The 1,153,433-nt window shown below is 43.8% G+C and overlaps 11 protein-coding genes, 1 long non-coding RNA gene, 162 other non-coding genes and 6 pseudogenes across 180 annotated transcripts in view; 2 read left to right on the top strand and 178 right to left on the bottom strand.

Annotated features, from left to right (window-relative positions):
* LOC148534196 (serine/threonine-protein kinase SBK1-like) overlaps positions 1–160 on the top strand; it is a 3,286-nt gene extending 3,126 nt beyond the window's left edge. The window contains exon 3 of the mRNA XM_088467371.1: positions 1–160. This exon is cut by the window's left edge and continues 386 nt beyond it. Coding sequence (XP_088323497.1) covers positions 1–160 — 160 coding nt within the window.
* A 190,047-nt stretch (positions 161–190,207) lies between these two features.
* On the bottom strand, positions 190,208–208,027 carry MRPL19 (mitochondrial ribosomal protein L19). The gene is made up of 6 exons (XM_088467370.1): positions 207,844–208,027; positions 205,401–205,509; positions 195,791–195,909; positions 193,162–193,296; positions 192,477–192,655; positions 190,208–190,508 (listed from the first exon to the last, which is right to left on the bottom strand). The coding sequence occupies exons 1-6, from the start codon at positions 207,923–207,925 to the stop codon at positions 190,263–190,265; spliced, it is 870 nt and encodes a 289-aa protein (XP_088323496.1). The 5' UTR covers positions 207,926–208,027; the 3' UTR covers positions 190,208–190,262.
* Positions 208,028–370,454: 162,427 nt separating this feature from the next.
* EVA1A (eva-1 homolog A, regulator of programmed cell death) lies at positions 370,455–847,726 on the top strand. 7 transcript variants are annotated; one of them, XM_088467277.1, is made up of 8 exons: positions 370,455–370,550; positions 455,607–455,821; positions 625,169–625,292; positions 629,924–630,076; positions 633,198–633,341; positions 809,548–809,709; positions 818,557–818,721; positions 845,497–847,726. In XM_088467277.1, the coding sequence occupies exons 2-8, from the start codon at positions 455,726–455,728 to the stop codon at positions 845,862–845,864; spliced, it is 1,212 nt and encodes a 403-aa protein (XP_088323403.1). In that variant the 5' UTR covers positions 370,455–370,550; positions 455,607–455,725; the 3' UTR covers positions 845,865–847,726. The 7 variants fall into 7 exon arrangements, with proteins under 7 accessions (XP_088323403.1, XP_088323402.1, XP_088323406.1 ...); XM_088467276.1 differs by lacking the exon at positions 370,455–370,550 and adding an exon at positions 373,055–373,327; XM_088467280.1 differs by lacking the exons at positions 370,455–370,550; positions 455,607–455,821 and adding an exon at positions 615,431–615,529.
* On the bottom strand, positions 467,933–469,298 carry LOC148534194 (serine/threonine-protein kinase SBK1-like). The gene is made up of 3 exons (XM_088467190.1): positions 469,184–469,298; positions 468,865–469,067; positions 467,933–468,478 (listed from the first exon to the last, which is right to left on the bottom strand). Exons 1-3 carry the CDS (start codon positions 469,296–469,298, stop codon positions 467,933–467,935), a joined length of 864 nt encoding a protein of 287 aa, XP_088323316.1.
* LOC148534193 (serine/threonine-protein kinase SBK1-like) lies at positions 477,782–479,112 on the bottom strand. Its single transcript, XM_088467189.1, has 3 exons — positions 478,998–479,112; positions 478,696–478,898; positions 477,782–478,327 (listed from the first exon to the last, which is right to left on the bottom strand). Exons 1-3 carry the CDS (start codon positions 479,110–479,112, stop codon positions 477,782–477,784), a joined length of 864 nt encoding a protein of 287 aa, XP_088323315.1.
* On the bottom strand, positions 491,686–494,366 carry LOC148534192 (serine/threonine-protein kinase SBK1-like; annotated as a pseudogene).
* Positions 502,334–503,041, bottom strand: LOC148534191 (serine/threonine-protein kinase SBK1 pseudogene; annotated as a pseudogene).
* On the bottom strand, positions 504,423–506,582 carry LOC148534190 (serine/threonine-protein kinase SBK1-like). Its single transcript, XM_088467187.1, has 3 exons — positions 506,465–506,582; positions 505,637–505,839; positions 504,423–505,205 (listed from the first exon to the last, which is right to left on the bottom strand). The coding sequence occupies exons 1-3, from the start codon at positions 506,580–506,582 to the stop codon at positions 504,423–504,425; spliced, it is 1,104 nt and encodes a 367-aa protein (XP_088323313.1).
* LOC148534189 (serine/threonine-protein kinase SBK1-like) lies at positions 517,450–521,807 on the bottom strand (annotated as a pseudogene).
* Positions 522,433–526,790, bottom strand: LOC148534188 (serine/threonine-protein kinase SBK1-like; annotated as a pseudogene).
* On the bottom strand, positions 527,416–529,588 carry LOC148534187 (serine/threonine-protein kinase SBK1-like; annotated as a pseudogene).
* On the bottom strand, positions 529,590–543,297 carry LOC148534186 (serine/threonine-protein kinase SBK1-like). Its single transcript, XM_088467186.1, has 6 exons — positions 543,180–543,297; positions 542,348–542,550; positions 541,146–541,907; positions 539,409–539,652; positions 539,045–539,099; positions 529,590–529,641 (listed from the first exon to the last, which is right to left on the bottom strand). Exons 1-6 carry the CDS (start codon positions 543,295–543,297, stop codon positions 529,590–529,592), a joined length of 1,434 nt encoding a protein of 477 aa, XP_088323312.1.
* On the bottom strand, positions 554,566–555,360 carry LOC148534185 (serine/threonine-protein kinase SBK1-like; the record flags this gene model as incomplete). The annotated part of the gene is made up of 1 exon (XM_088467184.1): positions 554,566–555,360. A coding segment is annotated over one exon (795 nt), but the record flags the coding sequence as incomplete, so codon positions are not given.
* LOC148534184 (serine/threonine-protein kinase SBK1-like) lies at positions 556,824–558,987 on the bottom strand. The gene is made up of 3 exons (XM_088467183.1): positions 558,870–558,987; positions 558,047–558,249; positions 556,824–557,606 (listed from the first exon to the last, which is right to left on the bottom strand). The coding sequence occupies exons 1-3, from the start codon at positions 558,985–558,987 to the stop codon at positions 556,824–556,826; spliced, it is 1,104 nt and encodes a 367-aa protein (XP_088323309.1).
* On the bottom strand, positions 559,018–573,720 carry LOC148534183 (serine/threonine-protein kinase SBK1-like; annotated as a pseudogene).
* On the bottom strand, positions 583,408–585,545 carry LOC148534182 (serine/threonine-protein kinase SBK1-like). Its single transcript, XM_088467182.1, has 3 exons — positions 585,428–585,545; positions 584,631–584,833; positions 583,408–584,190 (listed from the first exon to the last, which is right to left on the bottom strand). Exons 1-3 carry the CDS (start codon positions 585,543–585,545, stop codon positions 583,408–583,410), a joined length of 1,104 nt encoding a protein of 367 aa, XP_088323308.1.
* Positions 596,971–600,009, bottom strand: LOC148534181 (serine/threonine-protein kinase SBK1-like). Its single transcript, XM_088467284.1, has 4 exons — positions 599,964–600,009; positions 599,135–599,337; positions 597,489–598,621; positions 596,971–597,038 (listed from the first exon to the last, which is right to left on the bottom strand). The coding sequence occupies exons 1-3, from the start codon at positions 599,983–599,985 to the stop codon at positions 597,848–597,850; spliced, it is 999 nt and encodes a 332-aa protein (XP_088323410.1). The 5' UTR covers positions 599,986–600,009; the 3' UTR covers positions 596,971–597,038; positions 597,489–597,847.
* Positions 618,485–618,570, bottom strand: TRNAR-UCU (transfer RNA arginine (anticodon UCU)). The gene is given in 2 exon segments: positions 618,485–618,520; positions 618,534–618,570. It is a non-coding gene; the product is annotated as a tRNA-Arg (tRNA).
* Positions 847,727–860,380: 12,654 nt separating the features above from the next.
* Positions 860,381–872,068, bottom strand: LOC148534178 (uncharacterized). The gene is made up of 3 exons (XR_015877688.1): positions 872,021–872,068; positions 868,366–868,485; positions 860,381–860,579 (listed from the first exon to the last, which is right to left on the bottom strand). It is a non-coding gene; the product is annotated as an uncharacterized LOC148534178 (long non-coding RNA).
* Positions 872,069–950,991: 78,923 nt separating this feature from the next.
* TRNAR-UCU (transfer RNA arginine (anticodon UCU)) lies at positions 950,992–951,077 on the bottom strand. The gene is given in 2 exon segments: positions 950,992–951,027; positions 951,041–951,077. It is a non-coding gene; the product is annotated as a tRNA-Arg (tRNA).
* Positions 951,078–952,666: 1,589 nt separating this feature from the next.
* On the bottom strand, positions 952,667–952,752 carry TRNAR-UCU (transfer RNA arginine (anticodon UCU)). The gene is given in 2 exon segments: positions 952,667–952,702; positions 952,716–952,752. It is a non-coding gene; the product is annotated as a tRNA-Arg (tRNA).
* A 1,029-nt stretch (positions 952,753–953,781) lies between these two features.
* TRNAR-UCU (transfer RNA arginine (anticodon UCU)) lies at positions 953,782–953,867 on the bottom strand. Its single transcript is given in 2 exon segments — positions 953,782–953,817; positions 953,831–953,867. It is a non-coding gene; the product is annotated as a tRNA-Arg (tRNA).
* Positions 953,868–955,447: 1,580 nt separating this feature from the next.
* TRNAR-UCU (transfer RNA arginine (anticodon UCU)) lies at positions 955,448–955,533 on the bottom strand. The gene is given in 2 exon segments: positions 955,448–955,483; positions 955,497–955,533. It is a non-coding gene; the product is annotated as a tRNA-Arg (tRNA).
* A 1,029-nt stretch (positions 955,534–956,562) lies between these two features.
* On the bottom strand, positions 956,563–956,648 carry TRNAR-UCU (transfer RNA arginine (anticodon UCU)). The gene is given in 2 exon segments: positions 956,563–956,598; positions 956,612–956,648. It is a non-coding gene; the product is annotated as a tRNA-Arg (tRNA).
* Positions 956,649–957,112: 464 nt separating this feature from the next.
* Positions 957,113–957,198, bottom strand: TRNAR-UCU (transfer RNA arginine (anticodon UCU)). The gene is given in 2 exon segments: positions 957,113–957,147; positions 957,162–957,198. It is a non-coding gene; the product is annotated as a tRNA-Arg (tRNA).
* Positions 957,199–958,784: 1,586 nt separating this feature from the next.
* Positions 958,785–958,870, bottom strand: TRNAR-UCU (transfer RNA arginine (anticodon UCU)). Its single transcript is given in 2 exon segments — positions 958,785–958,820; positions 958,834–958,870. It is a non-coding gene; the product is annotated as a tRNA-Arg (tRNA).
* Positions 958,871–959,334: 464 nt separating this feature from the next.
* Positions 959,335–959,420, bottom strand: TRNAR-UCU (transfer RNA arginine (anticodon UCU)). The gene is given in 2 exon segments: positions 959,335–959,369; positions 959,384–959,420. It is a non-coding gene; the product is annotated as a tRNA-Arg (tRNA).
* A 1,029-nt stretch (positions 959,421–960,449) lies between these two features.
* TRNAR-UCU (transfer RNA arginine (anticodon UCU)) lies at positions 960,450–960,535 on the bottom strand. The gene is given in 2 exon segments: positions 960,450–960,485; positions 960,499–960,535. It is a non-coding gene; the product is annotated as a tRNA-Arg (tRNA).
* Positions 960,536–961,007: 472 nt separating this feature from the next.
* On the bottom strand, positions 961,008–961,093 carry TRNAR-UCU (transfer RNA arginine (anticodon UCU)). The gene is given in 2 exon segments: positions 961,008–961,043; positions 961,057–961,093. It is a non-coding gene; the product is annotated as a tRNA-Arg (tRNA).
* A 1,029-nt stretch (positions 961,094–962,122) lies between these two features.
* On the bottom strand, positions 962,123–962,208 carry TRNAR-UCU (transfer RNA arginine (anticodon UCU)). The gene is given in 2 exon segments: positions 962,123–962,158; positions 962,172–962,208. It is a non-coding gene; the product is annotated as a tRNA-Arg (tRNA).
* Positions 962,209–962,679: 471 nt separating this feature from the next.
* On the bottom strand, positions 962,680–962,765 carry TRNAR-UCU (transfer RNA arginine (anticodon UCU)). Its single transcript is given in 2 exon segments — positions 962,680–962,715; positions 962,729–962,765. It is a non-coding gene; the product is annotated as a tRNA-Arg (tRNA).
* A 416-nt stretch (positions 962,766–963,181) lies between these two features.
* On the bottom strand, positions 963,182–963,267 carry TRNAR-UCU (transfer RNA arginine (anticodon UCU)). The gene is given in 2 exon segments: positions 963,182–963,217; positions 963,231–963,267. It is a non-coding gene; the product is annotated as a tRNA-Arg (tRNA).
* Positions 963,268–964,296: 1,029 nt separating this feature from the next.
* Positions 964,297–964,382, bottom strand: TRNAR-UCU (transfer RNA arginine (anticodon UCU)). Its single transcript is given in 2 exon segments — positions 964,297–964,332; positions 964,346–964,382. It is a non-coding gene; the product is annotated as a tRNA-Arg (tRNA).
* A 962-nt stretch (positions 964,383–965,344) lies between these two features.
* TRNAR-UCU (transfer RNA arginine (anticodon UCU)) lies at positions 965,345–965,430 on the bottom strand. The gene is given in 2 exon segments: positions 965,345–965,380; positions 965,394–965,430. It is a non-coding gene; the product is annotated as a tRNA-Arg (tRNA).
* A 472-nt stretch (positions 965,431–965,902) lies between these two features.
* Positions 965,903–965,988, bottom strand: TRNAR-UCU (transfer RNA arginine (anticodon UCU)). Its single transcript is given in 2 exon segments — positions 965,903–965,938; positions 965,952–965,988. It is a non-coding gene; the product is annotated as a tRNA-Arg (tRNA).
* A 472-nt stretch (positions 965,989–966,460) lies between these two features.
* Positions 966,461–966,547, bottom strand: TRNAR-UCU (transfer RNA arginine (anticodon UCU)). The gene is given in 2 exon segments: positions 966,461–966,496; positions 966,510–966,547. It is a non-coding gene; the product is annotated as a tRNA-Arg (tRNA).
* A 966-nt stretch (positions 966,548–967,513) lies between these two features.
* On the bottom strand, positions 967,514–967,599 carry TRNAR-UCU (transfer RNA arginine (anticodon UCU)). The gene is given in 2 exon segments: positions 967,514–967,549; positions 967,563–967,599. It is a non-coding gene; the product is annotated as a tRNA-Arg (tRNA).
* Positions 967,600–969,185: 1,586 nt separating this feature from the next.
* Positions 969,186–969,271, bottom strand: TRNAR-UCU (transfer RNA arginine (anticodon UCU)). The gene is given in 2 exon segments: positions 969,186–969,221; positions 969,235–969,271. It is a non-coding gene; the product is annotated as a tRNA-Arg (tRNA).
* A 471-nt stretch (positions 969,272–969,742) lies between these two features.
* TRNAR-UCU (transfer RNA arginine (anticodon UCU)) lies at positions 969,743–969,828 on the bottom strand. Its single transcript is given in 2 exon segments — positions 969,743–969,778; positions 969,792–969,828. It is a non-coding gene; the product is annotated as a tRNA-Arg (tRNA).
* Positions 969,829–970,857: 1,029 nt separating this feature from the next.
* TRNAR-UCU (transfer RNA arginine (anticodon UCU)) lies at positions 970,858–970,943 on the bottom strand. The gene is given in 2 exon segments: positions 970,858–970,893; positions 970,907–970,943. It is a non-coding gene; the product is annotated as a tRNA-Arg (tRNA).
* A 1,029-nt stretch (positions 970,944–971,972) lies between these two features.
* Positions 971,973–972,058, bottom strand: TRNAR-UCU (transfer RNA arginine (anticodon UCU)). Its single transcript is given in 2 exon segments — positions 971,973–972,008; positions 972,022–972,058. It is a non-coding gene; the product is annotated as a tRNA-Arg (tRNA).
* A 472-nt stretch (positions 972,059–972,530) lies between these two features.
* TRNAR-UCU (transfer RNA arginine (anticodon UCU)) lies at positions 972,531–972,616 on the bottom strand. The gene is given in 2 exon segments: positions 972,531–972,566; positions 972,580–972,616. It is a non-coding gene; the product is annotated as a tRNA-Arg (tRNA).
* Positions 972,617–973,087: 471 nt separating this feature from the next.
* TRNAR-UCU (transfer RNA arginine (anticodon UCU)) lies at positions 973,088–973,173 on the bottom strand. Its single transcript is given in 2 exon segments — positions 973,088–973,123; positions 973,137–973,173. It is a non-coding gene; the product is annotated as a tRNA-Arg (tRNA).
* Positions 973,174–973,644: 471 nt separating this feature from the next.
* Positions 973,645–973,730, bottom strand: TRNAR-UCU (transfer RNA arginine (anticodon UCU)). The gene is given in 2 exon segments: positions 973,645–973,680; positions 973,694–973,730. It is a non-coding gene; the product is annotated as a tRNA-Arg (tRNA).
* Positions 973,731–974,202: 472 nt separating this feature from the next.
* TRNAR-UCU (transfer RNA arginine (anticodon UCU)) lies at positions 974,203–974,288 on the bottom strand. The gene is given in 2 exon segments: positions 974,203–974,238; positions 974,252–974,288. It is a non-coding gene; the product is annotated as a tRNA-Arg (tRNA).
* Positions 974,289–975,317: 1,029 nt separating this feature from the next.
* On the bottom strand, positions 975,318–975,403 carry TRNAR-UCU (transfer RNA arginine (anticodon UCU)). The gene is given in 2 exon segments: positions 975,318–975,353; positions 975,367–975,403. It is a non-coding gene; the product is annotated as a tRNA-Arg (tRNA).
* Positions 975,404–976,432: 1,029 nt separating this feature from the next.
* On the bottom strand, positions 976,433–976,518 carry TRNAR-UCU (transfer RNA arginine (anticodon UCU)). The gene is given in 2 exon segments: positions 976,433–976,468; positions 976,482–976,518. It is a non-coding gene; the product is annotated as a tRNA-Arg (tRNA).
* A 472-nt stretch (positions 976,519–976,990) lies between these two features.
* Positions 976,991–977,076, bottom strand: TRNAR-UCU (transfer RNA arginine (anticodon UCU)). The gene is given in 2 exon segments: positions 976,991–977,026; positions 977,040–977,076. It is a non-coding gene; the product is annotated as a tRNA-Arg (tRNA).
* A 471-nt stretch (positions 977,077–977,547) lies between these two features.
* On the bottom strand, positions 977,548–977,638 carry TRNAR-UCU (transfer RNA arginine (anticodon UCU)). Its single transcript is given in 2 exon segments — positions 977,548–977,583; positions 977,597–977,638. It is a non-coding gene; the product is annotated as a tRNA-Arg (tRNA).
* A 470-nt stretch (positions 977,639–978,108) lies between these two features.
* Positions 978,109–978,194, bottom strand: TRNAR-UCU (transfer RNA arginine (anticodon UCU)). The gene is given in 2 exon segments: positions 978,109–978,144; positions 978,158–978,194. It is a non-coding gene; the product is annotated as a tRNA-Arg (tRNA).
* A 1,028-nt stretch (positions 978,195–979,222) lies between these two features.
* Positions 979,223–979,308, bottom strand: TRNAR-UCU (transfer RNA arginine (anticodon UCU)). Its single transcript is given in 2 exon segments — positions 979,223–979,258; positions 979,272–979,308. It is a non-coding gene; the product is annotated as a tRNA-Arg (tRNA).
* A 471-nt stretch (positions 979,309–979,779) lies between these two features.
* Positions 979,780–979,865, bottom strand: TRNAR-UCU (transfer RNA arginine (anticodon UCU)). Its single transcript is given in 2 exon segments — positions 979,780–979,815; positions 979,829–979,865. It is a non-coding gene; the product is annotated as a tRNA-Arg (tRNA).
* Positions 979,866–980,336: 471 nt separating this feature from the next.
* Positions 980,337–980,422, bottom strand: TRNAR-UCU (transfer RNA arginine (anticodon UCU)). The gene is given in 2 exon segments: positions 980,337–980,372; positions 980,386–980,422. It is a non-coding gene; the product is annotated as a tRNA-Arg (tRNA).
* Positions 980,423–981,452: 1,030 nt separating this feature from the next.
* TRNAR-UCU (transfer RNA arginine (anticodon UCU)) lies at positions 981,453–981,538 on the bottom strand. Its single transcript is given in 2 exon segments — positions 981,453–981,488; positions 981,502–981,538. It is a non-coding gene; the product is annotated as a tRNA-Arg (tRNA).
* Positions 981,539–982,009: 471 nt separating this feature from the next.
* Positions 982,010–982,095, bottom strand: TRNAR-UCU (transfer RNA arginine (anticodon UCU)). Its single transcript is given in 2 exon segments — positions 982,010–982,045; positions 982,059–982,095. It is a non-coding gene; the product is annotated as a tRNA-Arg (tRNA).
* Positions 982,096–983,123: 1,028 nt separating this feature from the next.
* TRNAR-UCU (transfer RNA arginine (anticodon UCU)) lies at positions 983,124–983,209 on the bottom strand. Its single transcript is given in 2 exon segments — positions 983,124–983,159; positions 983,173–983,209. It is a non-coding gene; the product is annotated as a tRNA-Arg (tRNA).
* A 471-nt stretch (positions 983,210–983,680) lies between these two features.
* Positions 983,681–983,766, bottom strand: TRNAR-UCU (transfer RNA arginine (anticodon UCU)). The gene is given in 2 exon segments: positions 983,681–983,716; positions 983,730–983,766. It is a non-coding gene; the product is annotated as a tRNA-Arg (tRNA).
* Positions 983,767–984,237: 471 nt separating this feature from the next.
* TRNAR-UCU (transfer RNA arginine (anticodon UCU)) lies at positions 984,238–984,323 on the bottom strand. The gene is given in 2 exon segments: positions 984,238–984,273; positions 984,287–984,323. It is a non-coding gene; the product is annotated as a tRNA-Arg (tRNA).
* Positions 984,324–985,352: 1,029 nt separating this feature from the next.
* Positions 985,353–985,438, bottom strand: TRNAR-UCU (transfer RNA arginine (anticodon UCU)). Its single transcript is given in 2 exon segments — positions 985,353–985,388; positions 985,402–985,438. It is a non-coding gene; the product is annotated as a tRNA-Arg (tRNA).
* A 471-nt stretch (positions 985,439–985,909) lies between these two features.
* On the bottom strand, positions 985,910–985,995 carry TRNAR-UCU (transfer RNA arginine (anticodon UCU)). Its single transcript is given in 2 exon segments — positions 985,910–985,945; positions 985,959–985,995. It is a non-coding gene; the product is annotated as a tRNA-Arg (tRNA).
* A 471-nt stretch (positions 985,996–986,466) lies between these two features.
* On the bottom strand, positions 986,467–986,552 carry TRNAR-UCU (transfer RNA arginine (anticodon UCU)). The gene is given in 2 exon segments: positions 986,467–986,502; positions 986,516–986,552. It is a non-coding gene; the product is annotated as a tRNA-Arg (tRNA).
* A 471-nt stretch (positions 986,553–987,023) lies between these two features.
* On the bottom strand, positions 987,024–987,109 carry TRNAR-UCU (transfer RNA arginine (anticodon UCU)). The gene is given in 2 exon segments: positions 987,024–987,059; positions 987,073–987,109. It is a non-coding gene; the product is annotated as a tRNA-Arg (tRNA).
* Positions 987,110–988,139: 1,030 nt separating this feature from the next.
* TRNAR-UCU (transfer RNA arginine (anticodon UCU)) lies at positions 988,140–988,225 on the bottom strand. The gene is given in 2 exon segments: positions 988,140–988,175; positions 988,189–988,225. It is a non-coding gene; the product is annotated as a tRNA-Arg (tRNA).
* Positions 988,226–988,696: 471 nt separating this feature from the next.
* Positions 988,697–988,782, bottom strand: TRNAR-UCU (transfer RNA arginine (anticodon UCU)). The gene is given in 2 exon segments: positions 988,697–988,732; positions 988,746–988,782. It is a non-coding gene; the product is annotated as a tRNA-Arg (tRNA).
* A 1,029-nt stretch (positions 988,783–989,811) lies between these two features.
* TRNAR-UCU (transfer RNA arginine (anticodon UCU)) lies at positions 989,812–989,897 on the bottom strand. The gene is given in 2 exon segments: positions 989,812–989,847; positions 989,861–989,897. It is a non-coding gene; the product is annotated as a tRNA-Arg (tRNA).
* A 471-nt stretch (positions 989,898–990,368) lies between these two features.
* Positions 990,369–990,454, bottom strand: TRNAR-UCU (transfer RNA arginine (anticodon UCU)). Its single transcript is given in 2 exon segments — positions 990,369–990,404; positions 990,418–990,454. It is a non-coding gene; the product is annotated as a tRNA-Arg (tRNA).
* A 1,029-nt stretch (positions 990,455–991,483) lies between these two features.
* Positions 991,484–991,569, bottom strand: TRNAR-UCU (transfer RNA arginine (anticodon UCU)). Its single transcript is given in 2 exon segments — positions 991,484–991,519; positions 991,533–991,569. It is a non-coding gene; the product is annotated as a tRNA-Arg (tRNA).
* Positions 991,570–992,040: 471 nt separating this feature from the next.
* TRNAR-UCU (transfer RNA arginine (anticodon UCU)) lies at positions 992,041–992,126 on the bottom strand. Its single transcript is given in 2 exon segments — positions 992,041–992,076; positions 992,090–992,126. It is a non-coding gene; the product is annotated as a tRNA-Arg (tRNA).
* A 1,029-nt stretch (positions 992,127–993,155) lies between these two features.
* On the bottom strand, positions 993,156–993,241 carry TRNAR-UCU (transfer RNA arginine (anticodon UCU)). The gene is given in 2 exon segments: positions 993,156–993,191; positions 993,205–993,241. It is a non-coding gene; the product is annotated as a tRNA-Arg (tRNA).
* Positions 993,242–994,827: 1,586 nt separating this feature from the next.
* TRNAR-UCU (transfer RNA arginine (anticodon UCU)) lies at positions 994,828–994,913 on the bottom strand. Its single transcript is given in 2 exon segments — positions 994,828–994,863; positions 994,877–994,913. It is a non-coding gene; the product is annotated as a tRNA-Arg (tRNA).
* A 471-nt stretch (positions 994,914–995,384) lies between these two features.
* On the bottom strand, positions 995,385–995,470 carry TRNAR-UCU (transfer RNA arginine (anticodon UCU)). The gene is given in 2 exon segments: positions 995,385–995,420; positions 995,434–995,470. It is a non-coding gene; the product is annotated as a tRNA-Arg (tRNA).
* Positions 995,471–996,499: 1,029 nt separating this feature from the next.
* Positions 996,500–996,585, bottom strand: TRNAR-UCU (transfer RNA arginine (anticodon UCU)). The gene is given in 2 exon segments: positions 996,500–996,535; positions 996,549–996,585. It is a non-coding gene; the product is annotated as a tRNA-Arg (tRNA).
* Positions 996,586–998,171: 1,586 nt separating this feature from the next.
* On the bottom strand, positions 998,172–998,257 carry TRNAR-UCU (transfer RNA arginine (anticodon UCU)). Its single transcript is given in 2 exon segments — positions 998,172–998,207; positions 998,221–998,257. It is a non-coding gene; the product is annotated as a tRNA-Arg (tRNA).
* Positions 998,258–1,000,968: 2,711 nt separating this feature from the next.
* TRNAR-UCU (transfer RNA arginine (anticodon UCU)) lies at positions 1,000,969–1,001,054 on the bottom strand. Its single transcript is given in 2 exon segments — positions 1,000,969–1,001,004; positions 1,001,018–1,001,054. It is a non-coding gene; the product is annotated as a tRNA-Arg (tRNA).
* A 1,029-nt stretch (positions 1,001,055–1,002,083) lies between these two features.
* Positions 1,002,084–1,002,169, bottom strand: TRNAR-UCU (transfer RNA arginine (anticodon UCU)). Its single transcript is given in 2 exon segments — positions 1,002,084–1,002,119; positions 1,002,133–1,002,169. It is a non-coding gene; the product is annotated as a tRNA-Arg (tRNA).
* Positions 1,002,170–1,005,992: 3,823 nt separating this feature from the next.
* On the bottom strand, positions 1,005,993–1,006,078 carry TRNAR-UCU (transfer RNA arginine (anticodon UCU)). Its single transcript is given in 2 exon segments — positions 1,005,993–1,006,028; positions 1,006,042–1,006,078. It is a non-coding gene; the product is annotated as a tRNA-Arg (tRNA).
* Positions 1,006,079–1,007,107: 1,029 nt separating this feature from the next.
* Positions 1,007,108–1,007,193, bottom strand: TRNAR-UCU (transfer RNA arginine (anticodon UCU)). The gene is given in 2 exon segments: positions 1,007,108–1,007,143; positions 1,007,157–1,007,193. It is a non-coding gene; the product is annotated as a tRNA-Arg (tRNA).
* Positions 1,007,194–1,007,664: 471 nt separating this feature from the next.
* TRNAR-UCU (transfer RNA arginine (anticodon UCU)) lies at positions 1,007,665–1,007,750 on the bottom strand. The gene is given in 2 exon segments: positions 1,007,665–1,007,700; positions 1,007,714–1,007,750. It is a non-coding gene; the product is annotated as a tRNA-Arg (tRNA).
* Positions 1,007,751–1,008,779: 1,029 nt separating this feature from the next.
* Positions 1,008,780–1,008,865, bottom strand: TRNAR-UCU (transfer RNA arginine (anticodon UCU)). Its single transcript is given in 2 exon segments — positions 1,008,780–1,008,815; positions 1,008,829–1,008,865. It is a non-coding gene; the product is annotated as a tRNA-Arg (tRNA).
* Positions 1,008,866–1,009,335: 470 nt separating this feature from the next.
* Positions 1,009,336–1,009,421, bottom strand: TRNAR-UCU (transfer RNA arginine (anticodon UCU)). The gene is given in 2 exon segments: positions 1,009,336–1,009,371; positions 1,009,385–1,009,421. It is a non-coding gene; the product is annotated as a tRNA-Arg (tRNA).
* A 1,028-nt stretch (positions 1,009,422–1,010,449) lies between these two features.
* Positions 1,010,450–1,010,536, bottom strand: TRNAR-UCU (transfer RNA arginine (anticodon UCU)). The gene is given in 2 exon segments: positions 1,010,450–1,010,485; positions 1,010,499–1,010,536. It is a non-coding gene; the product is annotated as a tRNA-Arg (tRNA).
* A 1,028-nt stretch (positions 1,010,537–1,011,564) lies between these two features.
* On the bottom strand, positions 1,011,565–1,011,650 carry TRNAR-UCU (transfer RNA arginine (anticodon UCU)). Its single transcript is given in 2 exon segments — positions 1,011,565–1,011,600; positions 1,011,614–1,011,650. It is a non-coding gene; the product is annotated as a tRNA-Arg (tRNA).
* Positions 1,011,651–1,012,678: 1,028 nt separating this feature from the next.
* On the bottom strand, positions 1,012,679–1,012,764 carry TRNAR-UCU (transfer RNA arginine (anticodon UCU)). Its single transcript is given in 2 exon segments — positions 1,012,679–1,012,714; positions 1,012,728–1,012,764. It is a non-coding gene; the product is annotated as a tRNA-Arg (tRNA).
* A 471-nt stretch (positions 1,012,765–1,013,235) lies between these two features.
* Positions 1,013,236–1,013,321, bottom strand: TRNAR-UCU (transfer RNA arginine (anticodon UCU)). The gene is given in 2 exon segments: positions 1,013,236–1,013,271; positions 1,013,285–1,013,321. It is a non-coding gene; the product is annotated as a tRNA-Arg (tRNA).
* A 1,029-nt stretch (positions 1,013,322–1,014,350) lies between these two features.
* On the bottom strand, positions 1,014,351–1,014,436 carry TRNAR-UCU (transfer RNA arginine (anticodon UCU)). Its single transcript is given in 2 exon segments — positions 1,014,351–1,014,385; positions 1,014,400–1,014,436. It is a non-coding gene; the product is annotated as a tRNA-Arg (tRNA).
* A 470-nt stretch (positions 1,014,437–1,014,906) lies between these two features.
* On the bottom strand, positions 1,014,907–1,014,992 carry TRNAR-UCU (transfer RNA arginine (anticodon UCU)). Its single transcript is given in 2 exon segments — positions 1,014,907–1,014,942; positions 1,014,956–1,014,992. It is a non-coding gene; the product is annotated as a tRNA-Arg (tRNA).
* Positions 1,014,993–1,015,463: 471 nt separating this feature from the next.
* TRNAR-UCU (transfer RNA arginine (anticodon UCU)) lies at positions 1,015,464–1,015,549 on the bottom strand. Its single transcript is given in 2 exon segments — positions 1,015,464–1,015,499; positions 1,015,513–1,015,549. It is a non-coding gene; the product is annotated as a tRNA-Arg (tRNA).
* Positions 1,015,550–1,016,020: 471 nt separating this feature from the next.
* TRNAR-UCU (transfer RNA arginine (anticodon UCU)) lies at positions 1,016,021–1,016,106 on the bottom strand. Its single transcript is given in 2 exon segments — positions 1,016,021–1,016,056; positions 1,016,070–1,016,106. It is a non-coding gene; the product is annotated as a tRNA-Arg (tRNA).
* A 1,029-nt stretch (positions 1,016,107–1,017,135) lies between these two features.
* Positions 1,017,136–1,017,221, bottom strand: TRNAR-UCU (transfer RNA arginine (anticodon UCU)). Its single transcript is given in 2 exon segments — positions 1,017,136–1,017,171; positions 1,017,185–1,017,221. It is a non-coding gene; the product is annotated as a tRNA-Arg (tRNA).
* A 471-nt stretch (positions 1,017,222–1,017,692) lies between these two features.
* On the bottom strand, positions 1,017,693–1,017,778 carry TRNAR-UCU (transfer RNA arginine (anticodon UCU)). Its single transcript is given in 2 exon segments — positions 1,017,693–1,017,728; positions 1,017,742–1,017,778. It is a non-coding gene; the product is annotated as a tRNA-Arg (tRNA).
* A 1,029-nt stretch (positions 1,017,779–1,018,807) lies between these two features.
* On the bottom strand, positions 1,018,808–1,018,893 carry TRNAR-UCU (transfer RNA arginine (anticodon UCU)). Its single transcript is given in 2 exon segments — positions 1,018,808–1,018,843; positions 1,018,857–1,018,893. It is a non-coding gene; the product is annotated as a tRNA-Arg (tRNA).
* Positions 1,018,894–1,019,363: 470 nt separating this feature from the next.
* Positions 1,019,364–1,019,449, bottom strand: TRNAR-UCU (transfer RNA arginine (anticodon UCU)). Its single transcript is given in 2 exon segments — positions 1,019,364–1,019,399; positions 1,019,413–1,019,449. It is a non-coding gene; the product is annotated as a tRNA-Arg (tRNA).
* Positions 1,019,450–1,020,477: 1,028 nt separating this feature from the next.
* On the bottom strand, positions 1,020,478–1,020,564 carry TRNAR-UCU (transfer RNA arginine (anticodon UCU)). Its single transcript is given in 2 exon segments — positions 1,020,478–1,020,513; positions 1,020,527–1,020,564. It is a non-coding gene; the product is annotated as a tRNA-Arg (tRNA).
* A 1,028-nt stretch (positions 1,020,565–1,021,592) lies between these two features.
* TRNAR-UCU (transfer RNA arginine (anticodon UCU)) lies at positions 1,021,593–1,021,679 on the bottom strand. The gene is given in 2 exon segments: positions 1,021,593–1,021,628; positions 1,021,642–1,021,679. It is a non-coding gene; the product is annotated as a tRNA-Arg (tRNA).
* A 1,028-nt stretch (positions 1,021,680–1,022,707) lies between these two features.
* Positions 1,022,708–1,022,793, bottom strand: TRNAR-UCU (transfer RNA arginine (anticodon UCU)). The gene is given in 2 exon segments: positions 1,022,708–1,022,743; positions 1,022,757–1,022,793. It is a non-coding gene; the product is annotated as a tRNA-Arg (tRNA).
* Positions 1,022,794–1,023,263: 470 nt separating this feature from the next.
* On the bottom strand, positions 1,023,264–1,023,349 carry TRNAR-UCU (transfer RNA arginine (anticodon UCU)). Its single transcript is given in 2 exon segments — positions 1,023,264–1,023,299; positions 1,023,313–1,023,349. It is a non-coding gene; the product is annotated as a tRNA-Arg (tRNA).
* A 1,028-nt stretch (positions 1,023,350–1,024,377) lies between these two features.
* On the bottom strand, positions 1,024,378–1,024,464 carry TRNAR-UCU (transfer RNA arginine (anticodon UCU)). The gene is given in 2 exon segments: positions 1,024,378–1,024,413; positions 1,024,427–1,024,464. It is a non-coding gene; the product is annotated as a tRNA-Arg (tRNA).
* A 1,028-nt stretch (positions 1,024,465–1,025,492) lies between these two features.
* On the bottom strand, positions 1,025,493–1,025,579 carry TRNAR-UCU (transfer RNA arginine (anticodon UCU)). The gene is given in 2 exon segments: positions 1,025,493–1,025,528; positions 1,025,542–1,025,579. It is a non-coding gene; the product is annotated as a tRNA-Arg (tRNA).
* Positions 1,025,580–1,026,607: 1,028 nt separating this feature from the next.
* TRNAR-UCU (transfer RNA arginine (anticodon UCU)) lies at positions 1,026,608–1,026,694 on the bottom strand. Its single transcript is given in 2 exon segments — positions 1,026,608–1,026,643; positions 1,026,657–1,026,694. It is a non-coding gene; the product is annotated as a tRNA-Arg (tRNA).
* A 1,027-nt stretch (positions 1,026,695–1,027,721) lies between these two features.
* On the bottom strand, positions 1,027,722–1,027,807 carry TRNAR-UCU (transfer RNA arginine (anticodon UCU)). Its single transcript is given in 2 exon segments — positions 1,027,722–1,027,757; positions 1,027,771–1,027,807. It is a non-coding gene; the product is annotated as a tRNA-Arg (tRNA).
* Positions 1,027,808–1,028,278: 471 nt separating this feature from the next.
* On the bottom strand, positions 1,028,279–1,028,364 carry TRNAR-UCU (transfer RNA arginine (anticodon UCU)). Its single transcript is given in 2 exon segments — positions 1,028,279–1,028,314; positions 1,028,328–1,028,364. It is a non-coding gene; the product is annotated as a tRNA-Arg (tRNA).
* A 471-nt stretch (positions 1,028,365–1,028,835) lies between these two features.
* On the bottom strand, positions 1,028,836–1,028,921 carry TRNAR-UCU (transfer RNA arginine (anticodon UCU)). Its single transcript is given in 2 exon segments — positions 1,028,836–1,028,871; positions 1,028,885–1,028,921. It is a non-coding gene; the product is annotated as a tRNA-Arg (tRNA).
* A 1,585-nt stretch (positions 1,028,922–1,030,506) lies between these two features.
* TRNAR-UCU (transfer RNA arginine (anticodon UCU)) lies at positions 1,030,507–1,030,592 on the bottom strand. The gene is given in 2 exon segments: positions 1,030,507–1,030,542; positions 1,030,556–1,030,592. It is a non-coding gene; the product is annotated as a tRNA-Arg (tRNA).
* Positions 1,030,593–1,031,064: 472 nt separating this feature from the next.
* Positions 1,031,065–1,031,207, bottom strand: TRNAR-UCU (transfer RNA arginine (anticodon UCU)). Its single transcript has 2 exons — positions 1,031,171–1,031,207; positions 1,031,065–1,031,100 (listed from the first exon to the last, which is right to left on the bottom strand). It is a non-coding gene; the product is annotated as a tRNA-Arg (tRNA).
* A 1,029-nt stretch (positions 1,031,208–1,032,236) lies between these two features.
* On the bottom strand, positions 1,032,237–1,032,322 carry TRNAR-UCU (transfer RNA arginine (anticodon UCU)). Its single transcript is given in 2 exon segments — positions 1,032,237–1,032,272; positions 1,032,286–1,032,322. It is a non-coding gene; the product is annotated as a tRNA-Arg (tRNA).
* A 470-nt stretch (positions 1,032,323–1,032,792) lies between these two features.
* Positions 1,032,793–1,032,878, bottom strand: TRNAR-UCU (transfer RNA arginine (anticodon UCU)). The gene is given in 2 exon segments: positions 1,032,793–1,032,828; positions 1,032,842–1,032,878. It is a non-coding gene; the product is annotated as a tRNA-Arg (tRNA).
* A 471-nt stretch (positions 1,032,879–1,033,349) lies between these two features.
* TRNAR-UCU (transfer RNA arginine (anticodon UCU)) lies at positions 1,033,350–1,033,435 on the bottom strand. Its single transcript is given in 2 exon segments — positions 1,033,350–1,033,385; positions 1,033,399–1,033,435. It is a non-coding gene; the product is annotated as a tRNA-Arg (tRNA).
* A 471-nt stretch (positions 1,033,436–1,033,906) lies between these two features.
* Positions 1,033,907–1,033,992, bottom strand: TRNAR-UCU (transfer RNA arginine (anticodon UCU)). The gene is given in 2 exon segments: positions 1,033,907–1,033,942; positions 1,033,956–1,033,992. It is a non-coding gene; the product is annotated as a tRNA-Arg (tRNA).
* A 471-nt stretch (positions 1,033,993–1,034,463) lies between these two features.
* TRNAR-UCU (transfer RNA arginine (anticodon UCU)) lies at positions 1,034,464–1,034,549 on the bottom strand. Its single transcript is given in 2 exon segments — positions 1,034,464–1,034,499; positions 1,034,513–1,034,549. It is a non-coding gene; the product is annotated as a tRNA-Arg (tRNA).
* A 471-nt stretch (positions 1,034,550–1,035,020) lies between these two features.
* TRNAR-UCU (transfer RNA arginine (anticodon UCU)) lies at positions 1,035,021–1,035,106 on the bottom strand. Its single transcript is given in 2 exon segments — positions 1,035,021–1,035,056; positions 1,035,070–1,035,106. It is a non-coding gene; the product is annotated as a tRNA-Arg (tRNA).
* A 1,585-nt stretch (positions 1,035,107–1,036,691) lies between these two features.
* Positions 1,036,692–1,036,777, bottom strand: TRNAR-UCU (transfer RNA arginine (anticodon UCU)). Its single transcript is given in 2 exon segments — positions 1,036,692–1,036,727; positions 1,036,741–1,036,777. It is a non-coding gene; the product is annotated as a tRNA-Arg (tRNA).
* Positions 1,036,778–1,037,248: 471 nt separating this feature from the next.
* On the bottom strand, positions 1,037,249–1,037,391 carry TRNAR-UCU (transfer RNA arginine (anticodon UCU)). The gene is made up of 2 exons: positions 1,037,355–1,037,391; positions 1,037,249–1,037,284 (listed from the first exon to the last, which is right to left on the bottom strand). It is a non-coding gene; the product is annotated as a tRNA-Arg (tRNA).
* A 1,587-nt stretch (positions 1,037,392–1,038,978) lies between these two features.
* TRNAR-UCU (transfer RNA arginine (anticodon UCU)) lies at positions 1,038,979–1,039,064 on the bottom strand. Its single transcript is given in 2 exon segments — positions 1,038,979–1,039,014; positions 1,039,028–1,039,064. It is a non-coding gene; the product is annotated as a tRNA-Arg (tRNA).
* A 471-nt stretch (positions 1,039,065–1,039,535) lies between these two features.
* TRNAR-UCU (transfer RNA arginine (anticodon UCU)) lies at positions 1,039,536–1,039,621 on the bottom strand. The gene is given in 2 exon segments: positions 1,039,536–1,039,571; positions 1,039,585–1,039,621. It is a non-coding gene; the product is annotated as a tRNA-Arg (tRNA).
* A 471-nt stretch (positions 1,039,622–1,040,092) lies between these two features.
* TRNAR-UCU (transfer RNA arginine (anticodon UCU)) lies at positions 1,040,093–1,040,178 on the bottom strand. The gene is given in 2 exon segments: positions 1,040,093–1,040,128; positions 1,040,142–1,040,178. It is a non-coding gene; the product is annotated as a tRNA-Arg (tRNA).
* A 1,027-nt stretch (positions 1,040,179–1,041,205) lies between these two features.
* TRNAR-UCU (transfer RNA arginine (anticodon UCU)) lies at positions 1,041,206–1,041,291 on the bottom strand. The gene is given in 2 exon segments: positions 1,041,206–1,041,241; positions 1,041,255–1,041,291. It is a non-coding gene; the product is annotated as a tRNA-Arg (tRNA).
* Positions 1,041,292–1,041,762: 471 nt separating this feature from the next.
* On the bottom strand, positions 1,041,763–1,041,848 carry TRNAR-UCU (transfer RNA arginine (anticodon UCU)). The gene is given in 2 exon segments: positions 1,041,763–1,041,798; positions 1,041,812–1,041,848. It is a non-coding gene; the product is annotated as a tRNA-Arg (tRNA).
* Positions 1,041,849–1,042,319: 471 nt separating this feature from the next.
* TRNAR-UCU (transfer RNA arginine (anticodon UCU)) lies at positions 1,042,320–1,042,405 on the bottom strand. The gene is given in 2 exon segments: positions 1,042,320–1,042,355; positions 1,042,369–1,042,405. It is a non-coding gene; the product is annotated as a tRNA-Arg (tRNA).
* A 471-nt stretch (positions 1,042,406–1,042,876) lies between these two features.
* TRNAR-UCU (transfer RNA arginine (anticodon UCU)) lies at positions 1,042,877–1,042,962 on the bottom strand. The gene is given in 2 exon segments: positions 1,042,877–1,042,912; positions 1,042,926–1,042,962. It is a non-coding gene; the product is annotated as a tRNA-Arg (tRNA).
* A 471-nt stretch (positions 1,042,963–1,043,433) lies between these two features.
* On the bottom strand, positions 1,043,434–1,043,519 carry TRNAR-UCU (transfer RNA arginine (anticodon UCU)). The gene is given in 2 exon segments: positions 1,043,434–1,043,469; positions 1,043,483–1,043,519. It is a non-coding gene; the product is annotated as a tRNA-Arg (tRNA).
* A 1,585-nt stretch (positions 1,043,520–1,045,104) lies between these two features.
* Positions 1,045,105–1,045,190, bottom strand: TRNAR-UCU (transfer RNA arginine (anticodon UCU)). Its single transcript is given in 2 exon segments — positions 1,045,105–1,045,140; positions 1,045,154–1,045,190. It is a non-coding gene; the product is annotated as a tRNA-Arg (tRNA).
* A 1,585-nt stretch (positions 1,045,191–1,046,775) lies between these two features.
* TRNAR-UCU (transfer RNA arginine (anticodon UCU)) lies at positions 1,046,776–1,046,861 on the bottom strand. The gene is given in 2 exon segments: positions 1,046,776–1,046,811; positions 1,046,825–1,046,861. It is a non-coding gene; the product is annotated as a tRNA-Arg (tRNA).
* A 2,759-nt stretch (positions 1,046,862–1,049,620) lies between these two features.
* On the bottom strand, positions 1,049,621–1,049,706 carry TRNAR-UCU (transfer RNA arginine (anticodon UCU)). The gene is given in 2 exon segments: positions 1,049,621–1,049,656; positions 1,049,670–1,049,706. It is a non-coding gene; the product is annotated as a tRNA-Arg (tRNA).
* A 471-nt stretch (positions 1,049,707–1,050,177) lies between these two features.
* On the bottom strand, positions 1,050,178–1,050,263 carry TRNAR-UCU (transfer RNA arginine (anticodon UCU)). The gene is given in 2 exon segments: positions 1,050,178–1,050,213; positions 1,050,227–1,050,263. It is a non-coding gene; the product is annotated as a tRNA-Arg (tRNA).
* A 471-nt stretch (positions 1,050,264–1,050,734) lies between these two features.
* Positions 1,050,735–1,050,820, bottom strand: TRNAR-UCU (transfer RNA arginine (anticodon UCU)). Its single transcript is given in 2 exon segments — positions 1,050,735–1,050,770; positions 1,050,784–1,050,820. It is a non-coding gene; the product is annotated as a tRNA-Arg (tRNA).
* Positions 1,050,821–1,051,847: 1,027 nt separating this feature from the next.
* Positions 1,051,848–1,051,933, bottom strand: TRNAR-UCU (transfer RNA arginine (anticodon UCU)). The gene is given in 2 exon segments: positions 1,051,848–1,051,883; positions 1,051,897–1,051,933. It is a non-coding gene; the product is annotated as a tRNA-Arg (tRNA).
* A 7,595-nt stretch (positions 1,051,934–1,059,528) lies between these two features.
* On the bottom strand, positions 1,059,529–1,059,614 carry TRNAR-UCU (transfer RNA arginine (anticodon UCU)). Its single transcript is given in 2 exon segments — positions 1,059,529–1,059,564; positions 1,059,578–1,059,614. It is a non-coding gene; the product is annotated as a tRNA-Arg (tRNA).
* Positions 1,059,615–1,060,643: 1,029 nt separating this feature from the next.
* Positions 1,060,644–1,060,729, bottom strand: TRNAR-UCU (transfer RNA arginine (anticodon UCU)). The gene is given in 2 exon segments: positions 1,060,644–1,060,679; positions 1,060,693–1,060,729. It is a non-coding gene; the product is annotated as a tRNA-Arg (tRNA).
* Positions 1,060,730–1,062,315: 1,586 nt separating this feature from the next.
* TRNAR-UCU (transfer RNA arginine (anticodon UCU)) lies at positions 1,062,316–1,062,401 on the bottom strand. The gene is given in 2 exon segments: positions 1,062,316–1,062,351; positions 1,062,365–1,062,401. It is a non-coding gene; the product is annotated as a tRNA-Arg (tRNA).
* A 470-nt stretch (positions 1,062,402–1,062,871) lies between these two features.
* On the bottom strand, positions 1,062,872–1,062,957 carry TRNAR-UCU (transfer RNA arginine (anticodon UCU)). The gene is given in 2 exon segments: positions 1,062,872–1,062,907; positions 1,062,921–1,062,957. It is a non-coding gene; the product is annotated as a tRNA-Arg (tRNA).
* A 470-nt stretch (positions 1,062,958–1,063,427) lies between these two features.
* TRNAR-UCU (transfer RNA arginine (anticodon UCU)) lies at positions 1,063,428–1,063,513 on the bottom strand. Its single transcript is given in 2 exon segments — positions 1,063,428–1,063,463; positions 1,063,477–1,063,513. It is a non-coding gene; the product is annotated as a tRNA-Arg (tRNA).
* A 471-nt stretch (positions 1,063,514–1,063,984) lies between these two features.
* TRNAR-UCU (transfer RNA arginine (anticodon UCU)) lies at positions 1,063,985–1,064,070 on the bottom strand. The gene is given in 2 exon segments: positions 1,063,985–1,064,020; positions 1,064,034–1,064,070. It is a non-coding gene; the product is annotated as a tRNA-Arg (tRNA).
* A 1,030-nt stretch (positions 1,064,071–1,065,100) lies between these two features.
* Positions 1,065,101–1,065,186, bottom strand: TRNAR-UCU (transfer RNA arginine (anticodon UCU)). Its single transcript is given in 2 exon segments — positions 1,065,101–1,065,136; positions 1,065,150–1,065,186. It is a non-coding gene; the product is annotated as a tRNA-Arg (tRNA).
* Positions 1,065,187–1,066,215: 1,029 nt separating this feature from the next.
* Positions 1,066,216–1,066,301, bottom strand: TRNAR-UCU (transfer RNA arginine (anticodon UCU)). Its single transcript is given in 2 exon segments — positions 1,066,216–1,066,251; positions 1,066,265–1,066,301. It is a non-coding gene; the product is annotated as a tRNA-Arg (tRNA).
* A 1,218-nt stretch (positions 1,066,302–1,067,519) lies between these two features.
* On the bottom strand, positions 1,067,520–1,067,605 carry TRNAR-UCU (transfer RNA arginine (anticodon UCU)). Its single transcript is given in 2 exon segments — positions 1,067,520–1,067,555; positions 1,067,569–1,067,605. It is a non-coding gene; the product is annotated as a tRNA-Arg (tRNA).
* A 470-nt stretch (positions 1,067,606–1,068,075) lies between these two features.
* On the bottom strand, positions 1,068,076–1,068,161 carry TRNAR-UCU (transfer RNA arginine (anticodon UCU)). Its single transcript is given in 2 exon segments — positions 1,068,076–1,068,111; positions 1,068,125–1,068,161. It is a non-coding gene; the product is annotated as a tRNA-Arg (tRNA).
* A 470-nt stretch (positions 1,068,162–1,068,631) lies between these two features.
* TRNAR-UCU (transfer RNA arginine (anticodon UCU)) lies at positions 1,068,632–1,068,717 on the bottom strand. The gene is given in 2 exon segments: positions 1,068,632–1,068,667; positions 1,068,681–1,068,717. It is a non-coding gene; the product is annotated as a tRNA-Arg (tRNA).
* A 471-nt stretch (positions 1,068,718–1,069,188) lies between these two features.
* TRNAR-UCU (transfer RNA arginine (anticodon UCU)) lies at positions 1,069,189–1,069,274 on the bottom strand. Its single transcript is given in 2 exon segments — positions 1,069,189–1,069,224; positions 1,069,238–1,069,274. It is a non-coding gene; the product is annotated as a tRNA-Arg (tRNA).
* Positions 1,069,275–1,070,303: 1,029 nt separating this feature from the next.
* TRNAR-UCU (transfer RNA arginine (anticodon UCU)) lies at positions 1,070,304–1,070,389 on the bottom strand. The gene is given in 2 exon segments: positions 1,070,304–1,070,339; positions 1,070,353–1,070,389. It is a non-coding gene; the product is annotated as a tRNA-Arg (tRNA).
* A 471-nt stretch (positions 1,070,390–1,070,860) lies between these two features.
* TRNAR-UCU (transfer RNA arginine (anticodon UCU)) lies at positions 1,070,861–1,070,946 on the bottom strand. Its single transcript is given in 2 exon segments — positions 1,070,861–1,070,896; positions 1,070,910–1,070,946. It is a non-coding gene; the product is annotated as a tRNA-Arg (tRNA).
* Positions 1,070,947–1,071,417: 471 nt separating this feature from the next.
* Positions 1,071,418–1,071,503, bottom strand: TRNAR-UCU (transfer RNA arginine (anticodon UCU)). Its single transcript is given in 2 exon segments — positions 1,071,418–1,071,453; positions 1,071,467–1,071,503. It is a non-coding gene; the product is annotated as a tRNA-Arg (tRNA).
* Positions 1,071,504–1,074,204: 2,701 nt separating this feature from the next.
* TRNAR-UCU (transfer RNA arginine (anticodon UCU)) lies at positions 1,074,205–1,074,290 on the bottom strand. Its single transcript is given in 2 exon segments — positions 1,074,205–1,074,240; positions 1,074,254–1,074,290. It is a non-coding gene; the product is annotated as a tRNA-Arg (tRNA).
* Positions 1,074,291–1,074,761: 471 nt separating this feature from the next.
* On the bottom strand, positions 1,074,762–1,074,847 carry TRNAR-UCU (transfer RNA arginine (anticodon UCU)). The gene is given in 2 exon segments: positions 1,074,762–1,074,797; positions 1,074,811–1,074,847. It is a non-coding gene; the product is annotated as a tRNA-Arg (tRNA).
* A 1,587-nt stretch (positions 1,074,848–1,076,434) lies between these two features.
* Positions 1,076,435–1,076,520, bottom strand: TRNAR-UCU (transfer RNA arginine (anticodon UCU)). Its single transcript is given in 2 exon segments — positions 1,076,435–1,076,470; positions 1,076,484–1,076,520. It is a non-coding gene; the product is annotated as a tRNA-Arg (tRNA).
* A 470-nt stretch (positions 1,076,521–1,076,990) lies between these two features.
* On the bottom strand, positions 1,076,991–1,077,076 carry TRNAR-UCU (transfer RNA arginine (anticodon UCU)). Its single transcript is given in 2 exon segments — positions 1,076,991–1,077,026; positions 1,077,040–1,077,076. It is a non-coding gene; the product is annotated as a tRNA-Arg (tRNA).
* A 470-nt stretch (positions 1,077,077–1,077,546) lies between these two features.
* Positions 1,077,547–1,077,632, bottom strand: TRNAR-UCU (transfer RNA arginine (anticodon UCU)). Its single transcript is given in 2 exon segments — positions 1,077,547–1,077,582; positions 1,077,596–1,077,632. It is a non-coding gene; the product is annotated as a tRNA-Arg (tRNA).
* Positions 1,077,633–1,078,103: 471 nt separating this feature from the next.
* TRNAR-UCU (transfer RNA arginine (anticodon UCU)) lies at positions 1,078,104–1,078,189 on the bottom strand. Its single transcript is given in 2 exon segments — positions 1,078,104–1,078,139; positions 1,078,153–1,078,189. It is a non-coding gene; the product is annotated as a tRNA-Arg (tRNA).
* A 1,030-nt stretch (positions 1,078,190–1,079,219) lies between these two features.
* Positions 1,079,220–1,079,305, bottom strand: TRNAR-UCU (transfer RNA arginine (anticodon UCU)). The gene is given in 2 exon segments: positions 1,079,220–1,079,255; positions 1,079,269–1,079,305. It is a non-coding gene; the product is annotated as a tRNA-Arg (tRNA).
* Positions 1,079,306–1,080,334: 1,029 nt separating this feature from the next.
* Positions 1,080,335–1,080,420, bottom strand: TRNAR-UCU (transfer RNA arginine (anticodon UCU)). The gene is given in 2 exon segments: positions 1,080,335–1,080,370; positions 1,080,384–1,080,420. It is a non-coding gene; the product is annotated as a tRNA-Arg (tRNA).
* Positions 1,080,421–1,081,638: 1,218 nt separating this feature from the next.
* On the bottom strand, positions 1,081,639–1,081,724 carry TRNAR-UCU (transfer RNA arginine (anticodon UCU)). Its single transcript is given in 2 exon segments — positions 1,081,639–1,081,674; positions 1,081,688–1,081,724. It is a non-coding gene; the product is annotated as a tRNA-Arg (tRNA).
* Positions 1,081,725–1,082,194: 470 nt separating this feature from the next.
* On the bottom strand, positions 1,082,195–1,082,280 carry TRNAR-UCU (transfer RNA arginine (anticodon UCU)). The gene is given in 2 exon segments: positions 1,082,195–1,082,230; positions 1,082,244–1,082,280. It is a non-coding gene; the product is annotated as a tRNA-Arg (tRNA).
* Positions 1,082,281–1,082,750: 470 nt separating this feature from the next.
* TRNAR-UCU (transfer RNA arginine (anticodon UCU)) lies at positions 1,082,751–1,082,836 on the bottom strand. Its single transcript is given in 2 exon segments — positions 1,082,751–1,082,786; positions 1,082,800–1,082,836. It is a non-coding gene; the product is annotated as a tRNA-Arg (tRNA).
* Positions 1,082,837–1,083,307: 471 nt separating this feature from the next.
* On the bottom strand, positions 1,083,308–1,083,393 carry TRNAR-UCU (transfer RNA arginine (anticodon UCU)). Its single transcript is given in 2 exon segments — positions 1,083,308–1,083,343; positions 1,083,357–1,083,393. It is a non-coding gene; the product is annotated as a tRNA-Arg (tRNA).
* A 1,029-nt stretch (positions 1,083,394–1,084,422) lies between these two features.
* On the bottom strand, positions 1,084,423–1,084,508 carry TRNAR-UCU (transfer RNA arginine (anticodon UCU)). The gene is given in 2 exon segments: positions 1,084,423–1,084,458; positions 1,084,472–1,084,508. It is a non-coding gene; the product is annotated as a tRNA-Arg (tRNA).
* A 471-nt stretch (positions 1,084,509–1,084,979) lies between these two features.
* Positions 1,084,980–1,085,065, bottom strand: TRNAR-UCU (transfer RNA arginine (anticodon UCU)). The gene is given in 2 exon segments: positions 1,084,980–1,085,015; positions 1,085,029–1,085,065. It is a non-coding gene; the product is annotated as a tRNA-Arg (tRNA).
* A 471-nt stretch (positions 1,085,066–1,085,536) lies between these two features.
* TRNAR-UCU (transfer RNA arginine (anticodon UCU)) lies at positions 1,085,537–1,085,622 on the bottom strand. The gene is given in 2 exon segments: positions 1,085,537–1,085,572; positions 1,085,586–1,085,622. It is a non-coding gene; the product is annotated as a tRNA-Arg (tRNA).
* A 2,701-nt stretch (positions 1,085,623–1,088,323) lies between these two features.
* TRNAR-UCU (transfer RNA arginine (anticodon UCU)) lies at positions 1,088,324–1,088,409 on the bottom strand. Its single transcript is given in 2 exon segments — positions 1,088,324–1,088,359; positions 1,088,373–1,088,409. It is a non-coding gene; the product is annotated as a tRNA-Arg (tRNA).
* Positions 1,088,410–1,088,880: 471 nt separating this feature from the next.
* On the bottom strand, positions 1,088,881–1,088,966 carry TRNAR-UCU (transfer RNA arginine (anticodon UCU)). Its single transcript is given in 2 exon segments — positions 1,088,881–1,088,916; positions 1,088,930–1,088,966. It is a non-coding gene; the product is annotated as a tRNA-Arg (tRNA).
* A 472-nt stretch (positions 1,088,967–1,089,438) lies between these two features.
* Positions 1,089,439–1,089,524, bottom strand: TRNAR-UCU (transfer RNA arginine (anticodon UCU)). The gene is given in 2 exon segments: positions 1,089,439–1,089,474; positions 1,089,488–1,089,524. It is a non-coding gene; the product is annotated as a tRNA-Arg (tRNA).
* Positions 1,089,525–1,090,553: 1,029 nt separating this feature from the next.
* On the bottom strand, positions 1,090,554–1,090,639 carry TRNAR-UCU (transfer RNA arginine (anticodon UCU)). The gene is given in 2 exon segments: positions 1,090,554–1,090,589; positions 1,090,603–1,090,639. It is a non-coding gene; the product is annotated as a tRNA-Arg (tRNA).
* Positions 1,090,640–1,091,110: 471 nt separating this feature from the next.
* TRNAR-UCU (transfer RNA arginine (anticodon UCU)) lies at positions 1,091,111–1,091,196 on the bottom strand. Its single transcript is given in 2 exon segments — positions 1,091,111–1,091,146; positions 1,091,160–1,091,196. It is a non-coding gene; the product is annotated as a tRNA-Arg (tRNA).
* Positions 1,091,197–1,091,667: 471 nt separating this feature from the next.
* TRNAR-UCU (transfer RNA arginine (anticodon UCU)) lies at positions 1,091,668–1,091,753 on the bottom strand. Its single transcript is given in 2 exon segments — positions 1,091,668–1,091,703; positions 1,091,717–1,091,753. It is a non-coding gene; the product is annotated as a tRNA-Arg (tRNA).
* A 2,701-nt stretch (positions 1,091,754–1,094,454) lies between these two features.
* On the bottom strand, positions 1,094,455–1,094,540 carry TRNAR-UCU (transfer RNA arginine (anticodon UCU)). Its single transcript is given in 2 exon segments — positions 1,094,455–1,094,490; positions 1,094,504–1,094,540. It is a non-coding gene; the product is annotated as a tRNA-Arg (tRNA).
* A 471-nt stretch (positions 1,094,541–1,095,011) lies between these two features.
* On the bottom strand, positions 1,095,012–1,095,097 carry TRNAR-UCU (transfer RNA arginine (anticodon UCU)). Its single transcript is given in 2 exon segments — positions 1,095,012–1,095,047; positions 1,095,061–1,095,097. It is a non-coding gene; the product is annotated as a tRNA-Arg (tRNA).
* Positions 1,095,098–1,099,145: 4,048 nt separating this feature from the next.
* On the bottom strand, positions 1,099,146–1,099,231 carry TRNAR-UCU (transfer RNA arginine (anticodon UCU)). The gene is given in 2 exon segments: positions 1,099,146–1,099,181; positions 1,099,195–1,099,231. It is a non-coding gene; the product is annotated as a tRNA-Arg (tRNA).
* A 2,685-nt stretch (positions 1,099,232–1,101,916) lies between these two features.
* On the bottom strand, positions 1,101,917–1,102,002 carry TRNAR-UCU (transfer RNA arginine (anticodon UCU)). Its single transcript is given in 2 exon segments — positions 1,101,917–1,101,952; positions 1,101,966–1,102,002. It is a non-coding gene; the product is annotated as a tRNA-Arg (tRNA).
* A 1,029-nt stretch (positions 1,102,003–1,103,031) lies between these two features.
* Positions 1,103,032–1,103,117, bottom strand: TRNAR-UCU (transfer RNA arginine (anticodon UCU)). Its single transcript is given in 2 exon segments — positions 1,103,032–1,103,067; positions 1,103,081–1,103,117. It is a non-coding gene; the product is annotated as a tRNA-Arg (tRNA).
* Positions 1,103,118–1,103,587: 470 nt separating this feature from the next.
* TRNAR-UCU (transfer RNA arginine (anticodon UCU)) lies at positions 1,103,588–1,103,673 on the bottom strand. Its single transcript is given in 2 exon segments — positions 1,103,588–1,103,623; positions 1,103,637–1,103,673. It is a non-coding gene; the product is annotated as a tRNA-Arg (tRNA).
* A 470-nt stretch (positions 1,103,674–1,104,143) lies between these two features.
* Positions 1,104,144–1,104,229, bottom strand: TRNAR-UCU (transfer RNA arginine (anticodon UCU)). The gene is given in 2 exon segments: positions 1,104,144–1,104,179; positions 1,104,193–1,104,229. It is a non-coding gene; the product is annotated as a tRNA-Arg (tRNA).
* A 471-nt stretch (positions 1,104,230–1,104,700) lies between these two features.
* Positions 1,104,701–1,104,786, bottom strand: TRNAR-UCU (transfer RNA arginine (anticodon UCU)). The gene is given in 2 exon segments: positions 1,104,701–1,104,736; positions 1,104,750–1,104,786. It is a non-coding gene; the product is annotated as a tRNA-Arg (tRNA).
* A 1,029-nt stretch (positions 1,104,787–1,105,815) lies between these two features.
* TRNAR-UCU (transfer RNA arginine (anticodon UCU)) lies at positions 1,105,816–1,105,901 on the bottom strand. Its single transcript is given in 2 exon segments — positions 1,105,816–1,105,851; positions 1,105,865–1,105,901. It is a non-coding gene; the product is annotated as a tRNA-Arg (tRNA).
* Positions 1,105,902–1,106,372: 471 nt separating this feature from the next.
* TRNAR-UCU (transfer RNA arginine (anticodon UCU)) lies at positions 1,106,373–1,106,458 on the bottom strand. The gene is given in 2 exon segments: positions 1,106,373–1,106,408; positions 1,106,422–1,106,458. It is a non-coding gene; the product is annotated as a tRNA-Arg (tRNA).
* A 471-nt stretch (positions 1,106,459–1,106,929) lies between these two features.
* Positions 1,106,930–1,107,015, bottom strand: TRNAR-UCU (transfer RNA arginine (anticodon UCU)). The gene is given in 2 exon segments: positions 1,106,930–1,106,965; positions 1,106,979–1,107,015. It is a non-coding gene; the product is annotated as a tRNA-Arg (tRNA).
* A 9,393-nt stretch (positions 1,107,016–1,116,408) lies between these two features.
* TRNAR-UCU (transfer RNA arginine (anticodon UCU)) lies at positions 1,116,409–1,116,494 on the bottom strand. Its single transcript is given in 2 exon segments — positions 1,116,409–1,116,444; positions 1,116,458–1,116,494. It is a non-coding gene; the product is annotated as a tRNA-Arg (tRNA).
* A 4,929-nt stretch (positions 1,116,495–1,121,423) lies between these two features.
* TRNAR-UCU (transfer RNA arginine (anticodon UCU)) lies at positions 1,121,424–1,121,509 on the bottom strand. Its single transcript is given in 2 exon segments — positions 1,121,424–1,121,459; positions 1,121,473–1,121,509. It is a non-coding gene; the product is annotated as a tRNA-Arg (tRNA).
* Positions 1,121,510–1,122,538: 1,029 nt separating this feature from the next.
* TRNAR-UCU (transfer RNA arginine (anticodon UCU)) lies at positions 1,122,539–1,122,624 on the bottom strand. The gene is given in 2 exon segments: positions 1,122,539–1,122,574; positions 1,122,588–1,122,624. It is a non-coding gene; the product is annotated as a tRNA-Arg (tRNA).
* A 9,645-nt stretch (positions 1,122,625–1,132,269) lies between these two features.
* Positions 1,132,270–1,132,355, bottom strand: TRNAR-UCU (transfer RNA arginine (anticodon UCU)). Its single transcript is given in 2 exon segments — positions 1,132,270–1,132,305; positions 1,132,319–1,132,355. It is a non-coding gene; the product is annotated as a tRNA-Arg (tRNA).
* A 4,373-nt stretch (positions 1,132,356–1,136,728) lies between these two features.
* Positions 1,136,729–1,136,814, bottom strand: TRNAR-UCU (transfer RNA arginine (anticodon UCU)). Its single transcript is given in 2 exon segments — positions 1,136,729–1,136,764; positions 1,136,778–1,136,814. It is a non-coding gene; the product is annotated as a tRNA-Arg (tRNA).
* Positions 1,136,815–1,145,091: 8,277 nt separating this feature from the next.
* TRNAR-UCU (transfer RNA arginine (anticodon UCU)) lies at positions 1,145,092–1,145,177 on the bottom strand. Its single transcript is given in 2 exon segments — positions 1,145,092–1,145,127; positions 1,145,141–1,145,177. It is a non-coding gene; the product is annotated as a tRNA-Arg (tRNA).
* Positions 1,145,178–1,151,781: 6,604 nt separating this feature from the next.
* On the bottom strand, positions 1,151,782–1,151,867 carry TRNAR-UCU (transfer RNA arginine (anticodon UCU)). Its single transcript is given in 2 exon segments — positions 1,151,782–1,151,817; positions 1,151,831–1,151,867. It is a non-coding gene; the product is annotated as a tRNA-Arg (tRNA).
* Positions 1,151,868–1,153,433: the final 1,566 nt, after the last annotated feature.

Below are 1,153,433 nucleotides of genomic sequence, written 5' to 3'. Positions count from 1 at the left end.
GGCAGAACAAGTTCCTCCACCAGTTTCCTGGCAGAAGTTTACAAAAGAGGCCTTAGACATGTTTAACAAACTCCTCGCCTGGAATTGCTCCACCAGGCCGTCCAGTCTGTGGGTGTTGAGCTATCTACGCTGTTCTTGGACAATTCAGCACCATTCCTAAAATGAGGATGAGGTTGCAGGTGAGGAGATGGGTGGCATCACATAAGTAATGGAGGACAGCTAACACTGTGAGTTGGTAATTATACGGGTCCTGGAGACCAACAGAACAAATCATGGAATGGATCCTTTCTGTCCTAGTGGACTTGGAAGAAAACGCTACCCTGACTTAAATGTGCCCTAGGCAGACCACATAAAGACGCACATGGCACCAGTCAGGAAACGTCTCACTGCTGGGTGCTCAACGTCTGGTGCAAAACAGGAACCGATGATGGCAGCGGCTTCGGATTGGCTGAGTGCATCTTGATCCCACCCTCTGATACCATTACTGACACTATTACTGACACTATTACTGACACTATTACTGACACTATTACTGACACCATTACTGACACTATTACTGACACTATTACTGACACTATTACTGACACTATTACTGACACTATTACTGTTATCAGTGTGGCTGCTGCGGTCTATTTGCACTAATAACTCGCTATTTGCAATCCCTCCATGGCACTAATGCAGATTCTCTTGTTTTGAGTCCTTTTAGAGAAATGCGCTATATAAACATTGTTATTATGTGGAAGACAACGAGTGTTTGTATTTCATTTTACTTAATAAGTACTTTTATTTTGCATTTGCATCTATATTTAAATATCTTTTACATGGTAAATGTTCCTTTATTATTTATTAATAACTTTGTCCAGAAACAGATAGATGGTCTTATCTTTACAATACTTCATTAAAGTATTATATTGTGTATAAATTGTGTACTGTAATTTTATTATTTACTGCTAACACTGAAGTCACATTTCTGTTATCTCCTGTCTGTCTGGTGTATACACCGCTGTTCTCTCCTGTCTCTCTGGTGTATATACAGCTGTTCTCTCCTGTCTCTCTGGTGTATACACCGCTGTTCTCTCCTGTCTCTCTGGTGTATATACAGCTGTTCTCTCCTGTCTCTCTGGTGTATATACAGCTGTTCTCTCCTGTCTCCCTGGTGTATATACAGCTGTTCTCTCCTGTCTCTCTGGTGTATACACCGCTGTTCTCTCCTGTCTCTCTGGTGTATACACCGCTGTTATCTCCTGTCTCCCTGGTGTATACACCGCTGTTCTCTCCTGTCTCTCTGGTGTATATACAGCTGTTCTCTCCTGTCTCCCTGGTGTATATACAGCTGTTATCTCCTGTCTCCCTGGTGTATACACCGCTGTTCTCTCCTGTCTCCCTGGTGTATATACAGCTGTTCTCTCCTGTATCCCTGGTGTATATACAGCTGTTCTCTCCTGTCTCTCTGGTGTATATACAGCTGTTCTCTCCTGTCTCCCTGGTGTATATACAGCTGTTCTCTCCTGTCTCCCTGGTGTATATACAGCTGTTCTCTCCTGTCTCTCTGGTGTATATACAGCTGTTCTCTCCTGTCTCCCTGGTGTATATACAGCTGTTCTCTCCTGTCTCCCTGGTGTATATACAGCTGTTCTCTCCCCTCTCCCTGGTGTATATACAGCTGTTCTCTCCCGTCTCCTTGGTGTATTATATACAGCTGTTCTCTCCTGTCTCCCTGGTGTATACACCGCTGTTCTCTCCTGTCTCTCTGGTGTATATACAGCTGTTCTCTCCTGTCTCCCTGGTGTATATACCGCTGTTCTCTCCTGTCTCCCTGGTGTATACACCGCTGTTCTCTCCTGTCTCCCTGGTGTATATACCGCTGTTCTCTCCTGTCTCTCTGGTGTATACACCGCTGTTCTCTCCTGTCTCTCTGGTGTATACACTGCTGTTCTCTCCTGTCTCTCTGGTGTATACACAGCTGTTCTCTCCTGTCTCCCTGGTGTATACACCGCTGTTCTCTCCTGTCTCCCTGGTGTATATACAGCTGTTCTCTCCTGTCTCTCTGGTGTATATACAGCTGTTCTCTCCTGTCTCCCTGGTGTATATACAGCTGTTCTCTCCTGTCTCTCTGGTGTATACACCGCTGTTCTCTCCTGTCTCCCTGGTGTATATACAGCTGTTCTCTCCTGTCTCCCTGGTGTATATACAGCTGTTCTCTCCTGTCTCTCTGGTGTATATACAGCTGTTCTCTCCTGTCTCCCTGGTGTGTATACAGCTGTTCTCTCCTGTCTCCCTGGTGTATATACAGCTGTTCTCTCCTGTCTCTCTGGTGTATATACAGCTGTTCTCTCCTGTCTCCCTGGTGTATATACAGCTGTTCTCTCCTGTCTCCCTGGTGTATATACAGCTGTTCTCTCCCCTCTCCCTGGTGTATATACAGCTGTTCTCTCCCGTCTCCTTGGTGTATATACAGCTGTTCTCTCCTGTCTCCCTGGTGTATACACCGCTGTTCTCTCCTGTCTCTCTGGTGTATATACAGCTGTTCTCTCCTGTCTCCCTGGTGTATATACCGCTGTTCTCTCCTGTCTCCCTGGTGTATACACCGCTGTTCTCTCCTGTCTCCCTGGTGTATATACCGCTGTTCTCTCCTGTCTCTCTGGTGTATACACCGCTGTTCTCTCCTGTCTCTCTGGTGTATACACTGCTGTTCTCTCCTGTCTCTCTGGTGTATACACAGCTGTTCTCTCCTGTCTCCCTGGTGTATATACAGCTGTTCTCTCCTGTCTCCCTGGTGTATATACAGCTGTTCTCTCCCGTCTCCCTGGTGTATATACAGCTGTTCTCTCCTGTCTCTCTGGTGTATATACAGCTGTTCTCTCCTGTCTCTCTGGTGTATATACAGCTGTTCTCTCCTGTCTCTCTGGTGTATATACAGCTGTTCTCTCCTGTCTCCCTGGTGTATATACCGCTGTTCTCTCCTGTCTCTCTGGTGTATATACCGCTGTTCTCTCCTGTCTCCCTGGTGTATACACCGCTGTTATCTCATGTCTCTCTGGTGTATATACAGCTGTTCTCTCCTGTCTCCCTGGTGTATACACCGCTGTTCTCTCCTGTCTCTCTGGTGTATATACAGCTGTTCTCTCCTGTCTCCCTGGTGTATACACAGCTGTTCTCTCCTGTCTCCCTGGTGTATACACCGCTGTTCTCTCCTGTCTCCCTGGTGTATACACCGCTGTTCTCTCCTGTCTCCCTGGTGTATATACAGCTGTTCTCTCCTGTCTCTCTGGTGTATACACTGCTGTTCTCTCCTGTCTCCCTGGTGTATATACAGCTGTTCTCTCCTGTCTCCCTGGTGTATACACAGCTGTTCTCTCCTGTCTCCCTGGTGTATATACAGCTGTTCTCTCCCCTCTCCCTGGTGTATATACAGCTGTTCTCTCCCGTCTCCTTGGTGTATATACAGCTGTTCTCTCCTGTCTCCCTGGTGTATACACCGCTGTTCTCTCCTGTCTCTCTGGTGTATATACAGCTGTTCTCTCCTGTCTCCCTGGTGTATATACCGCTGTTCTCGCCGGTCTCCCTGGTGTATACACCGCTGTTCTCTCCTGTCTCCCTGGTGTATATACCGCTGTTCTCTCCTGTCTCTCTGGTGTATACACCGCTGTTCTCTCCTGTCTCTCTGGTGTATACACTGCTGTTCTCTCCTGTCTCTCTGGTGTATACACAGCTGTTCTCTCCTGTCTCCCTGGTGTATACACAGCTGTTCTCTCCTGTCTCCCTGGTGTATATACAGCTGTTCTCTCCCGTCTCCCTGGTGTATATACAGCTGTTCTCTCCTGTCTCTCTGGTGTATATACAGCTGTTCTCTCCTGTCTCTCTGGTGTATATACAGCTGTTCTCTCCTGTCTCTCTGGTGTATATACAGCTGTTCTCTCCTGTCTCCCTGGTGTATATACCGCTGTTCTCTCCTGTCTCTCTGGTGTATATACCGCTGTTCTCTCCTGTCTCCCTGGTGTATACACCGCTGTTCTCTCCTGTCTCCCTGGTGTATATACCGCTGTTCTCTCCTGTCTCTCTGGTGTATACACCGCTGTTCTCTCCTGTCTCTCTGGTGTATACACTGCTGTTCTCTCCTGTCTCTCTGGTGTATACACAGCTATTCTCTCCTGTCTCCCTGGTGTATACACAGCTGTTCTCTCCTGTCTCCCTGGTGTATATACAGCTGTTCTCTCCCGTCACCCTGGTGTATATACAGCTGTTCTCTCCTGTCTCTCTGGTGTATATACAGCTGTTCTCTCCTGTCTCTCTGGTGTATATACAGCTGTTCTCTCCTGTCTCTCTGGTGTATATACAGCTGTTCTCTCCTGTCTCCCTGGTGTATATACCGCTGTTCTCTCCTGTCTCTCTGGTGTATATACCGCTGTTCTCTCCTGTCTCTCTGGTGTATATACAGCTGTTCTCTCCTGTCTCCCTGGTGTATATACAGCTGTTCTCTCCCGTCTCCCTGGTGTATACACCGCTGCTCTCTCCCGTCTCCCTGGTGTATATACAGCTGTTCTCTCCTGTCTCCCTGGTGTATATACAGCTGTTCTCTCCTGTCTCCCTGGTGTATATACCGCTGTTCTCTCCTGTCTCCCTGGTGTATATACAGCTGTTCTCTCCTGTCTCCCTGGTGTATATACAGCTGTTCTCTCCTGTCTCCCTGGTGTATATACAGCTGTTCTCTCCTGTCTCTCTGGTGTATACACCGCTGTTCTCTCCTGTCTCCCTGGTGTATACACCGCTGTTCTCTCCTGTCTCCCTGGTGTATATACCGCTGTTCTCTCCTGTCTCTCTGGTGTATATACCGCTGTTCTCTCCTGTCTCTCTGGTGTATATACAGCTGTTCTCTCCTGTCTCTCTGGTGTATATACAGCTGTTCTCTCCTGTCTCTCTGGTGTATATACAGCTGTTCTCTCCTGTCTCCCTGGTGTATATACCGCTGTTCTCTCCTGTCTCTCTGGTGTATATACCGCTGTTCTCTCCTGTCTCTCTGGTGTATATACAGCTGTTCTCTCCTGTCTCCCTGGTGTATATACAGCTGTTCTCTCCTGTCTCCCTGGTGTATATACAGCTGTTCTCTCCTGTCTCCCTGGTGTATATACCGCTGTTCTCTCCGGTCTCCCTGGTGTATATACAGCTGTTCTCTCCCGTCTCCCTGGTGTATACACCGCTGCTCTCTCCCGTCTCCCTGGTGTATATACAGCTGTTCTCTCCTGTCTCTCTGGTGTATATACAGCTGTTATCTCCTGTCTCTCTGGTGTATATACCGCTGTTCTCTCCTGTCTCCCTGGTGTATATACAGCTGTTCTCTCCTGTCTCCCTGGTGTATATACAGCTGTTCTCTCCTGTCTCCCTGGTGTATATACAGCTGTTCTCTCCTGTCTCTCTGGTGTATACACCGCTGTTCTCTCCTGTCTCCCTGGTGTATATACAGCTGTTCTCTCCTGTCTCCCTGGTGTATATACAGCTGTTCTCTCCTGTCTCCCTGGTGTATATACAGCTGTTCTCTCCTGTCTCTCTGGTGTATACACCGCTGTTATCTCCTGTCTCCCTGGTGTATACACCGCTGTTCTCTCCTGTCTCCCTGGTGTATATACAGCTGTTCTCTCCTGTCTCCCTGGTGTATATACAGCTGTTCTCTCCTGTCTCCCTGGTGTATATACAGCTGTTCTCTCCTGTCTCTCTGGTGTATATACAGCTGTTCTCTCCTGTCTCCCTGGTGTATATACAGCTGTTCTCTCCTGTCTCCCTGGTGTATATACAGCTGTTCTCTCCTGTCTCTCTGGTGTATATACAGCTGTTCTCTCCTGTCTCTCTGGTGTATACACTGCTGTTCTCTCCTGTCTCTCTGGTGTATACACAGCTGTTCTCTCCTGTCTCCCTGGTGTATACACAGCTGTTCTCTCCTGTCTCCCTGGTGTATATACAGCTGTTCTCTCCCGTCTCCCTGGTGTATATACAGCTGTTCTCTCCTGTCTCTCTGGTGTATATACAGCTGTTCTCTCCTGTCTCCCTGGTGTATATACCGCTGTTCTCTCCTGTCTCTCTGGTGTATATACCGCTGTTCTCTCCTGTCTCTCTGGTGTATATACAGCTGTTCTCTCCTGTCTCCCTGGTGTATATACAGCTGTTCTCTCCTGTCTCCCTGGTGTATATACCGCTGTTCTCTCCTGTCTCCCTGGTGTATATACCGCTGTTCTCTCCGGTCTCCCTGGTGTATATACAGCTGTTCTCTCCCGTCTCCCTGGTGTATACACCGCTGCTCTCTCCCGTCTCCCTGGTGTATATACAGCTGTTCTCTCCTGTCTCTCTGGTGTATATACAGCTGTTCTCTCCTGTCTCTCTGGTGTATATACAGCTGTTCTCTCCTGTCTCCCTGGTGTATATACAGCTGTTCTCTCCTGTCTCCCTGGTGTATATACAGCTGTTCTCTCCTGTCTCTCTGGTGTATACACCGCTGTTCTCTCCTGTCTCCCTGGTGTATATACAGCTGTTCTCTCCTGTCTCCCTGGTGTATATACAGCTGTTCTCTCCTGTCTCCCTGGTGTATACACCGCTGTTCTCTCCTGTCTCCCTGGTGTATACACAGCTGTTCTCTCCTGTCTCCCTGGTGTATATACAGCTGTTCTCTCCCGTCTCCCTGGTGTATATACAGCTGTTCTCTCCTGTCTCTCTGGTGTATATACAGCTGTTCTCTCCTGTCTCCCTGGTGTATATACCGCTGTTCTCTCCTGTCTCTCTGGTGTATATACCGCTGTTCTCTCCTGTCTCTCTGGTGTATATACAGCTGTTCTCTCCTGTCTCCCTGGTGTATATACAGCTGTTCTCTCCTGTCTCCCTGGTGTATATACCGCTGTTCTCTCCTGTCTCCCTGGTGTATATATCGCTGTTCTCTCCGGTCTCCCTGGTGTATATACAGCTGTTCTCTCCCGTCTCCCTGGTGTATACACCGCTGCTCTCTCCCGTCTCCCTGGTGTATATACAGCTGTTCTCTCCTGTCTCTCTGGTGTATATACAGCTGTTCTCTCCTGTCTCTCTGGTGTATATACAGCTGTTCTCTCCTGTCTCCCTGGTGTATATACAGCTGTTCTCTCCTGTCTCCCTGGTGTATATACAGCTGTTCTCTCCTGTCTCTCTGGTGTATACACCGCTGTTCTCTCCTGTCTCCCTGGTGTATATACAGCTGTTCTCTCCTGTCTCCCTGGTGTATATACAGCTGTTCTCTCCTGTCTCCCTGGTGTATACACCGCTGTTCTCTCCTGTCTCCCTGGTGTATATACAGCTGTTCTCTCCTGTCTCCCTGGTGTATATACAGCTGTTCTCTCCTGTCTCCCTGGTGTATATACAGCTGTTCTCTCCTGTCTCCCTGGTGTATATACAGCTGTTCTCTCCTGTCTCTCTGGTGTATATACAGCTGTTCTCTCCTGTCTCCCTGGTGTATACACCGCTGTTCTCTCCTGTCTCCCTGGTGTATATACAGCTGTTCTCTCCTGTCTCCCTGGTGTATATACAGCTGTTCTCTCCTGTCTCCCTGGTGTATACACCGCTGTTCTCTCCTGTCTCCCTGGTGTATATACAGCTGTTCTCTCCTGTCTCCCTGGTGTATATACAGCTGTTCTCTCCTGTCTCCCTGGTGTATATACAGCTGTTCTCTCCTGTCTCTCTGGTGTATATACAGCTGTTCTCTCCTGTCTCCCTGGTGTATACACCGCTGTTCTCTCCTGTCTCCCTGGTGTATACACCGCTGTTCTCTCCTGTCTCCCTGGTGTATATACAGCTGTTCTCTCCTGTCTCCCTGGTGTATACACCGCTGTTCTCTCCTGTCTCCCTGGTGTATATACAGCTGTTCTCTCCTGTCTCTCTGGTGTATACACCGCTGTTCTCTCCTGTCTCCCTGGTGTATATACAGCTGTTCTCTCCTGTCTCCCTGGTGTATATACAGCTGTTCTCTCCTGTCTCCCTGGTGTATACACCGCTGTTCTCTCCTGTCTCACTGGTGTATATACAGCTGTTCTCTCCTGTCTCCCTGGTGTATATACAGCTGTTCTCTCCTGTCTCTCTGGTGTATACACCGCTGTTCTCTCCTGTCTCCCTGGTGTATACACCGCTGTTCTCTCCTGTCTCCCTGGTGTATATACCGCTGTTCTCTCCTGTCTCTCTGGTGTATATACAGCTGTTCTCTCCTGTCTCTCTGGTGTATATACAGCTGTTCTCTCCTGTCTCTCTGGTGTATATACAGCTGTTCTCTCCTGTCTCCCTGGTGTATATACCGCTGTTCTCTCCTGTCTCTCTGGTGTATATACCGCTGTTCTCTCCTGTCTCTCTGGTGTATATACAGCTGTTCTCTCCTGTCTCCCTGGTGTATATACAGCTGTTCTCTCCTGTCTCCCTGGTGTATATACAGCTGTTCTCTCCTGTCTCCCTGGTGTATATACCGCTGTTCTCTCCGGTCTCCCTGGTGTATATACAGCTGTTCTCTCCCGTCTCCCTGGTGTACACACCGCTGCTCTCTCCCGTCTCCCTGATGTATATACAGCTGTTCTCTCCTGTCTCTCTGGTGTATATACAGCTGTTATCTCCTGTCTCTCTGGTGTATATACCGCTGTTCTCTCCTGTCTCCCTGGTGTATATACAGCTGTTCTCTCCTGTCTCCCTGGTGTATATACAGCTGTTCTCTCCTGTCTCCCTGGTGTATATACAGCTGTTCTCTCCTGTCTCTCTGGTGTATACACCGCTGTTCTCTCCTGTCTCCCTGGTGTATATACAGCTGTTCTCTCCTGTCTCCCTGGTGTATATACAGCTGTTCTCTCCTGTCTCCCTGGTGTATACACCGCTGTTCTCTCCTGTCTCCCTGGTGTATATACAGCTGTTCTCTCCTGTCTCCCTGGTGTATATACAGCTGTTCTCTCCTGTCTCCCTGGTGTATATACAGCTGTTCTCTCCTGTCTCCCTGGTGTATATACAGCTGTTCTCTCCTGTCTCTCTGGTGTATATACAGCTGTTCTCTCCTGTCTCCCTGGTGTATACACCGCTGTTCTCTCCTGTCTCCCTGGTGTATATACCGCTGTTCTCTCCTGTCTCCCTGGTGTATATACCGCTGTTCTCTCCTGTCTCCCTGGTGTATACACCGCTGTTCTCTCCTGTCTCCCTGGTGTATATACAGCTGTTCTCTCCTGTCTCCCTGGTGTATATACAGCTGTTCTCTCCTGTCTCCCTGGTGTATATACAGCTGTTCTCTCCTGTCTCTCTGGTGTATATACAGCTGTTCTCTCCTGTCTCCCTGGTGTATACACCGCTGTTCTCTCCTGTCTCCCTGGTGTATACACCGCTGTTCTCTCCTGTCTCCCTGGTGTATATACAGCTGTTCTCTCCTGTCTCCCTGGTGTATACACCGCTGTTCTCTCCTGTCTCCCTGGTGTATATACAGCTGTTCTCTCCTGTCTCTCTGGTGTATACACCGCTGTTCTCTCCTTTCTCCCTGGTGTATATACAGCTGTTCTCTCCTGTCTCCCTGGTGTATATACAGCTGTTCTCTCCTGTCTCCCTGGTGTATACACCGCTGTTCTCTCCTGTCTCCCTGGTGTATATACAGCTGTTCTCTCCTGTCTCCCAGGTGTATACACCGCTGTTCTCTCCTGTCTCCCTGGTGTATATACAGCTGTTCTCTCCTGTCTCCCTGGTGTATATACAGCTGTTCTCTCCTGTCTCTCTGGTGTATACACCGCTGTTCTCTCCTGTCTCCCTGGTGTATATACAGCTGTTCTCTCCTGTCTCCCTGGTGTATATACCGCTGTTCTCTCCTGTCTCCCTGGTGTATATACAGCTGTTCTCTCCTGTCTCCCTGGTGTATATACAGCTGTTCTCTCCTGTCTCCCTGGTGTATACACAGCTGATCTCTCCTGTCTCTCTGGTGTATATACAGCTGTTTTCTCCCGTCTCCCTGGTGTATATACAGCTGTTCTCTCCTGTCTCTCTGGTGTATATACAGCTGTTCTCTCCCGTCTCCCTGGTGTATATACAGCTGTTCTCTCCCGTCTCCCTGGTGTATACACCGCTGTTCTCTCCTGTCTCCCTGGTGTATATACAGCTGTTCTCTCCTGTCTCCCTGGTGTATACACCGCTGTTCTCTCCTGTCTCCCTGGTGTATATACAGCTGTTCTCTCCTGTCTCCCTGGTGTATACACCGCTGTTCTCTCCTGTCTCCCTGGTGTATATACAGCTGTTCTCTCCTGTCTCCCTGGTGTATATACCGCTGTTCTCTCCTGTCTCCCTGGTGTATATACAGCTGTTCTCTCCTGTCTCCCTGGTGTATACACAGCTGTTCTCTCCTGTCTCCCTGGTGTATACACAGCTGATCTCTCCTGTCTCTCTGGTGTATATACAGCTGTTCTCTCCCGTCTCTCTGGTGTATATACAGCTGTTCTCTCCCGTCTCCCTGGTGTATACACCGCTGTTATCTCCTGTCTCCCTGGTGTATATACAGCTGTTCTCTCCGGTCTCCCTGGTGTATATACAGCTGTTCTCTCCTGTCTCTCTGGTGTATATACAGCTGTTCTCTCCTGTCTCTCTGGTGTATATACAGCTGTTCTCTCCTGTCTCTCTGGTGTATATACAGCTGTTCTCTCCTGTCTCCCTGGTGTATACACCGCTGTTCTCTCCTGTCTCTCTGGTGTATACACCGCTGTTCTCTCCTGTCTCCCTGGTGTATATACCGCTGTTCTCTCCTGTCTCTCTGGTGTATATACCGCTGTTCTCTCCTGTCTCTCTGGTGTATATACAGCTGTTCTCTCCTGTCTCCCTGGTGTATATACAGCTGTTCTCTCCTGTCTCCCTGGTGTATATACCGCTGTTCTCTCCTGTCTCTCTGGTGTATATACAGCTGTTCTCTCCTGTCTCCCTGGTGTATACACCGCTGTTCTCTCCTGTCTCCCTGGTGTATACACCGCTGTTCTCTCCTGTCTCCCTGGTGTATATACAGCTGTTCTCTCCTGTCTCCCTGGTGTATACACCGCTGTTCTCTCCTGTCTCCCTGGTGTATATACAACTGTTCTCTCCTGTCTCCCTGGTGTATATACAGCTGTTCTCTCCTGTCTCCCTGGTGTATATACAGCTGTTCTCTCCTGTCTCCCTGGTGTATACACCGCTGTTCTCTCCTGTCTCCCTGGTGTATACACCGCTGTTCTCTCCTGTCTCCCTGGTGTATATACAGCTGTTCTCTCCTGTCTCCCTGGTGTATACACCGCTGTTCTCTCCTGTCTCCCTGGTGTATATACAGCTGTTCTCTCCTGTCTCCCTGGTGTATATACAGCTGTTCTCTCCTGTCTCCCTGGTGTATACACCGCTGTTCTCTCCTGTCTCCCTGGTGTATATACAGCTGTTCTCTCCTGTCTCCCTGGTGTATACACCGCTGTTCTCTCCTGTCTCCCTGGTGTATATACAGCTGTTCTCTCCTGTCTCCCTGGTGTATATACAGCTGTTCTCTCCTGTCTCTCTGGTGTATACACCGCTGTTCTCTCCTGTCTCCCTGGTGTATATACAGCTGTTCTCTCCTGTCTCCCTGGTGTATATACCGCTGTTCTCTCCTGTCTCCCTGGTGTATATACAGCTGTTCTCTCCTGTCTCCCTGGTGTATATACAGCTGTTCTCTCCCGTCTCCCTGGTGTATACACAGCTGATCTCTCCCGTCTCTCTGGTGTATATACAGCTGTTCTCTCCCGTCTCCCTGGTGTATATACAGCTGTTCTCTCCTGTCTCTCTGGTGTATATACAGCTGTTCTCTCCTGTCTCCCTGGTGTATATACAGCTGTTCTCTCCCGTCTCCCTGGTGTATACACCGCTGTTCTCTTCTGTCTCCCTGGTGTATATACAGCTGTTCTCTCCTGTCTCCCTGGTGTATATACCGCTGTTCTCTCCTGTCTCCCTGGTGTATATACAGCTGTTCTCTCCTGTCTCCCTGGTGTATACACCGCTGTTCTCTCCTGTCTCCCTGGTGTATATACAGCTGTTCTCTCCTGTCTCCCTGGTGTATATACCGCTGTTCTCTCCTGTCTCCCTGGTGTATATACAGCTGTTCTCTCCTGTCTCCCTGGTGTATATACAGCTGTTCTCTCCCGTCTCCCTGGTGTATACACAGCTGATCTCTCCCGTCTCTCTGGTGTATATACAGCTGTTCTCTCCCGTCTCCCTGGTGTATATACAGCTGTTCTCTCCTGTCTCTCTGGTGTATATACAGCTGTTCTCTCCTGTCTCCCTGGTGTATATACAGCTGTTCTCTCCCGTCTCCCTGGTGTATATACAGCTGTTCTCTCCTGTCTCCCTGGTGTATATACAGCTGTTCTCTCCTGTCTCCCTGGTGTATATACAGCTGTTATCACCTGTCTCCCTGGTGTATACACCGCTGTTCTCTCCTGTCTCCCTGGTGTATATACAGCTGTTCTCTCCTGTCTCCCTGGTGTATACACCGCTGTTCTCTCCTGTCTCCCTGGTGTATATACAGCTGTTCTCTCCTGTCTCCCTGGTGTATATACCGCTGTTCTCTCCTGTCTCCCTGGTGTATATACAGCTGTTCTCTCCTGTCTCCCTGGTGTATATACAGCTGTTCTCTCCCGTCTCCCTGGTGTATACACAGCTGATCTCTCCCGTCTCTCTGGTGTATATACAGCTGTTCTCTCCCGTCTCCCTGGTGTATATACAGCTGTTCTCTCCTGTCTCTCTGGTGTATATACAGCTGTTCTCTCCTGTCTCCCTGGTGTATATACAGCTGTTCTCTCCCGTCTCCCTGGTGTATATACAGCTGTTCTCTCCTGTCTCCCTGGTGTATATACAGCTGTTCTCTCCCGTCTCCCTGGTGTATATACAGCTGTTCTCTCCCGTCTCCCTGGTGTATATACAGCTCTTCTCTCCTGTCTCCCTGGTGAATACACCGCTGTTATCTCCCGTCTCTCTGGTGTATATACAGCTGTTCTCTCCTGTCTCTCTGGTGTATATACAGCTGTTCTCTCCTGTCTCCCTGGTGTATACACCGCTGTTCTCTCCTGTCTCCCTGGTGTATATACAGCTGTTCTCTCCTGTCTCCCTGGTGTATACACCGCTGTTCTCTCCTGTCTCCCTGGTGTATATACAGCTGTTCTCTCCTGTCTCCCTGGTGTATACACCGCTGTTCTCTCCTGTCTCCCTGGTGTATATACAGCTGTTCTCTCCTGTCTCCCTGGTGTATACACAGCTGATCTCTCCTGTCTCTCTGGTGTATATACAGCTGTTCTCTACCGTCTCCCTGGTGTATATACAGCTGTTCTCTCCTGTCTCTCTGGTGTATATACAGCTGTTCTCTCCCGTCTCCCTGGTGTATATACAGCTGTTCTCTCCCGTCTCCCTGGTGTATATACAGCTGTTCTCTCCTGTCTCCCTGGTGTATATACAGCTGTTCTCTCCTGTCTCCCTGGTGTATATACAGCTGTTCTCTCCTGTCTCCCTGGTGAATACACCGCTGTTATCTCCCGTCTCTCTGGTGTATAATTACAGCTGTTCTCTCCTGTCTCTCTGGTGTATATACAGCTGTTCTCTCCTGTCTCCCTGGTGTATACACAGCTGATCTCTCCTGTCTCCCTGGTGTATATACAGCTGTTCTCTCCTGTCTCCCTGGTGTATATACAGCTGTTCTCTCCTGTCTCTCTGGTGTATATACAGCTGTTCTCTCCTGTCTCCCTGGTGTATACACAGCTGATCTCTCCTGTCTCCCTGGTGTATACACCGCTGTTCTCTCCTGTCTCCCTGGTGTATATACAGCTGTTCTCTCCTGTCTCCCTGGTGTATATACAGCTGTTCTCTCCTGTCTCCCTGGTGTATACACAGCTGATCTCTCCTGTCTCTCTGGTGTATATACAGCTGTTCTCTCCCGTCTCCCTGGTGTATATACAGCTGTTCTCTCCTGTCTCTCTCGTGTATATACAGCTGTTCTCTCCTGTTTCCCTGGTGTATATACAGCTGTTCTCTCCCGTCTCCCTGGTGTATATACAGCTGTTCTCTCCTGTCTCCCTGGTGTATATACAGCTGTTCTCTCCTGTCTCCCTGGTGTATATACAGCTGTTCTCTCCTGTCTCCCTGGTGTATACACCGCTGTTCTCTCCTGTCTCCCTGGTGTATATACAGCTGTTCTCTCCTGTCTCCCTGGTGTATACACCGCTGTTCTCTCCTGTCTCCCTGGTGTATATACAGCTGTTCTCTCCTGTCTCCCTGGTGTATACACCGCTGTTCTCTCCTGTCTCCCTGGTATATATACAGCTGTTCTCTCCTGTCTCCCTGGTGTATATACCGCTGTTCTCTCCTGTCTCCCTGGTGTATATACAGCTGTTCTCTCCTGTCTCCCTGGTGTATATACAGCTGTTCTCTCATGTCTCCCTGGTGTATACACAGCTGATCTCTCCCGTCTCTCTGGTGTATATACAGCTGTTCTCTCCCGTCTCCCTGGTGTATATACAGCTGTTCTCTCCTGTTTCTCTGGTGTATATACAGCTGTTCTCTCCTGTCTCCCTGGTGTATATACAGCTGTTCTCTCCTGTCTCTCTGGTGTATATACAGCTGTTCTCTCCTGTCTCCCTGGTGTATACACCGCTGTTCTCTCCTGTCTCCCTGGTGTATATACCGCTGTTCTCTCCTGTCTCCCTGGTGTATACACCGCTGTTCTCTCCTGTCTCCCTGGTGTATATACAGCTGTTCTCTCCTGTCTCCCTGGTGTATACACCGCTGTTCTCTCCTGTCTCCCTGGTGTATATACAGCTGTTCTCTCCTGTCTCCCTGGTGTATACACAGCTGATCTCTCCCGTCTCTCTGGTGTATATACAGCTGTTCTCTCCCGTCTCCCTGGTGTATATACAGCTGTTCTCTCCTGTCTCTCTGGTGTATATACAGCTGTTCTCTCCTGTCTCCCTGGTGTATATACAGCTGTTCTCTCCCGTCTCCCTGGTGTATATACAGCTGTTCTCTCCTGTCTCCCTGGTGTATATACAGCTGTTCTCTCCTGTCTCCCTGGTGTATATACAGCTGTTCTCTCCTGTCTCCCTGGTGAATACACCGCTGTTATCTCCCGTCTCTCTGGTGTATATACAGCTGTTCTCTCCTGTCTCTCTGGTGTATATACAGCTGTTCTCTCCTGTCTCCCTGGTGTATACACAGCTGATCTCTCCTGTCTCCCTGGTGTATATACAGCTGTTCTCTCCTGTCTCCCTGGTGTATACACAGCTGATCTCTCCTGTCTCCCTGGTGTATATACAGCTGTTCTCTCCTGTCTCCCTGGTGTATATACAGCTGTTCTCTCCTGTCTCCCTGGTGTATACACAGCTGATCTCTCCTGTCTCCCTGGTGTATATACAGCTGTTCTCTCCTGTCTCTCTGGTGTATATACAGCTGTTCTCTCCTGTCTCCCTGGTGTATACACAGCTGATCTCTCCTGTCTCCCTGGTGTATATACAGCTGTTCTCTCCTGTCTCCCTGGTGTATACACAGCTGATCTCTCCTGTCTCCCTGGTGTATATACAGCTGTTCTCTCCTGTCTCCCTGGTGTATATACAGCTGTTCTCTCCTGTCTCCCTGGTGTATACACAGCTGATCTCTCCTGTCTCCCTGGTGTATATACAGCTGTTCTCTCCCGTCTCCCTGGTGTATATACAGCTGTTCTCTCCTGTCTCTCTGGTGTATATACAGCTGTTCTCTCCCGTCTCCCTGGTGTATATACAGCTGTTCTCTCCCGTCTCCCTGGTGTATACACCGCTGTTCTCTCCTGTCTCCCTGGTGTATATACAGCTGTTCTCTCCTGTCTCCCTGGTGTATACACCGCTGTTCTCTCCTGTCTCCCTGGTGTATATACAGCTGTTCTCTCCTGTCTCCCTGGTGTATACACCGCTGTTCTCTCCTGTCTCCCTGGTGTATATACAGCTGTTCTCTCCTGTCTCCCTGGTGTATATACCGCTGTTCTCTCCTGTCTCCCTGGTGTATATACAGCTGTTCTCTCCTGTCTCCCTGGTGTATATACAGCTGTTCTCTCCTGTCTCCCTGGTGTATACACAGCTGATCTCTCCCGTCTCTCTGGTGTATAAACAGCTGTTCTCTCCCGTCTCCCTGGTGTATATACAGCTGTTCTCTCCTGTCTCTCTGGTGTATATACAGCTGTTCTCTCCCGTCTCCCTGGTGTATATACAGCTGTTCTCTCCCGTCTCCCTGGTGTATATACAGCTGTTCTCTCCTGTCTCCCTGGTGTATATACAGCTGTTCTCTCCTGTCTCCCTGGTGTATATACAGCTGTTCTCTCCTGTCTCCCTGGTGTATACACCGCTGTTCTCTCCTGTCTCCCTGGTGTATATACAGCTGTTCTCTCCTGTCTCCCTGGTGTATACACCGCTGTTCTCTCCTGTCTCCCTGGTGTATATACAGCTGTTCTCTCCTGTCTCCCTGGTGTATACACCGCTGTTCTCTCCTGTCTCCCTGGTGTATATACAGCTGTTCTCTCCTGTCTCCCTGGTGTATATACCGCTGTTCTCTCCTGTCTCCCTGGTGTATATACAGCTGTTCTCTCCTGTCTCCCTGGTGTATATACAGCTGTTCTCTCCTGTCTCCCTGGTGTATACACAGCTGATCTCTCCTGTCTCTCTGGTGTATATACAGCTGTTCTCTCCCGTCTCCCTGGTGTATATACAGCTGTTCTCTCCTGTCTCTCTGTTGTATATACAGCTGTTCTCTCCTGTCTCCCTGGTGTATATACAGCTGTTCTCTCCCGTCTCCCTGGTGTATATACAGCTGTTCTCTCCTGTCTCCCTGGTGTATATACAGCTGTTCTCTCCCGTCTCCCTGGTGTATATACAGCTGTTCTCTCCCGTCTCCCTGGTGTATATACAGCTGTTCTCTCCTGTCTCCCTGGTGAATACACCGCTGTTATCTCCCGTCTCTCTGGTGTATATACAGCTGTTCTCTCCTGTCTCTCTGGTGTATATACAGCTGTTCTCTCCTGTCTCCCTGGTGTATACACCGCTGTTCTCTCCTGTCTCCCTGGAGTATATACAGCTGTTCTCTCCTGTCTCCCTGGTGTATACACCGCTGTTCTCTCCTGTCTCCCTGGTGTATATACAGCTGTTCTCTCCTGTCTCCCTGGTGTATACACCGCTGTTCTCTCCTGTCTCCCTGGTGTATATACAGCTGTTCTCTCCTGTCTCACTGGTGTATACACAGTTGATCTCTCCCGTCTCTCTGGTGTATATACAGCTGTTCTCTCCCGTCTCCCTGGTGTATATACAGCTGTTCTCTCCCGTCTCTCTGGTGTATATACAGCTGTTCTCTCCCGTCTCCCTGGTGTATATACAGCTGTTCTCTCCCGTCTCCCTGGTGTATATACAGCTGTTCTCTCCTGTCTCCCTGGTGTATATACAGCTGTTCTCTCCTGTCTCCCTGGTGTATATACAGCTGTTCTCTCCTGTCTCCCTGGTGAACACACCGCTGTTATCTCCCGTCTCTCTGGTGTATATACAGCTGTTCTCTCCTGTCTCTCTGGTGTATATACAGCTGTTCTCTCCTGTCTCCCTGGTGTATACACAGCTGATCTCTCCTGTCTCCCTGGTGTATATACAGCTGTTCTCTCCTGTCTCCCTGGTGTATATACAGCTGTTCTCTCCTGTCTCTCTGGTGTATATACAGCTGTTCTCTCCCGTCTCCCTGGTGTATATACAGCTGTTCTCTCCTGTCTCTCTGGTGTATATACAGCTGTTCTCTCCTGTCTCCCTGGTGTATATACAGCTGTTCTCTCCCGTCTCCCTGGTGTATATACAGCTGTTCTCTCCTGTCTCCCTGGTGTATATACAGCTGTTCTCTCCTGTCTCCCTGGTGTATATACAGCTGTTCTCTCCCGTCTCCCTGGTGAATACACCGCTGTTATCTCCCGTCTCTCTGGTGTATATACAGCTGTTCTCTCCCGTCTCCCTGGTGTATATACAGCTGTTCTCTCCTGTCTCCCTGGTGTATATACAGCTGTTCTCTCCTGTCTCCCTGGTGAATACACCGCTGTTATCTCCCGTCTCTCTGGTGTATATACAGCTGTTCTCTCCCGTCTCCCTGGTGTATATACCGCTGTTCTCTCCTGTCTCCCTGGTGTATATACAGCTGTTCTCTCCTGTCTCCCTGGTGTATATACAGCTGTTCTCTCCTGTCTCCCTGGTGTATATACAGCTGTTCTCTCCTGTCTCCCTGGTGTATATACAGCTGTTCTCTCCTGTCTCCCTGGTGTATATACAGCTGTTCTCTCCTGTCTCCCTGGTGTATATACAGCTGATCTCTCCTGTCTCTCTGGTGTATACACCGCTGTTCTCTCCTGTCTCTCTGGTGTATACACCGCTGTTCTCTCCTGTCTCTCTGGTGTATATACAGCTGTTCTCTCCTGTCTCCCTGGTGTATATACAGCTGTTCTCTCCCGTCTCTCTGGTGTATACACCGCTGTTCTCTCCTGTCTCTCTGGTGTATACACCGCTGTTCTCTCCTGTCTCCCTGGTGTATATACAGCTGTTCTCTCCTGTCTCCCTGGTGTATATACAGCTGTTCTCTCCTGTCTCCCTGGTGTATATACAGCTGTTCTCTCCTGTCTCCCTGGTGTATACACCGCTGTTCTCTCCTGTCTCCCTGGTGTATATACAGCTGTTCTCTCCTGTCTCCCTGGTGTATATACAGCTGTTCTCTCCTGTCTCCCTGGTGTATATACAGCTGATCTCTCCTGTCTCTCTGGTGTATACACCACTGTTCTCTCCTGTCTCTCTGGTGTATACACCGCTGTTCTCTCCTGTCTCTCTGGTGTATACACCGCTGTTCTCTCCTGTCTCCCTGGTGTATATACAGCTGTTCTCTCCTGTCTCCCTGGTGTATATACAGCTGTTCTCTCCTGTCTCCCTGGTGTATATACAGCTGTTCTCTCCTGTCTCCCTGGTGTATACACCGCTGTTCTCTCCTGTCTCCCTGGTGTATATACAGCTGTTCTCTCCTGTCTCCCTGGTGTATATACAGCTGTTCTCTCCTGTCTCCCTGGTGTATATACAGCTGATCTCTCCTGTCTCTCTGGTGTATACACCGCTGTTCTCTCCTGTCTCTCTGGTGTATACACCGCTGTTCTCTCCTGTCTCTCTGGTGTATACACCGCTGTTCTCTCCTGTCTCCCTGGTGTATATACAGCTGTTCTCTCCTGTCTCCCTGGTGTATATACAGCTGTTCTCTCCTGTCTCCCTGGTGTATATACAGCTGTTCTCTCCTGTCTCCCTGGTGTATACACCGCTGTTCTCTCCTGTCTCCCTGGTGTATATACAGCTGTTCTCTCCTGTCTCCCTGGTGTATATACAGCTGTTCTCTCCTGTCTCCCTGGTGTATATACAGCTGATCTCTCCTGTCTCTCTGGTGTATACACCGTTGTTCTCTCCTGTCTCTCTGGTGTATACACCGCTGTTCTCTCCTGTCTCTCTGGTGTATACACCGCTGTTCTCTCCTGTCTCCCTGGTGTATATACAGCTGTTCTCTCCTGTCTCCCTGGTGTATATACAGCTGTTCTCTCCTGTCTCCCTGGTGTATATACAGCTGTTCTCTCCTGTCTCCCTGGTGTATACACCGCTGTTCTCTCCTGTCTCCCTGGTGTATATACAGCTGTTCTCTCCTGTCTCCCTGGTGTATATACAGCTGTTCTCTCCTGTCTCCCTGGTGTATATACAGCTGATCTCTCCTGTCTCTCTGGTGTATACACCGCTGTTCTCTCCTGTCTCTCTGGTGTATACACCGCTGTTCTCTCCTGTCTCTCTGGTGTATACACCGCTGTTCTCTCCTGTCTCCCTGGTGTATATACAGCTGTTCTCTCCTGTCTCCCTGGTGTATATACAGCTGTTCTCTCCTGTCTCCCTGGTGTATATACAGCTGTTCTCTCCTGTCTCCCTGGTGTATACACCGCTGTTCTCTCCTGTCTCCCTGGTGTATATACAGCTGTTCTCTCCTGTCTCCCTGGTGTATATACAGCTGTTCTCTCCTGTCTCCCTGGTGTATATACAGCTGTTCTCTCCTGTCTCCTTGGTGTATACACCGCTGTTCTCTCCTGTCTCCCTGGTGTATATACAGCTGTTCTCTCCTGTCTCCCTGGTGTATATACAGCTGTTCTCTCCTGTCTCCCTGGTGTATATACAGCTGATCTCTCCTGTCTCTCTGGTGTATACACCGCTGTTCTCTCCTGTCTCTCTGGTGTATACACCGCTGTTCTCTCCTGTCTCTCTGGTGTATACACCGCTGTTCTCTCCTGTCTCCCTGGTGTATATACAGCTGTTCTCTCCTGTCTCCCTGGTGTATAAACAGCTGTTCTCTCCTGTCTCCCTGGTGTATATACAGCTGTTCTCTCCTGTCTCCCTGGTGTATACACCGCTGTTCTCTCCTGTCTCCCTGGTGTATATACAGCTGTTCTCTCCTGTCTCCCTGGTGTATATACAGCTGTTCTCTCCTGTCTCCCTGGTGTATATACAGTTGATCTCTCCTGTCTCTCTGGTGTATACACCGCTGTTCTCTCCTGTCTCTCTGGTGTATACACCGCTGTTCTCTCCTGTCTCTCTGGTGTATACACCGCTGTTCTCTCCTGTCTCCCTGGTGTATATACAGCTGTTCTCTCCTGTCTCCCTGGTGTATATACAGCTGTTCTCTCCTGTCTCCCTTGTGTATATACAGCTGTTCTCTCCTGTCTCCCTGGTGTATACACCGCTGTTCTCTCCTGTCTCCTTGGTGTATATACAGCTGTTCTCTCCTGTCTCCCTGGTGTATATACAGCTGATCTCTCCTGTCTCTCTGGTGTATACACCGCTGTTCTCTCCTGTCTCTCTGGTGTATACACCGCTGTTCTCTCCTGTCTCTCTGGTGTATACACCGCTGTTCTCTCCTGTCTCCCTGGTGTATATACAGCTGTTCTCTCCTGTCTCCCTGGTGTATATACAGCTGTTCTCTCCTGTCTCCCTGGTGTATATACAGCTGTTCTCTCCTGTCTCTCTGGTGTATATACAGCTGTTCTCTCCTGTCTCCCTGGTGTATATACCGCTGTTCTCTCCTGTCTCCCTGGTGTATATACAGCTGTTCTCTCCTGTCTCTCTGGTGTATACACCGCTGTTATCTCATGTCTCTCTGGTGTATATACAGCTGTTCTCTCCTGTCTCCCTGGTGTATACACCGCTGTTCTCTCCTGTCTCTCTGGTGTATATACAGCTGTTCTCTCCTGTCTCCCTGGTGTATACACCGCTGTTCTCTCCTGTCTCCCTGGTGTATATACAGCTGTTCTCTCCTGTCTCCCTGGTGTATATACAGCTGTTCTCTCCTGTCTCCCTGGTGTATATACAGCTGTTCTCTCCTGTCTCCCTGGTGTATATACAGCTGTTCTCTCCTGTCTCCCTGGTGTATATACAGCTGTTCTCTCCTGTCTCCCTGGTGTATATACAGCTGTTCTCTCCTGACTCCCTGGTGTATATACAGCTGTTCTCTCCTGTCTCCCTGGTGTATATACAGCTGATCTCTCCTGTCTCTCTGGTGTATACACCGCTGTTCTCTCCTGTCTCTCTGGTGTATACACCGCTGTTATCTCCTGTCTCTCTGGTGTATATACAGCTGTTCTCTCCTGTCTCTCTGGTGTATATACCGCTGTTCTCTCCTGTCTCCCTGGTGTATATACCGCTGTTCTCTCCTGTCTCTCTGGTGTATACACCGCTGTTCTCTCCTGTCTCTCTGGTGTATACACTGCTGTTATCTCCTGTCTCTCTGGTGTATATACAGCTGTTCTCTCCTGTCTCTCTGGTGTATATACAGCTGTTCTCTCCTGTCTCTCTGGTGTATACACCGCTGTTATCTCATGTCTCTCTGGTGTATATACAGCTGTTCTCTCCTGTCTCCCTGGTGTATACACCGCTGTTCTCTCCTGTCTCTCTGGTGTATATACAGCTGTTCTCTCCTGTCTCCCTGGTGTATATACAGCTGTTCTCTCCTGTCTCCCTGGTGTATATACAGCTGTTCTCTCCTGTCTCCCTGGTGTATATACAGCTGTTCTCTCCTGTCTCCCTGGTGTATATACCGCTGTTCTCTCCTGTCTCCCTGGTGTATATACAGCTGTTCTCTCCTGTCTCCCTGGTGTATATACAGCTGTTCTCTCCTGTCTCCCTGGTGTATATACAGCTGTTCTCTCCTGTCTCCCTGGTGTATATACCGCTGTTCTCTCCTGTCTCTCTGGTGTATATACAGCTGTTCTCTCCTGTCTCCCTGGTGTATACACAGCTGATCTCTCCTGTCTCTCTGGTGTATACACCGCTGTTCTCTCCTGTCTCTCTGGTGTATACACCGCTGTTATCTCCTGTCTCTCTGGTGTATATACAGCTGTTCTCTCCTGTCTCTCTGGTGTATATACAGCTGTTCTCTCCTGTCTCCCTGGTGTATACACCGCTGTTCTCTCCTGTCTCTCTGGTGTATACACCGCTGTTCTCTCCTGTCTCTCTGGTGTATACACCGCTGTTATCTCCTGTCTCTCTGGTGTATATACAGCTGTTCTCTCCTGTCTCTCTGGTGTATATACAGCTGTTCTCTCCTGTCTCTCTGGTGTATACACCGCTGTTATCTCATGTCTCTCTGGTGTATACACCGCTGTTCTCTCCTGTCTCCCTGGTGTATACACCGCTGTTCTCTCCTGTCTCTCTGGTGTATACACCGCTGTTCTCTCCTGTCTCTCTGGTGTATACACCGCTGTTATCTCCTGTCTCTCTGGTGTATACACAGCTGTTCTCTCCTGTCTCTCTGGTGTATACACCGCTGTTTTCTCCTGTCTCTCTGGTGTATACACCGCTGTTATCTCCTGTCTCTCTGGTGTATATACAGCTGTTCTCTCCTGTCTCTCTGGTGTATATACCGCTGTTCTCTCCTGTCTCTCTTGTGTATACACCGCTGTTATCTCCTGTCTCTCTGGTGTATGAACAGCTGTTCTCTCCTGTCTCCCTGGTGTATACACCGCTGTTCTCTCCTGTCTCTCTGGTGTATACACCGCTGTTCTCTCCTGTCTCCCTGGTGTATACACCGCTGTTCTCTCCTGTCTCTCTGGTGTATACACCGCTGTTATCTCCTGTCTCCCTGGTGTATACACCGCTGTTATCTCCTGTCTCCCTGGTGTATACACCACTGTTCTCTCCTGTCTCCCTGGTGTATATACCGCTGTTCTCTCCTGTCTCCCTGGTGTATACACCGCTGTTATCTCCTGTCTCTCTGGTGTATATACAGCTGTTCTCTCCTGCCTCTCTGGTGTATACACCGCTGTTCTCTCCTGTCTCTCTGGTGTATATACAGCTGTTCTCTCCTGTCTCTCTGGTGTATACACCGCTGTTCTCTCCTGTCTCCCTGGTGTATACACCGCTGTTCTCTCCTGTCTCTCTGGTGTATACACCGCTGTTCTCTCCTGTCTCTCTGGTGTATACACCGCTGTTATCTCCTGTCTCTCTGGTGTATATACAGCTGTTCTCTCCTGTCTCTCTGGTGTATATACAGCTGTTTTCTCCTGTCTCTCTGGTGTATACACCGCTGTTATCTCATGTCTCTCTGGTGTATATACAGCTGTTCTCTCCTGTCTCCCTGGTGTATACACCGCTGTTCTCTCCTGTCTCTCTGGTGTATATACCGCTGTTCTCTCCTGTCTCCCTGGTGTATATACCGCTGTTCTCTCCTGTCTCCCTGGTGTATATACAGCTGTTCTCTCCTGTCTCCCTGGTGTATATACAGCTGTTCTCTCCTGTCTCCCTGGTGTATATACAGCTGTTCTCTCCTGTCTCCCTGGTGTATATACAGCTGTTCTCTCCTGTCTCTCTGGTGTATATACAGCTGTTCTCTCCTGTCTCCCTGGTGTATATACAGCTGATCTCTCCTGTCTCTCTGGTGTATACACCGCTGTTCTCTCCTGTCTCTCTGGTGTATACACCGCTGTTATCTCCTGTCTCTCTGGTGTATATACAGCTGTTCTCTCCTGTCTCTCTGGTGTATATACCGCTGTTCTCTCCTGTCTCCCTGGTGTATACACCGCTGTTCTCTCCTGTCTCTCTGGTGTATACACCGCTGTTCTCTCCTGTCTCTCTGGTGTATATACAGCTGTTCTCTCCTGTCTCTCTGGTGTATATACAGCTGTTCTCTCCTGTCTCTCTGGTGTATATACAGCTGTTCTCTCCTGTCTCCCTGGTGTATATACCGCTGTTCTCTCCTGTCTCTCTGGTGTATATACAGCTGTTCTCTCCTGTCTCCCTGGTGTATATACAGCTGATCTCTCCTGTCTCTCTGGTGTATACACCGGTGTTCTCTCCTGTCTCTCTGGTGTATACACCGCTGTTATCTCCTGTCTCTCTGGTGTATATACAGCTGTTCTCTCCTGTCTCTCTGGTGTATATACAGCTGTTCTCTCCTGTCTCCCTGGTGTATATACCGCTGTTCTCTCCTGTCTCTCTGGTGTATACACCGCTGTTCTCTCCTGTCTCTCTGGTGTATACACTGCTGTTATCTCCTGTCTCTCTGGTGTATATACAGCAGTTCTCTCCTGTCTCTCTGGTGTATATACAATACAGCTGTTCTCTCCTGTCTCTCTGGTGTATACACCGCTGTTATCTCATGTCTCTCTGGTGTATATACAGCTGTTCTCTCCTGTCTCCCTGGTGTATACACCGCTGTTCTCTCCTGTCTCTCTGGTGTATACACCGCTGTTATCTCCTGTCTCTCTGGTGTATATACAGCTGTTCTCTCCTGTCTCTCTGGTGTATATACCGCTGTTCTCTCCTGTCTCCCTGGTGTATATACCGCTGTTCTCTCCTGTCTCTCTGGTGTATATACCGCTGTTCTCTCCTGTCTCTCTGGTGTATACACCGCTGTTCTCTCCTGTCTCTCTGGTGTATACACCGCTGTTCTCTCCTGTCTCTCTGGTGTATATACAGCTGTTCTCTCCTGTCTCTCTGGTGTATACACCGCTGTTCTCTCCTGTCTCTCTGGTGTATACACCGCTGTTATCTCATGTCTCTCGGGTGTATATACAGCTGTTCTCTCCCGTCTCCCGGGTGTATATACAGCTGTTCTCTCCCGTCTCCCTGGTGTATACACCGCTGTTCTCTCCTGTCTCTCTGGTGTATACACCGCTGTTATCTCCTGTCTCTCTGGTGTATATACAGCTGTTCTCTCCTGTCTCCCTGTTGTATACACCGCTGTTCTCTCCTGTCTCTCTGGTGTATACACCGCTGTTCTCTCCTGTCTGCCTGGTGTATACACCGCTGTTCTCTCCTATCTCTCTGGTGTATACACCGCTGTTCTCTCCTGTCTCCCTGGTGTATACACCACTGTTCTCTCCTGTCTCCCTGGTGTATACACCGCTGTTCTCTCCTGTCTCTCTGGTGTATACACCGCTGTTCTCTCCTGTCTCTCTGGTGTATATACAGCTGTTCTCTCCCGTCTCCCTGGTGTATACACCGCTGTTCTCTCCTGTCTCTCTGGTTTATACACCGCTGTTATCTCCTGTCTATCTGGTGTATATACAGCTGTTCTATCCTGTCTCCCTGGTGAATACACCGCTGTTCTCTCCTGTCTCTCTGGTGTATACACCGCTGTTCTCTCACCGCTGTTATCTCCTGTCTCCCTGGTGTATACACCACTGATCTCTCCCGTCTCCCTGGTGTATATACAGCTGTTCTCTCCTGTCTCCCTGGTGTATACACCACTGTTCTCTCCTGTCTCTCTGGTGTACACACCGCTGTTCTCTCCTGTCTCTCTGGTGTATATACAGCTGTTCTCTCCTGTCTCTCTGGTGTATACACCGCTGTTCTCTCCTGTCTCTCTGGTGTATACACCGCTGTTATCTCATGTCTCTCGGGTGTATATACAGCTGTTCTCTCCCGTCTCCCTGGTGTATATACAGCTGTTCTCTCCCGTCTCCCTGGTGTATACACCGCTGTTCTCTCCTGTCTCTCTGGTGTATACACCGCTGTTATCTCCTGTCTCTCTGGTGTATATACAGCTGTTCTCTCCTGTCTCCCTGTTGTATACACCGCTGTTCTCTCCTGTCTCTCTGGTGTATACACCGCTGTTATCTCCTGTCTCCCTGGTGTATACACCGCTGTTCTCTCCTATCTCTCTGGTGTATACACCGCTGTTCTCTCCTGTCTCCCTGGTGTATACACCACTGTTCTCTCCTGTCTCCCTGGTGTATACACCGCTGTTCTCTCCTGTCTCTCTGGTGTATACACCGCTGTTCTCTCCTGTCTCTCTGGTGTATATACAGCTGTTCTCTCCCGTCTCCCTGGTGTATACACCGCTGTTCTCTCCTGTCTCTCTGGTTTATACACCGCTGTTATCTCCTGTCTATCTGGTGTATATACAGCTGTTCTATCCTGTCTCCCTGGTGAATACACCGCTGTTCTCTCCTGTCTCTCTGGTGTATACACCGCTGTTCTCTCACCGCTGTTATCTCCTGTCTCCCTGGTGTATACACCACTGATCTCTCCCGTCTCCCTGGTGTATATACAGCTGTTCTCTCCTGTCTCCCTGGTGTATACACCACTGTTCTCTCCTGTCTCTCTGGTGTATACACCGCTGTTCTCTCCTGTCTCCCTGGTGTATACACCGCTGTTCTCTCCTGTCTCTCTGGTGTATACACCGCTGTTATCTCCTGTCTCCCTGGTGTATACACCGCTGTTCTCTCCTGTCTCCCTGGTGTATATACCGCTGTTCTCTCCTGTCTCCCTGGTGTATACACCGCTGTTATCTCCTGTCTCTCTGGAGTATATACCACTGTTCTCTCCTGTCTCTCTGGTGTATACACCGCTGTTTTCTCCTGTCTCCCTGGTGTATACACCGCTGTTCTCTCCTGTCTCTCTGGTGTATACACCGCTGTTATCTCCTGTCTCCCTGGTGTATACACCGCTGTTCTCTCCTGTCTCCCTGGTGTATATACCGCTGTTCTCTTCTGTCTCCCTGGTGTATACACCGCTGTTATCTCCTGTCTCTCTGGAGTATATACCGCTGTTCTCTCCTGTCTCCCTGGTGTATACACCGCTGTTCTCTCCTGTCTCTCTGGTGTATACACCGCTGTTCTCTCCTGTCTCTCTGGTGTATATACAGCTGTTCTCTCCTGTCTCCCTGGTGTATATACAGCTGTTCTCTCCCGTCTCCCTGGTGTATATACCGCTGTTCTCTCCTGTCTCTCTGGTGTATACACCGCTGTTATCTCCTGTCTCTCTGGTGTATATACAGCTGTTCTCTCCTGTCTCCCTGGTGTATACACCGCTGTTCTCTCCTGTCTCCCTGGTGTATACACCGCTGTTCTCTCCTATCTCTCTGGTGTATACACCGCTGTTCTCTCCTGTCTCCCTGGTGTATACACCACTGTTCTCTCCTGTCTCCCTGGTGTATACACCGCTGTTCTCTCCCGTCTCTCTGGTGTATACACCGCTGTTCTCTCCCGTCTCTCTGGTGTATATACAGCTGTTCTCTCCCGTCTCCCTGGTGTATACACCGCTGTTCTCTCCTGTCTCTCTGGTGTATACACCGCTGTTATCTCCTGTCTATCTGGTGTATATACAGCTGTTCTCTCCTGTCTCCCTGGTGAATACACCGCTGTTTTCTCCTGTCTCTCTGGTGTATACACCGCTGTTCTCTCCTGTCTCCCTGGTGTATACACCGCTGTTCTCTCCTGTCTCTCTGGTGTATACACCGCTGTTATCTCCTGTCTCCTTGGTGTATACACCCCTGATCTCTCCCGTCTCCCTGGTGTATATACCGCTGTTCTCTCCCGTCTCCCTGGTGTATATACCGCTGTTCTCTCCCGTCTCCCTGGTGTATATACCGCTGTTCTCTCCTGTCTCCCTGGTGTATATACCACTGTTCTCTCCTGTCTCTCTGGTGTATACACCGCTGTTCTCTCCTGTCTCTCTGGTGTATATACAGCTGTTCTCTCCTGTCTCCCTGGTGTATACACCGCTGTTCTCTCCTGTCTCCCTGGTGTATATACCGCTGTTCTCTCCTGTCTCCCTGGTGTATACACCGCTGTTCTCTCCTGTCTCTCTGGTGTATATACAGCTGTTCTCTCCTGTCTCCCTGGTGTATATACAGCTGATCTCTCCTGTCTCTCTGGTGTATACACCGCTGTTCTCTCCTGTCTCTCTGGTGTATACACCGCTGTTATCTCCTGTCTCTCTGGTGTATATACAGCTGTTCTCTCCTGTCTCTCTGGTGTATATACAGCTGTTCTCTCCTGTCTCCCTGGTGTATATACCGCTGTTCTCTCCTGTCTCTCTGGTGTATACACCGCTGTTCTCTCCTGTCTCTCTGGTGTATACACCGCTGTTATCTCCTGTCTCTCTGGTGTATATACAGCTGTTCTCTCCTGTCTCTCTGGTGTATACACCGCTGTTCTCTCCTATCTCTCTGGTGTATATACAGCTGTTCTCTCCTGTCTCCCTGGTGTATATACAGCTGTTCTCTCCTGTCTCCCTGGTGTATATACAGCTGTTCTCTCCTGTCTCCCTGGTGTATATACAGCTGTTCTCTCCTGTCTCCCTGGTGTATATACAGCTGTTCTCTCCTGTCTCCCTGGTGTATATACCGCTGTTCTCTCCTGTCTCTCTGGTGTATATACAGCTGTTCTCTCCTGTCTCCCTGGTGTATATACCGCTGTTCTCTCCTGTCTCCCTGGTGTATATACCGCTGTTCTCTCCTGTCTCCCTGGTGTATATACCGCTGTTCTCTCCTGTCTCTCTGGTGTATACACCGCTGTTCTCTCCTGTCTCCCTGGTGTATACACCGCTGATCTCTCCTGTCTCTCTGGTGTATACAGCGCTGTTCTCTCCTGTCTCTCTGGTGTATACACCGCTGTTCTCTCCTGTCTCTCTGGTGTATACACCGCTGTTATCTCATGTCTCTCTGGTGTATATACAGCTGTTCTCTCCTGTCTCCCTGGTGTATACACCGCTGTTCTCTCCTGTCTCTCTGTTGTATATACAGCTGTTCTCTCCTGTCTCCCTGGTGTATACACCGCTGTTCTCTCCTGTCTCCCTGGTGTATATACAGCTGTTCTCTCCTGTCTCCCTGGTGTATATACAGCTGTTCTCTCCTGTCTACCTGGTGTATATACAGCTGTTCTCTCCTGTCTCCCTGGTGTATATACAGCTGTTCTCTCCTGTCTCCCTGGTGTATATACAGCTGTTCTCTCCTGTCTCCCTGGTGTATATACAGCTGTTCTCTCCTGTCTCCCTGGTGTATATACCGCTGTTCTCTCCTGTCTCTCTGGTGTATATACAGCTGTTATCTCCTGTCTCTCTGGTGTATATACAGCTATTCTCTCCTGTCTCTCTGGTGTATATACAGCTGTTCTCTCCTGTCTCCCTGGTGTATATACCGCTGTTCTCTCCTGTCTCTCTGGTGTATACACCGCTGTTCTCTCCTGTCTCTCTGGTGTATATACAGCTGTTCTCTCCTGTCTCTCTGGTGTATATACAGCTGTTCTCTCCTGTCTCCCTGGTGTATATACCGCTGTTCTCTCCTGTCTCTCTGGTGTATACACCGCTGTTCTCTCCTGTCTCTCTGGTGTATACACCGCTGTTATCTCCTGTCTCTCTGGTGTATATACAGCTGTTCTCTCCTGTCTCTCTGGTGTATATACAGCTGTTCTCTCCTGTCTCTCTGGTGTATACACCGCTGTTATCTCATGTCTCTCTGGTGTATATACAGCTGTTCTCTCCTGTCTCCCTGGTGTATACACCGCTGTTCTCTCCTGTCTCTCTGGTGTATATACAGCTGTTCTCTCCTGTCTCCCTGGTGTATATACAGCTGTTCTCTCCTGTCTCCCTGGTGTATATACAGCTGTTCTCTCCTGTCTCCCTGGTGTATATACAGCTGTTCTCTCCTGTCTCCCTGGTGTATATACAGCTGTTCTCTCCTGTCTCCGTGGTGTATATACAGCTGTTCTCTCCTGTCTCCCTGGTGTATATACCGCTGTTCTCTCCTGTCTCTCTGGTGTATATACAGCTGTTCTCTCCTGTCTCCCTGGTGTATATACAGCTGTTCTCTCCTGTCTCCCTGGTGTATATACAGCTGTTCTCTCCTGTCTCCCTGGTGTATATACCGCTGTTCTCTCCTGTCTCTCTGGTGTATATACAGCTGTTCTCTCCTGTCTCCCTGGTGTATACACCGCTGATCTCTCCTGTCTCTCTGGTGTATACACCGCTGTTCTCTCCTGTCTCTCTGGTGTATACACCGCTGTTATCTCCTGTCTCTCTGGTGTATATACAGCTGTTCTCTCCTGTCTCTCTGGTGTATATACAGCTGTTCTCTCCTGTCTCCCTGGTGTATATACCGCTGTTCTCTCCTGTCTCTCTGGTGTATACACCGCTGTTCTCTCCTGTCTCTCTGGTGTATACACCGCTGTTCTCTCCTGTCTCTCTGGTGTATATACAGCTGTTCTCTCCTGTCTCTCTGGTGTATATACAGCTGTTCTCTCCTGTCTCTCTGGTGTATACACCGCTGTTATCTCATGTCTCTCTGGTGTATATACAGCTGTTCTCTCCTGTCTCTCTGGTGTATATACAGCTGTTCTCTCCTGTCTCCCTGGTGTATATACCGCTGTTCTCTCCTGTCTCTCTGGTGTATATACCGCTGTTCTCTCCTGTCTCTCTGGTGTATACACCGCTGTTCTCTCCTGTCTCTCTGGTGTATATACCGCTGTTCTCTCCTGTCTCTCTGGTGTATACACCGCTGTTATCTCCTGTCTCCCTGGTGTATACACCGCTGTTCTCTCCTGTCTCTCTAGTGTATATACAGCTGTTCTCTCCTGTCTCCCTGGTGAATACACCGCTGTTCTCTCCTGTCTCCCTGGTGTATATACAGCTGTTCTCTCCCGTCTCCCTGGTGTATATAGAGCTGTTCTCTCCCGTCTCCCTGGTGTATATACAGCTGTTCTCTCCGGTCTCCCTGGTGTATATACAGCTGTTCTCTCCGGTCTCCCTGGTGTATATACAGCTGTTCTCTCCCCTCTCCCTGGTGTATATACAGCTGTTCTCTCCCGTCTCCCTGGTGTATATACAGCTGTTCTCTCCCGTCTCCGTGGTGTATATACAGCTGTTCTCTCCCCTCTCCCTGGTGTATATACAGCTGTTCTCTCCCCTCTCCCTGGTGTATATACAGCTGTTCTCTCCGGTCTCCCTGGTGTATATACAGCTGTTCTCTCCCGTCTCCCTGGTGTATACACCGCTGTTCTCTCCTGTCTCTCTGGTGTATACACCGCTGTTCTCTCCTGTCTCCCTGGTGTATATACCGCTGTTCTCTCCTGTCTCTCTGGTGTATATACAGCTGTTCTCTCCTGTCTCCCTGGTGTATACACCGCTGTTCTCTCCTGTCTCCCTGGTGTATATACCGCTGTTCTCTCCTGTCTCCCTGGTGTATACACCGCTGTTATTTCCTGTCTCTCTTGTGTATATACAGCTGTTCTCTCCTGTCTCCCTGGTGTATACACCGCTGTTCTCTCCTGTCTCTCTGGTGTATACACCGCTGTTCTCTCCTGTCTCTCTGGTGTATATATACAGCTGTTCTCTCCTGTCTCCCTGGTGTATATACAGCTGTTCTCTCCTGTCTCCCAGGTGTATACACCGCTGTTCTCACCTGTCTCTCTGGTGTATACACCGCTGTTATCTCCTGTCTCTCTGGTGTATATACAGCTGTTCTCTCCTGTCTCCCTGGTGTATATACAGCTGTTCTCTCCTGTCTCCCTGGTGTATACACCGCTGTTCTCTCCTGTCTCCCTGGTGTATACACCGCTGTTCTCTCCTGTCTCCCTGGTGTATACACCGCTGTTCTCTCCTGTCTCTCTGGTGTATACACCGCTGTTCTCTCCTGTCTCCCTGGTGTATACACCGCTGTTCTCTCCTGTCTCCCCGGTGAATATACCGCTGTTCTCTCCTGTCTCTCTGGTGTATACACCGCTGTTATCTCCTGTCTCCCTGGTGTATACACCGCTGTTCTCTCCTGTCTCTCTGGTGTATATACAGCTGTTCTCTCCTGTCTCCCTGGTGTATATACAGCTGTTCTCTCCTGTCTCCCTGATAATACACCGCTGTTATCTCCTGTCTCCCTGGTGTATATACAGCTGTTCTCTCCTGTCTCTCTGGTGTATATACAGCTGTTCTCTCCTGTCTCCCGGGTGTATATACAGCTGTTCTCTCCTGTCTCCCTGGTGTAAATACAGCTGTTCTCTCCTTTCTCCCTGGTGTATATACAGCTGTTCTCTCCTGTCTCCCTGGTGAATACACCGCTGTTATCTCCTGTCTCCCTGGTGTATATACAGCTGTTCTCTCCTGTCTCCCTGGTGTATACACAGCTGTTCTTTCCGGTGTCCCTGGTGTATACACCGCAGTTCTCTCCGGTCTCCCTGGTGTATATACAGCTGCTCTCTCCCGTCTCCCTGGTGTATATACAGCTGTTCTCTCCCGTCTCCCTGGTGTATATACAGCTGTTCTCTCCGGTCTCCCTGGTGTATATACAGCTGTTCTCTCCCCTCTCCCTGGTGTATATACAGCTGTTCTCTCCCCTCTCCCTGGTGTATATACAGCTGTTCTCTCCCGTCTCCCTGGTGTATATACAGCTGTTCTCTCCCGTCTCCCTGGTGTATATACAGCTGTTCTCTCCCCTCTCCCTGTTGTATATACAGCTGTTCTCTCCGGTCTCCCTGGTGTATATACAGCTGTTCTCTCCCGTCTCCCTGGTGTATACACAGCTGTTCTCTCCCGTCTCCCTGGTGTATACACCGCTGTTATCTCCCGTCTCCCTGGTGTATATACCGCTGTTCTCTCCCGTCTCCCTGGTGTATACACCGCTGTTCTCTCCTGTCTCCCTGGTGTATACACCGCTGTTCTCTCCGGTCTCCCTGGTGTATATACAGCTGTTCTCTCCCGTCTCCCTGGTGTATATACAGCTGTTCTCTCCCGTCTCCCTGGTGTATATACAGCTGTTCTCTCCGGTCTCCCTGGTGTATATACAGCTTTTCTCTCCGGTCTCCCTGGTGTATATACAGCTGTTCTCTCCCGTCTCCCTGGTGTATATACAGCTGTTCTCTCCCGTCTACCTGGTGTATATACAGCTGTTCTCTCCCGTCTCCCTGGTGTATATACAGCTGTTCTCTCCGGTCTCCCTGGTGTATATACAGCTGTTCTCTCCCCTCTCCCTGGTGTATATACAGCTGTTCTCTCCCGTCTCCCTGGTGTATATACATCTGTTCTCTCCCCTCTCCCTGGTGTATATACAGCTGTTCTCTCCGGTCTCCCTGGTGTATTTACAGCTGTTCTCTCCCGTCTCCCTGGTGTATATACAGCTGTTCTCTCCTGTCTCCCTGGTGTATACACCGCTGTTATCTCCTGTCTCTCTGGTGTATATACCGCTGTTCTCTCCTGTCTCCCTGGTGTATACACCGCTGATCTCTCCTGTCTCCCTGGTGTATACACCGCTGTTCTCTCCTGTCTCTCTGGTGTATATACAGCTGTTCTCACCTGTCTCCCTGGTGTATACACCGCTGTTCTCTCCTGTCTCCTTGGTGTATACACCGCTGTTCTCTCCTGTCTCCCTGGTGTATACACCGCTGTTATCTGCTGTCTCTCTGGTGTATATACAGCTGTTCTCTCCTGTCTCCCTGGTGTATACACCGCTGTTCTCTCCTGTCTCTCTGGTGTATATACAGCTGTTCTCTCCTGTCTCCCTGGTGTATATACAGCTGTTCTCTCCTGTCTCCCTGGTGTATATACAGCTGTTCTCTCCTGTCTCCCTGGTGTATATACAGCTGTTCTCTCCTGTCTCCCTGGTGTATATACAGCTGTTCTCTCCTGTCTCCCTGGTGTATATACCGCTGTTCTCTCCTGTCTCTCTGGTGTATATACAGCTGTTCTCTCCTGTCTCCCTGGTGTATATACCGCTGTTCTCTCCTGTCTCCCTGGTGTATATACCGCTGTTCTCTCCTGTCTCCCTGGTGTATATACCGCTGTTCTCTCCTGTCTCTCTGGTGTATACACCGCTGTTCTCTCCTGTCTCCCTGGTGTATACACCGCTGATCTCTCCTGTCTCTCTGGTGTATACAGCGCTGTTCTCTCCTGTCTCTCTGGTGTATACACCGCTGTTCTCTCCTGTCTCTCTGGTGTATACACCGCTGTTATCTCATGTCTCTCTGGTGTATATACAGCTGTTCTCTCCTCTCTCCCTGGTGTATACACCGCTGTTCTCTCCTGTCTCTCTGTTGTATATACAGCTGTTCTCTCCTGTCTCCCTGGTGTATACACCGCTGTTCTCTCCTGTCTCCCTGGTGTATATACAGCTGTTCTCTCCTGTCTCCCTGGTGTATATACAGCTGTTCTCTCCTGTCTACCTGGTGTATATACAGCTGTTCTCTCCTGTCTCCCTGGTGTATATACAGCTGTTCTCTCCTGTCTCCCTGGTGTATATACAGCTGTTCTCTCCTGTCTCCCTGGTGTATATACAGCTGTTCTCTCCTGTCTCCCTGGTGTATATACCGCTGTTCTCTCCTGTCTCTCTGGTGTATATACAGCTGTTATCTCCTGTCTCTCTGGTGTATATACAGCTGTTCTCTCCTGTCTCTCTGGTGTATATACAGCTGTTCTCTCCTGTCTCCCTGGTGTATATACCGCTGTTCTCTCCTGTCTCTCTGGTGTATACACCGCTGTTCTCTCCTGTCTCTCTGGTGTATATACAGCTGTTCTCTCCTGTCTCTCTGGTGTATATACAGCTGTTCTCTCCTGTCTCCCTGGTGTATATACCGCTGTTCTCTCCTGTCTCTCTGGTGTATACACCGCTGTTCTCTCCTGTCTCTCTGGTGTATACACCGCTGTTATCTCCTGTCTCTCTGGTGTATATACAGCTGTTCTCTCCTGTCTCTCTGGTGTATATACAGCTGTTCTCTCCTGTCTCTCTGGTGTATACACCGCTGTTATCTCATGTCTCTCTGGTGTATATACAGCTGTTCTCTCCTGTCTCCCTGGTGTATACACCGCTGTTCTCTCCTGTCTCTCTGGTGTATATACAGCTGTTCTCTCCTGTCTCCCTGGTGTATATACAGCTGTTCTCTCCTGTCTCCCTGGTGTATATACAGCTGTTCTCTCCTGTCTCCCTGGTGTATATACAGCTGTTCTCTCCTGTCTCCCTGGTGTATATACAGCTGTTCTCTCCTGTCTCCGTGGTGTATATACAGCTGTTCTCTCCTGTCTCCCTGGTGTATATACCGCTGTTCTCTCCTGTCTCTCTGGTGTATATACAGCTGTTCTCTCCTGTCTCCCTGGTGTATATACAGCTGTTCTCTCCTGTCTCCCTGGTGTATATACCGCTGTTCTCTCCTGTCTCCCTGGTGTATATACCGCTGTTCTCTCCTGTCTCTCTGGTGTATATACAGCTGTTCTCTCCTGTCTCCCTGGTGTATATACAGCTGATCTCTCCTGTCTCTCTGGTGTATACACCGCTGTTCTCTCCTGTCTCTCTGGTGTATACACCGGTGTTATCTCCTGTCTCTCTGGTGTATATACAGCTGTTCTCTCCTGTCTCTCTGGTGTATATACAGCTGTTCTCTCCTGTCTCCCTGGTGTATATACCGCTGTTCTCTCCTGTCTCTCTGGTGTATACACCGCTGTTCTCTCCTGTCTCTCTGGTGTATACACCGCTGTTCTCTCCTGTCTCTCTGGTGTATATACAGCTGTTCTCTCCTGTCTCTCTGGTGTATATACAGCTGTTCTCTCCTGTCTCTCTGGTGTATACACCGCTGTTATCTCATGTCTCTCTGGTGTATATACAGCTGTTCTCTACTGTCTCTCTGGTGTATATACAGCTGTTCTCTCCTGTCTCCCTGGTGTATATACCGCTGTTCTCTCCTGTCTCTCTGGTGTATATACCGCTGTTCTCTCCTGTCTCTCTGGTGTATACACCGCTGTTCTCTCCTGTCTCTCTGGTGTATATACCGCTGTTCTCTCCTGTCTCTCTGGTGTATACACCGCTGTTATCTCCTGTCTCCCTGGTGTATACACCGCTGTTCTCTCCTGTCTCTCTAGTGTATATACAGCTGTTCTCTCCTGTCTCCCTGGTGAATACACCGCTGTTCTCTCCTGTCTCCCTGGTGTATATACAGCTGTTCTCTCCCGTCTCCCTGGTGTATATACAGCTGTTCTCTCCCGTCTCCCTGGTGTATATACAGCTGTTCTCTCCGGTCTCCCTGGTGTATATACAGCTGTTCTCTCCGGTCTCCCTGGTGTATATACAGCTGTTCTCTCCCCTCTCCCTGGTGTATATACAGCTGTTCTCTCCCGTCTCCCTGGTGTATATACAGCTGTTCTCTCCCGTCTCCGTGGTGTATATACAGCTGTTCTCTCCCCTCTCCCTGGTGTATATACAGCTGTTCTCTCCCCTCTCCCTGGTGTATATACAGCTGTTCTCTCCGGTCTCCCTGGTGTATATACAGCTGTTCTCTCCCGTCTCCCTGGTGTATACACCGCTGTTCTCTCCTGTCTCTCTGGTGTATACACCGCTGTTCTCTCCTGTCTCCCTGGTGTATATACCGCTGTTCTCTCCTGTCTCTCTGGTGTATATACAGCTGTTCTCTCCTGTCTCCCTGGTGTATACACCGCTGTTCTCTCCTGTCTCCCTGGTGTATATACCGCTGTTCTCTCCTGTCTCCCTGGTGTATACACCGCTGTTATTTCCTGTCTCTCTTGTGTATATACAGCTGTTCTCTCCTGTCTCCCTGGTGTATACACCGCTGTTCTCTCCTGTCTCTCTGGTGTATACACCGCTGTTCTCTCCTGTCTCTCTGGTGTATATACAGCTGTTCTCTCCTGTCTCCCTGGTGTATATACAGCTGTTCTCTCCTGTCTCCCAGGTGTATACACCGCTGTTCTCACCTGTCTCTCTGGTGTATACACCGCTGTTATCTCCTGTCTCTCTGGTGTATATACAGCTGTTCTCTCCTGTCTCCCTGGTGTATATACAGCTGTTCTCTCCTGTCTCCCCGGTGAATATACCGCTGTTCTCTCCTGTCTCTCTGGTGTATACACCGCTGTTATCTCCTGTCTCCCTGGTGTATACACCGCTGTTCTCTCCTGTCTCTCTGGTGTATATACAGCTGTTCTCTCCTGTCTCCCTGGTGTATATACAGCTGTTCTCTCCTGTCTCCCTGATAATACACCGCTGTTATCTCCTGTCTCCCTGGTGTATATACAGCTGTTCTCTCCTGTCTCTCTGGTGTATATACAGCTGTTCTCTCCTGTCTCCCGGGTGTATATACAGCTGTTCTCTCCTGTCTCCCTGGTGTAAATACAGCTGTTCTCTCCTGTCTCCCTGGTGTATATACAGCTGTTCTCTCCTGTCTCCCTGGTGAATACACCGCTGTTATCTCCTGTCTCCCTGGTGTATATACAGCTGTTCTCTCCTGTCTCCCTGGTGTATACACCGCTGTTATCTCCTGTCTCCCTGGTGCATATACAGCTGTTCTCTCCTGTCTCCCTGGTGTATACACAGCTGTTCTCTCCGGTGTCCCTGGTGTATACACCGCAGTTCTCTCCGGTGTCCCTGGTGTATATACAGCTGCTCTCTCCCGTCTCCCTGGTGTATATACAGCTGTTCTCTCCCGTCTCCCTGGTGTATATACAGCTGTTCTCTCCGGTCTCCCTGGTGTATATACAGCTGTTCTCTCCCCTCTCCCTGGTGTATATACAGCTGTTCTCTCCCGTCTCCCTGGTGTATATACAGCTGTTCTCTCCCGTCTCCCTGGTGTATATACAGCTGTTCTCTCCCCTCTCCCTGTTGTATATACAGCTGTTCTCTCCGGTCTCCCTGGTGTATATACAGCTGTTCTCTCCCGTCTCCCTGGTGTATACACAGCTGTTCTCTCCCGTCTCCCTGGTGTATACACCGCTGTTATCTCCCGTCTCCCTGGTGTATATACCGCTGTTCTCTCCCGTCTCCCTGGTGTATATACCGCTGTTCTCTCCTGTCTCCCTGGTGTATACACCGCTGTTCTCTCCGGTCTCCCTGGTGTATATACAGCTGTTCTCTCCCGTCTCCCTGGTGTATATACAGCTGTTCTCTCCCGTCTCCCTGGTGTATATACAGCTGTTCTCTCCGGTCTCCCTGGTGTATATACAGCTGTTCTCTCCGGTCTCCCTGGTGTATATACAGCTGTTCTCTCCCGTCTCCCTGGTGTATATACAGCTGTTCTCTCCCGTCTACCTGGTGTATATACAGCTGTTCTCTCCCGTCTCCCTGGTGTATATACAGCTGTTCTCTCCGGTCTCCCTGGTGTATATACAGCTGTTCTCTCCCCTCTCCCTGGTGTATATACAGCTGTTCTCTCCCGTCTCCCTGGTGTATATACATCTGTTCTCTCCCCTCTCCCTGGTGTATATACAGCTGTTCTCTCCGGTCTCCCTGGTGTATTTACAGCTGTTCTCTCCCGTCTCCCTGGTGTATATACAGCTGTTCTCTCCTGTCTCCCTGGTGTATACACCGCTGTTATCTCCTGTCTCTCTGGTGTATATACAGCTGTTCTCTCCTGTCTCCCTGGTGTATATACCGCTGTTCTCTCCTGTCTCCCTGGTGTATACACCGCTGTTCTCTCCTGTCTCCCTGGTGTATACACCGCTGTTCTCTCCTGTCTCTCTGGTGTATATACAGCTGTTCTCACCTGTCTCCCTGGTGTATACACCGCTGTTCTCTCCTGTCTCCTTGGTGTATACACCGCTGTTCTCTCCTGTCTCCCTGGTGTATACACCGCTGTTATCTCCTGTCTCTCTGGTGTATATACAGCTGTTCTCTCCTGTCTCCCTGGTGTATACACCGCTGTTCTCTCCTGTCTCTCTGGTGTATACACCGCTGTTCTCTCCTGTCTCTCTGGTGTATATACAGCTGTTCTCTCCTGTCTCCCTGTTGTATATACAGCTGTTCTCTCCTGTCTCCCTGGTGTATACACCGCTGTTCTCTCCTGTCTCTCTGGTGTATACACCGCTGTTATCTCCTGTCTCTCTGGTGTATACACCGCTGTTATCTACTGTCTCTCTGGTGTATATACAGCTGTTCTCTCCTGTCTCCCTGGTGTATACAGCGCTGTTCTCTCCTGTCTCTCTGGTGTATACACCGCTGTTCTCTCCTGTCTCCCTGGTGTATACACCGCTGTTCTCTCCTGTCTCTCTGGAGTATACACCGCTGTTATCTCCTGTCTCCATGGTGTATACACCGCTGTTCTCTCCTGTCTCCCTGGTGTATACACCGCTGTTCTCTCCTGTCTCTCTGGTGTATACACCGCTGTTATCTCCTGTCTCCCTGGTGTATACACCGCTGTTCTCTCCTGTCTCTCTGGTGTATATACAGCTGTTCTCTCCTGTCTCCCTGGTGTATACACCGCTGTTCTCTCCTGTCTCCCTGGTGTATACACCGCTGTTCTCTCCTGTCTCCCTGGTGTATATACAGCTGTTCTCTCCTGTCTCTCTGGTGCATATACAGCTGTTCTCTCCGGTCTCCCTGGTGTATACACCGCTGTTCTCTCCGGTCTCCCTGGTGTATATACAGCTGTTCTCTCCCGTCTCCCTGGTGTATATACAGCTGTTCTCTCCCGTCTCCCTGGTGTATATACAGCTGTTCTCTCCGGTCTCCCTGGTGTATATACAGCTGTTCTCTCCCCTCTCCCTGGTGTATATACAGCTGTTCTCTCCCGTCTCCCTGGTGTATATACAGCTGTTCTCTCCCGTCTCCCTGGTGTATATACAGCTGTTCTCTCCCCTCTCCCTGGTGTATATACAGCTGTTCTCTCCGGTCTCCCTGGTGTATATACAGCTGTTCTCTCCCGTCTCCCTGGTGTATATACAGCTGTTCTCTCCTGTCTCCCTGGTGTATACACCGCTGTTCTCTCCTGTCTCTCTGGTGTATATACAGCTGTTCTCTCTTGTCTCCCTGGTGTATATACAGCTGTTCTCTCCTGTCTCCCTGGTGTATACACCGCTGTTCTCTCCTGTCTCTCTGTTGTATATACAGCTGTTCTCTCCTGTCTCCCTGGTATATACACCGCTGTTCTCTCCTGTCTCCCTGGTGTATATACCGCTGTTCTCTCCTGTCTCCCTGGTGTATACACCGCTGTTATCTCCTGTCTCTCTGGTGTATATACAGCTGTTCTCTCCTGTCTCCCTGGTGTATACACCGCTGTTCTCTCCTGTCTCTCTGGTGTATACACCGCTGTTCTCTCCTGTCTCTCTGGTGTATATACAGCTGTTCTCTCCTGTCTCCGTGGTGTATATACAGCTGTTCTCTCCTGTCTCCCTGGTGAATACACCGCTGTTATCTCCCGTCTCCCTGGTGTATACACCGCTGTTATCTCCCGTCTCCCTGGTGTATATACAGCTGTTCTCTCCCGTCTGTCTGGTGTATATACAGCTGTTCTCTCCCGTCTCCCTGGTGTATATACAGCTGTTCTCTCCCGTCTCCCTGGTGTATATACAGCTGTTCTCTCCCGTCTCCCTGGTGTATACACAGCTGTTCTCTCCCGTCTCCCTGGTGTATACACCGCTGTTCTCTCCCGTCTCCCTGGTGTATACAACGCTGTTCTCTCCCGTCTCCCTGGTGTATACACCGCTGTTCTCTCCCGTCTCCCTGGTGTATACACCGCTGTTCTCTCCCCTCTCCCTGGTGTATATACAGCTGTTCTCTCCGGTCTCCCTGGTGTATATACAGCTGTTCTCTCCTGTCTCCCTGGTGTATATACCGCTGTTCTCTCCTGTCTCCCTGGTGTATACACCGCTGTTCTCTCCTGTCTCCCTGGTGTATACACCGCTGTTCTCTCCTGTCTCTCTGGTGTATATACCGCTGTTCTCTCCTGTCTCTCTGGTGTATGCTCCGCTGTTCTCTACTGTCTCCCTGGTGTATATACCGCTGTTCTCTCCTGTCTCCCTGGTGTATACACCGCTGTTATCTCCTGTCTCTCTGGTGTATATACAGCTGTTCTCTCCTGTCTCTCTGGTGTATACACCGCTGCTCTCTCCTGTCTCTCTGGTGTATATACAGCTGTTCTCTCCTGTCTCCCTGGTGTATACACCGCTGTTCTCTCCTGTCTCTCTGGTGTATACACCGCTGTTATCTCCTGTCTCCCTGGTGTATACACCGCTGTTCTCTCCTGTCTCCATGGTGTATACACCGCTGTTCTCTCCTGTCTCTCTGGTGTATACACCGCTGTTCTCTCCTGTCTCTCTGGTGTATATACAGCTGTTCTCTCCTGTCTCCCTGGTGTATATACAGCTGTTCTCTCCTGTCTCCCTGGTGTATACACCGCTGTTCTCTCCTGTCTCCCTGGTGTATACACGGCTGTTCTCTCCTGTCTCCCTGGTGTATATACAACTGTTCTCTCCTGTCTCCCTGGTGTATACACCGCTGTTCTCTCTTGTCTCTCTGGTGTATACACCGCTGTTATCTCCCGTCTCCCTGGTGTATACACCGCTGTTCTCTCCCGTCTCCCTGGTGTATACACCGCTGTTCTCTCCCGTCTCCCTGGTGTATACACAGCTGTTCTCTCCCTTCTCCCTGGTGTATATACAGCTGTTCTCTCCGGTCTCCCTGGTGTTTATACAGCTGTTCTCTCCCGTCTCCCTGGTGTATATACAGCTGTTCTCTCCTGTCTCCCTGGTGTATATACCGCTGTTCTCTCCTGTCTCCCTGGTGTATACACCGCTGTTCTCTCCTGTCTCCCTGGTGTATACACCGCTGTTCTCTCCTGTCTCTCTGGTGTATATACCGCTGTTCTCTCCTGTCTCTCTGGTGTATACACCGCTGTTCTCTCCTGTCTCCCTGGTGTATATACCGCTGTTCTCTCCTGTCTCCCTGGTGTATACACCGCTGTTATCTCCTGTCTCTCTGGTGTATATACAGCTGCTCTCTCCTGTCTCTCTGGTGTATACACCGCTGCTCTCTCCTGTCTCTCTGGTGTATATACAGCTGTTCTCTCCTGTCTCCCTGGTGTATACACCGCTGTTCTCTCCTGTCTCTCTGGTGTATACACCGCTGTTATCTCCTGTCTCCCTGGTGTATACACCGCTGTTCTCTCCTGTCTCCCTGGTGTATACACCGCTGTTCTCTCCTGTCTCTCTGGTGTATACACCGCTGTTATCTCCTGTCTCTCTGGTGTATATACAGCTGTTCTCTCCTGTCTCCCTGGTGTATATACAGCTGTTCTCTCCTGTCTCCCTGGTGTATACACCGCTGTTCTCTCCTGTCTCCCTGGTGTATACACGGCTGTTCTCTCCTGTCTCCCTGGTGTATATACAACTGTTCTCTCCTGTCTCCCTGGTGTATACACCGCTGTTCTCTCTTGTCTCTCTGGTGTATACACCGCTGTTCTCTCCCGTCTCCCTGGTGTATACACCGCTGTTCTCTCCCGTCTCCCTGGTGTATACACCGCTGTTCTCTCCCGTCTCTCTGGTGTATACACAGCTGTTCTCTCCCGTCTCCCTGGTGTATACACCGCTGTTCTCTCCCGTCTCTCTGGTGAATACACCGCTGTTCTCTCCCGTCTCCCTGGTGTATACACCGCTGTTCTCTCCCGTCTCCCTGGTGTATACACCGCTGTTCTCTCCCGTCTCCCTGGTGTATACACCGCTGTTCTCTCCTGTCTCCCTGGTGTATACACCGCTGTTCTCTCCTGTCTCCCTGGTGTATACACCGCTGTTCTCTCTTGTCTCCCTGGTGTATACACAGCTGTTCTCTCCTGTCTCTCTGGTGTATATACCGCTGTTATCTCCTGTCTTCCTGGTGTATACACCGCTGTTCTCTCCTGTCTCCCTGGTGTATATACAGCTGTTCTCTCCTGTCTCCCTGGTGTATATACAGCTGTTCTCTCCTGTCTCCTTGGAGTATATACAGCTGTTCTCTCCTGTGTCCCTGGTGAATACACCGCTGGTATCTCCTGTCTCCCTGGTGTATATACAGGTGTTCCCTCCTGTCTCCCTGGTGTATACACCGCTGTTCTCTCCTGTCTCCCTGGTGTATACACCGCTGTTCTCTCCTGTCTCTCTTGTGTATATACCGCTGTTCTCTCCTGTCTCCCTGGTGTATACACCGCTGTTCTCTCCTGTCTCCCTGGTGTATATACAGCAGTTCTCTCCTGTCTCCCTGGTGTATATACAGCTTTTCTCTCCTGTCTCCCTGGTGTATATACAGCTGTTCTCTCCTGTCTCCCTGGTGTATATACAGCCGTTCTCTCCTGTCTCCCTGGTGAATACACCGCTGTTATCTCCTGTCTCCCTGGTGTATATACAGGTGTTCCCTCCTGTCTCCCTGGTGTATATACAGCTGTTCTCTCCGGTCTCCCTGGTGTATACACCGCTGTTCTCTCCGGTCTCCCTGGTGTATATACAGCTGTTCTCTCCCGTCTCCCTGGTGTATATACAGCTGTTCTCTCCGGTCTCCCTGGTGTATATACAGCTGTTCTCTCCCCTCTCCCTGGTGTATATACAGCTGTTCTCTCCCGTCTCCCTGGTGTATATACAGCTGTTCTCTCCCGTCTCCCTGGTGTATATACAGCTGTTCTCTCCCCTCTCCCTGTTGTATATACAGCTGTTCTCTCCGGTCTCCCTGGTGTATATACAGCTGTTCTCTCCCGTCTCCCTGGTGTATATACAGCTGTTCTCTCCCGTCTCCCTGGTGTATACACCGCTGTTCTCTCCCGTCTCCCTGGTGTATATACCGCTGTTCTCTCCCGTCTCCCTGGTGTATACACCGCTGTTCTCTCCTGTCTCCCTGGTGTATACACCGCTGTTCTCTCCTGTCTCCCTGGTGTATATACAGCTGTTCTCTCCTGTCTCTCTGGTGTATACACCACTGATCTCTCCTGTCTCCCTGGTGTATACACCGCTGTTCTCTCCTGTCTCCCTGGTGTATATACCGCTGTTCTCTCCTGTCTCCCTGGTGTATATACAGCTGTTCTCTCCTGTCTCCCTGGTGTATATACCGCTGATCTCTCCCGTCTCCCTGGTGTATATACAGCTGTTCTCTCCCGTCTACTTGGTGAATATAGCACTGATCTCTCCCGTCTCCCTGGTGTATATACAGCTGTTCTCTCCCGTCTCTCTGGTGTATATACCGCTGATCTCTCCCGTCTCCCTGGTGTATACACAGCTGTTCTCTCCCGTCTCCCTGGTGTATACACAGCTGTTTTCTCCCGTCTCCCTGGTGTATATACAGCTGTTCTCTCCCGTCTCCCTGGTGTATATACAGCTGTTCTCTCCCCTCTCCCTGGTGTATATACAGCTGTTCTCTCCGGTCTCCCTGGTGTATATACAGCTGTTCTCTCCCGTCTCCCTGGTGTATATACAGCTGTTCTCTCCTGTCTCCCTGGTGTATACACCGCTGTTCTCTCCTGTCTCTCTGGTGTATATACAGCTGTTCTCTCCTGTCTCCCTGGTGTATACACCGCTGTTCTCTCCTGTCTCCCTGGTGTATATACCGCTGTTCTCTCCTGTCTCCCTGGTGTATACACCGCTGTTATCTCCTGTCTCTCTTGTGTATATACAGCTGTTCTCTCCTGTCTCCCTGGTGTATACACCGCTGTTCTCTCCTGTCTCTCTGGTGTATACACCGCTGTTCTCTCCTGTCTCTCTGGTGTATATACAGCTGTTCTCTCCTGTCTCCGTGGTGTATATACAGCTGTTCTCTCCCGTCTCCCTGGTGAATACACCGCTGTTATCTCCCGTCTCCCTGGTGTATATAAAGCTGTTCTCTCCCGTCTGTCTGGTGTATATACAGCTGTTCTCTCCCGTCTCCCTGGTGTATATACAGCTGTTCTCTCCCGTCTCCCTGGTGTATATACAGCTGTTCTCTCCCGTCTCCCTGGTGTATACACCGCTGTTCTCTCCCGTCTCCCTGGTATATACACCGCTGTTCTCTCCCGTCTCCCTGGTGTATACACCGCTGTTATCTCCCGTCTCCCTGGTGTATACACCGCTGTTCTCTCCCGTCTCCCTGGTGTATACACCGCTGTTCTCTCCCGTCTCCCTGGTGTATACACAGCTGTTCTCTCCCCTCTCCCTGGTGTATATACAGCTGTTCTCTCCGGTCTCCCTGGTATTTATACAGCTGTTCTCTCCCGTCTCCCTGGTGTATATACCTCTGTTCTCTCCTGTCTCCCTGGTGTATATACCGCTGTTCTCTCCTGTCTCCCTGGTGTATACACCGCTGTTCTCTCCTGTCTCCCTGGTGTATACACCGCTGTTCTCTCCTGTCTCTCTGGTGTATATACCGCTGTTCTCTCCTGTCTCCCTGGTGTATACACCGCTGTTATCTCCTGTCTCTCTGGTGTATATACAGCTGTTCTCTCCTGTCTCTCTGGTGTATACACCGCTGCTCTCTCCTGTCTCTCTGGTGTATATACAGCTGTTCTCTCCTGTCTCCCTGGTGTATACACCGCTGTTCTCTCCTGTCTCTCTGGTGTATACACCGCTGTTATCTCCTGTCTCCCTGGTGTATACACCGCTGTTCTCTCCTGTCTCCCTGGTGTATACACCGCTGTTCTCTCCTGTCTCTCTGGTGTATACACCGCTGTTCTCTCCTGTCTCTCTGGTGTATATACAGCTGTTCTCTCCTGTCTCCCTGGTGTATACACCGCTGATCTCTCCTGTCTCTCTGGTGTATATACAGCTGTTCTCTCCTGTCTCCCTGGTGTATACACCGCTGTTCTCTCCTGTCTCCCTGGTGTATATACCGCTGTTCTCTCCTGTCTCCCTGGTGTATACACCGCTGTTATCTCCTGTCTCTCTGGTGTATATACAGCTGTTCTCTCCTGTCTCCCGGGTGTATACACCGCTGTTCTCTCCTGTCTCTCTGGTGTATACACCGCTGTTCTCTCCTGTCTCTCTGGTGTATATACAGCTGTTCTCTCCTGTCTCCCTGGTGAATACACCGCTGTTATCTCCTGTCTCCCTGGTGAATATACAGCTGTTCTCTCCTGTCTCTCTGGTGTATATACAGCTGTTCTCTCCAGTCTCCCTGGTGTATATACAGCTGTTCTCTCCGGTCTCCCTGGTGTATATACAACTGTTCTCTCCCGTCTCCCTGGTGTAAATACAGCTGTTCTCTCCTGTCTCCCTGGTGTATACACCACTGTTATCTCCCATCTCCCTGGTGTATATACAGCTGTTCTCTCCGGTCTCCCTGGTGTATATACAACTGTTCTCTCCTGTCTCCCTGGTGTATATACCGCTGTTCTCTCCTGTCTCCCTGGTGTATACACCGCTGTTATCTCCTGTCTCTCTTGTGTATATACAGCTGTTCTCTCCTGTCTCCCTGGTGTATACACCGCTGTTCTCTCCTGTCTCTCTGGTGTATACACCGCTGTTCTCTCCTGTCTCTCTGGTGTATATACAGCTGTTCTCTCCTGTCTCCGTGGTGTATATACAGCTGTTCTCTCCCGTCTCCCTGGTGAATACACCGCTGTTATCTCCCGTCTCCCTGGTGTATATAAAGCTGTTCTCTCCCGTCTGTCTGGTGTATATACAGCTGTTCTCTCCCGTCTCCCTGGTGTATATACAGCTGTTCTCTCCCATCTCCCTGGTGTATATACAGCTGTTCTCTCCCGTCTCCCTGGTGTATACACCGCTGTTCTCTCCCGTCTCCCTGGTGTATACACCGCTGTTCTCTCCCGTCTCCCTGGTGTATACACCGCTGTTATCTCCCGTCTCCCTGGTGTATACACCGCTGTTCTCTCCCGTCTCCCTGGTGTATACACCGCTGTTCTCTCCCGTCTCCCTGGTGTATACACAGCTGTTCTCTCCCCTCTCCCTGGTGTATATACAGCTGTTCTCTCCGGTCTCCCTGGTATTTATACAGCTGTTCTCTCCCGTCTCCCTGGTGTATATACCTCTGTTCTCTCCTGTCTCCCTGGTGTATATACCGCTGTTCTCTCCTGTCTCCCTGGTGTATACACCGCTGTTCTCTCCTGTCTCCCTGGTGTATACACCGCTGTTCTCTCCTGTCTCTCTGGTGTATATACCGCTGTTCTCTCCTGTCTCCCTGGTGTATACACCGCTGTTATCTCCTGTCTCTCTGGTGTATATACAGCTGTTCTCTCCTGTCTCTCTGGTGTATACACCGCTGCTCTCTCCTGTCTCTCTGGTGTATATACAGCTGTTCTCTCCTGTCTCCCTGGTGTATACACCGCTGTTCTCTCCTGTCTCTCTGGTGTATACACCGCTGTTATCTCCTGTCTCCCTGGTGTATACACCGCTGTTCTCTCCTGTCTCCCTGGTGTATACACCGCTGTTCTCTCCTGTCTCTCTGGTGTATACACCGCTGTTATCTCCTGTCTCTCTGGTGTATATACAGCTGTTCTCTCCTGTCTCCCTGGTGTATACACCGCTGATCTCTCCTGTCTCTCTGGTGTATATACAGCTGTTCTCTCCTGTCTCCCTGGTGTATACACCGCTGTTCTCTCCTGTCTCCCTGGTGTATATACCGCTGTTCTCTCCTGTCTCCCTGGTGTATACACCGCTGTTATCTCCTGTCTCTCTGGTGTATATACAGCTGTTCTCTCCTGTCTCCCGGGTGTATACACCGCTGTTCTCTCCTGTCTCTCTGGTGTATACACCGCTGTTCTCTCCTGTCTCTCTGGTGTATATACAGCTGTTCTCTCCTGTCTCCCTGGTGAATACACCGCTGTTATCTCCTGTCTCCCTGGTGAATATACAGCTGTTCTCTCCTGTCTCTCTGGTGTATATACAGCTGTTCTCTCCAGTCTCCCTGGTGTATATACAGCTGTTCTCTCCGGTCTCCCTGGTGTATATACAACTGTTCTCTCCCGTCTCCCTGGTGTAAATACAGCTGTTCTCTCCTGTCTCCCTGGTGTATACACCACTGTTATCTCCCATCTCCCTGGTGTATATACAGCTGTTCTCTCCCTTCTCCCTGGTGTATATACAGCTGTTCTCTCCTGTCTCCCTGGTGTATACACCGCTGTTCTCTCCGGTCTCCCTGGTGTATATACAGCTGTTCTCTCCCGTCTCCCTGGTGTATATACAGCTGTTCTCTCCCGTCTCCCTGGTGTATATACAGCTGTTCTCTCCGGTCTCCCTGGTGTATATACAGCTGTTCTCTCCCCTCTCCCTGGTGTATATACAGCTGTTCTCTCCCGTCTCCCTGGTGTATATACAGCTGTTCTCTCCCGTCTCCCTGGTGTATATACAGCTGTTCTCTCCCGTCTCCCTGGTGTATATACCTCTGTTCTCTCCTGTCTCCCTGGTGTATATACCGCTGTTCTCTCCTGTCTCCCTGGTGTATACACCGCTGTTCTCTCCTGTCTCCCTGGTGTATACACCGCTGTTCTCTCCTGTCTCTCTGGTGTATATACCGCTGTTCTCTCCTGTCTCCCTGGTGTATACACCGCTGTTATCTCCTGTCTCTCTGGTGTATATACAGCTGTTCTCTCCTGTCTCTCTGGTGTATACACCGCTGCTCTCTCCTGTCTCTCTGGTGTATATACAGCTGTTCTCTCCTGTCTCCCTGGTGTATACACCGCTGTTCTCTCCTGTCTCTCTGGTGTATACACCGCTGTTATCTCCTGTCTCCCTGGTGTATACACCGCTGTTCTCTCCTGTCTCCCTGGTGTATACACCGCTGTTCTCTCCTGTCTCTCTGGTGTATACACCGCTGTTATCTCCTGTCTCTCTGGTGTATATACAGCTGTTCTCTCCTGTCTCCCTGGTGTATACACCGCTGATCTCTCCTGTCTCTCTGGTGTATATACAGCTGTTCTCTCCTGTCTCCCTGGTGTATACACCGCTGTTCTCTCCTGTCTCCCTGGTGTATATACCGCTGTTCTCTCCTGTCTCCCTGGTGTATACACCGCTGTTATCTCCTGTCTCTCTGGTGTATATACAGCTGTTCTCTCCTGTCTCCCGCGTGTATACACCGCTATTCTCTCCTGTCTCTCTGGTGTATACACCGCTGTTCTCTCCTGTCTCTCTGGTGTATATACAGCTGTTCTCTCCTGTCTCCCTGGTGAATACACCGCTGTTATCTCCTGTCTCCCTGGTGAATATACAGCTGTTCTCTCCTGTCTCTCTGGTGTATATACAGCTGTTCTCTCCAGTCTCCCTGGTGTATATACAGCTGTTCTCTCCGGTCTCCCTGGTGTATATACAACTGTTCTCTCCCGTCTCCCTGGTGTAAATACAGCTGTTCTCTCCTGTCTCCCTGGTGTATACACCACTGTTATCTCCCATCTCCCTGGTGTATATACAGCTGTTTTCTCCGGTCTCCCTGGTGTATATACAACTGTTCTCTCCTGTCTCCCTGGTGTATATACCGCTGTTCTCTCCTGTCTCCCTGGTGTATACACCGCTGTTATCTCCTGTCTCTCTTGTGTATATACAGCTGTTCTCTCCTGTCTCCCTGGTGTATACACCGCTGTTCTCTCCTGTCTCTCTGGTGTATACACCGCTGTTCTCTCCTGTCTCTCTGGTGTATATACAGCTGTTCTCTCCTGTCTCCGTGGTGTATATACAGCTGTTCTCTCCCGTCTCCCTGGTGAATACACCGCTGTTATCTCCCGTCTCCCTGGTGTATATAAAGCTGTTCTCTCCCGTCTGTCTGGTGTATATACAGCTGTTCTCTCCCGTCTCCCTGGTGTATATACAGCTGTTCTCTCCCGTCTCCCTGGTGTATATACAGCTGTTCTCTCCCGTCTCCCTGGTGTATACACCGCTGTTCTCTCTCGTCTCCCTGGTGTATACACCGCTGTTCTCTCCCGTCTCCCTGGTGTATACACCGCTGTTATCTCCCGTCTCCCTGGTGTATACACCGCTGTTCTCTCCCGTCTCCCTGGTGTATACACCGCTGTTCTCTCCCGTCTCCCTGGTGTATACACAGCTGTTCTCTCCCCTCTCCCTGGTGTATATACAGCTGTTCTCTCCGGTCTCCCTGGTATTTATACAGCTGTTCTCTCCCGTCTCCCTGGTGTATATACCTCTGTTCTCTCCTGTCTCCCTGGTGTATATACCGCTGTTCTCTCCTGTCTCCCTGGTGTATACACCGCTGTTCTCTCCTGTCTCCCTGGTGTATACACCGCTGTTCTCTCCTGTCTCTCTGGTGTATATACCGCTGTTCTCTCCTGTCTCCCTGGTGTATACACCGCTGTTATCTCCTGTCTCTCTGGTGTATATACAGCTGTTCTCTCCTGTCTCTCTGGTGTATACACCGCTGCTCTCTCCTGTCTCTCTGGTGTATATACAGCTGTTCTCTCCTGTCTCCCTGGTGTATACACCGCTGTTCTCTCCTGTCTCTCTGGTGTATACACCGCTGTTATCTCCTGTCTCCCTGGTGTATACACCGCTGTTCTCTCCTGTCTCCCTGGTGTATACACCGCTGTTCTCTCCTGTCTCTCTGGTGTATACACCGCTGTTATCTCCTGTCTCTCTGGTGTATATACAGCTGTTCTCTCCTGTCTCCCTGGTGTATACACCGCTGATCTCTCCTGTCTCTCTGGTGTATATACAGCTGTTCTCTCCTGTCTCCCTGGTGTATACACCGCTGTTCTCTCCTGTCTCCCTGGTGTATATACCGCTGTTCTCTCCTGTCTCCCTGGTGTATACACCGCTGTTATCTCCTGTCTCTCTGGTGTATATACAGCTGTTCTCTCCTGTCTCCCGGGTGTATACACCGCTGTTCTCTCCTGTCTCTCTGGTGTATACACCGCTGTTCTCTCCTGTCTCTCTGGTGTATATACAGCTGTTCTCTCCTGTCTCCCTGGTGAATACACCGCTGTTATCTCCTGTCTCCCTGGTGAATATACAGCTGTTCTCTCCTGTCTCTCTGGTGTATATACAGCTGTTCTCTCCAGTCTCCCTGGTGTATATACAGCTGTTCTCTCCGGTCTCCCTGGTGTATATACAACTGTTCTCTCCCGTCTCCCTGGTGTAAATACAGCTGTTCTCTCCTGTCTCCCTGGTGTATACACCACTGTTATCTCCCATCTCCCTGGTGTATATACAGCTGTTCTCTCCCGTCTCCCTGGTGTATATACAGCTGTTCTCTCCTGTCTCCCTGGTGTATACACCGCTGTTCTCTCCTGTCTCCCTGGTGTATACACCGCTGTTCTCTCCTGTCTCCCTGGTTGTATATACAGCTGTTCTCTCCGGTCTCCCTGGTGTATATACAACTGTTCTCTCCCGTCTCCCTGGTGTATATACAGTTGTTCTCTCCTGTCTCCGTGGTGTATACACCACTGTTATCTCCCATCTCCCTGGTGTATATACAGCTGTTCTCTCCCGTCTCCCTGGTGTATATACAGCTGTTCTCTCCTGTCTCCCTGGTGTATACACCGCTGTTCTCTCCGGTCTCCCTCGTGTATATACAGCTGTTCTCTCCCGTCTCCCTGGTGTATATACAGCTGTTCTCTCCCGTCTCCCTGGTGTATATACAGCTGTTCTCTCCCGTCTCCCTGGTGTATATACAGCTGATCTCTCCCCTCTCCCTGGTGTATATACAGCTGTTCTCTCCGGTCTCCCTGGTGTATATACAGCTGTTCTCTCCCGTCTCCCTGGTGTATACACCGCTGTTCTCTCCTGTCTCTCTGGTGTATACACCGCTGTTATCTCCTGTCTCTCTGGTGTATACACCGCTGTTATCTCCTGTCTCTCTGGTGTATATACAGCTGTTCTCTCCTGTCTCCCTTGTGTATACAGTACACCGCTGTTCTCTCCTGTCTCTCTGGTGTATACACCACTGTTCTCTCCCGTCTCCCTGGTGTATACACCGCTGTTCTCTCCCGTCTCTCTAGTGTATACACCGCTGTTATCTCCCGTCTCCATGGTGTATACACCGCTGTTCTCTCCCGTCTCCCTGGTGTATACACCGCTGTTCTCTCCCGTCTCTCTGGTGTATACACCGCTGTTCTCTCCCGTCTCCCTGGTGTATACACCGCTGTTCTCTCCCGTCTCCCTGGTGTATACACCGCTGTTCTCTCCCGTCTCCCTGGTGTATACACCGCTGTTCTCTCCCGTCTCCCTGGTGTATACACCGCTGTTCTCTCATGTCTCCCTGGTGTATACACCGCTGTTCTCTACTGTCTCCCTGGTGTATACACCGCTGTTCTCTCCTGTCTCCCTGGTGTATACACCGCTGTTCTCTCCTGTCTCTCTGGTGTATACACCGCTGTTATCTCCTGTCTCGCTGGTGTATACACCGCTGTTCTCTCCTGTCTCCCTGGTGTATATACAGCTGTTCTCTCCTGTCTCCCTGGTGTATATACAGCTGTTCTCTCCTGTCTCCTTGGTGTATATACAGCAGTTCTCTCCTGTCTCCCTGGTGAATACACCGCTGTTATCTCCTGTCTCCCTGGTGTATATACAGGTGTTCCCTCCTGTCTCCCTGGTGTATACACCGCTGTTCTCTCCTATCTCCCTTGTGTATATACAGCTGTTCTCTCCTGTCTCCCTGGTGTATATACAGCTGTTCTCTCCGGTCTCCCTGGTGTATACACCGCTGTTCTCTCCTGTCTCCCTGGTGTATATACCGCTGTTCTCTCCCGTCTCCCTGGTGTATATACAGCTGTTCTCTCCCGTCTCCCTGGTGTATATACAGCTGTTCTCTCCCGTCTCCCTGGTGTATATACAGCTGTTCTCTCCGGTCTCCCTGGTGTATATACAGCTGTTCTCTCCCCTCTCCCTGGTGTATATACAGCTGTTCTCTCCCGTCTCCCTGGTGTATATACAGCTGTTCTCTCCCGTCTCCCTGGTGTATATACAGCTGTTCTCTCCCCTCTCCCTGTTGTATATACAGCTGTTCTCTCCCCTCTCCCTGGTGTATATACAGCTGTTCTCTCCCGTCTCCCTGGTGTATATACAGCTGTTCTCTCCCGTCTCCCTGGTGTATATACAGCTGTTCTCTCCCCTCTCCCTGGTGTATACACAGCTGTTCTCTCCGGTCTCCCTGGTGTATACACAGCTGTTCTCTCCCGTCTCCCTGGTGTATACACAGCTGTTCTCTCCTGTCTCCCTGGTGTATACACCGCTGTTCTCTCCTGTCTCCCTGGTGTATACACCGCTGTTCTCTCCTGTCTCCCTGGTGTATACACCGCTGTTCTCTCCTGTCTCTCTGGTGTATATACAGCTGTTCTCTCCTGTCTCCCTGGTGTATTCACCGCTGTTCTCTCCTGTCTCCCTGGTGTATATACCGCTGTTCTCTCCTGTCTCCCTGGTGTATACACCGCTGTTATCTCCTGTCTCTCTGGTGTATATACAGCTGTTCTCTCCTGTCTCCCGGGTGTATACACCGCTGTTCTCTCCTGTCTCTCTGCTGTATACACCGCTGTTCTCTCCTGTCTCTCTGGTGTATATACAGCTGTTCTCTCCTGTCTCCCTGGTGTATATACAGCTGTTCTCTCCTGTCTCCCTGGTGAATACTCCCTGGTGTATATAGAGCTGTTCTCTCCCGTCTCTCTGGTGTATATACAGCTGTTCTCTCCGGTCTCCCTGGTGTATATACAGCTGTTCTCTCCCCTCTCCCTGGTGTATATACAGCTGTTCTCTCCCGTCTCCCTGGTGTATATACAGCTGTTCTCTCCCGTCTCCCTGGTGTATATACAGCTGTTCTCTCCCCTCTCCCTGGTGTATATACAGCTGTTCTCTCCGGTCTCCCTGGTGTATATACAGCTGTTCTCTCCCGTCTCCCTGGTGTATATACAGCTGTTCTCTCCTGTCTCCCTGGTGTATACACCGCTGTTATCTCCTGTCTCTCTGGTGTATATACAGCTGTTCTCTCCTGTCTCCCTGGTGTATATACAGCTGTTCTCTCCTGTCTCCCTGGTGTATACACCGCTGTTCTCTCCTGTCTCCCTGGTGTATATACAGCTGTTCTCTCCTGTCTCTCTGGTGTATATACCACTGATCTCTCCTGTCTCCCTGGTGTATATACCGCTGTTCTCTCCTGTCTCCCTGGTGTATATACCGCTGTTCTCTCCTGTCTCCCTGGTGTATATACCGCTGATCTCTCCTGTCTCCCTGGTGTATATACAGCTGTTCTCTCCCGTCTACCTGGTGTATATAGCACTGATCTCTCCTCTCTCTCTGGTGTATACACAGCTGTTCTCCCCTGTCTCCCTGGTGTATACACAGCTGTTCTCTCCTGTCTCCCTGGTGTATATACAGCTGTTCTCTCCTGTCTCCCTGGTGTATACACAGCTGTTCTCTCCTGTCTCCCTGGTGTATATACAGCTGTTCTCTCCTGTCTCCCGGGTGTATATACAGCTGTTCTCTCCAGTCTCCCTGGTGTATACACCGCTGTTCTCTCCTGTCTCCCTGGTGTATACACCGCTGTTCTCTCCTGTCTCCCTGGTGTATATACAGCTGTTCTCTCCGGTCTCCCTGGTCTATATACAGCTGTTCTCTCCGGTCTCCCTGGTGTATACACAGCTGTTCTCTCCCGTCTCCCTGGTGTATACACAGCTGTTCTCTCCCGTCTCCCTGGTGTATACACAGCAGTTCTCTCCTGTGTCCCTGGTGTATACAGCACTGATCTCTCCTGTCTCCCTGGTGTATACACCGCTGTTCTCTCCTGTCTCCCTGGTGTATACACAGCTGTTCTCCCCCGTCTGTCTGGTGTATACACAGCTGTTCTCACCCGTCTGTCTGGTGTGTATACACAGCTGTTCTCCCCCGTCTGTCTGGTGTATACACAGCTGTTCTCTCCCGTCTCCCTGGTGTATACACAGCTGTTCTCTCCCGTCTCCCTGGTGTATACACAGCTTATCTCTCCCATCTCCCTGGTGTATATACCACTGTTCTCTCCCGTCTCCCTGGTGTATAGACCACTGTTCTCTCCCGTCTCCCTGGTGTATACACCGCTGTTCTCTCCCGTCTCCCTGGTGTATACACCGCTGTTCTCTCCCGTCTCTCTGGTGTATACACCGCTGTTCTCTCCCGTCTCCCTGGTGTATACACCGCTGTTCTCTCCCGTCTCCCTGGTGTATACACCGCTGTTCTCTCCTGTCTCTCTGGTGTATACACCGCTGTTCTCTCCTGTCTCCCTGGTGTATACACCGCTGTTATCTCCTGTCTCTCTGGTGTATATACAGCTGTTCTCTCCTGTCTCCCTGGTGTATATACAGCTGTTCTCTCCTGTCTCCCTGGTGTATACACCGCTGTTCTCTCCTGTCTCCCTGGTGTATATACAGCTGTTCTCTCCTGTCTCTCTGGTGTATATACCACTGATCTCTCCTGTCTCCCTGGTGTATATACCGCTGTTCTCTCCTGTCTCCCTGGTGTATACACAGCTGTTCTCTCCTGTCTCCCTGGTGTATATACCGCTGATCTCTCCCGTCTCCCTGGTGTATATACAGCTGTTCTCTCCCGTCTACCTGGTGTATATAGCACTGATCTCTCCTCTCTCTCTGGTGTATACACAGCTGTTCTCTCCTGTCTCCCTGGTGTATACACAGCTGTTCTCTCCTGTCTCCCTGGTGTATATACAGCTGTTCTCTCCTGTCTCCCTGGTGTATACACAGCTGTTCTCTCCTGTCTCCCTGGTGTATATACAGCTGTTCTCTCCTGTCTCCCGGGTGTATATACAGCTGTTCTCTCCAGTCTCCCTGGTGTATACACCGCTGTTCTCTCCTGTCTCCCTGGTGTATACACCGCTGTTCTCTCCTGTCTCCCTGGTGTATACACCGCTGTTCTCTCCTGTCTCCCTGGTGTATATACAGCTGTTCTCTCCGGTCTCCCTGGTCTATATACAGCTGTTCTCTCCGGTCTCCCTGGTGTATACACAGCTGTTCTCTCCCGTCTCCCTGGTGTATACACAGCTGTTCTCTCCCGTCTCCCTGGTGTTTACACAGCAGTTCTCTCCTGTGGCCCTGGTGTATACAGCACTGATCTCTCCGGTCTCCCTGGTGTATACACCGCTGTTCTCTCCTGTCTCCCTGGTGTATACACAGCTGTTCTCCCCCGTCTGTCTGGTGTATACACAGCTGTTCTCACCCGTCTGTCTGGTGTATACACAGCTGTTCTCCCCCGTCTGTCTGGTGTATACACAGCTGTTCTCTCCCGTCTCCCTGGTGTATACACAGCTGTTCTCTCCCGTCTCCCTGGTGTATACACAGCTTATCTCTCCCATCTCCCTGGTGTATATACCACTGTTCTCTCCCGTCTCCCTGGTGTATAGACCACTGTTCTCTCCCGTCTCCCTGGTGTATACACCGCTGTTCTCTCCCGTCTCCCTGGTGTATACACCGCTGTTCTCTCCCGTCTCTCTGGTGTATACACCGCTGTTCTCTCCCGTCTCCCTGGTGTATACACCGCTGTTCTCTCCCGTCTCCCTGGTGTATACACCGCTGTTCTCTCCTGTCTCTCTGGTGTATACACCGCTGTTCTCTCCTGTCTCCCTGGTGTATACACCGCTGTTCTCTCCCGTCTCCCTGGTGTATACACCGCTGTTCTCTCCCGTCTCCCTGGTGTATACACCGCTGATCTCTCATGTCTCCCTGGTGTATACATCGCTGTTCTCTCCCGTCTCCCTGGTGTATATACCGCTGTTCTCTCCTGTCTCCCTGGTGTATACACCACTGTTCTCTCCTGTCTCTCTGGTGTATACACCGCTGTTATCTCCTGTCTCCCTGGTGTATACACCGCTGTTCTCTCCAGTCTCCCTGGTGTATATACAGCTGTTCTCTCCTGTCTCCCTGGTGTATATACAGCTGTTCTCTCCTGTCTCCCTGGTGAATACACCGCTGTTATCTCCTGTCTCCCTGGTGTATACACAGCAGTTCTCTCCTGTGTCCCTGGTGTATACAGCACTGATCTCTCCTGTCTCCCTGGTGTATACACCGCTGTTCTCTCCTGTCTCCCTGGTGTATACACAGCTGTTCTCCCCCGTCTGTCTGGTGTATACACAGCTGTTCTCACCCGTCTGTCTGGTGTATACACAGCTGTTCTCCCCCGTCTGTCTGGTGTATACACAGCTGTTCTCTCCCGTCTCCCTGGTGTATACACAGCTGTTCTCTCCCGTCTCCCTGGTGTATACACAGCTTATCTCTCCCGTCTCCCTGGTGTATATACCACTGTTCTCTCCCGTCTCCCTGGTGTATAGACCACTGTTCTCTCCCGTCTCCCTGGTGTATACACCGGTGTTCTCTCCCGTCTCCCTGGTGTATACACCGCTGTTCTCTCCCGTCTCTCTGGTGTATACACCGCTGTTCTCTCCCGTCTCCCTGGTGTATACACCGCTGTTTTCTCCCGTCTCCCTGGTGTATACACCACTGTTCTCTCCTGTCTCTCTGGTGTATACACCGCTGTTCTCTCCTGTCTCCCTGGTGTATACACCGCTGTTCTCTCCTGTCTCCCTGGTGTATACACCGCTGTTATCTCCTGTCTCTCTGGTGTATATACAGCTGTTCTCTCCTGTCTCCCTGGTGTATATACAGCTGTTCTCTCCTGTCTCCCTGGTGTATACACCGCTGTTCTCTCCTGTCTCCCTGGTGTATATACAGCTGTTCTCTCCTGTCTCTCTGGTGTATATACCACTGATCTCTCCTGTCTCCCTGGTGTATATACCGCTGTTCTCTCCTGTCTCCCTGGTGTATATACAGCTGTTCTCTCCTGTCTCCCTGGTGTATATACCGCTGATCTCTCCTGTCTCCCTGGTGTATATACAGCTGTTCTCTCCCGTCTACCTGGTGTATATAGCACTGATCTCTCCTCTCTCTCTGGTGTATACACCGCTGTTATCTCCTGTCTCTCTGGTGTATATACAGCTGTTCTCTCCTGTCTCTCTGGTGTATATACAGCTGTTCTCTCCTGTCTCCCTGGTGTATATACCGCTGTTCTCTCCTGTCTCTCTGGTGTATACACCGCTGTTCTCTCCTGTCTCTCTGGTGTATACACCGCTGTTATCTCCTGTCTCTCTGGTGTATATACAGCTGTTCTCTCCTGTCTCTCTGGTGTATATACAGCTGTTCTCTCCTGTCTCTCTGGTGTATACACCGCTGTTATCTCATGTCTCTCTGGTGTATATACAGCTGTTCTCTCCTGTCTCCCTGGTGTATACACCGCTGTTCTCTCCTGTCTCTCTGGTGTATATACAGCTGTTCTCTCCTGTCTCCCTGGTGTATATACAGCTGTTCTCTCCTGTCTCCCTGGTGTATATACAGCTGTTCTCTCCTGTCTCCCTGGTGTATATACAGCTGTTCTCTCCTGTCTCCCTGGTGTATATACAGCTGTTCTCTCCTGTCTCCCTGGTGTATATACCGCTGTTCTCTCCTGTCTCCCTGGTGTATATACCGCTGTTCTCTCCTGTCTCCCTGGTGTATATACAGCTGTTCTCTCCTGTCTCCCTGGTGTATATACAGCTGTTCTCTCCTGTCTCCCTGGTGTATATACAGCTGTTCTCTCCTGTCTCCCTGGTGTATATACCGCTGTTCTCTCCTGTCTCTCTGGTGTATATACAGCTGTTCTCTCCTGTCTCCCTGGTGTATATACAGCTGATCTCTCCTGTCTCTCTGGTGTATACACCGCTGTTCTCTCCTGTCTCTCTGGTGTATACACCGCTGTTATCTCCTGTCTCTCTGGTGTATATACAGCTGTTCTCTCCTGTCTCTATGGTGTATATACAGCTGTTCTCTCCTGTCTCCCTGGTGTATATACCGCTGTTCTCTCCTGTCTCTCTGGTGTATACACCGCTGTTCTCTCCTGTCTCTCTGGTGTATACACCGCTCTAATCTCCTGTCTCTCTGGTGTATATACAGCTGTTCTCTCCTGTCTCTCTGGTGTATATACAGCTGTTCTCTCCTGTCTCTCTGGTGTATACACCGCTGTTATCTCCTGTCTCTCTGGTGTATACACCGCTGTTCTCTCCTGTCTCCCTGGTGTATACACCGCTGTTCTCTCCTGTCTCTCTGGTGTATACACCGCTGTTCTCTCCTGTCTCTCTGGTGTATACACCGCTGTTCTCTCCTGTCTCTCTGGTGTATACACAGCTGTTCTCTCCTGTCTCTCTGGTGTATACACCGCTGTTCTCTCCTGTCTCTCTGGTGTATACACCGCTGTTATCTCCTGTCTCTCTGGTGTATATACAGCTGTTCTCTTCTGTCTCTCTGGTGTATATACCGCTGTACTCTCCTGTCTCTCTTGTGTATACACCGCTGTTATCTCCTGTCTCTCTGGTGTATATACAGCTGTTCTCTCCTGTCTCCCTGGTGTATACACCGCTGTTCTCTCCTGTCTCTCTGGTGTATACACCGCTGTTCTCTCCTGTCTCCCTGGTGTATACACCGCTGTTCTCTCCTGTCTCTCTAGTGTATACACCGCTGTTATCTCCTGTCTCCCTGGTGTATACACCACTGTTCTCTCCTGTCTCCCTGGTGTATATACCGCTGTTCTCTCCTGTCTCCCTGGTGTATACACCGCTGTTATCTCCTGTCTCTCTGGTGTATATACAGCTGTTCTCTCCTGCCTCTCTGGTGTATACACCGCTGTTCTCTCCTGTCTCTCTGGTGTATATACAGCTGTTCTCTCCTGTCTCTCTGGTGTATATACAGCTGTTCTCTCCTGTCTCCCTGGTGTATATACCGCTGTTCTCTCCTGTCTCTCTGGTGTATACACCGCTGTTCTCTCCTGTCTCTCTGGTGTATACACCGCTGTTATCTCCTGTCTCTCTGGTGTATATACAGCTGTTCTCTCCTGTCTCTCTGGTGTATATACAGCTGTTCTCTCCTGTCTCTCTGGTGTATACACCGCTGTTATCTCATGTCTCTCTGGTGTATATACAGCTGTTCTCTCCTGTCTCCCTGGTGTATACACCGCTGTTCTCTCCTGTCTCTCTGGTGTATATACAGCTGTTCTCTCCTGTCTCCCTGGTGTATACACCGCTGTTCTCTCCTGTCTCCCTGGTGTATATACAGCTGTTCTCTCCTGTCTCCCTGGTGTATATACAGCTGTTCTCTCCTGTCTCCCTGGTGTATATACAGCTGTTCTCTCCTATCTCCCTGGTGTATATACAGCTGTTCTCTCCTGTCTCCCTGGTGTATATACAGCTGTTCTCTCCTGTCTCCCTGGTGTATATACAGCTGTTCTCTCCTGTCTCCCTGGTGTATATACAGCTGTTCTCTCCTGTCTCCCTGGTGTATATACCGCTGTTCTCTCCTGTCTCTCTGGTGTATATACAGCTGTTCTCTCCTGTCTCCCTGGTGTATATACAGCTGATCTCTCCTGTCTCTCTGGTGTATACACCGCTGTTCTCTCCTGTCTCTCTGGTGTATACACCGCTGTTATCTCCTGTCTCTCTGGTGTATATACAGCTGTTCTCTCCTGTCTCTCTGGTGTATATACAGCTGTTCTCTCCTGTCTCTCTGGTGTATACACCGCTGTTCTCTCCTGTCTCTCTGGTGTATACACCGCTGTTATCTCCTGTCTCTCTGGTGTATATACAGCTGTTCTCTCCTGTCTCTCTGGTGTATATACCGCTGTTCTCTCCTGTCTCTCTGGTGTATACACCGCTGTTATCTCATGTCTCTCTGGTGTATATACAGCTGTTCTCTCCTGTCTCCCTGGTGTATACACCGCTGTTCTCTCCTGTCTCTCTGGTGTATATACCGCTGTTCTCTCCTGTCTCCCTGGTGTATATACCGCTGTTCTCTCCTGTCTCCCTGGTGTATATACAGCTGTTCTCTCCTGTCTCCCTGGTGTATATACAGCTGTTCTCTCCTGTCTCCCTGGTGTATATACAGCTGTTCTCTCCTGTCTCCCTGGTGTATATACAGCTGTTCTCTCCTGTCTCTCTGGTGTATATACAGCTGGTCTCTCCTGTCTCCCTGGTGTATATACAGCTGATCTCTCCTGTCTCTCTGGTGTATACACCGCTGTTCTCTCCTGTCTCTCTGGTGTATACACCGCTGTTATCTCCTGTCTCTCTGGTGTATATACAGCTGTTCTCTCCTGTCTCTCTGGTGTATATACCGCTGTTCTCTCCTGTCTCCCTGGTGTATACACCGCTGTTCTCTCCTGTCTCTCTGGTGTATACACCGCTGTTCTCTCCTGTCTCTCTGGTGTATATACAGCTGTTCTCTCCTGTCTCTCTGGTGTATATACAGCTGTTCTCTCCTGTCTCTCTGGTGTATATACAGCTGTTCTCTCCTGTCTCCCTGGTGTATATACCGCTGTTCTCTCCTGTCTCTCTGGTGTATATACAGCTGTTCTCTCCTGTCTCCCTGGTGTATATACAGCTGATCTCTCCTGTCTCTCTGGTGTATACACCGGTGTTCTCTCCTGTCTCTCTGGTGTATACACCGCTGTTATCTCCTGTCTCTCTGGTGTATATACAGCTGTTCTCTCCTGTCTCTCTGGTGTATATACAGCTGTTCTCTCCTGTCTCCCTGGTGTATATACCGCTGTTCTCTCCTGTCTCTCTGGTGTATACACCGCTGTTCTCTCCTGTCTCTCTGGTGTATACACTGCTGTTATCTCCTGTCTCTCTGGTGTATATACAGCTGTTCTCTCCTGTCTCTCTGGTGTATATACAGCTGTTCTCTCCTGTCTCTCTGGTGTATTCACCGCTGTTATCTCATGTCTCTCTGGTGTATATACAGCTGTTCTCTCCTGTCTCCCTGGTGTATACACCGCTGTTCTCTCCTGTCTCTCTGGTGTATATACAGCTGTTCTCTCCTGTCTCCCTGGTGTATATACAGCTGTTCTCTCCTGTCTCCCTGGTGTATATACAGCTGTTCTCTCCTGTCTCCCTGGTGTATATACAGCTGTTCTCTCCTGTCTCCCTGGTGTATATACAGCTGTTCTCTCCTGTCTCCCTGGTGTATATACCGCTGTTCTCTCCTGTCTCCCTGGTGTATATACCGCTGTTCTCTCCTGTCTCTCTGGTGTATATACAGCTGTTCTCTCCTGTCTCCCTGGTGTATATACAGTTGTTCTCTCCTGTCTCCCTGGTGTATATACAGCTGTTCTCTCCTGTCTCCCTGGTGTATACACCGCTGTTCTCTCCTGTCTCTCTGGTGTATACACCGCTGTTCTCTCCTGTCTCCCTGGTGTATACACCGCTGATCTCTCCTGTCTCTCTGGTGTATACACTGCTGTTCTCTCCTGTCTCTCTGGTGTATACACCGCTGTTCTCTCCTGTCTCTCTGGTGTATACACCGCAGTTATCTCATGTCTCTCTGGTGTATATACAGCTGTTCTCTCCTGTCTCCCTGGTGTATACACCGCTGTTCTCTCCTGTCTCTCTGGTGTATATACAGCTGTTCTCTCCTGTCTCCCTGGTGTATACACCGCTGTTCTCTCCTGTCTCCCTGGTGTATATACAGCTGTTCTCTCCTGTCTCCCTGGTGTATATACAGCTGTTCTCTCCTGTCTCCCTGGTGTATATACAGCTGTTCTCTCCTGTCTCCCTGGTGTATATACAGCTGTTCTCTCCTGTCTCCCTGGTGTATATACAGCTGTTCTCTCCTGTCTCCCTGGTGTATATACAGCTGTTCTCTCCTGTCTCCCTGGTGTATATACAGCTGTTCTCTCCTGTCTCCCTGGTGTATATACCGCTGTTCTCTCCTGTCTCTCTGGTGTATATACAGCTGTTCTCTCCTGTCTCCCTGGTGTATATACAGCTGATCTCTCCTGTCTCTCTGGTGTATACACCGCTGTTCTCTCCTGTCTCTCTGGTGTATACACCGCTGTTATCTCCTGTCTCTCTGGTCTATATACAGCTGTTCTCTCCTGTCTCTCTGGTGTATATACAGCTGTTCTCTCCTGTCTCCCTGGTGTATATACCGCTGTTCTCTCCTGTCTCTCTGGTGTATACACCGCTGTTCTCTCCTGTCTCTCTGGTGTATACACCGCTGTTATCTCCTGTCTCTCTGGTGTATATACGTCTGTTCTCTCCTGTCTCTCTGGTGTATATACAGCTGTTCTCTCCTGTCTCTCTGGTGTATACACCGCTGTTATCTCATGTCTCTCTGGTGTATATACAGCTGTTCTCTCCTGTCTCCCTGGTGTATACACCGCTGTTCTCTCCTGTCTCCCTGGTGTATATACAGCTGTTCTCTCCTGTCTCCCTGGTGTATATACAGCTGTTCTCTCCTGTCTCCCTGGTGTATATACAGCTGTTCTCTCCTGTCTCCCTGGTGTATATACAGCTGTTCTCTCCTGTCTCCCTGGTGTATATACAGCTGTTCTCTCCTGTCTCCCTGGTGTATATACCGCTGTTCTCTCCTGTCTCCCTGGTGTATATACAGCTGTTCTCTCCTGTCTCTCTGGTGTATACACCGCTGTTATCTCCTGTCTCTCTGGTGTATATACAGCTGTTCTCTCCTGTCTCCCTGTTGTATACACCGCTGTTCTCTCCTGTCTCTCTGGTGTATACACCGCTGTTCTCTCCTGTCTCCCTGGTGTATATACCGCTGTTCTCTCCTATCTCTCTGGTGTATACACCGCTGTTCTCTCCTGTCTCCCTGGTGTATACACCGCTGTTCTCTCCTGTCTCCCTGGTGTATACACCGCTGTTCTCTCCTGTCTCTCTGGTGTATACACCGCTGTTCTCTCCCGTCTCTCTGGTGTATATACAGCTGTTCTCTCCCGTCTCCCTGGTGTATACACCGCTGTTCTCTCCCGTCTCCCTGGTGTATATACAGCTGTTCTCTCCCGTCTCCCTGGTGTATATACAGCTGTTCTCTCCCCTCTCCCTGGTGTATATACAGCTGTTCTCTCCGGTCTCCCTGGTGTATATACAGCTGTTCTCTCCCGTCTCCCTGGTGTATATACAGCTGTTCTCTCCTGTCTCCCTGGTGTATACACCGCTGTTATCTCCTGTCTCTCTGGTGTATATACAGCTGTTCTCTCCTGTCTCCCTGGTGTATATACAGCTGTTCTCTCCTGTCTCCCTGGTGTATACACCGCTGTTCTCTCCTGTCTCCCTGGTGTATATACAGCTGTTCTCTCCTGTCTCTCTGGTGTATATACCACTGATCTCTCCTGTCTCCCTGGTGTATATACCGCTGTTCTCTCCTGTCTCCCTGGTGTATATACCGCTGTTCTCTCCTGTCTCCCTGGTGTATATACCGCTGATCTCTCCTGTCTCCCTGGTGTATATACAGCTGTTCTCTCCCGTCTACCTGGTGTATATAGCACTGATCTCTCCTCTCTCTCTGGTGTATACACAGCTGTTCTCCCCTGTCTCCCTGGTGTATACACAGCTGTTCTCTCCTGTCTCCCTGGTGTATATACAGCTGTTCTCTCCTGTCTCCCTGGTGTATACACAGCTGTTCTCTCCTGTCTCCCTGGTGTATATACAGCTGTTCTCTCCTGTCTCCCGGGTGTATATACCGCTGTTCTCTCCAGTCTCCCTGGTGTATACACCGCTGTTCTCTCCTGTCTCCCTGGTGTATACACCGCTGTTCTCTCCTGTCTCCCTGGTGTATACACCGCTGTTCTCTCCTGTCTCCCTGGTGTATATACAGCTGTTCTCTCCGGTCTCCCTGGTCTATATACAGCTGTTCTCTCCGGTCTTCCTGGTGTATACACAGCTGTTCTCTCCCGTCTCCCTGGTGTATACACAGCTGTTCTCTCCCGTCTCCCTGGTGTATACACAGCAGTTCTCTCCTGTGTCCCTGGTGTATACACAGCTGTTCTCCCCCGTCTGTCTGGTGTGTATACACAGCTGTTCTCCCCCGTCTGTCTGGTGTATACACAGCTGTTCTCTCCCGTCTCCCTGGTGTATACACAGCTGTTCTCACCCGTCTGTCTGGTGTGTATACACAGCTGTTCTCCCCCGTCTGTCTGGTGTATACACAGCTGTTCTCTCCCGTCTCCCTGGTGTATACACAGCTGTTCTCTCCCGTCTCCCTGGTGTATACACAGCTTATCTCTCCCATCTCCCTGGTGTATATACCACTGTTCTCTCCCGTCTCCCTGGTGTATAGACCACTGTTCTCTCCCGTCTCCCTGGTGTATACACCGCTGTTCTCTCCCGTCTCCCTGGTGTATACACCGCTGTTCTCTCCCGTCTCTCTGGTGTATACACCGCTGTTCTCTCCCGTCTCCCTGGTGTATACACCGCTGTTCTCTCCCGTCTCCCTGGTGTATACACCGCTGTTCTCTCCTGTCTCTCTGGTGTATACACCGCTGTTCTCTCCTGTCTCCCTGGTGTATACACCGCTGTTATCTCCTGTCTCTCTGGTGTATATACAGCTGTTCTCTCCTGTCTCCCTGGTGTATATACAGCTGTTCTCTCCTGTCTCCCTGGTGTATACACCGCTGTTCTCTCCTGTCTCCCTGGTGTATATACAGCTGTTCTCTCCTGTCTCTCTGGTGTATATACCACTGATCTCTCCTGTCTCCCTGGTGTATATACCGCTGTTCTCTCCTGTCTCCCTGGTGTATACACAGCTGTTCTCTCCTGTCTCCCTGGTGTATATACCGCTGATCTCTCCCGTCTCCCTGGTGTATATACAGCTGTTCTCTCCCGTCTACCTGGTGTATATAGCACTGATCTCTCCTCTCTCTCTGGTGTATACACAGCTGTTCTCTCCTGTCTCCCTGGTGTATACACAGCTGTTCTCTCCTGTCTCCCTGGTGTATATACAGCTGTTCTCTCCTGTCTCCCTGGTGTATACACAGCTGTTCTCTCCTGTCTCCCTGGTGTATATACAGCTGTTCTCTCCTGTCTCCCGGGTGTATATACAGCTGTTCTCTCCAGTCTCCCTGGTGTATACACCGCTGTTCTCTCCTGTCTCCCTGGTGTATACACCGCTGTTCTCTCCTGTCTCCCTGGTGTATACACCGCTGTTCTCTCCTGTCTCCCTGGTGTATATACAGCTGTTCTCTCCGGTCTACCTGGTCTATATACAGCTGTTCTCTCCGGTCTCCCTGGTGTATACACAGCTGTTCTCTCCCGTCTCCCTGGTGTATACACAGCTGTTCTCTCCCGTCTCCCTGGTGTTTACACAGCAGTTCTCTCCTGTGTCCCTGGTGTATACAGCACTGATCTCTCCTGTCTCCCTGGTGTATACACCGCTGTTCTCTCCTGTCTCCCTGGTGTATACACAGCTGTTCTCCCCCGTCTGTCTGGTGTATACACAGCTGTTCTCACCCGTCTGTCTGGTGTATACACAGCTGTTCTCCCCCGTCTGTCTGGTGTATACACAGCTGTTCTCTCCCGTCTCCCTGGTGTATACACAGCTGTTCTCTCCCGTCTCCCTGGTGTATACACAGCTTATCTCTCCCATCTCCCTGGTGTATATACCACTGTTCTCTCCCGTCTCCCTGGTGTATAGACCACTGTTCTCTCCCGTCTCCCTGGTGTATACACCGCTGTTCTCTCCCGTCTCCCTGGTGTATACACCGCTGTTCTCTCCCGTCTCTCTGGTGTATACACCGCTGTTCTCTCCCGTCTCCCTGGTGTATACACCGCTGTTCTCTCCCGTCTCCCTGGTGTATACACCGCTGTTCTCTCCTGTCTCTCTGGTGTATACACCGCTGTTCTCTCCTGTCTCCCTGGTGTATACACCGCTGTTCTCTCCCGTCTCCCTGGTGTATACACCGCTGTTCTCTCCCGTCTCCCTGGTGTATACACCGCTGATCTCTCATGTCTCCCTGGTGTATACATCGCTGTTCTCTCCCGTCTCCCTGGTGTATATACCGCTGTTCTCTCCTGTCTCCCTGGTGTATACACCACTGTTCTCTCCTGTCTCTCTGGTGTATACACCGCTGTTATCTCCTGTCTCCCTGGTGTATACACCGCTGTTCTCTCCAGTCTCCCTGGTGTATATACAGCTGTTCTCTCCTGTCTCCCTGGTGTATATACCGCTGTTCTCTCCTGTCTCCCTGGTGAATACACCGCTGTTATCTCCTGTCTCCCTGGTGTATACACAGCAGTTCTCTCCTGTGTCCCTGGTGTATACAGCACTGATCTCTCCTGTCTCCCTGGTGTATAAACCGCTGTTCTCTCCTGTCTCCCTGGTGTATACACAGCTGTTCTCCCCCGTCTGTCTGGTGTATACACAGCTGTTCTCACCCGTCTGTCTGGTGTATACACAGCTGTTCTCCCCCGTCTGTCTGGTGTATACACAGCTGTTCTCTCCCGTCTCCCTGGTGTATACACAGCTGTTCTCTCCCGTGTCCCTGGTGTATACACAGCTTATCTCTCCCGTCTCCCTGGTGTATATACCACTGTTCTCTCCCGTCTCCCTGGTGTATAGACCACTGTTCTCTCCCGTCTCCCTGGTGTATACACCGCTGTTCTCTCCCGTCTCCCTGGTGTATACACCGCTGTTCTCTCCCGTCTCTCTGGTGTATACACCGCTGTTCTCTCCCGTCTCCCTGGTGTATACACCGCTGTTTTCTCCCGTCTCCTGGTGTATACACCGCTGTTCTCTCCTGTCTCTCTGGTGTATACACCGCTGTTCTCTCCTGTCTCCCTGGTGTATACACCGCTGTTCTCTCCTGTCTCCCTGGTGTATACACCGCTGTTATCTCCTGTCTCTCTGGTGTATATACAGCTGTTCTCTCCTGTCTCCCTGGTGTATATACAGCTTTTCTCTCCTGTCTCCCTGGTGTATACACCGCTGTTCTCTCCTGTCTCCCTGGTGTATATACAGCTGTTCTCTCCTGTCTCTCTGGTGTATATACCACTGATCTCTCCTGTCTCCCTGGTGTATATACCGCTGTTCTCTCCTGTCTCCCTGGTGTATATACAGCTGTTCTCTCCTGTCTCCCTGGTGTATATACCGCTGATCTCTCCTGTCTCCCTGGTGTATATACAGCTGTTCTCTCCCGTCTACCTGGTGTATATAGCACTGATCTCTCCTCTCTCTCTGGTGTATACACCGCTGTTATCTCCTGTCTCTCTGGTGTATATACAGCTGTTCTCTCCTGTCTCTCTGGTGTATATACAGCTGTTCTCTCCTGTCTCCCTGGTGTATATACCGCTGTTCTCTCCTGTCTCCCTGGTGTATACACCGCTGTTCTCTCCTGTCTCTCTAGTGTATACACCGCTGTTATCTCCTGTCTCCCTGGTGTATACACCACTGTTCTCTCCTGTCTCCCTGGTGTATATACCGCTGTGCTCTCCTGTCTCCCTGGTGTATACACCGCTGTTATCTCCTGTCTCTCTGGTGTATATACAGCTGTTCTCTCCTGCCTCTCTGGTGTATACACCGCTGTTCTCTCCTGTCTCTCTGGTGTATATACAGCTGTTCTCTCCTGTCTCTCTGGTGTATATACAGCTGTTCTCTCCTGTCTCCCTGGTGTATATACCGCTGTTCTCTCCTGTCTCTCTGGTGTATACACCGCTGTTCTCTCCTGTCTCTCTGGTGTATACACCGCTGTTATCTCCTGTCTCTCTGGTGTATATACAGCTGTTCTCTCCTGTCTCTCTGGTGTATATACAGCTGTTCTCTCCTGTCTCTCTGGTGTATACACCGCTGTTATCTCATGTCTCTCTGGTGTATATACAGCTGTTCTCTCCTGTCTCCCTGGTGTATACACCGCTGTTCTCTCCTGTCTCTCTGGTGTATATACAGCTGTTCTCTCCTGTCTCCCTGGTGTATACACCGCTGTTCTGTCCTGTCTCCCTGGTGTATATACAGCTGTTCTCTCCTGTCTCCCTGGTGTATATACAGCTGTTCTCTCCTGTCTCCCTGGTGTATATACAGCTGTTCTCTCCTATCTCCCTGGTGTATATACAGCTGTTCTCTCCTGTCTCCCTGGTGTATATACAGCTGTTCTCTCCTGTCTCCCTTGTGTATATACAGCTGTTCTCTCCTGTCTCCCTGGTGTATATACAGCTGTTCTCTCCTGTCTCCCTGGTGTATATACCGCTGTTCTCTCCTGTCTCTCTGGTGTATATACAGCTGTTCTCTCCTGTCTCCCTGGTGTATATACAGCTGATCTCTCCTGTCTCTCTGGTGTATACACCGCTGTTCTCTCCTGTCTCTCTGGTGTATACACCGCTGTTATCTCCTGTCTCTCTGGTGTATATACAGCTGTTCTCTCCTGTCTCTCTGGTGTATATACAGCTGTTCTCTCCTGTCTCTCTGGTGTATACACCGCTGTTCTCTCCTGTCTCTCTGGTGTATACACCGCTGTTATCTCCTGTCTCTCTGGTGTATATACAGCTGTTCTCTCCTGTCTCTCTGGTGTATATACAGCTGTTCTCTCCTGTCTCTCTGGTGTATACACCGCTGTTATCTCATGTCTCTCTGGTGTATATACAGCTGTTCTCTCCTGTCTCCCTGGTGTATACACCGCTGTTCTCTCCTGTCTCTCTGGTGTATATACCGCTGTTCTCTCCTGTCTCCCTGGTGTATATACCGCTGTTCTCTCCTGTCTCCTGGTGTATATACAGCTGTTCTCTCCTGTCTCCCTGGTGTATATACAGCTGTTCTCTCCTGTCTCCCTGGTGTATATACAGCTGTTCTCTCCTGTCTCTCTGGTGTATATACAGCTGTTCTCTCCTGTCTCCCTGGTGTATATACAGCTGATCTCTCCTGTCTCTCTGGTGTATACACCGCTGTTCTCTCCTGTCTCTCTGGTGTATACACCGCTGTTATCTCCTGTCTCTCTGGTGTATATACAGCTGTTCTCTCCTGTCTCTCTGGTGTATATACCGCTGTTCTCTCCTGTCTCCCTGGTGTATACACCGCTGTTCTCTCCTGTCTCTCTGGTGTATACACCGCTGTTCTCTCCTGTCTCTCTGGTGTATATACAGCTGTTCTCTCCTGTCTCTCTGGTGTATATACAGCTGTTCTCTCCTGTCTCTCTGGTGTATATACAGCTGTTCTCTCCTGTCTCCCTGGTGTATATACCGCTGTTCTCTCCTGTCTCTCTGGTGTATATACAGCTGTTCTCTCCTGTCTCCCTGGTGTATATACAGCTGATCTCTCCTGTCTCTCTGGTGTATACACCGGTGTTCTCTCCTGTCTCTCTGGTGTATACACCGCTGTTATCTCCTGTCTCTCTGGTGTATATACAGCTGTTCTCTCCTGTCTCTCTGGTGTATATACAGCTGTTCTCTCCTGTCTTCCTGGTGTATATACCGCTGTTCTCTCCTGTCTCTCTGGTGTATACACCGCTGTTCTCTCCTGTCTCTCTGGTGTATACACTGCTGTTATCTCCTGTCTCTCTGGTGTATATACAGCTGTTCTCTCCTGTCTCTCTGGTGTATTCACCGCTGTTATCTCCTGTCTCTCTGGTGTATATACAGCTGTTCTCTCCTGTCTCCCTGGTGTATACACCGCTGTTCTCTCCTGTCTCTCTGGTGTATATACAGCTGTTCTCTCCTGTCTCCCTGGTGTATATACAGCTGTTCTCTCCTGTCTCCTTGGTGTATATACAGCTGTTCTCTCCTGTCTCCCTGGTGTATATACAGCTGTTCTCTCCTGTCTCCCTGGTGTATATACAGCTGTTCTCTCCTGTCTCCCTGGTGTATATACCGCTGTTCTCTCCTGTCTCCCTGGTGTATATACCGCTGTTCTCTCCTGTCTCTCTGGTGTATATACAGCTGTTCTCTCCTGTCTCCCTGGTGTATATACAGTTGTTCTCTCCTGTCTCCCTGGTGTATATACAGCTGTTCTCTCCTGTCTCCCTGGTGTATACACCGCTGTTCTCTCCTGTCTCTCTGGTGTATACACCGCTGTTCTCTCCTGTCTCCCTGGTGTATACACCGCTGATCTCTCCTGTCTCTCTGGTGTATACACTGCTGTTCTCTCCTGTCTCTCTGGTGTATACACCGCTGTTCTCTCCTGTCTCTCTGGTGTATACACCGCTGTTATCTCATGTCTCTCTGGTGTATATACAGCTGTTCTCTCCTGTCTCCCTGGTGTATACACCGCTGTTCTCTCCTGTCTCTCTGGTGTATATACAGCTGTTCTCTCCTGTCTCCCTGGTGTATACACCGCTGTTCTCTCCTGTCTCCCTGGTGTATATACAGCTGTTCTCTCCTGTCTCCCTGGTGTATATACAGCTGTTCTCTCCTGTCTCCCTGGTGTATATACAGCTGTTCTCTCCTGTCTCCCTGGTGTATATACAGCTGTTCTCTCCTGTCTCCCTGGTGTATATACAGCTGTTCTCTCCTGTCTCCCTGGTGTATATACAGCTGTTCTCTCCTGTCTCCCTGGTGTATATACCGCTGTTCTCTCCTGTCTCTCTGGTGTATATACAGCTGTTCTCTCCTGTCTCCCTGGTGTATATACAGCTGATCTCTCCTGTCTCTCTGGTGTATACACCGCTGTTCTCTCCTGTCTCTCTGGTGTATACACCGCTGTTATCTCCTGTCTCTCTGGTCTATATACAGCTGTTCTCTCCTGTCTCTCTGGTGTATATACAGCTGTTCTCTCCTGTCTCCCTGGTGTATATACCGCTGTTCTCTCCTGTCTCTCTGGTGTATACACCGCTGTTCTCTCCTGTCTCTCTGGTGTATACACCGCTGTTATCTCCTGTCTCTCTGGTGTATATACAGCTGTTCTCTCCTGTCTCTCTGGTGTATATACAGCTGTTCTCTCCTGTCTCTCTGGTGTATACACCGCTGTTATCTCATGTCTCTCTGGTGTATATACAGCTGTTCTCTCCTGTCTCCCTGGTGTATACACCGCTGTTCTCTCCTGTCTCCCTGGTGTATATACAGCTGTTCTCTCCTGTCTCCCTGGTGTATATACAGCTGTTCTCTCCTGTCTCCCTGGTGTAATACAGCTGTTCTCTCCTGTCTCCCTGGTGTATATACAGCTGTTCTCTCCTGTCTCCCTGGTGTATATACAGCTGTTCTCTCCTGTCTCCCTGGTGTATATACAGCTGTTCTCTCCTGTCTCCTGGTGTATATACTCGCTGTTCTCTCCCTGTCTCCCTGGTGTATATACAGCTGTTCTCTCCTGTCTCTCTGGTGTATACACCGCTGTTATCTCCTGTCTCTCTGGTGTATATACAGCTGTTCTCTCCTGTCTCCCTGTTGTATACACCGCTGTTCTCTCCTGTCTCTCTGGTGTATACACCGCTGTTCTCTCCTGTCTCCCTGGTGTATATACCGCTGTTCTCTCCTATCTCTCTGGTGTATACACCGCTGTTCTCTCCTGTCTCCCTGGTGTATACACCACTGTTCTCTCCTGTCTCCCTGGTGTATACACCGCTGTTCTCTCCTGTCTCTCTGGTGTATACACCGCTGTTCTCTCCCGTCTCTCTGGTGTATATACAGCTGTTCTCTCCCGTCTCCCTGGTGTATACACCGCTGTTCTCTCCTGTCTCTCTGGTTTATACACCGCTGTTATCTCCTGTCTATCTGGTGTATATACAGCTGTTCTATCCTGTCTCCCTGGTGAATACACCGCTGTTCTCTCCTGTCTCTCTGGTGTATACACCGCTGTTCTCTCACCGCTGTTATCTCCTGTCTCCCTGGTGTATACACCACTGATCTCTCCCGTCTCCCTGGTGTATATACAGCTGTTCTCTCCTGTCTCCCTGGTGTATACACCGCTGTTCTCTCCTGTCTCTCTGGTGTATACACCGCTGTTCTCTCCTGTCTCCCTGGTGTATACACCGCTGTTCTCTCCTGTCTCTCTGGTGTATACACCGCTGTTATCTCCTGTCTCCCTGGTGTATACACCGCTGTTCTCTCCTGTCTCCCTGGTGTATATACCGCTGTTCTCTCCTGTCTCCCTGGTGTATACACCGCTGTTATCTCCTGTCTCTCTGGAGTATATACCGCTGTTCTCTCCTGTCTCCCTGGTGTATACACCGCTGTTCTCTCCTGTCTCTCTGGTGTATACACCGCTGTTCTCTCCTGTCTCTCTGGTGTATATACAGCTGTTCTCTCCTGTCTCCTGGTGTATATACAGCTGTTCTCTCCCGTCTCCCTGGTGTATATACCGCTGTTCTCTCCTGTCTCTCTGGTGTATACACCGCTGTTATCTCCTGTCTCTCTGGTGTATATACAGCTGTTCTCTCCTGTCTCCCTGGTGTATACACCGCTGTTCTCTCCTGTCTCCCTGGTGTATACACCGCTGTTCTCTCCTATCTCTCTGGTGTATACACCGCTGTTCTCTCCTGTCTCCCTGGTGTATACACCACTGTTCTCTCCCGTCTCCCTGGTGTATACACCGCTGTTCTCTCCCGTCTCTCTGGTGTATACACCGCTGTTCTCTCCCGTCTCTCTGGTGTATATACAGCTGTTCTCTCCTGTCTCTCTGGTGTATACACCGCTGCTCTCTCCTGTCTCTCTGGTGTATATACAGCTGTTCTCTCCTGTCTCCCTGGTGTATACACCGCTGTTCTCTCCTGTCTCTCTGGTGTATACACCGCTGTTATCTCCTGTCTCCCTGGTGTATACACCGCTGTTCTCTCCTGTCTCCCTGGTGTATACACCGCTGTTCTCTCCTGTCTCTCTGGTGTATACACCGCTGTTATCTCCTGTCTCTCTGGTGTATATACAGCTGTTCTCTCCTGTCTCCCTGGTGTATATACAGCTGTTCTCTCCTGTCTCCCTGGTGTATACACCGCTGTTCTCTCCTGTCTCCCTGGTGTATACACCGCTGTTCTCTCCTGTCTCCCTGGTGTATATACAACTGTTCTCTCCTGTCTCCCTGGTGTATACACCGCTGTTCTCTCTTGTCTCTCTGGTGTATACACCGCTGTTCTCTCCCGTCTCCCTGGTGTATACACCGCTGTTCTCTCCCGTCTCCCTGGTGTATACACCGCTGTTCTCTCCCGTCTCTCTGGTGTATACACCGCTGTTCTCTCCCGTCTCCCTGGTGTATACACCGCTGTTCTCTCCCGTCTCTCTGGTGAATACACCGCTGTTCTCTCCCGTCTCCCTGGTGTACACACCGCTGTTCTCTCCCGTCTCCCTGGTGTATACACCGCTGTTCTCTCCCGTCTCCCTGGTGTATACACCGCTGTTCTCTCCTGTCTCCCTGGTGTATACACCGCTGTTCTCTCCTGTCTCTCTGGTGTATACACCGCTGTTATCTCCTGTCTCCTTGGTGTATACACCCCTGATCTCTCCCGTCTCCCTGGTGTATATACCGCTGATCTCTCCCGTCTCCCTGGTGTATATACCGCTGTTCTCTCCCATCTCCCTGGTGTATATACCGCTGTTCTCTCCTGTCTCCCTGGTGTATATACCACTGTTCTCTCCTGTCTCTCTGGTGTATACACCGCTGTTCTCTCCTGTCTCCCTGGTGTATATAGCGCTGTTCTCTCCTGTCTCTCTGGTGTATATACAGCTGTTCTCTCCTGTCTCCTTGGTGTATACACCGCTGTTCTCTCCTGTCTCCCTGGTGTATATACCGCTGTTCTCTCCTGTCTCCCTGGTGTATACACCGCTGTTCTCTCCTGTCTCCCTGGTGTATACACCGCTGTTCTCTCCTGTCTCCCTGGTGTATATACAGCTGATCTCTCCTGTCTCTCTGGTGTATACACCGCTGTTCTCTCCTGTCTCTCTGGTGTATACACCGCTGTTATCTCCTGTCTCTCTGGTGTATATACAGCTGTTCTCTCCTGTCTCTCTGGTGTATATACAGCTGTTCTCTCCTGTCTCCCTGGTGTATACACCGCTGTTCTCTCCTGTCTCTCTGGTGTATACACCGCTGTTCTCTCCTGTCTCTCTGGTGTATACACCGCTGTTATCTCCTGTCTCTCTGGTGTATATACAGCTGTTCTCTCCTGTCTCTCTGGTGTATATACAGCTGTTCTCTCCTGTCTCTCTGGTGTATACACCGCTGTTATCTCATGTCTCTCTGGTGTATATACAGCTGTTCTCTCCTGTCTCCCTGGTGTATACACCGCTGTTCTCTCCTGTCTCTCTGGTGTATATACAGCTGTTCTCTCCTGTCTCCCTGGTGTATATACAGCTGTTCTCTCCTGTCTCCCTGGTGTATATACAGCTGTTCTCTCCTGTCTCCCTGGCGTATATACAGCTGTTCTCTCCTGTCTCCCTGGTGTATATACAGCTGTTCTCTCCTGTCTCCCTGGTGTATATACCGCTGTTCTCTCCTGTCTCTCTGGTGTATATACAGCTGTTCTCTCCTGTCTCCCTGGTGTATATACAGCTGATCTCTCCTGTCTCTCTGGTGTATACACCGCTGTTCTCTCCTGTCTCTCTGGTGTATACACCGCTGTTATCTCCTGTCTCTCTGGTGTATATACAGCTGTTCTCTCCTGTCTCTCTGGTGTATATACAGCTGTTCTCTCCTGTCTCCCTGGTGTATATACCGCTGTTCTCTCCTGTCTCTCTGGTGTATACACCGCTGTTCTCTCCTGTCTCTCTGGTGTATACACCGCTGTTATCTCCTGTCTCTCTGGTGTATATACAGCTGTTCTCTCCTGTCTCTCTGGTGTATATACAGCTGTTCTCTCCTGTCTCTCTGGTGTATACACCGCTGTTATCTCATGTCTCTCTGGTGTATATACAGCTGTTCTCTCCTGTCTCCCTGGTGTATACACCGTTGTTCTCTCCTGTCTCTCTGGTGTATATACAGCTGTTCTCTCCTGTCTCCCTGGTGTATATACAGCTGTTCTCTCCTGTCTCCCTGGTGTATATACAGCTGTTCTCTCCTGTCTCCCTGGTGTATATACCGCTGTTCTCTCCTGTCTCCGTGGTGTATATACCGCTGTTCTCTCCTGTCTCCCTGGTGTATATACCGCTGTTCTCTCCTGTCTCTCTGGTGTATATACAGCTGTTCTCTCCTGTCTCCCTGGTGTATATACAGCTGTTCTCTCCTGTCTCCCTGGTGTATATACCGCTGTTCTCTCCTGTCTCTCTGATGTATATACAGCTGTTCTCTCCTGTCTCCCTGGTGTATATACAGCTGATCTCTCCTGTCTCTCTGGTGTATACACCGCTGTTCTCTCCTGTCTCTCTGGTGTATACACCGCTGTTATCTCCTGTCTCTCTGGTGTATATACAGCTGTTCTCTCCTGTCTCTCTGGTGTATATACAGCTGTTCTCTCCTGTCTCCCTGGTGTATATACCGCTGTTCTCTCCTGTCTCTCTGGTGTATACACCGCTGTTCTCTCCTGTCTCTCTGGTGTATACACCGCTGTTCTCTCCTGTCTCTCTGGTGTATATACAGCTGTTCTCTCCTGTCTCTCTGGTGTATATACAGCTGTTCTCTCCTGTCTCTCTGGTGTATACACCGCTGTTATCTCATGTCTCTCTGGTGTATATACAGCTGTTCTCTCCTGTCTCCCTGGTGTATACACCGCTGTTCTCTCCTGTCTCTCTGGTGTATACACCGCTGTTCTCTCCTGTCTCTCTGGTGTATACACCGCTGTTCTCTCCTGTCTCTCTGGTGTATACACCGCTGTTCTCTCCTGTCTCTCTGGTGTATACACCGCTGTTATCTCCTGTCTCCCTGGTGTATACACCGCTGTTCTCTCCTGTCTCTCTAGTGTATATACAGCTGTTCTCTCCTGTCTCCCTGGTGAATACACCGCTGTTATCTCCTGTCTCCCTGGTGTATATACAGCTGTTCTCTCCTGTCTCCCTGGTGTATATACAGCTGTTCTCTCCTGTCTCCCTGGTGTATATACAGCTGTTCTCTCCTGTCTCCCTGGTGTATATACAGCTGTTCTCTCCTGTCTCCCTGGTGTATATACAGCTGTTCTCTCCTGTCTCCCTGGTGTATATACAGCTGTTCTCTCCTGTCTCCCTGGTGTATATACAGCTGTTCTCTCCTGTCTCCCTGGTGTATATACAGCTGTTCTCTCCTGTCTCCCTGGTGTATATACCGCTGTTCTCTCCTGTCTCTCTGGTGTATATACAGCTGTTCTCTCCTGTCTCCCTGGTGTATATACAGCTGATCTCTCCTGTCTCTCTGGTGTATACACCGCTGTTCTCTCCTGTCTCTCTGGTGTATACACCGCTGTTATCTCCTGTCTCTCTGGTCTATATACAGCTGTTCTCTCCTGTCTCTCTGGTGTATATACAGCTGTTCTCTCCTGTCTCCCTGGTGTATATACCGCTGTTCTCTCCTGTCTCTCTGGTGTATACACCGCTGTTCTCTCCTGTCTCTCTGGTGTATACACCGCTGTTATCTCCTGTCTCTCTGGTGTATATACAGCTGTTCTCTCCTGTCTCTCTGGTGTATATACAGCTGTTCTCTCCTGTCTCTCTGGTGTATACACCGCTGTTATCTCATGTCTCTCTGGTGTATATACAGCTGTTCTCTCCTGTCTCCCTGGTGTATACACCGCTGTTCTCTCCTGTCTCCCTGGTGTATATACAGCTGTTCTCTCCTGTCTCCCTGGTGTATATACAGCTGTTCTCTCCTGTCTCCCTGGTGTATATACAGCTGTTCTCTCCTGTCTCCCTGGTGTATATACAGCTGTTCTCTCCTGTCTCCCTGGTGTATATACAGCTGTTCTCTCCTGTCTCCCTGGTGTATATACCGCTGTTCTCTCCTGTCTCCCTGGTGTATATACAGCTGTTCTCTCCTGTCTCTCTGGTGTATACACCGCTGTTATCTCCTGTCTCTCTGGTGTATATACAGCTGTTCTCTCCTGTCTCCCTGTTGTATACACCGCTGTTCTCTCCTGTCTCTCTGGTGTATACACCGCTGTTCTCTCCTGTCTCCCTGGTGTATATACCGCTGTTCTCTCCTATCTCTCTGGTGTATACACCGCTGTTCTCTCCTGTCTCCCTGGTGTATACACCACTGTTCTCTCCTGTCTCCCTGGTGTATACACCGCTGTTCTCTCCTGTCTCTCTGGTGTATACACCGCTGTTCTCTCCCGTCTCTCTGGTGTATATACAGCTGTTCTTTCCCGTCTCCCTGGTGTATACACCGCTGTTCTCTCCTGTCTCTCTGGTTTATACACCGCTGTTATCTCCTGTCTATCTGGTGTATATACAGCTGTTCTATCCTGTCTCCCTGGTGAATACACCGCTGTTCTCTCCTGTCTCTCTGGTGTATACACCGCTGTTCTCTCACCGCTGTTATCTCCTGTCTCCCTGGTGTATACACCACTGATCTCTCCCGTCTCCCTGGTGTATATACAGCTGTTCTCTCCTGTCTCCCTGGTGTATACACCGCTGTTCTCTCCTGTCTCTCTGGTGTATACACCGCTGTTCTCTCCTGTCTCCCTGGTGTATACACCGCTGTTCTCTCCTGTCTCTCTGGTGTATACACCGCTGTTATCTCCTGTCTCCCTGGTGTATACACCGCTGTTCTCTCCTGTCTCCCTGGTGTATATACCGCTGTTCTCTCCTGTCTCCCTGGTGTATACACCGCTGTTATCTCCTGTCTCTCTGGAGTATATACCGCTGTTCTCTCCTGTCTCCCTGGTGTATACACCGCTGTTCTCTCCTGTCTCTCTGGTGTATACACCTCTGTTCTCTCCTGTCTCTCTGGTGTATATACAGCTGTTCTCTCCTGTCTCCCTGGTGTATATACAGCTGTTCTCTCCCGTCTCCCTGGTGTATATACCGCTGTTCTCTCCTGTCTCTCTGGTGTATACACCGCTGTTATCTCCTGTCTCTCTGGTGTATATACAGCTGTTCTCTCCTGTCTCCCTGGTGTATACACCGCTGTTCTCTCCTGTCTCCCTGGTGTATACACCGCTGTTCTCTCCTATCTCTCTGGTGTATACACCGCTGTTCTCTCCTGTCTCCCTGGTGTATACACCACTGTTCTCTCCCGTCTCCCTGGTGTATACACCGCTGTTCTCTCCCGTCTCTCTGGTGTATACACCGCTGTTCTCTCCCGTCTCTCTGGTGTATATACAGCTGTTCTCTCCCGTCTCCCTGGTGTATATACAGCTGTTCTCTCCCGTCTACCTGGTGTATACACCGCTGTTCTCTCCTGTCTCTCTGGTGTATACACCGCTGTTATCTCCTGTCTATCTGGTGTATATACAGCTGTTCTCTCCTGTCTCCCTGGTGTATACACCGCTGTTCTCTCCTGTCTCCCTGGTGTATACAACGCTGTTCTCTCCCGTCTCCCTGGTGTATACACCGCTGTTATCTCCCGTCTCCCTGGTGTATACACCGCTGTTATCTCCCGTCTCCCTGGTGTATACACCGCTGTTCTCTCCCGTCTCCCTGATGTATACACAGCTGTTCTCTCCCCTCTCCCTGGTGTATATACAGCTGTTCTCTCCGGTCTCCCTGGTGTTTATACAGCTGTTCTCTCCCGTCTCCCTGGTGTATATACAGCTGTTCTCTCCTGTCTCCCTGGTGTATATACCGCTGTTCTCTCCTGTCTCCCTGGTGTATACACCGCTGTTCTCTCCTGTCTCCCTGGTGTATACACCGCTGTTCTCTCCTGTCTCTCTGGTGTATACACCGCTGTTCTCTCCTGTCTCTCTGGTGTATACACCGCTGTTCTCTCCTGTCTCTCTGGTGTATACACCACTGTTCTCTCCTGTCTCTCTGGTGTATACACCGCTGTTATCTCCTGTCTCCCTGGTGTATACACCGCTGTTCTCTCCTGTCTCTCTAGTGTATATACAGCTGTTCTCTCCTGTCTCCCTGGTGAATACACCGCTGTTATCTCCTGTCTCCCTGGTGTATATACAGCTGTTCTCTCCTGTCTCCCTGGTGTATATACAGCTGTTCTCTCCTGTCTCCCTGGTGTATATACAGCTGTTCTCTCCTGTCTCCCTGGTGTATATACAGCTGTTCTCTCCTGTCTCCCTGGTGTATATACAGCTGTTCTCTCCTGTCTCCCTGGTGTATATACAGCTGTTCTCTCCTGTCTCCCTGGTGTATATACAGCTGTTCTCTCCTGTCTCCCTGGTGTATATACCGCTGTTCTCTCCTGTCTCCCTGGTGTATATACCGCTGTTCTCTCCTGTCTCTCTGGTGTATATACAGCTGTTCTCTCCTGTCTCCCTGGTGTATATACAGCTGATCTCTCCTGTCTCTCTGGTGTATACACCGCTGTTCTCTCCTGTCTCTCTGGTGTATACACCGCTGTTCTCTCCTGTCTCTCTGGTCTATATACAGCTGTTCTCTCCTGTCTCTCTGGTGTATATACAGCTGTTCTCTCCTGTCTCCCTGGTGTATATACCGCTGTTCTCTCCTGTCTCTCTGGTGTATACACCGCTGTTCTCTCCTGTCTCTCTGGTGTATACACCGCTGTTATCTCCTGTCTCTCTGGTGTATATACAGCTGTTCTCTCCTGTCTCTCTGGTGTATATACAGCTGTTCTCTCCTGTCTCTCTGGTGTATACACCGCTGTTATCTCATGTCTCTCTGGTGTATATACAGCTGTTCTCTCCTGTCTCCCTGGTGTATACACCGCTGTTCTCTCCTGTCTCCCTGGTGTATATACAGCTGTTCTCTCCTGTCTCCCTGGTGTATATACAGCTGTTCTCTCCTGTCTCCCTGGTGTATATACAGCTGTTCTCTCCTGTCTCCCTGGTGTATATACAGCTGTTCTCTCCTGTCTCCCTGGTGTATATACAGCTGTTCTCTCCTGTCTCCCTGGTGTATATACCGCTGTTCTCTCCTGTCTCCCTGGTGTATATACAGCTGTTCTCTCCTGTCTCTCTGGTGTATACACCGCTGTTATCTCCTGTCTCTCTGGTGTATATACAGCTGTTCTCTCCTGTCTCCCTGTTGTATACACCGCTGTTCTCTCCTGTCTCTCTGGTGTATACACCGCTGTTCTCTCCTGTCTCCCTGGTGTATATACCGCTGTTCTCTCCTATCTCTCTGGTGTATACACCGCTGTTCTCTCCTGTCTCCCTGGTGTATACACCACTGTTCTCTCCTGTCTCCCTGGTGTATACACCGCTGTTCTCTCCTGTCTCTCTGGTGTATACACCGCTGTTCTCTCCCGTCTCTCTGGTGTATATACAGCTGTTCTTTCCCGTCTCCCTGGTGTATACACCGCTGTTCTCTCCTGTCTCTCTGGTTTATACACCGCTGTTATCTCCTGTCTATCTGGTGTATATACAGCTGTTCTATCCTGTCTCCCTGGTGAATACACCGCTGTTCTCTCCTGTCTCTCTGGTGTATACACCGCTGTTCTCTCACCGCTGTTATCTCCTGTCTCCCTGGTGTATACACCACTGATCTTTCCCGTCTCCCTGGTGTATATACAGCTGTTCTCTCCTGTCTCCCTGGTGTATACACCGCTGTTCTCTCCTGTCTCTCTGGTGTATACACCGCTGTTCTCTCCTGTCTCCCTGGTGTATACACCGCTGTTCTCTCCTGTCTCTCTGGTGTATACACCGCTGTTATCTCCTGTCTCCCTGGTGTATACACCGCTGTTCTCTCCTGTCTCCCTGGTGTATATACCGCTGTTCTCTCCTGTCTCCCTGGTGTATACACCGCTGTTATCTCCTGTCTCTCTGGAGTATATACCGCTGTTCTCTCCTGTCTCCCTGGTGTATACACCGCTGTTCTCTCCTGTCTCTCTGGTGTATACACCTCTGTTCTCTCCTGTCTCTCTGGTGTATATACAGCTGTTCTCTCCTGTCTCCCTGGTGTATATACAGCTGTTCTCTCCCGTCTCCCTGGTGTATATACCGCTGTTCTCTCCTGTCTCTCTGGTGTATACACCGCTGTTATCTCCTGTCTCTCTGGTGTATATACAGCTGTTCTCTCCTGTCTCCCTGGTGTATACACCGCTGTTCTCTCCTGTCTCCCTGGTGTATACACCGCTGTTCTCTCCTATCTCTCTGGTGTATACACCGCTGTTCTCTCCTGTCTCCCTGGTGTATACACCACTGTTCTCTCCTGTCTCCCTGGTGTATACACCGCTGTTCTCTCCCGTCTCTCTGGTGTATACACCGCTGTTCTCTCCCGTCTCTCTGGTGTATATACAGCTGTTCTCTCCCGTCTCCCTGGTGTATATACAGCTGTTCTCTCCCGTCTACCTGGTGTATACACCGCTGTTCTCTCCTGTCTCTCTGGTGTATACACCGCTGTTATCTCCTGTCTATCTGGTGTATATACAGCTGTTCTCTCCTGTCTCCCTGGTGTATACACCGCTGTTCTCTCCCGTCTCCCTGGTGTATACAACGCTGTTCTCTCCCGTCTCCCTGGTGTATACACCGCTGTTATCTCCCGTCTCCCTGGTGTATACACCGCTGTTATCTCCCGTCTCCCTGGTGTATACACCGCTGTTCTCTCCCGTCTCCCTGATGTATACACAGCTGTTCTCTCCCCTCTCCCTGGTGTATATACAGCTGTTCTCTCCGGTCTCCCTGGTGTTTATACAGCTGTTCTCTCCCGTCTCCCTGGTGTATATACAGCTGTTCTCTCCTGTCTCCCTGGTGTATATACCGCTGTTCTCTCCTGTCTCCCTGGTGTATACACCGCTGTTCTCTCCTGTCTCCCTGGTGTATACACCGCTGTTCTCTCCTGTCTCTCTGGTGTATATACCGCTGTTCTCTCCTGTCTCTCTGGGGTATACTCCGCTGTTCTCTCCTGTCTCCCTGGTGTATATACCGCTGTTCTCTCCTGTCTCCCTGGTGTATACACCGCTGTTATCTCCTGTCTCTCTGATGTATATACAGCTGTTCTCTCCTGTCTCTCTGGTGTATACACCGCTGCTCTCTCCTGTCTCTCTGGTGTATATACAGCTGTTCTCTCCTGTCTCCCTGGTGTATACACCGCTGTTCTATCCTGTCTCTCTGGTGTATACACCGCTGTTATCTCCTGTCTCCCTGGTGTATACACCGCTGTTCTCTCCTGTCTCCATGGTGTATACACCGCTGTTCTCTCCTGTCTCTCTGGTGTATACACCGCTGTTATCTCCTGTCTCTCTGGTGTATATACAGCTGTTCTCTCCTGTCTCCCTGGTGTATATACAGCTGTTCTCTCCTGTCTCCCTGGTGTATACACCGCTGTTCTCTCCTGTCTCCCTGGTGTATACACGGCTGTTCTCTCCTGTCTCCCTGGTGTATATACAACTGTTCTCTCCTGTCTCTCTGGTGTATACACCGCTGTTCTCTCCCGACTCCCTGGTGTATACACCGCTGTTTTCTCCCGTCTCCCTGGTGTATACACCGCTGTTCTCTCCTGTCTCTCTGGTGTATACACCGCTGTTCTCTCCTGTCTCCCTGGTGTATACACCGCTGTTCTCTCCTGTCTCCCTGGTGTATACACCGCTGTTATCTCCTGTCTCTCTGGTGTATATACAGCTGTTCTCTCCTGTCTCCCTGGTGTATATACAGCTTTTCTCTCCTGTCTCCCTGGTGTATACACCGCTGTTCTCTCCTGTCTCCCTGGTGTATATACAGCTGTTCTCTCCTGTCTCTCTGGTGTATATACCACTGATCTCTCCTGTCTCCCTGGTGTATATACCGCTGTTCTCTCCTGTCTCCCTGGTGTATATACAGCTGTTCTCTCCTGTCTCCCTGGTGTATATACCGCTGATCTCTCCTGTCTCCCTGGTGTATATACAGCTGTTCTCTCCCGTCTACCTGGTGTATATAGCACTGATCTCTCCTCTCTCTCTGGTGTATACACCGCTGTTATCTCCTGTCTCTCTGGTGTATATACAGCTGTTCTCTCCTGTCTCTCTGGTGTATATACAGCTGTTCTCTCCTGTCTCCCTGGTGTATATACCGCTGTTCTCTCCTGTCTCTCTGGTGTATACACCGCTGTTCTCTCCTGTCTCTCTGGTGTATACACCGCTGTTATCTCCTGTCTCTCTGGTGTATATACAGCTGTTCTCTCCTGTCTCTCTGGTGTATATACAGCTGTTCTCTCCTGTCTCTCTGGTGTATACACCGCTGTTATCTCATGTCTCTCTGGTGTATATACAGCTGTTCTCTCCTGTCTCCCTGGTGTATACACCGCTGTTCTCTCCTGTCTCTCTGGTGTATATACAGCTGTTCTCTCCTGTCTCCCTGGTGTATATACAGCTGTTCTCTCCTGTCTCCCTGGTGTATATACAGCTGTTCTCTCCTGTCTCCCTGGTGTATATACAGCTGTTCTCTCCTGTCTCCCTGGTGTATATACAGCTGTTCTCTCCTGTCTCCCTGGTGTATATACCGCTGTTCTCTCCTGTCTCCCTGGTGTATATACCGCTGTTCTCTCCTGTCTCCCTGGTGTATATACAGCTGTTCTCTCCTATCTCCCTGGTGTATATACAGCTGTTCTCTCCTGTCTCCCTGGTGTATATACAGCTGTTCTCTCCTGTCTCCCTGGTGTATATACCGCTGTTCTCTCCTGTCTCTCTGGTGTATATACAGCTGTTCTCTCCTGTCTCCCTGGTGTATATACAGCTGATCTCTCCTGTCTCTCTGGTGTATACACCGCTGTTCTCTCCTGTCTCTCTGGTGTATACACCGCTGTTATCTCCTGTCTCTCTGGTGTATATACAGCTGTTCTCTCCTGTCTCTCTGGTGTATATACCGCTGTTCTCTCCTGTCTCCCTGGTGTATATACCGCTGTTCTCTCCTGTCTCTCTGGTGTATACACCGCTGTTCTCTCCTGTCTCTCTGGTGTATACACCGCTGTTATCTCCTGTCTCTCTGGTGTATATACAGCTGTTCTCTCCTGTCTCTCTGGTGTATATACAGCTGTTCTCTCCTGTCTCTCTGGTGTATACACCGCTGTTATCTCATGTCTCTCTGGTGTATACACCGCTGTTCTCTCCTGTCTCCCTGGTGTATACACCGCTGTTCTCTCCTGTCTCTCTGGTGTATACACCGCTGTTCTCTCCTGTCTCTCTGGTGTATACACCGCTGTTCTCTCCTGTCTCTCTGGTGTATACACAGCTGTTCTCTCCTGTCTCTCTGGTGTATACACCGCTGTTATCTCCTGTCTCTCTGGTGTATATACAGCTGTTCTCTTCTGTCTCTCTGGTGTATATACCGCTGTACTCTCCTGTCTCTCTTGTGTATACACCGCTGTTATCTCCTGTCTCTCTGGTGTATATACAGCTGTTCTCTCCTGTCTCCCTGGTGTATACACCGCTGTTCTCTCCTGTCTCTCTGGTGTATACACCGCTGTTCTCTCCTGTCTCCCTGGTGTATACACCGCTGTTCTCTCCTGTCTCTCTAGTGTATACACCGCTGTTCTCTCCTGTCTCCCTGGTGTATACACCACTGTTCTCTCCTGTCTCCCTGGTGTATATACCGCTGTTCTCTCCTGTCTCCCTGGTGTATACACCGCTGTTATCTCCTGTCTCTCTGGTGTATATACAGCTGTTCTCTCCTGCCTCTCTGGTGTATACACCGCTGTTCTCTCCTGTCTCTCTGGTGTATATACAGCTGTTCTCTCCTGTCTCTCTGGTGTATATACAGCTGTTCTCTCCTGTCTCCCTGGTGTATATACCGCTGTTCTCTCCTGTCTCTCTGGTGTATACACCGCTGTTCTCTCCTGTCTCTCTGGTGTATACACCGCTGTTATCTCCTGTCTCTCTGGTGTATATACAGCTGTTCTCTCCTGTCTCTCTGGTGTATATACAGCTGTTCTCTCCTGTCTCTCTGGTGTATACACCGCTGTTATCTCATGTCTCTCTGGTGTATATACAGCTGTTCTCTCCTGTCTCCCTGGTGTATACACCGCTGTTCTCTCCTGTCTCTCTGGTGTATATACAGCTGTTCTCTCCTGTCTCCCTGGTGTATACACCGCTGTTCTGTCCTGTCTCCCTGGTGTATATACAGCTGTTCTCTCCTGTCTCCCTGGTGTATATACAGCTGTTCTCTCCTGTCTCCCTGGTGTATATACAGCTGTTCTCTCCTATCTCCCTGGTGTATATACAGCTGTTCTCTCCTGTCTCCCTGGTGTATATACAGCTGTTCTCTCCTGTCTCCCTGGTGTATATACAGCTGTTCTCTCCTGTCTCCCTGGTGTATATACAGCTGTTCTCTCCTGTCTCCCTGGTGTATATACCGCTGTTCTCTCCTGTCTCTCTGGTGTATATACAGCTGTTCTCTCCTGTCTCCCTGGTGTATATACAGCTGATCTCTCCTGTCTCTCTGGTGTATACACCGCTGTTCTCTCCTGTCTCTCTGGTGTATACACCGCTGTTATCTCCTGTCTCTCTGGTGTATATACAGCTGTTCTCTCCTGTCTCTCTGGTGTATATACAGCTGTTCTCTCCTGTCTCTCTGGTGTATACACCGCTGTTCTCTCCTGTCTCTCTGGTGTATACACCGCTGTTATCTCCTGTCTCTCTGGTGTATATACAGCTGTTCTCTCCTGTCTCTCTGGTGTATATACAGCTGTTCTCTCCTGTCTCTCTGGTGTATACACCGCTGTTATCTCATGTCTCTCTGGTGTATATACAGCTGTTCTCTCCTGTCTCCCTGGTGTATACACCGCTGTTCTCTCCTGTCTCTCTGGTGTATATACCGCTGTTCTCTCCTGTCTCCCTGGTGTATATACCGCTGTTCTCTCCTGTCTCCCTGGTGTATATACAGCTGTTCTCTCCTGTCTCCCTGGTGTATATACAGCTGTTCTCTCCTGTCTCCCTGGTGTATATACAGCTGTTCTCTCCTGTCTCCCTGGTGTATATACAGCTGTTCTCTCCTGTCTCTCTGGTGTATATACAGCTGTTCTCTCCTGTCTCCCTGGTGTATATACAGCTGATCTCTCCTGTCTCTCTGGTGTATACACCGCTGTTCTCTCCTGTCTCTCTGGTGTATACACCGCTGTTATCTCCTGTCTCTCTGGTGTATATACAGCTGTTCTCTCCTGTCTCTCTGGTGTATATACCGCTGTTCTCTCCTGTCTCCCTGGTGTATACACCGCTGTTCTCTCCTGTCTCTCTGGTGTATACACCGCTGTTCTCTCCTGTCTCTCTGGTGTATATACAGCTGTTCTCTCCTGTCTCTCTGGTGTATATACAGCTATTCTCTCCTGTCTCTCTGGTGTATATACAGCTGTTCTCTCCTGTCTCCCTGGTGTATATACCGCTGTTCTCTCCTGTCTCTCTGGTGTATATACAGCTGTTCTCTCCTGTCTCCCTGGTGTATATACAGCTGATCTCTCCTGTCTCTCTGGTGTATACACCGGTGTTCTCTCCTGTCTCTCTGGTGTATACACCGCTGTTATCTCCTGTCTCTCTGGTGTATATACAGCTGTTCTCTCCTGTCTCTCTGGTGTATATACAGCTGTTCTCTCCTGTCTCCCTGGTGTATATACCGCTGTTCTCTCCTGTCTCTCTGGTGTATACACCGCTGTTCTCTCCTGTCTCTCTGGTGTATACACTGCTGTTATCTCCTGTCTCTCTGGTGTATATACAGCTGTTCTCTCCTGTCTCTCTGGTGTATATACAGCTGTTCTCTCCTGTCTCTCTGGTGTATTCACCGCTGTTATCTCCTGTCTCTCTGGTGTATATACAGCTGTTCTCTCCTGTCTCCCTGGTGTATACACCGCTGTTCTCTCCTGTCTCTCTGGTGTATATACAGCTGTTCTCTCCTGTCTCCCTGGTGTATATACAGCTGTTCTCTCCTGTCTCCCTGGTGTATATACAGCTGTTCTCTCCTGTCTCCCTGGTGTATATACAGCTGTTCTCTCCTGTCTCCCTGGTGTATATACAGCTGTTCTCTCCTGTCTCCCTGGTGTATATACCGCTGTTCTCTCCTGTCTCCCTGGTGTATATACCGCTGTTCTCTCCTGTCTCTCTGGTGTATATACAGCTGTTCTCTCCTGTCTCCCTGGTGTATATACAGTTGTTCTCTCCTGTCTCCCTGGTGTATATACAGCTGTTCTCTCCTGTCTCCCTGGTGTATACACCGCTGTTCTCTCCTGTCTCTCTGGTGTATACACCGCTGTTCTCTCCTGTCTCCCTGGTGTATACACCGCTGATCTCTCCTGTCTCTCTGGTGTATACACTGCTGTTCTCTCCTGTCTCTCTGGTGTATACACCGCTGTTCTCTCCTGTCTCTCTGGTGTATACACCGCTGTTATCTCATGTCTCTCTGGTGTATATACAGCTGTTCTCTCCTGTCTCCCTGGTGTATACACCGCTGTTCTCTCCTGTCTCTCTGGTGTATATACAGCTGTTCTCTCCTGTCTCCCTGGTGTATACACCGCTGTTCTCTCCTGTCTCCCTGGTGTATATACAGCTGTTCTCTCCTGTCTCCCTGGTGTATATACAGCTGTTCTCTCCTGTCTCCCTGGTGTATATACAGCTGTTCTCTCCTGTCTCCCTGGTGTATATACAGCTGTTCTCTCCTGTCTCCCTGGTGTATATACAGCTGTTCTCTCCTGTCTCCCTGGTGTATATACAGCTGTTCTCTCCTGTCTCCCTGGTGTATATACAGCTGTTCTCTCCTGTCTCCCTGGTGTATATACCGCTGTTCTCTCCTGTCTCTCTGGTGTATATACAGCTGTTCTCTCCTGTCTCCCTGGTGTATATACAGCTGATCTCTCCTGTCTCTCTGGTGTATACACCGCTGTTCTCTCCTGTCTCTCTGGTGTATACACCGCTGTTATCTCCTGTCTCTCTGGTCTATATACAGCTGTTCTCTCCTGTCTCTCTGGTGTATATACAGCTGTTCTCTCCTGTCTCCCTGGTGTATATACCGCTGTTCTCTCCTGTCTCTCTGGTGTATACACCGCTGTTCTCTCCTGTCTCTCTGGTGTATACACCGCTGTTATCTCCTGTCTCTCTGGTGTATATACAGCTGTTCTCTCCTGTCTCTCTGGTGTATATACAGCTGTTCTCTCCTGTCTCTCTGGTGTATATACAGCTGTTCTCTCCTGTCTCTCTGGTGTATACACCGCTGTTCTCTCCTGTCTCCCTGGTGTATATACAGCTGTTCTCTCCTGTCTCCCTGGTGTATATACAGCTGTTCTCTCCTGTCTCCCTGGTGTATATACAGCTGTTCTCTCCTGTCTCCCTGGTGTATATACAGCTGTTCTCTCCTGTCTCCCTGGTGTATATACAGCTGTTCTCTCCTGTCTCCCTGGTGTATATACCGCTGTTCTCTCCTGTCTCCCTGGTGTATATACAGCTGTTCTCTCCTGTCTCTCTGGTGTATACACCGCTGTTATCTCCTGTCCTCTCTGGTGTATATACAGCTGTTCTCTCCTGTCTCCCTGTTGTATACACCGCTGTTCTCTCCTGTCTCTCTGGTGTATACACCGCTGTTCTCTCCTGTCTCCCTGGTGTATATACCGCTGTTCTCTCCTATCTCTCTGGTGTATACACCGCTGTTCTCTCCTGTCTCCCTGGTGTATACACCACTGTTCTCTCCTGTCTCCCTGGTGTATACACCGCTGTTCTCTCCTGTCTCTCTGGTGTATACACCGCTGTTCTCTCCCGTCTCTCTGGTGTATATACAGCTGTTCTCTCCCGTCTCCCTGGTGTATACACCGCTGTTCTCTCCTGTCTCTCTGGTTTATACACCGCTGTTATCTCCTGTCTATCTGGTGTATATACAGCTGTTCTATCCTGTCTCCCTGGTGAATACACCGCTGTTCTCTCCTGTCTCTCTGGTGTATACACCGCTGTTCTCTCACCGCTGTTATCTCCTGTCTCCCTGGTGTATACACCACTGATCTCTCCCGTCTCCCTGGTGTATATACAGCTGTTCTCTCCTGTCTCCCTGGTGTATACACCGCTGTTCTCTCCTGTCTCTCTGGTGTATACACCGCTGTTCTCTCCTGTCTCCCTGGTGTATACACCGCTGTTCTCTCCTGTCTCTCTGGTGTATACACCGCTGTTATCTCCTGTCTCCCTGGTGTATACACCGCTGTTCTCTCCTGTCTCCCTGGTGTATATACCGCTGTTCTCTCCTGTCTCCCTGGTGTATACACCGCTGTTATCTCCTGTCTCTCTGGAGTATATACCGCTGTTCTCTCCTGTCTCCCTGGTGTATACACCGCTGTTCTCTCCTGTCTCTCTGGTGTATACACCGCTGTTCTCTCCTGTCTCTCTGGTGTATATACAGCTGTTCTCTCCTGTCTCCCTGGTGTATATACAGCTGTTCTCTCCCGTCTCCCTGGTGTATATACCGCTGTTCTCTCCTGTCTCTCTGGTGTATACACCGCTGTTATCTCCTGTCTCTCTGGTGTATATACAGCTGTTCTCTCCTGTCTCCCTGGTGTATACACCGCTGTTCTCTCCTGTCTCCCTGGTGTATACACCGCTGTTCTCTCCTATCTCTCTGGTGTATACACCGCTGTTCTCTCCTGTCTCCCTGGTGTATACACCACTGTTCTCTCCTGTCTCCCTGGTGTATACACCGCTGTTCTCTCCCGTCTCTCTGGTGTATACACCGCTGTTCTCTCTCCGTCTCTCTGGTGTATATACAGCTGTTCTCTCCCGTCTCCCTGGTGTATATACAGCTGTTCTCTCCCGTCTCCCTGGTGTATATACAGCTGTTCTCTCCTGTCTCCCTGGTGAATACACCGCTGTTTTCTCCTGTCTCTCTGGTGTATACACCGCTGTTCTCTCCTGTCTCCCTGGTGTATACACCGCTGTTCTCTCCTGTCTCTCTGGTGTATACACCGCTGTTATCTCCTGTCTCCTTGGTGTATACACCCCTGATCTCTCCCGTCTCCCTTGTGTATATACCGCTGATCTCTCCCGTCTCCCTGGTGTATATACCGCTGTTCTCTCCCATCTCCCTGGTGTATATACCGCTGTTCTCTCCTGTCTCCCTGGTGTATATACCACTGTTCTCTCCTGTCTCTCTGGTGTATACACCGCTGTTCTCTCCTGTCTCCCTGGTGTATATAGCGCTGTTCTCTCCTGTCTCTCTGGTGTATATACAGCTGTTCTCTCCTGTCTCCTTGGTGTATACACCGCTGTTCTCTCCTGTCTCCCTGGTGTATATACCGCTGTTCTCTCCTGTCTCCCTGGTGTATACACCGCTGTTCTCTCCTGTCTCTCTGGTGTATACACCGCTGTTCTCTCCTGTCTCTCTGGTCTATATACAGCTGTTCTCTCCTGTCTCTCTGGTGTATATACAGCTGTTCTCTCCTGTCTCTCTGGTGTATACACCGCTGTTCTCTCCTGTCTCTCTGGTGTATACACCGCTGTTATCTCCTGTCTCTCTGGTGTATATACAGCTGTTCTCTCCTGTCTCTCTGGTGTATATACAGCTGTTCTCTCCTGTCTCCCTGGTGTATATACCGCTGTTCTCTCCTGTCTCTCTGGTGTATACACCGCTGTTCTCTCCTGTCTCTCTGGTGTATACACCGCTGTTATCTCCTGTCTCTCTGGTGTATATACAGCTGTTCTCTCCTGTCTCTCTGGTGTATATACAGCTGTTCTCTCCTGTCTCTCTGGTGTATACACCGCTGTTATCTCATGTCTCTCTGGTGTATATACAGCTGTTCTCTCCTGTCTCCCTGGTGTATACACCGCTGTTCTCTCCTGTCTCTCTGGTGTATATACAGCTGTTCTCTCCTGTCTCCCTGGTGTATATACAGCTGTTCTCTCCTGTCTCCCTGGTGTATATACAGCTGTTCTCTCCTGTCTCCCTGGTGTATATACAGCTGTTCTCTCCTGTCTCCCTGGTGTATATACAGCTGTTCTCTCCTGTCTCCCTGGTGTATATACCGCTGTTCTCTCCTGTCTCTCTGGTGTATATACAGCTGTTCTCTCCTGTCTCCCTGGTGTATATACAGCTGATCTCTCCTGTCTCTCTGGTGTATACACCGCTGTTCTCTCCTGTCTCTCTGGTGTATACACCGCTGTTATCTCCTGTCTCTCTGGTGTATATACAGCTGTTCTCTCCTGTCTCTCTGGTGTATATACAGCTGTTCTCTCCTGTCTCCCTGGTGTATATACCGCTGTTCTCTCCTGTCTCTCTGGTGTATACACCGCTGTTCTCTCCTGTCTCTCTGGTGTATACACCGCTGTTATCTCCTGTCTCTCTGGTGTATATACAGCTGTTCTCTCCTGTCTCTCTGGTGTATATACAGCTGTTCTCTCCTGTCTCTCTGGTGTATACACCGCTGTTATCTCATGTCTCTCTGGTGTATATACAGCTGTTCTCTCCTGTCTCCCTGGTGTATACACCGCTGTTCTCTCCTGTCTCTCTGGTGTATATACAGCTGTTCTCTCCTGTCTCCCTGGTGTATATACAGCTGTTCTCTCCTGTCTCCCTGGTGTATATACAGCTGTTCTCTCCTGTCTCCCTGGTGTATATACCGCTGTTCTCTCCTGTCTCCGTGGTGTATATACCGCTGTTCTCTCCTGTCTCCCTGGTGTATATACCGCTGTTCTCCTCCTGTCTCTCTGGTGTATATACAGCTGTTCTCTCCTGTCTCCCTGGTGTATATACAGCTGTTCTCTCCTGTCTCCCTGGTGTATATACCGCTGTTCTCCTCCTGTCTCTCTGGTGTATATACAGCTGTTCTCTCCTGTCTCCCTGGTGTATATACAGCTGATCTCTCCTGTCTCTCTGGTGTATACACCGCTGTTCTCTCCTGTCTCTCTGGTGTATACACCGCTGTTATCTCCTGTCTCTCTGGTGTATATACAGCTGTTCTCTCCTGTCTCTCTGGTGTATATACAGCTGTTCTCTCCTGTCTCCCTGGTGTATATACCGCTGTTCTCTCCTGTCTCTCTGGTGTATACACCGCTGTTCTCTCCTGTCTCTCTGGTGTATACACCGCTGTTCTCTCCTGTCTCTCTGGTGTATATACAGCTGTTCTCTCCTGTCTCTCTGGTGTATATACAGCTGTTCTCTCCTGTCTCTCTGGTGTATACACCGCTGTTATCTCATGTCTCTCTGGTGTATATACAGCTGTTCTCTCCTGTCTCCCTGGTGTATACACCGCTGTTCTCTCCTGTCTCTCTGGTGTATACACCGCTGTTCTCTCCTGTCTCTCTGGTGTATACACCGCTGTTCTCTCCTGTCTCTCTGGTGTATACACCACTGTTCTCTCCTGTCTCTCTGGTGTATACACCGCTGTTATCTCCTGTCTCCCTGGTGTATACACCGCTGTTCTCTCCTGTCTCTCTAGTGTATATACAGCTGTTCTCTCCTGTCTCCCTGGTGAATACACCGCTGTTATCTCCTGTCTCCCTGGTGTATATACAGCTGTTCTCTCCTGTCTCCCTGGTGTATATACAGCTGTTCTCTCCTGTCTCCCTGGTGTATATACAGCTGTTCTCTCCTGTCTCCCTGGTGTATATACAGCTGTTCTCTCCTGTCTCCCTGGTGTATATACAGCTGTTCTCTCCTGTCTCCCTGGTGTATATACAGCTGTTCTCTCCTGTCTCCCTGGTGTATATACCGCTGTTCTCTCCTGTCTCCCTGGTGTATATACCGCTGTTCTCTCCTGTCTCTCTGGTGTATATACAGCTGTTCTCTCCTGTCTCCCAGGTGTATATACAGCTGATCTCTCCTGTCTCTCTGGTGTATACACCGCTGTTCTCTCCTGTCTCTCTGGTGTATACACCGCTGTTCTCTCCTGTCTCTCTGGTCTATATACAGCTGTTCTCTCCTGTCTCTCTGGTGTATATACAGCTGTTCTCTCCTGTCTCCCTGGTGTATATACCGCTGTTCTCTCCTGTCTCTCTGGTGTATACACCGCTGTTCTCTCCTGTCTCTCTGGTGTATACACCGCTGTTATCTCCTGTCTCTCTGGTGTATATACAGCTGTTCTCTCCTGTCTCTCTGGTGTATATACAGCTGTTCTCTCCTGTCTCTCTGGTGTATACACCGCTGTTATCTCATGTCTCTCTGGTGTATATACAGCTGTTCTCTCCTGTCTCCCTGGTGTATACACCGCTGTTCTCTCCTGTCTCCCTGGTGTATATACAGCTGTTCTCTCCTGTCTCCCTGGTGTATATACAGCTGTTCTCTCCTGTCTCCCTGGTGTATATACAGCTGTTCTCTCCTGTCTCCCTGGTGTATATACAGCTGTTCTCTCCTGTCTCCCTGGTGTATATACCGCTGTTCTCTCCTGTCTCCCTGGTGTATATACCGCTGTTCTCTCCTGTCTCCCTGGTGTATATACAGCTGTTCTCTCCTGTCTCTCTGGTGTATACACCGCTGTTATCTCCTGTCTCTCTGGTGTATATACAGCTGTTCTCTCCTGTCTCCCTGTTGTATACACCGCTGTTCTCTCCTGTCTCTCTGGTGTATACACCGCTGTTCTCTCCTGTCTCCCTGGTGTATATACCGCTGTTCTCTCCTATCTCTCTGGTGTATACACCGCTGTTCTCTCCTGTCTCCCTTGTGTATACACCACTGTTCTCTCCTGTCTCCCTGGTGTATACACCGCTGTTCTCTCCTGTCTCTCTGGTGTATACACCGCTGTTCTCTCCCGTCTCTCTGGTGTATATACAGCTGTTCTCTCCCGTCTCCCTGGTGTATACACCGCTGTTCTCTCCTGTCTCTCTGGTTTATACACCGCTGTTATCTCCTGTCTATCTGGTGTATATACAGCTGTTCTATCCTGTCTCCCTGGTGAATACACCGCTGTTCTCTCCTGTCTCTCTGGTGTATACACCGCTGTTCTCTCACCGCTGTTATCTCCTGTCTCCCTGGTGTATACACCACTGATCTCTCCCGTCTCCCTGGTGTATATACAGCTGTTCTCTCCTGTCTCCCTGGTGTATACACCGCTGTTCTCTCCCGTCTCTCTGGTGTATACACCGCTGTTATCTCCTGTCTCCTTGGTGTATACACCCCTGATCTCTCCCGTCTCCCTTGTGTATATACCGCTGATCTCTCCCGTCTCCCTGGTGTATATACCGCTGTTCTCTCCCATCTCCCTGGTGTATATACCGCTGTTCTCTCCTGTCTCCCTGGTGTATATACCACTGTTCTCTCCTGTCTCTCTGGTGTATACACCGCTGTTCTCTCCTGTCTCCCTGGTGTATATAGCGCTGTTCTCTCCTGTCTCTCTGGTGTATATACAGCTGTTCTCTCCTGTCTCCTTGGTGTATACACCGCTGTTCTCTCCTGTCTCCCTGGTGTATATACCGCTGTTCTCTCCTGTCTCCCTGGTGTATACACCGCTGTTCTCTCCTGTCTCCCTGGTGTATACACCGCTGTTCTCTCCTGTCTCCCTGGTGTATATACAGCTGATCTCTCCTGTCTCTCTGGTGTATACACCGCTGTTCTCTCCTGTCTCTCTGGTGTATACACCGCTGTTATCTCCTGTCTCTCTGGTGTATATACAGCTGTTCTCTCCTGTCTCTCTGGTGTATATACAGCTGTTCTCTCCTGTCTCCCTGGTGTATATACCGCTGTTCTCTCCTGTCTCTCTGGTGTATACACCGCTGTTCTCTCCTGTCTCTCTGGTGTATACACCGCTGTTATCTCCTGTCTCTCTGGTGTATATACAGCTGTTCTCTCCTGTCTCTCTGGTGTATATACAGCTGTTCTCTCCTGTCTCTCTGGTGTATACACCGCTGTTATCTCATGTCTCTCTGGTGTATATACAGCTGTTCTCTCCTGTCTCCCTGGTGTATACACCGCTGTTCTCTCCTGTCTCTCTGGTGTATATACAGCTGTTCTCTCCTGTCTCCCTGGTGTATATACAGCTGTTCTCTCCTGTCTCCCTGGTGTATATACAGCTGTTCTCTCCTGTCTCCCTGGTGTATATACAGCTGTTCTCTCCTGTCTCCCTGGTGTATATACAGCTGTTCTCTCCTGTCTCCCTGGTGTATATACCGCTGTTCTCTCCTGTCTCTCTGGTGTATATACAGCTGTTCTCTCCTGTCTCCCTGGTGTATATACAGCTGATCTCTCCTGTCTCTCTGGTGTATACACCGCTGTTCTCTCCTGTCTCTCTGGTGTATACACCGCTGTTATCTCCTGTCTCTCTGGTGTATATACAGCTGTTCTCTCCTGTCTCTCTGGTGTATATACAGCTGTTCTCTCCTGTCTCCCTGGTGTATATACCGCTGTTCTCTCCTGTCTCTCTGGTGTATACACCGCTGTTCTCTCCTGTCTCTCTGGTGTATACACCGCTGTTATCTCCTGTCTCTCTGGTGTATATACAGCTGTTCTCTCCTGTCTCTCTGGTGTATATACAGCTGTTCTCTCCTGTCTCTCTGGTGTATACACCGCTGTTATCTCATGTCTCTCTGGTGTATATACAGCTGTTCTCTCCTGTCTCCCTGGTGTATACACCGCTGTTCTCTCCTGTCTCTCTGGTGTATATACAGCTGTTCTCTCCTGTCTCCCTGGTGTATATACAGCTGTTCTCTCCTGTCTCCCTGGTGTATATACAGCTGTTCTCTCCTGTCTCCCTGGTGTATATACCGCTGTTCTCTCCTGTCTCCGTGGTGTATATACCGCTGTTCTCTCCTGTCTCCCTGGTGTATATACCGCTGTTCTCTCCTGTCTCTCTGGTGTATATACAGCTGTTCTCTCCTGTCTCCCTGGTGTATATACAGCTGTTCTCTCCTGTCTCCCTGGTGTATATACCGCTGTTCTCTCCTGTCTCTCTGGTGTATATACAGCTGTTCTCTCCTGTCTCCCTGGTGTATATACAGCTGATCTCTCCTGTCTCTCTGGTGTATACACCGCTGTTCTCTCCTGTCTCTCTGGTGTATACACCGCTGTTATCTCCTGTCTCTCTGGTGTATATACAGCTGTTCTCTCCTGTCTCTCTGGTGTATATACAGCTGTTCTCTCCTGTCTCCCTGGTGTATATACCGCTGTTCTCTCCTGTCTCTCTGGTGTATACACCGCTGTTCTCTCCTGTCTCTCTGGTGTATACACCGCTGTTCTCTCCTGTCTCTCTGGTGTATATACAGCTGTTCTCTCCTGTCTCTCTGGTGTATATACAGCTGTTCTCTCCTGTCTCTCTGGTGTTAACACCGCTGTTATCTCATGTCTCTCTGGTGTATATACAGCTGTTCTCTCCTGTCTCCCTGGTGTATACACCGCTGTTCTCTCCTGTCTCTCTGGTGTATACACCGCTGTTCTCTCCTGTCTCTCTGGTGTATACACCGCTGTTCTCTCCTGTCTCTCTGGTGTATACACCACTGTTCTCTCCTGTCTCTCTGGTGTATACACCGCTGTTATCTCCTGTCTCCCTGGTGTATACACCGCTGTTCTCTCCTGTCTCTCTAGTGTATATACAGCTGTTCTCTCCTGTCTCCCTGGTGAATACACCGCTGTTATCTCCTGTCTCCCTGGTGTATATACAGCTGTTCTCTCCTGTCTCCCTGGTGTATATACAGCTGTTCTCTCCTGTCTCCCTGGTGTATATACAGCTGTTCTCTCCTGTCTCCCTGGTGTATATACAGCTGTTCTCTCCTGTCTCCCTGGTGTATATACAGCTGTTCTCTCCTGTCTCCCTGGTGTATATACAGCTGTTCTCTCCTGTCTCCCTGGTGTATATACAGCTGTTCTCTCCTGTCTCCCTGGTGTATATACAGCTGTTCTCTCCTGTCTCCCTGGTGTATATACCGCTGTTCTCTCCTGTCTCTCTGGTGTATATACAGCTGTTCTCTCCTGTCTCCCAGGTGTATATACAGCTGATCTCTCCTGTCTCTCTGGTGTATACACCGCTGTTCTCTCCTGTCTCTCTGGTGTATACACCGCTGTTCTCTCCTGTCTCTCTGGTCTATATACAGCTGTTCTCTCCTGTCTCTCTGGTGTATATACAGCTGTTCTCTCCTGTCTCCCTGGTGTATATACCGCTGTTCTCTCCTGTCTCTCTGGTGTATACACCGCTGTTCTCTCCTGTCTCTCTGGTGTATACACCGCTGTTATCTCCTGTCTCTCTGGTGTATATACAGCTGTTCTCTCCTGTCTCTCTGGTGTATATACAGCTGTTCTCTCCTGTCTCTCTGGTGTATACACCGCTGTTATCTCATGTCTCTCTGGTGTATATACAGCTGTTCTCTCCTGTCTCCCTGGTGTATACACCGCTGTTCTCTCCTGTCTCCCTGGTGTATATACAGCTGTTCTCTCCTGTCTCCCTGGTGTATATACAGCTGTTCTCTCCTGTCTCCCTGGTGTATATACAGCTGTTCTCTCCTGTCTCCCTGGTGTATATACAGCTGTTCTCTCCTGTCTCCCTGGTGTATATACCGCTGTTCTCTCCTGTCTCCCTGGTGTATATACCGCTGTTCTCTCCTGTCTCCCTGGTGTATATACAGCTGTTCTCTCCTGTCTCTCTGGTGTATACACCGCTGTTATCTCCTGTCTCTCTGGTGTATATACAGCTGTTCTCTCCTGTCTCCCTGTTGTATACACCGCTGTTCTCTCCTGTCTCTCTGGTGTATACACCGCTGTTCTCTCCTGTCTCCCTGGTGTATATACCGCTGTTCTCTCCTATCTCTCTGGTGTATACACCGCTGTTCTCTCCTGTCTCCCTTGTGTATACACCACTGTTCTCTCCTGTCTCCCTGGTGTATACACCGCTGTTCTCTCCTGTCTCTCTGGTGTATACACCGCTGTTCTCTCCCGTCTCTCTGGTGTATATACAGCTGTTCTCTCCCGTCTCCCTGGTGTATACACCGCTGTTCTCTCCTGTCTCTCTGGTTTATACACCGCTGTTATCTCCTGTCTATCTGGTGTATATACAGCTGTTCTATCCTGTCTCCCTGGTGAATACACCGCTGTTCTCTCCTGTCTCTCTGGTGTATACACCGCTGTTCTCTCACCGCTGTTATCTCCTGTCTCCCTGGTGTATACACCACTGATCTCTCCCGTCTCCCTGGTGTATATACAGCTGTTCTCTCCTGTCTCCCTGGTGTATACACCGCTGTTCTCTCCCGTCTCTCTGGTGTATACACCGCTGTTCTCTCCTGTCTCCCTGGTGTATACACCGCTGTTCTCTCCTGTCTCTCTGGTGTATACACCGCTGTTATCTCCTGTCTCCCTGGTGTATACACCGCTGTTCTCTCCTGTCTCCCTGGTGTATATACCGCTGTTCTCTCCTGTATCCCTGGTGTATATACCGCTGTTCTCTCCTGTATCCCTGGTGTATACACCGCTGTTATCTCCTGTCTCTCTGGAGTATATACCGCTGTTCTCTCCTGTCTCCCTGGTGTATACACCGCTGTTCTCTCCTGTCTCTCTGGTGTATACACCTCTGTTCTCTCCTGTCTCTCTGGTGTATATACAGCTGTTCTCTCCTGTCTCCCTGGTGTATATACAGCTGTTCTCTCCCGTCTCCCTGGTGTATATACCGCTGTTCTCTCCTGTCTCTCTGGTGTATACACCGCTGTTATCTCCTGTCTCTCTGGTGTATATACAGCTGTTCTCTCCTGTCTCCCTGGTGTATACACCGCTGTTCTCTCCTGTCTCCCTGGTGTATACGCCGCTGTTCTCTCCTATCTCTCTGGTGTATACACCGCTGTTCTCTCCTGTCTCCCTGGTGTATACACCACTGTTCTCTCCTGTCTCCCTGGTGTATACACCGCTGTTCTCTCCCGTCTCTCTGGTGTATACACCGCTGTTCTCTCCTGTCTCTCTGGTGTATATACAGCTGTTCTCTCCCGTCTCCCTGGTGTATATACAGCTGTTCTCTCCCGTCTACCTGGTGTATACACCGCTGTTCTCTCCTGTCTCTCTGGTGTATTCACCGCTGTTATCTCCTGTCTATCTGGTGTATATACAGCTGTTCTCTCCTGTCTCCCTGGTGTATACACCGCTGTTCTCTCCCGTCTCCCTGGTGTATACAACGCTGTTCTCTCCCGTCTCCCTGGTGTATACACCGCTGTTATCTCCCGTCTCCCTGGTGTATACACCGCTGTTATCTCCCGTCTCCCTGGTGTATACACCGCTGTTCTCTCCCGTCTCCCTGATGTATACACAGCTGTTCTCTCCCCTCTCCCTGGTGTATATACAGCTGTTCTCTCCGGTCTCCCTGGTGTTTATACAGCTGTTCTCTCCCGTCTCCCTGGTGTATATACAGCTGTTCTCTCCTGTCTCCCTGGTGTATATACCGCTGTTCTCTCCTGTCTCCCTGGTGTATACACCGCTGTTCTCTCCTGTCTCCCTGGTGTATACACCGCTGTTCTCTCCTGTCTCTCTGGTGTATATACCGCTGTTCTCTCCTGTCTCTCTGGGGTATACTCTGCTGTTCTCTCCTGTCTCCCTGGTGTATATACCGCTGTTCTCTGCTGTCTCCCTGGTGTATACACCGCTGTTATCTCCTGTCTCTCTGATGTATATACAGCTGTTCTCTCCTGTCTCTCTGGTGTATACACCGCTGCTCTCTCCTGTCTCTCTGGTGTATATACAGCTGTTCTCTCCTGTCTCCCTGGTGTATACACCGCTGTTCTATCCTGTCTCTCTGGTGTATACACCGCTGTTATCTCCTGTCTCCCTGGTGTATACACCGCTGTTCTCTCCTGTCTCCATGGTGTATACACCGCTGTTCTCTCCTGTCTCTCTGGTGTATACACCGCTGTTATCTCCTGTCTCTCTGGTGTATATACAGCTGTTCTCTCCTGTCTCCCTGGTGTATATACAGCTGTTCTCTCCTGTCTCCCTGGTGTATACACCGCTGTTCTCTCCTGTCTCCCTGGTGTATACACGGCTGTTCTCTCCTGTCTCCCTGGTGTATATACAACTGTTCTCTCCTGTCTCCCTGGTGTATACACCGCTGTTCTCTCTTGTCTCTCTGGTGTATACACCGCTGTTATCTCCCGTCTCCCTGGTGTATACACCGCTGTTCTCTCCCGTCTCCCTGGTGTATACACCGCTGTTCTCTCCCGTCTCCCTGGTGTATACACAGCTGTTCTCTCCCCTCTCCCTGGTGTATATACAGCTGTTCTCTCCGATCTCCCTGGTGTTTATACAGCTGTTCTCTCCCGTCTCCCTGGTGTATATACAGCTGTTCTCTCCTGTCTCCCTGGTGTATATACCGCTGTTCTCTCCTGTCTCCCTGGTGTATACACCGCTGTTCTCTCCTGTCTCCCTGGTGTATACACCGCTGTTCTCTCCTGTCTCTCTGGTGTATATACCGCTGTTCTCTCCTGTCTCTCTGGTGTATACACCGCTGTTCTCTCCTGTCTCCCTGGTGTATATACCGCTGTTCTCTCCTGTCTCCCTGGTGTATACACCGCTGTTATCTCCTGTCTCTCTGGTGTATATACAGCTGTTCTCTCCTGTCTCTCTGGTGTATACACCGCTGCTCTCTCCTGTCTCTCTGGTGTATATACAGCTGTTCTCTCCTGTCTCCCTGGTGTATACACCGCTGTTCTCTCCTGTCTCTCTGGTGTATACACCGCTGTTATCTCCTGTCTCCCTGGTGTATACACCGCTGTTCTCTCCTGTCTCCCTGGTGTATACACCGCTGTTCTCTCCTGTCTCTCTGGTGTATACACCGCTGTTATCTCCTGTCTCTCTGGTGTATATACAGCTGTTCTCTCCTGTCTCCCTGGTGTATATACAGCTGTTCTCTCCTGTCTCCCTGGTGTATACACCGCTGTTCTCTCCTGTCTCCCTGGTGTATACACCGCTGTTCTCTCCTGTCTCCCTGGTGTATATACAACTGTTCTCTCCTGTCTCCCTGGTGTATACACCGCTGTTCTCTCCCGTCTCTCTGGTGTATACACCGCTGTTCTCTCCCGTCTCCCTGGTGTATACACCGCTGTTCTCTCCCGTCTCCCTGGTGTATACACCGCTGTTCTCTCCCGTCTCTCTGGTGTATACACCGCTGTTCTCTCCCGTCTCCCTGGTGTATACACCGCTGTTCTCTCCCGTCTCTCTGGTGAATACTCCGCTGTTCTCTCCCGTCTCCCTGGTGTACACACCGCTGTTCTCTCCCGTCTCCCTGGTGTATACACCGCTGTTCTCTCCCGTCTCCCTGGTGTATACACCGCTGTTCTCTCCTGTCTCCCTGGTGTATACACCGCTGTTCTCTCCTGTCTCCCTGGTGTATACACCGCTGTTCTCTCCTGTCTCCCTGGTGTATACACAGCTGTTCTCTCCTGTCTCTCTGGTGTATATACCGCTGTTATCTCCTGTCTTCCTGGTGTATACACCGCTGTTCTCTCCTGTCTCCCTGGTGTATATACAGCTGTTCTCTCCTGTCTCCCTGGTGTATATACAGCTGTTCTCTCCTGTCTCCTTGGAGTATATACAGCTGTTCTCTCCTGTGTCCCTGGTGAATACACCGCTGGTATCTCCTGTCTCCCTGGTGTATATACAGGTGTTCCCTCCTGTCTCCCTGGTGTATACACCGCTGTTCTCTCCTGTCTCCCTGGTGTATACACCGCTGTTCTCTCCTGTCTCTCTGGTGTATATACCGCTGTTCTCTCCTGTCTCCCTGGTGTATACACCGCTGTTCTCTCCTGTCTCCCTGGTGTATATACAGCAGTTCTCTCCTGTCTCCCTGGTGTATATACAGCTTTTCTCTCCTGTCTCCCTGGTGTATATACAGCTGTTCTCTCCTGTCTCCCTGGTGTATATACAGCTGTTCTCTCCTGTCTCCCTGGTGAATACACCGCTGTTATCTCCTGTCTCCCTGGTGTATATACAGGTGTTCCCTCCTGTCTCCCTGGTGTATATACAGCTGTTCTCTCCGGTCTCCCTGGTGTATACACCGCTGTTCTCTCCGGTCTCCCTGGTGTATATACAGCTGTTCTCTCCCGTCTCCCTTGTGTATATACAGCTGTTCTCTCCGGTCTCCCTGGTGTATATACAGCTGTTCTCTCCCCTCTCCCTGGTGTATATACAGCTGTTCTCTCCCGTCTCCCTGGTGTATATACAGCTGTTCTCTCCCGTCTCCCTGGTGTATATACAGCTGTTCTCTCCCCTCTCCCTGTTGTATATACAGCTGTTCTCTCCGGTCTCCCTGGTTTATATACAGCTGTTCTCTCCCGTCTCCCTGGTGTATATACAGCTGTTCTCTCCCGTCTCCCTGGTGTATACACCGCTGTTCTCTCCCGTCTCCCTGGTGTATATACCGCTGTTCTCTCCCGTCTCCCTGGTGTATACACCGCTGTTCTCTCCTGTCTCCCTGGTGTATACACCGCTGTTCTCTCCTGTCTCCCTGGTGTATATACAGCTGTTCTCTCCTGTCTCTCTGGTGTATACACCACTGATCTCTCCTGTCTCCCTGGTGTATACACCGCTGTTCTCTCCTGTCTCCCTGGTGTATATACCGCTGTTCTCTCCTGTCTCCCTGGTGTATATACAGCTGTTCTCTCCTGTCTCCCTGGTGTATATACCGCTGATCTCTCCCGTCTCCCTGGTGTATATACAGCTGTTCTCTCCCGTCTACTTGGTGAATATAGCACTGATCTCTCCCGTCTCCCTGGTGTATATACAGCTGTTCTCTCCCGTCTCTCTGGTGTATATACCGCTGATCTCTCCCGTCTCCCTGGTGTATACACAGCTGTTCTCTCCCGTCTCCCTGGTGTATACACAGCTGTTCTCTCCGGTCTCCCTGGTGTATATACAGCTGTTCTCTCCCGTCTCCCTGGTGTATATACAGCTGTTCTCTCCTGTCTCCCTGGTGTATACACCGCTGTTATCTCCTGTCTCTCTGGTGTATATACAGCTGTTCTCTCCTGTCTCCCTGGTGTATATACAGCTGTTCTCTCCTGTCTCCCTGGTGTATACACCGCTGTTCTCTCCTGTCTCTCTGGTGTATATACAGCTGTTCTCTCCTGTCTCCCTGGTGTATACAACGCTGTTCTCTCCTGTCTCCCTGGTGTATATACCGCTGTTCTCTCCTGTCTCCCTGGTGTATACACCGCTGTTATCTCCTGTCTCTCTTGTGTATATACAGCTGTTCTCTCCTGTCTCCCTGGTGTATACACCGCTGTTCTCTCCTGTCTCTCTGGTGTATACACCGCTGTTCTCTCCTGTCTCTCTGGTGTATATACAGCTGTTCTCTCCTGTCTCCGTGGTGTATATACAGCTGTTCTCTCCTGTCTCCCTGGTGAATACACCGCTGTTATCTCCCGTCTCCCTGGTGTATATACAGCTGTTCTCTCCCGTCTGTCTGGTGTATATACAGCTGTTCTCTCCCGTCTCCCTGGTGTATATACAGCTGTTCTCTCCCGTCTCCCTGGTGTATATACAGCTGTTCTCTCCCGTCTCCCTGGTGTATACACCGCTGTTCTCTCCCGTCTCCCTGGTGTATACACCGCTGTTCACTCCCGTCTCCCTGGTGTATACACCGCTGTTATCTCCCGTCTCCCCGGTGTATACACCGCTGTTCTCTCCCGTCTCCCCGGTGTATACACCGCTGTTCTCTCCCGTCTCCCTGGTGTATACACAGCTGTTCTCTTCCCTCTCCCTGGTGTATATACAGCTGTTCTCTCCGGTCTCCCTGGTGTTTATACAGCTGTTCTCTCCCGTCTCCCTGGTGTATATACCGCTGTTCTCTCCTGTCTCCCTGGTGTATATACCGCTGTTCTCTCCTGTCTCCCTAGTGTATACACCGCTGTTCTCTCCTGTCTCCCTGGTGTATACACCGCTGTTCTCTCCTGTCTCTCTGGTGTATATACCGCTGTTCTCTCCTGTCTCCCTGGTGTATACACCGCTGTTATCTCCTGTCTCTCTGGTGTATATACAGCTGTTCTCTCCAGTCTCTCTGGTGTATACACCGCTGCTCTCTCCTGTCTCTCTGGTGTATATACAGCTGTTCTCTCCTGTCTCCCTGGTGTATACACCGCTGTTCTCTCCTGTCTCTCTGGTGTATACACCGCTGTTATCTCCTGTCTCCCTGGTGTATACACCGCTGTTCTCTCCTGTCTCCCTGGTGTATACACCGCTGTTCTCTCCTGTCTCTCTGGTGTATACACCGCTGTTATCTCCTGTCTCTCTGGTGTATATACAGCTGTTCTCTCCTGTCTCCCTGGTGTATACACCGCTGATCTCTCCTGTCTCTCTGGTGTATATACAGCTGTTCTCTCCTGTCTCCCTGGTGTATACACCGCTGTTCTCTCCTGTCTCCCTGGTGTATATACCGCTGTTCTCTCCTGTCTCCCTGGTGTATACACCGCTGTTATCTCCTGTCTCTCTGGTGTATATACAGCTGTTCTCTCCTGTCTCCCGGGTGTATACACCGCTGTTCTCTCCTGTCTCTCTGGTGTATACACCGCTGTTCTCTCCTGTCTCTCTGGTGTATATACAGCTGTTCTCTCCTGTCTCTGTGGTGTATATACAGCTGTTCTCTCCCGTCTCCCTGGTGAATACACTGCTGTTATCTCCCGTCTCCCTGGTGTATACACCGCTGTTATCTCCCGTCTCCCTGGTGTATATACAGCTGTTCTCTCCCGTCTGTCTGGTGTATATACAGCTGTTCTCTCCCGTCTCCCTGGTGTATATACAGCTGTTCTCTCCCGTCTCCCTGGTGTATATACAGCTGTTCTCTCCCGTCTCCCTGGTGTATACACCGCTGTTCTCTCCCGTCTCCCTGGTGTATACAACGCTGTTCTCTCCCGTCTCCCTGGTGCATACACCGCTGTTATCTCCCGTCTCCCTGGTGTATACACCGCTGTTATCTCCCGTCTCCCTGGTGTATACACCGCTGTTCTCTCCCGTCTCCCTGATGTATACACAGCTGTTCTCTCCCCTCTCCCTGGTGTATATACAGCTGTTCTCTCCGGTCTCCCTGGTGTTTATACAGCTGTTCTCTCCCGTCTCCCTGGTGTATATACAGCTGTTCTCTCCTGTCTCCCTGGTGTATATACCGCTGTTCTCTCCTGTCTCCCTGGTGTATACACCGCTGTTCTCTCCTGTCTCCCTGGTGTATACACCGCTGTTCTCTCCTGTCTCTCTGGTGTATATACCGCTGTTCTCTCCTGTCTCTCTGGGGTATACTCCGCTGTTCTCTCCTGTCTCCCTGGTGTATATACCGCTGTTCTCTCCTGTCTCCCTGGTGTATACACCGCTGTTATCTCCTGTCTCTCTGATGTATATACAGCTGTTCTCTCCTGTCTCTCTGGTGTATACACCGCTGCTCTCTCCTGTCTCTCTGGTGTATATACAGCTGTTCTCTCCTGTCTCCCTGGTGTATACACCGCTGTTCTATCCTGTCTCTCTGGTGTATACACCGCTGTTATCTCCTGTCTCCCTGGTGTATACACCGCTGTTCTCTCCTGTCTCCATGGTGTATACACCGCTGTTCTCTCCTGTCTCTCTGGTGTATACACCGCTGTTATCTCCTGTCTCTCTGGTGTATATACAGCTGTTCTCTCCTGTCTCCCTGGTGTATATACAGCTGTTCTCTCCTGTCTCCCTGGTGTATACACCGCTGTTCTCTCCTGTCTCCCTGGTGTATACACGGCTGTTCTCTCCTGTCTCCCTGGTGTATATACAACTGTTCTCTCCTGTCTCCCTGGTGTATACACCGCTGTCCTCTCTTGTCTCTCTGGTGTATACACCGCTGTTATCTCCCGTCTCCCTGGTGTATACACCGCTGTTCTCTCCCGTCTCCCTGGTGTATACACCGCTGTTCTCTCCCGTCTCCCTGGTGTATACACAGCTGTTCTCTCCCCTCTCCCTGGTGTATATACAGCTGTTCTCTCCGATCTCCCTGGTGTTTATACAGCTGTTCTCTCCCGTCTCCCTGGTGTATATACAGCTGTTCTCTCCTGTCTCCCTGATGTATATACCGCTGTTCTCTCCTGTCTCCCTGGTGTATACACCGCTGTTCTCTCCTGTCTCCCTGGTGTATACACCGCTGTTCTCTCCTGTCTCTCTGGTGTATATACCGCTGTTCTCTCCTGTCTCTCTGGTGTATACACCGCTGTTCTCTCCTGTCTCCCTGGTGTATATACCGCTGTTCTCTCCTGTCTCCCTGGTGTATACACCGCTGTTATCTCCTGTCTCTCTGGTGTATATACAGCTGTTCTCTCCTGTCTCTCTGGTGTATACACCGCTGCTCTCTCCTGTCTCTCTGGTGTATATACAGCTGTTCTCTCCTGTCTCCCTGGTGTATACACCGCTGTTCTCTCCTGTCTCTCTGGTGTATACACCGCTGTTATCTCCTGTCTCCCTGGTGTATACACCGCTGTTCTCTCCTGTCTCCCTGGTGTATACACCGCTGTTCTCTCCTGTCTCTCTGGTGTATACACCGCTGTTATCTCCTGTCTCTCTGGTGTATATACAGCTGTTCTCTCCTGTCTCCCTGGTGTATATACAGCTGTTCTCTCCTGTCTCCCTGGTGTATACACCGCTGTTCTCTCCTGTCTCCCTGGTGTATACACCGCTGTTCTCTCCTGTCTCCCTGGTGTATATACAACTGTTCTCTCCTGTCTCCCTGGTGTATACACCGCTGTTCTCTCTTGTCTCTCTGGTGTATACACCGCTGTTCTCTCCCGTCTCCCTGGTGTATACACCGCTGTTCTCTCCCGTCTCCCTGGTGTATACACCGCTGTTCTCTCCCGTCTCTCTGGTGTATACACCGCTGTTCTCTCCCGTCTCCCTGGTGTATACACCGCTGTTCTCTCCCGTCTCTCTGGTGAATACACCGCTGTTCTCTCCCGTCTCCCTGGTGTACACACCGCTGTTCTCTCCCGTCTCCCTGGTGTATACACCGCTGTTCTCTCCCGTCTCCCTGGTGTATACACCGCTGTTCTCTCCTGTCTCCCTGGTGTATACACCGCTGTTCTCTCCTGTCTCCCTGGTGTATACACCGCTGTTCTCTCCTGTCTCCCTGGTGTATACACAGCTGTTCTCTCCTGTCTCTCTGGTGTATATACCGCTGTTATCTCCTGTCTTCCTGGTGTATACACTGCTGTTCTCTCCTGTCTCCCTGGTGTATATACAGCTGTTCTCTCCTGTCTCCCTGGTGTATATACAGCTGTTCTCTCCTGTCTCCTTGGAGTATATACAGCTGTTCTCTCCTGTGTCCCTGGTGAATACACCGCTGGTATCTCCTGTCTCCCTGGTGTATATACAGGTGTTCCCTCCTGTCTCCCTGGTGTATACACCGCTGTTCTCTCCTGTCTCCCTGGTGTATACACCGCTGTTCTCTCCTGTCTCTCTGGTGTATATACCGCTGTTCTCTCCTGTCTCCCTGGTGTATACACCGCTGTTCTCTCCTGTCTCCCTGGTGTATATACAGCAGTTCTCTCCTGTCTCCCTGGTGTATATACAGCTTTTCTCTCCTGTCTCCCTGGTGTATATACAGCTGTTCTCTCCTGTCTCCCTGGTGTATATACAGCTGTTCTCTCCTGTCTCCCTGGTGAATACACCGCTGTTATCTCCTGTCTCCCTGGTGTATATACAGGTGTTCCCTCCTGTCTCCCTGGTGTATATACAGCTGTTCTCTCCGGTCTCCCTGGTGTATACACCGCTGTTCTCTCCGGTCTCCCTGGTGTATATACAGCTGTTCTCTCCCGTCTCCCTTGTGTATATACAGCTGTTCTCTCCGGTCTCCCTGGTGTATATACAGCTGTTCTCTCCCCTCTCCCTGGTGTATATACAGCTGTTCTCTCCCGTCTCCCTGGTGTATATACAGCTGTTCTCTCCCGTCTCCCTGGTGTATATACAGCTGTTCTCTCCCCTCTCCCTGTTGTATATACAGCTGTTCTCTCCGGTCTCCCTGGTGTATATACAGCTGTTCTCTCCCGTCTCCCTGGTGTATATACAGCTGTTCTCTCCCGTCTCCCTGGTGTATACACCGCTGTTCTCTCCCGTCTCCCTGGTGTATATACCGCTGTTCTCTCCCGTCTCCCTGGTGTATACACCGCTGTTCTCTCCTGTCTCCCTGGTGTATACACCGCTGTTCTCTCCTGTCTCCCTGGTGTATATACAGCTGTTCTCTCCTGTCTCTCTGGTGTATACACCACTGATCTCTCCTGTCTCCCTGGTGTATACACCGCTGTTCTCTCCTGTCTCCCTGGTGTATATACCGCTGTTCTCTCCTGTCTCCCTGGTGTATATACAGCTGTTCTCTCCTGTCTCCCTGGTGTATATACCGCTGATCTCTCCCGTCTCCCTGGTGTATATACAGCTGTTCTCTCCCGTCTACTTGGTGAATATAGCACTGATCTCTCCCGTCTCCCTGGTGTATATACAGCTGTTCTCTCCCGTCTCTCTGGTGTATATACCGCTGATCTCTCCCGTCTCCCTGGTGTATACACAGCTGTTCTCTCCCGTCTCCCTGGTGTATACACAGCTGTTCTCTCCGGTCTCCCTGGTGTATATACAGCTGTTCTCTCCCGTCTCCCTGGTGTATATACAGCTGTTCTCTCCTGTCTCCCTGGTGTATACACCGCTGTTATCTCCTGTCTCTCTGGTGTATATACAGCTGTTCTCTCCTGTCTCCCTGGTGTATATACAGCTGTTCTCTCCTGTCTCCCTGGTGTATACACCGCTGTTCTCTCCTGTCTCTCTGGTGTATATACAGCTGTTCTCTCCTGTCTCCCTGGTGTATACAACGCTGTTCTCTCCTGTCTCCCTGGTGTATATACCGCTGTTCTCTCCTGTCTCCCTGGTGTATACACCGCTGTTCTCTCCTGTCTCCCTGGTGTATACACCGCTGTTCTCTCCTGTCTCCCTGGTGTATATACAGCTGTTCTCTCCTGTCTCTCTGGTGTATACACCACTGATCTCTCCTGTCTCCCTGGTGTATACACCGCTGTTCTCTCCTGTCTCCCTGGTGTATATACCGCTGTTCTCTCCTGTCTCCCTGGTGTATATACAGCTGTTCTCTCCTGTCTCCCTGGTGTATATACCGCTGATCTCTCCCGTCTCCCTGGTGTATATACAGCTGTTCTCTCCCGTCTACTTGGTGAATATAGCACTGATCTCTCCCGTCTCCCTGGTGTATATACAGCTGTTCTCTCCCGTCTCTCTGGTGTATATACCGCTGATCTCTCCCGTCTCCCTGGTGTATACACAGCTGTTCTCTCCCGTCTCCCTGGTGTATACACAGCTGTTCTCTCCGGTCTCCCTGGTGTATATACAGCTGTTCTCTCCCGTCTCCCTGGTGTATATACAGCTGTTCTCTCCTGTCTCCCTGGTGTATACACCGCTGTTATCTCCTGTCTCTCTGGTGTATATACAGCTGTTCTCTCCTGTCTCCCTGGTGTATATACAGCTGTTCTCTCCTGTCTCCCTGGTGTATACACCGCTGTTCTCTCCTGTCTCTCTGGTGTATATACAGCTGTTCTCTCCTGTCTCCCTGGTGTATACAACGCTGTTCTCTCCTGTCTCCCTGGTGTATATACCGCTGTTCTCTCCTGTCTCCCTGGTGTATACACCGCTGTTATCTCCTGTCTCTCTTGTGTATATACAGCTGTTCTCTCCTGTCTCCCTGGTGTATACACCGCTGTTCTCTCCTGTCTCTCTGGTGTATACACCGCTGTTCTCTCCTGTCTCTCTGGTGTATATACAGCTGTTCTCTCCTGTCTCCGTGGTGTATATACAGCTGTTCTCTCCTGTCTCCCTGGTGAATACACCGCTGTTATCTCCCGTCTCCCTGGTGTATATACAGCTGTTCTCTCCCGTCTGTCTGGTGTATATACAGCTGTTCTCTCCCGTCTCCCTGGTGTATATACAGCTGTTCTCTCCCGTCTCCCTGGTGTATATACAGCTGTTCTCTCCCGTCTCCCTGGTGTATACACCGCTGTTCTCTCCCGTCTCCCTGGTGTATACACCGCTGTTCACTCCCGTCTCCCTGGTGTATACACCGCTGTTATCTCCCGTCTCCCCGGTGTATACACCGCTGTTCTCTCCCGTCTCCCCGGTGTATACACCGCTGTTCTCTCCCGTCTCCCTGGTGTATACACAGCTGTTCTCTTCCCTCTCCCTGGTGTATATACAGCTGTTCTCTCCGGTCTCCCTGGTGTTTATACAGCTGTTCTCTCCCGTCTCCCTGGTGTATATACCGCTGTTCTCTCCTGTCTCCCTGGTGTATATACCGCTGTTCTCTCCTGTCTCCCTAGTGTATACACCGCTGTTCTCTCCTGTCTCCCTGGTGTATACACCGCTGTTCTCTCCTGTCTCTCTGGTGTATATACCGCTGTTCTCTCCTGTCTCCCTGGTGTATACACCGCTGTTATCTCCTGTCTCTCTGGTGTATATACAGCTGTTCTCTCCAGTCTCTCTGGTGTATACACCGCTGCTCTCTCCTGTCTCTCTGGTGTATATACAGCTGTTCTCTCCTGTCTCCCTGGTGTATACACCGCTGTTCTCTCCTGTCTCTCTGGTGTATACACCGCTGTTATCTCCTGTCTCCCTGGTGTATACACCGCTGTTCTCTCCTGTCTCCCTGGTGTATACACCGCTGTTCTCTCCTGTCTCTCTGGTGTATACACCGCTGTTATCTCCTGTCTCTCTGGTGTATATACAGCTGTTCTCTCCTGTCTCCCTGGTGTATACACCGCTGATCTCTCCTGTCTCTCTGGTGTATATACAGCTGTTCTCTCCTGTCTCCCTGGTGTATACACCGCTGTTCTCTCCTGTCTCCCTGGTGTATATACCGCTGTTCTCTCCTGTCTCCCTGGTGTATACACCGCTGTTATCTCCTGTCTCTCTGGTGTATATACAGCTGTTCTCTCCTGTCTCCCGGGTGTATACACCGCTGTTCTCTCCTGTCTCTCTGGTGTATACACCGCTGTTCTCTCCTGTCTCTCTGGTGTATATACAGCTGTTCTCTCCTGTCTCTGTGGTGTATATACAGCTGTTCTCTCCCGTCTCCCTGGTGAATACACTGCTGTTATCTCCCGTCTCCCTGGTGTATACACCGCTGTTATCTCCCGTCTCCCTGGTGTATATACAGCTGTTCTCTCCCGTCTGTCTGGTGTATATACAGCTGTTCTCTCCCGTCTCCCTGGTGTATATACAGCTGTTCTCTCCCGTCTCCCTGGTGTATATACAGCTGTTCTCTCCCGTCTCCCTGGTGTATACACCGCTGTTCTCTCCCGTCTCCCTGGTGTATACAACGCTGTTCTCTCCCGTCTCCCTGGTGTATACACCGCTGTTATCTCCCGTCTCCCTGGTGTATACACCGCTGTTATCTCCCGTCTCCCTGGTGTATACACCGCTGTTCTCTCCCGTCTCCCTGATGTATACACAGCTGTTCTCTCCCCTCTCCCTGGTGTATATACAGCTGTTCTCTCCGGTCTCCCTGGTGTTTATACAGCTGTTCTCTCCCGTCTCCCTGGTGTATATACAGCTGTTCTCTCCTGTCTCCCTGGTGTATATACCGCTGTTCTCTCCTGTCTCCCTGGTGTATACACCGCTGTTCTCTCCTGTCTCCCTGGTGTATACACCGCTGTTCTCTCCTGTCTCTCTGGTGTATATACCGCTGTTCTCTCCTGTCTCTCTGGGGTATACTCCGCTGTTCTCTCCTGTCTCCCTGGTGTATATACCGCTGTTCTCTCCTGTCTCCCTGGTGTATACACCGCTGCTCTCTCCTGTCTCTCTGGTGTATATACAGCTGTTCTCTCCTGTCTCCCTGGTGTATACACCGCTGTTCTATCCTGTCTCTCTGGTGTATACACCGCTGTTATCTCCTGTCTCCCTGGTGTATACACCGCTGTTCTCTCCTGTCTCCATGGTGTATACACCGCTGTTCTCTCCTGTCTCTCTGGTGTATACACCGCTGTTATCTCCTGTCTCTCTGGTGTATATACAGCTGTTCTCTCCTGTCTCCCTGGTGTATATACAGCTGTTCTCTCCTGTCTCCCTGGTGTATACACCGCTGTTCTCTCCTGTCTCCCTGGTGTATACACGGCTGTTCTCTCCTGTCTCCCTGGTGTATATACAACTGTTCTCTCCTGTCTCCCTGGTGTATACACCGCTGTCCTCTCTTGTCTCTCTGGTGTATACACCGCTGTTATCTCCCGTCTCCCTGGTGTATACACCGCTGTTCTCTCCCGTCTCCCTGGTGTATACACCGCTGTTCTCTCCCGTCTCCCTGGTGTATACACAGCTGTTCTCTCCCCTCTCCCTGGTGTATACACCGCTGTTCTCTCCCGTCTCCCTGGTGTATACACAGCTGTTCTCTCCGATCTCCCTGGTGTTTATACAGCTGTTCTCTCCCGTCTCCCTGGTGTATATACAGCTGTTCTCTCCTGTCTCCCTGATGTATATACCGCTGTTCTCTCCTGTCTCCCTGGTGTATACACCGCTGTTCTCTCCTGTCTCCCTGGTGTATACACCGCTGTTCTCTCCTGTCTCTCTGGTGTATATACCGCTGTTCTCTCCTGTCTCTCTGGTGTATACACCGCTGTTCTCTCCTGTCTCCCTGGTGTATATACCGCTGTTCTCTCCTGTCTCCCTGGTGTATACACCGCTGTTATCTCCTGTCTCTCTGGTGTATATACAGCTGTTCTCTCCTGTCTCTCTGGTGTATACACCGCTGCTCTCTCCTGTCTCTCTGGTGTATATACAGCTGTTCTCTCCTGTCTCCCTGGTGTATACACCGCTGTTCTCTCCTGTCTCTCTGGTGTATACACCGCTGTTATCTCCTGTCTCCCTGGTGTATACACCGCTGTTCTCTCCTGTCTCCCTGGTGTATACACCGCTGTTCTCTCCTGTCTCTCTGGTGTATACACCGCTGTTATCTCCTGTCTCTCTGGTGTATATACAGCTGTTCTCTCCTGTCTCCCTGGTGTATATACAGCTGTTCTCTCCTGTCTCCCTGGTGTATACACCGCTGTTCTCTCCTGTCTCCCTGGTGTATACACCGCTGTTCTCTCCTGTCTCCCTGGTGTATATACAACTGTTCTCTCCTGTCTCCCTGGTGTATACACCGCTGTTCTCTCTTGTCTCTCTGGTGTATACACCGCTGTTCTCTCCCGTCTCCCTGGTGTATACACCGCTGTTCTCTCCCGTCTCCCTGGTGTATACACCGCTGTTCTCTCCCGTCTCTCTGGTGTATACACCGCTGTTCTCTCCCGTCTCCCTGGTGTATACACCGCTGTTCTCTCCCGTCTCTCTGGTGAATACACCGCTGTTCTCTCCCGTCTCCCTGGTGTACACACCGCTGTTCTCTCCCGTCTCCCTGGTGTATACACCGCTGTTCTCTCCCGTCTCCCTGGTGTATACACCGCTGTTCTCTCCTGTCTCCCTGGTGTATACACCGCTGTTCTCTCCTGTCTCCCTGGTGTATACACCGCTGTTCTCTCCTGTCTCCCTGGTGTATACACAGCTGTTCTCTCCTGTCTCTCTGGTGTATATACCGCTGTTATCTCCTGTCTTCCTGGTGTATACACTGCTGTTCTCTCCTGTCTCCCTGGTGTATATACAGCTGTTCTCTCCTGTCTCCCTGGTGTATATACAGCTGTTCTCTCCTGTCTCCTTGGAGTATATACAGCTGTTCTCTCCTGTGTCCCTGGTGAATACACCGCTGGTATCTCCTGTCTCCCTGGTGTATATACAGGTGTTCCCTCCTGTCTCCCTGGTGTATACACCGCTGTTCTCTCCTGTCTCCCTGGTGTATACACCGCTGTTCTCTCCTGTCTCTCTGGTGTATATACCGCTGTTCTCTCCTGTCTCCCTGGTGTATACACCGCTGTTCTCTCCTGTCTCCCTGGTGTATATACAGCAGTTCTCTCCTGTCTCCCTGGTGTATATACAGCTTTTCTCTCCTGTCTCCCTGGTGTATATACAGCTGTTCTCTCCTGTCTCCCTGGTGTATATACAGCTGTTCTCTCCTGTCTCCCTGGTGAATACACCGCTGTTATCTCCTGTCTCCCTGGTGTATATACAGGTGTTCCCTCCTGTCTCCCTGGTGTATATACAGCTGTTCTCTCCGGTCTCCCTGGTGTATACACCGCTGTTCTCTCCGGTCTCCCTGGTGTATATACAGCTGTTCTCTCCCGTCTCCCTTGTGTATATACAGCTGTTCTCTCCGGTCTCCCTGGTGTATATACAGCTGTTCTCTCCCCTCTCCCTGGTGTATATACAGCTGTTCTCTCCCGTCTCCCTGGTGTATATACAGCTGTTCTCTCCCGTCTCCCTGGTGTATATACAGCTGTTCTCTCCCCTCTCCCTGTTGTATATACAGCTGTTCTCTCCGGTCTCCCTGGTGTATATACAGCTGTTCTCTCCCGTCTCCCTGGTGTATATACAGCTGTTCTCTCCCGTCTCCCTGGTGTATACACCGCTGTTCTCTCCCGTCTCCCTGGTGTATATACCGCTGTTCTCTCCCGTCTCCCTGGTGTATACACCGCTGTTCTCTCCTGTCTCCCTGGTGTATACACCGCTGTTCTCTCCTGTCTCCCTGGTGTATATACAGCTGTTCTCTCCTGTCTCTCTGGTGTATACACCACTGATCTCTCCTGTCTCCCTGGTGTATACACCGCTGTTCTCTCCTGTCTCCCTGGTGTATATACCGCTGTTCTCTCCTGTCTCCCTGGTGTATATACAGCTGTTCTCTCCTGTCTCCCTGGTGTATATACCGCTGATCTCTCCCGTCTCCCTGGTGTATATACAGCTGTTCTCTCCCGTCTACTTGGTGAATATAGCACTGATCTCTCCCGTCTCCCTGGTGTATATACAGCTGTTCTCTCCCGTCTCTCTGGTGTATATACCGCTGATCTCTCCCGTCTCCCTGGTGTATACACAGCTGTTCTCTCCCGTCTCCCTGGTGTATACACAGCTGTTCTCTCCGGTCTCCCTGGTGTATATACAGCTGTTCTCTCCCGTCTCCCTGGTGTATATACAGCTGTTCTCTCCTGTCTCCCTGGTGTATACACCGCTGTTATCTCCTGTCTCTCTGGTGTATATACAGCTGTTCTCTCCTGTCTCCCTGGTGTATATACAGCTGTTCTCTCCTGTCTCCCTGGTGTATACACCGCTGTTCTCTCCTGTCTCTCTGGTGTATATACAGCTGTTCTCTCCTGTCTCCCTGGTGTATACAACGCTGTTCTCTCCTGTCTCCCTGGTGTATATACCGCTGTTCTCTCCTGTCTCCCTGGTGTATACACCGCTGTTATCTCCTGTCTCTCTTGTGTATACACCGCTGTTCTCTCCTGTCTCTCTGGTGTATATACAGCTGTTCTCTCCTGTCTCCGTGGTGTATATACAGCTGTTCTCTCCCGTCTCCCTGGTGAATACACCGCTGTTATCTCCCGTCTCCCTGGTGTATATACAGCTGTTCTCTCCCGTCTGTCTGGTGTATATACAGCTGTTCTCTCCCGTCTCCCTGGTGTATATACAGCTGTTCTCTCCCGTCTCCCTGGTGTATATACAGCTGTTCTCTCCCGTCTCCCTGGTGTATACACCGCTGTTCTCTCCCGTCTCCCTGGTGTATACATCGCTGTTCTCTCCCGTCTCCCTGGTGTATACACCGCTGTTATCTCCCGTCTCCCCGGTGTATACACCGCTGTTCTCTCCCGTCTCCCCGGTGTATACACCGCTGTTCTCTCCCGTCTCCCTGGTGTATACACAGCTGTTCTCTTCCCTCTCCCTGGTGTATATACAGCTGTTCTCTCCGGTCTCCCTGGTGTTTATACAGCTGTTCTCTCCCGTCTCCCTGGTGTATATACCGCTGTTCTCTCCTGTCTCCCTGGTGTATATACCGCTGTTCTCTCCTGTCTCCCTAGTGTATACACCGCTGTTCTCTCCTGTCTCCCTGGTGTATACACCGCTGTTCTCTCCTGTCTCTCTGGTGTATACACCGCTGTTCTCTCCCGTCTCCCTGGTGTATACACCGCTGTTCTCTCCCGTCTCTCTGGTGAATACACCGCTGTTCTCTCCCGTCTCCCTGGTGTACACACCGCTGTTCTCTCCCGTCTCCCTGGTGTATACACCGCTGTTCTCTCCCGTCTCCCTGGTGTATACACCGCTGTTCTCTCCTGTCTCCCTGGTGTATACACCGCTGTTCTCTCCTGTCTCCCTGGTGTATACACCGCTGTTCTCTCCTGTCTCCCTGGTGTATACACAGCTGTTCTCTCCTGTCTCTCTGGTGTATATACCGCTGTTATCTCCTGTCTTCCTGGTGTATACACCGCTGTTCTCTCCTGTCTCCCTGGTGTATATACAGCTGTTCTCTCCTGTCTCCCTGGTGTATATACAGCTGTTCTCTCCTGTCTCCTTGGAGTATATAGAGCTGTTATCTCCTGTGTCCTTGGTGAATACACCGCTGGTATCTCCTGTCTCCCTGGTGTATATACAGGTGTTCCCTCCTGTCTCCCTGGTGTATACACCGCTGTTCTCTCCTGTCTCCCTGGTGTATACACCGCTGTTCTCTCCTGTCTCTCTGGTGTATATACCGCTGTTCTCTCCTGTCTCCCTGGTGTATACACCGCTGTTCTCTCCTGTCTCCCTGGTGTATATACAGCAGTTCTCTCCTGTCTCCCTGGTGTATATACAGCTTTTCTCTCCTGTCTCCCTGGTGTATATACAGCTGTTCTCTCCTGTCTCCCTGGTGTATATACAGCTGTTCTCTCCTGTCTCCCTGGTGAATACACCGCTGTTATCTCCTGTCTCCCTGGTGTATATACAGGTGTTCCCTCCTGTCTCCCTGGTGTATATACAGCTGTTCTCTCCGGTCTCCCTGGTGTATACACCGCTGTTCTCTCCGGTCTCCCTGGTGTATATACAGCTGTTCTCTCCCGTCTCCCTTGTGTATATACAGCTGTTCTCTCCGGTCTCCCTGGTGTATATACAGCTGTTCTCTCCCCTCTCCCTGGTGTATATACAGCTGTTCTCTCCCGTCTCCCTGGTGTATATACAGCTGTTCTCTCCCGTCTCCCTGGTGTATATACAGCTGTTCTCTCCCCTCTCCCTGTTGTATATACAGCTGTTCTCTCCGGTCTCCCTGGTGTATATACAGCTGTTCTCTCCCGTCTCCCTGGTGTATATACAGCTGTTCTCTCCCGTCTCCCTGGTGTATACACCGCTGTTCTCTCCCGTCTCCCTGGTGTATATACCGCTGTTCTCTCCCGTCTCCCTGGTGTATACACCGCTGTTCTCTCCTGTCTCCCTGGTGTATACACCGCTGTTCTCTCCTGTCTCCCTGGTGTATATACAGCTGTTCTCTCCTGTCTCTCTGGTGTATACACCACTGATCTCTCCTGTCTCCCTGGTGTATACACCGCTGTTCTCTCCTGTCTCCCTGGTGTATATACCGCTGTTCTCTCCTGTCTCCCTGGTATATATACAGCTGTTCTCTCCTGTCTCCCTGGTGTATATACCGCTGATCTCTCCCGTCTCCCTGGTGTATATACAGCTGTTCTCTCCCGTCTACTTGGTGAATATAGCACTGATCTCTCCCGTCTCCCTGGTGTATATACAGCTGTTCTCTCCCGTCTCTCTGGTGTATATACCGCTGATCTCTCCCGTCTCCCTGGTGTATACACAGCTGTTCTCTCCCGTCTCCCTGGTGTATACACAGCTGTTCTCTCCGGTCTCCCTGGTGTATATACAGCTGTTCTCTCCCGTCTCCCTGGTGTATATACAGCTGTTCTCTCCTGTCTCCCTGGTGTATACACCGCTGTTATCTCCTGTCTCTCTGGTGTATATACAGCTGTTCTCTCCTGTCTCCCTGGTGTATATACAGCTGTTCTCTCCTGTCTCCCTGGTGTATACACCGCTGTTCTCTCCTGTCTCTCTGGTGTATATACAGCTGTTCTCTCCTGTCTCCCTGGTGTATACAACGCTGTTCTCTCCTGTCTCCCTGGTGTATATACCGCTGTTCTCTCCTGTCTCCCTGGTGTATACACCGCTGTTATCTCCTGTCTCTCTTGTGTATACACCGCTGTTCTCTCCTGTCTCTCTGGTGTATATACAGCTGTTCTCTCCTGTCTCCGTGGTGTATATACAGCTGTTCTCTCCCGTCTCCCTGGTGAATACACCGCTGTTATCTCCCGTCTCCCTGGTGTATATACAGCTGTTCTCTCCCGTCTGTCTGGTGTATATACAGCTGTTCTCTCCCGTCTCCCTGGTGTATATACAGCTGTTCTCTCCCGTCTCCCTGGTGTATATACAGCTGTTCTCTCCCGTCTCCCTGGTGTATACACCGCTGTTCTCTCCCGTCTCCCTGGTGTATACACCGCTGTTCTCTCCCGTCTCCCTGGTGTATACACCGCTGTTATCTCCCGTCTCCCCGGTGTATACACCGCTGTTCTCTCCCGTCTCCCCGGTGTATACACCGCTGTTCTCTCCCGTCTCCCTGGTGTATACACAGCTGTTGTCTTCCCTCTCCCTGGTGTATATACAGCTGTTCTCTCCGGTCTCCCTGGTTTTTATACAGCTGTTCTCTCCCGTCTCCCTGGTGTATATACCGCTGTTCTCTCCTGTCTCCCTGGTGTATTTACCGCTGTTCTCTCCTGTCTCCCTAGTGTATACACCGCTGTTCTCTCCTGTCTCCCTGGTGTATACACCGCTGTTCTCTCTTGTCTCTCTGGTGTATATACCGCTGTTCTCTCCTGTCTCCCTGGTGTATACACCGCTGTTATCTCCTGTCTCTCTGGTGTATATACAGCTGTTCTCTCCAGTCTCTCTGGTGTATACACCGCTGCTCTCTCCCGTCTCTCTGGTGTATATACAGCTGTTCTCTCCTGTCTCCCTGGTGTATACACCGCTGTTCTCTCCTGTCTCTCTGGTGTATACACCGCTGTTATCTCCTGTCTCCCTGGTGTATACACCGCTGTTCTCTCCTGTCTCCCTGGTGTATACACCGCTGTTCTCTCCTGTCTCTCTGGTGTATACACCGCTGTTATCTCCTGTCTCTCTGGTGTATATACAGCTGTTCTCTCCTGTCTCCCTGGTGTATACACCGCTGATCTCTCCTGTCTCTCTGGTGTATATACAGCTGTTCTCTCCTGTCTCCCTGGTGTATACACCGCTGTTCTCTCCTGTCTCCCTGGTGTATATACCGCTGTTCTCTCCTGTCTCCCTGGTGTATACACCGCTGTTATCTCCTGTCTCTCTGGTGTATATACAGCTGTTCTCTCCTGTCTCCCGGGTGTATACACCGCTGTTCTCTCCTGTCTCTCTGGTGTATACACCGCTGTTCTCTCCTGTCTCTCTGGTGTATATACAGCTGTTCTCTCCTGTCTCCCTGGTGAATACACCGCTGTTCTCTCCTGTCTCCCTGGTGAATATACAGCTGTTCTCTCCTGTCTCTCTGGTGTATATACAGCTGTTCTCTCCAGTCTCCCTGGTGTATATACAGCTGTTCTCTCCGGTCTCCCTGGTGTATATACAACTGTTCTCTCCCGTCTCCCTGGTGTAAATACAGCTGTTCTCTCCTGTCTCCCTGGTGTATACACCACTGTTATCTCCCATCTCCCTGGTGTATATACAGCTGTTCTCTCCCGTCTCCCTGGTGTATATACAGCTGTTCTCTCCTGTCTCCCTGGTGTATACACCGCTGTTCTCTCCGGTCTCCCTGGTGTATATACAGCTGTTCTCTCCCGTCTCCCTGGTGTATATACAGCTGTTCTCTCCCGTCTCCCTGGTGTATATACAGCTGTTCTCTCCGGTCTCCCTGGTGTATATACAGCTGTTCTCTCCCCTCTCCCTGGTGTATATACAGCTGTTCTCTCCCGTCTCCCTGGTGTATATACAGCTGTTCTCTCCCGTCTCCCTGGTGTATATACAGCTGTTCTCTCCCCTCTCCCTGGTGTATATACAGCTGTTCTCTCCGGTCTCCCTGGTGTATATACAGCTGTTCTTTCCCGTCTCCCTGGTGTATATACAGCTGTTCTCTCCTGTCTCCCTGGTGTATACACCGCTGTTCTCTCCTGTCTCCCTGGTGTATACACCGCTGTTCTCTCCTGTCTCCCTGGTTGTATATACAGCTGTTCTCTCCGGTCTCCCTGGTGTATATACAACTGTTCTCTCCCGTCTCCCTGGTGTATATACAGTTGTTCTCTCCTGTCTCCGTGGTGTATACACCACTGTTATCTCCCATCTCCCTGGTGTATATACAGCTGTTCTCTCCCGTCTCCCTGGTGTATATACAGCTGTTCTCTCCTGTCTCCCTGGTGTATACACCGCTGTTCTCTCCGGTCTCCCTGGTGTATATACAGCTGTTCTCTCCCGTCTCCCTGGTGTATATACAGCTGTTCTCTCCCGTCTCCCTGGTGTAAATACAGCTGTTCTCTCCGGTCTCCCTGGTGTATATACAGCTGTTCTCTCCCCTCTCCCTGGTGTATATACAGCTGTTCTCTCCCGTCTCCCTGGTGTATATACAGCTGTTCTCTCCCGTCTCCCTGGTGTATATACAGCTGTTCTCTCCCGTCTCCCTGGTGTATATACAGCTGTTCTCTCCGGTCTCCCTGGTGTATATACAGCTGTTCTCTCCCCTCTCCCTGGTGTATACACCGCTGTTCTCTCCCGTCTCTCTGCTGTATACACCGCTGTTATCTCCCGTCTCCCTGGTGTATATACAGCTGTTCTCTCCCCTCTCCCTGGTGTATATACAGCTGTTCTCTCCGGTCTCTCTGGTGTATATACAGCTGTTCTCTCCTGTCTCCCTGGTGTATATACAGCTGTTCTCTCCTGTCTCCCTGGTGTATACACCGCTGTTCTCTCCTGTCTCTCTGGTGTATATACAGCTGTTCTCTCCTGTCTCCCTGGTGTATACACCGCTGTTCTCTCCTGTCTCCCTGGTGTATATACCGCTGTTCTCTCCTGTCTCCCTGGTGTATACACCGCTGTTCTCTCCTGTCTCTCTGGTGTATACACCGCTGTTCTCTACTGTCTCTCTGGTGTATATACAGCTGTTCTCTCCTGTCTCCGTGGTGTATATACAGCTGTTCTCTCCCGTCTCCCTGGTGAATACACCGCTGTTATCTCCCGTCTCCCTGGTGTATATACAGCTGTTCTCTCCCGTCTGTCTGGTGTATATACAGCTGTTCTCTCCCGTCTCCCTGGTGTATAATATATACAGCTGTTCTCTCCCGTCTCCCTGGTGTATATACAGCTGTTCTCTCCCGTCTCCCTGGTGTATACACCGCTGTTCTCTCCCGTCTCCCTGGTGTATACACCGCTGTTCTCTCCCGTCTCCCTGGTGTATACACCGCTGTTATCTCCCGTCTCCCCGATGTATACACCGCTGTTCTCTCCCGTCTCCCCGGTGTATACACCGCTGTTCTCTCCCGTCTCCCTGGTGTATACACAGCTGTTCTCTCCCCTCTCCCTGGTGTATATACAGCTGTTCTCTCCGGTCTCCCTGGTGTTTATACAGCTGTTCTCTCCCGTCTCCCTGGTGTATATACCGCTGTTCTCTCCTGTCTCCCTGGTGTATATACCGCTGTTCTCTCCTGTCTCCCTGGTGTATACACCGCTGTTATCTCCTGTCTCTCTGGTGTATATACAGCTGTTCTCTCCTGTCTCTCTGGTGTATACACCGCTGCTCTCTCCTGTCTCTCTGGTGTATATACAGCTGTTCTCTCCTGTCTCCCTGGTGTATACACCGCTGTTCTCTCCTGTCTCTCTGGTGTATACACCGCTGTTATCTCCTGTCTCCCTGGTGTATACACCGCTGTTCTCTCCTGTCTCCCTGGTGTATACACCGCTGTTCTCTCCTGTCTCTCTGGTGTATACACCGCTGTTATCTCCTGTCTCTCTGGTGTATATACAGCTGTTCTCTCCTGTCTCCCTGGTGTATACACCGCTGATCTCTCCTGTCTCTCTGGTGTATATACAGCTGTTCTCTCCTGTCTCCCTGGTGTATACACCGCTGTTCTCTCCTGTCTCCCTGGTGTATATACCGCTGTTCTCTCCTGTCTCCCTGGTGTATACACCGCTGTTATCTCCTGTCTCTCTGGTGTATATACAGCTGTTCTCTCCTGTCTCCCGGGTGTATACACCGCTGTTCTCTCCTGTCTCTCTGGTGTATACACCGCTGTTCTCTCCTGTCTCTCTGGTGTATATACAGCTGTTCTCTCCTGTCTCCCTGGTGAATACACCGCTGTTCTCTCCTGTCTCCCTGGTGAATATACAGCTGTTCTCTCCTGTCTCTCTGGTGTATATACAGCTGTTCTCTCCAGTCTCCCTGGTGTATATACAGCTGTTCTCTCCGGTCTCCCTGGTGTATATACAACTGTTCTCTCCCGTCTCCCTGGTGTAAATACAGCTGTTCTCTCCTGTCTCCCTGGTGTATACACCACTGTTATCTCCCATCTCCCTGGTGTATATACAGCTGTTCTCTCCCGTCTCCCTGGTGTATATACAGCTGTTCTCTCCTGTCTCCCTGGTGTATACACCGCTGTTCTCTCGTCTCCCTGGTGTATATACAGCTGTTCTCTCCCGTCTCCCTGGTGTATATACAGCTGTTCTATCCCGTCTCCCTGGTGTATATACAGCTGTTCTCTCCGGTCTCCCTGGTGTATATACAGCTGTTCTCTCCCCTCTCCCTGGTGTATATACAGCTGTTCTCTCCCGTCTCCCTGGTGTATATACAGCTGTTCTCTCCCGTCTCCCTGGTGTATATACAGCTGTTCTCTCCCCTCTCCCTGGTGTATATACAGCTGTTCTTTCCCGTCTCCCTGGTGTATATACAGCTGTTCTCTCCTGTCTCCCTGGTGTATACACCGCTGTTCTCTCCTGTCTCCCTGGTGTATACACCGCTGTTCTCTCCTGTCTCCCTGGTTGTATATACAGCTGTTCTCTCCGGTCTCCCTGGTGTATATACAACTGTTCTCTCCCGTCTCCCTGGTGTATATACAGTTGTTCTCTCCTGTCTCCGTGGTGTATACACCACTGTTATCTCCCATCTCCCTGGTGTATATACAGCTGTTCTCTCCCGTCTCCCTGGTGTATATACAGCTGTTCTCTCCTGTCTCCCTGGTGTATACACCGCTGTTCTCTCCGGTCTCCCTGGTGTATATACAGCTGTTCTCTCCCGTCTCCCTGGTGAATATACAGCTGTTCTCTCCCGTCTCCCTGGTGTAAATACAGCTGTTCTCTCCGGTCTCCCTGGTGTATATACAGCTGTTCTCTCCCCTCTCCCTGGTGTATATACAGCTGTTCTCTCCCGTCTCCCTGGTGTATATACAGCTTGTTCTCTCCCGTCTCCCTGGTGTATATACAGCTGTTCTCTCCCCTCTCCCTGGTGTATATACAGCTGTTCTCTCCGGTCTCCCTGGTGTATATACAGCTGTTCTCTCCCGTCTCCCTGGTGTATACACCGCTGTTCTCTCATGTCTCTCTGCTGTATACACCGCTGTTATCTCCTGTCTCTCTGGTGTATACACCGCTGTTATCTCCTGTCTCTCTGGTGTATATACAGCTGTTCTCTCCTGTCTCCCTGGTGTATACACCGCTGTTCTCTCCCGTCTCTCTGGTGTATACACCGCTGTTCTCTCCCGTCTCCCTGGTGTATACACCGCTGTTCTCTCCCATCTCTCTAGTGTATACACCGCTGTTCTCTCCCGTCTCCATGGTTTATACACCGCTGTTCTCTCCCGTCTCCCTGGTGTATACACCGCTGTTCTCTCCCGTCTCTCTGGTGTATACACCGCTGTTCTCTCCCGTCTCCCTGGTGTATACACCGCTGTTCTCTCCCGTCTCCCTGGTGTATACACCGCTGTTCTCTCCCGTCTCCCTGGTGTATACACCGCTGTTCTCTCCCGTCTCCCTGGTGTATACACCGCTGTTCTCTCCTGTCTCCCTGGTGTATACACGGCTGTTCTCTCCTGTCTCCCTGGTGTATATACAACTGTTCTCTCCTGTCTCCCTGGTGTATACACCGCTGTTCTCTCTTGTCTCTCTGGTGTATACACCGCTGTTCTCTCCCGTCTCCCTGGTGTATACACCGCTGTTCTCTCCCGTCTCCCTGGTGTATACACCGCTGTTCTCTCCCGTCTCTCTGGTGTATACACAGCTGTTCTCTCCCGTCTCCCTGGTGTATACACCGCTGTTCTCTCCCGTCTCTCTGGTGAATACACCGCTGTTCTCTCCCGTCTCCCTGGTGTATACACCGCTGTTCTCTCCCGTCTCCCTGGTGTATACACCGCTGTTCTCTCCCGTCTCCCTGGTGTATACACCGCTGTTCTCTCCTGTCTCCCTGGTGTATACACCGCTGTTCTCTCCTGTCTCCCTGGTGTATACACCGCTGTTCTCTCCTGTCTCCCTGGTGTATACACAGCTGTTCTCTCCTGTCTCTCTGGTGTATATACCGCTGTTATCTCCTGTCTTCCTGGTGTATACACCGCTGTTCTCTCCTGTCTCCCTGGTGTATATACAGCTGTTCTCTCCTGTCTCCCTGGTGTATATACAGCTGTTCTCTCCTGTCTCCTTGGAGTATATACAGCTGTTCTCTCCTGTGTCCCTGGTGAATACACCGCTGGTATCTCCTGTCTCCCTGGTGTATATACAGGTGTTCCCTCCTGTCTCCCTGGTGTATACACCGCCGTTCTCTCCTGTCTCCCTGGTGTATACACCGCTGTTCTCTCCTGTCTCTCTGGTGTATATACCGCTGTTCTCTCCTGTCTCCCTGGTGTATACACCGCTGTTCTCTCCTGTCTCCCTGGTGTATATACAGCAGTTCTCTCCTGTCTCCCTGGTGTATATACAGCTTTTCTCTCCTGTCTCCCTGGTGTATATACAGCTGTTCTCTCCTGTCTCCCTGGTGTATATACAGCTGTTCTCTCCTGTCTCCCTGGTGAATACACCGCTGTTATCTCCTGTCTCCCTGGTGTATATACAGGTGTTCCCTCCTGTCTCCCTGGTGTATATACAGCTGTTCTCTCCGGTCTCCCTGGTGTATACACCGCTGTTCTCTCCGGTCTCCCTGGTGTATATACAGCTGTTCTCTCCCGTCTCCCTGGTGTATATACAGCTGTTCTCTCCGGTCTCCCTGGTGTATATACAGCTGTTCTCTCCCCTCTCCCTGGTGTATATACAGCTGTTCTCTCCCGTCTCCCTGGTGTATATACAGCTGTTCTCTCCCGTCTCCCTGGTGTATATACAGCTGTTCTCTCCCCTCTCCCTGTTGTATATACAGCTGTTCTCTCCGGTCTCCCTGGTGTATATATACAGCTGTTCTCTCCTGTCTCCCTGGTGTATATACAGCTGTTCTCTCCCGTCTCCCTGGTGTATACACCGCTGTTCTCTCCCGTCTCCCTGGTGTATATACCGCTGTTCTCTCCCGTCTCCCTGGTGTATACACCGCTGTTCTCTCCTGTCTCCCTGGTGTATACACCGCTGTTCTCTCCTGTCTCCCTGGTGTATATACAGCTGTTCTCTCCTGTCTCTCTGGTGTATACACCACTGATCTCTCCTGTCTCCCTGGTGTATACACCGCTGTTCTCTCCTGTCTCCCTGGTGTATATACCGCTGTTCTCTCCTGTCTCCCTGGTGTATATACAGCTGTTCTCTCCCGTCTCCCTGGTGTATATACCGCTGATCTCTCCCGTCTCCCTGGTGTATATACAGCTGTTCTCTCCCGTCTACTTGGTGAATATAGCACTGATCTCTCCCGTCTCCCTGGTGTATATACAGCTGTTCTCTCCCGTCTCTCTGGTGTATATACCGCTGATCTCTCCCGTCTCCCTGGTGTATACACAGCTGTTCTCTCCCGTCTCCCTGGTGTATACACAGCTGTTCTCTCCGGTCTCCCTGGTGTATATACAGCTGTTCTCTCCCGTCTCCCTGGTGTATATACAGCTGTTCTCTCCTGTCTCCCTGGTGTATACACCGCTGTTATCTCCTGTCTCTCTGGTGTATATACAGCTGTTCTCTCCTGTCTCCCTGGTGTATATACAGCTGTTCTCTCCTGTCTCCCTGGTGTATACACCGCTGTTCTCTCCTGTCTCTCTGGTGTATATACAGCTGTTCTCTCCTGTCTCCCTGGTGTATACACCGCTGTTCTCTCCTGTCTCCCTGGTGTATATACCGCTGTTCTCTCCTGTCTCCCTGGTGTATACACCGCTGTTATCTCCTGTCTCTCTTGTGTATATACAGCTGTTCTCTCCTGTCTCCCTGGTGTATACACCGCTGTTCTCTCCTGTCTCTCTGGTGTATACACCGCTGTTCTCTCCTGTCTCTCTGGTGTATATACAGCTGTTCTCTCCTGTCTCCGTGGTGTATATACAGCTGTTCTCTCCCGTCTCCCTGGTGAATACACCGCTGTTATCTCCCGTCTCCCTGGTGTATATACAGCTGTTCTCTCCCGTCTCCCTGGTGTATATACAGCTGTTCTCTCCCGTCTCCCTGGTGTATATACAGCTGTTCTCTCCCGTCTCCCTGGTGTATACACCGCTGTTCTCTCCCGTCTCCCTGGTGTATACACCGCTGTTCTCTCCCGTCTCCCTGGTGTATACACCGCTGTTATCTCCCGTCTCCCTGGTGTATACACTGCTGTTCTCTCCCGTCTCCCTGGTGTATACACCGCTGTTCTCTCCCGTCTCCCTGGTGTATACACAGCTGTTCTCTCCCCTCTCCCTGGTGTATATACAGCTGTTCTCTCCGGTCTCCCTGGTGTTTATACCGCTGTTCTCTCCCGTCTCCCTGGTGTATATACCGCTGTTCTCTCCTGTCTCCCTGGTGTATATACCGCTGTTCTCTCCTGTCTCCCTAGTGTATACACCGCTGTTCTCTCCTGTCTCCCTGGTGTATACACCGCTGTTCTCTCCTGTCTCTCTGGTGTATATACCGCTGTTCTCTCCTGTCTCCCTGGTGTATACACCGCTGTTATCTCCTGTCTCTCTGGTGTATATTCAGCTGTTCTCTCCTGTCTCTCTGGTGTATAGACCGCTGCTCTCTCCTGTCTCTCTGGTGTATATACAGCTGTTCTCTCCTGTCTCCCTGGTGTATACACCGCTGTTCTCTCCTGTCTCTCTGGTGTATACACCGCTGTTATCTCCTGTCTCCCTGGTGTATACACCGCTGTTCTCTCCTGTCTCCCTGGTGTATACATCGCTGTTCTCTCCTGTCTCTCTGGTGTATACACCGCTGTTATCTCCTGTCTCTCTGGTTTATATACAGCTGTTCTCTCCTGTCTCCCTGGTGTATACACCGCTGATCTCTCCTGTCTCTCTGGTGTATATACAGCTGTTCTCTCCTGTCTCCCTGGTGTATACACCGCTGTTCTCTCCTGTCTCCCTGGTGTATATACCGCTGTTCTCTCCTGTCTCCCTGGTGTATACACCGCTGTTATCTCCTGTCTCTCTGGTGTATATACAGATGTTCTTTCCTGTCTCCCGGGTGTATACACCGCTGTTCTCTCCTGTCTCTCTGGTGTATACACCGCTGTTCTCTCCTGTCTCTCTGGTGTATATACAGCTGTTCTCTCCTGTCTCCCTGGTGAATACACCGCTGTTCTCTCCTGTCTCCCTGGTGAATATACAGCTGTTCTCTCCTGTCTCTCTGGTGTATATACAGCTGTTCTCTCCGGTCTCCCTGGTGTATATACAGCTGTTCTCTCCGGTCTCCCTGGTGTATATACAACTGTTCTCTCCCGTCTCCCTGGTGTAAATACAGCTGTTCTCTCCTGTCTCCCTGGTGTATACACCACTGTTATCTCCCATCTCCCTGGTGTATATACAGCTGTTCTCTCCCGTCTCCCTGGTGTATATACAGCTGTTCTCTCCTGTCTCCCTGGTGTATACACCGCTGTTCTCTCCGGTCTCCCTGGTGTATATACAGCTGTTCTCTCCCGTCTCCCTGGTGTATATACAGCTGTTCTCTCCCGTCTCCCTGGTGTATATACAGCTGTTCTCTCCGGTCTCCCTGGTGTATATACAGCTGTTCTCTCCCCTCTCCCTGGTGTATATACAGCTGTTCTCTCCCGTCTCCCTGGTGTATATACAGCTGTTCTCTCCCGTCTCCCTGGTGTATATACAGCTGTTCTCTCCCCTCTCCCTGGTGTATATACAGCTGTTCTCTCCGGTCTCCCTGGTGTATATACAGCTGTTCTCTCCCGTCTCCCTGGTGTATATACAGCTGTTCTCTCCTGTCTCCCTGGTGTATACACCGCTGTTCTCTCCTGTCTCCCTGGTGTATACACCGCTGTTCTCTCCTGTCTCCCTGGTGTATACACCGCTGTTCTCTCCCGTCTCCCTGGTGTATACACCGCTGTTCTCTCCCGTCTCCCTGGTGTATATACCGCTGTTCTCTCCCGTCTCCCTGGTGTATACACCGCTGTTCTCTCCTGTCTCCCTGGTGTATACACCGCTGTTCTCTCCTGTCTCCCTGGTGTATATACAGCTGTTCTCTCCTGTCTCTCTGGTGTATACACCACTGATCTCTCCTGTCTCTCTGGTGTATATTCAGCTGTTCTCTCCTGTCTCTCTGGTGTATAGACCGCTGCTCTCTCCTGTCTCTCTGGTGTATATACAGCTGTTCTCTCCTGCCTCCCTGGTGTATACACCGCTGTTCTCTCCTGTCTCTCTGGTGTATACACCGCTGTTATCTCCTGTCTCCCTGGTGTATACACCGCTGTTCTCTCCTGTCTCCCTGGTGTATACATCGCTGTTCTCTCCTGTCTCTCTGGTGTATACACCGCTGTTATCTCCTGTCTCTCTGGTGTATATACAGCTGTTCTCTCCTGTCTCCCTGGTGTATACACCGCTGATCTCTCCTGTCTCTCTGGTGTATATACAGCTGTTCTCTCCTGTCTCCCTGGTGTATACACCGCTGTTCTCTCCTGTCTCCCTGGTGTATATACCGCTGTTCTCTCCTGTCTCCCTGGTGTATACACCGCTGTTATCTCCTGTCTCTCTGGTGTATATACAGATGTTCTTTCCTGTCTCCCGGGTGTATACACCGCTGTTCTCTCCTGTCTCTCTGGTGTATACACCGCTGTTCTCTCCTGTCTCTCTGGTGTATATACAGCTGTTCTCTCCTGTCTCCCTGGTGAATACACCGCTGTTCTCTCCTGTCTCCCTGGTGAATATACAGCTGTTCTCTCCCCTCTCCCTGGTGTATATACAGCTGTTCTCTCCCGTCTCCCTGGTGTATATACAGCTGTTCTCTCCCGTCTCCCTGGTGTATATACAGCTGTTCTCTCCCCTCTCCCTGTTGTATATACAGCTGTTCTCTCCCCTCTCCCTGGTGTATATACAGCTGTTCTCTCCCGTCTCCCTGGTGTATATACAGCTGTTCTCTCCCGTCTCCCTGGTGTATATACAGCTGTTCTCTCCCCTCTCCCTGGTGTATATACAGCTGTTCTCTCCGGTCTCCCTGGTGTATACACAGCTGTTCTCTCCCGTCTCCCTGGTGTATACACAGCTGTTCTCTCCTGTCTCCCTGGTGTATACACCGCTGTTCTCTCCTGTCTCCCTGGTGTATACACCGCTGTTCTCTCCTGTCTCCCTGGTGTATACACCGCTGTTCTCTCCTGTCTCTCTGGTGTATATACAGCTGTTCTCTCCTGTCTCCCTGGTGTATACACCGCTGTTCTCTCCTGTCTCCCTGGTGTATATACCGCTGTTCTCTCCTGTCTCCCTGGTGTATACACCGCTGTTATCTCCTGTCTCTCTGGTGTATATACAGCTGTTCTCTCCTGTCTCCCGGGTGTATACACCGCTGTTCTCTCCTGTCTCTCTGGTGTATACACCGCTGTTCTCTCCTGTCTCTCTGGTGTATATACAGCTGTTCTCTCCTGTCTCCCTGGTGTATATACAGCTGTTCTCTCCTGTCTCCCTGGTGAATACTCCCTGGTGTATATAGAGCTGTTCTCTCCCGTCTCTCTGGTGTATATACAGCTGTTCTCTCCCGTCTCCCTGGTGTATATACAGCTGTTCTCTCCCGTCTCCCTGGTGTATATACAGCTGTTCTCTCCCGTCTCCCTGGTGTATATACAGCTGTTCTCTCCCGTCTCCCTGGTGTATATACAGCTGTTCTCTCCCGTCTCCCTGGTGTATATACAGCTGTTCTCTCCGTTCTCCCTGGTGTATATACAGCTGTTCTCTCCCCTCTCCCTGGTGTATATACAGCTGTTCTCTCCCGTCTCCCTGGTGTATATACAGCTGTTCTCTCCCGTCTCCCTGGTGTATATACAGCTGTTCTCTCCCCTCTCCCTGGTGTATATACAGCTGTTCTCTCCGGTCTCCCTGGTGTATATACAGCTGTTCTCTCCCGTCTCCCTGGTGTATATACAGCTGTTCTCTCCTGTCTCCCTGGTGTATACACCGCTGTTATCTCCTGTCTCTCTGGTGTATATACAGCTGTTCTCTCCTGTCTCCCTGGTGTATATACAGCTGTTCTCTCCTGTCTCCCTGGTGTATACACCGCTGTTCTCTCCTGTCTCCCTGGTGTATATACAGCTGTTCTCTCCTGTCTCTCTGGTGTATATACCACTGATCTCTCCTGTCTCCCTGGTGTATATACCGCTGTTCTCTCCTGTCTCCCTGGTGTATATACAGCTGTTCTCTCCTGTCTCCCTGGTGTATATACCGCTGATCTCTCCTGTCTCCCTGGTGTATATACAGCTGTTCTCTCCCGTCTACCTGGTGTATATAGCACTGATCTCTCCTCTCTCTCTGGTGTATACACAGCTGTTCTCTCCTGTCTCCCTGGTGTATACACAGCTGTTCTCTCCTGTCTCCCTGGTGTATATACAGCTGTTCTCTCCTGTCTCCCTGGTGTATACACAGCTGTTCTCTCCTGTCTCCCTGGTGTATATACAGCTGTTCTCTCCTGTCTCCCGGGTGTATATACAGCTGTTCTCTCCAGTCACCCTGGTGTATACACCGCTGTTCTCTCCTGTCTCCCTGGTGTATACACCGCTGTTCTCTCCTGTCTCCCTGGTGTATACACCGCTGTTCTCTCCTGTCTCCCTGGTGTATATACAGCTGTTCTCTCCGGTCTCCCTGGTCTATATACAGCTGTTCTCTCCGGTCTCCCTGGTGTATACACAGCTGTTCTCTCCCGTCTCCCTGGTGTATACACAGCTGTTCTCTCCCGTCTCCCTGGTGTATACACAGCAGTTCTCTCCCGTGTCCCTGGTGTATACAGCACTGATCTCTCCTGTCTCCCTGGTGTATACACCGCTGTTCTCTCCTGTCTCCCTGGTGTATACACAGCTGTTCTCCCCCGTCTGTCTGGTGTATACACAGCTGTTCTCCCCCGTCTGTCTGGTGTATACACAGCTGTTCTCCCCCGTCTGTCTGGTGTATACACAGCTGTTCTCTCCCGTCTCCCTGGTGTATACACAGCTGTTCTCTCCCGTCTCCCTGGTGTATACACAGCTTATCTCTCCCATCTCCCTGGTGTATATACCACTGTTCTCTCCCGTTTCCCTGGTGTATACACCGCTGTTATCTCCTGTCTCCCTGGTGTATATACAGCTGTTCTCTCCCGTCTCCCTGGTGTATACACCGCTGTTCTCTCCCGTCTCCCTGGTGTATACACCGCTGTTCTCTCCCGTCTCCCTGGTGTATACACCGCTGTTCTCTCCCGTCTCCCTGGTGTAAATACCGCTGTTCTCTCCTGTCTCCCTGGTGTATACACCACTGTTCTCTCCTGTCTCTCTGGTGTATACACCGCTGTTATCTCCTGTCTCCCTGGTGTATACACCGCTGTTCTCTCCAGTCTCCCTGGTGTATATACAGCTGTTCTCTCCTGTCTCCCTGGTGTATATACAGCTGTTCTCTCCTGTCTCCCTGGTGAATACACCGCTGTTATCTCCCGTCTCCCTGGTGTATACACCGCTGTTCTCTCCCGTCTCCCTGGTGTATACACCGCTGTTCTCTCCCGTCTCTCTGGTGTATACACCGCTGTTCTCTCCCGTCTCCCTGGTGTATACACCGCTGTTCTCTCCCGTCTCCCTGGTGTATACACCGCTGTTCTCTCCTGTCTCTGGTGTATACACCGCTGTTCTCTCCTGTCTCCCTGGTGTATACACCGCTGTTCTCTCCTGTCTCCCTGGTGTATACACCGCTGTTATCTCCTGTCTCTCTGGTGTATATACAGCTGTTCTCTCCTGTCTCCCTGGTGTATATACAGCTGTTCTCTCCTGTCTCCCTGGTGTATACACCGCTGTTCTCTCCTGTCTCCCTGGTGTATATACAGCTGTTCTCTCCTGTCTCTCTGGTGTATATACCACTGATCTCTCCTGTCTCCCTGGTGTATATACCGCTGTTCTCTCCTGTCTCCCTGGTGTATATACAGCTGTTCTCTCCTGTCTCCCTGGTGTATATACCGCTGATCTCTCCTGTCTCCCTGGTGTATATACAGCTGTTCTCTCCCGTCTACCTGGTGTATATAGCACTGATCTCTCCTCTCTCTCTGGTGTATACACAGCTGTTCTCTCCTGTCTCCCTGGTGTATACACAGCTGTTCTCTCCTGTCTCCCTGGTGTATATACAGCTGTTCTCTCCTGTCTCCCTGGTGTATACACAGCTGTTCTCTCCTGTCTCCCTGGTGTATATACAGCTGTTCTCTCCTGTCTCCCGGGTGTATATACAGCTGTTCTCTCCAGTCTCCCTGGTGTATACACCGCTGTTCTCTCCTGTCTCCCTGGTGTATACACCGCTGTTCTCTCCTGTCTCCCTGGTGTATACACCGCTGTTCTCTCCTGTCTCCCTGGTGTATATACAGCTGTTCTCTCCGGTCTCCCTGGTCTATATACAGCTGTTCTCTCCGGTCTCCCTGGTGTATACACAGCTGTTCTCTCCCGTCTCCCTGGTGTTTACACAGCAGTTCTCTCCTGTGTCCCTGGTGTATACAGCACTTATCTCTCCTGTCTCCCTGGTGTATACACCGCTGTTCTCTCCTGTCTCCCTGGTGTATACACAGCTGTTCTCCCCCGTCTGTCTGGTGTATACACAGCTGTTCTCACCCGTCTGTCTGGTGTATACACAGCTGTTCTCCCCCGTCTGTCTGGTGTATACACAGCTGTTCTCTCCCGTCTCCCTGGTGTATACACAGCTGTTCTCTCCCGTCTCCCTGGTGTATACACAGCTTATCTCTCCCATCTCCCTGGTGTATATACCACTGTTCTCTCCTGTCTCCCTGGTGTATAGACCACTGTTCTCTCCCGTCTCACTGGTGTATACACCGCTGTTCTCTCCCGTCTCCCTGGTGTATACACCGCTGTTCTCTCCCGTCTCTCTGGTGTATACACCGCTGTTCTCTCCCGTCTCCCTGGTGTATACACCGCTGTTCTCTCCCGTCTCCCTGGTGTATACACCGCTGTTCTCTCCTGTCTCTCTGGTGTATACACCGCTGTTCTCTCCTGTCTCCCTGGTGTATACACCGCTGTTCTCTCCCGTCTCCCTGGTGTATACACCGCTGTTCTCTCCCGTCTCCCTGGTGTATACACCGCTGTTCTCTCATGTCTCCCTGGTGTATACATCGCGGTTCTCTCCCGTCTCCCTGGTGTATATACCGCTGTTCTCTCCTGTCTCCCTGGTGTATACACCACTGTTCTCTCCTGTCTCTCTGGTGTATACACCGCTGTTATCTCCTGTCTCCCTGGTGTATATACAGCTGTTCTCTCCTGTCTCCCTGGTGTATATACAGCTGTTCTCTCCTGTCTCCCTGGTGAATACACCGCTGTTATCTCCTGTCTCCCTGGTGTATATACAGCTGTTCCCTCCTGTCTCCCTGGTGTATACACCGCTGTTCTCTCCCGTCTTCCTGGTGTATACACAGCTGTTCTCTCCGGTGTCCCTGGTGTATACACCGCTGTTCTCTCCGGTCTCCCTGGTGTATATACAGCTGTTCTCTCCCGTCTCCCTGGTGTATATACAGCTGTTCTCTCCCGTCTCCCTGGTGTATATACAGCTGTTCTCTCCCGTCTCCCTGGTGTATATACAGCTGTTCTCTCCCGTCTCCCTGGTGTATATAAAGCTGTTCTCTCCGGTTTCCCTGGTGTATATACAGCTGTTCTCTCCCCTCTCCCTGGTGTATATACAGCTGTTCTCTCCCGTCTCCTTGGTGTATATACAGCTGTTCTCTCCCGTCTCCCTGGTGTATATACAGCTGTTCTCTCCCGTCTCCCTGGTGTATATACAGCTGTTCTCTCCCCTCTCCCTGTGGTATATACAGCTGTTCTCTCCGGTCTCCCTGGTGTATATACAACTGTTCTCTCCCGTCTCCCTGGTGTATATACAGCTGTTCTCTCCCGTCTCCCTGGTGTATACACCGCTGTTATCTCCCGTCTCCCTGGTGTATGTACAGCTGTTCTCTCCCGTCTCCCTGGTGTATATACCGCTGTTCTCTACTGTCTCCCTGGTGTATACACCGCTGTTCTCTCCGGACTCCCTGGTGTATATACAGCTGTTCTCTCCCGACTCCCTGGTGTATATACCGCTGTTCTCTCCCGTCTCCCTGGTGTATATACAGCTGTTCTCTCCGGTCTCCCTGGTGTATATACAGCTGTTCTCTCCCCTCTCCCTGGTGTATATACAGCTGTTCTCTCCCGTCTCCCTGGTGTATATACAGCTGTTCTCTCCCGTCTCCCTGGTGTATATACAGCTGTTCTCTCCCCTCTCCCTGGTGTATATACAGCTGTTCTCTCCGGTCTCCCTGGTGTATATACAGCTGTTCTCTCCCGTCTCCCTGGTGTATATACAGCTGTTCTCTCCTGTCTCCCTGGTGTATACACCGCTGTTCTCTCCTGTCTCGCTGGTGTATACACCGCTGTTCTCTCCTGTCTCCCTGGTGTATACACCGCTGATCTCTCCTGTCTCTCTGGTGTATATACAGCTGTTCTCTCCTGTCTCCCGGGTGTATACACCCGGGAGACAGGAGAGAACAGCTGTATATACAGCTGTTCTCTCCTGTCTCCCGGGTGTATACACCGCTGTTCTCTCCTGTCTCTCTGGTGTATACACCGCTGTTCTCTCCTGTCTCTCTGGTGTATATACAGCTGTTCTCTCCTGTCTCCCTGGTGTATATACAGCTGTTCTCTCCCGTCTCCCTGGTGAATACACCGCTGTTATCTCCCGTCTCCCTGGTGAATATACAGCTGTTCTCTCCCGTCTCTCTGGTGTATATACAGCTGTTCTCTCCCGTCTCCCTGGTGTATATACAGCTGTTCTCTCCCGTCTCCCTGGTGTATATACAGCTGTTCTCTCCCGTCTCCCTGGTGTATATACAGCTGTTCTCTCCCGTCTCCCTGGTGTATATACAGCTGTTCTCTCCGGTCTCCCTGGTGTATATACAGCTGTTCTCTCCCCTCTCCCTGGTGTATATACAGCTGTTCTCTCCCGTCTCCCTGGTGTATATACAGCTGTTGTCTCCCGTCTCCCTGGTGTATATACAGCTGTTCTGTCCCCTCACCCTGGTGTATACACCGCTGTTCTCTCCTGTCTCCCTGGTGTATACACCGCTGTTCTCTCCTGTCTCTCTGGTGTATATACAGCTGTTCTCTCCTGTCTCCCTGGTGTATACACCGCTGTTCTCTCCTGTTTCCCTGGTGTATATACCGCTGTTCTCTCCTGTCTCCCTGGTGTATACACCGCTGTTATCTCCTGTCTCTCTGGTGTATATACAGCTGTTCTCTCCTGTCTCCCTGGTGTATACACCGCTGTTCTCTCCTGTCTCTCTGGTGTATACACCGCTGTTCTCTCCTGTCTCTCTGGTGTATATACAGCTGTTCTCTCCTGTCTCCCTGTTGTATATACCGCTGTTCTTTCCTGTCTCCCTGGTGTATACACCGCTGTTCTCTCCTGTCTCCCTGGTGTATACACCGCTGTTCTCTCCTGTCTCCCTGGTGTATATACAGCTGTTCTCTCCGGTCTCCCTGGTCTATATACAGCTGTTCTCTCCGGTCTCCCTGGTGTATACACAGCTGTTCTCTCCCGTCTCCCTGGTGTATACACAGCTGTTCTCTCCCGTCTCCCTGGTGTATATACAGCAGTTCTCTCCTGTGTCCCTGGTGTATACAGCACTGATCTCTCCTGTCTCCCTGGTGTATACACCGCTGTTCTCTCCTGTCTCCCTGGTGTATACACAGCTGTTCTCCCCCGTCTGTCTGGTGTATACACAGCTGTTCTCCCCCGTCTGTCTGGTGTATACACAGCTGTTCTCCCCCGTCTGTCTGGTGTATACACAGCTGTTCTCTCCCGTCTCCCTGGTGTATACACAGCTGTTCTCTCCCGTCTCCCTGGTGTATACACAGCTGATCTCTCCCGTCTCCCTGGTGTATATACCACTGTTCTCTCCCGTCTCCCTGGTGTATAGACCACTGTTCTCTCCCGTCTCCCTGGTGTATAGACCGCTGTTCTCTCCCGTCTCCCTGGTGTATACACCGCTGATCTCTCCCGTCTCTCTGGTGTATACACCGCTGTTCTCTCCCGTCTCCCTGGTGTATACACCGCTGTTCTCTCCCGTCTCCCTGGTGTATACACCGCTGTTCTCTCCTGTCTCTCTGGTGTATACACCGCTGTTCTCTCCTGTCTCCCTGGTGTACTCACCGCTGTTCTCTCCCGTCTCCCTGGTGTATACACCGCTGTTCTCTCCCGTCTCCCTGGTGTATACACCACTGTTCTCTCATGTCTCCCTGGTGTATACATCGCTGTTCTCTCCCGTCTCCCTGGTGTATATACCGCTGTTCTCTCCTGTCTCCCTGGTGTATACACCACTGTTCTCTCCTGTCTCTCTGGTGTATACACCGCTGTTATCTCCTGTATCCCTGGTGTATACACCGCTGTTCTCTCCAGTCTCCCTGGTGTATATACAGCTGTTCTCTCCTGTCTCCCTGGTGTATATACAGCTGTTCTCTCCTGTCTCCCTGGTGAATACACCGCTGTTATCTCCTGTCTCCCTGGTGTATATACAGCTGTTCCCTCCTGTCTCCCTGGTGTATACACCGCTGTTCTCTCCTGTCTCCCTGGTGTATAGACCGCTGTTCTCTCCCGTCTCCCTGGTGTATACACCGCTGATCTCTCCCGTCTCTCTGGTGTATACACCGCTGTTCTCTCCCGTCTCCCTGGTGTATACACCGCTGTTCTCTCCTGTCTCTCTGGTGAATACACCGCTGTTATCTCCTGTCTCCCTGGTGTATATACAGCTGTTCCCTCCTGTCTCCCTGGTGTATACACCGCTGTTCTCTCCTGTCTCCCTGGTGTATAGACCGCTGTTCTCTCCCGTCTCCCTGGTGTATACACCGCTGATCTCTCCCGTCTCTCTGGTGTATACACCGCTGTTCTGTCCCGTCTCCCTGGTGTATACACCGCTGTTCTCTCCCGTCTCCCTGGTGTATACACCGCTGTTCTCTCCTGTCTCTCTGGTGTATACACCGCTGTTCTCTCCTGTCTCCCTGGTGTACTCACCGCTGTTCTCTCCCGTCTCCCTGGTGTATACACCGCTGTTCTCTCCCGTCTCCCTGGTGTATACACCACTGTTCTCTCATGTCTCCCTGGTGTATACATCGCTGTTCTCTCCCGTCTCCCTGGTGTATATACCGCTGTTCTCTCCTGTCTCCCTGGTGTATACACCACTGTTCTCTCCTGTCTCTCTGGTGTATACACCGCTGTTATCTCCTGTATCCCTGGTGTATACACCGCTGTTCTCTCCAGTCTCCCTGGTGTATATACAGCTGTTCTCTCCTGTCTCCCTGGTGTATATACAGCTGTTCTCTCCTGTCTCCCTGGTGAATACACCGCTGTTATCTCCTGTCTCCCTGGTGTATATACAGCTGTTCCCTCCTGTCTCCCTGGTGTATACACCGCTGTTCTCTCCTGTCTCCCTGGTGTATACACAGCTGTTCTCTCCGGTGTCCCTGGTGTATACACCGCTGTTCTCTCCGGTCTCCCTGGTGTATATACAGCTGTTCTCTCCCGTCTCCCTGGTGTATATACAGCTGTTCTCTCCCGTCTCCCTGGTGTATATACAGCTGTTCTCTCCCGTCTCCCTGGTGTATATACAGCTGTTCTCTCCCGTCTCCCTGGTGTATATACAGCTGTTCTCTCCGGTTTCCCTGGTGTATATACAGCTGTTCTCTTCCCTCTCCCTGGTGTATATACAGCTGTTCTCTCCCGTCTCCCTGGTGTATATACAGCTGTTCTCTCCCGTCTCCCTGGTGTATATACAGCTGTTCTCTCCCCTCTCCCTGTTGTATATACAGCTGTTCTCTCCGGTCTCCCTGGTGTATATACAACTGTTCTCTCCCGTCTCCCTGGTGTATATAGAGCTGTTCTCTCCTGTCTCCCTGGTGTATACACCACTGTTATCTCCCGTCTCCCTGGTGTATATACAGCTGTTCTCTCCCGTCTCCCTGGTGTATATACCGCTGTTCTCTACTGTCTCCTTGGTGTATACACCGCTGTTCTCTCCGGTCTCCCTGGTGTATATACAGCTGTTCTCTCCCGACTCCCTGGTGTATATACCGCTGTTCTCTCCCGTCTCCCTGGTGTATATACAGCTGTTCTCTCCGGTCTCCCTGGTGTATATACAGCTGTTCTCTCCCCTCTCCCTGGTGTATATACAGCTGTTCTCTCCCGTCTCCCTGGTGTATATACAGCTGTTCTCTCCCGTCTCCCTGGTGTATATACAGCTGTTCTCTCCCCTCTCCCTGGTGTATATACAGCTGTTCTCTCCGGTCTCCCTGGTGTATATACAGCTGTTCTCTCCCGTCTCCCTGGTGTATATACAGCTGTTCTCTCCTGTCTCCCTGGTGTATACACCGCTGTTCTCTCCTGTCTCCCTGGTGTATACACCGCTGATCTCTCCTGTCTCTCTGGTGTATATACAGCTGTTCTCTCCTGTCTCCCGGGTGTATACACCGCTGTTCTCTCCTGTCTCTCTGGTGTATACACCGCTGTTCTCTCCTGTCTCTCTGGTGTATATACAGCTGTTCTCTCCTGTCTCCCTGGTGTATATACAGCTGTTCTCTCCTGTCTCCCTGGTGAACACACCGCTGTTCTCTCCTGTCTCCCTGGTGTATACACAGCTGTTCTCTCCGGTGTCCCTGGTGTATACACCGCTGTTCTCTCCGGTCTCCCTGGTGTATATACAGCTGTTCTCTCCCGTCTCCCTGGTGTATATACAGCTGTTCTCTCCCGTCTCCCTGGTGTATATACAGCTGTTCTCTCCCGTCTCCCTGGTGTATATACAGCTGTTCTCTCCCGTCTCCCTGGTGTATATACAGCTGTTCTCTCCGGTGTCCCTGGTGTATATACAGCTGTTCTCTTCCCTCTCCCTGGTGTATATACAGCTGTTCTCTCCCGTCTCCCTGGTGTATATACAGCTGTTCTCTCCCGTCTCCCTGGTGTATATACAGCTGTTCTCTCCCCTCTCCCTGTTGTATATACAGCTGTTCTCTCCGGTCTCCCTGGTGTATATACAACTGTTCTCTCCCGTCTCCCTGGTGTATATAGAGCTGTTCTCTCCTGTCTCCCTGGTGTATACACCACTGTTATCTCCCGTCTCCCTGGTGTATATACAGCTGTTCTCTCCCGTCTCCCTGGTGTATATACCGCTGTTCTCTACTGTCTCCTTGGTGTATACACCGCTGTTCTCTCCGGTCTCCCTGGTGTATATATACAGCTGTTCTCTCCCGACTCCCTGGTGTATATACCGCTGTTCTCTCCCGTCTCCCTGGTGTATATACAGCTGTTCTCTCCGGTCTCCCTGGTGTATATACAGCTGTTCTCTCCCCTCTCCCTGGTGTATATACAGCTGTTCTCTCCCGTCTCCCTGGTGTATATACAGCTGTTCTCTCCCGTCTCCCTGGTGTATATACAGCTGTTCTCTCCCCTCTCCCTGGTGTATATACAGCTGTTCTCTCCGGTCTCCCTGGTGTATATACAGCTGTTCTCTCCCGTCTCCCTGGTGTATATACAGCTGTTCTCTCCTATCTCCCTGGTGTATACACCGCTGTTCTCTCCTGTCTCGCTGGTGTATACACCGCTGTTCTCTCCTGTCTCCCTGGTGTATACACCGCTGATCTCTCCTGTCTCTCTGGTGTATATACAGCTGTTCTCTCCTGTCTCCCGGGTGTATACACCGCTGTTCTCTCCTGTCTCTCTGGTGTATACACCGCTGTTCTCTCCTGTCTCTCTGGTGTATATACAGCTGTTCTCTCCTGTCTCCCTGGTGTATATACAGCTGTTCTCTCCTGTCTCCCTGGTGAACACACCGCTGTTATCTCCTGTCTCCCTGGTGAATATACAGCTGTTCTCTCCCGTCTCTCTGGTGTATATACAGCTGTTCTCTCCTGTCTCCCTGGTGTATATACAGCTGTTCTCTCCCGTCTCCCTGGTGTATATACAGCTGTTCTCTCCCGTCTCCCTGGTATATATACAGCTGTTCTCTCCCGTCTCCCTGGTGTATATACAGCTGTTCTCTCCGGTCTCCCTGGTGTATATACAGCTGTTCTCTCCCCTCTCCCTGGTGTATATACAGCTGTTCTCTCCCGTCTCCCTGGTGTATATACAGCTGTTCTCTCCCGTCTCCCTGGTGTATATACAGCTGTTCTCTCCCGTCTCCATGGTGTATATACAGCTGTTCTCTCCCGTCTCCCTGGTGTATATACAGCTGTTCTCTCCCCTCTCCCTGGTGTATATACAGCTGTTCTCTCCCGTCTCCCTGGTGTATATACAGCTGTTCTCTCCCGTCTCCCTGGTGTATATACAGCTGTTCTCTCCCCTCTCCCTGGTGTATACACCGCTGTTCTCTCCTGTCTCCCTGGTGTATACACCGCTGTTCTCTCCTGTCTCTCTGGTGTATATACAGCTGTTCTCTCCTGTCTCCCTGGTGTATACACCGCTGTTCTCTCCTGTTTCCCTGGTGTATATACCGCTGTTCTCTCCTGTCGCCCTGGTGTATACACCGCTGTTATCTCCTGTCTCTCTGGTGTATATACAGCTGTTCTCTCCTGTCTCCCTGGTGTATACACCGCTGTTTTCTCCTGTCTCTCTGGTGTATACACCGCTGTTCTCTCCTGTCTCTCTGGTGTATATACAGCTGTTCTCTCCTGTCTCCCTGTTGTATATACCGCTGTTCTTTCCTGTCTCCCTGGTGTATACACCGCTGTTCTCTCCTGTCTCCCTGGTGTATACACCGCTGTTCTCTCCTGTCTCCCTGGTGTATATACAGCTGTTCTCTCCGGTCTCCCTGGTCTATATACAGCTGTTCTCTCCGGTCTCCCTGGTGTATACACAGCTGTTCTCTCCCGTCTCCCTGGTGTATACACAGCTGTTCTCTCCCGTCTCCCTGGTGTATATACAGCAGTTCTCTCCTGTGTCCCTGGTGTATACAGCACTGATCTCTCCTGTCTCCCTGGTGTATACACCGCTGTTCTCTCCTGTCTCCCTGGTGTATACACAGCTGTTCTCCCCCGTCTGTCTGGTGTATACACAGCTGTTCTCCCCCGTCTGTCTGGTGTATACACAGCTGTTCTCCCCCGTCTGTCTGGTGTATACACAGCTGTTCTCTCCCGTCTCCCTGGTGTATACACAGCTGTTCTCTCCCGTCTCCCTGGTGTATACACAGCTGATCTCTCCCGTCTCCCTGGTGTATATACCACTGTTCTCTCCCGTCTCCCTGGTGTATAGACCACTGTTCTCTCCCGTCTCCCTGGTGTATAAACCGCTGTTCTCTCCCGTCTCCCTGGTGTATACACCGCTGATCTCTCCCGTCTCTCTGGTGTATACACCGCTGTTCTCTCCCGTCTCCCTGGTGTATACACCGCTGTTCTCTCCCGTCTCCCTGGTGTATACACCGCTGTTCTCTCCTGTCTCTCTGGTGTATACACCGCTGTTCTCTCCTGTCTCCCTGGTGTACTCACCGCTGTTCTCTCCCGTCTCCCTGGTGTATACACCGCTGTTCTCTCCCGTCTCCCTGGTGTATACACCACTGTTCTCTCATGTCTCCCTGGTGTATACATCGCTGTTCTCTCCCGTCTCCCTGGTGTATATACCGCTGTTCTCTCCTGTCTCCCTGGTGTATACACCATTGTTCTCTCCTGTCTCTCTGGTGTATACACCGCTGTTCTCTCCTGTCTCCCTGGTGTATACACCGCTGTTCTCTCCAGTCTCCCTGGTGTATATACAGCTGTTCTCTCCTGTCTCCCTGGTGTATATACAGCTGTTCTCTCCTGTCTCCCTGGTGAATACACCGCTGTTATCTCCTGTCTCCCTGGTGTATATACAGCTGTTCCCTCCTGTCTCCCTGGTGTATACACCGCTGTTCTCTCCTGTCTCCCTGGTGTATACACAGCTGTTCTCTCCGGTGTCCCTGGTGTATACACCGCTGTTCTCTCCGGTCTCCCTGGTGTATATACAGCTGTTCTCTCCCGTCTCCCTGGTGTATATACAGCTGTTCTCTCCCGTCTCCCTGGTGTATATACAGCTGTTCTCTCCCGTCTCCCTAGTGTATATACAGCTGTTCTCTCCCGTCTCCCTGGTGTATATACAGCTGTTCTCTCCGGTTTCCCTGGTGTATATACAGCTGTTCTCTTCCCTCTCCCTGGTGTATATACAGCTGTTCTCTCCCGTCTCCCTGGTGTATATACAGCTGTTCTCTCCCGTCTCCCTGGTGTATATACAGCTGTTCTCTCCCCTCTCCCTGTTGTATATACAGCTGTTCTCTCCGGTCTCCCTGGTGTATATACAACTGTTCTCTCCCGTCTCCCTGGTGTATATAGAGCTGTTCTCTCCCGTCTCCCTGGTGTATACACCACTGTTATCTCCCGTCTCCTTGGTGTATATACAGCTGTTCTCTCCCGTCTCCCTGGTGTATATACCGCTGTTCTCTACTGTCTCCTTGGTGTATACACCGCTGTTCTCTCCGGTCTCCCTGGTGTATATACAGCTGTTCTCTCCCGACTCCCTGGTGTATATACCGCTGTTCTCTCCCGTCTCCCTGGTGTTTATACAGCTGTTCTCTCCGGTCTCCCTGGTGTATATATACAGCTGTTCTCTCCCCTCTCCCTGGTGTATATACAGCTGTTCTCTCCCGTCTCCCTGGTGTATATACAGCTGTTCTCTCCCGTCTCCCTGGTGTATATACAGCTGTTCTCTCCCCTCTCCCTGGTGTATATACAGCTGTTCTCTCCGGTCTCCCTGGTGTATATACAGCTGTTCTCTCCCGTCTCCCTGGTGTATATACAGCTGTTCTCTCCGGTCTCCCTGGTCTATATACAGCTGTTCTCTCCGGTCTCCCTGGTGTATACACAGCTGTTCTCTCCCGTCTCCCTGGTGTATACACCGCTGTTCTCTCCAGTCTCCCTGGTGTATATACAGCTGTTCTCTCCTGTCTCCCTGGTGTATATACAGCTGTTCTCTCCTGTCTCCCTGGTGAATACACCGCTGTTATCTCCTGTCTCCCTGGTGTATATACAGCTGTTCTCTCCTGTCTCCCTGGTGTATATACAGCTGTTCTCTCCTGTCTCCCTGGTGAATACACCGCTGTTATCTCCTGTCTCCCTGGTGTATATACAGCTGTTCCCTCCTGTCTCCCTGGTGTATACACCGCTGTTCTCTCCTGTCTCCCTGGTGTATACACCGCTGTTCTCTCCGGTGTCCCTGGTGTATACACCGCTGTTCTCTCCGGTCTCCCTGGTGTATATACAGCTGTTCTCTCCCGTCTCCCTGGTGTATATACAGCTGTTCTCTCCCGTCTCCCTGGTGTATATACAGCTGTTCTCTCCCGTCTCCCTGGTGTATATACAGCTGTTCTCTCCCATCTCCCTGGTGTATATACAGCTGTTCTCTCCGGTTTCCCTGGTGTATATACAGCTGTTCTCTTCCCTCTCCCTGGTGTATATACAGCTGTTCTCTCCCGTCTCCCTGGTGTATATACAGCTGTTCTCTCCCGTCTCCCTGGTGTATATACAGCTATTCTCTCCCCTCTCCCTGTTGTATATACAGCTGTTCTCTCCGGTCTCCCTGGTGTATATACAACTGTTCTCTCCCGTCTCCCTGGTGTATATAGAGCTGTTCTCTCCTGTCTCCCTGGTGTATACACCACTGTTATCTCCCGTCTCCCTGGTGTATATACAGCTGTTCTCTCCTGTCTCCCTGGTGTATATACCGCTGTTCTCTACTGTCTCCTTGGTGTATACACCGCTGTTCTCTCCGGTCTCCCTGGTGTATATACAGCTGTTCTCTCCCGACTCCCTGGTGTATATACCGCTGTTCTCTCCTGTCTCCCTGGTGTATATACAGCTGTTCTCTCCGGTCTCCCTGGTGTATATACAGCTGTTCTCTCCCCTCTCCCTGGTGTATATACAGCTGTTCTCTCCCGTCTCCCTGGTGTATATACAGCTGTTCTCTCCCGTCTCCCTGGTGTATATACAGCTGTTCTCTCCCCTCTCCCTGGTGTATATACAGCTGTTCTCTCCGGTCTCCCTGGTGTATATACAGCTGTTCTCTCCCGTCTCCCTGGTGTATATACAGCTGTTCTCTCCTGTCTCCCTGGTGTATACACCGCTGTTCTCTCCTGTCTCGCTGGTGTATACACCGCTGTTCTCTCCTGTCTCCCTGGTGTATACACCGCTGATCTCTCCTGTCTCTCTGGTGTATATACAGCTGTTCTCTCCTGTCTCCCGGGTGTATACACCGCTGTTCTCTCCTGTCTCTCTGGTGTATACACCGCTGTTCTCTCCTGTCTCTCTGGTGTATATACAGCTGTTCTCTCCTGTCTCCCTGGTGTATATACAGCTGTTCTCTCCCGTCTCCCTGGTGAATACACCGCTGTTATCTCCCGTCTCCCTGGTGAATATACAGCTGTTCTCTCCCGTCTCTCTGGTGTATATACAGCTGTTCTCTCCCGTCTCCCTGGTGTATATACAGCTGTTCTCTCCCGTCTCCCTGGTGTATATACAGCTGTTCTCTCCCGTCTCCCTGGTATATATACAGCTGTTCTCTCCCGTCTCCCTGGTGTATATACAGCTGTTCTCTCCGGTCTCCCTGGTGTATATACAGCTGTTCTCTCCCCTCTCCCTGGTGTATATACAGCTGTTCTCTCCCGTCTCCCTGGTGTATATACAGCTGTTCTCTCCCGTCTCCCTGGTGTATATACAGCTGTTCTCTCCCCTCTCCCTGGTGTATATACAGCTGTTCTCTCCGGTCTCCCTGGTGTATATACAGCTGTTCTCTCCCGTCTCCCTGGTGTATATACAGCTGTTCTCTCCTGTCTCCCTGGTGTATACACCGCTGTTATCTCCTGTCTCTCTGGTGTATATATATAGCTGTTCTCTCCTGTCTCCCTGGTGTATATACAGCTGTTCTCTCCTGTCTCCCTGGTGTATACACCGCTGTTATCTCCTGTCTCTCTGGTGTATATACAGCTGTTCTCTCCTGTCTCCCTGATGTATATACAGCTGTTCTCTCCTGTCTCCCTGGTGTATACACCGCTGTTCTCTCCTGTCTCCCTGGTGTATACACCGCTGTTCTCTCCTGTCTCTCTGGTGTATATACAGCTGTTCTCTCCTGTCTCCCTGGTGTATACACCGCTGTTCTCTCCTGTCTCCCTGGTGTATATACCGCTGTTCTCTCCTGTCTCCCTGGTGTATACACCGCTGTTATCTCCTGTCTCTCTGGTGTATATACAGCTGTTCTCTCCTGTCTCCCTGGTGTATACACCGCTGTTCTCTCCTGTCTCTCTGGTGTATACACTGCTGTTCTCTCCTGTCTCTCTGGTGTATATACAGCTGTTCTCTCCTGTCTCCCTGTTGTATATACCGCTGTTCTTTCCTGTCTCCCTGGTGTATACACCGCTGTTCTCTCCTGTCTCCCTGGTGTATACACCGCTGTTCTCTCCTGTCTCCCTGGTGTATATACAGCTGTTCTCTCCGGTCTCCCTGGTCTATATACAGCTGTTCTCTCCGGTCTCCCTGGTGTATACACAGCTGTTCTCTCCCGTCTCCCTGGTGTATACACAGCTGTTCTCTCCCGTCTCCTGGTGTATATACAGCCGTTCTCTCCTGTGTCCCTGGTGTATACAGCACTGATCTCTCCTGTCTCCCTGGTGTATACACCGCTGTTCTCTCCTGTCTCCCTGGTGTATACACAGCTGTTCTCCCCCGTCTGTCTGGTGTATACACAGCTGTTCTCCCCCGTCTGTCTGGTGTATACACAGCTGTTCTCCCCCGTCTGTCTGGTGTATACACAGCTGTTCTCCCCCGTCTGTCTGGTGTATACACAGCTGTTCTCTCCCGTCTCCCTGGTGTATACACAGCTGTTCTCTCCCGTCTCCCTGGTGTATACACAGCTGATCTCTCCCGTCTCCCTGGTGTATATACCACTGTTCTCTCCCGTCTCCCTGGTGTATAGACCACTGTTCTCTCCCGTCTCCCTGGTGTATAAACCGCTGTTCTCTCCCGTCTCCCTGGTGTATACACCGCTGTTCTCTCCCGTCTCCCTGGTGTATACACCGCTGTTCTCTCCCGTCTCCCTGGTGTATACACCGCTGTTCTCTCCTGTCTCTCTGGTGTATACACCGCTGTTCTCTCCCGTCTCCCTGGTGTATACACCGCTGTTCTCTCCCGTCTCCCTGGTGTATACACCGCTGTTCTCTCCCGTCTCCCTGGTGTATACACCGCTGTTCTCTCATGTCTCCCTGGTGTATACATCGCTGTTCTCTCCCGTCTCCCTGGTGTATATACCGCTGTTCTCTCCTGTCTCCCTGGTGTATACACCACTGTTCTCACCTGTCTCTCTGGTGTATACACCGCTGTTATCTCCTGTCTCCCTGGTGTATACACCGCTGTTCTCTCCAGTCTCCCTGGTGTACTGTATATACAGCTGTTCTCTCCTGTCTCCCTGGTGTATATACAGCTGTTCTCTCCTGTCTCCCTGGTGAATACACCGCTGTTATCTCCTGTCTCCCTGGTGTATATACAGCTGTTCCCTCCTGTCTCCCTGGTGTATACACCGCTGTTCTCTCCTGTCTCCCTGGTGTATACACAGCTGTTCTCTCCGGTGTCCCTGGTGTATACACCGCTGTTCTCTCCGGTCTCCCTGGTGTATATACAGCTGTTCTCTCCCGTCTCCCTGGTGTATATACAGCTGTTCTCTCCCGTCTCCCTGGTGTATATACAGCTGTTCTCTCCCGTCTCCCTGGTGTATATACAGCTGTTCTCTCCCGTCTCCCTGGTGTATATACAGCTGTTCTCTCCGGTTTCCCTGGTGTATATACAGCTGTTCTCTTCCCTCTCCCTGGTGTATATACAGCTGTTCTCTCCCGTCTCCCTGGTGTATATACAGCTGTTCTCTCCCGTATCCATGGAGTATATACAGCTATTCTCTCCCCTCTCCCTGTTGTATATACAGCTGTTCTCTCCGGTCTCCCTGGTGTATATACAACTGTTCTCTCCCGTCTCCCTGGTGTATATAGAGCTGTTCTCTCCTGTCTCCCTGGTGTATACAGCACTGTTATCTCCCGTCTCCCTGGTGTATATACAGCTGTTCTCTCCTGTCTCCCTGGTGTATATACCGCTGTTCTCTACTGTCTCCTTGGTGTATACACCGCTGTTCTCTCCGGTCTCCCTGGTGTATATACAGCTGTTCTCTCCCGACTCCCTGGTGTATATACCGCTGTTCTCTCCCGTCTCCCTGGTGTATATACAGCTGTTCTCTCCGGTCTCCCTGGTGTATATACAGCTGTTCTCTCCCCTCTCCCTGGTGTATATACAGCTGTTCTCTCCCGTCTCCCTGGTGTATATACAGCTGTTCTCTCCCGTCTCCCTGGTGTATATACAGCTGTTCTCTCCCCTCTCCCTGGTGTATATACAGCTGTTCTCTCCGGTCTCCCTGGTGTATATACAGCTGTTCTCTCCCGTCTCCCTGGTGTATATACAGCTGTTCTCTCCTGTCTCCCTGGTGTATACACCGCTGTTCTCTCCTGTCTCGCTGGTGTATACACCGCTGTTCTCTCCTGTCTCCCTGGTGTATACACCGCTGATCTCTCCTGTCTCTCTGGTGTATATACAGCTGTTCTCTCCTGTCTCCCGGGTGTATACACCGCTGTTCTCTCCTGTCTCTCTGGTGTATATACAGCTGTTCTCTCCTGTCTCCCTGGTGTATATACAGCTGTTCTCTCCTGTCTCCCTGGTGAATACACCGCTGTTATCTCCTGTCTCCCTGGTGAATATACAGCTGTTCTCTCCCGTCTCTCTGGTGTATATACAGCTGTTCTCTCCCGTCTCCCTGGTGTATATACAGCTGTTCTCTCCCGTCTCCCTGGTGTATATACAGCTGTTCTCTCCCGTCTCCCTGGTATATATACAGCTGTTCTCTCCCGTCTCCCTGGTGTATATACAGCTGTTCTCTCCCCTCTCCCTGGTGTATATACAGCTGTTCTCTCCCGTCTCCCTGGTATATATACAGCTGTTCTCTCCCGTCTCCCTGGTGTATATACAGCTGTTCTCTCCGGTCTCCCTGGTGTATATACAGCTGTTCTCTCCCCTCTCCCTGGTGTATATACAGCTGTTCTCTCCCGTCTCCCTGGTGTATATACAGCTGTTCTCTCCCGTCTCCCTGGTGTATATACAGCTGTTCTCTCCCCTCTCCCTGGTGTATATACAGCTGTTCTCTCCGGTCTCCCTGGTGTATATACAGCTGTTCTCTCCTGTCTCCCTGGTGTATACACCGCTGTTATCTCCTGTCTCTCTGGTGTATATACAGCTGTTCTCTCCTGTCTCCCTGGTGTATATACAGCTGTTCTCTCCTGTCTCCCTGGTGTATACACCGCTGTTCTCTCCTGTCTCCCTGGTGTATACACCGCTGTTCTCTCCTGTCTCTCTGGTGTATATACAGCTGTTCTCTCCTGTCTCCCTGGTGTATACACCGCTGTTCTCTCCTGTCTCCCTGGTGTATATACCGCTGTTCTCTCCTGTCTCCCTGGTGTATACACCGCTGTTATCTCCTGTCTCTCTGGTGTATATACAGCTGTTCTCTCCTGTCTCCCTGGTGTATACACCGCTGTTCTCTCCTGTCTCTCTGGTGTATACACCGCTGTTCTCTCCTGTCTCTCTGGTGTATATACTGCTGTTCTCTCCTGTCTCCCTGTTGTATATACAGCTGTTCTTTCCTGTCTCCCTGGTGTATACACCGCTGTTCTCTCCTGTCTCTCTGGTGTATACACCGCTGTTATCTCCTGTCTCTCTGGTGTATACACCGCTGTTATCTCCTGTCTCTATGGTGTATATATAGAGCTGTTCTCTCCTGTCTCCCTTGTGTATACACCGCTGTTCTCTCCCGTCTCTCTGGTGTATACACCACTGTTCTCTCCCGTCTCCCTGGTGTATACACCGCTGTTCTCTCCCGTCTCTCTGGTGTATACACCGCTGTTCTCTCCCGTCTCTCTGGTGTATACACCGCTGTTATCTCCCGTCTCCATGGTGTATACACCGCTGTTCTCTCCCGTCTCCTTGGTGTATACACCGCTGTTCTCTCCCGTCTCTCTGGTGTATACACCGCTGTTCTCTCCCGTCTCCCTGGTGTATACACCGCTGTTCTCTCCCGTCTCCCTGGTGTATACACCGCTGTTCTCTCCCGTTTCCCTGGTGTATACACCGCTGTTCTCTCCCGTCTCCCTGGTGTATACACCGCTGTTCTCTCATGTCTCCCTGGTGTATACACCGCTGTTCTCTCCTGTCTCCCTGGTGTATACACCGCTGTTCTCACCTGTCTCCCTGGTGTATACACCGCTGTTCTCTCCTGTCTCTCTGGTGTATATACAGCTGTTCTCTCCTGTCTCCCTGGTGTATACACCGCTGTTCTCTCCTGTCTCCCTGGTGTATATACCGCTGTTCTCTCCTGTCTCCCTGGTGTATACACCGCTGTTATCTCCTGTCTCTCTGGTGTATATACAGCTGTTCTCTCCTGTCTCCCTGGTGTATACACCGCTGTTCTCTCCTGTCTCTCTGGTGTATACACCGCTGTTCTCTCCTGTCTCTCTGGTGTATATACAGCTGTTCTCTCCTGTCTCCCTGTTGTATATACAGCTGTTCTTTCCTGTCTCCCTGGTGTATACACCGCTGTTCTCTCCTGTCTCTCTGGTGTATACACCGCTGTTATCTCCTGTCTCTCTGGTGTATACACCGCTGTTATCTCCTGTCTCTCTGGTGTATATATAGAGCTGTTCTCTCCTGTCTCCCTTGTGTATACACCGCTGTTCTCTCCCGTCTCCCTGGTGTATACACCGCTGTTCTCTCCCGTCTCTCTGGTGTATACACCGCTGTTCTCTCCCGTCTCTCTGGTGTATACACCGCTGTTATCTCCCGTCTCCATGGTGTATACACCGCTGTTCTCTCCCGTCTCCTTGGTGTATACACCGCTGTTCTCTCCCGTCTCTCTGGTGTACACACCGCTGTTCTCTCCCGTCTCCCTGGTGTATACACCGCTGTTCTCTCCCGTCTCCCTGGTGTATACACCGCTGTTCTCTCCCGTTTCCCTGGTGTATACACCGCTGTTCTCTCCCGTCTCCCTGGTGTATACACCGCTGTTCTCTCATGTCTCCCTGGTGTATACACCGCTGTTCTCTCCTGTCTCCCTGGTGTATACAACGCTGTTCTCTCCTGTCTCCCTGGTGTATACACCGCTGTTCTCTCCTGTCTCTCTGGTGTATATACCGCTGTTATCTCCTGTCTCGCTGGTGTATACACCGCTGTTCTCTCCTGTCTCCCTGGTGTATATACAGCTGTTCTCTCCTGTCTCCCTGGTGTATATACAGCTGTTCTCTCCTGTCTCCCTGGTGTATATACAGCTGTTCACTCCTGTCTCCTTGGTGTATATACAGCTGTTCTCTCCTGTCTCCCTGGTGAATACACCGCTGTTATCTCCTGTCTCCCTGGTGTATATACAGGTGTTCACTCCTGTCTCCCTGGTGTATACACCGCTGTTCTCTCCTATCTCCCTGGTGTATATACAGCTGTTCTCTCCTGTCTCCCTGGTGTATATACAGCTGTTCTCTCCGGTCTCCCTGGTGTATACACCGCTGTTCTCTCCGGTCTCCCTGGTGTATATACAGCTGTTCTCTCCCGTCTCCCTGGTGTATATACAGCTGTTCTCTCTCGTCTCCCTGATGTATATACAGCTGTTCTCTCCCGTCTCCCTGGTGTATATACAGCTGTTCTCTCCTGTCTCCCTGGTGTATATACAGCTGTTCTCTCCGGTCTCCCTGGTGTATATACAGCTGTTTTCTCCCGTCTCCCTGGTGTATATACAGCTGTTCTCTCCCGTCTCCCTGTTGTATTTACAGCTGTTCTCTCCCCTCTCCAAGGTGTATATACAGCTGTTCTCTCCCCTCTCCCTGTTGTATTTACAGCTGTTCTCTCCCCTCTCCAAGGTGTATATACAGCTGTTCTCTCCCGTCTCCCTGGTGTATATACAGCTGTTCTCTCCCGTCTCCCTGGTGTATATACAGCTGTTCTCTCCCCTCTCCCTGGTGTATATACAGCTGTTCTCTCCGGTCTCCCTGGTGTATATACAGCTGTTCTCTCCTGTCTCCCTGGTGTATATACAGCTGTTCTCTCCTGTCTCCCTGGTGTATACACCGCTGTTCTCTCCTGTCTCCCTGGTGTATACACCGCTGTTCTCTCCTGTCTCCCTGGTGTATACACCGCTGTTCTCTCCTGTCTCTCTGGTGTATATACAGCTGTTCTCTCCTGTCTCCCTGGTGTATACACCGCTGTTCTCTCCTGTCTCCCTGGTGTATATACCGCTGTTCTCTCCTGTCTCCCTGGTGTATACACCGCTGTTATCTCCTGTCTCTCTGGTGTATATACAGCTGTTCTCTCCTGTCTCCCGGGTGTATACACCGCTGTTCTCTCCTGTCTCTCGGGTGTATACACCGCTGTTCTCTCCTGTCTCTCTGGTGTATATACAGCTGTTCTCTCCTGTCTCCCTGGTGTATATACAGCTGTTCTCTCCTGTCTCCCTGGTGAATACACCGCTGTTATCTCCTGTCTCCCTGTTGTATATACAGCTGTTCTCTCCCGTCTCTCTGGTGTATATACAGCTGTTCTCTCCCGTCTCCCTGGTGTATATACAGCTGTTCTCTCCCGTCTCCCTGGTGTATATACAGCTGTTCTCTCCGGTCTCCCTGGTGTATATACAGCTGTTCTCTCCCCTCTCCCTGGTGTATATACAGCTGTTCTCTCCCGTCTCCCTGGTGTATATACAGCTGTTCTCTCCCGTCTCCCTGGTGTATATACAGCTGTTCTCTCCCCTCTCCCTGGTGTATATACAGCTGTTCTCTCCGGTCTCCCTGGTGTATATACAGCTGTTCTCTCCCGTCTCCCTGGTGTATATACAGCTGTTCTCTCCTGTCTCCCTGGTGTATACACCGCTGTTATATCCTGTCTCTCTGGTGTATATACAGCTGTTCTCTCCTGTCTCCCTGGTGTATATACAGCTGTTCTCTCCTGTCTCCCTGGTGTATACACCGCTGTTCTCTCCTGTCTCCCTGCTGTATACACCGCTGTTCTCTCCTGTCTCTCTGGTGTATATACAGCTGTTCTCTCCTGTCTACCTGGTGTATATACCGCAGTTCTCTCCTGTCTCCCTGGTGTATACACCGCTGTTCTCTCCTGTCTCCCTGGTGTATACACCGCTGTTCTCTCCTGTCTCTCTGGTGTATATACAGCTGTTCTCTCCTGTCTCCCTGGTGTATACACCGCTGTTCTCTCCTGTCTCCCTGGTGTATATACCGCAGTTCTCTCCTGTCTCCCTGGTGTATACACCGCTGTTATCTCCTGTCTCTCTGGTGTATATACAGCTGTTCTCTCCTGTCTCCCTGGTGTATACACTGCTGTTCTCTCCTGTCTCTCTGGTGTATACACCGCTGTTCTCTCCTGTCTCTCTGGTGTATATACAGCTGTTCTCTCCTGTCTCCGTGGTGTATATACAGCTGTTCTCTCCTGTCTCCCTGGTGAATACACCGCTGTTATCACCTGTCTCCCTGGTGTATATACAGCTGTTCTCTCCTGTCTCTCTGGTGTATATACAGCTGTTCTCTCCTGTCTCCCTGGTGTATACACTGCTGTTCTCTCCTGTCTCTCTGGTGTATACACCGCTGTTCTCTCCTGTCTCTCTGGTGTATATACAGCTGTTCTCTCCTGTCTCCGTGGTGTATATACAGCTGTTCTCTCCTGTCTCACTGGTGAATACACCGCTGTTATCACCTGTCTCCCTGGTGTATATACAGCTGTTCTCTCCTGTCTCTCTGGTGTATATACAGCTGTTCTCTCCTGTCTCCCTGGTGTATATACAGCTGTTCTCTCCTGTCTTCCTGGTGTATATACAGCTGTTCTCTTCTGTCTCCCTGGTGTATATACAGCTGTTCTCTCCTGTCTCCCTGGTGAATACACCGCTGTTATCTCCTGTCTCCCTGGTGTATATACAGCTGTTCTCTCCTGTCTCCCTGTTGTATACACCGCTGTTCTCTCCTGTCTCCCTGGTGTATATACAGCTGTTCTCTCCTGTCTCCCTGGTGTATATAGAGCTGTTGTCTCCAGTTTCCCTGGTGTATACACCGCTGTTCTCTCCGGTCTCCCTGGTGTATATACAGCTGTTCTCTCCCGTCTCCATGGTGTATATACAGCTGTTCTCTCCCGTCTCCCTGGTGTATATACAGCTGTTCTCTCCCCTCTCCCTGGTGTATATACAGCTGTTCTCTCCGGTCTCCCTGGTGTATATACAGCTGTTCTCTCCCGTCTCCCTGGTGTATATACAGCTGTTCTCTCCTGTCTCCCTGTTGTATACACCGCTGTTGTCTCCTGTCTCTCTGGTGTATATACAGCTGTTCTCTCCTGTCTCCCTGGTGTATATACAGCTGTTCTCTCCTGTCTCCCTGGTGTATATACAGCTGTTCTCTCCTGTCTCCCTGGTGAATACACCGCTGTTCTCTCCTGTCTCCCTGGTGTATATACAGCTGTTCTCTCCTGTCTCCCTGGTGTATACACCGCTGTTCTCTCCTGTCTCCCTGGTGTATATACAGCTGTTCTCTCCTGTCTCCCTGGTGTATATAGAGCTGTTCTCTCCAGTTTCCCTGGTGTATACACCGCTGTTCTCTCCGGTCTCCCTGGTGTATATACAGCTGTTCTCTCCCGTCTCCCTGGTGTATATACAGCTGTTCTCTCCCGTCTCCCTGGTGTATATACAGCTGTTCTCTCCCGTCTCCCTGGTGTATATACAGCTGTTCTCTCCCCTCTCCCTGGTGTATATACAGCTGTTCTCTCCGGTCTCCCTGGTGTATATACAGCTGTTCTCTCCCGTCTCCCTGGTGTATATACAGCTGTTCTCTCCTGTCTCCCTGGTGTATACACCGCTGTTATCTCCTGTCTACCTGGTGTATACACCGCTGTTCTCTCCTGTCTCCCTGGTGTATATACAGCTGTTCTCTCCGGTCTCCCTGGTGTATATACAGCTGTTCTCTCCCGTCTCCCTGGTGTATATACAGCTGTTCTCTCCTGTCTCCCTGGTGTATACACCGCTGTTATATCCTGTCTCTCTGGTGTATATACAGCTGTTCTCTCCTGTCTCCCTGGTGTATATACAGCTGTTCTCTCCTATCTCCCTGGTGTATACACCGCTGTTCTCTCCTGTCTCCCTGGTGTATACACCGCTGTTCTCTCCTGTCTCTCTGGTGTATATACAGCTGTTCTCTCCTGTCTACCTGGTGTATACACCGCTGTTCTCTCCTGTCTCCCTGGTGTATACACCGCTGTTCTCTCCTGTCTCCCTGGTGTATACACCGCTGTTATCTCCTGTCTCTCTGGTGTATATACAGCTGTTCTCTCCTGTCTCCCTGGTGTATACACCGCTGTTCTCTCCTGTCTCTCTGGTGTATACACCGCTGTTCTCTCCTGTCTCTCTGGTGTATATACAGCTGTTCTCTCCTGTCTCCCTGTTGTATATACAGCTGTTCTCTCCTGTCTCCCTGGTGTATACACCGCTGTTCTCTCCTGTCTCTCTGGTGTATACACCGCTGTTATCTCCTGTCTCTCTGGTGTATACACCGCTGTTATCTCCTGTCTCTCTGGTGTATATACAGCTGTTCTCTCCCGTCTCCCTTGTGTATACACCGCTGTTCTCTCCCGTCTCTCTGGTGTATACACCGCTGTTCTCTCCCGTCTCCCTGGTGTATACACCGCTGTTCTCTCCCGTCTCTCTGGTGTATACACCGCTGTTATCTCCCGTCTCCATGGTGTATACACCGCTGTTCTCTCCCGTCTCCCTGGTGTATACACCGCTGTTCTCTCCCGTCTCTCTGGTGTATACACCGCTGTTCTCTCCCGTCTCCCTGGTGTATACACCGCTGTTCTCTCCCGTCTCCCTGGTGTATACACCGCTGTTCTCTCCCGTCTCCCTGGTGTATACACCGCTGTTCTCTCCCGTCTCCCTGGTGTATACACAGCTGTTCTCTCTTGTCTCCCTGGTGTATACACCGCTGTTCTCTCCTGTCTCCCTGGTGTATACACCGCTGTTCTCTCCTGTCTCCCTGGTGTATACACCGCTGTTCTCTCCTGTCTCTCAGATGTATATACCGCTGTTATCTCCTGTCTCGCTGGTGTATTCACCGCTGTTCTCTCCCGTCTCCCTGGTGTATATACAGCTGTTCTCTCCCGTCTCCCTGGTGTATATACAGCTGTTCTCTCCCGTCTCCCTGGTGTATATACAGCTGTTCTCTCCCGTCTCCCTGGTGTATATACAGCTGTTCTCTCCGGTCTCCCTGGTGTATATACAGCTGTTCTCTCCCCTCTCCCTGGTGTATATACAGCTGTTCTCTCCCCTCTCCCTGGTGTATATACAGCTGTTCTCTCCGGTCTCCCTGGTGTATATACAGCTGTTCTCTCCCCTCTCCCTGGTGTATATACAGCTGTTCTCTCCCATCTCCCTGGTGTATATACAGCTGTTCTCTCCGGTCTCCCTGGTGTATATACAGCTGTTCTCACCCCTCTCCCTGGTGTATATACAGCTGTTCTCTCCCGTCTCCCTGGTGTATATACAGCTGTTCTCTCCCGTCTCCCTGGTGTATACACCGCTGTTCTCTCCTGTCTCCCTCGTGTATATACAGCTGTTCTCTCCCGTCTCCCTGGTGTATACACAGCTGTTCTCTCCTGTCTCCCTGGTGTATACACCGCTGTTCTCTCCGGTCTCCCTGGTGTATATACAGCTGTTCTCTCCCGTCTCCCTGGTGTATATACAGCTGTTCTCTCCCGTCTCCCTGGTGTATATACAGCTGTTCTCTCCTGTCTCCCTGGTGTATACACCGCTGTTCTCTCCTGTCTCCCTGGTGTATACACCGCTGTTCTCTCCTGTCTTCCTGGTGTATACACCGCTGTTCTCTCCTGTCTCTCTGGTGTATATACAGCTGTTCTCTCCTGTCTCCCTGGTGTATACACCGCTGTTCTCTCCTGTCTCCCTGGTGTATATACCGCTGTTCTCTCCTGTCTCCCTGGTGTATACACCGCTGTTATCTCCTGTCTCCCTGTTGTATATACAGCTGTTCTCTCCCGTCTCTCTGGTGTATATACAGCTGTTCTCTCCCGTCTCCCTGGTGTATATACAGCTGTTCTCTCCCGTCTCCCTGGTGTATATACAGCTGTTCTCTCCGGTCTCCCTGGTGTATATACAGCTGTTCTTTCCCCTCTCCCTGGTGTATATACAGCTGTTCTCTCCCGTCTCCCTGGTGTATATACAGCGGTTCTCTCCCGTCTCCCTGGTGTATATACAGCTGTTCTCTCCCCTCTCCCTGGTGTATATACAGCTGTTCTCTCCGGTCTCCCTGGTGTATATACAGCTGTTCTCTCCCGTCTCCCTGGTGTATATACAGCTGTTCTCTCCTGTCTCCCTGGTGTATACACCGCTGTTATATCCTGTCTCTCTGGTGTATATACAGCTGTTCTCTCCTGTCTCCCTGGTGTATATACAGCTGTTCTCTCCTGTCTCCCTGGTGTATACACCGCTGTTCTCTCCTGTCTCCCTGCTGTATACACCGCTGTTCTCTCCTGTCTCTCTGGTGTATATACAGCTGTTCTCTCCTGTCTACCTGGTGTATATACCGCAGTTCTCTCCTGTCTCCCTGGTGTATACACCGCTGTTCTCTCCTGTCTCCCTGGTGTATACACTGCTGTTCTCTCCTGTCTCTCTGGTGTATATTAGGGGTGAGCGGGTTCGGATTTCTGAAATCCGAACCCCCCCGAGCCCCCCCGATCCGAGTCCGATCCGAGTCAGGCTCGACTTTTCCCGCCTGACTCGGATCTGACATCGAGGCAAAACGTCATCATCCCGCCTTCCGAGTCTCGCGGGTTTTGGATCCTATATAAGGTACCCGCGTCGGCGCCATTTTCTCACTCGGCTGTGGACAGTGAAGAGGGAGGGTGGGAGTTAGTGCTGTGTAGTGTAGTGTAGTGTAGTGCTGCTGTTGTCCACTACTTCAAAGTCCATAGGGGCTGGCTGTGTTGTGCTGTGCTGCTGTTGTTAATAGGGGCTGTGTCCACTACTTCAAAGTCCATAGGGGCTGGCTGGACTGTGTTGTGCAGTCAGTTCCAAAGTCCTGTGCAGTGTCCCAGTCCTAAAGGGGTGCTGTAGTGTTGTCCAGGGGGTGCTCTGTCCATCAGGGGTGCTCCCCCCAAGTGCTAAAAAAATAATATATTTTCTGTGTTTGTGAATTGTGTGCGCAGTAGCCGCACGTGCATCAACAAAGTAGTGCCAAGCGTGCGCCTGTGTCATAAGTAAAGGGCCGGCTGGCTTGACCGTTAAGGGTGCTGTAACCCCCGAAAGTACACTCCAGTCCAAACCAAAAAAAAAATTATTTTCTGTGTTTGTGAATTGTGTGCACAGTAGCCGCACGTGCATCAACAAAGTAGTGCCAAGCGTGCGCCTGTGTCATAAGTAAAGGGCCGGCTGGCTTGACCGTTAAGGGTGCTGTAACCCCCGAAAGTACACTCCAGTCCAAACCTAAAAAAAAATTATTTTCTGTGTTTGTGAATTGTGTGCACAGTAGCCGCACGTGCATCAACAAAGTAGTGCCAAGCGTGCGCCTGTGTCATAAGTAAAGGGCCGGCTGGCTTGACCGTTAAAGGGTGCTGTAACCCCCGAAAGTACACTCCAGTCCAAACCAAAAAAAAATTATTTTCTGTGTTTGTGAATTGTGTGCGCAGTAGCCGCACGTGCATCAACAAAGTAGTGCCAAGCGTGCGCCTGTGTCATAAGTAAAGGGCCGGCTGGCTTGACCGTTAAAGGGTGCTGTAACCCCCGAAAGTACACTCCAGTCCAAACCTAAAAAAAAATTATTTTCTGTGTTTGTGAATTGTGTGCGCAGTAGCCGCACGTGCATCAACAAAGTAGTGCCAAGAGTGCGCCTGTGTCATAAGTAAAGGGCCGGCTGGCTTGACCGTTAAAGGGTGCTGTAACCCCCGAAAGTACACTCCAGTCCAAACCAAAAAAAAATTATTTTCTGTGTTTGTGAATTGTGTGCGCAGTAGCCGCACGTGCATCAACAAAGTAGTGCCAAGCGTGCGCCTGTGTCATAAGTAAAGGGCCGGCTGGCTTGACCGTTAAAGGGTGCTGTAACCCCTGAAAGTACACTCCAGTCCAAACCAAAAAAAAATTATTTTCTGTGTTTGTGAATTGTGTGCGCAGTAGCCGCACGTGCATCAACAAAGTAGTGCCAAGCGTGCGCCTGTGTCATAAGTAAAGGGCCGGCTGGCTTGACCGTTAAGGGTGCTGTAACTCCCGAAAGTACACTCCAGTCCAAACCAAAAAAAAAATTATTTTCTGTGTTTGTGAATTGTGTGCGCAGTAGCCGCACGTGCATCAACAAAGTAGTGCCAAGCGTGCGCCTGTGTCATAAGTAAAGGGCCGGCTGGCTTGACCGTTAAGGGTGCTGTAACCCCCGAAAGTACACTCCAGTCCAAACCAAAAAAAAAATTATTTTCTGTGTTTGTGAATTGTGTGCGCAGTAGCCGCACGTGCATCAACAAAGTAGTGCCAAGCGTGTGCCTGTGTCATAAGTAAAGGGCCGGCTGGCTTGACCGTTAAGGGTGCTGTAACCCCCGAAAGTACACTCCAGTCCAAACCTAAAAAAAAATTATTTTCTGTGTTTGTGAATTGTGTGCGCAGTAGCCGCACGTGCATCAACAAAGTAGTGCCAAGCGTGCGCCTGTGTCATAAGTAAAGGGCCGGCTGGCTTGACCGTTAAAGGGTGCTGTAACCCCCGAAAGTACACTCCAGTCCAAACCAAAAAAAAATTATTTTCTGTGTTTGTGAATTGTGTGCGCAGTAGCCGCACGTGCATCAACAAAGTAGTGCCAAGCGTGCGCCTGTGTCATAAGTAAAGGGCCGGCTGGCTTGACCGTTAAAGGGTGCTGTAACCCCCAAAGTACACTCCAGTCCAAACCAAAAAAAAATTATTTTCTGTGTTTGTGAATTGTGTGCGCAGTAGCCGCACGTGCATCAACAAAGTAGTGCCAAGAGTGTGCGCCTGTGTCATAAGTAAAGGGCCGGCTGGCTTGACCGTTAAAGGGTGCTGTAACCCACAAAGTACACTCCAGTCCGAACCAAAAAAAAAATTATTTTCTGTGTTTAGCCGCACGTATATATCAAATCGATATAACATAAATGGAGGACCAAACTTTCTCCGATAAAAATAAAATAGAGAAAGATCAAGAACCACTTCCTCCTAGTGCTGAAGCTGCTGCCACTAGTCATGACATAGACGATAACATGCCATCAACGTCGTCTGCCATGGCCGATGCCCAATGTCATAGTAGAGGGCACATACAATCCCAAATGGCAAAGTTCAGGAAAATGACCTTGAAAAAGACATTTAAATCAGCTGAAGAGAAACGTAAACTTGCCAATATGCCATTTACGACACGGAGTGGCAAGGAACGGCTAAGGTCGATCCCTAGTATGTTCATGACTAGTGGTTCAGCTTCACATGACGATGGAAGCACTCCTCCCACTAAAAAAATCAAAAGAGTTAAGCTGGCAAAAGCACAGCGAAGAACTGTGCTTTCTAAGAAGATATCACAAATCCCCAAAGAGAGTCCAAGTGTGGTGGTGGTTGCGATGCCTGACCTTCCCAGCACTGGAAGGGAAGAGGTGGCTCTTTCCACCATTTGCACGCCCCCTGCAAGTGCTGAAAGGAGCACCCACAGTCCACTTGCTGATATGCAAATTGAAGATGTCACTGTTGAAGTACAACAGGATGAGGATACTGGTGTAGCTGGCGCTGAGGAGGAAGTTGGCGAGGAGGATTCTGATGGTGATGTGGTTTGTTTAAATCAGGCTCCGGGGGAGACAGTTGTTGTCCGTGGGATGAAAAAGCCCATCACGGTCATGCCTGGGCAGAAGACCAAACATTCCACCTCTTTGGTCTGGCAATATTTCTATCCAAATCCGGACAACAACTGTCTTGCCATATGTACCATATGTAAAGGTGAAATAAGTAGGGGTAGGGACGTCAACCACCTAGGAACATCCTCCCTTATACGGCACCTGCAGCGCGTTCATAAAAAGTTACTGTCAAGTTCAGAAACTTTGGCTCAGACCGTAAGCAGTCCAGGGACACCTAAATCCCGTTGTCCTGTTGTATCCAAGCGCCTGCAAACCACACCGTCAACTCCCTCCTCGTCAATTTCCTCCTTAGTCAGGATCGGAAGTAGTCCTGCAGGCCATATCACTGGCATGACTGACTCTCCTATCCGGGATTCCTCCGGAGGATCCTGCATTGCTACGCCTACTGCTGCCGCTGCTGCTGTTGCTGCTGCTGCTGGGAGTCGTTCATCATCCCAGAGAGGAAGTAGGAACACCACTACTTTTACTAAACAATTGACCCTCCAACAGTCCTTAGCGAGGAGGATGAAGTACGACAGCAGTCATCCTGAAGCAAAACGTATAACTGAGGCCTTGACTGCTATGTTGGTGTTAGACGTGCGTCCGGTATCCGCCATTAGTGCAGTGGGATTTAGACAATTGATGGAGGTAGTGTGTCCCCGGTTCCAAATCCCGTCTAGATTCCACTTCACTAGGCAGGCGATACCGAGACTGTACAGAAACGTCAGAAAAAGTGTCCTCAGTGTCCTGAAAAATGCCGTTGTACACAATGTCCACTTAACCACGGACATGTGGACAAGTGGAACAGGGCAGACTAAGGACTATATGACTGTGACAGCCCACTGGGTAGATGTATCACCTTACGCAGCAACAGCAGCAGCGTCACCAGTAGCAGCATCTCAGAAACGCCAGCTCGTTACAAGGCAGGCTACGCTGTGTATCACCGGTTTCAGTAAGAGGCACACCGCCGACAACCTCTTAGAGAAACTGAGGGAAATCATCGCCCAGTGGCTTACCCCACTTAGACTCTCCTGGGGATTTGTGATATCTGACAACGCCACCAATATTGTGCGGGCATTACATCTGGGCAAATTCCAGCACGTCCCATGTTTTGCTCACACAATAAACTTGGTGGTGCAGAATTTTCTGAAAAGCGACAGGGGCGTGCAGGAGACGCTTTGGGTGGCCCGAAAAATTTCTGGCCACTTTCGCCATTCAGCGACTGCGTGCCGAAGACTGGAGCGCCAGCAAACACTCTTGAACCTGCCCCGCCATCACCTGAAGCAAGAGGTTGTGACGCGGTGGAACTCAACCCTCTATATGCTTCAGAGGATGGAGGAGCAGCAAAAGGCCATACAAGCCTATACATCCACCTATGACATAGGCAAAGGAGGGGGTATGCACCTGACTCAAGCGCAGTGGAGAATGATTTCCGTGTTGTGCAAGGTTCTTCAGCCCTTCGAACTTGCCACACGTGAAGTCAGTTCAGACACTGCCAGCTTGAGTCAGGTCATTCCCCTCATCAGGCTTTTGCAGAAGCAGCTGGAGAAAGTGAAGGAGGAGCTAAGACGGAGCGATTCCGCTCGGCATGTGGGACTTGTGGATGAAGCCCTTCATTCGCTTTGCCAGGATTCCAGGGTGGTCAATCTGTTGAAATCAGACCACTACATTTTGGCCACCGTGCTCGATCCTAGGTTTAAAGCCTATGTGGTGTCTCTCTTTCCGGCCGACACAAGCCTGCAGAGGTGCAAAGACCTGCTGGTGAACACACTGTCAGCTGAAGCGGAACGTGACACGTCAACGGCTCCTTCTTCATTTTCTCCCGCAACTGGGGCTGCCAGGAAAAAACTTAGGTATCCTAAGCAACCCGCTGGCGGTGATGCAGGGCAGGCAGGACCAAGTTTGGACATCTGGTCCGGACTGAAGGACCTGGCAACAATTTCTGACATGTCTACTGTCACTGCATATGATACTGTCACCATTGACAGAATGGTGGAGGATTACATCGGTGACAGCATCCAAGTAGGCATGTCAGACAGTCCATACCTGTACTGGCAGGAAAAAGAGGCAATTTGGAGGCCCCTGTACAAACTGGCTCTATTTTACCTGAGTTGCCCCCCCTCCAGTGTGTACTCCGAAAGAGTGTTTAGTGCAGCCGGGAACCTTGTCAGCGAAAGGCGTAGGAGGTTGCTTCCACAGAATGTGGAGAAGATGATGTTCATCAAAATGAATTATCAGCTCTTCCAGGGAGACCAGCCTCCAGAAGGTACAGAGGGACCTGTGGTGGTGGATTCAAGTGGGGATGAGTTAATACTTTGTGAGGATGAGGATGTACACACTGAAGAGGGTGAGGAATCGGTGGATGAGGAGGATGAGGATGACATCTTGCCTCCGTAGAGCCAGTTTGTGCAGGGACACATTAATTGCCAGCTTGTTTTGTGGGGGCCCAAACGAACCAATCATTTCAGCCACAGTTGTGTGGCAGACCCTGGCGCTGAAATGATTGATTTGTTAAAGTGTGCATGTCCTGTTTATACAACATAAGGGTGGGTGGGAGGGCCCAAGGACAATTCCATCTTGCACCTCTTTTTTTCTTTGCATTATGTACAGTTTGGGGCCTAGTTTTTCTAACTGCCATCCTGCCTGCCACTGCAGTGTCACTCCTAGATGGGTCACGTGTTTGTGCCGCCCACTCGTGTCGCTTAGCATAGTCATCCAGCTACCTCGGTGCAACCTTTTGGACATAAAAACACTATTGTGAGGTGTGAGGTGTTCAGAATAGACTGGAAATGAGTGGAAATTAAGGTTATTGAGGTTAATAATAGCATAGGAGCAGAAAAACCTACAAATTCTGTGATTTTAGCTGTTTTTATGCTTTTTTTCAAAAAAATACAGATCCAAAACACAAAACCCAGAACCCAAAACACGGAAGGGTGGTTTTGGCAAAACCAATCCAGATCCAAAACACGAAGAAAGATCCAGATCCAAAACCAAAACACAAAACACGAAAAGTGGCCGGTGCACACCCCTAGTGTATATACAGCTGTTCTCTCCTGTCTCCCTGGTGTATACACCGCTGTTCTCTCCTGTCTCCCTGGTGTATATACCGCAGTTCTCTCCTGTCTCCCTGGTGTATACACCGCTGTTATCTCCTGTCTCTCTGGTGTATATACAGCTGTTCTCTCCTGTCTCCCTGGTGTATACACTGCTGTTCTCTCCTGTCTCTCTGGTGTATACACCGCTGTTCTCTCCTGTCTCTCTGGTGTATATACAGCTGTTCTCTCCTGTCTCCGTGGTGTATATACAGCTGTTCTCTCCTGTCTCCCTGGTGAATACACCGCTGTTATCACCTGTCTCCCTGGTGTATATACAGCTGTTCTCTCCTGTCTCCCTGGTGAATACACCGCTGTTATCTCCTGTCTCCCTGTTGTATATACAGCTGTTCTCTCCCGTCTCTCTGGTGTATATACAGCTGTTCTCTCCCGTCTCCCTGGTGTATATACAGCTGTTCTCTCCCGTCTCCCTGGTGTATATACAGCTGTTCTCTCCGGTCTCCCTGGTGTATATACAGCTGTTCTCTCCCCTCTCCCTGGTGTATATACAGCTGTTCTCTCCCGTCTCCCTGGTGTATATACAGCTGTTCTCTCCCGTCTCCCTGGTGTATATACAGCTGTTCTCTCCCCTCTCCCTGGTGTATATACAGCTGTTCTCTCCGGTCTCCCTGGTGTATATACAGCTGTTCTCTCCCGTCTCCCTGGTGTATATACAGCTGTTCTCTCCTGTCTCCCTGGTGTATACACCGCTGTTATATCCTGTCTCTCTGGTGTATATACAGCTGTTCTCTCCTGTCTCCCTGGTGTATATACAGCTGTTCTCTCCTGTCTCCCTGGTGTATACACCGCTGTTCTCTCCTGTCTCCCTGCTGTATACACCGCTGTTCTCTCCTGTCTCTCTGGTGTATATACAGCTGTTCTCTCCTGTCTACCTGGTGTATATACCGCAGTTCTCTCCTGTCTCCCTGGTGTATACACCGCTGTTCTCTCCTGTCTCCCTGGTGTATACACCGCTGTTCTCTCCTGTCTCTCTGGTGTATATACAGCTGTTCTCTCCTGTCTCCCTGGTGTATACACCGCTGTTCTCTCCTGTCTCCCTGGTGTATATACCGCAGTTCTCTCCTGTCTCCCTGGTGTATACACCGCTGTTATATCCTGTCTCTCTGGTGTATATACAGCTGTTCTCTCCTGTCTCCCTGGTGTATACACTGCTGTTCTCTCCTGTCTCTCTGGTGTATACACCGCTGTTCTCTCCTGTCTCTCTGGTGTATATACAGCTGTTCTCTCCTGTCTCCGTGGTGTATATACAGCTGTTCTCTCCTGTCTCCCTGGTGAATACACCGCTGTTATCACCTGTCTCCCTGGTGTATATACAGCTGTTCTCTCCTGTCTCTCTGGTGTATATACAGCTGTTCTCTCCTGTCTCCCTGGTGTATACACTGCTGTTCTCTCCTGTCTCTCTGGTGTATACACCGCTGTTCTCTCCTGTCTCTCTGGTGTATATACAGCTGTTCTCTCCTGTCTCCGTGGTGTATATACAGCTGTTCTCTCCTGTCTCACTGGTGAATACACCGCTGTTATCACCTGTCTCCCTGGTGTATATACAGCTGTTCTCTCCTGTCTCTCTGGTGTATATACAGCTGTTCTCTCCTGTCTCCCTGGTGTATATACAGCTGTTCTCTCCTGTCTTCCTGGTGTATATACAGCTGTTCTCTTCTGTCTCCCTGGTGTATATACAGCTGTTCTCTCCTGTCTCCCTGGTGAATACACCGCTGTTATCTCCTGTCTCCCTGGTGTATATACAGCTGTTCTCTCCTGTCTCCCTGTTGTATACACCGCTGTTCTCTCCTGTCTCCCTGGTGTATATACAGCTGTTCTCTCCTGTCTCCCTGGTGTATATAGAGCTGTTCTCTCCAGTTTCCCTGGTGTATACACCGCTGTTCTCTCCGTTCTCCCTGGTGTATATACAGCTGTTCTCTCCCGTCTCCATGGTGTATATACAGCTGTTCTCTCCCGTCTCCCTGGTGTATATACAGCTGTTCTCTCCCCTCTCCCTGGTGTATATACAGCTGTTCTCTCCGGTCTCCCTGGTGTATATACAGCTGTTCTCTCCCGTCTCCCTGGTGTATATACAGCTGTTCTCTCCTGTCTCCCTGTTGTATACACCGCTGTTGTCTCCTGTCTCTCTGGTGTATATACAGCTGTTCTCTCCTGTCTCCCTGGTGTATATACAGCTGTTCTCTCCTGTCTCCCTGGTGTATATACAGCTGTTCTCTCCTGTCTCCCTGGTGAATACACCGCTGTTCTCTCCTGTCTCCCTGGTGTATATACAGCTGTTCTCTCCTGTCTCCCTGGTGTATACACCGCTGTTCTCTCCTGTCTCCCTGGTGTATATACAGCTGTTCTCTCCTGTCTCCCTGGTGTATATAGAGCTGTTCTCTCCAGTTTCCCTGGTGTATACACCGCTGTTCTCTCCGGTCTCCCTGGTGTATATACAGCTGTTCTCTCCCGTCTCCCTGGTGTATATACAGCTGTTCTCTCCCGTCTCCCTGGTGTATATACAGCTGTTCTCTCCCGTCTCCCTGGTGTATATACAGCTGTTCTCTCCCCTCTCCCTGGTGTATATACAGCTGTTCTCTCCGGTCTCCCTGGTGTATATACAGCTGTTCTCTCCCGTCTCCCTGGTGTATATACAGCTGTTCTCTCCTGTCTCCCTGGTGTATACACCGCTGTTATCTCCTGTCTACCTGGTGTATACACCGCTGTTCTCTCCTGTCTCCCTGGTGTATATACAGCTGTTCTCTCCGGTCTCCCTGGTGTATATACAGCTGTTCTCTCCCGTCTCCCTGGTGTATATACAGCTGTTCTCTCCTGTCTCCCTGGTGTATACACCGCTGTTATATCCTGTCTCTCTGGTGTATATACAGCTGTTCTCTCCTGTCTCCCTGGTGTATATACAGCTGTTCTCTCCTATCTCCCTGGTGTATACACCGCTGTTCTCTCCTGTCTCCCTGGTGTATACACCGCTGTTCTCTCCTGTCTCTCTGGTGTATATACAGCTGTTCTCTCCTGTCTACCTGGTGTATACACCGCTGTTCTCTCCTGTATCCCTGGTGTATACACCGCTGTTCTCTCCTGTCTCCCTGGTGTATACACCGCTGTTATCTCCTGTCTCTCTGGTGTATATACAGCTGTTCTCTCCTGTCTCCCTGGTGTATACACCGCTGTTCTCTCCTGTCTCTCTGGTGTATACACCACTGTTCTCTCCTGTCTCTCTGGTGTATATACAGCTGTTCTCTCCTGTCTCCCTGTTGTATATACAGCTGTTCTCTCCTGTCTCCCTGGTGTATACACCGCTGTTCTCTCCTGTCTCTCTGGTGTATACACCGCTGTTATCTCCTGTCTCTCTGGTGTATACACCGCTGTTATCTCCTGTCTCTCTGGTGTATATACAGCTGTTCTCTCCCGTCTCCCTTGTGTATACACCGCTGTTCTCTCCCGTCTCTCTGGTGTATACACCGCTGTTCTCTCCCGTCTCCCTGGTGTATACACCGCTGTTCTCTCCCGTCTCTCTGGTGTATACACCGCTGTTATCTCCCGTCTCCATGGTGTATACACCGCTGTTCTCTCCCGTCTCCCTGGTGTATACACCGCTGTTCTCTCCCGTCTCTCTGGTGTATACACCGCTGTTCTCTCCCGTCTCCCTGGTGTATACACCGCTGTTCTCTCCCGTCTCCCTGGTGTATACACCGCTGTTCTCTCCCGTCTCCCTGGTGTATACACCGCTGTTCTCTCCCGTCTCCCTGGTGTATACACAGCTGTTCTCTCTTGTCTCCCTGGTGTATACACCGCTGTTCTCTCCTGTCTCCCTGGTGTATACACCGCTGTTCTCTCCTGTCTCCCTGGTGTATACACCGCTGTTCTCTCCTGTCTCTCAGATGTATATACCGCTGTTATCTCCTGTCTCGCTGGTGTATTCACCGCTGTTCTCTCCCGTCTCCCTGGTGTATATACAGCTGTTCTCTCCCGTCTCCCTGGTGTATATACAGCTGTTCTCTCCCGTCTCCCTGGTGTATATACAGCTGTTCTCTCCCGTCTCCCTGGTGTATATACAGCTGTTCTCTCCGGTCTCCCTGGTGTATATACAGCTGTTCTCTCCCCTCTCCCTGGTGTATATACAGCTGTTCTCTCCCGTCTCCCTGGTGTATATACAGCTGTTCTCTCCGGTCTCCCTGGTGTATATACAGCTGTTCTCTCCCCTCTCCCTGGTGTATATACAGCTGTTCTCTCCCATCTCCCTGGTGTATATACAGCTGTTCTCTCCGGTCTCCCTGGTGTATATACAGCTGTTCTCTCCCCTCTCCCTGGTGTATATACAGCTGTTCTCTCCCGTCTCCCTGGTGTATATACAGCTGTTCTCTCCCGTCTCCCTGGTGTATACACCGCTGTTCTCTCCTGTCTCCCTCGTGTATATACAGCTGTTCTCTCCCGTCTCCCTGGTGTATACACAGCTGTTCTCTCCTGTCTCCCTGGTGTATACACCGCTGTTCTCTCCGGTCTCCCTGGTGTATATACAGCTGTTCTCTCCCGTCTCCCTGGTGTATATACAGCTGTTCTCTCCCGTCTCCCTGGTGTATATACAGCTGTTCTCTCCTGTCTCCCTGGTGTATACACCGCTGTTCTCTCCTGTCTCCCTGGTGTATACACCGCTGTTCTCTCCTGTCTTCCTGGTGTATACACCGCTGTTCTCTCCTGTCTCTCTGGTGTATATACAGCTGTTCTCTCCTGTCTCCCTGGTGTATACACCGCTGTTCTCTCCTGTCTCCCTGGTGTATATACCGCTGTTCTCTCCTGTCTCCCTGGTGTATACACCGCTGTTATCTCCTGTCTCTCTGGTGTATATACAGCTGTTCTCTCCTGTCTCCCTGGTGTATACACTGCTGTTCTCTCCTGTCTCTCTGGTGTATACACTGCTGTTCTCTCCTGTCTCTCTGGTGTATACACTGCTGTTCTCTCCTGTCTCTCTGGTGTATATACAGCTGTTCTCTCCTGTCTCCGTGGTGTATATACAGCTTTTCTCTCCTGTCTCCCTGGTGAATACACCGCTGTTATCTCCTGTCTCCCTGGTGTATATACAGCTGTTCTCTCCTGTCTCTCTGGTGTATATACAGCTGTTCTCTCCTGTCTCCCTGGTGTATATACAGCTGTTCTCTCCTGTCTCCCTGGTGTATATACAGCTGTTCTCTCCTGTCTCCCTGGTGTATATACAGCTGTTCTCTCCTGTCTCCCTGGTGTATATACAGCTGTTCTCTCCTGTCTCCCTGTTGTATACACCGCTGTTCTCTCCTGTCTCCCTGGTGTATATACAGCTGTTCTCTCCTGTCTCCCTGGTGTATATAGAGCTGTTCTCTCCAGTTTCCCTGGTGTATACACCGCTGTTCTCTCCGGTCTCCCTGGTGTATATACAGCTGTTCTCTCCCGTCTCCCTGGTGTATATACAGCTGTTCTCTCCCGTCTCCCTGGTGTATATACAGCTGTTCTCTCCCGTCTCCCTGGTGTATATACAGCTGTTCTCTCCCCTCTCCCTGGTGTATATACAGCTGTTCTCTCCGGTCTCCCTGGTGTATATACAGCTGTTCTCTCCCGTCTCCCTGGTGTATATACAGCTGTTCTCTCCTGTCTCCCTGGTGTATACACCGCTGTTATCTCCTGTCTCTCTGGTGTATATACAGCTGTTCTCTCCTGTCTCCCTGGTGTATATACAGCTGTTCTCTCCTGTCTCCCTGGTGTATATACAGCTGTTCTCTCCTGTCTCCCTGGTGAATACACCGCTGTTATCTCCTGTCTCCCTGGTGTATATACAGCTGTTCTCTCCTATCTCTCTGGTGTATACACCGCTGTTCTCTCCTGTCTCCCTGGTGTATATACAGCTGTTCTCTCCTGTCTCCCTGGTGTATATAGAGCTGTTCTCTCCAGTTTCCCTGGTGTATACACCGCTGTTCTCTCCGGTCTCCCTGGTGTATATACAGCTGTTCTCTCCCGTCTCCCTGGTGTATATACAGCTGTTCTCTCCCGTCTCCCTGGTGTATATACAGCTGTTCTCTCCCGTCTCCCTGGTGTATATACAGCTGTTCTCTCCCCTCTCCCTGGTGTATATACAGCTGTTCTCTCCGGTCTCCCTGGTGTATATACAGCTGTTCTCTCCCGTCTCCCTGGTGTATACACAGCTGTTCTCTCCTGTCTCCCTGGTGTATACACCGCTGTTATCTCCTGTCTACCTGGTGTATACACCGCTGTTCTCTCCTGTCTCTCTGGTGTATATACAGCTGTTCTCTCCTGTCTCCCTTGTGTATACACCGCTGTTCTCTCCTGTCTCCCTGGTGTATATACCGCTGTTCTCTCCTGTCTCCCTGGTGTATACACCGCTGTTATCTCCTGTCTCTCTGGTGTATATACAGCTGTTCTCTCCTGTCTCCCTGGTGTATACACCGCTGTTCTCTCCTGTCTCTCTGGTGTATACACCGCTGTTCTCTCCTGTCTCTCTGGTGTATATACAGCTGTTCTCTCCCGTCTCCCTGGTGTATATACAGCTGTTCTCTCCCCTCTCCCTGGTGTATATACAGCTGTTCTCTCCGGTCTCCCTGGTGTATATACAGCTGTTCTCTCCCGTCTCCCTGGTGTATATACAGCTGTTCTCTCCTGTCTCCCTGGTGTATACACCGCTGTTATCTACTGTCTCTCTGGTGTATATACAGCTGTTCTCTCCGGTCTCCCTGGTGTATATACAGCTGTTCTCTCCTGTCTCCCTGGTGTATATACAGCTGTTCTCTCCTGTCTCCCTGGTGAATACACCGCTGTTATCTCCTGTCTCCCTGGTGTATATACAGCTGTTCTCTCCTGTCTCCCTGCTGTATACACCGCTGTTCTCTCCTGTCTCCCTGGTGTATATACAGCTGTTCTCTCCTGTCTCCCTGGTGTATATAGAGCTGTTCTCTCCAGTTTCCCTGGTGTATACACCGCAGTTCTCTCCGTTCTCCCTGGTGTATATACAGCTGTTCTCTCCCGTCTCCCTGGTGTATATACAGCTGTTCTCTCCCGTCTCCCTGGTGTATATACAGCTGTTCTCTCCCGTCTCCCTGGTGTATATACAGCTGTTCTCTCCCCTCTCCCTGGTGTATATACAGCTGTTCTCTCCGGTCTCCCTGGTGTATATACAGCTGTTCTCTCCCGTCTCCCTGGTGTATATACAGCTGTTCTTTCCTGTCTCCCTGGTATATACACCGCTGTTATCTCCTGTCTACCTGGTGTATACACCGCTGTTCTCTCCTGTCTCCCTGGTGTATATACAGCTGTTCTCTCCGGTCTCCCTGGTGTATATACAGCTGTTCTCTCCCGTCTCCCTGGTGTATATACAGCTGTTCTCTCCTGTCTCCCTGGTGTATACACCGCTGTTATATCCTGTCTCTCTGGTGTATATACAGCTGTTCTCTCCTGTCTCCCTGGTGTATATACCGCTGTTCTCTCCTGTCTCCCTGGTGTATACACCGCTGTTCTCTCCTGTCTCCCTGGTGTATACACCGCTGTTCTCTCCTGTCTCTCTGGTGTATATACAGCTGTTCTCTCCTGTCTACCTGGTGTATACACCGCTGTTCTCTCCTGTCTCCCTGGTGTATACACCGCTGTTCTCTCCTGTCTCCCTGGTGTATACACCGCTGTTATCTCCTGTCTCTCTGGTGTATATACAGCTGTTCTCTCCTGTCTCCCTGGTGTATACACCGCTGTTCTCTCCTGTCTCTCTGGTGTATACACCGCTGTTCTCTCCTGTCTCTCTGGTGTATATACAGCTGTTCTCTCCTGTCTCCCTGTTGTATATACAGCTGTTCTCTCCTGTCTCCCTGGTGTATACACCGCTGTTCTCTCCTGTCTCTCTGGTGTATACACCGCTGTTATCTCCTGTCTCTCTGGTGTATACACCGCTGTTATCTCCTGTCTCTCTGGTGTATATACAGCTGTTCTCTCCTGTCTCCCTTGTGTATACACCGCTGTTCTCTCCTGTCTCTCTGGTGTATACACCGCTGTTCTGTTCTCTCCCGTCTCCCTGGTGTATATACAGCTGTTCTCTCCCGTCTCCCTGGTGTATATACAGCTGTTCTCTCCCGTCTCCCTGGTGTATACACAGCTGTTCTCTCCTGTCTCCCTGGTGTATATACAGCTGTTCTCTCCTGTCTCTCTGGTGTATATACCGCTGATCTCTCCCGTCTTCCTTGTGTATACACAGCTGATCTCTCCCGTCTCCCTGGTGTATATACCACTGTTCTCTCCCGTCTCCCTGGTGTATAGACCACTGTTCTCTCCCGTCTCCCTGGTGTATACACCGCTGTTCTCTCCCGTCTCCCTGGTGTATACACCGCTGTTCTCTCCCGTCTCTCTGGTGTATACACCGCTGTTCTCTCCCGTCTCTCTGGTGTATACACCGCTGTTCTCTCCCGTCTCTCTGGTGTATACACCGCTGTTCTCTCCCGTCTCTCTGGTGTATACACCGCTGTTCTCTCCCGTCTCTCTGGTGTATACACCGCTGTTCTCTCCCGTCTCCCTGGTGTATACACCGCTGTTCTCTCCCGTCTCCCTGGTGAATACACCGCTGTTCTCTCCCGTCTCCCTGGTGTATACACCGCTGTTCTCTCCCGTCTCCCTGGTGTATACACCGCTGTTCTCTCCCGTCTCTCTGGTGTATATACAGCTGTTCTCTCCCGTCTCTCTGGTGTATACACCGCTGTTCTCTCCCGTCTCCCTTGTGTATACACCGATGTTCTCTCCTGTCTCTCTGGTGTATACACCGCTATTCTCTCCTGTCTCTCTGGTGTATACACCGCTGTTCTCTCCTGTCTCCCTGGTGTATACACCGCTGTTCTCTCCAGTCTCCCTGGTGTATATACAGCTGTTCTCTCCTGTCTCCCTGGTGAATACACCGCTGTTATCTCCTGTCTCCCTCGTGTATATACAGCTGTTCTCTCCCGTCTCCCTGGTGTATACACCGCTGTTCTCTCCCGTCTCCCTGGTGTATACACCGCTGTTCTCTCCGGTCTCCCTGGTGTATATACAGCTGTTCTCTCCCGTCTCCCTGGTGTATATACAGCTGTTCTCTCCCGTCTCCCTGGTGTATATACAGCTGTTCTCTCCCGTCTCCCTGGTGTATATACAGCTGTTCTCTCCTGTCTTCCTGGTGTATACACCACTGTTCTCTCCTGTCTCCCTGGTGTATACACCGCTGTTCTCTCCTGTCTCCCTGGTGTATACACCGCTGTTCTCTCCTGTCTCTCTGGTGTATATACAGCTGTTCTCTCCTGTCTCCCTGGTGTATACACCGCTGTTCTCTCCTGTCTCCCTGGTGTATATACCGCTGTTCTCTCCTGTCTCCCTGGTGTATACACCGCTGTTATCTCCTGTCTCTCTGGTGTATATACAGCTGTTCTCTCCTGTCTCTCTGGTGTATACACCGCTGTTCTCTCCTGTCTCTCTGGTGTATATACAGCTGTTCTCTCCTGTCTCCGTGGTGTATATACAGCTGTTCTCTCCTGTCTCCCTGGTGAATACACCGCTGTTATCTCCTGTCTCCCTGGTGTATATACAGCTGTTCTCTCCTGTCTCTCTGGTGTATATACAGCTGTTCTCTCCTGTCTCCCTGGTGTATATACAGCTGTTCTCTCCTGTCTCCCTGGTGTATATACAGCTGTTCTCTCCTGTCTCCCTGGTGTATATACAGCTGTTCTCTCCTGTCTCCCTGGTGAATACACCCCTGTTATCTCCTGTCTCCCTGGTGTATATACAGCTGTTCTCTCCTGTCTCCCTGTTGTATACACCGCTGTTCTCTCCTGTCTCCCTGGTGTATATACAGCTGTTCTCTCCTGTCTCCCTGGTGTATATAGAGCTGTTCTCTCCAGTTTCCCTGGTGTATACACCGCTGTTCTCTCCGGTCTCCCTGGTGTATATACAGCTGTTCTCTCCCGTCTCCCTGGTGTATATACAGCTGTTCTCTCCCGTCTCCCGGGTGTATATACAGCTGTTCTCTCCCGTCTCCCGGGTGTATATACAGCTGTTCTCTCCCCTCTCCCTGGTGTATATACAGCTGTTCTCTCCGGTCTCCCTGGTGTATATACAGCTGTTCTCTCCCGTCTCCCTGGTGTATATACAGCTGTTCTCTCCTGTCTACCTGGTGTATACACCGCTGTTCTCTCCTGTCTCCCTGGTGTATACACCGCTGTTCTCTCCTGTCTCCCTGGTGTATACACCGCTGTTATCTCCTGTCTCTCTGGTGTATATACCGCTGTTCTCTCCTGTCTCCCTGGTGTATACACCGCTGTTCTCTCCTGTCTCTCTGGTGTATACACCGCTGTTCTCTCCTGTCTCTCTGGTGTATATACAGCTGTTCTCTCCTGTCTCCCTGTTGTATATACAGCTGTTCTCTCCTGTCTCCCTGGTGTATACACCGCTGTTCTCTCCTGTCTCTCTGGTGTATACACCGCTGTTATCTCCTGTCTCTCTGGTGTATACACCGCTGTTATCTCCTGTCTCTCTGGTGTATATACAGCTGTTCTATCCTGTCTCCCTTGTGTATACACCGCTGTTCTCTCCTGTCTCTCTGGTGTATACACCGCTGTTCTGTTCTCTCCCGTCTCCCTGGTGTATATACAGCTGTTCTCTCCCGTCTCCCTGGTGTATATACAGCTGTTCTCTCCCGTCTCCCTGGTGTATACACAGCTGTTCTCTCCTGTCTCCCTGGTGTATATACAGCTGTTCTCTCCTGTCTCTCTGGTGTATATACCGCTGATCTCTCCCGTCTCCCTGGTGTATACACAGCTGATCTCTCCCGTCTCCCTGGTGTATATACCACTGTTCTCTCCCGTCTCCCTGGTGTATAGACCACTGTTCTCTCCCGTCTCCCTGGTGTATACACCGCTGTTCTCTCCCGTCTCCCTGGTGTATACACCGCTGTTCTCTCCCGTCTCTCTGGTGTATACACCGCTGTTCTCTCCCGTCTCTCTGGTGTATACACCGCTGTTCTCTCCCGTCTCTCTGGTGTATACACCGCTGTTCTCTCCCGTCTCTCTGGTGTATACACCGCTGTTCTCTCCCGTCTCTCTGGTGTAGACACCGCTGTTCTCTCCCGTCTCCCTGGTGTATACACCGCTGTTCTCTCCCGTCTCCCTGGTGTATACACCGCTGTTCTCTCCCGTCTCCCTGGTGTATACACCGCTGTTCTCTCCTGTCTCCCTGGTGTATACACCGCTGTTCTCTCACGTCTCTCTGGTGTATATACAGCTGTTCTCTCCCGTCTCTCTGGTGTATACACCGCTGTTCTCTCCCGTCTCCCTTGTGTATACACCGCTGTTCTCTCCTGTCTCTCTGGTGTATACACCGCTATTCTCTGCTGTCTCTCTGGTGTATACACCGCTGTTCTCTCCTGTCTCCCTGGTGTATACACCGCTGTTCTCTCCAGTCTCCCTGGTGTATATACAGCTGTTCTCTCCTGTCTCCCTGGTGAATACACCGCTGTTATCTCCTGTCTCCCTGGTGTATATACAGCTGTTCCCTCCTGTCTCCCTGGTGTATACACCGCTGTTCTCTCCTGTCTCCCTCGTGTATATACAGCTGTTCTCTCCCGTCTCCCTGGTGTATACACAGCTGTTCTCTCCCGTCTCCCTGGTGTATACACCGCTGTTCTCTCCGGTCTCCCTGGTGTATATACAGCTGTTCTCTCCCGTCTCCCTGGTGTATATACAGCTGTTCTCTCCCGTCTCCCTGGTGTATATACAGCTGTTCTCTCCTGTCTCCCTGGTGTATATACAGCTGTTCTCTCCTGTCTTCCTGGTGTATACACCACTGTTCTCTCCTGTCTCCCTGGTGTATACACCGCTGTTCTCTCCTGTCTCCCTGGTGTATACACCGCTGTTCTCTCCTGTCTCTCTGGTGTATATACAGCTGTTCTCTCCTGTCTCCCTGGTGTATACACCGCTGTTCTCTCCTGTCTCCCTGGTGTATATACCGCTGTTCTCTCCTGTCTCCCTGGTGTATACACCGCTGTTATCTCCTGTCTCTCTGGTGTATATACAGCTGTTCTCTCCTGTCTCCCTGGTGTATACACTGCTGTTCTCTCCTGTCTCTCTGGTGTATACACCGCTGTTCTCTCCTGTCTCTCTGGTGTATATACAGCTGTTCTCTCCTGTCTCCGTGGTGTATATACAGCTGGTCTCTCCTGTCTCCCTGGTGAATACACCGCTGTTATCTCCTGTCTCCCTGGTGTATATACAGCTGTTCTCTCCTGTCTCTCTGGTGTATATACAGCTGTTCTCTCCTGTCTCCCTGGTGTATATACAGCTGTTCTCTCCTGTCTCCCTGGTGTATATACAGCTGTTCTCTCCTGTCTCCCTGGTGTATATACAGCTGTTCTCTCCTGTCTCCCTGGTGAATACACCGCTGTTATCTCCTGTCTCCCTGGTGTATATACAGCTGTTCTCTCCTGTCTCCCTGTTGTATACAGCGCTGTTCTCTCCTGTCTCCGTGGTGTATATACAGCTGTTCTCTCCTGTCTCCCTGGTGTATATAGAGCTGTTCTCTCCAGTTTCCCTGGTGTATACACCGCTGTTCTCTCCGGTCTCCCTGGTGTATATACAGCTGTTCTCTCCCGTCTCCCTGGTGTATATACAGCTGTTCTCTCCCGTCTCCCTGGTGTATATACAGCTGTTCTCTCCCGTCTCCCTGGTGTATATACAGCTGTTCTCTCCCCTCTCCCTGGTGTATATACAGCTGTTCTCTCCCGGTCTCCTGGTGTATATACAGCTGTTCTCTCCCGTCTCACTGGTGTATATACAGCTGTTCCTCTCCTGTCTCCCTGGTGTATACACCGCTGTTATCTCCTGTCTCTCTGGTGTATATACAGCTGTCTCTCCTGTCCTCCCTGGTGTATATACAGCTGTTCTCTCCTGTCTCCCTGGTGTATATACAGCTGTTCTCTCCTGTCTCCCTGGTGAATACACCGCTGTTATCTCCTGTCTCCTTGGTGTATATACAGCTGTTCTCTCCTGTCTCCCTGGTGTATACACCACGCTGTTCTCTCCTGTCTCCCTGGTGTATATACAGCTGTTCTCTCCTGTCTCCCCTGGTGTATACACCGCTGTTCTCTCCTGTCTCCCTGGTGTATATAGAGCTGTTCTCTCCAGTTTCCCTGGTGTATACACCGCTGTTCTCTCCGGTCTCCCTGGTGTATATACAGCTGTTCTCTCCCGTCTCCCTGGTGTATATACAGCTGTTCTCTCCCGTCTCCCTGGTGTATATACAGCTGTTCTCTCCCGTCTCCCTGGTGTATATACAGCTGTTCTCTCCCCTCTCCCTGGTGTATATACAGCTGTTCTCTCCGGTCTCCCTGGTGTGATATACAGCTGTTCTCTCCCGTCTCCCTGGTGTATATACAGCTGTTCTCTCCTGTCTCCCTGGTGTATACACCGCTGTTATCTCCTGTCTACCTGGTGTATACACCGCTGTTCTCTCCTGTCTCTCTGGTGTATATACAGCTGTTCTCTCCTGTCTCCCTGGTGTATACACCGCTGTTCTCTCCTGTCTCCCTGGTGTATATACCGCTGTTCTCTCCTGTCTCCCTGGTGTATACACCGCTGTTATCTCCTGTCTCTCTGGTGTATATACAGCTGTTCTCTCCTGTCTCCCTGGTGTATACACCGCTGTTCTCTCCTGTCTCTCTGGTGTATACACCGCTGTTCTCTCCTGTCTCTCTGGTGTATATACAGCTGTTCTCTCCTGTCTCCCTGTTGTATATACAGCTGTTCTCTCCTGTCTCCCTGGTGTATACACCGCTGTTCTCTCCTGTCTCTCTGGTGTATACACCGCTGTTATCTCCTGTTTCTCTGGTGTATACACCGCTGTTCTCTCCTGTCTCTCTGGTGTATACACCGCTGTTCTCTCCTGTCTCTCTGGTGTATACACCGCTGTTCTCTCCTGTCTCCCTGGTGTATACACCGCTGTTCTCTCCTGTCTCCCTGGTGTATACACCGCTGTTCTCTCCTGTCTCCCTGGTGTATACACCGCTGTTATCTCCTGTCTCCCTGGTGTATACACCGCTGTTCTCTCCCGTCTCTCTGGTGTATACACCGCTGTTCTCTCCCGTCTCTCTGGTGTATACACCGCTGTTCTCTCCCGTCTCTCTGGTGTATATACAGCTGTTCTCTCCCGTCTCCCTGGTGTATACACCGCTGTTCTCTCCCGTCTCCCTGGTGTATATACAGCTGTTCTCTCCTGTCTCCCTGGTGTATACACCGCTGTTCTCTCCTGTCTCCCTGGTGTATACACCGCTGTTCTCTCCTGTCTCTCTGGTGTATATACAGCTGTTCTCTCCTGTCTCCCTGGTGTATACACCGCTGTTCTCTCCTGTCTCCCTGGTGTATATACCGCTGTTCTCTCCTGTCTCCCTGGTGTATACACCGCTGTTATCTCCTGTCTCTCTGGTGTATATACAGCTGTTCTCTCCTGTCTCTCTGGTGTATATACAGCTGTTCTCTCCTGTCTCCCTGGTGTATACACCGCTGTTCTCTCCTGTCTCTCTGGTGTATACACCGCTGTTCTCTCCTGTCTCTCTGGTGTATATACAGCTGTTCTCTCCTGTCTCCCTGGTGAATACACCGCTGTTATCTCCTGTCTCCCTGGTGAATACACCGCTGTTATCTCCTGTCTCCCTGGTGTATATACAGCTGTTCTCTACTGTCTCTCTGGTGTATATACAGCTGTTCTCTCCTGTCTCCCTGGTGTATATACAGCTGTTCTCTCCTGTCTCCCTGGTGTATATACAGCTGTTCTCTCCTGTCTCCCTGGTGTATACACCGCTGTTCTCTCCTGTCTCCCTGGTGTATACACCGCTGTTCTCTCCTGTCTCCCTGGTGTATATACAGCTGTTCTCTCCTGTCTCCCTGGTGTATAAACAGCTGTTCTCTCCGGTTTCCCTGGTGTATACACCGCTGTTCTCTCCGGTCTCCCTGGTGTATATACAGCTGTTCTCTCCCGTCTCCCTGGTGTATATGCAGCTGTTCTGTCCTGTCTCCCTGGTGTATATACAGCTGTTCTCTCCGGTCTCCCTGGTGTATATACAGCTGTTCTCTCCCCTCTCCCTGGTGTATATACAGCTGTTCTCTCCCGTCTCCCTGGTGTATATACAGCTGTTCTCTCCCGTCTCCCTGGTGTATATACAGCTGTTCTCTCCCCTCTCCCTGGTGTATATACAGCTGTTCTCTCCGGTCTCCCTGGTGTATATACAGCTGTTCTCTCCCGTCTCCCTGGTGTATATACAGCTGTTCTCTCCTGTCTCCCTGGTGTATACACCGCTGTTATCTCCTGTCTCTCTGGTGTATATACAGCTGTTCTCTCCTGTCTCCCTGGTGTATATACAGCTGTTCTCTCCTGTCTCCCTGGTGTATACACCGCTGCTCTCTCCTGTCTCCCTGGTGTATACACCGCTGTTCTATCCTGTCTCTCTGGTGTATATACAGCTGTTCTCTCCTGTCTCCCTGGTGTATACACCGCTGTTCTCTCCTGTCACCCTGGTGTATATACCGCTGTTCTCTCCTGTCTCCCTGGTGTATACACCGCTGTTATCTCCTATCTCTCTGGTGTATATACAGCTGTTCTCTCCTGTCTCCCTGGTGTATACACCGCTGTTCTGTCCTGTCTCCCTGGTGTATACACCGCTGTTCTCTCCCGTCTCCCTGGTGTATACACCGCTGTTATCTCCCGTCTCCCTTGTGTATATACCGCTGTTCTCTCCCGTCTCCCTGGTGTATACACCGCTGTTCTCTCCCGTCTCCCTGGTGTATACACCGCTGTTCTCTACCGTCTCTCTGGTGTATACACCGCTGTTCTCTCCGGTCTCCCTGGTGTATACACCGCTGTTATCTCCTGTCTCCCTGGTGTATACACCGCTGTTCTCTCCCGTCTCTCTGGTGTATACACCGCTGTTCTCTCCCGTCTCTCTGGTGTATACACCGCTGTTCTCTCCCGTCTCTCTGGTGTATATACAGCTGTTCTCTCCCGTCTCCCTGGTGTATACACCGCTGTTCTCTCCCGTCTCCCTGGTGTATATACAGCTGTTCTCTCCTGTCTCCCTGGTGTATACACCGCTGTTCTCTCCTGTCTCCCTGGTGTATACACCGCTGTTCTCTCCTGTCTCTCTGGTGTATATACAGCTGTTCTCTCCTGTCTCCCTGGTGTATACACCGCTGTTCTCTCCTGTCTCCCTGGTGTATATACCGCTGTTCTCTCCTGTCTCCCTGGTGTATACACCGCTGTTATCTCCTGTCTCTCTGGTGTATATACAGCTGTTCTCTCCTGTCTCTCTGGTGTATATACAGCTGTTCTCTCCTGTCTCCCTGGTGTATACACCGCTGTTCTCTCCTGTCTCTCTGGTGTATACACCGCTGTTCTCTCCTGTCTCTCTGGTGTATATACAGCTGTTCTCTCCTGTCTCCCTGGTGAATACACCGCTGTTATCTCCTGTCTCCCTGGTGAATACACCGCTGTTATCTCCTGTCTCCCTGGTGTATATACAGCTGTTCTCTACTGTCTCTCTGGTGTATATACAGCTGTTCTCTCCTGTCTCCCTGGTGTATATACAGCTGTTCTCTCCTGTCTCCCTGGTGTATATACAGCTGTTCTCTCCTGTCTCCCTGGTGTATACACCGCTGTTCTCTCCTGTCTCCCTGGTGTATACACCGCTGTTCTCTCCTGTCTCCCTGGTGTATATACAGCTGTTCTCTCCTGTCTCCCTGGTGTATAAACAGCTGTTCTCTCCGGTTTCCCTGGTGTATACACCGCTGTTCTCTCCGGTCTCCCTGGTGTATATACAGCTGTTCTCTCCCGTCTCCCTGGTGTATATGCAGCTGTTCTGTCCTGTCTCCCTGGTGTATATACAGCTGTTCTCTCCGGTCTCCCTGGTGTATATACAGCTGTTCTCTCCCCTCTCCCTGGTGTATATACAGCTGTTCTCTCCCGTCTCCCTGGTGTATATACAGCTGTTCTCTCCCGTCTCCCTGGTGTATATACAGCTGTTCTCTCCCCTCTCCCTGGTGTATATACAGCTGTTCTCTCCGGTCTCCCTGGTGTATATACAGCTGTTCTCTCCCGTCTCCCTGGTGTATATACAGCTGTTCTCTCCTGTCTCCCTGGTGTATACACCGCTGTTATCTCCTGTCTCTCTGGTGTATATACAGCTGTTCTCTCCTGTCTCCCTGGTGTATATACAGCTGTTCTCTCCTGTCTCCCTGGTGTATACACCGCTGCTCTCTCCTGTCTCCCTGGTGTATACACCGCTGTTCTATCCTGTCTCTCTGGTGTATATACAGCTGTTCTCTCCTGTCTCCCTGGTGTATACACCGCTGTTCTCTCCTGTCACCCTGGTGTATATACCGCTGTTCTCTCCTGTCTCCCTGGTGTATACACCGCTGTTATCTCCTATCTCTCTGGTGTATATACAGCTGTTCTCTCCTGTCTCCCTGGTGTATACACCGCTGTTCTGTCCTGTCTCCCTGGTGTATACACCGCTGTTCTCTCCCGTCTCCCTGGTGTATACACCGCTGTTATCTCCCGTCTCCCTTGTGTATATACCGCTGTTCTCTCCCGTCTCCCTGGTGTATACACCGCTGTTCTCTCCCGTCTCCCTGGTGTATACACCGCTGTTCTCTACCGTCTCTCTGGTGTATACACCGCTGTTCTCTCCGGTCTCCCTGGTGTATACACCGCTGTTCTCTCCCGTCTCCCTGGTGTATACACCGCTGTTCTCTCCCGTCTCTCTGGTGTATACACCGCTGTTCTCTCCCGTCTCCCTGGTGTATACACCGCTGTTCTCTCCCGTCTCTCTGGTGTATACACCGCTGTTCTCTCCCGTCTCCATGGTGTATACACCGCTGTTCTCTCCCGTCTCTCTGGTGTATATACAGCTGTTCTCTCCCGTCTCTCTGGTGTATACACCGCTGTTCTCTCCCGTCTCCCTGGTGTATACACCGCTGTTCTCTCCCGTCTCCCTGGTGTATACACCGCTGTTCTCTCCCGTCTCCCTGGTGTATACACCGCTGTTCTCTCCTGTCTCTCTGGTGTATATACCGCTGTTCTCTCCTGTCTCCCTCGTGTATACACCGCTGTTCTCTCCTGTCTCTCTGGTGTATACACCGCTGTTCTCTCCTGTCTCCCTGGTGTATACACCGCTGTTCTCTCCTGTCTCCCTGGTGTATATACAGCTGTTCCCTCCTGTCTCCCTGGTGTATACACCGCTGTTCTCTCCTGTCTCCCTGGTGTATATACAGCTGTTCTCTCCGGTGTCCCTGGTGTATATACCGCTGATCTCTCCGGTCTCCCTGGTGTATATACAGCTGTTCTCTCCCGTCTCCCTGGTGTATATACAGCTGTTCTCTCCCGTCTCCCTGGTGTATATACAGCTGTTCTCTCCCCTCTCCCTGGTGTATATACAGCTGTTCTCTCCCGTCTCCCTGGTGTATATACAGCTGTTCTCTCCCGTCTCCCTGGTGTATATACAGCTGTTCTCTCCCCTCTCCCTGTTGTATATACAGCTGTTCTCTCCGGTCTCCCTGGTGTATATACAGCTGTTCTCTCCCGTCTCCCTGGTGTATATACAGCTGTTCTCTCCTGTCTCCCAGGTGTATACACCACTGTTATCTCCCATCTCCCTGGTGTATATACAGCTGTTCTCTCCCGTCTCCCTGATGTATATACCGCTGTTCTCTCCTGTCCCCCTGGTGTATACACCGCTGTTCTCTCCGGTCTCCCTGGTGTATATACAGCTGTTCTCTCCCGTCTCCCTGGTGTATATGCAGCTGTTCTCTCCCGTCTCCCTGGTGTATATACAGCTGTTCTCTCCAGTCTCCCTGGTGTATATACAGCCGTTCTCTCCCCTCTCCCTGGTGTATATACAGCCGTTCTCTCCCGTCTCCCTGGTGTATATACAGCTGTTCTCTCCAGTCTCCCTGGTGTATATACAGCTGTTCTCTCCCCTCTCCCTGGTGTATATACAGCTGTTCTCTCCGGACTTCCTGGTGTATATACAGCTGTTCTCTCCTGTCTCCCTGGTGTATACACCACTGTTCTCTCCTGTCTCCCTGGTGTATACACCGCTGTTCTCTCCTGTCTCCCTGGTGTATACACCGCTGTTCTCTCCTGTCTATCTGGTGTATATACAGCTGTTCTCTCCTGTCTCCCTGGTGTATACACCGCTGTTCTCTCCTGTCTCTCTGGTGTATACACCGCTGCTCTCTCCTGTCTCTCTGGTGTATACACCGCTGCTCTCTCCTGTCTCTCTGGTGTATATACAGCTGTTCTCTCCTGTCTCCCTGGTGTATACACCGCTGTTCTCTCCTGTCTCTCTGGTGTATACACCGCTGTTATCTCCTGTCTCTCTGGTGTATACACCGCTGTTATCTCCTGTCTCTCTGGTGTATATACAGCTGTTCTCTCCTGTCTCCCTGGTGTATACACCGCTGTTCTCTCCTGTCTCTCTGGTGTATACACCGCTGTTCTCTCCTGTCTCCCTGGTGTATACACCGCTGTTCTCTCCTGTCTCTCTGGTGTATACACCGCTGTTATCTCCTGTCTCCCTGGTGTATACACCGCTGTTCTCTCCTGTCTCCCTGGTGTATACACCGCTGTTCTCTCCTGTCTCTCTGGTGTATACACCGCTGTTATCTCCTGTCTCCCTGGTGTATACACCGCTGTTCTCTCCTCTCTCCCTGGTGTATACACCGCTGTTCTCTCCTGTCTCCCTGGTGTATACACCGCTGTTCTCTCCGGTCTCCCTGGAGTATACACCGCTGTTCTTTCCTGTCTCCCTGGTGTATACACCGCTGTTATCTCCTGTCTCCCTGGTGTATACACCGCTGTTCTCTCCTGTCTCCCTGGTGTATATACCGCTGTTCTCTCCTGTCTCCCTGGTGTATACACCGCTGTTCTCTCTTGTCTCTCTGGTGTATGCACCGCTGTTCTCTCCCGTCTCCCTGGTGTATACACCGCTGTTCTCTCCCGTCTCCCTGGTGTATACACCGCTGTTCTCTCCCGTCTCTCTGGTGTATACACCGCTGTTCTCTCCCGTCTCCCTGGTGTATACACCGCTGTTCTCTCCCGTCTCCCTGGTGTATACACCGCTGTTCTCTCCCGTCTTCCTGGTGTATACACCGCTGTTCTCTCCCGTCTCCCTGGTGTATACACCGCTGTTCTCTCCCGTCTCCCTGGTGTATACACCGCTGTTCTCTCATGTCTCCCTGGTGTATACACCGCTGTTCTCTCCTGTCTCCCTGGTGTATACACCGCTGTTCTCTCCTGTCTCCCTGGTGTATACACCGCTGTTCTCTCCTGTCTCCCTGGGGTATATACAGCTGTTCTCTCCTGTCTCCTTGGTGTATATACAGCTGTTCTCTCCTGTCTCCCTGGTGTATATACAGATGTTCCCTCCTGTCTCCCTGGTGTATACACCGCTGTTCTCTCCTGTCTCCCTGGTGTATATACAGCTGTTCTCTCCTGTCTCCCTGGTGTATATACAGCTGTTCTCTCCGGTCTCCCTGGTGTATACACCGCTGTTCTCTCCGGTCTCCCTGGTGTATATACAGCTGTTCTCTCCCGTCTCCCTGGTGTATATACAGCTGTTCTCTCCCGTCTCCCTGGTGTATATACAGCTGTTCTCTCCCGTCTCCCTGGTGTATATAGAGCTGTTCTCTCCGGTCTCCCTGGTGTATATACTGCTGTTCTCTCCCCTCTCCCTGGTGTATATACAGCTGTTCTCTCCCCTCTCCCTGGTGTATATACAGCTGTTCTCTCCCGTCTCCCTGGTGTATATACAGCTGTTCTCTCCCGTCTCCCTGGTGTATATACAGCTGTTCTCTCCTGTCTCCCTGGTGTATACACCACTGTTATCTCCCGTCTCCCTGGTGTTTATACCGCTGTTCTCTCCCGTCTCCCTGGTGTATATACCGCTGTTATCTCCTGTCTCCCTGGTGTATATACAGCTGTTCCCTCCTGTCTCCCTGGTGTATACACCGCTGTTGTCTCCTGTCTCCCTGGTGTATATACCGCTGTTCTCTCCCGTCTCCCTGGTGTATATACCGCTGTTCTCTCCTGTCTCCCTGGTGTATACACCGCTGTTCTCTCCTGTCTCCCTGGTGTATATACAGCTGTTCTCTCCTGTCTCTCTGGTGTATATACCACTGATCTCTCCTGTCTCCCTGGTGTATACACCGCTGTTCTCTCCTGTCTCCCTGGTGTATATACCGCTGTTCTCTCCTGTCTCCCTGGTGTATATACAGCTGTTCTCTCCCGTCTCCCTGGTGTATATACCGCTGATCTCTCCCGTCTCCCTGGTGTATATACAGCTGTTCTCTCCCGTCTCCCTGGTGTATATAGCACTGATCTCTCCTCTCTCCCTGGTGTATACACAGCTGTTCTCTCCTGTTTCCCTGGTGTATACACAGCTGTTCTCTCCTGTCTCCCTGCTGTATATACAGCTGTTCTCTCCTGTCTCCCTGGTGTATACACAGCTGTTCTCTCCTGTCTCCCTGGTGTATATACAGCTGTTCTCTCCTGTCTCCCTGCTGTATATACAGCTGTTCTCTCCTGTCTCCCTGGTGTATACACCGCTGTTCTCTCCTGTCTCCCTGGTGTATACACCGCTGTTCTCTCCTGTCTCCCTGGTGTATACACCGCTGTTCTCTCCTGTCTCCCTGGTGTATATACAGCTGTTCTCTCCGGTCTCCCTGGTGTATATACAGCTGTTCTCTCCTGTCTCCCTGGTGTATATACAGCTGTTCTCTCCTGTCTCCCTGGTGTATACACAGCTGATCTCTCCTGTCTCTCTGGTGTATATACAGCTGTTCTCTCCTGTCTCCCTGGTGAATATACAGCTGTTCTCTCCTGTCTCCCTGGTGTATATACAGCTGTTCTCTCCTGTGTCCCTGGTGTATATACCGCTGTTCTCTCCGGTCTCCCTGGTGTATACACAGCTGTTCTCTCCCGTCTCCCTGGTGTATATACCACTGTTCTCTCCTGTCTCCCTGGTGTATATACCGCTGTTCTCTCCGGTCTCCCTGGTGTATATACAGCTGTTCTCTCCGGTCTCCCTGGTGTATACACAGCTGTTCTCTCCCGTCTCCCTGGTGTATACACAGCTGTTCTCTCCTGTCTCCCTGGTGTATATACAGCTGTTCTCTCCCGTCTCCCTGGTGTATACACCGCTGTTCTCTCCTGTCTCCCTGGTGTATACACAGCTGTTCTCTCCTGTCTCCCTGGTGTATATACAGCTGTTCTCTCCCGTCTCCCTGGTGTATACAGCACTGATCTCTCCTGTCTCCCTGGTGTATACACCGCTGTTCTCTCCTGTCTCCCTGGTGTATACACAGCTGTTCTCCCCCGTCTGTCTGGTGTATACACAGCTGTTCTCTCCTGTCTCCCTGGTGTATACACAGCTGTTCTCTCCTGTCTCCCTGGTGTATACACAGCTGATTTCTCCCATCTCCCTGGTGTATATACCACTGTTCTCTCCTGTCTCCCTGGTGTATATACCACTGTTCTCTCCCGTCTCTCTGGTGTATATACAGCTGTTCTCTCCTGTCTCCCTGGTGTATATACAGCTGTTCTCTCCCGTCTCCCTGGTGTATATAGCACTGATCTCTCCCGTCTCCCTGATGTATATACAGCTGTTCTCTCCTGTCTCCCTGGTGTATATACCGCTGTTCTCTCCGGTCTCCCTGGTGTATATACAGCTGTTCTCTCCGGTCTCCCTGGTGTATACACAGCTGTTCTCTCCCGTCTCCCTGGTGTATATACAGCTGTTCTCTCCTGTCTCCCTGGTGTATACACCGCTGTTATCTCCTGTCTACCTGGTGTATACACCGCTGTTCTCTCCTGTCTCTCTGGTGTATATACAGCTGTTCTCTCCTGTCTCCCTGGTGTATACACCGCTGTTCTCTCCTGTCTCCCTGGTGTATATACCGCTGTTCTCTCCTGTCTCCCTGGTGTATACACCGCTGTTATCTCCTGTCTCTCTGGTGTATACACCGCTGTTCTCTCCTGTCTCCCTGGTGTATACACCGCTGTTCTCTCCAGTCTCCCTGGTGTATATACAGCTGTTCTCTCCTGTCTCCCTGGTGAATACACCGCTGTTATCTCCTGTCTCCCTGGTGTATATACAGCTGTTCTCTCCTGTCTCCCTCGTGTATATACAGCTGTTCTCTCCCGTCTCCCTGGTGTATACACCGCTTATTATTTTGTAGGGAGCATATTTGGCCTGGCAGGTGATAGCTGGCAAGGCATGCTGGGACTTGTAGCTTCACAACACCTGGAAAGCATAGGTTGTTCAGATCTGCCTTAGAGTGGCACAAATCTCAGACCTCTCAAGAGTCTGTGGAAGAGTTTGAACATTGGGCTGCCAGCTAACCTGATGGAACTTAAGCAAAGAGAGGACAAAAACTGCAAGGTTCACATATTAAAGACTTATCTACAAAGCCACAGCTGTAACTGCAGCCAAAAGTGCTTTTAGCAACTATTAAGACAAGGAGAACCGGGCAAATACTTATGTATTCAATGGTATTTTTAAATTCAATTAACAAAAAGGTTTCTTCTGTTTTACTTTGTGGTAATTACTAATTAGAATTCCAAATTAATACCCCAATAAAAACCAGGGTTACTGCAGTTTCGACCCGGGCCACGGCTCAGTGGAAAAGGCTCCTAGGAAAAAATCCTGGGTTGACTGATTCAGCATTTCTTCCCGGGTCTCGAACAGGAAATTACGTGGGTAAGACCCAAGTACGGCTCAGTGTAAACAGGTAACCCGGGTCATACGAGCCAGGATGGTGATTGGGTGAAATCGGAAGGTGTCTATAACGGTATACAATCGGGAAACCGGCTGCCTTAATACAGACAGCCGGCTTCCCGACTGACATATCCCGGCGAGGGTGAAATGCCGGGCGTCTAGATGTAGATGCCTGACATTTTCCCGAGGCCGGGAGACAGGCGCCCGGCATCCCGATCGAAGGGATGCTGGGCGCCACGAGTGGACAGCAGAATCGGGGGTGGGGGGGGGGGGTGGGGGGAGGGTTAGGGCGCCCGGGAGGGACTTAGGAGGGTTAGGTTGGGGGAGGGAGGGTTAAGCACCCCTGGGGGGGACTTAGGGTTAGGCAGCGGGGAAGGGGGGGGGGGGGAGGTTAGGCACTTAGAGGGGGATTAGGGTTAGGCACCCATAAGGAGGGTTAGGTTAGTTTATACTTACCTTAGCGATGATCGGGATTTCCAGCGCTGTCGGGCTTCCGCTGCCGGGAACTCTGCTTTTGTCGGCCAGGTGCTGCCGGGAATTAAACCGATTCCTCTATGACAGCTGTCACCGGCGAGGGAGAAATTACAGCCTTTACGTATGGTCCGGATCGCTCAGATTTTTAACCCATTCCCGCAGCGGGGTAAGTCCAGCGTCTGATCCAGCTTTGAACTGTGATCTAAATCCTGGATCAGACCCGGGACTTTGGCGGAAAAGCGGTATAACTTAATTCCGATTCCATTAGAGAAAAAACAATTAAAAAAGTAAAACCGGTGTAGTGAATACTTTACCAGTGTATGCCTGACCCAAGAGTGAGATTAGCGGGAAGATAGCGTGATATAAGTGGGAAGTTATGGCCCATCAGTGTGGTAGGTAAAGTTACGTTTGTATTTTTTTTGTAATGTGCATTGCTGGCTGTTCTAGTAGAACGCTATCGTAAGACAAGCAAGAACGGGATCTGCTTTTTCCCTAAGCCATTTACTGTTATATATATTTTCCTACATGAGCCAGTGATTCCGCTCAGCTGGGGCCAGATGCACAGTGGATCAGACCACTTAGCACACTCCGCTTCTATTTTCACACTGCACATGTTCTATGGGCAAGAGCATGCATCTAAGGGCGATTGCTGATACATAGGACAGCATGGTGGTGCAATGGTTAGCTGTGCTGCCTCGCAGCTCTGGGGCCATGGGTTCAAATCCAACCAAGGCATTATTTAACATTTCCATTTGGACTACAGCAAGAAAGATGTGAAGGTGCTCATTTCATTTTATATGAAAATTGCAACTTATGCTTTTATTAAGAAAAACTATTCTCTCGTGTGTGTATGACACTTTATTACATGGATGTATAATGTAGGGTAAATATGGTTATGTGACCTTAGCATTTACAACACTGTCAAGCCACATTTCTACACTCACAGGGTTTAAGCATGACGTACTGTACCTCTTCTGGTGCAAATGCCTCTGTTCCTGTGCGGAATGCTCCTGCAGATGTGTCAGACATGCCGTTTGCGTGTAAGCGTGCTTTTTCTCATGTGCGTCTTTCTCCGCCTATGTTCAGTGCGCAAATTTATTTTTATCAATTGCGAAAGTGAAACCTGGATGTTTATGTAGCAGAGGTCCTACTCTTCACTGGCCAAAGTCCTTGTGTATCCCGTGCGTAGTGGCTAGCCGCCTCACAGACCTGAGGTCATGAGTTTAATTCCTGACCAAGGAGTTTGATTGTTCTCCCCGAGTCTGCGTAGGTTTTCTCTCACAATTCATAAACTTAATGGTAGGTTAATTGGCTTCTATCAAAAATTAACCCTAGCTAGGTAGGGTATATAGATTGTAAAGCTCCACTGGGTGGGTACTGATGTGGTAGATTGTAAAGTGCAGTTGGATATGGGAATGATCCAGGTTCGAACGCACGGCTGCAGACGCAACGCAACCGGTCGATGTTTGCATTCTGTGCATGCATCACAGTGCGCAAGCCGGCCACTGCGATTGGGTATGCGAACACAGCGGACACGTGGCACAAAGAAATGATTGACAGGAAGGGCCGTTATGGGGGTTGAGGTCAAAGGAACGCCATTACAGGGGCGTGCATAATTAAGCCCCAGCGTCGGCAAATGCAGCCTGAGCCCTGCATGGCGACAGGAGGCTTCGCAGGTTGTGAGGCACGTCAGGCTCAACCATAATTCTGTGTATGGGTCCGATGTTACTCGATGTTTTCGCTGACTTGCGTATGTATGTAATGGGAAGTGGGAGACTTTATGAGCTGGGGGTACCGTGGCGTTTGCAAGTATGCTTAGTTTAGTGAGGCCGCGCTGATAGAATTGCGCGGCATGCTGAGTTATGTGTACATGTAATTACCCTGGTTTTCAGATGGATCTCTTGCATCCAGGATAGATGATTCGAATAAGTGCAACACGAATAATTACAAAATTTACACTTTTATTGTATGGTTATATATGAATTATAGCGGTTTTTCAAGCAGTGTTCTGGCTGGTTTTGGACTGTGCCAGTTTATCCGTGACTTCTGCCAATATTTTCTTCTCTATTGCGGTGGTATCGTACTCCTTTAGCATGTCAAACTTTTCCCAGGGCCTAGCGGACTTCTGCGCTTGCTTAACGTGCTTCTCCAGGAGATAGTACTCAAATGCGATCCCTTTAATGTTGTGTTTTTCCTGTTCCCAATGTTTGGACCAAGGCCGTGGCTTCATCTTCACTTGCATCTTACGGGAGAGAGGAAACAAAGAAATACAATCACTACAAAGTTATTATAAAATCAGGGAAATCCCACTAACGACCACAATCCTCATACAGACGGCGAATGTAGACATTTTGTAGCTAAATTACTAAAACAATGCAGATTATTTGTTAAAAAATGTGTATTTTAATAAAATAAAATAAAAAAATTAAATTGACAACCAAGGCAGAAAAAACCCTTAACCGATCCCTCTCCTAGATTAAATAAGTTATTTGTGTGCAGTTGGGGAAAATCAGATTGTGGAAACAGTGATCATATAACTTTTGTGCCACTTAAATTTCACTCTAAGGACCGTAGGGCGGTATACACTTAGCCCAGATATTTTTTCGAGGGGAGAAAAAAAAAACAGGGAATTTTTCAGATAATCCCTGTTTTTCGACAATTGTTTTTCACCCTATCCTATTTGTTTGGACGAACAAATAGGATAAATCGCCCGAAAACACATAGGATCCGTGAGAAGTTTACGGACCTGTGTATTTTCGCCATTGCGCTGGTGAAGAAAACTGCACTTTTCGTGGTTAATTTTTCGAGACACATCAGGTCCCGAAAAAAAAAAAATCCCTGATAAATGCCGGTGTTAGGCTGGACTTCGGGGCTAAATGGATAGTCCCGGGGGATCCATTAGCGCCCAAACAATGTTCGAGGCTAATTGGATACCGCCCATAGTGTACCTCAGACAACTATTAGAATTGGTTATTAGTAGTGCTTAAAGAATATACAGTATGTAATAACGTGTACAACGGCTCCCACTTCTAGGAGACGGGACAGGCCTAGGAGGAGGACTGGCCACTCGGAATGGATTAAGTATGGGAGAGGGAACGGCCAGGCGGGACAGAGAGGGGGCGAGGTCGGAGCAAAAGGGAAGGGAGGGGGGTTAGGGAGACAGGACGAGCAGCAGCGCAGAGTAGGGGGGGGGGGGGGCAGGGTAGTAGTATATATAGTACATAGAAAAAAAAAAAAGAATATGTTAGTTATAGTTCATTGAAATTAAAGTAACTGGTTTGTCAAATAAGTTACAAGAATCTAGTTCACTTCACTGATACATTAAAAAAAGAAAATCACCAATGTGCGTCACCTCCTCCCTCTATATAACACTAGCATGTGGCCTGGGCAGGGTTTTTTTTCTTTTCCCTTAACTTTTATTTTTCCCCTCCCCAGAGTCTCTGTTTAGCTAGGATCAGACAGATTTGCTGATGGCTACAGTGGATATAGCCCCATATGTGCTTAGACCCATACAGGCTTATGGTGTAGTGTTTGGGCTTCAATCAATATCACTCCACATAGCTCCCCCTACCTCTGTATTCTGCCGATATCTGCAGCCTGTAATTGGTCACAATTCAACAGGTCCTGTTTTCTGCGACACTGGGTCACGCTGGCTGAATACACGCCCCTTACCCCTTACACAGCAGGCGCGCCCAGCGGAGTACTGTGTGAGCATCAGGACTGTAGATGGACTCACCACACAGCTACTGATAGTGTGTGAGCAGGGAGTGCAAATTAATAAGTGAGGGCCTGCGGTATTATGCAGACAGTAGTTCACCCAAACTGTATCAGCCTCATCCCCTCTAGCAAGTGCTGTCTGAAGCCTATAGATTAATCCACATTTCATAACTGCCACATCCCTCTATGAGCCCTAGATGTTTCCATTGGACGTCACTCTGCTACTCAGGTAACGGCAGCTGTGGGATTGGTCAACTGGATAACAGGAGGAGGAACTTTACTCAGTGATCACAGCAGTTTTGTCCCACCCAGGAGTCTAGTGCCCAGCATTCACAGCATGCTATGAAACTACTGCTGGCCTAGCTGAGCATGCTATATATTTACCTGGTGAGCACGCTGGGCTTTGTAGTTGCACAGCATATGGACCGCCTTAGTTTGGCTGCCATTGCAACCTCTAAAGCACCTCTGTATATCACACTGGCTAATTGCTTACCGCATTGACTGGGACTTCTGATTCCATGAAGAGGATCGGCTTCATGTTGACATCGACTGTGCTGTATTCGGGAAGGGCGTCGCGCAGGTACATCAAGTTGCTGTCCGGTCTCTTCTCCAGCTTTAATACTTGTATTTCATGAATACGGGGACTGTAAAGGTCATATTTTATCTCCACACCTGCAGGAGGTGAAGACAGGTCTGAGTGAGTGAGTACATCCATTAGAACATACTGACCATCTGTATCTTTTATAACACACTGAACTCCTGTGGGGCAGCAATGCTAACCACTGTGAAACCGCGTGGCCCAACGTGTCCCATTAAATACCAAACACACGGACATGTGGATCACAGATAACCGCATTTCTATTTTCCTATAGAGATTATGATCACACATTGGGAAAAAACATGGAGGGCCTAGTGCTAAGGTCTAAGCGGTCCAAGATATGGAGGCCACGTCATATAAAAATCCCTTCAAAGATGAGAATTATTGCAATTGAACATCTGAGATAGGTTCACTATAAAACTTATACAAGAGCTTTTTTTCTTATTTTTATTTATTTTTTGAACAAATGTTTGAATATAGAAATATCGTCAGCTTTGAATTCAAATTTTCAGCATATATTTCCTATGTAAAAACTCATACAATAATGAGAATACATAGAAATGCTGTATTTCAAACCTACCTTGCCCGTCAATAATATTTCGAAGCAGAAACGTGGCCCCCAGGCCTTTCCCCGATCGCTGTATGCAAAGTCCTACGAATTTGTTGGGTTTTCCGCTTGCATGAGGATCTGACATGGTCACAGAAAGAATACTGCCTGGCGGGGGGAAGGGACATGGGGAAATGCAACTGGTTAATAATCGACACATAAAAAAAGCAATCTGCTTTAGAGAGACACAGAAGTAACACTTCTCATACCTTGAAAGTTAACTTTTTACTTATCATAATTATACACCTATTAATACACTGGTAACTTATACTGATCAAGGATTAACACTGCAATATTGTAAGAAATGTAACAGGTCTTAACTTAAATATCAAATATACAGCTTGTAACACAAGACTCTTTAGTGAGGTGTAGGGGGTGTAGCGAGCGTCCTGGTGTTGGCTGAATAAGCTGAATGGTTTGGAACTAAATCATGCCTGTGAATGGTAAGGCGCAGGTATAGGCGAGAAGATGGACTAATACTAAAGAGTCTTCATCAGTCATCTGATGAAGCGGCAGTTCCGGTGAGTATACTTGCCCTATCCCTAATCCCTCCCCCCCATAGTATCTAACCCTAACTCCCCCCTGTAGTCTACACCAACGCTCCCCCCCCAATGACCATAGCCTAGCCCTAACCTCCAAATAGTGCCTCCCATCCCGCAACCTAAACCGAATGTCGACATTCTGAGAATGTCAACACGTTGCCTGTAGCCTCCAGGTAGGTTAGCTGTCAATTTAGAAATACATAAATATATGACACAAAGTAGGTGTTGTTATCAGTAGCGTTAGGACCACAAGAGCAGAGATGCCTTGCCGGGGCCTGGGGGCTTACCATATATTGGCAAATGTATGTAACTGACATCTCTGCATTGCTATTATCAGGCAGAATGTGAGTCTCTGTATGCTGGCCTGTTTGCAGTGTGCTGGGGGAAAGTTTTTGCGGTTTTTAACTTCTAGTCTAGATTAACCACTCCCTTACATGCACCTATGATGGGTTTATTATTTGATTTGAGCAACTTCCATTCTGTGTAACATTTTATTATATTAGTTGTTAATGTTGACCTAATGACAACATTTAACAACAAGTCTCGGAGTACAGTGTACCCTACTGATGGCAACCATTTTGTCTGCCGAATGATAAAATAAAGACAGTCTTTCAATTCCCTTGGAACAAGTGGGAGGGCAAAGGAACCAGTCGTTACCAGTGTGTGGTCAGAGCACAGTTAATGATGAAATAGATTAAACTGTGTTGTTCCAGCTTTACAATAATTAAAGAGAGCTTTTAACAAAAATAAAAAACTTACAAAACAGACACAGGCTGCACCCTGAGAAGGGCACTGCATAGGTTCTTGCAGACAGGGCCGTAGCTAGGGTAGTGCGGCCGGTGCCATCACACAGGGCACCATAGGTCAGGGGACGCTGTTTGGGCCTGTCAAATTTCTGTTCATTATCATTCTTGCTTGTAGCTTCCTCTTATTTCATCCCCAGCATCTCCTGGCCTCTCCTATCTCTTCCCTGGCCCTTCCCCATGAAGCCATGGCCCTTTTTTGGGTGCATTATGTCCCTTTGAAAAATGAGGGGGGCGCCAATGCTCTTTCTGGCACAGGGCACCAAAAAGTCTAGTTATGGCTCTGCTTGCAAAATGCTCACTACTGCATGGTATTACCTGAAGGGGAGAGGGAAGCTGGCATCAGGTGTATATGATCCCTACAATTCCCTACTTCCCATTAATCAGCATTGCTAGCACAGAGGGCCTGATTCAGAGCAGCTTGTAAGCGGCCGCTCGCTCTGAGCGATGTTCGCACAACTGCGCATGTGCAAACCAGTTATTGCGGTCGGAAATCGTGCGCTCGCAAAACAGCGAGGGGCTGCTAATGTGAGTGACAGAATGTACCGTTTGTGGGTGGTAACAGGGGAAGGTGCTTGAAAACGGAGAGTGGAGATCAGAACGCAGGCGTGCCAAACGGTCAAAAGGGCATTTAATGGGAGTGCATAATTAGTAAAGGAGCGTCATCGACCACGTCACTTGGTTGTCTTTTAGCCTGAACTGCTCGCAGTGATAGCGGGAAGTAAATCCTACCACAAGCACTGCAAGCAGTTCAGACGCCTTTCGATGTACCCGATTAATCTAATAAATACCGGAGATGACGTGTGTTGCGAACGGCAAAGGGGCGTCTTTACAAAATAGCGAGCGCATTTTTCGTTCGCTCGCTCAGACATAGAGGCGTCAACAAACCGCAAAGAGCGAGCGCTCAATTTAAATAGCCGGCCCCTTTTTTGGAACGACTGTCCGCAAATAGCTTCCGGCTCTGAATCAGGCCCAGAGTACGTGAGAGATAATATTCCAGTGAGATCTAAATGTTGCAAATCTCTGTATAGATCTTTCTCACACCTTACAGGGCAGAAATCATTTACTATCAGTATGTCAGACTTCCTGAGGTATATATATGTAAATGCAATACATAATATATAGACACAAACTATTAAAATGTATCAGTTTAAGGGAAGACAACATTGTATTTCAAACAAGGTCTCATATTTCCATATTATATTTGCACAGACGTCGTTTTCCCCAAACAACAGGAGAGCAGAGCAGATATCGCACCTACGTAGAACTCGGGCACGTTTAGCACTTTCCGTCTTTCAATCATATCTTGCCTTTCAATGTAAAACACCAGCGGGTTTTTCCTGCCTCGTGGGGGGATGAACTCTGGGCTCAGGAACCTGTATTGGGCAAAACCAAAAATTAAAACTGTAAATAAATCCCAACAGGAAGAGTTATGAATTTAACACACTTGGCATCATGCAAGGGGCCATTGGTCCTGCATTCTAGCTTAATGATACCAGCCAGTGGGCTTCTCACCCCGCTGGCACAGGTTGTTACCACTCTCTGTTCGTCACTGACATTAGCCTCATCCTTTCCAGACTTTGCAACGTTATGCTCACGATTTGCAACGCTGCAAACTGCATTTTATCAATACTTACAACTTAGGCACTTCTATAATTCCTTACGCAGTCCTAACTCTCCGTCACAATGCTCTCCATTAGAATCTCTATGCCATCTTAGCCAGGTGCGTAACTAGATATTTGAAGGCCCCATAGCAAAAAATTAGAGTTATGGTATAACATACCTTAGTTAACTTTTTTTCTTCGAGGTCCATAGGGTGCACAGGATCTACCTTGGGGTATGTAGTGGAAACAATCCATTGCACCAAACAGCTTAGAGCTTTGAAACTCCCAGCATGCACTGGTCCACCTCCCTATATACCCCGCTCCCAGCCACAGACATTCAGGGCCTGATTCAGAGCCGGACGCTATTTGCGAACGGTCGTTCAGAAAAAGGGGCCGGCTATTTAAATTGAGCGCTCGCTCTTTGCGGTCTGTTGACGCCTCTATGTCTGAGCGAGCAAACGAAACATGCGCTCGCTATGTTGTAAAGACGCCCCCTGGCCGTTCGCATCATATGTCATCTCCGCTATTTATTAGATTAATCGAGTACATCGAAAGGCGTCTGAACTGCTCGCAGTGCTTGTGGTTGGATTTTCCTACCGCAATCATGTGAACAGTTCAGGCTAAGAGACAACCAAGTGACGTGGTCGATGACGCTGCTTTGTTAATTATGCACACCCTTAAAATGCCCGTTTTGACCATTTGGCACGCCTGCGTTCGGATCTCCACTCCCCGTTTTCAAGCACCTTCCCCTGTTACCACCCATAAACGCCTCATCCTGTCACTCAAATTAGCAGGCACTCGCTATTTTGCGAGCGCACAATTTCCGACCGCAATGACTGGTTGGCGCATGCGCATTACGACCCATACGCATGCGCAGATGTGCGAACATCGCTTGGAGCGAACGAGCGGCTCTGAATCACGCCCTCAGTTTGCAAACAAGCCTAATGGAGCATACACACGGTCAGATCTCTCAGATGAACGATTTTACCAAAGATTTGAATGATTGAATGATTTTTGACTGCATTAAAATGAATGGAATCGTCCAAGTCTGACTGCAAACACATCAGATGTCAGATATCGTTATCTGACCATCGGGAACGCGCATCGTTCATCTGACAGATATGTCCGATTTTCCTTCAGATATGAACGATTAAACGATTTTTAAAATAGTTATCGTTCAGATCTGAAGAAAAATCTGTCCGTGTGTGTGCACCATTCCAGCAAGAGATGGAAAGTGGAGAAGGAAGTACAATGTAACCAAGAAACACTCTCAAAATACGAAGAGGGAATCAGTGAAATAAAAAAAAAGCAAAGAACAGATCCCAAATGAGGTCAAAAAAAGTTAACCAAGATATGTTATACCATAACTCTAATTTTCTTCTTCAGGGTCCACAGGATCTATCATGGGGACGTCCTAAAGCAGTTCCTTCAAGGGTGGGCACGCTCCTGAGCAGAGAGGAGAATCCGCCGCCCAAAGGCAGCATCCTGTGAGGCAAAAGTATCAAATGAGGCGCCATGTCTAACCGCCCACGATGGTCCTACAGACCGAGTAGAATGTGCTGTCACCTTGTTAGGAACAGGGAGATAAGCCTGTATATAGACCTGAGCAATAGTCGTACACAGCAGGCGAGCCAAAGTCTGTTTGTTTGCTGCTCAGCCTCGTTTGTGAAACCCATATAACACAAAGAGCAAACCTGATTTCCTGATGGAGCTGGTATGATCCCCGTAGACACGAAGGGCTCGAACCACATCCAGGGAAGCTTCAACTGTAGACAGGTTTGAAGACTGAAAAGCCGGGACTACAATTTCCTCTTTCATATGGAAACGGGATACCACCTTCGGAAGGTAACCCGCCTAAGTATGAAGGACAGCTCTATTTTGATGAAAAAACAAATATGGAGAGCGACATGACAGTGCTGCCAAGTCAGAAACTCTACGGAGCTGAGGAGATAGCGAGGAGAAAAAGTGTCTTCACTGTCAACCATCTCAAGTCCACCTTATCCAGGGGTTCAAAGGGGGGAGCTTGCAGCGCCCTGAGAACCAAGGATAAATCCCATGGTGCTACAGTATGGACAAACGGAGGTTGCAGTCGGAAAACCCCCTTCTAAAATGTACTTACATCTGCCAGGGGCGCAATTCTGCGCTGGAATAAAACTGACAAAGCAGAATTCTGAACCCTCAAGGTAGCCAGGCGCAGACCGAAGTCTAACCCAGCCTGCAGAAAAGCAAGTACTCTTGAAACCTTGATAACTTTAGGGTCATATTTTGTTTGGAACACCAAGGAAAATATGAATGCCAACTCCTATGATAGATGTGGGCTGAAGCAGGCTTCCTTGCCCTCATCATCATCTGGATCACAGCAGTGGAGAAACCTTTGGCCTTTAAGATGGAAGCCTCAAGAGCCATGTTGTCAAAGCCCACCGAGGTAAATCCGGATATAGGCAGGGACCCTGCACTAGCAAATCCGGTCGTAGAGGCAGTGGAAGTGGCCTGTGTATGGATAGACATGTCAGATCGGTGAACCAATGTCTCCCGGGCCAAGCAGGCGCTATCAGTATTAACCTGCCGCCTTCCTGCTAAACTTTCTGACTACTCTTGGGAGGAAGGATATTGGAGGAAACTGGTATGCCAACCTGAAATTACACCTCACCGCCAGAGCGTCCACGAAGGCGGCTGAGGGGTCCCTCGCTCTGGAGCCGTACCTGGGGACCTTGTGGTTGTGGCGTGAGGGTAGAGCCTGAAATTGGTAATGTTGCTGATCTACCGCCAATCTCAGAAATCTTTGGTGGCATTGTGCAATCGGAAAATGCAGATATGCATCCTGTATGTCCAGGGAGACCATGAAATCTCCAGGCTCCATTGGCAGCATAATTGACCGTGCACATGGAATCAATCTGTTGAGACACTTCAGATTGAGGATAGGGCGATGTGACCAATTTCGTTTCTGAATCAAAAACAAATTTTAATAATAACTCCTTCCCTGCTGCGTCAAACAACGGTGATTATGACTCCTGACCTCAGGAGGGCCCACAATAGACTCCAGGAAGGCCAAGGACCTGACCAGGTCTAAAGGCAGGGTTGTACAAACCTTTGAGGGGGATGCCTCTGAAACGTGATGGCGTAACCCAGAGAGACCACCTCTCGAACCCAGGCATCTGTTGTGGTCTGAGGCCAGGCCTGGGAAAACTGTAGGAGTCAGCCTTCAAGCCTGAGAGCCCCCAAGGGGAGAGTTGCCCTGGCCAAAAGCTCCATTTCAATTAGCATTAAGGAACACTCTTATAGCCTCTTTTTTCGGTGATATCACCAGGCCCTTGTTGGCGCTCCTGTGGCACATAAGGTGGACCTGCCTATAAATAAAGCCCTTCTGGAACGAGGTCCATGATTACTGATGTTCCAAACCGCACACCACCGGCCCTACTCAAAAACGTATTGAATGCAGCCAAACGTGTGAGCTCGTCCCTTGGAAAAGTTGTCCCCCCCTCATTCCTAACCTCCGACAATATTTGGGCGATCTATTGCCTGGAACGCATTACAGCTTCTCTTCTGACAGCTTTATTAAAACGTGGAACTCCAGGGGTGCTTATTTTGAGGCTGAGCCCCAACCTCCTCTCTACCCTTACATACCATTTAGCCTACATTCTTTGTATTGTCCTTCAATCCTAGCTTACACTGACTTTCATTCCCTCACCCTTTACTTATTGTGTTATGATATACACTTTTGTTATACTGTTTTTAAATAAACATATTGCTTAATATTAGCGTTCCCGCTAGGCTGTTTTAGCGGGGCGAAACAGCCTGCGGGTGCATGCGCCCATCATCCATTCACACTGACAGCAGCGCTCGGAGACAGCCCAGCATGTCTAAGTGCGGGCACGCCCCCAAGAGTGACAAAAAAGGGACACGTCTTAAAGAAGCGCCCCTTTTCCTTGGTCGCGTCCCCTTTTTGGACGCGAGCAGGTGTGCCCTTTCTCTAGGTCCGAAGCCGGACCTAGAATGAACACTATATTATATCATCTAGCCCCTTCTGTTATCATTTTCCCCTTCCCTCTCTTCATTGTGTCGCTGTTATTGCATTGTCACTTTACTTTTTGTCCTAATTGTGTTGTCTACAAAACACTAAAAATCTCTTAACAAAGTATTAAAGAAAAAAAAAAAAAAGACCATTAGCTTCAACAGGCAACAATATGGAGAGTAATATTAAACATCAGTAAGAATGACAGAAGAGTTCCTCGGGAAGAGGGATTATAGGGAAAATAATGTTAAGAAGAGCGACCTTGACAACCAGGCGCCTCTGGGCTCACAAACCCATCCATCTCCCCTCCATCCACTCCAGCATGGGCCATTCTGGGTATCTTACGGAGCGGGCAGATGGTTACTCATGGAAGTAGGACATTTTTATTGGCAGTGAGTGTGGCAGCAAAGCAAACCATGCTGCAAGAATGGATACACCCTACCCCTGTAAATTTCCAATTATATAGGGACAAACTTCAATTTATCTTTCGTATGGATTGTGCGGAGACTATGGGGGGGATGCAGCAAAGGAAGAAATACGGTCAAACCCAAAAAAATGCATTAACCGCATTTTTCATATGCGCCAAGCCCCGGAATGCGACGCACTCCAGGGCTTGGTTGCGTTGGGTAACGCAAACGTCTTAATAAAGAGAAGTCGCTTTATTTTTTGACACATGGGAGAGTTCTATCACTACTCTACCAACTTTAACTGCAATCTTGGATTCTTCATATTGTACGACTAACTCCGTGGTATGAGACTCGGCCTTCTTGTATTTAAATCTTTTTTTTGTTTTTCTTTACATACTGCGTAGCTTCACTATGTACTTACAGATGTGTCCTTACACATCTTTGCCGCAGTCGCGTCAAGGAGCCCCACTCAGCCTGCCAGGTCCTATGAGACTCTGCTAGCACCGAGCGTTCAATTAGGAGCGAAAAGTCATCGCCGCTTTTCAAAGTGAAAAAGTATTGCGCTCGTCCCCGCGTGTCCCCGTATTCAATTCTAAATCTGCGAAAACGGGACCTGGCGACAACGAAGTAAGCGAAAAGTGCTGTCATTTTTGGGGCAATCAGCCTGACACCCCCCAAAATATGATCTGGTATGGGGGTTCACTATGGGTACCCCCGAATAGCCCTAACGGTATTTGGGGTGTTTAAACGATCTCAATAGCTTTCATTTTGCGTCTTTAAAAATGTGGTGAAAAATAGCACTTAGCAAGTTTAAAAAAAAAAAAAAAAAAAAGTAGTCCCATCAACTTTGGGGTACCTGAAAATGGGTGCAAGCATATTTTTAAGTGGCTAAAGTGAACTTTTAAAAATCGTGAAAAATCCACCTGCAGCAACCACCCACAATCATAAAAACACATGGGCCATACTTGGGGACCCCCTCTGAGTCTAATATGCTAGTTTTAAAGTTTGTCCCCCAACTTTTTTTTTCACCCCCAAAATGAAAGTACTTTTTTTGGGGTGTCCAGTGTTTTTTTTTCTTTTTATTTAGATTTTATTTTGACACAGTTAAGCTTTGGGGGACTGTCCAAGGGGTGCTGGGGGGTTCCCGCAACATTGCACCCCAAAACCCCAATTCTGCATTTTTTCTCGCCACCTACTTATAGGTGATACTTTCACGCAGGGTTCTAGCCATTGACTTTCCACACTGGTGAAAATTCGGAAGAATTGAATACGGGGAGAAGTACAGATTGGCGAAAATGACATCATCAGCGAAACAGTATCGCCGATCACGGCTTTTCGCTGTCAATTGAATATCGCCCTAAGACGCAATGCGACGAGACAAGGACGCATCAGCGTACTGTGCTGCCATATAGCGGGCGTGATATTTTTCATTAGAGGTTCTGTTGCGCTTCATATACAGACTCAGGTGCACACAGATATACAAGTGTTGTATAATTAATCAGCACAGTCTGCTGGTGCATCCTACTCACATGGCATTGCGACCTAAGCTGGGTACACACCTAACAGATCGACTGATATGCAGATATATCTGCAAATTATGTTTGTTCATACAGACTGACAACCATCATCTGTCCCCAGCATTAGATGCATTTTCGTCAAATAAAGGTGCCCGACGCTGGCACAGTAGCACGGGGCCTGGCAGCTCACGCACGCCAGGCAAGTTACGCTGCGTGGTGTATTGAGATTAGATGTATGAGGACACGTCTATATTACCAAGTTCATTATGTTAGGAGTAGTGAACGCAACCTATTTCTGTGATCTTTAAATGGAGACTATGTATCATTGTGACATCCAGTGCACCTAACAACTTTGTAGAACGCTTAAATAAAAAAAAAAAAGAAGAGCAACCATTGCAAGCAGATTTACTGACACTAACTAGTACTCTAAGTAACTATGTAAAGTACTAAAACAATATACTTTTATTTCATCCCTCACCCTGTAATAATGTCTCCCTCCCTCACACATCACATGCAGTCTATTTCATGACCTACGCCAGTGCTACTCAAACACGGTCCTGAAAACACACAGTCCAGGTTTTATGGATAGCTATGATTGAGCGCAGGTGACTTCATTAGTAAGTACCACTGTCATTTTGATTTAACCATCTGTGCTCAAGCATGGATAGATAGCCTTAAAACCTGGACTGTTAGGGGTAAATTTACTAAAGTGAGAATTTTTAGAAGTGGGTTTTAAACGTGATGTTGCCCATAGCAACCAATCAGATTCTACTTACCATTTAACTAGCACCTTCTAGTAGATGGTAGCTAGAATCTGATTGGCTGCTATGGGCAACAGCACTTTTAAAACTCACTTCTAAAAACTCTCACTTTGGTAAATTTACCCCTTGGTGTATATTGAGGACATAGGGCCTGATTCAGAGCCGGACGCTCTGAACGAGCGCCCGCTCTGAATTAGGGCGTTTATTTTGTTTTTTTGGAGTGTCCTCCTGGACGCTCGCATAGCTGTGGGTTACCACCCACAGCTTATGCGAGCGTCCATGATGATGGTCGCGATGGTCAAGACCATCGGGCTTGCGACGAGACCCTGCGGTAGGGTCTCGGTGACCGCAAGCCCTGGAGTGATTTTGGCTCTATCAGAGCCAAAATCACTCCCACTGACATCACTAGTGATGTCAGTGGGGCCGGACCCAGACGGCAGGCGTTCCCATGGGAACGCCTCCGTCTCGCAGCCACGCCCCCGGCACGCCCACCAAAGGGGGCGTGCTGTCACTCAACATCGACAGCACGCCCCCTTTGGTGCGAGACCCGGAGCGACAGCTTGGCTGTCGCTATCTGGGTCTCGCGCATGCGCACGACGGACCTCCCTCCGTCGTGCGCATGTGCACTAGGGCACCATCGACCCGCTTGCGAGCGGGTTTGAATCAGGCCCAGAGTTTGAGAAGCACTGACCTACACTACAATTAAATCCTCCTTAGAAAAGTCATAAATTGCACACATTTAAATTACCCTACAGTCTTATGCTGCACAGTACTAACCCTCACTCCTGTACTCAGTAATCCACAGCTCCCCCCTCTATAAGTACATTATCAGCTTCTATAGATGTGGGACACTCACAGATCATTCATCACTAACACATACTGGTCCCCCCTGGCAGCATCACTTCGCCACATGCAGCTACACACGTCACATGACCTACATGTCAGCTGACCACCTCCTTATTCATAACTTGGTGATTTTATTATTTTTTGTCTCTATAGGTGACGATCAGCCGATGTGTACGTTTTGTGTACGATTTCCCTTGAAACTCTCCCCGGCAGCTCTGCACACGATCTCCACACGATTTGGTGTCCAATCTTCAAACGATCACTCCTGCATCCAGACTTATACAGTGCATCGTGTCCTATATTGTCAGATCTGCGCTACTGCACGGCAGATCTGAAGATGCGATGTGCGACCAGCGGGGACGCGCATCGCATCGTGAACTCACGATTTACTCAGGATTTGGCCATATTTTACACGATCTGTCGTTCCAATGTGTCAGAATCGGCCAAATCGGGTAAAATATCGCTCTGTGTGTGGCCAGCATGAGGACAGAGGACAACCTTTGCGTGTCATGTATTTCTCCACCAGCCCACTACAGTTAAAGACGCACGAGACTGCAGCGGAGGCGTGCCATGTTGCGTATAGGCATCATAGACCCCTATATGTGCCTTAATGTGGTCTCTGACTACAACTCCCATCATTGTCAGTCAATCGTTCAGCACCTACGCTCCTGGCAACTGAGAAGACACCAGCAACAATTGTGGCAAACATAAGTGTTCAACCAGACACAAAAATACAGCACAAAAACAAAAGTAGTTAGAAAGCTTGGATTCGGACCTAAGACTATGGCCCGTATTCAACTTGAGCGGACCTGCGATACTTTTTCGCCTACTTCGCCTGTTTTGCAGGCGGAAAAGTATCGTGTGCGTGCCCGCGTATTGCCGTATTCAATTTGAAAGTTGGCGAAAACGGGACCCGACGAAACTTAAACAAGCGGAAAGTACTGTCAGATTTGGGGAAATCAGCCTGACCCCCCCCCAAAAGATGCTCTGACATGGGGGTTCCCTATGGTGCCCCCCGATTTGGCTTGCTTAAGGTATTTGGTGTTTTTAAACGGGCTCAATAGCTGCTAAATAGCGTTTTGTATAAGTGGTGCAGAATAGTATTCAGGAGGTTTTTTTGGAGTAAAGAACTTAACTCAGCAAATTTGGGGTACTTGAAAATGGGGGTCAGCATATTTTAAAGTTGCTAAAGTTAAGTTTAAAAAATTGTGATTAATCCACCTGCCGCAAGCCCCTGCAATGAAAAAAACACCTGGGGCATATTTGGGGACCCCCCAGAGTCAAGATCGCTAGTTTTTAACTTTGTCCCCCAACATTTATTTTTTCGCCCTCAAATTCAAAGTGATTTTTTTGGGGTGTTCTTAAGTCTTTTTTAAACATTTTTTGACACAGTTTACCTTTGGGGGACTGTCTTAAGGCAAAACGGGGGTTCCCGCAACATTGTACCCCAAAACCCCAATTCTGCACTTTTTTCCACCTGCTATTCATAGGTGAAACTTTTCCGCCTACTACATTGCATTGACTTTCCGCCTAGGCGAACAGTCTTCCAAATTGAATATGGAGTAAAATCAAAACAGGCGAAAATTATGTAATCGGCAAAAAGTTTCCGCCAAAAACACGCAAAAACGGCTTTTCGCCTCAAATTAAATACGGGCCTATGATGGATTTTACAGCAGAGATCACAAATAAAACATTAACCCGGGAGAGAAAGTGGAGTCACCTTTTCTGAGATTCCTGTGAGTCGGTCTTCGGTGCAAGAATTGGCTTGACTGGTGGCGTAAACTTTGTGGGCTCGCCATCAGTAAGAAGTCTGGCAGGGGTCACAAAACCTTCAAATAAGCAGAGTATAACAGATTATTTACGTATTCACTTAAAATAATAATGTGTCCTGTAAAGACACATTGGTCTGGCTCCGGCATGTAATATCAGGAGCTTGGGTTCAGTTAATACGTCCCTCACTACAATGAGCAACTGAAAAAAATTCAATGAGTTATATAGATGATGGGGGGGGGGAGGTTATAACCACAGTAGAGGTCCTGGACACTCGCTTTTCTTGTGCATGACAGCGCTGATCCCTGAGGTCTACAAATACCACTGCTCGGAGAGGGAGAAGTCCTATATTAGTTTGCTCACTATTGTCTGCAGCCAAATCCATTAAGCGACAGTGTAAGAAACCTAATAGATGATAAATACATAGCTCTACCTGAATAAATATCACCAAGAACACCACTCAAGATAGGACAGAACATTTGTAATAGAAAGTAAAATTACTTGAACAAATGGAAATCAGTAGCAGTCAGTCTTGGGGCACTGTATGACCATTGAGCCCCCACCACAGCTATGGGGGGGAATTCAATTAGATGCGAAAAGCCTCAATAAGTTTTCGCACCTAAATGCATATCGTGCAACCCTATTCCCTGAGTTATCGCACGTCCATGGACAAAAACCGGCCAAGTTTTCACCATCTCAGAGCAGGTAAAAAAAAAAATTGCTAAATCCCTATTTTAGGCGAAAAATGTGGGGACTTGGGCCCTCATTCAGAGCCACTCGCTAGCGGCAGTACGCTCGTTCCGAGCGATGTTCGCACATCTGCGCATGCGTACGGATCGTTATACGCATGCGCGAACCAGTCAGTGCGGCCGAAATTCATGTGCTCGCAATATAGCGAATGCCTGCTATTTTGAGTGACAGAATGAGACGTATGTGGGTGGTAACAGGGGAAGGTGCTTGAAAATGGGGAGTGGAGATCCGAACGCAGGCGTGCTTAAAGGTCAAAACGGGCGTATTATGGGTGTGCATAATTAATACAGCAGCGTCATTGACCACGTCACTGGGTTATTTTATAGCCAGAACTGCTCGCAAGATTGTAGTAGCAAAAACCAACCACAAGAATAGCGAGCAGTTCATACGCTGGTCGATGTACTCGATTAATCTAATAAATAGCGGACATGACGTATGGTGCGTGCGGCCAGGGGGCGTTTTTAACAAATAAACGAGCGTATGTTTTGCTCGCTCATTCAAACTTAGAGGTGTGAACAGACTGCAATTTGCGAACTGATCATTTGAATAGCCACCCCTTGTTTTTGAACGAGCGAGCGCAAATAGCGAACGGCTCTGAATCAGGCCCTTGGTTCAGAACCCTTTGGACACCACACCCTTAATATCTAATTAGGCAGAAATATTTTTTCAAATAGCTTAATTCCCCCTAATAATGTCATTTTTATGGTGAAATTGTAAAAAGTAGTGGAAAATGGTTTTATATTACTGGGCCAGGTATTTTGGGGGGGCTTTATGGATAGGACAGGGGTTATCAGGATTGCAGGTGGCTGCAGCAGGTGTATTTTTACCATTTTGCACTTTAGACACAAAAATATACTAGCACCCATTTTAATGTACCTCCAACTTAAATGCAGCAATTATTTTTTCAAAGAAATATTGTTTTTTATAATTTTTTCACACTTAAGCAAATATGCACATAACACCCACTGGACTCAATTTAAGAACCCAAAATACTGTATTAGTACTGTTACTAATACACTTCTGTATTGATTTAGTATGCCAGTTGGGCTTTTTATGGGGTACAGAATTCGGCTGTAAGTTTAAATGTGGTTAACGGAAAATACTCTGCATCAAACACTGCATGCGACATTGGGGAGGAGGACGGGGGTCTGCAGGACGAAGGAAGAATCCAAAAACAGTGAGAAAAAACCTGAATAGCTGTTAAGATGAATGAATTTTATTTGCAGTCAGTTTTAGCTGTAGTACAAAGGAGAGGATTTCATAACTATACAGTACAGGAACAAAGGAGCCAGCGTAGAGAACAGATGAGGGGCAGATGTACTAAGCTCTGGAAAGTGATAAACTGGAGAGTGATAAAGTACCAACCAATCAGCTCCTGTCATTTTTTTCAAACACAGTCTGTAACATGACAGTTAGGAGCTGATTGGCTGGTAGTTTCTCTCTCTTCACTTCATCACTCTCCAAGGTTTAGTACATCTCCCCTGATTAATGACTGAAGGAACCAGCAACCATCATAGGGACCAGCGCTAATAGGACTGCTGCCATTATATCCCCAGCAGGTGACACGGCTGCACGACATTGTATACCTCTCTCCTCCGCTATAGAATACCCTCCCCTGTATCTCCGGCAGACTGCGCCCTCACCTGTCCGGTACCGGGTCAGGAGCAGTGACCTCCCGCCGGCCGCCGCCATGTCTGCTCCGGGCACGATGCAGCTACCGAACATGCGCAGCGGACACGGCTGCTGATGCTACGGAAAGCCGCCACGGACAGTACAGTGCCAGATGCGAAGCGGAGGACTAGTAGTAAATAAGTACAGCGTTGCAGTGTGTGCGTCCGCTGTGTGGCCATGCAGTCTTACTACTGTATAACCTGCGCCATGTTCCTAGCTTGCCCTAATTGGTCGGGACACCACCAGGTATCACAGATTTACCCATAGGAAATGTCCCGGTTTTTTTTTGTTAATTGATTAATTTTGATTATTGTAAAAAAATAATTCCTCCATTGCATCATATTAGAGGCAGCTGCTATAACAGGCAGGGCCGGATTAAGGTCTGAGGGGGCCCTGGGCAACAAACATGTGGGGGCCCCTATTAAATGTAAACGAACCGGGGGTATGCGCATTGGGGACCTTAATCAGAGCCCACAGTAGTGTAGGTGCCCCCAGTGGTAGTGCCCCGTATGCAGAGCCCACAGTAGTGGTGTCCTTTATGCAGTGCACCCATTAGTAGTGGCCCCCAGTAGTCCTGCCCCTGTAGTAGTGCCCCAAGTAGTAGAACCCCAAGAGCAATCCTCCCAGTAGTAATGCCCCCCAATAGTAATGCCACCTATAATAGTGCCCTCTGTATAAATTCCCCCAGTAGTAATGCCCATGTATTAATGTCCCCAATAGTAATGCTCCCTCTGTAGTAGTGCCCCCAGTAGTCGTGCCCCCAATAGTAATGTACCCTGTAGTAGTGCCCTCTGTAGAAATGCCCCCAGTGGTAATGCCCCTGTATTAGTGCCCCCAATAGTATTGCTCCCTCTGTAGTAGTGCCTCGCCCCAAGTAGTAGAGCCCCCAATAGTAATAACCCCAGCAGTAAAGCCGCTTGCACAGAAAAAAACCCAAACCCTAAGCCCTGCTCCCCAGCCCGCTGCCGTCCGGTCCGCTTGGCTGCTCTTCTGCACAATGGGAGATACGTCATGACGTTTCTCCCATAGTGCACTGCGGGAGTCGGAAGCCAGAACTCACGAGCTGCACTCCGGCTGCCGTTGCGGGGAGGGAGCCAGGCGCCCGCAGGTAATAAAATCTCAGCGGGCGCCTGGCAAATGGAGCCTCCCAGCAGCGCCGGGCTGAGGTGGGCCGGAGGAGGTGCAACTGGTTCCGTCTCCTCCGGCCAACTTTAACCCTGATGGGTGTGGGGACTCTTTACGTATGTGGGCCCAGGGACGACTGCCCCTGCCCTGTTAATCCGACCCTGATAATAAGACATTAGTGGTTAATGGCCCTGATTCTGCGTTGTACGCTAATAGTGCCGCAACTGCGTGTTTTTTTTTTTTAAGCAGAGAATTTGCTGAAATATGCTAATGGTACAGTCACCAGGACTGGTCCTGAGACGCCCACCGGAGCCATCGCAGCTGTATGCAACTGCGTACACATACACAGCATCGGACGCACAGCAGGCAAACATCGACTTCCCGAGTGAGTCTATGGACTCTCAGAATGGGCGCTGTACCTGAGACGCTGGAGACATGTTTCCTGCGTACAGGATCACAGATCATATTGCCTACTCTCCCGGGACTGCCGGGAGCCTCCCGAATATCGGGTGTCACTCCTGGTACCCCGCAAGTGTAGGCTAGTCCTCCAGAATGCCCCCTCCCCCCCCCCCCGCGACCCCTCCCCCAGAAAGTGGGTGGCCCGAGGGTGCGTTTACGCGATCATTGCTGTCTTGCCCCCTGCTTTAGAATGCAGGTAATATAGGCACTATAAAGCGGGGGGGCAGAGTCGCGATGCCGCAATAGCCCCGCTCCATCTACTTACACCGCCCCCACCCTTCTTGCTGCACCCCTCCCAGAGGGGGCTGCCAGAATGTCGGTAAGTATGTCACAGATGCAGGATATGACCCCCCCGAAAAGGTTGAGACACGCCTCCATTTTTAGCTGACACTCCTCTTTGCCTCCCCCAAATGATCCCTGCCTGTCGCTCACACTGCTAATGAAGAATTGCAGTGTGTGATTCACTAGCGAAAACATCGGCATTGTGTACAACTGTGAATCAGGCCCTATATGCAGAGATGTGACCTATAATCACATCCACTAGGGCAGTATTGCATGACATGGTCAGATCAGATGCAGGATCCGCAGGGGACTGTCCCTGCTCTAAACTGTTCTAAGATATTAGCAATGGGGTCAGGGGCGTTTTAAGAGAGGAGGGGGCCCCTGTGCATTTTCAGTGCAGGCCCCCTCCTCTCTCCAGCAGTCCCGTGGTGAAGTAGACCACAGCACGCCCCCCACCTCACCTTGCTCTGACCTGGTGACAGCGGCCGCAGCGATCCCTTCCCCAATCGTGGCATGTCCTTGGTGCCACTGGCATTTTGAAATCTGTGCCGGCCGTGTGCAAATGATACCTCACGGACCAGCAGCCAATCCTGCCTCCGCAAACCGATTAACGATTATCTCGTGGCACATATTGGCACTCGAAGAGTCGAGTGCCAATATGCCACCGGCCGCCCCTGATTGGCTGCCGGTTCGCGAGCCAATCATAATATCAATACCGTTATGATGACGATATTGTTACTGTGTAATGGGCATAATAAGGCTATCATGTGTACTGGCATGGAGCTCAACTGTGTAATGGGCATGATTAGACTATCATGTATACTGGCATGGAGCTCAACTGTAATGGGCATAATAAGGCTATCATGTATACTGGCATGGAGCTCAACTGTGTAATTGGCATGATTAGACTATCATGTATACTGGCATGGAGCTCAACTGTGTAATGGGCATTATTAGGCTATCATGTATACTGGCATAGAGCTCAACTGTGTAATGGGCATTATTAGGCTATCATGTATATGGGCATAGAGCTCAACTGTGTAATGGGCATGATTAGGCTATCATGTATACTGGCATGGAGTTCATCTGTGTAATGGGCATGATTAGGCTATCATGTATACTGGCATAGAGCTCAACTGTGTAATGGGCATGATTAAGCTATCATGTATACTGGCATGGAGTTCATCTGTGTAATGGGCATGATTAGGCTATCATGTATACTGGCATAGAGCTCAACTGTGTAATGGGCATGATTAGGCTATCATGTATACGGGCATAGAGCTCAGCTGTGTAATGGGCATGATTAGGCTATCATGTATACTGGCATGGAGTTCATCTGTGTAATGGGCATGATTAGACTATCATGTATACTGGCATAGAGCTCAACTGTGTAATGGGCATGATTAGGCTATCATGTATACTGGCATGGAGTTCATCTGTGTAATGGGCATGATTCGGCTATCATGTATACGGGCATAGAGCTCAACTGTGTAATGGGCATGATTAGGCTATCATGTATACGGGCATAGAGCTCAGCTGTGTAATGGGCATGATTAGGCTATCATGTATACTGGCATGGAGTTCATCTGTGTAATGGCATGATTAGACTATCATGTATACTGGCATAGAGCTCAACTGTGTAATGGGCATTATTAGACTATCATGTATACTGGCATAGAGCTCAACTGTGTAATGGTCATGATTAGGCTATCATGTATACTGGCATGGAGTTCATCTGTGTAATGGCATGATTAGATTATCATGTATACTGGCATAGAGCTCAACTGTATAATGGGCATTATTAGACTATCATGTATACTGGCATAGAGCTCAACTGTGTAATGGGCAGTATTAGGCTATCATGTATCATTGATGTAACCACAAAATTAACCTCAATTAATCTTGCGGCTACGATGTAGCGGTTCCCACCATAGACTTCAATGGGGATTTCTCACCATAGACGTCTATGGGAGACACAGGCTGGCCGCATTCAGCTAATCAGGGAGCTGCTCCGACGGAGATGCTCCCTGATTGGCTGGCGGCCCCTTCACTGACGGGGCACACATGTGCCCCGGTCATTTACGCGGAGCAAAGGTATGTGTACACTATTAGAGCAGGAAGTCCACTTGGCCTTGCAGCAGCCGAGACCCTACCACAGGGTCTCGTCGCAAGGCCGTTGGTCGCGATTATCGCGACAGGCTCCTGGTCACCAACAGCTTTGCAAGTGGCTGGAGAAAAGCAAACCAAAAAAAACGTCCACAGACCCAGCGAGCTGTCAGCGGCAGTGAGCGGTTCTGAATCAGGGCCTAAGTCTGTTGTTGGTATGGCACACGGAGAGATGTGGAGTAGGCTTTAAATGTTCATTGTCCAATATAGTCCAAAAGCTGTATAAGGTCCTCTAACTGGTTTCGCATCCAGATGAAGGCTTTATCAAAGAGTGTTCCTTGCAAGCGGCTACCGCTCTCTTCCACTGCAACAGATGTGTATGCTTTGCATCTTCATCTCTTCTGACAGGCTGACAGCTGCTGCCTGAGTCAATGCCTGCCGTCTGCCAGTGCCAAGTGCCAGTGTACTGCAATTGAAGGATGTGTAACGTAGAATATCTCTCCACCTCCTCATAGCCTAACACAGGAGGAAAGACAGAGTAGGCTGGTGTGGGCATGCCCTTGTATAACCCGGTCAGTAATCAGTCCTGATGGGCACTGTGCGCCGCGGGGGGTATATTAATCGGTTGCGATCACTGCAGGCGTGTGTGAGGGGCAGGGCTGCCATCAGAAATTGTGGGGCCCGGGACTGACAAAATTGGCAGGCCCCCCCCCACAACCCTCCCAGTTTATTAATCCAGTGCTCAGACCTGCTGCCCAGCTCTTTTTTATTCTCTGCGAAAGACTAATCCAACCATCTAGTATCTGGTTTCCTCCGAAGTTTCCCTCAGGATAGCTGGCGCTCCGCCCAAGACAGTAATAGTCCTATAAACTATCACGAAAGCGAAAGGTCATGTGGGAAGGAAGGGGGGGAAGGGTTAAAAGATCTCTCAAATTGGACATAGATCCTCTAGGTAGAGAGACAAATGTCAGCAACATATCAGTACCAGGAGTGATGTCTCAGGACCGGGAATGACCTCTCAGTACCAGGAGTGATGTCTCAGTACAGGTAACAGGAGTGATATCTCAGTACCAGGAGTGATATCTCAGTACAGGTACCAGGAGTGTTGTCTCAGTACCAGGAGTGATCTCAGTACAGGTACCAGGAGTGATATCTGAGAACCAGGAATGATATCTCAGAAACGGGAGTGATGTCTCAGTACTAGGAGTGATATCTCAGTACAGGTACCAGGAGTGATATCTCAGTACCAGGAGTGATGTCTCAGTACAGGTACCAGGAGTGTTGTCTCAGTACCAGGAGTGATCTCAGTACAGGTTTCAGGAGTGATGCCTCAGTACCAGGAGTTGATGTCTCAGTAGCAGGAGTGATATCTTAGTATAGGTACCAGGAGTGATGTTTCAGTACAGGTACCAGGAGTGATGTCTCAGTACCAGGAGTGATATCTTAGTATAGGTACCAGGAGTGATGTTTCAGTACAGGTACCAGGAGTGAAGTCTCAGTACCAGGAGTGATGTCTCAGTACAGGTATCAGGAGTGATGCCTCAGTACCAGGAGTGATATCTCTGAACCAGGAATGGTCTCAGTACCGGGAGTGATGTCTCAGCAGTGATTGCAAATTATGCGCTATAGTGCATTTTTACCGCTACAGGCAGTTGCGGACTCAATTTTAAAAACTGAGCGGGTCCTGCAGGATGCGCTGTGTGTGCTGTGTGCAGCAGCCAATCACCAGCCGGCGGCGTCTTCTCAAGCAATAGCCGCCGGGGTCTCATCAAACAGCCCCCGCCACGCTGCGTCTCCTCTCCCAATCTTTGGCTACAGCAGTTAAGTCTGACCTGTCAGTCAGACACGGGTCGGCCAACCACACTCCGACCTGGGACTGTCAAGCCTCGCCCACTGCCCGAGAGGAGCAGCAGCAGTGAGGTAGCGTCTCCACGACCCAGCATTCCCCCTGTCCCAGATCGTCACTCAATGTTGGAGAGCCGGGAGCGGAGTGGAGCACGGTAACTACAGGGAGCAGCATTACAGTGATGGCTCAGCAGGTGTGTCCAGCCAGGGGCGTATTTACCCCTTGGCCAGGATGGCACTTGCCAGGGGCGCCAGTTGAGGGGGAGGGGGCGCTGCCTGGTGGTGCCATCCGTGGCCAGGGAGTAGAATCTTGGACGGACGGATCCAGTGGATGCGAATAGGGCGATCCTGTTACACACAGCTCCCTCCAGGTGCTGCGGGTCGGATCTCAGCTCTCTCTTCCCAATCACAGCCAGCCTCTCCCCCTACTCCATTCCCCCGTCATTCTGGGGCTTCGTCCCTCCTCCTGCAAAGCCAAGGAAGACTGGATCACATCTGGCACACAGAAAGTATCCATCACCATGGCCGGGCTGGAGTCCGGAGTTATTGTTAATTTTACTTTAAGCGGCTGTCTGAGGCTGCGCTCATTAACCCCCCTCTGCCTGGCTGCCACCATCAGCTGGCCCCCTGTCCACCCGGATGTGCAGGGGGCTAAATCTCGGACATAATACTCATAAGATTAGTTAGCATTTGTGCTCAGCTGTAGCATGTCTCAATCAGGCTTTCTTTTAGTTTCGAGTCAGTATAGAGGCAGCCGTGGATGACGATGGCAGTCGTGTATTATAAGCACTAAGTGTATTATAACACAAAGTGTCATTTATATAACAGTTAAAAAAACAGTCGAACAAACATTGAACAACATCTACGACAAGGTAATTACAATATCATTCCTTACCAGTAGTTTGTGTGTTGTACATTTTTGAATGTATTGAAAAATGTATCAGAAACTTCTATTAATGATCTCACTCCATGGAATCATCTCTAAGACTACTACATCCTTTACTCTCCCTGCAGCTCATCCTTCTGTACATATTGCTGCCTCATTACTTTCCTCTTCTCTTACAAACACACATGAGCTTTTAACTTATCTATACACATTGACAATAACATCCACAACCTCTCGCCATAAAAAACATTCAGACAAATCCCACAAATATATTTATATCTCGCTCCTGTTGCTTCTATTAGCTGGTGACATATCTCCAAATCCAGGCCCAACCCACATGCCACACCCACAACGAACTATAAATCCAGCTAACCTCATAAACATTGCGTGCCTCCCCTTACCCTCCAAGTCACTAAAATGTGCCTTATGGAATGCACGCTCTGTCTGCAACAAACTAACATCCATCCATGACCTCTTTATTTCATCTAACCTCAACCTTCTGGCAATAACAGAAACATGGCTAACACCATCAGACACTGTCTCCCCTGCTGCACTTTCACATGGTGACCTACACTTCTCACACACCTCCAGGCCTGGTAATTGTAAAGGAGGTGGGGTAGGAATATTACTCTCCCAATCGTTCACATTCACAGTTCTCCCACAGGTACCTTCACTCACATTTACATCATTTAAAGTACATTCTATTAGGACTTTCACCCCTTTCTCTCTGCGAGTTGCTGCTATCTATCGCCCGCCTGGGCCACCGCAACAATTTCTGGAACATTTTTCAGCCTGGCTCCCTCACTTCCTATCCTCAGACATCTCCACCATCATTATGGGTGATTTCAATATCCCCATTGACAGTCCACAATCTCCTCATGCCTCCAAACTACTCTCTCTAACCTCCTCTCTTGGCCTCTCCCAATGGACTGACTCCTCTACTCATCAGGAGGGCCACTGCCTTGATCTTGTATTTACCAGACTATGCTCAGTTTCTGAGTTCACTAATGCTCCTTTCCCTCTCTCAGATCACAGCCTTATCACCTGCACACTTTCCTCCATTACATCAACCTCAATGTCAGTGAAATCAACCAAACCTCCTAAAACCCGCAGAAATATTAATGTGATTAACTTTCAACAACTATCTACCTCTCTACAACAACGACTCTCACCAATTTCTGCACTCACTTCTCCTGAGACTGCTGCATCACACCTAAACCAGATTCTAGTAAAAGCCCTCGATGAAGTAGCTCCAGCTACCCATCACACTCCGTGTAGACTTAGACGTCAACCGTGGCATTCTAACTTAACAAGGCATCTACAAAAACTCTCACGTAAAGTAGAACGTCAGTGGCGAAAGTCTCGCACTCCAAGTGACTTCCTCACATATAAGTCTATCTACAACTCTTATCGTACTGCTCTGGACACTGCCAAACAAACATGTTTCCAATCTCTTATCTCTCTAACCTCTAACCCCAAGCGACTTTTTAATACATTTAAACTGCTTCTTACCCCTCCCTCACCCAAGCCACCTGCTACTATCTGTGCTCAAGATCTTGCTTCCTATTTCAAGGACAAGATTGATAATATCCGAAATGAAATGTTATTCTCTTCCTCAGCTAGTGACCTACTCAATTCCCTACCTGAACCCTCTGGCACATTGTGACCCCACAAATGAAGATGAAGTATCTACACTCTTCTCATCCTCCTACTCTATTACCTCTCCTCTAGATCCTATACCCTCACAAATTAGTAAAGCTCTGTCTCCTGTGCTCATCCCAACCCTAACTAAAATCTGTAATCTCTCTCTTTCTACTGGCATCTTTCCATCACTGTTCAAGCATGCAGTGATTACTCCCATTCTGAAAAAACAAAATTCTGACCCTAACACTCTCTCTAATTACCGTCCTATCTCCCAGCTCCCATGCCCCTCCAAGCTACTGGAGAGACTTGTCTACACCCGCCTCACACACTTTCTTAACACCCACAACTTATTGGACCCACTTCAGTCCGGCTTCCGTTCCCAGCACTCCACAGAGACAGCAGTGACTAAGGTAGTAAATGATTTGGTCACTGCCATTGCTAAAGGCCATTACTCACTTCTAATTCTTCTAGATCTCTCTGCTGCTTTTGACACTGTTGACCACTCTCTTCTCATACAAACATTACAATCCCTAGGTCTTAAGGACACGGCTCTTTCTTGGTTCTCTTCCTACCTATCTGATCGCTCTTTTTCTGTTCGTTTTTCTGATTCTGCCTCCTCTTCGCTACCTCTATCAGTTGGAGTACCGCAAGGCTCTGTCTTAGGTCCTTTGCTATTCTCAATCTATACCACCTCTCTTGGCAAACTAATCTGCTCTTTTGGATTTCAGGACCATCTGTATGCGGATGATACTCAAATCTACCTATCTTCCCCAGATTTATCACCATCTGTATTGGTCCGTGTCACTGAATGTATTTCTGCCATTTCATCTTGGATGTCATCTCGCCACCTGAAACTTAATATTTCTAAAACAGAATTAATTATATTTCCACCGGCCAATAACAGTTACCAATCTGATCTCTTTATCACTGTTGATAACTCAACAATCCACCCTACCCCACAAGCTCGCTGCCTTGGTGTCATCCTGGATTCTGAACTGTCCTTTGATCCCCACATTCAATCTGTCTCAAAATCATGTTACATACATCTAAAAAACATATACAAAATTCGACCATATCTCACACAAGACACTGCAAAAACTCTAATCCATGCACTCATTATTTCCCGCATTGACTATTGCAATAGTCTCCTTACTGGTCTTCCCAAAAACAGGCTATCGCCATTACAATCCATTATGAATGCAGCTGCGAGGCTTATCTTCCTTGCCAAACGTTCATCATCTGCTGCCCCACTCTGTCAGTCCCTCCATTGGTTGCCGGTTTTCTACCGTATTCAATACAAAATACTGTTACTTACACATAAGGCCATTAACCGAATTACACCAACATACATCTCTTCACTCATCTCAAAATATCTCCCAACCCGACCTCTCCGCTCAGCACAAGATCTGCGTCTCTCATCCCCGCGCACTACTTGCTCCCATTTACGGTTACAGGACTTTCTTCCATAAACCCACTCTATGGAATGCCTTACCACACACAATAAGACTTGCCTCTAGTCTTCAATCCTTCAAGCGTTCCCTGAAAACTCACCTCTTCAGACAAGCTTATCAGATTCCAGAACTGACCACATAACCTTCATAGCTTCCATGTCTTATTACCTCCCCTCTCACAGTCCACACATAACCTCACATATTGTCTTTCTTTTACATACTCCTGACATTTTGCCGACATTCCTGTGTGACTGGATCATGCAGCCCACAAATAAACTGTGCATTCTGGCCGGACCAAATTGCAATATATAGCACCTATCCTTGTGTATGAAGGCCTATTTCCCTATAGATTGTAAGCTTGCAAGCAGGGTCCTCTTACCTCTATGTCTGTCTGTTATTACCCTGTTTTGTTCTATCAATGTTTCCAATTGTAAAGCGCAACGGAATATGCTGCGCTATATAAGAAACTGTTAATAAATAAATAAATAAATAAGCCTATCAGCACAGTGGAAGGCTTTACAAGCCCTCTCTGCGCTGCAGTGAAGCTCTTCCTCCTCCCAAGCCGCACATGACGTCACATTGGTGCTGCAGCCAGAGCTGGTCCCACACACAGAGGATACACAAAATAGCCCAACACTCCACAGAGTACAGGGCACTGATCCGCTTCCTCGATGCTGCAGCTGCACCCAATACTGCCCTAACTGCTATCTACCCTTACCCCCCTCCTTGCCCACCAGTACTGTGCAAGCTTCTTTCTACACTTGCCCCCACCTACCCCTAGCACTGCCTGCCCCTAGCCTCCTCCTTGCCTCCTAGCACTGTCACAACTGCTGTCTGCACTTACCCCTCTCTACCCGTGGCACTGCCTGCCCTTACTCCCCTGTACCCCAACTTTTCCATGCCTATACCTCCAGTTCTACCCTAACTGCTTTTTGCCCTTAACCCCTCTACACCAACTGCAACCTGCACACAGCACTGTTGCCTGCCCTCACCCCCCCATAATATGTGATGGGATGCAGAAAATGTGAAGTAGGACCCCAATTTTTGAAAGTGAGGGGTCCCTGGGACCCACTATTTTTTTCGCTCAGCGCAATCACTGCTCAGTACCAGGAGTGATATCTCAGTACAGGTACCAGGAGTCATGTCTCAGTACCAGGAGTTATATCTCAGTACAGGTACCAGGAGTCATGTCTCAGTACAGGTACCTTGAGTCATGTCTCAGTACTAGGAGTGATCTCAGTACCAGGAGTGATGTCTCAGTACAGGTACCAGGAGTGATGTGTCAGTACCAGGAGTGATATCTCAGTACAGGTAACAGGAGTGATATCTCAGTACAGGTACCAGGAGTGATCTAATTACAGGTACCAGGAGTGATATCTCAGTACAGGTAACTGAAGTGATTTCAGTACAGATAGCAGGAGTGATATATCTGAACCAGGAATGATATCTCAGTACCAGGAGTGATGACTCAGCACAGGTAATAGGAGTGATGTCTTAGAACCAGGAATGATATCTCAGTACAGGTACGAGGAGTGATATCTCATTACAGGTTCCAGGAATGATGTCTCAGTACCAGGAGCGTTGTCTGAGTACCGGGAGCGATGTCTCAGTACAGGGAGTGATGTCTCAGTACCGGTAACAGAAGTGATGTCTCAGTAACAGGAGTGATATCTCAGTACAGGTAACAGGAGTGATATCTCTGAACCAGGAGTGATGTCTCAGTACAGGTACCAGGAGTGATATCTTAGTACAGGAACCAGGAGTGATGTCTTAGTACCGGTACAAGGAGTGACGTCTCAGTACCAGGAGTGATATCTCAGTACCAGGAGTGATGTCTCAGTACAGGTAACAGGAGTAATATCTCTGAACCAGGAATGATATCTCAGTACCAGGAGTGATGTCTCAGTACAGGTACCAGGAGTGTTGTCTCAGTTCTGGGAATGATGTCTCAGTATCGGGAGTGATGTCTCAGTATCGGGAGTGATGTCTCAGTATCGGGAGCGCTGTCTTAGTACCAGGAGTGATGTCTTAGTACCAGGAATGATATCTCAGTACAGGTAACAGGAGTGATATCTCTGAACCAGGAATTATATCTCTGTACCAGGAGTGATATCTCAGTACAGATAATAGGAATGATATCTCAGTACCAGGAGTGATATCTCAAACAACAGGTACCAGGAGTGATGTCTCAGTACAAGCAGTGATATCTCAGTACAGGTACCAGAAGTGATATCTCAGTTCAGGTACCAGGAGTGATATCTCAGTACAGGTACCAGGAGTGATATGTCTGAACCGGAAATGATATCTCAGTACCAGGAATGATGTCTCAGTACCAAGAGCGATGTCTCAGTACTGGTCTCAGGAGTGATGTTTCAGTACCAGGAATGATGGCTCAGCACAGGTAACAGGAGTGATGTTTCAGTACCAGGAATGATATCTCAGTACCAGGAGTGATATCTCAGTACAGCTACCAGGAGTGATGTCTCAGTACCAGGAGTGATATCTCAGTACCAGGAATGATATCTCAGAGTGATGTCTCAGTACCGGAACCGGGAGTGATGTCTCAGTACCGGGAGTGATGTCTCAGTACAGGTAACAGGAGTGATATCTGTGAACCGGGAATGATATTTCAGTACCGGGAATGATGTCTCAGTACTGGTACCTGGGGATGATGTCTCAGTACTGGTACCTGGGGGTGATGTCTGAGTACCAGTAGTGATGTCTCAGTACCAGAATCGGGAGTGATGTCTCAGTACTGGAACCGGGAGTGATGTCTCAGTACAGGTAACAGGAGTGATATTTGTGAACCGGGAATGATATTTCAGTACCAGGAGTGATGTCTCAGTACCTGGAGTGATATCTCAGTACAGGTAACAGGAGTGATATCTGTGAACCGGGAATGATATTTCAGTACCGGGAATGATGCCTCAGTACTGGTACCAGGGGGTGATGTCTCAGTACCAGTAGTGATGTCTCAGTACCGGAACCGAGAGTGATGTCTCAGTACCGGAACCGGGAGTGATGTCTCAGTACCGGGAGTGATGTCTCAGTACGAGTAACAGGAGTGATATCTGTGAACCGGGAATGATGTCTCAGTACTGGTACCAGGGGGTGATGTCTCAGTACCGGAACCGGGAGTGATGTCTCAGTACCGGGAGTGATGTCTCAGTACAGGTAACAGGAGTGATATCTGTGAACCGGGAATGATATTTCGGTACCAGGAGTGACGTCTCAGTACCGGGAGTGATGTCTCAGTACAGGTAACAGGAGTGATATCTGTGAACCGGGAATGATATTTCAGTACCGGGAATGATGTCTCAGTACTGGTACCAGGGAGTGATGTCTCTGTACCAGTAGTGATGTCTCAGTACCAGAATCGGCAGTGATCTCTCTGTACCGGAACCGGGAGTGATATTTCAGTACCGGGAATGATGTCTCAGTACTGGTACCAGGGGTGATGTCTCAGTACCGGGAGTGATGTCAGTACAGGAACCAGGAGTGTTGTTCCAGTACAGGTAACAGGAGTGATATCTGAGTACCAGGAATGATATCTCAGTACAGGTGCCAGGAGTTTTATCTCAGTACAGGTAACAGGAGTGATATCTCAGTACCAGGAATGATATCTCAGAGTGATGTCTCAGTACCGGAACCGAGAGTGATGTCTCGGTACCGGAACCGAGAGTGATGTCTCGGTACCGGAACCGGGAGTGATGTCTCGGTACCGGAACCGGGAGTGATGTCTCGGTACCGGAACCGGGAGTGATGTCTCGGTACCGGAACCGGGAGTGATGTCTCGGTACCGGAACCGGGAGTGATGTCTCGGTACCGGAACCGGGAGTGATGTCTCGGTACCGGAACCGGGAGTGATGTCTCGGTACCGGAACCGGGAGTGATGTCTCTTTACAGGTAACAGGAGTGATGTCTCTTTACAGGTAACAGGAGTGATGTCTCTTTACAGGTAACAGGAGTGATGTCTCTTTACAGGTAACAGGAGTGATGTCTCTTTACAGGTAACAGGAGTGATGTCTCTTTACAGGTAACAGGAGTGATGTCTCAGTACAGGTAACAGGAGTGATGTCTCAGTACAGGTAACAGGAGTGATGTCTCAGTACAGGTAACAGGAGTGATGTCTCAGTACAGGTAACAGGAGTGATGTCTCAGTACAGGTAACAGGAGTGATGTCTCAGTACAGGTAACAGGAGTGATGTCTCAGTACAGGTAACAGGAGTGATGTCTCAGTACAGGTAACAGGAGTGATATCTGTGAACCGGGAATGATATTTCAGTACCGGGAAAGATGTCTCAGAACCAGTAGTGATGTCTCAGTACCAGAACCGGGAGTGATGTCTCAGTACCGGGAGTAATGTCTCAGTACAGGTAACAGGAGTGATATCTGTGAACCGGGAATGATATTTCAGTACCGGGAATGATGTCTCAGTACCGGGAATGATGTCTCAGTACCGGGAAAGATGTCTCAGTACCGGGAATGATGTCTCAGTACTGGTGCCAGGAGTGATGTCTCAGTACCAGGAATGATATCTTAGTACAGGTGCCAGGAGTTATATCTCAGTACAGGTAACAGGAATGATGTTTCAGTACTGGTAAAGGGAGTGATATCTCAGTACCAGGAATGATATCTTAGTACAGGTGCCAGGAGTGATATCTCAGTACAGGTAACAGGAGTGATATCTGTGAACCGGGAATGATATTTCAGTACCGGGAAAGATGTCTCAGTACCGGGAATGATGTCTCAGTACTGGTACCAGGGGTGATGTCTCAGTACCAGGGGTGATGTCTCAGTACCTGGAGTGTTATACTGTATATATGAGTTAATAGCAAAGAGATTCCACTTTTCTTTCATAATTTGTATAGCAATAACTAGTCATTTACAGATTTGTTACATCAATAGGTGGTCAATTTATAAATTAAGGATAATACAGGGTATACAATCGGGAAACCGGCTGCCTTAATACCGAAAGCCGGCTTCCCGACTGTCATACCCCGACGAGGGTGAAATGCCGGGCGTCTATATCTAGACGCCTGTCATTTCCCCGACGCCGGGAGACAGGCGCCCGGCATCCCGATCGAAGGGATGCCGGGTGCAGCGCGCGGACAGCCGCGGGGGGGGAAGGGTTAGGTTTAGGGCATCCGGGGGGGACTTAGGGTTAGGCACCTCTCCCCCCCTCGGGGGGGTTAGGGTTAGGCTAGGAGGAGGGAGGGTTAGGCACCCCCAGGGGGGACTTAGGTTTAGGCAGCGGGGAAGGGGGGGATTAGGGTTAGGCACTTGGGGGGGAGGTTAGGGTTAGACACCCCTAAGGAGGGTTAGGGGGTTAGGTTAGTTTATACTTACCTTAGCGACGATTGGGATTTCCAGCGCTGTCGGGCTTCCCCTGCTGGGTTAACTGCTTTTGTTGGAGAGGCGCTGCCGGGAATCGACATGCGGCCGGCATTATTTCATACCGATTCCTAATTCAGTAATAACAGTATTTGGGGTTTTAAAAAAACAGGGATTATGGCCCTCATTCAGAGCCGTACGCTCTGAGCAGAGCGCACGCTCTGAATGAGGGCCGGGCTCCATTTTCATGGAGCGTCCTCCTGGACGCTCGTATAGCTGTGGGTCACCACCCACAGGCTATACGAGCGTGCTTTGTGATGGCCGCGATGGTCGAGACCATCGCGACCATCAAAATTGCGAGCCGGAGCCTGCGGTTGAGGTTTTCAACCGCAAGCTCCGGAGTGATTTTGGCTCTATCAGAGCCAAAATCACTCCCACTGACATCACTAGTGATGTCAGTGGGCCGGCTTCTGACGGGAGGCGTTCCCGTGGGAACGCCCCCGTCAGGGAGGCACGCCCCCGGCACGCCCACCAAAGGGGGCGTGCTGTCAATCAACATTGACAGCACGCCCCCTTTGATCGGACACAACGAGCGAAGGACTTTCCTTCGCTCGTCGCGTCTGGCGCATGCGCACGACGGAGCTCCCTCCGTCGTGCGCATGCTCAGTGCATAACATCGACCCACTTGCGAGCGGACAGCCGCTCGCGAGTGGGTCTGAATCAGGCCCTATGTTGCAGTTATAGTATGCCATGTAATGGTGACCTGACAGGGGCCAAGGGCCACTTGTAATCTGACTACATATGTAGGTAAATTTGGGTGTGAATCCATAGGGCTCAGAGCAAAATTATGAAAATTTGGGCTCGGAGCAGGCCACAAGGGGTGCGAGATGCAGTGCGACACCTTTCAGGTGCGTACACACGGTACGATCTGCACAACCAACGATATCGCTGAACGATTTCCCTTTCTGTAGTACAGGACAAACGATATTGGGTGTACACACTGAAATATATCTATTACTGCTTTTATACCTAAATTCCGGGTCTGACTCAGTGGTTGGAACAGAGGGCCTAATTCAGACCTGCTCGCAAGGCTGCATTCGCACGCAGCTGGGCGATTTTCTCAATCTGCGCATTCATATAAGGCAGTGCGCATGCGTGGACCAGTCCATGCGATCGCGAAGCGACCGCACTCTGGGCCTGATTCAGAGATAAACTCAACTGCAAATCGCACGCAGATCGAGCGATTGTTTGCCATTGCGTATGCATCGCAGGGCGCAAAGTCAGCAGTGCGATCGCCCTGCGTTCACGGAGGCCCATTGCAGATTGATTGACAGGAAGTGACCGTTTGGTGGTGTTGATAGAGTGGTTAGTGAAACGCAAACGTGCCTGGCCGTTTGAACGCCGTTACATGGGTGTGCATAAATTAGCCACTACATTTGCATACGCAGCTCTACGTGGCAGAAGATCTCCCTGGCCTGCGCCAGGTCTGACCTGCTGCAAGGGTAAAATGGCCATCGATGTACTTCGATGGTACCGATGTTTATGTTGGTATGCGTAGTCGCACACAGGTGTGAAGGCAACAGTGAGCGTCTTTATGTTCGGGTGATCTTTGCTAACATTTGCATATTTTTGCAACTGCGTTGCGTACGGAAACGCAGTTGCGATCGCATTAGCGTCCGTCTCTGAAGGTTGATGGAGAAGGGGGAGTGGTGGTGCGAACGCAGGCGTGCCTGAGCGTCAAAATGCTGTTTCATGGGCGTGCATGATTAAAACGCAGCGTAGGGTATGGTCAACCACAAGAGCTGCGTATGGCTCTGATGTTACTGATTGTTGCATACACTTCCTGGAGAAGACGTGTGTTATAAAGGGAAAGTGGGCGTCTAAATACATACCGCGATCGCACGCTAGGACATAGTGGGTGTGCTAATGTTTTGCCGATGGCGGGATATGCACACTTTGACAGCTGACAGCTGCGTGCGAACGCATCTAGCGAGCGGGTCTGAATCAGGCCCAGGGTTGCAATCCGGATCAGACCTGGAACTTTCCCTGCACCGACCCAGGATATTCCCGAGTCGGCGTCGCTCACACTGAAGCCTGGTCTGTAGTGACCTGGCTCTTCCGGCGTTGAAGTGGACACTTGGAGATGACGTCATCTCCAATCACCACTGAAGCCGGCCAGGTGGCAGGCATGCAGCACGATCTGGTCATCGTGACCTGGATCGTGCCATTTACACTGCAGGGTTTCACGGGTCGTTCCCGTGTTAAAACCTGCAAGTTACCTCGGTTGGATTGCTGGGTCACCCTGTCCCCTTTAAACCCAGAAGCAAGCCGGGTTAGCCCTGCAATAACCCGAGTTTTAGCTCTGGTGTAAAAGAGCTATTAGATATCTTTCAGGGAAGCCATCCTGCCACATCACTGAACATCTTGAAAAAGGAGAGGTGAGCTCTCCGAAACGCGTAGAGGAACAGCCGCACACATCCAGGAGGTCACCCACCCGGAGGGACGAGTCTTAAAAACACCATCGGCGGTATCCACGATCTGCAGCAAGGTACTGACGTTTCATCTCCCTCCTGGGAGTCTGGTAACTGCCTTTCTTGATGAACTAAGGGCCTGATTCAGAGCCGGACGCAATTAGCGCTCGCTCGTCCTGAAAATAGGGGTGGCTATTCAAATGAACCGTTTGCTCTTTGCGGTCTGTTCACACCTCTAGGTCTGAACGAGCGAACAAAACTTGCGGTCGTTTTTTGAAAAAATACGCCCCCTGGCCGCTCGCATCCTACGTCATGTCCGCTATTTATTAGATTAATCGAGTACATTGACCAGCTTATGAACTGCTCGCTATTCTTGTGGTTGGTTTTTGCTACCACAATTTTGCGAGCAGTTCTGGCTATATAATTAACCCAGTGACGTGGTCAATGACGCTGCTGTATTAATTATGCACACCCATAAAACGCCCGTTTTGACCTTTAAGCACGCCTGCGTTCGGATCTCCACTCCCCGTTTTCAAGCACCTTCCCCTGTTACCACCCACAAACGCCTCATTCTGTCACTCAAAATAGCAGGCATTCGCTATTTAGTGAACAAACGATTTTCGGCCGCACTGACTGGTTCGCGCATGCGTATTACGATCCGTACGCATGTGCAGTTGGGCAAACATCGCTCGGAGCGAACGAGCGGCCGCTTACGAGCGGCTCTGAATCAGGCCCCATATTTTTTATCCATTTGGGGTATTTTATCAGAGGATTAATGAGTGTTTTTTTAATGATTAAATCGGTGACCATAAATTAGACTTTGTTCGCAAAAATCATTTTCTGGATGATTTATGAGGTTTATTTGATTCCATATATCCAGGCAAAGATACAAAGAAACCTTTTATATGTACCGCTGCCAGAATGCTAATGTAAGTGTCATTCTGGTGATTTGTTAAAAGAAGAACATTAGATGAGAATTGCGTCATTGACTCCAAAGAACCATCCAATGGGTTTATATAAATACATATCTATATAGCGCTGGTTACTCCTCTATATTTTTGTTGTCTTATATTTATACGAGTATGTAGAGAGAAGGGTGTGCTCTAAGAGGAGTTTGTAAGCTGCTGTTTATTATTAAACAAGAGCGCAGAGTTAATTATTTTGTTTGCTATACAAATCCTGGTGAAATCGTCCAAGTTGGCCTGCATGTATGGACGACCATAGATATCGTTATCGTCCATGCGGGAACGCGCATTGTTGGTCGTTCACTGCATAAAAATGAACGATTTAACGGTATAGTTCATATAGGCCCTAATTCAGACCCACTCGCGAGCAGTTGTCCGCTCGCAAGTGGGTCGATGGTCCCCACTGCGCATGCGCACGACGGAGGGAGCTCCGTCGTGCGCATGCGCGAGACCCGACGAGCGAAGGACTTTCCTTCGCTCGGAGTGTCTCATCAAAGGGGGCGTGCTGTCGATGGTGACTGACAGCACGCCCCCTTTGGTGGGCGTGCCGGGGGCATGCCTGCCAGACGGAGGCGTTCCCAAGGGAACGCCTACCGTCTGAAGCCGGCCCCACTGACATCACTAGTGATGTCAGTGGGAGTGATTTTGGCTCTGATAGAGCCAAAATCACTCCTGGCCTTGCTGATGAAAAACCCAACCGCAGGCTTTTGCTCGCAGTTTCGATGGTCGCGATGGTCAAGACCATCGAGACCATCTTGTTGCACGCTCGTATATGCTGTGGGTGGTGACCCACAGCTATACGAGCGTCCAGGAGGACGCTCCATATTAATGGAGGTGGGCCCTGATTCAGAGCGAACGCTCTGGTCAGAGCGTCCGGCTCTGAATCAGGGCCATAGTTTATAGATATCGTACCGTGTGTACGCACCATTAGTTGCTAAATTGATTGAGCCCTAGGATGAGATTTGATTTTAACCCTGCAGCCAATCAGCGGGATCCCTTACAGCTTACACTAAGGCCTTGTTAGTGGTATCAGGAGATGATGTGTAGCCCATTAACATTACAAAGTTTAAAAGACCAAAAGAAAATGTATACAGCTGGCGCTGCACTAGTACACTATTAGAACGTGACTATCTGCAGCCTCTAAATTGGGGAAGATTACCAATCCCCATACATAAAAAAAATCAATAGAAATAATTAGAGGCGCTGATTATGTCAGAACAAATGTATTAATAAAAACATATACTGATTATGTCAGAACAAATGTATTAATAAAAACATATAAAATAGATATTTTATGAAATGACCATATCCCGGCCGGCGTATTAAAAATTGTACATACTCATTCTCCTCTGAGTGAAAAAAATATATACCGTATATATTCGAGTATAAGTCGACGAATATAAGCCGAGGTACCTACTTTTACCACAAAAAAACTGGGAAAACTTATTAACTCGAGTATAAGCCTAGGGTGGGAAATGCAGCAGCTGGTAGTACCCCCAGTAGTAATTCTCCCTGGTTGTGTCCCCAGTAGTAATCCCCCCTGGTAGTGCCCCCAGTGGTAATCCCCCCTTTTAGTGCCCTTGGTAGTCCCCCCAGTGCTAATCCCCCCCTTTTAGTGCCCCCAGTGGTAATCCCCCCCTTTTAGTTCCCCCAGTAGTAACCCCCCCTGGTAGTTCCCCCAGTGGTAATCCCCCCTTTTAGTGCCCCAGTAGTAATCCCCTCCTGGTAGTACACCCAGTGGTAATCCCCCCCTTTAGTGCCCCCTGTAGTAATCCTCCCCTGGTAGTGCCCCCTGTAGTAATCCCCCCCTGTTAGTGCCCCCAGTAGTCCCCTTGTCCCCCAGTAGAGAGACGTAATAAAAAAAAAAAATCAATCACTTATCTAAAGAAATGTAATTTACCTGAATATACATATTTATCATCCATTTGAGTGAGGATTTGATCAAAGTGTAATTTGCATTTATTATATGTAGTTCTAGTCAGTGGTGAGGGTTAGAGCTTGAAATGCAGATGTTAAGGACGTCTGTGCAGATCTATAAGTGGCGTCTTGTTCAGCCTTATATTTTGTCATAAAGGAGATAATTTCCCCCCTTATCACCGCCTTAGCGGTTTGCTAATATAAACATGGGTTATCTTTATGTATTTGGTTGTTCATTTTGTAGTTGGCCCAAGCTGACTCTAGCCAGGCCCGTCCCTAGCCCAAATATTTTGGTAAGCAAGTATTTTTTTGGCGCCCCCCCTATGCAGTGCCCCTTTTAGAGTGCCCTCGGTAGTGGTCCCCCCAGTGCAGTGCCCCCTGTAGTAAGCCCCTTATATAGTGCCCCAGTAGTACTCCCCCCCCCATGCAGTGCCCCCAGTAGTGGTACCCCCCTATGCAGTGCCCATTATATAGTGCCCCTAGTAATAGTCCCCCCTCTTGTAGTGCCCCCAGTAGTAGCCCCCCTTGTAGTGCCCCCAGTAGTATTCCCCCCCTTGTAGTGCCCCCAGTAGTATGCCCCACCTTGTAGTGCCCCCAGTAGTATTCCCCTCCGTAGTGCTCCCAGTAGTCCCCCCCTTGTAGTGCCCCCAGCAGTACTCCCCCCCATGCAGTGCCCCCAGTAGTGGTACCCCCCTATGCAGTGCCCATTATATAGTGCCCCTAGTAATAGTCCCCCCTCTTGTAGTGCCCCCAGTAGTATTCCCCCCCTTGTAGTGCCCCCAGTAGTATTCCCCCCTTGTAGTGCCCCCAGTAGTATTCCCCCCCTTGTAGTGCCCCCAGTAGTACTCCCCCCATGCAGTGCCCCCAGTAGTGGTACCCCCCTATGCAGTGCCCATTATGTAGTGCCCCTAGTAATAGTCCCCCCTCTTGTAGTGCCCCCAGTAGTAGCCCCCCTTGTAGTGCCCCCAGTAGTATTCCCCCCCTTATAGTGCCCCCAGTAGTATTCCCCCCCCTTGTGGTGCCCCCAGTAGTATTCCCCCCCTTGTAGTGCCCCCAGTAGTATTCCCCCCCTTGTAGTGCCCCCAGTAGTATTCCCCTCCTTGTAGTGCCCCCAGTAGTATTCCCCTCCGTAGTGCTCCCAGTAGTCCCCCCCTTGTAGTGCCCCCAGTAGTATTCCCCCCCGTAGTGCTCCCAGTAGTCCTCCCCCTTGTAGTGCCCCCAGTAGTCCCCCCCTTGTAGTGTCCCCAGTAGTATTCCCCCCCTTGTAGTGCCCCCAGTAGTATTCCCCCCACAGACAGCTTGATAACATCGAATACTATAGGAAGCGGTCTGGAAATCCCTCCGCCCTTTTTCAACAAAAAGATATGCTGGATTGTGCCCTGGCCGAGGGTGCTATAAACAAAGACACATTTCACTTTTTATTTTGTGCACACTCGGTTATTCCCACAGTTTATTATTTACCCAAAGTACACAAATCCCTCACGTCTCTCACTAATAATTTATCCTTTTTCGTAGATTTGTATTTACAAAGACACGTGAAGTCACTTAAATCTTATGTTCAAGACTCTAAACATTTAAAAAAAATTTTTTTTAAATGTCTCCGAAAAGTCACAGATCCCAGAGGAGAGTCCAAGTGTATCCGCGGTTGTCATGTGTGAGCCTGACCTTTCTAATGCTGTACTTGAAGAGGATCCTACTTCCACCATTTGTGTGTGCTCTGCAAACGTTGGGATGAGCAGCATGAGTCAACATGCTGACGTAGAAATCGAGGATGCTTATATGGAATTGTACTAGGAGGATGAAGAGGATATTTATGCAGCTGGCAATAACAACAAGGATGATGATTATGAGGAGGATGTTGATACAGAGGATGTTTGTGCAAAAACTGCAAATCAGGCAACAGTTGTTGCTTATGGTGGGAAAAATCCTATTGTTGGAATACCTCGGCAAAGGACCAAAAAATCCACATCTCGTGTGGAATCATTTCCACCCAAATCCGGACAACCTTTTCCAAGCCATTTGTAACCATTGCTATGTAACAGTGAGTAGCGGTAAGGACCGTAACCATCTTGGAACCTCCTCCCTGTTAAGTCACTTGCAGCACGTTCATCAAATTGGAAATGGGGTATAGAAACTTTGGGGACAAAAAAACAAACAAACAGTCTAGTGTCACCTAGCTGCTCCCTTCTATCTGGATCCAAGTAGTCCTGCATCCAATATAATAAGCACTGACTCCTCTCCTATCCGTTGTTCCTCAGAAGGATCCTTGAGTGTTACGCCTGCTGCTGCTGTTGCTATGAATGGATCTTCATCCCATAAGTTCAACCAAACAATTGACTGTCACACAATCCTTTGCATTGGCAAACAAGTATGACCGCAAAACACCCAGTTGCACAGCTGATTACTGACGCCATAAAAGCTATGTTGGTATTAGGTGTGCGTCCAGTATCCGCCATTAATGCAGTGGGTTTTACACAGTTAATGGAGGTCCTGTGTCCCCGCTACCATGTCCCTTCCAGATTCCACTTCTCTAGAATAGCAATTCCCAGTCTGTACAAGGACAGTAAAAATTAATGTCTTCCGAAATGCCGTTGTGCCCACTGTCCACTTAACCACAGATATGTGGACAAGTGGGACAGGGCAAACTAAAGATTACTTGACTGACAGCCCACTGGGTAGGTGTATTGCCTCCAACAGTGCAAACAGCAGCAGCATCTAACAAATGCCAGCTCATTCAGAGGAAGGCTACTCTGTGTATCACCGGTTTCACTAACAGGCATACTGCTGAGAACCTCTAAGAAAAACTCTGGGAAATCATTGGAAAATGGCTTACCCCACTTGGACTCTCCTCGGGATTTATGATTTCTGACAATTCCAGCAATACTGTGCGAGCATTACATGTGGGTGAATTCAAACACATCCCATGTTTTGCTCACACAATGAATTTGGTGGTGCAACATTTAAAAAAAATGACAGGGGCTTGCAGGAGATGCTCTCGGTGGCCTGAAAAATTTCTGGACATTTCAGCAACTGTGTGTCGAAGATTTCAGCACCAGCAAGCACTGTTGAATTTGCCCTGCCATCAGCTGAAGCAAGAGGTAGTAACTAGGTTAAATTCTACCCTCTATATGCTTCAGCGGATGGAGGAGCAGCAAAAATGGCCATCCAAGGCTACACTATGGCCTATGACAGAGAGAGGAGCGGGAATGCACCTTAGTTAAGCGCAGTGGAGAATAATTTCCGTGTTGTGCAAGGTTCTCAAACCATTAGAACTTGCCACATGTGAAGTTAGTTCAGACACTGCCAGCTTGAGTCAGGTCATTCCCCTAATCAGACTTTTGCAAATGTAGCTTGAGAAACAGAAGGAGGAGCTGAAACGGAGTGATTCCACTAAGTATGTCGGACTTGTAGATCAAGCCCTTCATTCAGTTCGACAGGATCCAAGGGTCGTCAATCTCTTGAAATAAGATCACTATATTTTGGCGACCATACTTGATCATAGGTTTAAGTCATACCTTGTGTCTTTCTTTCCGATGGACATAAATTTGAAAAGATGCAAAGAGCTGGTGGTGAAAATTTGTCAGCTCAAGCGGAATGTGACATGGCAGCATCTCCTCCGTCATGTCACAAACCGTGCTAGAGACCTCCATCTCAGACCCCTGTATCTTCCCATGCGTCTGTGTCATCGCGGCCTGCTGAGCCGCTGGCTGCTTCAGCCTGTGATCTTAAGTGTGGAGCCTCTGCCTGGAGGTTGTTCACAGCATCCCTGCTGTTGCCTGTGTCTCACTGCCGCAGTCCCATGCGCGCATAGCGCGCCAGCGTGCAAGTCCTCCGGATCATTGGGGCGGCCATCTTGGGTCAGGTCAGGTGGTGTATGCACATCCAGTCAGCAACACTCTCTGCCGGCTCCAGCCAATCCACATCCGCCTGACAGTATAAAAGGCATTCCGGTGACACAGGCTGGTTGCCAGTACAACAACGTCCTTTGCCGCAGCAAGACCCTTGTTCCTGTGCCCCTTGTGTGAATCAATGTTCCTGTGTTGTTCCAAGTTCCAAGTCTGTTCCAGCATACTCCAGCCCCAAGTTCTCAACTCCAATCCAGCACACTCCAGTCAGGAGTCATATTCAAGTTCTCAACTCTGATCCAGCATACTCCAGTCCGGAGTTATATGCAAGTTCTCAACTCCGATCCAGCATACTCCAGTCCGGAGTTATATGCAAGTTCTCAACTCCGATCCAGCATACTCCAGTCCGGAGTCATATTCAAGTTCACAACTTCAAGCCAACATACTCCAAGCTTTTAATTCTACTACTTCAAGCCTACAGTTCTTGTCTACAGCTTATTTCCCAAGTTCAGTGATCATTACAGTGACTTTCGTGTTACAGTTTTATACAGTATCTTCCAGTTGCGCATCTCTGCACAGAGGACTTTGGGTCTCATTCAGACCCGGTCGCAAGCACCGATGTGCTCGCAACCGGGTCGATGGGAAGCCCTGTGCACGCACAGCGGCTGCACTGCACGTGCGCAAGCCCCGGAGCGATAGAGAAACTCTCTCGCTCCGGAGCTCGCTACAAAAGGGGCGACTGTCGATGTTGATCAACAGCTCGCCCCGTTTTGTAGGCGGGGGGTGGTTTTCAAAACAGGCGTTCCTTAAGGAACGCCTACCGTTTTGTGGGCTGCCGCACTGACGACATCAGTGATGTCAGTGGGGAGCTTCCTGCTCGATCAGAGCAGGAAGCTCCCTGGGGCTTGCGCTTGCCGAGACCCAACCTTAGGGTCTCGTCGCAAGCCCCGATGGTCGCGATGGTGATCACCATCGCGACCATCAACCTGGTCGGTCGTTAAGCTGTGGGTGGTCGTTGTAAGCTGGTCTGAATCAGGCCCTCAGTCCCTTTCACGACTGGTAGGAAAAAGAGGCAATTTGGAGTCTGGCTTTGCTCTACTTAAGTTGCCGACCCCTCCAGTGTGTACTCTGAAAGAATTTTCAGTGCAGCCGGGAACCTTGTCAGTGATCTTTGTAGGAGGTTACTTCCCCAAAATGTGGAAAAGATGATGTTCATCAATATGAATTACAAATTCCTCGAGGAAGACCTTTACCAGCACTTAAGTCCAAAAAATACAGAAGCGTTTGGAATGGTGGATTCCAGCGGGAATTAACTCATATTGTGTGAAGAGGAGGCTGCACACACTGATGGGGATAACTATGATGACATCTAATCTAATGTATTGTAAAGCCAGTTTGTGTATGGGATCATTGCCACCAATGTCCACTGCGTTTTGTGGTGGGTCCAAACAAACCAATCATTTCAGCCACAAGTGGCAGTCCCTGTCGCTGAAGTGATTGGTTTGTTAAACTGTGAATGTCCTGTTTCATATATACAACATAAGGGTGGGTTGGAGGGCCCAAGGACAAGTCCATCTTGCACCTTTTTCCTTTCCATTATGTGCTGTTCGTGGCATTGCTGCCTGACATTTTTAATGTTATGGTTTATGAATGTCCAGAAATTGTAATGGCCACAGACAGCATCTCCTGCATGCCCCTTTCATTTTTTTTAAAGAAAATTCTGAACCAATTACTGGTGTGTCAACCCGGCGGCACAAGTCACACAACAGTGACATTCGGCCAAGGGTTCTCAGTCCCCAAGGCTGCTACACGACCCAAAGGCCGCATCCTGCTTCCCGGTCCAAAGGCCACCTGTTGTCACTCCTCACCAGCCCTCAAGGCTGTAACGGCCGCAACTTGCCAAGAGTTCCAGCCCTCAAGGCTGTTGCAGGACTGGTTCCTTCCTAATCATAGCTCTGTATTCCACTACTACTCAGCCCTGAGGCTGCATCAATTAACTATCAATTCTTCAGCCAGTGGCTGCACCAATTATCAAGTATCAACTGTTACTTCAGCCAGTGTCTACGCCAACTATCAATTCTTCAGCCAGTGGCTGCACCAATTATCAAGTATCAACTCTTCTTGCTTCCGCCAGTGGCTGCTCCAACTATCAATTCTTCATATCTCAAGGGGTACCCCAACCATCATCTTTGCACAGTACTCAACTCTATTTACTCAGTTTTGAGTCATCTAGCTGGATGCCACCTTTTGGCCCTTAACAAGATGAAAAAAATCAATGCTGTGAGGTGGTCAAAATTGACTGGAAATGAGTGGAAATAAATGTTATTGAGGTTAATAATACTGTAGGAACAAAAACAGGCCAATTTTATGTGATTTTAGCTGTTTTTTTTTTTTTTTTTAAATCTTTTTATTGAATAGCAATAAAACAATTATACATTGCATAATTCAAGAATTAAATAAAATGAAATTATCGGATAAACGATTAGTCTGTTTCTTGGAACAAACTATACAAACTACTGTTAATCTTTTCAAACTTTTAGAAAGTAGTACAAATATGGATTGAAATTATTTTGGAGTACAAAGAAACAAAGTACTTGAATATAGTATAGTATATAAAATTATAGAAAATTACAAATACTGTATAAGACATCAATATAGTAAACCGTATAGAAGCGAAGGAAAATATACAATCAATGTCACTCAAACTGCACAACCTATAGAACCAGTATAAGCAGCGATTGAATTTAGAATTGACAATTTATCCCATCAACATCGGTATATCAGCCCATCGTTATATCAATATAAACTGTGTCAATGTAGGAGTATATTAGAAAAAAGGAGGGTTAGAATAAAGTAGTAAAAGAAACAAAAGAAGGAAAGGTGAAAGGGAGGGGAAATCACTGTCGAAAGGTGAGAGATACATTGTCCGGGGGGGACTCACAGAGAGAGACACATATATAGTAATAACAGGATTTATTTTAAGTGATACATCTTAACGTAAACCATTCCGTGTGATCAAAGACTTTCCATATGTTATTTTGAATCTGGATTTGGCAAACATTGTACATATGGGCCCTGATTCAGACCCACTCGCAAGTGGGCGTACGTACGTTCGGCGTACGTAAAAAAAATATTTAAATTCAAGCACTCGCTCGTATTTTCGTACGCAGCTAAAAATCCGCCCCAAACTCAGGCGACCCCTCCTCTAACTAACGAGCGTGCCAAATAGCGAGCGTACATCCCCGAAATGGCTTGAAGGGAACGCACGCACAAGTACAAACCGGAAGTGGGACTGTCAGATTCCGATGACCTGCTCGTTTTTTCTGCCTACCTCCCTCAATCGTATCATGTCAATCAATGTATCAATTAGCTTAATTGTCTTTTTTTTTTCAACACAATGCAATAAACTTTAATCTTGTCCGTGTTTGTATTTGCTCGCAGAATACGTACGGCTGAAACCTTCGCTTTTATTGTTCAAAAGACATGTTAGCCCCAATTAAACAATTGTTCTATTTGTTTGTCTCCCCACAATTTTTCTGTGGTTCATTTCTTTATTTAAATTTGCTTACGCATGTCACTGCATCAAGCCTATCATAACTCTCAAGAGATTTGTGGCCCTGTCGAACACATGACTCATACACTAACCAATAGAATTTGTCCTGTTAATTTCCCAAATACATTAGCCAATCAAATTTTTTTGGGGTGCTTTATTAAAAATATTTTGCCAAAAAAACACCATTGCCATCATGAGATCCGCCGCATTCACCAGGCGCGAACTGCTGGTGCTGACGGAGGTGATGGACAGGCGGATCACCAGTCAGCCTCCACCCATCTCCAATAGTCAAAAGCATTCCGCATATGCGGAGGTACGTCGACGCCTGCGCTCCTTCGGCTCACGCCGACATATTGGCCAGCTGGAGCGCAGGTGGTCGGACCTGCACCGGCGGACTCCCCGCTTGCTGGCATGCTTTCGCATGCAGATTGCGGAAAGTAAGTGTTCTGGACTGTGGTTTTCAAGTTTATCTTGTGGGCCCTAACTGCGTGTGCATGTTTTCATGTCTGTCCTATTGAGTCATTGTAGTCATATCTGCATGTGCATGTTTTCATGTCTGTCCTATTGAGTCATTGTAGTCATATCTGCATGTGCATGTTTTCATGTCTGTCCTATTGAGTCATTGTAGTCATATCTGCATGTGCATGTTTTCACGTCTGTCCTATTGAGTCATTGTAGTCATATCTGCATGTGCATGTTTTCATGTCTGTCCTATTGAGTCATTGTAGTCATATCTGCATGTGCATGTGTTCATGTCTGTCCTATTTAGTCATTTTTTTTTTTTTTTTTTTGGATTCCTGTTGAAACTAACCACAATTTTTTTTTCATTTTTTAGGGGCACAGCAAACACTACGGCGGCATCGCCAGACAAGACGCCGGTCCCGGCCCCTCTCTCCAACCCCCAATTCGTCAATTACCCCCTCCTCCCCAGACCCTGTGGCCGAAATTTCAGGCCTACTTCCCCTCCAGCCCAATTCCCCCTCTCCTCCATCCGTCCCTCCTCCAAATACCCCCTCCCAGGATTCCTCAAACACCTTGCCCCTAGGTTTGGGGAATGTAGCCACCTCCGAGGTGGTCCAGGGAGTTGCTTCTGGCTCTGGCGTTTTGGAGAACGGTATGTTTTGAAATTTTATTTTGGACACCACAGACTGTTTGTATGTAATCATGTGTCGTCCCCATTTTTTTTGGCTTTCTGACGCCTTAGGGCATTTTTGGGGGTTGTCTTTACCTGTTCCTGCTGATGTCACCATACACATATCACACCTGTGTGCCTTTTTTTAGGGCCCTTGTATTTTTGGCCTACGACATTTTGGGGTTCTGGGTTTTATCTGTGTAATGTTTTTTTGGCCCACAAGCTTTTAAGTTTTGGTTTGCTTGTTTTGTGTTTTTTTAGAATGTTGCTTCATTATCGATTTATTAATCCCCAAACTTTTGTCACCCACAGAGGAATAGAGGCGTCGGGAACAAATATTTAATTGTGTGGGCCGTATGCGGGAGCAGGTCACCGGGCTTATGCAGGGCCTTGACCATCTGTTGGTCCTCCTTAGGAATTAGTTTTTTTTTTTCTAATTGTTTCATAATAAATCAGTTTTAAATCAAGGTCTGTCTCATGCGTTTGGAGTAAATCCAAGATTCTTTACACTGACATAAGTAGACTCTTCAAGCAAGGATTGCCACAGAATCTCACTACAGATTGTGTGTTGTATTTTGAATGCAAACAGGCACAAGAAACACCTCCCAGTACCAATGTCATTTTCCTTTTTTGTGGTGGTCAACATGATAGTTTACACCATTTTTCAGGTTCCTATTTGGTGGCCAAACTGCTTAGGACAATCTTACGAAGGCAACTGATTGTACAGGATTCCTTGTTGTGTTGGTTAGTACCCCGAAAACATATTACATTTTAGCTCCACTTGCTTCATTACTGGGTTACCCCTTAGGTAAAATTAACGTTTGGGAGTTTGTTTACACTTGCTTCTAACGTGCCCAAAAAGGAAACAAATTACACTCTCCAAATATTTATTCACAACAGAAATCAAAATACAAAGTGGTCACTCACAAACAAAACACACAGTGATAATCAGAAATACACCACATACCAAAAACAGGAAACAAACACACAACAAATCAAGAACTGGTTGACGAAGGTCCATGCCCACATGATTTCAAAAATATGGCGTTGCAATATTGGTGTCAGAATATATTCCCGAAGTTTCCACATAAAGGTTTTTGAAGGGTAGCAGGAAGTAGTCATCGTTGGAGTGCCAAAGATTATGCAAACAAACAGAAGATGGTGCAAGAATTAATATAAAAAAAAATGAACGCTAAAAAACCGTAACACATTGGGTATACACACTGTTGTTTGGTCAATAATTATCTAAAATATCGGGCCACCACATCATCGCGTATGGCCCCCCCACATACTGACCGACCAACCTCGGGGGGGGCCATCCTCAGGTAAGGCATCCTCTGGCTGCATTGGAACACCACTCCTTATGGCGATGTTGTGAAAGATCCCACACAGGACCACAATTTTCGAAACCATATCCGGCAAATACATGAGCTCGCCACCAGAGCGGTGGAGGCATCTGAATCGGCCTTTTAAAAGGCCGATACAGCGCTCCACCACTTGCCTGGTGGCTGTAAGTGCGGTATTAAACTCACTTTGTGGACCTGGTGTGGGAGCCAAATAAGGAGTGAGCAGCCAGGGCATGCAAGGGTATCCACTGTCTCCTGTGAAAAAGAATAGACAACATCAGGATCACTGTGTATCAAGCTTAACATTGTTATGTACTAAAGGTCTACACTTACCCAGAAGCCACGCATCACCAGCTTGTAGGTTGGTTAATTTGTGCCATATCCCTGATTGCCGGATGACGAAGGAGTCATGTGCACTTCCTGGTAATTTTGCATTCAGGGACAGGATCTGGAGGGAGGCATCACATACCACCATTACATTCAGGGAGTGATAGTGTTTTCGGTTGCAAAATATTGCCTCCAGCCGTGCTGGAGGCTGAAGTGGTATGTGAGTACCATCCACAACCCCTATGATGTGTGGGAAGCCAGCTATTTGGTAAAACTTGGCCTTGGCCACACTAAGGGCACCCATATCCAAAGGCATTTTAATAAAATGATGGAGGTGCTTGAAAAGTGCCTCCATCACTGCCCTCAGGATCCTGGAAAAGGAGGATTGTGAGATGCCCGCCACTATTCCCACCGTTGTTTGAAACGATCCTGAGGCACAGAAATGTAACACCGCCATAAATTGCGTAAGTGGTGGTATTGCTGTTGGACTGTCAATTTGCCGCTCAAGATCACTCTCTATTAATGAGAGAGTGTCTATGATGATTTTGGGAGGAAGACGGTAGCGTCTTAAAACCTCATCATCGGGCATTCCAAAAAGGGTGACACGTGTTCGAAATATCTGGGGCCTTGCATGCCTACGCCTGGGACGAGATTGAGGTTGGTCGGCTTCCGGGAGCATGGCCAGAACAATCCGCCCAAGATCAACCTGAAATGGCAAGATTGGATTGTAAGGCTTTGGACCCACCCCAAAAGAAAATTAAGAGCAACTTAGCTTGATGACACCATCCATTGCTGCTTACATGCCAGGGTATTGTCATGATACGGCCAAACTGAAATTAATCCAAAAAATAATTTGAGAAATTTTAGTGTGTGCATTTATGTTTCTAAATTTTGTGATAGACAAAACTTAAAATATGCGAAACACACATTTGGCCAAAGAGCAAAACGACATTGCACACAGTACATCAAAATGGGTTGAAATGTAAGCCAAAAAAGCCAATGGGCAACCACCAAAAATTTAACAGGATTAATAAGCATTTAAAAATGCGCTAATTAGTTCGCAAATACAAGTTAATAAACAAACTGAGAAAAATGCGCTAATTAGTTCGCAAATACAAGTCACAATAGTAAGTAGTAAAATGCGCTAATTAGTTCGCAAATACAAGATAAAAAATGGACTTACCTTGAGCAAATATATAAGATTCCAAATCAAAAGGTCTTTGGGTCAGAAATTAAAAAAAAGCTAAAAGATATGAAATTATGGATCCAAAAATTAAAAACAAGAAGAAACACAATGAGACACCAATTGAACCAAAGTTAGACTTCACAAAACTTACCAAATCAAGAAACGAGGCCAAAAAAAAATATACCAAGAAAGAGAACGGAAAATAAAAACGCAAATCTAGCAAACAAAATAAACTCCAAACGCCAACTCCTTTATCCGCAAACAAGAAACTCCAACCAAGGTAACCTCCAACAATCCAAAAACGCCACCTCGACTCGAGACACACCAAGCCATAAATAGTGTTTCGTTTCCCGCACAAATTAAGGAGGGATCATAGGAACGCACAATCAATGATGCGGCCGCAAAATAAGGACGCATGTATAAATACGTCACCAAAACACATTTAAATTCTGGTGTATTTCTTGTTTGGACCTCAGACATGGCTACAGACCAGGGAAACAATGGCCAAGAGTCAGGCGGTAAGTCTTTCATGCATTTTGTATCAATGATTAATTTGAAACATAAGATTGGGCAAGTTGTGAATTTGAGAAATCTGAATATTTACACAAATAGGTGAGGAGGCTGACATGGAAGAGGCTGCTGGGCCCAGTATTCCGGCCAAAGCTGCCAAAAAAAAAGGCAGCCACATTTCACAAGAAAGGAGATGGAGGTTTTGATTCAGAAGTGTGTGGACATCCTGCCACAGGCAGACAGGAATATGAGTATAAGCCAGAAGTGGAGAATGTGGGAAGAGGTAGCCGTTGCTGTCAATAGGGTGGGTGATTATGTCCGTCTAGCCCGGGATGTCAAACGGCGGTAAGTAAACACTTGCCCCCCCCTAAAAGCAAACACCATTTTAAACAAAAGGATAATGGCTTCCATTTTTTCCCACAGATGGGCCGACTTCAAATATCGCCTAAAGCAAAAACTCGCGGACAGGGCTAGGCATGCAAGGGGGACAGGTGGGGGTCCCACCCCTGTGTCATTGGAGTTGACGGATTTAGAAGAGCTGGCACAGGGGTGTGTGCAGCCTGTGGAGGTGTTTGGCGTGTCCAACATGGATACGGACATGCCAGACTTTGCGGCTCCTCATGTTGTCCCAGGTAAATCTTTTGATGTCACCAACTCTGAAATGTTAGTGGGCCAATATGTAGATTCTAATGTGAGTCTTTTCTCTCATCACAGAGACACAGGCGGATGAGTCTGCTCCAGAGGGGAGCCTTGGCCGCCGAATTTCTGCTGGCTCTGCAGGGGAGGAACCAGTACATCCGGCTGAGGACCCTGCAGAAGCCAGTCCAGGGCAATCCCCCTCGCAGGCAGTGGCCCTCCTCACAGAACTCAATTTCAAATCGGATTTCCATACGGAGATTCTGCAGAGGATGGACGCCAGTCTGCTACGGGTGGCTGAGGCCCTGGAGCAAAATGCTGCGGCCAACGTGACCATTGGTCAGGCCCTGGCGGAAAATACCAGGGCCAACATCCGCATCGCCAATGCCCTGGAGCAGCTCGTTCGCCAGCACATGGTGGAGCCGACCTCCCTTCCTGCCGGAACATCAGGATCCTCCACCTCTGGCACAACATCAGCCAATCCTCCAAATGTGCCTAGCCCTGTGCCTAGTCCAGAGGCCACAACATCTGCCTCTGGACAGGCCAGCCCGATGACATCCCGGACCCGGTCTGGCGCCCTCCCTCCCCCATCCAAACGGGTGAAAACACGGTGACAGCAATGGCGACTTTTCCCACACTCCTTCTGTGCTTGGCTCATATTCCTTTCTGGTCAAAACTTCCCTCTCCTTTCTTGTGAAATGTTTTTAATTTTTTGTTGTACGTTTATGTCTACAGTTATGTTGGGCCAATTTGTTTGATTTTGGAAATGATCTTTGCCAAAAAAAGATGTCCCCAAATTTTTTATTATTTTGGTTTTGGTTTGACCAATAAATTTACGCCAAAAATCTGACATTGTATTGTGACATTATTGTACAAATGGGTTACATTTAATCCTGGCCCAAAAGGCAAAAACTTGCAAAAAAAAAACAAACAATTTTTTTAAAAAAAGGGCTCTTTAAGGAACGTTTAAAAAATCACATAACGAGGCAAATTCAACAGGCAAAAATAAAAAGGTGAGAAAATTAAAACATGATGACATTATTGTTACAATAGGCCCTAACCACCAAATTGAGGCCAAAATAAACCCCCACAAATGTACGCAAATTGATTGTGTCATCCTGACATTAGCAGCTATGATTTCCACCTGCGTACGCTTTTGTGCTATCCCCAAAAACTGATTTCAAAACACATACCAAGCCGGTTTTCAATCCAACACTAATTGCTTTTCTGACCACCCGCGATTAATCGCAACAACATCGTGGAGTCCCGGGACGGAGGAGAAGGCCATCGCCAATGTGGTCGAGTAATCCAGACCCTAAGCTGTGCGAGCATTTTGAAGGGAAAGAGGATCATCCAGTGACGTATGAGTCGGTCCGAACACATTTTACGCTCGCATCTGTTAATGTATGTACGCCCCAAAAACGCCTCGCCACGCCTGCGTTTTTCCATCTCCACCCCCGTCAACACCCATAAACGCCCTGTTCTGTCAATCACATTTGACATGTCACTTCCTGTACGCTATTTGATGAACGAGACCAAAAAAACTCGCAATCTGCCGTACGCACATGCGCAGTGTTACACCGACGCATGCGCGGTTAGTCAACATCGGAACGCAACGAGCGTACTGCTGTTTGCGAGTGGCTCTGAATGAGGGCCATGGTTTCCACTTTTTGGAAAAAATCTGCACCCCTCTTTCAATGTTAAAGATAGCCATACGTCTCTCTGCATAAATAACCTCCAGCAGCGCAGTTTTCCATTCCGTTAGTGTAGGTGCTGATTTCGAGATCCAGTAATTAAGGATAAGTTGTTTAGCTACTGTAACCATGACTCTCAGAGCGGGTTTCTATGGGTCTAAGGAGGACTCAGTCTCTTATTTACTGCAGAAATAAGAGCTGCCGCATTTTTGGATAATTTAAGATGTATCGTATTGTTTAGATAGTACAAAATTTTATTCCAAGATCTATGGATTTTTCTGCAGTACCAGAGATTATGTGAGAGAGAGGCATTAGAACAGTTACATTTCACACAATTTCCCTCCTCCAGTGGCACAAAATGTCTCCGTTGGGCAGGAGATATATATGTACGCTTTAAAATTCTAAGGTGAATTTCTTGAAGTCTTGCCGACTTAAGGCAGGATAAAACACAATCCAGATTCACAATAAATGGCTCCAAGTCGCACAATTCAGGTATCTCTGTGTGCCATGCTTCTGCAACTGCTTCCCAAGCATGTATAGGAATTTCAATCAGGTATTTATATAGATGAGCTATTCTAAATTTGGTTGAGCGACATAAGAGTAAAGCTGGCCACACATCTAAAGATTATCTGTCCAACCAGCCAACTAGTTGATTGGTTGGAATGAAAATCTGGTAAGGAATACAATCAGCAATTTGCTCCCAAACACTGGAAAATGGACCAAAACTGTTGTTTGAACAAATAGTTTAGATCAAACATTTAACAAACTTGTTTGAATTACCATTTTCATCTGTTTTCTGGCATTTAGGAGCAAATTGCTGATCATTATTTACTCCCATACGTTACCAGATTTTCATTCCAACCAATCAACAAGTTGGCTGGTTGGATGTAAGTTGGTCTAGTGTGTGGCCAGCTTTAGATGCGATCCATTGTGTCTGTGGTAGCTGAGATCCACAGAGGGTTATCTAAGGATTGATTAAAATTACATACTTGTAGAAACATAAAAAATTGTGAACAAGGGATGTCATATTTATCTTGTAATTGTGCGAAGGAGAGCAAACTGCCACCTGGATCGAATACATCTTTGATGGACAAGATACCTTTTTGATTCCACATTTTAAAGAGAGGAATGTCAAGTGAAGGGAGAAAACATGGGTTACCCCATAAGGGGATGTACGGGGATGAAAAAGGATTCTTCCCCAGGTGTGTGTTAACCTTCAGCCACGTAGTGTAAGTGTCCCAGAATAAAATATTAGAGCGAAACATCATAGGAATGTGTATTTTGGGTGTGTGTAACAAGGCTGCTGGGGCATATGGGTGGAATAACGCTTCCTCCAAGTCAGGGTTAGTATAGTGGTCGGTATGTAATAGTCAGTTATGTATCGGAATATAGCAGCCTTTGCAAAGGCAGAGATGTTTGGGGCGCTCAGCCCTCCATTTTTTTTCGGTAAATAAGCTCAGGAACGTGGCATTCTGGGTTTCTTGTACTGTCAAATAAATTTAAAGAAGATCTGCGTAAACTTCAGTACATCCGCCTTCGTTAAAGTAATTGGTAAATTCTGTAAAAGATAAGCTAGTTTCGGGAACACCACACTCTTTATCACAGTTACTCGTCCGAGTAAAGAGAGTTTAAGATCTTTCCAATTCTGGAGTTGGGAATTTAATTTATTTAGCAATGGAGAGAAATTAAAAGCATACAGAGAGGATAATTGGGCTGGTATAAATATACCTAGATATTTTAATTTATGTGTTGCAATTGTGAAAAGGGAAGCTATGTGGGGATATGTGGTTAGAAATGTAGATGCATTAATAGGGAGTAATTCAGATTTGCTCACATTGATGCGATAACCTGCAAATGAGCCAAATGTGGTAATTAGATCCAGAAGTGTAGGGATGGATCGTAGGGGATCGGATACAAAAAGCATCATATCGTCTGCAAATAAAGACAATTTACATGTTTGGTTTCTGATATTAATACCCTTTATCTCCGTTTTTTGTCTTATTGCTATCGCCAGTGGCTCTAGCGCCATTGCAAACAGGAGTGGAGAGAGCGGTCAACCCTGTCTCGTCCCTCTCTGTGTACTAAATACAGGTGATAAATATCTATTAGTGAGAATCTGAGTAAGGGGAGAAGTATATAAGGCCCGTATGATCTCAACAAAAAGGGTGGGTATGCCGAACCGACACAGAGATTCAAACAGGTGATCCCAGGTTACCAGATCAAACGCTTTTTCTGCGTCTAGAGACAACAAGAACCTGGGATCACCCGTCTCGCCCATCTGTAGAGACTGCAGCACCGAGAGGACCTTCCTAATATTTGTGACAGTTTGATCCGGGTGTATGATGGACGGGAGAATCAACTTCAACCGCTCTGCTAAAAGTTTTGTCAATAATTTATAGTCTACGTTAAGTAGAGAAATGGGTCTGTATGATGAAGGTAAAAGGGGATCTCTACCCGACTTCGGAAAAACTTTTATAATGGCCGAATTAAAATAGTGAGGGATTAATTTACTATCCATTATGAAGTTAAATACATTGGTTAAAGTTTCTGTGATTTGGGGACGAAATATTTTGAAAAATTCCCCACTCAGACCATCTGGGCCTGGGGTCTTGAACGTCTTGAGAGATCTAACAGCTTGGTCTACCTCTTCATGTGTAATTTTGCCAATCAAAATATCAGCCTGTACAGATGAAATCTGTGGCAGAGTATGTGATTCCCAAAAAGCCTCCTTTTTAGTGATATCTATTGGGTCTTGGGAATAGAGGTTTTGATAGTAACGGAAAAAGATATTCGCAATATCTTTGCCATTGAATTGTATGGCAGAGCTTTCATCTTTGAGCGCTGCAATATTATTATGTGGCTTGGCTCCTCTCAGCATGTTTGATAGGAGTCGGCTAGATTTATTGCTGTATCTAAAGAAATGTAATTTACCTGAATATACATATTTATCATCCATTTGAGTGAGGATTTGATCAAAGTGTAATTTGCATTCATATGTAGTTCTAGTCAGTGGTGAGGATGAAGCCCTTAGAGCTTGAAATGCAGATGTTACGGACGTCTGTGCAGATCTATAAGTGGCGTCTTGTTCAGCCTTATATTTTGTCATAAAGGAGATAAATTTGCCCCCTTATCACCGCCTTAGCGGTTTGCCAATATAAACATGGGTTATCTTTATGTATTTGGTTGTTCATTTCGTAGTTAGCCCAAGCTGACTCTAGCATCGATTTAAATTTGAGAGATGAGGCTAATTTTGCCGGAAATCGCCATTGGGAGTGTGATCCCAAAAGGAATTTCCCCTGTACATCCACCCACACTGGTGCATGGTCTGAAATAGCTATAGTTTCAATCGATGTGTCGATACTCATTGGGGATATTGAGTTAGATAAGTAAAAATAGTCAAGCCTAGAAAAGGCGTTATGGGTGGCTGAGTAGTACGTGTATTCCACGTCAGTGGGGTGTCTCGTTCTCCACAAGTCTAATAAATTCAATTCTGTAGCCATATAATTTAAACCTATTTTTGGTTGTTTGGGGGAGGAATGAGAGAAAGTTTTTCTATCTAAGGTTGGGGAAGCGACCAGATTGAAATCACCCCTGACGATATTAAAATGAACCTCTATATACCCCTGCCTGTACCTTCTACAATCCTTCCTATAAACTTCTAAGGATGACGCTAATTTGCATACGCAGTCATACAATAAATAGAGACTTCAGACTCAGAACATGTGGTTCCAAAGCACAAAGTATTATTCAAGTAAAAGTACAGTCAGTTACACGCTATGATCTGTGTACAATTTAGCGCAAAGGAATTATACAGACCCAAGTACAGTATACATATGCAGCGCCTCTGGACCAGATCCCGGCATTCAGAAAGAAAACCTCCATCAATCAGCATTCAGCAAGAAGACTAAAGACCCAGTGTTTGAGCACACATGTTTATACCCCCCCAGAATAGACAGGACAATAGAGAAGTTTCTTGCTTATACCATTGGTTCCCAGGGGAGAAGCATATGTTACAGTGCATTTAACAGGCTGGTTCAAATAGACTCGCCCAGCCTCTAACAACTGAGGGTCTTTTCCCTCCCGCCTCCCCATGCTGCATCCTAACAGTTGTTCATAAAATATACATTTTGTTGCTTGTAATCTCTGCGGTCCATAAGTTGGGAATGCATGATGCGATCTCCACACCGATAGTACCGGAATTCTGTTGAAAGAGCGCATCAGTTTGAAACCAAACACGGCTGTCTTAACATGTATAGAACCTTAGTTATCAAATATCTTTATTTCTCAGCATTTAAACTAACTGAACCAACTTAAATCATATACTTTAAAGCTTATTAAACCTTATGTGTGAATATGTAATGTGTGAGTATTCGGGGTTTGATATAAAGACGTATTAATGTGTGTATGAGGAAGGGTGCACTTAACTCTCACTAAGTGAACATCTCAGCAGTGTGACATGCTGAGCCAGATAGTTCCACATGCCCACTCTGTTAGCAGTCCCCCCACCTGTCCCAGGCTTCAAAAGAAAAACTCTTTATTCTCCCAGTTTCTTGTGTGAAATGCAAATTACCCAGCTACAAGAGACAGACCTAAGATAACACTCTAGTCTCTGAAATCATGTCCTTGCAGGAAGCCTGCTAATGTAGGTGTGTATTCGAGCCAGACCACCTGTAGTGAGGGCAGACACTGTCCAGGAAGCTTATCTACACAAGCTAGTTGTCACATAGCCATTTCTGAAATATATCCTTTATAATACGAAAAGTCATGAAATAGGCTTCTGGTGAATCGCCGTAACTTATGGCGATGGTCACAGATGCATTCGCATGATGCTAATAGTATTATCGCCACATGTACTAAAGTGTGAGTTTATCTAAAATGGCGCTTAGGCGGCCATTTTGCAAAGTGGCGTCTTGCGGCCAGTCGCAAGATGGTGTCGCTGCGATTCAATTTTAAACTGATCTTGTCTCAGCAAATAATCCAGTTTTGACACCCCCTAGTATAATCTTGGAATCTGCAAAAGAATATAATTTGTTAATCAATCCTAAGAAAAAAGAATTATCATATATATATTGGGACCATAAACATTACACAAACAATATCTATGAAAAAAAGGAGGGGAGAGGGTAGATTACTACCCAACTCTCGGCGCTGATGAGATTAATGCAAAACTGTCAGTCGAGATCAGCTGCAACTACTTGGAGTTTGGTGTGAACTCCCACTACAAATACTGACAGAACAACACAGGCAATGCGCTGTGATCACATCTGACTAGGTGAAATGTAATTTCATGCAATGTAACACACACTATATAGATAAAAAAAAATGTACTTCTAAAAATGAGATACACACAATACATATAACATGTAAATAGATTGAACATATGAAAAACAAATGAGTGAATATTGTATCAACACGAATGCTTATATCGGAAAATTAATCTTCTATAGAGCAAAAAGAGTGATACAATTAAATATGACAGATCAGTTCAATCGTATCACTTCCATAGAATGAATTGATACTATATTAGTCCTTTTGCACACTGTTTAGAAATACAGCATTCTAACACCTGAAATAAGCAACTGTATTGGTTATCTTGGGCTTGAAGGTGTCGTGCTGGCATCCCAGCATATGATTAATTTGTTTGTGATAACCAGTTGGGCTTGCAGACCTATTGTAAAATGAAGTCTCCCCATAGGAGGGTATGTCCGCCAACACAATGGAGGTATAGCGGCAGACAGATGGTTGTCTTTCCGTGTGAGTGGAAAGGAGAGAATGTGTCTTACCGCTAGCAGGATAGGTACAGCAGCGCTCTCCCGGATCAATGCAGTCACTGTGGGGAGTTGAATATTGGCGTGCCGTGGGATCGGTGTCTCTGCTGTCTGTAGCTTCACAGTCAGCTCCGGAATCCCGTTGGCAGGATGTATACAGCAGCGCTCTCCCAAGTCAATGTAGTCGCTATGGGGAGCTGGATGGTGGTGCTCCATGAGACCAGTGTCTCCACTGCCTATGGCTTTGCGGTCAGCTCCGAAATTTCTCCGAAGGTGCAGGTGTATAGAACGCAGTGGAAGAACTAGGCGGAAATGACGTCAACGCGTTTAGTTTCTTTAATCCAGAGACTTTTTCAAGACTGACATTACAGTGATAAGTGCCATATTTATCCTTCTGGGAAGTCCGCCTTTGTAATTACTTTGATCATGGACAGCTGAATTACATCAAAATGAACTTGACAGCTGTGTTTCACAATCTTTTTAATTTATAACTGGTTTAAAGATAAAAACAATGACTATTGACTATCTATATTGCGATTGAAAATCCATAAAAAACATATGTGATTATACACAGAATATGACCAATATGTGATATATATAATATAATAGTAATAATGCTGTAGACACACTAGATAACTACATGTAAATGACATGATATCATGATCTTAGTGGATAGTAAAAGAAGTTGTTAAAGATGAACTATACTGAGTGAGAATCTGAAATAAGAAGAAAAAGAAAATAAAAGAGAAAAAGAAAATATATTAAGAGATAAAATAAAATAAATAAATAATAAAAAACGAAATAAAAAATAATTGGAATGATTAAGTGAAAATAAATAAAGATTCGTAAAAATGGAATGTCGGAAATACGGACCTGTATGGGATAGTGAAATATAATAACATATGTGTGTGTTGGATATCCAATAAGTATATGGTGGTACATAATACATTGCTATTGTGTGTATGAAATGTATACACTTATGTGTATCACAAAAAATGTATATGTACACACATAAAATAAAAATTATATATATTTACACAAGAATTATTAGTATGTAAAATAAAGGAGCGAGTGTGAATATGTTATAATTTTCAAACAAAATTGAGACATATATTACGACAGTAGTTTGTATGTACTCCAACACTCGTTAAAGTAGTAAATATGCAGGTCAACGGACCTGCATATTTACCTACATCAAATTGAAAATAAGCAATAGTGAATATGATTAGATGTGTATATATAAAGAAATGTTTTCATATATTTGGATGAGATGAGAGATTGATCTTGGGCATGATACTGAAGAGTAATGGTTGAAAATACCTAAGGCCTATTGTGCACCAGGAGAGAAATGTGGCGACGGTCGTCAGCTCACATTGATGTCATGGAACATATAAGGCCAAAGGTATATTTAGTTGTCTATACAGGCAAAATCTAGAGCTTCGTTTAAACCTCCTTATCTATATAGTGTGTGTTACATTGCATGAAATTACAATTCACCTAGTCAGATGTGATCACAGCGCATTGCCTGTGTTGTTCTGTCAGTATTTGTAGTGGGAGTTCACACCAAACTCCAAGCAGTTGCAGCTGTTCTCGACTGACAGTTTTGCATTAATCTCATCAGCGCCGAGAGTTGGGTAGTAATCTACCCTCTCCCCTCCTTTTTTTCATTGTATTGTTTTTTGTGTATCTCTCTGGCAGCTTCAGCTACATTTTTCAAGATCTTACATACATATATTTATACATAAAAAGTTGTTCTTTCTCAATTCATAAGAATAATCTTTATATATATGTTTATTCATGCTTTCTTGATAGACATTAATATACAGAGACAACGTCAGAAATCAATAACTGTTATATATATCTTTTGCATATATTTTTATTTTTTGTTCACTGTTCATTTTTAATAATTTCGATATTGTGTAGATATTTTCAAATTCAGCCTTTAATATATTGTTAGAAACATCATGGCAGAATTTAAAAGTTATTTTGAAAGGAAGGATAGAAGGGAATCCTACCTTTCATCTTTTAACAAAATGGAGACAAACACGACATTTTCAACAAAAATCAATACAGATATGTATAAATTATTTTACCATTTAGAAGATCTTTTAAAGGAAGAGATGAGAAATTGGTGGGACAGTGTTTCACTTAGTAAATACATAGATGAGAAAATTATACCGAGAGGTCTTAGAATCTTTAAACATCTCTCAATAAATGAGAACCCTGAATTACAAAAAAAGTGAGAGGAAACCCTAGATAATTGCTCTTTCTCACTTATGAAATTGCTTGTACAATATAGAGAGGAGAAGGTTAATAAAACCATAGAAAAAATAGATCAGATAAAAGAAGATCTCATACTATTTAAAGATCACCCTAGCTTTAAAGAAAAAAACGAACAAATTAATAGAGTAGAAAGGTTAGAGAAAGATCTCATTGACACTAACAGAGGGAAACTTTCTAGAGATAGAGAAGATTATAGAACAGATAGGGTTAGATCCTACAAAAGAACTGGAGTAGAATTCAACTATTGAACCAAATTAACCTCCAATATTGAAGAATCTCCAAGAATAACATCCAGACCTACAATTATACATACATCCAATAGGAATCATAATTATCCTAGATCTAAAGATATTCAGAATCCATCAAGTTCTAATAGAGATGATGTCAGGTCAGACCCTATACACGATGAAAGACGTTCAGGAGAAGGACATCATTCAAATAAAACCAACGATCTAGTGAAAAGAAGAGATTATCCTAATCAGTATAAGGATTTTCGATCAGTGAAACAATTCCATCATCCGAATCCATACGAGGTATTAAACGATCATACACCAAAAAGATACAGACAAAGAGGTGGAAGTGGAAAGGGGAAAAAACTCCAGAAAAGCTCGCTATCGATAGATAGAAAAGGTATTCATAATCTATTATGACATAAATTGACTGACAATCAAATTTCTCTTTTACAAAAAGGTCTAAATTATGCACACAACAAAGAACCTAATTTATTTGAGTTATTCTTAGATTTAAATAAATTCATTAGGACATTGTGCAGAAAACGATACTTTGCATCAAAACAACTGAAAAAAGCCAATATTACGGAGAATAACCCAATTATTTTAGATATAGATGACCAAGAGGCGTTAGAATGTCTCAACTCACTTGCAGATGAGGGCGAGGGGGAGGTCATGCTTTTTGATCTTGAGACCCAGTCCAACAACACCGCAATTCCTAGATTTAAGAAAAAAATCACAATTCTTTCCGTTAGAACATAAAAGTCCAGCTATAACTCTCTTTTATGATAAAACACTTAAAGATTTAAAAATTATTTGCCAAAAATCCTCAAATATAAAAAATGCATCATATTTTATAAAGATAACTTATCTAAAACAGAAAGACAAGCAATCAAACAGTTAAAAGAAGATCTCTCATTGATTATCAGACCAGCTGATAAGGGGGGAGGGATTATTGTGCAAAACAGAAGATTATATCGCTGAGGCGAACAGACAACTTCAGGATTCCAAATATTATACTGTTTTAGATGGGGATCCTTCACTCATCTTTCAAACAAAACTTAACAATTTTCTATTTGAAGCTAGATCTGATAATGTTATATCTGAAGATGAATACCATTTTCTCACACCACAACATCGTATCACCCCTATATTTTATCACCTCCCTAAAATACACAAATCACTCACTGCATCTCCCGGGAGACCGATTATTTCTGGTATAAATTCCCTCACATCTAATTTGTCACATTTCGTTGATGCACATCTTCAAGGTTACGTCACTCATTTAAAGTCACATATAAAAGATACGTCACATATATTGCAGAAAATTATAGATTTACAGTGGAACAAAGACTGGGGATTTCTAACCCTAGATGTTCAAGCATTATACACCAACATTCCTCATTCCAAAGGAACAAAAGCAATTGAACATTATTTAACATCAGATATCAATGTTTTGGAGGGTCGACATAACTTTATTATTTCTGCCATAACGTTTATACTCACTCACAATTATTTTTTATTTAACGACACATTTTATCTTCAAGCACTGGGGACGGCCATTGGGACCAGGTTTGCACCGAGTTTTGCAAATCTCTATATGGGCCGCTTCGAAGAACACTACATCTGGAGCGGACCATATAGAGAAAACCTGGTCCTCTATGGCCGTTACATAGATGATTTATTTATTATTTGGAAAGGGGGTTCTAATTTGGCACATGAATTTGTTAATTATTTGAATAATAACACTTTTAATTTAAAATTCACTCACACTTTTAATTACGACACTGTTAATTTTTTAGATATAACATTTTCGATAGCAGAAAATAGTATTGTCTTTTCTAATTATATCAAGACAGTTGGGGCCGGGAATTATCTACATTATAAGAGTGGACACTACAAACCCTGGATCAATAACATCCCAAAAAAACAGATTATTAGATTACGTCATAATTGTACACAAGACGCAGATTTTTTGTTACAGATAAAAAATATACTATTACAATTTAAAAATAGAGATTACCCAGAATCTCTATTAAAAGAGGCTCAAGATATGGCTAATACTTTAGTAGGATCTCAGTTTACCAAAGCAGATCATATCAAGGAAAATTTTCAAAAAAATCATCCAGTAGACAATTCCACTTCACTACAAAAGAAAAAATTGCTTTTATTTCAGAATTTAATATAAAATCCATAAAATAAAACAAATTATTAAAAAGAACCATGGAATTCTCAAACAAGATACTATATTGAATTCCTGTTTACAGGATGAACCTATTATCACTTTTAGAAGAAATACCTATCAAAAATTTGTTGGCCCCAAGTGAATTGAAATCCAAACCAGAGATAGAGAAGAAACCAATTTCTTGGTTGCCTTCGAAGCCATCATGAAATTGTTGTAACAAATCAGTGTGTTTGACATGCAAATATATGAAAAATAAAACTACAAACATAAAATCAAAAACTAATGGGAACATCTTTCAAATTAAACAATTTATTAATTGTGAGTCTACCTATTGTATCTATGTATTAGAATGTCCATGCTCCTTACAATATGTTGTAAGAACAACTCGTACATTAAAAACACACTTTAGAGAACATAGGAGAAATATCATTAAGAAGATTCAAACACAGTGTATCCCGACACTTCTCTAAATACCACGACGGAGATCCAAAAGGACTTTCCGTTGCGGTAGAGAGGTTCGGTGAAACCAAAAGAGGTGGTAATAGGTTCAAAAAACTATGTCTAGGTGAATCTGCCTGGATTTTCAAGCTGGATACCATGTATCCAGGAGGTTTAAACGAAGCTCTAGATTTTGCCTGTATAGACAACTAAATATACCTTTGGCCTTATGTGTTCCATGACATCAATGTGAGCTGACGACCGTCGTCACATTTCTCTCCTGGTGCACAACAGGCCTCAGGTATTTTCAACCATTACTCTTCAGTATCATGCCCAAGATCAATCTCTCATCTCATCCAAATATATGAAAAAATGTCTTTATATATACATCTAATCATATTCACTATTGCTTATTTTTCATTTTGATGTAGGTAAATATGCAGGTCCGTTGACCTGCATATTTACTACTTTAACTAGTGTTGGAGTACATACAAACTACTGTCGTAATATATGTCTCAATTTTGTTTGAAAATTATAACATATTCACACTCGCTCCTTTATATTACATACTAATAATTCTTGTGTAAATATATATAGAGAATTTTTATGTGTGTACATATACATTTTTTGTGATACGCATAAGTGTATACATTTCATACACACAAAAGCAATGTATTATGTACCACCATATACTTATTGGATATCCAACACACACATACGTTATTATATTTCACTATCCCATACAGGTCCGTATTTCTGACATTCCATTTTTACGAATCTTTATTTATTTTCACTTAATCATTCCAATTTTTTTTTATTTTGTTTTTTATTATTTATTTTATTTTATCTCTTAATATATTTTCTTTTTCTCTTTCTTTTATTTTCTTTTTCTTCTTATTTCAGATTCTCACTCAGTATAGTTCATCTTTAACAACTTCTTTTACTATCCACTAAGATCATGATATCATGTCATTTACATGTAGTTATCTAGTGTGTCTACAGCATTATTACTATTATATTATATATATCACATATTGGTCATATTCTGTGTATAATCACATGTTTTTTATGGATTTTCAATCGCAATATAGATAGTCAATAGTCATTGTTTTTATCTTTAAACCAGTTATAAATTCAAAAGATTGTGAAACACAGCTGTCAAGTTCTTTTTGATGTAATTTAGCTGTCCATGATCAAAGTAATTACAAAGGCGGACTTACCAGAAGGATAAATACGGCACTTATCACTGTAATGTCAGTCTTGAAAAAGTCTCTGGATTAAAGAGACGAAACGCGTTGACGTCATTTCCGCCTAGTCCTTCCACTGCGTTCTATACACCTGCACCTTTGGAGAAATTTCGGAGCTGACCGCAAAGCCATAGGCAGCGGAGACACTGGTCTCACGGAGCACCACCATCCAGCTCCCCATAGCGACTACATTGATTTGGGAGAGCGCTGCTGTATACATCCTGCCAGTGGGATTTCGGAGCTGACTGTGAAGCTACAGACAGAGGAGACACCGATCCCACGGCACTCCAATATTCAACTCCCCACAGTGATTGCATTGATCCGGGAGAGCGCTGCTGTACCTATCCTGCTAGCGGTAAGACACATTCTCTCCTTTCCACTCACACGGAGAGAAAGACAACCATCTGTCTGCCGCTATACCTCCATTGTGTTGGCGGACATACCCTCCTACGGGGAGACTTCATTTTACAATAGAAGTCTGCAATCCCAACTGGTTATCACAAACAAATTAATCATATGCTGGGATGCCAGCACGACACCTTCAAGCCCAAGATAACCAATACAGTTGCTTATTTCAGGTGTTAGAATGCAGTATTTCTAAACAGTGTGCAAAAGGACTAATATAGTATCAATTCATTCTATGGAAGTGATACGATTGAACTGATCTGTCATATTTAATTGTATCACTTTTTTTGCTCTATAGAAGATTAATTTTCCGATATAAGCATTCATGTTGATACAATATTCACTCATTTGTTTTTCATATGTTCAATCTATTTACATGTTATATGTATTGTGTGTATCTCATTTTTAGAAGTAACATTTTTTTTTATCTATATAGTGTGTGTTACATTGCATGAAATTACATTTCACCTAGTCAGATGTGATCACAGCGCATTGCCTGTGTTGTTCTACAAACAATATCTAGTGCCATCTAGCGTAACATCCATAAGAATGTATCGACCCTCTTGATCTATAGCAGAAGAATGAATATCAAACTGAATACCCTTGCGTATTAGGATTACCACTCCACGTGACCTAGAACCATATGATGATGACGCCAATACCTGATGGTGTAGTGTGTTTAGCTTGGCGTGTTCTGTGGGCGTTAAATGAGTCTCCTGCAAATAAGTGATATTGGATTTAAGCTTAGTAAGATATGTCAGTATGCGCTTTCTCTTCACTGGTGAGTGAATCCCCCTGACATTCCAGGTACAAAACCTAAGGTGGGAAGGCATCGCAAGGTGTGGAAATTAGATAATGCAAATAGTAAAAAAGTATAGTATAAATGTGAATGTACTCCCCATAATACCGGTTGGTATTAAGCGTGTTCATGATAATATGAATGTCGTCCCTAGTGTAAATCGTAAATAAGCTATAAAGGTCATGAGCTTTGTGATTCATACAATGTAACGGAACAAATAGACAGATAGACATAGACTTAAAAAGAAAATAAAGATAAACACATATATGCAGAGATAGCAAGTCAAATGCAAACATATAACCAAAACTATGGTCATTAATCTCAGCCAATTGAAAAAACAGTAATATTAATAATAACTGTAAAGCAACATCGCAAGTATGTATGTAACTATAATCCTAAATCAGACTATAAACATATTTTGAAGGGTAGTGTAAAACCTGATAAAAGCATCAAAATAAGTATAGGACACCTTCCCTGGATCAGTTATTATGATCCATCGTGGAGGGATCTGAGGACTTTTTCTTCATTGAGGAAAGCCTGGGCGTCAGCAACTTCTGTGAAATCTTTAGGGCCCTGAGAGGAGAAAATGCGAAGAATAGCTGGGAATAAGAGATCGAAGCGAGTCCCTGATCTGATGAGCTGAGAGCAGACAGGGGACATATTTCTGCGTGCTCTGGCAACCTCCGCGGAGTAGTCCTGGAACAAGAGGATACGTTGGCCATCCCACTGAAGAGGGCCCTTCTGTCAACAATCGACCATATGAGATCCTTGTGACGAAAGTTCAAGCACTTGAAAATAACAGCTCTAGGGCGTGAGGTGTTAGAATCTCGAAAGGACCTAATCTATGTGCTCGTTCGATCTCCAAATTATTTAGTTCAGCCAAGATGCCGAGTAGCTCAGGTAGATCGGTTTGGAGAAATTTAGTGAGATCGATGCCTTTAATCGTTTCCTTAAGACCCAGAAGTCGCAGGTTGTTGCGTCTGGACCTGTTCTCCAGATCGTCTACTTTGGATAATAATTGTTGCTGAGTGGTCGACATGGTGGCAACTTGTTGTTTTAGTTCTGAAAGTTCATGAAAATTTAATCCGATCCTATTCTCATTCTCACGCACTTGTTGTGAGATGGAGGACATTTGCGTCTTAATATCAGCTAGTGCTCCCATGAATTTATCCGCTTGGTGCTGCAATAGTGGTTCTACTGTTTCTTTAATGGCCCTAACTATCTCTGCGTATGAGAGAGGAGCAGGAACCGGACCCATGGTGTCATGGGTAGTAGCGGATTCAGAACTATGTGTATGTTGCATGTCTTCCACAGAGTCTGTAGGTTGATCTGTACGTTTGTCACTGCCCCTGGCTCGGTTTGTCTTGGGGGTGGGTTGTGGAGCCATGAATTTATCCATGTAGAGATTGGACTTAATTTTCACCAGGTTATGATAATACTGAAGAGTATGTTGCTTAGAAATGGCTGTGATCGCAGATAGATCTTTTACATTTCAAATGATTGTGAAGTAACTTGAAGAATAGGGCTAAAGCACCATCTGGTGTTAGAAGCTGGCACTGCAACAATTCCCCACAGTAAAGGATATGTATATAGGTATTGTCAAATATATCATCAGCTGTGGCTAGGTGTAAAGGAAATATAGAATTGCAGAGTTTCTGCCTACAAGCAGCTGCACATTCACCCTACCGTGTAGGGCTTTAACTGGTGACACACAGTACCTTATCTCCTGTATCTGCAAAATGGCGCCGTCTTTAAGATGGCCTTGAAGGGCACCAGCGTCTGCCTTCTATAGCTGTGCTGTGGTGTGCGGCCGCGAGGACCCGTCCAGCAGCATCCCCGTGTGTTCCCCTCGCTGCTCGCGATCCACCGGCTGACGCTTTGGGAGCCAGCGCCCCGGGATTTGTCAGCGGACCAGGCGCGATGCAAGAGCTGGGAGGTGAGGCCCTGAACCCAGCACCACGCACCGCGGCTCCAGTAGGCCGCGAGATCCGGCAGCCCGAATACGGGGGCAAGAGTCCCGCTAGGCACCAGGAACACCCGCCCTGGAGGGCAGAGATGATTTGTGGCGGTAAGGGAGCCAAGAAGCACCGTGCACGGCTGGAGGAATTGGTTCAGCAGGCTCAGTCTAGACGGAGCCCCGACTCCATGCGGCTTTCCTCTTCGGCTTCCAAGCCACGCCCCCGATTTTAGCTGTTTTTATGATTTAAGAAAAAATCCAGATCCAAAACCGGAGGAGATCCGGATCCAAAACCAAAACACGGGAGTCGGCGCACATCTCTAGTTATATCCGTCTGAGTGACTAAATAGATACATAGTATTGTTAAATATACAGTCAGGTGCATAAATATTGGGACATCACCACAAGATGTAAACCATTGGTGAGCCACAAAAACAGGAAGACCAGATTAGAGTTTGCCACACAACATCTAAAAAAGCCATTAAAGTTCTGGAACAACATCCTATGAACAGATGAGACAAAGATCAACTTGTACCATAGTGATGGGAAGAGAAGAGTATGGAGAAGGAAAGGAACTGCTCATGATCCAAAACATACCACCTCATCAGTGAAGCATGGTGGTGGTAGTGTCATGGCGTGGGCATGTATGGCTGCCAATGGAACTGGTTCCCTTGTATTTATTGATGTGACTGCTGACAAGGGCAGCAGAATGAATTGGACGGCGCTTCACAGTGCAGATGGACAATAACCCGAAGCATACTGCAAAAGCAACCAAAGAGTTTTTTAAGGCTAAAAAGTGGAATGTTGTGCAATGGCCAAGTCAATCCCCTGACCTGAATGCATTTCACTTGATGAAAACAAAACTGAAGGGAAAATGCCCCAAGAACAAGCAGGAACTGAAGACATTTGCAGTAGAGGCCTGGCAGAGCATCACAAGGGATGAAACCCAGCGTCTGATGATGTCTATGCGTTCCAGACTTTGCAACAAAGTATTAAAAAGTGAAAGTTAGATTTACCGTAGGATTGTTTAGTTTGTCCCATTACTTTTGGCCCCTTAAAAAGTGTGAGGCACATATAGAAACCATTGTAATTCCTACACCGTTCACCTGATTTGGATGTAATTACCCTCAAATTAAATCTGAAAGTCTGCAGTTAAAGCACATCTTGTTTGTTTCATTTCAAATCCATTGTGGTGGTGAATAGAGGCCAAAATATGAAAATTCTGTCAATGTCCCATTATTTATGCACCTGACTGTATATATATATATATATTTAATACAGCGAGGTACTGAAACAGCGCTCGATCCTATATATATCTCTGTATAAATGCAGTTATTTTACATCAATATTTATTATCCACTATATTCCTGTTTTTGCGGTGGCAGCTGTATGTTCTCCAGAAGAATCAGTTGTTGTATGATCCCAGACGATTATGGAAAACAAAAAGGTGAGAACGAGCGCCTATATAGTGTAGTGTTTACGTGAAGTATGCAGCACACTCTAATTAGAAAAATGGCATGCGTACCGTAATGACCCAGAACAACAGGTATTTGTATATGAGTCTTTTTCCAGGTTTCACCACGTTATTCCTCTTATACACCCAAAAAGTAGCCGATTATACACTCCAAATATGGGATTTAAGGAGAGAGAAAACACTTCTCATAGTGTAGTACATTTAAAAAAGGTTTTAATCCAAAAATACACATAACACACATAAAAATGGAGAATTACATTGATAAAATTTCAAGCAAGCTTATCTGATAGTAGCTGGTCTCAGAGTTTGGGAATACACCCACAGTACATACTATACAGATGGGATGTGGCAGTACAGTACATACTATACAGATGGGATGTGGCAGTACAGTACATACTATACAGATGGGATGTGGGAGTACAGTACAGTACATACTATACAGGTGGGAGTACAGTACAGTACATACTATACAGATGGGATGTGGGAGTACAGTACAGTACATACTATACAGATGGGATGTGGCAGTACAGTACATACTATACAGATGGGATGTGCCAGTACAGTACATACTATACAGATGGGATGTGGGAGTACAGTACAGTACATACTATACAGATGGGATGTGGGAGTACAGTACAGTACTTACTATACAGATGGGAGTACAGTACAGTACTTACTATACAGATGGTATGTGGCAGTACAGTACATACTATACAGATGGGATGTGGCAGTACAGTACATACTATATAGATGGTATGTGGCAGTACAGTACATACTATACAGATGGGATGTGGCAATACAGTACAGTACATACTATACAGATGGGATGTGGGAGTACAGTACAGTACATACTATACAGATGGGATGTGGGAGTACAGTACAGTACATACTATACAGATGGGATGTGGGAGTACAGTACATACTATACAGATGGGAGTGTGGCAGTACAGTACAGTACATACTATACAGATGGGATGTGGGAGTACAGTACAGTACATACTATACAGATGGGATGTGGGAGAACAGTACATACTATAAAGATGGGAGTGTGGGGATACAATAACAAAGCATAAATAGGGAGTGTACAGTATAGGACACAGGTGATGGGAAGGGAAGGGTACAATATAGGGCATACAGTTGTTTTTTTTTTTTAACATAATACAGTTCAAACAGGTGAGGGGGCATAATACAGGATATACAGAAGGGGGAAAGCACAATACAGATCTGGGGGGGGGCACAATGTTAGACATACAGATGGTGGGGTACACAACAGGACATACATTTGGTGGGCATGCTGGGGGTCTGATCGACCTTATAAGGGGCACGTGGAAAACACCTGAGCCTAGATTTCCATGTTCATGTCAAAAGCTGTGTGCACCACTGCATTAGGGAGTGGGCCTACTGATGTTACAGGCAGCACTACCGATTATAATTCTTTTGAAGAGCCTCACTTATCAACAATCGCATTTGCAATGCGGTCTGGGCGTGTTACTATTACAGGATGCGATCATAGCGGCAGCATGTATCAAATATCCCCCCTGCAGGGACAGGGGCTCTGAAAGGAGCTCATCAATGTGATGTTGTGCTCAGAGTGAGGAGACGTCTCTTTACTCCTGTGCCTGCATGGGCTCCGGTATACGCTGCTGTCCCTCCACAATACATCGCTGGGATACTAAATATTTGCAGATAGCCAAGCTAACCTATACAGGTTGTGGACAAAAACCGGAAACACCTGGTTACACAAGGGACGTCATGCATATTGAAATCAAGAAGTTCCACACAGGTGTGACACGCACATTAAGGGGTCAATCCTCAGTCGCCCTCCCTGAGGGTGAGAGATGGAAAGGAAAATCTTTATTTTAAGGTTAAAATGTGGGAGACTGTGCTGAACCCCTTGGACACCCCCCCTAATGACCAATTAGGCAATTGGAAGTTTCTAATTAGCTTATTTAGTAAAAAAGAAGTCCTCATATTACCCCAAAATCAACTTTTTCGTTAGTTTAGGCACGCCACATTTAATTACAATAATTTTTTAGTTGAAAAATAATTGTTTTTTTTCCATTTTTCAAGGTGCCCTCAAAGTAACCTTTTTCCTACTTTTCTTTTTGCATTTTTCGTTTAATTCGTTTGAGATTAAACAAAAAAGTTTTTTTTTTATCATTTTCTTGCATTTAAAAAAAAAGCACAAATCAGTCATTTGACACCATTTCAAAACCTACAGTAACTTCCTCATGGCCACAAACAGCCGTCTATACGGTCCTGCTAACAAAATTATCCATTTTAGGGGTTCCAGGATGGTCTCCCCACATTTTCATGCATTTCTCACAAATCTTATTTGGCAGTCAATTCGCACCCTTCCGCTGTGAGTAGTGTGAATAGGCATTTTTAATTGGATTTGAGAATTTTCGGGAGCGCGCTTCGCGGTGATGTGTGCGAGTTTAAAGAAACAAACTCGCTACTTGCAATTCACACCTAATTGGATCGAGTCCTAAGTAAGTAAGTAAATACCGTCCCAGAATGGTCAGGCTCCTTCAGGAAAAGACCACAGTAATTGTGAAAGAGGGGTGATTGTTAGGGCACGTTTGGCAGGGACTTCAGCCCCAGTATCCAAGATGATGGCAGCATGGAGCTCAGAGGTAAAATCACCAGCGAGTATTCCAGGATAATAATTCCAAATGCAGGATTACACAGGTGAGCAAATGTAAGGTTCAACCTCTGGTGCGAGCAGACAGTTTTATCAACAGACTCTACCAGTGCTTTTTATTTTCCTATGAGTAAAGTTACCAGTACTCAGGAAAAAAGGTGCATTTACTGACCTAAAGTTCAAATTGAACCAAGGCTTATAGTAGCTGCCGCACTCTGGATGTGTGGTCAGACGTTTATTTTATTCATTTCCGAAATTATTCTGTGATACCCTACAGCCATGAGGTATCACTCGTAACCTTGGCCCTGCTGCAGCAGCTGTGACTATTGAAGGAGCGGCTGCCTGGACTGGGCACCCCAGGATGCTCTGGGGCAGTGCAGAGAGGCGGGCACATGGGCAGGGTACGTGAAGAGACAGGAGAAAGCTCGTGAAAGGTAGAGAGGTGGAGTGAGTCATGCAGTGTTAAACTAACTGCAGCCATATGACCGTGAAGCCTCTGAAACCATCTGCACGGGGCTGAGGTGTGACCGTTAGGTCAGTTAGGAGGAGTCTTGAGGTAACCTACAGGTGAGAGTAAGGGTGGATACACATTAGAATGATGTGTTTCCCAACCAAATGACATTGTGGTCGTCCATACACACTGTACGATATAGCGCTCTCTGTGTGCCAGCATCGGTCACACACCCCTAGTTACGACCCATATCTATATATATATATATATATATATATATATATATATAATTAATGTATGTATGTGGGACTGTATGTATATTTTACTGTGGGCCTCATTTATTATTTAGTTTTATCACCAAAACAAGTGATAAATGTCACTGTATAGGATAAATGGTGCTCCAGCCAATCAGCTCCCAACTGTCAACTGTTAGAAAAATGACAGTTGGGAGGTGATTGGCTGGAGCACCATTTATCCTATACAGTGACATTTATCACTCGTTTCGATAATAAAACTCATTAATAAATGGGGGCCTTCGTATGTGTGTGACAGAAAAGGGCATATCTATAATGGGTGCAGGGTGTGCGGGCCAGGGGGGCCCACACAGCAGACCATGCACCCATTTATTCAATACTTACCTTTCCAGAGTCCCGCGTTGGCAGTAGCAGCGCTGTAGAAATCAACATCAAAATGGTGCGGTGGCGATTTTCCCCATGTTTTAGGCATGCGCAGCTGGGAAAATGGCTGCTGCGCTATTTTGCTGGTGACCTGCGCTTGCACGGTAGACTCTGGCACAGACTAGTGCCCAGAGTCTACTGCTGCACTCAGTGTACTGCTGGCCTCTGGGTGATAGTATGTATGGACAGCACTGAAGGTGTAATGGTTAGTATTACTGCCTCACAGCACTGAGGTCATGGGTTCGATTCCCAGTATGGCCCTAACTGTGTGGAGTTTGGATATTCTTCCTGTGCTTGCGTGGGTTTCCTCCAGGTGCTCCGGTCTCCCACACTCCAAAAATAAACTGGTAGATTAATTGGCTGCCAACTAAATTAACCCTAGCGTGTGTGTCCATGTGGTGGACTATAGATTGTAAGCTCCACTGGGGCAGGGACTGATGGCCAAATATTCTCTGTAAAGCGCTACGGAAAATATGTGTGCGCCATATAAATAACTGGTAATAAATAATAATGTTTATATATGTGTGACAGTGTTTATATATATATATATATACACAGTCAGGTGCATAAATATTGGGACATTGACAGAATTTTCATATTTTGGCCTCTATTCACCACAATGGCTTTGAAATGAAACAAACAAGATGTGCTTTAACTGCAGACTTTCAGATTTAATTTGCGGGTAATTACATCCAAATCAGGTGAACAGTGTAGGAATTACAACAGTTTCTATATGTGCCTCCCACTTTTTAAGGGGCCAAAAGTAATGGGACTATCAACTCAAACGCTATTTCATGGACAGGTGTGGGCTATTCCCTCATTATTTCATTATCAATTAAGCAGGTAAAAAGTCTGGAGTTGATTCTAGGTGTGACATTTGCATTTGGAATCAGTTGCTGTCGACTCTCAATATGAGATCCAAAGAGCTGTCACTATCAGTGAAGCAAGCCATCATTAGGCTGAAAAATCAAAACAAACCCATCAGAGAGATAGCAAAAACATTAGGTGTGGCCAAATCAACTGTTGGGAACATTCTTAAAAAGAAAGAACGTACCGGAGAGCTCAGCAACATCAAAAGACCCTGAAGACAATGGAAAACAACTGTGGGGGATGACAGAAGAATTATTTCCCTGGTGAAGAAAAACCCCTTCACAACAGTTGGCCACAAGATGTAAACCATTGGTGAGCCTCAAAAACAGGAAGACCATATTAGAGTTTGCCAAACAACATCTAAAAAAGCCATTACAGTTCTGGAACAACATCCTATGGACAGATGAGACAAAGATCAACTTGTACCAGAGTGATGGGAAGAGAAGAGTATGGAGAAGGAAAGGAACTGCTCATGATCCAAAACATACCACCTCATCAGTGAAGCATGGTGGTGGTAGCGTCATGACGTGGGCATGTATGGCTGCCAATGGAACTGGTTCCCTTGTATTTATTGATGATGTGACTGCTGACAAAAGCAGCAGAATGAATTCTGAAGTGTTTCGGGCAATATTATATGCTCATATTCAGTCAAATGCTTCAGAACTCATTGGATGGTGCTTCACAGTGCAGATGGACAATGACCCGAAGCATACTGCAAAAGCAACCAAAGAGTTTTAAGGCTAAAAAGTGGAATGTTATGCAATGGCCAAGTCAATCCCCTGACCTGAATCCGATTGAGCATGCATTTCACTTGATGAAGACAAAACTGAAGGGAAAATGCCCCAAGAACAAGCAGGAACTGAAGACATTTGCAGTAGAGGCCTGGCAGAGCATCACCAGGGATGAAACCCAGCATCTGGTGATGTCTATGCGTTCCAGACTTCAGGCTGTAATTGCCTGCAAAGGATTTGCAACAAAGTATTAAAAAGTGAAAGTTTGATTTAGGATTGTTTAGCTTGTCCCATTACTTTTGGCCCCTTAAAAAGTGGGAGGCACATATAGAAACCATTGTAATTCCTACACCGTTCACCTGATTTGGATGTAATTACCCTCAAATTAAATCTGAAAGTCTGCAGTTAAAGCACATCTTGTTTGTTTCATTTCAAAGCCATTGTGGTGGTGAATAGAGGCCAAAATATGAAAATTCTGTCAATGTCCCAATATTTATGCACCTGACTGTATATATATAATTTTACTGTGTGACTATATAAGTACAGTATGTGGCTATGTGTACAACAGTACATATTTAAGTGTATATGTGTGCGTCTATATATGTTTGTGTACAACAGTACGTTTGTAAGTGTATATGTGTGTGACAATGATGTATGCATACCCCCCAACCATCTTGATTTTGGTGGGGCATGTCCTGTTTTTCAGGTGCATGTGACAGAACATCACATATAGAGCCTGATTTGGAGTCTCACGTAATAACGTAATTCTGGACGCCCGCTGTGAACGGAATATTTTCCATTTGAGAGGGAAGCCACCATCATTATTATTGGCGGGTATATACCTACCCCACAGTGGCGTAACTACTGTGGGTGCAGGGGGTGCGGCTGCTATGGGGCCCGGACCATCCCGGGGCCCGGCCTTCCCCCTGCACCTACGGTGCCAGGCCGCTGTCCGCTGCCCTTCCCTCCGCACCCTCCTCACTCCCCTATCAGTCTCCTCACTCCCCTCTACTGCACTTACCTGCTCCTTGGTTGCGTGCCCCCCCGCTCCGTGGTCGCGTCTTCCCAGTCAGCTGACTGATGTTGGCCACCTCCTCCCAACATCAGTCAGTGAGATGGAGCCGACCGGGAGGGAAGGTGAGTCTGCCCTGCACAGCGCGACCAGGGATCAGGTAAGCCGGGGTGCGGGGGGGCAAGAGCGGGACGAGATTGGGGGCCGTGGGCTGAGAGGGGGGCCCATAAATTTTTTGCTATGGGGCCCCTGTAGGTATAGTTACGCCCCTGCTACCCCATGCATGATGGAGAATTAGAGGTGAGCCATTCGATTTTGGCTCGGATCATCCCACCAAGTTGGATTTCAGGAGGAGGCCAAATGCAATATTTCACGGACATCTGTGAAGAGGGGATGTAGTCAGGAAGCCGACGGTCTAACTCCCGAACGCCACCTTCCCGACTGTCATATCCTGGCAAGGTACTAAAGACAGACGTCGAAAACTCGATGCCTGTCATTAGACCAACGCCCGGCATACCGAACGAAGGTAAGCCGGGCGCGGACAGCCGCAGGGTTTAGGTTTTAGGGCTCCCGGGGGGGAATTAGGGTTAGGTACCCTTCCTGGGAGGTTAGGGCTAGGCTAGGGGAAGTGAGGGTTAGGGTTAGGCACCTCCGGGGGGAGGTTAGGGTTAGGCACCCCTAGAGTAGGGAATTAGGTTAGCGATACATACCTTATTTAGCGTTCGGGATATTCACCTCTGCCGGGTTTCCGCTGTCGGGATTTGAACCGTCGGCCATGCGGTAATACCACATCTGTGAAAGATGGCGCCTTGCCTCGTTCTAAGATCCGAACTTGGCGGAAAGATCTGAGTCAAAACCGAACAGCTCATCTCTACTCAGAATAGTGCAGAATATAATAATTTTGTTATTATGCGTTATAGACTTATTTAAAAGAAAAGTACTAACAATAGAGCTAAAAACACCTCTTCACATACAAATAAAATCCTTATAACATATCCCGCAAGATCCACTCTCCTGACTGCAGGTGACAGATATTCCATTAATCTGTTACATGTTTCTGAATATCTCTTGACAGTGTTTCCCATGGGGCATGAGCCGTAATTACGCTTACTGTCATCTTATTGCTTCAATAAATGATTCTTTTTATTTTGCTACCAGATAGCCCTGATGACGTTTCCCCTGAGGACGGGAATAGTGGGATTCCGACGTGACAACTGGTATGTTTTAAATAATCAGAAATGTTATTTATGTTCAGCCTGTGCTCCATGTGGAAACACAAGTGCTATGTACAGCCAGAGGCTGGTTTAACAACATAAAAAGATTATAAAAAGTTGTTTATAAAAAAAACATTTGCAGGAGACATGGAAGGCGCACCACAAGCCTATGTGATGGGCTGAACAAATGGGGATTTTTATTTGATAACCTGAATTTTTGTCTAAGTAATCGAGAAAAAGTGTGATTTGTCAGCATGTATTCTTTATTAAAACCTCTGGGCAAAAAGTAGTGTGAGAAAGTCATGGGTCTGCCCTATGGTATGGAATAAATCTGTCACCTCCGGGAGAGACTATTCAGAGACAGTAGATTGACTAACTATGGATGAATAACCTAAAAAATGGGCCCCAAACCCTTCACCGATGGTGGCATCCCAACTGGGTTAGGATACCGACACCTGCTGTTAAGTACCCTAATCCTACCCCTAAACCTAACCCTCCCCCAACAGCAGTCCAACACTAACCCTCCACCTAGTGCCTAAGCCTAACCCCGATACTTACTGTCGGGATTCAGGAGCCAGCACTCTGTGCGCCGGCATCCCAACCACCGACATGTCAACTACATCCCGTTAGTAGAGCTGTGGGTATCTGTTACGATGGTACAAGTGGCGCATTTTTCGGAACCAGTACATTACCACAAATGTAAAGTGTTGTGTCCAGTAGACAGGGGCGTTTCTAGAAAGGAGGGGGCCCGTGTGCAGTCTCCGACACGGGACCCCTCCTCTCCACCCGGCAGCGCACTGAGCTGTGCGCTGCCAGCGCCGGAGTTATAGACTCTGGACACTAGAGTGTGCCCAGAGTCTATAATGAATGCACGGGTCACCAGGAAAATGGCCGCCGCAGCCATTTTCCAGTCGTTTTATAGCGCCTGCCCCCCGCGCCGATGTGGCACTCCGGAGAGGTAAGTAATATTATGGGTGCAGGGTATGCGGTGCAGGGCCCCTTTGGACTCAGGAGCCCGTGTTCCCCGCACACCCTGCACACATTATAGATACGCCCCTGCCAGTAGATGATCTCAACAGTATAACTTCCTTCTTTAATGATTCCACAGCAGAGAGATTGAATACAGTATAAAGCCGTCTCCTAGGTTTTTCTGAATTACGGGGTCTATAAATGGAGCAGAGAAAAGTCCTGTTTTGCGGTAAAGAGGGCATTTCTCTGCTTGGTGCAATTCACATAGCGGGTTACTTCAGTACAGTGGCGTCACAAGGGGGGTGCGGCCCGCACCCGGGTGTCACCCGCCGAGGGGTGACACCAAGGTGCAGGCTCCCCCTCAGTGACAGGAGCCGGGTGCTGCACTTTAGTATTAAGTGCAGCACTCGGTTCCTGTCAGTGAGGGAGCCAGCACCGCACATGCCCGCGCCTCCTGCATCCCCCACCGGCACCACGCCATTCATTGATTTTGGTTACCACGGCCACGGGCCGGGCCGCGGGACCACACCCTCGCTCGGTGTCACGCCCCTTCCTTGAAGACCAGGGCCGTGATGTCACGCCCCTCGCCTATTGTCACGCCCCTCCCAAAGGTCACGCCCCCTTTTGTCAGGTGCCGCGCGCATAGCGTCTCTCCCCGCACCGGGTGTCACCGCGGGGAGAGACGCCACTGCTTCAGTACTTCTCCAGCGGCACCCCTGCTCCATGGCTGAATCATATCACCATACATTAGTGAACGGTGAATGCGATTCAATAAAGGATGGAAAGCTCTGCTCTCTGCTTCTCCTGTGTGTTCACATTCACCATCTCAGGATGACGTAATCTGAACAGTAGTGCGAAATGGGCAGGGAAGTTCCATACCTCTCTGTCTTCTGCGAGGCACCCGGCGCTGGCTCCGCCCCCTGCAGCCTCCCCTGAGCTCAGCCGCCGGGAAAACATGTGCAGGAAGGACCTGCCTTCGCCTCCCGGCTACTCACCCTGGACCGTAGCCGAAGACAGGACCGCCGGAGCCCTGGATACCGCATCGCCAGAAAGGTAAGTATACATGAATTGCTACTTAAAGATATATATTGCATCGAACCGATCCCACTATTTCTTTATCAATTGATGGCATAACTATCTCATCTAGTCCCAAAGTGCGTTGTCTTGGAGTCATCCTGGACTCTTATCTCTCCCACAAATCACATATTCAGAACCTCTCACAGTCCTGTCGTTTCCATCTCAAGAATTTTTCCAAGATTAGACCCTTTCGCAACCAGGAAGCCACCAAAACCCTCATACATTAACTGGTAATTTCCAGATTGGACTACTGTAACCACCTCCTATCTGGCCTCCCCACATCCCATCTCTTTCCTCTCCAGTCTGTACTCAATACTGCTGTTCAGCTCATCTTCCTCTCCAAACACTCTACATCTGCCTCCCCTCTCCTACAAGCCCTCCACTGGCTGCCCTTCCCTTTCAGAACCCAATTCAAGGCTCTCACACTCACTTACAAAGCTCTCACCCATTTCTCTCATTTACATCTCCTCTCCCCTCACTCTCCTGTCCACCCTCTTCGTTCACTTAATACATGCCGCCTTTCATGCCAATTGATTACTTCCACTTCCGCCTCCAAGATTTTGCCCATGCTGCTCCCCACCTTTGGAACTCTCTCCCTCTCCCCATCAGACTCTGCACCTCTCTACAATCATTCAAACAAGCTTTTTTTTTTCCAAAATATTTTTATTGAAACACTGCACATATTCGCATTCAAATATATCAAACATATCAGTACAATTACTATAAAAACATCAGTTATGTAATACAATTACATAGTATTGTCGTTGTAATCATAAAACATTGAGATCATATAAACCATATAACTGCACTATTTTGTCAAATGCTACATAGTACAATTTTCGTTATAGTATATTATATTTTTCAACTGTATCACAATACAATTCTTCATATAATATTAAAAATTTTCAATATCCACACAAATAAAATCAATATCAAATATTAGCTAAAAAGAAAATAGAGAAAAATAAATAAATAGAAACTCTCTCCCGTCCCCCCCCCACCCCCCAAATCCAGAAGAGTCCAGGTTTCAATATATTTAGTGACCAACAGAAGTGGTATCTATTGGAGGGTTGTTTTCAATGGTTTGAAGTGTGTACCATGATGTATCTTTCACACTGTTATAAATTTGCCGTCGCATTTCCAGGGACAAAGTACCGTATATACTCGAGTATAAGCCGAGTTTTTCAGCACAAAAAATGTGCTGAAACAGTACCCCCTCGGCTTATACTCGAGTCAAGTGTAGCGCTGACCGGACGGAGTTCGGTCAGCGCTACACACTGCCAAACACACAGCCGCCGGAGCTGGCAGCTGCGTGTTTGGTGTAATCAGCAGCCGCTGAGAGTCTGTCAGACTCTCAGCGGCTGCTGCTGCTCCCACTGCGGGAGCCATCTTCCGGCTCCCGCAGTGGGTGATGGGAGACACGTCGTCATGACGACGTCTCTCCCATGCAAAGCGGCCGGAGGAGCGGACAGCGGCTGGACCAGGAGCGGGAGTTCAGGTAAGTGATTTTTTTTTTTAATCTTTTCACGTCTCTCTCTACTAGGGGGGGGGACTACAGGGGGCACTACCAGGGGGCGATGACTACAGGGGGCATTATCAGGGGGCACTACCAGGGGGCGATTACTACAGGGGGCATTACCAAGGGGCATTATCAGGGGGCGATTACTACAGGGGGCACTAAAAGGGGGGATTACCACTGGGGGAACTACCAGGGGAGGATTACTACAGGGGGCACTACCAGTGGGGGATTACTACAGGGGGCACTAAAAGGGGGGATTACTACTGGTACTACCAGGGGGGATTACTACTGGAGGCACTGAAAGGGGGGATTACCACTGGGGGCACTACCAGGAGGGATTACTACTGGGGGCACTACCAGCTGCTGCCATTTCCCACACTAGGCTTATACTCGAGTCAGTAAGTTTTCCCAGTTTTTTGGGGTAAAAGTAGGTACCTCGGCTTATATTCGGGTCGACTTATACTCGAGTATATACGGTAGATATAAATGACTCCCATGTATTAAAAAACCTTTCTACTTTGATTTCTTTTTGTAATATTACCTCTACCCAATCCATTCGAAAAACATTAAATAATTTTATCTTAAATAGTGCAAAGGATGGGGCAGTAGTCGAGATCCATTCTTGTAGTATTGTCTTGCGTGCTGCCGCACTGATTGCTAAAAGCATTCTCCTACTTCCCTTACTAGCCCTCATGTCTGTAGGTATAATGCCAAAGATTGCCCACTCTGCCATGAAAGGGACGTAATTAAGTATTGATGATTCCGCATATCTTTTTACTTGTAGCCAGAATCCTCTAACTAATGGGCATGACCAAAAACAGTGGTATAAATCGGCATTATTTTCTCCACACCTATAGCAGGAATGAGAAGTTGTGCGTCCCATCAAGTAACTTCTGTGCGGTGACAAATAAGCTCTGTGGAAAATGTTTAAGAACATCTCCACATAGATTGTTGATGTCAGAGTTCTACATGAATAATTAAGAGCAGCCAGTAAATTTTCTATCGTATATGTAGGAAATTTCTGAATCCACTGTGAGAGTTCCCTACTATTGGATGCATGATCCATGTTTGTTTTAAAATATTGATAATAGTTAGAAATGGCTTTCCTCAAAATTAGTGGTTTGGAAAGTAGACTATCTATTGGATTGTTCCAATCTCCCTCTGCAAACACTTGTATTACAGAATTAACGTAATGTTTTGCCTGTAAAAAGGCCACAGGGTGTCCTGATAAAATTCAAACGAGCTCTTAAGACCCACTACTTCATTAAAGCCTTCCAGCTCTCATCCTAACTTGCTGCTACATCTTCCTTCCTCCCCGCCTACCCCATCTGTGTCACTCCTGTTCATCTGCCCCTCCCTTAAAGAATGGAAGCTGTCTCGAGCAGGGACCTCTACCCTCTTGTGCTTCTCCCTGCTGTCATTTAATATATCTCTTACTCCCCACTAGGGCAACTAACACTCGGCTGCTTTTGTGGGTATTAAGGTCACTAATATAGCAATGTTTATTATCCATGTCCTGCATTGTATTGTATTGTATTGTAAGTCACTGGTTACTTATTTGTTTTTCTACCTCAGGGTCCTTAGGGATCCACAGGGATACCTTGGGGTATAGGGTTTGGCTCCAGCCATGGGCACCACATAGTTAAAGATGTCCATCCCAGGATGCACTGGGCCCCCTCCTATACCCCGCCCCCAGGCCAAGGCACCTCAGTTTCAGTAGGTGCCCGGCCGGGAGCTGGGTCATCACAAGGGGGGCTGTGTGTAACAGCCCCTGAAGATCTTCAAAGAGCGGTAGCATAGGACAGTCCAGCAGACGTCCATGCTATCGCTCCGACACCCCCGCCGGTGCCGACCACCGGTAGTGATCCAGGGAACTCAGTGGGCTCTTGGGGGTTCTAGCTAGCGGAACCCCTGGGGGCCGCGGACTGTGGCCGGATGTATGGGGAGCTGCATAAGGTAAGCAGCGGGCGTCTGTGGTAGGTGCCCGCTGGCTCACAGTCCGGTGTCCCCAGGGCTGGGGGCTCCCTGGGCACGGCAGTATAGTGGAGCCAGGCGGATGCCTGCGCTCTCCACTAGACCACCAGGGATGCGGGGCTGGAGCGTTGTGGAACACGTTCCAGCATCCCGAGGGTTAATGGCCTGCCAGGGGAGGACGCCTTCCCTGTAGCGCACAGGAGACTCCTCCCCATCACTGCTCTCCGGCGCCTTACTTGTGGTTTTGGCGGGCTGAGGCAGTGATCCTCCCCAGGCCCGCCTCCCTTCATCCTCCGGCGGCCATTTTATGAGACAGACGCTGTGGTGCAGGGTGCGGAGCCTGGGTGCCCCTTACATACCTCTCCTCCAGTAAGGTCAGCATATGTAGCACTCTCACTGCCAGGCTGTAAGTCTGTGTATGTGATAGTGCACTTAGGGCCTGATTCAGACCCGGTCGCAAGTGCTGTGCGCTTGCAACCGGGTCGATGGTGGGCCAGTGTGCATGTGCACAACGGGGCCAGCTCCGTTGTGCGCATGCGCGAGACCCGGATAGCGATGGGCACTCTGTCACTCCAGGTCTCGCAACAAAGGGGGCGAGCTGTCGATGTTGAGTGACAGCTCGCCCCCTTTGGTGGGCGAGCCGGGGGAGTGGCTTCCCAAACGGAGGCGTTCCCATGACATCACGAGAGATTTCGGCTGTTAGAGCCGAAATCTCTCTGGGACTTGCGGCCACAAGACCCTACCACAAGGGTCTCGTCGCAAGCCCGATGGTCGCAAGCCCGATTGGTCACCCACAGCTATGTGAGCGGCCAGGAGGCCGTTCTAAGAAAAAAAAAAGACCGGCCCTGATTCAGAGCGAGCGCTCTGTCAAAGCGTCCGGCTCTGAATCAGGGCCTTAATGCAGGAATTTCTGCATTGTATGTGACTTGTGCTAGCGCTGTGTGTCGCAATATATTCTCCTGTCAGCCATTTTAGCTATCCCTATTTCTTCCTCCTGACCAGCCCTTTCAGTGCCAGTACAGTCAGGGTGGGAATCTGCCTCACAGTTTAAGAAGTTATTACTGTGAGAGAGTGTCACATACCACTATGTCCAGTGAGGACTCTGGGCCTGATTCAGACCCGGTCGTGAGCGCTGAGCGCTCGCAAGCGGGTCGATGGTGGCCCAGAGCGCATGCGCACGAGGGAGCCGGCTCCGTTGTGCGCATGCGCGAGACCCGGATAGCGACGGGCAATCCGACGCTCAGGGTCTCGTACCAAAGGGGGCATGCTGTCGGTGTTGAGTGACAGCCCGCCCCCTTTGGTGGGCGGGCCAGGGGGGTGGCTGCCCAAACGGAGGCGTTCCCATGTGAATGCCTCCGTTTAGGGGCGGCCCCACTGACGTCACTCGTGAGGTCAGTGGGAGAGATTTTGGCTCTGTTAGAGCCGAAAGCTCTCTGGGGCTTGCGGCAATGAGACCCTACCACAAGGGTCTCGTCGCAAGCCCGATGGTCGCGATGGTCTTGACCATTGCGACCATCTTCCTGGCCGCTCGCTATAGCTGTGGGTGGTCACCCACAGCTATGCGAGCGGCCAGGAGGCCGTTCTAAAAAAAAGAGACCAGCCCTGATTCAGAGCGAGCGCTCTGTCAGAGGAGCACCTCTCTTATTTTCCTGCTCCAGATGTAAAGCAGGTGTGGGGGAGGGGGCGGTACTTCAGGATAGGTTATGTGCTGCATGTTTGGCCATTCCTGGTACCTCTGCTGTACCCAGCACCTCTCAGGAACCACCTTGGGCTTGTTTTGCGCAAGCCTTGACTGTCCTTGTAAATAGGCTTGCAGCCACTCCTGCGTTTCCACAATTGGGGTTTGCACAACAGGCGGTAGTCCCGCCTCCAGTTCTAGGGGTTCAGGGGCCAATAGTAATGACACAGTGCCCCCGGCAACAGGTCCTTACTCCGGCAGACCCAGGTTTGTCTAATTCTTGGGTGCGGAGCACTCAGCAGGATCAGTCTAGACCTGCTAAAAGACCATTATTGTCATATCCATCCGCACACGATGATGAGGATGACGGGTCATCTGATGAGGGTGAAATTCTAGATCTGTTGGACACTGACACTCCTCAAGCAGGGGCAGAGGCTAAGTATAGTATTTACATTCCAGGGCTCATACGGGCAGTCCGTGCAGCCATGGTAATTACGGACGACAACTTACCTGCAGCGCCTACTCATGCTTATTTTAAGGAGGTTAAAGGAGCTGCAGCAGTTTTTCCTCTATCTGGTCAGCTAGTTGATCACATGGAGGAGGCGTGGAAATCTCCGGGAAAAAGATTTCAACCTCACAAGCGCCTGGCCCGTGCATATCCCTTTGCGGAAGATTATTTCACTAAATGGGAGTCTCCTCCTCAGGTGGATTCTCATGTGATGTTCTTAGTAAAGAGCGCAACTTTGCCTATGCCATCTATGTCTTCTCTGACGGATGCTACAGACCGTAAGGTGGTGGTGTGCCTTAAGTCTATCTATTCCCTTGCTGGAGGAGCATCTAGACCAGCTATGGTTGTCTGCTGGGTGGCCCAGGCTATGGAAAGATGGGCGAACGCTTTGGAAGCATCATTTGCTTCTGAGGGTACCAGTGAACAGGTGGTGTTAGTGGGTAACCTTCGGGATTCCGCTATGTACATTAACGAAGCAGCTTTGGATTTGAGCCTGCTTACTTCTAGGATTTCCGCAGCGGCTGTGGCAGCTTGACGCTCCTTGTGGTTACGTTCTTGGAGGGTGGACGTTGAATCCAAGAAAGGCTTGGAATGCTTACCCTACAGTGGGCAGGTCCTGTTTGGGCCAGCTTTGGACAAAATAGTGGACACGCTGGTGGCTGCCAAATCTGCATGTTTACCTTCAGCCCCGACTCCGTCTGGGTCTAAAAATCCGTCCTTTCGGCCCTATCGCCCTCCGGGAAAACCTAAGGTTCAGTCCTTTCTGAGACCTTCAGGCCCCAAAAAGACCACTAAAACAAGCTTGGAGTACCAGACGTCCAGCCGCCAAGCCGGTCGACAAACCCTCAGCCTGACGGGTTGGGCCTCCCCTTGGGGGACCCCAAGGTGGGAGGCCGACTTCTGCGATACGCCCAGTGTTGGTACAAAACCACCACAGACACTTGGGTAAGGGAGGTGGTATCTCAGGGATATGCCCTCTCCTTCCGCAGAAGGCCTCCTCATCAGTTCTTTGTAACAGCACGTCCTTCAGATCCAACAAAGGCTCTAGCGATCCAATAGGCGGTGCATTCTATGCTTCAGATGGGAGTAATAGAACCTGTTCCGTTATCCCTGAGAGGGACCGGATATTACTCCAACCTTTTTCTGGTTCAAAAGCTAAATGGATCATTCCGACCTATACTCAACCTCAAGTCCCTGAATAGGTTTTTAAGGGTCCCTCGGTTCCGAATGGAGACTCTGTGTTCTATTGTTTTAGCTACGCAGCCTGGGGATTTTATGGTGTCCCTGGATCTTCAGCATGCTTACCTGCATATCCCCATTGCCAGGGTTCATCAGCGTTACCTCAGATTTGCAGTGTCGGACCTCCATTACCAGTTTCAGGCTCTACCGTTTGGCCTTTCCACGGCTCCTCAGGTGTTCACAAAAGTAATGGCGGTCATGGCGGCACACCTGCGGTTGCAGGGAGTTCGCCTGTTACCTTACTTGGACGACCTTCTGATGTTGGCAGGGTCGCCACAGGTCCTTTGCAGCCATCTACAACTGACAATATCAGTATTGCAGGCTCACGGCTGGTTAGTGAACTGGAAGAAGTCTTCTCTAATTCCTTCTCAGAGAATGGTCCATCTCGGGGCATTGTTGGACTCTCAGCAACAGAGGGTCTTCTTGACGGAGGAAAAGATAGCCCTGTTGCAGTCCAAGATACGCAATGTTCTAAGCAATCGCCGAGTGTCTCTTCTCTCAGCGATGAAGTTACTGGATTCCATGGTGTCAACGTTCGACATGGTGGAGTATGCCCAGTTCCATTCCAGGCTTCTGCAGATGTTGATCCTGTCCAGATGGGACAGAAATCCTCGTCGAATAAAGACGCAGATGATCAGGCTCACTCCGGAAGTGCACCTGTCTTTGACTTGGTGGTTACAAAAGTCCCATCTCAGCAGGGGACGTCTGTTTTGGATTTTGGATTGGGTCCTTCTAACAACGGATGCCTGCCTTCAGGGCTGGGGCGCTGTGACAGGCCCACACCTCTTCCAGGGCCGGTGGACGTCAGAGGAATCGGACCTGCTGATCAATATATTGGAAAATGGAACAGTGTTCAAGGCACTGCAGCATGCAAGACTGTTCCTGCTGGGGAAACCTGTGCAGGTTCAGTCAGACAACGCCACCACGGTGACTTACTTAAATCGTCAGGGAGGAACTCAAAGCCAAGTGGCTCTAAGGGAGGTATCCTGCATCCTGACTTGGGCAGAAGGCAATCTTCCAGCCATTTTGGCCGGCTTCATTCCGGGTGTGCTCAACTGGGAAGCAGACTTTCTCAGCTGCCACGATGTACACGTGGGGGAATGGTCTCTTCACCAGGAGGTGTTCCAACTCCTGGTGGACAAGTGGGGTCTTCCTGAAATAGACCTCATGGCCTCCACACAATCGCAAGCTGTGGGCGTATGGATCCTGAACAAGAGACGCAGGAGCTCTCCTGGTGGACGCTCTGTCGGCACGATGGAACTTCCAATTCGCGTACCTGTTTCCTCCGTTCTCCCTGCTGCCTCGAATAATTCGAATGTTCAGGCAGGAAGGAGGCTAGATCCTGCTGGTGGCCCCTGCATGGCCCAGACGGAGTTGGTACTCGGATCTTCAGTGTCTGTCCATCGACACTCCATTGCTGTTACCTCAGCGGCTGGACCTGTTGTCTTAGGGTTCTTGCCTCTACCCGGACCTGAGTTGGCTATCTTTGATGGCGTGGCTCTTGAGACTTCCCTCTTGAGGTCCAAGGGTTTCTCTAGAGCGGTGGTGAATACCATGCTACATGCTCAGAAGCTGGCTTTAGCTAGAATTTACCACAGGGTGTGGCATACCTATTTTGAGTGGTATGATCCTCAGGAGTTTCAGATATCAAGAGTGTTGGCTTTCCTACAGGCGGGCTTGGATATAGGTCTACGCCTCGCCTCACTGAAGGTGCATGTTTCTGCCCTGTCAGTTGATTTCAACGTAGGATTGCTTCGCAGCCTGATATCCGTTCCTTTATACAGGATGTCCTTCGCATCCAGCCTCCCTATGTCCATCCAGTAGCTCCATGGGATCTGGCTGTGGTCCTGAAGGCGCTTCAGGGTCCTCCATTTGAACCTTTGGGTTCCGTGGATTTGAAATGTGGTAAGGGCTCTGCGAATTTACGTGGACCGTACCAGTTCTTTAAGAAAATCGGACTCTTTGTTTGTCCTATATGGATTTCATAAGAGGTGTTGGCCTGCAAATAAACAGACTTTGGCACGCTGGATCTGCATGGCGATGTCTGAGGCATACACTCATGAGGGGCTTCCATTGCCACCCTCTGTGAAGGCTCATTCTACAAGGTCTGTTGGGCCGGCCTTCGTGGGCAGCTTGACGTGGCGCCTCAGCTGTTTAGCTTTGCATGGCGGCCACGTGGTCCAATGTCCATACTTTCGTCAGGCATTATGCCTTTGACACATTTGCTTCTCAGGATGCTTCCTTCGGGCGGCGGGTTCTCCTCTCGGCACAGGAGCGTCCCCTCCCTTGAAGGATACTGCTTTGGGACATCCCCAAGGTATCCCTGTGGATCCCTAAGGACCCTGGGGTAGAAAACAGGAGATATGGTAAGATCTTACCTTTGTTATCTCTGTTTCTATGAAGTCCTTAGGGTCCACAGGGCGCCCGCCCTGACGCCCTGTGCTTTTGTAGGGTGTTGTTCTGGTTGCCAGTTTCTTTCTCCTTTTTCTATGAGAATCTGAATCTTGTGTGTTCCAAACTTTCTTCTTCCTTTTTCCTCTCTCCCGGCCTATGGCTTGATACTAAAACTGAGGTGCCTTGCCCTGGGGGCGGGGTATAGGAGGGGGACCGGTACATCCTGGGATGGACATTTTTAACTATGTGGTGCCATGGCTGGAGCTAAGCCCTATACCCCAAGGTATCCCTGTGGACCCTAAGGACTTCGTAGAAACAGAGATAACAAAGGTAAGTTCTTACCATTTCTCCTGTTATGTACTTTGTAAGGCGCTGCGGAACACTTGTGGTGCCATATAAATAAATAATAATAATATAGTAAAAAGTAATTCAGATTTCATTTTCTTTATGAATAGACCCTGTCTTTTAAAAATGTGGTTAATTTTATGACAAAGACTAGATGCTACAGAAAGGGAGATCAGAAAGTCACGATTAACCTTAACATGTTGAATTGCAACGGGATGTAGTCAGCATCCTGACAGTCATGGTACTGGCGATCACAATACCAGCAGCGGCATGCCGACTGCTAGAATCCCGGCAGATTATGGTGGTAAGTATTTTGGTCAGCGGGAGGGTTAGGCACTAGGGATAGGCTGCGGGGTGGGAGGGTTAGGGTTTTGCCTGGGGGACGGGAGGGTTAGAATGTGGCATGGGAGGGTTAGGCTGTAGGAGGGGAAGGATAGGGTTAGGATGCAGGAGGGGAGGGTTAGGATGCGGGAGGGGAGGGTTAGGATGCGAGACGGGAGGATTAGGGTGCAGGGAGGATTAAGGGATGGTAAGGGTTATAACACATACAAAAATCCATTGGATAGCCCCCCCCATAGTCTGCAGCAGAAGTCACAACTCCCCCACCAATTTCCAGGCAGCAGCAGGCACCTCTCCCCCACCCCCGTTTCTCTGCAGGAGCAGCCACAGCCTTCTTATGTTTCTCCATAACCCCACACCTAGACTGGCTGGCACTGTTGCTGGTCAGTGCATCTCTACTCGGGGCCCTGGAGGTACTCGCCCTTGTGCTCCCCCTTAATCCGGCACTGAGTGTGCCCCCATTTTTATCACTCTAGGAGCGAGCTCAGTACTCCCGGAGGTGCTGGGCTGCCTCCAGGCTCTCCCCACACTGAACAGGGGCCGTGCACATGCGCTCAACATCTATTCACCCTTTGTTCTACTATTATTGGCAGTTATTTGTATAGCGCACACATATTCCGTAGCGCTTTACAGAGAATGTTTGCCCATTCCCATCAGTCCCTGCCCCAGTGCGTTTGTGGAAGGTCACGGTAGAGGGATGGCTCGTACACAGGCGTGTCACATCTGTTTCGGGGGGCGTGCTGCAAACTTCAGTTGTGATCAAATGCAGTACAAATGGCTTTGGTGTCTCAGTTCCTCTGCCCATTCCGCACAACCATAGCCGACAGCTCAGACCATAGAAAAAATAGAAGAGCAGGATTGGAAATATCATTTGTGGTGCACGGATAATTTAAAATATAACTTTTATTAGAAACATTTTATTATGTATATAGATAGCTAAAAAAAGCTATTTTTTTGGATTAAATGAAGGTGAAAGAAAAGAATGATAAACGATTACAAATATGCTGTGTGATACGTTCACTGTGTCTTCAACTATTCATTTAATAAATAAACAATCTTGAGTGTGTCATCTTATGTCTTAGGAATAAATCTTATATGTAGTCTGAATATTATGAGTTGTTATAATAAGGAATATGTATAGGCAAGTTAGTGTCAGGTATTTGTGGTAGGATTCCCCACGATAAAGGATTTTAATAAATCAAAAAGCCACATATAACCTCACATGTGTTAGAACCTGAATTCAGACCTTATTAGCTGTAAATCTAGTATAGATAAGTGACACATTGACCCTATTTTGTTGAGGTTTACCATTTATCTCCATTCATATTGATAATATTCAAGTTATTATACTTGGTGTACTGCCCCGCTCTAAGTGTCTGACAAATTTGGAGCAGCCAGCATAACCAATACTCTATCTTCCAATAATCCAGTCAGATGTGATCTGAAAAACTGAGTTTATTATTCAATAGAGGAACTTGCGTGGATGTACACAGATCGATGCGTTTAAAACAAGTGTGCACATATGTGTGCGATGAGTGATGGTAAACTGTAAACAAACAATGAAAGCAATTACTATATGTACATGGAAATGCAAGGCAAACATATACATAACATGGGGTATGCAAACAACATGAAACATACAGTATGCAAATTATAGGCTGTAGTGTCACATAGTACAGCTAAGATGCAGGACATAACTGACTAAGCAGATCTACAATATGATGGCACAGTTGAAGCTTAGAACTCACCATCGGATGCTGTACCAGGTTGAGCATTCGTAATGATGACTGTCTGGGACCATGTGAGAAAAGAAAATGGCTGCTCACAGCTCCTTTGGCCCAGAATGCATTGCTAGACTGCTATGGAATGTTATGAAGGACAAAATAGATCAGATTTAAACTGCTGCTGTCCTGACCACTAGGTGGGGCTGCTAATGTGAAATAGTGCAACATAACAAACCCTATGCTGAAGGCATGACACTTGGTTTAGCAAAAGAGAGGTTCCCAGGAAAAAAGGGACCCTTACATGAACCAGATTGCTCCATATAGAGGTATAGATATATAAATTATAGGGGAAAACCTCTATATTTGAGAGGTATAATTATTTTAACCTCTATCTCAGGTAATGTCCAAGAAATTGGGACAGCTGACTGGGATTTGAACCTGGGTCTTGCTGGTGAATAGAACAGGCACCTTACTGACTGAGCTACGGATAAGCCAATTAACTAGGACAGCTGATATTTAGTTAAAGGACATTATATCCTTCACAAATCATATAAAAAGATAGCTCCCAATTCTCTACACATGTCTGTTAAATGATGGGGTTACTGTATATATATATATATATACATATTTATTAGGGGTGTGCACCGGCCACTTTTCGTGTTTTGGTTTTGGATCTTTCTTTGTGTTTTGTATCTGGATAAGTTTTGCCAAAACTACCCTTCCGTGTTTTGTGTTTTGGATCTGTATTGTTTTGGAAAAAGCATAAAAACAGCTAAAATCACAGAATTTGTGGTTTTTTTTGTTCCTACGCTATTATTAACCTCAATAACATTAATTTCCAGTCTATTCTGAACACCTCACAATATTGTTTTTAGGCCAAAAGGTTGCACCGTGGTAGCTGGATGACTATGCTAAGCGACACGAGTGGGCAGCACAAACACGGTGCCCATCTAGGAGTGACACTGCAGTGGCAGACAGGATGGCAGTTTGAAAAACTAGGCCCCAAAGAGTACATAATGCAAAGAAAAAAAAAAGAGGTGCAAGATGGAATTGTCCTTGGGCCCTCCCACCCATCCTTATGTTGTATAAACAGGACATGCACACTTTAACACACCAATCATTTCAGCGCTAGGGTCTGCCACACGACTGTGGCTGAAATGATTGGTTCGTTTGGGCCCCCACAAAACAAGCTGGCAATTAATCTGTCCCTGCACAAACTGGCTCTACGGAGGCAAGATGTTGTCCTCATCCTCCACCGATTCCTCACTCTCTTCAGTGTTGTGTACATCCTCATCCTCACAGATTATTAATTAGTCCCCGCTGGAATCCACCACCACATGTCCCTCTGTACGTTCTGGAGGCTGGTCTTCCCGAAAGAATTGAGAATTCATTTTGATGAACATCATCTTCTCCACATTTTGTGGAAGCAACCTGCTACGCCTTTCGCTTACAAGGTTCCCGGCTGCACTAAAAACTCCTTCGGAGTACACACTGGAGGGGGGGCAACTTAGGTAAAATAAAGCCAGTTTGTACAGGGGCCTCCAAATTGCCTCTTTTTCCTGCCAGTACAGGTACGGACTGTCTGACATGCCTACTTGGATCCTGTCACTGATGTAATCCTCCACCATTCTGTCAATGGTGATAGCATCATATGCAGTGACAGTAGACATGTCAAAAATTGTTGGCAGGTCCTTCAGTCCAAACCAGATGTCTAAACTTGGTCCTGCCTGCCCTGCATCACCGCCAGTGGGTTGGTTAGGATATCTATGTTGTTTCCTGGCAGCCCCAGTTGCTGGAGAAATGAAGGAGCTGTTGCCGTGTCATGTTCCGCTTCAGCTGACCAGTGTTTTCACCAGCAGGTCTTCGCACCTCTGCAGGCTTGTGTCCGCCAGAAAGACAGACACCTTGTAGGCTTTAAACCTAGGATCGAGAAAGGTAGCAAAAAGGTAGTGGTCTGATTTCAACAGATTGACCACCCTCGAATCCTGGCAAAGCGAATGAAGGGCTTCATCCACAAGTCCCATATCCCGAGCGGAATTTCTCCGTCTTAGCTCCTCCTTCACTTTCTCCAGCTGCTTCTGCAAAAGCCTGATGAGGGGAATGACCTGACTCAAGATGGCAGTGTCTGAACTGACTTCAAGTTCGAAGGGCTGGAGAACCTTGCACACCACGGAAATCATTCTCCATTGCGCTTGAGTCAGATGCATACGCCCTCCTTTACCTATGTCATAGGTGGATAAATGGCCTTTTGCTGCTCCTCCATCCTCTGAAGCATATAGAGAGTTGAGTTCCACCGCGTTACAACCTCTTGCTTCAGGTGATGGCAGGTTCACGAGTGCTTGCTGGCGCTCCAGTCTTCGGCATGCCGTCGTTGAATGGCAAAAGTGGCTTGAAATGTCAGGCCACACAAAGCATCTCCTGCAAGGCCCTGTCGTTTTTCGGATAATTCGGCACCACCATATTTAATGTATGAGCAAAACATGGGACATGCTGGAATTTGCCCAGATTTAATGCCAGCACAATATTGGTGGCATTGTCAGATATCACAAATCCCCAGGAGAGTCTCAGAGCCGTATTCAATTTGAGTGGACCCGCAATACTTTTCCGCCTCCTGGACTTTTCGCCTACTTCACCTGTTTTGCAGGCGGAAAAGTATCATGCGCATGCCCGCGTTTCCCCGTATTCAATTTGAAAGTATGCGAAAACAGGACCTGGCGAAACTTAAACAAGTGGAAAGTCATGTCAGATTTGTCGAAATCAGCCTGACACCCCCCAAAAGATGCTCTGACATGGGGGTTAGCTATGGTTACCCCTGATTTGGCTTGCTGAAGGTATTTGGTGTTTTTAAACGGGCTCAAAGCTGCTAAATAGCGTTTTTGTATAAGTGGTGAAGAATAGTATTCAGCATTTTTTTTTGCTGAAAATAACATCCCAGCAAATTTAGGGGTAGGTTAAAATGGGGGCCAGCATTTTTAAAAGTTGGTAAAGTTAAGTTTAACAAATCGTGAAAAATGCACCTGCAATGAAAAAAACACCTGGGGCATACTTGGGGACCCCCTGGAGTCTAGTTCACTAGTTTTTAACTTTATCCCTTAACATTTTTTTTTCCCCCCAAATTGAAAGTGATTTTTTGGGGTGTTCTTAAGATTTTTTTAACATTTTTTTGGATGCAGTTTACCTTTGGGGGACTGTCTGAAGGCTGCACGGGGGTTCCCGCAACGTTGCACCCCAAAACCCCAATTCTGCACTTTTTTTTCCACCTGCTATTCATAGGCGAAACTTTTCCGCCTATTACATTGAATTGACTTTCCGCCTAGACAGAAAGTCTTTCAAATTGAATACGGTGATAATTTTCCGTCTGGCGAAATGACGTCATCGGCAAAAAAAATTTACCGATTCCGGCTTTTCGCTCCAAATTGAATACGGGCCTAAGTGGGGTAAGCCATTGGGCAATGATTTCCCTCAGTTTCTCTAAGAGGTTGTCGGCAGTGTGCCTCTTACTGAAACCGGTGATACACAACGTAGCCTGTATTGGAATGAGCTGGTGTTTCTAAGATGCTGCTACTGGTGACACTGCTGTTGTTGCTGCGTAAGGCGATAAATCTACCCAGTGGGCTGTCACAGTCATAGTCCTTAGTCTGCCCTGTTCCACTTGTCCACATGTCCGTGGTTAAGTGGACATTGGGGACACTTTCTGAAGTCTCTGTACATTCTCGGTATCGCCTGCCTAGTAAAGTGGAATCTAGATGGGATTTGGTACTGGGGACACACTACCTCCATCAATTGTCCAAATCCCACTGCACTAATGGCGGACACCGGACGCACGTCTAACACCAACATAGCTGCCAAGGCCTCAGTTATCCGCTTTGCAACAGGATGACTGCTGTCGTACTTCATCCTCCTCATTAAGGACTGTTGGAGGGTCAATTGCTTAGTACAAGAAGTAATGGTCTTCCAACTTCCTCTCTGGGATGATGAACAACTCACAGCAGCAGCAGTAGGCGTAGCAATGCAGGATCCTCCAGAGGAATCCCGGGTAGGAGAGGAGCAAATCATGGCAGTGACATGGCCTGCAAGACTACTTCAGATCGTGATTGAGGAGGAAATTCATGAGGAGGGAGTTGACTGTGTGGTTTGCAGGCGCTTGGATACAACAGGACAAAAGGGATTTAGAGGTCCCTGGACTGCTTACGGTCTTAGCCACAGTTTCTGAACTTGACAGTAACTGTTTATGAATGTTCGGCAGGTGACGTATAAGGGAGGATGTTCCTAGGTGGTTAACGTCCTTACCCCTACTTATTCCACCTTTACATATGTTACATATGGCAATACAGTTGTTCAGATTTGGATAGAATATTTCCAGACCAAAGAGGTGGATTTTTTGGTATTCTGCCCAGGCATGAATAAGGGCTTTTTCATCCCACGGATAACAACTGTCTCTCCCGCTGCCTGATTTAAACAAACCACATCACCATCAGAATCCTCCTCGTCAACTTCCTCCTCAACGCCAACTACTCCAATATCCTCAACCTCCTGTAAGTGCTCCTTCCAGCACTTACAGAGGGTGTGCAAATGGTGGAAGGAGCCACCTCTTCCCGTCCAGTGTTGGGAAGGTCAGGCATCGCAACCGCCGGCGCCGACACACTTGGACTCTCCATGTGGATTTGTGATATCTTCTTAGAATTCAGTTTTTTCCTGTGCTTTTGCCAGCTTAACTCTTCATTTTTCAGGGAGGAAGAGGGCTTCCATCATCATGTGAAGCTGAATCACTTAGTCATGAACATAGGGAAGGACCTTAGCCATTCATGGACACTCCGTGTCGTAAATGTCATACTGGCAAGTTTACATTTCTCTTCAGACAATTTAAATGTATTTTTTTGGGGTCATTTTACTGAACTTTGGCTTTTTGGATCTTACATGCCCTCTACTATGACATTGGGCATCAGCTTTGGCAGACGACGTTGATGGCATTTCATCATCTATGTCATGACTAGTGGCAGCAGCTTCAGCACTAGGAGGAAGTGGTTCTTGATCTTTCCCTATTTTAACCTCCAAATTTTTGTTCTCCTTTATTTTTGTAGTGTATTATTTTTATGGAGTGAATAGCCCCTGTAAAAATTATTTGTATGAGCGTACCCCTACAGCAGACAGGGCAGCCTCTGTAAAAATTATTTGTATGAGCATACCCTTACAGCAGACAGGGCAGCCCCTATAAAAATTATTTTGATAAAGGGCATCTTTTCAAACTGGGGGTGGGTGAAGAGAGCACCCCTGAAGGACAGAGCACCCCCAGCAGACAGGGCAGCCCCTGTAAAAATTATTTGTATGAGCGCACCCCTACAGCAGACAGGACAGCCCCTGTAAAAATTATTTGGATGAAGGGCAGCTTTTCACACTGGGGGTTGGTGAAGAGAGCATCCCTGAAGGACAGAACACCCCCTGGACAACACAGCACTACAGCCAGCCCCTATGGACGGGACAACAGCCAGCCAATATATGGACAAGGACAACCATAGCCAACCAGCCCCTGTGTATATGGACAACAGTAGCCAGCCAGACCATCTTTTCACACTGGGGGTGGATGAAGAGAGCACCCCTGAACAGAGCCGTAACTAGACTTTTTGGTGCCCTGTGCCAGAAAGAGCATTGGCGCCCCCCTCATTTTTCAAAGGGACATAATGCACCCAAAAAAGGGCCATGGCTTCATGGGGAAGGGCCAGGTAAGAGATAGGAGAGGCCAGGAGATGCTGGGGATGAAATAAGAGGAAGCTACAAGCAAGAATGATAATAAACAGAAATTTGACAGGCCCAAACAGCACCCCCAGACCTGTGGCGCCCTGTGCGATGACACCGGCCACACTACCCTAGCTACTGCCCTGCCCCTGAAGGACAGAGCACCCCCTGGACAACACAGCACTACAGCCAGCCCCTATATGGACATGGACAAATGTAGCCAGCAAGCCCCTTATGTATTCTATATCGACAACAGTAGCCAGACAGCCAGCCCCTATGGTCAGTGTCAGCAACAGTTCCCAGCTCCCTCTTCACAGTAGCCAGCCAGCAGTACTTTATTATTTTTTATAACTAAGTGCAACTTAAGTAACACACAACACTGAGCTCCCTAACTCTGCACACTCCACAGCCGGAATGAAAAATGGCAGCGATCACGTGACCTTTATAGAATCCAAAACCCACGAGAATCCGACAGCGGGATTATGACGTTTTGCCTTGTTTCGGGAACAGAGTCTTGTGGGAAAACCCGAGCCGGACTCTGTTCCCGGCTTGGATTGGGGGGGCTCGGATTTTGGAAATCCGAACCCGCTCATCTCATTATATATATATATATATATATATATACACACAATCATTATTTTCATACTGCAGCAAAGTCCCATTACTGCAATACTGGAGATCTATCTTGGCTGGGATTGTACCCTACTGTCTCTAGATAAGATGAATATGCAGATTATAAACCATCTGCTATTCAGATGGTTCAACAAAATACATTCTCACAGCTTAATGTATGCTGTGTTACTGTTGTCAGAGCATGCTCCAGTAGCGATCACACTACTGAGTGAGTCTGTCCCATTCTCTATCTCTCCAACATCTGATGATGATGATGATGATGATGATGATGATGATGATGATTTAAATAAATATTCTTAGTAACATTTGCACTGAGACCAAGTGAAAGACATATCAAAACACACACAGCAGAACTGCCAATGCAGCATTTTGCTTCCTAGCTTTGTCAAGGCAAACTGAGTTGCTCACCAGAGCCATCCTATATACCCCCCATATGGGATTTCCACCAATCAGGGTGACTGCCAGGTAATTAATTCCAACCCAAACCCTCAGGATTGTGTATCAGTGGGGATTTCAGGTTAGGTAATCAAACGCCTATTTTGTGGATCTCTCCCAGTCAAAACCAAGGGAATACCCATTCCTGTTTAATAGTCATACACATCTTATTCTACTAAAGTGGTCTGATAGAAATTATTATAACATTAGCTTACATAAGGTGAGAAAGGATTCAGAAGTATAAGTGTTGTGATTCAAATAGAAAAAATATAAGCATTTTTCACCTCTCTAATCACATGACCACTTGTTATGTCAAGTATATGGGAGACATAAGGCATATTAATCAGCACCAGAGTGCATGTGCTGATCATCACTCATCAAAGAAAGACATGACTAATCGATAACTAGGTTATATTGATAATGAATGGAATAAGATTATTATTACATACCCTCCAACATCTCTGAGTTGAAAATCGGTACAGGGGTGTGGCCACAGATAAAGGGGACGTGGTCATCTATAAAGGGGGCGTGTCCATGGGTACTGAAGACTGGAGGCAGCTGACGCTGGTGGATCGTTACAGTGCAGATTGCCAAGAACCACAGCAGACGGAGCCACTTGTCTCTCAGCAGCGCTGTGGAAGTCTGTGTCCCCGCAGTGCTGCTATAGTATTCAGGAGATTGTACTCATCCGGTACATCGGTACAGCCCCTGTTTTGCTGGTACAGACCATTAAAAAACTGTACTGTACCGGCCAAATCGGTATAGTTGGAGGGTCTGTTATTATTACATTTTATTTATAGGGCGCTGCAAGTGGTTTACAGCGCCATACATACAGTAAAGGGTACACAGAACAATGCAGTAATACTCATAACAGAAACACGACTAATCGATAACTAGGTTATATTGATAATGAATGGAATAAGATACTCCTAATAATTAATTAAAATAAATACTCAATGTGTTTATTAAGCAGGTGCCCCATAGAAAAATATATAATAAATTGACAATCCATAAACATTCTATATACAAATATATCACAATATATAATGTGTTAGATTGGAATTTAATGTATCTCTTATAATTTACATACAATATTGTGAAAACATCCAAAACAAAAAAAGTAAATACAAGGATATCAGATATCATTATAAAAAAATACAAAATTATAAAAAAATGTTTATATATATATACACACACACACAAACACACATATACTGTATATACATACAGTGCATCCAGAAAGTATTCGCAACGCTTCACACTTTCCACATCTTGTTATGTTACAGCCTTATTCCAAAATGGAATAAATTAATTTTAGTCCTCCAAATTCTACACACAATACCCCATAATGACAACATGTTAAAAGTTTTTTTGCGATTTTTGCAAATTTAATAAAAAAAACTAAGAAAGCACATGTACATAAGTATTCACAGCCTATGCTCAATACTTAGTTGATGCACCATTGGCAGCAATTGCAGCCTCAAGTCTTTTTGAATATGATGCCTCAAGCTTGACACAATTATCTTTGGACAGTTTCGCCCATTCCTCTTTGCAGCACCTCTCAAGCTCCATCAGGTTGTATGGGAAGCGTCGGTGCACAGCCATTTTCAGATCTCTACAGAGATGTTCAATTGGATTCAAGTCTGGGCTCTGGCTGGGCCACTCAAGAACATTCATAGAGTTGTCCTGAAGCCACTCCTTTGATATCTTGGCCGTGTGCTTGTTGTCCAACTAAAAGATAGAAACCGTTGTAATTCCTACACCGTTCACCTGATTTGGATGTAATTACCCTCAAATTTAATCTGAAAGTCTGCAGTTAAAGCACATCTTGTTTGTTTCATTTCAAAGCCATTGTGGTGGTGAATAGAGGCCAAAACATGAAAATTCTGTCAATGTCCCAATATTTATTCACCTGACTGTAATTCTTAGTTTCTCAGTCTGCTCTTTTGATGGTTCTGTGACTATACCCATGAGAAATGAATCTCTTCTTGAGTTCCTCTGATCTCATTTGAAAGGTTTGCTCTTTTGAGTAATTTTACTTCATACGCAAGAATTCACCTTTAGGGAGACCTTTTAGAACTGGAGGAAAATGTGAACTTTCACAATGTAAAATGCTATTTGTGGAGGTTGTTTTACAAAAAAGATCTGATGATATATGTCCATTTGCTTCTATGGTCAGGGAAATATCCAAAAAATTGATTTTGGTTTTGCTTGCTCCATATATTAATTTTAGATTCAGATTGTTTTGGTTTCATTTGTTCAGAAATTCTTTGAAGAGGTGTAATTCTCCCTTCCAAATAATCAACAGATCGTCAATATATCTTAACCACAAAATAACATGACTAGTGTACTGATCATTGGCCTCACCAAAAACATACTCCCTTTCCCACCACCCCAGGTACAGGTTAGCGTAAGTGGGGGCAAACGTAGTCCCAATCGCAGTTCCCCATACCTGGAGGTACCTAACCCTAATCATCGGGGTAGGTGCCTGACCCTAACCGTCCCTTCTAGTGCCTAACCCTAACCCTCCAGTAAGTGCCTAACCCTCCCTCCTGGTGCTTAACCCTAACTGTTGGGGTAAGTGCCTAACCCTAAAAAAACAAACAAAAACTTGTGTCGACCAGTTTTGTGTCTACCTTTTTCATGTCGACCTTTGACCCATCGACCATTTGTACCTCTCGACCTTCTTACATGTCGACCTTTAGTGTGTTGACCTTTTGTCCCTGTTGACCTATTGACTGTCTAACATCTGGTGTCTACCTAGACATTGTCAACCTTTTTACTGTAGATCTATCAACCACATTCCTACTGCAGTGGCAAGGATCCCACACAGACTGACTGTCGCTGGTCAGTGCATCTCTACTCAGGGCCCTGGAGGTACTCCCACTTGTGCACCCCCTTTATCCAGCTCTGAGTGCACCCCCATTTTTATCACTTTTTGTTGCTTTAAGTGCCCACAGCAGCAGCAGCATGGAAGTGACAGTGTTTCTCATTCTCCTCTGCATCCTCAGTCAGCTCTGCCTTCCTGCCTGACTCAGCTGTTTTTTTTTGTTACTTCGTGCCTAAGCCTAGCCCCTCCCCCAACCACGCCCCTTTACTATTCATAGCAATACTTTTTATCATTGAATTCTTTTGATGCGATGGTTAGTTACCATTGCATTGAAAGATTAAATGGAGGAAGCACTGCCATCATATGATGGTGAGCTTCCGATGGATGTCCATACCTATACATCATATAGTTATGGACATCGGAAGCCCACCAGTAGCATCTCACCCAGGATGCTACTAAAACCCTCATACAGTCAGTGGTCATCTCCGGATTGGACTACTGTAACCTTCTATGTGGCCTCCTCAACTCCTTTCTCTCTCCTCTTCAGTCTGTCCTTAATGCTGCTGCACGGCTTATCTTCCTCTCCAAATGCTCTACATCTGCCTCCCCTCTCTTACAAGCCCTCCACTGGCTCACCTTCCCTTTTAGAACCCAATTTAAGGTTCTCACACTTGCTTACAAAGCTCTCACCCAATCTTCTCCCATATACATCTCTGATCTCATCTCCCTTCACTCTCGTCTCCGCTCTCTTCATTCAACTAATGCATGCCACCTTTCATACCAACTGATTATTTCCTCCCACTCCCACCTCCAAGATTTTGCCCCCACTGCTCCCCACCTCTGGAACTCTCTCCCACTCCCCATCAGACTCTCCACCACTTTGCAATCCTTCAAACGGGCTCTCAAGATCCACTACTTCATCAAAGCCTTCCAGCTATCATTCTAACTCCCTGCTACATGCTCCTTCCTCCCCATCTACCCCATCTTTGTCAAACCTGTTTGTCTTCCCCTCCCTTTTAGAATGTAAGCTCTTACGAGCAGGGCCCTCTACCCTCTTGTGATTCTCCCTACTTTAGTTTCATCTACTTCTTACTCACCACTAGGGCACCTAACACTTGGTTGCTTATGCTCTGTTTCTTATCTGGGTGTTATGGTCACTAATGTAGCAATATATATTATCCATGTCCTGGTCCTGTATTGTAATGTTCTGCAAGTCGCTTGTCAACAATTTATTTATGTACTTTGTAAGGTACTGCGGAACACTTGTGGCGCCATATAAATAAATGATAATAATAATTCTCTATCTCTCCAACATCTGATGAGCTTGGTTCACTTGTTTACATAAATATTCTTAGTAACATTTGCACTGAGACCAAGTGACAGGCATATCAAAACACACACAACATGTCATCAATGTCAGTCACCAATCAGGGTGACTGACATTGATGGCTGGCCAATCAGAGATTGCCAGGTAAGTAATTCCCACCCAAACCCTCAGGATTGTGTATCAGTGGGGATTTCAGGTCAGGTAATCAAACGCCTAATATGTGGATCTCTCCCAGTCAAAACCAAGGGAATACCCATTCCTGTTTTTAATTTAATAGTCATACACATCTTATTCTACTAAAGTGGTCTGGTAGAAATTATTATAACATTAGTTTACATAAGGTGAGAAAGGATTCAGAAGTATAAGTGTTGTGATTCAAATAGAAAAAATATAAGCATTTTTCACCTCTCTAATCACATGACCACTTGTCATGTCAAGTATATGGGAGACATAAGGCATATTAATCAGCACCACAGTGCATGTGCTGATCACCACTCATCACAGAAAGACATGACTAATCGATAACTAGGTTATATTGATAATGAATGGAATAAGATTATTATTATTATTACATTTTATTTATAGGGCACCCCAAGTGGTTTGCAGTGCTGTACATACAGTAAAGGGTACACAGAACATTACATTACAATACAGTAATGTAATGTAATATAAACAGAACACAAGTAACAATCATACCCTCCAACTATACTGATTTAGCCAGTATAGTACCGTTTTTAAAAGGTCTGTACCAGCAAGAGGGGTTGTACAATTTTTTGTACCAGGTACAATCTCCAGGTACAATCTCCTGAATTATCTCTCTGGTGGTCTGTAGTGCAGTCAGCACTGACGCTGACGTAATCATGCCAGCGCCAGTGATCAGAAGTCAGAGCCCAGCCAGTGCCAGCTGCCTCCAGCCCCCATGTACAGCCCCATGGACATGCCCTTTAAATGTAACCACGCCCCCGTATCGGGTTTTCTCTATGAAATGTTGGAGGGTATGTAACAATTAGCAACTCAATTCTCCATACACAGTACAGCTCTGAAGGTGAAGTCTGTCATAGAAGTGCTAGAGAAGAAGGCTGTGAGACAATGGGGAGGAGGACCCTGCTCCCAGGAGCTTACAATCTTACAATTAAGATACTCATAATAATTAATTAAAATAAATACTCAATGTGTTTATTATGCAGGTGCCCCATAGAAAAATATACACTAAATTGATAATCCATAGACATTCTATATACAAATATATCACAATATAAAATGTGTCAGATTGGAATTTAATGTATCTATTATAATTTACATATGATATTGTGAAAACATCCAAAACAAAGAAAATAAATATAAGGATATCAGATATTATATTATGAAAAAAAATATATCTACGAAAATGTACATATATATATATATATATGTATATATATATGGTGTGTGCTATCTACCCTATATAGGGGCATTATACATATTGAGGTGTGATATTATTTTATATCAATACAACTACAAATTTTATCTGGCTGTATACTGTTGATTGAAAAAGATTTTATTTATAATAAATATTTTTTATATTAATGGTGGCCTTTAGGCCCTCTTTGGGTGTATTCTTGGTGCAAGGGTTTATTTTTAGATATTTTCCTCCTTAAGAAGATAAGGAGTTTTTCTTCATATTAAGAAAATCCAATCGTATGGGAGAAAAGCCACAATAAAGTTTTTAGTATCCATAAAGTGGACAAGTCGACTGTAGGATCCACCTCTTCAAAGAATTTATAATATTGCAGATTGGATTACAAGCTTATTATATATTGGACTTTTTAAATATATTTAATTAAAGTGAACAGTTTGTTATTTGTTTTCTTTGGGGCGCATCTTCTATACTACTCTATAAAATATTGTGTTCTAGCCCATACTAACGGGGTTGTTTTTAGAGGGTTTGCAGCCATTTATTATATACTAACAAAAGTTGAGCGCAGGTTAAGGGCATTTCTTTGTATATATATATATATATATATATATATACACACAGTATATAATAATGACATATCTATGAGGATGTGATAAAGACCAATGACATGTATATGTGTTGAAAATTAATAATAAATAATAAGGTAATTCAATAAATGAACACATATTATGCTATGGTGATGACTGTGAAAATGTGATAAGCACCAATGAAACAAGTATCTTGTATATTGAAACTGATTTTCTTCATGCCAAATGCTGTTAATTCTTTGGAATTGCTTTGATGATATTTAAAAAAAATGTATGCTATTGGGGTAAGTGGTTTAAACTAGGGATGTGCAGGCTCGGATAGGTTCGAGTTTGCACGTGGAGTTCGGATTTTTCCCTCCAAAAAAACGGAACTCAGAAAGAGGCAAAACGTCATCTTACATGGACGAACATCATCATTCCTGGACTTTTGTCCAGGAATGATGATGTTCGTCCATGTAAGATGACGTTTTGCCTCTTTCTGAGTTCGTTTTTTTTGGAGGGAAAAATCCGAACTCCACGTGCAAACTCGAACCTATCCGAGCCTGCACATCCCTAGTTTAAACATTTGTTGATCTCTCTTGGCATTTCTGATGTTCCCCAGATGTTCTAGGATTCTCTTCTTGAGAGGTCTCTTCATTTTACCAATATAGCTCTTGCGGCAGGAACATTGTAAGTTGCAAATTATAGCTGATGTATTACAATCTGTACAGTCATTAATAATCCAAATCTTGTTGAATTTGTCACAATAGGTATATGTGGTTATCATAGTAGAGGATGCCTTACAGGTTCCACATTTCATGGAACCTTTTCTCAAATGGGAAGATTTTCTTGTACCTTCAAAATGGCTAGAATGTCCCATAGGTTTCAAGATCTTCTCCAGCTGATCTGTGTATTATCTCCTAAAAGTTCTGCCTGATCAGGATCAGTATGTAGTACCTTCAGCTGTTCATTTAGGATAGTTTGAATGTTATTCCATTCATCCCAAAATGTTCCCACAAATCTCACATTTTGATCTCCATCATTTTCCTCTTTCATTTTGGGAATTAACAGTTGATCTCTAGTATAATTCTTAGTTTCTCTGTATGCTCTTTTGATGGTTCTGTGACTATACCCATGAGATATTAACCTCTCTTGAGTTCCTCTGATCTCCTTTGAAAGGTTTGTTCGTTTCAGTAATTTTGCTTCATAAGCAAAATTCACCTTTAGGGAGACCTTTTAGAACTGGAGGAAAATGTGAACTTTCACAATGTAAAATGCTATTTGTGGAGGTTGTTTTAGGAAAAAGATCTGATGATATATGTCCATTTGCTTCTATGGTCAGGGAAACATCCAAAAAATTGATTTTGGTTTTGCTTGCTTCATATAACAGTTTTAGATTCAGATTGTTTTGGCTTCATTTGTTCAGAAATTCTTTGAAAGCTGTAATTCTCCCTCCCAAATAATCAACAGATCGTCAATGTATCTTAACCACAAAATAACATGACTGTGTACTGATCATTGGCCTCACCAAAAACATACTCCCTCTCCCACCACCCCAGGTATATGTTATCATAAGTGGGGGAAAATGTAGTCCTCTTTGCAGTTCCCCGTACCTGGAGGTAGAAGTTGTTGTTGCATGTGAAGTCTTTTTTGATGAGCACAAATTTTAAGTGATGAGGAACTCACTAAAATCATTATTCTGGTTCATGCTTTACAAATATTGTGTGGCCTTAATACCATGTTCATGATGGATACTAGTATACAAGCTTTCAACATCACAGGTGTCCCTTGTATATGACGGTAACTCAAGGACAAATTTCCTCAGATGGAAATCAAGGAATTTACTGGTGTTCTCTGTGAGGCTACCCATCCTGGAGACAATTGGTCTTCTTGGTGAGGTTCTCAATAAGGGTTTATCTTTTTTACCTACCCAATTTTTGACAGATTTTAAGTTGAAAAATACATCAATCTTTTTGCGAGAAAACTTCTTCTTAAAAAGTTTTTTACAACTAAACAAGAAAACATCATCACATCTATAATTCCTGATAAATTTACAGAGGACAACCAGAGAGCCTTATTAATATTGGAGGAATTGAAAGATCTTTCACCAGCTTCATAAATGGAACCCCATCAAACAGTGACCCAGGATGGACCACAGGAACGATCATACCAAAAATCAATATCACTAAAGAAAAAATCGACTTTTCACCTGACTTTTCAGTGTGTCCTTAAGTGACAACATTTATTGATTTAGTAAGTAAAAATTGAACCAACTGGAAAGAAATAAGAAATTCCATGAACATGATAACAATCTCAACAGAGGAAAGAAAAGCGCTCATGGAAATGAAACAATGGGAGGATATCATAATAAAGCCCTCCAATAAGGGAGGCAATGTTGTTCTATGGCCTCGGGTCAAAAATATTGAGGAACTCAACAAACACTTAAATTATAAGTCATGCTATAAAAGATTGCTCTTTTATTCAAATGAAGACTTTTTAGATCTTTACAATATAATAATTGCAAGTGCAAAGTAAGATGGCATCATCACCAAAAAAGATTTTGACTTTCTTAAAGTGGATCAACCAGTTATACCAACTTTATATCTATTACCTAAAATCCACGAGAATGAGACTAACCCACCCAGAAGACCAATTGTCTTCGGGATGGGTAGCCTCATAGAGAATGCCAGTAAATTCCTTGATTTCCATCTAAGGAAATTTGTCCTCGAGTTACCATCATATACAAGGGACACATCAGATGTCTTGAGTAAAATTCAGGATGCAATTTTGAATAAAGACACATGGTTAATCACCTGTGATGTTGAAAGCTTGTATACTAGTATCCATCATGAACTTGTTATTAAGGGCACACAATATTTCTTAATCATGAACCAAAATAATGATTTTAGTAAGTTCCTCATCACTTTGTTACAATTCATGCTTGCCAAAATCTACTTCACATGCAACAACAACTTCTACCTCCAGGTATGGGGAACTGCGATGGGGACTATGTGTGCCCCCACTTACGCTAACCTGTACCTGGGGTGGTGGGAGAGGGAATATGTTTTTGGTGAGGCCAATGATCAGTACACTAGTCATGTTATTTTGAGGTAAAGATATATTGAGGATCGGGGGCATGGCCACTGCTGCAATGGAGTAGGAAGCAACTTGTTGGAGCTCCCTGACCAATTATCCTGATCTGCCATCCTGAGCCCAGATACCTGGCTGTCTATTAGTGTGCAGCACTTCTATCCTGTGCTGACACTGTTGGAGTGTCCTGAAGCTGTTTAGAGTGAGTGATGAGCCTCACAGCCATACTTGTGAAGCTGCCTATCTCCTCCCTCCTGCCTGTGTTTACTGCTGGCAGTGCAGAACAACCAGCTCCCTCTATTTGTTATCAAATACGGCAGCTAAGAATATATAACTACAGAGCTGCCTGTTTTTTATACCCTCTTCCTGTGTCCATTATTGGCAGCATAAAAAAATAGGAATCTTCTCACCTTCATACTGTGCTGTTAGTGCATATACAGTATATAAAGCTGCTTGCTTCCTCTCCTCCTTGCTGTGAACACTACTGGCAACACAGTACACCAGTGCATGCTACAATTGTGACCTAAGATCAGTGTGTTCACATACAGTCTATATAGGACTACCACCTTTTCTTGCCCTCCTGTGCTGAATCTTTATTTATCTCCTGATAATATGGGGAAGTCTGGGCAGGCTGCTTTTGCTGCTGCTAAGCTGGAAAAATATGCACACTCTTCTGCCCCAGAGCCACCTCCCTGGAGGTGCTGCCCAAGGCCCCTCTTCATCCCCTGATTCAAAATCTTCTGGCTCAGAGCAGATTTCTACACCTGAAGTTACCTTAAAGCAGATTCTAGAAGCTGTCATCTCCTCCAAAAAGAATTTGTCTGATAAAATGGAGAAGGTACAACTGGATCTTTCGTTATTACGCCAAGATCGGGAATGGGTTGAGGAAGCTGAGACATGCATCTCCACACTGGAGGACTCTCACTCTCCTTTAATAGAGCAGGTCACTACCTTGGCAACTCAGATGACTGCCATGCACAGTAAAATGTTGGCTATATAAGGCCGCCTGAGGTGGAACAACGTGCGCTGTCCCAGAGGATTTTCTGGTGAAATTGCTTGTTGATACATTTGGCCATGAATCTTTTACTCCTCAACTTGCTGTGGAAAGAGCACATCGCATACCTACCAGGCCTCTCCCGCCGGGCACTCCTCCACATACTTTCATCGCAAGGTTTCTATATTACCAAGATCGGGACACGCTGCTTTGACTGGCCCGCACTAAAGGTCCACTGGAGTGAAATGGAGTCCGTATCTCTGCCATCCCTGATTTTGCGATGGAGGTCCAGAAAAACAGGGCCCAGTTTATTCCTATAAAATTATGTCTACTTGAATTGAACTTGCCATATGTTATGTTGCTCCCATCCAAACTGCATGTGGTAGTTAATGGTGAAACCAAGTTTTTGCGACCTCAAGAGAAGCATCGTCATGGTTAAATCAATATGCACCAGGAAGAAGGCAACTCGCTGAGGACTGATCCTCTGACTCTCCTTTGGAATACTTTCGTATCTTTGGATGGTGGAGCTGGATTACAGGTTTCGCTGTCTTATACGAAGCTCAAACATTTCTCAAATGCCTCTGATTTTTTTTGCATAATATTTATTGCTGTATATACTAGTTGCATCATCAACATTTTTTCATTTGATGTATATTATGTTTGCCAGATATTTCAGGGGGCTCTCATTGCAATGGTGACTTTTATAATTCATTGCCTCTTAATTATTTTTCTATTTTTGTCTCTCTCTTTTTTTTTCTGTCTCTATTTTGGTAGGTTTATGTTTAGGTATATTCTACACTTTTTTATTATTTTTGTTTAGGGCTGTAAGTATGCCTAGGTAGGGGGAGGTATACTGGGTGGGGAAGTTTGGTGGTTTTCTCACTTTTTCTGTTATTAATGTTTTTTTTCTTTTTTTTGTATGTTATATGGTATGTAAATGGATTGCAGAGCAAACGCAGAACAGGATCTTATACACTAGGTTTTATATTACATGGGCATTATTGAATAGAAGTATAGTTTATGCATTAGAGGTAGCCATTCACGCCAGACTTTTATGGTTAAATTGTTAACCTGGAATGTTCAAGAGATAAATGACAAGCTGAAATGTTCCCTGTTTAACACTTGCTATGACTCTGATATAGTATGCCTTACCGAGACACATTTAATTGGGAGTAAGTAGCTTTCTCTCAGAAAGCCTTGGGTGGGTTGGGCATATCATGCCTCTCATACATCAGCTTCCAGGGGTGTCTCTATATTGATTAAAAAAACAGTCCCTTTTGTTTTAAAGTCAGTCTGTACTGATCCGGGGGGACGATTTGTGTTCCTTGATTCAATTTCCCTTTTTTATTCTAGCTATATATATTGCCTCTCCTTTTTCATATGAGGTATTAAAAAAGGCTGCAGGTTTTGTGGCGCATTCCCCATCTAGATCAGTAATATGTTTAGGGGATTTTAATAACGTGTTTAATTCAGCTCTTGATAGATGGTGAGAGTCAGATGTTCCTCAAAAACAAAGCGGTAGTGGCTTTTCCAATTATATGGCTGACCTAGTTTGGCATGATGAATGGAGACTCAAACACCCCAATGTGCACCAGTTTTCATGTTTTTCCCATATGTATTACTCTTTTTCAAGAATAGACTTAGTTCTGGTCTCTCATAATTTACTCCCCATGTAGAATATGAAACAAGAGGCATCTCTGACCATTCCCCGCTCATTATGACAATTGACCTGGCCAGTCCCAAAAGGCAGTCATTTTGGAAACTCAACCCATTCCAGTTACAACAGATGGGAGCAGGCTCAGCGTTAGAAGCTTTTTGGTAGGGGTTTTCCACAGATAATATAGATTCTGCCTCAGTGGCGATGACATGGGATGCCTTCAAGGCCTATTTAAGAGGTATATTAATAAAAAGAATATCTGATCTTAAATTATTCCATAGACAAAAGGAATTAGAACTTGAGACTGCATGTAAAAACATAGAATTGGCATATTTGAGTGATAGCCTTGAATCATCAAGACTTAAATGGTTGGCTTCACAAGCTGCCTGGACGACACATTTTTAGGATAAAGCCAGTCGCAGGTTGTTATTTTCTTTACACTCACATTACAAATTTGCTGACAAGACAGGGAGCTACTTAGCTCATTTGATTAATTTTGATCACCCTTCAAATACAGTGGCTGAAATTATAGACGATACCAGCTCTGTGGTGTCCACTACCGCTGACATAGCTGAGGTGTTTTTATCTTATTTCAAATCTGTGTATTCTTCAAGATTATCTTGCAACCATGCTGATTTGGTGTCTTATGTTGCAGATATAGGATTGTCTTCCCTTTCTCCAGAAAATGCAGCCTTCTTGGATGCTCCTTTATCAGAAGAGGAGGTGGGGGTGGCTATTGGATCTTTCCCAGGGTGCAAAACTCCAGGGTTAGACGGCATTCCAATAGAGTTCTATAAAAAACATGCTTCATTATTTATTCTACAATTGTTGGAAATATATAATAAATTGGTTGAAGATTTCCCCCCCCTCTATGTGAGAAGCATTGATAATAGTACTGCCCAAGCCTGGGAAGGATTCTAGGTTACCAGACTCTTACCGCCCTGTATCACTGATTCCTAATGATGCCAAAATACTGGCAAAGATATTGTCTATCAGATTAAACATAGTAATAACTAATATAGTCCACCCAGACCAGACTGGGTTTATGCCTGGACAATCCACAGCAGTTAACATTAGACATCTTTATATCCATATTCAGGCCTCCCATGGAGCAGAGTCCTCCTCAGCTATTGTGTCTTTAGACGCAGCTAAAGCTTTTGACTCCATGGAGCGGCCTATTCTGTGGGATGTCATGAAAAGTTTTGGAATAGGTGTGGTGTTCATAAAATGGGTGAAGTTACTGTATTATGCTCCTCGGGCCAGAATATCTATAAATGGATATATATCTCCTTCTTTTGCCCTAGCCAGAGGCATGAGACAGGGATGCCTTATTCGTACTTGCTATAGAACCTCTGGCATGTCTGTTACGTGCCCATTCAGGCATTAGTGGACTAAAGCTTGGGGTTAGAGAAGATAAAGTGGCTTTATATGCTGATGACCTGTTGCTTTTTTTGTCTGACTATTCTACATCTATGCCAGTTGTCCTTCAGCTGATGTCCACATTTGCTATGTTTTCTGGCTTGACCTCAAACTGGGAGAAATCACATATCCTTCCCCTTCGAGGGTCCTGCCCAGATAGCCCTTTAATGCCTCTTCGTTGGGTGTTTGGATTAGCAATTCCTCATCTGATTATATTGCCATAAATGTCCAGCCACAGTTGACATACCTAAAGGCCAAAGCCCGATCATGGAGTAAATTACCACTTACACTAACTGGTAGAGTCAACCTGGTTAAGATGGTGATCCAGCCTAAGCTTCTATAAATTTTCCTCCAGTCCCCTATTTATCTTCTAATATCATTATTCCGCAAAATGGAGGGCTTGGTTTCCTCTCTGGTCTAGGTGGATAAACGAGCTCAAATTAGTTACAATACTCTTACTAGAGCTAAATCTGACGGAGGTCTGGTATTGCCGCATTTTCAGCTTTACTACTGTGCAGCTCAACTATCACTCTTGAGGCTTTAGCTGAAGGATACCTCAGTAAATGCCCTTCACACTTTGCTCGTAGCTCAGCCAACACCGAGACATACACCCTTGCAGGCCCTATTGGCCAATAAGGAATATAGACTAGGCCCCCAGCTACTTTTACAAGATGTTAAAATATGGGTGCTGGTTAATAAATGCCTTGGTTTCACAGATATTGACCCTGATACTCCCTTATGGAATGCTAAAGCTATCATCATTAGAGGCGGAAGCAGTATGGAGTAGCAGAGGAATAACTGTGAGACAGGTCGATGGTGTTAATGTTCTAAAATCATTTACCCAATTATGTAGTGAATTCAATCTTCCCCATATACTATTCTTCAGATATTTACAACTTAGACACACTTTAAATACACAATTTGCGCGTGCACCTCTGATGTTACAGGATTCTGTGCTCAAGTGGTTCCTATTGTCCCTAAATGCTCATAGAGCTCTCTCATATCTCTAATCCTTTATTATGAATGCTCACCATTCATCTAACCTTCCAAGTCTTAAACAAAAGTGGGAAGTGGAGGTAGGCCCAATGTGTGATGAATACTGGTCTCTGGCCCTTGGAAGTCCAAGAGAATCCACGGCGGCTATTAAGATTCCAGCAAATTCAATTATTTATACTACACAGGACTTACCTCACCCCTATATGTCCCCTTCATTTTGGGTGGTGTGCTGATGATATTTGTCCTAAATGTGGCGGTTCCCAAAGGACCTTTTGGCATCTCCTTTGGTCCTGCCCAAAGGTGCACAGTTTCTGGGGCCAGGTAATTGGATTGATTGCATCATCAAATTTACCCAAATCTGCTTTGACTTCGGCAGTTTGTACTCATGGTACTTTGGCCGAGGATGTTTTTGATAGGTACACTAACAATACACTCTTTTTGTTTTTTAAACAATTTTTATTGAAGTACAGTGAAACATTTTTCAAAAAAAGGTTGACAACCACTGAAGTATCTTCAAAACTTTTGCAAAGAAACATTGTCAAGTAAAAACAATAGATCTTGAATATAATGCAATACATTACATTGTCTTGCAGCAAACTTCACAAAAGAAACACAATGTCAGTGAATTGTGAAATAAATGCATACAACCATAAATTTAATAACAATAAAATAATAGTAATCATGGCCGTCATTCCAGAAACCAAAATAAAGCATCGACACCGGAGCCCCAGTTGAAAGACCCAATAATTAATCTAATGAGATTGGTTGGTCCTATGGTGGACTTGTAGTCTCACTGTTTACTGTTACATAAGACTCCCAGGTCATGAATAATGTTTTCGCTCTCATATCCTTGAGCAAAAGCATTTCTATCCAATCCATCCTAAATAGCAAATTAAGTTTGTTGAGAAACAAAGATATTGCGGGGGGGGGGGGGGGTTCTGCAGCGATCCATCCTTGCAAAATAGTCTTCCTCCCTGCAGCACTAAGCGCTAGCAAAAGTTTTTCCCTGCTTTTGTAATTCTTAGATCTGGATCAACAATCCCTAATAATGCCCATTCCGGAGTAATTGGTACATAATTAATAAATTTCGCTTTAGCGTATCTTCGGACAAGATGCCAGAAATATTCAGCCATTAGGCATGTCCATAAACAATGATAATTGTCAGCTCCTTCACTATTACATTTTGGACATGTAGTAGTGGCTGAAGTTCCTATATGGAAACGTCGGATCAGAGAAGTTGTTCCATACTCAAAGTAAGGAAATGTATTAGCCATCCTGCCATAACCCCCTGAAATCGTGGTGTGATCTATAAGTTCTCTTAAGAAAGTATAATGTGTTGATATAGCTTTATGAGTAGCTACTGGTTGGCTCAGAAGCTGATCCAAATTATTCTCCCAATCCTTATCTGAGAAATGACTCAACAAATGTGATACATAGAAAAGTACTTGTAGAAAAGCCAAAGGGTAGGGGATTACCACTGCATGTGTTGTTGAAATTTCAGAATATGAGAGGATACGTTCATCGTGCCGGGAAACTAAAGATTCAACATTGCCTATTCCCACCACCCTCCACAGAGTAAAGGGGTGAGAAGCCATGCCATCCAAGAAGTTAGGGTTTCCTATCAAGGGTAGATATAGGGAATGGAACTCAGTTGCTTTATACCTGAGAATATGCCAGATATTTCTGGTTGTCCAGAGAAGTGGGTTTGAACTGTGTAAATCAGAAATTTCCTGGTCATGTTGGTGGAGAAAACAAATTAAATCAGTATTACCTAAAAATTCTTGGTCTATTGCTGTATTGGTATAAATGGAGGTTTTATGAAGCCAATCCCTTAAGTGTCTCAAAAGCGCTGCATGATTATACGTTTCAATATTTGGGAAATGAATACCTCCATTGCTCTTGGGTTGGTTTAATTTTCTCAGGGCAATTCGAGATTGGCCCCCTTTCCAAATAAACTTTTGAAATGGGGCATTCATTTGTTGCACGTCTTTTTTGGTTAAAATCAGTGGAAGAGATTGGAGTGAGTACAGCAAACGTGGTATGGCAACCATTTTTAATAAATTAGCCCTCCCCAAAAAAGAAAGTGGTAACCGTTCCCATTCTTTGATATTTCTATTCAAGTTTTCTATAGCTCGGTTGACATTAAGACTGTATAGATTAGCATGGTGTCTAGGTAAAACTATTCCCAAATATGGAATATTGGACGCGGCCCATTGAAAAGAAAATCTATTCGCCCAAGGAGGACGTATTCGTCTATTGTATAATAACATTGCTATCGATTTGTCCATGTTTATACTAAAGCCCGAAACTGAGCCAAAGAGATCAATTTTATCAAGAGTTTGGGAAAGAGAGTGTTCAGGGTCATGAATATGTAGAAGAATGTCATCAGCAAAATCTGATAGTTTAATTTCCTTACGACCAATCTTGATTCCTTAAAAGTTGCCCAATTTTGAAGAGTTCTCAGCAAAGGGTCCAAAGCCAAGTTAAACAAAAGAGCAGGTAATGGGCACCCCCGACGGGTCCCTCTCCCCAAAGTAAACCGTGGACCTATTGGGCCATTAATCAATAGGGATGTGGAAGGATCAGTATAAAAATACCTGATTAAGTTAATAAAGGCCAGGTCAAATCCCCGTACTTCCAAGATTTTGAAGAGATGTGGCCAGAGCACCATATCGAATACCTTATTGGCATCTAGGCTTAAAAGCATATTACTGTATGTATCGCAGGGGAAGCATTAGAAGATATTATCACAGCTGATGCAGTGTGAATAGTTTTGTTGGCATGGCGGTCCTGAACAAAACCTGACTGATGTTCAGATAACGTGAAAAGCATAATATTTCGAAGACGCGTGGCCATAATTTTGGCCAAAAGTTTGAAATCTGTATTTAATAAACTGATTGGCCTATAAGAAGTTACTAAACCAGGGTCCCTTTCAGGCTTAGGAATTAATGTCATAAATGCCTCGTTAAAAGTAGTGTATTGAGAACCTTTGGTATGTATCTCCCTATACAACTCCAACAACACAGGAGCTATGTGTGGTTGTAAAATGCATTAGTAATCCCGATAGACCATCTGGACCGGGTGATTTACCATTAGGGAGATGAGAGATGGCCGTATTTACCTCATTCATAGTTATGTCTCCAACTAAATCCTCTCTTTGCTCCGCAGTTTTCGAAGATGCGTGGCCATAATTTTGGCCAAAAGTTTGAAATCTGTATTTAATAAACTGATTGGCCTATAAGAAGTTACTAAACCAGGGTCCCTTTCAGGCTTAGGAATTAATGTCATAAATGCCTCGTTAAAAGTAGTGTATTGAGAACCTTTGGTATGTATCTCCCTATACAACGCCAACAACACAGGAGCTATGTGTGGTTGTAAAATGCATTAGTAATCCCGATAGACCATCTGGACCGGGTGATTTACCATTAGGGAGATGAGAGATGGCCGTATTTACCTCATTCATAGTTATGTCTCCAACTAAAACCTCTCTTTGCTATGCAGTTAAGTGCAGTAGCACTGACACCGTCAAAAAATTATCCTGAATCTCCTGATCCACTAGAGAAGAACAAAATATGGTCTCAAAATATGTCTGGAATCGGCTGCTATATCTGGAGACTTAGCTAAAATTGTTCCTGTAGAGGATTGTTTTAAAGAAATAATAGTGTGTCTTTTTCGAAATGGTTTAGACATAGCCGCCAGTAATTTTCCTGCCTTATTGCCCCATCTATAATATTTATTCCTAGTGTAGTCCAATGAATGCTTAGCTTGTGTCGCCAAATTAGTCTCCAACAACCTACGTGTTTGTTTATATGTTTACATTTTCTCCTCGGAAGGGCTAGCTGTATAAGCCTGGAAGGAGTCAGACATGGCCGATCTAAGGGAGTTATATTCAGCCCTAGCTTCTTTTTGTGTGTGAAATATAATCAATAATGTGCCCCCTCATAGTGACCTTAGATGTGGCCCAAAAGAGGACTGGACGATCGCAACATTCCAAATTATCATCAATATAATTTGTCCAATGATGGGTCAAGTATGATATGAAATCATCAGAGTTTGCTAAGTAATGAGGGAACCGCCATATCCTATCTCCCGGTCTCATATGGGAATGAGTCAAGGCTATAGACACAGGGGCATGGTCAGATATGATTATGTCATGTATGTCTACTCAGGAGATATGCGTCATCAATTCATCTGATATCAGAATTTTGTCAATCCTGGAGAGAGAACCATGCACCATAGAAAGACATCTGCATGTTCTGTCCATAGGATTTAAAACCCTCCAAGGGTCCGCCAGACCAAGATCCTGTAAAGGATTGAAGCATTTGGCATTGTGACAATGGGAGTCTCAGTGCAGGGGGTGACTTGTCTACAAGAGGATCCTCTGCCATATTAAAGTCTCCACCTTATATAAAGGCATAGTTATATGTCCCTGCAAAATTTGGACTAGGGTCTGGATATACAAATGAGTATTAACATTAGGGGCATATAAATTTACGAATGTATATTTTGTTTGAAATATATCTATGTCCATAATAATGTAATGACCCTCCCGATCCACGGTTTGTGATAATATTGAGACCGGCAAATCTTTCTGAAACAATATGGCCACTCCCCGGAAAGAGGCTGATACATAGTGACCGATCCATGGGGCTTTTAGCAAATTATCTTTGGTTGAGACCCAGTGGGTAGCCTGAAGAAAAACTACATCTGGTTTGAGTCGAATAAAATGAGGTAATACCCTTTTCCGTTTTATAGTAGTATGTAGTCCACCAACATTCTAGGAAACAACAGCTAAGGGCTGAGGTGGGAAGGGTGTGGACAGGTCAGTTCTAGACGACGACATGGCTACTCACCCCATTCACCCATAGATACTTTGCAGAGAATCTTATCCATAGCGTCCCATCTGGGTCCGTGCCGAATTCTGAACTTTACCCTACACAGAATTGAATATATTAGAAAAACATTAAAATTACAAACAGAATCATGACCATATTTAATAAGCAGACAACTTATTTCACTGCACCTCCTACCTCCATTTTCTAAATTTTCCATCTTAACAAAACTATAGTGGACACCCACTAAATTTAGAGGTGCGCACTTTGAGATTTTGACATACCAAATTGGAAAGGGGGAAAGGGAAAGAAGAACAAATACCATATATACTCGAGTATAAGTCGACCCGAATATAAGCCGAGGTACTTAATTTTACCCCCCAAAAATGGGAAAACATATTGACTCGAGTATAAGCCTAGGGTGGGAAATTCAGCAGCTGGTAGTGCCCCCAGTAGTAATTCCCCCTGATAGTACCCCCAGAAGTAATTCCCCCTGGTAGTGCCCCCAGTAGTAATCCCCCCTGGTAGTGCCCCCAGTAGTAATCCCCCCCTGGTAGTGCCCCCAGAAGTAATTCCCCCTGGTAGTGCCCCCAGTAGTAATCCCCCCCTGGTAGTGCCCCCAGAAGTAATCCCCCCTGGTAGTGCCCCCTGAAGTAATCCCCCCCTGGTAGTGCCCCCACAAGTAATCCCCCTCTGGTAGTGCCCCCACTAGTAATCCCCCTCTGGTAATGCCCCCAGAAGTAATCCCCCCTGGTAGTGCCCCCACAAGTAATCCCCCTCTGGTAGTGCCCCCAGAAGTAATCCCCCCTGGTAGCGCCCCCAGAAGTAATCCCCCCTGGTAGTGCCCCCAGTAGTCCTAATAAAAATAAAAAAAAAACACCTACCTGAAACCCCACTCCTGGTCCCATCGCTGCTATCAGCTCCTCCGGCCGCTTTGCATTATGGGAGAGACGTCGTCATGATGTCTCTCCCATTACCCACTGCGGGAGCCGGAAGATGGCTCCCGCAGTGGGAGCAGCAGCAGCCGATGAGAGTCTGACAGACTCTCATTGGCTGCTGATTACAACAAACACGCAGCTGCCGGCTCCGGCGGCTGGGTGTTTGGCAGTGTGTAGTGCTGACCGAACTCCGTCCGGTCAGCGCTACACATGCGGTGCAGCTGTGTCACAGAGACACAGTCTGCACCGCGGCCCGCATGGTACGCTAATCAGCTGCGTACCATGCGGGCATCACTCGAGTATAAGCCGAGGGGGTGCTTTTTCAGCACAAAAAATGTGCTGAAAAACTCGGCTTATACTCCAGTCTATACGGTAATAGGGATTTATCCCATAGAGAGTGTATATTATGAAACTCAAAAAAACATACACATTTCAATTACCAATATATAAATCAAATATTTTGTTTTGTTTTCCTGCTCAGGCAGAGCATTTTTAAACTAATAACATTTTGAAAGTAATCTTAGAGAGTAATCACCTATTAGGAGATTGACGTGGAGACATATTAGACATAAAGTGTAATTCAGCCAAAGCAGGGTCCGTAAAAAAAAGATTAGATCCATTCTCCAGGACTCGAAGCTTCGCAGGGTACAATAGGGCAAATCTAATATTTTTGTTATGTAGAAAAGAGCAAACTTCTGAAAATTCCTTTCGCTTTTGGCTTATTAAAGCAGAAAAATCTTGGAATATCAGAATTTTTTTTACCATTGACCAATAATTCACTAGATCTATGAAATGCAATCAAAATCTGCTCCTTTGTTCTGTAATCAAGGTATCGTGCTATCACAGGGCGTGACCTGTGACGTCCTCCCTCTCTTTCCATCCCAATTCTATGAGCTCTCTCGATGTGAGGGATATCTATAGTATCCAGAATCCCCAACGCTGTGGGAACATCAGTGGTAAGGAAAGATATTAATCCTGATCCAGATATAGTTTCAGGCACCCCCCTAAGTTGTTGTGCCTAGACCTATTTTCTAGGTTGTCTACTTTCTCCTGTAGTTGTTGCAGTAAGTTATCATGGGCTGACACTTCTGCCTGACAGGAATGCATATGATCCTCTGTATCACTAACCCTTGACTCTATTGCTGTTATACGAGAGTTATGTGAATCTGTTCGGGCCAATCCCGCCTCTAGACGGGTTTGAAGATTGTTAAACCTCACATCCAGCAATGGCATCATAAAGTCAGAGATTTCTTTAGCTGTTATTGGGGTACAGTCCCCTTTTGATGAATCTAAACAGCCATGATCTGAGGTAGTTGGAGAAGGTGGGGAAGATTTCTGAAAAGGTGCCTTTATTTTTACCTTGTTTAGTTGTTTAGGTGGCATGGTCTTGTCAATATACCTGACCATACCTCGAAAAAAAACCATGTACATCTGAATATATATAGGAGACTGACCAAGTAGGAATTAGTGGGCCAACAAGAGGTCACTTCGCAGAATCACAGAAATTAAAACAAAGCGCCTGAGCAGGAATAGGGATACCTTTTACATATGCAAATAAATATTCTCTATGGGCATTCTCCCAATAATTGATAGAGACTACATACTATTTTCCAAATAGACAAAACAACCAATAAGTGACATAATCAGTAGTACAGATTAGCACCAATCAGCTATAATTACAAAAATATTACACAGTATAGTAGAAAAATCTTGTAGTTATAAGAAATGGCCACTAGATGGTGATCATGAACCATTTAACAGAAACATTACACAGTACAATAGAAATGATTTTATAGTAGCTCTACAGTAAAACAGATATCAATATAAAACGGGTGGGGAACCTTTTTTTTCCGTGGGCCATTTTAATATATATATAACATTATTCGAGGGCACGGTGCAGGCCATGCCCCTTCCATGTGATGTCACACGGGGGCGGGACCACAATTGCTGGTGATTACAGCAATGCCTGAAGCATCCTGAGGAAATACCAGCAGTTAGATTTAGTGATTGATATCTAAAGTAATGTGGGTGCAAAAATACACACATTCAAACTATCTGAATACACAAAAAAATATATATAAGTGCTCTGTTCAAATAATCTAGAACCTTAGCTGAGAGAAAACTTTATATGGACTTCTCCAAAGAACATGAGATCTGGATCTGCAGACCAAACTGGGCTTGACACTGTCTTGTTGGTCCGGAGTGTCCAATAGAGTCCACTGGCTGGCCAGGAAAGAGAAAAGAAAAGAAAATGGGGTACTAGTGTGGATAAAGTATGACAAAGATTGGGGGAGCGGAGGAGACACTAGGCAGTGATGGGAATAGAGAGATTAGTACAAACAGGGTAGGGAGACTGGATCTCCTGGGGTCCCACGACAGCAAGTGTGGTAACTGCAATACATCCATGGGTTGCAGCTGGATACCGTGACATCCACACCAGAACACTTCAGCCTCTTCACCACAGCATATCAGATCAATTGCACACGTAGAATAGGTGACCCCGTCAATCTGGACATCCGAAAGTATGCAGCCACCGGTGTAATAAGTCCGCAGCCCACAATCAAGTTGGAGATGGCTCCTGCAGTTAAAATGGCATCTGCCAATTCTGTGACGCACTCCACTCCACAAAGATCCGGCTCCAGCGCTATTTAGCCAGTTATCGGGTACAAAGTCTCCATGCTCCCCTGTCTCACCCGGCTATTTCGATGCAGTGAATGTGCAGCTGTCAGATTGTCACTGTCTGGAGCCAGCACTCCAAGCCTGTGCAGCCACAAGCAGACCGATCTTCACCTTCCGGGACCACAAGGCGATGCCAGCAACTGTCTACTTTCTCTGTGACGATCCTCCGACAGCGGTAGCCAGCAGGAGAAAGGTAACAAGGTTTGGGATATAGAGGAGGGGATGTCCAGCAAAGGGATCAGAAGCACGGTTAGAGAGGGTGGATTGCACGAGTCCACGAGGCCATCAGTGTCGGTGGCCAGACTACGGTGAAAAAATGGTAAGGGGGACTCAACGGAGGTCTCCTTGCATTCACCACCCTTTACTAAAGCCAGTGCTTAGCTCCGTAATCGAAGGAAAGGGGTTTAGATGCCAGATTAATCTGGATTGTGGAGTCCATGAATCGGAGCCCCATTAAGATGCAGCCATTTAAGATGCCCCACCCACCGGAAGTAGACAATACATTCTTAATATATGTACCTTGGCCAAAGTTTGTATAGTGAGAGCGTAGATGGCTAGTATGGGTCCTGAGCTTCAAACGTGGGTTGCTCTAGTTAATATCACAATATCTCATGAGCTGTATTTATATACTACTCGTAAAACTGAATCCAAGTTTGACCGAATTTGGCAGAGATGGTTGCAATCTACATATGCTAAATTGCCCCTGGAGCAGCACACTTTACCTAGAATCTTACTTGATACTGCATATATATAATTATCTAATGCATATTGGGAATGGAGGTTTCTACATTCTGTGCCCTAGCATTTAAGTGTTAATGCTCTAGCGTGATATATATTGTATATTCTGTACTAGATTATTTTGATACTATTCTGCACTGAGTATATTATTCTCTTTTTCATATTATATAATATGTTTATATATGCTGTCTTTTTTTTTCTTTATGCTCTGCAGTTTGAGAATGTATTAATATATTAAGTGTTCTATATATTTGTGATGTATATGTTTCATGATTTTGATGTGTGATAATTATTGTGTGTTTTTTTTGTTATATTGTATTGTTTAATTGAAAAATATTTTCAATAAATAATACTCAATTAAAAAAAAAAGATACATCGATGATCTGTTGATTATTTGGGAGAGAGAATTACACCTTTTCAAAGAATTCCTGAGCAAATTAAACCAGGACAATCTGAATCTAAAACATATGAAGCAAGCAAAACCAAAATCAATTTTTTGGATGTTTCCCTGACCATAGAAGCAAATGGACATATATCATCAGATCTTTTTCGTAAAACAACCTCCACAAATAGCATTTTACATTGTGAAAGTTCACATTTTCCCCCAGTTCTAAAAGGCCTCCCTAAAGGTGAATTTTTGCGTATGAAGTGACATTGCTCAAAAGAACAAACCTTTCAAATGAGATCGGAGGAACTCAAGAGAGGTTAATTTTTCGTGGGTATAGTCACAGAACCATCAAAAGAGCAGACTGAGAAACTAAGAATTATACTAGAGATCAACTGTTAATTCCCAAAATGAAAGAGGAAAATGATAGAGAACAAAATGTGAGATTTGTGGGAACATTTTGGGATGAATGGAAGAACATTCAAACTATCCTTAATGAGAGTTGATGGGGGCGTGGCCTGACTACAAAACGTGGAAGACGTGCTTCCTGAGGGCTCCAACCACGTAGCCCAGAAAAAGCCTTATTTTGCCACCAGAAAGGGACATCGGTGACTTTAGACCACAATCGTCAGTTCACTGTCCCACACAGACCCTCTCGTAGGGTTGTCAGAGGCCATGCTGGTGTAAATCCAGCTCCCAAAGAACTGAGGCCTGGTCAGCGCCAAAAGCCACGGCTTTGAGTTCGGCCGTCACCTGCCGCCGCCTCAGCAGCGCCGCGGACATCAGCTGGGCGTTTGAGGTGCTCTTTCCCGCCCGACCCACAGCCCATAAGAGCGTTCAAATGCTCTTCCTTACTTACCGCATCCTCTCTGAAGGTCCGGCAGTGCCTGCCGACGGGAGGGCTGCTGTGGTGCTGGCACGCACTCCTACCCACCCACAGTCACTGAAATCACCTCCGGTCACTGGGACCATTGAGTATAGCAACTCTGCATAACCCTCCACGGGTGAAGAGATCTCCGCACCCCTGCTGTGACTGGCTGTCATAAGTGAAAATAAGCAGAGGAGGATACTCAGAAAGTATAGTCCTAGTCTGCCTCACAAAAGCTATATCCCTCCTACAGATCAGCTCACTGCTGCTGCTGACACCCTATACTTCTATACCCTACTGTCTGTATCTAAAAATATATTGTTGAGAATATATATATATGTTTTTCTCTTCTTATATATGTTTTTCTCTCCTTACAGTATATTGCCCTTTACATGAGGGCCATAGTGCCTTAGTGAGCAACGACTTATATGTATATCAAACAGGCTTCTCATATTGAAAACCACCATTGCTGTGAGTGTATAATGCTACTATACATTTCTGTGCTTGGAGCTCCCCCATGTGGCCATGTTTGTAACTCCACACTCTCTTATTTAGAAAAGTCACTCTCTTTTGTCTCATAGCTGCTGCCTTTAATATTTTATATTGCCTAATATTACTTTTCAATCTCCCACGTATTGTGTAGGGATAAATGTTGGTTAATATGGCCTGACACTTGTGCTGTGAGATGGCCATGATTCCCTGACTCACCCGTATACTATGGGGAGAGGTATGTGGTGATTACACCCCAGGAATATATCTCCTGAGGCTATACATGTATTAATATTTTTTGACCAACATATCTGTGTTTGCTCTTTTTCCTTTCTCTATGTATGTGGTTTTCTTTTTGTTTCTCTTATCTTTATCTCTCTGATGGGAAAAACTAAGAAGACAGTGTGGACACCTAGTGCTAAGAAGACCGCGGATACGTCATCACAACCCAATTTATTTCACTACCTCACTCCTGACTGTGGTGCTTTTGGAGATAACGCATGTTCTGATTCCAACCTGTCTACATCATCTGATAATACTGGACTTATGGCATCACCAACTCATACTAGTTCAGGAGACATGGCAGACACCACTATGGCTGACGTCCTAGCGCACCTACGCTCTCTTCTCAAAAAACAGGACTTTCTAGACCTCGATAGGAAAATTGGGGCCACAGTCAAAGCGGAAATTGCTACCCTTCAAAAAGACATTTCTCACGTCACACACCGGGTATCTGACATGGAGACGCACATGGAAGAAGTAAGTTGTTTCCAACAAAAACTCAAAGATGTTGTCTCTACGCATGCACAAGAGATGAGAATGATGCAGTGAAGATTAGACGACCTCGATAACAGAGGTCGTCGCAACAATTTACGTATACGGGGAATCCCGGAAGACGTTCAAGGTCCGGGTATCATTGATGCACTTACCAAAATGTTTAATAAACTTACAGATGCAGAGCCGGATAACACAATTCTTTTTGATCGTGCTCACCGGGCCCTTCATCCAAAGGGTCTCCAATCTGAGGCCCCCAGAGACATTATTTGTCATCTCCACTACCATCATATTAAGGAAGAGATCCTCAGCAAAGCACGCAAACTAGATGGTATTGAATTCAACGACAATAAAATTCAAATTTTCCCTGATCTCTCTTGGAACACTCTCCAACAGAGACGCCTCCTTAAGCCTCTCACTGACATTCTCAAACAGAAAGGTGTCTGTTTCCGTTGGGGATTTCCTTTGAATATCCAAGTAATGCATGACGGTCGCCAACTCATCTTACAGACACCAGAGGACCTGGATAAGTTCTGTGATGCACTCTCTATTTCTATACCGCCTCTTCACGATTGGATCCAATTGTTCTCACGTCTAGATCCGCCTGATCCACCTGCCGCAAGAGCTCCTTGGACATCAGTAAAAGCGCAGAGACGTAGTTCGACCTCTCCGCGAGTTGAACGGATGGCTTCTGGCACTTGATCAACTAAGATGTCTTGATGTGACTATTTGTGTCTATTATGAGCTTGGACATAGATTTTGCCCATTGGTGGTTAGCTCGTTTACTGATCAGTTGCTGATCATAGATTTCCATAATTGTTCTTATTTTTGTCTAATGATTCTTTGCTACACATTGTCATTCACAAAAAAAAGGAAAAAAAAATGAATTATTTTTTATGTCCTCCATACACAGCAGATTTTGTAAGTTTTTGTGTTTGTTTTTACAAATTTTTTTCAAAATTGTTTCGTAGATATGCCGCATACATTTATGATAACGATGTAAATGGTACTATTGTTCTTGTTAACTGGAAGATTTTTTGATATTGCCGTTTACTGGATATATGTTATTTCTTTAATCCCGGGGGGTGGTTGTAGCTGCCTTACCCCAGTTGGGTCGTTCCGCATTTCGACCTTGGAGCATGGGTCAACTGTTGTCTTCTGCCTGCTCCAACAGCGGTAATCTTTTCCTATGGATACATTTTTCTGTATATTCTATCAAGATTATTAGTTTTTTGGTTTTTTTACTACTTATTTTCATTTTTTCTTTTTTCTTTTTTCCCTTCCTAGTCGCTATGTCCTTACTGCCCTTGTACATCCTTATAAGATTCATATAATGCTTTTCTCTCTATACATAACTAACCTTTCACACAGATACTCCCATGGCCCCCCTCAAGCCAGAAAATATAAAATTATGCTCTTTTAGTGTGAAGGGCCTTAATATCCCTGAGAAGCGTTCCACCTTGTTGAGAGAACTTCGTTTAGAAAAGGTAGATGTGGCATTTGTGCAAGAAACACATTTTAAACAATTAGTTGCCCCTAAGCTTGGGAATTACTATTATCCTCATGTTTTTTGCAGCAATAATTCTCAGAGCAAGTCCCTGGGAGTGGCTATACTCCTCTCTCGTCGGCTTGCCGTCTCAGACATATCTCATCACATTCTAGTTGAAGGTAGATGTCAGATTTTGAAATGCAAGATATACAGTCAGATATATACTATTGTGAATATTTATTCCCCTAATCGAAAACAGAGGCAATTTTTTAACGAGGTCTTAAAACTTTTGGAGCCATTGAGGGAGGGGTGCGTAATATTAGGTGGGGATTTCAATTGGTCTTTAGACCCTGTGTTAGATTGTTCTTCGGGATCGTCCCGAGTCTCATTGCGAGACCACCGTAGAGTATGTCAACTTTTTTCAGAATCTCAATTGATAGATTTATGGAGGACTCAACACCCAATGGCTAAAGATTATACGTTTTATTCCAACCCACATTCTATATACTCACGTATTGACTACTTTCTTGTAGATCATAGAAACCTTCAATATTTTCCTCATAGTCAAATAGGTCATATCACATGGTCTGATCATGCCCCAATTTTTGCAAATATATGTTTTCCTAACATGACTCCTAGACCAAGGACATGGCGCTTTAACCACTTAACTGACAAAAAATTTTTTTTAAAAACCGCTCTGAAATTGTTGTTTTTTTTAATGATTGAATTAGGTCAAGAACATCTTTTTAAAACTATTTCAACGCATTTTTTTTTTTAAACACCATATACCATAAAAATTAAAATTTTTATGGTATACTGTAGTTCTGGTCATTGACAGCTGTACCATGGATGGCCGATAGATTCAACCATCGATAGAAACAATCGATTGACATCGGTTGGGGCTCCACACACACTATGTATATATATATATATATATATATATATATATGCGCACATACACGTATGTATATATATATATATATATATATATACATACACATACTGTATATACACAGTATATGTATATATCCATGTGTATAGATCACACATGTGTGTATGGGTGTATATATATATATATATATATTAGGGGTGAGCGGGTTCGGATTTCTGAAATCCAAACCCCCCCGAGCCCCCCCGATCCGAGGCCGATCCGAGTCAGGCTCGACTTTTCCCGCCTGACTCGGATCTGAAATCGAGGCAAAACGTCATCATCCCGCCTTCCGAGTCTCGCGGGTTTTGGATCCTATATAAGGTACCCGCGTCGGCGCCATTTTCTCACTCGGCTGTGGACAGTGAAGAGGGAGGGTGGGAGTTAGGGCTGGCTGGGCTGTGTAGTGTAGTGTAGTGCAGAGTAGTGTTGTGCTGTGCTGTGCTGCTGTTGTCCATAGGGGCTGTGTCCACTACTTCAAAGTCCATAGGGGCTGGCTGTGTTGTGCAGTCAGTTGTCCATAGGGGCTGTGTCCACTCCAAAGTACTGTGCGGTGTCCCAGTCCTAAAGGGGTGCTGTAGTGTTGTCCAGGGGGTGCTCTGTCTGTCAGGGGTGCTCCCCCCAAGTGCTAAAAAAATATATATTTTTTCTGTGTTTGTGAATTGTGTGCGCAGTAGCCACACGTGCATCAACAAAGTAGTGCCAAGCGTGCGCCTGTGTCATAAGTAAAGGGCTGGCTGGCTTGACTGTTAAAGGATGCTTTAACCCCCAAAGTACACTCCAAACCAAAAAAAAAAATATTTTCTGTGTATGTGAATTGTGTGCGCAGTAGCCGTACGTGCATCAACAAAGTAGTGCCAATCGTGCGCCTGTGTCATAAGTAAAGGGCCGGCTGGCTTGACCGTTAAAGGGTGCTGTAACCCCCAAAGTACACTCCAAACCAAAAAAAAAAATATTTTCTGTGTATGTGAATTGTGTGCGCAGTAGCCGCACGTGCATCAACAAAGTAGTGCCAAGCGTGCGCCTGTGTCATAAGTAAAGGGCCGGCTGGCTTGACCGTTAAAGGGTGCTGTAACCCCCAAAGTACACTCCAAACCAAAAAAAAAAATATTTTCTGTGTATGTGAATTGTGTGCGCAGTAGCCGCACGTGCATCAACAAAGTAGTGCCAAGCGTGCGCCTGTGTCATAAGTAAAGGGCCGGCTGGCTTGACCGTTAAAGGGTGCTGTAACCCCCAAAGTACACTCCAAACCAAATAAAAAAATATTTTCTGTGTTTGTGAATTGTGTGCGCAGTAGCCGCACGTGCATCAACAAAGTAGTGCCAAGGGTGCGCCTGTGTCATAAGTAAAGGGCCGGCTGGCTTGACCGTTAAAGGGTGCTGTAACCCCCAAAGTACACTCCAAACCAAATAAAAAAATATTTTCTGTGTTTGTGAATTGTGTGCGCAGTAGCCGCACGTGCATCAACAAAGTAGTGCCAAGCATGCGCCTGTGTCATAAGTAAAGGGCCGGCTGGCTTGACCGTTAAAGGGTGCTGTAACCCCCGAAAGTACACTCCAAACCAAATAAAAAAATATTTTCTGTGTTTGTGAATTGTGTGCGCAGTAGCCGCAGGTGCATCAACAAAGTAGTGCCAAGCGTGCGCCTGTGTCATAAGTAAAGGGCCGGCTGGCTTGACCGTTAAAGGGTGCTGTAACCCCCAAAGTACACTCCAAACCAAATAAAAAAATATTTTCTGTGTTTTTGAATTGTGTGCGCAGTAGCCGCACGTGCATCAACAAAGTAGTGCCAAATGTGCGCCTGTGTCATAAGTAAAGGGCCGGCTGGCTTGACCATTAAAGGGTGCTGCAACCCCCAAAGTACACTCCAAACCAAATAAAAAAATATTTTCTGTGTTTGTGAATTGTGTGCGCAGTAGCCGCAGGTGCATCAACAAAGTAGTGCCAAGCGTGCGCCTGTGTCATAAGTAAAGGGCCGGCTGGCTTGACCGTTAAAGGGTGTTGTAACCCCCAAATTACACTCCAAACCAAATAAAAATTTTTTTTCTGTGTTTGTGAATTGTGTGCACTGTGGCTGCACGTGCATCAACAAAGGAGCAGCGCCAAGCGTGCGCCTGTGTCCCATAAGTAAAGAGCCGGCTGGCTCATTTCTTAAAGGGTGGTGTAACCCACAAAGTGCACTACTCTCTAGCAAAAATAAAAAAATATTTTCTGTGTTTGTGTGCGCCTTAGCCGCACGTATATATCAATATAACATAAATGGAGGACCAAACTTTCTCCGATAAAAATAAAATAGGGAAAGATCAAGAACCACTTCCTCCTAGTGCTGTTGCTGCTGCTGGGAGTTGTTCATCATCCCAGAGAGGAAGTAGGAACACCACTACTTTTACTAAACAATTGACCCTCCAACAGTCCCTAGCGATGAGGATGAAGTACGACAGCAGTCATCCTGAAGCAAAACGTATAACTGAGGCCTTGACTGCTATGTTGGTGTTAGACGTGCGTCCGGTATCCGCCATTAGTGCAGTGGGATTTAGACAATTGATGGAGGTAGTGTGTCCCCGGTTCCAAATCCCGTCTAGATTCCACCTGCATCCTCAAAGCAGCAGCGACAAGCGTGCGTCTGTCTGTTAAAGGGTGGTGTAACCCTCAAAGTGCGCCAAAAAATAAAAAACTATTTTTTTAATGTGTTTGTGACTTGTGTGTGATGTAGCCGCACGTGCATCAACACAGTAGCAGCGCCAAGCGTGCGCCTGTGTCATAAGTCAAGGGCCGGTTTGGACATCTGGTCCGGACTGAAGGACGTGCCAACAATTTCTGACAAGTCTACTGTCACTGCATATGATACTGTCCTCAAAGCAGCAGCGACAAGCATGTGTCTGTCTGTTAAAGGGTGGTGTAACCCTCAAAGTGCGCTCCACAAACAATAAAAATATTCTTTTTTTTTCTGTCTTTGTGAAATGTGTGGGCTGTAGCCGCACTTGCATCCTTAAAGCAGCAGCGACAAGCGTGCGTCTGTCTGTTAAAGGGTGGTGACACCCTCAAAGTGTGCTCCACAAACAATAAAAATATTCTTCTTGTTTTTTCTATCTTTGTGAAATGTGTGGGCTGTAGCCGCACCTGCATCCTTAAAGCAGCAGCGACTAGCGTGCGTCTGTCTGTTAAAGGGTGGTGTAACCCTCAAAGTGCGCTCCACAAACAATAAAAAAAATCTTTTTTTTTTTCTGTCTTTGTGAAATGTGTGGGCTGTAGCCGCTCCTGCATCCTTAAAGCAGCAGCGACAAGCATGCGTCTGTCTGTTAAAGGGTGGTGTAACCCTCAAAGTGCGCTCCACAAACAATAAAAAAAATCCTTTTTTTTGTCTTTGTGAATTGTGTGGGCTGTAGCCGCACTTGCATCCTCAAAGCAGCAGCGACAAGCATGCGTCTGTCTGTTAAAGGGTGGTGTAGCCCTCAAAGTGCACTCCACAACCAATAAAAAAATTCATTTTTTTTCTGTCTTTGTGAAATGTGTGGGCTGTAGCCGCACCTGCATCCTTAAAGCAGCAGCGACAAGCGTGCGTCTGTCTGTTAAAGGATTACATCGGTGACAGCATCCATGTAGGCATGTCAGACAGTCCGTACCTGTACTTGCTGGAAAAAGAAGCAATTTGGAGGTCCCTGTACAAACTGGCTCTATTTTACCTGAGTTGCCCCCCCTCCAGTGTGTACTCCGAGAGAGTGTTTAGTGCTGCCGGGAACCTTGTCAGCGAAAGGCGTAGGAGGTTGCTTCCACAAAATGTGGAGAAGATGATGTTCATAAAATGAATTATCAACTCTTCCAGGGAGACCAGCCTCCAGAACGTACAGAGGGACCTGTGGTTGTGGATTCCAGCGGGGACGAATTAATACTCTGTGAGGATGAGGATGTACACAACACTGAAGAGGGTGAGGAATCGGTGGATGAGGAGGATGAGGACGACATCTTGCCTCTGTAGAGCCAGTTTGTGCAGGGACAGATTAATTGCCAGCTTGTTTTGTGGGGGCCCAAACGAACCAATCATTTCAGCCACAGTCGTGTGGCAGACCCTGGCGCTGAAATGTTTGGTTTGTTAAAGTGTGCATGTCCTGTTTATACAACATAAGGGTGGGTGGGAGGGCCCAAGGACAATTCCATCTTGCACCACTTTTTTTTCTTTGAATTATATACTGTTTGGGGCCTAGTTTTTCAAACTGCCATCCTGTCTGCCACTGCAGTGTCACTCCTAGATGGACCACGTGTTTGTGCCGCCCACTCGTATCTCTTAGCATAGTCATCCAGCTACCTCGGTGCAACCTTTTGGATATAAAAACACTACTGTGAGGTGTGAGGTGTTCAGAATAGACTGGAAATGAGTGGAAATTAAGGTTATTGAGGTTAATAATAGCATAGGAGCAGAAAAACACACAAATTCTGTGATTTTAGCGATTTTTATGCTTTTTTTAAAAAAATTACAGATCCAAAACACAAAACCCAGAACCCAAAACACGGAAGGGTGGTTTTGGCAAAACCAATCCAGATCCAAAACACGAAGAAAGATCCAGATCCAAAACCAAAACACGAAAAGTGGCCGGTGCACACCCCTAATATATATACATATATATATATATATATATATATACACATTATATATACACATTTTATATATATATATATATATATATATATACACACACATATATAGTGCGTGTATGTATGTGTATATATATATATATATATATATATATATATGTGTGTATATATATATATGTATATATATACACATCTAGGGCTTTGCTGTTTATATATATGGGGTGGGGTTTGCATAAATGGAGGAGGGAGAGAAGGGGTTGGCTCCTTGGCCAGCGGCTGCTCCATCTACTATTTGCAGCCGCTGGGGAGCCGCTAACAGGGCGGTGAGGTGGAGAGAGAGAGAAGGACAGCGCTGATAGCGCTGTCCTTCTCTGCCCGGCGGCTGCTCTGCTCTGCCATCAGCCGCCAGGCTGCTGCTAGCTCCAGAGGGGGAGGGAGAGAAGGACAGCGCTATCAGCACTGCCTTCTCTGCCCTGCCAGCAGCCGCTGGGCTGCTGCACTTCGGAGGTGGGAGAGAAGGACAGCGCTATCAGCGCTGCCTTCTCTGCCCTGTCGGCGGCTGTTCTCCAGAAGGGGAAGGGAGAGAAGGACAGCGCTATCAGCGCTGCCTTCACTGCCCCAGTCAGCAGCCACTGGGCTGCTGTCGGGGGTGGGTGCGCCATCGTTGGGCTGTCCGATCACTGCTAGCAGTGATCGGCCAGCCCACGGGGAGGGACAGTGTGCAGAGGGACCAGGAGGTCCCTCTGTGATTGGCGGCTGCTAGAAAATTATTTTCCAGCAGCCGCCCACAGAGCTTTCCTGACTGGTCGTATCAGATACGACCATGTCAGGGAAAGCCCAGTCTGGTATGGTCGTATCTGATACGACCATGCCAGGCAAGTGGTTAATGAGCTTTTACTTAGTGATCCTTGTACTAAAACAGATCTTCTTAAAGCCATCACTGAATATTGTTGATATCAATGATGCTCCAGATATATCTAAAATAATGGTGTGGGAGGCGCATAAATGCATGATTAGAGGACATTGTATTCAGTTAGGCTACAGACTAAAAAAGGAAAAGATGGCTCAAAGGCAACAACTTTTGGCCCGTATTAAGTCCCTGGAATCATCCCATAAATCTTCTTTAGATGAGTCTATTTTATGAGATCTTACTGAAGCGAGACAGGCTCTTAATAAGCTTCTCCAAGATAAAACTAAATTAGATCTACAGAAATGCAGACATAAATTTTACCAATGGGGAAATAAACCTGGCAAAATGCTTGCCAGAGCACTGAAAACTCAGAGGTTACAATCTTATGTCTCTACTGTTCGGGACTCCGGGGGGAACACTGTCCATACATTTCTATTACATGGAACTTTATAATTTACGATAGGAACAATCACCTACTAATCCCTTATCACATCAGGACGGTCAGAAACTCTTTCCTCAGTCGACTTTCCATGAATTGAGGAGAGTGATCTGACCTCTCTTGATCGCCCCTTTACATACGAGGAACTAGATTTAGCTCTGTCAAATACCCCACTTGGAAAAAGCCCTGGCCCAGATGGCTTCCCTGTGAGCTATTATAAGACATTTCGATCTATACTTTTGCCACTTTTTTTGAAAGCTTGTAATGAGGTGTCCGACAGGGTAGGTTTTTCTCCTCAGACTCTTGAGGCCCATATTTCAATAATCCCCAAAGAGGGAAAGGACCCTGCCCAATGTGCAAGCTATAGACCTATCTCTTTATTAAATAATGACTTAAAATTATATGCTAAAATGCTGTCAAATAGGTTGAGTTTCCTTCTCCCTGGTTTGATACATGGAGACCAAGTGGGATTTGTTCGGGATAGACAAGCTAAAGACAATACCTCTAAGATCATTGATATAATCCATCATGTCAAAGGTACTAGGTCCCCTGTTATCCTTCTATCAACAGATGCAGAGAAGGCCTTTGACAGGATTGATTGGCAATTCATGGAAGGTCTTCTTCGGTATATGGGGTTAGGCTCTCACTGTCTCCACTGTATTTTGGCCCTTTATCATTTTCCTACTGCCAGAGTACGGGTCAATGGGGCCCTCTCAGATCCTTTCCAGATTAACAATGGCATACGTCAAGGGTGCCCACTGTCTCCCCTTATATTTGTGCTCTGCATGGAGGCGTTGGCGAGGGCTATCCAGCGTAACAAGGATATTAAGAGTGTGCAGATTGGAGACCATGAATACAAATTGGCACTATTTGCCGACGATCTCCTCGCTACCATCTCTGCGCCGATGACCTCTCTCCCTGCCCTCATGCATGAGTTTAATAGATTCAGTGAGGTCTCTAATTTTAAAATCAATTACTCCAAATCTGTTGCCATGAATATATCATCCCCCGACAGTACTGTGACAGGTCTTAGGAGCGCATTTCCTTTTATTTGGACTTCTTCTAGTCTTAAATATTTGGGTGTTCTTCTATCCCCTTTGAATAATAATTTATACCAACTAAATTTTCCCCCTCTTATTACACAATTTAAGACAGACTTTCAAAGATGGTCTCTATTGAAGCTATCATGGTTGGGTAAGATTAATATGGTTAAGATGTCTGTTTTACCTAAGGTCTTATATTTGATGCAAGTGTTGCCTATTACAATATCAGTCTCCTTTTTTAAGGAATTACAAAGTCTAGTGGGTCACTTTGTGTGGGGTTCAGGTCGGCCCAGATTGTCACAAGCTGTATTAACTCAAAGTCGCTCAAAAGGTGGTCTTCGGCTACCTCATTTTGTTAATTATTATTATGCGATCCACCTGGCCAGGATTGTTGAAATGTCTAGAATATCTGAAATTAAACAATGGACACTTATAGTGGGTCATACAGTCGGTAAACCTTCCCATGTACTCCCTTGGATTGTCAAATGTCCGTCCCTATCTCACCGAAACTAGGTCCCACTCTTTGTTGTTGGAACAAATTTAGGAACTCCCCTTTGTTTAGCCCATGCGCTTCATTACCTACTCCGCTGGTAGGTAACCCAGATTTTCCCCCAGGTCTTACGGCCTCTAATTTATCTGGTTGGTCCACAGCGGGTATTACACGTCTATCCCATCTAGTTACAACTAGTGGAATGCGATCCTTTACGGATCTCCAACAACTGTATCAACTTCCATCCCGTTCATTTTGGGTTTATCTCCAATTAAGGCACTATATTACTTCTCTTAAGATTGGTGGTCCTCGCTGGATCCCGACTAAGTTTGAAGCTCTATGTATGACAGAAGATTCGCCAAGACACCTTATTTCTTTAATATTATGTCTTGAGTGTTCCAATCCATCTATACCTTCCTATGTTTCTTCTTGGCATGGTGAATTGGGAAGGTAACTAACGGAAGACCAGTGGTCACAAATATTTAGTTTCACCTTTGCTAGTTCCTCTTCACTGTAAGTTTTGAAAACTCAATACAAGATTTTGGCTAGGTGGTATAGGTGCCATGTTCACATTCACCAGATGTTCCCAAATCTATCTAATTTATGCTGGCGTTGTAGTGAAGCAATAGGCACTCCTCTCCATATTTGGTGGCAATGCCCAATAATATCTGACTTTTAGAGGAAGGTCCAACAGATATCGGAATTGATCACTGGTCTTCCTTTATCTGATAAACCTGAGTTTTGGTTACTAACTTTATCAGATCTTCCTGTCTCCATATACAAAAAATCTTTGCTACGTCATCTGGTGAATGCTGCAAGGGCTACTGTACCGTGTTATTGGAGATCTTCGATTTGTCCTCCTATCTCTCGATGGTTTCAGAGAATAGATCAGTATATGTTTATGGAAGATCTCTCCTCTTTGAAAACATCTCCCTCAGATTTTACAATCACTTGGCATGGCTGGCTGAACTTTAAAGAGTCTTCTGAGTACAAAATACATACAGAATACAGAAGGACATAGCGACCTTCTTTTTTTCTTCTTCCCCCATTACTTTTCCTTCTTTATTATGTATAGTTTTTCTTTCTCAATTTTTATATATTTTACTCTATTATGTTTGTTTTTGTTTTATTTAGCAATGTTCAAAAATACGATTAAATACTAGTCGATCTGGGACTTTTCTTTCTCTTTTTGTTTTGTAACTATATTTGTCCATTCAATTTGTATTGTTATTTGTACTTATTTGGTGTTTATGTAGGCCGTTGTAGGCCATATATGTACTATGCTATTTTTGATTTCAATAAAAACAGATTATACAAAAAAACTATCCTTAATGAACATCTGAAGGTACTACATATTAGAGATGAGCGGGTTCGGATTCCAGAGTTCCGAACCCACCCGAATTTAGCATAACCGAGTCGGATCCAAGCAGGCTCGGAGTTTCCCGCCTTACTCGGATCTCGAAACCGAGGCAAAACGATAGAGTCTGAAATCTTGAAAAAAAGTAAAAAAAAAAAAAATCAAAGTGTCTTTTATATTTTTCTGTGTGTGCGTGCATGTTAGGGTTAACCGCAGTAGCACACAAGAGCCAGCCAGCAACACACGTTGCAACAACCTTGTGCTGCCCGACTACATTCGTATTCCAAAAAAAACCAAACAATCAAAGTGTCTTATATTTTTTCCTTCTGTGTGTGCTCGTGGGTGTTAGGCTTAACCGCAGTAGTGCACAAGAGCCAGCCAGGAACACACGTTGCAACAACCTTGTGCTGCCTGACTACATTCGTATTCCAAAAAAACCCCAATCAAAGTGTCTTATATTTTTTCTTCTGTGTGTGCTCGTGGGTGTTAGGCTTAACTGCAGTAGCGCACAAGAGCCAGCCATCAATGCACGTTGCAACAACCTTGTGCTGCCTGACTACAGTCGTGCTCCAAAAAAAACCAATAAAATTGTCTTATATTTTTTTCTTCTGTGTGTGCTCGTGGGTGTTAGGCTTAACCGCAGTAGCGCAAGAGAGCCAGCCAACAACGCACACTGCAACAACATTGTGCTGCCCGACAACAGTCTTGCTCCAAAAAAAACCCAATAAAAGTGTCAGACTATAGTCGTGCTCCAAAAGACCCCCAATAATTGTGTCATATCTTTTTCTTCTGTGTGTGCTCCAGGGTGTTAGGCTTAACCGCAGTAGCGCACGAGAGCCAGCCAACAACGCATGTTGCAACAACCTTGTGCTGCCCGACTACAGTCGTATTCCAAAAAAAACCCAATCAATGTGCTTATATTTTTTCTTCTGTGTGTGCTCGTGGGTGTTAGGCTTAACCGCAGTAGCACACAAGAGCCAGCCAGCAACGCACGTTACAACAACCTTGTGCTGCCTGACTCCAGTCGTGCTCCAAAAAAAAACAATAAAAGTGTCTTATATTTTTTTCTTCTGTGTGTGCTCGTGGGTGTTAGGCTTAACCACAGTAGCACACAAGAGCCAGCCATCAACGCATGTTACAACAACCTTGTGCTGCCCGACTACAGTCGTATTCCAAAAAAAACCCAATCAATGTGCTTATATTTTTTCTTCTGTGTGTGCTCGTGGGTGTTAGGCTTAACCGCAGTAGCACACAAGAGCCAGCCAGCAACGCACGTTACAACAACCTTGTGCTGCCTGACTCCAGTCGTGCTCCAAAAAAAAACAATAAAAGTGTCTTATATTTTTTTCTTCTGTGTGTGCTCGTGGGTGTTAGGCTTAACCACAGTAGCACACAAGAGCCAGCCATCAACGCATGTTACAACAACCTTGTGCTGCCCGACTATAGTCGTGCTCCAAAAGACCCCCAATAATTGTGTCATATCTTTTTCTTCTGTGTGTGCTCCAGGGTGTTAGGCTTAACCGCAGTAGCGCACAAGAGCCAGCCAACAACGCATGTTACAACAACCTTGTGCTGCCCGACTATAGTCGTGCTCCAAAAAAAAACAATAAAAGTGTCTTATATTTTTTTCTTCTGTGTGTGCTCGTGGGTGTTAGGCTTAACCGCAGTAGCACACAAGAGCCAGCCAGCAACGCACGTTGCAACAACCTTGTGCTGCCCGACTATAGTCGTGCTCCAAAAGACCCCCAATAATTGTGTCATATTTTTTTCTTCTGTGTGTGCTCGTGGGTGTTAGGCTTAACCGCAGTAGCGCACGAGAGCCAGCCAACAACGCACATTGCAACAACCTTGTGCTGCCCGACTACAGTCTTGCTCCAAATAAAAAACAACCAAAGGGTCTTATATTTTTTTTTCTGTGTGTGCTCGTGGGTGTTAGGCTTAACCGCAGTAGTGCACAAGAGCTAGCCAGCAACGCAAGTTGCAATCTTGTGCTGCCCGACTCCTGTCGTGATCAATCGGTGCTCTGAGCCCAAGTTCTTCTGGAGCTGACAAAAATTAAAATCATCATTTGTCTTTTTTTCTAATATTTTTGTGTGTGCGCACGACTGCACGTGTGTGAATTTTGTAACCGCACCTTGGCTACACTATTGGTGATTGTGACACTGCTTCAAGACTGCAGAAAATATGGAGGGCTGTCACATGACAGGAGAGCAAGGCCAAGAACCTTGTTGTAGCTGCCGCCAGCAGTGCAAGGCCGTCAATTTCCTCATCCTCTATGAAGGTCCATGCCCCTGGGCTTAAGTCACGCCATCGATATGGTAAAGCAAGTTTTACTGAAGTTAAGAAAAAAAAATTGAAAGGATATTTGCCTTTAGATAAACAAAAAATTGGCAATATGCCATTCACTACACGAAGTGGCAAGGAAAGGATAAGGCCTTGGCCTTTCTTTATAAAAACTGCTGACAGCCCTTCTGCTTGTAGTAGTAGAGGTGGTGGTCCAATTAAAAATGTGAAAGTTGTTAAGACAGCTCCGGGAAAACCAATTGTGTGCCGTGAGAAATCAAAATCACAAATCCCCGAGGAGAGTGCAAGTGTGTTCGCGGTTGCCATGTGTGAGCCCGACCTAATTTCTAGTGTACTGGAGGATCCTCCAAGTTCCAACATTTGTGTGCCCTCTATAAATGTGGGGAAAGGCAGTCAACATCTTGCACAAGTAGTCATTGAGGATGCTTCTGTGGAATTGCACATGGAGGAGGAGGATATTTTCTTAGTTGACGGATCTAAGGATGATGAGGATGTTGATGATGAAGATTTTGGTGATGAGGATGTTGATGCCGAGGATGTCCTTTGTGGAAGTGAGGCAACTGCTGATGCCCATGGTTTGTAAAAGCCAAAGCCCATTGTTGTCATGCCAGGAGAAAAGACAAAAAAAAATCTACTTCTCACGTGTGGAATTATTTCCATCCCGATCTGGACAACAGTTGTCAAGCCATATGTGCCCATTGCCATACAAGAGTGAGTAGAGGGAGGGACCTAAAGTACCTAGGAACCTCCTCCTTGTTATGTCACTTAGAGCGCATTCATCAAATATCAAAGTGTACGTCGCCAAGTTCCAAAACTCAAAATGTAACAAGTCCAGTGTCACCTACCTGCTCCCTCTCTGTGAGATCCAAGTGCCTTCGATCTCCAACACCAACACCTGCATCATCAACATCCTCATTCATCATCGGAAGTAGTCCTGCTGCATCCAATGTTGGTATTCGAAGCATGATTGACTCCTCTCCTATCCGTGATTCCTCAGAAGGATCCTTGATGAATACGCCTGTTGCTGCTGCTGTTGCTGTCAGTGGATTTTCATCCCTGAAGGGGACCAGGAAGAAGACTACTTGTAGCGTATCCTCCAAAAAACAATTAACTGTCAAACAATCGTTTGCAAGGGCAAACAAGTATGACAGAAATCACCCATTTCTACAGCAGATTACTGATGCCATAAAAGCTCTGCTGGTATTAGATGAGCGTCCAGTATCCGCCATTACTGCAGTGGGTTTTTAACAGTTAATTAAGGTCCTGTGTCCTCGCTACCAGATCCCTTCTAGATTCCACTTTGCTAGAACAGCAATTCCAAGTCTGTACAAGGATATTAAAAAAAAACCTTATTTATGTCCTCAGAAATGTTGCTGTACCCACTGTCCACTTGACCACTGATATGTGGACAAGTGGGACAGGGCAAACTAAGGATTAAATGACTGTGACAGCCCACTGGGTAGGTGTATTGCCTATAACAGCAACAGCAGCAGCAACATCTCCCAAAAGACAGCTAATACAGAGGCAGGCTACTCTGTGTATCACCAGTTTAACTAAGAGGCATTCCGCTGAGAACCTCTTAGAAAAACTCAGGGAAATCATTGCTAAATGGTTTACCCCACTTGCACTCTCCTCAGGATTTGTGATTTCGGACAATGCCACCAATATTATTAGAGCATTACATGTGGGCGATTTCCAACACATCCCATGGTTTGCTCACACAATTAATTTGGTGGTGCAACATTTTTAAAAAAGTGACACGGAGATGCTCTTGGTGGCACGCAAAATATCCGGACATTTTAGACATTCGGTGACCGCTTGTTGAAGATTGCATGACCAGCAGGTACTGTTAAATTTGCCCTTCCATCAGCTGAAGCAAGAGGTAGTAACTCGGTGGAATTCTACCCTCTATATGCTTCAGCAGCTGGAGGAACAACAAAAGTCCATCCAGGCCTATACAACGGACTATGACATAGGCCATGGAGAGGGAATGCACCTTACTCAAGTGCAGTGGAGAATAATTTCCATGTTGTGCAAGGTTCTCAAACCCTTTGAACTTGCCACATGTGAAGTTAGGTCAGACACTGCCAGCTTGAGTCAGGTCATTCCCCTCATCAGACTTTTGCAAAAACAGCTGGAGAAACTGAAGGAGGAGCTGAAACGGAGTGATTGCGCAAAGTATGTCGGACTGGTGGATCAAGCCCTTGATTCTTTTCACCAGGATCCAAGAGTCGTCAATCTATTGAAATCTGAAAAATATATTTTGGCCACCATTCTGGATCCTAGGTTTAAGTCCTACTTTGTGAGTTTTTTTCCAACAGACCAAAATCTAAAACTATGCAAAGAGCTATTGGTCAAAAAATTGTCATCTGCAGCGGCATGTGCAACGCCATCATCTCCTCCTTCAGTTTCAACAGCTGCCAGGAAAAAACTACATTTTCCTTACAGAATGCCTGCTGGTCATGCAGATCATTCACCAAGAAATGATATCTGGTCGGGCCTGAGAGAACTGCCTACTAGTGACATGTCTTCTACCGTGACTATGGGCCTGATTCAGAGCCGCTCGTAAGCGGCGCATGCGTATGGGTTGTAATGCGCATGCGCGAACCAGTCAGTGCGGTCGGAAATCGTGTGCTCGCAAAATAGCGAATGCCTGCTAATTTGAGTGACAGGATGAGGCGTTTATGGGTGGTAACAGGGGAAGGTGCTTGAAAACGGGGAGTGGAGATCCGAACGCAGGCATGCCAAACGGTCAAAACGGGCGTTTTAAGGGTGTGCATAATTAACAAAGAAGCATCATTGACCACGTCACTTGGTTGTCTTTTAGTCTGAACTGCTCGCATGATTGCGGTAGGAAAATGCTACCACAAGAATAGCGAGCAGTTCATACGCCGTTCGATGTACTCGATTAATCTAATAAATAGCGGAGATGACGTATGATGCGAGCGGCCAGGGGGCGTTTTTTTCAAAATAGCGAGCGCATGTTTTGTTCGCTCGTTCAGACATAGAGGCGTCAACAGACCGCAAAGAGCGAGCGCTTAAATTAAATATCCGGCCCCTTTTTAGCGTCCGGCTCTGAATCAGGCCCTATGTGTGATACGGTTTCCATTCACAGAATGGTGGAGGACTATTTCAGAGATAACATCCTATTAGACATGTCAGACAGTCCCTTTCAGTACTGGCAGGAAAAAGAGGCAATTTGGTGTCCCATACACAAACTGGCTTTGCATTACTTAAGTTGCCCACCCTCCAGTGTGTACTCTGAAAGAGTTTTCAGTGCAGCTGGCAACCTTGTCAGTGATCGGCGTAGGAGGTTACTTCCTCAAAATGTGGAAAAGATGATGTTCATTAAAATAAATTACAAATTCCACGAGGAAGACCTCTACCAACAATTACATCAAAAAATTACAGAGGCGCCTAAGGTGGATTCCAGAGGGGACGAGTTAATATTGTGTGAAGGAGAGGATGTACATCCTGATGGGGATGATGAGGACAAGGACGATCATTTCAGCCACAATTGCCAGTCCTTGTTGCTGAAATGATTGGTTTGTTAAACTGTCCTGTTTTGTATACAACATAAGGGTGGGTGGGAGGGCCCAAGGACTATTCCATCTTGCACCTTTTTCCTTTCCATTATGTGCTAGTTGGGGCATTCCTGCCTGACATTTTAAATTAATGTTATAGTTGGTTTAGGAACCAATGATTTATTTTTAAATTAATTTATGATCAATCTAACAGCCAGGGGCTGCACCCAATGAATTGTTTTTTAATTAATTTATTATCAATTTTACACCTGGTTGTCATTGTCATTGGTGTAGCTGCGCAGGGGTGCTGTGCTCCTTTCTGCCGAAGGGCTGCTGCCCAAAATAATAAATAAACAATTTTTATGTGTGCATGTCAGCCACACCTGTCATCAGCATAGCTACTCAGGGGTGCTGTGCTGCTGTCTGTCAAGGGGCTGCATGAATATTAGTAATGTAGACCGTAAAGGGCGCAAATAGAATATAAGATTTATTGGGTCGTATGTGAAAGGGTAATACAATTTTTAATAGAAAAGATTAAAATTGTGAATAAGATACATTAAGATTGAGCATATAGAAAATGCTAAAGTTCAGTAAGAATTGGATATTAAGCTAAACCAACAAATCCCTATAATGTCAATGGTGTGTTGACACCCTTGATAGGGATAACAGTATTAAAACAAAATGTTATCACAAAATATTCAATTAGTGCAAAGTGCATTAAATACATTGAATGCATTGATTAGCATGGGTTAATGGTAACTGAGTAGTTCAAGCTGAACTCAGCAGACATGTACATGGGGTGCTTTTGAATAAAAAAGTTAGGGATGGTGGAGTCCCAATCTGAATAAAGTCTCATGAATCCTTGCTGAGTGGAAACATGGAATGTTAGATTCCCCAAAGTCTGTTAAAAAAACGTTGGTCGGTGCATGCACCTCCTACCTCCGTGTCTTGTAAAAAACAGTGATGGCAGTCTTTACTTGTGCGCTGTGTCTTGCCTCCGTGTGGTAGCTTCCCGGGTCCTGTTGAAGATGTTGGAGACCCATCCTGCGGTGGTCTCGTGGCGTGACAGCTGAACCGATGGAAATCTTCAGCCGTTGTAGAGGAGTGGTTGCCGGTGGTGTGCGTGCACGCACACCACCGGCAACCACTCCTCTACAACGGCTGAAGATTTCAATCAGTTCGGCTGTCACGCCACGAGACCACCACAGGACCCGGGAAGCTACCGCACGGAGGCAAGACACAGCACACAAGTAAAGACTGCCATCACTGTTTTTTACAAAACACGGAGGTAGGAGGTGCATGCACCGACCAACGTTTTTTAACAGACTTTGGGGAATCTAACATTCCATGTTTCCACTCAGCAAGGATTCATGAGACTTTATTCAGATTGGGACTCCACCATCCCTAACTTTTTTATTCAAAAGCACCCCATGTACATGTCTGCTGAGTTCAGCTTGAACTACTCAGTTACCATTAACCCATGCTAATCAATGTATTCAATGTATTTAATGCACTTTGCACTAATTGAATATTTTGTGATAACATTTTGTTTTAATACTGTTATCCCTATCAAGGGTGTCAACACACCATTGATATTATAGGGATTTGTTGGTTTAGCTTAATATCCAATTCTTACTGAACTTTAGCATTTTCTATATGCTCAATCTTAATGCATTTTATTCACAATTTTAATCTTTTCTATTAAAAATTTTATTACCCTTTCACACATGACCCAATAAATATCTTATATTCTATCTGCGCCCTTTACGGTCTACATTACTTATCTTCAATAGTGGTACAGGAAAGCCACAGATATTTGAGGCAGCATTAGGATTTGGATAATAAGGGATACACGGGCACCCATTGGAACACTATCCTACATATTAGCTTACAGTTAAAGAGCGCACCGGACCACACATATATTTTTTTCTATAGCTAAATGAATATTGCAATGAAAACTTTTTTTTAAGCTATTGGGTTACAAAAAGTTTTAATTTTTTAATCTTAAACATAGCAGAAAAGTTATCCTAACAGCTTATAAAGTTATATATGCTCTAAAAAACTAAAGCCTATATTTGTAAAAGACTAAAGCCTAATTCTGCCAAAAGAGAGACTGACACCACGGCTAAACATAAGAGTCACCTTCTGGATGTGAATTGTCTCATTTGTATGGGGAAAACCCAACCCTCAGATGATATGGATCTCATAAGAGTCACCTTCTGGATGTGAATTGTCTTATTTGTATGGGGAAAACCCAACCCTCAGATGATATGGATCTCATCCAGTGGAAAACATTAAAATCACCATTAAAAAGTCACAATGGAAGACTACATTGTGGAGAATCTTTCTTCACAGTAAGGAGAGGCCTCAGAGAACATGAAAAAAAAGATGCTCTAGGTGCTGAACTTCAAGGGCTTTCTCCAGCATGTTCTGCAGTGTGGAAAGGTTTCATTCACATGTTTTCTATAAAGCAGTTCAAAGTTACAGCCTTCAAAGTATCTGGCTATAACACCCACCTTTGCCAGGAATTACCAAAGATTATTACAAGCAAAGGATTCATCTGTCCGGAATCTGTCTGGGAATTCATGGATCATATTTGGCCTGAATGCACTGAGACATCCAGTGATTCTGTCACTGTGTTCTGTAGCCCACTTTATTCCTACCTGAATCACAAACTGAAATACGGAATAGTAAGCACAGACAACATGGAGGCCTTTGTTATTCTGCTGCCTGCATGCCAACCAATACTTCCCAGACTACACCCACTGGGGGGACCAGGTCTTGATAATGACCATTATCTGTTGCTAGGCCTTCTTCTTCCAAACCATCCATACTGGGCTTCCTGTCCAAAATAGGGTAAGCAGGGTACAGAAAGAGGAGCTAGATGTCCCCAATGACATTTTATTTTTCTATCATAGAAAATGTGGAGAGATAAGAGCTTCAGATGTTGGAAGTACAGGGGCTCCCACCTATTTGGCTTCCCTCCAGAGAAAAGAGCTCTGTTCCTCAGGAAGTGTCTATGCCTGAGCTGATAGGTAGGTAGTCTGTCTGTTGGTAAACACCCTTCAGGAGATGGCAACCCAGAATAACAACAACTAATGAGTCCACTGATAACCAGCCTGATCCATTAGCGGCAACATACCCCATATGGCCAACTCATAACATGACACCCAGTTTGCAGCCTCCTCTTCCTTATGACACTAATTCAGTCACCATGGTTGATCAATCAGCCATGTGTGGTCTACTCAATTTTTGGCCTTCCACATACTAACATTCACATATCTAAGAAGAAGTGGACAGTGGGAACAATGGCAATTTGAAGGCCACTAACTAACTTTTTTTTTTAATGTCCCTGTACAGGTCGGAAAATTCTGTTAAAGAACAGAAGGTTTGCAAAGGATTATTAAAGTCAATTGTCTATTTATTTTTGGAAAGCACGCTTCCTGGTCCCATTCTGGAATGAAAAAAATGAACTCCCAGCAAGCAGGCATGGTGCTCAAGAAGGACACAATGTAATACTTAAACCTTAGGTCTGAAATGTTGCATTTGCTGCTCTGTTCCGCTTGTTCACAATATATCTCATATGGTTAAGTGGACAGTGGGAACAACGGCAGTTTGAAGGCCACTAACTAACCATGTTTTTATTATGTCTACAGGTTGGGAAATGCCTTTATAGAAGATTTGCAAAGCATTATTTAAGTCAAATGTTTATTTATTTTTGGAAAGCACGCTTCCTGGTCCCCTTGTGAGCTGTGAGGTGGTCAAAATTGACTGGAAACGAGTGGAAATAAATGTTATTGAGGTTATTAATACTGTAGGAACAAAAAAAGGCACAATTTTTGTGATTTTAGCTGTTTTTTCGATTTTTTAAAGAAAAAATCCAGATCCAAAACCAAAACCAAAACACAAAAACAAAACATGGAGGTGAGGATTTGGCAAAACCAATACAGATCCAAAACCATACTGATCCTGATCTGGCAGAAATTTTGGCCGATAATATACTGATCAGCTGGAGAAGATCTAGAAACTTATGGGACATTCTAGTACATAGCCATCTTGAAGGTACAAAAAAACCTTCCCTTTTGAGAAAAGGTGGAACCTGTAAGGCATGCTTTACTATGATAACCACATATACCTATTGTGACAAATTCAACAAGATTCGGACCGTATAGATTGTAATACATCAGCTGTAATTTACAACTTACAATGTCCATGCCACAAGAGCTATAGTGGTAAAACAAAGAGCCTCTCAAGAAGAGAATCCTAGAACATCTGGGGAACATCTGAAATGCCAAGAGGGATCAATAAATGTTTAAACCACTTATCCCAATAGCATGACATTTTATTTTTTTTGAACAATAATTTTTATTGGATTTTTTTATTTGCAAATAAAAAAGAAGGGGTACAGAAAAAAAGGAATGGGAAGAAAAAACATGGTGGGTACAGGCAAATATCAATCAAGAAAAATAAAACATTGCATTAAACCAAAAAACAAATCAAAATCAGTGTATGACATACACAAATATTAGACAAACCAAAATACAGAACACATCAAAACCTTGAAATATCAGCTTGTGTTTATTGGAAGGCATGGACCCACCGTGATGAATTAATGCCAGCTGCACTACTTTATCATCGGTGAGTTAGCAGAAGAAGAATATGGACAGTTCAAAGTTTCCATCAGGAAACTATAATTTATTTTGGACTTTATCAAAGAAAGGGGGGGGAGGTTTATTCTGCTTCCAGAACTGAGCAATGGCTGCCCTGGTAGCAATAAGTACATGACCTATAAAATAACTGGGACATCATCCTGGAATATATGTAAAAGAGCAGTGGAGGGGGACAAAGACAGCCGCAGTCCAGTAACATTCAGGATCAAATCCTCTACTTCCAGCCAAAGGGGGCATATAGCTGGGCAATTCCAGAAAATATGGAAGATCTCACCAATTTGACCACATGCACGCCAACATAAACTAGATTGGGAAGGCCAACTTTTGTGTAATCTATCTGGGGTCAAATAAATGTGATAGAGTAATTTCATATACATGTCAATATGTGAAATATATCTAGACATTTTAAATATAGAAAAGAATAGTTGGGACCATACATGCGGATATAGACATATATTTAGGTGGTGTTCCCATTTAATAATAGCTGGTAAGTTATCTGGTTCTTCCGCTGTAAGTATTAGAGCGTACCAAAAAGATATACCACTTTTGCGGGAGACTGAAGATATACGTGAAAAAACATGGGGAGGAATCATACCAGTCGAGCCTACCAAGTGTGGAAAGGATTGAATCCAGTGCCTGACTTGAAGGAATTTATAGAAATTTCTAGAGAGGATGGAGAAGCTAGCTTGTAATTGGGCAAAGGAAAGGTGGGTATTATTTATAAAGAGGTCACGGAGGGTACAGATACCATTGAGGTGCCAGGAGGATAAGTCTAGATTTGGGATTAAATATGATAAGCCCTGAATAGCCAGGTGGAGAGATGGCAGGTTAAATTGTAGAAGGGTAGATAGGCCATCCCATGCTTTGAGAGAAGCTAGTGTCGCCCTGGACATAGATTTTAAAGAGACTCTAGAGCTGGATGGAATCCAGAGTAAGTCGCAGAGGGGGAATTTGCCTAGCATATCACTTTCCAGCCTAACCCAAGGTTTAGGGTTAAGAACATTTTACCAATCACTAAACTGATCGACCAAGCATGCAGCTTAGTAGAGTGCTAGATTGGGGTAAGCCAAGCCCCCTGAAAATCTAGACATCATTAGATATTTCTTAGCAATCCTGGCTCTCTTATTATTCCAAATATATTTATTCAGCACTGCATAAAATCTATTTAACCATGAGGGAGGGAGGGTCCTGGGAATTGACCTAAATAAGTACATGAGTTTAGGAAGAAGAGTCATCTTGACGGCCGCCATTCTGCCCATCCAGGAGACCTCATGATTCATCCAATCTTTTGTGAAGGCACTAAATTGGTTCAAAAGAGGACCATAATTACATTCAAGAAGGGTGTCTTCTTTAGCTGACAAAGAGATACCCAGATAATGGAGAGACAGTGATTGCCAGTTATAATTATAACAAGATTTAAGGGAATACAGGAGCTGGGGTGGAACATTTATTGCTAATACTTCCATTTTAGATGTGTTTAATTTATAATATGAGGCTGCAGAATAATCATGAAGCAACTGCTGTAAATTTGGGAGAGAGGTTTCCGAATGTGTTACAAACAGAAGGACGTCATCCGCAAAAAGGCAAATTCTATGTTTGATCCATTTATGAGAGGAGCATGAAGGAGGGGGGTGGTGCTGATATGTTCTGCTAAAGGTTCTAATGCTAAAACAAAAATTAAGGGAGATAAGGGACAACCCTGTCTGGTGCCATTACTTATAGGGAACAAAGAAGACAGGAAACCATTGCAACTTACATGTGCTCCAGGTCAACTATAAAGTGCAAGAATGGCATCTAAGAACCAGCCTGAAAAAACAAATTTGGAAAGAACAGCCTTCATGTATCCCCAGTGTAACCTATTGAAGGCTTTCTCTGCATCTAATGAAAGCGCCACAAGCGGGTCCCTTACCTGTGTAAAATGCTCAATAATATTCAAGGCTCTTCGTGTGTTGTCTGGAGCTTGTTGGTCCAACACGAAGCCTACCTGGTCTGGGTTGATTAAATCAGGGAGCAATGGATTCAATCTATTGGCTACCATTTTTGCATATAATGTAATATCAGTGTTCAGTAGGGCTATGGGCCTATAATTTTGGCCATGTGTGGGGTCCTTGCTTGGTTTGAGGATGATAATAATTCGAGCCTCAAGCATTTCAGGAGGGAATGAGCCTGAATTGGTCCCCGCTTCAAACACCTGCACCAGTGCCGAAATGAGATCTGACTGAAAACTCCATATAAAAATTGTTATAGAAACCATCAGGCCCAGGCGCTTTATCATGTTTCAAGGATTTGATGGCATCTCTCACTTCTCTCTCTGTCCAGGGAGTGTTTAAGGAGTCTAAAGACTGGTTGGTAAGGTAAGGCAGGGAAAGATCTGAAAGAAAAGCAGAGATAGTCTCTGATGTGGGTTGAGCTGAGTGCACATCATCTTTCAGATTATAAAGGCGAGGGTAATACTCTGCAAAAGTGTTAGAGATGTCTAGTGGATTGGTCAGTTTGGCTCCAGAACAATTATACAAGGCCTGAACTGAAGCACGAGCCTCTTTTCCTCTCAGCTTCCGGGCTAGGAGGCGGGATGCCCTATTACCATCAACATAGAATCTTTGATTCATCCTATCAATAGTGAATTTGATCTTTTTCAAAGTATATACCTCTAACTCTTCCCTAACTTTTAAAATTTCTTGTAAAAGTATGGATTTGGAAGGGTCAGATTTATGTTGAACTTCTAGGGCCCGAAGTCTAGCTTCTACTTTCTTTTGAGCTTCTTGGCGCTTAATTCTAGATGCTACCTGAATTACCGATTCTCTAAGAACTGCCTTAAGGGCGTACCAAAAATTAAAGGGTGTAGTATCCATGGGTTTATTATATTGGAGATAATCTGAAAGAGCGGACTGGATGGCCTGCTTCCCCTCCACAGAGGATAGAAGAAAGTTATTGAATCTCCATGGTCTGGTGGAGGGGAAAGACACACTACAGTCCCATTGAAGTGTCAAAGGAGCATGGTCAGACCATGTGATAGGGAGGATATTTGAACCTCTAACCGGTTGTAGTGACCATTTATCCATAAGGGCAAAATCGATCCTGGAATATGATCTGTGCACATGAGAGAGAAAGGTGTAATCACGGGTCGTAGGGTGCATAGCCCGCCAAACATCATACAGACCATACTCCAGGACCAACCAACTAAAGACCCCTGAAGCACCAGTAGGATCAGCAAAAGTACCACCACCTGCATTATTAGATTTATCCAAACGAGGAACTAGGACTAGATTAAAGTCACCAAGTAGAATAATCTGACCTGAGCACACCTTCTGGGTAACCCTGAAAAATTTCTAATAAAGGACATTTGACCAGTATTTGGGGCATATACAAATGCTATAGTAACAGCTTTCCCCTCTAACTCCCCTATCAGAACAAGATATCTACCTAGGGGATCGGCTACTTGGGATTTTAAAACATAGTTACAGTTGCGATGAAAAAGGTTTGCCACTCCTTTTTTTTTAGTGGGACCAAAAGCAAAATAACAAGACAGGTAAAAAGGGTCGGAGAAGGTAGGAGAGGCATCTTTGGCAAAATGGGTTTCTTGAATCGTTATAACATCCACTTTGTGGGTTCTAAAATAGCGGAGGGCAATCCTACATTTATGAGGGTAGTTTAAACCCTTAGCGTTAATAGACATGAAATTCACCATCTTAACAAATCTAGAGAAATGTGGAGGCAAAGCAAGAACATCCTATCTATACTGGGTCGATCAACACTGACATAGAGAAATGCAAAAAAGATAAACATCATATAGCCTTTAAACAGAATGGGGGGAGGGAAAGGACACAAAGGGTGGGAAAAGTGGTGAAAGGGGACATAAACATAATGACTCCATGGCGGGAGTCAGAGGGGCCACGAAACAAAGTGGCGAAAATGGTAGAACAACGGCGGTAGTGACACGGTTCCAACCACCTGGGAACATAATAGCAAATAGCACTTAACAATAGTATAAGAAACACCATATATAGCTAAAATAGCATATATTACTTGAAATGAAGAAATTAAGCCTTTTATGGCAGCATGACATTTTTTAAAATATCATCAAAGCAATTCCAAATAATTAACATCATTTGGCATGAAAAAAATCAGTTTCAATATACGAGGTGGGGATGTGGAAGGTGAACTCCTAAGACAAGAAACCAGATTTGGTGCTTATCACATTTTTACAGTCATCACCATATCATAATTTGTTCATTTATTGAATTATCTTATTATTTATTATTAATTTTCAACACATATACACGTCATTGGTGTTTATCACATCTTCATAGATATTTTATCAATATTTTATATATATATACATATATATTATATATATATATATATATATATATATATATATATATATATATATATAGAGAGAGATTTTTTTTATTATTATTATTTTGTTTTACGTTTTTATTATATCAAATCTTTTTTTTATAATATGATATTTGACATCCTTATATTTTTTGCTTTGGATGTTTTCACAATATCGTATGTAAATTATAATAGATACATTAAATTACAATCTGACACATTATATATTGTGATATATTTGTATATAGAATGTATATGGATTATCAATTTATTATATATTTTTCTATGGGGCACCTGCATAATAAAAACATTAAGTATTTATTTTAATTAATTCATATGAGAGTCTTATTCCATTCATTATAAATATAACCTAGTTATCGATTAGTCGTGTCTTTCTGTGATGAGTGGTGATCAGCACATGCACTCTGGTGCTGATTAATATGCCTTATGTCTCCCATATACTTGACATGACAAGTGGTCATGTGATTAGAGAGGTGAAAAATGCTTATATTTTTTCTATTTGAATCACAACACTTATACTTCTGAATCCTTTCTCGTCTTATGTAAACTTATGTTATAATTATTTCTATCAGACCACTTTAGTAGAATAAGATGTGTATGACTATTAAATTAAAAACAGGAATGGGTATTCCCTTGGTTTTGACTGGGAGAGATCCACATAATAGGCGTTTGATTACCTAACCTGAAATCCCCACTGATACACAATCCTGAGGGTTTGGGTGGGAATTTATTACTTGCAATCTCTGATTGGCCAGCCATCAATGTCAGTTGCCCTGATTGGTGGAAATCCCATATGGGGGGTATATAGGATGGCTCTGCTGAGCATCTCAGTTTGCCTTGGCAAAGCTAGTAAGCATAATGTTGCGTGTGGTTTGATATGCCTGTCACTTGGTCTCAGTGCAAATGTTATTAACAGTATTTATGTAAACAGTGAACCAAGCTCATCAGATGTTGGAGAGATAGAGAATAGCGCAGAGTCACTGAGTAGTGAGATTGCTACTGGAGCATGCTCTTACAATAGTCACACTATAGTAGTAACATGTATTAAGCTGTGAGACTGTATTTTGTTAGCCCATCTGAATAGCAGATAGTTTATAATCTGCATATTCATTTTATCTAGAGGCAGTGGGGTCACAACCTCATCCAAGATAGATCTCCAGTATTGCACTACTGGTAGTTTGCTGCAGTATGAAAATTACATTAAATGCATTTAATTATTAGGGATAAAACACTAACCCTGCCACATGCCTATAAATACATGTACATAGTGATACTCACCATCATTTAACAGATGTGTGGAGAGAATTGGGAGCTATCTTTTTATGATGTGTGAAGTTTAGATATAATCTACTTTAACTATTAGCTGTCCTAGTTAATTGGCTGATCTATATCTCAGTCAGTAATGTGCCTGTTCTATTCACCAGCAAGACCCAAGTTCAAATCCCAGTCAGCTGTCCTAATTCAAGTGCCAATTTCAGGGATGTTACCTGAGATAGAGGTTAAAATAATTATATCTCTCAAATATAGAGGTTTTCCCATATAATTTATATATCTATACCTCTATTTGGAGCAATCTGGTTTATGTAAGGGCTCCTCTTTTCCTGGGAACCTCTCTCCTTTTTTGATAAACCAAGTATAATAACTTGATTATGATCAATATAAATGGAGATAAATGGTAAACCCAATGAAATAAGGTCAATGTGTCACTTATCTGTACTAGATTTACAGCAAATAAAGTCTGAATTCAGATTCTAACATGTGAGGTTATATGTGGCTTTTTGAATGATAAAAGTCCTTATCGTGTGGAATCCTACCACAAATACCTGACAGGAACTTGCCTATACATTTTCCTTGTTATAATGACTCATAATATTCACACTACATATAAGATTTATTTCTTACACAAAAGATGACACAAGTTTGTTTATTAAATGAATAGTTGAAGACATACAGTGAATGCATCACACAGCATATTTTTAATCATTTATCATTCTTTTCTTTCATCTTCATTTTATCCACAATTTGAATTTTTATCTATGTACATAATAAAATGTTTATAATAAAAGTTATATTTTAAATTATCCATGCACCACAAATGACATTTCCAATCCTTCTATGTAATTTGCATATGTTAGTGGTAGCTCCCCCCCCCATGTGAATTTGATCCAATACTATATATAGGGGGTCCTCATCAGAGATATTAAAGATTATTCCTGTGCGACTGAATTCCAATTAGCTCAGACGATCGATTATCCAATTGTGCCGTCCCTGCACACAAGCGGCAGGCTTGAGAAGATATCAGTGTGCGTCTCCTTTCAAGGTGGCTGGGATATTTGCATATTTTTGCAAGCCCCTTTGTGTACGGGATCGCATCTGAGAAGCCATTTGCATCCACCTGCGAAGCTGGTCCTCTGGTCTATTGTCCGACTAGACTGTGTAGGCCCAACACCTCTATTCTGCAGTAATGTTGTAGAGGAGTAGGGCTGATCTTGGTATGACACGATGGATGGAGAGGCATACATACAAGTACACAAGCAAAGTGTAGGCCCAGCAGTCCCAGTTTTAGTGATATAGCAGTCTTGCATACCACCCAACGTTTGATAAATGCAGATCAGGACTTTTGCACGCACTGGAGGCGTCCACGACCGAAAAGTGGGTATGGCATCCTTAACACGCCCCCCCATTTTTGTCATGCTGGGGGCATGCCCAGCGCTCGGGGAGCTGCTAGGCATGCCCCCAGATTCTCAGAAAAAAAGATTCCCTCCAGCAATATCAACAAAAATACTTGAATCCTACATAATAGAAATTCAGAGGTATTTGTTACATACAATTGCAAATATATGAATAAGTGCCAGGCCATTGTCAAGGCTCCGCTATACTAACTTCCCTAACATTAAGGGGTTCACGTCCAAGAAGCAAGGTACCCCAAAAAATTCCAGCCAAAGACCATCCCCAGGGCATCACACGAAAAGGGGAAAAAAGGTTATAGTGAAGTGTTAAGAATAGAGGTGTAAAGATCAATCAATAAGTGTAATAAAATGAGAGAGAATTAAAATGAAAAGTGATAAAAAATATCTGTGAATTAAGTGGTGATGCCCTGACAAAGGTCCAGCCAGAGCAACTCCGGGGGCCCCACTCCCAAATGCTCACCCCAAAATAATTATTGCTACCTAATAGCACCCACTCTGGGTCATATAATTACAAATTAATGTACTGCATAATAACAGCACATGTATAAGCTGAGAGCTGACTCACCTAGGAGGTACCCCAGAAACCTCCACATGGCACTACAAGGACCAGCACATCCTCCCAATGCTGGCTCCCTTCATGCCTCAAGACTGCAAACAAAAAGTATGGTGGTCGCTCATATCAGCTTAATGACATTGCACAGGTGCTTGTAAAGGGCGGGGTTTACACTGAACCACAGAAAAAAAGATTCCCTCCAGCTCACTGCAGCAATATCAACAGAAATACTTGAATCCTACATGATAATAGAAATTCAGAGGTATTAGTTACATACTCTCAAGACTGCAAATATATGAATAAGCGCCAGGCCATCGTCAAGGCTCCTCTATTCTGGCGTCCCTAACATTAAGGGGTTCACGTCCGAGAAGCAATTCACGTCCAGATTCTTTATACACTGAATAGACAACTGCACCTATGTGCATGGCATCTATTTACAGCTGCTCTGATAAGCAGAGCAATAGATCAGGGGCCTCCCCCACACTGCTGCCCGCGGATGGGACTGCAGCACTGTTTCGACAAAATCGGTTGAGTGATATGGGCTTTTGGCCCTGTGGAGACTGGTTCACAAGCCCTAAGGAATATATTTACTTAAGGTTGATTTTAGCTCCAGAAGCACAACATCGATGTTGATCGATTTTTGTACGATATTTTTATTGATTCAAAATTGTTTTTTAAAATCAACCTTAAACTCTCAGTGAAACTGCTGATCAGAAAAACCTGGCCAGCAGGAAGTATCGCATGTCTGCCTCCTCAACATATCATGGCAGGGTGGGAGAGGATGGCAAAATCAGCACAGGAAAGATGTGTAGTGTATGCAAGTTCTGGGAAATGGATAGGAATCATTGATTTTTAACCCCTTAACTGACTATTTAAAAAAAAAAAAAAAACACAGAAATTGACTTTTTTTTGTATTTAATGCATTTGTACATTTATTTTTTTAAAATATATTTAAATATTTTATTTGAAAAAATATATACCGAGTAGGTGTTTCACTCCCCCAGGTTTTTAGGCCCCCATTATAAAATCACCTCCACCCCTACAGTGGCAAAAAATCCCCAGCATTATCACCCCTCATCCCCTAGTGGTAATAAATCCCAGTGACAGAGCCACCAGCTTCGCGCCCAGTGGCCCAATTTTTTTGTGGGGCAGCATAACCCACCCACACCCAGTATGAAAAGATGCAACGTCACCAGGTGGTTAAGAGGGGAGTTTTATTACATGCAGTAATTATTTTTCTTTGCAGTTTATATATACATAAACCACTTTTCATTGTTTCACTAGTAAACTGTTTCATGTCCCAGGTACTTTTTATAAGCTCACTTTCAGCGGCCTCCCCTTCTGTGTAGGAACTTCTCCAGCAAGTACAGACAGGAATTTTGGCAACGTAGTCAGCACTATATATGCAGACATACTGGGATGGATCAGTAATTGTGATTAATTAGATGCTGTAAGTGTAAAATATTTTTATCAAACACATTCATCTGCTGGACTCTGCCATATGCTGTCGTCTGATTTTGCTTTCCCTGAGGGCGAGCACACATTCCATGAGGCCAATCTTACCCAATATCAAATACCATACGTAGCCGGAACAACACTGTATAAACAGCCACATGTCTGAGTGCCACTCCTGGTGTGTCTTGTCCTGAGTGACTTATCCTGTGAGGAATTTTCTTGTTGAAATCACAGGAAACAGCGAAGTTCAGTGAAGCGGCATTAAACGTATACCTGATCATCAGCATAGGGCATTATTCTTTGCCCCAAAATAGAGACTCTTTAGTAATATTACCTGCCTAGGCTGAACCAGAGTTTAATAAGAATGCAGACTAGAGTATCAATTTACTTCTGAGATCACTGAGACACGCACGCTGTTAGGGGTATGTTTACTAAAGTGCGAGTTTTAGAGGTGGAGCTGTTGCCCATAGCAACCAATCAAATTCTGCTTATTTATCTTGAACCTTCTAGAACAGGTTTGGCTAACCTGTGGCTCTCCAGCTGTTGTAAAACTACAAGTTCAAGCATACCCTGCCACAGTTTTGTTATTAGGGAATGCAAAAACTGTTGCAGGGCATGCTGGGATATGTAGTTTTACAACAGCTGGAGAGCCACAGGTTGGCCAGGCCTGTTCTAGAAGATAATAGCTAGAATCTGATTCGTTGCTATGGGTAACAACTCAACTTCTAAAAACCTGCACTTGAGTAAATATACCCTTTTTGGGTCACTTAAGAACAGCAAAAAGTATAAAACTGACAGACAAAAGGTCTTTATTGAGCCTTTCCATGTGTCTACTTCTACTCATTTGTACTCATTTGAACTGGTAAGTGCATGGGTTTGCAGACCAAGATGGAGGCATTCACCTGTTTGCAAACATATCGCACCAGCTGATTGAAGGAGTTCCACGCAGGGATGTCTTTAATCAGAGGAGGGGGGCCTGTGTGCAATCTCTCTGGCACCCGCCCCATGCATGTGCTGGAACTATGCCAGAAATTTTAAAGCGCATGTGTAATATTTCCATGAAGATAGTGCTGGAGCCATTTTTCTGGTGATTTCCTACGTAAATTCAGTGTTTGCAGCGTGGGCCTGTCCTGACTCAGGAGCCAGTGTGTGTTGCACACATTCTAGACACGGTAGTGGGGTCCGTAGGTAGAGAGCATACTCAATAATTCAGAATTAAGAGCACATATGGGATACCTCCCAACTGTCCTGCATTCAGAGGGACAGTCCTGTTTTCCTGGGACTACATAGCAGAGTAGCGGGTAAGCAGAGAGAGAATAGATGCGGGAGGAAGCCTGGGGACAGCACAGCATCTTGGAGAGTGCTGGGTATGCCCCGAGTGATACAAATGGGGTGTACAGCTAGGCCACACCCCTTTACGGCCAGGTCACGCCCCTTTTTGGACGCACGCGCCTCAGACTCATGCAAGTCCCGAAAATGTTGGGAGGTATGCATATGGTCCTAGGTTCCGTCAGAAGTGCAGAAGTTGTATTTCATTTTGTGCGACAACTTTATTTAAATGAGATTAAGGATGCACCAATCTGTATTATAGCAGCCACGGGCGCTAAAAGCATACATGCTGACTCCCTGGCTGCGTCCTCCAGGAGGAGGCCATTACGGGAGAGTAGGCGAGTATGGCTACAAGTGGGTGTCTCTGTCCTTGCACATTTGGCTGCATTGATGTATACAAGGGAAGGAGTTTGTAGCAGCATTTGCATAAACTTGCAGGTGGGTGACCAGCAATAGGCGCTACTCAATGCTCTCTTGTGAGCGATTTAGAATCATCCCCTTTATATCCTTGCACCTCTAAGATCCTGGAGATTTTTTTTGTCTTTATGTTTTTAAAGAATCAGTATTTAATCCCAAAGGCTGAATAGCCGCTGGATCAAATACTGACAGTGGAAGACCGACAGATCAAACCCCGACTGGGGCTCGTAAGCACCCTAACCCTCCCTTAGTGGTGCCTAACCCCCCCTTTACCTAGCCTAACCCTCCAAGAGGATGCCTATCCCTAAGTCCCGCCTGGGGGTCATAACCCTCCCCGCTGCTACAACCTAAAACTCCCGGCTTACATTTGTTCGGTGTGTCGGGCGTCAGGATTTTGACGTGGGGCTAATGATAGGCATTGGGATTTCGAAGACTATCATTAGCCCCCATGTCAAGCTTTCAGTGTCAGAACCCCGGTCACCAGTAACCTGACCACATCCCGTTTTTAATGGGATGTATTTTGCACTATAAAGCTGGGTGCAGTTAGACTGCAAAGGGTACCATGTCCCTTGATATGCCATAATCAGCTAATAAGTACAATTTCACAATTAAAGCAGCGTTGGTCCAAGTGACTATAAATGACTTTTTTAGTTTATATAGAAGTTAAGTTAATTATGATCAATTAATTTTTGTTTTTAATTTGCCTCATGCGGTTAACACAGAATAAAGGGACTGAGATGTGATCAAGCTGGGTACACCAGTCAATGAGAGATGCATAATGCACGGGAACTTTTATTGTCTAATTATACTGTACAAGAAATTAATACTTTTAATTTGTTTTCTTTCTAAAAGTAGTCATACATTACTGATTTGAGGTCAAGGAAAACTAAAATGATTTCAGAATGTTTTTACTAGCTCTATTTTTTGAGCTACACTACTTGCACTATACTGTATGTACATTAGTAATATAGTCATAGAGAAAAGCTATTTTAAAATCTGATATTTTCTTGATTGAATTAAAACAGCTGTCATTTATTTTCTATCAATCGCAAATAAGACAACAAAACGAAACAAACATACAGCATAGGAAAGTACTATGTAATATAGTGGCCTATTGATGGGGGTGCTTTCTCTTTGCTTGTCGCTTGTACTCCTCTTCTGGGGCATCTCTTGCCACTGTCCAACAGTAGTGATCACCTGCCCTGATATCTTTGTTCCATTGCTGAAATGTCTTGGTGGAATCGCTCCCTATGCTGTCACTCAGTGCACCACAGTTATCTTGTGTGGGTAATCCCGTGAGTCGCATATATTTGAATAGGGGAGGGGACAAATAACTGATTCATTTAATTGGGTCATTATGCCCCGCCCCCTCTGCGCGGAACGCAAATTGCTGGTAAGATTCTCTCCATTCTGCCCACTTCACTAGTAATACCCCTACATCGTCATAAATGGGCTATATCTCGGAACTCTGAGCTAACAGAGTTTTAAATGTCATATTCATTCTTTGCATGCTGAAATCAATTAGAAGTAACTATTTTCACATCGGAAACATTTTCATTATTGTGCAGTGTTATCTATATAGCTATAGAATACCTATATTAATGGATAATATGATAGATCATATGTATGGTAGTGACCAGAATGAGACAAATATCATGGTAACATAATATACCATGCCAATTCCCACACCAATCTTGCTAATACTTTATAATAGACACCCAACTATTGTTACAACATTAAGACCCATTTAATATAGATCTTTGTTTTCTCGTTATCAATTCTTTGTGGTTGTTGCAGAAATAAAACTGCAGCAAGTACAGATAATTTTTATTCACTCTTATATGTTTGGATTTGTTTTTCTAGCACATTAGATCTTTGTTTCCCTTTGGGGTATTTATATCACTACACCCATGTTATTTAGGTACTTTTGCCACAACACCTACATTATTTTATACTCACTATATAATCATACACTATCCTCCAATAGGGGGTACTTACTACATTATTTTACACATTCCCCAAGTGGAAATATGGATTCAGTCACTTTTAATATTTTATCACTTTTCACTTTAATTACAATTGGGGACCAATAAATATAATATATCTCAACATCCAATAAGGATTCTATTAAACTTATTAGGTTTCACCTGTATATTTATCATTGGGAAATATTGGCCATTTCAATATTAATACAGGGTATTTAGTGTTTAATATCCATTACAATGTATTTTATATAACATAACAACATTACTAACCGATTTTGATACCCGGAAATATGTATTTATGTACATTCACAAGATCTTATCTGACCATTTTAGATTGCTAAACAACCATATAGTCAGAGGAATTAGTAGTATAATATCTCTATTTTTAGAATGCCTAATGATTGTATGAGTTTGATATATTCATATCTTTATTTTTATTAATTACAGTACATTAAAATGTATTAATATTGAGTCCAGGGCAGTCTGGATATCCAGTTCTGCAGAAACAAACATGTGACTAATTCTGAGGAAAACCTACTCTCATTGGGCAGAGGTAAACATGTGACCTGTCGGTAATAGTTATGTGGATCTGAGTTTTGACACAGCTGATTGGACTTATCCCCACCATGTGACCGCACTACGAGTCGCATGGTGGTACTGGACGAATAGGATTCCAGGCTCTGATGTAGGGAATAGATGATAGAAGATATGTATGGGTGAATTACCCACATGACCTGATTGAGGCATAGGACTGGTTCCTCATATGAATAAATGGCAGGACCAGAAGACAGGATGCTTGGCCTTGAAAAAGCATACCAGGGAAACGTGCGTGTCGGCGGCAGCTATCTGGCTACAATGTGTTATGTTTAATTGTTACTAATCTGCAACACAGTCTACACTGTGAATCAGACTGTTACCATTATGTATCCAGTACTAGTACTGACATAGAGCAACAATGTCAGAATATCAATCCAGTAATCTTGAGACTTGCTGTATTGACATGAAGAGTTTATATTAAGTACTCATGCAATACTGAAAACCCAAATTATTAGGGATATAGCATATACAGAGTAAACAAGCGAGTCCCACTGTCATTTGATCTCATGTGTATCTACATAAAATCCTTCTTGAAAATAATCAATTATTTTTTATATCCTCTGTCAGTCGATAATTAGTGCATCAGCACCATTTGCTTATCGATATTCAAAACGAGACCTATGAGATTGTATGGGATATTTGATAAACTGACAGAGGATGAAATACATATGGTACTATGATACTGAAATATCCCACAGAAGATATAATAACCTAACATTGGTAGTGCAGGACCCAATATATAACTCTCATATGTGATATTTGCTGAATTATGACCAATTGGGAGCACTAACTGTGGTAAATTATTTATACAGCTTGAGTCTCCCATATCCAAAATGCTAGGGGCCAGGGGTATTTTGGATATCGGAATTTTCCGTATTTTGGAATATTTGCATACCATATTGAAATTTCTTAGGAATAGGTTCCAAATCTAAGCACAGAATGCATTTTTCATATACACTTTATACACACAGCCTGAAGGTAATTTTATATAATATTTTCAATAATTTTGTGGCTCAAACAAAGTTTGTGTACATGAAATTAATTTGTTTATTATACACCTTATACAGTGGCAAACGCAGGATTTCTAGAAGGGGGTTTCCAAATGCTTGATTTTAGAGTGAGTGTGGCCAGTCCATAAAGAGGGCATAATTAGTACTTAACCAGCTTTAATATGCGCCATACAAAGTGTATTATGTGTCATAATCCCAGTATCTAGGGCAGTAGGGCCATCCTGCCTGAGCTGAATGTTTTTATTTGAAATGTGGGCACCATTACAGACTATTGGAGCATGTGCGGGAGCCTGGAGGAGCAGCAGAAGAACCTAGCACTGCCCTGGACATATATGTGCATGTTTTCCATATCTCCTAGTTCTTGCACAGGTTATTTAATACTGGCTGATACATGTTAAATGATCCACAGGTGGTGCTAATTATTTCATTTGTGATACTAAGAAGAATATGCAGCACTAGTAAAATTCTATTATATTACTATTTCTATTGTTGTCATGGTGTTTGCTGGGGAGGGGGTTTCCAGGCAGGCGGAAAACCCCCCTGCATTTGCCTATGTTATACACAAAGCCTTTAGGTCATTTTATACTTTATTTTTAATAATGTGCCTTTAAACAAAGTTTGTGTACATTGCACCATCAAAAATCAAAGGTTTCACTATCTCAGTCATGCTAAAGATATTCCATATTTTAGAATATTTGCATATGGGAGACTCAACCTGTACAGTCTAATTTATGGACAGTGCATTTCAGAATTCATAAATACATTAGACACCATAAAACCAGAACATTTAATTTACTATTTATTATTATTTTTTGTTTGAGCACCAACACACACTTTTTTCACATCATAAGAAATTCCCTTTTTACCTATACAGTGCATCCGGAAAGTATTCACTACGCTTCTCTTTTTCCACATTTTGTTATGTTACAGCCTTATTCCAAAATGGAATAAATTCATTTTTGTCCTCAAAATTCTACACACAATACCCCATAATGACAACGTGTACAACGTTTTTTTTTGCAGTTTTTGCAAATTTAATAAAAAATAAATAAGAAATCACATGTACATAAGTATTCACAACCTTTGCTCAATACTTTGTTGATGCACCTTTGGCAGCAATTACAGCCTCAAGTATTTTTGCATATGATGCCACAAGCTTGGCCGAACTATCTTTGTGCAGTTTCGCCCATTCCTCTTTGCAGCACCTCTCAAGCTCCATCAGGTTGGATGGGAAGCGTCGGTGCACAGCCATTTTCAGATCTCTCCAGAGATGTTCAATCGGATTCAAGTCTGGGCTCTGGCTGGGCCACTCAAGGACATTCACAGAGTTGTCCTGAAGCCACTCCTTTGATATCTTACTTAGGGTCGTTGTCCTGCTGAAGGATGAACCGTCACCCCAGTCTGAGGTCAAGAGCACTCTGGAGCAGGTTTTCATCCAGGATGCCTCTGTACATTGCTGCATTCATCTTTCCCTCTATCGTGACTAGTCTCCCAGTTTCTGCTGCTAAAAAACATCCCCACAGCATGATGCTGCCACCACCATGCTTCACTGTAGGGATGGTATTGTCCTGGTGATGAGCTGTACCTGGTTTCCTCCAAACATAACGCCTGGCATTCACACCAATCTTTGTTTCATCATGGTCTGAGAGTCCTTCAGGTGCATTTTGGCAAACTCCAGGGGGGCTGCCATGTGCTTTTTACTAAGGAGTGGCTTCCATCTGGCCACTCTACCATACAGGCCTAATCGATGGATTGCTGCAGAGATGGTTGACCATCTGGAAGGTTCTTCTCTCTCCACAGAGGAATGCTGTAGCTCTAACAGAGTGACAATCAGGTTCTTGGTCACCTCCCTGACTAGGGCCCTTCTACCCCGATCGCTCAGTTTAGATGGCCGGCTAACTCTAGGAAGAGTCCTGGTGGTTCCAAACTTCTTCCATTTATGGATGATGGAGGCCACTGTGCTCATTGGGACCTTCAAAGCACCAGATATTTTTCTGTACCCTTCCCCAGACTTGTGCCTTTAGACAATCCTGTCTCAGAAGTCTACAGACAATTCCTTGGACTTCATGCTTGGTTTGTGCTCTGACATGCACTGTCAAGTGTGGGACCTTATATAGACAGGTGTATGCCTTTTCAAAATCATGTCCAATCAACTGAATTTACCACAGGTGGACTCTAAGTTGTAGGAACATCTCAAGGATGCACCTAAGCTCAATTTTGAGCTTCATGGCAAAGGCCGTGAATACTTATGTACATGTGATTTCTTAGTGTTTCTTTTTTTATTAAATATGCAAAAGTCTCAAAAACTTTTTACATGTTGTCATTATGGGGTATTGTGTGTAGAATTTTGAGGACAAAAATTAATTTATTCCATTTTGGAATAAGGCTGTAACATAACAAAATGTGGAAAAAGTGAAGCGTAGTGAATACTTTCCGGATGCACTGTATATTTCACTGATCTCCAACTTGAACCTAGTGATATGGTCCTGGTTTATTAATGGATAAAATTTAATAAAAGTTATATTTTAGTTGTTTATTAGTGCACCTGTCAGATACAAAAGCAGGAGATATCACAGATATCTCCTGCTTACCTTCCTCTGGCGGAATAGCCTGCTGTCCCCATACACTAGTATCACAGATATCTCCTGCTTACCTTTCTCTGGCAGAATGGCCGCTGTCCCCATACACTAGTATCACAGATATCTCCTGCTTACCTTTCTGTGGCGGAATGGCCCGGTGTCCCCGTACACTACTATCACAGATATCTCCTGCTTGGCTTCCTCTCGCGGAATGGCCGCTGTCCCCATACACTAGTATCACAGATATCTCCTACTTACCTTCCTCTGGTGGAATGGCCCGCTGTCCCCATACACTAGTATGGGGACAGAATTCATCAAGCTCAGAAAATACATTATTTTCGGAGCTTGAGCGCTGGAGCATTCACCATCTTGAGATGAGAGGAGTCCCGGTTGTGAAGAGGTCTCTGTCTGGCTCCTTCCGCCAGACGCCGGTGCTCTTGTGCCCATGCGTGACCCGAAGGTCATGCATGTGCCCTTGTACAAAACACTTTGGGGGGACAGCTGATTTTCAGATCAGCTGTCTCCGCGCTGGAGCAATGATGAATGGGCAATTGTATACACTTCTAGGACCACATCGGCAGACCTCTTACCTTCAATAAGGCCAGCTTCTACCTGATATATTAAAGACAGTACTAATACCTCGAAGGTGACTGGCTTCTCCACTCCACCAAAATGGTGGTGATATGGCTGACAGGAGCGCCGAGAGGCGGGGAGCGGGTATTAATTGCCCGGGCTAGTCGGAGGGGCCCGGGTCCTGGGTCCTAAGCTGACCCCCTCTTACTTTGCTGGGCTGCAGTGGGAGACTGCTTGTTGCTGCTTCGTGGCACTGCAAATAGCTATTTTTCCTAAGGGGGCATGACCTCCGTGTGCTGTAATAACTTCATGATGTCAGGCGTTAAGATGGTGGGGCCGGCACAGGGCACAGTTTAGCCCTGTTTTGGTGCTGTAATACATACAGTACGGTTCATTCCATGTCAAGTGTACCAGGGGCCCCCACTTGACCATCTCCGATTTTGTTTACATTTTGCATGAAAGTTGGTATATATGTAGAACTAACTTTGGTAAAGTGTCAGGTCACAGTACGCCATAGTGGTGGAGTTGTGGCCCTGGCAGTGGAAGCAGGTGAAACTGTCATCGGCCCCGCGGTGCACAATCACCAATGTTCAAGAAATTGCTGTGGCAGATCTATGATGGCAGAAGCTGTGAAAGTGCACAGGTTTATACACGGGCTTTATACAACTTTTGATGCTGATTTCAAAAATTGCTGCCTATGGGCTTACAAAAAAGTACTTTTTTTGACAGTATGAGGCAAAATAATCCGTTATGTCATTTTCTTATTTTTCTGGAATTCAGCTGCCCATATTTCCAAAGGGGAAATCTTATTAGAGTATGACCTTAGTATAGCTAACTATCCAAGTGGACACTATCACAATCATAAAATAACAGACTTTAAATTTACTTAGTTCCTGTGATGTCATCTAAAATTGCTTTCACAAATCGCACGTTCAATTTTCCACCATCTTTTGAAGTCCAATAGCAAAAAAGAAACATAATCAATTTTATTGAAACAACATTCATTAAAAAGAGCAGATTTTAAACTACAACATATATTTTTTCTTTATAGGCATTTTGCCTCAGTAGGGAGAAAACGGGCTTTAAAGTTAGGTCACTTTGGGCTTACTTAGTACTTGTGCATGTATATATGGCTCTCACTATAAGACAATGAGAGTTTGAATCTTGTAATTAGACTCATCTACACAACTTATAGTGCTCATTTAAAAAATATTTATTTGGACTAATAAAGACTAATAATTTTTTTGTTAAATTAAGATGAAAGTTAGCAAACAAATTGGTCATTACTACTTTGACAATTTTGTTTCAATTGTTACTTTGTAATAATCTGAAATAGTAGCTATCTCCCTGAAGAGTCTAGCAATCTCCATGATTGCACTCTACCCCCATTATATAGTTGTTATATACTTGGAGAAAAATCAAAGATATATGTATACAAATGGTGTAATCAGTACTATTTCCGTGCATTGGTTATAATGTACGCTGATCCCTATGGCTACATGGATGGATGCATTTTCAAATCAGGGGCCTGATTCTGCAAGGATCTCAGTTGCTTATACGCACACAATCGGCCGATTGATGCGTACTGCATATGCATGCACGAACCCTCCTCTGTGATCGGGACTGCGATCGCAGTAACAACGCAGACCCATCGCAGAGTGATTGACAGGAAGTACCATTTGGGGGTGTTGACGGGGGGGGTGGTTGGGCAAACGCAGGGGCATAAATTAGCCACTGCGATACCATACGCAGCCTGAAGACTCATAGCGTGTGCAGAAGTTAGCAATTACTGACTGAGGTCTGACCTGCCTTAACTGTGCGTATGGGTCCGATGTTACTCGATGTTACCGATTGTTTTGCTATGTTGCCATAGTGTACGGATGTGAGTAAGGGGAAGTAGGTGTCCCTATGTTAGGCTATGATCGCATTGTGAATGCAAACATTTGCATATCACCGCAGATATTAGCAACTGCGTTGCGTGCGCATAAGCAGAATAGCGATCCTTACTGAATTAGGCCCAAGGTTTCTAGTGGCCACCTATGAGTAGAATACAATACAAAAACAAGCTCTGAAATGTATCGGTATCTTTTCGTGAACCAGTATATCATACTGAGCAACAATGCTCGGGCGCAGTAGTACACGTTCACTGTAACACCGCGCTCATACACGCTGCTTTTACAGTCTCCCTGAATTATTATTATTTTTTTTAAAGTAGGCAGTTATGAGTAAGACTCTGATAAATGAAACATAAAGGTATAGAGGGTTATATAGCATTTCCCAATTATCCTAATAAAGGGCATTGCAACATAGCAAACAGTTCAGAGGAGTGTTTTAATGAATCTAAGGTCAGTGCTAAGAGTACTTCAGCTATATTAGCAGCAAATAGATTATGTAGGAGAACATAGGATGCATTCAGCATAGAGAACAAGGAATATTAGTCAGACTGTTTACTTTGTGAGGAAAAGTTTACAATTTACCCTTCACATTAGCTAACACAATGGCGCGCAATTGTCTTTCTAATTGAAGACCTGACGAGAGCGATGGTTATACTCCCAGGTCATATAATCCAGAATAATAGATAATATAGAGAGTGTAGAGTAAAATGCCTCACAAAATACAAAGCAAACATGTTATTTAACTTCTTGGGTAGGAAGAAAATGATGGGAAATCTGAATAAAAATAATAATATCCCAAACGTGCAATTCTCTATCCGTGCACATTATTAACTTAGCTTTCCATACATTGTTAGATTTGTATAGCAGTATATTTAAAAAAATAATAATTTTTGTAAACTTTTTGTAACTTTGAAGAGGTATTCTATCGCCAGAAACGCGTCAAGGTATTGGTCCTGTGGCAACTCCAGGCAGAGGTTCCCTGTCCATATAGCCCAGCGAAGAATACTGAAGAGAGAGACTCTTACTCTGTATCCGCGGCACATGGCTTATAGTCTCCTGTTACTGCCTATAGCTGCATTGGAGAACGGCTCTGTGTGCACCATGAGAGCTACACGTTATATTGCAGCTTCCAATGAGATCATCAAGCTGATGCCTTCCTAGGTGCACTACCAGACCTACATGTGCGGTGGAATAGACAGAATGAAATACTACAGCACGTCACTCCTTACTGACCAGCAGGATCGCGGACCTAAATCTGAGGCTCCCGCTGAATAACCACCCCCATTTTCGCAAATCAACCGATACCCAGCACATTGCGGTGGAGGTGAAAGGAACGAACTAGTTCTACTCAGACTAGAGGATCCCCACAGTTCTCTACTGACACCGGTGATATCTAATTAATTTATTTCATTAAGGTTACAGTGCACCGAACCGGACTCTCTAACAATTTTTTACTGGGGATTTATATATAATTTTTTTATCAACAATTAAAGGCATATCACCAGAATATCCCCGAAAAATAACAGGACTTCTCTTTGTGACTCCTGAAGATATTTTTGCCCATGAGTCCAAATACACTGTCTCTAGATTACAGCTGAAAATATTGGTGTTTATTTTTTCTTTTCTACTTGTAACCAATGTTTCTTTTGTATTTTTATTATTTACTATCTATATGAAATTAATGTTTCTTATTTTTGCAACTTTCTATAATACTATGGAATTTTAAATGCAGTATACAGCTTATTCCCTACAAGTTATATATTTCTATCGCAGCATCCTTCCGCTCCTAGTGGTGAGTCTGTGCGGGCCAGAATCCCATGTCCATGCCAGTATCGTACAAGGCGAGTGCAGGATGGTCTTTCAGAGGTGGAGGTGATGAATATGTATTGCTTCTCCTCCAGTGCAATCTATTAACTGTATGATCTGTTGGAGCCTGACCTTGAACCCTGTGTTCCCACCAGTCAGGCAGTCTCTATTTTATCAGAACGTCTGGCTGCATTAAATAATTTTGCATCAGGCACGTTCCACACTACTCTGTTCCAAGTTGCTAGTATGTCCCAGTCCACTTTTTCGTGTTTGTTAAGTAAGGTCCTAAAGGCATTCTGCAAAATTACAACCCAGTTTATTAAAGTTCCAGATAATGACAGTGAATGACTGGAGACAAATTTTGTATGTTTACTTTGCAATTTCCTAGTTCCCCGATATATTGGCAGCGATCGACTGTACACAAGTAGCACACGATCCACCACGGCAATCGGAAGAATGTTTTGCAATGGAAAACGCTTCCATTTGCTGATTGTCCAGATGGCTTGTGATGCCACACAAAAATTCACAAATGTGCATTTGGGTTTTCCTGGGTCGACCCACAATTCCTTTATTTTGGGTGGGTTCTGGGGTGACTGGGGAGCTAAAGGGTGGGTCCTGGGGTGTATGGGTTGCTGGGGGGCTAAATGGGGGGTGCATGTGTGCTTGGGGAGCTAGAGAGGTGGTGGGGTGTTGCGTGGTTGCTTAGTAGCTAGAGGGTGGGTGTTGGGGTTCAATATTGTAGGTCCAGGTAGCAGGAGAGTGGCAGCAGGGGTGGTGGGAGGCCTGGTAGCTAGAGCGTAGATGCTAGGGTTCAATTCTGTAGGTCTGGGTAGCAGGCGGGTGGTGGCGCACCGCGTGGCAGGAGGGAGGGTGCTGGGTCACAAAAACAATAAAAGAACAATAAACAATACAAGAAAGAAATAAAGCAAAACAGAGATATATAAGAAAAGAGAGTAGTAGATGTGTAGTGCTGACTACTACAAAATGCTACATTAGTGTTTTCAGCGGCTGTGACACTAACGTAGCATTTTGCATGCATATACACCCGCAGTTACACACAGAATATAGGCATGCTGCATAGCATTTTAATCAGCAGAAGCTGCCTGTGCATCCTATTCACATTGCATTGCTAATAAGATGCAATTGAAGGTAAAAAGTTGCATGAAAAGATGCATGGTGCTGCCGAGTCACACCACCCGTATAAGTGTCTGTTTATTTCTATATATATATATATATATATATATATTATGATGAAAAGCCATGCGCCTGATAGTGTAGTATATATACTATAGTAAAATATGGAATCAAGGTTACAAATTCTAGCTATGCCACGTACCAAAAATGTATTAAAGTGAAATGTATCTGTTGGGGTGTTCAAGTTCCCTTTGTTACCTCTGTAGTTGTCCTCGTGTTTTCACCAGGTGAGACCGTGGCTGCAATAATGACATAGGGCCGATGTACACCGATAGTTGGGGGTCTGCACATGTACAGAACGGGTCCTGGATGATTGCTACAAGTCCCCCTTAGCCGCAGCATGATGGACACAAGGACCATCCTCCAAAACAGGGGCGCGTTGCCCTGCCCAGAGTCTGTGTCGTCTGATACAGAATTCCTGGACCCGGCTGTCCAGTCCTCGCGGCCAGGCTGAGTACATTTCAGCTTACACAACCTTGCCAAAGCAGCAACTGACGGTCGCGATGGTGGTCGGAGGCAGCGTCTAGCCAGTGCACTTGGATGGCAGATGCAGCAAGGAGGTGTTTATTGCCTACAGAAATTTGCATTGCAATTTAGTTGAATCAGGCCCATGGTTAATAAAAGATAAAAAAAAAAAATAAATACTGTAGATCTGATTGAGGTGAAATCTATGTCAATAGGGACAAGTGCCTTGTGCTTAGGAAATAAATCTGCGTACCAGAAGGAACATCCTTGCAGCTTACAGTATCTGCCTGCATGGCACCAGGTTACAAATTGATCACCCCGCAAGCGATTCGTCGTCAAACAACCACATACGCGTTTTCTTGTGTATACTGTAGCACAAGCGGCATTTGTGCAAACATGCCCGTACTGTGTACACTACATGCTCAAAATGCTTCTCAGCCGTCACGTGGCTGGATGCGAGAGAATGTCTTGTGCGCTTGAAAAAATAAAATGTATGGAGAAAAAAGGTGCAAATTGTGTTTCCGTCCGATCTTAGCCTAAGCCTCCATGTGTATTCGCTTAGTGTCATCCCACAGTCCCGTTTTGTTTTTCAGTTTTCGCTTCCATTGCAAAACATTTTGAAAAATTTCTTTTATTTTAGCTGTCAGGCATGGAAAGCGTTAAATGCATTTGCTAACATCCAGATACAATGTTTTGACTTCAAGTATGTCTCAGCTGACTTTTGGGTTAATATAGTAATTATTATTTACTAAGTAACCTTTGTAGACATTGTGGTTCCCCATAAATTCCATGCTAAGCTCATTTTCTGCATTAAAATAAAATCTAACCTATAATTACTCTGTAGGTGAGTTAATATCAAAGCAACATTGAATCTGCAGTAAGTAACATCAGTTCCCTGTCTATCAGTTATAGCTGCCTGTTTGGCGAGGCATGGTGCTCTTTCTGCCATTGTTTTTTATATATGGCTAGTGTCATATTATTGCTTTATGTACCCAGTTAGGAGCTGCATTGATATTTGAGGGGTGTGCATAGGGCCTGATTCAGTTGTGGACACAATGCGGATATTTGCACAGACTGAGCCATCGTTAGCCATTGCGCATGCGTGTAAGCCACACCCCACGCACACGCAGCCATTTGTATTGTGATTACGCTCACACAGTGGATTCACTCACAAAGTGAGTGACATGTAGTCAGTGTTTGGGGGAGGTAATGGGGGGAGTTAGAAGAACGCAGGCGTGTCATACTGCTTAAACACGGCTTCCTGGGCGCCATTAGCCACTGCATTCTTGCTCGCAGCAGGAGAGCCCTATGCACGTCTGGAGACCCGCTGTGCCTGCGACAGCTTATGTTACTCAGAAGGCTGATGGCCGCCTGATCTGCATCCGATGTTTCTGTTTTTGTGCATGAGCAGAGGATGTGAGATGCTTTCAGTGGCTGTCTCTATATGTGCACTGAAAACCCACCTGTTCATTAAAGCATACCCTTCCACCACATAACCCTGTCACCAGACCGCTCACCCCAAAATCCAAAGGACTTTGTTATAACCACCACAAATTGAATAATTGAAGATCTTCAATTGCGGGGTGCCCTGATTTGGTGTGTATGTATGTATGTGTGTGTGTGTATATATAATATATATATAATATATATATATATATATATATATATATATATACACATACACATACACACACGGTGCATCCGGAAAGTATTCACAATGCTTCACTTTTTTCACATTTTGTTATGTTACAGCCTTATTCCAAAATGGAATTCATTTTTGTCCTCAACATGCTACACACAATACCCCATAATGACAACTTGTAAAGTTTTTTTTGAGATTTTTGCAAATTTAATAATAAAAAAAAAAACACTAAAAAATCACATGTACATAAGTATTCACTGCCTTTGCCATGAAGCTGAAAATTGAGCTCAGGTGCATCCTGTTTCCACTGATCATCCTTGAGATGTTCCTACAGCTTAATTGGAGTCCACCTGTGGTAAATTCAGTTGATTGGACATGATTTTGAAAGGCATACACCTGTCTATATAAGGTCCCACACTTGACAGTGCATGTCAGAGCACTAACTAAGCATGAAGTCCAAGGAATTGTCTGTAGACCTCCGAGACAGGATTGTCTCGAGCCACAAATCTGAGGAAGGGTACAGAAAAAACAAGAGATATGGTAAGAACTTACCTTTGTTATCTCTGTTTCTACGAAGTCCATAGGGTCCACAGGGTTGACCTTGGGGTATAGCTGGATCTGGATCCACGGGCACCACGCAGTTAAAGCTTTGCTGCTCCCAGGATGCACTTGGGTCCGTCCTCCTCTATACCCCGCCCCCGAGCCACAGCACCTCAGTTGGTAAGCAGCCAAGGCCGGAGGAGGAGTCTAAACAGAGAGAAGGAAGACTGGAACACACAAGAAACCATACTCACAGAAATGGGAAACGGAAAACCGGTGACCAGCCACACAGCCCATATGAAGCCAGGTGCGTCAGGGCGGGCGCCCTGTGGACCCTATGGACTTAGTAGAAACAGAGATAACAAAGGTAAGTTCTTACCATATCTCTTGTTTTCTACTTCAGGGTCCATAGGGGGTCCACAGGGTTGACCTTGGGGATGTCCCAAAGCAGTTCAACTAAGGGCGGGGACGCTCCTGTGCTGAAAGGAGTTCCCGGCGCCCGAAGGATGCATCCTGAGAGGCGAAGGTGTCAAACGCATAGAACCTCAAAAACGTTTGAATGGAAGACCAAGTGGCCGCCTTACACAGCTGAATAGCGGAGGCGCCACGTCTAGCAGCCCAAGAGGGACCCACAGAACGAGTGGAATGAGCCTTAACAGAGGCTGGCACAGGTAAACCCTCCTGTGCATAAGCTTCACAAATAACTGAACGAAGCCAACGGGCTAACGTCTGCTTGTTGGCAGGCCAACTCCTCTTCTGAAAACCGAAAAGGACAAACAAAGAATCCGACTTCCTAACTGAAGCAGTCCGGTCCACGTAGATTCTAAGTGCCCAGACTACATCTAAGGAAGCCTCACCAGCTGAAAGATCAGGTGACTGAAAAGATGGCACGACAAGCTCCTGATTAATGTGGAACTTGGAAACCACTTTGGGCAAAAACTCAGGACGAGTGCGGAGCACCACTCTGTCCTGGTGAAAAATCAGAAAAGGGGGGCGACAGGAAAGTGCCCCCAACTCTGACACCCTCCTGGCAGAAGCAATTGCCAGGAGAAAAACGGTCTTGAACGTCAGCCACTTGAGCTCCACCGACTCAAGAGGCTCAAACGGAGGACCCTGCAGGACCCGCAGAACCACCGCCAAGTCCCAAGGAGCCACAGGAGGCACAATAGGAGGCTGGATCCTGAGAACACCTTGGAAAAAGGTGTGAACATCCGGCAGTATTGCAATCCGCCGTTGAAACCACACGGACAAGGCGGACACATGAACCTTCAGAGATGCAAGGCGTAAGCCGAGGTCCAATCCTGATTGAAGAAATTCCAAGATCCTAGAAACTCGGAACACCTGAGGATCATAATGTCTGGACTCACACCACTGAAAGTAAGTGTGCCACACCCTGTGATAAATCCGTGCTGAAGCAGGCTAGCGTGCCCTGAGCATGGTACCAATAACCGAACTGGAGAAGCCCCGAGACCTCAAGACGGCTGTCTCAAGAGCCACGCCATCAAAGACAGCCGACTCAGATCCGGGTAAAGGCAGGGCCTTTGAGACAACAGGTCCCGACGCTGAGGAAGAAGGTACGGAGCGTCGATGGAGAGACACCTCAGATCGGAGTACCAAGGACGTCTGGGCCACGCCGGAGCCACCAGCACGAGCGTGCCGCCGTCCTGCTTGAATTTCTGCAGAACACGAAGTAAGGATATCGGAGGAAACAGATACGCCAGGTGAAACATCCATTTCACCGACAGCGCGTCTACCAGACTGGCGCCTGCGTCTCTTGTCCTTGACCCATAAATGGGCAACTTGTGATTGTGACGGGAGGCCATCAAGTCCAGCTCTGGCAGCCCCCACCTGTCCACGAGTAGCTGAAACACCTCTGGGTGAAGCGACCATTCCCCGGGATGCACGTCGTGACGGCTGAGGAAGTCCGCGTCCCAATTGAGGACTCCGGGAATGAAGACTGCCGAGATCGCTGGAATGTGACACTTTGCCCAAGCAAGGATGCGAGACACCTCCGACATCGCTGCCTGACTGCAAGTTCCTCCTTGGTGGTTGATATACGCCACCGTGGTGGCGTTGTCGGACTGCACCTGAACCGCCCTTCCGTGAAGAGCGGGACCGGATGACTGCAGGGCCCGGTATACTGCCCGCAGTTCCAGAATGTTGATGGGAAGAAGAGCTTCTTCCGCAGACCAACGACCCTGAAGTGACAACGAGCCGGTCACTGCCCCCCAACCCCGAAGACTGGCATCCGTCGTGAGCAGGACCCAGTCCGGGATCCAAAAGGGGCGCCCCTCGACCAGATGAGCTGTTTGAAGCCACCAAGCCAAAGACTGCCGAACCTCCGGGGACAACACCAGCAACTGAGAGCGGATCCGGTGAGGTAACCCGTTCCATTCCGATAGAATCAGCCCCTGCAGGGGCCGGGAATGGAACTGGGCAAATTCCACCATGTCGAATGTTGACACCATGGAGCCCAGAACTCTCATAGCCGAATGGACCGACAGGCGGCAACAGCTCAGGCAACTGTGTATCCTCAGCTGCAGGGAGGAGACCTTCTCCGGGGTCAGGAAGATCCTTTGCTGATGAGAATCCAGCAGGGCTCCCAAATGAACCATCCGCTGAGATGGAATCAGGGAGGACTTTTTCCAATTTATCAGCCACCCGTGCGCTTGCAGGCAAGCGATCGTCAGGTGGAGATGTTGAAGCAGTACCTCCGGGGAGCTCGCCAGCAACAGGAGGTCGTCCAGATACGGCAGCAGCCGTACATTCTGGTTCCGAAGATGTGCGGCCATGACCGCCATAATCTTCGTGAACACCCTCGGTGCCGTGGAGAGACCAAAGGGTAGCGCCTGGAACTGATAATGGTGTTGAAGGATAGCGAACCTCAGATACCGCTGGTGCGAAGGTGCTATCGGAACATGGAGGTAGGCGTCCTGGATATCCAGGGACACCATGTAATCCCCCGGTTCCATCGCCAGAATGATGGAACGTAACGTTTCCATCCTGAACTTGGGAACTCTGAGGAATTTGTTCAGAGATTTCAAGTTGAGGATAGGGCGATGAGAACCATTGGGTTTCCGCACCAGAAACAGAGAAGAATAGAACAATGACCCCTGCTGTCAGCAAGGACTCTATAGCTTCATGAATCTGTAAGGACTTGGTTGTATCCTGAGAAGGACTCGTGCAGAAAAACTGGTGGGGGCGGTCTGTGCCGAAAAGACAGGGTGTACCCCTGGGAGACCACTTCTCGAACCCAGGCATCCGTGGTTGTATTGTGCCAGCACTGGGCAAATAGAAGAAGTCGGCATCCCACTCTGGGGTCCCCCAGAGGGAGGCCCGTCCCATCAGGCAGAAGGTTTATCTTCCTGCTTGGAAGAAGGGCGCCTGGAACTCCAGGCCTGTTTCTTGGGCTTAGAAGTGGCCTTGGTCGTCGACTGCCTCGGGAAGGACTGACCTTTGGCCTTGCCCTGAACCCAAAAGGACCGAAAAGCAGAGCTCCGAACCTTGGTAGGTGCAGAAGCCGAAGGGAGGAAGGCTGATTTAGATTTAGCCAGAGTGTCCACAATTTTGTCCAAGTGTGGACCAAAAAGCAACTCCCCATTAAAAGGTAAGGCCTCCAGCCCCTTTTTGGAGTCAGCGTCAGCTCTCCAAGACCTCAGCCACAAGGACCGACGCGCCGACACAGCTGCAGCCGACACCCGAGAGGTCAGCAGGCTTGCATCTAACGATGCTTCCCCAATGTAGGAAGCCGCATCCCTCATTTGACCTATCAACGCTCTCTGGATCTCCGGAGCATCTTCCGGAAAGGTATCCTCCAAAGCATTGACCCAGCTCTCGATGGCCTTAGCCACCCAAGAGATGGCCATGGACAGACGGGCCACCGCTCCCAAGAGAGAGTAGATAGACTTCAAACAAGTCTCCACCTTCCTGTCTGTGGGATCTTTCAGGGAGGAGATTGACGGCAAAGGCAGCGTAGCGCTAGCGGGTAACGTGGGAATCCACCGCGGGAGGAGTTTCCCACTTCCTGCAATGAGCCTCCGGAAATGGATAGTTCGAAGCCAACCGCTTCTGCGGTTGGAACCTCTTGCTGGGCAACTGCCAGGCCCGTGCCATATGATCCGTCAACTCATCGGACAGGGGAAAAACCGTCGAAGCTACTTTGGCCTTTTTAAAATTTGGGCACTTTGACCTGGGGGCCGGCACATTCTCCTCAATGTGAAGGATGGCCCGCACCGCCCTAACCAATGCCGGCACATTAATGGAAGACTTAGCCTCCACCTCCTGGGCCCCGGCATCCGAGTCAGAGTCTTCATGGATCTCCCCGTCATTCGAAGACACGTCCGTGTCCGTGAACTGAGCCGCCAGTGAAGCCAGAACGGAACGCTTGGACGCCCGATGGGGCAAATCACTGTGCAACATAGATTGAAAAGCCGATGACAAAGCCGCCAGGCTCTGAACAGAGCTGGAGAGGACGTCCACCCAAGGCGGGGGTACTGCCTGAGGATAGCCCTGAAAAGGTACCATCGACTGCCGCGGCACCGTGGGGGATTGCACGTAGACCGGCAAACCCGCATAAGGACCCACAGTCTGAGACCCGGGAGGAGACTGTACCAGACGCGTCACACCCGGGGAACGGGGGATGGTAGGCTGGGGCAACGCCCTAGAAGGGGCCGCAGTCGGGACCGCAAGTCGGCCCGCGATCGACGCCAGCACTTGCGTAAACATCGCCCACGGAGGATCCTGCGCCACCGGGGGTTTAGAAGGTCCAGGTACCAACTGGCACCGCCCACACAGACCGTCCTGAGACAAATCCGCCCCATCAACTCCTGCCGAACAGCGTCGGCAGGAAACCAACACAGATGCCACGGAGCGCTCATTCTCCTCATCAGACATGACACAAACTTTTTTGCAATAAGTGTCTCACCGAAACGAGGTAAGGCGTATAACACCCACACACTCCCAAGTATGCAACACAAACAGCCCACAATCTGGTACTGAGTAGCACACCGCTGTATGTGACGGACCTCACAAATACGTAGATCTATATAAGTGAGGTACACAGAACACCCCTCCCCCATGCACCTGCGGGCCATAGGAGAAGGAAAGGGATAGGTAAAACGCTGACAGTAAGTAGAAAAAGCACAGACAGCAGCACTAGCAATAGTCACATACCATGCAGGAAGATATACTCACTGCACCTTCAGCTACAATCAACCTCCCAGATTCAGTGTCTGGGAGGGCTATAGCGCTGCGAACACTGTCCTGATCAGGGGAGAGGTACGCAGGGGGACCGGTCCACTGGAAGCCTGCCTGGGAGCTCTACGTTGGGAAGATGGCCGCCGGAGAGCTCTGAGGAGGAGTGGCCGAGAGAGCACAGCCCAGCGATGCCAGCACGCTTGAGAGAAGGCGCGCTGGGCTGAGGGGAGGAGCCACTCAAGCAGCGAAGGCTGCCTCCCCTGCTAGTATGGAACCCCAGGGATGCCGTTCCCTGCCGGCCTTACACCCTGGTGGTCCAGCGGACATGCGGGGTAATCCACAGAGGGGGGAGCCCGCCACCGCTACTAGCACCGCCGGTCTGTCCCCAGAGACCGGCGGCATAGAGACTGCATAACTTCCCCCGCGCGCAGCGCTGACAGCACTGCACGCGGATTACCTGGCCCCTTGAGTCCGGCAGCAGTCTGTGGGAGGTCCCGGAGCCACGCTAGCACTGACTCTGGGGTCCCGCTGCGATCCCCGGATCAGTACCGGCGTCGCAGTGCAAGCGGGGCTTGTTGGAGCGGCAGCATGGACGTCCAGATGGACAGTCTTATGCTGCCGCTCTGAAGATAGTAAAAAAAATAAAAAAATAAAATCTTCTTTAAAAAAAATTAAAATAAAGCTTAGGGGCTGCTTATGCAGTCCCACTGCTCCAGGGTGACCGGACTCTGGCCGGGCACCAGCTAAAACTGAGGTGCTGTGGCTCAGGGGCGGGGTATAGAGGAGGACGGACCCAAGTGCATCCTGGGAGCAGCAAAGCTTTAACTGCGTGGTGCCCGTGGATCCAGATCCAGCTATACCCCAAGGTCATCCCTGTGGACCCCCTATGGACCCTGAAGTAGAAATATCTGCTGCTTTGAAGGTCCCAATGAGCACAGTGGCCTCCATGATCTGTAAATGGAAGAAGTTTGGAACCACCAGGACTTTTCCTAGAGTTGACCGGCCGTCTAAACTGAGCGATCGGGGGAGAAGGGCCCTAGTCATGGATGTGAACAGGAACCCGACGGTCACTCTGTCAGAGTTACAGCATTCCTCTGTGGAGAGAGGAGAACCTTCCAGAAGGACAACCATCTCTGCAGCAATCCACCAATCAGGCCTGTATGGTAGAGTGGCCAGAAGGAAACCACTGCTTAGTAAAAAGCACATGGCAGCCCGCCTGGAGTTTGCCAAAATGCACCTGAAGGACTCTCAGACCATGAGAGACAAAGATTGAACACTTTGGCGTGAATGCCAGGCGTTATGTTTGGAGGAAACCAAGCACTGCTCATCACCAGGCCAATACTATCCCTACAGTGAAGCATGGTGGTGTTGGCAGCATCATACTGTGGGGATGTTTTTTTAGCAGGATCAACTGGGAGACTAGTCAGGTAGAGGGAAAGATGAATGCAGCAATGTACAGAGACATCCTGGATGAAAACTTGCACCAGAGCGCTCTTGACCTCAGACTGGGGCGATGGTTCATCTTTTAGCAGGACAACGACCCTAAGCACACAGCCAAGATATCAAAGGAGTGGCTACAGGACAACTCTGTGAATGTCCTTGAGTGGCCCAACCAGAGCCCAGACTCGAATCCAATTGAACATCTCTGGAGATATCTGAAAATGGCTGTGCACCGAGGTTTCCCATCCAACCTGATGGAGCTTGAGAGGTGCTGCAAAGAGGAATGGGCGAAACTGCACAAAGATAGGTGTGCCAAGCTTGTGGCATCATATTCAAAAAGACTTGAGGCTGTAATTGCTGCCAAAGGTGCATCAACAAAGTATTGAACAAAGGTTGTGAATACTTATGTACATGTGATTTCTTAGTTATTTGTTTTTAAAAAAATAAAATTCGCAAAAATCACAAAAAAACTTTTGACACGTTGTCATTATGGGGTATTGTGTATAGAATTTTGAGGACAAAAATGAATTTATTCCAGTTAGGAATAAGGCTGTAACATAACAAAGTGGAAAAAGTGAAGTGTTGAGTACTTTCCGGATGACAGATATTACAGCTGCAAGTTGCTATGAGCTTGCGACATCGTGCCCCTGGAATTTTTGCCCATTCATCAAGGCAAAACCTTCATGTTGGATGGTTTCCACTTGTGAACAGCAATCTTCAAGTCTGACCACAGATTTTCAATTGGATTGAGATCTGGGCTTTGACTAGGCCATTCCAACACATTTAAATGTTTCCCCTTAAACCACTCGAGTGTTGTTTTAACAGTATGCTTCGGGTCATTGTCCTGCTGGAAGGTGAACCTCCGTCCCAGTCTCAAATCACAGGCAGACTGAAACAGGTTTTGCTCAAGAATATCCCTATATCTAGCACCATCCATCTTTCCCTCAACTCGAATCAGTTTCCCAGTCCTTGCTGCTGAAAAACATCCCCACAGCATGATGCTGCCACCACCATGTTTCACTGTGGGAATGGTATTCTTGGGGTGATGGGATATGTTGGGTTTGTGCCAGACATAGCATTTTCCTTGGTGGCCGAAAAGTAAAATTTTAGTCTCATCTGACCAGAGCACCTTCCTCCATACATTTGGGGAGTCTCCCACATGCCTTTTGGCAAACTCAAATCGTGTCTTCTTATTTTTATCACTAAGTAATGGCTTTTTTCTGGCCACTCTTCCATAAAGCCCAGCTCTGTGGAGTGTACGGCTTATTGTGGTCACATGCACAGATACACCAGTCTCTGCTGTGGAACTTTGCAGCTCCTTCAGGGTTATCTTTGGTCTCTGTGCTGCTTCTCTGATTAATGCCCTCCTTGCCCGGTCTGTGAGTTTAGGTGGACGGCCCTCTCTTGGCAGGTTTGTTGTGGTACCATGTTCTTTCCATTTGATGATGATGGATTTGATGGTGCTTCGGGGATCATCAAAGATTTGGATATTTTTTTATGACCCACCCAACACAGAATTGTACTTCACAACAACTTTGTCCCTGACTTCTTTGGAGAGCTCCTTGGTCTTCATGGTGTGATGCCTCTTGCTTAGTGGTGTTGCAGCCTCTGGGGCCTTTCAGAAAAGGTGTGTTTATACTGACAGATCATGTAACACTCACTAATTATGTGACTTCTGAAGGTATTGCTTGCACCAGAATTTTGAGGGGCTTCATAGCAAAGGGGGTGATTACATATGCACATGGCAATTTTTAGAATTTTATTTATAAAGATTCTTTTATATATATATATATATATATATATATATATATATATATTTTTTTTGTTTGTTTGTTTTATTTATTTATTTTTTCTCATTTCACTCCACCAAATGAGACTATATTGTACAGATACATCACATAAAATTCAGATTAAACAAAAAATAAAGTACAGGTTGCAATGTAACAAAAAAGGTAAAGAGCCAAGAGGGGGTGGGGGGGTGAATACTTTTGCAAGGCATATATATATATATATATATATATATATATAAAAACAAGAATAAGGTGGTACTCCAAGACTTGAATCTTTGTAAAAACGATGCTGCTTTATTGCAACGTTTCGGGGTCCAGCACCCCTTCGTGAGGACACACTTTAGGAAGACTGCACACAAGACATATATGAAATATATGTAAACTGAGTGCTAGGCGCATACAATGTTCAAATCCAGCAGCACAGAAAAGCCAGCACCTCCAATAGAAAAAAAAAATTATACATATAAATCCAGTACTGTTTCATTTCACAAATGTAAAAACTGCAATTAGCAAAAAAGGGGATGAGTCACAATCACAGCAATATAGCGGCATCATCATGGCAGTGAATATGGCAGCTAGTAAACGCAAAATCCATGATACTCATCGTCTCAGTGTAGTGCCAGACATCCCCGCATGCTCAGCTCAACGGCCGTTTCGGTGCAATGCAGGCACCTTCGTCATTAGCATATAGCATAATGCAACACAATAGCCTCTATATACCTGCCAGCCAGCTAATGGGATAATGTAAAATTTAACTCACTTGTTAACATAATCAAAGAGCCCGCCATCTATCTCCAGTCATAGCGCGCAGTAGGGAAAGACGCAATAAGATTGCATCACATGCTGTACTATTGACCATAGGGTAAGTCCACGTGACATTAAGATGCACCAACAGCTGTATTGGTCCCACCATCTAATGCACCAATGGGCACACCACCCTATGGCAGGTAGAATTTCTCCCATATGGACATTGCCTATGGGATCAATACAGCTGCGTCTTAAGATGCATGCCCGTGTCTGTGCAGCCACCCCCTTTTTCCCCCCAGAAATGCCCTCCGTATTTGCCCCTCTCTGGGCAAACCCAATGACTTACATACATCTCTGATGGTGGTGCACATGAATCCTGCGGGTGGGTGGCTTCGGCCTGCGTTCCTGGAAACGGGGGGTGCCACCCCGATTTCCTGGTAGTGGCGAGGCCACACCAATTTCCTGGCCTCGCAAGTGGGCAGGAGGAGGCTAGTCGGAGTAAGCATCAGCTATATCAAATGGCCCATGCCGGAAACATCATGACCAATGGTCACAATGTTGATCCGATGCTTCGTCTGCTCTGTACCCTTTATTCGTCTCGTACGTAGCAAGTGCTATCTTTCTTTATTTTAAATCTTTTTTTGGACTACTTCTGGAACTGTGCCCGGAGACTCCTTGTCATTCATAAATGTTTCCATTATTATTATCAGGAAGATATTTCACACGTGCAGAGTAAAAAAGAAAAATTCTTCCTTTGTGCTTAATTAACTCCATCCACTCCAGCTGGACCCCCCTGCAGAGTAAGAATTTGTAGAAGTAGAATGGGGGAAGGGATTTAGCTCAACCATTCATGTCCAAATGTACCATGCAAGACTAGCGACCTTACCAAGGAGGCAAGGAGGAGTGGGACCAGCCTGGTCCTCTGCGCGCACACACAGCAGGCAGGGAGGTCACTTAACTCTTTTGCTCCCGCAGGAAACTTTCAGACACCTCTATTAGCTCAGCAATTGGTGATACTCACCTGTACAAGGTAATAGTCTCACATTAGTCTGCAAATGTAGCCTTCTAGTAACTTTTTTATTTACGTTTTTTTAAGAACTATTGTTTTTTTTTTTTTAAAAGCTAATTTTTATTGTTATTCCTCATTTGAAGGGAAACGTTAAATATTAATAATCAATCATTTTACAGGCTAATAATAACCTAGCAGAAGCCAGAGTACATGGAGCTTATGTAATAGGGTGTGAGCTTGTGCCTTTGTGGGAATCCATGCGAGTGTTCCCAAATTTTTAAAGTGACGATCATTTTAAAAGCAAAACCAGCTTGGTTTTGCCTTTAAAATGATTGCCGCTTTAAAAATACGAGAACACTCACATGGATTCCCACAGTGGCACAAGCTCACACCCTATTACAGAAGGCCCCATATCTCACACTGCTGAGACTTTAGGGCTTATTCTGAGTCGCATGCAGCCGCAGCTGTGCGTCTCATGCTAATGCTGCGCCCAATATCTTCAATACTCAGACGGCCACCTACAGCGTCTTGCGCCTGTGGAAGTTCGCCTCTGTGCATTTTTACACGCACCATCGAAACTTACACCAGCCCCATGGCAGACGCAGCTTCTCCGCCGAAGATGGCGTCCTGTGTGAGCGGCTGTGAGTGTGTAGACGCAGGCGCTTTCAGCGACACATCCGCACGTGCAAAAGTATAAATGTCACATCAAAAGTCCCGCTATTATAGGATAAAACTTTTCGGCTCAGATGCTGCTGTTTCTCTGGTTTGAGCGCGTAGAAATTAGCTTCTCCGCTAAAGTGCATTACAAGGACGTAAGTCTATCACCACACAGACAGTGCTAAAGGGGCTGCACCGATGATGTCGACATTTACTATGTTAACAGCAGAGCCGTAAATAGACTTTTTGGTGCCATGTGCCAGAGGGAGCATTGCCCCCCCCCCTCCCCTCCCCCCATTTTTTTGTATGGTAAGAGAGTGCACCTGAAAAAGGGTCATTAGGAAGGGCCAGGGAATAGATAGGGGAGGCCAGGAGATGCTGGGGATAAAAGAAGAGGAAACTACAAGTGAGGAAAATTCACAGACCCAAACAGCGCCCCCTGCCCTGTGCCATGGCACTGGTCGCTCCACCCTAGTTACAGCCCTGGTTAACAGTTATGATGTTGACATGCACAATATGTGAACATATGACTTGTCGACAGTGAAAATGTTGCCATGAGGATGAGGTTTAGGGTTACGCCTACCAGAAATCTGCATTGCTGACATTATGACCATATAGACATTTAAATAGTGTCGACACAATGAATGTCGACATGTTCTCTGTTGACATTGACCATGTCTATATTATGGATGTTAACATGGTCACGTTCAACCTATACTCTCTGAGTCTCCCTCAATGGCCGGGAGGCTCCGACAACCAGCTGGCGCTCTCTGGGCCACCCGCAAGAGAGGGCAAGTCCCCCAGACTGGGCGCTACACCCCCACACGCCTTCACACCCTCCCCACTGCCCCCCGCTTATCTGGTGAAAGTGGGGGGTCCGGAGGGGGCCGATGACTCGATTCGTGTTGAATATTGTCATCGTAGCCCCATGCTTTACAATAGCAAATGGGGGGCAGGGCTGTGATGTACAGCCAGAAATTCGGCATGTATGGTTTGACCTAATATACCAAACCCTATGGGACAATGCAAAAGACAATTGTGCACTTTTTGAATGAGGCCCAGTGTCTTCTCAGATGGAATGTAAAAGTGTGGCCCGATATGCTGGGTGCATAATAACTGGGTCATAAAGAATACAACTCGCCAGGCTGTTTGTTACACTTTTCAAATAATCCGTTTAACTTTGATAGTTTATTTCCCAGCTTCTGCACTCTGGAGAGGAATGCTGGCAATATTGTGTGGTCATATTTATTGTTACGCTCCATTGATTAAGATAGATGCCTTAGTTCAGGCCTGGCCAACCTGTGGCTCTCCAGCTGTTGTGAAACTACAAGTCCCAGCATGCCTTGCCAGAGTTTCAGCATTCCCTTATAACAAAACTGTGGCCAGGCCAGGCCTGTCTTAGTTAAACTCCTTTGTTGGGTCCTCATGGACACATATTTGGGGTGAGGATGTGTGTGCTGCGCCAGGGCAATAAAGGATTGAGGAAAATGGTGCGAACATTATCTTGCATGTTCCTGGTTACCCAAAATAAGTGTCAGTAGTAAATCAGGCCCAATATTAGCATTTATTTATATAGCGCTAATATACATTATAGCGCGTTACCATTGTGTGATAAAATGTAACCTATTAAGTGTTACAATAAACACAATAAACATTTCTTGTGACACTTTTGGCCAATATAAAACATATTTTAAATTATTCTTAGTTTTAAAATAACGTGAACTACAAAGCACAGCATGCTCGCTAACTAAGCTGGCACAGCCAGGCTCCCTGAAAGATTCTCAAACTCCATTCATAAGTTTGTCCAGAGTGGGGACGGGGCTAGGACCCAGCGGGGCGTCTGCAGCTACAGGTAGATGTGAGCCTGCTACAGTTTCAGCAGTCACTCTTGTCTGTGATCCATTCATTGCCTCCCAAGGAAGGGTATTGAATGTTCCTCAGTCCCCAGCAATGGTTTTAGCAGAGTGTGTGAGCAGGCACCGTCTCACCAGGAGGAAAAGATTGCTGTAAGGAAGGAGTGTACAAGGCTGGATGCTAAAGGATGGGATTCCCTGGCAGTGCTCACATTTCCTATGGTGCAATTGGGATATTCTACATTGCAGTGTTAGGCAGCCTAGCGGCGACTTCATCTGAGTTTTCAGGTAGGAGAACACATGGGAACATGCCTTTTCTGCAGCCAGGGATTCCCTCATAGCACATGTCTGTTATATGATGGACTGATATCTGGTTTATTTTTCCTGCATGGTTTTGTGAGCAGATGAAAGTTTTGGCACTTACTGTGATTTGCTTATAATGAGACGCTGCCTATGTGGGAAGCAGAAGGATATTAGCGCACATGCTGGAGCATTATATAATGAGACGTTGCCTATATGGGAAGCAGAAGGGTATTAAAACACATGCTGGAGCATTATATAATGAGACGCTGCCTATATATGGGAAGCAGAAGGATATTAGCGCACATGCTGGAGCATTATATAATGAGACGTTGCCTATATGGGAAGCAGAAGGGTATTAAAGCACATGCTGGAGCATTTTATAATGAGACGCTGCCTATATGGGAGGCGGAAGGGTATTAAAGCACATGCTGGAGCATTATATAATGAGACGCTGCCTATATGGGAAGCGGAAGGGTATTAAAGCACATGCTGGAGCATTATATAATGAGACGCTGCCTATATGGGAAGCGGAAGGGTATTAAAGCACATGCTGGAGCATTATATAATCAGACGCTGCCTATATGGGAGGCAGAAGGGTATTAAAGTGTGGGTAGAAACTGCACAAGGAAACACTTTTTTGTATGTTTTTGTTTTAAATGTATAATTTTGTATGTTTTTTTTTCACTGTTTTCCTAAGATGCTCGTTCTTAGTGATGCTGAATGTGTCCATGGTTAAATAAGCATTATAATATATTTTATATATAATATTGAAATATCTGTTCTTATAGGAAAATCTGGGCAAGCATTCAGCCGATTCTTGTACAGCTAAAATGTTTGCCATATATGCTAATTGAATTGTATGTTGTAAGTGTAATAGTGCATGGTTTGTCCCGGGTCTGTAATAATTATGGATAACTTCACTTAGCTTTTTAAACATTGATTTAGACTTTTTTTTACGCACTTTTAGTCGTCAGAGCATCAGGCTCCTGTATCCAAGATGGTTTCAAGAGTTTATTATAATACTTGGGGGTGGTGGTGGGGGGGGGGGTGTATAAAACCTTTTAAAGAGGCCAAGTGTAGGTATTGTCCGTAGCAACCAACCAATCAGATACAACCTATAGTTTTATAATTAGAGCTGAGCGGTTCCTTTCTACTCCGTTCTTTTCGCCAAATGAGCGCAAGTTCAGATTTCTCTTACTGGCTATCCAAAACACGTGAGAACCAGGTAGGCAATGAGATGCCATTTTTCAGATCTTATCGTAACCGAGTATAACCGAACCGCTCATCTCCATATATAAAATGTACTAGATAAATGATAGCTATATTCTGATTGGTTGCCATGCGCTATATCTCCACTTGTCCTCTTTAGAAGGTTTGATAACTGATGTACACTGGGGTACTGATGTACAATGGGTAATTTCTAAGGACACGGTGCCCATTAAGTAACTTTTCTAGATCTACCATCATATTTTATTTAGCTCGTTACATGTGATCCGATTGCTGTTCCACATTTGTCAATAAAGAAGTCTGGGGGTTTCATGGTCTCAATTAAAGTCTGATCCCATTTAATGGTGGTCTTGGGCAGCATTGCATACGAGTGATGACCCTTACACGCTATGGGCCATATTCAATATGAGGCGAAAAGTAATTTTTGCCTATTTCCAATATCCCCGTTTTCAATTACATTGACTTTTCGCCAATGCAAAAAGTCAATGTTAAAAAACGGGGATAATCTTTCGCCAGCCTTTTGCTGGCGAAAAAAAGTGCAGAATTGGGGTTTAGGGGTGCAGGCTTAACAAATAACCTGCATTCTTGGGAATGCCCCCTTAAAACGATCTGTGTCAAAAAAAAGTTTAAAAAAAAAATAGGGACACCCCAAAAAAATAAGTTCAATTTTGGGGTTAAAAATAAAAAAATATGGGGAACAAAATTTAAACTAACAAAATAAATCCAGGGGGTGTTCCCAAGTATGCGGCAGGTGTTTTAAAGAATTTTAAAAATGCACCTTAGGGACTTAAAAATAGGCTTGCACCCATTTTCATGTACCCCAAATTTAATGCACCTAGTTTTTTTTGTAAAAAAAAAAAGTGAAGTGCTCTTCTTCACCCCTTCTTCCCTTTCGGGAAAGAACACCTGCCGCGGCTATTTAAAAACCATACTTACCTTCCGCAGGCCGAAATGGGGGTATCCATAATTATCCCCCATGTCAGGACATCATTAGGGGGGGTCCCTGGATGATTTCCTGAAAATTCCAGAATTGTTCCCGATACTTGCCTTTCCGCCGGGTCCCGTTTTCGCACCTTTCATATTGAATAGGGGGATAAATCGAGCGCGCGCCCAATACTTTATTCCCGTCAAACCTCCGATATGGAGCGAATAGTCCAGCACAGACTTTTCGCTCACATATTGAATACCCACCTAAATGACGGGATTTAGGTTCTTGTAGAACAGCTGCGCGTTTTAGCAATTACCAGGCTTATGCTCTCTCTATCTTGCTTTACAGATGATGGTATAATCATCTACAGATGTTTGAAAAGTAAATAATGCAATCAAAGGTGTATTGTTATACATAGCTGTAACAAGGACACCGGACAGCTACTCAGTGTTATTGCCTTTTGCATGGTTATAAACCCATCATTTCCCCTAGTTTGTCACTTGTCTGAGCTGCAAGTATTACTGTGTATTTAAGTTCCTAAATGGTAATCTTATGTTATGGCGTAATGCTAATTGGGGCCAGACAAATCCCTGGAGACAAAGATCTTAAAACAGCACTGGCACAATCTTAGGACTCAGACTCACAGACGTTGAAAAATGATGCGTGTATGTTGCATACCTCCCAACATGACCCTCTCCAGGAGGGACACAATGCTCTGGTCCTGGACTTCCCTGGTAATTTATGATTGGTGGAGGCTCCAGGGGTCGGGCTGTAGCACAGTCCAAAATTCAAATAGGGGAGTCACACCAACTGCCAGTGAGTGACAGTTGGTGTGGCTCCTCTATTTGAATTTTGAACTGTGCTGCAGCCCCGCCTCTTACCAGGGAAGTCCAGGACCAGAGCATTGTGTCCCTCCTGGAGAGGGTCATGTTGGGAGGTATGATGTTGTACTCTGTGCTGAGTTTATATGTTCTGCCGTGTTCCTCGCATTTGCCTTTGAGGCCAAAGATTTTAACGGGCTTCCTATTAAAATTGGAGCAGTGAAAAACGTGGAGAAATGGACCAGTGGAGAAGTTGCCCATAGCAACCAATCGGCTCCTACCTAATATTTTATAGACACTACTTGATAAATCCTACTTCAAAGCTGATTGGTTGCTATGGGCAACTTCTCCATTGGTCCACTTCTCCACGCTTTTCATTGCTTGATGCATCAACCGGTGTGCGTGTGCCTGTGATAAGGAGATTAGATTGTAAGCGCTACTGGGAGAACTGATGTGGGTCTGGATAAAACTACCTGGTAGTACTGTGGTGTATGGTGATGCTCAGATTCAAAACATTGGCAGAGAGCAGACCGACTCACAATGGGGCAGATGTATGAGACCTACAGAGAACAGGCGGAGAAGTTGCATAGCAACCAATCGGTTACTAGCTGTGATTTTATACACTACTTAATAAACGATAGCTAGAAGCTGATTGGTTGCTATGGGCAATCAATCAGACCCTCATAGGAGACTGTGCAATGAGACCAAGAAAGCCTATTATCCTTTCCGAAAGAAAGTTATTTGTAAGTGAATTAGCAGTTCCTAGGCATCACAACAACCTGCACTGAGCAGTGACCTCACTGTATTGGGAGAATCGTACTTAGCATGAGGTATTTGAAAAGAGCCAGAGTTTAGAATACAGGGTTTGTATAGGATTGGACTTTTAAGGACGGCAGTGAGGAGAGTACCCTGCCTGAGACTTTGGGCTCTTTTCAAGGAACATCTATTCAGCACTGCTCTATGAAAGGAGTTTGTCCCTGTGCACACAGCAACCCAGACTGGTATAAGCTGCAAAGAGCTGGCAGGCCCCATGCCAGGCTGACTGCGACTCTGACCTGCACGTCATGCTACAGAAACATCATGACAAAACTTTAAAATCCTTGAAACAATCAGGGACACCTCTGGAAAACAATGCTCAGTTAAAGGGACTGTCTGCTTTTACTGGACTCTTATCCTATATACAGTCCTCCTCACATGGATGGAAACAACCACTGTACTGTGCCTGTCAAGTGTGCGGCTCCTGAAATAATCACAGTAAACCTCTGCCGCATTGACTTTTAACTCCGATCAGTAGAAAATTGTGGCATTATGCTGTGGGGGGCATGACCATAATGACACAAATCGAGTAGTCACGCCCCTGCACCCATGGAGCTCCTCCTGGATCTCCCAGACGAGAGGTACAAATGTAGGCAAGTATGAATAGCATTAACTCTGTGGCATTCTTAATTTTGGCAATCCCCCCCAAACAACTAAACCTAGGTGGCTAAATCCCGGAGCCAGCCTAGACACCGATGCCAGAATCCTGACAGACGGCATCCCGAAGATAAGCGGGATTCCCTTAGCTGTTAGCTGCTGGGGGGGAAGGTTAGGGTTAGGCACCACTGGGGGAGGAGGATAGGTTTAATCACCAAGGGGGGACAGTTAGGTTTAGTCACCAAGGGGGGAGGGTTAGAGTTAGGCCCTAAGGGGGAGGGTTAGGGTGCGGGGTGGGGAGGGTTGGGGTGCAAGAAGGGAGTGTTAGGGTTTGGAAGAGAAGGGGGGGGAGGGATTCCGAGCATCAGGCTGCAGCTGTCGGCATTTTGACAGCAGGCATCCCGACTGTCGGGATATCATACCCGATCCCCCACAAGCTCTGGAAGTAGTAGTAAGCCACCCTCCTGCATCCCTCCTTTTGAAGTGGTGCAAGACAGCGGGATCAATGACGCGATTGTCAGAGAGGCCTGATGACGAAAAGCTTAGGGGGCAGCAGCCTCCTTCCCCAGCCCAGTACACGCTCTGCACTCTCCCTGCCTAATGGGCCTGCTGCGGTGCTATGTAGCAGCCAGCGGTAGTGGAGTTGGGGATTTGTCCAAGATTAATGGTGTCCTCAATGCTCAGAAATACAGGCAGGCACTTATCCATCATGCAACACCATCAGGGAGGCGTCTGATTGGCTCCAAATTTATTCTGCAGCAGGACCCCAAGCATACAGCCAATGTCATTAAGAACTATCTTCAGTGTAAAGAAGAACATGTAGTCCTGGAAGTGATGATATGGCCCCCACAGAGCCCTGATCTCAACATCGAGTCTGTCTGGGATTACATGAAGAGACAGAAGGATGTGAGCAAGCCGACATACACAGAAGGTCTGTGGTTAGTTCTCCAAGATGTTTGAAACAACCTCCCTGCCGAGTTCCTTCAAAAACTGTGTGCAAGTGTACCTAGAAGAATTGATGCTGTTTTATAGGCAAAGGGTGGTCTCACCAAATAGTGATTTGATTTAGATTTCTCTTTTGTTCATTCAATTTGCATTTTGTTAATTGATAAAAATAAACTATTAAGTATTAACACTTCTATATTTTAAAGCATTCTTACTTAACTTTTTCACAGTATTGTGTGTGTGTGTATATATATATATATATATATATATATATATACTGTATATATGTGTGTGTGTATATGTGTTCTTGCCCCCATGTGTTCTCATGATCCCTGACTATGGTGCTCTGCCTCCGCTTTATGGCTTCCTTTATCTCTGCTATAATGTATCACAAGACTAGATGGCCCGCATTGTTCTAGATGTCATGCAGATGACCATTGAGCTGTGGATTGTGCTGTCAGAGGCTGCCTTTGATCAGGAGAGCTTCTCCTCCAAGCGATGAGGCTGATGAAAGAAGTTGGGGAATGTGCTCTTGCCAAGTGGTCTGTATACAAACTGTTGCATCCCTGGAATGGAAAGTTGTCTTTTCTACGGATGATTTGCTAGGGTCCACTACAATGTGGTCAATTCACCACCATGTCGCCTCTTTATGGTTTGGAGTTGGAAGAGAGGGAGGTACCATATGAGCTGCAATACAGATGAGAGAGTAAAGTACTTTTGTATATAGAAATATTTATTGGTCATAGCTTTCAGGATGCTCAGGCCCATATGGTGAAGGTGCCTTTGAGCAGTGGACCCCAAGTGGTGAATAGTGAGATTGTGGCCGGTGGACTGTGACCACCACTGTGGCTCAGCGGCCCCATATCACACTACAGTATGTACGTGGCCTGGTGATGTCACTCTACCCTCCTAGTGATGTCACTCTACCCTTCCAGGCCCCCTCGGGAGCCTCTTCTGAGGTTGTGTGGGTACACTGCGTTGTCATCATTATCATTGTTTATTTTTAAGGCGTGCGCAGGAATAGAAATGTTTGGCTGGTTATTAACATATGACTAATAGATACCGTCCAACATTAGAGGGTAAACTAATCGGGGGACGTGGCCATGTCTGCTTCACTGATGGGTTTATCACCATAAAGGAGGATGCGTGTCAGCATCACAGAGGGGAAGTATCCATGTCCTGGGGGCTTACCTAGCATTGATAAGCGCTAGTCTGCCCCTAATCCCTATCATGTCCCCCTACTATCACTCTATTTTGCACTGCACACATCTGTGGCGTCTGCCTGCGGGCAGCACCCACTCACCTCTAGCAGTGCAAATGGGTTGTACATCTCAACTCCCTAGCAGATCCGGACAAGACAGCCCAAATAGGGACGTTCCTGCTGAAATCAATGTGTGGAGTTTGCATTTTCTCCCCATGTTTGTGTGAATTTCCTCTGCTTATCTGTATCTCCCATAATCAAAAAAACATCCTGGTATGTTAACTGGCTTCCGACAAAAAAATAACCATAGTGTGTGTATGTGTGTCCATGTGGTAGGGAATATACAGTAGATTGTAAGCTCCACTGGGCAGGGGTAGATGTGTACGACTAAATACTTACTGTATTCCAAAGCACTTTACAGAATGTGTGCGCTATATAAATGACTGCTAATAAATAAAGGTACTAGTAAATAATATAGCCTAAACATATACGTACAAGTGAATCAAAGATGGCTGCTGTTGCACGGAGGCTTGCAGTGCTTTGCAGTGCCTGGCATTTAGGCTGCGAGGGGAGGATTAGGCGGCTTGTAAGCTGCAGACAGGAGGGCTAGGGCAGGGGCATAACTAGAACTTCGTGAGCCCCATAGCAAAATTTTTAAGGGGTCCCCCCATTCATGTTATGCCACAATTGTACTTCATATAAACATTATGCCACGCAGTAGTAATGCTCCCAGCCCCCTTCATTTTCCTCTGCCCCCTCACCTTTCTCCGCCCCAGCCTGTGTCACCTTCTGCCCCCAGGCCCGCATCACCTTCCTCTGCCCCCTGCCACTATGCCTTATCCTCTGTCCCCTAATTCCTCACCAACGCAGTGGCGCAGCCTGCTTGATGAGCAGGGAAGACGAGCGGCGACATGACCTATGTCACACCGCCATGTTACTGACTGAAAGGTCATGCCTGGGCTGCAGCTGAGCCACCTGGAAGAGGTGACCCAGGCTAGTCTACATGGGGGCTGGGCGGCAGCTATAGGTCTTGGCGGCTGTGGCCCGCAGGCTGGAACAATGAGTCCACTGTCCGCGGCCCTGTTTTGTGCCAGCTTGATTTCAGGGTCAAAGAAATAAAAAGCATAAAAAAACTTGGCATGGTGAAGGGGGTTGCTTGCTGGTCCTACAGGGCCCCCTAAGGCGCTGGGCCACATACCCTCTATAGTTATGCCACTGTGTTAGGATTAGGCTGTGGCCGGGAGGGTTAGACTGCAGGGGCAAACACAGGATTTTTATAGGGGTGTATGTGTATATGTGTATGTATGTGTATATATGTATGTATGTGTATGTATATATATATATATACATATATATATATATATATATACCCTAACCTGGCAGACTGGCACTGTCATTAGACCCCTCCCCTAGTGTGAAATTGGCGTGATTCGCGGCACAGTCGGGAGAGGGCAGAGTCAAATGATGCAATTCTAATGGAATCGCGTCATGTTGGCTCCACCTCCTCCCGATCGACCCACAAATTGCTGCATTTTGCTCTCGAGTCTGTCGGCGGGTGTTTATGGGTACTCAGAAACCCCCCATGTGTGCGCTACTGCTTAGGGTTAGGCTGTGGTTGGAGGGAGGTTAGGTTAAGGCACTAGACGGAGTGGTAGGGGTAAGGATTGGGGTTAGTGACGGGGAGAAATACTCACCTGAACGCCAGAGTATCACAGCTCTGACCTGGAAGTCACAATCGCATGACCGCTGGGACCTGGTAGACGCTGCTGGAGCCACTGGAGCCGCCGGGAGCAGATAAGTCTCCGCTGGGCTACCAGGGACCACATGTCGACATTTCATCACTGTCGACATATACCCAGTTCCTTTGGTGCTTTATCAGTAAACGTTAGTAATAAAAATATTAAATAAACCACATTTTTTTCATTTACAATAGAACTCGAAGAGAAAAATGTATTTTCCAATTCGCATTTAAAGGCACAATGACCACAAAAAATGCATTTGATTAATGGCGCTTAGTTAGGGCAATGTACTGAGTGTGCCAGGCTGATTTATGGTCCCATGGCAGTGTCAGTCATCTCCTGGACTGTCTGGCCTGTCCTGTTACCCAAACATTATAGCCCTGGCCTTACTACAATAATGTCACACCCTGCCCCTAATAATTGTGCCGATATCCCTCTGGCCAGACTTTTATATTGTGAGAGAGGATCAGGGCGACCTCCCCCTCGGGAGGAGATAAATAATTGCAGAATATGAATGATGTACACTAAAAACAGATTTACTGTGGCCATCATTGAAGCTAGATGAAGTCCTATATTAATATAGGTGGTCAGTCGGCTCAGTGGGTTAGTGTTCATATGCCCTACCTTCGGGTGGATGTGTGGACACTGGTTCAAATCCTATATTAATATTTTATATATTTAAATAAATACAAGTGAATTTGAGTACTGAGCCCCTATAAATGAATGCAGTGAGTTGTTGTCATGTGGTCTTTAGAAGTAACAGTTTGAAGTGCAGATACATTACAGCCGGCTTGCCAGGGTAGTGGCACAGGTATTTCGGGAGAGGATGGGATCAGTGATGTGAGAAGAGATTCATATTGGGTGTCCTTTGACTTCACTTCATTCTTGGGAATTGTAGCAAAACTCCCAGACACTCGACACCAACTGGTTCCAAACCAGTGATTGTAAGTTTCCATCATTTATGATTTCTGGGGCAAAAGTTGAAGGCGATTGTGCAGAGAGAGTGAATGAAGCCGTGAAGCAAGCTGCATGATGAGAGTTATTAACATGAGGATACATGCTGTAATGTGAACATCCTTACATTAGCATGCAGTGCTGCTGTATACGATTACCCCAATAAATGAAGACATTTCCACCAGATTGGCTTTAAGACAATACTTTGGTTTTCATTATTCTGCTGCCCTGTTTAAAATTAAAATGTAAAATGAGTACACACTATATGAGGAATCTGGATGTAATGTCAGCGGACTAAATACTGACGCTGGAAGCTTGAACCGTCAGGATCCTGACTGGGACTGGTATGTACCCTAACCCTCCCCTCCCTTAGTGGTGTCTAACCCTAACTTACCCCCAGGTGTTGCCTAACCCTCCCGGGGTGGTTCATAACACTAACTCTTCCCGTGGTGGTACCTAACCCTAAGTCCCCCCGCGGCTTCTCTAACCAAACCCCATCCACCCACGGCTAAGCACTAACATTGCCCGGCTTACATTAGTTTGGGAAGCCATCGGGATCTAGATGTGCGTCGGGATTTCAATGCCTGTCTTTAGTCCCGAGTCGGGAATTTGACAGATGGCTTCCTGGCCGCATCCCCTATACGATGTGTGTTTTCTATGAACGGTGTGATGCCATGTAACGATACATTGCACATGCCATACACACTACACAATTCAGTGTACAATGGAGCAGTGTGTCATTACATGCTTCAGGTAACCGCACCACATCGTGCAGAACAGCAGATGGGATGAAGCAATGAATGAGCATCGTGATCGGTGGATCAAGCGTACACACTACACGGACAGGGCTGTAGAGAGCCTGGCTGGGCCCGGGTACTGACAAACCCCCTCCCTCCCCCCCCAAACAGTATTTGTAGCATCGCGAAGGAGGGCACGATTGTGCCCTTATGCCTGGGCAGATTCACGGTGCCAGCGTTCAGTGCACTCTCTCCCCCCTCCCATCAGGTGCAGGCAGAGGAGACTGAGCTCAGCGGCAGCAGCAGTCTCCCTGATGTCACTGCAACCCAGCACACAGCAGTGTGTGCTGGGCGCTGCTGCTGCTGACAGGGCTAATACCCCTTTTTCCACCAAAATCCCGGATATGGAACACGGTTCCAAGCTGGGTCAGACCCAGGATTTACCCCATTTCCACTGCAGCGCCTACCCGAGAATATCCCGGGTCAGTGCCATTCACACTACACACGGGTGCAGTGCCGGCACTTGGAGATGATGTCATCACCAAGCACCAGAAACTCCAGCTCTCCCCTGAACACCAGACCACAGCGGACCAGTGACCAGGGGAAGGCGTCCCTCCTTCCCGGGGAAGGGGTCGTTTCGGGAGGCTGTGATGTCACCGGGAGACTGGCAGGGAGAAATTACAGCCTCCCTGTATGTGGGGATGGGGTAAAAACCGGAGTGGTCCGGACCATACAGGGAGGCTGTAGTCTCTCCCACCCCAGTGACAGCTTCCGAATACCACCCAATCACCATGCTGGAAATGGTTCTCGGGTCGGAATATCCAGGTAACCCATTTTCACTGAGCCTGACCAGGGTTTTACCCGCTAAAAACCCTGCTCGATACCTGGGAAGAAATCCTGGGTCAATCGAGGGATTTTTTTCCTAGGATCCTGTTCCACTGAGCCACTATCCGGGTTGACACAGCAATAACCCTGGGTCTGGGTACTCAGTACCCACTCCCCAACCCCTCTTGGCACCCTGTATATGATGTGTACAATCAGGCCCGCCAAGAGCCGTGGCGGGCCCCGGTAATAGGGGGCGTGGCCTAACAGGGGAGGCGTGGCCACGCCCCCTTGCTGAGAGTTGAAGAAAAAAATTTGCAGCGCCGCGCGCTGGGGAGGGGTGGGACACTCTGAGCCCCCTCAGCCCAGCGTAAAGCCAGGGGGGGCGCGATCAGTGTGATCACTCCCCCGCACAGGCATAGGAGACTGCTTGTGGCTGCTGCTCAGCAACCACAAGCAGTCTCCAAATGCAGCTCAGCACACATGCTGTGAGGGGGGGGCGGCAAGTCCCTGCAAGTTACAGTTAGTACGTAGTGGGGATATTTATATTTAAAATTAAAATAGCCATTGTGGCACAGACGCGATTATTAACAAGTTTATTTGTAGATTTTACAGAAGTAAAATAATACAACTATACATAATCCAATAGAGGTATATGAAATATTCAGATCAACAAAATAATATATCATGTTCGCAGCACATATATCAACAATCCAATCTAATTAGATCATATAGAGCAATACAAAATATTGAAACAATATACATGGAAAGCAGAACTATGTAGGGGGTAGAGAGAGGAAAAAGAAAAAGAAGGAAAGAAGAGAGAAGAGAAAGAAGGGGAAAAATATGTTGGGGGGGGGACATGGGAGTTAAAGAGGAGACCGAGTCCAGATTTAAACAGATAATAGGTGAATTATGATCATTAAAGTAGTAGGTTCGAAAAGCCTGAGGGTAGGGATCCATGTGGTGTGGTGTTATTATAAAGAAACCAGTCACCCCAAACCATAAGAAACTTATGGGAGGTGTTATGGAGATACGCTGTGGCCACATGCCAGATTTTATTTCTGAGTTGTTGGCGAGGAGGAGGGTTGATATCTTTCCAGTGCCTTGCAACTAAGCATCGAGCCGCGTATAAAATGTGTGAAGAAAGCTTGTCAGCATGTGGGTTGAGACCCTCGAGTGGACAGCCAAGGAGAAAAGACCAGGGAGCTTTAGTCAGTGGTATTTTTAGTATTTCCGAAAGGAGGACAGCAACCTCATCCCAGAATTTGGCTATTTTAGGACATGACCACCATATGTGAATGTAGGTGCCTGCCTCACCGCAATCTCTCCAGCAACGATCAGAGGCTAGGTGATACATTCTATGCAGGCGGGTAGGTACCAGGTACCATCTGTAATATATCTTGTAGGCATTTTCCTTTATTAAGGTGGAAATAGAAGATTTGGATACCCTCTCCCGCACCACAGACCATGTGCCCTCATCCGGTGGGTTCCCCAGATTCTTTTCCCACTGAAGTTCATAGCCAGGTGTATCTGGTAAATTAACATTCAATAAAAGATTATAGATGACAGATATAATTCCTTTCATGAGAGGATTGCGGAGACATAAAGACTCATAAGGTGTTAAAGATCTAACAATTGAATTAATGGGAAAAGAGTTAATAAAGTGACGTATTTGAATATAAGTAAAAATATTTACAGAAGATATATTAAATTTATTCTGTAGGGAATCCAGAGGGGTGCATCCATCTGACTCACAAACATCAGATACCACCCTGACCCCACCTTTAATCCATGAAGAAACACGGGCAAGGTTGAAACCTGGGGAGAATGCTGGGTTCGACCAAATAGGGGTAGTGGGGGATGGGTAGGTGGTGGTGGTAAAATGGGATTTACAGTAATCCCATATAGAGCATGTAAAGGAGATAACCGGGTGAGAGCGAGCAGATTGGGGTCTATCAGGTGAAGCCAAGGCTATAATTGTAGATATGGAGGAGACATTACACAACTTAGTTTCAATTTCCACCCAGTGGGGTATTTGAGATAATGTAAACCAGGCTATTGCCTGACTTAAATGGGTAGCATAGTAATAAAGGTTAATATCGGGAAATCCATTTCCCCCATCAGTGGTGGGACGACAAAGAGTCAGGAAACTAATGCGGGGAGGTTTGTATTTCCATACGAATTGGACAAACCACCTGTGTATTTGCAATAAAGTTGATTTGGGAACAGCAACAGGGAGGGTCTGGAAGAGGTAGAGTAATCTAGGCATAAGGTTCATCTTGACTGCTACTATCCTGCCCAACCAGAAAATTATTAGATCACGCCATCGAAGAAGGTCCAGTTTAATTTTTTTAAGCATGGGGGGGAAATTTGCTGAGTATAAAGTGTTGTAACTGTTTGTTATGTAGACTCCTAAATATTTAATTTTAGAGGGGCGCCAGGAAAAGTTATAATTGTGACGCAGGAGATCCAAGGCCCTATGTGTTATATTAAGTGCAAGAGACTCAGTTTTAGAAAAGTTGACCTTATAGCCCGAAAGTGAGCCGTAGTCCGTCAAAACTTGAAAAGGTTTTGGGAGAGATGTATGAGGAGAGGTTAGGGTTAGGAGTACGTCATCAGCGAAAAGAGATATTTTGTATTCAGACTTTCCAAGTGACGCACCCCTAATATTCCGAGTCAAGGTGTATTTGCGCTGCAAGGGGTTCTATGACAAGGGAAACGATCAGAGGCGACAAAGGGCACCCCTGTCTAGTGCCATTAGTTATACGAAAAGGGGACGAGAGAAGACCGTTGACGGAGGCCCTAGCTGAAGTGGTAGAATATAGGGCCAGGATGCCCTGGAGAAAATTACCACCCAAGCCGAAGGCCCTCAAAGTTTGAAACATGAAGGGCCAACAGATCCGGTCAAAGGCCTTCTCCGCGTCCAGGGAGAGCACCAGGGCTGGGGACTAACAACTCACCTAGTGTTGTCTCTGGCTTGCCTCCCTGGTATAAAGCCAACCTGATTGTTATGGACCAAGGGCCTGATTCAGAGCCGCTCGTAAGCGGCCGCTCGTTCGTTCTGAGCAATGTTCGCACATCTGCGCATGCATACGGTTTTTAGTACGCATGCGCGAACCAGTCAGTGTGGCCGAAAATCATTAGTTCGCTAAATAGCGAATGCCTGCTATTTTGAGTGACAGGATAAGGCGTATGTGGGTGGTAACAGGGGAAGGTGCTTGAAAACGGGGAGTGGAATTCAGAACGCAGGCGTGCTTAAAGGTCAAAACGGGCGTTTTAAGGGTGTGCATAATTAATACAGCAGCGTCATCGACCACGTCACCTGGTTGTTTTATAGTCAGAACTGCTCGCAATATAGTGGTAGGAAAAACCAACTACAAGAATAGCGAGCAGTTCATACGCTGTTCGATGTACTCGATTAATCAAATAAATAGCGGACATGACGTATGGTGCGAGCGGCAAGGGGGCGTATTTTTCAAAATTTCGACTGCAAGTTTTGCTCGCTTGTTCAGACATAGAGGCGTGAACAGACCGCAAAGAGCGAACGGTTCATTTGAATAGCCACCCCTTTTTTTTTTTTTTTTTGAACGAACGACCGCAAATAGCGAGCGGCTCTGAATGAGGTCCCAAGTCAGGCAGCACTGAATTCAGGCAGTTGGCAAGTATCTTTGCATAAATCTTGACATCGGTGTTCAACAGCGAGATGGGTCTGTAATGGGCACAATTGGAGTGGTCCTTACCTTCTTTGGGAACAATAATCCTGGCCTTAAGGGCCTCTTTGGAGAAAGAACCACCAGAGATCACACCACTGAACACCGTGACAAGATGGGGGAAGAGCAGGGGGAGGCAAAGGATTTATAGTAGGTAGCTGTAAAGCCATCAGGGCCAGGGGCCTTATTTGCTTTAAGGTTCCTTATCACCTTTGAGATCTCCTGCGACTCAACTGCAACATTTAAGGATTCAAGGACTGCAGAGGATAATTTAGGTAGATGACAGCTGGCTAAGAAGTTTTGTACTGAGTCCACAGCAGGTAATGAACTGCCTGAAGAAGACGAAAGGTTATATAAATTAGAATAAAATTTACAAAATTCCTCAGTAATGTGTAATAGGAACCACAGACGCGATTATTAATACCTAGCAGGGGCAGAACTATGGGAGACGATGGAGGCGCTTGCCGCCGAGCTCCAGCTCTGAAGGGGCACCTCCTCCATTGTCCACAATATATTCACCCCACTTAAGGCTGTAACTATGTACCCGGAGTGTACCGTCACAGCCGCCCAATGCATGGCACCTCTTCCCGACACCTGAGAAGCTACATACATTAGAGGAGAGCTCCATGTTAGACCATCAGCTGCTGCCTTTGTCTATCTATAACCTGTCTGCATGCAAATTGCTACAATACAGTGTCAGCGGCTGTGACAAGGGGGGGCACCAAATTACAACTTGCCTCCGGGCATCTGGGATGAATTTACGCCACTGTTACCTAGGCCCCTATATCTCCAGTTTACATATAGATTAAATAGCAGCAACTTGAACACATACTTATTTTTGCACCAGAAGACTAAAAAAAACTTAAAACCAGGTAGCAGCTACTATATGCCTGCAGATGACATAAGCATTAGCAACATGGTATTCTCCTGCAGTAAAAATGAAAAACTAGAAAGAAACAGACCTAGATTGCTTTATTTTATATGCACTACATTAAGCGAAGTATTTTGGAGAATGATAAGTTAGTTCACTAAATGAAAATTACTTAATTCCATCATTATATACATTTATATGGTATGTCTATAGCATTCAGGGAGAGCCAGATACTTTTGCCATCCTGCTGAGCTTTCCCATTTATTGCATTAAAATAGATTCTAGAAGCCTAGCCTGTTGTATTATGGGTTTAGTCCAGGTAAGGTTAAAAATACATAATTAAATACACCCTACACTTAAAATGTCAGGAGCCAGTGTAACTAGTGGGTGGTTTATCTGCCTGACTGCTGCTTTCCAAGGTTATGAAGAAGAGCTGGACCCTAACTGTGCGTCCGAGTGATTAGTTAAATGGGAACAGTGTGTCAGAGAGCTGGGGGGCCTTAGGAAGTTATTTCCTAGTTTCATGCCCTGTGAACATTTTCTGTGTCCTAATAGGTGCCTTTCATTGTCCCCCTCGGGTGCTAATTGGTTTTCTGTGTTTATCTGAGCTGATATGGGCTAGTTTGGGAGTGGGAACCTTTCCCTTGTAGGTAAACTCTTTTCAGACAGTTATAAAGGCAATTAGCTTGACGAGTCCATTCACAGACTTATCAAGGACATCTATATGCTAACACATACTGAATGATGTTTAAATAGACTTTAATGTCGAGGTGGGATGTGGTAATGGGCTTGGTAATGAGAGAAAGGAGGTCTATTATAGCAGAGTTCAGGACGAAGACAATGTGTTAGCTACAAAAAGGAGGATTAGCATTGGTGAAGTTCAGCAGCTGAGATGCAATGAATACAAGGAGGCGGCATAATCTTTAAACGCAGGAAGCAGGGGGAGGGCTGAGTGATAGGAAATGAAAGACAATTCCTTGGAAATGTTAAATTATCAAACACAAACTTACCGTGTATAATATAAATATTACAATGCAGCAAGACTATTATATATGGAGACTCGCTAAGAGTTTTTAGCGCTATTTGCCTTAAATATGTGAAGAGGTCGCTTGGAGATGACGTCATCTCCAAGCGCCACTGAAGCCGGACCAATCAGCCGGCTAGCAGCGCACTCCAGGTCATCGTGACCCGGACTGCGCTGTTCTCACAGCAGGGTTTCACTGGCTACGCCCGTGTTAAACCCTGCTAGTTACCTGGGTTGGATTGCCGGGTCACTCGACCCGGCGATCCAACTCTCTCCCCTTTTACACCAGGGAGCTGCCCGGGTTAACCCTTAAAAAACCCGGGTTTTAGCTCCGGTGTAAAAGGGGTATTAGCAAGTAAGTGAGGCTTGCGGTCCTTATGTATTTTGATTAAGGGGTCTATTTATCAAGCAGTGAAAAGCATGGAGATGTGGACCAGTGGAGAAGTTGCCCATAGCAACCAATCAGCTCCTACCTATTATTTTATAAACTGTACTTGATAAATGCTATCTCAAATTTGATTGGATGCTATGGGCAACTTCTCCACTGGGCCACTTCTCCACACTTTTCACTGCTTGATAAATAGACCTCTAAGTCTTTGTTACTTGTTCAACAAAGATTCTCCCTGGGGGAGCAAAAAACATTCACCTCCTAAAGCCCATCAGTATGGACATTCCAAATGTTTCTGTAAAATCCTGGTGTAGATGGGGCCGGATTCAGTTAGCCGCTGTAATTAACTGCGGGTTTATACAGTGGGCCTGAGTTATTCAATAGTCGCTCGCAGGTTGCACTTAACGTGGATTTCCGCTGTAAGTACTCTTATTGCGGATGCCGCAAACGCGTTAACCCATAGCCCCGGGCACTTATCCCGTAATCTATGGGCTACCACGCAAGGAGAAGGGTTTAAAATGAATAGCCCTGGGTGTAAAAGTCAGAGGCTACTAAAGCTTTTCCTCGCACAGTGATTTTCACGGCTAATTGAATCTGGCCCTAAGTATACAATTTGGGTTTTATACAAGGGAGTATTAAGAGAGGAGGGGGCCCGTGTTCACTCCCCGTTCGGGGCCCCCTCCTCTCTCCCCGGCTTCCGTCAGCGAACTGACAGCAGTGGTAGACTCCGGGCCCTGGAGTGTGCCCGTAGTCTACTGCACATCTCAAAACGCCAGTAATATGGCCGCAGGCATTTTCTGCAGTGCTACTTCATAGAACATCGGAGAGGTAAGTATAAAAAAAAAAGTATGGCTGCATGGTGTGCGCCACACGCCCTGCACCCATCTGGTTTTAGATCTCTTTCCTGCTAGCAGTTTAAGGAAACTTCAGTCATCGTATCTTAATGTCTATCTTGTCCATTGCTAGCATGTTCCTGCAGCACTAGACATTAGGCAACCTGTTTAGGGCCTGTCTGCAAGGTCTCATCACAGCCGGCTAGACACAAGTGCCACGTTGCATCCCCCGAATCTCCTGGCCGGGATAAATGCAAAGGTTTGCTGGCATCTGGGTACATCTGTTACACAGATTTGTTTATACACATAAATCGTATATAGATAAACAGGATCATCAAAAGCAGAACCCAGGGGCGTATCTTTAATTGGTGCAGGGTGTGCGGTGCTCACAGGCCCGCACCGCACACCCTGCACCCATATTATCTAAGACTTACTTCTCCGAGGTCCCGCATCGGGTGTCTTAGCACTGCTCAAAATGCCGGAAAATGGCCGCCGCATTCTATAAAACAACTAAACCAATGCAGTATGCGCACGCGTGTTTACTTCATTGGTGCACTGGATCCTGTGGGAAAGGACCCTATTGTGCCCTAACTGTGTGCAGTTTGTATATTCTCCCTGTGCTTGCGTGGGTTTCCTCCAGGTGCTCCGGTTTCCTCCCACACTCCAAAAATATACTGGTAGGTTACTTGGGTCCCAATAAAAAAAAGAACCCTAGAGAGCATGTGGTAGGAAATTTAATTATAAGCTTCAATGGTGCAGGGACTGATGTGAATGGACAAATATTCTCTGTAAAGCGCTGCGTAATATGTGTGCGCTATATAAATAACTGGTAATAAATAAATAAATTTAATAGGTGTCCATTATGCCGGGCCCCGGTACAGGGAGGGGGTATCGCTAACTCTGGGAGGTGTGACCAGAAAATGAAAATATAATATATTTGTTTCAGTGAAGTTCCGCACAGGGGGGCTCTGGTGTCTGGTGTGTGTGTGGTGGGGGTCGGCAAGTGTGATTGCTCCTCTCCGACACATCACGCAAAGAGAGAGAGAGGACTGACTGCTGCTGCAGCCTCTCGTCCTAGCCCAACACATCAGTCTCATTACATAACAAACTACTGATTAAGCTAAAGAAAAACTCCATCTTCACCAAACAAATGTCACTTTGCAAATGGAAATATATAGAATGAAGCCGGTCCTACGTCGTTACTAAGCCTGTTGGTATAAGCGGATTCATGTCGTGCCCCGTTTTGCTCTCTCTGTCGTGCATACTGATGTGGGTGCTGGGCAACTCCTCACCTGTCTGTCACTAGTGATCGAGGGGGGATGTTGGTTTATTAGTTAACTGCCTGCAACCCTCCGAACATGTTTGCTCATGTCACCCATTAATCCTGTACGAGCTCTGCGTGTGTAAATATTTTGCTAATCTGGATCAGTAATACCATGACTGAGACATGACAATTGCTGGAAATATAGGTGACATGTCTATGGCATGCCTCATTGTTACTGTTCTGTCCTAAGTTTAAATATTTATTTTTTTCTTCCCTTAAATCTTCTACCTGCTGTTTTCTTACGAAGCTCTAATATTATAACCTTTTACCTTTATAGCCACACAGGTACTTTTCTCACCAAAATGCCATAGCATAAGATCTACTGGGCAACTGGCTCTGTATCATAGCACATATGGCCACAAATGCACCCAGTGCCAGATAATAATGCAATTATCCCATAATCTTCTCAACCTCTATCCACGTGTGTGTATTTAGTTATCTTGCGAAAACACTGGACGGGTTTAGTTTGCTATCCTGACGCTGAAAAGGCGACATGATAGAATGTCAAAAAACAGTTTCTTGGTAGTCTGGCAGTATCTTACCTGGTCCCGATGGCAGTGGCATCTTCATCGGTGGGTTTGGGGTCCTGGGGGTCAAGTGAGGAGCAGTTCTGGTGGAGACGTGACAGGCGGCTTTCTGGGGAGTATTCGCCACTTAGCTCTAACCCTCCACCTCAGGGGTCTTCAAACTTGGCCCTCTAGATGCTGTGGAACTACACATCCCAGCATGCACTGCACATAGTTTTAGCATGCTGTTATATCAAAAAGGTGGCAGTGCATGCTGGGATGTATAGTTCCACAGCAGCTGGAGGGCCAAGTTTGAAGACCCCTGCTCCACCTTGTACCTAACCCTAACCTCCCCTAATAACCTAGTCATTATCTCCCCCTAGTGCCTAACCTCCCCCTCGTAGCCTAGTCATTATCTCCCCCTAGTGCCTAACCCTAACCTCCCCCCGTAGCCTAGTCATTATCTTCCCCTAGTGCCTAACCCTAACCTCCCCCTCGTAGCCTAGTCATTATCTCCCCCTAGTGCCTAACCCTAACCTCCCCCTCGTAGCCTAGTCATTATTTATTTATTATTATTATTATTACCAGTTATTTATATAGCGCACACATATTCCGCAGCGCTTTACAGAGAATATTTGCCCATTCACATCAGTCCCTGCCCCAGTGCGCGCACAAATACACACTAGGGTTAATTTGTGTTGGGAGCCAATTAACCTACCAGTATATTTTTGGAGTGTGGGAGGAAACCTGAGTACCCAGAGGAAACCCACGCAAGCACAGGGAGAATATACAAACTCCGCACAGGTAGGACCGTGGTGGGAATCGAACCCACGACCTCAGTGCTGTGAGGCAGTAACGCTAACCATTACACCATCTCCCCCTAGTGCCTAAATCTGACTGTCCTGTTCCGCAGCCTAACCCTAATGTCAACATTTTGAGAATGTTGGGATTTCACATGGTGACATTTCTAATGTCAACATGCTGAGGATGTCAACATGTTGCATGTCGACATTTCAACAATGTCGACATCATAACTTGACATTGTGGTGTTGAAATTATTTTTGTCAATATTGTGAATGTCCACCTGACTGCATCCCCACCGAACTCGGGTGGCTCAAGTGCCCAACGGTCAGGTCTCGTCCATCTTGTGACTGATAGAGATTGCTGATGAGCCCTAGCACAGAGGCTGCTGAATCAGCTGTTATTCAAAAATGTTTTTTCGATGTTCGATAAGTTCATTTTCCATATTATATTAGATGGTCCTTTTTTTTTTTTTTTTTTAAGAAACAAAAAAAACAAAATAACAATATTCTTGGGGCCCTATTTATCCTTTTTTCTTTTGCTAAACAAAACATGTGACAAAGGGTGTTTTGTACATCCATTTCACCTTATTTTAGTTTCACTGAAATGCATTAAAGGGCTTTTGGAGTCGTTTTTGTGGAAAACTGCTCCAAGCCCTTTAATTCACATATTTTTAGTAAGAAAATACGTGTAATGGGAAATGTGATCTGCACAAATTTACTAATGTTCAATTGTAAAAGAAAAATACCAGGGAAAGCCCTGTGATAATAACCCCATCTTCAGATGGCGTTAGGCGAATTTAGTCAAAAATATCAAACTGTAACCGTATTTTAAATGTGGATTGTAGTAAATAGGGGGAGTTAGTGGTAAGTGAGGTTGCCGCTGGTGTAAAGATGGAAAATTGCTTCCACTAATATTTTACCACTGGCGGGTAAGCCTAACTTCTTCTATCAACTCAGGTCCTTATGTCTTAGGTCCTCTGGTATTCTCAATCTATACCACCTATCTTGGCAAACTAATCTGCTCTTTTGGATTTCAGTACCATCTGTATGCGGATGATACTCAAATCTACCTAACTTCCCCAGATTTATCACCATCTGTATTGGTCCGTGTCACTGAATCTCTTTCTGCCATTTCATCTTGGATGTCATCTCGCCACCTGAAACTTAATATTTCGAAAACAGAACTAATTATATTTCCATTGGCCAATAACAGTTACCAACCTGATATCTCTATCACTGTTGATCACTCAACAATCCACCCCGCCCCACAAGCTAGCTGCCTTGGTGTCATCCTTGACTCTGAACTGTCCTTTGTCCCCCACATTCAATCTGTCTCAAAATCATGTTACATACATCTAAAAAAGATATCCAGAATACGCCCATATCTCACACAAGACACTGCAAAAACTCTAATCCATGCACTCATTATTTCCAGCATTGACTATTGCAATAGTCTCCTTACTGGTCTTCCTAAAAACAGGCTATCGCCATTACAATCCATTATGAATGCAGCTGCGAGGCTTATCTTCCTTGTCAAACGTTCGTCTGCTGCCCCACTTTGTCAATCCCTCCATTGTGTGCTGGTTTTCTACCGTATTCAATACAAAATAATTTTACTTACACATAAGGCTATTAACAAAACCACACCAACATACATCTCTTCACTCTTCTCAAAATATCTCCCAACCCACCTCTCCGCTCAGCACAAGATCTGCGCCTCTCATCCCCACGCATTGCTTGCTCCCATTCACGGTTTCAGGACTTTCTGCGGGCTGCACCCACTCTATGGAATGAACTACCTCGCACAATAAGACTTTCCTCTAGTCTCCAATCCTTCAAGCGTTCCCTGAAAACTCACCTCTTCAGGCAAGCTTATCAGATTCCAGAACCGTCCACATAACCTTCATAGCTTCCATATCTAATTACATCCTCACACATTGTCTCTCACATCCTCCTGCCATTTGGCCGACATTCCGGTGTGACTGGATCATGCAGCCCACCGAGAAACTCTGCATTCTGGCTGGACCAAAATGCAATATATAGCACCTATCCTTGTGTATCAATGCCTATTTCCCTATAGATTGTAAGCTTGCGAGCAGGGCCTTCCTACCTATATATCTGTCTGTTATTACCCAGTTTTATTCAATTAATGTTTACAATTGTAAAGCGCAACGGAATATGCTGCGCTATATAAGAAACTGTTAAAAAATCAATAAAATAAAATAAGGTGCTTAATGGCTGACATTGGAGGCCAGACTCAGGGCAGCTGCAAGTCTTGATAATGCGTCCAATGGTAGAGTCTAAAGGTGCTTACACACTAGACGACTTGCAAACTGTGCAATGTCGTCAACTATTTCCCTTGAACTCCCCGGCACTCCCGGACAAATGATATCGTGCATAAAACTGTGCAATCTGCCTAACGATCTGCGCCAAATCATTAACGAGATTGCCAGCTCTTACTGCATGTAGAGAAGATCTGAGGATACGACCAATGGCCTGCTGGACCGCTCATCGGCATCGTTACTGTTCGTGGACACTGCATGATTTGTCGTTCCGATGCGTTGGAGTCGGACAAATCGTGCAAACAGAATCATCTATTATGTGCACCCAGCTTAACGACACATAAATTGGGCGTCCCAGCTATTGCACAGTCAGACGCACTCTTGTACACCAGGGGAAGGGCTGATACTAGCATGAGCATAAAGTCACAGGCGTCACTACAGCGACAGAGGTTGTAGTATTGTGCAATGCTGACTGAGCCCCACAGACTTTAACAGCACATACAGTCTTTTCACAAACATATGTGACATTCACATGAACATTCCACAAGTATGCCAGATATCTACTGGATGATTGCCATAAGTTAGTTGGAGCAGTTATTAATGACCTGACATCAATCAAGGAGCAGCAGATTCTGCCCTGTGGCTGAGCAGACACTGACTGACTGACACATGATTGGCATGCGGTTTAACCCAGAAAGCTATGGGAAAGATGTTTCTGTGTCAGCGTAACAATTACTCTGCAGTCAGTCTTCGCTTCACGTGGCACCATTTATTTTCCCGTTTACAGTTTCCATGGTAACCGTCCAATTGACTACCATAGACGTCTCCGTATTTCAGGGGATTGCTGCTAAATCTCTGTGCCAGTCCATAATAGCATACCTCCCAACATGACCCTCTCCAGGAGGGACACAATGCTCCGGTCCTGGACTTCCCTGGTAATTTATGATTGGTGGAGGCTCCAGAGGTGGGGCTGCTGTATAGTCCAAACTTCAAATAGGGGAGTCACACCAACTGCCAGTGAGTCCCAGCCAGTGATGTTTGGCAGTGTGTGAAATGACAGTTGGTGTGACTCCCCTATTTGAATTTTGGACTGTGCTGCAGCCCCGCCTCTTACCAGGGAAGTCCAGGACCAGAGCATTGTGTCCCTGTTGGAGACGGTCATGTTGGGAGGTATGTAATAGTGTGGGTAGAGTTATCGTCTTGGAAGTAGACATATCATCCTTTTTTTTTTTTTTTTTTGCAAAAGAGGTGGTGATCTCTTGAACTATAGCAGCTCCCAAACCATTACCCTTATTTAAACAATCAAGTGCAACGCCCACTCACCTAATTCTTTTTTTTTTTTTTTTGCAAAAAGCATCCTACTGTATATTATGTGGGTGCAGTTTTGCAGAGAGGGATCTGCAGAAATTGTTCAACTGCCCTTTGACAGATAGATATTGATATATTTTGCTTTGTTTTCTTGAGTTAGTATTAGGTTTACAACTATATGATTACTAAATAACTGGGTTATACACACACAATTGCAAAGTCTCCCTGATTGCCAGGGAGACTCCCTGAAATAGTAGCAATCTCCCTGAAGAGTCTAGGGGATATTTACTAAAGTACGGGTTTGTAGAACTAATCAGATTCTAGCTATCATTTTCTAGGAGGTGCTAGATAAATAAAAATAATCTGGTTGCTATGGACAACATCTCCACTTCTATAAACCTGCACTTTAGTAAATATACCCCTAGCAATGTCCCTGATTGCACCTTACCCCCATTATGTAGCTGTTATTTACTTGGGAGAAAAAGAAATCAGAGATATATACATTCAAATGGTATAACCAGTGCCATTTCCCTGGATTGGTTATAAAGCACAATGATCCCTATGGCTACATGTATTTTCATATAAGGTTGCTCTTGGACACTTATATTGTAAAACACAATACATGAGCAAGCCCTGAACAGTATCAGTGTGTTGACATCAGGGGTGGGGAACCTTTTTTCTGCTGAGGGCCATTTTGATATATCCAGTATAACATTATTCACTGGCGCGGTGCAGGCCATGCCCCCTCCATGTGACATCACATGGGGCGGGGCCACAATCACCAGTGATTACAGCAATTCCCAGAGCATCCTGAGGATGCTCCGGGGAGCTGTAAGGGCAGCGGTGTGAACGTCTGAAGCGTCCTAAGGATGCTCTAGGCGGCACTGCTGCATAGATTCTGGCTGCAGGTTGTCATTCTAGGCCCCCTGCTAGCCAGATGAGGCTATCAGGAAAAAGCTCCGAGGGTCTGACTCTTATACGGTCCCAGGGCCTGAGGTTCCCCATCCCTGGTTTACATCAACAAGTAGATCTTACTCACTGCTTTGGGGCTCATTTTACATTTGGATGGAAGCAAATTTTATGGCACGCTTCTCAGATGTAGCAGTACATGCCCACTATACCGCGTGCTCATTCACAATCTCCCTTACATGCTTTTTCAAAAGTACACATGTATGGTTATACATAAATTGCAGGCCACTCCTGCTTCTGTATTGGTGCAAGAGCACCTATTTGTATGCCACGCACATGTCAGTGTGCGCACAAGATCCCGGGTCCTTGCGTGACCATCTTACTGCCGCCTTAGTACCACCACCTTCATTACATGTTTTTTTCGTAAAATAAAAAGTCACATTACCTCCTGGAGACTCCCGAAATTTGGGGTAGTCGTTGGACTGGTAGTAAGAATAATGGCGGGAATTGCATGTCCGTAGTTAGGGGACGGGACCAATATGAGGTTATTCTGTGATTCAATTTTGCTGCGAGGGGACGGAGGCTACTGATGTGCTTAGTCAGGTGCCGCTCCAATCAGCTGCCGTCTATATCTCCTCTCTGAGCTTTTACTGAGATTAGATTATAAATGTTGACCACTATGCATTACCTACATTTGATATCTTATGGTGGGTAGGTACACACCTGACAGATATATCTGCCGAACATTATTCATGGCAGTGAGGAGACATCCATTCTTGTTACTTGTGTCACCTTTGTCTGTTCGGAAGTTTTTTCATTACATTGGTCGAAGTGAGCCTGGAAATGTTCTTCTCCGCAAAGTATAAGTAAAAGGAATCAAAGTGAAAATATTGTAACGAGACCTGATCTCCACCACTTGCATGGTAGAAAAGTGCTTTTGCTTAGATTACAAGGTTGTGTGCTGTGTGTGCAAAAGTAACCTGCTCTGCTCTCTGCAACTAAGTTCCTCCCACGTGCAAACCTTAGTACCTACAGGTGCAGCCATCTTGTCCCTGAAATCCCTGTGCTTGCCAGCACAGACTGGTATCTTTACACAATCGTGGACGCATGATGTTACAAAACGTATCTATGTTCTAGGGATGACCATTGATGGCTAGCAAACATTTAAGGTTTGCCACTGATGGGCAATAGTTTTGCCATCGATTGCAGACGCAGCAGCAATGCTAAAATATGCTAATACTGCAGGAAGTGTCTGTAGAAAAAAGACACATCCTGCCGGCATCGCAGAGCCAAGTGCTACGTCTGAAGACACAGCTTCAGGTCACCTTTAAGACCAATGGTCGCGATGGTGATCCAATGCTGTGTCTTCGGACGTTAAAACATGTGCAGAACAGGTCGTGCGCATTCCCTAGACTTGTGCGCAAGCCAAGTCTGAATCAGGCCCCCAAATACCATAAAATTTGGTCCCGATATCTGAGGATGCTGTAGATACTCCCCCTTAGATGTTCAGTCTCAGATGCGATATTCTTCTCCTCCTCTCCCCGACGTAGAGTGTCATAGGCTGTACATTATACTATTAATGTATGCTGTTTTGTTTTGTTTTGTTTTTTTACTTATTTGTGTTTTACATGTCTCCTTAAGTTGTAGTTTATTCGACTCTTACATTTTTCTTTTTTATGGCCATATTTATGAAATATCGGGTTTTGAGACATGATTGTTTTTTTTTTGCCGTGTATCAATAAGAATTTATAGATTGCGCGTATTTACTAAGAATCACATGCAGGGACAGGCGCTCCTGCGATATGTAAAAGTAACATGATCGCTGATGGTGATAATTTAAAAGTCAGTCAAACAGTAGAGTGGACACATTTATAAGGCGGTTTCTTGCTTTTTTGGGAAGTTGCAATTCTCTTTTCATTCTGTAAATCGCTTGGGGCAGATTCAAATAGCCCTGAATTAGCCCACGCGACTTTTTAACGCAGGTAAATGCCATGGCCACGACTTTGTGCCACTCAGTTACAACGCAAGCTTCAATGGGAGTACACAAATCCTTTAGCCATACATGCCGACTCTCCCGGGACGGTTGGGAGGCACCAGAAAATCGGGTGGCGCCCCCGGCCACCCGGAAAAGGAGGCAAATTTCCTGGCTAAGCCACCACTCCCTTCCATCCCCCTGCATCCACATACATGGGGGGGCGATGACGCGATTTGTGCTGAAACGTGTGGGACATGTATGGTGAGATGTTGCACTGATGGGGAAGGGGTGTAATGATGTGGGACATGTATGTTAGATGTTGTACTGAAGGGAAAGGGGTGTAATGATGTGGGACATGTATGGTGAGGTGTTGCACTGATGGGGAAGGAGTGTAATGATGTAGGACATGTATGGTGAGGTGTTGCACTGATGGGGAAGGAGTGTAATGATGTGGGACATGTATGGTGAGGTGTTGCACTGATGGGGAAGGAGTGTAATGATGTAGGACATGTATGGTGAGGTGTTGCACTGATGGGGAAGGAGTGTAATGATGTGGGACATGTATGGTGAGGTGCTGCACTGATGGGGAAGGAGTGTAATGATGTGGGACGTGTATGGTGAGGTGTTGCACTGATGGGGAAGGAATGTAATGATGTGGGATGTGTATGGTGAGGTGTTGCACTGATGGGAAAGGGGTGCAATGATGTGGGATATGTATGGTGAGGTGTACTGATGGGAAAGGGGTGTAATGATGTGGGATATGTATGGTGAGGTGTTGCACTGATGGGGAAGGAGTGTAATGATGTGGGATATGTATGGTGAGGTATTGCACTGATGGGGAAGGAGTGTAGTGATGTGGGATATGTATGGTGAGGTGTTGCACTGATGGGGAAGGAGTGTAATGATGTGGGACATGTATGGTGAGGTGTTGTACTGATGGGAAAGGAGTGTAATGATGTGGGATATGTATGGTGAGGTGTACTGATGGGAAAGGAGTGTAATGATGTGGGATATGTATGGTGAGGTATTGCACTGATGGGGAAGGAGTGTAGTGATGTGGGATATGTATGGTGAGGTGTTGCACTGATGGGAAAGGGGTGTAATGATGTGGGACATGTATGGTGAGGTGTTGTACTGATGGGAAAGGAGTGTAATGATGTAGGACATGTATGGTGAGGTGTTGTACTGATGGGAAAGGAGTGTAATGATGTAGGACATGTATGGTGAGGTGTTGCACTGATGGGAAAGGGGTGCAATGATCCATTGCGTACATAGACATCGCAGCGGCATTATTGTACATATCTGAATCAGACCCTATGCCTGCAACTTACCATCTCACATTGGGTACTGGGAGTGTGCTTGATGAAAATATCTTGTGAAGTCTGCACTAATGTAACACAGAACTTCACAGCGTGGAACTCGCAGCCCTTGTGCACCAGCTTAGAGAGGTTGGAGATCAGCTCTCATCTCACCTTCCAGCTGTACTTTGGCACTACTGATTGATTGCATTGGGTGACTTATAAACCATTGCAGTAACTGTTATCCCTATATCTGCTCAGGCCATAATCCTGTATCAGATGATAACCAATCTTCCCCTGTGCACTGATAACATAACGCTTTGCAGTCCTGGTTATCTTGCTCCTAGATGAAAGAATAATGGGCTCATGCAGTAAGTATAACTCTAATAGCCAGTAATTGTGTTCTGTGTCACACTCACCTCTCCCTCATCCTTTGCTGATTTCTAGAATCAGGGCAATCGCTGAAGGTAAACAGGGACTCTCAGCTTTATTTATTACCCTTTATTGCTTTCCTAGTTGTTTTTGTTACCCTGCCTTTGATGGTCGCCATCAGTATGTGCTATAAATCAGGTTTGTCATCCCTAATGAGGCTTTTAGGGTCCCCTGTGCATTCCTCAGACCTCCCAGTGATTGGGACACAGCTGTAGGAAGAATCCATTCCAAGGCTCTTTAAACAAAGGCAAAGGACCTGGTGTCCATGTAATTTATGGGAACGTGACACTTGTTCCTGCCCTGAGGTATCTCTGCTTACACCCTGTGCTTTAACAGTGACACTTATCGTGTTGAAATAAAATGATTGTGTTTTGTAAAATTACATACAAGTGGACTGTACATATAATTTAATGGGATAAATTTTATTACATTTATTGTTTTATATATTATCTGAGTTGGGGCTCATGCAGGTAAGCGTAATTTTGATTTGCGTCAACATGGGCGCAGCACTGCGCGTTTTTACCCTCATATCCATCCAGTAACGGATAGTTACCTTCTGGAAATCAGGCCATAACTGCAATCTCATCCACCCATAAACATGTATATTTGCATGTAATATTGAATTTAGAAATGATTGTGACTCAACTATTCTGCTTAAAGGGGTTATCTGTGTCCACAATGAATCAGTCCCTGGAAACATCTCCTGGAGTACTGGGATTGCCGCCGCAGACCCTCAGCAGATAGATCTGGTGCACTCATCGCGATAATTGCTGACTCCTCATTGGACAAATGTCACGATCATCCAATGTGGACTTGGCTATCATTCAAGTCAGAGTTAACTAAAACTATAGACTAAGTATGCACCAACATAAATGGTAATATGATCAGAAGAGCTAACAATCTAAAGATATGTTCTGCCCTTCTCCTGTCTAAGCTCTATGTAGCCACATTGCATTTGCTACATCAGTTTATTTGGATGGAATAGGAACAAATATAGTAAAAACTGGAGGGTCTATAACTATTTATTGTACAGTTCACTGTGAATGTCATTTTTCTTTTTCAAAGGGCTTAGTGGAGATGGTTACGGGATGCCGGCGGTCGGCCATGTTTAATGGTTAGCATTACTGCTTCACAGTACTGAGGTCGTGGGTTCGATTCCCACTACGGGCCCGAACTGTGTGGAGTTTGTATATTCTCCCTGTGCTTGCGTGGGTTTCCTCTGGGTTCCCTGGTTTCCTCCCACACTCCAAAAATATTCTGGTATGTTATTTTGCTCCCAATAAAAAAATAACCCTAGTGTGTATGTGTGTGAGCACGTGGTAGGGAATATAGACTGTAAGATCCACTGGGGCAGGGACTGATGTGAATGGCCAAATATTCTCTCTCTAAAGCGCTGCGGAGTATGTGTGCGCTATATAAATAACTAGTAATAAATATCCATGCTTGACCGCAGGTGAATTAATTAGTGCCTCAGTCAATTTGACTTAACCAACAGTGCTCAACCCTGGATATCCCTAAAACCTGGACTGTTGGGGTGCCTTGAGGACCGTGTTTGGGAATCTCTGGCCTAGCATATCTATGACCTCCTTCCTCTCTCTTAAACACAGATGTGCATCGCAGCGTGTGCTGGGGATGGCCATCAACCTTCAGTGGTTAACAACCATCGATGGTTGTCTCCAATAGTCAATGATTTTGCCATAGAAGATAGCTGAGAGGCAGGTGCAGGGGGCATGTAGCTGAGCCCCACCCTTGGTCGACCACTAAACCTTTTCCCCTTCCCTGATTGGCCTGATGCGTGCAGTTCCCTAAAGCGGGGGATGTCCATCAATGGGTGCAAACCGTCGATGGCCCTCAATCAATGGTTTCATGTCATCGATGTTAAGCACCAGTGGTGCCATCAATGATTAACCAACCTATGGTCATCCCTATGGTGTGCAGCACCCGCTCTCCATGGTGAATGAGACATACCTGCCAGCGTTCACACCAGCTGCACCAAGCGTACAGACGGCCAGGGAAGTGGGACAGTTGGGAGTTATGGGCATATTAGGAGCGCCATGGGGCGGAGGGTGAGCTGGGCACTTATGTATAATCAGCAGCACATAAAAGAACAAATTCAAGTCCATGTTCTGAGCTGGAATCATCTGAAAATGTGCCCAGCTCTGCACCAGACATGTATGTACCAGGTTTACGTCAGGCGTACAAACACCCACAAACCAGAAAAAATTGGAGTAGATTGCGCTACTGTGACTAGATAATAACATGTGCTTGATTGATAATTAATAACACCTTAGCCTCTCTGAATCAAAAACAGACAACTTCTATTAAACATACAATAAAAATTGAAAAGATAAAAATACATGTAAAACCAACCAGCACAATAAAAGTTTTTTTAATATTTGTTTTGATTACATAAAAAATCTCTATAATACAGCAGGTATCATTTTCCTTCTCTTGTAAAAATTAAAAATACAACCAAATGAATTCTAGACTATGGGGATCATTCAGACCCACTCGCAAGCGGCAGTACGCTCGCAAGTGGGTCGATGTTCCCCACTGCGCATGCGCGAGACCCGGACTGCGACAGCCAAGCACATGGGATTGTCTTGTGCCCATTCCCTGCTCATCTCTCACTCCGAACCCACATGTTTACCCTCAGCGCCGTTTCCTCATAAGCCTGAAAGCCTCAGTCATTCCTATCTGAAATTCCAGTTATGCTGTGCCAAGTAGTGAATACAGCACCGACAGAATGCATCACCGACACAGGAAAAGTCCCCGTGCTGCGTATAAACCCTCCTGGCATTCAAATCTGTGCTAATTGCAAGGAGAAAGTAACAGAACTATGGTCCAGCCATACATGTCAGGGCAGTGATTGACGACTTGGCGTAGCAGGGCAAAGGGCTGGCAAAGTTCAAGGGAAGGTACTAAGCATGGAGGAAACAAAACACCTTCCACAGCTGACTTAAAACCTGCTGTTCAACCAGAGGGGAAAGGTCAGGACCTGGGCTGAATGGGTCTTGAAAACAATGTGAAGTGATGTATTAACCCATTGCAGTCAGCATATAGTGTGTGATCTACTCCTATCTTTTGTTGTGTTTTGAATGGATTATTTGCCACACAGGTTTTTTGGGGGGGTTTTCGACTGTCTGACGGAACACACACTATATCGTCTTTATAAACTATTTTAATACACCAAAAGAATTTGTTTACCTAACTCCTGCCTAGGGCAGTCTCTAGGCCAGTGATTCCCAACCTCGGTCCTCAAGGCACACTAACAGTCCTGGTTTTAGTGATATCCATTCTAAAGCACAGATGGTTAAATCAAAATAACTGAGGTTCTAATTAAGTCACCTGTGCTCAAGTACGGCTATCCTTAAAACCTGGACTGTTAGTGCGCTTTGAGGACCGTGGTTGGGAACCCCTGCTCTAGACAATATAGTTCCCAGTGTGAGAACAGGTGAAATGCACCCCCTCTCCCAGCCCCGATATTTTCCAATATATTGCTTCATACCTCCCAACATATGCAAGAGGGACCGAGAAGGGGACTTTAATGTCGCCTATTTTATAAATGTAACTAGCAACAATATGTACACAATGGAGAACTTACCACTTAAGTTTATTCTTAAATGATATTGGGCGGGATGTACTGAAGTGTAAAATGCGGTAGATTCCTCCCCCGAAAATGTATATATATTAAGTGATGCATTCGTGGCGTTACCCAACAGAAGCCTTTGGGCTTCTTATCGGGGTGCTCTTCCTGAGAGGGATCCCTCCCAACTCCTCCTGCGGCACTGGCATCCTTCTCTGCTTGCGCAAAAGTACGCCAGAGGGACTACTGGGTGTTAAACCCAGAAGAACCTCGACCCGGGGGCATCGCAAAGGACAGCTCTTATTGTAAGCGGTATCCGTAGCAATTTTATTCGCATTTCCAGTACATACCAGGTTAAATATGTACCCGATAAGAGGTGGGATATACCTCATTGTATATGTAATGCTTAGTACATCCCGCCCACTGTCTTGAGAGAAACATTTTTGCAAGAATTGCCTCTATGTAATTAGTAGCATTTCCAAACTGCTGCCACTACCAGCTCACGGACACTTACATCTCCATAACCTTTAACATAGCTTATGTTGTCTTGTGTGTAATCTGGAATTATACTCTTATTTATACATGTACACAGAGAGACAAACAGTATTGCTTACAGTACTTGCTATGGCCCCTGTTTATCAATGATCGCTTTTGCAACGTGATCAGTGCATGCCAGTAACGCCCATTATCGCATAGCAAAATGCGATCATAACGGCCGGATGTGTCACTCGGGACATGCAGGGACACGGGATTCAAAAGGAGCCCGTCCCTGCGATGTCTCCGGAGAGCTGCCAGCCAGTGCAGGGACTGCAGACCCTTCCGCCGGTTAATTATGCGCTTTGCAGCCTATAGGCTACAGCGGCTAATGCCATCTTCAGATGGCATAAGCTGTTGGGGCCAATATCTGTAATGTATCTGCTGCGGTAATGGAGGGATCACAGCAGGTATCGGAGATCATAGAGGGCAGAACATGAAACTGCGAATTTTGAAGAGATGGGCCCAAGTCAGGAGCATTGGCGGGCGATTTACGGTCAGCTCGGCATCACGCCTTCTGTGTTTGCTGGATTACACAACATTCATATTTAAACCTAAGGGATTTTTGATTTTGTGGAATTTTGTGGAACGGTGTTTAAGAGAATTTCTGAAGCCTAATGCTCCCAATCGTGTTTATGCCCAAAATTTTAAAGGACCACGCTTTTACCAGCCATCTTTGGCTAGTAAAATCATTGCCCTTTTAAATTTTGTGCATGAATACAAATGCATCCGAATACTTGAATAAGTTTGAGGATAGATAAGCACCCTGTTTGATATGTCATTTTGTTAGGTAAGTTAAGGGTTAAAAGCTGGGGGTGTGTGGTCAGTGTTTGGTCACTTGAAGAGTATAAGCCTATGGTAGGGTTTATGGGAGGGCTTAGAGGTCCCATATAAATAGCCTGGTGAGGGGAGCCATCTTCCTCTTTCCAGTTTATTCAACCCCACCCATGTCAGATGGTTTTTATAGTTTTTCTTTTGTTGGATTGTGCATTCTCTGTGGTTTCTCCCAACAGGTAGAGGTGCAGCCTGGCGGGAAGCAGTGCTCCTCGGCGGCCTATTATTAGTGCAGGAGTGCCTGTGGTAGCATCTTTCCTTTGAGAGCGGCAAGTTTGGTCACCGCCTAAAGGGGGGACCTGGTCTCCGTTCCAAGGGAGGGGCAAAGGCTGTGCCAATTAAGGGAGGATGGTACTGCCCCAGGTCAGGCTGCGCAGGGCGGGAATCCGCCCCTATTATTTACTATTTAGTATCCATCGGGCTGTGGCCTCGGAGCACTGCTTTCTTCTTGCCACCTATTCTAGAATTTCAATTTGATCAATAAATTCTGGCTGTGTCCTCTTTTAATTCCATATACATGTGTCAGTGTGTTTATTTCTAGGTTTAGAATTAAGTTAAGTTAACAAAAGGGAATAATAAAACAAATGGGTGACTTATCGGAAGCGCCGGGTTTTAGAACAAGACGCTTAGCGCCTTTTTTATCAACATTATTTTTACTAAAATAAAGTGAAAAAGGGTGTTTTCACATTATTTTAGTATCACCTAAAGTTACTAAAAGGCAATAGGAGTAGAATTCGTAAAATTCTACTCCAAGCCCTAATTTTCATATATTTTTAGTAAGCAGATCGCATTTCCCATAACTGTAATGGGAAATGTGATCTGGCCAAAGTTACTAAAAATAAATTGTGAAAAAATACCGGGGAAAGCCCTGTGATAACGCCACCTGGTGGTGGCGTTATCCAGGGTCTTCCCTGGTTACCGGACTCCTGCTCTGAAAGGCAGAGCAGAGCCCGAAGCCGGCCCCAGTGATCAGCTGTGTGGTCTAAACATACCACACGCTGATACACTGTAAAAAAAATAAGTCCAGGGACCGGTGATTGGGGCTTCGGTGATGTCCTGCATCCGGTCAGCTGGTCTCCCATCCTGCACTGGGGCCCGGTCGTCACCTGACCGGGTCCCAGTGCAGGATGAGATGTCAGCTGACCGGAGCCACAGAGGAGACAAGGTGGCGTTATTATCACAGGGCCTCCCCAGGTATTTTTTTCACAATTTATTTTTAGTAAGTTTAGCACACAGATCGCATTTCCCATTACAGTTATGGGAAATGCAATCTGATTACTAAAATTAAGTGATACTTAGGGGTTGGAGTAGAATTTTACGAATTCTACTCCAATTGCCCGTTAGTAACTTTAGGTGAAACTAAAAATGTGAAAAGGGTGTGGAAACACACTTTTTCCCTTTATTATCATTATTTTTACTAAAATAAATAGAGCCCAAAATGCGGATGTGTTTAGCAACATTCACTCAACATGCACTATGTTTGTGGCATGCATTTTACATATACATTTAGGATGCAAATGCGTCCAATTCTGAGTGACCCGCTGGCCACATAAAGCACCTGTGTGACACTACCCTAACTGGGACTGTGTTAGCGATGCAAATAAACAAGTAGGTAAGCCAGTGGTTCCCAAACTGTGCACCGTGGCACCCTGGGGTGCCTTGGGACACATGCAGGGGTGCCTCAGGCTGGTGGTCCAGCACCAACTCCAAATTATTTTTGGTCAATGTAATGTAAATATGTGGACAATCAGATGTGCAAACCTGCCCACCACCACATAACTGAGAATAAGGATGACAGGTAAAAGCACAATTCACTTCATTTTAACCACATCAAATTTTTATTTGTTTTCCGAGTTTCTCAATTACTATTGGCTTAGGGGTGCCGTAAAAACAATTCTGATACTCTAGGGTGCAGCGGTTCAAATAAGTTTGGGAACCACTGAGGCAAGCCAATCCTGGCCCCACAGAGAAAGGGCCTGTCAAGCAGTGTCTTTCAGGCTCCATGAAGTCCCCTCTTCCTTTAGGACAAGAGCTGCATACTGTAGTATAGTTTTAAAACTGAAAATGCTAACATAGTGTAATGCAACAAACACACGTTTAATCCACATGTGAGCACACTCCTGCTGACATACCACACAGCCAGACTTTATAACAGGATTCACCGTTCTGATTTTCCTCCACTAATAGTATTGATCTGCAATGCCAACTACCAACAACCTTCCTGCTCCCCTCCCCCCCAAAAATAAAAATATAATTCCTGGGGATCAATGCAACACTTAACAGCACTTAAACTCCATTGGAATGTGATATTTTTGTCATTATAATTGCAGCGGGTTTGCGTCAGGATTTGGATTTAGGACCTAATAGGACAAAGCTGCACCAAATCTGGTGCTTCCTAAATTTTGTATTTTTAACCGCAAAAGGTTCCTAATCAACAGCCAAATCACCGCTTTCTAAATCTACCCCTTAGAATACAGTCTTCTGGATTATCAGGATTGATGGGATCGAGGGATTTGGTCTATATAACAATCTTTTAGTAAATTGCAAACAATTTTGTGCGTGCCTGTTTTTTTCATGGAGTGAACAGACTTCATATCACTAAACTCTCCTATTTTTTTTTTTTTCTCCCACAATGATGTGACCCCTAATTTCAGAGACTTTGAAGTATAAGTACTGAACAGATACATAGCATTGTTTTTAGAGCAGAACTGAGAAGCTCTGTCTCCTCTCATCGTCTACTAATAACTTGCTCGCTGGAGGATCTGACCTCCCAGAGAATAAACATAAGGATTATCTACTGAGGAAGTAATTATCCACTCTGTATAATTAATATCTCCCCTTTCAACTCCCCATTGTTACATGACCTGGAACCAGATGTATTCACTTTGCAAGTTCTACAGAATTATCGTCAGGTTAGTTTAGGAAACGGTCTATGAACTAGGACTGGTCAGAATGTGTCTATAGTGAGACAGGTGCTAGTTTAATTGTTGTTCTATATTTATAGCACCATTACGTTATGAAGTAGGAGATAAACTGACCATACAACAGTAACAGTACAGAAACATACATAATACCTTCCAACATGACCCTCTCCAGGAGGGACACAATGCTCTGGTCCTGGACTTCCCTGGTAAGAGGCGGGGCTGCAGCGCAGTTCAAAATTCAAATAGGGGAGTCACACCAACTGTCATTTCACACACTGCCAAACATCACTGACTGGGACTCACTGGCAGTTGGTGTGACTCCCCTATTTGAATTTTGTACTGTACTGCAGCCCCACCCCTGGAGCCGCCACCAATCATAAATTACCAGGGAAGTCCAGGAGCAGAGCATTCTGTCCCTCCTGGAGAGGGTCATGTTGGGAGGTATGTTACAGGGACATATTACTAATTATCAGGTCCTAGGCCCGATAATTATAATTTCTTATTGTCGCTATTTGCAGCAATAAGCAGTTAAATACTGCCGGGATGTACTATTGTACACACGCGGGCAGGGGAATTTCTAGAGAGGAGGGGGCCCGTGTGCAATCTCTGACACGAGCCCCCTCCTCTCCGCCCGGCGGCCTGCAGCGCACTGAGCTGTGCGCGGCCAGCGCCGGAGTTATAGACTCTGGGCACTAGAGTGTGCCCAGAGTCTATATTGTATGCACAGGTCACCAGGAAAATGGCCACGGCAGCCATTTTCCCTGTACTACGCATGCGCAAATGATGGGAAAATGGCTGCCACGGCCATTTTCCAGTCGTTTTACAGTGCCGGACTCCTGCACTGATATGGGACTTCGGAGAGGTAAGTAATACTATGGGTGCAGGGTGTGCGGTGCGGGGCCCGTGTTCCCCGCACACCCTGCACCCATTATAGATATGCCCCTGCACGTGAGGACACGTTTCTCTGATAGGTGCCCGTCACTGTAATATGATCACATTAGCACTTACTTTACTTTCACTTTCTGGGGTCCGCTGCACTACTTCACATATGCGGTCTGCTGACCGCTCATGCGTGAGTTGCGAGTGCCGAGGAGGGATCCTACAGATCCCTGGCCTGTTGCTTATTGCAATATGTAGCCTATATGCGACTATGGCCAACGCCAAGCTTCAGATGTGGCGTTAGCAACCGGGGGCCAAGCATCAGAGTGCTTTGCATTTCAGAGCTTGGTAAATTCGGCAGGAAAGCGGCACCTATTGTTTTCTATGGGGGCTGCCTTTGTGAACGAAACTGGTAGATCGCAGCAGATGTCTGATGTCCCCCGTAGATACATTCAGGGCATACTTATTTGTGGGCGCAGTTTTCGGTGGATACCCCACAAATAATAATTGATAAATAGGCCCCACCGTGGCTAATTGTGTCACAAACTCTTTAAAAACACCCTCTGTAATATGGGTAAATTGCTGACCCCCTGAGATGGACACAGAGAATGATTAGGGGGTAAATTTACTAAGATGGGAGTTCTATTAAGAAATGATGTTGCCCATAGCAACCAATCAGATTCCAGGTATTATCTAATAGAAGGTGCTAGATAAATGAGAAGTAGAAACTGATCGGTTGCTATGGGCAACATCACTTCTTAATAGAACTCCCAATCTTAGTAAATTTACCCCTTGGAGTCTATTTTTGAAAGGAAGAAGATCCCTAAATCGGACATAGGGATCCATAAAAACCTGCAATTTTTACCGGAGTTGGGGATTTCCCCTATTATGCCGGCAGCCAGCGATAGCAATCGGCAGGTGTCACCGGTCTTGGTCAACTCGGCCTTGTTGCTGCATATTTAGGAAGGACAGCAGCAGTGTCTGTATAAAAAGGTGTAGCCCCTCCGATTAGTGTCTGTAATCTGTATGACCAGCTAGGCAAATGCCGCACCCAGAAGAAACGCTATATGAAAATGTTTTATTTATATATTTTTCTTAAATTATTTTTAGTTTTGTATTTTATCTGCACATGTAGCAGAGTTGAGGGTTTCTGAAGCTGAAGCTTACCCCGGTCTTACAATAAGTATTTATATGGGGCCCCATCCGTTCTGCGTCTCCAACACAGTACTGCTCTGAGAGTAGACTCATGTCAGATTCTAACTATCATTGTATAGAATTTAGCAGATAAATGACAGCTAGGTGCTGATTGGTTGCCTTGCCCAATACCTTCAATTGTCCTTTTTTATAAGGTTTGAGTTCCACGTCGGCAATGTCAACGCTAGAAAAATCACCTAGAAAATGGCCGTACAGTGAGGAAATCTCCGTAAAAATGGCTGCCGCGCATGTGTAGTAGACTCTGAGCACAGAGTCTACTGCTGTGCTCAGTGCGCTGCCGGCCGCTGGAAAGAGAGGAGGGGGCCTGGACAGAGACTGCACATGGGCCCCCTTCTCTCTCAATACACCCCTGGTTGGATGACTTCACAGAGCCAAGCGATGCCTACCATTAAATACAGTTGTACAATCCATACAATTTTCTTTGCAATGGTTATAATCTATTAGAGTTTATATTCAACCAAAGACTCAAATGAAATCCTTTCTGCATAACTTTCTAATAAAATAATTTATGCTGCAGGGCTGAATATTCATTGTGCGTTATGCAACATAAGTGCTATGCAAATATAGACCGGTCCCCAGAAATTCTACATTATTCACCTCTCAGAAATGTGCCTCCAGTTTCGTACTTTGGCAAATAATCCCATTGCCAGGAGGTATTGCAATTACTAATCCCCGTTGATGGAATTTCTGTTCGCGCACAATTTGAAAATCCAAAAACTGTTTGTTGTAGATCGACTTTATAGGGGGAATAGAGGTGCATTATCGTACTGTCAACATTCCTATTGTAGTGGAAAGGTGTCAATCACTTACATCCATCCTATTAGCTGTATCACTGTCAGGAGATAAACTTGGTGCTGAGAACATTTCCCTTTTAGAAGCAGGCAGGGAGCTCTCCAGGAGACCACCTGCTGATAGATGTAATCTCATTTAAAGCCTCATGAATAGTCACATCTGCTGGGAGCACAGAGCCGGCTAAATGCTTACAGTAACTTCAAAGAATTAGAACCCAGCCCCTCTAAGACCCTGCAGTAATCCATTTGACTTCTACAGAAAGAACTTCTGATGAAATTCAGGGTCAGCATTAAAACAGCTTTGCATGTAGGCTTGTTTACATAGGGTGCTAAACCACCCGGGCCGCATTCTAAGGATGCTTATTAGGGCTTTAACATAAAGGGTGGTCGGTCGCCATATATGAGAAGAGACTACAGTACAGTGTATCTCCAGACTCTGCAACAAGGGGAATTCAAAGATGCAGACTTTTGTATTTGAAGACCGGCCTTGTTGAGAACACGATAGCTCTTGCATACTGTCAGCGCAAATATATCAAGTTCAGTCTATTGCCTAGGGCTAGTGTTCACTGCATACATGATTTTGTGACCCTGACTGTTCCAGGGAGCCACAACAAGACCAGTATATCTATTGCAGTAGGTGATTCTTCTTCACTTATGGCACTAGAGATGTTAGTATACACATAAACATGCGTCAAAGCCACAGTTGTACATAGCTCACACTGGGGTAGATGTGCTTAGCCTTGGAGAGAGAGAAAGTGGTGACAGCTAAAGTACCAACCAACCAGCTCCTAACTGTCGCGTTACAGACTGTTTGAAAAATGACAGCAGCTGATTGGTACTTTATTTCTCTCTTTCCAAGCTTTGATAAATCTCCCCCACTATCTGAAAAGTATTCTAATTAGCCTGGAGGTTACAAGGACTATATTGCTGTCCTACATGATTCTAGTTAATGATGATATTATTGTTTTAATTATTATTATTATTATTATTATTTCACTTTTTAAAACTACAGAAAGAGAGGAAATACCAAGATGAGCATTATACTATAAACTGGGCAAAGTCCCATTTGGTGCGAAACAAAAATAAATGTGAAAAATGCAGTCAAGGATATTATTGTAGGACACTGAGCCTGATTCAGCAAGGATCGCAACTGCGATTACGCAAGCAACTGGCCGATTGTTGTGTTCTGCGTATGCATTGCAGTGCGCAAATCAGTCGCTGCGATCAGAGATTACGGACCCATTGCAGAGTGATTGACAGGAAGTACCGTTTGTGGGAGATGGGAGTGGTTGGCGAAATGCAGACGTGCCAGGGCGTTTGAACGCCGTTACAGGGGCATGCATAAATTATGCACTGCGATGCCAAATGCAGCACACAGTGCGTGCGATGAGGTTAGCAGTTCCTGAGTAAGGTCAGAGCTTGTGCAAGTGTGCGTGAGGCTGCAATGGTACTCTATGTGAGCGATGGCTTCGCAGTCTTGCTAAACACTACAGATGTTTGTAAGGTAAGGAGGGCGTCGTTATGTTGTGCTGCGACGGAATATCAATTGCAATGGATTAGCATACTATCGCAGTGAGACTACGTGCGTAATCGCTACTGCAATCTGTAATGAATCAGGACCACTGCGTGGTACAGCACTGTAGGCTTTATAGGATGGGTGTGGTATAAAAATTAGATATTCAGAAAGTCGACAGCAATGTCAGCATGTCAAATGCCGACAGTCACAATGTCGACACTGAATGTATCGACAATGCCAGAATGTTGACGTTCCGCATACAACCAGATTCTAGCTATTAACTTCTAGAAGGTGCTAGATAAATATTAAGTAAAATCTGATTGGTTGCTATGGGCAACATCTCCACTTCTAAAAATCTGCACTTTAGGAAACGTACCTCTTGGTGAATACTCAATGGCTTTCTCGTAGAAAACTCCACCAGGCCCTTAATTGTGAGCATTCCCATCTCAGCCCAGAGCGTAAAGGGGTAGAGAGCCAGGCAGTCTTGGATAGAGGGATTGCTCGGTAGTGACATGTGCTGGGAAATGTAGGGCTCCAGTCTTTCCTCGTGGCGTAAGGTGCTAAGTTCACGAGGGGTCATTAAAAGGAGTTTATTGTGGATGAGATTCGGAAATTCCTTAATACACACTGAGCAAAGTTAGCACATTTCCTGAAAATGAGGCTTGGTCTAGTACAGGGTCAGTATAAATCTCAGTGGCCCCAACCCGGTCTCTCAATTACACAGGTCTGCGAAATTTAAGGTATTGAAAGCTTTTTTAATAATACTTTTATATTCTTAATTATACGCCCGTGTACATCAAGAAATAGTATATTTAAAAAAAATGGCCACATCACATTTACTTATAAGGGGGTTACATACATTTTTAAGAAAAAAAAAGACGTTTAATTGTGTTTAACATATTTATTGTGAAATACGAAGAAGTGTAGATGATACACTGTGTTTTTGTCTTAATTACATAATAAAATAACAATAAAAGCAAACAATAATAGAAACAAAACCATAATTATTGAAAAAAATCGTTAATATCTTGTTTTTGTTTTTTTTTTGTCTTCAAACTTCGTTTTGTCGCTATTCGCTTATAAGCTTTTTCTGTGTCGTCTCTGTGCATCATCCAGCAGTAGTCAGCCATCATGCTGACGTCCCAACGACCCTGGTATCTTCCTTCTACATCTTTAATGTCTTGGTGGAACCGTTCACCCTGTTCTTCACTGTAGTGTGTGTGTATGTGGTGGTAGGCAGGGGTTAAAATGAGCCGGAACAGGGCAAAACTGTGCTGCATCTGTTCTATTTGGTTCCACCTTCGCCAGCTCACCTGTAGTTGTAGTTGTGTGTGTGCAATGTTCCTTTAGACGGTATGGGGTTTAGGCCCTTTGTAAATTTCAGCTCCAGGCCCATGTGGACCTTAATCTGGCACTGGGCGGGGAGGGAAATTTTTTGACGAGAACTGAATTGCAACGTACTATACTACCGACTGAATTAATTTAAGAATGTTTTATAATAAATGTAGGCAGAATACATTTATTACTTTTAAAGAATATGAAAAAAAAATGACATTCATAAATATTAGGGATGAGCGGGTTCGGATTTATGGAATCCGAGCCCCCCCGATCTGAGCTGGGAACAGAGTCCGGCTCGGATTTCCCCGCCTGACTCGGATCTGAAATTGAGGCAAAACGTCATCATCTCGCGGGTTTTGGATTCTATAAAAGGTCCCCGCGTTGGCGCCATTTTCCACTCCGGCTGTGGACAGTGAAGAGGGAGGGTGGGAGTTAGAGCTGGCTGGGCTGTGTTGTGCTGTGCTACTGTTGTCCATAGGGGCTGGCTAGGCTGTGTTGTGCTGCTGCTGTCCATAGGTGCTGGCTGGGCTGTGTTGTGCCGCTGCTGTCCATAGGTGCTGGCTGGGCTGTGTTGTGCTGCTGTTGTCCATAGGGGCTGGCTGGGCTGTGTTGTGCTGCTGTTGTCCATAGGGGCTGGCTGGGCTGTGTTGTGCTGCTCTTGTCCATAGGGGCTGGCTGGACTGCTCTTGTCCATAGGGGCTGGCTGGACTGCTCTTGTCCATAGGGGCTGGCTGGACTGCTCTTGTCCATAGGGGCTGGCTGGGCTGTGTTGTGCAGTGTCCCATAAAGGCTGTAGTCCTAAAGGGGTGCTGTAGTGTTGACCAGGGGGTGATCTGTCCATCAGGGGTGCTCCCCCCAAGTGCAAAAAAACCCTATTTTTTTTCTGTGTTTGTGAATTGTGTGTGCTGTAGCCGCACGTGCATCAACAAAGTAGCGCCAAGCGTGCGCCTGTGTCATAAATCAAGGGCTGGCTGGCTCATCCATTAAAGGGTGCTGTACCCCCAAAGTGCACTTCAAAAAAAATAAAACATTCTTCTTTTCTGTGTTTGTGAATTGTGGGCCTGATTCAGACCCGTTCGCAAGTGCTGAGCGCTCACAACTGGGTCGATGGTGGCCCAGAGCGCATGCACACGACGGAGCCGGTTCCGTCGTGCGCATGCGCGAGACCCGGATAGTGATGGGCAATCCGTCGCTCCGGGTCTCGCACCAAAGGGGGCGTGCTGTCGATGTTGAGTGACAGCACGCCCCCTTTGGTGGGCGGGGGGGTTGGCTGCCCAGATGGAGGCGTTCCCATGAGAATGCCTACCGTCTGGGGGCGGCCCCACTGACATCACAAGTGATGTCAGTGGGAGAGCTTTCGGCTCTGTTAGAGCCGAAAGCTCTCTAGGGCTTGCGCCCATGAGACCCTACCACAAGGGTCTCGTCGCAAGCCCGATGGTCTTGACCATCGCAACCATCATCCTGGCCGCTCGCATTAGCTGTGGGTGGCAACCCACAGCAACGCGAGCGGCCTGGAGGCCGCTCCATAAAAAAAAAGACGCCCTGATTCAGAGTGTCCGGCTCTGAATCAAGCATGCGCCTGTGTCATAAGTCAAGGGCCGGCTGGCTCGTATGTTGAAGGGTGGTGTAACCCCCAAAGTGCCGGAAAAAATAAATTTTTTTTTTTTTTCTGTGTTTGTGTGTGCGGTGTCCCATAAAGGCTGTAGTCCTAAAGAGGTGCTGCAGTGTTGTCCAGGGGGTGCTCTGTCCATCAGGGGTGCTGCCCCCAAGTGCAAAAAAAACTATTCTTTTTTTTCTTTGTGTGCGCTGTAGCCGCACATGCATCAACAAAGTAGCAGCGCCAAGCGTGCGCCTGTGTCATAAGTCAAGGGCCGGTTTGGACATCTGGTCCAGACTGAAGGACCTGCCAACAATTTCTGACATGTCTACTGTCACCATTGACAGAATGGTGGAAGATTACATCGGTGACAGCATCCAAGTAGGCATGTCAGACAGTTCATAACTGTACTGGCAGAAAAAAAAGGCAATTTGGAGGCCTCTGTACAAACTGGCTCTATTTTACCTAAGTTGCCCCCCCTCCAATGTGTACTCCGAAAGAGTTTTTAGAGCAGTCGGGAACCTTGTCAGCAAAAGGCGTAGGTGGTTGCTTCCACAAAATGTGGAGAAGATGATGTTCATAAAAATGAATTATCAACTCTTCCAGGGAGACCAGCCTCCAGAAAATACAGAGGGACCTGTGGTGGCGGATTCCAGCGGGGACGAATTAATACTCTGTTAGGATGAGGACAACACTGAAGAGGGTGAGGAATCGGTGGATGAGGACGACATCTTGCCTCTGTAGTGCTAGTTTGTGCAGGGACAGATTAATTGCCAGCTTGGTTTGTGGGGGCCCAAACGAACCAATCAATTTAGCCACAGTCGTGTGGCAGACCCTGGCGCTGAAATTATTGGTTTGTTAAAGTGTGCATGTCCTGTTTATACAACATAAGGGTGGGTGGGAGGGCCCAAGGACAATTCCATTTTGCATCTGTTTTTTTTTCTTTGTATTATGTACTGTTTGGGGCCTAGTTTTTCAAACTGCCATCCTGTCTGCCACTGCAGTGTCACTTCTAGATGGGCCACGTGTTTGTGCCGCCCACTTGTGTCGCTTAGCATAGTCATCCAGCTACCTCAGTGTAACCTTTTGGCCTAAAAACAATATTGTGAGGTGTTCAGAATAGATTGGAAATGAGTGGAAATTAATGTTATTGAGGTTAATAATAGCGTAGGAACAAAAAAAAACACAATTCTGTGATTTTAGCTGTTTTTATGCTTTTTTCCAAAAAAATACAGATCTAAAACACAAAACCCAAAACACGGATGGGTGGTTTTGGCAAAACCAATCCAGATCCAAAAAACGAAGAAAGACCCAAAACCAAAACACAAAAAATGAAAAGTGGCAGGTGCACACCCCTAACAAATACACGTTTTGCAGAAAAACGTGATGTGATGTGCAAAATCGGGAGACCTTTTCGTGTTCAGAAGCCAAAAATCTATAGGTATCACAAATTCGTTAAAAAAGCTTTTCCATCGAAGACCTGTGTATCAAAGCTGTGCTGCTTGGCTGCACCCGGACACATTGGGGATACTTATGCTGCCAGACTGCCTTATAAGGCCTATCCTTGGCTTCTTGTGGTGTCCCGACACCTGTCAGAATCCCGAAGGTAAGTAGCGGGGTTAGTGGGAGGGTTAGGGTTAGGCACTAAGGGGGGGAAGGTTAGGTTTAGGGTGTGGGGAGGCTAGGTTTAGGCACTAGGAGGGGATGTTAGGTGGGGAGAGGAGGAGGGTTAGGATACCGACCGACAAGTGTCCGTATCCTAACACTGTCGGGATGTCAGTGTCAAGACTTTGCCCGCCAGGATCCCGAGCGCCGGCATCCTGTACCCATCCCACATGTAGAGTAGAATCAATGAGCTGGTGGAAGGAGTACAGGTAAAATTTGGACTGGTTAGAGCAATTTAGTAAAAAATACAATTTTAAACAGGTTAATTTAACTTTTTAAAGTGTAGTGGTACTGTATTTAGTGAATTAGAATAATGAAATCTAGAGAGAATACCTAAAAAAAAAAAGTATAATCCTAACCAATGTTTAGCTATTCCTTCCTTCCTTACAATCTGTCTCCGCAGAGCCTGCGATTGAAGACTGATATGATTACGGGAATTTTGAGTCACAGACAGACGTCTATTTATAAAATAGTGGGGACAGAAGAGGATTTCTATCCCTGTAATTTTGCAGCATTAGAAAATCTTCTATTTAAAATGATCATTAAAAGATGTTGAGGAGGCTGAGTCATGCCTGAGACAATAATGGCCTGGCACAGGTAAGAGTAGACTAGGTTTTTCGCTGGACAGTCAGGGTCCTTCTGTACAAAGCCCACTCTTGGGCTTTTCAGAGCAGAATCTTTTAAAAATAAAATAAAGTAATTCAATAAAAAAAAGGCTTGAAACTAGAAAAATTAATTTTTAAAATAACTTTAAAAATGAATAAAAAAAAATATTTTGTACAATTTACACCACCCCTGCTGAGGGTTTTCCCACCCTGTGCTGAGCCAATATTTCTACATTCCATGATCCATATCAGTAATTTTATATGCAGTACCCACACCAATAAAATACTTTTTTTTTTTTTTCAAAAATACTTTTTTTTTTTCAAAAATACTTTTTTTTTTTTTTTATTGAAATTTCAGGAGAGTGCACTGATAGCAGATTCCATGTTTGCTAAACACCACAAATAAAATATTTTGTGGTTCTTGCTTCGGCATTAATCCACCTTTCCAAAATGGCAAACAGTTGGATTCTATCCGTATGTTGTAGTAACAAAATCCTCACTTGCAATTGACAATGCATTTTTTTTTAATGTATTACTGATGGAGGTGGTGAGATAACAGGAGAACATTCTTAGCGGAATACTGACCCTCTAACTGGAGGAGAGGAGTATGTGGGCTTCCGCTGCCATTCTCAACCATGAGCATATAATACTGTCTAGATGAAGAGCAGAGCACAAATATGTCTTATTTTCCACCTGGGTAGATGAATGCAAACAATTTGTTCTCGGCTCATCAAACATGTTGGATTGAAGCACCATTATTTACCCTCAATCTCTGAAGCTTTCTTCTCCAAACATATTATTCATTCCTAAAGAAGCTCCCATGTCTTATCTGTGCTAGATCTTGCAGCGTTCAAAGTGACATAGGGATACTCAGCTGCTAGAGCTAATTCTGTCCAGAAGGGTTACTTGTTGCCATGGAGTCCATATTATGTGCCACTGCGCATGTGCAGGGTCCTGCCACGTATGTGGAACTTAAAATTCCATTTTATCTGGCAGTTCAGGAGAAAAATATATATATATTTTTTAAGTAAGCTTTTTTTTTTTAAAAGAAAACTTCTAAAATTTGTTTTTATATAAAGTAAAAATAATATATGATACATTAATTCATCTTTGTGTCCTGGAGTCAGGCAATAGCCCCATTCATGTTAAATATGTTGTTTTATTACACTATTTTACTTTGTTTACTACCTGGCATTAAGAATTTGGCATTAACAGAAAAGGCATTGCCGCTACCATACCGGATAAGTAGGCCCACTATCGATAAAATGGTAAAGAGACTTTTGATAAATCTACTTCCAAGTCTACTAGCTTAATATAGTGAACCGAACAGATTAAATGCAAAATAAATTTGCACAAAACTAATACCTTGAAGGGTGAGACTTCCCAAATTCCCAGTAGTGCATTCTGTCAGAATGAAGGTTACCTTCCTGTAACATGGATGTAACTAAAGAAGAAGGTGCACTAACACAGGCCGCCATATTCAGACGGAGAATCTGCTCCTCCATAGGGCTGGTGCAATCTCTGATGGTGTATCTTAATAAAGACGCAGTTGACCCTGTAACTGTGTTCACCTCTGAATTAGACCCTGTGAGTCTACTACAGAGAGGCATTTCAAAGCCTCTGTGCTCACTATGTTGTGTGATGTGACTGTGGTTGCCATGGTAGCCCAGAATCATAAATCATTAATAGCAACCTGAAAATAAATAAATAATTGAACATGTTAAATACAAACACTCTTAGAGACTTTTTTTATTATGTACATTTGTTATTGTCGTCTTTAGAAATCAAATGAAATTCTCCATACAGTCGTTGAAATGGAAATATCAACTAAGTAATTAGGGGTCTATTCATCATGTTAATTATTGAGGGCCGTTTGGTCCCCAATAATTATCCAACTCACTGCGAGTAGCAGGAGTGGACACAGTCACCCAAGCAAATTCAACATTGCTCTGGTGTGGAGACAGATGATGCAAAGAACAGCTGTCCCCCGCAACTAGGGATGTGCGCCGGACCATATTTGCTGGATTTGGATTTGCCAAACCTGCCGTGACTAATTTTGGATTTGGATTTTTTATAAAAATTGCCAAGAAAAGGCTGAAATCACATAATTTGGGGCTTTTTTTGTTCCTTGAGAATTATTAACCTCAATAACATTAATTTCCAGTCATTTACAGTCAATTTAGGCCACCTCACAGCTTTCAATAATTGTTTTCACCATTATTGGCCAAAGGCTGCAGTGAGCTGGCTGGTTACTAAGAGACAGAGCTGCGGCACAGACACCGCAGTTTAAAGCACAGTTATGAAACATTGCCACACAGTAGTGGCAGAAATTAAAGGTAGTGCAAGATGGAATTGTCCTTGGATAGTGGGGTACGGCCAGCAGAGGCACAGTACTTGTATACACAGTGGGCTACGGTCCAAGGAGTCACAGTGCTTGTATGCACAGAGGGCTATGGCCCAATGAGTCACAGCACATGTAAACACAGTGGACTACGGCCTGTAGAGTCACGTGGGGTACAGCCCAAGGAGTTATGGTGCCTGTATACACTGGGTAAAGCACCAAAAAATAAGTTTTATTTTTATTTTTTTTTCTACTTTTCAAACTTTAAACTATCTTGAATGTTTTTTTTTTTTTTTTCTACACAGTCACTTGTGAGTCTCTGGACACAGCCACTTAATCAGCAGAGTATAGCACAGCATACATCAGCGTGCAGTGTGCCCCCCTTACACAGTCACTTTGACAGCACAGCCACTTGTGAGTCCCTGTACACAGCCAGTGAGTATCAGCAGAGCAGTGCGGAGCGTGGGAGTGAAACAGCGCGAGTCCTGTTCTCTGTGCCTTATGTAGAGGTGAACCCTCGCGAGAATCCGACGTCGGGAGGATGACGCTTGGCCTCGCAGTGGGATCCGGGTCAGGCGGGAACACGCGGCTTGGGTGGACTTGGATCCCCGCTGTTCGCAGTGGTTCGGATTCCACAGAATTCGAATCGCTCATCCCTACCATCGACTTCTATTCCTGGCATTGCAGAGTCTGACTCTCAGTGCTGACGCGCATGAGTGAACTGAGCGTCCTGCAGAAGGAGCCAAACAGGGACGGAAGGATCCTTCTTTACAACCCCGGACCTGGGTGCAGGAACAAACACCATATAAAGAGGTGGCGAAGGTTTCCTGCTTTTAAGCTCTGAAAATATAGTATTTTTGGAGCTTGATGAATTCAGGTTCCCAGATCGGAACTGAAAAGTAAGCATGAGATATCAGTCATCATTTGGTCTTCCTGTATCAGCTCAATAGCAGACACTCCTGCTAGGTCTGCGTTCAGGTCACAGTTACGTGAATACGACTTTACTGTACTCATCGTTCTACGCCTCAAATTGTAAGTAGTTGTAAGTGTAAGATGCAACCAAATATGTGCACAGATAAAACAGATATACTGTACGTCCAACTCAATCACAGCCGCTGAGTGCGTTGTGGTGCGATGACAGAATTACCATCATCCCGCAACCGTATCTTGCCCACGTTTTGAAGCCAAAGATGTCATCATGTCACACTCAGTTTTTCTTTTCACGCCTGGCATCTGCGTCTCACGTAAGCATGGTATAAAGTATCCACACTTTGCTCTTAAGCCAGGACATGGCATTATGTATACTATTTTTTTTTTTTTCACTATAAGGAGGAGGAACTGCAAAAAAACTAAACTTTCTAAACACCCGCAAAATACAAAAGGCCATCTGCCAAAGTAATGTACCATCCACCAGGAGAGCTCAGCTGAGCGACTGCATCAGACCCTCCCAGGGGTGCAGAGGGTGGTAGCGGTACTACTGTAATTACCCATTCCCCAGGGCACGGTGGAAGCCTGAACCAGCCATGGTTGTGGACCAACGCACCTCCTCTTAGCTGTCAGTGGTTTTTCGAGTAGATGTGCCCACACCCCCCAGTCTTGGCCACGTTCTGCTCTGCTGGGTCACCCAAGATGTCTCAGCGACCCTTTCTACTACTACTAATATTATTAATAATATGCCCTCTCTACCCAATCTGCCCACTTCATGTATTACAGATATCTGTGCAAATTGGATTGTTCAGTGATCAGGGAATTTAATTTTAATTTCACATCAATTAAATTAATTCAGCCCAAGTAACTGGGTTTTGTGATGGGGGAGGGGGTCTGTTGTGTTTTATCCATTCTACCATTTATAGTTTGTTTTCATGGGCGCGGTGAGCGTGGAGTCTGAAATTGCTTTGACTGAGTGTAATGTTCAGAAAAGATCATTGAAAGATGTTAAAACAGAGCTGCTGACACGATGATCTAAGAAACGTTTGAAAGTCATTTATATAACAGTGGTTTACATGTGTTACATTATAGTCTATAAAGAACAGTCTACGAGGCCGCTCCTGCGCCAGATGACATTTGTTTTTCCTGATGAGCTTTCCAATTTAAAAAAAGTATCAATTTGGTGAAAATACACATGTGGACTCCTGGCCTGTGAGATGCCAGATAACACAAGGGCTTTAAGCTGCAACTGAACTTCAAAATGTGATACTAATAGTAGCAGTGGATTAAATTGCTTTGTGCTTTCTTCATTGCCAGCTATTAAATATGAGAAATGTTTCTTAGTGGATGTAGCAATTCAAAAAGAAGTCTCATTTAAAGTTCTTTTTTTTTTTCTCTCTCTATGGGGCCTATTCATCATAACTTAAATGGCCTGTTTCACATGTGGAGTCGCTAGTTTCCGCATATTTAAGGTAATGGGTCAATCACCATCAGGGGTCCAATAGGATCACATTATATCCAGCACACTCGGAGAACTTAAAGTTTTCGTAGGTTGTCTGCGAGAGCAAGCGCCATCTTCAGATGGCGCTTGTTCTCGGAGACCCGCTCCTTCCAATAGGAAAGAGTTCCGGGGATGCAAAGAGGGATCAGAGCAGATCCCTCCGCCGCCTCCTTGCTGCTGCCCCGGCGGCGTTGCGCATGTGAGAAGGCGGGGGGAGGCAAGTAACGCTGCTACTTCTGTAGCTGTGCTACTAATCGCGGGGACAGCTGCTTTTTCGGTAATAATGAATTGCTCCGGTGTTAAGTATCCCCCGCGGCGAGGTGAATGCTTCACCATCAAGGGCCATATGGCCCCCTATGATAAATGGGCCCCTTAAAGACTAATAATCTCAAAATTAGGCAAAATGTTACTAGTTCATTATATTTAGCCCTAACTTAGAGATGTACGCAAACCCGAAGGGCGGAGCAACTGCGCACTCGCATGACCCGTTCTGCATAGATGAAGATTGTGTTCTGGAAGCTTGCTCTCTGCTTCCAAAGCCGTTTGGGAGCGGGAGACGGGGGTCGTTTTGTAGGCATGCTGGGGCCAAGATCTGCATCCTGGCCCCGGCTGAGCAGTTCTGTTGCCCATTCTGAATAACCTTAAGCTTAGTGAGATGAGCGATGACTGCGGCTGCCAGGGGGCATCTTTTTTTTTCGTCAGATGCCTTCCGTCGTAATTTTCAATTTAAAGCTGGCATCCCCATATTTTAGGCTCTGTAAGGAATATATTTAACAGAAACATGTAAACCAAAATAAGGCTCACCTGAAAAAGGCGTGCTTAACATCCATCGGCACGCCCTTACTGTGCTGCACTTGCCCGTGAACGCCACAGACACAAAAGTTTAAGGGACAACAAGTATTAGATACTCAGAGCTTAAACTACTGCTGCTTATCATGTGACTGATTTTATGGGATATAGGGCCTGATTCAGAGCCGGACGCAATTTGCGGGCGGTCGTTCAGGAAAAGGGGGTGGCTATTCAAATGAACCGTTCGCTCTTTGCGGTCTGTTCACGCCTCTATGTCTGAACGAGCGAACAAAACTTGCGGTCGTTTTTTGAAAAAATACGCCCCCTGGCCGCTCGCATCCTACGTCATGTCCGCTATTTATTAGATTAATCGAGTACATCGACCAGGGTATGAACTGCTCGCTATTCTTGTGGTTGGTTTTTGCTTCCACAATTTTGCAAGCAGTTCTGGCTATAAAATAACCCAATGACGTGGTCAATGACGCTGCTGTTTTAATTATGCACACCCTTAAAACGCCCGTTTTGACCTTTAAGCACGCCTGCGTTCGGATCTCCACTCCCCGTTTTCAAGCACCTTCCCCCGTTACCACCCACATACGCCTCCTCCTGTCACTCAAATTATCAGGCATTCGCTATTTTGCGAGCACATGAATTTCGACCGCACTGACTGGTTCGCGCATGCGTATAACGATCCTTACGCATGCGCAGTTGGGCAAACATAGCTCGGAGCGAACGAGCGGCCGCTTACGAGCGGCTCTGAGTCCGGATGTCGACATTCATTATACCAACAGCAGCATTCCAACTCAGAATACTGACAGGTTGAGGAGGTAAGTATAAGGATTATGAGATGGGTTAGGGTTAAACTGCAGGAAGGATGGGTTAGAGTTTAGGTGCCCATACACAGTGCGATGAACCATGTAGGGCGACTGCCGATGCGTCGGCAGACGGATCGTGCTGTCACCGCCGGCAATCGTGCAGTCCCCGCAGACCGCACAATATGCCGGCTTCCCCCTCCTTCATCTGAATGGGATCGTACATCGCATCCCAGATCAGATGGTTTTGCAGGAAGATCTGGGGATGCGATGTACGACCCCGCGGGAGCGCGTAGCACGATATCAGGTACGATATCGTGCCCACACACGGCACGATATAGCACCTATATCGTGCCGATCCATCGGATCGGCACGTATATCGTGCCGTGTATGGGGGCCTTTGGGCTGCAGGACTTTGGGTTAGGCACTAAGTGGAGGGTTAGGGTTTGGCTGCGGGAGGGGTGGCTTAGGCTGTAGGGCGGGAGGATTTGCAGGAGGGGTACTTCTGTCGGCATCCTGACCGCCGAGATCCCGTACCCATGCCGATTTTACAAAAGGCACAAATGCACATACATCCAATTCAAAATAAGCCCCACGCTCTCAGCACAGTAACTGATACCATAAACGTAAGTTTCCCTTAGCTGGAGCTTGTAGTCCACTTTCTATTTTCATGTGATTTTCTCTCTAAAGGTCCCAGAACAGTAATCTCCTATGCCAGTAGCGTCACCAAAGGTGCAATGGTTTTGTGTTTCTTCTGGTAAATCCGCAGGAGGAGGCCCTGATACAATAAAACCCATTCACAAGGGGAGAGTGACAGGTGTTGGAAAGACGATCGGACCTAATCATACATTTTCCTACACACAGATACTGATGGCTGAGAGTCTGTGTCTGGGGTCCATTCATCTTTCTTTATGCTGGTAATAATAGGATTTAAATCTTTCTACATCGGCTGAAGACTTTTTAGCAAATTGCATATACAAAAGACCAGACATTTTATCTCTCAACAGATTGAAATGATAATCCACCACATTCATTAACGCTATTCATCCAGTGTGTGATTACATCAAGAATAAGCAGAAGAATATACAGATTTTCCTGGTGTGAGATACAAAACATTCTCTATTTCTTTGTATGGAGCTGTGTAGAATCTGGTCTGTCATCTAGGTGTATAAGGTTTACATTAGGCAAAGGTCCATGATCTAGTCTGCCCAGTTATGTCACTAGAATACTCTGTGTTGTATAGAGTTCACTAAAAGTCAGTAAAATGTATATTGGTCTTTAGAATGCCCTCTATATTGTATAGAGCTCAATATAAGTCACTAGAATGTATACTGGTCACTAGAATGTCCTCTACTGAATAGAGGTCACTAATATTCTTCTTCTTATTCAATAGAATGTATAGTGGTCACTAGTATGTTCTCTGTGTTGTATAGAGGTCACAATAAGTCACTAGAATGTATAATGGTCACTAGAATGCTCTCTGTATTGTATAGCGTTCACTAGAATGCAAGGATGGGCAGGAGGTCACCAAAATATTTTATTAATCTTTATAATAATTATTTTTGTTTTCATATATATTGCATTGGTTATGTAAAACTGTGGGCACTATGAATATGTGGGAACATAGGTGCGCGCTGTATCTGGGAAAGGGGGGTGTGACCCTGCCCCAAGACCTAGGCCACTTAGCTCTAACCACTCCCATGAATACCTAGCCGGCCCCCCTTTCGCGGACATAGACTAACTGCCCTACTCACCTGGCCGATGCTCGCTGCTGTCAACTCCCTGCATCTCGTATAGTTCCCAGGGAAGAGGCAGCCTCGTTTTGGTGCTAAGATGGATGATGTGATACTTCTCTATTTAAAGATCTTCTAACTAATTAAAAACAACTCTAAAGCTGCTCACTTTCTCTTTGTTTTTTCACTTAGGGAAAGTTTAGTAGCCAACGATTAAAGCAATGTAATTAGTTATAGCAGTCTTAGTGGGGAATTCAATTATCCATGTTAAGTTAACAGAGGATAATTGAACGCTGGCCCTTATTCAATAAGACCCGCTTATCAGGGATTTCTTTTCGGGTCTCCTGAGACCTGAAAATAGATCTGCATTAACCTTGCAGTTATCAGGTGAAAGGAACTAGGTAACGCACAAATCCATGCACTTTACAGGCATCCTGGGCCGGATTCAGGGATGGACGGAATTGCAGAGCTGCACACAAGCCGCTGCGCAATTCCATAATTCCATCCATCTAAAATGCTAATGCAGCATGAGGTGTGTGTAAGAAACAAACAGAGGGCCTGATTCAGGTCGATGGTGCCCTAGTGCGCATGCGCACGATGGAGGCTGCTCCATCGTGCGCATGCGCGAGACCCGGCTAGCGACGGGGATGCCATCGCTAAGGGTCTCGCACCAAAGGGGGCGTGCTGTTGATGTTGATTGACAGCACGCCCCCTTTGGTGGGCGTGCCGGGGGCGTGGCTGACAGACGGAGGCGTTCCCATGGGAACGCCTACCGTCTGGGTCCGGCCCCACTGACATCACTAGTGATGTCAGTGAGAGTGATTTTGGCTCTGATAGAGCCAAAATCACTCCAGGGCTTGCGGTCCAGGGCTTGCGACCATCTTTTTGGCCGCTCGTATATGCTGTGGGTGGTCACCCTCAGCTATGCGAGCGGCCCGGAGGCCGCTCCAAGTTTAGGTAGGAGGGCACTGATTCAGAGCGAGCGCTCTGGTCAGAGCGTCCGGCTCTGAATCAGGCCCAGAGATTGCAGCCTGGGATCACCATAGCGACCATTGGTCACAGTGATTGCTCCTTTTGACCAGGCTGCGGAAGCTAAAGTTGACCGAAGCCTGACCGGGTCCTTGTCAGTTGCGAGGCCAGGAAATCTGCATCCACCTATGCAGGTACTGGTCTCATCTCTCCTGGAAAACGTGGAGACATGCCCTCACTCCCAGGAACGGTGGCCAGCCACGCCCCCCAAATGCCACTGCATGTCAGTCATGCTGCGGCTTGGAGGGGTCTGCGAGCGAGATTGCAGGACCCGTTCTGCACATGCGCAGACCCCAAAACTTTGGAGATGTGCACTAACCATCGGGTTACCATACATGTCTGAATCACGCCCTCTGTGTGTTAAAGCCCGATAACCAGTGTTAACGCCCGTTAAAACGTACATTTAACGTGCCTTTACACCACTATTGGGTGACTAAGGGAGCCTAAATTTTTCACTCCCAATAATTTATTGGGGCTAATTGAATTCACCCCTTAATCTAGAGAGTGACATTATATTCATGCTACCATAACTCGGCTCCACTTAATCTTATAAATGAGTATCAGCCAGGGAACCCTCTCTGCTCTCACTGTATCTCCTGGAAACCTCTGTTCAGTCACATGCTACAATCATTTTATTTTATTTTGGGACAATGTGTAGTTCCCCACATACTTGCCCACTAGCCTGGAACTACTCCTGAATTTTTGAGGAATCCAGCAGATCAGCGTCTTTGGACGCAGCCGCTTTCAACAACAAGCCTGCAACGGCTCACTACCCATCTGTTACCTCCCAGGACGCCCACTGAAATTTACAGACTATTCTGTTCCACGTCTCTGAGCGCTGACCATCGGGACACATACCCTGCGCAACTCAGACGCATGTGCAGACTTAAAACATCGGCCAACTGCCTGTGGCATTGACACTACACCCCACACAGAATCAGGCCCATAATCTGTCGTAATAAAATCTATATATAGATGTGTGTGTACATTTTTTGTAATGATATTGTCTTAGCTATCATTGACCTTATTCTAGAAAGTTGTGGCATGTCTGAAACCTCTATGGACGGTGGCTCATCACAACATTACCGTACTCAGAGGGCCTGGAAAACATGGTATGAGAGTCTACCTGACCACAGACTTATAGCTTGCAATCTCTAGACTTGTGATGGGCAGCTGGTGGCCCAGTGGCCCAATGCAACCCCCAGCTCATTGTTTGTTTGTTATAGCTCTTAACGCTTGTTTAAAATTCTTATATATATATATATATATATATATATATATAGCACTAAAGTATAATAGGGGAGCTAGAACTGCCTAATTATTAGCACATTGGCATATAACAGAGACATCAACTGTTGTTCTCTGAGAGTAAAAGACCGTTTGAAAATTATAAATAATATTCCTACTTATATAGATGAGAATTTAGGCTGATACGGGGGATGTAGGTGTGTAAAATATACATAAATAAAACATATAAAAGAAACATTCTAATTTATTGAGATAATTAAGACAACATAAACATAGTAACCTGAACAGATATTTGTCATAGTAAAAAAATAAAGGTGGCAGTTACAAAGTCTATTCTGGAACACAAGAGATTATAGTAATTTATTAATTGCAAACAGAAATAAATACTGTAATTTTTTAGAATGTGAATATAATTATAAAGAGTGCACTAATACAATAGTTCCCTTGTTCCTTCTTTTTTTTTTTTTTGTATATTTTCATATTTGAGCTTGTGGTAGTGCCCCCAGCAACATATAAGGAAAAAGAACCCTGAATATGAAATAACTTGGAATTTAGTACCAAATTGGTGCATGATAACACCCTCTCTTTAAAGTGTTGCCCACATTATTCAACAAGAACTGTAGCTTCATATGTATATATCTGTGTCTCTACGTGTGACTGTTACAAAGCCTGCATGGGCAGGGACCCCCTTATCAGGTATTGCCCACACCTGAAGAGTTAGCCTGGGGCAAAATGGTGGTTTATCACTCCAGAAGCTCCTTACACCATGCGGCACACTGAAGGGAGGGGGCTAGGGTGGTTGCACTTATATAATAATATAATTATAATATAATTGCATAACCACCCTCACGTGTTTTGGATCTGTATTTAAAAAATAAAAAAAACAGATAAAATGACATAATTTTGACCTGTTAGCATGCAATCTAAAATATTAACAGCAGGCAGCTCCGAACCGGGACTCTGTTCGACTAGGTACCCCAAAGTGATTACGAACTCGGAACCCCTAAATTTGGTTGCTGTCTGTTATCTGAGAACTGGACCAGGACATCTCTACCGTTGAGTCTAGAGGGTTTAGTGGGCAAATGCTTAGTGGAATTTGAACCTATGCATTATATTTATATACTGTATGTATGTGTGTGTGTGTATGTGTGTGTGTATGTATATATATAATATAAATATATATATATATACACACTGTATTCTTATTTAACATTTCTTGTATTTTCAATTTATAGAGGAATGCCGATAGAATTATTTAGGGGTATATGCTTGTATTTGCATTCTTTACAACTAAGCTTTGTCAACTTTACAACTAAGCTTGTCTTCCCGTCAGACTGCGCTTTTGTCTTTTTTCCATGTTCTCATATGTTTACTTGGCTTTTAAAACAGATTCCTTTAGGTGTGGAAACACGTGCTTTGTTCTCCCATATATCACAACTGGACAAGAGATCAAGTGACAAGAGATCGATATCTCAATAAGAAGTCTTTGGCTAAAAGATGTAATTGATCTATTATAAGAGAAAAAGTAGTCGGGTGCCAGTCATTATATTGTGATATTCAGTATTTTACCACCAACACCCTGACCCATTCATAAGCATCAGTTACCAGCCCCCTAAGACCTCCCTATAGGAAGCCTCACGGTGCTCAGAAGACGAAAAAGAGGTATTATTCTAGTGGGGCACTCAGTAAGTAGTATCTCCTAAAATGTAACATTTATTACATAAATTAAAAACAAATTATAAAAACAGAATGTGAAGTGATATGTACTGTAACATGTATGTAGTTTATATTGTCAGTTAAAAAACTTACACCTCAACTATAGGGTATTTACCCCAGTCCTTGGAATGTGGGCCTTTAGCTAGAATGCAGCTTTTGGTATTGGAGGTGTATTATATTATCCAGGTCAATTATCAACCTCATTTTATTACCTCTCCAAACCATATACCTAAAAATACACTATTATCCGCTAGCGGCTCTTATATATTCTGAATCCTGCTGGTTACTAGAATGAAAACTCATGTAACTACAAATAGTAACTATTTTTTCTGTTACAAAGATGCTGGGATCAATCTCCACTGCCTGTCATTCTGCTGTTCTCAGCAGAAAATCATCTCTGTTATCCACAAAAGGTCAAATCAATTGACTTATTCAGCCTATATCTAGATGCCTGACATTTCCCCGACGCCGGAAGACAAGCACCCGGCATCCCGATCAATGGGATGCCGGGCGCCGCAAGCAGACAGCCGAGGGGGGGAGGGTTAGGTTTAGGGCACCCAGGGGGGACTTAGGGTTAGGCAGCGGGGAAGGGGGGGTTAGGGTTAGGTACCCCCTCGGTGGACTTAGGTTTAGGCAGCGGGGAAGGGGGGGTTAGGGTGAGGCACCCCTAAGGAGGGTTAGGGTTAGGGCACCCAGGGGGGACTTAGGGTTAGGCAGCGGGGAAGGGGGGGTTAGGGTTAGGTACCCCCTCGGTGGATTTAGGTTTAGGCAGCGGGGAAGGGGGGGGTTAGGGTTAGGCACCCCTAAGGAGGGTTAGGGTTAGGGGGGTTAGGTTAGATAGATACCTTAGGACGATCGGGCTTCCGCTGCCGGGCTCTGCTGGTTTGAACTCCCGGCCATGCAGCAGCGGGGATATCATACCGATTCCTGTATAGCTGCCTGCAGTATCATTCTACAATAACCAGTAAACCCTGTGTAATTCACTCATGCTTTTCAATAATCTGTGTTATAGAAACCAGTTAAACATCTGGTACACACTTTAACACAGTTGTGTGTGATCCAGCAGATTATCACACTGCAGTTGTAGACTGCTAAGGCAATGTAGAAGTATCAGCCCAATTTCATGTGTATAATATCCTCATAGGGTGCTTAGATACCCTTATTATATTCTCATGGGGTGCTTAGATACCCTTATTATATTATCATGGGGTGCTTAGATACCCTTACTATATTCTCATGGGGTGCTTAGATACCCTTATTATATTCTCTATTATATTCTCATGGGGTGCTTAGATACCCTTATTATATTCTCATGGGATGCTTAGATACCCTTATTATATTCTCATGGGGTGCTTAGATACCCTTATTATATTCTCATGGGGTGCTTAGATACCCTTACTATATTCCCTTACTATATACTATATTCCCATGGGATGCTTAGATACCCTTACTATATTCCCATGGGATGCTTAGATACCCTTACTATATTCCCACGGGGTGCTTAGATACCCTTATTATATTAAAGCAAATAATGTTTAGTTCGTTAATTTTTTCACTTTTCACACTGATAGTTACTCTCAGGGAGATTCTTTTTAATACTTATTTAAAACCAAAGGCAGATGTCATACCCAGCGATTCATTTATGTGCTCAGGTTAAATGTCTGCTAGTAACATGCATACAGTTGTGTTGAGAACACTTTCACTCCATCCTAGCTATATGGCAGGAATGTGTCTGGTGCCACTCTAGCCAAAATATACTTGGTGTGTATATCAAGTTCTCAAACATACATACACACATTTTATATATATATATATATATATATATATATATATATATTTTATGGCCCTTATATTTGTAGAGTAGTGATCTTTACATCAGATTTACGGTTAGGTTTGTTCGATTGCAGTGTCAGCTATAAATCAGGAAGTGTCACTACAGAGTATATTATCCCTCCTCCCTGTAAATGACATTGCTGCTATGTCTTCTGTTGATTTAGCAAGTTAGGTATAACTCTAGATGATATAGCCTGTTAATGCATTCAGTATGCCTGAGGATACTCCATTCAATGGGCACGCTGATCTAGGTACACCTACTAGCAATTGCTGAATAAGGTTTCCTGTTAATTAGTATATCACTCTTCTACCGCTCAGGTACAACATAACCCTGTATGTGACACTATTATAAAATTCAATGTTTCAATAGTGGATTGCACATTGGAGAGTCATTGTATTACTATTTTTTCATATAGCTGCTGCTGTCAGCTTTGAAGATAAATCCCCCTTGAGGGCTACTCTCCACTCAGTCACACCGCACAACAGGTTTAAATACACATCAACGCCATTATGCACATAGCAGGAGGTATTGCTGCAAAATAAAAAACAATGTATTGCTAATTGCCTAAATAGAAGCTAGCTCGGACATTTTTTACATTAAAAGGACATATATGCATCCATCAAACTGGGTCCATTTGACGTACGTTTCGCATCCAAGATGCTTTATCAAATGGAGTAACCAGAGTGTGGCTGCTCCCTCCTATTTAAAGGTTGTTCCACCAATCAGACTACTCCTCATTTAATTACAACAGAAATGAGGTGAGATTGACCCCCGATATCCCTGAACTTACATTGTAACAGCAATTATTCAGCTACACAATACTTTCATTTGAAAATGAATTACATAGAATGAATATGCAAAGTAGATAGTTATACAAACACAAAGCCTATTCCTAAGTATTGGTTGTTCCTATTTGTACGCATGTGTCATTTCCTTGTATTCCATATAGTAATCACATTATTGGGTGTGTCCTGTCTTCCTTCAACATTTGGTGCCTTTCTTCCCTATTCCTTATTATTATAACTCCTCATGAGTGCCCATATCAGTGACAGTGAAAAAAGTGTCACCTGTGAGTAAATATCTGCACGTCAGGAGCATTTATAGCAGCCGGGTTTTTTAATTAAGACATTTTTAGATTAATTTTTGCCACTTTCAGTAATATCAGTTTTGACCAATAAATCTCTTAAGATTTTTTGATCTAGAGTAACAGGGTCTCAATGAATGATCTGATAGCTGTAAATCCCTATCTGACACTGAGTTTCCACAGTTTTTTAGAGATGTTATTAATTTGGGGAGATAAGACATGATATTGTTGTGTGACCCATGTAAATTTCCTATTAGTCTCTACCCGTTATTTTTTATACAATAAATCCTTCTGATCAATAACCAAGACCTTTTGTTTTAATGTTAACAACTGTCTTTGGTCATACCACCGTGCCTCAAAGCGATTAATGAGATCGTCGATTTGTATCTCTGCTTTCTCTACCAAAGTATTAATTCTCATGAGTCTGATCATTTGAGAATAGGGGATACCGTATTTAAGAACCTGTGGATGACAGCTATTGGCATGAAGGAAGGTATTTCGGCATGTCTCTTTATGATACTGTGGTATCGATGACAGACTATCTTAATCTAATCTGTACGTCTAAAAATTCAATAACATGTTGATGCATTTTATATGTAAACTTAACCGGGCACTCGGATCTATTATGATCATCAAAAATTATTTGCAATTCCTCACAAGAGCCCCTTCAAATTAGCAAGACGTCATCAATATATCTCTTCTAAAAGAACATTTTAGACGATATATCCTTATTTACAAAAAATAGATCCTGTTCTACTTCAAACATATAGATGTTAGCGTACGTGGGTGCTACTGAAGATCCCATAGCATATCCCTTTGTTTGTAAAAAGAACTCCCCATCAAATAAAAATAAATTTTTTGTTAAGATCAATTCCAACAAACTTAACAAAATTTCAATATGTGTATTATCAAAAGAACCCTCTCTTATCAAAAGGTTCTTAACCAATAATAAGCCTTCTGAGTGAGGAATAACAGTATAAAGGCTAGTAACATCCACTGTCACAAGCCATATGTCCAACAGTACATCACTGAGTTGTTGTAATTTGTTAAGTAGCATTGTGGTGTCAAGCAGAAAATTGGATGAACGTGTATCATCGGTCGAAGAATAGAACCCAATAGAATAGCCAATGGCTGGAACAGAGAGTCACGGGACGATATTATCAGTCTGCCGGGGGAGGAGAAATCCCCTTTTGCACCTTTGGTAAGGTATATAGTACTGGTTTGATGGGAAATTCAGGGAGCAAAATTTGGAAAACCTCTTCATTGATAAACTTAGCATCTAATGCCAAATTCAGGATCTCTTTTAACTCTTGCGTAAATAATACTGTGGGATCTCCTGGAAGTTTGTGATATACACCTGGTTCATTAAGCTGTTTTGTAATCTCATTTTTATAATCCTGCAGATCCTATAGCACAATAGAGCCCCCTTTATCCCTGGGTCATATAATAAGATGGTCGTTACGTCTCAGATTCCTTAGTGCTAATCTCTCCCCCGCTGTTAAGTTTCGATGCACTGGTTTTGCAGTTTGGACTAATTCGGTTGTTTCTTGATCCAGCCTCCTCATAAAGGTTTTAATAGAGGGGTTTTTAGACAAGGGGGCAAAAACTGATTTCTTTTTCAATGGTCTTAATTTTTGTGGTATAGGTTTTTGTATCATCGGTGGTATGGAAGTTTTATTAAAATACTCCTTGAGTTTTAATTTACGGTTGAGCTGCTGTTTTTCAACCTGCCATCTGAGATCGAGAAAATTGTTGGAGGGAACGAAAGAGAGACCTTTTGAGAGGATTCTCGGTTCACTATCAGACAAGATATGACTCGACAGATTGAAGATTATTTCCTCTTGGGCTGAACTGGTGGGTTTTTTTTTCCACGCCCGTTGTCGCTGATTTTGGCCACCTCTAAGGTTACATCTTCTTTTAAATTTCCCTTCCTACGGATGACAACCCCTAAAAGGGTAGATGGATCCCGTCATCGTCTATATGATCTTTCGTTATCACTGGCTGTGCTTTTACTTTCGGCTGATGTGTCTGTGTCCAAGTTGGTTTTAGGGTAACTATTTCTTCTAAAAAAAAAAAGGTTTCTTTCTTTCCTCCCCTCTGGTACCAGTGAGCCAGCGATAAACTTGGTGCTACTCATAGTCTTTATCGACCTTAGATCATTTTTCACATTTAAACTTTATCAAATCCCATCTATACACCGCTAGGTGGTTGTTCATTTTCATGATCCAATCAGTTTTGGTATCTGCAACTAAATTAGGGTGATGTATAGTCTCAAATTTAGATATTTTGTCTCTTATCACCTCCATCTCTTTACTTGACTGATCGAAAACAAGCAGCATCAGGTCCATTGAACATTTGTTCAATATAGCGATCCATTTACGACAGAATTGTGGATCAAATCTGCCGATAGTTGGGCAGTTGCATATCCTGAAGCCTCTAGGGATTTCCTTTAGCGATGATAATCACTCAAGGAAATAGCGTGGTAGTTGAAGCCAACCTCCTTTTTCAAACATAGAAGATCTCGAAATACAATATCAGTAGATAGCGCCTCTGATAAGTCAAATAATTGATCTTGACGTAAAATGTTATCAGCTTCAGACTCCAAAAAGCTAAATACTTTATGCTGAGGTAAAGTTAGTGGATCGAATTGTTCAAAGGGATTAGCATTAGATTCTGCCATAGTAATTCTCCACTGGAGTCAATTAGAGCCAAGATGGTACAAATGATACCAAAAAATAAATGCATCCGACACAATGCACACTATATCAAACAGACACTCACACCAATGTGTGGTTAAATGAACAAAAAAATGTAAATACAGTCCTGAGAATACGCTGTCTACTGGAGTAAGAAAACAGGGTGCTTTGATCTGGTCCAATTCCTTGTGTAGAGAATTGTTCCAATGGACAGTCACAAAATGATCCGGCACTCACACAAACGCAAGTAACTTCACCTGTTGCCCACACAAGCCAAAACAGCCAAATATGCATCCAAAGGTGCGGCACTCAGGGCTATGTCCAAAGTAAAGGATCAGAACACAATGTAATGGCGTATCAACATTTCAATCTTATTGAATTTCTTCAGGAAATACAGAAAAATACAAAAATTGTGCTAGCTTATACCCCAAGGATAGCGTGACAGGCCCATTTCAGCTGGATCCTCTGAACTGGAGGACGCGCCGTGGTGACGTCATCACATAGAAACGCGATGCACATCCAAGTGCACCACCTTTGTAGTATACCAGATTTTGTGTCCCTGTGGATTATGCTACATTGGAAAAACCCAATGTAAGAAAGAATGGATATGCACCGTTCTAGTATAAGGGCAGCCTTATTGAGCGGCCCCAGTGAGCAGCCTGTGGCTCGTCATTTCGTCCAATTTAATCATAGTTTGGCGAGTCTGCGGTATCGCATGATTGATCATGTGCACCTACCTATTAGAGGAGGCGATCGTAATCGCTTATTATTACAATGCAATGCGAGGTGGATTCACCGCTTGAATGTATTAGCCCTCGGGATTGAATGAATCAGTTGTTCTCTCATGCTTCTGATCTGTATCTTTATGATCAGTACTGTGCTCTTATGTGCTTTACTGCATTGTGATAATGTTTATTGTATCTTGATGTATCATTAGTTAAGCTATTGGGTTATTATTATTGTTGTATACAGTCAGGTGCATAAATATTGGGACATTGACAGAATTTTCATATTTTTGGCCTCTATTCACCACCACAATGGCTTTGAAATGAAACAAACAAGATGTGCTTTAACTACAGACTTTCAAATTTAATTTGAGGGTAATTACATCCAAATCAGGTGAACGGTGTAGAAATTACAACGGTTTCTATACGTGCCAAAAGTAATGGGACAAACTAAACAATCCTAAATCTAACTTTCACTTTTAAATACTTTGTTGCAAATCCTTTGCAGGCAATTACAGCCTGAAGTCTGGAATGCATAGACATCACCAGACGCTGGGTTTCATCCCTGGTGATGCTCTGCCAGGCCTCTACTGCAAATGTCTTCAGTTCCTGCTTGTTCTTGGGCATTTTCCCTTCAGTTTTGTCTTCATCAAGTGAAATGCATGCTCAATCGGATTCAGGTCAGGGGATTGACTTGGCCATTGCATAACATTCCACTTTTTAGCCTTAAAAAACTCTTTGGTTGCTTTTGCAGTATGTTTCGGGTCATTGTCCATCTGCACTGTGAAGCGCCGTCCAATGAGTTCTGAAGCATTTGACTGAATATGAGCATATAATATTGCCCGAAACCATTCAGAATTCATTCTGCTGCTTTTGTCAGCAGTCACATTATCAATAAATACAAGGGAACCAGTTCCATTGGCAGCCATAAATGCCCACGCCATGACACTACCACCACCATGCTTCACTGATGAGGTGGTATGTTTTGGATCATGAGCAGTTCCTTTCCTTCTCCATACTCTTCTCTTCCCATCACTCTGGCACAAGTTGATCTTTGTCTCATCTGTCCATAGGATGTTGTTCCAGAACTGTAATGGCTTTTTTAGATGTTGTTTGGCAAACTCTAATCTGGTCTTCCTGTTTTTGTGGCTCACCAATGGTTTACATCTTGTGGTGAACCCTCTATATTCACTCTTGTGAAGTCTTCTCTTGATTGCTGACTTTGACACATATACGCCTACCTCCTGGAGAGTGTTCTTGATTTGGCCAACTGTTGTGAAGGGGTTTTTCTTCACCAGAGAAATAATTCTTCTGTCATCCACCACAGTTGTTTTCCGTGGTCTTCTGGGTCTTTTGGTGTTGCTGAGCTCTCCGGTGCGTTTTTTCATTTTACGAATGTTCCAAATAGTTGATTTGGCCACACCTAATGTTTTTTCTATCTCTCTGATAGGCTGAAAAATCTAAACAAACCCAATGATGGCTTGCTTCAATGATCGTGACAGCTCTTTGGATCTCATATTGAGAGTCGACAGCAACTGATTCCAAATGCAAATGTCACACCTAGAATCAACTCCAGACCTTTTTACCGGCTTAATTGATAATGAAATAACGAGGGAATAACCCACACCTGTCCATAAAATAGCTTTTGAGTTGATAGTCCCATTACTTTTGGCCCCTTAAAAAGTGGGAGGCACATATAGAAACCGTTGTAATTCCTACACCGTTCACCTGATTTGGATGTAATTACCCTCTAATTAAATCTGAAAGTCTGCAGTTAAAGCACATCTTGTTTGTTTCATTTCAAAGCCATTGTGGTGGTGAATAAAGGCCAAAATATGAAAATTCTGTCAATGTCCCAATATTTATGCACCTGACTGTATATTTTCAATTGTTTTGATATGCCATGTTGTTTCTGTTCCAGTGCTGATCATTTGTTTATTTGTTGTCTTGGTGATGGCTCTCTGTGTCATGCGTCCGCGTCTTTGAACATGATGAAGTCATCTTTAGTCGCCGCCGGACGGGTTGCTGGTCCCGGTTTCCTCGGCGTGACTTCACTTAGAGATGGATGGCATATAATTGTAAGATGTAGGTTTTTTTATATTTGTAATCCTGACGATAGTACGAAATGTACTGATGTTGATATAACGCAAAAGTTGTCTGAGTATTTATTATGGAGAGTGCCGCACCCTGGACTGTGTATGCTTTTACTATGTGAAGGCACCTCTGCAAACCTTTGGATGTTTTCACATGAGTGCCGGACCATTTGACTGCCACTATGTATATGTGTGTATATATGTATATATGTGTGTGTGTATATATATATATATATATATATATATATATACTACCTATATATCTGTATATTATTACCCAGTTTTGTTCTATTAATGTTTACAATTGTAAAGCGCAACGGAATATGCTGCGCTATATAAGAAACTGTTAATAATTATATATATATATATATATATATATATATATATATAATTATGTGTATATATATATATATATATATATATAATTTTATTATCCTTATATACTAATAGTATATTACCATATTCTGGATTCTTTATATATCAATGTGTAGTTACTATGGTAATTGTTCACCTTTTATTGTTGTTATGATTAATGTTTCTACCTAAGTGCTACCTGGCTGTTTCGGCGGTGGAATGGTGATTGGATGGGAGGGCTGGGGCGTTCCATTATTAGGAAGTGGTGGGAGGCTGACGCACATGTCGCTCTGCTGTGGTGGTTATGGAACGCATGGCGCTGCTGATTGGCTGTGCAGACCTGTGCGCTCCATACAGAGGAAGTAGGATTATACAGAAGTTCCAATTGGGGTAATACGTGCACTACACGTGGGGGAGGTACCCTGACTCACTGTGGAACGCACGCCGCTGATCGGCATGTGCGAGTAGTCATGTTAGTTATTTATTTTTATATTTATTTATTTTTGTCATAGAACACACAATAATAGATTATTTTATATGTATTTTATATCCATATGTCATCAGCGACGTCCTCCATCAACCCTGAATGCAGGACCGACGGGGGATATTGTTAGCGAGGACCATGCTGCCAAATCCAGCATGGCCCCCATCGTCGCTGCCGGCATCTGCAAGTGTGTATTGCACTTGGCGATGCCGGCTCCCCCACTGGGTCCAGGCACTGACGAGGTCGGGTACACTAGACATTGTCTAGTGTGTACCTGACATAAGATTGCTGGTGGGATTATCTGATAGGGGGCACCAGTCCAAATTTTGCATGATGTACATGAAAAAAATGTCGTGCTACTGATGTTATCTGTTTGAAATTTCCAACATCTGTAGCTGTATTGCAGGTTTTACCCACATGCTCCAACATTCGTCTTGTGGTCATTCCCACATATCTCTTATTACAGGGAAATTCAATACAGTATATAACCCCCTTATATCATTGGTTTCCATATATCTATATGTATAAAATAAATGTATGAAATAATTCCCTAATCCCTGCAGCATTACAGAATGAGTTTTTCGCAAATTTTAATATTTGCACTTTAATAATTTGTGTGCACTTTGCAGTAGGGAGATATAATTTATGATTGTACCACATGTTTATGAACTAATAATACACAGGCACAACTATATTTATATATATATATATATATATATATATATATATATATAAATTGATTATCAATGATCTACAAACAATCAGCACACACCAGGATAGTAGTCCATTGTAATCTTCACAGATTTAGTGACATTTTATTCAATTCATTTTTTTATGGCTTATGGTGATTTTTATTCACAGAATACACTGAAGGGATTATTAAATACTCGATCACTGATATGGGCACTCATGAGGAGTTATAATAATAAGGAATAGGGAAGAAAGGCACCAAATGTTGAAGGAAGACAGGACGCACCCAATAATGTGATTACTATATGGAATACAAGGAAATGACACATGCGTACAAACAGGAACAACCAATACTTAGGAATAGGCTTTGTGTTTGTATAACTATCTACTTTGCATATTCATTCTATGTAATTCATTTTCAAATGAAAGTATTGTGTAGCTGAATAATTGCTGTTACAATGTAAGTTCAGGGATATCGGGGGTTAATCTCACCTCTTTCCTGTTGTAATTAAATGAGGAGTAGTCTGATTGGTGGAACAACCTTTAAATAGGAGGGAGCAGCCACACTCTGGTTACTCCACTTGATAAAGCATCATGGATGCGAAACGTACGTCAAATGGACCCAGTTTGATGGATGCATATATGTCCTTTTAATGTAAAAAATGTCCGAGCTAGCTTCTATTTAGGCAATTAGCAATACATTGTTTTTTATTTTTATTTTGCAGCAATACCTCCTGCTATGTGCATAATGGCGTTGATGTGTATTTAAACCTATTGTGCAGTGTGACTGAGTGGAGAGTAGCCCTCAAGGGGGATTTATCTTCAAAGCTGACAGCAGCAGCTATATGAAAAAATAGTAATACAATGACTCTCCAATGTGCAATCCACTATTGAAACATTGCATTTATAATAGTGAACCTAGATCAGCGTGGAATGGAGGATCCTCATGCATACTGAATGCCTTAATTAATAGGCTATATCATCTAGAGTTATACTTAACAGAGAGGAGGGATAATTTACTCTGTAGTGACACTTTCTGATTATAGCTGACACTGCAATAGAATGACCCTAACAGTAAATCTGATGTAAAGATCGCTACTCTACAAATATAAGGTCCATTAATTATATATATATATATATATATATATATATATATATAATGTGTGTATATTTGAATAGGTGATATACTGTACACACTCACTAATTTGCTGTAATAATTTTTTGCCCAGAGTGACCGCAGACACATTCCTGCCATATAGCTAGGATCAAGTGAAAGTGTTCTCAATAGAACTGTATGCATGATATGCAGACCATACACGATGCGATATAAAGGACATACAATACGTCTTATAAGATTTCCCTTGAAATTTTACATACAATATGTTCAAAAGGTATACGATTTATCCTATGATCCGATGCTTCGTATCACGATTACAAAACTTAAACAAGTGATTGGTTGTGCACATAACCATTACGATGAATCTGCTGGAATGTGATTAGGGGAGGCCTTATCTAGGGGGTATAAAAGGCAGCCACCATTTTAGGTATGTTATGGAGGAGGGGAGAGGCTAGGGATTTTTATACACCTCGTAATCAGACATCGGATCATATTACCTGCCAAAAGTGAATACGATGTGTGTCACATTGTGGTAAGATAGGTTGCCCTCGTACGGTCTTCCACTACGAGAGGCGATCCACTTTTATTACTGCGGGGACGTGCATCGTATGTACACCAAAACAACATACAATGTGTACGATCGCACGTTACTATCGACCGAAATCGTACACATCGTATAAAATATCTTACCGTGTGTGGCCGCCCTTACTAGCAGACTTTTAACCTGAGCACATAAATGAATCGCTGGGAATGACATCTGCTTGTGGTTTTAAATGAGTATCAAAAAGAATCTCCCTGAGAGTAACTATCAGTGTGAAAAGTGAAAAAATTAACGCTCTAAACATTATTTGCTTTAATATAATAAGGGTATCTAAGCACCCCATGAGAATATAATAAGGGTATCTAAGCACCCCATGGGAATATAATAAGGGTATCTAAGCACCCCATGAGAATATAGTAAGGGTATCTAAGCACCCCATGAGAATATAGTAAGGGTATCTAAGCACCCCATGGGAATATAATAAGGGTATCTAAGCACCCTATGGGAATATAATAAGGGTATCTAAGCACCCCATGGGAATATAATAAGGGTATCTAAGCACCCCATGAGAATATAATAAGGGTATCTAAACACCCCATGAGAATATAGTAAGGGTATCTAAGCACCCCATGAGAATATTATAAGGGTATCTAAGCACCCCATGAGAATATAATAGAGAATATAATAAGGGTAACTGAGCACCCCATGGGAATATAATATAAGGGTATCTAAGCACCCCATGGGAATATAATATAAGGGTATCTAAGCACCCCATGGGAATATAGTAAGGGTATCTAAGCACCCCATGGGAATATAGTAAGGGTATCTAAGCACCCCATGGGAATATAGTAAGGGTATCTAAGCACCCCATGGGAATATAATAAGGGTATCTAAGCACCCCATGGGAATATAATAAGGGTATCTAAGCACCCTATGAGGATATTATACACATGAAATTGGACTGATACTTCTACATTGCCTTAGCAGTCTACAACTGCAGTGTGATAATCTGCTGGATCACACACAACTGTGTTAAAGTGTGTACCAGATGTTTAACTGGTTTCTATAACACAGATTGTTGAAAAGCATGAGTGAATTACACAGGGTTTACTGGTTATTGTAGAATGATACTGCAGGCAGATATACACTATTTGCACCTATACAGGTAGAGGGCTGAATACGTCAATTGATTTGACCTTTTGTGGATAACAGAGACAGCAGAATGATAGGCAGTGGAGATTGTTCCCAGCTGCACAAAGATCAGTATCTTTGTAACAGAAAAAATAGTTACTATGTGTAGTTACATGACAATTTCATTCTAGTAACCAGCAGGATTCAGAATAATATATAAGAGCCTCTAGTGCAGAGGTTCCCAAACTTTTTTGAATCACGGCGCCCTAGAGTATCAATATTGTTTTCACGGCACCCCTAAGCCAAAATTTGTTGTTGAGAAATTCAGAAAAAAATTTAGTAAAATGAAGTGTATTGTGCTGACCTGTCATTCTTAGGTTATGTGGTGGTGGACAGGTTTGCGCTTCTGTTTGTTCATATATTTACATTACATTGACCATCAATAATTTGATTTGGTGCTGGACCACTAACCGGAGGCACCCCTGCAAGTGTACCGAGGCACCCCAGGGTGCCACGGCGCACAGTTTGGGAACCACTGCACTAGCCGATGGAAGTGCATTTTCAGGTATAGAGGGTTTGGAGAGGTAACAACCAATAAGTTAAGTTGATAATTGACCTGGATAATAATACACCTCCAATACCAAAAGCTGCATTCTAGTTCAAGGACTGTGGTAAATACCCTATATTTGAGGTGTACGTTTTTTAATTCGCTTTTAGGAGTTACTGCTTATTCAGTGCCCCACTTTAGAATAATACCTCTTTTTCTTGCATGTGATATTTATTCTAGGGCGCTCCTCCCATGAGAAATTACGTATAAAAAATATTTACTAGATCATGCGTATGGGTGTAGTATATAATAGGTGCTCAGAAGACGCCACACATTTAGGACATGCTTCTGGTCCACAATTCATTATCACTGGCTTATTTAGTTCTCTTAGCTTTGGTCGTATAATGTGGGACGAACAATTGTTGAGACACAAACCCAGAAATTAGTGGTTCCAATACAGATGAACAATAGTTCAGGACTTTCAACTTTTAGGAACAGTGGTCGAGTGGGAATTTTGAAGTAGGGGGTATGGAAAATGTAAGGTTGCACTTATGTGCATGCCGAAGACGTGCACGTGCCGGAAAAGGGGGCATGGCCATTTTAATAGGGTGTGTGTCCTTGCAACGCACCATTTTTTCATCAATATAGTGTACCACACCATAGTACCCCTTATACACATTATGCCACATATTAGCAGTGCCCCCTATACAATGCCCACAGTAGTAGTGTCATTTATGCAATGCCCACAGTAGTAGTTCACAGTATACAGTGGTAGTGCCCTCTATACAATGCCCACAGTGGTAGTGCCCTTAATACACTGCCCACAGTAGTAGTGCCAACTATTCATTGCCCAGAAGAGTAATAGAGCCCCCAATACATTGGCCACATTAATAGGGCCCATAGTAGTAGTGCCCCTTGTAATAGTGTCTCTCCCAACACCCACTGCGGGAGCCAGAAGGCGGAGCTCAGGAGTGAGCTCCATCCTCCGGCTGCAGGGAGGGAGCCGCCAGGCACCCGCTAGTAACACAATTTCAGTGGGTACCTGGCATGTGGAGAAGGCAGCTGCGGTGCCTTCTCCATATGCCTCTCGGCGGCGGGTCAGTGCTGAAAGTGCCGGTATACTATACCATCATATACCGGCACACTATACCATTGTATACCGGCATGCTTCGAGCATTGCTTAGGGGTATATTTACTAAAGTGCAGGTTTTTAGAAGTGGTGATGTTACCCATAGCAACCAATAAGATCCTAGTCAGTGGCAAACGCAGGATTTCTAGAGGGGGGGGGGGGGGGTTCCAAATGCTTGATTTTAGAGTGTGGCCAGTCCACGAAGTGGACATAAGTTGCACTTATCTACCTTTTAAAATGCATCATACAAACTGTATTGTGTGTCATTTCAGCATATACAGTGTAACCCTGGTTAAGGGTTAAATAACATGCCATATTAATAAGTACATATATAAGGTAATAAGTACATATATAAGGCAAATATATATGTACTGTAGTCACAGTTCATGAGGTAAAATGTATGTCTCATGTATTTATAATGGAGTATTGTAGTTCATGATATAGAGATATAGATTAATGTGTGTGTGTATGTATATATATATATGTGTGTGTGTGTGTGTGTGTATGTGTGTATATATATATATATATATATATATATATATATAATTAATGTATTTACATAGAAGTTTATGTGGTACTTTTTTTTCCCTGTGGCGAGGATGTGCACAGTGTGTGGGATGCACATGCACTGGGGAAGTAGGGGGCGGAGTGATATGGCTGGGAGTGGTTGGGTTCCTGTCAGGAAAAAAGGGGCAGGGACAGAGACGTATAAAAGGAGCTGCCAGCAGACTGAGAGTTATGGTGCGCACACACGGTCAGATTTTCTTTGATATGAACGATAACTATTATAAAAATCGTTCATATCTTTGACATGTGGGCCTGCAACGATGAACGATGCGCTTGCCCGCATGTCAGATAACGCTATCTGGCATTGTCTGTGTTTGCAGTCAGATTTTGACGATTTAATTCATTTTAATATTGTCAGAAATCGTTAATCGTTGGTAATATCGTTCAAATCGTTTCATCGTTCATCTGACATATCTGACTGTGTGTATGCACCATTAGTCTGCTGATCCCTCCCTTCAGTGCCCAACCCCATTGCAGCTTAGCAATGGTGGAGCCGGAGAGGGAGCTTGTGGCCTTGGCGTCCGGGTCCGGCTCTTATTGGCGATGGGGTGGAGGAGTCGCCTGCGGCTGTCCAGAAACTAGGGACTGGAGAGTGTGGCGTTCATTGAGCGGGCGGCTCCTGATCAGCTGTCAGCGGCCAAGGATCCGTAAGTGTCTGCAGCAGTAGTGGCCAGCAGCGGTGGTGGGAGTCAGACATTATCGGTGTCTGTGTGTAGGAAGGATGCGGTCAGACAGGCCAGCGCACACAGTCACCCCTAATGATTCAGGCGGGTGGTCAGTAGCACAGACAGCGGAGGTCCCCAGACATTCAGGGAGGTGGTGAGCATAAGAGCTGCAGTGAGTAGTACAGCTGCACCGCTCCACACACCTCTGTCAGTGAGGAGAGTAATACAGCTTACACTGACAGATACACAGACACCTGTCAGCGAGAAGAGTAATACAGCTTACACTGACAGATACACAGACACCTGTCAGCAAGTTACAGACACCTGTCAGTGAGGAGAGTATTACAGCTTACACTGACAGATACACAGACACCTGCCAGTGAGGAGAGTAATACAGCTTACACTGACAGATACACAGACACCTGTCAGCGAGGAGAGTATTACAGCTTACACTGACAGTTACACAGACACCTGTCAGCGAGAAGAGTATTACAGCTTACACTGACAGTTACACAGACACCTGTCATCGAGGAGAGTATTACAGCTTACACTGACAGTTACACAGACACCTGTCAGTGAGGAGAGTATTACAGCTCACACTGACAGTTACACAGACACCTGTCAGCGAGGAGAGTATTACAGCTTACACTGACAGATACACAGACACCTGCCAGTGAGGAGAGTAATACAGCTTACACTGACAGATACACAGACACCTGTCAGCGAGAAGAGTATTACAGCTTACACTGACAGTTACACAGACACCTGTCAGCGAGAAGAGTAATACAGCTTACACTGACAGATACACAGACACCTGTCAGCGAGGAGAGTAATACAGCTTACACTGACAGATACACAGACACCTGCCAGCGAGGAGAGTAATACAGCTTACACTGACAGATACACAGACGCCTGTCAGCGAGAAGAGTATTACAGCTTACACTGACAGTTACACAGACACCTGTCAGTGAGGAGAGTATTACAGCTTACACTGACAGATACACAGACACCTGTCAGCAAGTTACAGACACCTGTCAGTGAGGAGAGTATTACAGCTTACACTGACAGATACACAGACACCTGCCAGTGAGGAGAGTAATACAGCTTACACTGACAGATACACAGACACCTGTCAGCGAGAAGAGTAATACAGCTTACACTGACAGTTACACAGACACCTGTCAGTGAGGAGAGTATTACAGCTTACACTGACAGATACACAGACACCTGTCAGCAAGTTACAGACACCTGTCAGTGAGGAGAGTATTACAGCTTACACTGACAGATACACAGACACCTGCCAGTGAGGAGAGTAATACAGCTTACACTGACAGATACACAGACACCTGTCAGCGAGGAGAGTATTACAGCTTACACTGACAGTTACACAGACACCTGTCAGCGAGAAGAGTATTACAGCTTACACTGACAGTTACACAGACACCTGTCATCGAGGAGAGTATTACAGCTTACACTGACAGTTACACAGACACCTGTCAGTGAGGAGAGTATTACAGCTCACACTGACAGTTACACAGACACCTGTCAGCGAGGAGAGTATTACAGCTTACACTGACAGATACACAGACACCTGTCAGCGAGGAGAGTAATACAGCTTACACTGACAGATACACAGACACCTGCCAGCGAGGAGAGTAATACAGCTTACACTGACAGATACACAGACGCCTGTCAGCGAGAAGAGTATTACAGCTTACACTGACAGTTACACAGACACCTGTCAGTGAGGAGAGTATTACAGCTTACACTGACAGATACACAGACACCTGTCAGCAAGTTACAGACACCTGTCAGTGAGGAGAGTATTACAGCTTACACTGACAGATACACAGACACCTGCCAGTGAGGAGAGTAATACAGCTTACACTGACAGATACACAGACACCTGTCAGCGAGAAGAGTATTACAGCTTACACTGACAGTTACACAGACACCTGTCAGCGAGAAGAGTATTACAGCTTACACTGACAGTTACACAGACACCTGTCATCGAGGAGAGTATTACAGCTTACACTGACAGTTACACAGACACCTGTCAGTGAGGAGAGTATTACAGCTCACACTGACAGTTACACAGACACCTGTCAGCGAGGAGAGTAATACAGCTTACACTGACAGATACACAGACACCTGCCAGTGAGGAGAGTAATACAGCTTACACTGACAGATACACAGACACCTGTCAGCGAGAAGAGTATTACAGCTTACACTGACAGTTACACAGACACCTGTCAGCGAGAAGAGTAATACAGCTTACACTGACAGATACACAGACACCTGTCAGCGAGGAGAGTAATACAGCTTACACTGACAGATACACAGACACCTGCCAGCGAGGAGAGTAATACAGCTTACACTGACAGATACACAGACGCCTGTCAGCGAGAAGAGTATTACAGCTTACACTGACAGTTACACAGACACCTGTCAGTGAGGAGAGTATTACAGCTTACACTGACAGATACACAGACACCTGTCAGCAAGTTACAGACACCTGTCAGTGAGGAGAGTATTACAGCTTACACTGACAGATACACAGACACCTGCCAGTGAGGAGAGTAATACAGCTTACACTGACAGATACACAGACACCTGTCAGCGAGGAGAGTATTACAGCTTACACTGACAGTTACACAGACACCTGTCAGCGAGAAGAGTATTACAGCTTACACTGACAGTTACACAGACACCTGTCATCGAGGAGAGTATTACAGCTTACACTGACAGTTACACAGACACCTGTCAGTGAGGAGAGTATTACAGCTCACACTGACAGTTACACAGACACCTGTCAGCGAGGAGAGTATTACAGCTTACACTGACAGATACACAGACACCTGCCAGTGAGGAGAGTAATACAGCTTACACTGACAGATACACAGACACCTGTCAGCGAGAAGAGTATTACAGCTTACACTGACAGTTACACAGACACCTGTCAGCGAGAAGAGTAATACAGCTTACACTGACAGATACACAGACACCTGTCAGCGAGGAGAGTATTACAGCTTACACTGACAGTTACACAGACACCTGTCATCGAGGAGAGTATTACAGCTTACACTGACAGATACACAGACACCTGTCAGTGAGGAGAGTATTACAGCTCACACTGACAGTTACACAGACACCTGTCATCGAGGAGAGTATTACAGCTTACACTGACAGTTACACAGACACCTGTCAGCAAGTTACAGACACCTGCCAGTGAGGAGAGTAATACAGCTTACACTGACAGATACACAGACACCTGTCAGCGAGGAGAGTATTACAGCTTACACTGACAGTTACACAGACACCTGTCAGTGAGGAGAGTATCACAGCTTACACTGACAGTTACACAGACACCTGTCAGCAAGTTACAGAGACACCTGTCAGTGAGGAGAGTAATACAGCTTACACTGACAGATACACAGACACCTGTCAGTGAGGAGAGTATTACAGCTTACACTGACAGTTACACAGACACCTGTCAGTGAGGAGAGTATCACAGCTTACACTGACAGTTACACAGACACCTGTCAGCAAGTTACAGAGACACCTGTCAGTGAGGAGAGTATTACAGCTTACACTGACAGATACACAGACACCTGCCAGTGAGGAGAGTAATACAGCTTACACTGACAGTTACACAGACACCTGTCAGCGAGAAGAGTATTACAGCTTACACTGACAGTTACACAGACACCTGTCAGCGAGGAGAGTATTACAGCTTACACTGACAGTTACACAGACACCTGTCATCAAGGAGAGTATTACAGCTTACACTGACAGTTACACAGACACCTGTCATCAAGGAGAGTATTACAGCTTACACTGACAGCTAGATTCAGTGAAGGTAGAGGAGATGGATCAGCGCAGGCTCAGTGTGGCCAGGAGGTGGTGGGCACTAAAGGCTGTAAGCCCCCTTTGACATGCAGTTTGAGCAGAGCTACCTCAGAGAAGCCAGCTAGGGGTGAGGTGACACCTTTGAGGTAGCTAAAGGGGCTCAGAGCAGCAGCGGTTGGCAGAATCTTATATTCAGCAGCAGTGCCCGCCAGCAGATGGGAGTGACTTATTACGCTGGACATACACGCAGTGTCATCCTGTAATATGGCAGGCTGTATTCCTATAACTATTTCACAGAAGCAAACAGGAAGAAGTGACCTATAAATGGAATCAGAACCTGGATAACCTAGATCTGTTTAGTTTTCCATCATCCAGCTCTATTACTAATAATAGCGAAGCGGAGAGAGTTTGGGGCAGTGGGGTGTTAGAGCCTCACTATTAAGCAAAATATACTTTATTTACTAAAACAAAAGTAACTTGTTATCATAGACACTGTCAGTAACCATAGTTGGTAATAAAGTAACTGTATCCGGTAACAGTTACAGAGAACTTCTAACATCTTCTCTAAATTGAAGGATGTTCCCGAAATTCTCTGAGAGCATAAGGAACATTCTACAAATTGCAAATGCATCACTTTTGTCTGACGTTTGGACTCTCTAATTAAACAGGGGACTTTGCTAGTGTACTATTGCATGACATGTGAGTTTACTTTTATTTAAGTTAATGGACTGTATATATGTTTTTATATGATATGCCTAATTTGTTCAGTTAACATATAAACATCATATGTAAAATGCTTGGAATTATAAAGTTGAATATAGCTGCATACACCCACAACGATTGAGGTAATGAACGATTTTAGTAAACGATTTTCTACCTTGAAAAAATGAACTAAAATCGTTTACTAAAGTTGTTCATTTACTATGTTCATTTAAATGTAATGAACGATTTTTATGAACTACAAACGATTTTTGTATATTAACTTAATGAAAATCGTTGAGTTGACAAGTCTGACTGAACTACAAACTACAAACTACAACCGTGAACGCGCAAGAACAATAATCGTTCGTCGTTTGACTCAGAAAGTGAACGATTTTTTAAAACGATTATCGTTAAACGATATCGTTTAACGATAATCGTTCAAAAAATCGTTGTGTGTGTGTATGCACCTTTTGTGATAACTAATTTACAACCATCTTACGAAGGTACAGTATAAGTACTTTTCAAACTGTATCTTGTGCGTCACTTTCCTGGAAGAGCAGTGGAGGAAAGATGTACAAGATTATTCTGGTACAATGTTTATTGTGTGAACCAATGTTACATGACACATCTATAATTAAACACTTAAATTGGGGTTTTCCCAAGTAGGCCCATACTACTTACTTATACTTGGGTGGAGGCACTGATTTAAAAAAGAGCTACACCACCTAGCGGGAGGTAAAGGGTGTGTACAGTAGAGTAGGGGGCATATTCAATTAGGTGCGAAAAGACCCGTACTTTTTGCATGCCGGACTTTTCGCCGACTGCTGGTTTTCCAATGCGAAAAAGTATCGCGCTCGTCCCCGCTTATCCCCGTATTCAATTAAAAATCTGCAAAAAACGGAACCGGCGAAACTCAAACAGATGAAAGTCCTGTCAGTTTTGGGGAAATCAGCCTGACACCCCCCAAAAGATGCACTAACATTAGGGATAACTATAGATAACCCCTGAATAGCCCTGCTGAAGGTATTTGGGGTACTTAAATGCTCTCAGTAGCTGCTAATTAGCGTATTTGCATAAGTGGTGAAGAATAGCATTTAGCAGTTTTTTTGTGTGCAAATAACTACTCCCCGCAAATTTGGGGTACATGAAAATGGGTGCTAGCATATTTTAACGTTGCTAAAGTGAACTTCAAAAAAACGTAAAAAATCCACCTGCCGCAAGCACCTGAAAACTTAAAAAACACCTGGGACATACTAGGGGACCCCTCTGGAGTCTATTTCACTAGTTTTTAAGTTTGTCCCCCAACTTTGATCTTTTTCGCCCCCAAAATGAAAGTGCTTTTTTGGGGTGTTAAGTATTTTTTAAACTTTTTTTGACAGTTTACCTTTGGGGGACTGTCCCAAGGGTGCAGGGTGGTTTTCAGAAGTTTGCACCCCAAAACCCCAATTCTGCACTTTTTTTCGACTGCTATTCATAGGCGAATCTTTTTCGCCGATTCCAATGCCTTGACTTTCCCCACCGGCGAAAAGTAGTTGGAATTGAATACAGGGATAAGTTTTCGCCTGGCAAAATGACATCACCGGCAAAACTTTCTCATCGAAAACGGCTTTTCAACGCTAATTGAATACGGCCCTATATGGGAGTTAGTAACCAGGACCAGTGATCACCATTAGGTGCGGCAGTAGGGTCATCCTGCCTGAGCTGAATGTTTTTATTTCAGATGTGGGCACCATTCCGGAGCATTAGACCAAGTCCTGGAGTCTGGGGGAGCAGACTGCCCTGGACATATATGTACTGGATAGTATATTTTTATAAGTATTAATATTAACCCTATTGATTGCCTATAGCAGTGCATGTTTTCCAGATCTCCTAGTTGGTGCACAGGTGTATTTATTACTAGCTAACACATGTTAATATATCAACAGGTGGTGCTAATTATTTAATTGGTGATACTCAGAAGAACATGCAGCACTAGTAAAACTCTATTATATTACTATTTCTATTGTGGTCATTTTGTGGGCTGGGGAGGGGGGTTTCCAGGCAACTGGAACCCCCCTCTGCGTTTGCCTATGCTAGCTAGTATCTTCTAGAAGGTGCTAGATAAATGATAAGTAGAATCTGGTTGCTATGGGCAACATCCCCACTTCTAAAATCCCACACTTTAGTAAATATACCCCCCCTAGGGTGAGATGTACTAAGCCTTGGAGAGAGATAGTGAGAAGCATACCAACCAATCAGCTCCTGTCAGATTATAAATCCGTATTTATACCCAAACTACTTTCCTGGGAAAAACCATCTTGCATCCTTATGGATTACGTATAATGTAATGTAATAAGCAAACTTTGCAAGAAGATTTACCTTTAAAAAATCTTTACCTATAATTATACAGCTTTACATTTTATATGCAAAATTAACTTCCTGCCATCATATAAAAAACACAAACATTTTGAAAGCATAGGGCCTGACCCGCTAGATGCGGCCGCTCGCTCCCAGCGTATGCAAATCCAGCGCACGCCCAGCAAGGCAGGCGCTCGCACGGCAAGGCATTAGCACGCCCACTGTCTTGGCGAGCGATCACTTGGCGTATGCAGACGCCCACCAGCCATTCATAAGACTCCCACTTGCGCACGTCATCTCCAGGAAGTGCATGAAAACATTGGTACATCGAGCACCATCGGATGTGCTCGCAGCGCTTGAGGTTGACTATACCTTGCCGCGAGCACTGCGATCACTTCAGTGTGATATACCAGGTGACGTGTACTATGACGCGCTGCCTTTTAATTATGCACGCCTCTGAAATGACGTTAAGATGCTCAGGCACGCCTGCGTTCGCACCTCCACTCTCCCGTTTCCAGGTGCCTGCCCCTGTTACCACCCACAAATGGCTTCTCTTGTCACTCATTCCACTGGGCTGTCTTTGCTTGGCGAGCGAGCACTACCTGATCGCTCTGACTAGTTCGCGCACGTGCACTACAATGCATGCGCAAATGCATAACATCGACCAGGAACGAGCGAGCGGCGGCTTGTGAGAGGGTCTGAATCGGGTCCATAGTTTCTATTTGAAGGGAGATTATGTACTGAATATTGGGACTTTTTACTATTCTTTTAATTTTGAGTAAAACTTGCACATAACGTACTTGCCAACATTTTTAAATATTATTTTAATAGACACTGACAATGCAACGTAAGGGAGACCAGGTTTAAGTGCTGTATAGTGATCACCAGGCTCTGGAGATGACCACACACAGGATAGTTTGCTAGTAAAAACCTTGGTTCATCTTAAAGTTGCATTACCACATAGGGAGAAGATTTTACTAACTGGAAACTCTCATAACAGTTAAACTGGGGAAAATAAAATCTGAAGTAGCAAAGCACAGCATGTATGGTTACTAAGAGAATACGGGATTAATGTTTAACTCTTTTGCTGTACTTATCTTGTGATTGCCTAGCCTCGTTATATCACTTACAAATGTACTCATTTAGAAGACAATGAGGTGATTCAGCAAGGATTGCAATTGCAAAACTGCACGCAGAGTCCCCTATTTGAACTTTTGACTGCGCTGCAGCCGCACCTCTGAATCCACCACTGGTCGTGATGGTGGAAGGCGCCGTGCCGTCGGCCAGCTGATTAAGCCTCATCTTACTCAGGCTGGCAAACTTGCGAGCCCAGGTTACTGCGTCGACCTGGGCTCGCCACTCCCGGAAAATGGGGCGGACACGCCCCCATTTCCGTGAAAGCCGGTCGCCTCTGCACCACCCCTTAAATGCCTCTGCCTGTCAATCAGGCAGAGGCACAGAAGGGGCTGCATGCGACTACGCAGGACCCCCCCCCCCCTTATGTTTAATTGCAAAGTGATAACTTTTACACACATATCAAAGCTTAAATCTGTATTCATGGTAAAGATACAACAGTTGCATAAACCATTACCAAAGCATATTTGACTTTCAATTTCCTGCTATGATACACTTCTTTTGTGATTTAATGAATTAAAAATATAATTTGTTTTAATTTTTTGGTGGCAGGTTACATTTCTAAACTGCTGAGGAATTATACGTTGCGAGCCTGTGATGGAGAATACGTTTCACTCCGGTGTCCTCACAGAACCACCATCAGTATCCAGTCTTCATTCTATGGAAGAAACATGCCCAGCCATCAAATCTGCCCATCACGTCACACACAGTCATTCGCTACATTTGTTAAGGAGGATGTATCCTGTTCCGCTGACACTTCTCTCCAGGTACACATGTGCAATTTCTGTCATGTCTGGCTATACTGGACCCCTCATGTATACACACAGGTGGCAGCCATTTTGTCATGTCTGGCTATACTGGACCCCTCATGTATACACACAGGTGGCAGCCATTTTGTCATGTCTGGCGATACTGGACCTCTCATGTATACACACAGGTGGCAGCCATTTTGTCATGTCTGGCTATACTGGACCACTCATGTATACACACAGGTGGCAGCCATTTTGTCATGTATGGCAATACTGGACATCTCATGTATACACACAGGTGGCAGCCATTTTGTTTGATGAATCAAGTCCAGACCCTCCAACATGATCCGTTCCGTTAGGTACAAAACACTCTGCTCCTGGACTTCCCACCTAATGTATGATTGCAGTCACCTGTGCTGAGCTAGGTAATTGATGAGAAAGGTATTTCATCACAGGTGACTGCAATCATACATTGGGTGGAAAGTCTAGGAACAGAGCATTTTGTACTTTATGGAAGGGGTCATGTTGGAGGGTAGGCAAGTCCCTCTGGGATATTTCTGTCTCCTACAGAACTAATAGGCTGGAGGTTCCCAAATGCGTTCCTCAAGGCTCAACAACAGTTCAGGTTTTAGATGGTTGAGCACAGGTGACTTAATTAGTATCTCAGTCAATTTGATTCCACCACTTGTGCTCAGCCATGGATATCTCTAAAACCTGAACTGTTTGGGAGCCTTGAGGACCACGTTTGGGATCCTCCTGTAATACGCTCAATTTGATTGTAGGTTCATCCCACAAAATGGCTGCTTCTACTGCATGTAGGCAACAAGTTTTCTTCAACCCCTCCCTTGCATGCATTGTGATGGGCCAATGCATTGACTGAGCAACTTCCACTGTATGTATCACTGTTCTGAGAGGCATGTATGGGATCAGTAGCTGCAGGGTATGCTGATCCTTGTAGTGCCATATTGGAGGATCCTCACGTTGGTTCTCAATTTGGAAACACATAAATATATGACCCAAAGTGGTGCTTTTATCATGTAGTGTAGGACCACCAGAACAGAGACGCCTTGATGTGACTGGTGGCTTACCATATTTAGGGGCCCATTTATCAATGATCGCTTTTGCAACACGATCAGGGAACGCCCATGATCGCATTGCAAAATGCGATCATAGCGGCGGATGTATCATCCGGGATATGCAGGGACACGGGCTCTGAAAGCCCATCATGTCCCTACGATGTCTCTGGAGAGCGGCCCGTCAGTGCAGGGGTGCTGCACATGCGTAGTCCCGCAGACTGCACATCCGCCATAGCCAGGGAGGGTTCCGGCGGATTCCTCTGCCTGCTAATAGTGCGCGGTGTAGCCCATAGGATTACAGCCGCTAACGGCATCTTCAGATGGCGTTAGCTGCGGGGGGCAATATCTGGGATGCATGGCATTCCGGATATTGGTAAATTTGGCAGCATCGCATCCCCCATAGAAACCTATGGGGGAGGTGGTTGCCAGTGGTAATGGAGGGATCACAGCAGGTATTGGAGAAACCTGCTGCCGTCCATCCTTAATACATACGGGGGATACTTAATATTTAAGGTAAACCCCCGGTGTTTTCAGAGATTATACCTCAAATACGCTTTGATAAATGGGCCCTTGTTGCCAAATGTATATCACGGAGTCCGCAGCATTTTATTATCATGTAGGACTGTTGCTGGCCTGTTGCAGTGTGATGGGGGAAGTTGTTTTGTTTTTTTCCTCTCATTTAATAGCAAAGTCACCTCAGGGGGAATGCTCTTTTAATGTACCCCATAAAGTACTTGTTTATTGGTATTTATCTGGTTTTTACATGTTTTTTCTCTGGTTAATGGAAAATCATTAAAAAAAAAAAATATATATATATATATAAATTTGTGGTTTACGTATCATTTCAATATCAATTTGGAGCAGATTTATGGTTACCAGACCACAGACATGTATTAGTATAGAAAATGCTGAGACTTAGGGCATATAACTCCTAGAATGTTGATATAAGATGTTTCCTGCAGATTGGAGTCAATTGCCTGTGTAGTAGTGTAGCCTTGGGGTACATATGTACAGTGTTTGGCCTTACCTTACTGTCAGCGAGCGTTATTGTGCTCTTGTATGTCAATTACAGTCTAAACAGCAGCTAAAACGACAGTGTTGACAGTTTGCAAACAAAGGGGCTGGCAGGCAGGTAACTATTGTGTTCCTAAGAAGTCGGACTTGAAAGTTGTTTGTTTTCTCGTGAAAACTTACCCCGGAATACCAACTTCACGCTCTTCAGCAGGTAATTGTGCCTTGATGAGTTACATGCCCCTCTTGGGCTAAATACACAGAAATGTTTAAACCTTAGCTAATATGTATTTAGTCATGATCGCTGTAATGCAAGAACACTCTGGAATCTGATAACACCACAGTGTTTCGCTGCATATAAAATCTGTGATTATACTTGACCAGTTGTCACCTACAAGACTTTATGCTGGTTATACACTATATTGAGAGGTACAATGTCATACAAGATAAAAGTGCATAGGAACAGCATGGTACTGTTAGCATTCCTACATACTCTAATGGTGCCCACACACATACCGATGTCCTCACGATACGATTTTATGGCCAATTTCCTCATGAACTTTCACGGGAGCTCCCTTGCCGTCGTGATCACGATTTGGAGTTAAAAATGTCCAATCTGACTAAAGATCTATCTTGAAGCCAGTGCATTGTATCCCAGATTGGCTAATCTGCCTTACAGCACAGCAGATCAGAAGATGCGATGTACGACGAGCGGGGACGCGCATCGGCATCGTGCTCGTGAGTATAAACTCACGATTTGTACTTTTGTTACCCGATTCGTCGTCATGATTCGTCGAAATCGGCCAAATCGTTTAAAATGTCGCTATGTTTGTGGCATACATGCCTACTCTCCCGGTTTTCACGGGAGGCTCCCGATTTTTCGGGTAACCCCCCGCACCCCCGGAAGGGTGGGAATTTCTCCCGCATTCTGCCCACTTCCTAGTGAAGTGGGCAGAATGAGGAGAATACCCACGGCGATCGCGGGTCTCCATGAAGGGGGTGGGGGCTTAAGATGTGATTCTGCATGACGCGATTTGTTAGGCCCCGCCCCCATCGCCCCCCTGCTGCTTCTCTTACCCGGGCTTCTCCCGGGAAGAGATTCTGAAAGGTAGGCAAGTATGGTGTGTGGGCACCTTAAGTCTGCTTGACCGGCTCCAGAATCCCAGTGGCTGCGATCCCGACAGTCAGTATTAGGGTTAGGTTTAGGGTTAGGCTGCGGGGTAAGGTGGATGTTGTCCGGGATGTTAGGGTTAGGCTGCGGGAAAAGTGGGGTATGGTAAAATGACTTACCTGCATGTGTTGGGATTTCAGCACCAGGATTCTGACCACCGGCATTGTGCGCGCTGGGATTGCATACCCCAATATAGGACATCTAAACAGCAGCCTAGGACCGCTGCGTTCAGCTGGCATCCTAAAATTGCGTCACAGTCATTTTATTTACTTTGTAGATAGTGAGTTGGATTAAAATGGCTGAGGGGCTTTGGATAGAGGAATATGGACCTATAGGAAGGAGAATGTCATTTAGCATTCACTCCCAAATCCTAGGGATGTATCTATTCTAACTTCTGATCTATTTCCTCAAATAGTGACTCTGGCTGATCACATGTTTACGTCCAACAACCAAACTGGCAGCTGTGTATAGAATATGTATGCTCAATGCTTATTGTTCTAATTAAAGTGAATGCTAGTAGCATAGATTGCACAAGATGTTGCCTATAAAAATATGTATACTAGGAACGGATCTATTGGTAGACAATTCAAGATAAAAGACATTATTATCATCCTCCTCCTCTATTACTCAGTGCTGTACGCTCTGAGAATGTCCTTATTGCAAACTTTTCTGCATTATGGGAGATCCTGGACAGAACCTTGTGAAGATGGGTGAGGACCATACTTACCTGCTTTCTGTATCTGACCTCTGTCTGCTCCAGGTGGAAGGGATGGGATGTGGTGCTGTAAATCATGAGGCAGCCTCTGCATAGGGACATTGAGGGGGCAAGTAGAGGCCGCATCCACCCCCACCCCTGCTGCATAGGAACAGTGGCTTTACCCTCCCCCCAATACCTGGGTCTGTGTAATGTATTGCTGGCTGTGCCCCTACAATGTACTGCTACAATTTGCCAAATGGCATTGTGAGAGGTAGGGCCATGATCATGCCATTCACTGAACAAGTGGGTAGGAGGCGAGAGCTTGGTCTACTCTCCTAGGAGCCAGGAGAATTCCCCCTAAATTGGGGAGTCTTCTGGAAATTCCGGTGGAGTATGCAGATATTGGGAGAACATACAAACTCAAGGCAGATCTACTTATTGGAGTCAAACCTGTGGCTCTAGTGCTGCAAGGCAGCAATGCTAATCACTGTGCTACAAGCCTGCTGACATTATTATAAAGCTGGCCGCAAGTGGGATGACCTGCCACTTGGCATGAGTAGGTGGCCAAATTGATCCAGTTTCATGTATTGGTCCCTTGGACCCAATAGCCAGGTAAATTACGGCATTTGTGGGTCCTGTTGTAGCAGTCAGCGGAGCAGCATGCACACAGGCTGACGGGCCTTTGGCCTACATTACCAAAATGTGGAGCAGTGTTTCACTGGCCCCCATAGCAAAATATTTCTAAGGGCCACATAATGCCAATGGAGCCTCTCAGGCTCCCCTACTTGGCACTGAGAAGATCTGAGAGGGGCCCATTCTGAGCATGTGCAGTCCAGCACATGGGATTCCCAGACGATACCTCCCCTCTCAGCCAGAGCCAACACCACCTGCACCCACGACCGTTCCGCAATTAATGATCATTCCCAGTCAGTTTTGCTTGGATTGTCATTGAGCTATTTCAAGCTTCACACACTGCCATATTGTACACACATGCCAGGTATTTGGCTTTGTTTTAAGTCATTACAGATTCATTGATGAAACCTTTTCGATTGAAGTTTATTTAATGGGGCACATTGCTGTTTTTGGCCCCTTAAATGCTGCTGTGTATTTTGATTGATATAGTCAGTGCGAAGACTGAGGTCGTATTAGTAAATGGAGACAGCACCATCTACAGGCTGTGAGGCGGTATTGCAAGGAATTTAGTAGTTTACCTGGAAAATTTATTTTTTTGTTGTAAGGCAAATAATATATATAATTAAGGGCCTAATATAGCAAAACATTTTTGCGTGATATCTAGCGAAAATAATTTTTTTTGTTTGATTTGGTGCTAGACCAACAACCTGAGGCACCCCTGCAAGTGTCCCATGGCACACAGTTTGGGAACCACTGGCTTATAGCATACATCCCAACTGTCCTGCTATCGGCGGGACAGTCCATTTTTTCCTGCAGCATCTGTTCAGTGTACAGGGAGAGTCTGCGGACAGCGCAACATCTCCAGGCATGATAAAATGGGGATGTTAAGTGACAACACCCCTTCCTGTGAGAACATGCACCCTATCAGACATCTGTTAGGTCCCGATTTACAATGTATAAATGTTGGGAGGTGTGCTATAGGCTACACTCCACAAAAGGTAGCAGGAGAGGTATCCGTAGATCGAGCACCATCAGAAATGCATTAGTGATCACTTCTTCTAACACTTTGCAGGGACAGGCTCCTATTAGTCCTGTTTCAATACATTGGGGTGATCATTTCTTATTGCCACTATAACACAGTACACAATAAATTAATACATATGCCCCTAAATACTCTTTTTTTTGAGAAGAGGGTACAAGCACTTACCATGAAAAAAAAAAAAACATGCGGAAGGCAATAAAGGAAAAACTTGGATAAAGGCAGTGTTTCCCAAACTCAGTCCTCAAGGAACCCTAACAGAACAGGTTTAATGGACACCAATTGCTTGAGCACAGATGGTTCAATTAAAATGGCTGAGGTACGAATTGAGTCACCTGTGCAAAAGCACGGATATTCCTAAAACATGGACTATTAGGCTAGGGAACACACTTGTCGATATATCGCTCATTCTATCGACGAGCGATTTATCGGTAGTGCATCGGCAGGCGTGTACACCCGATATGTCTGTGAACAACGTCGTTCACACACATATCAGATCGTTCCTGCAGCACAGTCAATGCCGATATATCTGTACATCTGCATGTTGACCACCCGTACACGCCCAAAGGGACCGCTGACACTGAAATCTCAACTGGGAGGGCAAACTTAAATATCTGCCCAGTTGTGATGTCAGCCCAGACACATCGAGTGGCCTATTGGTAAGTGTGTATAGTTGACCAATCATCTGCTATGACGGCGGATCGGTCTACTGACCGGTCCGTTGTCCTAGTGCGTACACAAGCTTGGAATGCCTTACAGATTGAGTTTGGGGAACACTGTTATTGTGAAATCTGGTTTCCACAACTCCTAAATTCTGTTAATGTAAATGTTGATCAATCACTTTTTAGCTTTTTGGAAAACTGGTGAATTTATTTTACATCTGTAATATTTTTTTTATTGTATTGCACAGGGGCGTAACTAGGTGGTTTGGCACCCAGGAAAAGGGAATAAACAGGGCCCCCATCAGAGCCACAGGCTTAATTACCCCACGGCCCTAGTGCCCAACAAACTGGGTGGTCTAGGGAGGCATTAATGGTAGCCTACCTGTGTGGTCCTCAGCCGCATTCTTCTGCCGATTGTCTATCCTGACCAGCGGCACCGCAGCTGGAGCTCTTCTATCTTGAGCTTGGCGTCTTCTGGCCTCTTGTAGGGCCGCCGGAGCTCTTCACGCGTCGTCTGCATCCTCCGCTGAACTAACTTTTCTGCCCAGTGGCATCTGACATCAGACGCCACGGACGGAGCCAGCCATGATGCGGCTCGCTGCGGACGCTTTGTTTGCTGCCAGTCCACAAGCCGTAATTGGCTTGCGGACAATTACAATTCAAATGGCCACTGGGAACAGTCTAGTGAGATGTGTCCCGCCAGGGACACATCTCACCGGACTGAGGTACTTCCAGTGCTGGGATAAAAACTTGATCCCAGCGCTGGACCTTACCCAGGCCGGCAGCGCTCCCCTCTGCCGGGCCTGTCAGATGGCGCCCAGGGCAAGGTGCCCGGCGTGCATTTCTCTTTTGTGCAAATTACCGGTTCCATTTTTCTAAAGTGCAATGCAGAAAACATTACCTGTTACTATTTCTCCACTGTGCAAGTAAAGGTGCCCACACACATAGCAACATTTTACACGATCTGAGCGATTTCGACGAATCGTGACGACGAATCGGGTAAAAAAAGTACAAATCGTGGGTTTATACTCACGAGCACGATGCCGATGCGCATCCCCGCTCGTCGTACATCGCATCTTCTGATCTGCCGTGCTCTAGGGCAGATTAGCCAATCTGGGATACAATGCACTGGCTGCACAATAGATCTTTAGTCAGATTGGACATTTTTAACTCCAAATCGTGACCACGACTGCTTGGGGAGAGTTCAGGGGAAATCGTGTACATCGGCTGATTGGGAGCAAGTCGGTATGTGTGTGGGCACCTTTACTTGTGCTATTTGGAAAGATCTGCCAGCAACCTCCTGCAATGCAATTGTTTTGTGCTATTCAGAAAACCTGCTAGCATATTTTTTATAGTATAATAACCAGTACTAAGTCAAAGATGGTAATTGCGCTCTAAAACCCCCTTTGTGTTTATGGTGTGATATATGAGGTACAGAGGAATAGTCAATGACAATGGAAATGGCAAATGACAAAATGCTTTACTTGTTCGCAAACAGAGACAATAAAATGTGTAAATCAATTAAATAAATATACACAGAATAAATTAAGTAAATATACGGTAAATCATTGCTCATGCTGCGGTACATACGCTGGTCATAGAATGGATCAAAAAGCAATTGTGAGATGAGCAAGATCTCACACAATTGAAAATAAAGAATATAATATTATAGTCAGAGTTCTGGTGTATCAGGGTGTGAATACCCTGTTAGGTGTGTGAGAACACACTGTACAACATGCTGTTGCTGGTTAACAGAAATTGATGTGGGTAGGTAACCAAGTATTAGGAGCGTGATGTATTGGGAGTGAGAAAAGTCTGATACTGACTGCGGTGTCCCGCTAGTCAGTGTCTGTTCCTAGTCCGATGGTGACTGTGACCCTGCGTGCCTGGGAATGGATGTTCCCGGGGCAAGCAGTAAGGGACCGGACACTGCAGGGACAGGGGTCTCACATCTTCACAGTAAGGCACCTGGTGTGCGTGGCGACGCCCAGCCGAGCACCGCCAGCACATGTAGGGCGGACTGCGCTTGCCTGGGGAGGGGGCTTAGCAGTTGTGGCTTGTGGAACCAAAGACCACACTCCCTCTCCATATTGAGACTTACCTCCCTGAGACTCGACGGAGTCCCGCTCTTGCCCCTTGCCGGCTGATGTTGCTTGGAGTCCTCTATCCTTGTGGTGGCTAACTTCCGGGTCCTGTGGTCTGTCCGCGGCTGGCCGGATAACCAGATGGCGCGATCGCGTGTAGATGGTATAAGTCCTGCTATATCCTGGTAAAGTGCTTGGATATCGGGGGTATAGAATCAAGTGTAGCTGCTGCAACGCGTTTCGACCCTGTTGGGGTCTTCTAGGCAGAGGTGCGTGTGATTATTCTGTATGGGGAAGCTGGATAGGTCCCCGCCTCTCATATGATGGGTTCTTCCATATGTTCTTTGATTGGCGAGTACTCCTGGTGCATGCTGTCAGGTACAGAGGGTAACATCCACACAGGGGTGTGTGTATATGTATATATATATATATATATATATATATATATATATATATATATATATATAATAACCAGTACTATTCTGAAGATTTGATTAGCTATTTTTCTACACATAGTTTTAGTATCTAGTTAATAATATTTAGTGGGAATATTTAGCTAGTGCATTTAGTTCCTGTTGCCATCTAGTTAAACGGTAGATTTAGCTAGTGCTTTTAGTAGTTATGCCATTTAGTAATTTTTAAGTGTTCTGTTCCCATTTAAAGTAAACTCCCATCCAGGTGTTTCCTGTTTTGATCAATGTATTAGTGTGAGTTTTACTGCTAAACTCTCACATTTTCTAAACTCTGCAAGATAGAACAGGAATGTTTAGATAACAATTTTCTTATGGACGACCATGTAAAGTGGCACAAATCAAGTACCCTTGACATTGTGCGTCTTAAGCACAAGTAGAAATATTGTTATAAATGTTGTCTCTTAAAGAGCAGATATTTTATATACACTTTAAATATCTTTCCAGTAATTTATAGATGGTGGAATATATACATTACTAACCAGGGGCGTCTTGAGAGGAGGAGGCCTGTGTGTACAGTCTCCTTTCATCCCAGTAGAGCACTGAGGGGCTGATTCAGCATTGGACGGAATTGTAAAGCCACACACAACTTCCTTTGCAAATTTGTCCTGCTAAAATTCAAATGCTGCAGGAGGCGTCTAAAGTGAACAGACGCTTCCTGTCAGCATCTGTGATCCCAGTGCTGCAACCGAGGTCACAGCCTGGTTGCAATGTTGTGCGGCACCAGCCCGCTGAGTAAGCCTCAGTTTATGCAGGCTGGCCGGCTTGCGAGGCCAGGAAGTCCGCATCCACGTACAGACTCTGTCCGCGGCACTTCCAGAAAATGGCTGCGACACGCCTCAGTTTCCGTGAACGCAGGCCGTCCTTGCCTCCGCACCACCCCACAAAAGCAGAGGGGGCTCAGCGTGCAATCTCACAGGATCCGTTCTGCACATGCACAGTTTCCCGATAATTAGGAATCTATATTAATATGAGTAGTGCTGTGCCAGTGTCTACTGCGCATGTGCAGGTCTCCGGGAAAATGGTGCAGCAGCCATTTTACCTGTGATTTTCACCAAAATGATGGGATGATGGCTGCCAAACCATTTTTCTGGTGATTTTTACAGCGATGCTGCTGCGGGCCTTTGGAGAGGTAAATATTGAAGAAATGGGAGCAGGGTGGGGCCCCCTGGACCAAGGGGCCCGTGTGCGCCGCACATCCTGCACCTTTTATAGATATGCTACTGTTACTGATGTGCTATAAGTACATGTGATACCCCACCAAAACACTGTGTTTAAGGCTATGATGGGTATCACTAGTGTATTTAAAACCCCTATAAAAACAAAATATACTGTATGTACTAGTGCAGGTAGCATGTGGTGAGTCGGCAGCAGGTCACATGACTCGTACTGGAACCAGCTGCAGCTGAGGTAAAGCACAGTTAGTGAGTCCTAAGGGAGCTTAACAGTGGGGTCCTGCGTCTGTGACCCACCCTAATCCGGAGAGTAATAGTGACTGTCCGCACTGGTAAGGGGCAGCAGACTTATGCCCAGAGAGGGAGAGGTGGTGATACAGAGGCAGATCACAGGAACCAATGCTGGCTTTCATTCCATAATATCCGATGAGAGCAGATGGTCCGGAGGCTTATCGTAGTGGACATCTTCCCTCAAAGCTGGTGGTAAGGCAGACTCTTGTCCCTACCTCACAGTCAGTGGGTGGCAGACACACAGGCAGGTTCTGCCCAGGAGAGCGGATAGCTTATGAGGAAGGTAGTGTCATATGCAGCCTCCTCAGGACACCCAGTGCAGTCACTAGGAGGGTTCTGTAATCACAGTGCAAACACAGCCTGACACCTCCGCACTGCACTCTGACAGCTGGCATACATCACTGGTGACAGGCTACACGGTGTGCAAGTTAGCTCACACCTCAGGAAAGGAGTCAGTTATCCAGCAGATACTTTCCCTTAATAAATAGCTCCTTCTGGAAAACAAGGACTAAAACAGCCTATCAGCTAAAGTTAATTCTGAGGTGATTGAACTGCATGTGAGAGGGAGAAAACATCATATATTTATAAACCCTGCTAGTACTCCAGCAGTTATAGAGAATAAACAAACCCTTCAAATAATGCTACATCAGCTTCAAGAGAATAAATACATTTCTAGGTCTGGGGTTGCACCGTCCAAGTTACAGTATAATTCCTCCAAGTTTCCACAGGCACGATATTACTTCATAGTAGCTTATTATAGATACCTTTTCTCTAATCACACTGTTCTAAAGAAAGGACAACATTGGTTTCTTCAAATGTGCACCAACAGAAAGATGCCTGGCCAGGGTCTATGTATATAAATTAAAACTGTATTGCAATTTATGTTTTGCTGATGCTAACATAGTGATAGAATTTTGTTGGAAATTGGTATCTTGTTGAGCATGCACTGTATATTGTTACTAGCCTTTCACCTTACAGTACCAGCAAAGAAATATTTGTTTAATAAACATATCTTTTGTGCTGAGTATGTATCATTAGAAACAGTTGCTATTGATTGTAATTGATTGTAGGTATGTTAAATGAAAAGAAAGCGATTGATCTTGAATGTATCCTTTTCTTTCTGACTTCTATTGAATTTAAATAAAGAAAAATATAATCAAGGATACACCGTATCTTTCTGTATTTGAGCCATTACTATGCCTGTACGATCCTCCTTACCTCTCTGCTATACCAAGAAGAACCAAAAGAATCATCCAGATCTGGTAAGAGTGGAACTATCTCAATAAACCTTTGCAATACCTGGGGGGGGGGGGGAGACGGGGGGGGGTGTATTACATACATTGGTATTATTATGACTTCAAGCAAAGGAGGAAGAGACAACATGATAACTATAAATAGGTTGTGTTTATTTTGTCATATGATACAATGCACAGCTTGTTCTTGGTGAAAGAAATGAAGAACCAGAAACTAAAGAAAGAAATGAACATCTGATTTTGGAATTCTCCAAAACATATCTACATGGGTTTTATGTACAGTCAGTGTCTATGGGGAAGGTGAGATGCAGGACTTCCTCAGCAGCAGAGAGTCATTACTGCAATATGGTGGCAGCCATGTAAGAATCTTCCAGTGTCCTAGGAAACAATGAGAATCTGAGCCAATGGTCAGGGTGGCATATTGGCCCAACCCTACATTGACCACTCTGGAAATGTGCCCCCCCCAAGATCTCTTTTAATATCAGTCCAGAGGTTCTCACTGTGCTAGCTGTCCTCAGATACTTGTGTTATCCCACCCAACTCCTCCCCTGCAAACTCAGCTTCATCTTAGTAAAGTTGTTGAGCTTTCCAAGGATAATGAAGATAGTTTAACACGCAGAGAATGGACGGCCTGGCAGAGCAATTCCGTGAGAGGAGATTATTAAACATGTCTAAGGCTTCTCTTGTAAACCTCTGCCAGAATGCTGGTGGAGGAAGGAGGTCTGTGTGTTTCTGCCAGGAGATATAGACACGGTACCTGGTGTCCGTCTCCACAGCTCTCCTCCAGGGCATGTATCCTGTTAATGCAGTGTACAGGATAACCCCAAGGGCCCAGGTGTCTACACTGGGAGAAAGGATCAAGTACTCGTCTTGCTTCACGTTGCACAACTCTGGGGACATATAAGGGATGATGTGCGATTTCGATGACACAAGACTGCCTGCTTTCCGAGTTAAGCCGAAGTCGCCCAGTTTAATGTTATAGCAGTCTTTGTCCATGAGAAACACGTTATCTGGCTTTAAGTCCTTGTGCACCAACCCTCTACCATGCATGTAATCCAGAGCTGTGGACAGCTGCGCAGCACAGCGCTTTACTGCGTCCTCTGGAATGCCGACCTGCAAAAGGAGACAGGAAAATGCAATGAGATACACGTACAGCATTCAGAATATATAAATTTATAAAGGCATCATTATTATTATTATTATTATTAGTATTATTATTGGAAGATCTGTTAAACTAGGTCTACGACAAACTTCAGTTATTAGTCTTCATTCTTAAAAAAATATTCTTACCACTGATTGTTAGTAATATACACTATATAGTTAATAATTATATTATACTGAATATATCTTAAATTATTATGTATATGAATTATATAGTTCTCAATATATGTAGTATTGTGTCCTTAACCATTTTATTATATTGACGAGTTGGTTATAAACAATGAGGATTGAAAATACAGAAGCACATATACTGTAGAATACATATATTATACTATTACCTTTGCTTTGATCAGCTGGTGGAGGGTCCCAGCAGTCGCCAGCTCCTGGGTCAGGATGTAGTAGTCCATAGTGTTGTAGAACATTGGGTAGGTGGCTATAATACAAGGGGAACCGGAGAGAGAAATAGATATAGAAAGCTCTCTGAGGAAATCTTTCATCTTGATTCTGTCCTTCCTCATCAGCTTGATGGCCACTGGTTCACCTAAAGACACGGGCAAAGAAAACGGGTTATATCCTCCCAAACAGGACTTCAAGACACTTTATGATATAATAATCTATAGTCTATAATCTCCAGACTATAGTCATGTCCCTACATACCTGTTTTCTTGTCTTGGGCAAGCAGAACCTTCCCAAAGGCCCCCTGGCCCAACCTCTTGATGATGTGGTAGCTGTCAGACACCTCCAGGGTTTCCTGGGCACGGATTAATTGCATTTTGGAAACGGGTGGCAGCGGTCCTCTCCTGAAGATCCAAGATTTCTATAGTCAGATGTTTATCCTCTCCTGAAGATTTATATAGTCAGACGTTAGTTAAATGGAAATCAGATCTATAAAGATGGTCAATTTTAACAATTTATTGGGACAGATTCACAAAAGCACAAGTGATCCCAAATGGTGGAAATTCATTATCTGCACATTGGCATTTATTACTAAAGGAGCAGGCACACGTAACGATTTTCCATTGAAAAAGTGAACGATTTTTTGAAGTGTAATAAACGATTTTTACAGCGATGAACGAAAAATGTTCCTTCCCTTAATGAAAATTGTTATGTTGGACAGTGTAGAATGAACTACAAACGGGAGCGCGCTTGAACGATTTTCGTTCATCGATAACTCAGAAACTGAACTATTTTTTGAACGATAACGACATTGTTATAGTTAAATTGTTACAAAAATCGTTCCATGTGTACGCACCTTTAGTGGAAGCAGTGCAACATTACATATCACCCACCACTGAACAGAGACACCCGGGGGTGTATTTACTAAAGTGCGGGTTTTTAGAAGTGGAGATGTTGCCCATAGCAGCTACAACTCACTAGAAACTATCTGGTATATTTACAAAGCCTTGGATGGAGGTAAAGTGCACGGAGATAAAGTACCAGCCAATCAGCTCCTAACTGTCATGTCACAGACTGTTTGAAAAATGAGTTGGAAGCTGATCAGTTGGTACTTTACCTCCAAGGCTTAGTAAATAGACCCCATGTATGAGCGAAATAAACAAAATAGTTCCTGCACAATATTTGCCTAGTTATAATTAAATAACCTGACACCGCTAAGACCTAAAAATAAAATAAGTCGAATAATTATATTTTCTTAGGTATAAAAATTTTGATTAGTTTCAGTACTAATTACAGAGCAGCAAACTGTAAGGCACTATAATATAACTATACTATATAACAAACAAAGCACCAGTAGGATAAACCATGGGCAGAGGACTCACCTGGGCAGGAGGAGTCAGGTGGGCATTAAGCTTCCAGGTAAGGAACTTCTCCTCCTGTGGGTCACAGATCAGCTCTAGTCCAATACAGCCAGGGGAATCAGCTCCTAGAAGGTCCAATCTCTGCAGAGTCTTGTGTTGGAATCAGAGACCGCTCTTGAGGACAGTGTTCTCCTCAGTACACAGGGAGTGAGTGTGTGAGGGGCATGATGAGCTACCTCTGTCTTTTATGGAGGAGCTCAGCCTGAGGTGAAGGTTACTCCCACCCCAGGTATCATGGAAGTCCATGAAACCTCTATTAAAATGCAAATGAAGGCTTCACCTGGAAGGCACCAGTGTGTGAAGACCCTATTGTTTTTGGACAAGGTGTGAATAGACTGTGGAGCCTGACAGGTCCCAGTGGGTGACAGGGAGGGGTCCAAGTCTGTATTGTTACTACAGACTGTAAACTGTTCATGTAAATCAGTCACTCTTACATTAACTATAGAGAAGGTCCTGGCTCCCCCACCTGTCACTGTTCTGCCCAACACAGAAACCTCTCAGACTAACATCTCACCTGAGTAGTGTTATTGTGCTGTAATATACATTTCTCCTGTATGGCTCATTAGTACAGCTGTTACACATAGTGTGTGGACATTGGCATGCCTCTGCTTTAAGTATATTATAACAATAATTGTATTTGGGGAAATATCTGTTGAACTGGAATGCACACCCTATATTGTATTATTGTATATTACAGTATATTATTCCCAGTGAGACATAAAAATAGAGAAATACTTGTGTGTGATTTTATAGGTTCTAGTCAAAGGTTCTTGCAGATATGTCCTCATGCACCTAGTGTTTGTGCTCCATATGGCGTGAGATGCTCGCCGTGACTTAGATGTTCTGTCACGGGTATGGGTTCTTACTTTTACCTATATTGTGCATCTTATTCGCATTATAGCCACATACAAAGACACTGACGGTGCAGCAGGGACATTAGATTATACAAATTCATTTGCAACAAAAGTACTAAAGTGTATATAATCGCAGATTAAGCATAACGATACGTGGCAGGAAGAATGGCGCTGCCACTCTTATCGTAACTCTGTATTTTGACTTCTTTATCCAGATTAGCGATTTAGGGCCCGATTCAGAGCTGTACGCTAATACTGCTGTGTATGTCTGCGCAATGCCAAAATATGCAAATGCTGCAGTTGCAGGGAGATGTATTGAGACGCCCAGTTACGGCTTGGAAAATCCATGCATCTGCGTAAAATGACGCAGACTGCGCACAAAGACGTAGCATCGGCCGCTGATCATTAGATTGTCGCAGTCCTGAGAATGGCCGCGGGAACTGAGAATCCGTATTTCTTCCTATGCAGGATGGGACACGCCCCAAAATGGTTGCGACACGCCTGCGTTCTTTGCCGCCAATCCCCGTTACCTCCCCCAAGCGCTTCCTGATGGTCAGTGACACTGCGAATAAAAAGTTGCAGCGAGTGGCTACGCTATTTAACGCTACTGTGTCTTTAGCCGCAACCATCGCACGCGTTTGCACCAGCCCCATGCCACGTGCGCACTCTCAGTCAGAGTATGGCCTCCAATGTAGACTTGATTAAGCATCTGTGTTTGCAACCCGTTATGCAGCAAGCCCGTGAGGCTCCCATACTGCGCCCATAAGACAGGGCATTTCCGTCTGTCTGAATAGCCACTTGCCAGTCACCACACAGGAACGTCTAACACATTTCTAAGCCTGTGCGCCTCAGTCACTGCCATGACCCTGTGCGTACATACAGTGTAACGCATGCGCCATACAGGGTTTTAGGGATTTTCGGCATTGCCTGCATCTCAGAATCAGGGCCGATGTGTACTCGCAGCATTTTATTGTTGGGCCGTATTCAATTGAAAGCAAAAAGTCAGTTCACAGACTTTTCGCTGTCATTGCAGGTTTCAGAGGCGAAAAAGTATCGCGCTCGTGCCCGCGTATACCCGTATTCAATTTTGAAATCGGCGAAAACGGGATCCGTCGAATTCGAAATCTGCAAAAAGTTTTCTCATTTTTTTGGGGAAATCATCCTGACACCCCCCAAAAGATGCTCTGACATGGGGGTTAACTTTGGGTACCCCTGAATAGCCCTGGTAAAGGTATGTGGTGGTCTTTAAACTGTCTCAATAGCTGCAGTTTTGCATTTTTAAGAAGGTGGTGAAGAATAGAATTTAAGTTTTTTTTTCTGCAAAATAAGTAGTTCCATTAAATTTGGGGTACATGAAAATGGGTACTAGTATATAGTAAAGTTGCTAATGTGAAGTTTTATAAAACTTGAAAAATCCACCTGCCGCAACTACCTGCATTCAAAAAACACATGGGGCATACTTGGGGACCCCCCCAGAGTCTATTTCGCTAGTTAAGAAGTTTGTCCCCCAACTTTGGATTTTTTCGCCCCCAAAATGAAAGTACTTTTTTTTTGGGTGTCCTAGGGTACTTTAAAAAAAATGTTGACACAGAATATCTTTAGGGGCCTGTCCAAGGGCTGCAGCGTGGTTTTTGGAAGTCTACACCCCAAAAACCCCAATTCTGCACTTTTTTTTGCCACCTATTTATAGGTGATACTTTTTCGCCGGGTCTGATGCAGAGACTCTTCGTACTGGCGAAAAGTCGGAGAAAGTGAATACGGAGATAAGTGGAATCGACGAAAATGACGTCATCGGCGAAAAAGTGTTGCAGAGAACTGCTTTTCGCTCCAAATTGAATATGGCCCTCTGGGGTAAATGTAATAGGCTGCGATTTGACGTTTATATGACTGCTACTTTAAAACATCAGGCAGACTTGTACGGAACTTGCCAATGTCCGCAGGCTATTACATATACCCCTACTTATTTTATGTTTAAAACAAATGCTGCTTAGATACAGTGGTATTACATTTACTCCTCATTAGGAGTAACGCTTGTCTGAAGTTGTACGTTCCCAACATCTACAGTTTTCCAGTTAGTCAGAGCAAAGAGATTGAAAACCTTATTCCAGATATTGAAAGTTTGAACGTTTAACCCTTTCACACATGTCGTTTCTTAACTTCACATCTATTTACCGCAAAAAAATTAACTGAAGTGAATTGTGCATGAATTTTTTTCTTTATTTGTTTTGGTGATACAAAAAAAAAGGTAAAAGAAAATAGACTATGGCGCTGATTCAGAGATGTGCTCAGTTGGCTTAGGGGTGTTCGACCAGTGCGGTCGCACAGGGGCGCCACCCATAGGGGGCGCACCTCTCCCCAACATCCAATACTGTCCCGCTGTTCCACCCGTGGGCCGAATTGGCCCGCGGTGGTCAAATTGGAAGGTTGGGGACCCCCCCACCGCCGCAGCGGTGCCGGACCCCCGGAGTGTGAATGGATGCAGCGCGCGCGGCATCCATTCACTGACGGGAGAGGGTTGGGGGAAGCCCAGCCAGTGACGAAGGGCTGGGCTTTACCCCCAGCCTGACGTTATTTGGAGGCATGCCATGCGGGCATGCCTCCTAATAATGTCACTTAGGATCATGGGGCCATGCCCCACACATGCCATGGGGCCACGCCCCCAATTTCGGTCGCGATTACAGGGTGCATCATAACGGGCTGGCACAGGGTGCTCAGACCCCTGGAGCCGACCCTGCTGCCGGGGCCAGCAGTGAGGCAGCGTCAAAGGACGCTGTCACTGACATTGACACACTCAGAAAACAGGAATGACACTCCCCCCATTTTCCGTTCCATGGTTGTCACCGTCCCTTCCCTAGAAAGCACTGCAGCGTAGGGGGCACTGCCACCGTTGTCGCAGGCACCTCCACACATGCGCAGTTCTTGTCCTGCGCACGTGCAGATTGCCAAACATCGGCGAGGTGTGTAATCGATAGGGTTTGTGTTCACCTTAGAATCAGGTCCTATGCTGGTGCAGGTTGAGTCTATCATATACAAAATGCTTGGGACCAGAAGTATTTTGGATATCATATTTTTCCATAGCTTGGAATATTTGCATACCATAATGAGATATCTTGGGGATGGGACACAAGTCTAAACACAGAATGCATTTATGTATTATATACACAGTGTATACACAGCCTGGAGATCATTTATACAATACTTTTTATTAATTGTGTGCATCAAACAAAGTTTGTGCTACATACATAAAATACATTTTATGATTTATTCACACCTTATATACACAGCCTGAAGATTATTTTATACATTATTTTTCAAATCATTTTGTGCATTAAACAAAGTTTGTGTACAGTGGACTTGTCTGTATTTGATTCAATCTATTGCATTTACTCTTAGACTTTGATATTATATTTTATAAGTCAACCACCAACATACTACAGTGAGCCGACTGTACAAGGACAATATTTGAAGAATGACACGTCAATCATAAACACAATTTTAAAAATACATATATAGCTGATTAAAAGAGATCCAAATGTGGCAGAACAATCAATCAGAACACCATCATTCAGATTTCTTAATAGTTAAAATTTTTTATAATACATGTAAAACATCACACATACATACAGTACCAGTCAAAAGTTTGGACACACCTTCTCATTCAATGCTTTTTGTTTATTTTAATTATTTTCACATAGTAGATTAATACTGAAGACATCAAAACTATGAAAGGACACATATGGAATTATGGTGTAAACAAAAAAGTTTTAAACAAATCAAAATATGTTTTATATTTTAGATTCCTCAAAGTAGAATAGAATTTAAAACAAACGGCTCTCCAAATATCAGTACAAAAAAAACAACAACACCTAAGTGTTTATTGAGATATCAGTCAAAAAGGTTACAGCAACGTTTCGGGCGACCAACTGCCCTTTCTCAAGTATGTATACATGTGTGTGAGTATATGTGTGTGTGTATATAATATATACTGTATGTGTGTGTGTGTATATATATATATATATATATATATATATGTATGTATGTATGCTATATGTATGTATGTATGCTATATGTATGTATACTCTATATATATATATATATATATATATATATGTATGTATGTATGCTATATGTATGTATGTATGCTATATGTATGTATACTCTATATATATATATATATATATATATATATATATATATACAGGTTGAGTCTCCCATATCCAAAATGCTTGGGACCAGGGGTATTTTGGATATCGGAATATTCCGTATTTTGGAATAATTGCATATTATAATGAAATGTCTTGGAAATGGGACCCAAATATACACACAGAATGCATTTATGTGTTATATACACCTTATACACACAGCCTGCAGGTCATTTTAGACAATATTTTTTATAATTTTGTGCATCAAAAAAAGTTTGAGTACATACATGAAATTCATTTATGTTTCATATACACCTTATACACACAGCCTGGAGGTTATTTTATACAATCTTTTTAATAATTTGTGCCTTAGACAAAGTTTATGTACATTAAACCATCAAAAATCAAAGGTTTCATTATCTCAGTCATGCTGAAAATATTCCGTATTTCGGAATATTTGGATATGGGAGACTCAACCTGTATAATAAAATTCCTAATGATTTAGACGTAATAGGTGTCTTGAGGGATTTTTGAAGTATGATTTTTCTTCACGTAAATTCCCAAAACTCATGTATTGATTTGTTCGTTCATTTCTAAAATATTTTACTGGGAAGTAATGCCTAGAGATTCAAGGTTAACTTTACTTTTAAATATATACTGAACTGAATATATGATTTAATGAAGCTTATTTTTGTTTATCGTTTTATTTATTTGTTTTAGAGAATTGAATATCTTTTAAGTTTGGAGTAAAGAAACAAAAAAGCAAGACAAAAATAAATTGATATAGTTTCTCCTTTGTTAACCTGGGGATCCTATGTACCTGCTTTTCACATATTCAGAAGAGGTTTCACCCCTTAAACACAGAACAAGGGTCTTTAATAAGAGTAAGCAAAGTCTCATGGACAAGTTAAAGGCGGCGTCTCTTGTACTTAAATCTGTGCATATTAATGAAGCAAACACCTAATCATCTATAAACAGAATATGACAATACAAGAAATGGATAGACATGGAGATGGAGGCTACTTAATAAATGACAGGGCGTCAATTTATCAAATGTTTTATTGCATCCACAGTTAAAAATCCAAAGTACACACACAGCCAAGACAATATAATTAGTTAGAGAGAGGCTGGTTCACAATTATAATGTTATAATAATATAATGTCATTATATTAACTGTGAATTCCATGTGCAGTGTTTTAGTTTAATATAGTGTTTTTATAATACACATTATAAATAACTTTGGCTTGATTTGGCTTAAAATTTGAGTAAAAAATTGTCTTTAAAAAGTACGGTCCCGATTCAGAGATGGACGCAAAGGCGATTATGGACTCAGATCGAGCTATTGTTTGCCATTGCGCATAAGCCGCAGTGCACTTGCGCATCGATTGCATTGTGATTACGGATGCACAGAGAGAAGTGAGTGACAGGTTGTTAGCGTTTGGGGGAGGTAATGGGGATGACCATTTAAACAGTGTTACAGATCCTCGCCAGCGTTACAGATCCTGGTCACGGCACTTCCAGAAAATGGGGGCAACATGCAACCGCTTCAGTGAACGCAGGCCGTCCTTGCCCCCACACCACCCCACAAAAGCAGCGGGGGGCCAGCGTGCCATCTCTATGGACCCGTTCTGCACATGCGCAGTTTCCCAATAATCAGGAATCTGCATTAATATGAGTAGTGCTGTGCCAGAGTCTACTGCGCATGTGCAGGTCCCCTGGAAAATAGTGCAGCAGCCATTTTCCCAGTGATTTTCCTACTGCGTATGCGCAAAATGCCGGGTTGATGGCTGCCGCACCATTTTCCTGGTGATTTGTACAGCGATGCTGCTGCGGGCCTTTGGAGAGGTAAATATTGAAGAAAAGGGTGCAGGGTGGGGCCCCCTGGACTCGTATGCACCGCACTCCCTGCACCCATTATAGATATAGCACATCAGTAAACATAGCATAAGTACATTAGTATTATAACTTCAAGCAAAGGAGGAAGAGACAAAATGATAACTATAAATAGGTTGTGTTTATTTTATCATATGATACAAAGCAAAACTTGTTCTTGGTGTAAAAAAAATTAAGAACCAGAAACTAGGAAAAAAAAAAAAAAAAGAGCAACATCTGATTTTGGTATTTTCTAAAACATCTCTTCATGGGTTTTATGTACAGTCAGTGTCTATGGGGAAGGTGAGATGCAGGACTTCCTCAGCAGCAGAGAGTCATTACTACAATATGGTGACAGCCATGTAAGAATCTTCCAGTGTCCTAGGAAACAATGAGAATCTGAGCCAATGGTGAGGGTGGCATCTTGGCCCAACCCAACTTTTACCACTCTGGAAATCTGGCCCCCCAAGATCTCTTTTAATATCAGTCCAGAGGTTCTCATTGTGCTAGCTGTCCTCAGATACTTGTGTTATCCCACCCAACTCCTCCCCTGCAAACTAAGCCTCATCTTAGTAAAGTTGTTGAGCTTTCCAAGGATAATGAAGATAGTTTAACACGCAGAGAATGGACGGCCTGGCAGAGCAATTCCGTGAGAGGAGATTATTAAACATGTCTAAGGCTTCTCTTGTAAACCTCTGCCAGAATGCTGGTGGAGGAAGGAGGTCTGTGTGTTTCTGCCAGGAGATATAGACACGGTACCTGGTGTCCGTCTCCACAGCTCTCCTCCAGGGCATGTATCCTGTTAATGCAGTGTACAGGATAACCCCAAGGGCCCAGGTGTCTACACTGTGAGAAAGGATCAAGTACTCGTCTTGCTTCACGTTGCACAACTCTGGGGACATGTAAGGGATGATGTGTGACTTCGATGACACGAAACTGCCTGCTTTCCGAGTTAAGCCAAAGTCGCCCAGTTTAATGTTATAGCAGTCTTTGTCCATGAGAAACACGTTGTCTGGCTTTAAGTCCTTGTGCACTAATCCTCTACCATGCATGTAATCCAGAGCTGTGGACAGCTGCGCAGCACAGCGCTTTACTGCGTCCTCGGGAATGCCGACCTGCAAAAGGAGACAGGAAAATGCAATGAGATACACGTACAGCATTCAATATATATAAAGGCATCATTAATTATTATTATTGACAGATAATCTGTTTAAATAGGTCTTCAGTTATTAGTATTCATTCTTAAAAAAATATTCTTGACCACTGATTGTTAGTAATATACACTATACAGTTAATAATTATATTATACTGAATATATCTTAAATTATTATGCATATGAAATATATAGTTCTCATTATATGTATTATTGTGTCCTTATCCATTTTATTATCTTCACGAGTTATAAACAGAGGTTTGAAAATACAGAAGCACATATATATTATATATATAATATATATATATATATATATATATATATATTTACCTTTGCTTTGATCAGCTGATGGAGGGTCCCAGAAGTCGCCAGCTCCTGGGCCAGGATGTAGTAGTCCATAGTGTTGTAGAACATTGGGTAGGTGGCTATAATACCAGGGGAACCGGAGAGAGAAATAGATATAGAGAGCTCTCTGAGGAAATCTTTCATCTTGATTCTGTCCTTCCTCATCAGCTTGATGGCCACTGGTTCACCTAAAGACAAGGGCAAAGAAAATGTGTTATATCCTCCCAGACAGGACTTCAAGATGCTTTAGTCTATAATCTCCAGACTATAGTCATGTCCCTACATACCTGTTTTCTTGTCTTGGGCAAGCAGAACCTTCCCAAAGGCCCCCTGGCCCAACCTCTTGATGATGTGGTAGCTGTCAGAGACCTCCAGGGTTTCATGGGCATGGATTATTTGCATTTTGGAAATGGGGTGGCAGCGGTCCTCTCCTAAAGATCCAAGATTTCTATATTCAGATGTTTGTCTTCTCCTGAAGATCCAAGATTTATATAGTGAGATGTTAGTTAAATGGAAATCAGATTTATAAAGATGGTCAATTTTAACAATTTATTGAGACAGATTCACAAAAGCACAAGGGATCCCACATGGTGGAAATTAATTATCTGCATATTGGCATTTATTACTTAGTGGGAGCAGAATCACCCACCACTGAACAGAGACACCCGGGGGGTGTATGTACTAAAGTGCAGGTTTTTAGAAGTGGAGATGTTGCCCATAGCAGCCACATCTCACTTGAAACTACACGGTCTATTTACAAAGCCTTGGATGGAGATAAAGTGAATGGAGATAAAGTACCAGCCAATCAGCTCCTATCTTTCACGTCACAGGCTGTTTGAAAAATGAGTTAGGAGCTGATCGGTTTGTATTTTATCTCCGTCCACGGCTTAGTAAATAGACCCCATATATGAGCAAAATAACAAAACAGTTCCTACACAATATTTGCCTAGTTATACAGTAAATAACCTGACACCGTTAAGACCTAAAAATCAAATGAGTTGAACAATTATATTTTCTTGGGTATAAACATTTTGATTAGTTACAGTACTAACTAATTACATAGCAGCAAACTGTAAGGCACCACACTATAACTACTATACTATATAACAAACAAAGCACCAGTAGGATAAATAATGGGCAGAGGACTCACCTGGGCAGGAGGAGTCAGGTGGGCATTAAGCTTCCAGGTAAGGAACTTCTCCTCCTGTGGGTCACAGATCAGCTCTAGTCCAAAACAGCCAGGGGAATCAGCTCCTAGAAGGTCCAATCTCTGCAGAGTCTTGTGTTGGAATCAGAGACAGCTCTTGAGGACAGTGTTCTCCTCAGTACACAGGGAGTGAGTGTGTGAGGGGCATGATGAGCTACCTCTGTCTTTTATGGAGGAGCTCAGCCTGAGGTGAAGGTTACTCCCACCCCAGGTATCATGGAAGCCCATGAAACCTCTATTAAAATGCAAATGAAGGCTTCACCTGGAAGTCACCAGTTTGTGAAGACCCTATTGTTTTTGGACAAGGTGTGAATAGACTGTGTAGCCTGGCAGGTCCCAGTGGGTGAAAAGGAGGGGTCAAGTCTTTATTGTTACTACAGACTGTAAACTCTTCATGTAAATAAATCACTATTACATTAACTATAGACAAGGTCCTGACTTCCCCACCTGTCACTGTTCTGCCCAACACAGAAACCTCTCAGACTAACATCTCACCTGAGTAGTGTTATTGTGCTGTAATATACATTTCTCCTGTATGGCTCATTAGTACAGCTGTTATACATAGTGTGTGGACATTGGCATGCCTCTGCTTTAAGTATATTATAACAATAATTGTATTTGGGGAAATATCTGTTGAACTGGAATGCACACCCTATATTGTATTATTGTATATTACAGTATATTATTCCCAGTGAGACATAAAGAATAGAGAAATACTTGTGTGTGATTTTATAGGTTCTAGTGAAAGGTTCTTGCAGATATGTTCCTCATGCCCCTAGTGTTTGTGCTCCATATGGTGTGAGATGCTCGCCGTGACTTAGATGTTCTGCCACGGGTATGGGTTCTTACTTTTACCTATATTGCGCATCTTATTCGCATTATAGCCACATACAAAGACACTGACGGTGTAGCAGGGACACTAGATTAGTACTTTTGTTGCAAAGAAATTTGTATAAAGTGTATATAATCACATTTTAAGCATAATGATACATAGCAGGAAGAATGACCACCGCTCTTATCGGAACACTATATTTTGGACTTAGGGCCCAATTCGGAGCTGTACGCTATTGCCGCCGCTGCTGTGTATGTCTGCGCAGCTGAGATGCGAGAATATGCAAATGCTGCAGTCGCCGGGAGATGTATTGAGACGCCCACCTGCGGCTTTGAAAATCCATGCATCTGCGGAAAATGACGCAGTCTACGTACAAAGACGTAGCATCGGCCGCTGATCATTAGATTGTCACAGTCCTGAGACTCCGTATTTCTTCAGAAGCAGGATGGGACATGCCCCCAAAATGGTTGTGACACGCCTGTATTCTTTGCCGGCAATGCTCTTTATCTCCCCCAAGCGCTTCCTGATGGTCGGTGACACTGCGAATTTAAAATTGCTGCGAGTGTCTACGCTATTAAATGCATGCGCCGTGCGACACAGACGCATACGCAGATTATTGCTCATCTGCACAAACGTTGACGGAGAGTGACTCTAAATCAGGCCTTTAATCGCACACAGAAGTACTGCCAGCCCCAGTAGTCAGTATACCCTTGTATTGTAGTTTTGCCTCATTAGTTATGTGAATAAGGGGTCTAGTTACTAAGCAGTGTTAGGGGAAGTGATAAGGTGCCAGCCAATCAGCTCCCAACTGCCATCTCACAGGCTGTGTTTGAAAAATGACAGTTGAGAGCTGATTGGCTGGCACCTTATCACTTGTCACTTCTCCTAACACTGTTTAGTAAATAGACCCCTAAGACACATATGTAAAGAAAAAGATGCTTGGAGTCACATTGTCAGAGACTTGAGATGCCCACTCTATGCATCTTTAGCCACAACCATCGGTCGCTCTATCGAAACATATACCAGCCCCATGCCACGTGCACATTCTCCGTTCGAATGCGACCTCCAATGTAGATGATTAAGCATCTAAGTTTGCAACCCGTTATGCAGCAAGCCCGCGAGGCTCCCATACCGCACCCGTTAGACATGGCAATTCCACCTGTCTGAATAGCCACCTGCCAGTCACCGCACAGGAACGTCTAATACATGTCTAAGCCCGTGCGTGTCAGTTGCTGCCGTGACCCTATGCGTACATACAGTGTAACGCATGCGTCTCAGAATCAGAGCCGGTGTGTGCTCGCAGCATTTTATTGAAGACTATGGGATAAATGTAATAGGCTGCTATTGCCCTTTATATGACTGCTACTTTAAAACATCAGGCAGTCTCGTACGGGACTCGCCAATGTACGCAGGCTATTTATTTACATATACCCCTATTTATTTCATGTTTAAAACAAATGCTGGTTAGATACAGGGTTTTACATTTACTCCTCATTCGGAGGAACGCCCCCATTTTCTGTTCCGCTGGCTGTCGCCACCTCTTCCCTAAAAGCACTGCAGCTTAGGGAGCACTGCGACCGTCATCGCAGACACAGATCCACACATGCGCAGTTCTTGTCCTGCGCACGTGCAGATCGCCAAACATCGGAGAGGTGTGTAAACCATAGTGTTTGTGTTCACCTTAGAATCGGGTCCTATGCTGGTGCAGGTTGAGTCTCTCATTTCCAAAATGCTTGGGACCAGAAGTATTTTGGATATCAGATTTTTCCATAGCTTGGAATATTTGCATACCATAATGAGATATCTTGGGGATGGGACACAAGTCTAAACACAGAATGCATTTATGTATTATATACACAGTGTATACACAGCCTGGAGATCATTTATAAAATATTTTTTATTAATTTTGTGCATCAAACAAAGTTTGTGTTACATACACAAAATACATTTATGTTTTATATACACCTTAACACACAGTCTGAAGATTATTTTATACAATATTTTTCAAGTATTTTTGTGCATTAAACAAAATTTGTGTACATTGGACCATCTTAAATCAAAGGTGTCATTATGACTTGTCTGTATTTGATTCAATCAATTGCATTAACTCTTCAACTTCTATTATTTTTTTTTTATATGTAAAACACCAACATAATACAGTGAGCCAACTGTATAAGGACAATATTTGAAGAATGTCGCGTCAATCATAAGCACATTTTTTACTTTTTTGTTGAGTGACTGAACTCTTTCCTAAACTAATTGTTGGTGATTTTTTTTCTCTAAAATTCTTGCTTTTATGTTTTCATCTTTTTTACTCTTAAAAATTATACAATCTTTATTTATTTTTAAATGTAGCTTTCTCCTTTTTCCAATGGACAATGAGGAAAATATTATTTTGTGTGTGTGTAATAACTAAAATAATGTTCAATTCCTGAAACTGTATGATTGATTAACTTATGTGGGAAGACTACATTAGTTTTAAGGCCTCCAGACACACGTATTTTCCATAATTTTTTCTTTTTCTTTAATGATTTAGAAGTTTTTAACACCTATCTATTGTTTTCTATTACAAACAATAGATAGGTGTCTTGAAGGGTTTTTGAAGTATGATGTTTCTTCACATAAACTCCCAAAACTCATGTATTGATTTATTCATTAATTTATAAAGTATTTTATTGGGAAGTAATGCCTAGAGATTCAAGATTAACTTTACTTTTTAAATATATACTGAACTGAATGTTTGTTTGATTTGATTAAGGTTATTTTTGTTTCTCTTTTTGTTTTTGTTTTTGAGAATTGGAAAACTTAAATTTGAAGTAAAGAAACAAAAAAGCAAGACAAAAATAAAATGCTTTAGTTTCTCCTTTGTTAGCCTGGGATCCTATGTACCTGCTGTTCACATACTCAGAAGTTGTTTCACCCCAAGGATATAGTAGATTTTGTAAACACAGAACAAGGGTCTTTAATACAAGAGTTAAAAGCAAAGTCTCAAGGACAAGTTAAAGGCGGCGTCTCTTGTGCTTAAAGCTGTGCATATTAATGAAGCAAACACCTAATCATCTATAAACAAAATATGACAATATAAGAAATGGATAGACATGGAGATAGGCTACTCATGAATGACAGGGAGCCTTTTTAGAATATGTTGGGGGTAAACAAAAAAAATAAATCTATTGTATCCACAGTTAAAAACCCCAAAGACACACAAAGCCAAGACAATATTATTATAGTTAGAGAATGGCTGGTTCACAATTATAATGTTATAATAATATAATGTAATTATATTAACTGTGAATTCCATGTGCAGTGTTTAAGTTTAAATGGTGTTTTTTTATAATACACAATACAAACCAATTTTGCTTAAAATTTGAGAAAAAAAATTACCTCCTTTAAAACTAGGGGCCGGATTCAGAGCTGGACACAATGGCGATTATGGACGCAGATTGAGCAATTGTTTGCCATTGCACAAGCGAATAAGCCGCACTGCGCAGCGATAGCATTGTGATTACGGACGCACAGAGAAATCCATCGTAAAGTGAGTGTCAGAGTTTGGGGGAGGTAACGGGGGGTTGTCATAAAAAGACAGGCGTCTGACCGCTAAAACGCAGTTACATGGACATGTATACATTAGTCCTTACGATCTCCTATACAGCATGAGAGCCCTCCGCGTGTCAGGAGAGGTGCCGAGTCTGCGGCTGGTCAGACCTGCTGCAAGGGCAAGATGGCCACTCGATGTGCGTCGATGTTACCAATGTTTATGCAGGTAAGCGACATCATACGCATATGAGAAGGCAGCATGTTTTCGCAGCTGCGTTGCATACAAAATGGCAGCTACGATCGCATTAGCGTCCATCTCTGAATCAGGACTATGTACCATGTTTTATTGCCACAAAGTGATAATGTTACAGTACACAGATATGTCAGACATCTGTTAAAACATGGAATTAGGGCATATATAAATGGTGGGGGGACGCCTGGTGGGAGGGAGGGGGAGCAGGAGAGAGAGAGAGATTCCCGGAGACCTGCGCTGCCCAATTCACCAGCATAAAGCTCTGTTGGCAATAGGGATTTCTTCATGATATATCTGACTCTTAGGGTCCCATTTATCATTAAATATTTGCGTTATATTTCCGAAAATAAAATTTTTTGGAGGATATCCACAAATATTTAGTATCACCCAGATGTATTATGTCTCTCTATTCCCGACAGCAGCTGCAGCTCCCATAGGTATCTATAGGGGGGATGCCATGCTGTCAGATTAATTCCGGAGCTTGGCCCCCGCAGCTAATGCCATGTAAAGATGGCGTTGTGCTGCTCTAGCCTATGGGCTATACTTTGCAAAACTAGCCGGGAGAGGGTTCCGGAGGAGCCTTCCCCGCCAATGACCGCAGCACATGCATGGTCTGCAGACCACACACATATGCAGGAGTCCCGGCACAGGGACGAAGAGAGCGCTGATGCGGTCACTTCACCCCCAGCACAACGCACGGATGGGCCCCTCTCCCTGCATGTGGTTTTCATACATTCTGCAATATGATCATGGGCGCTAATATTGAGCCCTGATCGCAGGGCCACAACTAGGGTAGTGCGACCTGTGCCAGGGCACAGAGCACCGCAGGGCTGGGGGGCGCTGTTTGGGCCTGTCAATTTACCTGTTTATTATCATTGTCACTTATAGCTTCCTCTTTTTATCCCCATCATCTCCTGGCCTCCGCTATCTCTTCCCTGGCCTTTCCCCATGAGGCCATGGCCCTTTTTTGGGTGCAATCTCTATTTGAAAAATATGGGGAGGGGGGGGCACTAATGCTCTTTCTGGCACAGGGTACCAAAAAGTCTAGTTACGGCTTTGTCTGATCACATTATGCGATCAGTTATAAATGGGCCCCTGAGAGATAGTGGAAATCAGTGTTGAATTACATTAAATCTAATTCAACATGTCTGACCCATTAATAGAGAAGCAGTCACTTTCTCTAAGAGTGTTATCTGATGTCTAACCATCAAATAGCATTATACTCCCAGGATAGCAACATTCTCTGTTCTAATCAGTTCAGTCATTTGTATTATGGAGCATACACACGGTCAGATTTGTCAGATGAACGATTTGAACGATTTTACCAAAGTTTTGAACGATTTTTGACTGCATTACAATGGAATGGAATCGTCCAAGTCTGACTGCAAACACATCAGATGTCAGATATCGTTATCTGACAAACGGGAACGCACATTGTAAATCGTCCATCGTTCAGGCATGTCAGATATGTCAGATTTTCCTTCAGATATGAACGACTGAACGATTTTTAAATCGTTATCGTTCATATCTGAAGGAAAAATCTGACCGTGTGTATGCACCATAAGGGACATTTTACCTAGCCCTGGGTGTATCCCCTTATTAATTTTACATTTTAATTAGTCCTAATTTGTCCTGCAATAGACCCCTGCTGTGTCTGTCATGCTCAGATAAGATACTACAATACCTGAAAGTTAAGGTGGCTACACACAAGTTGAGTGATAGAATTGTTTGGTCACATATACCTGGATCCCTTGTGGCTCCAATGCGGCCCGTCAGCAAACGCTCACCACACCACACACACAGCCTGACAGCAGTTATCTTTCCATCATCCCGGGAAAAATTATCCTATTCATTTCAGAAAGTGATTATTGGGGGATAGACTGTATTTGTAATACACACACACTGCAATGTCACCCAGTTATTCAATACCTGTATGCAAAATGACAGCAAGTGGGCACCTGTAGCCTTGAGCAGGTATGATACACGGGGTGGTTATTCGGAGTTATCAGCTGGAAACCAGTTTACAAAAATATCCAACAGCTTGTTATACATTTTGTTTGATTTAATGTTAGAATTAAATGTAACTGCTGTGTTTAGAGCACATAAATCAAGAAGTTTTCAAGCCTTGGCAGAAATTAGTCATTGTCCAGGCAACGCTATTAATGTATTAAGTGCAAATATGAAGTGCGCGTGGTGAGGTGGCTGGCTCGCGGGTGTGTGTAGGACATGGGCCCAAATGTAATGGACTGAAAATTGTGTTCAGCAGCAAGATATCGGGAATGTAGCCAGTAGATATAAAGCAGCAATTTGTTCTAAGGCAAAACCAGGTTGGTTAGTCATTGCTATACCAATCATTTATACCACAACTCTTTTTTTCTTCATTTTCAGAGACACATTATAGAGTTGAGGCTATTAATAATGCTGCATGTCGTATTTGCCAACTCTATTTTATAGTGATAATCTCCCTGACTCCCTGAAAAGTCTAGCAATCACCCTGAGATTAGGCACAGCACCTTGGAGGTAACATTGGGGAGAAGACTATAGGCCCCTACATATAGATTGTAAGCTCCACTGGGGCAGGGACTGATGTGAATTGTAAGATATTCTCTGTAAAGCGATGCGGAATATGTGTGCGCTATATAAATAACTGGTAATAAATAAATACAGAACGATGTAGGCAAAGATACAATCTCGTTATCGATTCTCTTGAACTCCTGAACACTCCTTCCTGTACAATCGACATTGTGCATACATATGGAACGATTGTTCAAACGATATAGATGGGTCGTTAACGACTGCAAATCGTTAACAATATATAGTTTAGCAGCAAGCAACCTCACGATGCATCTTGTGTCTCTCGGTCGGCTGGCACAAAATAGTGGAGGGGAGTGGCCAGGAATAGTGACGACAAATCGCTCATCGTCCATGAAATCGCTCATCGTGCATGCACACGGAACGACATGTGGCAAATCGTGAAAGACAGGTTGTGATCTTTCTGCATGTTCCAAAGATCACAGACCCCATGCAACGACCAGCAGCAGCGCACAGCGTTTATCATGCCTATATAGATGGCAGATTATAAACAAATTGTCATTCCAATAGATCAGAAATGGCAATATTGTTTGAAATATCGTACCGTATGTAGCCACCTTAAGGAAGATAGGTGATCAAGAAAAATGGCCGCCGTTCTCCAGCACTCTATAGTCTGCATGATTGTCTGCTGAATGAAGTGTGATGGCTTACAGAGGATGTGTGCTGTATTACAGAGGTTGTGTGCTGTATTACAGAGGATGTATGCTGTATTACAGAGGATGTGTGCTGTATTACAGAGGGATGTGTGCTGTATTACAGAGGGATGTGTGCTGTATTACAGAGGGTTGTGTGCTGTATTACAGAGGTTGTGTGCTGTATTACAGAGGATGTGTGCTGTATTACAGAGGATGTATGCTGTATTACAGAGGATGTGTGCTGTATTACAGAGGGATGTGTGCTGTATTACAGAGGGATGTGTGCTGTATTACAGAGGGTTGTGTGCTGTATTACAGAGGTTGTGTGCTGTATTACAGAGGATGTGTGCTGTATTACAGAGATGTGTGCTGTATTACAGAGGTTGTGTGCTGTATTACAGAGGTTGTGTGCTGTATTACAGAGGAAGTGTGCTGTATTACAGAGGGATGTGTGCTGTATTACAGAGGGATGTGTGCTGTATTACAGAGGGATGTGTGCTGTATTACAGAGGGATGTGTGCTGTATTACAGAGGGATGTGTGCTGTATTACAGAGGGATGTGTGCTGTATTACAGAGGGATGTGCGCTGTATTACAGAGGGATGTGCGCTGTATTACAGAGGGATGTGCGCTGTATTACAGAGGGATGTGCGCTGTATTACAGAGGATGTGTGCTGTATTACAGAGGATGTGTGCTGTATTACAGAGGTTGTGTGCTGTATTACAGAGGTTGTGTGCTGTATTACAGAGATGTGTGCTGTATTACAGAGGATGTGTGCTGTATTACAGAGGATGTGTGCTGTATTACAGAGGATGTGTGCTGTATTACAGGGATGTGTGCTGTATTACAGAGGATGTGTGCTGTATTACAGGGATGTGTGCCGTATTACAGAGGGATGTGCGCTGTATTACAGAGGGATGTGCGCTGTATTACAGAGGATGTGTGCTGTATTACAGAGGATGTGTGCTGTATTACAGAGGTTGTGTGCTGTATTACAGAGGTTGTGTGCTGTATTACAGAGATGTGTGCTGTATTACAGAGGATGTGTGCTGTATTACAGAGGATGTGTGCTGTATTACAGAGGATGTGTGCTGTATTACAGGGATGTGTGCCATATTACAGAGGATGTGTGCCGTATTACAGAGGTTGTGTGCCACATCGCAAGAACCAATTTCTAGCACTAGGCCCTATTTATCAATGATACATAACTGCATTAGCACTCCCTAAAGGGGTTATGTCATCCTTTCTTTAACCACAGCATCGCTCTCTCCGTCTTTACAGTCCCCATTGCTGGCAATGAGGACCCAGCGCTGCTTTTCCGGCTTCAGTGAAGCCTTCCCAGGCACTGCCAGGTCCCCGCCAGGTTAAAGTGCCATAAATATGCGCAGACTGACCGTCGCGGGTGCTCATTACACAGATGCCAGTCACTGGCAGCGTTAGGAGGACCTCACTGGAGGGGTAGGTATTGATGAATACTAGTGGTATATTCATTTGTGTCACTGCGATACTAAACAAATAATGTCGCTGGTATTAAGCTTCGCTGTTACATGGGGCCCTCAGTGTGTAGTTTATGTGCTGCAGTCACAATGTCCCTGAGATGCTTTTTCAAAAGTAGGAAAGTATGTTACACATATAACAGACAGATTGTCAGGGTAAGTGCACGAGTCATTAAATGCTGTTTTTTATTGTGGTCCTTTATAGCTAAACTAATGAATGGACAGGCAGAACTTGCAGTTACTGTATACACTTTATGTTTTTGGACAAAATATTTCAATATATATTGGGTAAAATATGTGTAAGCTAAATACTGTCTGTAAATTAGTACAGAAGTGATCCTCTGCCAGCTCAGATCTATTTATTAGAAATGGTGATAGGGCTGGTAATAGAGAACCCATCCTATTGCCTGTTTTTTTTTTTTTTTTTTTAATCTTTTGTAATAGATAATTTGCAAACACTATTTCACTCTATTACCACTTTTGGCATTTTGCCACGACGAGGGCAGGGCCTAATGACACCAGAGCCGCCCCCCCCAACCATTAATAATAGTGGCACGACTCAAGCAATAATAAACCCCTTAATCTGCACAGTTCATAATATAGGGAATAATGTTACATGTGTGTATACAGGGATTGTTTTTCTTTTTAATCATTCTCTATTTCTTTTATATTCTTATAAAATGACCTGAAGGTTAATCTTTCTTTGGTGTTTTGCAAGTCCTGCGAGTGTCGCCTGTTCACTGCAATTTTGTTTGGGAAACCATTCTCCCGGGGAAGGCAAGAAGTAGTAAGGTATTGGAGAGTGCCTGTTTTTGGGGAAATTGTGCTATGGGGCCCAGAGCTAAGAGGGGGGGCCATCTTCCTTGTCAAAGTTATGTGTTATATACTTTTTCACCATTGGGTGGTACATAGGGGCCCTTACAAACTTTTAATATGGGGCCTTCAAATACCTAGATACACTCCTTCCTCTGACATTAGGCTGTAAGCTTACATGCTTGAATCAAAATAAGAACTAATAAATCATACTTTTATTTTGTTGGGTTTTTATTTCTTGAGTAATTTAAGACCATTTTGCTACTAGCTCTTAGTTATGTCTTCAACCTATTGTAATGTTATAAGAAATAACGTAAGATATTGCAAAGCTGTCCTGGGGATTTATTGATTGTGATTCACAGTCTGAGTTTTATTTAGCAAACACTTATGCTGGCCACTCACCTACTGTACAGATGCTCTTTCCAACCAGCCATCTATTTGGCTGGTTGGTATGAAAATCTGTTAACGTATAGGAGCAAATTTTGATCGAATGCTTGCTCCCCCCACTGTTTATTATGTTTATTATTATCATTGTTAGTTATTATGGTGAGTGCAGAGCCCCTGTGATTTCTATTTAAACAATTTGGTCACATACCATGTTGCACCCCAAATCTAGGAATGGAGAGTGCAATGGATCAGTGCTTTTTGTGTGTGTGTATGTTTGGATATATATATAGGTGTGTGTGTGTATGTATGTATATACACACAAACACATACCTTCACACGTACGTACGTACGTACGTACGTACATATATAGTATGTATGTACAGTATACACCAGTATTATGCATGAATTATAGGACATGCTGAGACACCCCCCCCATATGTGTGTATACACAAATATTTGTTCACCTCACTATAATGCTACATAAAAATACAAATGACAATTTTTAGAAAAGTGATAAATATATTTATTAGAAATAAAACAATTTTTATATTTATCTATATGAAGTGACGGTTCTCATCCACATATCCCGGGCTGGATACTTCGGACTGTGCTCGCTGCTGATGCTGGCCACGAGACCTACAGGGAGGAAGAGAAGACAGTCTTGGGTTAGGAGTTACAGCCAGGGAGAGAGAGCCTTGCTGGAGAGATCACACCGAGAGAGGGAGACTATCTATAGTCAGATGTCACATAGACACGGTTTAGATAAAGAAGTCACAGAGACCTATGGAGAACCTGAATCAGATGTTATTGAGAGAGAGGATGCCACTTGTTAAAGTGAATAGACTTTCAAAGACTCAGAGAGAGAGAGATTGTCTAAAGTTTGAGGTCACACAGGGAGGAAAATGGCAAAATATGGTCTGGAGTGAAAGAGACAGAGGCAGTTTTGAAATAGTTAACAGTGGAGGACTTATAATTTTCTTTTTTTTTTTTGTAAATAAGTTGATAGGATCATAAACCAAGCTGTGTGATAATCAGTTACCATATATATCAGCCACAATGGTATAATCATTTCCACCATCCACTCACTATAGTTTTACAAGACACAGAACAGGATGGAAAAATCTCACTCATTTGGTTGTTCTGTTCCAGGCTCGCCATCACTTTGGTGCCTCTTTGGCAGAAGAATCCTACTTCTTGCTCTCTCCAGTCACTGAGGGCTGGCTCTAGTCTGGGTCATCAGCAATGGTCTTGAGCCATCCCAAGTGTTTCCTTAGTCCCAGCTGCTGGCATCCTTGATTTGGTGACTGTGAAACAATCTGCAAAATCATTGGCGTGGCAAATTGTAGGGTAAATAGTCACATCCATAATTCCAGTTGACAGCAGATAATATTGGTCTAGTAATAGCATGCATTGGCTTTTAAATAGTTTTTTCCCCTAGTGGAAGTCCATCTACCACCATCTCTTAAATTGATACGGTCAAACAATCTCTACCTCTGAGCCCAGGTGAAGGCTGCTGTTGTCCATCCAGAGCATCAAGCTAGAGGTGCTGGAACTAGAAAATGTTTCCTCTGAGGTGTAGCTAACAATGATATATTCCTGATCACTAAGGTTTTACACGATAATATATTCCTCTTCTAACCTGTATTATGATGATATGGCCCTCATAGTCTCTCATTTCAAGGTCATCTTCTTCAACTACAACCTCTGTGGTTTCCTGGGGAATTTCCTCAACTGCCCACTGAAAGTCAAGATGATTGTGGACAACACTGACTGGATTCCGAATGGTGGGATCTTTGGAGAGCAGAACGTGGAACAAGTCCCGAGCCTTCCTACTGAATTTCTGCCAACATGTTGGAGGTGGAATTATGCTGTACGGCACTTTGCCAGTAGATGAACTCCTGGAATACTGGATCTTCAGCCACAGCCCTTTTTCATGGACAGTTTCCAGTGAATGTCACAAAAAGAAGCACACCGAGGGCCCAGACATCAACAATAGCAACCAAGATTAGGAACTCACCTTGTTTCAAGTCAGAGTTCCGGTGACATGTAAAATATAATAGGTGACATGGATAGAACGAGGGTACCTATCAGCTCAGTTAATCCAAAGTCACTCAGCTTAATGTGGTGGCATTCTTTGTCCATTAGTAGCACATTATCTGGTTTCAGGTCCCTATGCACCAGTGCTTTGCTGTGCATGTATTCTAGAGCTCTGGTCAGCTGTACCGCACAACGTTTCACCATCTCTTCTGGAATACCAACCTTAAAATAGAGTAAATGTAATTTTAGAGATATATATATGGCAGGGAAAACACATTTTATGGACTTTTTTTATAAAACATTTAGTTGCTAAATATTATGAATCATTAATATGGTCTGAAATAGCCTTTTACTGCTTTATGGGGTGTTGGCTTGCAGAGTTCCTATCAAATGAATGTCACTGGTTGTCAGTATCCATAAAATCTAAATCATCATAGGTTGTAGTAGACAGGTGTAAAGTTATGTCAGGAAGAAAACTATAGGAAAAGATAGTGACTTTGAATTTAATCTTCATCCTCATAATACAAATATAATAAACCAATTAAAACCCAACCATGACCATATTATTTTATTTTTTTAAAAATGTGTAAAACAATATGTACTCCTGAACATTCCTTGGTTCATATTTTGACACGGATGAGGTAAGGCCCTCCCCCCATTCATCAGAGATTGATTGCAGCAATCGTGCAATTTGCAATCGATTGTGTATAAAAATCTTTCCCTTTTTCAATCGATTGTGGCAATTCTGCAAACGATGAAAAGATTTTTATACACAATCGATTGCAAATTGCACGATTGCTGCAATCAATCTCTGATGTATGGGGGCCTTTACCCTGATACAAGTTTAATAGTGGGTGTTATTTATTATGCAACACTCAATTCTCACATTAAAATATAAATAAAATGTTCTGTTTGCTTTTTACTTACACCGCGCTGTATGAGGGAATGGAGGGATCCGGCGGGCGCCAGCTCCTGGATTAGAACGTAATGGTCAGCAGAATTAATGAAGGTGGGCTGAGTAGAGATGATCCCTTCGTAGATAGAGAGGTAGATGGACACGCAGAGCTAATGGAAGAAAGCGGTCTGTGGGGATCGTCCCTTTCCGACTAGCTTTAGGGCGACTGTTTTACCTAATTTGGAAAAAAAAAGTACAATTGATTGAGACACAGAGTCAAATCTTTTGTAAATGACATCTAACTCCCATAAAACAATGTAACTGGTCTATAACAATTTTCATAAACACCCCCAATAAACACACTTCCTGTATTTGTGGAAGCCATCTCTTAGTAGCAGCAGTGGATATAGGTGTCAGGCCACCCTTAGGTGCAATTTTAGGTGGCCACCCCCTCCCTCCTTGGATTCTGTCGAGACTGTGCCCCCTCTAGCACCAATTTTTATTGTCTTTTATGGGCTCCAGGATGCACATGCGTCCGTCCCAGAGACTCTCTGTGATGCATCATGGAGATGTCCAAATAACTTCTGTTTTGCCCCCAGCTTGTGGTGTCCCTAGGCACGTGGGAAGACCAGCACTGCCTAGCAGTAGTTTTTGTAGGGCACATTCTCATAATTTTCCCTACTATCTAATCCAAAAAAGTCACATCTGTACCAACACTTGCAACAGATATGTACTGAGCAAAAAAGGTCGTAACACTCTAATGACAAATACATCTAGCAGTTGCCACTATTATGGGACAAACTTTATAAGTGAAATCTTTCTAGAACTGCCAATTTAGGGCAATGGGCTTTTACCTGTTGTTCTCTCACGAGCCATCACAACTTCACCATAAGTTCCTTGGCCCAGATACGTCAAAACGTAAAAGTCATCTTCCACGGCCCTCTGGATCTGAAAATCCTGAGTGGATTCCATCTTAATCTAGAAGATGATAGCACGAGTCCTTTACTCAGAGGTTAGACTCAGATCTGTAAATACAAGACTAAAAATATTTTAAGATGAAAGGTTAGAGAATGTTATGTGAACTTACCTAGGCAGTAGGCAGAGATGGGTTTCAGCAACCATAGAAAAAATTGTATCCGCACAAACCAACTCACAGTGTATATCTAGCCCTATCCTCCTATATCTTATCTTGTTTATAGATATAATTCATGAGGGGGTGCTCCCAGGAATATAGTCATACTGTAAGAAACAAAAACAAAGAAAAGGAATATTCCTAAACTATGGCACTCACAGAGTTACCAATTAATCCTGTTCACATATTACCAATCCTTAATCTGGTGATTGTGAATAATAGGTGGCGTTACCCACCGGGTCCAGGCTCTGCAATGTATCACATTCTGGAGCTTGGTACATATGGAAATGTCGCCAAATCTCCATAAACAGCATTTTCTGAGTTTTGGCCGCATTTTCATGCTTAGTACATCCCTCCCTAAATCACAAACACAATGATTTATTATGGCCAAGGAAACCTCTGCATGAATGTTTTGATGCAGTTGATCTAGATCACAAAATGTTTTCAAAAGAAATATTACTACATCCATCTGTGATGTACAGAAATGTGATGCTCTGGAAAAGTCTGTAATGATGTACCACTAGCACCAGATTCAGGTGTGTTCGGTATGCTTCGGTGGCCGATCTCCCCGTAGCTAAGATAGGACACACCGTGACAGAGAGGCAAGCCTTAGTAATTTCCCCTATCTGCAGACACAGTGACCAGACCAGAAGGAACTACGCAGTTTTATTTTTATGAGTCAATAACAGCAGTATAAAATGCACCATGGACAGAATACAAACTCACAGCTTTCAATATCAATGTAATTACGTACAACCTCCCTGTCCTCTACCCGTGACCCCAGCTGGCAAGTAAAGGTCTACTACAGGAAACAGAGTTGTTACAAATCTTTTTGAAGAAGTGAGGAATCCTGGGAAAACACAAAGGGCGGAATTCAATTGTTTTCGCGGCCCGGATCTCCCGTCTAAAGGGACGGGAGATCGCAGGCCGCTATTCAATTGTTCCAGCTTTTCGAACACCCAAAGTGGTAGGGTTTAGCCGCGTAAATTGGCTAACCCCGACCAAAGTGCTGGGCGCAATCGCGAAAAGTGCTGTTTGGCACCCAAACAGGTCACTTTTCGACGATTTTAGCTCGCACCCCTCTTGGGCTGGGAGCTGAAATGGAGCGCTGGCAGCTGATCGCACCTGACAGGAGCAACAATTGAATAGCTCCATCGGGCGCGATGGGGGCTAGAAACAATTGAATTCCGCCCAAACTATGCTAGTCCTAGCAATTCACCAGCAGAATGTAGCAATTAAAGACAGTCCTTGCTGATATTTGAGCCCTATGCTGGGAAAAATAGATAAACACATAGGCTATGCTGAAAAACAGTAGTTCACCGGCAACTTGCAATAGTTTAAACACAGTCTTTGAGCTTTTCCTGGCAGGAATCCTTGGCTTGGGAGCAGTCAGTGGGACAGCACTCCCAAAAGATCCACAGATCCTTCTGGGGTTTTGCAGGCACAGCTTCTCCATGGTGTCTTGTCCCCTGCGGCAGCATCATACTCACTCCTCTTCCAGGCATGGGGTCCACCTCAGGGGTCTTCTCCAGGGGTCATCCTCTGCTGGTCCCTCCGGCGCAGTTCCTCCGGGCGTCGTCGTCTTCAGGCGCTCCTCTTCACTGGCGATCCGGCAACAGTGGGGGCAGTTCTACAACTCCAGGGGTCCTCGAGGGTCACAGCCTCTCCTCCCCCTGCAGCGATCCTCCTCAGCGGCAGCAGCACTCCCCCAGTCAACGGCAGCGGAACCCTCTCCACAGTGGCTCCTACAAGCGGACACTCCCCAGCAGCAGCGCTCAGCAGCTGAACCCTTAGTCAGGCAATCTTTAGGGCAGCCATCCACCCCTGGGGTCCTCAGCAGGGCTCTACCCATGGCAGGCAGTCTCCTCTGCGACAGCGGTCTCCACGGCAATGGATCCAGACAGCAGAATTCAGCTGAGTAGCAGGAAAGTGGCACTGATGTGTGAGGGGTCCGGCAGACATTAATACCATCTGTTGGCACTCTCCTTGTTAGTGGCACGTCCAGCATCACCCGCTCAGTCCCTGCAATCCAATTTCCTTGGCTGTGATAGCAGCGCTGTCCGCATTCATCAACCCAGCCTGGTCTCTCCTCAGCCCGGCAGCTCACTCCGTTACTCAGTGGAGCCCCCTGTCCGGGCTTGTGCTCCCAGTTTTTATTCCCAGGTTACAGCCCTATTGGTCAGGGGCCCCTAAAATAACCCTGCCGCTTGGGTCCTTTGTCTACAACTCAAGGGGCCAATCAATGGGGGGCCATTTTCCTGAGTTCCTGGCCAAGCTGTACAATCTGCTCCCTGGGCTGCAGCTCAGCAGCCTCAGGGAGATGAGTAGTCACTGAAAGTTCAGCAGCCCTGCAATACAAGTCTATGGGCTGCTTTAGACATTATACCCCTAGTTGTAGGGGTAAGACCCTTTTGAAAAAAAAAAGTGGGGTACCCCATTTTGACTCAAACTTGGGGGTACCACAGAAAGTTACATCACACAGATATTTTACAGAAATAGCAAAACCAGCAGATGTATTGATTTATGGCAAAAAGTTAACAATTAATTATTAGGCCATTTACTCTCTGTCAGGGCCGTAACTATGGTTGAGCAGTGCCACAACTGAGGGTGCAAGGCCAAGGGGATGGCACCATTGCTGCCCCATGGCACCTGTATTTGGCTTGCATGGTGCCTGGAGCTACACCTGGCGGATCTGGTGGAGAGATGCCCTGCACATCCTTAGGCTGTGCTGGGGGCTTCCTGGTCCCAGTGGTGGCCCCCTCTTCCTTACATCATGACATCACATCATAGTTGCCTACCTTTGGCTTCTCTTCCCTGGGAGAGGCCTTGGTAGGAGAAGCAGGTGGGCTGTGACGGGGGCGGGGCCTGACAGTTTGCGTTAACGGCAAATTGACGTGATTGGCTTAAATTTAAATAGGGGCTGGGCTAAATGACACAATTCACTGAGAATTGCATCATTAAGCCCTGCCCCCTACACGGGGACCCACGATCGGCGTGAAAATTTTTCCCATTCTGCCCACTTCACTAGGAAGTGGGCAGAATACGGGAGAAGTGCCTACCCTTCCAGGGGTGGAGGGAGTTACCCAAAAAATCGGGAGCTTCCCATGAAAACCGGGAGGGTAGGCATGTATGCATCACATTTGAGGGGCAGGGCTGACCCATGCTGTATTACCACTCTGCTCAGGCTCTGTCATTAATTAAGATGACTATTTTGTTAGAACATACACATTGGTGTAACTATAATGGGTGCAGAGCATACAAGTTCCTGGTTCCAGGGGGTCTCACATGGCACACTCTGCACCCTTATACTTATCTCTCTGGAGTCCAGCATAGGCGCCGCTGACATAAATCACTGGGAAAATGGTGCGGCGGCCATTTTCCTTGTGTTCTGCGCATACCATACTTGCCGACAATCAGCTTCAGCCTTCCGGGAGGGAGCTGATTGTCGGCTAACAGCGGGGGGTGAAGCTGGGGGCGGGGCTGCATGAACGCATCACCATAGCTCCACCCGCTCTTCACAATGCCGTTATTTTCAGCATTGTGAAGCAGCGGGCGGGGCCACGATGACTCAATTCAGCACGAATCGCGTCACCGTCTCCCCCACTGCGGGGGTTTCTAGTTTTTTCTGGTGGGACGTCAGGAGGATCGCAGGCTTCCGGTAGGCTTGCCTGCCTTTCCGGGGGGCCGGGAGTGGCACCCGAAAATCGGGAGGCTCCCGGCCGAATCGGGAGGGTAGGCAAGCCTGGCGCATACGCAGTAGACAAGTCTCTGGAAACAGCATGGGCGCCATGTTCCTGGAGACCTGTGCGCAGGCAAAAAGCCTGAGTATACTGTGCTGCCAGGAAAGAGGGGACCCGCCCGCAGGCTACATGTGTGCCCCCTCATCACTTAAACCACCCATGATTTTACACACTGGCATACATTAATAAAATAATAATATAACACTTTTCTCCTAATAATGGTCAGACCTGCAGCAAGGGCAAGATGGCCATTGGATGTGTGTCGATGTTAGCGATGTTTACGCATATGAGAAGGCAGCAGTGGGCATCCCTATGCTTGGGTAAGATTTGCAACCATTAGCGTGATTTCGCAGCTGTGTTGCATACAAAATGGCAGCTGCGATTGCATTAGCATCCATCTCTGCATCAGGCCTACGTACCATGTTTTATTGCCACACAGTGATAATGTTACAGTACACAGATATGTCAGACAGCTGATAAAACATTGGAATTAGGGCATATATAAATGCTGGGGGGACGCCTGGTGGGAGGGAGGGGGAGCAGGAGAGAGAGATATTCCCGGAGACCTGCGCTGCCCAATTCACCAGCATAAAACTATTGGCAATAGGAATTTCTTCTTCATGATATATCTGGCTCTTAGGGGCCCATTTATCATTAAATATTTGTGTGATATAACCAGAAAATAAACGTTTTTGGGGGATATCCACAAATATTTAGTATCACCCAGATGTATTATGTCTCTCTGTTTCAAACAGCAGCTGCAGCTACCATAAGTTTCTATAGGGGACGCCATGCTCTCAGATTAATTCCGGAGCTTGGCCCCCGCAGCTAATGCCATGTAAAGATGGCGTTGTGCTGCTCTAGCCTATGGGCTATACATCGCAAAATTATCCCCTCATTATTTAGATGTAATTATTTGTCCTGCTGTGTCTGTGCCATGCTCAGATAAGATACTACAATACCTGGAAGTTAAGGTTACTACACACAAGTTGAGTTATAGAATTATTGGTCTATTTGGTCACATATACCTGGATCACTTGTGGCTCCAATGCGGCCCGTCAGCAAACGCTCACCACACCACACACACAGCCTGACAGCAGTTATCTCTCCATCATCCCGGGAAAAATTATCCTCTTAATTTCAGAAAATCATTATTAAGGGATAGACTGTATTTGTAATACACACATCCTGCAATGTCACCCAGTTATTCAATACCTGTATGCAAAATGACAGCAAGTGGGCACCTGTAGCCTTGAGCAGGTGTGATACACGGGGTGGTCATACAGAGTTGTCAGCTGGACACCAGCTTACAAAAATGTCCAAAAGCTTGTTATAAATTTTGTTACTTTTAATTCTAACATTAAATCAAATTAACTGCTGTGTTTAGAGCACATAAATCAAGACAAGTTTTCAAGCATTGACAGAAATAAGTGATTGCCCAGGCAACGCCATTAATGTGTTTAGTGTAAATATGAAGTGCAGCGTGGTGAGGTGGCTGGCTTGCGGGTTTGTGTGTAGGACATGGGCCCAAATGTAATGGACTGCAAATTGGGTTCAGCAGCAAGATATCGGGAATGTAGCCACTAGATATAAAGCAGCAATTTGTTCTAAGGCAAAACCAGGTTGGTTAGTCATTGCTATACCAATAATATATAACACAACGCTGTTTTCTTCATTTTCAGAGACGCATTATAGAGTTGAGGCTATTAATAATGCTGCATGTCGTATTTGCCAACTCTAACTTATATAGTGATAATCTCCCTGACTCCCTGAAAAGTCTAGCAATCACCCTGAGACTGGGCACAGCACCTTGGAGATAATGGGGAGAAGACTAAGGAAGATAGATAATAAAGAAAATTGCTGCCATTCTCCAGCACACTAACGCATACTTGCCTACATTCCCGGAAGTCACGGGAGGCTCCTGATTTTTAGGGTAGCTCCCCGCAAGTGAAAACTGATCTCATGAAAAGATTTTTACTGAGGACACAGGACTTACAAATAATGAAGATCCTTGGCCGTTACTACCATAGGTGCAAGGTGTGCGGCTGAGGGGGGAGTGGGGGCATCTTCCTTGTCACAGTTACATGTGTTATATACATTTTACACCATTGGGTGGTACATAGGGGCCCTTACACAGTTTTATTATGGGGCCTTCAAATACCTAGATACACTCCTGCCTCTGACATTAGGCTGCAAGCTTACATACTTTGATCAAAATAAGAACTAATAAATCACACTTTTATTTTGTTGGGTTTTTATTTCTTGAGTAATTTAAGACCATTTTACTACTAGCTCTTAATTATATCTTCAACCTATTGTAATGTTATTTCTCATAAAGGAAGATATTGCAAAGCTGTCCTGGGGATTTATTGATTGTGATTCACAGTCTGAGTTATAGTTAGCAAACACTTATGCTGGCCACTCACCTACTGTACAGATGCTCTTTCCAACCAGACAACTATTTGGCATAAAAATCTGGTAATGTATAGGAGTGAATGACAATCTGATGTTTGATTCCAAACACCGGACAACGGATAGAAATGGTTAAATCCATTTGATTCAAGCAATTTGCCTGAATGACTGTTTTCTCAGACAGTGTGCGATTGCAGACAAAGCTATAATATTAATATATATATATATATATATATATATATATATGTATATGCAGAGGGAAGAACTGAAAGGCACTCAGCAGGACTTCAACAGCCTAAACAACTTCAATCAATGAACCAGGCAGAGCCAGGATATATGCCAACGTTTCAGCAGATTAGTGCTTTTATCAAGAATGATAATAAACAGAAATTTGACAGGCCCAAACAGCGCCTCCTGACCTGTGGTGCCCTGTGCGATGGCACCGGCCACACCACCCTAGCTATGGCCCTGGTCTGTACAGTATAGACCAGTATTATGCTTGAATTATAGGGAATGCTGAGACATCTCACCCATGTGTGTATACACAAATATTTTTTCAGCTCACTATAATACTCCTTTAATAAAAATACAAATTACAACATTTTTAGAAAAGTGATAAATATATTAGAATTAAAACAATTTTTATATTTATTATTGTATATGAAGTGACTGTTCTCATCTACATGTCCTGGGCTGGATACTTCAGACTGTGCTCGCTGCTGATGCTGGCCACGAGACCTACAGGGAGGAAGAGAAGACAGTCTTGAGTTAGGAGTTACAGCCAGGGACAGAAAGCCTAGCTGGAGAGGTCACACAGAGAGGGAGATTATCTATAGTCAGATGTAACAGAGAGCTATGGAGAACCTGAACCAGATGTTATAGAGAGAGGATGCCATTTGTTAAAGTAAATAGACTTTAAAATAGAGATGAGAGCAGAGTGAGAGATTGTCTAAAGTCTGATGTCACATGGGGAGGAAGATAGTGAAATATGGTCGGAAGTGAAAGACAGAGGCGGTCTTGAAATGGTTAACAGTGGAGGACTTATGATTTGTTTTTTTTTATTTATTTTTTGTAAATAAGTTGTTAGGATCATAAACCAAGCTGTGTGGTAATCGGTTACCATATATCTCAGCCACAATGGTATAATCATTTCCCACCATCCACTGACTATAGTATTACAATAAACAGAACAGAGTGGACAAATCTAACCCATTTGGTTGTTCTGTTCCAGGCCCACCATCACTCTGGTGTCTCTTTGGTAGAAGAATCCTACTTCTTGCTCTCTCTAGTCACTGAGGGCTGGCTCTTGTCTGGTTCATCAGCAATGGTCTTGAGCCATCCCAAGTGTTTCCTTAGTCCCAGCTGCTGGCGTCCTTGCAGTTTGATTTGGTGACTGTGAAACAATCTCCAAAATCATTGGCGTGGCAAATTGTAGGGTAAATAGTCACATCCACAATTCCAATTAACAGCAGACAATATGCTTAGACTAGTAATAGCGTGCATTGGCTTTTAAATAGTTTTTTCCCCTAGAGGAAGTCCATCTACCACCATCTCTGAAATTGATATGGTCAGGCAATCTCTACCTCTGAGCCAAGGTGAAGGCTGCTGTTGTCCGTCCAGAGCATCAAGGTTGAGGTGCTGGAATTAGCTACACCTCAGAGGAAACTGTTTCTAACAATGATATATTCCTGATCACTGAGGTTTTCCACGATAATATATTCCTTTTCTGCCTCTATTATGATGACATGGCCCTCATAGTCTCTCATTTCAAGGTCTTCTTCTTCAACCACAACCTCTATGGTTTCCTGGGGAATTTCCTCAACTGCCCATTGAAAGTCAAGATGATTGTGGACAACACCGACTGGATTCCGGATGGTGGGATCTTTGGAGAGCAGAACGTGGAACAAGTCCCAAGCCTTCCTACTGAATTTCTGCCAGCATGATGGAGGTGGAATATGCTGTATGGCACTTTGCCAGGAAATGAACTCCTGGTATACTGGATCTTCAGCCTCAGCCCTTTTCCATGGATAGTTTCCAGTGAATGCCACAAAGAGAAGCACATCAAGGGCCCAGACATCAATGCTAGCATCCAAGAGTAGGAACTCACCTTGTTTCAAGTCACAGAGTAACGGTGACATGTAAGGTATGATGGGTGACATGGATGGAACGAGGGTACCTGCCAGCTGAGTTAATCCAAAATCACTCAGCTTAATGTGGTAGCATTCTTTGTCCATTAGTAGCACATTATCTGGTTTCAGGTCCCTGTGCACCAGTGCTTTGCTGTGCATGTATTCTAAAGCTCTGGTCAGCTGTACCGCACAACGTTTCACCAACTCTTCCGGAATACCAACCTGAAAATAGAGTAAATGTAATTTTAGAGGTATATATGGCAGGGAAAACACATTTTATGGACTGCTTTATGAAATAATTAGTTGGTAAATATTATGAATTGTTAATATGGTCTGAAATAGCCCTTTACTGCTTGATGGGGTGTTAGCTTGCAGAGTTCCTTCCAAATGAATGTCACTGGTTGTCAGTAGCCATAAAGTCTAAATCATCATAGGTTGTAGTAGACAGTTGTAAAGTTATGTCAGGACAAAAACTATAGGAAAAGGTATAAATGGAGATGCGTTGCGCTTAAGTTAATTCACTGGGGCATTGGTACGGGAGCTGCTACGATTTATGGAATCACCACCTCCTTTTTCAGATATATAGTACAGAGATAAAATAATCTAGTGCTCACCTTTTTATGTAGTGTGGTTATGATTATGGTTATGGTTTATGTGCAAATAAAGAATACAATGATGCAACTATGATGTAACTATCTTATGTATTGTGGTATGGTTCTATTTTATATTGTCTGTATACAATGAAGTTGATGATGGGCTGGATGCTTCGGACTGTGCTCGTTGCTGATTCTGGTCACGAGACCTACAGGGAGGAAGAGAAGACAGTCTTGAGTTAGGAGTTACAGCCAGGGAGAAATGGCCTAGCTGGAGGGATCACACACAGAGAGAGGGAGATTATCTATAGTCGGATGTCATAGAGAGCTATGGAGAACCTGAACCAGATGTTATAGAGAGAGGATGCCACTTGTTAAAGTAAATAGACTTTAAAATAGAGAGATGAGAGCAGAGAGAGATTGTCTAAAGTCTGATGTCACATGTCGAGGAAGATAGTGAAATATGTGACAGAGACAGTCTTGAAATAGTTAACAGTGGAGGACTTATAATTTGTTTTTTTTATTTATTTTTTTGTAAATAAGTTGTTAGGATCACAAACCAAGCTGTGTGATAATCAGCTACCATATATCTCAGCCACAATGGTATAATCATTTCCCACCATCCACTGACTATAGTATTACAATAAACAGAACAGAATGGATAAATCTCACCCATTTGGTTGTTCTGTTCCAGGCTCACCATCACTCCGGTGCCTCTTTGGAAGAAGAATCCTACTTCTTGCTCTCTCCAGTCACTGAGGGCTGGCTCTTGTCTAGGTTATTAGCAATGGTCTTGAGCCATGCCAAGTGTTTCCTTAGTCCCAGCTGCTGGCATCCTTGTAGTTTGATTTGGTGACTGTGAAACAATCTCCAAAATCATTGGCGTGGCAAATTGTAGTCACATTCACATTTCTAATTAACAGCAGATAATATGCTTAGACTAGTAATAGCATGCATTGGCTTTTAAATAGTTTTTTCCCCTAGTGGAAGTCCATCTACCACCATCTCTGAAATTGATACGGTCAGGCAATCTCTACCTCTGAGCCAAGGTGAAGGCTGCTGTTGTCCGTCCAGAGCATCAAGGTTGAGGTGCTGGAATTAGAAACAGTTTCCTCTGAGGTGTAGCTAACAATGATATATTCCTGATCACTGAGGTTTTCCACGATAATATATTCCTCTTCTGCCTCTATTATGATGACATGGCCCTCATAGTCTCTCATTTCAAGGTCTTCTTCTTCAACCACAACCTCTATGGTTTCCTGGGGAATTTCCTCAACTGCCCATTGAAAGTCAAGATGATTGTGGACAACACCGACTGGATTCCGGATGGTGGGATCTTTGGAGAGCAGAATGTGGAACAAGTCCCGAGCCTTCCTACTGAATTTCTGCCAGCATGATGGAGGTGGAATATGCTGTATGGCACTTTGCCAGGAGATGAACTCCTGGTATTCTGGATCTTCAGCCACAGCCCTTTTCCATGGATAGTTTCCAGTGAATGCCACAAAGAGAAGCACACCGAGGGCCCAGACATCAATGCTAGCATCCAAGAGTAGGAACTCGCCTTGTTTCAAGTCACAGAGTTCCGGTGACATGTAAGGTATGATGGGTGACATGAATGGAATGAGAGTACCTGCCAGCTGAGTTAATCCAAAATCACTCAGCTTAATGTGGTAGCATTCTTTGTCCATTAGTAGCACATTATCTGGTTTCAGGTCCCTGTGCACCAGTGCTTTGCTGTGCATGTATTCTAAAGCTCTGGTCAGCTGTACCGCACAACGTTTCACCAACTCTTCTGGAATACCAACCTGAAAATAGAGTAAATGTAATTTTAGAGATATATATGGCAGGAAAAACACATTTTATGGACTTCTTTATCGAATATTTAGTTGGTAAATATTATGAATCGTTAATATGGTCTGAAATAGCCTTTTACTGCTTTATGGGGTGTTGGCTTGCAGGTGGTAAGTAATGTTAGGAGGAAAACTATAGGAAAAGACAGTGACTTTGAATTTAGTCTTTATCCTCATATTACAAATATAATATACCCAACCATGACCATATTATTTAATGTTTTTAAAATTTGTTAAACGATATGTACTCCTGAACATTCCTTGGCACATATTTTGACACGTATGAGTTACCCTGATACAAGTTTAATAGTGGGTGTTATTTATTATGCAACACTCAATTCTCACATTAAAATATAAATACAATTTTCTGTTTGCTTTTTACTTACACCGCGTTGTATGAGGGAATGGAGGGATCCGGCGGGTGCCAGCTCCTGGATTAGGACGTAGTGGTCAGCAGAATTAATGAAGGTGGGCTGAGTAGAGATGATGCCTTCGTAGCTGGAGAGGTAGATGGAGACGCAAAGCTCATGGAAGAAAGTGGTCTGTGGAGATCGTCCCTTCCCGACTAGCTTTAGGGCGACCGTTTTACCTAAATAGAAAAAAAAGTACAATTGATTGAGACACAGAGTCAAATCTTTTGTATATGACATCTAACTCCCATAAAACAACGTAACCGGTCTACAACCATTTTCATAAGCACCCCCAATCCACCCACTTTTCCTGCATTTGTGGAAGCCATCTCTTAGCAGCAGCAGTGGATATAGGTGTCAGGCCACCCTTAGGCGCAATATTAGGTGGCCACCTCCTCCCTCCTTGGATTCTGTCAAGGCTGTGCCCCCTCTAACTATTTTTATTGCCTTTTATGGGCTCCAGGACTGCACATGCAGTCCTAGAGACTTCCTCTAATGAATCATGGAGATGTCCAAATAACTTCTGTTTTGGCCCCAGCTTATGGCGTCCCTAGACACGTGGGATGCTCAGCAATGCCTAGCAGTAGATTTTGTAGGACACATTCTCATCATTTTCCCTACTATCTAATCCAAAAAAGTCACATCTATACTAACACTTGCAACAGAAAGTTACTGAGCAAAAAAGGTAGTAACACTTCTAAAGACAAACACATTAAGCAGTAGCCACTTTGTAAATATATTATGAGACATACTTGATCAGTAAAATCTTTCTAGAACTGCCAATTTAAGGCTATGGGCTTTTACCTGTTGTTCTCTCACGAGCCATCACAACTTCACCATAAGTTCCTTGGCCCAGATACTTCAAAACGTAAAAGTCATCTTCCACGGCCCTCTGGATCTGAAAATCCTGACTGGCTTCCATCTTAATCTAGAAGATGATAGCACGAGTCCTTTACTCGGAGGTTAGACTCAGATCTGTAAATAGAAGACAAAAAATATTTTAAGATGAAATGTTAGAGAATGTTATGTGAACTTACCTAAGCAGTAGGGCATCAGGCAGAGATGGGTTTTAGGGAAGCTGCTTCTAGGAGTCTCAGGACAGGTTTGTTCCAACAAGTTGGCTGAGATCTGCTGGAGATGTTCAATCTGTACAACTGGCTGTGGATAGTCCTTAGCGTTCAGTTCCTCAGAAATGAATGACTGAAGAGCAAAAACTACATCTGCCTTTTATGGGGAATCAAGACAGGTGGCTGAGGTGTCTCTCTACCCAGAGATAATTGGAAGACCATGAAGACTCTATGCAAATGCAAATCATTGTATCACCTAGATCATGTCCATTCAAAAAGAGTCTATTGTGATTGCAGTAGGGTGGGAGAGGTCTATGTATTATTGTCATCAGTTCTTTAGAATTGTTAATGTAAATGAAACATAAGTTTTGAAACCATTTCAGATGATCCAAACTTTCCACCATTATGCCCAAAACAGAAGCTTTTTTTCATCAAATATTTACTTGCATGTAGATTAATGATAAATGTGTATTCCACCAATGAGTAGTTTATTTCAATGTATATTTACTTTTTACTACTATAACTAAATTTTGTTATACCTGTATTGAGAGTACTGTATCCTGTTGTGACAGTTGTGTTATCTATGATGAGAATAAATAGACTATATGTATAATATACACAGACAATACATGCATTGCTTCTGGGAACAGGCAAGATGAGAGACGTTCAAGAGGTATACACAAGCACTAGGCATAAATGTAATGTACAGCATATGAAACCTAAACACTTACATTATAGTAGATTCATAACCAGTGAGTGAGAGTATAATATATATATATATATATGTGTATTTATATATATATATTATACTCTATATATGATATACAGATTGTAACCTTGTATGTATACCTCAGATATGCTAATATGGCTCAGTATGATTATGGCTGGGATGTACTAAGTGGTGGTACATCTGGCCACTTATTGGGTATAATACCGATGTTAATTACGTCGGTATTTACTTAGATATTTGATTAAAATTGCAAAGGACAGCTCTCCGATAAGAGCGGTCCTTTGTGATAGCCAGATACTAGAGGGACTTTCGGGTGTATTACCCAGAAGTCCCTCTGCATGCGCAGAACGCCGCGCTGGGAGGGATCAAATTGGATCCCTCTCAGAGGAAACCTGATAAGCAGCCCATAGGCTTCTAATGGATGGCGTTACCCACCGGGTCCAGGCTCTGCAATGTATCACATTCTGGAGCTTGGTATATATGGAAATGCCACCAAATCTCCGTAAATAGCATTTTCTCAGTTTTGGCCGCATTATCATGCTTAGTACATCCCTCCCTAACTCACAAACTAAATAATTTTTATGGCCAAGGATACCTCTGTATGAATATTTTGATGCAGCTGAGCTAGATCACAGAATGTTTGTTATCAAAAAGAAATGTTACTACATCCATCTGTGATGTACAGAAAGTTACATCACAGATATGTTATAGAAATAGCAAAACCAGCAGATGTATTGATTTGTGGCAGAAAGTTCATTAAAATTAATAATAATTCAGCCCCTTACTCTCTGCCAGGGCCGTAACTATGGGTGAGCAGTGCCACAACTGAGGGTGCAAGGCGAAGGGGATGGCATCATTGCTGCCCCATGGCACCTGTATTTGGCTTGCAGGGTGTCTGGAGCTGCACCTGGCGGATCTGGTGGAGACATGCCCTACACGTCCTTAGGCTGTGCTGGGGGCTTCCTGGTCCCAGTGGCGGCCCCCTCTTCCTTACATCATGACATCACATTTGGGGGGCAGGGATGACCCATGCTGTATTAAGATGATTATTTTGTTAGACCCTTGTATCCATAATGGGTGCAGGGTACACAAACCCCTGGGTCCATTGGGGCTCACACCACACACCCTGCACCCATATAATTATACTGATCTCTCCGGAGTCCTGCATAGGCGCTGCTGACAGAAATCACCTGGAAAATGGTGCGGCAGCCATTTTCCTAGTGATCTGCGCATACGCAGTAGAGAAGTCTCTGGAAACATAGCATGGGCGCCATGTTCCCGGAGATCTGTGCATGCACAGTATACCCTGGCACAAAGCTTGAGTTTACTGCGCTACCGGGAAGGAGGGGACCCACACGCTGGCTGCATGTGTGCCCCCTCCTCTCTTACACACTGGCATACTGGCATTAACAATAAATAATAATAATATAACACTTTTCTCCTAGTAGTGACTCAGTGATTTACATTTAAAAAAAAGCAACATACTGTACAAAATTAACTTAAGTATTAATAGACAATCCCAAAAGCTAAACTCTCTTTATCCCCTGGCAGCAAAGACAAATGTTATTACCAGCATTCATCATCGTGTTAGAGAAAGCATGGGAATGGGGGATCCTCTGTGTAAGTACAAATCATTGTATCACCTAGATGGTGCCCATTCATGCAGACGCTATTGTGTACACAGGAGGTGTGAACGGGTCACAATGGATGGCAGGGTGGGTCTATACATCATTAGCATTAGTTACTGTAAATAATACACAAGTTTTGAGACATTTCCACCACCCACTGTTATGCCCAAAACAGAAGCTACTTTCATAAAACATTTACTTGTACATAGATTTTAGGTTAATAAGGATGTATGCATTAAAGATAAATGTGCATTCCACCGACAAGTTGTTGATTTCAATGTATATTTATTGGTCTACTACAAAATGTATCTAATATCTATTGAAAGTACTGTACTCTGTGTTAGCTACAATGAGAGTCATTACATGCATAGTACTGTGGGAACAGGTAAGATGAGAGGTTTCGGACCAAAGTATTGGAGAGTTACAAAAATTACACACAAATAAGGCAGCATTTCAGGCGATACCCCAAGAGTCACATTATTCATACATACTCATCCAGTAACAACCAAATAGATGGGGTATTACCTTAAAATGGCGCTATATAGGCCCATATTCAATTAGATGGGAAAGGTCAGAAAGGTTTCGCCTGTTCGACTTTTCGCCTACATCACCAGTTACAGATGCAAAAACTTTTTGTGCGCATCCCAGGTGTTCGTTTCGCAAAAACAGAAAGCTGCAAATGCGGAACAGGCGAAAAGCACTGTCAGAAATAGGGTAATCAGTGTGTACCCCCCAAAAAGATGCACTAACATTGGGGATCAATGTAGATGTGTCCCAATAACTGTTTGGGGTTCTGAAGTTGTTTAAAATCCTTGTTTTTAGCGTCTTTGTAAAAGTGGGGAAGAATGGCATTAAGCAGTATTTTTTGCAGAAAATAAGTAGTCCAGTCAAATTTGGGGTACTTGAAAATGGGTGCTAGCATATTTTAAAGTCTCTAAAGTGAAGTTTTACAAAACGCACCTGCGCCATGCACCTGCAATCCTAAAAACACCTGACCTATCCTTGCAAACCCCAAGAAGTCTATTTTGCGAGTTTTTATACTTTTTCCTCCACATTTAACTTTTTCGCCCCCAAATGAAATTACCTTTTTGGGGTGTTTTTTTTTTTTTTTTTTTTGTCATAGTTGGCCTTTGGGGGGCTGTTCCATGAGTTCTGAGTGGTTTCCCCATGTTTTCACCCTATAATAAAGATTTTGCACTACTTTTCACCTGCTATTCTTTGGAGAAATTTTTTTGCCTATTACATTGCATTGACTTTCCGCGTACGCAAAATCCGTCTGGAATTGAATTTGGAGAAAAAGCGGCAATCGGCAAAACTTTTTCGCAGATTATGGCTTTTCACATCTAATTGAATACGGGCCATAGTTGCAACTCAGTGTAACAGAACAGTATATAAATAGCCCATTACATGTGAGAAAGCAATGGATACGAATAGAACCAACAAATGATGCTGTGTATTATGGGTAAATGGAAGAAGAATCAAAAGAAACATCTGAGTATTAAAGATATACAAAGAATCTCTAAATTAGATGACACAATGTTGCAATATGTCCAAGGAAACAACTAGTGCAATCAATGTGGTGTTAGATGAGATCCTTTTGTGCAAGGTTGTACAATATTTTATTGCCACAAAGTGATAAAGTTACAATACACAGATATTTCAGATATCTTGTTAAATATTGAATTAGGGCATATATAAATGCTGGGGGGACACCTGGTGGGAGAGAGGGGGAGCAGGAGAGTGAGATCGATTCTCGGAGACCTGCGCTGCCCAATTCACCAGCATAAAATTCTATTGGCAATAGGAATTTCTTCTTGATGATATATCTGCCTCTTAGTGGTCCATTTATCATTATATATTTGCATCATATTTCCAAAAATAAACTTTATTGGGGGATATCCACAAATATTTAGCATCACCCAGATGTATTATGGAGGGACCGTAGCAGGATAGACATGAATAGAGAGAGGCTATAGGGGGGAGGCCATGCTGGCAGATTAATTCCGGAGCTTGGCCTCCGCAACTAATGCCATGTAAAGATGGCGTTGTGCTGCTGTAGCCTATGGGTTATACGTTGCAAAACTAGCCGGGAGAGGGTTCCGGAAGAGCCTTCCCTGCCAATGACCGCAGTACATACATGGTCTGCAGACCACACACACATACAGTTGCAAGAGTCCTGACACAGTCACTTAGCTCCCAGCACATCACAGGGATGGGCCCCTGTCCCTCCATGTGCTTTTTCATATATCCCGGTGCTATAATCGCATTCTGCATTGTGATGATGGGCACTATTATCTAGCCCAGATCGCATGGAGTATGTGATCAATGATAAATGGGCCTCTAAAGGTGCATACACACACAATGATTTTTTAATGATTATCGATAACTATATCGTTAATCGTTAAAAAAAATCAATTTCTGAGTTAAAATGATGAGCGGTTATCGTTCATACGCGTTCACATTTGTAGTTCAGTCAGACTGACCAACTCAACGATTTTCAGTAAGGGAATATGCAAAAATCGTTTGAAGTTAAAAAAAAATCGTTCATTACATTTAGTAAATGAACGATTTTCGTTAATTTTTCCCTTGAAAAAATATACGAAAATGGTTTACTAAAATCGTTCATTTACTAAATCGTTGTGTGTGTGTGTGTGTGTGTGCAGCTTAAGAGAATGTAAATCAGTGATGAATTACATTAAATCTAGACCAACATGTCTGTCCCAGTAATAGAGAAGCAGTCACTTTCTCTAAGAACGTTATCTGATGTCTAACCATCAAATAGCATTATACTCCCAGGATTGCTCCATTCTCTGTTCTAATCAGTTCAGTCATTTGTATAAAGGGACATTTTACCTAGCCCTGGGGTGTATCCCCTCATTACTTAGATTTAATTAGTCCTACTTTGTCCAGAAATAGACCCCTGCTGTGTCTGTCATGCTCAGTTAAGATACTACAATACCTGGAAGTTAAGGTGGCTTACACACAAGTTGAGTGATAGAATTATTGGTCTATTTGGTCACATATACCTGGATCCCTTGTGGCTCCAATGTGGCCCATCAGCAAACGCTCACCACACCACACGCACAGCCTGACAGCAGTTATCTTTCCATCATCCTGGGAAAAATTATCCTCTTAATTTCAGAAAATCATTATTGGGTGATAGACTGTATTTGTAATATACACACCCTGCAATGTCACCCAGTTATTCAATACCTGTATGCAAAATGAGCCAGCAAGTGGGCACCTGTAGCCTTGAGCAGGTGTGATACACGGGGTGGTTATACGGAGTTGTCAGCTGGACACCAGTTTACAAAAATGTCCAAAAGCTTGTTATACATTTTATTCATTTGATTTAATGTTAGAATTAAAAGTAACTGCTGTGTTTAGAGCACATAAGTCAAGAAGTTTTCAAGCCTTGACAGAAATTAAAGTCATTCTCCAGGCAACGCTACTAGTGTATTTAGCGCAAATATAAGTGCAGTGTGGTGAGGTGGCTGGCTCGTGGGTGTGTGTAGGACATGGGCCCAAATGTAATGGACTGAAATTTAGGTTCATCAGCGAGATTTCGTGAATGTATCCAGTAGATATAAAGCAGCAATTTATTCTAAGGCAAAACCAGGTTGGTTAGTCATTGCTATACCACTAACTTATACCACATCTCTTATTTCTTCATTTTCAGAGACACATTATAGAGTTGAGGCTATTAATGCTGCATGTCATACTTACCAATTCTATCTTATATAGTGATAATCTCCCTGACTCCTTGAAAAGTCTAGCAATCGCCCTGCGACTGGGCACAGCACCTTGGAGGAAACAATGGGGAGAAGACTAAGGAAGATAGGTAATAAAGAAAATGGCCGCCGTTCTCCAGCACACTAACGCATACTTGCCTACACTCCCAGAAGTCACGGGAGGCTCCTGAATTTTCGTGTAGCCCCCCCCATAAGTGTAAACAGATCTCCCGCATCCTGCCCACTTCCTAGTGAAGCGGGCAGGATTGGGAGATTTAATGGGCAATTTGCAGGTCCACAAGAAGGGGGTGGAGCTAAACAGCACAATTTGTGCCATTTACATCACCCATCCGGCCCCAGCTCCCGAACCGAGCTGCTCCCAGAAAGGATGCATGCAAAGTAGATATATTTGCAGTACACTAATGGCTAAGGAATATCAGTGGTGTAATTATAAATATTGCTCCCCTCTCCCCCTCTGGCCATAAAACAAACACACCCATAGATGATGTTCAAGGTGTGTAGTTCCATGACACAGTAATGTCCCTTATGACACAATAAGTATTGTCCTTAATAACAGATTATGCCACACTGTAATGCCCTTGCACATGCCATAAAATAATGCCACGTATAACACATGACACACAGCAAAATACCCTTATAAGAAATTATGACACACGGTGCCCCTTATACAGTGCCCCCTGTAGCAGTGTCCATTATGCAGGGCCCCTTATAGCAGTGTCCCTTACGCAATGCCCCCTGTAGATGTGCCCATATACCGTGTCCCCTGTAGTTTACCCATATACCGTGTCCCCTGTAGTTGTGCTCAAATGCCATGTCCTCTGTAGCTGATCCCAAATGCCATGTCCCCTGTAGCTGAGCCCATATATGCCAAGCCCCCTGTAGCTGAGCCCATATGTCGTGTCCCCTGTAGTTGAGCCCCCACCCACACCCGTGTACCTCAGCCAGGTGATTCGGACACGGCGTCCGCCTGCTCCTCTGTAAGCATGCTGCTCCTCTTCGGCTTCTTCTTCTTTCAGGCAGCCAGGCACACAGAGAGCGTGTGTGGTCCGATGCTGCGGTGGCGGAGCTGGCCTGACAGACACTAGAGGTCCAGTAGGACCTCTAGCATCTGTCTCCTCCTAGGCTGCAGCCATTTTTGGAGGGAAATTTTCAACAGATTTCTAACGTCTGCACGATTGTGTCCTCAAGGAAGTGTGATGACTTACAGAGATGTGTGACAACCTGCAAGAACCAATTTCTAGCTCAGGGCCCCATTTATCAATGATACATAACCCCTCTAGCGAGTGCTAATGGATTTATGTAATCCTTTCTTCATTTCATCGCTCTCGCCATCTTTACGGTCTCCTTTGCTGGCAATGGGGACTCAGCGCTGTCTCTCCAGCGTCAGTAAAGCCTTCCAGGCACTGCCGGGTCCCTGCTGGGTTAAAGTGCCATGAACATGCGCATACAGACCGTCACACATGCGCATTACACAGAAGCCCGTCGCTGACAGCACTGAGCGGAGGACCTCGCCGGAGGGGTAAGTATTGATGAACACTAGTGGCTGGTAATAAGCTTTGTTGTTACAAGGGGCCCTCAGTGTGTAGTTTATGTGCTGCAGTCACAATGTCCCTGAGATGCTTTTTCAAAAGTAGGAAGTATGTTACACATATAACAGACAGATTGGCAGGGTAAGTGCACGAGTCATTAATGCTGTCTTTTTATTGTGGTCCTTTATAACTAAACTAATGAATGGACAGGAGGAACTTGCAGTTACCGTATACACTTTATAATCTTGAAAAAAATAATATTCCAATATACATTGGATAAAATATGTGTAAGCTAAATACCGTCTGTAAATTAGTACAGAAGTGATCCTCTGCCAGCTCAGATCTATTTATTAGAAAGTGGTGATAGGGCTGGTAATAGAAAACCCGTCCCGTTTCTTAAAATCCTTTGTAAAAGAGAATTTGCAAACACTATGTTACTCTATTACCACTTTTGGCATTTTGCCTCGATGTGGGCAGGGCCTAATGACACCAGAGCCCCGCCCCCCAAAGTTGCGAGCTGCCTCTCCTCTCCGTGTTTCTCCCAGTGAGGGGATAAAATAAAAATAGTACGTAAATATGCGGAATATGCCAGCGCTATATGAATAATGGTTAATAAATCTAAACTAGTGGGAGGCGACCTCCAAACTCATCAGTATGATAGTATAGGAGAAGGAGAGTGTAGTGCTGCACTTATAATAAACTCTACTTTTACTGATCGCCGGAACGAGGCTATCGGAGCCCCTGTCCTAATGACTCAATAATACATTCAAGCGAATGAGGATTCCTTATTGCCGTATATTGTGGCAATAAGAAACCATTAATAATCAGGAACAGACCTCAAGCAAATAATAAATAAGCCCCTTAATCTGCACAGTTCATAATATATTGAATAATGATATATGTGTGTTTACAGGGATTGTTTTTCTTTTTAATCATTCTCTATATATTTTTTTCCTTCTAGCACCCTGTACCTGTCACAACCTGTGCAGTTCCTGTTTCCTGCCTGGGGTGTTGCTCTCTGCTCTGGTGCTTCTATCACACTCAGCTAATGCAACAAACTCCTGATATACAGACGAGGGTGTACTAGACGCCCCAGAGCAGAGAGAGACACCCCAGACAGGAAAGAGGAACGGCACAGGCTGTGACAGGTGTAGGGTGCTAGAAGGAACACTAGAGCGGTCTGACGACTTACTGACCCCCAACTTGCAAAATAAAGACCTAATAATTAAAACCATTACTGATAAAGAATGTAGAGGATAAGAATTGGACTGAGGACCCAGGACTTGCAGATAATGAAGATCCTTGGCCGTTACTACCATAGGTACAAGGGATGCTATGGGGCCCAGAGGTGAGGGGGGCCCATCTTCCTTGTCACAGTTACATGTGTTATGTGTTATATACATTTTACACCATTGGGTGGTACATAGGGGCCCTTACACACTTTTACTATGGGGCCTTCAAATACCTAGATACACTCTAATGTCAGAGGCAGGAGTGTAAGCTTACATGCTTTCATCAAAATAAGAACTAATAAATCATACTTTTATTTTGTTGGGTTTTTATTTCTTGAGTAATTTAAGACCATTTTACTACTAGCTCTTAATTATATTTTCAACCTATTGTAATGTTATTTCTCATAAAGGAAGATATTGCAAAGCTGTCCTGGGGATTTATTGATTGCTAATTAAAACTCAGACTATGATTCACAAACACTTATGCTGGGCGCTCACCTACTGTACAGATGCTCTTTCCAACCAGCCAACTATTGGCATAAAAATCTGGTAACGTATAAATATATAAAAATACAAATTATGAAATTTTTAGAAAAGTGATAAATATATTAGAATTAAAACAATTTTTATATTTATTATTGTATATGAAGTGACGGTTCTCATCTACATGTCCCGGGCTGGATACTTCGGACTGTGCTCGCTGCTGATTCTGGTCACGAGACCTACAGGGAGGAAGAGAAGACAGTCTTGAGTTAGGAGTTACAGCCAGGGAGAGACGTCCTAGCTGGAGATATCAAACAGAGAGAGAGGGAGATTATCTATAGTCAGATGTCACAGAGACCTATGGAGAACCTGAACCAGATGTTATAGAGAGAGGATGTTACTTGTTAAAGTAAATAGACTTTAAAATAGAGAGATGAGAGCAGAGAGAGAGATTGTCTAAAGTCTGATGTCACATAGGGAGGAAGATAGTGAAATATGGTCTGGAGTGAAAGACAGAGGCAGTCTTGAAATGGTTAACAGTGGAGGAGTTATAATTTGTTTTTTTTATTTTTTTGTAAATAAGTAGTTAGGATCATAAACCAAGCTGTGTGGTAATCGGTTACCATATATCTCAGCCACAATGGTATAATCATTTCCCACCATCCACTGACTATAGTATTACAATAAACAGAACAGAATGGATAAATCTCACCCATTTGGTTGTTCTGTTCCAGGCTCGCCATCACTCCGATGCCTCTATGACAGAAGAATCCTACTTCCTGCTCTCTCCAGTCACTGAGGGCTCGCTCTGGTCTGGGTCATCAGCAATGGTCTTGAGCCATGCATAGTGTTTCCTTAGACCCAGCTGCTGGCATCCTTGCTGTTTGATTTGGTGACTGTGAAACAATCTCCAAAATCATTGGCGTGGCAAATTGTAGGGTAAATAGTCACATCCACAATTCCAATTAACAGCAGATAATATGCTTAAGCTGGCCACACACTAGACCAACTTTCATCCAACCAGCCAACTAGTTGATTGGTTGGAATGAAAATCTGGTAAGGAATGCAAGCAAATGACAATGTTATTTGCTCCCAAATGCCGGAAAATGGACAAATTATTTAGTTCAAACATTTAACAAACATGTCTGAACGACCATTTTCATCTGTTTTCTGGCATTTAGGAGCAAATAGCTGATTGTCATTTACTCCCATTCCTTACCAGATTTTCATTCCAACCAATCAACAAGTTGGCTGGTTGGATGTAAGTTGGTCTAGTGTGTGGCCAGCTTTAGACTAGTAATAGCGTGCATTGGCTTTTAAATCGTTTTTTCCCCTAGTGGAAGTCCATCTACCACCATCTTGATACGGTCAGGCAATCTCTACCTCTGAGCCAAGGTGAAGGCTGCTGTTGTCCGTCCAGAGCATCAAGGTTGAGGTGCTGGAATTAGAAACAGTTTCCTCTGAGGTGTAGCTAACAATGATATATTCCTGATCACTGAGGTTTTCCACGATAATATATTCCTCTTCCGCCTCTATTATGATGACATGGCCCTCATAGTCTCTCATTTCAAGGTCTTCTTCTTCAACCATAACCTCTATGGTTTCCTGAGGAATTTCCTCAACTGCCCATTGAAAGTCAAGATGATTGTGGACAACCCCGACTGGATTCCGGATGGTGGGATCTTTGGAGAGCAGAACGTGGAACAAGTCCCGAGCCTTCCTACTGAATTTCTGCCAGCATGTTGGAGTTGGAATATGCTGTACGGCACTTTGCCAGAAATGAACTCCTGGTATACTGGATCTTCAGCCACAGCCCTTTTCCAAGAATAGTTTCCAGTGAATGCCACAAAGAGAAGCACACCGAGGGCCCAGACATCAATGCTAGAATCCAAGAGTAGGAACTCGCCTTGTTTCAAGTCACAGAGTTCCGGTGACATGTAAGGTATGATGGGTGACATGAATGGAACGAGGGTACCTGCCAGCTGAGTTAATCCAAAATCACTCATCTTAATGTGGTAGCATTCTTTGTCCATTAGTAGCACATTATCTGGTTTCAGGTCCCTGTGCACCAGTGCTTTGCTGTGCATGTATTCTAGAGCTCTGGTCAGCTGTACCGCACAACGTTTCACCATCTCTTCTGGAATACCAACCTGAAAATAGAGTAAGTATAATTTTAGAGATAGATATGGCAGGAAAAACACATTTTATGGACTTCTTCATTAAATATTTAATTGGTAAATATTATGAACCATTAATATGGTCTGAAATAGCCTTTTACTGCTGTATGGGGGATGTTGGCTTGCAGGTGGTAAGTTATGTTAGGAGGAAAACTACAGGAAAAGATTGTGACTTTGAATTTAGTCTTCATCCTCATAGTACAAATATAATAATCCAATTTATACCCAACCATGACCATATTATTTAATGTTTTTAAAACTTGTTAAACGATATGTACAGTACTCCTGAACATTCCTTGGTTCATATTTTGACACGTATGAGTTACCCTGATACAAGTGTAATAGTGGGTGTTATTTATTATGCAACACTCAATTCTCACATTAAAATATAAATAAAATGTTCTGTTTGCTTTTTACTTACACCGCGCTGTATGAGGGAATGGAGAGATCCGGCGGGTGCCAGCTCCTGGATTAGAACGTAATGGTCAGGGGAATTAATGAAGGTGGGCTGAGTAGAGATGATCCCTTCGTAGCTGGAGAGGTAGATGGACACACAGAGCTCATGGAAGAAAGCGGTCTGTGGGGATCGGCCCTTCCCGACTAGCTTTAGGGCGACCATTTTACCTAAATAGAAAAAAAAAGTACAATTGAGAGTCAAATCTTTTGTAAATGACATCTAACTCCCATAAAACAACGTAACCTGTCTACAACCATTTTCATAAGCACCCCCCAATCCACACACTTTTCCTGCATTTGTGGAAGCATCTCTTAGCAGCAGCAGTGGATATAGGTGTCAGGCCACCCTTAGGTGCAATATTAGGTTGCCACCCCCTCCCTCCTTGGATTCTGTCAAGGCTGTGCCCCCTCTAGCTATCTATTTTTATTGCCTTTTATGGGCTCCAGGACTGCACATGCGCCTGTCCTAGAGACTCCCTCTGATGAATCATGGAGATGTCCAAATAACTTCTGTTTTGGCCCCAGCTTGTGGCGTCCCTAGACACGTGGGATGCTTAGCACTGCCTAGCAGTAGTTTTTGTAGACACATTATCATCATTTTCCCTACTATCTAATCCAAAAAAGTCACATCTATACTAACATTTGCAATGGAAAGTTACTGTAAGCTAAATACCGTCTGTAAATTAGTACAGAAGTGATCCTCTGCCAGCTCAGATCTATTTATTAGAAAGTGGTGATAGGGCTGGTAATAGAAAACCCGTCCCGTTTTTTAAAATCCTTTGTAAAAGAGAATTTGCAAACACTATGTTACTCTATTACCACTTTTGGCATTTTGCCTCGATGTGGGCAGGGCCTAATGACACCAGAGCCCCGCCCCCCAAAGTTGCGAGCTGCCTCTCCTCTCCGTGTTTCTCCCAGTGAGGGGATAAAATAAAAATAGTACGTAAATATGCGGAATATGCCAGCGCTATATGAATAATGGTTAATAAATCTAAACTAGTGGGAGGCGACCTCCAAATTCATCAGTATGATAGTATAGGAGAAGGAGAGTGTAGTGCTGCACTTATAATAAACTCTACTTTTACTGATCGCCGGAACGAGGCTATCGGAGCCCCTGTCCTAATGACTCAATAATACATTCAAGCGAATGAGGATTCCTTATTGCCGTATATTGTGGCAATAAGAAACCATTAATAATCAGGAACAGACCTCAAGCAAATAATAAATAAGCCCCTTAATCTGCACAGTTCATAATATATTGAATAATGATATATGTGTGTTTACAGGGATTGTTTTTCTTTTTAATCATTCTCTATATATTTTTTTCCTTCTAGCACCCTGTACCTGTCACAACCTGTGCAGTTCCTGTTTCCTGCCTGGGGTGTTGCTCTCTGCTCTGGTGCTTCTATCACACTCAGCTAATGCAACAAACTCCTGATATACAGACGAGGGTGTACTAGACGCCCCAGAGCAGAGAGAGACACCCCAGACAGGAAAGAGGAACGGCACAGGCTGTGACAGGTGTAGGGTGCTAGAAGGAACACTAGAGCGGTCTGACGACTTACTGACCCCCAACTTGCAAAATAAAGACCTAATAATTAAAACCATTACTGATAAAGAATGTAGAGGATAAGAATTGGACTGAGGACCCAGGACTTGCAGATAATGAAGATCCTTGGCCGTTACTACCATAGGTACAAGGGATGCTATGGGGCCCAGAGGTGAGGGGGGCCCATCTTCCTTGTCACAGTTACATGTGTTATGTGTTATATACATTTTACACCATTGGGTGGTACATAGGGGCCCTTACACACTTTTACTATGGGGCCTTCAAATACCTAGATACACTCTAATGTCAGAGGCAGGAGTGTAAGCTTACATGCTTTCATCAAAATAAGAACTAATAAATCATACTTTTATTTTGTTGGGTTTTTATTTCTTGAGTAATTTAAGACCATTTTACTACTAGCTCTTAATTATATTTTCAACCTATTGTAATGTTATTTCTCATAAAGGAAGATATTGCAAAGCTGTCCTGGGGATTTATTGATTGCTAATTAAAACTCAGACTATGATTCACAAACACTTATGCTGGGCGCTCACCTACTGTACAGATGCTCTTTCCAACCAGCCAACTATTGGCATAAAAATCTGGTAACGTATAGGAGGGAATGACAATCTGATGTTTGCTCCCAAACACAGGACAACGGATAAAAATGGTTAAATCCATTTGATTCAAGCAATTTGTCTGATTGACTGTATTGTCAGACAGTGTGTGTGCGGGCAAAGCTATAATATTTATAAAATAAATATACATACACATACATACATACATATATAGTATGTCTGTACAGTATAGACCAGTATTATGTTTTAATTCTGAGACATATTACCCATATGTGTGTATTTCAGCTCACTATAATACTGCTTAATAAAAATACAAATTATGAAATTTTTAGAAAAGTGATAAATATATTAGAATTAAAACAATTTTTATATTTATTATTGTATATGAAGTGACGGTTCTCATCTACATGTCCCGGGCTGGATACTTCGGACTGTGCTCGCTGCTGATTCTGGTCACGAGACCTACAGGGAGGAAGAGAAGACAGTCTTGAGTTAGGAGTTACAGCCAGGGAGAGACGTCCTAGCTGGAGATATCAAACAGAGAGAGAGGGAGATTATCTATAGTCAGATGTCACAGAGACCTATGGAGAACCTGAACCAGATGTTATAGAGAGAGGATGTTACTTGTTAAAGTAAATAGACTTTAAAATAGAGAGATGAGAGCAGAGAGAGAGATTGTCTAAAGTCTGATGTCACATAGGGAGGAAGATAGTGAAATATGGTCTGGAGTGAAAGACAGAGGCAGTCTTGAAATGGTTAACAGTGGAGGAGTTATAATTTGTTTTTTTTATTTTTTTGTAAATAAGTAGTTAGGATCATAAACCAAGCTGTGTGGTAATCGGTTACCATATATCTCAGCCACAATGGTATAATCATTTCCCACCATCCACTGACTATAGTATTACAATAAACAGAACAGAATGGATAAATCTCACCCATTTGGTTGTTCTGTTCCAGGCTCGCCATCACTCCGATGCCTCTATGACAGAAGAATCCTACTTCCTGCTCTCTCCAGTCACTGAGGGCTCGCTCTGGTCTGGGTCATCAGCAATGGTCTTGAGCCATGCATAGTGTTTCCTTAGACCCAGCTGCTGGCATCCTTGCTGTTTGATTTGGTGACTGTGAAACAATCTCCAAAATCATTGGCGTGGCAAATTGTAGGGTAAATAGTCACATCCACAATTCCAATTAACAGCAGATAATATGCTTAAGCTGGCCACACACTAGACCAACTTTCATCCAACCAGCCAACTAGTTGATTGGTTGGAATGAAAATCTGGTAAGGAATGCAAGCAAATGACAATGTTATTTGCTCCCAAATGCCGGAAAATGGACAAATTATTTAGTTCAAACATTTAACAAACATGTCTGAACGACCATTTTCATCTGTTTTCTGGCATTTAGGAGCAAATAGCTGATTGTCATTTACTCCCATTCCTTACCAGATTTTCATTCCAACCAATCAACAAGTTGGCTGGTTGGATGTAAGTTGGTCTAGTGTGTGGCCAGCTTTAGACTAGTAATAGCGTGCATTGGCTTTTAAATCGTTTTTTCCCCTAGTGGAAGTCCATCTACCACCATCTTGATACGGTCAGGCAATCTCTACCTCTGAGCCAAGGTGAAGGCTGCTGTTGTCCGTCCAGAGCATCAAGGTTGAGGTGCTGGAATTAGAAACAGTTTCCTCTGAGGTGTAGCTAACAATGATATATTCCTGATCACTGAGGTTTTCCACGATAATATATTCCTCTTCCGCCTCTATTATGATGACATGGCCCTCATAGTCTCTCATTTCAAGGTCTTCTTCTTCAACCATAACCTCTATGGTTTCCTGAGGAATTTCCTCAACTGCCCATTGAAAGTCAAGATGATTGTGGACAACCCCGACTGGATTCCGGATGGTGGGATCTTTGGAGAGCAGAACGTGGAACAAGTCCCGAGCCTTCCTACTGAATTTCTGCCAGCATGTTGGAGTTGGAATATGCTGTACGGCACTTTGCCAGAAATGAACTCCTGGTATACTGGATCTTCAGCCACAGCCCTTTTCCAAGAATAGTTTCCAGTGAATGCCACAAAGAGAAGCACACCGAGGGCCCAGACATCAATGCTAGAATCCAAGAGTAGGAACTCGCCTTGTTTCAAGTCACAGAGTTCCGGTGACATGTAAGGTATGATGGGTGACATGAATGGAACGAGGGTACCTGCCAGCTGAGTTAATCCAAAATCACTCATCTTAATGTGGTAGCATTCTTTGTCCATTAGTAGCACATTATCTGGTTTCAGGTCCCTGTGCACCAGTGCTTTGCTGTGCATGTATTCTAGAGCTCTGGTCAGCTGTACCGCACAACGTTTCACCATCTCTTCTGGAATACTAACCTGAAAATAGAGTAAGTATAATTTTAGAGATAGATATGGCAGGAAAAACACATTTTATGGACTTCTTCATTAAATATTTAATTGGTAAATATTATGAACCATTAATATGGTCTGAAATAGCCTTTTACTGCTGTATGGGGGATGTTGGCTTGCAGGTGGTAAGTTATGTTAGGAGGAAAACTACAGGAAAAGATTGTGACTTTGAATTTAGTCTTCATCCTCATAGTACAAATATAATAATCCAATTTATACCCAACCATGACCATATTATTTAATGTTTTTAAAACTTGTTAAACGATATGTACAGTACTCCTGAACATTCCTTGGTTCATATTTTGACACGTATGAGTTACCCTGATACAAGTGTAATAGTGGGTGTTATTTATTATGCAACACTCAATTCTCACATTAAAATATAAATAAAATGTTCTGTTTGCTTTTTACTTACACCGCGCTGTATGAGGGAATGGAGAGATCCGGCGGGTGCCAGCTCCTGGATTAGAACGTAATGGTCAGGGGAATTAATGAAGGTGGGCTGAGTAGAGATGATCCCTTCGTAGCTGGAGAGGTAGATGGACACACAGAGCTCATGGAAGAAAGCGGTCTGTGGGGATCGGCCCTTCCCGACTAGCTTTAGGGCGACCATTTTACCTAAATAGAAAAAAAAAGTACAATTGAGAGTCAAATCTTTTGTAAATGACATCTAACTCCCATAAAACAACGTAACCTGTCTACAACCATTTTCATAAGCACCCCCCAATCCACACACTTTTCCTGCATTTGTGGAAGCATCTCTTAGCAGCAGCAGTGGATATAGGTGTCAGGCCACCCTTAGGTGCAATATTAGGTTGCCACCCCCTCCCTCCTTGGATTCTGTCAAGGCTGTGCCCCCTCTAGCTATCTATTTTTATTGCCTTTTATGGGCTCCAGGACTGCACATGCGCCTGTCCTAGAGACTCCCTCTGATGAATCATGGAGATGTCCAAATAACTTCTGTTTTGGCCCCAGCTTGTGGCGTCCCTAGACACGTGGGATGCTTAGCACTGCCTAGCAGTAGTTTTTGTAGACACATTATCATCATTTTCCCTACTATCTAATCCAAAAAAGTCACATCTATACTAACATTTGCAATGGAAAGTTACTGTAAGCTAAATACCGTCTGTAAATTAGTACAGAAGTGATCCTCTGCCAGCTCAGATCTATTTATTAGAAAGTGGTGATAGGGCTGGTAATAGAAAACCCGTCCCGTTTTTTAAAATCCTTTGTAAAAGAGAATTTGCAAACACTATGTTACTCTATTACCACTTTTGGCATTTTGCCTCGATGTGGGCAGGGCCTAATGACACCAGAGCCCCGCCCCCCAAAGTTGCGAGCTGCCTCTCCTCTCCGTGTTTCTCCCAGTGAGGGGATAAAATAAAAATAGTACGTAAATATGCGGAATATGCCAGCGCTATATGAATAATGGTTAATAAATCTAAACTAGTGGGAGGCGACCTCCAAATTCATCAGTATGATAGTATAGGAGAAGGAGAGTGTAGTGCTGCACTTATAATAAACTCTACTTTTACTGATCGCCGGAACGAGGCTATCGGAGCCCCTGTCCTAATGACTCAATAATACATTCAAGCGAATGAGGATTCCTTATTGCCGTATATTGTGGCAATAAGAAACCATTAATAATCAGGAACAGACCTCAAGCAAATAATAAATAAGCCCCTTAATCTGCACAGTTCATAATATATTGAATAATGATATATGTGTGTTTACAGGGATTGTTTTTCTTTTTAATCATTCTCTATATATTTTTTTCCTTCTAGCACCCTGTACCTGTCACAACCTGTGCAGTTCCTGTTTCCTGCCTGGGGTGTTGCTCTCTGCTCTGGTGCTTCTATCACACTCAGCTAATGCAACAAACTCCTGATATACAGACGAGGGTGTACTAGACGCCCCAGAGCAGAGAGAGACACCCCAGACAGGAAAGAGGAACGGCACAGGCTGTGACAGGTGTAGGGTGCTAGAAGGAACACTAGAGCGGTCTGACGACTTACTGACCCCCAACTTGCAAAATAAAGACCTAATAATTAAAACCATTACTGATAAAGAATGTAGAGGATAAGAATTGGACTGAGGACCCAGGACTTGCAGATAATGAAGATCCTTGGCCGTTACTACCATAGGTACAAGGGATGCTATGGGGCCCAGAGGTGAGGGGGGCCCATCTTCCTTGTCACAGTTACATGTGTTATGTGTTATATACATTTTACACCATTGGGTGGTACATAGGGGCCCTTACACACTTTTACTATGGGGCCTTCAAATACCTAGATACACTCTAATGTCAGAGGCAGGAGTGTAAGCTTACATGCTTTCATCAAAATAAGAACTAATAAATCATACTTTTATTTTGTTGGGTTTTTATTTCTTGAGTAATTTAAGACCATTTTACTACTAGCTCTTAATTATATTTTCAACCTATTGTAATGTTATTTCTCATAAAGGAAGATATTGCAAAGCTGTCCTGGGGATTTATTGATTGCTAATTAAAACTCAGACTATGATTCACAAACACTTATGCTGGGCGCTCACCTACTGTACAGATGCTCTTTCCAACAAGCCAACTATTGGCATAAAAATCTGGTAACGTATAGGAGGGAATGACAATCTGATGTTTGCTCCCAAACACAGGACAACGGATAAAAATGGTTAAATCCATTTGATTCAAGCAATTTGTCTGATTGACTGTATTGTCAGACAGTGTGTGTGCGGGCAAAGCTATAATATTTATAAAATAAATATACATACACATACATACATACATATATAGTATGTCTGTACAGTATAGACCAGTATTATGTTTTAATTCTGAGACATATTACCCATATGTGTGTATTTCAGCTCACTATAATACTGCTTAATAAAAATACAAATTATGAAATTTTTAGAAAAGTGATAAATATATTAGAATTAAAACAATTTTTATATTTATTATTGTATATGAAGTGACGGTTCTCATCTACATGTCCCGGGCTGGATACTTCGGACTGTGCTCGCTGCTGATTCTGGTCACGAGACCTACAGGGAGGAAGAGAAGACAGTCTTGAGTTAGGAGTTACAGCCAGGGAGAGACGTCCTAGCTGGAGATATCAAACAGAGAGAGAGGGAGATTATCTATAGTCAGATGTCACAGAGACCTATGGAGAACCTGAACCAGATGTTATAGAGAGAGGATGTTACTTGTTAAAGTAAATAGACTTTAAAATAGAGAGATGAGAGCAGAGAGAGAGATTGTCTAAAGTCTGATGTCACATAGGGAGGAAGATAGTGAAATATGGTCTGGAGTGAAAGACAGAGGCAGTCTTGAAATGGTTAACAGTGGAGGAGTTATAATTTGTTTTTTTTATTTTTTTGTAAATAAGTAGTTAGGATCATAAACCAAGCTGTGTGGTAATCGGTTACCATATATCTCAGCCACAATGGTATAATCATTTCCCACCATCCACTGACTATAGTATTACAATAAACAGAACAGAATGGATAAATCTCACCCATTTGGTTGTTCTGTTCCAGGCTCGCCATCACTCCGATGCCTCTATGACAGAAGAATCCTACTTCCTGCTCTCTCCAGTCACTGAGGGCTCGCTCTGGTCTGGGTCATCAGCAATGGTCTTGAGCCATGCATAGTGTTTCCTTAGACCCAGCTGCTGGCATCCTTGCTGTTTGATTTGGTGACTGTGAAACAATCTCCAAAATCATTGGCGTGGCAAATTGTAGGGTAAATAGTCACATCCACAATTCCAATTAACAGCAGATAATATGCTTAAGCTGGCCACACACTAGACCAACTTTCATCCAACCAGCCAACTAGTTGATTGGTTGGAATGAAAATCTGGTAAGGAATGCAAGCAAATGACAATGTTATTTGCTCCCAAATGCCGGAAAATGGACAAATTATTTAGTTCAAACATTTAACAAACATGTCTGAACGACCATTTTCATCTGTTTTCTGGCATTTAGGAGCAAATAGCTGATTGTCATTTACTCCCATTCCTTACCAGATTTTCATTCCAACCAATCAACAAGTTGGCTGGTTGGATGTAAGTTGGTCTAGTGTGTGGCCAGCTTTAGACTAGTAATAGCGTGCATTGGCTTTTAAATCGTTTTTTCCCCTAGTGGAAGTCCATCTACCACCATCTTGATACGGTCAGGCAATCTCTACCTCTGAGCCAAGGTGAAGGCTGCTGTTGTCCGTCCAGAGCATCAAGGTTGAGGTGCTGGAATTAGAAACAGTTTCCTCTGAGGTGTAGCTAACAATGATATATTCCTGATCACTGAGGTTTTCCACGATAATATATTCCTCTTCCGCCTCTATTATGATGACATGGCCCTCATAGTCTCTCATTTCAAGGTCTTCTTCTTCAACCATAACCTCTATGGTTTCCTGAGGAATTTCCTCAACTGCCCATTGAAAGTCAAGATGATTGTGGACAACCCCGACTGGATTCCGGATGGTGGGATCTTTGGAGAGCAGAACGTGGAACAAGTCCCGAGCCTTCCTACTGAATTTCTGCCAGCATGTTGGAGTTGGAATATGCTGTACGGCACTTTGCCAGAAATGAACTCCTGGTATACTGGATCTTCAGCCACAGCCCTTTTCCAAGAATAGTTTCCAGTGAATGCCACAAAGAGAAGCACACCGAGGGCCCAGACATCAATGCTAGAATCCAAGAGTAGGAACTCGCCTTGTTTCAAGTCACAGAGTTCCGGTGACATGTAAGGTATGATGGGTGACATGAATGGAACGAGGGTACCTGCCAGCTGAGTTAATCCAAAATCACTCATCTTAATGTGGTAGCATTCTTTGTCCATTAGTAGCACATTATCTGGTTTCAGGTCCCTGTGCACCAGTGCTTTGCTGTGCATGTATTCTAGAGCTCTGGTCAGCTGTACCGCACAACGTTTCACCATCTCTTCTGGAATACCAACCTGAAAATAGAGTAAGTATAATTTTAGAGATAGATATGGCAGGAAAAACACATTTTATGGACTTCTTCATTAAATATTTAATTGGTAAATATTATGAACCATTAATATGGTCTGAAATAGCCTTTTACTGCTGTATGGGGGATGTTGGCTTGCAGGTGGTAAGTTATGTTAGGAGGAAAACTACAGGAAAAGATTGTGACTTTGAATTTAGTCTTCATCCTCATAGTACAAATATAATAATCCAATTTATACCCAACCATGACCATATTATTTAATGTTTTTAAAACTTGTTAAACGATATGTACAGTACTCCTGAACATTCCTTGGTTCATATTTTGACACGTATGAGTTACCCTGATACAAGTGTAATAGTGGGTGTTATTTATTATGCAACACTCAATTCTCACATTAAAATATAAATAAAATGTTCTGTTTGCTTTTTACTTACACCGCGCTGTATGAGGGAATGGAGAGATCCGGCGGGTGCCAGCTCCTGGATTAGAACGTAATGGTCAGGGGAATTAATGAAGGTGGGCTGAGTAGAGATGATCCCTTCGTAGCTGGAGAGGTAGATGGACACACAGAGCTCATGGAAGAAAGCGGTCTGTGGGGATCGGCCCTTCCCGACTAGCTTTAGGGCGACCATTTTACCTAAATAGAAAAAAAAAGTACAATTGAGAGTCAAATCTTTTGTAAATGACATCTAACTCCCATAAAACAACGTAACCTGTCTACAACCATTTTCATAAGCACCCCCCAATCCACACACTTTTCCTGCATTTGTGGAAGCATCTCTTAGCAGCAGCAGTGGATATAGGTGTCAGGCCACCCTTAGGTGCAATATTAGGTTGCCACCCCCTCCCTCCTTGGATTCTGTCAAGGCTGTGCCCCCTCTAGCTATCTATTTTTATTGCCTTTTATGGGCTCCAGGACTGCACATGCGCCTGTCCTAGAGACTCCCTCTGATGAATCATGGAGATGTCCAAATAACTTCTGTTTTGGCCCCAGCTTGTGGCGTCCCTAGACACGTGGGATGCTTAGCACTGCCTAGCAGTAGTTTTTGTAGACACATTATCATCATTTTCCCTACTATCTAATCCAAAAAAGTCACATCTATACTAACACTTGCAATGGAAAGTTACTGAGCAAAAAAGGTAGTAACACTTCTAAAGACAAACACATTAAGCAGTAGCCACTTATTAAATATATTATGGGACAAACTTGATTAGTGAAATCTTTCTAGAACTGACAATTTAGGGCTATGGGCTTTTACCTGTTGTTCTCTCACGAGCCATCACAACTTCACCATAAGTTCCTTGGCCCAGATACTTCAAAACGTAAAAGTCATCTTCCACAGCCCTCTGGATCTGGAAATCCTGAGTGGCTTCCATCTTAATCTAGAAGATGATAGCACGAGTCCTTTACTCGGAGGTTAGACTCAGATCTGTAAATACAAGACAAAAAATATTTTAAGATGAAATGTTAGAGAATGTTATGTGAACTTACCTAAGCAGTAGGGCATCAGGCAGAGATGGGTTTCAGCAACCATAGAATAATTTTATCCACACAAACCAACTCACAATGTATATGTAGCCCTATCCTCCTATATCTTATCTTGTTAATAGATATAATTCATGAGGGGGTGCTCCCAGGAATATAGTCATACTGTAAGAAACAAAAACAAAGAAAAAGAATATTCCTAAACTAGGGCACTCACAGGGTTACCAATTAATCCTGTTCACATATTACCAATCCTTAATCTGGTGATTGTGAATAATAGGTGGCGTTACCCACCGGGTCCAGCCTCTGCAATGTATCACATTCTGGAGCTTGGTACATATGGAAATGTCGCCAAATCTCCATAAACAGTATTTTCTGAGTTTTGGCCGCATTTTCATGCTTAGTACATCCCTCCCTAAATCACAATGATTTATTATGGCCAAGGAAACCACTGTATGAATGTTTTGATGCAGTTGATCTAGATCACAAAATGTTTTCAAATGTGATGTACAGAAATGTGGTGCTCTGGAAATTTCTATAATGATGCACCACTAGCACCAGGTTCAGGTGTGTTCGGTGGCTGACCTCCCCGTAGCTAAGATAGGACACACCGTGACAGAGAGGCAAGCCTTAGTAATTTCCCCTATCTGCAGACACAGTGACCAGACCAGAAGGAACAACGCAGTTTTATTTTTATGAGTCAATAACAGCAGTATAAAATGTACCATGGACAGAATACAAACTCACAGCTTTCAATATCAATGTAATTACGTAAAACCTCCCTGTCCTCTACCCGTGACCCCAGCTGGCAATAAAGGTCTACTACAGGAAACAGAGTTGTTACAAATCTTTTTGAAGAAGTGAGGAATCCTGGGAAAACACAAAGGGTGGATTTCAATTGTTTTCGCGGCCCGGATCTCCTGTCTAAAGGGACGGGAGATCGCAAGCCGCTATTCAATTGTTCCAGCTTTTCGCGCCCAAAGTGGTGGTTTAGCCGCGTAAATTGGCTAACACCAACCAAAGTGCTGGGCGCGATCGCGAAAAGTGCCGTTTGGCACCCAAACAGGTCACTTTTCGCCGATTTCAGCTCGCACCCCTCTTGGGCTGCGAGCTGAAATGGAGCGCTGGCAGTTGATCGCGCCTGACAGGAGCAACAATCGAATAGCTCCATCTGGCGCGATTTGGGCTGGAAACAATTGAATTCCGCCCAAACTATGCTAGTCCTAGCAATTCATCAGCAGAATGTAGCAATTAAAGACAGTCCTTGCTGATACTTGAGCCCTATGCTGGGAAAAATAGATAAACACACAGGCTATGCTGAAAAACAGTAGTTCACCGGCAACTTGCAATAGTTTAAACACAGTATTTGAGCCTTTCCTGGCAGGAATCCTTGGCTTGGGAGCAGTCAGTGGGACAGCACTCCCAAAAGATCCACAGATCCTCCTGGGGTTTTGCAGGCACAGCTTCTCCATGGTGTCTTGTCCCCTGCGGCAGCATCATACTCACTCCTCTTCCAGGCACGGGGTCCACATCAGGGGTCTTCTCCAGGGGTCATCCTCGGCTGGTCCCTCCAGCGCAGTTCCTCCGGGCGTCGTCGTCTTCAGGCGCTCCTCTTCACTGGCGATCCGGGAACAGCGGGGGCAGCTCTACAACTCCAGGGGTCCTCGATGGTCACGGCCTCTCCTCCCCTTGCAGCGATCCTCCTAAGTGGCAGCAGCACTCCCCCAGTCAACGGCAGCGGAACCCTCTCCACGGCGGCTCCTACAAGCGGACACTCCCCAGCAGCAGCGCTCAGCAGCAGAACCCTTAGTCAGGCAATCTTTGGGGGAGCCATCCACCCCTGGGGTCCTCAGCAGGGCTCTACCCATGGCAGGCAGGCTCCTCTGCGGCAGCGGTCTCCACGGCAATGGATCCAGACAGCAGAATTCAGCTGAGTAGCAGGAAAGTGGCAGTGATGTGTGAGGAGTCCGGCAGACATTAATACCCTCTGTTGGCACTTTCCTAGATGGTGGCACGTCCAGCATCACGCACTCAGTCCCTGCAATCCAATTTCCTTGCCTGTGATAGCAGCGCTGTCCGCATTCAGCAACCCAGCCTGGTCTCTCCTCAGCCCGGCAGCTCACTCCGTTACTCAGTCCGGGCTTGTGCTCCCAGTTTTTATTCGCAGATCACAGCCCTATTGGTCAGGGGCCACTAGAATAACCCCACCCCTTGGGTCCTTTGCCTACAACTCAAGGGGCCAATCAATGGGGGGTCATTTTCCCGGGTTCCTGGGTTGCTGGCCAGCTGTACAATCTGGTCCCTGGGCTGCGCAGGCTCAGCAGCCTCAGGGAGATGAGAGGAGTCACTGAAAGTTCAGCAGCCCTGCAATACAAGTCTATGGGCTGCTTTAGACATTATACCCCTAGTTATGGGGGTGAGACCCTTTTGAAAAAGTGGGGTACCCCATTTTGACACAAACTTGGGGGTACCACAGAAAGTTACATTACACAGATATTTTACAGAAATAGCAAAACTAGTAGATGTATTGATTTGTGGCAGAAAGTTAATTAAAATTAATTATTAGGACATTTACTGTCTGCCAGGGCAGTAACTATGGGTGAACAGTGCCACAACTGAGGGTGCAAGGCCAAGGGGATGGCACCTGTATTTGGCTTGCAGGGTGCCTGGAGCTACACCTAGCGGATCTGGTGGAGAGACGCCCTACATGTCCTTAGGCTGTGCTGGGGGCTTTCTGGTCCCAGTGGTGGCCCCATCTTCCTTACATCATGACATCACATCATAGTTGCCTACCTTTGGCTTCTCCTCCCAGGGAGAAGCCTTGGTAGGAGAAGCAGGTGGGTTGTGATGGGGGCGGGGCCTGATGGGTTGCGTCATTAAGCCCGCCCCTTGATGGCAAATTGACGTGACTGGCTTAAATTTAAATAGGGGCTGTGCTAAATTACGCAATTCACTGAGAATTGCATCATTAAACCTTGCCCCCTACACGGGGACCCGCGATCGCTGTGAAAATATTTCCCATTCTGCCCTCTGCACGATTGCATCATTGTGGCTCCGCCCCTCTTCACAATGCCGTTATTTTTGGCATTGTGAAGCAGGGGGCGGGGCCACGATGACGCATTTCAGCGCGAATCGCGTCACCAGCCCCCCCACTTGCGGGGGTTTCTAGTTTTTAAGGGGGGAGGTCGGGAGGGTCACAGGCTTCCAGGAGGGTTGCCTGCCTTTCCGGGGTGCTGGGAGCGGCACCCGAAAATCGGGAGGCTTCCGGCCAAATCAGGAGGGTAGGCAAGCCTGGCGCATATGCAGTAGAAAAGTCTCTGGAAACAGCATGGGCGCCATGTTCCCGGAGACCTGTGCGCAGGCAAAAAGCCTGAGTATACTGTGCTGCCGGGAAAGAGGGGACCCGCCCGCAGGCTTCATGTGTGCCCCCTCATCACTTAAACCACCCCTGATTTTACACACTTGGATACATTAATAAAATAATAATATAACACTTTTCTCCTAATAATGGTCAGACCTGCAGCAAGGGCAAGATGGCCATTGGATGTGTGTCGATGTTAGCAATGTTTACGCATATGAGAAGGCAGCAGTGGGCATCCCTATGCTTGGGTAAGATTTGCAACCATTAGCATGATTTTACAGCTGTGTTGCGTACAAAATGGCAGCTGCGATTGCATTAGCGTCCATCTCTGCATCAGGCCTACGTACCATGTTTTATTGCCACACAGTGATAATGTTACAGTACACAGATATGTCAGACAGCTGATAAAACATGGAATTAGGGTATATATAAATGCTGGGGGGACGCCTGGTGGGAGGAGAGGGGGAGCAGGAGAGAGAGATTCCCGGAGACCTGCGCTGCCCAATTCATCAGCATAAAACTATTGGTAATAGGAATTTCTTCTTCATGATATATCTGGCTCTTAGGGGCCCATTTGTCATTAAATATTTGTGTGATATAACCAGAAAATAAACGTTTTTGGGGGATATCCACAAATATTTAGTATCACCCAGATGTATTATGTCTCTCTGTTTCCGACATCAGCTGCAGCTCCCATAGGTTTCTATAGGGGATGCCATGCTGTCAGATTAATTCCGGAGCTTGGCCCCCGCAGCTAATGTCATGTAAAGATGGCGTTGTGCTGCTTTAGCCTATGGGCTATACATCGCAAAATTATCCCCTCATTATTTAGATTTAATTATTTGTCCTGCAATAGACCCCTGCTGTGTCTGTGTCATGCTCAGATAAGATACTACCATGCCTGGAAGGTAAGGTGGCTACACACACAAGTTGAGTGATAGAATTATTGGTCTATTTGGTCACATATACCTGGATCCCTTGTGGCTCCAATGCGGCCCGTCAGCAAACGCTCACCACACCACACACACAGCCTGACAGCAGTTATCTTTCCATCATCCTGGGAAAAATTATCCTCTTAATTTCAGAAAATCATTATTAGGGGATAGACTGTATTTGTAATACACACACACTGCAATGTCACCCAGTTGTTAAATACCTGTATGCAAAATGACAGCAAGTGGGCACCTGTAGCCTTGAGCAGGTGTGATACACGGGGTGGTCATACAGAGTTGTCAGCTGGACACCATCTTACAAAAATGTCCAAAAGCTTGTTATAAGTTTAGTTAATTTGATTTAATGTTAGAATTAAAAGCAACTGCTGTGTTTAGAGCACATAAATCAAGACAAGTTTTCAAGCATCGACAGAAATAAGTGATTGCCCAGGCAACGCTACTAGTGTATTTAGTGTAAATATGAAGTGCAGCGTGGTGAGGTGGCTGGCTCGTGGGTTTGTGTGTAGGACATGGGCCCAAATGTAATGGACTGCAAATTGGGTTCAGCAGCAAGATATCGGGAATGTGGCCACTAGATATAAAGCAGCAATTTGTTCTAAGGCAAAACCAGGTTGGTTAGTCATTGCTATACCAATAATATATAACACAATGCTGTTTTCTTAATTTTCAGAGACACATTATAGAGTTGAGGCTATTAATAACGCTGCATGTCATATTTGCCAACTCTAACTTATATAGTGATAATCTCCCTGACTCCTTGAAAAGTGTAGCAATCACCCTGAGACTGGGCACAGCCCCTTGGAGATAATGGGGAGAAGACTAAGGAAGATAGGTGATAAAGAAAATTGCCACTGTTCTCCAGCACACTAACGCATACTTGCCTACACTCCCGGAAGTCACGGGAGGCTCCTGATTTTTAGGGTAACCCCCACAAGTGAGAACAGATATCAAGATAAGAATTGGACTGAGGACACAGGACTTGCAAATAATGAAGATCCTTGGCCGTTACTACCATAGGTGCAAGGGGTGCGGCTGAGGGGGGGGGGGCATCTTCCTTGTCACAGTTACATGTGTTATATATATTTTACACCATTGAGTGGTACATAGGGGCCCTTACACACTTTTATTATGGGGCCTTCAAATACCTAGATACACTCCTGCCTCTGACATTAGGCTGCAAGCTTACATGCTTTGATCAAAATAAGAGTTGGTAAATCACACTTTTATTTTGTTGGGTTTTTATTTCTTGAGTTATGGAAGACCATTTTGCTACTAGCTCTTATTTATGTCTTCAACCTATTGTAGTGTTATTTCTCATAAAGGAAGATATTGCAAAGCTGTCCTGTGGATTTATTGATTGTGATTCACAGTCTGAGTTTTAATTAGCAAACACTTATGCTGGCCACTCACCTACTGTAGAGATGCTCTTTCCAACCAGCCAACTATTTGGCATAAAAATCTGGTAACGTATAGGAGTGAATGACAATCAGATGTTTGCTCCCAAACACCGGACAACGGATAAAAATGGTTAAATCCATTTGATTCAAGAAATTTGCCTGAATGACTGTTTTCTCAGACAGTGTGCGATTGCGGACAAAGCTATAATAATATATATATATATATATATATATATATATATATATATACACAGTCAGGTGCATAAATATTGGGACATTGACAGAATTTTCATATTTTGGCCTCTATTCACCACCACAATGGCTTTGAAATGAAACCAACAAGATGTGCTTTAACTGCAGACTTTCAGATTTAATTTGAGGCTAAATACATCCAAATCAGGTGAACGGTGTTGGAATTACAATGGTTTCTATATGTGCCTCCCACTTTTTAAGGGGCCAAAAGTAATGGGACAAACTAAACAATCCTAAATCCTAAATCTAACTTTCACTTTGCAGGCAATTACAGCCTGAAGTCTGGAACACATAGACATCACCAGACGCTGGGTTTCATCCCTGGTGATGCTCTGCCAGGCCTCTACTGCAAATGTCTTCAGTTCCTGCTTGTTCTTGTGGCATTTTCCCTTCAGTTTTGTCTTCATCAAGTGAAATGCATGCTCAATTGGATTCAGGTGAGGGGATTGACTTGGCCATTGCATAACATTCCACTTTTTAGCCTTAAAAAACTCTTTGGTTGGTTTTGCAGTATGCTTCGGGTCATTGTCCATCTGCACTGTGAAGCGCCGTCCAATGAGTTCTGAAGCATTTGACTGAATATGAGCATATAATATTGCCCGAAACACTTCAGAATTCATTCATCGTCAATAAATACAAGGGAGCCAGTTCCATTGGCAGCCATACATGCCCACGCCATGACACTACCACCACCATGCTTCACTGATGAGGTGGTATGTTTTGGATCATGAGCAGTTCCTTTCCTTCTCTTCTCTTCCCATCACTCTGGTACAAGTTGATCTTTGTCTCATCTGTCAATAGGATGTTGAACTGTAATGGCTTTTTAGATGTTGTTTGGCAAACTCTAATCTGGTCTTCCTGTTTTTGTGGCTCACCAATGTTTGCATCTTGTGGTGAACCCTCTATATTCACTCTTGTGAAGTCTTCTCTTGATTGTTGACTTTGACACATATACATCTACCTCCTGGAGAGTGTTCTTGATTTGGCCAACTGTTGTGAAGGGGTTTTTCTTCACCAGGGAAATAATTCTTTTGTCATCCACCACAGTTGTTTTCCATGGTCTTCCGGGTCTTTTGGTGTTGCTGAGCTCTCCGGTGCGTTCTTTCTTTTTAAGAATGTTCCAAACAGTTGATTTGGCCACACCTAATGTTTTTCCTATTTCTCTGATGGGTTTGTTTTGATTTTTCAGCCTAATGATGGCTTGCTTCACTGATAGTGACAGCTCTTTGGATCTCATATTGAGAGTTGACAGCAACTGATTCCAAATGCAAATGTAACACCTAGAATCAACTCCAGACCTTTTACCTGCTTAATTGATAATGAAATAACGAGGGAATAGCCCACATCTGTCCATGAAATAGCTTTTGAGTTGATAGTCCCATTACTTTTGGCCCCTTAAAAAGTGTAAGGCACATATTGAAACTGTTGTAATTCCTACACCGTTCACCCGATTTGGATGTAATTACCTTCAAATTAAATCTGAAAGTCTGCAGTTAAAGCACATCTTGTTTGTTTCATTTTAAAACCATTGTGGTGGTGAATAGAGGCCAAAATCTGAAAATTCTGTCAATGTCCCAATATTTATGCACCTGACTGTGTGTGTGTGTATATATATATATATATATATATATATATATATTATAGCTTTCTCCGCAATCGCACATCACACAATCTTTCATAGAGAAGGAGGCGGCACTCATCTGGACTTGTATCAAAAAGTAAAAAGCATGATTTATTGAGCCGACGTTTCAAAGCCGGAACGGCTTTGTCATCAGGGTGCAGAAGTGAAAAATGTACAACAGTGAGAAGTGCTTACCTTTATATAGAATACATACACATTGTATAGTGCAGCGCTTCTCGTACTCACACAGACGACGCGGCGCGGGACTCCGACGTCATCAACCTGGGATCTGGCGCAAAGCATTCTGGGATGGTAACCAGGGACGCTGTCGGGTCCCGATACTGAACCTTTTGCATAGCAACCATGTTCAGTGCCGCGGCTGTGGGGAGAGAGGAAATCGCATGGATAAGTGTCAAAACATATAATCCAAACAGATCACCAATAGGACTAACTATGAACAAATAAACTAACCCTATATTGCTTAATAATAACGATATGAGTTACAACTAGTAACTGGATACACCTGCAGACAGATGTCTATATATGAATATGTAATTAATACTGAAACACAGTATGTTTTGTATTATTGTATATTACTTTGCCTCACTCACTACACTTCAACAGTGAATGTGGGACACCTCAAGGACAGTAAACACTATGAAGAACAATTGAAGGCAACATTAAGGAAAACAAAAAAAATTAAGAAAAAATTAAGAAAAAACCCCCACGTCCCATAGTTATTGTCACAAACAAGGGACTTTACAAAAAGGCGGACCACATAATTTTATCATTTAGGTCTTTTGGATGAATAGTTTCTAAGACAGAAATCCATTTAGACTCCATACGCAGAAGTTTATTAGCTCGATCCCCTCCCAACTTCAACGGGGGAACGTGATCGATTATTTTGTATTTCAAACTGGCAAGTTGATGATTTGCCTCCTTAAAATGCCTCGCCACAGGCTGGTCGGATTCTCTTCCTTGGAGCGCTAATTTAATAGAGGAGCAATGTACGGCCATGCGCTCCTTAAACATTCGCGTTGTTTGGCCGACGTAACTTAAACCGCACGGACAAGTCAACAAATATACATGCTTGATGTTGAATTTTTTACCCGTATGAGGATGAAAGAAATGTGGCCCTGGGTCCAGGTATCCACAGGTAACGCATGATGCGCATCTATAGCATCCCGGTTTTTTGTATGTAGTTCCTATGTGTTGTTGTAGCATGGGAGTGATATCCGTTTTCATCAGTATATTTTTTAAGTTTCTGCCCCTCTAAATCATGCTCTTTACTTTTTGGTGTATATATATATATATATATATATTCTGCTGAGTCCGGATTTTTCCCTCCAAAAAAAAGGAACTCAGAAAGAGGCAAAACGTCATCTTGCATGGACAAACATCATCATTCCTGGACTTTTCCTGGATGGAGGGAAAAATCCGAACTCAGCGTGCAAACTCGAACCTATCCGAGCCTGCACATCCCTAATAAATATATATATATATATATATATATATATATATATATACACACACATACATATATAGTATATCTGTACAGTATTATGACCAGTATTAGGTATGAATTATAGGGCATGCTGAGACATCTCACCCATATGTGTGTATACACAAATATTTGTTCAGCTCACTATAATACTACTTAATAAAAATACAAATAACAACATTTTTGGAAAAGTGATAAATATATTAGAATTAAAACAATTTTTATATTTATTATTGTATATGAAGTGACGGTTCTCATCTACATGTCCTGGGCTGGATACGTCGGACTGTGCTCACTGCTGATGCTGGCCACGAGACCTACAGGGAGGAAGAGAAGACAGTCTTGAGTTAGGAGTTACAGCCAGGGAGAGAGAGCCTAGCTGGAGGGATCACACAGAGAGGGAGATTATCTATAGTCAGATGTCAGAGAGCTATGGAGAACCTGAAGCAGATGTTATAGAGAGAGGATGCCACTTGTTAAAGTAAATAGACTTTAAAATAGAGATGAGAGCAGAGAGAGAGATTGTCTAAAGTCTGATGTCACATGGGGAGGAAGATAGTGAAATATGGTCTGGAGTGAAAGACAGAGGCAGACATCAATGCTAGCATCCAAGAGTAGGAACTCACCTTGTTTCAAGTCACAGAGTTCCGGTGACATGTAAGGTATGATGGGTGACATGGATGGAACGAGGGTACCTGCCAGCTGAGTTAATCCAAAATCACTCAGCTTAATGTGGTAGCATTCTTTGTCCATTAGTAGCACATTATCTGGTTTCAGGTCCCTATGCACCAGTGCTTTGCTGTGCATGTATTCTAGAGCCCTGGTCAGCTGTACCGCACAACGTTTAACAATCTCTTCCGGAATACCAACCTGAAAATAGAGTAAATAATTTTAGAGGTATATATGGCAGGGAAAACACATTTTACGGACTACTTTATGAAATAATTAGTTGGTAAATATTATGAATCGTTAATATGGTCTGAAATAGCCTTTTACTGCTTTATAGGTGTTAGCTTGCAGAGTTCCTTCCAAATGAATGTCACTGGTTGTCAGTAGCCATAAAATCTAAATCATCATAGGTTGTAGTAGACCGTTTTAAAGTTATGTCAGGATGAATACTATAGGAAAAGGTATAAATGGAGATGCGTTGTGCTTAAGATAATTCACTGGGGCATTGGTACGGGAGCTGCTACGATTTATGGACTCACCACCTCCATTTTCAGATATATAGTACAGAGATAAAATAATCTAGTGCTTACCTTTTTATGTAGTGTGGTTATGATTATGGTTAAGGTTTATGTGCAAAAAAAGAATACAATGATGTAGCTATGATGTAACTATCTTATGTATTGCGGTATGGTTATATTTTATATTGTCTGTATACAATGAAGTTGATGATGTGTCTATCTGGTGTACCCCTTACAAGGTATGTGTATTTTACCACTAATTATAAATGTCCTGGGCTGGATACTTCGGACCGTGCTCGCTGCTGATTCTGGTCGCGAGACCTACAGGGAGGAAGAGAAGACAGTCTTGAGTTAGGAGTTACAGCCAGGGAGAGACGGCCTAGCTGGAGGGATCACACACAGAGAGAGGGAGATTATCTATAGTCAGATGTCACAGAGAGCTATGGAGAACCTGAACCAGATGTTTTAGAGAGAGGATGCCACTTGTTAATGTAAATAGACTTTAAAATAGAGAGATGAGAGCAGAGAGAGAGAGAGAGAGATTGTCTAAAGTCTGATGTCACATGGGGAAGAAGATAGTGAAATATGTGAAAGAGACAAAGGCAGTCTTGAACTGGTTAACAGTGGAGGACTTATAATTTGTTTTTTTTATTTATTTTTTTGTAAATAAGTTGTTAGGATCATAAACCAAGCTGTGTGGTAATCAGTTACCATATATCTCAGCCACAATGGTGTATAATAATTTCCCACTATCCACTGACTATAGTATTACAATAAACAGAACAGAATAGAGAAATTTCACCCATTTGGTTGTCCTGTTCCAGGCTCACCATCACTCCGTTGCCTCTTTGGTAGAAGAATCCTACTTCTTGCTCTCTCCAGTCACTGAGGGCTGGCTCTTGCCTGGGTCATCAGCAGTGGTCTTGAGCCATGCCAAGTGTTTCCTTAGTCCCAGCTGCTGGCGTACTTGCAGTTTGATTTGGTGACTGTGAAACAATCTCTAAAATCATTGGCGTTGCAAATTATAGGTTAAATAGTCACATCCACAATTCTAATTAACAGCAGATAATATGCTTAGACTAGTAATAGCGTGCATTGGCTTTTAAATAGTTTTTTCCCCTAGTGGAAGTCCATCTACCACCATCTCTTAAATTGATACGGTCAGGCAATCTCTACCTCTGAGCCAAGGTGAAGGCTATTGTTGTCTGTCCAGAGCATCAAGGTTGAGGTGCTGGAATTAGAAACAGTTTCCTCTGAGGTGTAGCTAACAATGATATATTCCTGATCTTTGAGGTTTTCCATGATAATATATTCCTCTTCTGTTATGAGGACATGGCCCTCATAGTCTCGCATTTCAAGGTCTTCTTCTTCAACCACAACCTCTATGGTTTCCTGGTGAATTTCCTCAACTGCCCATTGAAAGTCAAGATGATTGTGGACAACACCGACTGGATTCCGGATGGTGGGATCTTTGGAGAGCAGAACGTGGAACAAGTCCCGAGCCTTCCTACTGAATTTCTGCCAGCATGTTGGAGGTGGAATATGCTGTACGGCACTTTGCCAGGAAATGAACTCTTGGTATACTGGATCTTCAGCCACAGCCCTTTTCCATGGATAGTTTCCAGTGAATGCCACAAAGAGAACCACACCGAGGGCCCAGACATCAATGCTAGCATCCAAGAGTAGGAACTCGCCTTGTTTCAAGTCACAGAGTTCCGGTGACATGTAAGGTATGATGGGTGACATGATTGGAACGAGGGTACCTGCCAGCTGAGTTAATCCAAAATCACTCAGCTTAATGTGGTAGCATTCTTTGTCCATTAGTAGCACATTATCTGGTTTCAGGTCCCTGTGCACCAGTGCTTTGCTGTGCATGTATTCTAGAGCTCTGGTCAGCTGTACTGCACAACGTTTCACCATTTCTTCTGGAATACCAACCTGAAAATAGAGTAAATGTAGTTTTAGAGATATATATGACAGGAAAAACACATTTTATGGACTTCTTCATTAAATATTTAGTTGGTAAATATTATGAATCGTTAATATGGTCTGAAATAGCCTTTTACTGCTTTATGGGGTGTTGGCTTGTAGGTGGTAAGTTAGGTTATGAGCAAAACTACAGGAAAAGATTGTGACTTTGAATTTAGTCTTCATCCTCATATTACAAATATAATAAACCAATTTATACCCAACCATGACCATATTATTTAATGTTTTTAAAACTTGTTAAACGATATGTACTCCTGAACATTCCTTGGTTCATATTTTGACCTGTATGAGTTACCCTGATACAAGTTTAATAGTGGGTGTTATTTATTATGCAACACTCAATTCTCATATTAAAATATAAATACAATGTTTAGCTTGCTTTTACTTACACCGCGCTGTATGAGGGAATGGAGGGATCCGGCGGGTGCCAGCTCCTGGATTAGAACGTAATGGTCAGCAGAATTAATGAAGGTGGGCTGAGTAGAGATGATCCCTTCGTAGCTGGAGAGGTAGATGGACACGCAGAGCTCATGGAAGAAAGCGGTCTGTGGGGATCGTCCCTTCCCGACTAGCTTTAGGGCGACCGTTTTACCTAAATAGAAAAAAAAGTACAATTGATTGAGACACAGAGGCAAATCTTTTGTATATGACATCTAACTCCCAGTAATCAACGTAACCGGTCTACAACCATTTTCATAAACACCCCCAATCCACACACTTATCCTGTATTTGTGGAAGCCATCTCTTAGTAGCAGCAGTGGATATAGGTGTCAGGCCACCCTTGGGCGCAATATTAGGTTGCCACCCCCTCCCTCCTTGGATTCTGTCAAGGCTGTGCCCCCTCTAGCTACCTCTTTTTATTGCCTTTTATGGGCTCCAGGACTGCACATGCAGTCCTAGAGACTCCCTCTGATGAATCATGGAGATGTCCAAATAACTACTGTTTTGGCCACAGCTTGTGGCATCCCTAGACACGTGGGATGCTCAGCACTGCCTAGCAGTAGATTTTGTAGGACACATTCTCATCATTTTCCCTACTATCTAATCCAAAAAAGTCACATCTGTACCAACACTTGCAACAGAAAGTTACTGATCAAAAAAGGTAGTAACACTTCTAAAGACAAACACATTAAGCAGTAGCCACTTTTTAAATATATTATAGGACATACTTGATCAGTGAAATCTTTCTAGAACTGCCACTTTAAGGCTATGGGCTTTTACCTGTTGTTCTCTCACGAGCCATCACAACTTCACCATAAGTCCCTTGGCCCAGATACTTCAAAACGTAAAAGTCATCTTCCACGGCCCTCTGGATCTGGAAATCCTGAGTGGCTTCCATCTTAATCTAGAAGATAATAGCACGAATCCTTTCCTCAGAGGTTAGACTCAGATCTGTAAATACAAGACAAAAAATATTTTAAGGTGAAATGTTAGAGAATGTTATGTGAACTTACCTAAGCAGTAGGGCATCAGGCAGAGATGGGTTTTAGGGAAGCTGCTTCTAGGAGTCTCAGGACAGGTTTGTTCCAACAAGTTGGCTGAGATCTGCTGGAAATGTTCAATCTGTACCACTGGCTGTGGATAGTCCTTAGCGTTCAGTTCCTCAGAAATGAATGACTGAAGAGCAAAAACTACATCTGCCTTTTATAGGGAGTTAAGACAGGGGGCTGAGGTGTCCCTCTACGCAGAGATAATTGGAAGGCCATGAAGCCTCTAAGCAAATGCAAATCATTGTATCACCTAGATCATGTCCATTCAAAAAGAGTCTATTGTGATTGCAGTAGGGAGGGAGAGGGTCTATGTATTATTGTCATCAGTTCTTTAGAATTGTTAATGTAAATGATACACAAGTTTTGAGAACTTTTCAGATGATCCAATCTTTCCACCATTATGCCCAAAACAGAAGCTTTTTTTCATCAAATATTTACTTGCATGTAGATTAATGATAAATGTGTATTCCACCAACGAGTAGTTTATTTCAATGTACATTTACTTTTTACTACAATAACTAAATTTTGTTATACCTGTATTGAGAGTACTGTGTCCTGTTGTGACAGTTGTGTTATCTATGATGAGAATAAATATAGACTATACGTATAATATACACAGACAATACATGCATTGCTTCTGGGAACAGGCAAGATAAGAGACGTTCAAGAGGTATACACAAGCACTAGGCATAAATGTAATGTACAGCTTGTAAAACATAAACACATACAGTATAGTAGATTCATAACCAGTGAGTGATGAGAGTATAATATATATATATATATATATATATTCTACTCTATATATGATATATAGATTCTACTCTATATATGATATATAGATTCTATTCTATATATGATATACAGATTCTAACCTTGTATGCATACCTCAGATATGCTAATATGGCTCAGTATGATTATGGCTGGGATGTACTAAGCGGTGGTACATCTGGCCACTTTTTGGGTATAATACCGGTGTTAATTACGCCGGTATTTACTTATAAATTTGATTCAAATTGCAAAGGGCAGCTCTCCGATAAGAGCGGTCCTTTGGGATAGCCAGATGCTAGAGGGACTTTCGGGTGTATTACCCAGAAGTCCCTCTGTGCATGCGCAGAACGTCGCACTGGGAGGGATCAGATTGGATCCCTCTCAGAGGAAACCTGATAAGAAGCCCATAGGCTTCTAATGGATGGCGTTACCCACCGGGTCCAGGCTCTGCAATGTATCACATTCTGGAGGTTGGTATATATGGAAATGCCACCAAATCTCCGTAAACAGCATTTTCTCAGTTTTGGCCACATTTTCATGCTTAGTACATCCCTCCCTAACTCACAAATTAAATGATTTTTATGGCCAAGGAAACCTCTGTATGAATATTTTGATGCAGTTGACCTAGATCACAGAATGTTTTTTTTATCAAAAAGAAATGTTACTTCATCCATCTGTGATGTACAGAAAGTTACATAACAGAGATATTTTACAGAAATAGCAAAACCAGCAGATGTATTGATTTGTGGCAGAAAGTTCATAAAAATTAATAATTATTCTGCCCCTTACTCTCTGTCAGGGCCATAATTATGGGTGAGCAGTGCCACAACTGAGGGTGCAAGGCCAAGGGGATGGCACCATTGCTGCCCCATGGTATCTGTATTTGGCTTGCAGGGTGCCTGGAGCTGCACCTGGCGGATCTGGTGGAGAGATGCCCTACACAACCTTAGGCTGTGCTGGGGGCTTCCTGGTCCCAGTGGTGGCCCCCTCTTCCTTTCATCATGACATCACATTTGGGGGGCAGGGATGACCCATGCTGTATTAAGATGATTATTTTGTTAGACCCTTGTATCTATAATGGGTGCAGGGTACACAAACCCCTGGGTCCAGGGGGGCTCACACCACACACCCTGCACCCATATAATTATACTTATCTCTCCGGAGTCCTGCATAGGCGCTGCTGACAAAAATCACCTGGAAAATGGTGCGGCAGCCATTTTTCTAGTGATCTGCACATACGCAGTAGAGATGTCTCTGGAAACATAGCATGGGCGCCATGTTCCCAGACACCTGCACATGCGCTGTAAACCCTGGCACAAAGCCTGAGTGTACTGCTCTGCCGGGATGGAGGGGACCCGCACACTGGCTGCATGTGTGCCCCCTCCTCTCTTAAACCACCCCTACTTTTACACACTGGCATACATTAATAAAATTAATCATAATAATATAATACTTTTCTCCTAGTAGGACCCAGTGATTTACATTTTAAAAAAAGCAACATACTGTACAAAATTATCTTATGTATTAATAGACAATCCCAAAAGCTAAACTCTCTTCTCTGTTAAGGGGATTATTCTGCTGGTCCTTTATCCCCTGGCACCAAACACAAATGTTATTACCATCTTTTATCATCGTGTTAGAGAAAGCATGGGAATGGGTGATCCTCTGTGTAAGTGCAAATCATTGTATCACCTAGATGGTGCCCATTCATGCAGACGCTATTGTGTACACAGGAGGTGAGAACGGGTCACAATGGATGGCAGGGTGGGTCTATACATCATTAGCATTAGTTACTGTAAATAATACACAAGTTTTGAGACATTTCCACCACCCACCGTTATGCCCAAAACAGAAGCTACTTTCATAAAACATTTACTTGTACATAGATTTTAGGTTAATAAGGATTTATGCATTACAGATAAATGTGCATTCCACCAACAAGTTGTTGATTTTAATGTATATTTATTGGTCTACTACAAAATGTATCCAATATCTATTGAAAGTACTGTATTCTGTCTTAGCTACAATGAGAGTCATTACATGCATAGTACTGTGGGAACAGGTAAGATGAGAGGTTTCGGACCAAAGTATTGGAGAGTTACAAAAATTACACACAAATAAGGCAGCATTTCAGGCGATACCCCGAGAGTCACCTTATTCATACATACTCATCCAGTAACAACCAAATAGATGGGTATTACCTTAAAATGGCGCTATATAGGCCCATTTTCAATTAGATGGGAAAGGTCAGAAAGGTTTTGCCTGTCCGACTTTTCGCCTACATCACCGGTTACAGATGCGAAAAACTTTTTTGTGCACGTCCCAGCTTTTCGTTTCACGAAAACAGAAAGCTGTAAATGCGGAACAGGCGAAAAGCACTGTCAGAAATAGGGTAATCAGTGTGTACCCCCAAAAAAGATGCACTAACATTGGGGATCAATGTAGATGTGTCCCAATAGCCCAACTAAAACTGTCTAGGTTTCTGAAGTCGTTTAAAATCCTTGTTTTTAGCGTCTTTATAAAAGTGGGGAAGAATGGCATTAAGCAGTATTTTTTGCAGAAAATAAGTAGTCCAGTCATATTTGGGGTACCTGAAAATGGGTGCTAGCATATTTTAAAGTCCCTAAAGTGAAGTTTTACAAAACGGGAAAAACGCACCTGTGCCATGCACCTGCAATCCTAAAAACACCTGACCCATTCTTGCAGACCCCCAAGAAGTCTATTTTGCCAGTTTTTATACTTGTCCCCCCACATTTAACTTTTTTGCCCCCAAAATGAAAGTACCTTTTTGGGGTGTTTTTTTTTCCTCCATAATTGGCCTTTGGGGGGCTGTGTCATGAGTTCTGAGTGGTTTCCCCATGTTTGCACCCTATAATAAGATTTTGTACTACTTTTCACCTGCTATTCTTTGGAGAAACTTTTTCGCCTATTACATTGCATGGACTTTCCGCATACGCAAAATCCGTCTGGAATTGAATTTGGAGAAAAAGCGACAATCGGCAAAACTTTTTCGCAGGTTATGGCTTTTCGCATCTAATTGAATACGGGCCATAGTTGCAACTCAGTGTAACAGAACAGTATATAAATAGCCCATTACATGTGAGAAAGCAATGGATACGAATAGAACCAATAAATGGTGCTGTGTATTATGGGTAAATGGAAGAAGAATCAAAAGTAACTTCTGAGTATTATAGCAAAGAATCTCTAAATTAGAAGACACTATGGGCGGAATTCAATTGTTTTCGCGTCCCGCATCTCCCGTCTAAAGTGACAGGAGATCGCGGGCCGCTATTCAATTGTGCCAGCTTTTCACGCTGATCGCACCCAAAGTGGTCGGGTTTAGCCGCATAAAGCAGCTAAACCCGACCAAAGTGCTGGGCGCGATCACTTAAAGTGATGTTTGGGCGCCCAAACATGTCACTTTTCGCACATTTCAGCTCTCATCCCCCAGAGGCTGCGAGCTGAAATGTAGCGCGTGGCAGCTGATCGTGCCCGACAGGAGCAAGAATAGAATAGCTCCGTCGGGCGTGATAGGGGCTGAAAAGAATTGAATTTCGCCCAATGTTGCAATATGTCCAGGGAACAACTAGTGCAAATCAATGTGGTGGTAGATGAGATCCTTTTGTCCAAGGTTGTACAATGTTTTATTGCCACAAAGTGATAAAGTTACAATACATAGATATTTCAGACATCTTATTAAATATAGAATTAGGGGATATATAAATGCTGGGGGGACACCTGGTGGGAGGGAGGAGGGGGAGCAGGAGAGTGAGATCGATTCTCGGAGACCTGCGCTGCCCAATTCACCAGCATAAAACTCTATTGGCAATAGGAATTTCTTCTTCATGATATATCTGCCTCTTAGTGTTCCATTTATCATTAAACATTTGCATCATATTTCCGAAAATAAACTTTATTGGGGGATATCCACAAATATTTAGTATCACCCAGATGTATTATGGAGGGACCGTAGCAGGATAGACATGAATAGAGAGAGGCTATGGGGGATGCCATGCTGGCAGATTAATTCCGGCCTCCGCAACTAATGCCATGTAAAGATGGCGTTGTGCTGCTGTAGCCTATGGGCTATACGTCGCAAAACTAGCCGGGAGAGGGTTCTGGAGGAGCCTACCCTGCCAATGACCGCAGCACATACATGGTCTGCAGACCACACACATATGCAGGAGTCCTGGCACAGGGGCGAAGAGAGCGCTGACGCGGTCACATCACTCCCAGCACATCACAGGGATGGGCCCCTGGCCCTCCATGTGCTTTTCATATATCTCGGTGCTATAATCGCATTCTGCATTGTGATGATGGGCGCTATTATCCAGCCCAGATCGCATGGAGTATGTGATCAATGATAAATGGGCCTCTAAAGGTGCATACACACACAATGAGTTTTTTTAATGATTATCAATAACAATATAATTTATCATTCAATCTTTGAAAAAATCATTCACTATATGAGTTAAAACGATGAATGATTATCGTTCATGCGCGTTCACGTTTGTAGTTCAGTCAGACTGACCAACTCAATGATTTTCAGTAAGGGAATATGCAAAAATCATTTGTAGTTCAAAAAAATCGTTCATTACATTTAGTAAATGAACGATTTTAGTAAACAATTTTCGTTAATGTTTACCTTGAAAAAAATAAATGAAAATCGTTTACTAAAATCGTTCATTTACTAAATCGTTGTGTGTGTGTGTGCAGCTTCAGAGATAATGTAAATCAGCGATGAATTACATTAAATCTAGACCAACATGTCTGTCCCAGTAATAGAGAAGCAGTCACTTTCTCTAAGAGCGTTATCTGATGTCTAACCATCAAATAGCATTATACTCCCAGGATAGCTCCATTCTCTGTTCTAATCAGTTCAGTCATTTGTATAAAGGAACATTTTACCTAGCCCTGGGGTGTATCCCCTCATTACTTAGATTTAATTAGTCCTACTTTGTCCAGCAATAGGCCCCTACTGATAAGATACTACCATGCCTGAAGGTTAAGGTGGCTACACACAAGTTGAGTTATAGAATTATTGGTCTATTTGGTCACATATACCTGGATCACTTGTGGCTCCAATGCGGCCTGTCAGCAAACGCTCACCACACCACACGCACAGCCTGACAGCAGTTATCTTTCCATCATCCCGGGAAAAATTATCCTATTAATTTCAGAAAATCATTATTGGGGGATAGACTGTATTTGTAATACACACACCCTGCAATGTCACCCAGTTATTCAATACCTGTATGCAAAATGACAGCAAGTGGGCACCTGTAGCCTTCAGCAGGTATGATACACGGGGTGGTCATACGGAGTTGTCAGCTGGACACCAGTTTCCAAAAATGTCCAAAAGCTTGTTATACATTTTATTCATTTGATTTAATGTTAGAATTAAAAGTAACTGCTGTGTTTAGAGCACATAAGTCAAGAAGTTTTCAAGCCTTGACAGAAATTAAAGTCATTGTCCAGGCAACGCTACTAGTGTATTTAGCGCAAATATGAAGTGCAGCGTGGTGAGGTGGCTGGCTCGTGGGTGTGTGTAGGACATGGGCCCAAATGTAATGGACTGAAATTTAGGTTCATCAGCGAGATTTCGTGAATGTATCCAGTAGATATAAAGCAGCAATTTGTTCTAAGGCAAAACCAGGTTGGTTAGTCATTGTTATACCACTAATTATACCACATCTCTTATTTCTTCATTTTCAGAGACACATTATAGAGTTGAGGCTATTAATGCTGCATGTCATACTTACCAATTCTATCTTATATAGTGATAATCTCCCTGACTCCTTGAAAAGTCTAGCAATCGCCCTGAGACCGGGCACAGCGCAGAGGAAACAATGGGGAGAAGACTAAGGAAGATAGGTGATCAAGAAAATGGCCTCCGTTCTCCAGCACACTAACGCATACTTGCCTACACTCCCAGAAGTCACGGGAGGCTCCTGATTTTTCGGGAAGCCCCCCCCCATAATTGTAAACAGATCTCCCGCATCCTGCCCACTTCCTAGTGAAGCGGGCAGGATTGGGAGAGTTAATGGGCAATTTGCAGGTCCACAAGAAGGGTTGGAGCTAAACAGCACAATTTGTGCCATTTACATCACCCATCCGGCCCCAGCTCCCGAACTGAGCTGCTCCCAGAAAGGATGCATACAAATTAGATATGTTTGCAGTAACGGCTAGGGAATATCAGTGGTGTAACTATAAATATTGCTCCCCTCCCCCCCGGCCATAAAACAAACACACCCATAGATGATGTTCAAGGTGTGTAGTTCCATGACACAGTAATGTCCCTTATGACACAATAAGTATTGTCCCTTATAACACATTATGCCACACTGTAATGCCCTTACACATGGCATAAAATAATGCCACGTATAACACATGACACACAGCAATACCCTTATAAGAAATTATGACACACGGTGCCCCTTATACAGTGCCCCCTGTAGCAGTGCCCATTATGCAGGCCCCCCTGTAGCAGTATCCATTATGCAGGGCCCCTTATAGCAGTGTCCCTTACGCAATGCCCCCTGTAGATGTGCCCATATACCGTGTCCCCTGTAGCTGAGCCCAAATGCCATGTCCCCTGTAGCTGAGCCCATATATGCCAAGCCCCCTGTAGCTGAGCCCATATATGCCAAGCTCCCTATAGCTGAGCCCATATGTCGTGTCCCCTGTAGTTGAGCCCCCACCCACACCCGTGTACCTCAGTCTGGTGATGCGGCCACGGCGTCTGTAAGCATGCTGCTCCTCTTCGGCTTCTTCTTCTTTCAGGCAGCCAGGCACATAGAGAGCGTGTGTGGTCCAATGCTGCGGTGGCGGAGCTGGCCTGACAGACACTAGAGGTCCAGTAGGACCTCTAGCATCTGTCTCCACCTAGGCTGCAGCCATTTATGGAGGGAAATTTTCAACAGATTTCTAATAGCTGCATGATTGTGTCCTCAAGGAAGTGTGATGACTTACAAAAGATGTGTGACAAACTGCAAGAACCAATTTCTAGCTCAGGGCCCCATTTATCAACAATATATAACCCCTTTAGCGAGTGCTAATGGATTTATGTCATCCTTTCTTCATTTCATCGCTCTCGCCATCTTTACGGTCTCCTTTGCTGGCAATGGGGACTCAGCGCTGTCTCTCCAGTAAAGCCTTCCAGGCACTGCCGGGTCCCCACCGGGTTAAAGTGTCATGAACATGCGCAGACAGACCGTCACACATGTGCATTACACAGAAGCCCGTCGCTGACAGCGGTGAGTGGAGGACCTCGCCGGAGGGGTAAGTATTGATGAACACTAGTGGCTGGTAATAAGCTTTGTTGTTACATTGGGGCCCTCAGTGTGTAGTTTATGTGCTGCAGTCACAATGTCCCTGAGATGCTTTTTCAAAAGTAGGAAAGTATGTTACACATATAACAGACAGATTGGCAGGGTAAGTGCACGAGTCATTAATGCTGTCTTTTTATTGTGGTCCTTTATATCTAAACTAATGAATGGACAGGCGGAACTTGCAGTTACCGTATACACTTTATAATCTTGAAAAAAATAATATTCCAATATATATTGGGTAAAATATGTGTAAGCTAAATACCGTCTGTAACTTAGTACAGAAGTGATCCTCTGCCAGCTCAGATCTATTTATTAGAAAGTGGTGATAGGGCTGGTAATAGAAAACCCGTCCCGTTTTTTAAAATCTTTTGTAAAAGAGAATTTGCAAACGCTATTTTACTCTATTACCACTTTTGGCATTTTGCCACGATGTGGGCAGGGCCTAATGACACCAGAGCCCCGCCCCCTAAAGTTGCGAGCTGCCTCTCCTCTCCAGGTTTCTCCCAGTGAGGGGATAAAAAAAAAGTAGGTACGTATATATGCGGAATATGCCAGCGCTATATGAATAATGATTAATAAATCTAAACTAGTGGGAGGCGACCTCCAAATAATCAGTATGACAGTATAGGAGAAGGAGAGTGTAGTGCTGCACTTATACTAAACTCTACTTTTACTGATCGCCGGAACGAGGCTATCGGAGCCCCTGTCCTAATGACTCAATAATAATACATTCAAGCGAATGAGGATTCCTTATTGCCGTATATTGTGGCAATAAGAAACCATTAATAATCAGGAACACACTTCAAGCAAATAATAAATAGGCCCCTTAATCTGCACAGTTCATAATATAGGGAATAATGATACATGAGTGTGTACAAGGATTGTTTTTGTTTTTAATCATTCTCTATATATATATTTTTCTTTTTAGCACCCTGTACCTGTCACAACCTATGCAGTTCCTGTTTCCTGCCTGGGGTGTAGCTCTCTGCTCTGGTGCTTCTAGCACACTCAGCTAATTCAACAAACTCCTGATATACAGACCAGGGTGTACTAGACACCCCAGAGCAGAGAGAGACACCCCAGACAGGAAAGAGGAACTGCCTGGGCTGTGACAGGTGTAGGGTGCTAGAAGGAACACTAGAACTGTCTGATGACTTGCAAAATAAAGACCTGCTAACTAAACACTTTACTGATAAAGAATGTAGAGGATAAGAATGGGACAGAGGACCCAGGACTTGCAGATAATGAAGATCCTTGGCCGTTACTACCATAGGTACAATGGATGCTATGGGGCCCAGAGCTGACGGGGGCCCATCTTCCTTGTCACAGTTACATGTGTTATACACATTTTACACCATTGGGTGGTACATAGGGGCCCTTACACACTTTTATTATGGGGCCTTCAAATACCTAGATACACTCCTGCCTCTGACATTAGACTGTAAGCTTACATACTTTTATCAAAATAAGAACTAATAAATCACACTTTTATTTTGTTGGGTTTTTATTTCTTGAGTAATTTAAGACCATTTTGCTACTAGCTCTTAATTATATTTTCAACCTATTGTAATGTTATTTCTTATAAAGGAAGATATTTCAAAGCTGTCCTGGGGATTTATTGATTGTGATTCACAGTCTGAGTTATAGTTAGCAAACACTTATGCTGACCACTCACCTACTGTACAGATGCTCTTTCCAACCAGCCAACTATTTGCCATAAAAATCTGGTAACGTATAGGAGGGAATGACAATCTGATGTTTGCTCCCAAACACAGGACAACGGATGAAAATAGTTAAATCCATTTGACTTAAGCAATTTGCCTGAATGACTGTTTTCTCAGACAGTGTGTGAGTGCGGGCAAAGCTATAATATACATATATATATATATATATATATATATATATATACATGCATAGTATGTCTGTACAGTAAGAGACCAGTATTATACGTGAATTATAGGGAATGCTGAGACATCTCACCCATATGTGTGTATACACAAATATTTGTTCAGATCACTATAATACTACTTAATAAAAATACAAATGATGACATTTTTAGAAAAGTGATAAATATATTAGAAAGAAAACAATTGTTATATTTATTATAGTATATGAAGTGACGGTTCTCATCTACATGTCCTGGGCTGGATACTTCGGACTGTGCTCACTGCTGATGCTGGCCACGAGACCTACAGGGAGGAAGAGAAGACAGTCTTGAGTTAGGAGTTACAGCCAGGGAGAGACAGCCTAGCTGGAGAGATCACACAGAGAGAGAGGGATATTATCTATAGTCAGATGTCACAGAGACCTATGGAGAACCTGAACCAGATGTTATAGAGAGAGGATGTTACTTGTTAAAGTAAATAGACTTTAAAATAGAGAGATGACAGCAGAGAGAGAGATTGTCTAAAGTCTGATGTCACATGGGGAGGAAGATAGTGAAATATGTGAAAGAGATAGAGGCAGTCTTGAAATGGTTAACAGTGGAGGATTTATAATTTGTTTTATTTATTTATTTTTTGTAAATAAGTTGTTAGGATCATAAACCAAGCTGTGTGATAATCGGTTACCATATATCTCAGCCACAATGGTATAATCATTTCCCACCATCCACTGACTATAGTATTACAATAAACAGAACAGAATGGACAAATCTCACCCATTTGGTTGTTCTGTTCCAGGCTCGCCATCACTCTGGTGCCTCTATGGCAGAAGAATTCTACTTCTTGCTCTCTCCAGTCACTGAGGACTGGCTCTTGTCTGGGTCATCAGCAATGGTCTTGAGCCATCCCAAGTGTTTCCTTAGTCCCAGCTGCTAGCGTCCTTGCAGTTTGATTTGGTGTCTGTGAAACAATCTCCAAAATCATTCGCGTGGCAAATTGTAGGGTAAATAGTCACATCCACATTTCAAATTAACAGCAGATAATATGCTTAGACTAGTATTAGCGTGCATTCGCTTTTAAATCGTTTTTTCCCCTAGTGGAAGTCCATCTACCACCATCTTTTAAATTGATACGGTCAGGCAATCTCTACCTCTGAGCCAAGGTGAAGGCTGCTGTTGTCCGTCCAGAGCATCAAGGTTGAGGTGCTGGAATTAGAAACCGTTTCCTCTGAGGTGTAGCTAACAATGATATATTCCTGATCACTGAGGTTTTCCACGATAATATATTCCTCTTCTGCCTCTATTATGATGACATGGCCCTCATAGTCTCTCATTTCAAGGTCTTCTTCTTCAACCACAACCTCTATGGTTTCCTGAGGAATTTCCTCAACTGCCCATTGAAAGTCAAGATGATTGTGGACAACACTGACTGGATTCCGGATGGTATGATGTTTGGAGAGCAGAACGTGGAACAAGTCCCGAGCCTTCCTACTGAATTTCTGCCAGCATGTTGGAGGTGGAATATGCTGTACGGTACTTTGCCAGGAAATGAACTCCTGTAATACTGGATCTTCAGCCACAGCCCTTTTCCATGGATAGTTTCCAGTGAATGCCACAAAGAGAAGCACACCGGGGGCCCAGACATCAATGCTAGCATCCAAGAGTAGGAACTCACCTTGTTTCAAGTCACAGAGTTCCGGTGACATGTAAGGTATGATGGGTGACATGGATGGAACGAGGGTACCTGCCAGCTGAGTTAATCCAAAATCACTCAGCTTAATATGGTAGCATTCTTTGTCCATTAGTAGCACATTATCTGGTTTCAGGTCCCTGTGCACCAGTGCTTTGCTGTGCATGTATTCTAGAGCCCCGGTCAGCTGTACCGCACAACTTTTAACAATCTCTTCCGGAATACCAACCTGAAAATAGAGTAAATAATTTTAGAGGTATATATGGCAGGGAAAACACATTTTACGGACTACTTTATGAAATAATTAGTTGGTAAATATTATGAATCGTTAATATGGTCTGAAATAGCCTTTTACTGCTTTATGGGGTGTTAGCTTGCAGAGTTCCTTCCAAATGAATGTCACTGGTTGTCAGTAGCCTTAAAGTCTAAATCATCATAGGTTGTAGTAGACAGTTGTAAAGTTATGTCAGGATGAAAACTATAGGAAAAGGTATAAATGGAGATGCGTTGCGCTTAAGTTAATTCACTGGGGCATTGGTACGGGAGCTGCTACGATTTATGGAATCACCACCTCCTTTTTCAGATATATAGTACAGAGATAAAATAATCTAGTGCTTACCTTTTTATGTAGTGTGGTTATGATTATGGTTATGGTTTATGTGCAAATAAAGAATACAATGATGTAACTATGATGTAACTATCTTATGTATTGTGGTATGGTTCTATTTTATATTGTTTGTATACAATGAAGTTGATGATGTGTCTATCTGGCGTACCCCCTACAAGGTATGTGTATTTTACCACTATTTATAAATGTCCTGGGCTGGATACTTCGGACTGTGCTCGCTGCTGATTCTGGTCACGAGACCTACAGGGAGGAAGAAAAGACAGTCTTGAGTTAGGAGTTACAGCCAGGGACAGATGGCCTAGCTGGAGGGATCACACAGAGAGAGAGGGAGATTATCTATAGTCAGATGTCACAGAGAGCTATGGAGAACCTGAACCAGATGTTCTAGAGAGAGGATGCCATTTGTTAAAGTAAATAGACTTTAAAATAGAGAGATGAGAGCAGAGAGAGAGAGAGAGATTGTCTAAAGTCTGATGTCACATGGGGAGGAAGAGAGTGAAATATGTGAAAGAGACAGAGGCAGTCTTGAAATGGTTAACAGTGGAGGACTTATAATTTGTTTTTTTTATTTATTTTTTTGTAAATAAGTTGTTAGGATCATAAACCAAGCTGTGTGATAATCAGTTACCATATATCTCAGCCACAATGGAATAATCATGTCCCACCATCCACTGACTATAGTATTACAATAAACAGAACAGAATGGACAAATCTCACCCATTTGGTTGTTCTGTTCCTGGCTCACCATCACTCCGTTGTCTCTTTGGAAGAAGAATCCTACTTCTTGCTCTCTCCAGTCACTGAGGGCTGGCTCTGGTCTGGTTCATCAGCAATGGTCTTGAGCAATGCCAAGTGTTTCCTTAGTCCCAGCTGCTGGCGTCCTTGCAGTTTGATTTGGTGACTGTGAAACAATCTCCAAAATCATTGGCATAGCAAATTGGAGGGTAAATAGTCACATCCACAATTCAAATTAACAGCAGATAATATGCTTAGACTAGTAATAGCGTGCATTCGCTTTTAAATCGTTTTTTCCCCTAGTGGAAGTCCATCTACCACCATATCTTAAATTGATACAGTCAGGCAATCTCTACCTCTGAGCCAAGGTGAAGGCTGCTGTTGTCCGTCCAGAGCATCAAGGTTGAGGTGCTGGAATTAGAAACAATTTCCTCTGAGGTGTAGCTAACAATTATATATTCCTGATCACTGAGGTTTTCCACGATAATATATTCCTCCTCTGCCTCTATTATGATGATATGGCCCTCATAGTCTCTCATTTCAAGGTCTTCTTCTTCAATCACAACCTCTATGGTTTCCTGGGGAATTTCCTCAACTGCCCATTGAAAGTCAAGGTGATTGTGGACAACACCGACTGGATTCCGGATGGTGGGATCTTTGGAGAGCAGAACGTGGAACAAGTCCCGAGCCTTCCTACTGAATTTCTGCCAGCATGATGGAGGTGGAATATGCTGTACGGCACTTTGCCAGGAAATGAACTCCTGGTATACTGGATCTTCAGCCACAGCCCTTTTCCATGGATAGTTTCCAGTGAATGCCACAAAGAGAAGCACACCGAGGGCCCAGACATCAATGCTAGCATCCAAGATTAGGAACTCGCCTTGTTTCAAGTCACAGAGTTCCGGTGACATGTAAGGTATGATGGGTGACATGAATGGAACGAGGGTACCTGCCAGCTGAGTTAATCCAAAATCACTCAGCTTAATGTGGTAGCATTCTTTGTCCATTAGTAGCACATTATCTGGTTTCAGGTCCCTGTGCACCAGTGCTTTGCTGTGCATGTATTCTAGAGCTCTGGTCAGCTGTACCGCACAACGTTTCACCATCTCTTCTGGAATACCAACCTGAAATAGAGTAAATGTAATTTTAGAGATATATATGGCAGGTAAAACACATTTTATGGACTTCTTCATGAAATATTTAGTTGGTAAATATTATGAATCGTTAATATGGTCTGAAATAGCCTTTTACGGCTTTATGGGGTGTTGGCTTGCAGGTGGTAAGTTATGTTAGGAGGAAAACTACAGGAAAAGATAGTGACTTTGAATTTAGTCTTCATCCTCATATTACAAGTATAATAAACCAATTTATACCCAACCATGACCATATTATTTAATGTTTTTAAAACTTGTTAAACGATATGTACTCCTGAATATTTATTGTTTCATATTTTGACACGTATGAGTTACCCTGATACAAGTTTAATAGTGGGTGTTATTTATTATGCAACACTCAATTCTCACATTAAAATATAAATACAATTTTCAGTTTGCGTTTTACTTACACCGCGCTGTATGAGGGAATGGAGGGATCCGGCGGGCGCCAGCTCCTGGATTAGAACGTAATGGTCAGTAGAATTAATGAAGGTGGGCTGAGTAGAGATGATCCCTTCGTAGCTGGAGAGGTAGATGGACACGCAGAGCTCATGGAAGAAAGCCGTCTGTGGGGATCGTCCCTTACTGACTAGCTTTAGGGCCACCGTTTTACCTAAATAGAAAAAAAAAAGTACAATTGAGACAAATCTTTTGTAAATGACATCTAACTCCCATAAAACAACGTAACCGGTCTATAACCATTTTTATAAGCACCCCCAATCCACACACTTTTCCTGCATTTGTGGAAGCCATCTCTTAGCAGCAGCAGTGGATATAGGTGTCAGGCCACCCTTGGGCGCAATATTAGGTGGCCACCCCCTCCCACCTTGGATTCTGTCAAGGCTGTACCCCCTCTAGCTAACTATTTTTATTGCCTTTTATGGGCTCCAGGACTGCACATGTGCCTGTCCTAGAGACTCCCTCTGATGCATCATGGGGATGTCCAAATAACTTCTGTTTTGCCCCCAGCTTGTGGCATCCCTAGACACGTGGGATGCTCAGCACTGCCTAGCAGTAGATTTTGTAGACACATTCTCATCATTTTCCCTACTATCTAATCCAAAAAAGTCACATCTATACTAACACTTGCAACGGAAAGTTACTGATCAAAAAAGGTAGTAACACTTCTAAAGACAAACACATTAAGCAGTAGCCACTTATTAAATATATTATGGGACAAACTTGATCAGTAAAACTTTCTAGAACTGCCAATTTATGGCTATGGGGTTTTACCTGTTGTTCTCTCACGAGCCATCACAACTTCACCATAAGTCCCTTGGCCCAGATACTTCAAAACGTAAAAGTCATCTTCCACGGCCCTCTGGATCTGAAAATCCTGAGTGGCTTCCATCTTAATCTAGAAGATGATAGCACGAGTCCTTTACTCAGAGGTTAGACTCAGATCTATAAATACAAGACAAAAAATATTTTAAGGTGAAATGTTATGTGAACTTACCTAAGCAGTAGGGCATCAGGCAGAGATGGGTTTCAGGGAAGCTGCTTCTAGGATTCTCAGGACAGGTTTGATCCAACAAGTTGGCTGATATCTGCTGGAGATGTTCAATCTGTACAACTGGCTGTGGTTAGTCCTTAGCGTTCAGTTCCTCAGAAATGAATGACTGAAGAGCAAAACCTACATCTGCCTTTTATGGGGAGTCAAGACAGGGGGCTGAGGTGTCTCTCTACCCAGAGATAATTGGAAGGCCATGAAGCCTCTATGCAAATGCAAATCATTGTATCACCTAGATCATGTCCATTCAAAAAGAGTCTATTGTGATTGCAGTAGGGAGGGAGAGGGTCTATGTATTATTGTCATCAGTTCTTTAGAATTGTTAATGTAAATGATACACAAGTTTTGAGAACTTTTCAGATGATCCAATTTTCACCATTATGCCCAAAACAGAAGCTTTTTTTGATAAAATATTTACTTGCATGTAGATTAATGATAAATGTGTATTCCACCAACGAGTAGTTTATTTCAATGTACATTTACTTTTTACTACAATAACTAAATTTTGTTATACCTGTATTGAGAGTACTGTGTCCTGTTGTGACAGTTGTGTTATCTATGATGAGAATAAATATAGACTATACGTATAATATACACAGACAATACATGCATTGCTTCTGGGAACAGGCAAGATGAGAGATGTTCAAGAGGTATACACAAGCACTAGGCATAAATGTAATGTACAGCATATGAAACATAAACACTTACATTATAGTAGATTCATAACCAGTGAGTGATGAGAGTATAATATATATATATTCTACTTTATATACGATATATAAATTCTAACCTTGAACACATACCTCAGATATGCTAATGTTGCTCAGTATGATTATGGCTGGGATGTACTAAGCAGTGGTACATGTGGCCACTTATTGGGTATAATACCGGTGTTAATTACACCGGTATTTACTTATAAATGCCATTAAAATCGCAAAGGACAGCTCTCCGATAAGAGCGGTCCTTTGTGATAGCCAGATGCTAGAGGTACTTTCAGGTGTATTACCCAGAAGTCTGATAAGAAGCCCATAGGCTTCTAATGGATGGTATTACCCACCGGGTCCAGGCTCTGCAATGTATCACATTCTGAAGCTTTGTCTATATGGAAATGCCACCAAATCTCCATAAATGGTATTTTCTGAGTTTTGGCCACATTATCATGCTTAGTACATCCCTCCCTAACTCACAAACAAAATGATTTTTATGGAAACCTCTGTATGAATATTTTGATGCAGTTGACCTAGATCACAGAATGTTTGTTATCAAAAAGAAATGTTACAACATCCATCTGTGACACGCCAGTGACCTCCATTCCTGGGGGTATTGGATGGACAGCCGGGCATGCAATGATTCATATGCATGCCCGGCTGACCGTCCATAACCCTCAGGAATTTTAGTTTTACCCCAAATGCGGTAATTTACCCCTGTTCCCCGACCGCTGATCTAGATCACAGAATGTTTGTTTTCAAAAGAAATGTTACTACATCCATCTGTGATGTACAGAAAGTTACATAACAGAGATATTTTACAGAAATAGCAAAACCAGCAGATGTATTGATTTGTGGCAGAAAGTTCATTAAAATTAATAATTATTCAGCCCCTTACTCTCTGCCAGGGCCGTAACTATGGGTGAGCAGTGCCACAACTGAGGGTGCAAGGCCAAGGGGATGGCACTATTGCTGCCCCATGGCACCTGTATTTGGCTACAGGGTGGCGGGAGCTGCACCTGGTGGATCTGGTGGAGAGACGCCCTACACATCCTTATGCTGTGCTGGGGACTTCCTGGTCCCAGTGGTGGCCCCCTCTTCCTTACATCATGACATCACATTTGGGGGGCAGGGATGACCCATGCTGTATTAAGATGACTATTTTGTTAGACCCTTTACACATTGGTGTATCTAATGGGTGCAGGGTACACAAACCCCTGGGTCCAGGGGGGCTCACACCGCATACCCTGCACCCATATAATTATACTTGTCTCTCTGTAGTCCTGCATAGGCGCTGCTGACAGAAATCACTGGGAATATGGTGCGGAGGCCATTTTCCTAGTGATCTGCGCATACGCAGTAGAGATGTCTCTGGAAACATAGCATGGGCGCCATGTTCCCGGAGACCTGCACATGCTCAGTATACCCTGGCTCAAAGCCTGAGTTTACTGCGCTGCCAGGAAGGAGGGGACCGGCACACTGGCTGCATGTGTGCCCCCTCCTCTCTTAAACCGCCCCTGCTTTTACACACTGGTATACATTAATAATAAATAATAATAATATAACACTTTTCTCCTAGTAGGACTCAGTGATTTACGTTTTAAAAAAAGCAACATACTGTACAAAATTAACTTAAGTATTAATAGACAATCCCAAAAGCTAAACTCTCTTCTCTGTTAGGAGGATTATTCTGCTGGCGCTTTATCCCCTGGCACCAAACACAAATGTTATTACCAGCATTCATCATCGTGTTAGAGAGAGCATGGGAATGGGTGATCCTCTCTGTAAGTGCAAGTCATTGTATCACCTAGATGGTGCCCATTCATGCAGATGCTATTGTGTACACAGGAGGTGTGAACGGGTCACAATGGATGGCAGGGTGGGTCTATACATCATTAGCATTAGTTACTGTAAATAATACACAAGTTTTGAGAACTTTCCACCACCCACCGTTATGCCCAAAACAGAAGCTACTTTCATAAAACATTTACTTGTACATAGAATTTAGGTTAATAAGGATTTATGCATTAAAGATAAATGTGCATTCCACCGACAAGTTGTTGATTTCAATGTATATTTATTGGTCTACTACAAAATGTATCTAATATCTATTGAAAGTACTGTATTCTGTGTTAGCTACAATGAGAGTCATTACATGCATAGTACTGTGGGAACAGGTAAGATGAGAGGTTTCGGACCAAAGTATTGTAGAGTTACAAAAATTACCCACAAATAAGGCAGCATTTCAGGCGATACCCCAAGAGTCACCTTATTCATACATACTCAACCAGTAACAACCAAATAGAATGGGGTATTACCTTAAAATGGCGCTATATAGGCCGGTATTCAATTAGATGGGAAAGGTCAGAAAGGTTTCGCCTGTCCGACTTTTCGCCTAAATCACCAGTTTCAGATGCAAAAAACTTTTGTGCGCTTTCCAGCTTTTCACCGAAACACACGAAAACAGAAAGCTGCAAATACGGAACAGGCGAAAAGCACTGTCAGAAATAGGGTAATCAGTGTGTACCCCAAAAATGATACAATAACATTGGGGATCAATGTAGATATGTCCTTCCTAATAGCCCAACTAAAACTGTTTGGGGTTCTGAAGTTGTTTAAAATCCTTGTTTTTAGCATCTTTGTAAAAGTTGGGAAGAATGGCATTAAGCAGTATTTTTTGCAGAAAATAAGTAGTCCAGTCAAATTTGGGGTACCTGAAAATGGGTGCTAGCATATTTTACAGTCTCTAAAGTGAAGTTTTACAAAACCGGAAAAATGCACCTGCGCCATGCACCTGCTATCCTAAAAACACCTGACCCATCCTTGCAGACCCCCAAGAAGTCTATTTTGTCAGTTTTTATACTTGTCCCCCCACATTTTACTTTTTTGCCCCCAAAATGAAAGTACCTTTTTGGGGTGTCTTTTTTTTCCATAATTGGCCTTTGGGGGGCTGTTCCATGAGTTCTGAGTGGTTTCCCCATGTTTGCACCCTATAATAAAGATTTTGCACTACTTTTCACCTGCTATTCTTTAGAGAAACTTTTTCGCCTATTACATTGCATTGACTTTCCGCGTACGCAAAATCCGTCTGGAATTGAATTTGGAGAAAAAGCGGCAATCGACAAAACTTTTTCGCAGGTTACGACTTTTTGCATCTAATTGAATACGGGCCATAGTTGCAACTCAGTGTAACAGAACAGTATATAAATAGCCCATTACATGTTAGAAAGCAATGGATACGAATAGAACCAATAAATGGTGCTGTGTATTATAGGTAAATAGAAGAAGAATCAAAAGTAAGATCTGAGTATTATAGCAAAGAATCTCTAAATTAGAAGACACAATGTTGCAATATGTCCAAGGAAACAACTAGTGCAATCAATGTGGTGTTAGATGAGATCCTTGTGTCCAAGGTTGTAGAATGTTTTATTGCCACAAAGTGATAAAGTTACAATACACAGATATTTCAGACATCTTATTAAATATAGAATTAGGGCATATATAAATGCAGGGGGACGCCTGGTGGGAGGGAGGGGGAGCAGGAGAGCGAGATCGATTCTCGGAGACCTGCGCTGCCCAATTCACCAGCATAAAACTCTATTGGCAATAGGAATTTCTTCTTGATGATATATCTGCCTCTTAGTGGTCCGTTTATCATTAAATATTTGCATCATATTTCCGAAAATAAACTTTATTGGGGGATATCCACAAATATTTAGTATCGCCCAGATGTATTATGGAGGGACCGTAGCAGGATAGATATGAATAGAGAGAGGCTATAGGGGGGAGGCCATGCTGGCAGATTAATTCCGGAGCTTGGCCCCCGCAGCTAATGCCATGTAAAGATGGCGTTGTGCTGCTGTAGCCTATGGGCTATACGTCGCAAAACTAGCCGGGAGAGGGTTCCGGAGGAGCCTTCCCCGCCAATGACCGCCGCACATACATGGTCTGCAGACCACACACACATATGCAGGAGTCCTGGCACAGGGGCAAAGAGAGCGCTGACGCGGTCACTTCACTCCCAGCACATCACAGGGATGGGCCCCTGGCCCTCCATGTGCTTTATCATATATCCCGTTGCTATAATCTCATTCTGCATTGTAATGATGGGCGCTATTATCCAGCCCAGATCGCATGGAGTATGTGATCAATGATAAATGGGCCCCTAAAGGTGCATACACACAATGATTCTTTTGAACGATTATCGATAACAATATCATTTATCATTCAATCATTGAAAAAATCATTCACTTTCTGAGGTAAAAATGATGAATGATTATAGTTCATGTGCATTCACGTTTGTAGTTGTCAGACTGACCAACTCAACAAATTTCAGTAAGGGAATATGCAAAAATCGTTTGTAGTTCAAAAAAATCGTTCATTACATTTAGTAAATGAACGATTTTAGTAAACAATTTTCGTTCATATTTCCCTTGAAAAAATAAATGAAAATCGTTTACTAAAATCGTTCATTTACTAAATCGTTGTGTGTGTGTATGCAGCTTCAGAGATAATGTAAATCAGCGATGAATTACATTAAATCTAGACCAACATGTCTGTCCCAGTAATAGAGAAGCAGTCACTTTCTCTAAGAGCGTTATCTGATGTCTAACCATCAAATAGCATTATACTCCCAGGATTGCTCCATTCTCTGTTCTAATCAGTTCAGTCATTTGTATAAAGGGACATTTTATCTAGCCCTGGGGTGTATCCCCTCATTACTTAGATTTAATTAGTCCTACTTTGTCCTGCAATAAACCCCTGCTGTGTCTGTCATGCTGAGATAAGATACTACCATGCCTGGAAGTTGAGGTGGCTACACACATATGCCTCGAACCCTTGTGGCTCCATCACCACACCACACGCACAGCCAGACAGCATTTATCTTTCCATCATATCGGGAAAAATTATCCTCTTAATTTCAGAAAATCATTATTAGGGGATAGACTGTATTTGTAATACACACCCTGCAATGTCACCCAGTTATTCAATACCTGTATGCAAAATGACAGCAAGTGGGCACCTGTAGCCTTGAGCAGGTGTGATACACGGGGTGGTTATACGGAGTTGTCAGCTGGACACCAGCTTACAAAAATGTCCAAAAGCTTGTTATACATTTTATTCATTTGATTTAATGTTAGAATTAAAAGCAACTGCTGTGTTTAGAGCACATAAATCAAGACAAGTTTTCAAGCATCGACAGAAATTAGTAATTGTCCAGGCAACGCTACTAGTGTATTTAGTGTAAATATGAAGTGCAGCGTGGTGAGGTGGCTGGCTTCCGGGTGTGTGTGCCCAAAGGTAATGGACTGAAATTTAGGTTCATCAGCGAGATTTCGTGAATGTATCCAGTAGATATAAAGCAGCAATTTGTTCTAAGGCAAAACCAGGTTGGTTAGTCATTGTTATACCAATAATTTATACCGCAACACTTTTTTTCTTCATTTTCTGAGACACAATATAGAGTTACGGCTATTCATAATACTGCATGTCATGTTTACCAATTCTATCTTATATAGTGATAATCTCCCTGACTCCCTGAAAAGTGTAGCAATCGCCCTGAGACTGGGCACAGCACCTTGGAGGAAACAATGGGGAGAAGACTAAGGAAGATAGGTGATCAAGAAAATGGCTGCCGTTCTCCAACACACTAACGCATACTTGCCTACATTTCCGGAAGTCACGGGAGGCTCCTGATTTTTCAGGTAGCCCCCCCCCCCCCGCAAGTATAAACAGATCTCCCGAAGCGGGCAGGATTGGGAGATCTAATGGCCAATTTGCAGGTCCGCAAGAAGGGGGCCGAAGCTAAACAACATGATTTGCGCCATTTAGCTGGGCCTAATTACATCACCCATCCGGCCCCACCCCCTAAACCACACTGGTCCCAGAAAGGATGCATACAAAGTAGATAAGTATGCACTAACGGCTGCATAACTGTGTCCTCAAGGAAGTGTGATGACTTAGTTACGTCATCCTTTCTTTATTCACTGCCTCGCTCTCGCCATCTTTACAGTCCCCATTGCCAGCGCCGCCTCTCTGGGTTCAGCGAAGCACGATTGTGTCCTCAAGGAAGTGTGATGACTTACAGAGATGTGTGCTGTATTACAGAGGATGTGTGCTGTATTACAGAGATGTGTGCCGTATTACAGGGGATGTGTGCCGTATTACAGGGGATGTGTGCCGTATTACAGGGGATGTGTGCCGTATTACAGGGGATGTGTGCCGTATTACAGGGGATGTGTGCCGTATACAGAGGATGTGTGCCGTATTACAGAGGAGGTGTGCCGTATTACAGAGGATGTGTGCCGCATTACAGAGATGTGTGCCGTATTACAGAGGATGTGTGCCGTATTACAGAGGATGTGTGCCGTATTACAGAGGATGTGTGCCGTATTACAGAGGATGTGTGCCGTATTACAGAGGATGTGTGCCGTATTACAGAGGATGTGTGCCATATTACAGAGGATGTGTGCTATATTACAGAGGATGTGTGCTATATTACAGAGGATGTGTGCTGTATTACGGGGATGTGTGCTGTATTACGGGGATGTGTGCTGTATTACAGGGGATGTGTGCTGTATTACAGGGGATGTGTGCTGTATTACAGGGGATGTGTGCTGTATTACAGGGGATGTGTGCTGTATTACAGAGATGTGTGCTATATTACAGAGATGTGTGCTGTATTACAGAGGATGGGTGCTGTATTACAGAGGATGGGTGACACATTGCAAGAACCAATTTCTCAGGGCCCCATTTATACACGATACATTAGTACAGAAGTGATCCTCTGCCAGCTCAGATCTATTTATTAGAAAGTGATGATAGGGCTGGTAATAGAAAACCCATCCTATTACCTGTTTTGTTTTGTTTTTTATAAATCTTTTGTAAAAGAGAATTTGCAAACACTATTTTACTCTATTACCACTTTTGGCATTTTGCCACGACGGGGGAAGGGCCTAATGACACCAGAGCCCCGCCCCCCAAAGTTGCGAGCTGTCTCTCCTCTCCAGGTTTCTCCCAGAGAGGGCATGAAAAAAGTAGGTAAGCATGCGGAATATGCCAGCGCTATATGAATAACGGTTAATAAATAATCTAAACTAGTGGGAGGCGACCTCCAAATTCATCAGTATGATAGTATAGGAGAAGGAGAGTGTAGTGCTGCACTTATACTAAACTCTACTTTTACTGATCGCCGGAACAGGCCCCTGTCCTAATGACTCAATAATAATACCTTTAAGCGAATGAGGAATCCTTATTGCCGCATATTGTGGCAATAAGAAACCATCAGTAATCAGGGGCACACCTCAAGCAATAATAAATAAGCCCCATAATCTGCACAGTACATAATATAGGGAATAATGATACATGTGTGTGTACAGGGATTGTTTTTCTTTGTAATCACTCTATATATTTTTTTCCTTCTAGCACCCTGCACCTATCACAACCTGTGCACTTCCTGTTTCCTGCCTGGGGTGTCGCTTTCTGCTCTGGTGCTTCTAGCACTCTCAAATGATGCAACAAACTTCTGATATACAGACCAGCATGTGCTAGATGGCCCAGAGCAGAGTACGACACCCCAGACAGGAAAGAGGAACTGCACAGGTAGAAACACTAGGACAGCTGACGACTTACTGACCCCCAATTTGCAAAATAAAGTCCTGCTAATTAAAACCATTACTGATAAAGAATGTAGATACACTCCTGCCTCTGACATTAGACTGTAAGATTACATACTTTGATCAAAATAAGATCTAATAAATCACACTTTTATTTTGTTGGGTTTTTATTTCTTGAGTAATTTAAGACCATTTTCCTACTAGCTCTTAATTATATCTTCAACCTATTGTAATGTTATTTCTTATAAAGGAAGATATTGCAAAGCTGTCCTGGGGATTTATTGATTGTGATTCACGGTCTGAGTTATAGTTAGCAAACACTTATGCTGACCACTCACCTACTGTACAGATGCTCTTTCCAACCAGCCAACTATTTGGCATAAACATCTGGTGAATGACATAGGGATGAATGACAATCGGATGTTTGCTCCCAAACACATGACAATGGATGAAAATGGTTAAATCCATTTTATTTAAGCAATTTGCCTGAATGACTGTTTTGTCACAGTGTGTGAGTGCAGACAAAGCTACTATATATATATATATATATATATATATATATATATAACACATACGTACATACATACATAGTATGTCTGTACAGTATAGACCAGTATTATGCGTGAATTATAGGGCATGCTGAGACATCTCACTCATGTGTGTATACACAAATATTTGTTCAGCTCACTATAATACTGCTTAATAAAAATACAAATAACAACATTTTTAGAAAAGTGCTAAAATATTTATTAGAAATAAAACAATTTTTATATTTATTATTGTATATGAAGTGACGGTTCTCGTCTACATGTCCTGGGCTGGATACTTCAGACTGTGCTCGCTGCTGATTCTGGTCACGAGACCTACAGGGAGGAAGAGAAGACAGTCTTGAGTTAGGAGTTACAGCCAGGGAGAGAGAGCCTAGCTGGAGAGATCACACAGAGAGAGAGGGAGATTATCTATAGTTAGATGTCACATAGAGCTATGGAGAACCTGAACTAGATTTTATAGAGAGAGGATGCCACTTGTTAAAGTGAATAGACTTTCAAAGAAAGAGGAGAGCAAAAAGAGAGAGAGATTGTCTAAAGTCTGACAGGGAGGAAGATGGTGAAATAGGAGTGAAAGAGACAGAGGCAGTCTTGAAATAGTTAACAGTGGAGGACTTATAATTTATTTTATTTTTAATTTATTTTTTGTAAATAAGTTGTTAGGATCATAAACCAAGCTGTGCGATAATCAGTTACCATATATCTCAGCCACAATGGTATAATCATTTCCCACCATCCACTGACTATAGTATTACAATAAACAGAATGGACAAATCTAACCCATTTGGTTGTTCTGTCCCAGGCTCGCCATCACTCCGGTGCCTCTTTGGCAGAAGAATTTTCTTGCTCTCTCCAGTCACTGAGGGCTGGCTGGGTCATCAGCAATGTTCTTGAGCCATCCCAAGTGTTTCCTTAGTCCCAGCTGCTGGCGTCCTTGTAGTTTGATTTGGTGACTGTGAAACAATCTCCAAAATCATTAACGTGGCAAATTGTAGGGTAAATAGTCATATCCACAATTCCAGTTGACAGCAGATAATATGCTTAGACTAGTAAAAGCGTGCATTGGCTTTTAAATAGTTTTTTTTATCCTAGTGGGAGTCCATCTATCACCATCTCTTAAATTGATATAGTCAGACACCTCTACCTCTGAGCCCAGGTGAAGGCTGCTGTTGTCTGTCCAGAGCATCAATGTTAAGGTGTTGGAATTAGAAACAGATTACTCTAAGGTGTAGCTAACAATGATATATTCCTGATCACTGAGGTTTTCCACAATAATATATTCCTCTTCTGCCTCTATTATGATAAAATGGCCTCATAGTCTCTCATTTCAAGGTCTTCTTATTCAACCACAACCTCTGTGTTTTCCTGAGGAGTTTCCTCAACTGCCCATTGAAAGTCAAGATGATTGTGGACAACACTGACTGGATTCCGGATGGTGGGATATTTTTAGAGCAGAATGTGGAACAAGTCCCGAGCCTTCCTACTGAATTTCTGCCAGCATGTTGGAGGTGGAATATGCTTTATGCAGGGCCGTATTAAGGCTTTTGGGGGGCCCCGGGCAACTAAATTGTGGGGGCCCCACCAACAAAATTGACAAAGATCCCCCTGCCACAATTATGCCCTGCATAATAATAGTAATAATACACATATGTACATACCAGAGATGGTACTTTGGGGAGCAGCAGGGCCAGTAGTGAGGGTAGTCAGGTGCCACCTTGCAGTGCCAAGTTGACAGGTGCTTTTATTGCAATGGGCAGGGGGGGCAGAGCCCAAGCACACACACAGGGGAGGGCCAAGACCCAGGCACCAGTGCGTTACCTGTTCTGGACCCTGGTCCGGTGGTCCCGATCTTCATTCTGCTGTAGCCGGTGTCACCACTCACCGGCTGTTCGCGGAGCAGCGGCATCAGCCTGTGTTTTGAGAGCAGAGGGCAAGGCAACTGAGCCAAATGTCGATCAAATCCACCCTGGCTGAGCCTCGGAAGTAAGAGGAGAGGGCTTTTGCAGTTAGAGAGACTGCAACGCTGCCGGGAGGCAGGACCTGGGAGGGCCTGGGACTGTGCATTGTGACCAGGTAGGAGCAATATGTGGGGGCCCCTGGGTGACCGCCCCGTCCACCCTGCCTATAATCCGGCCCTGGCTGTATGACACTTTGCCAGGAGATGAACTCCTGGAATACTGGTTCTTCAGCCACAGCCCTTTTCCATGGATAGTTTCCAGTAAATGCCAAAAAGAGAAGCACACCGAGGGCCCAGACATCAACACTAGCCTCCAAGAGTAGGAACTCACCTTGTTTCAAGTCACAGAGTTCCGGTGACATGTAAGGTATGAAGGGTGACATGGATGGAATGAGGGTACCTGCCAGCTGAGTTAATCCAAAATCACTTAGCTTAATGTGGTAGCATTCTTTGTCCATTAGTAGCCAATTATCCGGTTTTAGGTCCCTGTGCACCAGTGCTTTGCTGTGCATGTATTCTAGAGCTCTGGTCAGCTGTACTGCACAACGTTTCACCATCTCTTCCGGATTGCCAATCTGAAAATAGAGTAAATGTAATTTTAGAGGTATATATGGCAGGGAAAACACATTTTATTGACTTATTTATGACATTTTTAGTTTGTAAATATTATGACTCGTTAATATGGTCTGAAATAGCCTTTTACTGCTTTATGGGGGGTTGGCTTGCAGAGTTCCTGCCAAATGATGTAAATGGTTGTCAGTATACATAAAATCTAAATCATCATAGGTTGTAGTAGACAGGTGTAAAGTTATGTCAGGAGGAAAGCTATAGGAAAAGATAGTGACTTTGTATTTAATCTTCATAGAACAAATATAATAAACCAGTTTATACCCAACCATGACCAGATTTTATTTTAAAAAAATTGTTGAAAGATATGTAATCTTGTACATTCCTTGGTTCTTATTTATTTTTTTTAACTTCTTTATTTGTTAAAGAAAAATATTTAATTGTCACATACAACAATTTGTACAGTAAAAAGTACAAAATAGACATACAGTAAACTGGATACAATAAATCGAACACAAATAAATGGGATAATGGTCCAGTACTGGAAAACATTGTCTACCAAATATATATCAACCAATTTAAATCCAGTTAAAAATATATCGTAACAATAGTATAGCCCAAATCTACAGCGATAAAAGAAAGAAAATGAATCAAAAATAAGAAAAGGGGGAGAGAAAGTAGGAAAAGAAATTGTGCAGATACCAGGTCAATAAAGGGCAGTGAGCTTCTTTAAACTTCCAGTTAGAAAGGAGTACCATCCTAATAGTAGTATCATAAATTAGGAATAAGAGTCAGAGGATTTCAATTCAATCCATCTCAACCACAGGGTCACAAACTCTAAATGATTCTCAGGAGCAGAATAAAATATATAGTCCATGGCCATATAAAAGTCCAAGCGTTGGCACCAATTCCATGTTGAAGGGTGTATCTGTGAGCGCCAGCGGACAGGCAGTACTGCCCTAGCAGCATTTTTTAAATGTTTTAGTAGGGACTTTTTGTATTTAGAAATTGGGATAGATGGGTGAGAAAGCAACCAAAATCAGGGTTATGGGAACAGAGTAACCCAAGGCTTTTATTTTACATCAAACTGGAGCGATCAGAGTGCAGTCCCACCAGATATGAATCATCATACCTATTTCACAATGACACCTCCAGCAAAGAGGGGGACACCAGGTGGAAATACTTATGGAGCATTACCAGGCATCAATATCATCTTGTTAGTACTTTATATTGAGTATCCATTACCTCTAGACTAGAAAAGCAGGCACTAGTGACCTGAAAATTTATCCCAGTTCACTTGAATACCTCTAGCCAAGAAATCCTTATCCCAGGCTACTACAAACAGGGGATCGGCAGTAAACATACTATGTAACAAAATTTTATAGATCCCATATAGAGACAGCATGAACAGGAGCAGTTTGACGAGTGCACATATTCTCAAAGAGGATCAAGTTTCTAGTAAATAGCAAGGGTCCTTCGAGAGACATAAAATGTCTAACTTGTAAAAATGACCAGTAATGTTGAGTCATGATGGGAGCATTAACATGTAGATCTTGGAAGGACATAAGTCGACCATCTAAAAACAGTTGGCCCACTCTCATGATCCCAGACGCTGACCAATTTGAAGCTACCCTCTTCGAAATCCCAGGCGGGAAAAGAGGATTGTGCAGGTTTGGTGTAAGAGGAGAAATCATTCCCTGGTACATATTTTGACACGGATGAGTTACCCTGACACAAGTTTAATAGTGGATGTTCTTTATTATGCAACGCTCAATTATCACATTCAAAGATAAATATTTTTGTTAGCTTTTTACTTACACCACGCTGTATGAGGGAATGGAGCGATCCAGCGTAGTGGTCAGCAGAATTAATGAAGGTGGGCTGAGTAGAGATGATCCCTTCATAGCTGGAGAGGTAGATGGACACACAGAGCTCATGGAAGAAAGTGGTCTGTGGGGATCAGTCCTTATTGACTAGCTTTAGGGCGACTGTTTTACCTAATTAAAAAAAAGTACGATTGAGACACAGAGTCAAATATTTTTTAAATGACATCTAACTCCCATAAAACAACGTAACCTGTCTACAACCATCTTAATAAACACCCCAATGCACAATGGATATAGGTGGAAAATCACACTAGTGCTGGATAAAATCTATAAAAAATTATCATATACAGTATAACATATACAATTGTATATCATATTTATTATATAAAAGAAACATAAATAAAAAACTGCCCTTCAGCAAGGGTTTATCACATGCATATGTGCAAATTGCAGTAAAACAGACAATTGTGGTTACCCTTCAATAAGGGAGATGGAAAAAAAGAAAGAAAAGATATAGCGAATGGAGGATGGCAGACACATACCCTATTAGTGAGCACTGGGACCCTTAGGTTACCAGTACCGGGTAGTCCTAAGGGGTTAGAAAACACACTAGGGTCCCAATACTTAGAGTCCTTGGATTACTGGTCTGGTCACCTCCTGATGTACACACCTGCAGCTTCTAACGCGTTTCGACCATTAGGTCTTCCTCAGTGCACACACTTTACTTTTCATGCATTTGTGGAAGCCATCAGCTAGCAGCAGCGGTGGATATAGGTGTCAGTCCACCCTTTAGGTGCAATATTATTGGGTGGCCATCCCCTCCCTCCTTGGATTCTGGCAAGACTCTGCCCCCTCTAGCTACCAATATTTGTTGCCTTTCATGGGTTCCAAGATTGCACATGTGCCTGTCCCAGAAACTTCCTCTGATGCATTGTGGGGATGTCCAAATAACTTCTTTTTTCCCCCCAGCTTGTGGCGTCCCTAGACACATGGGAAGACCAGCACTGCCTAGCAAAAGTTTTTGTAGGACACATTCTCATAATTTTCCCTACTATATAATCCAAAAAAGTCACATATGTACTAACATTTGCAACAGAAAGTTACTGAGCAAAAAAGATAGTAACACTTCTAAAGACAAACACATTAAACAGTGGCCACTTATTAAATATATTATGGGACAAACTTGATCAGTAAAATCTTTCTAGAACTGACAATTTAGGGCTATGGGCTTTTACCTGTTGTTCTCTCACGAGCCATCACAACTTCACCATAAGTCCCTTGGCCCAGATACTTTAAAACATAAAAGTCATCATCCTCGGCCCTCTGGATCTGCAAATCCTGAGTGGCTTCCATCTTAATCTAGAAGATGATAGCACGAATCCTTTCCTCAGAGGTTAAACTCAGATCTGTAAATACAAGACAAAAAATATTTGAAGCAAATGCATGATTGATGTACTGTAAGTCATAATAAAAAAATGACATTACCAAATCATGTAAGTTAGGGTGTTAATTACGCCGGTACTTACTTGGACAGATAGGATCGGTTCTTCATGATAGCCAGATACTAGAGGGACTTTCATGTGTATTACCCAGAAGTCTCTCTGTGCTTGCGCAGAATGTTGCACTGGGAGGGATCAGATTGGATCCCTCTCAGAAGAAACTGGATAAGAAGCCCATAGGCTAAAGATCTAATGGATGGCGTTACCTACCGGGTCCAGGCTCTGCAATGTATCACATTCTGGAGCTTGGTATATATGGAAATACCACCAAATCTCCATAAACTGCATTTTCAGAGTTTTGGCCGCATTTTCATGCTTAGTACATCCCTCCCTAACTCACAAACTAAATGATTGTTATGGCCAAGGAAACCTCTGTTTGAATATTTTGATGCAGTTGATCTAGATCACAGAATGTTTGTTTTCAAAAGAAATGTTACTACAGCCATTTGTGATGTACAGAAAGTTACATCACACAGATATTTTACAGAAATAGCAAAACCAGCAGATCAGTGGCAAACGCAGGATTTCCAAAGGGGGGTTTCCAAATGCTTAATTTTAGAGCGAGTGTGGCCAGTCAATGAAGAGGGCAGAATTAGTACTTAACCAGCTTTAATAAGCGTCATACAAAGTGTATTGTGTGTAATAATTCCAGCATTACAGGACCATTGATCAAGGTAAGCCATGAGATGTGTCAGTAGGCCATCCTGCCTGAGCTGAATGTATTTATTTTAGATGTGGGCACCATTCCAGATCATGGGAGCAAGTCCGGGAGCCTGGAGGAGAAGCAGAAGAACCTAGCACTGCCCTGGACATATATGTACATATTGGGCTCTATAGCAGTGCATCCCTAACAGTGCATGTATTCCAGATCTTCTAGTTGGTGCGCAGGTTATTTATTGCTGGCTGATACATGTTAAAAGATCCCTGGAGGTGCTAATTATTTCATTTGTGATACTGAGAAGAACATGCAGCACTAGTAACAATCTATTATATTACTATTTCTATTGTGGTCATGGTGTGGGCTGGGTGCGGGGGGGGTTTCCAGGCAGACGGAAACCCCCCCTGCGTTTGCCTATGCAGATGTATTGATTTGTGGCAGAAAGTTCATTAAAATTAATAATTATTCAGCCCCTTACTCTCTGCGAGGGCCGTAACTATGGGTGAGCAGTGCCACAACGGAGGGTGCAAGGCCAAGGGGATGGCACCATTGCTGCCCCATGGCACCTGTATTTGGCTACAGGGTGCCGGGAGCTGCGCCTGGTAGATCTGGTGGAGAGACACCCTACACATCCTTATGCTGTGCTGGGGGCTTCCTGGTCCCAGTTGTGGCCCCATCTTCCTTACATCATGACATCACATTTGGGGGGCAGAGATGACCCATGCTGTATTATCACCCTGCTGAGGCTCTGTCATTAATTAAGATGCTTATTTGTTAGACCCCTTATATATTGGTGTATCTATAATGGGTGCAGGGCATACAAGCCCTGGGCCCAGAGAGGCTCACACTGCACACCCTGCACCCATATAATTTTAATTCTCTCTGGAGTCCTGCATAGGCGCTGCTGACAGAAATCACTGGAAATATGGTGCGGCAGCCATTTTCCTAGTGATCTGTGCATACGCAGTAGAGAAGTCTCTGGAAACATAGCATGGGCGCCATGTTCCCGGAGACCTGCACATGCGCAGTATACCCTGGCACAAAGCCTGAGTTTACTGCGCTGCCGGGAAGGAGGGGACCCGCACGCAGGCTGCATGTGTGACCCCTCCTCACTTAAACCGCCCCTGCTTTTACACACCTGCATACATTAATAATAAATAATAATAATATAACACTTTTCTCCTAATTATGGTCAGGTGACTGCTTGATGTTAACGATATTTACGCATGTAAGCGATGTCATATGCATATGAGAAGGCAGCAGTGGGCGTCCCTATGCTCGGGTAAGCTTTGCAACCATTAGCATGATTTTGCAGCTGTGTTGTATACAAAATGGCCCATCTGTGTCAAACCTTCTTGTCTTCCCCTCCCTTTTAGAATGTAAGCTCTTACGAGTAGGACCCTCTACCCTCTTGTGCTTCTCCCTACTTTAGTTTAATCTACTTCTTACTCACCACTAGGGCACCTAATACTTGGTTGCTTATGTTCTGTTGCTTATCTGGGTGTTATGGTCGCTAATGTAGCAATATATATTATCCATGTCCTGGTCCTGTAGTGTATTGTTCTTTAAGTCGCTTATCTACAATTTGTTTATGTACTTTATAAGGCGCTGCGGAACACTTGTGGCGCCATATAAATAAATGTTAATAGTAATAAAACATGGAATTAGGGCATATATAAATGCTGGGGGGACGCCTGGTGGGAGGGAGGGGGAGCAGGAGAGAGAGAGAGATTCCCGGAGACCTGCGCTGCCCAATTCACCAGCATAAAACTATTGGCAATAGGGATTTCTTCTTCATGATATATCTGGCTCTTAAGGGCCCATTTATCATTAAATATTTGTGTGATATAACCAGAAAATAAACATTTTTGGGGTATATCCACAAATATTTAGTATCACCCAGATGTATTATGTCTCTCTATTGCCGACAGCAGCTGCATCTCCCATAGGTTTCTATAGGGGGGATGCCATGCTGTGAGATTAATTCCGGTGCTTGGCCCCCGCAGCTAATGCCATGTAAAGATGGCGTTGTGCTGCTCTAGCCTATGGGCTATACATCGCAAAATTAGCCGGGAGAGGGTTCCGGAGGAGCCCTCCCCGGCAATGACCGCAGCACATGCATGGTCTGCAGACCACACACATATAGTATGCAGGAGTCCTGGCACAGGGGCAAAGACAATAGAGACCGCTAATACAGTCGCTTAGCTCCCAGCACATCGCAGGGATGGGCCCCTGCCCCTGCATGTGCTTTTCATATATCCCGGTGCTATGATTATGATCGCATTCGGCATTGTGATCATGGGCGCTATTATCGAGCGATCGCCTGTAGTATGTGATCAATGATAAAATGGGCCTCTAAGAGATAATGTAAATCAGTGATGAATTACATTAAATCTAGACCGACATGTCTGACCCAGTAATAGAGAAGTCACTTTCTCTAAGAGCATTATCTGATGTCTAAGACTTCCAGGATTCCTTCATTCTCTGTTCTAATCAGTTTAGTCATTTGTATAAAGGGACATTTTACCTAGCCCTGGGTGTATCCCCTCATTACTTAGATGTAATTATTTGTCCAGCAATAGACCCCTGCTGTGTCTGTGTCATGCTCACATAAGATACTACAATACCTGAAAGTTAAGGTAGCTACACACACAAGTTGAGTGATAGAATTATTGGTCTATTTGGTCACATATACCTGGATCCCTTGTGGCTCCAATGCGGCCCGTCAGCAAACGCTCACCACACCACACGCACAGCCTGACAGCAGTTATCTTTCCATCATCCCGGGAAAAATTATCCTCTTAATTTCAGAAAATCATTCTTGGGGTATAGACTTTATTTGTAATACACACACACTGCAATGTCACCCAGTTATTCAATACCTTGAGCAGGTTATACAGAGTTGTCAGCTGGATACCAGTTTACAAAAATGTCCAAAAGCTTGTTATACATTTTATTCATTTGATTCAATGTTAGAATTAAAAGTAACTTCTGTGTCTAGAGCACATAAATCAAGACAAGTTTTAAGCATTGACAGAAATTAAAGTCATTGTCTAGACAACGCTATTAATGTCATTTAGTGTAAATATGAAGTGCAGCGTGGTTAGGTGGCTGGCTCGCAGTTGTGTGTAGGACATGGGCCCAAATGTAATGGACTGCAAATTGGGTTCAGCAGCAAGATATTGGGAATGTAGCCACTAGATATAAAGCAGCAATTTTTTCCCTGGCAAAACCAGGTTGGTTAGTCATTGCTATACCACTAACTTATTCCACAACACTTATTTCTTCATTTTCTGAGACACATTATAGAGTTGAGGCTATTAATGCTGCATGTCGTACTTACCAATTCTATCTTGTATAGTAATAATCTCCCTGACTCCCTGAAAAGTGTAGCAATCGCCCTGAGACTGGGCACAGCACCTTGGAGGAAACAATGGGGAGAAGACTAATGGTGCGTACACACTGGGTGATTAAAGTGGACGACTGAACGATAACGATATCGTTATCGTTCAGTCGTCCACTTTATCGTCCATTTTTAACACAAAAAAGATGAACGATGACGACGACGCGCGTTCCCGCGGGTCGTTCGTCATCATCGTTCATCGCGCTGACATGCAGGCCAACCTGACGACCTCGTCAGGTTGCTGCATGTCAGGGAATGGGTGAGAGAGCCCGGCGCTGAACGATATCGCTAATGATATCGTTCAGCGGCTGTGCTCAATGTCATGAACGACATTGAGCACAGCCTGCCGGGGACACACTAGACGATATCGCTCAGGGAGCATATCGTCCAGTGTGTATGCACCTTAAGGAAGATAGGTAATAAAGAAAATGGCCGCTGTTCTCCAGCACACTAACGCATACTTGACTGCACTCTCGGAAGTCACGGGAAGCTCCTGATTTTTCGGGTAGCCCCTCCACAAGTGTAAACAGATCTCCCGCATCCTGCCCACTTCCTAGTGAAGTGGGCAGGATTGGGAGGATTAATGGGCAATTTGTAGGTCCGCAAGAATGGGGCGAAGCTAAACGGCACGATTTGCACCATTTAGCTGGGCCTAATTACATCACCCATCTGGCCCCACCCCCTGAACCGGGCTGCTCCCGGAAAGGATGCATACATTACAAAGTAGATAAATATACACTATCGGCTGCACAACTGTGTCCTAAAGGATGTGTGATGGCTTACAGAGGATGTGTGCTGTATTCAGTGGCGGGCTGGGCGCCATATGACCCCCGGGCCGATAGACTTTTGCCTCAGTGAGGGCCGGTATCACTAGTGCACAGGTATGACTGACGGCCGGGTGACAGGCAGAAAGTGCTCTCAGTCGCTCCGACTATACAGAGCGGCTGGGCAGCATTCTCTGCCTTTTACCGGGCTGTCTGTCACCCTATGTAGCTTGTGGCTGCACACTGAGCAGCACTCCTTCTGCTGCAGGGGCTGTGCACCTACTTTTGTGTCCTCTGTCCCTTCCCCGGGCTCCTTCCTCTCCCCGGCTAAGGCTCCGCCCCCTCTCCGGGAGGCCCCGCCCCTCTCTTACCCTGTCTGACTATATTAATCTATCTCCTCCTGTCCCTGCTGAAGACCCCGCCCCCTCACCCAGAGTCTCCGCCCTTTCTTTAGTTTATCCTGTCTGTGTCATATCTTCCTGAACCCTGGAGCTCCGCAGGGACCAGAGACAGAGCAGCCTTCCAGGCAGGCAAGTGCCAGTGGTGGACTACATGTTTACATGACATTTGAGAGGGAAGGTGGGGGGTGTTGAAATACTTATGCAATGGGAGGCTGTAGTTATTTTTATCTTTGGGGGGATGGGGTGTTTTAGTACTGTTGGTGCTGGGGGTGATGTAATAAGGTGTGTGAATGTTGGGGGGGGGTATTATTATTGTGTGTGAGGGCTTCTGTATACTCAGAATACCTGTGTTATATGTGGGTCACTGATGATTTCTGCATAATCTGGTAATTACTGCATTATCTGGCAGCCATTACAACGCTCCCTGATCAGGTGATCACTGAGAACGTCCCTGCATTATATGGCAGTCACTGCGACGCTCCCTGATCTGATGGTCCTTGCAAACCTCTCTGCATTATATGGCAGTCACTGTGACACTCCCTGATCTGATGGTCCCTGCGAACCTCTCTGCATTATATGGCAGTCACTGCGACACTCCCTGATCTGATGGTCCCTGCGAACCTCTCTGCATTATATGGCAGTCACTGTGGCACTCCCTGATCTGATGGTCCTTGCAAATCTCTCTGCATTATATGGCAGTCACTGCGATGCTCCCTAATCTGGCTGTCACTGCAAACCTCTCTACATTATTTAAAGCACACCCACATTAGGCACACCTAATTAGGCTATTATAATGTGTCTTTTCTCCATCGCAATGTGCTGGTGGAGAAATCGGGCCACTTACTTGTGTCTGCCCCCCAGGCCAAAAGTTGCCAGCCAGCCCCTGGCTGTATTACAGAGGATGTGTGCTGTATTACAGAGGATGTGTGCTGTATTACAGAGGATGTGTGACACATTGCAAGAACCAATTTCTAGCTCAGGACCTCATTTATCAATGATGCATAGCTCCATTAGCACTCGCTAAAGGGGTTATGTCATCCTTTTATTCACTGCATCGCTCTCTCCATCTTTACAGTCCCCATTGCTGGCAATGAGGACCCAGCGCTGCCTCTCCGGCTTCAACAAAGTTTTTCAGGCACTGCCGGGTCCCCGCCGGGTTAAAATGCCATGAACATGCGCAGACAGACCGTCACACATGCGCATTACACAGAAGCCCATCGCTGACAGTGTTGAGCGGAGGACCTCGCCGGAGGGGTAAGTATTGATGAACACTAGTGGCTGGTAATAAGCTTTGTTGTTACATGGGGCCCTCAGTGTGTAGTTTATGTGCTGCCGTCACAATGTCCCTGAGATGCTTTTTCAAAAGTAGGAAAGTATGTTACACATATAACAGACAGATTGGCAGGGTAAGTGCACGAGTCATTAAATGCTGTCTTTTTATTGTGGTCCTTTATAGCTAAACTAATGAATGGACAGGAGGAGCTTGCAGTTACCGTATACACTTTATAATCTCAAACTAAATTCAAATATATATTGGGTAAAATATGTGTAAGCTAAATACAGTCTGTAAATTAGTACAGAAGTGATCCTCTGCCAGCTCAAATCTATTTATTAGAAAGTGGTAGTAGAGAACCCGTCCTGTTTTTTTAATCTTTTGTAAAAGAGAATTTGCAAACACTATTTTACTCTATTACTACTTTTGGCACTTTGCCACGACGGGGGCAGGGCCTAATGACACCAGAGCCACGCCCCCCAAAGTTGCGAGCTGTCTCTCCTCTCCAGGTTTTCTCCCAGAGAGGGCATGAAAAAATCAGGTAAGCATGCGGGATATGCCAGCGCTATATGAATAACGGTTAATAAATCATCTAAACTAGTGGGATGCGACCTCCAAATTTATCAATATGACAGTTTAGGAGAAGGAGAGTGTAGTGCTGCACTTATACTAAACTCTACTTTTACTGATCGCCGGAATGGGCTATCGGAGCCCCTGTCCTAATGACTCAGTAATAATACATTCAAGCAAATGAGGATTCCTTATTGCCGTATATTGTGGCAATAAGAAACCATTAATAATCAGGGGTACACCTCAAGCAATAATAAATAAGCCCCTTAATCTGCACAGTTCATAATATATTGAATTATGATACATGTGTGTGTACATTGATTGTTTTTCTTTTTAATCATTATCTATTTTCTTTCCCTTCTAGCACCCTGTACCTGTCACAACCTGTGCAGTTCCTGTTTCCTGCCTGGGGTGTTGCTCTCTGCTCTGGTGCTTCTAACACACTCAGCTAATGCAACAAACTTCTGATATACAGACCAGGGTGTGCTAGACGCCCCAAAACAGAGAGAGACACCCCAGATAGAAAAGAGGAACTGCATGGGCTGTGACAGGTGTAGGGTGCTAGAAGGAACACTAGAGCGGTCTGACGACTTACTGACCCCCAACTTGCAAAATAAAGTCCTAATAATTAAAAACTTTACTGATAAAGAATGTAGAGGATAAGAATTGGACTGAGGACACAGGACTTGCAAATAATGAAGATCCTTGGCTGTAACTACCATAGGTACAAGGGATGCTATGGGGCCCAGAGCAGAGGGGGGCCCATCTTCCTTGTCACAGTTACATGTGTTATATACATTTTGCAACATTGGGTGGTACATAGGGGCCCTTACACACTTTTATTATGGGGCCTTCAAATACCTAGATACACTCCTGCCTCTGACATTAGGCTGCAAGCTTACATACTTTGATCAAAATAAGAACTAATAAATCATACTTTTATTTTTGGGGGTTTTTATTTCTGGAGTAATTTAAGACCATTTTGCTACTAGCTCTTATTTATATCTTCAACCTATTGTAATGTTATTTCTTATAAAGGAAGATATTGCAAAGCTGTCCTGGGGATTTATTGATTGCTAATTAAAACTCAGACTGTGAATCACAAACACTTATGCTGGCCACTCACCTACTGTACAGATGCTCTTTCCAACCAGCCAACTATTTGCCATAAACATCTGGTAACGTATAGGAGGGAATGACAATCTGATGTTTGCTCCCAAACACAGGACAACAGATAAAAATGTTTAAATCCATTTGATTTAAGCAATTTGCCTGAATTACTGTTTTCTCAGACAGTGTGCGATTGCTGAAAAAGCTATAATATTAAAATTATATGTATGATAAATATACACACATACATATATAGTATGTCTGTACTGTATAGACCAGTATTATGCGTGAATTATAGGGCATGCTGAGACATCTCACCCATATGTGTGTATACACAAATATTTGTTCAGCTCACTATAATACTACTTAATAAAAATACAAATGATGACATCTTTAGAAAAGTGATAAATATATTAGAATTAAAACAAATTTTATATTTATTATAGTATATGAAGTGACGGTTCTCATCTACATGTCCCGGGCTGGATACTTCGGACTGTGCTCGCTGCTGATGCTGGCCACGAGACCTACAGGGAGGAAGAGAAGACAGTCTTGAGTTAGGAGTTACAGCCAGGGAGAGAGAGCCTAGCTGGAGAGATCACACAGAGAGAGAGGGAGATTATCTATAGTCAGATGTCACAGAGACCTATGGAGAACCTGAACCAGATGTTATAGAGAGAGGATGTTACTTGTTAAAGTAAATATACTTTAAAATAGAGAGATGACAGCAGAGAGAGAGATTGTCTAAAGTCTGATGTCACATAGGGAGGAAGATAGTGAAATATGGTCTGGAGTGAAAGACAGAGGCGGTCTTGAAATGGTTAACAGTGGAGGACTTATAATTTGTTTTTTTTATTTATTTTTTGTAAATAAGTTTTTAGGATCATAAACCAAGCTGTGTGGTAATCGGTTACCATATATCTCAGCCACAATGGTATAATCATTTCCCACCATCCACTGACTATAGTATTATAATAAACAGAAAAGAATGGACAAATCTCACCCATTTGGTTGTTCTGTTCCAGGCCCATCATCACTCTGGTGCCTCTTTGGAAGAAGAATCCTACTTCTTGCTCTCTCCAGTCACTGAGGGCTGGCTCTGGTCTGGTTCATCAGCAATGGTCTTGAGCCATCCCAAGTGTTTCCTTAGTCCCAGCTGCTGGCGTCCTTGCAGTTTGATTTGGTGACTGTGAAACAATCTCCAAAATCATTGGCGTGGCAGATTTTAGGGTACATAGTCACATCCACAGTTCCAATTAACAGCAGATAATATGCTTAGACTACTAATAGCGTGCATTGGCTTTTAAATAGTTTTTTCCCCTAGTGGAAGTCCATCTACCACCATCTCTTCAATTGATACGGTCAGCCAATCTCTACCTCTGAGCCAAGGTGAAGGCTGCTGTTGTCCATCCAGAGCATCAAGGTTGAGGTGCTGGAATTAGAAACAGTTTCCTCTGAGGTGTAGCTAACAATGATATATTCCTGATCACTGAGGTTTTCCACGATAATATATTCCTCTTCTGCCTCTATTATGATGACATGGCCCTCATAGTCTCTCATTTCAAAGTCTTCTTCTTCAACCACAAACTCTATGGTTTCCTGGGGAATTTCCTCAACTGCCCATTGAAAGTCAAGATGACTGTGGACAACACCGACTGGATTCCGGATGGTGGGATCTTTGGAGAGCAGAACGTGGAATAAGTCCCGAGCCTTCCTACTGAATTTCTGCCAGCATGTTGGAGGTGGAATATGCTGTACGGCACTTTGCCAGGAGATGAACTCCTGGTATACTGGATCTTCAGCCACAGCCCTTTTCCATGGATAGTTTCCAGTGAATGCCACAAAGAGAAGCACACCGAGGGCCCAGACATCAATGCTAGCATCCAAGAGTAGGAACTCACCTTGTTTCAAGTCACAGAGTTCCGGTGACATGTAAGGTATGATGGGTGACATGAATGGAACGAGGGTACCTGCCAGCTGAGTTAATCCAAAATCACTCAGCTTAATGTGGTAGCATTCCTTGTCCATTAGTAGCACATTATCTGGTTTCAGGTCCCTGTGTACCAGTGCTTTGCTGTGCATGTATTCTAGAGCTCTGGTCAGCTGTACCGCACAACGTTTCACCATCTCTTCTGGAATACCAACCTGAAAATAGAGTAAATGTAATTTTATAGATATATATGGCAGGAAAAACACATTTTATGGACTTCTTCATGAAATATTAAGTTGGTAAATATTATGAATCGTTAATATAGTCTGAAATAGCCTTTTACTGCTTTATGGGGTGTTGGCTTGTAGGTGGTAAGTTAGGTTATGAGCAAAACTACAGGAAAAGATTGTGACTTTGAATTTAGTCTTCATCCTCATATTACAAATATAATAAACCAATTTATACCCAACCATGACCATATTATTTAATGTTTTTAAAACTTGTTAAACGATATGTACTCCTGAACATTCCTTGGTTCATATTTTGACCCGTATGAGTTACCCTGATACAAGTTTAATAGTGGGTGTTATTTATTATGCAACACTCAATTCTCATATTAAAATATAAATACAATGTTTAGCTTGCTTTTACTTACACCGCGCTGTATGAGGGAATGGAGGGATCCGGCGGGTGCCAGCTCCTGGATTAGAACGTAATGGTCAGCAGAATTAATGAAGGTGGGCTGAGTAGAGATGATCCCTTCGTAGCTGGAGAGGTAGATGGACACGCAGAGCTCATGGAAGAAAGCGGTCTGTGGGGATCGTCCCTTCCCGACTAGCTTTAGGGCGACCGTTTTACCTAAATAGAAAAAAAAGTACAATTGATTGTATATGACATCTAACTCCCATTAAACAACGTAACCGGTCTACAACCATTTTCATAAACACCCCCAATCCACACACTTATCCTGTATTTGTGGAAGCCATCTCTTAGCAGCAGCAGTGGATATAGGTGTCAGGCCACCCTTAGGCGCAATATTAGGTGGCCACCCCCTCCCACCTTGGATTCTGTCAAGACTGTGCCCCCTCTAGCTAACTATTTTTATTGCCTTTTATCGGCAAGACTCCCTAGAGACTCCCTCTGATGCATCATAGGGATGTCCAAATAACTTCTGTTTTGCCCCCAGCTTGTGGCGTCCCTAGACACGTGGGAAGACCAGCACTGCCTAACAGTAGATTTTGTAGGACACATTCTCATCATTTTCCCTACTATCTAATCCAAAAAAGTCACATCTGTACTAACACGTGCAACAGAAAGTTACTGAGCAAAAAAGGTAGTAACACTTCTAAAGACAAACACATTAAGCAGTAGCCACTTTGTAAATATATTATGAGACATACTTGATCAGTAAAATCTTTCTAGAACTGCCAATTTAAGGCTATGGGCTTTTACCTGTTGTTCTCTCACGAGCCATCACAACTTCACCATAAGTCCCTTGGCCCAGATACTTCAAAACGTAAAAGTCATCTTCCACGGCCCTCTGGATCTGAAAATCCTGAGTGGCTTCCATCTTAATCTAGAAGATGATAGCACGAGTCCTTTACTCAGAGGTTAGACTCAGATCTGTAAATACAAGACAAAAAATATTTTAAGGTGAAATGTTAGAGAATGTTATGTGAACTTACCTAAGCAGTAGGGCATCAGGCAGAGATGGGTTTCAGGGAAGCTGCTTCTAGAAGTCTTAGGACAGGTTTGATCCAACAAGTTGGCTGATATCTGCTGGAGATGTTCAATCTGTACAACTGGCTGTGGATAGTCCTTAGCGTTCAGTTCCTCAGAAATGAATGACTGAAGAGCAAAACCTACATCTACCTTTTATGGGGAGACAAGACAAGGGGCTGAGGTGTCTCTCTACCCAGAGATAATTGTAAGACCATGAAACCTCTATGCAAATGCAAATCATTGTATCACCTAGATCATGTCCATTCAAAAAGAGTCTATTGTGATTGCAGTAGGGAGGAAGAGGGTCTATGTATTATTGTCATCAGTTCTTTAGAATTGTTAATGTAAATGATACACAAGTTTTGAGAACTTTTCAGATGATCCAATCTTTCCACCATTATGCCCAAAACAGAAGCTTTTTTTCATCAAATATTTACTTGCATGTAGATTAATGATAAATGTGTATTCCACCAACGAGTAGTTTATTTCAATGTATATTTACTTTTTACTACAATAACTAAATTTTGTTATACCTGTATTGAGAGTACTGTATCCTGTTGTGACAGTTGTGTTATCTATGATAAGAATAAATATAGACTACGTATAATATACACAGACATTACATGTATTGCTTCTAGGAACAGGCAAGATGAGAGACGTTCAAGAGGTATACACAAGCACTAGGCATAAATGTAATGTATAGCATATGAAACATAAACACATACATTATAGTAGATTCATAAACAGTGAGTGATGAGAGTATATATATATATATATATATATATATATATATATATATAATACTCTCTCTCTCTCTATATATATATGCTATATAGATTTTACTCTATGATATATATATTCTACTCTTTATATAATATATAAATTCTAACCTTGTACACATACCTCAGATATGCTAATGTGGCTCAGTATGATTATGGCTGGGATGTACTAAGCGGTGGTACATCTGGCCACTTATTGGGTATAATACCAGTGTTAATTACGCCGGTATTTACTAATAAATGCAATTAAAATCGCAAAGGATAGCTCTCCGATAAGAGCGGTCCTTTGTGATAGCCAGATGCTAGAGGGACTTTCGGGTGTATTACCCAGAAGTCCCTCTGCATGCGCAGAATGCCGCACTGGGAGGGATCAGATTGGATCCCTCTCAGAGGAAACCTGATAAGAAGCCCATAGGCTTCTAATGGATGGCGTTACCCACCGGGTCCAGACTCTGCAATGTATCTCATTCTGAAGCTTTGTATTTATGGAAATTCCACCAAATCTCCATAAATGGTATTTTCTGAGTTGTGGCCACATTTTCATGCTTAGTACATCCCTCCCTAACTCACAAACAAAATGATTTTTATGGCCAAGGAAACCTCTGTATGAATATTTTGATGCAGTTGACCTAGATCACAGAATGTTTGTTATCAAAAAGAAATGTTACTACATCCATCTGTGACGCGCCAGTGACCTCCATTTCTGGGGGTAATGGACGGACAGCCAGGCATGCAATGATTCATATGCATGCCCAGCTGACCGTCCATTACCCCCAGGAATTTGTTTTACCCCAAATGCGGTAATTTACCCCTGTTCCCCGACCACTGATCTAGATCACAGAATGTTTGTTTTCAAAAGAAATGTTACTACATCCATCTGTGATGTACAGAAAGTTACATCACACAGATATTTTACAGAAATAGCAAAACCAGCAGATGTATTGATTTGTGGCAGAAAGTTCATTAAAATTAATGATTATTCAGCCCTTTACTCTGTCAGGGCAGTAACTATGGGTGAGCAGTGACACAACTGAGGGTGCAAGGCCAAGGGGATGGCACCATTGCTGCCCCATGGCACCTGTATTTGGCTACAGGGTGGCCGGAGCTGCACCTGGTGGATCTGGTGGAGAGACGCCCTACACATCCTTATGCTGTGCTGGGGGCTTCCTGGTCCCAGTGGTGGCCCCCTCTTCCTTTCATCATGACATCACATTTGGGGGCTGGGCTGACCCATGCTGTATTAAGATGATTATTTTGTTAGACCCTTTACACATTGGTATATCTATAATGGGTGCAGGGTACACAAACCCCTGGGTCCAGGGGGGCTCACACCACACACCCTGCACCTATATAATTATACTTATCTCTCCGGAGTCCTGCATAGGCGCTGCTGACAGAAATCAATGGGAATATGGTCCGGCGGCCATTTTCCTAGTGATCTGCGCATACGCAGTAGAGAAGTCTCTGGAAACATAGCATGGGCGCCATGTTCCCGGAGACCTGGGCATGCTCAGTATACCCTGGCACAAAGCCTGAGTTTACTGCGCTGCCGGGAAGGAGGGGACCCTCACGTAGGCTGCATGTGTGCCCCCTCCTCACTTAAACCACCCCTGCTTTTACACACTGGCATACATTAATAATAAATAATAATAACAATATAACACTTTTTTCCTAGTAGGACTCAGTGATTTACATTTTAAAAAAAGCAACATACTGTACAAAATTAACTTAATTATTAATAGACAATCCCAACAGCTAAACTCTCTTCTCTGTTAGGAGGATTTTTCTGCAGGCCCTTTATCCCCTGGCACCAAACACAAATGTTATTTCCAGCATTCATCATCGTGTTAGAGAAAGCATGGGAATGGGTGATCCTCTGTGTAAGTGCAAATCATTATATCACCTAGATGGTGCCCATTCATGGAGACTCTATTGTGTACACAGGAGGTGAGAACGGGTCACAATGGATGGCAGGGTGGGTCTATACATCATTAGCATTAGTTAATGTAAATAATACACAAGTTTTGAGACATTTCCACCCTCCACCGTTATGCCCAAAACAGAAGCTTCTTTCATAAGACATTTACTTGTACATAGATTTTAGGTTAATAAGGATTTATGCATTACAGATAAATGTGCATTCCACCGACAAGTTGTTGATTTCAATGTATATTTATTGGTCTACTACAAAATGTATCTAATATCTATAGAATGTACTGTATTCTGTGTTAGCTACAATGAGAGTCATTACATGCATAGTACTGTGGGAACAGGTAAGATGAGAGGTTTTCGGACCAAAGTATTGGAGAGTTATAAAAATTACACACAAATAAGGCAGCGTTTCAGGCGATCCCCCGAGAGTCACCTTATTCATACATACTCAACCAGTAACAACCAAATAGAATGGGGTAGTACCTTAAAATTGCGCTATATAGGCCGGTATTCAATTAGATGCAAAAAGTTGGAAAGTTTTGCCTGTCCGACTTTTCGCCTACATCGCCAGTTTTAGACGCAAAAAAATTTTCGTGCTCGTCCCAGCTTTTTGCCCTATTCAATTAATAAACACGCACAAACGGAAAGTGGCAAATGCAGAACAGGCGGAAAGCACTGTCAGAAATAGGGTAATCAGTGTGTACCCCCAGCAAAAGATGCACTAACTTTGGGGATCAATGTAGATGTGTACCAATAGCCCTACTAAAACTGTTTGGGGTACTGAAGTTAACTAAAATCCTTGTTTTTAGCATCTTTGTAAAAGTGGGGAAGAATGGCATTAAGCAGTATTTTTTGCATAAAATAAGTAGTCCAGTCAAATTTGGGGTACTTGAAAATGGGTGCTAGCATATGTTAATGTCTCTAAAGTTAAGTTTTACAAAACGTGAAAAACGCACCTGCTACATGCACCTACAATCCCAAAAACACCTGACGTATCCTTGCAGACCCCAAGAAGTCTATTTTGTCAGTTTTTATGATTGTCCCACCACATTTTACTTTTTCGCCCCCAAAATGAAAGTACCTTTTTGGGGTGTTATGTTTTTTTCATAATTGGCTTTTGGGGGGCTGTTCCATGGGTTCTGAGTGGTTTCCCCACGTTTGCACCCTATAATAAAGATTTTGCACTTCTCACCTGCTATTCTTTGGAGAAGCTTTTTCACCTATTACGTTCCATTGACTTTCCACGTACACGAAATCTGTCTGGAATTGAATTTGGAGATACATTCCGACCATGCGAAAAGCGTCAATCGGCAAAACTTTTTCACAGATTACGGCTTTTCGCATCTAATTGAATACGGGCCATAGTTGCAACTCAGTGTAACAGAAAAGTGTATGAATAGCCCATTACATGTGAGAAAGCAATGGATAAGAATAGAACCAACAAATGATGCTGTGTATTATGGGTAAATGGAAGAATCATCAAAAGTAATGGTGCATACACACGGTCATATCTGTCAGATGAATGATTTCAACGATTTCAGACAGTATTAAAATGAATGGAATCGTACAAATCTGACTGCAAACACATCAGATGTCGGATATCGTTATCTAACATGCAGGAACGCGCATCATTCATCGTTGCAGACTCACATGTCAGATTTTCTTTTAGATATGGACGATTGAATGATTTTTAAAATTGTTGTTATTCAGATCTGACACAAAATTTGACCGTGTATGCACCATAACATCTGAGTATTATAGCAAAGAATCTCTAAATTAGACACAATGTTGCAATATGTCCCAGGAAACAACTAGTGCAAATCAATGTGGTGTTAGATGAGATCACCTTATGTCCAAGGATGTACAATGTTTTATTGCCACAAAGTGATAAAGTTACAATACACAGATATTTCAGACATCTTATTAAATATAGAATTAGGGCATATATAAATGCTGGGGGGACGCCTGGTGGGAGGGAGGGGGAGCAGGAGAGCGAGATCGATTTTCTGAGACCTGCGCTGCCCAATTCACCAGCATAAAACTCTATTGGCAATAGGAATTTCTTCTTCATGATATATCTGCCTCTTAGGGTCATATTCAATTAGGCTGTGAAAAGTCGTTATCAGTGATACTTTATACTATTCTATATTATTGAATATGCCCCATAGTGGTCCATTTATCATTAAATATTTGCATCATATTTCCCAAAAATAAACTTTATTGGGGGGATATCCACAAATATTTAGTATCATCCAGATGTATTATGGAGGGACCGCAGCAGGATAGAGAGAGAGAGGCTATAGGGGATGCCATACTGTCAGATTAATTCTGGAGGTTGGTCCCCGCAGCTAATGCCATGTACTGCTGTAGCCTATGGGCTATACGTCATAAAACTAGCGGGAAGAGATTTCCGGAGGAGCCTTCACCACCAATGACCGCCGCACATACATGGTCTGCAGACCACACACATACATTATGCAGGAGTCCTGGCACAGGGGTGAAGAGAGCGCTGACATGGTCACTTCACTCCCAGCTCATCACAGGGATGGGCCCCTCTTCCTACATGTGCTTTTCATATATCCTGGTGCTATGATCGCACTCTGCATTGTGATGATGGGTGCTATTATCCAGCCCAGATCGCATGGAGTATGTGATCAATGATAAATGGGCCCCTAAGAGATAGTGGAAATCAGTGATGAATTACATTAAATCTAGACCAACATGTCTGACCCAGTAATAGAGAAGAAGTCACTTTCTCTAAGAGCGTTATCTGATGTCTGACCATCAAATAGCATTATACTCCCAGGATTGCTCCATTCTCTGTTCTAATCAGTTCAGTCATTTGTATAAAGGGACATTTTACCTAGCCCTGGGTGTATCCCCTCATTACTTAGATTTCATTATTTGTCCTGCAATAGACCCCTGCTGTGTCTGTGTCATGCTCAGATAAGATACTACCATGCCTGGAAGTTAAGGTGAGTGATAGAATTATTGGTCTATTTGGTCACATATACCTGGATCCCTTGTGGTTCCAATGCGGCCCGTCAGCAAACGCTCACCACACCACACACACAGCCTGACAGCAGTTATCTTTCCATCACCCCAGGAAAAATTATCCTATTAATTTCAGAAAATCATTATTGGGGGATAGACTGTATTTGTAATACACACATCCTGCAATGTCACCCAGTTATTCAATTCAATACCTGTATACAAAATGACAGCAAGTGGGCACCTGTAGCCTTGAGCAGGTGTGATACACGGGGTGGTCATACGGAGTTGTCAGCTGGACACCAGCTTACAAAAATGTCCAAAAGCTTGTTATAAATTTTGTTACTTTTAATTCTAACATTAAATCAAATTAACTGCTGTGTTTAGAGCACATAAATCAAGCATTGACAGAAATTAAAGTCATTGTCTAGGCAGCGCTATTAATGTGTTTAGTGTAAATATGAAGTGCAGCGTGGTGAGGTGGCTGGCTCGCGGGTGTGTGTAGGACATGGGCCCAAATGTAATGGACTGAAAATTGGGTTCAGAAGTGAGATTTCGGTCATGTATCCAGTAGATATAAAGCAGCAATTTGTTCTAAGGCAAAACCAGGTTGGTTAGTCATTGTTATACCACTAACTTATAGCACAGCTCTTATTTCTTCATTTTCAGAGACACATTATAGAGTTGAGGCTATTAATGCTGCATGTCATACTTACCAATTCTATCTTATATAGTGATAATCTCCCTGACTCCTTGAAAAGTCTAGCAATCGCCCTGAGACTGGGCACAGCACCTTGGAGGAAACAATGGGAAGAAGACTAACAAGGGTATTCAATATGGAACGTAAACCTCGCTGTCGAAGTTTAAGTTGCATATCGGAGATTTTCCTGGGATAAAGTATCGGGCGCGCGCCCGCTTTATCCCTCTATTCAATATGAAAACTACGAAAACGGGACCCGGTGAAGTAGGATCGGTGAAAAAAACGAAATTTACCTGGAATAAACTGTAAAAACATGGGGATCACTATGGGTACCCCCATTTTAGCCTGGAAATGAAAGTCGGGGATTTAAATAGACGCAGCAGGTGTTTTTTTCCCGACATTGAAGAAGTGATGCAGAAGAGCACTTAGGTTTTTTTTTTTCATTTTTTTTTAAGTGTTCCCATCAAATTTGGGGTACATGAAAATGGGTACTAGCATATTTTTAAATCCCTAAAGTCTTTATTTAAAAATTCTGCAAATATGCACCTGCCGCTAATAGCCTATTCTAGAATACACCTGCCGCATACTTGCAGAATAGCCCTGAACCTATTTCCCTAGTTTTAAACAATTTTTTCCCATTTTTTTTTTCTCCCCAATTTTTAAATAAATTTTTTGGGGTGTCCCTATTTTTTTTTTAAACTTTTTTTGACAGTTATTTTTAAAATGTCATTTCCAGGGGTGCAGGATATTTTTTTTTAAGCCTGCACCCCTAAACCCCAATTCTGCACTTTTTTTCGCCACCTATTCAGTGGTGAAAAGTCATCCCCGTTTCTTTTCAAAGACTTTTCACAGGTTCGAAATTGAATACGGTGTAAAACCAAAACCTGCGATAATTACGTCATAGGTGCGATAAAGTCGCAAAAACTGAGTTTTCGCTCCATATTGAATACCCTTGTTAGCAAGATAGGTAATCAAGAAAATGGCCGCCATTCTCCTGCACACTAACGCATACTTGCCTACACTCCCAGAAGTCACAGGAGGCTCCTGATTTTTCGGGTAGCCCTCCGCAAGTATAAACAGATCTCCCGCATCCTGCCCACTTTCTAGTGAAGTGGGCAGGATTGGGAGATTTAATGGGCAATTTGCAGAGCGCAAGGGTGCGAAGCTAAACGGCACAATTTGTGCCATTTAGCTGGGCCTAATTACATCACCCATCCGGCCCAACCCCCCAAACCGAGCTGCTCCCAGAAAGGATGCAATAAAAGTAGATAAGTATGCACTAACGGCTAGGGAGATATCAGTGGTGTAACTATAAATTTTGCTCTCCCCTGCTAAAAAAGTTTCAGACGCTTCCCCCCCATAACACAAACACACCCATAGATGTTTAAGGTGTGTAGTTACATGACAGAGTAATATCCCTTATGACACAATAAGTAGTGCCCCTTATAACACATAATGCCCTTACACATGCAACGTATAACACATGACACAAAGCAATACCCTTATAACAAATTAGGAGACGGTGCCCCTTATACAGTGCCCCCTTTAGCAGTCATCCTGTAGTAGTGCCCCTTATGCAATGCCCCCTTTAGCAGTGCCCATTATGCAGGCCCCCCTGTAGCAGTGCCCATTATGCAGGGCCCCTTATACAATGCCCCCTGTAGATGTGCTCATATGCCAAGCCCCCTGTAGCTGAGCCCATATGTCGTGTCCTCTGTAGTTGAGCCCCCACCCACACCTGTGTACCTCAGTCAGGTGATGCGCCCCCGGCGTCCGCCTGCTCCTCTGTAAGCATGCTGCTCCTCTTCGGCTTCTTCTCCTCACAGGCAGCCAGGCACACAGAGAGCGTGTGTGGTCCGATGCTGCGGTGGTGGAGCTGGCCTGATAGACACTAGAGGTCCAGTAGGACCTCTAGCATCTGTCTCCTCCTAGGCTGCAGCCATTTTTGGAGGGAAATTTTCAGCAGATTTCTAACGGCTGCACGATTGTGTCCTCAAGGAAGTGTGATGACTTACAGAGATGTGTGACAACCTGCAAGAACCAATTTCTAGCTCAGGGCCCCATTTATCAACGATACATAACTCCATTAGCACTCGCTAGAGGGGTTATGTCATCTTTTCTTTATTCATTTCATCGCTCTCGCCATCTTTACGGTCTCCTTTGCTGGCAATGGGGACCCAGCGCTGTCTCTCCAGGGTCAGTAAAGTCTTCCAGACACTGCCGGGTCCCTGCTGGGTTAAAGTGCCATGAACATGCGCATACAGCTCGTCACACATGCGCATTACACAGAAGCCCGTCGCTGACAGCGGTGAGCAGAGGACCTCACCGGAGGGGTAAGTATTGATGAACACTAGTGGCTGGTAATAAGCTTTGTTGTTACATGGGGCCCTCAGTGTGTAGTTTATGTGCTGCAGTCACAATGTCCCTGAGATGCTTTTTCAAAAGTAGGAAAGTATGTTACACATATAACAGACAGATTGGCAGGGTAAGTGTAAGAGTAATTAACTGCTGTCTTTTTATTGTGGTCCTTTATAGCTAAACTAATGAATGGACAGGAGGAACTTGCAGTTACCGTATATACTTTATAATCTTGAAAAAAATATTCCAATATATATTGGGTAAAATATGTGTAAGCTAAATACAGTCTGTAAATTAGTACAGAAGTGATCCTCTGCCAGCTCAGATCTATTTATTAGAAAGCGGTGATAGGGCTGGTGATAGAAAATCTGTACTGTTTTTTTTAATCTTTTGTAAAAGAGAATTTGCAAACACTATTTTACTCTATTACCACTTTTGGCATTTTGCCACGACGGGGGCAGGGCCTAATGACACCAGAGCACCGCCCCCCAACGTTGCGAGCTGCCTCTCCTCTCCAGGTTTCTCCCAGAGAGGGGATGAAAAAATCAGGTAAGAATGCGGAATATGCCAGTGCTATATGAATAACTTAATAAATTATCTAAACTAGTGGGATGCGACCTCCAAATTCATAGGAGAAGGAGAGTGTAGTGCTGCACTTATACTAAACTCTACTTTTACTGATCGCCGGAACGGGCTATCAGAGCCCCTGTCCTAATGACTCAATGATACATTCAAGCGAATGAGGATTCCTTATTGCCGTATATTGTGGCAATAAGAAACCATTAATAATCAGGGCACACCTCAAGCAATAATAAATAAATCCCTTCATAGTGTTCCCTCTAGCTCCGGCGGGGCGCTGGAGCTAGAAAGGGCATGCCCTTGCGTGCGCGCGACCGAGAAGGGGGCGTGGTAATCAGAAAAGGGGGCGTGTCTATAAGACGCATCCCCTTTTCGTCACTCTTGAGGGCGTGCCCGGCACTTACGGACACGCCGGGCAGCCCCCAAACCCTGCAGACAGGGAGAATAGATGCCGGGCGCATGCGCCCGGCGTCTATTCTCCGGCGGTGACCGGGTCACCGCATGTTTCTCCACCTGCGGGACACTGCGTCCCGCGGGTGAGAACGGCTCGCGCAGGCTGTGAGGACAGGGCGCTTTTTGCCCTCCTCCTGGAGGGCAGGGTGCTTTTTGCCCTCCAGAAGGAGGGCAGGGCGCCGCGCCCCGCTAAAACAGCCTAGCGGGAACGCTACCTTCATCTGCACAGTTCATATTATAGGAAATAATGATACATGTGTGTGTACAGGGATTGTTTTTCTTTTTAACCATTCTCTATATATTTTTTTTCCTTCTAGCACCCTGCACCTATCACAATCTGTGCAGGTCCTGTTTCCTGCCTGGGGTGTCGCTTTCTGCTCTGGTGCAACAAACTCCTGATATACAGACCAGGGTGTACTAGACACCCCAGAGCAGAGAGAGACACCCCAGACTGGAAAGAGGAACTGCACGGGCTGTGACAGGTGTAGGGTGCTAGAAGGAACACTAGAACTGTCTGACGACTTACTGACCCCCAACTTGCAAAATAAAGACCTGCTAATTAAAAACATTACTGATAAAGAATGTAGAGGATAAGAATGGGACTGAGGACACAGGACTTGCAAATAATGAAGATCCTTGGCTGTAACTACATAGGTACAAGGGGTGCTATGGGGCTCAGAGGTGAGGGGGGCCCATCTTCCTTGTCACAGTTACATGTGTTATAGACATTTTACACCATTGGGTGGTACATAGGGGCCCTTACACACTTTTACTATGGGGCCTTCAAATACCTAGATACACTCCTGCCTCTGACATTAGACTGTAAGATTACATACTTTTATCAAAATAAGAACTAATAAATCACACTTGTATTTTGTTGGATTTTTATTTCTTGAGTAATTTAAGACCATTTTGCTACTAGCTCTTAATTATATTTTCTACCTATTGTAATGTTATTTCTCATAAAGGAAGATATTGCAAAGCTGTCCTGGGGATTTATTGATTGTGATTCACAGTCTGAGTTATAGTTAGCAAACACTTATGCTGACCACTCACCTACTGTACAGATGCTCTTTCCAACCAGCCAACTATTTGGCTTAAAAATCTGGTAACGTATAGGAGTGAATGACAATCAGATGTTTGCTCCCAAACACAGGACAATGGATGAAATGGTTAAATCCATTTGCCTGAATGACTGTTTTGTCAGACAGTGTCTGAGTGCAGACAAAGCTATAATACTATATATATATATATATATATATATATATATAAAATTTATTATGTACAGTATAGACCAGTATTGTGCATGAATTCTAGGACATGTTGAGATATCTCACCCATATGTGTGTATACAGAAATATTTGTTCAGCTTACTATGATACTACTTAATAAAAATACAAATGACACAATTTTTGGAAAAGTGATAAAAATATTTATTAGAAATAAAAAAAATGTATATTTATTATTGTATATGAACTGACGGTTTTCATCCACATGTCCCGGGCTGGATACTTCGGACTGCGCTCGCTGCTGATGCTGGCCACGAGACCTACAGGGAGGAAGAGAAGACAGTCTTGAGTTAGGAGTTACAGCCAGGGGGAGACGGCCTAGCTGGAGAGATCACACAGAGAGAGAGGGAGATTATCTATTGTCAGATGTCAGAGAGCTATGGAGAACCTGAACCAGATGTTATAGAGAGAGGATGCCACTTGTTAAAGTAAATAGACTTTCAAAGAGAGAGCTGAGAGACAGAGAGAGATTGTCTAAAGTCTGATGTCACACTGGGAGGAAGATGGCGAAATATGGTCTGGAGTGAAAGTCTTGAAATAGTTAACAGTGGAAGACTTATTTATTATTTTTTGTAAATAAGTTGATAGGATCATAAACCAAGCTGTATGATAATCAGTTACCATATATCTCAGCCACAATGGTATAATCATTTCCCACCAACCACTCACTATAGTATTACAATAAACAGAACAGAATGGACAAATCTCACCCATTTGGTTGTTCTGTTCCAGGCTCGCCATCACTCCGGTGCCTCTTTGGCAGAAGAAACCTACTTCTTGCTCTCTCCAGTCACTGAGGGCTGGCTTTTGTCTGGGTCATCAGCAATGGTCTTGAGCCATCCCAAGTGTTTCCTTAGTCCCAGCTGTTGGTGTCCTTGCAGTTTGATTTGGTGACTGTGAAACAATCTCCACAATCATTGGCATGGCAAATTGTAGGGTAAATAGTCACATCCACAATTCCAGTTGAAAGCAGATAATATGCTTAGACTAGTAATAGCGTGCGTTGGCTTTTAAATAGTTTTTTCCCCTAGAGGAAGTCCATCTACCTCCATCTCTTAAATTGATATGGTCAGCCAATCTCGACCTCTGAGCCCAGGTGAAGGCTGCTGTTGTCCGTCCAGAGCATCAATGTTGAGGTGCTGGAATTAGAAACAGTTTCCTCCGAGGTGTAGCTAACAATGATATATTCCTGATCACTGAGGTTTTCCACAATAATATATTCCTCTTCTGCCTCTATTATGATGACATGGCCCTCATAGTCTCTCATTTCAAGGTCTTCAACCACCTCTGTGGTTTCCTGGGGAATTTCCTCGACTGCCCATTGAAAGTCAAGATGATTGTGGACAACACCGACTGGATTCCGGATGGTGGGATCTTTGGAGAGCAGAATGTGGAACAAGTCCCGAGCCTTCCTACTGAATTTCTGCCAGCATGTTGGAGGTGGAATATGCTGTACAGAACTTTGCCAGGAGATGAACTCCTGGAATACTGGATCTTCAGCCACAGCCCTTTTCCATGGATAGTTTCCAGTGAATGCCACAAAGAGAAGCACACCGAGGGCCCAGACATCAATGCTAGCATCCAAGAGTAGGAACTCACCTTGTTTCAAGTCACAGAGTTCCGGTGACATGTAAGGTATGATGAGTGACATGGATGGAACAAGGGTACCTGCCAGCTGAGTTAATCCAAAATCACTCAGCTTAATGTGGTAGCATTCTTTGTCCATTAGTAACACATTATCTGGTTTCAGGTCCCTGTGCACCAGTGCTTTGCTGTGCATGTATTCTAGAGCTCTGGTCAGCTGTACCGCACAACGTTTCACCATCTCTTCTGGAATACCAACCTGAAAATAGAGTAAATGTAGTTTTAGAGATATATATGGCAGGAAAAACACATTTTATGGAGTTCTTTATGAAATAATTAGTTGATAAATATTATGAATCGTTAATATGGTCTGAAATAGCCTTTTACTGCTTTATGGGGTGTTGGCTTGCAGAGTTCCTATCAAATGAATGTCACTGGTTGTCAGTATCCATAAAATCTAAATCATCACAGGTTGTAGTAGTCAGGTGTAAAGTTATGTCAGGAGGAAAACTATAGGAAAAGATAGTGACCGAATTTAATCTTCATCCTCATAGTACAAATTTAATAAACTAATTTATACCCAACCATGACATATATATATTTATTTATTTTTTTCATTTGTTAAGATATGTATTCCTGATCATTCCTAGGCTCATATTTTGACACGTATGTGTTACCCTGATACAAGTGTAATAGTGGGTGTTATTTATTATGCAACACTCAATTCTTACATTAAAATATAAATAAAATGTTCTGTTTGCTTTTTACTTACACCGCGCTGTATGAGGGAATGGAGGGATCCGGCGGGTGCCAGCTCCTGGATTAGAACATAGTGGTCAGCAGAATTAATGAAGGTGGGCTGAGTAGAGATGATCCCTTCGTAGCTGGAGAGGTAGATGGACACGCAGAGCTCATGGAAGAAAGCGGTCTGTGGGGATCGGCCCTTCCCGACTAGCTTTAGGGCGACCGTTTTACCTAATTAGAAAAAAAAAGTACAATTGAGACACAGAGTCAAATCTTTTGTAAATGACATCTAACTCCCATAAAACAACGTAACCGGTCTATAACCATTTTCATAAACACCCCCAATACACACACTTTCATGCATTTGTGGAAGCCATCTCTTAGCAGCAGCAGTGGATATAGGTGTTAGGCCACCCTTAGGCACAATATTAGGTGGCCACCCCCTCCCTCCTTGGATTCTGGCGAGACTGTGCCCCCTCTAGCTACCTATTTTTGTTGCCTTTTATGGGCTCCAGGACTGCACATGCATCCGTCCTAGAGACTCCCTCTGATGCATCATAGGGATGTCCAAATAACTTCTGTTTTGCCCCCAGCTTGTGGTGTCCCTAGACACGTGGGAAGATCAGCACTGCCTAGTAGTAGTTTTTGTAGGACACATTCTCATAATTTTCCCTACTATCTAATCCAAAAAAGTCACATCTATACTAACACTTGCAACAAAGTTACTGAACAAAAAAGGTAGTAACACTTCTAAAGACAAACACATTAAGCAGTAGCCACTTTTTAAATATATTATAGGACATACTTGATCAGTGAAATCTTTCTAGAACTGACAATTTAAGGCTATGGGGTTGTACCTGTTGTTCTCTCACGAGCCATCACAACTTCACCATAAGTTCCTTGGCCCAGATACTTCAAAACGTAAAAGTCATCTTCCACGGCCCTCTGGATCTGAAAATCCTGAGTGGCTTCCATCTTAATCTAGAAGACGACAGCACGAGTCCTTTACTCAAGGTTAGACTCAGATCTGTAAATACAAGACAAAAAATATTTTAAGGTGAAATGTTAGAGAATGTTATGTGAACTTACCTAAGCAGTAGGGCATCAGGCAGAGATGGGTTTTAGGGAAGCTGCTTCTAGGAGTCTCAGGACAGGTTTGGTCCAACAAGTTGGCTGAGATCTGCTGGAGATGTTCAATCTGAACAACTGGCTGTGGATAGTCCTTAGCGTTCAGTTCCTCAGAAATGAATGACTGAAGAGCAAAAACTACATCTTTTATGGGGAGTCAAGACAGGGGGCTGAGGTGTCTCTCTACCCAGAGATAATTGGAAGACCATGAAACCTCTATGCAAATGCAAATCATTGTATCACCTAAATCATGTCCATTCATAAAGAGTCTATTGTGATTGCAGTAGGCAGGGAGAGGGTCTATGTATTATTGTCATCAGTTCTTTAGAATTGTTAATGTAAATGGTACACAAGTTTTGAGAACTTTTCAGATGATCCAATCTTTTCATCATTATGCCCAAAACAGAAGCCTTTTTCATAAAATATTTACCTGCATGTAGATTAATGATAAATGTATTCCACCAAGGCGTATTTTATTTCAATGTATATTTACTTTTTACTACAATATCTAAATGTTATACTGTATTGAGAGTACTGTATCCTGTTGTGACAGTTGTGTTATCTATGATGAGAATAAATCTAGACTATACGTATAATATACACAGACAATACATGCATTGCTTCTGGGAACAGGCAAGATGAGAGATGTTCAAGAGGTATACACAAGTACTAGGCATAAATATAATGCACAGCATATGAAACAAACACATACATAATAGCAGATTCATAACCAGTGAGTGATGAGAGATATATATATATATATATATTAGGGATGTGCAGGCTCGGTTCTACTCGGTTCCGTTCGGGTGTTTTTACCGAATCTTATTGGCTATCCAAAACTCGTGACAGCTGATACCCAATAAGATTCGGTAAAAACACCCGAATGGAACCGAGTAGAACCGAACCCGCTCACCCCTAATATATATATATATATATATATATATATATATATATATATATATATATATATATATTTATTTATTTATATATTCTACTCTATATATGTTATATAAATTCTAACCTTGTACACATACCTCAGATATGCTAATGTGGCTCGGTATGATTATGGCTGGGATGTACTAAGCAGCGGTACATCCTGCCATGTATTGGGTACATACTGGTGTTAATTATGCCTGTATTAACTTATAAATGAGATTAAAATCGCAAAGGACAGCTCTCCGATAAAAGCTGTCCTTTGTGATAGTCAAATGCTGGAGGGACTTTCGGGTATATTACCCAGAAGTCCCTCTGTGCATGCGCATAACACCGCACTGGGAGGGATCAGATTGGATCCCTCTCAGAGGAAACCTGATAAGCAGCCCATAGGCTTCTAATGGATGGCGTCACCCACTGGGTCCAGGCTCTGCAATGTATCACATTCTGGAGCTTGGTACATATGGAAATGCCACCAAATCTCTATAAACGTCATTTTCTGAGTTTTGGCCGCATTATCATGCTTGGTACATCCCTCCCTAACTCACAAACTAAATTATTTATATGACCAAGGAAACCTCTGTATGAATATTTTGATGCAGTTGATCTAGATTACAGAATATTTATTCTCAAAAGAAATGTTACTACATCCATCTGTGATGTAAGGAAAGTTACATCACACAGATATTTTTATAGAAATAGCAAAACCAGCAGATGTATTGATTTGTGGCAGAAAGTTCATTAAAATTAATAATTATTCAGCCCCTTACTGTCTGCCAGGGCAGTAACTATGGGTGAGCAGGGCTTGCAGGGTGTCTGGAGTGGCACCTGGCGGATCTGGTGGAGAGATGCCCTACACATCCTTAGGCTGTGCTGGGGGCTTCCTGGTCCCAGTGGTGGCCCCCTCTTCCTTACATCATGACATCACATTTGGGCAGGGCTGACCCATGCTGTGCAGGGCACACAAGCCCCTGGGTCCAGGGGAATTCACACCGCACACCCTGCACCCATATAATTATACTGCTCTCCGGAGTCCTGCATAGGTGCTGCTGACAGAAATCACCTGGAAAATGGTGCGGCGGCCATTTTCCTAGTGGTCTGCACATACGTATTAGAGAAGTCTCTGGAAACATAGCATGGGCGCCATGTTCCAGGAGACCTGCGCGTGCACAGTATACCCTGGCACAAAGCCTTAGTTTCCTGCACTGCCGGGAAGGAGGGGACCCGCACACTGGCTGCATGTGTGCCCCCTCCTCTCTTAAACCACCCCTGCTTTTACACACTGGCATACATTAATAATAAATAATAATAATATAACACTTTTCCTAGTAGGACTCAGTGATTTACATTTTAAAAAAAGCAACATACTGTACAAAATTATCTTAAGTATTAATAGACAATCCCAAAAGCTAAACTCTCTTCTCTGTTAGGGGAATTATTCCGCTGCCCCTTTATCCCCTGGCACCAAACACAAATGTTATTACCAGCATTCATCATCGTGTTAGAGAAAGCATGGGAATGGGTGATCCTCTGTGTAAGTGCAAATCATTGTATCACCTAGATGGTGCCCATTCATGCAGACCCTATTGTGTACACAGGAGGTGTGAACGGGTCACAATGGATGGCAGGGTGGGTCTATACATCATTAGCATTAGTTACTGTAAATAATACACAAGTTTTGAGAACTTTCCACCACCCACCGTTATGCCCAAAACAGAAACTACTTTCATAAAACATTTACTTGTACATAGATTTTAGGTTAATAAGGATTTATGCATTAAAGCTAAATGTGCATTCCACCGACAAGTTGTTGATTTCAATGTATATTTATTGGTCTACTACAAAATGTATCTAATATCTATTGAAAGTACTGTATTCTGTGTTAGCTACAATGAGAGTCATTACATGCATAGTACTGTGGGAACAGGTAAGATGAGAGGTTTCGGACCAAAGTATTGGAGAGTTATAAAATTACACACAAATAAGGCAGCATTTCAGGCGATACTCCGAGAGTCACCTTATTCATACATACTCATCCAGTAACAACCAAATAGATGGGGTATTACCTTAAAATGGCGCTATATAGGCCCGTATTCAATAAGAGGCGAAATTCAGAAAGTTTTCGCCTGCCTGACTTTTTGCCTACATCACCAGTTTCAGATGCGAAAATTTTTTTGTACGCATCCAGGCTTTTTTCGCCCTATTCAATTACTAAACACGCGAATTTGCCGCTTTCTGTTTTCGCAACAGGCGGAAAGCACTGTTAGAAATGGGATAATCAGTGTGTACCCCCAAAAAAGATGCACTAACATTGGGGATCAATGTAGATGTGTACCAATAGCCCAACTGAAACTGTTTGGGGTACTGAAGTTGTTTAAAATCCTTGTTTTTAGTGTCTTTGTAAATGTGGTGAAGAATGGCATTAAGCAGTATTTTTTTGCAGAAAATAAGTAGTCCAGTCAAAATTGGGGTATTTGAAAATGGGTGCTAGCATATTTTAAAGTCTCTAAAGTGAAGTTTTAAAAACGTGAAAAAGGCACCTGCCCCATGCACCTGCAATCCTAAAAATACCTGACCCATCCTTGCAGACCTCCAAGAAGTCTATTTCGCTAGTTTATATGCTTGTCCCCCCACTTTTTACTATTTTGCCCCTAAAATGAAAGTACTTTTTTGAAGTATTTTTACTTATTTATATTTTTTTGTGTGTGCATAAGTGGCCTTTGGGGGGCTGTTTCATGGGTTCTGAGTGGTTTCCCCACGTTTGCACCCTATAATAAAGATTTTGCACTTTTCACCTGCTATTCTTTGGAGAAACTTTTTCGCCTATTATATTGCACTGACTTTCCTACACGAAATCCATCTGGAATTGAATATGGAGATACGTTCCCGACCATGCGAAAACCGGCAATCGGAAAAATTTTCGCGTATTGCGGCTTTTCAAATCTAATTGAATACGGGCCATAGTTGCAACTCAGTGTAACAGAAAAGTATATAAATAGCCCATTACATGTGAGAAAGCAATGGATAAGAATAGAACCAATAAATGGTGCTGTGTATTATGGGTAAATGGAAGAAGAATCAAAAGTCAGATCTGAGTATTATAGCAAAGAATCTCTAAATTAGAAGACACAATGATGCAATATGTCCAAGGAAACAACTAGTGCAAATCAATGTGGTGTTAGATGAGATCCTTGTGTCCAAGGGAAAGAGAAATCACTGTCTGGTGCTCCCCAGTGTAACGTCACTCTCATTAATATATATTGTACAGTGCACATAAAGGTTTCTTTCCTATCATCTGCTTTATACCACTTCTTGTAAACGCACATAAGGCCGGTACACACTATGACTATGTCTAGTGTGTACCGACCTGGCATCTGCAAGTGCGTACACACTTGCAGATGCCGGCAGTGATGAAGCGACAGTGGGGGCCATGCTGCATTCGGCAGCATGGCCCTCACTAACTATGACGATGGGCGATGACGCACTAGACGGTGTGCCTGATAGGTCGTCCGATCCGGACAACACATCGCCTAGTGTGTACCTGGCATTACACTGGACAATCTTGTATTGTACCCAGAAAATGCTTCTTATTGCCATGGATTTCATCACATTCTCATGCATTAGGAAGCATAAAAAAGGGAAAATATCCCAACATAGCGCAATCCGGGTTAAAGGCAAATATATATATATTTATTAAATATTTTTTATGATATATTAAAAATGAGCACTTTTTTGGGGTCTATATACTAATAATCGCAGAACTGCTGCAATTATTATGTAGCCATTTTCCGCTATGTACAAAGGGGAACTCGTAGGAACAGTGGTTGCGGTAACTGCTATCCCGGGCAGATTGTAGACATCTTTCACAGAAGAGAAAGACTACACCCGGGGAAGCCGACATTGCGCATGCGCACAGCATTAGCTTCCGAAGCGAAAGATCCCTCTCCTGCACCTGGAGCCCCCATAGGCTTACAGTATATTACACCATCTGAAGACGGTGTAAACTACTAGGGCTAATCTCCGAAAAGCTTCACTTTTTGGAGTTTAGTACATCAGGGTCAGATCATAGTCCCCATTAATAAAAATGGGGACTGTGATCTGAAGTGATATTTAGCACTTTGCCGTAGATTTCTGTGACATCTCCTGCATTGTGCCATTAGTACCATTTAATCCCGGATTACGCCATGTTGGGATATTTTCCCGTAACAATTAAGTAATTACATCATGTCCTTGTAATAAACTATATGTAGTAAGAACTCAGAGGAAGAGATTATTGCCCGAGTATAGCACCATCCTGCAATTTGGTCTGTTTTCCATTACTAGAGACCAACTTGATGGTGACACATGCAAGTGGCCGGATCTCTTACAGTTACTCTAGGGTCTAAGATGATTAATTCTCATTACATTATTAATTAGGCAGGAAAGTTATTTTGAGAAACCGCTGCAACATTGGCCCAGTGAGATGCCCAGCATGGCAGAGTGTGCGACTATCATTACTAATTTGTACCATCAGGAATCATACTGGTTTTTATATTAAATACTTTGTTCCAAGTGGTCTTAATGAAGATCTGGATGTAGTTAAATATATAAACAAAATATTTATATAGGACCAGTTTATAAGCATTGGCGTCTGTCACTGCAACATTAAGAGGATTATTCTGCTGGCCCTTTATCCCCTGGCACCAAACAAAGGTTTTACCAGCCTTTTTTATCATGTTAGAGAGAGCATGGGAATGGGTGATCTTCTATGCAAGTGCAAATCATTGTATCACCTAGATGGTGCCCATTCATGCAGACTCTATTGTGTACACAGGAGGTGAGAACGGGTCACAATGGATGGCAGGGTGGGTCTATACATCATTAGCATTAGTTACTGTAAATAATACACAAGTTTTGAGAAATTTACACCCTCCAAGCATTGGAGTCTGTCACTGCAAGGCCAATACAAGATCTGAGTGCCAATGTTTGTAATGCTTAAGGGATTCCTAGAAAATGTTAAATACTAGTTTAAATGGAAAGCTAAAACATAGGGCAGGCTCTACTAAGGATCATATCCATGATGCGGTACATGCCCCATTCATTACCGCGGTATCTACCAAGAATATCAAAGGACATCTCTCCTGATAAGAGCTGTCATTTGCGATGGCCCCAGACAAAGGGAATTCCAGATTCAACACCTAGAAGTCCCTCTGGGGTCCTTCTGCACATGTGGGGGGAGGGGGTGATATGAGGGATCTGATCCCTCGCAAGGGGGAGCCTACCAATGGGAAGCCCATAGGCTTCTATTGGGTAACGCCAGCTGAAGGTGGCATTACCCACTGGGACGATTCTTAGTTCCTATGGGGAATGCAGCAAAACCCTGGAAAACTGCATTTTCGGGGGTTTTACCACATTTTCACTGTTAATACATCCCGACCAAGCTTCAGTACATATTATAACTAGAAGTTGATCTTTACTTGAAGACAGCATTAGTAATAATAGTAATCAGGTTTATTATATTTGTTATCTATTAGAAGGATGCAAACCATATAAACATACTAATTCCTTCTACATTCCGCATGGTTTTGAACTGTAAGACTTTTCTTTTTATGTTTGCACAATATCTGTATATGCACTTTGTACGGTGCTGATGACCCCTTGTGGCTCCCTATATATAAAAGGAGGACATATGATAATTAGAGGGTTTGAGCCTTCTACAAAGCTCAGTTTTCTTCTTCTATTATTATAACTTAACAAAAAATGTCTGATGTGTTTTTAGTTCTTTGTTGGCTCTGTAGACAATTTTTTTATTGTATTTTTATGTAGCCAAATTTTGATACAGATGGAGTGGATGCAAAACATCTCCTGAGCTTTGGGCTGGAGCAACCTCTTTGTCTGACCCAGCGTCCGGGAACTAAAGGGACAGTCCCCAAGTTTACAGGTTCAGTGAGGTTTCTTGTCTGGGAACCTGTGAAGACTGCCCTCCCTGCGGATCTTAGACATTATCTGCATGTGTACAAGTAGAATATGGATCTCTGGGCCTGATTCAGAGACTGACGCTCTGACCAGAGCACTCGCTCTGAATCAGGGCGCTCCTACCTCAACTTGGAGCGGGCTCATGGACGCTCGCATAGCTGTGGGTTACCACCCACAGCTTATGCGAGCGTCCATGATGATGGTCGCGATGGTCAAGACCATCGGGCTTGCGACGAGACCCTGCGGTAGGGTCTCGCTGCCGCAAGCCCTGGAGTGATTTTGGCTCTATCAGAGCCAAAATCACTCCCACTGATATCACTAGTGATATCACTGATATCACTAGTGATGTCAGTGGGGCCGGACCCAGACGGTAGGCGTTCCCATGGGAACGCCTCCGTCTGGCAGCCACGCCCACCAAAGGGGGCGTGCTGTCACTCACCATCGACAGCACGCCCCCTTTGGTGCGAGACCCCGAGCGACGGCTACCCCATCGCTCGCCGGAGCTCCCTCCATCGTGCGCATGCGCATTTGGGTACCATCGACCCGCTTGCGAGCGTCCTGCGCTTACAAGCGGGTCTGAATGAGACCCTCTGATCCAGCATAGGAGAGGGTATTGGCGGTTGGCGTAAACTCCAGCTGACCCATACTATCGCAAGTCATTGAGAAGATAAAATCAAGAAATAAAATGTAAGAGTAAATAAAAGATATACGTTGGACATTGTTATGCGGTATAGTATACTCACATCTATAGACACATCTCAAACTCAACAAAACTTTCTGCATCAGTTTAATAAAAGTAAGGGCGTATTGAGAGGAGCCTCAGCCTGGGACCCCCTCCTCTCTACCCGGCGGCGTATTGAGCCCAGCAGTAGACTCTTGGTACTAGTAGACTCTAGCCCTGTGCCAGAATCTACTGCACAAGCGCAGGTCACCGGGGAAATGACATGGCAGCCATTTTTCAGGCGATTTTCCTACTGCGTATGATGCGGGGAAAATGGCTGCCGCGCCATTTTACTGGTGATATGTACAGCACTGCGATCGTCATCACAGAACTCCTGTAAGGTAAGTATTGCGTAACTGGGTGCAAGGTGTGTGGTGTGGGCCCCTTGGACACTGCACACAGTATAGATACGCCCCTGATTATAAGTAGACAGGTCTGTAACTTATAGTTGTGTGTCACTAGTAACTGTTCCGAAATTGTGGGTTAATGTCTATTTACTGCAACCTACATTTACACTTAGGGCGGTAATCCACAGCGTATATACATGATAAAGGCACCAGCAAGCAGAAGAGAGGATCGCCAGCAGTGTTTATGCCAGGAGAATACAGTTTTGTTCTCAATGCACAGATAACGCAATGTCTGCCCATCCACATCTCACACAAGGCAAACACAGGGTCACTGCATGGTGGTGCACAGGGAGGGAGTGTATACAGATGTACAGGGAACTAGAATAGCCCATTGTACTATAGAGAAATGTTATGCTACTAGGAGATACTAATCACAGGTGGGATAATGGGCTGGGAAGGACTCTCTTCCTCTGCCTTTCACTTTCCTCTTTAGGACCCTCTCTCACCAGGGTCCTATCTGTTGCACCTATGAGCTGACTTATTTACATTTATGGCTCTTTAATCACTTTATTATAAGAACCTAAACAAAATGGTTCAGGACAGACAGGCAAAGGCAGCAGATTGCCAGAGAGCACATCTGGGTTGGTTACTGGAGAGTGGTGCAGCTGTAAGGATGATACAACATTGTATAAATATTTATGTATAAGTCATATTTGCCTACTATTGTAAAAGCATATCAGGGAGAGTGTAAAAGCAGCACCTATGAGCGCGGCGGTAAAGTGGGCGTGTACTGCTACATCTGAGGGGCGTGTCATACATGTGATGGGCGTGTACTGCTACATCTGAGGGGCGTGTCATAAACCTGATTTACATCCAAATGTAAATAAGCCCCAAAGCAGTCAGTAACATCTACATGTTGATGAAATCACACTGATACTTTTCAGAAAATACATGTAACCATAGGGATCATTGTGCCTTATTACCAATTCAGGGAATTGATACCAATGATCCCATTTGAATGTACATATCTCTGTTTTTTCTTTTATATAACAGCTCATAAAATGGGAGCAAGGTGCAATCAGGGAGATTACTAGTCTCTTCAGGGAGATTGTCAAGGAAACTCCCTGAAATAGTAGCAATCAGGGAGAGTTGGCATGTATGATAGAAGTATTGTGCACTGTAACGTTAGCGGTCACTGTTAACACAGTATAGAGAAACTTAAACAGGCATGAACCAGGCGCATGTATTAGCTAAGGATGTATGGTTGCTATCAGTCCCATTGTGCATCATTCCCCATCTTCATCACCACCTTTCCCATGATCCTAATCATTCTCTTGCCTCCAGCCCTTGCTGAGCAAGATATATTTGTAACAGAGCGAAGCGCAGATCTGCACACTGAGGGGGCTGAGATCGCAGAAGCGGCGGCCTAGTGCTCAAAGGGGAACTTAACTTTAGCGCTCACAAGGCATTCTGGGGAGCACAAATGACATGTGAAGTGGGGGGCACAGCAGTGAGATATTGAGCTTTCTGCAGCACTGGGACCTCTCCGTGGGGCCTATTTATCATTAAATGTTTGCAGCATATTCCCCCGAAAACGCCCGTTTTCAGGGGATACTTACAAATATTTAGTATATGATATCTTTGATATCTGCTGCACGTTCCTCCATTTCCTACAGCAGCCGCAAGCCCCCAAAGGTTTCTATAAAGGGATGTGATGTCAGTTTTACCAAGCTAGTTTGGCCCCCACAGCTAACGACATCTGTAGATGGTGTCATGCTGCTGTAGCTTATGGGATACACTATGTAAAGTAAACTGGGAGAGGGTACCTCTGGAACCCTCCCCAGCAATGGCCTCCGCACATGCGCAGGAGTCCGGCATAGGCCTGTATTCAATTTGAGGCGAAAAGTCCAGACTTTTCGCCTGCTGGACTTTTCGCCTGTTTTCCAGGCGGAAAAGTATTACGCACGTGCCCGATTATCCCCGTATTCAATTTCAAAGGACGCGAAAACGGTACCTGGCGAAACTGGGAGCGGTGAAAAAAATTAGGATGTTTTTAAGAATATTCCCATCACCCCCCTAAAGATGTCCAGACATGGAGGATCACTATGGGTACCCCCGTTTTTTCCCTGCTGAAAGGTGCAGGTGCATAAATGCGGCTTTGAGAGGGTGATGCAGAAGAGCATTTAACAATTTTTTTGGGGAAAAATAAGTATGCCCATCAAATTTGGGGTACATGAAAATGGGTGCAAGCATATTAAGTCCCTAAAAGGATTTTTTTAAATTCTTGAAGAAATGCACCTGCCGCTACTACCCGCAATGAAGAAAACATCGGCCACATACTTTGGAACCCCTCTGGATTGAATTTAGCTATTTTAGAAGTGTGTTCCCTATTTTTTTTTTTTTTTTTAACCCCAAAATTAAAAAAAAAAAAAAAAAAAAAAATTTGGGTGTCCCGATTTTTTTTAAAATCTTTTTTTAACACATTGTTTTTAGGGGGCATTCCCAGGGGTGCAGGCTATTTTTTTAAGCATGCACCCCTAAACCCCAATTCTGCACTTTTTTTTGCCAGCTAAACACTGGAGAAAACTTATCCCTGTTTTTTTACAAAGACTTTTCGCACCGGCGAAAAGTCTTTGTAGTTGAATACGGGGATAATTACAATAGGCGAAAATTACATCATCGGCGATAAATTATCGCCAATAACGGGTTTTCGCCTGTAATTGAATACGGGCCTTAGGAGTGAAAAGTCTGTTGATGCTGTCTCTTCACTCTGAGCACATCACGTCACGTGTACTATTTAATACATCTGGGCAATATAATCGCATCCTGCAAACCAATTTCGGATGCTAATATGGCGCCCAGATCGCATTGCAAATGCAGAACTGACTCTCTAAGTAAAGCACAGCTGTTAGTGAATGAGTACAAAATATGCTCATGTATACAGCTTGATAAATCATATTTTGTAATGTCTCTTACTTTGTTAGTAAATGTGCCCCTACAGTCCTTTAGAGCTTATTTCCCCAATGTTGATAAGCTGGCCCTGCCACAGCAGCTTTCAGTGCTAATGCTGAGTTATGTATCATTGCAGGAAAGCAGAGCCATTGGCTATATTATCTCTTTATAAAGAAGCCCAGACCATGCACTCTCCAATGGAAATCCAAGCCTCTGTGATGGCTGGACACATCCCCTTTGGTGACTGTTAACACCCCTTAAGAGTACACTTATTGCATTCCCCTGGTGAGCCCTTCATTCCCCAGACACTGCTCCTAACTAAAGGCCCCCATACATCAGAGATTGATTGCAGCAATCGTGCAATTTGCAATCGATTGTGTATAAAAATCTTTCCCTTTTTCAATCGATTGCAGAATTGCCACAATCGATTGAAAAAGGGAAAGATTTTTATACACAATCGATTGCAAATTGCACGATTGCTGCAATTAATCTCTGATGTATGGAGGCCTTTACTATAGTGGATCTCAGTCCACCTGCTAGAAGACCAGCAGTTTTACTCCCTATGGCAGAATAATGACAGTACTGATAATAACATTGCCTGCCTGATAAGCATTTTCTAGCCATCTCCAACTGTAGACTACATCCACACGCCAGATAAAAACCTCCATCTTGAGGTAGCCTTATTAAATCTAGAACACAGTACATGGATTAACACTCAAGGATTCACCTGCAGTGGCGTAACTAGGATGTGTGGTGCCAAGCGCAAGGGAATAAACGGTACTCCGCCCTAATTACCCCACAGACCTAGTGCCCGATAACCTGGTGGCCTAGGTAGGAATTAATGGTAGCCTACCTGTCCTCAGCCACAGTCTTCTGATGCTGGCCCGTCCTGGCCAGCGACACTGCTGCCAGAGCTTTTTGCGTGAAATCTACACCCACTGCCAGCCAGGTGGCAGCTTTCCATTGGCTGCTGGTCTACAAGCTGCACCCAGCCGGCACCAAATGTCACCTGCTGCTGGGAACAGTCCGGTGAGAGGTGTCCTGCCGGGGACACATCTTACCGGACTGCAGGACTTCTGGCACTGGTATCAACATTTGATCCCAGCGCTGGACAATGCAGAGGGGGGCCCAGGCCAAGGTGCTCCACACGTACCCCCCCTGGTTACACCATTGTTCACCTGATGCAGCTAGTTTGTGATTCTATATACAGTTAAGACCCCCATACATCAGCAATCGATTGTGGCAATTCTACAATTTGCAGTCGATTGTGTATAAAAATCTGCAATGTATGGGCTTCACAGAATTGTTAAATCAGATTGTCCAACATGTTGGATGTCTAAAGGTGCGTACACAACGATTTTTTGAACGATTTAACTAGAAGGATGTCATTATCATTAAATCGTTTGTAAAATCATTCATCTTTTTTAGCTGAACAATGAACGATAATCTTTCATGTGCGTTCACGTTTGTAGTTAGTCCATTCTGACTGTCCAACAAACGATTTTCGTTTAGAAAATCGTTCATGTTGTGCAGAATAAACGATGAACGATTTCCATTCACTGTATGCATGATTAAAAAAATCGTTCATCATTTTTGAAAATCGTTCATTATTTTAGTAACCAACGATTTTTAGTGAACGATTTTCGTTCACTTTTTCAAGGGAAAATCAATGAAAATTGTTCACTAAAATCGTTGGTTACTAAAATCGTTGTGTGTGTATGCACCTACAGATGGATTGGGGCTGTAGATTTCTAGTGTATGGACATGATCAGCAGATTTGCAGACAGTTACTAGTAAAATGATGGCCTTTCAAGGATTGGCAGATCTGTGTTTGCTGCAATCGATCTGCAAATCACTGAAAAGGATCTGTAATGTAATGTATGGGGGCAGATTGCTAGTTTGGGAAATCCGAAGATCGGGCAATAATTCTTCAAATTGTTCAATTGTGGTTTTCAGATTGCTGATGTATGGGGGCCTTTACACCTCATTGATAAGATCATGGCACATACTTACAAAGCTGCAGATTAGCTGTGTTGTATAATAGATACATAGTATCTGCATTACAATTACTGCATATTCCACTATGTACACCTTGGCATGCACTCTCTGTCACTCACTAAGAAATGCATAATTGCTTCTCGATATAGATTTCCAGTATGACTGTTGCAGCAAGGCTCTGAGTGTAAGTAGCACTTGGTACATCAGATATATTGTTGCTTTTTCTGTTACATTGTGCGCTGATTTATAGGGTTTTACAGTGTCTGCCTATTTATAGGGTAATAGCAAGAGGACAATAAAACAAAGATATAAATAACAATACTGTCTCACACATTGAACTGAATACATATAAAATGGTTGTACTCGCATATCGTAGCCCGGTATAGTTACAGTTTGCTGGCAATCCCCGTACCTTGACGCGTGGGAAGGAACAGTTAGTATATAGAATCAGCATTGTAGGGTAACGCTCACTTCAGATGCCCCAAATCTTTTTTCCTGGGATTTGGATAAATGGTTGGCGAGAGCAATAGGTTCTCTTATAGTGTAGCAGCTCTGAGAGCCGTATTCAATTTGAGCCAAGGCGCAATACTTTTTTCGCCTGTTTTGCAGGCATAAAAGTATCGCGCGCGTGCCCGCTTTACCCCGTATCCAATTTGAAAGTACACGAAAACGGGACCTGGCGAAACTTGAACAGGCGGAAAGTACTGTCAGAATTGGGGAAATCAGCCTGACACCCCCTAAAAGATGCACTGACATGGGGGTTCACTATGGTACCCCCCGATTTGGCTTGCTGAAGGTATTTGGTGTTTTTAAAGGGCTCAATAGCTGCTAAATAGCGTTTTTCTATACGTGGTGCAGAATAGTATTTTTTTTCCTGAAAATAAGTTATCCCAGCAAATTTGGGGTACTTGAAAATGGGGGTCAGCATATTTGAAAAGTTGCTAAAGTGAATTTGAAAAAATCATGAAAAATCCACCTGCTGCAAGCACCTGCTATCAAAAAAACACTTGGGGCATACTTGGGGACCCCCCCCCTAGAGTCAAGTTAGCTAGTTTTTAACTTTGTACCCCAACTTTTTTTTTTGCCCCCTTTTTCAGTCATTTTTTGGGGTGTCCTTAAGTGGTTTTTTTTTTTTTTTTGACATAGTTTACCTTTGGGGACTGTCTGAAGGCTGCACGGGGGTTCCCGCAATGTTGTACCCTCAAACCCCAATTCTGCACTTTTTTCCGCCGGCTATTCATAGGCGAAACTTTTTGAAACTCTTTCAAATTGAATACGGGGTATAAGCAAAACATGCGAAAATGACGTAATCTGCGAAAAAGTATCGCAGATCCGGACTTTTCGCCTCAAATTGGATACGGGCCTGAGTGTCACATACCACTGGTGGAAGAGAAAGCTTCATATTATCAAAATAGGACACCATAAAACAAATATTTCCTATTATAGGGCGGTTACTTCCTCAGGATCCTTGTGTCAGAAGTGTTTTTTTTTTTATTTTTTGTGAGTAAAAGGCAAACGGCATGATTCAGTTGTCGATGCAATGCCGATATTTACGCCAATCGAGAGATTGTTTGCCATTGTGTAAACAATGGCGTGCATAACTTAGCCACTGCATCCTTGATCGCAGCAGGAGAGCCCTCTGCGCAGCTTAGACTTACACGATGGCCGCCTTATCTGCCTTCCATGTTTCTGGTTTTGTGCATAAGCGTCGGATGCGAGATGCTTTCAGTGGGCATCTCTAAGCTCTGGGCGGCGGGTGACAGCATATTTTTGCAGCTGTGTCCTTTGTGAAATCGCAGGAGAGATTGCCTTAGCGTCCATTTCTGAATTAGGCCCAAAATGGCATGTATGTACAGCACCTCCCATTATAGAAGCTACAAACAAGACTTCAAACACCTGCAGCTTTAGGAGCAGTGATCTGTACCCATGAGGTAGCAATTAGTAGTATGGTCAGGCAGATCTACAGCTGTAACAGACTAATCACACAGCACCATCACTGTATATCCATCTGCACAGTCACTGTGGCAACTGGGTTCCAAAGACAATGAACAGTCATAATTCATTCATTTTAGTTCAAAGAGCTGCTTCATTCATGTTATTTCCCATAGGTAAATCTGTGTTCCCTATAATATTTAAGTGTTTTCTACAGGACATTCAATCTCACTCTGCATTACAAAAGGCACGTTCACCTGGTACAGAGCACAGGTGGATGTATCAGATTGCTGGGACACTGATTATTGTTCCACCTGTGCTCCTGCTGGGAGAGCCTCACATCCTGCACCGATTGTGGAGGTTTCAGTTCCATGGTCAGAGGCAAACACAGGATTCCTATGGCAGGAGTTTCCTTGTATACATTTCAAGACAAATAGGAAATGTTGGTGCTTTTGTAGTATGTTATAACTTTTTTCAATGCATTAAGACTCTGGAGTGCCCTCATTTTTCTGTGTATATATATATATACATATATATATATATATATATATATATATACACACTTACCATACTATCCCTTTAATCCAGGATACTCATGAATTCAGAGCTAACAAGGCTTGCGCGCGCGCCTGGTGCAGGCGACGCCCCCTCCATATGACGTCACACGGAGGGGGCTACAAACACTGATAATTACAGCAATGGCCTGAGCATCCAATGGCCTGAGCATCCGTGGTGCAATTCAAAGTTGGTAAGATGCAGTGGCGGGCTGGGCCGGGGGGCAGGGTGCCATGTGCCCCCCAGGCCTGTAACATTTTAGTGTCCCAGGGCCGCCTGCATCCGAGCTCTGCATATACATAGCAACGCAGGCTGTGGAAGGCCGTCGGGGGGGGGGGGGAATCCTGTGTATGTATCTGTGTGTAAGTAAGTGAGTCTTTGTAACTGTATCTGTGTGTATGTATGTGTCTCTGTTACTGTATGCATGTATCTGTGTATGTATGTGTCTCTAACTGTATGCATGTATGTGTGTGTATGTCTGTGACTGTGGGTATGTGTGTCTGACTATATTTATCAGTGTGTGTGTATGTGTGTAACTATATGTATGTGTGTGTGTATGTGATTATATGTGGACTGTGTGTGTATTAATTCGTGACTGTAGGTGTGTATTAGTGTGTAACGGTATGTATGTGTGTATTAGTGTGACAGTGAATAAATATGTATATGCATGTATGTGCGTATGTGACTGTGTGTGTATTCATTTTGTGACTAGGTGTGTATTAGTGTGTGACTGTATGAATGTGTGTATTAGTGTGTGACTGCAAATTGTGTCTGTTTGTATGTATGTTATTGTATATGTGTGCAGTGGTGTAACTACTGTAGGTGCAGTAACTGCAGATGCTATGGGGCCCAGCCCTCCATCTGCATCTACAGTGCCAGGCCTCGGTCTACGCCCCCCGCCCGGGCCACTTGATTGCATGTGCCCCCCAGACTAAAAGTTGCCAGCCAGCCCCTGGTAAGATGTGTTGTACGATTGCCCTTGAAATTCTTCCCTTGAAAATTCTTCATACGATGTGGTGAAATGGTGTATGATTGATCGTTACGATCATAGGATAAGATGCATAGAAGTGTATCACATTGTACTCAAAAGATCATAGATCTCTCTGCAAAACCATCTGATCTGCGATCCAACCAGAGGACGGCGGGGACGCACACCGGGGTCGCAGAACACACAAAATACGCCTCTTTTCATAAGATTGGTCTGTACAACCCATTGAAACTGTCCATATCAGGTAAAAAATCGTACCGTGTATGGGCACCATGAGGCTGTAGGAGTAGCGGTCTGAAGCATCCAGGTGGAACAACTGCAGAGATTCTGGTCATTCCAGGCACCCTGCTAGCCAGATACAGGAGCCGTGGGTGAGCGGCGATACTGCCCACAGAGCGCTGCCCTTTGTGCCGCTGCACCACTCGCGCTCACACCTAGTTAAAGCCCTTCATGAGTTAAGGCCCCCATACATCAGCAATCTGAAAACCACAATTGAACAATTTGAAGATTTATTGCCCGATCTTAGGATTTCCCAATCAAGCAATCTGCGCCCATACACTACAGATCTTTTTCAGTGATTTGCAGATCGATTGCAGCAAACACAGATCTGGCAATCTTGAAAGGCCCATCATTTTGCTAGAAACGGTCTGCAAATCTGCTGATCATGTCCATACACTAGCAATCTACAGCCCCAATCAATCTGTGAAATCCAACATGTTGGACAATCTGATTAAACAATTCCAATCACATTTGGTTGTGAAGCCCATACATTGCAGATTTTTATACACAATCGATTGCAAATTGCACAATTGCTGCAATCCATCTCTGATGTATGGGGGCCTTTACACAGGTTCTGTGGCTGGCTGACTTCACTCCTCACCTGGTTTTAATCAGCCACAAAACCTGTGTAATTCATGAGGGTTCCGGGTTTAAAGGGATAGTGTGGTAAGAGCGGACAGTTAGGGTTAGGTTTAGGGCACCTGGGGGGGACTTAGGGTTAGGTTAGGGTTAGGCACCGGGGAAGGGGGGGTTAGGGTTAGGCACGGGGGGGGAGGTTAGGGTTAGGCACCCCTAAGGAGGGTTAGGGTTAGGGGGGTTAGGTTAGATTAGTTGATACTTACCTTACCACGATCGGGATTTCCAGCGCTGTAGGGCTTCCGCTGCCGAGCTCTGCTGTTTTGTCGGGCTGCCGCTGCCGGGATTCGAACTCCCGGCCATGCGGCAGCCGGGATATCATACCGATTCCATATACACTCACTCTCTCTCACTCTATCAATGGGGAGTGGGTGAAACCAGAATGATGCGATTGTCATAGAACCACATCAAATTGACTCTTCCCCCTTCCCACAGGCCTGCAAATTTGTCCTTCGGAGGGAGGGGGTTCTGGGTACTCAGAAACCCCCCTGCGTGCACCACTGACGGTGGTGCACAAACTTCTGCTCCTATTCTTCCCTCCTATTTCCACCAGTACATAACATTTTGCTCTGGCCTGAAATAATGATCTAAAGTAGCACAACAAAAATTTAGAAATACAATTTTTTTTATTTTTTTATTCAGAGCAGGTTACAGTGATTGGAATATTGCCAGGATAAACAGGAGCTGATAAAATATACTGGGAGAAATGGATCATGACTGCAAAAAATGTGTAATCTGTATTCCTGAAAACTCTGCAGAAGTTATTGTTAAGTTCGTATTAGTCATTTTTGGTAGCTGAGATAAACTCAAGCCCACAAAGTTTATTTAATATGCTCAGAATGGATCTATTATAATCACATGATACTTAACAGCACTTTCATTTCCATAGTTAGCTACATGCTATTTGCATAAATATTTTTCGTCTTTGCAGATGTTCATGCAAAAACTAAAACACGACTCTGGTGGGACTCGAACCCACAACCTTTGAATGTCTACAGTACACTAGAAGTCCAATGCGCTATCCATTGCGCCACAGAGCCAACTGTTGCATGCCCCTAGCAGACTCTGTATAGTTATGCACAGGGAGTACTGTGTCAGCTAGAAAGCAGATGGTGAAACTGAAACTTGTGCTGGACACAAATAAATGTCAGCTCAGCTTTAACCCCTGTGGTCAGACTAAGGGCCGTATTCAATTAGCTGCGAAAAGTCGGAAAGGTTTCGCCTGTATGACTTTCCGCCTACGCCACGTTTTTTAAACGTGAAAACTTACCGTGCGCGTCCCCGCTTTTCGCTTTATTCAATTACTTAACACACGAAAACAGAAAGCTGTGAATGCGGAACAGGCAGAAAGTACTGTCAGAATTGGGGAAATCAGTCTGTACGCCCCAAAAAGATGCACTAACCCCCAAGAAGTCACTTTTGCCAGTTTTTATGCTTGTCCCCCCACTTTGCACTTTTTCTCCCCCAAAATGAAAGTGCTTTTTTGGGGTGTTCCTAACTTTTTTTGGGGGGGGGATTTTTTTTTTACACAGTTATCCTTCGGGGGATGTCCTAAGGGTTCTGGGTGGTTTCCCCACCTTTGCACCCCAAAATTTAAAAAATGTACTTTATCTTTTTCTCCTATTGCATTGCATTGGCTATGGAATTAAATACGGAGATAAGTTTCCGACATGTGAAAAGCCGTGATTGGAGATACTTTTCCGTGGATCTCGGCTTTTTGCGTCTAATTGAATACGGCCCTAAGGGGTATATGTACTAAGCAGTGGAATTTCAAAACCCTAGATTTTTGCAGATTTTGCCAGCCAGGTCTAAAAGGGCAATAATATTTAATGCAAAATAAGCCTGATTTTGCATTTATACCCCTTTTACACCAGAGCAAAAACATGGGTTTTTGCTGGGTCTACCCGGGTCGCAGCTCAGTGTAAAGGGGTCCCTGAAATATAACCTGGGTCAAGTGACCCGGCAATCCAACCCAGGTAGCTACCAGGGTCTGACCTGGATAATGGTGTAGTGTAAGCAGCGCAACCCAGGTTATCCGACCTGTGTCATGCCTAAAATGAGCTGATTGGTGGCTGTGGAGCAGTCACATCCCACTTTTTATGACCTCACAAGTTTAGCAGGGCAGACACTCACAAGTTCAGTGTAAACGGGGCTGACCTGAGAATAACCCAGATCTATGGTGCTGTGTAAACGGTGTCTGACCTGGGTTGGAACCATGTCTGAAAACTCAGGTCGGACCCGGGTTTTTGGTGGAAAAGAAGTATTGGTTTAATTGCCCACTTAAATATGGCAGGCCCCCTTTTTATTTGTTTTCTTAATTGCTGCACCTATTGCTTATATTCATCTAGAAGTCCAATGCTCCATCCATTATGCTGCGTAACTAGGTAGATAGATTACTCATGACTGTGGTTTAATTTAACTGCATAGGAGGTGTTATGCAAATTTATATTACAGTTGTTGGCATGAGTTACTTACGGGTTCCAGACTGTAGATAGACAGTAAAAAGGTCGACAATGTCTAGATAGACACCTGATGTTAGACAGTCAATAGGTCGGCTGGGACAAAAGGTTTATAGGGACAGAAGGTCTACACACAAATGGTCAACACAAAAAAGGGTTAGGCATTTACCGGAGGGTTAGGATTATGCACTTACCCTGACGGTTACCATGACGGTTAGGGCTAGGCACCAGGAGGAAGGGTTACAGTTGGGCACTTACCGGATGGTCGGGGTTAGGCACTAGAAGGGATGCCTAGGGTCAGGCACCTACCCCAACGGTTAGAGTTAGGCAGCAGGAGGGAGAGTTAGGGTAAGGCACCAATGGTAGGGTTAGGATGAAGATTAGGGCTAGAAAAAAACAAATACGTGTTGACCATTTTTGTTTCATCCATTTTTTTTGTGTCGACCTTTTGTACATGTCAACCTTCTTTAATGTCGACCTTTAGTGTGTCAACCTTTTGTCCCAGTCGACCAATTGACTGTCTAACATCTGGTGTCTATCTAGACCAGTGATTCCCAACCTCGGTCCTCAAGGCATACTAAAGCTGTCCACACACTAGACCAACTTTCATTTAACCATCCAACTAGTTGATTGGTTGGAGTGAAAATCTGGTAAGGAATGGGAGTAAATGATGATCAGCAATTTGCTCCTAAATGCCAGAAAACAGATGAAAATGGTCGTCAGACAAGTTTGTTAAATGTTTGATCTAAACAATTTGTTCAAACAACAGTTTTTGTCCATTTTCCGGCATTTGGGAGCAAATTGCTGATTGTCATTTGCTTTCATACCTTACCAGATTTTCATTCCAACCAATCAACTAGTTGGCTGGTTCAATGTAAGTTGGTCTAGTGTGTGGCCAGCTTAACAGTCCTGGTTTTAGTGATATCCATGATTGTGCACAGATGGTTAAATCAAAATAACTGAGACACTAAATTAAGTCACTTGTGCTCAAGTATGGCTATCCCTAAAACATGGATTGTTAGTGTGCCTTGAGGACCGTGGTTGGGAACCTCTGCTGTAGAGCAGTGGTTCTCAAATTCGGTCCTCAGGACCCAACACAGGTCACGTTTTCCAGTTCTCCTGGCAGGTGCACAGGTCATACTTACCTACCCTCCCGATTTGGTCGGGAGCCTCCCGAAAATCGGGTGCCGCTCCCGGCCCCCCGGAAAGGTAGGTAAGTCTCCCGGTCCCCGGCGATCCATCTGGCTCCCCCCGCGAATACAGTATTATCCCCGGCAGCGGGGGGCCCGATGACGCGATTCGCGTCATCATGGCCCCGCCCCCTGCTTCACACTGCCATTTATCTTGGCATTGTGAAGAGGGGGCGGGGCCGCGATGACGTGATCGCGTTATCACGCCCATGCCCCGCCCCCATTGAATAGTCATGTCTGGGTCACGCCCCCTTTTAATGGGACACGCCCCCCTGCTGAGGATGCCCGACAGCTCCCTCCCGGAAGGAGGGAGCTACAAGTCGGCAACTCTGGCACAGGTGTAGTCATTACTCACTGACACATTTTAAAAAATCCACAGGTGGAGCTAATTAATTCACTTGTGATTCTGTTAGGAGACCTGGAAAACATGCACTGTTTGGGGTCCTGAGGACCGAGTTTGAGAACCTGTGATGTAGAGCATTGAATACTGTTTGGATTGTAGATTTATTTATGCATTGGGCTTAAATGAGAACAAAAGTTGCCCACACAGGGCGAGGTTATGGTTGCAGTGTGGGGCTGGTAGCATGCTGTTCTTGTGCCACCCATAGAGTTACCTGGTACACCCTGCTGGCTGTCCCGTGGAAAGCTTTGCCCATAGCAAGGGAGCAAGGGAACTCCACCTTCATTATTCCCCTGTTATAGTGGAAACCAGCCCAGCTGTGTAGGTCTGGGACTAAATTAGGATATGGGATAATAGGGGACTGTCCATTACAAAAAAAGAAAAAGAAAAACAATTTATTTATATATATATATATATATATATATATATATATATATATATATATATATGTCCAGTCCTTCTGAAAATGTTCTTGTCTACTGAAGGGGTCCTATTGAATTTATTTTTATAAGAAAAAAAATACTTTAAAACGGCTTTGTTCTGTGTTTTGTCTGTTTTTTTGTTTATTATTATTTATTTATTGTTTGTTACGGTTTCTTTTCCTTCCTGTTGTTTGAGCAGAAATTCACCTGAATCTCATAAAGTAGGCTTCCTAGGACTTCATACCACCCTAGACGATTGCACCTTACCGTATGTAAGGTGTGTGGATTAAGAGATAGACAGTAAAAAGGTCGACCTTGTCTAGATCAGTGATTCCCAACCTCGGTCCTCAAGGCACACTAATAAGGGTATTCAATACGGAGCAAAAACTCAGTTTTTGCGATGTTTTCTCACCTATGACGTCATTATCGCAGTTTTTGGTTTTACACCGTATTCAATTTCAAAGACTTTTCACAGGTTCGAAAAGTCTTTGAAAAAAAACGGAGATAACTTTTCACCACTGAATAGGTGGCGAAAAAAAGTGCAGAATTGGGGTTTAGGGGTGCAGGCTTAAAGAAAATAGCTGGCACCCCTGCGAATGACATTTTAAAAATAACTGTGTCAAAAAAAGTTTTAAAAAAAAAAATAGGGACACCCCAAAAAATAAATTTAAAAATTGGGGTAAAAAAAAAATAAAGGGAAAAAATTGTTTAAAACTAGGGAAATAGGTTCAGGACTATTCTGCAAGTATGCGGCAGGTGTATTCTAGAATAGATTTATAGCGGCAGGTGCACAATTGCAGAATTTTTAAAAACTTACTTTAGGGACATAAAAATATGATAGTACCCATTTTCATGTACCCCAAATTTGATGGGACCACTTAAAAAAACGAAAAAAATAACCTTAAGTGCTCTTCTGCATCACTTCTTCAATGTCGGGAAAAAAACACCTGCCGCAGCTATTTAAATCCCCGACTTTCATTTGCAGGCAAAAACGGGGGTACCCATAGTGATCCCCCATGTTTTTACAGTTTTAGGGGGGTCCTACAATTTATTCCAGATAAATGTCATTTTTTATCGCAAATCCCACTTCGCAGGTTCCCGTTTTCGTAGGTTTTATATTGCGTACAGGGATAAAGCGGGCGCGCGCCCGATACTTTATCCCAGGAAAATTTCCGATGTGGAGCTCCCATATTGAATACCCCTGTAACAGTCCTGGTTTTACTGATATCCATGATTGTGCACAGATGGTTAAATCAAAATAACTGAGGTACTAATTAAGTCACTTGTGCTCAAGTAAAACCCTAAAACCTGGACTGTTATGCTGGGCATACACTCTACAATTCTCTATCAGATATCTGTCAAATCTGTTTGGTGGGAAGGAAAATCTGGTCCGTTTTCTAGTGTTTGGGAGCAAATTTCTATTGTCATTTGCTCCCATACATTACCAGGTTTTCATTCCAACCAGTCAGATTGGACAGATATCTGACAGATAATTGCATAGTGTATGCCCAGCTTTAGTGTGCCTTGAGGACTGTAGTTGGGAACCCCTGGTCTAGGGGGTAAATTTACTAAGATGGGAGTTCTATTAAGAAGTGATGTTGCCCATAGCAACCAATCAGATTCCAGGTATTATCTTCTAGAAGGTGCTAGATAAATGAGAAGCAGAATCTGACTGGTTGCTATGGGAAACATCACTTCTTAACAGAACTCCCATCTTAGTAAATGTACCCATAGTAATCTCCCTGATTGCACCTTACCCCATTATGAAGCTGTTACATGTAAAAAATAACAGAGATGTATACATTCAAATGGGATCATTAGTCTAATTTCCCTGCATTGGTTATAAGGCACAATGATCCCTATGGCTACATGCATTTTCTGAAAAGTATCAATGTGTTTTCGTCAACAAGTAGATCTTACTAACAGCTTTTGGGCTCATTTACATTTGGATGTAATGCTGGCCACACACTGGATGATTTTTAACACGATTTTGGCAGTTTCTACAGGTTGGTCAGACCAATCGTTTGCAAATAGTTGTATTTTAAGTCTTCTGCGACCACGATGCGTGTCCCCGCCATCGTCTAGTTGGATCGGATGGTTTTGTAGAGAGATCTCAACTGATCGTGTACGATGTGATACACTTCTATGCATCTTATCCTATGATCTTAATGACCAATCGTACACCATTTGCCCACATCTTATGAAGAATTTCAAGGGAAGAATTTCAAGGGAAATCGTACAACTGATCTTACCAACTTTGAATCTCACCGTGTATGGGGGGCCTTTAGTCAGGTTTACTCCTCTCAGATGTAGCAGTAGACGCCCACTTTACCGCCAGGCTCATACAGTAGGTGCTGCTTTCACAATCTCCCTGAAATGCTTTTTCAAAAGTAGGCAAGTATGGTCTATATATATATTGTCATATGGCATTTAGATCTAACAATATGTCAAAGAACTGATTGAAGCTTTGGTCTCAGTGCTGAATACATGATGATTAATACTGTCATAATTCTATTATTGAGCTATTGTCATTAAATTAACTTAATTTAATCAGCATTACTTTTTTTTTTTTGCAATATTTGCTCATAATGTGAAATATTTGTACTGTTTACTATGATAACAAATGTCAATCTATTATAATTTACTGATAGGTTAAAACCAGGGGCGGCTCCAGAGGTGGGGCTGCAGCGCAGAACACAATTCAAATAGGGGAGCCACACCAACTGCCACTCCAAACGCTGCCAAACATAGCTGGCCTGGACTCACTGGCAGTTGGGGGTCTATTTACTAAGCCTTGGATGCAGATAAAGTGAACGGAGATAAGGTACCAGCCAATTAGCTCCTAACTGCCATGTCACATGCTGTATTTGAAAAATGACAGTTAGGAGCTGATTGGCTGGTACCTTATCTCCGTATCTGCATCCAAGGCTTAGTAAATAGACCCCCCAACTGCCAGTGAGTCCAGGCCAGCTATGTTTGGCAGTGTTTGGGGTGGCAGTTGGTGTGGCTCCCCTATTTGAATTATGGACTGTGCTGCAGTCCCACCTCCTGGAGCCAATATTATTTTTATAAATTCCCTTCATTTGGTTTCATACCTACAGCAATGAATCATTAATGTCTAACTTTGTTACAACTACTAAAGTGCTGTTTTCTGTGCACCCGTGTAGAAAGTGCTGGATGAGTGCCAGGACCGGAGGAACTGCCAGCTCCTTGTCAATAGCCGTCTGTTTGGGTCGGACCCGTGTCCAGGGACCAGCAAGTATTTGGTTGTGTGGTACAAATGCAGGCCAAGTAAGTACATGAATCTCAGAGTCTCAGTCTTTCTTCCCTGCATTGTCCTCAGGTCACTGCATGGCCCCTGTGCCAGCTAATAACACTCTGAGCAGGGGAGGCCGCGTATGGAGTTTGCACTCTGCTGTCACAGGTCACTGCCCAGCACCTAACACCAGGAGAGACATGATCTGGATTTTATACTGTATGTAGCTTACGTCCTACTCACACTAACCAAATGGTGCAGGAAACTCGACTCTCTATTTTTTTAAACTGTATTTCCAGTTATTTATATAGCGCACACATATTACGCAGCTCTTTACAGACAGAACATTTGGCCATTCTTACTAGTCCCTGCCCCAGTGGAGATTACAATCTATATTCCCTGTTTGGAGCCAAGAATATACAAACTGAATTTTCTCATATATGTCACACAGTCCTGGTGATTGACACCAAGTTTGCTCACAATTGTATAATCTTTCCACTTATTTCCCTTCCAGTACCGTGTATAATAACCCTCCCTCCTGAAATTACCCCTTTAACTGGGTGAAAAATACTCCGCTCATAAAATTCCTGGGCTCAATTAAGGAATTAATGTGATAGGTGTTTTTTTTTTTTTTTTTTCTGAAAGTGGGATGTTTGGAGAAAAGATTTTTCACCAGGTAGAAAGGTTCATATTGGAAGGTCTGCGTATTTGGGAGTGCTTAAGTCACCCATAGTTTTATTATTTTACTCAACACTCTTAAGCTTTAACTAACTAATAAATAAGACACAGACAACTGTATAGAATTGGTAAAAGAGGTCACAGCCAAATTTATTATATGAAATTAGAATTGTTAATTAGTCCTGGTGGCGAAAAAGCAGTGCTACCTCGGTCTACAGCTCATAATTAATTGAACGCTTTACTAAAAATGGGGTGGAGTTTTCTCCACCCCCTGCGCAAGCTATCCTGGGTAGAACCACCTCCCCTTAACTAGCATAGTGCTGGCCCCTCCCTAGGATGAAGACCTGGTTCTCCCTTAAGGTAGTAATCGACTCTCCTTTCTCAAAGGGGAAATGCTAGCCAAGCTCTGCTGCGCTAAATTGAGCCGCCGAGGAGCACTGCTTTCCGCCAACAACGTGGACAAGAAGAATGGCCACGTAACGCCACCAAAGAAAAAACCCAGCCCTTACTAACTATTCCAATGAGGCTAGGATATCAGAGACAAAAAACCCTAAACCTTCCTCAGTGAGGTGCACTCCATCCGGCCTATATAAATGTGCCTCCTCATATCGAAGACGAGGGTGTTTGATAGCACGCCCGCCTAAGCCAACCACAAACCTAGACACTGCAGCATTCACCTTCCTTCTTACGCTATCTAGGGCTGCCCCACCTTGTGTACCTCGCCAGAACCTCCTTGGAATCATCTCAGACCAACAAAGTTTAACCAGCGGCCAACGTTCTGCTACTAATTTCAAATCTCGCTTAATAGCAATGATCAGTTCAACTCCTTTACACATGCCCAGGTCATTACCACCCAAGTGCACGACCATACAGTCAGGGTGTCCCCCACTTGCTCTCTGATTGCCATAGCAGGTCCAAAAGGCCGCTCCACCTAAAACTTCTCAACCCTATCCAACGGACCTTAAAAGGGGCTAAGCTGGCCCCCTTATGCCTACTAGCCCAGTAAACAAAAGAATGCCCAACAATCCACACCCGGCCGTCTTTCTTCAAAAAACCTGTGATGGAAAAAACCGTATAACATAACGTTAATAATTTTGAAATAACTGCTGAACAAAAACTTGAAAACGGAACAAAAACAGGGAAGGGAAAACTTGAGTTGTTTAAGCGACCCAGATGGAGGTGAACAACACCAAACCTCTTCTTTGAGGGCAAAGGTGAAAAGAACTCCAATCCCCCTAGCGGCGGGTAACATAAGGCACTGGGTTTCCTAAATGACAAACTCGCCAGGGGCGCCACTACTTCTGTAACTTATCACCCCTTATATAACCCTTGTAAGCTGAAGACTTCCATCTACCCAAGTGATTAATTGCCTCCGTGGAAGAACCTGATGCTGCAGCGCAAGTTGCCGCCCCAATCCTAAACGAATGGGTGCCGTACTCCTCAGTCGGCAAATCCAAAGCTATCAGGCATCTATCGAAAACGCTTGCAAACTGGAACTTAGATAGGGGGTAAAGATCTTCATGAATAAGCCATTGAGCTCCACCTCTAGGACGCTGCTGATTATATCTGTCAGCTAGAGTGACCGGGCAGATGCTCAGCTCAGGGTGCGAGGGAACAGAGGGCCTGATTCAGAGCCGGACGCTCTGACAAGAGCGCTCGCTCTGAATCAGGGCCGTCCTACCTAAACTTGGAGCGGCCTCCTGGCCACCTGACCACCCACAGCATATGCGAGCGGCCAAAAAGATGGTCGCGATGGTCAAGACCATCGCGACCATCGGGCTTGCGACGAGACCCTGCGGTAGGGTCTCGGTGACCGCAAGCCCTGGAGTGATTTTGGCTCTATCAGAGCCGAGAGCACTCCCACTGACATCACTAGTGACGTCAGTGGGGCCGGACCCAGACGGTAGGCGTTCCCATGGGAACGCCTCTGTCTGGCAGCCACGCCCCCGGCACGCCCACCAAAGGGGGCGTGCTGTCAATCAACATCGACAGCACGCCCCCTTTGGTGCGAGACCCGGAGCGACGGCTTCCCCGTCGCTAGCCGGGTCTCGCGCATGCGCACTAGGGCACCATCGACCTGCTTGCGAGCGGGTCTGAATCAGGCCCAGAAATCCAACGCCCCCGACCCATCTGATCCGTTTTTGACTTGTGTATTTTTAACAATATGGCACTTTCTTTAACTACAACATTACACAAAAGCAACCCTGAGTTGACTGATGCTTTATATTTAGCCACTAACTCCCCAACCCGTAATGCGCCAAAAAATGCGAGCACAAAAGCCAAACTAAACAAATTCGCTTCAAATTCACCTTTGGCTACTCCTGAAACTGCCAACACTAAACCCTTCAACATACCCACATCTATTGGCCTACGGGAATAGGCCGGAGCCGCCCGCTCCCTCGCCCCCAGCCTCTCATCGCTTTAGTAATGATGAGAAATATGAAATGCCAGCTAAGGTGCCAGACATCGAAGCTTTTGAACGTCCACTTTCATGCCCCTGCCACACAAATTCAGACATGCTGACCTGCAGCTCCTTACCCGGCTCGGAGTTTGCTAGAAAAACTTGCCATTCATTCCAAGCTGTGGAATAAGACCTCAATATACCTGGCACGAGTACCGTCAAAATGAGTCCTTCCATGACGGATTTATGATCTGCCAAACAAAATCAGGACAAGGCAAACCATGAATCCTGGCAGCCGGGGCCAATGACCTAAACCTCACCCACTGGAACCGAGACAAGGCATCAGCTATCCCATTCTCCACACCAGGAACGTGCCTGGCCCTAAAATCAATGTTTCTCAACAGACAAACAAAAACTAAATGCCTAAGCAGCCTGAGCACTTGGGGGCAGACCGACCTCTGGTTGTTAATGGCTTGAACCACCCCCAAGTTATCGCACCAAAACACTATTCTCCGATTGCTAAACTTTGAAGCCCAGAGCTCCACCGCTACCACAATTGGAAATAGCTCCAACAGGAGCAAATTACGTGTCATACCCTCACAATGCCACGAATCGGGCCAAGCCTCTGTGCACCATTCCCGCCAAAAAATGCTCCAAAACCTAATGCCCCTGATGCGTCTGTGAACAATTGAAGTTCGTGATTGGTTACAGACGAAGCGAGCCAAATGCGAACCCCATTAAACTTCCGCAGGAATCTTAACCAAACCTTAAAGTCTTCCTTCATGTCTGCCGAAAGGCGGACCATGTGGCAAGCTTTTTTGACGCCGGCAGAGGCACGCTCCATAATGCGACAAAAAACCCTACCCATGGGAATGACGCGACAAGCAAAATTCAGCAAACCTAATAGCGACTGCAGTTGCTTCAGAGTTATTTTCTTAACTGATGTAAAATGCAATAACAACTCGCTGATCCTCTGCACCTTATCACAGGGGAGCCTGCATAAACCCAAATCAGTGTCGATTTCAATACCGAGGTAAGATAAACTAGTAACGGGGCCCTCCGTTTTTTTGTGTGCAATGGGAACCCCCATTGAACCAAAAAGCGCCTTGATCGAAAAAAGCAGGTCACTACAGACTGCGCTATCGACCGGCCCTACTAAAAGAAAATCGGCAAGATAATGAGCGACGCCTGCATGGCCAGTGCCCGCTTGTAGACACCACTGCAAAAAGGTGCTAAAACACTCAAAAAAGGAACAAGACATAGAACAGCCCATGGGCAGACACTTACCTATGTAAATTGAATCACCAATCCGAAAACCCATGTACTTAAATGATTCGGGATGCAGTGTGCTTATATCTTCTTCGATATTTTAAGATCTGGATTTGTAAGAAGCCCTGTTAGATTATTGGTTTATTAATAGACTGTTCATATTGTGATGATATTGTGCTTTAGGAGTTTGTGTAGCCCTGCAAAGTCTTCAGTTTACAATGGAAATGCTCTCCCTACTCACTATGGTCACAGCAGTGTCCCTGCGTCCAGTGAGGATGACAGGAACATATATATATATAATCTGGTTTGTGCTTGCAGATGAGTACAAGAGTAAGGTGGCCTGCGAAGACGACCGCTTGCGGCTGACCTGCAAGAGGAACACCGTCATTGCAATCTACTCAGCTACATTCGGACGACTCCAGGGTGGCAACCTGGAGTGCCCATTTCAGAATCTGGGCATGCCTTCAGTTGGTGAGTACACACCAGCCAGCTGGATCTGCTGGGTCCTGAATGAAAGCCTGGCCACGCTTGCACCATAGTAGGTACTGATTTCAAGTAACGGATCTGATATCTTGCACATGCATGGCCCTAAATGGATCGCTATGTCCAAGATTCATGGGATTTGTGTGATAACAGATACTTGCGTATGTCTGAAAATGCTGCACTTATCTGACTTTTTTCGGTCTGATTGGGCAGTTATTGGATTCTCTGTCTATGCAAAGTTTTAAACTCAATTCTCAGCAAACTTTATCTGCATACACACAGCCCTGCCGTCTCCCTGCCTATGTGGACAGCATAAGATGTCTTGCTTACAGTCTTTGATATGGTTCCCAGGACAGCTTCTCTATCCAATAGATGTCCTATGCAGCGCTGCTCACTGGTAAAGCACATAAGCAGCATCACGTGCCCAGTCATTCATTCAGGACATTCTCAGTCACAGCCAGTTTGCTTTTTGGAGTGTTAGAAGCCGTAGCATTTGAAGGAACCCAAGCAAACGCTAGGAGAACATACAAACTCCACACAGATATACCATGTCTAGGAATTAAGATCATAGCCATTAATGATAACCACTAGGCCACAATGCTGCCCCCATTTTCTGCACTAAAGCTATCCATATATGGCCAATTGGATTGTCTCAGAACAATCTGGCTCAAATAAATCCATGAGCCAAACATAATAGCTTCCACATAATATCTTCACTCTCCTTCTTTCCCCAAGTTTAGTGCCTAGGTGCCATTTGTGACTCTGACTCCCCCCTCTCCCCCACATACAGTCTGCAATATTTCCAGAATCGGGCCCTTCCTCACACTGGAGGCTATAAAATGATCATTCATGTCCTCATCATTTCCCACCTTGATTACTGTAATCTGCTCCTCCCTGGCCTTCCTCACTCCTATCTCGCCCCTCTATTGTCTATCCTAAACTCTGCTGCCAGACTCAATTTCCTCTCTCGTTGTTCTACCCCTGCCAGTCCTTCCACTGACTCCCTGGACCAATCAGAATAAAATTCCAAACTTCTATCTCTCACCTACAAACTTTCAACCTCGCTGCTCCTCCCTATATTTCCAACCTCATCTCCTCACATACTGCTGCCCACCAGCCAGCCCCCCACTTACCGAGTGAATTGTGGCCATGGCCCCTCGATTTGCAATGACAGTAATCGCAGCAATGTATAGCAGGGGGTGGGGCCACGTTAATGCAATTGCGACATCACGCACCCTGCATCACCAACCTCTGCCGCGCCAAGCTTACTGCATCGACATATGAAGATGGGCGGTAGAACTGCGCTCTCGTTGACCAAGGGGTGGTGTGTTGTGGTTTCGGGGTGCTGCACCTTTGTGTGGGAGTACCTTTCCCGCACTGAATACGTATGAGGGGTAAGATGTGCTCTCTCTGCTCGTAGTGGTGATGACTTGTGTGTGTTTGTGAGTGGTGTTAATTGGAATGTTTCTTCTGGTGGTGCTGGTGGTTTGGGAGTGAGAAGGAGGGTGTGATTGGGTATGGAGTGTAGTTTGGAGTAATGTGAAAAGGGGAATAAGATAGGATCAAAATGAGGCCAGCGAGACTCAGTAGTTTGGGGCAAAATCTTTTATTGAGTAGTCACAATGCTGCTCTGTTGAGATCCCGGGCAGGTGGGTGGGGTTCTGTGATGAGTGGTGATGAGATTGGGGAGATAGGTGGACCCCTTCAGGGGGCTCCTTCCCGTGCGGTTCAGTGACCTTGCACGTCACCCCTGCTGGACCTATGGTCGACAGTCTAGGAAGTCTCAGGGGGTGGGGGGATGTGCAGAGTGGGTTGGAACACCTGTGCGGCGTCCCGCATGTTGGTGCGAGTCTTGGCAGTACTTACCTACCGGTAGGTGTTTTGTTATGGTGATGTAGGTCAACGTTGCAGATAGGTTGGAAGCTGCAGGTTTGTTGGTGATCTGGATCAGCGTGTTGCTGGTGTGCTGCAGGTGCACGGCTGTTCTGATTGGTCTGCGGAGGTCAGCGACTGGAGTGTGCAGCTGAGGTTGGCTCTTGGTCGTGCTGCTGGTGGTGCAGAGCCAGAGGTGTGGATGGGTGAGCTGCTGGGAGGCTGGGTTGCAGCTTGTGTACTAGGACCACCCCTGGGACGAAGGGGTGGTCTGCCCGGGATACTGATTGGATAAAAGCCGGGAAGGAGGGGGGGATATGGAAGGTGTGACCGGGATGGAGCTGGTCACTGACGATGTTGGCTGTGCGGACTTGCGGCCGGATGTGCGGGGTGCTCTCTGCACTGACGGTCCCTTGTGGAAATGGGGATCGAAGGTGGAGACAACCCTGGCCAGGAGTCAGTTGTTGAGCACGCCTGGGAAGGATGGGGGGGAGAGAGGCTGGTCCGTGGTGGAGCCGGTCACTGGAGGTGTGAGCGGTGCAGACCAGCGGGCGGGTGGGCTGAGAGCTTTCTGCACTGGTGGTCCCTGGTGGGGATGGGGATCTTTAGTGGATTTAGTGGAGGTCAGCCTGGATCGGTGTCAGGTTTGATGTGAGGGTCTCCAACGTGTTTCGGCACAGGTGCCTTCTTCAAAGAGGTGTGAGAGGATCAATGCTTCTGAGATTCTTATGTAGTGCACTTCCGGGGGTGGGGGTGTGGTCAGGTGATTCACGGGGCCAATGGTGCATTTGAAAGGTAATGCGGTGCTGGTGTGTGCAGGGACTAGCAGGAGTGATAACTGTAATCAGATTAGGCCAATGGGAAAGAGGGGCGTGTTTGTATGTATTAGCAGAGCTGTTAATGTTGCTATGGTTACACGTGATCCATGCGGGGACAGTATAGGAGGCTGGTCGGGATACTTGAATGTGTTGTGTGCTTTTCATGGGCGTGTGTTGCCAAGTTGGGTTGGACGGGGGTCACTTGCGTAGGTGTCAGTGAGACAGGGTGGGGGCGTGCATATGGGATTTTATGGGGGCGTGCGTATGCATCGACAGCCTGATTGCCCGATCATAATGGGGGCAGGTAGAATGGCAGCAAGTATGCTTTAAAATACCTCTTTAGTTATTTTGGTAAATCAACTCCTATATTTTGCCTACTAAAACATTGTAACAGGGTGTATATCTATTACTGCCATCAGAATGCCAGTCCTCTTCATCCCTTCCACTCATGACCAAGCGTTGCCAAGGCAGGAGAAGCTGCAATGTCTATGCCAGCACCTATGAGTTTGGCGAACCTTGTTACCCTGGAGTCCGCAAGCACCTTAATGTCATCTACACCTGTGGTGAGTCCCTGTTGCTTTGTGTCTCTCCAGTGCTGTGTAGTCACCTGCTCTATGGCTATTGCTTTGTTGTAGCTTTCCACTGACGAATGGTAAAAAAAAGCCCCATATAAAAATATTCACACATATATGTGAAAGTGCCCCCCACACACTTTACATCTGGGGGTAGATTTAATAAAAGTCGTAAAACAGACATGTGGTGATGTCGCTCATAGCCACCAATCAGATTCTGTCTATCATTTTCTAGAATGCAATGGGGAAATGTTAGCTAGAAACTGATTGGTTGGTATGGGCGACACCACCACTTGTCTTTTTTAGAAGCTTTGGTAAATCTACGACCACGTGTCCAATTTAGGGGTCTGTTTATTATTGGCGGGTCAGCGTTTCTTTCCGTGTCAGTGTATATCGCAGCAATACAGAACGCATTTCAGCTGCTATTTACCAATCGGAAACCTCTCCTACAATTACCGCTCAGCCAGGTCTGAACCCGCAGTAAAGTTATCACACTAGTGATTATATTCTCTGGCACGGTCTCTAATCGGTATTGGCGCCTGTGTTCCAGTGTCTCATTATTAATGCGTAGCTACGAAAAAGCATTCCAAATCGTCGCAATATGCGGCTTTAATGGAACATGGGTGGGATGTACTAAGCATCGCATCTAAAGATGGCGTTACCCACTGGGCCCAAACTCCGGAATGTATCACATTCCGTAGCTTGGTACGTATGAGAAATGCCGTTTTACTGTGGGGTTTTACCGCAGTTTTGACCTTAGTACATCCCGTCCAATGTGACACATGTGTCCCATGGCCTCAGCACTTGCGTTACCTGCTTCTACTGAGCTATTTGTTTGCTGTGACGGAATGATCAGCTTAGTGGTACAGAAATCGTGTGCAGCTGTCAGAATATCATGTTAACAACATAGTTGCACCCTTTCTAGCCGAGCTCGGGATGCTGTGAGCAGTCGCTGTACAAGTATTGATTTCAGCAGGAGTTCATTCTTTCTTACAAAGAAAATATTTGTGTGCTACCATCATGAAATATGATATAGAGGATCCAGCCACGTTCTATAATACACATACTGTACATGTATGATCTGTGCCAGTAGCCTGCGCATGCAAATGGCTCTTAACCCCTTCGTGACTGTAGGATATTTTATACCTTGTTGACCAGGCCACATATCAGGGTTTTGATAGATGTCTGCAAAGCAAGATTATATATTTATTTTTAATGTCTGCATAAATTATATATACTGTAGTAGTAGTTTGCAGAATGTGAGTTATGTTATAGTTACCAGCAGTTTACAGGCAGGGGTGTATCTATGGGTCTGAGCACCCCTGGCAAAGTAAGAGACTGGTGCCCCCCCTGTTGGCAGTTAGTAAACAGACACCGTGGTGGCTGTAGGGGCTGTGATCGCCCCCCTCGATCGTCATCCAGCGCTAATGCTTCTGACTGAGGGCCTGATTCAGCAAGGAATGCAAAGGAGAGAAGGCACGCACTCGGCCGATGTTTCAGCTCTGCGGATGCATCGCAGTGCGTGAACTAGCCATTGCGATTGGTACTGTGTGTGCAGAGGCAACGCAGACCCAGAGAAAAGTGATTGACAGTGTCATTTTGTGGGGGGTGGACAGGCAAATGCAAGCGGTTTAGGGGGCATGCATAATTAAGCCCTTGCGACGACGTCCGTAGCCTGAGGTCTAGTTGCACGCAGGAAGTGGCACACATCCTGCGTGGAGTCATGTCAACCACTAATATGCTAATGTGTTCCATGGTTCTCGATGTTTCCGCTGTCTTGCGTGGTATAACAGGGCGCACGTTAAGGGAAGTGGGAGGTATTGTGTTTTGCTAGGCGTATTGCTTATTCTGCGTGCGTATGCATGTATTAGTATATACTCGCAGCGGACGGGTGCGTGCGTCTGCATCCGTGCGTTCCTTGCTGTATCAGGCCCTGAGAGATCAGCAGCAGCACAGACTTTTGAAATACAGAACTGGATGCGGGTTGCACTGCCGGGTGGAGCCGTCGCCCCCTCATCCAGCCGATGCCCCTGGCGAGTGACGTCCTGACCAACAGGAAGATATGCTCCTGTATACAGTGCAACATAGGTTGCCTACCACAGTTACTAGTTACGTCTCCCAAACTACTGCAACTCCAAAAAGAATACTCAATTATTGGGCCTGCAAACTTGGATCAAGGTGTTGCAATGACAGGACTATAAATACATAATAGCTATTGTCCTTTCTTTGATTGTATCTATTTTTTTCATTATATCTCAGGACTCATGGCAAGTCAGCTCTGATAGATCCAGTGTAACCTGACTTGATAGGCACTGTTAGAGTAGATTACCCTGGGAAATCCTTGATAACATTAAGACTCTGGTCTAGCGCGGAAGCTCCGGCTTCCATATCTGTATGCAGCGTTCATTTTATACGGTGATCAAGAGGTCCAGATCTAGAATAGGCTCAGTAAAATTTAGGACTGTCACTAATGGACAACACTGCATGGGTGATGCATTGAATGTATGCAGGGGCGTCTTAAGAGGGGAAAGGATCCCGTGTTTAGTCTCCATCTGGGGTCCCCTCCTCTCATCTCGACAGCGCACTGAGCACAGCAGGCTGAGAACTAGTAGACTCTAGCTCTGTGCTAGAGTCTACTGCGCATGTGCCGGTCCCCAGGAAAATGGCGTGGACTCCGGAGAGGTAAGTATTGCAGAAATGGGTGCAGGGTGTTTGTTGTGGGCCCCCCTGGACCCTGTGTGCACTGCACACCCTGCACTCGTTATTGATTATAGCACATGTGAGCAAGGAGGTTAGTCCACACGTTTATTCCAAACCAGGGTAGGTTTTATTGAATATAACAGGATACACATGGTAGAAGAGAAATAGCAGTCAATATGATAAGGTATCGATCCTTCTTGGGCTAAGTACTGTACAGCCGTACAGCACTGTGACGCTCCAATAACAGTCACCAACTTGTGCACATGCAGATCCTGACCTTAAAGGTCAGGCTGCTTAGGCTCCAAGTCTTGCACCTGTAGTCTAATCAGCCTGTCCTTTAAGTTTGGTGAAGAATATTTACTCAGACATGGGATGTTATTCAGACTGATGAGCCATGCGCAATAACACACAGTTAAGAGAGAGCACGTAGCAATTAACCATTTAACTACATATCAACAAAACTTACAACCTGTCCATATCCATGGCTGAACCATTAATTAGACAACCTAGGCAAATGGCCTGAGACATTGAGGAACCTGGATTGCCTTAACATGTTTTTATGATCTTTTTTGACATATGGCGTTATGTTTAAGGATATCTGTGCTTGAGAACAGATGACTTAGGGTCTGATTCAGCGAGGATTGCAGAGCGATTACGCACGCAGTCTCACTGCGATCATATGCTAATCCACTGCGATCGCTATGCCGTCGCAGCACAACATAAGGATGCCCACTTTACCTTGCACACATCCATAATACTTAGCAAGACTGCAAAACCATAGGTAACATTGAGTACCATCGCAGTCTCATGCATGTGCACAAGGTCAGACCTTACTGAGAAATTGCTAACCTTACGGTATGCAGTGAGAGCTCAGCCTGCGTATGGCATCGCAGTGGATAATTTATGCACGCCCCTGCAACGTTGTTCCAACGCACTGGCACACCTGTGTTTCGCAGACCACCCCCAAACGGTACTTCCTGTCAATGCGACGGGTCTGTGTAGCCATTGCGATCGCATGCCCAATCGCTGTGGAGTGTTCGCGAACACGCTATGCATGCACAGTACGCAACAATCAGCCAATTGCGTGCGTAATCGCAGTTGCAATCCTTGCTGAATCAGGCCCTTAGTTCCACAGTAATTTTGATTTAGCCATCTGCGATCAGGCACGGATATCCTTGAAACCTGGACTGTTAGAGAAGCGAGGACTGACTTTTGAAAACACTGAGAGAATGTCACATCTAGAGATCAATCACGTTAGAACCTCTCATTTCATTAAATCTTATCCATTTCGCCCCCTAAAATACATCTTGGATTAGCCTGCCTAATGGGGGCTACCCCTTTTATAATGAGGCCCATACATCAGCAATCAATTGGGGCAATTTCCCATTTTGCAGATGATTGTGTAAAAATATCTGCAATGTATGGGGTTCACTGATTGTCAACGCCGACCAAAAAGTGATCAGAGTCGGTAAATCAGGTTGTCAGACATGTTACATTTCACCAACCAATCTGGGCTAGATTGCTATTGTATGGTAACCATCAGCCAAATTGCCGACCGTAAAATGATGATTATTCCATGATTGGCAGATCTGTTATTTGCTAAAAATGATCTGCAAATCACTGAAAACTATCTGTAATGTATGGGTGCAGACAGGGACAGGCTTAGGCAGCAAAACAGCCATGGCATATGTCCCTGATGGGACGTGACCTCGGTGGACTGGGGTGTGGTTTGGCTGCACGGGGGCGTGTTCTAGGCACACGCCCCCGTCTCTGTGTCCCGACCGTGCAGTGTGCCAGGAGGCAGAGCTGTTCAGCTAGGGTTTCAATCCCGACTGGACCATCAGGTCATCGGCCCTTCTGGCCACTGGCATTACTAGGGGGGTGCGGGCCACACTGGGTGACAAAATCCGAGGGGGTGACACCAAAATGGCAGAGCTGCTCTGCTATTTTGGTGTCACCCCTGTCAGATGGTGTCACCGAGCAGCAACAAGTCAACAACTTAGAGAGACGTAGGGGAGAGGCTGTCAGCTGCTGGAGCACTGGGTAAGCCTACTGTGTGCCGAGAACGGTGGGACGTGATGCCCCCAAGATCGGCACACATAAGGGAACGTGGCTTCATGTAGTAAGGTCACGCCCTCTGGCATGTGCAAGAGTTCCTGCCGGCTGCATCGGGTGTCAAACATGTGAGTGACGCCACTGCTTCTGACATTTGCCAGAAGTGCCATATGGCCAGCCCGGCCCTGGGTGCAGATTGGTGGATGGGAGAATCGTGAAATCAGGGGAAAAAAATAATCGTTGAATTGTGTTTTTTTTTTTTTCTGTTGGCCTATGTGTGCACTTTACACTTTTGTATGTTTGTAGCTTTGTTTTATATTGGCCAAAGAGTATTTAAAAATTAGTGCCTCCGCCAAAGTGCAACATACCGGCATGAAACAGGGCCGATTCTCAGGAGAATTGTCAGTCTACAAAATGGTACTCTTTAATTCATAACCTTGGTGGATGTCTACATGCTTTTTTTTTTTTAATGGTAAAGCGCCGACACATTTAACATGACTAAATTTTGTATTTGAAAATATTGCTCATGTCAGTCTCTGCTGTCCGTCTGCTATGCTGTACTTTGCCAGCCCTTCCATTGGCTGGTGCAAACGCCTTCTACTCAACAAATGCCACCATCTTGCTGGGTGAGCCTATAGGCTTTGGTGGAGATCTAGGTGAGCCTGCAAAGAGCACGGCAGACACCAGGTTCCAGCCATTAGTCTATCTGCCTTTATTTATGGTTTTTTTTTTTCTTTTGTATTCCCTGATTTATCTAATAGCCTTCTTGTTTGTCTAAAGTCCCGTCTTTCCCCATTAAACCCTTCAGTTTACAGTTATTAGCTTTGCACCTCTTATTTAATCACTGTTCTATTGTCCTTCTATTACACAATCTACAGCTCACATTATATTCCTGTCACTTCTGTAAATCTCTTCACACCTTCGGCTGTTTTTGTCTCTTATGTGAGTGAGTTTACAGTGAAAGTCCCACCTCCCTAATTATAGTCCTTCCTTCAGTTCTAGACTGGTCCTTTCCCTCTCATTATCTGCCTCCATAACCTCTTACTGCCCGTCTCTAACCAGGGCCAGATTAACAATGAAGCGGACAGAACTACAGCCCCAGGCCTCCTCATGAATATAGGCCCATGGTCCTAGCAGCACGATGATAAGTCACCCAGCTGGAAACATGTCTGGCCTTACATCAGAAGTATTAAACTTGTATTTATATTTTCCTCACGAAATAATGTCATTTTTTTAATACTTTTACATATTTATGCTGGGTTATCTCAGCCGCCCCCTCCCCACTCCCTTCTGTCTTACTTATCCTGTCTCCTGTCCTCTTCTGTCCAGAAAGGGCCAGGCGTTCGCCGGTCACCTCCACTCCCTACCATTATACTTACCCCCGTTCCTAAGTGCAGTGCTTATTGGGTGTGACGTGCCCGCGTACACGATGACCTTATGATCAGGGTGCAGTTTTATAATAATAGATTGTGTGAACGGGTGTACACGCCCACATTGTACTGGCCACACCCACAAGGCACTTGCCACACCCACAAAGCCGTGGCCACAGCTACTCCTCTTCTTACGGCTCTTGATCACCCATTTGCAACTTTATGGAAATGCTGCTACAAATACCTTCCCTAGTGTACATCCGTGTGTGTGAATGCGCAAGGTATGAGATGTCCACTTTGCGCATCTGTAGATGCTGTGATACCACCTGGTGCACCATTAAAATTTGCACCAGCCCTACTTCACAGTCATGCCGCGACACTACCATAAAACGCCCGTAAGATCTCTGTGCGAATGTTCAGCCACAGCCCAGGAACGCCCGGCTCTTTTCTATGACATCTGCGATAGCTGCGTACATCTGCAGCAGCGCCTCTGTGTGTACACACTGCATAAAAACGGCACCAAATCATTGGTGTATTTAAATGGATTTGTAACGTTGAACCCAAATGTTTGCATCCTGACATTTTCAGGTGCGAATGTAGTAGGACACTGTAACGGTCACATCCGCGCTCCGGCAGGTCTCTGCAAAATACATCGCCCTCCCTTACACATGCATAGCGCGGCGTCCATGAATTTATCCCACCCCCTTTATGTGGAGCCCATAGAATCTCCGTCAGCCATAAAACAAGCATTAGAGCAGATTTACTGGCAGGAAGAATAGAACAACACATGATGATGCTTCTAATTTTGGAATTTATTTTTAGAACACTGCACAGTTTTAATTAGATTTTGCATAATAACATTATACAGGAGCTTAATGATAAATCATAATCTTATTCCAACTTATTCTAACTCCTGGAAGTAACCCATTTAAGTCCCGTGCACTAAAATCTAGAATAGAGAAATCAAATGTATGCGTTCTGCCAAACCCACGTCTTGCTAAACAGTCTGCACTGAATCCTGGATTTAGCGGCATATAACTATTGAGTCAGGAAATGTTAATTTATTGTGACACAAAGTCTGATTCGTTACGGATCACAACTGCGAATGCAATAGTGATTACGCACACAGTTCAACTGCAATAGTATGCTAATCCATTGCGATCGCTTACCACACATCCGTAATGTTTAGCAATCGAGTGCCATCACAGTCTCACGCACACTTGCACACTATGAGTCCTCAGGCTGCGTATGGCAGTGTATAATTTATGCCCGCCCCTGCAACGGCATTCAAACGCACTGCCACGCCTGTGTATCGCCGACTCCACCCCCATCACCACCCACAAACTGCATTTCCTGTCAATCACTCTGTGATGGGTCTGTGTAGTCACTGTGATCGCATTCCCGATCGCAGTGGCTAGTTTTGTGCACTCACACTGCGATGCATACTCATGCGCAGATCGCAACATTCGACCAATTGCGTGCGTATTAGCAAGTGCGATCCTTGCCGAATCAGGCCCACAGTCAGTTGTATACTGTATGTACAGACAACACTGACCAAACCCCCCCCCCCCCCCCTGAGGGCCTATAAACACTGCCCTTTGGAATGTTTTAGAGTCCTCTGGGAGATTAGTAGACACTAATTGTATCCTGGCTAGACCATTGCAAAGCTCTCCTCTGTGGCTCACCACTGGGCAGGCTGGCTGCACTCCAGGCTGCAGCTCTATTCCAATATACTCTTCCTTCATCTCCCCAAGTTCTGTTCCCCTATGCCAGTCTCTACAGGCAATCCCCAAACGGAACTTTTGCTCTACACATGACCCCTTTCCCCTCTCGCTGATGCTTCACAGATTTATCTTGTGGTGCACCTATTCATGCCTCCAAACATTCACAGAGTCTCCAAACTTATATCATGGCTCCACAATAACTCGCTACACTCACCATATATTTTAGTCCTTCACAATCTTAACAGCAGTCTGTCAAATGACAAGTTCTCCCACCATTTTGTTTCTACCCCTTTTCCTTTAGATTGTAAAATCTTTGGACTAGATGTGGAACTTCTTTGTCAGTGCAGGAGGCAAGGGGCGGGATGTACTAAGCTTGAAAATGTGGATAAAAACGACAAAAACGCATTTCCATATGTACCAATCTCCGTAATGCGATACATTCCGCAGCTTGTACCCGGTAGGTGGCGCCATCTTTTTACCCAATAGTAGCCTATGGGCTTCTATCCGCAATTCTCCTGGGACGGATCCAATCGGATCCATCGCAGCGTCCCCGGCTGTGACGTGTGACCTTTTGTGCAATGCGCAGGGGAACTTCTGGATATGAAACCCAGAAGACCCTCTATCCGAGTCTATCGCAAATGTCCGCTCTTATCAGGAGAGCTGTCCTTTGGGACTTTAATTGCATTTCTAAGTAGATAGCGGCATAATTGACGTTGGTGTGTACTTGATAAGTGGCAGGATGTACCGCATTGCCAATGCAATGCTTAGTACATCCCGCCCAGGGTCTCTAATGGCGCCAACCTACCAGTCCCCATGTTTTTTACGTGTCCTGAAGGTGATTGTGATTTATGCTGAGGCACGGCTACCATATAAGTCTGTGCAGCATGTGCAAGTGGCCACGTGCTGCCTGTGTAACGCTACAGGACAGGACTACAAAAACCAGCTGCCTCCTGCTACAGGCCCTGATATTCTTTAGGTGTCCTCACCTGCAGGCGTCTCCCAATACACTCAGGTAAAGTTCTTATTCCTTTTGTCTCTTGTTTGTATACATTTTAAACAATGTTATTGTTATAATTACCTACATGTAGTACTTAGGGCCAGATTCAGCAAGGAACGCACGGATGCAGACGCACGCACCCGGCCGCTGCGAGAATGTGCTACTGAATGCACACGCACGGCAATCGCAGCAGAATAAGCTGACGCCCAGCACTACATAATACCACCCACTTCCGTTTACTTGCGTCCTCTATACCTGGCAAAACAGCGGAAACATCAAGGGCTTAATTATGCACGCCCCTGAAACGCCGTCCAAACGCACAGGCACACCTGCGTTGCCCGACCACTCCCCCGTCGCCACCCACAAACGGCACTTCCTGTCAATCACTTGTCCCTGGGGCTGCGGACTCCCTGCGTACGCATACTTCATCGCACTGGCCGGTACGCGCACGTGCACTGCGATGCATGCGCAGAGCAAAACCATCGACCGATTGCGTGCGTCTGCATCCGTGCATCTCTTGCTGAATCAGGCCCTTAGTACAGTGCGCTTTATATGTAAATTATATAGGAGACACCTTTTCAAAACTCTTTTACAAATTTGCCTTGGTAGTTGGTACGCATTAGACTGCAAGATGTTGCATGCCCAGCAGAATTTTGCCTGAAGTGATCCAAGTCCTCGCCCAAACATACTACACAATACAATGTAGTCCATTTATTAATTATTGGGCTTTTGACCTGATAATTATAAATTCTTATCGCTGCTATTCACGTCAATAAGAAATTAAGTACCTCTGGGATTAAGAATTGAAGAGAAATGGGAAAGAGATCTAAGGCGATACTGATATAAATAAATAAATAAAATATATACTTGAACCAAAGAGGTCGTCGAAATTGAGATTTCTCCTTTTCTAAAAATGATCCACTCCGTAGAATGGGAAATGAAATTTAAACAAAAACATAAAAGAACATATGTGAAGTAATATCAAAATAGATACACATCAAAATAACAGGATTTTTTCCCCCTTTGTGTTCTAAAGAAGAAGAAGGTGGTATCCGTTTTTTTTAGGGGTGAGCGGGTTCGGTTTTACTCGGTTCTTATCGCCACTTTACCGCAAATTTGTCTTGATTTTATTCGCTATCCAAAACACATGTTCGGCGATAGCCAATAAAAAGATCCGGGTAAAACCGAACCCGCTCACCCCTAGTTTTTTTATCTTTTATTCCAAAGTAGATATCAGACAATCAAGTTGGGATAGGTCCTCACCACCTCAAATCATAAAGATGGGCGTACCATAAACTCACTTAGTACGTGCGTGGGAAATACATATAAAGGTATCTTTCAGTATACTTCACCGTGTGTCACACAAAGGGCTAATAAATAGGCATACCCCAACTCACATGATGAAAAGTTGGGATCAACATTTATTTCTCAGGAAAAGGTAAAATCCAATGGGGGATTAAATAGATAAGAAATCCGTATGTAAAAAAACTTATTGATGAGGTGTCACGCAGTGGATGGGGTATGACTTCAAAACATTATTTATTGACAAAATAGGGATAATAAAACTAAAAATGAGCAACATCAAAATTAGATATTAAAGTTGACATCAGAATCCATGGTCAAATTATTGATGGAAATTAGAAGTAATAGCACAGTATCTCTTCTTACAGGTAAAAGGTCCAGACTAAAACCCGTATTAGATCTACTGTGTACCTCAAAATATAAGTCCAGGTCTCTCTGATAGTCCAAAGGTTGCCCACAAATCTCTCCACCAACGCCGTTTCGATCCTCCGTGGATCTTTATCAAAACCTTGATAAAGATCCACGGAGGATCGAAACGGCGTTGGTGGAGAGATTTGTGGGTAACCTTTGGACTATCAGAAACTTCTTTAGAACACAAAGGGGAAAAAAAATCCTGTTATTTTGATGTGTATCTATTTTGATATTACTTCACATATGTTCTTTTATGTTTTTGTTTACATTTCATTTCCCATTCTACGGAGTGGTTCATTTATAGAAAAGGAGAAATCTCAATTTCGACGACCTCTTTGGTTTAAGTATATATTTTATTTATTTATTTATATCAGTATCGCCTTAGATCTCTTTCCCATTTCTCTTCAATTCTACATTTCTCTACTTGTTTGGGCAGGTATAGGGATTGAGATTGGGCTGACACAATACCTTGCGCCAGAATTCTACCCATTTTCCTATTTTGTGACCTCTGGGATTAAAATACACACGCTATGATAGGAGCCCATCCCTGTAATGCGTAATGAGATCGCATTAGCTTTTCTTTGCCCGGGACCGCCACGCTAATGCGCATACGTGGTCTGCTGAAATCTCCGATATCTTCTGCAGTTCCCGTAGAGGCATTCAGGGGATACTTAATATATAACGGGTGCTTTCAGGGGATATCCAGCAACCATTAATTGATAAACAGACCCCAATGAATTCACAGCTGCCATAAAACACCTGGATAATGGATAATACCCTACGTGACATTATCATATATATATATATATATATACATATATATATATATATATATATATACATACATACATACATTACGGAGTGCTTTTGACTTGACTATAATAATAATATTCTTGCTGGGAGGCCAAAATACTCTGTTGTAAGATATATAACTTCATTAACTATTATTAACAATATATAATGTATAGTCAAACGAAATCTAAAACAAATAATAATTTTAGCGAAGGTTGTGACATTGGTAAGAGAAAGAAAATAGTAACTGGAGGGTTCTCCTGATTTCTGCAAAGAGGAAAAAAAGAATAAATATATATATATAGAATTATAAATATTTTTAATCATTGAAACAATAGTTGCACAAAACTGTTGGCGCAAAATGGACAGTTGAGCCAGTTATACAGCAAACACCCCTCCCCCCCCTCCCCCCTCCCCCCTCCCCGAGCGCAATTTCACTTATCTCTAAAATATAGATCCGTACAAAGAAGTGAATGTAATTTGGTGATATATTCTTTATGTAGCTGCTTTCTGTGTTCAGTAGCCTTAATGTAGAAGTAGAGTCTGTCTGTGACACTGGGCAGCTGCGCACTTATTAGGGACACGCAGCCGTGTTCTCTGTCCTGCTGAGTGAAGCCAGGCTCTGCTCTCCACTTTCCCAGCTTGAAAGGGAACCACTTGGAGCAGCTTGTAGAGCTGACAGATAATTCACCACTGAATGACTAGTCTACACAGTCAATTATCTGAGGGCTGTTTAGGTAATTGGATCATGTTCATATAAACACACATTTGTCTGAGTCCTGTGGGTGCTGCTGCGTATAGTGAGCTGGAATATGAGAGGGAGTGTGCACAGTAACACTTGGTATGCTGTGGTGTTCCCAAGTTTGTATAACAAACCCATTTGCCTGATCTTCTTGTTTGAAGGTTTCGATTGGCGTGTAAGCATTGCAGCGTTAGCTGTGCAAACAGACAGGGGTAGCGGGCACTCAGCATAGTCCAGGTCCAACCTGTGTTTTTCTAACTGAAAACAAACAACTGAAGAGACTGCATTAGGTACTTTACTTATAAGTTGCCTTTCAGAGCGGTCCTGATGGACATGACCCCACGCATTTCCCCGCACTGTCAATCTCATATGCCACCCACGGTGGCTGCTATTAGGGATTGGTCACATAGTACTTCTTTGTGTGTCTTTAAACTAAACCTTCATTTATTAGAATATTACAATCTACAGGTCAGTGGTTTAAAATAGATAGCACATGCATTACACACGATTTATGGCAGTATTAGCTAGTCCTGATCATCAAATGGTGTACAAAGATGGGCTTGCTTTAACCGATTAAGGGACGTATTCAATTAGAAGCGAAAAGCAGTTTTCCGCAAAAAAGTATCGCCGATCGCGGCTTTTCGCGTGGTCGGGACTTATCTCCAAATTCAATTCCAGCCAGTTTTCGCCTACGCGGAAAGTCGATGTAATGTGATAGGCGAAAAAGACTCGCCTAAGAATAGCAGGAGAAAAGTAGGAGCAAATTTTTTTGGGGGGTGCAAACGTGGGGAAACTACTCAGAACCCTTGGGACAGCCCCCCCCAAAGGACAACTGTGTCCAAAAATCCAGGGAAAAAACATCCCAACAACAAGAACACCCCAAAAAAGTACTTTCATTTTGGGGGCGGAAAAGTACAAAGTGGGGGGCCAAGCATAAAAACAAGCGAAATAGCCTTCTTAGGGGTCTGCAAGGATGGGTCAGGTGTTATTAGGATTGTAGGTGCATGCAACAGGTGCGTTTTTCACGTTTTTTTTAAACTTCACTTTAGAGACTTTACAATATGCTAGCACTCATTTTCATGTACCCCAAATTTGTCTAGACTACTTTTTTCACTAAAAACTCCTGCTTAATGCCATCCTTCACCACTTTTACAAGGATGCTAATAACAAGGATTTTAAACAACTTCGGTACCCCAAATAGTTTCATTAGGGCTTTCGGAACACTTCTACAGTGATCCCCAATGTTAGTGCATCTTTTTGGTGGGTTCAGACTGATTTCCCCTATTCTGACAGCACTTTTCTCCTGTTCTGCATTCGCCGCTTGCCGTTTTTGCCTGGTTAGTAATTGAATAGGGTGAAAAGCGGGGACGCACACGAAAAGTTTTTGCATCCAAAACACGCGATGTAGGTGAAAAGTCGGGTAGGCGGAACTTTTTTGCTGGGGCGAAACTAATTGAATACGGCCCTTAGGGAAAAATGTATAAACCACTTGTTTCTGTGTTTTCACCGAAAAGAAAAAGAGTTTTGTTACGGCGTCTTCAAAATGTATCAAAAGGCGGTCTGTGGTTATTTCCCCAGTGGAATGTTCGGTTTCTCTTAGCAATGCCAGCCGCTTCATGGTGGCAAAGTGTGATGGCCACTTACTAAGCGACTCTCGCTGCTTCATACAGTTTCCCAACAGTCATTTAATACTGGAAAGGGTTGATTCGGGAGGTGGCTTTAGATGCCCAGATACAGAGGTAATCGTGTAGACAAGTGGGACCCAGTATTTAACTTTTCTTGTCCAGATGACGTCTGAGAGCCCAGCGATGCAGGAGACCCGGTGATTACTCTATGTGAGAGAGGAGGGGGAGCCAGTGACAGCCACTCTACTGAGCAGGTCCCATTCCAGAGAGACTACAGCACTCTGTGGACTTTGCTACACCGAGCAGGGTGGCTGATATTTATGCCCAGTTGACCAGTGAAATTACCCTGTGAATAATGTCCTTAGCATGAGGACCTTGCTGTGACAAGTTCTCTGTGATATACTAATGAGATGGATGCCAAGCAGACTTAATATTTATCTTTGCCCTGGCACCCTGCTCTCGCCACTCCATGTCCATTACACTAGAATTCTAAGGGCCTGTTCTGAGGTGGGCACAGTGCCAGTGTTTGCACCGTTGCCTAATGTTTTTTGTACTGCGCATGCATCCGAATGGTTTCCTGGGAGGCAGAACATATTTTGTTGCAGAAGGAGGCAATTTCTGTGGGCAATCCTGGGAGATAACAGAGGGGTGGCTAGTCAGACGCGGATGTGTCGCCGCCAGCGACTGTGTCTTTTTTTTTTTTGCAGTTGCACTGGCACCAGCAGCCATGTTCAGGCGGATAGTCTGAGCAACCCTAGGGCTGCCCTAATGTCCGATGGTGCAGTCGATGATGTGACTTTTAACACAAATTGGCAGATTAGAGCGGCAGTTGGTGGGTGTCTTTGTACGAATTCCATTGGGTGCAGCTATATCTGTCCCAAAAGATATCTACTTCTTTATTTTTATTTATTTATTGCTTTTTAAACAACCCTGACCTTCTGGATAGGGGTGAACAATGGAATGTCTGATTATCGCATAGAATACAGCTATCTTTTGCCCATGCACAATGAAAAGCCGTCCCGACTCCCATTGTGTTCTCTTGGAGCCTGAGGATCGCAGTTGCTTATACGCACGCAATCGGCCAATTATTTCGCACTGCGCATGCATACGCATTGGAGTACGCAAACCAGATGCTGTGATCGGGAAAGCGATCGCATTGACCATGCAGACCCATGGCAGAGTGATTGACAGGAAGTGCCGTTTGTGGGTGGTGACTGAGGGGAGGGGGGGTGGTCTGGCAACTGCAGGCGTCCCTGTGCATTTCAACAGCATTGCATGGGCATGCATAAATTAGCTACTGCAATACCAGACGCAGCCTGAGGTCTCATAGCATGCGTATGGGTCCGATCAGGGGCATAGGTGGCAGCCTGAGCCGCATAATCTTTCTCCTTGTGTGCTCCCGACCCGAGTCGTGCGTGTGACGCCAGACAGGCGGAGACAGGACAGGAGTCTGGAGAGAGGAGCCGCCCGAGACGCACTACGCCGACACAGAAAAAAAGTTCTGGCTGCACCATGCATATAGGCTATATACAGCTTTATAATTTATATTTTTTTATTACATCCATCAGCCAGTATCCTGTTGATTATGTATCAGTGTACCACTGATATATAATTAACAGGTTACTCACTGCTGGGTTTAATAATAAATAAAAGGGATGGGGACCTGCTACAAATCGGTGAGGGGGGAGGCACTGCCACTATTATCAGTCATAAAAAATGCATGTGCTATAAACGTTGTGAACTAAAGTGAATGCCGCCTCGTGTGTGTGTGTGTGTGTGTGTGTGTGTGTGTGTATGTATGTGTGTGTGTGTGTGTGTATGTGTGTGTGTAGGAGCAAAGGCATCACTCAGAGACTGTAAAAGGGTAAAGCTGTGCTTTAATAAGTCAACGTTGCGGGGACAGGCTCCCCTTCCTCAAGTCTTGAGGAAACGTCGACTTAATAAAGCACAGCTTCACCTTGTTATGGTCTCTGAGTGCCACCTTTACTTTATTATGGGGATGCTGTTCTCCCAAGGAGGGCACCGGAGCAAGTCAGTCCCTGCGGGGTCCAACGTAGTGACAGATTCATTGTTTGCTGATAATTATATATATATATATATATATATATATAATTATCAGTTATTTATATAGCGCACGCATATTCCACAGCGCCTTACAGAGAATATTTGACAATGCATATCGTTCCCTGCTCCTGTGGAGCTTACAATCTATGGCCCTCATTCAGAGGGCCATAGACTGAATGAGGGCGACCGCTTGTATTTTTTAGTGCGGCCTCCTGGTCGCTATCTAAGCTGTGGGTTACCACCCACAGCTTTAGTGACCGACCAGGTTGATGGTCGTGATGGTCAAGACCATCGCGGCCATCGGGGCTTGCGACGAGACCCTAAGGTTGGGTCTCGGCAGCCGCAAGCCACAGGGAGCTTCCTGCTCTGATCGAGCAGGAAGCTCCCCACTGACATCACTGCTGATGTCAGTGCAGCCGCTCACAAAACGGCAGGCGTTCCGGTAGGAACGCCTCCATCTGTGTAGCCACCCCCCCGCCCCGCCTACAAAACTGGGTGAGCTGTCGATCAACATAGACAGCCGCCCCTTTTGTAGTGAACTCCGGAGCGTGAGAATTTCTCTCTCGCTCCAGGGCTTGCGCACGCGCAGTGCGGCCGCTGCGCGTGCGCAGGGCCTTTTACATCGACCCGGTTGCGAGCGTTCAGCACTTGCGACCGGGTCTGAATGAGTGCCTATATTCTTTACCATATTTACACACACAAGTTATTTTTTTTTTTTTCAAGATCCAATTAACCTAACTGTGGGAGGAAACCGGAGTACCCGGAGAACAAGCACTGGTAGAACATACAAACTCCACACAGTTAAGGTGCGTATCCACTTGCCAATAAAAGTGAGCGATTGAACGACTACGACATCGAAATCGTTCAATCGCTCGTTAATCGTTCAGAAATCGTGCAGTTTAATGTCGAAAATGTCCATCGATGATCGCTCCTGCTGGTCGTTTTCAACATCAACCAATCGCCTGAACATGCAGGCCAACCTGCCAATAATGACAGATTGTGCATGTTCGGGGATGAGGGAGTGTGCCTGCACTGAACGGCATATTGGCACATTACAGGATGAGGAACGACTGTACGATTACAATACAAGTGGATACGCACCTTTAGTGTTGTACATACATGCCTACCCTCCCGGTTTTCGCGGGAGGCTCCCGATTTTTCGGGTAACCCCCCGCACCCCCGGGAGGGTAGGCATTTCTCCCGCATTCTGCCCACTTCCTAGTGAAGTGGGCAGAATGAGGAGAATACCCGTGGCGATCGCGGGTCTCCGTGTAGGGTGCGGGGCTTAAAACGTGATTCTACATGAATCATGTCATTTGGCCCCGCCCCTATGCAAATTCTAGCCAATCGCGGCAATTTTGTCGTGAGGGGCGGGGCTTAATGACGCGAATCATCAGGCCCCGCCCCCCATTGCCTCCCTCCTGCTTCTCTTACCCGGGCTTCTCCCGGGAAGAGATCTTTAAAGGTAGGCAACTCTGGTGTTGTAGTGGTAATCGAATACAAGACCTCAGTGCTGTGAGGCAGTAATGCTAACCATTACACCATCCACGCTGCATGGATGGCGCAATATGTATCTAATTTGAGGGAGGCTATGCCGCGTTTATTACTTGTCCATATCGTGTTGGATATTTTCATTTAAATACCCCCTCTATGTACTAGTGAAAACTCAAAGAGACAGCAGTAGCGATAGCTACTGTTCCTGTGAGCCAGATCCTGGCTACATTGGAAGAATCTATCACATTTGTGAAAGACTCTTTTGGGGGAATCTGACAGTGCGCATGTGCTTTTCAAATGTAACATGCCCCTACATGTTGGCCAAGCCCCCAATTCAGTACAGGGGAGGGGGGGTGCCGAAACATACCCTTGCTCCGGGCACCATGGCACCTAGCACAGGGTTGGCGACTTTTAGCTCCCTACTTCCGGGAGGGAGCGGTCGGGCTTCATCAGTGAGGGGTGCGGCCAGGTAAGTGATGCGAAAACGGGGGCGGTGCATGGGCGTGATCGCGTCATCGCGGCCCCGCCCCCTCTTCACAATGCTGAGAATAATGGCATTGTGAAGCAGGGGGCGGGGCCACGATGACGCAATTCAGCGCAAATCACGTCACCGGCCCCTCCGCTGCCGGGGTTTATATGGCAATCACGGGGGGGGCCAGGCGGGTTGCCGGGGACCGGGAGGCTTGCCTGCCTTTCCGGGGGGCCGGGAGCGGCACACGAAAATTGTGAGGCTCCCGGCCGAATCGGGAGGGTAGGCAAGTATGACCTAGCTACACCTTTTGGGTCCGATGTTACCGATTAATTTTCTATGTTGCCAAAGTATATGGATGTGAGTAAGGGGAAGTGGGCGTCCTTATGTCAGGCTGAGATCGCAATGCGAATGATAACATTTACATTTCACCGCTGATATTAGCAACTGCGTTGGGTGCGTATAAGCCATAGTTGCCGACTTCCTGGCTGCTCCTTCCGGGAAGGAGCAGCCAGATCGGCAGGGCAGCGGGGGGCGTGGCCGAAAAAGGGGCCGTGTCCGGACAGGTGCCTGACGTTTGTAGGCATCACGGGGGCGGGGTCAAACCATCGCATCATTTTGGCCCCGCCGCGCTACACAATGCCAATAATACAGGCATTGTGAGGCAGGGGGCGGGGCCAAAATAACGCGAATCGCGTCACTGGCTGCCCTCGCAGCGGGGGTTAAGAGTAAATTGCAGGGGATGTCGGGAGGCTTGCCTGCCTTTCCGGAGGGGCGGGAGCTGCACCCGATTATCGGGAGGCTCCAGCCCAAATCGGGAGGGTAGGCAACCCTGGTATAAGCAGAATAGCGATCCTTGCTGAATCAGGCCCTCAGTTCACAGTCAGGCAGAATGCATTTATACAGTTCTACAGAGTGCACACATTGCTATTTATTCTGTACAGTAATCTCTGAGAGGCTGAGAGAGCTTCTTGTTGTCTTGTAATGGACTCTCTCAGCCTCTCAGCACTTGCTAGAACTGTCTCCAATGAGCGAAGAGCTGGGAATTAACGAAAGAAGAACATGGATGTCCAAATTACACCCAATGCATAATAAATGCCATTCATCATTCTGCCATTGATGAGAAAATCATCATATATCCGGCCACAAACATCTACGGTTCCATGCTGATGATGTGCAATGTCCAAGCCTCTGTCAGTAATAATACACACCTCATGTAGCTTATATAACATCACTGGATTGCACAGGACTTCTATGCCATTTGCCATTTGTGTACTATTAGAAGGATCCACATTTTACAAGCTGCAATTTTTATTCCTGTTTAATTAGAGCATGTATAAGACATTGGGGCATTGAATGACGTGGTACCACGGCAGCCTCCTGTTACGCCCGCTGCGCCCTCATCCTTTGGCCTCTCCGCTATGTTCTCCTGAGTCATTCAATCATTTGTTTACATTGCTAAGTCTGTCTAGCACAGATCACAGGCACCTGCGTCCTCAGCACAGAGCAGCGCTCATTTCCCATAAACTGAGCATGCTGACACTCTATTGTGCAAGTTATTATTATTGAAAGCATGTGTGCTGAGGGTATGGGGGCCAGCTTTTCTGATCTCCCCAGATTTCCCAAATTCATATAGTATTACTGAAAATAATGAGGGAATAGCACATTTATGACACATCTTCCCAATGTGCATTTCATTACCTCTCTGCAGGCCATTGTGTAATAAGTGAGTCACAGCTTCATAGTAAATATATATACTGCATTCACTTTAATACCGGTTATTTATTTGTTAGAATTTTGTTTTGATTTTTTTTTTCTTTTAGTTTGTTGTTGGCCTAGGTCCATGTGTATAAATACAATTATTATTATTACAATTATTATTATTAACATTTTATGTAGCACCAATATATTACACGACATTCTACAGAGAATGTTAATCGTTTGCAACAGTCTCTACCCCTTTGGGGCTTACAGTCTAAAAAGCACACACAATAGCATGGACCTACCGGCATGTTTGTGGTTTGTAGGAGGGAGAACATCCAAGCTCCACACAGACAGTGCCCTGGTTAGAATAGAAACCATGACCCCAGCACTGAGAGACAGCAATGCTACTAACTTAGACTATAGTCACCCACTCTCTCGATATATCCGGGAAACTTTCAAGTTTGGGGGAGTTTTTCTGGTTCCCCGGATAGCTGCCAACTGTTTGGCATGATGCCCTCTTCTCCTGAATAAGTGGGCCAGCGAGGGGGTGTGATGACGTCATACAGCCATGATTCCTGCCTTCAAGCCATAATGCTGCAAATTGCGGGGGGGCTGCTACAGATCTCCCAGAGACCTCCCAGCAAAGCGTGGCATGAACGGACTAGTCACATGGAGGCTGATTTCGGAACAAAGCAAAAAAAAACAAACAAACAAATAACTTTGCACCGGGGCAAACCGTATTGCGCTGCAGGTGGGGCAGATGTAAAATGTGCAAAGAGAGTTAAGGTGCGTACACACAGTACGATATCTACGAACGATAACTATATCGCTCAATGATATATCATTCATATTGTTAATTTTTATGCAGTGAACGACCTACGATGCGCGTTCCCGCATGAACGATAATATCTATGATCGTCCATATATGCAGGCCAATCTGGACAATATTCTCAACTTTGCCTGTTCAGAGATGTGGCAGGATGACTTCACTGAAAGATATCTTTCAAAGATATGCTGCATACGCACGGTACGATCTGTACATAGGCAAACGCAGGGGGGTTTCCGTCTGCCTGGAAACCCCCCTCCCCAGTCCGCATCATGACCACAATAGAAATAGTATTATAATAGACTGTTACTACTAGTGCTACATGTTCTTCTCAGTGTCACAAATGAAATAATTAGCACAACCTGTGGATCTTTTAACATGTATCAGTCAGTAATAAATAGCCTGTGCACTAACTAGAAGATCTGGAAAACATGCACTGTTAGAGATGCATTGCTATAGAACCCAATATGTACATATATGTCCAGGGCAGTGCTAGGTTCTTCTGCTGCTCCTCCAGGCTACCAGACTTGCTACAATAGTCTGGAATGGTGCCCACATCTAAAATAAATACGTTCAGCTCAGGCAGGATGGCCCTACTGACACATCTCATGCCTTACTGTGATCACTGGTCCTGTATATGCTAGAATTATTACACACAATACACTATGTATGACACATATAATGGGTTATGTGATTACTGGTCCTGTATATGCTGTTATTATGACACACAATACACTATGTATGACGCTTGTTAAAGCTGGTTAAGTACTAATTCTGCCATCTTCATGGACTGGTCAAACTTGCTCTAAAATTAAGCATTTGGAAACCCCCCTCTGGAAATCCTGCGTTTACCACTGCTGTACCACCAACGACTTGAAAGATATCTTTCAAAGATCTGTTTCAAAGAGATCTTTGACAATTGACCCATAATTTCCAGGAGACTCACACATTTTGGGGAGTTCTTTCAGGCTCCTGGGAGAACCCTCCCCTATCCCAGCTTCTTCTCTGTTAACTGTGGATTGGACGGGAAGCTTATGATGCAATATGCAGCCCATTACTGTTACGGAATCCTGCACAGTTGTGTAAGACCTCTAGAGCCAGGGAGAGGATCTTCCGCCAATACCAGCCACTCTCTATTCCCTTAGATGTTCACACCGGTACTTAGGTGGCCGCCTGGATTTAAGCCTCCAGCAGTGGAGGTTTACACAACTGCTGGAGGAGCGCAGGATTGCTGGCTGGAAACAAGGTAATGCTAGGAAGTGGCAGTCTTATCACTGCAGGAACTAGCTGGAGTGAGGCTGCAGGCAGATAGCAACTTTCACAGGAACGATGGGAAAGGTTTACTAGCAGCGGCAAGTGGTGATGGTCTCAGGTGAGTCTAGGGACTATGGTGTGACTGGGTCGCCAGGCATGAAGCAGCTGAACATTGGGTGAACAGTCGCTAGTTATGGAGCAGGAGCGACCGGGACTGTGGTACTGCAAAGTTTCAGGCTATGACACGACTGACAATGAATTCCGGTACGGCTGGATCATGGCCTGGAATGACCAGGCCACAGGCTGCAGGATGACTGGAGAGAGTGAGAATTATGATTATAATTATTACCAGTTATTTATATAGCGCACACATATTCCGCAGCGCTTTACAGAGAATAGTAAACCACATCAGTCCCTGCCCCAGTGGAGCTTACAATCTATGTTCCCTATCACATGCTCACACACATACTAGGGTTAATTTGTGTTGGGAGCCAATTAGCCTACCAGTATATTTTTGGAGTGTGGGAGGAAACCGGAGTACCCGGAGGAAACCCACGCAAGCACAGGGAGAATATACAAACTCCACACAGTTACGAACCGAACCCACGACCTCAGTGCTGTGAGGCAGTAACGCTAACCATTACACCGTCTGTGCTGCCCAGTTATGACAGGTAGAAAGTGGGTGATGCGGCTTAGATCGCAGGCTGGAGGACTGGTCCGTAGACGGTGATGCGGCCTATGCCACGGACTGTGGAACAACAGTACATGGCACTATCATGTGGCTTAAGCCACTGGCTGATACAGCAGAAAACAAAGCCACAGGTGCGGTAAAGCCGCAGGCTGGGGACGGCAAGGCTGCAGCTGCAGGTGGAATAACAGCAGATGACACCAGAGCGACCTCAGGCTAGGAAAGCTGGTTCAGGAAACAGGCAACAATGAGGAACTGCAAAACTAGGTAAGAACCGGCTAAAACTCAGGCTTCTGAGCACTAGGCACACACGTACTGTGGAAGTCAGGCAATATCACCAGCAGGAAGTGTAGGGCTGGCAGTAACATAACAGAAGCAGGGACCAATGAGAGCAAGCCCTGCAGAGAGCCTCCCTAATGACTGAATGGTTTGCTGCTGTCAGCTGCACACAGACTGACAGAAATAAAAGCAGCTATGAGCTGCACAGACACAGACAGAGTTCCAGCTGCCTGCAATGATTCTGTGTCCCAGTCGGCTAATAAGTCCGGGTCCTGCCACCAAGATGATCAGCTGCCGCACCATCATGGCCCCAACTCCCTCGGACGCTGTTAATCGCGGCATTGAGTAGCAGAGATAGGCAGGACTAGTGCCATAACAGGGCTTTACGGCGCTCTGTGCCTGCCATGCCCCCCCAACCGCATGATGTCATGTCAAAGGGTGGGGCCTCAGTGATGGGAAGAACACAACACAAATTAACTCTAGTGTGTGTGTGCACATATAGATTGTGTGCGCACATATAGGGAATACAGATTGTAAGCTCCACTAGGGCAGGGACTGATGTTAATGGCCAAATATTCTCTGTAAAGCGCTGTGGAATATGTGTGCGCTATATAAATAACTGTTAATAAATAAATAAAGCCTCTCCCACATCCTTGGGACAGTGTGATGCAGGCACAAAGCTGGGGCTGCAGGCATTTGAGCTGCTGTGATCTCATTGACCTTAGGCCCTCATTCAGAGCCGCTCGTAAGCGGCCGCTCGTTCGTTATGAGCGATGTTCGCTCATCTGCGAATGCGTACGGATTGTAATCAGTAATCATTGTCAGTGCGGCCGAAAATCGTTTGTTCGCTAAAAAGCGAATGCCTGCTATTTTGAGTGACAGGAGGAGGCGTATGTGGTAACAGGGAAAGGTGCTTGAAAACGGGGAGTGGAATTCAGAACGCAGGCGTGCTTAAAGGTCAAAACGGGCGTTTTAAGGGTGTGCATAATTAATACAGCAGCGTCATTGACCACGTCACTGGGTTATTTTATAGTCAGAACTGCTCGCAAGATAGCGGGTAGGAAAAACCAACCACAAGAATAGCGAGCAGTTCATACGCTGTTCGATGTACTCGATTAATCTAATAAATAGCGGACATGACGTATGATGCGAGTGGCCAGGGGACGTATTTTTCAAAATTACGACCGCAAGTTTTGTTCGCTCGTTCAGACATAGAGGCGCGAACAGACTGCAAAGAGCAAACGGTTCATTTGAATAGCCACCCCTTTTTTCTGAATGAACGACCGCAAATAGCGTCCGGCTCTGAATCAGACCCCTAGTCTTCTTAGCCAATCCTCATAGTGCATTTCTATAGTCTGGCAGGCTGGAATTCACTCTGACTGGTGTGTTAGAAAAATACTTCCCTCCTGACAGGAAAGTGAGAGAACATGGTGGAATTATTTCATTAAGTATAAAGGCTCCATGTATATTATTCAGCTCAGCAGTACAGGACCTTTTCACATATTATTATGACTTTTATTTCTCATTAAGCACAATAAACTTACCATATAGTTTTCGCCAGTACTGGTTTCATCATATGTACACTCCCCCACCCCCTCAAAAACAAGAAAACTTACAAACTGTTTATCCAGTCTGCACAGCAAAAGTATTGGATTACAGTATAAGACCGTCTCTACATAAGGTCACAGGATAATGAGCGTAGCTTGTACTTTGCTGTGACAGATGTGCAGACTGAAAGCAGAAGGACTGAGGGCGAGTTTTCTAACAGGTCGAGCCTGTATTCAGCTGGGGATATGACTGTTGAGGAGTCCCTGGAGGGCTGCTGCATGTCAGGCAGCTTGGTATCCACTAGACGATAAAGTTGAACGATAACTATAAAATCGTTTGATAATCGTTCAAACATCGTTTGAAAATCGTTTCAAAATTTGGTCTTTTAGACATCTCTCATCGTGCAAACATGCTGGTCAACCTGACGATATCGTCAGGCTCAGCATGTTTCCAGATGATGGATGATCCTGCACTGAACGTCTGCTCGTTCAGTGCAGGCACATCACACGACTGACAAACGACTGCACGATTACAATGTCGTAATCGCGCAGTCGTTTTCAGATCTTGTAGTGGATGCCCCCCATTAGATCCAGAATGTGAGTCACAGGTCACAGAGAGGGGCTCAATATTCTATGTCTGTGACTCGCATGTCTTGCTGGTGTACGTTAAAGTGGAAGTGTAGCCATGGTTTTAAGCTTCTGTCACATCCTTGTCAATGTTCCCTCCCTCTATTATTAGCAATCAGGAAATGCAACAGCTTGAATCATTAGCTGATGAGCGCCCCCCTTAGATGTGCTGCTATTACCTTATAGATTCAGTTATTACCAGTAACACTATAAGATCCAGGTGCATTTTGTGGAGGAATTGATGACCCCAGCACTGTAACTGACCAAGCAGTAGTAAGCAGTAGAGGCATAACTAAAATTTTGGGGGCCCCGCTTTTGTTCACTTCTTGCTTAGGGTGGAATGGAACACCAAACGTCACTTCTCCTCAGAGCAGACTTACATTTTGGAGCCGCAGAATGCCGGCTTGAAGGCAATCACTGGGCAGGGAGCTCATTAAGCTCCCCACAGAATGGATCTCAGCCTAGGACAATACCAGGCCCCAGAGTAGCTGCTACGCTACTACTTGCAACCTGAGGGGCCCATTTATCGTGAACTATTTGCGTTATAGATAGGTTTCTATGGGGGATGTGATGCTGTCTGATTTACCAAGCATTGTGCTGCTGTAGCCTATGGGCTACAGCCTACGGGCTACAGATTGCAATACTACCAGTGAGAGGGTTCTGGAGGAACCTTCCATGGCAATGGCCGTCGCACATGTGTGGTCTGTAGACCACGCATGAGCAGGATCCCCGGCACAGGAGTGAAGAAATGGTCTTTTCCGAGCACCTCGCAGAGACTGTTTCTGTTCGTAGCCCCTGTCCCTGTAGGGGAACTTTGATACATGCCGGCGCTAAGAACGCATTCTGCAATGTAATCATGAGCGCTAGTAACACGCCTAGATCACATTGCAAATGTGACTGTCAATAAATGAGCCCCTGGATTTCCTTTATAGCTTTAATTTTCAACATAGTACCTTGTATAACCTTCTGTATTGGATGATATTGTATAGCATTTCTGTCTTTTAAGAAATGTGCACACTGATGGTCATCCTATTGATTTATGTGTATGTTTTTCAATGTAACTCTCATTGATTTAATAAAAATTATTATAAAAAATAAAGTAAATAGGCCCTTTAAGTTAATGAGTACCTATAATAATTACAATTCCTTAACTGATCATGGACTAAATAATCATCTGCATTATCCATTTGAGTCCAGTAGATGGTGCTGTGGAGCAATAGAAAATGTTCTATAAGATTTTGATAACAAGGTCTGTGATGCCATAGTATATTGCTGATGCAGGGACAATGCATTCGGAATGGCTGGAGGGACAGATACTCCCTTTCTAGTGATCTTTTCCCAATTTGGACACATGTGGGTTTCATGAATGAGAGAGGATTAAATAGTTCCTGAAAATCATGTTTGTTTGGGGCTCTTGTTTGTGCATGTCGAGGCCAGTGGATACTTCTTTACTATCTAGATGTGCGAGAACATATAATATACATGGGAGTAATAAACTGTACTGTTTTATCTGCAATACATGTTGCGGTTATTTATTTTTTTATTCAACAAAATATCTCAAATGTCTCTAAAGCAGTTCATTTTTTTTTTATAGCAAGTTCATTTATTTTTTAAGCATGTGTCAAACAGACATATTTCTCAGATGTCTCCTGTTCAAATCCACACACACACACACACACACGAACACACACACACACACACACACACACACACACACACACACACACACACACACACACACACACACACACACACACACACACGTGTGGTGGCAGAGGAGGGAAGATCTTACGATTCACAGAGCTCGGAGGGTGTGTCAAAGCCTCTCTGCTCCTATCATGTGCCATGTGACACTGGAACTGTGCAGAACTATAAATCATTATAAACAGCCAGAAGAAACAAACTGGGGGAAAATGGTATTTGTTACCAGCTCTCAACAGAAGCAGCAAAAGGAGTAATGCATTATAAAGAGGTAAACCTATACTGCTTATTGGAGCGTCATTTAAATGCATATGCAGCCCCTGCTTATCACTGACTTGCAGTGGCAGAACAGGGGAGGACAGCGGCGCACGAGTGTAGACACCATACGGTAAATGCGTGTTCACGTAATTGTGAGGTAATAAGAGGTTGAAGTACCCTCAGGACCACCTGACATTAGACGTATCTGTCGCAGGACTGTGTTGCAGCTGATAATTAAATGCATACAGAAAAACAGCGACCCCCTATACCACCAAAAGTGCTCAATGCATCAGTAGTACTAGCCTGGGTTGTTTGCGGGAGGATACTGTTTGCCCCCTCACAGTCACTGTAACCAGCCCCACTGGTGCTTATATCACAACACTGGGGAAGATGTGGTCGGAAGCCTGAAAAATGGCCTCAAGACGTGTAAGGTTGCGCCCATTATTACACACAGTTTGTGAATGGGAAGTTGCCCAGCGCTCTGGGAGCTGCTGGGCAAACTGCAGACTCTCCTGGCACAGTGAATGTGCGCGGCATCCATTTCCAGCAGATCAGCGCTGAGAAAGGGCCTGATTCAGGTTGGATTACAAGGCTGCGGAGGCACGCAACCGGCCGATGTTTGCGTTCTGCGTATGCGCAAGCTGGCCACTGCGATCAGGTATGCGAACGCAGCGGACATGCAGCGGCACAAATAAATGATTGACAGGAAGTGCCGTTTGGGGGTGGAGAGGAGGGGTGGTCAAAGGAACGCAGGTGTGCCTGTACGTTTGAACGCCGTTACAGGGGCGTGCATAATTAAGCCCCTGCGTTGGCACACACAGCCAGAGGTCTAGATGGCGACAGGAAGTTTAGCAGTTTGTGAGTCAGGGTCAGGCTCAACCACAACTGTGCGTATGGTTCCGATGTTACCGATGTTTTTGCTGACTTGCGAATGTATGTAATGGGAAGTGGGCGGCTTTATACAGTGGTGGGCGTCTTGATATAGTGCTGCGATTACATTCATTTGCATATTTTCTCAGCGAGCCGGTGCGTGCGACTGCAGACTTGCGATCCGTGCTGAATCAGGCCCAAAGTGCCCCCCCTCAACCTCGTCCCCACCTGCGGGCCATTACAGTCCGCGGGTGGAACAGTGTCCAAGAAGCAGGATTGTCTCGCTAAAATCGGAATGGTTGGGGAGGTATGTTGTATCGCTTTTGTGTGTGTGTGGGTGCCGTATTTATTTGTATATTTATCAACACTAAAATGCTATTAATCGTCACAAGTTGATGTGCTAAATAGCGCACTGACAGAGTCTACCGGGCATGGGCATGTACATATCTCTGGGAAAATGGTGCTGGTGCTATTATAACGTTGATTTTTCTACTACGTACAGTATGTGCATATCACCTAGAAGAATTGATGCTGTTTTGAAGGCAAAGGGCGGTCACACCAAATAGTGATTTGATTTAGATTTCTCTTCTGTTCATTCACTTGGCATTTTGTTAATTGATAAAAAATAAACTATTAACACTTCTATTTTTGAAAGCATTCTTACTTTGCAGCATTTTTTCCACTGTCTCACACCTGCTTAAAACGTTTGCACAGTACTGTATATTTGTATCCTGTGTGTGTATGTATATATATATATGTGTGTGTGTGTGTGTGTGTGTGTGTGTATATATATATATATATATATGTGTATGTATGTGTGTGTGTATATATATATATATATATGTATGTATGTATGTGTGTGTGTGTGTGTGTATATATATATATATATATATATATTAGGGGTGAGCGGGTTCGGATTTCTGAAATCCGAACCCCCCGATCCGAGTCCGATCCGAGTCAGGCTCGACTTTTCCCGCCTGACTCGGATCTGAAATCGAGGCAAAACGTCATCATCCCGCCTTCCGAGTCTCGCGGGTTTTGGATCCTATATAAGGTACCCGCGTCGGCGCCATTTTCTCACTCGGCTGTGGACAGTGAAGAGGGAGGGTGGGAGTTAGGGCTGTGTAGTGTAGTGTAGTGTAGTGTAGTGCTGCTGTTGTCCACTACTTCAAAGTCCATAGGGGCTGGCTGTGTTGTGCTGTGCTGCTGTTGTTAATAGGGGCTGTGTCCACTACTTCAAAGTCCATAGGGGCTGGCTGGACTGTGTTGTGCAGTCAGTTCTCCATAGGGGCTGTGTCCACTCCAAAGTCCTGTGCAGTGTCCCAGTCCTAAAGGAGTGCTGTAGTGTTGTCCAGGGGGTGCTCTGTCCATCAGGGGTGCTCCCCCCAAGTGCTAAAAAAATAATATATTTTCTGTGTTTGTGAATTGTGTGCGCAGTAGCCGCACGTGCATCAACAAAGTAGTGCCAAGCGTGCGCCTGTGTCATAAGTAAAGGGCCGGCTGGCTTGACCGTTAAGGGTGCTGTAACCCCCGAAAGTACACTCCAGTCCAAACCAAAAAAAAAATTATTTTCTGTGTTTGTGAATTGTGTGCGCAGTAGCCGCACGTGCATCAACAAAGTAGTGCCAAGCGTGCGCCTGTGTCATAAGTAAAGGGCCGGCTGGCTTGACCGTTAAGGGTGCTGTAACCCCCGAAAGTACACTCCAGTCCAAACCAAAAAAAAAATTATTTTCTGTGTTTGTGAATTGTGTGCGCAGTAGCCGCACGTGCATCAACAAAGTAGTGCCAAGCGTGCGCCTGTGTCATAAGTAAAGGGCCGGCTGGCTTGACCGTTAAAGGGTGCTGTAACCCCCGAAAGTACACTCCAGTCCAAACCAAAAAAAAATTATTTTCTGTGTTTGTGAATTGTGTGCGCAGTAGCCGCACGTGCATCAACAAAGTAGTGCCAAGCGTGCGCCTGTGTCATAAGTAAAGGGCCGGCTGGCTTGACCGTTAAAGGGTGCTGTAACCCACAAAGTACACTCCAGTCCAAACCAAAAAAAAAATTATTTTCTGTGTTTAGCCGCACGTATATATCAAATCGATATAACATAAATGGAGGACCAAACTTTCTCCGATAAAAATAAAATAGAGAAAGATCAAGAACCACTTCCTCCTAGTGCTGAAGCTGCTGCCACTAGTCATGACATAGACGATAACATGCCATCAACGTCGTGTGCCAAGGCCGATGCCCAATGTCATAGTAGAGGGCACATACAATCCCAAATGGCAAAGTTCAGGAAAATGACCTTGAAAAAGACATTTAAATCAGCTGAAGAGAAACGTAAACTTGCCAATATGCCATTTACGACACGGAGTGGCAAGGAACGGCTAAGGTCGATCCCTAGTATGTTCATGACTAGTGGTTCAGCTTCACATGACGATGGAAGCCCTCCTCCCACTAAAAAAATCAAAAGAGTTAAGCTGGCAAAAGCACAGCGAAGAACTGTGCTTTCTAAGAAGATATCACAAATCCCCAAGGAGAGTCCAAGTGTGGTGGTGGTTGCGATGCCTGACCTTCCCAGCACTGGACGGGAAGAGGTGGCTCTTTCCACCATTTGCACGCCCCCTGCAAGTGCTGAAAGGAGCACCCACAGTCCACTTGCTGATATGCAAATTGAAGATGTCACTGTTGAAGTACAACAGGATGAGGATACTGGTGTAGCTGGCGCTGAGGAGGAAGTTGGCGAGGAGGATTCTGATGGTGATGTGGTTTGTTTAAATCAGGCTCCGGGGGAGACAGTTGTTGTCCGTGGGATGAAAAAGCCCATCACGGTCATGCCTGGGCAGAAGACCAAACATTCCACCTCTTTGGTCTGGCAATATTTCTATCCAAATCCGGACAACAACTGTCTTGCCATATGTACCATATGTAAAGGTGAAATAAGTAGGGGTAGGGACGTCAACCACCTAGGAACATCCTCCCTTATACGGCACCTGCAGCGCGTTCATAAAAAGTTACTGTCAAGTTCAGAAACTTTGGCTAAGACCGTAAGCAGTCCAGGGACACCTAAATCCCGTTGTCCTGTTGTATCCAAGCGCCTGCAAACCACACCGTCAACTCCCTCCTCGTCAATTTCCTCCTTAGTCAGGATCGGAAGTAGTCCTGCAGGCCATGTCACTGGCATGACTGACTCTCCTATCCGGGATTCCTCTGGAGGATCCTGCATTGCTACGCCTACTGCTGCCGCTGCTGCTGTTGCTGCTGCTGGGAGTCGTTCATCATCCCAGAGAGGAAGTAGGAACACCACTACTTTTACTAAACAATTGACCCTCCAACAGTCCTTAGCGAGGAGGATGAAGTACGACAGCAGTCATCCTGAAGCAAAACGTATAACTGAGGCCTTGACTGCTATGTTGGTGTTAGACGTGCGTCCGGTATCCGCCATTAGTGCAGTGGGATTTAGACAATTGATGGAGGTAGTGTGTCCCCGGTTCCAAATCCCGTCTAGATTCCACTTCACTAGGCAGGCGATACCGAGACTGTACAGAAACGTCAGAAAAAGTGTCCTCAGTGTCCTGAAAAATGCCGTTGTACACAATGTCCACTTAACCACGGACATGTGGACAAGTGGAACAGGGCAGACTAAGGACTATATGACTGTGACAGCCCACTGGGTAGATGTATCACCTTACGCAGCAACAGCAGCAGCGTCACCAGTAGCAGCATCTCAGAAATGCCAGCTCGTTACAAGGCAGGCTATGCTGTGTATCACCGGTTTCAGTAAGAGGCACACCGCCGACAACCTCTTAGAGAAACTGAGGGAAATCATCGCCCAGTGGCTTACCCCACTTAGACTCTCCTGGGGATTTGTGATATCTGACAACGCCACCAATATTGTGCGGGCATTACATCTGGGCAAATTCCAGCACGTCCCATGTTTTGCTCACACAATAAACTTGGTGGTGCAGAATTTTCTGAAAAGCGACAGGGGCGTGCAGGAGACGCTTTGGGTGGCCCGAAAAATTTCTGGCCACTTTCGCCATTCAGCGACTGCGTGCCGAAGACTGGAGCGCCAGCAAACACTCTTGAACCTGCCCCGCCATCACCTGAAGCAAGAGGTTGTGACGCGGTGGAACTCAACCCTCTATATGCTTCAGAGGATGGAGGAGCAGCAAAAGGCCATACAAGCCTATACATCCACCTATGACATAGGCAAAGGAGGGGGTATGCACCTGACTCAAGCGCAGTGGAGAATGATTTCCGTGTTGTGCAAGGTTCTCCAGCCCTTCGAACTTGCCACACGTGAAGTCAGTTCAGACACTGCCAGCTTGAGTCAGGTCATTCCCCTCATCAGGCTTTTGCAGAAGCAGCTGGAGAAAGTGAAGGAGGAGCTAAGACGGAGCGATTCCGCTCGGCATGTGGGACTTGTGGATGAAGCCCTTCATTCGCTTTGCCAGGATTCCAGGGTGGTCAATCTGTTGAAATCAGACCACTACGTTTTGGCCACCGTGCTCGATCCTAGGTTTAAAGCCTATGTGGTGTCTCTCTTTCCGGCCGACACAAGCCTGCAGAGGTGCAAAGACCTGCTGGTGAACACACTGTCAGCTGAAGCGGAACGTGACACGTCAACGGCTCCTTCTTCATTTTCTCCTGCAACTGGGGCTGCCAGGAAAAAACTTAGGTATCCTAAGCAACCCGCTGGCGGTGATGCAGGGCAGGCAGGACCAAGTTTGGACATCTGGTCCGGACTGAAGGACCTGGCAACAATTTCTGACATGTCTACTGTCACTGCATATGATACTGTCACCATTGACAGAATGGTGGAGGATTACATCGGTGACAGCATCCAAGTAGGCATGGCAGACAGTCCATACCTGTACTGGCAGGAAAAAGAGGCAATTTGGAGGCCCCTGTACAAACTGGCTCTATTTTACCTGAGTTGCCCCCCCTCCAGTGTGTACTCCGAAAGAGTGTTTAGTGCAGCCGGGAACCTTGTCAGCGAAAGGCGTAGGAGGTTGCTTCCACAGAATGTGGAGAAGATGATGTTCATCAAAATGAATTATCAGCTCTTCCAGGGAGACCAGCCTCTAGAAGGTACAGAGGGACCTGTGGTGGTGGATTCAAGTGGGGACGAGTTAATACTTTGTGAGGATGAGGATGTACACACTGAAGAGGGTGAGGAATCGGTGGATGAGGAGGATGAGGATGACATCTTGCCTCCATAGAGCCAGTTTGTGCAGGGGCACATTAATTGCCAGCTTGTTTTGTGGGGGCCCAAACGAACCAATCATTTCAGCCACAGTTGTGTGGCAGACCCTGGCGCTGAAATGATTGGTTTGTTAAAGTGTGCATGTCCTGTTTATACAACATAAGGGTGGGTGGGAGGGCCCAAGGACAATTCCATCTTGCACCTCTTTTTTTTCTTTGCATTATGTACAGTTTGGGGCCTAGTTTTTCAAACTGCCATCCTGTCTGCCACTGCAGTTTCACGCCTAGATGGGTCACGTGTTTGTGCCGCCCACTCGTGTCGCTTAGCATAGTCATCCAGCTACCTCGGTGCAACGTTTTGGACATAAAAACACTATTGTGAGGTGTGAGGTGTTCAGAATAGACTGGAAATGAGTGGAAATTAAGGTTATTGAGGTTAATAATAGCATAGGAGCAGAAAAACCTACAAATTCTGTGATTTTAGCTGTTTTTATGCTTTTTTAAAAAAAAATACAGATCCAAAACACAAAACCCAGAACCCAAAACACGGAAGGGTGGTTTTGGCAAAACCAATCCAGATCCAAAACACGAAGAAAGATCCAGATCCAAAACCAAAACACAAAACACGAAAAGTGGCCGGTGCACACCCCTAATATATATATATATATATATATATTTATTTGATGTACATTATCGGTTATTGCGTTTTGCTAGCATTACCATTTCATGTGACTTAACTTCTTAGAGCACTGATGTGAAGCATTTTCCCTTTGTTTCCAGATGAGCTACGGTACCATTTAGTTCTCCCCTAAAGCAGAAAAGATAACAGTAATGGAATCTGAGTTCGCAGCTCATTGCTGTGTTTGGTTTTGTGCATTTTACATTCTCATTTATTCCTTTCCTTCTTGTCAGTTTTGCTGGTTCCAGTAGAAATAGTGCGCAGTGAAAGTAGGCCATCCACTGTAAGAGGCAAACTGGGGCACGGCGTGGAGGAGATGTCTGTTCCACTCACATGTCTCTTACATGCCTGAGCAATCAACACACTTCCCGACCTCAACAAATCTTTTTACTTCTTTTCCTCTTATTTTGGTGACTGGTATCAGCTCTGGAGTGATAGACAGGCCTCCTGTGTACTTCTCAATACTTTTTTTGATACAAATTTTGTCTGATGTCCATTTGAGTCGGCCATGTTGTTGGAGCCCCACCTATGTGAAATTTCCATTCACATTTTGGTTTAACCAACATTATCAAAACTATGAAGGAAGGAATAAAATAACCCTGGGCATGAAGGGTTAACTTTGTCTTTTTTTAAATCTGATGGGGAATTTATGAGATTTGTTGCCCATGACCCATAACAAGGACTTCGAGGGAGATGTACTAAGCTCTGGAGAGTGATAAATGACCAACCACTCGGCTCCCAACTGTCATGTTACAGGCTGTGTTTGAAAAATGACAGTTGGGCGCTGATTGGCTGGTGATTTATCACTCTCCACTTTATCACTTTTCAGAGCTTGGCACATCTGGCCCCATGGTCTGACAGATTTCAGGGGGGAATGCAATGGGGTCCGCGTGTGTAAAAGTGCTGATACTTTTTATTTTTTGGGGGGGGGGGGTGATTTTGCGTGGCAATTTTTTTTTATAGGCAAAACCGTGAAAATCCCCACTTTTACAAACGCGGATCCTATTACGTCTTCCCCCCCCCCTCCCTCAGTGTTATATCCGCGTCCCTGGAAATAAATGAAGTAGAGTGAGCGTGTGACTCGCAGCTAGTGACTCGGAATCTGCAGCAGCCACATACAGGCCCTGATAAGCTGTAAGTGCTGTGCTTTTCCTGCAGTCTCCTGCTTGTCGGCTAGTATTAAAATATTCACAGTACTGAAAGTTCAGAGCAAATCATTAGGCTTCCGTCCTGAAAAGCTTTCAGATTCTAATGTCTGTTGGTTGCTACTGTACCTTATCATACCTTATACCTTGGCGGACTGTAATTATTATCATCACTACCGACTTGTTCCAGGAACTGTGCAATGGGAGCAGATCTCAGCGCCTCAGGTGTCAAGACTAGATTGCCTGCCTCTGTGTTATGCTAATTGCCAGGGCCGTAGCTAGGGTAGTGCGGCCGGTGCCATGGCACAGGGCACCACAGGGCAGGGGGCGCTGTTTGGACCTGTCAAATTTCTGTTTATTATCATTCTTGCTTGTAGCTTCCTCTTATTTCATCCCCAGCATCTCCTGGTCTCTCCTATCTCTTCCCTGGCCCTTCCCCATGAAGCCAAGGCCCTTTTTGGGGTGCATTATGTCCCTTTGAAAAATGAGGGGGGCGCCAATGTTCTTTCTGGCACAGGGCACCAAAAAGTCTAGTTATGGCTCTGCTAATTGCTAACACAACAATATGAAAATATAGTAACACAAATACATAATGCATAGAAGTATATGTAAAAAACCATTGTGAATTACAGCTAATATCCATGGATTGTTCCAGGCTTTAGTACATATGCTCATTTTCTGCAATTATTACCATTTATTTCACTGGGTTTTATACGTTATTAGTTCTTGAAATGTCAAACGCTAAGAATTAAAATTTAGTAAACATGACATGATGGTGATTGTAGTGCTCCAACGTCCCTGAGACCAATGTCATACATGACATAATGGGGATTGCAGTGTTTCTTGGTCCGCCCCGGATGATGCCATACATTAATTGATGTATACTCACAGACTCTCCTGGAATGTGCGGGAGACTCCAGAATTTTTGGGGAGTCATACGGACCCCTGAAGAGTAGGTGACGTGGCCAATGAAACGATTCTATGAGCATCGCATCATTTTGGAGGGGGCTCAATGCCTAGAAGCACCCGGCTGCATCTCGTCTCTGGGGGAGAGAAATAAATGTAGGCAAGAATGGAATGATGGGACTTGTAGTGCCTCAATGTCCTCAGAGACTGATATTGTATATGAGAAGATGGGTATTGTAGTGTTTCAAGGTTCTCCAAGACGGATGTCGTAAATGACATGATGGAAATTGTAGTGCACCAAAGTCCAACCTGAACAATATCATGACATCAAGGAGACTCTTGTGCTTGACCATCCTCCTAGAATGACTTCATATCCTACTTGCTGACATTCAGCTTCCTCCTGCTGCCTTCTCATATCCGTCCGATGACGTGCAACAGCGTAAACATCGGTAACATCGATGCAGATCAGGCATGACCAGCCGCAAACACTGCAGCTCTCCTGACACGCAGAGAGCTCTCATGCTGTGAAGGAAATCACAATGGCTAATTTATGCACGCCCATGAAACGGCTTTTAAATGGTCGGTCACACACACCTACGTGTGCCTAGCCACCCCCTGTTACCTCCCCCAAACACTGAATGCCCGTCACTCACTGTGCCGAGTGATTTCTCTGTTGGGGCGTAATTGCAAATCAATCTCTGTGCGTGCAAAGTGCGGCACACGTGCAATAGCAAAGAATCGCGCGATCTGCATACAAATCGGCCTTCCGTACAGTGGCGTCACAAGGGGGGGGTGTGGGCCGCACCCGGGTGTCACCCGCCGAGGGTTGACACCAAGGTGCAGACTCCTCCTCAGGGACAGGAGCCGGGTGCTGCACTGTAGTATTAAGTGCAGCACTCGTCTCCTGACACTGTGAGGGATCTGGCGCTGCACACAGGGCAGTCCTCACCTCCTACACCCCCCCCCCCCAGTAAGCACAGAACCACAGGGGTTCGGCTGCGGGGCCACGCCCTTTCTGCATGGCCAAGCCCCCTGTCAGCGGGGCCATAAGCCTTCTTTGATGGCACATGGCGCACAGCATCCCTCCCTGCACCAGGTGGCACCGCGGGGCGGGACGCCACTGATTGCGTAAATCTCTGGATCAGGCTCTAAGGCTAAAGAAGTGCTTAACAACTGCTCATTTTTGGGGGGTTGGGAGTGGGGCAAGGCCACTGGATTAAAAAAATCCAGGCCTACACCAAACTTTATATGAAGTTGCAGTATTAACCGTATTATTGTGACATCGGTATAGCGGCCAATCTATGATTCAGGCCATAGGTGCAGTGATTTGGCAGTGTCCTGTCAGTGACTAAAGGTTCCTATACCTGCTGTGGTATTGCTGCCCAATAGGGTTGTATGGAACCTAAAATTGGTCAGACATTGCAGTGTGCATTGGGTCAGCTTGGTGTAGGACCATCTTTAGCAGCAGGCTGCAAGTGACAGATATAATGTCACAATGTGAGGAGGGAATGGAGACCTCTGACATAACAGCAGTGATGTGAGACACCTATCATAAGATTGTGGTGTCAGTCTCACCTCTTATTCTATATGATTGCACATAGTAGACTAGGGGCTCCATGTACAAACCAGTTTGAGGGTGAGTGATATTTTGGTTTTTCATTCTCTGCGCTTCTTTCCGTTATTCTGCTGGTATTTAACAACCACCTGCTCCCCGGCGAGCATTACCGTTAAATACCCTGTCAGCGCTGTTCCTTCTCTCTAAACAGTGCTGACGAATTACATGTTCCTTTCTCTTCTGTAATTTGCGCATGCGCGGTGTGTTCTCATTCACGGCACATGCAGTCTGGCTCCCCTCTAGGATCCCTGCCCGGCAGCAACCTCCCTTCCCGGCCCAGCGTGTTGTTTGCTGGGCTGGGAGGGAGTCTGTTGCCATTGCCTTGCAGGGATGAAGACGTAGCCACCCGTGTTCTCCGCTACTGCTGGAGGGCACCGCCTGCTGTTACTACAGGACTTGGGAGGGAGGGGGGGGGTCACCTGCTGCTACTATGGGACTTACTAAGGGACTTGGGAGGGGGCCAGCTTCTGCTACAACGGGACTTGGGAGAGAGGGAGCCGCCTGCTGCTACTACGGGACTTGCTCAGGAGGAAGAGGGATTATCCCCGGCTACTGCTTGAGGGAGGAAGGGATCAGAAACATATTGATATATGTGTGACTTACAAATTACCCAGGCATAACATAAATCCAATACTATAGTAGCCTGTTTGTACTGTCAGAATCCGGCTGCTTCAGATAACACGTCAGGCTGGCTAAATGCAATACATAGCCCCGGGTGTTTCTATAGAAACCCGAGAGCCGCACTGCATGCTAGGCATACCTGCAGGTGCCGAGGAGGAGAGCGGTGGACACTAGGGATGGGACATTGAAAGAAAAGATTGGAAGTACCATTGTTTTTAGCATTGAATATAAAACATTATTTAGATATAAACATTGGTTCTCTGGAACCGATGTTTTCTGATGTTTCTTTTACACTTTTAAAATAATTCTTAGACTATGCCTATCTTCACGTAGGCAAACAGAATATATACAGTATATATATATATATATATATATATATATAGCAAAAATTCTAAGGTGGTAGGCAGTTGCAAGTAAAGTAAAACATGTTTTGTGGTAAATTAAACTTGTTATTGAGGGTGTCTAAAGATGCCTACACACATGGCAATGTTTTACCCAATCTGGCCGATTCCGACGCATCGGAACGACAGATCGTGTAAAATATGCCCAAGATAATGAGTTCACGATCACGATCCGCGTCCCCGCAGGTCGCACATCGCATCTTCAGATCTGCCGTGCTGTAGGGCAGATCTGACAATCTCAAGTCACAATGCACTGGATAGTTTAGGAGGCACGATAGATCGTGTGTCACATTGGCAGCTTTTTCAGACCAAATCCCGGGGAGAGTTCAGGGGGAAATTGTACATATCGCGGGAACGTGAGCACATCGCTGTGTGTGTAGGCACCTTTACAGTCTCAGGGGCCTATTCATCAACACTAAAATAATGTTTTTAAGGACATTTTCCTTAAATAACGTTATTTTGGTATTCATGAACAGACTTAACACAGGAGATATCACAGATATCTCCTTGCTAAGTCCCCCTGCGTTAATTTCCACACTCCCCATACATTAGTACATTAGTACATTAGTATGGGGATGTGGAAATTGTGGTATTCATCAAATTCCGAAAATTACCAATTTTCGGAATTTGATGCAGTTACTATTCGCCACTGTGAGGTAGCGAATAGCAGAATCCACTAACCTGTATCAGCGTGTGCAGGTCCCCCGACGAGTCCCTCCGGCGCTCTGCTCCGTCCTCAGGCTCCGGAGGCTGGTCTGTCATGTGTGCTCCCCAGCAGAGCACAAGAAAGTTAACTTACCGCATCTGTAGGCAGTGCTGCGCATGCGCTGGTTTTACAGATGTAACAGCGCATGCGCAGCACTGTTTCCAGACGCGATAAGGTAGTGTAGGCAGGGAAAAGTATCTATTTCCCGAAAAGCTGTCATCGCAAAAATGACAGCTTTTCGGAATAGATACTTATGGAGAGGTGGAATGATGAATTCCACCTATAATTAGCTAGAACTCCATGAGAGTTCTAAAGCTAATTATCTCCATTGAATTTTTACGTTTAATGAATAGGCCCCCTCAATCTCTTCTCTTTCTCAATGTATTTTCTCTTGTCCATTCTATAGACTTTACTCTTTCAGCCTGAACCTCCTCTTTAATTTTTTTCTCTCTGTCTCTTCTCCACTCTCAGCTTGTCTATATCATCTCTCTCTCTCTTCTCCCCCCTCCATACTTATGGTGCGTACACATTACACGATATGCTCTCTGAGCGATATCGTGTAGTGTGTCCCCGGCAGGCTGTGCTCAATGTCATTCATGACATTGAGCACAGCCGCTGAACGATATCATTAACGATATCGTTCAGCGCCGGGCTCTCTCCCCCATTCCCCAACATGCAGCAACCAGACGAGATCGTCAGATTATGCTGCATGTTCAGGCGATGGACAATGTCGGAAACGACCAGCTGGAGTGCGCATCGCTGGTCGTTTCCGACATAAAAGTGCACGATTTGTGCACGATTACTGAGCGATTGTTGTTACGATGTCGTAATCGTGCAGTCGCTCAGTAATATCGCCCAGTGTGTACCCACCATTAGGCACCGCTGGGTCTGTCCTGCACACGCAGTGAGTGCCTGACAGTGATACTGTGAGACTGACAGCTCAGTTACCAATAGCTGCAGCAGCCAGACACCCCAGCAGCCAACCAGTGTTCACTGAGAGTATCACCAGTGACAATGAGCCAGGGGTGGGAACTGTCCTATGTGCTGCAGCTGATTGGCTGACCAGAGTATCTTTCACTCTGTCAGCCTCCACCCCCAGCAGTACCATGCACAGCAGCAGTAGCCCAGTAATTGTGTTATGTACTCTCTTCTTAAGTTGTGATTGACTATAAAACAAGGTGAGAACCAGCTGGCAGCCCAAAGCAGTGACAGCACCACACAGTGTTACCAAAAAAAACCAACATTGGAAATGCAGGGAAAAACATCGGGGGAGAAATCTTGCGATGGTGATGAAACATTGGGTCCTAAACATTGCAGGGTTGAACAACGAACATCGAAACCATCTGACCAATGTTTCCGATGAAACATCAAATGATTCCCATCCCTAGTGGACACACACCGCTGCTATGATGTTTATCAGCGGGTATGAGGTGACGAATGGAATTAAGGTAAACGAGCGCTATTTGGCAAATAGCACTCGTTAGTAAATAACATTCTCTAGCCATCTGTTATGAGGGGTCGAAGTTCTGATAGCACTGCTTAAAAACAGCGCTATTAGCTATAATAAATACATAAATCTGTTAAACATCACAGAAAACTAGTTTTATAGACAAAAATTCGTTAGTAAATGGAGCCCTAGTTTAGCAATATGGAATGCAAAGTCATCAAACTAAACTTTGCCCCATTGCTATACTTAATAAAAAAGCATCACTACGTGGCTCAGCTAATACATCTGTGCTGATCATTTTGCAAGGTAACCCACGCGCACATCTGGGGAGGACAAGCAGGCTTTGTTGGAACATTATAAAAAGTTTTTAAAACAGTGAATAAAGTTCCTCAACGCTCACCAATTCATAGCCAGGGAACAGATGTGCGCGGTATAAATAGCTTGCACATCACATTTACCCCGAAACCTTCATGTCAATCCAATAAAATAGATCTGATCATGCAGAGAAGCGATTTTTATTCATGAGAATCCCATGATGGTATGTTTGCCTTGTCATTCTGCCATTTGGCCTGAAACTCCGTTCTGTGAGCAGTGAGCTGGCAGGCTGGCGTGCAGGACCCCCGACCTTCAGCGTAATCCCAGGCCTGTAAGGGGAAACCAAGGGAAGACATTCAGACAAATCTGATTCTGCAGATATTTTCTGTGCAATGTAAAGTTCTGCTCTTGCCTAGAAGTGCTGACGTTCACTCACTTGTGTAGTGCCCAAATCTCCGTGGGTTCCAGGAAAGCGGTCTGTCTTCTTCACCATAAGGCAACGTACCAACAGTGGAATAAAGCATGTCAGTATTATTGAATCATCTTTATTAAATAAAAAGAACAAACTAAAGCTTAAATTAGTTTGAGCAAATGCAATATGATGTATATAACATATGGTATATATATATAAAAAAACTATTTGCGGCTGACATATTATAAAAAAATATGTATGCTTTATTCGTATAATTGGGATTAAAAGCTGAAATGGGGGCTTTCTGTACACTCACACAAACAACTGCGCGTAATAATGGAGACTAGGCCAGCGTGTGTGTGTGTATGTATGTGTGTATATATATATATATATATATATATATATATATATATATATATATATATATATATACTGTGTGTGTGTGTATATATATACATACTGTATATAAACTTGTTAACATAAGAGAGCACTCACCAGATGTTTCGGTGTACCTTTCCCCAGAACTTCTCTGTAAGTGGTTAGTGCGTATCTGGTCACACAGTTGGCCCTTAGTTTGAGGCTTTAGCACCATATTCTCTTTTGGATTTCTGGTTTATAACTTGGTCCGGGACAGAGTACTGGGGATGGAGACCTGCAAGGTGGTGAGGTTGATGCACTGTGAGGAGGTTGAGCTTGAGAAGCCAGCATTTGGGCTTACTGATCCTTATATTGTATACCTGGATAAATGTACATGATAATTCACAAAGTGGATCCCCGCATTCTAAACGGATTTCTAAAGGCATAGTGGACTTGTATATTTGTTCTTCTTGAGACTATTTTGCCCTATTTTATACTAGTTTTTTTATTTATTCGAATTATCTTTGGCCATATTAAGTGGTTTTATTATATGTAAGGTGTAAAACATATCCTAACAATGATTCTATAATAAATTAATTTGTAACTCTTTATTATAGCGCTCCCTTGTGTGTATTTTTTCTGTTGTGTATTTAGTGTTTCCAGAACCTTTTTGGGAGCTGCAATACAGGTAACAATTGATTATTAATATATATAAATTTTTGCGCCTGATCTAGATATTTAGTTGTATCAGTGTTCTAATTGGTTTATGACTTGTTAACCACCATTGTGTAGTGTGCAATGAGTCAGGTACGATTGGTAGACAGGTAGATGTCGCCATTCATCATTTCGACATGAGAATGTCAACATGGTCGAACTGTCGTCATTCATCATGTCTACATGGATGATCTGTCGATATGATGAACTATCAGCAAAGCGTACCTGGTGGTCTAGTGGTGTCTTATCTTGTCGCAATGGCTTCAGTGGCTCCAGCGTCTTCTCCGGGGCCCGGTAGCCACATGAACATCAGTTATGGCGGTGACCCATAGTGCCTAACCCTATGTTACAATAAAAAAATCCCCCAAAACCATAAAAGGGTGTGGCTTAGCAGATTATGTTTCACACACATCTGTTATTACCCAATTCCATCATATTAACATATGATCTAGCCATTATCTAGCTAAGTATTTTCCGTCCGTATGTTCTGAGGGCCTGATTCAGAGCCGCTCGTAAGCGGCCGCTTGTTCGCTCCGAGCGATGTTCGCACATCTGTGCATGCGTATGGGTCGTAATGCGCATGCGCCAACCAGTCATTGCGGTCGGAAATCGTGTGTTCGCAAAATAGCGAGTGCCTTCTAATTTGAGTGACAGGATGAGGCGTTTGTGGGTGGTAACAGGGGAAGGTGCTTGAAAACGGGGAGTGGAGATCCGAACGCAGGCGTGCCAAACGGTCAAAACGGGTGTTTAATGGGAGTGCATAATTAACAAAGCAGCGTCATCGACCACGTCACTTGGTTGTCTTTTAGCCTGAACTGTTCGCATGACTGCGGTAGGAAAATCCATCCACAAGCACTGCGAGCAGTTCAGATGCCTTTCGATGTACTCGATTAATCTAATAAATAGCGGAGATGATGTATGATGCGAACGGCCAGGGGGCATTTTTACAAAATAGCGAGCACATATTTCGTTCGCTCGTTCAGACATAGAGGCGTCAACAGACCGCAAAGAGGGAGCGCTCTATTTAAATATCCGGCCCCTTTTTCTGACCGAGCGAGCGCAAATAGCGTCCGGCTCTGAATCAGGCCCTGAGTTCAAATAGGTGAATGTTCGCCACGGCTTACTAGTAATGAATAAAGATGACTATAAGGAACAGAGGAAAGTTGCCTATACATTTTGCGAGTTTTTTTTTTTTTGTGTGTGTGTGCTTTTTTTCTTATAGCAACACTGTAATAATAACTCTTTTCAATTTAAAATTTGATGCAAAAAAAACCATATTAAACAAGTGTGTGTGTGTATATATATATATATATATATATATATATATATATATATATATATATTCATGTATATATATATTCATGTATTTATTTTTTTTTTTTTGAGAAATTCAAATCTTTATTTCAGGATCGACCAAGAAATATTTTAGTGTACAATATTTAATATCGTACCAAGTGATTTTGTGCAGAAATAAGATTTGAGTTTTCAGAACTGTATCACCTCCTCGGATAGGTAATGTCTCTCCTTCGTTGCCAGAGGATGCTGTGAATTAGCCATCACTCGGTCACTTATGTCTGTGTAAAATCAAAGTGATTTACAGGTTCTCAAAGCTCATTATCCACTTTACAGCAGTGAATCAGTGTGGTTATGGAAACCACAGCTATTAAGTCTGTGTCTCACATTGTAACCCCTCACCTCTGCTGACCACTAAATGCCGGATCCGTCAGTGAGGTCTCATGGTCTAATAGGTTCTATGGTTTCTTCGTGTTCTCCCTTTCACAGAGTAATATATGGAATTGTCAGGTAGTTAAAGACTGTATAGTGGAGAATAATAAGTGTTATGGCAAAGCTGTAATTCAAGGAGTAACCTACATGGACAAAGGCCTGTATCGCCATAAGGACAAGGTGATGACGTTAACACCAAATAGACTTAATTCCGCTTGCCCATATCTTGTGCTTCACTTGTTCCCCTTTAGATTGTAAGCTCTAGTGAACAGGGCCCATTTCGCCATGTTATATTTTGTTTGTGATGCATGTACAGCCCATACTTGCCTACTTTCCCAGAATGCCCAGTAACGCTCTGATTTCGGGAGTTGGCCCCCCTCCTGGATCCTGCCCCCTTACTGAAATGGGCGGGGTCTTGATGTTGTCATTCGCTGTGAATCGCATCTTCATAGCCTGCTGCATGTTAATCCCGGCATTGCGCAGCAGAGGTGTGAGGCAGTGTGGATGTCAACAACATCATCGTGCCCCCTTGCAATTAACCCTTGGACCTCCCCTTTGGGTTCCCTGGAGTAGGGGACAGTAAACTAGGTATGGTGTAACTGCTGAGTAAATTGTTGGTGTTAAGCAATGATAAAATATGGCATACGATACCTCATACTTGTCTCCTAAATTTTAGGTAGTTCTCCCAGGCTCCTGTAGAGCAGGGTATCCTCCCGGATCTCCCTCACTTTCCTGTAAAAGTGGACGAGGCATGGGCTCTATGACACAAATCACAGTAAAGACACAATTATACTCCTCCCCCACTTATGCTGGTGACATTGCTCAGCAGGGGAGGAACCCCCGATGACGAAACGCGCTTCACCAATGCCTCTACACTTGTCACTTAAAATTTCCATTAGGATCTCATTGGGGGAATGGTCTAAAAGGTAGGTAGTTTGTAGAGAGATGAGAAATCCTGAGGCGTTCTGTGACCCTGTTTTATACAGGTCATTTAAATGTGAGGTTCCTTCTAATATTCATACTAGTAATCTGCCATTGGTTGTGCCCTGACCGGAGATGTCACCAACACTATCCTGGATGCATATTCTTGGGTTGGAGTGTGTATAGTGATGGGAATTAACAAAACTGGACTCTTGTTTAATTCTCTTGGGCAACATAGAGGCACAGTAGTTAGCACTCACAAGGGCCATGGGTTCTGTTCTGACCAGGGCACTTTCTATGTGGGCTTTGTATGATCTCCCCGTGGGCATGTAATAACGCAGTGTTAATCAATGACTTAATGTCAGACTGATCTCTGTGAAATCTATACCCTGCATGCATTAAAGAGAGCTGTGTGTACTTCTAATAACCCCTATTATTATTCAGCTCTGTGGCGGCCTGCTCGGGGGATCGGCATGGAGAGACCTTTATTTGTAGGGGAATCCATCATATGCACATGATATTACAGCAGCAGCACTTGTGTATTACAGTAATAATAACAATGAGAATGGTTGTCGCCAGGCTTTGCGAATGGATATTTCAGAACAAATCAGGATAATGAGATACAGTACAGAGAGATCAAACAACCTAATGTTTATTCCGGATATACTTTTGGGGTTGTGTTTAGTAGAACTGAAATTAATTAATGGAAGCGGGAATACGATACAGCAGGAAATTGGGATTGAACTGGAAGGAGTAGTAATAAAGCAATTACGCCATCTGATTCTATTTCCCATGCCGTCTTTCAACCATAACCATGGTATATTGTTCCGTCAGTTAATCAAGCAAAACCCTCCCATATATCATTATGTTAGGGCCGCCAGACTCTTTAGTTAATTAATCAAGTCTAAGTTTTGTCCTTAAAAATAAAAATTTATTATGCAATACAATATGTATCTGTAAGAGCAAAAAATAATGTGCGTCTGCTAAATAATATCAGTGCTTTCTAGAGGACTTGTCCTCCATAATCCTCTATAATAATTCCCCCATGTATCCTTTCATGTCCCAGTCGCCATAGAGATTATATTGTTAAATATAATGACCTACATGGGTATTCAAGAGTTAAATTAGTTCAGTACAAACTTTGCACATCACTCACTGTGGTATCTACGTACTGAGCCTTGGAGAGGGAGAAAGTGGTTGGAGATGAAGTACCAACCAATCAGCTCCTGTCGCTTTACAGGCTGTGGCCCTCATTCAGAGCCGTACGCTCTGAGCAGAGCGCACGCTCTGAATGAGGGCCGCCCTCCATAATTATGGAGCGTCCTCCTGGACGCTCGTATAGCTGTGGGTCACCACCCACAGCCTATACGAGCGTGCAGTTTGATGGCCGCGATGGTCTTGACCATCGCGACCATCGCCACTGCGAGCCGGAGCCTGCGGTTGAGGTTTTCAACCGCAAGGCCCGGAGTGATTTTGGCTCTATCAGAGACAAAATCACTCCCACTGACATCACTAGTGATGTCAGTGGGCCGGCTTCTGACGGTAGGCGTTCCCTTGGGAACGCCTCCGTCAGGGAGGCACGCCCCGGCACGCCCACCAAAGGGGGCGTGCTGTCAATCAACATCGACAGCACGCCCCCTTTGATCAGACACAACGAGCGAAGGAAAGTCCTTCGCTCGTCGCGTCTGGCGCATGCGCACGATGGAGCTCCCGCCGTCGTGCGCATGCGCAGTGCACAACATCGACCCACTTGCGAGCGGACAGCCGCTTGCGAGCGGGTCTGAATCAGGGCCTGTGTTTGAAAAATGACAGTTAGGAGCCGACGGGTTGGTACTTTATCACCGTCCACTTTATCCCTCTCCAAGGCTTAGTACATAGACCCCTGTGTTTCCATGCAGGATTCCCGCTGTTGTAATGGTGCCCACTCGGGGGCCAATCCCGATGCACAAAAGTTGCATGTGGATGGCAAAAGTGGCATCTGGATGGCCAAGTTTGATGAGTCCCGCCGTTTCACTGTCACGTCAAGGATCACAACCAGCTTCATTGCAGTCACAAGCGGCCTCTCTACGTGCAACTCAGAACCAGGACATGCTAAGACGTTTGGTCTCACCAAGGCTGCAGACCATCATGTTCCTTAATTCTTTTGGTCCGGCTGGCATTGCATGCTGCGACTTGTGTATTAGCTGTAGGGATATAAGTATAAAATGTACCATTAGCTAAAATATCCCTAGTCACTAAATGCATCTCTACCAAACCGCGCAAGAGTTGATTTGGGCTCTATTGCTGACATGCGGAACCAGAGGGTCTTCTGATTGTCAGTTAGGCACTACCGTTAGCGTACTTGGGCAGTTGCCTAGGGTCCCTGTGGATAGGGGGGCATCTAAAACAGTGGACTGAGCACTGGCCGTTGACATAGAGAACTAGCAGTAGCCGGCAGCTTCTTACCTGGGAAGTCCTCCATGTCTGTGATGGACTGGTTCAGGAGCAAAGAATGCCATCCCTACCTCCCTCTTGATCAAGTAAAAAGGCAGAGAGTTTGGGGCAGGGATGGACATCCGCTTCCAATGTTTCACTAGCATCTATGTTTTCCTTTCGATGGTAGTGTTTTCACCATTCGATGGTGACTTTCTGATGGTAGCCGCCATCGAATGGTCTGGTAGCCATGATGATCCGATGTTAAACAGCAGAATTCAACATGTATTTTAACATCTGGTATGGCCATTGGGTGCTATTGCGCATTCACAAACAGGGATTTTTGTTGCATGCGCTAATCATATTAATATATTTTTATTTTTGATTACATGTTAGTTACCATCGTATCAAAAGTTTTGATTGCAGAAGCTTGTGGGGGTCTAACGCCCGTATGGAGCATTTTCTACAAGGAGTGCTACCTAGTGCGCCCGGGGAGCAATGACGTCACTGGATTAAGTGATGCATTCTGGGAACTGGCTTTCTTGCAGCCCTAGAGAAAAGGCGCGCTTTCTGTAAACTAAAGCTGTTTTGCCATTTATGCAACATTTAACGTGGTGTTTGTTTTGTTTTTTTCAATCCAGTGTATAAAATCTATTTTAAAAAAAGTCCCATTACTGAGAGAATATTGCTTTAAACCTTTAGCTACTTATTGTGTAATGTGAAAAAGCCTGTAATGATGCAATGAGCGTCTCCTGAAAGAAAAAATAGTTTGCTTTGTAACAAAGAGCAGTTTAAGTGTTTATTAAAAATGTATAGTTTTCTGTAAAGCGTATGAACGAAGCATTAGGGGCTGTGGGAAAGGGTGATGAGAATTGTGACTGCACTTAGAATTACCCCAGGGACCGCAGACTTACTTAGGAGCACAACAATCTTTGTGTAACCTGAATTATACTGACAAAACAATGCCTACAATTATAACCGGTACCAAATGCAAATGACATGAAGTGTAAGCACTTAGGAGCAAAGGAAGGAGGCAAATTAGCACCTAGACAAACCATGCTGCCACACAAGGGGTTCAAAAGCAGGGACAATAAAGGCTGCTTTTTGTTATTATTATTTTTCTTTATTATTATTATTATTATTATTATTATCCTAATCCATTATTATTATTATTATTATTATTATCCTAATCCATTATTATTATTATCATTATTATTATTATTTTAATCCATTATTATTATTATTATTATTATTATTATTATTATTATTATTATTATTATTATCTTTATGCTATATTATTTTTGTTATCCTTTATTATTCTTATCCTTTATGATTCTTATTATTTTTCATTTGTTATTATGAATTATGCTTTATTGTTATAATTATTATTATAATACCTTATTAATATTATTCTTATGTATTATTATCTTATCCTTTATTATTAGTATCTTATTTTAATTTTTTTATCATCCTTTATTCTACAAGGGTTACTTAGCACCTTGCAAAGTGCATTTACAGCTACAGTACAGACCTAACAATATATTATGTATCAAAAGACTTATTCGATATTGATTCTCCAGCACATGCACCAACCCTCTAATGGCTTAACGATCCCACGATCAACAACCAGGTGGGCCTGCATGCACGGGCGATGGTCGATATCGATATCGACCATCCGTGCCTGCGCGTCAACCATCGTTTGGTCATTAGAGGGGTTGAAAAAAAACTATATTAATGATATAGTTTATATCGTTCTTTTAAGTTGGACTGTGTGTATGCACCATTAGGGGTAAATTTACTAAAGTGAGAGTTTTTAGAAGTGGAGATGTTGCCCATAGCAACCAATCAGATTATCTTCTAGAAGGTACTAGTTAAATGTTAAGTAGAATCTGATTGGTTGCCATGGGCAACATCTCCACTTCTAGAAACTCTCACTTTAGTAAATTTACCCCTAATGGTGCATACACACGGTCCAACATGCCCCTTACACTCAGCTTCGTAAAAGAGTGCCGGTGCACCATGTGCCGCACCCACCTCCCGCCCATACCATCATAACCCTGTCTTGATGGATTACCATTTTCGCTCGCAGTGAGGATTTATTTGCATAGTGATTTGCAGACAGGGACCGTTTCATGGGTGGTAACAGCAGGTGGTCAAATGCAGGTGTGTCGCGACCGTTTTCGGAGCATGACTTAGCCTGGACGGGATCGCAGTTGCAAAGACTCCGGAGCCTCAGTTCCGATGGCCATTCTGAGTAACTAGTGTTATATAGATGTTCGATAATTAACTGATCTGCATCCGATGATATATCCTTGCACGTAATGGCTTGGATTTGCGAAAGACTCCTATAGGCGTCTCAAAACAAATCTAGGCGGGTTCGACGTGCATATTTTTGCACAGTTATGGCATATATGATCTGTGTCCAACTCTGAATAAGGCCCTGTATTAGCTCTATTCATTGTTATTTTTACAAATTATACGCGGCACCAAACCACTTAGCTTTGCAAGTAGAAATGACATGGAAGGGGGGGAGGGTAGGTTGGCACCATGTTTGTGGGCTGTGATCCTATTCATGATACACCAGCATAGTGCTGCCTTAGAAGGTTTCTTGCACCAAATGTTTTTTTTTTTCTTTTTCGTTTGACCCTGTAGAACTTCTCCCTATCAGTGAGCATATTTTATCAATGAAATATCCATCTGTGTTTCTCCGAGGATGTTTTGGCACCAGTTATACTAATCCAGATATTTGTATTTCCATCTGCTGAGATCTCTGCCACATTTCTCAGTTGCTGGGACGTATTTGTGACTTATGTAATAAAATAGATGCATTAGGATTTGAAAGCCTACTGGGAAGGGGTCCAAAGACTTTCAAAAAGGGTTTAGTTGCTGTAAAAATAGCTCCACGTATTGACATGAGTTATATATATATATATATATATTTTTTTTTTTGCAAAGGAGAATGTGCTCTGTTATATAGATGAATATGTGCAGCTTTACTTGTAGGAAAGACTGTCTCACATTGGGGCACATTTATTAATTTATTATTAACGTGTCTTAGGCGAGATAGTGATCATTTTTTATTGCCGCTATTCACATCAAAAATATAAATTATGATTCGCCCAAATTTATTGAAATACACTTGCAGGGACAGGGGTTCCGATAAGAGCCTGTCCCTGCGGTGTGTAAGTAGTAAAGTGTTCATATTTGCTTTTATTTCTACTTGTATAATTTTTGTGCTGTCATATGTTTAGCTATTATATTTAGTTAGTATTTATCAACTTTGTCTGCCGAATGTCTGCTGCTATGGGATTTGTAGTGCCTGGCAAGTAAACGATGACACTGTTTTGAAGCCTGATTAACCTGCGTTCCTGTTCTAGAGTGGGATGCATGACGAACGACGCAAAGGACCTATCTCTCGGTAAGAGAGGCCCTTTGCGATGGAGGGACTTCCGGGACTATGACCCAGAAGCCCCTCTTGCGTCTTTCTGCACATGCCGCGGGGGTTGCTGGGGGGGAATAGATCGGATCCCTATCTCAGCACTCTCCCGATAGAAACACATAGGCTTCTATAGGGCAACGCCATCAAGAAGATGGCGTTACCCACGGCAAACAAGCCCCGGAGTGCATCACACTCCGGTGCTTGTTGCATTTTGCGGAGTTTGACCACATTTCTACCATTGATGCATCCCGCCCCTAGTGAGTACAGAGCAGGGCAACGCTACATAGGGGATATACTGCCCATCCTTCATTGCTGTATGCCACTCTGTTCTGCTAAATGAAATCCCTCGATGTAAGAATTTTAGGAGCACTGTTCTCAAAAATATTCTGGGCCAGTGACTCTCGACTCCTCCAGTCCTCAAGTAACCCCCCCGACACGTCATGTTTTGTGGATTTCCTTAATCATGCCCGGGGGAGTTCATGTATTTTGCTGGGTCAGTAATTATCCCACCTGCTTCCACAGACAGAAATCCCCAAAACATGACCTGTTGGAAACCTTGAGGGTTGAGGTTGAAAACCGCTCTTCCTGTTCTAGACTGCAAAAAAACCAGATCAATTTAAGCCACCCCACTGATTCACACCAACCACAACCCTATTGCGAAAAAGCGTGCACATTTCTGGAGAGGCTGCCTGCTTCCCGGCCAATGCAATTCAGAATTGTGTCATTAACATCGGGACTGTCTCTTTGAAATCAGGACTGTTGCCAGGCATCTAGTCATAACCAAAGTCGTCCTAAACGACATGCCTGGATGTGCTGTAAGTAAATGTTTTATTGAGTGATACTGTGTCGGAATATCTAGCTGGGATATATAGTGCAGGATGTACGAAGTGTGGTACATCCCGCAACTTATCATGTACATACAGGATCGGGATAGACTTGGATAGAAGGACTTCCGGGGTTTAATACACAGAAGTCCCTATGCACATTGGCAGAGCAGCGCGCACCACTGCTGGGGGCACTGGGAGGGATCCGATTCGATCCCTCCCAGAAGAAATGTGAATAGAACCTCATAGGATTCTATTGGGTAACGCCATCTAAAGATGGCTACCCACCGGGTCTAAGCTCCAAAATGTATCGCATTCTGGAGCTTGGTACATATGGAAATGCGGCCAAAAGTTTTGGCCGCATTTTCCTGCTTAGTACATCCCGTCCATAATTTGTCATTAATACATATTTCTACTTTACAGACATAAATATGGACATTTTATGTCTTTTATTATGTTGGCAGATGATTTTCTCCTCCCATGACTTGGTTTTAGGTTTTTGTCTGTACATAGGATGTGTCAACAACATACCTTTAATTCTTTCGTGTCCACAGGGTGCTGACGTGGATGAGCTGTAAGTCCATCCGGTAAGCGTTCCGCATCACCATTAGACGCTGGCATCAGCTCACTTGGCTAGTAGACGCCAGGCCCTTTGTGGAGACTTGAACTCATTACTTGCCCACCAGTTGGTTAGAAAAATGTCATCTTATTTTTGGGAACAGCACGTACACTGAGAGGCCACAAGCGGACAGACAATAGGTCAGTTTATCTAATGAGTGCAGTGTCTCCCTCCCCAGATGAATCAGCGCCGTTTATCATCCACGGACTGACTGAGTCCTCAGCTTTTCTCATAGAAAATGTACTTAAGCCCCTTGTGTGAATTTCTGTAATGTAATGCCAGGCCACCAAAGTGAAATTTTTTGCTTTATTACAATTTAAATAAGAGATCTGACCTGAGTAACTACTGTAGCTATTTGTAAACCGAAAAAGTTGTGGGTGAGAAACAGGAATCTCTAGTGTTATATGTCAGGCTGTGATTTATAGTAATTGTATTGAAAGTGCTGTAATATATACAGTATATATATATATATATATATATATATATATATATATATATATAAAACAAAATAAGACTGGGTACACATTTAACCAGATGAAGTGGACGACCATCCGTCGCACAGATTTGGGAAGCAATACATACTTACCAATTGGTCGCTCGATTTGTTTGGCCAGATATCACTACTGGGTGGGCATTTAAATTTGCCCTCCCATTTGTGATGTCAGTGTCGGCAGGTCGCCCGTACATACAGCCAAATGCACCCATATATCTTTCAGATATATCGGCATCGGCTGTGCTGCAAGGCCGGCCTGATATGTCTGTTAATTACTTCGTTCATAAACAAATTGGGCGTACACACCCGCCGATGCACTAGCGATATATCGTTCGCCGTTCGATCGATATATCTAGCAGTGTGTACCCAGAAACCTATAGGAATGAAAATGAAGGATTGTCACAGATATCCCCAGTATCTGCAATAGTCCTCCATACGTACTGTATATACATTCATGCTTAATGTTTACAGGCAGCCTGTAAATATTTTTGATACATACGTCCCTTACTCATGTAGAGATCAGGGGGTATATTTCCTAAAGTGAGAGTTTTTAGAAGTGGAGATGTTGCCCATAGCAACCAATCAGATTCTAGCTATTATCTTCTAGAAGTTGCTAGTTCCATTTTAAGTAGAATCTGATTGGTTGCTATGGGCAACAACTCCACTTTTAAAAACTCTCACTGTAGTAAATATACACCCAGGAATGTATGAAGCTGTCTCTGCCCTCCTTTCATGCTGTGACCGTCCTGAGACTCTGTAATTGCAATCACACGTGGGTCTCGCCGAAGGTGATGTAATTACCCGAGAACTTGCTTTATCCGTTCCGGTTTCCTGCCTTGGAGCAGTAGAAAGTTTATACTTTATTGACTTTTCAATGGGCTATTTGTAACCCGGCATTTCTCCACTGCGGACTGGGGCTGTTCTGTTGTTAGGACTAATTTCAGGTTCTGATATCTTGCACCTTTTCCATCCATTTCTATTTTCATGTAACGCTCTCTGTGTCAGGTGTCCTTTTTAATGATATCCCTTTGTGGACGGTGCTGGTCCCCAAAGGGTTAATGAGAGATCATGCCGTGATTCCTCTCACAGGCCACAAGACCTATATTTTGCCCAAGGCCTCAAAGGGATTCCCATCGTATGAACCTGTTTGTGCAGCTTCACATTAGGGACAGGAGCTTGGCCTATATTTAGTTTATTGGGACCTCCAGATGGACAATGCTTGTATGTCACTAGCTAATTGGAAGTAGCTTGTTGTTCAGTAAATGACAGATGATACGTCCCAGCCACGGGGCCTACAAATAGTGCTTTCAGGATTACAGGGGTCAGGACATTACCTGACATGAAAGACAGAAGAAGAAGAAGACGACAGGGTACAAATCTGGGTGTTTGTAACATTCTAGTTTCTGCTGGAGTTTGTACAAATCAATGGGGTGTTTGCAAATTGCGGTCTTGCCTCCATTCCAAATGCCATGGACGATGCGGTACAGTCTGATTAGACATGGAGCAGATATATTAAGCTCTGGAAAGTGATAAAGTAGAGAATGATAAATTACCAACCAGTCCTAACTGTCATTTTTCAAACATAGCCTGTAACATGACAGTTTAGGAGCTGATTGGTTGGTTGTTTATCACTCTCCCCTTTATCACTTTCCAGAGCTTAATACCTCAGCCCTATAGGAGTCTATTCATTATCACTTCATTTCTACAAAAGCAGGTGAAAATTAACATTTTCACCTGCTTGTATAGAAATTAAGTTTTAGGGCCATTCATCACAATGATAACGAAGGAGTTATCACGGATATCTCCTGCTTACATTTCACTTCTGATGTGGCCCACTGTCCCCATACACTAGATTTGGGACAGAAATTCATCAAGCTCTGAAAATACAATATTTTCGGAGCTTGACTGTGGGAGCATTCACTATCTTCAGGTGGCGTCTGCTTCGCTCGTGGTGCACACCCTATGGGAAGGTGTTCCGGGTTGCGAAAATATCCCTCTGCCCTTGTACAGCTCCTTCCGCCGCATGCCTGGCTTTTGTGCGCCTGCGTGAACTCTAGTCAGTGTAGTCAGACTCGGCAATGCTAAGTTTCACTGCTCTGAAAGATTCGGGGAGACAGCTGATTTTCGGATCCGCTGTCTCCCCGAATCTTTGTCATTTTTCAAACAGATGACAGTTAGGAACTGATTGACTGGAGCACTATTATCATACGCAACAAGTTTTATTACTCGTTGCATGTGATAAAACTCATTGATAAGTAGGCCCCTTTTTCTAGGGATGCCCACCAACCACTGAAGTTTTCAAAACATCGATGGGGCTGGCCGATGTTAACCAGTTTCTTTCAATCGATGGCAGAGAACCAGTGGTTCTCCACCATCGATGGATGAGTGGGAGCTGATGGTTTTTTTTTCCCCCTTAACAGGACAGAGCTTAGCCCCACACCCTGGTGGTTGCTATGCCCCACCCCCATTTTTGATTGGCCTGCGTCTGGTGTGCCCCCAGCAGCAGTGGCCATCGAGGGGATGAAAACCATTGATGGTTTACCATAGATGATTTTTGTGGCATTGATGGTAATCACTGATGGTAACCATCGATGGACACCCCACCGATGGCCATCCTTACCTTGTTCTTGGTTTATTTTTATTATTGGCATTTCATATTTGTATGGTTAGGGAGACCACTAATAGCCCCTAGGCCTAGCGAAATATATTGCACCGTTATACAGCAGATCATGCAGTGTGTCCAGTGATGCGATTAATTATGACATCGCATCGCTGGGTCGCCTGGTTGTACAGATGAGCACCCAGCTTTACACCTCGCTTTCAAAGTAAGTGAAGCCATCACTGGTTCCCAGTCTCCCACAGGCTAAATGATCAGAGCTAGGAACATTTATAATATTATGCAAGTCCATTTTTATTCCATTTTCTGGGAACAAAAGCCAGGAGAGCACAGTATATAAAATGACAATACTTATAAAGTTACGTCAGCTGATACATACTATCTATAGTTATCTAGTAATCACATTACATAGCGGTGATGAGGAAGACCTCTCTCAATAAATAAAATCAGCATGGAATGACCCACATCATGGGATATATTTTTTTGTTTTAATCCAACACTTTTTATTAATTTTTATGTTGCGCCAAATTATCTTTATTCTTCTTCTTAAACATTCCCCTCCTATTAGCAGCGTACTGGATGGGCTCCAGGGTCTGGATTTTCTATACTTTGTTCCCACCAATGAATATTTCTGGTAAAAGGAGGAGTTTAGTGGGAATCTGCACAATCTAATGCCTTGAGAAAAAACTATTTAGATTATTTTACAGAGCCAAAACAACCCTTATTTCCCCGCTGTGCCCTCATATTCCCTACAGGAAGAATGACTTGTAAAACAAAGAGCTTTGACAAGTATGTTCTTAGCAGGTGATTGAGAATTACCTAATGTACGAGGTTATGTTCACAGTTTACCTTAGCATTGAAATCTCTCAGCAAGAAATACGCTTTACACGTTTCTTGTCAAATGGATCACATGTCAGAATAGTCGCAATATCGAGTATTTATTCACCAGAAGAATAGGTAGAAAAGAGAGCACAAAAATAGACTGAACATCTGAATTGCCCCTCATTTTTAACATAACCATAACATATGTGCCCTTTTATCTAGTCAGCATGAGAATTCAGATAACCTATGTAAAGTGAGTTTGAAAAGATTCTAACCTTTGCCTTAAAATTTTAAACTTTTCTATATATGTATATCTTTATACATTAAGCTACTCATTTTGTTTGTTTAGAAGTATTAGATACAGTATATTAGCAAATGACAATTGTATATACACCAAATTCACATATGGGGCCTATTTATCAACAAGTTTTATCACACTCAACGAGTGATAAACCTTTTTGCGTATGATAAATGGTGCTCCAGCCAATCAGCTCCCAACTGTCATTTTTTAAACAGATGACAGTTAGGAACTGATTGACTGGAGCACTATTGTCATATGCAACAAGTTTTATTACTCGTTGCATATGATAAAACTCATTGATAAGTAGGCCCCTTTTTCTAGGGATGGCCACTGACCATTGATGTTTTCAAAACATTGAAGGGGGCTGGCCGATGTTAACCAGTGGTTCTCTGCCATCGATGGATGAGTGGGAGCTGATGTTTTTTTTCCCCTTAACAAGACAGAGCTTAGCCCCACCCCTGGTGGTTGCTAAGCCCCACCCCCATTTTTGATTGGCCCGCGCCTGGTGTGCCCTCAGCAGCGGTGGCCATCGAGGGGATGCAAACCATTGATGGTTTACCATAGATGATTTTTGTGGTATTGATGGTAATCACTGATGGTAACCATCGATGGACACCCCACCGATGGCCATCCATACATTGTTCTTGGTTTATTTTTATTATTGGCATTTCATATTTGTATGAAATGCCAATAATAAAAATGGCATTTTTATTAGGAGGGAGCCCACTAATAGACCCTATCAAATTTATTTTTAACTAAAATGTGGAGAGCACACTGGTTAGACTGAAGAAATGATTAATGTCCAGGTACATTAAAATAGTAATGAATAATATATATCAAACCTATGGCTAGAAAAAAAATCCCTAACCTGAATAATTTTAAATGCTGTATTAGTAGATTCGCTTTACCTTTATCATTCTGGAATGATATCACTTGGACATGATACAGAAAGAAATGCGATGTCAGCTCAGCTTCCTCGGGACATGACCTACTATATAATAAGACCACTGTCTGCAGAGACTGGTGTGACTTGGACGGCTCTGTCATTGCCTCCCAGGGACAGCTTACTGATTACCCCCAGTGGGTGGAGTAACCGCCTTGTCAGCAATTACGGCAGATCCAGAAAGCCGGCTTGCTGACATCTCGTGTTTGTTTTAACTAAACACTGTAGCTAAAATAAAGTATCTCTTCAAAACAGATTGAGCTCAAAAGGCACATTGGGTCTCATTCAGACCCGGTCGCAAGCACCGATGTGCTCGCAACCGGGTCGATAGTTAGCCCTGCGCACACGCAGCGGCCGCACTGCGTGTGCGCAATCCCCGGAGCGAGAGAGAAACTCTCTCGCTCTGGAGCTCTCTACAAAAGGGGCGGCTGTCGTCGTTGATCGACAGCTTGCCCCGTTTTGTAGACGGGTCGGGGGGTGGTTTCCAAAATGGAGGCGTTCCTACCATTTTGTGGGTGGCCACACTGACATCATCAGTGATGTCAGTGGGGAGCTTCCTGTTCGATCAGGGCAGGAAGCTCCCTGGGGCTTGTGGCTGCCGAGACCCAACCTTAGGGTCTTGTCGCAAGCCCCGAAAGTCGCAATGGTCTTGACCATCGCGACCATCAACCTAGTCAGTCGTTAAGCTGTGGGTGGTAACCCACAGCTTACCTAACGACCAGGAGGCCGCACTTCAAAAATGAAGCGGCCGCCCTCATTCAGAACGAGCGCTCGCTTCTTGCGAGCGCCTCTGAACGAGGGCCATTATTCCAATACAGACTCATTTTTAAGCCACGCTGCTTGTCTCCATGTTGTAGATCAGTGATTTTCAACCTTTTTTAACTCGCGGCACACTACACAAGATTTTAAAGTTGCCAAGGCACACTATCCGGCGATGCGTGGTGCGCGGACTATGAAAAAACACACTACATTAGTTCCCACAGGAACAAAACACACTACATTGGCCCCCACAAGAATAAAACAATCCCATTGGCTGGCCTAACAGAAAAAAAACCCACATTGCTCCCCACAAAAAAAACAACCATACCACATTGCGCCCCACAGAATTGCTCCTCACAGAAAAAGAAACCTATGGCTGGCCCCACAGAAACAAAAAACAAAACAAAACACATTGTTCCCCACTAAATAGGCAAAGATATGGCTGGTTCTCACAAAAAAAAAATGACATGACTGGTTCCCACGAAAAAATAAACTATGGCTGGTACCCACGAAGAAGAAAAAAATGTCTGGTCCCCACAAAACCCACATTTCTTCCCCCCTTGTCACTCACACTGCAGCAGGATCGCGTGTGGGCGGACTTCCAGGCAGGCTGCAGAGCCTGCCTGGACAGAGCGCGGGCTGGCTGATTGGCGCAGGGCGTTGGCTGGCAGAGCGGGCTGGAGGGCAGTGGACAACGCGGCATGCGTGACCTGTGATGTCACGCCGCCGCATCTTTGCAGGTCACTACCCGTTTGCGCCTGAGTCTCCCAGAGGAGCTCAGCGGCCCGGGATGCTGAAGTACAGTAAAAAGTGCCCGGTGGCTCTGACAGCCCCGCGGCACACTTCACAACCGGCCACGGCACACTAGTGTGCCGCGGCACACCGGTTGAAAACCGCTGTTGTAGATAAGCTTGGCATATTGATACATAGTGATTCCCTGACTTTACTTACACATGGGAACAGACATTCTCTATCATGTGACACATTAAAATTTGATTGCACTCAAGATCCAAATGCCTGACACCTGGTGGTCTAGCCTAGGGAGATGGGGGTGGTAAATTAGCGGTGGCCATGGCCCTCTCTCGGTAAGTTGGGAGAGGCTGCAATGGGGCATTGATCTCTTTGCTTCCCACCACCTGCAGCACTCTCCGGTCCTCATCTTTCTTCTGCCGCTGGCCCATCCTGGCCGGCGACACCTTCATCTGGCCTCTTCCATGGCCACTGGAGTTCTACTAACATCATCCACTTCCTTTGACTGCCACCACCGTACTAAAGGCTCCACTCGGTCAAACGCCATGAGGGGGCAGAGCTATGATGCGCGGAGTTGTGATTGGTTCCCCACGACTGCTTCTAATTGGCTGCTTGGCGCGAGCTTATCATGGCTTGCACCCGGCACCAAGTTCAAATAACCCCTGCTGCCTATTAGCCGCCAATCCGCGATTCATGGCTGGCGCCATACTCGCTTGCCCAGTGCTAATTAAAATCGAGATTGGCCAGCGCCCTCCCGCAATGCTAACTCCCGCTTACTGCATCGTGCTGGCCCTGTGCACGCGTCTAAGTCGCATGACTCATGCGTCCCGATGCCGATACCTCTGCGATGTCACTCGCAGAGAGGATTTAAAAGCAGAGTATTTGACTGTTAGGTACCGTTTGGGGTGGTAATGGTGGCGTGTCGCACCCATTTTATAGACGTGTCCGATCCATCGACTCTTTGTACGCAGTTTCACTGGTGCCGGCATCTTTGCTCCATCGCCGTTCAAAGCAGCCATAGGGTTACTAAGAAGACCAATGATCAACTGATCTGCGACCAATGGTGCGTCTTTTTTTACACAGCCGTTTGGATTTGCAAAACCGCCAGTGGGCATTTCAATACATATCCCATCTGCGACATTTGCATATGATCTCACATTATCTGTGTAAAAAGACACAGTTGTGACGGGATTAGCGTACATCCCTGAATTTATTTATTACCAGTTATTTATATATCGCAAACATATTCCGCAGCACTTTACAGAGAATATTCGCCACTCACATCAGTCCCTGCCGCAGTGGAGCTTACAGTCTATGTTCCCTACCACATGTACACGCACACACATGCACATGAGGGTTAATTTTTTTGTTGGGAGCCAATTAACCTACCAGTATATCTTTGAGAGGAAACCGGAGTACCCGGAGGAAACTCACGTGTACACGGGGAGAACATACAAACTCCACACAGTTAGGGCCGTAGTGGGAATCTAACCCACAACCTCAGTGCTGTGAGGCAGTAATGCTGACTATTATTACACCCATAGTTCTTTTATGATAAACTGAAAAAAATATTTATATGTTTTGTATCTTCCCTAAATAGGGACAATTGAGAGTAATAGTATATAGGAGCTGACCTTCACCAAAGCTGTTGTTTTGTACATCAGAACATTTTGCAAAACATACTGTAGGGCTCAGTGTTTGTTGTGCTGTGCTGTGTGGAGTGTTACTGTACACACCGCCGAGACCTCATTGTCAGACAGCTGTGTGACGTACCTGTGGCTGTCTAGGAGACAGATACTGCCTCCGCTAAATCATTCCAGAAACTCCATAATAGAACTCTCGCTGCCTCCCTCCCCTCTCTCAGCTTGGCAGGAGTCATAAAGTATTTTAATAGCTGTTAAATTTTTAAAAGATACAGTTGCTGCGTCTATGCGAGTTTGACTTCGCGAGACCCAATAGATCATAAAAAAATGTTTCAATTTTAATGAGAACATTTAAATAGAGGAACAAATAAAGTTAGTTTAACATCAATAAATGAACGACTTATAATTAAAAATGTGCACGATTTCTGCCGTTATTAATGTCTAGTACTATAGTGTATTTGTTTTTTATTTACTTATCATTTTTGTTTTCTTTCAAACATTCAGACATTTTCTGTAGAGCGCCGAGGACTGTTGTGTGTTTGGCACATAATAAAAATTGATGATTTATTCACAGAAGTGAGTTACTTGGGGTACAAGTTCAGACCCCTTGTGTCAGTAAATGATAGCTAAGGACCCCCTTATTTTGGTAAATGATAACCCAAGTCTTTTTATGTTAGTAAAACGTTACCAAGCCCCTTGTTTTGTCAGTAAATATTCGACTGACAATATTACAGATATGTAATGTAACAATGCCAGAATAATACTTCTGTGCAAGTCAATATATACCAAGCTCTTGTTGCAGGTACATTTTACCAAGTACCCCAAATATAATACTAGGGCCCGTATTCAATTAAAGTCGGAAAAGTTTTGCCTGTCCGACTTTCCGCCTCCTTCGTCTGTTTCAGATGCAGAATCTTTCCGCGCGAGTCCCCACTTTTCACCCTATTCAATTCCTAAACAGGTGAAACCGTAAACCGGCGAATGCGGAACAGGCGGAAAGCACTGTCAGAAATGGGGAAATCAGTCTGTACCCCAAAAATAGATGCACTAACATAGGGAAACAATGTAGATGTGTACTAATAGCCCTAATAAAAGTGTTTGGGGTACTTAAGTAGTTTAAATTGCTTATTATTAGCATCTTTGCAAAAGTGGGGAAGAATGGCATAAAGCTGTATTTTTTGGTGAAAATAAGTAGTCCAGTCAAATTTGGGGTACTAGAAAATGGGTGCTAGCATATTTTAATGTTTCTAAAGTGAACTTTTAAAAAAAAACTTCAAAAACGCACCTACTACATACACCTGGAATCCCAAAAACACCTGACCCATCCTTGCAGACCCCCAAGAAGTCTATTTCGCTAGTTTTTATGCTTGTCCCCCCACTTTTTACTTTTTCGGCCCCAAAGCAAAAGTATTTTTTTGGTGTGCTAAAGGTAATTGTTTTTAATTTTTTTCATTGATTTGTCCTTTGGGGGGCTGTCCCAAGGGTTCTTCTGAGTCGTTTCCCCACGTTTGTACCCCAAAATAACGATTTTGCTTTTTTCACCTGCTATTCATAGGGAATACTTTTCTGCCTATTACATTGCATTGACTTTCCGCTTAGGCGAAATCGTCCTGGAATTGAATATGGAGATACTTTGAAAACAGGCAGAAAGTCCGAATCCACGGAAACTTATCTCCAAACGGCAGTTTTCACCTCCTAATTGAATCCGGCCCTCGGGGGTAAATTTACTAAAGTGAGAGTTTTTAAAAGTGGAGATGTTGCCCATAGCAACCAATCAGATTCTAGCTATTATCTTCTAGAAGGTGCTAGTTAAATGTTAAGTAGAATCTGATTGGTTGCTATGGGCAACATCTCCACTTTTAAAAACTGTCACTTTAGTAAATTTACCCCTAGCAGTGCTAATATGCCAAATGTGGCCCGTCACATCGCTGGGTACACACACATATTGTATATATGTACCCAGCTTTACAGGAAACATATGGCATAATGCTCCTTTAAGTACATTGACCAGAGTGATTGTATTGCTATACATAGCAAATAGTTAAACATTTTTTTTTTTTTTTATCTAACTAGAACACACAGATTAAAAGACGATATCCCATTGGTTGCTTTGGGTTATAGCCCATAATTGTTCTTTGCATCATGTTATTTCTTGTTACTATGTACATTTGCAGTATTTGGGTTTGTATTTATAAATGCATTGCTTCAGTGTGGCCTCAAAATCTTTGAAGCGTATTTGTGCCTTTGTGGCAGGCATTGGCCCCCAGACAGGCCCAGGCACTTTGTTCTAGCTCCCGACCCCTGTTGGTGCACTTTTGTGTGTGTGTGTCTGGTTTTTTTATTTTTTAAATAAACCCTTTCTAGGACTGGAACACCATGTTTCAGAAAGCTGCCCCGTGTGTGTAGTGTGTTTCCCCTTTATAAAGCTGCTTCTTTCTAGCTGTGAAGCTACAGTACCCACGTGCCCTTTCAGCCTCTGTCATACCCTCCAGTTATCTGGGCTTCCTGAAAACTTCCAGTCCATGCAGTGATGTGATAACATAGCACTTAATGTGTGAGAGCATCCGAACATTAAATGATTAATCGTTAACCAGGGAAATAATAAACTACTGCCTGCTGCATACCATGATACTGTCACCACAAGCAAAATAAATACTGTCTGGGAAAATTGCCGCTAATAGGAATGGCCTGGCCGTGCTCCACACATCGTAAATCTAGCAGTGAAAGTGCTAAATAAAAAAGGCGTATAAAACAGTTGTCTAAAAGAGACAAGAGCTGAAGTCGGCGTCCTTTCTGACATCCCATGTCGCGTCCTTTCTGACATCTCTGTGATGAGGATTAGAAATAAAAATGCAATTCTTGCCAGACACTCTTAAAACAATCACTGAAGTGCATTCTCTTTACGGAAGAGTGTTTCTGTTCTGCAGCCTATTCATCAACAGTTAAACATGCAGAAACAAATAGTTTCCACATGTATTCCACATATTTAAGCTAGGGACCCATTTGTAAAAGTTGTAGCGCAGGAGATATCATGTAGGACCACCCCATTCCTTCCTGCAGGACAACCACACTCCTTCCTGTAGGACCTTCCACTCCTACCTGCAGGACCGCCCCACTCCTTCCTGTAGGACTTCCCACTCCTTCCTCTAGGACCTCCCACTCCTTCCTCTAGGACCTCCCACTCCTCCCTCTAGGACCTTCCACTCCTACCTGCAGGACCAACCCACTCCTTCTTGTAGGATCGCCACACTCCTTCCTACAGGCGCTCCCACTCTTACCTGCAGGATCGCCCCACTCCTTCCTGTAGGATCGTCCCACTCCTTCCTGCAGGACTACCTCCCTCCTTCCTGCAGGACTTCCCACTCTTACCTGCAGGACCGCCCCACTCCTTCCTGTAGGATCGCCCCACTCCTACCTGCAGGACTACCTCCCTCCTTCCTGCAGGACTTCCCTCTCTAACCTGCAGGACTGCCCCACACCTTCCTGTAAGACCTTCCACTCCTTCCTGCAGGACTGCTCCACTCCTACCTACAGGACTGTCCCACTCCTTCCTGCAGGACCTTCCCACTCTTACCTGTAGGTCTTCCCCAATCCTACCTGCAGCACCACCCACTCTTACTTGCAGGACTGCCCCTCTCCTACCTGCAGGATGGCCCCACTCCATCCTGCAGGATTGCTCCACTCCCTCCTGCAGGGATGCCTCACTCCCGCCTCACTCCCTCTTTCCTGTAGGATGGAGACTCAGATTGCAAAGGGGAATCCATTCTGACCCATCCACCTCCAGCCCTGGCAGTGCACAGTAACAAGACCTTTGCGTAGTCCTGGAACTAGAGGCGGCATGATCAAGCTTGTGCACCTGCAGAAGCTGTACACTTGGAGGGTATGTGTCTGTGTATAACCCCCTGGCATGTCTGGACCCCTAGCAAGGCCAGGGTACTTTGCACTCGCCCCATCCATTTCTGCGCTGTTGTTCCTAGGTCAAGAGTCTTAAGAGATTACTACTGACTAAACGTTCAATAATTCACATACGTTACTGTAAAATGAATTGTCACCTATTAGACTATCAATCCCCCTCATTAGCAACCCCTTTACTAAAACCTCTGAGATTTACAAAAGAATAGCGGAGCCCAGCAGACAATGTATTCCGGGAAACATTATGACTAAAGTGTTTCTGTCTTTTAGCCGTACTATATTATTTACTATTAGACACGGCATTACCTTTTACTGATCGGTATGTGAGGATAGAAATGCTACAGGAAATACTTATATGGTGAGACACCAACAGCAAGTTAATCTTCACAGACGCATTAAAGCATTCTTTGTGCTTAATCGTTCCAATGTGACAATGAATAACATATTAAACTAAACATGTTTTAAAGTTTCAATATTGACATAGTTGTGCCTCCCATTCATACAGCACATGACAGCCCGGCTTGGCCCCGGCTTTCGCTTTTTGCAGTTTCCGCAGTTGTTTTGATCTTTTTTAACTATCTTTGAGTAAACATTAGATGCAAACTCACCCATATCCGTACACACTGCCAGCAAGTCCTCACATCCCGACCATTCATATATGCTATTGTATTTCACAGACATGATTAGCGCATGACATCGCTACTGTATTTCCCAACGTGATCAAAAGGATTATAAGACATATACTGAATGTTAGTTTACCTTTTCATATGACTAAAGGTGCTTACACACACAACGATTTTTTGAACTATTATCGTTAAACGTTATCGTTTAATGATAATCGTTTGAAAAAAATCGTTCACTTTCTGAGTCAAACGATGAACGATTATCGTTCATGCGCGTTCACGTTTGTCGTTCAGTCAGAATTGTCAACTCAACGATTTTCATTAAGGGAATATGCAAAAATCGTTTGTAGTTCAAAAAAATCGTTCATTACACTTTAAAAAATCTGACAGATAATCCTTCATAAAATCGTTGTGTGTGTATGCAGTTTTAGTCAGGGTAAAAGTTATCACTTTTGCTAACTTGAAGTTATTAAAAGTGGGTTGGCATTTGAAGTGTACTCTGTTATTTTAATTTATTTTTAATTGCATTTCAACTTTCAACCATCATTGTACATTTGTTTGGAGTATGTGTGTCAAGCCTTGGAGAGAGATAAAGTACCGACCAATCAGCTGCTGTCATTTTGCAAGCACAGCCTGTATCGTGACAGATCGAAGCTGATTGGTTGGTTAAATTTCACCCATAGTTTTGAGTGGAGTAATCATTTATAACTGCTCTTGGCCAGAGTTGATGTGGGCATATTAATTATTAATACATCTTTGTTATCCTTTGGATAAATACATGGGTTGAATGTTATAGATACCATTTTGTTAACATCAATAACTATGTAGCTGTCATTGTTCCTTCTTAACAAAGCGGTTACTTGTACTTAAACAAATCTCCTTTCAGTAACCCGGTATCAGATCAGGCATCTTGGAAATCCTCTCAAATTTGATGGGGATTTGTGACTAGAGTAACAAGATTGCAGAGCCTGGCTATTTCCCGGCAGTTAGGAGGCCGCCATGATTATGTTATAACAGCTCTGTATAGATGGAAGAGGACTGTGTTACACCTTATTTACATTTTCTAATGTCTACTTCCTGCTACACTGGAAATGCTTTCATCCTTCCCACCACCGGCTCCTCTATGTGAGCCAACACTAATTCTTTCAACAATAGACATGTCTGTGTGTTTTTTTGTACAGTGTGTCCAGCAGTACAGTATGTAAGGTCATCTAGTGTATGGGTGTGAAGTGGAACAGGCCACGGAAAGTTGTCTTCTTTACGTCCTAGTTGCTGACGTGGCTTACTGTTTATTTCCGTACACATGGCATAGAATATCCTTAAGGGGCCTATCCACTAGGCGACCTGAAAGACTGAATGTCTACCGTTCAGATCTTCAGGTTGCCGAGGTGCGGTGTCCTTCACTGAACGGTGTTCACTGAACGTCATTCAGTGAAGGAGCCAGACCTCCTATCTCTGAACATGCCAAACCTGACGAGCGTCGTCAGGTTGACTGGCATGTTCAATAGACAGTTGGGGACGGCAAGGACCCAGCGTGCACGCGCATCGCTGGTCCTTGCCGGCTATCCATTACCCGACTTTGTGAACAGTGCGACCAAAACCTCCTGGTTTGGTCAGAGTGTTCACAAAGTCAGGGAAAAGATAGGCCCCTTTAGCTGTATTTTTAGCTGAGATTTAACCATTTTCCCCAATCACGAACACTTTGGCCATTGGATAGCGCCATACGCACTTATGTGCAAAAAGTTTGCACCTGCGAATGCTTTTCGCAAAAATTTGACTTTTCGCACCTAATTGAACCCCCCCCTTCATTAATTGATTCTGTACCCTAATAAAGTACAGAATAAAGATTAGATGTGTACATTGATGTGCACCTGGTAGACCATCTAGATCAGGGGGCAATAAATGGCACTCCACCTGCTGTTGAATTACACATGCCAGCATGCCCTGCCACAATTTTAACATGCCCTCTTAACACAACTGTGGCAGGGCATGCTGGGACTTGTAGTCTCACAACAGTTGGAGGGCTGCTTCCTGCCCACCCCTGATCTAGATACTTAGGTGTTAAATCAAGCCACTTTGAGGCCCCCCCCCCCCCCCCATCCTATGCATGCTATGAAAAGGTTCACTTTAAAGGGGATATTTATTAAATCTTCTATAATGGTGATAGCACTAGACCGAGGTATCTGTAGATTCAGTGATGCCCTGGATCCTGGTGTATGGGTGCTTAGCCTACAGTAGTGCTGCCTCCACCGGGTGCAAGAACAAAAGCACTTTGACAAATTACTATTAATATTCCTATGCTTGTGACATCACTAACAAGCATTGTTTGGAAACAAAACGGGTCAGACACGTGACACCCATTGTTTCTGCCCATGGGACCTCTGCCTGCAATAGCTCTAGCCGTGCAATTATTTTGCTGGCTTCCTTGGGAAAAGTACATAAGTGCTATTGAAAGTTGCCTGTAAGGAATCCAGTTCACAACTTCATACGGTTTACAACGTGCGCTTCCTTTGTAGGACATGAAAACCTGCAGCAGAGATTATCAAATTACACTGCAAAGTCCAAGTGGAACAAAGGCTTCCGCAGCAATGACTCATATATATTCTCCCCTAGTCATTAGAAGCACATTTCTGCTCAGTAATATCTGAGGTGGAGATATGCAAGTTTAGGGTGCTATTGTGTAGTTACAAATACAACCTGCTTGCTGCTTATCAGTCCATTCTACAAGTCATAAAAGGTGACAACCATTGAATTTCTTCTAAGTTACTGTCCAGGGACATCCTGCAACTGTGTTGGTCAGATATGATGCACGGCTGGTGACCACCGTTCATTGCAAACCTTCAGTAGATATTAATAGAGACACAACCAGGCACCTTTCCCCCATATGTCACCACTGGAGAATTTCGATTAAGTTAGATATTTTTATGCAAGACCATACTACCACTAGGGTGGTCACTAGAGCACCAAATTTAGAGCGCGCCTAAAACACTGCATGAGTAAAACAAAATGTCACTCATTCAGTGTTTTCCCCACAGCACTCCTGCTCTTCCATCAATGATCAACTATCTATAGTTTGCAGGCATCAATGGTTTGCCACTGATGGTCGAAGGTTTTGTCATAGATGGCAGAGGTCCTATGTTTCTCCGCCATCGATGACACAGGCCTGATGGTGATAGGGGAGGTGTTTTTTTCCCCATCCCCTTTCCCCATCACGGCCCACTTAGCACTGCCCTCCTTCTCTGACTATGACTGGACTACTGCATTCACGTGACTCCAGCTAATGATGGTGAACCATTTGATGCTTGTAACGACTGCACTGGTCTCTTGCAGCCCATGTATTTTAATTAAACACACAGTGCTTCCTCATTGGATGAAAATGGGGCAGATGGTGTGTGTGTGTTTACTTGCATCAGAACGTTCGTTCCAGTATTCCTTTCCTCTCCAATGCCTTTTCATACCTTGCAGAACATTGCAGGTAGAGGTGGAGGATGTCGTACTCTGTGGTCATGTGATTACACACATCCGTCCTTCAGTGTCAGTGATTCACGCACCTAACACTGGGGCAAACAGGATTTCTGGACTTAAAGGATGGTGTGAGAGTTGGATGCTGGGCCACCATTCGATGTCATAGCTATGTCTCTTCCAGGGGTATGGAGAGGCGACGAAGACGGAATCACTGGCCCTGGCAATTTGGTGACTTGGGGGAGATTTTATCAAATCACCGCGGTATATCCCATAGCAACCAATCAGATTTCAGCTACCATTTTATAGAGTGTAGTAGAAAAATGATATCTAGAAGCTGATTGGTTGCTTTGGGAAACACCTCCTCTTGTCCTCCTTAGAAGTTTGATACAGTAAATCTCCCCCATAATCAGTGTATTCTTGTTGGCAAAGTTCCTTCCTTAGCATCGGAGTAGTTTCACAATTCTACTAGAAACATTCCAACGCAATTTCTACGTTGTATTTGCTGAGTATATTGTGAATGTCGGCACGCTGTATGAAGCGGTTTGCAATTAATTCAGTCCAATGTTTCAGGGTTTCTTTATTGATGTACAGGCTGATAGTGGCTCACAGAGCATGCTACTGTTTGTAGTACATCAGCAGTTGGACAGCTGCAGTTTACCTATCTGTGCTGTACAAGAAAAGCTTTAGGGGACAGTGTTGCGATGTAGTGTACTGTTTGTAGCACTGTTCTCAATAACTATGTTTCTCAATGTCCGAGAGACTATATTTCTTTAATATATACAAGGTGTGGCTATTAAATAATGAGACTGATGCTTTAATTCCCCTTCCATGTGCTCGCCTTCTGCATCCACACACCGCTGCATTCTTATGTTCCATTGGACAAAGCCATGCTGTAGCTTATTATTATATGTCAGCTGTCTCAAAAGCTCCATCGTTTTCTTCTTTATCTCAGTAACTGATGCAAAACGGGTTCCTTTGAGTACAGATCTGACTTTAGGTAAAAGAAAGAAGTCACACGGTGCTAGGTCTGGCGAGTATGGAGGGTGTTCTAGCACTGCAAACTGTTTCTCAGCCAAAAACTGCTCCACAGAGAGAGCTGTGTGTGCTGGTACGTTGTCCTGATGGAGGATGAAACCATTTTTCCACAACTCTGGCCTCTTCTGATTCTTTCCCGCAAAGTTGCTAGAACATTTTTGTTGATTCACTGTAGCACCTTCTGGTACCCAGTCTTCCAAAATAGCATCCTTGATATTAAAGAAAACAATTAACATGGCTTTGAATTTGGATTTGCATTGACATGTATTCTTCATTCTTGGCAATGATGGTGTTTTCCAGTTCATGGACTGGAGTTTTGTCTGAGGATCGTAGCGGAAGATCCATGTTTCATCACAGGTCACAGCTTTATCTAAAAAATGCGAATCCGCTTGAATTTATTCCAAAATGTCTGTAGAAGTTTGCTTTCAATGTTCTTTCTGCTCAGCAGTGAGAAGCCTTAGGACCATCTTAGCACAAACTTTTGTCATGTTAAGAACTTGATGCAAAACTTGCCTAACGGTTTAGTTTCTGCTTCATTCGGATGTTGAGTCGACGGTCAATTCCAACAATTTTCTAATTTTTTTGATGTGCAGGGCCTTCTGGGACATTCATCATCTTCGACATCCTCACGACTGTCGTTAAATCTTTCGTGCCACTCAAACACGTGCACGTGACATACAATCTGCCCCGTAAGCCTTGGGTAGCATACGGAATGATTCAGTGGCGTTTTGTTAAATTTAACACAAAAAATGTAAGTTAACGCATTTCTCAACTTTTGAACTAAGCATTTTTACGACGCACGGGAAAAACACAACTTCTCCAAACACTGTGTGACCGCAAACTATCTGTGCGAGAAGGGTGAAACTTGCAAAACCATTTTGGGATAGTCCAAGATCAATTTTCCCCCACTCCTTTTTAATTCACGCAGTATGTTTGTTTTTCTAAAAGTACAGTCTCGTTAGTTAATAGCCACACCTTTGCCAGAAGGGTGATAATTCATTCTCCACTGGCTCTGCAAATAAAGTGGCTTCCTAAACTCTGGTACTAGAGGAGGCATGGGCAAGAATTGGGACTGACCACTCCTTGTTATGAATAAAGATGCTCCATGCCTAGGGAGTGTGACCATACCTTCTTCCCTGGCAGGCCAAGGCCCCCAGTCAAGCTTGGATACTCTGTACCTACCCACACTTCCTTTGCGTCCTTGAACATTAGTGTCATGGGAAACATATGTATACTACTGAATAAAGGAAACGTATACTCTCATTGTGAACCCACCGGGTTGCTATAGTTTGACACTGGTGAAATTTGAGGTGTGCAGCCTCAATGGGACCCCAATTGTCACCTGGGACCCATTCAGGGGAGTGATGAACTTTGCTGCATGGTTCTAACAAGTCACAGTCTGCAGAAGTAGCCTCCATGGGCAGCAGAGAACTAGGTAGAGGAAGCAAGAACAAAATCATGGTCAATACTTTGTCTAGGGTCAAGGCAGGCGGAACAGATTCACAAGCATTTAATAAGCAGGGATCAAGGTAACAAGGAAAGAACTGGAATCGGAAACAAGACAGACCAGTATCAGTAGGACCAGTGGAATAACGCTTAAACCCAAGGAATGCCGACACAACCTGTTTCTCCAGCAACCAGAGACTAGTCTGAATGATATAGAGCCTGGCGTCATGGTTATGTGCCCGGATGCCCCAGTTTGTGGAAGTGCCTAAAGAGCAAGTATGCACAAATTTGGTTGCTATTATGCAAAATGTGCTTATTCGAGAAAGATTTTGGGGCTCAAGCAGAGCTGGACGTCACTGCATTTTGCATATCTCTGTCCTGCAAAACGCATCTTTTCACACTGCACACATACTAAATAGCTGTATGCATGCCAATCGATGCCCATTTAGCACTTATGACTCACGGCCGCGACAAGGGGTGTAGAGTCAGTCACAATACAGTAAAGGGCAACAAAATGTGTCCCAAGTTGAGTTCCACAGACTCATTTGCTCCTGTTTGGAGTGGATCACTTGTCTTTAAATGCGTCTAGATCCCTCCCTTATGCTAACATTCTCAGAATACTGTGGCTGCGATGTATTCGCAGGATTACAGTGAAATAAGTAATCGTCTGCTGATATGTTTATTGTTGTAAACTTTAAACAGAACATTTAATATTTATATTTGCATCTTTTTCAGTTTCCTGTGACTATATTACCTATGAGTACATATTTTGCCCATGTAATGTCACATGTATTCATTACGTACTAATTTTTAAGCATGTTTTACTATCACTGCGAAGCCACACCTCCGGTCGTATTTTTGGTGAGTCTGTCCGCTGTAATAAGGAGGCGAATTTTGCTAGGGAAGCAAAACCGTTCATAAAATTGGGCGCATCTCATGTTTGCGTGCTGCTCTGCAGCAAAACAATGTGTTTCTTTTTCTGAACAAAGTTTACGTGTGCGATTATACACAATGGCCCTGATTCAGACCCGCTCGCTGCCGGAGGCAGCTCGCAGGTCTGAAGGCCGTTTTTTTTGTGACCAGCCTTCTGGCTGCTCGCTAAGCTATGGGTGACCACCCACAGCTTTAGCGAGCAGCCAGGTGATGGTCCCGACCATCGCGACCATCAGGCTTGCGATGAGACCCTTGTGGGTAGGGTCTCGTCTGCCGCAAGCCCCAGTGAGCTCCCGGCTCTAATAAAGCCGGAAGCTCACTACTGACATCACTCGTAATGTCAGTAGGGCCGCCCCCAAACGGCAGGCGTTCCTTCGGGAACGCCTCCGTTTGACAAGCCACCCCCCCTGAACCCGCCTACAGAACGGGTCGAGCTGTCGATCGACATCCGCCCCGTTTGTAGCGAGCCCCGGAGCGAGTGAATTTCTCACTCGCTCTGGGGCTCACGCACGCGCAGTGGCGTGTGCACTGCCCGGCTATCGACCCGCTTGCGAGCAGGTCTGAATCAGGCCCAATGTGTGTCCTACTCTGCCTGAGCCCGGTAAATACATCTATTTAGGGAAAAGGATACAGCACCAAATGAGGCGAGAAAGCATAGTACACAATAAAGAGATGAAAATGCTAAATAATACAAAAAAAGGGGAAAAAAATATTCCAAAAGTCAAAGCAGTTCAGAATGAAAAAAACAGATCTGAACGTAAAAGTTCTTACAAGATCTCTTTGTACTGCTAGTGCGACTTGCTGTTTAGCTGTGTGTGTTGCATTATTTAGCATTTGTTTATGATACTTTTTCTTTTCCTGTTCTGTCAAATGGTAAAATATTCAACTTTTGGTTTATTGCAACATTGTGCTTTCGTTAACGCTGGGCACAGTGACTTCTGTGTGAAATACCTGGAGGTACAGATGGTATTTGGGAGAGGTGGGAGAGGTAAGATTAATCTCAGAGTAAACAGTAAAGTTAGAATTCTGACTTTTAAGTATCCCGTCCCTAATTAGGTAATCTCATCTCTAGCATCTCTCTGAAATGACCTCCCCATTGTCTGCCACTGTCATCACCTAGAAGAGTTAAGGTCGTACCCAACCACTGGCAAAAAATAATTCTCCTGTAAATTATCTATAATTTTTTATGGGGATTATTCATTCCAGAGAAGCATGTTCTTGAGCTGGCCACACAGTGCTGTCCTCTTGTTAACCAATTTGGTCATTCAAGTGTATGCTCCAGATTATATATATATATATATATATATAGAGAGAGAGAGAGAGAGAGAGAGAGCATGCACAATTGGCAGCACTCTTAGCGTCTTGACAATCAAATGAGTACACTCGTACAAAGTATTAAATCGACTTTTCAGAAACTTTGAGTTCTTTCTTCAGGATATATAAATAAAACCAACAGCACAGTCACACAAGCTTAGGCACACAGGAACAGTCACATGGGCTTAGGCACACAGGAACAGTCACATGGGCTTAGGCACACAGGAACAGTCACATGGGTTTAGGCACACAGGAACAGTCACATGGGCTTAGGCACACAGGAACAGTCACATGGGCTTAGGCACACAGGAACAGTCACATGGGCTTAGGCACACAGGAACAGTCACATGGGCTCAGGCACACATTAACAGTCACATGGGCTTAGGCACACATTAACAGTCACATGGGCTTAGGCACACAGGAACAGTCACATGGGCTTAGGCACACAGGAACAGTCACATGGGCTTAGGCACACAGGAACAGTCACATGGGCTTAGGCACACAGGAACAGTCACATGGGCTTAGGCACACAGGAACAGTCACATGGGCTTAGGCACACAGGTACAGTCACATGGGCTTAGGCACACAGGAACAGTCACATGGGTTTAGACACACAGGAACAGTCACATTGGCTTAGGCACACAGACACATTAACAAAGCTATAGGCACAGTCACACAGACACAGTCACACAGGCCGAATAACGGTATGCGGTCAGGAAGCCGACGGTCGAAATGCTGACCGCCGGCTTCCTGGTAGCCTAGTCCCGGCAAGGGACGCCTATGTTAATCCCGATGCCGGAACACTGACCCCCGCCATCCCGATCGTCCACGACTGGTAAGTAGAACACTTAGCCCGGGGATGGGGGGGTTAGGTTTAGGGACCCCCGGGGGGACTTAGGGTTAGGCACCCCCCCTGGGGAAGGTTAGGGTTAGGCTAGGAAAAGGGAGGGTTAGGCACTAGGGGGGGAGGTTAGGGTTAGGCACCCTCTCCCCGGGGAAGGTTAGGTTAGGGTTAGGCACCCTCCCCCCAGGGAAGGTTAGGGTTAGGCTAGGGAAAGGGAGGGTTAGGGTTAGGCACTAGGGGGGAGGTTAGGGTTAGGCAACCCCCCAGGAGGGTTAGGTTTAGGGTGCGGGAGGAGGGGTTAGGTTTAGGCACCCTCGGGGGAGGTTTGGGTTAGGCACCCCGAAAGGAGGTTTAGGGTTAGGGGGGGAAAGGGTTAGAAATAGTTCAAATACTCACCCTGTCAGGATCTTCACTGTTCTGTCTTTCGGCATCGGTATTACATCCGCCGGGCTTAGGTCCAGTGGCATGTCACACCGATTCCATAGTAACACAGCCTTAGGCACATATACACAGTCAGACAGGCTTAGGCACACAGGTATAGTAATGCTGGCCAAACACGTGCGATGCACCGTGTAGTGCGACTGCCGTCTGTCAGCAGACGGATCGTGCTGTCACTGCCAGCATTCGTGCGGTCCCCGCAGACCACCCGATATGCCGGCTCCCCCCTCCACCATTTGAATGGGATCGTACATCGCATCCCAGGTCAGATGGTTTTGCAGGAAGATCTGGGGATGCGATGTACGACCCCGTGGGAGCGCGCAGCACGATATCAGGTACGATATCGTGCCCACACATGGCACGATAGAGCACCTATATCGTGGCAATCCGTCGGATCGGCACATATATATCGTGCTGTGTATGGCCACCTTAACACAGCCTCTTAGGCACATAGACAAAGTGACACAGGTACAGTAACACAGCCTTAGGCACAGTCAGTAAGGCTTAGGCACATAGGAACAATCACACAGGCACAGTCACACAGGCTTGGGCACAGTCACACAGGCTTGGGCACAGTCACACAGGCTTGGGCACAGTCACACAGGCTTGGGCACAGTCACACAGGCTTGGGCACAGTCACACAGGCTTGGGCACAGTCACATAGGCTTAGGCACAGTCACACAGGCTTGGCACAGTCACACAGGCTTAGGCACACAGGTACTGTACAGTAACACAGGCTGCCCCCTGAACAGCTAAAGCACATTTTGTAGAATTTGTTTTGGTGACATGGTTAGACAAATCCAGCTTGTAGAACACCATGGGCCATATCCAATTAGCCGCGGTAAATTACTGCGGCTAATTAGCTCGCTCGGGGCTATCCAATTAGCCAAGAAGTCGGCCTGACAATGGCACTTACCAGGGTTTTTTTTTCGGGACCTGATGTGTCCCGAACAATAATCCACAATAAGTGCAGTTTTTTCGCCCAAAAAAGGGCGAGAACACATAGGTCCGCGAGCTTATCGTGGCTCCTGTATGTTAACGGGCGTACTATCCTATTATTTCGCCCGAAATAATAGGATAGGGAGAAAAAAAATGGGGATTTTTCGCCGATCATGGGGATCAATTAGCGCCCGAACAGTAGGCCTGATTCAGATCCGCTCGCGAGCGCTATGTGCTCGCAAGCGGGTCGATGGTGGCCCAGTGCGCATGCGCACGACGGAGCCGGCTCCGTCGTGCGCATGTGCGAGACCCGGATAGCGACGGGCAAACCGTCGCTCCGGGTCTCGTACCAAAGGGGGTGTGCTGTCGATGTTGAGTGACAGCACGCCCCCTTTGATGGGCGGGCCGGGGGCATGGCTGCCCAGACGGAGGCGCTCTATTTGAGCCGAAAGCACTCTTGGGCTTGCGGCAAGGAGACCCTACCACAAGGGTCTCGTCGCAAGCCCCGATGGTCGCGATGGTCTTGACCATCGCGACCATCATTATGGCCGCTCGCTATAGCTGTGGGTGGTCACCCACAGCTATGTGCGCGGCCAGGAGGCCGTTCTGCAAAACCAGAGGGCCGGCCCTGAATCAGGCCCAGTGTTCGGGGCTAATTGGATATGCCCCAAGGCTTCTTATTCTGGAGCAACGTGTCCCCCAAACTACTTTCAACTTACATTGTACTGTTATTTATAGAATTAAGAATATCAATATGGGAATTGTATTTATTTAGAACAATTTCAATAATATATCCAAAATAAGCAATATTCCCAATCTGTGTGCTTCCCGCATTGCAGGAAAGGTTACATTCTGCAAACAGATCTGAACTCATTGATCTGAGGTCAGAAACAGACATGGTTATCATGAACTGGTCCCATTGTTCTTTGTCCTACAGATGTGGCCACATAGCACTGTACAATGACTGAACCCTGAGCTATCTAGTTTTATGGCTGCTGTTCCTACCAGTAACTAACAGAGCAAAGGACAGACACAGCCTCTGCTGCCATTCAGTAAAGAAGACATTTTCTTATCAACTTTTACTTCAGTGTCCTACTGGCGTCACACAACATTATACATTTTAGCTAAGTGTTACCATAAATGCTGTTAAAGATACATGTTGTACTGGTTAAAAATTAAAATATGGCAACGTGTCTTGTGCTATCCAGGGAAGGTTCCAAACTTAGCACAGACTAAATCAGCCTAAATTCAGATAATGAATGGATATAATATAAATTATAATACGGATATAATACACGCTGTTCACGTCCACAAATTAACAGCCCTGAGAATGTTGATATGTTTGGTTAACATGTAGCATGTTGACACGCAGTATTTAGGCTAACCTTAACATCAACATTTTCACTATGTTGACATTATGAATGTCGACAATCTGACTGCATACCACTGGAATGAAATAAAATCACTGTATGGTCATTGCGCCTATTTATTAATGGGCCCCTTAGTCTGGTGAGAATATATATATTTTTTTTATTGCTGTTCTGTGGGGTGATAGCACAAATTATCCATACCCACAACGTACCCAATACATTTTTGTAGGGACAGCTGAATGATACTGCCCCGTAATGGTAAGTTGTAATTCACTACTTCACCGGGCCAGTCTCTATACAAACAGTGCGCCTAATTCAGCAGTGATGATCAGGAATCTGCGCAGGTGCCAGACCTGTTCTGTGCATGCGCAAAATGGGTCTGCGTGCCCGCTTGTAAACTGGCAGCAGACACTCAGTGATTGACAGTCTGCTGCCTTTTGGGGGTGGAGAGGGGGCGGCGATGGCCTCCATTTCCTAAACGGAGGTGTGTCGCCGCTGTTGAGGGGGAGAGAAGAGGTCAGGATCTCTGTTGGCTGATGGAGATTTCCTGGCCTCTTCCTCGCAACTGCGACGGCCGGCTGCGTGACCCCATGGGTTACCTTAGCCGGCCGATTGTCAGCAGAGTATCCGATGCTGCGTTGGACAACGCAGCTCGGATACATAATACAGCAGGGGGCGTGATGACCCCTTCGGCATTACCATATCAGCACAGACTGAATAGCCGAGCTGCTTGCGAGCAGCGAGCAGCTTAGCTATTCCGTCCGAAGCTGAATCAGGCCCGTATGTGCACACGTGAGCTTGCTGAACTGAAACCTCAGATGTTTTTTTTTTATGTTAATAGATTCAAAATGTTTTTTTATTTTTTAAATAAATCCTATAAAAAAAAAACATTTAAACATGCTTTATTCATAGAACGAATAAATATTTTCATCTTTTATCGCTTTCTAGAGTGCAGGTGTTGCGAAGGCACGTGTGCCACCACGATGCTTGTTAAAGAAAGGCATTGGGAAGTTATCAGCAGTGAAATTGGGTAAATCTGACCGCCGGCAGGGGTTTCAACTTTTTGAAGGACAAACACAAAAGTCTGACATGGCGATGGAGTGTGTTCCAGAGGAGGGGGGGCTTCATGGGGGAAGTCTTGGAGCCGAGCGTGAATGGAGATAACCGCGGTGGAGTAGAGGTGGCAGTTGGAGAGGGCAGCATGGGTTGTGTCCAGCGATGAGGTTGGAGATGTGGGAGGGTTCAGGGTTAGTGTGCTTTGTACAGTAAGTGAGGTTTAGGAGTTTGGACTGGATTCTAAGTATGATGGGGAGCCAGTGATGCAGGTTGCAGAAGGGTAGAGCACCCGTAAGATATGATTCAGGAGCATATGCGCCTGTGTTAGGGTCTACATGGTATGCGTTAGCGTGACCAAGCCTTTGCAGTCCTTGCCCAGCACTTGCCGGCCCTCTCTCTCCCCCATTCTGCCTTTTAAGCGTATCAAATTGTAAAATAAAAATGCATCCAGATCTATAAGCATAAATTTAGATATATGAAGTAGAGTCAGTTGTGCTCAGGGGTTTACTCTAGGGATGTGTGGTAGCAGCTGGCACTGGAGGAGTCCTCACTCCTAATTTAAATAGCAGGTAATGGTAGTGTGTGCTACACCTTGGAAAGTTATGTGTAACCTGCATCTAATAATGTGAATTGGTGCTACAGTGTCATTTAAGGATCAATATGTTCAAAAAGTGGTGTAAAAAAACCCTCTTCATTCTACTAGAGGTGTCTTTTCGGTATATCAGTGTCCCAAAAGGTCAAAGCCATCTGATAGATGTAACATAGAGGGTATCTCCCAAGGCGTTGGAAGAAGCATGACAGCAACAATAAGCACCCAACCCCCACAGTGATCAACTGCGCCCCCCCCCCCCCCTCAGTGACACTGTCCGGGGGGGGGCAAAATGTAAAAGTTGGCAAGCAGGGGGTGCAGCGTAAGAATGACAGGCCCACGCTGTTGCTTTTCCTAGGTGTGATACGGGGGATGCAATCGGGAAGCCGGCTGACATTAGACCGACAGCTGGCTTCCCGACTGTCATATCCCGGCGAAGGTGAAATGCCCGGCGTCTAGATGTAGACGCCGCTCATTTCACCGACGCCGGGAAGCCGCGAGCGGACAGCTGCGGGGGGGGGGGGAGGGCTAGGTTTAGGGCTCCGGGGGGGACTTAGGGTTGGGCTAGGGGGAGGGAGGGTTAGGGATAGGCACCCCCAGGGGGAGGTTAGGGTTAGGCTAGGGGGAGGGAGGGTTAGGCACCCCCCCAGGGGACTTAGGTTTAGGCAGTGGGGAAAGGTGACTTAGGTTTAGGCACTTAGAGGGGGGATTAGGATTAGGCACTTGGGGGGAGGCGCCCCTAAGGGAGGGTTAGGGTTCGGGGGGTAGGTTAGGTTAGTTAATACTTACCTAGGGACGATCGGCATTTCCAGCGCTGTCGGGCTGCCGCTGCCGGGATCTGTTCCAGCGTCGGGCTGCCGCTGCCGGGAATCGAACCGCCGGTCATGTGGAGCCCCACCTACCCCCATGAAAATAACCATTGCAAAAACCCCAAGGGTGGCCTTAGCGTCTCCGCTTCCCTGGGTACAACGACCATTTTGGCAACTGCCAGAATGGTCAGATCATATTGCCAGTGTGACATGCACTTCCACATATTACAAAATATTATTATTTCAGATTTAAAGTTGAGTAAACACACAACACAGTCCACGTAGTGCGACAAGAACACACAAGGAAATACTATGTGTTGAAAGAACCTCATACTAGTTATTTTCTGTTTCCATGTTACCATGGCAGACACATAGCTTGGATGTCAATCTTTGTCACAAGGGTCAGACACATCTTTCAGTCCTGCACATACCCGAGGCAACACGAGTAGGGAGCAGTCAGGATAGGTATGCGAGCACTGATAAAGGGAGTAGTGTTTGTCTTGGCCTGTGCTGGCATGGGCGGCGAGGGGCTCTCTTAGCCACGTTTCGTCACCAATAACGAAACTGATATGAAGACTTTTTTTTTTTTTTTTTTTCCCCTTGTTTGTCTTCCTTGTTGATCTTCAGGGTTGACATCATGCAATAACCCTGCCGCTGTTCTTTCTTTAATGTTTCAGCAGATACAGTTTAAAAAAATATTTTGCCGTTTATATTGCCCTTGATGTAGTGATGGGCCTAGAACTGTAGGAGCCGCAGGCTGTGGTTCTCATACACTGCAAAACATAACATTTCTCTCCGGTAATAAGGGATTGGCCTGTTAATAAGACTGAGGCACATTCCTCAGGCAGTAGTTTTATATTTACAGTATAATATTGGACATAAATAAGCACAATTAGTGGTTTATACATTGTTGGGACATGTAATAAAAGCTCTGTTAGCTTTTATAGTGTATGTTACATTGCTATAATTGTATAAGCTACTTTGTGTGATTGCAGAATTGTTATGCCTGCCACTCCAGGTGCCAATAAGAGTGCCTAACCTCATCCCGGAGTCCTGACCTGGCCATGGGAATCACAGTTCGTTTGAGCTACATGTTTTTCACTAACTTTCTAATTAATGAAAAGCCAACTGTTAGTAATGACATATTCAGTGTGCTCGGACCCATTAGGATTAATAGAGCTAAATATCCTCTTCTAGCAGGTCCAACAGACTGGTGCCAGTTGGGGGTTGGGCAGGGACAGTGCCACACCATTATTTGCCCTAAACAAAACTTTATTGTGACACCCTCTACTTGCTTAAAACAAACAAACAAAAAAAAGATTTGTGCCATGTGCTGAATGCAGAGCCATAACTAGACTTTTTGGTGCCCTGTGCCAGAAAGAGTATTGGCGCCCCCCTCGTTTTTCAAAGGGACATAATGCACCCAAAAAAGGGCCATGGCTTCATGGGGAAGGGCCAGGGAAGAGATAGGAGAGGCCAGGAGATGCTGGGGATGAAATAAGAGGAAGCTACAAGCAAGAATGATAATAAACAGAAATTTGACAGGCCCAAACAGCGCCCCCTGACCTGTGGTGCCCTGTGCGATGGCAACGGCCGCACTACTCTAGCTACGGCCCTGGCTGAATGCATATTTGCTGGGCGAGGAAATGGATATACCAAGGGTACCATGCTTTGCGTGGCACAGTGATGACGTGAGTAAAGTTGTCCAGCATATAATGCCAGTATTGATTACACGTGGTCTCATGCTTACCACATGCATCCTCATTCTACAATGATGGACTTATGGCCCTCATTCAGAGCCGTACGCTCTGAGCAGAGCGCACGCTCTGCATGAGGGCCGGGCTCCTTTTTCATGGAGCGTCCTCCTGGACGCTCGTATAGCTGTGGGTCACCACCCACAGGCTATACGAGCGTGCATTTTGATGGCCGCGATGGTCGTGACCATCGCGACCATCGAAATTGCGAGCCGGAGCCTGCGGTTGAGGTTTTCAACCGCAAGCTCCGGAGTGATTTTGGCTCTATCAGAGCCAAAATCACTCCCACTGACATCACTAGTGATGTCAGTGGGCCGGCTTCTGGCGGGAGGCGTTCCCGTGGGAACGCCCCCGTCAGGGAGGCACGCCCCCGGCACGCCCACCAAAGGGGGCGTGCTGTCAATCAACATTGACAGCACGCCCCCTTTGATCGGACACAACGAGCGAAGGAAAGTCCTTCGCTCGTCGTGTCTGGCGCATGCGCACGACGGAGCTCCCTCCGTCGTGCGCATGCTCAGTGCAGACCATCGACCCACTTGCGAGCGTACAGCCGCTCGCGAGTGGGTCTGAATCAGGCCCTATGTTCCCTGTATACAGTACCAGGAGTTTTCAACTCCAGTCCTCAAGTACCCCCAGCAGGTCATGGTATCGAGATTTCTGACTGTGGAAACAGGTGGGATAATTACTGATCCAGTCAATTAGATTAATTCTCCAGTGCATACATAAAAGAAAACCTGAAAACATGACCTGTTGAGGGTGCTTGATGACTTTGGGGCTCATTCAGCATTGTACGTACGTACTGAACACAGGTTCCCGATTATCGGGAATTGCGTGTGCACAGGACCCGTTCTGCGAATGTGCAGTGCGGGTCCTGTGTTATCGCACGCATCCACTGCTATGGCTCTGCCTGATTGACAGGCAGAGTCATTTAAGGAGTAGTATGGGGGTGGGGACTTGCAGCGTTTCCGGAAACTGGGGCATGTCCGCCCCGTTTTCCGGGAGTGGCAAGGCCAGGGGCTGCATCCATGGGCGCAGTTTCCTGGCCCCACAAGTCGGCCAACCTGAGTAAGTTTAGGCTTAGGGGGAGGGGTCTTGGACTGCGCACTCTAATTTTAATCATAATAAGAGATCCTGAGACTGGTAGTACAATGCAGGTGCTCACTCTGAGTACTAAGGACAATGATAGTCAAAATAATCCTGATAAACCCTAGAATTAAAATAAAGTACAAGTGTAGTTTTTTGTACAAGTTTGTCCATCCACCAGGTCAAGGTGAAACCCATAAGATGGGTCCCTAACATCCCTAATACTAACTCACTATGTCAATTTATCCAGGACTTACCTGTAATAGTGTCCATTCTAATATTTAGACAGTCCTCTCCTGATATACTCTGTGCTGCTGTGGACCCTGCTCATTACACTAAATAACTCTCAGTTTGTGGCTTCTTGCTGCCTCCATTCACCTCCTCACATCATCTCACTGTCTGCCTCACATGCAGCCCTGTCCTCACTGACACGTCACTAATTTCCTGATATACTCTGTGCTGCTGGGGACCCTGTTTTTTCCACTATATAACTCTCAGTCCGTGTCTTCCTGCTGCCTCCATCTCACATCATGTCACTGCCCCTGTCACATGCATCCCTGTCCTCACTAACACATCACTCATCTCCTGATATACTCTGTGCTGCTGGATACCCTGCTCCTCCCACTATATAACTCTAATGCTGCATACACACACAACGATTTTGTTACCAACGATTTTCTGAACGATTCTCTGTCAGATTATCTGTCAGATTTTTTAAAGTGTAATGAACGATTTTTTTGAACTACAAACGATTTTTGCATATTCCCTTAATGAAAATCGTTCAGTTGACAAGTCTGACTGAACTACAAACGTGAACGCGCATGAACGATAATCGTTCATCGTTTGACTCAGAAAGTGAACGATTTTTTCAAGCGATTATCGTTAAACGATATTGTTTAACGATAATCGTTCAAAGAATCGTGTGTGTATGCAGCTTAAGGGGTATATTTACTAACGTGTGGGTTTTTAGAAGTGGAGATGTTGCCCATAGCAACCAATCAGATTTTATCTATTATCTTGTAGAAGGTGCTAGATAGATGTGAAACAGAATCTGATTGGTTGCTATGGGCAACATCTCCACTTCTAAAAACCTGCACGTTAGTAAATATACCCCTAAAGGTGTGTACACACAACGATTTTTTTAACGATTTAACTATAACGACGTCGTTATCATTAAATCGTTTATAAAATCGTTCATCTTTTTAGGGTGAACGATGAACGATAATCGTTCATGCGCGTTCACGTTTGTAGTTTGTAGTACATCGTCCATTCTGACTGTGCAACAAACGATTTTTGTTCAGAAAATCGTTCATGTTGTACAGAATGAACGATGTCCATTCACTGTATGCATGATTAAAAAAAATCGTTTATTAATTTAGTAACCGATTTTTAAAAACGATTTTCATTCACTTTTTCAAGGGAAAAACTGAACGAAAATCGTTCACTAAAATCATTGGTTACTAACATTGTTATGTGTGTATGCAGCTTTAGGGGTTCATTTACTATATTGCGGGTGTTTAGAAGTGGAGATGTTGCCCATAGCAACCAATCAGATTCTACTTAACATTTAACTAGCACCTTCTAGAAGATAATAGCTAGAATCTGATTGGTTGCTATGGGCAACATCTCCACTTCTAAACACCGTCACTTTAGTAAATTTACCCCCCAATGGTGAAAAATGTATATAATAGAACGCATGTAACTTTGACAAGGAAGATGGGTCCCCCTCAGCTGTGGGGCCCATAGCAGCTGCACCCTTTGGGCGGGATGTACTAAAGGAAAAATGTTTTTGGGGTTTTTACCGTATGTACTAAGCCCTGCCCACCATTTTTTCGGCACGGAGGGTAACGCCAGAAAAATCTGGCGTTACCCTATAGAAGCCTGTGGGCTTCTTACCGCACCCTGCTCCCGACTGTTCGCCGCCGTCTCGCTGCCCCACCATTGCCCAGCGCTGGCCCCCACTCACCTGCACTCCATTGTCGCCGGCCCGTGCTCCTCCTGGGTCATCCGCCTCCTCCTCCTCCTAATCATCTTCCGGTTGCAGGGAGGAGGAGGAGGAGCCTGGGGCTTCCTGCATAGGTGACCAGCGGGAAGCTCCCGGGGCTTGGAGGGGACGGGGTCCCACGGAGACCCCGTCAACTGGCATCTGCTATTTCGCAAAGGGCAGCTCTAATCGCAAGAGCTGTCCTTTGCGATACTAATCGCATATGTTAGTACATATGCGATTAGCAAGGTTGCGGTGACTGGGGGAATGGTCACGCAACCTTAGTACATGATCCCACTGTCTGTGTCACACACAGCCACTCCTCACTAACATAATCACATGAGTGGACAGGTCAGTGCCTTCCACAAGATCCTACTTGCCAAAGGGGCAACTATGGAGTGGGGAGTGGGGGGGGGGCACGATAATGCGGTTTGCACGATAATGCTATTATTTTCATGATGATGCTATAAATGGTTGGGTCAGGATGCCACTACCAGCCCAACTTCGCATTACACTGAAGCAAAATGCAGGAGGACAGCCTATTCTCCCAGGAGTATGGGAGGTCTCCACAATATTCTGGAGTCTCATGAATGTCACTGTAATAATATAGCTAGGCACATTCTTATAATCCAATATGCTCAGGTTGCTCTATCCCATACTTACCGACAATCAGCTCCAGCCTTCCGGGAGGGAGCTGATTGTCGGCTAACAACGGGAGGCGGGGCCAGCCATTGACTGCACCCCTGGTGGGGGCGGAGTCGCGTGATCTCGTCATCGTGGCCCCACCCCCTCTTCACAATGCCGTTATTTTCGGCATTGTGAAGCAGGGGGCGGGGCCACGATGACGCGATTCAGCGCGAATCGCGTCACCGGCCATCCCGCTGCGGGGGTTTCTAGTTTTTTCTGGGGGGGAGGTTGGGAGGGTCGCAGGCTTCCGGGAGGCTTGCCTGCCTTTCTGGAGGGCCGGGAGCGGCACCCAAAAATCGGGAGGCTCCCGGCCAAATCGGGAGGGTAGGCAAGCCTGCTCTATCCCCTTCCACTTCAAAGCAGGGTACAGACAGACAAACTGAAGATGAAAATGAGTACAGACAGATAGATGCTCTGACCCTAGTCAAATGCACTTTTATAAGAGCAGTACAGAACTCTAGAGTATAATATAATATAATATAATATGGTGAAATAGCACAAACAGGCTCCATAATTAGATAGAACCATGTCTGGCTGGTTGTTATGGGAGCAGATAGGTGCTGGTTGTTATGGGATACAGCACAATTATTCTGTTTGTACCCTGTTAATGAATGTGTTTCTCAGACCACAGAGACCTCGCTGATAATGTTACTATGGTAGATAATTTGCGCATGGTACTTTAAACTAGTTTATCTGCCGTCTTCTCTACCTACATTTGTGCTTCCAGGTGTTCGGTGAGTGAGAGCATCATTAGAGGATATATATCAAATTATAGTGCATAAATCTCCCCAAAATGCTGTTAGTGTTTCCAACCTGCTCTTTAACATAATCCCGCGAGTCGTCGGAAACCTTGAAAATTATCATATTTATCCGAGAAACAGTTGATCCCGTCAAAGAATAATTCTACCCAGTACTAAGAATGTATGGGAGGCTCTGGATGGAGAATAAAGGGTTAAAATAAGAGGATTGAATTATTTTATATATGAGTTGGTGTTTTATGTGCTGTCCCTGTCTGAAGGCTATAGGTATCCGTAGCACAGCGCCTTTATCACATTTGGGACCTGGATCTGAGTTGCACGCCATGCTGATATTCGGGCAAATGGTCAATTGTTTTCAACTGCGCCTGCTAAAAAGTGGCTAAAAAGTCGCAAAGCGCATATGTCCCATGGCGTGAGCGCAAAGAATGACAGTACTAATTGAGAAGCATGGCCTTAGAAATGTAATTACTTAGATTGAGGGGCCATACTCTGCAGGAGAATTTGCACCTAGTATGAGACTGGTGCAAGGTTCGATCGTGAGACCGATGGTTGTGTGTAAAGACGCTCAATGTTGGGTTTGCAGTCCTTGCATGTGCAAACGTATGGATGTCCACCAGCGAAGGGCTTTTAGCGTTATAAGCGCATGCAGTGGCGTATACAGACCTCCACCCCCCCCCCCCCCAGGTACACTTCCCTCCTGCCCACTTCCACTACCGGCTATATAGCAGCGCAGCAGAGCGCCGATGGGTGGCACATCAGCGACAGCTGCCACCTTTCCCAGCCACTGGTTGCACACGCTACACCAGCAAAAGATGCACACCCATGGACACCGCAGCATACCATTCAGAATCAGCACCCTAGTGCTTTGCAGAATAACATATTTATGTGACAAAACATCCTGGTATTTATAAATTCTCAGTATATACAGGGTGATTATACACTACACTTCCTACAGGTCCTGGCGACAGTCGCTAGCAAATGCAGGAGCGTGTATTCGTCAGTACACACTGAGCAATCTAGGCAATATGTCGTTACGAAACGGCATATTGGCCCGACATCGCTCAAGTGTGTACCCGGCTTAAAGGAGAATCTTGGGCAAAGATACATTTTATTTGAATGAATGCCATCTGCTCAGACTTATAGATCTACCAGGTTCCATGTTTCTTCAGGGCTAGCAACAATGTAAACTTTTAATGTGATCTGTGCAGCGTCAGGTCATCGCTAAAGCTGATTGGCTAGTAAATAGCCCAGCGAGCCACACTGACACCTTTGTTTCTCATTGTTAACTTTTCCTTGAGTAATGTTTGCAGCATGGTCGATGTAGTGGCAGGGGCGTAACTAGGTCATACATGCCTACCCTCCCGGTTTTCGCGGGAGGCTCCCGATTTTTCGGGTAACCCCCCGCACCCCCGGAAGGGTAGGCATTTCTCCCGCATTCTGCCCACTTCCTAGTGAAGTGGGCAGAATTAGGAGAATACCCGCGGCAATCGCGGGTCTCCGTGAAGGGGGCGGGGCTTAAGCTGTGATTCTGCGTGAATCACAGCATTTGGCCCCGCCCCCTATGTAAATTGTGCCCAATCGCGGCAATTTTACCGTGAGGGGGCGGGGCTTAATGACGCTAATCGTCAAGCCCCGCCCCCGTCGGCCCCCTGCTGCTTCTCTTACCCGGGCTTCTCCCGGGAAGAGAATACTAAAGGTAGGCAACCCTGAACTAGGTATTTGAAGGCCCCATAGCAAACGTTTGTAAGGACCTCTATGTACCACCCAATGGTGAAAAATGTATATAACACATGTAAGGAAGATGGGCCCCCCCTCAGCTCTGGGCCCTATAGCAGCTGCACCCCTAGCAACTGTGGCAGTTACGCCCATGTGTAGTGGTCATCATTACTGCCTCATAACCCTGAGATCATAAGTTAAATTCCTGACCAAAGCACTATCTGTGTGGGGGTTTTATGTTCTCCCCATGTTTGCGTGGTTTCTCCCACACTACAAAAACTTACATCTGTGTGTGCATGTGATCGGGAGTATAGATTGTAAGCTCCACTGGAGCAGCGACTGATGTAATTGGCCAAATATTCTGTAAAGTGATGTGTCCTCACACACTAGCGTCTGTACGACATATGGCACCAGCCGTCTGGCGTTACAAGAGGTGTAGAGTACTGTATTACCGTGTAACATGTCCAGAGTAGCAGATGAAGTACAACGGAACTTGGCGCAAGAAAAAGCCGCCGCCGCTGCGCCGTAGTCCTTCGTATACGGAGTCAGACTCAGTCACACACAGATGTACAAATGTCGCACATCGAGTTGATCAGTGTAATCTAGCTGAGTAGTTTTGTCACTTCCAGAAGTTTTATTTTTGCGAATAAGACGAACATTTTGAGCCAAAAATACAGCATGGCCGAGTCGCCCTGCATTCGGCGCGCCCAGAGAGGCTGTTTGGCGCGACTGAAGCCATAGTGTATGAGGGCACATCGGTAGGTGTGATAGTACATACATTTCCAAACTGACAGGCTATGGACATTGGGCTTTTTGTTTAAAATGCCGGAGCTACATTCAAAAATAATGTATGAAATTAGAATGCAATGTTATTTTGGTTTAATTAAGCCCCATGCTTTTAGATGCTTGTCAGCACACTGATCCAGGCCACAAAGCCGCATATTGTCTACATGTGAGCGCTGCCCTCCCTGTGCCATCTGGAGGCCAGACATTAGTAAATATCATTAACAGGCTTCATATGACAGCAATCAGAGCTGACCCCACCGCAGCCTCCCCTCATTTCTATCCCCTGACGGAAAGATCAACACAGGAACATAATAAGGCAAATATCAAGTCTCCGGCCTACCTCTGCATTTGTATAATGTTAATAACACGTAGAGATGTGTGTGACTTGCGAAGGTTATAGTTGTGCGACGCCAACACAATTTGTGCACTATGTGAGGCTCTGTGTAAAGTTCAGTTTACTGTTTCATCTACTTCCAGATGTTTTACGCTGAAGATCACACAGTACGAGGCGTCTACTCTGTAATATAACCAGCTCAGGATACTAAGTTCTGTTGCCTACTCACCGATGGCTCACATACAGTATATTGTGGGGAAGAACAGTGCATCACTGGACCCCTAAGCAAAATGTACATCGGACAATGCCGTATTAACAATGCACGCAGGGTCTGCAGTACACAGGCCTCAGAGACTTTATATATGGCTTGTCCCTACCGCCATGTCATCTGGTCCATATGAGCTGAGTAACACAATGCTATGGGCCCTACTTAATTTAAACCTGAGGACGTTGAGCTTAAAACTCCTAAAAAACACACACATAAAATGTCCATCAAAGTCCCCTTATCCTGTAAGCTATGCTCAGTTGTGAGGAATTGCTCCTGGCAACGTCCGCTGACACTTGTGATGCCTCAGGTGTTTCATGGCTATTAATACGATGTGTCTGTCATTCCGGAATGCTGACATCTGACAGTTTCTTTGTCTGTGTATCTCGCCGTGTTCCAGGTTCACCTGTAGTCAGAGTAACAGGATAAGCTTGTAACAAGCTTAAATCCCAGCATGGCATAGTGTCTTCAATTTCCACATTATTATCCAGACTGCATTGTTCAATTACAGCATAGTATGATGGTGATTTATGTGGCTTTGGGGCCTGATTCATCAAGGATCGCAGTGGTATGCAATCGGCGATTATTTTGCACTGCGCATGCATACATGCCATCGGGACTGCGATCGCAGTGACCACTCAGACCCATCGCAGAGTGATTGACAGGAAGTGCTGTTTGTGGGTGGTGAAGGGGGTTGGTGGGACGAACGCGGGCGTGCCAGTATGTTTCATCGGCATTGCATGGGCGTGCATAAATGAACCACTGCAATGCCAGGCGCACCGCTGATATTAGCGACTGCATTGCGTACGTATAAACAGAATAGCCATCCTTGCTGAATGAGGCCCTTGGTGTGTAGAACACACTATTTCTAATTTAAAAAAAAATTTAAATCCAGACAACAGGACTGTTACCAAGAGTGTGCGGCCTGTGCCGTCGCAGGGCCTTTGGGGTGGCACCATCACTTCCCCACAACACCTGCATGAGGCTTGTAGGGTACCTGGAACCCTGCAGCCGGTAGTGCTACTATAGAGCTGCCCAGTGCGTCCTTTTAGATGCTCCGGGCAGTGCTATACTTTCTAGAGCCCCCTGGGCACAACGTCACGGGTTTAGGGGGAGGGACCAGCAAAGGGCGCACTCCTGTCCTGTTACGGTGCTGGCAGAAAGACAAAAAGAAGAGACAATTGTCTAAATAAACAACAAATTTAGTTCATAAACCATAAATGTGATTCTTATCAATATTTCCCCAATACATAGAAAAAGCCAAGTGTTAGGGGCTGTGCCAAGTACTATCTAACAACTAAACAACCTGAAAAACAACTTTCCTCTGTGTGCAGAACAAGCTTAGAATTAATTGATGTTGTGACATCATAATGAGCAATTTACGCTCTTTCACTGTTCTCTTGTGTTCTGGTAGAAGAGAATCTTCTGTTTCAGTTTCTAATCTATCATGTTATAATCTAGAGATTTCAGCTGACATTTCTCAATTCTGTCTGAAAGGATGATTGTCTCAGAGCCCCCCCCCCCCCCCCCCCCACTCCCCTATTCACTACTACAGGACATCGGCTTCTTACTTTGTTGCAATAATGTAGCAGCTGTGAACAGTGTCAAACAGAAGTTGATCAAACGACATATTACAAACCTGCATATGTAGGTACAGATGTTACTTTTAAGTTTTTAATGCATGTCTTTAAATCCTAAATAATGCACACTGAAGCTGATAGTAAAAAAAATAAATAGTATAAACAAATTGGTTGGGTACGGGATCCCGGCAGTCAGAATCCTGATGCCTGCAGGTAAGTACCCTAACCCCTAATTTATTATTTATTTTTATTTATTAACAGTTTCTTATATAGCGCAGCATATTCCGTTGCGCTTTACAATCCTCCCTTTCCGCAGCCTGACCCTAACCCTCCCCCCCTGCAGCTTGACCATAACCATTGGCGTCCCTCCCCGCGGTTTCACCTGGTTCGGGGAGGAATGTTGTGCTCGTGGCGTAGTCGCGCGCCGCTGAAAAAGGGGCATGGACTGGCGGGCAGGGGGCATGGCCAACCAGCCAGAATCCTGTAGTCCCAACTCCCGTGCTTTTTATTGAGAGGGCCAGGGGGGTGCAGGAGGTGCGGACTGCCCTGTGTGCAGTGCCGGCTCCCTCACAGTGTCAGGAGCCGAGTGCTCCACTTAATACTACAATGCAGCACCTGAGGGGGAGTCTGCACCTTGGTGTCACCCCTCGGCGGGTGACACCCGGGTGCAGTCTGCACCCCCCGCAGCCCCCTTGTGACTGCACTGACCCTAACCCTCCCCATGCAGCCTAACCCTGGCCCCGCACCTTAACCCTACCCCCGCAGCCTAACCCTCCCCCCTGCAGCCTAACCCTGACCCCAAGCCTAATACTTCTTGTCAGGATGTCAGCAGTCTGGATTCTCGAGCTGGGATTCTGACTGCCGGCATCCCAACCATCAGGATGCCGACTACATCACAAACAAATTAACCTGTATACGCACATTTACTGACAAGCGTTTGCAGTGCAGAAAGTTTAATGCTGTTTAAAACACAAGAGCTATTAATAATATGAATAATATAAGAACAATCATTTAAGTGCATTGCCCATTGTGCTGCAGGGAGGCCTTGCCGCGCTGTAAAGAAAGCGCTACTAATGCTTTGTTAAAACAAAGATCCATACGTTTAGTCTACGCTTTTAGCTTGTGTCATTTTATTTCAATGTTCATGTTCATGTTTATGAGACCTAAAGGAGCTTTAAAATAAATAACATTGTGGAGACTCCTCTTAAAACTACCTAAAGATTTAGAATGGCTGCAGAACTGGGGTGTGAGCTGAAGGACCAATCAGAACCCACGACATCTGTGATTACGGCTTCTGATTCGTCCTTCCTTTCACGCCTTCTTTCCAAAACACCGGCTTTCAGGCAGGGCTGTGCTACTAAACCATGAAATTGGAGGAAATATAGCTGTACGGAGCATTGCACCATGTTTCGGGCAGGGGGCAGAGCTAAAATACTACTTTAATATTGTGGATGATATCAGGGTAATAAATGAGTAGATATCTCATTGATATTTCATAAGAACCATACTTGACTTTTGTAGTTTGGAAGATCAGATCTATCCTAGTTAATTCATCCATCCAATTGGCTTTGAAGATCTTTATTCTCCAGGTCAAAAGTCTTTGTTCATATGCCAGACAACAGATGCATCCAAACTACTCTCCATAGACAGCCATTCCCCATCTCCACTTGGCTGTCTCTAAATAACTACTATATTCAGAAGTTCGAGTGTACTTATTGAAAACATACCGCTGGCTTGTTAAAATAATGTCGATGTCTTCATTTTCCTATCCTGTTACCCCATAAGGGGGTTTTACAAGCTTTGTTGAGAGAGAATCCTATTTTTAGTCTGCCTGGCCCTACAATACTTAGCTACTTATTAATGCCGCATCTGGCACTTCATTCTTAGCCCGAAATATGTGTTCTTGGCGTAAAACGCCAAACAACAAAGCTGAATAAAATATATACAGATGGATGTCTATGGGATTTCTTTTGTGGAGTTACGTTTTCCAAAGACTTCCCAAACTCACAAATAAAAAAATAAAAAAAAAGTTAAATTATAGCTGTTGTTGGATGATTTATGTCGCACAATCTGACAGTTACTATGAGGAGCTCTGCTAAACCATTTAATGAGGAGAGGAATGCCTAGGCCAGGGTGCGAAAGGACTGGTGGTGTGTTTAATTGTGTTTGAGAAGATTTTAGAACTGGGGCTCCAAATTATGGAAACAAAATCCTTACCTGGAATCATTATTTTCCAAATACTCCAGATAATATATTTGTTCAAAGAGGATGTAGTCAGGAAGCCGACGGTCTAAATGCCGACCGCTGGCTTCCCGGCTGTCTAATCCCGGCAAGGTACTAATGATGAAATCCTGACCGCTGTCATTAGACCTACGCTGTGAGCCCGACGCCCGGCATACCGAACGAAGGTAAGCCGGACAGCTGCGGGGGCGTTAGGTTTTAGGGCTCCCGGAGGGACTTAGGGTTAGGCACCCCCCCGGGAGGGTTAGGTGTAGGCTAGGGGAATGGGGGGTTAGGGTTAGGCACCCCCCCAGGAGACTTAGGTTTAGGCTGCGGGGAAGGGGGTTTATGTTTAGGCACTTAGAGGGGGGTTAGGGTTAGACACTAGGGGGGAGGTTAGGGTTAGGCCCCCCTAAAGGAGGGTTATGGTAGGGAATTAGGTTAGCAGTACTTACCTTAATTAGCGATCGGGATCTTCACCCCTGCCGGGCTTCCGCTGTAAGTTAAAGGTTCTCAATCATATTATGCCACTGTGTTGTACAAATGTATACATTGTGTGATTATTATAGTGCCCTGTCTTTATGTACTGCTTACACTGTACCAGGACATACTAATACTTTGTAAATCAATAATAATAATCAGAATAATATTGTCAATTTAATTCTATTAATAAGCCAAGCAGAGAAGGTCACCTGTAGTATTGATCTTGTAAACATTTTAGTTTGTTGTTTGTAGTAATTGTTGTTGTGGTGAAGGAGTTGTAGCATTGTAGCACCAGAATCTGTCAGTGACTAATTCTCATTGGCAGGGGAGAAAAGGTGAAATGAATTAAGTGGGTCCTTCTACTCTATCTGTACGACCAACCACTTAATTGGGTTCACCTTTTATTCCCCTCCTAAAATACTGTTCATTGCAGCTCTATTTATACCTTAATGATGGGTCGGGTCATTGGTGAAATCCAACATGTTGGCCTACCCTGATTTACTAATCCTGACCAAAATATGACCGTGATCGGCAAATCTGGAATTTTTAACATGAAGAATTTCACAGACTCCTTGACAGATCAGCGATAATCAATGGCCGTGATCAGCGTTCCCGAACGGCTGATTGGCCGTTCCAGTCAAATTAAAAATTGGTGAGAGGTCTGCCTGTTGTTTGGGGCCCATTATTTAAGTAAGTAGAGGGAAAAGTACTGATATCTTTATTTTGTGTGTCAGTTTTGTACTAGTGTTTTACTATACTGGTCTTTTGTGCATCTATATAGATGTCTTTCCCATTCTTCTATACAACACAGCGTATTATCTGACAATTACTGGCATAGACACCGAGAGAGTCATTGATATTTACAAAGAAGAAAACCTCTTCAAAATAGCTTTGTGTTGTGAAAGTGAATGTACTAAATGGGTTGGTTTGTGTTGCAGTGGGGTACAGACATTGCAAAGATTTTTTCTTTAGGTTGCACAGAAGTGCATGAATGTTTTATATAGTTTCCGCAGCCTTTGAGGAAAAGATAAGATATAGTAACATCCTGGAGATCATCAGCCTGCCTGACAAAACCCAGGAGCGACTGACTCTTTACTGCAATGTTTACCTTGAACTTTGTTGATAAGTGTACTGGAGATCCCTAAGTTATTGCATATAATTTAAGACAAGTATATCACTGGATTTTGGGACAAGAGGGTATATTTACAAAGCGGTGACTGGTTCTTGGCGGGTTTTACCTCAAAGATTAAGGCGACACGACTAATAAGTACAAAGCTTGTCGTGTTTTGCACTTAATATTAGTGACGCTTTAATTTTTTTTTTTTATTAGATCAGACTCAGAGGAGCTTTGACTTTTAATCCTTTACTGTACCATAAAATGTGGCCTCCTATGTGAAATGATTAGTTATACAAATTGCGCATTTATCATATCTTAGAAATCAGGTCTGCCAAAGAGAGAAGGGTAGGTACAGAGAACCAGGGCCCGGGTATGTAAAAGATGCACAGCCACGCCCCAACCTCATATAGCCACACCCCCTTCAGTTTCACGCCAAATATTTACTCACGGGACTTGTGATTCACGATATTCAGTGGCCGCACCCGTCACCTAATGCCCATCTCATTATAGTGGCCCGACACTTATCATGGCATTCCTGCCTGCAATCAGTCTGTGGTAAATAATAAATGCAAACTTTATTATCCCTCCTACCATTGTAAGATCAATTTCTTTTAAAAAAACAAAGTAGGCCACGTCTTCTATCTGCCCAGCCACGTCTATGAGCCACCTAGTGTTTCCCAGTGATCGTTCCCATAAACTGACAGCCCATGCCCTTTTTGACCAGAGGAAGTAGAGACTGTGGGGACCTATGTTCTCCGTCAAATGAACTGAGGAATAATGATTTAAAACTTCCTCTCTCCATTGTATCTCATTTCCAGCCCAAATACCTATCTCACTTTTTCCACGGTCCCTTTGTCAGATTGAATGCTCGGAATATTAGTATCTAGGTGAGAGAACCTGTCTGGACGGTTTTTAATTCTGTAAAAAATATTTCACACCCTCTGAAAAGTCTTGCAAACTGGAAAGCGTTAGTGCACACTTTGGACCCGATTCTGCAGCTATCGCAAATGCAACTATGTACGCAAATCGAGCGATTGTCAGCCATCGCGCATGTGTATAAGCCGCACTGCGCTTGTGCTGCGATTACGCACGCACAGAGGAATCCATCACAGAGTGAGTGACAGGCTGTGAGCGTCTGGAGGTGGTGACGGGGGAGTGGTCTGAAAACAATGCCGGCTTGCCTGTCCGTTTGAACGCCGTTGCGTGTGCGTGCATAAATTAGCCACTGCGATTGCAAACGCAGCTTGAGATTCCACTGCGTGTGAAGAGACTTGCAGTGCCGGCGGCAGGTCAGAGCTGTTGTAAATGCTGCGTCCGTGGTACCGATGTTTATGCAAAAGAGCAACAGTGGACGGATATGAGAAAGCGTAGTGGGCGTCTTGATGCAAGCTGAGATCTGGCAAGCATTAGCATATATTCGCAGCTGCGATCCGTACTGAATCAGGCCTTTTGTGCCGAGAGAATGGATTGGGCAGCTAGAACGTCACATGGTCTGCTTGTATGATGTGGAACAGGAAATAACGAGGAAATGATCTATGCAAATCAGGACATCCCGTATGAAACTATCACAGTATGCCATAGACAATTGCCTCAATGGTTTGTAAAAAAAACAAAAAAACCACTATAACTCGGCAGACGTTCTCCTCTCTAGCCTCGGATACATTGCTCCATTAACTATTGTTTGCCAGGCTCATAAGCCATCTCAAAGTGTACCTGTCACCTTTACACAGTGGGAGCAATCATTTTGTTGCCGACATGCTGGCTGTTCCCTTTAGAGAGTGGAATGGATAGCGGCCTTTTTTTTTTCCCTCCAGAATGGACAGCATGAGGCCATTGTGCTGTCAGCTGGGACTCCGGAAAGCAGTAGTGCAGTGCTGTATGCTGCTGGGGAGACCCATGTACAACCGCAGCCCTTGAATTAGTCCTAAATGTGACAAACATACACCCCCTACACCCCCAACCTGTCGTCCTACTGGCTTTCAGACAGTGTATGGCGTTGTACTGCATTGTTTTCCACTGTGTAAGTTTTCCTCATGTACTTAACTGACATGGTCGCACCCCATGTCACTGTGCTGTCCTACTGTGTTCCCCTGCTTTCAAAAAGTATTTCCGCCTAATCATCTGGTCTCCAGGAAGTGATTTAGTGGTCTGTGACTGCCGATATCACTGCCAAAGTCATGTCCCAGAATGCTGTGTGAACGAGACAAAAAAAAGCCAGGATGGGATCCTTAGTTCCCCCCCCCCAGCATTATTTGACTGATCTGTGCAAATGCAGATATCAACTTTTCAGTTTGTGCTGTGGCCCCCTCCCCGATGCTGCAGTACCAGATATTACTCCAGGAGCTGCAGGTCCGTACTTAGGGACTGATTCAGAGCCGGACGCAATTAGCGCTCGCTCGTCCAGAAAATAGGGGTGGCTATTCAAATGAACCGTTCACTCTTTGCGGTCTCTTCACGCCTCTAGGTCTGAACGAGCGAACAAAACTTGCAGTCATTTTTTGAAAAAATAGACCCCTGGCCGCTCGCATCCTACGTCATGTCCGCTATTTATTAGATTAATCAAGTACATCGACCAGCGTATGAACTGCTCGCTATTCTTGTGGTTGGTTTTTCCTACCGCAATCTTGCGAGCAGTTCTGGCTATAAAATAACCCAGTGACGTGGTCAATGACGCTGCTGTTTTAATTATGCACACCCATAAAACGCCCGTTTTGACCTTTAAGCACGCCTGCGTTCTGATCTCCACTCCCCGTTTTCAAGCACCTTCCCCCGTTACCACCCACATACACCTCCTCCTGTCACTCATATTAGTAGGCATTCACTATTTTGCGAGCACATGAATTTCGACCGCACTGACTGGTTCGCGCATGCGTATAACGATCTGTACGCATGCGCAGTTGGGCAAACATCGCTCGGAGCGAACGAGCGGCCGCTTACGAGCGGCTCTGAATCAGGCCCTTAATCCTATTTAACATTCTTCACCTGGTGGTCAGCACAAGGAGGTAACCCTTCACCATCTGCAGTGCTGGACATTACTACTTCTCCCACAGCGGCCAAAATTTAAATGATTGTATTTTAATTAATATACAAATGGCTTTTAGCGCCGAGATCCATTACCGCAGCATAGAGGGTTTAACGCTCTCAGTGCCGCGATGGCCATCTTGGACACATGAAGTCAGTACCTGGCCACAAGGCCCTTTATATGATTAAAAGTTAGATCTCAGCTCCCTTTGGCACTAAAGTACCTGCAACTCTCTCACCCATTCATGTAATGGAAACAGGTTATTATTTCATCAGTCATCACCCTCACAATGCATTGAGGGACCCAAGTTTATAGCTTTCAGACTATGGCAGACATCCCTGAAAATGTCCATTTCCTGTTATGAAATATTTTACACTCAATTTTCCTTATAAAACCTCTTCTGGCTGAAATAACTTTGCTGCAACTTCTCGCTTACTCACAGTGAATGTGTCTGCACACAAATCATTCATAACCACCAAGTCTGACCTTAGAAAAAACAAATGGCTTCATATTACTTACCAAACCTGGGACCAAAAACCAAAGTTTGTAATATGCGGAGAGAGACGCTTGACATTTAAATTGTTCTCCTGCTTTATAATGTAATGTGCGGACTTGTCGGGATCCGGTCTATAGATCTAAAGTACAGTAAAAAGGTCCACAATGTCTAGATAGGCACCAGATGTTAGACAGTCAGTAGGTCGACAGGTATAAAGTAGGTCGACAGTCAGTGGGTCGACAGGCACCAGAAGGAAGGGTTAGGCACTTACTGGAGGTTTAGGAACTAGCAGGGACAGTTAGGGTCAGACACCTAACCCGACGGTTAGGGTTAGGCACCAAGGGGAGGGTTAGGGTGAAGATTAGGGTCCGAAAAAAACCACCAAAACTTATGTCGACCATTTTTTATGTTGACCTTTTGACCCAGTCGACCATTTGTACCTGTCGACATTTAGTGTGTCACCGTTTGGCCATGTCAACCTTTTGTCCCTGTTGAAATATTGAATGTCTAACATCAGGGGGTAAATTTATCATAGGTCGATTTGAAGGGTGATTTAGCACTTCTCAAATCGAATTGTGTCCAAACCGTTTTTCCACTAGATCTACTATAGTTCGATTTGATTTGTGATTTTCAAAACAAATTCGATTTGATTTAGTTTTGAACAGTGATTTGACATGTTCATGTACAAGTCGAATGGCAAATCACACTTCAAACCGAACTGGAAATCCCGGACAGCATAGAACTGCTTCATGCTTTCACCTGTTCGTTCTCACACAGATACATGCAGACATCAGTGAGATGCCTTCATGTATCTGACTGTAAAAAGTAAATAAAGAGTTAAAAGTAAAAAAAAAAGAAAAAGATGTGAGCCCCCCCCCCCCCCCCAAAAAAAAAATAAATAAACAGAACCAGCCCCAAACTTTGTAAACCCAGGTCTGGTTGACTAAGTACAGGGAAAAAATTGCGTAGGGTCTCCCTCTACTTAGTACAACCAGCACTGGGCTATGGGCATCGGTGCTGGTTCTGGAATTACGGGAAAAAAATTGCATAGGGTCTCCCTGTAATTCACAGAACCAGCCCTAGACCCTTTCTAATGGGGGACTGATGCCACAGCCAGGGGAGCCCTATCACCAGGCCACCCAGCCTCAGCATCAGCCCTGACCGCTAGTCATCCCAGGTCAGGCCCCGCCTCTCAGCCAATGAACGGCTCCCTCCATTGAACTCAATGGTAGGAGCCGCAGGGTAACTAAAGTTTATCCTGCGGTTCCCACCATTGAGTTCAATGGAGGGAGCCTTTCATTGGCTGAGAGGCGGGGCCTGACCTCTCTCAGCCAATGAACGCTCAGACACGGAGCTTCAAAGGAGGAAGCCGCATCTGAGTGCTTCATTCGGGAAGGAATAATCATTCCGGTTAGGATGATTATTGGTTAGTGCGAGGGTCGGGTTTTTCGTGTTGTTATTTTAAGAAGACCCATGGATGCCTACTGGATAAGGGGACAACTCGAGGTAATCTAGGTGAGTATTGTGTGAGTGTGTATGTATGTATGTATTAAACTTATAGTGTGTAAGGTGTGTGTTTCTTTCAACATTTCTGTACAGGTGAACTACAGGTCCCAGTGGGCCCATAATGCCCCGCATGCTGGTACTTTTGGTTCTCCAAGTACCAGCATGCGGGGGAGGCTTGCTGGGACCTGCAGTTCTACTGTAAAGATGTTTTTATTCTTCTATTTTTACACTACACTAACACAATCAACCCGCCATCCACCACCCAGGGGTGGCGGGGATAGCCCTGAGCTATCAGCCTAGGCTAGGGGTGCCCTGGAGAGGGAGACCCATTTATTGGAGGGGTTTCCAAGTCCCCAGGGATCCCTGGCCTGGGCTGACTAGCGGTCAGGGCTGATGCTGCAGCTGGGGAACCCGGTGATGGGGCTTCCCTGGCTTTGGTATCAGTCCCCCGTTAGAAAGGGTCCAGGACTGGTTCTGTGATTTACAGGGAGACCCTACACAAATTTTTCCCTGTAATTCCAGAACCAGCACTGATTCCCATAGCCCAGTGCTGGTTGTACGGAGTAGAGGGAGACCCTACGTAATTTTTTCCCTGTACTTATCTTGCAAAGTCCGGGGCTGGTTCTGTTTTTTAGGGGGGGGGACCTCACTTCAATTTTTTAAATCATTTAACTATTTGCTTTTTACAGTCAGATACATGCAGGCATCTCACTGATGTCTGCATGTATCTGTGTCAATCCGACCTGCTCATGCTCAAATCGAAATCATGAAGCAGGTCTATTCATTTGGTGATTTGAAATCCGATTTTGAGGTCGATTTCAAATCGAATGATAGTAAATAATGGTTTTGTGTGTTGGGCTATGTAAAAGTACCAATGTTTTATCGATGTTCGATTTGACTAAAATTCCATTTGAAATTCGATTTTACATTCGATTTGGCCTTTAGTAAATACCCAAAAGCTAAATCGAATACAAATCGAATGAAAATCGCACCTCACATCACTCAAAATGCCAAATCGACCATTGATAAATTTACCCCCTGGTGTCTATCTAGACATTGTCGACCTTTTTACTGTAGATCTTTCGAAACACAACGACTTGTCTAGCAGCTTTGTCCACAGGTGACTAAGTTATATGTTCTTTCCCTTATATATGTGCTGTGGTACCCCTGAGACGCCATTTAAATAAAAGATTCCAGGAATAATTATTAATAATAATAAAAAATGTGCCTTAAACCTTATTTAAATGAACTCTTTGCTTGGGATAAGTTCTTGTGACAATTGTCTCATGGGATGTTTCTTGTTTTTCAGTCACTGTACGTAAAGCTGCCGGTATGATGATGTCCCGGTATGTTTCTCAGGGGGGTGTACAATAGTCTTCAGGTCGACAGCCACAATGTCGACAGTCAAAAAGGTCAACACCATGGTGGCAATTCAATTGTTTTATAGGGCGCCTAAACTAATGGGCGTCCAATGGAGCAATTCAATTGTTGCTCCATTCAGTCGCTCATCGCCGCGCACATTTCTGCTCGTGGCCTCCCGAGGTGGCGAGCAGAAATGTGCGATAATTCGTCTGTTTAGGTGCCCAAAGTAGCAATTTAGACGGGAGTTAGCTGATATATGCTGCTAATTCCCTGTGCTATTGGGCGCTCAGATGCAGGCGCCCAAACGGAGCAACACCTGAATTACTGCTTTGGGTGCCCATTGCATTTAGGCACACAAATAAGAATTGAATCGCCCAACATAATGTCGTAAGTCATCATATTAACATTGTTAAAATGTCCACACATGAATAATGTAACAGTTAAAATGTCGATATATGGCATGTGGGCAACAGAAATATTAGGGTTGGGATTAGGCTTAAAATTGGGTGTCAACATTATATACCTGTTGACATGTTGAACCTGTTGACATTGTGATTTCTGTATAATGACTGTCGACATCACGATTGTCAACAAAACATACCGAAACCTTCTCAGGTGCGCAAGGAGGGGCTGAGAGCAAAGCACAAAGGCAAGTTACCTTGCACCTGGACAAACCATGTTGCAATGCAAGAGGGGCAAATAAATGTATTTGTTTTTATTAGGGATGTGCGCCGGACCATTTTTGACGGATTTGGATTTGGTTCTAATTCGTCGTCCGGATTTGGATTTGGATTTGCCAAACTGCGGTGACTGGCTTTGGATTTGGATTTGGATTTTTTTACAAAAATTGACAAAAAAAGCTAAAATCCCATAAATTGGTCTTTTTTTTCTTCCTAGAGTATTATTAACCTCAATAACATTAATTTCCAGTCAATTTAGACCATATCACAGCTTATAATATTGTTTTCAACATTATTGGCGAAAGGTTGCAGTGAGCTGACTGGTTACTAAGCGACAAAGCAGCGGCACAACGACACAGACACCACAGTATAAAGCACATCTATGACAAATTGCCACACAGCAGTGGCAGAAATGAAAAGTAGTGCACCCACCCAGTGGGGTACGGCCAGCAGAGTCACAGTACTTGTTTACAAAGTGGGCTACGGCCCTAGGAGTCACAGTGCACAATCTTATTCGCATTACACCGCACATAGGGCCTGATTCACATTACACCATAAAGTAGTGTCTCTTATTTATGTTACGACACACAGTAGTGGCCCTTTTACACAATGCCCACAGTAGTGACCCTTTTACACAATGCCCACAGTAGCGGTGTCCCTTACACAATGTCCCCCAGCAGTGGTGCCCCCTATGCAGTCCCCTTAGTAGTAGGGTCCACTATGCAGTGCCCCCAGTAGAATGCCCCCCAGTAGTATGCCCCCCATTAGCATGCCACCCAGTAGTATGCCCCCCATTAGCAGGCCCCCCAGTAGTATGCCCCCCATTAGCATGCCACCCAGTAGTATGCCCCCCCAGTAGTAGGCTGCCCCAGTAGTAGCCCCCCCTGTAGTATGGGCCCCCCTGTAGTATGGCCCCCCTGTAGTAGGCTGCCCCAGTAGCAGCCCCCCCCCAGTAGTAGTAAGCCCCCCCAGTAGTATGGCCCCCCCAGTAGCAGGCCCCTCAGTAGTATGGCCCCCCCAGTAGCAGACCCCCCCAGTAGTATAGCCCCCCCAGTAGCAGGCCCCTCTGTAGTATGGCCCCCCCAGTAGTATAGCCCCCCCCAGTAGCAGACCCCCCCCAGTAGTATGGCCCCCCCGCACCCCCAGTAGCAGAACCCCCCCCCCCAGTAGCGCCCCCGGGCCTTGCACAAATAAAAAAATAAAAACTTACCTGTATCCCCGCTCCCGCGCCGTCCGCTCTGTCACACGCTGAGGAGGGAGCCGGAAGACGGAGCTCATGTGTGAGCTCCAGCCGGCTCCCTCCGTGCAGCAGCCAATGAGAGTCTGTGTGACTCTCATTGGCTGCTGTAACAAACACACAGCTGCCGCTGGCGGCTGTGTGTCTGTGTCTGTGTAGGGCAGAGCGCTATCACTGCGCTCTGCCCTACACGCGAGGAGACCTGATGTCGGATTCTCTAGTGAGAATCCGACATCAGGCGGCCGCCGTTCGGCCCCGAACGGGGATCCGAGTCAGGCGGTGAACACCCGAACAGGGTTCGGGTGGACTCGGATCCCCAATGTTCGGAGCGGTTCGGATTCCACAGAATCCGAACCGCTCATCTCTAGTTTTTATATATGGGATAAATATTGGACAGCTTTTATTGTCACACTGCAATATAGATTTGAGTTTGGACACGCACCTCCCACATCGAAAGCTGGGTACACACCTGAACGACGTTGTGACGCGGCAATGCGATGTAACGTTATCACATTGCCATACACACTACCCGAACCGTCATGCGGCACAATATATTGTTACATGCTTCAACACCACGCCATCTGTGGAATCATCCCATTGGACGTGCAGAATATCCAATGGGATGATGCATTGCAATGAAGGATAGGTGACAATGGTGGATTGGGGGTACACACTATACAATGTTGGTGCAGATTGGTTGAAAGTACCATGTTTTCCCGATATAGAGTATACTGTGTACCCAGCATTCATCTCCCTGCACATTTTACATCTGCCCCGGATGCAGTGCAGGATGGAATTACCCAGGTGCACAGCTACTTGTACTTAATTGCTTTACTCCCAACTCAGAATGAGCCCCTGAGTGTTCTCCTGGCCAGCAGCAGTCTCAGGAGCCAGTACAGGGAATGTGTACACTCTCATTAACGCTCATGAATATTTATATTTGCCTAGAATATAACTAAACGACTGCTGCATTCCTGCCAACAGTCTGGAATCTGGAGAGAATATGATGTTTTTTTTTTATAATTATTATACTGACTTAGATCAGTCTTGTAATTTCAGACTCCCTCCCATGATTGGGAGCTGTAATGATGAGCAGTAATGACTCATTCACACATGTGCTGGGAAAATGGGTAAGAGAATGAATGAAAACACGTGTGCGCTATGGATTTAGGGCCTGATTCAGAGCCGCTCGTAAGCGGCTGCTCGTTCGTTCCGAGCGATGTTTGCACAACTGCGCATGCGTACGGATCGTAATACGCATGCACGAACCAGTCAGTGCGGCCGAAAATCGTTTGTTCGCTAAATAGCGAATGCCTGCTATTTTGAGTGACAGGAGGAGGAGTATGTGGGTGGTAACAGGGGAAGGTGCTTGAAAACGGGGAGTGGAGATCCGAACGCAGGCGTGCTTAAAGGTCAAAACGGGCGTTTTAAGGGTGTGCATAATTAATACAGCAGCGTCATTGACCACGTCACTGGGTTATTTTATAGTCAGAACTGCTCGCAAGATTGCGGTAGGAAAAACCAACCACAAGAATAGCGAGCAGTTCATATGCTGGTCGATGTACTCGATTAATCTAATAAATAGCGGACATGACGTAGGATGCGAGCGGCCAGGGGGCGTAGTTTTCCAAAAAACGACCGCATGTTTTGTTCGCTCGTACAGACCTAGAGGCGTGAACAGACCGCAAAGAGCGAATGGTTAATTTGAATAGCCACCCCTTTTTCCTGAACGAGCGAACGCAAATAGCGTCCGGCTCTGAATCAGGCCCTTAGTGCTGAACGTTTAGGGTGAATTCTGAGTCTCAGGCAAAGTGACTGTAGTTGCGGGCAGCCATGGGAGCCTGATATACTATACTAACTAATATTAGGGCTAATGCAGGATTCTGCGCGTCTGCAAGAAGAAAACACTGCTGCCCATTTTACACCAGCTATCGCAACTGCCATTGGTATTGGCACGTGCACAAGCCTCATGCTGGGTGTAGGAAGGCCAATCCTGTCTCATATTTTCAATCCCGAGATTTAGGATCGAAAAAATCTCAATCAATGACCCAGTACAGGCCCACAGGAAAATATAAAAGTTTCCTGTCCCCTCCCCCAGCACCACACTAAGAAAAATAACATTCTCTCGCTCTGGGGCTCACTACAAAAGGGGCGGCTGTCGATGGTGATCGACAGCTCGCACCGTTTTGTAGGCGCGGCTTCACAAACTGAGGCGTTCCCAAACGAACACCTGCCATTTGTGGGCGGCCCCACTGACATCAGCAGTGATGTCAGTGGGAGAGCTTCCGGCTCTATTAGAGCCGGAAGCTCTCTGGGGCTTGCGTCAGACGAGACCCTACCACAAGGGTCTTGTCGTAAGCCATGATGGTCGCAATGGTCTTGACCATCGCGACCATCAACCTGGCCGCTCACTAAAGCTGTGGGTGGTCACCCACAGCTTAGCGAGCGGCCAGGAGGCAGGCTCTTTTTTTACAGATGCGGCCGCCCTCATTCAGAGCGTGCGCTCACATTTTGCGAGCGGCTCTGAATGAGGTCCTCAGTCCACTTGTTGTGCCACTGTTACTGCAGCACAATATGGCAGAGAGTGAGTACAGGCAGGCCAACCCAGACACTCATTTGACTGGCACAGCAGGTACCTGCCGACAGCCTACCCAGTCCTCCCAACTCCAAGCCTGAGAACTTAACCTCCAACAAGTCACCCAGATCAGTAACAGTTCGGCCGTAGGTGCCCTCAGAGACTGTGTAACACAGTAACAGTCACTTACCACACCCGTGGCTGCGGCGCTCACTGTCACCTCACCGCGCTGGCTCACCTCCACTTAAACGGGCGCGGCTGTTGAAGTGGCGGGCTGGCGTGGGGCTGTTCAGTGTGACCTCTGACATCACGCTCAGTCGCTCAGCCTGCTCGGGCCGACTGCTCATCGCACTTCAATCACGGGATTGGAAGCACCAACCCCAGGATTCAAATCCTGGTGTTTTTTGCCCAAAATCCCGGGATCCTGCCAATCACGATCCCAGGATTGACCTCCCTAGCTGGGTGCAAGAGGTCAATCGGAAACAGGCTTCACTTTCCCTGAATCGCACTGAGCTTTACATACACTTCTCATGACACGGCCCGCAAGGCGGGGCGGTTCCGTACGCTCACATTGTCGCCACACTAAAACACCTACTTTCACGGAAAGACAGATCCGCCAAAGTTCTGTCTGACTCAGAATAGGACGGGCATATGAAACTCGCCATTTGCTCCCGTGCGCAGGGATCGGTCTAACTCAGAGTCAGGTTTGACCTGTGCAATCCATTGTACTGGTAGCTCGTAACGGAAAACTAATAGATTGTTCCACGTTCTAAAATTTTAAACCACAAAATGTTAAAAGGCAAATTTGTGAATAAAGACGACATAAACCACTCGCCCTGTTTGGGGTGCGCAGTGACAGTGGGATGTCGCTCACGGCGAGCTGCAGAACGCTGGCATGTTTATCTTATGTTTATGTTATCTAGGGGTCTTCTAGCATGTAACAGAAGTTAATGGAAAGCAGAAATCCCCCCTCTGCAGAAGATCATTATTTACTTTATTTTTTAGAGGGGGGTGGGGAGGGGGCTTTAGTTCCAACTTGGAGTGATGTCACATGGAAAGATATATTGTTCCCTTCCTACCAGGCAGTCAACTGAGCATGATACAATTTCCATGTTCTTCCGCTCACTGGTTCTAAGTTGGTTCTCCAGCTTCCTCCAGGACATTTTACTGCTCCTGGATTTAATACATGTTAACGCTTCAGAACTCTGCGCAATAGTAAGGGAAGATGACAGTCACGTTTTCTCAGCCAAAATAACTCTGTGAAATACCTAAGAGGGAGAGAGCGCTACCGCCGTCCATAAGAAGTTGGTTAAATCTGTTCTTACGTTATTCTTTTTGTTGGGTTGATCGATGCACCTTCAGCTCATTGGCAAGTTTGTGTGTTTGTTTTTTTTGCCTTAGGCAGATTTATCAACACTTGGAGAGAGATAAAAAGGAGAGAACTAAATAACCAGTCAGCTCCTGTCATTTTTCAAATACAACCTGTAAGATGACAGTTAGGAGCTGTTTGGTCAGTACTTAGGACCTCATTCAGAGGCGGTCGCAAGAAGCGATCGCTCTCTCTGAATGAGGGTGGGCGCTTCTTGTTTTTTGGTGCGGCCTCCTGGTCGCAAGCTAAGCTGTGGGTTACCACCCACAGCTTAGCTAGCGACCAGGGTGTTGGTGGCGATGGTGATCATCATCGCAACCATCGGGGCTTGCGACCAGACCCTAAGGTTGGGTCTGGGCACTCGCAAGCCCCAGGGAGCTTTCTGCTCTGATGGAGCAGGAAGTTCCCCACTGACATCACTGCTGATGTCAGTGGGGCCGCCCACAAAACGGTAGGCATTCCTTAAGGAACGCCTCCGTTTTGGAAACCACCCCCCCGGCCCGCCTACAAAAAGGGGCGAGCTATCGATCAACATCGAAAGCCGCCCCTTTTGTAGCGAGTTTCTCTCTTGCTCCGAGGCTTGCGCAGTGCAGCCGCTGTGCGTGCGCAGGGCTACCCATCAACCCAGCTGCGAGCCCATCGGTGCTTGCAACCGGATCTGAATGACCCCCTTAATCTCTCTCCTTTTTATCTCTCTCCAAGCGTTGATAAATCTGCCCCGAGTGCTTTGCTACCATATCGATTTGGTATGAAATTAGCTGTATTATGCAAGTCTGATACTAATTGCTGGCATTCCTGCCTGAAAAAGGTGATCACTTTGAGACATAACAGCAACTGGAGCGTCGGGTCCCTACAGGATGGTGCAAGTTTGGCATTGAGCATCACAGGAGCACTTGATATGTTACAATGATATACGAATATGTAGTGAAGTCTAGTTTATTATATTCTACAGGTATAATGCCAGTTAGTATGCCACGTGCAAATTTTGTTGCATGAAATTGCATTGGGTCTATTTATCAAAAGCAAATTCCACAGGATTTAGGGATTTTGACTATTTATCAAAGCCACCCTTGGTGAACTCTGGGCCTGAATCAGGGCCGGACCTCTGGTTTTTTTGAGTGGCCTCCTAGCCGCTCGCATAGCTGTGGGTGACCACCCACAGCTATAGCGAGCAGCCATGATGATGGTCGCGTTGGTCAAGACCATTGTGACCATCGGGCTTGCGACGAGACCCTTGTGTTAGGGTCTCGTTGCCGCAAGCCCAAGAGTGCTTTCGGCTCTAACAGAGCCGAAAGCACTCCCACTGACATCACTTGTGATGTCAGTGGGGCTTCCCCAGACGGTAGGCGTTCCCATGGGAACGCCTCCGTCTGGGCTGCCACGTCCCCGGCCCGCCCACCAAAGGGGGCGTGCTGTCACTCAACATCGACAGCACGCCCCCTTTGGTACGAGACCCGGAGCGATAGTTTGCCCGTCACTATCCGGGTCTCGTGCATGCGCACGACGGAGCCGGCTCCGTCGTGCGCATGCGCACTGGGCCACCATCGACCCGCTTGCGAGCGCATAGCGCTCGCAACCGTGTCTGAATCAGGCCCTCTGCCGGGAGCTCTCGCCACTTTTATCTTCACTGGTGCTGTACTGTCGCTGTTCTCTCACTGCTAATGCCATCCTGAGATGGGGAGGACCACAAGAAAAAGAAAATGCTCTAAAATAAAACTTTTTTTTAACTTTTTCTTTTTATATAATTTATATGTATTTTTTTTATTTATTTACAAACATCGATAGAATCTGCGCAGGCGCCCCACGACCCGTACTGCGCATGTGCAGTATGGGTTCTGAGTGATCGTACCCAGATCGGCAGCAGACTGTCAGTGATTGGCAGTCTGCTGCCGTTTGTGGGCGGAACATCGGCCGGCTAAGTGACCCCATGGGTCCCCGATTATCCAATGCTGCGTTGGGTAATGCAGCAGGAGGAGTGATGCCTCTGAGTCCTGCTGCATTACCTTATTTTCAAAGCTGAATCAGGCCCATTATTTTATTTAATTTTTTCCACCTCAATTTGCTCTAGTGCGCAATCGTAAGTCGACTCACCCATGTGCTTCATGATACCTAACCATCCTGCCAAGCGGCCAGTGGGTCTGATTCAGAGCTGAGCGCTCTGACCAGAGCGCTCGCTCTGAATCAGGGCCGTCCTACCTGTTTTTGGAGCGGCCTCATGGACGCTCGTATAGCTGTGGGTTACCACCCACAGCTATAGCGAGCGTCCATGATGATGGTCATGATGGTCTTGACCATCGCGACCATCGGGCTTGCGACGGAGACCCTGCAGTAGGGTCTCGCTGCTGCAAGCCCTGGAGTGATTTTGGCTCTATCAGAGCCAAAATCACTCCCACTGACATCACTAGTGATGTCAGTGGGGCCGGCTTCAGACTGTAGGCGTTCCCATAGGAACGCCTCCGTCTGGCAGGCACGCCCACCAAAGGGGGCGTGCTGTCAATCAACATCGACAGCACGCCCCCTTTGGTGCGAGACCCGGAGCGATGGAGAGCCCGTCGCTCGCCGGGTCTCGCGCATGCGCACGATGGAGCTCTCTCCGTCGTGCGCATGCGCAGTGGGGGAATATCGACCCGCTTGCGAGCATCATGCGCTCGCGAGAGGGTCTGAATGACCCCCAGTGTTTCCAGGTAGCATCACTCAGTTGTTGTCACAGCAACTTTTTTTGAGAATAAATTCCTGTAAAGAAGATTTTCTGTAGCTTGGAGACCATTAAGACCCATCAACATACATCATAAAAACAACAAAACACCAAAAAGCCACAAAAACAAACATACTACATTATTAATTTTATACTAACGGCTAGATAATATAATGCTATATAATATATTAATATTATGTATGTAACTGGAAAGGAAAAGCAATAAACCTCAGTACAACAGGTTCAGACTATTGCTGGGGTCATTGCCTGCTTTGAGGAATGGAGTGAAACAAGTCACAGCATTTACTGATGAGAACCAGTTTGACTGAAAAAGACACATAAGCGCTTATGTAATGGGCTTGCGAGTGGAGGCACAGGCGTGATTCCGGTGAAGGCCCCCATACATCAGCAATCGATTGTGGCAATTCTGCAATTTGATTGTGTATAAAAAAATCCGCAATGTATGGGCTTCGCAGATCGCAGATTGCAAACAAAAAGTGATTGGAATTATAAAATCAGATTGTCCAACATGTTGGATTTCACAGATCGATTGGGGCTGTAGATTGTTAGTGTATGGACATGATCAGCAGATTTGCAGACAGTTACTAGTAAAGGCCCCCATACATCAGAGATTGATTGCAGCAATCGTGCAATTTGCAATCGATTGTGTATAAAAATCTTTCCTTTTTTCAATCGATTGCAGAATTGCCACAGTCGTTTGAAAAAGGGAAAGATTTTTATACACAATCGATTGCAAATTGCACGATTGCTGCAATCAATCTCTGATGTATGGGGGCCTTAAAATGATGGGCCTTTCAAGATGGGACGATCTGTGTTTGCTGCAATCGATCTGCAAATCACTGAAAAAGATCTGTAGTGTATGGATGCAGACTGCTAGATTGGGAAATCCTAAAATCGGGCAATAAATCTTCAAATTGTTCAATTGTGGTTTTCAGATTGCTGATGTATGGGGGCCTTGAGTTAGTCCGTAATTTTTAAAGTGGTAATAATTTAAAATACAAAACCAACCTAGCTTTGCCTTGCAAATTATTGGCGATTTAAAAAAAAAAAAAAAAAACTGGTCTAAATCGCGAGAATTGCGCCCGTGCCCGCACGGAAATATAGCAAATTTCCGCACATATTCAGAACCATACTATCTCTTCATCAGCAGCACATTCTCCTGGCTTACTGAAAGTCACCATCATCAGTATGTACTTACACTTGACTGATATTCATACTTGCCTACTTTCCTGAAACCTGCGGTAGGCTCTCGTTTTTTCGGATAGCCCTCCCCGCAACCCTGGATGAGTAGGCATCTCTCCGCATCCCAACTATTTCCTAGTGAAGTGCGCAGAGTGTGGAGAATCTTACCGGGATGTGATTCTATGATAATTACATCATTTGACACCACATGGGTAGTCTGGCTCCGCCCCCATCACCGCCCACATGCATCTCTTCTCCGGACTTCTCCTGGAGAGGACATTTATAATGTTGGCAAGTATGCTTATACTAGGTGCAAAAGGTACATCTCCTGACAGGCGCAGGGCCGTAGAGAGCTGGCCCGGGCCCCAATACTATTAGGGGATGTGGCCTAATCACGGTAGGTGTGGCCACGCCCTCTTAGAAAAAATCAATAGAAAGGCACTGCGCTGAGGATGGGGGCGCTGAGAGCCGCTCAGGCTGACGCAAAGCCAGGGTGGTGTGCGATCAGTGTGATCATTTCCCCCTACAGGTAGAGGAAAAGAGACTGCTGCTGCTGCACAGCAGCAGTCTCCCAATGCAGCTCAGCACACAACAGTGTGTGCTGGGCTGCTGAAGGGTAAGAGGGAGGAAGGAGGCATCGGAACCGGGCTCCCGCCAGGCGCCTCCAACAAGCCCGGGCCCTGGTAATTATTACCCCCCCTTCTCCTAGCGGCTCTGGACAGGCGTATATACACTTATTTGCTCCCCACTGTGCCAATATAAAGAATCAGTTTCACCTTCCCAAATATCGACTTATCCCGAATACCGGCGGGGTTGTCCTGCTAGATCGCGCACCAGTGATATGGGCATATTTATGGGAGGGGCAGGCTATTCATCCGGGAGGACATATGTCGCAGGCGAGACGCTGAATGCGGTTGCATACAAAGACGCTCCACCGTTCACATAGGAGGCCATACTGAGATGGAGAAACTGCATCTGCCATAGACCTGGTGCAAGTTTCAATGGGGCAATCAATGACGGCATCTAAAGATGCACCAGGCGATAACGTAGCTTCTAAAGATGCTATGAGAGGGCATCTCAGTCCTCAGGTGCACAACTGTACTCCAGGGAAGGGCTTTGTACCGGCATTGGCATAAAGTCACAGACCTGACTGCAGCAAAAGACACGCTTTCACCTCAGAATCAGAACCCTTTGTGAGGTATGTCACTAAAATCCTAGTCTGCTGCATCATCTGCTGTCCCATATAAAGTCAGTGTAACCATGATTCTATAACTTTTGTTAATGTTGTTACACCTTTATGCTCGAGAACTTGAATGTACATTTTATAGCTGAAGCTGTTTTTTTCGTGTGTGTGGTTCCAGTGTCTTTAGTCTATAGTCATTGAATCTCAGCCATTTTCTGTGTGTGGTTCCAGTGTCTTTAGTCTATAGTCATTGAATCACAGCCATTTTGTGTGTGTGGTTCCAGTGTCTTTAGTCTATAGTCATTGAATCACAGCCATTTTGTGTGTGTGGTTCCAGTATCTTTAGTCTATAGTCATTGAATCACAACCATTTTGTGTGTGTGGTTCCAGTGTCTTTAGTCTATAGTCATTGAATCACAGCCATTTTGTGTGTGTGGTTCCAGTATCTTTAGTCTATAGTCATTGAATCACAACCATTTTGTGTGTGTGGTTCCAGTGTCTTTAGTCTATAGTCATTGAATCACAACCATTTTGTGTGTGTGGTTCCAGTGTCTTTAGTCTATAGTCATTGAATCACAACCATTTTGTGTGTGTGATTCCAGTATCTTTAGGCTATAGTCATTGAATCACAACCATTTTGTGTGTGTGGTTCCAGTATCTTTAGTCTATAGTCATTGAATCACAACCATTTTGTGTGTGTGGTTCCAGTGTCTTTAGTCTATAGTCATTGAATCACAACCATTTTGTGTGTGTGGTTCCAGTGTCTTTAGTCTATAGTCATTGAATCACAACCATTTTGTGTGTGTGGTTCCAGTGTCTTTAGTCTATAGTCATTGAATCACAGCCATTTTGTGTGTGTGGTTCCAGTGTCTTTAGTCTATAGTCATTGAATCACAGCCATTTTGTGTGGAGATAGACTCATTTCCAATATTGTCAGAATTGTCCAGATTCTCAGACCCCAAATAGCTGCAAACCATATTGACACTGGGAATATGGGGGTATTTGGGCAGTTTGGACACATGCTGTATATGGGTGATGACTATACAAAAAAAACCTACACAAATCTATTGGACTACAATAGATTCTGAGTTACTATAGGGCTAACTAACTAGTGTGTAAAAGACATAGGGGCCGATGTATTAATTATCAGGCTATTAGCCCGTAAAGTATACTTTCTTAGCGTTCCTGCTAGGCTGCTTGATTTCAAAAGGGCAGAATGCACCCTGCCCTTTTTGGCAGCACCCCGCTAAAACAGCCTGCCGGGTGCTGTCCACCCGCGGGCTTTAATGTCCCGTGGGTGGGGAAAATTGCGGTGTAACGATCAATGCCGGTGAATAGATGCGCCCGGCATCTATTTACAGAAAAGGGAGAGCTTGGGGGCAACCAGGCATGTTCGTAAGTGCCGGACACGCCCCCAAGAGTGATGAAAAGGTAGCGCGTCTTAAAAACATGCCCCCTTTTCTGGTGGCCACGCCTCCTTTTCAGCGCGGGCCAGAGTGCCCTTTCTTTAGCTCCGGCGTCTGACCAAGTGTGAACACTACTTTCTTATGAACCCAAATCGCCCAACGATAAGGAATGTACTTTTCATGCGCCGATCACAGTTCAGGCATGCAGAGTCTATGTCACAACGGTGGAACGGGCGGATAATTGCGTATTAAAAATAGACAAGTAAATAATCATCTTAGTAAGTTTATTGTATTTTGCAACTTTTTCTTTTATTGTAAAACTCGAGTGTCTGCTATACTCAGCAATGATACATGATGGGGACTTAAATATCGCACATATGTCCCCGGCAACTAGCCCATGATAAATTGCTCTGAAATAACATTCTTATGTTACTTTTTGGGGCATTAACTCACATTTTCATGAATAGAATAATCAGTCACTAGATAAATGGTTGTGATATGGAAATAATAACAAATATATAAAAACAGTTATGTGCAAAGTGATTGGACTTCTGTCCCTACGATCCTGCCACCCTAGCTGATGATACCAGAATGCTTTATAGAGCCCGCCCCATTCCATTTACTGTTTTGATGATGTTTTTATTCTGCTTCTTTGAATGTCATGGCAGATGTTTCTACCGCTCATAATTCACATATACCAAAACCAACTGGGACGGCAGAGCTGTGGGAAATATCAGCGATGACATGACAGGTCTGGCATCTCTCAGTCCATGAAACCGGCAGAAGTAGGTGGCCCATAGTGCCGTGCCCCGGGCCCCTGTACTTCTGCAAGCAATCAGCAATCATCTGAGTTCATTCTCCCGGGCTGACAGCCATGAAAGGGGAGATGTGTCAAGCCTTGGAGAGAGATAAAGTGAAGTATTTGCCCAAAGCAACCAATCAGCGTCTAACTGTCATTACAAAGACTGTGCTAGATAAATGACAGTTAAGGTGCGTATCCACTTGCCGACAATGTAGGATTGAACGAGAACGATATCGATATCGTTCAGTCGTTCATTATACTGTGCAGTGCCCACACTGGCACCCTCCCTCATCCCCGAACATGCACAACCTGACAATATCGTCAGGTTGACCGTCACGTTCAGGCGATGAGCGATGCCGACAACGACCAGCGGGAATGCGCATCGCTGGTCCTTGCCGACATTTTTCTGCACGATTAATGAGCAATTAATGAGCTATTGAACGATAACGATGTCGTAATCGTTCAATCGCTCATTTTAATCGTTCAGTGGATACGCGCCTTTAGAAGCTGATTGGTTGTATTGGGCAACTTCTCTTTATCTCTCTCCAAGGATTGATACATCTCCCCCACCACAGAGCGGAATGTTGTCACTGCGGCTGGCTGGACAGCTACTGCACTTGTATAAGACCTTTTGTCCAAAGCAGTTTGATGTATTTAAGAATATAAGTGTAATCGAATGTCAAATAAGGCTAGAAAATGCATGTATTTATTATCAGTTACTTATATAGCGCCAGCATATTACATTCACTTTACAATTCTGAACAAACAGTAATAACACAAGACTGGGTAATAACAGGCAGACAGAGATGTCAGAGGGTCCTGCTCGCAGGCTTACACTCTATAGGGAAATAGGGATTTGAAGTGCATACCTCCCAACCTTCCTGATTTTGGAGGGACAGTCCTGCGTTTCGTGCGCTGTTGTCCCACCCACTGGCCGCAGTGTCCCATGGTGGTGGTGGGGGGGTTTGGAAGGCTCCCTCTCACGCTGCTCTGTAGGGGAATGCACCAGTGGGATGAAAATGTAGGGGCTTGGCCAGGGCCGGATTAACGGGGGGGCGAGAGGGGTGGTTGTCCCTGGGCCCTCATACCCATCGGGGTTAAAGAAAAACCGGAGGAGACAGAACCAGTTCCGCCTCCTCCGGCCAACTTAACCCCGGCGCAGCAGGGAGGCACCATTTGCCACGTGCCCGCTGAGATTGTAACTAGCGGGCGCCCGGCTCCCTCCCCGCAGTGGAAGACGGAGACTGGAGTTCACCCGTGAGCTTCGGCTCGTGCAGTGCACTATGGTAGAGACGTCATGACGTCTCTCCCATGGTGCAGAGGAGCAGCCGAGCGGACTGGATGTGGACGGCAGCGGACGTGGGAGCGGGGCTTAAGGTAAGTATTAGATTTTTGTTTAGTTTTTTTTATTTTGTGCAAGCGGCTCTTCTACTGCTGGGCATTACTCAGGGGGGGGGCATTACTACTGGGGGGGATTACTCGAGGCACTACTTGGGGGGCACCACTTCTGGGGGCATTACTCGGGGCATTACTATTGGGGGCTCTACTACTTGAAGGCGGGGGCACTACTACAGGAGCAGTACTACTGGGGGCATTTATACAGAGGGTACTACCACAGAGGGCATGTCTACTGGTACCACTACCACAGGGGGCATTACTACTGGGGGCACAACTACAGGGGTATTGCTACTGAGGGCATTTATACAGGGGGCATTACTACTAGGCCATTACAATTGGGCACACTCAGGGGGCATGACTACTGGGGGTATGAATACTGGGGAAGCAATCGGTAGCAGACTGTCTAAATACCGGCAGCCGGCTTCCCAACTGTCTTATCCCGGCATGGGTGAAATGCCGGGCGTCTAGATGTAGACGCCCGCATTTCCCCGACGCCGGGAGACCGGCGCCCGGCATCCCGATCGTAGTGATGCCGGGCGCCGCGAGCAGACAGCTGCGGGGGGGAGGGTAAGGTTTAGGGCTCCCGGGGGGGACTTAGGGTTAGGCACCCCCCCGGGAGGGTTAGGCTAGGGGGAGGGAGGGTTAGGGTTAGGCACCCCCGTGGGGGACTTAGGGTTAGGCACCCCCCCGGGAGACTTAGGTTTAGGCAGCGGGGAAGGGGGTGGTTAGGGTTAGGCACCCCTAAGGAGGGTTAGGGGGGTTAGGTTAGTACATTCTTACCTATCCACGATCGGGATTTCCAGCGGTGTCGGGCGGTATATCATACCCATTCCGAATACTGGGGGGCATTACTATTGGGGCACAACTACAGAGGTATTACTACTGGGGGCATTTATACAGGGGGCATTACTATTGTGGACACTACCACAGGGGGTATGACTACTGGGGGCACTACTAATGAGAGTATTGCATAGGAGGCACTGCATATGGAGCACCACTCCTGGGGGCACTGCATAAAGGGCACTACAGCTGTTCGTCACATTTAATAGGGGCCCCCACATGTGGGTGCCCCCACAGACCTCCGGCCCTGGGCGTGGCTCGCGGGTACGGCATTTCCCACGAGGCCACCTCCCTTGCTGTGAGATTATACCCCCTTGCCAGTGACGTCTCTCCCCGCGGTGTCACCCGGTGTGGGCAGGGATGATATGTGCGCCGCAGCGAATCCGTGCACCGCCAAAAGGGGTGTGGCTTCGTGCATAGGGGCGTGACCACACTGCAAGGGGGCGTGGTCTCACGGGCGAACTCCTGTGGCTCCGTTATTACTGGGCAGCAGTGTCGGCCGGCTCCCTCACAGTTGTCAGGAGCCAAGTGCTGCACTTATTATACAGTGCAGCAGCCAGCTTCTGTCACTGAAGGGGAGTCTGCACCTTGGTTCCACCCCTCGGCGGGTGACACACGGGTGCGGGCCACACCCCGCACACCGCCTTGTGACGTCACTGCCCTTTGCCAAACCCCATTTCCCACAAAGGTTGGTAAGTGCCCATAAACAGCTCGAAACAAAATAAATAAATACCAGCGCTCCTGGAAATAATATTTTCTCCCCAGGATATAGCCTTAGAGCAGTGTTATTGTAGCAGTCACACAATGCTGCATTGAGCACGTAGTAGTCTTACAGCTCTGGCTGTTGTGTCTCAACAGAACAGGGCAAGAAGGAATTTAAAAGGCTGTGGAGGGAGAGAGAGAGAAAGAGGGGTGTGTTCTGTATCTGTAAAAATCTCTCTGCCAATGAGTGATAACAGACAGTCCTGAGCTGGTCCCTTATTCCTGGGTCTAGTCTGCTCCCTCTCAAGTCAAGCGAGGGGAGGGGGTTTAGGGCTGGGAAGGGAGGAGAGAGAAGTAAAGTATTGTGAAGAGGTTGGAGGAAATGAGACAACCTCTTTTAAGTGTATCAGACTCCAGGCTTTCTAGCAAATGTTTCTGGTTATACTTGTAGCTGAACTGTGTGAGTGTCTGGGAACAGTCTATTAGAGCAGGGTGCCTGAAGTCTATTCATTGGACGCTGCCCCTGTCTGTTTTAATGCAAGCTTGATCAGCCTAGGTCTTCATTCATTGGGAGAAAACTTGGATAACTATTAAAGCTCCAGGAATTCATCAAGCGGGGGATTCCGCATTGCCTGCAATGTACTGCCAGAGAAACCCAGGGTGTGGATAACCTATTATTGCAGGAGGTTTGGGGTGTCACTGCTTTCACCCCCTAACTTTGCAGAGTTTGGAGAAAGGACACACTCACTGCTGCTTTGGGCAAGGTAGGACCAGTGCTGGTATTATCAAGGGGGACTTGCTGTGCGCCTGGTGATGATGCCAGGTTACCTCATTATCTGCAGTTTATAAGTGTGCATGAAAAAAGCTGTTAAAGACTCATGTACTTCTTGTGTAATGTGCTCAGTGATTGCGATGAATGGGGAGAGCATCTGGCGAAAACACAGATTTAAACCTCTTGACCTCCCCCTACTTTTCTCTTTGAATACCTGGATTTTCAATTGCATAATAAAGTGAATTTATATATATTTTATTTCCCCTGTTTAGTTAACCAGTTGTGTTCTAGGTAAGAGGCTGCACTAAATTCACCACCAGAATCTGGCATTGATTATCCTGCAGAATGTATCTTTCCAAGTTATTCCCTGTAAAACCAGTGCAGCGTGAACATGGACTTGCTTAATGTCATGAGGGGGATAAAATGAAATTAGCAACATTAAATGTTAACCCATCTTGATGTTACGGAACACGTGAAGGGACGGTGTATTGCAGGATGCTTGCACTGCTCACCCCTAGCCCAGGCTGTTATTGGAAAGCCTGTGGTATGCATTGTATTACACAGAATCCTCTAATGTGTACTTTACCCTGTAATCCCACTGAGGATGTTTAGGCATTTCTGGCGGCTGCTTCTTGTTTGGTTAATGCAAACTGATTGCCAAAGTCATAAATATGGGCTATATGTACAAAAAATATACAAAGCCTAAACAGAAGTATTATGTGACAGGAGAGATCTACTAACATTTCAGTTTTGTATGGTTTCCATCTTTGCAATGCATTAATGTTCATTCCGGCATGAAGGGCATTTTTATTTATATGGCGCCAAAGTAAATGGGCCTTATTGGGAAAAATGTACCATACTACACAGCCGTGCGTCCTCCCGCATGCGAGTGACCTAAGATTGCACATTATATGGTTTACCCATCACCAACTCATTGCCAGCCATTTTGCAAGCTGAAGCAATGTGAAGTATCAGAGTCTGGTTAAGTGACATCACTGAGGAATGAGGCACGAATGAAGTCATCGGTGTCACCAGTTATTAGTGAATTGATTGGCTTGCATACTCCTGAATGTTGGTTCAACCCACAAAATGGCTGCCTCCGCTTTGAATAGATGATGGGTGCACTTTAGCTTGCCATGGAAATCTATGTAGCGTGTGGGCTGCTATATTTATAATGCTTAATACATATATTTCACTTGCCTTTTGAGCGGGATGCATCAATGCATATTTTGATGCCAAACCTCCGAAAATGACGTTTTCGGAGGTTTGGCCACTTATCGCTTATGCACCAAGCTCCGGAATGTATCTTTAGATGGCAATACCTACAGGCTTCTTTTCGCAATTCCCCGAGAGATGTCCAATCGGATCCCTCCCAGCGTCACTTGACGTATGCGCACAAGGACTTCCACGTCCTAAACCCGGAAATCCTTCTATCGCAAAGAATAGCTCTTACCAGGAGAGCCGTTATGCTTGCAACGAGTGGCGGAATGCATCGCATTAAAAAAATTGCCGCTTTAAATTTCACTGTAAAGTCGAAAAAAAAAGTCTCTTACTTTTCCCCCAAACTTGGATGTGAGCCCTTCTAAACGTAGCTTGTTTTACATTAAATGTACGTTACTAGAAGAATCAGAGCGACTAGTTTCCTTACTCTCACAACAAGGTTGTGCCTCTGCAATGTACTCTCATGTCTTTGATTTGTTTGTGTTAATGGGCTGGCTTTCAGTGCACGTAGGAATATGAATTACTTTTTGTTCTTTACCACGTGTGCTGAGACTTAATAACCTTCAGGAGCTGTTAGGGAACTAGCTGGAGTACTACAGGCGGTTCAGCATGCTGACTGTCTACAGATTCATTCCTTTGCATTCGTACATAATGTACCTTTAGTAAGTGTTGTTTTTACTATTTTTTTTTACTTAACTTATATGAGATGTTTATGCTGTTTTTATGACCTTATTATGAAACGTGCTTACCATTAGACTCCATAGCAAATATCTGGTTGCATCCAAAATCTGGGTACTTTCTGCCTTGACGTGTATTTTTTATTTTTTATGGTGCTGCGGAATTCTTTGCTGTAATTGGACATGGCGTGCTTATTGAATACATGTGGACAGATAGACTGATTAGATGGGAACAATATAGGCTACCTATTTTGTGACAAAGCAATCCTTTAAAACAAACAAATACAGCATTGTCAGGTCATCTTCAAGGCTTCAAGTTAATGATATCGCTATCGTAACCATGATAAGTGTCACTTTGAATGGCAGGCCCCAAAATCAGTCTCAAGGTGTTCCTTCAACCATATACCGCAATGAGCCACAAACTGTAGAAACCGGAATGACTATCGCAGCACTTAATTTCATCTCCGGCCTCAGGGCCTGATTCAGACCCGGTCGCGAGCACTGTGCGCTTGCAACCGGGTCGATGGTGGCCCAGAGCGCATGTGCACGGCGGAGCCGGCTCTGTCGTACGCATGTGCGAGACCCGGATAGCGACGGGCAATCCGTCGCTGCGGGTCTCGCACCAAAGGGGGCGTGCTGTCAATGTTGAGACAGCATGCTACCTTTGGTGGGCGGGTTGGGGGGGTGGCTACCTAAACGGAGACGTTCCCATGAGAACGCCTACCGTCTGGGGCCAGCCCCACTGACATCCCAAGTGATGTCAGTGGACAGATTCCGGCTCTGTTAGAGCTGAAATCTCTCTGGGGCTTGCGGCCACGAGACCCTACCACAAGGGTCTCGTTGTAAGCCCGATGGTCGCGATGGTCTTGACCATCGCGACCATCATCATGGCCACTCGCTATAGCTGTGGGTGGTCACCCACAGCTATGCGAGCTGCCAGGAGGCCGTTCTAAAGAAAAAAAAAAAAGACCGGCCCTGATTCAGAGTGAGCGCTCTGCTCTGTCAGAGCGACCGGCTCTGAATCAGGCCCTCAGCGCGGACAATGACAGACTTCTCTTTGTCTAGCTTTACTCCGTAAATATACGCCATCTCAGGATGCCTTTACTTACCGTTATACATTGAGTCAAGCGCCATCGGAAAGACTGTGTTGGGTCCTTCACCAGGTCGCATCTCTATACGCATGCGCCAATGTTAGCCACGCAGGAGCATTAGATACACAAGGAAGTGAATGATCACTTCCTTACGCCACAGCGTATATATTGGCAGTTGTGACGTAGCAGAGTGCACAGTCACCCTGGCCTGGCACCTCCAGGAGTGCCATCGGAGGTGCCAGGCCATCGGAGGTGCCAGGTACCGTGCTGTCTCCTCAGCCTTGCGCCCTGGGCGGCACCACTGGTCGCACTCTCCTCATTATGGCCCTGAACGGCAGTACTATATTATGTATCGCTGCCATACAGAATAATAATTACCGCCGTCCACTAGCCAGCGATAAATTAGACCCATAAATTTGAATGGGACGCCCTATATTATATTTTGACACTGACTCAGCCAGTACATGTGTGCTTTATAGAACCATAACTGTATTTATTTTTTGTTTTGTTTTCAGAAGAAAAAGTTTTCAGCTTTTATCTTTTGATTACATCCTCCGCGGGCATTTGCGGTGTTTACAGCAAATACTGATGAAGGGGGGCGATCAAGCATAATGTTTACAAACCCATGGCACACTTGTAGCAATCTTATGTAATGCAGATCTGGGATTGCGGACTGCTTGGCGTTGGAGAGTTGGGGGGATTTCTGCTGTAAATTAGGCTGCATGCAGTTTTGATTGCCACAATCTGCCGTTCAGGAGGCCCCACATGCTTCCTTCCTCCCAGGCTCAGCACACCTTTCCATATCATGTTACATCTATGAATAGTTGGGCTCTCCTGCTCTATTCATGGCAGGCTCTCCTCTCCCGTGCAGACACATCTATAATAAGGCTCTTACACTATCTGCCACAGGCTTGGAGGCACTCAGTGCTCCACTTGTCAGTTCATTCACAGATAAGAGAAACTTCCTCTTGTAGGATATGTGTCTCCTGTCTGTGTTCCGGTATTTATTGACCAACAGTTTGACACCAGCGGATAAGAAATCAAGATACATGTGATGTGAATCCAAACACTTGCATATTGAACATTTAGGGCCGGGGTGGGCAATAACCTGACCCTCCAGCTGTTGATGAACTACAAATCCCACCATGCCTTGCAATAGTTTTAGCATGGCCAAATAGCAAAACTGTGGCAGGTTATGCTGGGATGTGTAGTTTTACAACATCTGGGGGGGTCGCTTATTGCCCACCCCTAATTTAGGGCTGCCTTGTTAGAGATAAACGCATTTGCGCTTTGAGCGCAGGCAAAGTATTATAGCTAAAATAATAAATAACAAATGTCCTCACCATCAGGCACGCAAGTGTGTATTTTACCTGGGGCGGCTTAGTAGAGGAGGGGGGCCATGTGCAGTCTCCGTGTGGGACACCTCCTCTCTCGTGGGCGGTGGAGGTGAGTAGACTCTGGCACTGTGTTAGAGTCTATGACGGATGTGCCAGGTTCCCGAAGATTTTTCTACCGCGCAGGCGCAAATCTCAGATGAAATGGCAACTGCGGCTTTTTTTCTTGGTTGTTTGTGCAGCGCAGATGCGGACTCCGGAGAGGTAGTATAATACATGGGTGCAAGGTTAGCAGTGTGGCCCCCCCTTTTGACCCACTGCACACCCTGCACCCATCATAGATACGCCACTGTATCTTACGCCTAACAAAAGCGTGCGCTGTAAATGGTAAAGCTGCATTGTCCTATTTGTACGCAATAAAATAATGTCACACGGGGGCCCATTTATCATGCCAGTAACCCCCATGATCACATTGCAAAAAGCGATCCTATCGGCCGGATGTATCATCTGGGACATGCAAGGACACGGTTTCCGAAAAGGAGCCTGTCCCTGCGATGTCTCCGGAGAGCTGCCGGCCAGTGCAGGGGGTGGTGCGCATGCGTAGTCACGTGAACTGCACATGCACATCCCATACTTGCCGACATTCTAATAGTGCGCTGTGTAGCCCATAGGCTACAGGGGCTAACGCCACCTTCAGATGGCGTGTTAGCTGCAGGGGCCAATATCTGGAGTGCATCGCATTCCGGATATTGGTAAATTTGCCAGCATCGCATCCCCCATAGAAACCTATGGGGGATGTGGCTGCCAGCGGGAATGGAGGGATCACAGCAGGTATCGGAGATAATACATTTGGGGGATACGTAGGGGTAAATTTACTAAGATAGGAGTTCTATTAAGAAGTGATGTTGCCCATAGCAACCAATCAGATTCCAGGTATTATCTTCTAGAAGGTGCTAGATAAATGAAAAGTAGAATCTGATTGGTTGCTATGGGCAACATCCCTTCTTAATAGAACTCCCATCTTAGTAAATTTACCCCATAGTATTTGAGTTAAACCCCCGAAAATGAGTGTTTTCGAGATTATACCTCAAATACACTTTGATAAATGGGCCCCAAAGTATCATATACATATGAGATAATTCTGCCCTCCAGTAGCCCGTAATGCAAATAGCTACTAATGCTGGGTACACACTAGGTCAACCTATCTGACGATTGGTAAGTGCATATACACTTTCCAATAGTCCACCCGTTTGGTCTGACGTTCCGGCCGGGCGGGCATTTAAATTTGCTGGCCTAGTGGAACTGTCACTCACCGCCGGGTCCCTGCAGATATATCGGTGCATCTGCCGGTGTATACCGGTGATCTGCTGCATCTGAGAGACCTGAGTGCTGCCTCAGATCGCCGCGATGGTTGCCCCTTTGGCCAGGCTGCGTAAACTGAAGCTTACCTCAACCTGGCTAGTGCCTGGTCACTTACGAGGCCAGGAAATCTATGTCCACCGATCCTGTATCCATTGTATTTACAGTCATGGCCATAAATTATTTACTAGAAGTAGACAGGACCCCTAATCCCACAGTCTTGCAAATGTACTGTACAGATATAAATACGGGCTTCCATTACTCCCTGCACTGTGGGAGCAGGAGTTTAAGTTGAAACTTTAACGTAAGAATTTCCTTTCATTTACAGACTTGTCAGTGGCGCGTGACGGCACATGCAGAAGCAGGAAGCATAATGGTTCTCACTGCAAACATATCTGACACATTGCAAGTCACTGGTATAGCTTTGCTTTTCCTGTGATCGTTTCCTCATTGTTTGCTTGAAAGAGAGCACCCTAAAGAGGCAGGTAGGGCATGCTGGGACTTGTAGTTTGACAGCAGCTGGAGAGGCACAGGCTGCATAGCTCTATTTTAAACAAATTGAGGAAAGCAACTGATTTCTCTATTACGCTGCACATAATAGATATCATTATTTTTTTTTTAAATGTACATTTTCTTAACTGTTACACAATAAATGAATTAAGGTATCTCTTGTAACAGAGAGAGTTGCTTATACCTCTGTTGGCCAAGGTGGTGATGATGCTGAAGGTTTTGGCTGCCCATCCATCATACAGTAGGGATGGGCAAAGACCATCGATAGTTAGCATTGATAGCTGATGGTTTTGCTATTGATGGCGGTGATCCGATGGTTCTCTGCCATTGATTGCGCACAGAGCTTAGCCTGTCTCCATCTTACCACTCAGTCCTGTCCCCTTCCCTGATTGGCCTGTCGTGTCACAGAGTAGCGATGTCCATCAATGGTTTAAACCATGCCATCGATGCTACGTAACAATTGCACCAACATTGGTTAACCCGCCGATGGTTAACATGGTTAGCAGGAGTGCTGTGAGATTGAGGGCCTGATTCAGAGCCGCTCATTAACGGCCGCTCGTTCGCTCCGAGCGATGTTCGCACAACTGCGCATGCATATGGGTCGTAATGCGCATGCGCCAACCAGTCAGTGCGATCGGAAATTGAGCGCTCGCCAAATAGCGAGTGCCTGCTAATTTGAGTGACAGGATGAGGCGTTTGTGGGTGGTAACAGGGGAAGGTGCTTGAAAACGGGGAGTGGAGATCCGAACGCAGGCGTGCCAAATGGTCAAAACGGCCGTTTTAAGGGTGTGCATTATTAACAAAGCAGCGTCATCAACCACGTCACTTGGTTGTCTCGTAGCCTGAACTGTTCGCATGATTGCGGTAGGATAAACCTACCACAAGCACTGCGAGCAGTTCAGATGCCTTTCGATGTACTCGATTACTCAAATAAATAGCGGAGATGACGCGTAGGATGCGAGCGGCCAGGGGGTGTCTTTACAAAATAGCGAGCGCATGTTTCGTTCGCTCGCTCATACATAGAGGCGTCAACAGACCTAAAAGAGCGAGCGCTCAATTTAAATAGCCGGCCCCTTTTTCTGACCGAGCGAGCGAAATAGCGTGCGGCTCTGAATCAGGCCCTGAGTTGCTTATATTATAAAATGTACTTTTGCATGCTAGAATATATGTATTAATAGAGTGTAAGTCTACACAGGGAATTTACTTTAGTGGTGTAATACCCTATGCCAGGGTTATTCAGCATGTGGCTCTCCAGTTGTTGTGGAACTACACATCCCAGGCTTCCCAGCATACCCTGCCACAGTTTTGCTAGTAGGGCACGCTAAAACTGTGCCAGCGCCTGCTGGGATGAGTAGTTTCACAAAAGCTGGGGGGGGGGCGGGCGTATGTTGAGTTGCCTTGCCCTATGGCTTTGTATTTCATTTGCAGGAATGGTCTAATATAAATTTAGGAAGATGGTTTTGTGTATACTGAAGTGCCTTAGCATAGACATAAGGAAAACGTGGTGCAGATGGTATATGACTTGTATATTGTCCAAAGCCGAAACTGCTCTCAGGCTGTCACAGGTATGACAGAAGTACACAATTTAAAGAGTCATTCACTTAAGTCTTGGTGATAGGTTATATTTTTATTATCCCGGAACAATGGGTGGATTTAAGGCTCTTGCACTTGGGATGGTTAAATGTACTAGTAATCACTTTTAGTATGAGGTCTTTATGCGTTCGGATTGTCTTCTATTCCACCAAAACTTTATCAATATGTTCTGCATCATTATATACATTGTGCTGCATCACTGGCTATATCTATTCTAGTAAACCAATGATCTCTGTTAATATGTGTGTACTATTCCGTGGATGTACACAAGTGATGAATAGTGGACACCAGCAAAAAGAACTATTGGAGCACACTAGCTGGATAGACTTGACCAGGAGCTCTGGTTTATTTGTAGTGCACAGATACAGTAGAGGTGTACTCAGGGGCGCCGAGAGGGAGGCGGGCCTATACGAGGGGCCCGGCAGGAGCCTAGGTGCTGCCGCCTACCCTGTTACCCTACACCCTACCTAACCTCTCTCCCCACCCCAGTACACATGCTGCTGTCACGCAGTTCTCTCTCTCCCTGTGTTATATGCGGGGTGGGGGGGAACAATTGCGCACCCATCCACAGAGACCGGTGCCCCCCTGTTGATTTTTGTTTTTGTAAGGAGGGGATCTGGCCACACCTCCCCAGCTGGCCACGCCTCCTTCCTTTACCTGGGCCTGGCAGAGCTGTTGGCAGCCCAGGGTGTACTCATAGATACACAGCTAGATAGCAGAGATGGAGCAGAGCATATAGTGGACCAGCCGGTCATGTATGTAGACACTGGCAACAGGATATTGCAGGATCCCTCACAGAACTAAGTGGTAAACAGCCGTATACCACTGTGGTGCTCAAACACAGAGATAAGATGGCACCGCATATGCGCAGACTAAGTATTGGCGGCCATCTTGGTAAAGGAAGATGCTTCAGGTAATGGAGCATTATTGAGTGAAGCACAATAGTAGTAATTTTTGAGCACTTGGTTGGTCAGTAGAAGCTAGCAAGGATTGATTTGCATGCTCCACCCATTATTAAGAGCAAGTATAGGGATGGTCCTTGCAAGGGTCACCAGCGATGGTGCCATTGGTGCTTTGCATCGTTGGCATGAAACCATAAATGGTTTCACCCATTGATGGGCATTCCTACTGTGGGTACTTGGCCAATTAGGGAAGGGCCCATGACTTGAATAGGTTGAGGCTAACCGGTGAGCCAATCATAGCAGGGGCGGCCCCTGTGCCGTAAAGGAAATAAAAAACTACCACAGTCTTCTCTGCCATTGATGGTGGAGAACTATCAGATCTCCCCAATTGATGACAAAACATTGATGGTTGTTAATCTATAGAGAATGTTTATGCTCCTTATAACTCTCCCAACCCTTTGTATACTTGTATGACCATACAGGGCTTGAAAGAACCCTTTATAGAATGGTGGTCACAATGTAGTTGCCTATTCTCCCAGATCATCCAGGAGACTCCCTAATCTTGATGAGTTCTCCAAACCCCGCCTACTTCCTCAGTAAAGTGGTCGGGTGTAATTATAGCCCTATTCCCTGCTTTATGACAAAAATCACTGCATTTTGCAGTGGGGGAGGACAGGGCTGTGATGATTCTCCACGATCCCCCTTACCCACCCTCGAGGACTTCTCACTGGGATCTTCCGAAGAGAACTTGCAAAAAGTTGGTAAGTATGAGTTACACGACTCCACAAGATGATGTAATACACCGTAATTTGTAGCTAAGTACAAGGTGACGTTTTATACAGTATTGAAGCACATATTATTATTTCTGATTGTCTTCTGGACAGTAACGTCTGTGTGATAGCTGGTTGCAGGGACATGCTGGGGAACATGGGCAGAGATGTTTGGGAATTGGGCATGGATGGAACTGGTACCTGATGATGAGCCTAGGGCTTGCATGCTACTTAAAGACTGACCTCAGTATTTAACTGTGAATGTTCCATACCATGGGTGATTATTATAAATCACAATGAGCAGTTCACTGGAGTAATTAGGACAACCACAATGTACCTTTTAGAAGTCTATAATTATTACTGCGGGTAACAAGTAATTATAAACCAAGTAAGTCATGGTCTGTAAATATGCCTTTTCCATTCTGCTTAAATGTTTTTCTCTTTGATCTTTTGAACAATGTCACCATGTACTGACTGTTTGTGTAAAGTGAACTGTAAAACAGGATTTAATTGTGCAACTATGTAAGTGGCTACCAAACCCCAAAATTAACAGAAAAAAAATACTACATGAAACATAAAAGTAACCAACAATTTTTAATAGAGAGCTTCCTCCTTACTACATTATGACAGGTGGAGACACTTGCTGTAACTTTAGAACCGTTGCCTAATTGATTCTTATGCAGGTAAATAAATAAATAACCTTGAAATTTCAGTTTGTTGAGCTGCTATGAGATCACTGACCTGGTCTTATGTGTATCCAATCAATCCATAAAGTGCATTTCTACAGAGCAAATCTGACAGCCCATTGCTGATTCACTGCATTCTCAGATACTGTATGTAGGAAACTCTTCTCTACTATGGCAACCTGCTGTAAATAGTTAAGTTACATCATGTGTATTATTCAGCTCCATTAAAAATATTATTAAAAAAAAGTAATATATTTCAATGTGTACAATCTGAATTGCGTCCACCTCTAAATTAGGCCCTCTGCAACAACCTTGCCGATGTCCCCTACCTCTAAGATCAGCAAGTTGAAAGTCAGCAATTTGTATTATTAGGTATTGAGCGCTCCCCTTCTTAGATGTGCTGCTATCTGATCCTGATGTTCATTGCAACAACTGATTTGTATTTTTAGAAACTTTTTTTCCTACAATTCAGGATGAACACATTAATTATAATAATTTGAATTATCTTTTTTCATTTTACTATTAAGGTTGTACACATTGGTAGTGTATTATTTTTTTTTTTATTATGTTTATTTTATTGTTCAGGGTGTACACATTGGTAGTGTATTATTTTTTTAATTATCTTTTTTAAATGTTTTATTGTTCAGGGTGTACACATTGGTAATATATTATTTAATTTAATTATCATCTTTTAAAATATTTATTTGACTATTTAGGTTGTGCACATTAGTAATATGTTAATTTTTTGTTTTAATTATCTCTTTTACTTTACGGGTTAAAGACACTGGTAATATATTAAGAATTATTATTATTATTTTTTAATATATTTATTTTACCATTGAGGTTGTGCCCATTGGTAATATATTCATTATTTGTTTTAATTATTTTTTTTACTATACAGGTGAACACACTGGTAATATATTAATTATTATTATTATTTTTTATATATATTTATTTTAACATTGAGGTTGTGCACATTGATAATATATTCATTATTTGTTTTAATTATCTTTTTAAAAATTTTTTACATTCTTTTTACAATTTAGGTTGCAGACAATTGTAAGACACATTTAAAAGTTATTTGTACCTATCTTAATTGTCACGGCCGTGTATACAGAATGTGATTTTCTCCGCGTACAGTTGGCTATCATTGTGTTTGCTGGTCATCTGAGGTAAAGTAATCAAATGAATAGGACATCTCTCCCTTTTATTACACGTTTTCTATTCCAGTCCTGGCACCTGCGACTGCCTCCTGCTGATCTTCCAGCTGGTTGATAACTGGCTTGTACCTGGAAGAGATCAAGTACTGAGATACCAGCGATATTGAAGTCTTGACAAATAGGCTGCAATTCCCCTTGTGACCATATAGCATATGTCCTACACACAGTGGGACAGGTACAGAGCTGGACGCAGGATTGATCAGTGCTGCGGCTTCGACCACAGCGGATCTGAGAAGTTATGATAATGCGGCATTTGTAAAAAGACGCCCACATTGCCGGTTTATGAGATCTGCTGCCTGCGTCTAAAATGTAAGACGCAGCATCAATCACTATCGGCCGGACATCAGACATCTGCTCAGAATATCCAGCTGCAGTGGCCAGTGAAGCTGCATCCAATGGTGCAGTCGCTCGCTTTGTCACGCCCCAGAAATGGAGGCGACAAACCTCCAGTTTCTGAAACGTGTCAGCTTCCTACCCCCAAATGGCCACAACCTGCCAATCTGCTTAACTGTGGTCCAGACGCATGTCCAGTCTCGAAAATATCAGACAATACAGACTGCATAAAAGTAGTATATTCACGGCGGTATGCTGAGTCAGACGCATCTCTACATGCACCCCAGTCATGCATGTGCCACTTTGTCACGTGTGCTTTCACCCAGATACACTTACACCCACGCTTGTGGCTCCATCCCTGTATCACAATGCCAGTAATTGTGGCATTGTACAGCAGAGGCGGGGCTATGATGATGCAGTCGTGTCACCATGCCCCCTACCCGCCCACCTTCACCATGCCCTTCCCCAGACCTAAAAACTTTTGCTATCGGCGCTACAATAATATACTGCAAATTTCTGTGTGTGCAGCAAATAAAACAAAGGGATTTTGTCATGAATTGATCAAAACATTTAAGCCTGCAGCCCAGCATCAAGGGACCCCATTTTTCTGCAGGTCTCTAACACTAGCATATATGCCCAGCACATCATTACATTGCAGTTAAATGCACTCACCTCCTAGATACAGAGGGACACATCTATACAGGGGCTGGCTGTTAACCACACCCAACTAGGCTTTGTATAGCCTTAATCAGGCTTGCCTACCCTCCCGATTTGGCCGAGAGCCTCCCGATTATCGGGTGTCGCTCCCGGCCCCCCGGGAAGGCAGGCAAGCCTCCCGCAAGACACCATCCCTCCCTACCCCCTCGCACAGTTACTAGCACGACCCCCGCAGCGGGGGGGCCCGGTGACGCGATTCGCACTGAATCGCGTCATCGTAGCCCCGCCCCCCGCTTTATAATGCCGTTGACTCCGGCATTGTGAAGAGGGGGCGGAGCCGCGATGACGTGATCTCGCGGCCACGCCCCCGGCCCGCACTGGTCACGCCCCCGCAACAACATTACTGTGCGGCCACGCCCCCCGCTGTAAGCTGACATTCAGCCCCCTCCCGGAAGGAGGGAGCTGAATGTTGGCAAGTATGGCCTTAATTGAAAGCTGCAATGATAGCACAAGGCAAAATTTTGAAAAAAAACAGAAAAGAAATATGCCCATGCTCGGTTTTACCCATATCATACATGGTACCAGCAGCATGGCAATATTAATGCCATAAATGTATACAAAACAGAAAAACGTTTGCTATCGGCGCTAACAATAATATACTGCAGCAAAAGCATTTTAGCCTGCAGCCCAGCATCAAGGGACCCCATTTTTCTGCAGGTCCCTAACATTAGATCAAATCATGACAAAATCCCCTTTGTTTTATTTGCTGCACACACATAAATTTGCAGTATATTATTGCCAGACTCCATGCTGTAACCAATGTAGTAGAGGTGCTAGTCTGAGTGGGAAGTGGCTCCGGCTTCCCAGGTGTGCAAATCAATGCACTAATTAGTTTACAAAGAAAATGGATCTCAGACTGCACACTCTGGACATATATATATATATAAAATTGGAGGTGCTACCTGTGGAGACCATTGATATATACACAAAGAAGAAATACAGGTGCACAACTCCAAATTAACTGATTATATATAAATAAATACATTTTGCAGTAAATACAGTAGAGGTTTTTGCATAATCTTGGCCAAGTTTATGGGCCTGCCCACCATATCCGGGTAACCTCTTGTCGGGCAGGTCCCTAACATACTAAGGCTCAAATCCAGAGCGCAGGACACCCCCAAACTAGCCCAGCTAAACCACCCCAAGGCACCGCTCTAATAAGAAAAGTGAAGTGTTAAGAGCAGCCGTTGACTGCATATAAAGAATTAAAAAAAAAAAGTGAAATACATATATATAAAAGACACAGACAGTGAGGTATTTATTTCTATATAATCAGTTAATTTGGAGTTGTGCACCTGTATTTCTTCTTTGTGTATATATCAATGGTCTCCACAGGTAACACCTCCAATATACACAGCTCCCCTTCCCATATTACCCCCAGTACACACAGCACCCACATATCACAGTCCAGTATACACTGCTCCCCTTCCCATATTACCCCCAGTACACACAGCACCCACATATCACAGTCCAGTATACACAGCCCGCCCATATCACCACCAGTACACACAGCACACACATATCACAGCCCAGTATACACAGCCCGCCCATATCACCACCAGTACACACATATTACAGCCCAGTATACACAGCCCGCCCATATCACCACCAGTACACACATATCACAGCCCAGTATACACAGCCCGCCCATATCACCACCAGTACACACATATTACAGCCCAGTATACACAGCCCGCCCATATCACCACCTGTACACACAGCGCACACATATTACAGCCCAGTATACACAGCCCGCCCATATCACCAGCAGTACACACAGCGCACACATATCACAGCCCAGTATACACAGCCCGCCCATATCACCACCAGTACACACAGCACACACATATTACAGCCCAGTATACACAGCCCGCCCATAACACCACCAGTACACACACATATTACAGCCCAGTATACACAGCCCGCCCTTATCACCACCAGTACACACAGCACACACATATTACAGCCCAGTATACACAGCCCGCCCATATCACCACCAGTACACACACATATTACAGCCCAGTATACACAGCCCGCCCATATCACCACCAGTACACACACATATTACAGCCCAGTATACACAGCCCGCCCATATCACCACCAGTACACATACATATTACAGCCCAGTATACACAGCCCGCCCATATCACCACCAGTACACATACATATTACAGCCCAGTATACACAGCCCGCCCATATCACCACCAGTACACACATATCACAGCCCAGTATACACAGCCCGCCCATATCACCACCAGTACACACACATTACAGCCCAGTATACACAGCCCGCCCATATCACCACCTGTACACACAGCGCACACATATCACAGCCCAGTATACACAGCCCGCCCATATCACCACCTGTACACACAGCGCACACATATTACAGCCCAGTATACACAGCCCGCCCATATCACCAGCAGTACACACAGCGCACACATATCACAGCCCAGTATACACAGCCCGCCCATATCACCACCAGTACACACACATATTACAGCCCAGTATACACAGCCCGCCCTTATCACCACCAGTACACACAGCACACACATAGTACAGCCCAGTATACACAGCCCGCCCATATCACCACCAGTACACACACATATTACAGCCCAGTATACACAGCCCGCCCATATCACCACCAGTACACACACATATTACAGCCCAGTATACACAGCCCGCCCATATCACCACCAGTACACACATATTACAGCCCAGTATACACAGCCCACCCATATCACCACCAGTACACACATATTACAGCCCAGTATACACAGCCCGCCCATATCACCACCAGTACACACAGCGCACACATATCACAGCCCAGTATACACAGCCCGCCCATATCACCACCAGTACACACAGCACACACATATCACAGCCCAGTATACACAGCCCGCCCATATCACCACCAGTACACACATATTACATTCCAGTATCTCCCCCCATATTACCCCAAAGTACACAGAGCACCTACATGGTACCTGGTATTCTGGTTTCTACTGTAAAAAGCAACTGCAGGGAGCCAGGACATGGTGGTGAGGAGAGGCAGCACAGGCACCAGGCAGGGTAATAGAGCTTATTTCCCAGGCAGGCAGTCACTCAGACGAGGAGCAGGAAGAGGAGGGTCCAGCCACTGTGACTGTGTCTGTGAGGTGCCGTGGCTGCGCTGCTGCAGCCGAACAGCTTATTATTTTGCCTCTGACTGCAATGTACTTCTGCACAGAATCGGCCTGCGGAGCAGCAAGGGGGAGGGGTGAGGACCAGATCAGCCCAGCGGGAAATTCCCCGACTTCCCGGTGGCCCAATCCGCCCCTGGTCACGTCCGGGAGATTTCCGGATTATCATGGTCCCCCCGCATCCCCTCCACTTTCTAGTAAACTGTGGAGAATAATGCAGAGAATTGACCGTCCATGGATAGATAGCGGGGCCAATATGAAATGATTCTATGATAATCGCACTCAATTGGCCCCATACTGTTGTGTAAATAGTCAGGTCCTGCCCCCATCAGTTGCCACCTGTATTTCCTCTCTGGGCTTCCCCCAGAGAGGAGATTCTGTCAGCAAGTATGCATATCTACTTCAACACGGAGTCCACAATCGACCAATCAGGAGCGGCTGGATAGTGCAGACAACTGTCATCATCGTCAATGTGTGTTTTCACCAGCCGTCAGGCATCTGTAAGTGATATGGATGCTGACTATACTGGGTATATCTATATCTCCATGCGGATCTACCTCAGTTCACAATTACGCCCTTACTGTACTCTGACTGCGTTTGCACTGACCTTCCCTACCGCATTCTACATACAGATGCAGACATATGCCTTCTTTATGTGGTTACGCGCAGTACATTTGTACATATTTTACGCCAAACAAGCGCACAAGCCCCTCACTATTCACTTTAAACAAGCGACACTATTGACGTACAGTGTTGTATATTCCTCAGTGACGAGTGGTTTAGTAAATTGGTAGACTTCATTCTCATGAACTTTAATTCCATTTCCTTACTTTGTCAGGAGCTGGTTCTGATCATGGTTACTGTACATCAACGCTAACCTACTTAGCCTTCTACTAAAAATAAGCTGAGCGTAAAATAAGATAACTCTATTATACATTTTCTGTTCTCCTGGATGGCTGGTCAGGATGGAGTCTGGCTGAGCAGCTGTCCCCTGGAGCAGAGACCCGGCTTTATGCCAACTGCCTTCCCTTTATTGGTAAAATGTCCTTTATTTGGGCTTTTTTTTTTTTTTTTACCAATTCTTATTTCAGGAAGTTTTTTTTTGTGTTTCTTAGCTTAGTAAAATAAAGTGAAGACTTGTGAAATAGTTAAATGAAGGATTGTTCCACCGCAGGCACAGTTGCAGTATTTGCTATCGTGTATCACTGTCAATAGACAGTACATTATTCAGTACATTATTAGTCCTGTATTGCTGGTAAAGTAACAATTGTGGGTCCCTGGTGTTCCTATTTAATATGTATTATTTATTATTGAAATACAAAGTTAAGCAGTCCTTACACACTGCCATGACGATATCTAATAACAACCTATAATCTTGATGAACATCATATAGTGATCAGTCAGATGTCAGGTATTCCGTGCTAGCCAGCTACTTGTCTGTACCAAACCCCATTATAAGTAGGATTTTTAGAAATCACTTATCGACACAGTTTAACAAACAGATATTGTCATGGCAACAAACTGATACTCGGCTGCCCTGGACACAGCAAACGGACGCAGGAATGGTCTTCTTACTGCTATGCAGGGATAGCGTCTGCATATGTACCCATACGTGGGCTGGATAGCGATTGTGCAGTGGAACTGGAGGCCCATATTTATACTTAAGGCCCCCATACACGATGCGATTCAAAGTTGGTAAGATGTGTTGTACGATTGCTCTTGAAATTCTTCATACGATGTGGTCAAATGGTGTACGATTGATCATTACGACCATAGGATAAGATGCATAGAAGTGTATCACATTGTACTCAAAAGATCGTAGATCTCTCTGCAAAACCATCTGATCTGCGATCCAACTGGAGGACGGCGGGGACGCGAATCGGGGTCACAGAACACACAAAAATCACCTGTTTTCATACGTTCAACCCGTCAAAACTGTCCATATCGGGTAAAAAATCGTACCGTGTATGGGCACCTTTAGATAATAAAAACGAATATATATCACAAACATTTAGGGGCCCATTTATTAATTACCGGGACCCTTTAATTATAATTTTGAATGATCGCTGGGATGTATAATTAAACGCGCCTAGAGACAGAGTAGGAGCCCGTCCTTGCCATGTGTAAAAGTAAAGTGACTGCGCATGTGCGAGCAAAGAGTACGGTTTGTGGAGTGTAGCCGGTAGGCTACAGTGGTTAGCGCTGTCTAAAGATGGGAGATAGCTACCGAGGCCAAGTAATACAGCATTGAAGCGGCCCATGTAGAAACCTAGGGGGGCTTCTTTTGCAATCTGAGACAGGATGTTCCCAATTTGCTGCTAACCCCATATATACATTTGGGGGATACTTAATACTTGTAGGAGGAACCCCTGAAAATGTTTTTTTCTTTTCCAGGTATATCCCACAAATATACAGTACTTTAAATTGAACCTTTATTCATTTAAACAAATACTTGATTCAAAGAATTAAATATATATTTTGAGACGATTTAACCAGTTGTCGTCAGATGACGATAACATTACTGATATTGCGGCAGTACATGTACCACTGCAATACTTGGTAAATAGGCTTTGCCACACAAATCGCCCCATTGGCACTGTCTAATAAGGTAATGTTATCTTGAGATGACATTACCCTATACCCGTCAACAAGTGACCTGCATAGACAGACAGCCTTCACGAGATTCCCTCCAGGTAATGCAGAATACACATGTGCGGGCATCATATTCCTGGTCCTCCCTTCTGCCAGCGTCAGGCTGCCGATGAGGAAGACAAAGCCTCGGTTTAGCAGCAAGGTATTTGCTGAGCCTGGGTTAATAAATTGCTCCTAAAATGCATATTCCATATACAGATGTGTCCTCCTTCACCTAGCGTTTTTGCACCGAATGGCACAAGATTCATGATGCGCCATTTGTAGCTAGTTTTGAACTTTTGCATCTTGGCATCTTTATCGCACCGCAGAACGTCGTTTATGCATCGCAGCCGCACACAAAGAGGATCGTAGTGTACTGAGGGCTTACAATTTGTCCGCTTCTGTCAGTCGTGGCAGTGCAAATTTGCACAATGTTGCATAGTGGGTGCTCATAGCGTGGCTCAATCATATCGGTCCCTGGTCCCTTTTTTTTCAGATTAGCTACCTTGTCATAATGCCATAGCATGCAAATCCACAATTGCTGTACAGGGTATGCACACTTTGTGCTTTTATCACATTAGCAACGTGATGAAAACACAAACTCGGTAAAAATACTGAGCAGCGGGACGCATAGTGCAGTTTAGTCACATTTTTCGTGGCGCACCAAATAGCCCAAGTTTGAGGATAGGCGTATGCGGACACATCAATATCCAGCGAAATGGAACAAGCCCACTTACCCACCAATGTTGAATTGACCCCTAAGTGTTCGTGGTAAAATGTTTTGGGCACGGACTCAGGTTGCGATATGGGGCCAGTTTGGCTGTATCAACCATTTAACCTTGCACCTGTAATGTACCGGTCTTCATCAGTTACCTGACTGAAAAGTAGAGATGTTAACAGACCCAGCGTTTCGGTTTTGGTCATACTTGCCAAATTTCTGGCTGCCCCTTCTCGATGGGTAGTGGGCGGAGCGTGGTTGTGCACATATGTCATTGTGCCCCCCCGCTATACAGTGCAGCTATTACAGATATACGAGCAGGTGGCGTGTGTCTCCGGGAGGCTTGCCTACTCTTCCGGGTGGCCAGGAGTGCTATCCGATAGGCAGGTATGGTTTTGGTAAAACCACCCTCAAATTTTATGGTTTCGGCAAAGCCACCCTCAAGGGTTTTGGTTCGGATTCGGTTTTGGATTACTTTAACATTTATAAAAAGTAAAACAGCTAGAATCATGTAATTTGGCCCTGTCTACATGCCTGCCAAAATCGAGATTAGGTTTTTAAATCCAAGTTCCGAATTTACAGCAGACTCGAGCCGGGAATTGGTTCTACTCGGAAACCCCAAAAGTGATCCGAACGGGACTCGATTCGACCCAGAACCCTTAAGTTCTGGTGTATTTGTTTTTCAGGAAAACCGAACCACTCATCTCTACGTGAAAGAAAAACCTGACCCATCTGTTTGGTCAGTGCCATTGTTAAAATAGAAGAAACCAGGGTAAGAAAATATGTTTGGGCCAAAATTCTGATTCAACAAAAGTAAAATTCTATTGACCTAATGCTGAAAAATCCCAATTTATTAAATGTAAAAATAATAGATTCTTATAATAGATTGATTGCTACAACAATAGGATATTGACCTTGTTACTGGCAAGCATCCTGCATCAGAGGGACTCTTAGATGCTGGGGGCCCAAGGCAAGTGCCCTCTGTGAGTCGGAATTTGCCCTAACCTGGCCCTTCCCATGGTGGCATGACGACATGTACAGAGCCCCATTATAAACAGCCAGGATAGTGTTTAGTCAATAATGTGCGCTGCTCACTGTCCTGTGCATGATTGTGTTGACACAGAGCCATTTGTCTCACAGCCTGGGATCAGTTAGCTATTGGGAACTATGATAACACAGCAGGCGCTAGTCTTGTGTACGTTTCAAAATCACTGTAGTCACAAACAGAACCTGGATCCATATATAGATTTACTTATTTCAGTTATAACGTTCTGTTTTATTGACAATCAGGAACTTTGAAGTGAAGCTGTAGATACATACTTTAGTTCTTTCACAAAGAAGACATCCCCTACTAGTTGGAAGGTTAAAATAGAGATGAGTGGTGGGTGGTTCTGTTTTGCTGAAAACTGAACACACCCGAACTTTGGGCTCCGAGTTGAACCAAGGGCCTGATTCAGACCCGTTCAATAGGATGTGTTCGCCCGCACCCATCAGCAACTTGAGTATGCAAATCCTGCGATCGCTAGCAAGACATTAGCATGCCCACTGTGGGCCTGATTCAGACCCACTCGCGAGCGGCTGTCCGCTCGCAAGTGGGTCGATGTTCTGCACTGAGCATGCGCACAACGGGGGGAAGCTCAGTCGTGCGCATGCGCCAGACGCGACGAGCGAAGGACTTTCCTTCGCTTGTTGTGTCTGATCAAAGGGGGCGTGCTGTCGATGTTGATTGGCAAGGGTGCGTGCTGGGGGCGTGCCTCCCTGACGGGGGCGTTCCCAAGGGAAGGCCTCCCGTCAGAAGCCGGCCCACTAACATCACTAGTGATGTCAGTGGGAGTGATTTTGGCTCTGATAGAGCCAAAATCACTCCGGGCCTTGCGGTTGAAAACCTCAACCGCAGGCTCCGGCTCGCAGTTTCGATGGTCGCGATGGTCACGACCATCGCGGCCATCAAACTGCACGCTCGTATAGGCTGTGGGTGGTGACCCACAGCTATACGAGCGTCCAGGAGGACGCTCCATAGTTATGGAGGACGGCCCTCATTCAGAGCGTGCGCTCTGCTCAGAGCGTACGGCTCTGAATGAGGGCCTATGTCTTACCGTTCGATCGCGGTGTATATTTAGACGCCCACCAGCCTGACACAAGACGCCCACTTTCCCTTCATAACATACGTCATCTCCAGGAAGTGTATTAAACAATCGGTAACATCGGACCCATACACAGCACTTGTGGCTGACCATACCCTACCGCAAGCCCTGCGAGTGCTGCTGTGTGTAATTCAGCCATGTGACGTGTATGCCGACGCTGCGTCTTACTTATGTACATCCCTGAAACAGCGTTCATATGCACAGACACGCCTGCGATCGCACCAGCACACCCCCGTTACCATCGAGGTACCCCTGTCACCAACCACAAATGGCACGTCCTGTCACTCATTCTAGCGGGGCGTCTATGTACAGGGTGCGAATGCTTAACGATCGCATGGACTAGTTCGCGCACTGCGTCTTATACGCATGCACAGATTGCAAACATCGGCAGGCTACGTGCGAACGCAGCCTAGCGAACGGGTCTGAATCAGGCCACAAGTCCCGGCTAAATATAACTTTGGGCCAGTTCAGAACTCGGATATACAAACTGGATCTTGCATATGTTGGATGGCATTTAAGCCCTTCCCTCATAATTTCAGGTGCTCTAAGATGGTCACAATTGATTGGAAATGAATGCTATTGATGTTAATAATACTATAGGAACAAACACAGGTCCACGTTACATGATTTTAGCGGTTTTCTTCAATTAAAAATAAATAAATAAAAAACGAAACTGAACTGAAACAGTTGAGGGTGGTTTTACCAAAACCAAAACACGGGGGTCTGCACACAATTCCAGTTTAAATTGCATGTGTCCCCAACATCCAGTGGATGCAGCAATTTAGGGGGGGGTGAACCAGCCTTCATTAGAGTGCAGCCTATCACTAAGAACTAGTAACACCGCTGAGGCAGGTTTCTAGGGGCAGGGTTAGGGTTGTGCATCGGGTGGAGGGTTAGGCACTGGGGGAGGGTTTGAGAAGCGAAGCCAAGTCTCCCGGAGCCGCCGGGGCAGTACAAGTGTCTGATTACAAGATTTGCGCTGAATTGCATCATCTTGGCCCCATCCCCTTCTTTACAATACCCATGGCACTGTCTAGCGGGAGGCCGGGCCAAGATGACACGATCGCATCACCGTGCCTCCAGCACCGCTCACTTCAGCAGCTCCATGCTCCCCCGCAGTGCCTACTTGGCTGCCTCTCCCGGGGGGCTGCCCAAAGGTCAGCAAGTATGGGGTTAGGGTTGTGCACTAGGGGGAGAGTTAGGGTTAGGCACTAGGAGAAGGGTTATGGTTGTTCAGTAAGGGGAGGATTTGGCTTAGGCACTAGAGAGAGGATTAGGCACTAGGGGGAGTGTTTGGTTAGGCACTAAAGAGAGGATTATGCACTAGGGGAGGGTTAGGCAACTAGATAGAGGGTTAGAGGTTAGGCACTAGGGAGGGTTAGGCACTAGGGGGACTGTTATGGTTAGGCACTAGGGGAGGGTTAGGATTAGCAACTAGGGAGAGGGTTAGGGTTAGGCACTAGGGGGAGGGTTAGGATTAGGAACTAGGAAGAGGGTTAGGCACTAGGGGGGCTGTTAAGCACTAGGGGGAGGGTTAGGGTTAGGCACTAGGGTAGGATTTAGGGTTAAGAACTAGGGAAAGGGTTAGAATTAGGCACATGGGTAGATTTAGGGTTAGGCACTAGGGTAGGATTAAGGTTAAGAACTAGGGAGAGGGTTAGGTTAGGCACTAGGGAGAGGGGTAGGCACTAGGGGGAGGGTGAGGGTTAGGCACTAGGGAGAGGGTTAGGCACTAGGGGGAGTGTTACGGTTAGGCACTAGGGTAGATTTAGGGTTAGGCACTAGGGTAGGATTAAGGTTAAGAACTAGGGAGGGGTTTAGGTTAGGCACTAAGGAGAGGGGTAGGCACTAGGGGGAGGGTTAGGGTTAGGCACTAGGGTATGATTAAGGTTAAGAACTAGGGAGAGGGTTAGGGTTAGGCACTAGGGGGAGTGTTACGGTTAGGCACTAGGGTAGATTTAGGGTTAGGCACTAGGGTAGGATTAAGGTTAAGAACTAGGGAGAGGGTTAGGTTAGGCACTAAGGAGAGGGGTAGGCACTAGGGTAGGATTAAGGTTAAGAACTAGGGAGAGGGTTAGGTTAGGCACTAAGGAGAGGGGTAGGCACTAGGGTAGGATTAAGGTTAAGAACTAGGGAGAGGGTTAGGTTAGGCACTAAGGAGAGGGGTAGGCACTAGGGTAGGATTAAGGTTAAGAACTAGGGGGAGGGTTAGGGTTAGGCACTAGGGTGAGGGTTAGGCACTAGGGTGAGGGTTAGGCACTAGGGGAGGGTTAGGGTTAGTGTCATTACTGTCCTCTGGTTGCCGGAAGTCATCATTAGCTGACAGATGGACGAGCCAAACAAAGTAAATCACCACTGGACCACAAGGAACATTTTGTCAACATTCTAATCATGCCCACATGATGAATGTCAACAAAATATAGCCAACCCATAGGGTCCTACACCACACATCCTGCACCCACTGCAATTACTTACCCTAACTAAAAATATGACGCTATATTTCCTAAGATATTGCTGGAAATATGTCTTTGTTGCTTTTCGCTGATATGCTGGTGCTGTATTTTCAGGGGAAAGAGGAGGGGCCCACGTAGATTTGCACAAGTTTTTGTATCCTTGGTTACTGATCAGTGAGTCTAGGGCAGGGGTCAGGGAACTTTTTTACCTTTTACCCCAAAATACATTTACATACACCGACGTTACCCCCTTGAATTGAAGGGAAGAAAATCAATAGTTATGCCCCTGTAGAGGTGCCACCGTAGTTATGCCCCTGTAGTATTACCCCCATAGTTATGCCCCTGTAGTAGAGCCCCCATATAATTCTGTAGCAGTGCCCCATATAATGCCCCTTTAGCAGTGTCCCCAAATAATGCCCCTTTAGTAGTGCCCCCATATAGTGCCCCTGTAGTGCCGCTTGTACAAAGAAAAAAGAAAAAAAAACACTTACCTTAATCCCCACTCCTGCATCCGCCGCCGTCCTGTCCACCCGGCTGCTCCTCGGAACTATGGGAGAAACGTCATGACGTCTCTCCCATAGTGCGCATGGGGAGAGCCAGAAGCTGGAGTTCAGAAGAGAACTCCAGCCTCCGGCTAACGCGGTGCTGCATGGAAGGCGCCGGGCGCCAGCGGGTAATAACATCTCAGCGGGCGTCCGGCTTAGAGCCTCCCTGCGGCGCCGGGCTGGAGGACACTGGCGCCGCACCTGGCGCCAGTGACCTCCATTCCTGGGGGTAATGGACGGACAGCTGGGCATACAATGATTAATATGCATGGCCGGCTGTCCGTCCATTACCCCCAGGAATTTAATTTTTACCCCATTTGGGATAATCTACCCCTGTTCCCCGACCAGTGGTCTAGGGTAAGGGAGGCTTTGACAGAGCCAAGCCTCCGAATTGTAACCACTCTCCCCCAACATACTGCTGCCATGTCTTTTTTGACACCTTTTCCTGAATTTTAGATACATGCGATCAATGTTAGAAGCTGTGCATTGTGTGTGGTAAATGTATTTATTTTACAGCCTTTTATTTAAAATATAATATAAAATAAAATTCCAGACTAGTGTAAAAGTATCAGTAATACAGAACAACAACAAAGAACAGAGTAGCTTGCAGTCAGCAAAGACAATTGTACCCATTTGCTACAGGTCTTACGGGAAGCTCCCGCACGCCAGGCAGATAGAACAATAAACCATAGTGTTATTAAAGGCCGGGGATCAGCATTTCAGGCTGTAGAGGAAGAGCCGTCCGTATCCCCTTGAGACAGAAACTCTTGCTTGTGTTTATATACGCTCAGCTGAGTGTATTATTGTTGTACCTCGGTACTCTGGTACTTGCCAATTTTGTGGATTCTGTTTAATTACCTGGTACTAAATCCCGGAGGTGTTCTCCATGTTCACTCTGAGCCCCTACAAGCACAAGGAGATCAAGCATATTGGGGGAAATTCTTTTCCAGATTTAGGTCACAATGTGCTGGTCCAAATTGGCACATTGTGACCAGCAACATTTCTAGGGTATCGTCGCATACCATAGAGGTGCACATGAAAACTAGTGATGTTTAGGCAACTGAACATTATGGTGTCTTATAACTAAGCTGCTGGACATACTTGCAGATGCTCCCACAATGTCCAGGAGTCTCCCAAAAATCAGGTGGTGCTCCCGGTTGCCCGCAAGAGAGGGCAAGTCTCCTGGTCCTCCGCCACCAGTGGAAAATACCTCCTGCCCTCCATGAAAGTGAACGACCTGGGGGGGTGATGCCACGATTCGCGCTGAATCGTGTTTTAGTAGCCCCGCCCCCTGCTTTACAATGCTGGTAATCTCCATGCAATGACTAGAGAGCTAACAATATTTTTGAATTAGGGAACATGTAATGACACAGGATCATGCAGTACAGCGAGCTATATATCATTACATCGCATCTCACCGTAGCCTAGTGTAGTGTGTATCCAGCTTTAGGTGTTCACAAAGTCTCCTCTTTGGAGAAAAGATGCGTCAAAAGTTTCCTATGCCGACAAAGTTTCCTATGCCGTTTAATTCGTCGCATGGGAATGGATAAATCTCAATGGGGGGAATTCAAATGTTTAGCCAGCGGCTTGTTTTTTTAGACGCCCGACAGAGCAATTCAATTGTTGCTCTGTTGGGGCGCGATAGGCGCCAGCATTTCTGCATGCACTCAGGAGGGTGCGGGCAGAAATGTGACTGAAACACCCTGGTTAGGGCGCGCTAACTGCAGATAGCGCACCCTAACCAGAAATTAAGACGGGTTTAGCCGTTTTAGACGGCTAAACCTCGTCTTTCAGTCGGCGAAGAGGGCGATAATTAATGAGCGCCCAGAACATTTGAATAGCAAACTGGGCGCTCATTAATTAGCACGCCCAAAAAAACAATGGAATCGCCCCCACTGTGTCTTTTATTAGTTTTAAGATCTCGGTCAATGCTAGTCTAGTTTCCATGGGGATTTTTCTTTATAGGTCCCTATTCATTCTAGGCAGAAAGACAATGTCTCAGGCGCTAATAACTATAACCGGGTAGGATAGGCGGCATTCGCAGGTTGTAACCACACAACGGCTGCTTCCACTTTAATTAGACAACATGTCTGTATTAAGGGCCTGATTCAGCTTCAGACGGCATAGCTTAGCTATTTCGTCTGTGCTGATATGGTAATTCCGCAGGAGGCATCACGCCCCCTGCTGCCTTGCGTATCCGAGCTGCGTTGTCCAACGCAGCATCGGATACTCTGCAGACCATCGGCCGGCTGTCAGCCGGCTAAGGTGACCCATGGGGTCACACAGCCAACCGTCGCAGCTGCGAGGAAGAGGCCAAGAAATCTCAGTCAGCTGACAGAGATCCTGGTGTCCTCCCTCCCTGCCAACAGCGGCGCCACGCCTCCGTTTCAGGAAACGGAGGCCATCCTGCCCCCAAACGGCAGCAGACTGTCAATCACTGAATGTTTAGGAATGGTTTTTTTTTTAGCTTTTATGTTGGTTTCTCTTTAATGGCTTCTCTATCTATATTCTTGTATTTTTGACATTTTTCTGGGCGGCATTGTACGTCCCAGCTGTTTCTATATGATAAGGCCATTTGTTTCCTCTTGTATACAGCAATATTTACTACTCTAATTTTGGCGTCAGCCCCTTTGGTGTCAGTAATCAGGCACCTGAGCTTTTGGTGTCATTTCGCATTCTTCATTTTTTAAAGCAGGTGACTCATTTATGAGTCCTAAGTGTTTCTGCTCCAGGAGTGTTATAAAATAATCAGTGGGGCCCTTTAAAGGTGTCTTGTGTAAAACCATCATTAACCATTCAATTCCCAGTTAATCTAAATGACATCTCGCTCTGTTGGAGAATCCTCTTGTCGGGTAAACACTTCCACGTTCCCTTAATGTTCATTACAAGCTGTCAGTTGTATTTTTTCTTTGGTAAGATCAGAAATATTGAAAAAAAAACATTTTTTTGCATTTAGCAGACAATTGATTGTGTAGATTTATGTTTGCAGAATTGAACAAGATTGCAAACTACCCCCCTCCAATTTCTAAATCTGCCACCACATTTTATATAGTAGGTGTACAAGTGACAATCTAGCTGGTGAATGGGACCGGTATACATGTGAAAACAGTAGCTTTTAGTAATGGTCCCATTCAGCATTGCTGCAACGCAGGAGATATCTACTACACGCACCGTAGTCCTGACGTGGCCAGTCAACCCCATACATTAGTGTGGGGACTTACAATCATAGGGCCTGATTCATTACGGATCGCAACTGCAACAGCGTACGCAGACTGGTCGACGGTACGTATTGTACATGCATCGCAGTGCGCGAGTTAGCATTGCGAACGCTCTGTGATCACTCACGCAGAAAGAAAGCCATCGCGGAGTGAGTGACGGGGCATCAGCTTTTGAGGGTGGTAACGGGAATAGTTGGAGAAACGCAGGCGTGCCTGTCCGTTTGAACGCTGTTGCATGGGCGTGCCTAAATTAGCCACTGTGACGGCATATGCAGTTTGTGTACTCACTGTGTGCGACGAGGTTAGCAAAGTCACGAGTAAGGTCAGACCTGTTGTAATTGTGCATGAGTGGCCGATGTTCCTGATGTATACACAGAATTGCAAGGTAATACGGATGTGCGAAAGCGGTAGTGGGCGTCTCTATAATAGCTTTGCGATTGCAGTTATTTTTAAACATAGAAACAAAGAATTTGACGGCAGATAAGAACCACTTGGCCCATCTAGTCTGCCCCAGTTTTAAACATATTGTTACCTCACCCCTTATTGATCCTTACTTCTTCTGAAGGATATCCTTATGTCTATCCCATGCATGTTTAAGTTGCTCTACTGTCTTAGCCTCTACCACCTCTGATGGGAGGCTATTCCACTTGTCCACTACCCTTTCTGTGAAGTCATTTTTCCTCAAATTTCCCCTGAACCTACCTCCCTCCAGTTACAGAACATGTCCTCTTGTTCTAATACTTCTCTTTCTTTGAAGAATGTCTCCTTCCTTTACCTTGTTAAAACCCTTTATATATTTGAATGTTTCTATCATGTCCCCCCTTTCCCTTCTCTGCTCCAAACTATACATATTAAGATCTTTTAGTCTTTCCTGGTACGTTTTGTGGTGTAGACCTCGCACCATTTTAGTTACCCTTCTTTGTACAGTCTCTAATGTATTAATATCCTTCTGGAGATATGGCCTCCAGAACTGAACACAGTATAGGAGATGAGGTCGTACCAATGACCTATACAGTGGTATTATCACTTCTTTCTTTCTTTTACTGATTCCTCTCCCTATACAACCAAGCATCTGACTTGCCTTCCTCATTGCTTTGTTACACTGTTTGCTTGCCTTTAAGTCACCTGAAATAGTGACTCCTAGATCCCTTTCCTCTTCAGTACTTTCCAGAATAGTGCCATTAATACTATATTTAGCCTTTGGATTTTTGAGACCCAAGTGCATGATCTTGTATTTTTTGGCATTAAACTGTAGTTGCCACATTCTTGACCATTCCTCTAGTCTACCTAGATCATCAATCATTTGTTTTACCCCTCCTGGTGTGTCTACCCTGTTGCATACCTTTGTGTCATCTGCAAAAAGGCATAGTTTCCCTTCAATACCATTTGCAGTGTCACAAATAAAGATATTAAAAAGCACTGGTCCAAGTACAGATCCCTGAGGTTCTCCACTGGTAACATTTCCCTCTTGAGACTGCACTCCGTTTACTGCAACTCTGTTTCCTATCCTGCAGCCATGATCTTATCCATTCAACTATCTTTGTATCCAATCCCATGCTTTCCAGTTTAATAGTCTGCGATGTGGAACAGTGTCAAAAACCTTACTAAAGTCTAGATAAGCTACATCTATCCCCCCCCCCTTTATCTATTTACTTAGTCACCCAGTCAAAAAAGTGAATAAGATTTGTTTGACATGATCTCCCCCCAGTAAATCCATGCTGTATGGGATCCTGCAAATTGCTGGATTTGAGATAATCTACGACTCTTTCTTTTATGTGTTTCCATCAATTTCCCTACTACTGATGTAAGGCTCACTGGTCGGTAGTTGCTGGTCAGTAGTCACTGGTCGGTAGTCACTGGTCGGTAGTTGCTTGCCTCTTCCTTGCTTCCACTTTTGTGCAGTGGGACGTTTGCTTTTTTCCAGTCCTCTGGAATTACTCCAGTAGCTAGTGACTGGTTGAATAATTCTGTTAATGGTGTTACCAGCACCCCTTTAAGCTCTTTTAGTATCCTTGGATGTATCCCATCAGGCCCCATTGATTTATCCACTTTCAGTTTTGAGAGTTCTGTTAGGATCTTCTCCTCTGTAAATGTGCTTGTTCCTACCTAATTTTTCTGATTACACCTGCAACTTAACTGTGGCCCCTCTCCCTCTCTCTCAGTAGTGAATACTGAACAAAAATAATTAAGATGATCAGCTATTACATTGTCTCCCTCAACAAGACTCCCTCTTTCTGTCTTTAGTCTTTCTATTCCACCTTTTGTTTTTCTCCTTTCGCTTATATACTTAAAAAAAAGTTTTGCCCCCTTCACCCACTGACTGTGCCATTTTCTCCTCAGCTTTTGCCTTTTCACATCTGATTACTTTCTTAGCCTCCTTCTGTTTTACAAGATACTCCTCTTTGTCTTCATTTACAGCAGACCTGCGTGCGTAATCGCAGATGCGATCGCAATAGCTATCCGTAGTGAATCGGGTCCATTAACCTCTGAAAACTGCTGGTTTGTTGAGGAACTGCTGTCCATGCACCACATACCTACTTTTCAGCTCTCTCCTCCGAGGGAAGCCCAGAGGAAAGATGCCGGCAGATTAGAGGTGGGGGCCGCCAGGTATTTTACGCCATTAGGCCCCGCCTGATTCATGGGTCGATCGTGAGGGAGCGAGACTAATATGACGTGATTTGCATAGAAACAAATCATGTTGGCCCCGTCCCCTCTCCGTTTATCCACGATTTGTGACATTAACATCCCCAAAGTGCCCACTTCGTTAGGAAGTGGGCACTGGATGCGAGAGGACCGCCTACTCGTCCAGGGTTGCAGGAGACTGCCCGCAAATTTGTCTATCTTCCACAACTTCCAGGAGAATAGGCAAGTAGGATGCACCAGAACATTATTGAATTGCTCCGGTAGTTTAGCATCGGCCGCCGAAACTCGTGACAAGTTGGATACCAAAGCAACAGGAGCCGATGGGGCACAATGATAAATATTCGCATCTAAATTGGGTCCTTAAGATTTAGGACGCAGCCATTGCAGAACAGGTTAGAACATCCGGTGGCACTACAAGTCCCAGCGGCTTTCAGAGCATTTCACAACGATTTCCACAATACCTGGTGAGCCACATGCAGTATTAGCCTGGTAGGATGAAAGTCTGCAATTGTGCGCATGCGTGCATTCACTTTGTGATCACACGCAGAGCGATTTCACGCGGGTTCCGCCGCACAACCTGATGTGATACGGTAGTACTCGCGGTGCACCAGCCCGCCCTACAGCCACTGTCTCCGTAATTGTCATGTTATCCAGTAAGGACAACATTCCTGAAGCTTTTGTTCATTTGCGCATTTGTCCCCAGTGTGTTGTGTCAAATTACAGATTCCAGTCTGTCAGCTAGTCTTTTATGTATCTGCTCATTTCCTACTGAAGACGCTGTAATTATGATGTTTCCTAGAGTGTATAGTGCTGCTGTTTTTGTTCTGAAATGAGAATATTTTTTCATGAAAGCGCGGAGCAGTTTGTACATGCTCAGAGCAATCCAGGGCAAGATATGTATTGAAGCAAAACATATTCTACATGACGGTTACTGACCTACAACAGCATGTTATATAAACTTCTAAAGGCGTTATCCAGAGGTGTGACAAGGGTGTGAAGGGGCTTTCTAATGTTGGCTGAGCTTGGGCGACTCGTCATCAGAAAAGAAATGTTTTTGCTAAAGTACGCGCACAGAAACTTAACATATGCCGGAAGCCCGAACAGTGAAGTTCCCGACTAGAGCTGGTAAGTACCTTACTCTCCCCCCCCCCCCCCCAACCTTCCCGGGGGGTGCCTAACCCTAATCTCCCCCCAGTGGTGCCTACCCCCCCTTCCCCTAGCCTAACCCTAACCCTCCCGCGGCTTACAACTAGAAAGCCCCAGCTTAACTTCGTTCGGGCATGGGGCTAAAGATAGGCGTCGGGATTTAGACCTATTATCTTTAGTCCCTGGTCGGGCTTCCAGTGTCTTAACCGCATCCCTTCACAACCAGCCAATCAGCAGTGGTGAGCTGGTGCTGGCGACCACCATTTTCATCATCATGCATTTGCACCTGCCCTTGACCACCCACAAATAATATGGCTTTCACAGGTGTAAGTGCTTCAGTGTCCTGGTCTGCACCCATTCGCTATTGCCAGAATAAGCCCGTACTAAACTTGTCCTATGTTAAACTGAACCTTTGATTTCCAGACGCGAGTAGGCGCAAGTGTAAAGGTGCCTACACACATAGCAATGTGCTCACGATCCGACCTGAGGCACGATTTCCCCTGAACTCTCCCCAGGCAGCTCCCCGCCAGTCGTGGTCACGATTTGGAGTAAAAAATATCCAAACCGACTTAAGATCTATCGTGCATCCAGTGCATTGTGTCCCAGATTGGCAAATCTGCCCTACAGCATGGCAGATCTGAAGATGCGATGTACGACGAGCGGGGACGCACGATTTGGGCATATTTTACATGATTTGTCGTTACGATTTGTCGAAATTGGGCAAACCGTGTAAAAACTCACCATGTGTGTAGGCACCTTAAGAATCTCTCAAATCTGCAATGGCTCATATTAAAGAGCAATACTATGCAAGTTACGGAGCGCAAATTGGCGTAGTTCTCATCATCTTCACATATGTCTGCCAGGAGGGGCTTGAAAATAAACTGCATCGCAGATCGTTCAGTCCTGTCACCAGTATGGCTGCCACAGTGGGCGTGTTCAGTAGGTCTGAGAGACACAATAGTTAAAGTTTTTTCCCTTCGACGTTTTCAGTGTCATTGACTTTGGTATCTGTTTTCTTTAATTATATTTCTGCTTACACCATACACATTTTCAATGAGGGTTACATCAACCCAGAAAGCAGCAGGATGTTTTAGTGCCTTTAAGTTTGGAATGAGTTCATAGGAGTTTTCTGAACTTTCCTTCTTGTGCAAACTACCAAAACATTCGTCTCCAAAACATAATCCCAGCTCATATCCCGCAAATCACTCTCCTGGCTTCTCAACAATTCTTAATCGCATACAAAGCGGTAACTGTTTTCTTGTAAACATGTCCGCTGTGTTATTTACCTGCACAGATTTACCCTCCTGCGAGCCTGACACCCGGAAAATTTGTTGAAACCCCCCTCCAACTGGTCTGTCTGGTAAATTTACCCCTAGGTGTATAAGGACACATCTGCAATATCAATCGTCACCAGTGAGATAAACATTCTGCTGAATAATTTAGGCAATTTCAGGAGGTTTCAAAATTGGATTGGATTTCCCCCTCTCTGATTCGTTAAAACAAAGGCCCTCATTCAGAGCCGTACGCTCTGAGCAGAGCGCACGCTCTGAATGAGGGCTGCCCTCCATGTAAATGGAGCGTCCTCCTGGACGCTCGTATAGCTGTGGGTCACCATCCACAGGCTATACGAGCGTGCAGTTTGATGGCCGCGATGGTCGTGACCATCGCGACCATCGAAACTGTGAGCCGGAGCCTGCGGTTGAGGTTTTCAACCGCAAGCTCCGGAGTGATTTTGGCTCTATCAGAGCCAAAATCACTCCCACTGATATCACTAGTGATGTCAGTGGGCCGGCTTCTGACGGGAGGCGTTCCCGTGGGACCGCCCCCGTCAGGGAGGCACGCCTACCAAAGGGGGCGTGCTGTCAATCAACATCGACAGCACGCCCCCTTTGATCAGACACAACGAGCGAAGGACTTTCCTTCGCTCGTCGCGTCTGGCGCATGCGCACGACGGAGCTCCCTCCGTCGTGCACATGCTCAGTGCAGAACATCGACCCACTTGCGAGCGGACAGCCGCTCGCGAGTGGGTCTGAATCAGGCCCAAAGTGCGGGTTTTCAGAAGTGGAGATGTTGCCCATAGCAACCAATCAGATTCTACTTATTTATCTAGCACCTTATAGAAGAGAATAGCTAGAATCTGATTGGTTGCTATGGACAATATCTCCACTTCTATCATCGTGGCCCCGCCCCCTGCTTCACAATGCCATTAATCTTGGCATTGTGAAGAAAGGACGGGGCCACAATGATGCGACTGCACGGTCACACCCCCTGCTCCGCCCCCAATATTGCATAATCTCCCCGTCACGCCCCCCTATTGCTGCGCCACGCCCCCCTATTGCTGCGCCACGCCCCCCCCTCCGTAGAAGCTGGACCTAGACTTCTGTTGGGTCCCTCCAACAAGCCCTAGCACGGATATTAGTACCCATTTCCCCCCTCGCTCTCAGCGCCCCAGCCTATGTTGGAAGGCATGACCAAGCCATATATGCTTCTGCTGCTGAGTTGGGTATATCTCCAGCTCAGCATTTGAGCGTTAGTCTTTTTGGCACTTTCAATATACAAATGACCAAAGTCCCTTGCCAATGATGCCTATATTGCCATACCATCATCCTTTCCATACTGATATGTGCTTCTCAGATATAATAGCATTAACCCATTACAGTCCAGGTTTTAAGGATATCCATGCTTGAGCACAGGCAACTTAAATAGTACCTCAGTCAATTTGATTTAAACATCTGGACTCCAGCATGGATACCCTTAAAACCTGGACTGTAATGGCGATGTTTGGGACACTCTGCATTAACCAATAAAACGTACGCATTTCATACACTGATGGTCATGGTATGATAGTATTTACATTTAAAGGGAAAATGTTCCTGCAGTGTAAGGGAGCAGTAACTTTCCTGGACCTCCATACACATAAATACAAAACTAAAGCAGCTGTTGCAGCCTTGATTGAAGCTGGGGGTCTTGCTACCCCAAGTTCCCACCATGACTGGATGACAGTGGGTACCAGTGATGTGGTTTAGGCTTGGTTCCTGGTCTTGGAATCGGTTCACGCCGCTTGCAGACTTACCATTGGTTATTATTACTACATCTAAGAAATGAAAACTCATAAAACAATAAAAACATTTCAGCGCTACATTGTTTTATATTTCAGCAATAAAACTGAATGGAAATAAAAGAAAGCTAAAGTCCTGCATAGTGTGATTTGTGCTAAGCCGGCCAAAGTCAATTCCCTTCTCTTTCACATCTTAAATCCATCGTACCAAAAAATTTCTAGAAAAAAAAGTTTCATAAAATGCAATCTGAATCTCCCAACAGTCCCACACTGAGCAGGATTGGACGCTGCTCACGGCATGTTCAACGCGTTAAAGTGATCATTTAAACGTGTCACACCTTTCTTATGCCATCTAGTAACTAGGGGCAGGATGCATCAAAGCTAAAAATGTGGTCAATTCAGTTTTCCGGGGTTGGACCGCATTTCTATACGTGCCAAGCGTTCCAGACCTTGGACCTGATAGGCAACGCCATCTATATAGGGTCCCTCATGGCTCACATCGGCCAGCGCTTGCGCAGAAGGACTCCTGGTTCATAGACCCAGAAGTCCCAGCACCGCAAAGGACTGTGCTTATTGGTAGAACTGTCCTTTGCTTAAATTATCATGCATACTCCGTAACTAAATGCCAGTATGCATGCAGTCATTGGCGGGTTGCGATCCAAAATGCGATGATTGATGCATCCCGCCCCAGGAGTCTTCCTTTCACATGGCAAAGGTTTCAATATTGCAGAACATGCCGGTCATCATCATCAACATGTATCTGATTTCAAGGGTTGGGCATGCGTAAGAGGTACGCCTCCTGGCAGATGTAGGTGCGGGTGCTCCCTCTCTGAATTTGCTGCAGTTCCGTGAACATGCCCTTGCTGTGCTTGGCCTACACTTCGGTGCGTATTTTACACAAGAAAAGGACTTGCATACAGGGTGTGGAACTCGGTAGATGATCTATAGGCCAAAATATACGTAGGGCCCTGATGCTAATGTGGGGGCATGGTAAATACTGGGGGAGCGCGGTCATGCCCTACCCTAAATGATATGTACTGATCCCAGTGTACACTCTGCCACTTTGCATTGTTCCTCCCCCGCAGCTGAGCTGGATCCCCATCAGGGCACTCAGACCGTCCGACAGAGCCGTAACTAGACTTTTTGGTGCCCTGTGCCAGAAAGAGCATCGGCGCCCCCCTCATTTTTCAAAGGAACATAATGCACCCAAAAAAGGGGAATGGCCTCATGGGGAAGGGCCAGGGAAGAGATAGGAGCGGCCAGGAGATGCTGGGGATGAAATAAGAGGAAGCTACAAGTGAGAATGATAATAAACAGAAATATGACAGATCCAAAGACCTCCCCCAGACCCGTGGTGCCCTGTGCGATGGCACCGGCTGCACTACCCTAGCTACGGCCCTGCCGTCCGGACTTGGGTAATGTGTACTAGCCCCACTCGGCGACCCTGTCAATAGTGCAGCTACTGCTAATTTGTGAAAATACCTTCTGTATACCGCACAATGGAAACAGAGTTTCCGGGAAGATAAAGGGATAGAAACAGCATCTCTATAATATAGAGACATTTTCCTCCAACCACAAAAACGTAAACTGTCCAAAAAAGTTATACACACCTGTAATAATATACATTGTGCACAATTTTGATACTAGTGTAAGTTACTGAATATACACAGACATTACGGTTTAGTTAACGGTTTAATCCTGGTCAGAGAAGAGTTTCTGGAATAAATTGTGCAAGTCCTGTATATGATATAAGACCTTCAAACCTGTCAACAAAAGCAATATCTCTAAAGGAAAGGAGGTCCCGGGAGAAGAACGGCATCTTGCAAGTGTATCAGTTTGGACCAAGAACGCTGACAGCAATCGTTCGTCATCTCCGTCCTCTACACTGTAAAGATTATCCTATTACTAAACATCAACAAATGTTATTAACATTGACAAAGTGATGTATAATCACTTTACTATGGTCATACGGATGTGTCTCTCTGTGTTACTGTGAATGCAAAGTAAATATTCATTCCGCTGACTAAATCAAAGCCAGTCACATATCTGTCACTTTGGATGTGTCTGAGCCTTTGCACCACAATAATATGGCATATTTATGATTGGGTAAAACACTAAGGGGTCTTATTTATCATAAAATATTTTTCGGATATTTCACAAAAAAATATGTATCATGTCCATATTGAAAATACAGAGGGCCTCATTCAGAGGCGGTCGTTAGATGCAAGCGGTCGCTCTGAATCAGGGTGGTCACTTGCATCCTGAACCGCCGCCTCCTTGTTGATCGTTAAGCTGTGGGTTAACACCCACAGCTCTAACAACCGACATGGGTGATGGTCGCGATGGTCAAGACCATCGGGGCTTACGACCAGACCCTAGGGTAGGGTCTGGGCACTCGTAAGCCCCAGGGAGCTTCCTGGTCTGTCATCAGCAATGATGTCAGTGGAGCCGTCTCCAAACGGCAAGCGTTCCGACTGGAACGCCTCCGTTTGGCCGGGCACACCCCCGGCCCGCCCAGCAAACGGGGCGAGCTGTCACTCAACATCTACAGCTCGCCCCGTCTGCTACGAGACCCCTAACGATGGAGCGCCCGTCGTTAGCCGGGTCTCGCGCATGCGACGACGGAGCCGGCTCCGTCGTCCGCATGCGCTGTGGGGCAACATCGAGTCGGTTGTGAGCGCTCAGCGCTCACGAGCGACTCTGAATGAGCTCCAGAGTGTGCTAAATATGTCCTTAAGGGGCCTTAGTTATCATTATTCGCTTTGTCCATTCATTTGTTAATCACTTATTTTATTGGCGATTTCAGTAGCAATAATATATTACCTGTTTGGTCATCTTCAGCAAAAACAATATTGCAGTGGGGGGATGTAGTTGGCATCCCGGCGTGCAGGTTGCCGACCGTCTGAATACTGGCGCCGAAATCCCGACAGGTCGGGACCCGGCACCAGTATCCCGACCGCCGACATCCCAAAGGTAAGTATCGGGGTGTTAGGGGGAGGTTAGGGTGTGGGGTAAGGGTTAGGCACTAGGGGGAGGGTTAGGCATTGGGGAGAGAGGGTTAGGATTAGGGTTGCGGAGAAGGGGGAGGTTAGGTTTAGGCACCGGGAGGAGGTGTTCGATTTAGGGTGTGGGGAAGGGGGAGGTTAGGCTTAGGCACTAGGGGGGGAGGTTAGGGTTAGGCATCGGGGAGGGTAAGGGTAGGGCTTAGGAAAACACCTGTATTCCCTATGGTTGTCGGGATTCTGACCAGTTGCAGCCTGACAACCGGGATTTCATACCCAACCCGCAGTGGGCTTGGGCACTTATGGGCCTTATTTGGGCAGACGGGAGATGTGTCTTATGACCTGGTTCAGAGGTGCACGCTATGTCGATGCCACACGCAAGCTGCCGATTTCAGCCCGTCCATGTGTCCGATTCGCACTGCGCATGCGTCCCAATGGTTACCGGGCGAAAGCAGGGAAAGAACTTAGAGACATCGGCCATTCCGGGAGAGAAAGGTCGCAGGCTGGAATCGCCATCACAACCCCATGGTGGCTCCTTTGGTCAAGCTGTGGGACTCCCCAAACGCCACAGCATTTCAGTTATGCTGCGGCTTGGGGGGTCTGAGAGCGAGATCGCAGGACCCAATTTACACATGCGCAGACGCAGACCCCTAATAATGAACGTACATCTCTCAATCAGGCTTATGTTATGTTTGACACAAGTGGAGCCTCTGAACTGGTTCAGGTTCCCTGTGAGAATAGCTTTATCTACACTCTCAGGAATCATCAAGTACAGGAAGGGAAAGTCATTCAGTTTATGCCACTATGCAGAACTGAATGAGGCTAGCAATGCTAAACGCAGGCTTAGGCGAAATGTGCTTCCTTTGTGGTGATCTGCCTAACTCATACTTACCTACGCTCCTGAAAGGTCCAAAAGACTCCTGATTTTTTGGGTAGACCCCGCATCCCTGGAAGAGTGGGTGCATCTCCCACATCCCGCCCATTGCCTAGTGAAATGGGCAGGATGGGGGGATAATGCCAGGAATCGTGTCCATAGGGAGGGGGCAAAACTAAAATGACATTGTTTTAGCCCCACCCCCTCCCTTCGGACACACAAACCACTGCATTTTGCAACGACGGGGGTGGAGCATATTGAAATAAAGAGCCCCGCCCCCAAAGTAGCCCTATCCATCTCTCCTCCTGGCTTCTCCCAGAGAACAGAATTAAAGAGTAAGTATGGTCTAATTATTGTTCTAATTAGTTCCAGAAGCAAGAGGAAACCAGTGAAATGATTTCAGAAATGAATAAAATAAACATCTGCACACTTAAGCACTGTGTGGAAGCCCCTAAAACTGTAATAACCACCAGCGGTTCCTAGCTAAAGGTGTGTCCATAGAAATACATGTCCCGGGCAACGTCCCTATTTTTAGTACTGACCAAACTGCTAAGTGCAATGTTGTACATTTTTATGATGTCATTATTATCAATTATATATAAAATATTATATTTTTTTGCTTTATGCTTTATACATAACAATAAATATATATATATAATGTGCTAGCCGTTGCCAGAGTTGGAATCTGGCATAGTAAGTCTGTGCATGCGGAAGTGGAAAGAAATTCTTCCATCAGCAATTAGGTGCACTAATGTCATTATATCCTGCTTCTGTCACAGGAACTAGGAAGCATCAGCAGCTTCTGTGCACATGAGTTGTGACAAGGGGACAATGCGGAGATTAGGGCTCCAAGGACTGTTTATCTACATGCTCCCATTAGAGAAACCCATCTCTGTGTTCAGCAATTATATTTAAATGATGGCAAATATGTGCTTACTTCATATTACTGGTAATTTAGGTGTGACAGTCCTGATTTCTGGGCTTTGTTCTTCTTTCCTGATTGGGCCTTAGGTTTAGACGTACGTGTTGTTCCCTGAAGAGCCGGGAACGGGTACCACTGCGCTCCCGCCATGGGGCATTCAATTGGTCCTTTTAGGGACAGTGGGCAATGGCCCTGATTCAGAGCCGGACGCTCTGACCAGAGCGCTCGCTCTGAATCAGGGCCCACCTCCATTAATATGGAGCGTCCTCCTGGACGCTCGTATAGCTGTGGGTCACCACCCACAGCATATACGAGCGTGCAGGATGATGGTCGCGATGGTCTTGACCATCGCGACCATCGAAACTGCGAGCAAAAGCCTGCGGTTGGGTTTTTCAACCGCAAGGCCAGGAGTGATTTTGGCTCTATCAGAGCCAAAATCACTCCCACTGACATCACTAGTGATGTCAGTGGGGCCGGCTTCAGACGGTAGGCGTTCCCTTGGGAACGCCTACGTCTGGCAGGCACGCCCCCGACACGCCCACCAAAGGGGGCGTGCTGTCAGTCACCATCGACAGCACGCCCCCTTTGATGAGACACTCCGAGCGAAGGAAAGTCCTTCGCTCGTCGGGTCTCGCGCATGTGCACGACGGAGCTCCCTCCGTCGTGCGCATGCGCAGTGGGGACCATCGACCCACTTGCGAGCGGACAGCCGCTCGCGAGTGGGTCTGAATGAGGGCCAATATGCGCTGGGTTTTAATTTAGGATTTGGGATACTGTTAGCCCTACGACGCAAGTTAATGATTCTTTATTTTTAGTTATGGCGATCTTCTATTTATATCTTTTCTTTCAACCCAGGGTATCTTACAAAAAACTTTGGCCAGCTTTACCAAAGTGCGAAACTAGGGACCACTTCACCGCCCCCTCTCCCTCCCCTGTACAAGAAGAGAACATCATTGACGTTTAATTAAAGAATAAATGCGGTTTAAAATTAAAATATGCTTAATTCTCCGAGTATTTTTTTCTATAATTCCCTCATGCTTTACAATGCGTATTTTATTTTTTAGATAAATATAATGTCTTTTTAAATGATTAGTAAAGCTGAAAACCCAGTCTATTTAGGAAGCAGAGCTAACCTGTCTCTCCAGCTTTTTTTTGCCAGAGAAAGAAGTAATCACTACGTCCTCCAATTCAACAACCGGAATACGGCAGGGAAATCCCCTGATTTCCCTTGTGATCTCTATATTTTGGTAGTGTCCCCATAGCCTGGTAAATTCTAGCGCTACAGATTTTCATTTAGCGTGTGATCTACATTAATAGGCCCCCAATTTCACATTAGCTCTTACCACTCCTGGACAGTGCCGCCAGAGAAGCTCAGCTTCCCCAGTGATCATTTTAATAAAATTGTGTTGATAAATGATTGATTGTTGCTGCATTAAGCCACATTAAAAAGAAATACAAAATCTGAATTACTACTGCACTCGGGTTTGAAAGATTATGGGCGGGATGTACTAAGGTTGCGGTGACCATTCCGCCAGTCACTGCAACCTTACTCATCGCATATGTACTAACATATGCGATTAGTATCGCAAAGGACAGCTCTTGCGATAAGAGCTGCCCTTTGCGAAGCAGCCGATGCCTGGTGACGGGGTCTCCGTGGGACCCCGTCCCCTCCGAGCCCCGGGAGCTTCCTGCTGGTCACATGTGCAGGAAGCCCCGGGCTCCTTCTCCTTCTCCCTGCACCCGGAAGATTAGGAGGAGGAGACGGAGGACCCAGGAGGAGCGCGGGCCGGCAACCATGGACAGCAGGAGAGTTGGGGCCAGCCCTGGGGGGCGGCGGCGAAGCGTTGGGTGCGGGGTCCGGTAAGAAGCCCATAGGCTTCTATAGGGTAACGCCAGATTTTTCTGGCGTTACCCTCCGTGCCGAAAAAAGGGTGGGCGGGGCTTAGAACATATGGAAATGTGGTAAAAACCCAGAAAACTGGGTTTTTATCTCACTTTTCCTGTAGTACATCCCGCCCAAAGACGCCATAGACCAACATTTCCTGGAAGACAGGCGGGGAGGGGGTTTGTTTCGGGGCATGTTGGGGTGTGGCATCATTGTGACCCTGCCCCCCACTGTTCAAAGTCACCCCCCAGGGTCATCCACTTCAGCCGTGTCTCTGCCGGGAGGCCAAAAGAGCCCCCCCTAAATTCCGGACTCTCCATACTTAAATACTTTCCCAGACAGTCCTTGAGGCTCCCAATTTATCGGGAAGAGTAGGTAGCTCGCTCTTCCGTATCCCACCCACTTTCTAGCAAAATGGGCGGAGCGGGGAGTGTAATGCCACGAAATGTGGGTCTATGGAAGTGGGCGTGGCTAAATGACGTGAATAACCTGGCATCACTCCCATTAGTGGTCGTAAATAAAAACGAATCCGCTATGAGCATCTCCTTGATATAGGATACTTCACTTTGAAACAAAAATTCTCTTGATATAATTTAGCAAGAGAATTAAAATATAAACCTCTGCAATCTAGGGTCTTTAATTAATAGGAAGCTTAATGGTGCCCCCTGGCTTTATACCCCTTTATAAAAACAGCCATCATAGACTTTAATGCCAAGCTACAGCCTGCTGTCATCTCTGAGAAAAGGGCGCTTAGCAGCCCCACCCAAATACTGATTGTAACATATATGTAATATTGTAACCAACAGTATCTCGATTTGTTCTTCAATAGGATTTACAAAACTTCAGTTCGGTGGGTATTTGCACTCAAAATAGTTGACAGTTTTATTGTGATAATCCATTTTATCCTCCTGTGCCCTGCAAACCTTTCACAATAGCCAAAGCATTGCCAACGCCATGTGGAAATCAAGCTGACAGTGGCAATCGTCCAAAGCCGGCAGCTTGTGTTGGCTCTTTAAAGCAAGCCACTGAGTCAGCAGTAATGTGCATTAACAAGCAGGCGGCAGGAAAATGTATCACAAGCTTCCACTCATGAGAACGAAACAAGTTTAATAGGTCTTCCTTGAACTGAGGTGTCTGTTTCCTTTGGAGCCTTTTCAGCCTTGGAACTAAGAAAGCAAGCAATATATTTATTTCATTAATTTGGTTCAGGAGCTTCATATTGCTGTGTACACTACATACTGTAGTATGATAAATTAGTTGGTGGAGTAGCGCTTAAAAGTGGATCCATCAGCTATATACCATGGAGGCTGCCGTTATGCAGGCCGGACCCATATCCAGTGTATGAACTCAAGAACTTGTGACATCCCTGAGGTGCAAGGCTCAAAGTGCCTCATACATAGGCTTCTCCATGTAAATGCATAGCAGTGCGCTCACCCTTTTATGTTTAAGGCGAAAAGTCACTCTCTTGCTTGCAATAGGGCTTTTTGCCCATTAATAAATTGTATCTCAAGATGGCAATAACAATAAAAAAAACATTTAAAAAAAAATGCTTTATTGTTTAAATAAATGATTATTAGTTTTATTTTTCAATAATGGAACTGAAAGTTCAAGTCTGGGCTTTTTGTTTAACTCTGTATGTGCAAGAAGAAATGAAAATTGGCTCGGCAAAGCAGTAAAGTAAGCTGTACCACTGCGCTTCCTCTGTGACATTTTAATGGTAAATTGCAGCATTGATACATTTTCTATTACTGCAATAAGTGGAATCAGTGTTGTTAACATACTGATAAATAGCCCTGAGTATGGTGCTTTCACACAGTCTATGTAGCAGGTTAGTCTCAATCACACAGTCTATGTAGCAGGTTAGTCTGTGATTGGATGTTGATGTCACAGAGTGAGGCTAATGCAGTCACACAGTCTATGTAGCAGGTTAGTCTGTGATTGGATGGTGATGTCACAGAGTGAGGGTAATGCAGTCACACAGTCTATGTAGCAGGTTAGTCTGTGATTGGATGGTGATGTCACAGAGTGAGGGTAATGCAGTCACACAGTCTATGTAGCAGGTTAGTCTGTGATTCGATGGTGATGTCACAGAGTGAGGGTAGTGCAGTCACACAGTCTTTTTAGCAGGTTAGTCTGTGTTTGGATGTTGATGTCACAGAGTTAGGGTAGTGCAGTCACACAGTCTATGTAGCAGGTTAGTCTGTGATTGGATGTTGATATCACAGAGTGAGGGTAGTGCAGTCACACAGTCTATGTAGTAGTTCATTCTGTGATTGGATGAGGATTCAACAGAGTAGGGAAGGCCATTGACCATCGATAGTTTGCCTACGATGGTCATTGGTTTGCCGGGATGGGTACGGGATGCCAGCACTCGGGATCCAGGGGGTTAGAATCTTAACGCCGGCATCCTGACAGGGTTAGAATACAGACACCTTTTGGTCGGTATCCTAACCCTCCCTCTGTCTCTACCCTCCCCTCCCTCCCTCCCCGGTGCCTAAACCTAACCTCACCTCCTATTGCCTAACCCTAACACTCACCCTAGTGCCTAACTCCAATATTTACCTTCGGGATCCCGGCAGTCAGGATGCCAGCGACCGTATTCTGACTAGTTTGGGATTTTGGCATCGGCATCCTGACTGCCGGAATTCACGCGGTTGGGATATTGACCACATCGTGGTTTTGCCACCAATGGCTGAGATCCAGTGGTTCTCTCCCATCGATGCCAGAGACTCAGGGCCTGATTCAGAGGTGCATGCAGTACCGATGTTTGCGCAGTTGGGCGATTAATCTGCTACTGTGTATGTGTAAAAAGCCGAGAAAAAGCTGCTGTGCACTCGCGGATCAATGTGTATAACATTGCTATGACGTCAGGCAGCGTCTGCGATTCATGTGCGTTTCAGGGTGGCGACTGGGAGGTGACCTAAATTACCTTGATAAAATAAAGAGGAGATGGCATGGGCATGTCATGGGCATGTTGTGGGAGTGCCATGGGCGTCCGCTGCCGATGCCCTGTCCCATCATATGATTGGCCCACTGCCCGTTATGTAGGATAAACAGGGATGTCCATCAATGGTCCAAACCATAATTGGTTTTCTGTCATTAGTTTCATGCCATCGATTGCTAAGCACTGGTGCCATCGATTGCTAAGCACTGGTGGCACCATTGATGGTTAAGCCTCTGACATCAATCCCTAACACAGTGAGCACAGTGATTGGATGGTGATGTCACATACTGAGCACAGTGCAGTCACGCAGTCTCTGTAGCAGGTAGAGCTGAGATTGGATGGTGATGTCACAGAGTGAGCACAGTCTCTGTAGCAGATTAGTTTGTGATTGGATGGTGATGTCATAGCACAGTGCAATCACAGTCTATGTAGCAGATTGGTCTGTGGTTGGATGGTGATGTCACAGAGTGAGCACAGTGCAGTCACACAGTCTCTGTAGCAGATTAGTTTGTGATTGGATGGTGATGTCATAGCACAGTGCAGTCACAGTCTATGTAGCAGATTGGTCTGTGGTTGGATGGTGATGTCACAGAGTGAGCACAGTGCAGTCACAGTCTATGTAGCAGATTGGTCTGTGGTTGGATGGTGATGTCACAGAGTGAGCACAGTGCAGTCACAGTCTATGTAGCAGATTGGTCTGTGGTTGGATGGTGATGTCACATAGTAAGCACAGTGCAGTCACAGTCTATGTAGTAGATTGGTCTGTGGTTGGATGGTGATGTCACATAGTAAGCACAGTGCAGTCACAGTCTGTGTAGCAGATTGGTCTGTGGTTGGATGGTGATGTCACAGAGTGAGCACAGTGCAGTCACAGTCTATGTAGCAGATTGGTCTGTGGTTGGATGGTGATGTCACATAGTAAGCACAGTGCAGTCACAGTCTATGTAGCAGATTGGTCTGTGGTTGGATGGTGATGTCACAGAGTGAGCACAGTGCAGTCACAGTCTATGTAGCAAATTGGTCTGTGGTTGGATGGTGATGTCACAGAGTAAGCACAGTGCAGTCACAGTCTATGTAGCAGATTGGTCTATGATTGGATGATGATGTCACATAGTAAGTCTATGTAGCAGATTGGTCTGTGGTTTTATAGTGATGTCACATAGTAATGTCACATAGTAAGCACAGTGCAGTCACAGTCTATGTAGCAAATTGGTCTGTGGTTGGATGGTGATGTCACAGAGTAAGCACAGTGCAGTCACAGTCTATGTAGCAGATTGGTCTATGATTGGATGATGATGTCACATAGTAAGTCTATGTAGCAGATTGGTCTGTGGTTTTATAGTGATGTCACATAGTAAGCACAGTGCAGTCACAGTCTATGTATCAGATTGGTCTGTGGTTGGATGGTGATGTCCCAGAGTTAGCACAGTGCAGTCATAGTCTATGTAGCAGATTGGTCTGTGGTTGGATGGTGATGTCACAGAGTGAGCACAGTGCAGTCACAGTCTATGGCCCTCATTCAGAGCCGTACGTTCTGAGCAGAGCGCACGCTCTGAATGAGGGCCGCCCTCCATAATTATGGAGCGTCCTCCTGGACGCTCGTATAGCTGTGGGTCACCACCCACAGCCTATACGAGCGTGCAGTTTGATGGCCGCGATGGTCGTGACCATCGCGACCATCGCCACTACGAGCCGGAGCCTGCGGTTGAGGTTTTCAACCGCAAGGCCCGGAGTGATTTTGGCTCTATCAGAGCCAAAGTCACTCCCACTGACATCACTAGTGATGTCAGTGGGCCGGCTTCTGACGGTAGGCGTTCCCTTGGGAACGCCCCCGTCAGGGAGGCACGCCCCCGGCACACCCACCAAAGGGGGCGTGCTGTCAATCAACATCGACAGCACGCCCCCTTTGATCAGACACAACGAGCGAAGGAAAGTCCTTCGCTCGTCGCGTCTGGCGCATGCGCACGACGGAGCTCCCTCCGTCGTGCGCATGCTCAGTGCAGACCATCGACCCACTTGCGAGCGGACAGCCGCTCGCGAGTGGGTCTGAATCAGGCCCTATGTTAGCAGACTGGTCTGTGGTTGGATGGTGATGTCACAGAGTGAGCACAGTGCAGTCACAGTCTATGTTAGCAGACTGGTCTGTGGTTGGATGGTGATGTCACAGAGTGAGCACAGTGCAGTCACAGTCTATGTTAGCAGACTGGTCTGTGGTTGGATGGTGATGTCACAGAGTGAGCACAGTGCAGTCACAGTCTATGTTAGCAGACTGGTCTGTGGTTGGATGGTGATGTCACAGAGTGAGCACAGTGCAGTCACAGTCTATGTAGCAGATTGGTCTGTGGTTGGATGGTGATGTCACAGACTGAGCACAGTGCAGTCACAGTCTATGTTAGCAGATTGGTCCGTGGTTGGATGGTGATGTCACAGAGTGAGCACAGTGCAGTCACAGTCTATGTAGCAGATTGGTCTGTGGTTGGATGGTGATGTCACAGAGTGAGCACAGTGCAGTCACACTGTTTAGCAGTTTAGTTTGCACTTAGATGGTGATGCTCAGAGATGAGCAATATCAAAGCAAAACTTTAGTTGTTGTCACATTGGAGCGAAGTTCCGGGAACACAGTCTTATCGTTCCGCTTTTTCCTAGCATTCCTCATTGTATTTGTAAATTCTCATTTAGCAATATTTATGGTCTATGAATAGAACAATTGCAGTGACAGCCATCAGCCTGTGTGGTGCGGTTGGGTAAAGCCCATATGCCTCTGGAGAAATGTAGAGATAGTTGCAGCAAAATCCAGAACGAGGCCAATATTATGTTGCCCATCACTGAGGTAGAGAAAACTGCTATGTGAATATTGTGCACATGTGTACTTGGCTTTTTGTTCTGTGCTTATTCCTTACAAAGTAACGTGTGACCATCTCGGTTATCAAAAGTCCCTGCAGTTTGCAGAATGGTTACTCTGCGTTCCAGGCATTAAGTATCTGCAGTGAGAAGGTGGTGTGTAGGGTATAGGGTTTAACGTCTGACATTCTCACTTCTGATTACCTTCTGTAAACCACAATGGAAAAAAAGCATATTTTTCTGCCTGGAAATACTTGTATTTCTATTACAGACGTGGATCATAAGGCAGCTGAGGCCGAGAGAGAAAAAAAAATCTTAATAATAATCCCAGATATTGTAATGTGCTGAGAGGGCTGCAAAATACATTTCTTTTAATGAAAATGTACACGTGTGACTTTTATAGAGATGCAGGTAAAGAGTGGTATTTATTACCGGGGACACAGTAATATGGGATGCAGTCAGGATGCCAGCTGACGTGTTGTCGAACGTCAATATACCGACGCCGGAATCCCGGCACCCGTCAGAATGCCGACACCGCCATCCCAAAGAGATGAAGATACTATCGTCAGTATCCCGACTGCCTGCATCTTGATGGTCAGGGGCGCCGAGAGGGTACAGATTGTCCGGGCTTCCTGAGGGGCCTGGCGGGGGCCCGGGTCCGATGACGCCCCCCCCCTCCCTCACAGCAGCCCAGCACACAGCATGTGCTGAGCTGCAGTGGGAGACAGCTCGTGGCTGCTGAGCAGCAGCCAAAGCAGTCTCCTATGCCTGTGGGGGGGAGCGATCACACTGATTGCCCCCCCCCTGGCTTTGCGCCGGGCTGAAGGGGCTCAGAGCAGCGGCGCTGAAAATCTTTTTTTTTCCGAAAGGGGCATGGCCACGCCTCCCGTGATTAGGCCACGCCCCCGTTACCCGGGCCCGCTGCGGCTGTTGGCGGGCCTGCCGATTGTAAGTAAGTGGGTTAGGCCTGGGATGGGGGGGGTTAGGTTTAGGGACCTCCTGGGGTGGGTTAGGATTAGGCACCGACCGTGGGGAGGTTCGCGTTTGGCTACAGCGGGCGGTTAGGGTTAGGCACCGCCAGGGGGAGGTTAGGGTTAGGCACCATCTGGGGAGGATTAGGTTTAGGGTGCGGGAAGGGGGGGGTTAGTTTAGGCATCACTGGAGAGAGGTTAGGGTTAGGCACCACCAGGGGGAGGTTAGGGGGGGAGAGGGGGAGGGTTAAGCTACTTACCGGCCCCTGTCGGGATCCTGAACATCGGGATGCCGCTGTCGGTCTTCTGACCGCCGGCATCCCAACCGTCGGTCAATCATATGTATTCCAGTAATATCTACCTCTGCCCCCATGGATGATGTCCCTCTTCCGCTTTTGTATTTCAGTCCTGTACTGCTCTTTGTGTGCCCTTTGTACCCCTCAGCTCCTTAGCTTCCCTTTTTCATTGTCTTAAAACTGAGCAGTTTATACCTTTTTTCTTTTAGCTTTGTTGAAGCCTTTACACCCCCACTGTCCAATGTTTCCCATATAAACCACAGTTACTGCCACTATTGTTACTCCTGAGACCCCCATTCTCTTATAGCCACCAAGCCGCTTGTAGAATGATCGATGTACTGTGGTCATACTTCATAGATGGACGGAATTGCAGAGCCGCATTCCACAAAGCTTACCGCTGCCTGATCTGGTCCTGGCGGCTTGTGAGGCCAGGAAGTCTGCATTGGATCAACATCGCAACACACTCGTTCTGCACATACACAAAGCCACGAAAATCAGAGGTGTACGTAGACCATCGGGTGTACGTACATCTCTGAATCAGACCCAAAGGCCTCTAAATTGACTGTATAACTTATGCCTCTAAATTGACTTTATCACTAGAACCAATGGGGATGGTGGATGACATCTTTTCTGCTATGATTTAATTTCAGATTTGCATGTTAAGCAACGTAAGTATACAGCCCTCAATATCCTAACGATGTGCTGGTGACTTTGGCTGGCTATAAAGGAACGGGGAGCTTATACTATTAAGCAGCGCTGCAGTGGGATGTCAGATTATGTAGTATTTTATCTTCATGTCTCATATCAGAAAATGTACATTTTGGGGGTTATTGGTCTGTTATCCCCTTTACTGACCCTACTGGTGATCTATCATTTCCATAGATGTTTGTTGAGCATAGTGTATCACTTCCTCTCTCTCTCTCTGTCTGTGTGTGTCTCTCTCTCTCTCTCTCTCTCTCTCTCTCATCATTTAGCCTTTGGCGACATTTTATGTTTTGGGAACAGAATAGGAATATTGTTAAACAGAGGACAAACTATAGAAAGGGCAGCCTGACTGAGGATGACCAATAAGGAGCCATCTGTCCCAGACCAGGCAAGGTCAATACAAGAAAGCTAAATACTAAGATCTGATTGGCTGCTTGGGTCCACACAACAAACTTTTCCTTTGTACCATGTTATTACATTATCATTTACAGTAAGAGCTTAATGTGTGAAGGTCCCAGGAATTCCTGGAGAGTTGTGCTAGCCATAGATTGGAGGTCTAGTTCTTCAAGTATAAAGCCTGTCACTGAGCCTGTCCATTGATCCCACAGTCAGAAGCGATGAGCAACCAGGCAAAGCATTGACAGCAGCAGCTCAGTACCAATATTAACAGGATTTTTAAATATTTTTTTTTACGCCATTTCATATTTGCTGTATGTAATGATTTGAAACCGTTGCCTGACATCACCCCTTTCTCCAGACAGATTTAAGCAAAGCTCTTGACCACCGTGTCATCATTTCCCACCTTGACTACTGCAGCCTCATTGTAACTTCCTTTACTGTTCCTGCCATGGGTAGAGGTCTCTCTCTCTCGCAGCTGACATCTGCCTCATCTATCACAGCCTTCACTGGATCCCCATACCCTCCAAAATCAACTTCAAGCTCTATACTACCTCATTTATATCCACCTCTTACTGCCGCCCCTAATGATATCTCCCATCCATGGGCATATCTATAATGGGTGCAGGATGTGTGGTACCCATGGGCCTCTGGGTCGAAGGGGCCCACACCGCACACCTTGTACCTATAGATGATACGTAGTTGTCCATCGGCGCCGCACAAATCATTAGAAAAATTGCGTAGGCGCCATTTCACAGCGACCTGCGCATGCACAGTAGAGCGATCACCGGGAATATGGCTTGGGCGACATGTTCCCGCAGATTAGCTCATGCGGAGTCTATTCTGCTCATACACTGGTAAGAGAGTGGGGAGGGGGGGGGCACATGCAGGCTGCACTTGGGCTCCCTCCTCTCATAGTCTGCCACCCCCCCACCCTGCTACCAACCTATGGAAATGCCTAAAATGCCCTGGGCCTGATTCAGAGGCACTCGCAAAAAGCGAGCGCTCGCTCTGAATCAGGGCGGCCGCTGTTTTTTTTTTTTTTACCCAGCCTCCTGGCGGCTCGCTAAGGTTTGGATGACCGCAGTAGCGGCTCCAGGCACGGGCAAGCCGGTCCATCGCCCGGAGTGCTACTGTTTCCGGAGGGCACAGGAAACGCCCACCTCCCTCCCTTCCGGCGCTATAGGAGATATTTAAGCTCAGGGGGAGGGAGCGGAGGAGGGAAGGGGCGGCAACACAGGACAGCGCTGGGCGCAGCACAGCCTAGCGCCGGCCCTGGATGACCACACACAGCTTTTGCAAGCGGCCAGGTGATGGTCGCGACCATCGTGCTTGCGACGAGACCCTTGCGGTAGGGTCCCGTTCCCGCAAGCCCCAGTGAGCTTCCTGCTCTACTAGAACAGGAAGCTCACTACTGACATCACGAGTGATGTCAGTAGGGCTGTCCACAAACGCCAGGCATTCCTTCAGGAACGCCTCCGTTTGTCCAGCCACCCCCCCTCCCCGCCTACAAAACGGGGTGAGCTGTCGATCAACATCAACAGCCGCCCCGTTTGTAGCGAGCCCCAGAGCAAGTGAATTTCTCACTCGCGACGGGGCTTGCGCACGTGCGCGGCACACGCTGCTGGTGCGCAGTGGCCCACCATCGACCCGCTTGCGAGTGGGTCTGAATCAAGCCCTCTGCTCCTACTTTTTACATATCATTATTTTTTATATATTATTATTAATAATAATAATAATAATAATATTTACTTATAGTGCCAGTATGTTCCATTGCACTTTACAGTTGATAACAAAACAGTAATAAAAGAAGACTGGGTAATATTTTCAATGATGTTATCAGCATTAAGGGTGAGGAACTCCAGCTGTACCCCCAAAAATGCAAAATAACATTGGATCACAGTATAGATGTCTATCAGTGGCCAAAAGCAAAGTATTTGGACCTCTTCAAATGTGTCAAATATTTGTTTGTTTTTTGCATTTTTAATAACAGCAAAACAAATGATAGAAAACGTGTTTTTCAGCAAATGAAATGCTCCAGATAAATTTGGGGTGCATAAAGATTCCTGGAATTTGATTTTGTGTCAGTTTTAACTTTTAAGCCACTTTTAAAAATGTGTTAAAAAAACCTCTAACTTCCCCCTGTAATGATAAAAACACCTGTTCCATCCATACAGCCCCCCCAATTTGCCTGTCCAACATCTTTTAACCCATTCTGCATTTTGCAGAATATCACCCCAAAAATGACATGTCATTATTGCCCAAATTAAGCTCATTAAAAACTTCTAACTACCTAATTATTTTTTACTTTAAAACCTGCTCAGGGGCTGTAAACAAAAAGATGTGGTAATTCCTATGGAGCATTAATGCGATTTAACATGCGCAGCTAATTGAATAGCAAAAAAATTGCCCTGGTCAATGTTAATTTGCATTTACTCTCGTTAGTCCATGTAAACGGCTTAACGTTTTCAACAGTGCATGTTTTCTATATCATCAAGATGGAGCACAGGCGTATTAATTGACTAATACATTAGATCTACAGGTGTTACTAATTAATTAAGTGGAGGCCCCAGAGGTGTGGCTGCAGCATAATCCAAAATTCATATAGCGGAGCCACACCAACTGCCACCCCAAACGCTGTAAAACACATTGCCGGTCGGGACTCACTGGCAGTTGTTGTGGCTCCCCTATTTGAATTTTGAACTGCGATGCAGCCCCACCTGTGGAGCAGCCACTGGGCCTGATTCACTGGGCTCGTAAGCGGCCGCTCGTTCGCTCCGAGCAATGTTCGCACATCTGCGCATGCGTATGGGTCGTAATGCGCATGCGCCAACCAGTCATTGCGGTCGGAAATCGAGCGCTCGCAAAATAGCGAGTGCCTGCTAATTTGAGTGACAGGATGAGGCGTTTGTGGGTGGTAACAGGGGAAGGTGCTTGAAAACGGGGAGTGGTGATCCGAACGCAGACGTCAAAACGGGCGTTTTAAGGGTGTGCATAATTAACAAAGCAGCGTCATCGACCACGTCACTTGGTTGTTTCTTAGCCTGAACTGTTCGCATAATTGCGGTAGGAAAATCCTACCACAAGCACTGCGAGCAGTTCAGATGCCTTTCGATGTACTCGATTAATCAAATAAATAGCGGAGATGACGTAGGATGCGAGCGGCCAGGGGGCGTCTTTACAAAATTGCGAGCGCATGTTTCGTTAGCTCGCTCAGACATAGAGGCGTCAACAGACCGCAAAGAGCGAACGGTCAATTTAAATAGCCGGCCACGAGTGAGCGCAAATAGAGTCCGGCTCTGAATCAGGCCCTCTGTTACTGAGGATACCTTGAAAACATGCACTGCTAGAGTTCAGTGAGGACCGAGCTTGATAAACACCGATGTATATAATACTGACTAACACACAGGTTCCACATATGAAGAATACTAACTTGTTACACTGATACTAATGTATTTTCAGGGATAAAAGCCATTTTCATCTTTAGCACTGACCCTTTAAATTAACTATAGAGCAAATCAGCAGGAACTGTAATAAGTAAGATTTTAGGAGTACTCATTAGTATGATAATGAAAAGATTGTCGTTCCCTAAATATATGTTACCCACACTGCAATCAGGGTAAACAGAACCTGGCCTCCCTCTCTGTGTAATGCGCACCATATGGGACCTTGTTTCATTAAGGCTAAATCTGGATCCAAAAAAACAAGATTGAGGAGAAACACAGAGTTTTGCAATGCGAGCGCCAAACTCTTCACCCCCCGGGAAATATTCGTTTGTTGTCATGGCTGAGAACAGAGGTGCTCATCGGCGTATGGTTACATAAAGGCCGTCATGTCTGCTACCACAGCTTAATGAGACTGCAGTCAGCTCTGCTTCAGCTAGGCCTTTGGGTGGTTTATACACAATATAACTCATGAGCTGCAGGGCTGTTGGTCTGTGGTACAGGGTATAGAGCTGTTGTAATCATGCCGACAGTGTTTTGTGACTTTACCGCACTCCAGGTATATATGTATTATATAGAGGCTTGTAAGAAATAGTTTTCTCTGGGTTTGTCCCTTACAGCTGCTGACCAAATACTGGCCTAAAGGCGGGTATCCACTAAAAGATCTGAAAACGACTGCACGGTTACGACATTGTAATCGTTCAGTCGTTTGTAAGTCGTGTGATGAGCCTGCACTGAACGGTTCAGTGCAGGGTCATCAATCATCTGGAAACATGCTGAACCTGATGATATCATCAGGTTGACCAGCATGTTGGAAAGATGATTGATGTTTTAGACACTTTTGCAAACGATTGAACAATCAAACGATCGTTCAACTTAATTGTCTAGTGGATACCCCCCTTTAAAAGCAGCACCATCTGCAAGCTCATAGTACTATATACATGCTAATAGCACCATATACTTTGTAATAGTAAAGTCTAGATGTTGCTCCCTCTTATGGAAAACCCTGCCTCACCTGACCAGACACAACCCCCCCAATCTTCAATACTTCAAGGGCTTTCTCTGAAATCCACCTCTGAATTTAGCCTATCCTTCCCCCCTCCTGATGTTAATCCCACTGCATGACCTACCAGCTACAGTTACCAGGGGGTGTAGTCAGGAATGCCAATGATCAGGATGTCGATGGCCAGAATCCCATCCTGCGGATCCCCATTCATTGTTGCTCTGCGGTGCTATGGTCATGTCTCATAACTCCCAGACAGATCAGAACAATGCAGTCCCGATTATGACAGTGGGACAGAACCCTCAAATTGGGACTGTTGTGCTGAAATTAGGACGGTCTGAAGGTATTGGATAATATTGTGATGTTGTTGGGTTATTATCAGGAGTGGGACTAAGCAACAGACGATGGGGGACAGAGCTGAGTCACGTGTGTAGGGAAAAAGAAACCATTGCCGCTTCACCATTGGACCTTTGTCATAGATGGCAGAAATTGGCATAGATGGGAGAGAAACATTGGAGCTCCGCCATCGATGGCGAAACCAGCGACAATCAATGGCAAACCATTGATGGTCAATGGCCATCTTTAATGTCTGCTATATCTGCCCCCTCTCTTTCATTTTAATACAATATCTAGACATACTTGCCTACTTTAATTAAATCCTCTTAGGGAAAAGACAGGAGAGTTGATGCAGCTGACAGCTTCAGGGGGTGGGGCCGGGCGCACCATGTCATTAGACCCTGTCTCTTCAAAATGCTGTGATTCACGGGACCCTGAGGAGGAGGCAGGGCTAAATGACATGATTGTCTTTTAGCTCCGCCCCTCCATACAGACCCACATGTTCTCTGTATAATCTCCCCACCCTGCCCACTTCAACAGGAAATGGGCGGGATGTGTGAGATCCACCTACTCTTCAGGGGGCGTGGGGGACTACCTGCAAAATTGGGAGCCTCCCGCAACTTCCGGGAAAGTAGGCAAGTTAGTGTCTAGAGCAGTGATTCCCAACCTCGGTCCTCAAGGCACACCAACAGTCCAGGTTTTAGTTATATCCATGCTTCAGCACAGATGGTTAAATCAAAATAACTGAGGTACTAATTAAGACACCTGTGGTCAAGTATGGCTATCCATAAAACCTAGACTGTTAGTGTGCCTTGAGGACCGTGGTTGGGGAACCCCTGGTCTAGAGGATATCACACACTGTAATATACTGTTATTACTATGTATTACATAGCACTCTTCATTAAGCCTACCTGTAAGCCGCAGGTAAATTAAGGGAGCAAAGTGAGTGAAATATAGGGCAATAGGAAGAGTTAGTCGTGTTGAGAATGGACAAATAAATTAAAGGGTGAGCTGTATTCTCCTAGAACCTGATCTGAAACACCCCAATAGTGTAGTTTTCACACAAATGACCATTTTAATGGAGTATAAACACAACAATAACAATGGAATTTAGAAATAAATATTTTTATTACTTTTTCTAGCAGTTTCAATACCACAGTAGCCAAAAATATAATATTTTTAATACCAATGTGATTTATTAAAGTCATTATGTGTCATAAAGTGTTTCCAATAAACATCCTTGTGAGTTCTCTGATGAGCCAGAGTCACAGGCTCATTGTGTTGTGGGGGGAGATTGTATAATGACCAAAAAGAAAGTTTATTTAAACTGCACACAATGGGAAGATTGTTTGGCATCGCTATAAACTGGAGCGGCTGATGTTTCCAAGGAAAAGGGCTCAGATTTCTCACAATGAATATGTGTGTATTAGAACGAAATATGTGCTTTTTTATTCTTTTCTTTTTTTTTTTTTTTTTTTTTAGCAAAGACTGTATCAGATTGTGTTAATCATATTTAAAATAGAGATGTGCACAGGCCCCCATGTTTTGGTTTTGGTTTGAATTCATCATCATGTATTGGTTTTGGCAAAACCTCCTTCAAGTGAGTGTTTTGCTTTGGTTTTGGTTTTAGATTTCTTTCAAAATCCAAAATACACGTCATCTCCGGGCATATAAGGATTAATCGAGACCATCTGAGCTGGTCGTAGAGCTTAAGGCTGACCATACCATCACTTAAGCACTATGATCAAGTCAGTGTAAAAACCTCCCATGTCACATGTGCCATGACACTACTTAGTTAATTATGCACTCCCATAAAACGCCGTTTGCATAGTCAGGCACACCTGCGTTCGGATCTCCACTCCCTCGTTCACAAGCACCTTCCCCTGTTACCACCCACAAACGCCTCATCCTGTCACTCAAAGTAACGATCTGGCTGTGTTCAAGGAGAGAGCAATTTCTGATCGTAATAGCTAGTTTGCGCACGCGCATTGCGAATTTTACGCATGCGCAGTTTAGCGAACATCGGTGGCATACGACCGAGCGGCCGCAACGACCGACTCTGAATGAGGTCCTCTGTTCTACTCTGAACCCCAAAGTAATCTGAGCTGGGGACTCTGTTCTACTCTGAACCCCAAAGTGATCTGAGCTGGGGACTCTGGGCCTAATTCAGACCCGCTCGCGAGCGGGTCGATGGTGCCCAAGTGCGCATGCGCACGACGGAGGCGGCTCCGTCGTGCGCATGCGCGAGACCCGAATAACGACGGCCAAGCCGTCGTTATGGGTCTCGCACCAAAGGGGGCGTGCTGTCAATGGTGATTGACAGCACGCCCCCTTTGGTGGGCGTGCCAGGGGCGTGGCTGCCCAGATGGAGACATTCCCATGGGAACGCCTACCATCTGGGGCCCGCCCCACTGACGTCACTAGTGATGTCAGTGGGAGTGCTTTTGGTTCTGATAGAGCCAAAAGCACTCCAGGGCTTGCAGCAGCGAGACCCTACCGCAAGGGTCTCGTCGCAAGCCCGATGGTTGCGATGGTCTTGACCATCGTGACCATCATTTTGGCCGCTTGCTATAGCTCTTAAATTCAGAGGGACGGCCCTGATTCAGAGCGAGCACTCTGTCAGAGCGTCCGGCTCTGAATCAGGGCCAGAGTCCCCAGCTCAGATCGCTTTGGGGTTCAGTGTAGAACAGAGTCCCCAGCTCAGATCACTTTGGGGTTCAGAGTAGAACAGAGGCCCTGATTCAGAGCCGGATGCTCTGACAGAGCGCTTGCTCTGAATCAGGGCCGTCCCTGTTCCTTTTTGGAGCGGCCTCCTGGTCGCTCGCAAAGACTTTTCGCCGATGCGAAAGTTCTTTGAAAAAAAAGCGTGGATAAGTTTTCACCATGTTTTATATGGCAAAAAAAGAGCAGAATTGGGTTTTAGGGGTGCAGGCTTGAAAAAATTAGCCTGCACCCCTGGGAATAGCCCCTAAAAATGAACTGTGTAAAAAAAAAAAAAAAAAAAGTTTTTTTTAAAAAAATAGGGACACCTCAAAAAAATTATTTTAAATAACGAAATTAATTCAGGGGGGGTTCCCAAGTATGCCACAGGTGTTTAAAAGAATGCGGGTGGTAGCGGCAGGTGCATTTTTGAAGAATTTTCAAAATGCACTTTAGGGACTTAAAAATATGCTTACCCCCATTTTCATGTACCCCAAATTTGATAGGAATAGTTTAAAAAAAAAAAAAATGTAAGTGCTATTGTGCTATTCTTCACCACTTCTTCATAGCCGCAAATTTGCACCTGTCGCGGCTATTACAAACCTCGACTTCCTTCAGCAGGCAAAAATGGGGGTACCCATAGTGATCCCCCATGTCTGGACATCTTTAGGGGAGTTCAGGCACATTTCCCAAAAATTCCTTTTTTTTTTTCCGCAGATCCAGGTTTCACCGGGTCCCGTTTTCGCTCCTTTTAAATGAAATACTGGGATAAGCGGGCACGCGCCCTATACTTTATCCCCACTCTAACCTCTGATGTGGAGCGAAAAAGTCCAGCACAGACTATTTGCTCCCATATTGAATATGGCCCTGAGTGTACTAAAGCCTTGGAGAGAGAGAAAGTGGACGATCCGCTCCTAACTCACTTTACAGGCTGTATTTGAAAAATGACAGGAGATGATTGGTTGGTACTTTATCTCTCTCCAAGGCTTAGAACATACAGCCATGGCCAAAAGTTGTGAGAATGACACAAGTATTGGTTTTCATAAAGTTTGCTGCTTCAGTGTTTTTAGACCTTTTTGGCAGATGTTACTATGGTATACTGAAGTAACATTACAAGCATTTCATAAGGGTCAAAGGCTTTTATTGACAATTACATTAGGTTTATGCAAAGAGTCAATATTTGCAGTGTTGACCCTTCTTTTTCAAGACCTCTGCAATTCGCCCTGGCATGCTGTCAATCAACTTCTGGGTCACATACTGACTGATGGCCGCCCATTCTTGCCTAATCAATGCTTGGAGTTTGTCAGAATTTTTCTGGTTTTGTATGTCCACCCGCCTCTTGAGGATTGACCACAAGTTCTCAATGGGATTAAGGTCTGGGGAGTTTCCTGGCCCTGGACACAAAATTTTGATGTTTTGTTCCCCGAGCCACTAAGTTATCACTTTTGCCGTATGGCAAGGTGCTCCATCATGCTGGAAAAGGAATTGTTCCTCACCAAACTGTTCTTGGATGGTTGGGAGTAGTTGCTCTTGTAGGATGTTTTGGTACCATTCTTTATTCATGGCTGTGTTCTTAGGCAAAATTGTGAGCGAGCCCACTCTCTTGGCTGGGAAGCAACGCCACACATGAATGGTCTCAGGATGCTTTACTGTTGACATGACACAGGACTGATGGTAGCGCTCACCTTTCCTTCTCCGGACAAGCGTGTTTCCAGATGCCCCAAACAATCTGAAAGGGGATTCATCAGAGAAAATAACTTTGCCCCAGTCCTCAGCAGTCCAATCCCTGTACTTTTGCAGAATATCAGACTGTCCCTGATGTTTTTCCTGGAGAGAAGTGGCTTCTTTGCTGCCCTTCTTGACACCAGGCCATCCTCCAAAAGTCTTCGTCCTGTGTCATACCAACAGTAAAGCATCCTGAGACCACTCATGTGTGGGACCAAGAAGATGAGAGTCCAACAAAGGGACAGGTGGGAGGATACTAATCATTTACTAGGCACAAATATGCTTATGCTCAGAGCAATATAAGTTTATACATAGGCACCATTTATCAGCTTCCCTTAGATATAGGTGCATGCACAGTTAATCATCAGACTGAGGTGACAACAGCACTGACACTATTACATGTGGCAATGTGCACCAAATTCAAGTTAATGTGTGGAGTAAAAATGGTCCCATGCGCTATCGCTAAGCAAACACCGCCGAGCGCATCGTATTCACGGAACGCACTAGCATCGCCTATCTCCTAGGTTTGGCTCACGCAAATCTCTGTTTCTCAAAAAAAAAAGCCATCATTTAGCTCTTCAATCCATGTGCAGAAATCTACGTTCAGCCGCTCGAATCCGAGACGCACAGCGACACTAAAGAGGGTATTGCGCTACGCAGCTGCCATTTTGAACTACGTCAATGACTTCCTGTGTATTTTGCACAGATATTGTACTACAGCTCCCAGTTTTCCCTGTCTGTAACTGTGCTGCCAGTCACGCCATAGCCCCATCTCCGCTTCTCTGTGTGCGTAGTAAATGGAATTTAATCTCGTGGAGCAAAAATAAACATACTCTTAGATTAATGGACCATAAGATTAATGCTTAGCGGAGTAAGTTCTTTAACTGCTTTTAATGATTTAAAAAAAAAAAAAAGTTTAATGTCTCAATTTCGTTTCAGTGCCGAAGAAACTGCTGTATGAAACTCTGCCAAAGTCAACAAATGTCCACGGTGTACGACAAACGCACTTCCTCCAGCAGCCAGGAGCATACGATCGCAATGTGATTAGAGATGGAGCATTCTTCCCCGATCCTGCCTTCATAACTGAACACATTCTACCAGGTACTGAAAGTGCGAAAGGGCCGTCAGGGCCAGGTGCTCTAGAACATGATGATATTGTTCATTTTCAGTGTTTAAGATACTAGGCCCTTATTCAGAGGTGGACGCAGTGTCAATGGCTTCTCTTCACTAGGCCTCACAGGGCGAAGTGGACGCTATTTTCTGAGCATTGCATCAGCGCACCCCAGTCTCAACCATTTCACTAACAAGTAATTGGGATGCGGGAGAATGGCATGCTTCTCCAGGAGCCTGGAGCTCCCCAAAAATGTGGTTGCCCCTCTAAACGTTCCTGGACATTAGGCAAGCACTCTTGGTGTGCCTGACACCTTTCCTCGGTCCTTACAGTCGGGATGGTGAAACAGCCCCCTAGAATAGGGACTGTCTAGCCTAAATCGGGACAGTTGAGAGGTATGGTAGACAGATGCGGAGATTTATCAAACATTCTAAAGAAGGCAAGTGTAGAAGTTGACTTTAGCAACCAATTATATTCTAGCGGCCAATTTAGTACGTTCTATAAAATAACGGGTTGGGTATGAAATTCCGGCTGTTGGGATGCCGCTGGTTAGAATACCGAAAGTGGCATCCCGACAGCCAGAATCCCAACACCCATAGAAAGCAACGTAAGTATTTTTCTAACCCCTACCCTGACCCACCCTTCCCAGTGCCTAACCTCCCCCTCCCTGCACCCTAATCCTAACACCCCCTCCCTGGTGCCTAACCCTAACCCTCCCCCTAGTACCTAAACCTAACCTCCCCCTCCCCGCACCTTAATCCTAACATTCCCTACCTGGTGCCTAACGCTCCCTACCCGGTGCCTAACCCTAACCTCCCCCTAACACCCTGATACTTACCTTCGGAATGCCGGCGGTCGGGATACTGGTGCTGGGGATCCCGACCTGCCGGGATTTCGGTGCCGGTATTCAGACCGTTGGCATCCCGCCATTGATGCTGAGAGAGGAGGGTACAGTTTACCCAGGCCCGGGCTTGCTAGAGGGACCTGGCGGGGTCTGGCGGCGCCCCCCCCTCCACAGCAGCTCAGCACACAGCTTGTGCTGGGCTGCAGTGTGAGACTGCTCGCGGTCTATGGCTGCTTAGCGCCGGGCTGGGGGGCTTACAGCGCAAAAGTGATATTTTTGCTTATTTTTTTCAAGGGGGCATGGCCACGCCCCCTCCTTTACCCGGGCCTGGCCAGGCTCTCTACGGCCCTGCATCCCGCATGCCAGGATGCCGACTACATCCCAAAATAACTACAATCTTATTGGTTGCTATGGGCAACTTATCCACTTGTCCTCTTTAGTATGTTGGCTAAATCTCCCCCTGTATGAGGCACGGACGGAGCTCCAGCGTGTATCATTCAGCTATGTGCTTACATTCTTGCTTACTTTCATAGATATAATTTTACTCACTTATATATGTGTCTTTATTTGGCAACTTATTATGAATACTGTGGAATTCAAGAAAAACTGAAAGATGATCAACATCGTAAATGCTTAAGAAAATGCCTAATTTCAATCCCAATAGTCTGCAGGTTGACGTGCAGGGCCTGAAGCGGAAATGGTGCTTATCCTTTATTTAATAAGTGTGTTCAAGCGGAGGTGATTAATATGTCTGTCTTCTGCCTAACTGGCTGCTGACATAAAGCAGAGCTTACTGTATGTAATGAGACCAACTGCAATGGTTTCATTACATACAGTATGTGCTGTACACAGCACTCAGATTGTGTGTCATGTCTGCTCCTGTGTTTAGCTGACGCTGCACACAACATTAAACATCAGATTTCTTTCTTCCTAAGCTGACATTATATATGTAAGAGAGCCCGAAATCTGTTCTTAATGTTCAGCAACCTGGGGGCTGGGCATCAACAGTCGAAATGAAAAAGATGCTTTCCAAAAATATTCTCTCAGATTCTATTCCTTTGCATGGTGAATTATTTGATAATAAACCTGTATAATATGTTGCTGCTGTATTCATGAAGTGGAACTTTACAATATGAAGAACACATCCCAATTGTTTTTTATTTTGTTTTGTGGCTAACTTTACCGTGTGTCCTTATTTTATGCATCAGAATAGTGCTGCTCACTCTAAAATAATAGGAATTGTCTCATATAGGGGCCTATTCATCATTGTGGGGCCGCAATGTGCGGCAGTTGATACTTGATTACTGGAGGAATTCAGCATTGCTCCGATGCAGGTACAGCGGTTCCCAAAAGCTGCGATCTCTGTGATTGCTATTACTGCTACCAAAATAGCAGTGATACTTACCACCTACATGACGGCCATGTGCGCATTCGTGACCTGAGGTTACACAGATTGGTAGTGTTGTAGTGGGTACAGGTAAATTATATGTAGATGGTACCTTACAGCTGAGACAGCAGCTCCACCAGATCTTCTTTCTAATTTGGTAATGACTCCATGAGCTCTGTCCACCTCAGGATGTAGCAGAGAGGCTAGTCCCATACACACTGTACCAGGACATAGCATGGCGGCCTTGCTAAGGACTACACAAGCTTTATCCACCTCAGGATGTAGCAGAGAGGCTAGTCCCATACACACTGTAACAGGACATTGCATGGCGGCCTTGGTAAGGACTCCACAAGCTTTATCCAGCTCAGGATGTAGCAGAGAGGCTAGTCCCATACACACTGTAACAGGACATTGCATGGCGGCCTTGCTAAGGACTCCACAAGCTTTATCCACCTCAGGATGTAGCAGAGAGGCTAGTCCCATACACACTGTAACATGACATAGCATGATGGACTTGGTAATGACTCCACAAGCTTTATCCACCTCAGGATGTAGCAGAGAGGCTAGTCCCATACACACTGTAACAGGACATTGCATGGCGGCCTTGCTAAGGACTCCACAAGCTTTATCCACCTCAGGATGTAGCAGAGAGGCTAGTCCCATACACACTGTAACAGGACATTGCATGGCGGCCTTGCTAAGGACTCCACAAGCTTTATCCACCTCAGGATGTAGCAGAGAGGCTAGTCCCATACACACTGTAACAGGACATTGCATGGCGGCCTTGCTAAGGACTCCACAAGCTTTATCCACCTCAGGATGTAGCAGAGAGGCTAGTCCCATACACACTGTAACAGGACATAGCATGATGGACTTGGTAATGACTCCACAAGCTTTATCCAGCTCAGGATGTAGCAGAGAGGCTAGTCCCATACACACTGTAACAGGACATTGCATGGCGGCCTTGGTAAGGACTCCACAAGCTTTATCCAGCTCAGGATGTAGCAGAGAGGCTAGTCCCATACACACTGTAACATGACATAGCATGATGGACTTGGTAATGACTCCAAAAGCTTTATCCACCTCAGGATGTAGCAGAGAGGCTAGTCCCATACACACTGTAACAGGACATTGCATGGAGGCCTTGCTAAGGACTCCACAAGCTTTATCCACCTCAGGATGTAGCAGAGAGGCTAGTCCCATACACACTGTAACAGGACATTGCATGGCGGCCTTGCTAAGGACTCCACAAGCTTTATCCACCTCAGGATGTAGCAGAGAGGCTAGTCCCATACACACTGTACCAGGACATAGCATGGCGGCCTTGGTAAGGACTCCACAAGCTTTATCCACCTCAGGATGTAGCAGAGAGGCTAGTCCCATACACACTGTAACAGGACATTGCATGGCGGCCTTGGTAAGGACTCCACAAGCTTTATCCAGCTCAGGATGTAGCAGAGAGGCTAGTCCCATACACACTGTAACAGGACATTGCATGGCAGCCTTGCTAAGGACTCCACAAGCTTTATCCACCTCAGGATGTAGCAGAGAGGCTAGTCCCATACACACTGTAACAGGACATTGCATGGCGGCCTTGCTAAGGACTCCACAAGCTTTATCCACCTCAGGATGTAGCAGAGAGGCTAGTCCCATACACACTGTAACAGGACATTGCATGGCGGCCTTGCTAAGGACTCCACAAGCTTTATCCACCTCAGGATGTAGCAGAGAGGCTAGTCCCATACACACTGTAACAGGACATAGCATGATGGACTTGGTAATGACTCCACAAGCTTTATCCACCTCAGGATGTAGCAGAGAGGCTAGTCCCATACACACTGTAACAGGACATTGCATGGCGGCCTTGCTAAGGACTCCACAAGCTTTATCCACCTCAGGATGTAGCAGAGAGGCTAGTCCCATACACACTGTAACAGGACATTGCATGGCGGCCTTGCTAAGGACTCCACAAGCTTTATCCACCTCAGGATGTAGCAGAGAGGCTAGTCCCATACACACTGTAACAGGACATAGCATGATGGACTTGGTAATGACTCCACAAGCTTTATCCAGCTCAGGATGTAGCAGAGAGGCTAGTCCCATACACACTGTAAGAGGACATTGCATGGCGGCCTTGGTAAGGACTCCACAAGCTTTATCCAGCTCAGGATGTAGCAGAGAGGCTAGTCCCATACACACTGTACCAGGACATAGCATGGCGGCCTTGGTAAGGACTCCACAAGCTTTATCCACCTCAGGATGTAGCAGAGAGGCTAGTCCCATACACACTGTAACAGGACATTGCATGGCGGCCTTGGTAAGGACTCCACAAGCTTTATCCAGCTCAGGATGTAGCAGAGAGGCTAGTCCCATACACACTGTAACAGGACATTGCATGGCAGCCTTGCTAAGGACTCCACAAGCTTTATCCACCTCAGGATGTAGCAGAGAGGCTAGTCCCATACACACTGTAACAGGACATAGCATGATGGACTTGGTAATGACTCCACAAGCTTTATCCACCTCAGGATGTAGCAGAGAGGCTAGTCCCATACACACTGTAACAGGACATTGCATGGCGGCCTTGCTAAGGACTCCACAAGCTTTATCCACCTCAGGATGTAGCAGAGAGGCTAGTCCCATACACACTGTAACAGGACATTGCATGGCGGCCTTGCTAAGGACTCCACAAGCTTTATCCACCTCAGGATGTAGCAGAGAGGCTAGTCCCATACACACTGTAACAGGACATTGCATGGCGGCCTTGCTAAGGACTCCACAAGCTTTATCCACCTCAGGATGTAGCAGAGAGGCTAGTCCCATACACACTGTAACAGGACATTGCATGGCGGCCTTGCTAAGGACTCCACAAGCTTTATCCACCTCAGGATGTAGCAGAGAGGCTAGTCCCATACACACTGTAACAGGACATAGCATGATGGACTTGGTAATGACTCCACAAGCTTTATCCAGCTCAGGATGTAGCAGAGAGGCTAGTCCCATACACACTGTAACAGGACATTGCATGGCGGCCTTGGTAAGGACTCCACAAGCTTTATCCAGCTCAGGATGTAGCAGAGAGGCTAGTCCCATACACACTGTAACATGACATAGCATGATGGACTTGGTAATGACTCCAAAAGCTTTATCCACCTCAGGATGTAGCAGAGAGGCTAGTCCCATACACACTGTAACAGGACATTGCATGGCGGCCTTGCTAAGGACTCCACAAGCTTTATCCACCTCAGGATGTAGCAGAGAGGCTAGTCCCATACACACTGTAACAGGACATTGCATGGCGGCCTTGCTAAGGACTCCACAAGCTTTATCCACCTCAGGATGTAGCAGAGAGGCTAGTCCCATACACACTGTAACAGGACATTGCATGGCGGCCTTGCTAAGGACTCCACAAGCTTTATCCACCTCAGGATGTAGCAGAGAGGCTAGTCCCATACACACTGTAACAGGACATAGCATGATGGACTTGGTAATGACTCCACAAGCTTTATCCAGCTCAGGATGTAGCAGAGAGGCTAGTCCCATACACACTGTAACAGGACATTGCATGGCGGCCTTGGTAAGGACTCCACAAGCTTTATCCAGCTCAGGATGTAGCAGAGAGGCTAGTCCCATACACACTGTAACATGACATAGCATGATGGACTTGGTAATGACTCCAAAAGCTTTATCCACCTCAGGATGTAGCAGAGAGGCTAGTCCCATACACACTGTAACAGGACATTGCATGGCGGCCTTGGTAAGGACTCCACAAGCTTTATCTATCTAGTCCCATACACACAGTAAAATGACATAACATAATGGCCTTGCTATATAGAATAATCATGTAATTTCAACACAGTAGTAAGCAATACAGTAGTGAAAGTCACAGGCAATAGCTTTTTCTTTGCTGCTGCTGCTGCAGCCCCTCTTTGGTTATAATTAGGAGCAGGCTCCGGGATTCAAAGCAGTTTTTGGAGTTTGCTGAATACTTGGCGGCAATATCGGGCCCCTAATAATGGATGGGCCTGTGACTTAAACCATGTGGATACTAACGTATCCACATGTGCAATTGGCCCATTACTCATGATGAATAGGACCCTGGAAGCCATTTTTCTGTGTAGGTTTGTCCCATACACAAAGTCACTGACTTGGATCAATAAGCAGACTGTGCTTTTGCAGCAGACCTCTTTTTTTTGTTTTTACTGACTCTGGGGCCTATTCATCAACACTAAAATAATGTTTTTAAGGACATTTTCCTTAATTAACGTTATTTTAGTATACATGAACTGACATCTCCTTGCTAAGTCCCCCTGTGTTAATTTCCACACTCCCCATACATTAGTACATTAGTATGGGGATATGGAAATTATGCTATTCATCAAATTCCGAAAATTATATACTTTCGGAATTTGATGGAGTCACTATTCGCCACTGTGAGGTGGCGAATAGCATGTGACACTTACCTGCTTCCAGCTGGTGAGGTCCCCCGGCATCTTCCTCCGGCATTCTGGTCCGTCCTCTGGCTCTGGTGGCTGTGCTGTCATTTGTTCTCCCAGCAGAACACAATAAAGTTTAGAAGAAAAAATTTTTTTTTTTTAAAAACTGTACTGTGGGCTGCTGTGAGAACACATGACAGCACAGCCACCGGAGGCGCTGCAGCGGGCAGATAAGTGCTTGGACGGGGGGGAGGTGAGCGGGGGGGAGGGGATTGGGAGGACACAAACTTACCGCCGCATGCGCTGGCTTTATGAATGTAACAGCGCATGCGCAGAACGGATTCCAGCTGCGGTAAGTTAGTGTAGATAGAGATAACTATCTATTTCCCGAAAAGCTGTCATCGCAAAAATGACAGCTTTTCGAAATAGATAGTTATGGGGAGGAGGAATGATGACTTCCCCTGGTAATTAGGTAGAACTCCATGCGAGCTCTAAACCTACCTCCAAAGAGTTTTAAGGTATGATGAATAGTCCCCTCTATCTGGTTACATATAAGGTTGTAAAAATAAAAAAATACTGTAAACCGTGTAGCATCTACAGCAGGGATGGGGAACCTCCGGCCCGGGGGCCGTATAAGGCCCCTGGAATCATTTGGTCTGGCCCTTGAAGCTTTTTACTGATAGCCTCATCTGGCCTAGAATGGTACCCTGCAGCCAGAATCTATGCAGCAGTGCCGCCTGGGGCATCCTTAGGACGCTTCAGACGGTCACACCGCTGCCCTTACAGCTCCCCGGAACATCCTCAGGATACTCCGAGCATTGCTGACATCACGCGGAGGGGCGTGGCCTGCACCGGGCCCACGAATAATTATATATATAAATAAAAAATGGCCCTCAGCAGAAAAAAGCTTCCCCACCCCTGATCTACAGAATATTAATGATTCATTTTACCATGTAGGAACATGCAGAGGAAATCACATTGCAGTGAGCAGCTAATAGTTTTATCATTTACATTTTAGCCCCTTAGGGCCCGATGTACAGCTGAATGTGCACTTGTTTTCTTAGTATCTCGTGTGTTTGCGCACTGATGACGACAATGACTAGCGGTGAAACCAGCGCACACATGGAAGGGAGGAGGGCGCACTACACGATACGTGCCACTCTGCATACGGCAAATATGCAATTTTTTTTTATTTGCACGCAATTGGGGAGCAACACGCGCCCGGTTTACTTTCCACTCTGTATCAGAGTCCTTACACGTTACAAATTACCTACCACATAAAAACATACTTTTGAAAAGCGACATCTGCGGCGTCGGGGTGCCGCATTAGCATCTCCAACCCCTCGTGATCAAAGCTGCGGTTCACAGCATTGGGGGGTTGGGGCCACGATGACGCAATTTAGTTGTCCCGCCGTCAAAACCCCCAGGCCGCCCACTTCACTTGGGAATTGGGCCCCGTACGGGAGACTGACCCACTCTATCAGAGTCCAGGAGAGCCCCTCATATTCAGGAGACTTGGGAGCATGCATTAAAAGAGTGCTGGGATTGGGGCATTATACTGAGGGGTGCACATTTTGGCCTACCTCAGTAACTAAGGGGTCTAGTTACTAAGCAGTGTCAGGAGACAGAGTAAAAAGTGATAAGAAAGTGATAAGGTGCCAGCCAATCAGCTCCCAACTGTAATTTTTCAAACACAGTCTGTGAGATGACAGTTGGGAGCAGATTGGCTGGCACCTTATCACTTTCTTATCACTTTTCACTCTGTCTTCTAACACTGCTTAGTAAATAGACCTGTCAGCATCTGTAAATGCAGCCCTCAGCACAGTACCATCCACTTTCACACAGGTTATCATGGCCGCTTCCCGTTAGTATGGGTACAGTAAGTCCAGATAATAGCCATTTATCACTTTCACGTGTAGGAATAGATGCCTCATTCATAAACGTTTAATGTAAGTATTATAATTCAGGTTGTATATAGATGTATATACACCCCTTACCTCAGGATAATTTGAATTGGTGACATTAGAGATTAAAATGACATGCGGTACATTGTAAGGTCATTGGTTATAGGGTCAGACAGAAAGTTCCTGCTGAGGATAAATCTGATGTATATTGCCCGTGGATCTCTATGTGATGGTTGCATTGTCTTGTCACCTTGTGTATCACACAGAGCAGAAGAAAGGACCCGCAGCGGCCTTCTACCCAGTGGATGATAACCTCTCTATGGGCGAGATAGAACATCCTATCTCCAACCGAACCATGGCACCCGTGGGGCAGAGCAGCACAGAGATGGCACTGATCAGCAATGTCTTGGCGGCATACTCTTTTATCACAGGTATGTACCACACAGAGATAGATGCCCGTAAAGAGGAGATGGACAACCTGCAAGGGTTTGGTCAGCTAGCTTAGTCGTTGAGATTGGTCGATTGCCCATTCCGCCCCACTCCTTCCCTCAGTGATGTCCCTGGTTCCTAGTGAATTTATAGACTTATATTGGTTCTGTTCACAAAAAAATGGCCGCTACCACTGTGTATAGGAGATGGCTCGGGATAATGTTTTAGGATTTTTAAATTAAGCATACAAGGACTATGCTGAAACAGATGTTTGGAGCCTCAAAAAAAATGTGCCATTGATGGCATTTAAGTCTGCACCTCAGGTATCCGAAGGACTTGTGGACACCAGAAAGCCAACAGGATCTAAATGTCGACAGTCAGAATGTTGACATGGTGGCTAATTCAGCATTGTAAGGAATATGAATGTGCGCAGTGATCACACGCAGCCCCTGCTATGCCTGGTTGACAGACAGAAGCATTTAAGGGGAGTTGTGGGGGCGGGGACGCCCGCTGTTCCCGGAAAAGTAGGGCCGTGCCAGCCCCATTTTCTGGGAGTGGCCCGCCGGTCTGTGTAATCTGAGGCTTACTCAGCTGGCCGCCGACCCAGCGCCGTCTACCATCGCAACCGATGATGGTGATCCCAGCCTGCAACCTCAGTTGCAGTGCTGGGATTGCAAATGCAGCAGGGGGTGTCATACACCTCCTTGTTGCATTGCATATTAGCAAGGACTAATCTAGGTTACTTTATATAGGGTTAGGTAAAAAAATAAACATATATCAACTTTTGGGTGTCAACAGATTAAATGTTGACATGCTGAACAGGTCAACATTTTAACTATGGCAACTTAAATGCATGTCTACATATTAATTGTCGACCTAATGACCATGTGGTTCTGCTGACTGTTGACATGTAGAACCTGTTGACATTGTGGCATCGACATTCTGAATGTCGACCATTCATGCCACACCCCGTATTTCATGCTGACTGACATTGTACCTGGTGCCCTTTATGCACACACGGAAATTGGGGCTGTTAGGGTTATGTCTCTCTGGGGTCTATTTACTAAGCAGTGTTGGGTGAAGTGAAAAGTGATAAGGTGCCAGCCAATCAGCTCCTAACTGTCATTTTTCAAACACAGCCTGTGAGATGACAGTTGGGAGCTGATTGGCTGGTACCTTATCACTTTTTACTCTTCACTTTTCACTTCCCCTAACACTGCTTAGTAAATAGACCCCTGTCTCTCTCACTGAGCCCTGGAGATTTGGCTTCCTCTCTCTGACTATCCTTAATACACAAAGCAGAATCCAGAACAACGGCTAATGCGCTTTGCCCATTCTCCACGCTGCGATGACGAGCTGTAATCTCGCGTGTGTAATTATAAGAATCCTCATCTTTTTTCCGTAGATGAAAGGACGGCTTTTCTCACTCGGATGTCTGTAATAGCTTTGTTTGCCGATGAATAATGTCTTCTGGCTTGAGCTCGGTTCCAAAGACCTTTTTATCTCCCAAATATAACTGGAAGTAAAACAAACGTATTTGGAAATACTTAGCCCTGCAGACTGCTGTACAGTGGATAGGGTATTATTCACGTCAGAAGCAGAGTATTCGCTGTGAGGCTGGCGGGGACATTCTTAGTGCATTTCAATGCAAGGATTTGTAAATAAAAGATAAAAACACAGGACATTGTATTATAGTGGTTAGTATTCATTTTCCTTATCAGTGTGATTTCATTTACTAAGCAGCCTGCCTTGTTTAATTGCTTGCAGACTTGTACATTATTCATACAGACTATGCTTTCCTTCCATTATTTTCTAGATGACACTTTATTATTATTAAAATAAATAAATCACACCTTGTACATACTCTCCGACATGTCTGCAGGGGGATCCGGGAGGGGGCTGGTAGGTCCGTCCAGCAGGGAGGGTGGGGGCGGTTTAAGTATACGGAGCAGGCGTGTGCCGACGCGATCGCCTCATAGTGGCCCCGCTCACCCGCTTTATAATGCCAATATTACTGGCATTATAAGGCAGGGGGGAGCTACGATGACGCGATTCAGCGCCATTCGCGTCTTCGCACCCCCGGACAGCCCACTTTTGCAGCTGGCGCGGGTTTCTGCGGGGTGTGTTAGCCATTCCGGGGGACTTGCCTAGTCTTGCGGGGTGCCGGGAGCGTCACCCGATTTTCGGTAGGCTCCCGGCAGTCCTGGGAGAGTAGGCAAGTATGATCTGTGGGGTCTTGATTTGATTGTATTAATATTGGGTTGGAGAAGGAATCTTTTTGGGACTATAGGGGAGATGTATCAAACCTGTGAGATCGATAAAGCAGAGACGAAGCAACCAATAAGCTTCTGTCATTTATCTGGCACCGTCTATAAAATGACAGAAGCCTCAATAACCGGCAAAGTGCCATATGTATATATATATATATATATATATATATATATATATATATATATATATAGCAGTGCACAGAGCACTGTCCTGTCCAACACACTATGGGATACTGGCCAGGGCGCTTTTCGTCAATAGGCCCCAACATCACACCCTTCCCCTGTCCTGCCCATTCCACTAGGATTGGGAGCCCCCCAGATGCTCTGGAAGAGTAAGTACGTATTCTACATGAGTTTGGAGTTGATGATCATGATAGACAGTTAGACACACATTCACTTTGGAAGCATCCAGGTGAAGGCTTACACATATGTGAAGATGCACGTATCGTAAAATACAGATTGAAAAAAGTAAGGAGGCAAACTCATCACACACAAACAGGCCTTCCTAACGTTCAAATGTATATATCGAGCCCATAATGTTTTAATGTCACTGACCAGTCAAAATAGCAACTCTACACAAAGAACTGTTTCCATATCATCGTGATCACAATGATTGTTGGAAATAAATAGCATTAATAATGAAATAATTGCTGGGTGTACTTTTGGCGTTGCTAATCGGAGAGCGCCCGCACCTGCTGCTCTATTACTGCTGGGCATTAGGAGTCGTGCACAGCTGTCCCCTGCCTATAAATACTGGAGCATTCCCCCGCGAGTGGCCATACCCCCATTTACTCGCTGGAGTTGTTGAAGGGATTTATTTATATGTCTCAGTGTTACAAGTTACAAGCAGACTGTAACATGGTCAAACACCAGCAGCTATCATGTAGCAGTCTGGACATGAAAGGATAATGTGAGCACAGATATGTGAGCAACTCGCGTTGTGTAACTAATATCACCTGAAGATCTCAGGGATTTGTGGCTTCTATCTTAGGTATGCTTGGTTGCAATAAGCAATAAAAAGGACTTTTCATCTGCAACATAAGAATTGCAGCTTCTTATAGCTAATTCTTTTGGCCCAATGTTGGTTCACAGGAAACCTAAAGTTCCTAGTCTTTGATGCCAAATCTGTCCCATTTCCACCATTGATATCTCCCATCAGCATATTATACAGCTCCAGTGACCAGAATATTAGGGGGCCCCTGTGACCAGCATACAATAACCAGCACTAAACACCTAGGTAACATTGCAGAGCTGCTGCTCTCAGCTGGATAGATACTGGGCGAAAGTCTGTGGCTATCTTAAGCTGCATACACACGTAAAGATTTTCTGTCCAACCATCCAACTAGTTGATTGGTTGGAATGACAATCTGGTAACGTATGGGAGTAACATCAGCAATCGTGCAATCTGCAATCGATTGTGCATAAACATCTTTCCCGTTTTCAATCGATTGCAGAATTGCCACAATCGATTGAAAAAGGGAAAGATTTTTATACACAATCGATTGCAAATTGCACGATTGCTGCAATCAATTGCTGGGACCTTAACTGATGATCAGCAATTTGCTCCTAAATGCCAGAAAACAGACAAGTTTGTTAAATGTTTGATCTAAACAATTTGTTCAAACAACAGTTTTTGTCCATTTTCCGGCGTTTGGGAGCAAATTGCTGATTGTCATTTGCTTTCATTCCTTACCAGATTTTCATTCCAATCAATCAACTAGTTGGCTGGTTGGACAGAAAATATTTACGTGTGTATAATGCTTTAGGGTATTACCGCATGCCAGACCTTATGAATCATTTTATACAAGCTAATGAAACAGGTACTGATGTTTTCATATTTATTGCTAACAAATAATAATACATTGATCATATTCTAATGAATATTTGATATATATCAAGGATAACTAATATTATTATCGGTCTTCAACCTTTTCTCCAACATTTGAGAAGGTTTTATTGCAACTAGGCCTTTAGCAACTATATTAAAATAGAGCAATATTTTATCAAGTTGGAAGAAAACTTGGTGTGAGGCTTTTTGTAGAACAGTTGGGTGTATGTGTATATACACCTATGAGACGAGCAGGCTTACCCCATGGTATACATTTACTAAGCGGCAGATTGCATATGTAACAGCTTCTCTACGTGTCTAACCAGAATATTTAAAGCAGCAATAATACTATCCCCTACTTTTGCTTGGAAATACCATAGAATGAGCGTTTCGCACATTTGCATTTAACGGAATCTGTAGTCATGAATAGGCTGCGATAATGACTGTCAGTGCATTCTGCTGGTGGGTGCGTGCCGGGATACGACTGGTAACACTCAGGCCAAACGCATGCGTGTAACACTTTGTAGCCAGATGCAGGGGGCGACCAATATGTAGCGGAACCATTGTTCCTGCTCTCTAGCGAATTGTTGAAGCGTATACTTAAGAAAGAAAACCAGATTGTTTGTGGATGCACTTAAAAAGGACTTGGAATCAATAATACTGAACTTTTATTAATAGAGGGCCTGATTCAGTGGCGGACGCAAATCAACCGCAACTACAATTGCCTATGGATCGCAGTTGGTAAAATATGCTAATGCCTGCTACAGCACAGACCAACCTAAAGATGCCCGCTGCTGCCTTCTCCTGTCCGTCCAATGTCGCTCTTTTGCGCCACCATCGGTGCCATTGACATATATCAGGCAGTCACGCAGCATTTACACCAGGTCTGACAAGTTGCAAACACTGCAAGTCTCCTCGCACGCAGAGTGCTCTCACGCTGCGTATGCAATCGCAGCGGCTGATTTATGCAACGGCCTTCAAACAGACAGGCCTGCCTGCGTTTCTCACCACTCCCCCGTCACCACCCCCAAACGCTGACATCCTGTCACTCACTCTGCGATGGATATCTCTGTGCATCTGTAGTTGCAGTGCGATCGCAGCGCACGTGCAGTACGGCTTATACGCGATGGCAAACATTCGCTCAGTCTGCTTCTATAATCGCCATTGCGTTCACTGCTGCAAAAAAAGTATATTTCGTTCTTATTACACAAAGATGATTCAAAAACAGAGAAATATAAAAAGGCAAAGGGGAAACAATCATAGGTTGTGCAGCAATAACACACAGAGTATGTATTACATGGGTTGGGTATGAGATCCCGGCTGTCAGGATGCCGCTGGTCAGAATACTAACAGCAGCATCCAGACAGCCAGAATCCCGACACCCATAGGGAATACAGGTAAGGGTTTTTCTAACTCCTACCCTCACCCTCCCTGGTGCCTAACCCTAACCACCACCCTAGTGCCTAAGCCTAACCTCCCCCTCCCCACACCCTAAACCTAACACCCCCTCCCTAGTGCCTAAATCTAACCTTTCCCTCCCGCACCCTAATCCTAACCCTACCCTCCCGGTGCCTAATCCTCCCTCCCCCTAGTGCCTAACCCTAACCCCGCACCCTAACCTCCCCCTAACACCCCGATACTGGTGACGGGATCCCGACCTGTCTGGATTTCGGCACCGGTATTCAGACCACCGGCATCCCGCACGCTGGGATGCCGACCACATCCCGTATTACACAATAGACTCAGATTGCCTGATTCTGTGTCAGATGCAGCAGCACACACAGCAGCGTCTATTGGCGGGTGGTCCCAAATGCCTGCGACACTCACATAACACGCCCACTGAATGGACCTTTTTTTGCGCACGCACTGTTAGCCACCGCCCAGGAACACCCCATCATATTTTCGGCCACATTTCTGAATTTTCTGCGTATCGATAGTAACAGCAACCTTTGTGCGTACACAAGCACCATAGGAGTTTTCAGGAAGTTCATGCGCAGTTGCAAAACAATCGCCCCAGTGTAACAAAATGACAACATAGCAAGTCTCCTGCCTCCTCCACGTGGACCAATCTCTAATTGGTGATTATATCTTAATGATGAAAACAATTTTGTAATTGTTCAAATGTAGTTAACCAGCACCACACAAGCTCGAATATTACACATCATGATATTGGATAGCTATAATCTTCATACAACACTTGAGACATACTTCCTACTGTACCAGTTTAACCTTCATGTAATTGTGTTACACTGTCTCTATTGTGTAATACATATGTTTGTGTTATTGTTACACAGACTATTATTGTTTCCCCTTTTCCTTTGTATATTTCGCCGGTTTTTCATCACCTGTGTATAATAAAAAACAATTTTCCTTTTTAGTAAATATATTAAAAGTTTAAGTCTTCTTGATTCCAAGGGGGAGATGTATCAAACCTTGGAGAAAGATAAAGTGGAAGGAGAGAATGTACCAACCCGCCAGTTTCTTACTGTCATGTTACAGGCTGTGTGCCGTATTCAATTTGAGCGGACCCGCAATACTTTTTCGCTCTCTAGACTTTTTGCCTACATCGCGTGTTTTGCAGGTGGAAAAGTATAGCGCGTGTGCCCGCGTATCCCCGTATTCAATTTGACAGTAGGCGAAAACAGGACCCGGCGAAACTTGAACAGGCGGAAAGTACTGTCAGATTTAGGGAAATCAGCTTGACATCCCCCAAAAGATGCTCTGACATGGGGGTTCCCTATGGTACCCCCCGATTTGGCTTGATGAAGGTATTTGGTGTTTTTAAACGGGCTCAATAGCTGCTAAACAGCGTTTTTGTATAAGTGGTGCAGAATAGTATTCAGGAGGTTTTTTCCAGAAAATAACTTATCCCAGCAAATTTGGGGTACTTGAAAATGGGGGTCAGCATATTTTTAAGTTGCTAAAGTTAAGTTTAAAAAAAACCTGAAAAATCCACCTGCCGCAAGCCCCTGCAATGAAAAAAACACCTGGGGCATATTTGGGGACCCCCCAGAGTCAAGGTCTTAAGTGGTTTTTTTTGTTTAAATTTGACACAGTTTACCTTTGGGGGACTGTCTGAAAGCTGCACGGGGGTTCCCGCAACGTTGCACCCCAAACAAAACCCCAATTCTGCACTTTTTTCCGCCTGCTATTCATAGGCGAAACTTTTTCGCCTATTACATTGCATTGACTTTCCTCCTAGGCGGAAAGTCTTTCAAATTGAATACGGCGATACTTTTTTGCCTGGCGAAATGATGTCATCAGTGAAAAGTTTCCACCAAAAACACGCGAAAACGGCTTTTCGCCTCAAATTGAATACGGGCCTGTGTTTGAAAACTGACAGTTAGAAGCTGATTTGTTGGTACTTTAGCTCTCTCCAAGATTTCATACATCTCCCCCTCATTGAGTGCATCCACAAACAATCTGGTTGTCTTTCTTCTGTATACATAAGTAGTACTAACCAGGTGGACTAGCACTAACCCCTATCCCAGCAAATACACAATACAATAGTCCGGTGAGGCATATGGGGTTTTTGTATTCTCTGAAATAGATGTTTAGTGCTGTCCTCCCGTTCATACCTCTTATCCTTCTGGAACTGATAAGGCTGAGTTCTCTTGGATAGTTGACTACACTGTGTGCACATGTAGGTACTGTACACCTTAACCTTGTCTCAGAACAGTCTGTGTGCACAACGGTGTTGGAGATAAACCCGGTGATTCAAAGGTGGGCACAGTGTTTTACCTCTGCGCATGCGTCCGAGACACTCTGCACACGTGTCCCTGTGTTTAAATCTCTTGAGTTGCAGATCGAATTTGCATGGAGATCCATGCGTGTCCCACGCCATGCGCGGGGTTAAGGGGCATCGGAGCCCCTGTCTGCACAGGGCATGGCTACTCCTGTAGCCGGCCCTGATTTCAATGGGTGTTTTTGGGTGGTAACTGGTGGATGACTAACCGTGGCGGGCATGTTGGTCAGTGATTGCGTCTAAAGACGCTGTTGCATTGGCATTAACACCGGTGTCCATGGTAACTCAGGTACCCTGCGCCTGCCATATGCAGGTGCAATGTCTGATGGTGCACTTATAGTGCATCTTTCAATGCACATCGGTGGATTCAAGCAGCGGTCAGCTGCGGCATTATAATGAAGAACAGTGGCGGCTCCAGAGGTGTGCCTGCAGCGCAGTCCAAAATTCAAATAGAGGAACCACACCAACTGCCACCCCAAACGCTGCCAAACATCGCCGACCAGTTGGTGTGGTTCCCCTATTTGAATTTTGTACTGCTCTGCAGGCACACCTCTGGGGCTGCCACTGATGAAGACGCAGTAGCGGCTGCTACAAAAGTACTGCAACTGCGTCCACCTGTGAAACACCCCCAAATATTCCTAAACAAGGACTTTAGAGGGCAGTAAAGTACACCCAAAAAGTTGTGTTTGTAAAATGCTGCTGTATGTTCCCTAGAAGGATAATGAAAGAGACACACACTCTTTTTTTATTTTAACCTCCAGGATATCTTTGCAGCTGACTTTTACACTACATAAAAACACATCTGTGTTTACTTACATCGCTTTATAAATCTTTGAACACGTTCCACTAAACTGCAGCCTGCTTGTTTCTTTTTACAGAGAACAAAAGGCTGAGATTACTGCATTAAAGCCATACATCACAATGTGTTTAGGCAATAAATATTGTTTTCTATCTCTTTAATGTATCTCTCAGCTTACCCTCTTCACATCGAAGTTGTGCCTCTATTTGGTCTGGTGTAGGTAAGCCACGCTAACAGCTTCATATAGTGACAGCATGCCTTAGTACCAGCGTCCTCCAGTTCTACTAAAGAGGACATTGTGTTGTATATGTAATAGTCTGTGAGAGTCGGCAGCCGTGAGAGTCGGCAATTTAGCCACTAGGTTTAAAGTAGCAACTTTAAAAAAGAAAAAAAAAGGCAAAACCAGGTTTCTTGTTACTTTTAAAAAATTGCTGCTTTAAATCTAGCGACATCTTGTAGCTGCCGACAACAGGCTACTATATAAGAGTGTTTTATAAGGCATATATCCAAAGTCATTCTTTTAGGCCTATTTATTAAGAAGCAGTGGTAACAATGATTCCCTGTCGCTGAAAATTATTAATAAAATGCTGCCATGGCATCTGAGCAACATGATGAAAATAATACTAAAAAATTGTTTAAAAAATATTCCCTGGCAGACTAACCTTCTTGATGAATTCCAGGTTTTAATTGAGGTTTAAAGACCACAGACTGCCGTATTCCTGGTCTAGCATTCTCAGTCTCCCTCTCTTTGTTTTGGTTCCTGTGGGCCACAAAAATGTTGCTGGTTTGTGTACCAATGCTTGGGTAAATTTACTAAAGGTCAATTTTGGTTGAATTAACATTTTTGTGCGATTTGCTGCCTAGTTTGCAAATTGTAGATTTACTGAATTCAAAACTGACACAAAACCAAGGAAAAATCCCACTTTAGAACAGTTAGAACATCAGACAATCGATACTTTCACACAGACAACAATAGAAACCGAACATTTACTAATGGTCGTTTTTAAAACCGACCAAATACCGAGGCAAAAACAATAGACTGGCTTTTGCCAGACGAGTTTGGGAGAAGCACATCGTAACGATCTGTGCAGACTTCTTAGGGCAATAGAGTGATCTGTGTAGTGCTACTTTTAGGATGGGTTTGCTGTCGTTTTAAGATCTCTTTGCTGTCTGTTTTGAACTGAAAGATCAAAACCGACTTAGTTTACAGCTGCAAAATCCGACTGACATCGACGTTGGGTTTCAATTGAAGTTGAGACCTGACGGATGATAAATATGCAGATTTTGGCGTCAGAAATCTTGTCAATGTCTGTCGATTTCAATAGATTTAAAATTCGATCCAAAATCGACCGTTAGTAAATTACCCCTAAGTGTTGCAACTTCCGGCTGTTCAAAGTTGTACTGTCCAAAGTTTGTTAATTAGTGTCAGATTAAATTGGGTGTTTGTGTGTATATTAGATGCAAATTAGACCGCAAGCTCCACTGTGTGCAGGGAACAAATTTATTTAAGTTATTGTTCAGTGTTGTAGAATAAATTGACACTATATATAAAGGAGGCTAATAATAGAAAATGCAGTGATTTTTTTAGACCAGGGATCAGGGAACTTTTTTACCTTTTATCCCAAAATATATTTAGATACACCAATGTTACCCCCTTGATTTGAAAGGAAGGAAATCATATAGTAGTGCCCCCATATAATGCCCCTGTAGTAGTGCCCCCATACTTATGCCCCTGTAGTAGTGCCCCCATACTTATGCCCCTGTAGTAGTGCCCCCATATAATGCCCCTGTAGTAGTGCCCCCATATAACGCCCCTGTAGTAGTGCCCCCATAGTTATGCCCCTGTAGTGCCGCTTGTACAAAAAAAAAAACACCTTAATCCCCACTCCTGCATCCGCCGCCGTCCTGTCCGCCTGGCTGCTCCTCGGAACTATTGGAGAGACGTCATGACGTGTCTCCCATAGTGCACATGGAGAGAGCCGGAACCTGAAGTTCAGAAGAGAACTCCAACCTCCGGGTAACACGGCGCTGCATGGAAGGAGCCGGGCGCCCGCTGGTAATAACATCTCAGCAGGCGTCCGGCTTGGAGCCTACCTGCCGCACAGCCGGGCATGCATATGAATCATTCTATATTATAGAATGATTCATATGCGTGCCCGGCTGTCTGTCCATTACCCCCAGGAATTTCATTTTTACCCTATGTGAGGTAATTTACCCCTGTTCCCTCACCACTGTCTTAGACAATATTAGTTGCTGCTTTGCAGTATGTTATGAGATTACCATTATTATTATTATTTAAACTTTGTACAGGTAAAAACTATTTCACAGAGCAAAACTTTCCAGCTCTCTATTATTTTTCTTACTACTTTTGTAATATTACCCAGTGGGCTGATACACTCTACTTATTAAGTTCCCATTTGCTGGGTCTGTCGTGCAGTCAGTTTTCAGTCCGTTTCCCCAGCTGCTGCAGAACAGAACTGGGCGGAGAGAGAGTTGGGAGCAGCGTAACGTATAAATGATAAATCAAACCTCAGTCATGCTGGAATTAGTTATTGGTGGTCTGGGCAAAGAGCCACATTATACAGTATACGCTGTTAAGAGATTAAGTTTCATTCTTTGGAATTGATATAATACAAGTGACACAATCAGATCTGTCACACAACAAGGCCAGACTGGCTGTTTTTGTATTTTTGTAGAGCCTGGAGGAGTTTATTTATTTTCCAATGATACATTGCAAATTTGATAGATATGAAGTAACACATGCTTCTTGTCTTTCCCAGAGGCAGCGGACAGTAAATCATTTTGCAGGGTCCAAGGTACAGAGTAAAGTTAGATCGGGTGTGACATCAATTCTAGAAAAATGGTGAAATGGATTTTGGTGGATTTTGATTCATAAATCAGTGAACCGGGGCATTCAGGAAAGACGGATGCAGAGATATGTTACAATTGTGAAATCTTTTTGAAAGTACACCTGTCGCCTTTAACAGCGCAGTCATCCATTTTGTGCACTGAGACAATATTTGTGAGCATGCAGGCAGTCGATGCAATGTAAAACTCTCAATATTACTGAGCCACGTCGAGAAGCACATAGAACAGTGCGGGCAGTAGCGGCTCGAGGCACGGGCAAGCAGGTCCGTCGCCCGAAGCACTACTGTTTCCGGAGGGCGCAGGAAACGCCCACCCTCCTCCCAGCGCTATGGGCTATATTTAAGCTCAGCTGGGAGGGAGCGGAGGAGGGAGGGGGCGGCAACACAGGACGGCGCTGGGCGCAGCACAGCCTAGCGCCAGCCCTGAGTGCGGGCAGCCATCTTGAGGCAATATTTGAATGATACATGCCTACCCTCCCGGTTTTCGCTGGAGGATCATGATTTTTCGGGTAACCCCCCGCACCCCCGGAAGGGCAGGCACTTCTCCCGCAATCTGCCCACTTTCTAGTAAATGGGCACAATCTCTGCGGTGATCGAGGGTCCCCGTGTAGGGGCGTGGTTTAGTGACGCGACTCTCAGTGAATTGCACCATTTAGCCCCTCCCCTATTTAAATTAGGGGTGTGCACCGGCCACTTTTTGTGTTTTGGTTTTGGATCTGGATCTTTCTTCGTGTTTTGGATCTGGATTGGTTTTGCCAAAACCACCCTTCCGTGTTTTGGGTTCTGGGTTTTGTGTTTTGGATCTGTATTTTTTTGAAAAAAAGCATAAAAACAGCTAAAATCACAGAATTTGTAGGTTTTTCTGCTCCTATGCTATTATTAACCTCAATAACCTTAATTTCCACTCATTTCCAGTCTATTCTGAGCACCTCACACCTCACAATAGTGTTTTTATGTCCAAAAGGTTGCACCGAAGTAGCTGGATGACTATGCTAAGCGACACGAGTGGGCGGCACAAACACGTGACCCATCTAGGCGTGAAACTGCAGTGGCAGACAGGATGGCAGTTTGAAAAACTAGGCCCCAAACTGTACATAATGCAAAGAAAACAGAGGTGCAAGATGGAATTGTCCTTGGGCCCTCCCACCCACCCTTATGTTGTATAAACAGGACATGCACACTTTAACAAACCAATCATTTCAGCGCCAGGGTCTGCCACACAATTGTGGCTGAAATGATTGGTTCGTTTGGGCCCCCACAAAACAAGCTGGCAATTAATCTGTCCCTGCACAAACTGGCTCTACGGAGGCAAGATGTCATCCTCATCCTCCTCATCCACCGATTCCTCACCCTCTTCAGTGTGTACATCCTCATCCTCACAGAGTATTAATTCGTCCCTGCTGTAACCACAGGTCCCTCTGTACGTTCTGGAGGCTGGTCTCCCTGGAAGAGTTGATAATTCATTTTATGAACATCATCTTCTCCACATTTTGTGGAAGCAACCTCCTACGCCTTTCGCTGACAAGGTTCCCGGCTGCACTAAACACTCTTTCGGAGTACACACTGGAGGGGGGGCAACTCAGGTAAAATAGAGCCAGTTTGTACAGGGACCTCCAAATTGCTTCTTTTTCCTGCCAGTACAGGTACGGACTGTCTGACATGCCTACTTGGATGCTGTCACCGATGTAATCCTTTAACAGACAGACGCACGCTTGTCGCTGCTGCTTTGAGGATGCAAGTGCGGCTACAGCCCACACAATTCACAAAGACAGAAAAAAAAAAAGAATATTTTTATTGTTTGTGGAGCGCACTTTGAGGGTTACACCACCCTTTAACAGACAGACGCACGCTTGTCGCTGCTGCTTTGAGGATGCAGGTGCGGCTACATCGCACACAAGTCACAAACACATTAAAAAAATAGTTTTTTATTTTTTGGAGCACTTTGAGAGTTACACCATCCTTTAACAGACAGACGCACGCTTGTCGCTGCTGCTTTAAGGATGCAGGTGCGGCTACAGCCCACACATTTCACAAAGACCGAAAAAAAAAGAACAATATTTTAATTGTTTGTGTAGCACACTTTGAGGGTGTCACCACCCTTTAACAGACAGACGCACGCTTGTCGCTGCTGCTTTGAGGATGCAAGTGCGGCTACATCGCACACAAGTCACAAACTCATTAAAAAATTTTTTTATTTTTTGGAGCACTTTGAGAGTTACAACACCCTTTAACAGACAGACGCACGCTTGTCGCTGCTGCTTTGAGGATGCAAGTGCGGCTACAGCCCACACAATTCACAAAGACAGAAAAAAAAAGAACAATATTTTAATTGTTTGTGTAGCACACTTTGAGGGTGTCACCACCCTTTAACAGACAGACGCACGCTTGTCGCTGCTGCTTTGAGGATGCAGGTGGAATCTAGACGGGATTTGGAACCGAGGACACACTACCTCCATCAATTGTCTAAATCCCACTGCACTAATGGCGGATACCGGACGCACGTCTAACGCCAACATAGCAGTCAAGGCCTCAGTTATACGTTTTGCTTCAGGATGACTGCTGTCGTACTTCATCCTCATCGCTAGGGACTGTTGGAGGGTCAATTGTTTAGTAAAAGTAGTGATGTTCCTACTTCCTCTCTGGGATGATGAACAACTCCCAGCAGCAGCAACAGCACTAGGAGGAAGTGGTTCTTGATCTTTCCCTATTTTATTTTTATCGGAGAAAGTTTGGTCCTCCATTTATGTTATATTGATATATACGTGCGGCTAAAACGCACACAAACACAGAAAATAATTTTTTTTTTGGTTTGGACTGGAGTGTACTTTGGGGGTTACAGCACCCTTTAACGGTCAAGCCAGCCGGCCCTTTACTTATGACACAGGCGCACGCTTGGCACTACTTTGTTGATGCACGTGCGGCTACTGCGCACACAATTCACAAACACAGAAAATATTTTTTTTTTTGGTTTGGACTGGAGTGTACTTTCGGGGGTTAGAGCACCCTTAACGGTCAAGCCAGTCGGCCCTTTACTTATGACACAGGCGCACGCTTGGCACTACTTTGTTGATGCACGTGCGGCTACTGCGCACACAATTCACAAACACAGAAAATAATTTTTTTTTGGTTTGGACTGGAGTGTACTTTGGGGGTTACAGCACCCTTTAACGGTCAAGCCAGCCGGCCCTTTACTTATGACACAGGCGCACGCTTGGCACTACTTTGTTGATGCACGTGCGGCTACTGCGCACACAATTCACAAACACAGAAAATATTTTTTTTTTTGGTTTGGACTGGAGTGTACTTTCGGGGGTTACAGCACCCTTAACGGTCAAGCCAGTCGGCCCTTTACTTATGACACAGGCGCACGCTTGGCACTACTTTGTTGATGCACGTGCGGCTACTGCGCACACAATTCACAAACACAGAAAATAATTTTTTTTTTGGTTTGGACTGGAGTGTACTTTCGGGGGTTACAGCACCCTTAACGGTCAAGCCATCCGGCCCTTTACTTATGACACAGGCGCACGCTTGGCACTACTTTGTTGATGCACGTGCGGCTACTGCGCACACAATTCACAAACACAGAAAATAATTTTTTTTTTGGTTTGGACTGGAGTGTACTTTCGGGGGTTACAGTACCCTTAACGGTCATGCCAGCCGGCCCTTTACTTATGACACAGGCGCACGCTTGGCACTACTTTGTTGATGCACGTGCGGCTACTGCGCACACAATTCACAAACACAGAAAATTATTTTTTTTTTGGTTTGGACTGGAGTGTACTTTCGGGGGTTACAGCACCCTTTAACGGTCAAGCCAGCCGGCCCTTTACTTATGACACAGGCGCACGCTTGGCACTACTTTGTTGATGCACGTGCGGCTACTGCGCACACAATTCACAAACACAGAAAATATTTTTTTTTTGGGTTTGGACTGGAGTGTACTTTCGGGGGTTACAGCACCCTTAACGGTCAAGCCAGCTGGCCCTTTACTTATGACACAGGCGCATGCTTGGCACTACTTTGTTGATGCACGTGCGGCTACTGCGCACACAATTCACAAACACAGAAAATAATTTTTTTTTTGGTTTGGACTGGAGTGTACTTTCGGGGGTTACAGCACCCTTAACGGTCAAGCCATCCGGCCCTTTACTTATGACACAGGCGCACGCTTGGCACTACTTTGTTGATGCACGTGCGGCTACTGCGCACACAATTCACAAACACAGAAAATAATTTTTTTTTTGGTTTGGACTGGAGTGTACTTTCGGGGGTTACAGCACCCTTAACGGTCAAGCCAGCCGGCCCTTTACTTATGACACAGGCGCACGCTTGGCACTACTTTGTTGATGCACGTGCGGCTACTGCGCACACAATTCACAAACACAGAAAATAATTTTTTTTTTGGTTTGGACTGGAGTGTACTTTCGGGGGTTACAGCACCCTTTAACGGTCAAACCAGCCGGCCCTTTACTTATGACACAGGCGCACGCTTGGCACTACTTTGTTGATGCACGTGCGGCTACTGCGCACACAATTCACAAACACAGAAAATAATTTTTTTTTGGGTTTGGACTGGAGTGTACTTTCGGGGGTTACAGCACCCTTAACGTTCAAGCCAGCCGGCCCTTTACTTATGACACAGGCGCACGCTTGGCACTACTTTGTTGATGCACGTGCGGCTACTGCGCACACAATTCACAAACACAGAAAATAATTTTTTTTTTGGTTTGGACTGGAGTGTACTTTGGGGGTTACAGCACCCTTTAACGGTCAAGCCAGCCGGCCCTTTACTTATGACACAGGCGCACGCTTGGCACTACTTTGTTGATGCACGTGCGGCTACTGCGCACACAATTCACAAACACAGAAAATATTTTTTTTTTTGGTTTGGACTGGAGTGTACTTTCGGGGGTTACAGCACCCTTAACGGTCAAGCCAGTCGGCCCTTTACTTATGACACAGGCGCACGCTTGGCACTACTTTGTTGATGCACGTGCGGCTACTGCGCACACAATTCACAAACACAGAAAATAATTTTTTTTTTGGTTTGGACTGGAGTGTACTTTCGGGGGTTACAGCACCCTTAACGGTCAAGCCATCCGGCCCTTTACTTATGACACAGGCGCACGCTTGGCACTACTTTGTTGATGCACGTGCGGCTACTGCGCACACAATTCACAAACACAGAAAATAATTTTTTTTTTGGTTTGGACTGGAGTGTACTTTCGGGGGTTACAGCACCCTTAACGGTCATGCCAGCCGGCCCTTTACTTATGACACAGGCGCACGCTTGGCACTACTTTGTTGATGCACGTGCGGCTACTGCGCACACAATTCACAAACACAGAAAATTATTTTTTTTTTGGTTTGGACTGGAGTGTACTTTCGGGGGTTACAGCACCCTTTAACGGTCAAGCCAGCCGGCCCTTTACTTATGACACAGGCGCACGCTTGGCACTACTTTGTTGATGCACGTGCGGCTACTGCGCACACAATTCACAAACACAGAAAATATTTTTTTTTTTGGTTTGGACTGGAGTGTACTTTCGGGGGTTACAGCACCCTTAACGGTCAAGCCAGCTGGCCCTTTACTTATGACACAGGCGCATGCTTGGCACTACTTTGTTGATGCACGTGCGGCTACTGCGCACACAATTCACAAACACAGAAAATAATTTTTTTTTTGGTTTGGACTGGAGTGTACTTTCGGGGGTTACAGCACCCTTAACGGTCAAGCCATCCGGCCCTTTACTTATGACACAGGCGCACGCTTGGCACTACTTTGTTGATGCATGTGCGGCTACTGCGCACACAATTCACAAACACAGAAAATATTTTTTTTTTTGGTTTGGACTGGAGTGTACTTTCGGGGGTTACAGCACCCTTAACGGTCAAGCCAGCCGGCCCTTTACTTATGACACAGGCGCACGCTTGGCACTACTTTGTTGATGCACGTGCGGCTACTGCGCACACAATTCACAAACACAGAAAATATTTTTTTTTTGGTTTGGACTGGAGTGTACTTTGGGGGTTACAGCACCCTTTAACGGTCAAGCCAGCCGGCCCTTTACTTATGACACAGGCGCACGCTTGGCACTACTTTGTTGATGCACGTGCGGCTACTGCGCACACAATTCACAAACACAGAAAATATTTTTTTTTTTGGTTTGGACTGGAGTGTACTTTCGGGGGTTACAGCACCCTTAACGGTCAAGCCAGTCGGCCCTTTACTTATGACACAGGCGCACGCTTGGCACTACTTTGTTGATGCACGTGCGGCTACTGCGCACACAATTCACAAACACAGAAAATAATTTTTTTTTTGGTTTGGACTGGAGTGTACTTTCGGGGGTTACAGCACCCTTAACGGTCAAGCCATCCGGCCCTTTACTTATGACACAGGCGCACGCTTGGCACTACTTTGTTGATGCACGTGCGGCTACTGCGCACACAATTCACAAACACAGAAAATAATTTTTTTTTTGGTTTGGACTGGAGTGTACTTTCGGGGGTTACAGCACCCTTAACGGTCATGCCAGCCGGCCCTTTACTTATGACACAGGCGCACGCTTGGCACTACTTTGTTGATGCACGTGCGGCTACTGCGCACACAATTCACAAACACAGAAAATTATTTTTTTGGGGGTTTGGACTGGAGTGTACTTTCGGGGGTTACAGCACCCTTTAACGGTCAAGCCAGCCGGCCCTTTACTTATGACACAGGCGCACGCTTGGCACTACTTTGTTGATGCACGTGCGGCTACTGCGCACACAATTCACAAACACAGAAAATATTTTTTTTTTTGGTTTGGACTGGAGTGTACTTTCGGGGGTTACAGCACCCTTAACGGTCAAGCCAGCTGGCCCTTTACTTATGACACAGGCGCATGCTTGGCACTACTTTGTTGATGCACGTGCGGCTACTGCGCACACAATTCACAAACACAGAAAATAATTTTTTTTTTGGTTTGGACTGGAGTGTACTTTCGGGGGTTACAGCACCCTTAACGGTCAAGCCATCCGGCCCTTTACTTATGACACAGGCGCACGCTTGGCACTACTTTGTTGATGCACGTGCGGCTACTGCGCACACAATTCACAAACACAGAAAATAATTTTTTTTTTGGTTTGGACTGGAGTGTACTTTCGGGGGTTACAGCACCCTTAACGGTCAAGCCAGCCGGCCCTTTACTTATGACACAGGCGCACGCTTGGCACTACTTTGTTGATGCACGTGCGGCTACTGCGCACACAATTCACAAACACAGAAAATAATTTTTTTTTTGGTTTGGACTGGAGTGTACTTTCGGGGGTTACAGCACCCTTTAACGGTCAAGCCAGCCGGCCCTTTACTTATGACACAGGCGCACGCTTGGCACTACTTTGTTGATGCACGTGCGGCTACTGCGCACACAATTCACAAACACAGAAAATAATTTTTTTTTTGGTTTGGACTGGAGTGTACTTTCGGGGGTTACAGCACCCTTAACGTTCAAGCCAGCCGGCCCTTTACTTATGACACAGGCGCACGCTTGGCACTACTTTGTTGATGCACGTGCGGCTACTGCGCACACAATTCACAAACACAGAAAATAATTTTTTTTTTGGTTTGGACTGGAGTGTACTTTCGGGGGTTACAGCACCCTTAACGGTCAAGCCAGCCGGCCCTTTACTTATGACACAGGCGCACACTTGGCACTACTTTGTTGATGCACGTGCGGCTACTGCGCACACAATTCACAAACACAGAAAATAATTATTTTTTTGGTTTGGACTGGAGTGTACTTTCGGGGGTTACAGCACCCTTTAACGGTCAAGCCAGCCGGCCCTTTACTTATGACACAGGCGCACGCTTGGCACTACTTTGTTGATGCACGTGCGGCTACTGCGCACACAATTCACACAGAAAATATATAATTTTTTTAGCACTTGGGGGGAGCACCCCTGATGGACAGAGCACCCCCTGGACAACACTACAGCACCCCTTTAGGACTGGGACACTGCACAGGACTTTGGAGTGGACACAGCCCCTATGGAGAACTGACTGCACAACACAGTCCAGCCAGCCCCTATGGACTTTGAAGTAGTGGACACAGCCCCTATTAACAACAGCAGCACAGCACAACACAGCCAGCCCCTATGGACTTTGAAGTAGTGGACACAGCCCCTATGGACAACAGCAGCACAGCGCAGCACAGCACAACACTACACTACACTACACTACACAGCCCAGCCAGCCCTAACTCCCACCCTCCCTCTTCACTGTCCACAGCCGAGTGAGAAAATGGCGCCGACGCGGGTACCTTATATAGGATCCAAAACCCGCGAGACTCGGAAGGCGGGATGATGACGTTTTGCCTCGATTTCAGATCCGAGTCAGGCGGGAAAAGTCGAGCCTGACTCGGATCGGACTCGGATCGGGGGGTCTCGGGGGGGTTCGGATTTCAGAAATCCGAACCCGCTCACCCCTAATTTAAATGTAAGCAAATCGTGGCAATTTGTCGCAAAAGGGGCGGTACTTAATGACGCGAACCGTCAGGCCCCTCCCCCACCTGTTTCTCCTACCAAGGCTTCTCCCGGGGAGGAGAAGCCAAAGGTAGGCAACTATGGGGTCTATTTACTAAGCAGTGTTAGGAGACAGAGTGAAAAGTGATATGGTGCCAGCCAATCAGCTCCTAACTGTCATCTCACAGGCTGTGTTTGAAAATTGACAGTTGGGAGCTGATTGTCTGGCACCATATCACTTTTCACTCTGTCTCCTAACACTGCTTAGTAACTAGACCTTATGATTTGAATGCAGACTATAAATAAATAATAACATAATGGATCAGATGCTGCTCAGGGCTTCCTAATTGCCCAGGAGGAGAAAATAATTATTGCTAAATAATTATTTATGACAATTCCATACTTTCTTTCCTTTCTCTCTGGAACACAGCAGGTTACTATTATGCTCCATATACGGAGCTATCATTATATAGAATGTACCAGGTAAATGATAGCTAGATTGGTTGCTATGGGAAACACCTTTATTTGTCCTCTTTAGAAAGTTTGATTAATCTCCAAATCACTGCGATATACAGAGATAACGAATGTTAGTTTTCAGGGCTTTATAAGGAATTTTATTAAAAGAGGCCCCTTATTCTCCTTAATTTGTCCACGAGACGTTTTTTTGTTCCAGAACCTCCGTAGAATGCGATATGGAAGCACTACTACTACCAATGTATTGGTGACATTGGCAATGTTTCCTGACTGAGGGGCCTAGTTATCAAATAATATTTATGGGATGCTCTCTGAAAACTGTCGTTTTCGCGGGATACCCGCAAATATTACGGCCCACCTAGACGTACTATGGTGGGATTGCAGTAGTCTCAGCCCCCCATAGGTTTCTATGTTAGTTGTGAAGCTGCCAGATTGGTCCTGATAGGATACCGCCATCTCCAGTGGTGATAGTAGTCTATGGGCTCTCCGTCGCTCCCCGGTGAGCCATGCGCCGGAGACCCGAACCAGTAAGAAGTGTGACAGCATTGTACCAGCTCTTCACCAGGATGGACTCTTATAGGAGCCTGTCTCCTGGCAAGAGATGATTAGTGACTTCACAGATGTGGACATACAAAAGGCGAAATACTCATTCACTTATTATATTTTGCCTCTTTTTTTCTCATTTACTTTCTATATGTCACCTTTTGTATCTCCACATCTGCTGCACCCCGGCCGTAACTAGGGTGGTGCGGCCTGTGCCATGGCCCGGGGCACCGCAGGGCAGGGGGCGCTGTTTGGGCCTGTTTCTGTTTATTATCATTCTCACTTGTAGCTTCCTCTTCTTTTATCCCCGGCATCTCCTGGCCTCCCCAATCTCTTCCCTGGCCCTTCCCCATGAGGCCATGGCCCTTTTTTCGAGTGTGTTATCTCCCTATTTAAAAAATAGAGGGGGCGCCAATGCTCTTTCTGGCACAGGGCACCAAAAAGTCTAGTTACGGCTGTGGCTGCACCTATTTAGGGGTTTTGTGATTTATACGCAACACCGCCTGAATAGCACTTTATACATTATAATCTCTCTTTTCTAATCTAGGATCATTTATCCTCATGTCAGGACTATGGCCCTCATTCAGAGCCGTACGCTCTGAGCAGAGCGCACGCTCTGAATGAGGGCCGGCCTCCATGAAAATGGAGCGTCCTTCTGGACGCTCGTATAGCTGTGGGTCACCACCCACAGGCTATACGAGCGTGCATTTTGATAGCCGCGATGGCCGAGACCATCGCGACCATCGAAATTGCGAGCCGGAGCCTGCGGTTGAGGTTTTCAACCGCAAGCTCCGGAGTGATTTTGGCTCTATCAGAGCCAAAATCACTCCCACTGACATCACTAGTGATGTCAGTGGGCCGGCTTTTGACGGGAGGCGTTCCCGTGGGAACGCCCCCGTCAGGGAGGCACGCCCCCGGCACGCCTACCAAAGGGGGCGTGCTGTCAATCAACATTGACAGCACGCCCCCTTTGATCGGACACAACGAGCGAAGGACTTTCCTTCGCTCGTCGCGTCTGGCGCATGCGCACGACGGAGCTCCCTCCGTTGTGCGCATGCTCAGTCCAGAACATCGACCCACTTGCGAGCGGACAGCCGCTCGCGAGTGGGTCTGAATCAGGCCCTATATCCTGTTTTTTTTTATTTTACTTATGCCTGGTATGTTTCTATTTTGACTTTATTTTAATGTACAGTAATGAGAGTAACATTTTAATTTTATTTGAATTGTAATAACTGCATACCACGATCGCCCCTCCCTTCTTTGGTCTTTTCTAATAGTCATTGACTTTTGGGAGCCCCTCCACTTAACTGCTTTCTGGTTTCTATAATCTTTATACATAAATGTATATAACACGGACTATACAGGTTGAGTCTCCCATATCCAAATATTCCGAAATACGGATTTTTTTTTTTTAGCATGACTGAGATAGTGAAACCTTTGCTTTTTGATGTACACAAATTTTATTAAGGCACAAAATTATTAAGAATATTGTATAAAATTACCTTCAGGCTGTGTGTATAAGGTGTATATGAAACATAAATGAATTTCATGTCTGTGCACAAATTTAGTTTGAGCCACAAAACTATTGAAAATATTGTATAAAATGACCTGCAGGCTGTGTGTATAAGGTGTATATAGTACATAAATGCATTCTGTGTTTAGATTTGGGTCCCTTTCCCAAGATATTTGATAATAGTATGCAAATATTCCAAAATACGGAATATTCCGATATCCAAAATACCCCTGGTCCCAAGCATTTTGGATATGGGAGACTCAACCTGTATTAGGTGTCTTGTGTATGTAGTTACATATACTTTTTGTATTTATAAACTGTGCTTAGAGTCTAAACCTCTTGCCTAAACACTATGGGGCTGATTTCAAGATTTACAGTAATGCAATTGCAACAGCGATCCCTTCGGATCGCTATTGCTAAAATGTGCTAATGTCTTTTCCAAACCTCACCCGGGCATAGGGACGCCCACTGCTGCCTTCTCATATCTGTCCGACGACGTGCATCAGCGTAAACATCGATAACATCGATGCACATCGGGCAACCCTGTCGCTTCTGGGTAAAGTCTGACTTGTCTCTAACATTGCGGCTCTCCTGACACGCTGAGAGCTCTCATTCTGCTGATTTATGCACGCCCATGAAACGGACATTAACGGTTCCAACACTCCTGCGTTAGTCTAACCACCCCCTGTTACTTCCCCCAAACGCTGACTATCTGTCACTCATTTTCTAAGTGAATGAATCCCGTGTGCGAGCGTAATCGCAAAACAATCGCTGCGTTTGCGGCTTTCATGCATGCTCAGTGGCTAAAAAGCGCTCGATCTGTGTAAATATCGGCATTGCATAAATCTCGGATTGAGGCCCCATATCCATTAGGGCAATGGTAGCAGTAACAATAATTTGGGTAAGAAGAATCTACTCTACTTTTTCTTTCAGGTGTCCACAATGTATTGGTAGATGAGTTTCTAGATAAAAGATTACTTGTGTAATGTGTATTTTTAATAAATATAGTTTTAACAAAGCATTGAATAATACATCCTATAGATCTATTGCACTTGCTTCTTCCATAGTCAGCGCTCCCTTCCTCAAATCGTGCATTGGGGCATTCTGGGACTTGTAGTCTGGAGATTCGAATCTTGTGCAAACATCAATAGAATGTACGAAATTGGATATTGCTGAAAGTGAAAGTCTGTATAGACTGCTGACAGAAAGCACTAGATTTATTGGCTGATATATTTATTAATAAATGAATTCAGGTTTTACTGGAAAGTCTAGACCTGCTACCTACACAGTGTGAATGTCAAACCTCATGCTTTTATAATGCTGTTAGTTCCTAGAAAAGCTGAATATAGATTTTCACCACAAAATACCTCTGCTTACCCAGTTGGTACTGTTTGTAAATGTATTTATTTATTACCAGTTATTTATATAGCGCACACATATTCCGCAGCGCTTTACAGATATTTGGCCATTCACATCAGTCCCTGCCCCAGTGGAGCTTACACTCTATATTCCCTACCACATGCACACACACAAGAGTTTATTTTGTTGGGAGCCAATTAGCCTACCAGAATATTTTTGGAGCGTGGGAGGAAACCCATGCAAGCATAGGGAGAATATACAAACTCCACACAGTTAGGGCCGCAATGGGAATTGAACCCACGACCTCAGTGCTGTGAGGCAGTAATGCTAACCATTACACCGTAAATCTGCATGACCAATGAAAAGACTGCATGCTTTGTGCTGGTCTCTCATGGTGCGGGATAAATCATACACGCCTCATATCAAATGTAATAAATACAGCTCTTGTGCATATCGTACAACCCTCTGCAACGTTCCTGGTTTATTCTGATATTGCTCAGTCCAGCTCAGTTCATGTTTTTATGAGAATATTCGGTGAACCCTTGTTTTTTAAGGAGATATGAGAATGATACAAAATCCAGTAAATATTATGTAATAGTAAATCTATAATACAGATATGTCCTCCTCGTACACTATGGCTTCAGTCGCGCCAAATGGCTCTTCTCAGCGCACCAGGTCCAGTGGTCAAAATGTGCATCATATTGGCACAAAACAAAAACAACTGGGAACGAGAAAACTACTCTGCTAGATTACACAAATCAGTGTGACGTGCGACATTTGTGCATCTGTGGGCGACCAAGTCTGATCTGTATATGACTTGAAAAGATAGACGGTTTAAGGGATTGTTTCACAGTGCTACAGTGGTGAGGGAGAGCAGCTCTGCATTCGATTCCTCGGTCTACCCGAGACCTTGTGAAACAGTGGAGAAAATATTGTGGATGAAATCGTGCTCAAGCTCTACCCTCAGGGGTGGGGGAACGGACTGGTTTCTGGGGGGAATAATAAAGACACTCTCAATACAAAAAAATATACTAAGCCACTGCCAGTATGAATGGATATGTGGATATCTATAGAAGAGATGGTGTGAAATAGACACACCAGGAGCATTACCACTGTTGGACCAGGATCTGTTGAGAAGAATGGACATGCAGATTTGAGGAAATCCAGACTACCTCTCTGTTTTAAACACCGATGCCCATAACACATCAACTATCTGGTAAAAGAGCCACCCGGCAATTCAGCCATTGTGCTGTATTATATAAGTGTGTGTATTGATGTTTTCACATTTGTATATATATATGTTTTTGTGTCATTAAATAGTGTACACTTTACAGTACGTTTGGCCTATTAGGTACAAGCTACCAGACATATCAACATAAATTTCACACCATCTCTTCTATAGATATCCACATATCCATTCATACTGGCAGTGGTTTAGTATATTTTTGGTATTGGGAGTGTCTTTATTATTCCCCCCAGAAACCAGTCCGTTCCCCCACCCCTGAGAGTTTTTCATCCACAATATTTTCTCCTCTGATCTGTATACGAAGCTGCAGCTGCGGCTTTTTCTCACGCCAAGTTCCGTTGCGACTTTGTAGTTTTTTAAAAGTAATTCCTGTGCGGTTAAAGTGTCAGCCCAGCGTCTGAAGTCCACTTTGTGTTGTGTTGTGCTGCGTCTGCTATGCCAATTAGATGCAAAGTTTTTAAAAAGAAAAAGTTGCAGCTCAGTCACGCCGGTCGCCTTGCGCCATATAGCGTATTGAGGCTGGGTGTATGAGGGCACATCTATAGGTGCTGTTTACTCTGGAATAATATGCTCATATCACCCATTGCATTGCATGAGACCTCTCGCTACAGATGCTCGGCAGTATACCCTGAATTTAAGTTTTATGTAACCCATTTGCAGGGCAAACACTATGTTTTGGCGTAATTGGGGATCAAAAAAGAATAGAAACTCCCATGCCGACAGTAGTCACGTGCCACAGGGCTGATCTCAGACAAAAACATTGTGCCGTGTGTGTATTACAAGGAGCAGGAGGAGGATCATTAGGAAACACTTGTGGTTATTTAGTGCAAATTTGCTTCAGTTACAGCCAATCAGCAACAAGCTTTATATGGTAATGAAATTAAAGTTCATTCCAAAGCCAAGCCTCTTCCTCTGCCTAAGGCTGGGTACACCCCTTAGTGACTTGTCCACCGACCCAGGGATCCGCAGACCGAGTGGCTGAGTGGTAAACCAATACCCACTTACCAATCTGCCGCTCGATGTATTTGCACTGACATCACCACCGGGCTGGCATTTAAATTTGCCCGCCCAGTTGAGATATCAGTCACCGACGGACTCTGCAGCAAGTGTCGGTGGGTCGCCCGTTCACAGCCAATTACGCAGATAAATCTGCGAGATATATCCGCATAGGCTGTGCTGCAGGGCCGATGCGAGATGTCTGTAATCGATGTTGTCCACACACATATTGCCTGTAGACACCCGCCGATGCACTAGCCGACATGTCGTTTGTCGGCTGATTGAATGACATATCGTATTGTGTGTACCCAGGATAAGAGACAGGACTGGTTTCCAGAACACATCTCTCTATTACTTCTCAGCCCTTATTATCAGTAATGATTCCTGACCAGAGAGATAAAGTGGAGAGAGATAAACTACCAACCAATCGGGTCCTAACTGTCATTTTTTTCAAACAGCCTGTAACATAGCAGTTAGGAGCTGATTGGATAGTACTTTATCTCTATCCACTTTATCACTCTCCAAGGCTTATAGAAAAGTAACTAAATAGGCTACAAAATTTGGCACCAGAGTGACTGTCATTTCTATGTCTTCGCTGACGTGTTTTTGTAATTTTTTATTTTTTGTAGAAAATCCGGAGAGAGCGGCTTTGTACTTTGTATCTGGAGTGTGCATTGGCCTAATACTGACACTGGTGGCACTCGTCATGAGGGTATCCTGTCGGACGGACTGTAAGAGGTCCACGGTGAAGAAGACCCCCAGGAAACAGGAGAGCGACACCGACAGCAGCGATAGCGATGACTCGGACACCACCTCGGACCTGTCTGCCAGGAGGCATCGGCGCTTTGAGAGGACTTTAAACATGAACGTTTTTACGTCGGCAGAGGAACTGGAGAGGGCGCAAAGGTTGGAAGAGAGGGAGCGCATCATTCGGGAGATCTGGATGAATGGGCAGCCGGACATCCCAGGAACAAGGAGCCTCAATCGCTATTATTAGGAATGGCTTTTGTGCTCGCTACAAACTGGCATTAACATTGAGAACTTGTATTCATGAGAGACTTGGACAGGAAGTGCACAGGAACTAGTTATTTATGAGTGCAGATCTTGCAATTCTTCAGTCTTCAGATCCCTCGGAATAACAGAAAGATGGAAATTCCCCTCCTTTCTGTTATTTCTACAGCCCCAGGGGAGAGAATTTGCAGAGGAACCTGATCTATGTGATTGTCTATATTGAGACGCTAATGATGATGTTTGAGGCTGGTCCTTGATGACTCCCTGTCTTTTGAGACCATAAAGGACACGTGGGATTATGTCACCAGCACGGACAACGAAACAATGCAACGCTGGAGAATTTTACCATAATTTGGGCATTTTTTTATTTTGTTTCTTTCAGACCTAAAATCATCGTTGTGATTAAACAGTCTGTAATATTTAATAGGTGTTTTGAAATCTTCCTTTGTTTGGCAGCATGTAGTACTGACTCCTCAGGGATGAAATCCTTTTGTACTTCCATGTTTTTCCATGGTTTAATGTATGGCATTATGAGCAGAGCTGGATTTACACTGTAGGCAGAGCTGTAGCAATAGAGTTAGCGGAAATAAGAAGACTATTCCCCAATACGATGACTCCTTTCACTCTTTTTGAGAAACCATAAAGCACCATGACTGGCTTTGTAAGTCGGGTACACTGTCTAATGACAGCAATGCACAGTGGTCCCATGGGTATCCAGAAACAGAACGTCTCCGATATCTATTAAATAGAGCATGCTCGAGTTTCCCTATGTCTTGACCCAGGAGCATTTAGCTAGACCACTGTCCACAGAGGCTCCTGGACAAGGTTCTGTAGGAGTGCCCAACCATCTCCTCGATGCCTGCAAGAATGCACTGCCATGCTTAGAGGGGGAACACAGGTGCACTCCAGTGCCCCTTATAACAAGAGTTCAAAACATATTTATTGTTCAATGTAGTTTGTATACTGTACTAGATGAAGACTCATATAAAGCAAACTTGTTTGTATATTGCGTTATGTTATGTATGCCATGCAAACAGGGTCGGACTGTCCCACAGGGGTACAGGGGAAATCCCCGGTGGGCCCTACTGCCTGAGGACCCCACCCCCTCCTCTAGGGGTGAAGCAGGGTCATAGATGAACTTGGGTCGCTTGTGGTGTTTCTATGGAAACTACACTAGGATTAGCCCTCCTGCCAATCAAAGTGGGTAGTGCTGACACACCCCAGTCTCCTCTTTTATAAAGGGGCCCTATTCTTGCATTTCCTCTTTAATGGTTGGCCAGATCCGTCAGTTTTGTCTACCCCCAGGTGTGCAAATATATAGGAGTGGAATGGTGCCAATGAAGATCATGTGTGTTCCCTACTGGCTGTTCCTCATTCCTTTTATATTTGGGATCCCACCTTCCAAAATCCTGCCCTTGCTCATGTCTCAGTGTCCGTGGTCAGGCATAAAACAGGTGTATTTATAGGAACCAGTCATGTAGTGGACGTGACTACGGTGGCCGACCATGTCCTGTCCTATAGGCAAGTGCCTTACGTTCCTACTTATTAATCCGGTTCTGCTTGTGGGCTGAATTCATGAAGCTTATACCTCCCTTTGGGTAGTAATGTGCGGCGACCTGTGAGTGATGTGTCAGATTATAACAACCTCAGAGAGGTTGACATTTTTTTTAATATATATATATAAATATTTACCTAGGTATTTTTGGAAATGCTGCACAATGATGTGCCTTATTGAGTATTTGTGTATCAAGCAATGTTTCCTTATGGATTGCAATGAACAATATTTTTTTATATATTTTATTAAAGGAAAACGGAACATATTTGTAACAGAGACCAAATGTGGCTGAAGGACGGAAGAAACAAATAAAACCGTTTGTTGCTCCTTTCACAAAATGATGATTGGTTATAGATGCTTGTTCAGTATTCGCTGAAATTATGGGATAAAGTACAAGATTTATAGTATGGGGACTGACTAGATCTGCTCCGGGATATATTTTAAGTACATTTAAAGTCATGATGTGTGGTGACTTACGCGAGTGGGAATAAGCAAACCTTATATACATACATATGGTAGCGGGAGATGGACTGTATGCTGCATACAATGGTACTTGTCGCAGCTGCACGGTACCCTCAATAGTGGGGAGGGGGGGGTGTATTCACAGGAACTTTTTGGGCACTTAAATCACTACGGTGACTGAAATGTTTATTATCAATGAGAATTTTCTTTTATTTGATAAGACTCTGGGGTATATTTACTAAACTGCGGGATTTTAGAAGTGGAGATGTTACCCACAGCAACCAATCAGATTCTAGCTCTTAAGGTGCTAGATAAATGATAATATATTAGGGTATAAAACAAAAAGTTACTTCCTAACCTCTGGAAAATCATATAACGTATCACCGAGCACAGGATGAAACCCTCTACTGTGCTTTATAGCGGGGATGGGGACGGGGGGGGGGATGTAATAGGGTCTGATTTTGCAGACTTGACAATTGTTTTGACGATTTTGCCGCATAAATATTACTCCCTTAAATCATATGGTAAAATTGCTGAAAAAGCTGTACTTTTGCAAAATTGGACCCTATGACATTCCCCCCCCCCCTGCAGGAGGCAGCTGGGCTCGTCCACTGTTATGGTGCATACACACGAGACGATCGTCAACGAAAACGATGGCCAGCGACCCGTGATCCCTATAGTAACCTGGTCGATATTGACCAGGTAGGCCTGCATGTACGGTGGATATCTTTATCGTCCATACGTGCCCACGCATCGCACGTCGTTTGTGGGTTGGAGGCACCGCAAAATGCACGATATGATCGATATCGTGCATTTTAATCGTACCTTTATAGGAAGACCCCAAGTGTCCTATTACTAGGATGGTGATAGCAGAGCTGATGCCTCTATGATCTTATGAGGGGTCATAAAAAAACAAACAAACAAACCCTTAAGGCTGCCAGACTCAAAAGCACTGAGGGGGTCATTCAGACCCGGTCGTTAGCGCCGATGCGCTCGGACCGGGTCGATGGCCCCCCACAGAGCATGCGCACGACGGCGCCATCGTCCGCATGCGTGAGACCCACTACGACTGACAGCGCCGGTTGTAGCGGGTCTCGATCCAAAGGGGGCGAGCTGTCGATGTTGATTGACAGCTCGCCCCGTTTGGAAGGCGGGCCGGGGGGGTGGCTGCCCAAACGGAGGCATTCCCTTGGGAACGCCTACCGTTTGGGGTAGGCCCCACTGACATCACTAGTGATGTCAGTGGAGAGCTTCCGGCTCAGACAGAGCCAGAAGCTCTCCGGGGCTTACGACAAGGGAGACCCTACCCTAGGGTCTCGTCATAAGCCCCGACCATCACCGGAGTAGTCGTTAGAGCTGTGGGTGTTAACCCACAGCCTAACGACCGCAACAGAGGCGGGCAGTCAGGATGCAAGCGGCCACCCAGTTTCTGAGCGACCGCTTGCATCCTCCGACCGACCCTGAATGAGGCCCTAAGGCTCTTCCTGAGGGCACCAGAGTGATGAATAACATTAGCGATTCCTGGAGTGACCCCAGAATAATAAGGGTTCATATAACCCCATTGCAGACACCATTGGTAAGAAAAGCTTATGTGATTAAAAATTTCCGGCCTCCCCAACCCTTCAGTCACCAGGTTGTCAAATTTACAGTATTATTTTCATCTCTTCTTTGTTCTACCATAGTTAAAATGAAACTTTAAAAGACAAAAGATGCCCATAAAAAGGATAAGCCTTGTAAAATCAGGTCGGCAATTCACTCCGATTCACAAACATTGGCCTGAAATTCGTCCCAAACCAGAATACATAGTACCTGGCGTTTAATACATTTATATTCTGCAGTTACCCATGCACTCATCAGATGGATGAGATATGGTACTGGGGAGCTCATTCAGACCCGGACGCTAAGCTGCGCTCTCTCACAGCTAAAAGGGGCCGGGTATGCAAATGGTGCGATCGCACTGAATGGCATAAGGACGCCCTCTATGTATTAGAGAGCAACGGCAGTGAGCGTACGCCGGCGTATAAAGACGCCCACCTTTCTTTCTTAGCACATGTCATCTCCATGAAGTGTGTGATTAATCGGTGACATCGAGAGCCATCGGAGATTCACGCAGCACTTGAGGTAGACCCTACCCCACCGCAAGCACTACGATCAGTGCAGAGTGAAAAATACAACCAAGTGACGTGTACAATGACGCTACTTTGCTAATTATGCACACCCATAAAACACCGTTGAGACGCCCAGACACGGCTGTGTTCGCACATCCACTCCCCCATTCACAAGCACCTTCCCCTGTTCCCACCCACAAACTGTCACTCAAAGTAGCGTCCAGTCTATGTACTAAGAGCGCACGATTCCCGGCCGCAATGAGTGACTCGCGCATGCGCATATTGACGCATGCGCAAACGTGCGATTATTGGCCATAGTGTGCGAACGCATCTTAGCGAACGGGTCTGAATCAGGCCCTGGGCTCCATAATCGGGTATTGAGAATTGTACCTAGTATACATAACAAGAGACATGTCCCGTGCTGCATACAGAAAACGCCCACATCCTGATCATTACACAGAACAGTCAGATGACAGTAATCTCATCCTTGGACCTGCACTCAGTATAAAGAGTAAAGGCACACATCCACTTACAGACATGAAAACGAATGCACGATTATGACATTGTAATCGTGCAGTCGTTTGTCAGTCTGTGATGTCCCTACACTGAACGAGCACTCAGTGCAGGGTCATCAATCATCTGCAAACCGGCTGAACCTGACGTTATAGTCAGGTTGTCCAGCATGTTTGCCCGATGATAGATGTCTAAGACGACCAGCGGGAGCATCGCTGATTGTTTTAGACATTTTTTTAAATGATTATTGAAGATATCGTTATCGTTCAATCTCTCAATTTAAACGTCTAGTGCAGGGGTTCCCAACCACAATCCTCAAGGCACACTAACAGTCCAGGTTTTAGGGATAGCCATACTTGAGCACAAGTGACTTAATTAGCACCTCAGTTATATTGATTTAACCATCTGAGCACAGTCATGGATATCACTAAAATCAGGACTGTTAGTGTGCCTTGAGGACCGAGGTTGGGAATCACTGGTCTACTGGATGTGTGCCTTTAGATAAGTGGCACTGTGCTGTTCAGTGATACAAGCAGGGAAAATGCATCCTGGTACTTAAGCCCAACATACAGAGAAAGATATTATTTTGTTTTGGGAATTGCATCGAGTGTACATAACAAGACAAATGGTACTGAGCTGTTGTATAGTAAATAGCAAAGCCGAGCAGGTAACCCTTGCATCCAAACCTCCAACCCCTTCTTTGGCTCAGTACACCCTGCTCCATTTGAGTGCTGTGGTCAACCTTGCGAACTATTACAATGCAGGCGGGTATTCCACCCCCTGCAACACAGATGTAGCACATCCTAATAATTATTACACGTGTTTCACTGATGCAGTTAATAATCAGGTTCGGGAAATTATACCCAGAGCACCAGCAAAGTACTACTGTGCTCTTGTCCATTAATATAGAAAAAAACACGTCCTGATAAGGTATTCGGTCAGCTAGTTGACATTCAGAAGGTCGACACCAGCATGTCAACAGGCAGTATGTTGACATGGACATTAGGTCGACAACCAGTATGTCGACAAACGCTTAAACCGACGGGGTTAAAATGTTGACATGTTCAGAATATTGACATATAACATGTTTACACCAGAATATAGACATATGTTTTTTTGTTTATTTTTAGGGTAAGGTTTAGGATTAGTGTTAGATAAGAATAAGAAAAAAATATGTATGTCAACATTTTGTTTTCAACATGTTGAATGTCGACAGTCTAAACGTGTGGACATATTAGCCATGTCGACCTAAGTATATGCCGACATATTGATTGTCAACCTAATGTCCATGACAACATTCTGACTGTCGACAATAAGAACCTGTCGATATTTGGTATCGAAATTCTTCTGAACGTCGAGAAGTCATACCCCCTGATAATTACAACCGACACACAGATGAAGATAAATTATACTACAACGTGATAACATAAAACATTGATAGCAACAAATTTTTAAACAATAGTTGCAGTATTTCTTGTGAACATGAAGAACTGAGGTCATCGCTTCTCGGATATACACCAGTTTTTTGTTGCTGTGATATTGCTTCTTTTTGTTGCTCTTTTGTTATATGTTAGTTTTATATCAATTCCCTGTCGGTATAACCAAATGCATTAACATTTCGAAGGTTGTACTAAATAATTGTACCAAATCTATTGCAGACACAGGGAATCTTGTCAGAACTCTGGAAGCAAAGCTCCTCTCCCTGCCATCCACATGCAGTCACTAAGGATAACGGAGAAGATTCTGAGTTAGAATCAGCCCAAATGTGGACGGATCCCGCGGATATCTGCAAACTGTGCATGCGCCGCAGAGAGCAAGCACAGACTACGCTTCTGATGCACCACGCAAATGCACACAGACGGGAATTGCAAGTGCAGGTGGCTTAATTCCCTCCCTCGACGGACCACACTTTCCATTAAATGGCGGTTTCTGAGTGGCAGCTGGGTGGATACCTATACTATGGTATGGAAAAGAGCTGTCTTGTGCGAGTGCCCTGGGCGTGTAGATGAATTCTGTGCTGGCGGATGGAGATGAGACGCCTGTTTCTCTTGCACCCAGCATTAAGTGGGCGAGTCTCGGTACTAATAATGCTGTGGTCAGACAAACCGTGAGCAGGCCCGCCATGTGCCTGAAGACCGACGGGAATTAGACGCAGATGGTGGATAATCACATTAGCATATATTGGTAAGCAGGCTACCGCCGTCGGATGGAAAAGCACCTGCAGATACAGCAGACCCAGAGGTGGCAATCCATACGCTACAGTAAGCCCTTCTGAGCCGGAACTCCATCCAGAACTAAAAGCACAAATGGAGGTTTAATTGCACTCTCACCGAATCACGCGTTCCAGTGAGTATGTCGACATCATAATGTCGACATGTTCTGAATGTCTACATGTTTAGATTGTCAACAGAAAACGTGCCGACATCCACAATGTCGACACAAGCATACTGTTAACATGCTTAAAATGTCGACAGTTACAATGGCGACACATGTGGGTTATGCTGCAGTTATTACTATTATCCTTATTTACTGTATATGGTGCCACAAGTATTCCGCAGCACCTTACAGAGTATATAAACTAAGTGAACAAGAGACGAGTAACTTACAGTACATTACAGTGCAGGACAAGGACATGGTTTATATACATTGCTGCATTAGCAATCATAACACTCACAATAAGCAGCAGGGAGTCAGCAGTCCCGTGTTAGATGCCCTTGTGGGGAGTAAGGAGGAGTAGAAGAAAGTGTAAAGAGAAGCACATGAGGGAAGAGGTCCCTGCTCGTGAGAGCTTACATTCTAAAGGGGAGGGGCAGACAGACAGGCGTGACACAGAAGGAGTAGATAGGGAGGAAAGAGCATGAGGTGGGTTAGGATGAGAGCTGGAAGGCCTTGATGAAGTAGTGGGTCTTGAGAGCCCATCAGGGTTAGACTGTAACTAAAATGTCAGTGTCGACATTGTGACTGTCGATCTTCCCAATTTCGATAACTTGAAAATGTCAACATATTGGACCTCATTCATACCCGGTCGCAAGTGCTGAGTGCTTGCAACTGGGTCGATGTTAAGGCCCTGCGCACGCGCAGCGGCTGCACTGCGTGTGCGCAAGCCCCGGAGTGAGAGAAAACTCTCTCGCTCCGGAGCTCACTACAAAAGGGATGGCTGTCGATGTTGATTGACAGCTCGGCCCGTTTTGTAGGCGGGGCGGGGTGGTGGCTACACAAATGGAGGCGTTCCCAAGCGAACGCCTGCCGTTTTGTGGGCGGCCACACTGACATCAGCAGCGATGTCAGTGGGGAGCTTCCTGCTCGATCAGAGCAGGAAGCTCCCTGGGGCTTGCAGTTGCCGAGACCCAACCTTAGGGTCTGGTCGCAAGCCCCGATGGTTCGCGACCATCAACCTGGTGGGTCGCTATTCAGAGAGAGCCATCACTTCTTGCGACCGCCTCTGAATGAGGGCCATTGTCAGTGTCGACATTGTGGATGCCGATACACTGAGCATGTCAGCGTTCAGAACATGTCCACATGGTGGTGTTGACACAATACATGTCGACATATTATACCACACTCCACGACAGCCATGAATATGCCTGGAGAGGATGGAAACGTGTGATTTTACTCTCCGTCCCTAAATATGTTTATGGGAATATAAGAACTTGTGGCTAAGGTTCTCATCTTATGCTGTATCACATACCCAAATGTGGCATTGTTAGGTTCTGCTTTCCGTGTCATTACTGTAGGGTAAGGGAAGGGATTTTGGGTGGAGCTCTTCTTTAACAATTAATCGATACCTCATGTACAATTCATGTCATCCTTAAGCACATTTCCTGAAAGGAATGAATTGGAAGCTGCAGGTGAAATGACAAATAACGTAGTATTCATACCTGCCCACAGTTCTCATTTTTGGACCACAGCTGTGAAAAAAGTAACCACAATGCACCTGTGATAACATCCTCTACCATTTACTCCTATTCCCATTTGGCTGTACATGCTAACGACTGTGGCCCTCTTCATCTCTGGTTACAGTGTATCATCTCTGGCTACAATGTATCAATTTATATTATTATTATTTTATTAAAGGACATATCCATGGCTGTTTGGACCTTTTTCTCTTTGAAGTTGGAAGTGATAGACCATGCTAATCCAAGTCTTTAACTAACTTCTATAACTGGTTTGGTACATTATCTAGAAGAGTGTATCCTAAATTGGCCCTGATTCAGACCCACTCGCAAGCGGCTGTCCGCTCGCAAGTGGGTCGATGGTCTGCACTGAGCATGCGCACGACGGAGGGAGCTCCGTCGTGCGCATGCGCCAGATGCGACAAGCGAAGGAAAGTCCTTCGCTCGTTGTGTCTGATCAAAGGGGGCGTGCTGTCGATGTTGATTGACAGCACGCCCCCTTTGGTGGGCGTGCCGGGGGCGTGCCTCCCTGACGGGGGCGTTCCCAAGGGAACGCCTCCCGTCAGAACCCGGCCCACTGACATCACTAGTGATGTCAGTGGGAGTGATTTTGGCTCTGATAGAGCCAAAATCACTCCAGGGCCTTGCGGTTGAAAACCTCAACCGCAGGCTCCGGCTCGCAGTTTCGATGGTCGCGATGGTCAAGACCATCGCGGCCATCAAACTGCACGCTCGTATAGGCTGTGGGTGGTGACCCACAGCTATACGAGAGTCCAGGAGGACGCTCCATTTTTATGGAGGGCGGCCCTCATTCAGAGCGTGCGCTCTGCTCAGAGCATGCGCTCTGCTCAGAGCGTACGGCTCTGAATGAGGGCCATTGTCTTAATGGTGCTGACGTAAACCAATCATCATACATCTTTCTCTTTTCCAGAGACAGGGCATCTGAGGCGGTCGTGCACCCTTGCCGCCCACCTTTGTCGCGTTATCTTTCCAACGTCAGTGGCTTTGAAACCTCTGGTTGCAAATAGCTTTTGAAAGTAAGACGAAGTCATTCATGTAAGAGACCCACAGAGTCCATTTCGCCAAGACAATTTTGTAAAAAAAACAAATGTTCACTGTGGTCCATTAAGTCCTTAATAACTGAGGTTACTGTTCTATGCTTTTGTTTTATTGGGTTTTTTTTCTGCTTGTTCAGTATGAGAATTCCGGCACATAAGTGCTAATTTAGAGACTGATCTTGGACTCTTGACAGACCCTCATAAACAGTCATACAGAGTTTGGACCCCTACTCTCCCCAGATCATAAGATGAGAGAACACCAGCATGGTCCCTGGTATGTGACAAGCTGTTGGTAGCCTGCATCCACTCAGCATGCTGCGGTAAGAGTCAGTCATCAAGGCAACATCATGGCATTCCCAGAAATAAATGAGGCATGGCCTCCCTTCCTGAGATACTGGTGGCCATCCAAAAGCCAGGTCTCTCAGTGTGTCCAGGGCACATCTGGCCTGTCTGCTCACCCAGCATTTACTGTATATCCCTCGGGCAAATAGGCTTTTACATATTTTTGTTTACTGCGTCAAAAATAAATTAGAATAATTAAATCCAGTAATTTTTTTACATGTATTTCTTTCAAGAGTCAGGGTTGTATTTACCATGTGGGTCTAGGATATCACCATTCAAGGGATAACAGACCATTAGTGTGTGTAATACATTACCCTGTGTATCTGTCATTACTGACTAAGGGCTCATTCAGAAAAGCTAATTGTGGAAATTTCTCACGTCATGTTCCATACGGAACGAGACTTGAGAAAGGCCCTTTAAAATAGCACAGACTCGTGGGGGCATTCATCCTGGTGCTTCTGTGCATCCTCTGTTCACACAGACAGCAATAAAAGGCGGGACAGACTTAGGGGCATATGTATCAAAGCTTGATGTGAGATCAAATTGTGAAATATATATATCACCAACCAATCAGCTTCTAACTTACATTTTGCAGGCTGTGTATAAGAAATGATAGTTTGGAGCTGATTGGTTGGTGACAGGGCCGTAGCTATTGTAGTGCGGCCGGTGCCATCGCACAGGGCACCACAGGTCAGGGGGCGCTGTTTGGGACTGTTAAATTTCTGTTTATTATCATTCCCACTTGTAGCTTCCTCTTATTTCATCCCCAGCATCTCCTGGCCTCCCCTATCTCTTCCCTGGCCCTTCCCCATGAGGCCATTCCCCTTTTTTGGGTGCATTATGTCCCTTTGAAAAATGAGTGGGGCGCCAATACTCTTTCTGGCACAGGGCACCAAAAAGTCTATACAGCTTTGATTGGTGATATATATTTCACAATTATATCTCACATCAAGCTTTGATACATATGCCCCTAAAACTTTGGAAAATCATGCAGGGGCGTTGGTCTGATCTGCATTGTACATTGTTACACCTTATTTACACCTTTGAGGGGCCTATTTATGCATACATGCCTTCCCTCCCGGTTTTCGCGGGAGGCTCATGATTTTTTGGGTACCACCGCACCCCTGGAAGGGTAGGCATTTCTCCCGCATTCTGCCCACTTACTAGTGAAGTGAGCAGAATGGGGAGAATTTCCACGGCGGTCGCGGGTCCCCGAGTAGGGGGTGGGGCTTAATGACGCGATTCTCCATTAATCACCCAATTTAGCCCTGCCCCTTATTTAAATTTAGGCCAATCACGGCAATTTGCTGCGAAGGAGGCGTGGCTTAATGACATGATCTGTCATGCCCATTACGTATCATCTCTACTCAACATTATTCCCAGCGATACCAAATGAATGTTCTGACAGATTTATCAATAAACTCAGGCTGGGACAGGGCCTCCTGGGCTGTCCATGCACAGTGTTACACTAATGTGATAGCTATTGCTTCCGCTATACTCACTGGTTCTATCCCGGACAATTCATTGTGCAATTAGGTCAAGCAATGTGAGGAACAGCATATAGACTGCTAGGGATGGACTAACAGAGGACTCTCTAGCTGAGCTTTAACCACAGGCTGGAGACGCTGCCCCCATCTTCAGAAGTGAATTTGGGGTCAATTCAATTAGCCGCGAATGTATTGCGGGTCCAAGTCAGCGCAGCAGCAGCCGCATTTTAAAGCAGCCTCAATCCGGTCAAAACTGCTCGCAGCCCCACAGGGGTGCGAGATGCCGGCATTTTAGCGCTGTGTCAATGACAACTCGCATGTTTCGCGGCTAATTGGATTGATCCCAAAGTGTCACTGCTTGCGCAGTAGGGAGGGGGGCGGAGTCACAAAACAGCGTGTAAATGCAGTAGTAACTATATGGAGTCGCTTTCTGTAGTTGCTCCGCTGTAACTGTACTCTGTTGTATTTTATATATTTGTCCTGGCCGGCAGCAGCAGTGGAAAATGGTGGGTGGCATGGGGCCTCCATGGCTCAGGGGCATACGTGCAATGCGCACACTGCATCTATTGTTAATACACGACATCATCATAAAAACATAAAACGGCATCGACCCAATGGCGGACGCAACAAGAACTCCCTACAGACCTTCAAGCTACAGAAGCAGCCATTCTGACAGTTCACTATATGTTGCCATCGGTGCTTAGTATCAATGGCAAACCATTGATGGACATCCCTGCTTGTGCTGCACATGTGCAGTGGGCCATTCAGGGAAGGGTACTGGACTAAGGGCCTGATTCAGCATCAGACGGAATTGCAAAGCTGCTCGCAAGCAGCTTTGCAATTCCGTCTGTGCAGACATGGTAATCCAGCAGGAGAGTCATCATGCATTACGTATTCGAGCTGCGTCGTCCAACGCCATGCATATTCGAGCTGCGTCGTCCAGCATCGGATACTCTGCGGAACATAGGCCGGCCGGTAAGGTGACCCATGGGGTCACGCAGCCGGCCGCCACAGATGAGAGGAAGAAGCCAGGAAATCTCCGTCAGCTGACTGAGATCCTGGATTCTTCCCTTCCACCCAACGGTGGTGACATGCCTCCGTTTTTGGAAACAGAGGGCATCGCCGCCCTCTTCCCTGCCCACAAATGGCAGCAGACTGTCAATCACTGACAGTCTGCTGCTCGTCTCCATGTGGGATCGCAGACCTGTTCTACACATGCACATGCGCCTGCGCAGATTTCCGATCATAGGGAATCTGCATTCAAATTAGTCCCTAAATCCAGTGCCTCCTGCTCCATCAATGGCGGAGAACCATGAGATCTCCACCATTGATGGCAAAAACACTGACCATCAGTGGTAAACCATACTCTGAGGCATGAAGCACTAAGTGGCTGAATCGTCATAATTACCGATTTAGACCACAACATGTACATCACTGGTAGACTTTAAAATAAATCCCAATCTATGGTTAAGCGAATCCAAATGGGTGTCTGCCCTATCCTAAAGCAGAAACAAAAAAAGAGAAGGATTTTCCTTGAGAAAGCCCGCTCCCGGCGAAACGCGCGTCGGCTCACCAGCTGGGGGATCTCAGTGCGCACTGATGACCCCTTCACCCCACACCCCTTGGAGAGTGTCTGTGTCACTTACTACCTTTATCTTTTTCCCTGCTCTCTCATTAGTTGCCCGCCATGTGGGTCCCTGCACTGCCTTGAGCAACAGGGACACTACATTGATTGTGGCACTAACAGTAGAAGCAGGCTGCACTGTTTCTATGAGTGCCATGAGACAGTGATACTCATTCCTCGTCCTCTGAATCTCATGACGTGGAACAGCAGAGTCTGGCCAGTAAGAGCACTTATTCTGTCTTTCATATCTATTTAGATATTTATCCTGTTTGACTATTATACACTCTCCTATATTGAATAGAGGGACTCCTCTTTATTACACTCCAGCATTAACTCTGGTTCAATTTGGGGTGTGGTGTGCAGCTTTTTAACTATGTTATATATGTCATTTTGTCTGGTTATGTATGTTTAGTCTTTGTCTTATTTTTCGCCCAGTGATGAGGATTTATCCTCTCTAAACACTATATATATATATATATATATATATATATATATATATATATATATATAAATAAATGTATATCCTATTTTCTGTAAGCTTTATTGCCAGGTGTGGCACATTAATAGTCTATTGAATTACTGCTATATGGTCCCTGCGATTAATACTACAGAGGATACCTACCCTTAGACTCTGTCCATACACCTATGGAATTAGACTTACAGTGTTACTAATTTTGAATCATTTTGATAACTGTTTTCGTCGTTTTGCTATGTAGTTATATGTCAATTGATATTTTGTGCTTTGGTTTAGTGGTAGTTTTCTATTTTAGAATTATTTAATAAAGGTATTCATTTTATTTCACTCATTTAGCAATCCTACACCAATTTTTTCCATATTCTTTGTCTGGGGTGTGCCTCATGTATGAAGACCTTCTCTTTTTTTGTTTCTACTATACATTACTTCAGGGAGCACCCCCTGCTTATCTTAAACCTTTTCCGTTATTAGTACACCTATTATTTATACTCCTGTGCAATGGTTCCTCTTCCCATACCCTTTTAATACTATCCTAAAGCAGGCCCTATTCTGGGCAGCACTGAAGTCTCAGAAGTTCTCGGTACACAATTGGTCTTTAATGTTTTTAATTTTTTACCAATTGTTTCTGACAATATTTAATGATAGCTCTCATGTCTGGTGCTAGCTGACCTGACGGTGAAATTATAGTCCTAGTTCTTGTGAAATATCTCTTGTAAAATACCAGAAGCCACTGAAGTGTGAATCATTTGAAGACAGAAAATGCAGTACGTGTCCAAGGGCGATTCTCCAGGCTCTGATTGCCGTCTGCAGAATATAAACACGTTAACACTCCAGTCAGACCCCAGGAATGTTGTGTACTTGGCATGGTGTAGAAATGCGCACAGATTATTAATTAGCACGAAAACACAAAGCCTTAAACTACAAAGGTAACACCAATTTAAAAATTCTCATTTTTTTTTTTTTGCATAATTAAAATAATGTTACTGTATTAGTTCCTGAAGCTGGAAATAGGACTGCTGTAAAGATTGGTTTATTAGGTATGTTGTCTCTCCTGGGACTTGCAGCCTGCAAAGTACTGATGGATTTCGTTACAGTGCACCCAAATGTTGGTTCCCCAAGGATAGTCTAACTTGGTAGCTAGAGGACTATCAAGAGGAGGGGCGAAGGACAGTCCATGGTCGCAGCTGGAGGCAGAGGGTCAAGGGCAATTACACATGAGCAGATCAGGGGCAGATTGTGTGGGTTGGTGAACAGTAAAGAAGAGCATAAAGAGACATGAGATGTATAACCTCCTTCTGAATAGGACAGATGGAGAAGTTGCCCATAGCTCTCAACCTATTTTTTATAGGATGTATTAGACAAATGATAGCCAGAATATTATTGCAATGGGCAACTTCTCTCTTTTAGAAGGTTTCATACACTTCCCCCATACAATCAGACAGACCTAATATAACAACACAAACAACCAATGTATTTAGGAACTCGAGCACAGGAACAGCAGAATTAAAAAGTTAAGCAATGCACGTGAACCCGAATAGCCATGTTATTGGAAGTGTCTAATGAGAAGCAAAGCACGGGACCATCTGGGCGCTCGCACATGAGGAGAGTTGCTTGAAGACTGGCTCTTGCACCACTGCACCTAAATTGACCTCACTTGACAGACAGGTTTGTAAAATTTGTACCCAGAATTGGTAATTGGAAGATTCAGACTTGGCTGTTGGTGCCATCTGGCATAGAAGTTGGGGTGTGTTTATCAAGACATAAAAGTAGAAAGACGATGTTCATTTCCATACTTTCCTCATATTTACCATCTATCAGGAGTCTGACCAGAGGAAAACGACAAACCCCGGTGGTAGGGGTGCAGAGATAAATGTAGGTCTCCAAAAATAGTAAGATTTGGATTCTTTTATTGAGTTAGTACATTTGGGGGCAATGTAACGCTGTCTCATGTCAGCAAGGTGCGATCTGATAGTATTGCAGGCACCTCGCAACCACCACCATGGTAGATTTTCCAAGGCTGCGCTAAATCATGATTCTGAAACATCACAAGCAGTGTACCTCGTATGGAACAATTTACTCCCTACTACTCCTTAGGCCTTGCAATGTATTTATCTTTTTCCAGTACCCTATATGTCAGAGGCTCCCAAACTCCGCCATTGCAGTCCACATTTTAAGGTTATCCATGCTTGAGCACAGGTGACTTACGGTATTAGTACCTCAGTCAATTTAATTTAACCATCTGGACTCAAGCAGGGATATCCTTAAATCTGGACTGTAATGGTGGAGTTTGGGAAACTCTGCTACATTGTGTCTTGATGGTAGATCCTTCCTCACACTTTATAGAGTAGTGCAGGAAAACCTGCCAGGCTGGGCTTCTATATTTCCAAGTTATGCATTGCCCAGAAATTAATTGCCCCCATGAAGTCCAATAGTAAGTAAATTTGTCTTTTCAATGGTTACGAGATAAGATAGACTATATCCCAAAGCGGCTCCTTAGATGAATTACGCAGAGTCGATCGGTGAGCAGAGTGGTGGGACAAAGGTAGCAAAACTAACGCGTTTCGTCGTCACATGATGGCTTTCTCAGAGGGTAGACGTGACTGCTACCCTCTGAGGAAGCCGTCATGTGCTGGGGAATACACTTGGAAACTGCATTGAGTGGCAGCAGGTAACTCTTGGATGCTGCATCTTCTTCATTCATTTAATCAACAGTGATATCAACTTGGACCAGGCGGCAGTGTACAGAATTGGATGTTATACCATTTCCACTCTCCTTGCCGTCAGAGAGCGATACTGCATAGCAGTGTTCTGTTAAGTTCTGGAGTTTGCATGATCACTGGACCAGCAAGCACCCCCACCGTTATTAAGGAGAAGTTGGCTGGGTAACTATACCGGGACTCTACGCTCCTATTTAAATACATCTACTATAAAATCCCAGCTGTAAGTTTACTAATAACTCTGTTAGATTCAATACGGCTATTGGAGCTGTGATTGTAGCATGCTATAAAGAAGATGACATCATTATTATAAAGCAGAGATTACTAATATAAATCAGAACGAAGTGGATGGGGACTAGGCATGAAATAGACACATTAGTATTGTTTTTTTAATGTGCGTATAAATTTATGGGTTGTTTTGTCTATTTTTATTAAATAACAAATCAATGTATTATGCGTGTGACTTGTTAATATATTAGCGCTCCCTGAGATATAATGTATCTTATCTCGTAACCATTGCTATTGTTGTTCTTTGATTAGCATAATCAGAGCTAATAGCTGGGTAGCTGCTATATTATATATATTGACTGAAACAACCTTTTTAACATTCTGATTTGCGCCTTAGATTTAATATAAAATGTGAATTTGTCTTTTCAGCCTTTTGAACGGAGTCTATCTCCCTAAAAATCTAGTGAAACACTTCTCTGTATTTATGGCTTCCTGAGGGCTATCTTAACATACAGAACTGTAATTTTAACTTAAAATATTGTGGTGGGAGCACAGGACATGTAACGTTAGTAATCTGATTACAGCAGAGAAAGGATAGAGTTAAGAGTGAAAGCCAGGCTTGGCAAAGAAGGAGGGGCCAGCCAGGGGTCATGTGACTGGTGCCCCGGTAGTTCCCGGATGGCCTCTCTATGACTCTGTTATTTCCCGGAAAGTTCTAACACATTCTGCCCTGAAATACCTCCCAATTATTTTTGAGATGCTTGGTAAATTACTACAACTGTACTGCAATTCCTAAGAAACTCGTGTGTATGTGTTGAATGATTATGGCATATATTCTAATCAGTGCTCACTTCTCTAGTAGCATCAGGAAATCTAATTTATCAAAAGTCAGTGTGTTCATTTGTCTCCTATGTATTGAAATCTGTCTGCATGAAATATAATAAGGCAGGAATGCTCAGCTTGGGAATACAGAGAGAGCTCAGAAGTGGGGGACATGTAGTGTTGGACATACATGAGTTTTATTTGTGGTAAGCAAGTACTCTGCGTGCGCACCAAAAATGTGCATGCATACGTCCATATACAGGTATTGTTACATCCTACAATTGCAACACCTTATGCTTGAAGAGGTGGACGGGATGAAAAAGAGTGGGATTAATGGAAGGGACACTGCAACTGGTCCAACTCTACCAGGCCACCATCGGACGAGGTATTCTGGATGCGGCCACCATTTTTGTAGGCTGGAACGCATGCTGCCTCTTGCCTTAGGGAACCAGCGCATGGCTATTTACACAGGCAGTGCATCATCTAGCTTCTGCATGTGTGTCCCCGTACCCAGCGTATACAACTCCTCTTTTCCTCCTCCCCCTAATTACTACACTTGATGGCCTATTACTGTACACCACACAATCAATGCAAAAGGCAATGTGAGTAGTAGCTTCCTGCCGGCGCACAGTAATAGAGGTGCTCCAAAGAAATGGCAGCCGCCTTAGCCTGTTCCAGTCAGGGTATGCAGTCGGGAAGCCGGCGGATGTAATCCCGACAGCCGTCTTCCCAACTGCTTAATCCCAGTGAGGGTTAAATGACAGGTGTCTAAATCTAGATGCCTGTCATTTTACCGATGTCGGGAGACCGGCGCCCGGCATCCCGATCTAAGTGGTGCCGCTGCCGACAGCCGCGGGGGGGGGAGGGTTAGGTTTAGGGCTCCCGGGGAAGACTTGGGGTTAGGCACCCCCCCGGGAGGGTTAGAGTTAGGCTAGGGGAAGGGAGGGTTAGGGTTAGGCACCCCCAGGGGGGACTTAGGGTTAGGCAGAGGGGAAGGGGGGGTTATGTTTAGGCACTTAGAGGGGGGATTAAGGTTAGGCACTTGGGGGAAGGTTAGGGTTAGGGGAGGCGTTAGTTAATACTTACCTTGGGACGATCAGGATTTTCAGCCATGTCGGCCTACCGCTGTTGGGATTTGAACCGCCGGACGTAATTCATACCGATTCCCCAGTCAGCCCACCCACCTGCCTTCACTTCCCATTTCCTCCCTGCCCAGTCCGGACTACATTTTCCTCTCCATATTAGTCTCAACTTCTGTTTGTATCTGCAGCTCTCTGCCCCCCACACTTTTTTTTCTACAGTGTCTCCACATTTGTGTTTGTGTCTTTGGCTACAGTTTTGCATGTGTACTCATCTGTCTCTTCACATGCGTGGCTCTGTACTCCTCCAAATGTGTTCCTCTGCTCCTCTCCCCATGTTTACTTCTGACCCCTTACCATTTGTGCCTCTACCCCCTTCTTATGTGTGCCTCTGCCCCCCTTCTCATGCGTACCTCTGGCTTCCCCTTTATATTTGTACATCTCTGTCTCCATCTCCACATTGTGGGTGCCGGTTTATTATTATTATCCTTTATTTATTTGGCGCCACAAGTGTTCCGCAGCGCCTTACAGAATACATAAATAAGTGAACAAGAAGCCAGTGACTTACAGTACAATACGGTGCAGGACACGGACATAGTTTATATACATTGCTGCATTAGCGATCATAACACTCACAATAAGCAACAGGGCGTAAGCAACCAGGTGATAGCTGCCTAAGTTGGGGTTGAGTAGATTTAGGTATGAGTAAAGAGAAGCACAAGAGGGTAGAGGGCCCTGCTCGTGAAAGCTTACATTCTAATGGGGAGGGGCAGACAGACAGGGGTGACACAGAAGGGTAGACAGGGAGGAAGGAACAAGTAGCAGCGGATTAGGATGGGAGCTGGAAGGCTTTGATGAAGTAGTGGGTCTTGAGAGCCCGTTTGAAGCCTGTCCCATTCTTTATGCCACTTTGTGTCCCCTCATCCTAGCTCCCCTTCCCCTTCCCAGGGCCTGAATAAGGGTTCAAGTCTCCCTTGACTAATACACTTATAGTGGTCCCCGCTAATTGTCCCCATCCCCATAGCAAATGGACCACTATGGGAACTGAGTCAATGTATCAAGTAGCAAAAAGCCTAGATTTTCATCACTTTTGGCAAAACATAATGCCGGCTGAAGATGGCGTTAGCTTCTCCGTCACAGGGGTCTAATCATTATGCTCATGTGCGGATGTTAGTCGAACACTAGCATCGTCTCCTCTTTCCTGTCAGGGACAGGAATACAATTGTAACAGAGGAGCAGAGCTTTTCGCTGGGGCTTCCAGAACAGCCCTGTCATGGTAACATCATTATGTATTGCTGTGATATGCCTCAATACGTAATAATAGTTACCATTGGCCCACTACTACCAGTGATAACTACACCCCTATGTGTTTAAATTTACTACGGATTACTCACCTTTAGAACTAGGATCAACCCTGATCTGTGGATAATGTAGTAGGTGATCTAGGCCAGTGACAGGCCATAAGCGGTAGCCATTTTTCACCTAATGTAGGGATAGGCAACCTTTGGCACTCCAGCTGCTGTTGAACTGTACATCCCAGCATGAGCGGCCACAGTTTTGCTGTGGTGCATGCTAAAACTGCAGCAAGCGAGGCGACGTGTGCTGGGACATGTAACGCAACAACAGCTGGAGTGCCACGTGTTGCCTACCCCTGGCTTAATGAATGACCTGTCTCTGTGGACAGGGGGCTACATCCTTTTGATGTCAGAGAAGAAACCAGAACCTTATCTTCACAAACTTACAGTAAGTACAAAGCATTTGTAATGCATTGCATTGCATTGCATTGCACAATGACTGGTAACCCAAGTCCCTGCAGAAATCCTGAACTCCGTTGCATCCAGCCACTGAAGTGGTCATTTATGTGAGAGTGAGGCTGAACACCATGTGGGGTCAAAGGAGCATTTGTTGAGTTCCTCCAATCAGTGCGTAGTGCTTCTAACCCCTGAAGCAGCACAGCCGTATGGGATAATCCCTACTCTATAGAGTGACAGGCCAGCAGAACGGACATCCCCTGCTTCTCTGTTAATGTCATTGCAGTGGCGGTGGCCACACTCCCAGTGGAATCTTATTATTGTTTAATAAAAAGAAAAAATATTTAAACTGCGGCTGGTGGCAGCAGATGGCGGGCAGGTGAGACCTTTAGGGGCAAACGTAGGATTTGCAAGGGGATGGGGGAGTTCCTATGTATCTATATATATATATATATATATATATAATCAAATGTCCTGATTGGCTCACTGACTGACTTACCGACTCATCAACACCAAGCCCAAACCTCTGGACCTGGACACATGAAAATCGGGGAGTATATTCCTTTCATGATGTAGGTGCCCACTAAGAAGGGAATGAGTTACTACAGGAGTGAGGGTGGTAATGTGTTACTTCAGAGGTGAGGGCGGGGAATATATTACTACAAAGGTGAGGGAGGGGAATAAGTTACTACACGTGTGAGTGAGGGTAATGTGTTACTACAGGTGTGAGGGAGGGATTGTATTTCTACTCAGATGAGGGAGGGGAATGTCGAATGTGTTACAACATGGGTGAAGGAGGGAAAGGTACTACTACAGAGGTGAAGGAGTGGAATGTGTTACAACACAGGTGAGGGAGGGCAATGTCTTACTAAAGCAGTGATGCATTACTATAGAGGTGAAGGATTAATGTGTTATTGAAGTGGTGGGATGGAAATGGAAACAGTAAATATTTAAGGTCTACTTGGGTAAAACTGGGTGCACTCACCCGGGTTCTTCTGGCTGGGTCCAGGCGCCTGCGCAATAGATCTGACCGGTGCCACAATTGCGCAGCAGCTCCCGTTACCGACAGCCTGTTCAGAGCTCCAAAGAGATGGAGACAAAGCTCCTCGTCTCACGAAAAAAAAACAACAAAAAACAAAACCCATCAGCTGTGACGATGGATCAGTGGGCAAGGGGGTACTCAGAAATCTCCCCCTGTGTGCGCCCCCGACCTTATGGATAATATATCCAGCGTCACTGCACCCCCCCAAACAAAAGAAATAAAAATCTGTGAGACATACTGGAGAATGTATGAGCCGATATCGGCAGAGGTGCCAGCATCGCTAAGTGCATACACACTTGCCGATGCCGGCAATGGCGGGGAAGAGGGGGGGGCATGCTGCATTCGGCAGCATGGCATCGCTAACGATATCCCCAGATTGAGCTTCATGTTCCAACGACTGGGGATATTGGCCCTGATTCAGAGCCGGGCGCTCGCTCTGAATCAGGGCCGTCCTTCTCTTTTTTTAGACCGGCCTCCTGGCCGCTCGCATATCTGTGGGTTACCACCCTCAGCTATAGCGAGTGGCCAGGAAGATGGTCGCGATGGTCAAGACCATCGCGACCATCGTGCTTGCGACGAGACCCTTGTGGTAGGGTCTTGTGGCCGCAAGCCCCAGAGAGATTTTGGCTCTCACAGAGCCAAAATCTCTCCCACTGACATACTTGTGATGTCAGTGGGGCCGGCCCCAGACGGTAGGCGTTCACATGGGAACGCCTCCGTCTGGGCAGCCACGCCCCCGGACCACCCACCAAAGGGGGCGTGCTGTCACTCAACATCGACAACACGCCCCCTTTGATACGAGACCCGGAGCGGCGGCTTGGCCGTCGCTATCCGGGTCTCGCGCATGCGCACTGGGCCACCATCGACCGGCTTGCGAGCGCTTAGCGCTCGCGAGCGGGTCTGAATCAGGCCCATTGTCCATTATTTATTACATACACTCTGAATGATATATCGTTCACCGATATCGTTATCGTTCATATCGTTCACAATTGCTGTCCAGTGTGTATGCGGCTATAGGCTGCAGTCTGATCGGCATATTGGTTGTTCAGACACTGCCCATGTCATCTGTTCCCCCATCATCCACTTTGCCCATACACCATACATTTTCGCTCTCCCCTATTCCATCCTCCTCTTCTGTATATGTATATGTCTCCTTATAGCTACTTTGATCTTATTGCATAACCCTACCTTGCAGGTTTGGATGGAATAATAGGATATACATTCCATATCACTATTCTGGGGTTAGGCTGTATAGGTTAAAAATCCACCTGCTCTCAATTTTATCGATCCTTCTGTTTTGATATCACTTGATCAATGGCCATAAAGGATACCTTTTGGGATTGCTGTTGTGTTTTATCCTAAAATGTTCTGATACGCTGAGTTGTTCACAACTTCTCTTATTCTGTGCCAGTCAGGGAGCCGGTGTAAAGCCGGTCAGAGAGGAAATCCACCTGAAAATAAAGCAAAAGTGGATGAGTTGTGCAGTAGTAAACATTGGAGTGGAGCAGACTGTACAGTGGTAATAAGCCACAGTGGGGAGCGCTAAATAACCTGGCTAGGATTTGGTTACAACATGCACTGGTTGGTATTTTACTTTTATCAGGAGTGATAAAGGTATGAATGTGAGAGATGTTTATAAGTTGAGATCGGCATTCGTAATGTAAGGAGTGAGTGAGAGTCAGAAATTACTTCTAATGCTGGGCATACACTCTACAATTATCTGTCAGATATCTGTCCAATCCGGCTGGTTGGAATGAAAACCTGGTAATGTATGGGAGCAAATGACAATTGATTATATGGTTTTAAACACTGGAAAACGGACAAAAACGATTGCTCATATTGGTTAGATTTGTTTTATTTAACCAATTTGGCTGAACGTCCATTTTTGTCTGTTTTCCAGTGTTTGAGAACAAATGTTCGACTGTCATTTGCTCCCATACATTACCAGGTTTTCATTGCAACCAGCCAGATTGGACAGAGGGCCTGATTCAGAGCCAGATGCTCTGAAAGAGCGCTCACTCTGAATCAGGGCGTTTTTTTTCTTTAATTTGTGCGGCCTCCTGGCCGCTCGCATAGCTGTGGGTGAAAACCCACAGCTATCGCGAGCGGCCAGGCGATGGTCTCGACCATCGGGGCTTGCGACGAGACCCTTGTGGTAGGGTCTCATTCCCGCAAGCCCCAGTGAGCTTTCGGCTCTATTAGAGCTGGAAGCTCACCCACTGACATCACTCGTGATGTGAGTGGGGCCGCCCCCAAATGGCAGGCATTCCTTCGGAAACGCCTCCGTTTGGCCAGCCACCCCCCCTGCCCGCCTCCAAAACGGGTCAAGCTGTCAATCAAAATCGATAGCTGCCCCCTTTTGGTGCGAGACCCGGAGCTACGGAGGGCCCGCCGCTAGCCGGGTCTCGCTCATGCGCGCTGGAGCTAGCTCCGGCATGCGCATGCGCAGTGGCCAAACATCGACCCGCTCGCGAGCGGGTCAGAATCTGGCCCAGATATCTGACAGATAGTTGTATAGTGGATGCCCAGCTTTAGGACGAGTTTGGGGAAATGGGGTTATTATAACTGTTATCAACAGTGATTGTGACATCAGCCAAGCCACCCAATGTAGGAGACAAGATATCCATGATGAATGTTCACCAGCCAGAGTACATGGAAGAGGAGACAGCTGTAAGGCAGTTAGTAATATGAGCCAGTAGAAGAGAGAAGACGAGAGATACTTCTTACTGTCATCAGCAGACAGAAACGCAAAGGAGTGAATGAGCTGCCCAAGACCATACAGTATGTACACTGGTGCAGAGAAGGAAACATCCAAGGTAGAGCTTTCTGGTACATTAGCAAAAACTGACAAGTGAAGAGGTAGAGCTGGAACAGAGACACACAGGGGCCGATTCAATTCAGCACTGTTGCAATGTCTTCAGGCGGCTTCTCTCTTTACCTCCCACTAGCTGATTTGTGCTCACAGCCTATAGAGGTGTGAGCAGAGATCTGCTACCATAATGGGCTGACAAATGGCCTCATGATCTGCCGGTGACAGCCTGCGCTTAATTCTGCCCATAAATGTTGTGCAGGATAGTGAGAGACACCAGAATGTCGACATATGTTTTTTTTCTTGATTGTTAGTGTTAGGTTTAGGCTAAAATAAACTACAAACCATATGTTGACATTCCGATCATGCCGACGTGTTAAATGTCAACGATCTGGACATGTTAACTATGTCGGCCTAAGTGTATGTTGCCATATTGGCTGTTGACCTAATGTCCATGTCGGCATTCTGGCGGTTGACATTCAGAACTTGTTGAAATTGTGATAATGACATTTTGAATCGACCATTCATACAACACCCAAGGAAGGAGAGTTTGGAATTGCAGATAGTGATCCACCATTCAAGGCCTATAGTACTGTCGTGGCATTTGGCAGTGAGTAGGTTATTGGCTACTTTAGTAAAGACTGTGGGCCTGATTCAGAGCCGCTCGCTATTTGCGAGCGCACGCTCTGAATCAGGGCGGGGAGTTTATTTGTATTTTTTTCCTGTCCGCTCGCTAAGCTGTGGGTGCCCACCCACGACTAGTGCGAGCGAGCAGGAGATGGTCGCGATTATCACGACCATCGGCATTGCGAGGAGACCCTAAGGTAGGGTCTCAGCACTCGCAATGCCGAGTGGACTTCCAGTAGGGACGCCCACAAATGGCTGGCGTTCCTTCGGGAATGCCTCCGTTTGTTCAGCCACCCCTACCCACCTACAAAACGGGGCGAGCTGTCGATCAACATCGACTACCGCCCCGTTTTGCTGCAAGCTCAGGAGCGAGTGAAGGTCTCACTCACTACGGGGCTCACGCATGCGCGTTGCGCACGCCGCAAGTGCGCACTGGGCCACCATCGACCCGCTTGCGAGCGGGTCTGAATCAGGCCCTGTGTCTTTTCAGCAGTGGCAGTGGAAACAAGATTGAGGAGCATCACGTAGGGAGTTAGAGATGACTGTGGTGGAGGGAGGATTTATAAATTGAGAGGCAGGTACAGGAGGATGGTAAATCACTTTAGTTCATAGAGGGAAGTAAAATTTTGTACAGAGTGAACTTCAAATAAAGTAAAAGAGTAGACAGATAAACAGGAATGGTTAGAAGGAGCCGTGCCTGGACAGTAAGGTAGCTTCCCCACTGTGCCATGTTTACTCTGAGATCTAGGTGTATTGCTGGACTGAAGGCCTCCATAGGAGAGTGCAGCATGTCAGCCATGTTAGGGCCTGATTCTGAGTAATTTAAATGTAGCACGGCAAATGCGCCCCTCTGTGTGTGCGCACTGAGTCGCAGGACCGATTTAGCCACACAGACTCTGGAATGTATTGGGTGTTCCTTGGCAGTAACTGGGAGGTGGCTATTCAGATGCACAAAGATCTTGTGTCTGATGGGTGCATTATGGGAGTGTAGTGGGCGTGTCACAGGTGTGGTTTCAGTCTCAGACGAAGCACGTATATTGGAGGCCAGACTCTGACAGAGATTCTGCCGCCCTGTCCCTCATCTTCATCCAGCTAGTCCCGCCGCTGCCCACCCAGCAGCCACTCTGCCAGCCTTCCAGGACCTCCACAGCCCAAGAGCAGAAAACAGCAGCAGTGCTGCACCCAAGACCAGGTAGGGACCTGTAATAATTACCCTCATGAGCTGCTATATACACACACACACACATATATATATATATATATATATATGTGAGTGTATATATATATATATATATATATATATATATATATTAAAAAAAAAAAACAGAAAACCCAGCACTCACCATGTTTAAACACTCACAATGATGTATAAATAAGTAAATAAATAATGGGGATTTAGTTCATGGATTGATCAATGCATTTAAGCCCGCAGCCCACATCACGGGACCCCACTTTCTGCAGGTCCTACACTATCCGTCACACTGATGGAAACCTGTTAGCTGCTATCACATAGTTTAGACTGAAAAAATGTTACCTGGTTTAAAGCTCACCTGCCAGCTAATGGCTTTTAAAGGTAAGGCAGTCACCTGACATAGCTTCTATCACACTACCAAAAAGACAGCTGACACAGGTTAATATAAACGAGTTTGCACATGGGGTGCATGGGAAAGCTATGATCACAAAAGGTTAATAAAAATTAACCGCATAAACAAAGTCAGAAATCCACTGCACTCGCCACTCCTAGATTTGGGGTGCAGACCTGCACTCGCCATTCCCAGGACTGGGGTGCAAGTGGCCTGTGATCACATTGCTTAAATAAATAAAAACAGAAAACCCAGCACTCACCATGTTTAAACACTCACAATGATGTATAAATAAGTAAATAAATAATGGGGATTTAGTTCATGGATTGATCAATGCATTTAAGCCCGCAGCCCACATCACGGGACCCCACTTTCTGCAGGTCCTACACTATCCGTCACACTGATGGAAACCTGTTAGCTGCTATCACATAGTTTAGACTGAAAAAATGTTACCTGGTTTAAAGCTCACCTGCCAGCTAATGGCTTTTAAAGGTAAGGCAGTCACCTGACATAGCTTCTATCACACTACCAAAAAGACAGCTGACACAGGTTAATATAAATGAGTTTGCACATAGGGTGCATGGGAAAGCTATGATCAAAAAAGGTTAATAAAAATTAACCGCATAAACAAAGTCAGAAATCCACTGTACTCGCCACTCCTAGCTTTCCCATGCACCCTATGTGCAAACTCATTTATATTAACCTGTGTCAGCTGTCTTTTTAGTAGTGTGATAGAAGCTATGTTAGGTGACTGCCTTACCTTTAAAATCCATTAGCTGGCAGGTGAGCTTTAAACCAGGTAACATTTTTTCAGTCTAAACTATGTGATAGCAGCTAACAGGTTTCCATCAGTGTGACGGATAGTGTAGGACCTGCAGAAAGTGGGGTCCCGTGATGTGGGCTGCGGGCTTAAATGCATTGATCAATCCATGAACTAAATCCCCATTATTTATTTACTTATTTATACATCATTGTGAGTGTTTAAACATGGTGAGTGCTGGGTTTTCTGTTTTTATTTATTTAAGCAATGTGGTCACAGGCCACTTGCACCCCAGTCCTGGGAATGGCGAGTGCAGGTCTGCACCCCAAATCTAGGAGTGGCGAGTGCAGTGGATTTCTGACTTTATATATGTATGTGTATATATATTAGGGATGTGCAGGCTCGGATAGGTTCGAGTTTGCACGTGGAGTTCGGATTTTTCCCTCCAAAAAAACGGAACTCAGAATGAGGCAAAACGTCATCTTACATGGACGAACATCATCATTCCTGGACAAAAGTCCAGGAATGATGATGTTCGTCCATGTAAGATGACGTTTTGCCTCGTTCTGAGTTCCGTTTTTTTGGAGGGAAAAATCCGAACTCCACGTGCAAACTCGAACCTATCCGAGCCTGCACATCCCTAATATATATATATATATATATATATATATATATATATATATAAAAATGTGCGTCTATGTCAATGGGAATAGTTATATATATATATATATTTTCTCTTCTAGTGGCATTGTAAAGACTATATATCCAGTAGGGGTCACTAGGTCAAGACTTGACCTAGTGACACCCACTGGATATATGCACATCTTTTCCAATGTCAATATATATATAGGAAATGGATCATTACCTTTTTGCAGATGACGTCATTTTCGCCGGTTTCAACTTATCCCCGTATTCAATTGTAACGTCTTTCCGCCGGCTCGATAATGCAATGCTATGTAATAGGCGAAAAAGTTTAGCCTATGAATACCCTGTGGAAAAAAGTGCAGAATTGGGGTTTTGGGGTGCAATGTTGCGGGACCAATCCTGCATCCTTTGGACCCCCCCTGATGCTAACTCCATCAAAAAACCCCACAAAGGACACCCCAAAAAAGCACTTTGAAAAAATGGGCGAAAAAAATCAAAGTGAGGTACAAATTCAAAAACTAGCGAAATAGCCTTTGGGGGGGGGGTGTCTGCAAGTATGGGGGGGGTGTATTTTTGATTCCAGGTGTTTGCTGAAGGTGCGTTTTTGGTGTTTTTTACTGCTTTACTGCTGTTTTTCTTTAGCAACTTAAAAATATGCTTGCACCCATTTTTTTATGTACCCCAGATCTGATGGGACTACTTATTTTACCAAAAAAAAAATACTAAATGCTATTCTTCACCCCTGTCCCAAAGATGCTAAATAGCGCCTATTGAGACCATTCAAAGACCCCAAATACCTTCAGCAGGGCTAATCGGGGGTACCCTTAGTGAACCCCCATGTCAGAGCATCTTTTGGGAGGGGTCAGGCTGATTTCCCCATAAACAACAGGACTTTTCACCTGTTTGAGTTTCGCCGGGTCCCGTTTTCGCCGATTTGGAATTGAATACGGGGATACGCGGGGACGGGCGCTATACTTTTTTGCACCTAAAACCAGCAATGCGGCGAGGAGTCCGGCAACGGACTTTTCGCTTATAATTGAATATGGGCCTTAATGTTTTAATGTCCGTAATGTTTAAAGCTTTAAAAAGTTGAATATAAGGAGGGAAAACAAAAAAATTATGTAAGGGCATGAATCGGGAACTCACATATAGTGCTATGTATTGTTTGAGGGAGGGGGCCCCAAACTAGTATCTTGCCTAGGGCCCCATGAGGTCTAAATCCGGCTCTGCATGTACACCAGAGGGAATCGGTATGTAGTGCTGCCGGATGTAATGCCGCCAGACTAAATACCGACGCTGGAAGCTCGAACCATCAGGATCCCGACTGGGGCTGGTAAGTACCCTAACTCGCCCCTCCCCAACCCTTTCTTAGTGGTGCCTAACCCTAACCTTCCCCCGGTAGTGCCTAACCCTAACCTTCCCCCGGTGGTGCCTAAACCTAACCCCCCCTCCCCGCACCCTAAACCTAACCCTCCCGGGGTGGTTTCTAACCCTAAAACCCCCAGGGGTTCCCTAACCTAACCCTCCACCCCCTGTGGATAAGCGCTAACACTGCCCAGCTTACCTTCATTCGGGAAGCCGTCTGCCTAGATTCTGACATCAGGATCTAGACGAGAGCCGGGATTTAGATGCCTGTCTTTAGTCCCACGTCGGGATTTAGATGCCGGGATGTAGTCAGACGGCTTCCCGGCCGTTGGGATTTAGACCTCATCCCCACCAGAGGAAGGGCTGATACTAGTACTATATATTAGCATAAGGTCGGAGACATGACTACTGCAAAGGGCACTACCACGGTCGCAGAAGCGCACAACTGTGTATCATCCCCATATGTGGGACCCACTATATTAGTAGTAATATCGAGCAAAACGCCAGACATAGCAGCGTATCTGAGCAATGTAATAGAATTGAAAGCAGATCCAAATTAAAAATGTGGCCAAATAAGACGTCAGTTGGGCTTGCGGCTCAGACCAGCCTTTGTATGGCCGGCTTTAGCTATAGATCATGGATAGCAGGGGTCAGTTTACTGTGCACAAACCAGAAGGGTGTGTCTGTATAGAGGGAGCAAGTTTTGGGGAAGCAGAATGAAGAGAATTAATTACATTTCAAAAATTTTCGCTCCCCGTATGTCTTCTGGGATTCACTGTTACCACTATGTGAAGTTTTCGTTCAAATCCAACCAGTGGAAGGCTCAGAAGAGGCTCCCTGGGTCAAATTTCTGCCCAGTGTACACAAACTGGAGGTCAGACCAGGACCCTAACCCCCCTAAAACCTGGCCAGGACCCAACCAGAATACCTCGCCTTGTTTTCATACCAATCAGTGCAGGGGTGTCCGAATGCGTAACCGAACAGACAGACAAATAAACAGAATGAGAGTTATGGTAAGAACTTACATTTGTTAACGCTCTTTCTTCAAAGTCCATAGGGTCCACAGGGAGACCTTGGGGTGTAGGTGAATGAACTGAGGGCCTGATTCAGAGCCGGACGCTATTTGCGCTCGCTCGTTCAGAAAAAGGGGCTGGCTATTTAAATTGACCGTTCGCTCTTTGCGGTCTGTTGACGCCTCTATGTCTGAGCGAGCGTCCGAAAGATGCGCTCGCTATTTTGTAAAGATGCCCCTTGGCCGCTCGCATCATACGTCATCTCCGTTATTTATTAGATTAATCGAGTACATCGAAAGGCGTATGAACTGCTCGCTATTCTTGTGGTAGCATTTTCCTACCGCAATCATGCGAGCAGTTCAGGCTAAAAGACAACCAACTGACGTGGTCGATGACGCTGCTTTGTTAATTATGCACACCCTTAAAACGCCCGTTTTGACCTTTTGGCACACCTACGTTCGGATCTCCACTCCCCGTTTTCAAGCACCTTCCCCTGTTACCACCCACAAACGCCTCATTCTGTCACTCAAATTAGCAGGCATTCGCTATTTTGCGAGCACACAATTTCTGACCGCACTACTGGTTGGCGCATGCGCATTACAAGTACAACCCATATGCATGCGCAGTTGTGCGAACATCGCTCGGAGCGAACGAGCGGCCGCTTACGAGCGGCTCTGAATCAGGCCCTGAATCTGGGCACCACGCAGTTAAAGCTTTCAGATCTCAGGATGCACTGAGTCCACTCTCCCTATACCTTGTCCCCGTGCCAGAGGCACCTCAGTTCGTAATAAGCCAAAGGCTGGAGGAGGATAAGAGAGAAGGAAGCCTGGAACACTCAAGAATCACATTCTCACACAGAAGGAGACGGAAAAATGGTGACCAGCAACATAGCCCATCTGAAGCCAAGTGCATCAGGGTAAGTGCCCTGCGGACCCTATGGACTTTGAAGAAAGAGAGTTAACAAAGGTAAGTTCTTACCATAACTCTATAACTCTCATTTTCTTCTTAAGGGCCCATAGGCTTCAAAGGGAGACCTTGGGGATGTCCCAAACCAGTCCTTTAAGGGTGGGGACACTCCTGCGCTGAGAGGAGAATCTGGCGCCCAAAAGAAGCATCCTGAGAGGCGAAGGTATCAAAGGCATAGAATCTCAGAAAGGTCTGGACAGAAGACCACGTGGCTGCCTTATAAAGCTGAACAGCCGAGGTGCCACGACGAGCTGCCCATGAGGGACCCACAGACCGAGTAGAATGAGCATTAACAGAAGACGGAACAGGTAGGCCATCCTGCGTGTAAGCCTTTGAGATAGTCATACGAAGTCATCTAACCAATATTTGTTTATTGGCTAGCCATCCTTTCTTGTGAAATCCATAGAGCATGAACAAGGAGTCTGATTACTGAAGGGAACTGGTATGGTCCACATAAATCCTGAGGGTGCGTATCACATCCAAGGAGGCCTCATCCGACGAGACTATAATTTTCTCATTAATGTGGAAACTAGAAACAACTTTAGGAAGGAACTCAGGGCGAGTACGAAGCACAGCCCTGTCCTGGTGAAATATCAGGGAGGGGGGGCGACAGGAGAGCGCCCCCAACTCTGACACTCTCCTGGCAGATGCTATTGCCAGAAGAGGAGAGTTTCAGCTTTTAATCACTTAAGGTCTATTGAAGCTAGTCGTTCAAATGGAGGACCCTGGAGGGCCCGAAGAACTACCGCTAAATCCCAAGGAGCCACTGGGGGGACAAAGGGAGATTGAATCCGGAGGATACCCTGGAGGAATATGCAAATATCTGGAAGTGGAGAAATTCTACGCTGGAACTATAGACAGTGCAGAGATATGCACTTTCAGCGAGGCCAGGCGGAGTCCGAGGTCCAATCCAGTTTGAAGGAAGGCCAAGATTCTGGAGATCCGAAACACCTGGGGGTCGTTATTCCTGGTACGACACCACTGGAAATATGTATGCCACACTCTGTGGTAGATCCTAGCAGAAGCCGGCTTACACGCTCTAAGCATCATGTTGATGACAGAGCTAGAGAATCCTTTGGACCTTAGGAGGGATGTCTCAAGAGCCACGCCGTCAAAGACAGATGATCCAGGTTCTGATAAAGGCAAGGACCCTGAGACAACAGGTCCAGACATTGAGGCAGCAGGAACGGTGTCGATGGAGAGACTCCGAAGATCTGAGTACCAATGACGTCTGGGCCAAGCTGGAGCCACCAGCAGGACAGTGCCTCCGTCTTTTTTGAACTTCCGAAGAACTCGAGGAAGAAGGGTGACTGGAGGAAACAGGTACGCAAACTGGAAGGTCCATTTCACTGACAGAGTGTCCACCAAGGTTGCCTCAGCATCTCTTGTTCTGGAAATGTACACTGGTAAATTGTGATTGTGTCGGGAGGCCATGAGGTCCACCTCTGTCCAATTTGTCCACTAGGACTTGAAACACCTCTTGGTGAAGAGACCATTCCCCTGGATGCACGTCGTGACGGCTGAGGAAGTCCGCTTCCCAATTGAGAACTCCCAGAATGAACACTGCCGAAATGGCCGGGAGGTGACACTCTGCCCATGTCAGAATGCGTGTCACTTCTGTCATTGCTGCCCGACTTTGAGTGCCCCCTTGATGGTTGATGTAAGCCACCGTGGTGGCATTGTCGGACTGAACCTGCACAGGTTTTCCGTGAAGTACAGTATGTGTTTGGCCAACTTGAGGGCCCTATACACATCCCGAAGTTCCAATATGTTGATTGGAAGGGTTGCTTCGACTGCTGTACAATGACCCTGAAAGGAGTGTGGACCGGTCACTGCGCCCCAGCCCCAGAGACTGGCATCCGTTGTTAGGAGTACCCGGTCCGGGATCCAAAAGGGGTGACCCTTGGTTAGATGAGATGTCAGTAGCCACCAAGACAGAGACAGACACACCTCCAGGGAGAGCACTATTGTCTGAGCTTTGATCCGGTGGGGCAATCTGTTCCATCTGGAGAGGATCAGCCACTGCAGAGGCCTGGAGTGAAATTGAGCATATTCCACCATGTCGAAGGAGTACTCCATGGATCCCAGAACCTGCATCGCCGAGTGTACTGGCACCTGGCGACTGTGGAGGCATCTGTATATCCGTAGTTGTAATGCTGAGATCTTGTCTGAAGTCAGAAAAATTCTCTGTTGTTGAGAACCAGGAGGGACCCCAGATGAATCATCCTCTGCGAGGGATTCAGGGAGGACTTCTTCAAATTGATCAACCACCCATGCGCCTGTAGAAAGGCAATTGTTAGTTGCAGGTGGTGAAGGAGGTTGTACAGGTATGGTAGTAGTCGGACACCCTAATTCCGCAAATGGGCCGCCATGATGGCCATAACTTTGTTAAACACCCTTGGATCAGTGGATAGGCCAAAGGGTAGCGCCCTGAACTGGAAGTGCTGCTGTAGTATAGCAAACCAGAGATAACACTGATGAGAAGGCGTTATAGGGACATGTAGGTATGCGTACTGAATATCCACTGATACCATAAAATCCCCAGGTTCCATAGCCAGTATGATGGAGCATAAGGTTTCCATACTGAACCTGGGTACCCTGAGGAATTTGTTCAGGGATTTGAGATTGAGGATAGGCTGATGAGATCCATTCGTCTTCTGCACCAGAAAGAGTAGAATAGTAACCAGTCCCTCGCTGGGCTAGTGGAACTGGCACAATTACCTCTGCCTGCAGCAAGGACTGTATGGCTTTCTGGATCTGTAAGGCCTTGTTCTTGTCTGAAGGGCCTGTGCAGAAAAACTGGTGAGGAGGTCTTCGAAGGAATGAGAGGGCGTAACCTTGAGAGACCACTTCTCTTACCCAAGCGTCCTTGGTGGTTTGATACCAGCACTGGGTGAACTGAAGAAGTCGGCCTCCCACTCTGGGGTCCCCCAGAGGGAGGCCCATCCCGTCAGGCTGAGGGTTTATCCTCTGGCTTGGAGGCTGGATGTCTTGTGCTCCAGGCCTGTTTCTTAGGTTTGCCAGCCTTCTTGGCAGTGGACTGTCTAGGAAAGGAATTCCCTTTAAATTTACCTTGGGGACGAAAGGACCTAATGGAGGAGGCTCGAGACTTTGAAGGAGCAGATGCCGAAGGCAGAAATGCAGATTTTGATTTTGCCAACGTGTCCACAATCTTGTCCAGTTCTGGACCAAACAAAATCTCCCCATTATAGGGAAAGGCCGCCAGGCCTTTCTTAGAATCGGCATCTGCACTCCAAGAGCGCAGCCACAGGTAACGGCGAGCAGACATGGCTGGTCAGTAGACTAGTAGCTAGAGCGGCCTCACCGATATATGCAGCCGCATCCCGGATGTGGCCAACCAGCAACACCTGATTCTCCGGAGCTTCCGAGGGGAAGGAGTCCTCAAGTGCATCAGCCCAGCACTCTATGGCATTAGATATCCAGGAGATAGCCATGGACGAGTGGGCAAAAGCTCCTGAAAGAGAGTATATTGATTTCAGGCAAGTTTCCACTTTCCTATCTGTAGGATCTTTCAAGGAAGTAATGGAAGGCATACGCAACGTTGCACTTCTAATCAATCTTGTAACATGGGAATCCACTGCAGGGGTTGATTCACACTTTTTACAATGAGCCTCAGGAAATGGGTGACATGAGGCCAAACGTTTTTGAGGTTGAAACCTCTTACCTGGCGATTGCCAGGCAGCAGCCATGTTGTCCACTAGCTGATCTGACAGAGGGAACACTGCTGAAGTCACCGTTATTTGTTTAAATAGAGGGTGTTTGGTTTAGGGGCTGGCTCATCATCCTCTATAGCCAATATTAATCCTAGACTTAGGGCCTGATTAAGAGTTGGGAATAGAGATAGAGATAGCACTTAACTGTGTACCTGGATAAACCATGTTGCAATGCAAGGGGTGTAAATACATATTTATTTATTTTTTGCATGTAGGGTAAATACTGGCTGCTTTTACATGTAGCCCACAAATACTGCACAGCTTTATTATTACTCTACAATTTAGATGTCAGTTTGGAAACACTCCTCCCAAATCTAAATCTCTCTGCACATTTTAAATCTGTCCCACCTGCAGTGCAGCTTGGTTTCACCAAGATGATCTGTTGAGAGAGATATCTCACTCTATTCCCAACTCTGAATCAGGCCCTTAATCTCCGCCTCTAGCAAAGAGGAGTCTGGGTTAGAGGTGTCAGCTACTTCTCCATCATCAGATGACATCTCAGACTCTGATAGCTGAGTGGATTGAGATGACACTACAGGACGCTTAGCTGGCCATACAGGTCTCTAATTCTGCAACATGGTCTGAATGGCTGTAGAGGAAACTGCCAGACTCTGCACTGAAGTAGAGAAAACATCCACCCATGGTGGAGGTATACCCTGTGGTAATCCTGGAGTTGGAATGACAGCCCGCTGTGACATAGGAGGGGTCTGCATAATGAGCGGTAGTCCCTGTGAGGGAATTACAGACTGCTGTGGTAGCCCCATAGGAGGAAAAACAGCTGGTACCGCTAGGCAGCCTACAATGGAGGCCAGCACCTGTGAAAAGACTGCCCAAGGGGGCTCCTGTACCAATGTTGGGGGGGGTTTGAGCTACCCGGTGGGTTATAACATCTCACACAAATAACCCATCCCAAATGAAATCCTCCTCACTGAAAACTGCATTACATAATCTGCCATGCAGAATGGGTGCAGAAATGTGTTCATTACCCTTGTCGGACATCTCTGCAGGGTAAAACAACACACAATATGGCACTGGGTACAATGCAACCACGAGTGTGTACAAATACTAGCAGGGAAGCAATATACTGGTCCTGTCTTATGCTTGGGTGAGCTGCAGGGACCTGCTGCCTAAATATGGCCGCCGGAGACCTCAGAGGGGGTGTGGCCGGAGGAGGAAAACAGCTCATGGAAGCCAGACTTCAGAGGAAAGGCGCTCTGAGCTGAGGGGAAGCTGTCTCCCCTGGCCGCTTATTAACTCCTAAGATGCTGGTTTCCTGCACCAAAATGTCCCTGGTGGTCTAGTGGATCATAATTAGGTAGAACACCTGCGCTTAAAACCACATAAGTATAGCACTGATGGTCAGTTGATACAAATTAAAAAATGGTTAATACATCAATAAAAAATGAATATACATGAATAGTTGCTCTGAAAGAGCTGAAAAGGTGCTCTGAGAACAAGGCACAAGGCTTAATGCAATAAAGTACATATATTATAGAGATCCACTTGATCCGCTCCTAGTTAGTAATAGCTACAGTCAATGGTATTAGGACTGACTCTCATTGAAATGGTAAATTGTATTAGGGCAGCAGAACTTTACCAATAATGGATGAGTAGTTCCTGGGGAAATCCTCTGGCATCCAGACCATCAGAGATGGTGTTGAAGCACAAATATAAGGTATCCTTCAAAAGGCTGCATACAGTTCCAAGGTAGAGAGAAACAGTCCAATGTAATCCAAAGTAGTACTGGAGTCCGGAAGTAAGTGTGATCTGGGTCTCTAGTGGATCGGGGTCTCTAGTGGATCGTGATGGCTGGTGCCTGCGTCCACACTCAGCACCTCCGGTCTGTCCCCTGAGACCGGAGGTATCGACTGCCATAACACGCGGATCACTGCGAGCGGTGACCCGCCTTACCTGTCCCCTAAAGTCCAGTTGCAGTCTGGGTCCTTTGCAGGGGCCCTGGCTAGCGTTGACCCCCGGAATGCCTGCCAAGATCCCCAGATCGGTACTGGCGTCGCAGCACCTGGGGTGACGGAGCGGCAGGGCAGATGTCCCTCAGACAGTCTGCTGCTGCGCGCTCAAGATGAAGTAAATAAAGGATAAAAATAATAATAAAGTAAATTAAACTAAAATAATAAGCTTAAGGGCTGCCTAAGCAGCCGATTGCATAACGGTGACCCGACTCCGGCCGGCACCAACGAAACTGAAGTGCCTCTGGCTCGGGGGCGGGGTATAGGGAGAGTGGACCCAGTGCATCCTGGGAGCTGAAAGCTTTAACTGCGTGGTGCCCGGATTCAGTTCCATCACTTACACCCCAAGGTCTCCCTGTGGAGCCTATGGACCCTGGAGAAGAAAAACAGACTAATGAATTTTATATATAAGATATGTATAAAATATGTAACGTAAGTCACTGTTCACTTGTTCTTCTGAATTGTTTATGAATTTGTTAGGCGCTGTAGAAACCTTGTGGTGCCATATAAATAAAGGATAATAATAATAATAATAATAATAATATAAAAGTGCACATACAGTATTATATACACAATAGAGGAAGTCAGTTCATGGGCAGAACAAATATTCACAAGAATGCAGCCTTGCAACTCACTAGCAAATAGTGTCTAACTAATTATAGTGCCTCAGTGATGTCATTGATTCCAAGTGATTTGATTGGCTGCATTGTCTGCTCCATGTGTAGGTGACTGGTGCTCTTATTGTCACTTTGATGCTTCAGCCAATGGGCCTGATTCAGAATTGGGAATAGAGAGAGATATCTCTCTCAACTGATCATCTTGGTGAAACCATGCTGCACTGCAGGTGGGGCAGATTTAAAATGTGCAGAGAGATATTCTACAGAGCTTTACCGAGAATATTGGGCCATTCACATCATAAGTTATGTCTAGTATTTGTATAAACTCCTTTAATTCATGACGAGTTCTGATGCTATTACCTATAAGTGGTGAGTCTTGAAGTACTGACGTTAGTGATAATTCAGAGAACTTTTGTATTATAAAAAATTACACGCCTTCACCTATAGGGGTAGATGTACCAAACCTTGGAGAGAGATAGAGATGAAAGAGATAACGTACCAACCAATCAACTCAAAACTGTCATTTTTCAACCACAACCTGCAACATGACAGTTTGACAGTGAGGAGCTGATTGGCTGGTACTGTATTTTTCTCCACTTTATTTCTCTCCGAGATTTGATACATCTCCCCCATAAACTGTTATGTACATTGCACCTCTGAATTTCATGTCTGTCAAAAGACGATGGCCTGTGGCCTTATAATGTACAGTTTGGGATACAATACCCCATGTATTATTATTATTATTATTAATATTATCTTTTATTTACATGGTGACACAAGGGTTCCACAGCACCTTACAAAGCACATAAGCAAATGAGCACAAGAAAACTGTTATTAACAGTACAAAACAATGCAGGACAAAGACATAGTGTATACACTTTGTTACATTAGCGATCATAACACTTAAACAAGGAGCAGGGCGTCGGCAACCAAGTGTAAAGGCCCCCATACATCAGCAATTGATTGCAGCAGTCGTGCAATTTGCAATCGATTGTGTATAAAAATCTTTCCCTTTTTCAATCGATTGCAGAATTGCCACAATCGATTGAAAAAGGGAAATTTTTTCATACACAATCGATTGCAAATTGCACGATTGCTGCAATCAATCCCTGATGTATGGGGGCCTTTAGTGATAGTATAAGTAAGTGAATGAGAAGCACATGAGGGAAGAGGGTCCTGCTTGTTAAAGCTTACATTCTAAAGAGGAGGGATGTATATTGTATTGCGCGTGCCTGGGCTAAACATAGATAACCATGCAGCTTCTTGGCACCCATACCATGAAAATTAAAACCCATAAGAGGAATGCATGGAATGGGGACACCCCAGAGCCATCTATAGCCTGCCCAAGATAACCTTTGACCTGAGCCCTGACAGATCTCCATGTTTACCAGGCCATAAATAACCCACAGAGTTTATGGGCTGTATTTGTTTTCACACACTTTTGTCATGCATAAAAGTCTCTGTGACCTTTCACACTACTCAGAATCCTAATGATCCCTTGGTTTATAGTTACCTTGTCGTATATCTGTCACAACTTAGCTTCAAGTGTTCCATCTGCAACTCAGGGTCTCTGGTTTGGGAACGAGAGTTCCTAATTTGGTGAAAAAAGCATATTCAATTACTCTTAAATGGGGCAGTTGTTTAACTTTACACGGATTCAGCCTGTATTAGTATTGTGCCATAACCTGCTGCAATTGCTAGTTTGTATCATTGATAGCAGGTGGTATAAGCACATAGATGGATGACATAAGAAATGTATTTACGGTCCCTACTGTTAGAGCCCATAATTATTTTGTAAATTATTATTAGCATTTATTTATATGGCGCCACAAGTGTTCCACAGCGCCTTAAAAAGTACACAAACAAATAGGTTGACCAGTGACTTACAGTACAGTACAATACAATACAGGACGAGGACATGGATAATATAATTGCTACATTAGCGACCATAACACCCAGATAAGCAACAGAACATAAGCAACCAAGTGTTAGGTGCGCTATTGGGGAGTAAGGAGTAGATGAAAGTAATGTAGGGAGAAGCACAATAGGGTAGAGGGCCCTGCTCGTAAGAGCTTACATTCTAAAGGGGAGGGGCAGGCAAACTGGTGTGACACAGATGGGGTAGACAGGGAGGAAGGAGCATGTAGAAGCAAGTTAAGATGAGAGCTGGAAAGCTTTGATGAAGTAGTGGGTCTTGAGAGCCCGTTTGAAGGATTGTAGAGAGATGGGAAGAGGGAGATGTCTGATGGGAAGAGGGAGAGAGTTCCAGAGGTGGGGAGCAGCACGGGCAAAATCTTGGAGGTGGGAGTAAATGTAGTAACTGTGCACAGGAGATCTGACACAGGACAAGATAACAGTATCACATTGTCCAATGGTTCCAACTTCACTGGTAAACAATATAAAAGTAAATTTAATATATTTATCCACTGAACAATGCCACTCTGTGCCTCAGGAGGGTGTATGCCTGGTAAGCACAATCGGGAAGACATCTAGACAAGATTTTAATTAATTTAGGATATAAGGAACACAACTGGAAATCACCTATTTTCAGTAAATCATCTACTGACCAGACCTGTAGTCTCTTAACCCAGTGCTGCAAGTCTGGGTTCTGAGAGTGCCCAGACTGGGTCAGACTCAGTCCAACACTTACTTGTGCACTGAAAGCTACACTATCTTGCACGAGGAGTGGAGGAGTGGCAAGTGATGTCAGAGCCCCCAGCTGTAGAGGGATTTGAAGTGTGGGACTGCAGCCAGAGAGGAGGGAGGCTCGGGTTTTGTTGGGATAGCAGCCAATGGAGGGAAAGAATCATTACAACCAGAATGACTGAACCTACCAGGGAGCATAAGATATGCAGGGAGAGGAAGTAATGTGGAGAAGAGTGCTGCAGAGAGAGCCATAGTCAGAGAGTTTAATGCAATTGGAGTGAGATTGAAGGCGATGATGAGGGCTAAAACACTATTACAAATAGCCTTAAGTCTAATAGAGTACACAGTAAGAAACAATGAAAGAAATCAGTCTTGCAGAGAAAGCTGACAGTCATTGTGAAGGAAGAGCTGCCAGGTTAACAGAGAGGTCTCTGGGGGTCATTCAGACCCGCTCGCGAGCAAAGGATGCTCGCAAGCCGGTCGATGTTCCCCCACTGCGCATGAGCACGACGGAGGGAGCTCCGTCGTGCACATGCACGAGACCCGGATTGCGACAGCCCAGCTGTCGCTCCGGGTCTCGCACCAAAGGGGGCATGCTGTCGATGTTGATTGACAGGATGCCCCCTTTGGTGGGCGTGCCGGGGGCATGGCGGCCAGATGGAGGCGTTCCCATGGGAACGCCTACCGTCTGAAGCCGGCCCCACTGACATCTCTAGTGATGTCAGTGGGAGTGATTTTGGCTCTGATAGAGCTAAAATCACTCGAGGGCTTGTGGCAGGGAGACCCTACCGCAGGGTCTCCGTCGCAAGTCCGATGGTCGCGATGGTCAAGACCATCGCGACCATCTTTTTGGCCGCTCGCATATGCTGTGGGTGGTCACCCACAGCTATGCGAGCGGCCAGGACGCCGCTCCATTTTTAGGGAGGAGGGCCCTGATTCAGAGCGAGCGCTCTGGTCAGAGCGTCCGGCTCTGAATCAGGCCCTCTGTTTGTAATGATCACCCAAATGGAGTGTCTGACATTGCTACAGATTAAGCTATCAGGTAGAGTGGAAGTTTCCAGAGGTCCAGAGGGAGTCCAGGTCAAGACTGGAGGGATTCCTGTCCACAGCTTTGGAAGAGACCCATACCCAGTCCAGAGAACCAGAGGGAGTCCAGCTCTGTTACTGAAGGAGTCCAGTCCAGAGATAGTCTGAGATAATTTCAGTTGTTTTCAGAGTGTCCTGATTTGTACCCATCGTTCCAGGTGCCTGCTTTTCCTACTACACCTGTTGGGGAGAGTCACCAGACCTGTATTTTAACAGCACACCAGGTTTCCAGGACTGGTTTGTATCAATGGATGAGAAACCCTCATACGTGAGGCTGATCATCAACATAGCAGACCATCTGAACTACAGGTCTGGTCTTGTATTGCCTATCACTGCCAGGCCTTCTCCCATGTCATCATCTTCTTCCAACTAACAGTGATCCCTATTGCTAGAACACACATCATTGCCTGATTATTCATGGCTATGACAAGCTTTGTTTGGATATATGTGGCATGTGGATGTCAAAGGGTTAATCCAATAAAACCACCTGCATTGTTTAACATGATTAAATTTGCTCTCAAATTATATATCACCCTCACTATTAGCGACCCACTTCTGCCACCAATAAGATTTGGTTCCAAAACTGACACTGACACAAAAGGTTTTCAGTTACTACTTGACTTATCCTACAGTACAATCTCAACCTACTTTAATCAGAATTATTGTAAACCCCAGAATTATCTGCCTTAAATGAGCATCATATACAAGCAATCCTTTAAGAACACAAAGATAAAACTTATTACATTTTTAAGATGACAAAATATTATTATTATTATTATTAGCATTTATTTATATGGCGCCACAAGTGTTCCGCAGCGCCTTACAAAGTACAAAAACAAAATGTATACAAGTGACTTACAGAACAATACAATACAGGACATGGATAATATATATTGCTACATTAGTGACCATATCACCCAGATAAGCAACAGAGCATAAGCAACCAAGTGTTAGGTGCCCTAGTGGTGAGTAAGAAGTAAATGACACTATAGTAAGGAGAAGCACAAGAGGGTAGATGGCCCTGCTCGTGAGAGCTTACATTCTAAAAAGGTGGTGGAAGACAAACTGGGTTGACACAGATGGGGTAGATGGGGACGAATGAGCATGTAGCAAGGAGTTAGAATGATAGCTGGAAGGCTTTGATGAAGTAGTGGGTCTTGAGAGCCCGTTTGAAGGATTACAAACAGGTGGAGAGTCTGATGCGGAGTGGGAGAGAGTTCCAGAGGTGGGGAGCAGTGCGGGCAAAATCTTGGAGGCGGGAGTGGGAGGAAGTAATCAGCTGGCATGAAAGGCGGCGTGCATTAGTTGGGCGGAGAGGAGCGTGAAGGGAGATGAGATCAGAGATGTATATGGGAGAAGATTGGGTGAGGGCTTTGTGAGCGAGCGTGAGAACCTTAAATTGGACTCTGAAAGGGAAGGGGAGCCAGTGTAGGGCTTGTAGGAGAGGGGAGGCAGATACAGAATGTTTGGAGAGGAAGATAAGCCGTGCAGCAGCATTGAGGACAGACTGGAGAGGAGAGAGATGGGATTTGGGGAGGCCAGATAGGAGGAGGTTACAATAGTCCAATCTGGAGATGACCAGTGAGTGTATGAGGGTTTTAGTAGCATCCTGGGTGAGATAGGGTCTGATCTTAGAAATAATTTTGAGATGGAAACGACAGGACTGTGAAAGGTTCTGGATATGTGGTTTGAAGGAGAGGGATGAGTCCAGGATAACTCCAAGACAGCGCACCTTGGGACTAGATGAGATAGTTATTCCATCAATTGATAAAGAAATAGTGGGAAGTGAGGTGATATGGGAGGGTGGGAAGATGATTAGCTCTGTCTTAGACATATTAAGTTTAAGAAATCGCTGGGACATCCAGGAAGAGACAGCAGAGAGACAGTTGGAGATACGAGTCAGAAGAGAGGGGGAGAGATCAGGGGAGGAAAGGTAGATTTGAGTATCATCAGCATAGAGATGATAATGGAGGTCAAAAGAGCTGATGAGTTCACCTAGAGAGGAAGTATAGAGGGAGAATAGGAGAGGACCAAGAACAGAACCTTGGGGAACACCTACTGTAAGAGGCTGTGGAGGGGAAGAGGAGTCGTGAGAGGAAACTGAAAAAGATCGGTCAGAGAGGTAGGATGACAGCCAGGAGAGGGCAGTTTCACGTAGACCAAGGGAGTGAAGGATATTCAGCAGGAGAGGGTGGTCCACAGTGTCAAAAGCAGCAGAGAGATCAAGGAGAATGAGAAGAGATTAGTGGCCTTGGGATTTGGCAGCAAGGAGGTCATTGCTGACTTTTGTGAGGGCAGTTTCAGTGGAGTGGAGAGAACGGAAGCCAGACTGAAAAGGGTCAAGGAGGGAGTGGGAGGAAAGAAAAGTGGTAAGGCGGTTGTAGACAATCCGCTCAAGGAGTTTGGAGGCAAAGGGGAGGAGAGAGATGGGACGGTAGTTAGAAAGAAGGTTAGGATCAAGGGTAGGTTTTTTAAGAATGGGGGAGACAAGGGCATGTTTGAATGCAGAAGGAACAGTGCCTGATGAGAGGGAGAGGTTAATGAGGTGGGCAAGATGGGAGCAGGCTGAGAGAGAGAGGAAGCGGAGGAGGCGGGAGGGGATGGGATCAAGGGGGGAGGTGGAAGGGGGGGAGGACCGGATGAGGGCCATGACTTCCTCTCCAGATACAGGGGAGAAGGATGTTAGAGTTGGTAAAGTTGATGGGGAGGGGTGACTAGGGAAAGGAGGAGGTGGAGAGCTGGGGGACTGATTGGATATGATGTCCTGACGTATGGAATAAATTTTAGATGTAAAGTAGGTAGCAAAGTCAAGGGCAGTGAGCAAGGAGGGGAGACGAGGAGGGGGTGGGCGAAGGAGGGATTTGAAAGTAGTGAAGAGACGCTGGGGATTAGAGGACTGAGAGGAGATGAGGTTCTTAAAGTATGACTGTTTAGAGAGGGAGAGCGCAGCACTATAGGATGAGAGCATAAATTTGAAATGGAGAAAATCTGCCTTAGAGCGTGATCTTCTCCACTGTCGCTCGGCAGTTCGAGAACACTTTTGCAGGTATCTGGTGCATTTGGAATGCCAGGGTTGAGGAGTAGATCTGCGAGTGTGAATAGTGATCGCTGGGGCAACAGAGTCCAGAGCAGAAGTAAGGGAGGCATTGTATAGGGAGGCGGCTTGTTCAGGGCAGGAGAGAGAGAGGATAGGGGAGAGAAGTGAGTCAAGCAGGGAAGAAAAGGAACCTGTGTCGATAGTGTCAATGTTACGCTTAGTAATGGAGGCTTTTGGAGGTAGAGGAGGGGAAGGAGAGAGGGACAGGTTAAAAGAGAGAAGGTGATGGTCAGAAAGAGGGAATGGGGAATTGAGGTGGTCAGAAATATCACAACGGTGTGTGAATACCAGATCAAGCACATGGCCACTCACATGGGAGGGTGAGGAGGTCCATTGGGAGAGACCAAGTGACGATGTGAGGGAGAGGAGTTTGGAGGCAGAGGATTCTGTGGGGATATCAATTGGAATATTGAAGTCACCTAGGATAATGGAGGGAAGGTCTGAGGAGAGAAAGTGAGGGAGCCAGGAAGCAAAGTTGTCAAGGAACTTGGAGGGAGGGCCAGGGGGACGGTAAATGACAGCTACTTGGAGGTGTACTGGGTGGAAGAGGCGTATAGCATGGACTTCAAATGAAGAGAATGTGAGGGATGGTTCAGAGGGAATGGGTTGGTATGAGTAACCAGGGGATAGAAGGAGCCCAACACCACCACCATGGCGACCCCCAGGTCGTGGGGTGTGGGAAAAGGTGAGGCCCCCAGAGGAGAGAGCTGCAGGAGAAGCAGTGTCAGAGGGTGAAATCCAGGTTTCAGTAATAGCTAGGAGATTCAGGGAGTTGGAGATGAAAAGGTCATGGGTTGGGACCAGTTTATTACAGACTGACCTGGCATTCCAGAGGGCACAGGATAGAGGGACAGAGTTTGTTGGAGAGATTTGAATGAGATTATCAGGGTTGCTATAGCGTGGGGGTGAGATTAATTTGGGGGACCGAGCTGAATAGAGTGTAGCGATGGTGCGGACTCCAGTGCTAGAAGGGGAGCCAGTAGAAGGTGGGCAGGAAGGGAAATTAATGATGTGTGGATGGATGTGGGGTAAAGTGACATGGAGAGGGGAGTGGGAGGAGGGATTAGCAGTGAGGTTGTAGGACCCCTGTGGAGTATAAGAGAATGAAAGTGGAGTAATGGGAGAAGATGGGGAGGAAGGTAAACAGAGGAGAGGAGATAAGGGGAAGAGGAAATGGAAGAGACAAGGGGGAAAGGATAAAGATGGAAGCAAGGGGCAGAACAAAAGATTAGGTAGACACTGAGTGAAGGTGGGATTTGAAGAAAACATGGTAATAGTAAGGATGATGTAAATAGGGGAAGAAAAGTTAAAAGTAGGAATGAAGACAGAATGTAGGAGAGAGCAGATTTCCAGAAACGCAAGTAATAGTGCAGTGTGGGAAAAGAGTCTGTACTGCAAAAGTTTATTATTGAGTATAAAAAAGTGGAGATTTGGTGGGAGCAGAAATTAAATAGTAAAATATACAGTGGTAGGAGCTAGATATAAGACTTAGAAAAAGAGCTAAGGTAAAAGTACATTATTATAGAGGAAAACTGACATAACACAGATAAGTATGCATTAGGATTATATGTAAAGCACAGAGCCAGCAGCAATAGTAGCAAGGGAGGCACCAGGTTTATGCAGCCACCAGACAGAGAGTTCAATAATGAAAGTCCTGGTTATGTGTCCACAGGAGCTAGTAGTATGAAGACTGTGAACTCACAATTGTTCATTCCACTTTGTCCAATTAATTAGGTTGTTGTTTGTAGTTTGGTGGGTTTCCTTCTGTTTCACTGCTGTTTAACGCTGATATAACGCCAATTAATCGATTAATAAAAGTCATAATGCTTATTCTATAACAAAAAATAACAGAGTGACATACAGAAATACAAATTTAAAGCAGTTTCTTAACATAACGAGAAACTCACATAGAAAGTTTTCTACTTCTCAGTAACAAGCAACAGACCATTACTTGATCTCTCTTATGGAAAATATTGGTGTCTATGGTTCATCTCTCTGTCATGGGTTTACTGGTTATTGAGGCATACAGAGATCTCTTCAAATATTGAGAATACAAATATAGCTTTTATTATTTTGAAGCTTGTTGGTTCCTTTATAAATCATAATGCAATTGGAGTGACAACCCCCCCCCTCTCCCTCCCTCCCAACTGACCCTTCTAGTCAAAGGTATTTCTGAAATCTTTCAGCTTGTGCAGTAGGGAGGGGACCAAAGTTGACTGTTTCTCTGGTCACTGTGCTCCCTTGTGTTAACAACTCAAACTAGATAATAAAAACCAGGTCCCTAGTGATGCCCATACATCTGCAGTGGATTGCACCAATTCCCTGTTCTGCCAATGTTGGGGTCGAAGAGATGTAACATGTTGGATATCCTTGTTTCACTGATCCCGACTAAAAAATTATCTGGATCATTGAGTCGGGGATTTTTAACATGTTGTATTTCCCCTATTCAACGTTGGATCATAGATTATGTGGATCAACGTTTTTGACACCAATCGGCAGAACTGGGAATTGGGCCCACATTAAAAGCTCATCAATATACATTGATGGGTTAAAGCCTATTGTTTATATAAAAGTTGTGGTCACACTTTCTCTTGCACTCCATTTTCCCATATGTATGCCAATTGTCATCAGCTAATTCTCCAAGTACCTATTAATTGATATGCTTGGGGGAGGTTCTGTCTCTTTAAGCCTATGAGCTAGCAGGCCTAAACCCATGTAAAAAGCATGTGTACTGTATAAAATCTGTGTGATACTTGATAGCAAAGGATTCAGAGCAATTCTCATGTTTTTGTGGGTCAGTGTAGGGACTGGCCAGAAGGGGAGACTTTTACGCAATTGGCCGGCTTTACAAATTATGGCAAAATTTTGGAACAAACATCTCCTGAATTTAACGGAAATAGTTTGTAGTGTAATTAGGTGAGTGCAGAGCATGCGTGATTTTCTAAATTTAAATGGTGTGGTTACAAACCTCAGACACCGCAGATAGTTGAACGTCATGGTTCAAAGCTATAATATATATAGGTGTATTGTGACAGCTCTATTAGTACAAAACATTTCCCACCAGGGCTGCCAACAGGGGGAACTGCCGGATCTAGAGTCCCGTGCCCGGACACTGGCTGAACGTGAGGGGGCGTGCTCCTACCACCACTGCACAGCCCGCATTCCCTCCCCATGGACCGATTACCATCCTCATTCTCCAATTGCAATGGGGCAGAGCCAATGCAGCAAGCCCCACCCCCATACACCAGCAAATCGCGTAATTGTGGAGGGGGCGGGGCCTAATGATGCGAGGTGCCCGCCCCCATTAGCAACCTGCTTTTGGCGAATAGTATAAGTATGTGTTTTAGCATGTGTATGTATGTGTTTTACTTTGTATGTATGTGAGTGTATATATGTGTATGTATGTTAGTGTGTACATGTGTGTATGTATGTTAGTGTGTGTATACTGTATATGTGTTAGTGTGTATATATGTATTAATGTGTATATATGTGTTTTATATATAATATATACATGTTTGCTATATACTGTACATAATATATATATATATATATATCTACACATATGTATGTGTATATATATATATATATATATTTGCTAGAACTGCCCCCCCCCAGAAAATCCTGGGTACTATTTACCCGGGCCCGGTCTTCCTGAGGGGCCCGGCGGGGACCCGGGGCCGTTGCTGCCCCCCTCCCTTTTTCCCTCCCTCACAGCAGCCCAGCACACAGCGTGAGCAGCAGCCACAGCAGTCTCCTATGCCTGTAGGGGGTGGAGCGATCACACTGATCGCGCCCCCCTGGCTTTGCAGCGGGCTGAGGAGTTCACAGCGCCGCTACGTGGTGCTGTAAAAGTATTTTTTTATTTGCTCAAGGGGGCGTGGTCACGCCTACCGTGAATAGGCCACGCCCCCTCTTCACCAGGGCCTGGGAGGGCTCTCTATGCCCTTGAGGGGGGCCCAGGGCCCTGCCTATTTTGTCAGTCCCGGGCCCCACAATTTCTGATGGCGGCCCTGTTTCCCACAGCAAGTGGGAAGGGGATGATGAGGATCTCAGCCAAGTGGTGGTGGTCAGATTTGTTTTTTAAACACAACTTTTGTTTTGCACAAAACCCTCCTCCTGAGCGTCATATTGACAATGATCATTTCCCTGAACCCCCCACGAATATGGATTTAGCAGCTTGAAAATGAGGCTCCACCCATAACCTTGTATTTATGCTCCACACGACAATAAGAGAATAACAAAAAACATTTACTGCTCCTCTGTGGTTGAAATACGGGTGTTTTACGGCTCTTACCACCCAGAGCAGTTCATTAACTTTTAAGTTGAAACGCAGTTAATGATTAAGGAGCATATTCATTTAGGTGCGAAAAAGTCCCGTACTCTTCGCATGCTGGACTTTTCGCCGACATCGCTGATTTTCAGTGCGAAAAAGTATCGCGATCGTCCCCGCTTATCCCCGTATTCAATTACAAATTAGCGAAAACGGGACCCGGCGAAACTGTAACATGCGAAAAGTGCTGTCAGATTTGGGGAAATCAGCCTGACACCCCCTAAAGATGCACTGACATGGGGATCACTATAGATACCCCCCGAATAGGCCTGCTGAAGGTATTTGGGGTACTTAAATGGTCTCATTAGCTGCTAATTAGCGTCTTTGCATAAGTGGTAAAGAATAGCATTTAGCTGTGTTTTTTGGTGAAAATAAGTAGTCCCAGCAAATTAGGGGTATGGTACGTGAAAATGGGTGCAAACATATTCTTAAGTTGCTAAAGTGAACTTTTAAAAAAATCCACCTGCCGCGCCCACCTGCAAACGTATAAACACCTGGGGCATACTTGGGGACCCCCTTGGAGTCTATTTCACTAGTTTTTAAGTTTGTCACCCAACTTTGGACTTTTTCGCCCCCAAAATGAAAGTACTTTTTTGGAGTGATCTAAAGTATTTTTTTAAACTTTTTCTTGACTCAGTTTACCTTTGGGGGACTGTCCCAAGGGTGCTGGATTTTTATCTGAGGTTTGCACCCCAAAACCCCAATTCTGAACTTTTTTTCGACACCTATCCATAGGCGAAACTTTTTTGCAGGTTCAAATGCATTGAGTTTCTGCACCGGCGATAAGTCTCCGGAATTGAATACAGAGGAAACTTTTCGCTTGGCGAAATGACGTCACTCGCGTTACTTTTTAGCTGAAAACGGTTTTTCGCACCTAATTGAATACGGCCCTAAAGCTGCCGTTGAATTAGATGTGTCTGAATTACGACACTTATAAGTGCTGCTTCCGAATAAGGAGCAGGAAAAAAAATGGTTAACACCAGCATGCAAATCAGCCTATTATCAAGAAGCTTTTGATAGTTTAGCAATTAAAACAGTGGATACGGATAGTCTAATACTGTACCTGAAATCGTACAGCAGCATCAAATAATATAGAAATAGTCTGCAGCAGGGAAAATCTTATTCTGTTGCTCATTCCCTTCTAACTAGACACCGTTACCAGGAAGTATTGTGCAAATGACAGACGTGAAAACAACAAGGGGGGATTCCTGCAAGTTGGACATGAATAATGGGATCTATGAAAAGTCAGTGCTGACGGAGGTCTTCATGTCTCTGTACTGGGGTCAGTCACCATATGTCTCTCTGCGTGTATAAATCACACACGGGTCCAATATCCTTCCAAGCAGTGTAGTGTTTCCTGCAGACTGCTGTGCTAGCTTAACCCTTTTCTAGAGGTGTTGTAGTAGTATGTTAAAATAAAAATATATAGTATAAAGTATATATACTGTACATACCGCGTCCGTTGCTTGCGTCCAAATGTGCAAGGACTGAGACGCTCACTTTGAGTCGCTGTAAATACTGTTGGTGCATCGCACCATCCAAACTTGCACCAGGGGCACAGAAAGAGAAAGGCATGATGTGGCATAGGGGGTGTGGCCGGGGACATGACGCAGCATTAGGAGTGTGACCATGTGATTGCGTTATTGTGGCCCTGCCCATGCTGCACAATGCTGATATTATCAACAATGTTAAGCAGGGGGCGGGGCCACGATCGCGTCATCGCCCTCCTCCGCTGCGGGGGTGTGTGGGTAAGTCCGGGGGTATGAGGGCAGGTGGCGGTCGGCTAAGAGACTTGCTCACTTTTCCGAGTGTCCCGCTTTTCGGGAGCTTTTCGGCCATTCCGGGAGATTAGACCACTATGCCTATGGCGGCTACACTTTCTCTGGCTGACCACGGCCTCCTGTACCCGCGACTGAGCACCTGCTCTCACTGACACGCCCATGGCGCTCCCATAACACACACACACACGGACCATGTTTGCCTGCATTACTAGCCACCTCCCTGTCACCCCCCCCCCAGGAACGCCCTGATCCTTTCCACATTTCTTATACCGTGCGTATCAATCGCAGCTGCGCCTCTGTGCGTGCACGTCATGTGACGCATACACTGTACAAGGTTTAAGTAATTTTTGTGTGTGCGCAGTTGCAAAAAAAAAAACGCTCAAATCCATGAACATCGGCATTGATTTGTGAATCAGGCCCAATGACTTAAAAAGAGGGAAAATAGAGAATAAAGAATTCACCCACAAATTATGGGCCTGATTCAGAGCCACTCGTAAGCGGCCGCTCGTTCGCTCCGAGCGATGTTTGCCCAACTGTGCATGCGTACGGATCGTTATACGCATGCGCGAACCAGTCAGTGCGGTCGAAATTCATGTGCTCGCAAAATAGCGAATGCCTGATAATTTGAGTGACAGAATGAGGCGTATGTGGATGGTAACAGGGGAAGGTGCTTGAAAACGGGGAGTGGAGATCCGAACGCAGGCGTGCTTAAAGGTCAAAATGGGCGTTTTATGGGTGTGCATAATTAAAACAGCAGCGTCATTGACCACGTCACTTGGTTATTTTATAGCCAGAACTGCTCGCAAGATTGTGGTAGCAAAAACCAACCACAAGACTAGCGAGCAGTTCATACCCTGGTCGATGTACTCGATTGATCTAATAAATAGCGGACATGCCGTAGGATGCGAGCAGCCAGGGGGCGTATTGATCCAAAAAACGACCGCAAGTTTTGTTAGCTCGTTCAGGCCTAGAGGCGTGAACAGACCGCAAAGAGCGAACGGTTCATTTGAATAGCCACCCCTATTTTCAGGACGAGCGAGCGCTAATTGCGTCCGGCTCTGAATCAGGCCCTATGTCAGCACTAAGAGGTCTATTTACTAAGCAGTGTTAGGAGACAGAGGGCCTGATTGAGAGACGCTCGTAAGCGGCCACTCGTTCGCTCCGAGCGATGTTTGCCCAACTGCGCATGCGCACGGATCGTTATACGCATGCGCGAACCAGTCAGTGCGGTCGAAATTCATCTGCTCGCAAAACAGCGAATGCCTGATAATTTGAGTGACAGAAAGAGGCGTATGTGGGTGGTAACGGGGGAAGGTGCTTGAAAACGGGGAGTGGAGATCCGAACGCAGGTGTGCTTAAAGGTCAAAACGGGCGTTTTATGGGTGTGCATAATTAAAACAGCAGCGTCACTGACCACGTCACTTGGTTATTTTATAGTCAGAACTGCTCGCAAAATTGTGGTAGGAAAAACCAACCCCAAGAATAGCGAGCAGTTCATACCCTGGTCGATGTACTCGATTAATCTAATAAATAGCGGACATGACGTAGGATGCGAGCGGCCAGGGGGCGTATTTTTTAAAAAACGACCGCAAGTTTGGTTCGCTTGTTCAGACCTAGAGGCGTGAACAGACCGCAAAGAGCGAACAGTTGATTTGAATAGCCACCCCTATTTTCTGAACGACCATCCGCAAATAGCGTCCGGCTCTGAATCAGGCCCAGAGTGAAAAGTGATAAGGTACCAGCCAATCAGCTCCCAACTGTCATTTTTCAAACACAGCCTGTGAGATGACAGTTAGGAGCTGATTGGCAGGAACCTTATCACTGTTCACTCTGTCTCCTAACACTGTTTAGTAAATAGACCCCTATATTTGTAATTAATAACAAACAGGTGCCATGTTTTATATGAAGCATCGGCTATATAAGGAAAAAAACAACTGTCACCTAATTTGTGCCCATAGGTCTATGTAAGTTCTGTCAGTGGCACTGTACATGGAGTTCCTACGTTCTTCCCTTGTTCTCATGAGCTTCCTTTGCGTGCTCTGGTTTCCTATAGTGGACTAGTCGAGAAGTTAGCCATAGCAACCAATCAGATTCTACCTATCATTTGTCAAGTACATTCTATAAATAGATAGGTAGAAGCTGATTGGCTGCTATGGACAACTTCTCCACCTATCCTCTTTAGTAGTTTTAATACTAGGGTTGGCCATCTATGGGCCCAACCATCAATGGCCACCAACGATAGTGTTATTGGGACTTAACATTAATGGCATGAAAACATCAATGGTTTGCACCCAGCAATGGCCTACCTTGCTGTGAGGAATGGCAGGTGGTTGGCCAATCAGGAAAGTGGGTGGAGTTTAATGGGCTGCCTGGGGGTGAGGCTAAACTCTGTTACCATATGCCAGACCTGGCCAAAAGGTAGATCGCGATCTACCGGTAGCTCAAGGGGCATCTGCCGGTAGATCGCGACCAACTGAAGTCAAATAAACCTAAAACGGATTCAGAAGCCCAGCTCCCAGTAGTGCAGCGCCCAGGTGACATCATGACATCACCCACACATTGTAAGGAGCCCACCGCTGCTGCTGTCTGCCTGCCCGGCTCCATAGAGCTAAGTGTCATGGGGAGCTGCAATCCCTCCAGCACACAGGCTCCTCACAACACCAAGAACATCCCAGGACCGATATCAGCAAACTTTCTGAAAGTGCCGGAGCCGCTCCTGGAGGTAGTGTATCGGGAGTGAATTGTGTTATATCTGCGGTAAAGGGGCTGCAGGGTGATGCTGCCAGGGCACAGCCTGCTCCTGCTGTGGTACCATGCCACCCCAAGCACCAGCTCCCCGCCGCACACAGCAACACTGAGTGACTGACTGATTCATTTATTTTTTAAATAAGACAACCCTTTATAATATTAAGCAGTGGAGATAATTACAGTTTATTTCAAGTTTATGGTATTGGGGGGAATGTAAGAGATTGCAGATTTGTGGCAACTCTGACACCTCAATATGACTGGTTGTATTTTTGTTATGTTTTATTTTTGTGCTTGTCATTGTTGTGTAATACTACTGTATGTTATGTATGTGAGAGCTGTTTGGTAATACTACTGTATGTTATGTTAGAGAGAGCTGGTATGTAATACTACTGTATGTTATGTATGTGAGAGCTGTTGTGTAATACTACTGTATGTTATGTATGTGAGAGCTGTTGTGTAATACTACTGTATGTTATGTATGTGAGAGCTGTTGTGTAATACTACTGTATGTTATGTATGTGATGGCTGTTGTATAATACTACTGTATGTTATGTATGTGAGAGCTGTTGTATAATACTACTGTATGTTATGTATGTGAGAGCTGTTGTGTAATACTACTGTATGTTATGTGTGTGAGAGCTGTTGTGTAATACTATTGTATGCTATGTGTGTGAGAGCTGTTGTATAATACTACTGTATGTTATGTGTGTGAGAACTGTTGTGTAATACTATAGTATGTTATGTATGTGAGAGCTGTTGTGTAATACTACTGTATGTTATGTATGTGAGAGCTGTTGTATAATATTACTGTATGCTATGTGTGTGAGAGCTGTTGTATAATACTACTGTATGTTATGTGTGTGAGAGCTGTTGTATAATACTACTGTATGTTATGTTAGTGAGAGCTGGTATGTAATACTACTGTATGTTATGTATGTGAGAGCTGTTGTGTAATACTACTGTATGTTATGTATGTGATGGCTGTTGTATAATACTACTGTACGTTATGTACGTGAGAGCTGTTGTGTAATACTACTGTATGTTATGTGTGTGAGAGCTGTTGTATAATACTACTGTATGTTATGTACGTGAGAGCTGTTGTATAATACTACTGTATGTTATGTGTGTGAGAGCTGTTGTATAATATTACTGTATGCTATGTGTGTGAGAGCTGTTGTATAATACTACTGTATGCTATGTATGTGAGAGCTGTTGTATAATATTACTGTATGCTATGTGTGTGAGAGCTGTTGTATAATACTACTGTATGTTATGTATGTGAGAGCTGTTGTATAATACTACTGTATGTTATGTATGTGAGAGCTGTTGTATAATACTACTGTATGTTATGTGTGTGAGAGCTGTTGTGTAATACTACTGTATGTTATGTGTGTGAGAGCTGTTGTATAATACTACTGTATTTTATGTATGTGAGAGCTGTTGTATAATACTACTGTATTTTATGTATGTGATTGCTGTTGTGTAATACTACTGTACGTTATGTATGTGAGAGCTGTTGTGTAATACTACTGTATGTTATGTGTGTGAGAGCTGTTGTATAATACTATAGTATGTTATGTATGTGAGAGCTGTTGTGTAATACTACTGTATGTTATGTATGTGAAAGCTGTTGTATAATACTATAGTATGTTATGTATGTGAGAGCTGTTGTGTAATACTACTGTATGTTATGTGTGTGAGAGCTGTTGTGTAATACTACTGTATGTTATGTATGTGAGAGCTGTTGTATAATACTATAGTATGTTATGTATGTGAGAGCTGTTGTATAATACTACTGTATGTAATGTGTGTGAGAGCTATTGTGTAATACTACTGTATGTTGTGTGTGAGAGCTGTTGTATAATACTACTGTATGTTATGTGTGTGAGAGCTGTTGTGTAATACTACTGTATGTTATGTGTGTGAGAGCTGTTGTGTAATACTACTGTATGTTATGTATGTGAGAGCTGTTGTATAATACTATAGTATGTTATGTATGTGAGAGCTGTTGTATAATACTACTGTATGTAATGTGTGTGAGAGCTATTGTGTAATACTACTGTATGTTGTGTGTGAGAGCTGTTGTATAATACTACTGTATGTCATACTTGCCTACTTTTGAAAACTACTTTCAGGGAGATTGTAGATGGTAGTAGAATGCGCAGCGCGCCGCCAAGAGGGCTTGATCAGCTCCGCCCAAAGGGTGTGTCTAGCTCCACCTATGGGCGTATCCATTTCCACTAAGGGGTGTGTCCTGTAGTGGAAGTTGAAAACTATAGTACTATGAGCAGCATGCTGCCAGAACAGGTGTGTGTATGGGTTGTAACTAAGGACATATAAAAACCTGGAATTTATACATCAAGAATATTGAAGTCATAAGCATATAAGAGAATATGTGTTTGCAATAGGTTCCAACCACAACTCTGCTATAGTATATTCATCAACTGGTATCAAATCATATAAGCCTATAGTCTGATATGTGGATGAAAAGCCTGTATCTCCCATACAAGCAAGTGACTCTGGATTTCTACAAGTGCTCAACAATTAAAAAAAGCTGGGTACACATTAAATGATGTGCAAACGATGTGATGGACATACCAATTTCCCTTGAACTGAGAGTTCTGAGAGACAAACAATAGTACATACACACTGAGCAATCTTCAAAACGACCAAACAATATATCTTGCATTGTTTGGTCTTTAGATCGTTAACTACAGTGTATAAAGTTAACATATTTCCTGGCTGTCCGGTAGTGTGTACATACTGCACGATTTGCTGGAAATAGTTGACGCATGTACCGCATATCTGAAGATGCGAAAGATGACACGGGAGTGCGCATAGTGCATGAACAATTTGGCGTTACGATCTGTCGGAAAATGACATTGTTTAAAAAATCGTCTAGTGTGTACTCAGCTTTACACCTACGATCTAACAGCAGTTTGTACACAACCAGTAACACGGGTGTACCTACCCAAAGTCAGCAGAATAATAGCATATGAAACAGGGTCCCGGGAATTGGAAGTCTCACCTAAGTCATTGCAACTGTGGTAATCTCAAATCTGACGCATGCCCCCTCCCCTCCTCATTAAAAATCAGTTTCCAGATCTGACATCCCCTTCCTACTCAAATCAGACCCCACATCAGTCTCCCTCAATTATGTTCATACCCCACACTTGACAAACCCCCTCCCTCAACTGGAAACATACCCTAGTCCTCACAATCACCCCCTCCTTACTCAATGTACTCTACAATCAGCTCAAACCTGACAACTCCCTTAATTAAAATCATATCCCAGAACTGCCCCCAGACCTAACTACCCCTTCTCCCTTAACTAGTAGCATGTCCCAGCAGTGTCCCCCCTCATACCTGACAACCCCCCATCTCCCTCACCTAATAGCATGTCCCAGCAGTGCCCCCCCTCATACCTGACAACCCCCCCTTCTCCCTCACCTAATAGCATGTACCAGCAGTGCCCCCCTCATACCTAACAACCCCCCCCAACTAATAGCATGCCCCAGCAGTGCCCCCCTCATACCTGTCAACCCCCCTTCTCCCTCACCTAATAGCATGTCCCAGCAGTGCCCCCCTCATACCTAACCCCCCCAACTAATAGCATGTCCCAGCAGTGCCCCCCTCACACCTAACAACCCCCCCAACTAATAGCATGCCCCAGCAGTGCCCCCCTCATACCTGTCAACCCCCCTTCTCCCTCACCTAATAGCATGTCCCAGCAGTGCCCCCCTCATACCTAACCCCCCCAACTAATAGCATGTCCCAGCAGTGCCCCCCTCACACCTAACAACCCCCCCAACTAATAGCATGCCCCAGCAGTGCCCCCTCCTCATACCTGTCAACTCCCCCTTCTCCCTCACCTAATAGCATGTCCCAGCAGTGTCCTTCCCTTACCTGCCACACCTCCCCTTTCACCCTCAATTAAAATCATGTTACAAGTGCTTTAAATAATTGAAAATGACATTTTATTTAAATGAGACCTCAGTACTCACCATCCTTCTGCTGCTGCGGTGGTCTGACTCCTCCCTCCTATCTCTCTGACTCCGGCACTCTCCCAGTCAATGTGGCTGCTTGCACTGCAGCTTTCACTAATTGGTGGATAGCTCCAGCTATCCACCAATCAGCGTTTAGAAATTTTAGATGCTCTGATCACTGTGATTGGTGGATGTTCAGAGCAATCCACCAATCTTTATGCTAGCAGCCTGGCCCTGTAACGTGCATGGCAGGAGGACTGTGGAAATGGCAGGACCCTGGGAGGCAGACAGAGAATGTTGTTTGGCTGCTGCAATCGCGGTTGGGGAGCGTCCTCTGCCTGACTCCTAGCCGCAGCCCCAAATCCTTCACAGTGTACCAGCCAGTGGGCCGGCTGCCGGGGAGGAGAGAAGCTACAGCCGCTGCCATCCCACAGATTCGGAGGGCAGTGACTCACTGAATGACAGTAAGTCACAGGGGCAGGGCTAGTCGGCCACCGCTACTTGCAACCCCGCGGTGGCCGGCCCATCGTATTACACGTAATGATGTCACACGTTGTGACGTCCTCACGCCTGGGACGCGTCCCTGCCACAGCAGACTTGCACACGCGCAGTATGTAGTTAAGCTGGGCAGTGTGGAAATCCGGGGGATTCTTCATTCTTTCCGGGGTAGCGGGAGCTCCCAGCTCATAGCGGGAGGCTCCCGCGGAATGCGGGAGGGTAGGCAGGTATGCTGTATGTTATGTATGTGAGAGCTGTTGTATAACACTATAGTATGTTATGTATGTGAGAGCTGTTGTATAACACTATAGTATGTTATGTATGTGAGAGCTGTTGTATAACACTATAGTATGTTATGTATGTGAGAGCTGTTGTATAATACTACTGTATGTTATGTGTGTGAGAGCTGTTGTATAATACTACTGTATGTTATGTATGTGAGAGCTGTTGTGTAATACAACTGTATGTTATGTATGTGAGAGCTGTTGTATAACACTATAGTATGTTATGTATGTGAGAGCTGTTGTATAACACTATAGTATGTTATGTATGTGAGAGCTGTTGTATAATACTACTGTATGTTATGTATGTGAGAGCTGTTGTGTAATACAACTGTATGTTATGTGTGTGAGAGCTGTTGTATAATACTACTGTATGTTATGTATGTGAGAGCTGTTGTATAATACTACTGTATGTTATGTATGTGAGAGCTGTTGTGTAATACAACTGTATGTTATGTGTGTGAGAGCTGTTGTATAATACTACTGTATGTTATGTATGTGAGAGCTGTTGTGTAATACAACTGTATGTTATATATGTGAGAGCTGTTGTATAACACTATAGTATGTTATGTATGTGAGAGCTGTTGTATAACACTATAGTATGTTATGTATGTGAGAGCTGTTGTATAACACTATAGTATGTTATGTATGTGAGAGCTGTTGTATAATACTACTGTATGTTATGTGTGTGAGAGCTGTTGTATAATACTACTGTATGTTATGTATGTGAGAGCTGTTGTATAATACTACTGTATGTTATGTATGTGAGAGCTGTTGTGTAATACAACTGTATGTTATGTGTGTGAGAGCTGTTGTATAATACTACTGTATGTTATGTATGTGAGAGCTGTTGTGTAATACAACTGTATGTTATGTATGTGAGAGCTGTTGTATAACACTATAGTATGTTATGTATGTGAGAGCTGTTGTATAACACTATAGTATGTTATGTATGTGAGAGCTGTTGTATAATACTACTGTATGTTATGTATGTGAGAGCTGTTGTGTAATACAACTGTATGTTATGTGTGTGAGAGCTGTTGTATAATACTACTGTATGTTATGTATGTGAGAGCTGTTGTATAATACTACTGTATGTTATGTATGTGAGAGCTGTTGTGTAATACAACTGTATGTTATGTATGTGAGAGCTGTTGTATAACACTATAGTATGTTATGTATGTGAGAGCTGTTGTATAACACTACTGTATGTTATGTATGTGAGAGCTGTTGTATAATACTACTGTATGTTATGTATGTGAGAGCTGTTGTGTAATACAACTGTATGTTATGTGTGTGAGAGCTGTTGTATAATACTACTGTATGTTATGTGTGTGAGAGCTGTTGTATAACACTATAGTATGTTATGTATGTGAGAGCTGTTGTATAATACTACTGTATGTTATGTATGTGAGAGCTGTTGTGTAATACAACTGTATGTTATGTGTGTGAGAGCTGTTGTATAATACTACTGTATGTTATGTATGTGAGAGCTGTTGTGTAATACAACTGTATGTTATGTGTGTGAGAGCTGTTGTATAATACTACTGTATGTTATGTGTGAGAGCTGTTGTATAACACTATAGTATGTTATGTATGTGAGAGCTGTTGTATAATACTACTGTATGTTATGTATGTGAGAGCTGTTGTGTAATACAACTGTATGTTATGTGTGTGAGAGCTGTTGTATAATACTACTGTATGTTATGTATGTGAGAGCTGTTGTGTAATATAACTGTATGTTATGTGTGTGAGAGCAGTTGTGTAATACTACTGTATGTTATGTATGTGAGAGCTGTTGTGTAATACAACTGTATGTTATGTATGTGAGAGCTGTTGTATAAAACTATAGTATGTTATGTATGTGAGAGCTGTTGTATAACACTATAGTATGTTATGTATGTGAGAGCTGTTGTATAATACTACTGTATGTTATGTATGTGAGAGCTGTTGTGTAATACAACTGTATGTTATGTGTGTGATAGCTGTTGTATAATACTACTGTATGTTATGTATGTGAGAGCTGTTGTATAATACTACTGTATGTTATGTATGTGAGAGCTGTTGTGTAATACAACTGTATGTTATGTGTGTGAGAGCTGTTGTATAATACTACTGTATGTTATGTATGTGAGAGCTGTTGTATAATACTACTGTATGTTATGTGTGTGAGAGCTGTTGTATAATACTACTGTATGTTATGTATGTGAGAGCTGTTGTATAACACTATAGTATGTTATGTATGTGAGAGCTGTTGTATAACACTATAGTATGTTATGTATGTGAGAGCTGTTGTATAACACTATAGTATGTTATGTATGTGAGAGCTGTTGTATAATACTACTGTATGTTATGTGTGTGAGAGCTGTTGTATAATACTACTGTATGTTATGTATGTGAGAGCTGTTGTGTAATACAACTGTATGTTATGTATTGAGAGCTGTTGTATAACACTATAGTATGTTATGTATGTGAGAGCTGTTGTATAACACTATAGTATGTTATGTATGTGAGAGCTGTTGTATAATACTACTGTATGTTATGTATGTGAGAGCTGTTGTGTAATACAACTGTATGTTATGTGTGTGAGAGCTGTTGTATAATACTACTGTATGTTATGTATGTGAGAGCTGTTGTATAATACTACTGTATGTTATGTATGTGAGAGCTGTTGTGTAATACAACTGTATGTTATGTGTGTGAGAGCTGTTGTATAATACTACTGTATGTTATGTATGTGAGAGCTGTTGTGTAATACAACTGTATGTTATGTATGTGAGAGCTGTTGTATAACACTATAGTATGTTATGTATGTGAGAGCTGTTGTATAACACTATAGTATGTTATGTATGTGAGAGCTGTTGTATAATACTACTGTATGTTATGTATGTGAGAGCTGTTGTGTAATACAACTGTATGTTATGTGTGTGAGAGCTGTTGTATAATACTACTGTATGTTATGTATGTGAGAGCTGTTGTATAATACTACTGTATGTTATGTATGTGAGAGCTGTTGTCTAATACAACTGTATGTTATGTATGTGAGAGCTGTTGTATAACACTATAGTATGTTATGTATGTGAGAGCTGTTGTATAACACTACTGTATGTTATGTATGTGAGAGCTGTTGTATAATACTACTGTATGTTATGTATGTGAGAGCTGTTGTGTAATACAACTGTATGTTATGTGTGTGAGAGCTGTTGTATAATACTACTGTATGTTATGTATGTGAGAGCTGTTGTATAACACTATAGTATGTTATGTATGTGAGAGCTGTTGTATAATACTACTGTATGTTATGTATGTGAGAGCTGTTGTGTAATACAACTGTATGTTATGTGTGTGAGAGCTGTTGTATAATACTACTGTATGTTATGTATGTGAGAGCTGTTGTATAATACTACTGTATGTTATGTATGTGAGAGCTGTTGTGTAATACAACTGTATGTTATGTGTGTGAGAGCTGTTGTGTAATACTACTGTATGTTATGTATGTGAGAGCTGTTGTGTAATACAACTGTATGTTATGTATGTGAGAGCTGTTGTATAAAACTATAGTATGTTATGTATGTGAGAGCTGTTGTATAACACTATAGTATGTTATGTATGTGAGAGCTGTTGTATAATACTACTGTATGTTATGTATGTGAGAGCTGTTGTGTAATACAACTGTATGTTATGTGTGTGATAGCTGTTGTATAATACTACTGTATGTTATGTATGTGAGAGCTGTTGTATAATACTACTGTATGTTATGTATGTGAGAGCTGTTGTGTAATACAACTGTATGTTATGTGTGTGAGAGCTGTTGTATAATACTACTGTATGTTATGTATGTGAGAGCTGTTGTATAATACTACTGTATGTTATGTGTGTGAGAGCTGTTGTATAATACTACTGTATGTTATGTATGTGAGAGCTGTTGTATAATACTACTGTATGTTATGTATGTGAGAGCTGTTGTATAACACTATAGTATGTTATGTATGTGAGAGCTGTTGTATAACACTATAGTATGTTATGTATGTGAGAGCTGTTGTATAATACTACTGTATGTTATGTATGTGAGAGCTGTTGTGTAATACAACTGTATGTTATGTGTGTGAGAGCTGTTGTATAATACTACTGTACGTTATGTATGTGAGAGCTGTTGTATAATACTACTGTATGTTATGTATGAGAGAGCTGTTGTATAAAACTATAGTACGTTATGTATGTGAGAGCTGTTGTATAATACTACTGTATGTTATGTATGTGAGAGCTGTTGTGTAATACAACTGTATGTTATGTGTGTGAGAGCTGTTGTATAATACTACTGTATGTTATGTATGTGAGAGCTGTTGTATAATACTACTGTATGTTATGTATGTGAGAGCTGTTGTGTAATACAACTGTATGTTATGTATGTGAGAGCTGTTGTATAACACTATAGTATGTTATGTATGTGAGAGCTGTTGTATAACACTACTGTATGTTATGTATGTGAGAGCTGTTGTATAATACTACTGTATGTTATGTATATGAGAGCTGTTGTATAATACTACTGTATGTTATGTATGTGAGAGCTGTTGTATAATACTACTGTATGTTATGTATGTGAGAGCTGTTGTATAATACTACTGTATGTTATGTATGTGAGAGCTGTTGTATAATACTACTGTATGTTATGTATATGAGAGCTGTTGTATAACACTATAGTATGTTATGTATGTGAGAGCTGTTGTATAACACTATAGTATGTTATGTATGTGAGAGCTGTTGTATAATACTACTGTATGTTATGTATGTGAGAGCTGTTGTGTAATACAACTGTATGTTATGTGTGTGAGAGCTGTTGTATAATACTACTGTATGTTATGTATGTGAGAGCTGTTGTATAATACTACTGTATGTTATGTATGTGAGAGCTGTTGTATAATACTACAGTACGTTATGTATGTGAGAGCTGTTGTATAATACTACTGTATGTTATGTATGAGAGAGCTGTTGTATAAAACTATAGTACGTTATGTATGTGAGAGCTGTTGTATAATACTACTGTATGTTATGTATGTGAGAGCTGTTGTATAATACTATAGTACGTTATGTATGTGAGAGCTGTTGTATAATACTACTGTATGTTATGTATGTGAGAGCTGTTGTATAATACTATAGTACGTTATGTATGTGAGAGCTGTTGTATAATACTACTGTATGTTATGTATGTGAGAGCTGTTGTATAATACTACTGTATGTTATGTATGTGAGAGCTGTTGTATAATACTACTGTATGTTATGTATGTGAGAGCTGTTGTATAATACTATAGTACGTTATGTATGTGAGAGCTGTTGTATAATACTACTGTATGTTATGTATGTGAGAGCTGTTGTATAATACTATAGTACGTTATGTATGTGAGAGCTGTTGTATAATACTACTGTATTTTATGTATGTGAGAGCTGTTGTATAATATTATAGTACGTTATGTATGTGAGAGCTGTTGTATAATACTACTGTATGTTATGTATGTGAGAGCTGTTGTATAATACTATAGTACGTTATGTATGTGAGAGCTGTTGTATAATACTACTGTATGTTATGTATGTGAGAGCTGTTGTATAATACTATAGTACGTTATGTATGTGAGAGCTGTTGTATAATACTACTGTATGTTATGTATGTGAGAGCTGTTGTATAATACTATAGTACGTTATGTATGTGAGAGCTGTTGTATAACATTACTGTATGTTATGTATGTGAGAGCTGTTGTGTAATGCTACTGTATGTTATGTATGTGAGAGCTGTTGTATAATACTATAGTACGTTATGTATGTGAGAGCTGTTGTATAATACTACTGTATGTATTGTGTGTGAGAGCTGTTGTGTAATACTACTGTATGTAATGTATGTGAGAGCTGTTGTATAACATTACTGTATGTTATGTATGTGAGAGCTGTTGTGTAATACTACTGTATGTTATGTTTGTGAGAGCTGTTGTATAATACTACTGTATGTTATCTATGTAAGAGCTGTTGTATAATACTACTGTATGTTATGTATGTAAAATAAACCTAAAACAGCTTCAGAAGCCCAGCTCCCAGTAGTGCAGCGCCCAGGTGACATCATGACATCACCCACACATTGTAAGGAGCCCACCGCTGCTGCTGTCTGCCTGCCCGGCTCCATAGAGCTAAGTGTCATGGGGAGCTGCAATCCCTCCAGCACACAGGCTCCTCACAACACCAAGAACATCCCAGGACCGATATCAGCAAACTTTCTGAAAGTGCCGGAGCCGCTCCTGGAGGTAGTGTATCGGGAGTGAATTGTGTTATATCTGCGTTAAAGGGGCTGCAGGGTGATGCTGCCAGGGCACAGCCTGCTCATGCTGTGGTACCATACCACCCCAAGCACCAGCTCCCCGCCGCACACACCAACACTGAGTGACTGACTGATTCATTTATTTTTTAAATAAGACAACCCTTTATAATATTAAGCAGTGGAGATAATTACAGTTTATTTCAAGTTTATGGTATTGGGGGGAATGTAAGAGATTGCAGATTTGTGGCAACTCTGACACCTCAATATGACTGGTTGTATTTTTGTTATGTTTTATTTTTGTGCTTGTCATTGTTGTGTAATACTACTGTATGTTATGTATGTGAGAGCTGTTGTGTAATACTACTGTATGTTATGTATGTGAGAGCTGTTGCGTAACACTACTGTATGTTATGTATGTGAGAGCTGTTGTGTAATACTACTGTATGTTATGTATGTGAGAGCTGTTGTGTAATACTACTGTATGTTATGTATGTGAGAGCTGTTGTGTAATACTACTGTATGTTATGTGTGTGAGAGCTGTTGTATAATTCTGCTGTATGTTATGTATGTGATGGCTGTTGTATAATACTACTGTACGTTATGTACGTGAGAGCTGTTGTGTAATACTACTGTATGTTATGTGTGTGAGAGCTGTTGTATAATACTACTGTATGTTATGTATGTGAGAGCTGTTGTATAATACTACTGTATGTTATGTATGTGAGAGCTGTTGTGTAATACTACTGTATGTTATGTATGTGAGAGCTGTTGTATAACATTACTGTATGCTATGTGTGTGAGAGCTGTTGTATAATACTACTGTATGTTATGTGTGTGAGAACTGTTGTGTAATACTATAGTATGTTATGTATGTGAGAGCTGTTGTGTAATACTACTGTATGTTATGTATGTGAGAGCTGTTGTGTAATACTACTGTATGTTATGTATGTGAGAGCTGTTGTATAACATTACTGTATGCTATGTGTGTGAGAGCTGTTGTATAATACTACTGTATGTTATGTGTGTGAGAGCTGTTGTGTAATACTACTGTATGTTATGTTAGTGAGAGCTGGTATGTAATACTATTGTATGTTATGTATGTGAGAGCTGTTGTGTAATACTACTGTATGTTATGTGTGTGAGAGCTGTTGTATAATACTACTGTATGCCTTACAACACACAATAAGACTTACCTCTACTCTTCAATCCTTCAAGCGTTCCCTGAAAACTTACCTCTTCAGACAAGCTTATCAGATTCCAGAACTGACCACATAACCTTCATAGCTTCCATGTCTTATTACATCCCCTCTCACAGTCCACACATAACCTCACATATTGTCTTTCTTTCACATACTCCTGTCATTTTGCCGACATTCCTGTGTGACTGGATCATGCAGCCCACAAAGAAACTCTGCATTCTGGCCGGACCAAATTGCAATATATAGCACCTATCCTTGTGTATCAATGCCTATTTCCCTATAGATTGTAAGCTTGCAAGCAGGGTCCTCTTACCTCTATGTCTCTCTGTTATTACCCTGTTTTGTTCTATCAATGTTTCCAATTGTAAAGCGCAACGGAATATGCTGCGCTAAATAAGTAACTGTTAATAAATAAATAAATATGTAATGTATGTGAGAGCTGTTGTATAATACTACTGTATGTTATGTATGTGAGAGCTGTTGTGTAATACTACTGTATGTTATGTATGTGAGAGCTGTTGTATAATACTACTGTATGTTATGTATGTGAGAGCTGTTGTGTAATACTACTGTATGTTATGTATGTGAGAGCTGTTGTGTAATACTACTGTATGTTATGTATGTGAGAGCTGTTGTGTAATACTACTGTATGTTATGTATGTGAGAGCTGTTGTGTAATACTACTGTATGTTATGTATGTGAGAGCTGTTGTATAATACTACTGTATGTTATGTATGTGAGAGCTGTTGTGTAATACTACTGTATGTTATGTATGTGAGAGCTGTTGTGTAATACTACTGTATGTTATGTATGTGAGAGCTGTTGTGTAATACTACTGTATGTTATGTGTGTGAGAGCTGTTGTATAATACTATAGTATGTTATGTGTGTGAGAGCTGTTGTGTAATACTACTGTATGTTATGTGTGTGAGAGCTGTTGTATAATGCTATAGTATGTTATGTGTGTGAGAGCTGTTGTATAATACTATAGTATGTTATGTATGTGAGAGCTGTTGTATAATACTACTGTATGTTATGTATGTGAGAGCTGTTGTATAATGCTACAGTATGTTATGTATGTGAGAGCTGTTGTATAATACTACTGTATGTTATGTGTGTGAGAGCTGTTGTGTAATACTACTGTATGTTATGTGTGTGAGAGCTGTTGTATAATACTACTGTATGTTATGTATGTGAGAGCTGTTGTATAATACTATAGTATGTTATGTATGTGAGAGCTGTTGTGTAATACTACTGTATGTAATGTGTGTGAGAGCTGTTGTGTAATACTACTGTATGTTATGTGTGTGAGAGCTGTTGTATAATACTACTGTATGTTATGTATGTGAGAGCTGTTGTATAATACTATAGTATGTTATGTATGTGAGAGCTGTTGTATAATACTACTGTATGTAATGTGTGTGAGAGCTGTTGTGTAATACTACTATATGTAATGTATGTGAGAGCTGTTGTATAACATTACTGTATGTTATCTATGTGAGAGCTGTTGTATAATACTACTGTATGTTATGTATGTGAGAGCTGTTGTGTAATACTACTGTATGTTATGTGTGTGAGAGCTGTTGTATAATACTACTGTATGTTATGTATGTGAGAGCTGTTGTATAATACTATAGTATGTTATTTATGTGAGAGCTGTTGTATAATACTACTGTATGTTATGTGTGTGAGAGCTGTTGTATAATACTATAGTATGTTATGTATGTGAGAGCTGTTGTATAATACTACTGTATGTTATGTATGTGAGAGCTGTTGTATAATACTACTGTATGTAATGTATGTGAGAGCTGTTGTATAATACTACTGTATGTAATGTATGTGAGAGCTGTTGTATAATACTACTGTATGTAATGTATGTGAGAGCTGTTGTATAATACTACTGTATGTAATGTATGTGAGAGCTGTTGTATAATACTACTGTATGTAATGTATGTGAGAGCTGTTGTATAATACTACTGTATGTAATGTATGTGAGAGCTGTTGTATAATACTACTGTATGTTATGTATGTGAGAGCTGTTGTATAATACTACTGTATGTTATGTATGTGAGAGCTGTTGTATAATACTACTGTATGTAATGTATGTGAGAGCTGTTGTATAATACTACTGTATGTAATGTATGTGAGAGCTGTTGTATAATACTACTGTATGTAATGTATGTGAGAGCCGTTGTGTAATACTACTGTACGTTATGTATGTGAGAGCTGTTGTGTAATACTTCTGTATGTTATGTATGTGAGAGCCGTTGTATAATACTATAGTATGTTATGTATGTGAGAGCCGTTGTGTAATACTACTGTACGTTATGTATGTGAGAGCTGTTGTGTAATACTACTGTACGTTATGTGTGTGAGAGCTGTTGTATAATACTACTGTATGTTATGTATGTGAGAGCTGTTGTATAATACTACTGTATGTTATGTATGTGAGAGCTGTTGTATAATACTACTGTATGTAATGTATGTGAGAGCTGTTGTATAATACTATAGTATGTTATGTGTGTGAGAGCTGTTGTGTAATACTACTGTATGTTATGTGTGTGAGAGCTGTTGTATAATACTATAGGATGTTATGTGTGTGAGAGCTGTTGTGTAATACTACTGTATGTTATGTGTGTGAGAGCTGTTGTATAATACTACTGTATGTTATGTGTGTGAGAGCTGTTGTATAATACTACTGTATGTTATGTATGTGAGAGCTGTTGTATAATACTATAGTATGTTATGTATGTGAGAGCTGTTGTATAATACTACTGTATGTTATGTATGTGAGAGCTGTTGTATAATACTACTGTATGTAATGTATGTGAGAGCTGTTGTATAATACTACTGTATGTAATGTATGTGAGAGCTGTTGTATAATACTACTGTATGTAATGTATGTGAGAGCCGTTGTGTAATACTACTGTACGTTATGTATGTGAGAGCTGTTGTGTAATACTACTGTATGTTATGTATGTGAGAGCTGTTGTATAATACTATAGTATGTTATGTATGTGAGAGCCGTTGTGTAATACTACTGTACGTTATGTATGTGAGAGCTGTTGTGTAATACTACTGTATGTTATGTGTGTGAGAGCTGTTGTATAATACTACTGTATGTTATGTATGTGAGAGCTGTTGTATAATACTACTGTATGTTATGTATGTGAGAGCTGTTGTATAATACTACTGTATGTAATGTATGTGAGAGCCGTTGTGTAATACTACTGTACGTTATGTATGTGAGAGCTGTTGTGTAATACTATAGTATGTTATGTATGTGAGAGCTGTTGTGTAATACTACTGTATGTTATGTGTGTGAGAGCTGTTGTGTAATACTACTGTATGTTATGTATGTGAGAGCTGTTGTATAATACTATAGTATGTGATGTATGTGAGAGCTGTTGTGTAATACTACTGTATGTTATGTGTGTGAGAGCTGTTGTGTAATACTACTGTATGTTATGTGTGTGAGAGCTGTTGTATAATACTACTGTATGTTATGTATGTGAGAGCTGTTGTATAATGCTACAGTATGTTATGTATGTGAGAGCTGTTGTATAATACTACTGTATGTTATGTGTGTGAGAGCTGTTGTGTTATGCTACTGTATGTTATGTATGTGAGAGCTGTTGTATAATACTATAGTATGTTATGTATGTGAGAGCTGTTGTATAATGCTACTGTATGTAATGTATGTGAGAGCTGTTGTGTAATACTACTGTATGTTATGTGTGTGAGAGCTGTTGTGTAATACTACTGTATGTTATGTGTGTGAGAGCTGTTGTATAATACTACTGTATGTTATGTATGTGAGAGCTGTTGTATAATACTATAGTATGTTATGTATGTGAGAGCTGTTGTGTAATACTACTGTACGTTATGTGTGTGAGAGCTGTTGTATAATACTACTGTATGTTATGTATGTGAGAGCTGTTGTATAATACTACTGTATGTTATGTATGTGAGAGCTGTTGTATAATACTACTGTATGTAATGTATGTGAGAGCTGTTGTATAATACTATAGTATGTTATGTGTGTGAGAGCTGTTGTGTAATACTACTGTATGTTATGTGTGTGAGAGCTGTTGTATAATACTATAGTATGTTATGTGTGTGAGAGCTGTTGTGTAATACTACTGTATGTTATGTGTGTGAGAGCTGTTGTATAATACTACTGTATGTTATGTGTGTGAGAGCTGTTGTATAATACTACTGTATGTTATGTATGTGAGAGCTGTTGTATAATACTATAGTATGTTATGTATGTGAGAGCTGTTGTATAATACTACTGTATGTTATGTATGTGAGAGCTGTTGTATAATACTACTGTATGTAATGTATGTGAGAGCTGTTGTATAATACTACTGTATGTAATGTATGTGAGAGCTGTTGTATAATACTACTGTATGTAATGTATGTGAGAGCCGTTGTGTAATACTACTGTACGTTATGTATGTGAGAGCTGTTGTGTAATACTACTGTATGTTATGTATGTGAGAGCTGTTGTATAATACTATAGTATGTTATGTATGTGAGAGCCGTTGTGTAATACTACTGTACGTTATGTATGTGAGAGCTGTTGTGTAATACTACTGTATGTTATGTGTGTGAGAGCTGTTGTATAATACTACTGTATGTTATGTATGTGAGAGCTGTTGTATAATACTACTGTATGTTATGTATGTGAGAGCTGTTGTATAATACTACTGTATGTAATGTATGTGAGAGCCGTTGTGTAATACTACTGTACGTTATGTATGTGAGAGCTGTTGTGTAATACTATAGTATGTTATGTATGTGAGAGCTGTTGTGTAATACTACTGTATGTTATGTGTGTGAGAGCTGTTGTGTAATACTACTGTATGTTATGTATGTGAGAGCTGTTGTATAATACTATAGTATGTGATGTATGTGAGAGCTGTTGTGTAATACTACTGTATGTTATGTGTGTGAGAGCTGTTGTGTAATACTACTGTATGTTATGTGTGTGAGAGCTGTTGTATAATACTACTGTATGTTATGTATGTGAGAGCTGTTGTATAATGCTACAGTATGTTATGTATGTGAGAGCTGTTGTATAATACTACTGTATGTTATGTGTGTGAGAGCTGTTGTGTTATGCTACTGTATGTTATGTATGTGAGAGCTGTTGTATAATACTATAGTATGTTATGTATGTGAGAGCTGTTGTATAATGCTACCGTATGTAATGTATGTGAGAGCTGTTGTGTAATACTACTGTATGTTATGTGTGCGAGAGCTGTTGTGTAATACTACTGTATGTTATGTGTGTGAGAGCTGTTGTATAATACTACTGTATGTTATGTATGTGAGAGCTGTTGTATAATACTATAGTATGTTATGTATGTGAGAGCTGTTGTGTAATACTACTGTATGTAATGTGTGTGAGAGCTGTTGTGTAATACTACTGTATGTTATGTGTGTGAGAGCTGTTGTATAATACTACTGTATGTTATGTATGTGAGAGCTGTTGTATAATACTATAGTATGTTATGTATGTGAGAGCTGTTGTATAATACTACTGTATGTAATGTGTGTGAGAGCTGTTGTGTAATACTGCTATATGTAATGTATGTGAGAGCTGTTGTATAACATTACTGTATGTTATCTATGTGAGAGCTGTTGTATAATACTACTATATGTTATGTATGTGAGAGCTGTTGTGTAATACTACTGTATGTTATGTGTGTGAGAGCTGTTGTATAATACTACTGTATGTTATGTATGTGAGAGCTGTTGTATAATACTATAGTATGTTATGTATGTGAGAGCTGTTGTATAATACTACTGTATGTTATGTGTGTGAGAGCTGTTGTGTTATGCTACTGTATGTTATGTATGTGAGAGCTGTTGTATAATACTATAGTATGTTATGTATGTGAGAGCTGTTGTATAATACTACTGTATGTAATGTATGTGAGAGCTGTTGTGTAATACTACTGTACGTTATCTATGTGAGAGCTGTTGTGTAATACTACTATATGTAATGTATGTGAGAGCTGTTGTATAACATTACTGTATGTTATCTATGTGAGAGCTGTTGTATAATACTACTATATGTTATGTATGTGAGAGCTGTTGTGTAATACTACTGTATGTTATGTGTGTGAGAGCTGCTGTATAATACTACTGTATGTTATGTATGTGAGAGCTGTTGTATAATACTATAGTATGTTATGTATGTGAGAGCTGTTGTATAATACTACTGTATGTTATGTGTGTGAGAGCTGTTGAGTAATACTACTGTATGTATGTGAGAGCTGTTGTATAATACTACTGTATGTTATGTGTGTGAGAGCTGTTGTGTAATATTACTGTATGTTATGTATGTGATGGCTGTTGTATAATCCTACTGTATGTTATGTATTTGAGAGCTGTTGTATAATACCACTGTATGGTTTGTATGTGAGAGCTGTTGTGTAATGCTACTGTATGTTATGTATGTGAGAGCTGTTGTATAATACTATAGTATGTTATGTATGTGAGAGCTGTTGTATAATACTACTGTATGGATTGTGTGTGAGAGCTGTTGTGTAATACTACTGTATGTAATGTATGTGAGAGCTGTTGTATAACATTACTGTATGTTATATATGTGAGAGCTGTTGTGTAATACTACTGTATGTTATGTTTGTGAGAGCTGTTGTATAATACTACTGTATGTTATCTATGTGAGAGCTGTTGTATAATACTACTATATGTTATGTATGTGAGAGCTGGTATGTAATACTACTGTGTGTTATGTATGTGAGAGCTGTTGTGTAATACTGCTGTATGTTATGTTAGTGAGAGCTGTTGAGTAATACTACTGTATGTATGTGAGAGCTGTTGTATAATACTACTGTATGTTATGTTAGTGAGAGCTGTTGAGTAATACTACTGTATGTATGTGAGAGCTGTTGTATAATACTACTGTATGTTATGTGTGTGAGAGCTGTTGTGTAATACTACTGTATGTTATGTATTTGAGAGCTGTTGTATAATACTATAGTATATTATGTATGTGTGAGCTGTTGTATAATACTACTGTATGTTATGTATGTGAGATCTGTTGTATAATACTACTGTATGTTATGTGTGTGAGAGCTGTTGTGTAATACTACTGTATGTTATGTCTGTTGTATAATACTACTGTATGTTATGTATGTGAGAGCTGTTGTATAATACTACTGTATGTTATGTATGTGAGAGCTGTTGTGTAATACTAATGTATTTTATGTGAGAGCTGTTGGGGAAACATAATCATAGCGCCTGTGTGCGGCATAGTACCTGTGTGCAACACAATGCCTGTGTGCAGCATAACACCTGTGTGCGGCGTAGTGCCTGTGTGTGGCTGCATAACTGTGGGTTTCGTTCTGATCGAAATGAAATAGTACACACATGTGACCAATATGAGTGAGGTACAAATGAACACACTTTATTTACAAGTAACAAACAAACAATAAACAAACAACGTACAAAGTATACAGTATTCTCAACTTTTGTCTATGTATTCAGATGACACCGGTAATTCATCATCATCAGCATAAGATGTACTTCATCTTCTCTTCTTCTCTTCTGGGGAGCCCTCGTTTCCAACCCCCAGATTCAGTCAATATACATTGGCAGCACTCTACTGCAGTCTCAAGTCTACCACGAGCCAATGGGTCCTTTGTGTACCTCTGGTTTATATACCCTAAAATGGGGTGTTGGCTTTCCGGGTTTATATTAAGCCCATATCAGTTACATACAGTGCTAGGTATCAAGCACTCATTGGTCCAGCATAGCATTGACCAAACTTATCTCTCTTGCACATGCTCCATAAGCACTAAGATGTTCAGACAAAGAGAATACATTGATGACGTATCCTAATGTCTGGAGATGAATTCTATTTCAAGGCTCCTTTGTATAGAGTCTGGACATCACTGCTAATTACCCATAATGCTTAGCATCTCTACACATATTACAATGGAATGTAGCTAACTGATAAGAACATGTAGTCTATGAATGGCTCATTATACTTCTAGATGTAGAAATGGCAGGTAGGAGCTAGGCCTCTCAAATTTATATCTTCTTTGACCCCAAAAGGTCATTTGACCATTCTATCGAAAGACAGAAACTTGTACAATCTCTTTTTGCAAACCTCAAAGAGGCCTAGCAAGGGGTATATATGTGTGTTACAACTTTCAAGTTATATGCCTATGTAGAAATTAACTATTTCTTCCACTGATTACAGTGGCGTAGGGCCTGTGTGCGGCATAGGGCCTGTGGAGCTTATTCAGACCCGCTTGCTCCCAGCGTATGCAAATTCGGCTAAGTGACGGCATGGCAGGCGATCACACAGCAAGGTATAAGCACACCCACTATGGCCCTCATTCAGAAGCAGTCACTAGAAGCAAGCGCTTGCTCTGAATGAGGACGGCCGCTTCACTTTTCAAGTGTGGCCTCCTGGTCGCTAGCTAAGCTACCACCCACAGCTTTAGCGACCGACCAGGGTGATGGTCGCGATTGTCAAGACCATCGCGACCATCGGGGCTTGCGACGAGGCCCTAAGGTTGGGTCTTGGCAACCGCAAGCCCCATGGAGCTTCCTGCTCTGATCGAGCAGGAAGCTCCCCACTGACATCACTGCTGATGTCAGTGCGGCCGCCCATTTGTGTAGCCACCCCCCTGCCCCGCCTACAAAATGGGGTGAGCTATCGATCAACATCGACAGCCGCCCCTTTTGTAGTGAGCTCTGGAGCAAGATAATTTCTCTCTCGCTCCGGGGCTTGCGCACGCGCACTGCGGCCCCTGCGCATGTGCAGGGCCTAAACATCGACCCCTTTGTGAGCGCTCAGCGCTTGCGACCGGGTCTGAATGAGGCCCTATGTCTTGACGTGCGATCGCTTTGTGTATGTAGATGCCCACCAGCCATTCATAAGACGCCCACTTGCGCACATCATCTCCTGGAAGTGCTTGTAACCATTGGTACATCGAGCACCATCAGATGCGATCGCAGCGCTTAAGGTTGCCTTTACCCTGCCGCAAGCACAGCGGTCACTTCAGAGTGAAATCCCACCAAGTGACGTGTACTATGATGCTGACCTTTAATTATGCATGCCTCTGAAACGGCGTTGCGGCACTCAGGCACGCCTGCGTTCGCACCTCCACTCCCCCGTTTCCAGTAGTCAGCCCCTGTCACCACCCACAAACGGCCTCTCCTGTCAATCACTCTACTGGGCTGTCTATACGCAGTGATCGAACTCATCCTGATCTCTCAAATTGTTTTGCGCAATGCAATGCATTCGGCATGCGCAGTTAGCAGCAGCTACGAGCGCTCGCATCATAGCGAACGGGTTTGAATCAGCTTCTGTTTGCAGCATAGCGCCTGTGTGCGGCATAGCGCCTGTGTGCGGCATAGCGACTGTTTCTGATCACCACTAAGTGAACAAAAAGTAGATCCCAGGTCACAGAAGTCCGGCCACCCCTGACCTACACCATGGGAAGAAAAAACAAAAAATATTGCTGCTTATCAGTCATTGATGGCTGTTAAGTATCAACAGTCCATGGTCATCCTGGTTTAATACATCTTCCCTACAGACCAAAGTTGAACTGCTAAGCTAATTGGCAGCTGACTACATTGACCTGTGTGTTGTGTGTCTGTGTTGAGGAAACTAGATTGTAAGCCTCATAGAGCAATGGCCCTATGTTCATGAATAAACATTCCATGTTCTTTATATGTTAATCATTCTTTAAAAAATAGACAAAATTAAAGCACATTGATATTTTCAATAAATTAGCTTAACTTTTAGGTTATGCAAACATTGTATTTTTGGGCATATTTATCAATTCACAGCATTAAAGGCCTGATTCAGAGACGGACGCTATACCTATGTTTGTGCAATTGGATGTGTTTTTTGTGCTACACATGTGTTCAGGGCTGCCATCAGAAAATGTGGGGCCCAGTACTGACAAAAAATAGGCAGGGCCCCACCCCAGGGTATGGGACAGAGGTTGGCGGAGCTGTGGATAATGTGGGTGGAGCTACTTTTAAGGGGTATTAACATTTGGGCTGTGGGGGCAGTTGTCATTATAACTGGGGGGGGGGCACAGGGAAGGCTGGCTGGACTGGGGGAGGGCACAGGGAAGGCAGGCTGCCTGAACTAGAAGGCTGGCTGTAATGGGGCGGTGGGCAGGTTCACTGGCTGGACTAGGGGGGCGCAGGGAATGCTGTATGGACTGTGGCGGGAGTACAGGGAAGGTGGGCTGGACTGTGGCAGAACATGGAAGGCTGGCTGGCTGGATTGGGAGGTGCAGGGAAGACAGGCTGGCTATACTAGAATGCTGGCTGGACTTGGGGGAGGGCAGGGAAAGCAGGCTGGATTGGGGAGCACAGGGAATGCTAGATGGACTGGGGGTAGGGAGCAGGGAAGGCTGGCTGGACTGGGTGGGGGGAGCAGGGAAGGCTGACTGGACTGGGGCAGGCAAGACAGGGAGGGTGGCTGGCTGGCTGGACTGGTGTTGGGCGCAGGGATGGCAGGCTGGCCAGACTAGAGGGCTGACTGAACTGGGGGAGGGGAGGCGAGCAGCAGGGAGAGCTGGCTGGCTGGACTGGGGTGGGGGAGTAAGGCAGGGGTAGCAAACCTTGTTTTAGAGAGAGAGGGGTCCTGGGTGGCAACGGTGCAGAATACACTGGGCAGCAGGTTGAGTCAGAGAATCGGCGCCACGGCATTTGGAATATGGATCCAGCCGCGAGCCAATCACAACTCGTGGAATGGCAGCCAATCAGGAGCGGCCGCTCCTGATTGGCTGCTGTTCCGCAAACTGTGATTGGCTCACTTATGGCTCAATATTTAATTCAAGTGCAGCCTATGCTCTGTCTCCTGTGACTGTCAGCCACCCAGTGCATTGTGCACCGCTGCTACCCGGGCCCCATCTCTCTCCGGGCCCAGGACTGGATAACCGGCAGTCCCCCCTGATGGCGGCCCTGCATGTGTTGACTGTTTGGACACAGAATGATTGACAGTCAGTGTGTGTTTATGGGCCTTATTCAATTGGGCATGAGGTTTAACGAGGAAAAAACCTTGTGCCCCTTGCGCTTAATTTTGGATTACCGCGAGTATGGATGGTCCCGATACACCCACGGTATCCAATAAAAAAAAAGTGGACGTGGGGTTTTCAGCTCTGAAAACCCCACGCCGCGTAAATAATAAAATAAAAAAATCTGCACTTACCTGCCCTGGGGGTCTCCGTGGCTCCCGGTGGCCTCCCCTCTATCTTTTCACTGGAGAGGGGGCTGCTGGGAGTCCCGGGGCTGCTGGGAGGCTCCAGGGGCTGATGGGAGAGGCAAGGGCTGCTGAGAGCTGTAGTTCTCCCAGCGCCCATTCCGGGGGGAAGGGGGCCTCACTGAACTTAGGGGGGTACACATACACCAGGGGGGGGGGCGATTGACACACGCACTCGCTCATACACACTCACACACACTGACATACCTTCCGCTGCTACAGTGGACGGGGTCCCGACACTGGAAGCAGATGACAGCACTTCGGAAGTTGAGTATTGCTGACTAATTAAGCTAATTGGAAACTTCCAATTGCTTAATTAGTCATTAGGAGGGGTGCCGCCGGGGTCCCAGAGCATTTACTGACCATTTTTCCTAAAATTATGGATTTTATGAATAATTGATTGTGCTCTGGAGGTGCGCAAAAAAAAACCTCCCGACGCGCAAAATCAAAAACCCCGCTCCTAATTGAATAGCAAAAATCCCGCACCTGCAGGCAAAACCTTGCCACAAGATTATATTCCCCCTCTATGACCATGTGGATGATGGGGAATGACGTTGGACAGTAGCTGATGACATCAGAGTCCTCTCCTCGAAGGGAATCTAGACTCTACCATAATGCCATGACATCATAACATGTGGCTGGCCACCGGGACCTTGGGTAAGTGTCACCTGACGATGCAGGGGCATCCTACACTCCTGTGAGGCCTCTTCCCGTCTTCTGTCCTCACTGTGACAGCGGCTGCCCCTTCAGTGACAGCAGCCGTGTCCACCCCTACAGCAAAACCGAGACATTTGGGCATCCCAAAAACTATTTTCGGGATGCTGGGGTACATACCCCGAATCCGGTACAATCCCGGTACATCCGGGACATATAGCATTCCCATGGGCTTTGTGTGTTGAGCTAATAGGCAAATGAAAGTGTTAATGTAACCCCTGGGTAATTATAGAAGTTATAGTAAATATTTGTAAGGGATTATATGTATGTGTTATGTTACAAGAGATCGTAGTTACTGGACTGATTGCTAGGGAAACTGGTCTTATTCAGTAATGAATGGGTCAGTGAAATGATAAGGCGCCAGGACAGTGGGGATGGTTCAAAACACCCCCCTGTGGGGTGTAGTGGGTATTACCGCATGGCCAGCGGTTCAAATCCCGACAGCGGAAACCCAGTAGAGGTGAAGATCCCGACTGCTAATTAGGTAAGTATCGCTAACCTAATTCCCTACCCTAACCCTCCCTTAGGGGTGCCTAACCCTAACCTCCCCCCAAGTGCCTAACCCTAACCCCCCTCTAAGTGCCTAAACCTAACCCCTCCTTCCCCGCAGCCTAAACCTAAGTCTCCCGGGGGGTCCTAACCCTAACCTCCCCCCTGGGGTGCCTAACCCTAACCCCCCCTTCCCCTAGCTTAAACCTAGCCCTCCTGGGGGGAGTGCCTAACCCTAAGTCCCCCTGGGAGCCCTAAAACCTAACCCTCCCCACTGCACCCGGCTTACCTTCTTTTGGTATGCCGAGTGTCGGGCTCCCGGCGTAGGTCTAATGACAGACGTTGGGTTTTTGACGCCTGTCTTTAGTACTTTGCCGGGATTAGACAGTTGGTAAGCTGGCGGTCGGCATTTAGACCGTCGGCTTCCTGACTACATCCCCCCCTGTGCACCCCACAAGATATACAGTATACAGATACTGTGGCAAAAGCCGGAGGGAGAGATGCAGGGCTTTCAGGGGGGAGTGATATATACCAGCCAGAGGGGTCTATTTATCAAGCAGTGAAAAGTGTGGAGATGTGGACCAGTGTAGAAGTTGCCCATAGCAACCAATCAGCTCCTACCTATTATTTTATAGACAGTACTTGATAAATGCTACTTCAAAGCTGATTGGTTGCTATGGGAAACTTCTTCACTGGTTCACTTCTCCACACTTTTCACTGCTTGATAAATAGACCCCCCACTCTCCCTGCTCAGTGCGGAGACTGGGCGAGGTGACAAGAGCAGTGCGCAGGGAGCGTTGCCTGTGTGCGGGGTGGCACTGCTCCCTGATGGGGACAGTACTTCTCTTCAGGCTGCTAGGTGGCCATGATGAGGGCTTTTGTAGTGGCTCTTATCGCCAGTGGCAAGAGTGGAGGATCTGGTCAGGATTTAAAGCTGAGCGGAAGTGAAACAGCGGTCTCCTACCTGAGGTGCGGAGGTGCTGCGACATGTGGATCTGGAGTGAGAGCTACTACCCAGTGGAACGTTGCTCTAAAGGAGTCTTCGTCTTCAGAGGAGCTGATCAGAGGGAGGAGCTGAGCGAAGGACGGTCTTTTCAGAGCAGTGTCGGAGGTATTGCTCCAGTGTCAGAAGGAAGGCGAGTCCCTGCAGAGGGCTGGCTGTGCGGAGCTGTCCGGGTGCTGAAAAGGGATCGTATGGACAGGATCAGCATAAAGGTACCCATACACGGTGCGATAAAGCAGCCCATCCGACGGATTGGTATGATATCGCTGCTAAATCGTACCATGTATGAGCATGATATCGGATAGTGCACGCACCCGTGGGGTCGTACATCGCACCTCCAGATCTTACTGCATGTTCACTTGATCTGGGGTTGCGATGTGTGATCCCATGCAGCGCTATGCGGGTGGAGGATGGGGGTGCTGGCATATTGGGCGGTCAGCCACCAGATCGCACTGTGTGTGGGGACCGCCCGGTATGTCAGCCGTCGGATCTCCCGTCGCGTCGCAAGGTGCAAATCGCAAAGTGTATGGAGGTCTGTAGATAAAATTCCCTCATTACAGATGCATCAGAGAGCAATAGACTGCCAGGCGACAAGAATATATGACTATTAAGCCTTAAGGCAGTGAAGTTAATAGAATTATTACCAGCTAGCCTTGCCCCACCCTGCAATCATACCGGCCGGATGTATCATTCGGGACATGCAGGGACACTGGGCCTGATTCAGAGGCGGTCGGAGGATGCAAGCGGTCGCTCAGAAACTGGGCGGCCACTTGCATCCTGACCGCCTGCCTCTGTTGCGGTCGTTAGGCTGTGGGTTAACACCCACAGCTCTAACGACCGCTCCGGTGATGGTCGCGATGGTCAGAGACTTATGATCGGGGCTTACGACGAGACCCTAGGGTAGGGTCTCACTTGTCGTAAGCCCTGGAGAGCTTCTGGCTCTGTCAGAGCCGGAAGCTCTCCACTGACATCACTAGTGATGTCAGTGGGGCCTCCCCCAAACGGCAGGCGTTCCCATGGGAACGCCTCTGGGCTGCCACCCCCCCGGCCCGCCTTCCAAACGGGGCGAGCTGTCAATCAACATCGACAGCTCGCCCCTTTTGGATTGAGACCCACTACGACCGGCGCTGTCGGTCATAGCGGGTCTCACGCATGCGCATGACGGCGCCAGCGCCGTCGTGCGCATGCTCTGTGAGGGGCCATTGACCCGGTCCGAGCGCATCGGCGCTAACGACCGGGTCTGAATGACCCCCACTGTCTCCGAAAGCAGCCCGTCCCTGCGATGACTCCGGAGAGCTGCCGCCCAGTGCAGGGGCTGCTGCGCAGGCGCAGTCCTGTGGACTGCACATGCACAGCTGCCATAGCCAGGGAGGGTTCCGTCAGATCCCTCCGCCGGCTAATTATGCACGGTGTAGCCCATAGGCTACATCGGCTGATGCCATTTTCAGTCATGAGGAAGGGGTGTGGCTTGCATCAGAGTTTGGGAACCCTGTTTACGGTGGTCCTGACAGTGACTGGAATCAAGTCCTCCCCACAGTTACAGTTACATCTACACCAATCAGGAACTCTTCCAGTCAGCATTGCTGAGCTCTTCCAATCAGAGCCATTGTGCCGAGACTCATGCGAGTGACTTCTCAGTGTGAGAGAGCTGCAGGGACATCTCCCACTTAGGAACGACTATTGGTATGTTTTCAATCTATGGTTGCCGATGGCAAAGAAGGAAAAGAACCATCGATGGTATGAAACTATGCAGTGTCGTACCATTAATGGTTCCTATCTTTATGCAGCAGCAGCCACACAGCAGCAGCTGAGGCTAGCTGACAGTACACAGTGAGGCAGGAGACTACATGCCCACAGAGGCATGGCAAGATGAGAGTAGCCACCTTGCTCTCCTATGAATATAGAAAGAGTGGGCTGGAGCCTGTCAAATCAGCAGTGTACTACAACAAGAAAGGGCTGGCGAGGCGGTGGACCAGCCCACCCATCCCAACAGTGTGTTGGTGAGTTGAACTATACTGTAAAGTTCCAGGACTTGGAGCTGGAGGCGGCGCCGTGGCACAGGGCTACTATTGGCTGAAAGCCTAGTAGCTCTGCGCCACTTTGAGCGGTGTCTCTCTTTTTCCTTACTTATACAGCCCAAGTATATTTTTAAACAAGGTATAGGGGCATATTTATAAATTTAGTTTTGCGGGAAACCCCTGAAAGTACCAGCCTTTTCAGGAACTTTGTCATTGTAGGCTATTGGCTACTTTACTGCAGTATATACTGCAGCTATCACTTTGCTTCTAACCCTTTGCTTGGACAGGGCTTTTTTGGAACCTCTGTCCTGGTGCCCCTATAATAGTAAATGCATGTGAAAATATAATTTTTTGCCTTACAAGCTTTCAGCATAGTTATCACCTCACAACCGCATTAAAAATACATTTTGTGATAAATAGGTCACTTAGTGACTACGTAGCCCATTTAAAATTTCTTTGATTCCAAACCTGCCTACTCATACTCCCAGGTGCTCCAGCCCTTCTGGTAAAGGCCAGACTTACCAGTCTGCCAGCCCGGAACCTGGGTTAGGTTCCTGTAACTGTTTTTTGTATTCTTGGCAATCAAAAGGAAGTATGGGCAAGCCCCCCCTGCTTGAAGGCCCTAGGATCATGGGGCCCTGGGCGGCTGCCTAGTGTGCCCATACGTTAAGACGGTACTGACCCAGGCCAGCTGGTACCTGTAGTTCACAAGGGTAAAATGTAAATAAAGACAGTACATCAGTTTAAGAAAATAAAACACTTTAATAAACATATAAACAGATAAAGAGGGTTATGTAATAGGTTCCAAGATTATGCAACTGGAGGGATTTCATAGAGTTTGTCGCCAAATTTAAAGTGGTAATCAATTATAAGGCAAAACCAGGCTAGCTTAATATAATAGGGTATTCTTATTACTCTAGAGTTCTACTGAGCACTCCTAAAGGCTCTATGCACAAATGGAACTATAGGGTTGATTTCTTGTTACTGATAACTTTTATGTATATACATATTGTATAATATATATGAATAAATAAATATAATAATTCATATTTTTTTTTCTTTTCAGTCCAGTACTTCTGTTAATCCTGACATGGGGCCTGATTCAGACCCGCTTGCAAGCACATAGCGCTCGCAAGCAGATCGATGGCCGGGCAGTGCGCACACGTGAGCCCCGGGGCGAGTGAGGAATTCACTTGCTCTGGGGCTTGCTATAAACGGGGTGGCTGTCGATGTTGATCAACAGCTTGCCCCATTTTGTAGGCAGGGAGGGGGGGGGGTGGCTGGAGAAACAGAGGAAGGAACTCCTGCCATTTGTGGGCGGCCCTACTGACATCACCAGTGATGTCAGTAGTGTGCTTCCGGCTGTATTAGAGCCAGAAACTCACTGGGGCTTGCGGCAGACAAGACCCTACCACAAGGGTCTCGTCGTAAGCCCGATGGTCACGACCATCACCTGGCCGCCAGCAAAAGCTGTGGGTGGTCACCCACAGCTTAGCGAGTGGCCAGTAGTCAGGACTCAAAAAAAAAAAAAAAATGCCCTTCAGACCTGCGGGCGGGTCTGAATCAGGGCCATGGTGTTAACAGCACAGGTATTGCAGAACAAGTACAACTGTAAATAGACTCCCACATGCAAAAGTGCTCTGGCAAAACTTAACAGTAACCTCCTAAATATTTAGGAAAAGTAAAAAGCCTTGGAATTTAAATATAAGTCTAAAATGGATTTTATTTTTTTTTTAATTAAAAAATGTTTTAAAAACTGGACGATGAGTCGCTAAAATTTCCATATGTTTTGCAATTATCCTGGTTGTTTAGATGGGAGTCACAGAGCACAGAGTTGGCCATAACCACTTTATTAATGTCCCAAAGAGATTTATCTAGATGTGTTCCACATGTATCGTCAAGTAGAATCCAAATTGCAGTTTCCAATGTCCCTAAAATGTGGACAGTGTGATGGATTGCCCCACATTACTCCCGCTCACACCATAGTATTACAGTGGGGTGTCATCTACATATTTATGCACACTTGTAAATGACAGAAGCCAGAAATAGAAATACTTTTATGGAAATTAGAAAACTTATTCAATTCACACAGATATATAATCTAAAAAAGTTTAGAGCATTAAAACTACAATAAAAAAGCACACCTATACTTCTGCTACTGGCATTATACTATCTGGGTAGGTAGTCATTCTGCTCTTTTCTGGACTCCAGGAAGAACAGTTTACCCTACCGCATCACACCCACTTCCTAGTGAAATAGATAGAACTAAAGTTGTCCATTGACCATTGATGGCTAACAGCTATCAATGGTCTGATGGTGATGGCAAATAGTTTTGCCATTGCTGGAGGACCACCGATGGTGTACATATGCGGTACCCTCAATAAATTTATAGTAAATGTTCAAGTATGTTGGATTATCACAGGCCCGAAGCTACCTGCATGCTGTGTGTTAGCAGGAATCCATTCTTGCACCGGCACTTTTTCCTCGGCAGCATGGTTGCTTCTTCCCTCCCTCACACCACAGCAGAGAGGCAAGGAAACTTACCTTTTCTCAGTCACACACAAAATGGCAGACAGAAGGATTTTTTATGTTTTTCTAGTGTTTACAAAGACAGACTAGAATGGGTCAATTAAATGAAAGAAACAGATGCCAAGCATTTCTTACATCACATGAAATATAGGGCCTGATTCAGATCCGGACGCTCTGACCAGAGCGCTCACTCTGAATCAGGGCCCTCCTACCTAAAATTGGAGCGGCCTCTTGGACGCTCGCATAGCTGTGGGTTACCACCCACAGCTAATGCGAGCGTCCATGATGATGGTCGCGATGGTCAAGACCATCGCGACCATCGGGCTTGCGACGAGACCCTGTGGTAGGGTCTCGCTGCCGCAAGCCCTGGAGTGATTTTGGCTCTATCAGAGCCAAAATCACTCCCACTGACATCACTAGTGATGTCAGTGGGGCCGGACCTAGATGGTAGGCGTTCCCATGGGAACGCCTCTGTCTGGCAGCCACACCCCCGGCACGCCCACCAAAGGGGGCGTGCTGTCACTCACCATCGACAGCATGCCTCCTTTGGTGTGAGACCCCGAGCGACGGATTCCCCGTCGCTCGCCAGGTCTCGCGCATGCGCACGACGGAGCTCCCTCCGTCGTGCGCATGCGCACTTGGGCACCATCGACCTGCTTGCGAGCATACAGCGCTCGCGAGCGGGTCAGAATCAGGCCCATAATGCACTAATGCAATATCCCATATGCCTACGTGATGCTTCTTACTAAATATTCCCTCACTGACTATAAAGCAAATGCAGAGTAACTATCCCTTCACATGTGCATATTAGGTACCAATAATGCTCACAGTAATGCCTACTTATTGGTTCTCAATCATCTATACTTAGTGGTTCACATTCACAATCATATCTACTTAGCAATTTACAATTATACCTGGGTACTTAGGCATGGAACGGTACAGAGATTCCTATACACACTCAATATGATTTAGTTCAATGAAGATTCTCCTTAAATAGGTGAGCAGTCCCTTATGTAAAGTCCAGGACACAATGTAATGTAACAGAACAGATAAAATAGCTTTACTCAGGGGTGTATTTAGAGAGGAGGGGGCCGTGTTCACTCACCATCCGGGCGCGGTCTACCAACAGGTTCAGTAGACTCCAGGCACTAGACTATGCCCGGAGTCTACTGCACATGCGCAGGACACTGGGAAAATGGCGTGGTAGCCATTTTCCCAGCTATTTCCCTACTGTGCATGAGCAGAATGCCGGGAAAGTGGCCGCTGCAGCCATTTTCTGGCATTCTGTGTTGCGCCTCTCCAGCCAACGTAGGACTTCGGAGAGTTAAGTATAAGGAAGTATGGGTGCAGGGTATGTGGTGTGGCCCCCCTGGACCCAGGGGCCCATGTGCCCTGCACGCCCTACACCCATTATAGATACGCCCTGGCTTTACTACTTTTTATCTGTTTTTTTTTTTTTTGGATCGTTGTGTGCACAGTTTCAGCCTTTACTTGGATCTATGCATACAGTAATATATGTATGTACATGGTATTGTTGTAGCGCTGTTATACATGTTCTTTAAATGTAGCATGAAATAATGGTAAACTCTCATCAAATAGTATGGAACGGCTTCACCTCCAAAAGATGGCATAGCATACACTGGAACACTTCGCCTGTGGTACCACAAGTCTCAGCAATCTCTTTAATGTAGTTTGTCTGTCTTGGAACTATCTTTCACATGCAACTTGTCTCCCACACTTTATGTATCTCTCTCTGTTTGAGTGTCTGCTTGGGGGGACATTGTGAATGTGATACATACATTGCAACTGTAGGGTCCCGATGACTGATGTCGGCAGCGGTTTGCACATGTGATTCCATGGTTAATGAAATGCTGCAGGGAAACCATTTGTTTCACACCATTGTTTGAAATCATTGACCATTGATGGCGGAGCCATCTATGGACAGAGCTAGACCAATGACAAGATACCCCATCCCATCCGTCAGAGTGATCAGCTTTATCTCCCATTCAGGAACACTCCAGGAGGATAACACTTTGAGATTAGCAAGTGTGGCTATATTGCCTGCAGAGGACAGCGAACATCTGCATGGAGGTGTTTGCCAAAAGCGGGATGAGGGCATGCACCTATGTATACATACAGGGGTCAAGTTGGTGCATTTGTGCAAAATTCATGAGCCATACTTCCTCAATTTGTTCCGTTTGTCAATGACCCTTTTAGACAAGATAAAACTCTCAGCTGAAGAAACTGAGTCTTGTTTGGCTCACTCTTGATAGATGTTGTTGGCTGAGCTTTGCAGGGTTTTCCTTTGAACTGTCAGCCCCGTCACTGCTACCTAACACTAAAATGTTAACAAATCATTTTCCTTTGGGCTGAAGCACACAGTTGCGGTTTGCTATGTCTGTGTCAGACATAGCTTAAAGGAGAACATTGGAGATGACTGACCAAGAAAAAACCACAGACCAATATCACATGTACAAGATCCTGCAGCAGCCTGTGATTCCAAATGTGTGAGATTCCTGCCCAGCTCTTTCCTGGTGTAGTGTGATATATTTATATTCTCTGTAACTTTTTATATTTTTACACTGATTTATATTTATGCTTTATTTGTGTTTTTTTTTTTAATTTGTCAAAATTGAAATGTGTAATGCAGATAATTTCCCTTAATTTTTCCTTGAATATTTTTCTGTACCCAGGGGCGGAACTATGGGAGACAGCCCTGAAGGGGGCACCTCCTCCATTGCTCCAACCGACGGATGTATGTGCTGATCTCAAATTTGCCAGCACATACACTAATAGCCTGTCCAGTGGTGGTGAGGGGAGGGGGGGGGGAACACCTGCTGCTGAGACTGAAACACATTCAGTGATCAAGGTTTCCAGACAGGGGGCGTGGTGTGGGTGGAGCGGCTGCCGTCACGCCCACCCCACGCCCCCAGTGTGGAGGCACTGATCTTTCAATGTCAACAAGCAGATAAAAAACTTGCAGTGATTGCACAAATATTAGCAGCTCAATAATAGACACTGTGTAATAAACTTTAAAAAAGCGCTTATCTATGTACATAATGTGTCTGTACCACGATTTAATGTTACAATAAATATCTAAAATAAATAAATAAATAAATGCCTCATACATACTTGCTGTTTATAGCTCTTTTAGAGATCAAGTGGTATGTAGTAGAATGTTCGTGGGTGGCCCGGTGAATACAGGAACATAAGTCTTTAAAAGAACGCTGTCCCTGTTCTTACCCTAAAATTGCCGTCCCTCCGGTGTTCATTAATAGCGTGGTGCATGACGTCTTCTCCGTCCCTTGAGCTTGAACACTCTGTGCCTCCTTGCACGGGGGTCAGCGGCGTCTTGCTTCTACTTGGGGGTAGAATCAGTCGGGCAACCTGCAGCTCCGTCTCCAACGAGTTTCATACAATGTGTACTTTATCAAGGGTGACGTTTGTTCCATTAGGAAGCCTTTTTATTCCTGCCTCCACGGTTTCTTTTTTTCAAAAAACTTTATTGATTAAAAAACGACACAGCGTGTCAAAACAGTTTCTTTCAAGTAACATTTTTAAATCGTGGTTTTCAGGTGGTGTTTTAAAATATATATGAAATGTGTTTATAAAATAAGTAAAATGTTTATATGAACAATAAAAAGTGGGTGACATTAGTAAAAAAAAATATTTTTACTCTAAATATACATTCAACTCAATGGGCCAAATGTAATAGGTAGTCAGTTTTAGTAACAGTACAAACTCGCACTTTTAAAAAGTGCGAGTTTGTACTGAAACTCGCAAATTCAATAGCCTGCGAACTTTTCAGCTCAAGGCTACTGCATTTGCGAGTGCAGGCGAGTTTAGGACTATGTAAACTGACACCTTTTAATGCGAGTAGCATTAAAAGGTGCGAGTTTTAGAGAAGCCATCACAGATCAGTGAGATCCGTGATGGCTTCTGTGTGTGTTAAAAAAAAAAAACGTGCACCCCCTCCCCAAAAGCATAACCAGCCTCGGGCTTTATAAAGCCTGTTCTGTTCTAAAAATACAGGGGCCAAAATGCGTTGGGGGCCCCTGTATATTAAGAACCAGCACAGGGCTTTGTTGAGCTGGTTCTGGAAAATCAGGGGACAAAACGAGTAGGGGTCCCCTGAAAATTCCTGAACCAGCACCAAACTCTTTCTAGCAGGGGGATAATGCCACAGCCAGGGAAAATCTTTCACCGGTTTCCCCGGCCAAAGCATTATCCCTGACTGCTAGTCAGTCCAGGCCGGGGATCCCTGGGGAGTTGGGTACCCCCCCAATAAAGGGGTACCCCTCTCCAGGGCACCCCAGGCCTAGACTGATAGCCCGGGGCTATCCCCGGCACCCTAGGGTGGTGGGTGCCGGGTTGATAGTGTAAAGTGAAAGTGTAAAATTAAATTTACCATATTGTCTTTATTTGTAGAACCACAAGTACCAGCAAGCCTCCCATGCATGCTGGTATTTGGAGAACCACAAATACCAGCATGCGGGGCATTACGGGCCCGCTGGCACTTGTAGTTCCACAACTAAAGAAATACGTAAAAAAACAAACTTACACCGTGAAAGTATAATTTTAATAAAACATACATGCACACTCACACTCACACATACTCACCTATTATCCAAAGTAATCCATAGGGGTGTACCTGAAAAAAAAATCCTTACTTACCTCTCCTATGCGTAGATCACGTCCTCTTCTCCAAGTAGGCAATCCAGGGGTTAAAATAAAAAAACGAAAAAAAAACGAACCATGCGGACTGAGCAAAGGTATGTGTGTACACATACCTTTGCTCCGCGTAAGTGACCGGGGCACACGTGTGCCCCGTCAGTCCAGGGGCCGCCAGCCAATCAGGTAGCATCTCCGTCGGAGCAGCATTGTATCATTGATGTAACCACAAGATTAACATCAATTAATCTTGCGGTTACTATGTAGCGGCTCTCACCATAGACGGGCTATGGGGATTTCTCACCATAGACGGCTATGGGAGACAGAGGCTGGCCGCATTCAGCTAATCAGGGAGCTGCTCCGATGGAGATGCTCCCTGATTGGCTGGCGGCCCCTGCACTGACGGGGCACACGTGTGCCCCGGTCATTTACGCGGAGCAAAGGTATGTGTACACACATACCTTTGCTCAGTCCGCATGGATCGGTTTGTTTTCGTTTTTTTATTTTAACCCCTGGATTGCCTACTTGGAGAAGAGGACGTGATCTACGCATAGGAGAGGTGAGTATGGATTTTTTTTTCAGGTACACCCCTATGGATTACTTCGGATAATAGGTGAGTATGTGTGAGTGTGAGTGTGCATGTATGTTTTATTAAAATTATACTTTCACGGTGTAAGTTTGTTTTTTTACGTATTTCTTTAGTTGTGGAACTACAAGTGCCAGCGGGCCCGTAATGCCCCGCATGCTGGTATTTGTGGTTCTCCAAATACCAGCATGCAGGGGAGTCTTGCTGGTACTTGTGGTTCTACAAATAAAGACAATATGGTAAATTTAATTTTACACTTTCACTTTACACTATCAACCCGGCACCCACCGCCCTAGGGTGCCGGGGATAGCCCCGGGCTATCAGTCTAGGCCTGGGGTGCCCTGGAGAGGGGTACCCCTTTATTGGGGGGGGTACCCAACTCCCCAGGGATCCCCGGCCTGGACTGACTAGCGGTCAGGGATAATGCTTTGGCCGGGGAAACCGGTGAAAGGTTTTCCCTGGCTGTGGCATTATCCCCCTGCTAGAAAGAGTTTGGTGCTGGTTCAGGAATTTTCAGGGGACCCCTACTCGTTTTGTCCCCTGATTTTCCAGAACCAGTACCAGCTCAACAAAGCCCTGTGCTGGTTCTTAATATAGAGGGGCCCCCTACGCATTTTGGCCCCTGTATTTTTAGAATCAGAACAGGCTTTATAAAGCCCGGGGCTGGTTATGCTTTTGGGGAGGGGGTGCACGTCATTTTTTTTTTATTTAAACACATTTTACATAAGTACACACAGAAACATGTACATATCTCATGGATATGTGCATGTTTCTGTGTTAATATGACCTGCTCAGGATGTACTCGCTAGCCTGAAGCAGGTCTATTATTTGGGGACTTTTGGTAATCTTTTTTTTGCGAGTCTGAAACAGACACTCTATTACATTGGGCGAGTTGATTGTTTTCAATGTGAAAACATCTGGATGCGAGTTTGAGAATGGAGAGTTTTAGTAACTCTGAAAAATGCGAGTTTTAGTGAACAGACTCCCTATTACATTGGAGAGTTGTGAAAAATTGCGAGTTTAGCACCAAACTCGCCATTTACCACAACAGACACCCTATTACATTGGAGAGTTGTGAAAAATTGCGAGTTTAGCACCAAACTCGCCATTTACCAAAACAGACTACCTATTACATTTGGCCCCATATCTATATTGAGACCTTGTGGTTTTAGGGTTTTTAATAAAAAAAATCAATTTGCTCTCATGCTTTTTTAATTCTTTCACTATATCCCTCCCTCTCCAGTTTGTTTTAACCCTTTCTATGACGAGGAATTTTAATCCTGTGGGTTTTTTTTCATGTACTTCTAAAAAATGCTGAGAAACACTGTGTGTAGTAAGACCTTATTTAATATTGTTTATATGTTCAGCAATACAAATTTTTATTTTTATTTTGTTTGGCCTATATAGTTTAATCCACATGGGCATGTTAAGAGGTAAATACCACCTTCAGTATTACAGCTAATGTGGCTGGAATACAAAATTCCTTCCCATTTACTGTAAATGTTGTGGTGGGCGAAGTGGAACGGTCTTCTTTCTTTAAATTCTTGCATCCTTTACATTCTAAACATCTGTGAAAACCTTTGTTCAATGTTATATTGATATTTCTTCCCACAGGGATATAGCTTGATGTTAGTTTCTACCTGAGGTTCTCTGCTTTTCTATATTTGACTTTTGTTTTTTTGGGATTATGGTTCTTAAATCTTCATCCAATTCCAATAGGTGTCAATGTTTATATAGCATCTCTTCAATATGTTTGCTGTTGCCATTATATTGTGTAACGAATGCAAGTTCAAAGTTGTTCCCTATCTCGTTTTTCTCTTTTTCTTTAATCAATTCTCTTTCCATTTTTTACATTTTATGTATATTTTCTTTCAGTGTTCTTTCTTTATATGCTTTGTCCAAAAATTGTTTTGTTAATTCTTCACTCTGTTTCTTGAATACTTTCTCATCGGTGCAGTTCCGTTTCAATCTTCTATATTGTCCTCCAGGAATATTGCTGATCCATCTTTGGTGGTGATTGTTGTTTGCTGCTAATATTGTGTTGCAGTCTACCTTCTTTCGGTGTCTCCGTGTCTTTATTCCTCCATCTTCTATATATATTTCCAAATCCAGGTACACTACCATTGTTGTGCTTATTTCTGTGGTGAACTCTAAGTTCATGTCATTGTTGTTGATGTATTGAATAAATGCATCTAATTGTTCTTCAGGTCCATCCCATATAAACAAAATGTCATCTATGTAGCGGTGCCAGCATATTATGAATTCTTTAAATGGGTTGTTCTTCCAAATTGTCTCGTCTTCCCATTTTGCGACCACCAAATTCGCATAACTTGGTGCGAAGCGAGTTCCCATCGCAGTTCCGTTGACTTGTAGGAAATAGTCTCCCTTATACCAAAAATAATTATGTTTCAATATATATTCGATACTGGCCATGATAAAGTTCACTTGACTGCTTGGTATATCTGTCGTAGTTGAAAGGTAAAAATGCAAATTTTCACAGCCTGTATCATGCTGAATACATGTATATTGAGACTTTATGTCGCTGGTGCAGAGTTTGTATGTGCTCTTCCATTTAAAATTCTTCAAAAGTTGTAATAATTGCATAGTGTCCCGTACATAACTTTTTTGTTTCGATACCAATGGTTGTAAATATTGATCGATATAGTGTGATAGATTGGATGTGATTGAAGATATTCCTGACACTATAGGTCTGCCCGGTGGATTTTGGATGTCTTTATGCACCTTTGGTAATTGGTAAAAGACAGGGATTCTTATTAAAGGGGTAATCATACTCCTTCTTTAATAAGATCCCCTTTTCCAGTCCTTCATCAAGATGTTTTATTAATTTTATTTGGAAGTTTTCATTAGGGTCCCTGTTCAATTTTTTATACGTTTTTTTCATCTTTCAGTAATTTTTGTATTTCATTTTCATACTTAACCGAATTACACCAACATACATCTCTTCACTCATCTCAAAATATCTCCCAACCCGACCTCTCCGCTCAGCACAAGATCTGCGTCTCTCATCCCCGCGCATTACTTGCTCCCATTTACGGTTACAGGACTTTCTTCGGGCTGCACCCACTCTATGGAATGCCTTACCACACACAATAAGACTTACCTCTACTCTTCAATCCTTCAAGCGTTCCCTGAAAACTCACCTCTTCAGACAAGCTTATCAGATTCCAGAACCGACCACATAACCTTCATAGCTTCCATGTCTTATCACATCCCCTCTCACAGTCCACACATAACCTCACATATTGTCTTTCTTTCACATACTCCTGACATTTTGCCAACATTCCTGTGTGACTGGATCATGCAGCCCACCAAGAAACTCTGCATTCTGGCCGGACCAAATTGCAATATATATATCACCTATCCCTATAGATTGTAAGCTTGCAAGCAGGGCCCTCTTACCTCTATGTCTGTCTGTTATTACCCTGTTTTGTTCTATCAATGTTTCCAATTGTAAAGCGCAACGGAATATGCTGCGCTATATAAGAAACTGTTAATAAATAAATACTTAGTCTTCTCCATTATTACCACTCCTCCACCTTTATCTGCTGGTTTTACCACAATTTTTTCATCTTTCTGTAAATCTCTTAAGGCTTTCTTTTCATTTAATGTTATATTATATATTGGTTTTTGCTTATCCGGGATCAAATGGATTTCTTGCTCTAACGCTTTATTATTATTATTATTATTTATTTATATGGCGCCACAAGTGTTCCGCAGCGCCTTACAAAGTACATAGACAAATAAGTAACTATTGACTTACAATACAATACAATACAGGACATGGATAAACATTGCTATATTAGTAACCTTTACGCCCGCATAAGCAGCCAAGTGTTAGTTGCCCTAGTGGGGAGTAAGAGATAAATTAAATTACAGTAGGGAGAAGCACAAGAGGGTAGAGGGCCCTGCTCGAAAGAGCTTACATTCTTTAAGGGAGGGCTTTTTGAAAAGTTTGGATATGTGCACTTATACTTTGATGGGGATAAAAGGTAGATGGAGGTTTTAAAGATGTATGTTGATATTCACTTATCTCTTTATTAGTCTGAGTATCATTATGTTTAAAAATTTTTTAAGGCATAACTTTCTTACAAATTTGTGAAGATCGATATACAGATCGAACTTATTAATAGTGGAATGAGGGGCAAATTTTAGTCCTTTTCTTAAAAGGCTGTAGTGATCATCTGATAATTCTTTTCCACTAAGATAAAAAATTCCTTCGTCTTTGCAGACAGATGTGTTCACTGGGTGTGTTGATTTCTTTTTCCTTTTGCCTCCTCGTTTTCCCCTTTGTTTGTTTCTGATGAAGTTATTTTCCTTTTGGTTATTGGTGTCTTTGGACATGAGTGCTCTGGTGGCTTCTCCGTCCCCCACATAAATTCTAAAAAAATCTTCATCCTCATCACTTTCTTCCTCAAAGAATCTTTTGTTATTAGTTTGTTCGGGTTTTCTTCCTAGGACTGTACTGTACGTTATTTCTTCTATATTTGTTGAATTTGATGTTCCTTCCAAACTATTCATTAATTTCAATGCTGTCTCTCTTTCGTTTTGTTTTGCTGTTTTAATTCCTGATTCAAGGAGCTCCTAATTAATCTACTTGAGTCTTCTATTTTTGAATTTCTAAAGTACTTTTCATTATACTTCAAATACTTTCTAGGTTCCGAAGAATGTGGTGGGGGATTTGGTAGTAGTGGTTTCTTTAAGGGAGGTTTCCAGTGTGGTTTTCTATTTTTTATCACATATATTCTTTATACTGGGGTCTATTTATGTAGTCATTACTTGCTTTATGGGGGCATGGATCGTCTCTCATTCATTTTTTATTTTAATGTATCGTTCTCTTCTATGTCTCTATGGAATTTCTTTTGTTTTTGTCTAATAATGTTTTCTTCTAAAGTATCTATTTCCAGCCACATTAGCTGTAATACTGAAGGTGGTATTTACCTCTTAACATGCCCATGTGGATTAAACTATATAGGCCAAACAAAAATCAAAATAAAAATTCGTATTGCTGAACATATAAACAATATTAAAAAAGGTCTTACTACACACAGTGTTTCTCAGCATTTTTTAGAAGTACATGAAAAAAAACCCACAGGATTAAAATTCCTCGGCATAGAAAGGGTTAAAACAAACTGGAGAGGGGGGGATATAGTGAAAGAATTAAATAAGCATGAGAGCAAATTGATTTTTTTATTAAAAACCCTAAAACAACAAGGTCTCAATATAGATATTGAGTTGAATGTATTTTTATAGTAAAAATATTTTTATTTTACTAATGTCATCCACTTTTTATTGTTCATATAAACATTTTACTTATTTTATAAACACATTTCATATATATTTTAAAACACCACCTGAAAACCACGATTTAAAAATGTTACTTGAAAGAAACTATTTTGACACACTGTGTCGTTTTTAATCAATAAAGTTTTTTGAAAAAAAGAAACCATGGAGGCAGGAATAAAAAGGCTTCCTAGGCTTCCCAAACGTCACCCTTGATAAAGTACACATTGTATGAAACTCGTTGGAGACGGAGCTGCAGGTTGCCCGACTGATTCTACCCCCAAGTAGAAGCAAGACGCCGCTGACCCCCGTGCAAGGAGGCACAGAGCGTTCAAGCTCAAGGGACGGAGAAGACGTCGCGCACCACACTATTAATGAACACCGGAGGGGTGGCAATTTTAGGGTAAGAACAGGGACAGCGTTCTTTTAAAGACATATTCCCGTATTCACCGGGCCACCCACGAACATTCTACTCCATACCACTTGATCTCTCAATGTGTTTAAGGCTCAGCAGGTGATCCCCACCATGGCTAGGTAAGATCTGTGCTATTGAGGACATCTGTGTAGAGAGGGAAGGTGATCTGTGTTAATGGGAGGGATATATGTGTGGGTGAAGCGCTGTGTGTGTGTAGCTAAGTGAGGGGAGGAAAGAGCTGTGTGGGGATCTGAGTGAGGGGGGAGATCTGTATGGGTGGTGCTCTGTATGTGTTAGCTGTGTGGGGGTCTGTGAGGTGTGGGATCTGAATGAGTGGGGAGATCTGTGTGAGAGGGGAGCTGTATGGGTGGTGCTCTGTATGTGTGTGAGGGGGTGATCTGAGTGATTTGGGATAGCTGTATGGGGTCTGTGAGGTGGGGGATCTGTGTGAGTGGGGAGATCTGTGTGAGGGGGGAGCTGTATGGGTGGTGCTCTGTATGTGTGTGAGCGGGTGATCTGAGTGATTTGGGATAGCTGTGTGGTGGTCTGTGAAGTGGGGGATCTGAGTGAGTGGGGAGATCTGTTTGAGGGGGGAGCTGTATGGGTGGTGCTCTGTATGTGTGTGAGGGGGTGATCTGAGTGATTGGGGATAACGAGTTGGAGGTCTGTGAGATGGGGGATCTGAGAGGGGGTAGATCTGTATGAGTTGAGTGCTGTATGTGTGGGAGGGGAGAGCTGAATGGGTGGTGCTCTGTATATGTGTGAGGGGGTGATCTGAGTGATTTGGGATAGCTGTGTGGTGGTCTGTGAGGTGGGGGATCTGAGTGGGGAGATCTGAGTGAGGGGGGATCTGTATGGATGGTGCTCTGTATGTGTGTGATGGGGTGATTGGGGATAGTGGGGTGGAGGTCTGTAAGATGGGGGATTTGATAGGGGGAGATCTGTATGAGTTGAGTGCTGTATGTGTGGGAGGGGGGAGCTGTATGGGTGGTGCTCTGTATATGTGTGAGGGGGTGATCTGAGTGATTGGGGATAGCTGTGTGGGGGTCTGTGAGGTGGGGGATCTGAGTGAGTGTGGAGATCTTTATGGGTGGTGCTCCGTATATGTGTGATGGGGTGATCTGAGTGATTGGGGATAGCTGTGTGGGGGATCTGAGTGAGGGGGGATCTGTATGGGTGGTGCTCTGTATGTGTGTGATGGGGTGATTGGGGATAGTGGGGTGGAGGTCTGTGAGATGAGGGATTTGATAGGGGGAGATCTGTATGAGTGGAGTGCTGTATGTGTGTGAGGGGGGAGCTGTATGGGTGGTGCTCTGTATATGTGTGAGGGGGTGATCTGAGTGATTGGGGATAGCTTTGTGGGGGTCTGTGACTGAGGTGGGGGATCTAAGGGGTGGAATATCATTGGGAGTGGCATCTGTATGAGTTGAGTGCTGTATGTGTGTGAAGGGGGGAGCTGCTGTATCTACATTTTATCACCCACATCAAAGCACTGTTGCATGGTCTGCAAATAGGTATCAGGATGACCCTTAATGTGCGTGACACTTGGGATGGGAAGCATGAAGCATCCCCCCACTCATTGCATTCAGCGGTTTTAGTAACGCCTTGTGCATGAACAATTGAGGCTAAAATTGCAAAGGACGGCTCTCCCGAAAAGAGCTGTCCATTGCAATAGAGGGACTTCCCGGTTTATGACCCAGAAGCCCCTCTGCGCAAGCATCGTATGACCTGCATGCCATGGGGGACACTGGGAGGGATCCATTTGGATCCCTCTCAGTGTACAATGCAGAGAGTAGCCCATAGGCTTATATTTGGCAACAACATCTATAGGTGGCGTTGCAGCTTGGTGCATATGGAAAATGCGGTCAAACCACTGAATACTGTATTTTCTGAGGTGTGACGGCATTTTTACCTGTGATGCATCCCGCCCTTGGTGTTTATTTATGTGTCTAAAAAGCCCCATAACCTGCAAAACTGCTATGAGACCCCTAGCGACGGAGCGCCCGTCGCTAGCCGGGTCTCGCGCATGCGCACGACGGAGCCGGCTCCATCGTGCGCATGCTCTGTGAGGACCATCGACCCGGTTGCGAGCGCATCAGCGCTTGCGACCGGGTCTGAATGAGACCCTGTGTGTGTGTGAGATGGGGGATACATGTGGTTGGAGAGCTGTGTGTGTATGTGTGAGATGGGGGATGCATGTGGGTGGAGAGCTGTGTGTGTGTGTGAGATGATGGATGAGTGTGGGTGGAGAGCTGTGTGTGTGTGTGAGATGGGGGATGCGTGTGGGTGGAGAGCTGTGTGTGTGTGAGATGGGGGATGCGTGTGGGTGGAGAGCTGTGTGTGTGTGTGAGATGATGGATGCGTGTGGGTGGAGAGCTATGTGTGTGTGTGAGATGGGGGATGCATGTGGGTGGAGAGCTGTGTGTGTGTGTGAGATGATGGATGCGTGTGGGTGGAGAGCTGTGTGTGTGTGTGAGATGGGGGATGCGTGTGGGTGGAGAGCTGTGTGTGTGTGAGATGGGGGATGCCTGTGGGTGTTGTGTGTGTGTGTGTGATGGGGGATGCATGTGGGTGGAGTGCTGTGTGTGTGTGTGTGTGTGTGAGATGAGGGATGCCCGTAGGTGGAGTGCTGTGTGTGTTTGTGTGTGAGATGGGGGATGCGTGTGGGTGGAGTGCTGTGTGTGTGTGTGTGTGTGAGATGAGGGATGCCCGTAGGTGGAGTGCTGTGTGTGTTTGTGTGTGAGATGGGGGATGCGTGTGGGTGGAGTGCTGTGTGTGTTTGTGTGTGAGATGGGGCATGCGTGTGGGTGGAGTGCTGTGTGAGTGTGAGCAGGGGTAGAGAGACATTGTGCTTTTTCGAATTACTGAAAGCTGTATGGGGGAATCTAAGTGATTAGGGAGAGCTGTGTGTGTGTGAGATGGGGGACACATGTGGATGGAAAGCTGTGTATAGGCTTGCCGATTTGGTCGGGAGCCTCCCGAATATCGGGTGCCGCTCCCAACACCCCGGAAAGGCAGGCAAGCCTCCTGGCTGCCGCCTAGCCCCCGGAGTACTACTAGAATCCCCCGTTGCGGGGGGGCCCGATGACGCGATTTGCGCTGAATCGCGTCATCGTGACTCGCCCCCTGCTTCACAATGCCTTTATTTCTGGCATTGTAAAGAGGGGGTGGGGCCACGATGATGCGTTTGTGCGATCACACCCTGACCCCGCCCCCAAAATGGCATCATAGCCCAGCCACGCCCCCCGCTGCATGCAGGCATTCAGCTCCCTCCCAGAAGGAGGGAGCTGAATGTCAGCATGTATGGCTGTGTGTGTGTGAGATGGGGGATGCCTGTGGGTGGAGTGCTGTGTGTGTGTGTGAGATGGGGAATGCGTGTGGGTGGCGTGCTGTGCATGCGTGTGTGAGCGAGGATAGAGAGCTGTATGGCGGATCTGAGTCAGTGGAGAGAGCTGTGTGTGTGTGAGATGGGGGATGCGTGTGTGTGGAGTGCTGTGTGTGCGTGAGATGGGGGATGCATGTGGGTGGAGTGCTGTGTGTGTGTGTGAGATGGGGGATACATGTGGGTGGAGTGCTGTGTGTGTGAGATGGGGGATGCGTGTGGGTGGAGTGCTGTGTGTGTGTGTGAGATGGGGGATGCATGTGGGTGGAGTGCTGTGTGGAGTGCTGTGTGTGTGTGTGTGTGTGTGTGTGAGATGGGGGATGCATGTGGGTGGAGTGCTGTGTGTGTGAGATGGGGATGCGTGTGGGTGGAGTGCTGTGTGTGTGTGAGATGGGGGATGCATGTGGGTGGAGTGCTGTGTGTGTGTGTGGAGTGCTGTGTGTGTGTGTGTGTGAGATGGGGGATGCATGTGGGTGGAGTGCTGTGTGTGTGAGATGGGGGATGCGTGTGGGTGGAGTGCTGTGTGTGTGTGTGTGAGATGGGGGATGCATGTGGGTGGAGTGCTGTGTGTGTGTGGAGTGCTGTGTGTGTGTGTGTGTGTGTGTGAGATGGGGGATGCATGTGGGTGGAGTGCTGTGTGTGTGTGTGTGAGATGGGGGATGCGTGTGGGTGGAGTGCTGTGTGTGTGTGTGTGTGTGAGATGGGGGATGCATGTGGGTGGAGTGCTGTGTGTGTGTGAGATGGATGCATGTGGGTGGAGTGCTGTGTGTGTGAGATGGGGGATGCGTGTGGGTGGAGTGCTGTGTGTGTGTGTGTGAGATGGGGGATGCGTGTGGGTGGAGTGCTGTGTGTGTCAGTGGGTGTAGAGAGCTGTATGGGGGGATCTGAGTCAGTGGAGAGAGCTGTGTGTGTGTGTTGGGGGAAGATCTGAATGAAGGGGGGAGCTGTGCGAGGGATATATATACTGAATTATTTATATATACTTTAATATGGGGCCCCAAAGTGGCATATTTTTATTTTTTAATTATCGGGTCCTAGTCCCGATAATTATAATTTCTTATTATCACTGATATACACGCATGTGCGTATATATATATATATATATATATATATTGATAGATATATATGCACCTTATTTATTTTCCCTTTTCTCCAGGGGGTCACACAACTCTAACTTTCCTCCGAGTGACTGGGATGAACTTACACCACTGTCTGTTCCCATGGCACACGCACAGGTGCCCCATGCCCCAGTGATGTCATTGGTTACCAGTAGTCCCTAACTGTTTCCTAGTTGCCTTCTGATGTGTATTGATTCAGCCGTTTCTCCAAAGAGTCTAGTTTTTGTTTGGTTAATCCTTCAAAATAGGTGTGGCTGAGGCAACACAGGGACGTGGCTGGCAGGAATGAGGATGTGGTTAACAGCGTGATGAGTGTGGCCTAGATGGAACAGAGGCGGGACTTAATTTGTGACAGTTTTTGTTTTTCTCTCATTGGGAGATATAGTTTAGCTGTAAATTGATGTTACTGGCCCTATGTAAATAAATGTTAATTACATTCTGTATGACTTCTTTGCTTAATTATATGAGTGACACCTATTGTATTGCTGTGTAATATTGTTAATATATGTGTCAAATATGAAACATGAAAAATACTTCATGCGGAAAAAAAGATCCAGATGCCTATTTGGTGCAAATATGCTGGATGAGTATGGGATGCCGGCGCTCAGGATCCCAGCGATCAAAATCCTGACACTGGCATCCTGACAGGGTTAGGATACCGACACCTGTCTGTCAGCATCTTGACCCTCCACCCCTCTTCCTAACCCTATGCCTCCCTCCCCTGTGCCTAAATCTAACCTTCTCCCCTAGTGCCTAAACCTAACCTCCCTCCCCCTAGAGCCTAATCCACCCTCCCCGGTGCCTAACACTAACCCTCCCTCCCCTAGTGCCTAAACCTAACCTCCCCCTCCCCGGTGCCTAACCCTTTCCCTAGAGCCTAACCCTAACTCTCCCTCCCCTAGTGCCTAAACCTAACCTCCCCCTCCCCGGTGCCTAACCCTTTCCCTAGAGCCTAACCCTAACTCTCCCTCCCCTAGTGCCTAAACCTAACCTCACCCTCCCCAGTGCCTAACCCTAACCCTCCCCCTAGAGCCTAACTGTAACTCTCCCCCTAGAGCCTAACCCTCCCTCCCTGGTGCCTAAACCTAACCCTCTCGCTAGAGCCTAAACCTAAACCTCCCTCCCTGGTGCCTAAACCTAACCCTCCCCCTAGAGCCTAACCCCTAACCCTATCCCTAACCCTGCTACTTGCCTTCAGGATGCCAGCACCGGGATTCTGAAATGTGTTGGGATTTGGGCACCAGTATTCTAACTGCTGACATCCCCTATGTCAGGATACTGAACTTATCCCGAAATACGCAGTAGGTAACAGTGCAGGTTGAAATAAAAAGAGAATGCCCTTCTGGTAGTGATGTGCATGGACCCCCGAGTTTTGGTTGTGGTTTTGGCCAAAACCACCCATAAGCATTTTGGTTTTGGATTTCTTTAAAATCTATAAAAACAGCTACAGTCATTTCATTTGATTTGTTGTTTGATGAATTGCATAATCCCTCCATCCTCATAGAGATCTATGTTGACAGAAATCTCTATGACATAACATAGTCTTGAAAAGGCGTTCTCTTACACCTGGCAATGGGGACCTGTGAAGCCAGAAAGTAGAGATGTGTGGTTCAGTTTTCCTGAAGAACAAACTTTGGGGTTCTAAGTAGAAACAAGTCCCGGTTCGGGTCTGCTGTAAGTTCAGAACTCGGATTTAAAACCAGAATCTGGGTTTTGGATTGCATGTAATCAGGTCCAAATGTACATGATTTTAGTTGTTTTTATCTATTTTAGAAAAATCCCAAACCGAATGCAAACCAAAACACGGGGGCATGCGCACATCTCTAGATATACGTACATTACTGTTAGTGCCATAAGCTTACAATCTAATAGATACATTGAACACTTGGTGAAAAGAGGTATTCCTGGTAGGCTGGGTTATTCTTTAATGATTAAAAGGCATCTTACATCTAATTGGAAGCATTAATGGGCAGTTTATATTAATGTAGTCTACAATTGGAGGTTGCCAAGATGACCTACCAAATATATAAGGTATAAGGTGAGAATAAATAATCATCAGAATATAATGGAAATCAATTGCTTTCAAATAACATTGTTTATTTCTATTAAGCCCTACACTGGCTCCTCTTCCCTTTCAGAACCCAATTCAAGGTTATTACACTCACCTACAAAGCCCTCGCCCAATCCTCTCCCAGTTACATCTCTGATCTCATCTCCATTCACACTCCTGCCCGCCCACTTCGCTCAATAAACGCACGCCGCCTCTCATGCCAAATGATTACTTCCTCCCACTCCTGCCTCCAAGATTTTGCCCATGCTGCTCCTCACCTTTGGAACTCTCTCCCTCTCCCTATCAGACTCTCCACCTCTCTATAAATCTTCAAATAGGCTCTCAAGACCCACTACTTCATCAAGGCCTTCCAGCTCTCATCCTAACCTGCTGCTACATGCTCTTTCCTCCCTATCTACCCCATCTGAGTCACGCCTGTTTATCCGCCCCTCCTCTTTGTAATGTAAGCTCTCATGAGCAGGGGCCTCTTCTCTCATCTGCTCATTTTGAATGTTTTAATCGCTAATGCAGCAATGTGTATAAACCATGTCTTTGTCCTGCATTGTATTGTACTGTAAAGATGCGTATCCACTTGCCGATAGAGAAAGAACAGTAAGACTACAACATTGTAATCATACTGTCATTCTCCTTCCTCATATGTGCAGTCCCTCCACTGAACAATATGTCGTTCAGTGCAGGCACCCTCCCTCATCCCCAAATATGCACAACCTGTCGTTATCGGCAGATTGACCTGCATGTTCAGTCGATGATTGATGTTGAAAATGACCAGCGGAAGCGTGCATTGCTGGTCGTTCTCGACATTTTAATGCCTGATTTGTGAACGATTAATGAGCAATTGAACGATAACTAAGTCGTTATCGTTCAATCGCTCATTTTAATCGCCTAGTGGACACGCACCTTAAGTCACTGGATTCTTGTTCACTTGTTTGTTTATGTACTTTGGGCCTGATTCAGAGCCGCTCGCAAAAAGCGAGCGCTCGCTCTGAAACAGGGCGGCCGCTTTTTTTTTTTTATACAAAAACCGTCCTCCTGGCCACTTGCTAAGCTGTGGGTGACCAGGTGATGGTCACGATCTATTAAGCCCTACACTGGTTCCCCTTCCCTTTCAGAACCCAATTCAAGGTTATTACACTCACCTACAAAGCCCTTGCCCAATCCTCTCCCATTTACATCTCTGATCTCATCTCCATTCACACTCCTGCCCGCCCACTTCGCTCAACAAATGCACGCCGCCTCTCCTGCCAACTGATTATTCCCTAACCCTCCCCCTAACCCTGCTACATGCTTTCGGGATGCCAGCACCGGGATTCTGAAATGTGTTGGGATTTGGGCGCCAGTATTCTAAGCGCTGGCATCCCCTATGTCAGGATACTGGACGTATACCCAAATACACAGTAGGTAACAGTGCAGGTTTAAATAAAAAGTGAAGCCTTTCTGGAAGTGATGTGCATGGACCCCCGTGTTTTGGTTGTGGTTTTGGTTTTGGATTTCTTTCAAATTGATCTGCAGTAGGTAACAGTGCAGGTCGAAATAAAAAGTGCAAAATGAGCCCCTACATCTTTTTTGCTGCTTTTTTTTTTACCAAATTAAAGTTATGGGTCGTTTTTCAGCTGGCTGTAAAACAGATAATATACTTCCAAACCTTTTAGCAAGGAAATTATAGTATTTGATTTTGAAACCACTTTTCCTGTAAGTGAGATATAAAGTTGAAGATTAAAATATTGTAGTGTTTTGTCGCCCTCTAGTGGAGAAATTTAAAAAAATTTAAATACACTGCACAACATGAGGGGTCTCTGCAAAATGTTTGCACACTTGCTAAAATATCAATGATTTCAACATTAGCATAAATTGTATTATATTACCTTTTGTTGGGCAATGGGATATGTCTATGAAAATCTAACTCAATAAAAAGTAAAGTTTTACCTCCTTTACATGGTGGGCTACTTAATTATTATTATTGTTATTATCCTTTATTTATATGGCACCACAAGTGTTCTGCAGCGCCGTACAGTGGGCCTGATTCAGACACGCTCGCAAATGATATGCGCTCGCAAGCGGGTCGATGGTGAGGCACTGCGCACACGTGGCGTGCACAATGCACGTGCGCAAGACCCCGAAACGAGTGAGAAATTCACTCGCTCCGGCGCTCGCTACAAATGGGGCGGCTTTTGTAGGCGGGGAGGGGGGGGTGGCTGGCCAAACGAGGCATTCCCATAGGAACGCCTGCTGTTTGAGGGCAGCCCTACTGACATCACTAGTGGCTTGCGGGAACGAGACCCTACCACAAGGGTGTCGTCGCAAGCCCGATGGTCGCGACCGTCGTGACCATCACCTGGCCGCTCGCAAAAGCTGTGGGTGGTCACCCACAGCTTAGCAAGCGGCCAGGAGGACGTTTTTTGTAAAAAAAGCGACCGCCCTCATTCAGAGCGAGCGCTCGCTTTTTGCGAGCGGCTCTGAATCAGGCCCAAAGTACATAAACAAACAAGTGAACAAGAATCCAGTGACTTAAGGTGCGTGTCCACTAGGCGATTAAAATGAGCGATTGAACGATAACGACTTAGTTATCGTTCAATTGCTCATTAATCGTTCACAAATCAGGCATTAAAATGTTGAGAAAGACCAGCAATGCACGCTTCCGCTGGTCATTTTCAACATCAATCATCGACTGAACATGCAGGTCAATCTGCCGATAACGACAGGTTGTGCATGTTTGGGGATGAGGGAGGGTGCCTGCACTGAACGACATATTGTTCAGTGGAGGGACTGCACATATGAGGAAGGAGAATGACAGTATGATTACAATGTTGTAGTCTTACTGTTCTTTCTCTATCGGCAAGTGGATACGCACCTTTACAGTACAATACAATGCAGGACAAAGACATGGTTTATACACATTGCTGCATTAGCGATTAAAACATTCAAAATGAGCAGATGAGGGAAGAGACCCCTGCTCATGAGAGCTTACATTACAAAGAGGAGGGGCGGATAAACAGGCGTGACTCAGATGGGGTAGATAGGGAGGAAAGAGCATGTAGCAGCAGGTTAGGATGAGAGCTGGAAGGCCTTGATGAAGTAGTGGGTCTTGAGAGCCTATTTGAAGATTTATGGAGAGGTGGAGAGTCTGATAGGGAGAGGGAGAGAGTTCCAAAGGTGAGGAGCAGCACGGGCAAAATCTTGGAGGCAGGAGTGGGAGGGAGTAATCATTTGGCAGGAGAGGCGGCGTGCATTTGTTGAGCGAAGTGGGTGGGCAGGAGTGTGAATGGAGATGAGATCAGAGATGTAAATGGGAGAGGATTGGGCGAGGGCTTTGTAGGTGAGTGTAATAACCTTGAATTGGGTTCTGAAAGGGAAGAGGAGCCAGTGTAGGGCTTAATAGAAATAAACAATGTTATTTGAAAGCAATTGATTTCCATTATATTCTGATGATTATTTATTCTCACCTTATACCTTATATATTTGGTAGGCCATCTTGACAACCTCCAATTGTAGACTACATTAATATAAACTGCCCATTAATGCTTCCAATTAGATGTAAAATGCCTTTTGCTCATTAAAGAAGAACCCAGCCTACCAGGAATAACTCTTTTCACCAAGTGTTCAATGCACCTATTAGATTGTGAGCTTATGGCACTACCAGTAGTGTACGCATATCTAGAGATGTACGCATGTTTCCTTGTTTTGGTTTTAGCAAAACCACCCTCAGATGTTTTGGTTTGCATTCGGTTTTGGATTTTTAAAAAAATAGATAAAAACAACTAAAAACATGTAATTTTGACCTGATTACATGCAATCCAAAACCGAGATTTGGGTTTTAAATCCGAGTTCTGAAGTTACAGCAGACCCGAACAGGGACTTTTTTCTACTTAGAACCCCAAAGTTTGTTCTTCGCCACAGAGCCCCTGATGGTTTAAGGACTTGGTTCGACTGTAGCACTTGTAGAATACATAGAGTGGCAAAGGAGTATCAGATATTTATAATAGTTCTCCCAAATGCAAAAACAGCCATGTCTTAGTCTCCCTCCTGCTGATATTTGGTGCAAGTCATATTTTAAGTATTGTGGTAAACAATTAAGGACTGTAGGGAGACATTTTTTAAAGATGTTTTAGAATACATACCCCTCAATCTGAGCAAGGCTAGTTGAGTAGATACAAAAGTGTTTTCAAAACATCAATAACTGGTTTAAAGGTATCTGAAATTACATTGTAACTTGTGATCTTACTTTGAAAGGGACTTTCCAGTCAACAACCGATCATTATATTGTTTATGTAGTATAAGGATCTCCAATCTCCAATCATATTGTTATGAAAAGTTGTTTGTAAATCCTAAATATTTGCAATTCAAACTAAAGAAAGACTCTGGTGGGACTCGAACCCACTACCTTTGAATAACTACAACCAACTAGAAGTCCAATGCGCTATCCATTGCGCCACAGAGCCCCTGGTGGTTTAAGAGCTTGGTTCGACTGTAGCACTTGTAGAATACATAGAGTGGCAAAGGAGTGTCAGATATTTACAATAGTTCTCCCAAAAGTAAAAACAGCTAAATCTGAGTGTTCCTCTTACTGATATTTGGTGCAAGTCCTATTTTAAGTATGCAGATTTAGTGACATAATTTGTGGTACACAATTAAGGACTCTAGGGAGACATTTTTTTAATGATGTTTTAGAATACATACCCCTCAATCTAAGCAAGGCTAGTTGAGTAGAGACAAAAGTGTTTTCAAAACACCAATTACTGGTTTAAAGGTATCTGAAATTACATTGTAACTTGTGATCTTACTTTGAAGGGGACTTTCCAGTCAACAACCGATGATTATATTGATTTTGTAGTATAAAGGTCTCCAATCTCCAATCATAGTGTTATGAATAGTTGTATGTAAATCCTAAATATTTCCATTTAAATTTAAAGAACGACTGTGGTGTGACTTGAACCCACAACCTTTGAATAACTACAACCAACTAGAAGTCCAAGGTGCTATCCATAGTGACAAAGAGTCCCTGGTGGTTTAAGTGCTTTGTTCGACTGTAGCACTTGTAGAATACATAGAGTGGCAAAGGAGTGTCAGATATTTACAATAGTTCTCCCAAATGCAAAAACAGCGATATCTGAGTCTTCCTCTTGCTGATATTTGGTGCAAGTCCTATTTTAAGTATGCAGATTTAGTGACATAATTTATGGGTCACAATTAAGGACTGTAGGGAGACATTTTTTTTATGATGTTTTAGAATACATACCCCTCTATCTGAGCAAGGCTAGTTGAGTAGAGACAAAAGTGTTTTCAAAACACCAATAACTGGTTTAAAGGAATCTGAAATTACATTGTAACTTGTGATCTTACTTTTAAAGGGACTTTCCAGTCAACAACCGATCATTATATTGTTTATGTAGTTTAAGGATCTCCAATTTCCATTCATATTGTTATGAAAAGTTGTATGTAAATCCTAAATAATTGCATTTAAAACAAAAGAATAACTCTGGTGGGACTGGAGCCCATAACTTTTGAATAACTAGAACAAACTAGAAGTCCAATGTGCTATCCATTGCGCCACAGAGCCCCTGGTGAGTTAAGTTCTTGGTTCGACTGTAGCACTTGTAGAATACATAGAGTGGCAAAGGAGTGTCATATATTTACAATAGTTCTCCCAAATGCAAAAACAGCTATATCTGAGTCTTCCTCTTGCTGATATTTGGTGCAAGTCCTATTTTAAGTATGCGGATTTAGTGACATAATTTGTGGTACACAATTAAGGACTGTAGGGAGACATTTTTTATGATGTTTTAGAATACATACCCCTCAATCTGAGCAAGGCTAGTTGAGCTGAGACAAAAGTGTTTTCAAAACACGAATTACAGGTTTAAAGGAATCTGAAATAACATTGTAACTTGTGATCTAACTTTGAAAGGGACTTTCCAGTCAACAACCGATCATTATATTGTTTATGTAGTATAAGGATGTCCAATCTCCAATCATATTGTTATGAAAAGTTGAATGTAAATCTTAAATATTTGCATTTAATACTGAAGAACAACTCTGGTGGGACTCGAACCCACAACCTTTGAATAACTACAACCAACTAGAAGTCCAATGCGCTATCCATTGCGCCACAGAGCCCCTGGCGGTTTTAGCACTTGGTTCGACTGTAGCACTTGTAGAATACATAGAGCGGCAAAGGAGTGTCAGATATTTACAATAGTTCTCCCAAATGCAAAAACAGCTATATCTGAGTCTTCCTCTTGCTGATATATGGTGCAAGTCCTATTTTAAGTATGCGGATTTAGTGACATAATTTGTGGTACACAATTAAGGACTGTAGGGAGACATTTTTTTATGATGTTTTAGAATACATACCACTCAATCTAAGCAAGGCTAGTTGAGTAGAGACAAAAGTGTTTTCAAAACACCAATTACTTGTTTAAAGGAATCTGAAATTACATTGTAACTTGTGATCTAACTTTAAAAGGGACTTTCCAGTCAAAAACCGATCATTATATTGTTTATGTAGTATATGGATCTCCAATCTCCAATCATATTGTTATGAAAAGTTGAATGTAAATCCTAAATATTTGCAATTAAAACTAAAGAATGAATCTGGTGGGACTCGAGCCCACAACTTTTGAATAACTACAACCAAATAGAAGTCTAACGTGCTATCCATTGCACCACAGCGCTCCTGGCAGTTTATGTGCTTGGTTCGACTGTAGCACTTGTAGAATACATAGAGTGGCAAAGGAGTGTCAGATATTTACAATAGTTCTCCCAAATGCAAAAACAGCTATATCTGAGTCTTCCTCTTGCTGATATTTGGTGCAAGTCCTATTTTAAGTATGCGGATTTAGTGACATAATTTGTGGTACACAATTAAGGACTGTATGGAGACATTTTTTATGATGTTTTAGAATACATACCCCTCATTCTGAGCAAGGCTAGTTGAGCTGAGACAAAAGTGTTTTCAAAACACGAATTACAGGTTTAAAGGAATCTGAAATTACATTGTAACTTGTGATCTAACTTTGAAAGGGACTTTCCAGTCAACAACCAATCATTATATTGTTTATGTAGTATAAGGATGTCCAATCTCCTATCATATTGTTATGAAAAGTTGAATGTAAATCTTAAATATTTGCATTTAAAACTGAAGAACGACTCTGGTGGGACTCGAACCCACAACCTTTGAATAACTTCAACCAACTAGAAGTCCAATGCGCTATCCATTGCGCCACAGAGCCCCTGGTGGTTTTAGCACTTGGTTCGACTGTAACACTTGTAGAATACATAGAGTGGCAAAGGAGTGTCAGATATTTACAATAGTTCTCCCAAATGCAAAAACAGCTATATCTGAGTCTTCCTCTTGCTGATATATGGTGCAAGTCCTACTTTAAGTATGCGGAATTAGTGACATAATTTGTGGTACACAATTAAGGACTGTAGGGAGACATTTTTTTATGATGTTTTAGAATACATACCACTCAATCTATAGTTGAGTAGAGACAAAAGTGTTTTCAAAACACGAATTACAGGTTTAAAGGAATCTGAAATAACATTGTAACTTGTGATCTAACTTTGAAAGGGACTTTCCAGTCAACAACCGATCATTATATTGTTTATGTAGTATAAGGATGTCCAATCTCCAATCATATTGTTATGAAAAGTTGAATGTAAATCTTAAATATTTGCATTTAATACTGAAGAATGACTCTGGTGGGACTCGAACCCACAACCTTGGAATAACTACAACCAACTAGAAGTCCAAGGTGCTATCCATAGTGACAAAGAGTCCCTGGTGGTTTAAGTGCTTTGTTCGACTGTAGCACTTGTAGAATACATAGAGTGGCAAAGGAGTGTCAGATATTTACAATAGTTCTCCCAAATGCAAAAACAGCGATATCTGAGTCTTCCTCTTGCTGATATTTGGTGCAAGTCCTATTTTAAGTATGCAGATTTAGTGACATAATTTATGGGTCACAATTAAGGACTGTAGGGAGACATTTTTTTTATGATGTTTTAGAATACATACCCCTCTATCTGAGCAAGGCTAGTTGAGTAGAGACAAAAGTGTTTTCAAAACACCAATAACTGGTTTAAAGGAATCTGAAATTACATTGTAACTTGTGATCTTACTTTTAAAGGGACTTTCCAGTCAACAACCGATCATTATATTGTTTATGTAGTTTAAGGATCTCCAATTTCCATTCATATTGTTATGAAAAGTTGTATGTAAATCCTAAATAATTGCATTTAAAACAAAAGAATAACTCTGGTGGGACTGGAGCCCATAACTTTTGAATAACTAGAACAAACTAGAAGTCCAATGTGCTATCCATTGCGCCACAGAGCCCCTGGTGAGTTAAGTTCTTGGTTCGACTGTAGCACTTGTAGAATACATAGAGTGGCAAAGGAGTGTCATATATTTACAATAGTTCTCCCAAATGCAAAAACAGCTATATCTGAGTCTTCCTCTTGCTGATATTTGGTGCAAGTCCTATTTTAAGTATGCGGATTTAGTGACATAATTTGTGGTACACAATTAAGGACTGTAGGGAGACATTTTTTATGATGTTTTAGAATACATACCCCTCAATCTGAGCAAGGCTAGTTGAGCTGAGACAAAAGTGTTTTCAAAACACGAATTACAGGTTTAAAGGAATCTGAAATAACATTGTAACTTGTGATCTAACTTTGAAAGGGACTTTCCAGTCAACAACCGATCATTATATTGTTTATGTAGTATAAGGATGTCCAATCTCCAATCATATTGTTATGAAAAGTTGAATGTAAATCTTAAATATTTGCATTTAATACTGAAGAACAACTCTGGTGGGACTCGAACCCACAACCTTTGAATAACTACAACCAACTAGAAGTCCAATGCGCTATCCATTGCGCCACAGAGCCCCTGGCGGTTTTAGCACTTGGTTCGACTGTAGCACTTGTAGAATACATAGAGCGGCAAAGGAGTGTCAGATATTTACAATAGTTCTCCCAAATGCAAAAACAGCTATATCTGAGTCTTCCTCTTGCTGATATATGGTGCAAGTCCTATTTTAAGTATGCGGATTTAGTGACATAATTTGTGGTACACAATTAAGGACTGTAGGGAGACATTTTTTTATGATGTTTTAGAATACATACCACTCAATCTAAGCAAGGCTAGTTGAGTAGAGACAAAAGTGTTTTCAAAACACCAATTACTTGTTTAAAGGAATCTGAAATTACATTGTAACTTGTGATCTAACTTTAAAAGGGACTTTCCAGTCAAAAACCGATCATTATATTGTTTATGTAGTATATGGATCTCCAATCTCCAATCATATTGTTATGAAAAGTTGAATGTAAATCCTAAATATTTGCAATTAAAACTAAAGAATGAATCTGGTGGGACTCGAGCCCACAACTTTTGAATAACTACAACCAAATAGAAGTCTAACGTGCTATCCATTGCACCACAGCGCTCCTGGCAGTTTATGTGCTTGGTTCGACTGTAGCACTTGTAGAATACATAGAGTGGCAAAGGAGTGTCAGATATTTACAATAGTTCTCCCAAATGCAAAAACAGCTATATCTGAGTCTTCCTCTTGCTGATATTTGGTGCAAGTCCTATTTTAAGTATGCGGATTTAGTGACATAATTTGTGGTACACAATTAAGGACTGTATGGAGACATTTTTTATGATGTTTTAGAATACATACCCCTCATTCTGAGCAAGGCTAGTTGAGCTGAGACAAAAGTGTTTTCAAAACACGAATTACAGGTTTAAAGGAATCTGAAATTACATTGTAACTTGTGATCTAACTTTGAAAGGGACTTTCCAGTCAACAACCAATCATTATATTGTTTATGTAGTATAAGGATGTCCAATCTCCTATCATATTGTTATGAAAAGTTGAATGTAAATCTTAAATATTTGCATTTAAAACTGAAGAACGACTCTGGTGGGACTCGAACCCACAACCTTTGAATAACTTCAACCAACTAGAAGTCCAATGCGCTATCCATTGCGCCACAGAGCCCCTGGTGGTTTTAGCACTTGGTTCGACTGTAACACTTGTAGAATACATAGAGTGGCAAAGGAGTGTCAGATATTTACAATAGTTCTCCCAAATGCAAAAACAGCTATATCTGAGTCTTCCTCTTGCTGATATATGGTGCAAGTCCTACTTTAAGTATGCGGAATTAGTGACATAATTTGTGGTACACAATTAAGGACTGTAGGGAGACATTTTTTTATGATGTTTTAGAATACATACCACTCAATCTATAGTTGAGTAGAGACAAAAGTGTTTTCAAAACACGAATTACAGGTTTAAAGGAATCTGAAATAACATTGTAACTTGTGATCTAACTTTGAAAGGGACTTTCCAGTCAACAACCGATCATTATATTGTTTATGTAGTATAAGGATGTCCAATCTCCAATCATATTGTTATGAAAAGTTGAATGTAAATCTTAAATATTTGCATTTAATACTGAAGAATGACTCTGGTGGGACTCGAACCCACAACCTTGGAATAACTACAACCAACTAGAAGTCCAATGCGCTATCCATTGCGCCACAGAGCACCTGGCGGTTTTAGCACTTGGTTCGACTGTAGCACTTGTAGAATACATAGAGTGGCAAAGGAGTGTCAGATATTTACAATAGTTCTCCCAAATGCAAAAACAGCTATATCTGAGTCTTCCTCTTGCTGATATATGGTGCAAGTCCTATTTTAAGTATGCGGATTTAGTGACATAATTTGTGGTACACAATTAAGGACTGTAGGGAGACATTTTTTTATGATGTTTTAGAATACATACCACTCAATCTAAGCAAGGCTAGTTGAGTAGAGACAAAAGTGTTTTCAAAACACCAATTACTGGTTTAAAGGAATCTGAAATTACATTGTAACTTGTGATCTAACTTTAAAAGGGACTTTCCAGTCAAAAACCGATCATTATATTGTTTATGTAGTATATGGATCTCCAATCTCCAATCATATTGTTATGAAAAGTTGAATGTAAATCCTAAATATTTGCAATTAAAACTAAAGAATGAATCTGGTGGGACTCGAGCCCACAACTTTTGAATAACTACAACCAAATAGAAGTCTAACGTGCTATCCATTGCACCACAGCGCTCCTGGCAGTTTATGTGCTTGGTTCGACTGTAGCACTTGTAGAATACATAGAGTGGCAAAGGAGTGTCAGATATTTACAATAGTTCTCCCAAATGCAAAAACAGCTATATCTGAGTCTTCCTCTTGCTGATATTTGGTGCAAGTCCTATTTTAAGTATGCGGATTTAGTGACATAATTTGTGGTACACAATTAAGGACTGTATGGAGACATTTTTTATGATGTTTTAGAATACATACCCCTCAATCTGAGCAAGACTAGTTGAGCTGAGACAAAAGTGTTTTCAAAACACCAATTGCTGGTTTAAAGGAATCTGAAATCACATTATAACTTGTAATCTAACTTTGAAAGGGACATTCCAGTCAACAACCGATCATTATATTGTTTATGTAGTATAAGGATCTCCAATCTCCAATCATATTGTTATGAAAAGTTGAATTTAAATCTTAAATATTTGCATTTAAAACTGAAGAACAACTCTGGTGGGACTCAAACCCACAACCTTTGAATAACTACAACCAACTAAAAATCCAACGCGCTATCCATTGCGCCACAGAGCCCCTGGTGGTTTTAGCGCTTAGTTCGACTGTAGCACTTGTAGAATACATAGAGTGGCAAAGGAGTGTCAGATATTTACAATAGTTCTCTGAAATGCAAAAACAGCTATATCCGAGTCTTCCTCTTGCTGATATTTGGTGCAAGTCCTATTTTAAGTATGCGGATTTAGTGACATAATTTGTGGTACACAATTAAGGACTGTAGGGAGACATTTTTTATGATGTTTTAGAATACATACCCCTCATTCTGAGCAAGGCTAGTTGAGCTGAGACAAAAGTGTTTTCAAAACACGAATTACAGGTTTAAAGGAATCTGAAATTACATTGTAACTTGTGATCTAACTTTGAAAGGGACTTTCCAGTCAACAACCAATCATTATATTGTTTATGTAGTATAAGGATGTCCAATCTCCTATCATATTGTTATGAAAAGTTGAATGTAAATCTTAAATATTTGCATTTAAAACTGAAGAACGACTCTGGTGGGACTCGAACCCACAACCTTTGAATAACTTCAACCAACTAGAAGTCCAATGCGCTATCCATTGCGCCACAGAGCCCCTGGTGGTTTTAGCACTTGGTTCGACTGTAACACTTGTAGAATACATAGAGTGGCAAAGGAGTGTCAGATATTTACAATAGTTCTCCCAAATGCAAAAACAGCTATATCTGAGTATTCCTCTTGCTGATATATGGTGCAAGTCCTACTTTAAGTATGCGGAATTAGTGACATAATTTGTGGTACACAATTAAGGACTGTAGGGAGACATTTTTTTATGATGTTTTAGAATACATACCACTCAATCTATAGTTGAGTAGAGACAAAAGTGTTTTCAAAACACGAATTACAGGTTTAAAGGAATCTGAAATAACATTGTAACTTGTGATCTAACTTTGAAAGGGACTTTCCAGTCAACAACCGATCATTATATTGTTTATGTAGTATAAGGATGTCCAATCTCCAATCATATTGTTATGAAAAGTTGAATGTAAATCTTAAATATTTGCATTTAATACTGAAGAATGACTCTGGTGGGACTCGAACCCACAACCTTGGAATAACTACAACCAACTAGAAGTCCAATGCGCTATCCATTGCGCCACAGAGCACCTGGCGGTTTTAGCACTTGGTTCGACTGTAGCACTTGTAGAATACATAGAGTGGCAAAGGAGTGTCAGATATTTACAATAGTTCTCCCAAATGCAAAAACAGCTATATCTGAGTCTTCCTCTTGCTGATATATGGTGCAAGTCCTATTTTAAGTATGCGGATTTAGTGACATAATTTGTGGTACACAATTAAGGACTGTAGGGAGACATTTTTTTATGATGTTTTAGAATACATACCACTCAATCTAAGCAAGGCTAGTTGAGTAGAGACAAAAGTGTTTTCAAAACACCAATTACTGGTTTAAAGGAATCTGAAATTACATTGTAACTTGTGATCTAACTTTAAAAGGGACTTTCCAGTCAAAAACCGATCATTATATTGTTTATGTAGTATATGGATCTCCAATCTCCAATCATATTGTTATGAAAAGTTGAATGTAAATCCTAAATATTTGCAATTAAAACTAAAGAATGAATCTGGTGGGACTCGAGCCCACAACTTTTGAATAACTACAACCAACTAGAAGTCTAACGTGCTATCCATTGCACCACAGCGCTCCTGGCAGTTTATGTGCTTGGTTCGACTGTAGCACTTGTAGAATACATAGAGTGGCAAAGGAGTGTCAGATATTTACAATAGTTCTCCCAAATGCAAAAACAGCTATATCTGAGTCTTCCTCTTGCTGATATTTGGTGCAAGTCCTATTTTAAGTATGCGGATTTAGTGACATAATTTGTGGTACACAATTAAGGACTGTATGGAGACATTTTTTATGATGTTTTAGAATACATACCCCTCAATCTGAGCAAGACTAGTTGAGCTGAGACAAAAGTGTTTTCAAAACACCAATTGCTGGTTTAAAGGAATCTGAAATCACATTATAACTTGTAATCTAACTTTGAAAGGGACTTTCCAGTCAACAACCGATCATTATATTGTTTATGTAGTATAAGGATCTCCAATCTCCAATCATATTGTTATGAAAAGTTGAATGTAAATCTTAAATATTTGCATTTAAAACTGAAGAACGACTCTGGTGGGACTCGAACCCACAACCTTTGAATAACTACAACCAACTAGAAGTCCAACGCGCTATCCATTGCGCCACAGAGCCCCTGGCGGTTTTAGCGCTTGGTTCGACTGTAGCACTTGTAGAATACATAGAGTGGCAAAGGAGTGTCAGATATTTACAATAGTTCTCTGAAATGCAAAAACAGCTATATCCGAGTCTTCCTCTTGCTGATATTTGGTGCAAGTCCTATTTTAAGTATGCGGATTTAGTGACATAATTTGTGGTACACAATTAAGGACTGTAGGGAGACATTTTTTTATGATGTTTTAGAATACATACCACTCAATCTAAGCAAGGCTAGTTGAGTAGAGACAAATGTGTTTTCAAAACACGAATTACAGGTTTAAAGGAATCTGAAATAACATTGTAACTTGTGATCTAACTTTGAAAGGGACTTTCCAGTCAACAACCGATCATTATATTGTTTATGTAGTATAAGGATGTCCAATCTCCAATCATATTTTTATGAAAAGTTGAATGTAAATCTTAAATATTTGCATTTAATACTGAAGAATGACTCTGGTGGGACTCAAACCCACAACCTTTGAATAACTACAACCAACTAGAAGTCCAATGCGCTATCCATTGCGCCACAGAGTACCTGGCGGTTTTAGCACTTGGTTCGACTGTAGCACTTGTAGAATACATAGAGTGGCAAAGGAGTGTCAGATATTTACAATAGTTCTCCCAAATGCAAAAACAGCTATATCTGAGTCTTCCTCTTGCTGATATATGGTGCAAGTCCTATTTTAAGTATGCGGATTTAGTGACATAATTTGTGGTACACAATTAAGGACTGTAGGGAGACATTTTTTTATGATGTTTTAGAATACATACCACTCAATCTAAGCAAGGCTATTTGAGTAGAGACAAAAGTGTTTTCAAAACACCAATTACTTGTTTAAAGGAATCTGAAATTACATTGTAACTTGTGATCTAACTTTAAAAGGGACTTTCCAGTCAAAAACCGATCATTATATTGTTTATGTAGTATATGGATCTCCAATCTCCAATCATATTGTTATGAAAAGTTGAATGTAAATCCTAAATATTTGCAATTAAAACTAAAGAATGAATCTGGTGGGACTCGAGCCCACAACTTTTGAATAACTACAACCAAATAGAAGTCTAACGTGCTATCCATTGCACCACAGCGCTCCTGGCAGTTTATGTGCTTGGTTCGACTGTAGCACTTGTAGAATACATAGAGTGGCAAAGGAGTGTCAGATATTTACAATAGTTCTCCCAAATGCAAAAACAGCTATATCTGAGTCTTCCTCTTGCTGATATTTGGTGCAAGTCCTATTTTAAGTATGCGGATTTAGTGACATAATTTGTGGTACACAATTAAGGACTGTATGGAGACATTTTTTATGATGTTTTAGAATACATACCCCTCAATCTGAGCAAGACTAGTTGAGCTGAGACAAAAGTGTTTTCAAAACACCAATTGCTGGTTTAAAGGAATCTGAAATCACATTATAACTTGTAATCTAACTTTGAAAGGGACTTTCCAGTCAACAACCGATCATTATATTGTTTATGTAGTATAAGGATCTCCAATCTCCAATCATATTGTTATGAAAAGTTGAATTTAAATCTTAAATATTTGCATTTAAAACTGAAGAACAACTCTGGTGGGACTCAAACCCACAACCTTTGAATAACTACAACCAACTAGAAGTCCAACGCGCTATCCATTGCGCCACAGAGCCCCTGGTGGTTTTAGCGCTTGGTTCGACTGTAGCACTTGTAGAATACATAGAGTGGCAAAGGAGTGTCAGATATTTACAATAGTTCTCTGAAATGCAAAAACAGCTATATCCGAGTATTCCTCTTGCTGATATTTGGTGCAAGTCCTATTTTAAGTATGCGGATTTAGTGACATAATTTGTGGTACACAATTAAGGACTGTAGGGAGACATTTTTTATGATGTTTTAGAATACATACCCCTCATTCTGAGCAAGGCTAGTTGAGCTGAGACAAAAGTGTTTTCAAAACACGAATTACAGGTTTAAAGGAATCTGAAATTACATTGTAACTTGTGATCTAACTTTGAAAGGGACTTTCCAGTCAACAACCAATCATTATATTGTTTATGTAGTATAAGGATGTCCAATCTCCTATCATATTGTTATGAAAAGTTGAATGTAAATCTTAAATATTTGCATTTAAAACTGAAGAATGACTCTGGTGGGACTCGAACCCACAACCTTTGAATAACTTCAACCAACTAGAAGTCCAATGCGCTATCCATTGCGCCACAGAGCCCCTGGTGGTTTTAGCACTTGGTTCGACTGTAACACTTGTAGAATACATAGAGTGGCAAAGGAGTGTCAGATATTTACAATAGTTCTCCCAAATGCAAAAACAGCTATATCTGAGTCTTCCTCTTGCTGATATATGGTGCAAGTCCTACTTTAAGTATGCGGAATTAGTGACATAATTTGTGGTACACAATTAAGGACTGTAGGGAGACATTTTTTTATGATGTTTTAGAATACATACCACTCAATCTATAGTTGAGTAGAGACAAAAGTGTTTTCAAAACACGAATTACAGGTTTAAAGGAATCTGAAATAACATTGTAACTTGTGATCTAACTTTGAAAGGGACTTTCCAGTCAACAACCGATATTATGAAAAGTTGAATGTAAATCTTAAATATTTGCATTTAATACTGAAGAATGACTCTGGTGGGACTTGAACCCACAACCTTTGAATAACTACAACCAACTAGAAGTCCAATGCGCTATCCATTGCGCCACAGAGCACCTGGCGGTTTTAGCACTTGGTTCGACTGTAGCACTTGTAGAATACATAGAGTGGCAAAGGAGTGTCAGATATTTACAATAGTTCTCCCAAATGCAAAAACAGCTATATCTGAGTCTTCCTCTTGCTGATATATGGTGCAAGTCCTATTTTAAGTATGCGGATTTAGTGACATAATTTGTGGTACACAATTAAGGACTGTAGGGAGACATTTTTTTATGATGTTTTAGAATACATACCACTCAATCTAAGCAAGGCTAGTTGAGTAGAGACAAAAGTGTTTTCAAAACACCAATTACTGGTTTAAAGGAATCTGAAATTACATTGTAACTTGTGATCTAACTTTAAAAGGGACTTTCCAGTCAAAAACCGATCATTATATTGTTTATGTAGTATATGGATCTCCAATCTCCAATCATATTGTTATGAAAAGTTGAATGTAAATCCTAAATATTTGCAATTAAAACTAAAGAATGAATCTGGTGGGACTCGAACCCACAACTTTTGAATAACTACAACCAACTAGAAGTCTAACGTGCTATCCATTGCACCACAGCGCTCCTGGCAGTTTATGTGCTTGGTTCGACTGTAGCACTTGTAGAATACATAGAGTGGCAAAGGAGTGTCAGATATTTACAATAGTTCTCCCAAATGCAAAAACAGCTATATCTGAGTCTTCCTCTTGCTGATATTTGGTGCAAGTCCTATTTTAAGTATGCGGATTTAGTGACATAATTTGTGGTACACAATTAAGGACTGTATGGAGACATTTTTTATGATGTTTTAGAATACATACCCCTCAATCTGAGCAAGACTAGTTGAGCTGAGACAAAAGTGTTTTCAAAACACCAATTGCTGGTTTAAAGGAATCTGAAATCACATTATAACTTGTAATCTAACTTTGAAAGGGACTTTCCAGTCAACAACCGATCATTATATTGTTTATGTAGTATAAGGATCTCCAATCTCCAAGCATATTGTTATGAAAAGTTGAATGTAAATCTTAAATATTTGCATTTAAAACTGAAGAACGACGCTGGTGGGACTCGAACCCACAACCTTTGAAAAACTACAACCAACTAGAAGTCCAACGCGCTATCCATTGCGCCACAGAGCCCCTGGCAGTTTTAGCGCTTGGTTCGACTGTAGCACATGTAGAATACATAGAGTGGCAAAGGAGTGTCAGATATTTACAATAGTTCTCTGAAATGCAAAAACAGCTATATCCGAGTCTTCCTCTTGCTGATATTTGGTGCAAGTCCTATTTTAAGTATGCGGATTTAGTGACATAATTTGTGGTACACAATTAAGGACTGTAGGGAGACATTTTTTATGATGTTTTAGAATACATACCCCTCATTCTGAGCAAGGCTAGTTGAGCTGAGACAAAAGTGTTTTCAAAACACGAATTACAGGTTTAAAGGAATCTGAAATTACATTGTAACTTGTGATCTAACTTTGAAAGGGACTTTCCAGTCAACAACCAATCATTATATTGTTTATGTAGTATAAGGATGTCCAATCTCCTATCATATTGTTATGAAAAGTTGAATGTAAATCTTAAATATTTGCATTTAAGATTTACATTTATCCATTGCGCCACAGAGCCCCTGTGGTTTTAGCACTTGGTTTGACTGTAACACTTGTAGAATACATAGAGTGGCAAAGGAGTGTCAGATATTTACAATAGTTCTCCCAAATGCAAAAACAGCTATATCTGAGTCTTCCTCTTGCTGATATATGGTGCAAGTCCTACTTTAAGTATGCGGAATTAGTGACATAATTTGTAGTACACAATTAAGGACTGTAGGGAGACATTTTTTTATGATGTTTTAGAATACATACCACTCAATCTAAGCAAGGCTAGTTGAGTAGAGACAAAAGTGTTTCAAAACATGAATTACAGGTTTAAAGGAATCTGAAATAACATTGTAACTTGTGATCTAACTTTGAAAGGGACTTTCCAGTCAACAACCGATCATTATATTGTTTATGTAGTATAAGGATGTCCAATCTCCAATCATATTGTTATGAAAAGTTGAATGTAAATCTTAAATATTTGCATTTAATACTGAAGAATGACTCTGGTGGGACTCGAACCCACAACCTTTGAATAACTACAACCAACTAGAAGTCCAATGCGCTATCCATTGCGCCACAGAGCACCTGGTGGTTTTAGCACTTGGTTCGACTGTAGCACTTGTAAAATACATAGAGTGGCAAAGGAGTGTCAGATATTTACAATAGTTCTCCCAAATGCAAAAACAGCTATATCTGAGTCTTCCTCTTGCTGATATATGGTGCAAGTCCTATTTTAAGTATGCGGATTTAGTGACATAATTTGTGGTACACAATTAAGGACTGTAGGGAGACATTTTTTTATGATGTTTTAGAATACATACCACTCAATCTAAGCAAGGCTAGTTGAGTAGAGACAAAAGTGTTTTCAAAACACGAATTACAGGTTTAAAGGAATCTGAAATAACATTGTAACTTGTGATCTAACTTTGAAAGGGACTTTCCAGTCAACAACCGATCATTATATTGTTTATGTAGTATAAGGATGTCCAATCTCCAATCATATTGTTATGAAAAGTTGAATGTAAATCTTAAATATTTGCATTTAATACTGAAGAATGACTCTGGTGGGACTTGAACCCACAACCTTTGAATAACTACAACCAACTAGAAGTCCAATGCGCTATCCATTGCGCCACAGAGCACCTGGCGGTTTTAGCACTTGGTTCGACTGTAGCACTTGTAGAATACATAGAGTGGCAAAGGAGTGTCAGATATTTACAATAGTTCTCCCAAATGCAAAAACAGCTATATCTGAGTCTTCCTCTTGCTGATATATGGTGCAAGTCCTATTTTAAGTATGCGGATTTAGTGACATAATTTGTGGTACACAATTAAGGACTGTAGGGAGACATTTTTTTATGATGTTTTAGAATACATACCACTCAATCTAAGCAAGGCTATTTGAGTAGAGACAAAAGTGTTTTCAAAACACCAATTACTGGTTTAAAGGAATCTGAAATTACATTGTAACTTGTGATCTAACTTTAAAAGGGACTTTCCAGTCAACAACCGATCATTATATTGTTTATGTAGTATAAGGATGTCCAATCTCCAATCATATTGTTATGAAAAGTTGAATGTAAATCTTAAATATTTGCATTTGATACTGAAGAATGCCTCTGGTGGGACTCGAACCCACAACCTTTGAATAACTACAACCAACTAGAAGTCCAATGCGCTATCCATTGCGCCACAGAGAACCTGGCGGTTTTATCGCTTGGTTCGACTGTAGCACTTGTAGAATACATAGAGTGGAAAGGAGTGTCATATATTTACAATAGTTCTCTGAAATGCAAAAACAGCTATATCTGAGTCTGCAATTACACAATTAAGGACTGTATGGAGACATTTTTTATGATGTTTTAGAATACATACCCCTCAATCTGAGCAAGGCTAGTTGAGCAGAGACAAAAGTGTTTTCAAAACACCAATTACTGGTTTTAAGGAATCTGAAATTACATTGTAACTTGTGATCTAACTTTGAAAGGGACTTTCCAGTCAACAACCGATCATTATATTGTTTATGTAGTATTCGGATGTTCAATCTCCAATCATATTGTTATGAAAAGTTGAAAGTAAATCTTAAATATTTGCATTTAACACTGAAGAACGACTCTGGTGGGACTCGAGCCCACAACTTTTGAATAACCACAACCAACTAGAAGTCTAACGTGCTATCCATTGCACCACAGCGCTCCTGGCAGTTTATGTGCTTGGTTCGACTGTAGCACTTGTAGAATACGTAGAGTGGCAAAGGAGTGTCAGATATTTACAATAGTTCTCCCAAATGCAAAAACAGCTATATCTGAGTCTTCCTCTTGCTGATATTTGGTGCAAGTCCTATTTTAAGTATGCGGATTTAGTGACATAATTTGTGGTACACAATTAAGGACTGTATGGAGACATTTTTTATGATGTTTTAGAATACATACCCCTCAATCTGAGCAAGGCTAGTTGAGCAGAGACAAAAGTGTTTTCAAAACACCAATTACTGGTTTTAAGGAATCTGAAATTACATTGTAACTTGTGATCTAACTTTGAAAGGGACTTTCCAGTCAAAAACGGATCATTATATTGTTTATGTAGTATAAGGATGTCCAATCTCCAATCATATTGTTATGAAAAGTTGAATGTAAATCTTAAATATTTGCATTTAAAACTGAAGAACGACTCTGGTGGGACTCGAACCCACAACCTTTGAATAACTACAACCAACTAGAAGTCCAATGCGCTATCCATTGTGCCACAGAGCCCCTGGCGGTTTTAGCGCTTGGTTCGACTGTAGCACTTGTAGAATACATAGAGTGGCAAAGGAGTGTCAGATATTTACAATAGTTCTCCCAAATGCAAAAACAGCTATATCTGAGTCTTCCTCTTGCTGATATTTGGTGCAAGTCCTATTTTAAGTATGCGGATTTAGTGACATAATTTGTGGTACACAATTAAGGACTGTAGGGAGACATTTTTTTATGATGTTTTAGAATACATACCACTCAATCTAAGCAAGACTAGTTGAGTAGAGACAAAAGTGTTTTCAAAACACCAATTACTGGTTTAAAGGAATCTGAAATTACATTGTAACTTGTGATCTAACTTTAAAAGGGACTTTCCAGTCAAAAACCGATCATTATATTGTTTATGTAGTATATGGATCTCCAATCTCCAATCATATTGTTATGAAAAGTTGAATGTAAATCCTAAATATTTGCAATTAAAACTAAAGAATGAATCTGGTGGGACTCGAGCCCACAACTTTTGAATAACTACAACCAACTAGAAGTCTAACGTGCTATCCATTGCACCACAGCGCTCCTGGCAGTTTATGTGCTTGGTTCGACTGTAGCACTTGTAGAATACATAGAGTGGCAAAGGAGTGTCAGATATTTACAAAAGTTCTCCCAAATGCAAAAACAGCTATATCTGAGTCTTTCTCTTGCTGATATTTGGTGCAAGTCCTATTTTAAGTATGCGGATTTAGTGACATAATTTGTGGTACACAATTAAGGACTGTATGGAGACATTTTTTATGATGTTTTAGAATACATACCCCTCAATCTGAGCAAGGCTAGTTGAGCAGAGACAAAAGTGTTTTCAAAACACCAATTACTGGTTTTAAGGAATCTGAAATTACATTGTAACTTGTGATCTAACTTTGAAAGGGACTTTCCAGTCAAAAACGGATCATTATATTGTTTATGTAATATATGGATCTCCAATCTCCAATCATATTGTTATGAAAAGTTGAATGTAAATCCTAAATATTTGCAATTAAAACTAAAGAATGAATCTGGTGGGACTCGAGCCCACAACTTTTGAATAACCACAACCAACTAGAAGTCTAACGTGCTATCCATTGCACCACAGCGCTCCTGGCAGTTTATGTGCTTGGTTCGACTGTAGCACTTGTAGAATACATAGAGTGGCAAAGGAGTGTCAGATATTTACAATAGTTCTCCCAAATGCAAAAACAGCTATATCTGAGTCTTCCTCTTGCTGATATTTGGTGCAAGTCCTAATTTAAGTATGCGGATTTAGTGACATAATTTGTGGTACACAATTAAGGACTGTATGGAGACATTTTTTATGATGTTTTAGAATACATACCCCTCAATCTGAGCAAGGCTAGTAGAGCAGAGACAAAAGTGTTTTCAAAACACCAATTACTGGTTTTAAGGAATCTGAAATTACATTGTAACTTGTGATCTAACTTTGAAAGGGACTTTCCAGTCAAAAACGGATCATTATATTGTTTATGTAGTATAAGGATGTCCAGTCTCCAATCATATTGTTATGAAAAGTTGAATGTAAATCTTAAATATTTGCATTTAAAACTGAAGAACGACTCTGGTGGGACTCGAACCCACAACCTTTGAATAACTACAACCAACTAGAAGTCCAATGCGCTATCCATTGTGCCACAGAGCCCCTGGCGGTTTTTGCGCTTGGTTCGACTGTAGCACTTGTAGAATACATAGAGTGGCAAAGGAGTGTCAGATATTTACAATAGTTCTCCCAAATGCAAAAACAGCTATATCTGAGTCTTCCTCTTGCTGATATTTGGTGCAAGTCCTATTTTAAGTATGCGGATTTAGTGACATAATTTGTGGTACACAATTAAGGACTGTATGGAGACATTTTTTATGATGTTTTAGAATACATACCCCTCATTCTGAGCAAGGCTAGTTGAGCTGAGACAAAAGTGTTTTCCAAACACCAATTACTGGTTTAAAGGAATCTGAAATCACATTATAACTTGTAATCTAACTTTGAAAGGGACTTTCCAGTCAACAACCGATCATTATATTGTTTATGTAGTATAAGGATCTCCAATCTCCAATCATATTGTTATGAAAACTTGAATGTAAATCTTAAATATTTGCATTTAAAACTGAAGTACAACTCTGGTGGGACTCGAACCCACAACCTTTGAATAACTACAACCAACTAGAAGTCCAACGCGCTATCCATTGCGCCACAGAGCCCCTGGTGGTTTTAGCGCTTGGTTCGACTGTAGCACTTGTAGAATACATAGAGTGGCAAAGGAGTGTCAGATATTTACAATAGTTCTCCCAAATGCAAAAACAGCTATATCTGAGTCTTCCTCTTGCTGATATTTGGTGCAAGTCCTATTTTAAGTATGCGGAATTAGTGGCATAATTTGTGGTACACAATTAAGGACTGTAGGGAGACATTTTTTTATGATGTTTTAGAATACATACCACTCAATCTAAGCAAGGCTAGTTGAGTAGAGACAAAAGTGTTTTCAAAACACCAATTACTGGTTTAAAGGAATCTGAAATTACATTGTAACTTGTGATCTAACTTTGAAAGGGACTTTCCAGTCAACAACCGATCATTATATTGTTTATGTAGTATTCGGATGTTCAATCTCCAATCATATTGTTATGAAAAGTTGAATGTAAATCCTAAATATTTGCAATTAAAACTAAAGAATGAATCTGGTGGGACTCGAGCCCACAACTTTTGAATAACTACAACCAACTAGAAGTCTAACGTGCTATCCATTGCACCACAGCGCTCCTGGCAGTTTATGTGCTTGGTTCGACTGTAGCACTTGTAGAATACATAGAGTGGCAAAGGAGTGTCAGATATTTACAAAAGTTCTCCCAAATGCAAAAACAGCTATATCTGAGTCTTTCTCTTGCTGATATTTGGTGCAAGTCCTATTTTAAGTATGCGGATTTAGTGACATAATTTGTGGTACACAATTAAGGACTGTATGGAGACATTTTTTATGATGTTTTAGAATACATACCCCTCAATCTGAGCAAGGCTAGTTGAGCAGAGACAAAAGTGTTTTCAAAACACCAATTACTGGTTTTAAGGAATCTGAAATTACATTGTAACTTGTGATCTAACTTTGAAAGGGACTTTCCAGTCAAAAACGGATCATTATATTGTTTATGTAGTATAAGGATGTCCAATCTCCAATCATATTGTTATGAAAAGTTGAATGTAAATCTTAAATATTTGCATTTAAAACTGAAGAACGACTCTGGTGGGACTCGAACCCACAACCTTTGAATAACTACAACCAACTAGAAGTCCAATGCGCTATCCATTGCGCCACAGAGCCCCTGGCGGTTTTAGCGCTTGGTTCGACTGTAGCACTTGTAGAATACATAGAGTGGCAAAGGAGTGTCAGATATTTACAATAGTTCTCCCAAATGCAAAAACAGCTATATCTGAGTCTTCCTCTTGCTGATATTTGGTGCAAGTCCTATTTTAAGTATGCGGATTTAGTGACATAATTTGTGGTACACAATTAAGGACTGTAGGGAGACATTTTTTTATGATGTTTTAGAATACATACCACTCAATCTAAGCAAGGCTAGTTGAGTAGAGACAAAAGTGTTTTCAAAACACCAATTACTGGTTTAAAGGAATCTGAAATTACATTGTAACTTGTGATCTAACTTTAAAAGGGACTTTCCAGTCAAAAACCGATCATTATATTGTTTATGTAGTATATGGATCTCCAATCTCCAATCATATTGTTATGAAAAGTTGAATGTAAATCCTAAATATTTGCAATTAAAACTAAAGAATGAATCTGGTGGGACTCGAGCCCACAACTTTTGAATAACTACAACCAACTAGAAGTCTAACGTGCTATCCATTGCACCACAGCGCTCCTGGCAGTTTATGTGCTTGGTTCGACTGTAGCACTTGTAGAATACATAGAGTGGCAAAGGAGTGTCAGATATTTACAAAAGTTCTCCCAAATGCAAAAACAGCTATATCTGAGTCTTTCTCTTGCTGATATTTGGTGCAAGTCCTATTTTAAGTATGCGGATTTAGTGACATAATTTGTGGTACACAATTAAGGACTGTATGGAGACATTTTTTATGATGTTTTAGAATACATACCCCTCAATCTGAGCAAGGCTAGTTGAGCAGAGACAAAAGTGTTTTCAAAACACCAATTACTGGTTTTAAGGAATCTGAAATTACATTGTAACTTGTGATCTTACTTTGAAAGGGACTTTCCAGTCAAAAACGGATCATTATATTGTTTATGTAGTATAAGGATGTCCAATCTCCAATCATATTGTTATGAAAAGTTGAATGTAAATCTTAAATATTTGCATTTAAAACTGAAGAACGACTCTGGTGGGACTCGAACCCACAACCTTTGAATAACTACAACCAACTAGAAGTCCAATGCGCTATCCATTGTGCCACAGAGCCCCTGGCGGTTTTAGTGCTTGGTTCGACTGTAGCACTTGTAGAATACATAGAGTGGCAAAGGAGTGTCAGATATTTACAATAGTTCTCCCAAATGCAAAAACAGCTATATCTGAGTCTTCCTCTTGCTGATATTTGGTGCAAGTCCTATTTTAAGTATGCGGATTTAGTGACATAATTTGTGGTACACAATTAAGGACTGTATGGAGACATTTTTTATGATGTTTTAGAATACATACCCCTCATTCTGAACAAGGCTAGTTGAGCTGAGACAAAAGTGTTTTCAAAACACCAATTACTGGTTTAAAGGAATCTGAAATCACATTATAACTTGTAATCTAACTTTGAAAGGGACTTTCCAGTCAACAACCGATCATTATATTGTTTATGTAGTATAAGGATCTCCAATCTCCAATCATATTGTTATGAAAAGATGAAGTGTAAATCTTAAATATTTGCATTTAAAACTGAAGAACAACTCTGGTGGGACTCGAGCCCACAACCTTTGAATAACTACAACCAACTAGAAGTCCAACGCGCTATCCATTGCGCCACAGAGCCCCTGGCGGTTTTAGCGCTTGGTTCGACTGTAGCACTTGTAGAATACATAGAGTGGCAAAGGAGTGTCAGATATTTACAATAGTTCTCTGAAATGCAAAAACAGCTATATCCGAGTCTTCCTCTTGCTGATATTTGTTGCAAGTCCTATTTTAAGTATGCGGATTTAGTGACATAATTTGTGGTACACAATTAAGGACTGTAGGGAGACATTTTTTATGATGTTTTAGAAAACATACCCCTCATTCTGAGCAAGGCTAGTTGAGCTGAGACAAAAGTGTTTTCAAAACACCAACTACTGGTCTAAAGGAATCTGAAATCACATTATAACTTGTAATCTAACTTTGAAAGGGACTTTCCAGTCAACAACCGATCATTATATTGTTTATGTAGTATAAGGATCTCCAATCTCCAATCATATTGATATGAAAAGTTGAATGTAAATCTTAAATATTTGCATTTAAAACTGAAGAACGACTCTGGTGGGACTCGAACCCACAACCTTTGAATAACTACAACCAACGAGAAGTCCAATGCGCTATCCATTGTGCCACAGAGCCCCTGGCGGTTTTAGCGCTTGGTTCGACTGTAGCACTTGTAGAATACATAGAGTGGCAAAGGAGTGTCAGATATTTACAATAGTTCTCCCAAATGCAAAAACAGCTATATCTGAGTCTTCCTCTTGCTGATATTTGGTGCAAGTCCTATTTTAAGTATGCGGATTTAGTGACATAATTTGTGGTACACAATTAAGGACTGTATGGAGACATTTTTTATGATGTTTTAGAATACATACCCCTCATTCTGAGCAAGGCTAGTTGAGCTGAGACAAAAGTGTTTTCCAAACACCAATTACTGGTTTAAAGGAATCTGAAATCACATTATAACTTGTAATCTAACTTTGAAAGGGACTTTCCAGTCAACAACCGATCATTATATTGTTTATGTAGTATAAGGATCTCCAATCTCCAATCATATTGTTATGAAAACTTGAATGTAAATCTTAAATATTTGCATTTAAAACTGAAGTACAACTCTGGTGGGACTCGAACCCACAACCTTTGAATAACTACAACCAACTAGAAGTCCAACGTGCTATCCATTGCGCCACAGAGCCCCTGGTGGTTTTAGCGCTTGGTTCGACTGTAGCACTTGTAGAATACATAGAGTGGCAAAGGAGTGTCAGATATTTACAATAGTTCTCCCAAATGCAAAAACAGCTATATCTGAGTCTTCCTCTTGCTGATATTTGGTGCAAGTCCTATTTTAAGTATGCGGAATTAGTGGCATAATTTGTGGTACACAATTAAGGACTGTAGGGAGACATTTTTTTATGATGTTTTAGAATACATACCACTCAATCTAAGCAAGGCTAGTTGAGTAGAGACAAAAGTGTTTTCAAAACACCAATTACTGGTTTAAAGGAATCTGAAATTACATTGTAACTTGTGATCTAACTTTGAAAGGGACTTTCCAGTCAACAACCGATCATTATATTGTTTATGAAGTATTCGGATGTTCAATCTCCAATCATATTGTTATGAAAAGTTGAAAGTAAATCTTAAATATTTGCATTTAACACTGAAGAACGACTCTGGTGGGACTCGAACCCACAACCTTTGAATAACTACAACCAACTAGAAGTCCAAAGCGCTATCCATTGGGCCACAGAGCCCCTGGCGGTTTTAGCACTTGGTTCGAATGTAGCACTTGTAGAATACATAGAGTGGCAAAGGAGTGTCAGATATTTACAATAGTTCTCCCAAATGCAAAAACAGCTATATCTGAGTTTTCCTCTTGCTGATATATGGTGCAAGTCCTATTTTAAGTATGCGGATTTAGTGACATAATTTGTGGTACACAATTAAGGACTGTAGGGAGACATTTTTTTATGATGTTTTAGAATACATACCACTCAATCTAAGCAAGGCTAGTTGAGTAGAGACAAAAGTGTTTTCAAAACACCAATTACTGGTTTAAAGGAATCTGAAATAACATTGTAACTTGTGATCTAACTTTAAAAGGGACTTTCCAGTCAAAAACCGATCATTATATTGTTTATGTAGTATATGGATCTCCAATCTCCAATCATATTGTTATGAAAAGTTGAATGTAAATCCTAAATATTTGCAATTAAAACTAAAGAATGAATCTGGTGGGACTCGAGCCCACAACTTTTGAATAACTACAACCAACTAGAAGTCTAACGTGCTATCCATTGCACCACAGCGCTCCTGGCAGTTTATGTGCTTGGTTCGACTGTAGCACTTGTAGAATACATAGAGTGGCAAAGGAGTGTCAGATATTTACAAAAGTTCTCCCAAATGCAAAAACAGCTATATCTGAGTCTTTCTCTTGCTGATATTTGGTGCAAGTCCTATTTTAAGTATGCGGATTTAGTGACATAATTTGTGGTACACAATTAAGGACTGTATGGAGACATTTTTTATGATGTTTTAGAATACATACCCCTCAATCTGAGCAAGGCTAGTTGAGCAGAGACAAAAGTGTTTTCAAAACACCAATTACTGGTTTTAAGGAATCTGAAATTACATTGTAACTTGTGATCTAACTTTGAAAGGGACTTTCCAGTCAAAAACGGATCATTATATTGTTTATGTAGTATAAGGATGTCCAATCTCCAATCATATTGTTATGAAAAGTTGAATGTAAATCTTAAATATTTGCATTTAAAACTGAAGAACGACTCTGGTGGGACTCGAACCCACAACCTTTGAATAACTACAACCAACTAGAAGTCCAATGCGCTATCCATTGCGCCACAGAGCCCCTGGCGGTTTTAGCGCTTGGTTCGACTGTAGCACTTGTAGAATACATAGAGTGGCAAAGGAGTGTCAGATATTTACAATAGTTCTCCCAAATGCAAAAACAGCTATATCTGAGTCTTCCTCTTGCTGATATTTGGTGCAAGTCCTATTTTAAGTATGCGGATTTAGTGACATAATTTGTGGTACACAATTAAGGACTGTAGGGAGACATTTTTTTATGATGTTTTAGAATACATACCACTCAATCTAAGCAAGGCTAGTTGAGTAGAGACAAAAGTGTTTTCAAAACACCAATTACTGGTTTAAAGGAATCTGAAATTACATTGTAACTTGTGATCTACCTTTAAAAGGGACTTTCCAGTCAAAAACCGATCATTATATTGTTTATGTAGTATATGGATCTCCAATCTCCAATCATATTGTTATGAAAAGTTGAATGTAAATCCTAAATATTTGCAATTAAAACTAAAGAATGAATCTGGTGGGACTCGAGCCCACAACTTTTGAAAAACTACAACCAACTAGAAGTCTAACGTGCTATCCATTGCACCACAGCGCTCCTGGCAGTTTATGTGCTTGGTTCGACTGTAGCACTTGTAGAATACATAGAGTGGCAAAGGAGTGTCAGATATTTACAAAAGTTCTCCCAAATGCAAAAACAGCTATATCTGAGTCTTTCTCTTGCTGATATTTGGTGCAAGTCCTATTTTAAGTATGCGGATTTAGTGACATAATTTGTGGTACACAATTAAGGACTGTATGGAGACATTTTTTATGATGTTTTAGAATACATACCCCTCAATCTGAGCAAGGCTAGTTGAGCAGAGACAAAAGTGTTTTCAAAACACCAATTACTGGTTTTAAGGAATCTGAAATTACATTGTAACTTGTGATCTAACTTTGAAAGGGACTTTCCAGTCAAAAACGGATCATTATATTGTTTATGTAGTATAAGGATGTCCAATCTCCAATCATATTGTTATGAAAAGTTGAATGTAAATCTTAAATATTTGCATTTAAAACTGAAGAACGACTCTGGTGGGACTCGAACCCACAAGCTTTGAATAACTACAACCAACTAGAAGTCCAATGCGCTATCCATTGTGCCACAGAGCCCCTGGCGGTTTTAGTGCTTGGTTCGACTGTAGCACTTGTAGAATACATAGAGTGGCAAAGGAGTGTCAGATATTTACAATAGTTCTCCCAAATGCAAAAACAGCTATATCTGAGTCTTCCTCTTGCTGATATTTGGTGCAAGTCCTATTTTAAGTATGCGGATTTAGTGACATAATTTGTGGTACACAATTAAGGACTGTATGGAGACATTTTTTATGATGTTTTAGAATACATACCCCTCATTCTGAACAAGGCTAGTTGAGCTGAGACAAAAGTGTTTTCAAAACACCAATTACTGGTTTAAAGGAATCTGAAATCACATTATAACTTGTAATCTAACTTTGAAAGGGACTTTCCAGTCAACAACTAGATCATTATATTGTTTATGTAGTATAAGGATCTCCAATCTCCAATCATATTGTTATGAAAAGATGAATGTAAATCTTAAATATTTGCATTTAAAACTGAAGAACAACTCTGGTGGGACTCGAGCCCACAACCTTTGAATAGCTACAACCAACTAGAAGTCCAACGCGCTATCCATTGCGCCACAGAGCCCCTGGCGGTTTTAGCGCTTGGTTCGACTGTAGCACTTGTAGAATACATAGAGTGGCAAAGGAGTGTCAGATATTTACAATAGTTCTCTGAAATGCAAAAACAGCTATATCCGAGTCTTCCTCTTGCTGATATTTGTTGCAAGTCCTATTTTAAGTATGCGGATTTAGTGACATAATTTGTGGTACACAATTAAGGACTGTAGGGAGACATTTTTTATGATGTTTTAGAATACATACCCCTCATTCTGAGCAAGGCTAGTTGAGCTGAGACAAAAGTGTTTTCAAAACACCAACTACTGGTCTAAAGGAATCTGAAATCACATTATAACTTGTAATCTAACTTTGAAAGGGACTTTCCAGTCAACAACCGATCATTATATTGTTTATGTAGTATAAGGATCTCCAATCTCCAATCATATTGATATGAAAAGTTGAAAGTAAATCTTAAATATTTGCATTTAACACTGAAGAACGACTCTGGTGGGACTCGAACCCACAACCTTTGAATAACTACAACCAGCTAGAAGTCCAATGCGCTATTCAATCCATTGTGCCACAGAGCCCCTGGTGGTTTTAGCACTTGGTTCGACTGTAGCACTTGTAGAATACATAGAGTGGCAAAGGAGTGTCAGATATTTACAATAGTTCTCCCAAATGCAAAACAGCTATATCTGAGTCTTCCTCTTGCTGATATTTGGTGCAAGTCCTATTTTAAGTATGCGGATTTAGTGACATAATTTGTGGTACACAATTAAGGACTGTAGGGAGACATTTTTTATGATGTTTTAGAATACATACCCCTCAATCTGAGCAAGGCTAGTTGAGCTGAGACAAAAGTGTTTTCAAAACACGAATTACAGGTTTAAAGGAATCTGAAATAACATTGTAACTTGTGATCTAACTTCGAAAGGGACTTTCCAGTCAACAACCGATCATTATATTGTTTATGTAGTATAAGGATGTCCAATCTCCAATCATATTGTTATGAAAAGTTGAATGTAAATCTTAAATACTTGCATTTAATACTGAAGAACGACTCTGGTGGGACTCGAACCCACAACCTTTGAATAACTACACCCAACTAGAAGTCCAATGCGCTATCCATTGCGCCACAGAGCCCCTGGCGGTTTTAGCGCTTGGTTCGACTGTAGCACTTGTAGAATACATAGAGTGGCAAAGGAGTGTCAGATATTTACAATAGTTCTCCCAAATGCAAAAACAGCTATATCTGAGTCTTCCTCTTGCTGATATATGGTGCAAGTCCTATTTTAAGTATGCAGATTTAGTGACATAATTTGTGGTACACAATTAAGGACTGTATGGAGACATTTTTTATGATGTTTTAGAATACATACCCCTCAATCTGAGCAAGGCTAGTTGAGCAGAGACAAAAGTGTTTTCAAAACACCAATTACTGGTTTTAAGGAATCTGAAATTACATTGTAACTTGTGGTCTAACTTTGAAAGGGACTTTCCAGTCAACAACCGATCATTATATTGTTTATGTAGTATAAGGATCTCCAATCTCCAATCATATTGTTATGAAAAGTTGAATGTAAATCCTAAATATTTGCAATTAAAACTAAAGAATGAATCTGGTGGGACTCGAGCCCACAACTTTTGAATAACTACAACCAACTAGAAGTCTAACGTGCTATCCCTTGCACCACAGCGCTCCTGGCAGTTTATGTGCTTGGTTCGACTGTAGCACTTGTAGAATACATAGAGTGGCAAAGGAGTGTCAGATATTTACAATAGTTCTCCCAAATGCAAAAACAGCTATATCTGAGTCTTCCTCTTGCTGATATTTGGTGCAAGTCCTATTTTAAGTATGCGGATTTAGTGACATAATTTGTGGTACACAATTAAGGACTGTATGGAGACATTTTTTATGATGTTTTAGAATACATACCCCTCAATCTGAGCAAGGCTAGTTGAGCAGAGACAAAAGTGTTTTCAAAACACCAATTACTGGTTTTAAGGAATCTAAAATTACATTGTAACTTGTTATCTAACTTTGAAAGGGACTTTCCAGTCAAAAACGGATCATTATATTCTTTATGTAGTATAAGGATGTCCAATCTCCAATCATATTGTTATGAAAAGTTGAATGTAAATCTTAAATATTTGCATTTAAAACTGAAGAACGACTCTGGTGGGACTCGAACCCACAACCTTTGAATAACTACAACCAACTAGAAGTCCAATGCGCTATCCATTGTGCCACAGAGCCCCTGGTGGTTTTAGCGCTTGGTTCGACTGTAGCACTTGTAGAATACATAGAGTGGCAAAGGAGTGTAAGATATTTACAATAGTTCTCCCAAATGCAAAAACAGCTATATCTGAGTCTTCCTCTTGTTGATATTTGGTGCAAGTCCTATTTTAAGTATGCGGATTTAGTGACATAATTTGTGGTACACAATTAAGGACTGTATGGAGACATTTTTTATGATGTTTTAGAATACATACCCCTCATTCTGAGCAAGGCTAGTTGAGCTGAGACAAAAGTGTTTTCAAAACACCAATTACTGGTTTAAAGGAATCTGAAATCACATTATAACTTGTAATCTAACTTTGAAAGGGACTTTCCAGTCAACAACCGATCATTATATTGTTTATGTTGTATAAGGATCTCCAATCTCCAATCATATTGTTATGAAAACTTGAATGTAAATCTTAAATATTTGCATTTAAAACTGAAGAACAACTCTGGTGGGACTCGAACCCACAACCTTTGAATAACTACAACCAACTAGAAGTCCAACGCGCTATCTATTGCGCCACAGAGCCCCTGGCGGTTTTAGCGCTTGGTTCGACTGTAGCACTTGTAGAATACATAGAGTGGCAAAGGAGTGTCAGATATTTACAATAGTTCTCCCAAATGCAAAAACAGCTATATCTGAGTCTTCCTCTTGCTGATATTTGGTGCAAGTCCTATTTTAAGTATGCGGATTTAGTGACATAATTTGTGGTACACAATTAAGGACTGTAGGGAGACATTTTTTATGATGTTTTAGAATACATACCCCTCAATCTGAGCAAGGCTAGTTGAGCTGAGACAAAAGTGTTTGCAAAACACGAATTACAGGTTTAAAGGAATCTGAAATAACATTGTAACTTGTGATCTAACTTTGAAAGGGACTTTCCAGTCAACAACCGATCATTATATTGTTTATGTAGTATAAGGATGTCCAATCTTCAATCATATTGTTATGAAAAGTTGAATGTAAATCTTAAATATTTGCATTTAATACTGAAGAACGACTCTGGTGGGACTCGAACCCACAACCTTTGAATAACTACAACCAACTAGAAGTCCAATGCGCTATCCATTACGCCACAGAGCCCCTGGCGGTTTTAACACTTGGTTCGACTGTAGCACTTGTAGAATACATAGAGTGGCAAAGGAGTGTCAGATATTTACAATAGTTCTCCCAAATGCAAAAACAGCTATATCTGAGTCTTCCTCTAGCTGATATATGGTGCAAGTCCTATTTTAAGTATGCACATTTAGTGACATAATTTGTGGTACACAATTAAGGACTGTAGGGAGACATTTTTTTATGATGTTTTAGAATACATACCACTCAATCTAAGCAAGGCTAGTTGAGTAGAGACAAAAGTGTTTTCAAAACACCAATTACTGGTTTAAAGGAATCTGAAATTACATTGTAACTTGTGATCTAACTTTAAAAGGGACTTTCCAGTCAAAAACCGATCATTATATTGTTTATGTAGTATATGGATCTCCAATTTCCAATCATATTGTTATGAAAAGTTGAATGTAAATCCTAAATATTTGCAATTAAAACTAAAGAATGAATCTGGTGGGACTCGAGCCCACAACTTTTGAATAACTACAACCAACTAGAAGTCTAACATGCTATCCATTGCACCACAGCGCTCCTGGCAGTTTATGTGCTTGGTTCGACTGTAGCACTTGTAGAATACATAGAGTGGCAAAGGAGTGTCAGATATTTACAATAGTTCTCCCAAATGCAAAAACAGCTATATCTGAGTCTTCCTCTTGCTGATATATGGTGCAAGTCCTATTTTAAGTATGCGGAATTAGTGGCATAATTTGTGGTACACAATTAAGGACTGTAGGGAGACATTTTTTTATGGTGTTTTAGAATACATACCACTCAATCTAAGCAAGGCTAGTTGAGTAGAGACAAAAGTGTTTTCAAAACACCAATTACTGGTTTAAAGGAATCTGAAATTACATTGTAACTTGTGATCTAACTTTGAAAGGGACTTTCCAGTCAACAACCGATCATTATATTGTTTATGTAGTATTTGGATGTTCAATCTCCAATCATATTGTTATGAAAAGTTGAAAGTAAATCTTAAATATTTGCATTTAACACTGAAGAACAACTCTGGTGGGACTCGAACCCACAACCTTTGAATAACTACAACCAACTAGAAGTCCAAAGCGCTATCCATTGCGCCACAGAGCCCCTAGCGGTTTTAGCACTTGGTTCGACTGTAGCACTTGTAGAATACATAGAGTGGCAAAGGAGTGTCAGATATTTACAATAGTTCTCCCAAATGCAAAAACAGCTATATCTGAGTCTTCCTCTTGCTGATATTTGGTGCAAGTCCTATTTTAAGTATGCGGATTTAGTGACATAATTTGTGGTACACAATTAAGGACTGTATGGAGACATTTTTTATGATGTTTTAGAATACATACCCCTCAATCTGAGCAAGGCTAGTTGAGCTGAGACAAAAGTGTTTTCAAAACACGAATTACAGGTTTAAAGGAATCTGAAATAACATTGTAACTGGTGATCTAACTTTGAAAGGGACTTTCCAGTCAACAACCGATCATTATATTGTTTATGTAGTATAAGGATGTCCAATCTCCAATCATATTGTTATGAAAAGTTGAATGTAAATCTTAAATACTTGCATTTAATACTGAAGAAAGACTCTGGTGGGACTCGAACCCACAACCTTTGAATAACTACACCCAACTAGAAGTCCAATGCGCTATCCATTGCGCCACATAGCCCCTGGCGGTTTTAGCGCTTGGTTCGACTGTAGCACTTGTAGAATACATAGAGTGGCAAAGGAGTGTCAGATATTTACAATAGTTCTCCCAAATGCAAAAACAGCTATATCTGAGTCTTCCTCTTGCTGATATATGGTGCAAGTCCTATTTTAAGTATGCGGATTTAGTGACATAATTTGTGGTACACAATTAAGGACTGTATGGAGACATTTTTTATGATGTTTTAGAATACATACCCCTCAATCTGAGCAAGGCTAGTTGAGCAGAGACAAAAGTGTTTTCAAAACACCAATTACTGGTTTTAAGGAATCTGAAATTACATTGTAACTTGTGGTCTAACTTTGAAAGGGACTTTCCAGTCAACAACCGATCATTATATTGTTTATGTAGTATAAGGATCTCCAATCTCCAATCATATTGTTATGAAAAGTTGAATGTAAATCCTAAATATTTGCAATTAAAACTAAAGAATGAATCTGGTGGGACTCGAGCCCACAACTTTTGAATAACTACAACCAACTAGAAGTCTAACGTGCTATCCCTTGCGCCACAGCGCTCCTGGCAGTTTATGTGCTTGGTTCGACTGTAGCACTTGTAGAATACATAGAGTGGCAAAGGAGTGTCAGATATTTACAATAGTTCTCCCAAATGCAAAAACAGCTATATCTGAGTCTTCCTCTTGCTGATATTTGGTGCAAGTCCTATTTTAAGTATGCGGATTTAGTGACATAATTTGTGGTACACAATTAAGGACTGTATGGAGACATTTTTTATGATGTTTTAGAATACATACCCCTCAATCTGAGCAAGGCTAGTTGAGCAGAGACAAAAGTGTTTTCAAAACACCAATTACTGGTTTTAAGGAATCTGAAATTACATTGTAACTTGTGGTCTAACTTTGAAAGGGACTTTCCAGTCAAAAATGGATCATTATATTGTTTATGTAGTATAAGGATGTCCAATTTCCAATCATATTGTTATGAAAAGTTGAATGTAAATCTTAAATATTTGCATTTAAAATGGAAGAATGACTCTGGTGGGACTCGAACCCACAACCTTTGAATAACTACAACCAACTAGAAGTCCAATGCGCTATCCATTGTGCCACAGAGCCCCTGGTGGTTTTAGCGCTTGGTTCGACTGTAGCACTTGTAGAATACATAGAGTGGCAAAGGAGTGTAAGATATTTACAATAGTTCTCCCAAATGCAAAAACAGCTATATCTGAGTCTTCCTCTTGTTGATATTTGGTGCAAGTCCTATTTTAAGTATGCGGATTTAGTGACATAATTTGTGGTACACAATTAAGGACTGTATGGAGACATTTTTTATGATGTTTTAGAATACATACCCCTCATTCTGAGCAAGGCTAGTTGAGCTGAGACAAAAGTGTTTTCAAAACACCAATTACTGGTTTAAAGGAATCTGAAATCACATTATAACTTGTAATCTAACTTTGAAAGGGACTTTCCAGTCAACAACCGATCATTATATTGTTTATGTTGTATAAGGATCTCCAATCTCCAATCATATTGTTATGAAAACTTGAATGTAAATCTTAAATATTTGCATTTAAAACTGAAGAACAACTCTGGTGGGACTCGAACCCACAACCTTTGAATAACTACAACCAACTAGAAGTCCAACACGCTATCTATTGCGCCACAGAGCCCCTGGCGGTTTTAGCGCTTGGTTCGACTGTAGCACTTGTAGAATACATAGAGTGGCAAAGGAGTGTCAGATATTTACAATAGTTCTCCCAAATGCAAAAACAGCTATATCTGAGTCTTCCTCTTGCTGATATTTGGTGCAAGTCCTATTTTAAGTATGCGGATTTAGTGACATAATTTGTGGTACACAATTAAGGACTGTATGGAGACATTTTTTATGATGTTTTAGAATACATACCCCTCAATCTGAGCAAGGCTAGTTGAGCAGAGACAAAAGTGTTTTCAAAACACCAATTACTGGTTTTAAGGAATCTGAAATTACATTGTAACTTGTGGTCTAACTTTGAAAGGGACTTTCCAGTCAAAAACGGATCATTATATTGTTTATGTAGTATAAGGATGTCCAATCTCCAATCATATTGTTATGAAAAGTTGAATGTAAATCTTAAATATTTGCATTTAAAACTGAAGAATGACTCTGGTGGGACTCGAACCCACAACCTTTGAATAACTACAACCAACTAGAAGTCCAATGCGCTATCCATTGTGCCACAGAGCCCCTGGTGGTTTTAGCGCTTGGTTCGACTGTAGCACTTGTAGAATACATAGAGTGGCAAAGGAGTGTAAGATATTTACAATAGTTCTCCCAAATGCAAAAACAGCTATATCTGAGTCTTCCTCTTGTTGATATTTGGTGCAAGTCCTATTTTAAGTATGCGGATTTAGTGACATAATTTGTGGTACACAATTAAGGACTGTATGGAGACATTTTTTATGATGTTTTAGAATACATACCCCTCATTCTGAGCAAGGCTAGTTGAGCTGAGACAAAAGTGTTTTCAAAACACCAATTACTGGTTTAAAGGAATCTGAAATCACATTATAACTTGTAATCTAACTTTGAAAGGGACTTTCCAGTCAACAACCGATCATTATATTGTTTATGTAGTATAAGGATCTCCAATCTCCAATCATATTGTTATGAAAAGTTGAATGTAAATCTTAAATATTTGCATTTAAAACTGAAGAACAACTCTGGTGGGACTCGAGCCCACAACTTTTGAATAACTACAACCAACTAGAAGTCTAACGTGCTATCCATTGCACCACAGCGCTCCTGGCAGTTTATGTGCTTGGTTCGACTGTAGCACTTGTAGAATACATAGAGTGGCAAAGGAGTGTCAGATATTTACAATAGTTCTCCCAAATGCAAAAACAGCTATATCTGAGTCTTCCTCTTGCTGATATATGGTGCAAGTCCTATTTTAAGTATGCGGAATTAGTGGCATAATTTGTGGTACACAATTAAGGACTGTAGGGAGACATTTTTTTATGGTGTTTTAGAATACATACCACTCAATCTAAGCAAGGCTAGTTGAGTAGAGACAAAAGTGTTTTCAAAACACCAATTACTGGTTTAAAGGAATCTGAAATTACATTGTAACTTGTGATCTAACTTTGAAAGGGACTTTCCAGTCAACAACCGATCATTATATTGTTTATGTAGTATTTGGATGTTCAATCTCCAATCATATTGTTATGAAAAGTTGAAAGTAAATCTTAAATATTTGCATTTAACACTGAAGAACAACTCTGGTGGGACTCGAACCCACAACCTTCGAATAACTACAACCAGCTAGAAGTCCAAAGCGCTATCCATTGCGCCACAGAGCCCCTAGCGGTTTTAGCACTTGGTTCGACTGTAGCACTTGTAGAATACATAGAGTGGCAAAGGAGTGTCAGATATTTACAATAGTTCTCCCAAATGCAAAAACAGCTATATCTGAGTCTTCCTCTTGCTGATATTTGGTGCAAGTCCTATTTTAAGTATGCGGATTTAGTGACATAATTTGTGGTACACAATTAAGGACTGTATGGAGACATTTTTTATGATGTTTTAGAATACATACCCCTCAATCTGAGCAAGGCTAGTTGAGCAGAGACAAAAGTGTTTTCAAAACACCAATTACTGGTTTTAAGGAATCTGAAATTACATTGTAACTTGTGGTCTAACTTTGAAAGGGACTTTCCAGTCAAAAACGGATCATTATATTGTTTATGTAGTATAAGGATGTCCAATCTCCAATCATATTGTTATGAAAAGTTGAATGTAAATCTTAAATATTTGCATTTAAAACTGAAGAACGACTCTGGTGGGACTCGAACCCACAACCTTTGAATAACTACAACCAACTAGAAGTCCAATGCGCTATCCATTGTGCCACAGAGCCCCTGGTGGTTTTAGCGCTTGGTTCGACTGTAGCACTTGTAGAATACATAGAGTGGCAAAGGAGTGTAAGATATTTACAATAGTTCTCCCAAATGCAAAAACAGCTATATCTGAGTCTTCCTCTTGTTGATATTTGGTGCAAGTCCTATTTTAAGTATGCGGATTTAGTGACATAATTTGTGGTACACAATTAAGGACTGTATGGAGACATTTTTTATGATGTTTTAGAATACATACCCCTCATTCTGAGCAAGGCTAGTTGAGCTGAGACAAAAGTGTTTTCAAAACACCAATTACTGGTTTAAAGGAATCTGAAATCACATTATAACTTGTAATCTAACTTTGAAAGGGACTTTCCAGTCAACAACCGATCATTATATTGTTTATGTTGTATAAGGATCTCCAATCTCCAATCATATTGTTATGAAAACTTGAATGTAAATCTTAAATATTTGCATTTAAAACTGAAGAACAACTCTGGTGGGACTCGAACCCACAACCTTTGAATAACTACAACCAACTAGAAGTCCAACGCGCTATCTATTGCGCCACAGAGCCCCTGGCGGTTTTAGCGCTTGGTTCGACTGTAGCACTTGTAGAATACATAGAGTGGCAAAGGAGTGTCAGATATTTACAATAGTTCTCCCAAATGCAAAAACAGCTATATCTGAGTCTTCCTCTTGCTGATATTTGGTGCAAGTCCTATTTTAAGTATGCGGATTTAGTGACATAATTTGTGGTACACAATTAAGGACTGTAGGGAGACATTTTTTATGATGTTTTAGAATACATACCCCTCAATCTGAGCAAGGCTAGTTGAGCTGAGACAAAAGTGTTTTCAAAACACGAATTACAGGTTTAAAGGAATCTGAAATAACATTGTAACTTGTGATCTAACTTTGAAAGGGACTTTCCAGTCAACAACCGATCATTATATTGTTTATGTAGTATAAGGATGTCCAATCTTCAATCATATTGTTATGAAACGTTGAATGTAAATCTTAAATATTTGCATTTAATACTGAAGAACGACTCTGGTGGGACTTGAACCCACAACCTTTGAATAACTACAACCAACTAGAAGTCCAATGCGCTATCCATTGCGCCACAGAGCCCCTGGCTGTTTTAACACTTGGTTCGACTGTAGCACTTGTAGAATACATAGAGTGGCAAAGGAGTGTCAGATATTTACAATAGTTCTCCCAAATGCAAAAACAGCTATATCTGAGTCTTCCTCTTGCTGATATATGGTGCAAGTCCTATTTTAAGTATGCAGATTTAGTGACATAATTTGTGGTACACAATTAAGGACTGTAGGGAGACATTTTTTTATGATGTTTTAGAATACATACCACTCAATCTAAGCAAGGCTAGTTGAGTAGAGACAAAAGTGTTTTCAAAACACCAATTACTGGTTTAAAGGAATCTGAAATTACATTGTAACTTGTGATCTAACTTTAAAAGGGACTTTCCAGTCAAAAACCGATCATTATATTGTTTATGTAGTATATGGATCTCCAATCTCCAATCATATTGTTATGAAAAGTTGAATGTAAATCCTAAATATTTGCAATTAAAACTAAAGAATGAATCTGGTGGGACTCGAACCCACAACTTTTGAATAACTACAACCAACTAGAAGTCTAACTTGCTATCCATTGCACCACAGCGCTCCTGGCAGTTTATGTGCTTGGTTCGACTGTAGCACTTGTAGAATACATAGAGTGGCAAAGGAGTGTCAGATATTTACAATAGTTCTCCCAAATGCAAAAACAGCTATATCTGAGTCTTCCTCTTGCTGATATATGGTGCAAGTCCTATTTTAAGTATGCGGAATTAGTGGCATAATTTGTGGTACACAATTAAGGACTGTAGGGAGACATTTTTTTATGGTGTTTTAGAATACATACCACTCAATCTAAGCAAGGCTAGTTGAGTAGAGACAAAAGTGTTTTCAAAACACCAATTACTGGTTTAAAGGAATCTGAAATTACATTGTAACTTGTGATCTAACTTTGAAAGGGACTTTCCAGTCAACAACCGATCATTATATTGTTTATGTAGTATTTGGATGTTCAATCTCCAATCATATTGTTATGAAAAGTTGAAAGTAAATCTTAAATATTTGCATTTAACACTGAAGAACAACTCTGGTGGGACTCGAACCCACAACCTTTGAATAACTACAACCAACTAGAAGTCCAAAGCGCTATCCATTGCGCCACAGAGCCCCTAGCGGTTTTAGCACTTGGTTCGACTGTAGCACTTGTAGAATACATAGAGTGGCAAAGGAGTGTCAGATATTTACAATAGTTCTCCCAAATGCAAAAACAGCTATATCTGAGTCTTCCTCTTGCTGATATTTGGTGCAAGTCCTATTTTAAGTATGCGGATTTAGTGACATAATTTGTGGTACACAATTAAGGACTGTATGGAGACATTTTTTATGATGTTTTAGAATACATACCCCTCAATCTGAGCAAGGCTAGTTGAGCAGAGACAAAAGTGCTTTCAAAACACCAATTACTGGTTTTAAGGAATCTGAAATTACATTGTAACTTGTGATCTAACTTTGAAAGGGACTTTCCAGTCAAAAACGGATCATTATATTGTTTATGTAGTAAAAGGATGTCCAATTTCCAATCATATTGTTATGAAAAGTTGAATGTAAATCTTAAATATTTGCATTTAAAACTGAAGAACGACTCTGGTGGGACTCGAACCCACAACCTTTGAATAACTACAACCAACTAGAAGTCCAATGCGCTATCCATTGCGCCACAGAGCCCCTGGCGGTTTTAGTGCTTGGTTCGACTGTAGCACTTGTAGAATACATAGAGTGGCAAAGGAGTGTCAGATATTTACAATAGTTCTCCCAAATGCAAAAACAGCTATATCTGAGTCTTCCTCTTGCTGATATTTGGTGCAAGTCCTATTTTAAGTATGCGGCTTTAGTGACATAATTTGTGGTACACAATTAAGGACTGTAGGGAGACATTTTTTATGATGTTTTAGAATACATACCACTCAATCTAAGCAAGGCTAGTTGAGTAGAGACAAAAGTGTTTTCAAAACACCAATTACTGGTTTTAAGGAATCTGAAATTACATTGTAACTTGTGGTCTAACTTTGAAAGGGACTTTCCAGTCAAAAACGGATCATTATATTGTTTATGTAGTATAAGGATCTCCAATCTCCAATCATATTGTTATGAAAAGTTGAATGTAAATCTTAAATATTTGCATTTAAAACTGAAGAACAACTCTGGTGGGACTCGAGCCCACAACTTTTGAATAACTACAACCAACTAGAAGTCTAACGTGCTATCCATTGCACCACAGCGCTCCTGGCAGTTTATGTGCTTGGTTCGACTGTAGCACTTGTAGAATACATAGAGTGGCAAAGGAGTGTCAGATATTTACAATAGTTCTCCCAAATGCAAAAACAGCTATATCTGAGTCTTCCTCTTGCTGATATTTGGTGCAAGTCCTATTTTAAGTATGCGGAATTAGTGGCATAATTTGTGGTACACAATTAAGGACTGTAGGGAGACATTTTTTTATGATGTTTTAGAATACATACCACTCAATCTAAGCAAGGCTAGTTGAGTAGAGACAAAAGTGTTTTCAAAACACCAATTACTGGTTTTAAGGAATCTGAAATTACATTGTAACTTGTGATCTAACTTTGAAAGGGACTTTCCAGTCAAAAACGGATCATTATATTGTTTATGCAGTATAAGGATGTCCAATCTCCAATCATATTGTTATGAAAAGTTGAATGTAAATCTTAAATATTTGCATTTAAAACTGAAGAACGACTCTGGTGGGACTCGAACCCACAACCTTTGAATAACTACAACCAACTAGAAGTCCAAAGCGCTATCCATTGCGCCACAGAGCCCCTAGCGGTTTTAGCACTTGGTTCGACTGTAGCACTTGTAGAATACATAGAGTGGCAAAGGAGTGTCAGATATTTACAATAGTTCTCCCAAATGCAAAAACAGCTATATCTGAGTCTTCCTCTTGCTGATATTTGGTGCAAGTCCTATTTTAAGTATGCGGATTTAGTGACATAATTTGTGGTACACAATTAAGGACTGTATGGAGACATTTTTTATGATGTTTTAGAATACATACCCCTCAATCTGAGCAAGGCTAGTTGAGCAGAGACAAAAGTGCTTTCAAAACACCAATTACTGGTTTTAAGGAATCTGAAATTACATTGTAACTTGTGATCTAACTTTGAAAGGGACTTTCCAGTCAAAAACGGATCATTATATTGTTTATGTAGTAAAAGGATGTCCAATTTCCAATCATATTGTTATGAAAAGTTGAATGTAAATCTTAAATATTTGCATTTAAAACTGAAGAACGACTCTGGTGGGACTCGAACCCACAACCTTTGAATAACTACAACCAACTAGAAGTCCAATGCGCTATCCATTGCGCCACAGAGCCCCTGGCGGTTTTAGTGCTTGGTTCGACTGTAGCACTTGTAGAATACATAGAGTGGCAAAGGAGTGTCAGATATTTACAATAGTTCTCCCAAATGCAAAAACAGCTATATCTGAGTCTTCCTCTTGCTGATATTTGGTGCAAGTCCTATTTTAAGTATGCGGCTTTAGTGACATAATTTGTGGTACACAATTAAGGACTGTAGGGAGACATTTTTTATGATGTTTTAGAATACATACCACTCAATCTAAGCAAGGCTAGTTGAGTAGAGACAAAAGTGTTTTCAAAACACCAATTACTGGTTTAAAGGAATCTGAAATTACATTGTAACTTGTGATCTAACTTTAAAAGGGACTTTCCAGTCAAAAACCGATCATTATATTGTTTATGTAGTATATGGATCTCCAATCTCCAATCATATTGTTATGAAAAGTTGAATGTAAATCCTAAATATTTGCAATTAAAACTAAAGAATGAATCTGGTGGGACTCGAGCCCACAACTTTTGAATAACTACAACCAACTAGAAGTCTAACGTGCTATCCATTGCACCACAGCGCTCCTGGCAGTTTATGTGCTTGGTTCGACTGTAGCACTTGTAGAATACATAGAGTGGCAAAGGAGTGTCAGATATTTACAATAGTTCTCCCAAATGCAAAAACAGCTATATCTGGGTCTTCCTCTTGCTGATATTTGGTGCAAGTCCTATTTTAAGTATGCGGAATTAGTGGCATAATTTGTGGTACACAATTAAGGACTGTAGGGAGACATTTTTTTATGATGTTTTAGAATACATACCACTCAATCTAAGCAAGGCTAGTTGAGTAGAGACAAAAGTGTTTTCAAAACACCAATTACTGGTTTTAAGGAATCTGAAATTACATTGTAACTTGTGATCTAACTTTGAAAGGGACTTTCCAGTCAAAAACGGATCATTATATTGTTTATGCAGTATAAGGATGTCCAATCTCCAATCATATTGTTATGAAAAGTTGAATGTAAATCTTAAATATTTGCATTTAAAACTGAAGAACGACTCTGGTGGGACTCGAACCCACAACCTTTGAATAACTACAACCAACTAGAAGTCCAATGTGCTATCCATTGTGCCACAGAGCCCCTGGCGGTTTTCGCGCTTGGTTCGACTGTAGCACTTGTAGAATACATAGAGTGGCAAAGGAGTGTCAGATATTTACAATAGTTCTCTCAAATGCAAAAACAGCTATATCTGAGTCTTCCTCTTGCTGATATTTGGTGCAAGTCCTATTTTAAGTATGCGGATTTAGCGACATAATTTGTGGTACACAATTAAGGACTGTAGGGAGACATTTTTTATGATGTTTTAGAATACATACCCCTCAATCTGAGCAAGGCTAGTTGAGCTGAGACAAAAGTGTTTTCAAAACATGAATTACAGGTTTAAAGGAATCTGAAATAACATTGTAACTTGTGATCTAACTTTGAAAGGGACTTTCCAGTCAACAACCGATCATTATATTGTTTATGTAGTATAAGGATGTCCAATCTCCAATCATATTGTTATGAAAAGTTGAATGTAAATCTTAAATATTTGCATTTAAAACTGAAGAACAACTCTGGTGGGACTCGAGCCCACAACCTTTGAATAACTACAACCAACTAGAAGTCCAACGCGCTATCCATTGCGCCACAGAGCCCCTGGCGGTTTTAGCGCTTGGTTCGACTGTAGCACTTGTAGAATACATAGAGTGGCAAAGGAGTGTCAGATATTTACAATAGTTCTCTGAAATGCAAAAACAGCTATATCCGAGTCTTCCTCTTGCTGATATTTGGTGCAAGTCCTATTTTAAGTATGCGGCTTTAGTGACATAATTTGTGGTACACAATTAAGGACTGTAGGGAGACATTTTTTATGATGTTTTAGAATACATACCCCTCATTCTGAGCAAGGCTAGTTGAGCTGAGACAAAAGTGTTTTCAAAACACCAATTACTGGTTTAAAGGAATCTGAAATCACATTATAACTTGTAATCTAACTTTGAAAGGGACTTTCCAGTCAACAACCGATCATTATATTGTTTATGTAGTATAAGGATCTCCAATCTCCAATCATATTGTTATGAAAAGTTGAATGTAAATCCTAAATATTTGCAATTAAAACTAAAGAATGAATCTTGTGGGACTCGAGCCTACAACTTTTGAACAACTACAACCAACTAGAAGTCTAACGTGCTATCCATTGCACCACAGCGCTCCTGGCAGTTTATGTGCTTGGTTCGACTGTAGCACTTGTAGAATACATAGAGTGGCAAAGGAGTGTCAGATATTTACAATAGTTCTCCCAAATGCAAAAACAGCTATATCTGAGTCTTCCTCTTGCTGATATTTGGTGCAAGTCCTATTTTAAGTATGCGGAATTAGTGGCATAATTTGTGGTACACAATTAAGGACTGTAGGGAGACATTTTTTTATGATGTTTTAGAATACATACCACTCAGTCTAAGCAAGGCTAGTTGAGTAGAGACAAAAGTGTTTTCAAAATACCAATTACTGGTTTAAAGGAATCTGAAATTACATTGTAACTTGTGATCTAACTTTGAAAGGGACTTTCCAGTCAACAACCGATCATTATATTGTTTATGTAATATTCGGACGTTCAATCTCCAATCATATTGTTATGAAAAGTTGAAAGTAAATCTTAAATATTTGCATTTAACACTGAAGAACGACTCTGGTAGGACTCGAACCCACAACCTTTGAATAACTACAACCAGCTAGAAGTCCAATGCGCTATCCATTGCGCCACAGAGCCCCTGGCGGTTTTAGCGCTTGGTTCGACTGTAGCACTTGTAGAATACATAGAGTGGCAAAGGAGTGTCAGATATTTACAATAGTTCTCCCAAATGCAAAAACAGCTATATCTGAGTCTTCCTCTTGCTGATATATGGTGCAAGTCCTATTTTAAGTATGCGGATTTAGTGACATAATTTGTGGTACACAATTAAGGACAGTATGGAGACATTTTTTATGATGTTTTAGAATACATACCCCTCAATCTGAGCAAGGCTAGTTGAGCTGAGACAAAAGTGTTTTCAAAACACGAATTACAGGTTTAAAGGAATCTGAAATCACATTATAACTTGTAATCTAACTTTGAAAGGGACTTTCCAGTCAACAACCGATCATTATATTGTTTATGTAGTATATGGATCTCCAATCTCCAATCATATTGTTATGAAAAGTTGAATGTAAATCCTAAATATTTGCAATTAAAACTAAAGAATGAATCTGGTGGGACTCGAGCCCACAACTTTTGAATAACTACAACCAACTAGAAGTCTAACGTGCTATCCATTGCACCACAGCGCTCCTGGCAGTTTATGTGCTTGGTTCGAGTGTAGCACTTGTAGAATACATAGAGTGGCAAAGGAGTGTCAGATATTTACAATAGTTCTCCCAAATGCAAAAACAGCTATATCTGAGTCTTCCTCTTGCTGATATATGGTGCAAGTCCTATTTTAAGTATGCGGATTTAGTGACATAATTTGTGGTACACAATTAAGGACTGTAGGGAGACATTTTTTTATGATGTTTTAGAATACATACCACTCAATCTAAGCAAGGCTAGTTGAGTAGAGACAAAAGTGTTTTCAAAACACCAATTACTGGTTTAAAGGAATCTGAAATTACATTGTAACTTGTGATCTAACTTTAAAAGGCACTTTCCAGTCAAAAAACGATCATTATATTGTTTATGTAGTATATGGATCTCCAATCTCCAATCATATTGTTATGAAAAGTTGAATGTAAATCCTAAATATTTGCAATTAAAACTAAAGAATGAATCTGGTGGGACTCGAGCCCACAACTTTTGAATAACTACAACCAACTAGAAGTCTAACGTGCTATCCATTGCACCACAGCGCTCCTGGCAGTTTATGTGCTTGGTTCGAGTGTAGCACTTGTAGAATACATAGAGTGGCAAAGGAGTGTCAGATATTTACAATAGTTCTCCCAAATGCAAAAACAGCTATATCTGAGTCTTCCTCTTGCTGATATTTGGTGCAAGTCCTATTTTAAGTATGCGGATTTAGTGACATAATTTGTGGTACACAATTAAGGACTGTATGGAGACATTTTTTATGATGTTTTAGAATACATACCCCTCAATCTGAGCAAGGCTAGTTGAGCAGAGACAAAAGTGTTTTCAAAACACCAATTACTGGTTTTAAGGAATCTGAAATTACATTGTAACTTGTGATCTAACTTTGAAAGGGACTTTCCAGTCAACAACCGATCATTATATTGTTTATGTAGTATAAGGATCTCCAATCTCCAATCATATTGTTATGAAAAGTTGAATGTAAATCTTAAATATTTGCATTTAAAACTGAAGAACAACTCTGGTGGGACTCGAGCCCACAACCTTTGAATAACTACAACCAACTAGAAGTCCAACGCGCTATCCATTGCGCCACAGAGCCCCTGGCGGTTTTAGCGCTTGGTTCGACTGTAGCACTTGTAGAATACATAGAGTGGCAAAGGAGTGACAGATATTTACAATAGTTCTCTGAAATGCAAAAACAGCTATATCCGAGTCTTCCTCTTGCTGATATTTGGTGCAAGTCCTATTTTAAGTATGCGGCTTTAGTGACATAATTTGTGGTACACAATTAAGGACTGTAGGGAGACATTTTTTATGATGTTTTAGAATACATACCCCTCAATCTGAGCAAGGCTAGTTGAGCTGAGACAAAAGTGTTTTCAAAACATGAATTACAGGTTTAAAGGAATCTGAAATAACATTGTAACTTGTGATCTAACTTTGAAAGGGACTTTCCAGTCAACAACCGATCATTATATTGTTTATGTAGTATAAGGATGTCCAATCTCCAATCATATTGTTATGAAAAGTTGAATGTAAATCTTAAATATTTGCATTTAAAACTGAAGAACAACTCTGGTGGGACTCGAGCCCACAACCTTTGAATAACTACAACCAACTAGAAGTCCAACGCGCTATCCATTGCGCCACAGAGCCCCTGGCGGTTTTAGCGCTTGGTTCGACTGTAGCACTTGTAGAATACATAGAGTGGCAAAGGAGTGTCAGATATTTACAATAGTTCTCTGAAATGCAAAAACAGCTATATCCGAGTCTTCCTCTTGCTGATATTTGGTGCAAGTCCTATTTTAAGTATGCGGCTTTAGTGACATAATTTGTGGTACACAATTAAGGACTGTAGGGAGACATTTTTTATGATGTTTTAGAATACATACCCCTCATTCTGAGCAAGGCTAGTTGAGCTGAGACAAAAGTGTTTTCAAAACACCAATTACTGGTTTAAAGGAATCTGAAATCACATTATAACTTGTAATCTAACTTTGAAAGGGACTTTCCAGTCAACAACCGATCATTATATTGTTTATGTAGTATAAGGATCTCCAATCTCCAATCATATTGTTATGAAAAGTTGAATGTAAATCCTAAATATTTGCAATTAAAACTAAAGAATGAATCTTGTGGGACTCGAGCCTACAACTTTTGAACAACTACAACCAACTAGAAGTCTAACGTGCTATCCATTGCACCACAGCGCTCCTGGCAGTTTATGTGCTTGGTTCGACTGTAGCACTTGTAGAATACATAGAGTGGCAAAGGAGTGTCAGATATTTACAATAGTTCTCCCAAATGCAAAAACAGCTATATCTGAGTCTTCCTCTTGCTGATATTTGGTGCAAGTCCTATTTTAAGTATGCGGAATTAGTGGCATAATTTGTGGTACACAATTAAGGACTGTAGGGAGACATTTTTTTATGATGTTTTAGAATACATACCACTCAGTCTAAGCAAGGCTAGTTGAGTAGAGACAAAAGTGTTTTCAAAATACCAATTACTGGTTTAAAGGAATCTGAAATTACATTGTAACTTGTGATCTAACTTTGAAAGGGACTTTCCAGTCAACAACCGATCATTATATTGTTTATGTAATATTCGGACGTTCAATCTCCAATCATATTGTTATGAAAAGTTGAAAGTAAATCTTAAATATTTGCATTTAACACTGAAGAACGACTCTGGTAGGACTCGAACCCACAACCTTTGAATAACTACAACCAGCTAGAAGTCCAATGCGCTATCCATTGCGCCACAGAGCCCCTGGCGGTTTTAGCGCTTGGTTCGACTGTAGCACTTGTAGAATACATAGAGTGGCAAAGGAGTGTCAGATATTTACAATAGTTCTCCCAAATGCAAAAACAGCTATATCTGAGTCTTCCTCTTGCTGATATATGGTGCAAGTCCTATTTTAAGTATGCGGATTTAGTGACATAATTTGTGGTACACAATTAAGGACAGTATGGAGACATTTTTTATGATGTTTTAGAATACATACCCCTCAATCTGAGCAAGGCTAGTTGAGCTGAGACAAAAGTGTTTTCAAAACACGAATTACAGGTTTAAAGGAATCTGAAATCACATTATAACTTGTAATCTAACTTTGAAAGGGACTTTCCAGTCAACAACCGATCATTATATTGTTTATGTAGTATATGGATCTCCAATCTCCAATCATATTGTTATGAAAAGTTGAATGTAAATCCTAAATATTTGCAATTAAAACTAAAGAATGAATCTGGTGGGACTCGAGCCCACAACTTTTGAATAACTACAACCAACTAGAAGTCTAACGTGCTATCCATTGCACCACAGCGCTCCTGGCAGTTTATGTGCTTGGTTCGAGTGTAGCACTTGTAGAATACATAGAGTGGCAAAGGAGTGTCAGATATTTACAATAGTTCTCCCAAATGCAAAAACAGCTATATCTGAGTCTTCCTCTTGCTGATATATGGTGCAAGTCCTATTTTAAGTATGCGGATTTAGTGACATAATTTGTGGTACACAATTAAGGACTGTAGGGAGACATTTTTTTATGATGTTTTAGAATACATACCACTCAATCTAAGCAAGGCTAGTTGAGTAGAGACAAAAGTGTTTTCAAAACACCAATTACTGGTTTAAAGGAATCTGAAATTACATTGTAACTTGTGATCTAACTTTAAAAGGCACTTTCCAGTCAAAAACCGATCATTATATTGTTTATGTAGTATATGGATCTCCAATCTCCAATCATATTGTTATGAAAAGTTGAATGTAAATCCTAAATATTTGCAATTAAAACTAAAGAATGAATCTGGTGGGACTCGAGCCCACAACTTTTGAATAACTACAACCAACTAGAAGTCTAACGTGCTATCCATTGCACCACAGCGCTCCTGGCAGTTTATGTGCTTGGTTCGAGTGTAGCACTTGTAGAATACATAGAGTGGCAAAGGAGTGTCAGATATTTACAATAGTTCTCCCAAATGCAAAAACAGCTATATCTGAGTCTTCCTCTTGCTGATATTTGGTGCAAGTCCTATTTTAAGTATGCGGATTTAGTGACATAATTTGTGGTACACAATTAAGGACTGTATGGAGACATTTTTTATGATGTTTTAGAATACATACCCCTCAATCTGAGCAAGGCTAGTTGAGCAGAGACAAAAGTGTTTTCAAAACACCAATTACTGGTTTTAAGGAATCTGAAATTACATTGTAACTTGTGATCTAACTTTGAAAGGGACTTTCCAGTCAACAACCGATCATTATATTGTTTATGTAGTATAAGGATCTCCAATCTCCAATCATATTGTTATGAAAAGTTGAATGTAAATCTTAAATATTTGCATTTAAAACTGAAGAACAACTCTGGTGGGACTCGAGCCCACAACCTTTGAATAACTACAACCAACTAGAAGTCCAACGCGCTATCCATTGCGCCACAGAGCCCCTGGCGGTTTTAGCGCTTGGTTCGACTGTAGCACTTGTAGAATACATAGAGTGGCAAAGGAGTGACAGATATTTACAATAGTTCTCTGAAATGCAAAAACAGCTATATCCGAGTCTTCCTCTTGCTGATATTTGGTGCAAGTCCTATTTTAAGTATGCGGCTTTTGTGACATAATTTGTGGTACACAATTAAGGACTGTAGGGAGACATTTTTTATGATGTTTTAGAATACATACCCCTCATTCTGAGCAAGGCTAGTTGAGCTGAGACAAAAGTGTTTTCAAAACACCAATTACTGGTTTAAAGGAATCTGAAATCACATTATAACTTGTAATCTAACTTTGAAAGGGACTTTCCAGTCAACAACCGATCATTATATTGTTTATGTAGTATAAGGATCTCCAATCTCCAATCATATTGTTATGAAAAGTTGAATGTAAATCCTAAATATTTGCAATTAAAACTAAAGAATGAATCTTGTGGGACTTGAGCCCACAACTTTTGAATAACTACAACCAACTAGAAGTCTAACGTGCTATCCATTGCACCACAGCGCTCCTGGCAGTTTATGTGCTTGGTTCGACTGTAGCACTTGTAGAATACATAGAGTGGCAAAGGAGTGTCAGATATTTACAATAGTTCTCCCAAATGCAAAAACAGCTATATCTGAGTCTTCCTCTTGCTGATATTTGGTGCAAGTCCTATTTTAAGTATGCGGAATTAGTGGCATAATTTGTGGTACACAATTAAGGACTGTAGGGAGACATTTTTTTATGATGTTTTAGAATACATACCACTCAATCTAAGCAAGGCTAGTTGAGTAGAGACAAAAGTGTTTTCAAAACACCAATTACTGGTTTAAAGGAATCTGAAATTACATTGTAACTTGTGATCTAACTTTGAAAGGGACTTTCCAGTCAACAACCGATCATTATATTGTTTATGTAATATTCGGATGTTCAATCTCCAATCATATTGTTATGAAAAGTTGAAAGTAAATCTTAAATATTTGCATTTAACACTGAAGAACGACTCTGGTGGGACTCGAACCCACAACATTTGAATAACTACAACCAGCTAGAAGTCCATTGCGCTATCCAATCCATTGTGCCACAGAGCCCCTGGTGGTTTTAGCACTTGGTTCGACTGTAGCACTTGTAGAATACATAGAGTGGCAAAGGAGTGTCAGATATTTACAATAGTTCTCCCAAATGCAAAAACAGCTATATCTGAGTCTTCCTCTTGCTGATATTTGGTGCAAGTCCTATTTTAAGTATGCGGATTTAGTGACATAATTTGTGGTACACAATTAATGACTGTAGGGAGACATTTTTTATGATGTTTTAGAATACATACCCCTCATTCTGAGCAAGGCTAGTTGAGCTGAGACAAAAGTGTTTTCAAAACACCAATTACTGGTTTAAAGGAATCTGAAATCACATTATAACTTGTAATCTAACTTTGAAAGGGACTTTCCAGTCAACAACCGATCATTATATTGTTTATGTAGTATAAGGATCTCCAATCTCCAATCATATTGTTATGAAAAGTTGAAAGTAAATCTTAAATATTTGCATTTAACACTGAAGAATGACTCTGGTGGGACTCGAACCCACAACCTTTGAATAACTACAACCAGCTAGAAGTCCATTGCGCTATCCAATCCATTGTGCCACAGAGCCCCTGGTGGTTTTAGCACTTGGTTCGACTGTAGCACTTGTAGAATACATAGAGTGGCAAAGGAGTGTCAGATATTTACAATAGTTCTCCCAAATGCAAAAACAGCTATATCTAAGTCTTCCTCTTGCTGATATATGGTGCAAGTCCTACTTTAAGTATGCGGAATTAGTGACATAATTTGTGGTACACAAATAAGGACTGTAGGGAGACATTTTTTTATGATGTTTTAGAATACATACCACTCAATCTAAGCAAGGCTAGTTGAGTAGAGACAAAAGTGTTTTCAAAACACCAATTACTGGTTTAAAGGAATCTGAAATTTCATTGTAACTTGTGATCTAACTTTGAAAGGGACTTTCCAGTCAACAACCGATCATTATATTGTTTACGTAGTATAAGGATGTCCAATCTCCAATAATATTGTTATGAAAAGTTGAATGTAAATCCTAAATATTTGCAATTAAAACTAAAGAATGAATCTGGTGGGACTCGAGCCCACAACTTTTGAATAACTACAACCAACTAGAAGTCTAACGTGCTATCCATTGCACCACAGCACTCCTGGCAGTTTTTGTGCTTGGTTCGACTGTAGCACTTGTAGAATACATAGAGTGGCAAAGGAGTGTCAGATATTTACAATAGTTCTCCCAAATGCAAAAACAGCTATATCTGAGTCTTCCTCTTGCTGATATTTGGTGCAAGTCCTATTTTAAGTATGCGGATTTAGTGACATAGTTTGTGGTACACAATTAAGGACTGTATGGAGACATTTTTTATGATGTTTTAGAATACATACCCCTCATTCTGAGCAAGGCTAGTTGAGCTGAGACAAAAGTGTTTTCAAAACACCAATTACTGGTTTAAAGGAATCTGAAATCACATTATAACTTGTGATCTAACTTTGAAAGGGACTTTCCAGTCAAAAACGGATCATTATATTGTTTATGCAGTATAAGGATGTCCAATCTCCAATCATATTGTTATGAAAAGTTGAATGTAAATCTTAAATATTTGCATTTAAAACTGAAGAACAACTCTGGTGGGACTCGAGCCCACAACCTTTGAATAACTACAACCAACTAGAAGTCCAACGCGCTATCCATTGCGCCACAGAGCCCCTGGCGGTTTTAGCGCTTGGTTCGACTGTAGCACTTGTAGAATACATAGAGTGGCAAAGGAGTGTCAGATATTTACAATAGTTCTCTGAAATGCAAAAACAGCTATATCCGAGTCTTCCTCTTGCTGATATTTGGTGCAAGTCCTATTTTAAGTATGCGGCTTTAGTGACATAATTTGTGGTACACAATTAAGGACTGTAGGGAGACATTTTTTATGATGTTTTAGAATACATACCCCTCATTCTGAGCAAGGCTAGTTGAGCTGAGACAAAAGTGTTTTCAAAACACCAATTACTGGTTTAAAGGAATCTGAAATCACATTATAACTTGTAATCTAACTTTGAAAGGGACTTTCCAGTCAACAACCGATCATTATATTGTTTATGTAGTATAAGGATCTCCAATCTCCAATCATATTGTTATGAAAAGTTGAATGTAAATCCTAAATATTTGCAATTAAAACTAAAGAATGAATCTTTTGGGACTCGAGCCTACAACTTTTGAACAACTACAACCAACTAGAAGTCTAACGTGCTATCCATTGCACCACAGCGCTCCTGGCAGTTTATGTGCTTGGTTCGACTGTAGCACTTGTAGAATACATAGAGTGGCAAAGGAGTGTCAGATATTTACAATAGTTCTCCCAAATGCAAAAACAGCTATATCTGAGTCTTCCTCTTGCTGATATTTGGTGCAAGTCCTATTTTAAGTATGCGGAATTAGTGGCATAATTTGTGGTACACAATTAAGGACTGTAGGGAGACATTTTTTTATGATGTTTTAGAATACATACCACTCAATCTAAGCAAGGCTAGTTGAGTAGAGACAAAAGTGTTTTCAAAATACCAATTACTGGTTTAAAGGAATCTGAAATTACATTGTAACTTGTGATCTAACTTTGAAAGGGACTTTCCAGTCAACAACCGATCATTATATTGTTTATGTAATATTCGGATGTTCAATCTCCAATCATATTGTTATGAAAAGTTGAAAGTAAATCTTAAATATTTGCATTTAACACTGAAGAACGACTCTGGTGGGACTGGAACCCACAACCTTTGAATAACTACAACCAGCTAGAAGTCCAATGCGCTATCCATTGCGCCACAGAACCCCTGGTGGTTTTAGCGCTTGGTTCGACTGTAGCACTTGTAGAATACATAGAGTGGCAAAGGAGTGTCAGATATTTACAATAGTTCTCCCAAATGCAAAAACAGCTATATCTGAGTCTTCCTCTTGCTGATATATGGTGCAAGTCCTATTTTAAGTATGCGGATTTAGTGACATAATTTGTGGTACACAATTAAGGACAGTATGGAGACATTTTTTATGATGTTTTAGAATACATACCCCTCAATCTGAGCAAGGCTAGTTGAGCTGAGACAAAAGTGTTTTCAAAACACGAATTACAGGTTTAAAGGAATCTGAAATCACATTATAACTTGTAATCTAACTTTGAAAGGGACTTTCCAGTCAACAACCGATCATTATATTGTTTATGTAGTATATGGATCTCCAATCTCCAATCATATTGTTATGAAAAGTTGAATGTAAATCCTAAATATTTGCAATTAAAACTAAAGAATGAATCTGGTGGGACTCGAGCCCACAACTTTTGAATAACTACAACCAACTAGAAGTCTAACGTGCTATCCATTGCACCACAGCGCTCCTGGCAGTTTATGTGCTTGGTTCGAGTGTAGCACTTGTAGAATACATAGAGTGGCAAAGGAGTGTCAGATATTTACAATAGTTCTCCCAAATGCAAAAACAGCTATATCTGAGTCTTCCTCTTGCTGATATATGGTGCAAGTCCTATTTTAAGTATGCGGATTTAGTGACATAATTTGTGGTACACAATTAAGGACTGTAGGGAGACATTTTTTTATGATGTTTTAGAATACATACCACTCAATCTAAGCAAGGCTAGTTGAGTAGAGACAAAAGTGTTTTCAAAACACCAATTACTGGTTTAAAGGAATCTGAAATTACATTGTAACTTGTGATCTAACTTTAAAAGGGACTTTCCAGTCAAAAACCGATCATTATATTGTTTATGTAGTATATGGATCTCCAATCTCCAATCATATTGTTATGAAAAGTTGAATGTAAATCCTAAATATTTGCAATTAAAACTAAAGAATGAATCTGGTGGGACTCGAGCCCACAACTTTTGAATAACTACAACCAACTAGAAGTCTAACGTGCTATCCATTGCACCACAGCGCTCCTGGCAGTTTATGTGCTTGGTTCGAGTGTAGCACTTGTAGAATACATAGAGTGGCAAAGGAGTGTCAGATATTTACAATAGTTCTCCCAAATGCAAAAACAGCTATATCTGAGTCTTCCTCTTGCTGATATTTGGTGCAAGTCCTATTTTAAGTATGCGGATTTAGTGACATAATTTGTGGTACACAATTAAGGACTGTATGGAGACATTTTTTATGATGTTTTAGAATACATACCCCTCATTCTGAGCAAGGCTAGTTGAGCAGAGACAAAAGTGTTTTCAAAACACCAATTACTGGTTTAAAGGAATCTGAAATCACATTATAACTTGTAATCTAACTTTGAAAGGGACTTTCCAGTCAACAACCGATCATTATATTGTTTATGTAGTATAAGGATCTCCAATCTCCAATCATATTGTTATGAAAAGTTGAATGTAAATCTTAAATATTTGCATTTAAAACTGAAGAACAACTCTGGTGGGACTCGAGACCAAAACCTTTGAATAACTACAACCAACTGGAAGTCCAACGCGCTATCCATTGCGCCACAGAGCCCCTGGCGGTTTTAGCGCTTGGTTCGACTGTAGCACTTGTAGAATACATAGAGTGGCAAAGGAGTGTCAGATATTTACAATAGTTCTCTGAAATGCAAAAACAGCTATATCCGAGTCTTCCTCTTGCTGATATTTGGTGCAAGTCCTATTTTAAGTATGCGGCTTTAGTGACATAATTTGTGGTACACAATTAAGGACTGTAGGGAGACATTTTTTATGATGTTTTAGAATACATACCCCTCATTCTGAGCAAGGCTAGTTGAGCTGAGACAAAAGTGTTTTCAAAACACCAATTACTGGTTTAAAGGAATCTGAAATCACATTATAACTTGTAATCTAACTTTGAAAGGGACTTTCCAGTCAACAACCGATCATTATATTGTTTATGTAGTATAAGGATCTCCAATCTCCAATCATATTGTTATGAAAAGTTGAATGTAAATCCTAAATATTTGCAATTAAAACTAAAGAATGAATCTTGTGGGACTCGAGCCCACAACTTTTGAATAACTACAACCAACTAGAAGTCTAACGTGCTATCCATTGCACCACAGCGCTCCTGGCAGTTTATGTGCTTGGTTCGACTGTAGCACTTGTAGAATACATAGAGTGGCAAAGGAGTGTCAGATATTTACAATAGTTCTCCCAAATGCAAAAACAGCTATATCTGAGTCTTCCTCTTGCTGATATTTGGTGCAAGTCCTATTTTAAGTATGCGGAATTAGTGGCATAATTTGTGGTACACAATTAAGGACTGTAGGGAGACATTTTTTTATGATGTTTTAGAATACATACCACTCAATCTAAGCAAGGCTAGTTGAGTAGAGACAAAAGTGTTTTCAAAACACCAATTACTGGTTTAAAGGAATCTGAAATTACATTGTAACTTGTGATCTAACTTTGAAAGGGACTTTCCAGTCAACACCGATCATTATATTGTTTATGTAATATTCGGATGTTCAATCTCCAATCATATTGTTATGAAAAGTTGAAAGTAAATCTTAAATATTTGCATTTAACACTGAAGAACGACTCTGGTGGGACTCGAACCCACAACCTTTGAATAACTACAACCAGCTAGAAGTCCATTGCGCTATCCAATCCATTGTGCCACAGAGCCCCTGGTGGTTTTAGCACTTGGTTCGACTGTAGCACTTGTAGAATACATAGAGTGGCAAAGGAGTGTCAGATATTTACAATAGTTCTCCCAAATGCAAAAACAGCTATATCTGAGTCTTCCTCTTGCTGATATTTGGTGCAAGTCCTATTTTAAGTATGCAGATTTAGTGACATAATTTGTGGTACACAATTAATGACTGTAGGGAGACATTTTTTATGATGTTTTAGAATACATACCACTCAATCTAAGCAAGGCTAGTTGAGTAGAGACAAAAGTGTTTTCAAAACACCAATTACTGGTTTAAAGGAATCTGAAATTACATTGTAACTTGTGATCTAACTTTGAAAGGGACTTTCCAGTCAACACCGATCATTATATTGTTTATGTAATATTCGGATGTTCAATCTCCAATCATATTGTTATGAAAAGTTGAAAGTAAATCTTAAATATTTGCATTTAACACTGAAGAACGACTCTGGTGGGACTCGAACCCACAACCTTTGAATAACTACAACCAGCTAGAAGTCCATTGCGCTATCCAATCCATTGTGCCACAGAGCCCCTGGTGGTTTTAGCACTTGGTTCGACTGTAGCACTTGTAGAATACATAGAGTGGCAAAGGAGTGTCAGATATTTACAATAGTTCTCCCAAATGCAAAAACAGCTATATCTGAGTCTTCCTCTTGCTGATATTTGGTGCAAGTCCTATTTTAAGTATGCAGATTTAGTGACATAATTTGTGGTACACAATTAATGACTGTAGGGAGACATTTTTTATGATGTTTTAGAATACATACCCCTCATTCTGAGCAAGGCTAGTTGAGCTGAGACAAAAGTGTTTTCAAAACACCAATTACTGGTTTAAAGGAATCTGAAATCACATTATAACTTGTAATCTAACTTTGAAAGGGACTTTCCAGTCAAAAACCGATCATTATATTGTTTATGTAGTATAAGGATCTCCAATCTCCAATCATATTGTTATGAAAAGTTGAATGTAAATCTTAAATATTTGCATTTAAAACTGAAGAACAACTCTGGTGGGACTCGAACCCACAACCTTTGAATAACTTCAACCAACTAGAAGTCCAATGCGCTATCCATTGCGCCACAGAGCCCCTAGTGGTTTTAGCACTTGGTTCGACTGTAGCACTTGTAGAATACATAGAGTGGCAAAGGAGTGTCAGATATTTACAATAGTTCTCCCAAATGCAAAAACAGCTATATCTAAGTCTTCCTCTTGCTGATATATGGTGCAAGTCCTACTTTAAGTATGCGGAATTAGTGACATAATTTGTGGTACACAAATAAGGACTGTAGGGAGACATTTTTTTATGATGTTTTAGAATACATACCACTCAATCTAAGCAAGGCTAGTTGAGTAGAGACAAAAGTGTTTTCAAAACACCAATTACTGGTTTAAAGGAATCTGAAATTTCATTGTAACTTGTGATCTAACTTTGAAAGGGACTTTCCAGTCAACAACCGATCATTATATTGTTTACGTAGTATAAGGATGTCCAATCTCCAATAATATTGTTATGAAAAGTTGAATGTAAATCCTAAATATTTGCAATTAAAACTAAAGAATGAATCTGGTGGGACTCGAGCCCACAACTTTTGAATAACTACAACCAACTAGAAGTCTAACGTGCTATCCATTGCACCACAGCGCTCCTGGCAGTTTTTGTGCTTGGTTCGACTGTAGCACTTGTAGAATACATAGAGTGGCAAAGGAGTGTCAGATATTTACAATAGTTCTCCCAAATGCAAAAACAGCTATATCTGAGTCTTCCTCTTGCTGATATTTGGTGCAAGTCCTATTTTAAGTATGCGGATTTAGTGACATAGTTTGTGGTACACAATTAAGGACTGTATGGAGACATTTTTTATGATGTTTTAGAATACATACCCCTCATTCTGAGCAAGGCTAGTTGAGCTGAGACAAAAGTGTTTTCAAAACACCAATTACTGGTTTAAAGGAATCTGAAATCACATTATAACTTGTAATCTAACTTTGAAAGGGACATTCCAGTCAACAACCGATCATTATATTGTTTATGTAGTATAAGGATCTCCAATCTCCAATCATATTGTTATGAAAAGTTGAATGTAAATCTTAAATATTTGCATTTAAAACTGAAGAACGACTCTGGTGAGACTCGAACCCACAACCTTTGAATAACTACAACCAACTAGAAGTCCAATGCGCTATCCATTGTGCCACAGAGCCCCTGGCGGTTTTAGCACTTGGTTCGACTGTAGCACTTGTAGAATACATAGAGTGGCAAAGGAGTGTCAGATATTTACAATAGTTCTCCCAAATGCAAAAACAGCTATATCTGAGTTTTCCTCTTGCTGATATTTGGTGCAAGTCCTATTTTAAGTATGCAGATTTAGTGACATAATTTGTGGTACACAATTAATGACTGTAGGGAGACATTTTTTATGATGTTTTAGAATACATACCCCTCATTCTGAGCAAGGCTAGTTGAGCTGAGACAAAAGTGTTTTCAAAACACCAATTACTGGTTTAAAGGAATCTGAAATCACATTATAACTTGTAATCTAACTTTGAAAGGGACTTTCCAGTCAAAAACCGATCATTATATTGTTTATGTAGTATAAGGATCTCCAATCTCCAATCATATTGTTATGAAAAGTTGAATGTAAATCTTAAATATTTGCATTTAAAACTGAAGAACAACTCTGGTGGGACTCGAATCCACAACCTTTGAATAACTTCAACCAACTAGAAGTCCAATGCGCTATCCATTGCGCCACAGAGCCCCTAGTGGTTTTAGCACTTGGTTCGACTGTAGCACTTGTAGAATACATAGAGTGGCAAAGGAGTGTCAGATATTTACAATAGTTCTCCCAAATGCAAAAACAGCTATATCTAAGTCTTCCTCTTGCTGATATATGGTGCAAGTCCTACTTTAAGTATGCGGAATTAGTGACATAATTTGTGGTACACAAATAAGGACTGTAGGGAGACATTTTTTTATGATGTTTTAGAATACATACCACTCAATCTAAGCAAGGCTAGTTGAGTAGAGACAAAAGTGTTTTCAAAACACCAATTACTGGTTTAAAGGAATCTGAAATTTCATTGTAACTTGTGATCTAACTTTGAAAGGGACTTTCCAGTCAACAACCGATCATTATATTGTTTACGTAGTATAAGGATGTCCAATCTCCAATAATATTGTTATGAAAAGTTGAATGTAAATCCTAAATATTTGCAATTAAAACTAAAGAATGAATCTGGTGGGACTCGAGCCCACAACTTTTGAATAACTACAACCAACTAGAAGTCTAACGTGCTATCCATTGCACCACAGCGCTCCTGGCAGTTTTTGTGCTTGGTTCGACTGTAGCACTTGTAGAATACATAGAGTGGCAAAGGAGTGTCAGATATTTACAATAGTTCTCCCAAATGCAAAAACAGCTATATCTGAGTCTTCCTCTTGCTGATATTTGGTGCAAGTCCTATTTTAAGTATGCGGATTTAGTGACATAGTTTGTGGTACACAATTAAGGACTGTATGGAGACATTTTTTATGATGTTTTAGAATACATACCCCTCATTCTGAGCAAGGCTAGTTGAGCTGAGACAAAAGTGTTTTCAAAACACCAATTACTGGTTTAAAGGAATCTGAAATCACATTATAACTTGTAATCTAACTTTGAAAGGGACATTCCAGTCAACAACCGATCATTATATTGTTTATGTAGTATAAGGATCTCCAATCTCCAATCATATTGTTATGAAAAGTTGAATGTAAATCTTAAATATTTGCATTTAAAACTGAAGAACGACTCTGGTGGGACTCGAACCCACAACCTTTGAATAACTACAACCAACTAGAAGTCCAATGCGCTATCCATTGTGCCACAGAGCCCCTGGCGGTTTTAGCGCTTGGTTCGACTGTAGCACTTGTAGAATACATAGAGTGGAAAGGAGTGTCAGATATTTACAATAGTTCTCTGAAATGCAAAAACAGCTATATCTGAGTCTTCCTCTTGCTGATATTTGGTGCAAGTCCTATTTTAAGTATGCGGATTTAGTGACATAATTTGTGGTACACAATTAAGGACTGTAGGGAGACATTTTTTATGATGTTTTAGAATACATACCCCTCATTCTGAGCAAGGCTAGTTGAGCTGAGACAAAAGTGTTTTCAAAACACCAATTACTGGTTTTAAGGAATCTGAAATTACATTGTAACTTGTGATCTAACTTTGAAAGGGACTTTCCAGTCAAAAACGGATCATTATATTGTTTATGTAGTATAAGGATGTCCAATCTCCAATCATATTGTTATGAAAAGTTGAATGTAAATCTTAAATATTTGCATTTAAAACTGAGGAATGACTCTGGTGGGACTCGAACCCACAACCTTTGAATAACTACAACCAACTAGAAGTCCAATGTGCTATCCATTGTGCCACAGAGCCCCTGGCAGTTTTAGCGCTTGGTTCGACTGTAGCAGTTGTAGAATACATAGAGTGGCAAAGGAGTGTCAGATATTTACAATAGTTCTCCCAAATGCAAAAACAGCTATATCTGAGTCTTCCTCTTGCTGATATTTGGTGCAAGTCCTATTTTAAGTATGCGGATTTAGTGACATAATTTGTGGTACACAATTAATGACTGTAGGGAGACATTTTTTATGATGTTTTAGAATACATACCCCTCATTCTGAGCAAGGCTAGTTGAGCTGAGACAAAAGTGTTTTCAAAACACCAATTACTGGTTTAAAGGAATCTGAAATCACATTATAACTTGTAATCTAACTTTGAAAGGGACTTTCCAGTCAAAAACCGATCATTATATTGTTTATGTAGTATAAGGATGTCCAATCTCCAATCATATTGTTATGAAAAGTTGAATGTAAATCTTAAATATTTGCATTTAAAACTGAAGAGCGACTCTGGTGGGACTCGAATCCACAACCTTTGAATAACTACAACCAACTAGAAGTCCAATGCGCTATCCATTGTGCCACGGAGCCCCTGGTGGTTTTAGCACTTGGTTCGACTGTAGCACTTGTAGAATACATAGAGTGGCAAAGGAGTGTCAGATATTTACAATAGTTCTCCCAAATGCAAAAACAGCTATATCTGAGTCTTCCTCTTGCTGATATTTGGTGCAAGTCCTATTTTAAGTATGCGGATTTAGTGACATAATTTGTGGTACACAATTAATGACTGTAGGGAGACATTTTTTATGATGTTTTAGAATACATACCCCTCATTCTGAGCAAGGCTAGTTGAGCTGAGACAAAAGTGTTTTCAAAACACCAATTACTGGTTTAAAGGAATCTGAAATCACATTATAACTTGTAATCTAACTTTGAAAGGGACTTTCCAGTCAACAACCGATCATTATATTGTTTATGTAGTATAAGGATCTCCAATCTCCAATCATATTGTTATGAAAAGTTGAATGTAAATCTTAAATCTTTGCATTTAAAACTGAAGAATGACTCTGGTGGGACTCGAACCCACAACCTTTGAATAACTTCAACCAACTAGAAGTCCAATGCGCTATCCATTGCGCCACAGAGGCCCTAGTGGTTTTAGCACTTGGTTCGACTGTAGCACTTGTAGAATACATAGAGTGGCAAAGGAGTGTCAGATATTTACAATAGTTCTCCCAAATGCAAAAACAGCTATATCTAAGTCTTCCTCTTGCTGATATATGGTGCAAGTCCTACTTTAAGTATGCGGAATTAGTGACATAATTTGTGGTACACAAATAAGGACTGTAGGGAGACATTTTTTTATGATGTTTTAGAATACATACCACTCAATCTAAGCAAGGCTAGTTGAGTAGAGACAAAAGTGTTTTCAAAACACCAATTACTGGTTTAAAGGAATCTGAAATTTCATTGTAACTTGTGATCTAACTTTGAAAGGGACTTTCCAGTCAACAACCGATCATTATATTGTTTACGTAGTATAAGGATGTCCAATCTCCAATAATATTGTTATGAAAAGTTGAATGTAAATCCTAAATATTTGCAATTAAAACTAAAGAATGAATCTGGTGGGACTCGAGCCCACAACTTTTGAATAACTACAACCAACTAGAAGTCTAACGTGCTATCCATTGCACCACAGCGCTCCTGGCAGTTTTTGTGCTTGGTTCGACTGTAGCACTTGTAGAATACATAGAGTGGCAAAGGAGTGTCAGATATTTACAATAGTTCTCCCAAATGCAAAAACAGCTATATCTGAGTCTTCCTCTTGCTGATATTTGGTGCAAGTCCTATTTTAAGTATGCGGATTTAGTGACATAATTTGTGGTACACAATTAATGACTGTAGGGAGACATTTTTTATGATGTTTTAGAATACATACCCCTCATTCTGAGCAAGGCTAGTTGAGCTGAGACAAAAGTGTTTTCAAAACACCAATTACTGGTTTAAAGGAATCTGAAATCACATTATAACTTGTAATCTAACTTTGAAAGGGACTTTCCAGTCAACAACCGATCATTATATTGTTTATGTAGTATAAGGATCTCCAATCTCCAATCATATTGTTATGAAAAGTTGAATGTAAATCTTAAATCTTTGCATTTAAAACTGAAGAATGACTCTGGTGGGACTCGAACCCACAACCTTTGAATAACTTCAACCAACTAGAAGTCCAATGCGCTATCCATTGCGCCACAGAGCCCCTAGTGGTTTTAGCACTTGGTTCGACTGTAGCACTTGTAGAATACATAGAGTGGCAAAGGAGTGTCAGATATTTACAATAGTTCTCCCAAATGCAAAAACAGCTATATCTGAGTCTTCCTCTTGCTGATATATGGTGCAAGTCCTATTTTAAGTATGCGGATTTAGTGACATAATTTGTGGTACACAATTAATGACTGTAGGGAGACATTTTTTATGATGTTTTAGAATACATACCCCTCAATCTGAGCAAGGCTAGTTGAGCTGAGACAAAAGTGTTTTCAAAACATGAATTACAGGTTTAAAGGAATCTGAAATAACATTGTAACTTGTGATCTAACTTTGAAAGGGACTTTCCAGTCAACAACCGATCATTATATTGTTTACGTAGTATAAGGATGTCCAATCTCCAATAATATTGTTATGAAAAGTTGAATGTAAATCCTAAATATTTGCAATTAAAACTAAAGAATGAATCTGGTGGGACTCGAGCCCACAACTTTTGAATAACTACAACCAACTAGAAGTCTAACGTGCTATCCATTGCACCACAGCGCTCCTGGCAGTTTTTGTGCTTGGTTCGACTGTAGCACTTGTAGAATACATAGAGTGGCAAAGGAGTGTCAGATATTTACAATAGTTCTCCCAAATGCAAAAACAGCTATATCTGAGTCTTCCTCTTGCTGATATTTGGTGCAAGTCCTATTTTAAGTATGCGGATTTAGTGACATAGTTTGTGGTACACAATTAAGGACTGTATGGAGACATTTTTTATGATGTTTTAGAATACATACCCCTCATTCTGAGCAAGGCTAGTTGAGCTGAGACAAAAGTGTTTTCAAAACACCAATTACTGGTTTAAAGGAATCTGAAATCACATTATAACTTGTAATCTAACTTTGAAAGGGACATTCCAGTCAACAACCGATCATTATATTGTTTATGTAGTATAAGGATCTCCAATCTCCAATCATATTGTTATGAAAAGTTGAATGTAAATCTTAAATATTTGCATTTAAAACTGAAGAACGACTCTGGTGAGACTCGAACCCACAACCTTTGAATAACTACAACCAACTAGAAGTCCAATGCGCTATCCATTGTGCCACAGAGCCCCTGGCGGTTTTAGCACTTGGTTCGACTGTAGCACTTGTAGAATACATAGAGTGGCAAAGGAGTGTCAGATATTTACAATAGTTCTCCCAAATGCAAAAACAGCTATATCTGAGTCTTCCTCTTGCTGATATTTGGTGCAAGTCCTATTTTAAGTATGCAGATTTAGTGACATAATTTGTGGTACACAATTAATGACTGTAGGGAGACATTTTTTATGATGTTTTAGAATACATACCCCTCATTCTGAGCAAGGCTAGTTGAGCTGAGACAAAAGTGTTTTCAAAACACCAATTACTGGTTTAAAGGAATCTGAAATCACATTATAACTTGTAATCTAACTTTGAAAGGGACTTTCCAGTCAAAAACCGATCATTATATTGTTTATGTAGTATAAGGATCTCCAATCTCCAATCATATTGTTATGAAAAGTTGAATGTAAATCTTAAATATTTGCATTTAAAACTGAAGAACAACTCTGGTGGGACTCGAATCCACAACCTTTGAATAACTTCAACCAACTAGAAGTCCAATGCGCTATCCATTGCGCCACAGAGCCCCTAGTGGTTTTAGCACTTGGTTCGACTGTAGCACTTGTAGAATACATAGAGTGGCAAAGGAGTGTCAGATATTTACAATAGTTCTCCCAAATGCAAAAACAGCTATATCTAAGTCTTCCTCTTGCTGATATATGGTGCAAGTCCTACTTTAAGTATGCGGAATTAGTGACATAATTTGTGGTACACAAATAAGGACTGTAGGGAGACATTTTTTTATGATGTTTTAGAATACATACCACTCAATCTAAGCAAGGCTAGTTGAGTAGAGACAAAAGTGTTTTCAAAACACCAATTACTGGTTTAAAGGAATCTGAAATTTCATTGTAACTTGTGATCTAACTTTGAAAGGGACTTTCCAGTCAACAACCGATCATTATATTGTTTACGTAGTATAAGGATGTCCAATCTCCAATAATATTGTTATGAAAAGTTGAATGTAAATCCTAAATATTTGCAATTAAAACTAAAGAATGAATCTGGTGGGACTCGAGCCCACAACTTTTGAATAACTACAACCAACTAGAAGTCTAACGTGCTATCCATTGCACCACAGCGCTCCTGGCAGTTTTTGTGCTTGGTTCGACTGTAGCACTTGTAGAATACATAGAGTGGCAAAGGAGTGTCAGATATTTACAATAGTTCTCCCAAATGCAAAAACAGCTATATCTGAGTCTTCCTCTTGCTGATATTTGGTGCAAGTCCTATTTTAAGTATGCGGATTTAGTGACATAGTTTGTGGTACACAATTAAGGACTGTATGGAGACATTTTTTATGATGTTTTAGAATACATACCCCTCATTCTGAGCAAGGCTAGTTGAGCTGAGACAAAAGTGTTTTCAAAACACCAATTACTGGTTTAAAGGAATCTGAAATCACATTATAACTTGTAATCTAACTTTGAAAGGGACATTCCAGTCAACAACCGATCATTATATTGTTTATGTAGTATAAGGATCTCCAATCTCCAATCATATTGTTATGAAAAGTTGAATGTAAATCTTAAATATTTGCATTTAAAACTGAAGAACGACTCTGGTGGGACTCGAACCCACAACCTTGGAATAACTACAACCAACTAGAAGTCCAATGCGCTATCCATTGTGCCACAGAGCCCCTGGCGGTTTTAGCGCTTGGTTCGACTGTAGCACTTGTAGAATACATAGAGTGGAAAGGAGTGTCAGATATTTACAATAGTTCTCTGAAATGCAAAAACAGCTATATCTGAGTCTTCCTCTTGCTGATATTTGGTGCAAGTCCTCTTTTAAGTATGCGGATTTAGTGACATAATTTGTGGTACACAATTAAGGACTGTAGGGAGACATTTTTTATGATGTTTTAGAATACATACCCCTCATTCTGAGCAAGGCTAGTTGAGCTGAGACAAAAGTGTTTTCAAAACACCAATTACTGGTTTTAAGGAATCTGAAATTACATTGTAACTTGTGATCTAACTTTGAAAGGGACTTTCCAGTCAAAAACGGATCATTATATTGTTTATGTAGTATAAGGATGTCCAATCTCCAATCATATTGTTATGAAAAGTTGAATGTAAATCTTAAATATTTGCATTTAAAACTGAGGAATGACTCTGGTGGGACTTGAACCCACAACCTTTGAATAACTACAACCAACTAGAAGTCCAATGTGCTATCCATTGTGCCACAGAGCCCCTGGCAGTTTTAGCGCTTGGTTCGACTGTAGCAGTTGTAGAATACATAGAGTGGCAAAGGAGTGTCAGATATTTACAATAGTTCTCCCAAATGCAAAAACAGCTATATCTGAGTCTTCCTCTTGCTGATATTTGGTGCAAGTCCTATTTTAAGTATGCGGATTTAGTGACATAATTTGTGGTACACAATTAATGACTGTAGGGAGACATTTTTTATGATGTTTTAGAATACATACCCCTCATTCTGAGCAAGGCTAGTTGAGCTGAGACAAAAGTGTTTTCAAAACACCAATTACTGGTTTAAAGGAATCTGAAATCACATTATAACTTGTAATCTAACTTTGAAAGGGACTTTCCAGTCAACAACCGATCATTATATTGTTTATGTAGGATAAGGATGTCCAATCTCCAATCATATTGTTATGAAAAGTTGAATGTAAATCTTAAATATTTGCATTTAAAACTGAAGAATGACTCTGGTGGGACTCGAACCCACAACCTTTGAATAACTACAACCAACTAGAAGTCCAATGTGCTATCCATTGTGCCACAGAGCCCCTGGCGGTTTTAGCGCTTGGTTCGACTGTAGCAGTTGTAGAATACATAGAGTGGCAAAGGAGTGTCAGATATTTACAATAGTTCTCCCAAATGCAAAAACAGCTATATCTGAGTCTTCCTCTTGCTGATATTTGGTGCAAGTCCTATTTTAAGTATGCAGATTTAGTGACATAATTTGTGGTACACAATTAATGACTGTAGGGAGACATTTTTTATGATGTTTTAGAATACATACCCCTCATTCTGAGCAAGGCTAGTTGAGCTGAGACAAAAGTGTTTTCAAAACACCAATTACTGGTTTAAAGGAATCTGAAATCACATTATAACTTGTAATCTAACTTTGAAAGGGACTTTCCAGTCAACAACCGATCATTATATTGTTTATGTAGTATAAGGATCTCCAATCTCCAATCATATTGTTATGAAAAGTTGAATGTAAATCTTAAATATTTGCTTTTAAAACTGAAGAATGACTCTGGTGGGACTCGAACCCACAACCTTTGAATAACTTCAACCAACTAGAAGTCCAATGCGCTATCCATTGCGCCACAGAGCCCCTGGTGGTTTTAGCACTTGGTTCGACTGTAGCACTTGTAGAATACATAGAGTGGCAAAGGAGTGTCAGATATTTACAATAGTTCTCCCAAATGCAAAAACAGCTATATCTAAGTCTTCCTCTTGCTGATATATGGTGCAAGTCCTACTTTAAGTATGCGGAATTAGTGACATAATTTGTGGTACACAAATAAGGACTGTAGGGAGACATTTTTTTATGATGTTTTAGAATACATACCACTCAATCTAAGCAAGGCTAGTTGAGTAGAGACAAAAGTGTTTTCAAAACACCAATTACTGGTTTAAAGGAATCTGAAATTTCATTGTAACTTGTGATCTAACTTTGAAAGGGACTTTCCAGTCAACAACCGATCATTATATTGTTTACGTAGTATAAGGATGTCCAATCTCCAATAATATTGTTATGAAAAGTTGAATGTAAATCCTAAATATTTGCAATTAAAACTAAAGAATGAATCTGGTGGGACTCGAGCCCACAACTTTTGAATAACTACAACCAACTAGAAGTCTAACGTGCTATCCATTGCACCACAGCGCTCCTGGCAGTTTTTGTGCTTGGTTCGACTGTAGCACTTGTAGAATACATAGAGTGGCAAAGGAGTGTCAGATATTTACAATAGTTCTCCCAAATGCAAAAACAGCTATATCTGAGTCTTCCTCTTGCTGATATTTGGTGCAAGTCCTATTTTAAGTATGCGGATTTAGTGACATAGTTTGTGGTACACAATTAAGGACTGTATGGAGACATTTTTTATGATGTTTTAGAATACATACCCCTCATTCTGAGCAAGGCTAGTTGAGCTGAGACAAAAGTGTTTTCAAAACACCAATTACTGGTTTAAAGGAATCTGAAATCACATTATAACTTGTAATCTAACTTTGAAAGGGACATTCCAGTCAACAACCGATCATTATATTGTTTATGTAGTATAAGGATCTCCAATCTCCAATCATATTGTTATGAAAAGTTGAATGTAAATCTTAAATATTTGCATTTAAAACTGAAGAACGACTCTGGTGAGACTCGAACCCACAACCTTTGAATAACTACAACCAACTAGAAGTCCAATGCGCTATCCATTGTGCCACAGAGCCCCTGGCGGTTTTAGCACTTGGTTCGACTGTAGCACTTGTAGAATACATAGAGTGGCAAAGGAGTGTCAGATATTTACAATAGTTCTCCCAAATGCAAAAACAGCTATATCTGAGTCTTCCTCTTGCTGATATTTGGTGCAAGTCCTATTTTAAGTATGCAGATTTAGTGACATAATTTGTGGTACACAATTAATGACTGTAGGGAGACATTTTTTATGATGTTTTAGAATACATACCCCTCATTCTGAGCAAGGCTAGTTGAGCTGAGACAAAAGTGTTTTCAAAACACCAATTACTGGTTTAAAGGAATCTGAAATCACATTATAACTTGTAATCTAACTTTGAAAGGGACTTTCCAGTCAAAAACCGATCATTATATTGTTTATGTAGTATAAGGATCTCCAATCTCCAATCATATTGTTATGAAAAGTTGAATGTAAATCTTAAATATTTGCATTTAAAACTGAAGAACAACTCTGGTGGGACTCGAATCCACAACCTTTGAATAACTTCAACCAACTAGAAGTCCAATGCGCTATCCATTGCGCCACAGAGCCCCTAGTGGTTTTAGCACTTGGTTCGACTGTAGCACTTGTAGAATACATAGAGTGGCAAAGGAGTGTCAGATATTTACAATAGTTCTCCCAAATGCAAAAACAGCTATATCTAAGTCTTCCTCTTGCTGATATATGGTGCAAGTCCTACTTTAAGTATGCGGAATTAGTGACATAATTTGTGGTACACAAATAAGGACTGTAGGGAGACATTTTTTTATGATGTTTTAGAATACATACCACTCAATCTAAGCAAGGCTAGTTGAGTAGAGACAAAAGTGTTTTCAAAACACCAATTACTGGTTTAAAGGAATCTGAAATTTCATTGTAACTTGTGATCTAACTTTGAAAGGGACTTTCCAGTCAACAACCGATCATTATATTGTTTACGTAGTATAAGGATGTCCAATCTCCAATAATATTGTTATGAAAAGTTGAATGTAAATCCTAAATATTTGCAATTAAAACTAAAGAATGAATCTGGTGGGACTCGAGCCCACAACTTTTGAATAACTACAACCAACTAGAAGTCTAACGTGCTATCCATTGCACCACAGCGCTCCTGGCAGTTTTTGTGCTTGGTTCGACTGTAGCACTTGTAGAATACATAGAGTGGCAAAGGAGTGTCAGATATTTACAATAGTTCTCCCAAATGCAAAAACAGCTATATCTGAGTCTTCCTCTTGCTGATATTTGGTGCAAGTCCTATTTTAAGTATGCGGATTTAGTGACATAGTTTGTGGTACACAATTAAGGACTGTATGGAGACATTTTTTATGATGTTTTAGAATACATACCCCTCATTCTGAGCAAGGCTAGTTGAGCTGAGACAAAAGTGTTTTCAAAACACCAATTACTGGTTTAAAGGAATCTGAAATCACATTATAACTTGTAATCTAACTTTGAAAGGGACATTCCAGTCAACAACCGATCATTATATTGTTTATGTAGTATAAGGATCTCCAATCTCCAATCATATTGTTATGAAAAGTTGAATGTAAATCTTAAATATTTGCATTTAAAACTGAAGAACGACTCTGGTGGGACTCGAACCCACAACCTTTGAATAACTACAACCAACTAGAAGTCCAATGCGCTATCCATTGTGCCACAGAGCCCCTGGCGGTTTTAGCGCTTGGTTCGACTGTAGCACTTGTAGAATACATAGAGTGGAAAGGAGTGTCAGATATTTACAATAGTTCTCTGAAATGCAAAAACAGCTATATCTGAGTCTTCCTCTTGCTGATATTTGGTGCAAGTCCTATTTTAAGTATGCGGATTTAGTGACATAATTTGTGGTACACAATTAAGGACTGTAGGGAGACATTTTTTATGATGTTTTAGAATACATACCCCTCATTCTGAGCAAGGCTAGTTGAGCTGAGACAAAAGTGTTTTCAAAACACCAATTACTGGTTTTAAGGAATCTGAAATTACATTGTAACTTGTGATCTAACTTTGAAAGGGACTTTCCAGTCAAAAACGGATCATTATATTGTTTATGTAGTATAAGGATGTCCAATCTCCAATCATATTGTTATGAAAAGTTGAATGTAAATCTTAAATATTTGCATTTAAAACTGAGGAATGACTCTGGTGGGACTCGAACCCACAACCTTTGAATAACTACAACCAACTAGAAGTCCAATGTGCTATCCATTGTGCCACAGAGCCCCTGGCAGTTTTAGCGCTTGGTTCGACTGTAGCAGTTGTAGAATACATAGAGTGGCAAAGGAGTGTCAGATATTTACAATAGTTCTCCCAAATGCAAAAACAGCTATATCTGAGTCTTCCTCTTGCTGATATTTGGTGCAAGTCCTATTTTAAGTATGCGGATTTAGTGACATAATTTGTGGTACACAATTAATGACTGTAGGGAGACATTTTTTATGATGTTTTAGAATACATACCCCTCATTCTGAGCAAGGCTAGTTGAGCTGAGACAAAAGTGTTTTCAAAACACCAATTACTGGTTTAAAGGAATCTGAAATCACATTATAACTTGTAATCTAACTTTGAAAGGGACTTTCCAGTCAAAAACCGATCATTATATTGTTTATGTAGTATAAGGATGTCCAATCTCCAATCATATTGTTATGAAAAGTTGAATGTAAATCTTAAATATTTGCATTTAAAACTGAAGAGCGACTCTGGTGGGACTCGAATCCACAACCTTTGAATAACTACAACCAACTAGAAGTCCAATGCGCTATCCATTGTGCCACGGAGCCCCTGGTGGTTTTAGCACTTGGTTCGACTGTAGCACTTGTAGAATACATAGAGTGGCAAAGGAGTGTCAGATATTTACAATAGTTCTCCCAAATGCAAAAACAGCTATATCTGAGTCTTCCTCTTGCTGATATTTGGTGCAAGTCCTATTTTAAGTATGCGGATTTAGTGACATAATTTGTGGTACACAATTAATGACTGTAGGGAGACATTTTTTATGATGTTTTAGAATACATACCCCTCATTCTGAGCAAGGCTAGTTGAGCTGAGACAAAAGTGTTTTCAAAACACCAATTACTGGTTTAAAGGAATCTGAAATCACATTATAACTTGTAATCTAACTTTGAAAGGGACTTTCCAGTCAACAACCGATCATTATATTGTTTATGTAGTATAAGGATCTCCAATCTCCAATCATATTGTTATGAAAAGTTGAATGTAAATCTTAAATCTTTGCATTTAAAACTGAAGAATGACTCTGGTGGGACTCGAACCCACAACCTTTGAATAACTTCAACCAACTAGAAGTCCAATGCGCTATCCATTGCGCCACAGAGGCCCTAGTGGTTTTAGCACTTGGTTCGACTGTAGCACTTGTAGAATACATAGAGTGGCAAAGGAGTGTCAGATATTTACAATAGTTCTCCCAAATGCAAAAACAGCTATATCTAAGTCTTCCTCTTGCTGATATATGGTGCAAGTCCTACTTTAAGTATGCGGAATTAGTGACATAATTTGTGGTACACAAATAAGGACTGTAGGGAGACATTTTTTTATGATGTTTTAGAATACATACCACTCAATCTAAGCAAGGCTAGTTGAGTAGAGACAAAAGTGTTTTCAAAACACCAATTACTGGTTTAAAGGAATCTGAAATTTCATTGTAACTTGTGATCTAACTTTGAAAGGGACTTTCCAGTCAACAACCGATCATTATATTGTTTACGTAGTATAAGGATGTCCAATCTCCAATAATATTGTTATGAAAAGTTGAATGTAAATCCTAAATATTTGCAATTAAAACTAAAGAATGAATCTGGTGGGACTCGAGCCCACAACTTTTGAATAACTACAACCAACTAGAAGTCTAACGTGCTATCCATTGCACCACAGCGCTCCTGGCAGTTTTTGTGCTTGGTTCGACTGTAGCACTTGTAGAATACATAGAGTGGCAAAGGAGTGTCAGATATTTACAATAGTTCTCCCAAATGCAAAAACAGCTATATCTGAGTCTTCCTCTTGCTGATATTTGGTGCAAGTCCTATTTTAAGTATGCGGATTTAGTGACATAATTTGTGGTACACAATTAATGACTGTAGGGAGACATTTTTTATGATGTTTTAGAATACATACCCCTCATTCTGAGCAAGGCTAGTTGAGCTGAGACAAAAGTGTTTTCAAAACACCAATTACTGGTTTAAAGGAATCTGAAATCACATTATAACTTGTAATCTAACTTTGAAAGGGACTTTCCAGTCAACAACCGATCATTATATTGTTTATGTAGTATAAGGATCTCCAATCTCCAATCATATTGTTATGAAAAGTTGAATGTAAATCTTAAATCTTTGCATTTAAAACTGAAGAATGACTCTGGTGGGACTCGAACCCACAACCTTTGAATAACTTCAACCAACTAGAAGTCCAATGCGCTATCCATTGCGCCACAGAGGCCCTAGTGGTTTTAGCACTTGGTTCGACTGTAGCACTTGTAGAATACATAGAGTGGCAAAGGAGTGTCAGATATTTACAATAGTTCTCCCAAATGCAAAAACAGCTATATCTAAGTCTTCCTCTTGCTGATATATGGTGCAAGTCCTACTTTAAGTATGCGGAATTAGTGACATAATTTGTGGTACACAAATAAGGACTGTAGGGAGACATTTTTTTATGATGTTTTAGAATACATACCACTCAATCTAAGCAAGGCTAGTTGAGTAGAGACAAAAGTGTTTTCAAAACACCAATTACTGGTTTAAAGGAATCTGAAATTTCATTGTAACTTGTGATCTAACTTTGAAAGGGACTTTCCAGTCAACAACCGATCATTATATTGTTTACGTAGTATAAGGATGTCCAATCTCCAATAATATTGTTATGAAAAGTTGAATGTAAATCCTAAATATTTGCAATTAAAACTAAAGAATGAATCTGGTGGGACTCGAGCCCACAACTTTTGAATAACTACAACCAACTAGAAGTCTAACGTGCTATCCATTGCACCACAGCGCTCCTGGCAGTTTTTGTGCTTGGTTCGACTGTAGCACTTGTAGAATACATAGAGTGGCAAAGGAGTGTCAGATATTTACAATAGTTCTCCCAAATGCAAAAACAGCTATATCTGAGTCTTCCTCTTGCTGATATTTGGTGCAAGTCCTATTTTAAGTATGCGGATTTAGTGACATAGTTTGTGGTACACAATTAAGGACTGTATGGAGACATTTTTTATGATGTTTTAGAATACATACCCCTCATTCTGAGCAAGGCTAGTTGAGCTGAGACAAAAGTGTTTTCAAAACACCAATTACTGGTTTAAAGGAATCTGAAATCACATTATAACTTGTAATCTAACTTTGAAAGGGACATTCCAGTCAACAACCGATCATTATATTGTTTATGTAGTATAAGGATCTCCAATCTCCAATCATATTGTTATGAAAAGTTGAATGTAAATCTTAAATATTTGCATTTAAAACTGAAGAACGACTCTGGTGGGACTCGAACCCACAACCTTTGAATAACTACAACCAACTAGAAGTCCAATGCGCTATCCATTGTGCCACAGAGCCCCTGGCGGTTTTAGCGCTTGGTTCGACTGTAGCACTTGTAGAATACATAGAGTGGAAAGGAGTGTCAGATATTTACAATAGTTCTCTGAAATGCAAAAACAGCTATATCTGAGTCTTCCTCTTGCTGATATTTGGTGCAAGTCCTATTTTAAGTATGCGGATTTAGTGACATAATTTGTGGTACACAATTAAGGACTGTAGGGAGACATTTTTTATGATGTTTTAGAATACATACCCCTCATTCTGAGCAAGGCTAGTTGAGCTGAGACAAAAGTGTTTTCAAAACACCAATTACTGGTTTTAAGGAATCTGAAATTACATTGTAACTTGTGATCTAACTTTGAAAGGGACTTTCCAGTCAAAAACGGATCATTATATTGTTTATGTAGTATAAGGATGTCCAATCTCCAATCATATTGTTATGAAAAGTTGAATGTAAATCTTAAATATTTGCATTTAAAACTGAGGAATGACTCTGGTGGGACTCGAACCCACAACCTTTGAATAACTACAACCAACTAGAAGTCCAATGTGCTATCCATTGTGCCACAGAGCCCCTGGCAGTTTTAGCGCTTGGTTCGACTGTAGCAGTTGTAGAATACATAGAGTGGCAAAGGAGTGTCAGATATTTACAATAGTTCTCCCAAATGCAAAAACAGCTATATCTGAGTCTTCCTCTTGCTGATATTTGGTGCAAGTCCTATTTTAAGTATGCGGATTTAGTGACATAATTTGTGGTACACAATTAATGACTGTAGGGAGACATTTTTTATGATGTTTTAGAATACATACCCCTCATTCTGAGCAAGGCTAGTTGAGCTGAGACAAAAGTGTTTTCAAAACACCAATTACTGGTTTAAAGGAATCTGAAATCACATTATAACTTGTAATCTAACTTTGAAAGGGACTTTCCAGTCAAAAACCGATCATTATATTGTTTATGTAGTATAAGGATGTCCAATCTCCAATCATATTGTTATGAAAAGTTGAATGTAAATCTTAAATATTTGCATTTAAAACTGAAGAGCGACTCTGGTGGGACTCGAATCCACAACCTTTGAATAACTACAACCAACTAGAAGTCCAATGCGCTATCCATTGTGCCACGGAGCCCCTGGTGGTTTTAGCACTTGGTTCGACTGTAGCACTTGTAGAATACATAGAGTGGCAAAGGAGTGTCAGATATTTACAATAGTTCTCCCAAATGCAAAAACAGCTATATCTGAGTCTTCCTCTTGCTGATATTTGGTGCAAGTCCTATTTTAAGTATGCGGATTTAGTGACATAATTTGTGGTACACAATTAATGACTGTAGGGAGACATTTTTTATGATGTTTTAGAATACATACCCCTCATTCTGAGCAAGGCTAGTTGAGCTGAGACAAAAGTGTTTTCAAAACACCAATTACTGGTTTAAAGGAATCTGAAATCACATTATAACTTGTAATCTAACTTTGAAAGGGACTTTCCAGTCAACAACCGATCATTATATTGTTTATGTAGTATAAGGATCTCCAATCTCCAATCATATTGTTATGAAAAGTTGAATGTAAATCTTAAATCTTTGCATTTAAAACTGAAGAATGACTCTGGTGGGACTCGAACCCACAACCTTTGAATAACTTCAACCAACTAGAAGTCCAATGCGCTATCCATTGCGCCACAGAGGCCCTAGTGGTTTTAGCACTTGGTTCGACTGTAGCACTTGTAGAATACATAGAGTGGCAAAGGAGTGTCAGATATTTACAATAGTTCTCCCAAATGCAAAAACAGCTATATCTAAGTCTTCCTCTTGCTGATATATGGTGCAAGTCCTACTTTAAGTATGCGGAATTAGTGACATAATTTGTGGTACACAAATAAGGACTGTAGGGAGACATTTTTTTATGATGTTTTAGAATACATACCACTCAATCTAAGCAAGGCTAGTTGAGTAGAGACAAAAGTGTTTTCAAAACACCAATTACTGGTTTAAAGGAATCTGAAATTTCATTGTAACTTGTGATCTAACTTTGAAAGGGACTTTCCAGTCAACAACCGATCATTATATTGTTTACGTAGTATAAGGATGTCCAATCTCCAATAATATTGTTATGAAAAGTTGAATGTAAATCCTAAATATTTGCAATTAAAACTAAAGAATGAATCTGGTGGGACTCGAGCCCACAACTTTTGAATAACTACAACCAACTAGAAGTCTAACGTGCTATCCATTGCACCACAGCGCTCCTGGCAGTTTTTGTGCTTGGTTCGACTGTAGCACTTGTAGAATACATAGAGTGGCAAAGGAGTGTCAGATATTTACAATAGTTCTCCCAAATGCAAAAACAGCTATATCTGAGTCTTCCTCTTGCTGATATTTGGTGCAAGTCCTATTTTAAGTATGCGGATTTAGTGACATAATTTGTGGTACACAATTAATGACTGTAGGGAGACATTTTTTATGATGTTTTAGAATACATACCCCTCATTCTGAGCAAGGCTAGTTGAGCTGAGACAAAAGTGTTTTCAAAACACCAATTACTGGTTTAAAGGAATCTGAAATCACATTATAACTTGTAATCTAACTTTGAAAGGGACTTTCCAGTCAACAACCGATCATTATATTGTTTATGTAGTATAAGGATCTCCAATCTCCAATCATATTGTTATGAAAAGTTGAATGTAAATCTTAAATCTTTGCATTTAAAACTGAAGAATGACTCTGGTGGGACTCGAACCCACAACCTTTGAATAACTTCAACCAACTAGAAGTCCAATGCGCTATCCATTGCGCCACAGAGGCCCTAGTGGTTTTAGCACTTGGTTCGACTGTAGCACTTGTAGAATACATAGAGTGGCAAAGGAGTGTCAGATATTTACAATAGTTCTCCCAAATGCAAAAACAGCTATATCTAAGTCTTCCTCTTGCTGATATATGGTGCAAGTCCTACTTTAAGTATGCGGAATTAGTGACATAATTTGTGGTACACAAATAAGGACTGTAGGGAGACATTTTTTTATGATGTTTTAGAATACATACCACTCAATCTAAGCAAGGCTAGTTGAGTAGAGACAAAAGTGTTTTCAAAACACCAATTACTGGTTTAAAGGAATCTGAAATTTCATTGTAACTTGTGATCTAACTTTGAAAGGGACTTTCCAGTCAACAACCGATCATTATATTGTTTACGTAGTATAAGGATGTCCAATCTCCAATAATATTGTTATGAAAAGTTGAATGTAAATCCTAAATATTTGCAATTAAAACTAAAGAATGAATCTGGTGGGACTCGAGCCCACAACTTTTGAATAACTACAACCAACTAGAAGTCTAACGTGCTATCCATTGCACCACAGCGCTCCTGGCAGTTTTTGTGCTTGGTTCGACTGTAGCACTTGTAGAATACATAGAGTGGCAAAGGAGTGTCAGATATTTACAATAGTTCTCCCAAATGCAAAAACAGCTATATCTGAGTCTTCCTCTTGCTGATATTTGGTGCAAGTCCTATTTTAAGTATGCGGATTTAGTGACATAATTTGTGGTACACAATTAATGACTGTAGGGAGACATTTTTTATGATGTTTTAGAATACATACCCCTCATTCTGAGCAAGGCTAGTTGAGCTGAGACAAAAGTGTTTTCAAAACACCAATTACTGGTTTAAAGGAATCTGAAATCACATTATAACTTGTAATCTAACTTTGAAAGGGACTTTCCAGTCAACAACCGATCATTATATTGTTTATGTAGTATAAGGATCTCCAATCTCCAATCATATTGTTATGAAAAGTTGAATGTAAATCTTAAATCTTTGCATTTAAAACTGAAGAATGACTCTGGTGGGACTCGAACCCACAACCTTTGAATAACTTCAACCAACTAGAAGTCCAATGCGCTATCCATTGCGCCACAGAGGCCCTAGTGGTTTTAGCACTTGGTTCGACTGTAGCACTTGTAGAATACATAGAGTGGCAAAGGAGTGTCAGATATTTACAATAGTTCTCCCAAATGCAAAAACAGCTATATCTGAGTCTTCCTCTTGCTGATATATGGTGCAAGTCCTATTTTAAGTATGCGGATTTAGTGACATAATTTGTGGTACACAATTAATGACTGTAGGGAGACATTTTTTATGATGTTTTAGAATACATACCCCTCAATCTGAGCAAGGCTAGTTGAGCTGAGACAAAAGTGTTTTCAAAACATGAATTACAGGTTTAAAGGAATCTGAAATAACATTGTAACTTGTGATCTAACTTTGAAAGGGACTTTCCAGTCAACAACCGATCATTATATTGTTTACGTAGTATAAGGATGTCCAATCTCCAATAATATTGTTATGAAAAGTTGAATGTAAATCCTAAATATTTGCAATTAAAACTAAAGAATGAATCTGGTGGGACTCGAGCCCACAACTTTTGAATAACTACAACCAACTAGAAGTCTAACGTGCTATCCATTGCACCACAGCGCTCCTGGCAGTTTTTGTGCTTGGTTCGACTGTAGCACTTGTAGAATACATAGAGTGGCAAAGGAGTGTCAGATATTTACAATAGTTCTCCCAAATGCAAAAACAGCTATATCTGAGTCTTCCTCTTGCTGATATTTGGTGCAAGTCCTATTTTAAGTATGCGGATTTAGTGACATAGTTTGTGGTACACAATTAAGGACTGTATGGAGACATTTTTTATGATGTTTTAGAATACATACCCCTCATTCTGAGCAAGGCTAGTTGAGCTGAGACAAAAGTGTTTTCAAAACACCAATTACTGGTTTAAAGGAATCTGAAATCACATTATAACTTGTAATCTAACTTTGAAAGGGACATTCCAGTCAACAACCGATCATTATATTGTTTATGTAGTATAAGGATCTCCAATCTCCAATCATATTGTTATGAAAAGTTGAATGTAAATCTTAAATATTTGCATTTAAAACTGAAGAACGACTCTGGTGAGACTCGAACCCACAACCTTTGAATAACTACAACCAACTAGAAGTCCAATGCGCTATCCATTGTGCCACAGAGCCCCTGGCGGTTTTAGCACTTGGTTCGACTGTAGCACTTGTAGAATACATAGAGTGGCAAAGGAGTGTCAGATATTTACAATAGTTCTCCCAAATGCAAAAACAGCTATATCTGAGTCTTCCTCTTGCTGATATTTGGTGCAAGTCCTATTTTAAGTATGCGGCTTTAGTGACATAATTTGTGGTACACAATTAAGGACTGTAGGGAGACATTTTTTATGATGTTTTAGAATACATACCCCTCATTCTGAGCAAGGCTAGTTGAGCTGAGACAAAAGTGTTTTCAAAACACCAATTACTGGTTTTAAGGAATCTGAAATTACATTGTAACTTGTGATCTAACTTTGAAAGGGACTTTCCAGTCAAAAACGGATCATTATATTGTTTATGTAGTATAAGGATGTCCAATCTCCAATCATATTGTTATGAAAAGTTGAATGTAAATCTTAAATATTTGCATTTAAAACTGAGGAATGACTCTGGTGGGACTTGAACCCACAACCTTTGAATAACTACAACCAACTAGAAGTCCAATGTGCTATCCATTGTGCCACAGAGCCCCTGGCAGTTTTAGCGCTTGGTTCGACTGTAGCAGTTGTAGAATACATAGAGTGGCAAAGGAGTGTCAGATATTTACAATAGTTCTCCCAAATGCAAAAACAGCTATATCTGAGTCTTCCTCTTGCTGATATTTGGTGCAAGTCCTATTTTAAGTATGCGGATTTAGTGACATAATTTGTGGTACACAATTAATGACTGTAGGGAGACATTTTTTATGATGTTTTAGAATACATACCCCTCATTCTGAGCAAGGCTAGTTGAGCTGAGACAAAAGTGTTTTCAAAACACCAATTACTGGTTTAAAGGAATCTGAAATCACATTATAACTTGTAATCTAACTTTGAAAGGGACTTTCCAGTCAACAACCGATCATTATATTGTTTATGTAGTATAAGGATCTCCAATCTCCAATCATATTGTTATGAAAAGTTGAATGTAAATCTTAAATATTTGCTTTTAAAACTGAAGAATGACTCTGGTGGGACTCGAACCCACAACCTTTGAATAACTTCAACCAACTAGAAGTCCAATGCGCTATCCATTGCGCCACAGAGCCCCTGGTGGTTTTAGCACTTGGTTCGACTGTAGCACTTGTAGAATACATAGAGTGGCAAAGGAGTGTCAGATATTTACAATAGTTCTCCCAAATGCAAAAACAGCTATATCTAAGTCTTCCTCTTGCTGATATATGGTGCAAGTCCTACTTTAAGTATGCGGAATTAGTGACATAATTTGTGGTACACAAATAAGGACTGTAGGGAGACATTTTTTTATGATGTTTTAGAATACATACCACTCAATCTAAGCAAGGCTAGTTGAGTAGAGACAAAAGTGTTTTCAAAACACCAATTACTGGTTTAAAGGAATCTGAAATTTCATTGTAACTTGTGATCTAACTTTGAAAGGGACTTTCCAGTCAACAACCGATCATTATATTGTTTACGTAGTATAAGGATGTCCAATCTCCAATAATATTGTTATGAAAAGTTGAATGTAAATCCTAAATATTTGCAATTAAAACTAAAGAATGAATCTGGTGGGACTCGAGCCCACAACTTTTGAATAACTACAACCAACTAGAAGTCTAACGTGCTATCCATTGCACCACAGCGCTCCTGGCAGTTTTTGTGCTTGGTTCGACTGTAGCACTTGTAGAATACATAGAGTGGCAAAGGAGTGTCAGATATTTACAATAGTTCTCCCAAATGCAAAAACAGCTATATCTGAGTCTTCCTCTTGCTGATATTTGGTGCAAGTCCTATTTTAAGTATGCGGATTTAGTGACATCATTTGTGGTACACAATTAAGGACTGTATGGAGACATTTTTTATGATGTTTTAGAATACATACCCCTCAATCTGAGCAAGGCTAGTTGAGCAGAGACAAAAGTGTTTTCAAAACACCAATTACTGGTTTTAAGGAATTTGAAATTACATTGTAACTTGTGATCTAACTTTGAAAGGGACTTTCCAGTCAAAAACGGATCATTATATTGTTTATGTAGTATAAGGATGTCCAATCTCCAATCATATTGTTATGAAAAGTTGAATGTAAATCTTAAATATTTGCATTTAAAACTGAAGAACGACTCTGGCGGGACTCGAATCCACAACCTTTGAATAACTACAACCAACTAGAAGTCCAATGCGCTATCCATTGTGCCAAAGAGCCCCTGGCTGTTTTAGCGCTTGGTTCGACTGTAGCACTTGTAGAATACATAGAGTGGAAAGGAGTGTCAGATATTTACAATAGTTCTCTGAAATGCAAAAACAGCTATATCTGAGTCTTCCTCTTGCTGATATTTGGTGCAAGTCCTATTTTAAGTATGCGGATTTAGTGACATAATTTGTGGTACACAATTAAGGACTGTAGGGAGACATTTTTTATGATGTTTTAGAATACATACCCCTCATTCTGAGCAAGGCTAGTTGAGCTGAGACAAAAGTGTTTTCAAAACACCAATTACTGGTTTTAAGGAATCTGAAATTACATTGTAACTTGTGATCTAACTTTGAAAGGGACTTTCCAGTCAAAAACGGATCATTATATTGTTTATGTAGTATAAGGATGTCCAATCTCCAATCATATTGTTATGAAAAGTTGAATGTAAATCTTAAATATTTGCATTTAAAACTGAAGAACGACTCTGGTGGGACTCGAACCCACAACCTTTGAATAACTACAACCAACTAGAAGTCCAACGCGCTATCCATTGCGCCACAGAGTCCCTGGCAGATTTAGCGCTTGGTTCGACTGTAGCACTTGTAGAATACATAGAGTGGCAAAGGAGTGTCAGATATTTACAATAGTTCTCTGAAATGCAAAAACAGCTATATCCGAGTCTTCCTCTTGCTGATATTTGGTGCAAGTCCTATTTTAAGTATGCAGATTTAGTGACATAATTTGTGGTACACAATTAAGGACTGTAGGGAGACATTTTTTTATGATGTTTTAGAATACATACCACTCAATCTAAGCAAGGCTATTTGAGTAGAGACAAAAGTGTTTTCAAAACACCAATTACTGGTTTAAAGGAATCTGAAATTACATTGTAACTTGTGATCTAACTTTGAAAGGGACTTTCCAGTCAACAACCAATCATTATATTGTTTATGTAGTATAAGGATGTCCAATCTCCAATCATATTGTTATGAAAAGTTGAATGTAAATCTTAAATATTTGCATTTAAAACTGAAGAACGACTCTGGGGGGACTCGAACCCACAACCTTTGAATAACTTCAACCAACTAGAAGTCCAATGCGCTATCCATTGCGCCACAGAACCTTTGAATAACTTCAACCAACTAGAAGTCCAATGCGCTATCCATTGCGCCACAGAGCCCCTGGTTGTTTTAGCACTTGTTTCGACTGTAGCACTTATAGAATACATAGAGTGGCAAAGGAGTGTCAGATATTTACAATAGTTCTCCCAAATGCAAAAACAGCTATATCTGAGTCTTCCTCTTGCTGATATTTGGTGCAAGTCCTATTTTAAGTATGCAGATTTAGTGACATAATTTGTGGTACACAAATAAGGACTGTAGGGAGACATTTTTTTATGATGTTTTAGAATACATACCACTCAATCTAAGCAAGGCTAGTTGAGTAGAGACAAAAGTGTTTTCAAAACACCAATTACTGGTTTAAAGGAATCTGAAATTTCATTGTAACTTGTGATCTAACTTTGAAAGGGACTTTCCAGTCAACAACCGATCATTATATTGTTTACGTAGTATAAGGATGTCCAATCTCCAATAATATTGTTATGAAAAGTTGAATGTAAATCCTAAATATTTGCAATTAAAACTAAAGAATGAATCTGGTGGGACTCGAGCCCACAACTTTTGAATAACTACAACCAACTAGAAGTCTAACGTGCTATCCATTGCACCACAGCGCTCCTGGCAGTTTTTGTGCTTGGTTCGACTGTAGCACTTGTAGAATACATAGAGTGGCAAAGGAGTGTCAGATATTTACAATAGTTCTCCCAAATGCAAAAACAGCTATATCTGAGTCTTCCTCTTGCTGATATTTGGTGCAAGTCCTATTTTAAGTATGCGGATTTAGTGACATAGTTTGTGGTACACAATTAAGGACTGTATGGAGACATTTTTTATGATGTTTTAGAATACATACCCCTCATTCTGAGCAAGGCTAGTTGAGCTGAGACAAAAGTGTTTTCAAAACACCAATTACTGGTTTAAAGGAATCTGAAATCACATTATAACTTGTAATCTAACTTTGAAAGGGACATTCCAGTCAACAACCGATCATTATATTGTTTATGTAGTATAAGGATCTCCAATCTCCAATCATATTGTTATGAAAAGTTGAATGTAAATCTTAAATATTTGCATTTAAAACTGAAGAACGACTCTGGTGGGACTCGAACCCACAACCTTCGAATAACTACAACCAACTAGAAGTCCAATGCGCTATCCATTGTGCCACAGAGCCCCTGGTGGTTTTAGCGCTTGGTTCGATTGTAGCACTTGTAGAATACATAGAGTGGAAAGGAGTGTCAGATATTTACAATAGTTCTCTGAAATGCAAAAACAGCTATATCTGAGTCTTCCTCTTGCTGATATTTGGTGCAAGTCCTATTTTAAGTATGCGGATTTAGTGACATAATTTGTGGTACACAATTAAGGACTGTAGGGAGACATTTTTTATGATGTTTTAGAATACATACCCCTCATTCTGAGCAAGGCTAGTTGAGCTGAGACAAAAGTGTTTTCAAAACACCAATTACTGGTTTTAAGGAATCTGAAATTACATTGTAACTTGTGATCTAACTTTGAAAGGGACTTTCCAGTCAAAAACGGATCATTATATTGTTTATGTAGTATAAGGATGTCCAATCTCCAATCATATTGTTATGAAAAGTTGAATGTAAATCTTAAATATTTGCATTTAAAACTGAAGAACGACTCTGGTGGGACTCGAACCCACAACCTTTGAATAACTACAACCAACTAGAAGTCCAATGTGCTATCCATTGTGCCACAGAGCCCCTGGCAGTTTTAGCGCTTGGTTCGACTGTAGCAGTTGTAGAATACATAGAGTGGCAAAGGAGTGTCAGATATTTACAATAGTTCTCCCAAATGCAAAAACAGCTATATCTGAGTCTTCCTCTTGCTGATATTTGGTGCAAGTCCTATTTTAAGTATGCGGATTTAGTGACATAATTTGTGGTACACAATTAATGACTGTAGGGAGACATTTTTTATGATGTTTTAGAATACATACCCCTCATTCTGAGCAAGGCTAGTTGAGCTGAGACAAAAGTGTTTTCAAAACACCAATTACTGGTTTAAAGGAATCTGAAATCACATTATAACTTGTAATCTAACTTTGAAAGGGACTTTCCAGTCAAAAACCGATCATTATATTGTTTATGTAGTATAAGGATGTCCAATCTCCAATCATATTGTTATGAAAAGTTGAATGTAAATCTTAAATATTTGCATTTAAAACTGAAGAGCGACTCTGGTGGGACTTGAACCCACAACCTTTGAATAACTACAACCAACTAGAAGTCCAATGCGCTATACATTGTGCCACAGAGCCCCTGGCGGTTTTAGCGCTTTGTTCGACTGTAGCACTTGTAGAATACATAGAGTGGCAAAGGAGTGTCAGATATTTACAATAGTTCTCCCAAATGCAAAAACAGCTATATCTGAGTCTTCCTCTTGCTGATATTTGGTGCAAGTCCTATTTTAAGTATGCGGATTTAGCGACATAATTTGTGGTACACAATTAAGGACTGTAGGGAGACATTTTTTATGATGTTTTAGAATACATACCCCTCAATCTGAGCAAGGCTAGTTGAGCTGAGACAAAAGTGTTTTCAAAACATGAATTACAGGTTTAAAGGAATCTGAAATTACATTGTAACTTGTGATCTAACTTTAAAATGGACTTTCCAGTCAAAAACCGATCATTATATTGTTTATGTAGTATATGTATCTCCAATCTCCAATCATATTGTTATGAAAAGTTGAATGTAAATCTTAAATATTTGCATTTAATACTGAAGAACGACTCTGGTGGGACTTGAACCCACAACCTTTGAATAACTACAACCAACTAGAAGTCCAATGCGCTATCCATTGCGCCACAGAACCCCTGGTTGTTTTAGCACTTGTTTCGACTGTAGCACTTGAAGAATACATAGAGTGGCAAAGGAGTGTCAGATATTTACAATAGTTCTCCCAAATGCAAAAACAGCTATATCTGAGTCTTCCTCTTGCTGATATTTGGTGCAAGTCCTATTTTAAGTATGCGGATTTAGTGACATAATTTGTGGTACACAATTAAGGACTGTAGGGAGACATTTTTTATGATGTTTTAGAATACATACCCCTCAATCTGAGCAAGGCTAGTTGAGCAGAGACAAAAGTGTTTTCAAAACACCAATTACTGGTTTTAATGAATCTGAAATTACATTGTAACTTGTGATCTAACTTTGAAAGGGACTTTCCAGTCAAAAACGGATCATTATATTGTTTATGTAGGATAAGGATGTCCAATCTCCAATCATATTGTTATGAAAAGTTGAATGTAAATCTTAAATATTTGCATTTAAAACTGAAGAATGACTCTGGTGGGACTCGAACCCACAACCTTTGAATAACTACAACCAACTAGAAGTCCAATGTGCTATCCATTGTGCCACAGAGCCCCTGGCGGTTTTAGCGCTTGGTTCGACTGTAGCAGTTGTAGAATACATAGAGTGGCAAAGGAGTGTCAGATATTTACAATAGTTCTCCCAAATGCAAAAACAGCTATATCTGAGTCTTCCTCTTGCTGATATTTGGTGCAAGTCCTATTTTAAGTATGCAGATTTAGTGACATAATTTGTGGTACACAATTAATGACTGTAGGGAGACATTTTTTATGATGTTTTAGAATACATACCCCTCATTCTGAGCAAGGCTAGTTGAGCTGAGACAAAAGTGTTTTCAAAACACCAATTACTGGTTTAAAGGAATCTGAAATCACATTATAACTTGTAATCTAACTTTGAAAGGGACTTTCCAGTCAACAACCGATCATTATATTGTTTATGTAGTATAAGGATCTCCAATCTCCAATCATATTGTTATGAAAAGTTGAATGTAAATCTTAAATATTTGCTTTTAAAACTGAAGAACGACTCTGGTGGGACTCGAACCCACAACCTTTGAATAACTTCAACCAACTAGAAGTCCAATGCGCTATCCATTGCGCCACAGAGCCCCTGGTGGTTTTAGCACTTGGTTCGACTGTAGCACTTGTAGAATACATAGAGTGGCAAAGGAGTGTCAGATATTTACAATAGTTCTCCCAAATGCAAAAACAGCTATATCTAAGTCTTCCTCTTGCTGATATATGGTGCAAGTCCTACTTTAAGTATGCGGAATTAGTGACATAATTTGTGGTACACAAATAAGGACTGTAGGGAGACATTTTTTTATGATGTTTTAGAATACATACCACTCAATCTAAGCAAGGCTAGTTGAGTAGAGACAAAAGTGTTTTCAAAACACCAATTACTGGTTTAAAGGAATCTGAAATTTCATTGTAACTTGTGATCTAACTTTGAAAGGGACTTTCCAGTCAACAACCGATCATTATATTGTTTACGTAGTATAAGGATGTCCAATCTCCAATAATATTGTTATGAAAAGTTGAATGTAAATCCTAAATATTTGCAATTAAAACTAAAGAATGAATCTGGTGGGACTCGAGCCCACAACTTTTGAATAACTACAACCAACTAGAAGTCTAACGTGCTATCCATTGCACCACAGCGCTCCTGGCAGTTTTTGTGCTTGGTTCGACTGTAGCACTTGTAGAATACATAGAGTGGCAAAGGAGTGTCAGATATTTACAATAGTTCTCCCAAATGCAAAAACAGCTATATCTGAGTCTTCCTCTTGCTGATATTTGGTGCAAGTCCTATTTTAAGTATGCGGATTTAGTGACATCATTTGTGGTACACAATTAAGGACTGTATGGAGACATTTTTTATGATGTTTTAGAATACATACCCCTCAATCTGAGCAAGGCTAGTTGAGCAGAGACAAAAGTGTTTTCAAAACACCAATTACTGGTTTTAAGGAATTTGAAATTACATTGTAACTTGTGATCTAACTTTGAAAGGGACTTTCCAGTCAAAAACGGATCATTATATTGTTTATGTAGTATAAGGATGTCCAATCTCCAATCATATTGTTATGAAAAGTTGAATGTAAATCTTAAATATTTGCATTTAAAACTGAAGAACGACTCTGGCGGGACTCGAATCCACAACCTTTGAATAACTACAACCAACTAGAAGTCCAATGCGCTATCCATTGTGCCAAAGAGCCCCTGGCTGTTTTAGCGCTTGGTTCGACTGTAGCACTTGTAGAATACATAGAGTGGAAAGGAGTGTCAGATATTTACAATAGTTCTCTGAAATGCAAAAACAGCTATATCTGAGTCTTCCTCTTGCTGATATTTGGTGCAAGTCCTATTTTAAGTATGCGGATTTAGTGACATAATTTGTGGTACACAATTAAGGACTGTAGGGAGACATTTTTTATGATGTTTTAGAATACATACCCCTCATTCTGAGCAAGGCTAGTTGAGCTGAGACAAAAGTGTTTTCAAAACACCAATTACTGGTTTTAAGGAATCTGAAATTACATTGTAACTTGTGATCTAACTTTGAAAGGGACTTTCCAGTCAAAAACGGATCATTATATTGTTTATGTAGTATAAGGATGTCCAATCTCCAATCATATTGTTATGAAAAGTTGAATGTAAATCTTAAATATTTGCATTTAAAACTGAAGAACGACTCTGGTGGGACTCGAACCCACAACCTTTGAATAACTACAACCAACTAGAAGTCCAACGCGCTATCCATTGCGCCACAGAGTCCCTGGCAGATTTAGTGCTTGGTTCGACTGTAGCACTTGTAGAATACATAGAGTGGCAAAGGAGTGTCAGATATTTACAATAGTTCTCTGAAATGCAAAAACAGCTATATCCGAGTCTTCCTCTTGCTGATATTTGGTGCAAGTCCTATTTTAAGTATGCAGATTTAGTGACATAATTTGTGGTACACAATTAAGGACTGTAGGGAGACATTTTTTTATGATGTTTTAGAATACATACCACTCAATCTAAGCAAGGCTAGTTGAGTAGAGACAAAAGTGTTTTCAAAACACCAATTACTGGTTTAAAGGAATCTGAAATTACATTGTAACTTGTGATCTAACTTTGAAAGGGACTTTCCAGTCAACAACCAATCATTATATTGTTTATGTAGTATAAGGATGTCCAATCTCCAATCATATTGTTATGAAAAGTTGAATGTAAATCTTAAATATTTGCATTTAAACTGAAGAACGACTCTGGGGGGACTCGAACCCACAACCTTTGAATAACTTCAACCAACTAGAAGTCCAATGCGCTATCCATTGCGCCACAGAACCTTTGAATAACTTCAACCAACTAGAAGTCCAATGCGCTATCCATTGCGCCACAGAGCCCCTGGTTGTTTTAGCACTTGTTTCGACTGTAGCACTTATAGAATACATAGAGTGGCAAAGGAGTGTCAGATATTTACAATAGTTCTCCCAAATGCAAAAACAGCTATATCTGAGTCTTCCTCTTGCTGATATTTGGTGCAAGTCCTATTTTAAGTATGCAGATTTAGTGACATAATTTGTGGTACACAATTAAGGACTGTAGGGAGACATTTTTTTATGATGTTTTAGAATACATACCACTCAATCTAAGCCAGGCTAGTTGAGTAGAGACAAAAGTGTTTTCAAAACACCAATTACTGGTTTAAAGGAATCTGAAATTACATTGTAACTTGTGATCTAACTTTAAAAGGGACTTTCCAGTCAAAAACCGATCATTATATTGTTTATGTAGTATATGGATCTCCAATCTCCAATCATATTGTTATGAAAAGTTGAATGTAAATACTAAATATTTGCAATTAAAACTAAAGAATGAATCTGGTGGGACTCGAGCCCACAAGTTTTGAATAACTACAACCAACTAGAAGTCTAACGTGCTATCCATTGCACCACAGCGCTCCTGGCAGTTTATGTGCTTGGTTCAACTGTAGCACTTGTAGAATACATAGAGTGGCAAAGGAGTGTCAGATATTTACAATAGTTCTCCCAAATGCAAAAACAGCTATATCTGAGTCTTCCTCTTGCTGATATTTGGTGCAAGTCCTATTTTAAGTATGCAGATTTAGTGACATAATTTGTGGTACACAATTAAGGACTGTAGGGAGACATTTTTTATGATGTTTTAGAATACATACCCCTCATTCTGAGCAAGGCTAGTTGAGCTGAGACAAAAGTGTTTTCAAAACACGAATTACAGGTTTAAAAGAATCTGAAATTACATTGTAACTTGTGATCTAACTTTGAAAGGGACTTTCCAGTCAACAACCAATCATTATATTGTTTATGTAGTATAAGGATGTCCAATCTCCAATCATATTGTTATGAAAAGTTGAATGTAAATCTTAAATATTTCCATTTAAAACTGAAGAACAACTCTGGGGGGACTCGAACTTACAACCTTTGAATAACTTCAACCAACTAGAAGTCCAATGCGCTATCCATTGTGCCACAGAGCCCCTGGCGGTTTTAGCGCTTGGTTCGACTGTAGCACTTGTAGAATACATAGAGTGGCAAAGGAGTGTCAGATATTTACAATAGTTCTCCCAAATGCAAAAACAGCTATATCTGAGTCTTCCTCTTGCTGATATATGGTGCAAGTCCTACTTTAAGTATGCGGAATTAGTGACATAATTTGTGGTACACAAAAAAGGACTGTAGGGAGACATTTTTTTATGATGTTTTAGAATACATACCACTCAATCTAAGCAAGGCTAGTTGAGTAGAGACAAAAGTGTTTTCAAAACACCAATTACTGGTTTAAAGGAATCTGAAATTACTTTGTAACTTGTGATCTAACTTTGAAAGGGACTTTCCAGTCAACAACCGATCATTATATTGTTTATGTAGTATAAGGATGTCCAATCTCCAATCATATTGTTATGAAAAGTTGAATGTAAATCTTAAATATTTGCATTTAAAACTGAAGAACGACTCTGGTGGGACTCGAACCCACAACCTTTGAATAACTACAACCAACTAGAAGTCCAATGCGCTATCCATTGTGCCACAGAGCCCCTGGCGGTTTTAGCGCTTGGTTCGACTGTAGCACTTGTAGAATACATAGAGTGGCAAAGGAGTGTCAGATATTTACAATAGTTCTCCCAAATGCAAAAACAGCTATATCTGAGTCTTCCTCTTGCTGATATTTGGTGCAAGTCCTATTTTAAGTATGCGGATTTAGTGACATAATTTGTGGTACACAATTAAGGACTGTATGGAGACATTTTTTATGATGTTTTAGAATACATACCCCTCATTCTGAGCAAGGCTAGTTGAGCTGAGACAAAAGTGTTTTCATAACACCAATTACTGGTTTAAAGGAATCTGAAATCACATTATAACTTGTAATCTAACTTTGAAAGGGACATTCCAGTCAACAACCGATCATTATATTGTTTATGTAGTATAAGGATCTCCAATCTCCAATCATATTGTTATGAAAAGTTGAATGTAAATCTTAAATATTTGCATTTAAAACTGAAGAATGACTCTGGTGGGACTCGAACCCACAACCTTTGAATAACTACAACCAACTAGAAGTCCAACGCGCTATCCATTGCGCCACAGAGCCCCTGGCGGTTTTAGCGCTTGGTTCGACTGTAGCACTTGTAGAATACATAGAGTGGCAAAGGAGTGTCAGATATTTACAATAGTTCTCTGAAATGCAAAAACAGCTATATCCGAGTCTTCCTCTTGCTGATATTTGGTGCAAGTCCTATTTTAAGTATGCAGATTTAGTGACATAATTTGTGGTACACAATTAAGGACTGTAGGGAGACATTTTTTATGATGTTTTAGAATACATACCCCTCATTCTGAGCAAGGCTAGTTGAGCTGAGACAAAAGTGTTTTCAAAACACGAATTACAGGTTTAAAGGAATCTGAAATTACATTGTAGCTTGTGATCTAACTTTGAAAGGGACTTTCCAGTCAACAACCGATCATTATATTGTTTATGTAGTATAAGGATCTCCAATCTCCAATCATATTGTTATGAAAAGTTGAATGTAAATCTTAAATATTTGCATTTAAAACTGAACAACGACTCTGGGGGGACTCGAACCCACAACCTTTGAATAACTTCAACCAACTAGAAGTCCAATGCGCTATCCATTGCACCACAGAGCCCCTGGTGGTTTTAGCACTTGGTTCGACTGTAGCACTTGTAGAATACATAGAGTGGCAAAGGAGTGTCAGATATTTACAATAGTTCTCCCAAATGCAAAAACAGCTATATCTGAGTCTTCCTCTTGCTGATATTTGGTGCAAGTCCTATTTTAAGTATGCGGATTTAGTGACATCATTTGTGGTACACAATTAAGGACTGTATGGAGACATTTTTTATGATGTTTTAGAATACATACCCCTCAATCTGAGCAAGGCTAGTTGAGCAGAGACAAAAGTGTTTTCAAAACACCAATTACTGGTTTTAAGGAATTTGAAATTACATTGTAACTTGTGATCTAACTTTGAAAGGGACTTTCCAGTCAAAAACGGATCATTATATTGTTTATGTAGTATAAGGATGTCCAATCTCCAATCATATTGTTATGAAAAGTTGAATGTAAATCTTAAATATTTGCATTTAAAACTGAAGAACGACTCTGGCGGGACTCGAATCCACAACCTTTGAATAACTACAACCAACTAGAAGTCCAATGCGCTATCCATTGTGCCAAAGAGCCCCTGGCTGTTTTAGCGCTTGGTTCGACTGTAGCACTTGTAGAATACATAGAGTGGAAAGGAGTCTCAGATATTTACAATAGTTCTCTGAAATGCAAAAACAGCTATATCTGAGTCTTCCTCTTGCTGATATTTGGTGCAAGTCCTATTTTAAGTATGCGGATTTAGTGACATAATTTGTGGTACACAATTAAGGACTGTAGGGAGACATTTTTTATGATGTTTTAGAATACATACCCCTCATTCTGAGCAAGGCTAGTTGAGCTGAGACAAAAGTGTTTTCAAAACACCAATTACTGGTTTAAAGGAATCTGAAATCACATTATAACTTGTAATCTAACTTTGAAAGGGACTTTCCAGTCAACAACCGATCATTATATTGTTTATGTAGTATATGGATCTCCAATCTCCAATCATATTGTTATGAAAAGTTGAATGTAAATCTTAAATATTTGCATTTAAAACTGAAGAACGACTCTGGTGGGACTCGAACCCACAACCTTTGAATAACTACAACCAACTAGAAGTCCAACGCGCTATCCATTGCGCCACTGAGTCCCTGGCAGATTTAGTGCTTGGTTCGACTGTAGCACTTGTAGAATACATAGAGTGGCAAAGGAGTGTCAGATATTTACAATAGTTCTCTGAAATGCAAAAACAGCTATATCCGAGTCTTCCTCTTGCTGATATTTGGTGCAAGTCCTATTTTAAGTATGCGGATTTAGTGACATAATTTGTGGTACACAATTAAGGACTGTAGGGAGACATTTTTTATGATGTTTTAGAATACATACCCCTCATTCTGAGCAAGGCTAGTTGAGCTGAGACAAAAGTGTTTTCAAAACACCAATTACTGGTTTAAAGGAATCTGAAATCACATTATAACTTGTAATCTAACTTTGAAAGGGACTTTCCAGTCAAAAACCGATCATTATATTGTTTATGTAGTATAAGGATGTCCAATCTCCAATCATATTGTTATGAAAAGTTGAATGTAAATCTTAAATATTTGCATTTAAAACTGAAGAGCGACTCTGGTGGGACTTGAACCCACAACCTTTGAATAACTACAACCAACTAGAAGTCCAATGCGCTATCCATTGTGCCACAGAGCCCCTGGCGGTTTTAGCGCTTTGTTCGACTGTAGCACTTGTAGAATACATAGAGTGGCAAAGGAGTGTCAGATATTTACAATAGTTCTCCCAAATGCAAAAACAGCTATATCTGAGTCTTCCTCTTGCTGATATTTGGTGCAAGTCCTATTTTAAGTATGCGGATTTAGCGACATAATTTGTGGTACACAATTAAGGACTGTAGGGAGACATTTTTTATGATGTTTTAGAATACATACCCCTCAATCTGAGCAAGGCTAGTTGAGCTGAGACAAAAGTGTTTTCAAAACATGAATTACAGGTTTAAAGGAATCTGAAATTACATTGTAACTTGTGATCTAACTTTAAAATGGACTTTCCAGTCAAAAACCGATCATTATATTGTTTATGTAGTATATGTATCTCCAATCTCCAATCATATTGTTATGAAAAGTTGAATGTAAATCTTAAATATTTGCATTTAATACTGAAGAACGACTCTGGTGGGACTTGAACCCACAACCTTTGAATAACTACAACCAACTAGAAGTCCAATGCGCTATCCATTGCGCCACAGAGCCCCTGGTTGTTTTAGCACTTGTTTCGACTGTAGCACTTGAAGAATACATAGAGTGGCAAAGGAGTGTCAGATATTTACAATAGTTCTCCCAAATGCAAAAACAGCTATATCTGAGTCTTCCTCTTGCTGATATTTGGTGCAAGTCCTATTTTAAGTATGCGGATTTAGTGACATAATTTGTGGTACACAATTAAGGACTGTAGGGAGACATTTTTTATGATGTTTTAGAATACATACCCCTCAATCTGAGCAAGGCTAGTTGAGCAGAGACAAAAGTGTTTTCAAAACACCAATTACTGGTTTTAATGAATCTGAAATTACATTGTAACTTGTGATCTAACTTTGAAAGGGACTTTCCAGTCAAAAACGGATCATTATATTGTTTATGTAGGATAAGGATGTCCAATCTCCAATCATATTGTTATGAAAAGTTGAATGTAAATCTTAAATATTTGCATTTAAAACTGAAGAATGACTCTGGTGGGACTCGAACCCACAACCTTTGAATAACTACAACCAACTAGAAGTCCAATGTGCTATCCATTGTGCCACAGAGCCCCTGGCGGTTTTAGCGCTTGGTTCGACTGTAGCAGTTGTAGAATACATAGAGTGGCAAAGGAGTGTCAGATATTTACAATAGTTCTCCCAAATGCAAAAACAGCTATATCTGAGTCTTCCTCTTGCTGATATTTGGTGCAAGTCCTATTTTAAGTATGCAGATTTAGTGACATAATTTGTGGTACACAATTAATGACTGTAGGGAGACATTTTTTATGATGTTTTAGAATACATACCCCTCATTCTGAGCAAGGCTAGTTGAGCTGAGACAAAAGTGTTTTCAAAACACCAATTACTGGTTTAAAGGAATCTGAAATCACATTATAACTTGTAATCTAACTTTGAAAGGGACTTTCCAGTCAACAACCGATCATTATATTGTTTATGTAGTATAAGGATCTCCAATCTCCAATCATATTGTTATGAAAAGTTGAATGTAAATCTTAAATATTTGCTTTTAAAACTGAAGAACGACTCTGGTGGGACTCGAACCCACAACCTTTGAATAACTTCAACCAACTAGAAGTCCAATGCGCTATCCATTGCGCCACAGAGCCCCTGGTGGTTTTAGCACTTGGTTCGACTGTAGCACTTGTAGAATACATAGAGTGGCAAAGGAGTGTCAGATATTTACAATAGTTCTCCCAAATGCAAAAACAGCTATATCTAAGTCTTCCTCTTGCTGATATATGGTGCAAGTCCTACTTTAAGTATGCGGAATTAGTGACATAATTTGTGGTACACAAATAAGGACTGTAGGGAGACATTTTTTTATGATGTTTTAGAATACATACCACTCAATCTAAGCAAGGCTAGTTGAGTAGAGACAAAAGTGTTTTCAAAACACCAATTACTGGTTTAAAGGAATCTGAAATTTCATTGTAACTTGTGATCTAACTTTGAAAGGGACTTTCCAGTCAACAACCGATCATTATATTGTTTACGTAGTATAAGGATGTCCAATCTCCAATAATATTGTTATGAAAAGTTGAATGTAAATCCTAAATATTTGCAATTAAAACTAAAGAATGAATCTGGTGGGACTCGAGCCCACAACTTTTGAATAACTACAACCAACTAGAAGTCTAACGTGCTATCCATTGCACCACAGCGCTCCTGGCAGTTTTTGTGCTTGGTTCGACTGTAGCACTTGTAGAATACATAGAGTGGCAAAGGAGTGTCAGATATTTACAATAGTTCTCCCAAATGCAAAAACAGCTATATCTGAGTCTTCCTCTTGCTGATATTTGGTGCAAGTCCTATTTTAAGTATGCGGATTTAGTGACATCATTTGTGGTACACAATTAAGGACTGTATGGAGACATTTTTTATGATGTTTTAGAATACATACCCCTCAATCTGAGCAAGGCTAGTTGAGCAGAGACAAAAGTGTTTTCAAAACACCAATTACTGGTTTTAAGGAATTTGAAATTACATTGTAACTTGTGATCTAACTTTGAAAGGGACTTTCCAGTCAAAAACGGATCATTATATTGTTTATGTAGTATAAGGATGTCCAATCTCCAATCATATTGTTATGAAAAGTTGAATGTAAATCTTAAATATTTGCATTTAAAACTGAAGAACGACTCTGGCGGGACTCGAATCCACAACCTTTGAATAACTACAACCAACTAGAAGTCCAATGCGCTATCCATTGTGCCAAAGAGCCCCTGGCTGTTTTAGCGCTTGGTTCGACTGTAGCACTTGTAGAATACATAGAGTGGAAAGGAGTGTCAGATATTTACAATAGTTCTCTGAAATGCAAAAACAGCTATATCTGAGTCTTCCTCTTGCTGATATTTGGTGCAAGTCCTATTTTAAGTATGCGGATTTAGTGACATAATTTGTGGTACACAATTAAGGACTGTAGGGAGACATTTTTTATGATGTTTTAGAATACATACCCCTCATTCTGAGCAAGGCTAGTTGAGCTGAGACAAAAGTGTTTTCAAAACACCAATTACTGGTTTTAAGGAATCTGAAATTACATTGTAACTTGTGATCTAACTTTGAAAGGGACTTTCCAGTCAAAAACGGATCATTATATTGTTTATGTAGTATAAGGATGTCCAATCTCCAATCATATTGTTATGAAAAGTTGAATGTAAATCTTAAATATTTGCATTTAAAACTGAAGAACGACTCTGGTGGGACTCGAACCCACAACCTTTGAATAACTACAACCAACTAGAATTCCAACGCGCTATCCATTGCGCCACAGAGTCCCTGGCAGATTTAGCGCTTGGTTCGACTGTAGCACTTGTAGAATACATAGAGTGGCAAAGGAGTGTCAGATATTTACAATAGTTCTCTGAAATGCAAAAACAGCTATATCCGAGTCTTCCTCTTGCTGATATTTGGTGCAAGTCCTATTTTAAGTATGCAGATTTAGTGACATAATTTGTGGTACACAATTAAGGACTGTAGGGAGACATTTTTTTATGATGTTTTAGAATACATACCACTCAATCTAAGCAAGGCTAGTTGAGTAGAGACAAAAGTGTTTTCAAAACACCAATTACTGGTTTAAAGGAATCTGAAATTACATTGTAACTTGTGATCTAACTTTAAAAGGGACTTTCCAGTCAAAAACCGATCATTATATTGTTTATGTAGTATATGGATCTCCAATCTCCAATCATATTGTTATGAAAAATTGAATGTAAATCTTAAATATTTGCATTTAAAACTGAAGAACGACTCGGATGGGACTCGAACCCACAACCTTTGAATAACTACAACCAACTAGAAGTCCAACGCGCTATCCATTGCACCACAGCGCTCCTGGCAGTTTATGTGCTTGGTTCGACTGTAGCACTTGTAGAATACATAGAGTGGCAAAGGAGTGTCAGATATTTACAATAGTTCTCTGAAATGCAAAAACAGCTATATCCGAGTCTTCCTCTTGCTGATATTTGGTGCAAGTCCTATTTTAAGTATGCGGATTTAGTGACATAATTTGTGGTACACAATTAAGGACTGTAGGGAGACATTTTTTATGATGTTTTAGAATACATACCCCTCATTCTGAGCAAGGCTAGTTGAGCTGAGACAAAAGTGTTTTCAAAACACCAATTACTGGTTTTAAGGAATTTGAAATTACATTGTAACTTGTGATCTAACTTTGAAAGGGACTTTCCAGTCAACAACCAATCATTATATTGTTTATGTAGTATAAGGATGTCCAATCTCCAATCATATTGTTATGAAAAGTTGAATGTAAATCTTAAATATTTGCATTTAAAACTGAAGAATGACTCTGGCGGGACTCGAATCCACAACCTTTGAATAACTACAACCAACTAGAAGTCCAATGCGCTATCCATTGTGCCAAAGAGCCCCTGGCTGTTTTAGCGCTTGGTTCGACTGTAGCACTTGTAGAATACATAGAGTGGAAAGGAGTGTCAGATATTTACAATAGTTCTCTGAAATGCAAAAACAGCTATATCTGAGTCTTCCTCTTGCTGATATTTGGTGCAAGTCCTATTTTAAGTATGCGGATTTAGTGACATAATTTGTGGTACACAATTAAGGACTGTAGGGAGACATTTTTTATGATGTTTTAGAATACATACCCCTCATTCTGAGCAAGGCTAGTTGAGCTGAGACAAAAGTGTTTTCAAAACACCAATTACTGGTTTTAAGGAATCTGAAATTACATTGTAACTTGTGATCTAACTTTGGAAGGGACTTTCCAGTCAAAAACGGATCATTATATTGTTTATGTAGTATAAGGATGTCCAATCTCCAATCATATTGTTATGAAAAGTTGAATGTAAATCTTAAATATTTGCATTTAAAACTGAAGAACGACTCTGGTGGGACTCGAACCCACAACCTTTGAATAACTACAACCAACTAGAAGTCCAAGGCGCTATCCATTGCGCCACAGAGTCCCTGGCAGATTTAGCGCTTGGTTCGACTGTAGCACTTGTAGAATACATAGAGTGGCAAAGGAGTGTCAGATATTTACAATAGTTCTCTGAAATGCAAAAACAGCTATATCCGAGTCTTCCTCTTGCTGATATTTGGTGCAAGTCCTATTTTAAGTATGCAGATTTAGTGACATAATTTGTGGTACACAATTAAGGACTGTAGGGAGACATTTTTTTATGATGTTTTAGAATACATACCACTCAATCTAAGCAAGGCTAGTTGAGTAGAGACAAAAGTGTTTTCAAAACACCAATTACTGGTTTAAAGGAATCTGAAATTACATTGTAACTTGTGATCTAACTTTAAAAGGGACTTTCCAGTCAAAAACCGATCATTATATTGTTTATGTAGTATATGGATCTCCAATCTCCAATCATATTGTTATGAAAAATTGAATGTAAATCTTAAATATTTGCATTTAAAACTGAAGAACGACTCGGATGGGACTCGAACCCACAACCTTTGAATAACTACAACCAACTAGAAGTCCAACGCGCTATCCATTGCACCACAGCGCTCCTGGCAGTTTATGTGCTTGGTTCGACTGTAGCACTTGTAGAATACATAGAGTGGCAAAGGAGTGTCAGATATTTACAATAGTTCTCTGAAATGCAAAAACAGCTATATCCGAGTCTTCCTCTTGCTGATATTTGGTGCAAGTCCTATTTTAAGTATGCGGATTTAGTGACATAATTTGTGGTACACAATTAAGGACTGTAGGGAGACATTTTTTATGATGTTTTAGAATACATACCCCTCATTCTGAGCAAGGCTAGTTGAGCTGAGACAAAAGTGTTTTCAAAACACGAATTACAGGTTTAAAAGAATCTGAAATTACATTGTAACTTGTGATCTAACTTTGAAAGGGACTTTCCAGTCAACAACCAATCATTATATTGTTTATGTAGTATAAGGATGTCCAATCTCCAATCATATTGTTATGAAAAGTTGAATGTAAATCTTAAATATTTGCATTTAAAACTGAAGAACGACTCTGGGGGGACTCGAACACACAACCTTTGAATAACTTCAACCAACTAGAAGTCCAATGCGCTATGCATTGCGCCACTGAACCTTTAGAATAACTTCAACCAACTAGAAGTCCAATGCGCTATCCATTGCGCCACAGAGCCCCTGGTTGTTTTAGCACTTGTTTCGACTGTAGCACTTATAGAATACATAGAGTGGCAAAGGAGTGTCAGATATTTACAATAGTTCTCCCAAATGCAAAAACAGCTATATCCGAGTCTTCCTCTTGCTGATATTTGTTGCAAGTCCTATTTTAAGTATGCAGATTTAGTGACATAATTTGTGGTACACAATTAAGGACTGTAGGGAGACATTTTTTTATGATGTTTTAGAATACATACCACTCAATCTAAGCCAGGCTAGTTGAGTAGAGACAAAAGTGTTTTCAAAACACCAATTACTGGTTTAAAGGAATCTGAAATTACATTGTAACTTGTGATCTAACTTTAAAAGGGACTTTCCAGTCAAAAACCGATCATTATATTGTTTATGTAGTATATGGATCTCCAATCTCCAATCATATTGTTATGAAAAGTTGAATGTAAATACTAAATATTTGCAATTAAAACTAAAGAATGAATCTGGTGGGACTCGAGCCCACAAGTTTTGAATAACTACAACCAACTAGAAGTCTAACGTGCTATCCATTGCACCACAGCGCTCCTGGCAGTTTATGTGCTTGGTTCGACTGTAGCACTTGTAGAATACATAGAGTGGCAAAGGAGTGTCAGATATTTACAATAGTTCTCCCAAATGCAAAAACAGCTATATCTGAGTCTTCCTCTTGCTGATATTTGGTGCAAGTCCTATTTTAAGTATGCGGATTTAGCGACATAATTTGTGGTACACAATTAAGGACTGTAGGGAGACATTTTTTATGATGTTTTAGAATACATACCCCTCAATCTGAGCAAGGCTAGTTGAGCTGAGACAAAAGTGTTTTCAAAACACGAATTACAGGTTTAAAAGAATCTGAAATTACATTGTAACTTGTGATCTAACTTTGAAAGGGACTTTCCAGTCAACAACCAATCATTATATTGTTTATGTAGTATAAGGATGTCCAATCTCCAATCATATTGTTATGAAAAGTTGAATGTAAATCTTAAATATTTCCATTTAAAACTGAAGAACAACTCTGGGGGGACTCGAACTTACAACCTTTGAATAACTTCAACCAACTAGAAGTCCAATGCGCTATCCATTGTGCCACAGAGCCCCTGGCGGTTTTAGCGCTTGGTTCGACTGTAGCACTTGTAGAATACATAGAGTGGCAAAGGAGTGTCAGATATTTACAATAGTTCTCCCAAATGCAAAAACAGCTATATCTGAGTCTTCCTCTTGCTGATATATGGTGCAAGTCCTACTTTAAGTATGCGGAATTAGTGACATAATTTGTGGTACACAAATAAGGACTGTAGGGAGACATTTTTTATGATGTTTTAGAATACATACCACTCAATCTAAGCAAGGCTAGTTGAGTAGAGACAAAAGTGTTTTCAAAACACCAATTACTGGTTTAAAGGAATCTGAAATTACTTTGTAACTTGTGATCTAACTTTGAAAGGGACTTTCCAGTCAACAACCGATCATTATATTGTTTATGTAGTATAAGGATGTCCAATCTCCAATCATATTTTTATGAAAAGTTGAATGTAAATCTTAAATATTTGCATTTAAAACTGAAGAACGACTCTGGTGGGACTCGAACCCACAACCTTTGAATAACTACAACCAACTAGAAGTCCAATGCGCTATCCATTGTGCCACAGAGCCCCTGGCGGTTTTAGCGCTTGGTTCGACTGTAGCACTTGTAGAATACATAGAGTGGCAAAGGAGTGTCAGATATTTACAATAGTTCTCCCAAATGCAAAAACAGCTATATCTGAGTCTTCCTCTTGCTGATATTTGGTGCAAGTCCTATTTTAAGTATGCGGATTTAGTGACATAATTTGTGGTACACAATTAAGGACTGTATGGAGACATTTTTTATGATGTTTTAGAATACATACCCCTCATTCTGAGCAAGGCTAGTAGAGCTGAGACAAAAGTGTTTTCATAACACCAATTACTGGTTTAAAGGAATCTGAAATCACATTATAACTTTTAATCTAACTTTGAAAGGGACATTCCAGTCAACAACCGATCATTATATTGTTTATGTAGTATAAGGATCTCCAATCTCCAATCATATTGTTATGAAAAGTTGAATGTAAATCTTAAATATTTGCATTTAAAACTGAAGAACGACTCTGGTGGGACTCGAACCCACAACCTTTGAATAACTACAACCAACTAGAAGTCCAACGCGCTATCCATTGCGCCACAGAGCCCCTGGCGGTTTTAGCGCTTGGTTCGACTGTAGCACTTGTAGAATACATAGAGTGGCAAAGGAGTGTCAGATATTTACAATAGTTCTCTGAAATGCAAAAACAGCTATATCCGAGTCTTCCTCTTGCTGATATTTGGTGCAAGTCCTATTTTAAGTATGCAGATTTAGTGACATAATTTGTGGTACACAATTAAGGACTGTAGGGAGACATTTTTTATGATGTTTTAGAATACATACCCCTCATTCTGAGCAAGGCTAGTTGAGCTGAGACAAAAGTGTTTTCAAAACACGAATTACAGGTTTAAAGGAATCTGAAATTACATTGTAGCTTGTGATCTAACTTTGAAAGGGACTTTCCAGTCAACAACCGATCATTATATTGTTTATGTAGTATAAGGATCTCCAATCTCCAATCATATTGTTATGAAAAGTTGAATGTAAATCTTAAATATTTGCATTTAAAACTGAACAACGACTCTGGGGGGACTCGAACCCACAACCTTTGAATAACTTCAACCAACTAGAAGTCCAATGCGCTATCCATTGCACCACAGAGCCCCTGGTGGTTTTAGCACTTGGTTCGACTGTAGCACTTGTAGAATACATAGAGTGGCAAAGGAGTGTCAGATATTTACAATAGTTCTCCCAAATGCAAAAACAGCTATATCTGAGTCTTCCTCTTGCTGATATTTGGTGCAAGTCCTATTTTAAGTATGCGGATTTAGTGACATCATTTGTGGTACACAATTAAGGACTGTATGGAGACATTTTTTATGATGTTTTAGAATACATACCCCTCAATCTGAGCAAGGCTAGTTGAGCAGAGACAAAAGTGTTTTCAAAACACCAATTACTGGTTTTAAGGAATTTGAAATTACATTGTAACTTGTGATCTAACTTTGAAAGGGACTTTCCAGTCAAAAACGGATCATTATATTGTTTATGTAGTATAAGGATGTCCAATCTCCAATCATATTGTTATGAAAAGTTGAATGTAAATCTTAAATATTTGCATTTAAAACTGAAGAACGACTCTGGCGGGACTCGAATCCACAACCTTTGAATAACTACAACCAACTAGAAGTCCAATGCGCTATCCATTGTGCCAAAGAGCCCCTGGCTGTTTTAGCGCTTGGTTCGACTGTAGCACTTGTAGAATACATAGAGTGGAAAGGAGTGTCAGATATTTACAATAGTTCTCTGAAATGCAAAAACAGCTATATCTGAGTCTTCCTCTTGCTGATATTTGGTGCAAGTCCTATTTTAAGTATGCGGATTTAGTGACATAATTTGTGGTACACAATTAAGGACTGTAGGGAGACATTTTTTATGATGTTTTAGAATACATACCCCTCATTCTGAGCAAGGCTAGTTGAGCTGAGACAAAAGTGTTTTCAAAACACCAATTACTGGTTTAAAGGAATTTGAAATCACATTATAACTTGTAATCTAACTTTGAAAGGGACTTTCCAGTCAACAACCGATCATTATATTGTTTATGTAGTATATGGATCTCCAATCTCCAATCATATTGTTATGAAAAGTTGAATGTAAATCTTAAATATTTGCATTTAAAACTGAAGAACGACTCTGGTGGGACTCAAACCCACAACCTTTGAATAACTACAACCAACTAGAAGTCCAACGCGCTATCCATTGCGCCACAGAGTCCCTGGCAGATTTAGTGCTTGGTTCGACTGTAGCACTTGTAGAATACATAGAGTGGCAAAGGAGTGTCAGATATTTACAATAGTTCTCTGAAATGCAAAAACAGCTATATCCGAGTCTTCCTCTTGCTGATATTTGGTGCAAGTCCTATTTTAAGTATGCGGATTTAGTGACATAATTTGTGGTACACAATTAAGGACTGTAGGGAGACATTTTTTATGATGTTTTAGAATACATACCCCTCATTCTGAGCAAGGCTAGTTGAGCTGAGACAAAAGTGTTTTCAAAACACGAATTACAGGTTTAAAAGAATCTGAAATTACATTGTAACTTGTGATCTAACTTTGAAAGGGACTTTCCAGTCAACAACCAATCATTATATTGTTTATGTAGTATAAGGATGTCCAATCTCCAATCATATTGTTATGAAAAGTTGAATGTAAATCTTAAATATTTGCATTTAAAACTGAAGAACGACTCTGGGGGGACTCAAACCCACAACCTTTGAATAACTTCAACCAACTAGAAGTCCAATGCGCTATCCATTGCGCCACAGGAGTGTCAGATATTTACAATAGTTCTCCCAAATGCAAAAACAGCTATATCTGAGTCTTCCTCTTGCTGATATATGGTGCAAGTCCTATTTTAAGTATGCGGATTTAGTGACATAATTTGTGGTACACAATTAAGGACTGTAGGGAGAGATTTTTTTATTAAGTTTTAGAATACATACCACTCAATCTAAGCAAGGCTAGTTGAGTAGAGACAAAAGTGTTTTCAAAACACCAATTACTGGTTTAAAGGAATCTGAAATTACATTGTAACTTGTGATCTAACTTTAATATGTAACAAATAAAGAGCGCTTGTGAATAAACATGTATGAATGTAACGCAATACCTGTAAAAAAAAAAAAAAAAAAAAAAGGGGATTAGTAAAAGATGTTTAAAACCCTTTTTTAATATTTAGGAAAGTCCATAATTGACATCAGGGTTCCGATAACATGCCTTGCAGTGCGGTGTGATACTGGAGTCAGACGTGAAAAACTAACTGTCTCTCCCTATATCTGCCTACCTTTAACGGCTTCCGCTCCGTCCGGCTGGTTCCCTGCACGGGGTGATCGTCTTCTTCGTCCGTGTAAACGGCCCGATGCTGCAAAGGTGCAGTGTGATGACGTCACTATGTCTCTGCTGTGTGTCAGATGTGCGCTAAAACCAACGCGTTTCAGGCTCCTGGCCCTTTTTCAAGGATAGCGTTCCATCCTGTGTGCTCCATTTTATTGAAAGATTTAATTGATTCAATTAAAAACCTAATTCTATAATTAGGTATAATTAGGTATAATTTCCTTTTAGAAATAAATAAAAATTAAGGTATTGCGTTTTTGTGTTTTTATTATGAGAATGGTATTATATTATAAAAAGTGATGTAAAAATTAGAGAAATTTAAGCAATGTATAGAATTAATTGATTAATAGGTATTTAAAGGAAGCATTTATCTCTATATCCATATTTAAACCTGCAGGTTGCAAGGTTTGCATCCAGAAAATCCATTTTGTTTCCTTTTTTCTCAATTCTTTTGAAATGTCACCTCCTCTCCAGTTAGGGCAGATTTTCTGTATGCCCATAAATGACAAACCAGAGGGATTTCGGTTGTGATGGTCTAGAAAGTGTTTGGACACGCTATGTGTCTGTAAACCTTTCTTGATGTTGAAAATATGCTCAGCAATTCTTATTTTTAGTTTTCTTTTTGTCTGACCAATATATTGGAATCCACAGGGACATTCAAGTAAATAAATTACTGCTTCTGTATCACAAGTGATAGTATCCATAATTTTGTAACTCTTATTTGATACATTTGATTTGAATCCAGTTAATGGTTGTGTCGATTGTTTTCTTAAAGTTTTGCATGGTAAACAGTTCAAACAGAAAAAATGACCTTTCTTTTTGTTCCCAAAGTTGGCTCCATTATTTAAATGAGTATGACTTTTCACCAATTGATGCTTGAGGTTGCATGCTTTTTTGTAAATAATTTTTGGTTTTGTTGGAATGACTGATTTCAATTTATTGTCCAGAAGCAATATATGCCAATGCTTATTCAATATAGATTCAATTACATGATGTTGACTATTAAATTGTGTGACAAAGGCTATATTGAAATCCTCCTTTGTATTGCGTTCTTTATATAAAAGTGTATCCTTCCTCTCTTTAAGCGATATCTCTTCTAAGGCCTCTTGTAATTTCTGTTCATCATATCCTTTTTTCAAGAACTTGTTTTTCATTGTTTCACTTTGTTGTAAAAAGATGTCATGTTGTGAACAATTCCTTTTTAATCTACTAAATTGTCCTTTTGGGATATTCTGAATCCATTTCGTGTGATGATAACTGGTATATAACAAGGTATTGTTTCCACTGATGTCTTTCGTGTGGGTTCTTGTTTGTATGGTGTTATTGAAAATGAAGATTTCCAAATCCAAATAAACTATCATGTTCTTGCTAAAAGTTGAGATAAATTCAAGCCCAAAACTGTTATTATTAAGATACGAGAAGAAATCAGCTAAGAGATCATCAGGGCCATCCCAGATGAAAAATAAGTCATCTATATATCGTTTCCAAGATATGATGTTTTTCTGATAGGGGTTATTCTGCCAAATGTATTGCTCCTCCCATTTTGCCACAAAGAGGTTGGCGTAGCTGGGTGCGAAACACGAACCCATCGCAGTTCCTTTTACTTGGTTGTAGTAATGACCTCCATTCCAGAAATAGTTTTGATGCAAAATGAATTGAATACAGTCCATGATGAAATTAATCTGTGCATTGTGTAAATTCGAACAGTTCGAAAGAAAAAATCTCGTCGCATCACATCCCAGGTTGTGGTCTATACAGGTATACAGTGAGCGAACATCACTCGTGCACATTATGAAATGACTTTGCCATTTAATGTTTTCCAGATGTTGTAGAATATTAAGTGTATCCTTCAAGTAACTTCTTTGTTGTTGTACTATGGTTTTGAGAAAAGAGTCTACATATTTGGAGACATTGGAGGATAAAGATCCTATTCCCGATACTATCGGGCGTCCGGGAGGGTTAACTGGATCCTTATGCAATTTGGGTAATTGATAAAAGGTTGGAACCATAGGGAATTCTATAAACAGAAATTCATACTCCTTTTTTGATAGAATACCTATTTGAAGACCCTCCTCTAAAAGTTCTTTCAATTCCTTCTGATACCTCTGTGTTGGGTCTCCTTGTAGTATTTCATATGTCTCCGTGTCCGATAAGAGGTTCAACACCTCTGCTTCATACTTTTCTTTGTCCATAATGACAAGTCCACCGCCCTTATCCGCTGGCTTCAGGACAATGGAGTCATCTTCTTTCAATTCTCTAAGTGCCTCCTTCTCCTCAATGGTTATGTTAAATTTCTTTTTTTCCTTACCCGTTAATTTTCTGATGTCATTCTCAACCAATTTTTGAAAGCTTTCAATATGAGGGCCTTTAACATGAGACGGAAAAAATTTTGACGGAGGTTTAAAATTGCTGTGAATATATTTTTGTTCCAATGTTGTATTTTCTTCATTTGGTGTCTTTTCAGCAAAAAACTTCTTGATACATAGTTTTCTTATAAACTTGTGTGTATCAATGTACACATTAAATTGATCTATGGTGGAGTGAGGGGCAAATTTTAATCCTTTATTTAATACAGAGATTTGATGTTTCGACAACTGTCTCTTACTAAGATTGTATATGTTATCATCTTCTGTTTCCGTAATGGCATTTACTGTAACGTTCTTCTTTCTTTTTCCACCCCGGACACCCCTTCTTTTGGAGAAAGTTCCGTTCGTTGTTTTTTTGCTATTGTGGGAGTCAATTCTGGTGGTTTCTTTGTTTCCCAGAGGAGATCTAAAAAATCTTCATCAGTGTAATCATCTTCCTCCTCCAGTGGTGTTGCTCTTTTGCCGTATCTTGGTGCTGTTGTTGTAATATTTCTGTTTTCTCTTGCTTCTATATTACTAATGAGGTTATGATATTTCAAGTTTTCTTCTGTTCTTGCTGACTCTTTTCCCTGATTAAATGATTGTTTGTTTGTCAAATATGTTGTAGTATTCCTATATTCAAAATTCCTTGGATTGTAAGGGTGATAAATTTTTCTTTGCAAAGGTGTTGGTGGCCGATTCTTTATTAGTGGTTCTTTATGAATATCCCTTCTGGGAAATGTCTTGTTTTGTTTCTTATTATAATAATTAGTTGAGCGGTGAGGTTTGAATGAAGTGTTTTGTGGCTGAAAACCTGCCAATGTTGTTTTTGGTTTAATCTGTGAGGATTTCCTAAAATTCCTTCTTTCATTATCAACAATATGTTGTTTCTCCATATGGTCTCTGTGGAATTTTTTCTGTTTTTGATTCACAATAGATTCTTCTAATTCTTCCATTTTAACATTAGTCATTTGCATTAAATCTATATATTCTTTCATGTTCACCAGTGGTTCAAATTTCTTTTCCACTTTCTTAATGTTTTCATTAATACATTCTAAGGATTGACTTCTATCTTGAATAATTAATGTAATCAGCTCTCTAGAGCAATTATCTAAAATGCTATTCCATTTCAGAAAAAAATCAGGAGTTGTGGGTTCAACAGTAGGATTTTTTTGTATCCTTAAGCCCCTAGGGATTAAACCCAATTCTATATATTTTTTTAAAGTAGTCACTTCCCACCATTGTTTAATCTCGGAAGTGTAATTTTTCTCTAACAGTAGAAATTGATCATAAAAACGTTCACTATCAATTTTAGGTTCTGGTATTTGTTTATTTAAAGTGAAAACATTACCTAAATTATTCCGCCTTGTATGTGTAATATAACTATCCATTGTGGCAGCAGCAGAAACAATAAATAATAGGTATGATAAAAAAATATATATTCTGCGATATGGATGTTATTTTGAAAGCAGCTCCTAATAAAATAATTTCAATATGTAACAAATAAAGAGCGCTTGTGAATAAACATGTATGAATGTAACGCAATACCTGTAAAAAAAAAAGGGGATTAGTAAAAGATGTTTAAAACCCTTTTTTAATATTTAGGAAAGTCCATAATTGACATCAGGGTTCCGATAACATGCCTTGCAGTGCGGTGTGATACTGGAGTCAGACGTGAAAAACTAACTGTCTCTCCCTATATCTGCCTACCTTTAACGGCTTCCGCTCCGTCCGGCTGGTTCCCTGCACGGGGTGATCGTCTTCTTCGTCCGTGTAAACGGCCCGATGCTGCAAAGGTGCAGTGTGATGACGTCACTATGTCTCTGCTGTGTGTCAGATGTGCGCTAAAACCAACGCGTTTCAGGCTCCTGGCCCTTTTTCTAGGATAGCGTTCCATCCTGTGTGCTCCATTTTATTGAAAGATTTAATTGATTCAATTAAAAACCTAATTCTATAATTAGGTATAATTAGGTATAATTTCCTTTTAGAAATAAATAAAAATTAAGGTATTGCGTTTTTGTGTTTTTATTATGAGAATGGTATTATATTATAAAAAGTGATGTAAAAATTAGAGAAATTTAAGCAATGTATAGAATTAATTGATTAATAGGTATTTAAAGGAAAGCATTTATCTCTATATCCATATTTAAACATGCAGGTTGCAAGGTTTGCATCCAGAAAATCCATTTTGTTTCCTTTTTTCTCAATTCTTTTGAAATGTCACCTCCTCTCCAGTTAGGGCAGATTTTCTGTATGCCCATAAATGACAAACCAGAGGGATTTCGGTTGTGATGGTCTAGAAAGTGTTTGGACACGCTATGTGTCTGTAAACCTTTCTTGATGTTGAAAATATGCTCAGCAATTCTTATTTTTAGTTTTCTTTTTGTCTGACCAATATATTGGAATCCACAGGGACATTCAAGTAAATAAATTACTGCTTCTGTATCACAAGTGATAGTATCCATAATTTTGTAACTCTTATTTGATACATTTGATTTGAATCCAGTTAATGGTTGTGTCGATTGTTTTCTTAAAGTTTTGCATGGTAAACAGTTCAAACAGAAAAAATGACCTTTCTTTTTGTTCCCAAAGTTGGCTCCATTATTTAAATGAGTATGACTTTTCACCAATTGATGCTTGAGGTTGCATGCTTTTTTGTAAATAATTTTTGGTTTTGTTGGAATGACTGATTTCAATTTATTGTCCAGAAGCAATATATGCCAATGCTTATTCAATATAGATTCAATTACATGATGTTGACTATTAAATTGTGTGACAAAGGCTATATCGAAATCCTCCTTTGTATTGCGTTCTTTATATAAAAGTGTATCCTTCCTCTCTTTAAGCGATATCTCTTCTAAGGCCTCTTGTAATTTCTGTTCATCATATCCTTTTTTCAAGAACTTGTTTTTCATTGTTTCACTTTGTTGTAAAAAGATGTCATGTTGTGAACAATTCCTTTTTAATCTACTAAATTGTCCTTTTGGGATATTCTGAATCCATTTCGTGTGATGATTACTGGTATATAACAAGGTATTGTTTCCACTGATGTCTTTCGTGTGGGTGCTTGTTTGTATGGTTTTATTGAAAAAGAAGATTTCCAAATAAACTATCATGTTCTTGCTAAAAGTTGAGATAAATTCAAGCCCAAAACTGTTATTATTAAGATACGAGAAGAAATCAGCTCTCTGAAATGCAAAAACAGCTATATCTGAGTCTTCCTCTTGCTGATATATGGTGCAAGTCCTATTTTAAGTATGCGGATTTAGTGACATAATTTGTGGTACACAATTAAGGACTGTAGGGAGACATTTTTTTATGATGTTTTAGAATACATACCACTCAATCTAAGCAAGGCTAGCTGAGTAGAGACAAAAGTGTTTTCAAAACACCAATTACTGGTTTAAAGGAATCTGAAATTACATTGTAACTTGTGATCTAACTTTAAAAGGGACTTTCCAGTCAAAAACCGATCATTATATTGTTTATGTAGTATATGGATCTCCAATCTCCAATCATATTGTTATGAAAAGTTGAATGTAAATCCTAAATATTTGCAATTAAAACTAAAGAATGAATCCGGTGGGACTCGAGCCCACAACTTTGAAATAACTACAACCAACTAGAAGTCTAACGTGCTATCCATTGCACCACAGCGCTCCTGGCAGTTTATGTGCTTGGTTCGACTGTAGCACTTGTAGAATACATAGAGTGGCAAAGGAGTGTCAGATATTTACAATAGTTCTCCCAAATGCAAAAACAGCTATATCTGAGTCTTCCTCTTGCTGATATTTGGTGCAAGTCCTATTTTAAGTATGCGGAATTAGTGGCATAATTTGTGGTACACAATTAAGGACTGTAGGGAGACATTTTTTTAAGATGTTTTAGAATACATACCACTCAATCTAAGCAAGGCTAGTTGAGTAGAGACAAAAGTGTTTTCAAAACACCAATTACTGGTTTAAAGGAATCTGAAATTACATTGTAACTTGTGATCTAACTTTGAAAGGGACTTTCCAGTCAACAACCGATCATTATATTGTTTATGTAGTATTCGGATGTTCAATCTCCAATCATATTGTTATGAAAAGTTGAAAGTAAATCTTAAATTTTTGCATTTAACACTGAAGAACGACTCTGGTGGGACTCGAACCCACAACCTTTGAATAACTACAACCAACTAGAAGTCCACTGCGCTATCCATTGCGCCACAGAGCCCGTGGCGGTTTTAGCACTTGGTTCGACTGTAGCACTTGTAGAATACATAGAGTGGCAAAGGAGTGTCAGATATTTACAATAGTTCTCCCAAATGCAAAAACAGCTATATCTGAGTCTTCCTCTTGCTGATATTTGGTGCAAGTCCTATTTTAAGTATGCGGATTTAGAGACATAATTTGTGGTACACAATTAAGGACTGTAGGGAGACATTTTTTTATGATGTTTTAGAATACATACCACTCAATCTAAGCAAGGCTAGTTGAGTAGAGACAAAAGTGTTTTCAAAACACCAATTACTGGTTTAAAGGAATCTGAAATTACATTGTAACTTGTGATCTAACTTTAAAAGGGACTTTCCAGTCAAAAACCGATCATTATATTGTTTATGTAGTATATGGATCTCCAATCTCCAATCATATTGTTATGAAAAGTTGAATGTAAATCCTAAATATTTGCAATTAAAACTAAAGAATGAATCTGGTGGGACTCGAGCCCACAACTTTTGAATAACTACAACCAACTAGAAGTCTAACATGCTATCCATTGCACCACAGCGCTCCTTGCAGTTTATTTGCTTGGTTCGACTGTAGCACTTGTAGAATACATAGAGTGGCAAAGGAGTGTCAGATATTTACAATAGTTCTCCCAAATGCAAAAACAGCTATATCTGAGTCTTCCTCTTGCTGATATTTGGTGCAAGTCCTATTTTAAGTATGCGGATTTAGTGACATAATTTGTGGTACACAATTAAGGACTGTATGGAGACATTTTTTATGATGTTTTAGAATACATACCCCTCAATCTGAGCAAGGCTAGTTGAGCAGAGACAAAAGTGTTTTCAAAACACCAATTACTGGTTTTAAGGAATCTGAAATTACATTGTAACTTGTGATCTAACTTTGAAAGGGACTTTCCAGTCAAAAACGGATCATTATATTGTTTATGTAGTATAAGGATGTCCAATCTCCAATCATATTGTTATGAAAAGTTGAATGTAAATCTTAAATATTTGCATTTAAAACTGAAGAACGACTCTGGTGGGACTCGAACCCACAACCTTTGAATAACTACAACCAACTAGAAGTCCAATGCGCTATCCATTGTGCCACAGAGCCCCTGGCGGTTTTAGCGCTTGGTTCGACTGTAGCACTTGTAGAATACATAGAGTGGCAAAGGAGTGTCAGATATTTACAATAGTTCTCCCAAATGCAAAAACAGCTATATCTGAGTCTTCCTCTTGCTGATATTTGGTGCAAGTCCTATTTTAAGTATGCGGATTTAGTGACATAATTTGTGGTACACAATTAAGGACTGTATGGAGACATTTTTTATGATGTTTTAGAATACATACCCCTCAATCTGAGCAAGGCTAGTTGAGCAGAGACAAAAGTGTTTTCAAAACACCAATTACTGGTTTTAAGGAATCTGAAATTACATTGTAACTTATGATCTAACTTTGAAAGGGACTTTCCAGTCAACAACCGATCATTATATTGTTTATGTAGTATAAGGATGTCCAATCTCCAATCATATTGTTATGAAAAGTTGAATGTAAATCTTAAATATTTGCATTTAAAACTGAAGAATGACTCTGGTGGGACTCGAACCCACAACCTTTGAATAACTACAACCAACTGGAAATCCAATGCGCTATCCATTGCGCCACAGTGCCCCTGGTGGTTTTAGCACTTGGTTCGACTGTAGCACTTGTAGAATACATAGAGTGGCAAAGGAGTGTCAGATATTTACAATAGTTCTCTGAAATGCAAAAACAGCTATATCTGAGTCTTCCTCTTGCTGATATTTGGTGCAAGTCCTATTTTAAGTATGCGGATTTAGTGACATAATTTGTGGTACACAATTAAGGACTGTAGGGAGACATTTTTTTATGATGTTTTAGAATACATACCACTCAATCTAAGCAAGGCTAGTTGAGTAGAGACAAAAGTGTTTTCAAAACACCAATTACTGGTTTAAAGGAATCTGAAATTACATTGTAACTTGTGATCAAACTTTAAAAGGGACTTTCCAGTCAAAAACCGATCATTATATTGTTTATGTAGTATATGGATCTCCAATCTCCAATCATATTGTTATGAAAAGTTGAATGTAAATCCTAAATATTTGTAATTAAAACTAAAGAATGAATCTGGTGGGACTCGAGCCCACAACTTTTGAATAACTACAACCAACTAGAAGTCTAACGTGCTATCCATTGCACCACAGCGCTCCTGGCAGTTTATGTGCTTGGTTCGACTGTAGCACTTGTAGAATACGTAGAGTGGCAAAGGAGTGTCAGATATTTACAATAGTTCTCCCAAATGCAAAAACAGCTATATCTGAGTCTTCCTCTTGCTGATATTTGGTGCAAGTCCTATTTTAAGTATGCAGATTTAGTGACATAATTTGTGGTACACAATTAAGGACTGTATGGAGACATTTTTTATGATGTTTTAGAATACATACCCCTCAATCTGAGCAAGGCTAGTTGAGCAGAGACAAAAGTGTTTTCAAAACACCAATTACTGGTTTTAAGGAATCTGAAATTACATTGTAACTTGTGATCTAACTTTGAAAGGGACTTTCCAGTCAAAAACGGATCATTATATTGTTTATGTAGTATAAGGATGTCCAATATCCAATCATATTGTTATGAAAAGTTGAATGTAAATCTTAAATATTTGCATTTAAAACTGAAGAATGGCTCTGGTGGGACTCGAACCCACAACCTTTGAATAACTACAACCAACTAGAAGTCCAATGCGCTATCCATTGTGCCACAAAGCCCCTGGTGGTTTTAGTGCTTGGTTCGACTGTAGCACTTGTAGAATACATAGAGTGGCAAAGAGTGTCAGATATTTACAATAGTTCTCCCAAATGCAAAAACAGCTATATCTGAGTCTTCCTCTTGCTGATATTTGGTGCAAGTCCTATTTTAAGTATGCGGATTTAGTGACATAATTTGTGGTACACAATTAAGGACTGTAGGGAGACATTTTTTATGATGTTTTAGAATACATACCCCTCAATCTGAGCAAGGCTAGTTGAGCTGAGACAAAAGTGTTTTCAAAACATGAATTACAGGTTTAAAGGAATCTGAAATAACATTGTAACTTGTGATCTAACTTTGAAAGGGACTTTCCAGTCAACAACCGATCATTATATTGTTTATGTAGTATAAGGATGTCCAATCTCCAATCATATTGTTATGAAAAGTTGAATGTAAATCTTAAATATTTGCATTTAATACTGAAGAACGACTCTGGTGGGACTCGAACCCACAACCTTTGAATAACTACAACCAACTAGAAGTCCAATGTGCTATCCATTGCGCCACAGAGCCCTGGTGGTTTTAGCACTTGGTTCGACTGTAGCACTTGTAGAATACATAGAGTGGCAAAGGAGTGTCAGATATTTACAATAGTTCTCCCAAATGCAAAAACAGCTATATCTGAGTCTTCCTCTTGCTGATATTTGGTGCAAGTCCTATTTTAAGTATGCGGATTTAGTGACATAATTTGTGGTACACAATTAAGGACTGTATGGAGACATTTTTTATGATGTTTTAGAATACATACCCCTCATTCTGAGCAAGGCTAGTTGAGCTGAGACAAAAGTGTTTTCAAAACACCAATTACTGGTTTAAAGGAATCTGAAATCACATTATAACTTGTAATCTAACTTTGAAAGGGACTTTCCAGTCAACAACCGATCATTATATTGTTTATGTAGTATAAGGATCTCCAAACTCCAATCATATTGTTATGAAAAGTTGAATGTAAATCTTAAATATTTGCATTTAAAACTGAAGAACGACTCTGGTGGGACTCGAACCCACAACCTTTGAATAACTACAACCAACTAGAAGTCCAACGCGCTATCCATTGCGCCACAGAGCCCCTGGCGGTTTTAGCGCTTGGTTCGACTGTAGCACTTGTAGAATACATAGAGTGGCAAAGGAGTGTCAGATATTTACAATAGTTCTCTGAAATGCAAAAACAGCTATATCCGAGTCTTCCTCTTGCTGATATTTGGTGCAAGTCCTATTTTAAGTATGCAGAATTAGTGACATAATTTGTGGTACACAATTAAGGACTGTAGGGAGACATTTTTTATGATGTTTTAGAATACATACCACTCAATCTAAGCAAGGCTAGTTGAGTAGAGACAAAAGTGTTTTCAAAACACCAATTACTGGTTTAAAGGAATCTGAAATAACATTGTAACTTGTGATCTAACTTTGAAAGGGACTTTCCAGTCAACAACCGATCATTATATTGTTTATGTAGTATTCGGATGTTCAATCTCCAATCATATTGTTATGAAAAGTTGAAAGTAAATCTTAAAGATTTGCATTTAACACTGAAGAACGACTCTGGTGGGACTCGAACCCACAACCTTTGAATAACTACAACCAACTAGAAGTCCAATGCGCTATCCATTGCGCCACAGAGCCCCTGGCGGTTTTAGCACTTGGTTCGACTGTAGCACTTGTAGAATACAAGGTGTGGCAATGGAGTGTCAGATATTTACAATAGTTCTCCCAAATGCAAAAACAGCTATATCTGAGTCTTCCTCTTGCTGATATATGGTGCAAGTCCTATTTTAAGTATGCTGATTTAGTGACATAATTTGTGGTACACAATTAAGGACTGTAGGGAGACATTTTTTTATGATGTTTTAGAATACATACCACTCAATCTAAGCAAGGCTAGCTGAGTAGAGACAAAAGTGTTTTCAAAACACCAATTACTGGTTTAAAGGAATCTGAAATTACATTGTAACTTGTGATCTAACTTTAAAAGGGACTTTCCAGTCAAAAACCGATCATTATATTGTTTATGTAGTATATGGATCTCCAATCTCCAATCATATTGTTATGAAAAGTTGAATGTAAATCCTAAATATTTGCAATTAAAACTAAAGAATGAATCCGGTGGGACTCGAGCCCACAACTTTGAAATAACTACAACCAACTAGAAGTCTAACGTGCTATCCATTGCACCACAGCGCTCCTGGCAGTTTATGTGCTTGGTTCGACTGTAGCACTTGTAGAATACATAGAGTGGCAAAGGAGTGTCAGATATTTACAATAGTTCTCCCAAATGCAAAAACAGCTATATCTGAGTCTTCCTCTTGCTGATATTTGGTGCAAGTCCTATTTTAAGTATGCGGAATTAGTGGCATAATTTGTGGTACACAATTAAGGACTGTAGGGAGACATTTTTTTAAGATGTTTTAGAATACATACCACTCAATCTAAGCAAGGCTAGTTGAGTAGAGACAAAAGTGTTTTCAAAACACCAATTACTGGTTTAAAGGAATCTGAAATTACATTGTAACTTGTGATCTAACTTTGAAAGGGACTTTCCAGTCAACAACCGATCATTATATTGTTTATGTAGTATTCGGATGTTCAATCTCCAATCATATTGTTATGAAAAGTTGAAAGTAAATCTTAAATTTTTGCATTTAACACTGAAGAACGACTCTGGTGGGACTCGAACCCACAACCTTTGAATAACTACAACCAACTAGAAGTCCACTGCGCTATCCATTGCGCCACAGAGCCCGTGGTGGTTTTAGCACTTGGTTCGACTGTAGCACTTGTAGAATACATAGAGTGGCAAAGGAGTGTCAGATATTTACAATAGTTCTCCCAAATGCAAAAACAGCTATATCTGAGTCTTCCTCTTGCTGATATTTGGTGCAAGTCCTATTTTAAGTATGCGGATTTAGAGACATAATTTGTGGTACACAATTAAGGACTGTAGGGAGACATTTTTTTATGATGTTTTAGAATACATACCACTCAATCTAAGCAAGGCTAGTTGAGTAGAGACAAAAGTGTTTTCAAAACACCAATTACTGGTTTAAAGGAATCTGAAATTACATTGTAACTTGTGATCTAACTTTAAAAGGGACTTTCCAGTCAAAAACCGATCATTATATTGTTTATGTAGTATATGGATCTCCAATCTCCAATCATATTGTTATGAAAAGTTGAATGTAAATCCTAAATATTTGCAATTAAAACTAAAGAATGAATCTGGTGGGACTCGAGCCCACAACTTTTGAATAACTACAACCAACTAGAAGTCTAACATGCTATCCATTGCACCACAGCGCTCCTTGCAGTTTATTTGCTTGGTTCGACTGTAGCACTTGTAGAATACATAGAGTGGCAAAGGAGTGTCAGATATTTACAATAGTTCTCCCAAATGCAAAAACAGCTATATCTGAGTCTTCCTCTTGCTGATATTTGGTGCAAGTCCTATTTTAAGTATGCGGATTTAGTGACATAATTTGTGGTACACAATTAAGGACTGTATGGAGACATTTTTTATGATGTTTTAGAATACATACCCCTCAATCTGAGCAAGGCTAGTTGAGCAGAGACAAAAGTGTTTTCAAAACACCAATTACTGGTTTTAAGGAATCTGAAATTACATTGTAACTTGTGATCTAACTTTGAAAGGGACTTTCCAGTCAAAAACGGATCATTATATTGTTTATGTAGTATAAGGATGTCCAATCTCCAATCATATTGTTATGAAAAGTTGAATGTAAATCTTAAATATTTGCATTTAAAACTGAAGAACGACTCTGGTGGGACTCGAACCCACAACCTTTGAATAACTACAACCAACTAGAAGTCCAATGCGCTATCCATTGCGCCACAGAGCCCCTGGCGGTTTTAGCGCTTGGTTCGACTGTAGCACTTGTAGAATACATAGAGTGGCAAAGGAGTGTCAGATATTTACAATAGTTCTCCCAAATGCAAAAACAGCTATATCTGAGTCTTCCTCTTGCTGATATTTGGTGCAAGTCCTATTTTAAGTATGCGGATTTAGTGACATAATTTGTGGTACACAATTAAGGACTGTATGGAGACATTTTTTATGATGTTTTAGAATACATACCCCTCAATCTGAGCAAGGCTAGTTGAGCAGAGACAAAAGTGTTTTCAAAACACCAATTACTGGTTTTAAGGAATCTGAAATTACATTGTAACTTATGATCTAACTTTGAAAGGGACTTTCCAGTCAACAACCGATCATTATATTGTTTATGTAGTATAAGGATGTCCAATCTCCAATCATATTGTTATGAAAAGTTGAATGTAAATCTTAAATATTTGCATTTAAAACTGAAGAATGACTCTGGTGGGACTCGAACCCACAACCTTTGAATAACTACAACCAACTGGAAATCCAATGCGCTATCCATTGCACCACAGTGCCCCTGGTGGTTTTAGCACTTGGTTCGACTGTAGCACTTGTAGAATACATAGAGTGGCAAAGGAGTGTCAGATATTTACAATAGTTCTCTGAAATGCAAAAACAGCTATATCTGAGTCTTCCTCTTGCTGATATTTGGTGGAAGTCCTATTTTAAGTATGCGGATTTAGTGACATAATTTGTGGTACACAATTAAGGACTGTAGGGAGACATTTTTTTATGATGTTTTAGAATACATACCACTCAATCTAAGCAAGGCTAGTTGAGTAGAGACAAAAGTGTTTTCAAAACACCAATTACTGGTTTAAAGGAATCTGAAATTACATTGTAACTTGTGATCAAACTTTAAAAGGGACTTTCCAGTCAAAAACCGATCATTATATTGTTTATGTAGTATATGGATCTCCAATCTCCAATCATATTGTTATGAAAAGTTGAATGTAAATCCTAAATATTTGCAATTAAAACTAAAGAATGAATCTGGTGGGACTCGAGCCCACAACTTTTGAATAACTACAACCAACTAGAAGTCTAACGTGCTATCCATTGCACCACAGCGCTCCTGGCAGTTTATGTGCTTGGTTCGACTGTAGCACTTGTAGAATACGTAGAGTGGCAAAGGAGTGTCAGATATTTACAATAGTTTGCATTTAAAACTGAAGAATGGCTCTGGTGGGACTCGAACCCACAACCTTTGAATAACTACAACCAACTAGAAGTCCAATGCGCTATCCATTGTGCCACAAAGCCCCTGGTGGTTTTAGTGCTTGGTTCGACTGTAGCACTTGTAGAATACATAGAGTGGCAAAGAGTGTCAGATATTTACAATAGTTCTCCCAAATGCAAAAACAGCTATATCTGAGTCTTCCTCTTGCTGATATTTGGTGCAAGTCCTATTTTAAGTATGCGGATTTAGTGACATAATTTGTGGTACACAATTAAGGACTGTAGGGAGACATTTTTTATGATGTTTTAGAATACATACCCCTCAATCTGAGCAAGGCTAGTTGAGCTGAGACAAAAGTGTTTTCAAAACATGAATTACAGGTTTAAAGGAATCTGAAATAACATTGTAACTTGTGATCTAACTTTGAAAGGGACTTTCCAGTCAACAACCGATCATTATATTGTTTATGTAGTATAAGGATGTCCAATCTCCAATCATATTGTTATGAAAAGTTGAATGTAAATCTTAAATATTTGCATTTAATACTGAAGAACGACTCTGGTGGGACTCGAACCCACAACCTTTGAATAACTACAACCAACTAGAAGTCCAATGTGCTATCCATTGCGCCACAGAGCCCTGGCGGTTTTAGCACTTGGTTCGACTGTAGCACTTGTAGAATACATAGAGTGGCAAAGGAGTGTCAGATATTTACAATAGTTCTCCCAAATGCAAAAACAGCTATATCTGAGTCTTCCTCTTGCTGATATTTGGTGCAAGTCCTATTTTAAGTATGCGGATTTAGTGACATAATTTGTGGTACACAATTAAGGACTGTATGGAGACATTTTTTATGATGTTTTAGAATACATACCCCTCATTCTGAGCAAGGCTAGTTGAGCTGAGACAAAAGTGTTTTCAAAACACCAATTACTGGTTTAAAGGAATCTGAAATCACATTATAACTTGTAATCTAACTTTGAAAGGGACTTTCCAGTCAACAACCGATCATTATATTGTTTATGTAGTATAAGGATCTCCAAACTCCAATCATATTGTTATGAAAAGTTGAATGTAAATCTTAAATATTTGCATTTAAAACTGAAGAACGACTCTGGTGGGACTCGAACCCACAACCTTTGAATAACTACAACCAACTAGAAGTCCAACGCGCTATCCATTGCGCCACAGAGCCCCTGGTGGTTTTAGCGCTTGGTTCGACTGTAGCACTTGTAGAATACATAGAGTGGCAAAGGAGTGTCAGATATTTACAATAGTTCTCTGAAATGCAAAAACAGCTATATCCGAGTCTTCCTCTTGCTGATATTTGGTGCAAGTCCTATTTTAAGTATGCGGAATTAGTGACATAATTTGTGGTACACAATTAAGGACTGTAGGGAGACATTTTTTATGATGTTTTAGAATACATACCACTCAATCTAAGCAAGGCTAGTTGAGTAGAGACAAAAGTGTTTTCAAAACACCAATTACTGGTTTAAAGGAATCTGAAATAACATTGTAACTTGTGATCTAACTTTGAAAGGGACTTTCCAGTCAACAACCGATCATTATATTGTTTATGTAGTATTCGGATGTTCAATCTCCAATCATATTGTTATGAAAAGTTGAAAGTAAATCTTAAAGATTTGCATTTAACACTGAAGAACGACTCTGGTGGGACTCGAACCCACAACCTTTGAATAACTACAACCAACTAGAAGTCCAATGCGCTATCCATTGCGCCACAGAGCCCCTGGCGGTTTTAGCACTTGGTTCGACTGTAGCACTTGTAAAATACAAGGTGTGGCAATGGAGTGTCAGATATTTACAATAGTTCTCCCAAATGCAAAAACAGCTATATCTGAGTCTTCCTCTTGCTGATATATGGTGCAAGTCCTATTTTAAGTATGCTGATTTAGTGACATAATTTGTGGTACACAATTAAGGACTGTAGGGAGACATTTTTTTATGATGTTTTAGAATACATACCACTCAATCTAAGCAAGGCTAGTTGAGTAGAGACAAAAGTGTTTTCAAAACACCAATTACTGGTTTAAAGGAATCTGAAATTACATTGTAACTTGTGATCTAACTTTAAAAGGGACTTTCCAGTCAAAAACCAATCATTATATTGTTTATGTAGTATATGGATCTCCAATCTCCAATCATATTGTTATGAAAAGTTGAATGTAAATCCTAAATATCTGCAATTAAAACTAAAGAATGAATCTGGTGGGACTCGAACCCACAACTTTTGAATAACTACAACCAACTAGAAGTCTAACGTGCTATCCATTGCACCACAGCGCTCCTGGCAGTTTATGTGCTTGGTTCGACTGTAGCACTTGTAGAATACATAGAGTGGCAAAGGAGTGTCAGATATTTACAATAGTTCTCCCAAATGCAAAAACAGCTATATCTGAGTCTTCCTCTTGCTGATATTTGGTGCAAGTCCTATTTTAAGTATGCGGATTTAGTGACATAATTTGTGGTACACAATTAAGGACTGTATGGAGAAATTTTTTATGATGTTTTAGAATACATACCCCTCAATCTGAGCAAGGCTAGTTGAGCAGAGACAAAAGTGTTTTCAAAACACCAATTACTGGTTTTAAGGAATCTGAAATTACATTGTAACTTGTGATCTAACTTTGAAAGGGACTTTCCAGTCAACAACCGATCATTATATTGTTTATGTAGTATAAGGATGTCCAATCTCCAATCATATTGTTATGAAAAGTTGAATGTAAATCTTAAATATTTGCATTTAAAACTGTAGAACAACTCTGGTGGGTCTCGAACCCACAACCTTTGAATAACTACAACCAACTAGAAGTCCAATGCGCTATCCATTGCGCCACAGAGCCCCTGGCGGTTTTAGAGCTTGGTTCGACTGTAGCACTTGTAGAATACATAGAGTGGCAAAGGAGTGTCAGATATTTACAATAGTTCTCTGAAATGCAAAAACAGCTATATCCGAGTCTTCCTCTTGCTGATATTTGGTGCAAGTCCTATTTTAAGTATGCGGATTTAGTGACATAATTTGTGGTACACAATTAAGGACTGTAGGGAGACATTTTTTATGATGTTTTAGAATACATACCCCTCATTCTGAGCAAGGCTAGTTGAGCTGAGACAAAAGTGTTTTCAAAACACCAATTACTGGTTTAAAGGAATCTGAAATCACATTATAACTTGTAATCTAACTTTGAAAGGGACTTTCCAGTCAACAACCGATCATTATATTGTTTATGTAGTATAAGGATGTCCAATCTCCAATCATATTGTTATGAAAAGTTGAATGTAAATCTTAAATATTTGCATTTAAAACTGAAGAACGACTCTGGTGGGACTCGAACCCACAACCTTTGCATAATTACAACCAACTAGAAATCCAATGCGCCATCCATTGCGCCACAGAGCCCCTGGTGGTTTTAGCACTTGGTTCGACTGTAGCACTTGTAGAATACATAGAGTGGCAAAGGAGTGTCAGATATTTACAATAGTTCTCCCAAATGCAAAAACAGCTATATCTGAGTCTTCCTCTTGCTGATATTTGGTGCAAGTCCTATTTTAAGTATGCGGATTTAGTGACATAATTTGTGGTACACAATTAAGGACTGTAGGGAGACATTTTTTATGATGTTTTAGAATACATACCCCTCAATCTGAGCAAGGCTAGTTGAGCTGAGACAAAAGTGTTTTCAAAACACGAATTACAGATTTAAAGGAATCTGAAATAACATTGTAACTTGTGATCTAACTTTGAAAGGGACTTTCCTGTCAACAACCGATCATTGTATTGTTTATGTAGTATAAGGACGTCCAATCTCCAATCATATTGTTATGAAAAGTTGAATGTAAATCTTAAATATTTGCATTTAATACTGAAGAACGACTCTGGTAGGACTCGAACCCACAACCTTTGAATAACTACAACCAACTAGAAGTCCAATGCGCTATCCATTGCGCCACAGAGCCCCTGGCGGTTTTAGCACTTGGTTCGACTGTAGCACTTGTAGAATACATAGAGTGGCAAAGGAGTGTCAGATATTTACAATAGTTCTCCCAAATGCAAAAACAGCTATATCTGAGTCTTCCTCTTGCTGATATATGGTGCAAGTCCTATTTTAAGTATGCGGATTTAGTGACATAATTTGTGGTACACAATTAAGGACTGTAGGGAGACATTTTTTTATGATGTTTTAGAATACATACCACTCAATCTAAGCAAGGCTAGATGAGTAGTGACAAAAGTGTTTTCAAAACACCAATTACTGGTTTAAAGGAATCTGAAATCACATTATAACTTGTGATCTAACTTTGAAAGGGACTTTCCAGTCAACAACCGATCATTATATTGTTTATGTAGTATAAGGATGTCCAATCTCCAATCATATTGTTATGAAAAGTTGAATGTAAATCTTAAATATTTGCATTTAAAACTGAAGAACGACTCTGGTGGGACTCGAACCCACAAACTTTGAATAATTACAACCAACTAGAAATCCAATGCGCCATCCATTGTGCCACAGAGCCCCTGGCGGTTTTAGAGCTTGGTTCGACTGTAGCACTTGTAGAATACATAGAGTGGCAAAGGAGTGTCAGATATTTACAATAGTTCTCTGAAATGCAAAAACAGCTATATCTGAGTCTTCCTCTTGCTGATATTTGGTGCAAGTCCTATTTTAAGTATGCGGATTTAGTGACATAATTTGTGGTACACAATTAAGGACTGTAGGGAGATATTTTTTATGATGTTTTAGAATACATACCCCTCAATCTGAGCAAGGCTAGTTGAGCTGAGACAAAAGTGTTTTCAAAACACGAATTACAGGTTTAAAGGAATCTGAAATTACATTGTAACTTGTGATCTAACTTTAAAAGGGACTTTCCAGTCAAAAAACGATCATTATATTGTTTATGTAGTATATGGATCTCCAATCTCCAATCATATTGTTATGAAAAGTTGAATGTAAATCCTAAATATTTGCAATTAAAACTAAAGAATGAATCTGGTGGGACTCGAGCCCACAACTTTTGAATAACTACAACCAACTAGAAGTCTAACATGCTATCCATTGCACCACAGCGCTCCTGGCAGTTTATGTGCTTGGTTCGACTGTAGCACTTGTAGAATACATAGAGTGGCAAAGGAGTGTCAGATATTTACAATAGTTCTCCCAAATGCAAAAACAGCTATATCTGAGTCTTCCTCTTGCTGATATATGGTGCAAGTCCTATTTTAAGTATGCGGATTTAGTGACATAATTTGTGGTACACAATTAAGGACTGTAGGGAGACATTTTTTTATGATGTTTTAGAATACATACCACTCAATCTAAGCAAGGCTAGATGAGTAGTGACAAAAGTGTTTTCAAAACACCAATTACTGGTTTAAAGGAATCTGAAATCACATTATAACTTGTGATCTAACTTTGAAAGGGACTTTCCAGTCAACAACCGATCATTATATTGTTTATGTAGTATAAGGATGTCCAATCTCCAATCATATTGTTATGAAAAGTTGAATGTAAATCTTAAATATTTGCATTTAAAACTGAAGAACGACTCTGGTGGGACTCGAACCCACAAACTTTGAATAATTACAACCAACTAGAAATCCAATGCGCCATCCATTGCGCCACAGAGCCCCTGGCGGTTTTAGAGCTTGGTTCGACTGTAGCACTTGTAGAATACATAGAGTGGCAAAGGAGTGTCAGATATTTACAATAGTTCTCTGAAATGCAAAAACAGCTATATCTGAGTCTTCCTCTTGCTGATATTTGGTGCAAGTCCTATTTTAAGTATGCGGATTTAGTGACATAATTTGTGGTACACAATTAAGGACTGTAGGGAGATATTTTTTATGATGTTTTAGAATACATACCCCTCAATCTGAGCAAGGCTAGTTGAGCTGAGACAAAAGTGTTTTCAAAACACGAATTACAGGTTTAAAGGAATCTGAAATTACATTGTAACTTGTGATCTAACTTTAAAAGGGACTTTCCAGTCAAAAAACGATCATTATATTGTTTATGTAGTATATGGATCTCCAATCTCCAATCATATTGTTATGAAAAGTTGAATGTAAATCCTAAATATTTGCAATTAAAACTAAAGAATGAATCTGGTGGGACTCGAGCCCACAACTTTTGAATAACTACAACCAACTAGAAGTCTAACATGCTATCCATTGCACCACAGCGCTCCTGGCAGTTTATGTGCTTGGTTCGACTGTAGCACTTGTAGAATACATAGAGTGGCAAAGGAGTGTCAGATATTTACAATAGTTCTCCCAAATGCAAAAACAGCTATATCTGAGTCTTCCTCTTGCTGATATTTGGTGCAAGTCCTATTTTAATTATGCGGATTTAGTGACATAATTTGTGGTACACAATTAAGGACTGTATGGAGACATTTTTTATGATGTTTTAGAATACATACCCCTCAATCTGAGCAAAGCTAGTTGAGCAGAGACAAAAGTGTTTTCAAAACACCAATTACTGGTTTTAAGGAATCTGAAATTACATTGTAACTTGTGATCTAACTTTGAAAGGGACTTTCCAGTCAAAAACAGTTCATTATATTGTTTATGTAGTATAAGGATGTCCAATCTCCAATCATATTGTTATGAAAAGTTGAATGTAAATCTTAAATATTTGCATTTAAAACTGAAGAACGACTCTGGTGGGACTTGAACCCACAACCTTCGAATAACTACAGCCAACTAGAAGTCCAATGCGCTATCCATTGTGCCACAGAGCCCCTGGCAGTTTTTGCGCTTGGTTCGACTGTAGCACTTGTAGAATACATAGAGTGGCAAAGGAGTGTCAGATATTTACAATAGTTCTCCCAAATGCAAAAACAGCTATATCTGAGTCTTCCTCTTGCTGATATTTGGTGCAAGTCCTATTTTAAGTATGCGGATTTAGTGACATAATTTGTGGTACACAATTAAGGACTGTATGGAGACATTTTTTATGATGTTTTAGAATACATACCCCTCATTCTGAGCAAGGCTAGTTGAGCTGAGACAAAAGTGTTTTCAAAACACCAATTACTGGTTTAAAGGAATCTGAAATCACATTATAACTTGTAATCTAACTTTGAAAGGGACTTTCCAGTCAACAACCGATCATTATATTGTTTATGTAGTATAAGGATCTCCAAACTCCAATCATATTGTTATGAAAAGTTGAATGTAAATCTTAAATATTTGCATTTAAAACTGGAGAACGACTCTGGTGGGACTCGAACCCACAACCTTTGAATAACTACAACCAACTAGAAGTCCAATACGCTATCCATTGTGCCACAGAGCCCCTGGTGGTTTTAGCACTTGGTTCGACTGTAGCACTTGTAGAATACATAGAGTGGCAAAGGAGTGTCAGATATTTACAATAGTTCTCCCAAATGCAAAAACAGCTATATCTGAGTCTTCCTCTTGCTGATATATGGTGCAAGTCCTATTTTAAGTATGCAGATTTAGTGACATAATTTGTGGTACACAATTAAGGACTGTAGGGAGACATTTTTTTATGAAGTTTTAGAATACATACCACTCAATCTAAGCAAGGCTAGTTGAGTAGAGACAAAAGTGTTTTCAAAACACCAATTACTGGTTTAAAGGAATCTGAAATAACATTGTAACTTGTGATCTAACTTTGAAAGGGACTTTCCAGTCAACAACCGATCATTATATTGTTTATGTAGTATAAGGATCTCCAAACTCCAATCATATTGTTATGAAAAGTTGAATGTAAATCTTAAATATTTGCATTTAAAACTGAAGAATGACTCTGGTGGGACTCGAACCCACAACCTTTGAATAACTACAACCAACTGGAAATCCAATGCGCTATCCATTGCGCCACAGTGCCCCTGGTGGTTTTAGCACTTGGTTCGACTGTAGCACTTGTAGAATACATAGAGTGGCAAAGGAGTGTCAGATATTTACAATAGTTCTCTGAAATGCAAAAACAGCTATATCTGAGTCTTCCTCTTGCTGATATTTGGTGCAAGTCCTATTTTAAGTATGCGGATTTAGTGACATAATTTGTGGTACACAATTAAGGACTGTAGGGAGACATTTTTTTATGATGTTTTAGAATACATACCACTCAATCTAAGCAAGGCTAGTTGAGTAGAGACAAAAGTGTTTTCAAAACACCAATTACTGGTTTAAAGGAATCTGAAATTACATTGTAACTTGTGATCAAACTTTAAAAGGGACTTTCCAGTCAAAAACCGATCATTATATTGTTTATGTAGTATATGGATCTCCAATCTCCAATCATATTGTTATGAAAAGTTGAATGTAAATCCTAAATATTTGTAATTAAAACTAAAGAATGAATCTGGTGGGACTCGAGCCCACAACTTTTGAATAACTACAACCAACTAGAAGTCTAACGTGCTATCCATTGCACCACAGCGCTCCTGGCAGTTTATGTGCTTGGTTCGACTGTAGCACTTGTAGAATACGTAGAGTGGCAAAGGAGTGTCAGATATTTACAATAGTTCTCCCAAATGCAAAAACAGCTATATCTGAGTCTTCCTCTTGCTGATATTTGGTGCAAGTCCTATTTTAAGTATGCAGATTTAGTGACATAATTTGTGGTACACAATTAAGGACTGTATGGAGACATTTTTTATGATGTTTTAGAATACATACCCCTCAATCTGAGCAAGGCTAGTTGAGCAGAGACAAAAGTGTTTTCAAAACACCAATTACTGGTTTTAAGGAATCTGAAATTACATTGTAACTTGTGATCTAACTTTGAAAGGGACTTTCCAGTCAAAAACGGATCATTATATTGTTTATGTAGTATAAGGATGTCCAATATCCAATCATATTGTTATGAAAAGTTGAATGTAAATCTTAAATATTTGCATTTAAAACTGAAGAATGGCTCTGGTGGGACTCGAACCCACAACCTTTGAATAACTACAACCAACTAGAAGTCCAATGCGCTATCCATTGTGCCACAAAGCCCCTGGTGGTTTTAGTGCTTGGTTCGACTGTAGCACTTGTAGAATACATAGAGTGGCAAAGAGTGTCAGATATTTACAATAGTTCTCCCAAATGCAAAAACAGCTATATCTGAGTCTTCCTCTTGCTGATATTTGGTGCAAGTCCTATTTTAAGTATGCGGATTTAGTGACATAATTTGTGGTACACAATTAAGGACTGTAGGGAGACATTTTTTATGATGTTTTAGAATACATACCCCTCAATCTGAGCAAGGCTAGTTGAGCTGAGACAAAAGTGTTTTCAAAACATGAATTACAGGTTTAAAGGAATCTGAAATAACATTGTAACTTGTGATCTAACTTTGAAAGGGACTTTCCAGTCAACAACCGATCATTATATTGTTTATGTAGTATAAGGATGTCCAATCTCCAATCATATTGTTATGAAAAGTTGAATGTAAATCTTAAATATTTGCATTTAATACTGAAGAACGACTCTGGTGGGACTCGAACCCACAACCTTTGAATAACTACAACCAACTAGAAGTCCAATGTGCTATCCATTGCGCCACAGAGCCCTGGTGGTTTTAGCACTTGGTTCGACTGTAGCACTTGTAGAATACATAGAGTGGCAAAGGAGTGTCAGATATTTACAATAGTTCTCCCAAATGCAAAAACAGCTATATCTGAGTCTTCCTCTTGCTGATATTTGGTGCAAGTCCTATTTTAAGTATGCGGATTTAGTGACATAATTTGTGGTACACAATTAAGGACTGTATGGAGACATTTTTTATGATGTTTTAGAATACATACCCCTCATTCTGAGCAAGGCTAGTTGAGCTGAGACAAAAGTGTTTTCAAAACACCAATTACTGGTTTAAAGGAATCTGAAATCACATTATAACTTGTAATCTAACTTTGAAAGGGACTTTCCAGTCAACAACCGATCATTATATTGTTTATGTAGTATAAGGATCTCCAAACTCCAATCATATTGTTATGAAAAGTTGAATGTAAATCTTAAATATTTGCATTTAAAACTGAAGAACGACTCTGGTGGGACTCGAACCCACAACCTTTGAATAACTACAACCAACTAGAAGTCCAACGCGCTATCCATTGCGCCACAGAGCCCCTGGCGGTTTTAGCGCTTGGTTCGACTGTAGCACTTGTAGAATACATAGAGTGGCAAAGGAGTGTCAGATATTTACAATAGTTCTCTGAAATGCAAAAACAGCTATATCCGAGTCTTCCTCTTGCTGATATTTGGTGCAAGTCCTATTTTAAGTATGCAGAATTAGTGACATAATTTGTGGTACACAATTAAGGACTGTAGGGAGACATTTTTTATGATGTTTTAGAATACATACCACTCAATCTAAGCAAGGCTAGTTGAGTAGAGACAAAAGTGTTTTCAAAACACCAATTACTGGTTTAAAGGAATCTGAAATAACATTGTAACTTGTGATCTAACTTTGAAAGGGACTTTCCAGTCAACAACCGATCATTATATTGTTTATGTAGTATTCGGATGTTCAATCTCCAATCATATTGTTATGAAAAGTTGAAAGTAAATCTTAAAGATTTGCATTTAACACTGAAGAACGACTCTGGTGGGACTCGAACCCACAACCTTTGAATAACTACAACCAACTAGAAGTCCAATGCGCTATCCATTGCGCCACAGAGCCCCTGGCGGTTTTAGCACTTGGTTCGACTGTAGCACTTGTAGAATACAAGGTGTGGCAATGGAGTGTCAGATATTTACAATAGTTCTCCCAAATGCAAAAACAGCTATATCTGAGTCTTCCTCTTGCTGATATATGGTGCAAGTCCTATTTTAAGTATGCTGATTTAGTGACATAATTTGTGGTACACAATTAAGGACTGTAGGGAGACATTTTTTTATGATGTTTTAGAATACATACCACTCAATCTAAGCAAGGCTAGCTGAGTAGAGACAAAAGTGTTTTCAAAACACCAATTACTGGTTTAAAGGAATCTGAAATTACATTGTAACTTGTGATCTAACTTTAAAAGGGACTTTCCAGTCAAAAACCGATCATTATATTGTTTATGTAGTATATGGATCTCCAATCTCCAATCATATTGTTATGAAAAGTTGAATGTAAATCCTAAATATTTGCAATTAAAACTAAAGAATGAATCCGGTGGGACTCGAGCCCACAACTTTGAAATAACTACAACCAACTAGAAGTCTAACGTGCTATCCATTGCACCACAGCGCTCCTGGCAGTTTATGTGCTTGGTTCGACTGTAGCACTTGTAGAATACATAGAGTGGCAAAGGAGTGTCAGATATTTACAATAGTTCTCCCAAATGCAAAAACAGCTATATCTGAGTCTTCCTCTTGCTGATATTTGGTGCAAGTCCTATTTTAAGTATGCGGAATTAGTGGCATAATTTGTGGTACACAATTAAGGACTGTAGGGAGACATTTTTTTAAGATGTTTTAGAATACATACCACTCAATCTAAGCAAGGCTAGTTGAGTAGAGACAAAAGTGTTTTCAAAACACCAATTACTGGTTTAAAGGAATCTGAAATTACATTGTAACTTGTGATCTAACTTTGAAAGGGACTTTCCAGTCAACAACCGATCATTATATTGTTTATGTAGTATTCGGATGTTCAATCTCCAATCATATTGTTATGAAAAGTTGAAAGTAAATCTTAAATTTTTGCATTTAACACTGAAGAACGACTCTGGTGGGACTCGAACCCACAACCTTTGAATAACTACAACCAACTAGAAGTCCACTGCGCTATCCATTGCGCCACAGAGCCCGTGGTGGTTTTAGCACTTGGTTCGACTGTAGCACTTGTAGAATACATAGAGTGGCAAAGGAGTGTCAGATATTTACAATAGTTCTCCCAAATGCAAAAACAGCTATATCTGAGTCTTCCTCTTGCTGATATTTGGTGCAAGTCCTATTTTAAGTATGCGGATTTAGAGACATAATTTGTGGTACACAATTAAGGACTGTAGGGAGACATTTTTTTATGATGTTTTAGAATACATACCACTCAATCTAAGCAAGGCTAGTTGAGTAGAGACAAAAGTGTTTTCAAAACACCAATTACTGGTTTAAAGGAATCTGAAATTACATTGTAACTTGTGATCTAACTTTAAAAGGGACTTTCCAGTCAAAAACCGATCATTATATTGTTTATGTAGTATATGGATCTCCAATCTCCAATCATATTGTTATGAAAAGTTGAATGTAAATCCTAAATATTTGCAATTAAAACTAAAGAATGAATCTGGTGGGACTCGAGCCCACAACTTTTGAATAACTACAACCAACTAGAAGTCTAACATGCTATCCATTGCACCACAGCGCTCCTTGCAGTTTATTTGCTTGGTTCGACTGTAGCACTTGTAGAATACATAGAGTGGCAAAGGAGTGTCAGATATTTACAATAGTTCTCCCAAATGCAAAAACAGCTATATCTGAGTCTTCCTCTTGCTGATATTTGGTGCAAGTCCTATTTTAAGTATGCGGATTTAGTGACATAATTTGTGGTACACAATTAAGGACTGTATGGAGACATTTTTTATGATGTTTTAGAATACATACCCCTCAATCTGAGCAAGGCTAGTTGAGCAGAGACAAAAGTGTTTTCAAAACACCAATTACTGGTTTTAAGGAATCTGAAATTACATTGTAACTTGTGATCTAACTTTGAAAGGGACTTTCCAGTCAAAAACGGATCATTATATTGTTTATGTAGTATAAGGATGTCCAATCTCCAATCATATTGTTATGAAAAGTTGAATGTAAATCTTAAATATTTGCATTTAAAACTGAAGAACGACTCTGGTGGGACTCGAACCCACAACCTTTGAATAACTACAACCAACTAGAAGTCCAATGCGCTATCCATTGCGCCACAGAGCCCCTGGCGGTTTTAGCGCTTGGTTCGACTGTAGCACTTGTAGAATACATAGAGTGGCAAAGGAGTGTCAGATATTTACAATAGTTCTCCCAAATGCAAAAACAGCTATATCTGAGTCTTCCTCTTGCTGATATTTGGTGCAAGTCCTATTTTAAGTATGCGGATTTAGTGACATAATTTGTGGTACACAATTAAGGACTGTATGGAGACATTTTTTATGATGTTTTAGAATACATACCCCTCAATCTGAGCAAGGCTAGTTGAGCAGAGACAAAAGTGTTTTCAAAACACCAATTACTGGTTTTAAGGAATCTGAAATTACATTGTAACTTATGATCTAACTTTGAAAGGGACTTTCCAGTCAACAACCGATCATTATATTGTTTATGTAGTATAAGGATGTCCAATCTCCAATCATATTGTTATGAAAAGTTGAATGTAAATCTTAAATATTTGCATTTAAAACTGAAGAATGACTCTGGTGGGACTCGAACCCACAACCTTTGAATAACTACAACCAACTGGAAATCCAATGCGCTATCCATTGCACCACAGTGCCCCTGGTGGTTTTAGCACTTGGTTCGACTGTAGCACTTGTAGAATACATAGAGTGGCAAAGGAGTGTCAGATATTTACAATAGTTCTCTGAAATGCAAAAACAGCTATATCTGAGTCTTCCTCTTGCTGATATTTGGTGGAAGTCCTATTTTAAGTATGCGGATTTAGTGACATAATTTGTGGTACACAATTAAGGACTGTAGGGAGACATTTTTTTATGATGTTTTAGAATACATACCACTCAATCTAAGCAAGGCTAGTTGAGTAGAGACAAAAGTGTTTTCAAAACACCAATTACTGGTTTAAAGGAATCTGAAATTACATTGTAACTTGTGATCAAACTTTAAAAGGGACTTTCCAGTCAAAAACCGATCATTATATTGTTTATGTAGTATATGGATCTCCAATCTCCAATCATATTGTTATGAAAAGTTGAATGTAAATCCTAAATATTTGCAATTAAAACTAAAGAATGAATCTGGTGGGACTCGAGCCCACAACTTTTGAATAACTACAACCAACTAGAAGTCTAACGTGCTATCCATTGCACCACAGCGCTCCTGGCAGTTTATGTGCTTGGTTCGACTGTAGCACTTGTAGAATACGTAGAGTGGCAAAGGAGTGTCAGATATTTACAATAGTTTGCATTTAAAACTGAAGAATGGCTCTGGTGGGACTCGAACCCACAACCTTTGAATAACTACAACCAACTAGAAGTCCAATGCGCTATCCATTGTGCCACAAAGCCCCTGGTGGTTTTAGTGCTTGGTTCGACTGTAGCACTTGTAGAATACATAGAGTGGCAAAGAGTGTCAGATATTTACAATAGTTCTCCCAAATGCAAAAACAGCTATATCTGAGTCTTCCTCTTGCTGATATTTGGTGCAAGTCCTATTTTAAGTATGCGGATTTAGTGACATAATTTGTGGTACACAATTAAGGACTGTAGGGAGACATTTTTTATGATGTTTTAGAATACATACCCCTCAATCTGAGCAAGGCTAGTTGAGCTGAGACAAAAGTGTTTTCAAAACATGAATTACAGGTTTAAAGGAATCTGAAATAACATTGTAACTTGTGATCTAACTTTGAAAGGGACTTTCCAGTCAACAACCGATCATTATATTGTTTATGTAGTATAAGGATGTCCAATCTCCAATCATATTGTTATGAAAAGTTGAATGTAAATCTTAAATATTTGCATTTAATACTGAAGAACGACTCTGGTGGGACTCGAACCCACAACCTTTGAATAACTACAACCAACTAGAAGTCCAATGTGCTATCCATTGCGCCACAGAGCCCTGGCGGTTTTAGCACTTGGTTCGACTGTAGCACTTGTAGAATACATAGAGTGGCAAAGGAGTGTCAGATATTTACAATAGTTCTCCCAAATGCAAAAACAGCTATATCTGAGTCTTCCTCTTGCTGATATTTGGTGCAAGTCCTATTTTAAGTATGCGGATTTAGTGACATAATTTGTGGTACACAATTAAGGACTGTATGGAGACATTTTTTATGATGTTTTAGAATACATACCCCTCATTCTGAGCAAGGCTAGTTGAGCTGAGACAAAAGTGTTTTCAAAACACCAATTACTGGTTTAAAGGAATCTGAAATCACATTATAACTTGTAATCTAACTTTGAAAGGGACTTTCCAGTCAACAACCGATCATTATATTGTTTATGTAGTATAAGGATCTCCAAACTCCAATCATATTGTTATGAAAAGTTGAATGTAAATCTTAAATATTTGCATTTAAAACTGAAGAACGACTCTGGTGGGACTCGAACCCACAACCTTTGAATAACTACAACCAACTAGAAGTCCAACGCGCTATCCATTGCGCCACAGAGCCCCTGGTGGTTTTAGCGCTTGGTTCGACTGTAGCACTTGTAGAATACATAGAGTGGCAAAGGAGTGTCAGATATTTACAATAGTTCTCTGAAATGCAAAAACAGCTATATCCGAGTCTTCCTCTTGCTGATATTTGGTGCAAGTCCTATTTTAAGTATGCGGAATTAGTGACATAATTTGTGGTACACAATTAAGGACTGTAGGGAGACATTTTTTATGATGTTTTAGAATACATACCACTCAATCTAAGCAAGGCTAGTTGAGTAGAGACAAAAGTGTTTTCAAAACACCAATTACTGGTTTAAAGGAATCTGAAATAACATTGTAACTTGTGATCTAACTTTGAAAGGGACTTTCCAGTCAACAACCGATCATTATATTGTTTATGTAGTATTCGGATGTTCAATCTCCAATCATATTGTTATGAAAAGTTGAAAGTAAATCTTAAAGATTTGCATTTAACACTGAAGAACGACTCTGGTGGGACTCGAACCCACAACCTTTGAATAACTACAACCAACTAGAAGTCCAATGCGCTATCCATTGCGCCACAGAGCCCCTGGCGGTTTTAGCACTTGGTTCGACTGTAGCACTTGTAAAATACAAGGTGTGGCAATGGAGTGTCAGATATTTACAATAGTTCTCCCAAATGCAAAAACAGCTATATCTGAGTCTTCCTCTTGCTGATATATGGTGCAAGTCCTATTTTAAGTATGCTGATTTAGTGACATAATTTGTGGTACACAATTAAGGACTGTAGGGAGACATTTTTTTATGATGTTTTAGAATACATACCACTCAATCTAAGCAAGGCTAGTTGAGTAGAGACAAAAGTGTTTTCAAAACACCAATTACTGGTTTAAAGGAATCTGAAATTACATTGTAACTTGTGATCTAACTTTAAAAGGGACTTTCCAGTCAAAAACCAATCATTATATTGTTTATGTAGTATATGGATCTCCAATCTCCAATCATATTGTTATGAAAAGTTGAATGTAAATCCTAAATATCTGCAATTAAAACTAAAGAATGAATCTGGTGGGACTCGAACCCACAACTTTTGAATAACTACAACCAACTAGAAGTCTAACGTGCTATCCATTGCACCACAGCGCTCCTGGCAGTTTATGTGCTTGGTTCGACTGTAGCACTTGTAGAATACATAGAGTGGCAAAGGAGTGTCAGATATTTACAATAGTTCTCCCAAATGCAAAAACAGCTATATCTGAGTCTTCCTCTTGCTGATATTTGGTGCAAGTCCTATTTTAAGTATGCGGATTTAGTGACATAATTTGTGGTACACAATTAAGGACTGTATGGAGAAATTTTTTATGATGTTTTAGAATACATACCCCTCAATCTGAGCAAGGCTAGTTGAGCAGAGACAAAAGTGTTTTCAAAACACCAATTACTGGTTTTAAGGAATCTGAAATTACATTGTAACTTGTGATCTAACTTTGAAAGGGACTTTCCAGTCAACAACCGATCATTATATTGTTTATGTAGTATAAGGATGTCCAATCTCCAATCATATTGTTATGAAAAGTTGAATGTAAATCTTAAATATTTGCATTTAAAACTGTAGAACAACTCTGGTGGGTCTCGAACCCACAACCTTTGAATAACTACAACCAACTAGAAGTCCAATGCGCTATCCATTGCGCCACAGAGCCCCTGGCGGTTTTAGAGCTTGGTTCGACTGTAGCACTTGTAGAATACATAGAGTGGCAAAGGAGTGTCAGATATTTACAATAGTTCTCTGAAATGCAAAAACAGCTATATCCGAGTCTTCCTCTTGCTGATATTTGGTGCAAGTCCTATTTTAAGTATGCGGATTTAGTGACATAATTTGTGGTACACAATTAAGGACTGTAGGGAGACATTTTTTATGATGTTTTAGAATACATACCCCTCATTCTGAGCAAGGCTAGTTGAGCTGAGACAAAAGTGTTTTCAAAACACCAATTACTGGTTTAAAGGAATCTGAAATCACATTATAACTTGTAATCTAACTTTGAAAGGGACTTTCCAGTCAACAACCGATCATTATATTGTTTATGTAGTATAAGGATGTCCAATCTCCAATCATATTGTTATGAAAAGTTGAATGTAAATCTTAAATATTTGCATTTAAAACTGAAGAACGACTCTGGTGGGACTCGAACCCACAACCTTTGCATAATTACAACCAACTAGAAATCCAATGCGCCATCCATTGCGCCACAGAGCCCCTGGTGGTTTTAGCACTTGGTTCGACTGTAGCACTTGTAGAATACATAGAGTGGCAAAGGAGTGTCAGATATTTACAATAGTTCTCCCAAATGCAAAAACAGCTATATCTGAGTCTTCCTCTTGCTGATATTTGGTGCAAGTCCTATTTTAAGTATGCGGATTTAGTGACATAATTTGTGGTACACAATTAAGGACTGTAGGGAGACATTTTTTATGATGTTTTAGAATACATACCCCTCAATCTGAGCAAGGCTAGTTGAGCTGAGACAAAAGTGTTTTCAAAACACGAATTACAGATTTAAAGGAATCTGAAATAACATTGTAACTTGTGATCTAACTTTGAAAGGGACTTTCCTGTCAACAACCGATCATTGTATTGTTTATGTAGTATAAGGACGTCCAATCTCCAATCATATTGTTATGAAAAGTTGAATGTAAATCTTAAATATTTGCATTTAATACTGAAGAACGACTCTGGTAGGACTCGAACCCACAACCTTTGAATAACTACAACCAACTAGAAGTCCAATGCGCTATCCATTGCGCCACAGAGCCCCTGGCGGTTTTAGCACTTGGTTCGACTGTAGCACTTGTAGAATACATAGAGTGGCAAAGGAGTGTCAGATATTTACAATAGTTCTCCCAAATGCAAAAACAGCTATATCTGAGTCTTCCTCTTGCTGATATATGGTGCAAGTCCTATTTTAAGTATGCGGATTTAGTGACATAATTTGTGGTACACAATTAAGGACTGTAGGGAGACATTTTTTTATGATGTTTTAGAATACATACCACTCAATCTAAGCAAGGCTAGATGAGTAGTGACAAAAGTGTTTTCAAAACACCAATTACTGGTTTAAAGGAATCTGAAATCACATTATAACTTGTGATCTAACTTTGAAAGGGACTTTCCAGTCAACAACCGATCATTATATTGTTTATGTAGTATAAGGATGTCCAATCTCCAATCATATTGTTATGAAAAGTTGAATGTAAATCTTAAATATTTGCATTTAAAACTGAAGAACGACTCTGGTGGGACTCGAACCCACAAACTTTGAATAATTACAACCAACTAGAAATCCAATGCGCCATCCATTGTGCCACAGAGCCCCTGGCGGTTTTAGAGCTTGGTTCGACTGTAGCACTTGTAGAATACATAGAGTGGCAAAGGAGTGTCAGATATTTACAATAGTTCTCTGAAATGCAAAAACAGCTATATCTGAGTCTTCCTCTTGCTGATATTTGGTGCAAGTCCTATTTTAAGTATGCGGATTTAGTGACATAATTTGTGGTACACAATTAAGGACTGTAGGGAGATATTTTTTATGATGTTTTAGAATACATACCCCTCAATCTGAGCAAGGCTAGTTGAGCTGAGACAAAAGTGTTTTCAAAACACGAATTACAGGTTTAAAGGAATCTGAAATTACATTGTAACTTGTGATCTAACTTTAAAAGGGACTTTCCAGTCAAAAAACGATCATTATATTGTTTATGTAGTATATGGATCTCCAATCTCCAATCATATTGTTATGAAAAGTTGAATGTAAATCCTAAATATTTGCAATTAAAACTAAAGAATGAATCTGGTGGGACTCGAGCCCACAACTTTTGAATAACTACAACCAACTAGAAGTCTAACATGCTATCCATTGCACCACAGCGCTCCTGGCAGTTTATGTGCTTGGTTCGACTGTAGCACTTGTAGAATACATAGAGTGGCAAAGGAGTGTCAGATATTTACAATAGTTCTCCCAAATGCAAAAACAGCTATATCTGAGTCTTCCTCTTGCTGATATATGGTGCAAGTCCTATTTTAAGTATGCGGATTTAGTGACATAATTTGTGGTACACAATTAAGGACTGTAGGGAGACATTTTTTTATGATGTTTTAGAATACATACCACTCAATCTAAGCAAGGCTAGATGAGTAGTGACAAAAGTGTTTTCAAAACACCAATTACTGGTTTAAAGGAATCTGAAATCACATTATAACTTGTGATCTAACTTTGAAAGGGACTTTCCAGTCAACAACCGATCATTATATTGTTTATGTAGTATAAGGATGTCCAATCTCCAATCATATTGTTATGAAAAGTTGAATGTAAATCTTAAATATTTGCATTTAAAACTGAAGAACGACTCTGGTGGGACTCGAACCCACAAACTTTGAATAATTACAACCAACTAGAAATCCAATGCGCCATCCATTGCGCCACAGAGCCCCTGGCGGTTTTAGAGCTTGGTTCGACTGTAGCACTTGTAGAATACATAGAGTGGCAAAGGAGTGTCAGATATTTACAATAGTTCTCTGAAATGCAAAAACAGCTATATCTGAGTCTTCCTCTTGCTGATATTTGGTGCAAGTCCTATTTTAAGTATGCGGATTTAGTGACATAATTTGTGGTACACAATTAAGGACTGTAGGGAGATATTTTTTATGATGTTTTAGAATACATACCCCTCAATCTGAGCAAGGCTAGTTGAGCTGAGACAAAAGTGTTTTCAAAACACGAATTACAGGTTTAAAGGAATCTGAAATTACATTGTAACTTGTGATCTAACTTTAAAAGGGACTTTCCAGTCAAAAAACGATCATTATATTGTTTATGTAGTATATGGATCTCCAATCTCCAATCATATTGTTATGAAAAGTTGAATGTAAATCCTAAATATTTGCAATTAAAACTAAAGAATGAATCTGGTGGGACTCGAGCCCACAACTTTTGAATAACTACAACCAACTAGAAGTCTAACATGCTATCCATTGCACCACAGCGCTCCTGGCAGTTTATGTGCTTGGTTCGACTGTAGCACTTGTAGAATACATAGAGTGGCAAAGGAGTGTCAGATATTTACAATAGTTCTCCCAAATGCAAAAACAGCTATATCTGAGTCTTCCTCTTGCTGATATTTGGTGCAAGTCCTATTTTAATTATGCGGATTTAGTGACATAATTTGTGGTACACAATTAAGGACTGTATGGAGACATTTTTTATGATGTTTTAGAATACATACCCCTCAATCTGAGCAAAGCTAGTTGAGCAGAGACAAAAGTGTTTTCAAAACACCAATTACTGGTTTTAAGGAATCTGAAATTACATTGTAACTTGTGATCTAACTTTGAAAGGGACTTTCCAGTCAAAAACAGTTCATTATATTGTTTATGTAGTATAAGGATGTCCAATCTCCAATCATATTGTTATGAAAAGTTGAATGTAAATCTTAAATATTTGCATTTAAAACTGAAGAACGACTCTGGTGGGACTTGAACCCACAACCTTCGAATAACTACAGCCAACTAGAAGTCCAATGCGCTATCCATTGTGCCACAGAGCCCCTGGCAGTTTTTGCGCTTGGTTCGACTGTAGCACTTGTAGAATACATAGAGTGGCAAAGGAGTGTCAGATATTTACAATAGTTCTCCCAAATGCAAAAACAGCTATATCTGAGTCTTCCTCTTGCTGATATTTGGTGCAAGTCCTATTTTAAGTATGCGGATTTAGTGACATAATTTGTGGTACACAATTAAGGACTGTATGGAGACATTTTTTATGATGTTTTAGAATACATACCCCTCATTCTGAGCAAGGCTAGTTGAGCTGAGACAAAAGTGTTTTCAAAACACCAATTACTGGTTTAAAGGAATCTGAAATCACATTATAACTTGTAATCTAACTTTGAAAGGGACTTTCCAGTCAACAACCGATCATTATATTGTTTATGTAGTATAAGGATCTCCAAACTCCAATCATATTGTTATGAAAAGTTGAATGTAAATCTTAAATATTTGCATTTAAAACTGGAGAACGACTCTGGTGGGACTCGAACCCACAACCTTTGAATAACTACAACCAACTAGAAGTCCAATACGCTATCCATTGTGCCACAGAGCCCCTGGTGGTTTTAGCACTTGGTTCGACTGTAGCACTTGTAGAATACATAGAGTGGCAAAGGAGTGTCAGATATTTACAATAGTTCTCCCAAATGCAAAAACAGCTATATCTGAGTCTTCCTCTTGCTGATATATGGTGCAAGTCCTATTTTAAGTATGCAGATTTAGTGACATAATTTGTGGTACACAATTAAGGACTGTAGGGAGACATTTTTTTATGAAGTTTTAGAATACATACCACTCAATCTAAGCAAGGCTAGTTGAGTAGAGACAAAAGTGTTTTCAAAACACCAATTACTGGTTTAAAGGAATCTGAAATAACATTGTAACTTGTGATCTAACTTTGAAAGGGACTTTCCAGTCAACAACCGATCATTATATTGTTTATGTAGTATTCGGATGTTCAATCTCCAATCATATTGTTATGAAAAGTTGAAAGTAAATCTTAAAGATTTGCATTTAACACTGAAGAACGACTCTGGTGGGACTCGAACCCACAACCTTTGAATAACTACAACCAACTAGAAGTCCAATGCGCTATCCATTGCGCCACAGAGCCCCTGGCGGTTTTAGCACTTGGTTCGACTGTAGCACTTGTAGAATACAAGGTGTGGCAATGGAGTGTCAGATATTTACAATAGTTCTCCCAAATGCAAAAACAGCTATATCTGAGTCTTCCTCTTGCTGATATATGGTGCAAGTCCTATTTTAAGTATGCTGATTTAGTGACATAATTTGTGGTACACAATTAAGGACTGTAGGGAGACATTTTTTTATGATGTTTTAGAATACATACCACTCAATCTAAGCAAGGCTAGTTGAGTAGAGACAAAAGTGTTTTCAAAACACCAATTACTGGTTTAAAGGAATCTGAAATTACATTGTAACTTGTGATCTAACTTTAAAAGGGACTTTCCAGTCAAAAACCAATCATTATATTGTTTATGTAGTATATGGATCTCCAATCTCCAATCATATTGTTATGAAAAGTTGAATGTAAATCCTAAATATCTGCAATTAAAACTAAAGAATGAATCTGGTGGGACTCGAACCCACAACTTTTGAATAACTACAACCAACTAGAAGTCTAACGTGCTATCCATTGCACCACAGCGCTCCTGGCAGTTTATGTGCTTGGTTCGACTGTAGCACTTGTAGAATACATAGAGTGGCAAAGGAGTGTCAGATATTTACAATAGTTCTCCCAAATGCAAAAACAGCTATATCTGAGTCTTCCTCTTGCTGATATTTGGTGCAAGTCCTATTTTAAGTATGCGGATTTAGTGACATAATTTGTGGTACACAATTAAGGACTGTATGGAGAAATTTTTTATGATGTTTTAGAATACATACCCCTCAATCTGAGCAAGGCTAGTTGAGCAGAGACAAAAGTGTTTTCAAAACACCAATTACTGGTTTTAAGGAATCTGAAATTACATTGTAACTTGTGATCTAACTTTGAAAGGGACTTTCCAGACAACAACCGATCATTATATTGTTTATGTAGTATAAGGATGTCCAATCTCCAATCATATTGTTATGAAAAGTTGAATGTAAATCTTAAATATTTGCATTTAAAACTGTAGAACAACTCTGGTGGGTCTCGAACCCACAACCTTTGAATAACTACAACCAACTAGAAGTCCAATGCGCTATCCATTGCGCCACAGAGCCCCTGGCGGTTTTAGAGCTTGGTTCGACTGTAGCACTTGTAGAATACATAGAGTGGCAAAGGAGTGTCAGATATTTACAATAGTTCTCTGAAATGCAAAAACAGCTATATCCGAGTCTTCCTCTTGCTGATATTTGGTGCAAGTCCTATTTTAAGTATGCGGATTTAGTGACATAATTTGTGGTACACAATTAAGGACTGTAGGGAGACATTTTTTATGATGTTTTAGAATACATACCCCTCATTCTGAGCAAGGCTAGTTGAGCTGAGACAAAAGTGTTTTCAAAACACCAATTACTGGTTTAAAGGAATCTGAAATCACATTATAACTTGTAATCTAACTTTGAAAGGGACTTTCCAGTCAACAACCGATCATTATATTGTTTATGTAGTATAAGGATGTCCAATCTCCAATCATATTGTTATGAAAAGTTGAATGTAAATCTTAAATATTTGCATTTAAAACTGAAGAACGACTCTGGTGGGACTCGAACCCACAACCTTTGCATAATTACAACCAACTAGAAATCCAATGCGCCATCCATTGCGCCACAGAGCCCCTGGTGGTTTTAGCACTTGGTTCGACTGTAGCACTTGTAGAATACATAGAGTGGCAAAGGAGTGTCAGATATTTACAATAGTTCTCCCAAATGCAAAAACAGCTATATCTGAGTCTTCCTCTTGCTGATATTTGGTGCAAGTCCTATTTTAAGTATGCGGATTTAGTGACATAATTTGTGGTACACAATTAAGGACTGTAGGGAGACATTTTTTATGATGTTTTAGAATACATACCCCTCAATCTGAGCAAGGCTAGTTGAGCTGAGACAAAAGTGTTTTCAAAACACGAATTACAGATTTAAAGGAATCTGAAATAACATTGTAACTTGTGATCTAACTTTGAAAGGGACTTTCCTGTCAACAACCGATCATTGTATTGTTTATGTAGTATAAGGACGTCCAATCTCCAATCATATTGTTATGAAAAGTTGAATGTAAATATTAAATATTTGCATTTAATACTGAAGAACGACTCTGGTAGGACTCGAACCCACAACCTTTGAATAACTACAACCAACTAGAAGTCCAATGCGCTATCCATTGCGCCACAGAGCCCCTGGCGGTTTTAGCACTTGGTTCGACTGTAGCACTTGTAGAATACATAGAGTGGCAAAGGAGTGTCAGATATTTACAATAGTTCTCCCAAATGCAAAAACAGCTATATCTGAGTCTTCCTCTTGCTGATATATGGTGCAAGTCCTATTTTAAGTATGCGGATTTAGTGACATAATTTGTGGTACACAATTAAGGACTGTAGGGAGACATTTTTTTATGATGTTTTAGAATACATACCACTCAATCTAAGCAAGGCTAGATGAGTAGTGACAAAAGTGTTTTCAAAACACCAATTACTGGTTTAAAGGAATCTGAAATCACATTATAACTTGTGATCTAACTTTGAAAGGGACTTTCCAGTCAACAACCGATCATTATATTGTTTATGTAGTATAAGGATGTCCAATCTCCAATCATATTGTTATGAAAAGTTGAATGTAAATCTTAAATATTTGCATTTAAAACTGGAGAACGACTCTGGTGGGACTCGAACCCACAAACTTTGAATAATTACAACCAACTAGAAATCCAATGCGCCATCCATTGTGCCACAGAGCCCCTGGCGGTTTTAGAGCTTGGTTCGACTGTAGCACTTGTAGAATACATAGAGTGGCAAAGGAGTGTCAGATATTTACAATAGTTCTCTGAAATGCAAAAACAGCTATATCTGAGTCTTCCTCTTGCTGATATTTGGTGCAAGTCCTATTTTAAGTATGCGGATTTAGTGACATAATTTGTGGTACACAATTAAGGACTGTAGGGAGATATTTTTTATGATGTTTTAGAATACATACCCCTCAATCTGAGCAAGGCTAGTTGAGCTGAGACAAAAGTGTTTTCAAAACACGAATTACAGGTTTAAAGGAATCTGAAATTACATTGTAACTTGTGATCTAACTTTAAAAGGGACTTTCCAGTCAAAAAACGATCATTATATTGTTTATGTAGTATATGGATCTCCAATCTCCAATCATATTGTTATGAAAAGTTGAATGTAAATCCTAAATATTTGCAATTAAAACTAAAGAATGAATCTGGTGGGACTCGAGCCCACAACTTTTGAATAACTACAACCAACTAGAAGTCTAACATGCTATCCATTGCACCACAGCGCTCCTGGCAGTTTATGTGCTTGGTTCGACTGTAGCACTTGTAGAATACATAGAGTGGCAAAGGAGTGTCAGATATTTACAATAGTTCTCCCAAATGCAAAAACAGCTATATCTGAGTCTTCCTCTTGCTGATATATGGTGCAAGTCCTATTTTAAGTATGCGGATTTAGTGACATAATTTGTGGTACACAATTAAGGACTGTAGGGAGACATTTTTTTATGATGTTTTAGAATACATACCACTCAATCTAAGCAAGGCTAGATGAGTAGTGACAAAAGTGTTTTCAAAACACCAATTACTGGTTTAAAGGAATCTGAAATCACATTATAACTTGTGATCTAACTTTGAAAGGGACTTTCCAGTCAACAACCGATCATTATATTGTTTATGTAGTATAAGGATGTCCAATCTCCAATCATATTGTTATGAAAAGTTGAATGTAAATCTTAAATATTTGCATTTAAAACTGAAGAACGACTCTGGTGGGACTCGAACCCACAAACTTTGAATAATTACAACCAACTAGAAATCCAATGCGCCATCCATTGCGCCACAGAGCCCCTGGCGGTTTTAGAGCTTGGTTCGACTGTAGCACTTGTAGAATACATAGAGTGGCAAAGGAGTGTCAGATATTTACAATAGTTCTCTGAAATGCAAAAACAGCTATATCTGAGTCTTCCTCTTGCTGATATTTGGTGCAAGTCCTATTTTAAGTATGCGGATTTAGTGACATAATTTGTGGTACACAATTAAGGACTGTAGGGAGATATTTTTTATGATGTTTTAGAATACATACCCCTCAATCTGAGCAAGGCTAGTTGAGCTGAGACAAAAGTGTTTTCAAAACACGAATTACAGGTTTAAAGGAATCTGAAATTACATTGTAACTTGTGATCTAACTTTAAAAGGGACTTTCCAGTCAAAAAACGATCATTATATTGTTTATGTAGTATATGGATCTCCAATCTCCAATCATATTGTTATGAAAAGTTGAATGTAAATCCTAAATATTTGCAATTAAAACTAAAGAATGAATCTGGTGGGACTCGAGCCCACAACTTTTGAATAACTACAACCAACTAGAAGTCTAACATGCTATCCATTGCACCACAGCGCTCCTGGCAGTTTATGTGCTTGGTTCGACTGTAGCACTTGTAGAATACATAGAGTGGCAAAGGAGTGTCAGATATTTACAATAGTTCTCCCAAATGCAAAAACAGCTATATCTGAGTCTTCCTCTTGCTGATATTTGGTGCAAGTCCTATTTTAATTATGCGGATTTAGTGACATAATTTGTGGTACACAATTAAGGACTGTATGGAGACATTTTTTATGATGTTTTAGAAAACATACCCCTCAATCTGAGCAAAGCTAGTTGAGCAGAGACAAAAGTGTTTTCAAAACACCAATTACTGGTTTTAAGGAATCTGAAATTACATTGTAACTTGTGATCTAACTTTGAAAGGGACTTTCCAGTCAAAAACAGTTCATTATATTGTTTATGTAGTATAAGGATGTCCAATCTCCAATCATATTGTTATGAAAAGTTGAATGTAAATCTTAAATATTTGCATTTAAAACTGAAGAACGACTCTGGTGGGACTCGAACCCACAACCTTCGAATAACTACAGCCAACTAGAAGTCCAATGCGCTATCCATTGTGCCACAGAGCCCCTGGCAGTTTTTGCGCTTGGTTCGACTGTAGCACTTGTAGAATACATAGAGTGGCAAAGGAGTGTCAGATATTTACAATAGTTCTCCCAAATGCAAAAACAGCTATATCTGAGTCTTCCTCTTGCTGATATTTGGTGCAAGTCCTATTTTAAGTATGCGGATTTAGTGACATAATTTGTGGTACACAATTAAGGACTGTATGGAGACATTTTTTATGATGTTTTAGAATACATACCCCTCATTCTGAGCAAGGCTAGTTGAGCTGAGACAAAAGTGTTTTCAAAACACCAATTACTGGTTTAAAGGAATCTGAAATCACATTATAACTTGTAATCTAACTTTGAAAGGGACTTTCCAGTCAACAACCGATCATTATATTGTTTATGTAGTATAAGGATCTCCAAACTCCAATCATATTGTTATGAAAAGTTGAATGTAAATCTTAAATATTTGCATTTAAAACTGGAGAACGACTCTGGTGGGACTCGAACCCACAACCTTTGAATAACTACAACCAACTAGAAGTCCAATACGCTATCCATTGTGCCACAGAGCCCCTGGTGGTTTTAGCACTTGGTTCGACTGTAGCACTTGTAGAATACATAGAGTGGCAAAGGAGTGTCAGATATTTACAATAGTTCTCCCAAATGCAAAAACAGCTATATCTGAGTCTTCCTCTTGCTGATATATGGTGCAAGTCCTATTTTAAGTATGCAGATTTAGTGACATAATTTGTGGTACACAATTAAGGACTGTAGGGAGACATTTTTTTATGAAGTTTTAGAATACATACCACTCAATCTAAGCAAGGCTAGTTGAGTAGAGACAAAAGTGTTTTCAAAACACCAATTACTGGTTTAAAGGAATCTGAAATTACATTGTAACTTGTGATCTAACTTTAAAAGGGACTTTCCAGTCAAAAACCGATCATTATATTGTTTATGTAGTATATGGATCTCCAATCTCCAATCATATTGTTATGAAAAGTTGAATGTAAATCCTAAATATTTGCAATTAAAACTAAAGAATGAATCCGGTGGGACTCGAGCCCACAACTTTGAAATAACTACAACCAACTAGAAGTCTAACGTGCTATCCATTGCACCACAGCGCTCCTGGCAGTTTATGTGCTTGGTTCGACTGTAGCACTTGTAGAATACATAGAGTGGCAAAGGAGTGTCAGATATTTACAATAGTTCTCCCAAATGCAAAAACAGCTATATCTGAGTCTTCCTCTTGCTGATATATGGTGCAAGTCCTATTTTAAGTATGCGGATTTAGTGACATAATTTGTGGTACACAATTAAGGACTGTAGGGAGAGATTTTTTTATTAAGTTTTAGAATACATACCACTCAAACTAAGCAAGGCTAGTTGAGTAGAGACAAAAGTGTTTTCAAAACACCAATTACTGGTTTAAAGGAATCTGAAATTACATTGTAACTTGTGATCTAACTTTGAAAGGGACTTTCCAGTCAACAACCAATCATTATATTGTTTATGTAGTATAAGGATGACCAATCTCCAATCATATTGTTATGAAAAGTTGAATGTAAATCTTAAATATTTGCATTTAAAACTGAAGAACGACTCTGGGGGGACTCAAACCCACAACCTTTGAATAACTTCAACCAACTAGAAGTCCAATGCGCTATCCATTGCGCCACAGGAGTGTCAGATATTTACAATAGTTCTCCCAAATGCAAAAACAGCTATATCTGAGTCTTCCTCTTGCTGATATATGGTGCAAGTCCTATTTTAAGTATGCGGATTTAGTGACATAATTTGTGGTACACAATTAAGGACTGTAGGGAGAGATTTTTTTATTAAGTTTTAGAATACATACCACTCAATCTAAGCAAGGCTAGTTGAGTAGAGACAAAAGTGTTTTCAAAACACCAATTACTGGTTTAAAGGAATCTGAAATTACATTGTAACTTGTGATCTAACTTTAATATGTAACAAATAAAGAGCGCTTGTGAATAAACATGTATGAATGTAACACAATACCTGTAAAAAAAAAAAAAAAAAAAAAAGGGGATTAGTAAAAGATGTTTAAAACCCTTTTTTAATATTTAGGAAAGTCCATAATTGACATCAGGGTTCCGATAACATGCCTTGCAGTGCGGTGTGATACTGGAGTCAGACGTGAAAAACTAACTGTCTCTCCCTATATCTGCCTACCTTTAACGGCTTCCGCTCCGTCCGGCTGGTTCCCTGCACGGGGTGATCGTCTTCTTCGTCCGTGTAAACGGCCCGATGCTGCAAAGGTGCAGTGTGATGACGTCACTATGTCTCTGCTGTGTGTCAGATGTGCGCTAAAACCAACGCGTTTCAGGCTCCTGGCCCTTTTTCTAGGATAGCGTTCCATCCTGTGTGCTCCATTTTATTGAAAGATTTAATTGATTCAATTAAAAACCTAATTCTATAATTAGGTATAATTAGGTATAATTTCCTTTTAGAAATAAATAAAAATTAAGGTATTGCGTTTTTGTGTTTTTATTATGAGAATGGTATTATATTATAAAAAGTGATGTAAAAATTAGAGAAATTTAAGCAATGTATAGAATTAATTGATTAATAGGTATTTAAAGGAAAGCATTTATCTCTATATCCATATTTAAACATGCAGGTTGCAAGGTTTGCATCCAGAAAATCCATTTTGTTTCCTTTTTTCTCAATTCTTTTGAAATGTCACCTCCTCTCCAGTTAGGGCAGATTTTCTGTATGCCCATAAATGACAAACCAGAGGGATTTCGGTTGTGATGGTCTAGAAAGTGTTTGGACACGCTATGTGTCTGTAAACCTTTCTTGATGTTGAAAATATGCTCAGCAATTCTTATTTTTAGTTTTCTTTTTGTCTGACCAATATATTGGAATCCACAGGGACATTCAAGTAAATAAATTACTGCTTCTGTATCACAAGTGATAGTATCCATAATTTTGTAACTCTTATTTGATACATTTGATTTGAATCCAGTTAATGGTTGTGTCGATTGTTTTCTTAAAGTATTACATGGTAAACAGTTCAAACAGAAAAAATGACCTTTCTTTTTGTTCCCAAAGTTGGCTCCATTATTTAAATGAGTATGACTTTTCACCAATTGATGCTTGAGGTTGCATGCTTTTTTGTAAATAATTTTTGGTTTTGTTGGAATGACTGATTTCAATTTATTGTCCAGAAGCAATATATGCCAATGCTTATTCAATATAGATTCAATTACATGATGTTGACTATTAAATTGTGTGACAAAGGCTATATCGAAATCCTCCTTTGTATTGCGTTCTTTATATAAAAGTGTATCCTTCCTCTCTTTAAGCGATATCTCTTCTAAGGCCTCTTGTAATTTCTGTTCATCATATCCTTTTTTCAAGAACTTGTTTTTCATTGTTTCACTTTGTTGTAAAAAGATGTCATGTTGTGAACAATTCCTTTTTAATCTACTAAATTGTCCTTTTGGGATATTCTGAATCCATTTCGTGTGATGATTACTGGTATATAACAAGGTATTGTTTCCACTGATGTCTTTCGTGTGGGTTCTTGTTTGTATGGTGTTATTGAAAAAGAAGATTTCCAAATAAACTATCATGTTCTTGCTAAAAGTTGAGATAAATTCAAGCCCAAAACTGTTATTATTAAGATACGAGAAGAAATCAGCTCTCTGAAATGCAAAAACAGCTATATCTGAGTCTTCCTCTTGCTGATATATGGTGCAAGTCCTATTTTAAGTATGCGGATTTAGTGACATAATTTGTGGTACACAATTAAGGACTGTAGGGAGACATTTTTTTATGATGTTTTAGAATACATACCACTCAATCTAAGCAAGGCTAGTTGAGTAGAGACAAAAGTGTTTTCAAAACACCAATTACTGGTTTAAAGGAATCTGAAATTACATTGTAACTTGTAATCTAACTTTAAAAGGGACTTTCCAGTCAAAAACCGATCATTATATTGTTTATGTAGTATATGGATCTCCAATCTCCAATCATATTGTTATGAAAAGTTGAATGTAAATCCTAAATATTTGCAATTAAAACTAAAGAATGAATCTGGTGGGACTCGAGCCCACAACTTTTGAACAACTACAACCAACTAGAAGTCTAACATGCTATCCATTGCACCACAGCGCTCCTGGCAGTTTATGTGCTTGGTTCGACTGTAGCACTTGTAGAATACATAGAGTGGCAAAGGAGTGTCAGATATTTACAATAGTTCTCCCAAATGCAAAAACAGCTATATCTGAGTCTTCCTCTTGCTGATATTTGGTGCAAGTCCTATTTTAAGTATGCGGATTTAGTGACATAATTTGTGGTACACAATTAAGGACTGTATGGAGACATTTTTTATGATGTTTTAGAATACATACCCCTCAATCTGAGCAAAGCTAGTTGAGCAGAGACAAAAGTGTTTTCAAAACACCAATTACTGGTTTTAAGGAATCTGAAATTACATTGTAACTTGTGATCTAACTTTGAAAGGGACTTTCCAGTCAAAAACAGTTCATTATATTGTTTATGTAGTATAAGGATGTCCAATCTCCAATCATATTGTTATGAAAAGTTGAATGTAAATCTTAAATATTTGCATTTAAAACTGAAGTACGACTCTGGTGGGACTCGAACCCACAACCTTTGAATAACTACAGCCAACTAGAAGTCCAATGCGCTATCCATTGTGCCACAGAGCCCCTGGCAGTTTTCGCGCTTGGTTCGACTGTAGCACTTGTAGAATACATAGAGTGGCAAAGGAGTGTCAGATATTTACAATAGTTCTCCCAAATGCAAAAACAGCTATATCTGAGTCTTCCTCTTGCTGATATTTGGTGCAAGTCCTATTTTAAGTATGCGGATTTAGTGACATAATTTGTGGTACACAATTAAGGACTGTATGGAGACATTTTTTATGATGTTTTAGAATACATACCCCTCATTCTGAGCAAGGCTAGTTGAGCTGAGACAAAAGTGTTTTCAAAACACCAATTACTGGTTTAAAGGAATCTGAAATCACATTATAACTTGTAATCTAACTTTGAAAGGGACTTTCCAGTCAACAACCGATCATTATATTGTTTATGTTGTATAAGGATCTCCAATCTCCAATCATATTGTTATGAAAACTTGAATGTAAATCTTAAATATTTGCATTTAAAACTGAAGAACAACACTGGTGGGACTCGAACCCACAACCTTTGAATAACTACAACCAACTAGAAGTCCAACACGCTATCTATTGCGCCACAGAGCCCCTGGTGGTTTTAGCACTTGGTTCGACTGTAGCACTTGTAGAATACATAGAGTGGCAAAGGAGTGTCAGATATTTACAATAGTTCTCCCAAATGCAAAAACAGCTATATCTGAGTCTTCCTCTTGCTGATATATGGTGCAAGTCCTATTTTAAGTATGCAGATTTAGTGACATAATTTGTGGTACACAATTAAGGACTGTAGGGAGACATTTTTTTATGAAGTTTTAGAATACATACCACTCAATCTAAGCAAGGCTAGTTGAGTAGAGACAAAAGTGTTTTCAAAACACCAATTACTGGTTTAAAGGAATCTGAAATTACATTGTAACTTGTGATCTAACTTTAAAAGGGACTTTCCAGTCAAAAACCGATCATTATATTGTTTATGTAGTATATGGATCTCCAATCTCCAATCATATTGTTATGAAAAGTTGAATGTAAATCCTAAATATTTGCAATTAAAACTAAAGAATGAATCTGGTGGGACTCGAGCCCACAACTTTTGAATAACTACAACCAACTAGAAGTCTAACGTGCTATCCATTGCACCACGGCGCTCCTGGCAGTTTATGTGCTTGGTTCGACTGTAGCACTTGTAGAATACATAGAGTGGCAAAGGAGTGTCAGATATTTACAATAGTTCTCCCAAATGCAAAAACAGCTATATCTGAGTCTTCCTCTTGCTGATATTTGGTGCAAGTCCTATTTTAAGTATGCGGAATTAGTGGCATAATTTGTGGTACACAATTAAGGACTGTAGGGAGACATTTTTTTATGATGTTTTAGAATACATACCACTCAATCTAAGCAAGACTAGTTGAGTAGAGACAAAAGTGTTTTCAAAACACCAATTCCTGGTTTAAAGGAATCTGAAATTACATTGTAACTTGTGATCTAACTTTGAAAGGGACTTTCCAGTCAACAACCGATCATTATATTGTTTATGTAGTATTCGGATGTTCAATCTCCAAACATATTGTTATGAAAAGTTGAAAGTAAATCTTAAATATTTGCATTTAAAACTGAAGAATGACTCTGGTGGGACTTGAACCCACAACTTTTGAATAACCTGTGGCGCTATCCATTGTGCCACAGAGCCCCTGGCGGTTTTAGCACTTGGTTCGACTGTAGCACTTGTAGAATACATAGAGTGGCAAAGGAGTGTCAGATATTTACAATAGTTCTCCCAAATGCAAAAACAGCTATATCTGAGTCTTCCTCTTGCTGATATTTGGTGCAAGTCCTATTTTAAGTATGCGGATTTAGAGACATAATTTGTGGTACACAATTAAGGACTGTAGGGAGACATTTTTTTATGATGTTTTAGAATACATACCACTCAATCTAAGCAAGGCTAGTTGAGTAGAGACAAAAGTGTTTTCAAAACACCAATTACTGGTTTAAAGGAATCTGAAATTACATTGTAACTTGTGATCTAACTTTAAAAGGGAGTTTCCAGTCAAAAACCGATCATTATATTGTTTATGTAGTATATGGATCTCCAATCTCCAATCATATTGTTATGAAAAGTTGAATGTAAATCCTAAATATTTGCAATTAAAACTAAAGAATGAATCTGGTGGGACTCGAGCCCACAACTTTTGAATAACTACAACCAACTAGAAGTCTAACGTGCTATCCATTGCACCACAGCGCTCCTTGCAGTTTATTTGCTTGGTTCGACTGTAGCACTTGTAGAATACATAGAGTGGCAAAGGAGTGTCAGATATTTACAATAGTTCTCCCAAATGCAAAAACAGCTATATCTGAGTCTTCCTCTTGCTGATATTTGGTGCAAGTCCTATTTTAAGTATGCGGATTTAGTGACATAATTTGTGGTACACAATTAAGGACTGTATGGAGACATTTTTTATGATGTTTTAGAATACATACCCCTCAATCTGAGCAAGGCTAGTTGAGCAGAGACAAAAGTGTTTTCAAAACACCAATTACTGGTTTTAAGGAATCTGAAATTACATTGTAACTTGTGATCTAACTTTGAAAGGGACTTTCCAGTCAAAAACGGATCATTATATTGTTTATGTAGTATAAGGATGTCCAATCTCCAATCATATTGTTATGAAAAGTTGAATGTAAATCTTAAATATTTGCATTTAAAATTGAAGAACGACTCTGGTGGGACTCGAACCCACAACCTTTGAATAACTACAACCAACTAGAAGTCCAATGTGCTATCCATTGCGCCACAGTGCCCCTGGTGGTTTTAGCACTTGGTTCGACTGTAGCACTTGTAGAATACATAGAGTGGCAAAGGAGTGTCAGATATTTACAATAGTTCTCTGAAATGCAAAAACAGCTATATCTGAGTCTTCCTCTTGCTGATATTTGGTGCAAGTCCTATTTTAAGTATGCGGATTTAGTGACATAATTTGTGGTACACAATTAAGGACTGTAGGGAGACATTTTTTTATGATGTTTTAGAATACATACCACTCAATCTAAGCAAGGCTAGTTGAGTAGAGACAAAAGTGTTTTCAAAACACCAATTACTGGTTTAAAGGAATCTGAAATTACATTGTAACTTGTGATCTAACTTTAAAAGGGACTTTCCAGTCAAAAACCGATCATTATATTGTTTATGTAGTATATGGATCTCCAATCTCCAATCATATTGTTATGAAAAGTTGAATGTAAATCCTAAATATTTGCATTTAAAACTAAAGAATGAATCTGGTGGGACTCGAGCCCACAACTTTTGAATAACTACAACCAACTAGAAGTCTAACGTGCTATCCATTGCACCACAGCGCTCCTGGCAGTTTATGTGCTTGGTTCGACTGTAGCACTTGTAGAATACGTAGAGTGGCAAAGGAGTGTCAGATATTTACAATAGTTCTCCCAAATGCAAAAACAGCTATATCTGAGTCTTCCTCTTGCTGATATTTGGTGCAAGTCCTATTTTAAGTATGCAGATTTAGTGACATAATTTGTGGTACACAATTAAGGACTGTATGGAGACATTTTTTATGATGTTTTAGAATACATACCCCTCAATCTGAGCAAGGCTAGTTGAGCAGAGACAAAAGTGTTTTCAAAACACCAATTACTGGTTTTAAGGAATCTGAAATTACATTGTAACTTGTGATCTAACTTTGAAAGGGACTTTCCAGTCAAAAACGGATCATTATATTGTTTATGTAGTATAAGGATGTCCAATATCCAATCATATTGTTATGAAAAGTTGAATGTAAATCTTAAATATTTGCATTTAAAACTGAAGAATGGCTCTGGTGGGACTCGAACCCACAACCTTTGAATAACTACAACCAACTAGAAGTCCAATGCGCTATCCATTGTGCCACAGAGCCCCTGGTGGTTTTAGTGCTTGGTTCGACTGTAGCACTTGTAGAATACATAGAGTGGCAAAGAGTGTCAGATATTTACAATAGTTCTCCCAAATGCAAAAACAGCTATATCTGAGTCTTCCTCTTGCTGATATTTGGTGCAAGTCCTATTTTAAGTATGCGGATTTAGTGACATAATTTGTGGTACACAATTAAGGACTGTAGGGAGACATTTTTTATGATGTTTTAGAATACATACCCCTCAATCTGAGCAAGGCTAGTTGAGCTGAGACAAAAGTGTTTTCAAAACATGAATTACAGGTTTAAAGGAATCTGAAATAACATTGTAACTTGTGATCTAACTTTGAAAGGGACTTTCCAGTCAACAACCGATCATTATATTGTTTATGTAGTATAAGGATGTCCAATCTCCAATCATATTGTTATGAAAAGTTGAATGTAAATCTTAAATATTTGCATTTAATACTGAAGAACGACTCTGGTGGGACTCGAACCCACAACCTTTGAATAACTACAACCAACTAGAAGTCCAATGCGCTATCCATTGCGCCACAGAGCCCTGGCGGTTTTAGCACTTGGTTCGACTGTAGCACTTGTAGAATACATAGAGTGGCAAAGGAGTGTCAGATATTTACAATAGTTCTCCCAAATGCAAAAACAGCTATATCTGAGTCTTCCTCTTGCTGATATTTGGTGCAAGTCCTATTTTAAGTATGCAGATTTAGTGACATAATTTGTGGTACACAATTAAGGACTGTATGGAGACATTTTTTATGATGTTTTAGAATACATACCCCTCATTCTGAGCAAGGCTAGTTGAGCTGAGACAAAAGTGTTTTCAAAACACCAATTACTGGTTTAAAGGAATCTGAAATCACATTATAACTTGTAATCTAACTTTGAAAGGGACTTTCCAGTCAACAACCGATCATTATATTGTTTATGTAGTATAAGGATCTCCAAACTCCAATCATATTGTTATGAAAAGTTGAATGTAAATCTTAAATATTTGCATTTAAAACTGAAGAACGACTCTGGTGGGACTCGAACCCACAACCTTTGAATAACTACAACCAACTAGAAGTCCAACGCACTATCCATTGCGCCACAGAGCCCCTGGCGGTTTTAGCGCTTGGTTCGACTGTAGCACTTGTAGAATACATAGAGTGGCAAAGGAGTGTCAGATATTTACAATAGTTCTCTGAAATGCAAAAACAGCTATATCCGAGTCTTCCTCTTGCTGATATTTGGTGCAAGTCCTATTTTAAGTATGCGGAATTAGTGACATAATTTGTGGTACACAATTAAGGACTGTAGGGAGACATTTTTTATGATGTTTTAGAATACATACCACTCAATCTAAGCAAGGCTAGTTGAGTAGAGACAAAAGTGTTTTCAAAACACCAATTACTGGTTTAAAGGAATCTGAAATAACATTGTAACTTGTGATCTAACTTTGAAAGGGACTTTCCAGTCAACAACCGATCATTATATTGTTTATGTAGTATTCGGATGTTCAATCTCCAATCATATTGTTATGAAAAGTTGAAAGTAAATCTTAAATATTTGCATTTAACACTGAAGAACGACTCTGGTGGGACTCGAACCCACAACCTTTGAATAACTACAACCAACTAGAAGTCCAATGCGCTATCCATTGCGCCACAGATCCCCTGGCGGTTTTAGCACTTGGTTCGACTGTAGCACTTGTAGAATACAAGGTGTGGCAATGGAGTGTCAGATATTTACAATAGTTCTCCCAAATGCAAAAACAGCTATATCTGAGTCTTCCTCTTGCTGATATATGGTGCAAGTCCTATTTTAAGTATGCTGATTTAGTGACATAATTTGTGGTACACAATTAAGGACTGTAGGGAGACATTTTTTTATGATGTTTTAGAATACATACCACTCAATCTAAGCAAGGCTAGTTGAGTAGAGACAAAAGTGTTTTCAAAACACCAATTACTGGTTTAAAGGAATCTGAAATTACATTGTAACTTGTGATCTAACTTTAAAAGGGACTTTCCAGTCAAAAACCAATCATTATATTGTTTATGTAGTATATGGATCTCCAATCTCCAATCATATTGTTATGAAAAGTTGAATGTAAATCCTAAATATCTGCAATTAAAATTAAAGAATGAATCTGGTGGGACTCGAACCCACAACTTTTGAATAACTACAACCAACTAGAAGTCTAACGTGCTATCCATTGCACCACAGCGCTCCTGGCAGTTTATGTGCTTGGTTCGACTGTAGCACTTGTAGAATACATAGAGTGGCAAAGGAGTGTCAGAAATTTACAATAGTTCTCCCAAATGCAAAAACAGCTATATCTGAGTCTTCCTCTTGCTGATATTTGGTGCAAGTCCTATTTTAAGTATGCGGATTTAGTGACATAATTTGTGGTACACAATTAAGGACTGTATGGAGAAATTTTTTATGATGTTTTAGAATACATAACCCTCAATCTGAGCAAGGCTAGTTGAGCAGAGACAAAAGTGTTTTCAAAACACCAATTACTGGTTTTAAGGAATCTGAAATTACATTGTAACTTGTGATCTAACTTTGAAAGGGACTTTCCAGTCAACAACCGATCATTATATTGTTTATGTAGTATAAGGATGTCCAATCTCCAATCATATTGTTATGAAAAGTTGAATGTAAATCTTAAATATTTGCATTTAAAACTGTAGAACAACTCTGGTGGGTCTCGAACCCACAACCTTTGAATAACTACAACCAACTAGAAGTCCAATGCGCTATCCATTGCGCCACAGAGCCCCTGGCGGTTTTAGAGCTTGGTTCGACTGTAGCACTTGTAGAATACATAGAGTGGCAAAGGAGTGTCAGATATTTACAATAGTTCTCTGAAATGCAAAAACAGCTATATCCGAGTCTTCCTCTTGCTGATATTTGGTGCAAGTCCTATTTTAAGTATGCGGATTTAGTGACATAATTTGTGGTACACAATTAAGGACTGTAGGGAGACATTTTTTATGATGTTTTAGAATACATACCCCTCATTCTGAGCAAGGCTAGTTGAGCTGAGACAAAAGTGTTTTCAAAACACCAATTACTGGTTTAAAGGAATCTGAAATCACATTATAACTTGTAATCTAACTTTGAAAGGGACTTTCCAGTCAACAACCGATCATTATATTGTTTATGTAGTATAAGGATGTCCAATCTCCAATCATATTGTTATGAAAAGTTGAATGTAAATCTTAAATATTTGCATTTAAAACTGAAGAACGACTCTGGTGGGACTCGAACCCACAACCTTTGAATAATTACAACCAACTAGAAATCCAATGCGCCATCCATTGCGCCACAGAACCCCTAGCGGTTTTAGAGCTTGGTTCGACTGTAGCACTTGTAGAATACATAGAGTGGCAAAGGAGTGTCAGATATTTACAATAGTTCTCCCAAATGCAAAAACAGCTATATCTGAGTCTTCCTCTTGCTGATATTTGGTGCAAGTCCTATTTTAAGTATGCGGATTTAGTGACATAATTTGTGGTACACAATTAAGGACTGTAGGGAGACATTTTTTATGATGTTTTAGAATACATACCCCTCAATCTGAGCAAGGCTAGTTGAGCTGAGACAAAAGTGTTTTCAAAACACGAATTACAGATTTAAAGGAATCTGAAATAACATTGTAACTTGTGATCTAACTTTGAAAGGGACTTTCCTGTCAACAACCGATCATTGTATTGTTTATGTAGTATAAGGACGTCCAATCTCCAATCATATTGTTATGAAAAGTTGAATGTAAATCTTAAATATTTGCATTTAATACTGAAGAACGACTCTGGTAGGACTCGAACCCACAACCTTTGAATAACTACAACCAACTAGAAGTCCAATGCGCTATCCATTGCGCCACAGAGCCCCTGGCGGTTTATGTGCTTGGTTCGACTGTAGCACTTGTAGAATACATAGAGTGGCAAAGGAGTGTCAGATATTTACAATAGTTCTCCCAAATGCAAAAACAGCTATATCTGAGTCTTCCTCTTGCTGATATATGGTGCAAGTCCTATTTTAAGTATGCGGATTTAGTTACATAATTTGTGGTACACAATTAAGGACTGTAGGGAGACATTTTTTTATGATGTTTTAGAATACGTACCACTCAATCTAAGCAAGGCTAGATGAGTAGTGACAAAAGTGTTTTCAAAACACCAATTACTGGTTTAAAGGAATCTGAAATTACATTGTAACTTGTGATCTAACTTTAAAAGGGACTTTCCAGTCAAAAACCGATCATTATATTGCTTATGTAGTATATGGATCTCCAATCTCCAATCATATTGTTATGAAAAGTTGAATGTAAATCCTAAATATTTGCAATTAAAACTGAAGAATGAATCTGGTGGGACTCGAGCCCACAACTTTTGAATAACTACAACCCACTAGAAGTCTAACGTGCTATCCATTGCACCACAGCGCTCCTGGCAGTTTATGTGCTTGGTTCGACTGTAGCACTTGTAGAATACATAGAGTGGCAAAGGAGTGTCAGATATTTACAATAGTTCTCCCAAATGCAAAAACAGCTATATCTGAGTCTTCCTCTTGCTGATATTTGGTGCAAGTCCTATTTTAAGTATGCGGATTTAGTGACATAATTTGTGGTACACAATTAAGGACTGTATGGAGACATTTTTTATGATGTTTTAGAATACATACCCCTCAATCTGAGCAAGGCTAGTTGAGCAGAGACAAAAGTGTTTTCAAAACACCAATTACTGGTTTTAAGGAATCTGAAATTACATTGTAACTTGTGATCTAACTTTGAAAGGGACTTTCCAGTCAACAACCGATCATTATATTGTTTATGTAGTATAAGGATGTCCAATCTCCAATCATATTGTTATGAAAAGTTGAATGTAAATCTTAAATATTTGCATTTAAAACTGTAGAACAACTCTGGTGGGTCTCGAACCCACAACCTTTGAATAACTACAACCAACTAGAAGTCCAATGCGCTATCCATTGCGCCACATAGCCCCTGGCGGTTTTAGAGCTTGGTTCGACTGTAGCACTTGTAGAATACATAGAGTGGCAAAGGAGTGTCAGATATTTACAATAGTTCTCTGAAATGCAAAAACAGCTATATCCGAGTCTTCCTCTTGCTGATATTTGGTGCAAGTCCTATTTTAAGTATGCGGATTTAGTGACATAATTTGTGGTACACAATTAAGGACTGTAGGGAGACATTTTTTATGATGTTTTAGAATACATACCCCTCATTCTGAGCAAGGCTAGTTGAGCTGAGACAAAAGTGTTTTCAAAACACCAATTACTGGTTTAAAGGAATCTGAAATCACATTATAACTTGTGATCTAACTTTGAAAGGGACTTTCCAGTCAACAACCGATCATTATATTGTTTATGTAGTATAAGGATGTCCAATCTCCAATCATATTGTTATGAAAAGTTGAATGTAAATCTTAAATATTTGCATTTAAAACTGAAGAACGACTCTGGTGGGACTCGAACCCACAAACTTTGAATAATTACAACCAACAAGAAATCCAATGCGCTATCCATTGCGCCACAGAGCTCCTGGTGGTTTTAGCACTTGGTTCGACTGTAGCACTTGTAGAATACATAGAGTGGCAAAGGAGTGTCAGATATTTACAATAGTTCTCCCAAATGCAAAAACAGCTATATCTGAGTCTTCCTCTTGCTGATATATGGTGCAAGTCCTACTTTAAGTATGCGGAATTAGTGACATAATTTGTGGTACACAATTAAGGACTGTAGGGAGACATTTTTTTATGATGTTTTAGAATACATACCACTCAATCTAAGCAAGGCTAGTTGAGTAGAGACAAAAGTGTTTTCAAAACACCAATTACTGGTTTAAAGGAATCTGAAATTACATTGTAACTTGTGATCTAACTTTGAAAGGGACATTCCAGTCAACAACCGATCATTATATTGTTTATGTAGTATTAGGATGTCCAATCTCCAATAATATTGTTATGAAAAGATGAATGTAAATCTTAAATATTTGCATTTAAAACTGAAGAATGACTCTGGTGGGACTCGAACACACAACCTTTGAATAACTACAACCAACTAGAAATCCAATGCGCTATCCAGTGTGCCACAGAACCCCTGGCGGTTTTAGCGCTTGGTTCGACTGTAGCACTTGTAGAATACATAGAGTGGCAAAGGAGTGTCAGATATTTACAATAGTTCTCTGAAATGCAAAAACTGCTATATCTGAGTCTTCCTCTTGCTGATATTTGGTGCAAGTCCTATTTTAAGTATGCGGATTTAGTAACATAATTTGTGGTACACAATTAAGGACTGTAGGGAGACATTTTTTTATGATGTTTTAGAATACAAACCACTCAATCTGAGCAAGGCTAGTTGAGTAGAGATAAAAGTGTTTTCAAAACACCAATTACTGGTTTTAATGAATCTGAAATTACATTGTAACTTGTGATCTAACTTTGAAAGGAACTTTCCAGTCAACAACCGATCATTATATTGTTTATGTAGTATAAGGATGTCCAATCTCCAATCATATTGTTATGAAAAGTTGAATGTAATTCCTAAAGATTTGCATTTAAAACTAAAGAATGACTCTGGTGGGATTCGAACCCACAACCTTTGAATCACTACAACCAACTAGAAGTCTAATGCGCTATCCATTGCACCACTGCGCCCCTGGCAGCTTTAGCGCTTGGTTCGACTGTAGCACTTGTAGAATACTTAGAGTGGCAAAGGAGTGTCAGATATTTACAATAGTTCTCCCAAATGCAAAAACAGCTATATCTGAGTCTTCCTCTTGCTGATATTTGGTGCAAGTCCTATTTTAAGTATGCGAATTTAGTGACATAATTTGTGGTACACAATTAAGGACTGTAGGGAGACATTTTTTTATGATGTTTTAGAATACATACCACTCAATCTGAGCAAGGCTAGTTGAGTAGAGATAAAAGTGTTTTCAAAACACCAATTACTGGTTTTAAGGAATCTGAAATTACATTGTAACTTGTGATCTAACTTTGAAAGGAACTTTCCAGTCAACAACCAATCATTATATTGTTTATGTAGTATAAGGATGTCCAATATCCAATCATATTGTTATGAAAAGTTGAATGTAATTCCTAAATATTAGCATTTAAAACTAAAGAATGACACTGGTTGGACTCGAACCCACAACCTTTGAATAACTACAACCAACTAGAAGTCCAATGCGCTATCCATTGCGCCACAGAGCCCCTGGCAGTTTTAGTGCTTGGTTTGACTGTAGCACTTGTAGAATACATAGAGTGGCAAAGGAGTGTCAGATATTTACTCTAGTTCTCCCAAATGCAATAACAGCTATATCTGAGTCTTCCTCTTGCTGATATTTGGTGCAAGTCCTATTTTAAGTATGCGGATTTAGTGACATAATTTGTGGTACACAATTATGGACTGTAGGGAGACATTTTTTATGATGTTTTAGAATACATACCCCTCAATCTGAGCAAGGCTAGTTGAGCAGAGACAAAAGTGTTTTCAAAACACCAATTACTGGTTTAAAGGAATCTGAAATTACATTGTAACTTGTGATCTAACTTTGAAAGGGACTTTCCAGTCAAAAACGGATCATTATATTGTTTATGTAGTATAAGGATCTCCAATCTCCAATCATATTGTTATGAAAAGTTGAATGTAAATCCTAAATATTTGCATTTAAAACTAAAGAATGAATCTGGCGGGACTCGAGCCCACAACTTTTGAATAACTACAACCAACTAGAATTCTAATGCTCTATCCATTGCACCACAGCTCCCCTGCCAATTTATGCGCTTGGTTCGACTGTAGCACTTGTAGAATACATAGAGTGGCAAAGGAGTGTCAGATATTTACAATAGTTCTCCCAAATGCAAAAACAGCCATATCTGAGTCTTCCTCTTGCTGATATAGGGTGCAAGTCCTACTTTAAGTATGCCTAATTAGTGACATAATTTGTGGTACACAATTAAGGACTGTAGGGAGACATTTTTTATGATGTTTTAGAATACATAACCCTCAATCTGAGCAAGGCTAGTTGAGTAGAGACAAAAGTGTTTTCAAAACACCAATTACTGGTTTAAAGGAATCTGAAATTACATTGTATCTTGTGATCTAACTTTGAAAGGGACTTTCCAGTCAAAAACGGATCATTATATTGTTTATGTAGTATAAGGATCTCCAATCTCCAATCATATTGTTATGAAAAGTTGAATGTAAATCCTAAATATTTGCATTTAAAACTAAAGAAAGAATTTGCTGGGACTCGAGCCCACAACTTTTGAATAATTACAACCAACTAGAAGTCTAACGCGCTATTCATTGCGCCACAGCGTCCCTCGCACTTTATGCGCTTGGTTCGACTGTAGCACTTGTAGAGAACATAGATTGGCAAAGGAGTGTCAGATATTTAAAATAGTTCTCCCAAATGCAAAAACAGCTATATCTGAGTCTTCCTCTTGCTGATATATGGTGCAAGTCCTATTTTAAGTATGCAGATTTAGTGACATAATTTGTGGTACACAATTAAGGACTGTAGGGAGACATTTTTTTAATGATGTTTTAGAATACATACCACTCAATCTAAGCAAGGCTAGTTGAGTAGAGACAAAAGTGTTTTCAAAACACCAATTACTGGTTTAAAGGAATCTGAAATAACATTGTAACTTGTAATCTAACTTTGAAAGGGACTTTCCAGTCAACAACCGATCATTATATTGTTTATGTAGTATAAGGATGTCCAATCTTCAATCAAATTGTTATGAAAAGTTGAATGTAAATTTTAAATATTTGCATTTGAAACTAAAGAACGACTCTGGTGGGACTCGAGCACACAACCTTTGAATAACTACAACCAACGAGAAGTCGAACGCACTATCCATTGCACCACAGAGCCAATGGCAGTTTTGGTGCTTGGTTCGACTGTAGCACTTGTAGAATACATAGAGTGGCAAAGGAGTCTCAGATATTTACAATAGTTCTCCCAAATGCAAAAACAGCTATATCTGAGTCTTCCTCTTGCTGATATTTGGTGCAAGTCCCATTTTAAGTATGCGGATTTAGTGACATAATTTGTGGTACACAATTAATGACTGTAGGGAGACATTTTTTTATGATGTTTTAGAATACATACCCCTCAATCTTGGCAAGGCTAGTTGAGTAGAGACAAAAGTGTTTTCAAAACACCAATTACTGGTTTAAAGGAATCTGAAATTACATTGTATCTTGCGATCTAACTTTGAAAGGGACTTTCCAGTCAAAAACCGATCATTATATTGTTTATGTAGTATAAGGATGTCCAATCTACAATCATATTGTTATGAAAAGTTGAATGTAAATCTTAAATATTTGCATTTAAAACAAAAGAATGACTCTGGTGGGACTTGAACCCACAACCTTTGAATAACTACAACCAACTAGAAGTCCAATGCGCTATCCATTGCTCCACAGATCCCATGGCAGTTTTAGCGCTTGGTTCGACTGTAGCACTTGAAGAATACATAGAGTGGCAAAGGAGTGTCAGATATTTACAATAGTTCTCCCAAATGCAAAAACAGCTATATCTGAGTCTTCCTCTTGCTGATATTTGGTGCAAGTCCTATTTTAAGTATGCGGATTTAGTGACATAATTTGTGGTACACAATTAAGGACTGTAGGGAGACATTTTTTATGATGTTTTAGAATACATACCCCTCAATCTGAGCAAGGCTAGTTGAGCAGAGACAAAAGTGTTTTCAAAACACCAATTACTGGTTTAAAGGAATCTGAAATTACATTGTAACTTGTGATCTAACTTTGAAAGGGACTTTCCAGTCAAAAACGGATCATTATATTGTTTATGTAGTATAAGGATCTCCAATCTCCAATCATATTGTTATGAAAAGTTGAATGTAAATCCTAAATATTTGCATTTAAAACTATAGAATGAATCTGGTGGGACTCGAGCCCACAACTTTTGAATAACTACAACCAATTAGAAGTTTAACGTGCTATCCATTGCACCATAGCACCCCTTGCAGCTTTAGCGCTTGGTTCGACTGTAGCACTTGTAGAATACATAGAGTGGCAAAGGAGTGTCAGATATTTACAATAGTTCTCCCAAATGCAAAAACAGCTATATCTGAGTCTTCCTCTTGCTGATATTTGGTGCAAGTCCTATTTTAAATATGCGGATTTAGTGACATAATTTGTGGTACACAATTAAGGACTGTAGGGAGACATTTTTTTATGATGTTTTAGAATACATACCACTCAATCTGAGCAAGGCTAGTTGAGTAGAGATAAAAGTGTTTTCAAAACACCAATTACTGGTTTTAATGAATCTGAAATTACATTGTAACTTGTGATCTAACTTTGAAAGGAACTTTCCAGTCAACAACCGATCATTATATTATTTATGTAGTATAAGGATGTCCAATCTCCAATCATATTGTTATGAAAAGTTGAATGTAATTCCTAAAGATTTGCATTTAAAACTAAAGAACGACTCTGGTGGGATTCGAACCCACAACCTTTGAATCTCTACAACGAACTAGAAGTCTAATGCGCTATCCATTGCACCACTGCGCCCGTGGCAGCTTTAGCGCTTGGTTCGACTGTAGCACTTGTAGAATACTTAGAGTGGCAAAGGAGTGTCAGATATTACAATAGTTCTCCCAAATGCAAAAACAGCTAAATCTGAGTCTTCCTCTTGCTGATATTTGGTGCAAGTCCTATTTTAAGTATGCGGATTTAGTGACATAATTTGTGGTACACAATTAAGGACTGTAGGGAGACATTTTTTTATGATGTTTTAGAATACATACCACTCAATCTGAGCAAGGCTAGTTGAGTAGAGATAAAAGTGTTTTCAAAACACCAATTACTGGTTTTAAGGAATCTGAAATTACATTGTAACTTGTGATCTAACTTTGAAAGGAACTTTCCAGTCAACAACCGATCATTATATTGTTTATGTAGTATAAGGATGTCCAATCTCCAATCATATTGTTATGAAAAGTTGAATGTAATTCCTAAAGATTTGCATTTAAAACTAAAGAACGACTCTGGTGGGATTCGAACCCACAACCTTTGAATCTCTACAACGAACTAGAAGTCTAATGCGCTATCCATTGCACCACTGCGCCCGTGGCAGCTTTAGCGCTTGGTTCGACTGTAGCACCTGTAGAATACATAGAGTGGCAAAGGAGTGTCAGATATTTACAATAGTTCTCCCAAATGCAAAAACAGCTATATCTGAGTCTTCCTCTTGCTGATATTTGGTGCAAGTCCTATTTTAAGTATGCGGATTTAGTGACATAATTTGTGGTACACAATTATGGACTGTAGGGAGACATTTTTTATGATGTTTTAGAATACATACCCCTCAATCTGAGCAAGGCTAGTTGAGCAGAGACAAAAGTGGTTTCAAAACACCAATTACTGGATTAATGGAATCTGAAATTACATTGTAACTTGTGATCTAACTTTGAAAGGGACTTTCCAGTCAAAAACGGATCATTATATTGTTTATGTAGTATAAGGATCTCCAATCTCCAATCATATTGTTATGAAAAGTTGAATGTAAATCCTAAATATTTGCATTTAAAACTAAAGAATGAATCTGGTGGGACTCGAACCCACAATTTTTGAATAACTACAACCAACTAGAATTCTAACGCTCTATCCATTGCACCACAGCTCCCCTGCCAATTTATGCGCTTGGTTCGACTGTAGCACTTGTAGAGAACATAGAGTGGCAAAGGAGTGTCAGATATTTAAAATAGTTCTCCCAAATGCAAAAACAGCTATATCTGAGTCTTCCTCTTGCTGATATATGGTGCAAGTCCTATTTTAAGTATGCAGATTTAGTGACATAATTTGTGGTACACAATTAAGGACTGTAGGGAGACATTTTTTTATGATGTTTTAGAATACATACCACTCAATCTAAGCAAGGCTAGTTGAGCAGAGACAAAAGTGTTTTCAAAACACTAATTACTGGTTTAAAGGAATCTGATATTACATTGTAACTTGTAATCTAACTTTGAAAGGGACTTTCCAGTCAACAACCGATCATTATATTGTTTATGTAGTATAAGGATGTCCAATCTCCAATCAAATTGTTATGAAAAGTTGAATGTAAATCTTAAATATTTGCATTTAAAACTAAAGAACAACTCTGGTGGGACTCGAGCCCACAACCTTTGAATAACTACAACCAACAAGAAGCCAAATGCGCTATCCATTGCACCACAGAGCCAATGGCAGTTTTAGCGCTTGGTTCGACTGTAGCACTTGTAGAATACATAGAGTGGCAAAGGAGTCTCAGATATTTACAATAGTTCTCCCAAATGCAAAAACAGCTATATCTGAGTCTTACTCTTGCTGATATTTGGTGCAAGTCCTATTTTAAGTATGCAGATTTAGTGACATAATTTGTGGCACACAATTAATGACTGTAGGGAGACATTTTTTTATGATGTTTTAGAATACATACCCCTCAATCTGAGCAAGGCTAGTTGAGTAGAGACAAAAGTGTTTTCAAAACACCAATTACTGGTTTAAAGGAATCTGAAATTACATTGTATCTTGTGCTCTAACTTTGAAAGGTACTTTCCAGTCAAAAACGGATCATTATATTGTTTATTTAGTATAAGGATCTCCAATCTCCAATCATATTGTTATGAAAAGTTGAATGTAAATCCTAAATATTTGCATTTAAAACTAAAGAATGAATCTGGTGGGACTCGAGCCCACAACTTTTGAATAATTACAACCATCTAGAAGTCTAACGCGCTATCCATTGCGCCACAGCGCCCCTGGCAGTTTATGCGCTTGGTTCGACTGTAGCACTTGTAGAATACATAGAGTGGCAAAGGAGTGTCAGATATTTACAATAGTTCTCCCAAATGCAAAAACAGCTATATCTGAGTCTTCCTCTTGCTGATATATGGTGCAAGTCCTACTTTAAGTATGCAGAATTAGTGACATAATTTGAGGTACACAATTAAGGACTGTATGGAGACATTTTTTATGATGTTTTAGAATACATACCCCTCAATCTGAGCAAGGTTAGTTGAGCAGAGACAAAAGTGTTTTCAAAACACCAATTACTGGTTTTAAGGAATCTGAAATTACATTGTAACTTGTGATCTAACTTTGAAAGGGACTTTCCAGTCAACAACCGATCATTATATTGTTTATGTAGTATTCGGATGTCCAATCTCCAATCATATTGTTATGAAAAGTTGAATGTAAATCTTAAATATTTGCATTTAAAACTGAAGAACGACTCTGGTGGGACTCGAACCCACAACCTTTGAATAACTATAACCAACTAGAAGTCCAATGCGCTATCCATTGTGCCACAGAGCCCCTGGCGGTTTTAGCGCTTGGTTCGACTGTAGCACTTGTAGATAACATAGAGTGGCAAAGGAGTGTCAGATATTTACAATAGTTCTCTGAAATGCAAAAACAGCTATATCTGAGTCTTCCTCTTGTTGATATTTGGTGCATGTCCTTTTTAAAGTATGCGGATTTAGTGACATAATTTGTGGTACACAATTAAGGACTGTAGGGAGACATTTTTTATGATATTTTAGAATACATACCCCTCAATCTGAGCAAGGCTAGTTGAGCAGAGACAAAAGTGTTTTCAAAACACCAATTACTGGTTTAAAGGAATCTGAAATTACATTGTAACTTGTGATCTAACTTTGAAAGGGACTTTCCAGTCAAAAACGGATCATTATATTGTTTATGTAGTATAAGGATCTCCAATCTCCAATCATATTGTTATGAAAAGTTGAATGTAAATCCTAAATATTTGCATTTAAAACTAAAGAATGAATCTGGTGGGACTCGTGCCCACAACTTTTGAATAACTACAACCAACTAGAAGTCTAACGCGCTATACATTGCGCCACTGCGCCCCTGGCAGTTTATGCGCTTGGTTCGACTCTAGTACTTGTAGAATACATAGAGTGGCAAAGGAGTGTCAGATATTTACAATAGTTCTCCCAAATGCAAAAACAGCTATATCTGAGTCTTCCTCTTGCTGATATATGGTGCAAGTCCTACTTTAAGTATGCGGAATTAGTGACATAATTTGTGGTACACAATTAAGGACTGTAGGGAGACATTTTTTTATGATGTTTTAGAATACATACCACTCAATCTAAGCAAGGCTAGTTGAGTAGAGACAAAAGTGTTTTCAAAACACCAATTACTGGTTTAAAGGAATCTGAAATTACATTGTAACTTGTGATCTAACTTTGAAAGGGACTTTCCAGTCAACAACCGATCATTATATTGTTTATGTAGTATTAGGATGTCCAATCTCCAATAATATTGTTATGAAAAGATGAATGTAAATCTTAAATATTTGCATTTAAAACTGAAGAATGACTCTGGTGGGACTTGGACCCACAACCTTTGAATAACTACAACCAACTAGAAGTCCAATGTGCTATCCAGTGTGCCACAGAACCCCTGGCGGTTTTAGCGCTTGGTTCGACTGTAGCACTTGTAGAATACATAGAGTGGCAAAGGAGTGTCAGATATTTACAATAGTTCTCTGAAATGCAAAAACTGCTATATCTGAGTCTTCCTCTTGCTGATATTTGGTGCAAGTCCTATTTTAAGTATGCGGATTTAGTGACATAATTTGTGGTACACAATTAAGGACTGTAGGGAGATATTTTTTATGATGTTTTAGAATACATACCCCTCAATCTGAGCAAGGCTAGTTGAGCTGAGACAAAAGTGTTTTCAAAACACGAATTACAGGTTTAAAGGAAGCTGAAATTACATTGTAACTTGTGATCTAACTTTAAAAGGGACTTTCCAGTCAAAAAACGATCATTATATTGTTTATGTAGTATATGGATCTCCAATCTCCAATCATATTGTTATGAAAAGTTGAATGTAAATCCTAAATATTTGCAATTAAAACTAAAGAATTAATCTGGTGGGACTCGAGCCCACAACTTTTGAATAACTACAACCAACTAGAAGTCTAACGTGCTATCCATTGCACCACAGCGCCCCTGGCGGTTTTAGCGCTTGGTTCGACTGTAGCACTTGTAGAATAAATAGAGTGGCAAAGGAGTGTCAGATATTTACAATAGTTCTCCCAAATGCAAAAACAGCTATATCTGAGTCTTCCTCTTGCTGATATATGGTGCAAGTCCTATTTTAAGTATGCGGATTTAGTGACATAATTTGTGGTACACAATTAAGGACTGTAGGGAGACATTTTTTTATGATGTTTTAGAATACATACCACTCAATCTAAGCAAGGCTAGTTGAGTAGAGACAAAAGTGTTTTCAAAACACCAATTACTGGTTTAAAGGAATCTGAAATTACATTGTAACTTGTGATCTAACTTTAAAAGGGACTTTCCAGTCAAGAACCGATCATTATATTGTTTATGTAGTATATGGATCTCCAATCTCCAATCATATTGTTATGAAAAGTTGAATGTAAATCCTAAATATTTGCAATTAAAACTAAAGAATGAATCTGGTGGGACTCGAGCCCACAACTTTTGAATAACTACAACCAACTAGAAGTCTAACGTGCTATCCATTGCACCACAGCGCTCCTGGCAGTTTATGTGCTTGGTTCGACTGTAGCACTTGTAGAATACATAGAGTGGCAAAGGAGTGTCAGATATTTACAATAGTTCTCCCAAATGCAAAAACAGCTATATCTGAGTCTTCCTCTTGCTGATATTTGGTGCAAGTCCTATTTTAAGTATGCGGATTTAGTGACATAATTTGTGGTACACAATTAAGGACTGTATGGAGACATTTTTTATGATGTTTTAGAATACATACCACTCAATCTGAGCAAGGCTAGTTGAGCAGAGACAAAAGTGTTTTCAAAACACCAATTACTGGTTTTAAGGAATCTGAAATTACATTGTAACTTGTGATCTAACTTTGAAAGGGACTTTCCAGTCAAAAACGGATCATTATATTGTTTATGTAGTATAAGGATGTCCAATCTCCAATCATATTGTTATGAAAAATTGAATATAAATCCTAAATATTTGCATTTAAAACTAAAGAATGAATCTGGTGGGATTTAAGCCCACAACTTTTGAATAACTACAACCAACTAGAAGTCTAACGCGCTATCCATTGCACCACAGCGACCCTGGCAGTTTATGCGCTTGGTTCGACTGTAGCATTTGTAGAATACATAGAGTGGCAAAGGAGTGTCAGATATTTACAATAGTTCTCCCAAATGCAAAAACAGCCATATCTGAGTCTTCCTCTTGCTGATATATGGTGCAAGTCCTACTTTAAGTATGCCTAATTAGTGACATAATTTGTGGTACACAATTAAGGACTGTAGGGAGACATTTTTTATGATGTTTTAGAATACATACCACTCAATCTAAGCAAGGCTAGTTGAGTAGAGACAAAAGTGTTTTCAAAACACCAATTACTGGTTTAAAGGAATCTGAAATTACATTGTAACTTGTGATCTAACTTTGAAAGGGACTTTCCAGTCAACAACCGATCATTATATTGTTTATGTAGCATTCGGATGTCCAATCTCCAATCATATTGTTATGAAAAGTTGAATGTAAATCTTAAATATTTGCATTTAAAACTGAAGAACGACTCTGGTGGGACTTGAACCCACAACTTTTGAATAACTACAACCAACTAAAAGTCTAACGTGCTATCCATTGCACCACAGCGCTCCTGGCAGTTTATGTGCTTGGTTCGACTGTAGCACTTGTAGAATACATAGAGTGGCAAAGGAGTGTCAGATATTTACAATAGTTCTCCCAAATGCAAAAACAGCTATATCTGAGTCTTCCTCTTGCTGATATAAGGTGCAAGTCCTACTTTAAGTAAGCGGAATTAGTGGCATAATTTGTGGTACACAATTAAGGACTGTAGGGAGACATTTTTTTATGATGTTTTAGAATACATACCACTCAATCTAAGCAAGGCTAGTTGAGTAGAGACAAAAGTGTTTTCAAAACACCAATTACTGGTTTAAAGGAATCTGAAATTACATTGTAACTTGTGATCTAACTTTGAAAGGGACTTTCCAGTCAACAACCGATCATTATATTGTTTATGTAGTATTCGGATGTTCAATCTCCAATCATATTGTTATGAAAAGTTGAATGTAAATCCTAAATATTTGCATTTAAAACTGAAGAACGATTATGGTGGGACTTGAACCCACAACCTTTGAATAACTACAACCAACTAGAAGTCCAATTCGCTATCCATTGCGCCACAGAGAACCTGGTGGTTTAAGCGCTTGGTTCGACTGTAGCACTTGTAGAATACATAGAGTGGCAAACGAGTGTCAGATATTTACAATAGTTCTCCCAAATGCAAAAACAGCTATATCTGAGTCTTCCTCTTGCTGATATATGGTGCAAGTCCTACTTTAAGTATGCCTAATTAGTGACATAATTTGTGGTACACAATTAAGGACTGTATGGAGACATTTTTTATGATGTTTTAGAATACATACCCCTCAATCTGAGCAAGGCTAGTTGAGCTGAGACAAAAGTGTTTTCAAAACACCAATTACTGGTTTTAAGGAATCTGAAATTACATTGTAACTTGTGATCTAACTTTGAAAGGGACTTTCCAGTCAAAAACGGATCATTATATTGTTCATGTAGTATAAGGATGTCCAATCTCCAATCATATTGTTATGAAAAATTGAATGTAAATCCTAAATATTTGCATTTAAAACTAAAGAATGAATCTGGTGGGACTCAAGCCCACATCTTTTGAATAACTACAACCATCTAGAAGTCTAACGCGCTATCCATTGCACCACAGCGACCCTGGCAGTTTATGCGCTTGGTTCGACTGTAGCACTTGTAGAATACATAGAGTGGCAAAGGAGTGTCAGATATTTACAATAGTTCTCCCAAATGCAAAAACAGCCATATCTGAGTCTTCTCTTGCTGATATATGGTGCAAGTCCTACTTTAAGTATGCCTAATTAGTGACATAATTTGTGGTACACAATTGAGGACTGTAGGGAGACATTTTTTATGATGTTTTAGAATACATACCACTCAATCTACGCAAGGCTAGTTGAGAAGAGACAAAAGTGTTTTCAAAACACCAATTACTGGTTTAAAGGAATCTGAAATTACATTGTAACTTGTGATCTAACTTTGAAAGGGACTTTCCAGTCAACAACCGATCATTATATTGTTTATGTAGTATTCGGATGTCCAATCTCCAATCATATTGTTATGAAAAGTTGAATGTAAATCTTAAATATTTGCATTTAAAACTGAAGAATGACTTTGGTGGGACTCGAACCCACAACCTTTGAATAACTATAACCAACTAGAAGTCCAATGCGCTATCCATTGTGCCACAGAGCCCCTGGCGGTTTTAGCGCTTGGTTCGACTGTAGCACTTGTAGATAACATAGAGTGGCAAAGGAGTGTCAGATATTTACAATAGTTCTCTGAAATGCAAAAACAGTTATATCTGAGTCTTCCTCTTGTTGATATTTGGTGCATGTCCTTTTTTAAGTATGCGGATTTAGTGACATAATTTGTGGTACACAATTAAGGACTGTAGGGAGACATTTTTTATGATATTTTAGAATACATACCCCTCAATCTGAGCAAGGCTAGTTGAGCAGAGACAAAAGTGTTTTCAAAACACCAATTACTGGTTTAAAGGAATCTGAAATTACATTGTAACTTGTGATCTAACTTTGAAAGGGACTTTCCAGTCAAAAACGGATCATTATATTGTTTATGTAGTATAAGGATCTCCAATCTCCAATCATATTGTTATGAAACGTTGAATGTAAATCCTAAATATTTGCATTTAAAACTAAAGAATGAATCTGGTGGGACTCGTGCCCACAACTTTTGAATAACTACAACCAACTAGAAGTCTAACGCGCTATACATTGCGCCACTGCGCCCCTGGCAGTTTATGCGCTTGGTTCGACTCTAGTACTTGTAGAATACATAGAGTGGCAAAGGAGTGTCAGATATTTACAATAGTTCTCCCAAATTCAAAAACAGCTACATCTGAGTCTTCCTCTTGCTGATATATGGTGCAAGTCCTACTTTAAGTATGTGGAATTAGTGACATAATTTGAGGTACACAATTAAGGACTGTAGGGAGACATTTTTTTATGATGTTTTAGAATACATACCACTCAATCTAAGCAAGGCTAGTTGAGTAGAGACAAAAGTGTTTTCAAAACACCAATTACTGGTTCAAAGGAATCTGAAATTACATTGTAACTTGTAATCTAACTTTGAAAGGGACTTTCCAGTCAACAACCGATCATTATATTGTTTATGTATTATAAGGATGTCCAATCTACAATCATATTGTTATGAAAAGTTGAATGTAAATCTTAAATATTTGCATTTAAAACTAAAGAATGACTTTGGTGGGACTTGAACCCACAACCTTTGAATAACTACAACCAACTAGAAGTCCAATGCACTATCCATTGCGCCACAGAGCCCCTGGCAGCTTTAGCGCTTGGTTCGACTGTAGCACTTGTAGAATACATAGAGTGGCAAAGGAGTGTCAGATATTTACAATAGTTCTCCCAAAAGCAAAAACAGCTATATCTGAGTCTTCCTCTTGCTGATATTTGGTGCAAGTCCTATTTTAAATATGCAGATTTAGTGACATAATTTGTGGTACACAATTATGGACTGTAGGGAGACATTTTTTATGATGTTTTAGAATACTTACCCCTCAATCTGAGCAAGGCTAGTTGAGCAGAGACAAAAGTGTTTTCAAAACACCAATTACTGGTTTAAAGGAATCTGAAATTACATTGTAACTTGTGATCTAACTTTGAAAGGGACTTTCCAGTCAAAAACGGATCATTATATTGTTTATGTAGTATAAGGATCTCCAATCTCCAATCATATTGTTATGAAAAGTTGAATGTAAATCCTAAATATTTGCATTTAAAACTAAAGAATGAATTTGCTGGGACTCGAGCCCACAACTTTTGAATAATTACAACCAACTAGAAGTCTAACGCGCTATTCATTGCGCCACAGCGTCCCTCGCACTTTATGCGCTTGGTTCGATTGTAGCACTTGTAGAGAAAATAGATTGGCAAAGGAGTGTCAGATATTTATAATAGTTCTCCCAAATGCAAAAACAGCTATATCTGAGTCTTCCTCTTGCTGATATATGGTGCAAGTCCTATTTTAAGTATGCAGATTTAGTGACATAATTTGTGGTACACAATTAAGGACTGTAGGGAGACATTTTTTTATGATGTTTTAGAATACATATCACTCAATCAAAGCAAGGCTAGTTGAGTAGAGACAAAAGTGTTTTCAAAACACCAATTACTGGTTTAAAGGAATCTGAAATTACATTGTAACTTGTAATCTAACTTTGAAAGGGACTTTCCAGTCAACAACCGATCATTATATTGTTTATGTAGTATAAGGATGTCCAATCTTCAATCAAATTGTTATGAAAAGTTGAATGTAAATCTTAAATATTTGCATTTGAAACTAAAGAACGACTCTGGTGGGACTTGAGCCCACAACCTTTGAATAACTACAACCAACGAGAAGTCGAACGCACTATCCATTGCACCAAAGAGCCAATGGCAGTTTTCGTGCTTGGTTCGACTGTAGTACTTGTAGAATACATAGAGTGGCAAAGGAGTCTCAGATATTTACAATAGTTCTCCCAAATGCAAAAACAGCTATATCTGAGTCTTCCTCTTGCTGATATTTGGCGCAAGTCCTATTTTAAGTATGCGGATTTAGTGACATAATTTGTGGTACACAATTAAGGACTGTAGGGAGACATTTTTTTATGATGTTTTAGAATACATACCCCTCAATCTGAGCAAGGCTAGTTGAGTAGAGACAAAAGTGTTTTCAAAACACCAATTACTGGTTTAAAGGAATCTGAAATTACATTGTATCTTGTGATCTAACTTTGAAAGGGACTTTCCAGTCAAAAACCGATCATTATATTGTTTATGTAGTATAAGGATGTCCAATCTACAATCATATTGTTATGAAAAGTTGAATGTAAATCTTAAATATTTGCATTTAAAACAAAAGAATGACTCTGGTGGGACTTGAACCCACAACCTTTGAATAACTACAACCAACTAGAAGTCCAATGCGCTATCCATTGCTCCACAGAGCGCATGGCAGTTTTAGCGCTTGGTTCGACTGTAGCACTTGTAGAATACATAGAGTGGCAAAGGAGTGTCAGATATTTACAATAGTTCTCCCAAATGCAAAAACAGCTATATCTGAGTCTTCCTCTTGCTGATATTTGGTGCAAGTCCTATTTTAAGTATGCGGATTTAGTGACATAATTTGTGGTACAAAATTAAGGACTGTATGGAGACATTTTTTATGATGTTTTAGAATACATACCCATCAATCTGAGCAAGGCTAGTTGAGCAGAGACAAAAGTGTTTTCAAAACACCAATTACTGGTTTAAAGGAATCTGAAATTACATTGTAACTTGTGATCTAACTTTGAAAGGGACTTTCCAGTCAAAAACGGATCATTATATTGTTTATGTAGTATAAGGATCTCCAATCTCCAATCATATTGTTATGAAAAGTTGAATGTAAATCCTAAATACTTGCATTTAAAACTATAGAATGAATCTGGTGGGACTCGAGCCCACAACTTTTGAATAACTACAACCAACTAGAAGTCTAACGCGCTATCCATTGCACCATAGCGCCCCTTGCAGCTTTAGCGCTTGGTTCGACTGTAGCACTTGTAGAATACATAGAGTGGCAACGGAGTGTCAGATATTTACAATAGTTCTCCCAAATGCTAAAACAGCTATATCTGAGTCTTCCTCTTGCTGATATTTGGTGCAAGTCCTATTTTAAGTATGCGGATTTAGTGACATAATTTGTGGTACACAATTAAGGACTGTAGGGAGACATTTTTTTATGATGTTTTAGAATACAAACCACTCAATCTGAGCAAGGCTAGTTGAGTAGAGATAAAAGTGTTTTCAAAACACCAATTACTGGTTTTAATGAATCTGAAATTACATTGTAAAATGTGATCTAACTTTGAAAGGAACATTCCAGTCAACAACCGATCATTATATTGTTTATGTAGTATAAGGATGTCCAATCTCCAATCATATTGTTATGAAAAGTTGAATGTAATTCGTAAAGATTTGCATTTAAAACTAAAGAACGACTCTGGTGGGATTCGAACCCACAACCTTTGAATCACTACAACCAACTAGAAGTCTAATGCGCTATCCATTGCACCACTGCGCCCCTGGCAGCTTTAGCGCTTGGTTCGACTGTAGCACTTGTAGAATACATAGAGTGGCAAAGGAGTGTCAGATATTTACAATAGTTCTCCCAAATGCAAAAACAGCTATATCTGAGTCTTCCTCTTGCTGATATTTGGTGCAAGTCCTATTTTAAGTATGCGGATTTAGTGACATAATTTGTGGTACACAATTATGGACTGTAGGGGGACATTTTTTATGATGTTTTAGAATACATACCCCTCAATCTGAGCAAGGCTAGTTGAGCAGAGACAAAAGTGTTTTCAAAACACCAATTACTGGTTTAAAGGAATCTGAAATTACATTGTAACTTGTGATCTAACTTTGAAAGGGACTTTCCAGTCAAAAACGGATCATTATATTGTTTATGTAGTATAAGGATCTCCAATCTCCAATCATATTGTTATGAAAAGTTGAATGTAAATCCTAAATACTTGCATTTAAAACTATAGAATGAATCTGGTGGGACTCGAGCCCACAACTTTTGAATAACTACAACCAACTAGAAGTCTAACGCGCTATCCATTGCACCATAGCGCCCCTTGCAGCTTTAGCGCTTGGTTCGACTGTAGCACTTGTAGAATACATAGAGTGGCAAAGGAGTGTCAGATATTTACAATAGTTCTCCCAAATGCAAAAACAGCTATATCTGAGTCTTCCTCTTGCTGATATTTGGTGCAAGTCCTATTTTAAGTATGCAGATTTAGTGACATAATTTGTGGTACACAATTAAGGACTGTAGGGAGACATTTTTTTATGATGTTTTAGAATACAAACCACTCAATCTGAGCAAGGCTAGTTGAGTAGAGATAAAAGTGTTTTCAAAACACCAATTACTGGTTTTAATGAATCTGAAATTACATTGTAACTTGTGATCTAACTTTGAAAGGAACTTTCCAGTCAACAACCGATCATTATATTGTTTATGTAGTATAAGGATGTCCAATCTCCAATCATATTGTTATGAAAAGTTGAATGTAATTCCTAAAGATTTGCATTTAAAACTAAAGAACGACTCTGGTGGGATTCGAACCCACAACCTTTGAATCACTACAACCAACTAGAAGTCTAATGCGCTATCCATTGCACCACTGCGCCCCTGGCAGCTTTAGCGCTTGGTTCGACTGTAGCACTTGTAGAATACTTAGAGTGGCAAAGGAGTGTCAGATATTTACAATAGTTCTCCCAAATGCAAAAACAGCTATATCTGAGTCTTCCTCTCGCTGATATTTGGTGCAAGTCCTATTTTAAGTATGCGAATTTAGTGACATAATTTGTGGTACACAATTAAGGACTGTAGGGAGACATTTTTTTATGATGTTTTAGAATACATACCACTCAATCTGAGCAAGGCTAGTTGAGTAGAGATAAAAGTGTTTTCAAAACACCAATTACTGGTTTTAAGGAATCTGAAATTACATTGTAACTTGTGATCTAACTTTGAAAGGAACTTTCCAGTCAACAACCGATCATTATATTGTTTATGTAGTATAAGGATGTCCAATCTCCAATCATATTGTTATGAAAAGTTGAATGTAATTCCTAAATATTAGCATTTAAAACTAAAGAACGACACTGGTTGGACTCGAACCCACAACCTTTGAATAACTACAACCAACTAGAAGTCCAATGCGCTATCCATTGCGGCACAGAGCCCCTGGCAGTTTTAGCGCTTGGTTTGACTGTAGCACTTGTAGAATACATAGAGTGGCAAAGGAGTGTCAGATATTTACTCTAGTTCTCCCAAATGCAAAAACAGCTATATCTGAGTCTTCCTCTTGCTGATATTTGGTGCAAGTCCTATTTTAAGTATGCGGATTTAGTGACATAATTTGTGGTACACAATTATGGACTGTAGGGAGACATTTTTTTATGATGTTTTAGAATACAAACCACTCACAGCTCCCCTGCCAATTTATGCGCTTGGTTCGACTGTAGCACTTGTAGAATACATAGAGTGGCAAAGGAGTGTCAGATATTTACAATAGTTCTCCCAAATGCAAAAACAGCTATATCTGAGTCATCCTCTTGCTGATATTTGGTGCAAGTCCTATTTTAAGTATGAGGATTTAGTGACATAATTTGTGGTACACAATTAAGGACTGTAGGGAGACATTTTTTTATGATGTTTTAGAATACATACCCCTCAATCTGAGCAAGGCTAGTTGAGCAGAGACAAAAGTGTTTTCAAAACACCAATTACTGGTTTAAAGGAATCTGAAATTACATTGTAACTTGTGATCTAACTTTGAAAGGGACTTTCCAGTCAAAAACGGATCATTATATTGTTTATGTAGTATAAGGATCTCCAATCTCCAATCATATTGTTATGAAAAGTTGAATGTAAATCCTAAATACTTGCATTTAAAACTATAGAATGAATCTGGTGGGACTCGAGCCCACAACTTTTGAATAACTACAACCAACTAGAAGTCTAACGCGCTATCCATTGCACCATAGCGCCCCTTGCAGCTTTAGCGCTTGGTTCGACTGTAGCACTTGTAGAATACATAGAGTGGCAAAGGAGTGTCAGATATTTACAATAGTTCTCCCAAATGCAAAAACAGCTATATCTGAGTCTTCCTCTTGCTGATATTTGGTGCAAGTCCTATTTTAAGTATGCAGATTTAGTGACATAATTTGTGGTACACAATTAAGGACTGTAGGGAGACATTTTTTTATGATGTTTTAGAATACAAACCACTCAATCTGAGCAAGGCTAGTTGAGTAGAGATAAAAGTGTTTTCAAAACACCAATTACTGGTTTTAATGAATCTGAAATTACATTGTAACTTGTGATCTAACTTTGAAAGGAACTTTCCAGTCAACAACCGATCATTATATTGTTTATGTAGTATAAGGATGTCCAATCTCCAATCATATTGTTATGAAAAGTTGAATGTAATTCCTAAAGATTTGCATTTAAAACTAAAGAACGACTCTGGTGGGATTCGAACCCACAACCTTTGAATCACTACAACCAACTAGAAGTCTAATGCGCTATCCATTGCACGACTGCGCCCCTGGCAGCTTTAGTGCTTGGTTCGACTGTAGCACTTGTAGAATACTTAGAGTGGCAAAGGAGTGTCAGATATTTACAATAGTTCTCCCAAATGCAAAAACAGCTATATCTGAGTCTTCCTCTTGCTGATATTTGGTGCAAGTCCTATTTTAAGTATGCGAATTTAGTGACATAATTTGTGGTACACAATTAAGGACTGTAGGGAGACATTTTTTTATGATGTTTTAGAATACATACCACTCAATCTGAGCAAGGCTAGTTGAGTAGAGATAAAAGTGTTTTCAAAACACCAATTACTGGTTTTAAGGAATCTGAAATTACATTGTAACTTGTGATCTAACTTTGAAAGGAACTTTCCAGTCAACAACCAATCATTATATTGTTTATGTAGTATAAGGATCTCCAATCTCCAATCATATTGTTATGAAAAGTTGAATGTAAATCCTAAATATTTGCATTTAAAACTAAAGAATGAATCTGGCGGGACTCGAGCCCACAACTTTTGAATAACTACAACCAACTAGAATTCTAATGCTCTATCCATTGCACCACAGCTCCCCTGCCAATTTATGCGCTTGGTTCGACTGTAGCACTTGTAGAATACATAGAGTGGCAAAGGAGTGTCAGATATTTACAATAGTTCTCCCAAATGCAAAAACAGCTATATCTGAGTCATCCTCTTGCTGATATTTGGTGCAAGTCCTATTTTAAGTATGAGGATTTAGTGACATAATTTGTGGTACACAATTAAGGACTGTAGGGAGACATTTTTTTATGATGTTTTAGAATACATACCACTCAATCTGAGCAAGGCTAGTTGAGTACAGATAAAAGTGTTTTCAAAACACCAATTACTGGTTTTAAGGAATATGAAATTACATTGTAACTTGTGATCTAACTTTGAAAGGAACTTTCCAGTCAACAACCGATCATTATATTGTTTATGTAGTATAAGGATGTCCAATCTCCATTCATATTGTTATGAAAAGTTGAATGTAATTCCTAAATATTTGCATTTAAAACTAAAGAATGACTCTGGTGGGATTCAAACCCACAACCTTTGAATCACTACAACCTACTAGAAGTCTAACGCGCTATCCATTGCACCACTGCGCCCCTGGCAGCTTTAGTGCTTGGTTCAACTGTAGCACTTGTAGAATACTTAGAGTGGCAAAGGAGTGTCAGATATTTACAATAGTTCTCCCAAATGCAAAAACAGCTATATCTGAGTCTTCCTCTTGCTGATATTTGGTGCAAGTCCTATTTTAAGTATGCGGATTTAGTGACATCATTTGTGGTACACAATTAAGGACTGTAGGGAGACATTTTTTTATGATGTTTTAGAATACATACCACTCAATCTGAGCAAGGCTAGTTGAGTAGAGATAAAAGTGTTTTCAAAACACCAATTACTGGTTTTAAGGAATCTGAAATTACATTGTAACTTGTAATCTAACTTTGAAAGGGACTTTCCAGTCAACAACCGATCATTATATTGTTTATGTAGTATAAGGATGTCCAATCTCCAATCAAATTGTTATGAAAAGTTGAATGTAAATCTTAAATATTTGCATTTAAAACTAAAGAACGACTCTGGTGGGACTCGAGCCCACAACCTTTGAATAACTACAACCAACGAGAAGCCGAATGCGCTATCCATTGCACCACAGAGCCAATGGCAATTTTAGCGCTTGGTTCGACTGTAGCACTTGTAGAATACATAGAGTGGCAAAGGAGTCTCAGATATTTACAATAGTTCTCCCAAATGCAAAAACAGCTATATCTGAGTCTTCCTCTTGCTGATATTTGGTGCAAGTCCTATTTTAAGTATGCAGATTTAGTGACATAATTTGTGGTACACAATTATGGACTGTAGGGAGACATTTTTTATGATGTTTTAGAATACATAACCCTCAATCTGAGCAAGGCTAGTTGAGCAGAGACAAAAGTGTTTTCAAAACACCAATTACTGGTTTAAAGGAATCTGAAATTACATTGTAACTTGTGATCTAACTTTGAAAGGGACTTTCCAGTCAAAAACGGATCATTATATTGTTTATGTAGTATAAGGATCTCCAATCTCCAATCATATTGTTATGAAAAGTTGAATGTAAATCCTAAATACTTGCATTTAAAACTATAGAATGAATCTGGTGGGACTCGAGCCCACAACTTTTGAATAACTACAACCAACTAGAAGTCTAACGCGCCATCCATTGCACCATAGCGCCCCTTGCAGCTTTAGCGCTTGGTTCGACTGTAGCACTTGTAGAATACATAGAGTGGCAAAGGAGTGTCAGATATTTACACTAGTTCTCCCAAATGCAAAAACAGCTATATCTGAGTCTTCCTCTTGCTGATATTTGGTGCAAGTCCTATTTTAAGTATGCGGATTTAGTGACATAATTTGTGGTACACAATTATGGACTGTAGGGAGACATTTTTTATGATGTTTTAGAATACATACCCCTCAATCTGAGCAAGGCTAGTTGAGCAGAGACAAAAGTGTTTTCAAAACACCAATTACTGGATTAATGGAATCTGAAATTATATTGTAACTTGTGATCTAACTTTGAAAAGGACTTTCCAGTCAAAAATGGATCATTATATTGTTTATGTAGTATAAGGATCTCCAATCTCCAATCATATTGTTATGAAAAGTTGAATGTAAATCCTAAATATTTGCATTTAAAACTAAAGAATGAATCTGGCGGGACTCGAGCCCACAACTTTTGAATAACTACAACCAACTAGAATTCTAATGCTCTATCCATTGCACCACAGCTCCCCTGCCAATTTATGCGCTTGGTTCGACTGTAGCACTTGTAGAATACATAGAGTGGTAAAGGAGTGTCAGATATTTACAATAGTTCTCCCAAATGCAAAAACAGCTATATCTGAGCCATCCTCTTGCTGATATTTGGTGCAAGTCCTATTTTAAGTATGAGGATTTAGTGACATAATTTGTGGTACACAATTAAGGACTGTAGGGAGACATTTTTTTATGATGTTTTAGAATACATACCACTCAATCTGAGCAAGGCTAGTTGAGTACAGATAAAAGTGTTTTCAAAACACCAATTACTGGTTTAAAGGAATATGAAATTACATTGTAACTTGTGATCTAACTTTGAAAGGAACTTTCCAGTCAACAACCGATCATTATATTGTTTATGTAGTATAAGGATGTCCAATCTCCATTCATACTGTTATGAAAATTTGAATGTAATTCCTAAAAATTTGCATTTAAAACTAAAGATTGACTCTGGTGGGATTCAAACCCACAACCTTTGAATCACTACAACCAACTAGAAGTCTAACGCGCTATCCATTGCACCACTGCGCCCCTGGCAGCTTTAGTGCTTGGTTCAACTGTAGCACTTGTAGAATACTTAGAGTGGCAAAGGAGTGTCAGATATTTACAATAGTTCTCCCAAATGCAAAAACAGCTATATCTGAGTCTTCCTCTTGCTGATATTTGGTGCAAGTCCTATTTTAAGTATGCGGATTTAGTGACATCATTTGTGGTACACAATTAAGGACTGTAGGGAGACATTTTTTTATGATGTTTTAGAATACATACCACTCAATCTGAGCAAGGCTAGTTGAGTAGAGATAAAAGTGTTTTCAAAACACCAATTACTGGTTTTAAGGAATCTGAAATTACATTGTAACTTGTAATCTAACTTTGAAAGGGACTTTCCAGTCAACAACCGATCATTATATTGTTTATGTAGTATAAGGATGTCCAATCTACAATCATATTGTTATGAAAAGTTGAATGTAAATCTTAAATATTTGCATTTAAAACAAAGGAATGACTCTGGTGGGACTTGAACCCACAACCTTTGAATAACTACAACCAACTAGAAGTCCAATGCGCTATCCATTGCTCCACAGAGCCCATGGCAGTTTTTGCGCTTGGTTCGACTGTCGCGCTTGTAGAATACATAGAGTGGCAAAGGAGTGTCAGATATTTACAATAGTTCTCCCAAATGCAAAAACAGCTATATCTGAGTCTTCCTCTTGCTGATATTTGGTGCAAGTCCTATTTTAAGTATGCGGATTTAGTGACATAATTTGTGGTACACAATTAAGGACTGTATGGAGACATTTTTTTATGATGTTTTAGAATACATACCACTCAATCTGAGCAAGGCTAGTTGAGTACAGATAAAAGTGTTTTCAAAACACCAATTACTGGTTTTAAGGAATATGAAATTACATTGTAACTTGTGATCTAACTTTGAAAGGAACTTTCCAGTCAACAACCGATCATTATATTGTTTATGTAGTATAAGGATGTCCAATCTCCATTCATATTGTTATGAAAAGTTGAATGTAATTCCTAAATATTTGCATTTAAAACTAAAGAACAACTCTGGTGGGATTCAAACCCACAACCTTTGAATCACTACAACCAACTAGAAGTCTAACGCGCTATCCATTGCACCACAGCGCCCCTGGCAGCTTTAGCGCTTGGTTCAACTGTAGCACTTGTAGAATACTTAGAGTGGCAAAGGAGTGTCAGATATTTACAATAGTTCTCCCAAATGCAAAAACAGCTATATCTGAGTCTTCCTCTTGCTGATATTTGGTGCAAGTCCTATTTTAAGTATGGGGATTTAGTGACATAATTTGTGGTACACAATTAAGGACTGTATGGAGACATTTTTTATGATGTTTTAGAATACATACCCCTCAATCTGAGCAAGGTTAGTTGAGCAGAGACAAAAGTGTTTTCAAAACACCAATTACTGGTTTTAAGGAATCTGAAATTACATTGTAACTTGTGATCTAACTTTGAAAGGGACTTTCCAGTCAAAAACGGATCATTATATTGTTCATGTAGTATAAGGATGCCCAATCTCCAATCACATTGTTATGAAAAATTGAATGTAAATCCTAAATATTTGCATTTAAAACTAAAGAATGAATCTGGTGGGACTCAAGACCACAACTTTTGAATAACTACAACCATCTAGCAGTCTAACGCGCTATCCATTGCACCACAGCGACCCTGGCAGTTTATGCGCTTGGTTCGACTGTAGCACTTGTAGAATACATAGTGGCAAAGGAGTGTCAGATATTTACAATAGTTCTCCCAAATGCAAAAACAGCCATATCTGAGTCTTCCTCTTGCTGATATAGGGTGCAAGTCCTACTTTAAGTATGCCTAATTAGTGACATAATTTGTGGTACACAATTAAGGACTGTAGGGAGACATTTTTTATGATGTTTTAGAATACATACCCCTCAATCTGAGCAAGGCTAGTTGAGTAGAGACAAAAGTGTTTTCAAAACACCAATTACTGGTTTAAAGGAATCTGAAATTACATTGTATCTTGTGATCTAACTTTGAAAGGGACTTTCCAGTCAAAAACGGATCATTATATTGTTTATGTAGTATAAGGATCTCCAATCTCCAATCATATTGTTATGAAAAGTTGAATGTAAATCCTAAATATTTGCATTTAAAACTAAAGAAAGAATTTGCTGGGACTCGAGCCCACAACTTTTGAATAATTACAACCAACTAGAAGTCTAACGCGCTATTCATTGCGCCACAGCGTCCCTCGCACTTTATGCGCTTGGTTCGACTGTAGCACTTGTAGAGAACATAGATTGGCAAAGGAGTGTCAGATATTTACACTAGTTCTCCCAAATGCAAAAACAGCTATATCTGAGTCTTCCTCTTGCTGATAATTGGTGCAAGTCCTATTTTAAGTATGCGGATTTAGTGACATAATTTGTGGTACACAATTATGGACTGTAGGGAGACATTTTTTATGATGTTTTAGAATACATACCCCTCAATCTGAGCAAGGCTAGTTGAGCAGAGACAAAAGTGTTTTCAAAACACCAATTACTGGTTTAAAGGAATCTGAAATTACATTGTAACTTGTGATCTAACTTTGAAAGGGACTTTCCAGTCAAAAACGGATCATTATATTGTTTATGTAGTATAAGGATCTCCAATCTCCAATCATATTGTTATGAAAAGTTGAATGTAAATCCTAAATACTTGCATTTAAAACTATAGAATGAATCTGGTGGGATTCGAGCCCACAACTTTTGAATAACTACAACCAACTAGAAGTCTAACGCGCTATCCATTGCACCATAGCGCCCCTTGCAGCTTTAGCGCTTGGTTCGACTGTAGCACTTGTAGAATACATAGAGTGGCAAAGGAGTGTCAGATATTTACAATAGTTCTCCCAAATGCAAAAACAGCTATATCTGAGTCTTCCTCTTGCTGATATTTGGTGCAAGTCCTATTTTAAGTATGCAGATTTAGTGACATAATTTGTGGTACACAATTAAGGACTGTAGGGAGACATTTTTTTATGATGTTTTAGAATACAAACCACTCAATCTGAGCAAGGCTAGTTGAGTAGAGATAAAAGTGTTTTCAAAACACCAATTACTGGTTTTAATGAATCTGAAATTACATTGTAACTTGTGATCTAACTTTGAAATGAACTTTCCAGTCAACAACCGATCATTATATTGTTTATGTAGTATAAGGATGTCCAATCTCCAATCATATTGTTATGAAAAGTTGAATGTAATTCCTAAAGATTTGCATTTAAAACTAAAGAACGACTCTGGTGGGATTCGAACCCACAACCTTTGAATCACTACAACCAACTAGAAGTCTAATGCGCTATCCATTGCACCACTGCGCCCCTGGCAGCTTTAGCGCTTGGTTCGACTGTAGCACTTGTAGAATACATAGAGTGGCAAAGGAGTGTCAGATATTTACAATAGTTCTCCCAAATGCAAAAACAGCTATATCTGAGTCTTCCTCTTGCTGATATTTGGTGCAAGTCCTATTTTAAGTATGCGAATTTAGTGACATAATTTGTGGTACACAATTAAGGACTGTAGGGAGACATTTTTTTATGATGTTTTAGAATACATACCACTCAATCTGAGCAAGGCTAGTTGAGTAGAGATAAAAGTGTTTTCAAAACACCAATTACTGGTTTTAAGGAATCTGAAATTACATTGTAACTTGTGATCTAACTTTGAAAGGAACTTTCCAGTCAACAACCAATCATTATATTGTTTATGTAGTATAAGGATCTCCAATCTCCAATCATATTGTTATGAAAAGTTGAATGTAAATCCTAAATATTTGCATTTAAAACTAAAGAATGAATCTGGCGGGACTCGAGCCCACAACTTTTGAATAACTACAACCAACTAGAATTCTAATGCTCTATCCATTGCACCACAGCTCCCCTGCCAATTTATGCGCTTGGTTCGACTGTAGCACTTGTAGAATACATAGAGTGGTAAAGGAGTGTCAGATATTTACAATAGTTCTCCCAAATGCAAAAACAGCTATATCTGAGCCATCCTCTTGCTGATATTTGGTGCAAGTCCTATTTTAAGTATGAGGATTTAGTGACATAATTTGTGGTACACAATTAAGGACTGTAGGGAGACATTTTTTTATGATGTTTTAGAATACATACCACTCAATCTGAGCAAGGCTAGTTGAGTACAGATAAAAGTGTTTTCAAAACACCAATTACTGGTTTAAAGGAATATGAAATTACATTGTAACTTGTGATCTAACTTTGAAAGGAACTTTCCAGTCAACAACCGATCATTATATTGTTTATGTAGTATAAGGATGTCCAATCTCCATTCATACTGTTATGAAAATTTGAATGTAATTCCTAAAAATTTGCATTTAAAACTAAAGATTGACTCTGGTGGGATTCAAACCCACAACCTTTGAATCACTACAACCAACTAGAAGTCTAACACGCTATCCATTGCACCACTGCGCCCCTGGCAGCTTTAGTGCTTGGTTCAACTGTAGCACTTGTAGAATACTTAGAGTGGCAAAGGAGTGTCAGATATTTACAATAGTTCTCCCAAATGCAAAAACAGCTATATCTGAGTCTTCCTCTTGCTGATATTTGGTGCAAGTCCTATTTTAAGTATGCGGATTTAGTGACATCATTTGTGGTACACAATTAAGGACTGTAGGGAGACATTTTTTTATGATGTTTTAGAATACATACCACTCAATCTGAGCAAGGCTAGTTGAGTAGAGATAAAAGTGTTTTCAAAACACCAATTACTGGTTTTAAGGAATCTGAAATTACATTGTAACTTGTAATCTAACTTTGAAAGGGACTTTCCAGTCAACAACCGATCATTATATTGTTTATGTAGTATAAGGATGTCCAATCTACAATCATATTGTTATGAAAAGTTGAATGTAAATCTTAAATATTTGCATTTAAAACAAAGGAATGACTCTGGTGGGACTTGAACCCACAACCTTTGAATAACTACAACCAACTAGAAGTCCAATGCGCTATCCATTGCTCCACAGAGCCCATGGCAGTTTTTGCGCTTGGTTCGACTGTCGCGCTTGTAGAATACATAGAGTGGCAAAGGAGTGTCAGATATTTACAATAGTTCTCCCAAATGCAAAAACAGCTATATCTGAGTCTTCCTCTTGCTGATATTTGGTGCAAGTCCTATTTTAAGTATGCGGATTTAGTGACATAATTTGTGGTACACAATTAAGGACTGTATGGAGACATTTTTTTATGATGTTTTAGAATACATACCACTCAATCTGAGCAAGGCTAGTTGAGTACAGATAAAAGTGTTTTCAAAACACCAATTACTGGTTTTAAGGAATATGAAATTACATTGTAACTTGTGATCTAACTTTGAAAGGAACTTTCCAGTCAACAACCGATCATTATATTGTTTATGTAGTATAAGGATGTCCAATCTCCATTCATATTGTTATGAAAAGTTGAATGTAATTCCTAAATATTTGCATTTAAAACTAAAGAACAACTCTGGTGGGATTCAAACCCACAACCTTTGAATCACTACAACCAACTAGAAGTCTAACGCGCTATCCATTGCACCACAGCGCCCCTGGCAGCTTTAGCGCTTGGTTCAACTGTAGCACTTGTAGAATACTTAGAGTGGCAAAGGAGTGTCAGATATTTACAATAGTTCTCCCAAATGCAAAAACAGCTATATCTGAGTCTTCCTCTTGCTGATATTTGGTGCAAGTCCTATTTTAAGTATGGGGATTTAGTGACATAATTTGTGGTACACAATTAAGGACTGTATGGAGACATTTTTTATGATGTTTTAGAATACATACCCCTCAATCTGAGCAAGGTTAGTTGAGCAGAGACAAAAGTGTTTTCAAAACACCAATTACTGGTTTTAAGGAATCTGAAATTACATTGTAACTTGTGATCTAACTTTGAAAGGGACTTTCCAGTCAAAAACGGATCATTATATTGTTCATGTAGTATAAGGATGCCCAATCTCCAATCACATTGTTATGAAAAATTGAATGTAAATCCTAAATATTTGCATTTAAAACTAAAGAATGAATCTGGTGGGACTCAAGACCACAACTTTTGAATAACTACAACCATCTAGCAGTCTAACGCGCTATCCATTGCACCACAGCGACCCTGGCAGTTTATGCGCTTGGTTCGACTGTAGCACTTGTAGAATACATAGTGGCAAAGGAGTGTCAGATATTTACAATAGTTCTCCCAAATGCAAAAACAGCCATATCTGAGTCTTCCTCTTGCTGATATAGGGTGCAAGTCCTACTTTAAGTATGCCTAATTAGTGACATAATTTGTGGTACACAATTAAGGACTGTAGGGAGACATTTTTTATGATGTTTTAGAATACATACCCCTCAATCTGAGCAAGGCTAGTTGAGTAGAGACAAAAGTGTTTTCAAAACACCAATTACTGGTTTAAAGGAATCTGAAATTACATTGTATCTTGTGATCTAACTTTGAAAGGGACTTTCCAGTCAAAAACGGATCATTATATTGTTTATGTAGTATAAGGATCTCCAATCTCCAATCATATTGTTATGAAAAGTTGAATGTAAATCCTAAATATTTGCATTTAAAACTAAAGAAAGAATTTGCTGGGACTCGAGCCCACAACTTTTGAATAATTACAACCAACTAGAAGTCTAACGCGCTATTCATTGCGCCACAGCGTCCCTCGCACTTTATGCGCTTGGTTCGACTGTAGCACTTGTAGAGAACATAGATTGGCAAAGGAGTGTCAGATATTTACACTAGTTCTCCCAAATGCAAAAACAGCTATATCTGAGTCTTCCTCTTGCTGATATTTGGTGCAAGTCCTATTTTAAGTATGCGGATTTAGTGACATAATTTGTGGTACACAATTATGGACTGTAGGGAGACATTTTTTATGATGTTTTAGAATACATACCCCTCAATCTGAGCAAGGCTAGTTGAGCAGAGACAAAAGTGTTTTCAAAACACCAATTACTGGTTTAAAGGAATCTGAAATTACATTGTAACTTGTGATCTAACTTTGAAAGGGACTTTCCAGTCAAAAACGGATCATTATATTGTTTATGTAGTATAAGGATCTCCAATCTCCAATCATATTGTTATGAAAAGTTGAATGTAAATCCTAAATACTTGCATTTAAAACTATAGAATGAATCTGGTGGGATTCGAGCCCACAACTTTTGAATAACTACAACCAACTAGAAGTCTAACGCGCTATCCATTGCACCATAGCGCCCCTTGCAGCTTTAGCGCTTGGTTCGACTGTAGCACTTGTAGAATACATAGAGTGGCAAAGGAGTGTCAGATATTTACAATAGTTCTCCCAAATGCAAAAACAGCTATATCTGAGTCTTCCTCTTGCTGATATTTGGTGCAAGTCCTATTTTAAGTATGCAGATTTAGTGACATAATTTGTGGTACACAATTAAGGACTGTAGGGAGACATTTTTTTATGATGTTTTAGAATACAAACCACTCAATCTGAGCAAGGCTAGTTGAGTAGAGATAAAAGTGTTTTCAAAACACCAATTACTGGTTTTAATGAATCTGAAATTACATTGTAACTTGTGATCTAACTTTGAAATGAACTTTCCAGTCAACAACCGATCATTATATTGTTTATGTAGTATAAGGATGTCCAATCTCCAATCATATTGTTATGAAAAGTTGAATGTAATTCCTAAAGATTTGCATTTAAAACTAAAGAACGACTCTGGTGGGATTCGAACCCACAACCTTTGAATCACTACAAACAACTAGAAGTCTAATGCGCTATCCATTGCACCACTGCGCCCCTGGCAGCTTTAGCGCTTGGTTCGACTGTAGCACTTGTAGAATACATAGAGTGGCAAAGGAGTGTCAGATATTTACAATAGTTCTCCCAAATGCAAAAACAGCTATATCTGAGTCTTCCTCTTGCTGATATTTGGTGCAAGTCCTATTTTAAGTATGCGAATTTAGTGACATAATTTGTGGTACACAATTAAGGACTGTAGGGAGACATTTTTTTATGATGTTTTAGAATACATACCACTCAATCTGAGCAAGGCTAGTTGAGTAGAGATAAAAGTGTTTTCAAAACACCAATTACTGGTTTTAAGGAATGTGAAATTACATTGTAACTTGTGATCTAACTTTGAAAGGAACTTTCCAGTCAACAACCAATCATTATATTGTTTATGTAGTATAAGGATCTCCAATCTCCAATCATATTGTTATGAAAAGTTGAATGTAAATCCTAAATATTTGCATTTAAAACTAAAGAATGAATCTGGCGGGACTCGAGCCCACAACTTTTGAATAACTACAACCAACTAGAATTCTAATGCTCTATCCATTGCACCACAGCTCCCCTGCCAATTTATGCGCTTGGTTCGACTGTAGCACTTGTAGAATACATAGAGTGGCAAAGGAGTGTCAGATATTTACAATAGTTCTCCCAAATGCAAAAACAGCTATATCTGAGTCATCCTCTTGCTGATATTTGGTGCAAGTCCTATTTTAAGTATGAGGATTTAGTGACATAATTTGTGGTACACAATTAAGGACTGTAGGGAGACATTTTTTTATGATGTTTTAGAATACATACCACTCAATCTGAGCAAGGCTAGTTGAGTACAGATAAAAGTGTTTTCAAAACACCAATTACTGGTTTTAAGGAATATGAAATTACATTGTAACTTGTGATCTAACTTTGAAAGGAACTTTCCAGTCAACAACCGATCATTATATTGTTTATGTAGTATAAGGATGTCCAATCTCCATTCATATTGTTATGAAAAGTTGAATGTAATTCCTAAATATTTGCATTTAAAACTAAAGAATGACTCTGGTGGGATTCAAACCGACAACCTTTGAATCACTACAACCTACTAGAAGTCTAACGCGCTATCCATTGCACCACTGCGCCCCTGGCAGCTTTAGTGCTTGGTTCAACTGTAGCACTTGTAGAATACTTAGAGTGGCAAAGGAGTGTCAGATATTTACAATAGTTCTCCCAAATGCAAAAACAGCTATATCTGAGTCTTCCTCTTGCTGATATTTGGTGCAAGTCCTATTTTAAGTATGCGGATTTAGTGACATCATTTGTGGTACACAATTAAGGACTGTAGGGAGACATTTTTTTATGATGTTTTAGAATACATACCACTCAATCTGAGCAAGGCTAGTTGAGTAGAGATAAAAGTGTTTTCAAAACACCAATTACTGGTTTTAAGGAATCTGAAATTACATTGTAACTTGTAATCTAACTTTGAAAGGGACTTTCCAGTCAACAACCGATCATTATATTGTTTATGTAGTATAAGGATGTCCAATCTACAATCATATTGTTATGAAAAGTTGAATGTAAATCTTAAATATTTGCATTTAAAACAAAGGAATGACTCTGGTGGGACTTGAACCCACAACCTTTGAATCACTACAACCAACTAGAAGTCCAATGCGCTATCCATTGCACCACTGCGCCCCTGGCAGCTTTAGCGCTTGGTTCGACTGTAGCACTTGTAGAATACTTAGAGTGGCAAAGGAGTGTCAGATATTTACAATAGTTCTCCCAAATGCAAAAACAGCTATATCTGAGTCTTCCTCTTGCTGATATTTGGTGCAAGTCCTATTTTAAGTATGCGAATTTAGTGACATAATTTGTGGTACACAATTAAGGACTGTAGGGAGACATTTTTTTATGATGTTTTAGAATACAAACCACTCAATCTGAGCAAGGCTAGTTGAGTAGAGATAAAAGTGTTTTCAAAACACCAATTACTGGTTTTAAGGAATCTGAAATTACATTGTAACTTGTGATCTAACTTTGAAAGGGACTTTCCAGTCAAAAACGGATCATTATATTGTTTATGTAGTATAAGGATCTCCAATCTCCAATCATATTGTTATGAAAAGTTGAATGTAAATCCTAAATACTTGCATTTAAAACTATAGAATGAATCTGGTGGGACTCGAGCCCACAACTTTTGAATAACTACAACCAACTAGAAGTCTAACGCGCTATCCATTGCACCATAGCGCCCCTTGCAGCTTTAGCGCTTGGTTCGACTGTAGCACTTGTAGAATACATAGAGTGGCAAAGGAGTGTCAGATATTTACAATAGTTCTCCCAAATGCAAAAACAGCTATATCTGAGTCTTCCTGTTGCTGATATTTGGTGCAAGTCCTATTTTAAGTATGCAGATTTAGTGACATAATTTGTGGTACACAATTAAGGACTGTAGGGAGACATTTTTTTATGATGTTTTAGAATACAAACCACTCAATCTGAGCAAGGCTAGTTGAGTAGAGATAAAAGTGTTTTCAAAACACCAATTACTGGTTTTAATGAATCTGAAATTACATTGTAACTTGTGATCTAACTTTGAAAGGAACTTTCCAGTCAACAACCGATCATTATATTGTTTATGTAGTATAAGGATGTCCAATCTCCAATCATATTGTTATGAAAAGTTGAATGTAATTCCTAAAGATTTGCATTTAAAACTAAAGAACGACTCTGGTGGGATTCGAACCCACAACCTTTGAATCACTACAACCAACTAGAAGTCTAATGCGCTATCCATTGCACCACTGCGCCCCTGGCAGCTTTAGCGCTTGGTTCGACTGTAGCACTTGTAGAATACTTAGAGTGGCAAAGGAGTGTCAGATATTTACAATAGTTCTCCCAAATGCAAAAACAGCTATATCTGAGTCTTCCTCTTGCTGATATTTGGTGCAAGTCCTATTTTAAGTATGCGAATTTAGTGACATAATTTGTGGTACACAATTAAGGACTGTAGGGAGACATTTTTTTATGATGTTTTAGAATACATACCACTCAATCTGAGCAAGGCTAGTTGAGTAGAGATAAAAGTGTTTTCAAAACACCAATTACTGGTTTTAAGGAATCTGAAATTACATTGTAACTTGTGATCTAACTTTGAAAGGAACTTTCCAGTCAACAACCAATCATTATATTGTTTATGTAGTATAAGGATGTCCAATCTCCAATCATATTGTTATGAAAAGTTGAATGTAATTCCTAAATATTAGCATTTAAAACTAAAGAATGACACTGGTTGGACTCGAACCCACAACCTTTGAATAACTACAACCAACTAGAAGTCCAATGCGCTATCCATTGCGCCACAGAGCCCCTGGCAGTTTTAGCACTTGGTTTGACTGTAGCACTTGTAGAATACATAGAGTGGCAAAGGAGTGTCAGATATTTACTCTAGTTCTCCCAAATGCAATAACAGCTATATCTGAGTCTTCCTCTTGCTGATATTTGGTGCAAGTCCTATTTTAAGTATGCGGATTTAGTGACATAATTTGTGGTACACAATTATGGACTGTAGGGAGACATTTTTTATGATGTTTTAGAATACATAACCCTCAATCTGAGCAAGGCTAGTTGAGCAGAGACAAAAGTGTTTTCAAAACACCAATTACTGGTTTAAAGGAATCTGAAATTACATTGTAACTTGTGATCTAACTTTGAAAGGGACTTTCCAGTCAAAAACGGATCATTATATTGTTTATGTAGTATAAGGATCTCCAATCTCCAATCATATTGTTATGAAAAGTTGAATGTAAATCCTAAATACTTGCATTTAAAACTATAGAATGAATCTGGTGGGACTCGAGCCCACAACTTTTGAATAACTACAACCAACTAGAAGTCTAACGCGCTATCCATTGCACCATAGCGCCCCTTGCAGCTTTAGCGCTTGGTTCGACTGTAGCACTTGTAGAATACATAGAGTGGCAAAGGAGTGTCAGATATTTACACTAGTTCTCCCAAATGCAAAAACAGCTATATCTGAGTCTTCCTCTTGCTGATATTTGGTGCAAGTCCTATTTTAAGTATGCGGATTTAGTGACATAATTTGTGGTACACAATTATGGACTGTAGGGAGACATTTTTTATGATGTTTTAGAATACATACCCCTCAATCTGAGCAAGGCTAGTTGAGCAGAGACAAAAGTGTTTTCAAAACACCAATTACTGGATTAATGGAATCTGAAATTATATTGTAACTTGTGATCTAACTTTGAAAAGGACTTTCCAGTCAAAAATGGATCATTATATTGTTTATGTAGTATAAGGATCTCCAATCTCCAATCATATTGTTATGAAAAGTTGAATGTAAATCCTAAATATTTGCATTTAAAACTAAAGAATGAATCTGGCGGGACTCGAGCCCACAACTTTTGAAAAACTACAACCAACTAGAATTCTAATGCTCTATCCATTGCACCACAGCTCCCCTGCCAATTTATGCGCTTGGTTCGACTGTAGCACTTGTAGAATACATAGAGTGGTAAAGGAGTGTCAGATATTTACAATAGTTCTCCCAAATGCAAAAACAGCTATATCTGAGTCATCCTCTTGCTGATATTTGGTGCAAGTCCTATTTTAAGTATGAGGATTTAGTGACATAATTTGTGGTACACAATTAAGGACTGTAGGGAGACATTTTTTTATGATGTTTTAGAATACATACCACTCAATCTGAGCAAGGCTAGTTGAGTACAGATAAAAGTGTTTTCAAAACACCAATTACTGGTTTAAAGGAATATGAAATTACATTGTAACTTGTGATCTAACTTTGAAAGGAACTTTCCAGTCAACAACCGATCATTATATTGTTTATGTAGTATAAGGATGTCCAATCTCCATTCATACTGTTATGAAAAGTTGAATGTAATTCCTAAAAATTTGCATTTAAAACTAAAGAATGACTCTGGTGGGATTCAAACCCACAACCTTTGAATCACTACAACCAACTAGAAGTCTAACGCGCTATCCATTGCACCACTGCGCCCCTGGCAGCTTTAGTGCTTGGTTCAACTGTAGCACTTGTAGAATACTTAGAGTGGCAAAGGAGTGTCAGATATTTACAATAGATCTCCCAAATGCAAAAACAGCTATATCTGAGTCTTCCTCTTGCTGATATTTGGTGCAAGTCCTATTTTAAGTATGCGGATTTAGTGACATCATTTGTGGTACACAATTAAGGACTGTAGGGAGACATTTTTTTATGATGTTTTAGAATACATACCACTCAATCTGAGCAAGGCTAGTTGAGTAGAGATAAAAGTGTTTTCAAAACACCAATTACTGGTTTTAAGGAATCTGAAATTACATTGTAACTTGTAATCTAACTTTGAAAGGGACTTTCCAGTCAACAACCGATCATTATATTGTTTATGTAGTATAAGGATGTCCAATCTACAATCATATTGTTATGAAAAGTTGAATGTAAATCTTAAATATTTGCATTTAAAACAAAGGAATGACTCTGGTGGGACTTGAACCCACAACCTTTGAATAACTACAACCAACTAGAAGTCCAATGCGCTATCCATTGCTCCACAGAGCCCATGGCAGTTTTTGCGCTTGGTTCGACTGTCGCGCTTGTAGAATACATAGAGTGGCAAAGGAGTGTCAGATATTTACAATAGTTCTCCCAAATGCAAAAACAGCTATATCTGAGTCTTCCTCTTGCTGATATTTGGTGCAAGTCCTATTTTAAGTATGCGGATTTAGTGACATAATTTGTGGTACACAATTAAGGACTGTATGGAGACATTTTTTTATGATGTTTTAGAATACATACCACTCAATCTGAGCAAGGCTAGTTGAGTACAGATAAAAGTGTTTTCAAAACACCAATTACTGGTTTTAAGGAATATGAAATTACATTGTAACTTGTGATCTAACTTTGAAAGGAACTTTCCAGTCAACAACCGATCATTATATTGTTTATGTAGTATAAGGATGTCCAATCTCCATTCATATTGTTATGAAAAGTTGAATGTAATTCCTAAATATTTGCATTTAAAACTAAAGAACAACTCTGGTGGGATTCAAACCCACAACCTTTGAATCACTACAACCAACTAGAAGTCTAACGCGCTATCCATTGCACCACAGCGCCCCTGGCAGCTTTAGCGCTTGGTTCAACTGTAGCACTTGTAGAATACTTAGAGTGGCAAAGGAGTGTCAGATATTTACAATAGTTCTCCCAAATGCAAAAACAGCTATATCTGAGTCTTCCTCTTGCTGATATTTGGTGCAAGTCCTATTTTAAGTATGCGGATTTAGTGACATAATTTGTGGTACACAATTAAGGACTGTATGGAGACATTTTTTATGATGTTTTAGAATACATACCCCTCAATCTGAGCAAGGTTAGTTGAGCAGAGACAAAAGTGTTTTCAAAACACCAATTACTGGTTTTAAGGAATCTGAAATTACATTGTAACTTGTGATCTAACTTTGAAAGGGACTTTCCAGTCAAAAACGGATCATTATATTGTTCATGTAGTATAAGGATGCCCAATCTCCAATCATATTGTTATGAAAAATTGAATGTAAATCCTAAATATTTGCATTTAAAACTAAAGAATGAATCTGGTGGGACTCAAGCCCACAACTTTTGAATAACTACAACCATCTAGAAGTCTAACGCGCTATCCATTGCACCACAGCGACCCTGGCAGTTTATGCGCTTGGTTCGACTGTAGCACTTGTAGAATACATAGAGTGGCAAAGGAGTGTCAGATATTTACAATAGTTCTCCCAAATGCAAAAACAGCCATATCTGAGTCTTCCTCTTGCTGATATAGGGTGCAAGTCCTACTTTAAGTATGCCTAATTAGTGACATAATTTGTGGTACACAATTAAGGACTGTAGGGAGACATTTTTTATGATGTTTTAGAATACATACCCCTCAATCTGAGCAAGGCTAGTTGAGTAGAGACAAAAGTGTTTTCAAAACACCAATTACTGGTTTAAAGGAATCTGAAATTACATTGTATCTTGTGATCTAACTTTGAAAGGGACTTTCCAGTCAAAAACGGATCATTATATTGTTTATGTAGTATAAGGATCTCCAATCTCCAATCATATTGTTATGAAAAGTTGAATGTAAATCCTAAATATTTGCATTTAAAACTAAAGAAAGAATTTGCTGGGACTCGAGCCCACAACTTTTGAATAATTACAACCAACTAGAAGTCTAACGCGCTATTCATTGCGCCACAGCGTCCCTCGCACTTTATGCGCTTGGTTCGACTGTAGCACTTGTAGAGAACATAGATTGGCAAAGGAGTGTCAGATATTTAAAATAGTTCTCCCAAATGCAAAAACAGCTATATCTGAGTCTTCCTCTTGCTGATATATGGTGCAAGTCCTATTTTAAGTATGCAGATTTAGTGACATAATTTGTGGTACACAATTAAGGACTGTAGGGAGACATTTTTTAATGATGTTTTAGAATACATACCACTCAATCTAAGCAAGGCTAGTTGAGTAGAGACAAAAGTGTTTTCAAAACACCAATTACTGGTTTAAAGGAATCTGAAATAACATTGTAACTTGTAATCTAACTTTGAAAGGGACTTTCCAGTCAACAACCGATCATTATATTGTTTATGTAGTATAAGGATGTCCAATCTTCAATCAAATTGTTATGAAAAGTTGAATGTAAATTTTAAATATTTGCATTTGAAACTAAAGAACGACTCTGGTGGGACTCGAGCACACAACCTTTGAATAACTACAACCAACGAGAAGTCGAACGCACTATCCATTGCACCACAGAGCCAATGGCAGTTTTAGTGCTTGGTTCGACTGTAGCACTTGTAGAATACATAGAGTGGAAAAGGAGTCTCAGATATTTACAATAGTTCTCCCAAATGCAAAAACAGCTATATCTGAGTCTTCCTCTTGCTGATATTTGGTGCAAGTACTATTTTAAGTATGCGGATTTAGTGACATAATTTGTGGTACACAATTAATGACTGTAGGGAGACATTTTTTTATGATGTTTTAGAATACATACCCCTCAATCTTGGCAAGGCTAGTTGAGTAGAGACAAAAGTGTTTTCAAAACACCAATTACTGGTTTAAAGGAATCTGAAATTACATTGTATCTTGCGATCTAACTTTGAAAGGGACTTTCCAGTCAAAAACCGATCATTATATTGTTTATGTAGTATAAGGATGTCCAATCTACAATCATATTGTTATGAAAAGTTGAATGTAAATCTTAAATATTTGCATTTAAAACAAAAGAATGACTCTGGTGGGACTTGAACCCACAACCTTTGAATAACTACAAGCAACTAGAAGTCCAATGCGCTATCCATTGCTCCACAGATCCCATGGCAGTTTTAGCGCTTGGTTCGACTGTAGCACTTGAAGAATACATAGAGTGGCAAAGGAGTGTCAGATATTTACAATAGTTCTCCCAAATGCAAAAACAGCTATATCTGAGTCTTCCTCTTGCTGATATTTGGTGCAAGTCCTATTTTAAGTATGCGGATTTAGTGACATAATTTGTGGTACACAATTAAGGACTGTAGGGAGACATTTTTTATGATGTTTTAGAATACATACCCCTCAATCTGAGCAAGGCTAGTTGAGCAGAGACAAAAGTGTTTTCAAAACACCAATTACTGGTTTAAAGGAATCTGAAATTACATTGTAACTTGTGATCTAACTTTGAAAGGGACTTTCCAGTCAAAAACGGATCATTATATTGTTTATGTAGTATAAGGATCTCCAATCTCCAATCATATTGTTATGAAAAGTTGAATGTAAATCCTAAATATTTGCATTTAAAACTATAGAATGAATCTGGTGGGACTCGAGCCCACAACTTTTGAATAACTACAACCAACTAGAAGTTTAACGTGCTATCCATTGCACCATAGCGCCCCTTGCAGCTTTAGCGCTTGGTTCGACTGTAGCACTTGTAGAATACATAGAGTGGCAAAGGAGTGTCAGATATTTACAATAGTTCTCCCAAATGCAAAAACAGCTATATCTGAGTCTTCCTCTTGCTGATATTTGGTGCAAGTCCTATTTTAAATATGCGGATTTAGTGACATAATTTGTGGTACACAATTAAGGACTGTAGGGAGACATTTTTTTATGATGTTTTAGAATACATACCACTCAATCTGAGCAAGGCTAGTTGAGTAGAGATAAAAGTGTTTTCAAAACACCAATTACTGGTTTTAATGAATCTGAAATTACATTGTAACTTGTGATCTAACTTTGAAAGGAACTTTCCAGTCAACAACCGATCATTATATTATTTATGTAGTATAAGGATGTCCAATCTCCAATCATATTGTTATGAAAAGTTGAATGTAAATCCTAAAGATTTGCATTTAAAACTAAAGAACGACTCTGGTGGGATTCGAACCCACAACCTTTGAATCTCTACAACGAACTAGAAGTCTAATGCGCTATCCATTGCACCACTGCGCCCGTGGCAGCTTTAGCGCTTGGTTCGACTGTAGCACTTGTAGAATACTTAGAGTGGCAAAGGAGTGTCAGATATTACAATAGTTCTCCCAAATGCAAAAACAGCTATATCTGAGTCTTCCTCTTGCTGATATTTGGTGCAAGTCCTATTTTAAGTATGCGGATTTAGTGACATAATTTGTGGTACACAATTAAGGACTGTAGGGAGACATTTTTTTATGATGTTTTAGAATACATACCACTCAATCTGAGCAAGGCTAGTTGAGTAGAGATAAAAGTGTTTTCAAAACACCAATTACTGGTTTTAAGGAATCTGAAATTACATTGTAACTTGTGATCTAACTTTGAAAGGAACTTTCCAGTCAACAACCGATCATTATATTGTTTATGTAGTATAAGGATGTCCAATCTCCAATCATATTGTTATGAAAAGTTGAATGTAATTCCTAAAGATTTGCATTTAAAACTAAAGAACGACTCTGGTGGGATTCGAACCCACAACCTTTGAATCTCTACAACGAACTAGAAGTCTAATGTGCTATCCATTGCACCACTGCGCCCGTGGCAGCTTTAGCGCTTGGTTCGACTGTAGCACCTGTAGAATACATAGAGTGGCAAAGGAGTGTCAGATATTTACAATAGTTCTCCCAAATGCAAAAACAGCTATATCTGAGTCTTCCTCTTGCTGATATTTGGTGCAAGTCCTATTTTAAGTATGCGGATTTAGTGACATAATTTGTGGTACACAATTATGGACTGTAGGGAGACATTTTTTATGATGTTTTAGAATACATACCCCTCAATCTGAGCAAGGCTAGTTGAGCAGAGACAAAAGTGGTTTCAAAACACCAATTACTGGATTAATGGAATCTGAAATTACATTGTAACTTGTGATCTAACTTTGAAAGGGACTTTCCAGTCAAAAACGGATCATTATATTGTTTATGTAGTATAAGGATCTCCAATCTCCAATCATATTGTTATGAAAAGTTGAATGTAAATCCTAAATATTTGCATTTAAAACTAAATAATGAATCTGGTGGGTCTCGAACCCACAACTTTTGAATAACTACAACCAACTAGAATTCTAACGCTCTATCCATTGCACCACAGCTCCCCTGCCAATTTATGCGCTTGGTTCGACTGTAGCACTTGTAGAGAACATAGAGTGGCAAAGGAGTGTCAGATATTTAAAATAGTTCTCCCAAATGCAAAAACAGCTATATCTGAGTCTTCCTCTTGCTGATATATGGTGCAAGTCCTATTTTAAGTATGCAGATTTAGTGACATAATTTGTGGTACACAATTAAGGACTGTAGGGAGACATTTTTTTATGATGTTTTAGAATACATACCACTCAATCTAAGCAAGGCTAGTTGAGCAGAGACAAAAGTGTTTTCAAAACACTAATTACTGGTTTAAAGGAATCTGAAATTACATTGTAACTTGTAATCTAACTTTGAAAGGGACTTTCCAGTCAACAACCGATCATTATATTGTTTATGTAGTATAAGGATGTCCAATTTCCAATCAAATTGTTATGAAAAGTTGAATGTAAATCTTAAATATTTGCATTTAAAACTAAAGAACGACTCTGGTGGGACTCGAGCCCACAACCTTTGAATAACTACAACCAACGAGAAGCCGAATGCGCTATCCATTGCACCACAGAGCCAATGGCAGTTTTAGCGCTTGGTTCGACTGTAGCACTTGTAGAATACATAGAGTGGCAAAGGAGTCTCAGATATTTACAATAGTTCTCCCAAATGCAAAAACAGCTATATCTGAGTCTTCCTCTTGCTGATATTTGGTGCAAGTCCTATTTTAAGTATGCAGATTTTGTGACATAATTTGTGGTACACAATTAATGACTGTAGGGAGACATTTTTTTATGATGTTTTAGAATACATACCCCTCAATCTGAGCAAGGCTAGTTGAGTAGAGACAAAAGTGTTTTCAAAACACCAATTACTGGTTTAAAGGAATCTGAAATTACATTGTATCTTGTGCTCTAACTTTGAAAGGTACTTTCCAGTCAAAAACGGATCATTATATTGTTTATTTAGTATAAGGATCTCCAATCTCCAATCATATTGTTATGAAAAGTTGAATGTAAATCCTAAATATTTGCATTTAAAACTAAAGAATGAATCTGGTGGGACTCGAGCCCACAACTTTTGAATAATTACAACCATCTAGAAGTCTAACGCGCTATCCATTGCGCCACAGCGCCCCTGGCAGTTTATGCGCTTGGTTCGACTGTAGCACTTGTAGAATACATAGAGTGGCAAAGGAGTGTCAGATATTTACAATAGTTCTCCCAAATGCAAAAACAGCTATATCTGAGTCTTCCTCTTGCTGATATATGGTGCAAGTCCTACTTTAAGTATGCAGAATTAGTGACATAATTTGAGGTACACAATTAAGGACTGTATGGAGACATTTTTTATGATGTTTTAGAATACATACCCCTCAATCTGAGCAAGGTTAGTTGAGCAGAGACAAAAGTGTTTTCAAAACACCAATTACTGGTTTTAAGGAATCTGAAATTACATTGTAACTTGTGATCTAACTTTGAAAGGGACTTTCCAGTCAACAACCGATCATTATATTGTTTATGTAGTATTCGGATGTCCAATCTCCAATCATATTGTTATGAAAAGTTGAATGTAAATCTTAAATATTTGCATTTAAAACTGAAGAACGACTCTGGTGGGACTCGAACCCACAACCTTTGAATAACTATAACCAACTAGAAGTCCAATGCGCTATCCATTGTGCCACAGAGCCCCTGGTGGTTTTAGCGCTTGGTTCGACTGTAGCACTTGTAGATAACATAGAGTGGCAAAGGAGTGTCAGATATTTACAATAGTTCTCTGAAATGCAAAAACAGCTATATCTGAGTCTTCCTCTTGTTGATATTTGGTGCATGTCCTTTTTAAAGTATGCGGATTTAGTGACATAATTTGTGGTACACAATTAAGGACTGTAGGGAGACATTTTTTATGATATTTTAGAATACATACCCCTCAATCTGAGCAAGGCTAGTTGAGCAGAGACAAAAGTGTTTTCAAAACACCAATTACTGGTTTAAAGGAATCTGAAATTACATTGTAACTTGTGATCTAACTTTGAAAGGGACTTTCCAGTCAAAAACGGATCATTATATTGTTTATGTAGTATAAGGATCTCCAATCTCCAATCATATTGTTATGAAAAGTTGAATGTAAATCCTAAATATTTGCATTTAAAACTAAAGAATGAATCTGGTGGGACTCGTGCCCACAACTTTTGAATAACTACAACCAACTAGAAGTCTAACGCGCTATACATTGCGCCACTGCGCCCCTGGCAGTTTATGCGCTTGGTTCGACTCTAGTACTTGTAGAATACATAGAGTGGCAAAGGAGTGTCAGATATTTACAATAGTTCTCCCAAATGCAAAAACAGCTATATCTGAGTCTTCCTCTTGCTGATATTTGGTGCAAGTCCTATTTTAAGTATGCGGATTTAGTGACATAATTTGTGGTACACAATTAAGGACTGTAGGGAGACATTTTTTTATGATGTTTTAGAATACATATCACTCAATCTAAGCAAGGCTAGCTGAGTAGAGACAAAAGTGTTTTCAAAACACCAATTACTGGTTTAAAGGAATCTGAAATTACATTGTAACTTGTAATCTAACTTTGAAAGGGACTTTCCAGTCAACAACCGATCATTATATTGTTTATGTAGTATAAGGATGTCCAATCTTCAATCAAATTGTTATGAAAAGTTGAATGTAAATCTTAAATATTTGCATTTGAAACTAAAGAACGACTCTGGTGGGACTTGAGCCCACAACCTTTGAATAACTACAACCAACGAGAAGTCGAATGCACTATCCATTGCACCACAGAGCCAATGGCAGTTTTAGTGCTTGGTTCGACTGTAGCACTTGTAGAATACTTAGAGTGGCAAAGGAGTGTCAGATATTTACAATAGTTCTCCCAAATGCAAAAACAGCTATATCTGAGTCTTCCTCTTGCTGATATTTGGTGCAAGTCCTATTTTAAGTATGCGAATTTAGTGACATAATTTGTGGTACACAATTAAGGACTGTAGGGAGACATTTTTTTATGATGTTTTAGAATACAAACCACTCAATCTGAGCAAGGCTAGTTGAGTAGAGATAAAAGTATTTTCAAAACACCAATTACTGGTTTTAAGGAATCTGAAATTACATTGTAACTTGTGATCTAACTTTGAAAGGAACTTTCCAGTCAACAACCGATCATTATATTGTTTATGTAGTATAAGGATGTCCAATCTCCAATCATATTGTTATGAAAAGTTGAATGTAATTCCTAAATA

The sequence above is a fragment of the Taudactylus pleione genome, unplaced genomic scaffold (assembly GCF_031769625.1).
Source record: "Taudactylus pleione unplaced genomic scaffold, aTauple2 ptg000070l, whole genome shotgun sequence".
NCBI classification, from domain to species: Eukaryota; Metazoa; Chordata; class Amphibia; order Anura; family Myobatrachidae; genus Taudactylus; species Taudactylus pleione.
The sequence above is the reverse complement of the archived record's forward strand: the minus strand, read 5'-3'. Positions and strand labels throughout refer to the sequence as shown.

Excerpts from the sequence above, each read along its gene's own strand:
- MRPL19 (XM_088467370.1), bottom strand. The coding sequence starts at position 207,925 with ATGTTCGGTAGCTGCATCGTGCCCGGAGCAGACATGGCGGCGGCCGGC. Across the intron at positions 192,656-193,161 it reads AAATATTATTGACGGGCAAG|GTGTGGAGATAAAATATGAC; the intron begins GTAGGTTTGAAA and ends CACCTCCTGCAG. Across the intron at positions 190,509-192,476 it reads CAGAAGTCCCAGTCAATGCG|ATGCAAGTGAAGATGAAGCC; the intron begins GTAAGCAATTAG and ends CTCTCCCGTAAG.
- EVA1A (XM_088467276.1), top strand. The coding sequence starts at position 373,228 with ATGGGATTCCCTGGCAGTGCTCACATTTCCTATGGTGCAATTGGGATA. Across the intron at positions 633,342-809,547 it reads TAATGTCATCTACACCTGTG|TGCCGAAGAAACTGCTGTAT; the intron begins GTGAGTCCCTGT and ends ATTTCGTTTCAG. Across the intron at positions 818,722-845,496 it reads GGCATACTCTTTTATCACAG|AAAATCCGGAGAGAGCGGCT; the intron begins GTATGTACCACA and ends TATTTTTTGTAG.
- LOC148534194 (XM_088467190.1), bottom strand. The coding sequence starts at position 469,298 with ATGCAATTAATCCGTGCCCAGGAAACCCTGGAGGTGTCTGACAGCTAC. Across the intron at positions 469,068-469,183 it reads TGCCCAAGACAAGAAAACAG|GTGAACCAGTGGCCATCAAG; the intron begins GTATGTAGGGAC and ends CCGTGTCTTTAG. Across the intron at positions 468,479-468,864 it reads ACCAGCTGATCAAAGCAAAG|GTCGGCATTCCAGAGGACGC; the intron begins GTAATAGTATAA and ends CTCCTTTTGCAG.
- LOC148534193 (XM_088467189.1), bottom strand. The coding sequence starts at position 479,112 with ATGCAAATAATCCATGCCCATGAAACCCTGGAGGTCTCTGACAGCTAC. Across the intron at positions 478,899-478,997 it reads TGCCCAAGACAAGAAAACAG|GTGAACCAGTGGCCATCAAG; the intron begins GTATGTAGGGAC and ends CCTTGTCTTTAG. Across the intron at positions 478,328-478,695 it reads ATCAGCTGATCAAAGCAAAG|GTCGGCATTCCCGAGGACGC; the intron begins GTAAATATATAT and ends CTCCTTTTGCAG.
- LOC148534190 (XM_088467187.1), bottom strand. The coding sequence starts at position 506,582 with ATGGAAGCCAGTCAGGATTTTCAGATCCAGAGGGCCGTGGAAGATGAC. Across the intron at positions 505,840-506,464 it reads GGCTCGTGAGAGAACAACAG|GTAAAACGGTCGCCCTAAAG; the intron begins GTAAAAGCCCAT and ends TTTTCTATTTAG. Across the intron at positions 505,206-505,636 it reads ATTCCCTCATACAACGCGGT|GTTGGTATTCCAGAAGAGTT; the intron begins GTAAGTAAAAAG and ends CTCTATTTTCAG.
- LOC148534186 (XM_088467186.1), bottom strand. The coding sequence starts at position 543,297 with ATGGAAGCCACTCAGGATTTCCAGATCCAGAGGGCCGTGGAAGATGAC. Across the intron at positions 539,100-539,408 it reads ACTCTGTGACTTGAAACAAG|GTCTCGTGGCCAGCATCAGC; the intron begins GTGAGTTCCTAC and ends TCCTCCCTGTAG. Across the intron at positions 529,642-539,044 it reads ACGTATCCAGCCCAGGACAT|ATCTGAGTCTAACCTCCGAG; the intron begins GTAGATGAGAAC and ends TTGTATTTACAG.
- LOC148534184 (XM_088467183.1), bottom strand. The coding sequence starts at position 558,987 with ATGGAAGCCACTCAGGATTTTCAGATCCAGAGGGCCGTGGAAGATGAC. Across the intron at positions 558,250-558,869 it reads GGCTCGTGAGAGAACAACAG|GTAAAACGGTGGCCCTAAAG; the intron begins GTAAAACCCCAT and ends TTTTCTATTTAG. Across the intron at positions 557,607-558,046 it reads ATTCCCTCATACAGCGCGGT|GTTGGTATTCCAGAAGAGAT; the intron begins GTAAGTAAAACG and ends ACTCTATTTCAG.
- LOC148534182 (XM_088467182.1), bottom strand. The coding sequence starts at position 585,545 with ATGGAAGCCACTCAGGATTTTCAGATCCAGAGGGCCGTGGAAGATGAC. Across the intron at positions 584,834-585,427 it reads GGCTCGTGAGAGAACAACAG|GTAAAACGGTCGCCCTAAAG; the intron begins GTAAAAGCCCAT and ends TTTTCTATTTAG. Across the intron at positions 584,191-584,630 it reads ATTCCCTCATACAGCGCGGT|GTTGGTATTCCAGAAGAGAT; the intron begins GTAAGTAAAAGC and ends CTCTATTTTCAG.
- LOC148534181 (XM_088467284.1), bottom strand. The coding sequence starts at position 599,985 with ATGGCTCGTGAGAGAACAACAG. Across the intron at positions 599,338-599,963 it reads GGCTCGTGAGAGAACAACAG|GTAAAACGGTCGCCCTAAAG; the intron begins GTACAACCCCAT and ends TTTTCTAATTAG. Across the intron at positions 598,622-599,134 it reads ATTCCCTCATACAGCGCGGT|GTTGGTATTCCAGAAGAGAT; the intron begins GTAAGTAAAAAG and ends CTCTATTTTCAG.